General features: G+C 44.5%; 3 protein-coding genes and 2 long non-coding RNA genes across 8 annotated transcripts; 4 read left to right on the top strand and 1 right to left on the bottom strand.

The window, feature by feature from the left end:
* The first annotated feature begins 42,382 nt into the window (after nt 1-42,382).
* LOC125084607 (uncharacterized) lies at nt 42,383-44,189 on the top strand. The gene is made up of 3 exons (XR_007122653.1): nt 42,383-42,404; nt 43,320-43,446; nt 43,876-44,189. It is a non-coding gene; the product is annotated as an uncharacterized LOC125084607 (long non-coding RNA).
* A 2,113-nt stretch (nt 44,190-46,302) lies between these two features.
* Nucleotides 46,303-49,296, bottom strand: LOC125084380 (translation initiation factor IF-2-like). The gene is made up of 3 exons (XM_047701615.1): nt 49,258-49,296; nt 48,241-48,852; nt 46,303-47,696 (listed from the first exon to the last, which is right to left on the bottom strand). The coding sequence occupies exons 1-3, from the start codon at nt 49,294-49,296 to the stop codon at nt 47,604-47,606; spliced, it is 744 nt and encodes a 247-aa protein (XP_047557571.1). The 3' UTR covers nt 46,303-47,603.
* WAPL (WAPL cohesin release factor) lies at nt 48,737-137,220 on the top strand. Of its 2 annotated transcripts, none has more exons than XM_047702123.1 (19): nt 48,737-49,170; nt 52,152-52,672; nt 73,725-74,768; nt 77,306-77,406; nt 109,179-109,274; nt 110,350-110,502; nt 110,752-110,888; nt 111,605-111,716; nt 114,512-114,739; nt 118,132-118,243; nt 118,607-118,704; nt 119,708-119,784; nt 123,233-123,408; nt 124,291-124,406; nt 124,779-124,943; nt 128,771-128,978; nt 131,405-131,493; nt 134,480-134,575; nt 134,879-137,220. In XM_047702123.1, the coding sequence occupies exons 2-19, from the start codon at nt 52,174-52,176 to the stop codon at nt 134,942-134,944; spliced, it is 3,573 nt and encodes a 1,190-aa protein (XP_047558079.1). In that variant the 5' UTR covers nt 48,737-49,170; nt 52,152-52,173; the 3' UTR covers nt 134,945-137,220. The 2 variants fall into 2 exon arrangements, with proteins under 2 accessions (XP_047558079.1, XP_047558078.1); XM_047702122.1 differs by having other exon boundaries at nt 77,288-77,406.
* A 73,120-nt stretch (nt 137,221-210,340) lies between these two features.
* GRID1 (glutamate ionotropic receptor delta type subunit 1) lies at nt 210,341-904,395 on the top strand. Of its 2 annotated transcripts, XM_047703441.1 has the most exons (17): nt 210,341-210,554; nt 212,695-212,850; nt 360,424-360,708; nt 429,394-429,599; nt 650,534-650,587; nt 682,634-682,804; nt 695,545-695,706; nt 697,235-697,354; nt 787,728-787,829; nt 789,269-789,466; nt 792,738-793,062; nt 794,388-794,526; nt 862,707-862,902; nt 886,866-887,032; nt 893,338-893,578; nt 893,837-893,927; nt 903,689-903,805. In XM_047703441.1, the coding sequence occupies exons 1-16, from the start codon at nt 210,476-210,478 to the stop codon at nt 893,924-893,926; spliced, it is 2,691 nt and encodes an 896-aa protein (XP_047559397.1). In that variant the 5' UTR covers nt 210,341-210,475; the 3' UTR covers nt 893,927; nt 903,689-903,805. The 2 variants fall into 2 exon arrangements, with proteins under 2 accessions (XP_047559397.1, XP_047559396.1); XM_047703440.1 differs by lacking the exon at nt 893,837-893,927 and having other exon boundaries at nt 210,342-210,554; nt 903,689-904,395.
* On the top strand, nt 303,966-310,159 carry LOC125085183 (uncharacterized). Of its 2 annotated transcripts, none has more exons than XR_007122798.1 (3): nt 303,966-304,054; nt 306,940-307,053; nt 309,973-310,159. It is a non-coding gene; the product is annotated as an uncharacterized LOC125085183 (long non-coding RNA). The 2 variants fall into 2 exon arrangements; XR_007122799.1 differs by lacking the exon at nt 303,966-304,054 and adding an exon at nt 306,032-306,145.
* Nucleotides 904,396-1,153,433: the final 249,038 nt, after the last annotated feature.

Here is a 1,153,433-nt window from a genome sequence, read left to right as displayed (position 1 = left end):
ATTTAGCCATAAAAAAGAAAAAGTCCTGCCATTTGCCATCAACAACATGGATGGAACTTGAAGACATCATACTAAATGAAATGTCAGATAGAGAAAGACAAATACTATATGATTTCATTTATAAGTGGAAGCTAAACAACAAAACAAAACAAACTCAAACTCACAGATACAGAGAACAGATTAGTGGTTGCCAGAGGTAGGGGTTGGGGAGGGAGGTGAGATAAGTGAAGGGGGTCAAAAGGTACAAATTCCCAGTCATAAGACAAGTCCTGGGGAGAAGATGTGCAGCATGATGGCTAGAATTAATAATACTGTATTGTATTAGAAGTTGCTAAGAAAGTCAATCTTAAAATTGTCATCACACACAAAAATCTGCAACTATGTGTGGTGACGGATGCTAACTGGACTTACTGTGATCATTTCACAATACATACAATATCGACTCACTACACTGTACACCTGAAACTAATTATATGTCAACTATCTCAGTTTTTAAAAATAAAATGAAAAGGAAAAGACAGAAACAGAAGAGTGTAAATAACATCCTACCTGTTTTTGTAAGAAAAGGGGGAGGATGGGCACCTGGGCGGCTCAGTCATTAAACGTCTGCCTTCAACTCAGGTTACGATGCCAGGATCCTGGGATGGAGCCCTGCATCAGGCTCCCTGCTCAGCAAGAAGCCTGCTTCCCTATCTCCCATTCCCCCTGCTTGTGTTCCCTCTCTTGCTGTGTCTCTATCAAATAAATAAATAAAATCTTTGAGGAAAAAAAGGGAGAGAAGAACTTGGTTGGCTCAGTTGGTTGAGCATCTGCCTTTGGCTCAGGTCATGATCTCAGGTCCTGGCATGGAGCCCCGAATGGGGCTCCATGCTCAGCAGGGAGTCTGCTTGTCCTTCTCCCTCTATATACTATATCAGTTTCAGGTGTACAAAATAATTATTTAATATTTTACATATTGCAAAGTGATCATCACAGTAAGTCTAGTTAACATCCATCAGCACATATAGTTACAAAACTATTTGTATTGTGATGGGAACTTCTTTTTTTATTTTTAAAGATTTATTTACTTTTTAAAAGATTTTATTTATTTATTTGACAGAGAAAGAGATCACAAGCAGGCAGAGAGGCAGGCAGAGACAGAGAGGGAAGCAGGCTCCCTGCTGAGCAGAGAGCCCAATGAGGGGCTTGATCCCAAGACTGTGAGATCATGACCTGAGCCAAAGGCAGAGGCTTTAACCCACTGAACCATCCAGGTGCCCCAAGATTTATTTACTAATTTGAGAGAGAGAGTGCTTGTGTGGAGGGATAGCAGGGGAAGGGGCAGAGGGAGAGGGAGAGAGAAACTCAAGCAGATTGTACACTGAGCACAGAGCCGGAAGCTGGGCTTGATTCTAGCACCCTGGGATGACCACCCAAGCAGAAACCAAGAGTTGGAGTCTCAACTGACTGTAGCACCCAGGTGCCCCATGATGGGAACTTCTATGATCTATTCTCTTAATAACTTCCCAATATGCAATACAGTATTATTAGCTGTAGTCACCATTCTGTATACTACATCCTATATTTACTTTTACTTGCATAAATAACCACTGGAAGGATTCGCAACAAAGAAATAAAAGAAAGTGGTTCTCTTTAGAAGGCAGATGGGGAGGAGCACCTGGGTGGCTCAGTCAGTTAAGTGTCTGCCTTCATCTCAGGTCATGATCCCAGGATCCTGGGATCAAGCCTCTTATCAGGCTCCATGCTCAGTGGGGAGTCTGCTTCTCCCTCTCCACCTGCCCCTCCCCCTGCTCATACTCTCTCTCTCTCTAATAAATAAATTAAAAATCTTAAAAAAAAAAAAAAGGAGAAAGCAGGTGGGGAGGTAATGGGCTGGATGGGGGCTTAAGTGCAACCAAGACTTTTAAGCACGAACTTTTTAATATTGTTTTGATATTTGAGAGAAGTGTTACCTTTATGAAAAAGTAAATTACAAAAACCAAACAACAATGGTATCATCAAATCTGGTAAGGATGCAATAAAATTATTTTACACACCCACACAGCCACCTCCATCCAAGCAAGCATCACTCATTGCCAACATCAGAGGTCATTTTTCAGTTGCTTTAAAAAATTTTTTTTTCTTTAAATCTTCTGGAACTCTGTGATGCATTGCAAGGAAATGTAATGTCTGGGTGACTAGTCCAGTAACACAGACTGGGAGAAATCTAGGTGAAGAGGGGTCAAAGGGAGCTTTGACTTTCTTGTAAGGCTGCCAAGCATATGCACTTGTCTATGACTCTTGGTGGAAGGCAGAGATGATCATTTTCCACTATGGAAGCCATAAAGGCCAGATACTCTCTTTTCCAGCTTCCTTTGCCCATAGGATATAGACTCATCTGACATACTATCAGTAGCTAATCAGATGCATCCTCCCCAAAACCTGAAGTGGGAGCTAATGGTATCCAGAATCCTCTCTAGATCATCAGCAGTAGAGAGGGCACCATCCACGTCCTGGGACAGCAAAGGTGTCCAGGGCTAACAGGAGGTCCACACCCCATGCTGACTGACCACATAGATGCAGCAGTGGTCTCCTTCTCCAGCTCTGGTTTCATTTTACAGCATCAACTGTTGCTGCCTTTCTGGCTGTATGGCTTCCCTTGGCCATGCCTATTTCCCAGGCCTGTGTCTCCAAGTCTCCTTCAATTCATTCTATGCATTCTGTTTTCCTTACATCTGTCAGAATTGGTTTCTGTTGCTTGCAGAACCTGACTGTGCATTAGGGGGTTCTCTAGGTGGAAGTCAGAGAAAATATGGGAACCAACAACCCAGCCAACATCTCCAGACCTTTACCTTTGGCAAAAAACAAATGGGGAAGAGGGTAAAGCAGTCCCATAACTGCGTGCATGCGTACGTGTGTGTGCGTGCGTGCATATTACAGGGCAGCAGTGGGGGTGGCAGTCAGACAGGAGAACACAAGAGGCTTTCCTGAGAAGAGGCTGCTGGTCCCAGGTCCTGAGTCGAGCTGGGTCTAAAGCCGGCTGGGAGAGGTTGACAGCTACACACAGGTAATGGTTTTAACTAATTAGCAATAGGAGGTAAAAACTTGAAGTAGGACAGAGAATCTGCGAGAGGGAACTTTCTGCTACACAGTTATAGTCTGAAATCGGATGATTTTTTTAAAGATTTTATTTATATATTTATTTGAGAGAGAGAGCACAAATAGAGGGAGCAGCAGGCAGAAGGAGAGGGAGAAGTAAACTCCCCACTGAGCAGGGAACCCAATGCAGACCTTGATCCCAGGACCCCAAGATCATGACCTGAGTCGAAGCCAGATGTTTAACTGACAGAGCCACCCAGGTGCCCTGAACTGTATGATTTTTTTTTTAAGTAATGATCATTTGGGGCACCTGGATGGCTCATTTGTTAAGCATCTGCCTTCCGCTCCCATCGTGATCCTAGGGTCCTAGGATAGAGCCCTGCTTCAGGCTCCTTGCTCGGTGGGGAGCCTGCTTCTCCCTCTCTCTCTCCCCCTGCTTGTGTTCCCTCTCTTGCTGTTTCTCTTTGTCAAATAAATAAATAAAACCTTTAATTAAAAAAATAATGATCATCAGTTCATATGGCACTTCTGAACTTAAAAGACAGATGGGACAAAGGACTGCAGGGGTGAAGGTATGTGTGATTGCTCCTCTGTATATATCCAGAAAGACTTCTCTTAGATCTGATTCATTTATTCATTTTACACGTGTTCACCGAGCAGATACAGAAGTGAATTAAAAATGTGCATCTCATATGGTACTATATGTGGAAAACCCAAAAGACTCCACTCCAAAACTCCTAGAACTTGTACAGGAATTCAGTAAAGTGTCAGGATATAAAATCAATGCACAGAAATCAGTTGCATTTCTCTACACCAACAACAAGACAGAAGAAAGAGAAATTAAGGAGTCCATCCCATTTACAATTGCACCCAAAACTATAAGATACCTAGGAATAAACCTAACCAAAGAGGCTAAGAATCTATACTCAGAAAACTATAAAGTACCCATGAAAGAAATTGAGGAAGACACAAAGAAATGGAAAAATGTTCCATGCTCCTGGATTGGAAGAACAAATATTGTGAAAATGTCTATGCTACCTAAGGCAATCTACACATTTAATGCAATCCCTACCAAAATACCATCCTTTTTTTTTCCCCAAAGAAATGGAACAAATAATCCTAAAATTTATATGGAACCAGAAAAGACCTCAAATAGCCAAAGGAATATTGAAAAAGAAAGCCAAGGTTGGTGGCATCACAATTCCGGACTTCAAGCTCTATTACAAAGCTGTCATCATCAAGACAGCATGGTACTGGCACAAAAACAGACACATAGATCAATGGAACAGAATAGAGAGCCCAGAAATAGACCCTCAACTCTATGGCCAACTAATCTTTGACAAAGCAGGAAAGAATGTCCAGTGGAAAAAAGCAGCTCTTCAATAAATGGTGTTGGGAAAATTGGACAGCCACATGCAGAAAAATGAAATTGGACCATTTCCTTACACCACACACGAAAATAGACTCAAAATGGATGAAGGACCTCAATGTGAGAAAGGAATCCATCAAAATCCTTGAGGAGAACACAGGCAGCAACCTCTTCAACCTCAGCTGCAGCAACTTCTTCCTAGGAACATCGCCAAAGGCAAGGGAAGCAAGGGCAAAAATGAACTATTGGGATTTCATCAAGATCAAAAGCTTTTGCACAGCAAAGGAAACAGTTAACAAAACCAAAAGACAACTGACAGAATGGGAGAAGATATTTGCAAACGACATATCAGATAAAGGGCTAGTGTCCAAAATCTATAAAGAACTTAGCAAACTCAACACCCAAAGAACAAATAACCCAATCAAGAAATGGGCAGAGGACATGAACAGACATTTCTACAAAGAATACATCCAGATGGCCAACAGACGCATGAAAAAAGTGCTCCACATCACTTGGCATCAGGGAAATACAAATCAAAACCACAACGAGGGACGCCTGGGTGGCTCAGTTGGTTAAGCAGCTGCCTTCGGCTCAGGTCATGATCCCAGCATCCTGGGATCGAGTCCCACATCGGGCTCCTTGCTTGGCAGGGAGCCTGCTTCTCCCTCTGCCTCTGCCTGCCACTCTGTCTGCCTGTGCTCACTCTCGCTTCTCTCTCTATGACAAATAAATAAATAAAATCTTTAAAAAAAAAAAAAACAAAAACACAACGAGATACCACCTCACACCAGTCAGAATGGCTAAAATTAACAAGTCAGGAAATGACAGATGCTGGCAAGGATGCGGAGAAAGGGGAACCCTCCTACACTGTTGGTGGGAATGCAAGCTGGTGCAACCACTCTGGAAAACAGCATGGAGGTTCCTCAAAATGTTGAAAATAGAGCTACCCTATGACCCAGCAATTGCACTGCTGGGTATTTACCCTAAAGATACAAACGTAGTGATCTGAAGGGGCACGTGCACCCGAATGTTTATAGCAGCAATGTCTACAATAGCCAAACTATGGAAAGAATCTAGATGTCCATCAACAGATGAATGGATAAAGATGTGGTATATATACACAATGGAATACTATGCAGCCATCAAAAGAAATGAAATCTTGCCATTAGCGATGACGTGGATGGAACTAGAGGGTATCATGCTTAGTGAAATTAAGTCAATTGGAGAAAGACAGCTATCATATGATCTCCCTGATATGAGGAAGTGGAGATGCAACATGGGGGGGTTAAGGGGGTAGGAGAAGAATAAATGAAACAAGATGGGATTGGGAGGGAGACAAACCATAAGAGACTCTTGATCTCACAAAACAAACTGAGGGTTGCTGGGGGGAGGGGGGTTGGGAGAAGGGGGTGGGGTTGTGGACATTGGGGAGGGTATGTGCTATGGTGAGTGCTGTGAAGTGTGTAAAGCTGGCGATTCACAGACCTGTACCCCTGGGGATAAAAATATATTATATATTTATAAAAAATTAAAAATTAAAAAAAAAGTGCATCTCAATTCACTTCTCTGAAAACCCCAATAATACTTCAATAAAGGGATTTATAACTTTTTTTTTTCTTTCATTTGGGTCTATATATCTTTTGTATTGTGGTAAAATATATGTTATTTATTTATCATTTTATTTTTTATCTTTTAAAATGTTTATCATTTTATCATTTTATTTGTGTTGGATCCATGGTCAAAGGAGTGAGACTGATACAAAGTGAAGGTCAAGCAAAGCTTTATTATTCCACGCCAAGCATCAAACTGACTGGCCAGGGCCGTCTCTTGCAAAGAGGCGACCTCTCCCAGCCTCACAGACTAACTTTTATAGAGCAAAGGCCATGTGGTTGAGCCTGGCCCCCACATGTGGCCAATTGAATTACAATTCATCCTATAGTAGCTATTTGAACTAGCCTATCACTCTGGTCAGAATTGGCACGCAAAAGGCAGGGCCCAGATTCTTAGGTGGTTAGGGAGGTGCTTTCCTGATTGGATGTCTCCACCTGGCTTGAATCATCCTTGTATTCCGGGCTCTGTTACCTCCCCCTGACCTGACACGTCCTGGTATATGGGCTCTGTTATCAGGGCTGGTCAGTCATATTTTACTGGTTTCCCAGACTTGTCTCTAAGTAAGTTCCTTTGGGGGGGCAGAGTCAATCTAAGTTTACTGCATAAACAACAAAATGGCTTGCTCTGGCTAAGTAGGTCCTTACATTTGTTTATCATTTTTATTATTTTTATCATATTTGTTTTTTATATATTTTTTAAAGATTTTATTTATTTATTTGACAGAGAGACAGAGATCACAAGTAGGCAGAGAGGCAGGCAGAGAGAGAGGGGTAAGAAGGCTCCCGGCCGAGCAGAGAGCCTGACTCAGGGCTCAATCCCAGGACCCTGGGATCATGACCCGAGTCAAAGGCAGAGGCTTAACCCACTGAGCCATCCAGATGCCCTCATTTTTGTTTTTTAATTATCATTATATTATCAAACATTTATCATTTTTAACCATTGTTAAGTATACATTTCAGTGGCATTAAGCACATTCACAATGTTGTTCAGCCACTGCCACTATCCCTGTTGAGAACTTCTTTGTCATTCCAAACAGAAACCCCAAGCCCATTGCACAATACCTTCACGTTCTTCCCTCGTTCCAACCCTACCACCTCCATTCTATTTTCTGTCTCTGTAATTTTGCCTGTTCTACATACCTCACATAAGCAGAATCCTACAATATCTTTGTGTTTTGTTTTTTTTTTAAATCCGGCTTATTTCACTTAGTGTAATGTTTTCAAGGTTCATCCATGTATCAGAATCTCCTTTTTAAGGCTGAATAATATTTTGTAGCATAAATGTATCACAACTTGCTTATCCATTCGTCTCTTGATGGACACTTGGGTGGGGTCTACCTTCCGGCTTTGTGAAAAACACCGCTATGGATTTTGGTGTAGAGATATCTGTTCGAGTTCCTGCTTTCTGTTCTTTTGGGTACATGCCTGGAAGTGGGACAGCTGGATCATATGGTAATTCTATACTTAACAGTTTTGAGGAACTGCCCTACTGTTTTCCACAGCAAGTGTGTCTTTTGTTTCTCCACCAGCAATATGCAAGGGTTCCAAGTTCTCCACATCCCCACCAACATTTTCATTATTTATTTATTTATTGGTATTTTTTAAAAGATTTTATTTATTTGACAGAGACAGACACAGTGAGAGAGGAAACACAAGCAGGGGAGTGTGAGAGGAAGAACCAGGCCTCCCACTGAGCAGGGAGCCCAATGTGGGGCTCAATCCCAGGACCCCGGGATCATGACCTCAGCTGAAGGCAGACACCCAACAACTGAGCCACCCAGGTACCCCACATTTTCATTTTTTAAATAATAGTCATCTAAAAGAGTATGAAGTGGTATCTCATTGTGGTATAGTTACTTTTTTATGCATAACCTCAATAAGCAAAGGACTCATATCCAAGCCTGTGTGATCTGACCCTTTTATTCCACATCTCGGTCTTTCTGAGGCCCAAGCACATTTGTTTTAACAAAGCAGAACGTTTCCCAAACATTAGCTTAGCTTAGATATGCAGCCTTTGGTGTTGAATGCCATGTGTCTGTCTCACCTTCAGGCCCATACCCTGGAATCTTGCTTCAGGAAATATGGGAAACTAAGCTCAAATAGGACCAACTCTGAGGTATAAAAATGTCCATGACAACATTTTATTATAAAAACAAAAACAATCTAGAATAACATAAATGTCCAATAGAGGAATACCAAGTAAATTTCATATTCTTTTAAAAAAATTTTTTATAAACATATAATGTATTGGGGCGCCTGGGTGGCTCAGTGGGTTGGGCCGCTGCCTTCGGCTCGGGTCATGATCTCAGGGTCCTGGGATCGAGCCCCGCATCGGGCTCTCTGCTCAGCAGGGAGCCTGCTTCCTCCTCTCTCTCTACCTGCCTCTCTGCCTGCTTGTGATCTCTCTCTGTCAAATAAATAAATAAAATCTTTAAAAAACAAAAACAGGGGCGCCTGGGTGGCTCAGTGGGTTAAGCCGCTGCCTTCGGCTCAGGTCATGATCTCAGGGTCCTGGGATCGAGTCCCACATCGGGCTCTCTGCTCAGCAGGAAGCCTGCTTCCCTCTCTCTCTCTCTGCCTGCCTCTCCGTCTACTTGCGATCTCTCTCTCTGTCAAATAAATAAATAAAAAATCTTTAAAAAATAAAAAAAAATAAAAAACAAAAACAACAACCAAAAAAAACATATAATGTATTATTAGCCCCACGTATACAGGTCTGTTAATTGCCAGCTTTACACACTTCACAGCACTCACCATACCCTCCCCAATGTCCATAACCCCACCATCCTCTCCTGACCCCCCTCCCCCCAGCAACCCTCAGTTTGTTTTGTGAGATTAAGAGTCTCTTATGATTTATCTCCCTCCCGATCCCATCTCATTTCATTTTTTCTTTTCCTACCCCCCCAAACTCCCCACATTGCATCTCTACTTCCTCATATCAGGGAGAGCATATGATAGTTGTCTTTCTCCAATTGACTTATTTCACTAAGCATAATACCCTCTAATTCCATCCACGTCAGTGCAAATGGCAAGATTTCATTTCTTTTGATGGCTGCATAGCATTCATTGTATATATATACCACATCTTCTTTACCCGTTCATCTGTTGATGGACACCTAGGTTCTTTCCATAGTTTGGCTTTTGTGGACATTGCTGCTATAAACATTCGGGTGCACGTGCCCCTTCGGATCACCACGTTTGTATCTTTAGGGTAAATACCCAGTAGTGCAATTGCTGGGTCATAGGGTAGCTCTATTTTCAACATTTTGAGGAACCTCCATGCTGTTTTCCAGAGTGGTTGCACCAGCTTGCATTCCCACCAACAGTGTAGGAGGGTTCCCCTTTCTCCGCATCCTTGCCAGCATCTGTCATTTCCTGACTTGTTAATTTTAGCCATTCTGACTGGTGTGAGGTGGTATCTCATTGTGGTTTTGATTTGTATTTCCCTGATGCCAAGTGATGTGGAGCACTTTTTCATGCGTCTGTTGGCCATCTGGATGTCTTCTTTGCAGAAATGTCTGTTCATGTCCTCTGCCCATTTCTTGATTGGATTATTTGTTCTTTGGGTGTTGAGTTTGCTAAGTTCTTTATAGATTTTGGACACTAGCCCTTTATCTGATATGTCGTTTGCAAATATCTTCTCCCATTCTGTCAGTTGTCTTTTGGTTTTGTTAACTGTTTCCTTTGCTGTGCAAAAGCTTTTGATCTTGATGAAATCCCAATAGTTCATTTTTGCCCTTGCTTCCCTTGCCTTTGGCGATGTTCCTAGGAAGAGGTTGCTGCCTGTGTTCTCCTCAAGGATTTTGATGGATTCCTTTCTCACATTGAGGTCTTTCATCCATTTTGAGTCTGTTTTCACGTGTGGTGTAAGGAAATGGTCCAATTTCATTTTTCTGCATGTGGCTGTCCAATTTTCCCAACACCATTTATTGAAGAGCTGCTTTTTTCCACTGGACATTCTTTCCTGCTTTGTCAAAGATTAGTTGGCCATAGAGTTGAGGGTCTATTTCTGGGCTCTCTATTCTGTTCCATTGATCTATGTGTCTGTTTTTGTGCCAGTACCATGCTGTCTTGATGATGACAGCTTTGTAATAGAGCTTGAAGTCCGGAATTGTGATGCCACCAACCTTGGCTTTCTTTTTCAATATTCCTTTGGCTATTTGAGGTCTTTTCTGGTTCCATATAAATTTTAGGATTATTTGTTCCATTTCTTTGGGGAAAAAAAAAGGATGGTATTTTGGTAGGGATTGCATTAAATGTGTAGATTGCCTTAGGTAGCATAGACATTTTCACAATATTTGTTCTTCCAATCCAGGAGCATGGAACATTTTTCCATTTCTTTGTGTCTTCCTCAATTTCTTTCATGGGTACTTTATAGTTTTCTGAGTATAGATTCTTAGCCTCTTTGGTTAGGTTTATTCCTAGGTATCTTATAGTTTTGGGTGCAATTGTAAATGGGATGGACTCCTTAATTTCTCTTTCTTCTGTCTTGTTGTTGGTGTAGAGAAATGCAACTGATTTCTGTGCATTGATTTTATATCCTGACACTTTACTGAATTCCTGTACAAGTTCTAGGAGTTTTGGAGTGGAGTCTTTTGGGTTTTCCACATATAGTATCATATCATCTGCAAAGAGTGATAATTTGACTTCTTCTTTGCTGATTCGGATGCCTTTAATTTCTTTTTGTTGTCTGATTGCTGAGGCTAGGAGTTCCAGTACTATGTCGAATAGCAGTGGTGATAGTGGACATCCCTGTCATGTTCCTGACCTTAGGGGAAAAACTGAGAGTTTTTCCCCATTGAGAATGATATTTGCTATGGGTTTTTCAGAGATGGCTTTGATGATACTGAGGTATGTGCCCTCTATCCTCACACTTTGAAGAGTTTTGATCAGGAAGGGATGCTGTCCTTTGTCAAATGCTTTTTCAGCATCTATGGAGAGTATCATATGGTTCTTGTTCTTTCTTTTATTAATGTATTGCATCACATTGATTGATTTGCAGATATTGAACCAACCTTGCAGCCCTGGAAGAAATCCCACTTGGTCGTGGTGAATAATCCTTTTAATGTACTGTTGGATCCTATTGGCTAGTATTTTGTTGAGAATTTTCACATCTGTGTTCATCAAGGATATTGGTCTGTAATTCTCTTTTTTGATGGGATCCTTGTCTGGTTGGGATCAAGGTGATGCTGGCCTCATAAAATGAGTTTGGAAGTTTTCCTTCCATTTCTATTTTTTGGAACAGTTTCAGGAGAATAGGAATTAATTCTTCTTTAAATGGTTGGTAGAATTCCCCTGGGAAGCCGTCTGGCCCTGGGCTTTGTTTGTTTGGATATTTTTGATGACTGTTTCAATCTCCTTATTGGCTATGGGTCTGTTCCCAGGTGCCCCAAATAAACTACTTTAAAGAGAGAGAGGGAGAGAAAGGCATCAGTGAACCAGACACTTGATTGAGGTTGGCTGATGAGTGATGGCCAAATATCAATTCTCATTTTTTATTGAGATATAATTGACATATAACATGGTGTAATTTTAAGGTGTACAGCATATTGATTTGATGTATTTATGTTACAATCTGACTGCCATTGTAGTGTTAGCTAATATCTCTGTCATGTCACATATTTATCGTTTCTTCTAGTGGTGAGAACAATTAAGATCTAAGCTCTTAGTGAATTTAATGTTTATAATACATAATACAATTTTGTTGTCTCTAATCACTGTATGGTGTATTAGACCTCCAGGACAGTTTATCTACTAGTCTCCAGCATGTACCCTTAAGCAACATCTCTCCCATTCCCCATCCTCAGTCCCTGTCTTTTTGAGTTTGTTTGTTTTTTGTGTTTTTTAGATTCCACACATAGAGATATATATATAGTATTTGTCTTTCTCTGTCTGACTTATTTCATTAGGCGTACTGTCACCAAGGCCCATCTATATTGTCACAAAAGGCAGGGTTTCCTTCTTTCTTGTGTCAGAAAAATATTCCCCCATATGATATAGCACATCTTCTTTAACCATTCTCCCATTCGGGGATGCTTAGTTTGTTTCTGTGGCTTGGCTATTTGTGCAATGATCATAGGAGTGCAGATATCTCTTTTCCATCGGTTTTCATTTTTGTCTGACAGCACATCTCACTATGATTACAAAATTTATTCTGAGTCTTCTGACGGCACTTTTTGCCCAATTATATCTTTAGATGGGTTCCAAGAAAGGTGTGATTAAAACTGTGATGGCCAGGGCGCCTGGGTGGCTCAGTGGGTTAAGCCACTGCCTTCGGCTCAGGTCATGATCTCAGGGTCCTGGGATCGAGTCCCGCATCGGGCTCTCTGCTCAGCAGAGAACCTGCTTCCTCCTCTCTCTCTCTCTCTCTGCCTGCCTCTCTGCCTACTTGTGATCTCTCTCTGTGAAATAAATAAATAAAATCTTTAAAAAAAAATAAAAATAAAACTGTGATGGCCAAATTCTAGGAGGCCTAGATGATTCGTGCAATTTGGGTGGAAACCATTACTGAGGTTTGTAACAGTTGGCGGGATGGGGACATCCCAAATCCTCACATTTTTCCATGCATTAAACCACCACTAGATGCCACTAGAGGCTTGCTATGCCTCCCAAGCGGGCTTTGCCTTCCTCCTTCCCGAGGGGAAATGATGAACCTTTAAATGTTATGTGTTAGGACACACTCACATGCATTTTTATGCCAAGTAAAGCTCCGTGAGTTGGAAGCACCACATTTTCTACATCTTTTTTTTTTTTTTTTAAGATTTTGTTTATTTGAGAGAGATCACAGGTAGGCAGAGAGTCATGCAGAGAGAGGGGGAAGCAGGATCCCCGCCAAGCAGAGAGCCCTATGTCGGGCTCGATCCCAGAACCCCAAGATCATGACTTGAGCCGAAGGCAGAGGCTTAACCCACTGAGCCACCCAGGTGCCCCTTTTCTGCATCTTTTGAACAGAGCTTTGGAACTCAGGTCTATCTAGCATCTTCTCTGGGCCAGGCAGTCTTCATTCATTTTCCCGTTTGATCTCTGTGCCTGGCATCTCCTGTTTGCCCCACCAGATCAGCTTTCCACCCCTCTCCCACGGTTGCGTGCCCCCAGGGGCTGAGCTGTGGAGCAAGAATTTGCCAGTTTTTTTCTGTTATGGCTTCCCCTTGGGTTTGGCCAGTGGGAAGCTCCAGTAGGAGGTGGCAGGCGGAAGAGGGAGCCCTTGAGATGTTTGTTCCCCAGTTCCCACTGCAGAACCCTACTGGCTGGCTTTGTACAGCCACCAACGGTTCCATCACCTGTAGAGCAGCCCTCCACACAGCCTCCTTGTCTCCAGGTTTTGTCCTTCAGGCCAGGGGAGGTGACAGACAGTCCTATTGTTCCTAGTGCCTCATCCCCAGTCTTGGAGTACAGAACAATCCCCCAGTGGTTACTCTATACCTTACTCACACCTTTGTCAATAGTCTTTTTTATTAAACTCTCCTCAAATTCTCCCCATTGAGTATGTCACCTATTTACTGCCAGGACCCTGACTAATATAATCCCTAAAGAGATGAGGGTAACTCAACCAAATTTGAGAGGTAGTAGGCAGCATGACTGGGCTGGGAAACAGGTCTGTCTGCATTGTTTGCCAGGAAGGGCCAGACTTGAGCAGTGGGCACATTGGATACCCAGGAGTGGGTCTAGCACTGGGCATAGGGCACAAACTCTTCTGCTCCATGCCCTAGACCACTGCACGTCCAGAGCCCATTCCTACTTCTGTCTCCCCCGTAGTTGGTGTGTGCCCTCCTCATTATTCAGCTGTCAAAGCATTTCCCCAGGAAGCTTTTGCTTACAGAGCCCAGAGTAGTCTCCCCCATGACTCCTGTGGTGGTTTTTAAAATATGCCCAGAAATTCTTGGAGATTCTCTCCATCAGGACTGGTGTCTAATTCTCCTTCCTTTGAATATGTGCTGTCTCTAGTAATTGGCTTCTAAACAGCAGAATACAGAAGTGATATGGCTTGACTTCTGAGTCTGGGTCACAAAATCAGATCAGTTTCTGCCTGCCTTTCTCCTATTGGGACATTAATTCATGAAAGCAAGCTGCGATACAGGGAAGAGACCCAGACAACGGGGGGAGGCCACGTACAGATGAGCCCTTGCTGAAGTTCCAGCCATGAGAAAGACTCAGGCCCCAGCCATGGTTTGATTACAACCACATGAGAGATGCCACTGAGAACTGCCTGGCTGAGCCCAGTCAATGGGAAATGAGAGAGATAATAATAAAATGTTTGCTATTGTTTTAAGTCACTAAGTTTTGAGATAACGTGTGACACAGCAGTAGAAAATTGATGAAGTCCCTTCTGCATAGAACCAACAGAACCAACAATATTGATTTTCTTTGGGATGTCCAATGTATTCTGAGAGACTATTCTCCTTTAATTCTCTCTTAAAATCTCCAAATTTGGGGTGCCTGGCTGGCTCATTTGGTGGAGCATAAGACTCTTGATCTCAGAGTTGTGAGTTCAAGCCCCACATTGGGTGTGGAGCCTACTTAAAAAAAAATTAATTAAAATCTCCAAATTTCATGAATAAATAATTCGGAATTTCCAATTTTTGTTGCATCATGATCTTGTCCAGGATTTTGTTCCTGGATACTTGAAAAGTTGATAACATCTTGGAATTTAATGTACCTGAATTTTGGTTCAGAATGGGTTCATGTTCTAGAACTTGCTCTTTCCACTTGGTAATATATTGTTGACAACTTTCCAAATGAGTAAATATAGGTATCCCCTGTTTTAAACAATGGCTGTGTTATATTAAGCTATGATTTTTATGAGTTTTCCCAAGCTGAACATGCCATCAAATAACCCCCACCCACGGGAGGATAGTGTGTTAGTTTCTTTTGTTCCCTCACTCACTCATTCAAAACCCTATAAAGTATTCACTACACTCCTCATAGTGGTTTTGAGAATATCAAGAACTTCTTAGAACTCTAAGTCTAATTTTCTAAAGATAATTTTTCCTTAAGTTAGGAGAAATGGTCATCTTCTCTGGATAGCGTTGAAGGTAATTGTTACAGACAGCCTTTAAGATGGTTCCCAAAGCTCCTCCCCTCCCGTACTTTATACTATTGTGTGTTCTGGATGTGGGGACTTGCTTCTAACAAATACTGGAAAAGTGATGGGCTGATTAAGTTACAAAAGACCGTGACCTCCATCTTGCCCTATGACCTTCCATTTTTACATGCTTTAATGAAATTTGTTGATGTGTTAGAAATGTCCAAATGACAAGGAACTGATCAACAGTTTATGAGGAACTGAACCCTGTTGAGAACCATGTGAGTGAGGGGTGCCTGGGTGGCTCAGTAGGTTAAGCATCTACCTTCAGCTTGGGTCATGATCTTCAGATCCTGGGATCGAACCCCACATCGGGCTCCCTGCTCAGCAGGAAGCCTGATTGTCCCTCTCCCACCCCCCTTCTTGTATTCCCTCTCTCACTCTCTCTGTCAAATAAATAATAAAATCTTAAAAAAAAGAGAGAGAGAGAGAGAACCATGCAAGTGAGCTTGAACATGGATCCCTCCTAAGTCAACATTCAGATAAGACCGCAGCTTTGATTTTGCTACCTTGAGAGAGACCCTGACATGGAAGATGCAGACACACTGTGCCCAGACCCTGACCCACGAACAGTGGGAGATAATAAGGATGTATTGTTTTAATAGCCTAAGTTGTAATTTGTTGCGCACCAACAGATAACAAAGAGTAATTATTTAGGGATGAGAACTTGTAGGTTATGGCAAGCAAGGGACAAAATCAATGATTTAACTATTGCTTAGGGTTGCCTGGAAAGAAATACCAATTGAGGCAAGGCTCTGGGGGTCCTAGTGGCCACCATCCGAAAACATCATGGAGGAAATGATTAATTCCAGGACTATGGGTGAGACCATTGTTTTGAACTCTGGACAATTTAAGGAAGGAGACTGAGAAGCACAAAGTCATAGCTTCTTAATCCTCTTCTACTTCTGTTTATTTTTATTCTTCTCTTAAGTTCTTAGAAAATTCTATCCTAAAGGCACTAGGCAGGACAGAGCAAGGAAGGCATTTGTACCTGGAGTGGAAGGAGCGTTGGAGGCATAGAGTGGGGTATTGGTGACTGAATGGGGTTCGGAGAGCGTTTGTGTAGGAGAGTGGCCTGGCCCAGTGAATTGGAAACTAGGCTGCCCCATGAGGGTATTTACATAAGACAGCAGCCTCACATAGGTATCAGAGTCTGAGAAGGTAAGGATAGCCCTGCAGAGGGATAGCTCAGTGAGGGTTTCACAATCTGAGCAGAGTAATGAACATGTATTAGTTATCTCTTACTGCATTAGAAATGACTGCCCAACCTCGTGGGGGTAGAACCATAATCTTTTCACTATCTCACAGTTTCTGTGAATCAAGAATTAAGACCTGACATAGCAGACACAGCTTGTTTCTGTCCTGTGATGTCTCAGCCTGGCAGCCTTGATGGCTAAGGGCTGACTTAATCTGAAGTCTTTCTTGGCTGAGGCTGTAGGATCCATTTCTACAGTGTCTCACTTCATGCCTGAAAAGTCAGTGCTAACAAGCTCATTTTTTCCTGTGTGGGCCTATCCATATGTGACTCTGTCCATAGGATGGTTGAGCGTCCTTATAACAAGAGGACTTCCCTTCTCAGGCTTCCCTGAGAGCCAGTGATCCTGGAGAGTGAGCCGGGAAGAAGTTATGTTTTCCTAATGAACTAGCTTAGAAAGTCATATGGCATAATTTCTATCATATTTTATTCATTAGAAGTGAGTTACTAAATACAGCCTATCGTCAAGGAGAGGGGAATTAGGTGACACCTTTTGAAGGGAAAAGTTTCAAAGAATTTGCACATATATTTTTAAACCACTACGGAAGACATGGAGGGGCAGCCTGGTTGGTGGTAGTGGGTGTCTTAGACCCCAAGCAGATTGGGGAGGGCATGTACATAGAAGAAAAGTGTGTCATGGGTTTTCAGAGCCTGAGCAGGATGAAGAAGACATCCATGTGGGAGAGACAGACTGGCTGGGGAGCTGGAGCCCAAGTGAATTTGAGGAAGGCATCTGTGCTCCTGTGGGGGTGGGAGTCATGGTAGAAGATGGTTTGCACACAGGGGATTGATAACATAAGTAAATATATTAAGGATAATTAGAGCCAGGCTTCTCACTGTCAGAAGAGTGACTTACAAATATGGAAAGAGAGAAAAATAATATAAATCTTCTGATGTTGGATTGGGAGCTGTAGGTATGAGTGTGAACTCGTGGATTCCAAGATGGAAAAGTGGATAAATAGATTGTGTGTGTGTGTGTGTGTGTGTGTGTGTGTGTGTGTGTGTGTGTGTGTGTGTTTCCTATCAGGGTCCAGGGCCCTTGGAAGAGCAGAATCCGAATAGCGATGAGCACACATAACACCCAGGAATACATTTTCCCCTAAAAGGAACCAGTATTTTCCAGAAGGATAGCAGATTCCACACTTAGAGCAGGGAACATACAAGATAAGCCCAGAACTCCTTCTCAAACCAGAAAGCAAGGACTTGCTCAGGAATGTTTGGAACATGAGCCAGCATGATGGGGCTCCCACTGACCAAATCTGGGACAATCTGAGCCAGCCAAAACAAAAAGTGATATTAAGAAAACATAGCCCACTGAAATAAAGTAGGAAAGCATGAGTCTATACTAGTATTAATAAATGAGTAAATTAATGAGGCATGGGGTATTTACAGAGTTTCAAAGTATCCACTAAATATTTAATAATTACAAAGGAAAAGTGTGCTTTACAGTGGAGAAGCAGGCACCATGAAGCAGTGAAAAAAACACCACCAGTAATGTGACAAATCAAAATCAAATACCATCTGATTCGATACGGGTAGAAATGCACAGATTCACTTCTGTAATAACCTGCATCTAGTCATGAGGAAACAGACAAACCAAAACTGGAGGCCACAGGGGCACCTGGGTGGTTCAGTGGGTTAAAGCCTCTGCCTTCGGCTCAGGTCATGATCCCAGGGTCCTGGGATCAAGCCCCGTATCGGGCTCTCTGCTCAATGGGGAGCCTGTTTCCTCCTCTCTCTCTCTCTGCCTGCCTCTCTGCCTACTTGTGATCTGTCAAATAAATAAATAAATAAGTAAATAAAACAAAACTGGAGGCTACAGAATAACTGAGCTGTGATCTTCCAAATGATCAAGGATATGAAAGTTAAATAAACCTGCAGAATTGTTCCATACTGAAGGGCATTAAAAAGACATGAAAACTGAAAGCAAATTGCCAGTGTGAAATGAATCCTAATGTTTGAAAAGACAAAAGGCCAAACCTAAATGGGATCTGAGGATTGGATGGTAGTGATGCTGATTTCCTATTTCTAATACAGTTGATACTTTGTAGGAAATACACACTTAGTGTTCTATTGGAGATAAAAGACCAAAATTCTAACAACTCCCTCAACTCTGCTCCAAGAAAGCTCCCCTGCACTGCAGCCCCCGGGGTGAGTCACGAAGTCTCGGTGTGTTTGCGGGGTGGACACGACATGCTCCGAGCAAGAAAGTGCTCTAGGTAAAAGGGCACAGGGTGGTCTGCAGGGCCGCCCAACCGGCCAATTCTCACGAGCTTTCCGCCCAAATCGATGCCTACTTGGGCAGAATGCTCGTGAGAATTGGCCAGAAAACCCCCGAGAACTCGCTTTGGATGCCACACGTCTGCAGGGCGGGCCCTGGGCCTGGCCCGGGATCCCAAGTGGTCGCAGCTCGAAGCCCACCAGAAAGCCCTCCGGGAGTCAGGTGCAGGTGAGGCCAATGCCTACTGTTCCTCAGCCTCCAGCGGTCCCCTCCCTGGCGCTGGCTGATGAGGCCTGGCATGCCCCGAGGCCCGGGACCTAACCCTCGCCTGCTTTCACAGCCTCCCATTTCCAGGGTCCTGTCCCTCGAGCCTTCCACTTGGGGAAACCCGAGTTCTGAGCCATGAGTCTGCCTGCAACCCTGGCGGAACTGTGCCTTTCAGAGCTGCGGAAAAGCCATGGAATGAGAGAAACCTTCATGACCCCAATGAAGCCAGTCCCAACCTTCGGCGCCCCAGCGGCCCGAAATGTTGGAGGCGGATGCCTGGCCACAGCCGCTCCCTAAACTCTGCTCTGGGAGAGCTAGCCTGTGCAGGGGCCCACGGGTGGGCCGTGCCATCTCGGCGTGTTTTCTGGGTGACCGCAACATGCCCTGAGGGAGAAAGGGCCCTCGGCCACAGGGGACTGGGCGCTCTGCAGGGCCGCCCACGCCCAGCCAATTCTCAAGAGTGTTCAACCCAAATTGATCCCAATTTGGTCAGAATGCTCTTGAGAATTGGCAGGAATCCCCCCGCAAACTCGCTTTGGGAGCCGCACATCTGCAGACCCACCCCCAGGGACTGGCCCAGGATCCCGAGTGGTCACAGCTCGAACCCCTCCAGAAAGCCCTCCAGGAGTCCGGTGCAGGAGTGGCCAACGCCTCCTGCTCCTCAGCCTAAGGCAGTCCCCTCCCTGGCGCTGTGCGATGGGGCCGGCCCTTCCCCAGGGCCTGGGCACGAAGTCTCGCCTGCTAACTCAGCCTTTGATTTCCAAGGTCCTGTCCCTTGGGGCCTCCAACAGGGGAACCCTGAGTGGCGCCACCACGCCCCCTTCCGGCCCGGCGCAAATGGTGCCTTTCCGCGCTTTGGACAAGCCTCGGAGCGAGAGAAACCTTCTTGCCTCCCCTGAGGTCAGCCCCATCCTTGGGCGCCCCAGCTGCCCTACAGGTCGGAGGCGGACGCCTGGCCACAACCCCTGCCTCAACTCTGCTCCAGAAAAGCTCTCCTGCCCCGGGGCCCCCGGTGGGCCGCATCATCTCAGCGTGTTTTCCGGGAGGCCTGGACAGGCTCCAAGCGAGAAAGGGCCCTTGGCCATGGGGAACAGGGTGGTCCGCAGGGCTGCCCAATGCCGGCCAATTCTCACCAGTGTTCTGTCCAAACTGATCCTGTGAGAATTGGACGGAAAACCCTCGCCAAACTCGCTTTGGGTGCCGCACGTCTGCAGGGCCATCCCCTGGGCCTGGCCCAGCATCACGAGGGGTGGCGTCTGAACACCGCCACAAAGCCCTCCAGGAGTCAGGCGCCGGCGAGCACGTCGCTTCCTGGACCTCAGCCTCCGGGGGTCCCTCCCTGGCGCTGTCCGATGGGGCAAGCCTGCCCGGGGCGGGCACCAAGCCTCGCCTGCTTCGTCACCCTTCCGTTTCCAGGGTCCTGTTTCTCGGGGCCTCCAACTGGGGAACCCTGAGTCCAGTGCGATGATGCCCCCAACTGCCCCGGCTCAAACGGTGCCTTTCGGTGCTTTGGACCAGCCTCGGAGCGAGAGAAACCTTCGTGCCTCCACTGAGGTCAGCCCCATCCTTCGGTGCCCCAGCCGCCCGAAAAGTTGGAGGCGGACACCCAGCCACAACCCCTGCATCAAATCTCTGCCGGAAAAGCTCCCCTGCCCCAGGGCCCCCGGGTGGTCCACGTCATCTCTGTTGGGGTCGATTCCATGTTAAAACATGTTAAACCCCTAGGGCCTGCCTGGGCCTACTTAGCCATAGTGACTCCATGTTGCCTAGGTAGACATTTTGTTTTTTAATAAATGCCTCAACAGTTATTGATATCAGTTCCAGGTAACTATTGCTAAAACACACACCTAAAACAAGGTCATTTTGTTTATATCGGTTCCAGGTAACTATTACTAAAACACATACCTAAAACAAGGCCATTTTGTCATTTAATAAACGCCTCAACAGTTACTAGTATCGGTTCCAGGTAACCGTTACTAAAACACACAGGTAGGAGACATCCAATCAGCCAAAGCCACATATGTAGATGTCTGCGATTGTGCCCTATAAAAACTAGCCTGTAAGACCAAGGGGCGTCACTCTCTTCGGAGGGGCCCCGGCTGGTCAGTCTGACTTCTAATGCTTGGCATAGAATAAAGCTTTACATAACTTTCACTTTGTCTCAGCCTCGTTTCCCTGGCCGGTCAGTCTAACTTCTAATGCTTGGCATAGAATAAGGCTTTGCATAACTTTGTCTCAGTCTCGTTCCTTTGATAACGGACCCAACATATGGGGGCTCATCCGGGATCAAACGACGAGAAATGAGCCAGCATCAGAATTTCTGGGAAAAGCCTCCGGAGGTAAGATCTCCATATTCTGTGAGATCTGGTCTGTCTGATTGTGGAGCTCCAGGGTATGGCCCACCGGGGAGAAGCTGGACACAGCCATGCTCCCCAGGGCTGGAGTGGATGCGGGGATGCCCCATCCCTCTTCTGGTAGATCGTCTGGGGGTCCGAGCCCCCGCTAGGTGGTCATCTGGGTCTGTAGGGGGCCGGAAAAAACCCCTACCAGTGGGTGAGGGCCGCTGGGTCTGTGTGTCTTTGTCTTGTCTTTTTGTTGTCTGTTATGTTGCTCATTTCTAGGAGAGCGAGAAAATCCCCACCGGCGAATGTCTGTAGGGGGCCGGGAAAACCCCCACCAGCGGGTGAGGGCCACTGGGTCTATGTGTCTTTGTCTTGTCTTTTTGTTGTCTGTTTTGTTACTCGTTTCTAGGGGACCGAGAAAATCCCCACCGGCAAATGTTTGTAGGGGACCGAAAAAATTCCCCACCAGTGGCAGGTTCTGGGTAAGGGCCGCTGGGTCTATGGTTATCTATGTCTTGTCTTTTTGTTGTCTGTTGTGTTGTTTGTTGTGTTTGAAAAAATGGGGCAAACAGAGAGTCAGGGAACTCTGACTTTCATCTCTCCGTTCCTCCTAATAGATGTGGGACTTCTCCCTTGTTCATTTCTTGTGTTAATGGCTATAATTGGAGCCAACTATAGTTAGTCTAACTCAAGACAGAAACTTTAAGGAATATTCCCAAGCAGCTGCCAAAACTCCCTTTGTTTAGGGGAAGTTCCTTGCCTTCTCTGGCCCGACCTGGACTGCCTTCCCCCTCCCCCTTGCTGGTGGGGCCTTCTGGCAGCATTTTGTTCTTCTGTCTCCCCCTTCTGTTTCTGTACCAGCTTGGGTGCAGCCTGCATAACTGGCTTCTAGACCATCCTCGGTGCTTCCTGCACCACAGCTCCTTCTCTCTTCACTGTCAAGAAACAAAAAGAGCACCCTGTGGACCTAACACCCCCCACTCCAGATCTCCCCACCTGTGTCTCAGGTAAACATTAAAAGTGGAGTGGGTCCAGGTGAAACGTAAATCAGTATTTAAATAAATTAAGTTTGTTGCTTTAATTAAAATAGACATGTCTTTAAAGTTACAGCAGTGAGGGCGCCTGGGTGGCTCAGTGGGTTAAGCCGCTGCCTTCGGCTCAGGTCATGATCTCAGAGTCCTGGGATCGAGTCCCGCATCGGGCTCTCTGCTCAGCAGGGAGCCTGCTTCCTCCTGTCTGTCTGCCTGCCTCTCTGCCTGCTTGTGATCTCTCTCTGTCAAATAAATAAATAAAATCTTAAAAAAAAAAAAAGTTACAGCAGTGAATGTGAAACTTCAATCAAAGTTCACTGAAGGTCAAATAAGCTCATGTTATTTGTTAAAATCTGTTAGCAAAGAAATAACTGAACTAATGATTAATTGTCTGTCTCAAAGCCTTAATGGGTAATTGTTAAAATAACTTTCAAAGTATTTAGTAACCTGAAACACTAAAGTTTACTTGGATGACAAATGGAATTAAATTTGTTGGACATCTGGGGTGCCTGGGTGGCTCAGTGGGTTAAGCCGCTGCCTTCGGCTCAGGTCATGATCTCAGGGTCCTGGGATCGAGTCCCGCATCGGGCTCTCTGCTGACAGGGAGCCTGCTTCCCTCTCCCTCCCTCTCTCTCTCTCTCTCTCTGCCTGCCTGCCTCTCTGTCTACTTGTGATCTCTCTCTGTCAAATAAATAATAAATAAAATCTTTTAAAAAAATTTGTTGGACATCTAGGTCTTAACCAAATGGGATAAAATACTAAAGCATTAATTACTGGAACCAGGTTTGTGCTTTTAACTTCTTACTGCAAAGAAACTAAAAAATATTTAAATCTGTTGGTAAACATGTTTTGTGTTTAACTGATTCATAAATTTGCCATCTACAGAATTCTGTTGTAACTGTTCACAATTGGTTAGTACTTAGCCATCACTAGAGACTAAAGTGTTTCTAAGAATAAAAAATTCTACTAACTGCAACTAAGACTGATGAAAGTAAGAAAAACAACCCTATAAAGTAGGAGATACATAAAAAAAAAAAACCGTTAAGGTTTTTATTAAAAGTTTTAATGTTGTCTTAAAAAACAGAGGAAAGGCAGTTCACTGATAACTGATAGTAAGTTTAGAAAAATTGTACACACACAAAAAAGAGGGCCTAAGAGAGTAAGTAGTTTTGTCTTAAAAATATCTGGTTGCATCAGAACTTGAAAGAAAATAATAAAAACTAAACTTGAGGGTATTTTGTAAGTCATAAAAGGCTTGGTGAAAGTGACCTTTATTTGCCTTGGTGTATAGGTTTTAAAGAGAACAATGAAATATGTTGGAAATTTAACCATATTAGATCAGTTTTGATGGATGTATTCACAAGAAGAAAAAAAAAGACTAATAAATCTTTTCCTGTAGAATGTTTCTGTTCTTAAGAAAAAAAAAAGACTAAATCCCTGTGTCATGGCAAATCTATATTGGTGATCCACTCAAGTAAATGTTGACTATTATGTAAACTAAAAAAAAACTGGTATAAAAGATATGCTTTCTCTCTGTTCAAAAAACAAAGTTTTCTTAGATTAGTTGATCTGCTGTTAAAGAGAAAATATAAATGGTTTTCTCTTTGCCTGCCCAGAGAAACCAGTTTCTATATTTTGTCTTTTTTTTCAAGATTTTATTTATTTATTTGACAGACAGATCACAAGTAGGCAGAGAGGCAGGCAGAGAGGAGGATGCAGGCTCCCCACTGAGCAGAGAGCCCGATGAGGGGCTCAATTCCAGGACTCTGGGATCACGACCTGAGCCAAAGGCAGAGGCTTTAACCCACTGAGCCACTCAGGCACCCCTCTATATTTTGTGTTATCCATAATCCTATTTAAGCATGTGCTTTAAAACTTAAATTTTAGCAATTGTCAACAAGATTTAAATTGTAAATGAGATCTCTTTGACTTATAAGGCTTTTCCTTGGTATGCTAATTACTCAAAAAGTACTGCTAAACCAATGATAAACCTTGGGTTACATATGGGTAAATGCTATAACTATTATAGAAATTCTATGCATTTCCTAAAGTTTTAACCTTTGGATAAGGTCATCACTTGATATTGTAATTATTGAAATGTTATGTGTCACAGAAGTAACCTGATTTTCTTGCCAGTTAAACTGTAAAACCATATCTATTCTGAATTTTTGTCATTTATAATTATTTTAATTCTCTTATAAAATAAATTCTGCCTTAAAGAAAATTCATATGGGAGACTTCCAGGACAAATACAGGTCTTTGATATGTTGAAATCCTGAAACTGAAATGGATAAAAACTTCCAGAACTAACTAAAACTACATTCAAACTAAACCAGAATTAGTAACATGGGACCTCAATCCCCGGCGAATGAAGAACTACTGCCCAAAGGAACCCCCTGACTGGAACCCAAACTCTGATAAAGGTAAGGAGAGTCTATGTTTCTACCGCCAGGCTCTGCTGGGAGGCCTCCATGTGACTGCAAGGAGACCCATAAATTTATCTAAATTTAGTGTGGTGACTCAAGATAAGGATGAGTCTCCAGGGGCTTTTCTAGAAAGGCTTATGGAAGCCTATAAAATGTATAGCCTGATCGACCCTGAGGTGTCCCAAAATCAGAGGGCAATAAATCTTGCCTTTGCCAGTCAGTCAGCCCCAGATATAAGGAGAAAACTTCAAAAAACTGAAGGATTTAAAGGAAAGAATTTGACTGAGTTAGTGGGAATAGCAGAAAAGGTGTTTAACAACAGAGGTACACAAAAAGATGAAAAACAGACTAAAAAAATGGTTAAAGTTTTAGCATTACATGAGGCAGAAAGGAGATGGGGGAAAGAGGTCAGTTAAAAAAAAAAAAGAGGCAGGTAGGAGATGGTCAGTTAAAAAAAAAAAAAAGCCTAAGTACAGAAAAAGCTAGTGGGAAACCTTAGCTTCAAATCAGTGTGCTTACTGCAAGGAAAGAGGACACTGGGCCAGGGAGTGCCCCAAAAAGAAGACGGCAATGCTGGCCACCAGAGACTGAAGGGACCATAGTTCAGAGCCCCTCCCCGAACCTCGGGTAAAAATTGAGGTGGAGGGGAAATCAATTGCTTTTTTGATGGACATGGGAGCTCAATTTTCATCATTACTAGAGCCTATGAGAAAACGATCTGAAGAGGAAGTCTGGGTACAAGGGGAAAATGGCACAAAAAGACATAAATAAATAAACAACAGAAAGGACTTTAAATTTGGCCTATGGCTGTTCGAGTCCGGCAGTACTCCCTCCCCTGGGAAGCAAAGGAAGGAATCTCTATAGAACACACCTTTGCTTCCCGTCAAAAGGCCGAAACTGGGGAGTACCGACCCATTCAGGACTTGTGGGAAGTTAACAAATGAGTTGAAGGTATCCACCCGACGGTGCCTAACCCCTATACCCTACTCTCCCTCCTGAGCCCCAAGAGAACCATGTATACTGTCTTAGATCTCAAAGATACAAGGGAGTCTCAGCCCCTCTTTGCTTTTGAGTGGTCCGACACACAGAAAGTGTTCCAAGGCCAGCTCACCTGGACACGAACAAATGCCTGAGTGACGGAGTATCAGGCCCTCCTCCTCAACGAACCAAAAGTGACTTTCTGGTCCCCGGCGGTGCTAAATCCAGCCACGTTACTGCTGGAGGAGCTGACTGACCACAGTACTTGCTAATAGCCGCTGAGGACTATGAGTCATGCTTGCGGGGGACAGGCCACTTATTTAGGCTTTGATCTCTAAGAAGGAGTGCATTCGCTGTCTGAGTCCAGGAAACGGGTAACCAACCGATACCCCCGCCCCACCCACACTACTGCGGGGAGGTCCTAACCCAGGTCACAGTAATAAGGCCAGATCTCAGAGACACTCCCCTCCCAGATATGGAGATGACTCTGTTCACAGACAGGGGTAGCTACATGGCAGATGAAAAGAGGTATGCAGGGGCTGCGATGGTTTCTCCTGAGCAGGAACTCTAAAAAGGCCCTGCCACACATCTATAGGAACAACAGGTATGTTTTTGCTACTCTCCATATACATGGGGCTATTTATAAAGAAAGGGGCCTATTAACAGAAGAAAAAAAAAATTAAAAACAAAGAAAAAATACTGGCTCTCCTCCAGACTATTTGGGACCCAAAAGAGGTGGCCGTTATGCATTGCCCGGGACACCAAAAGGGGACTGATCTGGTTTCAAAAGAAAACCAGTTAGCAAATCAAACAGCAAAGCAAGCAGCCAGGAAAATGACTCAAAAACTGGTTATACTCCTGGCTTCAGCCCTACTAGAAAAACCAGATTATTCAGAGGAAGATTTAAAATAATTACAAAAATGGACTAAATTAAACTATAAAGGGGATTGAGCTAAGACCAGGACAAAAAGTTAATTCTTCCTCAAAGACTAAAAAAAATAATAAAATAAAATAAAATTAGTAAACCAAATACATCAGGGCACTCATTTAGGGACGCACAAACTTAAGGAACTCATGGGCAAGCAATTTCAGGTATCTGAATTAGGGCGTATGGCTCAGGATGTAGTTGATAGATGTGCACAATGTCAGGCAGTAGAAGTGGGAAAACTAGGATGGAAAAAAAGAGAGAAAGAAGTAAAAACCAGGAGTTTATTGGGAAGTGGATTTTACAAAAATAAAATAAAAAATGTTAGTTTTTATAGATAGCTTTTCAGACTGAGTAAAAACTTTTTCTGCCACAACCCCTGCCTCAACTCTGCTCCGGAAAAGCTCCCCTGCCCCGGGTCACCCGGGCGGGCCGCGTCCTCTCGGCGCGTTTTCTGGGTGGCGGAGACAGGCCCCGAGCGAGAAAGGGCCCTCGGCCACGGGGAACAGGGCGGTCCACAGGGCTGCCCAACGCCCAAACCAATCCCGGTTTGGGCAGAGCGCTCGTGAGAACTGGCCAGAAAACACCCAGCGAATTCGCTTCTGGCACCCCAGTTCTGCAGGGCCGCCCCCTGGGCCTGTCCCGGGATCCCGAGTGGTCGCGTCTCGAACCCCGCCAGAAAGGCCTCCGGGAGTCAGGTGCTCGTGGGGCTGACACCTCCTGCTCCTCGGCCTCCGGGGGTCCCCTTCCTGGCGCTGGCAGATGGGACCGGGCCTGCCCCGAGGTCCGGGCCCTAACCCCCGCCTGCTTTTGCAACCTCCCATTTCTACCGTCCTGTCCCTCGTGCCCTCCAGTTGACGAACCTCGGGTCCCACCCCACCCGGGCGGAAACGGAGCCTTTTGGAGCTGAGGAAAAGTCTCAGTGCGACGAAAACCTTCGCGACCCTTCTGAGGCTAGCCCCAACCTTTTGCGCCCCAGTGGCCCAATAAGTCAGAGTTGGTCGCCTGGCCACAACCCCTCCTTCAACTCTGCTCCGGGAAAGCTCCCTTGTGCCAGGCCCCTGGGTGTGTCGTGTAGTCTCAGCGGGTTTACTGTACGGCCTCGCCATGCGCCTAGCAAGAAAGGGCCCGCGGCCCCGGGGGACAGGGTGGTCTGCTAGTCCACTCAACTCCGGCCATTTCTCACCAGCATTCTGCCAAAATCAATCCTGATTTGGTCAGAGCGCTCGTGAGAATTGTTCGGAAAACCCCCAGCGAACTCGCTTCGTGGGCTGCCTTTCTGCAGGCCCTCACTCTGGGCCTGGCCCTGGATTCCGAGTGGTCGGGCCTCGAACCCTGCCAGAAAACCTTCCATGCATCAGGCACAGGCAAGGCCAATGTCTCCCGCTCCTCAGCCTCCAGGGGTCCCCTCTGTGGCGGTGTCAGATGGGGCCTGCCATGCCCCTAAGCCAGGGCCCTACCCCTTGCCTGGTTTTCAGTCTTCCATTTCCAGGGTCCTGTCCCTCGAGCCTTCCAATTGGGGAACCCTGAGTTCTTGCCACAAGTCCGCCTGCCACCCAGGTGGAAATGGTGCCTTTCGGAGCTGTGCAAAAGCCTCAGAGGGAGAGAAACCTTTGTACCCCCACTGAGGCCGTCCCCAACCTTCGGCGCCATAGCTAACCAAAAAGTCTGATACCACCCTGCAATCCGACTGCCATGCAGGGGGCAAATTTGGAGCTCCGCAGTGCCTTCAGAGAGGAAGAAACCTGCGTATCTTCTAAACCACCCCTCCCTCAGCAGTCCCCCTGGCCTAAAACCCCCATTCTGCCACACGGCAGGATGCATTCCCTCAACTCAATCCGGAGGGGAGCCTGCATCATTGCTGGCAGTTTGGCGCTGGCATTCCCCAAGGTCATAACCCTAACCCTAAGTTGCCTTTTCAGGCTTCCTTCTACAGGGGCCTGTCCCCCAAGCCCTCTGGGCGGGAACCATGGAGTCATACTGTAGGAGGCCACCTGCCACCCAGCAGGAGACCACTCCATTTGGAGCTGCATGGAACTGTTAGAGCCAGAGAAATCTGCATTTCCTCATGAGTTCTTCCCCACATTCTGCAGCCCCCCCGAGCCTGATGTGCCGCCTGACCCCCATCCTCAACTCAGCTCTTCAGGGTTCCCACCTCCAGACCAGCTGTTCGGGCCTGCCACGTCCCTAGCTGAGATCTCCTCAGGGACCTCTGTCAGCTCTAGGCAGACCTGGGACTCCCCTGCCTGCCGCAAAGCTCTGGGAACCCCTCTCCTTCTTCTCAATTTACACCAGCCTAAGGCTTTCATGAGAAAGGGGGAAGGCTACCTCTTGAATGCTTAATACCTCCTTTCCTCTTTGGCCATATTTCTCTCCACTTACCTTTGTACCTGGGCAAACTGGAAGGAACACATCAATGGACCATGGACGTGCTCTGACATGTGAATCTTTCCTGGCAGCTTTCTGAAGGCTCCTTATGCAAACAGAGTCTAGTGTATCCTACCACAGTGTGTTTGATAATGATCATCGACAGAACAGGAGAGCGAAAATCACTCCATTTTTACCTCACGTTTCATGAAGTAGAACATGGTCTTCTTTCCTCCCTTGACTTCCATTCCAATTTGTTTCCATGCAGTGTTCATTCCTTTGCTTCAGGGGTAGGATTTCGTGATTCCTTGCCCACATAGAACACCCAGAGCTCATCACAACAAGTACCCTCCCTAATAGCCATCACCCATTGAACCCTTCCCCTCCACACCCCTACTCTCTAGCCACCCTCAGTTGGTGCTCTTTGAGTCTCTTTCCTCATTGACCTTTCTCCCCTCACTATGTTCATCTGTTTTCTTTCTGAAATTCCACAGAAGTCAAATTATAGGCTATGGGTCATTTCTTACTGATTTTGCTTAGCTAAATCCACTCTAGATCCATCCACATCCTTGCAAATGGTAAGATTTCATTCTGTCTGAATCTGGCTCCTATTCCATTAAGAATATATGGGAGATATCTACGTAGATATCTACGTTTATGTTTATATATATATATATATATATATATATATATATCACTCATCAGTGAATGGACTTTGGGACTCTCTCCATCGTTTTGCTATGGTTGATAATGCTGGTGTCCATATCACGGTGCTTATACCCCATTGAATGTGCATTTTTGAGCCCTTTAGGGAAATACCTAGGAGGGCAACTGCTGGATCCTCGGGTTGTTCAGTTCTTAGCTTTTGGAGGAAACTCCATGCTCTTTTCCAGAGTGGCTTTAACAACCTGCATGTCCACTGACAGTGCAGGAGGGTTCTGCTTTAAGCAGAACATTCCCTGCCAGCAATTTCCTAAGGAAGAAACAGAAAACCTGGGGGATAACATGACTCACCCAGCGTCCAGCAAGTAGCCCCAGAAATTCACCCCATGGTTCCTGACACCATGACCTGTGAAGCCAATGGAATGCCTCTATCCAGGGGAATTCCCAAAGACTCTCCTTCTGACTTCACCACCCATGAAACTGCAGAGAAAGGATGCCATTTCCAACTCTCTAGATGGTCCACTGAGTGAAACTAGAAAGTCAAGCTTCCCTTTCAATCGTCCAAGGCTCTTTGGAATCCTTTTGAATGTTCCCTCTGCCCTCATCGGGACTCTTTGGATGAAAAAGACGAATCCATTAGGATACATCACCTTGGACAAAGGAGAAGCCATCCTTCAAGCCTCTATCTGACCACAAACAGCCACCTCACTCTAGATGCCGGCCATTCCACCACAGCCTAGGACCCATGGAATAAACACTCTTAGATGAAGGAACGCATTCTAAGTTCCAAACACACACCGAGTCCATCTCATCTTCCCTTTTGAATCCAAGGGATTGCCTGGGAAAGAGATGTTCCAAATACCTTTGTAAGCCAGAAATAAACAGAGAAAAAGAGATCCCCTGCCAGGTGCTCCCTGCAGGGAAACTCAGGAACTCTAGCACCCACTCACCATTGCTAACAGCTGCGTTACTGTGACTTTTTGGAGATGAGAGAAAACCCAGGATGTTTGGGGTGAAAGAGAAGTTTTACCTCCCATGCTGGCATGGATGTGCCATTGTGCCCCACATGCCTGCAGTTTTCTCTGAATGCTGATGTCCTGGGACAAGCTGCATGACAGATTCAGACGCTGATTTCCAAACTTCAGGTCTCGTGGAGCCAGAGTGAAGAAGGGTTGTCAGGTGGGCATAAGCAGGCATCTCCCACCTAAAGCCTACACACCTGCTCCGATTCCTGGGAGAAGGAGAGACACATGCTTGTTTCTTAAGTGATCATTCACTTCCTTCTCAAGCCGGCCAATGCCCTTGTCCTTTCTGGAGAAGCAAATAGACTCTTCCAAACAAACACTCAACTCCTCGGTTCCAAAGGCACCATGGGTTGAGTTTGGTTCCCCCGGCTCCAGACACCCACTTCATGAAACATCCTGACAGCACATTCCCATCCAACCTGGGGCAACGGAGCACAGTGCTGAGTGGGGGCCTGGCTCCAGCGGTTGTTACCACCACTCTTGAGCCTGGGGAAACAGAGAGTCTTCAGCTCAACACTCGGTCCTGTAAAAACAAGCTGCAGTGCCTCACATTTCAGGGTCTCTCACACAGCAGCACCTCACCACTGACCTCAGAGCCAGCAGGCTGCACTGACTCCTCTTCTGGTGTGTGTCCCATGGCAGTTCGCCACTGCCTCCAGTGGTGGCAAGCAGCATTGCCACCCCTGCCATGCTCTCTCGCACCACAGCTCACCTCGCCCTCCAGTGGCGTGAATCGGCACTGCCGGGCCTTCCACAGACTACTAATGCAGCTCACAAACCCTCCATAGGTCTAAAGCCAAACTGGCACTGTCCCTCCAGATTGGGACCTCTAGGCCACACCCCACGAGTCTGCTTGCCATCCAGGAGGAAACAGTGCCATTCAAAGCTACGTAGAAACCTAGGAATGGAACAACCCACATACCTCCCTAAAGACACCCCCAACCTCAACGGCCCCCCCAGTCACAAGCTCACAGCCTGATGTCCCCTTCCTGACCCCTGGGCTCGACTCAGTCCCCAGGATTCTCATCTCAGCGCTGGCAGATCAGGCCTGGATACCCCTAAGCCCTAACCCAAACCCTAGTTTGTGTTTTCAGGCTTCCACGCCCAGAGATCTTGCCAACAAGCCTTCCAGATTGGGAACCCCTGAGCCACACCTAATGACTCCGCCTGCCATCCAGGAGGAAACCTTTCGGTTCGGAGATGCCCAGAACCCTCAGACCGCGAGAGACCCGCATGCATTCCTGAGGCCATCCTCACGGCAGACGGCCCACACGACAACAAAACCCAGAGCTTGAAGTGCCACTTGACCCCCAATCTTGACTCAGCCCATAAAGGAACCCACCTCAGCACTGGCATATTGTGTATGCCATGCCCCTAGGCCCTAACCCTAACCCTACGGTGCCTTTCGGAGCTGCGCAAATCCCTCAGAGTGAGAGAAACATTCATGCCCAAACTGAGGCCTCCCCAACATTTGGTGCTACACCGGGCCAAAAAGTTGGAGGCTGACACCCAGCCACAAGCCCTACCTCAACTCTGCTTCAGGAAAGCTCAACTGCTCAGGGGCTCTCAGTCGGTCAGCATAGTCTCCGCCCGTATTCCAGACAGCACGACAAACACCCAGGAGAAATCTCTCCAGTCCACAGGGGACAGTGCGGTCCGAATCACTGCCCAATGCTGATTTGGGCAGAAAGCTCGTGAGAATTGGCCAGAAAACCCCCAGCAAACTCGATTCGTGGAAGGCACCCAAGATATAATAAGCATTAACTCTCTCTTTAGCATAATGCTGCTAATTGTGTACCCACCCATGGAAGAGCTGGAATAGTCCCTCAAATAATTTTCTTCTCTTCTGTCATTCAGTTGAAGATATTTATTTATTTATTTATTTATTTATTTATTTATTTCACAGAGAGAACGCACAAGCAGGCACAAGTAGGCAGAGGGAGAGGGAGAAGCAGGCTCTCTGCCACACAGAGTCCAATAGTGGGCCTTGATCTCAGGACCCTGAGGTCACGACCTCAGTCAAAGGCAGATGCTCAACTGACAGCCACCGAGGCGCCCCAGCCCCACCGTTTCTTAGGTGAAAGTTAAGGCAGTGACGAGGGAAGAACAGGCTTCTCACATGTCCAGTGAGGTTTACAGTACTCCTAACCACATTCAGCCTCACGTGCCTGAGGGGTCACCTCGTAGCCTAAGACCTCTGGAGCCAGGCCCCTGCAAAAGGTAGCCAATCTCACAGGTGCTGGCTCCAGGCCTACCATGGGAACTATGGCTCTCAACCTTGGTTGCCCACTGGAATCACCCACGGAATCTTCATACTCACTGGATCTCTGGATTACATGCCCAGAAATTTTGATTTAATTGGTCTGGGGTCCAATTTAGTTTGGGTCTTAGCAGCTCCTAAAGAGATTCTAACTTTCAGCCGAACTGAGAACTACCAACTGAATTAGAGGTAAAACCCAGCATGCCCAAAGGTCAAATTACAACAGAAAACTCAGGAGCAGCCTCATATGCAAAAGGAATTGTAAAATTCAGCTCATTCACACCAGCAACATACATTATTTGGAATTCTTCTGCATGGGAGACTTGTCCCTTCTTTTCCATTTATTTATCTTTTCCATCCCTTCCATTAGTATGATTCATGGATATATGCTATATATTTTGGGTTATAACCCAATACTATTCATATTGCTGCGATTGCTCCAGTTATAGCCATTAGGAGCTCCTCCTCCTCCTCTTCTTCTTCTTCTTTTAAGATTTTTATTTATTTGACACAGAGAGAGATCACAAGTAGGCAGAGAGGCAGGCAGAGAGGGGGGGGGAGGAAGCAGGCTCCCCGCTGTGCAGAGAGCCCTATGCGGGGCTCAATCCCAGGACCCTGAGATCATGACCTGAGCTGAAGGCAGAGGCTTAACCCACTGAGCCACCCAGACGCCCCTAGGAGCTCTTATAGTTGGCTTCTGTGTCCCTTTGACACTTCCCAGCATTGTGGGAGTTTGTTTTTCAGTACTTCCTTACTTTCTGGCTCTATAGGATGCTCCAGGCTTATTGTCACCAGCTAGACCCCAAGACCTGACCTCTACTGCCCACCTGCTCGTACTCACTGACCTGTGTCTCATGTTTTTCCTTAAACTCTTCTTTCTTACTTACCTCTTAACTCAGGCAAATGGAAAGTGAATCTGCCCCTAGAGCCACAACAATAACCTTGATAAGACCCCTAGCCCACCCAGTCCACTCAGACCAGGTTGAACTCAACCTTGGACTCACACTTGTGCAGATGGACCATGGAGTGACCTGTAGAATGATGGACAACTACCTTTACATCATTATAATACTAAAATTGCTCCTCCAAAGGAGGAGCACAAGCCTCATTTACATAACATACAATGTTTCCTTAAGACCTATGCATGGGCAACTGGGTGGTTTAGACGGTTAGACGGTTAAGCATCTGCCTTCAGCTCAGGACATGATCCCAGGGTCCTGGGATAGAGTTCCACATCGGGTCCTTGGTCAGCAGGGAGCCGGTTTCTCCCCTCCCTCTCCCTGCTGCTCCCCCTGCTTGTGCTCTCTCTCTGACAAATAAATAAAATCTTAAAAAAAAAAAAAAGACACACACAACTTTATGCCTGTCTCTACATGAGATGACAAGGCTTCCCTATTTAAATATTCATCCTAACCCTAAAGAAAAGGAATCCATTCACCCTTGCTCTGGGAGTCACAGCCTTGGAAGCCATTCCCCGTGATATCCTTACTTGCTGCAAATAAAAGGGTTTGGGGTTTTTTTTTAAGATTTTATTTATTTACTTGAGAGAAAGAGTACAAGCAGAGGGAGGGCAAGCAGGGGGACAAGCAGGCTCCTTGCTGAGCAGGAAGCCCATTGTGGAACTCCATCCCAGGACTCTGGGATCATGACCTTACCGGTAGGCAGACGCTTAACCAACTGAGACACCCAGGTGCCCCTAAAAGGGTTTTTTTGGGCAACAACTCAACCAGGTACACTTTCTGACTCACCCCGGAGCAAACTCATGTTGTTTGGGTTACATTATCTTGCACATTTCTTTCTTTCTTTTTTTTTTTTTAATTTTTTATCTTGCACATTTCTTGACTCAGTCTTAGAATCAGCCATTTCACCAATGGTCCCTGGTTTCTTTTATTGCAGAATGGTATTTGAAACCAAGATTGAGGGTTAGGTAATTTTTATATTCTACTACACTACCAAAAAAAAAAAAAAAGACCCAAATAAAAAAATCTGTTGGGGGCGCCTGGGTGACTCAGTTGTTTAAGCAGCTGCCTTTGACTCAAGTCATGATCTCAGGGTCCTGGGGTTGAGCCATGCATCTGGCTCTCTGCTCAGTGGGGAATCTGCTTCTCCCTCTTCCTCTGCAGCTCCTCCTGCTTGTGCCTCTCTTGCTCGAGTGAGCTCTTTCTCAAATAAATGAGTAAAATCTTTAAAAAAAATTTTTTTTTCTTAGTGTCTCCAGCGTCAGCCTCCCCAGATTGCTACACCCAACCTTGGAATCCCTTCCCTTTCCTGGCTGTCCTGTGAGAGTCAGAGTTGGAGGCCGTCCTACCATCACTTGCTTCGTGGCCTTCCTTCAGGGGGGACCAGCCTGGCTCTGGTGAGCACTGATAAAACAAACAGTGAGTGCCCAAAGGGAGGAAAGTAAAGGTTCCTAGAGGAAGAAGAAACTAATACAGTGGGGAGGAGCTGGACCAACAGTGGAGCCTTGAGAGCAGCTGGGGAAGTGGTGCTTCAGAGCAGAGGCCATGGCTGACATGCTCTTGGTACCTCTAACCAACCTGCTGCCTGGCCCACAAGAGTCCTCCCTCCGTCAGCACCTGCTGGTGGTTCCACTGCACTGAGCTCAGAGCAGCCCACAGAGTATTTGCAGACCCCTCACTGTGGGATGCCTGATATAGTTCTCTGTGGAGGCCGAGAAAAATCAAGGCCATCCCACCTCAGGTTTAGCCTCAGCATAAGTACAGCCATCTCAGACCCTGTGCCCAAGGGCTAAACTTTCCCCTACTTTGCTTTAGTTCCAGGAAGCCCCACCCTACTTTAGTTCTAAAGACCCCCCCCCCCCACTTTAGTTCCAGGAAGCCATAAATACCCCTGCCTTAACTAAGCTCTGGAGTCCAAGTCCCTACTCCGCTGTGTCGGGTATACTTGGGCCCAAGCTTAAGCTTGTCAAATAAATCCTCATGTGATTGCATCGGTGCTTGGCTCCTTGGTGGTCTTTCGGACGCAAAAACTCGGGCACAACATTCTCCAGCCCTGCTGCTTGTCCTAAGCAAAAGAATCCCTGAAAAGTTTTGGAAGTTTAAGAATTTATTCCATGAGGGGCGCCTGGGTGGCTCAGTGGGTTAAAGCCTCTGCCTTCGGCTCAGGTCATGATCTCAGGGTCCTGAGATCGAGTTCCGCATCGGGCTCTCTGCTCAGCGGGGAGCCTGCTTCCCCCTCTTTCTCTGCCCACCTCTCTGCCTACTTGTGGTCTCTCTCTGTCAAATAAAATCTTAAAAAAAAAAAGAATTTATTCTATGTGTCAGGGAGCCTGGCTGGTTCAGTCTGGAGAGCATGAGACTCTTGGGGTGCCTGGGTGGCTCAGTTATTAAGTGTCTGCCTTTGGCTCAGGTCATGATCCCAGGGTCCCAGGATGGAGCCCTGCATCAGGCTTCCTTCTCAGCGGGAAGCCTGCCTCTCCCTCTTCCACTCCCCCTGCTTGTGTTCCCTCTCTCCCTGAGTCTGTCTCTGTCAAATAATAAATAAAATCTTAAACATAAACAAACTTTTAAAGAAAAGTACTTATTCCTTGTGCCTTTGGGCGGGAGGGGGGAGTGGATTTTTATACCTTCCTTGGTAGCACTTAAGCAGCATTTGAGAGATTATTTTGCAGGTGATATTATCACATGGGTCCTAAAGTTGGCTGTGGAACTTGATAAACTCTGAGAGTGGGCTAGGCTAAGAGAATGGAGAGAGTACAGTGAAGAGCTATGTCAAGGCCCTGTCCCAGCTGATGTCAGTCATGGGGACTGAGACAAACCCAACCAAGACAAAATGTGGAGCGGCAGGCTCCAGGTCAGTAGGTTCAACCAGTTGCTGGAGTAGTTGGGAGGTGATCACCCCTGGCTCTGGTGGAGTGGGGAGAGCTTGGGGAAAGAACTTCAAATAGGGGCACTCTTGGAGGCAGCTAACAAAAACACTGAAGCGGCACAGCCCAGAGACCTGCTGAGGAAGAACAAGTAAGCCAGCTCCACAGGAGAAAGGAGGCTAAGCAGGTAACTGGAGCCTGGGAGGTTCTGGAACAGGATTCTTAAACCTGGGCCTGGACAAATTTCATGGCCTGGAGCCTGAAACCGGGCGCAGAATTGGGAGAGCGAGCGCATTTTTCAGGGCACAGAGTTAACAGAGCATATCCTTTTCTCAAAGGTTGGCACTACTGGAGAGTCTGCGATGTCAGGAGACCCAGCGCAGCTTCTGGGCAGAGTGAGATTAAACAGAAGCTGCCTGCAATCAGACCTTGCAGTTTATCAGCAGAGCCCTCAGCGGCGTGGCCCCTAACTCACAGCTGCCTCCTAAAACCCTTTCGGAGGGGGAGGGGATTGGTATGAATTGCCCTCATTTTACCAAAACTGACGTGTCATTCCCTTTGCACAACCCCAAGTGTCCTCCGAGAGGTACCTCTGAGATTCCAGAGGAGGGATGCACAGCCTGGGGTGAGTACGGGAGACTGCGTGCACACATTTTTTCTGTAGGCGAGACCCGGGATCCTGGACCTCGGGTCCTGGACAGAGGGAAGCCAAGGCCTAGGGAAGCCGAGGGCGCACAGCTATTATATGTGCGATTACAACTTCATCGTAGAGGGCTATTAGGGGTAACCAAGGAATTTGGGGGCGGAGAAGAGGTTCGGGTCTCCGAAGCGTGAGGTTGGTTGTGTATGTCAGCTTCAGCAAGACAGAGGAAGCAATGCAGAAGTGAGCACGGGAGACCTGAGCGCCGCAAAGACCGGCAGGAATCGTGCACCTGGCAGCAAAGGCCCGGGTAGCACGAGGCCTGGCTGGGTGGGCACTACAGCTCATGAGGTGCCAGGAGGCGGCCTCAAGCTCCGGACCGCGGGTTGGCGCCCACACTTCCTTCCGGGAGCTTCACAGACAGCACCCGGATAGGACTCAGAAGGCGGGAGGCGTGATGGTGCCAGGTGTCCACACCATCGGGGCAGGCGCAGGGCCGGCCAAACCCTTTGGGACTCAGAAATCTCAGATAAAGATATCAAAGCCCAGGCGGGGGTGAACGGGCCAATCCCGCCGCCGCTAGAGGTTCCCCAACGACTCTAGAGCACCGCTCGGGACAGCAGAGCGGGTGCGCGCGGGGGGAGGTAGCCCCCACGCGCTCTTGGGCGGGTGCAACTCTTGGACCGGCCTTTGCTCATCACCCCACTTCCGCTCCCTGGGCGGAGGCCGGACAGCCTGGCTTAGTCCCTGGGCCATCGATCAGTCTAGGAAGTGCCCGCGAGGTCATCCGCACAACAAAGGCGGCCCCAAGCGGAGCCTTCTGTCTTGTAAATATCAGGTTCCGCCCCCAGGCAAAGTGGAGCCCCGGGTAGAAGCTGTTGAAGGCACCTGCCCCCACTGCGCTCCTCACCCCCACAACTCCCGAGCTCTTTCATTTGAAATGTTAATGTCTCGAAGCTTCTTTCTAGGTCGGGTTTTCTCACTGAAAGGCGGCTGAAACCTCTGGGATTAATAAACAAACCGGCATTTGACTTGGGTGGGAACAGGGTAAACATTTGTCGGTCTAAAAGAGACAGGCAGGTGGGCGTAGACAAACGCGGGTAAATTATTACACAGCCCCGGCTACTCGCTTTAAAAAGACTGCTTTGTGCCGGGATCCCAGGATTTGGAGAAGTTTTCCCAAAGAGAGACCCTTATTTGCACCGTCCAGACTGACGGCCCCGGCTACACTGCCGTCCGCCCCCGCCAGGCACTGAGGAATCCAGGTCGCAGGTGGAGAGCAGACCGAGCCGCTCTCGGGCGGAGCCAAGGCCAGGCCCCGCCCAGGTCCTCCTAGGCTGTAGTCCTGCTGGGCTGGAACCCCCCTCCCGCAGTTCCACCGCCTAGCGGCCGCTAGGGTTCCAGGTGTCCTCGGGTAGCCCTGACCACCGCGAGGTTGGGTGTCTCTGGCCAGTTGGCCTGAGCATAACATGCTCGGCTACCGCGCCTGCGAGGACCCAGAGGGGTGTCGTAGCCGGTGCTTTTCAAAAGTTTTGGCGTGAGTTTCCTTGTCCACATTCGATAGTTTGTCAGGGTTATTGCCAAAATGTTATCAAGTCGGATTCCTTGCCCAGCCCAGCTGCTAGCGATGATAATAGTACCCGCGGTCACTTCGGGAGGGCTGACACTCGGCCGTGCACTCTTCGAAGCCCTTCACATGGAGTAAGTAAGCTGTAACGACACAAGGCATCAACTTGCTCTTTCTAGCGCGGGGACATCATGTGTTCTCCACCTGTCATTGCGGGTGACAGCAAAATGGGGCATGTGCCCTCACGGGATTTGGGGTCCCAATGGTACAGGTCTGACTCCACGTGCCACAGGAACCGTGTGTGCCGGGGAGAGCTATGAAGGTGACCGAGGCACCATTGTGCTCCTGGAACGCAGCCAGGTCCCCACAATTCCCCAACTTCAGTATTCTTTAATCCACTAAATCCTCCCAGGCACAGCCTGGTCTTCCAAAAGCTTTTGCCTCAAGCTGGGAAAACCCAATAAAGGAACGATCATTTTTCAACCATGGGAGCCAGCAACACTCATACATAATGAAGCAAGTCACACAAAGGAAGGAATTCTTTTCCATTCCCCTGGGAGAGGCCCCTCAGCCCAGGGAATTTTCAGAGCTGCTCAATCGCCCAAACTATGGGCTAGCCTGGGGGGGCGGGGTGCCGATATAAAGAGGGGGAGGTTTACTGAGTGGGGAGGTTTACCCTCCCACCCACCCAGAGGCCGGCGTTGTCACCTTAGGAATAACCTGTCAGCCCAGGTTATTCCTAAGCATTTCTTAAAAATCCCAATTCCTGCATTCTCTCTGCCCCCGGGTGCCAGTTGTGGATTCCCCGGCCCAGCTGAGTGATACAGAGAAGAGAGGAAGAACAGCTTATAGTAGAAGATCACCGCCCATGATAGCATCTGGATACTGTCAGAGGACCCAATGGACAGGGTGGGAAGAGATTGTACACCACCTGCTTTGGCCCTGGGTTAGTACATACGTCTGACTTTGTAAACAGCCATCTGCCCTGCCCCTCTACCCTCAGTGCTCACAAGATACATGATCACCCAGGTTCATTACACATTCCCCGCAGGCACTAGACCATTCTGACTCCAACCTGGTCTCTTCCTCTAAACACCCCTGAGGACTCAAACAGATCCTTACTCCTCCAGCCTGGCCTGGATGTCCTCGGGCTTCATAGGACAGCAAAAGAATAGGATTCCTCTACCTGGTGCAATGTTAAAGACCCAGGGTAACATATGCTTCATGCCTGTGACCTATGGAGAAAAACAGTCACCTGTTAAGTAGCTGAATGATTCTGGGCGAGTCATTTATCTTTGCTCAGTATTCCATAAGTTTCCCATTGGCAGAGTGGTCAGAAATAGAACATTCCTGGAATGCCTGGGTGGCACAGTTGGTTAAGCGGCTGACTCTTAATCTCAGGGTTGTGAGTTCAATCCCTGTGTTAAGCCCAGCATGGAGCCTACTTAAAATCCAATAATAATAAAGTAAAATTTAAAAAAAATGAAAGAAATAGAACATTCCTGGAAAGGAGGAGATGTGGGGAAATCTACATTGTAAACTCATCACCCAGAAGCCTTCTCACACATTCTGATGAGGCTCCACTTTATGAAGGTGGAGAGGGAGCTCTCACTGCCATGCTGTCATCTGGCCTGGAAGTGAAATACTTGAAATTGACTCACCCTGGCATCCTGGCTTGAGTGAGAGGCAGTGAGGGGCAGATTGGCTTTCAGAGCAGGTGACAGCCCAGCGGCCTGTCTCCTATCACTGGAGACAGGCAGTCAGCTAACACCACCTTACTGCTGGGATGGATCATGCTCCCAGCATGGTATCCCACCGCCTCTTGCCTGGGAGATGAGCCCAAGGGATCTTCACTGACATTAAATAGCCTTGTTCTGCTCCCACTGTTTCCATCTCAAGGATATCAATCCCTAGCCTATGTGTGGCTATCAGACTTCTTTTTCAACATTTCCATATCCATTTTCCAAACTTCCATATGCCCAGTTTTCTGTGCCTACTTTTATTTATTTATTTTAGAAAAGATTTTATTTATTTGAGAGAGAGAGGGAGAGAGTGCATACACGAGTGTGAGCATGTGCCGGGGGTGGGGGGACTGGCAGAAGGAGAGGCAGAGGGAGAAGCAGGCTCTGGGCCAAGCAGTGAGCCCAACATAGGGCTCCATTCCAGGACTCCGGAATCATGACCTGAGCTGAAGGCAGATGCTTGACCAACTGAGCCACCCAGGAGCCTCTGTATACTTTTAATTTAGAATTTATAGAAACAAGGAATAGAGGATGATTGACTATATGCAAGGGTGTATGATTCATTGGGTTCTACAAGAGGGGAGGGAGAGGGCTTTCCAGGTTTAGGGGTTGCATGAGTCAGGCAGTGGAGGCCTGAGACCATTGGTTAGTCTGGTTTAGTGGGAGAGGAGATGAATTGGAAAATGGGGAGAGGTAAAGTGGCAACAACTACAAACACCAAAGCCAATCCTAGTGGTTGTGAACTTACACTGGTAGACACTGAATTTTTTTTAAAAGAGGGAAGTGGTGTGTTAAATTTTATGTTTTAAATCATTTTGGTAGCTGTGCAAATTTTAAAATAGATTTTTTTTAAATAATAGTAGTTTTATGTTCGCAGAAAAATTGAGCATGTAATACAGAGAATTCCCATATACTTCCCTCCCCTTCCCATAGTTTATTATTACTGTCTTGAATTGGTGTGGTATATTTGCTATAGTCAGTGAATCAAAATGAGGTATTTTTTTAAAAAGATTTTATTTATGTGTCAGACGGAGATCACAAGTAGGCAGAGAAGCAGGGAGAGAGAGGAGGAAGCAGGCTCCCTGCTGAGCAGAGAGCCCGTTGCACCTATGCAATGAGGGGCTTGATCCCAGGACCCACTGAGGCTTTAACCCACTGAGGCTTTAACCCACTGAGCTACCCAGGCTACCCTTAAAATGATGTATTAACTGAAGTCCATAGTTTACATTAGGCTTCATTCTTTGTCTTGTACACTTCTATGGGTTTTGACAAATGTATATCATGTATCTACAATTATGGTATCAGACAGAAGCGTTTCATCCCCCTAAAAACTCCCCTGCACTTCACCTATTCATTAAACCCCCCTTGCTGCTGTAAGCCCTCGGCAACCACCAACTGCTACAGCGTTGCCTTTTGCAAAACATCATATAGTACATGGACTTTTCAAACTGGCTTTCTCTTAGTAATATGGATTTATGGTTCTTATATGTCTTTTTGTGGCTTAATAGGTCATTTCTTTCAGTAAGCCTTTTATTTATTTATTTATTTATTTATTTATTTATTTATTTATTATTTATTTGTCAGAGAGAGAGCACAAGCAAGGGAACAATAGGCAGTGAGAGAAGCCAAGCAAGGAGCCAGAAGCCTGACTCGGGACTCTGCCAGGACCCTGGGATCATGACCTTAACTGAAGGCAGACACTAACCAACTGAGCCACACAGGCATCCTCGGTAAGCCTTTTAAAAAAATCTTTTCCTTTGGTAAATATTTGCTGAAATTCTGTATCAGTACTGTCTGATAGAAATATAATCAAGGGGGTACCTGGGGGGCTCAGTCAGTTAAGTGTCTTCCTTCAGCTCAGGTCATGATCCCGGAGTCCTGGAATCAAGTCCTGCATCAGACTCCCTGCTCAGTGGAGAGCCTGCTTCCTCCTCTGCCTGCTGCTCCCCCGGTTTGTTCTCCCTCTCTCTCATTCTCGCCCTTGATGTATCTCAAATAAATACATAAAATCTTAAAAAAAAAAAGAAGAATTATGGTCAAGGTTACAAACTTGCTTTTCTAGTAGCCACTTTAAAAAAGGCAAAAAGAAGCACATAAAATTAATTTTGATAACATATTCTATTTGATATATTCAAAATATTATCATTTCAGTATTTAGTCAGGGTAAAAATTATGGAGATACTTTTTTTTTTTTTTAAGATTTTTATTTATTTATTTGACAGAGTTCACAAGTAGTCAGAGAGGCAGACAGAGAGAGAGGAGGAAGCAGGCTCCCCGCTGAGCAGAGAGCCTGATTCCAGGACTCTGGGATCATGACTTGAGCCTAAGGCAGAGGCTTTAACCCACTGAGCCACCCAGGCGCCCCTATGGAGATACTTTTATTCTTTTTTTGTACTAAGCCTTTTAGTACAAAATTCAGTGTGTTATATTATTTTATTTTTAAAGATCTTATTTATTTGAGAGAGACAGAGAGAGAGGGAACACAAGCAGGGGTAGTGGGTAAGGGAGAAGCAGGCTTCCCACCGAGCAGGGAGCCCAATGCAATGAGTGGCTTGATCCCAGGATCCTGGGATCATGACCCGGGCTGAAGGCAGATGCCTAAGGACTGAGCCACCCAGGCACCCCAGTGTGTATTATATTTTCAGCACATCTCTACTTGGACTGGCCACATTTTCAGTGCTCAGTGGACATGAAGCAGAACAGAGCAGTACTGTGTTGGGTACTGAGGACATACAGAAGGGGACAAAATGGACAAGGCCTCTGTACTTACATGTAAGGACAGTCTAGTATGGGAAACCCATAACAAAGAAGTAAACAAATTATTTTGGAGAGTGATGTATTAGTCTGTGGTATTATAGACTGAGCTAGTTTGCCGGGGTAGTCAGGAAGGCTTTTCTGAGGCTGAGAACCAAAGGAGGGGTCATTAACCATCAATTATCTATTGCCACAATAATGCAGTGTAACAACCCACTCCAAAATGCAGAGGCTTAACATAATAACTATTTATTATTGTTCATGAGTCTAAAGTCATCTGGGCAGTTGGTCTGGCCCCAGGTGGGCTCACACAGGCATCTGTGGGCAGCTGCAGGTCGGGTAGGTGGCTATGCTAATCCTGGCTTGGCTTGCATGTTTGGGGTCTGCTGGCTGTTGACTGGTGTACGATGACCTCAGCTCTTTTCCATGTGGCTTCTCCTCCTCCAGCAGGCTAGCCCAGGCCTGCTCTCCTTGTGGAGGCAGGGATCCAAGAAAGAATGTGGAATCATTCAAGTTTTCGTAAGACTCAAGCTCAGAGCTTTATCTCTTCTGCCATGTTCTTTGGGCCAACCCAAGTTACAAGTTACAGCCCAGATTCTTCCAGGAGCTGCAAAGTCACACTACAAAAGGTGTGCATACAGGGAGGGATGGAAAATTCAGGTGATTTTTGTGATTGATCTTCTGTATTACTTAAAAAGCTTTCAATTCCACCAGGAAGTTATAAAAAAAATTCCAAATTTCTATGTGCCCAATAAAATATACTGAAAATATAAAAATGAAGATAGTTTTTTTATTTTTATTTTTTATTATTTTACCATGAAAAAAAATAGGGAAAGGGGATATGGAGTGCTTGGCTGGCAGGGTGAGGGATTTAACTAAAATAGCACAGTTAGGGTAGGCACTACTGAGGAGACACCTGAGTGGAGGCCTAAGAGGTGAGTGAGTGAGTCAGGTGCTTATCTCCAGGACAAGTCGAGGGAACAGAGGCCTGAAGGCAGGAGCTGGTTTGGCAGGTTCTAGCAGTAGATAGAGGCAGGCTTGGTAAGGTGGGAAGGGATAGGAGTATTGGAGCCCAATCACCCATGGCTTTATAGGCCACAAGATGATTTTGGGTTTTACTCTTGATGATGGGAAGCCCCAGGAGGGTTTCTGTTGGGCGGGGGGTGGATACCATAGAGCATTAGGGGTGAGGGGCCCAGGGGAAAGTGGCTGTTTGGAGATGAGGGTCAGGTAGCCAGAGCTTTAGAGGTTGCTGGGTACCAATCCTTGTTAGGCAGTATGTCCCCAGGGAATTCGCCTTGCTTTGCCTTTCAACTACCTAGACAGCAGCTTATTCCCCAAAGGATGTCACCATCTCTGGAGAACATATTCCAATTATGCTGGAAAACAAGGTAATTGTGATTATAGTAATATTCATCTTCTCAATTCTCAGAATGAAAACCTATCCAAAGCAAGAACAAAAGGTAACTACAGAAAGCATTCTTCCCCCACTTGGGAAAACCCAAGCAACTCTTTATGCTGCTACCAGTTATAGGAAACTATTGTCAGTTTCAAGTCTCTTTCCTTTCACGATACAATCTTACATGAAAGAAGGAAATAAATGGGGAGCATTTAAATAAGTATTTGTTGAGCACCTACTGTGTGCTACACACTCTTCTATGTGCTAAGGTTTTAGCAGGAGATAATAATCCCTCCCCTCATAGGGAAGATAAATATATAATATAAACACAAAAACATGTGATATACTAGATGAGATAAATGCCCTGAAGAAAAATAAAGTAGAAATAATGAACATTTTTGGACTGGGGTGTTACAATATTACAATTTATTTTTAATTTTTATTTTTTTAAAGACTTATTTATTTGAGAGCTCAAGCAGACAGAGGCACAGAGGGAGAGGGAGGAGTAGGTTCCTCCGCTGAGCAGGGAGCCTGGCGGTGGTGGGAGGGTTGGGGGTGCAGTGGGTGCTGAATCCCAAGACCTGGGGATCTTGACCAGAGCCCAAGGCAGATGCTTAACCTAACCAACTGAGCCACACATGCACCCTAGGTATTATAATTTAAGTAAAATAGGCTGGGGTGGGGGTGGGAATAGACTAACTGAAAAGAGAGAAGGGTTGGGGAGTGTCAGGGAGGTAAGGGCAGGGCCTGGCCCTCATCTTGTAGGGCACTATAACACACCACTACAATGTGCAAGCATATGATTTATAATTTTATTCCCCATCCTAAGATAAGGAAAAATTTCCTGTAACCAATGTAGTAATTTCTGACTTCTAGTTCTCTGAATTCTGTAAATTGGGATACATTTTATTACCCATTATCAGAAAAAGATTACACAGCTCTATTTAGCAACTCTAGTTCTGATAATTCCTGTGCTTGGGCTAGAACAAAGACACAACAGTGACAGGACAGATTCTTCTAGTAGTTTTCTTTGCAGGATTTTCTTTTTTCCGCTGAAGCAAAGTACTAGTCCACCTGAATGGAGCTCCCTAAAGGCCCAGTCTGAACTTCCTCCAGGAGGGGCTCTAGAATAGGCAGTCTTTAGTGTGAGGCACTAAAGGAGGAGAGCAGAGAGCCCCAGCACAGCTCTGTTCGGGATTAACGTACTAAGCTTCCACATACTAAACGCACATGCACTGTTTTCCACTTTTCAAATCCTGTACCATTTTCTACTAGATTCAACAGTATTTGTAAGTAATAATGGGTATCCAATGTTTCAGAAAATGTTTGGGGACAGCTGGGTGGCTCAGTTGGTTGAGCATCTGCTTTCAGCTCAGGTCATGATCCTGGGGTCCTGGGATGGAGCCCCGCATGGGGGCGAGTGGGGTGGTGGTCCTTGCTCAGCAGGGAGCCTGCTTGTCCCTCTGCCTGCCACTTCCTCAGCTTGTGTACTCTCTTGCTGACAAATAAATCTTAAAAAAAAAAAAAAGGAAAATGTATGACTTCCTCATTAGTTACCATACCTTGAGCAAATGCCAACCTCTCAATTTCCTCACCTGTAAAACAGGGATAACAAGCAGGGATGCAAATGAAGAGCCTGGCATCATATCTGTTGTATAATAGGTTCTCAATGGTCTCTTCCTTCCTTCCCCCATCTTAACAAAAAAGATTAGAGTTTAGATATACCTATAGGTATCCTTGAAAAAAATAGGCTTGTCCACCTTTACTGTGTGGACCAGTTACCTGGGGAATCCTGTTAAAAGCACCAATTCTGATTCAGTGGAGTTGGGGACAGGAATTCTGTATTCCCAACAAGCTTCCAGATTATGCCATGCTGCTGACCTGGGATCACTCTTTGAGTGGCAAGAATTTAATGCTACGCAAACACAGTTACTGCACAAAAAGCCCCTAAATGGGTTCCATGGATTGTCTCTGTCTATAAAAAATTAACTCTTCTACTTAAGCCTCATGTGGAGTCACCGACCCAGCCAAGTAACCAGGCCAGGTCATAAAGAATACATCCTTTGGTCCAGGAGGGTTCACAGCACCACTTCTGCAGGAAGATCCTGCAATTGTCTCTCCACCACTTTCGGCTTTTTGATCTTAGCCTTTGCCTCTCAAGATAATTACCCCTTAATTAGCACCCACCACTCTGTCATCTAAATAATTATAGTAAGTGCAGCTAGCACCTCTGCTCTGCTCGCAATCTCTAAACAAACTGATAAAATAAGATCCTATGTTGATTTTTTTAAAAAAGACAAAACTGACCCAAATACAAGTCATGCACATACTGTCCACAGTGGAATACGCAGACCTGTTATAACTTCCAGTCACAAAGGCTATCAAAAGTTGATTTATTTTGAAACAATCAAGAGAAAGTACTGTTGTGATATTTGGGAAATTGTAAATGTCAGAATATAAATTTTGTAAGCAGTATTGCAAAAGTCTAACAAGTCAGCCTGCTAAAATCCACCTTAACTTCCCATTGGGAAGGGCTGCAGAATTTCTGAACTTTTTTTTTTTTTCTTTATTCGGAGTTTCCTGAATATATCGGAGGAATTTGGTAACTTCTGGGTGCATTTAAAGCAAATTATCCTTTTGTGGAAGAAGGGGCGGGGTTTTCACTAGAACCAATTAGTTTTCTAATTTCCCAGGTGTATCTCCATTAACCACCCACCCAACAACAGGGCTGTCCGGGCCAGATGAATCACGTACCTCTTAACACAAACTGATTGCTCTATTTTTTAGAATGCTGTTTTCCCACTGAAGCTTTAAGAAAAAGACAGAAAACCCCCAAATTTCCAACTTTCTGAATAGGTAATACATTGATCTGGAAAAAGAACCCAAACAGCACAAAAGAGCGTACAGTGTAAATAACACTTTCCCCCTTTTATCTCCCACCTCCCTGTCCTCCCCAGAGGCAATCACTGGTTCATTGCTCTAAACTTTGCATTATGGAAAATTTCAGAAACATTAGAGAGCCTGGAATAATGAGCCCTTGTGTTCGTATCACGCAACAACGGAAAAACACCCCGTTGGTTTGTTTTATTCCCCTTCGCCCGGTATTTGTAGAAGTTACTTTCAAGTAAATACCCGGCTCGAAATCATTTTACCCATCAAAACTTCAGTCTTTTTTTTTTTTTTTTTGTTCTTACATAACCACGTTATTGTTATCACACCCAACATGGTTAACGATAATTCCTTAGTATCAGTCAGTATTCTCGGGGTCACTTTTAACGGGTGCGGGAGAGACCCGAGAACTATGAACGTACGGGCCGAGGAGTCGGAGGGGGAGCATTTAAGGGCTGGAGCCGACAGCACTCGCGGCGTTACGTGCCCAGCGCTCCAGGCTTCCCGGTTCCCGCAGTCGTTACCTGCGCTGGGCCAGCATCCGCCAGGCCGGGCTGAGGGCGGTTCCGAGCCGCCAGCTCCCCACCTCCCCGCTCCCGGGCCGCGGCCCCAGCAGGCCTGGCGCAGCTGCACAACCCATCCTCCCTAGACACCGGAGTGTCCCTGGGGGGGAAACGATTGACACAGCTGCCTGCACTGAGTCCCCGGCCCTCCCCCGCAGCACCTGGGTCTCCCGGCGGGGCCGGGAGCTGAAAGTGGCTCCCGAGCCCGGGCAGGTCAGACCCGTCACGACCGTTCCTCCCGCCACCCGCTCCCGCGCCCCGCTCCTGAGTATAGGGACCTCGCGGACCGGGACTACAACTCCCGTCGGGCGCCGCGGCCGGACCAATGGCGGGCGCCGGAGCATGCGGGGAGCGGCGCCTGCGCGGCGGTTTGAGTAAGCTGCCGCGCGATTGGCTGTGGGGTCGGACGGCCGCGCGGGGCCTGTGGGAAGCGGAGTGACGGAGCGAGCGGCTGTTGGAGGAAGGAGGTGGGGGCCGGGAGCGCAAATGGCGTTGAGATGGTTCAGGGCCCTGTTCAAACTCCAGCGCTGACCATTCACCGGCGGAAGCGGCGGCGCAGGAGGCGGCGGCGGCCTAGCGGGGGCACGTAGCGAGCTCTGGTACCGGCTCCAGCGGCGGCGGCGGCCAGGGAGGCCTAGGCCCGGGCCCGGCCGGCGGCGCTCAAGGCGGGGAGGGAAGTTGCGGTGCCGCCGCTCCTCCCCCCTCCTCCACCGGGTTTCCTATTTACCCAGAGCGGAGTCGCGGGTTCTGACGGTGGCGGAGCCCCTTGCCTCTCTTCGCGCACAAGCCGCCCCTGTTCTCCCGCGCGGGGCTCCCGCGCCCGTCCGTGGGCCGTTGGGAGCAGGAGAGGCGGAGGCGGCCCGAGGCCAAAGCACCCGCCAGGCGCCGAGGGTAAGTGAGGTCTCGGGCGGCTGCCTAGGCCCGGAGCGAGTCAGGGAGGGTGGGGGAGGTAGGGGTCTGGAAGTCTCGCTGTCTCACCCACACAGCCTCTGAGGAAGTTGGGCAGGGAAACGACATGAGGAACTCTCTTTTTCCTCTCTTATTTTTCCTTTTTCTGAGTTCCTTCCGGGCGGCTTCTGATTTACTTCCCTCCCCAAGCGCGGTCAAGTGCGTTGGTTTCAGCCCTGAGTCCTTCGCCGTCTTTTCTCCGCCCCTGGCCGCCACCGAGGCCTTACACTGCCTTGGGGATTCGGTGGCAGAGGCTTCCGGGGCGTCGGAAGCTACATCCCGTTCCTGGCGGTGGGGGTGGGGAGGAGAAAAGTTGCGTGAGCTTCCAGCCGGAGGGGGCCGCCCTCCCAGCTACCTCCCGGTGCACCGACCGCCCCCAGGTGAGGATTTCTGGGTGGTTAGCTTCGCCCTTTCCGGCTTTCACTTCTTAGTGGAAGCCTCTAAGCCCTTGGGGATCCTAAAGACGCTGCACTTGGTTGAGGGTTAACTGTGAGGACTTTTCATCCCAGCGCACTTTCCTGAAAATTCGACCTGGCTTTGGGCAGAAGCAAGGGCCCAACGACCGAAAAAGACTTAGTTGTGAATCATTCTTTCCTTTTTCGTTAGGAAAGTCGTTGGAGTTTGAAACCTGAACAAGACAGCCTGTGTACTTGAGATATTCTTAAAATATAATGTCAACTGTGTCTGCACACTTACTTGAATTGAACCTACTTTACACCCTAGGCGTAGATAATGCCATCACAGTTGTCTGTTTAGTGGCTTTTCCAAAAAGCCATGGAAAACTCTAAAGGAAGTCAAAAGTAGGTGGTATTATGTAATGAGCACCCGTGTATTAATCGTTCAGATTCAATAGTTATTCTTAACCAAATGTTTCTCATCTACATGCTTTCTGTTCCACATTCTTTAAAGCTAGAGATTTGCTGACGTTATTTCAGTAGTATTTTAGTATATATTTATAAGAGACATGGACTCTTAAAAAACATAAACATTATTTTCTTATTGCTTAATATAGTTAACTCCTTTATATCAAGTATTTGCAGACTTTCAACTTGAAATAGTGAACGCTTTGTGGTTCCAGGACCATTTTCCTCCAAGGCCCAAAGGAGTTCAAGTCTAGATTTTTGGTTTGGCCTTTAGTTGACATTTTTAAGTGATCGCTACCATGTAATTGTATACAAAATGTTCCAGCTTTGTTGGTGTATGTGTAAATGTAGGTGTGTGGATCAGGGCTTTATATTCTTGGAGGAATGAAATGACTTTATTCTGTTCTTAGAGCTGCCAGATATACTTAGTTTTGTTTATTTAGGCTGTATGCAACAGGAACGAATGATTCTTTAGTGTAAATCTACAGTAGATGGGAAATAGATCTCAGGAAAAGGTTTTTTTGTCATATTAGAAGGTCTTCACACTATTTTCTCTTAATGGAGAGCTGTATGATGAACAAATAGTTACTTTGTCAAATTAGAATTGGTTTCTAACCAAAAATGAGAGGAAAATCCTCTACTGGATATATATAAAAATAAGTTTATAGTGATGTAAGTTGCAAGAATTTAAGTTAGTAGAGGAAAATGTGTTTAAAATATAGACCAAAACGTATTCAACAGTCAGTAGAAGACAAATGTCTTTCCAGTTGTTGTATTTTAAATTTCAAGATACGAAGACTTTCTTTTCAAAATCTAGACAGTTCTTTATTTCTAGATATATTTGACATATCGATATTTAAACTTTAGAAGGTAAAAGTGTAGGAAATGGATAAGAATTGATAGTGTTTAAAAAGGACTGTAATTTGCTTTAAAAATGTTTTACTCCTGATTTACTGTCCTAAATTTTTTTTCTCATAGTAGTTATTATGTAGGCACATCAGATGAGTGCATTTATCTTTTATAAAGCAGAGAGGAAAATAAAGTTATATGTTTCTTTTGCTTTGTTTAATAATCAGAGCAGTCTAGTATGCTGGAGTTTACCAGCTTCAGGAAAACGTAACTCAGCAAAGGAGCACAGCACTATGGGGACAAAGAAGATAGAATCAGTATGGTTTCTTGTGCATAGGAAGATGACCAACTAGGGAATATTTGTCAAGTCGCAGTTCAACCGACATTAGACCAAGAATCAGAACCTTTAAGATTGTTTTAAAAGCTATAGGTTCTGGGGTGCCTCGGTGGTTCAGTGGGTTAAGCCTCTGCCTTCCGCTCAGGTCATGCATGGTCTCAGGGTTCTGGGATCAAGCCCCACATTAGGCTCTCTGCTCAGCAGGGAGCCTGCTTCTCCCCCTGCCTGCCTCTCTGCCTACTTGTGATCTTTCTCTCTGTCAAATAAATAAAATCTTAAAAAAAAAAAAGGGCTGTAGATTCTAATACGTGAGAAAATAGTACCATTTTTCTGACTTTTTCCCCTTCAGTTGAATAAATGCTCTGAAGTTTCAAAGACCTAATTTAGTCAATTATTTGATATTTCTTAGATCCTGAAAAAAAATCAGCATTTTGTGTTTAAGATTTTATATTAGGAGTAATAACCTATTCAGATTATTTTTGTAAAGGTAACTTGTATTTATAAGGATAGTGCATAGATTTCATTTGAAACCTAAAAAAGGGTTTCAATGTTCATCAACAATGTTGATGTTCTGCTCTTAAGTTGGTTTTGGGGATAAGTTGGTTATTAGTTTTTATACTTGCTTACTTTGTAAGTAGTTTGTGAATATGTACTCACTGAAAGAAGGAAATTGAGATCTGGAAATCAGTAGAATAAAAAATGAACCCCTTTCTTTATACACCCTCCCCATATGTATTTAACCATTTTTACAGGTTTGTATCTTCAGTTTTGAGAAGACCCATGGGGAGAATCCCTGGTTCTTATTTTTATATTCAGTGTTAACATTTGTTATGTATTTGGTGATTATATATATTCTTACTTTTTTTTTTCCACAGAGAATATGAAACAGGTGTCAAAATGACATCCAGATTTGGGAAAACATACAGTAGGAAAGGAGGAAATGGCAGTTCAAAATTTGATGAAGTCTTTTCCAACAAACGGACCACCCTTAGCACAAAATGGGGAGAGACCACATTTATGGCTAAATTAGGGCAGAAGAGGCCCAATTTCAAACCAGATATCCAAGAAATTCCGAAGAAACCTAAAGTGGAAGAAGAAAATACTGGAGATCCTTTTGGATTTGATAGTGATGATGAGTCTCTACCAGTTTCTTCAAAGAATTTAGCCCAGGGTAAGGGTTCCACTTATTCAGAATCTAGTGAAGCTGCTCAGCTGGAAGAGGTCACTTCTGTACTTGAAGCTAATAGCAAAATTAGTCATGCAGTGGCTGAAGACAGTGTTGTATCTGATAAATGCTTACATTTGGAAGAAACTTTGGTTGGGAAAGAAAAGAGCACAAACCGAATCTTAGAAGATGATGCAAGCAAAAGTAGCTGTGCTAAATTAATGACTTCAGGTAAGTTTTGAATTTCTTTATTCTGAGCCAGAAGAGCTTTGTGTAAACCATTTAGTTAAATGCTTTGAATTCTAAAATACTATGCTTCTTGTGTTTTCTTTATGCATTTGTGGTTAATGGGGACTATAGGTAATTTTGTAGAAGAGACTTAAGAACTTTAAAGAAACCAGTTGGGGGTTGAAGTTTTACTTAAGCAACTTGGATATTAATGTTTCCAGGCTGTTACTCATGGTACATTTTGGGAACAGTTTTTCTTTCATCTGTAACTCCGTTTCCAGCAAGAAACATCTCTTTTTGTTGGGTTAGCATCACACAGTATCTGATTTCTGTTACTGTGGAGGATTTGTATTGTTACTGATAATGGAAATTGGATGAGCACTTACACTGAGGATTAAGTTTAGAGTGTTAGGCTTTCCTTCAAAACTAGTTTAGAAAGATTAAGGAGGTATTGTGGAAACACTGAAGAATTGAACTTGATTGCAATTTGAGATTTGTTTGGAGTCTGGTTAGCAACTTGTATTAATAGATTTTAATCCACAAAACCAGTTGTATTTTTAAGGGGTTAATTTGTAAATCTGGCATCTAGTATTCATTCAGAAAACAATATATTTTGTCCGTTTTACCCTTAGTCCTTTTGTAAAAGATTTGAGATTTAGAGTAAGTGGTAAAAGTACAATTAATTAAAAGACCAAACAACTGAGATTGCAGGTAGCAGGAGAGAGCATGCTTGTTTTATTAGCAAATAGGACAAGGATGGATAGCACTGTAGTTGAAAATAGACCTTAGATTTCAACTTTCGGCAAAGTTTGGGGATACAAAAGATTATACAGATCTCATATTTTGAAAGGAAGTAAAGACAAAACTTTTCCTAGTACTGAATTCTTAAGAAGAGTTTGTACTTGAGGCTTAATATAAGTGCCTCGGAACAGTATAATAAAAGACTTTGCCTTGCATAGTTCTACTAAAAATGCTGAACATTTTTCACTCTTTTTTTCACCCTTGGATGAGAGGACGAGCCAGCTGTTACTGTCATTCCCTTGATTCTCCTGGTTAATTCTGATTTGGCTGTCCTTATGCTTTGCCCACATTTTCTTCTGAAGCATTGTTTAAAACTTAAGGTTAGGATAAACTTTCATTAAAAAAACAGCTTAAGGGGCGCCTGGGTGGCTCGGTGGGTTAAGCCGCTGCCTTCGGCTCAGGTCATGATCCCAGGTCCTGGGTTCGAGCCCCACATCGGGCTTTCTGCTCAGCAGGGAGCCTGCTTCCTCCTCTCTCTCTGCCTGCCTCTCTGCTTACTTGTGATTTCTCTCTGTCAAATAAATAAATAAAATCTTTAAAAAAAAAAAAAAAAAACAGCTTAAAAACTGTTTCTCAGATCAGCTCCTAAAAACGTAATCATAGGACTGTTAAACCAAAATAAACTAATTCAGGTCTACTTACTTTATAGATGAGGCTCAAAGAGGTCAAGTGACTATCCAAGGTTGGATAGTGGCACAACTGGAGTAAGATTCACTTATCGATTTTTAACACGTTGAGCACATAATGTGTGCCCTCCACTGTGGCTGTGGGAGTGCTGTTCCACTTCAGTTATCCAGTGTTCTTACTGCTGTGTCTTGTCCTCTGATAGTTCATCCACCGTGTGGATCACATAGCCTGGAGGAAGGAAGATGAGGCTGAGGAAGTGACAAACTGGTCAAGGAAGGCAGACACGGCTTTCCCAGGTGCTGTCTTTTTGAGAGCAGGGCGTCACTGGCAGGGAGAGGATAACAGCAGGATGAATGTTTAGGTAGAGGAACAGTATGAACTTAGAAATTAAATGTACACACACGGCAGTTGCTTATATGGTTTTGCTGATGTTAGGTCTGTATCTGTCCATACCACCATAAGAAGTTGTTAGGTGGGAACTGGAAACCGTTTTCTGTAGAAATGAGATATTAGCTTCCCAGTCTGATACTGCTAAATTGTAGTTCTGCTGCTGATAGTGTGGACTGAATGGGAGCCCAGACAACATTATAATGGTTTCATGAGGAGAAAATGTGTACTAAAATACAGATAAATAGATGTTTAAGAACATCTTGTCCCTCTTCCTTCTTCACGAGGTATTCTTAGTGGAAAGGGCATGGGGTAGCTCTATGAATATTTTTTTTCCTCTCTTTTCCTTTTGACCACTCAGAGCTGCAGCAACTCTGGCAGCCCCCTGTAGGGTAAGAAGGGAACTTTGAAGGAATGCTTTTAGTTCTTACGGTAGTCTTATTCTAAGTTCTTAAAAACCATTTATAGGTTTGTATGTATATAAGTTGATTATAGTTTTGGAAATACTTGTGTACATTATGACCTTCCTTTTTTTTGCTCCTACCCTCTAACATTTGGGCATTTCCCTGTTTCTAGACTCTACTCTTACTATGTCTGTCAGATTGTTATTGTCTTTACTGTCCTTGAACAAGCCTTTGGTTTTAGTTGAAGTTTAGAAACCCAAACTTAAATTTTTGATAAAGGGAGTCTTTATAAATCTAAGGTGGTGCCTAGCCTTTTTTGAATTAAAGATCCTTGAGAATGATAAAATTTTGGACTCAAGATAAAACTGTACATGTAATGTCTCAGACCTGCAAGGGAGTTCTTTTGGGATAAAGTTTGTTCAAAATGTACTAGCTAAATTCCTTCCCATGGAATTCAGACCATTTTCACTGTAGAATTATATCACATTGGTGAAAAGGGTTCAGATTTACTGTATCATTTCTCTTAGCATTAAGTTTAAGGTGCATATCTTTCTCTGTAGGGGAATATGTGGTTAATTTTTTAGCTACTGGTAAAATTGTTTCATATATATATTATAATATTTCATACCAGGGAGTACTTTTAAAAACTGTGGCTTATTTGGAGAGGAAATGCAGAATGAGGTCATGATGTATTAGTGTTGCCGTATTCCAAATAGAGGTTTGATAGGAAAGACAACTAGAAGCAAGATTACAGACTGAATGAGAACTGCAAGGAATGGTTGAGTTGCTCAAATGTCCTAACTTTTCTTTCTTTCTTTTTTTCCAAAAAGATTTTATTTATTTATTTAACAGAGAGAGACAGCCAGAGAGGGAACACAAGCAGGGGGAGTGGGAAAGGGAGAAGCAGGCTCCCTCCTGAGCAGGAAGTCTGCCGTGGGATTCCATGCCAGGACTTCAGGATCATGACTTGAACTGAAGGCAGATGCCCAACGATGGAGGCACCCAGGTGCCCAATGTCCTAACTTTTCATTTAAAAACAGAAAACTTAAGGGCATCTGGGTGGCTCAGTAGGTTAAGGTTCTGCCTTTGGTCCAGGTCATGATCTCAGGATCCTGAGATGGAGCCTCAGGTTGGGCTCCGTGCTCAGTGGGGAGTCTGCTTCTCCCTCTTCCTCTGTCTCTCCATGCCCCATTTGCTCCATACTCACTCTACTTACCATCCTCTACTCCCTGGATTATTTTAAAGATTTATATATTTATTTGGGAGAGGGGGTGGGAAGGGTGATAGGGAGAGAAGCAGACTTCCTGCTGAGCACGGAGCCCGATGTGGGGTTTGATTCATGACACTGAGATAACTTGAGCTGAAATCAAGAGTCAGACACTTAACCTACTGAACTATCTAGGCCTTCCTTCCTGGATTATTATTGTTTTTATTTTTGTTATTTTTTTAAAGATTTTACTTACTAGGGAGAGAGCGTGAGCACCCACCCACCAAAGGGAGAGGAGAGAAGCCCCCACTGAGCAGGGAGCCTGACCTGGGCCTCCATTTCAGGACCTTGAGATCCTGACCCAAGCCAAAGGCAGATGCTTAACTAGCCGAGCCACCCATGCACCCCTCCCTGGATCCTTATTATTATTTTATTTTATTTTTTAAAAGATTTATTCAACACAGAGAGATCACAAGTAGGCAGAGAGGCAGGCAGAAGGAGAGGAGGAAGCAGGCTCCCTACTGAGCAGAGAGCCGGATGCGGGGCTCTCCGGGACCCTGAAACCATTACCAGAGCTGAAGGCAGAGGCCCAACCCTCTGAGCCACCTAGGTGTCCCTCCCTGGATTATTTCAATGCAGATTCAGGACTTGTGTTTTATACGCAAATACTTAAGTTGTGATTGCTATTAAAGTGAGTTTTTAAACAGGTGTGCTGCTTAAAAATGGCCCTTAGAAGGACCTAAAGGTTTGCCCTTATAATTATGAGGTCGTGGAATGTTCTTTAAAAGTTCTTTAAAGGGCTGTGTGTATTAGGGTCACAAGAAGGCTTCTCTTGCCTTTTGTATGAGGCTGTTTCCATTTTCCATCTTTGTGCTTTCTGCTACAGGCTTTTAATCAGAACTCCAGAATAAAGTATGCAAAGACTTATATTTCTACTTGGCACACTTTCCTTGCCAGCCAGCTGGGATTCAGTCTACACATCCTGCCAAATATTGAGATAACTACTGCATAGGCTCTTAATTTGCATGACTGGTTTCGTAGCCAATACATTTTTTTTCCATTTGCTTAAAGCTGTACTGAGTGTTTGTATGTTAGATGGATGTTATTGTCAGGAATTTAAGAACTTTGATTAGGAACTGAAGATGATTTTTAGAAAGGGATGCATTATTCTATTCCTGAAAGCTTAAAGTAGGCCAAGAACTCGTGAGGTGAGATGAGATTTTCATCTGCTTATTGGATAAAGTATAGGTGTCTAATGAGGATTATTAAAGAATTCTGAAAGTATAATATCACGAACAGTTCCTAGCTTTCATTTAGGTACTGAAAGTATTGTTTAGGATATATTTAAGTCGTACCTAAAATTCTGTTTTTCAAATATTTTATTTATTCATTTGAGAGAGAGAAAGCACAAGCAGGGTGGGAGAGGGACAAGAAGCATACCCTCTGCTGAGCCTGGAGCCTGACATGGGGCTCAGTCCCAGGACCTGGAAATCATGACCCAAGCCAAAGGCAGATGCTTAACCATCTGAGCCATCCAGGTGCACCTAAAATTCTTTTTAAGAGAAGTAGATAAGAGACCTATTATTTATTTAGCTCCTACTTTATTTTGAGCCCTTTATGTATCAGTTGACCCTTAATCACAACTATGTAAGCCAGGCTTTATTTTCATTTTATAGAGGGTAAAGCACAGTTCAGTGAATAATTTGGATTACTAGTAGAAGATCTGAAAGACATCCACAGTGTTCTTTTCATGAATGAACATAATTTTATCATATTTAAAGACTTATACTTAAAATATGTCAGCCTGCATGCCTGAAACAAATAATACTTTATATGTTAATAAAAATGAATAAATAAAATAACATGGCACTGGGGCGCCTAGGTGGCTCTCAGTGAGGTGACTCCTGATTTTGGCTTAGAGCAAGTCCTGCATTGGACTCCTCAACAGGGAGTCTGCTGGAGATTCTCTCTCTCCCTCTTCCCCTCCCTCCTAACTTGTGCACTTTCTCTCTCTCTCCCAAATAAATAAATCTTTAAAAAAATAATAGTGTCACTGTACAGTCATTTTTATCTTGATGTTGGAAATAACTGATGGGAACATATTATGGATTCTCTCTTGTTGCTATTTAAGTAATTTTAATAAGAATTTTGGCCTAAGTAATTATAATACTTAGTGAATAAAACTGACCTTATTTTTATAAGTAATAAGTATCTTCTATTTTTAATTTTTTGTTATATACAAATGGAAATTCAGTATGCAAATTCTGAAAGACTGTAATTTTGTTTATTTTGTTCTAAAGTAGAATTTTATTTTTCAGATTTTACTTATTTATATGAGAGAGAGAGAGAATGAGAGACAGAGAGCGTGAGAGGGGAGAGGTCAGAGGGAGACGCAGGCTGAGCAGGGAGCCCGATGCGGGACTCTATCCTGGGACTCCAGGATCATAACCTGAGTCAAAGGCAGTTGCTTAACCAACTGAGTCACTCAGGTGCCCCATTTTTTGTTGTTGTTTGTTTGTTCGTATGTTTGTTTGTTTATAGTTTATTAACTTTTTTTAAAAAGATTTTGTTTATTTGACACAGAGAGAGCACAAATAGGCAGAGAGGCAGGCAGAGAGAGGGGGAAGCAGGCTCCTTGCCGAGCAGAGAGCCCGACATGGGGCTCGATCCCAGGACCCTGGGATAGCGACCCTAGCTGAAGGCAGAGGCCTCAACCCGCTGAGCCACCCAGGTGCCTCATAGTTTATTAACTTCTCTAGTAATCTCTATACCCAGCATGGGGCTTGAACTCACAACCCCGAGATTAAGAGTGGCATGCTCTTCCGACTGAGAGAGCTAGGTGCTCCAGAACTTTAATTTCTTGTAAAATATTTTCTTAGTAAAAGAATTATTTTCAGGGTCTGAGCAAATAACAAAAGTGCAGTAGACCACTAACAAGTTTCTTCTTGGATCCAGGTTGAATAACAGCCATGGGAGGGGTAGTACATAGAAATTATAAGCATAATCTCTGCCCTCTGGAAATGGAACTCTTGATTGCCACTTATAATAATAAGTAACTGCTTTTAAAACAATGACCAATACATTTGTATAATACTTGATGCTTTTCAGAGATTTTCCATATGCCATATTTTTAGAATTTAGAGCTAGACGATACATATATTTTTCTGGTCCAATCTCTGACTCCAGGAAGCAGTCCACAACTTTTCGAGAGCCCTGATGGTAGAGGAGGATAAATTTGTTCGTAGGAAGGTCTGGGGGAATGCCTGCCTTTCAACCATTCAGCTATTTTAGTGTCCTCTATGCTGAGTGCTCATTTATGCCAACAAACAAGATCTTGTCTTATTCACATTCTAGTGGGCAAGGCAGTAGATTGAAGACAGAATAAGAAGTGTGCTGAAAATTACAGAAAGATAGAAGGATCTGAGATGCCTGGTTGGCTGAGTCAGAAGAGCCATGTGACTCTGGATCTTGGGGAACTGAGTTCATGTGCCATATTGGGTGTAGAGAGTACTTAAACTTTTTTTTTTTTTTAAGATTTTATTTATTTATTTGAGAGAGAGAGAGAGAGAATGAGAGAGAAGGTCAGGTGGAGAAGCAGACTCCCCACGGAGCTGGGAGCCCCATGCAGGACTTGATCTCAGGACTCCGGGATCATGACCTGAGCCGAAGGCAATCGGTTAACCAGCTGAGTCACCCAGGCACGCCTATTTTTTATTCATTTGAAAAAGATTTTATTTATTCATTTGAGATGGAGATAGCATGAGCGGGGGGAGAGGCGGAGGGAGAGGGAGAAGCTGGCTCCCTGCCAGGGAGCCTGGTGCACGGCTCCATCCCACGACCTTGAGAGTATGACCTGAGCCGAAGGCAGCTGCTCAACCATCTGAGCCAGCCAGTGCCCCAATAAATAAACTTTAAAAGTGGAAAGAAAAATATAGGGTCCTGTGAAATTGTATAATAGCTTATTTACTGGTCTGAGTGAGGGGTAGGGGCAAGGCTAACATTTAACTTGAGACCTGCTGTACTGAGCAAAGGATAAAAGTGACAGCTTAGTAGCATGGGCAGTAAGGAAGAAGGAGACGTTAAAAATGATTCTCAGTATTTAATGTGAGCAACTGAGCAAATGGTAATGTCATTCTTTGAGATAAAGGGACATTTTGAGGGCAAGTTCATCAGTCCAGGTTTATGCACATTGAATTTGAGGTATTTGTGAGGGATAGGACATGCTAGTATGGAACTTAGATAAGAAGTCTTGGTTGGAGATAATACATTTGAGATTCAGCATATAAATGTTATTTGAGGTGGCGCCTGGGTGGCTTAGTCAGTTAAAGGTCTGACTCTTCCTGTCAGCTCAGGTCTTGATTTCAAGGTCATGAGTTCAAGCCTCGTGTTGGGCTCCCTGCTTGTGTGTGGAACCTACTTAAAGTAAATAGTGAGTGAGTGAATGAATGAATGAATGAATGTTACTTGAAATTACAGGATTACATGAAGTCATTGAGAATGTAAGAGGAAAAAGCACTGTGCTATGAAGAACTTGTAATACTTGATGGAGAGAAAAACTAGATAAGGAAATTGAATAAGAGCAGAGCATCAGTAGGCACATTGAGTCAGTGCTATTTTATAGAAGCCAGCAAAAAGGTGTTCATGAAGTATCAACTGAATTGGAATGTTATCAGGACCACAAAGCTGGCATTGGAGTATGCAGCTTGGGTTGAAACAGTCTGAGTAGTGAGTACATAGGGTATGGGGGTAGCAAGAATGTACATGACTCGTTAAAGATGTTAGATGGGGAGAAGAGAGGTTTTGAAAAGTTATGAGGTGATGAGGGGTTCTGCAGGGTTTGATTGCATGGAAGAGCCTTAGAACATAGGCTTCAAAGCATAGGGGGGAGAGTGGTCTTGGGAGAAGGATGTTGTGTTTTCTGGACAGGAGGAAAGATGGTTGAGAATGTGAGCTTCCTGAGAGGTGGAAGGTAAGGTGGCTTATGGAGGAAAGCATTTTTTTCTCCCATGAAATGATAGAAGAGGTTATCCCTGGAAGTGGGAAAGAAGGGCAAGGAAATGCAGGGGCTGGAGTGAAGGAAGGAACAAAGGGTTTAAATTGATGTTGCAGAAAATGGAAGGAAGAAGCTGTCTAGAGACCATTTCTGGATATTAATGAGACCTTAGTGAAGATAATATCATTAGAAACTCAACGGTTTCTAACTTACCTCATTATGTTTGTGCCCCTCCTCCCACCTTTAGCCATGAACCTGCACAGAATGTAGAATATTGGAAAGGAAAATTAGATTATCCTGGATTGTCATTTTTGTCTAACAAGATGTGGTGTGAACAGATAGAGAAGGAAGAATTTAGGGTATTGCCTAGAGAGTGATTGAAATGATGGCCTGTAGAATTTAAAATGTTTAGGATCTGGACAAGGCTGGTGGATAGGAGAAAGGAGAGAAGAGGGGTCAGTATACTAAGAGTCTTATTAAATAGAAGTCAAGAATGGGGTTACTGGAACAGGTTGGATAGTTGGTAGGCTGTGATTGAGAGGTGAAGCCACTTTGGTTAGAAGTGGCTTCACCTCTCAGTCACAAACTACCACTACAAAGATACCCAAAACTATCCAGTCTGATTTTAATATTTAAGAGGTGAAGCTTTCTGGGACATGACAAGTTGCTTCATGAAGCTGAGAACTGGTGTCTGAGCTGGAATGTAGAAGACTACGGATGGGAGAAGGTTAAAGAACTGTGAGGTCAGGAGATTGGGATTTGGTGGAATTCAGCATGATAGCAAGACTGGTATGAGAGGTAGGTTATAAATCCTGTGTAAAACCCTTAAATGAATAAGAGGTTGTTAGATGACAGGTAAGAGGAAGATTAGAGGGTAACTAGCTAAGTGGCACAAGCCTCAAAAGAATGGGCTTTTTATAAGAGGGTGGAGTAATAATAGTTTTATAAACAGGCTCTGGGGAGCTAGCATACCAGTGACCCCAAAGCATCCTACTCTCAGATACTTAAAGGGGCTGAAGAAGTACAGGCATGTGTAGTCAGGGTTCAGCTAGGGCACGGAATTGGTTGAGGGAATGAATTCCCAGGTATATGTGAGTGTCCTGATCACCAAAACCTGCATGTTTTAGAATAAGGTTTTGGGTGGTGGTGGTGCTCATTTTTGGATTATGAGATTGGAAAGAAGTACAGATACATTTTGAGTATTAACATTCAGGAGAAGGTAGATCACAAGATGTGTTTATGTTTTGGATCATGACACAGAGAAAGAGGTGAGAAGCATACTTTAGAACCAAATTTTCCTATAGCAGTTTTTGAACCATATATACGTAAAAGATTTACTGAGAGAGAGAGGACAGAGTGTGTACGTGTGTGCACATGGTGGGAAGGGACAAAGGGAAAGAATCTTCAAGCCAACTCCCTGCTGAGCATGGAGCCTAACTCAGCTGCAGCCCAGGACCCATGATATCATGACCGGAGCCAAAACAAGAGCTGGATGCTTAACTCACTGAGCTACCCAGGCACCCCTCCCCATATATTTTTTCAGGAAAATATAAAGGAGCTATTTAGAAAGGTGTGGGAGAATGTTAGGGAAAGCACAAAAAATGGTGTTGTAGGCTTGGTTAGCTGCAGTGAAGCTATTATCACCCATTTTCACAGGGACAAGAAATCATCTGAGCCTTATAGTGGAAGCCACCTTAAGAGGAACAGTATCCTGTTGAGGGGCTTCATAAGCAAAGTGCTGGAGGGGTAATGTACGTGAACCTAAATTTCCTCCTTCTCTCCTTTGTCCTGCTGGGGGTCCTCATGGGTAGAACCCAGTAGAAGTAATGGGACTTTGATACAGATCAGCCTCCTGAGAGGGCTAAGATCAGGGTGGAGAGTGGATCTGGAAGGACAAGTGGAAAATACTTGATGTAATATCTTAAAACAAAACTGCTAAGTTCTATGGAAATATATACATTTGTGTAATTATTACCAAGATACAGAATATTTCTGTTATCTCGAAAGTTCCTTCATGCTTCTTTTTGATTAGTTCCTTCTCTTACTTCCAGCCCCTGGCATTCACTGATCTGTTTTCTGTCTCTGGTTTTTATCTTTTTCAGAATGTCCTATACATGTGATCATGTGGTATATAGCCTTACCAGTCAGTTGTCTTTGAGTTAGCATAATGCTTTTAAAGACTGTTCCATGTAAGAGTAGTTCATTCCTTTTTGATTGCTCAGTAGTATTCTATTATATATGTACTGTAATTCATTCATTAGTTGGAGGACATTTAGATTATTTTCAGTTTGGGGCAATTATGAGTGAAGCTGTTATAATCTGTCACATTCAGGTTTTTGTTAGACATATGTCCTCATTTCTCTTGGATAAGTACCTAGGAGGGGATCGCTGGTCATGAAAACATTGATCATAAATTTAAATGGTTGCAAAGGGTATAATTTCCTATAAATAATATTTTAAAGTAAAACTAACATTCAGTGATTTTTTTAACCTTTTTATTGTAAAATAAAACACAGATACAGAAAACCACACAATGTAATGTATAACAATATGCTTAGTTTAATGAATTATGAAAGCAACACCCTTATGACCAATACCCACATTAAGAAATAGAATTTTGGCAACCACTCTAGAATCTCTTCCATCTGTCCCTTCCTTCAGCCCCAGAATAACTGCTCTCTTGCCTTCTATCATAATCTCTTTGTTACTTGCAAGTGCTGTAATTACTTACTGTTTATTTTCATATATTAAATAATAATAAAAGAACAAGTTCTTTTTTTAACAGCCAGATGATTTACAGTACTCGTTTTTCTTTTTTTTCTTTTTTAAAGATTTTTTATTTATTTATTTGACTGATCACAAGCAGGCAGAGAGGGAGGAGGAAGCAGGTTCTCTGCTGAGAGCTCTGAGAGAGCCCGATGCGGGGCTTGATCCCAGGACCCTGAGATCATGACCTGAGCTGAAGGCAGCGGCTTAACCCGCTGAGCCACCCAGGCGCCCCTCCTTTTTCTTTTTGAAATATTTCTATACCACCTCCCCTTCAGAATTTTATCCTAATGAACATACTTATGCTTAGCCTTTTAATGGTCATCCTTTTCATAATTCTTTGTACAAAAATGTGTATCTACTTAAACTTCTAAGAATTCTCTGTGGTTGTCATGCTCTAGGTATTTAAAAATTCTCCTAGATTATTAGCACAATTATTAGTGCATAATTTATCAAATATGAATGCTATACGTTTTAGAGTTAGGGTTTAAAAGAAAAATACTGCTGCACGGTTATGTCAGTATCTATGTGCTGTAAATTCTTTAAATGGGTCATTGTTGATATGAGACTTTGGGTTGCTTTCATATTTTTGTTCTCTTTTTTAAGTTGCTTTATTTTTCTTAAAGATTTTTTTTTTTTTTTATTTGACAGAGAGAGATCACAAGTAGACAGAGAGGCAGGCAAAGAGAGAGAGAGAGGGGGAAGCAGGCTCCCTGCTGAGCAGAGAGCCCGATGCGGGACTCGATCCCAGGACCCTGAGATCATGACCTGAGCCGAAGGCAGCGGCTTAACCCACTGAGCCACCCAGGCGCCCCAAGTTGCTTTATTTTTCAAATACCACTTAGTAACTCTATGAGTATCAACTAGTAACTTACTTATATCTGTTATATTTAATTTGCGAAATGGGGTACAGGTTCACATTTCCTTATATGAAACCTTCGGGGCCAGATTTGTCTTGGAATTTAGGATGATTTTGGAATATAGGAAGTGTTTATATTTTATATTAATATTGCCTATCAGAGTCTGAGGCGGCACTCTAATCGAAGACCGTGTTTGTTCAGATAAAGAAAATACATTCCAAAGTATTTGTATTTATTTAAATAGTCTCACTGAGGTGTGGTCAGGTTTTGCTTCAGAATATATTATGAGAAAACTTAATTTTCAGAGCTTTTTGGGTGTTGTAATTGTGGATAAAGTCTTATGAACTTGTAATAATAGTGCCTACCTCAGATGGTTGCTATTAGTCAAATGAATTAATATGTAGAAAGTGTTTAAATGAATTTATATGTAGAAAGTATAACAGTATGGGGCATATACTTAGGGCTTAGTAAGTATAAATATAGTTCAACTTTGTTTTTTCCTCAACTTTATTGAGATATAATTAACATGTAACATTGTGTACTTTTTTTTTTTTTTTTAAAGGAGAGAGAGGTGGAGCAAGTGTGTGTGTGCAGGGGTGGGGGGGTGGGCAAAGGGAGAGGGAGGGAGAGAGAGAATCCCAAGCAGGGTCCATGCCCAGCATGGAGCTGGATGCAGGGCTCTATCTCAGGACCCTGAGATCATGACCTGAGCCAGAATCAGGAGTCAGACCCTTAAGCAACTGAGCTACCCAGGTGTCCCATGTACTTTTTTTATTTTTAAATTTTTGTTTTCTTTAATATATATTTTTAAAGTAATCTCTGCATCTAACATGGGGCTTGAACTCGCAACCCCAAGATCAAGAGTTGCCTGCTCCACTGAGCCATCCAGGTGCCCCTGTATATTAATTTTTTTTTACTTTGATTTTTAATTGTGAATGAAATAAAATACTTTTTCATAAGTTATTCATTTATATTTTGCTTCTTTATGTCTCTAGCTTCTGTTTTTACTGAGATATTGGACTTGCTGATGTATAAGAATTTTTAATATATTAAGGAAATTAAATTAGCCTTTTGCATTTCCCTAATGACTACCAATGAGCATTTTTCATGTGCTTATTTGATATCAGAGTAGTTTCTTTGCTGATATCTGTTTATTTTTTTGCTCATTTGTAATTGGGTTGTTTATTTTCTCATTGAATTTAAAGAGTTCTTTATATATTTTGGATAAAGATCTTTTGTAGGTATATTTAGTGCAGACATTTTTTCTGGGTCTGTGGCTTGTCTTCGCATTCTCTTAACAGTGTCTTTTGCAGAGTAGAAGTTAACTAATTTTAATTAAGTCCCACTTTATCACATACTTCTTTTATTACAAGAGAGTATACTCTTTCCCCTAGGCATTCCCTTTGGACAGTTCTAATTTAACATTAATGTTCTTGCTCTCAGCCCTTACAGTTTGTATGAATTGAATGATCTCTACACATTGAATAAGTTTGTTCCCTCTTCTCATGCAACAACCCTGATAATTAAAGGCAGCTTGAAAAAAAATAAAGAAAAAAGGCAGCTTGTATGTAATGGAGGTTCCCCTTTACCCCATAAATTAACTTTTCTAGTTACCTCCTCTGTATTTAATGAATAATGATCTCCAAAGCCTCTTCTCTGTCTGTACAGTCTCCTTAGTCAGAAATCAAAGGTTTTGTTTAAATCTAGTCATCAGCACATCACTTGATGCATCTAGCCAAAACATTAGATGTTTAATCTCTTCATCTGGACCTTTTCTGTTAATGTGGATTAAGATGGTTTACCTGCTTTAGTATTGCAGTTTTCAGCGACTACTCCTCTAGGTAGTTTAATAGAACTGGGCTTTTTTTATGAGGTCTTTTGGACATTGGCTTAGTTGATAACTGTCGCTGTCATTGGTTTCTATGAGCCTCTCTTTTCTCACCTGTGTAATGATGCGTTTGGTGAAAGTAAAAGGAAATTACTTTCTTATAAGATGGTGGAAGAAGTATATATGTTGTATATGTGTATATATATATGTATATATATGTTGTTAGTCTGTAGCAACTAGCATACAGTTACACAGATGCGTCTGTTATGTAGCTTCAGTAAACAATTCATAGTCAGTCTTGTCTTATTTTTATCCCTACCTTTTCCCTTTTTATAATGGATTATTTTGAAACAAATTCCCTACATAAATATAATTCTTTAAAAGATAAGGACTCCAGGGATACCCGAGTAGCATAGTTGGTTGGGTGTCTGATCTTGGGGTAGTGGGATCCAGCCCTGTGTCTGGTACCATTGTTACTCTTTTTGCAGGGGGCAGGGGAGGGAGAGAATTTTAAGCAGTCGACTCAGTCAGGACCTTGAGATCATGACGTTTAACTGAGCCATCCAGGCGCCCTGTACTGTTGTTAGTCTTTAAGGTATATAATATGTACCTTTGCCAGTTAATATTATGTTTTAAGCTTTTGAACAGCCTATTTTTAGACAGTATACAATTCAAGAGACAGGAAAGTCTTTTCCATCATCCCCATCCCTCAGGGCAACCCTATCTGTACATAATGTAGATCTGTCTCATTCTTTTTTAATAGCTACATAGTATTTAGATATGTGGCTATATGATAATTTAGTTCTTTATTGATAGGTGTATTGTTTATGAAGGCAAAAACCAGGAAAGTTGTAGTGAGTTTCCTTGTTACTTATTTTATTTCGTGCTTATTATTTATAGAGTAAATGGTTATAAATAAAACTGCTGGCTTCGAGGGTAAGTTCATTTCTTTGACGTATAGATTTCTAATTTTAAAAGATACTACCGCGCACCTGGGTGGTTCAGTCGGTTAAGCGTCTGTCTTCACCTCAGGCCCTGATCTCAGGGTCGTGGAATTGAGCCCCGCATCAGGCTCCCTTGCTCAGTGGGGAGCCGGCTTCTCCCTCTCCCTCTGCCTGCTGCTCTCCCTACTTGTGCGCATGCGCCAGCGCGCTTGCGCGTGTGCGCGCTCTCTCTGTCAAATAAATAAGATCTTAAAAAAAAACTAAAAAATGAAAGATATTACCAAATTATCCTTTGTAGTGGTTATACTAAGATATGCTCCTACAGAAGTATAGTTTTATTTTTGTTTCTCTGATATATTTTTGTTTTAAAGATTTTATTTATATTTATTTGATACACAGAGATCACAAGTAGGCAGAGAGACAGGCAGAGGGAGGGGGAAGTACGCTCCCCGCTGATCAGGGAGCCCGATGCAGGGCACGATCCCGGGACCCTGGAATCATGACCTGAGGTGAAGGCAGAGGCTTTAACCCACTGAGCCACCTAGGCGCCCCTGAAGTATTTATTTGTATAAGCAGACCACTTTATTGACTGGCCTGCTAATGAATATTCACATTTCATTGTTTTGCAGTGATGTTTCTATACATACGTCTGTTATGCTGAACCATGTGGTATTGCTGATATTCAATTATTTTATTTATTTGAAAGATTTATTTTAGAGAGAAAGCCTGTGCACAGGAGCAGGTAGTTCTCTTAAATAGTGTTGTTTTATGGACAAATTTAATTTTGATAAAATTAAATTTTTCTTCCTTTATGGTTGATGCTTTTTGTATCTTGTTGAAGAAAACTTTCCCTGCCTGAGGTCATAAAGATATACTCCTATATACTAAAAAAAACTTTGCATTTTCTCCATATTCAGGTCTCTAATTCATCTGGATGTGTAGAGTTCCTTTTATTTATTTTTTTTAAAGATTTTATTTAGAGAGAGAGAGAGTGAGAGAACACGAGCAAGACAGAGGAAGAGGGACAAGTAGACTCCTCTCTGAGCAGGGACCCTGACACAGGGCTTGACCCCAGGACTCCAGGATCATGACCCAAGCAGAAGGCAGACGCGTAACCATCTGAGCCACCCAGGCACCCCTATAGGAATTCTTTTTAAATTAAGGAAATTGACCCCATTTTTGGTAATAATAGGTGCACTTATGTTTTTCAAATTTTACTGTTTCCTTTAACTTTAACATGCTGAAATTTTAGATTGTATGTAAATTAATATGGATTATGAGCTTTGTATCTGAGAAAGAACTTCCCCATTCCAGGGTAATGTATTCTTTAAAATTTATTTTATTTTATAATATGTGTTTAGTTTCATTTTCTGTATTCAAATCTTAATCTAGAATATATTTTAATATTTGAGGTTAAAAAGTCAACTTTATTTCCCCCTATGTTTCTTATGGGGGAAATAATTTGTCTTTCCACAGATTCAGACTTCCACAGTCAACACACACTGATGTCCTCCATATGTTTTGCTCCTTCTGTTTGTCCTTTAAACCAATAAAAATATATTTTAGTTTGAAAACTTGCTGAAACTATACATACACTATCCCTGAAAAATGTGTGCACATTTTCATACAGTTCACAAAGTATAAAGAACCTCTGAAACCCATTCATAAATCTCTGCTCAAACTTACCTTCCCAACTTCTTAAATACTTCAGAAAGTATATTCATAGAAGCCTTAAGTCATCCCACCTATTTTTTTCCTTTATAAAACTATATATACTATTTTTTTTTTAATTTTATTTATTTGTTTGACAGAGAGAGATCACAAGTAGGCAGAAAGGCAGGCAGAGCGAGGAGGAAGCAGGCTCCCTGCTGAGCAGAGAGCCCGATGTGGGGCTCGATCTCAGGATCCTGAGATCATGACCTGAGCTGAAGGCAGAGGCTTAACCCACTGAGCCACCCAGGTGCCCCTATATATACTATTATTGTAAGTACTTGGATGTTAGTGTTTTTAAGAGAATTATCCATTTCCCTTCCGACTTAAGAATCCTTTAGGGAATAATGGTCATTTAATTAATCTTTTATGTGAGGTTGCTTACTGTGTTTTAGATAAGCAGTATGAGTCCTAGAGAAAAAATATGGCTTGTCAAATTTTTACGTATCTAGTTATTGGTTTAGTTGTGTGGTTTCTCAAATTCCATGTAGTTTTCTTAAGATAAATTCCCTCCTTACCTAACGTATAAAAAGATTGAGTATCTAGTGATACTAAAATAGAGTGATGTTGGGGTACCTGACTGGCTTGGTCGGAAGAGTGTATGACTCCTGATCTTGGGGTTGTAAGTTCAAGCCCCACATTGGGTGTAGAGATTACTTAAATGAATACATCTTAAAAATAAAATCCAGTGATGTTAAAAGGCATTTATTAAGTATCTGATAGCAGATGATGCCGATTAAGTCTTGAATTGAGAACTTTCTGCACATCCAGTCTTGACCCTCTGGCTTGAGGAACAGTAGGCTTTAGAATGTGGTTTTAGATTCCTTGCATGAAGCAGGTGGACACAGGACACACAAGGGAGTATTGATGAACTTACACATTAGAGCCCACTAAGAAAAGTTTTGCTAAAAAATTATAAAAAATAAAAAATAGGTCCTGTGTTGTGGCAAAGTGGTAATACCTATGATAATTTGCATTCATGTGATGCTGTATCCTGTAAAATACCCTTAAATATATTGTCTTTTATCTGTTCAACTTGCCTTTCAGAAAGATCTTATTAGTTCACTGTTTTTGCTGAAGAAATGGCCCGAACTTCTGAAGGCCTCATTTTAGCCAGAAAGTGGCACAGTTGACACACATTCACTTAACTCCTAAACTTAGCTAGGAATACATTTCTGTTTAAGTAGTTGATTTTTTTTCTTTTAAGATTTTATTTATTTATTTGACAGATAGAGCCCAGCAAGGGGAGCAGGGAGAGGGAGAGAGAGAAGCAGGCTCACAGAGCGTGGAGCCTGATGCGGGGCTTGATCCCCAGACCCTGAGACCATGACCTGAACCGAAGGCAGAGGCTTAACCCACTGAGCCACCCAGGCGCCCCAACTTTTATTTATTTTTGAAAAGGTTTTATATATTTATTTGAGAGAGAACAACATGAGCAGGGTGGGGGAAGGATAAGCAGACTGCCCTGAGCGCAGAGCTTGACACATGGCTTGATCCCAGGACCCTGAAGTCCTGACCTGAGCCAAAACCAAGAGTCTGGTGTTTAAGCAACTGAACCATCCAGGTGCCCCAATTTATAACTTTCAGTGAGAATATTTTCCGTAGGAGTCTTTATTACTTTTTGTACTTAAAATAGATTATATGTAAGCTCACAACAAAGTTAGGAATATGAATAGCTTATTATGGGAATAAATACATGTTATAGTAACAACATGTATTCTCTCTGATTGTAGGAGAAATGGGAGTAATAAAAGTGAAACTTGAAGTAGGGTTTTTTTTTTTTTAAAGATTTTATTTATTTACTTGACAGAGTGAGAGAGCACAAGCAGGGGGAGCATTACAGGGAGAGGGAGTGACAGGCTCCCCGCCAGGGAGCCTGATGCGGGGCTCGATCCAGGACCCTGGGATCATGACCTGAGCTGAAGGCAGACGCTTAACCATCTGAGCCACCCAGGCACCCCTGATGTAGTTTTTTAAAAATAGGGATACTAACATTTATTGTTCACAGAAACTTTTTAAGTCAGAAAGATACTTATTACATAAAACAACTAGATACAGCCTAATAAATTTTGTGACATTAAGACAGTAGAATGCTCTGCAGTTATGAAAGTGATGTGTAGGGGTGCCTGGGTGGCTCAGTTGGGGTAAGCATCCTTACCCCAGAGAAACACATTGCCAGAATGTTGTCATTAATTTCTGCTCAGGTTGTGATCTCGGAATTATGAGATTGATCCCAGGCCTCCAGCTGGGTGTGGAGCCTCTTTTTAGGATTCTCTTGCTCTCCCTCTGTCCCACCTCTCTCCACCTCCCTATTTAAAAAAAAAAAAAAAAAAAAAAAAAGTCATGTAATATAACATTTAATGACCTGTCACAGACCTTTGTGTAGCTAAATATCTGAGTACTCCCATAAGCTATTTATTAGGAAATAATTCCTTCAGTAATGTTGTAATGTAGTCTAGGTCAGTGGCTTCCCTTTTTGAGAGAAATTGAAGCCCTCAGGGAAACTCCCAAAGTTAGGGGTCTTGCTTGGGCTCTAGAGAGCTAGTTTAGCCAGGGCAACACAAGCTTCCAGACTCCACTACCATTGCTCTTTCCACTTGATAGTAAAAGCAGTGGTGGTATATTTTCGGGTTTGTTTTTATTTTATTTTATTTATTTGACAGAGAGATTGAGATCACAAGTAGGCAGAGAGGCAGGCAGAGAGGAGGAAGCAGGCTCACCGCTGAGCAGAGAGCCCGATGCGGGGCTCGATCCCAGGACCCTGAGATCATGACCTGAGCCGAAGGCAGAGGCTTAATCCACTGAGCCACCCAGGTGCCCCTCTGGTTTGTTTTTAATCTTGGCTTTGATTCTTTCTCTTTTAAAGTATCAGCTGTCAGAATTAGCTTTTAATTTTTAGCTTTTCAGTATTTTAGACTTAGCGATTGGTACTTCTGAGATAATGAAAACTGTAGTTCCTTCTGCTGGGAAATGTCTAAGAATAAAACAGGTATTAGATGCCTTCTAAAGGTAGGTAAGTGTAAATCTAACAAGTTAAATTATGTTTAAACCCGTTGGGTAGTATTAAAAATTGTGCGTTGAATTTATGTAATCATCCCTTTGCTTATACTTGATGGCTTGTTAATTGAGATCTGTAATTGGCTTTTCTTAAATGTAAGTGCACTTTTTAAATACTTTTATTGTTTGGCATAAACATTTTGCCAGTGTTTCTCTACCAGTGCTGAGTGCTGGGAGAATTAATCATAATACCAGTTTGAATCATATTTCCATCTCTCATTTAGAAAGGTTAACAAAAAATGTTTCTGATGATAATAATTAAAGATAGCAAAAATGAATTCCCCAAGTACAAAATGAATAGGAAGTTTAAGGTTTGCTACTTCCTGATATGCATAAATAAGCCACTATAGTCACTTAGGCACCAGAGCTACTGTTAAAAAAGAAAAAAATCTTTGAAGTTATATGTATATGGCGTTTAGGATTAGGAGAAAGAGTAGAAAGCAGAAATAGCAAAAGAAACCTGACCTTGAGACAGGTTTCTTGACAGAGCTGGCATGCCTTATGGGCATCCTTACCCCAGAGAAACACATTGCCAGAATGTTGTCATTTATTGTGTTAAATTTTTTTTTTAATGTTTTATTTATTTATTTGAGATAGAGCATACAAGCAGAGGGAGAGGGAGAAGCAGACTCCCTGTTGAGCAGGGAGCCCAGGGGGACTTTGATTCCAGGACCCTGGGATCACGATCTGAGCCAAAAGCAGATGCTTAACTGACTGAGCCACCTAGGTGGCCCCTTGTTACACTATTTAGGTATACTAAATAAATCTCAATTTAAGGATTTTTATTTGCAAAACCTGTAATACTGCTGAGAAGATTTGGCTGGGTCATTTAATTCTGAATTGATCTGTTTGCTTAACACTGTTGAAATCTCTTGAATTAATTTTTTTAAAAGATTTTATTTATTTATTTGACAAAGAGAGAGATCATAAGTAGGCAGAGAGACGGGTGGGGGGCAGGCTCCCTTCCAAGCAGAAACCTGATGTGGGGCTCCAGGACTCTGAGATCATGACCTGAGCTGAAGGCAGATGCTTTAACCCACTGAGCCACCCAGGTGCCCCTCTTGAATTAATTTTAACAAATTTAAGGGACTTGAATGACTAGGGAGAGGTCATTAAAAGACATGAGAGCTCTATGCTAAACCTACATGGCTCAGTCAGTTAAGCGTCCAACTCTTAATTTTGGCTCAGGTCACGATCCTTAGAGTTGTGAGATCAAGCCTATGCAGGCTTCCGTGCTGGGTGTCAGCCTGCTTAGGATTCTCTCCCTCTTCCTCACCTCCTTTCCCCCAAAATAAAGGTGGAAGGGGAAATGTCAGATATGTAAACATTCATCAGTTTCTTCATAATTTAACATTACTGTAGTTATTTTAAGATTAATTGATTCTGTATTCTTAATTAGCTAGATATTCCCATTTGTTAATGTTTACATTGATGTCACTTATCTTTTTATCCTTATTTTTAATTTTTACAGATAAAGTGGAGAATTTTAGTGAAGAATATGAAAAGAATAGTCACCATATTTACAAAAATGCTGAAGATAGTACAAAGAAACCCAGTGCAGAAACAACTGTAGCTTCTGGATACAAAGCTGATGAAATCAAGGAAACAAATGATACTTGGAACTCCCAACTTGGAAAAAGATCAGAATCTCCATCAGAAATATCTCCGATTAAGGGATCTGTAAGAACTGGTTTATATGAATGGGATAATGATTTTGAAGATATCAGATCAGAAGATTGTATTTTAAGTTTGGATAGTGATCCTCTTTTGGAGATGAAGGATGAGGATTTTAAAAACCGGTTGGAAAATCTAAATGAAGCCATTGAGGAAGACATCGTGCAAAGTGTTCTTAGGCCAAGCAACTGTAGGACGTACTGTAGGGCCAATAAAGCTAAATCCTCACAAGGAGCATCAAATTTTGATAAGCTAATGGACGGCACCAGTCAGGCCTTAGCCAAAGCAAACAGTGAATCAAATAAAGATGGCCTGAATCAGGCAAAGAAAGGCAGTGTAAGTTCTGGGACCAGTTTCAGAGGGACGGTTGGACGGACTAGAGATTACACTGTTTTACATCCATCTTGCTTGTCAGTTTGTAATGTTACCATACAGGATACTATGGAACGTAGCATGGATGAGTTCACTGCATCAACCCCTGCAGATTTGGGAGAAGCTGGCCGTCTAAGAAAAAAGGCAGATATTGCAACTTCTAAGACCACTACTAGATTTCGACCTAGTAATACTAAATCTAAAAAGGATGTTAAACTTGAATTTTTTGGTTTTGAAGATCATGATGAGACAGGAGGTGATGAAGGAGGCTCTGGGAGTTCTAATTACAAAATTAAGTATTTTGGGTTTGATGATCTTAGTGAAAGTGAAGATGATGATGAAGAGGACTGTCAAGTGGAAAGAAAGACAAGCAAAAAAAGAACTAAAACAGCTCCATCCCCCTCCTTGCAGCCTCCTCCTGAAAGCAATGATAATTCCCAGGACAGTCAGTCTAGTGCTAATAATACAGGTAAGACTTTAAGAAAAACTATAAATAAATGTTTTTCAGGATTAAATCAGCATCTACTTAGCTTCTGCCTAGACACTTAATTTTAACTTGTTATGTTCAATTTTAATGGAAGTACTATGTAGGACCACAGATTACCTGAGGTACAGGTACAGCATTTTATCCAGAGGCACAACATTTTATTTTATTTTATTTTATTTTTAACATTTTATTTATTTATTTGAGAGAAGAGAGAGACAGAGAGAGCATAAGCGAGGAGAAGGTCAGAGGGAGAAGCAGACTCCCCGTGGAGCTGGGAGCCTGATGTGGGACTCGATCCCGGGACTCCAGGATCATGACCTGAGCTGAAGGCAGTCGCTTAACCAACTGAGCCACCCAGGTGCCCAGGAACAACATTTTAAATGTTAATAAAGTTCCACATTGTAAGGATTGATTTTTGGATTGGAGTCTTTTTGTTTGTGTTTTAATTCTGCTATTAGCACTTGAGAATTTTTAAGATTGTGTGTATAGGGGTTCTAGACATCTTAATGTTTCAGCTTTGAAAATCCAAATGCAGTAGAGACTTATGGTAGATTTTGGACATTTAGAACTACACTGATAATAGATGGTTTGTAGTGAGGGAAAAATTAGAAAATTAAAATTGATGAAAAGCCTTTGTAGTTGTCTCAAAACTAATCAACTAACAAATGTTTAAAACATTCTCAAGAAATCTTAAGTCTTAATCTTAAAAATCATCCTCTTGAGTTGATTTACTAAAATTGAAAAGTGCTGGTTAAGTATTTATTTAATCTTAACAGTGACATTTAATTTGTCTCTTAGGTTGTAGGGCCAATAATGACTAGAGGCTCTCAAGGAGTTGATAGTCTACTGTGAGAGACAAAAGCTTTGCTATTAAGTCTTTACCAGACAAGGGCTTTGTAAAGTGGATTGATGAGTGAGGAAGAGTAAGTGAAAGCCTCTGGGATACAGGAGCTATATTTATATATATTAACCAAATACATAGTTTTTCTGTATTAGTTTACTTAATAAAGCTTTTGTCCTATTAAGTCATACAAGAAATGTCAGTATCGTGAGTTAGAATTCTGATAGTATTCTTACATATAGATTAATTTGTACATTATAAGTCATACTTGAGACTACCTACCCTTTTGTTGTATTTGGCTAAAATTAGTTTTGTTAGATTAGAGTCAGTCTTTAAAACTAGAATTATATAGGGATAGTCCCTGAGGCTCACTTCTTACTTCCCATTGCAAAAATAAATAAGGGTATTGTCAGAATTCATCTAGTGCTGTCTTGAATTTCTTTTGGAGAACTGAAGTTGCAGCAGCCTTGCTAGTCACATGTGATCTGACTGGGCAGACAGCTTTACAGTTGTTTTCTCAGGAGGATGATAAGTAATGATGTACGAAACCTGAGCTCCTGTCTCCCTGCAGTTTACTTAGTTCTTACTGCTAACCTTGATAGCAAGTTATCTTAATCAGCAATTGAAAATCTGTGGCAGAAATTTACATTTTGAGGTCATAAAATTTTTTTTTTAAAGATTTTATTTATTTATTTGACAGACAGAGATGACAAGTAGGCAGAGGGGCAGGCAGAGAGAGAAGGAAGCAGCAGGCTCCTCGCTGAGCAGAGAACCTGACGTGGGGCTCGATCCCAGAATCCTGGGATCATGACCTGAGCCGAAGGCAGAGGCTTTAACCCACTGAGCCACCCAGGCGCCCCAGGTCATAAAACCTTTTAAGTGTTGAAATGTGAAATCATTAGGTGCCCCTTTCATAAACTTTGTGTTGCTACCAAATAAAATTTAAAAATTAGAGACCGTTTGATTGATACACCCAAAGTTGGAATTTGGGTGTTAATATGATATATGAAATAGCAAACATTTTTAAGGGTTGGGCTAGCAAAAAGCCCTCCTATTTTTCTTCTTTTGTGTAGGCTGGAATAAGTATAACCATTTAGGAATTAATCTAATTCTTTTCTTTTTTTTTTTTTTTGAAGACCCACAAATCATTGAGCTACATTGTACTGGGGTCATTTTCCATCTGTTGCCAAAGATAGCTATCTTTTTTTTTTTTTTTTTTTAATGTGGTTTTTGTGGTGTAAACAGACATTCTTTGAAGGCCAGCTTGATTCAGTATACTTAAGTTCTAGAAAAATGTTAAAGGTGAATACCACCTGATACTGTGTGTGTGTATTTAAACTAGACCATTTTAATGTCAGTGTCCATAGATATCCAACAGTTATTTTACTAAAGAATTGATTTTGCCATTTACACAAAATAAAAGTGAAGCACATACACGGTAACTAGGTTTTTGATTTTCTCCTTGAGTAGGGAGCAAGCAGGAGGGTGAGAATAGCAAAATGAAACTTTATACTGTTAGGAGTATTTTGTCAACTGAGTGGTACTTTTATTCCTTTTATTTTTTCACCCTCATAATATGCCACTCCCCCAAATGTTCGTAGGTTGTTTGGTAGATAATTGGAAGTATTAGAAAGCTAGCTAGTTTTGATTGCCTTTTCAGAAAACTTGGATTTTACAGAGGACTTGCCTGGAGTGCCTGAAAGTGTGAAGAAGCCCCCAAATAAACAAGGAGATAAATCGAAGGAAAACACCAGAAAGATTTTTAGTGGTCCCAAACGGGTAAGTAAAGCATTATCTGTGATTTGTATTACTTATTTATTATTGGGGGAGGGGTGCAACTCTTACTTTTTTAATTTGAAAATTACTAGTAAATTTATTTATCTTCCAAGGGATATAAGTCAATTTTTTATATATAACCATTTTTTGAAGTGTACAAAAATATACCTAACATAGTTTTTATTATATGTGTAGTTCAGTAATATTAAATACATTCACAGTGTTTTGTAACCATCCCCTTATCATATCCAAAACATATCATCTCCAGCAAAAACACTGTACCCATTAAAAAATAAATGCCGGGGCGCCTGGGTGGCTCAGTTGGTTAGGCAACTGCCTTCAGCTCAGGTCATGATTCTGGAGTCCCGGGATCGAGTCCCACATCGGGCTCCCTGCTCAGCAGGGAGTCTGCTTCTCCCACTGACCTCTCTCCTCTCATCCTCTCTCTCATGCTCTCTCTCTCTCAAATAATTAAATAAAAAAATCTTAAAAAAAAAAAAAAAATGCCCCTTTGTCCTCCCAGCTCCAACTCCTGGTAAACACTCTTTTACTATTTGTATCTATGAATTTGCCTATTCTGGTTACCTTGTATAAGTGGAATCATAAAATACTTAACCTTTTTGTGTCTGGCTTATTTCATTAAGCATAATGTTGTCTGGGTCCATCTGTATTATAACACATACCAAATTTCATTTTTTATGGCCAAAAAACATTAAATTGTATGTATATACTGTATGTGCTGTAGTTCAAGGGGATTTTATTGGTGAGAAGATCAGACTCTGCCATCCATTGGTAACTCCTCTATTAGGTGATATAAATATATTGAAAGTTACTGTTTGTGTTAGTTTAAGCCATTAACTGGCCGACTTAAAGCATATTTATTCTGTCACAGTTCTGCATGCCAGAAATCCAAAATCAGGATGTTGGGAGGGCTGTGCTTTCTCAAAGCCTCTAGGGAGAAATCCTTCCTTACCTCTTTCAGCTTCTGGTGGCTCCAGGTCTTCTTGGCTTGTGCTGAGTAACTTGCAGTATCTACCTCTGTCACATGGCCTTCTCCCTCTCTCCGTGTGTCTTCTTTTAGAAGGACACTTTGTATATGCCACATTTTGTTTACTCATCATTAGGGTTGTTTTCACCTTTTGGCTGTTTGAGCCCCTGCTTTTAGTACTTTCGGATATGTATCTAAGAGAATTTTTGAGGCATAGGGTAGGTCTGTGTTTAACTGTCATACTCTTCCACCTTAACTGAACCATTTTACATTTCCACCAGCAGCAACGCACGAGGGTTCCATTTTCTCCATGTCCTCACCAACACTTACTTTCTGTGGTTTGTTTTATTTTGCTTTTTGTTTTTGTTTCATGTTAAAGATCTGTCTGTTTACTTGGGAGAGAGAGAGGAGGCACGCATGTGCGAATGCTGGTAGGAGCTGAGTGAGACAAAAGCAGACTCCCCACTGAGTGGGGAGCCTGATGCAGGGCTCCATCCTGGGACACTGAGATCATGACCTGAGCCAAAACTGAGAGACCCTTAAATGACTGAGTCACCCAGGTGCCCTGTTTTTGCTTTTAGTAGGCCCCATGCTCTGGAGCCCAGTGTAGGGCTTGAACTCATGACTCTGACTGAGATCAGGACCTCTGCTGATGTTAAGCTGAGCTTAACCAACTGAGCCACACAGGCACCCCTATGGGTTTTTAAAAAAATTTTAATAACTATTCTAATGGGTATGAAATGGTATTTCATTGTGGTTTGATTTCCCTCACTAGTGATGTTGAGCATCTTTTTGTGTACTTGTCATTTGTATATCTTTTTAGAGAAATATTTATTCAAGTCCTTTGTGAATGTTTGAGTCGAGTCGTCTTTTTGTTGAATTATAGGAGTTTTTTACATAGTCTAAATATTAATCTATTAGATAAATAATTTGCACATAGATCCATTATTCTGTGACTTGTCTCTTCATTCTCTTGATAGTGTGCTTTGATCACAGTTTTTAATTTCAGTGAAGTCCTAATTTGTTTTTTCTTTTGTTGCCAGAAAATCACTGCCAAGTCAGGTGTCATATGGCTTTTCCCTTATGTTTTCTCCTAAGGATTTTATAGTTTTAGGTCTTATATTTAAGTCTTCGATCCATTTTGAGTTCATTTTTGTATATGGTATAAGTTAAGGGTCCAGCTTCATTCTAATGCATTATGTAAGTCATTTTAATATGGTCCAGTGTGAGTATTTAGAATAATTTGCTTGATTTTACCTGTTCATTTAAAAAAATGCCTTTATGGGCACTTGGGTGGCTCGGTCGGTTAAGCCGCTGCCTTAGGCTCGGGTTGTGCTGGGATGGAGCCCCACATTGGGCTCCTTACTCAGCAGGCAATCTGCTTCTCCCTCTGCCTGCAGCTCCCTCTCCTTGTGCTTGCTGTTCCTGCCCCGCCCCCCCCATGCCAAATAAGTAAAATATTTTAAAATATTAATTATATAACATGTTATGTGTTAATTAGTTTTGTTATTAAAAGGTAGTTGTGGGATGCCTGGGTAGCTCAGTCTCAGGTATCTGCTTTCAGCTCAGGTCATGATCTCAGGGTCTTGGGATCTGGCTCTGAGTTGGGCTCCCTGCTCAGTGGGAAGCCCTGTTTCTCCCTCTGCCTGCTTGGCCTGCTGCTCCCCCTACTTCTGCTCTCTCTGATAAACAAATATTTAAAAAGATAAATAAAAGGTAGTTACAGGTTGTTAGCATCTTTTGCAGATCGAACTGCTTTTAAACAGAAGAAGAAGCTTGTTTAGGAATGAATAAGGCCAAGTCTTACAGCCTCATTTATTTTTATTCTTTTATCTAATTGGGATTCATTTCAAAGTAATTGTGCTATACTTTTGTACCCCCATGTGTCTAACCCTCATCAAAAAAAAAGTGTTTAATGCTAATTTCAAAAAATTTAAGTTGCTCTGGGGCCAGGGGCCAGGGCAGTGTGGAATATAATCTGTATGGACTATATAGACTGTAGTCTTTTTATTTATTTATTTATTTTTTAAGATTTTATTTATTTATTTGACAGAGAGAAATCACAAGTAGGCAGAGAGGCAGGCAGAGAGAGAGGAGGAAGCAGGCTCCCTGCTGAGCAGAAAGCCCGATGCGGGGCTCGAACCCAGGACCTGGGATCATGACCTGAGCCGAAGGCAGCGGCTTAACCCACTGAGCCACCCAGGCGCCCCCTTTTTTTTTTTTTTTAAATTAAAGATTTTATTTATTTATTCGACAGAGATCACAAGTAGGCAGAGAGGCAGGCGGAGAGAGAGAGAGGAGGAAGCAGGCTCCCCGTGGAGCAGAGAGCCCGATGTGGGGCTCGATCTCAGGACCCTGGGATCATGACCTGAGCCGAAGGCAGAGGCTTTAACCCACTGAGCCATCCAGGAGCCCCTCGAGGGCTTTTTCTTTTCTTTTTTTTTTTTTTTTAAAGATTTTATTTATTTATTTGACAGAGAGAGATCACAAGTAGACGGAGAGGCAGGCAGAGAGAGAGAGAGAGAGAGGGGGAAGCAGGCACCCTGCTGAGCAGAGAGCCCGACGCGGGACTCGATCCCAGGACCCTGAGGTCATGACCTGAGCCTAAGGCAGCGGCCTAATCCACTGAGCCACCCAGGCGCCCCACGAGGGCTTTTTCTTATATGAAACTGGTAGTTTGGGTGCCTGGGTGGCTCAGTGGGTTAAAGCCTCTGCCTTCAGCTCAGGTCATGATCCCAGGGTCCTGGGATCGAGCCCCACGTTGGGCTCTCTGCTCTGTGGGGAGCCTGCTTCCCCTTCTCGCTCTTCCTGCCTCTCTGCCTGCTTGTGATCTCTGTCGGTCAAATGAATACATAAAATCTTAAAAAAAAAGAAAAACAAAAACTGGTAGTTTATTTTTTAAACTGAAGTGTATGGCAGTAAAGAATATGAGTACTTACACAGTTTGGACCTCCCTATCTTGATTAATGCTAAGTGACCAACAGCTTTACCCATTTAAAAAAAAATTTTTTTTAATACTTAAAAAATTATTTATTTATTTATTTATTAGAGAGTGAGAGAGAGCATGAGAAAGGAGAGGGTCAGAGGGAGAAGCGACTCCCTCCCTGCTGAGCAGGGATCCCAATGAGGGACTTGATCCTGGGACTCCAGGATCGTGACCTAAGCTGAAGGCAGTTGCTTAACCAACTGAGCCATCCAGGTGCCCCTAAAAAAAAGCTTTTTAAAAATTAACATATATTGTATTATGTATTTCAGGGGTACAGGTCTGTGATTCATCAGTCTTACACAATATACAGTGCTCACCACAACACATACGTTCCCCAATGTCCATCACCCAGCCACCCTATCCCTTCCACCTCCCTCCACCCCAGCAACCCTCTGTTTGTTTCCTGAGATTAGTAGTCTCTTGTGGTTTGTCTCCCTCTCTGGTTTCATCTTGTTTCATTTTTTCCTCTCTCCATGATCCTCTGCCTTGTTTCTCAAATTCCACGTATCAGTGAGCTCATATGATAATTGTCTTTCTCTGATTAACTTATTTTGCTTAACGTAATACCCTCTAGTTCCATCCACGTGGTTGCAAATGGCAAGGTTTCATTTTTTTTTGATGGCTGCAAAATACTCCATTGTATATATGTACCACATCTTTATCCATTCATCTGTCAGTGGACATCTGGGCTCTTTCAGTAGTTTGGCTCTTGTGGACATTGTTGATATAAACACTGGGGTGCAGGTATCCCTTTGGATTACTACATTTGTATCTGTGGAGCTTTATCCATTATTGATTGCTTTTGCATCATCTGTACGAATGACAGCACAGTGAAAAAGGCAAATAACATATTATTATTGTGAAATAGTTGGAAGAGTTTCATGGGTCCCCAGCATACAGTTTGAGAACTGCTGATTTATAACATTTTGCTTTGTTTTCTTCCCTCTCAACTTTTTATTTTGAAAAGGCAAAATATATAGAAAATATAGAAGATCGGTTTGATGAATACCCCTATCCATCTTCCTAGATTGATTCCAAGTTAATATTTTGATGTAATGGCATATATGTGATCTCCTCCCTCTACCACATATATAATTTTTTTCTTATTTGAAAGTTAGTTGGTCATTTGTAGAGTTATGGATAACATACATTTCTTTCTTCTTTTTTTTTTAATTAAGATTTTATTTTTAAGCAGTCTCTACACCCACTGTGGGGCTTAAACTCATGACCTCGAGATCAAGAGTCCCATGCTCCATCTACTGAGCCAGCTAGATGCCCCAAGATAACAGACGTTTGTTAAGCATACATACCTGGCTGTGGTTATATGATTAAAGTTCTTAAAAATATTAGCAGTTCTTTGATATTATTTGATGTCTAGTCCATATTCTGTTTACCCCAGCTATCTCTGAATTGTCTTTTAGTGTTTTTATTTTTCTTCCAAACCATAATCATGTAGTTGTTTTATCTCGAGTCTTGAACAGTCCCCTTGTCTTTTGAAAATTCTTGTGGCACTGATTTTATTTTAAAAAGCTCATGAGGGGCACCTGGGTGGCTCAGTTGTTAAGCGTCTGCCTTTGGCTCAGGTGATGATCCCAGGGTCCTGGCATCCAGCCCCACTTGGGGCTCTCTGCCAGGCGGGAAGCCTGCTTCTCCCTTTCCCACTCCCCCTGCTTGTGTTCCTTCTCTTGCTGTGTCTTTGTCAAGTAAATAAATCTTAAAAAAAAAAAAATAAAGAGCTCATGATACTAGTTTTGTAGAATTTTCCACATCCACAGTTTGTCTGATTTTTTCCTGATGACATCCTTTAGGTAATTATTGTATTGAAGTAGTATAGTGGTGGGCACCTGGGTGGTTCAGTTGACTGTCTGCCTTTGGCTCAGGTCGTGATCCCAGTGTCCTGGTATCAAACCCTGCTTCAGGCTCCCTGCTGAGTGGGGAGCCTGCTTCTCCCTCTCCCCCTGCTTGTGCTTGTGAGCTCTCTCTCTCCGTCAGATAAATAAATAAAATCTTAAAAAAATATAAAGTAATATAGTGGTATAGAACACTGGAAATTAGGTCTGTAAGCTTGATTAGATTCGGGTTAAACATATTTTGGCAAGAATAAGTCAAAGTGATAATTGTATGTTGCTTTATATTAGAAGTTACGTAACACCTAGTAATTCTGCTCTTGATATTGTTTGACTACCAAATGAATGTTGTGATCACCAGCTGTCCAATAAAGGTATATTTTTCCTTTTGTAATTTAGTAAGTAAGCTTCTGGGTGCTACTTTGGTACCATCTAAATATCCAGTTCCCCGTTAATGTTTCACTTCATCATTTTAGCATCCATTGTTGATCTTTGTCTGCATCATTTATTACACTGACAGTTGTAGGAAGGTGAGTTTTCTAATGGCTCTTCTACGTTTAATAACTGGGATTCTATAAAGAGTCTTCTTTCTCCTTTCCCCACCACCTTGCACTCTCTCTTCCTCTCTTTCCTACAGTATAGACTCAATACTTTTTGCTTTTTAAATGTATTTACGGGAGCTCCTAGGTGGTTCAGTTGGTTAGGGGTCTGATTCTTGATTTCAGCTCTGGTCATGATGTTAGGGTCCTGAGATGGAGTCCCATGTTAGGATCCATACTGGGCATGGAACCTGCTTGGGATTCTCTTGCTCCCTCCCCTCCGCCCCTCTTCCCAACCCCTGAGCACATACAGGCATGTTCTCACTCCCCCCCCCCCCCCCCAAAAAAAGGTATCTACAGTAAACTGGGCCTGTGTGAGCCATTTATCTCTTGTGTCCTTTTGCTATAACTGCATCATCTTTTATTCTCACTAAGATTTTATTTTTGTAAGTAACACCTACACCTGGCATGAGGCTCGAACTCACAACCATGGCTGAGATCAAGAGTTGCTTGCTCCACCACCTGAGCCAGCCAGGTGCCCCAACCCCATCATCTTTGAGTATTTCCCTTGCTTTCTGCACACAAGATGACTGGGACTCATCTTGTATTTTACCTGTTTCAGTCATGGAAGCATTCATTTATGCAAGGATCCTTGGTTCTTTTGGTGGGAATAGTATTTAGAAACCCAGATCTGGATGCTAGGTGTGTTCATTGCTTTTAGGCTCTTTTGTTGGACAGAACTATGAAACATGTTGAAAAATAAACTGTGAGTTCATTTTGGTAGTTTCATTTCAAATTTAAGATTACAGAATTTTGTACTAGTTTACTTGCTTTATCTTATATATTACTCTCAAAATTGTAATACCAATATTATTATAATGTTTTTAAGATCTTGCTTATTTGTTAGAGATTGAGAGCACAAGCAGAGGGAGCAGCAGGGAGAGGGAAAAGCAGGTTCCCCACTGAGCAAGGAGCCCCATGTCAAACTGGATCCCAGGACTCTGGGATCATGACCTGAGCTGAAGGCAGACGCTTAACCAACTGAGCCACCCAGGTGTCCCAATACAGTATTATTATGAACAATAAGTACACTGAGTGAATTTTAAGTTTTTCCAGTTTTTTTGTCTTTAGATTATTTCATTGAGGATGAAGTCATAGTAATGTGTTCATAAATTTTTAAGTACTTATATGCTTATGTTAATTGATACTCATTTACATCCGTTTGTATTCATTTGTGTTCAGGTTTTTTAGCTTAGTTTTAAACTTAAATATCGGAGTCATTTCTTTGCTACTAATGTGGCTTAGAAGGCAGCAGTGTACATGTACTTGACCCGATTATGAAGCAATCTCTCTGTCCTAAAGTAAATTAGGTCATATAACCTAGTAGGCAGAAGACCTATTTACTGGTGATGGCTAATGTCTGAGAAAAATTAAGAAAATGCTAATTTATAAAACCAAAAGAGCTATGAAATTGAATTTCTTTGAAACATGTAATATGGGTAAAGTCCTGCCTTAAAACCAAAGTCCTAAATAACATTTTATTCCCTGAAGAAAACACTTAAGTGTTTCAGTTTCCTTTTTAACCTCCTACTGAAATATTTGCCAAAATATTTTAAGTGAGAATTTATCAGAATTTTTTTACATATGTTAGTAATATTTAGGTGGGTGAGTAATTTTCAAAAATGAAACTTTGACCCAAGTGTTATTGTACTTTAATAAAAATAATAATGTTTTAGATCCCGTGGAAGATATGTACCCTCACAGAACTATCTAGGTAAAGAATTTAGAAGCCTACTTCAGGAAGAGAGCAACAAGAAGTTAAGCAGTATAAAATAGCTCATAGGAAATAGGTCATCCATTTGCCTTTAAGACACTGAAAGACTACTTCAGAAAGCCATTGAGAAACAGAAAAAGAAATTTTGCCTATTGAGTTTTGATGAGTGTAAAGGAATAGAGGAAATAAATAGGTAAAATTTTAAGCATTTAAATGATATAAATTAATATAATGGAAATGATAGATGTTTTAAATATAAGAAATTAGGACTTATGTTATCTGTGCAAAAAAAAAAAATAGATAAGCTCATTTCTCAAAGGAATTTTTATGTAGGTTACCCCCAAATCTCCAGAGAAAAAAGAAGGGGGGGTTAAGTACGTGGGTGTAGGAAATGTTCTCAGCAGTTGTTCTAGTTCTCCATTATAATAGAAACAGCATCATGTTGCTGATAGGTCAGTGGGAGTATCTAGGTCTTCTCTAATCTGATTAGATTTAAAGACACTAATGACCTCCTTTCTGTGGGAAGAGGTAGCCCTTGGCTTGGGGTGGCAACAGTTTCCTTCCCTACCTGTCAGGCTTTCTTAGCCCCATTACTGTAGATATTTTGGACTGAATAAATCTTTATTGTGGGGTTGGCCCTTGTAAATTGGAGAATATTTAGCAACACATGTGGCCTCTACCTGTTAGATGCTAGTAGAACTTGCTCCCCCTAACCCCCCAAAAAACCCCACCACCAGTTGCTTCAACCAAAAATGTCTGTGGACGTTGTGAATGTCTTGTGGGAGTCAAAGTGGACTTCCCTCCCATTCATTGGTGTGTTTGTGTGTCTTGAGAATCACATTGCAGACTTGATGCCCATTACTCCAAAATCTCTTAGTCTGTACTTTCTAAACGCAAGAGCACTTTACTCTATAGCAGCAGCATTCCCATCAACACAGGAAATTGGTTTGACATTGATAAAATAGTCTAGGCCATAGATCCCATTCATATTTTACCATTTGCCTCAATAATGGTTTTATGGCATAAGGTACCCTCCTCTCTCCCAAATAAAGAGCCGGTGCTCCATTCCAGAATCACATGTTGTGTTTAATTGTGACAAGTCTCAACTCTCCTTCAGTGTGGAACATCTGTGTCTTTCCTGGTCTTTCCATGACTTTGACATCTTTAAAGTGTTAGGATCTGCTGGTATTTGTAGTTGTCCCTCAATATGTGTGTGATTTAGGTTATATGTATTTGTTGGAAGTACCACAGAAGAGATGCTGTGTTCTCATTGCATCATATCAGGTGGCACACAGTTGGCCACTTTGTACCATTACTATTGATGTTAACTGATCCCTTGGTGTCTGTCAGGTTCCTCAGCTTTCCTCAAAGTTTCACCCACTAGTTTTAGCATTCTTGCCCAAATCAGTTTTTTTACTATAATGGTTGTTGGATGTTTTTTCCTAATTATGTCATTCTTTCTGCAGTTATTAGCAGTTGGCCTTCTACTTTAAGGTGGATCTTTTTCTCTGTAAGACTGTGTTTATATGTTTATATATCATTTCTTTTATCTCCATATGAACATGGATTCCTCTTTTATTCGATCATTTGTTAAATATTATTAAATGATATTATTGTCGTTCTTTCAGTGCCCAGTTTTCTTAGATTTGGCATTTGGATGTTTCTTCAAACTGCCTTTTGATGTGTCCAGTTCTTGAATTTCTTTACTTAATGGCATACTGAAATGTTTGGTACTCATCATATACCTTCCCAGCCCTGGAATCAAGCATTTATCTAAGGACCCCTGTTTTCTTTTAGTGGAAAATGGTATTTAGAAATAAAGGTCTAGGGTCCTGAGTTTGAGCACCATGTTGGGCATAGAGAGGACTTGAATAACTAAAGCTTTAAAAAATTTAAAAACAAAGGAATGAAGGTCTGATGACTAGGTATGGTCACTTATTCTACATTGTCATTGCTTCTAGGCCTTCTTTGAGTTCACAGAGCTAGGAAGTATGTAAATATATGCATCTGTCTCACACACATATTTTGTATCTATATTTAGAACCATGAATTCACACTGATAACCTCTAATTCAAGTTCAGCACCATGTTTTATTCTAGCCTTTCCACATTTTCACTTTGCTGATAGTGAGAGCTCTGGTTCCATTATCCTCAGTATATTTATTTTTTCAATCCTCATGTATATACCCAGTTTCCTGACCACATAGGCCATCTCAGTTTTAGTGCAACTAGCCAAGAGGTCCCTCTTCCCTCTCCCAGCCTCTCCATGTTAGAAAACATTAACTTTTTAAAGCATGCTGCTCTAATAATCTTCCCCAGCACGTAACCAGGGATACTGAAAAGGGTTGTCTAGGGGAACACATGTGGCAGCAAGATGAGAAGGGTGAGGAAAACTTCTGGTAAGAATGTAGTGAGGGTACCTAGGTAGCTCAGTTGGTTAAGCATCCTGACTCTTGATTTTGGCTCAGGTCATGATCTCAGGGTTGTGAGATCAAGCTTCATGTTGGGCTCTGTGCTCAGCATGGAGTCTGCTTATCCCTCCCCCTCTGCTCCTTCCCCTGCACTTTCTTTCTCCTTCTCTCTCAAATAAAATCTTTAAAACAAAAACAAAAACAAAACAGTGAAATGATTAGTCAGAAAAGTTGTAACTTACTAGGGAGAAAATTAAAGATAAGAGTTTGAGGGATTAGGTTGGGACATATATGTATTTAAATGCTTGTTTCTCGGGGTGTCTGGGTGGCTCATTGGGTTAAGCCTTTGCCTTCGGCTCGGGTGGTGATCCCAGCATCCTGGGATCGAGCCCCATATCAGGTTCCCTGCTCGGGGGGAAGTCTGCTTCTCCCTCTCCCATTCCCCCTGCTTGTATTCCCTCTCTCGCTGTCTCTCTCTGTCAAATTAATAAATAAAATATATTTTTTTAAAATGCCTATTTCACTCTATGGTTTTATTGGTCATTTGGCAATTTTGATGCCTTTTTTTTCTTGAAAATTTTTTATTCCTCTTTAAAAAATGCCATCCTAGGGTGCCTGGATGGCCCAGTCGGTTAAGTGTCTGCCTTCAGCTTGGGTAATGATCTCAGGGTCCTGATCCCAAGGTCCTGGATTGAGTCCTGCAGGGCTCCTTGCTCAGCAGGGAGCCAGCTTCTCCCACTACTTGCTCCTCTCCCTGCTTGTGCTCTCTCTCAAATAAATAAAAAGTCTTAAAAAAAAGAAAGTTTTTGATAGCTAGGCATAGTTTCCCTGAATTGTTATTTGTGGTTGTCATATATGTGCTGATACACTTAGATCATTTCTTTTGCCTTCCCTGCATTTTTTTTTTTTTAAAGATTTTATTTATTTATTTGACAGAGATCACAAGTAGGCAGAGAGGCAGGCAGAGAGAGGAGGAAGCAGGCTCACAGCTGAGCAGAGAGCCTGATGCGGGGCTCGATCCCAGGACCCTGAGATCATGACCTGAGCTGAAGGCAGAGGCTTAACCCACTGAGCTACCCAGGTGCCCCTTTTGCCTTCCCTGCTTTTTACTTGATTTCTAGGTTTCCTTCAGCTGCTGCCTTTCTGCTCTCTTTCTTAAGGCGTTATCTGTGTAATCATCTTAACCTTCAGTGCTTGGAGGGTTATATATTATCTGGGACTTTGGCCATCTTATTTTGCTAGTTAAGATTGCTGCTGGGTCACTGATGAAACAAACCATATTTGTCAGTCTCCATTTCAGTTCTCAAATATTTATATTTTCATTTTTATAATTTTCCTGTAGTTGAGTATTGGGCCCATCTGGCACTATCTTTTGTCTGACTCTCAGGGAACATTCTGGGCTTTATTTTTTTTTCTTCCTTTCTTTCATTCAGTATGACACTGGTTAGTGGGCTTCTGGATAATTGAATTAAAATTAGGTTATCACTGTGAATCATGGTTATATATTAGTTATATAAAGATTACATAAAGCTGCAGTTTTAAGTTAAGTATAACTTTATAGTTTTATAAACTCATTTTTTTGTTTCATAAAATGAATTTATATGGGTTGTATATCTTAAAAACAAAGTCTTAGAATTAAAGAGATTTTAAAGATTTTATTTATTTATTTGACAGAAAGAGAGAGATCACAAGTAGGCAGAGAGGCAGGCAGAGAGGGAGAGAAGGAAACAGGCTCCCTCCTGTGCAGAGACCCTGATGCGGGACTTGATCCCAGGACCCTGAGATAATGACCTGAGCCGAAGGCAGAGGCGTTAACCCACTGAGCCACCCAGGTGCCCTACAATTAAAGAGATTTTAAAGGACAAGTAGTCCCAGTTCCTACCCAAGAGCAGATGTTCCTTCACAGTATCCTTCTTTAGCAGTTAACTCATTCTCATGAAGCAGCTTATTTTTTCGTCATATTATTTTACCCACTGACCGTCCTGGGATCTAGTCACCAAGATGGCAGTGTGAAATTTACTACATCTCTTGGACTAGAAACCTGAGATAACCTGTGAAGCCTGGGCGGGGTGGGGTGGGGGAGTTGGGGAGACTCTAGCCATTGGTTTGCTATTGAAACTGCCCAAATTGTGCAAGTAAAAAGCCACAGCTACCCATTTATAGCTAGCTCCTCAGTTATTGATACAGAGAGTCGTTGAAGCTTGAACATATTCTTGCTGATCCAGGGTTTGGAAGAGGCTCAGTTTTAGTTGGCTTTTCTTTGTGATTTTTTTTTTTTTTTTGTCTTTTTCAAGGTTTTATTTATTTGTCAGAGAGAGCACAAGCAGGGGGAGCAGCAGGCAGAGGGGGAAGCAGGCTCCTGCTGAGCACGGAGTCCTATGTTGGACTCAATCCCAGGACCTTGAGATCAGGGCCCAAGTTGAAGGCAGACGCTTTACTGACTGAGCCACCCAGATGTCCCTGTTTTTATTCAACGTATACTACTTGGTTTTCACTGCTTGCTGCTGGAAAATAAAAAAAGAATGTGTCTTTAAAGGCTGTCTGGTGAGGAAGAATGTTTTTCCTCCTGTGGAAACTTTTGGGTAGTCTTTAATATTTCCTCAAGTGTGTTTATTTCAAAGCAGAAGCATCTGTCATCTTTTGTTTTGGTTTTTAAAGATTTTATTTGAAAAAGAGAGGTACAGAGAACACAAGTGGGAAGAGAGAGAGGAACAAGCAGAGTCTTAGCTGAGTGCAGAGCCATATGTGGGTTTCAGTCCCAGAACCCTGAAATCATAATGAGCTGAAGTCAGGTGCTCAACCAACTGAGCCACCCAGGAGGCCCCTGTCAGCTTTTTATATAGATAGAATTTAACTTAAATAGTAAATGAGGTACTTAAATTGTTGATCTGAATAATGTAAAGACTTGAGAAAATGTGAATTATTTTCTTGATTAATTCTTAGGAGGTATTTTCTTACCTTTTTTTTTTTTTTTTTAAGGCTTTGTGGGGTTTTTTGTTTTTTTGTTTGTTTTTTTGTTTTTTGTTTTTTTAAAGGATTTTTTCTTTTAAAGATTTAGTTACTGGAGTGCCTGGGTGGCTCGGTCAGGTAAGCATCTGCCTTCGGCTTAGGTCATGATCTTGGGGTCCTGGGATCCAGCCCCACGTTGGGCTCCCTGCTCAGTGGGGAGTCTGCTTCTCCCTCCCTCTACCCCTGGCTTGTACATGCTTGTGCGCTCTATCTCTCAAATAAGTAAATAAAATATTTTTTAAAGAAAGATGGATTGATTTATTAGAGGGTGCGTGCCCGTGAGCCGTAGAGAGGGGCAGAGGGGGAAGGGAAGGGAGAACCTCAAACAGACTCCCTCCTTAGTGTGGAGCCTGATATAGGGCTCTGTCTCACAGAGCCACCTGAACCAGCTGAGCCACCTAGGGACCCCTGGAAGGATTTTAATAAGGAATGAAAGTACTATTAATCTTTTTCATTTTCTTTAATTCAGGCGCCTTTAACGTTTGAAAGTTCAAAATATTTTTTATAACTGATTTCCCAGAAAATGAAGTTTGAAATGAGGCAATGAAGCCATAGGTTAATCAAGAGCCTGAGAACTTTGACATGTATTTGACAGTTTGCCAAAGAGTATGTACCTGCATTTATTAGGGTACTTATTTTTTGGAATTTGTTTTTCCATTTTTTTAAGTTTATATTTATTTATTTGAGAGGGAGAGAGATCACAAATAGGGGGAAGGAGTAGAGGAAGAAGCAGACTCCCCACTGAGCAGGGAGCCTGATGGCAGGTCTCAATCCCAGGACCCCAGGATCATGACCTGAGCCAAAGGCAGAATTTTAATCCACTGAGCCACACAGGTGCCCCTGTTTTTCCATTTTGTAATACATTTTATTTAGAATTGCTCAGGATTCAGAAATCCAGAAAACTCACTAAACGTTCTTTTCCTTTCTTTCTTTCTTTTTTTTTTTTAAGACTTATTTATCTATTTTAGAGAGAGTGCATGCATGCAAGTGGGGGGGTGCAGCGAGCACAGGGAGAGAGAGAGAATCTCAAGTAGACTCCACTGGGTGTGGAGTGTGACATTGGGGCTCCATCCCATGACCCTAAGATCTTGCCGTGAGCTGTAATCAACGTCAAGTGCCTAACCGACTGAGCTCCCCAGGTACCCCTAGACTTTCTTTTCTTTTCTTTTTAAGGTTTTATTTACTTATTTGACAGAGAGAGATCACAAGTAGGCAGAGCAGCAGGCAGAGAGAGAGGAGGAAGCAGGCTCCCTGCTGAGCAGAGAGCCCGATGCGGGGCTCGATCCCAGGACCCCGGGATCATGACCTGAGCCGAAAGCAGAGGCTTTAACCCACTGAGCCACCCAGGCGCCCCTCTTTTCTTTTTTTTAAAGTTTGTTTTTTGTTTGTTTCTGTTTTTTATTTGACAAAGAGGGACAGTGAGAGAGGGAATACAAGCAGGGGGAATAGGAGAGGGAGAAGCAGGCTTCCTGCTGAACAGGGAACCCAATGTGGGGCTTGATCCCAGGACCCTGGGATCATGACCTGAGCCGAAGGCAGACACTTAACAACTGAGCCACCCAGGGGCCCCAGCTTTGTTTTCTTGATACTCTGATGACTTCATGCTAATGATGACCACAGATTAACATAAGATGTATAATTTTTTGAGGATGATGACCATGTTTTTGTTTACCTTCACATTCTCAGTGTATGAGACATAGAGTTCATAATGTTTATTTTGGGGATTCTTGGAGGTATCTTTTAGCAAAGAATATTTAGTACTAAATATATCTTTAATATTTAATGGTTGGTAAGCCTATAAAATTTGTAAAAATTTCAGCCAGTATTCTTCAGATACTTTTGTCTCTCTGTTTCCTTTTGGTATTCCAATTAAACTTATCCTACCTCAGTCAACCAAAAGTCAGCTGGTAAAACCTATAGTCTCAAAGAATCAGTCTTATTGACTTCATTGTAATAAAGCATACTGCACACCAGAGGAGTGAGTGGACATCTTATCAAAGAAAAGGTTTTGTAGGATTTTGGTTGGATAGAGGAGTTTAAGTGGTGAAATTTAAGTGGAACAGTGTTTGAGAGGCTCAGAGCAAAGTGGTATTATCTGTAAAGGGATCCGTATAAAGGCTTGGGCTATAGAGTGGGTCCAGGGGTCCAATGTACTTGAAACCATGAAGTTAAAGTAATTATGGGAGGTTGTGTCAAGAAACTCTTTTTGAAGCTGTGTATCTCTTCAAAATAACTTAGATCCTCCAAGCGAGAATGTATGCCTATTAATTTTTGATAGAATCCTAGTCATATAGGTTTTTATTTTGTTGGGTATTGGATATTTCCCCTATGAGATTTGTTTCATTTTGTTTTGTTTTAAAGATTTTGTTTATTTTTTTGAGAGGGAGAGCATGAGATGGGGGAAGATCAGAGGGAGAAGCAGACTTCCTTCTGAGCAGGGAGCCCAGTATGGGACTCGATCCTGGGACTCCATGATCATGACCTGAGCCAAAATCATTTGCCCAACCAACTGAGCCACCCACATGCCCTCCCTTTAAGATTTGACTTACTCTTGGGGCGCCTGGGTGGCTCAGTTGGTTGGACCACTGCCTTCGGCTCAGGTCATGATCCTAGAGTCCCGGGATCAAGTCCCGCATCGGGCTCCCAGCTCCACGGGGAGTCTGCTTCTCTCTCTGACCTTCTCCTCGCTCATGCTCTCTCTCACTGTCTCTCTCTCAAATAAATAAATCTTAAAAAAAAAAAAAAAAAAGATTTGACTTACTCTTATTCCACTGTAGCTAATGGGAATGTGAATTTTTTGCAGCTCTGGGAAAGAACAGTTGAGGGATTGTTTCCTTGCTCTTCTGGGGGGAAGTTCATTCCCTTGCTTCAGGTATTTTTCTTTACACATTCCCTCATCATTACTCACTACATACTTGATGGGGACCCTCTGTATATCCAAAGTACTTTGAGCAGCTTTCTCCTCTGGTACTGTGCTCTACAAAACTGCCTACTACCTTCATCTTCCTGGTTCCATTTCAGGAAGAGAGACTGCTGCTGGTGAATTCTCCCTTCCTGTGTTATTGCCTGGAAAATCAGGCAATTATAGAACTGACTTCATATTTTTGCCCTCTCAGGGATCATTGTGCTATGCTCTCTGATGTCCATTTTCTGGAAGCTGTTTCATAGAATTTTTTCCCACAGTTTGTTATTTTCAGATCGAAAAGTGAATTTGGTCCCTGTTACAAAATCATATCCAGAAATGGAAACCCTAGATTCATATATGTGTGATGATAATCATTATGTTCTATACCCCCCCCTTTTTTTTCCTTCATGAGGACTTAAGAATATAAGGATTTCCTCCAAAACTAATGATCCATTTTTGTTTCTATTGTTCTCTTCTCTTCTCTCCTTACTTTTAACTTGAATTTCATTTTAAAATTGAAATACAATTTTGTCTGTATATGCTTAGTTATGATTTCTATATTGCCCATATGAAAAACATTTGAGAAATGGACATTTGGTTCTACCAAAACCAGATTAAAAATAAATGAGGAGGGGCGCCTGGGTGGCTCAGTGGGTTAAGCCGCTGCCTTCAGCTCAGGTCATGATCTCAGGGTCCTGGGATCGAGTCCCACATTGGGCTCTCTGCTCAGCAGGGAGCCTGCTTCTCTCTCTCTCTCTCTCTCTCTGCCTGCCTCTCTGTCTACTTGTGATCTCTCTCTGTCAAATAAATAAATAAAATCTTTAAAAAAAAAAATAAATGAGGAAACTATGTTAAATAGTAAGGAGGGGGCACCTGGGTGGCTCAGTGGGTTAAGCCTCTGCCTTTGGCTCAGGTCATGGTGTCAGGGTTCTGGGATTGAGCCCTGTATCAGGCTCTCTGCTTAGCGAGGAGCCTGCTTCCCGCCCCCCCGCCTCTCTGCCTACTTGTGATCTCTCTCTGTGACATAAATAAATAAAATCTTAAAAGAAAGAAAGAAACCGTAAGGAGTAGAAGGAGGTGAAATCAGAATTTAAGCCTTGTTTTTGTGATGGATTTCCTAGGCCTACTGCAAATAGAACTTAGAGATTCTTAAAAGCCTGGGCAAAAATGGTTGACAGTGGCCCCTTTACTTTTCAGTAAGGACCATTAAAAATAGAAAACCCTTGTCACCCAGGGTCACATAAGGGTTATGTTTTAATTTTTTTTCTGTATCTCAACCAAGTAAGTATTTCTATTAAACTTTTCATTTGTTGGGCTGCCTGGCTGGCTTAGTTGGAAGAGCATAGGACTCTTGATCTCAGGGCCATGAGTTTGAGCCCCACATTGGGTGTAGAAATTAGTTTTAAAAAAATCAAAATTTTCTTTCATTTGTTTTTGATAGGTTACTAGCAATATTTAATTTCAGCTTATAAATAAAGGATGTTCTTAACACTTCCCACTTGCAAAATTGGCCATACTAGGATTATAGTCATCTTTTTATTACTCTTTGGCTTCTTTCTTACTTTCCTTTTTTTCCTTCCTTCCTTCCTCCCTCCCTCCCTCCCTTCCTTTCTTCTTAAGACTTTATTGAGAGAGGGAGAGAGAGCAGCACAAGCAGGAGTTCAGAGCGAGGGACAAGCAGACTCCCCTGCTGAGAGGGGAGTCCAATACTGGGACTTAATTCCAGGACCCTAGGGTCATGACCTGAGCCAAAGACAGAAGCTTAACCAACGGAGCCATCCAGGTGCCCTGGTTTCTTATTAAAATCTTGTCTCCATTTGATATAGTTGCTTCATGGAAATTAAAATATTAACTGATAGAATGATAAAAGATTTCTGCCTTTTCTATGTTATAAGTTTTCTAAAAGAATTTAAATTTTTATTTTTATTATTTTTTTAAAGATTTTATTTGAGAGAGTATGAGAGAGAGGGAAAGGATGAGAAACGGGTAGGGCCAGAGGGAGAAGCAGACTGCCCGCTGAGCAGGGAGCCAGACTCTGGGATCATGATATGAGCCCAGGACAGACACCGACTGAGCCAACCAAGAACTCCAAGAATTTAGTTTTTATTTGGAAGTATTTTCAAAATTACAGAAGAGTTGCAAAAATAAAATAGTACAGAGAACACTTCTTATCCTGATTATCTTAACATTTGTTTTTTCATTTATTCGTTCTCTGTGTGTGTGTTTTCCCATATACATGCATACTTGATTTTTTTTTTTCCTGAATATTTAAAGATAAGTTGCATATATCATAGCCTTTTACCCTTAAATATAGTGTGTATTTCCTAGTCAGTTACAGGTCCCCATCTGTGGTAATCAAACTGCAGTAAATTTAACATGGTTCCAAAATTTTTACCCAGTCTTTTGTTTTCAGTTTTGTCACTTGACACAGTAATGTCCTTTGTAGCATTTTCTCCTCTTCTGGTACAGGACCCAGTCTAAGGTGATGTATTTTATTTAGTTGTTGTATCTCTTTAATCTCCTCTAATCTGGAATATCTCCATAGTCTTTGTGTTTTATAACATTGACATCCCCTAGCCCTTTAAAAAAAGGCACCTCATTTTGGTTTAATTTCAGATTTCTTTTGATTGGATTTAAGTTATTCATTCTAGGGCTGGATACTGTGTAAGTGATGATTTATTCTTTTTAGCGTATCACGTCTGGAGGATGTTCGTTATGATCATCAGTCAAGGGGTTGTCTGTTCCTCTACTGTATAATAACTGTTTTTTTCCTTTGTAACTAAAAAGCAGTCTTTGAAGAGATACTTTAATACTATTCCAATACGCCTTTTTTCATTACACTATACTCATAGATACAGTATAAATGATAATGATTCTTTCATGATCCAGTGTCTACTGTGCTGGTTGCAAAATAACCACTTCCCATTTCTCAGACTCTCTCCACATTCACCAGTTAGTTCTCAACACTTCTGTAGGCATGAACCCCCCCCTTCTTCCCATTTTTAATTTTTCTTTTATCAGTATGGACTGATGAATCTCTCTCTTTTAAAGATTTTATTTACTGGAGAGAGGGGCAGAGGGAGTTTCAAGCAGACTCTGTGGTGAGCATGGAGCCAAAAGCAGGGCTCCATCCCACAACCCCGAGATCATGACCTGAGTCAAAATCAAGAGTCAGATGCTTAACCAACTGAGCCACCTAGAGATCCCTCCCTCTCTTTCTTAATGATTCATAATTCATTACTTATTTTGGAGCTGAATTGCCTGATTTGGCCTCTAAATGCTGGCTCTCTTATACCCATAACATGCCATCTACTGTAAGTACTTCCTTATTTTCTGGCAGAACACAGGGTTCCAGGTTCATCTTGTACCTCTGTTCTAGACTTGGAATCAGGCCCATCCTCTGATGAGACCCCATTTTCTGGGGGGTATGGTATTTAGAGACCAAGATCTGGGTACTGGTTGTGCTCATTGCTTCTTGGCCCTTTTAGCAGATGGCAGTAGGAGACATGCATATATATGCATATAAATCACAACATGTATACATTTCTGCATATGCACATATCTGTTCCAGAAATCATGAGTTCACACTATCTCTAATGCTAAACTACCTCTGCAGGATTCTTTTTGCCTTCTCTCTTAACCTTGACTTCAGCAATATCAACATGTTTCCTCAAACCTATAATACACCTAAAATAGTTAGAGAATGGCTTTGTCCATTCTATTATAATAAATCTAATATGTTCTGGATTTCATTTGTTTTATTCTTTTGTTTTTGCAATCCTGCACTTGTTCCATCCTATGCTGCTACCCACTGAGGCTATCAAGTAAAATGGTGTGTTCCTAAGTTGCTTAGATTGCTTATGTCTACCTGCCTCTTAGTCTTTCTGTCTTTTCTTCAGTGTTTGCTGTTCATTTGAATTATGAATTGGTTTATTCTGGCTTGCTTTGTTATAGGTTTTTTCCCCTTCCATCCTTACTGATTTGTTTTTTGCATATTTACAACATTAATATGCTTCCTAAAGTCACAAATATACATAAAGTTCAGGGAAGAGTCATTTCATTGAGATATATTCCAGCCCATCACCTACCTCTTGTAGGGAACCAACTTCACTGTTTTCTGCTTTATTCTTTCTGTGTTTCCCTTTTATTTTGTGTGTGTGTGTGTGTGTGTGTGTGTGTGTGTGTGTGTGTGGTTTTTTTAAAGATTTTATTTATTCATTTGTCAGAGTGTGAGCACAAGCAGGGAGAGCGGCAAACATAGGGAAAAGCAGGCTCCCTGGGAGGAGCCCAGTGTGGGACTCGATCCCAGGGCCCTGGATCATGACCTGAGCCGAAGGCAGACATTTAACTGACTGAGCCACTCAGGCTCCCTGTATGTATGTATTTTTTTAAAAGTAGGCTCCACACCCATTGTGGGGCTTGAACTCACAATACTGAGATCAGGAGTTGCATGCTCTGTTGACTGAGCCAGACAGGTGCCCATATTTCCTTTTTAAAAATAAGCCCAGGGACGCCTGGGTGGCTCAGTTGGTTAAGCAGCTGCCTTCGGCTCAGGTCATGATCCCAGCGTCCTGGGATCGAGTCCCACATCGGGCTCCTTGCTTGGCAGGGAGCCTGCTTCTCCCTCTGCCTCTGTCTGCCATTCTGTCTGCCTGTGCTTGCTCTCTCTCTCTCTCTGACAAATAAATAATAAAAAAAAAAATCTTAAAAAAAAAATAAAAATAAGCCCAAATTTTCTTGTTTTGTTCCTTCTTACATAAAAGGTAGCATCTGTATGCTTTTTTGTACTTTGCTTTTTTAAATTTAGTAATAACCCTTGGAAATCATTCTGTGGGTTAATCCTCATATATAAAAGTTGGGTTTAGATTGTATTTTTTCCTTAGTTTCTTTCTTCCTCCGTTCTCTTATATATTTTGTACATCCCTTAAATTATATATGTGTAGATAAATACAGTCTTGGGAAAATTTTGTATATTCACATCTCTATAATTATTTGGTCCTAATTTCAGTTGCAAATTATTCATGTGTTGTTGTTTTAGGATTTGGTGTGGCTACTATAAAATAAATCCCAACTAAGTTTTTAAATAAGTAGCTTCTTTTTTTTTTGGGCTTAAAATAGTCCTTGTCTGTTTATCTCTGGAGTGATTTCAAGTTGCTGTGTTCTAAGAGTCCAGCTTCCTCTGTAGTGGTGTGCTAACATCTCTACACTATTAAAGAGTATAGAAGGAATGGGAAGATGTGGTAGTGACCCATCTCTGTAAGGCCAGGACCCACAAGGTGTCCACAGTGCTTCTCTTTATACATCATTGATTAGGACTTAGTCATGTGCCCACACAAGCAGCAAGAGACATTAGAAAATCAGGACAAGCATGTGCCTAGCTATATATTCTTAAAAAGAAGGGGAGAATGAATATTCTGTAGATACGGGTATCAAGATATTTACATCTTCTCTTTTCAACTGGTCCATTATATACTCAATGGCATTTTTAGTTGTAAAACCTGATGCCTATTTTAGCTGATATTTTCATCATGGTTCATTCTAGTATTGTATGTATGTGTTTGTTTATTTATTTATTTTAAAGATTTTATTTATTTGACAAACATCACAAGGAGGCAGAGAGGCAGTCAGAGAGAGGAGGAAGCAGGCTCCCTGCTGAGCAGAGAGCCCGATGCGAGGCTCAGTCCCAGGACCCCAGGATCATGACCTGAGCCGAAGGCAGAGGCTTTAACCCACTGAGCCAACCAGGCACCTTGTGTATTTATTTATTTTATTGTGTTCAGTTAGCCAACCTATAAAACATCATTAGTTTTTGATGTAGTAATCAACAGTTCACTAGTTGCATATATATTCTAGTATTTTTGATAGTTGAATTGTAGGCTGAGTCATATTAGTTTTCATAAAGTGTCAGGTATTGAATATATGCTTTATTATCTGGATATTTTACAGTTTATACTCAAATTATGTTACTTCAAATTCTTATGTGGCAGTGGCCTGCATCTATAAAATCGTTGCTACCAAAATACTTTGATGTTCACAAACTGAATGGTGGTATGCATTGTTCTTCATGTAGATAGGAATTAACAATTTTTTCATAAAAATAGCCCATTTCTTTAAAAGGTTTATTTGTGGACTTTAACTTAAGAAGGCAGAAAAGATTTTCCGCTCTTTCTCTCTTGTATATATGGGATACATTCTCTATGTAGTGCTCTGTATTAATCTATTCTGTATTAACCTATTCTAAATGTCTTGTTTTTAGCAGTACATTCTGGATTTTAGTTTAGGGATGTCTGCATTTTTCCCTTAAATAATTTAGTAGTTTGAATATTTAACAAATTATTAAAAATTTTAAGGGTTTTTTTTTTTGTCATAGGGTGGTACAATTTGAGATTATATAATTATGCTTAAAAGAAAGTTCTAAAGAGCTAAAAGTTATCCTAATCTTGGTAAAACTCTCCCTCAAACTCCCTCTGCTTCTGCTACCCATCTTTTTTAAAACTCCTTATAACTTTTTAAATCAATAAATTTTTATTTAAGGAATTTTACATGTGATTCCTTCCGCTGCTTATCACCATAGTTCCTCCAAAGTTTGAATCACAATCTTCAAAATAGCCCTTTTAAAAAGAACTTTATTAGTTCAGTCCAGAGCTGTTTTCACTGTCAGTTGTCACTGTCAGTCCAGAGCTGTTTTGGTTGGGCTTCTTTGATCTGTACTTGAATATGGACATACTTCAAAAATTCTACACCTGTAATCTTTGGGATCCAGTTTCGTTAGGGCCCTAAAAGTCAAATTGTACAAGTACACTGATGGCTATTTTGGCAGATGATCTGGAAGTATTATTTCTTAATTGTTTCTAGTACTGAAAAATCTTATTACTTCCACTCTACTCTGTGAGCCCAACAGAAAATGTTACAGGTCTCATTGTCATCACTGCAATAGCTTGTGTCTCAATGTAGCCACATTAACCGTTTCTTTTTCAGAACTCATTTAGTTGTAGAGCATGCTGATTGAATTACTGGTAAGAGTGCTATTCTCTTGTTATCCTTGTGTGGGTAATGCTAGATAAATTCTAATCAGCTTACTATATTTATCTCATTTAATTTAGTACATAGTTTTCTTTAAAACTCAGAAGTAAATTTGGTACTGTTAAAAAAAATTCATATGGCTTAAAAGCAGTTATTTCAATTTTTTTTCCCTTTTAGGAGCCAGTTCAGTGAAAGACAGCATAATATTGTCATTTCTTCTTAGCTTTTGGTGAAGCAGTTCTTCTTTCTCTGTTTTATAATTGTGATTCAGTAAGCCAGTCTGTTGAGCATGGGACTTGGCATTAAAATTGTAAAAACCCCAATATTATTCATTGTTCTCATAGAAAACTGGGTTCTCTGTCATGGATAAATGCTCCATACATCTGTTACTGGCATGTTTTACCTTTAGTTGTGGTAGAGTGTTATACTTGGGGTTTTTCTTGTTTGTCACCCCCCCCCGGAGAATTGAAGAGAATAATATGTTTAAGATTAGAACTGAAATACGCTAAAATAATTCCAGATCTTTTAGAATGTTGTTATAGGGAGCTTTCTTACTTTTTTTGTTCTAAGTACTCTTCTCATTAGATTAGATTAGAGCAAACAGAATCCACAAATATTTTAACACCAGGAAAAATTAAGGAATTTGGTTAATGGGGCACCTGGGTGGCTCAGTGGGTTAAAGCCTCTGCCTTTGGCTCAGGTCATGGTCTCAGGGTCACGGGATCAAGCCCCCCATCAGGCTGTCTGCTCAGCAGGGAGCCTGCTTCCTCCTCTCTCCCTGCCTGCCTTTCTTGACTACTTGTAATCTCTATCAAATAAATAAATAAAATCTTAAAAAAAAAAAACTTAAAGTAATTTGGTTGATATGATATGTCTCCTTTTTAAGCCAGAATAAAATTAACATTAAAGGTAAGCCTAGTGTAATGGTATAGTTAGAATCACCTGGTTAAAACTTAGCTAGGTTGCTGAATGATAAGGTTAATTTTCATCTTCCATGAAAAGTTATTACTCTGTACACAGTCACTTTCACTAGCATTTAGCACAGTATTTTTGTGTACTCTCCATATACAATTAACTTAGGTGCATGTGAATTTGGAATTATTTTTAGAAAGAGCTCAAGAGTCCATCATTGTCATCCTTAGCCACCCGCGCCCCTTGGGTATCTGCTTGCACACCACATCCAGGTGTTATTTTTCATTTTAATCTTTAGATAGTAGGATTTATCTTCATCTCCTCTCCCTCCTTATAATAAACACTATATTAGCCATGTAGAACTTGAAGTAATAGTCAAGGAAAAGTTCTAATTGAATTGGCTTTCTTTTAGATAAGCATTAAAGTGGTAAAACATCAAAACTGTTTAAAATAACAGTATTACTAAATTGCTTTGTAAAACAGAGTAAACAAAGTTCATTGAATATGTCCTTCTAACATAAGTTATTTGGTTATTTTGTATACTGTTAGGCTTTAAGGGCTTTTTGAAAAAGAATTTATTGTGGTAAAAAACAAAACATGGAATCTCCCCCCTTGGGAAATTTCTATGTGTACAGTACACTGTTGTTAACTGTAAGCACAATATTGCACAACCAATCTCTAGAACTTTTTCCTGTTGCATGATTATTTTTTATATGCATTGAATAGCAGCAGCCCCCTATTTACCCCTCCCCAAGCCCCTGGCAACTACCCTGCTGTCTGTTTTTATGAGTTTCTCCTATAAGTGGAATCATGCTCTATTAGTCCTGTGACTAGTTTACTTCATTTAGCATAACATCCTACAGGTTTATCCATGTCGTAGCATGTGATAGGATTTCCTTCTATTTTACGGCAGAATAGTCTATTGCATGGATATATTACATTTTCTTTATCCATTTATCTTTTTTTATGATTTTTTAAAAAGATTTTATGTATTTATTTGAGAAAGAGCAAACGTATGAGCACAAGCTGGTGGGAGTAGGCAGAGGAAGAAGCAGACTCCTTGTTGTGCAGGGAGCTGGATGTGGGCCTTGATCCCAGGACTCCGAGATCATGACATGAGCTGAAGTCGGATGTTTACCCCACTGTCAGGTGCCCCGGTTTTTTGTTTTGTTTTTTTTTTTTTTTTACAGTAATCTCTGCACCTAATGTGGGACTCAAATTTAGAGTCACATGCTTTACCAACAGAGCCAGCCAAGTGCCCCTATCCATTTGTGGTTTGAATAGTAGGTTATTTCCACCTCTCGGCTGTTGTGAATAATGATACAGTGACCGTAAAAATGCAGATATTTCTTCAGGATCCTGATTGATTGATTGATTGATTTTTTATGAATACCCAGAAGTAGAATTGCTGGCTCATAGGAGTATTCTTTTTTGAGGAGTCTCTCTGCTGTTTTCCGTAATGGCTGCACCATTTAAATTCCTGCCAGCAGTGTAACAAGATTTCCAATTTTTCTATATCTTTCCCAACACTTAATTATTTTCTGTTCTTTTTGATAGTGACTATTCTAATGGGTGTGAGGTGATATTTTATTATGATTTTGACTTGCATTTCACTTTTTTTTTTTTTTTAGATTTTATGTATTTGACAGAGCACAATTAGGGGGAGCAGCAGGCACAGGGAGAAGCAAGCTCCCCATTGAGCAGAAAGCCCCACGTGGGGCTCGGTCCCAGGAACCTGGGAACATGACCTGAGCCAAAGGCAGATGCTTAACCTACTGAGCCACCCAGGAACTCCATCCCTTTTTTTTTTTTTTTTTAAAAAGAGAGCACAAGCTGAGGGGAGAGTCAAAGGGAGAGGGAGAAGCAGACTCCCTGCTGAACAGAGTGCCTACTGACCCACCCAGGGGCCCCTTGATTTACATGTCATTTATGATTACTGATGTCAGGCATCTTTTCATATACCTGTGGTTCTTTGTATGTCTTTTTTTTTTTTTTTAAGATTCTATTTATTTATTTGACAGGCAGACATCATAAGTAGGCAGAGGGAGAGAGAGAGAGAGAGAGAGAGAGAGGTAGAAGCAGGCTCCCTGCTGAGCAGAGAGCCCGATGCAGGGCTCGATCCCAGAACTTTGGGATCATGACCCGAGCCAAAGGCATGGTCACTGAGCCAACCAGGCGCCCCCTTTGTATGTCTTTTTTGGAAAAATTTCTTTTCAAGTCCTTTGTCTATTTCTTAATCATTTTTTTGTTTTTGTTTTGCTATTGAATTGTAGGTGTTCCTTTTATACTGTGGTAGTGACCCCTTATTAAATATATCATTTGCAAATGTTTCTCCCATTTGTAGGTTGCCTATTTACTTGTTTCCTCTGCTGTGCAAATTTTTTAGCTTGATGTCTATGTGTGCATTTGCCTCTGCTTTTGGTGTCATATGCAAGAAGTCATTGTTAAGACTACTGTTAATGTAACTTTTCTCCCATTTTTTTCAAGGTTTTTCACAGTTTCAGGTCTTTTATGTTTAAATCCTGAATCCATTTTGAGTTGATTTTTGTTTATGGTATAAGATAATTGTCCAGTTGTATTCGTCTGCATGTGAAACCTGGTTTTCCCGGCACCACAATTGGAAGAGATGATCCCCATTGTGTAGTTTTAGCAACCTTGGTGAAGATCATTTGACCATATATATGTGGATTTGTTTCAGGGCTCTCTGTTTTGTTCCATTGGTCTCGAGAACTGTTTATGCGAGTACGCTGTTTGTCGTTGTTCTTTTTGTTTTTTTAAAGATTTTATTTATTTATTTGACAGAGATCACAAGTAAACAGAGAGGCAGGCAGAGGGGGTGGGGAAGCAGGCTTCCCACTGAGCGGATAGCCCAATGCGGGGCTCGATCCCAGGACCCTGGGATCATGACCTGAGCCAAAGGCAGAGGCCTTAACCCACTGAGCCACCCTGGTGCCCCTGTTTTTTTTCTTAAGATTTTATTTATTTATTTGACAAGGAGAGAGAGATCACAAGTAGACAGAGAGGCAGGCAATGAGAGTGGGGAGGCAGGCTCCCTGCCAAGCAGAGAGCCCGATGCGGGGCTCAATCCCAGGACCCTGAGATCATGACCAGAGCTGAAGGCAGAGGCTTAACCCACTGAGCCACCCAGCTGCCCCTACCCTACTGTTTTGATTACTATTGCTTTATAAGGTGTTTTGAAACCAAGAAGTGTAGGCCTCTAGTTTGTTTTTTGTGAAGATTGTTTTGGCAGTTCAGCATCTTTTTTCTATTTTTCCCCAGTGTCTTTTGTGATTCCATATGAATTTTAGGTTCATGTTTTTTTTCTTTCTGTAAAGAATACCATTGGGATTTTGATAGGAATTGCATTGATTCTATAGATCCGTTGGGAAGTATGGCCGTTTTAACAATATTAAGTCTTATAATCCATGAACACAAGATGTCTTCCCATTTTTTTTTTTTCACCTTTTAATTTTTTTCAACTTTGTTTTGTACCTGTCAGGGTACAATCTTTTGCTTCCTTAGTTAAGTTTATTGTTAAGGTTTCTTTCTTGTTTTGCTTTTGATGCTATTGTAAATGGAATTTTCTTCATTTCCTTTTTGGATTTTTTGTTAGTTGTATAGAAATGCAATTGATTTTTGTATCCTACAACTTTAGTAACTATATTCTAATGGGGTTTTTTGGTGGAATCGAGTTTTCTGTATACATGATCATATCATCTGTGAACTGATAGAATTTTACTTCTTTTCCAATTTGAATACCTTTTATTTCTTGCCTAGCTGCTTTTGTTGATATGTCTAGTACTATGTTAAATAAAAGTGGTGAGAGTGGCCATCATTGCCTTATTACTGATCTTAAAGAAAAAGCTTTCAGTTTTTCATTGTTGAGTATATTAGGTCTGGCTTAATATATGACCTTTATTACGGTTAGGTAATTTCCTTGTATTCCTAGTTTGTTATACTTTTATTATGAAAGGGTGTTAAATTTTTTTCAAATCCTTTTTTTAAATCCAGTTGTCATGATGGACAGAATTTCGTCCGCTCTGTTAATGTGATGTATCACATGGGTTGATTTTCATGTTAAATTATCCTTGCATCTGGGACGCCTGGGTGGCTCAGTTGGTTAAGCGGCTGCCTTCGGCTCAGGTCATGATCCCAGCATCCTGGGATCGAGTCCCACATCGGGCTCCTTGCTCAGCGGGGAGCCTGCTTCTCCCTCTGCCTCTGCCTACCACTCTGTCTGCCTGTGCTCATGCTCTCTCTCTCTCTAACAAATAAATAAATAAAATCTTTAAAAAAAAAAAATTATCCTTGCATCCCAGTGATAAATCCAGCTTGGTTATGGTGTATAATCCTTTCATTGTGTTATTGAATTCAGTTTTCTAGTATTTTCTTGAGGATTTTTTCCATCTATACTCATCAATGATAATTTTTTTTGGGCAAAGACTTTTGAAATGAGTGAGAACAATGTATCCCCGTCTGATTTTTATAATAATAATACTTGCTAACAGCTTGTTTTTATGTCAGTTATTTGTTTATTGCAGTAGACCACATACTCTAGTTTTCTTGTGAAGGTGCTAGACTGAGCATTACACATCATTATGTAACTATTAGTGGTAGTATTACCCATAATAGTTAATACTTATAGAGCACATACTCTTTCAGGCACTCTTCTAAGCGTTTTACATATATTCATTTAATTCTCACAACAGTCCTTTGTAGTACTATTATTAAGCGCATTTTATAGATGAGTAAAATGTTGAGTAACAAGTATAGAACTCAGGGTTTATCTGGATTTTAATACAGACCATCTGGTTTCTAAATCTGCTTTGTTAGGTATATTGCCATTCACAGTTAACTGGAAGGCGGTCTATTTAATTTAGACTCGACTTGCTCTGGCATTTTGTTACCTGTGGAATCAGATAAGCTTCTTATTATCTAAGATTATTATGGGACATCAATTTTGTATGTGTGTGTTTGTGTGTGTCCCCCCGCAATCAATGCTTTTTAATTTTAATTTAATTTTTTAAAGGTTTTTTTTTTTTTTTTTTGAGAGAGAAAACGAATGGGGAAGTGTGGGAGAGAGAAAGGCAGAAGCAGACTCCCCGATGAGTAGGGAGCCTTAGGACTCATTCCCAGGACCCTGAGGTCATGACCTGAGCTGATGGCAAATGCTTAACCAACTGAGGCACCCAGGGGCGCTGTATCAGTGCTTTTTATTTTTGTTTATTTTTTATTCTTTTTAAAGATTTTATTTATTTATTTGACAGAGAGCACAGTTGGCAGAAAGGCAGGCAGAGAGAGAAGGGGAAGCAGGCTCCCTGCTGAGTAGAGAGCGGAGGGGCTCGATCCCAGGATCCTGAGATCATGACCTGAGCTGAAGGTAGAGGCTTAACTCATTGAGCCACCGAGCCGCCCCATATCAGTGCTTTTTAAAAAGAAGTAAAGCACTTGAGCTTTGAGGCACCTGTTCTTTTCAAATGTCCTTGATCTTCCTGGGCTCATGAGTGTGCTTTGACTATTAAAAGTTGCTTAAGTGAGGTATCTAATAGCTAGCAGTCATAGGGATTATATAGCTGATGTTTGAGAGAAAAACAGTAAGGAATAGGGAGCTAGGTTTTAAAATTTATGCTGAGTCTAGTCTGTGTGGCTGTGCCTTAAGAGGCTTGATCAAGTCATTGCCTGGTATAAATTGCTTTAGATTACCAGTGTCTCCTCACTTTATGCAAACCTGGTATATAAGAATAATGGGTTTATATACATAATACAAGTGAGAGACTTTATGCTTCTACTTTCACAGTAGTATTTCTTTTAGTGTTAAGATTTTTCTAACATATTTAATATACAAATCCATTTAAACTTTATCTTTTAATTTTTTTTTCAAAGATTTTATTTATTTATTTGACAGACAGAGATCACAAGTAGGCAGAGAGGAGGAAGCAGGCTCCCCGCTGAGCAGAGAGCCCGATGCAGGGCTCGATCCCAGGACCCTGGGATCATGACCTGAGCTGAAGGCAGAGGCTTTAACCCACTGAGCCACCCAGGCGCCCCTAAGCTTTATCTTTTAATAAACCAGTTCTTATAGAGCTTAGACTGTCACAACATGGTTATTTTAAAGGTAACATTTGAAAAAAGATAACTTTGATGTTTAATTCCAGATAGGTGAGTTCACTCTGGCTAGTAAGGGAAGATGGTTACTTTATGGATGTAGACTTTTGGCCTGTTTTGAAGTATGTTTCCCCACTTGTACTCTTACTTTTTGCATATAGTACTGAAAGTGTGTCATTTATTATACTCTTATAAACAGAAAATCTCTAAGGAGATCAAATCATTTATATGAAGCTTAAAGGACAAAATTTAACATGACTTTTGTAAAGGATGGAAAAAATGGTCTCAGTCTCCTTTTGAAAGGTCTCAGTCTCCTTTTTGTGCTTTTTATAGGGATTTAATTCTTGGATTTGATTATAGGGGCTTATGGGTCTTTATTCTCAATTTTAATATCAGAGTGTTAAAATAGTTTTTAAGTTATCTCTCCATACACCTTTTTATTGTTTTTTAAAATATATATTTATTTATTTATTTATTTATTAGAATGAGTGGGGAGGAGAGGGAGAAGCTGAGGGAGAGCAGGGAGCCTAATATGGGACTCCATCCCAGGACTCTGGGATCAAGACCTGAGTTGAGATCTTGATCTTAACTGTCTTGAGTTAAATTACTTAGTTATGCTTAACTGACTGAGCCACCCAGGCGCCCAAAACTGAAAATTATTTTCATTAAATTTATATTAAATTAAACGTTTTGTCAGCACACTGACCTGAACTGAGGTGGAGCAGTTTACATCTTTATCCCACTTCATGTGAATAAGAATACATTTTGCTGCATAAATAATATATGTAATTAAATAGTACTGCTTTAGATTCCCCTGTGTTATGTAATATATGGTCTGTATTCCATAACTACTTTTTTAAAACTTTGAAAACTTCTTAGTAATGGTAATCCTCTGGCCCCAAAAGTTTCTCTTAAAAATATTTATGGACCTTTATACTTTCCATAAGCTGCCTTATTTTCATGGTTGGAAGAATATGCAGCATGAATCAGTACTATTAGGAATAAAATATATGTTGAATTAACTATAGTGATTAGTAAGTTAGTACAGATTGGTAATAGTTGCCCACAGCACTAATTGTTGATTTTGTGGCTGAATACCACAGTGACTTCCATAGGCATGGGAGCACAGTGGGAATACAAGCCAGGTATTGTCTATCCTGCTCTCTCTAGGATACATGTTTATGTTTTTAAGTTATTCTTTGTGATTTTTATTAAATGTGACACTCTTTTAAGGATGCAAAATAAGGAAACAGTTGATCTTTTTCTTATTTCTTTAGTCTCCTACAAAAGCTGTATATAATGCCAGACATTGGAACCATCCAGACTCAGAAGAGCTACCAGGGCCACCAGTAGTAAAACCTCAGAGTGCCACAGTAAGTGAACGGTACTTTTTAACTTCGTTTTTGGTTAGGCTGTTGCTATCTTTATTCACAATTTGAAAGTCTTTGGGTCTTCCTCACTAAAATTGAGCAGCTTCAGTTTAATTCTTTGGAAAAGTGAGGATTGTAGACAGGATAATTGGAATTCTGGTGCTACTAGTTTATAGATAAAAGCCTTAAAAAATACTGGATCATTTTACTCCTGACCCATATCTTACGGAATTACTATGTTTAGTGTTTTATGGGTAAATTATTCCATATTTGAAGTTTATATTAGCTATTAAGAGCTATCTTATAAATTATATCCTACATAGATCTTAGAGTAGCAAAGTGGTTAGTTTGAAATTACTTTGAGTAATTAATTTCAGAGAACTTTTTCCTGCATTTCAGTAATAACTTTCAATTCAAAACACATTTGAAAAAGATGCTTATCAAATTATTTTCTTCAGAGTAACTGGGAGGACCATGGATTAATACTTGAAGTTAATGGTAACACCTCAGTCATCTGGAGCTATCAAGTAATGAATTCTTTATAACAACAAAAAAATTAGGGATAGAGATCTTTCTAAGATTTATAATTATAGTTCCCTGTGTTCTTAAAGTTGAATATATTAAACTCCATTTACTAGTATAAGATCATTATTGTGTATATTACTAATTATATATCAAGCTTTTATTATGGCTATTTATTTATACTCCAAATTACAGATTCTCTGCTTTAAAAGTTCTCTTGTCTATCTGTTGTGGTTTTCTTGTCCTGTTCCTAACTTTTTATCAATGCTATTTATGTGTGTAATTGTGGTTCTTTATTCCTTCTCGTGGTCTTGGAGACAAAAAACTAAAAACTATGTGTGAAATGTGAGGTTTAAAAAGACCAGAAGGAATTCCTGAATGGTTCTTTTGTGAGTCTTACCTAGTAGTGCATAGAATTTTAAAGTAGCCCTTATAACATTTCAGAGGCCTCTCCCTGCCCTTTTTTTTTTTTTTAAAGCCAAATTTGTTAGGTAAATGAGCTGTTACTATTTTTATATATTTATTTAGAACAGTAATTTAATACCTTTATTAATAGGTGAGGCTGTCTTCAAAGGAACCAAATCAAAAAGATGATGGAGTTTTTAAGGCTCCTGCACCACCACCCAAAGTGATAAAAACTGTGACAATACCTACTCAGCCCTACCAAGATATAGTTACTGCACTGAAATGCAGAAAAGAAGACAAAGAAGTAAGCAGCCATATACAGTTTTTACTGCACATGGATAGATTTTTGCATGTAATATTTAGCCTTTTAATGTCTTGAACAGATATCCACGAACTTATCTTTCCTAGTACTGTCTAATGTTTTTAAAACTTTTCTTTTAGTTGCCATATAATGAACTGTTCTATACACTTCTAAATGAAGTACTGCAAGCCCGTAGATTTAAATATACTAGTTCATGGTTACAAAAGAAGTGGACTTATTTTTTCTTGGCAGTTGTATACTGTTGTTCAGCATGTGAAGCACTTCAATGATGTGGTGGAATTTGGTGAAAATCAAGAGTTCACTGATGATATTGAATACCTGTTAAGTGGCTTAAAGAGCACTCAGCCTCTAAACACACGTTGCCTTAGGTGAGCTCTTATTTTTATATTTGATAAATGTATGCATCCTCTATCTTACTGAAATCTTCCGGCCAGATAGAGCCAAACATTTTGTTACCATGGTTTTGTTATCATAACTGTAGTTTATAGCCGGTGGAAATAAGTTACAATGTGGTTGATTTCTTTTAAGCGACTTGATTCTACATGGACAAAGGAAAGTTGGATGATTGTAGCTCGTTAGCATAGTATAGATTTCACTTTACAGATGAAAAGAAGTGTTATACTAACAAATCTTTTAAGTTCTTTTTCAGCCCCAAATTTCAGACAAGTGATAAATGTTTGATTTAAGCATGTTTTGATTTGGATCATCTTTTGCATACTATAGTGGATTGAATTATCTTAATTTGATTGAATTATCCAGTCAGTTAATATATACAGTCAAATGTTATCTGTAGTCTTCATGTATCAGAAGCATTATGAAAGGTAGCTGAGACTTTCTGCTTTTAATCGCAGTAGTGGTATAAAGACTACATCAAAGATGATTATGTGTTATTTATATTTATACTAATCACTGTGCATCAACAGATTTTTAATAATTCAGTTTGTGCATGTTTTATATTGTGTTCCATATGGGCAGTGGGTTGACACTCTTGCACCCTTCCCCATTTGCTTGTTTTGATATTGCATAAACAAAAAACTAATGCACTATTTTCAGTACCCCCCTAATCTAGTCTATTTTCTCCTAGTGTTATTAGCTTGGCTACTAAATGTGCCATGCCCAGTTTTCGAATGCACCTGAGAGCACATGGAATGGTAGCAATGGTCTTTAAAACCTTGGATGATTCCCAGCACCATCAGGTATTCTTAAGTTTCTGGGATTAGGAAGCATTATTTAAAATTTATAGTGTATTTGGGGGTGCCTGGTTGGCTCAGTAGGTTAAGTGCCTGACTCTTGATTTCAGCTTGGATCATTATCTTAGGGTCGTGGGATGGAGCCCTGCATGGGGCTTGCATTCAGCAGGGGCTTGCATTCAGCAGGGAGTCTGCTTGCATTTCTCTATCCTCCCCCCATATTTAAATATGCTAGTTCATGGCTTCAAAAGAAGTGGACTTTTTTAAAAAATTTGTGTATTTGGCTATTGATATTCATATGTGAATATTTCCTAATTATGGGTTGTTTTATTTGCTAAATATATAGAGGTTAATGCCAGAAGTTTTTGCTTTTGATACATTATTCAAGGTTATTTTCTCATGACACTTCTTTGTCTTAATATTATTGTCAATTTATACCATTAAAACATCAGTTACCGCACCTAACATACCATACTATACTGGATATTTAATTCTGTGAACATTGAGTTCCTCAAACTATAAAGTGCTGAAAAAAATCTTTTAGGGGCATCTGGGTGCTCAGTTGGTTAAGTATAAATGACTGGATTTCAGTTCAGGTCTTGATTTCAGGGTTGTGAGTTAGCCGCACATTGAGCTCCATGCTGGACAGGGAGCCTACTTTAAAAAAAAAACAAAAAACAAAAAACCCCTTTTTACTCTTTGATATTAATAACATGAAAAAATAGTTTGAAATTAAGATTTTAAAAAACTTTTTGTTTGGATGTTGAATCTAGTTCTAGCCCATTGTGAAAAGAAAATTCTCATTTTCATTATGACTTTGACCCTAATCTCTTAAAAATCAAGTATCTGTAATAAAAGTCAGGTTTAACATTTTTGATGTTGGGGAAAAAAATCATTACTGGGGCACCTGGGTGACTTAGTCATTAAGTGTCTGCCTTTTGCTCAAGTCATGGTCCCAGGTTCCTGGGATTGAGCCCTGCATTGGGCTCCCTGCTCAGTGGGAAGCGTGCTTCTCCCAATTCTACTCCCTCTGCTTGTGTTCCCTCTCTTGCTATGTCTTTCTCTGTCAAATAAATAAAATCTTAAAAAGGATGAGTACTAACCATTATCAATAGTGATATTTTCAGACAACTTTATTATATTTTTGTTTAAGGAAATTATGTTCCAAATGCAGATTAGGTGACACAGTCTAATACTGAATCTTCTTCTTCTAATTCTTTTTTTTTTTTTTTTTTTTTTTTTTTTACTTATTTGAGAGAGAGGAAGATTGCGAGTAGGGTGAGGGGCAGTGGGAGAAGCAGACTCCCCACCCAGCAGGAAGCCCGATGTGGGGCTCGATCCCAAGACTCTGGGATCATGACACGAGCCAAAAGCAGATGCTTAACCAAATTAGCCACCCAGGCATCCCTAATATTGAATCTTCTGAAACTGAAAGCAGTGTACTTAACCCTGAGTGAGGATAATTCCATTGCCAGTTGTATCAGTTACAGAACAATGAGGGGGGAGAGAAGAGACTTAAGAATTAATTTGCTTTATTACAGTTAGGAAAGGGCCAAGGCATTAGTGTGTGCTCTTGGGGGCAATAGATCTTGTAAGGCCTATACTATGACATCATGATTTCCAAAAATAATTTGCTTTGTAAGCATTTAACTAGTCACCTAGACTGAAATTTTTCCATGTTGGGGGATTCAGAGTTTAAATCTTTAGGGGCACCTGGGTGGTGCACTCAAGCATCCAACTCTTGGTGTTTGCTCTGCACTCAACGTGGAGTCAGCTTGAGATTCTTTCTCCCTTTCCACTTCCTGCTTGTTCTTGCTCGCTCTCTCTCTCTCTCAGATAAATCTTTAAAAAAAAAAATCTTTAGATATTTATATTTCTGTGCATTGAAATAAGTGTTAAGTACAAGATATTCCAAATGTTGGATTATCCCAACATAGACCATTTTGTTATGTAATGCTCACCTAAAATCTATCACCTCAGTACCCTGGATTTTTGTACTATAAGCAGAGTATGCTAACTATCTTACCCAAATAATTTTTTTTTTTTTAAGATTTTATTTATTTGAGAGCGAGATCACGAGCAGGGATGAGGAAGGGTAGAGGAAGAAGCAGACTTCCCACTGAGCAGGGAGCCCAGTGTGGGGCTCCATCCCAGGACCCTGAGATCATGACCTAAGCTGAAGGCAGACACTTAGCCAACTGAACCATTCAGGTGCCCCCTATCTAAATGGTTTTAAGAGCACATTATATTAATGGTTTTTAAAAAAATTGGTTCAATCAGACCTGATGGATTTATTTTAAAGAAATGAATCTAAATATGTTTATTTGAGCATCCCAGCTTTGTATTTCTGACACAAACTCAGCTGTTTATTTTATTGAAAAAAAAAAAAAAAAAAAGCTGTGTCTGATGCTGATTTTAAGATACATATTACTGATTTAGAATTGAAATTCAACTTTATCAATTATAAAGAATAAAGTGAAATATAGTAAATATGGTTTCGTGTGTGCGTGTGTATGCATAGCTAGGAAAAAATGTTCTTTAAACTCTTATTACAGAATGGCTAAAGAAATAGGTAATTCCACTCACATTCTTCTAGTTTGCAGCATTGTTATGGGGAACATCTCTAGAAAGGAAAATTTTAAGTAACAGAGCTTTATTTAATGGATATTTTCCTATAGTATTCAAAGGGGGGTGATTTTCACTGAATGAAACATGTTCAAGGCTTCCAACATATGAACAAATGTCAGAACAGTCATACTAACTGAAATTGTCACATTAACTTTTATTTTTGTCTTTTGAAGAATCTGTCCCTTTGTACAGCTGCCCTCATGTACATACTGAGTAGAGATCGTTTGAACATGGATCTTGATAGAGCTAGCCTAGATCTCATGATTCGACTTCTAGAACTGGAACAAGATGCTTCTTCAGCTAAGCTATTGAATGAAAAGGACATGAACAAAATCAAAGAAAAAATTCGAAGGCTCTGTGAAACTGTACACAACAAGCATCTTGATCTAGAAAATATAACGGTGGGTTTCTTCTTTCTACTGTAAAATGAAAATTACTATCAGAAAGTTTTACATTAGTCACAGCAGGTGTGTGACTTTGGAGAAATCATTTAACCTCTTGGCCAACAATTGGGCAAGTTCTTCTAAGGTTCAGCTCTGAGGATAATTCTGTTCCGTGTCTGAAATTCCTAGATTAGTCCATCTATATTTAGATTTTTTGCCAAATTTTCTACTGCATTTTGTCTATCCTTTTTTCGTGTGTGTGTGTGTGTGTGTGTGTGTGTGTGTGTAGGAGTCAGGAATAAAGATTCAGAGGATTTGTGAGGGCCATTTAAGTGAGTATTCACTTACTCCAGAGTATCTCAAGGTGTCTGATTAACTCTTCCAGGGCCCAAGACTCAGAAGGAAGTTTCCTAGGCACCTGCCTTCCTGGAGCAATGGCTATCGTAATATGGGAGTCATGGCCAGTAGTAACTCTTAGGTTCAGCACAACTCCTGAAATTTAAGATGACTGTGTTGTTTCTGGTTGATTCCAGTTTTCCTTTCCTCTGGCTTTTTTTACTTATAGAATCAGTAATATCCCCACAGGTTATTAGACCAAAGAAGACAATTGGTCTTATCACTTTGAAAAAATAAAATTATTTGTTTTATATATAACCTGACTTTCAGATATTTCCAGTATCAAAACTGTATAAACATTGTTTTTTCTACTGCCTACTAAACTGAAAACTGCAGCATTTACCTCAAAAATTACAGAATGCTTTGTGCTCGCCAACTATGACTTAGGGGTATTGCTCTGTTTAATTAAGGTAGAATAGGATATTTGTGTAAAGTGGGGCTTGAGGGGAAAGCAGGTTAACATTAAAAGGCAAGATGCAGAATTGAATGTATTCAGTACATTAAAGTTGGAAAAATAGCTGCTAGGCTCAGATGGTGGATAGATGGTCAGATTGTACCTCACCAGACTATTTGTATACTATGTTTAAAGTATATTTATAATTAAAATGTATTTGTAATTAAAATATATTTGTAAATATATATTTTGTAATTTATTTTCTTTTAACATTTTTACAGCATATACAGATTTTTTAATGATACAAAAGAATAAATTTGAGATAATTTTTATTTGCTGCATCATTGAATAAGTATACCTTTTTTGCCGGGGCTTCCTATGTTGTTCAACATTTATAGATTCTTTCCAGGCATTTGCTGTTAAATATATATACTTGTCCATTGAATTTTCTCTGTGGTTTGATAAATTTATTAGGATGGTAAATAACAGTATAGTAACTTCCTTATGTCATGTTAAGTCATTTACTTACATGATTAAAACCAGAACACAGTTGCTAATTTTAGGATGCCTCTTTAACTCCCAACTTCAGCTAGTCTTGAATATTTTGTTTTAAATCTTAGAGTAGACATTGTTTTGTACGGTGATTGTCCCTCTACACATCAGTTTTGGATTTTTATTAATTACTTCTTCCTTGAAATACATTGTTATTCCTGATGTGCCATGGGAAGATAATTTAAAATATTATAGTGTTTTCATATATAATTCATTGACTGAGAGTTAACAATTGCTCATTAGTATTCTGATTAATGATTTGTGCTTCAACTCTTTGAGAACTATTCCAGTTTTCATATAAAATGTTTGAATTGTAGGCTATTTTTAATTGCTAGCTTATGAGTAGGCTTTATGAATATAGCCTAAAACATCGGACAGCCCTTTTTATGCTGACAGAAGACAAATTAAAATCCCTTTTTAGCATACAAACTTAAAGATTTTTTGCTATATTAATTTCAAATTACTGTCCCCTTTCTTCTTTAACAAAGAAAGCCTCCTTAGGCTTCAGTTTTATTACTACAGTGAGTCTTGAGCTAATATACTTGAATTGATCTTATTAAATTACTTTTTCAGGGATTTAGAATAAGAATTGGGCAAAAATGGAATCTTTCTGTAGTGATGATTTCTAGTTCTTTGTCACCTTGTACATCTTTTTTTTTTTTTTTTTTTTTTTTTTTTTTTTTTTGTAAGGAATAGACTAACATAGTCTAGATCTCTTCTAAATCTATAATACTAAGATTTTTGCTGGTAAGCTCTTTTTTTTTTCACTTCTTAGTATCTATCTTCAGTTCTAGATAGGCCAGGAGGACTTAATGTAAACTTGTATCTTTGAAAGGAAAGAAGCTTTGGAAAGAAAACAAGGTCTTATCAGCCTTCTAATTTCGTTATGCTGATATTCCTTATTGCAGCAGGAACCAGACTGTTCTTTGTTGGTGGGTGTCCCATGCTTTTAAAAGGAAACACAGTAAGAGAGAAAAATAATGATTAAAGGCAAATCAAGAGAAAGAAAAATTCTAGTCCAGTTGTAACTTTGACCTTTACTGCTCTGTGCTGCTTCTAGTGGTGGTCCCCTCAATCATTATTTATATATAATTTTGTCATGATAGCCACATGATGGGTATCCAAGTTGCCAACCCTGCATATAAAGCTTAAGACTGGTGAATCTGATGGGGCGCCTGGGTGGCTCAGTGGGTTAAAGCCTCTGCCTTCGGCTCGGGTCGTGATCCTGGAGTCCTGGGATCGAGCCCCACATCGGGCTCTCTGCTCCGCGGGGAGCCTGCTTCCTCCTCTCTTTCTGCCTGCCTCTCTGCCTACTTGTGATCTCTGGCAAATAAATAAATAAAATCTTTAAAAAAAAAAAAAAAAAGACTGGTGAATCTGAAACCCTGAAAGTAACAGGATTTTTATTCAGAATAGGCAAGGAAATATATGGAACAATAAGAAGAAAAACAAGGAGCTTTGCAAGGAAAGTAAAGAATAATGGACGGGGGACTCACTTTTGGAGGAATACAGTTAGCTTATAAATATGTGGGAAAAAATGTACAAGTTTCCTGTAGTTTGAAAAGTTCAAACCAAAGCAATAAGAGATCTTTTTTTTTTAACCCTTTGGCAAAAATGTAAAGTGATAACTAGTGCTTTTAAGGTTTCAGGGCCACTGGTATATACACACTTTGCTCCTGTAATTAAGTGTTACAGCCTTTGTGGTGAGTTAATCTCGTATAGTGATTTATAGTTCATATATATGCACTTTGGTTTAGCAGTCCTATCTGTGCCTCCATACCAAAGAAATAACAGTACCACCATTAATTTTATTGAATTGACAAATGGTAGACTACATTTAATAAGGATTTTCTCTGTGAAAACAAGCTGGTGGTTAAAAGTATTTAACTTAAAGACTATTTTGATAGACATTAGTTCAGTTTTACTTATAAAAGCACCTACTGTATTATAAAGAATACTCTGGGCTGGTAGCATGCAGTGAACTTTTCCAAAAAACAGTCTCTTAGAAGTGTTGCCTCAAGATTATTGTTAAGAGTCAGTATTTATTAATGATGCCTCTTATTTTTAGACTGGGCATTTAGCTATGGAGACCTTGCTGTCCCTTACTTCTAAACGAGCAGGAGATTGGTTTAAAGAAGAACTCCGGCTTTTGGGTGGTCTGGATCATATTGTAGATAAAGGTATGACATAAACACATATAATATTTTTATGTGTTAATTTTAACCTGAAGAAAATATTCTGTGTACGTACTTCAAAAAACTACTGCATCAATTTAAAAAGATCTTCTTTTAGGAGCATCTTGCAAATCTTGAACTTTTAAAGGAAAGGCCATTAACACTTTGATATTGGAGAATTATGGAAATAATTATAATAAAAGGCTCATGTATTTCAACATCAAAGAGTTTAATGAAACTTAGAATAAATAATGTTCAGAGAGGTTCCAGCATACTCATGTGTGAACAGATGGCTTTTAGTGTTAGCTAAGGGGATAGATATTGAGGTGATGAGACCTGCTAATTTTATATCCATTTCGTTTCTCCTAGTGAAAGAATGTGTGGATCATTTAAGTAGAGACGAAGATGAAGAGAAACTGGTAGCCTCATTATGGGGAGCAGAAAGATGTTTACGAGTTTTAGAAAGTGTAAGTATGGACATCTATGTTGGGAAAGTTGTTTAATTATGATTGTGTGTGGGAGACTATCATATTTTACATTAAATATCCCCAAAGTTTTACTTTTGTTAATCCAAATTGAAATTGTTACACCAATTAAGCAGCCAATGTTAATGAACAAGTTAAATAATCAGTTCAGTTTATGTGTATCGTCACTCTTTGGGAAACCTTGTATGTCAAGTTTGTTTTTATTTCAAAAGGTTATTATTCTTTCCTTAATGTGGAATTCTTAAATATATTAACTTGTTTGTGGGAAATGATAGTTAAGAGCTGTCAGGTTTTGTTTTTTAATTAGTAAGGATTTCCTTGATTTAGCTATTTGGGTCACATGGTTTATAATCACAGCTTATGATAATATTTGGCTTTGAGGAATGATACTCTTGAACTGTGTGTGCCATAAGTATATTTGTTAATTTGACTTTTATGAATGATTTAACATAGTTCAGTGTAGGTTACAAGTTATGCTGCTGGTGTGTTTCAGAATGAATAGATTGTGTATTGACCAGACTGGATTAGTGACGTACTTTTTGAAACATCTTTGGGAAAATAATCTAGTGTGAATTAAAAATTCCTGAAAAGACAAAATTGAAAATTGTTCTTTCTAGCTTTTAGAGTGCTAAAACAGATTAAACAGATACCATTTTTTTATTCTAAATGAATCCACTTAGGACTTTATTAGTTTCTAAGTTAGAAACTGCTCTTTTCTGATACTCAGAGTGATTGGTAATTCATGATAGTGAATGTGTAGTGCAGAATGTGTTACTTATGAGCAAGCAATTATAACAGTGTTTTTTAATTTTATAATAAAGGAATAGCTCTTGTATTTTAAATCTGGGACATGTTGGTTATTCCCTTAGATGACAAGGGCTGATTCTTTCATATCTTTGTCTTTAATAGTACAAAGAATATATAATGTATGTGAATGAATGAAAATTATGGATTACCACAATTATTTCAAATTTTTCCCTTTTAGGTAACAGTGCATAATCCAGAGAATCAAAGCTACTTGATAGCATATAAAGATTCACAACTCATTGTTTCTTCGGCTAAGTAAGTTTTACTTAAATAATCATGCTGTTTATTGGGGTGTCTGGGCGGTACAGTTGATTAAGTACCTAACTCTTAGTTTCTGGTCAGGGTCATGAGATCAAGGCCCATTGTTGGGCTCCACATTAAGCAGGATGTCTGTTTGAGATTTTTCTTTCTCTCTCCCTTTGCTCCTCCTGCTGTGTGCTTGCTCTCTCGCTTTCTAAAATGAATAATTTTTTAAAAAATACATATCATGATATTAAAGCATTTGAGTTGACCATAAAGGAAATATGATTGCTTCGCCTTCCTTCATAAAATACTTCTGTCAAGTTCTGGGAACTAGAAGTAGTACAGTATAGTACAAAAGTTAGGAGTATACATTCTGGAGCCAGAATGAGTAAATGTGGATCCCCACCTTCATGACGCCAGCCCTGTCACGTAGGGCAAGTCATTCACTTGCTACAAGTTCTTCAGAAGGGGGTAATAATTACATTTACCTACCTGAGGTTGTTGTCACAATAAAGAGATCATATATATGCTAATATGTGTTAAACTATATACGAAATTTTAGAAGATATGTTTGTTAAATATTATGTGTATGTGTAGTTTTACGTATTTTAAAATATTTTAAATGATGTTTAAATGTCTCATATATTGTGTAAAGTACCTGTTAAGGTATTTATATATGTAAAGGCCTAAACAGTTCTTAGCCTAGTAAGAACTAAGTGTTAGTCCTTATTTTTATTGTAAAAATTCATTGTAAATTTATTGTAAAAAGGTCATTACCTTTTCTAAACTAACCCTCTTCTGTCCTTCATACCTATTTTTCCAGATCTCCATGCAGGTCCCCCTATTTCACTCTCTCTGCCCAATTTGCATGACATCAGGCTAATGCTATCACCTTAGTTCATGTAAAATTTCCAGTTCTGTCTCCAGTCTTGGCTCGAACTTAGTACAACAGGTTCTTACTGGTATCTCCATCCTAGTTCTTGATATTTCTGCCCTAGTTCTCTGGCTTCCAGCCTGTCCAACACAATACCACAGCGGCTTGACTTTTTAAAAATAATCCCAAATGCCAAATCTCTGATTTCTTATTGTCTTTGAATGTGTTTCCAAAGTCCTTCGAATAATATCAGAAGGCCACTGTAGCAGGCTACAACTTCATCTGTTTTTTTAATCTCTTATTTTGGTACATTTCAAACATAGACAAAACAGTATGATAAATCCTGATGTACATGCCATTCAGCTTGAATAATCACCACCCAGGGCCGGTCTGTTTCCATCTGTAACCCTGTTCATAACCTTTCTATATTATTTTGAAGCAAATTACAGATTTTATATAATTCATTAAGTACTTGAGTATATATAATCTCTTAAAAAGAGGACTCTATTTTATTTTAAAGATTTTATTTATTTATTTGTCAGAGAGATAACAAGTAGGCAGAGAGGCAGGTGGCCGGGGGTGGGGCGGGGGAAGCAAGCTCCCTGATGAGCAGAGAGCCCAGTGCAGGGCTCCATCCCAGGTCCCTGAGATCATGACCTGCGCCAAAGGCAGAGGCTTAACCCACTGAGCCACCCAGGTGCCCCAAAAGAGGACTCTTTTAAAAGATGTGACACAATACTATTTTCATACCTTATAAATTATTGATTGCTTAATATTATATGCTCAGTCCGTATTCAGGTTTCCAATAGTCTCAGATTTCTAGTAGTCTTTAGTTTACAATAGATCTGTATGTTTCCCCTCTCCTTTTTTGCCTTGTATTTGTAAATTTTCTATCACAGTTAGTGCCCTTAAGTCATGTATTCTAGTTGTTTGATACCAGAGTTTTATCCTCCCTTACCAAGAAATTGCAAGTTAAATCAATTTGTTTCTTTTAAAATGTCTCTCATATACTTTATGACCCCTGACAGGTGTCTTCCAGAAGGAAGTAGGGGCGCCTGGGTGGCTCAGTCGGATGAGCATCTGCCTTCGGCTCATGTCATGATCTCAGGGTCCTGGGATCAAGCCCCACATCGGGCTCTCTGCTCAGTAGGAGCCTGCTTCTCCCTCTTTCTCTGCCACCTGCTCTCCCTGCTTGTCTCTCTGTCAAATAAATAAAATCTTTAAAAAAGAAACAAAAGGAGGTATTTAATATGACAGTTTTCATCTCTTTCATCATAAATAGGAATTTTCTGTCAGATGTTTTAGAAGTGGCAGTGGAGGTCAGAATTGGATGTTTGTGAAATATCACTCCTTTGGCTCTTTGAACTTTTCAGTAGGACCCTGATAAATACAGAGAGAGCATATTGAAAGATTAAAATGGTACACCCCTGTTATTCTCCCCTCATGTACCAACTCAGACTGTGATTTAGTTCATTACTACTAAAGGCAGTTAACAATAACAGCATGATAGTTCTGGCTAACATCTTCAAACATCTAAACACCAAGTTATTTTATATTAGACATGAGAAACACCTTCCTAACCATACGGTACATTTTAAGGAGAGGCTAGAGAGGCATTAGATAATAGTGCAGTTTTCTTTGAGGGATTTGTATGGTGTATATAGTACATAAGGAGTCAACTGACTGAGTCAGCTTCGTGTCTAATAGACTTTTTTAAATTAATGGATCTGGTGATTTAAAGAGAGGCTTCAGAAATACTAGAGTCACTTAAAGATTACATTTCCTTGTTATTTTGGATAGCAGCTTGAGAATTCTTGGGATGTAGTTGATACCCTATGTGGCTGCCAGGAGACATGTCAGTTAAATGACCTCATGTTAAAAAACATGATTAGCTCTAATGTTGATGAAGTATTTAATACCATCTATTTATGGTTATTTATTATGCATTATTAACATAAATAATACTCTGTACTGCTAAGAGCTTGCATTTTTTTTTTTAATTTTTTTTTTTTTAAGATTGATTTATTTATTTGACAGACAGAAATCACAAGGAGGCAGAGAGGCAGGCAGAGAGAGAGGAGGAAGCAGGCTCCCCGCCGAGCAGAGAGCCGGATGTGGGGCTCGATCCCAGGACCCTAGGATCATGACCCGAGCCGAAGGCAGAGGCTTTAACCCACTGAGCCACCCAGGCGCCCCAAGAGCTTGCATCTTAAATGAAAAACATCTGAATGAAATTCAGAAATGTCAAGTGTTAGTTCTTACAGTTTTATCTTGTGTGGAGAGGGATGGTGGTAGGTCTCCTTTGTTGGAGAGGTTGGTAAAATGGGAACAACTTTAAGTAGTATAGGTGTAAACTGCATTGAGTTTAAAATTATCAAGTTTTCTCAAAATTTAGCACTTAGTGTGTTATTAGACACATTTGGTATATGACTAAATAGTTAATACATTATAGCTTCTGGAGTAGAAAGAGAAATTAACTTTGCAGCATTTATGAGAGATTTAAAATGTTAAGGTCCAAGTAAATAGAAATTCTTAGTATAACTAATTTTGTTTAGCATAATAGTCTATATTTTGTTTTTTCTTAAGAGCATTACAGCATTGTGAAGGATTGATTCAGCAGTATAACCGTGCTGAGAACAGTATATGCTTACCTGACAGTAAGCCTCTGCCTCACCAGAATGTAACCAACCATGTGGGCAAAGCAGTAGAAGACTGCATGAGGGCCATCATCGGGGTGTTGCTCAATTTAACTAATGATAATGGTAAGTAATTTAATTTTCTACATGTATTCTCACTGAAAGCTTGTATGTTACATATAAAAACAAGTTATTCCCCTTATTTCTTAATGTAGTGATTTTTTAATTGCCATCGTATAATTCACTTACTCATGTATAGATGTAACTACTTTGAGGGTTAATATTTTCAGGACCAGGGGCACCTGGGTGGCTCAGTGGGTTAAAGCCTCTGCCTTCCGCTCAGGTCATGATCCCAGAGTCCTGGGATAGAGTCCCGCATTGGGTTCTCTGCTCAGCAGGGAGCCTGCTTCCCTTTCTCTCTCTTCTGCCTACTTGTGATCTCTGTCTGTCAAAAATATAAATAAAATCTTAAAAAAAAGAAATTTTTTTTCAGGACCAGCCTGGTAGCTATATGGAGGCACCCAGGAGCCCAGTTGGTTGGGCAGCTGCCTCCTGCTCAGGTCATGATCCCTGGGTCCTGGGATCGAGCCCCGCATCAGGCTCCCTGCTCCATGGGGAGCCTGCTTCTCCACCTCCTCTGCCTGTTGCTCTGCCCACTTGTATTCTCTTTCTCTCTCTCTCTCAAATAAAAAGTTCTGGGGCGTCTGGGTGGCTCAGTGGGTTAAGCCTCTGCCTTTGGCTCGGTCATGATCTCGGTCCTGGGATTGAGCCCCACATCAGACTCCCTGCTGGGCGGGGAGCCTGCTTCCCCCCTCTCTGCCTGCCTTTATGCCTATTTATGATCTCTGTCAAATAAATAAATAAAATCTTTTTTTTTTTTTTTTTTTAAAAGGTCTTAAGTAGCTACATGTTTCTAACCTTTAAGTTCTATGTTAATGAATACTGGTTATTAGTGTCACATAGAAGAATCAGTAACAATTTTCACATTGTTAACATTTCTTACTTCAGAGTGGGGCAGCACCAAAACAGGAGAACAGGATGGCTTGATTGGCACAGCAATGAACTGTGTGCTTCAGGTTCCAAAGTACCTACCTCAGGAGCAGAGATTTGATATTCGAGTGCTGGTGAGTTGGAGTGACTGTTTCAGAAAGCAGTATTTGATCTATTGAGTTGATAAACTTACTGGTTTTGGGTTTGAGAACCAACTATTTGATATATTATGGATTTCACTGGATTCTTGTGAACATACCTTAATGTACAAAAGAGAGCTGTGAAGGGTTCTGTGCAAAAATTAAAAGTATAAGAACTAAAAGTAATGATTTTTAAGAAGCGGTGAAATCATTGGGAAGACCATTATCTTAATCTTACATACTGGTTTTTAACCATTTAGTGGGTGGTAGAACATTAAGTTTCGACTGTCAGCAGAAGTTACATGTATTATGTTGATGTGCTTTTAATTCTCACCTGTGGTAATATGCATCTTTTAATTTTTGTAGGGCTTAGGTCTACTGATAAATCTAGTGGAATACAGTGCTCGGAATCGGCACTGTCTTGTCAACATGGAAACATCATGTTCTTTTGATTCTTCCTTCTGTAGTGGAGAAGGAGATGATAGTTTAAGGATAGCTGGACAAATTCATGCTGTTCAGGCTTTAGTGCAGGTAAGTAACAATTTCAAAACAAGCTAACACCTTCAGTCTGTGGATTGTCCAACTTCTTCATCAGTTGCACCTTTCCCTGCCTCTTCCTCCCTCCTCCCTGTGTGTGTGTGAGTGTGTGTGTGTCTTTCTGTCTGTCTGTCTCTCTCTCTCTCTCACCCTTATCAGTTCACTGAGAGGCACACTGGGTTAGAGTTTATACCCTTCCTTACTTTACTCCACTGACAGTTCAACTGTAATAATAATCACTCCTTAGGCATTGTTAGTGAAAAGCAGAAACAAGGTGCATTTGTTGATGAATCCAAAAAAATTTTTAAGATTTTATTTATTTATTTGACAGAGATCACAAGTAGGCAGAGAGAGAGGAGGAAGCAGGCTCCCCACAGAGCAGAGATCCCGATGTGTGGGGCTCAATCCCAGGACCCTGGGATCATGGCCTGAGCCGAAGGTAGAGGCTTTAACCCACTGAGCCACCCAGGCACCCCAAAAGATTTTTTTTTTTTTAAGATTTTACTTATTAACAGCCATCAAGAGAGGGAACACAAGGAAGGGGAGTGGGAGATGGAGAAGCAGGCTTCCTGCTCAGCAGGAAGCCTGATGTGGGACTCGATCTTAGCACCCCGATATCATGACCTGAGCCAAAGGCAGACGTTTAACGACTGAGCCACCCAGGTGCCCCTCAGAAGATTTTTAATAACAAATTAGGAATGAAGACCGAGCCCCAATCCTATCCAGTTCAGGTCCTTCAAGCATTTACTTCCTGGTCTGATCTGTGTCTAGTACTTTGTGTTCCTAAATATTGGGCCATAACTTTCCCCTTTCCTGGGTGAGGGAATATTTTTCGAAGTATATCTGTAGAGTAATTTCCTGGCTTAAGAATTATGTCGGGGGGCATCTGGGTGACTCAGTGGGTTAATCTTCTGCCTTCAACTCAGGTCTTGATCTCAGGGTCCTGGGATTGAGCCCCGCATCGGGCTCTCTGCACAGCGGGGAGCCTGCTTCCTCCTCTCTCTTTGCCTGCCTCTCTGCCTACTTGTGATCTCTCTCTCTGTTGAATTAAAAAAAAAAAAAAAAATTGTGTCAGGGGGCGCCTGTGTGGTTTAGTCAGTTAAGTATCTGCCTTTGGCTCAGGTCATGATCCCGGAGTCCTGGGATGGACCCCAGCATTGGGCTCCCTATTCAGTGGGGAGCCTGCTTCTCCCTCTCCCTCTGCCCACCCCCTGACCTCGAGCTTTCTCTCAAATACATGAATAAAATCTTTTAAGAAAAAGAATTGTATCAATATATATTTAAAACTTGATGTCTCAGATGTTATAAGAAATCGATAAATTATTAAACACTAAAAAAAGTAACTTAAAAAATAAAAATTGAGGGAATCCTAGGTGGCTCAGTCAATTGAGCATCTCCCTTTAGTTCAGGTCATGATCCCAGCGTCCTGGGATCGAGTCCACCATTGGACTCCTCCCTCAGAGGGGAACCTGCCTCTCCCTTTGCCTTCCTGTTCCCCTGCTTGTGTGTGCGGTCTCTGACAAATAAAATAAAGATCTTTAAAAATTTTTAAAAAATTGCTACTTCTGTGGGGTGCCTGGTTGGCTCAGTTGGAGGACATGTGGCTCGCTTAGAGTTAGAAGCTTAAGCCCCACATTGAGTGTAGAAATTAAATAAACTTTAAAAAAATGAAATAAAGGGACACCTGGGTGGCTCAGTTGGTTAAGCAGCTGCCTTCGGCTCAGGTCATGATCCCAGCGTCCTGGGATCGAGTCCCACATCGGGCTCCTTGCTTGGCAGGGAGCCTGCTTCTCCCTCTGCCTCTGCCTGCCACTCTGTCTGCCTGTGCTCACTCTCGCTTCTCTCTCTATGACAAATAAATAAATAAAATCTTTAAAAAAAAAAAATGAAATAAAAGTAAAAATTGATGTCCCCAATCCACCTGATCCCAGCCACTAAACATAGTCGCTCTCCTCAGTTTACACTTCTCCCAAAAAGCTGCAAGTGAGTGTTTGTTTCTTATGGTGGGCATTGCAGTTTTTAACTGTTTTTGCCAATCTAATAGGTTCCTAAGTACCTTTGTTATATGTTCAGAATTGGTAATGAACTGTCTACTTCATTGTTTCTGAAACATTTGCTACCCTGTTAATCCTTTTGGCCTTTTTGAAACTAGTAATACCTGAAAGAAGGTAATCCACAACAACTTGATCTTTTTCTGATTCATAACTAGGACCCCATCATTCTCTTCTCAAATACTTTGATCTCAGGAGTTCTTTTACAGTATTAAAAATTACTGGGGACTCCAGAGAATTTTTGTTTATGTGTTTGATCTATTGATATTTACTGAATTTGAAATAAAAACTGAGAAAATGATAAAACAAAGACACTCCTTCCATTAGCAATCAGAGCAGTAACACAATCACATAGTATGTAGATCCTGGAAAACACTGTATTCTTATGAGAGAATGAAGAAGGCAGTAATATTGTAATCTGATTTTGACCTCATAGATTCTCCAAAGGGGCTTTGGAGATCCCTAAATTTTAAGAAATTTTAATACCACTTTTATATAAAATTCAAATTTTATTTTTTTAGGGGTATTAAAGTTTATATACCACTGTTCTCTATACTCAGCAAATTTTTGAGATCTACTTGGCATTTGCCTTGCTGGTGGTAGATTTTAGTAACTTGGGAGTTTTTCCCAAATCATACAAGTAAATGCTTTCCAGACATTTATCTCTGTACCAGCACAAGGAAAATAAAGTACATGAAAGCAAGGAATTCAGTGGTTCCCTTTTAACTTAGTTTTCATTGTGTGCTTCCATTGTTAATAATATTAGTTGAAGTCCAGTTCTGAGTCCTCTTGAGACCTTTTACTTTTTATTTTTACTGGTGCTTATTTATCTCTTTATTATTTTTTTTAAATATCTAACTATGAGAGAGCAAACAAGTAAGCTAAGCCCGCAGGGCAGATGGCGGGGAGGGGCAGAAGGAGAGACAGAATCTTGTTTTTATTAAGATTTTGTCAGAGAGAGAGTACTCACGCACAGGCAGGGGGAGCCAGCGGCACCCAGGGGGAGAACCAGGTTCCCTGCTGAGCAAGGAGCCTGGTGTGGGACTTGATCCTAGGACCTTGGGTCATGACCCAAGCTGAAGGCAGACTTTAAACCCACTGAGCCCCCGGACGTGTCCCTTGTTTATCTCTTTAAATTTCTTTCTAAAGAGGCCATGTTGCTTTCCCCAGTATTACTTAGTTTTATTTAGTGTCCTTTTTTTCTTAATTTATTCAGTTTGCTCAGGCTTAAGAAATTTGCTGTACATTAAGTTGGTATTTTTTGCTTGAATTATCCTGTCATTATTATGCAATTTAAGGGCAGGTGTTGAGATTTGCACTCTTAAAAACAATGCCTGTATCATTAGTAGGTATATTTAGTTTACTTGATTGAATCCCAGTAGCATTTATACTTTCCTTTTTGCCTTCAGTTGTAGAGCAAAAGTTCCTATTATTAACTTACCCTTTTATATGTTTATTTTTTTTTAAAGATTTTATTTATTTATTTGACAAAGAGAGAGCACAAGCAGGCAGAGAGAGACAAGGAAGCAGGCTACCCGCTGAGCAGAGAGCCCGATGCGGGGCTCGATCTCAGGACCCCGAGACCATGACCCGAGCCTAAGGCAGAGACTTAAACCACTGAGCCACCCAGGCACCCCTAACTTACTCCTTTTAACCAGACCGCATGCTTCTTAGGGTTAGTGATCTTAAAAGCAAAACATAACTTTATATTTGGGTGCATACATGTTGCTTGATGTTCTTTTAATGACCTTCAAAAATAATTTTTATCAGCTATTCCTTGAGCGAGAACGAGCAGCCCAGTTGGCAGAAAGTAAAACAGACGAATTGATCAAAGATGCTCCCACCACTCAGCATGATAAGAGTGGAGAGTGGCAAGAGACAAGTGGAGAAATACAGTGGGTATCAACTGAAAAGACTGATGGTACGGAAGAGAAACATAAGAAGGAGGAGGAGGAGGATGAACTTGACCTCAATAAAGGTACATTTATTTTAAATCGTGTATTCAAATTCAGAATCTTTTCTTTTTTTTTTTTTTTTAAAGCTTTTATTTATTTATTTGACAGATCACAAGTAGGCAGAGAGGCAGGCGGGGTGGGGGGGGGGCGGCGGGAAGCAGGCTCCCTGCCAAGTAGAGAGCCTGATGTGGGGCTCAATTCCCAGACCCTGGGATCATGACCTGAGCCGAAGGCAGAGGCTTTAAACCACTGAGCCACCTAGGCGCCCCTGTTTTCTCCTTCTGAAACATTTTTAATTCATGTGTTGTCATAATCTTGCTATTATTTTATGGCCTCTCTAGTTCAGTGTAGACAAGCTTTAGTATTTCAGTGCTCATAGCAGTTCTTTGCTGGCTTCCTAGCAGGGAGGAAGGCACACGTGCAGTGCAGGAAAGGTCTGCCTTTTCTTCCTGCTCTGGCCTTTCTTTAATCACCTGAAAAGAGAGTGGTTGAACAATAGGACTCCTAAAGGTTTTTACAGTTTTGAAATTTTGATTCTTGTATGAGCCTCACTTTATAAATTGAGATCTACTATCATAAACTACAGTAATAGTTCTCAAATGGTATGTCGTGGCTTGGAAGCACAGTAAGGAATACACTGATGGAGATGTTACATTTATTATCTCTTGTCAACAACTGGTATTGGATTTATTGTTTATGCAAGTCTGCAGGATAGTCATTTGTCACCCACGTTATAAGATTGAATAATGTTTAGCCTCAACCAAGTTAGGAAGCAAGTCCCAGCAAATGTCTTTTTCTGAGCCTAGTCTTGTTCTCTTATGCCCACTTTTCCACTAATGGCATTAGTTCTGATATTGTAAGAAATTGCTGTTTCGTCTTCTAAGTGTTCATGTTTCCTTTGGCATAATATTTTTGGTTGCTTAGCAGTCTTTTTTAATAACGGCTCTGTTGGGGTAAGTGTTAGCTTGTGAGGACTACTGTAATGAAGTACTGTAGACTGAGTGGTTTAAACAACAGACGTGGGTTTCCTCACAGTTCTGAAGGATCCGCATGTCAGGGTTGGTCTCAGGCTTGACTCTTCAAGCTTGGATTTTAGATGACCATCTTTTGCCTATCTTTTTAGATAGTCTTCCTTCTTTGTATATCTTTTTTCTAATTTCCTGTTATGAGGATGGCAGACAGAGTAGGCCTCCACCCCAGTGACCTCATTTAAACTACCTCTTTAATTAAACGCTCTATCCAAGTGTAGTTTGTACCCTGGGGTACTGGGGGTTAGGAGCTAAATATATGCAAGGAGTGGGGCCATAGTTCAGTACGTAACAAGGTAAAATTCACCTTTTTAAAATGAATAATTGAGTGGTTTTCAGTACATTTACAAGTTTGTGCAACCCATCACCGCTCTGTAATTTCAGAACATTTTCATCACCCCCAAAAGAATCCCTATACCCATTTAGCAGCCATTACCCTCTGTTCTCCCCTCCCCAGCCAGTGGCAACCACTAATTCTGTCTCTAGATTTGCCTTTTCTGGACATTTCATGTAAATGGAATAATATGTAGCCTTTTGTGACTGGCTTCTTTCACTTAGCCTAATGTTTTCAAGGTTCAGTCATGTTGTAACATGTTATTAGTACTTAATTCCTTTTCATAGCCAAATACTCCATTGTAGGTGTGTACCACACTTTATCTAGTTATCAGTTGATGCATGTTCGGTTGTGTCCACCTGTGGCTCTTAAGAATGATGCTGCTGTGACATAGCATTCATGTACAAGTTTTTGTATGAACATATATTTTTACTTCTCTTGGGTGAAAGTGCTGGATTATTTAACTCAGTGTTTAATATTTTAAGGAACTACCATGCTCTTTTCCAAAATAACGGCTTCATTTTACATTCCTACTGCCCATGTGTAAGCGTTCTGGTTTCTCCAAATCCTTACAAATAGTTGTCTTTTTTATTTTAGCCATCCTAGTGGGTATGAAGGTATATGTCACTTGATTTGCAGTTCCCTGTTGAATACATAGTGTCAAGCATGGTTTCACATGCTTTTTGCTCATGTACATATCTCCGTTGTTTTTTCACTTTCTTGATGCTGTCTTTTGAAACACAAAATTTTTAAGTTTGATGTTCAGTTTATCGGAGTTTGTCACATTTGGTTTTGGGGTGTTACCTAAGAAGCGGTTTCCTAACCCGAGGTCATAAAGATTTAGTCCTTTATTTCCGTCGAAGAGTTTTATGGTATTTGTGCTTATATTAAGGTCCCTCTTCCATTTGCGTAATTTTTTGTTAATTTGTGTGGATATCCCATTTTCCTAGCGCTTTCAATGTTTAAGGAGTTCTGAAGAAAAGATAACTAACAGAATTGTTGGTGTTCTGGGTAGGGTTGTTTTGTTGTTGTTGTTGTTTGGTTTTGGTGATATACTGTTACATGTTTTGTGTTTAAATATTCTCAGCCCTTCAGCATGCTGGCAAACACATGGAGGATTGCATTGTGGCCTCATACACAGCACTACTTCTTGGGTGTCTCTGCCAGGAGAGTCCAGTAAGTAATAGTTCAGTATTGTTTTATGTGTCTTAAAAAGATTCCCTTGTGACAACTTTGTACCATCACCTAATTAACTTATGTATTACTGTATTTTCCCCATGTTAAAACTTTCAAATATTTGGTAAACTTTTTTATAATTTTTTAATTTCATGATTTTAAAGGTACATTCCAAATGAGAAAGTTTTTGAGTGATGAATGAATTGATTTAAATGGCTTTCATTGAAGTAAAAGTATAAAACCTATGCTCAGCTGGCTTAAGATGGGAAAGTACAGTCTCAGTGATATTATGTGCTGTCTTTAAACCCTACTGTTCTCTGCATGTTGTCTTGTGGTAGGTCTCCTCCTGGCCCCATGCTGGCTCCGGCTGCGTGTCTCTTCTAGTTAAATAATGTCCAACAGAAGAAGGTGGCCTCTTCATGTCTGTTTCTTTTTAAGAGCAGTGTTTTTTTCCCTCTGGGATCACTCCACACCCACTGAACCAAGTAGAGCTCCCCTTATCTTGGCCAGCATTGGCTCACGTGACTTTTGTTTGAACCACTTACTGGCAAGGAAAATAGGATTATTAAAGATTTCAATTACGATGATTTAACTGGTAGTATTAGTGTCCGGTTGGTGGGGCTGAGTGAGCACGGAAGCAGAGGGTTCTGGCTGTTGGGACAGTCATTGGGAGACTTCTTAAGGGAAAGGTCTAGTGGAACAGAGCCAAATTTTAAAATGAAAAGGAGGTTCTTTTCCTTAGGAGCCAAGGGCATTCAGGAGGCCAGAATGGAAGTTTGTTCTGTGGTGAAAGGGTTAGCTTCTCTTTTTTGTTTTTTTTGTTTTTGTTTTTCCTGACTCCCTGTCTCTTCCATATTTATATTACAGTCAAGCTCTGATCTAAATGCATAGTAGCCTGCTCCACTGTGGCCCTTGCTGGCACCATGGCTTTCAAGAACAAGACCAAAGTTCTCATCATTGCTGTGGAGGCCCTGCAGGATCTTTATCCCCTTTCCTGAAATCTTTTCAGCTCAGTCCTTTTCCTTATTTCCTTCAAGTCAGAGATTTTAAGGACAAATGAGAAACATACATCAAGCAAAGGGAAAGAGGGAGAGGCACGTCTCCAAAAAACAATGGGCACACTATTTAATGATTTTTTAGGTATTCTATTTTGCACATACCCTAGTTTCAGTTGTGTTCTTTTTTAAATAATGGGTGTAGACATTAACTTATGATACTGGCACATGTGATTTATCTTTGGCCATTTTTGTCATGTGAATGTCATGTACCTATTCATCGGTATCTCTTTTCTAAAGAGATCATAAGGTCCTTAAGTTCTGGGCAATGTTGTGAATTCATAGAACTCTAGATGTCATTATTGCCTTGTGGGAAGTCATTATGATTACCTGCTCCCCCCCGCCCCAAAACTGGGTGATATACAAAATGTAAAGGAAATTGGTTTGCTGAATGTGTAAGTGGAAGAGAAACGAGAAAGCAGGTCATTGTACTATAGTAAAGGCTGCTTAAAGGAAGCCCAGGGGATTGGGTCGTCTTCTATTGCACCATGGAAGCTGTATAGTTTCCATCAGGATTGCCCTTAGTGACATTCATCTGGTGCATTGCAGTGGTCAGTCTCCTCACTGGTCTTTGTCTTTTCTGCTCTCTTGACTCCATTCCTGAAATCTTGGACACTGCCATCACAGCTGACTTCCCAAAGAGCACATCTGATCATTACTCTTTACCAGTCTTTCTTGGTTTACCATCAGTTAGGGAATCATGACTTTGTTTACTGCTACAAGTAAAACTTGTTAAAACTTCTTCTGCTTTTTCTAAATCTGTCATACCCATTGGGTATTTTCTAAATTTCCCAGATAGGCCATGCCATTTCTCTTTTTTTTTTAAGTTTATTTAAGTAATCTCTACATCCAATGTGGGACTCAAACTCACAAATCCGAGATTGAGTTTTATGCTTTTCTGAAAGAGCCCCTCTCATTTTTTTTCTTTTTGTACCTGCTGTTCTCTGTTTAAAAACACATGCTATGGCTCCCCTTCCCATGTCCCAGCCACAGTATGTTGGATTCTGTAGAGAATATTGATAAAAAAGGGTTTTATTGAGGGTTTCACTCAAAACCTCGGGTCTGTTCATTTATTTTGTATCATAGCAATGCACTTCTCTACTGAGTGGCCTTTGTAGCCGCTGAAGCTACTGCTCTTCCTACCGTCATGCTGTCTTCCTGGAATTGTTTAAAGACATTCTTAAACCCAGCTTTCCTTTAGCTGTGTAGTTTCCATTGGGATTGCCCTATAACATTCACCACTACAGTGATTGATGTTGCATAATTTAGCATATGGTTACTTAGTAACATTCATTAGATCTTTTCTGAAACTGTATTCATACTATTTTATCATTTCAAAAGTACACGGACAAATTTTTTTAAGAAAGAGGGAGGGATGCTTGGGTGGCTTAGTCACATTGGTTTTATATATGTGTGTGTATATAGCAATGTCCTCTGCTGGCATTGCTGACATGCCAGCATGCAATGCCAGCTGACGTTCTCTCATGAAACAAGATTATCTTTGGAAAGATCTGGTTAATTCCCAGCCTACATAGGAACATTTTTATTAGGAGGATTTTTATTATTCCATAAGCACCAGAGTACATTCTCAATTTCCCCCTTATTTTCTTGACATTGCTTCCCACCCCAACACACATATACTCAGCAGTGCATTTTATTCTTTCAGGCATTTTTCTGTATACTTAACAAAAGTAAATATGGATACAGGTGTAGCGTTTGCCAGTTTTACCTGAGCATGGGATGGAGTAGGGAATACACACATACAAAAGCAAGTTTAGGAGGGTGGAAAAGGCAACGGAATATTAAACAAGGAGATCAAGGACCTTGTAGAAGTTTGGAAGAAGGTATGTGCCCAAACCAGTAACACGGCGCAGGGTGCAAACTCCTGTTTGCTGCCACCTGACCAGTATATCTTTGATCTCTTTTCTCAGATCAATGTGACCACTGTGCGAGAGTATCTGCCAGAAGGAGATTTTTCAATAATGACAGAGATGCTCAAAAAATTCCTGAGCTTCATGAATCTTACTGTAAGTAGCTTCTGTTGCAGTTTCTGTGGTCATAAATATGATGCATTAATGACCGTAGAAATGAAAATCCTGTATGGTCCTCATCACAAGAAAATCCCTTTTTGCTTCTAGTCATGTGTTGTTTTAAGATAATAGAATAGCAATATATTTGGCCATAATAATTAACAATTATCAAAGCCACCGTTTAATCTTAGTGTTTTGATTTGTAGTGTTCAGTTTAGTGAAGCTAAAATTTAAGCTTTGATTTGATGCTTGTTAAATATTAACTGTTCCTTCCTCTTTCCCCTCTCACGCTCCCTTCAGTGTGCTGTTGGAACCACAGGCCAGAAATCTATCTCTAGAGTGATCGAATACTTGGAACATTGCTAGCTGCTTTACCTTTGCTTCAGGTGCTCGGTAATGCTGGAGCTATTCTTAGACAAAGAAAAGTCATGAAAGAAGTCCTTGAAGATATACCAAGAACATTCATCAGTATCATTCATGTTTGGATTTTTAAGGCCACCTGATTTCTTCGTCATGCATTCTGCATTTGCTAAATGACAGTTACTACATCAATCTGCAACTATCAAAAATGAGGGAAAAGGTTCAGGCTGTTAACAATTCCATGCAGTATTTAAATACACTTAACTTTGGCAGAGTTTATACTCTCCCCTTGTTCTCTTGCTTTATTCTGGGCAAGTTCTAAGGGGAAAATTTGTGCTGCTGTTAGTGCAACTGCTGTGTATGTTGAGCCACTGTTGTCATGCCAGCCAGGTGCAAAGGCAGCTTAGCTACTGAGGTATCGAATGTTTTGAGGACATTCTAGACAACAGCTTAGTTCCTTTTTCAGGCTCATTTGCTTTTGCTTTTTTGTTGAATGATTCCAATCGTAAATAAAGCTTTTAATAATTTTGTGAATTTTTTTTCGTTGTTGTTCCCTGAACTACTGTCTATATTTAAAATTAGATGGAATCCAAAGACACAAGGGATTAATAGTATATTTTTTTATTTTTGATTTGGTTTGGGTTGTTGAACTATTTTTCACTTTTGAGACCATAACCATATTATCATACCATGATGAATCGTAGCTGTAGACACAAGAAAACCGACAACAGTTTGATGGAATATTATGTAAGATGATGTGCCCTGTTAAAGGATGAAGCAAGATAGACAAACCCAGGGTAGTTTCAGCTTAATACTAGAGGAGGCTCTTGAAACATTAAGTTTTGAGGGAGGACTCTCTAGATATATTTTCTAATGTTCAGTACAGTCATATAAGGAAGCTAAAACACCAATGTAGAATTCGTGTTTCCAGATAATGTGTATATTCTTCTATAGAGTGACAGGATCAAATGCATAAACGCAAAGCCTTAAATTGCTGGTTCAGAGAAGATCCTTTTTTTCATTCAGATTTTTCATTCATAGAACAGTGTGTTTGGAAAATAGTCATGGAACACACAAAACACATATATTTAATTTCACAACATTGCAAATCTTTGTGTTAATTATTATTCAGTCCACTGGTTAAACTTTTTTTTTGTTGTTGATTGGGCCTGAATACAGGCTTTCCAGAGATTTCTTTCATTAATACTTTTAAATACCTTTCAGGTAGTTATATCATGTTTCTTCATTGGATTTATAAAACTTGAAGCCATAAAAAATATTAGTTTGGTGTGTATTGAAGAAAATAGCTTAAAGTCTAACTGTTACTCATTTAGACTTTGTTATTTCCTTGTATAAAGTGACAAATCGGGGCTCTTGTATCAGTGCCAGCTGTAATGTTTTTTAAATGCAGTGGCTGCCTTCTATTGTCTTCCTATTTTTGATAATGCAGATTGTTGGGAAATCTATAAGGAAGTAACTGATTCCAGGCAAATTGTTTTCTTCCTCCTACCCACCCAACCCCCACCTATCACCTTTTAACAGCATAGTTACGCCAGTGTAACTTGGGAAAGATTGAGGTTTTATTTGCCCTGAGTATAAAAGCTAGCTTAGCAAACTTTTAAAAGTATATCAATAAGTGATATTCATAAAGTTGAATTAGTTAGATATATTTTGTTTAATATTTTAAAGTGCATTGATATTTATTAATCATTGGATTTAGGAAGAGGAACAGATTTTTGGTAAAAACTGACTTGTGGCAGATGGTAAAGAATATTACAAAATGTTTGGATGAGAACAATCAGGGCGAACTACATTTTTCTGTTACACTGGTAATCATTTGAGAATTGATTTACCTCCGTGTTTAACAGTTTTTTGTTTTGTTTTTTAAATAATAACTAATTGTCAAGCACTGATAGAGATGCAGACTTTGGTGGGGGGCGGTGGGGAGAAATCACCTCACCAGCTGCAGCGCGTTTGTGTGTTTTTAACCCTCAGAGAACTCTGCATTTTAGGGTACTTGAGGCTGACTTGCAAATTAAAGTTTTAAAGTAACCTTTTTTTCCATTGTAAATATTTCTGTAAATACTACCAATTGGAAATTAGAACAGTAGAGTACTTTTCTGAATCCAATCCTATTTTTATTTTATACAGTATTTCTCAGCTGTGATCTTTGGAGCAAAAGCCAACGGCAGGAAAAAAATAGTTTGTACCAGTTTCATGAAGTATGTCTTTGGGTTTTTGTAAATAATTTTAACTCAAATAAAATTGCTACTTTCAATACACATGTTGTCTTTAACATAAATCTATTGAACTGTTTTGGAGGAAGAAGTCTCATGAATTTGATACAGCTGACCAAGGGGAAACATGATGTGTTATGTGACTTTCCCTTCAACATACACATAAAAACCAATTTTTGTTAAACATTATGTACTTCTCCATGTTCGTAATGCTTCTCTAAATGTAATGTCAGTTCTCAGAAACACAGGTTCATTGAGAATGATGACTTTCTGCTTGTATAGTTACGCCCTTGACACGTTTATTAAGTTAGTTGCCTTAGTCTTTTTGCCTGAGTATGACCCAAAACTTCTTTTTTACTTCTGTATTTACAGTTGCTTTTTAGTTGTTCAGTTTTCTTCTTGTCAGACTTTTAAGTTTCCTGCATGGAATACAAGTGGATTCCTCAACCTCTCCTTACTGCTTTTAATCCCAAAACTAGATTAAAGGATATCTTCTGTGAGTTCCCATCCACTTTACCCCTTCCAGCCATAAAGTGTATAACCCTGTTTAAGAGTGCAGACTGTGGCTCTAGAAAGACCTAAACCATATACATATATTTGGAAACCAAGTGCTGATGTATGTTCGAGCAATTTCCCAGACTTTGATTCTACTTACTCAGCTAGAAGATGGGGCTCCTGCTTGCTTCAGGGTTGGGAAGACTCGGGGAGACTGCATGTGAAGCAGCGGTGCACGGTGCTCCAACGTAGATCCAAGTAAATGGGAGCTTTCACCAAACAGTTCTGTTCACACACTGTCGGGAAATTAAAATGTTCTCAACAATGGAGTAGACTACCGTGACTATTTCAGACATCTGGGATAATGGCTTTCATATTGCTGAGGCCATTGGGTTTGGATCCCTTAAACTGCAAGTCTCTAAAATTATTTTCAGAATTATTAATATCTTGGTAGTGACTAAGCAGGGAGAAAATCAAACAAACTTGAGTGATTATTAAAATGTTTCCAAACATGTCCTTCCAGTTTTCTTACATTGGAAGGAAGGACCGGAAGAGGTTTGCACAATTCACTGTCAGTTAATGGTCTTCTGATATTGGATGCATAGATTAATAACTTGACCTAGAAAATCTTTAAAGTTTTTTTTTTTTTTTTTGTTTTGTTTTTTTTTAGTAATCTCTACACCCAACATGGGGCTCAAACTCATGACCTGAGGGTTGCATGCTCTTCCAACTAAACCAGCTAGGCACCCCTAGAAAATCTTTAAACTGAACAAAGAATTTTAATAGTAAGTGTTTTAGGGGCGCCTGGGTGGCTCAGTGGGTTAGGCCTCTGCCTTTGGCTCAGGTCAAGATCTCAGGGTCCTGGGATCGAGCCCCGCATCGGGCTCTCTGCTCAGCGGTGAGCCTGCTTCCTCCTCTCTCTGCCTGCCTCTCTGCCTACTTGTGATCTCTCTCTGTCAAATAAATAAATCTTTAAAAAAAAAAAATAGTGTTTTGGTCAAACCTCTATTTCCTTAGCCTCTGTGCAATTTAAATACTCCAAAGGCTTATGTATTGAATTAAGGAGCAAAAACAGAAAACTATATCAGTGTACTACCTAATTTTCAGTTACCTAAAAGAACCTGTTACCTAGGGGCGCCCGGGTGGCTCAGCTTAACCTGGTTAAGTGGCTGCCTTCGGCTCAGGTCATGATTCCAGGGTCCTTGGATCGAGCCCCGCATCAGGCTCCCTGCTCGGCAGAGAGCCTGCTTCTCTCTCTCCCTCTCCCTGCCGCTCTGCTTACTTGTGCTCTCTCTCTAGCTCTCTGTCAAATAAATAAAATATAAAAAACAAAACAAAACCCTGTTACCTAGAGTTGTATTACAGAGAGTGTGGCTCAATGGAACTATACAGTTGGGAGGTTCATAAATCTTGAAGTAGTTTAATACTTAGTAGATTGTAATAAATTAGAGATGGATGTTATAATCCCTACAGCATCCAGTACAAAACAATGCAGAGACATATGGTAGAGCTGCTTAAAAGAATAAAAATGGAACACTGAAATACTTTGGTTATCCAAAAAAGGGTGAGAAGGGTAACAACAACAAAAAAATCCTGAGATAAATAGGAAACAAATAGCAAGAGAAAATAAATTTAAAATTCACATGGAAATGCAAAGGACCTAAAGAAGTCAAAATAATCTTTAACAAAGCTGGATGATACACACTATTGAGCTCAGTATCATTATAAAACTATAGTAGTTGAAAGCTGATATTAGCATAAGGAGAAAAAAAATCAGTAAAAAAAAAGATGCACACCTACACAAACGTATATGGTCAATTGATTTTTGGCAGAGGTACCAAAGTAATTTAATGTAGAAAGTATTTTTTTAAGATTTTATTTATTTATTTGACAAGAGATCACAAGCAGAGAGGCAGGCAGAAAGAGAGGAGGCAGCAGGCTTACCGCTAAGCAGAGAGCCCATGCGGGGCTCCATCCCAGGACCCTGGGATCATGACCTGAGCTGAAGGCAGAGGCTTTAACGCACTGAGCCACCCAGGTGCCCCTAGAAAGTATCTTTAACACATGGTTCTGAGACAACAGGATATCTATTAAAACAAAAACAACAAAAAACTCTGACCCCCTATACCTCATGCCAAACACAAAATAACAGATCATATGTAAGTGTGAAAGCGAAAACCCCAAAGTTGTTAGAAGAAAGTATGAAGGATATACTCATTTGGGGATTGGCATCAGATAACCAGTAAAGGAAACAATGGATTAGATTTCATCCAAATAAAAAACTTGTTTTTCAAAAGACACCATTAAGAAAATGAAAAAGCAAACCTCAGACTAGGAAAAAATAATCACAAATTGTGTGCTTGACGAAGGACTTGTGTCCAGAATATATAAAGAATTACAATTCAATAATAAGCAAACAATCCAATTTTAAAATGGGCTAAAATCCTGAATAGGTACCTCACAAAGGATAACATGAATAACCAATAAACACATTAGTCATCATGGAAGTGTAACTCTAAATTAGAAGATATACTTAAGTTCAGTAGAACAGACAATTTGAAATATGTTAATACTAAATGTTGACACAAGCAATTGAGGGGCATCTGGGTGACTCAGTACATTAAGCATCTGCCTTTGGCTTGGGTCATGATCTCAGGGTCCTGGGAGGGAGCCCCATGTCAGGCTCCCTGCACAGTGGGGAGCCAGCTTCTCCTGCCCTGTGCTGTTACTCTGTCTCTCTCAAATGAATAATTAAAATCTTGAAGAAAAAAACAATTGAGGGGCGCCTGGGTGGCTCAGTGGGTTAAAGCCTCTGCCTTCAGCTCAGGTCATGATCCCGGGGTCCTGGGATCGAGCCCCAGATCGGGCTCTCTGCTCGGCGGGGAGCCTGCTTCCCCCTCTCTCTCTGCCTGCCTCTCTGCCTGCTTGTGATCTCTCTCTCTCTGTCAAATAAATAAATAAAATCTTTGAAAAAAAAATACTTTAAAAAAATAAAGCAGTTTATCTAGCAGATAAAAGGTTAGATGGAAAATGCTACATGTTAAGGAATTTTAAAACACCTCTTAATTCATAGGCAAAAGAAATTATAATGAAATTTTTAAAAACTTGGGACTCAATAAAAATAATATCAAAAGTTACAGGATGCAGCAAAACAGGACCTAACAAGAGATGTTTAACCTCAAACATCTATATAAGAAAAACAGCTGAAAATTCTAAAAAAACACTCCATTTTAAAGATAGAACAAGAGCAATAGAATAAACATTTGATGAGTAGAGAGAAGGTAATAGGAATGTTTTAAAATTTAACCCAAAATTGATTATTTGAAAAGGATAACTTAACTTTGAGGACACTGAGCAAGCAAGAAAAAATAAAATATAACTTTAAAATTAAATATAAAAATACAAAAGTATAGAGACAGATTAAGAAGACATTAACTGGGTGGCACCTGACTGGCTCAGTCAGTGGAGTATGTGACTCTTAATCTCAGCGTACTCAGTTCAAGCTCCACATTGGGTGTAGAGCCTACTTAAAATAAAAATTAAAATAAAAAAAAAAAAAGAGGGACACCTGGGTGGTGCAGTTAATGAAGCAACTGATTCATGGTTTCAGCTCACGTTGTGATCTTAGGGTCATGAGATGGAACCCTGCATCAGGCTCTAGACTCAGCATGGAGTCTGCCTCGGATTCTCTATCCCTTTCCCTCTGCCCCTCCCACTTGTCCTCTCTCTTTCTTTCTCTCTCTCAAATAAATCTTTAAAAAAAAAAAAAAGACATTAACTGAAAGATTAGAGGAGAAATAAATGAAATAGAGACTTTAATTATGATTTAATTTTATTTTTTAATTTTAAGTAGGCTCCATGCCCAACATGGAACCTGAGCTCAGGACTCTGAGATTAAGAGTTGTATGCTCTACCAACTGAGCCAAAAAGGTGTCCCTGAAATAGAGACTTTTATTGTAATTAATTAAAAAGATTTATTTATTTTAGAGAGAGAGAGAATGGGGGGTATAGGAGGGGTAGAGGGAAAGGGAGAGAATTTCAAGCAGACTCTGTGCTAAGCACAGAGCCTAAAACGGTGCTTGCCATAGGGCTCAGTCCCACATCCCCAAGGTCATGGCTGGAGCCCAAACAGAGGTGGGTGGCCACCTGGCTCTGACTGAGACACCCAGGTGCCCCTGAAATAGAAACTTTTAAAGAAACAGAAAAGGTCAATGAATCTCTGAGTTTGTTCCCTGAAAAGATAAAACTGAAAACTACCAAAACTGAACCAGGAAGAAATAGAAAACCTGAACAAACCCATAGCCAGTAAGGAGATTGAAGCAGTCATCAAAAATCTCCCAAAAAAACAAGAGCCCAGGGCCAGATGGCTTCCCAGGGGAATTCTACCAAACATTTTTTTTTTTTAAGATTTTATTTATTTATTTGAGAGAGAGAGAGAGAGAGAAGTCACAGGTAGGCAGAGAGGCAGGCAGAGAGTGAGGGGGAAACAGGCTCCTCACTGAGCAGAGAGCCTGATGCGGGCCTTGATCCCAGACCTTGAGATCATGACCAGCCGAAGGCAGAGGCTTAACCCACTGAGCTACCCAGGCACCCTCTACCAAACATTAAAGAAGAATTGCTATTCTCCTGAAACTGTTCCAAAAAATAGAAATGGAAGGAAAACTTTCAAACTTATTTTATGAGGCCAGCATTACCTTGATCCCAAAACCAAGACAAAGAGCCCATCAAAAAAGAGAATTACAGACCAATATCCTCGATGAACACAGATGTAAAAATTCTCACCAAAATACTAGCCAATAGGATCCAACATTACATTAAAAGGATTATTCACCATGACCAAGTGGGATTTATTCCAAGGCTGCAAGGTTGGTTCAACATTCGCAAATCAATCAATGTGATATAATACATTAACAAAAGAAAGAACAAGAACCATATGATACTCTCAATAGATGCTGAAAAAGCATTTGACAAAGTACAGCATCCTTTCTTGATTAAAACTCTTCAAAGTGTAGGGATAGAGAGCACATACCTCAATATCAAAGCCATCTATGAAAAACCCACAGCAAATATCATCAATGGAGAAAAACTGAGAGCTTTTCCGCTAAGGTCAGGAAGAAGGCAGGGATGTTCATTATCACCACTACTATTCAACATAGTACTAGAAGTCCTAGCCTCAGCAATCAGACAACAAAAAGAAATTAAAGGCATCCAAATCAGCAAAGAAGTCAAACTATCATTTTATGTGGAAAACCCCAAAGACTCCACTCCAAATCTGCTAGAACTTGTACAGGAATTCAGTAAAGTGTCAGGATATAAAATCAATGCACAGAAATCAGTTGCATTTCTATACACCAACAGCAAGACAGAAGAAAGAGAAATTAAGGAGTCCATCCCATTTACAATTGCACCCAAAACCATAAGATACCTAGGAATAAACCTAACCAAAGAGGCAAAGAATCTGTACTCCGAAAACTATAAAGTACTCATGAAAGAAATTGAGGAAGACACAAAGAAATGGAAAAATGTTCCATGCTCCTGGATTGGAAGAACAAATATTGTGAAAATGTCTATGCTACCTAAAACAATCTACACATTTAATGCAATCCCTATCAGAATACCATCAATTTTTTTTCAAAGAAATGGAACAAATAATCCTAAAATTTATATGGAACCAGAAAAGACCTCGAATAGCCAGAGAAATGTTGAAAAAGAAAGCTAAAGTTGGTGGCATCACAATTCCAGACTTCAAGCTCTATTACAAAATTGTCATCATCAAAACAGTATGGTACTGCCACAAAAACAGACACATAGATCAATGGACCAGAATAGGGAGCCCAGAAAACTCTATGGTCAACTAATCTTCAACAAAGCAGGAAAGAATGTCCAGTGGAAAAAATGGTGTTGGGAAAATTGGACAGCCACATGCAGAAAAATGAAACTGGATCATTTCCTTATACCACACACAAAAATAGACTCCAAATGGATGAAAGACCTCAATGTGAGAAAGGAATCTATCAAAATCCTTGAGGAGAACACAGGCAGCAACTTCTTTGACCTCAGCCACAGCAACTTCTTCCTAGGAACATCCAAAGGCAAGGGAAGCAAGGGCAAAAATGAACTATTGGGACTTCATCAAGATCAAAAGCTTTTGCACACAAAGGAAACAGTCAACAAAACCAAAAGACAACTGACAGAATGGGAGAAGATATTTGCAAATGACATATCAGATAAAGGGCTATTATCTAAAATCTAAAAGAACTTATCAAACTCAACACCCAAAGAATAATCCAATCAAGAAATGGGCAGAGGACATGAACAGACATTTCTGCAAAGAAGACATACAGATGGCCAACAGACACATGAAAAAGTGCTCCACATCACTCGGCATCAGGGAAATACAAATCAAAACCACAATAAGATATCACCTCACATCAGTCAGAATGGCTAAAATTAACAAGTCAGGAAATGACAGATGCTGGCAAGGATGCAGAAAAAGGGGGACCCTCCTACACTGTTGGTGGTAATGCAAGCTGGTGCAACCACTCTGGAAAACAGCAAGGAGGTTCCTCAAAAAGTTGAAAATAGAGCTACGCTACGACCCAGCAATTGCACTACTGAGTATTTAGCCTAAGGATACAAATGTAGTGATCCAAAGGGATACCTGCATGCTGGTGTTTATAGCAGCAATGTCCACAATAGCAAACTATGGAAAGGACCTAGATATCCACCAACAGAAGAATGGATAAAAATGTGGTATATATACACAATGGAATACTATGCAGCCATCAAAATTAATGAAATCTTGCCATTTGCAATGACGTGGATGGAACTAGAGGGTATTATGTTGAGTGAAATAAGTCAATCAGAGAAAGACAATTATCATATGATCTCCCTGATATGAAGAATTTGAGAGGCAATGTGGGGGGTTTGAGGGGTAGGGAAGGAAAAAATGAAACAAGATGAGATCAAGAGGGAGACAAACCTTAAGAGACACTTAATCTCACAAAACAAATTGAGGAGTGCTGGGCGGAGGGGGGAGGGAGAGGGCGGTTGGGTTATGGACATTGGGGAGGGTATGTGCTATGGTGAGTGCTGTTAAATGTGTAAACCTGGTGATTCACAGACCTGTACCCCTGGGGATAATAATACATTATGTTAATAAAATATTAAAAAGAACAACAACAAAAAAGATAAAACTGAGTAACCTTTTGCTTGATTCATCAAGAAAAAAGAGGACTTGAATAAATAAAATCAAATACAGAGGAGAAATAACAACCAATGCCACAGGAATATAAAGGATTATAAGAGGATATTATGAAAAATTATATGCCAACAAATTGAACAATATAGAAGAAATGGATAAATCCATAGGAACCTACAGACTACCAAAACAGTCAGGAAGAAACAGAAAATTTGAACAGACTGAATGCCAGCAATGTAATTGAGTCTGTAATCAAAACCAGGACCAGATGTCTTCACAGGCAAATCCTACCAAACATTTATTTATTATTTATTTGAGAGAGAGAGAGAGAGCATGAGCACATGGGCAAGTTTTGGGAGGGGCAGAGGGGGAAGGAGAGAATCTCAAACATGCTCCCCTCTAAGCATGGAGCCCACCTAGGGGCTCATGACCCATGAGATCATGACCTGAGCTGCTATCAAGATTGGGAGGCTCCACTGACTGAGGCGCCCTGAGTTAATGCCTACTCAAACTATTCCAAAAACATGTAAGAGGAGGGGTGTCTGGGTGGCTCAGTGGGTTTGGCCTCTGCCGTCAGCTTGGGTCGTGGTCTCATGGTCCTGGGATGGAGCCACAAGTCGGGCTCCCTGCTCAACTTGCTTCACCTGCACCCCTGCCTGCTGCTCTGTCTACTTGTGATCTCTCTGTCAAGTAAATCAATAAAATGTTTTTTTAAAAAAATGCAAGAGGAAAGAGAATTTCCAAATTCATTCTTTGAGGCCAGCATTACCCTGATAGCAAAACTAGTCAAAGATGCTACAAAAAAAGAAAACTACAGGCCAATATCTTTGGTGAACATAGATGAAAAATTCTCAACAACATGTTAGCAAACAGAATCCAATAATACATTTAAAAAATTATTCACCATGATCAAGTAGAATTTATTTCAGGAATGCAAGGGTAGTTCAATATTTACAATCAACATGATACACTGCATTAACAGGAGAAAGGAAAAAAAACAGACAATTATCCCAATAGATCCATAAGACAGCATTTGACAAAACACAACATCCATTCATGATAAAAACTCTCAGCAAATAGGGTTAGAGGGAACACATCTCAACACAATCAAGGACATATATGAAAAACCCAGAGCTAACATCATGTTTTTTTAAATTTTAATATTTAATTTTTAATATATATATATTTTTAAAGGTTTTATTTATTCGACAGACAGAGATCGCAAGTAGGCAGAGAAGCAGGCAGAGGGAGAGGAGGAAGCAGGCTCCCAGCTGAGCAGAGAGCCCGATGCGGGGCTCGATCCCAGGACCTTGAGATCATGACCTGAGCCGAAGGCAGAGGCTTTAACCCACTAAGCCACATAGGCGCCCCTAATTTTTAATATTTTTAATAACATAAAACATAAATTCTGATTTTGAAGACGTTGAAAAGATGAAGACAAGCAAAATAAAATCATCTATAATTACTGGCTAACATCATACTTAATGGGAATTAGGAATATGATAGGGATGTACACTGTAACCACTTTTATTTAACATGATACTGGAAGTCCCAGCTGCAGCAATCAGACAAGGAAAAGAAATAAAAAGCACTCATTTTTTTTCAAAAAGAGTTTTGAAACTGTTACTTTTTGCAGATGACATGATACTTTATAATAGAAAACCCTAAAGACTCCACCAAAAAAACATCCAGAACTGATGAATGAATACTGTAAATTTGTGGGATGCAAAATTAATATACAGAAAGCTGTTGCATTTCTATGCACTAATAACAAAGTAGCAGAAAGAGAAATTAAGAAAGCAATCCCATTTACAATTGTACCAAGAATAATAAAACACTAGGAATAAAGATACCAAGGTGGTGAAAGACCTATATTCTGCAAGCTAAAAGATACTGATGAAGGAAATTGACAAGCTAATGGGGAGATGTTCCATGATCATGCATTGGAAGAATTAACATTGTTAAAAAGTCCATAGTCCTCAAAGCAATCTACAGATACAATGAAATTGCTAAGAAAATACGAACAGCTTTTTTCATTTAACTAGAACAGAAATACTAAAAATTTGTATGGAACCTCAAAGACTTCAAATAGCCTAAGCAATCTTGAGAAAAAACAACGAAGCTGGAGGTATCATAATCCCAGATTTTGATCACTTCTTGACCTTTTGGCAAAGATCAAGTGTACAAGTATATTTGAGATTACTATAAAGATTCAGTAATCAAAACAGTAGGGTACTGGCATACAAACAGACACATAGATCAATGGAACAGAATAGAGAGCCCAGAAATAGAACCACATTTACAGAGTCAATTAATCTATAACAAAGGAGGCAAGAACATCCAATGGGAAAAAGACAGTCTCCTCAATAACTGGTGCTGGAAAAACTGTACAGATACGTGCAAAAAAATGAACCTGGACCACTTCCTTACACTATACACAAAAATAAACTCAAAATGGATTAAACACATAAACTTAAGACCTGAAACCGTAAAACTCCTAGAAGAAAACACAGGCATTAATTTCTCTGACATTGGCTTTAGCAACATTTTTCTAGATATGTCTCCTTGGGCAAGGGAAAGAAAAACAAAAATAAACTATTGAGACTACAGTTAAAAAGCCTTTTCACTGGGAAGGAAACCATTACCATAAGGAACAGCCAAACTACTGAATGGGAAAAGATATTTGCAAATGATATATCTGATAAAGGGCTGATATCCAAAATATATAAAGAACTTACACAAATCAACACCAAAGAAACAAAAAAGCTGATTTAAAAATGGACAAAGGACCTGAATAGTCATTTTTCCAGTGAAGACATACAGATGGCCAATAGACATATGGCAGTATTCTCAACATCACTGATCGTCAGAGAAATGCAAATCAAAATCACAAGAAGATATCCCTGTCGGACTAGCTAGAATCAAGAGGACAAGAAATAACAAGTGTTGGTGAAGATATGGAGGAAAAAAACCCTTTGCACTACTGGTGGAAATATAAACTGGTGTAGCCATTGCAGAAAACAGTGTGGAATTTCCTCAAAAAAATTAAAAATAGGGACACCTGGGTGGGTGGCTCAGTTGGTTAAGTGTCTCTCTTTGGCTCAGGCCCTGATCTCAGGGTTCTGGGATCAAGCCCTGCATTGGGTTCCCTGTTCAGCAGGAAGCCTGCTTCTCCCTTTCCCTCTGCAGCTCCTCCTGTTTGTGCTCTCTCTCTTTCTCTGACTCTCAAATAAATAAATAAAATCTTTTTTTAAAAGCCTTTATTTGGGGCGCCTGGGTGGCTCAGTGGGTTAAAGCCTCTGCCTTCGGCTCAGGTCATCATCTCAGGGTTCTGGGATCGAGCCCCACGTCGGGCTCTCTGCTCAGCCAGGAGCCTGCTTCCCCCTCTCTCTCTGCCTGCCTTTCTGCCTACTTGTGATCTCTGTCAAATAAATAAATAAAAATATTAAAAGCTTTTATTTATTTATTTGACAGAGAGAGAGAGAGAGAGAGCGAGAGCGAGAGAGAGACAGCAAGAAAGGGAACACAAGCAGGGGGCATGTGAGAGGGAGAAGTGGGCTTCCTGCAGAGCAGGCAGTCCAATGCAGGTCTCGATTCCAGAACTCTGAGATCATGACCTGAGCCAAAGGCAGACACTTAAATGACTGAGCCACCCAGGCACCCCAATAAATAAAATCTTAAAAAAAAAAATTAAAAATAGAAGTACCACAGGATCCAGGAATTCTACTACTGGGTATTTACCCAAAGAAAATGAAAACACATTCAGAAAGATAGCATACTTCTATATTGACTGCAGCATTATGTACAATAGCCAACACATGGAAGCAATCCAACTGTCCAATGTAGATGAATGTCTAAATAAATTGTAGTAAATACATACAATGGAATATTACGTGGCCATAAAGAAGAATGGGCTCTTGCCATTTGTAGCAACATGGATGGACTTAGAGCATGTTATGCCAAGTGAAATAAATCAGAGAAAGTCAAATGCCATATGATCTCACTTACATGTAGAATCTAAAAAACAAAACAAAACCAGACTCTTAAATACAAAGAACTGTTGGTTATCAGAGGGAAGGTGGGTGGGTGGGGGATGAATGAAACAGTCACCATTGAAGTCACCAGTGAGGAGCCTGCTTCTCCCTCTCCCTCTGCCCATCCCCTCCCTGCCTATACTCTCTTTCTTGAATAAATAAATAAAATCTTAAAAAAAAAAAAAAGAAAATCCAAATATCCACAGATGATTTTTTAGAAATAAAAAGAGGGGTGCGTGGGTGGCTCAGTCAGTTGAGTCAGACTCTTGGTTTCAGCTCATGTCATATTCTCAGGGTGATGACATCAAGCCCCCTCTCTGCTCCTTGCTGGGCATGAAGCCTGCTTAAGATTCTCTCCCTCTCCCATTGCCCACCCCCCTTCCACCGCTCATGTACATGCTCACTCTCCCTTTCTCTCTCAAAAAAAAAAAAAAAAAGAATCTTTTTGGGCGCCTGGGTGGCTCAATCAGTTAAGCGGCTGCCTTTGTCTCAAGTCCTGGGTCCTGGGATCAAGCCCAGCATCAGGCTCCCTGCTCAGTAGGGAGCCTAGTTCTCCCTCTCTCCCTGCCTGCCTCTCTGCCTACTTGTGCTCTCTATCTCTCTGTCAAGTAAAGAAATAAAATCTTTAAAAAAAAATCTTTTTACCAAAGAGTTGAAGAGGTGACAGCATAAGACATTATTTGGCCTGAGCAAAGGTGAGGAGGAAGAAGCCAGCACTCACAATCACTATTGCCCTGAGGGGTTTGCTCGTCCAGAAGAAGTATCAGTGAAACTTTAAGGCAAACAATACTACGTCATAAGCATTAGATTGTCGTTTCCTAATGATAAAATGGTCAATTTACAAGGAAGATACAAAAATTACAAAACTGGTTTTACCTAATAATATGATTTCAAAATATAGGAGCATTAATTTCCATATTCTAATGATAAATTGATAAGCTAGACTTTATAAAAATTAAGAACTTCTGTTCTTAAAGTTTATTTATTCTTTTTTTTTTTTAAAGATTTTATTTATTTGACAGAGAGAGAGCACAAGTAGGCAGAGAAGCAGGCAGAGAAAGAGGGAGAATCAGGCTCACCACTGCACAGAGAGCCCAATATGGGGCTCAATCCCAGGACCCTGAGATCATGGCCTGAGCCGAAGGCAGAGGCTTTAACCCACTGAGCCACCCAGGCACCTCTTATTCTTTTTTAGTAATCTCTACACCCAGTGTGGGGTTCAAACTCACAATCCCGAGATCAAGAGTCTCACACTCTTCCAACTAAGTCAGCCAGCTGTCCCAAGAACTTCAGTTCTTAGAAGCACATAGCTCAGAGAACCAACACATGAACTGTGGACTGGGAGAAAACATTTGCAAATCTCATCAGATAAAAGATTAGTATCCAGAATGTATAAAGAACTCTCAAGACTCAGGAGGAAAACAGACAACTCAAGAACAAATGGTCAAGAGATTTCAACAGAGCTTTAAGGAAAGAGAATGCACGTTATCAATGGCTGTCTGGGTTTGTAAGGGAGGACAGCATGAGGGAGGGGTTCCCAGGAAGCATGAGACAATTTCTGGGGTGATATGTATACTCATTCTTTTTTATTGTGGTGGTGATTTCATGGGTTTTACCTATGTCAAAACCTATCAGATCTTATACCTTACATAAATGTAGTTTATAATAGAATTATAGATTATAGTACATCGAGTATACCTCAATCTATTAAAAATAATAAAACTTCCTATAAAGAAAACACTAGGCCCGTTTCCCTTTACTGGTGACTTTTTAGCATTTTAAGAAAAAAAATAACAATAGTCTTACACAAATGCTTTAAGGGAATGGGGGGGAAAAAAGGAAAAGGAAACACTTCCCAACCAACCACTTTTATGGGATTAGTTTGTCCATAATATCAAAACCTGACAAGGACATTATAAGAAAAATTATCTCAGGTTTATTGGATGTGAAATGGTAAATAAAATATTAGTGAGAGGATTCTAGCAAAATACAAAAATGGTAATACCTCACAAGGTGAATTTATATTAGGACAAACACCAATTGGGATGCCTGTACAGAAGCTTCCTGAGTCCTTGACTCTCTATTCACCCTCACTTTTGGGGGTCTTATCCAAATTCATGGCTTTGAGTATCATCTGTGTGTTGATGACTCTTCTTCGATCCTAACTTTTCCCTAAACATATAAATCCAGATACCTATTCACCCCTCCCACTGGACATCTAATAGGCATCTCATGAATAATGTCTACAGTGAACTCCGGGTCCTTCCTTGCCCCCAAGCTGTACTTACCCCATCCAACTTTCATATCTCTTTTCCTTTCACTGAACTCTTATGCTCCGAACTTGGAATAATTTGGACCCTTCCACCAGCTTTACATTGAATTTATCCATTATCCTCTCATCTTCATCTTCAAATGTATCTGGAATCCAACTATTTCTCACCACCTTTTCTCACTGCCAAATATATTTTTATTATCATCTCTCTCCCCCTACTAGCATGCAAGCTTCATGGAAAGTGGGGCCTTGTCTCTTTCATTTCTACTAAATTCCAGTGCCCAGAACAGTGACAGACAAACACACAGTAGGCACCCAATCAGTATTTTTTTCAATTAATGGCCTGCAATAATTTCTCACACATCACAAACACTTTAAAGATTGACATCACCAATTCTGTAAGGATGTAGGTCCACAGGTCCACATTCATAATACTGTGAGTGTGAGGATAAAATTTTTAACGGGGTCTATTGAAAATTTAAAGATATAGATCTTTGATCCAAAAATTTTTTTCTAGAAATCCACTAGAAAAAACACTTGCACCATACACAAAGACTGAATGTTTTTCACGCTTTGTGTGGTTTTCCACACACCGACTGAGTGGTTTTCTACAACACCAGAATAGTGAAAGATCAAAACTGCCTGAATCACCAGTCAGAATGGCTAAAATTAACAAGTCAGGAAATGACAGATGTTGGCGAGGATGCAGAGAAAGGGGAACCCTCCTACACTGTTGGTGGGAATGCAAGCCGGTGCAGCCACTCTGGAAAACAGTACGGAGGTTCCTCAACAAGTTGAAAATAGAGATACCCTGTGACCCAGCAATTGCGCTACTAAGTATTTACCCTAATGATACAAATAGAGTGATCCGAAGGGGCATGTGCACCCCAATGTTTATAGCAGCAATGTCCACAATAGCCAAACTATGGAAAAAACCTAGATGTCCATCAACAGGTGAATGGATAAAGAAGATGTGTATATATATATACAATGGAATACTATGTAGCCATCAAACCCCCGAAATCTTGCCATTTGCAATGGCGTGGATGGAACTAGAGGGTATTATGCTGAGTGAAATAAGTCAATCAGAGAAAGACAATTATCATATGATCTCTCTGATATGAGGAATTTGAGAAACAAGACAGAGGATCATAGGGGAAGGGAGGGAAAAATTGAAACAAGATGAAACCAGAGAGCTAGGCAAACCATAAGAGACTCTTAATCTCAGGAGACAAACTGAGGGTTGCTGGAGGGGAGAGGGGTGGGAGGGCTGGGGTAGGTGGGTGATGGACATTGGGGAGGGTATGTGTTGTGGTGAGCAATGTGTATTGAGTAAGACTGGTGAATCACAGACCTGTACCCTGAAACAAATAATACATTATATGTTAAAAAAACAAAAACAAAAATTGCCTAAATGTCCCCTAGTAGGGGAATTGCTGAAATATCATACATTGTTCTTGGGCTTGACAAGAACTTAACGTCATACTGTTGGGGAGGAAAGCTAAGTTCATAGTACTATGTACTGTGTATAATAATCAGTTCAAGTATATGTTTACATAATATTTCTCTATGCTTATGAGTGCATAGATCGAAAAGTTCTCAGGGGCTACAGAGCCAACGGAGAGCAGTGACTATTTCTGGGGGAAGATGAGATGAGGGAGATGTCAAGGTGAACTTTGTGTCATCTGTACTGATTTGATTTCTTTTTAATGAGAATATATTCATTTCATATGTGTTGAAAACTAAATTTTAGAAGGACAGAAAATCCAATGAACAGACAAAAAGTTGGTATTATTGGCCTTGCTACTTTGTAGCTGTCTGCAGAGAGTGCTACATATTCAGCCCTGCCCAATGATCTGGTTACATTCAAGAGTGTCCCAGCAAGCCACATGTAACTTAGTTAAAACTGTCCTAATAGCTCACAGTGGAAACTTGACCTTTATGGGAGCAGATCATCATTTAATGCCCGGGCAGGTGGTAAATATTAATATGTTTTCTGCAACTAAGCGTTCCTGAGGGGCTGACATGTAAGGCATATTTCAACAAGAATGATATTAATAGATAAATGGGGTTTATTTATCTATTGGGAATAGTTCTTGTTCTTTTTATGAATGTCTTGATCCTTTAAAACTCTCCTGGAAAACAGCAAACACTATTGAAAAGAGAGTATACTTGATGGCATTTAAGTGTTTGAAAGCATGAGGAGCAGGGTTGTAACTCAAAGTAACTCTGTGCGAAGATATGATGAGAACATGACCACTGTTTGCTGACAAACGACCAAGGCTTTGGGAGGAAAAGCAGGAGCGTGAGCAGCTGGAGCCCCGCCCTCTGATAGAGAGCCAGGCTGAGGGAGTTGCTGTAGGATCGTCACGCTTTTAAAGTTGCCCCTTTAGTTTTAAGTGATACTGACAGTTGATGGAAAGTATATACTTCTCAGAGGACCTGGCTGGCTGGGTCAGTAGAGTGGACACTTCTTGAACTCAGGGTTGTGGGTTCAAGCCCCACGCTGGGTGTAGAGATTACTTAAAAATTAAAAAAAAAAAAATCTTTAAAAAGAAGTGTATACTTCTCGGGGCACCTGGATGGCTCAGTGGGTTAAATCCTCTGTCTTCGGCTCAGGTCATGGTCCCAGGGTCCTGGGATCGAGGCCCACATCGGGCTCTCTGCTCAGCAGGGAGCCTGCTTCCTCCTCTCTCTCTGCCTGCCTCTCTGCCTGCTTGTGATCTCTCTCTTTGTCAAATAAATAAATAAAATCTTTAAAAAAATAATAAAAAGAAGTATATACTTCTCTTAGAATATGAAACGTCAGACTTTTTTTTTTTTTTTTTTTTTTTTTTTTTTTTTTTTTTTAAACTAGGGGGATTTTTCTCACAACCACTGCAAGGAATTTCTGACCTACAAAACTTGAGTTGAGGGGTGCCTGGGTGGCTCAGCGGGTTAAGCCTCTGCCTTCGGCTCAGGTCATGATCTCAGGGTCCTGGGATCGAGCCCCACATCGGGCTCTCTGCTCAGCAGGGAGCCTGCTTCCTTCTCTCTCTCTCTCTGCCTGCCTCTCTGCCTACTTGTGATAGCTCTCTCTCTGTCAAATAAATAGATAAATAAAAAATCTTAAAAAAAAAAAAACTTGAGTTGAAGTCTGAAATGGGCATACATGGAAATGAAGTCATTACCTTCCAGCAAAATTCATCTTTTCTTTCCCATAGTTACAAAACTGTAAAAGGGCAAAAAATGTTATGGTGATTTCTGGGAGGATGATTACTGTATGCTATTAATATGAACATAAATCCGAGGGGTGCCTGGGTGGCTGGCTCAGTGGGCTAAGCCTCTGCCTTTGGCTCAGGTCATGATCTCAGGGTCGTGGGATCGAGACCCACATCGGGCTCTCTGTTCAGCAGGGAGCCTGCTTCCCCCTCCACCTGTCTGCCTATTTGTGATCTCTCTCTCTCTCTGTCAAATAAATAAATAAAATCTTTTTAAAGACCTCTTAATTAAAAAAAATATGATCGTAAATCCAAAGGTATGTAAGTAACCCCTGAATTCTATTTGGTGGGTTTTTCTGTGACTGCTGAGGTTGAAGGGCCCTTTCAAGGGTCCAGTGTTTTCATGTGTCTCTTCTCTGACATCATCTCTGCAACATTCTGGTGGGGGTGGGGGAGGTGGCATCTAATTCACAGAGAAATACATCGAGGCTCCGGGAGGGTAGGTGGTTAACGGAGGTCCCGGAGGAGGCCGAATCAGAATATAGACCCAGCTCTGCCTGATTCCAAAGGCAGGGGCCTCAGAACACCTTGCTGTCCTCTGTGAGGTGCCCTCTCACTCTAGTCCCTGTGTTCTAAGTGTCCCTGCATCTTTCCATTTCATGGCTTTCCTGGTCCAAACTGAACATGTTGAGAGCAGGAAGCAAGACTTATTCATGTTTGAATGCTCGGGGTCCTGATGAAACTAGCTTAAAATAATGGTTTTATTTTTATCTTGACCAATTTCTAAAACAAATTCTGCTTTCTTACAGCAGGGAAGGAACCCCTTAACATTCAAAGGACGAGAGTAATTAGAAGCAGGAGGATTCCAGGAAGGACACAGTTAAGAAAGAAAAATTTGGCTGATAGGACACCTCATTGGTTTGAATGTTTTGAGAAGTGATGTACATGTCCGTTGGCAATGTGGGATGAACCCACGATGTTTAGCATACAAGTTACTTACTAATAGAGAGATAAGAAAAAGTTGCATAGGAGAAGAAGTGCAACCATGGTACAGTATATATGATATATGGCTCATCTGAGAGTAATACTTACATGGTTGTAGAAGTGAATACTGAATACTGATTTCCCTCAAACCTGTGATCTAGCTTTGTTGGGAGGGTAAGTTTGTGGAGGGGGAGGCACAGGAGAGAGAAATCCTAGACTTCCAGGGTAGCCAGTCAACGGGAAAATCAAGAAATAGCAGTATAAGCCCATCACCCAGAAATATGGAGGGGACGGGCCCAAGAAATAGCTAGAAGAGCTGGAAGTAGGTGCTTCTGGGGGCCAGACTCAGGGTGCATTGGAGGAGAACCAAGGGAACTATTATTTTTCATTGTAAGATTTTCACTATAAAACTAAAAAAAAAAAAAAAAGATTTTATTTTTAAGCAATCTCTACACCCACGGTGGGGCTTGAACTCAGGACCCGGAAATGAAGAGTCACTCGCTCCACCGAGACAGCCGGGCTCCCCTCATTGTGCATTCTTGACTTTTTAAGGCACATACATGTATTACCTCAGGAGGGAGGAAGCTTAAATTATGAAAGTAAAGTGAGTGGCAGCTGAGGCTGGCTTCAGGGTAGAAACCACATCCTGAGTTGAACCTTCAGACCATGGAACAGTTTCTAAAGTACTCAAGCATGAATTTTTGCATGATTGGCCACGGGGAGCATCAAATAATTTTTAGTGACTAAACTGAAAAAAACAAAAAAAAAGTAAAAGGGGTCAGGGTTTCAGTACTATAGTCAGGACTCTAGCTATAGAGCATAACACAGAAAATAAAATCCTACAAAGCCAACGATACTTAGGCATGCGTCGCTACTCCAAGTTTTCCTGTTTTCTGTTGCTGTCATCAAGGGGAAAATGTAAGCGTATCTTCATAAAAACAGCCCATCTGTACTGAACTCTCACATGTATACACCAGACCCTGTGTAAACCACATCCTGCCTTTAACCTTCGGATCACTCAACAGTTTCTGAATTCATGAGCGAGAGTTGCTGCACAATCTACCATGTTCAGCCAGAAATAGTCTCAGTGGACTAATATTAGATACAACATTTATTTTTAGGGTTTTAGGAGTGACATAGCAAAATCACATACAAGAGAAACTAAAATAGAGTAAAGTAAACCATCTATTTAAGGCATTTGCTATTTTTCCAAGTATTACCTCATCTTCCCTTCCAACCTAGAATGCTATTTTGGAGGATAATTTTTTTTTAAAAAAGAGTTAATTCTGTATGTATGTATTTATTTATTTTCACAGTGGGGCGGGCAGAGGGAGAAAAAGTCTCAAGTAGACTGTGTGAGCACAGAGCCTGATGTGGGACTTGATCTCATGACCCTGAGATCATGACCCAAGCCAAAGCTATGAGTCGGACCCTTAACCAACTGAGCCAGCCAGATGCCCCTGGAGAATAATTTTTAATACAAACTGCTAATGTTTACTGAGCATCTAGGATGTGCCTGGCACAGCTTTCAAGTTTTAGATGCTTCCAGAAGAGCTGATGTGTCAGTTCTACAGTTCTGGGTCTATGCTTGAGGAGGTCATGAAGCTTAAACAAGCTATCTTTAAACTAATTTTTAAGGCAATGTGAAGTTAAAAGAAAAAAGGAGGAGGGAGGTGGCGTCTGGCTGGCTCAGTCGGTAGAGCATGCAACTCTTGATCTCGGGGTTGTGAGTTCAAGCCCCACATGGAGTATAGAGCTTCAATTAAAAAGAAGAAGAAAAGAGAAAAAAAAGAGAAGAAAAAAAAAGGAGATCTACTTTGGGCCTTGCCTGCAAGTTAAAGAGTTATTTATTAATGCAATATTTTTTAATCCAATCTTTTACCGGGTAAAATGACTTGCCAGTGATGTACTGTTGGCTGCCATGTGGAGGGGGTGGGAGCCACAGGTAGGTACTGTCTTGTGTAGTAGGAAATGAACCACTCCTTTGCAAAAGTCAGTGCAGAGTGGAGATGGCCCAGGGCCTGGGTCCATGATGACTGATAAAGTGGGCAGACAGAGCCAGCTACCAGCAATCCCGGTAGCAGCCAGTGTCTACTGGACACCTGTGAGGGGCTCTGCAGGGTGTGGGGACTTCATGTGCACCATCTCGTTAATGGCCACAGGGCCAATGTGGAAACTCCGGCGTAGAGAAGGACTCACTCAGGGCGGTGACCCAGTTCTCCAAACCTGTCCTGTAATGGCGGGCGCGGCCTGGCTCTGTGCTCTGCTGGGTGCAGGCGCTTCCTCTCTGAGCTCTGTGGGTGTTTCCTGAAATAATCTGCAGGATCAGAAGGCCGATGGAGGTATTTTATCTGTGCAGCTTTGACATTTAGTTCTGTTTTGCTCCACCTACATTTGTACGGATGCTTTGATTTTTATGAAGATCTAACCTGAAGAGAAATTGAGGAAGAAGCTGGGTACAGGGTGGGGAATGGTATCAAGGGAAAGGACTTGGCTTAATTATTCAATCCGGGGTTTATCCAAAATAAAGTTTCTTCTCTTCCTTAAAAGAAAGAAAAGAAAATATTTTTAGACCAGTCTTTGTCTCCTAATTGTAGAATGGACAGTTTCTCTGTTTCCTGAAGCCTGGTTGCTTAGAAACACAGAAGACGTCTGATGCCTGTGGAAAGCCCAAGGTGCTGGCTAGCGTTTGTTTATATTTGCGTTGGGGATTATGGCAGCCATTATCCACACCTTTTAAGAGCTCAGTGGGCAAGGAGCTGAGGTGTTAAAGTAATTCCTAATGAGTCGGCTTTGTGAAGAGGAGGGAAGTCCTACAGGAGCTGCCCAGAGGGACACCTGTGAAGAAGAAGCCGTGCCCACGGAGTCTGGCTCGGATCCCTGACCCACAGAATCAGGGCAGATCCAATGACTATTGTCGGGAGTCACTAAGTTCTGGGGTACTTTGTTACACAGCTGTAGCTCAACAGACACTTATCAGGAAGAGCCTAAACTGAAAGATGCATAGATTCATTGACCAAGGCTGAATCCCAGAGAGTTAAACTCTTGAGGTGTACAAGGCCCAGAGAAGACGGTGAAAAGGTGAGAGAATGGAGGCGAGACAGAGGGAGCGGCGTCGCCATGAAGGGGAAGGTCAAGCCAGCTCTGTGGCTGAGGGCTGAAGAAGGTGGCCTGATTCTTCGAGAACTTTGTACAGTGTGTACCAATGGCAGAAGGTCAAAAAGTCTTTGTTGAATAAACAAATGAATTCATGAGGCAGTCCACTCTCCCATTCTGCTTATCTCCATTCCATTAGCAAAATACGCTCCTCTCAGGGTGTCAGCTGATTTATTTATCTTGTGAACCTGTTCGTGCCCCTAATAATGCTCCGTGTCCTTGCTGTGCTTGGTCACTGTCGTTGAAGTGGTTTTTCTCAGACAAAGTGTCAAGGGTTCCAGAATTCCCATGCAGAGCATGTGGAGAAGAGGAACCTGGTTGGAAGGAGGCACTAGAGGCCTTTTTTTTTAAAAAGTACAACCTTTACACAGAATATACAAATTGTATATTGTTTGCCTATGTAAACACCATGAGACTACCACTCTGATCAAATCCAGAATATTTCCATCATCCCAAGAGGTTCCCTCATGAACTTCCAAGGCACCACGAGATAACCACTATTCTGACTTCTGTCTTCATGAACTGACCTGGCCTTGAACTTCATATACCTATGGAATTACACGTATGTATGCATTGGACTTCTTTGCTCACCATAATGTCAGAGATTCATCTGTGGTGTTGTATCGGTCATTACAAAAAAGATGTAAAAGTCATCTTTTTTATTGTATGAATAGGCCACGATTTCTTTACCTTGTTAATGAACATGGCGGTTGTTTCCAATGTGGAGCTATGATGAATAAAGCTGTCATGAACACTCTCGTGCATGTCTTTTGTGGGCACACGCGTTCAGTTCCCTTGGGTAAATATCTAGCAGTGAAATTGCCGGGTCATAAGGGCAGGCATTGGTTTCACTTTAGTAGATAATGCCCAACAGTTCTGTGATGTGGGTAAACCAAATTACTCTCCCTCTGGTGATGAAAGACAGTTTCTGGGAGCTGGGTATCCTTGTCAGAACTTAGTCCGGTCTGGTCCAGAGCAGTATCTCACTGAAGTTTTAATTTGCAATTCCCCCACGGGTGGGGAGGTTGAACATGTTTTCTTCGTGTGCTTACTGGCCACCTGGATATTTGCCTCAAGTCCTTTGCCCGTTTTCTAACTGAATTGTTTGCCCTTTTCTTGATCTGTAGGTCTCTTCTGTGAGATAAATGCATGTGAATCCATTCTCCCAGTCGCTGGCTTGCCTCTTAGGGAGGGCTTTTGCTTAACACAAGCAAAATTTTAATGATCTAATTTTAATGATCCAGGACTTTAAAAACTATATGTTTATGTCCATTAGAATGACAATAAAATGAGTACTTCTAAACCAGCCCCAAAGTAGAACCTGAGCCCTGCTTTGGCACAGCTTGCCCTTCCTTATGGGAACTGCTTCTTCAGAGAGAACTACTGCTACCCTTTCCATACTTTAAAAAAAGTGTTACCTAGTACGAATCTGTCTCTAAACAACATGTTGCTCAGTTTTGCTTGTTTTTGAGATTTATAAAAATAGTATCTATAGTGTGTACGTGTAGGGGTTTTTTTGTTTGCCTCTGAGGCTTTCTCATCTTCCACTCCCTTTTTGCTTCTAGGATTCTTTATTGCTGCAGATAGGTGTAGGTCCATTCCCACAGCTAGATAATAGTCTACTACATGGATTTTTCACATCTGTGCATTAGCACATCCATGCAAATACAGGTTGTTCTCAGGATTCTTTTTTAATTTCAAAAAAAGCTGTTGTTATCCATCTCGCAAATATCTCATTCACCTGAGCAAGAGTTTCTCTGAAGTATATCCCTAGGAATGGAAAATCCTGCGCATAGGATGTGTACATACTGGTTTTACAAAAACACTGAATTTTCTAGAGTGGGTTTCCAAATGTCTCTGAATGTTTTCCAGATGGTTGTACCAATTTATACTCCCCTTGCAGTTAAAGTTGCTCCCACTGCCCCATGTTTCCCTCAACATTTTGAACTATCAGATATTAAATTTTTCCTAATTTTGTGGGTATAAAATGCCATCTCATTATCTTTTAAAGGAATGTTCTCTGGTTTTGTTTTTTAAGTAGGCTCCATGTCCAGCATGGAACCCAATGCAGAGTTTGAACCCAAACCCCGAGATCAAGACCTGAGCTGAGATCAAGAGTCAGCCGCTTAACTGAATGAGCCACCCAGGCGCCCCTTATTATTTTTAAAAATCTTAAGTAAGGTCTAAGCCTAACATGGGGCTTGAATTCATGATGCTGAGATCAAGAGTCACATAGTCTAGCAACTGAGCCAACAAGGAACCCTGCGGTCTTGTCATCTTAACCTCCATTTTCCTCATGACTAGTGACCTGGAGTGTATTTGTGGACCACCGGTCTCATGTCCATATTTCTGCTGGGTTATCTTTTCCTTACTGGCATTATAGTCATTTGTCTTCAGTACTGTTACTTTGTTGGTTATGTATGTGGTGAATATCTTCTCCCAGTCTGGGGGTAGAATTTTTACTTTCTTTACAGTGTCTTCCAACACACAGACGTTCTTAATTTTAATGTAGTTGTATTTCTTAATCTTTTATGATTATAACTTTTTAATATTGTTGAACACCCGCATACTTCGAAGATGTGGGTTCAGTTCAAGACTGCCACAATAAAGTAAGTCAAATGAATTTTTTGGGTTCCCAGTGCATTTAAAGATATGTTCCTACTATACTGTAGACCACTAGGTGTAATAGCATTGTGTCTAAAAAATGTACATACATTAAGAGATACTTCATACTTGCTCTCAACAAATCATAATCTTTCTGCTTGTTGAGGGTCTACCTCAACACTGATGGCTGCTGACTAACCGGGGTGGTGGCTGCTGAAGGCTGGGGCAGCTGGGGAAATTTCTTAAAATAAGACAACAATGAAGTTTGCTGCAATGATGGACACCTCCTTTCACAGTTTCTCTGTGGCGTGTAGTGCTGTTTGATAGCATGTTACCCACTGCAGGACTCCTTTCAAAGTTGGAGTCAATTCTCTTAAACCCTGCTGCTGCTTTATCAATTAAGTTTCTGTCTCAAGAAACCATGTGCTTGGCTCATTCATGAGAAGCAGCTCCTCATCTGTTCAAGTCTGATCAGGAAGTTCTGATCAGGAAGTTTCCGCAATCTAGGCTCATCTTCAGGCTCCACTTTTTTTTTTTTTTTAAGATTATTTATTTGACAGACAGAGATCACAAGTAGGCAGAGAGGCAGGCAGAGTAGAGAGGAGGAAGCAGGCTCCCTGCTGAGCAGACAGCCCCATGCGGGGCTGGATCCCAGGACCTTGGGATCATGACCTGAGCCAAAGGCAGAGGATTAACGCACTGAGCCACCCAGGCACCCCTCCACTTCTGATTCTAGTTTCTCTTGCTGTTGCCACCCCATCTGCTGGTACTTCCTGCTCTGAAGTCTTGACTCCTCGGGACGCCTGGGTGGCTCAGTTGGTTGAAGTCTTGACTCCTCAAAGTCATCCATGAGGGTTGGAATCCACTTTTTTTCAAAGTCCTGTGAATGTTGATATTTAGACTGCTTCCCATGAGTCATGAATTTTATAAAAAAATATTATTTATTTGAGAGAGAGAGAGAGAGAGAGAGAGTGAGAGAGAGTAGGGAGAAGCAGGCTTTCCACTGAACAGGCAGCCTGACATGGAGCTCAATCCCAGAACCCTGAGATCATGACCTGAGCTGAAGGCAGATGCTTAACCCACTGAGCCACCCAGGTGCCCCTAATCACAAATATTTTTAATGGCTTCTAGAGTGGTGATTCATTTGCAGAAGGTTTTTTTTTTTTTTTTTTTAAAGATTTTATTTATTTGACAGAGAGAGATCACGAGTAGACAGAGAGGCAGGCAGAGAGGCAGGCAGAGAGAGAGAGGGAAGCAGGCTCCCCGCTGAGCAGAGAGCCCGATGCGGGACTTGATCCCAGGACCCTGAGATCATGACCTGAGCCGAAGGCAGCGGCCCAACCCACTGAGCCACCCAGGCGCCCCTGCAGAAGGTTTCCAATGTACTTTCCCCAAAGCCATTGGAGGAATAACTATTTATGGCAGCTAGAGCCTTATGGAAATGTATTTCTTAAATAACAAGACCTGAAAGTTGAAATGACTCCGTTGTCCTCAGACTGCAGAATGGGTGTTGTGTTAGTGACATGAAAACAACATTCATCTCACCATCCATCATCAGGGCTCTTGGGTGACCATATCTTTGAAAGGAATTTTTTCTGAGCAGTAGGTCTCAACAGTGGGCTTAAAATATTCAGTAAATCCTGTTGTAAACAGATGTGCTATTACTAGATTTTGTTCTTCCATTTATAGAGCACAAGCAGAGTGCATCTAACGGAATCCTGAAAAGCCCTAGGATTTTCAGGATGGCTAATGAGCATTGGCTTCAACTCCAAGTCAGCAGCTGTATCATTAGGAAGCTGTGAAGACAGTCAGCCTGTCCTTTGAAGCCAGGCATTGTCTGCTCTCTAGCTCTGAAAGTCCTAGAAACATCTTCTTCCACTGTAAGGCTGTTTCCTCTACATTGAAAATCTGTTGTTGAGTGTAGCTATCTTGATTAATTATCTCAGCTAGATCTTCTGGAACTTGCAGCTTCACCTTGCACGTCTATGTTATGCAGACGGCCTCTTTCCTTAAACTTCGTGAACCAACCTCTGCTGCTTCCAGCTTCCCTTCTGCAGCTTCCTCATTTCTCTGAGCCTTCACAGAATTGAGGAAAGCTAGGGCCTTGCTCTGGATTACGCTTTGGCTTAAGGGAATGTTGTGGCTGGTTGGATCTTCTCTCTAGACCACTCAAACTTTCTCCCTATCAGCAGTAAGCCTGTTTCACTTTCTTACCATTCCTGCTCACTGGAGTGGTACTTTCAATTTCCTTCACAAACTTTGCCTTTGCAGTGACACCTGGCTATTTGGCACAAGAGGCCTAACCTTTGGGTGATCTCAGCTTTCAACATGCCTTCCTCAACTAAGCTAAGTCATTGCCAACTTCTGATCCAAAGTGTGACACATGTGACTCTTTCTTTCCCTTGACACTTAGAGGCCACTATAGGGTTATTAATTGGCTTAATTTCAATATTGCTGTGTCTCAAGGAACAGGGAAGCCCAGGGAGAGGGAAAGAGATGGGGGAATGGTCAGTAAGTGGAACAGTCAGAAAACACACAACATTTATCAATTAAGTTTCCTGTCTTGGGTGGACGCAGTTGTGACAGCCCAAACTGGTTATAGAAACAGCAAAGATCACCGAACACATATCACCACAATATAATAGTGAAAAGATCTGAAGGATGGTAAGAATTACTAAAATGTGACACAGAGACACAAAGTGAGCAAATGCTCTTGGTAAAATTGCCTCCATAGACATGCTGGATGCAGGACTGCCAAAAAGTTTCAATTTGTAAAAAACACAATTTCTGCAAAGCACAGTGAAGCAAGGCCCACGACAGGAGAAGGTATGTCTGTAAATCCTCTCTAACCAAGGTGATAAAGATATTCTTCTATATTATCTCTAAAAACATTAAATTTCCCTTTTCACATTAGAAAAAAAGATTTGAGAGTGTGTGTGCACACACATGTGGGGGAGGGGCCAAGGCAGAGAGTCTTTAAGGAGACTCTCTGCTAAGTGCTCAGCCTCACACAGGACTTGATCTCCCAACCCATGAGATCATCAGCTTCGCTGAAACCAAGAGTCTGCCATGTTCAACTGACTGAGCCACTCAGGAGCCCCTCTTTCCACATTTAAGTTTGTAATCTAGTTGGGGTTGATTTTGTGTTACTAATATCAATTTTGTTTTTCCCATATGAATAACCAATTATTTCAGCATTATTTCTTTTCCTCTTTTTTTTTTTTTTAAGATTTTATTTATTTATTTGACAGAGAAAGACACAGTGAGAGAGGGAACATAAGCAGGAGAGTGGGGCAGGGAGAAGCAGGCTTCCCACCAAGCAGGGAGCCTGATGAGGGACTAGATCCCAGGGCCCTGGGATCATGACCCGAGTCGAGTGCAGATTCTTAACGACTGAGCCACTCAGGTGCCCCATGTCAACACTACTTCTGTGCCTACTCTGTTGGTCTTTGTGAGAGGCTGATTACTGGTTCTCCAAAGATGTCCTCTTCTCAATCCTTGAAACCTTCAGATACATTACCTTCTATGGCAGAAGGAACTTGGCAGGTATGGTGAAGAATCATGATAAGGGGAGATTATCTTGGATTATGTGAGTGAGCCCAAGGTAGTCAGGAGGGTCCTCATAAGAGGGGAGGAATTAGACTTGGTCAGACACTGGAGTGCTGCACTTTGAAGAAAGAAAAAGGGGTCAGGACCCAAGGGATGTGGCAGCCCCTAGAAGCTAGAAAAGATGTATCAACACATTCTTCCCTACAGCCTCAAAAAGGAACACAGCCTTGTGGATACACTGAGAATTCTGACCTCCAGAGCCCTTCCAACAATCAGCTAGTGTTGCTTTAAGCCTCTAAACGTGGGATAATCTGTTGCAGCAGCAACGGGAAACTAATAGTCTTCAATGTCACCTTTGTCATATGCTAAAGTTTCATACTCTTCTGGGGCTGATTCTGGTTCTTTATCTGTTCCATTAGCTGTTCTTGATCCTTCTGCTCACGCCAGACTGTTTTAGTATGTAAGCTTTATGATAAATACTGATCCCTGCTAGAACAGATCCTTCATTTGCCTCCTCCCTATGTCTTGGCTACTTTGACTCTTCTTAGGCCTTTGCATTTCCAGGTAAATTTCAGAATCTGCTTGCCCAAGTCCTCAAAAAGACCTGGTTGGTGTTCTGTTTAGGATTACAGTGACTCTATAATCAATTTGGGGAAAATGGACCTCTTTAAGCATTGAGTTTTCCTAAGAACATGGCATATTCTTATATTTAGGCCTTTTATGTGTTAGAAGAGGCCTTACATTTTTTTCCATATTGATGCTGCAAGTCTTTTGTAAGATTTTCCCATAATTATTGTTTTTTTTTGTTGTTGTTCTAATGGAAATGGTGTTATTTTTAAGATGTTTTCTAACTGCTGTGGGTACCTAGAAACATGATTGGTTTTTTTTATATAACCTCTTACTACAATAATTTTTCTATGAAATTTTGTTTTGTTTTCTATTAGACAGTAATATCACCTGTGCAATGAAAGTTTGATTTCACCCTTTTAAAATATATTTTCTTTTTCTTCTCTTACTGCACTGTCTAGGATCACCAATATAACATTGAATAGAAGTAGTGCTTGACTATGGTCATCCTTTCTATATTTCTAGTTTTATATTTTATCTTTTTTAAAGATTTATTCAAGAGAGAGAGAGAGAGCATGAGTAGGAGGAGGGGAGGCAGAGGAGGAGAAGTAGGCTTCCCACTGAGCAGGGAGCCTGACGTAGGGCTCAATCGCAGGACCCTGGGATCACCACCTGAGTTGAAGGCAGACGCTTAACTGAGCCATCCAGGTGCCCCTATGGTCGCAGTTTTAAAATAATTTTTAACATATTCGATGTGGATTCTTTTTAAACTTTGGTCTGGTGTTAAACTTCATCAAATGGTCCTCTTTATGCTTTTCTTTCAGTGAAATACAGCAACGTTTTCCAGTAACAATGGATTGTCCCTGCTGTTGTCTTTGATTGCTTCTCTCTGTCATCTCTCTGAGACATGTCATTCAGCTTCTGACCTAATCTGCTTCGGCTAAGCTCAGGAAGGGGCAGCCCTGGGTAACCTCAGCCAAGAGTGGACATATGACCTAATGCACATGTGGCTCAATGCTGGCCAGCTATTCCAATGTCATGATCTCAACCTGTGTTCAAAAGTATGGAGCATGGGAACTTCTAAGCCACAGAGATGAAAAGTCAAAATTGGTCATGGCAACCCTGAATCACTGCAGGATAAAGTTACAGGGAGCAGAAACCTTGAACCATGGAGCACAGGTAGAGTCACAGAAAGGAGATACACAGACCTCATACACATGCAAGGAGTTCCCTCCTTGGATCTTAAGGATTCCCAGATCTCAGGTTCATGCCCATGAGGCCTGGCTCTGCTTCATTTCTGCCGTACAGAAAATCCCCCCCCCCCCCCCCCCCGCACTGGTAATCTGAGTGGGCTTCTCCACATGGTCAAACAAGTCTGACCCACATCTCCTCCCAGATCATTCCCTAGGACGCTGGTCTCCACAGCGTCTGTCACACTGACCACTGCTTTCCCATCCCTAGAACCTCACTCAGGTCCTTCTTATGTCCCCCCTCGGGCTCTCCTGCTGGTGGCAAACCAGTCTCTAGGCTTGCCCTTAGGCAACCATCTTCCCTGGCTTCCAGATGCCTCCAACTATAGCCTCACTCTGAAACTGCCCCTGCCCTACCTAATAACTGGTCTTGGCTGCCCAGCCTCTCTGGACATCTGAAAACCTCACCTTGCTTGGCCTTCAAGGGGCCATGCAATTTGCTCTCACTGCTTCTCAAATGTATTCTACCTCAGCTACGACTGACCCACATAGTGAAAAATCCTATTTGCTTTGGACCTCAGTGTGCCCACATTCTGCTCCCCAGGAGTCCTTGCTCCTGTCCTCCACCTGTGGGTCCATGCTCCTTAGGTCCTCTCAGGAGGACCACCACCCTCCTCAGGTCCCTTAGGGATGGAGACACAGGGAAGTCAGGACACACTCAGCAGTGGTGAACAGCCCTCAGCAGCACATGTACATGGATCCCCTGCCAGCAGGCCTGCTATTCCCACAACTCCTGTGCTCTACTATGACTCCCGTGCTCCATCTGTGGGTCCCTCTGCTCCTACTTCAGAGGCCGCTGGGAACATCTGCCTCTCCGCCTGTCGGTGAAGCCACCTCTCACCAGGAAGCTTCTGCCCACCTCCTTTCCTCAGAAGCACCTGTAGGCCTAACATGCCCATGGTCCTCAGGGATTCTTCTTCAGGATAAATGCCTTTTTTTTTTTCCCTTCAAGTTTCCCTACTGGATATATATACTTACTGTATTTTTTTTTTTTAAAGATTGACTTATTTATTGAAAGCTTGAGTGGGGGGAAGGCAGACAGAGAGAGAGAGTGTGTCTCAAGCAGATTCCCTGCTCAGTGTGAGCCTAACACAGGGTCTGATCTCACAACCCTGAGATCCTGACCTGAGCCAAAATCAAGAGTCGGGTGTTTAACCCCTGAGCCACCAGGAGCCCCTATACTTACTATAATTTTAAACATTTTTAAAATTTTAACTTTTTCATTAAAAAAACCAAAACACAGTGATAATGCTGGAGTCCCACTGACTCCCTCTTCCAACCTGGTTCCTCTCCTCAGAGTGACCTTGATACCCATCAGGGCCGTCTCCTGGCCTCGGAAAAAGGTTTTCTAAAGAAATTAAGTTTGCTGCTTTAAAAAAAAAAAAAAATTAGATCCTATTTTATGCATTGATGATGCTCCTCCCCCATCTTACTTATTGTTGCTTGTTTTGAACTATTTCCTCCTCACATATTTGGGAGAGAGAGAGATGAACTAGGCCAACATTCACAAGGTAGAAAAGGACAAGCAGTGGAAAGTGGGGCTGTCCCTGTCCCTCAGCAGAAGCCTTCTCCACCTGCAACACCTCTCCCCGTCCCTCTTGCCCCAGTTAACTGGTTTTCAAGGCACCTGTCGCCTGCTGACACAGAAGCACAGGTGCCCATTTCTGCCGTCTCCCGCACTGACTGGAGGCCATAGCAGAGAAGGGACCGGGTCTATCTTGCCCAGGGCCTCTTCTTCAGCCCCTCTTCCCCAGCTCTTAGAACCTAGTGTCCTACCCACAGTCGAAGGTGGATTCAGGAGACGGAAGCTGATCTGGGTGTCCGGGGCAGTGGCGGGGGGAGCTATGGAAGGCACAGTCCTGGGACTGGAGAGCTGTCCTTTGAGGAAGGGCACGGAAGAGAGTTGAGGACAGAGGTTCAAGTGGAAGGAGGAGGAAAGGATGGGGGGGTTGAAGGGCCAGGGTAGGGTGGGGAGAATCCCAGGTACCAGGTCTGGCTGGTTCTTTTTCTAGGGCACTTCACTGCCCAGGGCCACTGGTGTGTCCTCCCGTTGGCCCATCCCCAGCAATCCTGAGTTGCAACCTCTTGGAAGACCAGCTCAAACCTGTCCAGGAGCAGCAGCGATGGCAGGAAATTGCGGGGGTGGGGGGTTGGGGGCTGGGGTCCTAGTCCAGCATCCCGTCCTGGCACGGCTCTACACTGGCAGGCTAGTGGAGGATGGCGTGGCCGGGCCGAAGCAACAGCTTAGCTCACGTCCCTGCGGTGTCATCGGAGTCCCTGGGAGGTCCGTGCCACCCATGGGCTGCCTGGAGGGGAGGCGGGGGCTGGAGAGGGTGGACCAAGGCCTTAGGCCCCACACCTTTCCTCTGTCCTTCTCTGTCCTCTCCTGGCTTCTTGCCAGCATCCTGGGGCGGCACTGGCCAGGGGTCGCCGGGTCCCTGCTTGCGGGAGTATGCGGTGAGCCTGCAGTCTTTGGGCGTGGGCACTGCCTCCAGCCGCTCCCCAGGGGGCCGGCTCGAGCGGACTTTGGAGGCACTGGCACTCCGACCCCAGCACACCAGCCGCCTTTGGCTTGAGCTTTGGCTCCCCATCCGCCAAGTGGGCGTGCGAAGGGGAGGCCGGGCCCAGCCACCACTCTTGCCAGCAGCCCCAACCCCGCCCTCCTCCGTCCCCGCACCAGCAGCCCCGGCTTCCATCCTCCCTCCCGGCCTGGAGGGGGAGGATGTGGGGGGCCCAAGCCATACCCGGGAAGTCAGCGCTTTCTGTGAGCAACAAACTCTGGCCACCAAAGGAGCCGCCAGGCCTGCCGAGCGGGGAGGGCCGCCTGCTCCCCACGCCGCCTGCCGTTCTGGTTCTCCCAGTCCGCACGCCCGGGCCTGCCCGCCGGCCCGCCCACCCCGGATCCCCGCAGCCCTCCCGGCTCCTCCCTGCGAGCCTTCCCCACGTTCCCTTCTCCTTCTAGTTCTGAGCCAGACCGACGGGGGAGAGGCCTCCGAGGGTCCCTCTACCCGCTCCCCGCACCGCGGTGCAGGTCTTGGTCCCGGCGTGCCTGCAGCGCCCCCTGCATGTGTCCGAGACACGTTCCCAAACCCGGCGGCGAAGAGAGAGAGACCCGGGAGCCTTCCTTTCCTCTCTGCCTCTGTGGGCTCGGGCATGGGATGCTGGCGTTATCCGTTCTCAGTCTGCGCCCAGTCCCCAATATACAGTGAAGCTTAGTAAATTATGATACAGGGAACAACCTTGGCATCACCGCCCAGGCCAAGAAATAGCACTTTTCCAGCCTCTCCTGCATTCCCGCCCGAGGCCCCATCCCGATCTCAACCGTCTCCTCCTTCCAAAAGTACCCGCTGTCCTGACTTTTACAGTGGTTACTCTCCTTGAGTTTCCTTATAGTTTTTTTTTTTTTTTAAGTCATTCCTGTGTGCCTCTCTAGATGCTAGAGGTTAGTCTTGCTCGTATGTCTTTTAGGCCTTTGTATCTGCAGGTTTCTTCTCCATCTCTCTTCTCCTCACAAGGTGTGGAAGATAGTGAGCCATTCCCCCTGCAGAGTGCTCCAGGCCGGAGTTTGCAGATTGCATTCCCCGTGCGGTTCAGCACCTCACTCGGCTTCCTAACAGCTCCTGCCAACTGACCGCTGGATCCAGAGGCTCCATCAGACTCAGCATCAGAGATTTCTGATGGTATTCTAGGTGCTGATGTGCTCTTTCATCAGGGGCACACAAAGTCTGCTTGTCTCGCTTTTTCCAAGGTGTTAGCAGAGATGATATTCAACTATTCAATGCTTACATTAACTTGTTGTGAAAAATACTGAAATTCTAATTACATCATTTCTTTTCATTTAGGAGCTGGATTGGTTTTATAAGGACACCTCCCTTCATCCACTGTTTGGTTACCCAGTGAAACAGTTCATAAAGGAGAGGCAGGATAGATGCTTGTTCCTTTTCATTTATTTGCTCACTTTCTTTCTCTTTATTTCTTTCAAAATTTTATTTATTTGAGAGACAGCAAAAGGTAGAGAAATCACAGAGGGATCACTAGAGAGACAGAGGGAGAAGTAGACGCCAGCTGAGCTGAGAGCCCAACTCAAGGCTTGATCCCAGGACCCAGGGATCATGACCTGAGCCAAAAGCAGATGCTTAACTGGTAGAGCCACCCAAGCACCTCTAGAAAATCAATTGCTACACTGTCATCCTCTGTTGATAAGTTAGTTTTTAAAAATACCATGAGAGGTGTGCCTGGGTGGCTTAGTAGGTTAAGCCTCTAACTCTTGATTTGGCTCAAGTCATGATCCCATGGTCCGTGAGATGGAGCCCCACATCGGCAGGGAGTGTGCTTGAATATTCTCTCCCTCAGCCCCTCCCCCTGCTCATGCTCTCTAATAAATAAGTCTTAAAAACCACGAGAAAGTTAAGGATTTAAACATATTTGATGGATTTCAATACACCACAATTACTATCATTATTAATGTTCAAAATGTCCCATCTTTAGCCAGTTGGAGCCTCTTCAGGTCAACTCCTAAGTCCTTTTGACAAGACCCTTGTAGGCTGAGTATTTCCTTGCCATCTATCTGGTTTGGCAAGAAGTTTTCAGCTCATCTTGTTTATTTCCTGCCCAAGACTAGAGTCAGCCATTTCTCCAAGAAGCCTTGGTTTCTTTTAGTGGAAAATAATAGTAAAGACCACAACTGGGATGTTAAGAATCCTCCTCACTTCTGGGTTGATCATTTCTAGTTTTTTCTTTTCTTTTCTTTTCTTTTTTCAGCGGGAAAAGCTAGAAATGACATATGTGATAAGATACTCTGGGAGTTTATGCTACTCCATCCAATTCCAACTGAGGACACTAGGGTTTTTACTTAAACTCTTCTATCTATATTTCCTTTCCTCCACACTGGGAAACCTGGTTCTCAAGGACACAGTGAATAATTGAATTAGAATATCCATTTAGTGGCTTTTTATTGCCATACACACATGGGTTCAGAATAACAATGATACCACAGAAGACACAGATGAAAGAAATTAAAGAAGACCCAAATAACTCAAAAGATATTCCATGCACTTAGATTGGAAGAATATTGTTAAAATGTTCATTCTACCCAGAGAAATCTACAGATTCAGTGCAATCCCTATCAAAACTCTACTGGCATTTTTTTTTTTTTTCACAGAACAAATAATCCTAACATTTGTAGAGAACCACAGAACACTCTGAATGGCCAAAGCAATCTTAAGAGGAACAAAGCTGGAGGAAACATTCTCCCTAATTTCAAACTATATCACAAAGCTTCAGTAGTTAAAACAATATGGCACTGGCAGTAAGACAGACACTTCAGTGGAACAGAAAAGGAAGTCCAGATATAAACCCATGCATATATAGACAATTAATTTACAACAAAGACCTCAAGAACATAAAATGGAAAAGGACAGTCACTTTAATATGTGCTGTTGAGAATACTGAATAGCCACACATAAGAAAATGAAAGTGGACACTGTCTTACACCACACACAAAAATGAACTCAAAATAGATTAAAGACTAGAATGTAAGACGTGAAACCATACAACTCTGAGAGGAAAACATAGGCCATAAGCTCCAGGATGTCAGCCTCAGTGAAGATTTTTTGAATCTGACTCCTAAACCAAAGGAAATAAAAGCAAAAATAAACAAATGGGACTACATCAAACTAAAAAGCTTCTGCATGGCAAAGGAAACCATCGACAAAATGAAGACGTAACCTGCTGACCAGGAGAAAATACTTGCGAATCATGTGTCTGATAAGTGGTTATTCTCCATCGTATATAAAGAATTCATACAACTCAATAGCAAAAAATAATAATAAAAAAATAAAAATCAGTTAATGGGAAGATCTGAATAATAGACATTTTCCCAAAAAAGACACACAGATGGCCAACAGACACATGAAAATATGCTCAACATTACTCATCATCAGGGAATGCAAATGAAAACCATAATGAGGGGCACCTGGGTGGCTTAGTGGGTTAAAGCCTCTGCCTTCGGCTCAGGTCATGATCCCAGTGTCCTGGGAGGAGCCCTGCATCGGGCTCTCTGCTCAGCGGGGAGCCTGCTTCCTCCTCTCTCTCTCTGCCTGCCTCTCTGCCTACTTGTGATCTCTTGTCTGTCAAATAAATAAATAAAATCTTTAAAAAAAAAAAGTTCTCACTTCTGAAACTAATAATATATATTGATTAGAAAAAAGTGCTCATCACAAGATAAAAAATTTTTATAACTATGTGTGGTAATGGATGTTAACTAGACTTACTGTAGTGTTCATTTTACAATATATACAAATACCAAATCATGTTGTATACCTGAAACTAATATGTCAATGTACCTCATTTAAAAAATAAACAATATCCTAGAAAAAAAATACCAGAACTAGTTAGACTTCTGAAAACAGTGAAAACATTTTTTTGCACAATATTTAAATTCCATCCATTTTTCTTCCTTTGTACCATATCTCCATTCTCAGAACGCAGAACCATTCATTACATACTATAATCTCTCCTTTTTAACGCTCCTTGGATCTTAATTCTACAAGTTCCTGCTCACCACCAACCCTTACTGCAATGTCTCTTCAGTTATCTTGGTTCTGAAGATGGCTTTTAGGGCCTTCCTCAGGGGGCTGTTGTATGTTTTTCTAGAACTCTATAATAAAGGCAGGGTGAGTATTACTGATTTCCCTCCTTGACCTCAGGCTCCAATCAGGCTCAGCACAGGGCTGTGAACAGTTCTCTCCTGATAAAAAAGTTTGGTATTTGCTCATCAAGAGTTTTTGGCATTAAATTTGCTTTTTAAAAAACTACTGCAGTAAAATCTCATTTACCTTGATTATTGAGTTGTTTGATACTCCCTAAAACTGTTTTTCTCACCTCACTCTGGTTCCAGTCTGAAGCTGGAGCTTTTTCTTTCTTTCTTTTTTTTTTTTAAGATTTTATTTGACACAAAGAGAAAGAGATCACAAGTAGGCAGAGAGGCAGGCAGAGAGAGAGGGGGAAGCAGGATCCCCACTGAGCAGAGAGCCTGATGCGGTGCTCTATCCCAGGACTCTGGGATCATGACCTGAGCTGAAGGCAGAGGCTTTAACCCACTGAGCACCCAGGCACTCCTTTTTCTTTGTCTTTTCTGTTCCCATCCTACTTAATTTTGATTCCACTCCTACCAGTGACTGTCCATTGTGGAGTCTGCTGCCAAAGGAGCTCAGGTAGGGAGAATTCACAGACCTTCAGTCCTTACTGGAGACCCCTACCTCGCTCACTGGTGGAGTGAGCCCAGCCCTCCCAGGGTCAGGTGCAGGGCCTTACTCTGCCTCTATGCTGTGCCGGGGAGGCGCTCTCCTGCCAGGAGTCGGTGGGGGCTCATTCTGCTCCTATACTGAGAGTGGGCAGGGCCCTCTGCTGTCCAGTTACCCTACGGCTTCCTGCTTTCCCCAGTACTCATGGTGATGGAGGACAGGTCTTATGGCTGTTTTCCACCCACTTCTATTTTGTGGTGATGGGGGAAACCTGATCATGTGGTTTGGTAAAGACTGTCCATGGTTTTGGTTTTAACACCTTACCGCTCTGTGTTTATGTGGGAATTCTGGAAGGTACAAAACTAGGTTTCCATTACCACGGCCACCTTCCCAGAATTCTTATGCATTTTTATTTTTTTTTTTTTTTAGATTTTTATTTATTTATTCAACAGAGAGAGAGAGATCACAAGTAGGCAGAGAGGCAGGCAGAGAGAGAGAGGAGGAAGCAGGCTCTCCGCTGTGTAGAGAGCCCAATGTGGGGCTCGATCCCAGGACCCTGAGATCATGACCTGAGCCGAAGGCAGAGGCTTAACCCACTGAGCCACCCAGGCGCCCTCTTATGCATTTTTAAAAGATTTTATCCATTTATTTATTTTAGAGAGAGCGAGCGAGCGTACCTTGGGGGAGAACAGAGGAAGAGGGATAAGCAGACTTGATCGCACGACCGTAAAATCATGACCTGAGCTGAAATCAAGAGTTGGAAGCTCAACTGACTGAGCCACCCAGGCACCCCGAGAGGTTTTTTTGGTTGTTGTTGTTGTTTTTTTTGTTTGTTTGTTTTTTGTTTTTTTTAAGATTTTCATTTATTTATTTGAGAGGAGAGGGCCCAAGCAAGCACAAGCAGTGGAGAGAGTCAGAGGGAGAAGCAGACTCCCGGCTGAGCAGGGAGCCCCAGGCAGGGGCTCAATCCCAGGACCCTGGGATCATGATCCGAGCCAAAGGCAGATGCTTAACTGACTGAGCCACCCAGGTACCCTCACCCCAAGAATTCTTATATTTTTAAAAGGCTACCTTTAAAGAGAACAATGGAGAGCCAGAATTATTTTTTCATGCACAGAAAGCATTAAAAAAAAAAAAACCCTCCATAAAAAACTTTTATGTTTTTGTTGTTGTCTACTTAAGGCCTAGGTCTGTTCCCATTGTTAACAAGGGCCTTGCAACTATGAGGGTTGTAATAGGTCCTAGTCCAGGCAAGACAGTCCCAACACCTGTGTGCCACAAACACCCATACATGCAATGGCCTGGCAAAGTGCAGAAGAGAAAAGCAAAGGCCCCTTGAGTGAAGAGGAAAGGGAAAAAACCAAGGTGCAAGTTTGTGACCCAGTAGTACAGCGGTCAGGGTGGGGGACCTGTTATTGGTCTATGGAGCTAGGTGACTGCGTTTCCTTGCCTTGTGACAGGAGAGGAGACGGGGATTAGGGATGGAGATATGCACACTGCCGGGTACCTGGGTGGTTTGTGCCCCTGGTAGGAGGTTGACTAGAAAACATTCTGCTCTTCAGAAAGCTTTACTGTCTGGGCTCTGGGTAAGGAAAAGACTCCTCTGAGGGGGAAACATTCCTAGGCCTGGGTTATGGACTGAAGATTTATGTCCCCCCAAATTCATATGTTACATCCTAACCCCTACGGTGATGGTAGAAGAATGAGGGGTCTTTGGGAAGTGATAAGGTTATGAGTGGGCTAAAAAGAGGCCTGAGAAAGCCGCATTGCCTCTTCCACCATGTGAGTGCACAGCAGAAAGAGGGCTGTCTGTACACCAGAAAATGGGCCTTTGCCAGAAGCCAAATCTGCAAGCATCTTGATTTTGGATCTCTGAGCCTCTAAAGCTGTGAGAAATACATTTTTTTGTTTATATGCCACCCAGTCTGTGGTATTTTGTTATACCAGCCCAGAGGACTAAGACAAGCCTGGGATTTGGACAGCTAGTATCTGAGAAGTGTTATGGATATAAATAAAACAGGAGGAAGGAGGTGGGGAGCATTTTATTTCAACTAGGGTGATAAGTGAAGTCTGTGTGTCAGGAAGAACATTAAGGAAATAATATTTAAGAAGAATACTATATGTTCACCTCCCTGGGGCCTAAAAATGCATTTGAGAAAATTCAATATCCTTTTCTGATTGAAACCCATTCAACAAAATGGCAAGAGGGAGGATTAGAGGTCCCTGAATTTTGGGAAAGAGAATAATCTGATGAAACTATAAAATAAATTGCTCTAAATCTTTTAGGTTAAAGACTTAAAAGATTGCAATGAAGTCACAAGTGAATAAAATAATGTGGAAAAACAAGAGGAAAATAGAAAAATAAAACAATAGGAAAAAAATTTATAAAACCCTCCTTTGAAACCCAGAAAAGCCATGGAAATGAGAACGCTGCTGGGAGGGTTAGATACCAGGTTAATCATAATTAAAGAGAGAATTAGGAGACCAGAATGCTGCAGGCTGCAGAGAAAGGAAGTGGTGGAAAATAAAAAAGATCATTCAAGAGTAAGGACATAATAAGAACATTTTCAGACAAGGAAAGATGGAGTTTGCCACTCTAAGGTTCTCACTGAGGGTGTGAAAGGATATATTGAAGGAAGAAAGTTGATGAATCCCGGAAGGGATGAGGGGGTGTGAGAAACACGGAGGGCAAGGAATGGGTGAATGCCAGTCTAAGACCAAATAGTCATTGACTGTATAAAACAATAATAGAATTAATAAGAGGGACTCATTTAGAAGGCACAAAAATAATTCCTTACTCACATATTATCTCTGTTTAGCATTTCCAGTTCTATTTCATTTCTATACCTTCTAAATTAGCCAGTTATTTTACTACTACTCCTTTTATTGTTGTTTCACAGTAAAAAAAAAAAAAAAAAAAAAAAAAAAGTGGAATGAGAATGCCAGACAAAAACAATATGTGAGAAGAGTACTGAAATTAAAGCTTTCCTCAAGCCTTTGTATTGTGTAGGAGGAAGCTAGAAATACAGATTAATTTTAGGCTTTGCTAAGTGTACATATTCAAAGTTTAAGGACAATCACTACAAAATAGCCATATAATATAGAACCCTCATGAAACATAAAAATTCATCGTATACTCCCTGACCAAGCAAATCTCAATAAATCCCAAGGGATTTATATCATGAAGTAATGCCAATAAAAATTAAAAATATGAAGTTGTAAAAGCTCTCATACACTGGGATATTAAAAAGCGTATATCCAGAGAGGGGAAGGTGACAGAGCCAGAAATGTTGAGCTTACCTCCTCACATGCACACATCAAGGCTGCAAACGCATAGAGTGCAATTTATTCTAGAATGATCTGAAGACTAGCAGAACAGCTCTTCCATGGCTAAAGACAGAGAGAAAAAAAACCACCTCAAGAAGCATAGGAGGGCCAGGGACGATGTCAGTAACCAAATCCCTGGGGTGGTAGCCCTTAAGATATCACATCAGAGATCCTCTCTGAAGAGCGAGGGCTTTAAGCCCCATATTGAACACGCCTGGTCCTGGGGATCTGCGGTGGGAAGACAAGCCCCCAGTGTCTGGCATTGAAAAACCAGAGGATTAACTCTGGGAGAGCCAGAAGACTACAGGAACAATATCACTCACTCAAGACTCAACACGGAGGCAGCAGTTTGCAAAGCACCTGGACTATATGTGAAGGAGATTTGCTGACCAATTATAAGACATGTGCTGAAACGGCAAGGACCTATAGGAACTTTCCCTGAGAATGAACATTTTTCTTGCACTCCTTCAGCCTCGCTGGCATAATGCTGATGGGTACCAGTTCTGACACTGCCTTGTTAGGACTGCTTGCTCTGCCCTGCAGTGCTTCTTCACATCTATTCTCCCCAACCTGCTCACCCCAACAGGTGTCTGTCCAAAGTGGCTCCCATGCTGCCACACCTAGTGGACAACCTCAAACGGAACTGATGTCCCCATAAAGCAACCACCGCCTTGCCACAGCTGGTGGGTAGACCTAGCTGGGACTGGGGCCCACCAAAGTGACTTCTGCCTTAAGGATAAAGGGTCTAGCCTCACCTACTAGTGCACCCACAGCTGTTATCATAACAGGTGGGTTCACACACAAGGGACACCTCTGGAGTGCCTGGTTCTGGTGACAGGGGGGGGACTGTGCTACTGGAATCCACAGTATTCTACAGAAGGCCATTACCTTCAAGACCAGAAAACACAGCCGACATATCTAATACACAGAAACAAACACAGGAAGTCAGACAAAATGAGACCAGATGAATATGTTCCAAAGGAAAGGACAAGACAAAACCCTAGTAAAAAAACAAAACAAAACAAAAACTAAACAAAATAGAGATAAGTAATCTACATGATAAAGAGTAATGTCATAAGATGCTCCCTGGACTTGAGAGAAGTGTGGATAAACTCAGTGAGGAACTCAACAAAGAGAATATAAAAAAGGAGCACCCAGCTGGCTCAGTCAGTAGAGCACGAGACTTTTCATCTTAGGGTCATGACTTTAAGCCTCGCATTGGGTATCAAGCCTACTTAATAAAATTTAAAAATTTTTTTAAAAAAGGAAATATAATAAAAAAAATCAACCAGAGCTGAAAAAATACAGCAGCTGAAATAAAATCACTGAAATAAAATCACTGAATCATCTTCCAGGGAAGATGGCAGGAGTAGGAGGTCCCTAAGCTCATCTTGTCCCACAGATTCAACTAGATAACATCCACATCAGTGTAATAGCCCAGAAATTTTGGCCCAAAGTCCAGCAGAATAGACTATCCACAGCTAAATATAGAGAAGAGACCACATTAATAGCATAGGAAGGGCAGGGATGTGGTCAGGAGTCAAACTGGTCTATTGGACTGTCTGCAGGAGGGAGGGATGCAGCAGGCACAGAGAGGGGAGAGGAGCAGACCCCACACCAGAAAAGGGGCATATACACTGAGAAGATGAATCCCCATAACATTTGACTTTGAAAACCAGGGGGGGGCTAACTTCATCAGTTCTTACAATCAGTAGGGCTTAATACCTGGAACTTTAAAATCTTCAGGCTTAGAGTACCTGGATGGCTTACTTGGTTTAAGTGTGCAACTCTTGGTTTTCAGCTCAGCTCATGTCTCATGGGTCATGGGATCAGTCCCCTGTGTTAGGCTCTACACTCAGCAGGGAGTTCTGCTTGAAGATTCTTTCCCTTGTCTCTCCCCCTACTCGTGCTTTCCTCTCTCTCACTCAAATAAAATAAATTTTAGAAATTAGCAGGCTCTGCTCTGGGATAGCTAGAGAGTGTTGGAACAGAGTCCCTATCCTTAAAGAGATAGAAAAACAAACAGCCCTGCTGAGATACAGCATAGAAGCAGCAGTTTGAAAAATGCCTGGGGTATATGGGAGGGAGATTTGTTTATTAATCTCAGAGCACGAGCTGGAGGGATAGGGATCCTTGGGAGACTTCTTTAAGAATAAAAGAGCTGGTGGGTGCCATTTCCCTCCTCTGTCCCCTAGCTTATCTGTGGGAACCAGCACAGCTCAAACATTCTCTACTTAGCTCACTAACAGTGTGTCCCTCTACCATGTTCTCTGATGGACCTGCCCCCTCCAACCTGGCTTCAACAGTTTTCCACAGTGGTGTAAAAAGTGTGCCACTGTGCAAGCAGTCCCTACAGGGCTCAGCCCCACTCTAAGTGAATCCTGGCTCAGGGAGAAAGGAAGATAATCACGCATACCAGTCAGACTGTGGCCCCAACCATGAGCTAGGACCAGACATTGGGTCTGACTGCAGGCCTCACCCATCAATGAACACTTCTTGGACAACACAGGGAGAATACCCTGCAGTTTGGTGTTACTGCAGCTAGGCTGAATGCCAAGTTTGACCCAACTCAAGCCTACAGTGGCCCATGACCAGCCCACTAACAGCATAGGGACCAAACCCTGCCCATAATGGGCAGAGACCATTGCAGATGGCTGGACTGATAGGTAATAGCCTGACAGAGAATTTAAAGTATTGGTCATAAAGATAATCACTGGACTCGAGAGTTAAGAACCTCAGTGAGATGCTCAACAAAGAGACAGAAAACATAAGAAGCAATCAGAGGGAGAACTCAATCACTGAAATTAAAAATACACTACAGTGGGGCGCCTGAGTGGCTCAGTGGGTTGAGCCGCTGCCTTCGGCTTGGGTCATGATCTTAGGGTCCTGGGATCAAGTCCCGCGTCGGGCTCTCTGCTCAGCGGGGAGCCTGCTTCCCTCTCTCTCTCTCTCTCTCTCTGCCTGCCTCTCCGTCTACTTGTGATCACTCTCTGTCAAATAAATAAAATCTTTAAAAAAAATGCACTACAGAAAATAAAAAGCAGAACAGAGGAAGCAGAATGGATCAGTGACTTGGAGGTCAGAGTAAATGAGTAATGAGGTTTTATTTAAGTAGTTCAGGGTAATTGAAAGAAATAAAGCTGAACAGGAGAAAGAAATAAAAAATGAGAAAGATTAAGGGAATTCAGTGATACCATCAAACATAGTCATATTGGCATTCAAGGATCTTAGAAAGGGAAGAACAAAAAGGGGACAGAAATATTAGCTGAAAACTTCCTGAATCTGGGGAAGGAAACAAATCCAGATCCAGGAGGCAAAGAGTCCTCAACAAAATCAACTCAAGGAAGTCTACATCAAGATACACAGTAATTAAAATGGCAAAAATTAGTGAAAGAGAGAAAAATTTAAAAGCAGCAAGAGAAAAGAAAACAGTTATATACAAGGGAAACCCCATAAAGCTATCAGCTGATTTTTCAGCAGAAACTTTATAGGCCAGAAGGGAGTAGCAGGGTATATTCAAAGGGCTGAAAGGAAAAAAGGTGCAACCAAGAATACTCTATCAAGGCTAGCATTCAAAATAGGAGAGAGAAACGGTTTCTCACACAAACAAAAGATAGAGGAATTCATGACCACTAAACCAGCTCTATAAGAATGTTAAAGGGGGACTCTGAGTGGAAAGGAAAGAGCAGAGCAAGAGTAAGTAGGAAGCACAAAGCAATAAATTAGGTATATCTATAATATCAGTCAGAGGTTTTACAAAATAAAAGGAGGTAGAGTATGACACTATACACCTAACAGGTAGATGGGGAAAGGAGTAAAAAATTAGTGCTTTTAGAATGGGTTCAAACTGGGGCACCTGGGTGGCTCAGTGGGTTAAAGCCTCTGCTTTTGGCTCAGGTCATGGTTCCAGGGTCTTGGGATCAAGCCTGACATTGGGCTCTCTGCCTGGCAGGGAGCCTGCTTCCTCCTTTCTCTCTCTGCCTGCCTCTCTGCCTACTTGTGATCTCTATCTGTCAAATAAATAAAATCTTAAAAAAAAAAAAAGAATGGGTTCAAACTTAAGGGACCATCAACTTAATGTAGATTGCTATATGCAGAAGATGTTAATATAAATCTAATGGTAATCACAAATAAAAAACTGATAAGAGATATAAAAAAAGAGAAAGGAATTCAAATCTATCATGAAAGAAAGCCAGCAAACGGTGAGAGAAGAAAGAAAGAGAATAAAGGAACAGAAGAACAACAAAAACAACCGCAAAACAAGTAACAAGATGTCAATAAGTACATACATACCAATAGTTACTTTGAATGTAAATGGACTAAATGCTCCAAACAAAAGACATAGGGGGATGACATAGATAAAAAATGCCAAGATTCATCTATACATTGCTAACAAGAGTCTCACTTCAGACCTAAAGACACATACGGACTGAAAGTAAAAGAATAGAAAGATATCCCATGTAAATGGAAACAGAATAGAACCTGGGGTAGCAATACATACACCAGACAGAATAGACTTCAAAATAAAGACTGTAACAAGAGACAAAAGAGGGGAATTATGTAATGATGAAGGGGGATCAATCCAATGAGAGGATATAACAATTGTAATTATCTATGCACCCAACATAGGAGCACAAAAATACATGAATCAAATGTTAACAGACATAAAGGAAGAAACTGAGAACAACACAATAAAACCAGGGAATTTTAACACACCAATTTCATCAATGGATAGAATCATCCACACAGAAAAGTAGTAAGCAAAGTGGCTTTGAACAGCATATTAGACCACATGGACTTAACTGATAAACACAGAACATTCCATCCAAAATACCAGAAGACTATGCTTTCTTTTTTTTTTTTTTTGAAGTGTACATGGAATATTTTCCAGGATAGATATGCTTGGGCCATAGAACAATTTTCCAAAAATTTGAGAAGACTGAAATCATGTCGAGCATCTTTCCCAACCACAGCAGTATGAAACTAGAAATCAATTACAAAAACAAACAAGAAACCTGGAGAGAAATAAAAATAGAAACAATAGTTCAAAATGCTTGGGGTGCAGTTCTAAGATGGTAGTTGATAGCAATACAAGCCTACCTCAGAAACAAGGAAAAAATATGAAATAAACATCTAACCTTATACCTCAAGGAACTAGAAAAAAGAATAAACAGAGTCCAAAGTTAGGAGAAGGAAGAAATAGTAAAGATCAGAGTGAAAAAAAATCAAATAGAGACCAAAACCAAACAAAAACAAAAACAAAATCATTAGGAAGGATCAATGATACCAAGAGCTGGTTCTTCAAAAACAAAAAATTGATAAACCTCTGGCCAGACTCCAAGAAAAAAAGGAGAGAAAACAAATATAATCAGGAATAAAAAAGAAGAAATGGCTGAAAACATTAAAGGAGAGTATGATGAAAAAATTATATGCCAACAAATTGGACAATGAAGAAGCAGTGAATAAATTCCTAGAAATATGCAATATTCCAAAACAGAATCAGGAAGAAATATGAGATATGAACACACTAATTTCTAGTAATGAAATTGAACTGGTAATAAAAAAATTCCCAACAAACAAATACTGGGACCAGGTGGCTTCCCAGGTGAAGTTTACCAAATATTGAGAAGTATAGCATTAACTGTTCTCTACAACTATTCCAAAAAATAGAAAAAGGAAAACTTCAAATTCATTCTTCAAGGCCAGCATTACCTTAATACCAAAACCATACAAAACCACTGCAAGAAAACTAGAGGCCAATCTCTCATGAGCATAGATGCAAAAATCCACAACAAAATATCAGCAAACTGAATACAGTACATTACAATGTGTTGTAATAAATCAATAATACAATAAAAGGATCATTCACCAAGGTCAAGTGGGATTTATTGCAGGGATGCAAGGATGGTTTGATATCTGCAAATTGATTAGCGTGATACATCACATTAACAAAACAAAGAATAAAAACCATATAATCATCTCAATAGATGCAGAAATAGAATTTGATAAAATTCAACATCCATTTATGATAAAACTTCTCATAGCAGTGGGTTTAAATGGGACATGATTCAACATAGAAAAGGCCATACAGGATGAATGCACAGTGATATTACACTCATTGGGAAAATACAGAGACCTTTAAGATCAGGGACAAGACAAAGATATCCACATTCACTTTTTTTTTTTTAAGATTTTATTTATTTATTTGACAGAGATCACAAGTAGGCAGAGAGGCAGGCAGAGAGAGAGGGAAGCAGGCTCCCTGCTGAGTGAGAACCTGATGCGGGGCTCGATCCCAGGACCCTGAGATCATGACCTGAGCGAAGGCAGAGGCTTTAACCCATTGAGCCACCCAGGGGCCCCACCATGTTCACCGTTTTGATTCAACATCATACTGGAAGGTCTTGGCATGGCAATCAGACAAGAAAAAGAAAGAAAAAGGCATTCAAATTGGTTAAGAAGTTGAACTGTCACTATTTGCTGGTGACGTATTACCTATAGAAAGTCCCAGAGACTCCACAAAACCAAAACCTGTTGGAAGTGATACATGAATGCAGTAAAGTTGCAGATATAAATTAATATAAAGATAAACCATTTCTATAAACTTCTAACAAAGGACTAGAAAGGGGAATTAAGAAAACAATGCCATTTACAATTGCACAAAGAATAAAACATGTAGGAATAAGATTAACCAAGGAAGTGAAAGACCTGTACTCTGAAAACTAGCAGATACTGATGAAAGAAATCAAAGACTACATAAATAGAAAGGTATGCCATGCTCATGGACTGGAGAATTAATACTGCTAAAACGTCCATACTATACAAAGCAATCTATAGATTCAATGCAATCCCCAAAATACCAATGGCATATTTCACAGACTAGAACAAATCATCCTAAAATTTGTATGGAACCACCAAGGACTCCTGGTAGCCAAAGCAATCTTGAGAAAGAAGAACAAAGCTGGAGGTATCTCAATGCCAGATTTCAAGATACATTACAAAGCTATACTAATCCAAACAGTATGGTACACAAAAATAGACATCTAGATCAATGGAACAGAATAGAAAGCCCCCAAATAAACCCATGCTTATATGATCACTAAATGTATGACAAAGGAGGTGAGAATTACAATGGAAAAAAGACTGTCTCTCCAATAAATGGTGCAGTGAAAACTGGACAGCTAAATGCAAAACAACAGACCTGGACCACTTTCTTACACCATACATGAAAACAACTAAACATGGCTACGGACCTAAATGCAAGACCGGAAACCATAAAACTCCTAAAATAAAGGAAAGGAAGTAAACCTTTTTTTTTTTTTTTTAAAGATTTTATTTGTTTGACAGAGAGAGAGAGTGTACAGCAGAGGGAGAAGCAGACTCCCTGCTGACCAGGGAGTCTGATGCAGAACCTGAACTGAAGGCAGATGCTTAACCAACTGAGCCACCCAGCTGCCCTAGGAAGTAAACTTTTAACATTGGTCATAACAACATTTTTCAGGCTATGTTTCCTTGGGTAAAGGAAACAAAAGCAAAATTAAACTACTGGGACTACACAAAAATAAAAGCTTTGGTACAGCAATGAAACTCATTGACAAATGAAAAGACTACCCAGGGAATGGGAAAAGATATTTGCAAATGACATATCCAATAAGAGGTTAATAACCAAAATATATAAAGAACTTACAGAAGTCAACACCACTCCCCCTCCAGTGTACACATAGATTAAAATAAACAATCCAATTAAAAGTGGGCAGAGGACCTGAACAGACATTATTCCAAAGACATACAGATAGCCAGCATGTATGTGAAGAGTTGTTCAACAGCACTCATCATCAGGGAAATGCAAGCCAAAACCACAAGAAGATACTACCTCACACCAGTCAGACTGGCTAGTATCAAAAAGACCACAAAAAGCAAGAGCTGGCAAGGATGCAGAGAAAAATAGCCCTTGTGCACTGTTGGTGGCAACGTAAGTTGGTGCAATTACTGTGGAGAATAGAACGGTGGCTCCTCAGAGTTAGAAATATCAAAAAATCCAGTAATTCCACTACTGAGTATTTATCCAAAGAAAATGAAAACACTAACTTGAAAAGACAAATGTACCCTTATATTTACTACAACACTATTTACTATAGCCAAGTAACCTAATTGTCCTGTCATGGATGAATGGATAAAGAAGATGTGGTATGGAGGTGTTTGGGTGGCTCATTCAGTTAGTCTGACTCATGGTTTCAGTTCAGGTCTGATGTCGTGGTCCAGAGTTCTAGCCCTGCATGGGGCTCTATGTGCAGTAGGGAGCCTGCTGGAGATTTTGTCTCCCTCTTCCCCTCCCCTTGCCCACATGCATGCGTTCTCGCTCTCAAAAACAAAAATAAATCTTGGGGCACCTGGGAGGCTCAATTGTTAAGCAGCGCCTTTGCCTCAGGTCATGATCCTGGGGTCCTGGGATCGAGCCCCACATGGGCCTCCCTGCTCAGCGGGAAGCCTGCTTCTCCCTCTCCCACTCATCCTGTGTTTCCTCTCTTTCTGTGTTTCTCTCCATCAAATAAATAAAATATTTTAAGAAAGTTAACACCACTTAAAAAAAATAAATCTTAAGAAAAGAGAAAACATGGTACCTATACACAATGGAATATTACTTAGCCACAATAAAGAATGAGATCCCGTCATTGGCAACAGCATAAACACATCTAGAGGGTAATGTTAAATGAAATAAGTCAGAGAAAGAGAAATACCGTACGATTTCACTTATATGTGAAATCTAAAAAACAGTATATGAACAAACACCAAAACTGAACAAAACAACCACCCCCACCCCCAAAAACCCCACCAAAAATAAATTCATTAGTAGAGACGGAAAACTGTTGGTTGCCAGAGGGGAGAGAAGTGTTGTGGGGGATTGGTGAAACAGTTGAAGGGGATTAAAAGATACCAACTTCCCTTTCTAAAATAAATAACTTACAGGGATGAAAAGTACAGCATACAGTCAATGATACTGTGTTAATGCTGTATGGTGACAGATGGGGACTAATTGTGGTGAGCACGGAGTAATATGTAGAATTGTTGACTCACTAGTTGTATATTTGAAAGTAATGTAACATTGTATGTCAAGTATACTTATATTTTTAAAAGCTTAGTCCTCTCTAATCTCGGGGGTCAAAACAGAAATAATGGGTATTAGGAAAACATTTAAAACTAAACTTTGCTGGGGCAGCTGGGTGGCTCAGTCGGTTAAGTCCCACCCTTGGATCTCAGGGTCTTAAGTTCTGGCCACATTGGCACCATGCTGGGTATGGAGCCTACTGAGTCACAGAAACTACACTACACGGACAGCATGGCCTAGCAACACTTGTGGCATTAAAGTAGTATTTACAGGGAAATTTCCAAATGGATTCAAAGCCTAACCATGAAAAGGAGAATTGTAAAATGTTTTGTAAGAAATACAGAAATGAAGTGTGTCTGGATGGCTCAGCCAGTTAAGTGCCATGATCTCAGGGTTGTGAGACTGAACCCCACACTGGCCTCCACACTGGGCATGGAGCCTGCTGAAGATTCTCTCTTTCCCTCGCCCTCTGCTCCTCCCCACACCCCTCTCTAAATAAATACATACATACATAAGACTGTTTCTTATGACATTAGAGGTAAGGAAGAGGAAGATACAATAAGCAAAACCCATAAAATAATGACAAATTTGACATTAAATTTATAAACCAACAACAAAGAGAAAAGATAAGATACAGGGTAGGAGAAGGTATTTCCAATGGGTATAATTGAGTTAGCCTACATACGACAAACTTCCACAAAATAGTAAGAAAAAGATAAACAACTCAATCAAAAAAACGGGAGGGATAAGAATGGGCATTTCCCTAAGGAGAAAATATGATTGGCTATGAAGACTCTCCACCTTACTAATAACAGGGAAACAATAATTAAAAAAAAATGAGATACACGGGGCACCTGGGTGGCTCAGTTGTTAAGCGTCTGCCTTCAACTCAGGTCATGATCCCAGGATACTTGGATCCAGCCCTGCATCGGGCTCCCAGCTCGGTGGGAAGCCTACTTCTTCCTCTCCCACTCCCCCTCATTGTGTTCCCTCTCTCACCGTGTCTCTCTCTCTCTGTCAAATAATAAATAAAATCTTAAAAAAAAAAAAAGATACATACTCTTACACACCCATAAATTTTGCAAAAAATTAAGAAGCCTGATCATACACTGTGCGGGGAAGACTGTGATGGACTTGGGAAACAGACTTTGCTGGGCGGAATATAAATGAGTGGATCACTTGGAGAGCAACTTGCCAGTCCTACTTAGGTCTCTGCACACGCACTAAGTAGACGTTCGTAAGTGTTTGCTCTAGAGAAGCCCTTTCCCATGTTCATTAGGACACACGCACCAAGAGGTTTACTGAGTCACTGGTGATAATCCTAGAAAAGTGGATGGAAATGACTCAACTCTGACCTCGGTAAGGGAACGGGTAAGAGAACTCTGGAATTGGCTGCAGAGAAGCAGCCAAGCCTGGGAGAAAGAGCTCCACCCGCAACGCATTTAAATATCAAAAACACTGTGCGAGGAAAGTACGAGCTGCAACATGAGAAGCAAACCATTATCATAATTTAGGTAAACCACACATGAAACCTAAACATACATCGTTAATGGAAACGACCTACATCAAAGTGTAGAAATGGCTTACAGCGCAATACTTAACCCATTAACCGATCCTCCATCCCAAAGCTACGGTGCCGCACACCTTCTTTCCACGAGGGCCCCACAGCACTCGGCCTCGCTCCCGGGTCTCCACGCTTCCACGCCCCCGCCTTCCCTCCTCTTTCTCCTGGAGGCTTCCAGCGGCACCCCGACAAGCCCAGGAGGCCCCTCCCTAGAGAGAAAACTGGCCTAACTTTCCTTGACTACATCTGCCTCCCGCTGCCGCCTGCTGCCTCCCCTTCTTTGCACCTACAAGCTTCTTAGAGAAATCGTCTACCTCGCCCTGCTCTCACTCCCTCCTCGGCCTATCTCCCCAGGTGCCGCTGCTCTCTGGTTTTGGCATCTGCACCCAGCGTCCGGTCGGCCAAAGTCCCCCGTGACCTCTGGGGACCACGCCCAAGCCCCGCAGTCCCGGACTTCCCAGTGTCCGCGGTGCGGCGCGCTCCTGGACTTGCCGCCGCCCCAGGGCGGGAGTCTCAGTCGCTCCCTCGGCCCTCCTCCCGAGCTAACCGCTCGCGCCGCACCCTGCCCTCCTCCACCACTGCTCAGCTCTTGCTGGCTTCGCTCTCGGCCCGACCTCCCTAAACCAGAGCTTGCCAGCCCTAGCGGCGCATTACAGTCGCCTGGGACTCGATCAGTGCCGAGGCCCAGGTCGATTGTGTCCGAGCCCGCAGGGGAGGAGCGGGGTCGCGAGTCTTTATCCAAGCTCCCAGGTGTTCTGACGCCCGCTTGGCCTCCCAGCCTGACCTCTCTGAGGAGGGCCAGCTGCCGGTGTGACAGCGCCACCTGCCGGTGTGACAGCGCCACCTGGCGGCTTTCTCAGGAAGTAAGGTGGGGTGGAAAGAGAGACCACTGTTACTCGTAAAATCTGGTGATGGTGAGCTTATTAAAGAAACTGGAGGGTGCCTGGGTGGCTCAGTGGGTTGAGCCACTGCCTTCGGCTCAGGTCATGATCTCAGGGTCCTGGGATCGAGTCCCGCATCGGGCTCTCTGCTCAGCGGTGAGCCTGGTTCCCTCTCTCTCTCTATCTGCCTGCCTCTCTGTCTACTTGTGATCTGTCAAATAAATAAATAAAATCTTAAACAAACAAACTGGAACTGCTGTTGGAGCCGCTCCAAGGGACACGTTCCCCTCCCCCTGCCCCCATCACTGTTCTTCCTAACCAAAGAGCAAAACTTTTACAATAGGCGGGGCACTGTTTTAAGGGCTTTGCCACAATCATAGACGTAGATTATCACTCCCATTTCACAGACAAGGAAACCGAGCCACAAAAACCTTGCTCAAGCCCATGAAGGTAGCTGGAGCTGATATTACAAAACCAGACAGTCTCACTCGGCAGTCCACACTCACAAGCCCAGTGCTGGGAGGCAGCGAGGCTGCTGCCTTCTCCGGGTACTAAGGACGGCAAAGTCAGCTTCTTTGGCTGGGCACAGAGGGTGGCACAGGGATAGGAGGCAGGCTGCCATCCCCAGAAACATCTGATGTTACAGCCAGCCTGTTTTGGGGAGAGGCACTTACAGACAGGAACATAAAGGCAGCGGTAAATGAGATTGTCAAGTGACTCTAGGACGTTTAAAAGACAAATTAGATCCTGTCACTCTGCTAACAAACAGTAGAATTATTAGTGACACTTTGGGAAAAAGCCCAAATCCTCAGCTAGACCTCGAATCTCTTCTCACAGCAGCCCTCCTTGCCTTGCTCCGCTCACTGGCCCCGTCTGCTCTCCCATGGAGCGTCCGGGTTCCCAGCTTCAAACGTCCCAGACTCCAGATTCAACACCTGTTCGCTCTTTACCTGGATAAGGACTCATCCTTCAGGTTTCAGCTCCAATGCCGAACTTTCAGTCCCTCCGCCTGGGGCCCGCAGTTCCTCCTCCATGACTGAGTGCAGGGTCCCGGACGCCTTCAGTCTCGGACCAAGAAGGAGCGGGGGGCTGTGGCTCCCAGAGACCTCAGGAGCCGAGCCCCAAGGCTCCGTCGGCCGCCTGCGGCCCAGGTACGCCCAGCGGGCTCTGTCGCCCCCTCGTGGCAGCGGCAGATATGGTTTCTGGTCCTTCCACGAGGCCCTGAGAGGCCTGGCGCTGCCCTTATCCCAGAACAAGAGTCGCTCCCGTGTTCCTCGGGCCGTCACACAGCTGGCTTTCCACGAGGAAATTCCGGAGAATTCCACCTCCACCAAACCCAACTGGGGGAAAATCAAGTTCTGAGCTGGGGGGCGGGGCTTCCCGACATGGACCCCGCCCCATCTCAGGCCTCGCCCCTTCAGTTTCCGAGGTTGTTAACCAGGTGGTCTTCCCTCCATTGGTGATGGATGCAAATCCTCGCTCCTGCTGCTTTACTGTGCAGCTTGTGCATATCACCTTTATTCTTTTGACAAACGATGGCTGACCCCTTTTATGTGCCAGGCACTATTCCAGGCGCTGGGAATACCGCAGTGAATAAAACCCACAAAAGGTCTGTCCTCTTGGAGCTTACGGTCTAGTGTGAGGGACTGATAATTAACAAATAGGGTTTAAAAACCTTAGCGTGTTGGGGCACCTGGGTGGCTCAGTCCGTGGAACCTCTGATTCTTGATTTCGGCGCAGGGTGTGGTCTCAGGGTCGTGAGATGGAGCCCCTCGCGGGGCTTTGCGCTCAGAGATTCTCTCCCTCTCCTTCTGCCCTTCCCCTGGGCCCCAAAAAATAAATAAATAATTTTTTTTTTTAATCTTTAAAAAAAAAATCTTTAATGATAAGTCCTGCTGGTGGGGAATGAAACGGGAGGGGGAGGAAGGAGGATAGGGACTTTGGGAAAGAGGGTTGTAAATTTTAAAAGGGTGATTTGGGAAAGACCTCCCTGAGAGCGGACAGGTGATTAAAACTTGAAGAGGTAGATATCTGGGGGAAGAGCACTGTGCGTAGAGCAAACAGCAAGTGCACAGGTGTGTTCGTGGAATTCAAATAGACCAGGCTGCTGGGGGGGAGGGGCACCTGGGATGGGGCCAGATTGGAAATCCTTGTGAGGCTTTTTCTCTGAAAGGGGTAGAAAGGGAAAGGTGTGGGGAGGGAGGGGGAGCGCTCTCCGCCCTTGGAGGAACAGGATTGACACAAAATAACTGAATCTCTGTGGCTGCTGTTGTTGAGAACAGACTGCAGGGCACAAGAGAGGGGTAGTGGGACCAGTTAGGGGCTATTGCCATGTCAGGAGATCCCCTATAGTAGTGGCGGAGGGAGGAGGGGTGGCTGGATTCCTGATCTAAGTTGAAGCTAGAGAGGATAGGATTTCTTATTGGATTGGATTTGGGGTTTGAGGGAAAATCACAAGTTTCTCAACATCAGAAAGGTTGGAATTACCTGGGATGGGGAAGGCTGTAGGAGAAGCAAGTTTGGGGGTGGGGAGATGAGGAACTCACCTTTGGGCATGGCCAGTTAGAGCTGAATCTTGACCTCTCAGTGGTGATGCTGGTTTGATGCTGATTGGTTAAAAGAGACAGGTGTTCATAGGAGGGTGAGGCTGGAAATCAAGATTTGGGAGTCAAGATGTAGAGATGAGGAACAGTCGGGGGTGCAAAGAGAAAAACCAGGAAGTGGGGGGGCAAAGCCAAGTGAGGAGAGTGTTTCATAGGGAAGGGGATGGACAACTCTACCAAATGTTGATGGGGCAATACGAGGCCTGAGAGGTGACCCCTGGAATTAGCATCATGTAGGCCATTGGTGACCTTAACAGAGCAGTTTAGGTGAATGATGGGGGTAAAGCCTGGTTGGTGTGGGCTTTAGAGAGAGTCAGGAGAGAGCAGCTGGAGGTGAGTCTAGACAAACCTCTAACAGTGTTTGCTTTAAAGAGAAGGAGAGAGATGGGATCATAGCTGGAGGGAGATGAAAGACACCCAGTTCCAATGGAGAGATAAACATACTGAGGTAAGGGGGGGGGGATTGCTGGAGCAATGTCCTGTGGTGAGAGCTTGACTTTCTACCAGTGAGTGAGCTTTATTCACAGTAAGAAGAGAGAGAGAACAGATTATTTGTGCCCAGGTGTAGCTGGGTAGGAGCTTGGGAAAGTTCTCCCCGCTCTACCCTCATCACAAATTAACTTGTGAAATATATTTATAGAAAACCATGCAAAGCACGTGTGTACTATTTTATGAATAAAGTACCTATGTAACATCACCTAGGGCAAAAAAGGGACATTATTAACACACTAAAAAATCTTTCCAGTGTTCCTCACCAATCAGAATCCTTTCTTAGATATAACCATCGTTCTGGGTTCACTGATAATAGTTTTTTAAAAGGTTTATCACCTAAATGCATTCCTAAACAATTTTTGGTTGTTATTTAACTTCATTTGTATTTTTTTAAAAGATTTTATTTATTTGACAGAGATCACAAGTAGGCAGAGAGGCAGACAGAGAAAGGAAGCAGGTTCCCCGCTGAGCAGAGAGCCTGATGTGGGGCTTGATCCCAGGACCCCTGGGATCATGACCTGAGCCGAATGCAGAGGCTTTAAACCACTGAGCCACCCAGGCGCCCCCTTCATTTGGTTTTTAAAAACCTAATTTAATTTCCTCTCCAGCTTTATTGAGGTATACTTGACAAGTAAAATTGTAAGATATTTATTAATCTGTTTATGTATTTATTGATGTACTGTTACATGCAATGATACATTAGTTTCAGGTGTACAACACAATGATTTGACCATTCTGTGAATTACTCAGTGCTCACCCTGTGAGGTATTTAAAGTGCACAATGTGATGGTTTGATACATGTGTACATTGTGAAATGTTCCCCTGAGTTAATTAACACACCCATCATTGTGCATATTTACTTTTTTGTGTGAGAACATTTAATTTCTACTGTTTTATCAAATTTGTTTTAAAGATTTTTATTTATTTGCCAGAAAAAGAGAGCACAAGCAGGGGGAGAGACAGGCAGAGGGAGAAGCAGGCTCCTCCCTGAGCAGGGATCCCGATTCAGGACTCGATCCCAGAACCCTGGGGTCATGACCTGAGTCAGAGGTAGATGCTTAACAGGCTGAGCCACCCAGGTGTCCCTCTCTTTGATGAAATTTTAATTATACAATACAGTGTTATTAACTATAGTCAACATGTCATACATTACCTCCTCAGATCTTATTAATCTTGAAACTGAGAATTTGTACCCTTTTATCACCTCTTGCTGTCCACCCCCACCCCCAAGAGCAAGCATTGTAAGAGGCATTGTGGAAATGGCAAGACGACTTCTGACCGAAGCTTGCATATCTCAGCTGTGTTCAATTTGTCAAATTCCTGCTTAATTGGTAGAGCATGCAGCTCCTGATCTTGGGGCCACGAATTCAAGCCCCACACTGGATGTAGAATTTACTTAATATTCATCAAATGAGTCACTAAGGCCAGCTCAGATTCAAGGAAAGGGGAATTGGATTCCATTTTCCTTGTTTCCACTCTTTCTTTCTTTCAAGATTTTATTTTTATTTATAAGAAAGAGAGAGAGAGCACAAGCAGGCGGAGGGGCAGAGGGAGAAGCAGACTCCCCGCTGAGCAGGGACCCTGATGCTGGACACAACCCCAGGACCCTGGGATCATGACCTGAGCCTGCCTCAGGCTTCCTGCTTAGCAGGGAGTCAGCTTTTCCCTCTCCCGCTCTCCTTACTCATTCTCTCCCTCTCTCACACTCTCTCTCAATAAATAAAATCTTTTTAAAAATATACAAATGAAAATGAACACAAAATGGTCCAAAATGTTTGCCATGCAAAAAAAGCTGTTCTAAGAGGGAAGTTTATAACTATACAGGTCTACCTCAAGAAGCAAGAAAAATCTCAAACAACATAACCTTATACCTAAAAGAGCTAGAAAAAAAAAGAAGAAAAAAAAGCTAAAATCAGTAGAAGGAAGGAAATAATAAAGATCAGAGCAGAAATAAATGAAATAAAAACTTAAAAACAATAGAACAAATCAATGAAACCAGGAGCAGTTTCTTTGAAAAGATCAGCAAAATTGATAAAGTCTTAGCTAGACTCATCAAAAAAAAAAAAAGACTGAAATAAACAAAGTCAGCAATGAAAGAGGAGAAATAACAACTGGTGTTGCAGAAATATAAGCATTAGAATATTATGAAAAATTATATGCCAAAAAATTGAACATAGAAGGGATGGATAAATTCCTAGAAACATATAACCTCCCAAAATTGAATCGGGAAGAAATAGAAAATTTGAGCAGACTGATTACTAGCAATGAAAAATTGAATCGGTAATTTAAAAACTCCAAACAAACAAAAGCCCAGGACCAGATGGCTTCACAGGTGAATTCTACCAAACATTTAAAAAGGAGTTAATAGGGGTGCCTGGGAGACTCAGTCGTTACACATCTGCCTTAGGCTCAGGTCATGATCCAAGGGTCCTCGGATGGAGCCCTACATCGGGCTCCCTGCTCAGCTGGAAGCCTGCTTCTCCCTCTCCCACTCCCCTTGCTTGTGTTCCCTCTCTCACTGTATCTCTCTCTGTCAAATAAATAAAAAAACAAATCTTTAAAAAAATAAAATGAAAAAAAAGAGGAGTCAATACCCATTGTTTTAAAACTATTCCAAAAAATAGAAGAGGAAGGAAAAGTTCCAAATTCATTTTATGAGGCTTGCATTACCTTGGTACCAAAATCAGATAAAGATGCTACCAAAAAAAGTCCTACAGGCCAATATCTCTGATGAACATAGAAGCAAAAATCTACAACAAAATGTTAGCAAACAGAACCCAATAATATATTTAAAAAATAATTTACCACCAATCAAGTAGTGCTCGCTTCGGCAGCACATATACCACCAATCAAGTGGTATTTATTCCTGGGCTACAAGGGCGGTTCAGTTTTTGCAAATCAATCAATGTGATACATCACATCAATAAGAAAAAGTATAAGAACCATGTGATCATTTCAATAAGTGCAGAAAAAGCATTTGACAAAATACAATATGCATTCATGATAAAAACCCTCAGCAAAGTATGTTTAGGGGGAACATACCTCAACATAATAAAGACCATATGTAAAAACCCCACAGCTAACATCATCCTTAATGGGGAAAAACTGAAAGATTTTCCTCTAAGATCAGGAACAAGACAAGGATATACACTCTCATCACTTTTATTCAATGTAGTACTGGAAGTCCTGGCCACAGCAATCAGATAAGAAAGAGAAGTAATAGGCACCCAACTGGTAAGGAAGTTCAACCTTCACTATTTGCACATGACATGATACTTTATGTAGAAAACCCTAAAAAGGAGCACCTGAGTGGCTCAGTGGGTTAAACCTCTGCCTTCGTCTCAGGTCATGATCTCAGGGTCCTAGGATCAAGTCCCGCATCTGGCTCTCTGCTCAGTGGAGAGCCTGCTTCCCCCCCACCCACCTGCCTGTTTCTCTGCCTACCTGTGATCTCTCTCTCTGTCAAATAAATAAATAAAATCTTAAAAAAAAAGAAAAGAAAACCCTAAAGACTCCAGCAAAAAACCATTAGAGCTCCTATGAATTCATTAAAGTTGCAGGATACAAAATCAACGGACAGAAATCTGTTGCGTTTCTATACACCAATAATGAGGTCATAGAAAGAGAAATTAGGAAAACAATCTCATTTACAATTGCACCAAAAATAATAAGATACCCAGGAAAAAACTGAACCAAGGAGGTGAGAGACCTGTACTCTGAAAACTGTAACACATTGATGAGAAAAATTGACGACAGCACAAAGGAAAGGCGTTCCATGCTCATGGATTGGAGGAACAAATATTGTTAAAATGGCCATACTACCCAAAGCTACCTACAGATTTAATGCAATTCCTATAAAAAAACTGACAGCGTTTTTCAAAGAACTGGGAAAAATAATCCTAAAATTTGTATAGAACCACAGAAGAGCCAGAATAGGAACCATAATCTTGAAAAACGAAGACAGAGGTATCACAGTTCCAGGTTTCAAGTTATACCACAAAGCTGTAGTAATCAAAAGAGTATGGTACTGGCACAAAAACAGACACATAGATCAATAGAGCACAGTTGAAAGCCCAGGAACAAACCCACGATCACATAGGCAATTAATCTTTGACAAAGGCAAGGATGTGCAAGGGGAAAAAGACAGCCCCTTCAGCAGTGGTGCTGGGAAAACCGCCACATGCAAATGAATGAAATTGGACCACTTTCGTACATAATATACAAAAATAGGTAAAAAATGGATTAAAGTCCTAAATGTGAGACCTGGAACTAAAAAAATCCTAGAAAAAAGCATAGGCAGTAATGCCTCTGACATTGGCTGTAGCAACATTTTTCCAGATATGTCTCCTGAGTCAAGGGAAACAAAAACAAAAATAAACCGTTGGTGCTACATCAAAATAAAAAGCTTCTGCACAGCAATGGAAACCTTTAACAAAATGAAAAGACAACCTATTGAATGGGAGAAGACATTTGCAAATGACATATCTGACAAATTGGTCAGTATCCAATATAAAGAATTTACACAACTTAATATCCACCAAACAAATAATCCAATTAAAAATGGACAAAGATGTGAACAGACATTTCTCCAGAGAAGACAGGCAGATGGTCAGATGGTCAGCAGACACATGAAAAGGTGCTTGACATCACTCATTGTCAGGGAAATGCAAACCAGAAGTATAATGAGGTAACACCTCACACCTGTCAGAATGGCTAGACTCAACACAAGAAACAAGTGTTGGTGAGAATGTGGAGAAAAAGGATCCCTCTTGCATTGTTGGTGAGAATGTAATCTGTTGCAGCCAAACCGATAGAAAACGGTATGGAGGGGTACCTGGGTGGCTCAGTGGGTTAAAGCCTCTGCTTTCGGCTCAGGTCATGGTCCCATGGTCCCATCGAGCCCCTGTCAAATAAATAAATAAATAAAATCTTAAAAAAAAAAAAGAAAATGGTATGAAAGTTAAAAATAGAATTACCCTATGATCTAAGGATTGCAAGACTGGATATTTACCTAAAAAATACAAAAACACTAATTCGAAGGGATAGATGCACCCCTATATTTATTACAGCATTATTTACAACAGCCAACCTAGGGAAGCAGCTCCAATGACCATCAACTGATGAATGGATATATATATATATATCTCACATCTCCTACATATAAATATATATATATATTCCATTACATATAATGAATATAATTTGGCCATAAAAATTAATGAAATCTGGGGCTCCTAGGTGGCTCAGTGGGTTAAGCCACTGCCTTTGGCTCAGGTCATGATCTTAGGGTCCTGGGATCGAGTCCCGCATCGGGCTCTCTGCTCGGCGGGGAGCCTGCTCCCCCCGCCACCTCTCTGCCTGCTTCTCTGCCTACTTGTGATCTCTCTCTGTTGAATAAATAAAATCTTTAAAAAAAATTAATGAAATCTTGGGGCGCCTGGGTGGCTCAGTGGGTTAAAGCCTCTGCCTTCGGCACAGGTCATGATCCCAGCGTCCTGGGATCCAGCCCCACAGCGGGCTCTCTGCTCAGCAGGGGGCCTACCTCCCCCCCCCCCGCCCCCTGCGCTCTCTCTCTCTCTGCCTACCTCTCTGCCTACTTGTGATCTCTGTCTGTCAAATAAAAATAAATAAATGAAATCTTGCCATCTGCGGTAACATGGATGGAACTGGAGTGTACCCTGCCAAGGGAAAGAAGTTAAAGACGATGTGGAATATAAGGCACAAAACAAAGGGAGGTTTTTAATTTTATTTTTATTTATTCAATTTTATTTTAAAAAATTATTTATTTATGTTAGGGCAGCCAAAGGGAGAGAGAATCTCCAGCAGACTCCCTCCTGAGTGTGGAGCCTGATGTGGGGTTTGATCTCATAATCTAGAGATCATGACCTGAGCCCAAACTAAGAGTTGGGCACTTAACCAACTGAGCCACCAGGCACCCCCAAATGGAACTTTAAAAAAAAATGTTGTTACTATGTTTACTAGTGGTAAGAAATATAATTTATTTTAGCATGATTTATCTTTCAGAACATTCATGTTACTTAGATATACTGGATTGAAATACTCTCTAGATAGTTCAGTTATGTGTTTCATATTTACAGACATTAAAAATCATTTTGGGGCGCTTGGGTGGCTCAGCAGTTAGGCATCTGACTCTTGATTTCGGGTCAAATCAAGATCTTGGGGTTGTGGGATCGAGGTCCATGTTGGACTCTGCACTCAGTGGAATGGGCTTGGGATTCTCTATCCCTCTGCCCCTCCCCTGCTGATGCACTTGCTCTCTCTGTCTCTCAAATGAATAAATCTTAAAAACCCAGCATTTTTTATGATTAAATATAAAAAATTTCAAATCCATTTTGAGTAAAACAACCATCACAGAACAGCCGAATTCTACATTTACCTGGAACTTTTTGATCTTCCCAAATGGAAACTCTGTATCTATTAGGCAGCTCCCCATCCTCCCTCCCCCCAAACCCAGGGAACCAGCATTCTACTTCTGTCCTATGAATTTGACTTCTCTAGGAAGCTCATTTAAGTGGTATCATATAATGTTTGTCTTTTTGTGACTGGCTTATTCACTTAGCATAATGTCCTTAGGGTTCATCCATCCTGTGTGTCAGAGTTTCCCTCCATTTTAAGGCTGAATAATATTCTATTTTATGTATATACCACATTTGGTTTATCCAATTGATGGACACTTGATGTATCAATTGATGGACACTTGGGTTGTTTCCTCCGTTTGGCTATCGTAAATGCTATGAACATTGATATACAAACATCTCTTTGAGATCCTGCTTTCAGTTCTTTTGGCTATATACCTGGAAGTGGAATTCCTGGATCACATGGCAATCTTTTTTTTTTTTTTTAGCCTGTATATTGCTAAGATTTTTAAAATTAAGATATAATTGACATATAATATTATATTAGTTTCAGGTGTGCAACATAATTATTCGAAATGATCACAGTAAGTCTAGTTAACATCCATCACCACACGTAATTACAAAGTTTTTTTCTTGTGTGGCAATTCTATTTTTTTTTAATTTATTTGAGAACGAGAACAGAGAAAGACCATGTGAGCTGGGGAGGACAGAGGGAGAAAAAGAATCTCCAGCAGACTCCCCACTGAGTGAGAGCCCAATGACACGGGGCTCAAACCCACCCACAACCCTGAGATCATGACCTGAGCTGAAATCATGAGTCAGATGCTCAACTGACTGAGCCACAGAGGCGCCCCTCTGGTAATTTCTGTTTTTAATTTTTGAGGACCTGCCATACTATTTTCCAATGTGCTGCACCTTTTTACCTTCCCACCAACGACCCACAAAGGTTCTGATTACTTCACATCCTTGTCAACGCATGTTATTTTTAAAAATTTTTTTGATCCTATGGACGTGAGGTGTTTTCTCCTTGTGGCTTTGATTTGCATTTCCTTAATGACTAAAGCTGTTGAGCATCTTTTCAGATGTTTATTGGCCATTTGTGTATCTTCTTTGGAGAAATACCTATTTAAGGCCTTTTCCCATTTTCTAATAGGTTTTTGGTTTTTTGTTGTTGTTGAGTTGTAAAGGGTTTTAAGCCGGATGTCATTATTCGATCTATAGTTTAGAGAGAACTGAGCTTAAAGCTTTTGCAGTAACCAGGGTGAGAAAGGATGAGAGCCAGAGCCTCCAGCTGCAAGAGAGACGCTGTGCACAGTGCTCTTCCCAAAGGCCTGCCTGGGCCTCTTTCCTGCTCTGGATCTTGGGTAGCTTAGGACATGGGGGACCCAGGTCATTTTCTTGAATTCTGTGTAAAGTATCAGAACAGAGTCTGGATCATAGTAAATGTTAGCGATTATTGTTATGTTCAATGAGACTAGGAGCTGTCTAGCTTCCTACCAACAGCCCAGTTGCCTCCTGCTCTTCCTCTCCAGCTCAAGGCACCTATACGCCTAAGCCAGGGCCCACCTCTCTCCTGCTGCCTCCTGCGGGTTGCAGCCAGGCGTGCTCCCCCTGACGCCGGCAGGGGGCAGCATTGCACCACGGCTGCCTCCGGGCGGCGCAGTAGGTCCCACCTGGGAAGCTGGGAGCGCGGTCCCCTCTGTCTCTGCACCGCATGCAGGGGAGCGCAGAGACTGCGGTCTCTACCGGCCGGGGGTCTTCTTCCTACCTGGTGTCCTGCCTTCCCCTCCGCGAGGCTTTTGGCCCCCGCGACGTATTTGCTTCTTCCTCTGCCCTTGTGCAACGTGGAGGCGCTCCAGCGTGCTCTTGACCCCGTGGACCATCTCCCATCTGTGAAATGGGAATAACCGCGCAGTGTCGCAGGGGTTGGCCCAGGCCGGGTCCAGAGAAATGGGCAGGAGATGTTTTAACCTCCACCATGGCTTTCCTTAGGGAGTAGATGGATGAGCATCAGGCCCAGAGTTATCTGGCAAGTGTGACCAATCGAGGGAGAGTGTGGCCAGGAGGCTGTATACATTGGCTGCTGCTTCAGTCTGTGGCTGGTTGTGTGGTCCCCAAGAGAGGGCTGATCTGGACATGAGCATAGGCCACTCTTGAACCTGCACAGTGTCTTTGCTTGTGCTTCCTGGAATGCTCCTCTGCCCATCTTCTAACCCAGCTTATGCTTCTCAGAAGATCTTAGCAGCCTCCTAAGTCTCTCAGGGCCTGGCACCAGATTCCCTTGGCCCCTGCCAGCCCCAACAGCAGTCCTGTCCCTACCTGTGCCAGGCTCAGGACCTCACACCAGGACTCCTGTCTGCCCCGCCACGGGCCTTAGTAGTGAACCACAGGAGTGGCCTGGCATGAGTAAAGGAAGGTGTCGGGTGAATGATTCCCATCCTGGAGTCTCAAGGATTCCAGGGATCTAGCCCTTGGCTGCCTTTCTCCATAATTCCTGAGGGGACTTGAACACTGGTGGATGGGACCCCTCCCCCCACCATCTATGGTCACACACCTCTAACAGTTCACCTTCTTTAGGAACCTGGGACAGGAAAAGACCTGTTGAAGAGCCACAAACTGTCAAAGAACACTCAGTGACCCCAGTGATCAGGAAATGCTCATTAAGATGACTTTTCACACAGAAAAGACACAACTTTTCATTGCCAAATGAGCAAAACATTAGAAATTTACAATGCCTAGTGTTGTGAAGGTACAGAGAAACATTTTCATGAATTGTTCATGGAAATGTAAGTTGGTTTTAAAAAATGGGTTTTGAGGGCAATTTTGGAAATACATATTAAGAGATTTAAATTATGCATAACCTTTCTAGGCATTTATCCTAAAAAATAATTGCATAAAAGCTGGATATATCTGTATAAGTATTTTTACAGTTGCAATGTTTATAATGGTAAAAGTGGGAAAAAATGTCCAACTGCAAGTGACTGGTTAAATAAAGTATGAAAGATCCGTGAAATAGAACTGCAATCAGCCATTAAAAATCATGTTTTCAGGCGCCTGGGTGGCTCAGCAGGTTAAAGCCTCTGCCTTCAGCTCAGGTCATGATCCCAGGGTCCTGGGATCGAGCCCCACATTGGGCTCTCTGCTTACCAGGGAGTCTGCTTCCTCCTCTCTCTCTGCCTACTTGTGATCTCTGTCAAATAAATAAATGAAATCTTTTTAAAAAAAAATCATGTTTTCAGGTGTCTGGGTGGCTCAGTCAGTTAAGCATCTGCCTTCAGCTCAGGCCATGATCCCAGGGTCCTGGGATGGAGCCCCACATTGGGCTCCTTATTCTGTAGGGAGACTGCTTCTCCCTCTCTGTCTCCCTGCCCATCCCCCTGCTTGACCTCTCTCTCTCTCTCTGTCAAGTAAATGAATAAATTCTTTAAAAAAAAAATCATGTTTTCAGAAAAAAAGTTGCATGGTAGGGGGAAGTGCTCATATTAGAATGTTTGTTCACTCATTAATTCATTGATTTAACTAACATTTATTGAATATCCAGACACGCCAGACATTGTTCTAGATACTGAGAATACAAATATAAACAAGGTAAACTAAGCAAAAATTAAGATTTCCAGTAGTGGTACTTTTGTCTGCTTTTATTAAAAAAAAAAATCTGAATAGAAAAAAGCACAGGGAAAAATACCATGATGTCAACAATGGCTATGTTTGGTTCGCGGTATCAGTAATGATTTATGTTACAAATAACTGGAAACTTTACTGCAGTAGCTCAAGTAGTGGAAAGCTTAACTGTCTCATGTGTCGGAAGCTGGGAAAGTCTACTATTTTAATCTGGTGGCTCTGCCCTCCTGGGATGGGCTCTCAGTCCCACAGGTGGCTTCTCAAGATCAGAAGATGGCAGCCTGTGTTCTGGATCTCCCATCCACATTCCAGGTTGGGGATGGGGGGCGGGGAGAGCAAAATCTTTCTCCTCCGGAGGCGCTGCGTTTTTATTACCCAGGAGCTGAGCTCCAGCCGATGTCCCGTAGGTCAGGAGGAGTCACACCCCTACCCCTAGCTGAAGGAAGGTGCAGAAGAACACAGAGGTGGTGTTATGAGTGACTGTAATTTTCTTCTCCGTGTGTTCTGGCATTTTCTAAGTCAAACCAGACACTAAAACAAGCTTTGCATAGAGAAGAAAAGGGCTCTTTATGTTGTAAGAACTAGGGTGGGGTGGATTGAGGCAGGCGATTCGAGAACAGAGTGAGGCAGCAGCAGCTGGGCCCCTGAGGCCTCTCCCCCGATTTCCATCCCTGACCTTTGGTTTGTGGGCCCCCTCCTGCGGGGGCAGCTCACAGAACACGCAGTGCAGTGAAGGTCTGTGGCTGCCCCAGTGAGGGCTGCTCGTTCCCGCTGGCTGCCTTGCTGGCCTGCCCTAGCTCTCCCCACGTGCCGCTCTTCCTCTATCTCTTTCTTATAAAGACCCTTGTGATGGCAGTTAGTGTCCACCCAGACAATCCAGGACAATCTCCTCCCCTTGAGTCCTTAACTTAATCAGACCTGCAAAGACACTTTTTCCAAAGAAGGTCACAATTACAGATTCTGAGGATTGGAATGTGGATACCTTTTCAGCCTATCACATCCATTCATTCACTGTCCAGTCACTTTACTGCTCTGAGCCTCAGTGATCTCATCTGTAGATTGGGGATGAGAAGCACATTCTCACAAGGTCTGGTGATGATCACCAACCACATAAGTGGAAGGACTGGACCTCTCTGTGATTGAGCCCTGCCCTGCCCCTCTGACCTCAAGGGCTGTTCTCATCTCTTAGGGCAGCTTCTCTTTCCCCGTCTTTTACCATCCACCTGTCCTGATCCTGGAGACATTTAAAGAGCACCCGGGAGGCATAGACCTGAGGGCCTCTGATCTGCAGATCTTTGTCCCCATCTCTACCTGCTTCTCCTTCTTGCACTGTGGGCGCCCCTCTGTGTGGTGTTGTTGTGCCCAGGACTGGAATGTGGCAAGTGTTAGACACATAGACACATGCATTCTCCCTTCTTCCCCTGGGAGCCTCCCCTTGGGGCTTCTGCACCCTCCTACTCCCTGTCTTGTTCCCCCACAAAACCCTGGGGCTCTCTATTTTCTAGATGAGTCTCTGGGAAGTTAGGGACCTCGCCCAAGGTGGCACAGCACATTAGCAGTGGATCCAGGACCTGGGCCATCTCCCTGTCTCATCCAGAGTCACACTGGGCAGTCCCTGCTCCAAGCCAAGTCCCCAGGAACATCCCTGGGAGGTAGCACCTTCATCCTTCGGATTTACAGGGTGCTAAATGCGTCATGACAACCAGACTAGGAAAAAATCAATCACAATTTCATTTCATCTCTGGATAAAAGAAGAGGTTTACAGGCCAGAAAACCTCCTCGTGGAAATAGGTGTGTCGGTAAGCAGGGTGATCTGATCTGCTAGGGGTTGTTTCTAGCAGGATGCCTGGGTTGGGGGAAGGGCTTATCTGCCAGATGAACCAGGGCTCCAGGCAGATGCATTTTCCCTAATCCCTGCTCCCCAGGGAAAAATGGGGGGCCCAGCTCTGAGAGACAGCAGGCCCAGGTTGGTGGGAACTGCTGGGCTATACCTGGCTTAGGATGGGATGAGGTGGGATGAGGGTGGGTCTCTCACATTCATTTAACAAAGTGGCTGGGGTCTTCACTGAGTAGCTCCCAGTCTCCAAACCCGTGTGTAGGTTGATACTTGGGGACCCCATCACAGATGCGGAGCAGGCCAGGACAGGGGTCTAGGGAGCCTCACATCATCTGTGAACACCTGCAGGCCTATCCCTCAGGAGGACATATGATTGACACAGCGTGTCCTTTGTAGAGCCAGGATTGAAGAGCTTCCTGTTAGCTCTCTGGCAGCCAGGGAGACAAGGGCCTCACTCACTCCTCAGTGCTGACTCCCCACTGCAGATCAGTGGCCTTCTGGCTTCCCCAGGATGTCCACTGAACACACAGTAGTTGACACATTTCTGGCCATGGAGTCACCCCAGGGTGCTGCTCTATAGAGATGTGTCTGAGAACGAGTGAGACTGGCCTCAGTGTCTCCCATCAGGGCCAGTCTGACAATCCACCAACTCCTCCTTCATGTTCCTCTCCCCTCTGCATTCCTTATATGCTTCTTCATCTACTCTTTCCCTATTGCTGTTCTTTCTGCTTGAAATGTGCACCTTTTTCCTTAACTCAGCTCATGGTCTCAGTCCCACCTGCATGGAGCTCACTGCAGCAGAGGGCAGCAGCAGGAGGAGCCCTGGGCAGTGGCGGGAGGGGTGAGGGGCATCTGTGGATCTCCATATTCTGGATCTGGAGCCCTGGACAGTGGCTGATGAAAGGATGAGCTTGGCTCACGGGATGGACAGACAGGCCAGGGGGTTCTTCCATGCTGCTTGGTCCCACCTGAGGAATTGGGAGCTCCCCCAAATATAGAAGAACCAGGGCTCAGGGCCTGGGGAAAGAAGGGGAATGCCTCCCAGGTCTTGTAGCTGGGAAGCAGGGACTCCAACAGCAACATGGCAGGGGCTTTGTGCTCAGGGAGAGACTCCCTGGCTGGTGGTTTTCACACTTAGACTCTCAGCTGTGGAATGCTTTCTTCTCATGCAATGGACAGAGCACCCACAAGCAAGACGTAGAAAGTGGGGTGGGTCTAGAGCCCCAGAGGCCCTAAGCCTCCTCTGAGGAAGTTCCTAGATCCAGGCTGTGGACGCACACCTGGAGGACCAGTGCTTGGGAGGAGCTTGGGCGTCAGGCTGCCCCAAGGCCTGGGACTAAGGTGACAGGTCACAGGGATCCTTCCTCGGAGCCTGCCTTCCTTCCCTTTGCTCTCCCTTGGCAGGAGGTAATGCTTTGGTGCAGACTTTGCCCTGCCTCGTCTGAGCTTCTGAGGGGCCTAAGGAAAGGATGGACCCTGCTGGCCTCAAGGGGCCAAGGGGATCCCTGGGTGTCAGTCTGAGAGTCCCACATGGGCCTGAGCTGGTGTTTGGTTCTGCTACCCCGCCCTGCCTGGAGAGCCTGGGTCCAGGGACCAGACCTCTGTGGTCCAGTTTGTTTTCTTTTGAAAGAAACAACTTTTCACACAGGTAACTCTTTGGACTACCTTGATTTTAGGTAGACTGAGCACACTCATCTGGGCCCCAGTTTCCGGATTGTATAATGGGGATAAAGAGGGGTCCTTACCCTGCAAAAATAAGGGGAGGACATACTGTGTGTGGTTTTCTTCTTCCTCATGGGGCAGGGCTCCAGCAAGTGAAGACCTCCCCTACCCCGGCTGCCAGCCACGGGCACCTGCACCGTGCCATCGGCAGTGGGGCAGTGAGGGTACTTGGAAAAGGTGCAGCAGCTGAGTATGGGGGGGGGGTCTGGGGGCACACCAGTGGGTTCTGCTTGGTGGCTGCACTCCCCCACCTCAACCTCAGGAAAACCATAGACCAAATGCATAGAAGGCTCAGATAATAAAATGAGAGATGCAAAAGATTGCCAGCTTGGGAAATTGAAAGTAAAAACCCATGAGGCTACCCAAGAGTAAAAATAAAATAAAAAATATGGTAATATAAAAGGAGATCAAATAAAATAAATATGAGCTGAAAAACAGTGAAAATGAGATGAGAGAGGTAGGCAAGAAAGGGCAAGGAAGACAAAGGAGAGATGGACAATTGATACATAATGGGGGGGGGGCCAAAGGCACAACAGGGGGAAGGGGGGGATAAGCAATAAATAAAGGTTTTTTTTTTTTTTTTAAGATTTTTAAAAATTTATTTACTTGACAGAGATCACAAGTAGGCAGAGAGAGAGGGGGAAGCAGGCTCCCCGCTGAGCAGAGGGCCTGATGTGGGGCCAGGACCTTCAGATCACGACCTGAGCCGAAAGCAGAGGCTTAACTTACTGAGCCACCCAGGCACCCAAGGTGTTTTTTTTAAAAAAGAAAAACCCAGTGGGTTAAGAGGGTCCAGGGGGCGGTGAGGATTTCTGAGCTCAGAATCCCGACAGAGAGTGGGTTTCCTGGAGTGCATGGGTAGGGCCCAGACTGGAACGCAGGCTGCAGGGGTCCAAGCCTGGTTCTTTAAGATGCTGGCTGGCCCCACCCCGGGGAGATGACCTCAGGGCTTGGGTTAGCCTCCTCCTAGTGTACTTGGGAGACCTTGTCTTCTGTGCCAAAGCCTGCAGAGAATGGCCGGGCCTTGGTCTTTCTTGCCAGCTGTAAGCTTCCGGGAGGGCCTAGGCTGAACTGTCTTTGAAACCCCAGGTGGGCTCCATGCTGGAGGGAGAGTAGAAGGCAGTTTTTCAGGGTACAGTATCACATGCCATCTGGGGGCTCTCTAGGAGGAAACCTGGTTGGGCAGGGGCACCTCTGTGGGGGTTGCGCAGTGGTGGATCTACACGGAACAGGCAGCTTCTCAGGGACTGTGCCAGGGAGAGGCACCTGGGAGAGTAAGGATTCCAGCTGGCCCTTCCTTTGTACAGTTTTTAGCTGCGGTGAGAAAGAAGGTGGCTGAGAAGGGAGAGGTCTGCCTTTCTGGAATGACAAAGCTTTAAGTTACGATGATTGTGGCTTCCTAGTGGACCACCGTGGCCTTTCTCTTAGCCTTGACATTTCCTCTGTAGCTTCAGCAGCAAACTTTTGCATCCTTCTTTATTTCCTTGCATACAAAAATGGGAATGCTACCTCCTAGGTAAGATGTAGGGTGCCGGGTACAGTGCCCACATGTGGTAAATGCTAAAGAAATGTAGTTAGAATCAGTATAGCGGGAGATCTTTTTAGCAAAAGTAGTCACCTCTACTGGCTGAACTCTGTGCAAAAGGATTTTTTTTTTTTTTGACTCAGTTTTAATATCTGTGAACATATCCTTGTGTAGTTAGGAGCAAACCAAGAAGACAGAGTCCTGGGTCTGCCAGCAACTGGCCTGGTGCCTTGGGCGAGTCAGTCACTCCTCTCACTGAACCTGTTTTCCCCTCTGTGAAATGGGTATGCATCATATGACCCAAGTTCACCAATCTATCTTCTTTAGCCAAGTTATCACAGTAGGGGTGAACTTGCTCATGAGGTAAAGTTGCTTCCCCAGGAGCCTCGTTTTGGGGAGGCAGCTTTTGCAGTTTCAGAGGTTATCAGGGCTTAAAGGGACTGGGCTGGTAGGGATCAATAAGTAATTAAGAGTTTGATGAGCCTGATAAAGCCCCATAATAGCCAGTGTCCCTGGAACCCAACAATCCCAACCTCGGGTAGCAGAGAAGATTAAAAGTCTTGCCTAGAGGTGGGTGTGCACAGGGACAAGTGATCTCTGGGCCTGCCTCCCAGCTCCAGGAGAAATGTGACCTATGCAGAGTACCCCTTGTGGCCAGGCAAGCGCAACCCAGGCCATTCTAGTCTGGCTGTGAAAGCTGGCTTGGTAGTGTAGGAGTTTGAGCACCAGAAGATGAGCATCAGGGATGGTGAAGGAAACCATGCTGTGGGAAGTATAGGGGAAGGGAGTACCTAGGACAGGAGGGGATATTGCCCAGGGCCAACAGCTTCCAGGGGATTCCAACTGGAGTCACAACCCCCAAGTCCCAAACCAGAGGGACCTTATCATCATCCAAACTGCAAACTAGTAGAAGTCTCTTCAAAACTGTATGGGTTGGGGGTGCCTGGGTGGCTCAGTCGTTAAGCGTCTGCCTTTGGCTCAGGTCCTGATCCCAGGGTCCTGGGATTGAGCCCCACATCAGGCTCCCTGCTCAGCAGGAAGCCTGCTTCTCCCTCTCCCCCTGCATGTGTTCCCTCTCTTGCTGTGTCTCTCTCTGTCAAATAAATAAGTAAATAAAATCTTAAAAAAAAAAAAAAAAAACCAAAACTGTATGGGTTGGTAGGTTGTTTTCTTAATATTTGGTGGTGGTGGGGGGGTCTTGAGGATTGTCCTGCCGCAATCATGCTAGCTCTGCCTTAGCACAACATACATCAAGAAAACTTCTAACTAAGTTAGACACATGACATGTTTTACCAACACACTGCAGAGGCCCAAAAAAGTGAATTTGGTGATCCCCGACCCTATGACTCTTGACCTCAGATTTGAGCCCCTATTGGAGATCACACCCACTATCTTTACAAGGTAGAGGCAGTCCCATAGGAACCAAATTGTTACATTAAAAAAAAAAATCTACCCTTTGTTTCTCTTCTTTCTATAACTTTTTGGTCAATGAATGGTGGGATTTTGAGAGAATGAGGATGGGGAGGGGTGTTGGAGAGGCTGGGAGGTATATTTTATAACTCAAGGCCCTAAAGAGAAATTTTCTTGAGGAAGTGCATTTATGTGGGCACTATACCCAGCTCCCAAGCCCAGTCTCCTGCGGGCATAGTCATTCTTCCCTTCCATAGTCCCCCTCGTCCTGGAAGCCACCTTGCCTGCTCAAGTGGTTCCCTGCTTGTTCTCCAACCCAGCTTCTCCTCTCCACCAGGCTGCCCCCCACCCCCAGCTGAGTCAGCCCCATCAGCCACTGCAAGGGTTGCCTCATTGCTCTCCAATCTTTTACTTGGCCCTCTCTGCACAGCCACCTCCCCCACCTTTCCAAAGTAACATTTATCAATGACTCCTCCGTGGTTGGAAGCTTGAGACACAAACACACATGCACACACACACTAAATTCTTTATCTTCCTGCCTTGGCTGGATAACCAGCATTAAATGCCTGAAGGCCTCTATTCCTTCTCCCTTGGTAACCCCACTAAGCTTTTAGAACTGTCACCTCCTCCAGGAAGCCATCCCTGGCTCTTCCTCCTATGGTTGGCCAAGTGCATGCATGGCTCATTCAGGATCCTCGCCACATCTTCTAATGATCTGTTTAGGTGTCCACTTCTCCCACTGCGCAGGGAGTTCCAGGCAAGGTCTGTTGCTAAGCCTTTCCAAGTCCCTCAAGCCCAGCGCAAGGAATGGCAGGAACCTTTCAGCGGGCGGACTACAGCCAAGGGATGGTCCCAGGCTTTCTAGAGAGGCCCCTTACACGAGACTCTGCCAGGCGCGCCCAGACCGAGCTTCCGCGGAATCCGGGTCCCGGAAGGCTCAGCTGCGTCCCCGAAATCTTGAGTATGCCTCGTGGATCCCAGTCTGTCTGGGACTTGGGGGGGCGGGAGCTGCGCGTCCGGCTTGCCACCTCCTCCCAGGCTTGAGCCGACTGGTTAAAGCTGCATCTGGTGGTGGCCGGCCGGAGGCATTCGCCAGGCGGCGGAGAGACCTCGGTTCGGCGCTGGCCGCCAGGAGCGGGCTCTCGGCCCGGGCTCGCGCGTGAAAGCTCCGTGCAGAGTGGGAGTCTGAGTACGCCGGCCGCTTGGAAGGCTCCTCACGTCCAGCCGCCGCGGTCACGGCTGCGCCGGTTTCCGGCCATGAATTAGGCTTCAGAGTCCGAGCCTCCTGCCCGACTCCGGGCTGAGCGCGGGGGATGGGCGCCTGCCGAGGTTCGCACTGCTAGCTAGGGTTCGAGCAGCGGCCCAGGTTCTGCTCCGCGACGCTCGGCCGCGTCCGGTCCACTTTGGCTCCCCTTGCATCCCGGCTCCTGGCTCAGCGTCCCGCTCCGTCTCTCTCTCGGCTACCCCCAGTGCGGCTCAGCTAGGGGCTCTCTGCCCGAGGCTGGGTGCATGGCCCGAGACGCTCGGCGGCTGAGGTCGGCGGGCGCTCCGGGATCCCCCGAGGGCAGTCGGTGGCCGACCCTTCTCCATCCTCCCGCCCCCGGAGAACGGTGGGCACAAGACCCAGGGCCGCCAAGTCTTTGCGCGCCGCAGATTCGGCTGGTCCCCGCTGCCATGCCGGCCCCCGAGTATCCCCCAGACCGGGAGCGCGGAGCACCGGACGCCCCCTCCGAGCCGCGAGCTGGCGAGCGCCGCGCGGCGAGGCTGAGGCTCCGCAGTCACGTGGCCGAGAGGAGGGCGGAGGGGAGGGAGGCGGGCAGGGAGGGGAGGGGGAGCGGAGCCGAGGGGGAGGGGGAGGGGAGGGGGCGTCCTCCGCAGTTCGCTCCTCGCCGGGGTTCAGACACACAGCCAGCCCGGAGCCGCCGCGCCGGCCCGGCCGCCGCCGTCACCGCCTCCGCCGCCTCCGAAGCCGCCCGAGCCGCGGGAAGAGCCGCCGCCGCCGCCGCGGGCCGCCCCCGCCTCACCGGCCTCGGCTCGGGCTGCCAGCGCCGCCGCAGCCGCCACCAGAGCCGGAGTGGGAGCCCGACCGCGCTGGGCTGGGCTGGGCTGGGCTGGGGCAGGCGCAGGGCGCAGGGGCGGGCGCGCGGGAGAAGACGCACCGGCGGGCTCGGCTCTCCCGGGGAGCGGCCCGGGACTGCACCCGGACCGGCGCCTCCCCGCTCCGCGCTGCCCTCGGCCTCGCCCCGGGCCCGGGCGGATGAGCCGCGCGCCCGGGGGACATGGAAGCGCTGACGCTGTGGCTTCTCCCCTGGATATGCCAGTGCGTGTCGGTGCGGGCCGACTCCATCATCCACATCGGTGAGCGCGGCGGGCGGTCGGGCCGAGGCTGGGCGGGGGCCCCAGCGGCGTGGGGGGTGCGCGGCGTCCAAACTTGGCGGTTCCCCGGGCCGAGGGGCTCGGCGGGCGGTGCACCCCCGAAGGGCCGCGCCGCGCCGCCCCGCGGAGGAGCTGTGCATGGGCCGCGCCGCGCTCCCGCGGGCTCTTCGCCTCTCCCCGGGGCTCCAATCCCTGCGGCCTTTGCCGACACTTAGGGCCGCGGCTGCGGGGAACCCGGGGCCGGACGCGCGTCCAGACCCGCGCCCCGGGCTGGGCCGTCGGCTTGCTCGGAGCAGCGGTGGGTAGGGGGCGGACACAGCCCTGGGTCTCGCCAAGTTGGCAGGGCAGGATCAAAGAGGCCCGACCGGAACCGTGTGTGAATGTGGGTGGGTGGGTGTTGTCAGCGTGTATCACTGTGTGTGCGCCTGGAACCGTGTTGGTGTCACTGCGAGAGGGCGTTGGGATGTGTGTGTCCATCTGAGCCTGTGTTGGTGCGTGCACGACTGTCAGCCTGTTAGAGTGGACACAGTGTCTGCCTGTTTCCCCGGTGTGTTTGTGTATCTCTCGGTATATGTGTGGGTGTTTGTGTATCTGCTTGTGGCGACTGCAGCCCAATCTTGGACAGTCCCAGAGTTTCCCGTGGTCCAAGTCTTGGGGGCCGGCAGACGGTCCAGGTGGTGGGAGCTGGGGGAAGAAGCGTGGGCGGTGGGGGGTGGGGAGGAGTGTGTGTGCGCGCTGAGCGGGAAGAGATGGATGGAGGAAGAGAACCGGGAGAGAAGATGAGATAGAGGAGAGGAGGAGGGGGCGCCCGGAGGGGAAGTGTGTGGGAGTTAGTGGCAACAGGGGAGGAATCCCAGGAAGTTAGGCCGGGTTGGGGGGCCTGAGAGCGGTTGCTTTGGGGGAGCCCCTCTGCAGTCGCCTTTCCGGAAGTTGGGAAAGACCAGCTAGCACAGAGAAACTGGGGGTTGGGAGGTGTGAGAAGGCTGGGATGATGGGACAGGCGGGGCGGTGGGGGGGAGTTGGGGCTGGGGAGGGGTGGTGAGGGACTAGGCCTGGGCTTGGTGAGCTGCAACATCCCCCCCCCCCCCCCCGCCGGGGCCGGGCGCCAAACCTGCTTCCCATTCGGGGGGAGGGGGGCTCGGGTCTCGCGGTCAGCATTGCGGCTCTGGGTGTAACGTGGAACCGGGGCCTCCCTCCTCCCGCCCGGTCCTGAGCTCCTGGGATCATCGGGCCCATCCCTGGGACCGTGGGGACCCTCGGGGCCTGGCGAGGGTGGGGGAGGACTCCTGAGTTGCCCAGGCTGCAGGGCCAGCCTCTGGCGAATCAGACCCATCTCCGATCTCCGCTGGAAGCGCAGAGTCGGCCGAGGCCGTGCTAAGGCGCGTAAAGGGCCAGCTGGAGGCTGCCCTGGAGATGTTCGCTGTTCTAGAAGGCCCTTTCAGGAGTGGTATCCTATGAGCTCCTCAGCACTGCTGGGTCTGAAGGCAAGGGGTCTAGGTCCAGTTTCCTCTCCTACCACATACACACAGGAAGAAGAAGCGGGGAGGATGGAGAGCAGGAGGTGATGCTCAGGGAGCCAGGCTGGGACTGACCAGCCCGCAGGTGCAGCAAACTTAATGGGACCTGCGTTCTCAGCTTCTCTCAAAGGGGAAATCTCAGAGCAGAAGAAAGTCATCGTTCCATTCTGGGATTGAGGAAGGGGACATCGCCCTGCAGGGGAACTTTCTGGCTCCTGCGATGGGATTTATGGGGCGGTATCAGGGCATTTGGGTGCTGCCTGAGGCCACCCAACTTGGCTCAGTTCGTTGTGTGTTGGTATAGCCCGAACATGAGGTAGCTTGGTTGCAAGACACGTGTGTGACCTGGCAGCATGTGCAATGTGCATGTGTAACTCATGTGAACTGTGTCACAAGTGCGCTGTGTGTGGGAAACACATTCCTGTTCTGGTTGATCTAAGAAAACCGTAAACTAGCCTGTGAAGCTAAAACCCCGGTCTGAAACTCCCACCAGACAACCAGCTAACCTGCCAACACGGAGACCTGAGGGCCAAGACCAGGGTGGGGGTGGGGTGGGGAGGGAGCGCTCCTCTTTCTGTCAGGTCTTGACCCCTCCTCTCCTCCAGGTGCCATCTTCGAGGAGAACGCGGCCAAGGACGACAGGGTGTTCCAGCTGGCTGTATCTGACCTGAGCCTCAACGATGACATCCTGCAGAGCGAGAAGATCACCTACTCCATCAAGGTCATCGAGGCCAACAACCCGTTCCAGGCGGTGCAGGAAGGTGAGCGGCCGCGGCGCCCAAGGCTAACAGGGCAGCCGTCTGCCAGGCAGCGCGGAGACCCACGGAGTTGCGACGGGTTCGGCCGCCCAGAGCCCCCTGTGCTCCCCGGCAGCCGTGGTGCCACGCATGGTGCACGCGTCCTCTCCGACCCACCAAGCGGTGGCGCCGGGAGTGCTCAGCGCTGGGGAGCTGGAGCAGAGAGCTTGTGAGCACCGCGAGCTAGGCTCCTTGCCTAGCTCGCGGGGCGTGTCGCGGGCTGGAGCAGTTCTCTTTTAGCTGGGTGGGTGCCTGTGTGCGCCCCGCGCTGCCCGCGCAGGCATGTGTGGCTCAGGGCAGTCTTTGTTTCTCCAGTGTTTGTGGGTGGGCGTGTCTGCGTGCCGGGTGCCTGCGTCGGTGCACCGCCGCTGACCTCGAAGGTCCGGGGCTGTCCTCATCCCCAAGCGAGAAGTGCCTGGCGCGCGAGCCCGCGGTCTTCGCTCTTCACAGCGCAACCCGATACGCCCGGCATTTTGCGCCCCGCGGCCAGTCAGTGCCTCGGCCCCGCGTGTCTGTGCCGTGCTCCTCCTCCCGGCTTGTAGGAGCTGGTTTCTCTCTCGCTGTCCCTGCCGCGGGCAGAGGCGCTGTCGCCTGAGCCGGAGGTGGGCGCTGTTTGACCAGGAAAGGAGAGGAGCTGGGCCAGTCCGGCTTCGGGGAATCCTACCTAGTCCGAGGCTGCGCCGGCCGCCGCCTCCGCCTCCGCTCTGGTCCGGTGGGTCTGACCCACCTGCGGGGGCAACAGGTGCGTAGCGCGGGCGTTCGCTGCAGCGGCAGCTTCTTTTCCCCCTTGTCTCTCTTCCTCTTCCGTGTCACCTGGCTCGAGGCTGGGTTCTGGAACCCGAGTTCCTCCCGCATACTGCCAGCCACCTTCCTGGTCAGGCTTAGGGCTCTTTCCACACTCCGGGCATCTGCCTAGCCCAGGTACCTTTTCCTTTCCTCTGCCTTGCTCCCCACATTCCTGAGTTGACTCAGAGGCCCTTGCCCCAGAGTGTGAGGGTAGGGGGCCCAGCTGGTGGAAGGGGATGCAGGGATTCCTCCCAGGAGGGACTGACAGGACAGTGGGTATTGGGAGGAAGTGGGCTGGTTCAGGGTTCCAGGCCAGCTCCCTCATCTCCCACCCTCATTCCCCTAACCACTGAGTGCAGAGCCCTTCTGCTGCCTTTGGGTTATATGCTGGCTGCTGGGCTCCTGGGTACCTGCAAGGGTAGGATGGTTCAGTGAAGACTCTGCTCTGTGTCCAGAAGGTCAAAGCTTTTTCTGGGGAGAACTTTGTGCTAGAAGGAGGTCTTTGGGAGTCTCCTGTTCTTGGATGCAGCAGAGGAGGGGAAGGCCCAACTGTGAGCTCTGAAGGCCCAAGGATGTCTTGGGGTGGGAGTACAGACCTGGAGTTCTGAGTGTGTTTTTGGAGTAGCTGCTAGAGGGGTGAGGCTGGTGTTGCCTATCATGGGGTTTGCTGCTTCTAGCCTTGGCAGATTCCGTTGTCCGATATCCACTGAGGTATGGGGAATCCCTGTCCTTTGGTGTCTGAGTAGCCTACCAGCAGTCCCTGCCCCCACATGACCCACCCCAGAACTTCTTTTCTGTGTGCCTCCCCCACACCTCCTTGCAGGTGCTTGGTGTGGGCTCCAGCCATGGAGAGTGGGGCCCTCCTTAGGTGGGGGGGTGGGAATCAGGGGGGTGACACAGACTTATCCCCTTACATGTCACAATTTTTACAGTGCCTTCTGCTCTCTTGACACTGTCTCCATACATTTGGCTCTGTGGTCAGTCATTCTTTGTGCTTGGGAGTTGAGGACACAGGTGGACACATGCGTTTCTTGCTCTCAGGGGCTCACATCATGGTGGAGATCCTGCCTGTGTTTTCCACCTGCCATTTCCTCTCTTCCACATCCCCTGTTGACATACCTTGTGTCCTTTGACTTCCCCTCTGCCATGTCGAGTACTCCATGCTCATTCATGATGCCCAATCCCGGCCACCACCCCCCCACCCCCATCAGCAGGTCCCCAGGGAGTGAAGATAATGCTCTTGCCCAGGGTTACAGTCTCAGGCAGGTAACACGTCGGCCAATGGGGCAGCTGATCTCTGCAGGGCGTGGAGCGTGGGGTCTGGAGAGGTCAACGCTGTTAAAAGGAGCAGCTGCTACATAGCTTTAGACGATTTTTCCATTTGGGAATGAAAATCCTAATGTTATAGATGTGCCTTTTTTTTTTTTTTTGAGAGGAGCCCCAAATCTGCACTTTAATGTAAAACCTGATTTCTAACTGTTGTCAACTAATCAAGCAATTTAAACAATACAGTACAAGCCAAACGAAATGCACCTGTGGGCCATTCAACCTTCAGGCCCCAGTGCACCTATGTCCTGGAGACACAGGACTCCATCCAGGGGTCTTTTCCGGTTGACAGCTTGCTTTTCTGGGTCTCAGTTTCTCTATTTTTATGATTGGAAAAATGTCTCAGGCTCCAGGGATGGCAGGCTGACAGTCTCAGAGGGTGTGAGAGGGAGTGTGTGTACCCATCCAGAAGTAGGGAGTTGGATTCTGGTGACTGAGGGACATCTGATGCCATCCAGGTAGAAGGATCCTGACCAGGTGTTGCTGGGCTGCCTGCTGCTCAGAGTGTGTGTGCTGGTTAAGGCTGGTATGTGCTTTCAACTGATGAGCCTCATGGGCAGAAATCCACATGGTTATCCCGTGACCTTACATGGCCCTTGGATATCTACAAGGGACAGTAGCAGCCAGCCCCTCCAGGGCCTCATGGAGAGCAGAGCAGTGCTCGGAGGCTCCTTCTCCCTAGCTTGGGGCTCAGCTGGGCAGATATTCAGCTCTCTGCATGTCCTTCCTTCTGTGCTCTGGGATGCTGTCCATCCTGTGGCATGGTCCTGCTTGGTGGGTATCTTCTCTCTCCCCTGGGCCTGGACAGTCATTGCAACTGGCCGTGGGTGGTAAGTTTGGGTGGGAAAGGAAAGGACTTCTTGGTGGAGAGCAGGTATGGATGGCACACTGGGGTTCAGTCTCCATTGTGGACTGGACAAGCTCCCCATGGACCCCCAGTGGGTTTGGGATTGAGGTGATGCCGTTCCCACTTTGGCCCAAGTGGCAGGACCATACAGGGACAAAAGCTTGGTTGCTGGAGCCCAAGCAACCAGGTTCACATTTGTCTTGCCTCATGTGTAGTGTGGTTCCAGGGGGGCGTCCTGGCTCTGCTTTGAACTTCTGTTCACGTATCTGTTAAAAGGGACCAAACATAGTACTGGGCAAGTGGGGTTCTCATGAGGATTAAATGAGATGAGACATGTGTAAATTGTCTGCAGAAGGCCTGTGGTAGGTGTTTGGTAAACATGAATTTCCTCTTTGTCCCTTGACCCAACTGTGAATCCATCTCAGCTTCTCTTGAGGCTGGTGATATTTTCAGTGGCATCATTTCTTAACTGGTAAATTCCTTGAGAGCAGACTCTCACTGACCTTTTCATTTTCAGCATTTTGCTAAACTCGCCCCCCACCCCATTATAAAAGAAATGCATCGCTACAGTGAGCATGAATCAATTAAAAGATGTAGAAAAGGAAAGGGCTATGCATGCTCATTATATAAAATATGGAAGGTACAGAAAAGCATCACGAGGCAGAAGAGAAATTGTTCAGAATTTCAGTTAGTTCCTTCTAGTCTTTTTTTCACTCACTGTATTTTGTATATTTTGTAAGTGCTGAGAGCTCCCATTCTGTTCAGCTGGATAGACTGTTTTTTTCTTTCTTTTTTTTTTTTTTCATTTAACATCTTACTGGCTTTTTCTGAAATTGTTGCAAAGTATGTGTAAACACTACGCTTAGCGGCTGCATGTATTTTATGATATTCAAGACAATTTATTATTATTTCTTAAATGGAATCATTTATATGCTGAGATATGCTTAAGTGTCACTGAAGAGAATAAGAGACTCTGCTTCGATTCAATTTCTTCAGGATGATTCTGTACAAGTTCCCGACAAACCACCTTTGGAGACACTTGGTCAGTTGATGTAAAAGAATGGATCGCATTTAATAAAATGCATTTGATGAGGATTTAAACTTAGCAAGCGCCGACACTGGAGTGATATTTAAAATGTTGTGTCTTGGATTTAGTTGGCAAAGTCCATCTTAATAGTCAGTGACAATTTTCCTTCTGGGTACTAGGAGAAATACTAATTTGTCAAATAAAAAAAATTCATATTGTTCTAAAGTGTTTGCTGAAGGGGAAGATTATATAAAATGTGTAAATGCATAAAAGAACCAGCCGAACAGTAGTCTTCTCTGTTCACAGTGTTATCTTGTACTGTAAGTAAAAGACTTGGGATATTGGTTATACTCTAGACATATCTGTCATAGACTGGAAAGATAACAGTTTAGGGAAGAGGAAGGAAAAAGAAACATATGTGAGGCAATATTCCTTTTAGTTACAATAAGCACAAAAGTGTTTTAGGAAGACAGGGTAAAAATTACCCAAGTATAGCTTGGTGTTTATAGACTAAAACAATGAGAGAGTAAAGTCGAATGAAAATAAAACACAGTGAGCTTGTTGGTGCCCATCTGACGGTCCCTCTTGGGGTCACCCTCATGCGCCTGCTAATATCTGAGCATTCTGCTAGAAGGTCTCCATTGGAGCTTTGATGCCTCTGGAATCTTCCTTGGCTTCCATTCAGAAGGATGTGGCCAGTGAGGCCGAATCTTTTATACCTGCTGGGAGATTCCCTTCTGTCCAGGAGGGGCTCTATTGGTTCTCCTGATGTGATGTTAGTGACATTGAAAAGATGCCTGTAGGCCCACACCATCCTTCCCATCCACTCTGCTGTATTAATTTTCCCTGGGAGCTGAAAAAAATTTTGCCACAAATTTAGATGGTTGGAAACAGAGATTTATCATCTCACAATTCTGCAGGTCAGAAGCCTGATGCAGGTCTCCCTGGACTAAAATCCAGGTGTCAGCAGTGCCGATTCCTTCTGAAGGCTCTAGGAGAGGATCCATTCTCTTGCCTTTTCAGTTTCCAGGGGCTTCCTGCCCTCCGCAGCTCCTGGACCCTTTCCTCTGTCTTTTGCCAGGGTTGGTGGATGGGGTCCCTCTCAGGGCGTCACCCCGATCTCGCCTCTGTCCTCCCATCTCCTTCTCTACCTCTGACTCTTATCCTTCTCTGCAGGACTGTTGTAATTTCACTGGGCCCACCTGGATAATCCGGGATAACCTCTCTACCTTACAGTTAGCTGATGAGCAACCTTAATTCCCTCTGCAGCCTTAACTATCCGAACACAAAGCCTAACACGGTCAAAGTTGCAGCAATTAGGACGCGGGCATCCTCGCGGGTGCATTGGCACACCTGTCAGTGCCTGTCACTGCCAGCGCACATTGTCCCTTCTTCCCCATCTTCCGCATGGTTTTCTGCTCTCCTGTGGACTGGTGGACTCGCCTCGTCTTTGCCAGACCCACTGGAGACATGTGGGACTTATGGCCGTGTGTCCACGTCTCCCAAGCTCACTCTGTGAGCCTGTGGGCCTCTGCAGACTTACCCGCGCTCTTCAGTGAGGCATTGGCGTCCTTCCCTGGGCCTGAAAACTGCTGGTGCCCGAGGAGGTTCCCAGAGGAATCGGCTTTTTGCAAAGCCAGACTGTAAGGCCCATGCACCTGCCACCACCTGTACCTCCTTTTCTGTCTGGGCAGATTCTCCAGACCCTCCCCCCTCCTCGCATCATCTACTGTGCCCACCTAGAGCCCCAGCGGGGACCTTAGCAGAGTCCGTCCTTCTCGGCTGCTGCATGGCACTCCTCCTGGCCCCATGGGGGCTGCTGCTAGCAAGGTTTCGTGCTGGAAGATGGCTGTGGCTGCAGGTGGGGATCACCCCTCCCTAGAAGGAGGCTGAGGGCAGAGAACCATCTAGTCCCCTCTCTGGATTGCTCACTAGCCTGTGAGCTGTAAATAAAGGAGTGGCTGCCCTCCTCCCTCAGCTGGGTTCCCAGGCTCCAGCGCTCTCCTTCATTCTGGGCTCACTCCTGGGTGTGCAAACATGTGCACGCGCACACACACATACACACTCGCTTTATAGACTGTACTCCTGCTGCACCCATATCCGCATGTTTGGGGTTCTAGAGGCTTCCTTTTAGTATCCCTGCGGCCATGGCCTTACCCCCCCAGATTGGGAGGTTGGACTTAATGGGCAGTGAATAGATGGGCACTTCTGTCAGGTGTGTGGGTCGGAGGCACATGGGTCCTCGCGAGACACCTCTCCTCCTGCTGCCTCCAGGCTGCTGCCATTCCCTTTCCTGGTGACCTGGGAACTTTGACAACCTTCCTATCTGGAGCAGCATGTAGGGGCCATTTCTCCAGGTTTCCTGTGGAGGATAGCTAAGACCATCTCTGGCACCCAGAGCTGTATCTTATAAGGGCAGATAGATTCTTCCCACATTCTCGTAGTTGTGAGGTCGAAAATCCCCTTGCTTTGTTCCTTCTAGTAGCTGTCTTCCTTCTTTACCTGGCTGTTTTGCTACTAGAACATGCTGTCACCGAAAAACGTGGAACATTTAGTCTGTATTGCTTATTTGTAAACCACCTAGAGCCCAGTCTGATGCCTGGATGGGAGTCTTTTTTTAGACATGGCTACCCAGGTCCCTGCCTCCTGGTTTTGTTCTGTAGTTCCCTTGTATCAGCTAGGAAGGCTAGGTTATGCTGTAGTAACAAACAATCCCAACATTTCAGTGGCTTCACATCACAAAAATTTATCTCCTGCTCATGTTGCACGTCCATCATTGGTCACTGTGGAGTTTGGCTCACAGTGGCCACTCAGCTTGAATATTGCCAGTTGCTGTGCTACATCGAAAGAGAGCTCTGGGGGGTCTCAGTCTTGAGGGGACACGTGTCACTTCTGGCTACAGCTTATTGGCCAAAACCAGTCATGTGGTTCTAGCTAGTCTTAAGCGATCCAAGAAGCACAGTCCTACCATGTCCCCAAAGGAGGGACAACTAGAAATAATTGGTGAATGACAGAAATACTTATTCATGTCAAAACAGTCCTCCCATTTCCTTGCTGACTCCTTAAAGCAGCAACAAAGAAACAAAAAGCCCAGAACACTTTTGGGTACTGGATCCTGGTTGGGCCAAAGCTGTGGCTCCCATTACCTCACCTCTGCCTACTCATTTACTTGTCCCTCTGTTCTGGAAAGCTCTGGGCTTTGTTGTGTATGGGGGAAGTCAGGAACCCTGGGTTCCCAGCCCCTACTGGACTCTGAAAAGAGAGCCAGTCTTGTGTCTACCAACCTTGTCCTCTGTGAGCTATGGATAGGATAGGCACAGCCTCAGAAGACTTGGGCTAACTGCTTCCTAAGTGGTGAGATGAAGATGGTCATTGCCGGGCCCACCCCAGAGAGCCCCTGCAGCCGGACTTCAGCAATCAGGGCTGCTCGTGGGTTTGGCAGCGCTCCCCATGGTGCTGTTCTCTCACAGAATCCCCCTGCCTCTGTCCCAGGCCCCCTTCACCCCGTCTTCCCCCACGGCAGCGGTTCTCTCTCGCTACAGCTTTGGGCTAGGGCAGAGACTCATCGCTGGCATTGGCTGACCTGTGACAGCCCCTTTCTCTGGGATCTGGCCTTTCTGACAGGCATGGGACCCAGGAAGGCAGCTGAGTCTGTGCCCAGTATCCCATCAGCTGGGTTCTCTAAAGACCTTCCTTCCAACCTATGCACACTCAGTTTTCTGGCCAATGGCCATGGGTTGGGAAGAGAAAGACCCATGATTCTCCCTTCTGGGCCTGAAGCACAGGCAGGGTATCTGGGTGGTGATTAGATGGCCCGTTTCTGTTTGTTTCTGGGTCCATGCTGTGGGCGAGCCAGGCTCCCAGGGGGTGAAGCCGGGCACTGTCCACTGGGTCCCCAGGGTGGTCCTCAGCCCAGGCTGCACCCCCTCCTGCAGCCAGACCCTGGCCAGTGATGTCTCCTGCACACCAGTCCTTCGCTGGTCGCAGACCCTGGCCAGTGATGTCTCCTGCACACCAGTCCTTCGCTGGTCGCAGGCTGTGGCAGCCAGACGCACTGCCCCTGAGCCTGTTTCTGGCCAGTGCTCAGCCTGGCCCTCCTCCTCCTCCACACGGGAATGGATGTGCTGCCCAGAAGCCAAGGTGGGGGCAGAAGGAGCGTTGTGCTTTCACTCATGGACTGAGGCGCTTGTCCCCGCTCTGCGGTTTGATGCCGGGCAGGTTACTTCAGTGTCTTCAACTGGCAGATGGGAATGACAGCAGAGAAGACAGCTTGAGGGTCGGTTGAGGAAACGCCCAAGCAGAGAGGTAGGGATGGTGGTTCTGTTGGCAACCTGAATGATTCCAAGGGGCTCTTAGCTCCCTTCCACTTCCTGCAGCTCTTGGGGTTTAGTCTGGCCTTTCTGGATGTCCCAGAAGGGCGGGGAAATAGATTGGTATTGACCACACGGCCCCCGTGGAGGCTAGCTGGAGCCATCTATGTGGGCCGGAGCTTGGGGACCCTGCAGACTGTCATCACACGGGATTGTATCTAGCTGTAGCCTCGCTGTTCCGAGTGCACAGAGCAGCCAGAATCCAGCCTGCCTGGCCCAGCCTGCTTGCTCTGTGTGGGTGGAAAGGGGTCAGGCAGGTCCAGGTTCAATCCCCAGCTCTGTGACTAATCAGCTGTGTGGTCTTGAAAGGTCACTTGTCCTCTCTGAGCCTCCGTTTCAACATCTGTGAAGTGGGGCTTCCTTGGCATTGTGTTGCTAGGTCTAGAGAGGTGATGTGTGCCTGGCAGGAAGGAGGCTTTCGGCCAGCCATGGCCCGTGGGGTCCCCAGCAGAGGTGTGCTCAGCCTCGTGCTGGGGTTAAGTGTGTGGGGGGTGCACACTGGATACTCAGTAGGAGTTTGTTTTCCCTGTGTCCTGGCCACCATTTGTTCTGTCCTCCTGGACCCCTGCCAAGGGTATATGGCACCCCTTGGTTTCTGGGCCTACCTGGGTGCTACCAACCCCCCTGTCAGGGCACAGATGTGGGTCTTGCTGGCTGGACATCATCCCTGTTCCCGCCATGGCTGAAGCTTCTGGCTTAGCCAGTCCGTTTGCTGACCCCACATGGCCCAAGCCCCTGCAGGCCTGGCCTTGGCCTGGTCTGGCCTACCAGGCTGTCTCCTTCCCATGAGCTCTTCCTGCTCAGTCTTGAGGCCTTGCCTGGCCTGTGCTCCTGGGCTGGGGCAAAAGGCTTTCTTCTGTCCTTTTGTTTGAGGGCCCAGAAGCACGGCGAGAGAGGGAGGGCCATTTTCTAGGCCCTGATCTGGGCTCCCTGTGTTTGTCTTGGCGGTGTCCATTTAGGGGCTGGTGCCAGGAGCTGAGGTGACCCTGACTTAGCTAAGAGCTAGGTTCTGCCGCCTTCCTTGTCGTGGCTGCGACATCAAATGCTGCTGCTTCTCAGTCCCCGTTGGCTCCCAGGGCACCCGCCCTCACTTGCCTCTCCCCAGGGCTCTTGTGGTCCAAACAACCCCATGGGCCACCCCTGCAGCCTGTAGGCTGCCAGCCTGAGGGTACGTCTCTCCCTGTCACTGAGCCCCCAGCTGGAGCCTCAGCTCAGGGCTGGCTTGGGGCTTCTCCTGTGTGCCTGATGAAGGCTCCCAAGGGCTGGTCCATGGCACTGCGTGGCTCACAGCGCTGAGCTGGGGCTGCATAGGGAGCCTCCAGCCAGTGTTCCTCCAGGGACAGGCAGGCCCAGAGGCCATGCTTTGGGTGGAAGGCAGTGCCGATGAGGTCCTCGGGCATCGCATGGGATCTAGGCAGAGCCCCCCGGCCCTGTGTATGCACGTGCGTGTGCAAGGGGTGTGTGTGTGTGTATGCAAGTGTGTGTGCATGTGTGGGTGAGTGTGAACACATACACATGTGTATATGCAGATGTGTGCATGTGTGTGTGTGCAGGTATGTGTGCTTGTAAGGATGTGTGCACAAGTGAGTGTGTGAGTACGTGTGTGTGTGTGTGTGTGTGTGTGTTGCAGACCCCACGCTGCCTGGGCATGATCTGTGGAGAGAGCCAGTGGCTCCAGCTGCTGCCTGGAGCCTCTCTAGTCCCAGCCGTCTTTGACCCCCTCCTGGATTTCCTGCAGGTCTTGATTTAGATGCGGCATCCCTGGGGGGTGCTCCTAGAGCCCTGAGGAGGCAGACCCTGCCACATGCCCCCACTGTCCTGTGTTTGGGGCTGTCTCCTGGAGATGCTGGGCTGTGGGGAGGGACTTGGTTTCTTTCGTACCCTGTTATAACCTCAGCTTTAAGACAGGGACATTCATGGGGAATGTTCGACAAATATTATTTCCCCCTCTCTCCTGTGAGGACGTTCTTGGATGCAGATATGGGGTCCTGTCCCTGGGCCCCTTGGAGATCACTCCAGTGGATGGACATTGTGGCTGTGGCCACTTGACTTGGCTAAGGTCAGGAGGAGGCTGTGGGTAGCAGCCCGTGCCCTTCCCCATCTTTGGCATCCATTGTGGCACCGTGGTACCGTATCAGAGGTGTGAGGGTGGAAGCCAGCCCACCTGCATAGCCCAGGGAGTGGCCCTCCTGGGGTCCTAGCCATGTGGGTCAGCAGTTCTAGTATCCAGAGCTGGTAGGGGGGGGGCACATAAAGCCAAGGCCAGGGAAGGTCTGAAGGTGCTGCGAACTGCCTGGACCCCCCAGCCTCCGCCAGCCCCAAGATTCATCTACTGAAACCTTTCCCCCCAGTGTGATGGTAGTTGGAAGTAGAGTTTTTGGGATGTGATTAGGTTGAGATGAGGTCTTGAGGGTGGGGCCTCATGGTGTGATCAGGTCTAAGAAGAAACCAGAGAACTTGCTCTCTTTCCCTCTCTTCCACGTGAGGATAAAGCAAGAAGGCGGCCATCTAAAAGCCAGAAAGAGAGCTCTGTTACCAAGAGCTGAATCTGCCAGCACCTCGGACTTCCCAGCCTCCAGAGTGCTAGAAATCAATGTCTGCTGTTTGAGCTGCCCAGTCTGTGGGACTTTGTTAGGGCAGCCCAAGCAGAAAGCCCAAGGACTGGCCCAACTCCCGTCCCTCCCGGGGCCTCATGGCCTCAGGGCCACATATGTCAGATGACGTCTGTACTTCTGAAGCCCCCGATTCTGATCTGGGACTGTCCTTTGTGCTGAGCTGAGGCTTTCTGCACCCAGCAGTCCTCGAAGGGTTGAAAGACAGCCACTGCCCACCCCCCCCACCCCAAGACGTCCGGCTGCACATCCTGGAGCCTGGTGATTTCCCACCTGCTTCTCTTTTGGACATACCCACTTATCACTGTCCCTCTTATCACACGGCGTCCCTGAGGTGCCTCCACAGAGGTGACCACCTTCAGTGCTCCTCCCTGCAAAATGGGGACAATGTCACTTCCCGTCACAGGCTGTCTTAAGGACCAAGTGAAATAACTACCACTGAGAACTTAGCTGTGCCTGGCACTGCACAGGTGCTCAGCAAACAGGAGCCATTGGCACTGTCCTCACGCTGTCTGCCCTGCACAGAGGGAGAGGGACGGTCGCTGTTTGCTCCGGAGGCTCTGTTGGTATGAATGGATGTGAGTGGATGGAGGCCGTCAGCACTGCTTCCTGCCAGAGCTTTGGGTGAACCTTTGGTTCCCCAGCCCTGGGGCTTTTGCCCAGGAAAGGATGACACATCAGAGACGCCCACCTGGAGCTCGTGCACTTGGCTATTGATCCCAGCGTGCCACTTTCAACCGACTCAAGTCTAGTTTGCTCAGAGCCTTGTGAGTTTCACTTGTGTTTCCCAAGGATTCGCTCTCCCTCCCAGCCCAGGCCAGCTTGTAGGAGGGCCCTGCTGCCTTCATCCACCTCGGAAACGCTCAGTAGTGGCTCCCCATTCTGCTCCGTCACTTGACCCTGGGTCACTGACCAGCACCCCTGCGACACAGGGTCTCATCAGGCAGGATCACTAACACAGCACTAGCCAGCTGCCTTTCTGCACCTGGCGCACTCACAGGCACTGTGTCAGCCCATGCATTCATTCTCCTGTGCAGACTTCATGGAATCACAGCATGGTGGAGCCTGCCGGGGCCTGGGGCCTTCGGTGTCTCCTCCCTTCACTAGAGAAGCCTCGAGGGTTTCTGGGTTGTGCGGGGGAAGGAATGTGGCGGGCTTGGCAGCGTTCATTCTCCTCCAGGTGCCTGGTGATGGCCTGATAAGAAGCAGGGGTACCTGGCGATACCTGCTCTCTGTGCCCTGGGCTGGATGTGCATCATTCACCATCATCATCAGGACAACCCAGGCAGCAATGGGAATTATATAAGGAGTGAAGCTAAGCAGGGATTGCTTAGGAAATGTGAAGGCTTGGTATCTCAGCCAGCCATCTCTAATTCCTCACCTAGCCTCCAGTATGCACATTGCCCTGCCTTTATCCCCAATCTGTGGATTCTCTCCACCTCAAAGGGTATCTCGGCCTGGATCCCTGCAGTCACTTGCTCACTGCTCCCTCCTCTGTCCTCCCCTGTAGGCTGCTGTCCATGTGGCAGCCAGAGTTATTTGAAAAAAAAAAAAAAAAATCAATCCACTCACCTTCTCCGGCTGAAACCCTTCCATAGCTCCCTCATGTACTTGGAACCCTTGCCGGAGATGCAAGCCCCTGAGTACCCTGATAAGAGCTGACCTCAGCTGCTTCACCTCTGCACTCTTCTTGGCCTATCTGCTTTAGCTATATGTTGGCTTTCTGTCTCCCTAACAGGTTAGGCACACTCCTACCCCAGGGCCTTTGCACATGTTTGTTTCTATCATCTGGAAGGCTCTTTGAATGACAGCCTCCTTCTGTGCCTTTAGCTATGCCTCAGATCTCACCTCCTTGAAGAGGCTCCCTTTGGCTCCGAGTAGGGCCATGATGATTACCTATCAAAGCTTTCTTCTTTGCATTTATGTTAATGTATTTCAGAGCATCATCAGGTCTATGAGGGCAAGGAAGTGTCTTTCTTGTTCACTGCTGAGGTCCCAGAGCCAAGCCTGGTGCGTGGCTGGTCATGGGTGCTCCATACAAGTCCTGAATGGGTGATGGGATGGACAGACACATGGGACCTCTGCTGTCTGAGACCCTCACAAGCTCACAGTCCTTCCTTCACTCTTGAGACCACTGAGGGTCCTGTGGATGTGGGGCCCTGAGACGTGTTGTGTTTACGGCAGCCCCTAAGGCCTACTTGTGCTGCCCCTTCCCTCATGGTCAGCTTCTGGATTCGAAGATCTTCCCTGACAGCATAGTCTCCCCTAGCCATGGGCGCTTTCATGGGGTGTTCGGAGGCCCAGTGCAAAGGGTACAGTCACAATGAGGGGGTTTCTCATGCTTGCCACCTAGAGTGGGAGAGAGTTTGGGAGGCCCTGTCTTGGGAAGGCATTTTCCCACTGAGCTGCTCTGGCAGGGACTCAGGGCTATGGCCTCCCCACCCATTCTATGGGACCAAAGTGTGCTTGTGGGGCTGGGAGAGGGTGGGGAGGGTGAGGAGAGGGGAGAGAAAGAGGGAGAAGGGCTACACCCGGGAAGCAGAAGCTCTCCCTGGGCTCCAGGTGCTGGCCCTAGGGGGCTCTGTTGCCCAATGGCTCTCAGGGTGTGGGGTGTGAGCCAGAACCTGGGTTTTCATTTCTGTCTCCCACCTACGGATCCTCTGGTGGGCTGGAGAGCCCATTCACTCTGGCCTCAGTCTCCACATGTGAGAAATGCGGACGACGATATTGTCCTAACCACTGCCTGTTCCAGGCTCAGGCAAGAGAAGGGGCTGTGGGAGGGAGGAGGAACTGTAGGTCTGGGGCCTGGGGTTGCAGCAGCTCTGAGCTTGGCGGGGAGGGGCAGTGCCGACTCCCTTGGTGGGTGCTCCAGGAACTGGTAAGCAGGCTGCATTTGCAAGGACGCAGCTGCCACCGCTGCCACACTGGCCTCTGAGGAAGCAGGAGCCAGAACCATCCTGGTGAGCAGGAGCCCGAGGGGCTTTGAAGATCTGTTGTTAATGATCAAAACCTCATCAGGAGAAGCCCGAACAAGTGCTGCTCAGGGGGGTCTGACTGTGTCAGGCTACTTAGCTCCTGCCAAGAAAATTAACTTCATTAAAAGGCAGGCAGCGGGTTTGTGATGAGTATCAGCACCCACTGATCCAGCCTGGGGAGCACTCCAGGGGAGATGCAGCTAGATGGGGACCAAGTGCCTGCCAGGCCCTGTCCTTGCCTCTGGGACACTGCACATGCGCACAGACATTCAGTGAGCATGCCAGCCCAGGTACCCGCACCCAGCAGGTGGGCCCCTGCCCAGCGGTCCCCTCAGAGCCCACCAGGGCACCTTCCTGGTGCTCATGTCTGGCCAGGCCCCCGGCCCCCTTGCCTGCGGGATGATGTCTGTGCTCAGCATTCGGGTCCTTGTGCTCTAGCCTTGGCCAGGGGTCCAGCCTTGTCCCTGCTGCACATCCCGGTGCCCTCACTGGGCCAGCGAGAGGGCATGGCTCTCCCGACTGCAGCCACCTGCTTGCCCCTGTGCCTCCGTCTCCCCATCCGCGTCGCAGTCCCTCAGCTTGGGAGGTTCTTTAGGAAACCTTCCTTGGCTGCTCTGCTCCTTCAGCCGGGGGCCCCCGTCTGCTGCCGCCTGTCCACGCCTCCCAGCATGTCCTGCCTGTGAGCTCTGCCTCTCAGGATTCAGCGCGTGCGCAGCTGGAGCAGGGTGTTTGTGGAGCTACTCTCTGACCATCCCTGGGCACTTACATGTGTGGGCCTGCAGACGCACACCGGAGTGTGTACGTGTGTGTCCTGGTGAGCTCACAGACACACACCTGCAGACCGGCTGAGTCCCCGGTGCATTCAGGGAGCATCTCCCCAAGGAGCCTCTCCCTGGGGGAGCCTGTTGGGGGGCCTGCTGGAGGTGTGCTCTGAGGATCCTGCTGGGACTGTGGCAAGGTAGCTAAGCCACGGGGCCCTGGGCTCTGCTGAGAGTTTCTGCCTCTCGTGGCCTGGGAGGAAGTTGTCCCGAAGCATTTGTGGGAATTCTAAGCTGGACCATCTGAAAAACTACACCCTAACCTCCTATCAGGGAAACCTGTTGAGGGTCTGAAATCACTCTCTGTATTAGTCACGTTAATCATGCGGGTGTTAGAAACCCCTCTACTGGCCAAAGCAAGACGGACTACTTATCAGGCCATGTAGGGCACAGGCCAGAGGTTGTGTAACTTCAGTCATGGCTGGATCCACGGGCTCCAGTGGTATCCCTGGGACTCTGCTTCTGTCTCTGTATCCTGGCCCCTCCTCTCCCCAGGGCAGGCTCCCTTCCTAGGCAGCCCCATGCACTCAGTGTCCCTGGGCTGCTGCAGGCTGATGTCCCGTCAGCCTAGCCCCACCGTCACTCTCCGTGGGAAGAGGGGTTTGCTTAACAAGAGTCTCACGAGGGTCCTAGGGTTGCCACTCATTGGACTGGCATGGGGGTAGGCTCCTCTGGGATTCAGTCCTCTGCAGAAGAGTGGGAAGCCTTGATAGGCCAGGCCTGGGGCTGCCTCCACCCCTGGGGGAAGAGTGAAAGGGGTTGAGCAGACGTGGTAGTGTCACCTGGAGAGGAGAAAGGATGCTGGGCCCACAGTAGCATGCCCTCACATTTTGTCTTTGCTGCCCTGAGAGGCTTCCTGCTCACAGGGCACTTGAGATTGGACTGGAAGGCCTGGAGCCACACAGTGGACACCAAGAGATCCCAAACCATGCTGATTGGAAACCTTTCTTTGGGGCAGGTGGGGTTTTGAGAGGAAGAAGTCAGAGTCTGAGCTCTTTGGCATGTCCACAGGTAGATGGGGAAGGAGAGGAGGCTGGTGGCTGAGCAGTCCAGGAAGGTTTCCCGAGGGAGGGGCTCTTGTGCTAGCCTGGGGGCCAGGGGCCTTTGAGAGTGGATGGCGGGTGTTTTGGACACGCAGGACAGAGTGATCTGTGCGTGGGTTTTGGGCAGTGATGAAAGAGTGAGGGCCAACCTGTTGGGGTCAGGGCTGGGGAATGGGAAGGTAGGAGGGGGGAGTCTGAGACCTGAGCCTCCTTATCCCCAGTGTCCTGAGGATCCCTCTGGGCATGGTGTGACCTGGCCCTCCCTTGGCACCCCCAAGTCTTGACAGGAGGCAGAGCCTTATTCCCAGGAGGTGAAGCTCGCTGCTCGCTGGGCTCCTGCAGCTCCTGGGGTGACCTTGGACCTCTCCCTTCCACTGGGTGTGATGTGAACACCCTTTATATAGGAGGGGGCAGGGTACTAGGTCTTGGCCTTACACATGTAATCCCCACTTTTTATGTAGCCACAAGCCATGCCTTTGGCCTTAAACTCAACCTTGCCTACCCGTCTAGTCTTTTCTATCTCCACACCAATTGTGACCTGGGGTTTTTGCTCCCTTTTACAAATGGCCCATTTGTGGCCAGCCCTGAGAGCTTCCTCTAAGGGAGGGAAGGAGCCCTGGGCTGGCAGCCACATATCTGGCCTTGCCCCATGTCCCGGACTGGCTCTGCTTATGCTTCTGCCCAGTGAGGGCATTGACCCCGGAGTCTGGGTCACCACAGCAGAACTGGGAGTTGTGGGGAGGGCGGGGGGCTGCCTTACTGGCAAGGCCTCCTGTAGTCTCCTGCCCCCTCTGAATGACTAATTGAATAAAACTCTTCCACACACCATGAGGCAGAGCTCCGGCCCTGCCTAATCTCGTTAAGAGGTCCCCTGACAGTCTCTTTAGGCGGCTGGATGTGTGGAGAGGTTTATCTCTGCCACATGGTGGTCAGGCCCCTGGAGGCTGGGCCTGGGATCAGGCCCTCGCCCCGCTGCCCTCCACATACAGGTCCAGGCAGAGGTGAGGCCGCGCAGCTCTGTCAGCCCCTGCCAGTCCCTACTTAATCGGTTACAGTTTGTTGGACTTAATTACTTTAAAATTATTAACTTCAGCTGGAGAAAGCAGGTGGTGGGGGTCGAGGAAGAAATATGAGCCTCCTTATGAGGTGTGAGGTGGGCCAGCCCCACCAAGACCATTCTCTGGGAGAGCTCGGGCAGGCCGTGTCCGGCCATGAAGGCCCCGCACTCCACACTGCCCATCCTGCCTGTGGCAGCCACAGAGCTGGGGTGGCAGGGACAGACATGTGGGTTTGGAACATGATCTGTGGGACAAGAGAATGAAGTCAGCCCAGGGAGGCACCGATGTGGAGCCAAACCTAGCCTGGGCTTGGGAGCAACCATGGGAGACTTTCTGAAGAGGTGACTCCTGAGCCAAGTCTTAAGTAGGGAGTGGGGGTTTGAAGAGAGGGAGGCAGGCATTCCAGGGGGTGGAAGAGCTTGAGCAAAGGCTCAGAAGTGTGAAAGGGTGGGATCAGGGAGCTGATAGGGCATAAGTGTAGAAGGAGGATCCTGAGAGCCTGGCAAGGTTTACAGGGGTCTTAGAGCTTCCTCTCTGTGGTCCTGGCAGAAGTGGGCCAGGCTCTGGGGGTCGAGCTTGTGGGGCAGGCAGGGGGTGTAGGCTGTAGACACGGGGGCCCAGAGTCATATATTTAGATCTAGGCCTTGAGCCATGAGGGGAGCGATCCATGAGGATGGGGAGCACAAGGGAACCGTCAGTTCCCTCTACTCCCTGCCCTTGTAGGCCTCTGTGCTCTGGTCCCAGGGGCTGAGGATGGGGGCTTGTCCTTGAGGATGCCAGATATGAAGTGAGCCATTGTTAGAGATTACAGGGTTCTGCATAGCGTGGCCCTTCCGTATAGCCTGGCTCCTGTTTTCCTGTGCCTACAATTGCCTGGTCACCCATGGAGTGGAGTGGGACGTGGTGGGAGGAGGGGCAGGTTGCTAGGCTCTTCCAGGAATGCCACGTGGCTCCTGGCCCAGAGCCCCAAATTCCTGCTGGAAGGTGAGGTAGTCCCAGGCTTCTCTGCTCCTGTCACTCCAAGCTGGGCCTTTCTTGGTGACATCTACTGTTGATGACAAGAGTACCTGCATTTTGCAGATGTCAAAGCCCGAGGCAGCCCAGCCCAAGACCAAACCGGAGCCTGAGACAAAGGCATCTGTGCAGCAGTGTGCTGTGAAATGTGATCAAAAGGGACGGAAAGTGTGAACCAGGGAAGGAGGGAGAGCTAGTCTGAGCTAGTCACTGCCTGGGCAACCGAGCCTCCTCCCCATCGGGACCATCCAAGAAGCCATGTAGACTAGCTCTTGGATTGTCCCCCAGTGAAGGGACAGGTGAGTGTTTACCCACAAGCCACGCCCCCCCCCAGTGGTTGCGGCGGGGTGGGTACAGCTGCTTGGCTGGGTGGGCTCTGTGGGTGCCTCATGTGGTGCCGGTGGGGGGCCTGGTGCAGGGGAGGCGAAGTGCTGCCCCATCACACCTGTCTGCAGCCAGTCACCACAGCAACAGTCTAGAGGTGGGCTAAGGGGATGTGACCTGGGCCACAAAAGTTGTCTAGATACTCCGATTCTGCAGACTTCTTAGAATGACCTGATGGTGAGATTTCAGGCCTCAGGTTAGGGACTTGCTGAAATCATATCCCGCAATTGTACTTTGGTCCCAAAAGGGGCTGGTGTAGGAGGATTCGGTGCCCTGATCTCTCCCCAGTGCTTGATGGCATCACTAGACACGGACAGCCCAGCACCTGGCTCTGGTTTGTCCCTGTTCCTCCCCCAGCCTCTGGCTTAGCATGGGGCACATGAAGGCCCCTGGCCTATTCTGAATGACTGAGTTGGAGGGAGAGGGGAAGGATAATGGGAAGTTTCAGAATGGCCTTTGACACTAGACAGTAACCCAGTTGGGCTTGAATTCCTCCTGTGTTTCTCATTGGCTTGTGATCCGTGGCACTTTCCCTTAGGTTTCTTAGCTTCTGGCTCCCCATATTTAAAGTGGCGATACTGGGGGCACCTGTGTGGCTCAGTGGGTTGAGCCTCTGCCTTCGGCTCGGGTCATGATCCCAGAGTCCTGGGATCGAGCCCTGCATCGGGCTCTCTGCTCAGCGGGGAGCCTGCTTCATCCTCTCTCTCTCTCTGCCTGCCTCTCTGCCTACTTGTGATCTCTGTCTGTCAAATAAATAAATAAAATCTTAAAAAAAAAATAAAGTGGCGATACTCACCATCTACATTGAAGGATTGTTTATGAAGTCCAGAGGAATGGTATAGAAAGAGGACGTCCACACAGGAGGTGCCCATTCCTTTCTTGCTTCCATGTCTACCAAGGGTTGACCCTGTGCTTGCTACTGTGCTAGGGATGTGTAAGCACAGCAGGCTGGAGTCCCCACCCTTTGGAATCTCAGACAAGTGTCCGCACCCAGAGTCCACTCCCAGAGATCCTGATTCCCCAAGCCTGAGAAGGGCCCGGGCCCCAGTATTCTCTAAGAGCTTCGTGGATGGCGCTTCCCTGCAGCCAGAACCAGCCAGTCAACACCAGCCCTTAATCATGGACGTGCCGAGGGCTGGCAGAGCCACCTGAATGCTTTCCTGGCTCATAGTAGGTGAGTTAATGGGGTGCTTACCACCACTCATTTCCTTCATCATAGATGTGGGCATGTTCCCCCTGGTCCCTTGGTTTCCCCTCCTCAGATGCTGGGCTCTGGAGTTCAGAAGAGAGAGGACGAGAACCAGGCATCACTAAACACTGGGACTGGGATCTCCAGAAAGGACCCACCCTCACATTGACTGTCTCCATGATGGTCTCCTTCCCTAACCCTGGGTGCCTCAGCTACCAGACACTATGTGCCCCCCGGCCAAGTGAGCTCTGAGCTGAGGAGGGCTTATGCCGTCTGTGAGAAATATTTCTCTGCAAGGAATATTTCAGCTCATCTTATCAGTAATGTGAAGCAGTAGAGCGGTGGTATGTGCATGTTCTAATTCATAATTTTACAGTAATTTAAAAAAAAACCTCAAGATACTGGTTTTCTTTCCATTAATGAGATGGTGGCAGACAGTAAAGCCCACTGTCTTTTTATAATCGGATTTAAATTGTTTTTAATTATACAGCCCATATTCTCCCAGTAACATACCATCTCTGTGAGTTAATGGGCTTTGAAATCTCTTTGTTCCATACACTGTAGATACAGATTTTTTTGCTAAACGATTTACTTTATATATAGAAATTCAGAGAATTAGCTGTGAGGTAGCTTCCAATGAGTATTGGGAGGTTCTGTCACCTTAGAAGAAGGTGCATAAGTGTCTGCAGAGAACCTAGCCCAAATCCTGGATGGAATTCAGGGCACCTCCCTATGACCGGAACAAGGTTTTAAGAGCACAAATGATGTATGGAGCTATCAGTGTTGCTGTGACCACAGAAGAGAGAACATTCTGATAAATTTCTTGGTTGACCCTTCAGTGAAGACTTTAGAAAGAAAACGTACATTTATTCATTCATTCATTTCCTGAGTTCCTTCTGTGGGCTTGGCCCTGGATCTGGGGATATACAACAAGAAAGGCCATGATTTTTATTCTTAAACAGCTGGCACTTTTCAGAGAAACAAACATTCCGTGTATGACTCTCAAATAAGACCTCTCCAGTGGTCAGTGCTTCCTTGGATCAGGGTGCCCGCAGGACTGCCAGCACTCAGGGCTTGCTCCCTGCTGATGCTAAAGTTGGAGGAGGGTGCCTGCTCTGAGGTCTGACTTAGGCCGCCCCTGGCAAGCAGGTGAGCTAGGATGCCTAGGGCTTCCTGGAGAACATCTCCTGTTCTCCAGACCCAGGATGTCCCTCAGCCTTGTCCTCCCTACTCTGTCCGGGGGGCCTGACCCTGTCTGGGGACTCCCGTGGATAGGTACTGGGGCCCAGGCTTGGCTCAGCCGGCTTCTTAACTGGGTGAAGCTGCTCCAGTCACACTAATCAGGTTGGCAGAAAAGACTCTTGGTTCTGATGGCCATCGGCTGGGGACCCAGTGGGATGTTGTGTGTGTGTGTGTGTGTGTACACACACACACATGTGCGCACATTGTGAGGAGTGGGGTTCAGCCTCCTTGGTTATCATGACTGGGATCAGTATCTGGGATCAGCTGGAAGTGCTGGGTGTCTTGTGTGTGTTGCTGCCCTCTCTATTCCTGATGCTGGCTGTGGCAATTTGCTCAGTGGTGCCTCTCCCAAAATCTCAGGGTGGGTATGCCTTCCAGTGTGAGGGCAGTGAGAACCCCTCCTTCTCCAGATCTCCCTTCTTGTCCTGTCTCCTGGAATACATGGGCACTGCATTTGGGGCCCCCTTGGCGAAGGGTCTTTTAGTGGTATGGGGAAAAGGCCACAATCTCCCCATGGGTTCAGGAGTAAGCAGGGGTGGGCAAGCCTGGGTAGGTTCATCTGCCTCTCACCCACAGCTCCTCCATTGGAAAAGCACAGAGAAGCTCCTCTCTCTAAGCCCCACAGCCTGGAACCGCAAGTTCAGCACCTCCTTCTGTCCCATGATAGATCTTCTAGAATTGACACCCTTGACACTTTTGCTAGACTCAGAAACCCTAGCATGGCATCCTGAATTAAAAATTACCATGGCAAAACCCCAGGGTCCAGACCTTTCTATCAGCTCAGAATAAGAACTGCAGATATAGGACTGTCTAGCCTGGAGACCCAGTTGGGAAGCCACCCAGCCCTGATGCTTCAGGCTAAAGTATCTTGTTACAGAATCCTAGGACCATGCTTTTGAAGTTAGCCCCGTCCCAGTAGCTCAGCCCAGCTCCCCACTCTCCTGGTGCACAGATGTAAATGCCGAGCCTACAGCAAGAGACCACGTGTTGCTAGATGTGACTGAGGTTTCATACGTGGTCTCTGGCAGTGCGTTATTTACAGCTGGTGAAGACCAGAGGAGCTCTGGAAACTAAGGGAATACTCAGGCTGAGAGAGGGCTGGGGGCTGGGAGCCCTGCAGGGGAGGGCTGCCCACTCTCACTGGCTGCAGAAATGTCATCTGTAAGCTCCTTCAGGTGAAGTATTACCCTGAGCAGGCCCCTCTGGAAATGTGTTGGGGGAGTGCAGTGTGAGTGCCTAGAGCCTCTGGGTGCCCAGGGGTGTGGCTGACATGGGCCATCAGCCCCGGCTTCTCTGCTGTCCTTCTGGCCAGTTTAGTCGGGCAGTGAGGCCCGGGGAATCTGCCAGCACGTCCTCAGGATCTCTGTGTCAGCAGCAGGATTTTCTCTCTATCCCTAGAGCACTCTGCTCCCTTTATTCTTGTGTTTTAGGGCTTACATTAAAAGATGGGCCTGGGATGGGCTCTGGGAGGCCGAGAGCTCTGGCTTTTCCTTTCCTCGATGGGCATCGTCCATGCATTCCTCGGGGCCACCTCCTCCAAGGAGCCTCCAAAGCTGCCAGTCTTCACCCCGGCAACTCTCATCCTTTTCTGCAAGCTTGTGGCCACCCTGGAAGTCCAGGGTACAGGGAGTTCTTGGCCACTCTTTTTCTTCCTTCCTCCCTCCCTCATTTTTTTTTTTAAATCAAAATTATACATGCAGAAAGTTGAAAGAGTTGAGTTCCACAAGGTTTAGAAAAACAGCAGCTCCCTTCCCTGCATTGTCCCCTGCCCGCGGCAGCCCTGCCTGTTAGCGGATGTTCGATGTTGACCTGCGTACTTCCCTTGAGCCGGCTTGGCTTGCACCCCTTGGCTTTCTGGGCACGGGCTCCTTGCCCCAGAGGAGAGAATCCCAGTCTCTTTCTCCCTCTGTGCCTGAACACTCCCCATCTCTCCTCCCAGCTGCATTGCTCCTTCTGGTTTGCAGCCTTAGGCGGTGCCAGCAGGGCAGAGCCGAGCTGGGGAAGCCTCTGCCTTTCCTGTGCACATTTCATTTCCCCTGGAGTTAATGACTGACTTTGTGGTGGTCTGGGGCTCCGCTTCCCATGCATGTCTCACTAAGTCATTCCCGTGCTCTCAGTTGGTGGATTGTCTGAATCAGGTGTGGTTTCCATTCCACTCTTGACCCATGACCCCTGGAACCTTCCTGTTGCTGCCTTGAGGCACTCTCCCTTGAAATATCTGTGAGGCTCACTCCTTCCATCCCCTGCCCACCATCACTGCTTAGAATGTCACCACCTCCAAGAAGTCTTCCCTGACACCCTCTTCAGAATTTCACTGTTCCTGTTCCCTACCCCTCCCTGCACTCCCTACGTTGCCCTGTTTTCCTCTGTACTATTCATGTCCTTGTAATAGGCCATTCATCTAGATGAATGACTTTGTTGGTCCACCATTGGTCCCAAATGGAAGCTTCAGGAGGGCCGGGGTTGCTGTCTTTTGGGTCCCTGTCTTGGGACAGCGCCTGACACCTAGCAGGCGCTGTCAGTGCTGGTTGCATGAAGGACTGAATACGTCTGAGCTGGTTGCCAGACCCTGGTGCAGGACGCTGTCCTGTGATCTCTCAGAGCAACCCCCCCCCCCCACGTGGCTCCTTGGCACCTCCCTCCTCAGGTCACGTCCCTCTTGAGGTTTCCTGTGGTCTGCTGACTCCCAACCTTCCTCCTCCCCTACTTGCTCCCTCTTAGGTTCTCTTGGCTCCTCGGCTAGGTGTGGCTGGCCTCATCACTGCTCATCAGGGTGCTCTGTGTGGCCATCCCTGAGGGCCAGCTCCAGGCCCTCCTCCTCAGCAGGAGAACATTCCCCCCATCTATAGCTTGCGGCATCGTTCTCCCTGCCTGGCTCAGCCTCAGAGTGCAATGGGAACTACCGCATGCCTGAGAGCAGCAGGTTAATTCATGTGGTGGAGCCAGCACTGGGTAATCACCGAGTCCATCCCAAGTGCAGCATGTGACCGTCCCAGCCCTCACTCACCCCAGCTTTGGGCTCCCCCCGCCCATGCACAGGGCTCTGAGGTGTCCTGGCCTGACCCTTGCCAGTCTCGGGGGCTTCTCTCTTTCCTCACTTTGCCTCCTCCTTCCCCCACTGCTTTCCCCTGTAGCTCCTCCCAGGGGGGTTTCTCTGGAGAGCAGGACCCCTGGGAGGCTCCTAGGAGATGCCCATGTGTTGTCCTCCTGGCGGAAGAGGGGGACACTTTCACTCCCGCAGGTGTTTACTGGTGTCGGGTCTGGGTCAGGCACTGTTGGGTGCTAGGGAGGGCAGTGGACATGGCAGATCCACGGATGGAGCTCGTTGTCTAATGGAGAGGGGGTGAGAGACAGCACTTTGGAGGCAGGCCAGCTAGATCTGAACCCCAGCTCTTCCACTTACCAGCTTTTGATCTTGAGTAACTTAAGTTCCCTAAGCATCACTCTCCTCATCTATAAAATGGGGATAAACATAGCACCTGGCACTCAGGCGATTCGTGTGAATTTAAGTGGACACAGGATGCTAGGAGGTGCCCACTGAAGGTGGCCCCATCCCCATTCCAACACACGTTAGGGCAGCAAGCACATACCAGGTGCCCGTCGTGTGCTGGCTGCTATGGGGAATGCAGAGGCGACTGACCCGGCCTCAGAACTTTAGGAACTTGTGGCGGAGCAAAGGAGAGGGGGGCGGACAAGGTCAGAACTGTGCCAGGCAAAGTAACAGGGGAGTAGGACAGAGTTGAAAGTTCTCATAACCAGTGGTCCTGGGGCCAGCCAGGGAGGCCTGCGGTTCTGGACTTTCAGGGTTGGGCTGCACTTGGAGTAGAACAGTGGAGGCACCCCATAGGTGCTGGGGTGGGCATCATAATGGGGTTCTGATGGCAGGGAGACCCCTGATCATGGGAAGGAGCAGCAAGCTTCCTAAATGAACAGTGATCAGAGCTCCTTCAGTTGTAGGAGACAAGAATCCAGCTCATCCTGGCCTTTCCAAAAGGGACTCAGGAATGGTTGGTCTTGGGCTTTGATATGGGCTCTCTCTGACTTCATTCTTTTGGCCAGGTTTTCTCCACCCTACATGGAGGTCAATCTTGTTAGCAAAAATGTCGGAGGTTGAGAGACCCCTTCTCTCCCCATTCTGAAGCAGAGAACCTCAGAGGACTCCGATTGGCCTAGCTGGGGTCACATGCCCATCCATGAGCCTATCAGGTCATTAAGGCTGGGAGCATTTTGATTGGCTCAGCCTGAGTCACGTGCTCGCCCATGAGCCAATCAGTGTTACCACTGATGTGGGTTTTTTTTTTTTTTTTTAAAGATTTTATTTATTTATTTGACAGACAGAGATCACAAGTAGGCAGAGAGGCAGGCAAAGAGAGAGGAAGGGAAGCTGGCTTCAGGGCTCAATCCCAGAACCCTGAGATCGTGACCTGAGCGGAAGGCAGAGGCTTCAATCCACCATGCGCCCCGTGGGTATATTGTTGATTAGCCCTGATTAGCTCTTCTCCAAGACTGGATAGAATTAGAAGAAAAAGTACCCAAAGCGGGGGAATGGCTGTTAGCAGAATAAACTGAGTGAATAAATGTGCTGGTCATTCAGAACTGTAACTTGCCCAGCTGCTACCAGGAAAAGTTCCATGAGGAGCAGCACTCCTTACGGGACTCTGTTCTCGCGGTGCTGTGTTGAGGGTTGGCCTGGGTTTCCCCTGCTGCCGAGGAGTTCTCTTAGCTCAGGACAGCACCTGTTACCTTTACAGCTTCAGGTAGGGTCTCAAAGTGGATCAGTGTCTCCCTCAGACAGGGGATTCTGTGGTGTTATAGCTGAGGCCCAGCTGTGATCGGAACTGCCTGTCCCTTATAGGATAGTGTCCCTAGGGAGATGCCCTTGCCATAGGCTCCTTGGCACACAGGTCAAGGATCAGAGGCCCCCAGCTCCTGCCATACCACGAGGTAGTCTCTGGTCCTGTCCTGCTCAAACGTGGGTTGGAGGGGTGGGTGTGCTCACTGGGGGCCTCTCCAGCTGGTGCTGGGCTGCATTCTTGGTGGTGGGGCTTGTGGTCATTCTGTTTGTGGACTGATCAGTGAGCTGGAGTGGGCCAGGCAGGCAGCTATGGTGTATGACAGGGTCTTTCTAGAGTGTGTACAGATCAATGGGCCATACTCAAAAGAAATGAAACAACTGTCAGAAATAATTTGTAGCCATGTTCCCATGGAGCCAGGCCTGGTTATGACTTTGCATGTTGCCTCCTGGCAAATGAGGTTTGTCGTCTAATCATCACACTTCAGAGATGATGATAGCGCCCTTCAGCATCTGCATCTGCCATCCTGATCTCCATTAGTGTTTTCTAATGTGCGCATGTGTACATTTTATTGTGAGCGTGATGAGACAGATCTCTTCTGGCACATGGCACTGGACTTAAAGTCCAATGAGCAAAGTCCTAGGAGCTTGACTTAAAGTTGTCTGTGGCCAAGAAAGGCTTCAGAAAGTTGGAGCAGCCCCTGCTGCTTTCCTGACTCAAAATGAGGGCTGACATTTGTGATCAACAGTTGTGATGTTTATATGACTTCTAGGTTCCTGTCCCTCCACTGGCTGGCGAGGACTCCTGGAAACCACGCTCAGCCAAATGGGGGGAGGCCTCCCTCAGAGCTTGCTCTGGGCCAGAGGCAGACAAGGTTCCTGTACCTCTGTCCCATCTTATCTTCACAGCCCTCCAACTGGGTTGTGGGGGAAGAGAGGAGGGAGTCCTCCTGTCATCTTTGGAGAGGTGGCCCTGGAAAGTGCAAGGAGTCAGATAGTTCTAGAGGGCTGTCCCTGCTTTTCCCTGTGTGCCCCTCACTAGGCATTTCTTCACAGAGCTCCCACTCTTATGTTGGGCCTGCGGAGTGGGGGGTCTCTGTGCTGGTTGCTGGGGATACAGCGGTCAATGGGAGAGACCTCGTGAACTTGTGTCGTTTTTCTAAGATGCGTACAGCCATAGCTACTTTCTGGGGCTGGTGAGGAATAAAACGGAGCAGCAGCATTTCCCAAATTGAGTCCTGCTCAACTAGTTCTATAAACTTTTGTAGGAGAAACAGGCTCTGTGGCTGCATACATTGTGACCCAGCTGGATGTGTCTCTTGAAGACATCTCACTATATGCACTGGCGTATTTAAGGCTCTGAGAAGTCCTGCAGTAAAGAAGCCTGTTAACTTTTGTGAACTCAGCATTTGCAGGCTCAGTTGAAAGTGGAACTTTCTTTGTCAGAGCACTTAATAACATCCTGCATAATTGCTGCTTCGCACAACCCATTTTGGAAACGCCAAGGCAGCATATGTAAAATACCCCACAGAGTGCTCTGTACCTGCAAAGTGCTCAATAACCATGAGTCTCTCCCTGCCTTGGTGTCCTAAAGGAGGCAGAGGGACAAGGCAGGCCCCTGCTGCCCACAAATCAGCTTGGTGGAGCTGACAGTAGCCGTGACACTCGGATTTTAAGGGTTATAGCAATGAAAGTTAAAATATGTTTAATTTTGAAAAGGCAAGGAGTGATTTCCCCCATGCACTGCCAAAACAGGACTTCATAAATATTGCAGTAGGGTGTGCTGGGTGCTGGGCACAGTTCCTGGCTGGGGAATTTCTGCATGGCACTATTAGAGAGCAAATGGCTCTTCCCAAGCCACACTCCTGTTCTTGTTAGCGGGATCCACCATTTGACAGTTTTACCTGTTGCTGCCATTAGCTGGCTTGGGATGGCAGTGGATTTCACAGGCTTGCGTTCTGGAAAAGATGTCCCTACAGCCACCTATGTGGGAAGGGACTGAAGGCCTGGGAGTTTCAGCAGACCTAACCCCATCCTTTAGCCTCCCAGTCATGCGGCAGGATCAGAGAGCCTCATGTTACTTTTCTGGAACATGGGAACCATCCTGTGCAGCAATGTGTGTGCCTTGAGGTAGCTACTGCATCTGTACCCCTTGTGTCCCCATAATCCGGTCCAGGTGAAAATCAAAACTGGGTTTTGAAGAATGAATAGGAGTTTCTAATACATACAGTGGGAGAAGGGCATTCTAGGCAGATAGGACTCCATGTACAAAGGTATGAAGGCCTGAAAAATCTGACATGTGATATGAGCCTTCCGTATTGAGGTACAGGGAGCGTGTAAGGGCTGAGTAAGTGACAGAAGATACTTCTCAGGGTGGCTAGGGCAGCTTTAGGAATCTACTTCCTGTATGAGAAGAGACACCAGGAAGGGAAGCATGGTATGTTCAGAGACAGGAGTGATTCCTGCTCCCACCCCCCTCTGAAGAACTGGTTCGCTTCATCCTGACAGCCAGCAGCAGCAGTAAATGAAGGAGATGGAACGTGTTATTTTAATTATATACTCTCACCACCTAATTATAATTTTAATTGATATGTGAGCAGGTGCTGTGCTCTTCAAAGCAGTTTAAGGCAGGCACATTCCCTGGAAAAAGGAGCACAGGTTGTTCTGTTCATTAGTCAAGCAGATGGATGGGCTAGAAGGGCTGGGAGGGAGCCAGGAGGGCAGGGGGCAAAGGGGAGGGGGAAGCAGCCTTTGCCCTGAGTGATGTAGGAGGTGAGGGTCCTGCCCTGGACAGGCTGAGCACAATATGAGAAAAGAGTAGAGGGGAGGGGAGAGAGGGGAAGGAGGGGTGAAGGGGAGGGCGGGGGAGGGTCCAGGAGGTGGCTAGCATCCAAAGCTAGAGTGGATTTATTCATTTATTCATTCAGTTATACTCTGCAAACATTTATGAGAGCTTGCTGTAAGGGAGGCTCTGTGCTAAATGCAGGGGGTTCCAGAATGACTGGGGTACAGTTCCTTCCCTCAACATGCTCCCAGTCTGGTGGGGGAGGGTGGATAGATGTGAGAAACAAGTAATTATAGTTCAGGGAATAAATGGAAAATTACATAGAAGTGGCATAGACTAGGGGAGAATTTTTGCTCTCTAGTGATGTCAGGGAAGGCTTCCTGGAGGGCACTTGATTTGGGGTTTTGAAGTGTGAATAGGAGTTGGCCAAATTCTCTAAAGTTAAGGATAGGTAATGGGGGTTGGCATTCTAAGCAGAGGTGGGAAGCTGTATGGGTCATGCAAGGAATGCCTGATAGTTTGCTGGATCTCTGTCATGAGGGAAGGTCTAGGAGAAGAGGCTGGGGATTTGAGTGGTAAGCGGTATCCTGAGGGTAGGAGCTGGATCTCAGCCTGATTGCAGAGAGTTGCTGGGGTGACGCGATGAGATTTGTGTTTCTGAGAGATCACCTTCAATGGTAGAAGATAGGACAGAGAGGCTGATGATGCAGTGAGGAGGGGCTTCTGAAGGTGGGGGCAGGAGCATGGAGGTTGGATTCTGGATACTGGGGTAAGAGAAGGGGAGAGTCAGGGTGAAGGATGAGTCTGGGCTCAGTCCTCTAAGGGTTGCCATCCTTGAGATGGGGAGTCAGGGAGGAGCACAGAAAGGTGGTGAGATGTGATGACCCGTCAGAGGTGTTCTTTTTTTTTTTTTTAAAGGTTTTATTTATTTATTTGACAGAGATCACAAGTAGGCAGAGAGGCAGGCAGGGAGAGAGGAGGAAGCAGGCTCCCTGCTGAGCAGAGGGCCTGATGCGGGACTTGACCTACCTGAGCCGAAGGCAGAGGCTCAACCCACTGAGCCACCCAGGTGCCCCCTTCAGAGGTGTTCTGATGCTGGGAGGGAGGGCTGGGCCCTTCATGCCCCTTGAGGCTCAGCCCTAGGGCAGCCACCTCAGGAATAGGACATGGCTTAGGGGCGTGGGATTTCTCATCAGCTGGGGAGGTCCCCTTTGGGGCTGACAGTGAAGAGCATCTGAAGGCTGTGTCTCAGGAGTCCTTCCCTCCAGAAGAGGCATCTAGGGCGCAGTGTCCACCACACATGGGGTCGAAAGAGACAGAAGGAGATCCCCAGCCCAGTTTTCCCAGACCCCTCTACCCCTTGCTGCTTCTCACTTGTTAGCTTCTGTCCATAATTTTTTCTCCTGGAATGCCTCCTTCTCCTCTCCATGGGCTGTTCTTAACCATTCTTCACCTGAGCGGCCCCCTTTCCTCAGATGGGTAGTCCTTCTTGATTCTAGAGGGGCACGGGAGGCCTGTGAGGGAGCCAGTCCATCCTAGAGGGTCAGGGAGGCCAAGGACAGCCATCTCCATGCCCTGCCACTGGCTGGCTGTGTGACCTTGGGGAAGTCACACTACCCCTGGTCTCCAGTTTTTCCATTTCTGAAGTGAATGGTCTGGAATTCACATGTTCTGCCATGTGTAGGTGGCTCTGGTGTTGCGGGTCTGTCTCCAGGTCCCCCAGTCTCCGTCTGCTCTGTCCCTTACAGTCAGGGCCTGCTGTGTCATCCCCAGTTGAGAAGATGGTCCGTGTTCCGGGCAGTGGACCTGTGTGTGATTCAGCTCTGTATACCCCACAGTAGCCAAGACAGTGGGCTGGACACCTGTCTCTTTGAAGAAGGGGTAGTGCCCTGTTCGATCTGTGTCAGGTGCCTTATAAGCGCTAGTGTATTTATGGCCCAGGACAGCTTGTCTGCAGACGAGGAAACTGGGGAACAGAGCTGCGGTAGAAATGACAGTGAGTTGGGGACACAGGTCTGGTCACCCCCGAGTATGGGCTCCTCTTTTACCTGCTCCTGGGGTCCCGAGGTCACACCACAGAGAGCCTGGAGGTCTCTGTCTCCCGTCCCCCCAACCCACAAGCCCTGCCTGGCTGGAGGACTACTGGCAATGTGGAGTAGTGTTAATTCAGCTTTGAAATTTCAAATGGTGCTGTGGGCACCCTGCTCACCTCACTTGGGGTGGCGGGGAATGGGTGTTATGGTGGCACCACCAAGGCAACAGAGCTCCCGAGCCACCCCTCCCAGCTGTTCATGGAGCTGCTCAGCTCATTTAGCAGTGACCGGGGTGGGAGACCCCGTCCAGGTGGCTCTTGGTGTGCTTCCCGACCCACTCTGGGGCACGCAGCATGACCAGAATGCTCAGTGGGAATTTGGAGAAGTGCTTAAAGAGGCCGCAGTGCTTTGGCAGCTGGAGGTGAGGGATGGGGGCAGGGAGAGGTGGGCTTTGTAGTATATCCCACCAGGACAAGCCAAGCCTGCAGTTTTGCACTGTTGACAGTGATCATCTTCTGGCCTGCTCCCCCCATCCCCTGCCCCCAGCAGGCCACAGCCTACCCTGACTGTCCACCCTTGGAGCCCTTCTGTGATGGGGCATCCTCACAGGAGGCCTGGGTTCGAGCCCCAGCCCGGGACACACAGCCTGTCTTCCTTTCCTGCTGCCCTGTTTTTCTTCTCTACTTCCTTCTGTGCTTACCAGAGCGAGCAGGTGTTATAGGTCAGCGGTCTTGCCTTCAGGGCCCTGAGAGTCTGTCCCTCTGCTGCATGGCCTTGCACTGGTCCTCCCGTCCTCTGAGCCTCAGTTTCCATGCCGGGACATGGATATGATGACCGGCTCCTCCCAGGATGGTGCTGGGCATTTAGCAGGCATACTTGACACGTGGGAGTCTCCCTGTCCTTGTGGGTCCAGCCCTGGCCAGGTGTCCTGCTTCTGTTTTACAGAAAACCCTGCACCTGGCCTCCCCTGGGTTTTACCAGGTGCCACACCAGAATTCGTTTCCAGTCTCCTCTTTCTGGCTATGTGGCCTTGCACAAACTGGGAGGACTGTCCAGGCTTTTCTTGTGGCTCGGCCCTGTGGGGGACCCTACCAGTCTCTGCCTTACTCAGCTCAGTCAAGGCTGGGGAGCAGGTATGGCTGAGGCTGTGCCCTCTCCAGGGCTCTGCTTGAGCCCCAGGCTGTGGGTGAACTTGTGCAGGAGGCGTGGGCCGGGGGAGCTGGGGGAGCACTCCTGGGGGTGCTGCCAGCCTGCCAGCCGGGGGCCGGGCAGCACCTCCTGCCCTTGGCCAGAGGTGTCCTGGGCCTGCCTGAGGATCTCTGCTTGGCAGGATGGGAAGCTGGGGGGAGGAAGGGCTCCAGGAGGGCAGGGGTGTGATAACCCCACCAGATGAGAATGATGAGTCTGGGGTCAGAGGGAAGCCCTGGGTCCCTGGCTCACTCTTGACATTTACTGAGCCTCTCCCTGGGGGCTGGGGACTCTGAGGAACCAGAGGATCTCCGTCCTGAGGGAGCTCACAGACAGATCCATAATAGGGGCTGTGATGCCTGATTGCCCGTGGGATGGGGCGGGAGCTTCAGGGAGAGGCAATGGGAAGGAAGGGCGAGGCCTACTGCCTGGCTCAGTGTATCAGGAGGGGGCAGCATGGAGGCGGCCCTGTGGGGTCTGGACAGTGGGAGGAGGCTGAATGCTCAGGCTGTTGAGTTGAATCCAAGGGCAGTGAGGAGCCCTTGATGACGTGGCTGCTAAGCCCTGATGTGGCTGATGGCACTGGAGGAGGCTGCCTCCAACTTCTCCAGGAAGATCAAGACTCTGGGTCCTTGCGCTTGAATCCTGAGCTGTCCAAAGAGGAGACTGGAATGCTGGGTTGAACAGCGAGATCCCAGCTGGGACTCGTTCCCTGGGATTCTGCAGCTGGAATCGGCCGCATAGGGGTTCGGCACACAAGGTGGCATGTAGGTGCTGAAGATCATTTGGGCCCTTCTCTTATTGCCAGATGAGGTAATTCACTCCCCGAGGCCTGCCCTTATCCTCTGACTGGAAAGCAGGGCATATCTTGCCCAAAACTCTACCCAGGGAAGGCAGCCCATAGGCTCTGATTCTTGGACACCAACTGTCTTCCCTCCTTCCCGTTTCCATGGTGACATGTGAGGGTACTTGCCTTCTAGCCACGTGAGCCACAGACCCCTGGCTTCTTAAGGGTTGGTGGCACGCTGTAACCACAGCATGTTCACTTGCCCCAGCAGGTCCTTGAAGTCCTGACATGGTTGGGGGTGCTTGGGGTGTGATAGGGCTGCAGCAGGAGGTGGGGGGCACAGGCAGCCTGGTGGGTCCTGCCACAGGTGGGATGCACGTGTGAGGCTGGCAGGGCTGGGAAGGGCAGGGGAGCCAGGCGGCTACCTTCTTATTTCATTTTCAGAGGGTGCGAAGAGATTGCTGTGTCTGTCCCCACACGTGGAAAAATATGGGGGTAGATATTTGCTGAGGACTCCATACCCATGCTTTTCTTTCTTTAGTTGGGGTTACTTGGATTTGTCCAGCCATCCTAGGGTGGCAGGACTTCTGGGAGGGGAGGCACCCAATCCTCACAGCCTTGGGGGTCTGTAGTTCATTGTCCGAATCTCAAGCCCTATTCTCTTGGAAGCACTTGGCACCCAAGGGTAGGTAGAGGGTTGGGGGTGAGAGGAGAGCCAGGGGTCCTGGAGAGGGCCATAAACAGAGCTAAAGGGCCTCACGCAGCGAGTCCCTGAGTCCATTGTCTCTTGGCCCAAAGAAATGGCAAGTCCAAGGGTACCAGGACAGGGGCGGAGAGTTCTGGTGCTCTTAACCCCAAGTTAATTCTCAGAATGTTCTCAGAGAACCTGTGGGGAATCTCTCCTAGTGTGAGCAATAGGGCACTGGCCATTTGCACATAAAAATGTTTCTGGAGGGACATCTGGGTGGCTCAGTCATTGAGGGTCTGCCTTCAGCTCAGGCCATGATCCCAGGGTCCTGGAATCGAGCCCTGCATCGAGCTCTCTGCTCATCGGGAAGCTGCTTCTCCCTCTCCCACTCCCTCTCTTGCTGTCTCTCTCTGTCAAATAAATAAATAGAATCTTTAAAAAAAATGTTTCCAGAAATTTTCTGGTTGTAAAAGCAGTACATAGGCTTCAAAGAAAAATTAGGACCTAATGAAAAGCATAAGAAGGTAGATAAATGTTGCCAGGACCCCAACGATGCAGAGAACTGCTCTTCACATCTTCTGGCCTCCAGTCTTTGCAACCTTTCCTTCTCATATGGTTGAGCTCATACTCTTTATTTGGTTTGGTTTTCAACCTTAACAATCTGTTTCTTTAAATGTCAGAAATAATACACAGATACATCTCATTATAAAAGAGTTAAGAATAACAAAAAGAAATAGAAGTCCCGTTTACCTCCTCAGAGGGAAAACTGAAATCAGTTCGAGAACTTTCTCTTGCTGCTCACATTTATGTACACACAAAATGTTATACAGGTAGAACATTTCTGTGAAACCTTTCACAGGCCAAAATGGCATAAAGCAAAGAGGATCGCCTGCTTTCCAAAAGTTCGAATGACACCACTTCACTTTTTATGAAAGACCTACATTAGTATCTGTTAATGCTAAGCGAAAGGAGCCAGAAGAGGATTTTCACTTTTACAAAAGGAAAAAAAAAAAAAAAGAAGAAAGAAAAAGCTGTTACCATAGTAATGTAGGTCTTTGGCAAAATAGAAGTGACATGGGAACTTTTGGAAAGCCGGATAACCACAGAATTTAGCTCTGCGTATTTTGAGTATGTAAATAATGCTGATTACCCATATTTTACTGTACCTTGCTCATTTTCATTCTCTAATATGTCTTGGTGAGCTCGCTGTGTTATTTCATATAAATCTATCACTTTTTAAACAGAATCTTGTAACATGTTTCTCTGTTAATAAATATTTAGTTTTTTTTTCCTGATTTTTCATAATTACAAACCATATTGTGATTAAAATTCTTACACATGCCTATGAGTATTAGTCTAGGTAGATTCCAGGATGTAGAATTGGTTGGCTGAATGGCAGGCATAATTACATCTTTCAATAGCTCTTGCCAGATTGCACACTAGATAGCTGAATGAGTCAATTTGCACTCCCACTCGACAGTGTGAGAAGAGCACCGACTTCCTCACATTCTTGCCAACACTTGATATTATCAGCCTTTTCAGTTTGGCTGATCTGATGGCTAACTCGTGGTCCTGCATTGTTACTTTAATTTGCATTTCTCTAATTACTGTGAGTCTTTTTATACTACGTATATGACATATGCCATTCTAGTAGCCCTTGTTAATAAAAATATTATCACTTAAATTTATTTATCCAAATAGGTCATTGCGAACATGATTATCTAAGGCACTGTCCTCTGATAACAATATTTCATAGGGTCAATGAGGAAATGTTTGAAAGAGCAGTATATACCACTCCAAGACTCAATATTGCCAGCGATGGGTTGATCAGGTCCACTAATAGGGAGGGGCGCACTCATGGGGGGCCATTGTTCTCATGTGGATTTGCTACACTCTCTTGCTGTTTGCGTACGTTCTTTAAGGTACTGTTGTTAAAAAAAAAAAAAAAAAGTACTGTTGTTGAAGCGTGGGGTCTCCAGCCGTAGGCAGAGTAACTGGGCAGAGAAAACTAGTGTGTATCTGGGGTTATAGTGAGACACTTGGAATCTCTAAACACTGGGATTTCAGGCTGCCCTATCTTTATCACTAATTCAAAATAAAAACAGCACCAAGCTGTAACAGAAATGTAAGTGTGTCCAACAGAGGTATTAATTTTTTCAGGATGACCCTGAAACCAAATTATTTTTAAAATGTGTTCTTGTTTTGGGGCTCCCCACTTTGCTGTTTGCCTGCTGGGAGTCTGGCATATGCTTGATTCCTGCCTCCCATGGAATCCGTGATGTGCCTGCAGTCTTGATGATACCTCCCCTGTTCTGTGTGTCCCCAGAACTTTCAGCTTATCTGTAACTGGAGTCTGGCACTGCCATTTGCATGGGCCACTAGAGTGCCATGACAGCTCTTCCAATGGCCAGTCCTTCTTCTCTTTCTTTTATGCCCTTTGGTGTCATCGTGGCCCTAGATTTTAATTTTCATCTCCTGGTCTATTTGAATTGCCTTTCTCTGTTTCATTAATGCTCTCCTTTGATTTCTCAGTGTTTGTTCATGTGGTTCAGACCATTTCACCCTTCTTAGAACTTTCAAACATTTGATTAAGTAAATAAATGCTCAGAAAATGAATGCAGTTCTTATAAACGATCATCATCTACTTGTTACCCACCAGTGTCAGCAGTTATAAATGAAACGGTGTGTCTGTCGCCGAGTGCTTTAAATATATAGGTTAATAAAGCAAGAGCTTGTCATTTTCACATACCGATACTTACCATCCAGAGGCAGAGTGCGTCTCTCCGCTTAGCTGCAGTCTTTTAAATGCTTTTCGTAAAGTTTGTCCTTTTCTTCATATAAGTCTTGCACAATTCTTATTAGGTTTATCCCCAGGGATTTTATAGATTTTTTTTTTTTCTAATATGAATGAGCTTTCTTTTGGATTACATTTTCTAATTGGGAATGCTGGCATACACAGAAGCTATTGATTTTTGCATATGGATTTTTAAAAAAAATCTGGGAGTTATGTTGAACTTTCATAGGAGTTCTAACAGTTTATTAGCCAATTCTCTTGGAGCTTATGGGTAGATGCTCATATTTTCTGCAAGTCATGCCAATTTTGTATGCCTTTTCAAGGTTTATCCGTATTTCTTTTTCAGGTGTTATCACATTGTCTAGAACTGATAGTGGTAGAATATTCTAAAGTTTTACAATTAAGTATGATGCTTGCTGTACGTTTCTAGGAGATGGCCTTTATTTGCTTAGCATAGTTCTCTTGGTCCCTTCTTTACCAAGAGCGATCAAGGATTTTACTAAGAATACTATTTGGTCAAATACCATAGGTGCCCTGATTCAAATTCACTTCTAAATACTTTGGAATCTTTTTTTGGTCATGATTTCATAAGCCAGCAGTTATGGGAAGAAAAAAAAAAGGAATGCTTTAAAATTTGTAAGTAGATAGATTGGGAGGGTAGTTTCTTTTATTGTTAATTCCTAATCTTATTTTATTGGACTCATTTAATGTAATGTGGGTTTCTGAATAATTTCTCCTTTAGGATTTCACCCAGATTTGCATGTTGGAGAGCTGGGTGTGCATGGAAGAGATTGGTGCTGTCTCTCTTGGGTCCCATGAGAAAGCGTGGAAGTGTGAGTTGAGAGCAGATTAGGGCAGATCTGGGTCCCCACTGTCCTCCTACTGGCTGCATGATGGTTTGCAGGTGACTGGGCATCAGTTTCATCGTGTGTGAAATGGACATGTAGTGCCAACTTTGTAGCCTTATGGAAGGATTAAATTCGTTAATATCTACAAAAGTGTAAAACAGAAGCTGGAACATAATTTAAGTATTTAATAAATAAATATTATTTGGTAAACTTACAGGTGAGATATGCAAATCTTCCATATTGTTTTTTGCCTGCTGAATCAGAAATGAAAATGTCAAAGTCACCTTTATGATTGTGGATTTGTCAGTATCCTCTTTAATTATTGTCATTTGGGCCTTATTTATGTTGAAGTTGTATCATAAAGTTCATAAAATGCTGCAACTGTTTTTTTTTTTTTTTTGGTGTGGCTTTTATCTCTTATCAGTATGAAATTTCCCTGGCTATTCCTTTGAGTGCTTTCCACCTTGAATTCCATTTTGTCTGATAAATACCTTGTTTTTCTGGCTTATCCGTTACTTGATTGCCTTTCTCAACCAGTTATTTTCAGCCTTTCTGGAAGTTCTTCTTGGTATCTTTTGCAAAAATAATTTTAAAAAATCTGGTTCGTTTATTGAGGTAGTAGGCCCATCTACCCTGTTTACATTTAATGAGATGACTGATGCATTTGGACTTTTTCTTGCCATCTTACTTTGTGTTTCTCATTTACTATGCTTTCATGTGCAGTTTTCCCCCTTTCTTGCCTTTTGTTTGGTTTGATTGGATTTTTCTTGTCCCAGTTTTTGTTCCTTAAAGCAATGTTCTCAATAGGAGCGCTGCTGTCATTTTCGGTAGGACTGTCTTTTGGGATGTGGCACTCTTCCCTTTTTTTGGAGGACATTTAGTGTTCTTGGCTCTGGACACTGAATTACAGTAGACCCCTGCCTGTCACTGTGACAACCCCACATGCCCCCTTCCCTCTGTTCCCAGTGGAGAGCCATCTGCTCAGGGTTCATTAATATATTACATTTTTGTTTTCTCATGCTTACTTATGTTTTAAAGATATCTTTAGGCTCATATTTGTCTCTCAGCACATAATCAGTATGTCCATTGTCTTCCTGAAGAAATCAAGAACTTTATTTTTTTACTTTTTTTTTTTTCAAATCACTAACTTTAATATGCCTTAACACTTCCACACCTGAATCTTTTCACCACTTAAAAATGAGACCAACTGAGGGGTGCCTGGGTGGCTCAGTGGGTTAAGCCTCTGCCTTCAGCTCGGGTCATAATCTCAGGGTCCTGGGATCGAGTCCCACATTGGGCTCTCTGCTCGGCAGGGAGCCTGCTTCCCCCTCTCTCTCTGCCTGCCTCTCTGCCTGCTTGTGACCTCTCTGTCAAATAAATAAATAATCTTTTAAAAAAAATGAGACCAACTGGGATTTTTGTTTCAAATTTTAGTAATAGCCAATAAATGGCTTTAACAATAAATTAAAAATTTTTCTCAATGCTGCTTTTGTATTCCACATTCTGTTCTTGGATTCATTTTTTTGTTATTGTTGAGGCAAAATTCACATAACAGAAATCATGATTTTAACCATTTTAAGGTGTACAATTCAGTAATTTCTAGTGTATTTGCAGTGCTGTACAGCCATCACCACTGTCTGATTCCAGAACTTTTTCATCATTCCCCAAAAGAATCCCTTTCCCATTAGCAGTCACTCCCGGTTCCCCTCTTCCCCAGCCCCTGGCAACCAGTCATGTGTTCTCTATCTGAACTCATTTTTGTGGTTGCTGGAGCATACCATTTGGTAATTCTTTCCAAGAGGGTTTGTGGGAGATGAACTTGCTATGTCCTCACGTGTCAGAAAATTCCTGTTTTCTTTCCAAAGCCTGAGTTTTCAAGGTTTATGTCATTTCTTCCTTCAGCACGTCTTCTGAGATGCTGTCTCACTGGCTTGTGTGTGTCTGATGTTTGCATAACAGTAAGAGCTAAGCCTCACATGGTGGGCGCCCCGTGGCAGGGCTTTACGCACGTTAACCCACGTAACTCTGACGTCAACTGTGTAAGACTGTTCCCCACAGTGGACAGGGAAAGTGAGACAGAGTGAGGAGGAGCCCCGCAGCTAAGAAAGAGTGGTACGGTCCACACCCCACTGGCTGGATTTCACAAAGTCGACACCAATCACTCTGACTTGTGTTTGCTGTAGGCAATCTGTGTTGTTTCTTCCCTGGAAACGTTTGGCATTTTTCCTTTTTCCCTGAGTCTGAAATTTCACTACTTTTTGCCTAAATATTGCCTTTTTACAGACTCCCACTTTGCATGTGATGAGTTCTTTCAAAGTGAGGATTGTGTCTTTACGAGGTTATTTATTTTACTGATTTCCTGCATTCTCCCAGATCTCTCCTGAGAATTCTTTTTAGGAATTTTAGGTGGTGGTTGGACCTATACCCCTCTGATTCCCTTTCCTTTCATCTTTTCCATCACTGAGTTTTGTGCCACCGTCTGAGAGAATTACTATCTTGGTCCACAGGTCAGTCATTTGATCTTGAGATGCTCCATGCTTCTATTCAGCCTGTTTTTATATTTTAACAATGAAGTGTTTGGTTCCCAGATCTAGTTCATTCTTCTTTTTTTTAATGGACGTGATAGCCTCTCCTGTCACTGTGGGTGTTCTTGTTCTAAAGTGTCATTCTGTCTGCCTTAATGTCTCTATATCCTCAGGTGTTAGTTCTGGTAAGTGCTGAAATTTGAAGTGCCTCTTTCATATATAGGTGGGTGGTTTTGGGTTGTGCTCTCTTTGGGTTTGAAATGTCCTCCTGGTCTCTCTGTGAGGCTGAACCCAGTCTCAGCAATGGGGTGCTGGGTTGAGTCCCTGGATGGCTGCAATGGTGGTGCTGGATTTTAGTGTCTGGGATGGATGCCTCCTGAATGTTGGTGCCACTCTAGGGCTCCCTGCTCCCTGGGAATCAAGCACTCCTACTTCTTGCTCCTATGGACAGTCACTTTTATAGTTCTCTGCTTTGCAGGATGGGGAAGGGGCACCTGGATGCTTCTCCTAAGACCCCACCTTCACCAATCTCAAGTGTTTCCTTTTTTTTTTTTTTTTAAATGCACTTTCAGATTTGATCAGGGATTTCTTCCATGCCTCCATATCCTCAGCTTCCTGGCTCAGAACTGACACCCTCATGGCAGCTATCTCTTAGGTGTCTTTGGGCTGTGGGGCCATTTCCAATCTGAACCCATCAGCCTTTGGCCTTTCAGAGATTCCTCATGATTTCTGCCCTATTAAGAACCCCATTCATGTCTCTGAGCACTGTTAAAGATTTTTTAAAAATTATTTACCTTTTATGTCATTTTAAGGGTTTTGTGTTGGGAAGGAAAGAGGCTGAACATGTTCAGCTACCCTTTTGATCATCCCTGCTCTTTTTTATATGGATGACCTTGTACCAGAAGGATCTCATGATGTTGCTTACATTTCCTTCCATATAATTACTGTGAAATGGTGATTATTTCCCAGGTCACTAAAAGTAATCACTGTTTCAATGACTACATAATATTTCTTTTCGTGGCTGTACCTTAATTGACTCAAACATTTCCCTTTATTTCCCAGTATTTTACTATAACAAAAAAAATGTAGCAATGCACATCTTGTACCTGGAACTTTGTCCACATTTGGGACTACACACAGTCCCTGACTTAGTGATGGTTTGACTTAATAACTGTTTGATTTTATGATGGTGCAAAAGCAATCAGCATTCAGTAGAAACTGCACTTCGAATTTTGATCTTCTCTTGGGCTAGTGGCATGTAGTACAGCACTCTTGTGATGCTGGGCAGCAGCCATGAGCCTCGGCTTCCAGTCAGCCGCACAAACCATTCCACTTTTCACTTTCAGTCCAGTAGTCAATAAATTATGGGAGGTACTCAGCACTTTATTATAAAATAGGCTTTGTATGAGATGACTTTGCCCAACTATAGGCTAATGTAAGCGTTCTGAGCACATTTAAGGTAGGCTAGGCTAAGCTATGACGCTTGTGTATTAGTTAAGTGTATTAAAAGCATTTTTGACTTAAGGTATTTTCAACTTAAAAATGGGTTTATTGGGATGTGACCCCATCATATAAGTCAAGGAAGATTGGTATTTTCCTAAGATAGAGCCCTCAGAGGGTCATCATCATTTTCGTGCCCAAGGAACAGCTTTCCATTCACTGTTCCTGTAGCCCGTGGCAACTGCCATTCCAATGTCTGATTTTGACTACCCCAGGCGCCTCATGTAAGTGGGATTGTACAGTATTTGTCCTTTTGTGATTGGTTTCTTCATTTAGCATGTTTTCAGGGTTCATCTGTGTTGTCAGTGTGTGTTTTACAATGCTCACTCTGTCCCCCTTCCACCCAAGGAACCCCCACTCCCCACCCTCCCCAGTCCCTGTTTGGGAATCAGCCGTGCTCCCCCAGGAGGTGGCCTGGGAATCCCTCTTCATTTGTGGGCAGAAAGAAGGGCTTTTCCTGGAGACTCTGCTATCATCATTCACTTAAAGATTCATCTCGGAGTCAGAGCCAAATGAAATGGAATCTCATTCCCAGCAGGGCTGGTTTGAAAGTTTGTGCTCAAAAACTTGCTTTATGGTAATCTATACCTTGAGTTTTATCATGCTGCCTGCGCTGTTCCTCCTGCCTCTGCTAGAGGTATTGCCATGTGGGTCATGGGGCCTGGGTGTGGCGGGTGACCCTGGGAATAGTGACCCTGGGATGTCCTGTACCTAGGATGGGGATGGTGACAGTGAGGGCTGCGGTTTGATCATGCATTTTTGTTGCTTGATCACTGCTGCTTCTGTCGCTGAGGGAAGAGGGGGCTCCTGGTACAGATGCTTCTCATTGCAGTTCGTGCTTTAATGTCTGACCCTGGGAAGGAAATTGATAGAGTTTGGGGGAGGGGAGGATAACCCCTGTAGCTTCCGGGGGTACCAGGCCCAGCAGGTGTCCGTGAAAGCTGTCAGCAGCGTCTTTGCCATAGTCACTGTCCTCGTGAGCAACTCTGCAGGCCCCAAGTCTTCCCACCTCCCACACAGTCTCAAGAATCCTCTGAGTGAGCTGTTTTCATGACTGTAGTGTAGATGGGGAAGTGGAGGCTCCTTGTCCAGAGTCATAGCTCACGTAAGTGCTTCCTGGCAGATTGGATGCTTTAGTCATGGAATTGAAGGGGTTGGTGAGGGCAGTCAAGAGGACCCCAGGGCCTTGGTGGGGACAGTCAGAGGCCCCCGGGGAGGGAGAACCATAAGCTCCCACTCCTCACCCCTGGGCTCACCCAGAGCAGAACTGGAAGGGACTGCGGAACTCAGCTCCTTCAGGCATCACGTTCCCTCTGGCCTGGTGCAGGGGCTGCTCCAGGGAATATGGTGGGCTGGGCCAGTAGCAAAGCAGATGGCTTTTGCAGGGTCCCAGAGGCAGTAAGCTGGGGACCCAGATTGGATTCCTGGCTCTGTGATTCTGGCTGAATGATCTGGGTTCAGCTCCTTAACCTCTCTGAGACTTGGCCCCTGTTACTGCTGTCCTCCCTGATCTGTACTGAGTTTGGTGAGGTTGATAGGTCTGTCTGGTGTCTGGGCTTTTCTTCTCAGCCTGCTTGTCATAGAGAGCCTTTAAAACAAAGGCAGAGACGGAAACAGAATCCTAAGTACAGAGAACAAGCTGGTGGCTGCCAGAGGGAAGGAGGGGAGGATGGGTGAGGTAGGTAAAGGGGATCAAGAGGTACAGACTTCCAGTTATGGCATGAATGAGTCATGGGATGAAGAGCACAGGGGATATAGTGAATAATAATGTAATAACTTGTATGGTGACAGGTGGTGGCTACATTTTATGGTGGGCATTACGTAATGTACATAATTGTATCTCTATGTTGTATACCTGAAAATAGTATAACTATGTCAGCTGTGCTTCAATTAAAAAAAAAAAGTCAGGGGCGCCTGGGTGGCTCAGCGGGTTAAAGCCTCTGCCTTCGGCTCAGGTCATGATCTCAGGGTCCTGGGATTGAACCCCGCGTCGGGCTCTCTGCTCAGTAGGGAGCCTGCTTCCCTTCCTCTCTCTGCCTGCCTCTGTGCCTGCCTGTGATCTCTGTCTGTCAGGTAAATAAATAAAATCTTAAAAAAAAAAAAAAAGTCATCCTCAAAACAGATTGAGAATGTGATCGACATCAGAGTCATGTTCAGTAACCCTGCATGTCCTTATATCCTGGCGGAAAATCAGTTTAAACGTTAGTTCTTCTTCCAGCCATTACATACTAGTATTCAAGTGTATTACTTAAATAAAAATACTTTAAGACAAAAAACCAAAACAAACTAAAAAACTGGAAGACACATCACGTCGTTCTTCTGCTTATAGCCTTCCAAGGCTCCCTCCGTTTCCTTTGGAGTTCAAACCCATGATGTCCTCATGATCTGGTCCCATTACCACTTTTCCCTGTGCTCTCTTCACTCCTGTCAGACTAGCCTCCTGCTTGCTCCTCAGGCACCCAGGCATGGTCCAGTCTCAGGGCCTTTGCACTGCCTGTTTCTTGTGCCTGCAGTGCCCTTTTCAAGACCCTTACTCCTATGGTTTCTCTTCCCATCTTCTCTTCTTGGGGAGAGCGACCCTAACCCTCTCTTTTCATTTAAAGCCTACTTCCTGTTTCCTTTCTCCTGATTTTTCCATGGAACACTTATAACCTGTAACACACTATTCTATATATGGGTATTTAGTTAGATATATTTTTACACCCTCTTTTGTTCTAGAATGCAAACTCCATGAGGATAGGGTTCTAAATCTGTTTGATTCTCAGATGAATCCCAAGTGCTTGGTACACAGTAGGTGCTCAGTTGAATGAATGAATAAGTGAGTGAATGAGAGTGTCTAGCAAGTGGTTCTGCCCATGATCTCAGACTCAGCCTCTTGGCTCAGATGTGTCCCAGCAGGGGATGGACAAGGGAGGATGCTAGGCCTTGTCTGGTTGGGTTCTCTGGGGACAGTCCCTAAGCACCCCTAGGATATTGGAAGTGGGATTTTCACAGCAGGAGGGAGCAACAATGTGAGTTTTACCTGCATCTTTCCAACCTGGTGGTCCTGGGTGTGGCTGGCCCTGGCAGGTGGAGGACAGAGGCCTTGAAGTCACCATGGAAGCAGAGCACAGAGCTTGATTGGGGACAGAGGAGGTATTTTCCAGCCCTGGCACAGCTTCTGTGTGGCAGCTGGGGCTGTGACCATGTCCAAATTAAGTGAGTGAAATGAGTAGAATGAAAGCCAGAACGAGACATGGGTTTTGGGGTCAGCCTTGTCCCGTAATGGAGAGGGACAGCTTGGGGGTTGGCTGCTTAGCTCCAGTGTGTCCCTTGGGCCCAAAGTCTCTATCTCTTGCCTCTCTCACCCTGAGCAGGGCCTACTGATGCCTGACTGTGCTGACTCTTAATAGGTGGCATGGCACTATGGGGAGCCCCAGCCCTCTACGTTTGCTGAGGAATAATGGGGGTAGCTGGAGAGAGGGGTCAGACTTTCTTCACAGAATAGTGAAAGGTTGAGTCCCTCATGGTCCAAGAGAGAGGCTGGGGCGCCTTGCTGGAGGATAAGCTGGAAGGAGGCTAAGACGATCAGAAGGTCTAGGGGTACCTGTTAAAGACACCTCTGCCCTTGGGTTCTTCACCCTTGTGGAGTGGGCCCTGGGGCCCGCAGCAGTGGGGGCTGAGCAGCTGCACTTGGCTCCGGTACTCAAGTGCTGAGTCAGTGCTAGTCCCTGCCTATGTTGAGGTGGGCTACAGCCTTATCAGTGCATTGACAAGCAGGCCTCAGTGGGGTGAGGTCCGCTAAGCACCTGGGGTCTTTTCTTTTCTCTTGGGCAGCCCAGCCTGGCCTTTCAGACTGTATGAACTAAACGGACACAGCCCAGGAGGTATCACTTAGCCTCCTTTTACCTAAGGCTGAGCCCAGGAAGGGGGCCCACTTGTGCTTGTGGCCCAGCCAGGAGCACTGGCTGAGATCACGGGGTGCAGGGCTCCTGATGCATGTGGCCTGTTCACTACTCCTTCCCATCCCAGCTGGGGCAGAGTGTGAGAATGCCAGATGGGTGCCCCCAAGAAAAATGGCAGCGTGGAGAGCTCATTTTCAGAAGGTGAGATGTAATTGTGGATAATTGAAAACACTGTCAAGCTATTTGTCATAATTTCTGTAAGTGCTTTCTCCTTGGGTCATTCATAACACCGGCAGAGGCTCATAGGCCACAGAGCACACGCGCACTGCATCCCTCTTCTGCAGAGGCTGTCTTCTTCATGGGGGCGTGTGTGGTGTGGGGGGCTTGTGGGTAGGCCAGCCCCACAGGCAGGAGCATGTAGGCCTGGGTGGAGAAGGTTCTGGATTCAGGGGTCTGAGCACTGCAGGGCAAGGCACAGCTTGGCCTGAGCAGTGAGCTGCAAGCCCAGTGTTCAGAATCATGGAATGGGGAAGTCAGCACAAAGGGGCAGCTATGCACACTTGGGCTGAGCCCTAAGGCCTTGACCGAGAGCCCAGGGAGGGGGGTTGGTGCAGAGGGTGGGGGGCTGCCTTCTGGATGGAAGTGAGGGTGGGGACTCAGGCAGTTCTCTTCAGAGGGGATTTAGATGTATAGTTCTTTGGTGACGGGCCCTGGGGCCACCGGTATTGGAATCACCAGTCTCCTGCGCCCACCAACCCCATTACGTCTCTTGGGGAAGGACCTGGGATTTTTGCCAAGGCGGTTCTTATGGTTCCGTGCACACTGTAGTGTGAGGAGCACTGGCTTGGAGTAGGCTGTTCTGAAATCCAGCCTGTCCCTGCCTCAGAGAAAGCTCCACGAGACCAAGACAGGGCCTTACCTGGAGGAGGAACAGGTTAGTAGTGGAGGGATTACACATGTCTGAGCAATGTCAACAAGATGACCTTGGAGCAACAGAAGGCTGATGTTCAGGAGCCCTCGGGTTTTACACACTCACCACTGGATCATTCTAGGCTGTATTCTGTATGCCTGTCTTCTGTAGGGTCCAGCCCTACCAAACCTGAAGATCTTGCCTGTGCTGTTCTGACTTGGCTGGGGGCAGTTTTGAGGGGCCTCTGGGTTCAGTGCTGGGGAAAGTTTCTTCCACCTGGTTTCAGGAGAGTGAAGAGCCTCAGGGGCCAGGCCGGCCTGCCACCTGTAGCCGCATGGCTCTGGAGACTCTGGAAGGCACAGTGACATATGATCTGACTCACTTGCAAGTCAGGGCTCCGAAGTCCCTGACATGAAGCAGCTGGCAGTCCTGGCTTATGGGAGTGTGTGGATAGGATGCAGAGTGGGCCCAGTGTGGTCCTTACAGGATGTGTTGGAGGCACAGAATTTTTCTGGGGGATCAGAGAAGACTCCCAAGAGTGCAGTGCCTAATGGTTGTGAGGGGTGTTGACTGAGTCAGGGTTCCCAGTATTGACCAGAGTGGACAGGGTTGCCATGGGCTGGGCCTATGGCCATTGCTAACCCCCATGTTGCATTCTATGACACGTTTGTTCAGTCTTAGGAGAAGAACCAGGGAAAGGAGGTTGGCTGGATGTATAGGTGGGTGGATGATGGCAGATGGGTAGATGTGTAGATAGATGGATGGGTAGATGGGGGTCAGATGGATGAGTGGATAGAGTTGATAGATGGCATTTAGAAAGATAGTAGTTATATGTGTGTATGTATGGATGAATGGTTAATTGAGTTCATGCCTGGCTGGCTGGGTGGGTGGCTGGTCAGTGGGAAGATTGATGGGTGTTGGAGTTGGATGGGTGGATGGTTGGATGGATCAGAGGATGGGAATGGCTGGGTGGACTGATGGAGTATAGATGGGAATAGATGAATGGCTGGATGATTGGAGGGAGATATATAAGAGTGACTGAAGGAGAAGATGGATAGGTAAGGGTATACGTGCATGTGGGTGGGAAGATGGGTGGATGGAGAGTAGAGTGAATGGAAGGATGGATCTACAGGTGGGAAGTTAGTGGAAGGACAGATTGCTGGGTAGGAGGCAGATTGGGTGTGTGATGAGACTAAACAATAGAAATAAACAATAAATAATATAAAATTAAGCTGCAGCCAGATATGCAAAAGTCAAGGCTCCTTGTGGGACCCAGAGAGGCTGTAGGGGTTCTGGGAGGAGTTGCCCAGCCTCAGACACATTAGGGGAAGTAGCCCTGCACCCCTCCCTGGGCCACCCAGGTCAGGTTTCTGCTCCACAAGTCTCTCCTTGTGGCCTCAGCCATCCTTCCTTGGTGGGTGTGGTCGTCTGGAGTCTGGAGACTCTGCTCGGGATATGGCTGTGCCTGGCCTGGGTGACAAGGTGAGAGCTGGACAAAGGCTGAGAGGAGGGCAGGACCTTTGCTTTCCAGAATTGGAATCAGGTCCTGTACACTTTGCACACATTGCCCATTTCATCCTCATGATGGCTGAGGTGGTATTAGCCCCACACAGGAGGAGACGGAGCTGAGGGAGGGTGAGTGGCTGGCTCAAGGTCGTGCTGTGCTCCAGAGCCTGGAGACCTGGCAGAGGCTGGCAGCTCTGAGCTAGAGACCTCATTGTGGGCTCAGATCAGCAGTGGGTCTGGGAGGACAGATTGGGTGGGGAGCCCTAACTGCAGGCTGAGGCAGAAGGTGGGAATGCTCCATATGGAGTGAACAGACACAGGGACTTGTCGGTTCAGCTGTGGGGCCCTGGGTCCTCTGTCTGGTCTCCATGCCCACAAGGCCTTTCTGATGCCCCTATACCAGGTCTTAGGGGACAGGGCAGAGCTATGGAATGGCAGCACCGTATTCTGGCTAAGCACAGAGAGTTGGACAGCTGGAATACCTGGGAGAAGTGCTGGAGGAGGGACTGTGGGCCCAGTGGTCCAAGCAGCTTCATAAGAGGTGTTGCCTTCAGAGAGTTGCCTCCTTGGGGGTCTTCTGCTGAGCAGCAGGTGCTTCCTGCAGCCCACCGACCCTTTCATGCCAAGGGCACCCTGTCAGGACTTCCCAGGCTTGGCTGAAAATGTCCCCGGAACTCCTAAAGTTTCCTTGCCTCTGTCTCTGAGCCAGTTCATGGTTTCCTCTGATGTCTTTCCAGACTGGGCCTTGGGACACAGCCAATGCCATCTTGAGGGGCTGGAGGAACAGACAACCGCCAGACATAGGCACCCAGGGATGGGAGGAACCCTAGTCTCTGACCCACCTCCAGGCCGTGTTTCCAGGCCTGGGGAGTCCTCATCATTTAGACCTTGGGCACCTGCTGCAATAGCCAGCGCCACCTCATGGTGGAGGAGCCCAAGGGGTGAGGAATGGAGCTTCAGGAGCCAAAAGCAGGAAGCCCGCGTGTTTGGGAGGAAGGAGAGAGGAAGCTGGACCTGAACTGGCTTTAGCAAAGAAAGAGAAAGGAGGAAAAACAGAAAAGTAATTTTAGAGCATTAGGCTAGAGATGTGAGAATGTTTACGGATCATTTAGTTTACGGATGGTGATAGGTTAGTGGTTAGATTAGCAGGAAACCAGTCAGCTTGAAAGGAGGGAATTAATTTATGAGATTGCAAAGGGGAGAATTGTTTGCAAGAAATACAGGGGTTTTGTTGTAATAGCAGCAAGTTTAGCAGAAACAACAAGCGCTGGCAGGCCTGGCTGTCCATCAGGGAGCCAGCCACCAGGAGCATGATTCTGGGGGGATGCAGGGGGAGTGGGATGCCCCAGCAGGGGGACAGCCCAGCTCTCACTGGCTCCCCAGCCTGGAGTAGGCTGTTCCTGTCCCAGGAATTTCCTAGGCTTTGGCACTGAGGTTCTGGAACCTGGAACCTGGACTGGGGGTCTGGATGTGATGGCAATGGTGGGGGGAGCTGGGTAATATGTGGGGGGTGGGGGATGGGCAAGACCCAGGATGCAGCTCGGTCCTGGGACATCTTTACCTCTGGTGCCAGGTTCTGCTGCAGTGCACCTCTAGTGGAGAGACCTCCCTGCTATTGAGACCTGGGGAAGGAGGCTCCAAGGTGGCTCTTACGGTGCCTGTGCCCACCGAGAGAGTGGGGGACAGAAGACCTGAGCAGAGACTGCCAGAGCTTGGAAAGTCCTCCAGTCATCACACAACCATTCCTAACCTCAGCTTGAGACCCAAGAGCTGGTCAAGGTGGGATGGCCTGGGTTCTAATTCTGGCTCCACCCCCTAGTGGCTGAGTGACTTGGGGTTGCTGTGGAGCCTCTCAGAACCTCAGTGTCCTCATCTGTTAGCGTCTCATGGTTGCCATGCGGATGGCCTGAGAAAGTGCGTGTGAGAAGCTTGGCTCGTGGTTGGTGCCGGCTAACGGCTGCTGTCAGGATAATCACTGTGTTGGTAATGGCAAGGGAGTTAAAGAGAGCACGCTAAGCCCCAGGTCCTTGTGGCCTCCCCAGGCTGCCCAGCCTCAGCACTGGTTCCCTGTACAGGAAGTGCCTCTTGCTGGCTCTGCCCCATCTCTGGCCTCTCCTTCAGTCCTGGAGCCCATGCTGCAGCTGAGCCCATGGCTTGTCCTGTAACACTGCTATGGTGCCTGGCGGTAGTATGGAAGAGCCCCTGACTTTGGCACCCTCTGTCTGGGTTTCCTGTCCTGTGGAGCTGCTTGGAGGTCCCACTGCTCCTCTGAATGGGAGGCCAACACGGGTGGGCCACTGCTCAAGTTGTCATGGGGAGTTATTTGCCACACCCCTACTGCAGGGGGTGCAACCCTGGGTACTGGTCACTGCGGTCCGCATTCACAATGGCACCTTACCGTTTACAGAGAGCTCAGTCTCCCTGTTCACCTTGTGACACGTGACCCACAGTGCCCTCCAGGCCCAGAAAGAGGAAGCATCTTGTCCAGGTTGCAGAGCTGGCAAGTGACAGAGCCAGGATTCAAACCTGCCTCTTGTGGCCCTTCTTGAAGGCCAGCTCTTTCCATCTCCTGCCTCAGGGCTGAGCCTGGCCCTTGGAGTCCGAAGACTGAGGCAACTGCCCTTCTACGGTCTGTGGAGAGGCCGGACCACTGCCTCTGAATGCACCACCAGGGTCTGACTGAGAGAAGACCCTCTCCAGAGGGGCAGCTGGGAAGGAAAGGAAAGCAATCCCTTCCCCTTGGCTGACTGACTAATAGAGGGTGAATCTGCTCCTTGGGAGGGGACCAGTGGGTGCTCTCGTCGTGAGCTCCAGCAGAGAAAGGGACAGTGCACTTGAGGTGGGCGGGGGGCATAAAGTGCTTTTCTTCCATTCCCTGTTGAGCACTGCCCTGGAAAGGCATTTCTCCAGGTTGGGGGAATTTCTGTTTAGAAAGTGAAATGACTCTGATGTCATCTGGGCTTGACGGAGCTAAGCCACCTGGAAACATTTGGAGATAGCTTTGCTTTGTTTTCGCTCACATTTAACTTAGCGGTAGCCAAGGCCGGCTGAACTTCACCAAAGTGCCGTTGTCAGCAGAAAGATCTCGCGCGCTGGCACTCAGTCAGGGGGCACTTTGCGCAAATTACAAGTGCTGGGACGCAGAGGCCAGCCCCAAGGGAGGCTCTGGGCTCCCCCCTTCCAGCCATGTGGGGAAGGTACCCTGGGCTGAGCCATCGGGGACCGTCAGAACTGGAGATCCTTGGGTTTTAAAACCCACTAATTAAAATAGATAGTGGTTTTAGTGCTGCTAGTGGGTTTTTGACTTAGCTTCTGAACCTGAGCTCAGTTGGAGAGGTGGAGAGATGGAGAGAGAGGGAGAGAGAGAGAGAGATCATGGTACATTTCTTCACTCTGGTGGCCTAGTATTCTCAGGAGCTAGGAAGCTTCTGACTCCTTTCTAGTGTTGAATTAGAAAGGTGTGGTCTAGGTATTTGCCCTGCCTCGCTGGAGGGGAGAGGTCTGTATGGGAACCAGTAACACCCTTAGGCTTTGATGGAGAGAAGTTTGGTTTCGAAGGGGGGGTCGTACCCCATGCATGATATAGTGGAACACTATGGGAACACAGCTGTGGGTGACCCGCTGTCTGCCGTGACCAGCTCTCCCAGCTGCCCCAGGGGTTTCTCTCACTGCCTCTTGGAAACTGTATGATACAGTAGAGAGAGGTTGGCTTTGACATTAGACAGTCTGAGTTTGCACTTAACTGGCTGTGTGATTTCAAGGACATATTTCTTAACCTCTCTGAGTCTTGGTTTCATCATTAGTAAACAGGGAATTCGTAAACAGGGAGTAATACCTAACAGGCCTAACAGGCTCTTGTGGGATTGAACCAGACAGCAATACATGATGTCTTAGCTCCTGGCTGGCACAGAGGATGTGCTCAGAAGACATTGATCTGTCCCTCCTAACCCTTCTCCTCTTCTTCCTTCACTGCTGTGCCTTCCTCTTCCTTGCCTCCTTTTCTTGTTCCTCCTCCTCCATCTTGATCCATGAGGCTCTTTTAGGATGGACTGGCTGGAAATCTATCATGCTCCCCATCCTGTAGCCTCTGCTGTCTGAGACAGAGAGATCTGGGCTCAGAGGTAGTAGGCTATGACTCTGCAGACCACTGCACAGTATTAGCAGAGTGGGCCAAATTGTAAATTCCTCTGACTTTGGCTTTTCGGAAGCTCCAAAAATAAATTTGGGGACATTTCAGGCTCTAGCCAACTGGAGTGCACGTGCAGTTTCTGGGACAAGACGACAGAAGGGCAGCAGGTGTGTCTGGCTGGGTCTGAGTGGGATCAATGGCCTCTTCTGGAATTTCCAGCGTCTTTGCAGAAACCACAAACTAGGCGGTGGGAAACATGGATTCTGGACCCATATACCCTTCTGCACATCACTTGAATGTCTGGGTTCCCTGAAAGATCAGGGCTGGCTGCTGCATCAAACTGTGATTGGGGTCCTCAGGACTCAAGGCTCCTTGGTGGAGTCAGGCACAGGCTGTGAATAGATGGAGCCCTGTTCCTACCACTGTGCCCTACCCAGGGCCTGGGAAACACCCACTGCAGATGCTGGCCACAGTGAGAGTGCTTGGCAGGAGGTGCCAAGTCCAAGTACATGCAGAACACCTGTGGCGCTGTCCTATGAAGCACGTTGGGAAGGGCATGGGAAGATTTGGGGCATTGGGCTGTGTCTCTTTGCAGTGAGAATTCATTAGTGGCTGTGGGCCTGGTTAGAAGGATCTTGGCTTGAGGGTGGGGAGAGAAGGGGGTGAGGGCTGCCATGGAATTGCTCTGAGTCAGGATGGAGCCATCAGGAGAGGAGGATGGGGAGGAGGCACCGCCATGTGCACCGGTTTCCAGTTTGGATGATAATAGAAGCAACCTGAAGCAGTCCCAGTGGTAGAGCTGAGGCTCTGACCCTGGCAGGTAGCCTCAGGCCAACCAGCTGGGATCTGGGGGTGGTGGTGGTAGGCTTGAACACATCTGGCTCTGAGTTCCCAGAAGGTAGGGTTGGGGAGATAGAGTGGAGTTGGATCAGTCTTGGATTTGTGCATTTCCCAGGTGTGGGACAGAAGGCAGGGTTTTAGAGGCTGAGCTCATTGAGGACGGGCTTCAAGACCCATGGAGAGGATGGTCTCTCCTATCAAGGGGCTTTGCAGGAGGAATTTCAGTGCAACCTTTATGTGCAAATTGCACAGATATGTTTTGGAAGGAAGGATATTGATTCCATTCCACTTACTGGACTTCCCTTGGGTGGATTCTTTGATGGCACTAACTATGGAGGCCAGAGGCTACAATGCTGGTAATTCAGGCCCCTCATAAGAGTTGCCAGGGAAACAAATGCTGCCGTTTCCAGTCCAGGGTTCCTTACAGGTAGGGGTGCTGTGGATAGAAAGGATGATGTAGTGTGGATATCTCTGATTCTCTAATGGTTAAAACCATGCCCATAGGGATATGACAGGTACCATGCCCAGAACTCTCTAGAGCACAGGCTCAGTTGATTCCTTTATGGATAACCATGGTGATCTTGACACCTCCGAACTCCATCCTAGTAGCTCCCCAGGGTAGTTTTTTAGAGGACCAAATGCTGTTGGTTACTGCATTCACTATGGCTTTGTTAATTATCATTCATTAGCAAGAGGCGGGGCCCCTTTTGGGGCTGCAGGTTTCAGTATCAGCTGCTCCTACTTTTTCACTTTGTCAAATCCAGCTGTGTTTAGGGCTCACCTCACTCTTGTGGTCTCAAGAAAATTAATGCTCTGCAACTTCCCACCCCTTATCTCTTCTGTGACTTTATAAATCCTAAGTTCTAAGACAAGTTCTCCTAAATCCACTAATTTACTGTATCATCATCCTCTTAACATAAAATATGGAGTATTTCCAAACATAAATAATGAAATCATTCTATGTTTAGAATCCCTCTAACCAAGAAAATTTTATATACTTGCTATAGAACGTAATACCTTTTCCATTTCCAGAAGATTTCTCTTTTGATCCACACCCCCTACAGGAGGATTTATGACTCGAGACTGGGTGTTTTGTGTTCTTATTCCACTAATACATTTTGGCGTAGACTCCCTAACTTGACAGAATATATAGGAGGAATAGCTCGCTTGAACCAAAAATCCACAGATTCTGGAAGTGGTTCTGGGGTCACTGCCAAGTGTCAGGGCCTCACTCCAAAGTATGATGGGCCCTAGTTCAGGTCTGGAGGGGGGTGGGGAAGAACCCAGCTGGTCACTCAGAGGTAGCCTCAGTTCATGGTTCCATGAAGCTAAAGGTGAGCTGCTTTTGGGGCAGGGTCTAGCTGTGGAGAGGTAGGTGTTTGGGGAGAGTAAAAAGAAGGGCAGGGTGGTGGAAAGTGTGGGAAGACCTGGCACCTGAATTCTGGACAGCAGAATTCACACCAAGGTGCCATCAAGGTGTGGGGTTAAAGAAGGTTTCTTCCCATCCTCATGCTCATCAAAGCACAGGGCAGGAGGGCAGGTCAGCACCTTGGATAGCGCCAGGGCGGCTCCATTGTCTCCAGCACTTCTGAGGTACAACTCTGCCTCCAGAGTTCAACCTGAGTGCTCTGTCCCCTCTCTGGGAATTTCATTGTTAGGGGACCCTGGATCTCTTTATGTTATATGCCTTTCTGTCTTTGGATCTCTGAGTCAGGGGAGGTCCTTGTCTTCTGGCCTGGGAAATGGACCTCCTTCCTCCCTGTCCCTCTCTGTTCCTCCAACATCTAGACTGTGTTTGGCCAAACAATAGGCCACCGTGGCCTGGCCAAAGTGACACACAAAATTAGCCCCCACAGTTGGGGACAGTGTTATCCAGTGGCTTAAAAATGCTCCTCTAGGGGCGCCTGGATGGCTCAGTGGGTTAAAGCCTCTGCCTTCAGCTCTGGTCATGATCCCAGGGTCCTGAGATTGAGCCCCACATCGGGTTCTCTGCTTACCAGGGAGCCTGCTTCCCTCTCTCTCTGCCTGCCTCTCTGCCTACTTGTGATCTCTGTCTGTCAAATAAAAAGATAAAATCTTTTTTAAAAAATGCTCCTTTAGTCCATGTTTACATTCAGGAGGCTCAAATCTGAGAACACCCCACATCCTGACCATGGAAACAGTGTGGCCAACTCCTTTCTTTCTTTCTTTCTTTCCTTCATTCCTTCCTTCCTTCCTTCTCTCTCTCTTTCTTCCTTTCTTCCTTTCTCTTTCTTTCTTTTCTTCATTACTTTGACATTTGGCTTCTGGGATCCAGACTCAAGGCAAGGGCAGGAGAGAGAGAGAATGAGGGGAATTGAGCCCAGATACAGGGGGTCGTTTTGGGTCTTTTTTTTTTTTTTAAAGATTTTATTATTTATTTATTTGACAGAGAGAGAGAGGCAGAGAGGCAGGCAGAGAGAGAGGGGGAAGCAGGCTCCCCACTGAGCAGGGAGTCCGATGCAGGACTCGATCCCAGGACCCTGAGATCATGACCTGAGCTGAAGGCAGAGGCTTTAACCCACTGAGCCACCCAGGTACCCCAATACAGAGGGTCTTAACATCTAGGAGACCCTTTGTCTTCTGAGCCCAGATTGTTGCAGGTTTATGTTTGGGAGTTTCCAGATAGCACCGCTGTCTTTCCTTGTGATTTGGAAGTCTCCTAGAAGCAGATAAGGGAGTGCCAAATGTGATTAGGGTCTGTTTTAAATCCATCAGAGGATGGCGATTGGGGAAGGTTACCCAAGCCAAGAGCTTTCTCTATTGACCTTGGCTCAAGAGAACCCTAAATAATCCACCAGGGCCTGTTAACACTCACAGATCTTATGGGATTCAGGGCCAAAGCAGGGGTCAACTGGGGTCTGGGGCTATAGCAGGAGAGGCCCCCAACTGGACTTACTGGGATGGAAGACTCTTCAAGCTTTGAAGTAGAGGCTAAGATCCCAGGGTATCTAAAGACTTGCTGAAAGGGTCTAAGTGAGATGATCCCTGAACTCATTTCCTCTTCTCTATAGTCACGTGACAGGTAGAGTCAACATTTTCCTTGACTGGGACACATCTGAGGAAGGATCATTTTAAAATGTGGACAGGGTAAATGTTGGGACACTGATTACCCCCAAGTGTTGGTAGAAGAATTTGGGTTGGAGGAGCATGCATTTTGAAGTCAAAACATTAACTTGTAAACCTGGCTTCTTGCCATCTGGTTACAAGGTCTTTGGAAAGAGAGCTTGTGACAGTTCTTGTTGAGGTTTGTTCCTCAAATGTAAAAGGAGACAGTGTTGCTTAGCTTGTAGAGTCATTGTGAAGATTAGAGACAAAGTATAGAAAGTATCCAGTGGAAGTCTCAGCCCTCCCTTCCCAGAGTATCCAAGACATTGTACAATCCTCCTTTCTGAAGTCCCCAGGGCAGCCATGGTGGTCTGGCTTTGGGGGGAGACCTCACTGGAATTCCCAGTTCTCATAGTTTCTGGGAGCTGATGCCAGGACTACTGAGGACCCCCACCCTCTTCTCTCTGGATGGAGAGGCTGAACAGAGGAACTTCTCTGTGCAGAGGTGCTCTCAGCTGTAGGGACATTTCCCCTTCTACTTCCCCTCCTACAGAAGTAGAAGGCTGCTTTGGAGCCTCTGATATAGATGCTAGGTATTCTGTTGCTTCTGGAGGCAGGAGGGAATGAGGGGTGGGAGGGAGGTCTGAGAACCCCATGGTTATAAACTAACAGCTCTTTTGAGTTTTATACAATCATAAAGCCAAGATCAATCCTTAGCCCTGCCACTTTCCAGTCACTTTAAGAGAAATAAAGCAGGGTTTATGGGGCACACATCTGAGGAGACACAGGCTCTGCTTCTCTGCGTGCCCTCCAGCATCCCTGCTGACTCCTGACAAGTGGCAGGATCTTGAGGGAGGGCTTTTTTCCAGGAAGTGGTGTATTAGTCTGGGTTCTCCAGAGGGACAGAACCAATAGGCATGTGTATTTCTCTCTCTCTTCTCATCATCTGTTGAGAGACAAAGTGAGACACAGAGATAGAGACATAGAGAGACAAACAGACAGAGATAGAGCAAGTGAGAGTGGGAGACAGATTTATTTTAAGGAACTGGCTCATGTGATTGTGGGTGCTGGCAAATCCAAAATATTCAGACTTGGCCAGCAAGTTAAAGACCCAGGGGTGGGTTGATGTCGCAGTCTTGGATCCGAAGGCAGACTCAAGTCTGAAGCTTTGGAAAGACTTCATTCAGTCTTTTCTCTTAAGGTCTTCAACTGATTAGATGAGGCCCACCCATAATATGGAGGATAATTTGCTTTACTCAAAATCTCCTGATTTATTTTGTTTTTTAAATTTTTATTTTTTACTGTAAATTCAGTTAGTCAACATATAATGTATTATTAGTTTCAGGTGTAGAAGTCAATGATTCATCAATCATATATAACACCCAGTGCTATATATAACACATATATAACACATCACGTGTCCTCCTTAATGTCCATCACCCAGTTATCCCATCCCTTCACCTCTCTACCCTCCAGTCAACCCTCAGTTTCCTATGATTAAGAGTCTCTTATGGTTTGTCTCACTCTATGATTTCATCTTGCTTTATTTTTTCCTTTCTTCCCCTATGATCCTCTATATTGTTTCTTAAATTCCACATATGAGTGAGATCATATGATAATTGTTTTTCTCTGAATGAAAGCCTACTGATTTAAATGCTAGTCATATCTAAATAATACCTTTACAGCAGCATGTAGACTCCTGTGTTTGATACAAGAACCGGTCACCATCGCCTAGCTAAGTTGACACACAAAAGTAGCCATCACAGACCGAGACAATGCCATCCAGTGGCTTAAAAATGCTCCTGTAGTCCATGTTTTGATCCCAGAGTTTCCAATCTGAGAGTACCGTACCCCCTGACCATGGAAAGTGTGTGGATTTTTAGTCTGCCCGTCTGGATTCTGATCTCTGCCTCCCCACTTTCTTGGCAATGACAGGAAGACATCTCATTCCTTTTTTATTTTTCCTGTTTGCCAAATGTAGACAATAGATTGTATGTTCCAGGAGAGCTGGATCTTGAGATCGCAGATGTGGCAGGGCCAGGCACAGTGTTAGCTTTCTCCAAATTTCTCATCCTGCCTTTGGGGGCCTCTGCCTGCCACTCTGGCATCTGTCATGCCATCTGGGTTGGGGGAAGTAGGCAGAGCTCTGCAGGGCTCAGCATGTGCCTACTGGATCCATCTCAGGGGTTCAGGAGCGGGTGGAACCCTCTGTGGGACTCTAGTAGCAGACCCGGGGTACAGAAATGAGGAGCCAAATGCTGAGGATGGGACATGTGAAGCTTGAGTTCAAGTGTAGGAAGGGGTGAAGAATTCTTTCAGCTGATGTCTTCCTCATCTTAATCAGTTCCTGTGCATGCCCTCCTTTTGTCTTGGTTCATTTTGAAGCAGGTTATTGAGGAGTTGGGTCAGATAGGCAGTATAGAAAAGTGGAGTGGAGTAAGCTGGGAACTGGGCCCTGGGGACCATCTCAGTACCTCTTCTGAAGGAGGTGAGAGCAGGGAGGTTTACCTCCAGGGTCAGGGGATCTCCCAGCCTTCTGGGGAAGGGTGTTTGAGAACACTTAGCATCTCCTCTTCCCATGGCAAAGCCAATGGCTACCCTGTGCAAACATCCAGCCAGAGGGAAGGCTGGAGATGGAAAAGGGCAGCGTAAGAAGAAGAAGTGATCTGAGACTAAAAGGAGAAAATTTGTTGGGTCTTCAAAAGGTCAGCAGTCATGAAGTCAGTTAACCAGGGGACACAGTGCAGAGGTGGGGCTAGGAGTCAGTATCCACAAAAAGCGCCAGTGTAGGTAGGAACAGCTCAGGACGAGCCTTGTTGCCCCTCCTGGCAGCACTGCAGTGGCCAGAAGGGAGTCCAGGTGAGGCTTCTGGAAGCCTGTGAAATCAGGTGGGGAGGACGGGCTGTCACCGAAATCCTGACTCCAGTCCCCACCAGCTGTGTGTTGTGGGGTCCAGTAGGCAGCTAGCTCAGTTTCCTTATCTGTAAAATGGGGCTAAGAAGATCAACCTTGTGGGGTGATGTGAAGATAAATGAGGGAAACAAATACCCACTACTGTTGTGCCTAGTATGTAGTAGATGCTTAAGAAACATGTGTTTGCCTGTTGCCTATCCCTTCCCCACTCACTGCCTCCCCGCTGAGCCTAATCCCTGCCAAGAAGGGAAATCATCCAAGCATGTGCCTACCTGAGCATGCTCTAGTTTTTGTTTAGAAAAATCTCTTTAATGAAGTAAAAGATTATTTCTAATTTTTATTATACACATTTTTTGTACACATGGAGAAGTATTAGAATAGTGTAATGGGCACCTACACAGCTATCACTAGATTTAACCATTGTGGCTGTTTTGCTGTATCTGCTCTATTTATTTTTTTGTTGAAATATTTTAAAAGTAAATTACAGACATCATGACATTTCACTCCTAAATACTTAAGTACATATCCCTAAAATCTAAGGACATTTTCCTACATAATCACAAGACCATTATCATGTCTAGCGGGATAATCATAATTTCTTATTAAAATCTAACATTCCATATTCAGATTCCCTTGTTGCCCCCAAAATTTCTCTTACAGCTGATTGGTTGAAGTCAGTATTCAATCAAGGACTATGTGTTGCCATTGGTTGGTATTTCTCCTAATTCTCTTCTTATTTAGACTAGAGCTAGTCAGACTTTCATGTGTACATACAGTCATTGGGAGTTCTTGCTAAAATGCAGATTCTGATTCGGACGTTGGTGAGGGGCCCAAGCTTCTGCGTGCCTAACAAACTCTTTTTTTTTTTTTTTTCCCAAGCTTGTGTATTGATTTATTTAAGCAGTCTCTACACTTGATGTGGGGCCCAGGCTCACACCCCCAAATCAAGAATTGATATTTAACGAGCTCTGTAACAAATTCCTTCTTTTTTTTTTTATAAAGATTTTATTTATTTATTTGACAGACAAAGATCACAAGTAGGCAGAAAGGCAGGCGGGGTGGGGGGAGGGAAGCAGACTCCCTGCTGAGCAGAGAGCCCGACATGGGGCTCGATCCCAGGACCCTGAGATCATGACCCGAGCCGAAGGCAGAGGATTAACCCAGTGAGCCACCCAGGCACTCCTGTAACAAATTCTTAACAGACTCTTAAGTGATGCTGCAGACAATCCATGGAATACACTTGGAGCAGCAAAAGTCTTGAACAAGCCCCCCTATTCTTTCCTATGACATTGACTTGTAGAATGTGGGCAAGTTGTCCTGTAGAATGTTTCTTCTGCCTCTAACTGGTTGCTTCCTCAAGGTGTCATTTCCTTTGTTCATCTACCCACTGTATTGCCTGGAAACTGGAAGTTAGGTCTGGAGGTGAGTGTACTGCCCATAAGACATATGTCGTGAGAATATATCACTGGGCATTCTGCATGCTTCATATTTTATCTTATCAAGAGGTACGTGAAAACGCCTTTCATTGGGAGTCATGGTTGGACATCAAAGTGTCCTTGATCACTTGGTATTGTAGATAAGTGCTGTTGGATGTGAGTGCACACTTCTGGGGAGGTGGGGAAAGGATTCATTAACTGCACAAGATTCTCAAAGGGGTCTTAGAAGTTTTCACTCGTGAAAGACAATCTGGTGTACTTCTCAAACCCTTGAAGGACATCAGAGCTGTCCCCAGTTCCTCTTTTTGTCCTTATCTCCTCACCCACAGAAGTGTCTGGGCAGGGTGAGGGCCATCACCTTTTGCTTGTGTTTCCCAAGGAGGTGTGTTTGCCTCTGTGGCGTGAATCCCAGGGAAGAACTTGGTCACAGGCACTGCTGTTTGTGTCCACGATCTGCCTGCTGGGACCCTGCATGGCCATGGTCCTTCCTAGGTGCTGGGAGAGAAGTGAAAGTTCAAAGAAAGCTATGTAGGAAGAGGTGAGGCTTTCAACAGGGCAACTAAGCGGAGTTGGGACCAGTCAGGGTGCGCAACTTGGGCAGAGGTGATGAACCACGCTCTGAGTCAGAAGCCCATTTTTGGGGGTGTGAGGACAGCCTTGATGGCTTAAGAGGCTCCTTCAGGTCCAGAACAATGAGAGACTTCAGAATGGGTTCATGCTGTTGAATCCAAGCAGCAGCTCCTTGAGTAGTATTGAGGCCTCAGGAAGGGTGGAGAGCCTGATTGTGGACAGGGACCCTGGTGTACTAGTGATGATTGTCAACCCCAGGGACCTGTGGTGCCAGCAGTTGAGGCCAACACTGCCCAGAGGCAAGGCAAGACCAGGGGCTGATGTGCTGGCTCTCTCCTTCCCAGGCACCTGCTGTTCCTCTGGGGCCTGTGCTGCTCCTTTCTTTGGGAAAGTAGGGATATGGGTTAGAATGGTGCTGTGTGTCTGAGGGCCCATCTGCTGGACCAGGGGCCCCTTGAGAAATGGGTCTAAATCTGGGTGAGATTTGTGTCCACTCCCCTCTCCAAAGAGTCAGCAGAGCTGGAGAGAAAAGCACATGTGCTCAGGCTCAGGGGAAAGATAATGCCGTACAATTTTATATCTTCTTTTATACAGTGGCTTAGCCACACACCATTAGCACAACAGGAAGGAAAATGAATGGAAATGAAGGGTGTCAGTGGCAGATACAGATAGATGGGGCTGATTGATTTTGGGTTTTTTTCGAGTGCAACCTGAAGCAGAAAGTCAATGAGCAGCCCTGAGCCAGAGTTGGCTAGGGCCTCAGCGAGCACGGCCATGCTGGGGCATGGTGGCCCCTGGGTCCCAGACCCGTGTCCCCTTTGAGCTTCTCTGTGACCTGTGTTTTGGCCTCCATGGTGGACCCGCTCAGCTGCCTCTTTTCTGTGCTTGTGGGGGTGGGGGTTGCTTTAGTTTTCATATAAGGATTTATTCCCTTCGGCTTCCTTGGAGGGTGGGCAGACTCTCCAGGCCGCACACACATATTTCAGCTCTACAGAATGGACCAGCCATGGGGGACAGCAGGAATGCTGTGCATCTGGCTCTTGCACGATTTCTCTAAGACTACCCAGCTGTAATTGATGGAAGTGGAATTTGAACTCAGTCCACCTGCTTCCAAAGCTCCTGCTCTTGTGCCCCATGATGCTGTGGGTCTGTCTTCTCCTGTCTTCTCCTCCCGACACAGACCTCCTGGGCCCCATCCATGCTGTGCTCCAAGCCCATTGCCCAGGCAGAGAGAGGGAGGTTTGGGGGTCCAGGGGCCATGTTTGGCTCCCCTGGGGCGGAGCCCAGGCAAATGCTTTCCTTGGAGTCCCAGGGCCTCAGAGGCTTCACCGCAAATTACTCCAGGTTCAAGGTAAGTGTTTGATGGCTCTGGTGGGACTTGGAAGAGGCTGGTCTGTGTGGCTCCAGGGTAGGACCTGGCCAGGGGCTGGAGCCTCTAGAGAATTCCAGATGAAGAAAGGTTGTTTCCAGGTGGACTGGGGCGCTATCCTGTTCCGTCTTCCTTGAGCTGCCGTATCTAATTGCCACAAACTGGGTGGCTTAAAATAACAGAAATTTTTTCTTCTCCCAGTGTTGGAGGCTGGAAGTCTGAAATCAAGGTGTCAGCAGGGCTGTGCTCTCTCTGAAGGCTTGAGGGAAGAATCCTTCCTTGCCTCTCGATTCCTAGCTTCTGGTGACTTCCGACACCCCTTGGCCTTCCATGGCTGGTAGATACCTCCTTCCAGTCTCTACCTCCATTGTCACGAGACCTTCCCTTTCTGAGTTTCTGGGTGTGTTCTCCTCTTCTCATAAAGACCCTGAACCATATAAGGATTTAGGGCCTACCCGAATCCATTATGACCTCAGCTTAACTAATTACATCTGCAAACACTCTATTTCCAAAAATGGGTTATATTCTGAGGTTGCAATAAACATGACTTGTTAGGGGGACACTACTGAACCCCCTACATATCCTGTCTGGCTGAGTCCAGGCAGAAACTTGACCAACCCAGGCAGAGGTTAGTTAGTGGTACCAGCATTTCTTACCCTCATAGGTCTGTCCCATGATCCAGTTGGGATGGTCATCGATTCTGTGACTGTCAGTGAGAAGCAGAGTTTCTCTGGGGCCGGCAGCATAGTTGGCAGACTCAGCCTGGGCTTTGGTGGGGGGCAGGGACAAACTGTGGTGAGTCTGCTGGCTTTCTGCTAAGCCCTCACAATCTACATTAACAAAATGTTGCTGGGTTCTTCTTGCTCATGTGGAAAGCTAGTCCCTGTTCTGCAGGTCAGCTCTGGGACAGATAGGCTGAGTGAGGTTGGAGGGCAAAGGCATAAACTTTGGATCAACAGACTTGTGTTCACTTCCTGGCTGTGTGTGACTTTACCTCCCCGAGCTGTGGAGTTGGTGAGTGTTTTCCCTAATAGGGTTGGGTGAGGAGGTCATGGGATAAAGCATGGACATTACCCCACAGTGCCCCACAGCTGGGAGCTGCCTTTCCTTTCCAGCTAGTTTGTGATCTTCTAGAAGGTGGGGTGCTGTTTGCTCCTTCTGTGTGTAAAGTTTCGCAGGTGAGGTAAACACAACACCAGGCAAGGTGGGCAGAAGGCAAGATTTATTAAAGGCATCTCTGGCGAAGTTTCAGGGCTCAGGAGAAGGGGAGCCAGGAAAGTCGCACCGGGAGGAGGTGGGCACCCTTGGGCGAGGTTCCTGGACTCTGGAAAGGGGAGTGGGGGAAGTCACACTGGGAGGGAGTTGGTGGGGGTCTTTTATTGGGCCAAGGTAGGGCATGGGCTCACATCCGTATTTGGTGATTGGAAGGTATGGGAAGGGCTCCTGATACTCCTGTTTCCTGCATAGGTATCGTCAGGTTACCTATGGAGACGTGACCTGGGCGTACATCTTTTTGGTGGGAGAGTCTAGGGTTAAGGAAGGGGGTGGGGAGGGGACTGGAAGATGGCAGCCCCAGCGGTCATTTCTTTCCTTTTTTTTTTTTTAAATTTTTTTTTTTATAAACATATATTTTTATCCCCAGGGGTACAGGTCTGTGAATCCAGCGGTCATTTCTATTGTTCCTCCTGCATTCCCGGAACCGGCGATCCAACACTGTGTACTTTTCCATGTGTCCTCTGGGGCTTGGTATAAAGGTGGAGGCTTGGGATGCATGAAGGATGAGTGGCCCTTTGCTGATGTCTTTTCTGTGCCTGGTCTGAGCTCAGCGCTGGGCCTTCGAAGGCAAACTGGATGGAATCACTGCCCTCAGGGAGCCCTGGGCTAAGCAGGGGCAGGACACAGATCCGATGGCCTCTCTGTGTCCAGGATAATTGTAGGTGCAATGCGGTGGAGTTTGTGTATGGTACAGGGAGGTTGCTGGAGAAGGTTCATGGGGCATGTTTTAGGGTGATTCCTGAAGATGAATTTTTCCAGTGAGTTGGGAAGGGTGTTTCAGGCATTCCAGGTAAAGCCTGGCAGAGTTGTGGAGCTCCCATGGAGGCTGGGCAGGCTGGATCTGATGGGCCCCGGGTCCTGACAGAATAGCCAGGGGGCAACATGACACCTTAGCCCCAGCCCTTGGTTTTTGGAGCTCAGGGACGAACATCAGGTGAGGCTGACCACCTAGCCAAAGAGATTCCTGTGTCCAAGTCTTTATGTAACACACAGAAATGCTATTACCCTGGAGTGGGAATAAGAGAACTAATCCCCCTTACATAGCTCTGTGTTCATTTTCTCTATTCCCTTCCAGCCCTTGGTCCGTAGATTTTTTTTCTTTTTTAAATATTTATTTATTTGACAGAGAGACACAGCGAGAGAGGGAACACAAGCAGGGGGAGCGAGAGAGGGAGAAGCAGGCTTCCTACCAAGCCGGGAGCCCGATGCGGGGCTCGATCCCAGAACCCCGGGATCATGACCTGAGCAGAAGGCAGACGCTTAACGACTGAGCCACCCAGGTGCCCCCGTAGATGTATTTTTAATTGTAACACAACTTCAGTGTTGGTCACAGCTTTCACATTTTTCACTGTAGCTACAGTTTTGCTAATTATCATTTTGGGGGCTGCCTACGTTGGCCATTAAAGTGGCTCTTGAATTTATTTAAATACGCCCCTTTGTGAGAAGCTTCGCTTGCTGGGACTGTTTCCGGTTTCTGGATATTATGCATCGTGCCATGCTGACGTGCCATCGTCTCGAAGTCACCCTATTCCTTCATGTTTTCCCAGAAAAAGTGAGACTGCTGGATCCGAGAGTATGGGCATGTCCATGGTACTTGGAGTCGTGATGCTGTGCTGTTTTCAGGAAGGACCGTTTCCCCATCAGTTTTACTCTAATGCAACAAGCATTTGGCGCGTCACTGACCAATCTTTGTTGTTCTTTACTGCTATTTTAATAGATGTGAAATGACTTCCCATTTGATTACCAGCGAGCTGGACCCTTTCTCCTTATGTGTGTTTAGCTTAGCGATGTCCTCGTACGCATTTCTGTCCAGCCCATTCATCTGTTGGCGTCTCCAAGTTTTCATGCCAATTTGTGTGAACTCTTCCTGTTACGGCCTATCAACACTCAGCCTGATACTGTGCTGCAAATATTTTTCGGGGACTGTTTTAATTTTAAGTTATCTCGTTCCATTTCTACAAAGCTTTTGTACTTTTATGGTGTTGAATCTGTTACTTTTTTGGGCTACTTCCTTTTATCAGTGTGAACAGATCAATTATTTTCTGCTAAATTTTACTTTCATTTGACTTCTCCATTTGCCTCTTTAATCCTGCCAGGGTTTATTTTTTGGTGTGAGAGGTAAAGTATGTTTCTGAATTAATTACTTTTCCTTGAAACTTTCCAGTTATCACAGCACAGTTTATTAATTGAGAATTTCTTTCTCCATTGTTTGGTGATGCCCACCTCGTGATATATTACATTATCATACAGTTAGGTCTATTTCCGGATTTTAAGATTCAAATCCATATTTCTGTATTTGTGCCAGTTATATAGTACTTTAATTATTATTGCCTCATAATGTATTTTTATATGTAGTTTCCTCTCATTTTTTTTCCTTTATAGAATTTTATTTAATGGTCTCATCTGTTTATTTTCAAAATGATTTTATAATAGTTTTATTTAATTCCTTTAGGAAATCCTTTTGAGATTTTGATTGGGATTGAATTAAATTTATAAATTAACTTTTGGGAACTTTGACATTTTTATAACAAAGTCATCCCAGCTGGGAATGGTTGTTTTCTGTATTTATTCAAATCAAATTCAAATATAACTTTTATAACTCCCAGTAAAGTTTGCTAGTTTTCTTTAGTAGTTCATGCACATCTCTCGTTAAGTTTATATCTAAATAGTTATATTCTTTGTTGCTTCTGTGAATGGGCTCCCCTTTTGCTTTATTTTAGATTTATGCCTGTCTAGAATACAGTAGTAGAATAATTCAGTTTAAAAGATCATGCTTTGGGTGCCTGGGTGGCTCAGTTGGTTAAGCGACTGCCTTCAGCTCAGGTCATGATCCTGGAGTCCTGGGATCGAGTCCTGCATCGGGCTCCTGGCTCCACGGGGAGTCTGCTTCTCCCTCTGACCTTCTCCTCACTCATTCTCTCTCTCACTGTCTCTCTCTCTCTCTCAAATAAATAAATAAATAAATAAATAAATAAAACTAAAAAAAAAAAAAGATCATGCTTTTTATTTACTGTATAACCTAAATGGTAATAACAATTGCAAAACTCAAAGTAGTAACCCCAATTCTCACTTTTTTTTTTTTTTAAAGATTTTATTTATTTATTTGACAGAGAGAGACACAGTAAGAGAGGGAACACAAGCAAGGAGAGTGGGAGAGGGAGAAGTGATGCAGGGCTTGATCCCAGGACCTTGGGATCATGACCTGAGCCAAAGGCAGACACTTAACGACTGAGCCACCCAGGTGCCCCACAATCTCACCATTTTAACAGGCAAATGACGTTAATTTTTTTGTGGCTCCTCCTAGAACGTATCTGCAAACAGATGTGCACAGCTATAACCTCAGTGGTGACCATTTTACAACCCATGGCTTCTCTTATATTTTATCAGAAGCATTTCCCCTCTTGCTGAAGAGTTTGGTTAGTGATTGCATGTGAACCGTGGGGACTGAATGTGGGTTCTTAGCCGTCCTGAGGAGTGTACAGGGTGTGGGAGACAGGCTGTGGCTGCTGGCTGTGGTGTGGAAGGTGCTGTGATTAATGTGTGGCTGGTGGAGTGGGTACTGGGGAGACCACTTGGTTCCCAGTAAGGCTTGCCAGGGAGAGGCCAACCCAGCTCCATGAACCTCCCTGGAAACAGGAGGAGCCAGGAGTCAGAAGCACAGTCTGCAGAAGAGAAGGGGGAGGTGACTTTGGAATCCACTGATTGAAATTGTCCTCCACAGTCCAGATGAACAGGATACTTTCCAGATCTCTTTGGCTTTGGTGCCAGGTGGGCACAGTATATATCTTATTGGCCTATCTCCCTGCCTGATCGTTCCTTCTGTCAAACGTTTGGTGAGTGCCTGAAGAGTGTTGTTAGGTACGGGGGACGCCGATGAACAAGACAAGCTCCGAAGTACTGTCATCACTGGGCAAAGCCCCACCCTGCTACTCCTGGTATGGACATCCATGCTGACCAGTCTCGCTGGTGCCAACTTCAGGGGACACCTGTGCATGCCGGCTGCACCACAGTGCATTTCTCTAGTCCATTCACTCTGCCATTGCCCTTGACTTTCCTTCTCTTCCCTTTGCAGACCCGCAAACACCTGTTATCTCCTATGGCTGCCCACCCCCCACTAGCAGAAGACCTGCTTCCTATATATTTCATTGAGAAAAGAGAAGCCCAAGGAATAGAATCAACCCGTGCTCACCGCCATATCAGCACCCCCATCAGTCTGTGCTCTGGGTCCCTCTGAGGACCATGCCCCCACCTGAGGACCCTCTCCCCTTAGCACGAGGTTCCTCTGGCTCACTCAGAGGCCCTCACCATCAGTTCTCCCTTTCTCCTTCATGGAGTGTACATCGTTCCTGTTAGCTCACCAGGATGCTTGGGCTGTCTCCTGCCTCAGGAAGTTCCTTGCTTGGCACCGCCCCCTCTCCCTTACTGCCCCATTGCCTATGCCTTTACTGCCAATCTGTGTGCTCAGCCTTCAATCCTTCCCCTCCACTCGCTCCTGAAATCCCACCAGTTGGGCATGACCTCAGGACGCCGGCAGAACTGCTCCCAGTGACCCATCACCTTCAGTCCTCCTCTTCCCTTGACCCACTGGCAGCACAGGGGACTCCCAACGCTGCCCTGCCCCTTTCTACTGGGCTCAGAACGGCAGGCTCCCTCCTCCCACCTCTCTGACCACCTCCATGTGCTACTGTGGGGTGGGTCCTTCTTACCTCTCTGCTGCTACCACATTGTGCTGTTCCATACCTCAGACCTTGAACGTCTTGCTTCTTCCAGTTACACTCTCTTCCCTGGTAGACAGGACTCTACCAGACCGGACTCTGCTCTGACCAGAGTCACATGAGTGAGTCATAAGTGTCCCATTCTGCTGACCTCTGTCCTCAATTCCAGCCTCTTTTGTCACTTCGATGCTCGGTTGCCCACTTGAGTGGCTAATAGGCCTTCTCTGAGGTGCAGGTCCCCAGCCAAGCCTGTTCTTCAGCCCAGGCGGGATCCCCAGATCCTCTCCATCTGCTCATTGTTCCAGTGCTCGGGTCCAAAAGGGTCCCCTCACTCTCCTCTTTTCCTTGTGCCCTGGCCACCCTCCTTCCTGCTGGTGCTACTTACTGCCCCACAGCTGTGGCTCTGCTCTGAGCCACCACCGTCTCTCGCCCGGATTCTCAGAATGCCCTCCCAGCTTCTGTCTTTCCCCCTTCAGTCTGTGTGCAACACAGCAGCAGCTGGAATAATGCTGGTATGAACAACTCACATCTCCCCACTCCTCTGATCAAAACCCCTGGTGGTTCCCCATCTCACAGGGCAAAATCTGGTGACGGTGGGGTCAGGCCCTGTGCAGCTCTGCCTCTCCGCCCCTACCTGGCTCGCTACACTGCTCCTTGCTATCCTTGAGCACCGGGTGACTCCCCCTTGAAGACAGACTCTGCCTGCTACCCCCCCCCCGCCCCCGGGCCTCTGTCCCACCTGTTCTTCCCAGAGCTCTGAAGGCTCCTGCCTTGCCCTGAGCTCTGCTCAAGTATCCCCTCAGGGAGGTTTCCTAGCCCCTTTCAGTGCTCCTCTACCATTGGCTTACAAGATGCCCTTTTCTGATTTAGTTCTACCCACGACTGGGACCACCAACGAATCTATAATCTGCTTGGGTCATTTTCCACTGTCTTGACTGTAGTGCAGTCTGGGGCATCAGAGATGCTCTTCCAGTGTGGATCGGCTTGTCCCAGCACAGTGCCCGGACCAGAGTGAGCGCTGCTGATGTCTGTGGGACGAATGAGGGGTGAGTGAACGCCTTCCACCCCACCCGCGTCCTTGCACTGCCCCGGTGGATCCCGCCTTCTGCATGGGCTGATGATGACGCTCCTCCTAAGGGCAGCTCTTCATTCTGAAAGCTTGATGGGATGCAGGTTTGGGAGAAGGCGGCTGGCGGGGTGGCGTAAAGTGGTCCTCCAAACTGCAAAGGCACGTTGAGACCAGAGAACAAGCAGGCCACTCTGCACAATTTACTTGGAGTTTTATCCAGGGTCCCTTATTGGACAGGGGAGATAGGGCGGGGGACGATCTGTGGCTCGCTGACTAATTGTTTCTCCACAAAATCCAGACCTTAGTCCACAGATTTTCCTAGAGTGAGGGGACAGGAAGAAGGGAATTGCAATGATGCACCTGTGCCTCAAAGGGCTTACATATACCTGATTGACAGATGACCTTCAATTAGATCTTGGGGCACCACCTGTGCATCAGGAAGGGGAAAGACAGCGTTGTCTCTAACAGATTCCTGGGAAGCCAAAGCAAATCGTCCCCCTGTCTTGGCCTTGGTAGGCATTTTCTGGAGTATGTCTGATAATCTCTAAGAGGCCGAGAATAGGCCCAGAACATGTAGCCCTAAGAGAGGTCATTGAGCAAACATGAACAAGATGGAGGACGAGAGATGGAGTCCGTATTGCCAACCCTTCTGCTCTGTGAATGCTCACTGTCCCCACTCCTGTGGGGCCACACCCCTGGACCTGGGGCCTGGGGCAGCGAACAACAGCTTGCTTTGTGGGAAATACAGAAGAGTGCTGGTTTGGGGTTTTTGTTTGAAATGTAGTATACAGAATAATAACGATAAAAGGAAAAAGTCTTTACATGTAAATGGCTCTGTTTGGCAGAGCCGAGTAATCAAATCAAATGGCTCTTCTTTTATGCCCACCCCAATTCCCCAGGCATTTGCTGGCTCTGAAGAGTTCCTGTGGGGCTTTGTGAGCAAGCTTGTGGGGGCGGCTATGGGGCCAGGGCAACAAGGGCCTCAGGGGTGCCTGCCTGTTGGGGGTCGGGGGCAGGACATGGGGGGTGGGGCTGCTGCTTCTTTCTCCCTGGCCACTGGTGCCTGCGTGTGAGCCCCCAGGAGCCATGCGGTAGCCTTGAAAGGGGGCTGTGTGTGCGTGTCTGTACAAAAGGCCTGGGTATCTAGGAGAACCTGGGCATTTGGGGACCTTCTCACAAACTCTGGGACCTGTTCTGGGCTGAGCACTGTGTCAGGAGTGGGAGCGGTTTCCACGCCTTGGGTCTGCAGCAGGGGCGACTCGTGGTCAGGCCACTGGGCCCTTAGGCCTGTGATTTTCTTAGGCCCAGGCCCTGTGTGCCCTCTTTCACCAAGTCCATTTGTCTGTCCCCATCCGCCTCTTATACACACATATACACTCACACATATATACTCACCACACTCGCACTCATCCCCACACTCACCCACACCCATGCTCACTACACACTCATGCAGCCATCCTGCACACACACTCACAGAATCACCTTGTCCTCCAGGAGAGGCAGGAGGGAGCGGGGTGAAGGGATGGCCCTGGGCACAGATAGGCTTCCTCTTCAGCCCTGGGAGGAGCGGGTTTCTGTTTCTCTTGAGGCCCAAGGAGGAGCCCACGCTCAACGCTCACCATGAGCTGACCCACAAGTGCAGTGGCTCTGGCATCCTGAGAGCGGAGCCTTTTTCCTGGCATGCTGATGCTTCCCTGGGGTGTGTGGCTGCAGGGCGACACGGGGATGCATTTTTCTTGCCACTCTGGCATTCTTGTGCATCTGGAAACTGAGCTTGCAGATGGGCAGACAAAGAGCTCCCTGCAGCTGGGGGCCTGTGGAGGCACCACCGTCCCACAGCAAGGCCAGGGGGCAGAGTCGGGGGGCGTGGTTCCCCTGAGTGAGCTGGGGGTCAGCTTCCTTCCCTGGACAGGCCTGCAGCTCCGCTTCCCCAGCGCCTGCCAGTGAGTGAGGGTGTCTGTGTAGGGGAAGCCAGAGGCTCCCCATATCGTGTGCGGGCACCACAGCCCCCCACCCCCCGCTCTAGTTTCCAGCTTGGCAGCCCAGACCCCGGATGATGATGACAGTGAAGGGGAGGAGGAAGCTCTGGCCTGGGTTTGAGTCCTTCTACTTGTGGAGCCCTGGTGGGGTCATTGTCCTGGATTTTCTCTATCAAATCAGCGTGCTCACCCCCCCTCACTCCCCACATCACGGCCCTCTCCCGAAGGACCTTGGTACGTGCTGTGTCTATACTTCACGGGCTCAGGGGGTGGCGCTGGCATTATCAAACAGTGCTTTGCTCCAGATATGGGGATGAGCTGGACGCCATCTTTGTTCCCACGGAGCTCTGTCTGGAGGGGTGATGGGCATGGAAACAGAAACCCAGGACTTCATTGATCCCCGCAGCAGGTGAGATGAGCACGGGGCTGGGGTCACAAACGGCAGCCCAGAATGGTCCCTCACCCAGGAGGGAGTGTCAGGAGGGCTTTTTGGAGGTGGATGGCCCACACCAAGGCCCACAGGGTGAGTGGAATTATTGTCCTGTGTCCCTGGGCTGAGTCAGGGCTGGTGCTGAGCAGGCTGCTGTGGGGTGAGCTGGTGCTGTCTGGGGAGGCCTGGTCCTCAGTTCAGCCTACTCCTTCCCTGGGGGTGACTCCTGCTGTCTTTGGGCTCCTCAGCTGCCCTTCCTCCAACTAGCCTCTGATGCTGTCTCTGGGCTAAGCCTTGGGCCTGGCCAGGGGCTGTAGAATGGGTGGGGTCTGGGAGTGGGGACCTGGTTCTCCGCTTCTTCCATTCTGACCTGCTTGGGTGGGTTGTGGATCTGGAGACTCCCGTGCCTCCCTTCCCACCCTCCCTGCACCTGTGCTCTTCCCTGGTTTGTCACTGAGCTTCATGCACACGGCCCGGAGTGGCCACACTCCTGGTGGGCTCTGAGCTGCTGGGAGCAGGGGGCTGGGACTCCCGTGATGTTTATGAGCTCTCCTGGTCCTGTGAGACTCCTAGGGCCTGGCACATTTTGTTGCTCTTTCCTGTGCTTTGCTGGATTGGGAACTGTATAGTCAGGATCTCACTGTCCTCCCTGGGGTGCTTTCTTTCCAGGGCTGCTTTCTCTGGCTTGGGCTTCAGGGATGGAGTGTGATATGATGGCAGGTTTTCCCTCTGTTTTCTGTGAAGTATTGATACTTCCCACAACGGCCCCTTACCTCACCCCATGATACTACTTCCTGTTTCCCAGACATGCTGCCTGTGGCCTTTCACACTTTGTCTTTGCTATTTCTTTACCTGGAATATCCTTTAAGAGGTAACTGTGGCTCAGTTGGTTAAGCTCCTGACTCTTGGTTTTAGCTCAGGTCATGATCTTGGGGTCCTGAGATCCAGCCCCACATAGGGCTCTGTGCTCATCATGGAGTCTGCTTGATCCTCTCCCTCTTCTCCTCCCCCTGCTGTCTCTCTCATAAATAAATAAAATCTTAAAAAAAAGAGAAATACCTTGGATGTTGTAGAGTAACCCACAGCTCTCAGACAGAGTGTATGCTCCCTCTTCAGTGCTCCCAAGAACACTTTGTGGTTTCCCTTCATTGTATCAGGCATCCAGTTCAGGATAATTATTTATCTGTCATGGGGTCCACTTCCTTCTGCAGTCATGGGAAGCTGTACTCATCAGAGCTATTTTAGTTAAAAGTGACAGAAATCCATGTTAAACTGGTTTAAGTTAAAAAAAGGGAAGGTTTTAAAGACTGGGTGGTTCAAGAATATGTCCAGCTTCAGGTTCAGCTGGATCCAGTGGTTAAATATTATCCTTAAGGCCTTTGCTTTCTCCTCCTCACTCTTTCTGTGTGTCTTGCCTCTCCTCTCAATGGTCTTAACTGTCAGGAATGCCCTCCCCACGTGGTGATGAAGATGATCCCCAGATGCTCCAGCTTATCTGGTCTTTGGTGTCCATAGTCTCACTGCAGGTGAGACTCAGCTGGCTCTGGGGATATTGTGTTGGCTAAACTTGGGTGGCCAGCCCATCTCTGAACCATTCAAACAGGACAGGTGGCACTGCAGTTGGGGTGGGCCACCGCTGACTAGGAGAGTGGGACCAGCCCACTGAAAGCCTTGGACTAGGGTAGAGGTGTGTGGCCCTGCAGAAGACAGTGGGGGACAGGGGACAGTCTGGGCAGGGGATGGCCGTATAGAAGCCATCAGAGGTCGGTCAGCAAGAAACTGAGGGGATCAGAGTTGTGCCTAGAGAGATGAAGCCAGCAACAATTTGGAGACTGGGTTGGTTTGGGTGGGCCTGGGTCCATAAAAGCAGGGTGGAAGAAGCTAAGGGAGGAGAGCTTGATTTTGGTCTGTCCTGAATCACTAAGGGCAACAAAGGTGAGTGAGGGGATTGTAAATGATGGATGGTTCAGCCCATTAATGTTCTCTTTATCAGGGATTCATGTGTAAGTGATGGTAGTGCTAGCAGTGGTCCCATGAGACCTTCCTGTCTTGTTCACACAGCTGCATGCTTTGGGGGCTCTGTTTCTCCAGGGCTGGGGCTTCTGTTCTTGGTTGATCTTTGTGAGACAGTTTGAGGGTAGAGGACGCTTTGGGCCTCATGGATTGTACTTCTCCCAGTCAGCATGGTGGGGTCTGTTGGCCTCTCTCCCTGCTGATGTTGAGTGACACAGACTGATGAGTTCACTTGTGAAGCTTGTAGATCTAGTGAAGGTGGGCCCTTGGGGCCCAGTGTGAGCAAAGGTGTGGGGCAGGGCATGTTTCTGTGCCCATTTAAGCTAGGGCAGACGTAAGGGATGCCTGGGGGGTTGGTGTGGTCTGGCTCCTGCTGCTGAGTGGGGAGGTGGGCTGAGCAGGGCATCCTGGCATCCGCCCTGCCTGTCATTCACGACTCTTGAAAAGGCCCTAGCGAAGTGACCCGGCTGTTCATGTGCGGCCATCTTGGGGCTTGCAGGGGAGTTGAGAAGGAACTGGAAGACCAAGGTGCCATCTGGTGGGGGGGGCGGTGATACAGCCAAGGTGCTTTTCTTCAGAGGCATCTGAAGGGCCAGTATGGGTGCCTGATAGGACTTCTGGGTCCTCCTGAGGCTCTGCCTCGTTTCCAGTTTCTGAGGCGATTGAGAGCAAGTTCCTCAAGTGAATGGTGATAGCATACTGGGATAACAGTGCCCCATAAAAGCCTCCCTCATGGGCATCTTACCCCTGTCTTGAGCTGAATGTAGCTGGAGAGAACCTCCTCCCTCAGATATGTAAATGACACACACTCTCCTAACGAAAGGTGCCATTGTTATCCTTGTAAAGTCCTAACTGGAGACAATGGGCTCTCTCAACCTCCTGGAGCACGTTCTGGCCGCCGAGCCTGTGCTTTCAGCTGAGGGGGTTTTTGTGCAGGAGACATTGAGGTCTCTTGGTGTTTGCTGCTGAGCCCAGCTCTGGCCTGGCAGGGAGCTGCAGGTGTGGTGGGATTCCGACCTGGGCTGGATGCAGCCCCATGGTCAGTCAGAGTCCTGTCCTCCCCCACCGTGGGCGCTGACCACACCACACGGGGCTGGCTCTGTGTGTGGCCTGGCATCCCACAGACCATCTTCAGGCTGCAGAGAGCGCAGCCTGGGGTGGGGGGCTTTTCCCCAGGAGGCAACGGCATGACTCAGCAACCAGCACCTTTGGTGGAGGCAGGACCTGGCAGGGATGAAGCAGTCACTGGGGACAAGGTGGCCCTGGGCTTGTGTGGAGCAGATGTCAGAGCAGCCCCGCCTCAGCGAGGTTCTGAGACGGAATTTTCTGGAGTCTGTGTGCACTCCCTGTGGATCTGGACCCTCTGTCTTGGGTGTCTGGGTAACCTCAGAAAATCTCAGGGCAACGGAGTTCTGAGCTAAACGCCGATGTTTCCAAAGTGAGCTTGATCACGCCAGCTATCACCCGAACCTGGAAACTGATGAAAGTGAAAACTGGTGCTATTAATAATTATGCCCGACAACAAGGGCAGCTGGCTGTGCTGGGCAGACCAGGAGGGGCTGCCAGCCCGCTTGGGCAGCCTCTGCAGAGGGGGTTGGCCGGCTCTGCTCTGTGGTCTCTCCGACAGGCCAGCTGGTCGTAGTCAAGAGGCCTGGGCGGGGGCAGGAGGGGGGGACCCTGAAGTGTCACACGTCTGCCTGAGCATTGTGTCCTCAGGACAAGCTGACTTGTGAGCCTGCTCCCCGTTTGGTCCCGGCACAGTCCACACAGCCCAACCAAACCACTGAGCACTCGTTCATTTGCATTTTTTTCTCTGTTGCAAAAAGCACTTGTTACTAGAACAATAGTAGTTGCTATTTAATGGAGTGGTCAGTTACTTGGGACCAGCCACAGTGCTCTGGACTCACCCTTAACAGCCCTTAATGATCTCTTGCTCTGAGCTGGGCCCTGACTTGTCAGTTAGGGGTGAATCAGTGAATGACCCAGCCAGGTCCTGAGCTGGGAGAATTTGGTGACCCTTTCCAGTTCTAGCTCCTGGTGTGGCCCTCTCTGCCTTGCGTCTGGCCTTCTTCCTCGCCACCGTGCCTCCTGTGCCCCAGGCATACCAGTTCCTTCCTTATCTCCAGTCCCGTTCTGTGCATCCTTCTGGGTCTGGGTCCAGCTTCTCATCCTTGAGGGTCCTGCTCTGTGGAGCCTTCCAGTCCCTGGGCAGAATGGTAACTCATTCCTGCTCCACTAACACACGTGGCCATGTCTGTGGCCCTGGGCCTGGGACTTGGTGGCCCCATCCCAGGGGCTTCCTGCTGCAGAGGGGTCCCTGGGGGCCTAATTTTTCCTGCTCTGGTTTTCCACATGGACACTGACTGCTTTCCAATCACAAGGAGAGTAGGCAACACCGATGGGGCACTTGTGGGGTGCTGGGCCCCGAGCAGAGGGCTCCGCCGATTCCGTCGTGTGGCGGAGCTGCTGCTGTCATCCCTGCCACACAGACAAAGAAGCGAGGTTAGACATCAGGTGACTCCCGGGCACATCGCGGATGCCTGGCAGGGCTGTGATTTCATCCCAGGTCTTTTGATCTGCTTCCAGGATCTTAAGCATATGCTGAGCTACTGAGAAGCATTCCCTCTCTGCCCTCTGTGGCTGGAGGGGGGGGGGCAATGCCTGCTGCAAACTCCCACTCGGCAGCTGTGGTCCCACTTGTGGGTTGAAGCCGGCACCTTGTGGAGTCCACAAGGTGGTTTCTTCAAACCTGGTAAAAAGGCGGGGGAAGGGGTCGGATATCTGGTGCAGGAATCTTAAACGGTGACAGACCAGTGGTGACTGCCTCGATCTGTCCCCTGGGCCATGCAGCTATAGGAGCATTCAGGCTGCTCCCTGAGGTGTCCTTCCTAGGTCTTTGATGGGGGCCACGCTCCCAGAGTCACCGTTGGGTGGTAGCCCAAGCTCACTGCCAGCCCTGTGTCCTCCTCTGTAAAATGGGGCTACGGAACATCTGTTCTCCTATGGGATTGTGGTGAGGTTTGAGACTGAGCCTCTTTCTATGCATCTCTCTGTACCACTGTATATGGACACCTGTCCCTCCAGCTGTGGCCAATGTGTGCCTGCGTCCACGCTTGTACCTGTCTGACCTGGTACCTACACCTACACCCGCAGCGACCTGTCTCAGAGCAGGGCTGGCATGTGGTGACGCCGTGCATGTGGGAGCAGACTTAATAATTATTATTAACCGAAGGCCAAGTGCAGGAGCATAGGACTAGGTCTCTTTGAGGGCCTGCAAGGACGCTCACCCTCTACTGCCTGCCCCATACTGCCCTCTGCCTCCTCCCCAGCCTGCACTGCCCCCCCACTCCCAGGCCTGACCTGCTGGGTCCCTGGTTTCCCTTCTCTCTAACATGCTCAGCAGGGACCCTGGGCCTGGCCATTTGAGCAGCAGGTTTGTGAGAAGCTGCTCCCTTTGCCTCTGTCTGAAGTCTCCCTGGCTGCTTCCCCTTTGGGGGTCATTAAGAATGTTGCATTAGGTTTAGGCAAGCAAGCCAGCATTGGGTTTCTCTGCGAGCATGGTTCATGGAATAATCCTGCTGGCACCTCCCAGGGACTCCCCCACGGGCAGCTGGGCACAGTGCGTGAAGTCCACGTGACATCCCGATGGCAGCAGGGCCCTGGCTTGGGGGACGGAGGGCCTCATAAGGGGCCGGGGGAGGTGTCTGCAGGAGTGGACAGGAGCACTCTGGACTCTTCCTTGGGCCTGGGAGAGGCAGAGGCAAAGATCCCTAACCCTTGGGAGGGCCAGGTTCTCTCCTGTCCTCACCACAGAGGGCGAGCTGTCAGCGCATGGGGCTGGATGCAGACATAGGCAGGGCCTCCTTGCACCCTCTATGGCTCTTGTCCCTGTTGTGTAGGTGTGAGCAATCAGGCTGTCTTGGCTCACCTTGTGGGTGTGATGGAATCAGACCTGAGGGCCGCTGGTTTGCTCTGCTTCCCCGTACCACCATGCCTACTTGGCCCTGCTCTGCCATCCGATCTCAGCCCTCTGCCGTGATGCTGCCCTTTCCTTGGACGCTGACCTGAGATGTTGGTGCCTGACAGCAGACCGGGGCCATGTCTGGCTTCCTCCATAGTATCCGTTTCTTCTTGGGGAGCTTGCTTGGTTTTCCTGCTCGCCCTGCTGGCCCCACTTATCCCCTATTGGACCATGCCAGAGGGTGGCCTGCAGGGCCCACATCATCACTCATGCCTGCTCCATCTGAGTGGCTCTGGTGTGTGATGGTGCATGGTGGCTTTCTTACCCCACGTGCCCTCCATGGGAGCTGGCAGAAGGGCTGCTTTTTTCCAGCAGTGGGTAGGGCGGCCTCAGCTCAGCAGTGGTGGAAGTGGATGCTGTTGCACCAGCTGGTGCCCTGGGGTTGTTTAAAGAGGAGCAGTTGGGGTTTCTTGGGCTTGCAGACCGAGCCTCCCGATTTCTGTGTGCTTCCATGAAGCGGAATCTGGTTAGAAGAGGGCTGAGCTGCTGGAGGGGTCTCCATCTGTAACTGAAATGTAGTGGTCATAAGAGAGGCACAGGCATGTGTGTGTATGTGGGTGTGTGTGCATGTGTGTATGCAGGGTGAGGTGCATGTGCACGTGTGTGTGTGTGTGTGTGTGTGTGTATACAAGTGTATGAGATATGGGCAATTGATAGAACTACAGCGTGTTCTAACCTAGCGCCCAAGCCGAGTGCTCTTTGTCTAACTAGGCAGCTTCCATTAAAATTGGCTCAACTCTGCTGAAGTCTTTCCATAGGCCAGGCAGGGGTCTAGACTCTGTGGGTCACTGCCCTGTGTGATGAGCCAAATGGAGAGAAAGCCTTGGACTTGGCCTTGAGAGGGTCTGAGTCCTCCCCAGCTTTCTGAGGGTCTGAGTTCTCTCCCACCTTTGTAAACAGCACAACTGAAGTGACAGCATAGGGACTGGGCTGGCCCAGAGGTTTCCTAACCCAGCCTGGGGAGGGTCTTCAGGCAAGGATTCCTGGTGGAAGTGGTGACGAAGCAGAGCCTTGGAGGAATGGAGGTAGGCACACAGGTTGGGAGAAGGCATTCCAGCCAATGAGCAGCATGGACAGGCCCAGAGCTGCCCAGGATGGAGGATGCTGGTGTCTTAGAGGAAGTGCAAGCAGTTCAGTATGGTGTGGGGGGTGGAAGAGGTGAGGGTGGGCTGGGAGGCAAGGGTCTGGCCCTGATCACGGGGCATGCTTCATGCCACTGCAGCCAAATGTGTTGCTGCTGAGTGATTCTAGGCAGAAGAGTAATATGAACAGACTCGAATTTTAGGAGGATCCTGCTTGTTGAGGGTGGAGAGTGGGCTGGAGGCAGCTTTGGTTTGGACATCTGGGTGGGAGATGATGACTGATATGAGGCCGTGGCAGTGGGGCGAGGGGAGCTCAGAGGTCCTGGGAAGGGATCCTCCAGGGAAGGCTTGGGGACTGGTGAGATGATGGGGAAGATGGAAGGACCAAGACACCTGGATTGGGGTGTGTCCGGGGATAGGAAGCCATAGCAGCTGTCTGGAAAGATCCCTCTGTGCCCATCCTTGGGTTCCCCCTAACCTAAATAGTTTTGTTGCTGCTCATGGTGACTCCTTAATTATGCATGAACCTTCTCCAGGTACAGTCTCTTTTCTCCCTCCACTGGGAGGAATTTAAGAGCTTGTTGACAGAATCTACTCTTTGAACTGCTGTCTGAGATGGGCCATAGGTCCCCTGCGTGGATGGGTCCAGCCAGCACCCGGAAATCATGGAAGGGCTTTGCCCACAGGCTCTCTGTGTCTGAGTCCCCTGATGGAGTGAAGAGGAGAAAGTCTCAAATAATGATGATGATTATGATGATAATAAGAAGAAAAAGAAAAAGAAGGAGGAGGGGCGCCTGGGTGGCTCAGTGGGTTAAGCCTCTGCCTTTGGCTTAGGTCATGGTCCCAGGGTCCTGGGATCGAGCCCCGCATTAGGCTCTCTGCTCAGTAGGGAGCCTGCTTCCTCCTCTCTCTCTGCCTGACTCTCTGCCTATCTATGATCTCTGTCTGTCAAATAAATAAAATCTAAAAAAAAAAAAAGAAAGGATAAGAAAAAGAAGAAGGAGAAAAGAAAGTCTCAGCTATTGCCTGTAGTTATCTCCATTTTACAGATAAGGCAGCTGAAGCCCAGAGAGGTCCAGTGACTTGCCAATGTCACCCAGGAAGAGAGGGGGACACCTGGGCCTCTGCCTCTACTTTTAGAGGCTAAACTGACACAGTGAGGGCACTGCTTGAATATGTGCTGTGTTCTAGGGTCCCTATGGGGTTCTTGAACTACACCTTTCCATTTAATTTGCCTAGCAGCCATGCAAGGTGAGGATTGTTTTCTTTCTTCCTTTCTCTCTTTCTTTCTTTCTTTTTAAGATTTATTTGTTTATTTTAGAGGGGTGAGGGGTAGAGGGAGAGGAGGGAGAAAGCACTCAAGCAGACAATTGCAAAAGGCCCAACATGGGACTCTGTCCCAGAACCCTGAGACCATGACCTCAGCCAGAATCAAGAGTTGGACACTCAACCAACCAATCTGAGCCACTCAGGTGCCCCAAAGATTGTTTTTCTTAATTTGTCTATGAGTAAACCAAGATTTTAAATGGTAGAGTCACTCTGCAAGGTCCTACTCTGTAGGGTTGGGATGCACATCTAGGTGACTGATGGCTAGTGTCTTTCTGTACCACTAGGCTATCCTGCTTTTCACTTAGGGGTCTAAGGTGGAGTGGTGTTTAAGCAAACCATACAGATAGGGGCAGGTGCCCTCCCTAGGCACCTATAGGTTGGCCCAGCTTCCGAACCTGGCTGCCCGGGAGAATCACTATGGGAGATTTTAAGATGTGGTCACACCTGGGCCCAGGCTCTGATCATTGCAGTTCCACTTCTGGAGGTCAGACATGGGCAATTTATATTTTTTAAAATGGCCCCAGCTGATCTCATGCCAGTGAAGGCCTAAGATACTGGTCCCAGACCTCAGACTGGTGACATTGTAGATAACAGGGAACCTAGAGTCCCTGCTGCTTCCTCCCTCTAGCTGCTGGACATGACTCTCTTGAATCTGGAAATCTCAATTAAAGACAAAGTCACTTTTTGTGATAGTTTTTTGTGCTGAATTTTGGAGATGAACTCTGAAAAGGCCTGCATGAAGACAAACCACCTGGCTTGTGAGCAGGAAAGGAGAGGAGACGAAGAAACATGAAATGGCACAGTTTCCCTCCAGTCTAGCACAGCCATGGTGAGAAGTTCTCCCTGAACAGCCTGCCCTCCTTGCTGCACCTCATAACGCATTAGGAGCTATGGTGGGTGCAGCTCCTCCACGTACCTCGACTTCTGTCATCCCAGCAGTTCGGTGCCAGGAACAAGATGAATGTCAGGTCCCCTCCCTTCACAATTTCTACCTCTCTTTATTTAAGTGTTTCATTTTCTTCTCCCAGAAGAAGCTACCTACCTCTTTCCTTCTAGCACTTACTGATGGTTTCTTCTGTCTGTGCCAGGTCCTGTTGGAGGGGCTTTAGGGATTGTAGGAGTGAGCCAGTCTCTGCCTCTGTCTATTGAATTATCAGTACAAGGATCAGACAAGAAACACGTAGAAAAGGAAGAGGGCTCTTGGCCTTGGTCAGGGGACACAGTGCCCTTGGGGCTCAGAGGAAGCATGATTCCCTTGGCTGGTAGTCAGTAAAGGCTTCTTGAAGGAAGAGGCATTTTCAGCTGGTCTCTGAGTCCTGGGGAGAACCTGCATGTGAACAGAAGAGTAATTGAGGATGGAGTGGGGACCATCCAAAGAGAGAGGTGAGAGAAAATCCTTGAAAATTTTATGCACTGACAAGGGACACTGTGGGGAATGTATGGGGAGTAGTGAATCAGTTTAGCTGGTGGAAGGGCCAGTGAAGGGGGGAATAATGTTGGAAAGGTAGGTGGGGGCCAGGTCACAGCCTTGAAAGCTGTGATTGTCTGGACTGGTTTCATATTGGATGGGGGCAAAAGAGGAGAACTTTTGTAAAATAAATTCAGACGGGAGAGAAGGGACATAGGTAGAGCCACCAGCCCATTACAATGCAGGTTACCCATGACTGAGAGAGAAGAGCTTTGCTCCTCTGGTTTTCATAAGGATTCTCATCATAAAGACTGATCCCCATGTAAACTGTCAAAGTCTCATTGCATTCAGTAACATTGATGTTCTGAGTTTGCTGGCCATACTGAAGAGTTGTTGAGTTTGGCCTTGACCCTGCTCCTAAAATGGAAGAGCAGGGAATCATTGAAGGAGCAGTAAGTAGAGGAGGGAAAAGAAGGAAGAAGGAGATTGTCATGGAAGAACTTTTGTTAGATTGGTCTCTAAATCATGTTTTTGATGCAAATAGTGAATCATTGTATTTTTAAATATTTCAACTTGTAATTGCTCATTGCTGGTATGTTGATATAGTTTGTATCTTGTATATTTATCTTGTATTTAGTAATGTTGCTAACCTTATTTAGTTTTAGGTGTGTGTGTGTTTGTGTGCATCCCATCCAGTTTTCTACATAAATGATCACATTGTCTGTGAATAAAGACAGTTCTAGTTTTCTCCAATCTGGATATCTTTTATTTCATTTTCTTGCCTTATTGCAATGACTCGAACTTCCGTTAAAAAAAAAATTTTTTTTTCAATGCTACATAAAAGTGCTTGAGAGTGAACATCCTTGTCTTTCTCCTGATCCTAGCAGGAAATCATTCAGTTTTTTCCACCATTAAGTATGATTTTAGGTATAGGTTTTTTGTAGATGTCCTTTATCAAGTCAAGTTTCCTTCTCTGTATAGTTTTCTGAGAGTTTTTATTAGGATGACTGTTTGAATATATTCATATTTTATATATATATATATATATGTATATATAATATACATACATATATAATGTTAGTATGGTAAATTACATCAGTTGACTTTTAAATATTAAATTACTTTTACATTACTGAGATTAAATCCCACTTAATCATGATTTATTATCATTTTTATATATTGTTGGACTTTATTGCTGAATTAAAAAAAATATGTATTCGTGAGGGATATTAGTATAGTTCATTCTTTTTTCTTATAATGTCTTTGGGGTTGTCAGGGTAATTTGTTACTGGGGTGATTTTGGCTTACTAGAATGAAATATTCATTCCTTTAAAATTTTCTGGAAGAGTCCATGTAGAATTGTTATAATTTCTTTCTTAAATGTTTGACAGAATGCACCAATGAAGCCATTGGGGTCTAGAGTTTTCTTTGTTGGAAGTTTTTAAACTACAAATTCCATTTCTTCAATGCACTTTAAGGCTATATTTAGGTTATCTGTTTTGTTTTTTTTTTTTTTTTTTTTTAAGTGAGCTTTACTAGTTTATATATTTCAAATTGGTCCATTTCATCTATGTTGCTGAATTTACTGCTGTTCATAATATTCCCTTATTATCCATTTAATATCTGTGGAATCTATAGTTATGTCACCTCTCATTCTTGACATTGGTAATTTGTATCTTCTGGCTTTATCCTGATTAGTGTGGCTAGAGGTTTGTCCTTATTAGTGATTTTAAAAAGTTAGGTTTTGGTTTCATTGATTCCCCTATTTGTTTTCAGTTTTATTAATTTTTGATTTGAACTTTATTATTTCCTTTTTTTCTACATACTTTGGATTATATTTGCTCTTTTTTTAAAGTCCTTTTTTTAAAAGAGCAGTCTTAGTTTTTTTTTTCTCTTTCTTTCTTTCTCTTTCTTTTTTTTTTTTTTTAAGATTTTATTGATTTATTTGACAGAGAAAGAGAACAAACAGGGGGAGTGGCAGGGAGAGGGAAAGCGAGAAGCAGGCCACTTCCCCCGACCCCCTGCCACCATGGAGAAGGGAGTCTGATGTGGGTCTCCATCTCAGGACCCCGGGATCATAACCTGAGCTGAAGGTAGATGCTTAACCCACTGAGCCACCCAGGCACCCTAAGAGCAGTCAGGTTTACAACAAAATTCACACAGAGGTACAGAGAATTCCCATATATCTCTGCCTTCACATGTGCTTAGCCTCCTCTGTTATCAACATTACTTACCAGAATGCCAGAATGATAATTGTTTGTTTAACTGAGGATGCACCCACACGGACATGTTATAACTACCCCAAATCTGTAGTTCAACTTAGGATTCACTCTTGGTGTTGTACATTCTGTGGGTTTGGACAAATGTATAATGACATATACAATCATTATGATGTTACATCAGGTACTATAGTATACAAACTATTTTCACTGCCCTAAAATTCTCTGTGTTCTTCCTACTCATCTCTTCCTTCCCACCTCTGGCAAACACTAATCTTTTTATTGTCTCTATAGTTTTGCCTTTTTCGAAATGTCATGTTGTTGGAGTTGTACAGTATGTAGCCTTTTCAGATTGGCTTTTCACTTAGTACAGGCAGATTTTGTGTTTTGCTTTATTGAGCTTCACAGATAATGCCTTTTTTTTTTTTTTTAAACAAATTGAAGGTTCGTGGCAACCTTGTGTTGAACAAGGCTATTGGTGTTATTTTCCCACAGCATTTGCTCATTTTGTATCTCTGTATCACATTTTGGTAATTCTCACAATATTTCAAACTTTTTCATTATTATTATATCTGAATTGCTGCAGTCTCATGATAAAACTAACAGATGAGGATTTGTTTCTTACGGTTGAGCAAGGAAAGTGGCTTATAGAGGTGGGATCTGTTCCCGGTGAAGATGCTGTGAAGACTGTTGAAATGGTAACAAAGAATTTTGAATATTATCTAAACTTAGTTGATAAAGCAGTGGCAGTTTGGAGAAGATTGACTGCAATTTGGAAAGAAGTTCTGCTGTGGGCAGAATGCTAGCAAACAGCATCACATGTACAGAAAAGTTGTTTGTGAAGGGAAGAATCGATTGTGGCAAACTTCATCATTATCTTATTTTAAGAATTTGCCAAAGCCACCCCGGTCTTCAGCTGCCACCACCCTAATCAGTCAGCAGCCGTCTGCCTTGAGGCAAGACTCTCCACCAGCACAAAGATTATGACTAGCTGAAAGCTCAGATGATGTTTAGCACTTTTTTTTTCCAATAAAATATCTTTAAATTAAGGTATTGTACATTGTGTTTTTTAGACATAATGCTTTGCTACACTTAGTAAACTACAGTTTTGTATAAACATGACTTTTATGAGCACTGGGAAACCAAAAAGTTCATTTGATTTGCTTTAGAGTGATGTTCGCTTTCTGTAGTGGTCTGGCACCAACCTGTAATCATCTCAGCTATGCCTCTAAAATGTATTTAAGGAAAAAAAATGTATTTAAGGTTACTATTCCATTGTCTGGATGTACCACAGTTTACTTATCCATTCACCCACTGAAGGACATCTTGGTTGCTTCTAAGTTTTGGAAATTAGGAATTAAACTACTGTAAACAGCCTTTATTTGACAGAGTTCACAAGTAGGCAGAGAGGCAGGCAGAGAGAGAGGAAGGGAAGCAGGCTCCCCACTGAGCAGAGAGCCTGACTTGGGGCTTGATCCCAGGATCCTGAGATCATGACCTGAGCCGAAGGCAGAGGCTTAACCCACTGAGCCACCCAGGCGTCCCTATGTCTTCCTTCCTAATCTGTATACATTTATATCCTTTTCTTGCATTTTGACATTTTAGTAAGTGTTCCCACTATGATGTTGAAAAGGATTGATGAGAGAAAACATCCTTGCCTTGTACCTGATCTTAGTGGGAAAGCTTTGAGTTTGATGTTAGCTGTACGTTTTTTTGTAGACAGTCCTTATTGCGTTGAGGAAGCTCCCTTCTAAGTTGGTTGAGAATTTTTTTTTTTTTAAATTGGTGTTGAATATTGTCAGGTGCTTTTTCTGCAGTTGATGTGATCATGTGATTTTCTTTTTTAGTCTCTTGATATGATGGATTATGCTTATTGCTTTTTTTGAATGTCAAACCAGCCTTCCATACCTTGGATAAGTCCCAGTTCATCATGGGGTGTGATTCTTTTTATACATTGTTACGTGTGCTGTGCTAGTTTGTTGGGGATTTTGCATCTATGTTCAGGGGACATATTGATCTGTAGTTTTCTTTTTTCATAAACTCTTTGTCTGGTTTTGATATTAGGGCAATGCTGGCCTCATTAGAATGAGTTAGGAAGTATTTCCTCTGCTGCCGTCTTCTGAAAGAGATAGTTGAGAAATGGTGTAATTTATTTCTTTATGTTTGGTAGAATTCAGCAGTGAACCCATATGGGCCTGGTACTTTCTATTTTGGAAGGTTATTAACTATTGACTCAATTTCTTTAATAGATATAGACCTAATCGGATCATCTGTTTCTTCCTGTGGGGATTTGTCTTTCAAGGAATTGGTCCTTTTCACCAGGGTTATCAGACTTGTTCATAGTGTTCCTTTATTATCTTCTTAATTTCCATGGGATCGATAGTGATGTCCACTCTTTCATTTCTGGTGTCAGTAATTTGGGCCTAATACTTTTTTTTTTTTTCTAAATCTGCCTAGGTGAGGCTTACAGATTTTACTTTATTCCTTCTTTTCAAAGAACTAGCTTTGGTTTTATTGATTTTCATTATTGATTTCCTCTTTTCAATTTCATTGATTTCTGCTCTAATTCTTATTTTTTATTTTTTAAAGAATTTATTTATTTTTTTGACAGAGAGAGATCACAAGTAGGCAGAGAGGCAGGCAGAGAGAGTGAGAGGGAAGCAGGCTCCCTGCCAAGCAGAGAGGCCAATGCGGGACTCGATCCCAGGACCCTGAGATCATGACCTGAGCCAAAGGCAGCGGCTTAACCCACTGAGCCACCCAGGCGCCCCTGCTCTAATTCTTATTAATTATATTCTTCTGCTTGGTTTAAAATTAATGTGCCCTACTTTTAGTTTCCTAAAGTGAAGCTTAGATTATTGACTTTAGGTCTTTCTTCTTTTTTAATTTATGCATCGAGTGCTATAAATTTCCCTCTAAGCACTGTTTTCCCTGCATCCCACAAATTTTGATAAATTGTGCTTTCATTTTAATTTAATTCAAAATATTGACTCATGTGTTATTTAGAAGTATGTTGTTTAATCTACAAGTACTTGGGATTTCCAGCTATCTTTTACTGGTTTCTAGTTTAATTCCGTTATGGTCTCAGAGCAGAAATTGCATGATTTCTATCCTTTTAAATTGTTAAAGTGTGTTCTGTGGCTGGAAATGTGGTCTATCTTGAAGATTCTCTGTGAGCTTGAGAAAAATGTGTGTTCTGTTGTTGGATGAAGTAGTCAATAGATGTTAATTAAATCCAATTGACTGATGGTGTTGCTGAATCCAACTATATTCTTATTGATTTTCTGCCTGTTAGGTCTGTCCATTTTTTGAGTGAGGGGTGTTGGAGTCTCCAACTATGATAGTGGATTCATCTACTTCCCCATGCAGTTCTATCAGTTTTTGTTTCATGTAGTTTGATGTTCTGTTGTTAGGTACATGCACATTAAAATTGTTATGTCTTCTTGGTGAATTGACCTCTTTATCATTATGCAATACCTTTTTTTAATCCCTGATATTTTTAGTTAGTTTCACTTTTGCTCTGTCTGAAATTAATATAGTCCCTCCTGCTTTCTCCTGATAAATATTAACACAGTGCATTTTTCTCTGTCCATTTTCTTTTGACCTATACATGTCTTTGTATTTCAAGTGGACTTCTTATGGACAGCTTATAGTTGGGTCATGTTTTTTGATCCATTCTGACAATCTCTGTCTATTAACTGGTGCATTTAGACCACTGAGATTCAAAGTGGTTATTGATATAGTTGGAATAATATCTATCGTATTTGTTACTGCTTTGTGTTTGTTGCCCTTGTTCTTTGCTCCTGTTTCGATCTTCTACTCTTTTTCTGCCTTTTGTGTGTTTTGTTTTTGTTTTGTTTGTTTGTTTGTTTGTTTTTGAAAGAGAGAGAGAGCACAAGCAGGGGGCAGGGGAAGGGCAGAGGTAGAGGGAGAGAGAATCCCAAGTGGGCTCCATACTCAGCATGGAGCTGGACATGGAACTTGATCTCACGACCCTGAGATCATGATCCCAATAAAGAGTCAGATGCTTAACCAACTGAGCCACTGAGGCATCCCTGCCTTTTGTAGTTTTAACTGAACATTTATTTATATTTGTTCTATTATGTCACTCTCAATTCAAGTTTGAAAATTTGTATTTGCAAACAGAGAGCAGTACATTCTTAGGAGAATATTGGTATTTATGTTTATTATTTTTTTCAAAAACAAATGAAAGCACAATACAATTATTATGAAATTGGGTAGTTTAATGAACATCTTGCTTCTTTGGTGTCTCTAATTACTCAATATTTAAATGAACATTTGGGTTTTCCTGTTGGTTTTCAGCTGGAGCTGAGAAATCGGATTCTCTTCCTTTCCCGAACTTGGACATTTTTTACATTTTTGCAGCATTTCAACTAATGCCTATGAGTTTTTGGTTTAAGTTCAGAGTTGCAAAATATAGATGAGTGCCTTGCATCAGTCCTTCAGGTAGTCTCTGGATAGCCTATAACAGACATACAAAGTAATTTGTGGATAAGGTCTGTTCTGCTTTCTCTGGAATCAGGGATTAAGGGTTCTAACTGGGAACATGGGCTGTCACCACTTCAAGACTGCTTTCATGCTGGAGATTGAGTGGATCAGGTCAAGTAAAAATGTCACAATGCTTTCCTATTGTTTTCAAGTTCCTTTTTTTTTTTTTAATTAACTATTCTTTGGCTCTGTAAACCTTTGACTCTTTTCTAGAGTTCTGACAAAGTTGTTTCTGGCTATTTCTGCTGTGTGTGTGTGTGTGTTTGTGTGTCTGCATATGTGTGTGTGCACATGCTTTAATTTTTCTCTGTGGATATGAGAGCTTCAAGCTGCTTTCTCTGCTGCCATTTGCTCAACCTTCATTTTTTGGAAGATATTTTTGTTGGGTATAAAAATCTAGGTTTATAGTTTTTCTCTTTCAGTACCTTAAAGTTGTTGCTCTATTGTGTTCTCTTTTGCATTGTGTCTGATAATAAATATATTGTCATCTTTATCTTGTTCCTCTGTAATAACATGTCTTATTTCTTTGGCTGCTGTAATGATTTTTGTCTGTATTCCAATTTTGAGCATTTCAGTTATGATATGCCTTGAGGTAGTTTTCTTCTTCATGTTTCTTGTGCTTGGGATTTCTTAAGATTCTTAGATCTGTGGGTTTATAGTTTCCATAAAACTTGGAAATTTTTCATGAATTATTTCTATGAATATATTTTCTTCTCCTTCTCCCTTTTCTCTCCTCTGGGACTTAAATTACACATATGTTAGACCATCTAAAGTTGCCCCACAGCTCACTATACTTTTCTTTATTCTTCCTTCCTTCCTCCATCTCTCCCTGTCTTCCTTCTTTCCTTCCTTCCCTCTCTTTCTCTTCCTCCCTCCCTCCCTCTCTTTCTTTCTTTTCCCTCTTTTCTGTATTTCATTTTGGATACTTTCTTTTACCAACTTTTTAAGTTCTTTTTTTTCTGCTACATCTCATCTGGCGCTAATCCAGTTCAGTTTATTATTTAATCTCACACAATTCAGTTTTTCTCTCTAGAATTCTAATTTGCATCTTCTTTTCTTTTCTTTTTTTTTTTTAAAGATTTTTTTTATTTATTTATTTGACAGACAGAGATCACAAGTAGGCAGAGAGGCATGCAGAGAGAGGAGGAAGCAGGCTCCCCGCGGAGCAGAGAGCCCGATGCGGGGCTCAATCCCAGGACCCCAGGATCATGACCTGAGCTGAAGGCAGAGGCTTTAACCCACTGAGCCACCCAGGCGCCCCTGCATCTTCTTTTCAATCTTTCATGCCTTTGTTTAACTTTTGAACATATGGCATATAGTAATAAGGACTGTTTTAATATTGTCGTCTGCTAATTCTGACATCTTTGCCAGTACTGGTTTGGTTTGGATTGATTTGATTTTCTTTTCCTATGGGTAGTATAGTTTACCCTTGTACAACGTGGGTTTGAACTCCGTGGATCTACTTATTCACGGATTTTTTTTTTCCCCAACAAATATACTACAGTACTGTTAAAGTATTTTCATGATTTTAAAATAATATTTCCCTCTAGCTTACTTTATTGTAAGAATAGAGTATATAATGCATATAACACACACAATATGGTTAATCAACTGTTTAAGTTATTGTTGAGGCTTCTAGTCAATGGTAGGCTATTAGCAGTAAAGTTTTGGGGAAATAAAAAGTTATATATGAATTTTTGACTGCACAGGGATTGGTTCCTCTAACCCTCATGTTGCTCAAGGGTCAGCTGTATTTTCCTGCTTCTTTTAAAAAATCCCCAGTTTTGATTGGGTTATAGATATTGTGATGGATATTTTTGTATTCCTAGAAATATTCTTGAGCTTTATTCTGGGATGTGGTTAAGTTATTTGGAACCAGTTTGATCCTTTTGAGTCTTGCTTTTACCACTTGTTAGGATCACAGCTGTGACAGCTGGGGCGGGAACTTTTAATATAATCTACCCAAAGTGGATCATGAGATTCTGGTTGAAAATGGCACTGTTCTTTGCCCTATGTGAAGTACTAGTCCCTCAAATCTTTTGGAGTGGATCTTTTCCTGACCTTGGAAAAGATCAACTCTGTTGAAAACTTCAGCGGGATCTTTTGAAAACTCTCCAGATTTCTCTCCTTGTGTACATCTCTCTTTGGTACTCTGTCTTGATACTCTGGCTGCCTCTATCTCCCTCAATGCTCAGATTCAGATCCTCAGCTCAGGGCATCTGCTGGACTCTGCCTGTGTTCCCCCTCCCCCCAACCCCCGCCAATGTTGTTCTGGAAACTTAAGGCAGTAGGCTGAGGCAATCACAGGGCTCATCTTTTTTATTTTAGTCCTTCAGGGATCACTGTCCTTTGTTGTCTCATCTCCAGTATCTTGAAAACCATCATTTCATATACTTTACCATTTTGGGGGGTTGTTTCAGGAAGGAGGGTAAATCTGGTCCCTTTTACTCCCATCTTGGTCAGAAGCAGAAGTCTGAGGTGTTTTTAAAAATATGGATAATTTGACTTTATTTAATGATGGGGGGAATGGAGAAGATGAAGATGTGAGGGATGGTGGAGAGGAGGCAATTGTTGGAATGAGATGAAGGGATAATTTAATGTTTTAATCTGCCACTGACCAATACTCTTTCCAGGCTCCTGTGGGTATTGGGGAGAATAATTCCTAGCAGCCCCTGCCTTCAAGGAGCCCCTGATTTGAAGGGGCAGGAGAAGTGGTTTATAGTTGTTTTAATCAAGAGGTACAGTTGCTGAGACAAAGCAGATGTTTCATGTTTCCAAACTATGAAGAATTAGATTCATTTAAAACATTTTTCACTGAATGCAATTATAAATCCAGTTCCAGGAAAGCCTACAAATCAGGATAGATTTGTTCAGCCATTAAGAGAAGAGGATGGTTAATTTTGTGAGGTGTCTGTAGGAAGGAGCTTGAGACTCACGTGTGAGCCTCCTTGGTCTTTCCTCTGCAGGAAGCTGTGGTGTCCCCTTGCACAATAAAATGGGATAATGGCAGGCATCTTGCAGGGTTTTCATGGGATGTACATGTAAGTCACCCATCAGGGTTCCTAACATCTAAGAAGTGATCGGCAAATGGGGTTCCCATATCTGTGCAAATGAGTCCTGTTAGTGTCTTTGCGTAGTGTGATATTCTGATGGGCATTTCTACATGGGTCCCAAGTCTCTATGCCCATCAGCATTGGAGCCTTCCCAGACCGGAACTGTGGTGGCTTTCTGCATTCTGAGACATGCCATTTCTGGCTCTTGTGGACCCCTTCTTCATTCAGAGTCACTCCCTCTTGATCGCCTTCATCTTACAAGTCTGAAGGCCCAGAAGGACAGCAGGAAGCAACAGGACGTAACCTCTATCTCCAGAACATTGCTGCCAGCCTGCCTCAAAAGAGCATTTTGCTTCAGAGTTGAGCCTGAGGAAAGGGCCAGCTGCGGTTAGGGAAGAAGAGAAGAAGGACTGAGGACCAAGACAGGAGAAGCCCTAATGAACAAAGGGTCCATGCAGGCCAGGGCCCAGGTGCCCCAGAGGAGGCAGAAATGGGATCTCTCAGAATGCTGCCCTTTGCGTGCACGTGTGTGGGGCGGGCATGGCGATGTAAGCTGGAGTATTGGCTTGGCGACCTCAGTGAGGTCAGCACCCCAGGAGCCTGGGACCTCTCTGTGCCCTACATAGGTGACAGGGGACATCAGCTCAGAGGCCATGCTAAGTTGGCTGGATGGAGTTATCCTGCTCCTCCCCCCCTCAGGGACCTTAGAGCTAATTTGAGGGACTGGCATGTATGAGCGATGGAAGACTCCCAGTGTGCCTGGCCTTTAACACACAGTTTGTCCTCCTGACATCTTAAGAATGCCCTGGGGGGTAGGTATTGACTTTTTGATAAGAAAGCTGAGGTTCACAGAGGTGAAGGATCTTGTTCAAGGTCATGGATATATCTTAGCTTGGATATGAGCTCAAATCTGTCAGTCTCCTAACCTCAGTCCTTCTAATGTGCCCCATAGGTTCTGTTCCTGTTCTGGAAATCTGGTTTGGGGTCATCATCATGCAATAGGCCTAGTTAGAAAGCCAGCTAGGGGCACACACGTTCATGGCAGCCTGCAGAGTCCCGGCACCTATGCTGTCCTGGGAAGGTGCATGTGGCATTTGTTTGCTCCTTCCTTGCATTGTCAGAATAGGCCAGCCTGGGTGACAGTGACAACAGCCTCCAATCCTGGTGACCGATATCTCATGCAGGCTACACGTCCATCGTGGGCTGGCCTGAGGGCGCTGCTAGCCTGTCATCATCCTCCTCGCTTCAGGAATCAGGCTGAGAAGCCACCACTCTCTGCCATGCCTTTGGTGATACGGGTAGAGAAGCACAAACCAGCTCAGAGTTCTGCATGTCCCAACCCGCTTCCATTTCATTGGCCCTAGTAGGTCACTGGCCAGGCTTGACAGTGGTGTGGGGGAACATCTCCACTGGTAACAGTCTCCAGTGGCTGCTCAGTTCCACACTCCAATGACTTTCAGAGCTCCTGGGGGTGCTTCCTCACCCCAGGCTGGAGTTGAAGCTGCCCAACTCTCTGCCTTCAGGAGCTCACCCTCTAGTGGAGGGTGGTCACAACCCCAAGAAAGGGATGCCCCTGGGAGAGCACAGGGCTGTGGGGTACCCAAGACCTGTGACACATTTTGCTCGCGGAGAATTGCTGGAGGTGGGGGGAGACCACATCAGAGCCTCCAGTTCAAGGATGAGAAATCCCCAGCAAGGGACAAGAAATGAAGGGGCTTTGCAGTCTGAGGGACAGGTGTGCAAAGGCATGGAACCAGAGCCAAGAACATGGTGCTGGGTGAAGGCCAGTGGGTTGTGTGTTTGGAGCCCCAGGGTGTGGTGAAGAGGAAGGGGCTGAAGCAATGGGAGGCCCGGGGGTGAGGCTTTCTTGGCTTATGCTGTCCGCCTGCTGAGCCCTGGTGACGTGATTCTGGCCAGTGTGTATGGAGAGCACTGGGCACCCTTGCTTTGAAAGCCCAGCTAGGCACCTTGCATGCATCAGCCATCAGCTCAGCCTGGATGGTTCTTGGCTGCAGCAGGGGTCTAGACCCTGCTAGCTTTTGCTGGCAGCCCCTGCTGTTCACCCTGGGGTGGCGGGTGGGGATGAATCAGCTCCATTCTTGGTGAACAAAAGCTCCTAGGTTGCCAGGGAGATGCAGGGGCTGCTGCCTGCACTTCCTGGAGTTGTGGTTTGGTGTCGGCAAGAAATGGGGACTCAGCGTGCCTGGAGCGGAGCTCTGTCCTGAGCGGGGCAGGGCTGTGTTGAGCTGCCTTTCCATGCCTTCTTTGTGGAGGGAGGCTCTCTGTGGGTCAGAGCCGAGTAGAGGCTCCTCTGCCAATTGTCGTGTGAGTTTAGGCCCCCTGGTCTGCTCTCTATTTCCTTAAATTGAGATAATACCTGGCTCGCAGGGTGGTTGAGGTATTTCATGAGAGCAGAGGTGGAAAGCCCCCTGTCTGATCATTTATTCAATAAATTCTTATGGCTGTCTGCCACATGCAAGCACTGTACCAGGGCTGGAATCCATGCGGTGACGTGGGGCTGACGTTGCCCCGTGATGAACAGACAGCCTGGCTAGCACGGTGCTGTGCACACAGGAGCACTCACTGAATGCTGGTTAATGTTGTTCTCGAGGTCAGGAGCTCTGTGAGTGGGGTGTGGGGGGTGCTAGGAGAGGAGCATTTTTGGGAAGTGGAGGGATGGAGGGAGTTCTAGTCCCTGGTGCCACAGCCCTGCTGGAAAGAGGGTGAGGGTCATTGGATGACCCTTCCATGAACTTAAGCTTCCTCATGAATGTGAGTCCCAGGGTGCAGGGGCGCCCTAGAGGGTTTCCTGAGCCAGGGAGAGCTGCTGCATTTGCCTTTGGAGCCTGCCAGGGAGCCCCAGTGCAAGGATGAACTGGCCTTTCCCTCCTCTCAATTAGCAGGTGAGGAGTGGGCTGTGGCGAAGTGCATGGGGACGAGGAGCCCAGCTGACAGCCCCTCAGAGGTTGGGGGTTGGGAGAGTGGGGCAGAGGGCCTCCCCTGCAGAAGGCTCCATCTCATCTGCTCTACTCCCCTCTTCATGCACAGATGCGGGAAGGTGTAGGTCAGATTTAGGGACTTCTGGCTGTGTGGGAGTGCTGGGAATCTGTGAGGTGCATTTGGGGATCGGACGTGGTATTGGGGTTGTTGATGATATTGAGGGCCATCAGGGGTGCCCTGTATTCGTGAATGCTCTGTGGTGGGGCCTGGGGGAGGGAGAAGGGTATGCTTGGGGAACTTCCCAAGAGGGTCATTGTTGCCATGCCTTGGGGGTTGATGGCAGGTCCTGGGGTCACAGCTGGGGCCAGAGGTATGCTGGGGAGTCTGTGATGATGGGGGTATTGGGAGAGGATCACTGATAGTGTGGCGAGGGAGGATCAGTGAGGATGACGGAGCTCTCAGTGACTGTCCCAGAGGCTTTGCATTTGAGCTCTGCCATGTCTGTTTCTGGTCTCTGGGCCCCAGGAAGGCAGTTTGGGCTTGAGCCTCTGTGAGGGGTTCCTGGGCAGAGAGGTATCTATGTGGCCTGGGGGCCTGGGGATGGGGTGAGGGGGTGGGGGCAGGGGCCTGTTGATCAGCCAGCATGGAGGGGGAGGGGCTGAGCCCCAGCAACCAGAAGCCAGGGGTGTGGGAGGCTGGGCTGCTTCTCCCTGCGACTTTGCAGATGCTCAGGGTCATTACTTGCCGTTGTCACCAGGGAAAGTTGCAAAACGAAAATTAACTGTCGGAGAAGATTGATTCGTTTGATGTCTAACCAGGAGCAGCCTTTTATTACTGTAAAATGCTGATTTCCATTCGTCGCCAATGACAGGTGAGTCTTAGTGGCACTGAAGGAAGACAGACCCCCAGTCAGAACCCACAGAACACATAGTCCTCAGGCCCAGCTCTCCTCCATCGTCTGAGGCTGTGGGAGTGAGACTCAATGTCTGATTTCACTCACGGGGCAAGAATAGGTCTGTGGGTGGGCTACGGACGCACAGGCAGGCCTGGTGGTGAGACTTGGGGCTCTGGATTCAGACACATCTGGGTTTAAATTCAGGCTGGGCCACTTAGAAGCTCTATGCCCCCGGGGAAGCCTGTGTCCTCATCTGTGAATTGGAAGGGGTATACCTCTCTAAGTCTTAGACTTTGGAGCACTTGGCACAGTGCCTGGCACCGGTTCTCAGGGGACAGGGCTGGAGGGATCAGAAGCTGATGCGATTCAGGACTCAGATCACTTTCCCAGGAGCAGCATTGATCAGGGGTGCCCATGAGCTAGAGGATGGACCTGAGTCAAAAGAGGTGGAGCAGTCAGGGAAGTAAAGTAGGAGGCTAGTAAGGACAGTTATCTGAGATGAGACTGTGCTCAAGCAGGGCAAGTCCAGGAGCACATGCCTACTGGGAGCTGGGAGCGGCCCCAGTGTGTGGCCAGGGGTGTTTCCTCATGCCTCCAGCACTTTTAATTTCTTAAATGTAGCTAGGAAGAAAAGGGCTGGGCTAGTTGAGGTCTTACCAGGTCTCAGTAACGGAAGGCAATGATCAGGGGGTTTCCTGGAGGCTAGGAGGCAGCAGCCATTCTCCCCTGGGAACTTCTGGGGTTGGCAAAGGGTATATGGTTGGTGACAGGTTGGAGGGGCTTCCTCATCTGGGGGGTTGGGGAAGAGGGGGCAAGTAGTGACACAGCAATCGAGTGGGAGGTCTCTGTGTTGGGCGTCTGTCTGCCCGCATGCCTGCCTCTTTGTTGCTTGGAAGGAGGCAGGGGCTGGGCCTGCAGCTGCCTGGGCAGAGCGGCTCCTGCGTGGGACACAGCTCCTCTCTCTGGTGACAGACTCACCGCGTCGCTCCCCACTCACCTCAACAGTCTGCGTGGGGCCTTGGGCCAGCCTCTCCTGAGCAAGAAGATTATGGAAGTGTCCTTCTCCGGGTGGAGCTGCCAGCCCTCTGAGAGGTGTTCAGGGAATGGACCTGTCTGGGAGAGCCCCCAGAGGGGTGTGGTGAGCTCAGGCTGGGTGTGCACTGACCACTGCTCCATCTGTGTGGCCCGCATCCAAAGCTCTGTGGTGGGGGTGTGTGTGTGGGGGGTTGCATCAGGGTCCAGGTGTCACCCAGTGCTGGGTTCCAGCCTGCAGGGTAGGGCACAGACCCAGCCCTGGCAATGAGGGTACAAGGCATCCCCAAGGGGCAGATGAGTTATAAAGAGGACAGGTAGGAAATTCCAGGAAGTTTCTAGGCCAGGGAGATGCTGCAGAGGATGAACGGAAACGCGAAATGAAGGACACATGGGTAGGGGGCTGCCAGTCTCTGGGGTATGGGATGTTAAAGCCTGAGTGTTATGGGGTTTCACCTGCCAATTGGGCTAGGCTCTTAGCTCCAGGGTGGGGTGATGCTGCAGCTGCTGGGTTGGGAGAGGAGGGTGCCCAGCTGGGTATCATCATGGGGCATCCTGACCTGGCATTATGTAGAGAGGTTGGTGAGATCCTTACTGAGAATGAGGTAGATGGGTAGGAGGTCTCATGCTGCAGGGAAAAAACCAAAACCAAAACCGAAAAACCCCAAACCAGGAACTGGGCCTGGGGGATAGAAGGCCTGGATTCTGCTTCTAGTTCTGCTGTGAACTTGCTGAGCTGTGGACAAGTCCCTTCCCCTCTCTGGCTTCTAGATTTTTCCTCTGTAAAATGCAAGCCATGGAATAGAAAAGGGGACTTCAGATGTTTTCAAGAAGTGGGACCCTTTGTTCAAATGAAGTATTCCATGACCCCTCCTGACTATGACCACTCTTAACTGAGTGAAACGGGTGGAGTGGGTGAAGTAAGGTGAGCAGATCACTGCTCTACTCCCCTCTCTCATGAATTTAGGACACATTTAGGTCCCAGTGGTCAAGCTCATCTCCAAATCTCTGCTTACACACACTTGTGGATTTTAAACAATATATATATATATATATATATATATATATATATATATATATATATATTAAAAGATTTTATTTATTTATTTGACAGAGAGAGATCACAATGAGGCAGAGAGGCAGGCAGAGAGAGAGGGGGAAGCAGGGTCCTCGCTAAGCAGAGAGCCCGATGTGGGGCTCAATCCCAGGACCCTGAGATCATGACCTGAGCCGAAAGCAGAGGCTTTAACCTACTGAGCCACCCAGGCGCCCCAAACATTATATATATTTTAAACCAATTTTTATTGAACATGTACTATGTGCCAGGCACTGTTCCAAGCACTTACGAAAATATTAACTCTTTTATTTCTCACAGTAGCCCTAAGAAGGAGGTGGTAAAACGGAGGCACAGAAAGGTGGTGACATTTCAAGGTCACACAGCTTCTGAGTGGCACAGCCAGGATTCCAGCCCAGGCAGTGGGGGTCTAGGTTCGAGGTGTTCCCCGTTCCCTAACCCAGTAGATAACAGAAGGAGGTGGCGAGTCTCCTGGTAGAAGGAGGACCCAGCAGGTAATTAACTCAGTTGTTTCAGGCTCAGGGAGCAGTCTCTGGAGACCTGCCCCGTGGGGGTCTGCCTCTCGCCTAGCTGGGAGAGGCCTATCCTCGCTTCTGGGACCGCCGAGGCCCTGCGACGTCAAAGGCGAGTTTATAATCGCAGCGTTGCACGCGTTGGCGCGTCGGAAATTGAATGCGGGAGCTTCTCCGCCAGGCACACACTCTAACCACCAAATTTATTTAAGCAGATAAAATGCAGGGGGTGTAATGTCAGATTAATGGATAAATAACCGTTCTGGTTTTTGGCAGGATGGCGGGGAGCGGCAGTGAGAGGCCTCATTATGTGCTGCTCTGCCTCGAAGAACAAGCCTCGCGCTGCAACCCCAGCACCCGGGCCCGCGAACAGAGCATTAAATTGTTGGAAATGGCTCCCCTTCACTCTCAGAACAAAGATGTTTTCTCCAGAATAAATTGCCTCTCCCTCTCTGAGCGCTGAGCCCTGGTTTCCCACAAATGCAGCCTTTGCTCGTGGCTCGGCTCGCTGGGGTGGGGGGTGGGATGTTGGGGAGAGGGGAGGGGGGACGGTGTGGGCCTGGGAACGCGGCGCGAAGGGCGCTTCCTGCTGGGGCGAGGGTACCGGCCTCGTGGGCTGGGGCTCCGGGGCTCTCCGTAGCCAGCCTCTGTGGCTTGGGGGAAGAGGAAGGAGCCGGCCTGCAGTTGTGTGCACAATGCCGAGAGTCTCCGTAGGAATGCGGTTCAGCTGGGGCGCGTTGAGAGGCTGTGCTGAGCTGTGATTATTAGGGCTTTGCGTTCCACGCCCTGGGTTTGCACGTCGCCTCACCAGCTGTGCGTTCCTGGCAAGTCATTTAACTTCTCTGAGCTCTGGTTATCCGTGAAAGGGAGATAACGGCCCCTCCCACCCGGGGTGGGGAGGAGTAATGAAACAGTGCAGTCGGGGAGTGCAGGTACTCTGGACAGCGCCAGCCGCTGGCTCCGCCTACCTTGGGGAGGGACAGAGTTGTGGGCGGAGCTCCGCCAAGACTTCTCCTCCTGCTTAATGGGCGCTTGATGCCCAAGAGGAGGAGAGATGTGGGGACTCTGGAGAGCGCCTGCTGCTGGGCCTTGATCCAGTCACATGGACCAGGGTGGTGGGCTGAGGGACCCAAGCTCCTCAAGGTGGCTGGGCAAATAAGGCCCCCTCTCCTGGCTCCCCAACGTCAGCCCAGTGCCTGGCAGGCTCCTGGCTGGGTGGGGCCAGAATCTCAGGGGAGGCTTAGCTTTGGCCTGGGGTAAATTTTGGCAGATTTGGAGCTGCCGCACTGGCTGCCCTGGGCTCAGTAGGAGCAGGGCTCAGAGAAGCTGCTTAGGGGAGAGTAACTGCTTTCTGTTCCGGAAGAGCCCCTGTGTCCCTCTTCTTCCTCCTCCTCCTAGAAGCCACATGTGGCAGTGGAAAGAGCATAGGCTAAGGCCAGATTCATTGCTGTCACCTCCTAGCTGTGTTACTCTAGGCAAATTGCTTTCGCTCTGAGCCTCACCTCTGCCACTTGCTGACCCTGGAATAGTGCTTTCCTTTTGCAAGACTGATTATGAAGAGGGAAGCTCCTGGAGCAATGCCCAGCACACTCTAGGCTCTTCGGGCTTTCATGTTCTATCATGTTCTGTACTAGGTCCTGGGCTGGTCTCTGATGATGGGATGGTGAGCAGGGCGGCCATGTGGTGGCTTCTGGGGGTTGGTCTGGGGAGCAGGGCTGACCAGTGTGCTGGTGGCTCTTTGGATGCATACATGGCCCTGGTGCTACTTACATGTGCCGCCTGCCCAGGGCCCTCAAAGTTGGGTTGCATGTGGCAGGCAGAATCTGGCCTTTGGGGCAGACTGCATCTTGCTCTGCCTTCTCCCTCCTCTGTCATGCCCTTTCCCGGTTCCTTGCCTGCTGCACCAGAGTTTCTGACTGTTCTAGCCCCGAGTTTAGAAAAGGAATGTTCCCAAAATGTCTGGGGTTTGGTTTTGGTGAGCAAAGCCTGCCGCAGATCCGTGGAGCATCCATTAGGGCATGGATCCCTCGTCGCTGACGGAGCATCTCCCAGCAGGGTCATTGGGCACCCTTCAGGTGCTGGTGTCCCTGGTGGGCAAAGCAGATGAGGTCCCTGCCCTCATGGGTCTTTCAGTCTTCTGAGTCGCGGCGGTTACTGGGCACTTACCCAGTGCTGGGCTTGGTGCTAGCGTTTTCACATCTCATCCAGAGAATGGACAGTGGCTGGTTTTGAATCCCACCCTCTTCCCAGACTGGCAGGCCCTGTCTGACCTGCCTCTTTGCTAGGGTCCCGCGAGCCCTACTAACATAGAGCTCTGGGTTCTGACAGGGTGGGTTGGAACTTGACTCTGTCCCATGATGCTGCAAGTCACATACTCCGTGTGAGCCTGTCTCCTCCTGCACAAAATTGGAATGATACTCGCACCACCTTCCAGGTGTGTGAGGAGGAAGCCTCCAAGCATAGATCCTGGACTGTCGTGGGGCTTGCGAAGTGGCTGGGTGTGTTGCTCCCCAGGGCGTAGGCTGGAGGCCCTGGCCCCTTCCCAGGATGGCAGCCATCTCCCCTCCAGCCCCAGTCCCAGCTCCTGCTCTTCCTCTGGTTTTGGAACCATGTTTGGGAGGCATTGAGTGGGCTCCCTGGGCATCTCCCACCCACCGGGTCTTTGTTTAGCTCAGAATTAAAGCCGAAGCAGAAAACACAAAACATTTCCTGCATCGCAAGTGAAGGAGCTGTCTGTCTTGTCGTCTCCAGAGCTGTCGGTGAGCTGCCGGTAATTGTGGAGTCTGGCTGTGGGGGCCTCCCCTGGGAGGCTCGCTTTCCATCACTGTCCGTGTCTGTTATCATGGTTATCACATTCCCAAGCAGGCTCTGGGGAAGCGGGGCTGACTGGTGATTTTCCATTTTCTGGAGGGGCAGCTCCCACCTCCCCTCACTCACTTGTTCCGCTGGCCTAACTCCCTACAGCACTCTCTCGCCTCACCTTGAACCTTCTGTGGTGTCACCTATTGGTGTCGTTCTTTCCGGTGTGCTTGTCTGTGTCCCCACTGAGAGGGTGAGTTCCTGAAGACCCTGCTGGGTCCAGGCTGACATGTGCTGCAGGGACCATTAAAGATGCTGGGATAAGGAAGGGAAGCCAGGCACTTCTCTTGTGGGAGAGCTCAGGCCTCTGAGGCAGACCCAGCTTCTAAGTCTCGTTCTGTCACCGGCTCTGTGACCTTCCGAGACTTACCTAACTTCTCTGAGCCTTGTTTCTTTCCTTTCTAAAATGCAGGTGATCCTGGTCCCCGCTGGCTATAAAAGTTGGTGTAAGGATGATCTTGAAGTTATATCCACAGTGTGGAGCTTAGCATCTGGCACATGGTACTTAGAAACGCTGGCTCCAACGGGGCAAGAAGTCACGTCGGCTGGGCTTGAGTTTCCCTGTGGAAGGAAGAACAGAGAACGGGGCATAGGAGAGAAGCGTGGTGGTTGCCCAGGCCACTCCATAGGCTGTGGGGGTCAGGGGACAGACTCATGGTTGTCTGAGGACTAGGTGGGACTCACACTAAGAAGCTCAGGAGACACTGATTTTGGCTGAATTCATGCCAGCACATTAATTCACAGGGAGAAACCACAGCCTGGGTTCTCACATGCTCCCCCAGAAAGGAATCACAGTGGGAAGTCCTAGCTTGGCCAGCTTCTCCAGGAGCTAGGGGGTCAGGTGCTTCCCACATTCATCTCCACTGGAGGAACCCTCTTGGGGGGCTCTAAGGAACTTCTTGGAAAACGTTTGGAGCCTGCTCTGGATGGAGGTCAGGACATGGCCCCTAACCAGCTTTCTCCACGTGCCTGATGTCCCTTACTGGATTCTTCCCATCCTTCTCCTTCCTCTGTACCTCTGCCTCCCTCTCTTTCTCTTGTCTGCCCCCCTCTCCCGTATGTGCTCCTGCACAGACGTGAACGATTAGGGATGCAATTCCAGCGTGGCTCTTGGCTTCCTTAAATTTCAAGTCATTAACTTCTTTTTTTCTGATTTGAAACTTTCACCCCTGTGTTGGTGGTGCCCGTGTTTCCCCTGTTTTTCTTTATAATTCATCTATTAATATTCTTATTTGTGTAATTTTATCTGTAATATACATTTATGTGATTTTTATCATTTTTTAACCTTTCAGAGACATTTTGTTTACTGCATGCAGATAATTTGCAGACACATCTGAGCAGGGTTGGGCACTAGACTGTCCTCAGTGAACATGGGCAGATCCAGATTTATGATCAAGAGGAGAGAAAAATGCTGTTGAGGTCTGGAAGCAGCCAGTGTGGTGTCTATACCTCTGGGGTGGCCCGGCCATCTGCCCATTGGTAGGGGCAAAGCGCGTCGAAGGGAGCACATCTGTGTTCTTAGGGCTTCTCTCGAGTGTTTGAGGGTGTAGCTGTGGAGCACATGGGACAGACTTCCCCTGTTGGCACCTACCTCTGGAAGCCCACAGATGTACCCTTTCCCTCATCAAGAATATCCCCCTTTCGGGGCACCTGGGTGGCTCAGTGGGTTAAAGCCTCTGCTTTCAGCTCGGGTCATGATCCCGGGGTCCTGGGATCGAGCCCCGCATCGGGCTCTCTGCTTGGCAGGGAGCCTGCTTCCTCCTCTCTCTCTACCTGCCTCTCTGCCTGCTTGTGATCTTTGTCTGTCAAATAAATAAATAAAATCTTAAAAAAAAAGAATATCCCCTTCTCTTTTTCTTGGAGATTTAAACATTATTCATCCATGAAACTTAGCATTCCTCTCCGTGTATAAACTTTTCCTTAGACAGGTTGTGTCCCTCTGATTTCTGATATCAGTTCTTTGTTCAGCTCTGGGAACTCTTCTGGTGATAGGCTTAGGAAGATAGCTGCTCTCGGTTTCTTATGTGTTCTTCAGGAACCCAAGCCCCTGCATTTGGGTTCTTCTAGCATTTTCTCTTATGCTTATCATTTTTTCCGTTAAAGAAAGCTTCCACTCAAGTATTCTGTGTCCTGGGTATGGTGGTAGACTGTCTTATTGTTCAAAATATTCACTGCTTCTCTCAGTGGGGGGATGTGCGGGCTGCTCTGATGGTGTCCTCCCTGGCCATGTGACTTGCTTGGGCCAATGAAATAGGGGTGAGGGTGTCTTAAGCCTCTTCCAAATGGAAGCTTTAAGAGTCGTCACATGGCTCTGGTGTATTTGATTTCTCTTCTGCCATGAGGGATTGGGGCTGCTTCCTCATCCTGAATAAAGAAACCATAGAGCAGAGCTGTGACCAACCAGCAATAAACATGGAGCCGAGGGGAAAATAACCTTTTGTTTATGTAAGCCACTGAGATTTTGGGGTTGCTTATTATGACAGCATATCTTAACTTAAACTGACTAATACAACACTAATACGAATGATCTCAAATATATTTTTTGTTTTACTGGTACAGTGAAGAAATGGCAGTGCCATTTCTGTTTTTTACTGCTTCCAAAAGCATTCTCATTAGAGGGATAGAGATATTAATTAAAAAACATTTTTATTGCAGTACAGATAACATAGTGTTATGTTAGTTTCAGGTATACAACATTTTGCCTCAGTAATTCCGTACATGACTCAGTGCTCACCGCCGTAAGTATAGTCATCGTCTGTCACCATACATTATTGCGTATTATTGACTATTCCCTATGCTGACCTTTTCATCTCCATGGCTTATTTATTTGATAACTGGAAGTTTGTACCTCTTAATCTCCTCTATCTATTTCACCCATTCCCCCTACTGACCTCCTCTCTGGCACCCACTGATTTGTATGGAGGTATTAATTTTGTTTATAACTCTGTTATAAAGTTGATATATTTCTTGTTCTCTTTGAAAACAACTGGTAGCATTTTTCCAGACTCTTCTTATGCTCTATGTATGAGTCTGTTTGAGAGTTGGCCATCCCTCTGACATTGCCCTGCTTTCTTTCACTCCCTTCCTTCCTTCTCTCTCTCTCCCTCCCCCTTCCTTCTTTCCTTGCTTCCTTCCTTTCTCTTTCTCTCTTTCTTTCTCTATTAGACTGCAGAGATTTTACTTCCTTTACCTATTTGTTTATATTTGTGTTTTCTCTGTTGTTCCTTCCTGCTTTGCTGAGGGATTTGGTGGCCTCCATGGGGGTGGAAAGCCCGGTTGTAAGCCTGGACACCCACCCAGAGGCCTGGCTGGTGGTGGGAAGTGTGTAGTTTGAGGCTGGGCACGTTTTCGGCTTGTCACTGTTGGTGCTGCTCGCGCTCTTTTTTTTCAGTGATTGCAGACAGTTTTAATTGGATCAGAGAGAGAGAGTCCTTGGCACTGCTCCCCCGTTCTTTATCTTCCTGGGGATAATCCCTTTAGGTGTCTGGAGTGGCTCTTATACCACCTTCTCCCTTGACTGGCTTCTTGCCAGGCTTTTCTCTGGTCTCCTCAGCCACAGCTTGTGATGAGTTTCTATGTCCTGCACACCTGGCCTGGCTTTCCCCTTCCAAGCTTTCCCCATCGTACCACCATCTCTACTGGATTAGAACCCAGAGTGGAACTCAGCTCTAAGCTGCCATCTGGCTGGTTATTAAGCTGGAGGGGTTGGGGTGTGGGGGTGCGGGGTCTCTTCCTTCTTCCTTTTTTTTTTTTTTTAAGATTTTATTTATTTATTTGACAGAGATCACAAACAGGCAGAGAGGCAGGCAGAGAGAGACGAAGGGAAGCAGGCTCCCTGCCAAGCAGAGAGCCCAACACGGGGCTTGATCCCAGGACCCTGAGATCATAACCTGAGCTGAAGGCAGAGGCTTAACCCACTGAGCCACCCAGGCGCCCCCCTTCCTTCTCATCCTGGGTGTCATGCTATTAATTCATCCAGAATTGACCACATCAGTCCGTTGGCTCATATTCAGCTTAAGCGTGTCTTCCAAAAGCTTTTCACAGAGTCTTTTCTTCCTCTTATGCCTTTGGCCTTCTAAACTTCTCAACTTCTCTCTGTCTCTTTTTGAGGTATATTTTGCTGAATATGGCCCATTGTTTCAGATGGCTGAAACATTTTTGGATACCAACACTGCCATTCAGTACATTAACTAGCCCTGCAGTGGGGTCAGGAGCAATCAACACCCTCTGCCAAATCACTCATACGAGTTGAGTGGACAGATCTGCGGACAGAGCCCTTAGACGTATCACCAGAGACGCTTTGTTGATTGTTAGGAATCATCCTATTTTGGACCTGGTTAATCTCTACATCCACCTGATGGTATGGGCACATGGCCCACCCCAGAGAAGGGTCCAAAATACTTGGCTGAAACCCAACTCTAAAGCCTAAAGGTGCAGATTCTTCAGGTAAATCAGCCAGTGAAGGGCAAGAAACTGATCACACATTCCCAGGGGTCACTGAACAGAGCTGAATGAAGAGGAACCACTCAGGAACCAGGATTCCAGGGAGTGCACCATCTGTGGGCCGAGAAAGGGCAGGGGAAGGGGCAGTGTTCCTGAGCCTCCGAGAAGGAAGCAGCGGGAAGGGAAAAGTTGCCTGATGGGAGCTGTGTCCTCATATGGGGGAACACAGCCATTGCAAATGTGGGTCCAGCTCAACTCTCTGCCTGCTGATGCCTCCCGGTGGCTCAAGGAGGAGCCAGGGGACCAGGGAGCCCAGGAGTGGAATCCTGGAGGCTGGCCTCACGGGGTATGGACGAGGATGGATTGGGGGGTGCAGGTGGACCAGGCAGCTGGCCAGGTGAGGCTGTGACGGCATGTGCATCTATAAAAGTGCTCCTTAACCTCCATGTGGTGCCACTTCCCATCACTTTTCAATGTCCCCCCAGCTTCTGTGAATGAAATACTTGCTTGGGAGCAGGTTCCCTGGAATGGAGAGTGGGCTTCTTTGTTGTCAACTATGGATTCTCTTGTCGATGCGGTGAGTTTAATTATTGAGTTTTAATTACTATTGAGTTTAATTACTGACTTGTGGGGATATGATGACGTTTGATTTTGGCAGATCAAATGCCATAGGAACAGAGCCCCTGCCTAGGCCAGATAAGAGAGAGCAGAAGAGCAGAGAGAGCCTCCCAGGAGTGGGAGGGATTTGGTAGGTGCTCCTGGAATTGTCCCTCTGCCCAGGGCTGTCCTGAGTAAGACATACAGACAGAACTCAAGCAGATACACCTGGGGACTTGTGTGCCTGTGTTCACTTCTGAAGAGCTGAAGTTTCTGTCACAGTCTTGCACTTGAAGGGAAGGCAGGGTTGTGATCTGAACCATCCTGTTTCTCCAGGAGCTCTGATGACTGGCTGTCGTGTGCACCCTGTGGCCGGGGGTGTGGTGCTTGGGGGTGTGTGGGATATGAAGAGCTAAGATGGAGTGTGTCCTGGCCTGAGCCTCTGAGGCGAGGGCCCTGAAACTCCTTTTGAGTTATGTGTCCCCCTGCTGACCCCGCCCAGCACAGGTGAGTAGACACAGGGGGTGTTCCAGGGTCTCGGCCCAATGGGACCAAGTTAAACTCCTGTGGGGACAGTGCAGAGGATAGCCCAGGATTCCTTGGAACAGAGTGGGATTCCTCTGAGGCCAAAGCTGGGCACTGGGCAAGAGGGCTGGTGACGGCAGCAGGAGGAGGGCCTCCTGAGCCACGGGTGCTCAGAGCCCAGCCGGGTGTGCACACAGATGGCAACATCCGAAGAGTGGGGCGCCGAGGGAAGGTGTTCCTGAAGGGGGCGGGTATGTGCGTATGTCTGTGTGTGTGTGCGTGTGTGACATTGACCTAGGCCGTGAGGTTTAGAGAAAATTTGTTTTAATCATTCATTTTAAAGTATAAATGTAATATAGTAATTATATGACAGAGTCTTTGAAAATGAAAGAAAAGAAAAAAAACCCACCTACACTTTAACCAATCGGGGTTGCACTGGCTTGTATTCTTCTAGGCCTTTCTCAAAGAATCGTGATTTCTCAGGAAGCAGAGGGCAGGGATCACAGTGGGGTGACATTCTGGTGGGTAGAGGGCTCCTGGGGCTGGAGATGTGGTGGGGAGCATTAGGGAGAGATGTTGGCTGCTGAGGGCAGGCCTTGTCTTGGGTTTTGGGGTCCAGGCCTGAGCAGGATTTGTCCCAGTGGGTTCCCTCCTGCAGCATGCCCTGGGGGCTGGTCCTTAATCTGGGTCCTTGAGGCTTTCCGTTGTCAGCGCAGGCAGTGGGCAGGGAGGTGATGAGCAGCACTTCAGCAGGCATAGCCAGCGGGGTCCCTGGGTAGCTCCGGGACACCTGGCAGGGGGCCGTAGCAAGCATGGGTCTGGGCAGGTCTGCTGCCAGGAACTCTGGTCCTCTGGGCACTTTTGCGGTCTGGAGGCAGCTGTTGGACATCAGACAGGTGTCGGCCAGTCTCTAGGTGGCTCTGCTAGCAGCACAGCTGGGAGCTTGCTGGGCCCTCTCTGCCATTCTGGAGATGCCTATTGGGCCAGAGCTTGGCTCTCAGCCCCAGCTGCACATAGAACCCCCGCCCCCCGCCCTGAACTTGTGACACCAGGGCCTCTGCATTCTGGGGGTGCCACCTGGGTATCAGAGTGTTTGAATGCTCCCCAGGTGACTTTAAAGAGCAGCCACTGTGGTTCTCAAATTTCATATGCATGACAATCACCTGGAAATCTTGCTCAAAAACACAAATTGCAGGGCCCCACCTCCCAGGTGTCTGAATCATTAGGTTTGGGTGGGACATGGAATGCAAACACGTTCCCAGTGCGGTGGGTCTGAGGATCACACTTGGAGAACCGTCGGCCTAGGGAAGACGGCTGGGGAAGATCCTGGTGCTTCTAGGTGATGAGGACAGACAGGCATCAACTGGTGAGGGCTGGTGTTGACTGCCACACAGAGGCTGTGAGAGCGGATGTTTGTCAAGGATGCTGAGGGAAGAGGTTGCCTGTCACAGGTGATGAGGGAAGGTGCTGGTTGCTACCCAGTTGTAAGGAAAGGGGTTTGTGCTCACACCTCTAGGTGCTGGAAGGTGTTGCCTTGTATCAGCTAAGGAGGAAAGCTCTTGGCTGTAGGTGTAGACGACAAAGGAGGGTGCTGGCTGTGACAGGAGGCAACCGAAGGTGTTCCTGGGTGACCAGGAAAGCCGGTGGCTTTATGTGTGGCTGGACAGGGAAGGTATTGGGCTATCAGGTGCTGGGGAAGCCTTCGGGGGTCACACACAGGAGACGAGAAGGTGGTGCCTTGTCAGAGATGTGAGGGGAGGTGTTGGCAGTTACAGGCAACGAGGGAAGATGCTGGTCCTTCTAGTTGGCAAATAGGGTCCTTCCATCCGTCTCATTTGCCCCTGAGGCTGAAGCGCCCTCCAGCTCCCAAGTGCGTCTTCCTGCGCTCTCATTTCCCCTTTCCTGACCCTTCAGGTCCTGCCTGCGGCGTAGATGGGTCTGAGAAGGCCAGTGGAGCTCTGAGGCCTCCTTTCAGATGGGTGTGTTTCTTAGTCTCAGAGGGAGGGGTGTTAAGGGTGACAAGGTCAGCCTGGAACTTGCCCCACGGCAGTGTGGGGCTCTTGGGTGGAGGGGCCGAAGAGCTTTGCACCAGAGCACACTGGCCATAAATAATGCATCTGCCACAGAAGGAGGACCCCAGGAAGCATAACTTCCCTCACACGTTCGGGAGGCACATTTCAATGCAGAAGCCACAGGAAGAGCTTCCTTCCTCATCTCTGTCTTTTATCATTAGTTTCCAATCGAGAATCACAGCAGCTCCTGTCCTGGGGTTCCAGCCTGGTGCCTGTGGGGAAAACAGTTCTCCCAAGAGCAAGCTGCCGAGATGCATGATTTGGAGCCCAGTCTTTGGAGACGACAACATGCAGATGAGCCATTCTTGGGGGGAAAAGACAGAACTGTCAGCCGGCTCAGTCTGATGTCCCTTGTTTCTATAGCTACCGTAAATGTAATTACCAAAGAGTAACCCTTTGCGGATTTCACTGTAACCTCAGATAGCTAATGACATTTACTGGGTTTCTAGCAATCTGGGACAAAATGCTCATTTTGAATTTAACATGAGTAATGCCATTTTCCATCTTAGTTAAGTACTTTGTGTCATGAAAGAGTTATCTGCACAGAGCCCCTGGTCCTGTCAGTAAACATATTACAAATATTATCACCACTTATTTTCTGGATGAAAGATGTGGTGAAGGCCCAGAGAAACGCTCCTCCTTTACATTTATGACTCTGCTCGGAGACTCAGCAAATTCAGCATGAAATCATCGTGGAGGTAATTCAGACTGTGCACCAGGAGCTCACACGCAGCTGGAGGCGTCTGGAGATGTAATGTTATTTCAGGGATCACAAACTATGTAAATACACCCTTCCACCTCCCGTCCATGGTGGGCATCAGACGGTGTCACTTGGCTACCAACACATGATAGGTGCTGAGCGTCTTGGGCCTAGGAAACTGGAGGTCTTTGACTGCTGCTTGTTTGGGGAAGAAACGTTTCCTTGCTGTTCCTGGATTCCTTTGACACCAAAGTGAGTGGGTGCCAAACCACGTAGTCATTGTCCAATCATTTCTTCTTGCACCTTCTGGATCCATTCCCACAGCCCTGTCAGTCATCGTGATGGCACAGTGTGCTGGGTGTTCTGATGGAGGGGACCTGGAGTGCTGGGGCAGGAAGAAGCTGGAGAAGGGAGCTAGGTGAGCTGCCTGGGGGAGTCCCAGTGGGCCCAAGGGGAAGGTGCCATTCACTGCAAGGTCTGAGTGGATGTGATGGACCTGGGCAGCCTGGGGCTGAAGGCAGAGCCTCCATGTTTGGGCGTGATGGCAAAAGTCTTCTTGGGCCAAGCCCAATGTCTGCTTCTCCTTGGGCCCATGACTGCTTCAGAGGCCATTGGGTCCCTGGGGGTCAGCAGGACCCAGACTCTGGACTTGGCTCTGCCAGTTAGTCGCAGGGCCGCTTTGGGTCAGCTCAGAGACTGTGTTTCTCTGTGTTTAAAGCAGGGACTCCTGGAGTGGAGTAGAAATGACACGAAGCAGCACACCAACCTGCACAGGCTGCCTCCGGTCTTGCTGGAGGCACCTCGTTTAGGAAATGAGAGCGCCCATCAGGATGCTTCTGCAGGAGATTTGGTTCGGTTCACAAAGCTTTGCAGCACAGCCCTCAGCTCAGCTGGACCTAGAGAAGCCTTGGCAGGTGCCCTGAGCCGTTGGCCGCACGCACAGGTGGCTGGGAGGGATCCATGTCTGTGCCCGGTGTCCATGCTCCCTGATTCCTGGTGCTCCTGTTGAGTGACCACAGAGGCAGCCAGGTCATCGAGAGCCTGTTCACTCCAGCTGCTGCCTCGTCCTGCCTCTGACTCCTGCTGGCGGTGATCGGCAGGCAAATTCCAATGTGTGAGGCCTTTGGAGGAGGCCTTCCTGTGCTGCCTTCCTGCTCATGGATTGAGTGCATTCAGGTGGTATTGCCGACCCGACTCTAGACCCATAGGCCTCTCCGTCTGGGGCCTGATATTACAGGGAACTGAATGGAAGGTTGCACATCTAGGATTTTCCAGAAAGAGCTGGGGGGTAGCTCTTTGAGGCTGGGGGTCACCAGCTCCTGGGAGGTGAGGGGCCTTTGAAGGGCAGGTGTAGGAGTAGCCCCAAGACTGTGTGTAATTTGTTGTGATTTTGTCACATTGAGTGGAAAACACACAGTTTTAAAATGGTCCTTGGATGGGCCTCCGCAGTGTCCCTTTGTGAAACCGAGGTGCTGCACACTTGCACGAGCCTGCTGCTTGTTGACAGCATTTCCCTCTGCCCACGAGGATGCTCCGGGGCTGAGGCCTCCCCACCCCACCCTTTTGGAAGACCTGTGCACTGAGAAAGTGATCGTGGAAAGGCAGCAGGAGGGGAAAGCTTCCTGATGAGGTGATTCTGGAGGGGCCACCTTGTCCAGCCCTTTGCTCCTGGGTAGGGCCCTGAATGCTGTGAACAGAGGGACATGTGCCGTATTCACCCTCTGGTGGAGCCCCACTGCGTGGAGGGAGTCTTGGCCCCTGGAGACAATGTTCATATTGGCTTTGCGTCTTCTTCATGTGGCTTTCTCGTTGGAACGATTCATCCATCTTATGCAATCATTCATTCATCCCTTCATCTGTCCATTCGTCCATCTGTCCGTCCATCCATCCATCCATCCATCCATCCATCCAATTATCCAGAGGTGCATCCACTCATCAAACATTGATGAGGGCCCTATATAACTGAGGATTGGAAGGGTCTATTGTGGAGAGACAGACATATAAGTGAACTCATGTAAGTTGACCCGGAGGCCGCGTAATTGGGTGGTGATTGGAGATTTTCTCAAGGAGGGGGCACTGGCATGATTCTGAAATGAAAGAAGGCATTGACTTCATAGCACGATGGTTGAGGGAAAGGAGTCCCAGGCAGTCCCCTGGGTGGGAGAGGGTGGAGGAAGGGAGGTGGGTCAGGATCGGTGGAGAATGGAGGTGGAGGGTGGGAGAAGAGCCTGGGTGGTAAGCAAGACCCTCACGGGAGGATAGGAACTTTGACCCTTGGTCTAAGGGCTGGGCAGGGAGCACAGTCAGGTCTGTGTTCAGACTGGGAAGGGGTAAGGTGGAGCCAAGGAGTGGGGGGAAGTTCTAACTCTGCTCTAGAGGGAGTCTTGAAGGTAGGACTGGTGGCAGCCCCTGCTGGCCTATGGTGGCCACGTGCTGGGTTCTCTTCTGCCTCCCAGTCCTCACCCCAGGGCCCAGGTCCTGCTGTTGGGAAGGAGCCCTCTGGGAACCCCTCCATCTCCTAAGGACCCTTTTTCCATCTGAAGGGGAAAGTGGGGATAGGAGGGTCTTCTGTGTGCTGCTCTGCACCAAAGGAAGTGCAGGCATCAGCTCCCTTCTGGTCTTGGTTCCTCCTGCAGACTAGGGCAAGGGTGGGTCCCAGGGAGGTCAGTACCTTCTCCTGGGAAAGGGAGGGTGGGTGTGGCTCCTTCTCCCCGTGCCTGCAGCGTGCCAGGACACTGTGAACTGATGTGCATTCTCCAGCTTCAATCCTGACAGTAACTGGGAGATGGGGATTGTCACACCCAGGTTACAGATGGAGGCTGAGGCCCAGAGAGACTGATTTATTCCAGGTTATATGGCTGGAGCAGAAAGTCGGCATTTCCTCCAAACCTGCTAATTCTGAAACTCATGGTCATTTCTTGTTGATTCCTATAATGTTTTTTCCACCAATCCAGGCATCAGCCTTCCCCGCCCCCCCCACTAGCTCTCTTCCTCCCAGTTTGGTGTGGCATGTCTGTAAATAGGCCACCCACCTGCCCCAGGGGAGGTGTCAGTGCTCAACCCTCCTGCTCCCCCGTTGGTGGCAGAGTGTTGGTGGGTGAAGGGGATTGTTTGCTGGCAGAAGCCACCTCATTAGTGCCTTTGTCTCTGAAGCCACTCTTTCTGTGCTATCTCTAGACTTTGCTTGTGGGTTTTTGGGGATGGAAATTCTATGTATTCCTGAGGAAGTGGGAGGCAGAAGGAGGCAAGGGCAGCCCCCTCTATGGGCAGTCCTTGAGTCCAAGGGTTCATTTCATAGGCCCCAGAAAAGGTGTACAGATTGATGCCCAGGCCCCTTGGGCTCTTATTCCGCTCAGGGGAGGAGCTCCAGCTCTGTCCAGGATGGTTACCACTCGCCGCCCCCTCCAGGCTAATGCTGACCTCACCTGGGCCCTGGGACAGTGTCCCTCCACTGGCCAGGTTGTGTTGGCCTTTGGCTGGTAGAGTGGTCAGGACCACATCCTGGTCTGGCCCGGAGGCCTGGAGATGGGTAGACCTAGCTACCAATGCATGCTAGGGGTTTCAAGCGCCTGGCATTTGGCCCATGTTGGTCCTTTCAGATTCTGCCAAGTCTGTTCAAGGGTGGAGTTCTGCCCTATCCCATCTCTCCAGCTCATAGCTTGGTGCTCCTCAGGGCCTCGTGGGGCCCGGCCTATGCTGGTCTCTGCTCTGCCTGGTGCTACTGGTTCCCAGATTCCTCGGTCACTCCCCTTCTCCACTTTGGACTCTAGCTCCCTTCCCATCTTGGTTCCACCATGTTGGAGAGACCCTGAAAGGGCAGACCTGCCCGTCTTGGCCCTTTCCTGGAGCCCCAGGGCCTCTCTTCCTGGCTGGCTGTCCTTGGAGACAGTGTCCAGCCAACCCTTTGGATTTGGGAGACCGGCTAGGGTCTCTTTTTAGTGATTAGTTTGAGAGTTTATCTATCTGTCTCTCTGTCTGTCCATCCCCCTGTTCTTACCTCCTTCCACCCATCCATCTGTCCATCTATCCATTCATCCATAAATCCACCCATCCATTCATCTGTCTGTGTGTCCATCTGTCTATCCCATCATCTAGCTGACAAGTATTTATGGACACCTAAGGTGTTTCAGGCCAAGTGCCGGGTACTGGGGCACTAAAGTAGATGGGTCCTGTCTGCATTTGGAGAGGAGGGCCCTTTCCTTGTCTGTGCAGAGGGGCCATCAGTCACCCTCGTGGGACTTTTGGGAGGTCTCACTTAGTGACCCGAGGCTGTCACGGGCATGGTGGTCTGCATCAGGGCTCTGCACAGGTGGACTCCTGACACTGGTTACTGGCAAAGGCTCTGTGAGCTGGGCTGGCTGGAGGGACGGGCAGGAGCCTGCACTGGAGGGGGAGCCCTGGGCTTGTGTGTGGCTGTGGAGAAGTAGCTGAGGTGACACCGATGCCGGGAATAAGCTTTCAGGTGGTGTCAGGAGGATGAGGGGGTCTCTGGTGCAGGGTGCATGGGGTGGGAAGGGGCTCTGGGCAGTGGTGACTGGGGGAGATTTGGGCTGTCGCATCTCTGGCAGGAGGGAGAAGTCTGGGGTAGGTGGGGCCTGGGGGCTGGAACAGGGGCACTGGGTGGACAGTAGGGATGTCAGCGAGGGGAACCTCTGCTTCGTAGCCCTGTGTGGCTGGACCGACCCTCAGCTCCTTCCAGGGTCCTACTCCTTTGCTGTATGAGCTGGCCTGTGGGTGGCTGGGTTTGGGGTCCCAGGAGCCAGCAGAGTCATCATCAGGAACTGCCTTGCCTGCTTCTTCTGGTTGTGGTTGGTGCCTCGCCCCTGCTGAGCTTCTCTCAGGTCTCAGACACATGTCCCTGGCACAAGGGAAGCCATGGGGGAGTGAGGAGATATGCCCACACAAGGCCCTCAGGACCCTGGGCTTCCCAGGGGCCTTAGGCTTTGCTTGAGTGGCTCTAGCTGGAGCTGGGGGACAGGGGGCATGAAGTAGCAGGGCCAGTGAAGGGGGATGGGCCGAGCATCCTCTGCCTCCCTCGCTGGCCCTGAGCCCAAGGCAGAGAGGCCCGGGGTAGGATGGTTCTGGCCAGACTTGGTCCCCAGATTACAGTGCCTTAAATGTCTGACACATGTCGTTGATAAGTAATAGAGTTAAAGCTAATGATAATAGGAATTCTGATAATAACGATAATGAACCTTGGGAATAGTTAGCCGTCTGAGGGGGGAGTGGGCGCTGGGATGTGCGCCCCTGTGTGGGCAGCGTCCTTCCTTCCCAGGACACTCGGCCAGTCATGGGCCCCCTTGCCCTGAGGGCTTCTGTGCCAACCCAGGATGGCGGGTGGGTGGTATGTCCTGGCCCCTTCCCCTGGGGAGGTAGGAGAGTGGGAGCCTGTCCCACAGAGCCTGGGAGAGGGGCTTCCAGGTGAGGAGGGTGGACACAGGCCCATTGGTCTGCACCAGGCCCCATTCCTAGCGCCCGAGGTCCCTGCTGTTGCCTCTGGAAGAGAAAGGAAGAAATGAAAATGCTGAATCAATGAGACAGGGGTCTAATTACTCTGGGTAGCATCAAACCTCCAATTTTGGGCCCGGGTGCTCTCTTTAATTTGGGGTGTTTAAATATTTACCTGAAATGGAGGGGAAAAAAATCTTTTGGGCTGCAAGGCTATTCTGGCAGCAACGCGCTGAGAAATTCATTAAACCACAGTTAATTAGGGGATGAAAGATACATATATAGCTCATTAGTTCAACCCACATAATTTACATCTCGGAGGATATCTGAGTACGGGCTCGGATCCGGCTCTCAGAAATGGTGTCTTGAAACACAGGCTCTCACTGTGGCTGCCTCTCTGGGCCTGTGGGACTAGAGAGGGAGCCCTGGCTGCCTCCGTCTGTTTGTCTGTCCAGGAGCGGGGAAAGGTGCCGCGTGCATCGTCTCCCCGCGGTCTCCCCCTGGAGCTGCGGTGGTCTGGCTGGCTGAGTGCCTGCTGCCAGGGATGATGAATGAGGCTGCGGTGCAGCCCTCCATGCCCCTCCCCCGCTGAGCTGCTTAGCATAATGGTGCGGCTTTGTAGCCGATTTTAAGCTGCATCGAATCCCTTTCCTAGATGGGGGACATAATCCCCAATTTAATCTGTAGCAGCCTGGTGTGCAGAAATCAGGGCTCCAGTGTCAAAACCCTGTGTCTTTCTACCAGACTTTGGTCCTTGTTCTGCCACATGTGCCTGGGCTTCTCACGGGGCGGGGGCTGCCTTGGCCCTGCTGAGCCCTGCGTCGGCCTTGGACACCGAGTTGGCCCCTAGAAGAGACCCCATTTTGTTGGTTTGGGGCTATGATGGGATTACTGACATTGCCTGGGGTTCCCGGGTGGTCACTGTCTTCTGGGAGGGGTTGCTGGTGGGGATTCGTGGGGATTCGTAGGGATTGGTCTAGAAAAATTCCCTGTCCTAGACCCACCATCTGGTGCTCTCCCTAGTTTTGCCTCCAGTTTGGGAACAGAGATGTGGAGAGGAGGGTAGGAGCTGTGTGTGCGTGTGCGTGTGTGTGTGTGTGTGTGTGCGCGCGCGCGCTCGAGGATGGGATGGTGGTGAGGGCCGAGGGAAGGCTGCATCAGATGCCCTAAGGGATGTGGGTCATCTAGCTCCACCTGTGCCTGCACGTGGCGGCGGGGGTGGGGGGAGGCTGGGGCTGCTGAGGGAGAGAGAAGGGCTTGCTGGTGGGAATCCCACATCCGTTGCTGACTATCCGTACCACTTTGGGCAAATAACTCTTATCTCCAAGCCTCGGTTTCCCCATCTGCAAACTGGTAGCAACAATTTCCAGCTCAGAGGCTGGTTTTGAGAATTCAGGGAAAGCATGCAGCTGAAGCTCTTTCTCCAGAGCCTGGCGTAGAGCAGTCGTTCAACAAGTCTTAGCTCTTTCCATTACCATTTTGTTCCTTTACCTCAGGTTCTTCATCTGTAAAATGCAGTTGGCATGGCCTAGCTCACAGGGTGGTCTGAGGAGCTGAGCGGTCTCCAGCACCTGGCACACAGGACCTCATTGGCCAGGTGGCTTGGGGGCCGTGTGGATGAGCGGGAAGGGCGGGTAGAGGCTGGCAGGTTTGCAGGCCTTTCTGTGGGGGGGAGGCTCGGGAGGAACGGAGCTCTCAGAGGCTTCATCAGAGGACACCTGGCTCCTGCTCCATCCTCCCCCGGTGGACACCTGCCCCATTGAGCTCTGATTTGTCATGCCAGTCCTTCTCCTCTTCCTCGGGGTTGGTGCCTTTCCCTGATGGCCCCACACCTGTGCCAGCATCCTTGCTATGAAATACAACACAACAGCATCCTTGCTATGAAACACAACGTCCAAACTGAGGGTTGATGGGGGGAGGGGGTTGGGAGAGGGGGTGGGGTTATGGATATTGGGGAGGGTATGTGCTATGGTGAGTGTTGTGAAGTGTGTAAACCTGGCGATTCGCAGTCCTGTACCCCTGGGGATAAAAATATATGTTTATAAAGCTGTAAAAAAAAAAAAAAAAATGAAACACAACGTCCATCATAGCAGCATGGGCACGGAGAATGACAGGTGACATGCACTGTGCTTGTGCCGTGGCCAGGCACTGCCCCTGGAATGACATTCTCACCCCTATCCTGGCAAGTGGGTTCCCTTCGGACCCTCATTTTATAGCCATGGCAAGAGGAGCTGGAGCCTCGTCCCAGGCTGTGCCAGCAGAGTGGGGAGTGTGTGCAGGGCTGTTGGGAGGGCTGGGTGAGGGGCTGGAGGAGAGGCTGTGTCCATCCATTCATCCATGGTCAAGGTTAGATCCCTGCCCAGCCGGTTGTCATTGTGACCGGGAACAAGTCACCTTTCTTTGCGTGGGCTTCCTGGGCTGTGACCTGGGGTATCATCACTTGGAGAGGTGGGTCTATCCACATGAAACAGTTAACCCCATATCAGGCACACAGAGGGCTCTGATTATTGGGGGGTGAGGGGTGGGGAGTATGTGCTCCCAGAGGGTCCTCTGGGAAGAGGGGGCCTGGTGCTGGTGCTGAGGTCTTGGGGCTGGCATGGACCACATCCCTTACTGGGGCCTCCTAGGCCTGGGCCCCCCACTGTCAGGTGTCTTAGCCATATGGACTTGCAGAAGCTATCCAAGTGGGGCTGAGCCAGGGCCTGTCAGGGGGAGGTTTCCCATGGGGTGTCCCCCCTCTGGCAGACAGCTCTGGAGGCTTCCACTCCTACCTCTTCCATTACCTCCTAGAAGTGGAAGCGTGTCAGACCCCCCGCCTGGTTGACCTTTGGCCTAATTCCCCAAGTTCTCAGGGACTAAGGTTGGGGTGGGGAAGAAATCTTGTCTCTCCATGCCCTTCTTGGCATTGTATGGGCCCCAGATACTCCCCCTGGTATCTAAAACTGACCACAGTTCCTTTGACCACACAGTACTTCCATCTCCAAGCCCTCTTACACACTGTTCTTTCTGCCTGGGATGCCTGGCCCTGTTCTTTATGTGGTGAACCCAGCTCAGTCTTCCAAGCTGAATCATGCTTCTAGAAACCCCCAACCTCTGCCAAGTGGGGTTGTGTTGCCTCCATCAGACTCCACCGTGTCACCAGAACCTGGCACAGGGCTTGGCACATAGTGGATCCTCCATAAGGATCCATGTAATTCAGTTAGCACACGTCATCTCCATTTGTTCGTGTCATGTCTCTGTGATCTTTCCCATGTGAGCCCTCGAGGCAGAACCCTCCCTGGGTGCGGGGGCTGCTTGATCCCCTTGTCCAGGGGCCCAGTGTGGGTGCTGGCAAGCAGGATCTGCTCAACTCCCCGGGCTCTGGCCAGGTCAGGTTGGGGTAGCTCCTGTCACTTCTCGGGCCAGGCTGGGCCATGTGTCCTCAGGCTCCTGGCAGGACATCAGTCTGCTGAAGGGGGCCGCAGCCGGGAGTTTGTCCTAGTGGGACTTTGGGTAGGACTTTGTGCTTGCGTACTCATATCTAATTAATTATATTGTGGAATTGAAACTTATTCCCATTAGGCACCGATGAGAAAATTAAAGATCTATTGATATTGCAATAATTAATTGAACAAAAAAGTGGGAAAAAAGATGCAAAGTCTGCGATTAAGTCAGTGCTATTAACTCCCTCATGGTCAGAGAGAGGTGAAGGCCTGCTTGAGGGAAGTGTGGGCTAGCCAAGACTTGGGGACCCTGGTTGCCCCCTGGGGAGGGTGCAGGCTGATGGTGGTGTTCTGTGTGGCTGGGGTGCTGCCCAGACTGTGCCTGGGCTGTTAAGGGGGCCCTAAGGATGCCTCATTTCAAAGCTTCCTGGGACAAAGGGGTCCCAGTGCAGGGCCAGGCAGGGGTCAGAGCCTTTCTGTGGAAGGGTTGGAGTGGGGGCTGGAGTTACCAAGAAGATTCAGAGTAGCTGCTGGTGGAACGTGGCTCAGAGCCCCAGAGCAAGTGAGAGGAGTGGGGAGCTGCCAGCCCCGGGGCAGGGGGCTGAGAGATCAGGAGCATGACAGTGGTCAGCAAGTGAATGGGGCTCACCGGGTGGGCCATGGCTTGAAACATAAGTCTTGGACCCCTTTCAGGAGTGTGGGTGACGGTCACTCACTCAGCTAGGTGGTGGCCTCTTCCCAAAGCCTCATTGCCTGGGCTCGAGCATGGCTCGACTGTCTCCTCATGTGCGCCTGGAAAGAGAGAGCGTCCGGTCAGGCTGCAGCCCCTCAGGGGCCCGAGGGGTCTTCTCAGAGGCTCAAACTCTGCCTGGCAAGTGGTGTTTGGGGGTGCTCAGGGGAAGGGAGGACATCTTCCATGCCTGTCTGGGTGGTGGGGGACTGCTTCACACCTGGCCCTCCTGCACTTCTGTGCTTCAGGCTCTCTGAGGCTGGTCTGGGGCTCCCACTCTGCCGCCTCTGGAGAATGAAGGCCTGGAGATGGGCACAGGTGAGCCATGGCTTGGGGGTGGCCTTGATGCTGTGGCTGCAGTGCTGGAACATTCTGGGTACTACTGTGCTGTGTGCTGGCAGCTCGGGGATCCCAAGCACTGACTCAAAGGTGGAGAGTGCTAGAGAAAGCATCCCCCCACCCAGCTTCTGGGCCTGTGTGTGGCCCCCTATGGTGCCAAGGCTGCTCTGGCTCTCTGCTAAGGAGCACATCCCACAGGTGGACCATTGGTCTGTCCTCATCAGGAGCTCAAATCCACTTTTCATGGGTCCTGGGTGTGCCTTTGGGGCCCTAGAGCATGGCTGGCCACTCCCTCTGCGAGGAGGCAGGGCCCTGGGACATGTCTTCTCTCCAGTCTCACATACTGTGTCCCTAAGGTCTTGCTCTGGGTCAGCTTCCCATGTGCTCACTGACTGACCTCCTCTGCTCTCTCTCTGGACCCTCCACCCCCACCTATCGTGGCCCCCGGAACCCCTCTGTGAACCCAGCACAGTCCCAGACAAGGTTCTGTGTCATAGCGGGCTGTGTATTGGGGGTGGGGGGTGGACAGGAAGGAGACCTAGGTCCTGAAGCCAGGTGTCCTGGGCCTTCCTCTCCCCAGATGCCATGCCACCTTTTTTTTTTTTTTTTTAAAGATTTATTTATTTATTTATTTGACAGAGAGAGAGAGAGAGAGAGATCACAAGTAGACGGAGAGTCAGGCAGAGAGAGAGAGAAGCAGGCTTCTTGCTGAGCAGAGAGCCCGATGTGGGACTCGATCCCAGGACCCTGAGATCATGACCTGAGCCGAAGGCAGGGGCTTAACCCACTGAGCCACCCAGGCGCCCGCCATGCCACCTTCTGAGCCTCAGTTTCCTTGTCTGGAAATGGGATGTCTTATTGAAGACCTACTTTGTGGCAGGCCACATGTCCCCACTTGATACGCATGGTCTCTGCTCTTCGGCAGGGTGTTATGATGAACTCCATTTTACAGATTAATTAAGAGGTTGGTATTTACCACCTAAGGGGAAATATTTACAAATCACTTAACTGATCGTGGATTTGTATCCAGAATATATAAAGAGCTCTTACAACTCAAGAAGAGAGTCCACCCAGTACCAAGTAGGCAAAAGATTTGAATGAATCCTTCACCAAAGAAGAGACACAGATTGCAAATAAATGCAGGAAAAGATACTCAACATCATTAGTCCTTAGGGAAATGCAAATCAAACACAAGATGCCACTTCACACCTGCTAGGATGGCTTTTACAAAGATGGTAACAAGTGTTGTGAGGATGCAGAGCTCCTGGAACTGTCACCTGCTGCTGTTAAGTGTTAAATACTGTGATGGTTTCTTAAAAAGATAAACATATACTTGGGGCACCTGGGTGGCTCAGTGAATTAGGCATCTGACTCTTGATTTCAGCTCAGGTCATGATTGCAGGGTCATGGGATTGAGTCCTACGTCAGTCTCCGCACTTGGCACGGAGTCCGCTTGTTCCTCTCCCCGTTTCCCCCCACTCGCGACACTCTCTCTTCCAGCCCCCCTCAAATAAATAAAATTTAAAAAAGAAAGATAAACATACACTTAACCATATTATTCAGCAATTCTACTCCTAGCAATTCACATAAGAGAAGTGGCAACATCTGTTCATACAGAGACTTGTACACGAATGTTCGTAGCAACGTTATTTATGATAGTTCCAAACTGGAAACAGCTCAAATGTCCATCAACCGGTGAGCAATAAGCAAAACTGGGTATATCTCTTTGCCGGAATACCATTTGGCAATAAAATGGAATGAAACACTGAGACTCACTGCAACGCAGATGAACCTCAGAAGCTTTATTCGAAGTGAAAAAAGCCAGGCACAGAAGACGACATGCTGTAGATTCCCTTTATGTGATGATACTTCTTGAAAAGGCGTAACTGTGGAGGCAGAAAGCAGACTCCTGGTTGCTCCGGGCTGGGGCTGGAAGCAAGGATTGACTGCAGACAGGCATGTGGGAACTTTCTGGGGGTGATGGAAGCGTTTGAGAACTGGATAGTCCCCATGGTTGCAGAACGGTATACATTTGCTAACACTCAAGGAACTGCACACTTAATGTGGGTGAATTTCTTGGTATGTAAATTCTACCTCGTGAACGTTAAACAGAATCTTGCTGAAGACCATACAATTTGCAGATGGCCAAGACAGAATTCAAACTAAGGCTTCCATTCTGCAGAGCCCTGGCCTCTGGCCCCCCAGTGCCAGGTAGAGACAGAGCAGTGAGCCTGGGTAGGGGCTGAGAGATGTCTGCCTGGCCTTTGTGGTGGGGGCAGGGGGCCTCAGGTGACATTACGATTATATTTGGCAGTTGGTGAAGGACTGGGAAGTTGGGAAGTGCCTTCTGGAAGGCCCAGATTTTCAGGGATGTGTGTGCATGTGCAAGGGTGTGTGAGGGTCTGGGCTTAGAAGTGGGGAGGCTGGAGGTGCTGGCCTAGCAGCTCTGGGTTCTCTCTGAAGTCTATCTGCATCGCATTCTGTTCTCTTCTCCACCGCAGCTCCCTCCCTTCAACCTGTCTCTAGTGCTATTGATGGGGCTGGGGGCTCTGCAGTCAGTGCTCCTGTGGGTTCCTTCAGGAAACCTGTGGCTCCCTGGGCCTCGAGGACGCCTGTTGTATTTTGCTGATGGGCCCAGGACCATAGAGGTTGCTTTCTTACCCTCCTGGTTCCCACCATTAGCATTCTGAAGTGGAAAACAAGCCTGGTGCTTGCTGCCTAAATATTTATGGAATACTGCTGGGGTCAGAGGACAGAGCAGCAAACGAAATTAAAGATTTACGCCAAAATACCAGCCAGGGGAGGGTTTGGGCCACGGCTTGCCTTCTGTGTTGCTTGGAGAAAAGGTTTTCTTTTTTCTTCTGAGAAACTTAGTTTTTATAGATTGTTGAAGCAAAATGCATGAAATTTTAATCCGTGGCTTCACATCGTATCTTCCTAAGTTGTTAGTTACTACGGAGCGTGCAAGCTGAAGGTGTAGGCACACTTCCGTGGGTCTGAATGCTCTTGGGGAGTTTGGAAAAATCCATTCCTTTGCTTGGCTCTCATTCTTATGGCCCCGCTGGGGAGGAGGGCCCATTATATAGTGCAGAGAGCTGTGATCCGTGTAGAGTAAATTAGTTGGGAGCAGAAGTGGGGGTTGGGGGAGATTCTCAATAACCCTGAGAGCCACATATTTCTCTTTCTTTTGATGAAACCTCCCATTTTACATTGAGAAGACAAGGGAGGCTGGGACTTTGCTTCTGTACCAGTCAAAGGCTAACAGGAAAAGGAGGGTGTGCTCAAAGCATTCCCGGAGCTCAGGTAATGAACTGAGTCTTTACATGAGTGGGGGACAAGGGCAAGGTGAAGGAGACCAGCAGATTTGGTGAGGAACCCGAGTTCGTGCTCCCAGGGAGCTGTTACCTTCCCTAGGCCAGTGGGAGCCCAGGGAGGGGACAGTGGCTACAGTACAGAGGAGGCCACTGCCACCCAAGCCAGGAGGGATTGGGGAGAAGAACTCTTACCTCTCTCCCCTCACTCTGGGTCCCCTTGACCAAATTCTAAAGGAAGGCAGAGGACAGGAAGTCCCTGTGATGCTGTCCTCAGTGGTTAGCCTTCCAGAGCACACGGGTGGCTCCAGAGGGAGGGCGTGTCATCTCTGCTCCAGCTCCCTAGGAACAGAGCCTGGGACATGGGTTGGTGTTTGTGGTTTATTGAAAGAAGCAGGTTAGGGGCACCTGGGTGGCTCAGGCAGCTAAGTGTCTGCTTTCAGCTTAGGTCATAATCTCAGGGTCCTGGGATCGAGTCCCGCTCCAGGCTCCTTGCTCTGTGAGGAGAGTCTGCTTCTTCCTCTTCTTCTGCACCGCCCCCCGCCCCGGCTCATGCTGTCTCTCTCTCAAATAAAACTTTTTTTTTTTTTTTAAAAGAAGCAGGTTAGAGAAGGGGAGAGAGCCAAGTAAGGATGTGGTGTTATGTAAGTCTAGCCTGACTGTGTCTGGGGACTCTGGGACATAGGGTTGTTTCCTCTGGAGGTAAGGAGGAGGCCGTCTTCTCTACTTCCCTGACAGTCGGTCACTGGGTGTGAGCTACCCTCAGGTGGGAAGTGAGGCAGTCAGCTCTGGGCAAGGTGGCTCTCTCAGGTAAGGACTGTTTGTTGGAGAACGGGGCACCTATGACACTCAGATCCCCAACACTGGGAGCAGGCGGGATTGGGAGAATCAGGCGGCCCACTCAGAGAATGACCGCCACACCACAGTATGATTCCAGGGAGGACAGGTGTCAGCAAATGCCTCCAGTTTATAGAAAACCCGGCACCTCTCTTCCCAGCCATCTCCCGTGGGTATTTATCTGACTGTCTCTCTTCTCATTCACAGTGCTGGGCCTGGACGGGGCAGTGAGAGCGGAGCGGAGCTTCTTTGAGGCTGATTCATTTCCCTCTCCAGGGGCCCGGGGCTGTTGGGCTCCCACCCAACCTCACTGCCTGCCGCTTAGTTGGTCCTGCTTCCTGTCCCCCTGCCACCAACAGACACCACGGGCCTCTGCGAAGTCTGGCGGAAGTGCTCCTCTGGTTATCCGGAGAAATTATACTGAAGGGTTCCAGCAAGTGAAGAATTTTAGATGAGGATATTTATCAGAGCCGAGCATTAATAATAAATGCTGCATGATTTTTTTATTAGAGCAGCCACATAAATGTGGCTGCTTCAACTTTTTAACTCTCTGGAAAGCTTGAAGTTGGAGGCCACTCGCTGTGGAAAAGTGTTGGGCTAATCAGTTCCCATTCATATGCAAAGCACTCCCTTAGCTGAGTTCATCAAAATGCAGTTGTTTCTTAAAAAAAATATATATATATTTATAGACTTCCCCTCCCTGCAAATGACTATGAGGAGGATGGATAGTGAAAAATACGAATTGTTAATACCCTGAAAAGGAAGCCTCACTCTGAGCCCTGCTAAGCATTCCTTATTCTCTGAGAAAAAGTTAAAAATGGGCATTTGTAATATAGTGTTCTCTACTTCCCTTTACTAACCCCTCTCCCTCCTCGTATTCCAACTGCTTCTCCATGTCTCTCTCCTTCGGAGGAGGCTGGCCTGATTTGTCCCCCTGGGCCACGGGGGTGCAGTGGGCAGGACATGGAGCAGGGCAGGGGGTGAGGGTGTACCACGTCCTGCCTTGACCTTGCCTGGCACTGTGCACACTCCAGGCTTGGGAAGAATCACTGAGTTTTACACCAACTCCGTCCCCATGACAGAGACTGGAAAAGTGAGGCTCAGAGAAATGCCCAGCGGTCGCCAGCTGGAGACCTCTCTGTGTACCAGTTCCTAAGGGAGCAGGGCTCTTGTGTTTGTAGGACTGGAGCTGCTCGGGTTCTCGTTCTCATGGCCCCAGTAGGATGGCGTGTCACTCTGGGGGCCCTTCCTGGCCTTCCGTTGCTGCATTTTTCCAGGGAAGGGGAGTTTAGGATTGGGGGCTCCCGTGACCTCTTTTTCCATCTTTTCCCCCCTTCTCTCTAGTCTTCAAGTGCGGTGAGATTCAGGGCACCTAACCCCAGTCCTTGGGAGGGAGAAGAGCTATCAGTGAGGGTGCATGGGGAGCGTGTGCAGTTCGGCACAGCACTCACTCTGTCTCCCACTACAGGAGCATTTGCTTAGCGCCTTCTGGGTGCCGGTCATGGGGAGTTGGGGTGACTGAGTGCCTGCTTTCTTGGTTTGCAGACTGGCAAATGCAGGTTGTGGGGGAGGGTGTTGCTGCACAGGCTACAGGGGCTGGAGCAGCGTTGGCTGTCTGCTGACCCCCGTGGGTGGCTCATGATAGCTGCTCACCCTCTCCTCCCTCCCGTGCAAGCAGATATGTTTTTTAAAAATTTATTTATTTATTTGAGAGAATGGGAGAGAGAGAGTCCTAAGTCCTAAGCAAACTCTGCACTGAGCGGAGCCCCACTTGGAGCTTAATCCCAGGACCTTGAGATTGCAACCTGAGCCGAATCCAAAAGTCAGACGCTTAACCATCTGAGCCACCCAGGCGCCATGCAGATGTGCTTTGAGGACAGAGTTGGAAGAGTTGGAAAGGTGATTCTTCCCAGTTTGTCAGATGGGAAAACCTTGGCCCAGAAAGACACCAAGATCCAATCGTGTCATTCATGCAAAGCTTCAGGTGTGGCACTGCTTGGACACCTGCCTGTGATATGGTCCTGTGGGTGCCTGGGGCGTGAGAGAATGGTTGAGCAGTGGGACCCCTGGGCTGGCCTAGGCTTAACCTGCTCCTGGGTCGAGGCATAAGGGTTTGCAGGGTGGGAATGGAACTGGAGTATAGGGGGCCTGCTGGTTCAGGGGTCATCAGAACCGGACCCTCTATCCTGGGTGCAGAATGACCGGGCCCTGCTTCCCAGGCAGAATGGTTGTGCCCTGAGCACTTGGGGGTCAGGAGGATGTCTGTGCCTTTGTAGAAACCAGCCCCGGACCCTCTGTCACCCTCCCAGGAGACATTCTCTTCAGATTTTCAGGCAAATTAACAGGAACTTCAGCAAACCAACCATTTCCATTTGGAATTTAAATTGATCGTAGACAATTTTCTGACATGCGTGTCTCCTGCCATTTGCAAAATACACATCACGGGTCCCTTCTGGAAGCCTGGCTAGGCAGGTAGCATTTTCTCTGTCCTCAGCTGTCACCACAGGTTTCTAGGTTTGCTGGAACCAGAGTTGTGTTTAGCGACCCCAGAAAGAGCCCAGTGCTGAGAGGCCTGGACCTCAGGTCAGTCTCAGGGAACCTGGGATGGCAGCTTGGGTAGATTCAGGGCCACCTGGGGACTGTCACATCCACACTGCAGGGCAGCGGTGAGCGTGCCTCATTCCTGTACCCATCCCTGGGAGGAGGCCATCACCGGGGCTCCTTCCTGCCAACCCTGGGCAGAAGATGAATAGATGGCTTGGACATGGCTCTATCTGGAGGAGCTCACAGGCCGGAGTGGGGAGGCAGCTCTGGGAACACAGAGAGGAACTGGGAGAAACCAGGGAAGACTTCCTGGAAGAGGTGACAGCTGAGTAAATTCTTAAAGTACCAGTAGGAGTTTATAGTGGCCCAAGGGAGAGTTCTGCAGACTGATGTAACAGGGCATGCAAAATTATAAAATCTTGAAAGGTGAGGTGGTTCAGGTGTGGAGACAGAGGGGAATGCATACTTCCTTGCTCTGGGCTTGGTGTGGATGGTGACTCACCCAGAATTGATCAGGAGGAGCTGTAAGAGCTCTGTCTGCTGTCTCTGTCTTGTGTTGTGTATCATGTAGCTGATGGCTTCTGGAAGAGGTGAGGAATCTGGGAGAGGTGGCGTGGGAATTCCTGATGTTCTTTTCCCTACTCGGTGATTCATTTCTCATCTGTGAAATGGACATTGTACTAAAAATTCCCACAGGGGGTCCTGAGTATGACCAGAGACCGGTGGGGACCAGCGGTGGCTCTGTCCTCTGTCACTCTTACAATGTCTCAGCCCACAGCGGTGGTGAGGTGAGCAGAGGCTCTGGGATGGGGCAGGCACTGTAGGGCCAAGGCAGGCAGAGGCTGGAACCAGGTTTAGGGACAGGTTGGACTGTGTGAAGGGGTGGGTGGGCGAGATGGACAGGAAGGCTGAGGCAGAGGGGAGCTGCCTACCCCTTACATTAACTGGGCTCCAGGAGCTCGGGATGCGTGGGGGGTGTTGCTCTATAACTTCCTGACCGTCATTTTTTCCGCCCACAGATACCCATTGGGCCTGCCGTGGGGATGTCCAGGTGTGGTCAGATGCTGAGAGAGTGCCCTGAGAACAGGGCAGTGTGTGTGGTGGCTACATCCTCCTGAGGACACTGACCACCTAGACTGGGGGCAGGTTAGGGAAGGCCCCCGGAGAAGAGGTGTTCAGGCCAGACTCATTGAAGGGGAGGCTGTGGACGAGGCTGCGGCAGGTGCCAGGGCCTGAGTGGGAGGACCGGCCTGCCTCTGTAGCCCCTGCCCTTTGCCTTGACAGGGCTGTCGGGGAGAGCACAGCACCTGCCTCTCCTGCCCTGTCCGGGCAGCCCTCCTGGAGGGTACAGGGATTGGGGAATGGGTAGGGTGCAAGCTGAGTGTGGCCTGGAGTCTCCCAGCAGGGTCCAGGAGATCCCATGACCCCAGGCAGCAACAGGCAGAGGTGTGAGACATTTGGGTAGTTGTGTGCTCTGGGCATAGCAAACCAACTTAGGAATTAAGCTTCCAGGGGATAGAGTGACGGAGTCCACTTGCTTCCAGAAGTGCCCCGCGCTGCCCCATCTAGGTCACAGCTGAAGTACACAGAGGATACCTTGACAGTCAGGCTCTGTTCCCAGCCCTTCGTACTACAGGTTTTCGATTTACAACAGGGTTACCTCTTGGTAAATCCATCGTAAGTTGACAATATCTTAAGCTGAAATGCATTTAATACACTTAACCTACCGAGCGCCATAGCTTAGCCTAGCCTACCTTAAATGTGCTCAGAATGCTCGCATTAGCCTATAGCTGGGCAAAATAATCTAACAAGTCTCTTTCATTTTATTTTTATAGATGGATTTATTTATTTGAGAGAGAGAGAGCCACAAGCATGCGGGTGGGGGAGGGTTAGAGGGCAGGGGAGAGAGACTCTCTGGCAGACACACCGTTGAGCGCAGAACCTGACATGGGGCTCGATCTCATGACCCGGAGATCATGACCTGAGCCGAAATCAAGAGTCAGATGCTCAACTGACTGAGCCACCCAGGTGCCCCTCACAAAGGCTGTTTTATCATAAAGTGCTGAATATCCCCGTCATTTATTGAAGAGTGGACTGAGAGTGAAAACCAGAATGGTTTAAAGGTATCGGGTACTTCCCTCGTGATCCTGCGGCTGACTGGGGGCCGGGGCTCCCGGCCCCTGCCCAGCATTACTGGAGAGTATCATACCACATATTGTCTGCCTGGGGGGAGATCAAAATGCAAAGTAAGGTTGCTCTTGAATGCTTATTGCTTTCACAGCGTTGCGAAATTAGAAAAATTGTTAAATCCCATCATTGTAAGTTGGGGACTATCTATATTTACTCAGTCCTGTGATGTGGTTCTAGTATTCGCCCATTTTGCTGGTGTGGAAATTAGGCGCAGAACAGTTCTGTGTCTTGGCCGAGGTCACACAGCTCATGAAGTGGCAGAGCTTATCTTTGAACTTGGCAACCAGACTCTCCCCTGTCCTTCCTCAGAACCCTACCCACTCTTTGTGTGGTCCCTGGTGTTTTGGGGGGCTTTCCTTCTGGCCAGGGAGGAGGGGCACTGGCCGTGTTGGCTCCATGCACTTGCTGGGGCTGAGTGGGTTATGGTGGGAGGCATGGAAAGTATATGACTGGAGAGGCAGGGGGTCTAGAGGGCCGGGAGGGGTGTTACAAGTAGCAGGCCCAGAGGAGATCACAAGGGGACCCTATCCTGAGTTTCACTTAAGTCCCTGTTTCAAGGCACAGAAGCCCACTCTGGACCAAGGTGGCCCCTTCCCACTGGGTGTGCCAGTTGTGTCCATGCTCCCCACTCTTGCCTAGGGCACCCTTGGGCATGTAGAGGATCGGGAGGGGATGTACCCCTCTCCCTCACTCCCTTGCATAGTCATCAGGATGCCATTGTTATTTTGGGGGGTTGAAGATGCCCCATATTCCATATCTGAAGCCCTTCAAAGTCCCTCCTTGGGGTACCAAATCTTCAGAGCCATGAATTATGTCAGAAATTTGCGAGGAGAGTGGCTGGGGCAGAAGGGGACTGCCATGTTTATTTCCTGAGACTGACCCAGGTCTCTTGGTGGTGGGGGTGTGTGTGTATGGTCTCCTGAGGTCTCTAAGCTCTGCTCTGAGCTGCAGCTCATGGATACTGTTGTCCCTATAGGGCACTGGGGACCCAGGAGGGTGACTTTGCTCTGGCCTTGGCTGAGCGTATCCAGCTCCTGCAATCCCTCATATGGGCCCGACACCTGGCGGCTTCGAGCTTCCTGGCCAGGGTGTCAGGTGGAATTAACTGGCAGCAGGGACAGGTGGGTGTTGATTGAGGCTGATTGCTGGGAGGCAGCGTCTGCAGGCTGCACAGAGCTATTTCCAGCCGCTCCAATTGTATCAAGGAGCCTTAATCCTTCTAAGTGCCTTTGTGCTCTGGCAGCGTGGAGTGAGGGTGGGGGGCCAATGCCAGAGCAAGGTCAGCCTTCCCCTGGTTGTCTGCATTTCCCTTCCCTTTTACCCACCCATCTACCCATCCACCTGTCCATCTACCAATCCCTCCAGGCATGCATCCATCTGTCCATCCGTCCATCCATCCTTCTGTTGTCATTCATTTCTTCTGTCCCTCAGGGTTCAGTGCTTATCTACCATATTCCAGGAACCATGCTGGGACCCAATTCCTAGGCCCTCCCTTGGCTCCCAGTCTGGTGTTGGGGTTAATGCACCGAGGCCCCATGATGGAGGGGAGCATGGCCACCACAGGAGCAATGGCCTACCTTGGGAGGTGCCCTGTGCTGGAGCTGTGTCTTGGGGACCAAGCAGGGACTTCATGGATGGGATGTGGGCTGACAGCCCTCCATGTGGAGGGCCAGCATGACCGAAGGCTAAGAGGTGGGAAGAAGGGCAGCAGAGAGCAGGAAGTCAACTGTGCGGCAGCATGAGGCTGGGGCTGGTGTTGGGGACAGGAGTGGAGAACTGGATGAGCTCACCAGGGTGTTGGGCCTGGCCTTGGCGTGGCAGGTCCTATTGGGATGGGCGTCCTTGAGGGCCTGAAGCAGGGTTTCAGGATGATTGCTTGGGTGAGGAATGGGCCAGAGGGGCAAGACTGGAGGCAGGAAGATGAAAGAAGGACCATGAGCTTTGCTTCAGAGCTCGCTCCCTTTCTGGTGCTGGGGCCCCCTCTCTCCTCTCATCAAAGAATGCGGGCCGAGCTCCTGGCTGGCTACCTCTGAGGAGTTCTTAGTTTCAGGCTTGAGGATTCCTGAGGTTCCTGAGACCCAGCCTCGACCCTGGAGGGGGGCCCCTTTGAGTGGATGGGGTACCACTGTCCTGAGACCTCTTTTGCTCGACCACACCTCTACCCAGTTCTGTGTTTCCCTGCGCTGGGTCCCTCCTGTCACTCCTCTCCCCCAGTGGGAGGAGGACCCACCGTGGCCATACTCGGGCCATGGGCAGCCAGGGGAGGCACATCCCAGAGATGCCCACGGTCTCCTGGCAGGCCGGCATGTGCTGGGGGCTATTTCCCAGGAGCTCCCTAAACACAGCTTGGGGCGGCTTCTGCCCCGGATGTTTGGAAACCCCGACGAGGATGAGCTATGTGGCACTGGAGCCTGCACGGGCGGGGCACACAGCATCAAACAGGGAAAATGGCAAGGCTGAGGGCTGGCAGTTCTCCACGATTCTCTCTCTTGGTGACCTCTGGCATCCTGTTTCCTAATTAGTGCCGCGGACTGGCTGAACTCCGCACCGGTTGCGGGAGAGGTGAGGTCTGGTCACTTCTCTGCTGAGACTGCTCCCCGAGGTGCTTCTGGAAGGCAGGAGAGAGGAGGCTGGGTTGGACCCTGGGGTTCCTGCGTGGGGGAAGGGCTCCTGCCGCTGCAAATATCCCCCCTCTTCTGGGGAGTAGAGAGAGTGGCCGGGTGTGCTGGGTGGGCTCTGCCCGCAGCTCCAGGGAGTGGTGGCTCTTCCAATTGCTTTGCGTGTGCATGAGGGGTGTGTGTGTGTGTGTGTGTGTGTATGTGTGTGTGATGGCCAAGGATGCATGGGAAGGAGCAGAGTGATCCCCTCTTTCCCTGTGCACGACTCTGGGAGTCTTCTGGGATGCCTGTGATGTGATTCTTCTCTTTATCCACACCCTCTCCTGTTCCTAGTGTTTCTATCTGTGCTCTGTGAGCCCAGCTGCCCTCCTACAGGTCTGTAGAAAGGGCATGTGAGTCCCTGCGTGCTCCCAGCCTCACCCTGGCCCACCCGTGGCCATGATGGTGCCAAGGTCGGTGTAATGACAGGCAGGTTCATTAATTGAAGGCTTCTCTGCTCATTAGGAATGTTCTCTATCCATGGATACTCAAAGTACTTCAAGTACAAGTACCTCAGACCCAGGCCATTTTTGAATTTTAATAAAGGGTCCTATCATTCAAAGAGGTGTGGGACTTCCACACCCTGAAAGTGGGTTTTTTAAAAGATTTTTTTTATTTATTCGACAGAGAGAGAGAACGCAAGCAGAGGGAGCATCAGGCTGAGGGAGAGGGAGAAGCAGGCTCCCCATTGAGCGGGGAGCATGATGCAGGGCTTGATCTCAGGACCCCGGGATCATGACCTCAGCCACAGGCAGACGCTTAACAACTGAGCCACCCAGGCATGCCTGAAAATGGATTCTTTAGCACATGGTTCTGTGTCTCTTTCCCTGACAGCCTAGGGCCCCTCCACCTTCTTGTCTCTGCTTCAGGCCAGACACTGCCTTGCATGCCTGGGGGGTGGGGGGCGCAGGACAGCTTGGACCCTGCTGCCTCCAGGCCACAGCCAGTTGTCAGCCCTCGTCCTTACGAGAAGCAGTGCTTTGAAGGAGAGTACAGATTGCCCTGAGCAATAATATAGTCCTTGTCCCGAATATGAATATGCATAAACACTATAAATATTTGTAATTCTCAGCCTTGCAAGGTGCCTCCCTTGGTCTTACATCCTTCTAAAAACCATTCAAGAAGTCAACTGTTTAAGGCCGAAAGATGTCATGGCGGCTCTGCGTGGCCACTCTTGCCTCTGCCTTGGCTGCAGAGATGCAGGAGAGAGGGGAGCCCAAGAGCGCTGCTGGGATCTTGGGTTTGGGGCTTACCTGGGGCCCTGGCCAAGTCACAGGGCACATCCAGCTCACCTGCTGGAGCTGTGGAAGGGACTGGGAGATGGTACCCCCTTCTTCGTCCTCTGTGCTCCTCACCAGGATCCTCGGCTGGCAAGCCTGAGCCCTAGCTCTGTAGGGCAGAAGCAATACTCGGTGTGTGTGGCTAGTCCTCGGCACCCCCACTGGATCTAATACAACAGTTTCATTCTCCCCTTCAAAAAACAGTCCCCAGGCACCTGCACCTCGGGGATCCTGCAGTGACCTCGACAGTTTGGTGGCCGAGTCAGGGTGATCATTCAGAGTGACAGCTCACAGTTTGGTGGCCAAGACAGAGGGCAATCATTCAGAACGACAGGTGCTGGGCTGAGGTGAACTGTGTGTGTGTGGTGGGAGGTAAGAAGGTCCCAGGAGGCTTCCTAGAGGGGGGCATGCTTGAGCTGAGCTCAAGGAGCAAGGGGAGGTGGACAGCGGTCTTGGGTGTTGGTATGACGTTGGCTAGTGCTCTGACTGGCTGTGTTGAGGGAGTACACCTTGGGTGCATAATGGATGTCAGTTTGTTGTCTCCCCAGGTCAGGGCCCCTGGGGCATGGTGGAGGCATGGGAGTCAGGTACAGCTTGAGGGTGGGATCTTTGGGAGGAAAGGGCTGTGTCTGATCTATTTGTGTGTCATGCCCAGCCACCATGGGGTCGTGTCAGAGCAGAAGCAGCCATGCGGGGAGGGCCCGGCCTGGGCTGGTGGGGCAGGGTGACCTGGGTCTGATCATGGCGGGCATAGGCTGCAGCATCCCAGTGCCCACAGCTTCTTGTATCGCCCTATGCACATTTCTAGGCTCTAAGGTATAAAGATCATCTTCCCGTTATCTGTGTGGGGGCGTGGGCAGCTGGGGTGGGGAGTTGTGCTCCTTTCTAGTGAGGCTCTGCCCAGGTAGGTGCTGGTACTTAGTCTCGAGCAGGAACACCTTCCTTCAACCAAGGGTTTAAATAGATGCAGAAAGTAGATTTGTTAGCCTGGGTATGTTGGGAGTGTTGAGGTGTGTGTGAGAGGGTGGGAATCTGGGCGTTCAGGAAGAGGGGGAAGCAGGGAAGATGGAGCCCAGTTTGTGGGACATGTGCCTGGAATGAGAGTAGAAAGGTTTTCCTAATTTCATTTTTTTAGGTGACTTTGAACATCAGTCTACTGCTCCCTGGTTGTTGGTCTTTACCCACTGGTTCTTGGTCTTCACCTGTTGGTCCTTGGTCTTCACCTGTACCACTGGGTTTGTTGGGAGTGTGGGAACAACAGGATCAGCAAAGTCAGACTACTTGAGTTTGAACTCAGGCTCCATTGTCTTTTGCTGTGTGACCTTGGGCAAGTGACATGGCTCTCTGAGCCTCAGTGTCCTCATCTGAAAAATGTTGACGATAATCCTTCCTTCAGAATTGTCAGGTAAATCCAGTGAGATCCCCAAGGGATGCTGCCATGAGCAGAGCGGTTTGCTCAGTAAGTTAGGTCTTTTCCCCGGCCCATTTTGCCCACAGTATCGCTGTATCTCTGTGAGGGGACTCGGTGTGTGGTTGTCACTGGCTCCCATGCCACCTCAGCCACATTTTGGAGAGCAGTCTCAGGCCTGGCAGAAGGCCGTCTGCTTGTGTGGGCCTGTGGAAGAGAGCACACTTGCCCAAGTGTGGGACTGCCCTTTCTTGGGGTGGAGGTCCCGGCTGAGGAGAGATAGTGCTGAGGCAGACCACAGAGTTCAGATAGCTCCAGATCCTCCCAGAATCATCCATGCCCAGTCAGGGGTCTGGGGTGTGGGGCTGCCTGCACGGCCTGGGAACTCTGTGCAGAGGAGCCTGTGTGCATGTGCGAGGCCGTATGGGTGTGTGCATGCTTGTGGGGTGGGGTCTTTGGGGGGCCTGAGCCCCAGCCCTGCAGCTCCCCATTCCTCTTCCAGCGTGAGCAATGGGGGCTGCATCCTCTCACCCCTTTGTCTCCTTGTCTCTGTCTAGCAAATATGTCTGGGCAGAGGAGGGGGGCCCCTGCCTTCCATGGCCAGGGCAGGGCCAGAGTTGGGCCAGACTTAAGCCTATGGAGCCTTCTAGGCCTGGGCATCTCTGTGGAGCCTCTTTCATAGCCAGAAAATGCCCGGAGGGAGTGCAAGTCACAGTGAGCACATATTTTTTTGGTTTTTTGGAGAAGGGAGGGCAATTCTCACCTGTTTTCGGAGTCTCTCTGCCCCAGTTTGCTGCACCGTAGCACCTTCCAGAAGCAGACCTGTCTCACAGGAACATGTGGCCAGCAGCAGCTCACACAGGGGGCCTGATGCTAGCTGAGCTTGCCCTGTAGACGGAAGTGGCCTCACGTGTGCCCCCACCTGGTGAGAGCTCTGTTCTCTGTGTGTGCCCCTGGCACTGCCACCTTCTGCTTGGCTGAAGGGGAGGAAGGGGGCACCTGCTACCCTTGAGCTGGGCTCCAGGGAAAGGCTCATGTGCTGCGTGTGCCCGCTCGGACTTGGAGAGTTTCATGACGCAGCTCTGCCCAGGCTTACACTCTGTGTTCCCCTCAGTGATCTGAGAGGTGATCAGTCCGAGTGACGGGCCCCCTGCATTGAGGGTCTACCTCGAGCGCCCATGCCCCATGTGGTGAGGTTGGCTCTCCTCTCTCCCCCTGGCTGCCAGCTGCTCTGGGGTGTCTGCATCCCTCAGGCTCAGCCTGTGCCTCCAGTGGCCTCCATGGGGTTTTCCATTAGGGGCAGAGGTGGGGGAGGGGCCCACTGTTCCTTTCCCAGCTCATCCACTCCAGCTCCTTCCCTGGCATTCCGTCCTCTCTCCTAGAGCTCTCTTGAGCCTCCTGGGGCACCGCAGATGCTGACCGCAGGCCGAATGGCTGGCCTTACTCCCTCTAGGGCTGGAAGGCACCAGCTCCCATCCAGCCCTGCCCCTTGGGCCCTCAGCCCAGGCTTGGGTGGGCAGCCTGTGCCTCTCTGGAGGCCTGAGTTCTTGGTCTCATACTAGCCAGGGGGTGGGTTGTACCTGGCAAGAGACTTCACATTGCCAAGCCTCAGCTGTCCCCCCCGTAGAGGGGAGTATGGCGATTCTCTTCTGTGTTGTAGGGGATGTCAGGCCATGTGCCACTAGTCCTGCTCACTCTGGGGAGTGGGGGGGAGGAAGCCTGGGCTCGGGGTCTGCCTCCTTGCTTGCCGCCCCCCCCCCCCCATTCTGTGCTTCTCGCTGACTCTATCCCCTGACCTGTAAGGGCCCTGACAGTCCTCACTGCCTCCTGCACCTGCACTCCCCAGCCCTGGCCCTGGCAGGGCAAGGAGCAGGAGGAGTCAGCTTAGGCCTCGAGTCCTCTTGCTGCGTCCTCACTGGGCCATTTTTCCAAAGGCAAGCTCTGAGCTGGCCTTGCCTATGCCCAGGAGCCCTCCAAGTCTTCTTTGTGGGATCAAAACAAAGTCTGGCAGCTGAGCAGGCAAGACCTCCGCTCTGAACCCCCCATCCTGTGTCTCCCTCACTCCTGGTGGGTCCACTGATGTCACCTGCCTTGGCTCATGCCATGTTCCCAGGGGCCTAGCTGCTCTCTTTTTCTTGGTCCCCCTTTTATTTGCATTCTGTCCCAGCATCAGTGGCTCTGTCCTCTTTGAAGCCCCCTTGCCGTCCCGGGCTGCGTGAGTTCACGGCCACGCCCCTCTTGCCTGACATCCTTCCAGGGACACTGAGCCACAGCATCCTGGGCCATGCTCCAGTGCCCTCTCCACATGGCGTTTCTAGAACCTGGGCCCAGATCTGCATCATCTCATTGTTCCTGGTGTAGGTGCATGGTAAGTGCTTGGAGAGATTTGTCGTAGGGTCTGGGGGGCAATTTAATTGCCCAGTAGGGAGGATCTGGTTCCCAATCAGTCTTCTCATGGCGGGAAAGGTGCCAATGGGAAAACTGAGCCCCACTGATTGGGTTTCTCTTAAGTTCCTCTCTGGTTTGTGTGAATTTTGTTGTATTGTTTTTCAATTTTCTCCAAGCATCTGCTACTGTGAAAATTTTCATTATCACTGGCAAGGATCCCTTCTCATCCCTGCTGGCTGCAGGAGATTTCTGATTTCTCTCCCAGTCTGCTTCAAAGCACCTGGGAGCCAAGATGCCTAATGTCCCCGGACCAGCTGGGCTTTCGCTCTCGCATCTCAGGAGTGAGCCTCCTGTGACCAGGTTCAGCAGGCCTGGCCTGTGTCCTAAGAGCTTTGCCTCCATTCCCTTGGGATGCCGGGATGGTCCAGCTGGAAAAGCTGCCCCTGGGGGCCAGGCCAGCACCAGCACCAGCACCAACTCCTTTTCTTGAGAGACTGTCAGGTGGTGGCTGCTGGGAGCAGAGGCACCTGCCTCCTCCAGATGCATTCTGGAAGAGTAGCACCATCTCTTCCGTGTTGGAGGCTCTGTGTTGTCATGATGGCTGTTAGGATGATAATGAGGTGATAGACGTCAAGGCCATGCAGGGCCTTGGGGTGAATGAGAGAAGCAGCTGCAAGCTTTGGCAGGTAGAACCTCAGCTGGGTCCTGCCCCACTCAGCCCCAGCCAGCAGAGCTGCACCTTGGCCCCCTGCTGGGGAGATGCACAGGTGGGCCCAGGGTGGCGACGGCCCTCACTAGCAGCCTGTTCTTGGACCTGGCTGGGCTGCTTTCTTCCCTGGTCTTAGTTCACTCCTCATGCAGGCGTTCGGTTAGTCGTAGTCACTGGCAGGGGCTGGATGCTTTCTGGGTTCGAACTCAGTTGAGGCTTGTTCATATCCTGTGACGTAGGCACTGTGGGTTTTATTTGCTTGGTTAAGTGCATTTATCTGATTTGAAATCACTGTGGTAAGGTCATTTTTTAAAAAGATTTTATTTATTTATTTGACAGAGAGAGAGAGATCACAAGTAGGCAGAGAGGCAGGCAGAGAGGGGAAAGCAGGCTCTCTGCTAAGCAGAGAACCCGATGAGGGGCTCCATCCCAGGACCCTGAGATCGTGACCTGGGCCAAAGGCAGAGGTTCAACCCACTGAGCCACCCAGGCGCCTTGGAAAGGCCATTCTTAAGGTGGGGCATGGAGAGGGCAAGGCTTGCCCAAAGCTACTCGCAGCTGAAGGCACAGAGCAGGGATGTGAGTGTGGGTAGTTCAGCTCTGGAACCTGTGATCTTACCGTGGGTTGTTCCATCTCTCTGGGAGGGACGGAGTGCTTCATTTTTGTTTCAGCCCCCAGTGGGGCTGCCACCTTCCCCGATGTCATTGGATGTCCTCTGCACCAGTGTGTGCTTGGTTGAAAAGGAGCTGGGAGGGAGGGTGCTGAGCACCTGATAAGTGAATGAATGATGAATGTGGGAACAGACGCTTCCCAAGGGGAAGGAATTAGCATCGTAGAATTGATTCAAGATGTATTTTGTGCCAGAGGCTTTATTTTTATGTCTTGTGTGTAATGCGGGTGCTGTGACCCGTTCCTCCTTGTCCTCCTCCTTTAAAAAATAATACATCAATGTTCTATAAAGGGACTGGCCCAGGCTCCCAAATGCTAAGGGACAGGCTAAGGCTCGGGCTTTGTGGATGCTGCCTCCTGGGAGGAGTCATGGGCTGAATGGAGCAAAGTTCATTTGTAAGACACAGGTCAGGAATCTGGGGGGCCGTTCCCCCCCACCCCACTGTTGTGTTCACAGTCAGCTGTGGGTTTGGACCAGTAGGTGTGGCCACCAGCCTGCTGGGACTGGTCCACGCAGAGAGCATGACAAAGATGTGGAGAGCACCGCAGGGCTCGGGGGGGGGGGGGTGTGCTCAGCCGCATCTGCCACAGCTACCTCCCTGGCTGGGTCCCAGATCCCCACTCCTGCCCTCACCCTGGGTGCTGTGTGCTGAGGGCTGTGGGGAACCGTGTGCAGAGGGGTGAGAGGCGTGAGGGGGCTAGCCTTGCTGGCCTTTTCCCTGGGTCTGGCTGTAAGGCATGGGGGCTGGATGGCAGCCAGAGGCGGGGGGCAGCTAGGCTGAGCAGAGTGAGGGCCGGGGTGGGGCTGTGGAGGGGTGGCACCTAAAGGCGGGGGTCCACACACCCTGTTTGAGGGACATCGTGCAGGTGGCAACATTGAGCTCAAGGCTTCCTTCTGGAGGGTGGGTGCGGCCCTCACAGTGAGAGTCAGGGATTGTGGCAGGATGGACAAAGGGCTTCCCTGGGTTAGCAAAACCCAGAAGCTGGGGTCCAGTGGTGGGGATCCTCCCCTTGAGAGGGGGCTATCTCTGCCCACTGGGGGGGCTTTGGCCAGTGCTTCAGGGCCGGGCTCCATTGGGAGATAGGCCAGGGCATAGAACAGTGGGCTGGATCCATGCATGCCTGACCTGCTTGGGCTTGTGGGGTTTGTGTGGGTGTCCCTGTGGACATTAACCCTAGAGACAGACCCATGGGGCGTGACAACCTGTTGCCCTGAGTGAGAGTGCCATCTTGGGCTGCCCCTGTGGTGGTGGGTAGACCAGGGCCAGCATATGCCCATCCAAAATTGGCCTTTTGTTGCCTGCTCCCCCAAGGCCTCTGGGTGTCTGTCTCAGACTTGGTGGCAGGGACGGAGAGGTCCTTAGGGGACTCAGTCCAGGGTGTGCCAGACACCTGTGGACAAACAATGGTACGCTCTTACTGTACTTGTGTGTAAAGCAGGGCCTGTGGTATCCTGACTGGGGGAACAAGTCCTCTGGAGAGGAAGAGGCACTTGAACTGAGTCTGGAATGCTGAGTTTCTACCAGGGGAACACAGCTGATGGAGATGTGAGCCTGACACAGCAGAGCCTCTGGTATTCCTGCTTTGTGCCTCAGAGCCCAGACGTTGCCTCCTGGAAGCCTCCCAGGAGGCCAAGCCGCAGGAAGAGTGTGGGGTCTCAGAGCTGGAGCTAGGCAGGATGGGGACGTTTCTACACCCTTTCAGCTTTCTGGAAGGGGTGCTGGCTAAGAGGTGACACTTGCTCCTGGGACACTGACCCCTTGTGGTCAGAGGAAATGGGGAGCTCAGGGCCTAGCTGGCGGGTATCCATGGGCCAGCTTACACACCCAGGGTGGAGATTGGGAGTCAAGGCATAGACATGGGGCTCTGTCCCTCTGGGCCAGTCAGCCCTACTAGGGAGAGAGGGCATAGGCTGGTGGGGGAGAGAGATTCACACGCACACGCACATACACACACGCACACATGCACTCTGAGAGAGAATTTAGGCTAAGGCTCAGAAAGTGAGAAACAACAACAGGGGAATGAGAGAGATGGCCAGAGAAAGCTAGAAAAGTCAGACATAGGTTGAGATGGGAAGGGAGATCCAGCAGCCTCCCTGAGTTTCTGTTCCCCATCTGAGAGGTCTATGCTAGGCCTGGCAGGAGCACTCAAGCCAGGTGGGCCTGGTGATGGAACGGCCTTGGCTTTGGGGAGACACATGCAGGTGGAGGGAGGGGAGAGGCACATGTGAGCTCGCCTTGGGCAGCCCAGGGATATGGGGAGGGCTGAGGTCAGGCTCTGGGATCTGGCCTCTTGGCGTACATCCAGCCTTGGCCTCTGGCTCATTCCATCTTCCCAGCAGCCCTGGAGGTGGGGATAGTTATTAGCCTGTTGGTAAGTGAGGGCTGAGGTTCATCCCAGCTGAAGTGACTTGTTTGAGGGCACACAGCTCTAGCTGGGGCCCTGCCTGTCTCCTGGGTCAGAGGCAGCTCAGGGTTTGAATCCAGACTCCCTTGTGACTTCGGGCAACACCCTGATGTTGGCTCTCTCCTCCTGTCAAGAGGAGGTACCCACTTCCCAGGGGAACCGTGGGTTCAGCTGTGAGGCGGATGGGCCGGGCCCCCTATGGCGCCTGGCGGCCATCCGTGCACGGCTCCCTTCTTTTCTGGAGTCCAGAGCAGCAGAGTGGCTGTGTCCTCACCTCCCAGTCCCTCTGGCTCTAAAGGTGAAAACGCCGTCTTGCCTATCTTGGAGTATCCAAGCCTGTCCTAGCTGCGGCCACACAGGATGCCCCTTGTCCCTGAGTGCATGTCCTGGGAACGCTGAGCTCCCCAGATGGCTCCCTGTGCCGCCAGCTGTCCCTTGCTGTCTTCTCTGAGCCAGGCTGCCACCTGGGCTCAGGCCCCGAGCTGTCCCACCTCCGAGGCCCCGGGAGGCGGCACTCCTCAGATCTGGGTGCGTCTCTCCCTTGCCTCGTCGGCTCCCAGACAGCACCCTTGCTTTCTCCACAGTTCGCACTGTCCCTTTCCCACCCCCATACCGTCTCTCCTTCTTGGGCAGAGTTAGAGGAAGTGAGTGTCCCTTGGCCCCCAGGCTCATCTCTGCAGAGATTAGATTCTGGAGCCAAGTCCAGGAGACCCCAGAGCCCGTGCTGCCTAGGGCTAGGCCCGTGCCAGGATGAGACACACTTTGCCATTGCCCTGTTCCTGACATGTGTCCCATCCATGGATTCTGTGGGGGCCTCGTTCACTTTGGGGCGCTGACATTCCCAGCTCTTTGTCCCTAGGCATCTGTGCGTTCGCTTCTTCCTTCCTGCCCTGAACATCTTCTGATCATCTCTGTATCAGGCCCTGAGCCTGGACCCACAGAAAGTTGTGAAACTCCATCTTGAGTTTCGCTTTTCTTGGAACCTTGGGAATTAAGCATGAAGTCCAATAATACAGACTTGATAGAGAGGCTAAAATACTCTGACCTCCAGGGAAAGGGAGGATTAATTTTTCTTAGCATGGGGAAGTCGAGGAAAGTTCCATAGAGAAAGAGGCACTTGGGATGGGTCTTGGAGGAGGAAGAGGAGTTTAGTGGTGGAGGAAGGGCATTTTGAGAAAAAGGAATCCGCACGGGTGAAGGTAGAGATTGGGAGAGGGGCATGGTGATATGAGCACAGAGCTGGGGGCATGTGGGACAATAGAGGGGTGCCATGTTGGTGTGTGGAGTTGGGGGATACTGGGGGACATCTCACAAACTGGACTTTGACTCCCAGGTGATGGGAAGCACGGCAGGAATTTTGTGGAGCATGCTTGGTTGTTGAACTTTGGTCTGCAAAGTGGGTTAGAGAAAGAAATGCTGGGAGGCAGGGAGACCAGTAGGCTGATGAGGGATGTGGGCAGGAGTAGGGAGTGGCATTCAGAGGCCGGGTTGGGAGAGGGGAGCCCAGGAAGAGAGCTCTGGGCTTGGATTGCGGAGAGAGCTCCAGGAGGCCCCTGGATGCACTGCTGCTTTCGAGGTTCTCTGAGTCTCCCAGGACTTGTCACTGTCCTGATTTAACTTCCACAGTGTAGGCTTTGTGTGAATCCAGCCCGGGAGCCCGGCGTTCCATTGGCGGAGCAGTAAAAGTCATTAACGAGGAGCTGGAGAGCTATAAATAAGGCAGCACGATCCCAACCCGTGTTCCCTGTGTTTCCAATCTGTGGGAGCACGGAATCAGTTTTGATTCATTAATTGGCATAAGGATGAGGCCCCAGAGATTGGCATGGTCCTGCCAGCTCTCCTCCACCCTCCTGCTCTGCTCCCTGTGTCCTGCCTGCACCAGCTGCTCACTTGCCTCAGGCTACACTCCAGCATCCAGGGGGACCCTCTGGAGCTGCTCCTGTTGGTCCCCTGGGCTGGGCGGGCCGGGAGGCTGCAGGGGCATAGGAGCTCCCAGCCTGGAGGTACTTTGGGGTCTTTGCTGACTTCTCTCTCACTGTTCCCTTGGCACCGTCTAAGCGCTGGGTGAAGCTCTCCTTATTCTAAGACTCTCCAGATTTTGGGATGTGGCTTCCCTTTTGGGAGAACATGAGTATCTGGGCACCTTGGCAGGTTTGAAAACTCTGTCTCACCAACGAACTGTGGATGCCAGTAGTGCTTCTCTTGCAGAGTTCATGGGAGTCTTAAACAGCTTGTTGCTCTGCTGTGCTGTGCTGGGCGCTAGGCCAGTGGCTCAGAGGGTAAGTGGAATGCCCGCGCTTTTGCCCATGGGCTCGTGGGCCAGAGAATGAGATGCCTGGTGGAGGCCACACAAAGTAGTCCACAGTTGGAGATGTTGGTGGATGGTATTCAGGCAAAATGCAGTAAGGGAAGCTAGAGGTCATGGAAAGTTCTCTCGTGAGTGTGACGGTTACCCACAGAAACCCAGAAGGAGGGGAGCCAGCCACCGGCTACAGGAGGAGCTCTGCAGACCGAGGGAGATTTGTGGAGGCCTAGAAGCAAGGAGAGCTTGGAGTACCTGAGTTAGGGCACAAAGGCCGCTGCCTGGGACACAGGTTATGGGTGTGGGCTTGCAGGTCTGGTTGGGAGCGTTGATCTTAGTTTAAAGCCAGAGGGAAGTTAATGTGGACAGTAAGCAGGGAAGCACAGCTTGCTTGGTGTTCCACGAAGGCCACTGTGCTGTGGCGTGTAGAGTGGAAGGCAGGAAATGGATCAGCGGGGAGGCTGGAGGTAGGTTGAGGTGGGGGGATGTCATGGCGGTTTAAACCAGGGTGACAGAGGGAAGTTGACAGACCCAAGACTTATTTACATATTATATAAAACATCCAGGACTTGGTGATGGCTTGGATGCAGAGGGTCAGGGAGAGAGAAGGGTCAAGAGCACGTGGTGGATAGGGGTGCGCCATTTGCTGAGATTGATGACCAGAGTAACCACCTTGCTGGGTGCATGGGTCTCTCTGGCTCTCCACTGTTTCCTCATGGAGGGGGAGGGCAGTTTGACCAGCCGGAGTGACTCTCACTAGGGATTTCAGCAGCTGGGCTACCTAAAGAGAGAGGGGGGCATGAGGTTGTTTGCAGGAGAGTGGCTGGAATGATGGCTGGAATGACAGCTGAACACAGCCGGAATGATGACTGGACAGACGCTGAGCTGAGAGGAGCGAGGAGTGACGGCAGGTGGAAGCTGCGGGGAGTGCACGATTTAAGCAGGTCTGTGGGACAGGATCCACCAGAGGGCAGGCGGTGAGGCTCTGCTGACTCTCCTTTGGGGTGTCCTTTGCTGGTGAGCAGCGAGGGCAGGGTCAGCAGCCTGTAGGACCAGAGCTCTAACCTCTGCCTTTGTCTGGTGCTGCCACCCTTTCCCCCCACTTCGTGGTTTTGTTTACCTTTTTAAGTGTCTTAATAAAACATGAAAAAAATATTTATTCTTCATAGATCAATAATTTACTATGAGTTATGACAATACTAAATTTGGTCAATTATTCATTAACTATAAAGTATTTATAAATGCTACCTTAATTTAAAGCGTTAGCCATTAGAATTCAAATATTAATAAAGCCGGTGCCAGCTGAAAGGAGGAAAGGAAGGGCACAGATAATGAGGGTGGCTCTGGGGAGGGTGAGTGCTCACGGATGTTAAGAAGATTAGAATAACGAGTTGTCGCCGGGAGCCCCACTTAGGGGGCAGGCAGAGGCGCTGGACCCCCTGGGAGAGACCGACTGTTCCTTCTGGAGGGCAGGGCTAAGCCCCGGGCTGCCCAGAGCCTGGCTCTCCCTTCTGTTTCCTGCTGAGACAAGCAGGGTCTTGTCAGGCTGCTCTGGGCATGTCTGCTTCGACCCAGGTGGAGTGGCCTCTTTTGCCTTGTCCGTCTGGAAAATGTGGGATTCTTGGAGGGACGACAGAGGCCGGTTAGCACAGGAGGTTAGGGGACCTTGTTCTCAGAAGTGCAGGGCCCACATGATGGATCCCACCATACCAGGACCACATCTGGTCTTCCAGAAGGAGCAGGTGTGAATGTGCAGGGGCTGGGGGCGGGCGTCTGGTGGAGGGGAGGCCTGGGTGGCTGTGGGCAACATCATTTCTGGGTGGTCTCTTCCAGCACAAGTCCTCTGGGGCTGTTGCTTGCTCCCATGAGTCTTGGTGCCTGGAGTGACCTCAATGTCTGGGGGCACCTCTCTCACCAACAGCGTCCACTGCGGGCACCTAGTGACTTGATAAAGCCAAGGGTTTGCTGTCAGCCGAGAGAGGCCTCGTGCCCACTTGCCAGCTCCTTCCTCAGGGCTTGCGCTCAGTGTGGAGCTGCCCTCAGTTTCTTTCCAGGGAAGTGCAGGGTCGCAGCAGCCCAGGAATCCTGGGCTGTGTCCCCTACGGGCCACTGTGTCTTCCAGGACCGGCTCTAGAGGCTTCTGGTCATCTGCTTCTGATGCTCTCTTTGCTGGTTGTTCTCTGGCTGTGTGGCCCTGGCTGAAAGGCCAACCCTCTCTGTGCTTCAGTTTTCTCACCAGGAGATCAGAAAGCTCAGGTGGGATGAGAGTTACAGAGAGCCCATCTGTCCCATGATGTGGCCGGTGCTGTGCCTGACATGTCCTACCCCGAGGGTCTTGTGTCCGGGAAAGCCTGGATCAGTAGGATGGCGTCTCAGGGGACACTGGCGGGAATGGGATTGTGGGGCTGTCCTGGAATCCTGGCAGAGCTCGTGGGTCCTCTCCTTTGGGCCCAAGCTGGAGCTCTGAGCACTTTCTTTCCCCCAGTTCCTGGGAAGCCACTGGGCAGTGCACAGACCTTTACAGAGATCCTCTACTCTCCCAGGCTGCCAAGCATGGGGAGGGGGCTGGAAGCTGATCACATTCATCTCCTCTTCTTGCTTTCCCAGCTGATGAGCCACTCTCAGGGTGCCCTTATCAAGTCATCAAGCCTGCATTCTTGCAATCAAGAGAGAGAGCCGCTTTATGACCACATGATATTGGAGGCAAAGAATGGTAACAAAGGCTCTTCTCTTGTAGCAAGCCACAGAAACACCTCCAAGTAGGAGAGGCAATGACTCTGGTGGCTTCTGCATCCCTACTGGGTGTCAGACAGTGCAAATGGCTCTTCACACACTGAGACCCTTCTTGGAACGTGCACAACAGCTCTGGGAGGTGGTGCCATCGTTTTCATCTGACAGAGGCCCAGAGAGGGCCAGCACTGTCCAAGGACCCACAGCATGTATGTGGCAGGGCCCAGATTCAGACCCCGGCTGGAGGACCCCGGCACTGGGGTTCAGCACCTCTCCCTACAGTGTGGGTATGAGTTGTTTAACGTCCTGTCCCAGGAATGAGCACACAACCTTGATTAAGCTAATAGCTGATTTGGCTTTGATCTGATGTATTTTGATCATATTATTTTTATGTTAGGAGCCTCTAAATAACCATCATTTCAACAGTGCCCCAATTAGCAGGCCATTCACAACGGACTGGAAATTGACTTGCATCGGGCCTCTCCATTAGTGCCTGGGAGAGGCTTCCAGCCTTAATCACCCGCCCTGTCCCCGAGGCTGGCTACTTGAGGAGCTTGTGTGGTGCTGCAGGTGGCCGTCCGAGGGGCGGGACAGCCAGGCCCACCTCTGCAGGGAGGGCTGTCATCAGCAGGGGTGAGGTCCCTCTCTTTCTTAACTACTCTTTCTTGGGATCCTGGGCGTGACTTGGGTGGGGATATTGATGGGGTGATGGGTGTGCCTAAGGAGAGTGGCAGGAAACTGATACCTGTTTAACTTCTTTCTTGTGTAGGGCAGGGGCTGGGATTGGCTATTCATGTTTTAAGTCAGTGCTGCCGGAACTCTGCTGGGGAGAGATTCTTATCCTCATTTAATAGGAAATGGGGGCTCAGTAGCCTGTAGCCTGTAGCCTGTAGCCACAGCCTGCTGACCGGAGGACCCTTAACCAGACCTGTGGTTAGATTATAGGGTGTCTTCCACTGCCCTGGTGAGCCCAGGTCCAGCCAAGAGGTTGGTGTCCCTGGCTGCCAGCAGGATGGGGCAAGGTGACCGGTCAGGCAGTTGTTCCCTGAGCATGTTTCTGCTGCCTGGCCCCTGTCTTTGTCCCACTGCACCCCTCTCTCATGCTGGTCTAAATCCTCTTTCTTCAAGGCCCTGATATCACCCTTCTCTGAGCTCAAGGATTTCATCTCTCCTTCCTCATGGGCTGAATTGTGCGGTCTGTCTTCTTGGTGGGTCCAAACTTCTCAAAGTCAGGGCTTGATGTTCTCTTGCTCTTTACTCCCCTCCAGTACGCAGTGCAGGGCTTTGCACATAGTGAGGGGAGTGGGTACTGAGTGTATGTATGAAACACGCAGGAAGGAAGGAACCAGTCGGCAGGGAGCAGTGGGATGCATGCCCAGGTGGGGAAAGTGAGGCTCAGAGAGGTTCAGAGACTTCAGAACTGGTATATATGGAGCGGGTGCAGGTTTTGCCCCCAGAAGTCAGGTGGTAACCTGGGAGGGAGTTGGATGGGGTGGATGACAGCTGAAATGAGCACCATCATGGGTGTCCTGGGCTGGGTGTCTGGACAGCCTTGTATCCCAGTGATGTCAGGTCATTTTGTGTGATTACTTCTTAGAGTTAGAAATTCGGTGTATTGGGAATGAAGAGAGCAGGTACAAGAGAATAAGGAGGAATTCATTCAGCATCACAGCACCTTGCTTTTCTCCTGCCTTTTGGTGATTTCTCTTGCTTTTCCCCAAGCATGCTTTTTTGCCTAACTGCAGTCCTGGGGAGTATATAATTTTGTGCCCCGCGGTTGTCACTTAGCTGCTTCTCAGAAGTCTTTTTTTTTTTTTTTAAAGATTTTATTTATTTATTTGACAGACAGAGGTCACAAGTAGGCAGAGAGGCAGGCAGACAGAGAGGAGGAAGCAGGCTTCCCGCTGAGCAGAGAGCCAGATGTGGGGCTCAATTCCAAGACCCTGAGATCATGACCTGAGCCGAAGGCGGGGGCTTAACCCTCTGAGCCACCCAGGTGCCCCTCAGAAGTCTTTTTTAAACTGGATTGTGTCTCAGTTCAGCCCTGTCCCATATCGCTTGTTTTTTCCTTCCAGCCTGTTATCTGGAAAATGGACACGATGCCACCTGCTAAACACAGGTGTTGTGAGAACGAAATACACAAAGTACTCAACCGTATTTGGCACGGAGAAAATTCTCACAAAATAGTCCCTCCTCCTACATGGCTTCACTACTTACCCATCACCAGAAGATGATTTTCCTTTTCTCAAAGAATTATTTGTTCACGACTCAAAATTTTGACAAAATAGAGAAAAGATGGAAAATCAGTTCAGGCCTCTTCTAAAATGCAGTGACTTTTAGCATTTTGCAATATTCTCTTCAGGTCTTTCTTTCATGTGTGTTATTTTATTTAATTGATACAATATAATACGTACAATTTTGTATTATTTTCACGTAACTTTTTTATGACAAGCGCTTTCGTACAATTTTGTATTATTTTCACGTAACTTTTTTATGACAAGTGCTTTCCCATGTTACTGTATTATTTTCGTAAGTAATTTTAAAGGCTACATGTGCTTTCAACAAATGGAGCATTTTTCCTAACCACTCCCCTATTTGCATCTTTTAGATTGTGAGAGATATTTTGAGAGTATGGATCAATGTCCTCTAAGTGTTTGGGGCTCTCAAGCCATTCGTATACTTTGGATAGTGCCTAGAGTAGAATTATTGACCCGAGGGCGTGAAAATGTTAAGGCTTACTGTATTCTTGCACTGGTCTCCACTGGGGAATGGATTGTGTCTAGGGAAGGATGGTGAGCAGGATGGACGTAGCCAATGGCCTCCTGGAGTTTGTGGTCCAGTAGGGAGAACAGAGAGTTACACCAGCCACACGTTGTGCTGGGATGGGGAAGTACAGGGTGCAGGGGGAGCTTGAGACGGGAGGTCCTTAGCCAGACTGGCGGTGTGGAGTCTTGAGGAGTGAGTGCGAAGGTTCAAGACGCATTGGCGTCTCCTCCCCCAACCCCCGCTGCCTTCTCCTTGGGCTTATTTCCCTGCTCCTGGTCTCCTTCTCTCAGCCTCGTCTGAGACATTACATAAACCCAAAGGCCCTCTGCCGCAACAACCGCATTGTCAAAGTTGTTCAGAAGTCTGCCGTCTGCAGCAGATGGCCTGCTGACATTCACAGGCTGTGTTTTGAAGTTGCATCTGCTTTCCCACATTCCTCCGTCACATAAGCATTATTAATAAATGTTTGCTTCCAAACTGGTGCAGTGGGTTGCAGTGTCGGGACGCGTATCTTTCTATTAATTGGTATGATGTCCCCCAAAGATGCAAGTGTGTGGCTAAAAGGGGCATCCCTTGCGGTTCCTGGGTGACTTGTGAAGATGAGCCGTGCCGTGCTGCGGTCCTGGCCCCGGCTGCCGGTGCCTCCCTCCCTCCAGCTCCGCCTCTGCCTAGCAGCGTCTTCCTTTGTGATTATCAGCTTTTGAATAATCCTGGGCTTCTGGAAGCACCTGCTTCATCTGGGGTTTGACCCAGTATTTTATGATATAAATCAAGTGGACTTGGACAGAAGACCTAGGGTTTGTTTGTTTGTTTGTTTGTTTGTTTTTGCCTGCAACCCGAGTCCTCTGGGGTAAGTGTCTCCCTGACTTTCTGATGTAATTCATTCCCTTCAGCCCCAATCAGTTTAGTTCAGCCAATAATCATGGAGCACACAGTATATTCATGGCCCATGTCTTGGCCTCAGAGATACACAGATCAACAAAATGTGTTCTTGGCTCTTAAAGGGCTCACAATCCAGGTGGGAAACAGAATGGCTAATGGAGCAGCTCTGACGGGTGTCTCAAAGCAGATGTGGGTTGGATTCTTGTCCTGCCATCCCCCTTGAGTAGCCCACAGCAAATTATTTTGTCTTCTCCTGGTCTCCATTTATTCCATTTATTCAGCTGCAGAATGGGTGTAAGAACATCTAGTGGTAGGAGCCCTGAAAGTCTTAGTAGGACTCTGCATGTGAGAGCTGCTGGCCTGGCCCGGGGTGGTTCCCAGTCTCTGGAGGGAGGCAGCATTTCCGGGGGGTCCCCCTGGGTGCGAGCTGCTAGGCCTGGGCCCTGCGGATCAAAGTCAGTACGGTTTTGTCTCCAGGCTGACCTCTCCCTCTCTCTCCCCTCTCTTCTCAGCCTGTGACCTCATGACCCAGGGGATTCTGGCCTTGGTCACGTCCACTGGCTGTGCGTCTGCCAACGCCCTGCAGTCCCTCACAGATGCAATGCACATCCCACACCTCTTTGTCCAGCGCAACCCCGGAGGGTCTCCGCGCACTGCCTGCCACCTGAACCCCAGCCCCGACGGGGAGGCCTACACGCTGGCCTCCAGACCGCCTGTGCGCCTCAATGACGTCATGCTCAGGCTGGTGACAGAGCTGCGCTGGCAGAAGTTTGTCATGTTCTATGACAGCGAGTATGGTGAGTTAGGGGCCGGGGTTGGCTCTAGGGCTCCTGGGAGGCACCTTGGGCTCTGGGAGACCCTCGAGCCAGGCTGCTGCTATGGTGGCCGAGAGCTTCAGGGTGGGCTGGGTGTACATGGCGGTGGGTGGTCTGGGTGGAGTGGGTCTTGGGGTTGGTGGGACCCAGCCTTGAGCTTTGCAAATGGGGGGGAGAGCTGCAAAAGCAGATCTGTAGATAGGCACGAATGTTGCCTAGCAACAACACCTTATCATGACAGCTGAAGTTTGAATCATCTTAGAGTTTTCAATAAAATATTAATAAACTGCTGGCAGGGATCCGAAGGGCTGTGCGTACGTAGCAACGGAGGCTGGCCAGCATGGTCCTCTCAGAAGACCCCTCTTCCAAGACCGTCCCTCACGCTGGACAGTCACCTGACCCTCCCAGCTCCCTGGTCTCCCCTCAGTGTCAGGGTCTCAGGCGGGGGCAGAGGGCAGGGGTGGGGAACCTCCAGGGTCATGGGACCAGGCTGGGATCATGGGGGTATGGCTGGACATGGCTTTTCTGAAGACCTCCCAGAAGAAAAAAAATAAAATTTGTTGTTTAAAAATGCACACAAAAGTGGGCTTTGGAGAAATAGTGTCAGGTGTTCTTATGGGTGCCCTGTGAAAATAGGCCAGTCCTAGTCCCAAGATGAAATGGTTTCCATGTTGTGTGTTTTTTTAAAAAAGACTTTTAATGTTGAGATAACTGAGATTCCTATGCAGTTATGAGAAATGGTCCAGAGAGATCCCGTGCACCTGTCACCCAGGTTTGCCGTGGGCAGTGTGTGGTGTAACTCACATGATACCACAAGGAGGACTTGACGTTGGTGCGATCCCGAGACCTTTCCACACTTCCCCGGTTTGCGGACACTTGAGTGTGCGTGTTCACATCTGTGCAGCTTTATCATGGGTACATTCATGTGGCTGGAGTCAGGACACTGGGCGGTGCCCTCAGCAGGATCCCTGTGCCCCCTGTACATAGCCACCGCCACTCCCATTACGTGTCTTTAAAGAGGGGGGGTGCTGCTAAGGGTCAGTGGCATGGTGGCTGGGGCCAGGGTGCCGTGGGTGGGCCGTCAAAAGTCTTGCCTCGTCTCTTGGTGAAATCATTCCTTTGCCAAGAATGTAACTAGGAAGAGAAGGAAGCATATGTTTGCATTTGCCTAAATACTCTGCTGCTCTAAGACTGGAATGTTGTCCTTCGCTCTTGAGCAAATATGCTGTTTGGAGTCTTCCAGAAGGAATTGGAAGAGCAAACAGTCACTGGGCCGAAATGAAGATGAGGTGGTGATAGAGACAAGGGTGACCCGAGGCTCCGGGTGCTTGAACTAGAGACTGGCCGGCACCTGGCCTCTCCTTCCCACCTGCATCCAGTCCCTGGTGCTGTGCCGTGTGTGGTGGGGGGTGTTGGAGGAGCTCACACGGCACCTCTCAGTGCCTCAGCCTTCTCTGAGAATCTCTCCTACTGATGTTGCAACCTGGGCATCCAGTGTGTTCTGTGGCTGGCCGGTGGACACCGCGAGGGCTGGGTGCTGAGGGACTGGGTCCGCACGCCCTCCGGCTCCCTTCTTCAGACGTCTTTGCTCTCCTTGCGCTGTGGTCCATAGAAGTTCTTCAAGCCTTGGTTCTCCCCAAGGCCTGGGAGGGGGGATCTCTAGCCACAGGAGGGTAGGGAGCAGCTCTGCAGCCTGCCCACCCTGCCTGGGCTCCTGTAATTCTTGTACCTGATGAATGACACCTGATGGCACTTGCTCAAACTATGTGTTTTTGTATTATTGTACCCCTTACCCTAAGTCAGCTCAAGGATCAAGACCCCGAGGAGAGGAGCCCCGATCTTTACCTATCTGAAGCTTCCCTTCTTTCCTGGGAGCTGCTCTCACAGACACACGTCTCCCCCGCTCAGCCTGCTCTCAGCGTGTCCTGACCCACTCATGAGGGCTGATTGCTGCTGAGCACAGACTGTCACACCAGGCTGTAAGCTCCAGGAGAGTGGGCCACTTACTGTTCACTGCTGTGTGCCTGCTGCTTAGCACCGTCTCTTGCACGGAGAAGGGCCCAAGAAGTTGTCACTGTGTGAATGAGTCCACTTATGAGGATATGGGGTTTTCAGACAATTTTCACATAAGACAAAGGAAGAATGGGAAGAAAGACAAGGCACCCGATAGTCTCACCTCTGAGGTCAGGGAGGTGGGCTAGAATGTTTCATTCTGCAGATATATTGCCCTGCCCCTTTCCTCTCCTCTCTGACCCAGAACCTCCAGTCAAACCAAAAGGTGTGCCCCCTTTTCTGACATGGACGCTTTTGCTACCTTTGGTGGGGTTGAACTTCGTTCTCTCTCTCTCTCTCTTTTTCTTAAGGATTTTATTTATTTATTTGAGAAGGAGAGAGAGAGAGCATGGGAGAGTGAGCATGAGCGGGGCGGGGGGGCAGAGGGAGAGTGGAAAGCAAGCTCCCCACTGAGCAGGGAGTGTGAGGAAGGGTTCAATCCCAGGAACCCCCTGGGAACATGACCTGAGACGAAAGCAGTCACTTAATTGACTGAGACACCCAGGTGCTCCTTGAAGTTAGTTTTCAACTAGCCTGGACTTTATCAGTGATTCCCAAAAGACAAAGGGTGACTGATAGCTTTCCTCTAGCAGACAGGCAACTGGTGGGACCTCGAATGCTGTGTTGAGAGGGATGCCGAGGCTGTATTGGCTCAGCAACAGAAAATGCCATGGTTGCTCCATGAAGTTTCTGTGCTGCAGGGGAGGGCTGGTGGCAGCCTGACGTGTTTGCCGATTCTGCTGTGGGCGCTGGGGGTTAATGGAATACCCGGGTACTGCTCTACATTGGATTGTCACTGTCTTGGGCACTGATCCGTTTGGCTTGAGGCTTTCTGGAGGCCAAAGCTCTTTCATCGGATTCTGTGCCAGACCTCCTATCTTTGTGGGTCCTGGACATCAGTCCCCTGATCTGACAGCCTCCAAGGCCAAGCTCCAAGCTGGTCTCTGTAGACTTTAACCACTTGGACTCCCACCACTTGTCCTGGCTGTGCCCCTCGTGCATGTCTGGCTTCTGGCCTGTTTTGCCTCCTGCCTTGTGTTAGGTGGGGCAAGGTGGTGGAAGGCCATGTGCTCTTTGCTGCGGTACATGCAGCCCCCCGAGGGCGGGGTGTGGGTGTCTTCCCAGCATGGCTGGCGTTGGCCTGTCTGAGAGCAGTGGGGAGACTCAGGCTGCTGAAAGGCCCAAGACGAATGGTACCTCTAGAACTCCTCAGCGCCCCTCCTCCACCCCCCCTCTGCACCACGAGCTGCAGAGGAGCCCAATTAAAAAGCAAATTGAGTGTAAAGACTGTTTTATTCTTTCCAAAGTCAAACAGAAGGGGTTTGGGGATATGATGACTTTTTTTTTTTTGATGCTGATCTACAAGTATCTTTACATATATTAAATGTATATTCTATGTATATATATGTTAAAGCCATTCCGTGACTCTCTGAGGTGGGATTATTGTTGGCATTTGACAGGGAAAGTACATGAGGCCCGGAGAGGTTCTTTTTGACCTGAATGCCCATGTGCTTTGCCAAGGCACCATCCTGTTTCTGTAATCTGGGGCTTGCTATGCTCCAGCTTCTTCTCCCTGTCCCCAGCCAGGCAGAGTTGATGCCAAGAAGGAGGGAAGAGTGCTTTGGAATGGACTTGGCATCCCAAGGCTGGTGTGCTCAGGACGTGAGTGAATGTCACGTGGAAAGTCCCTCCCTTGCTGGCGGAGGCCTGATTCTTCCCTGCTGGCCCCTCAGCCTCCTTCTCAACCCAGGAATGACCTGCCTTTGGTGGAACCTGATGACTGGACATTGGAGTCAGGAGTCGAGGGTCGAAGAAGCCGAATCACTGGGCCCTGAGACAGAACTTGGCAGAGGGGTGCGAGAGGAGTTTGTGTGTATACAGTTTACAAAATGTAAGATGTGCCATTTGGTAAAATTCCATCGAAATTACTTGTATGCTTGTTTTGACAGCGAAAGGGAAAATAGAAGAGAAGCTGACATTTGGGAGAGAAAAATCTGTAACATGAAAATACCAAAAGTTTGGATCGAACAGAACAGAGAACTTTCTGACATGCCACTTCAAATTCTGGGATATTAATTTGTGTGTTGGGGGAGTTGGGTGCCAGAAGCTACAGCCACAATTTCTCCCTAGTGAGTACACTGGGATGAGGGTGGTAGTCAGGAAGGAATCTTAGAAATCACTGACTCATTCATTCAACAAATATTCAGAGTCCCCACCACGTACAATGTCAACGTTTCTTTATTATAGATGAAGGAACAGGAAGTTGGCTAAGGCTGCCCAGGGCTGGGGTGTGAAGACGGGACCCCAGGACTCTTTCCTCCACCGTATCCCCAAGGGTGCAGTGATTTGCCGTGGACTCCTGGGCCAGCCTGCAGGCCAGAGATGGGTCAGGATCTGCATGAGTAGCTATCATCTATGTGTGCTGGTTTTTAAACTATTAAAATAATTAAAAGTCAAACATGATAATAATGTAGATGTCAAATTAAAAGAATGATAAGAAAATAAACTCCCATGAACTCATACTAGTTTAAAGAAATGCAAAGCAGCCCTGTGCGTCCCATTGTTCTTATATCCTCCCTTACTGAGGGGATGTGACCATGATCCTGACGGCGTACGATCCCAGTCCTTGCTCTCCTTGCTGGCTTGTCACACAGGCATGGACCCTGCCAGACAGAGCATGCAGTTTGGCCTGTTAGTGAACCTTAAATATATGGGGTCACACTTCTGTGCACTTTCGTGACTGCTTCTTCCACTCAGAGTTAGGTTTTTGAGATCCATGCGTCTGATTCAGGGTGTGTTAGTAGTCATTTTTTATGATTGCATAGCATCATCTGACTTATTATCTGTTTTAGTGTTATGGGTATTTGGGTTATTTCCAGGTTTTTGCCATTATAAATAATGCTCATTAGAACATTCTTGTATTTGTCTTTTGAGGTTTGTGTTCAAGACTTTTTTTTTTTAAACTTACGAACTTTTTTTTAAGGTTTTTAAAAAATTTATTTATTTGACACACAGAGAGAGATCACAAGTAGACAGAGAGGCAGGCAGAGAGAGAGGAAGAGAAGCAGACTCCCCACTGAGCAGAGAGCCCGATGTGGGGCTCTATCCCAGGACTCTGAGATCATGACCTGAGCCGAAGGTAGAGGCTTAACCCACTGAGCCACCCAGGCGCCTCTAAAACTTATGAACATTTTAATTTCTTTTTTAAAGTTTCAAATTTTCTTTTTCTTTCTTTATTTCTCTCTCTCTTTTTTCTTTCTTTTGAGTTTTTGTTCTGATCACCTGGTGCTTCTCATGACAAGTGTGCTCCTTAATCCCCATCACCTACTTCACCCATCCCCTCTCACCCACCTCCCCTCCGGTAACCAGCAGTTTGTTCTCTTTAGTTAAAAGTCTGTTTCTTGGGGCACCTGGGTGGCTCAGTTGGTTGAGCATCTGCCTCCAGCTCAGGTCATGATCCCAGGGTTCTTGGATCAAGCCCCATGTTAGGCTAGGTGCTCAACGGGGAGGCTACTTCTCCTTTTTGTTCTACATTACCCCCCGCTCATGCTCTCTCTCTCTCTCTAAAAGATAAAAAAAAAGTCTATTTCCTCGCTTGTCTTTTTCCTTTTTTCCCCTTTGCTCATTTGTTTTGTTTCTTAAATCCCACACATGAGTGAAATCCTGTGGTATTTGTCTTTCTCTGACGGACTTGTTTTACTTTGCATTATACTCTGTGGCTCCATCATGTTGTTGCAAACAACAAGATTTCATTTTTTATGGCTGAGTAATATTCCATTATATATATATACTACATCTTTATCCATTCATCAATGGATGGACGTATGGGTTGCTTCCATATCTTGGCTATTGTAAATAATGCTGCATTAAACATAGAGTTACACATATCCTTTTAAATTAGTGTTTTTATATTCTTAGGGTAAATACTCAGTTTTGTGATTACTAGGTCCAGGGTAGTTGCTTTTTTTTTTTCTTTAAAAAGTGGACTCTGTGCCCAGTGAACTCATGACTCTGAGATTAAGACCTGAGCTGAGATCAAGAGTCAGATGCCCAACCGACTGAGCCATCCAGGTGCCCTATGGTAGTTCGATTTTTAACTTTTTAAGGAACTTCTGTCCTGTTTCCCACCGTGACTGCCCCAGTTCATAGGTGCAAGAGTTTTTTGGGGATCTCTCCCAAGGAGCAGAATTGCTGGAGTATTTGGTCTGACATGTTTCACTTTAGTAGGTTATTCCAGATTGTTTTCTAGAACATTTCTACTGTTTATACTGTCATCTGCAACATACTGCAACCTCACTAACACCTGACAGTCTTTTCATTTTTAAGATTTTCATGTGAAATGGTATCTTGCTATGATTTTTACATTTTCTTGATAGCAGATGAAGTTGAGTGCCTTTTTGTATCTTTACGGGGTATTTTTATTTTCTATGAAATGCCTATTTACCATTTTAAATTTTTGCCCATTTCAAAATTGAGGCTTTTCTTTTTTAAGTGTGGCTGATAGCTTTTTCAGTCTGCCTTAATGCACAGACGTTCTATACTATATTGTTGTCAGATTTATTCATCTTTTGTATGGTTAGCTCTTTTTCATATCATTTAAGAAGTCTTTCCCCACACAAATGTCATATTCTCTGGCCCAAACTTCACTCTCTGCACTGAGGGCAGATGTTCCCCTACAGGCTGGGTATCCACAGCTAGGTCCTAGCACTGGACTTGCACAGCTCCTGATGGTAGACCACCTCTCTCCCTAAAGCTGTGGCCTGACATTCCTCCCATGACTCTGCTATGGGCTCTGAGCTAGTCTTGTTCTTGGTGGGTATTCCATAGCCCGTGGCAAGGTAGTTAGGGAAAGCTTCCTGGAGAAGGTGACAAGGACTTGAATGAGGACTATTACAAGTTAGGAAAGCAAAGGGCAAGGGGGGAGGAGGGTAGGAGAGTGTCCCAGGCAGAGAGAAGAGTATGCTGGGAGGCCCGGGGGCAGTAGAGAAGAGAAAGATCATATGGCTGGATTATGGGCCCTGGCCAAGAGTGAGGCTGGATTGTAGGCCTGGCAGGCCTGAGAGGCTCAATGAGGAGCTGCCTATGTCCAGGCTCACTGGCTGCTTATAAAAGGGAAGGAATACTGCACGGAGAGGAAATGTGATCTGACTGAGGATAAACCCAAGGCCTGGAGTTCAAGCCAAAGGCAGAACTTGAACTTCCCAGGTGACTGAGGTGTCAGTGGGAAACAGCTCATGCCTTCTCAGTCCTTGCTCTGGGCTAACCACAATGTCCCATGTCAGGGATAGCAGCTCACAGCATCTCATGGCAGTTCTTCCCGGTGTATTGGTACTATTCCTGTTTTACAGGCGAGGGAGCAGGCTCAGAGAGGTACAGAGGCTTCCTCTAGGTCAGATGGCCAAGGAATGGGGGCCCGGCCAGGTCTGAGTTCTGAAGCTCATAACACAGCTCTGCTCACACACAGCCTCCTGGTCCTCATGGGGAACACTGCAGGTAGACTCTCTTCTTAATGCACAAAGATTTATTGTAGCATTGTTGGCAACAGCAGAAATGGCCAACAACCTAAATGCCCATCTTCAGCAAATTGGTTAATATATTATGATATATATATGTAATTTACAACCGGTTCTTTATGTACTCAGAGGGAGTAGTTCCAACACTTGGAACTGTTAGTTGACAAAAGCAAAGTGATAACCGGGATATGGAGTGTTGCTCTGTGTCAAGGCAAGCTTTTGTGTGTGTGTGTGTGTATGTGTGTGTGTTTGAGAACATACACAGTCGGCATAAGGAAATGCTGTTTTAGGGAGATAAACACAAGGACTTGGGACAGGCACGGGAGATATATTTTTCACTGCATTTAAAAAAAAAATACCTTTTGAGTTTTGTACCAAGTGCAAAAAATAAAGAAATAAAAAAGAGAGGGTGGGTTGCTCCCCCTGCCTCCTTCTTACAGCCCATGGCGACTTCTTGGAGCTTCTGGTCCCATCTCTGGAACTGGGATGGGAATTCATAAGCTATACAAATAAGTACTCAGCAGAGGTCCTGGCCCACAGCGAGTGGTCTGTGTGATCATAAGAAGTCCGGTGTGGGGACCAGGAGTGGTGGTAGTCAGCATTCCTCCCTGGTAGGACTGAGTGTGGGTCTGCAAGAGGTTCAGCTGTCTGCTCCTCTACTCTGGCTCAGGATGACCTTGAGCGTAGTGCTTCGCGGCCTAGATTTGGGGGCAGCCTGCCTGGGCTGGATCCTGGCTGTGCCTCTCTAGCTGTGTGACACGGGGTATATCACTCCACCTTGTCGAGCGGTCCTCTCTTCGTGTGTCAAATGGGGATAAAATAATGATCCCTGCCTGATAGGGTCAGTGTGTGGATTAAATTAGCTGATACCTGCTAAGTGCTTGGTCAGACTTAATTCCTCAGGAACTGTAGCCAGCTCTGGCCCCATTGCTGCCTATTGTCTCTTGGCCTCTGAGCTGGTGATCTCTGCTGTGGCTTGTTCTGAGACCTGGATTGCATTTGGGTTCTGTTCTTGGTATGTGGGGAGATGGAGTTTGGGGGTCAGCTGTCAGGCCTGCAGGGGACACTCACTGCGTGGTCCCAGGTGGCTCTCGTGAGTCACCACACCTCAGTCGGATGGCCTGACTGGATCCCACAGCAAACCTCCATCAGCCATTGGGCCTTACCCCCGCGTCTTCCCCATGTGAAACTTCCCAGAAGGAACAATCATTTGGACCAAATGCTATTTTAATGCTCCGCGCCAACGTCTTCTTTCCGGCCCCTGGCAAAGCAGGCCAGATGACTGAACTGCAGTGGGGAGGATCTCATTAATAACACACATCGTATCATTATGGCATTAGTTTAAATCAAAGTAATAAATGCTTTTTCTAGATGAGATGAGTAAGTGAGTTTAATTGCTAGGAAACCTACCAAGAAGTTTGACAATAACTTTAGCAGGGCGAGTGTTTTAGGTTTTGTTCTTCCATCTAATTACAAAGCAACTGTACTTTGGGGCATGTTAATTGTAGCATTCCCTAGAAGATTAAAGTTCATTAACCCTGAGTTTCCCTCAGCCCTCTGCCAGATTCCGGAGTGCGTCTGGGGACGGGAGGAGATGCCTGATACAGGCTTGGATAAGGGACGGGAAGGCAACTGCACTGGCCCCTACATCTTTCCCCTTGTGCAGCTGGGGCCCATCAGCTTGGCCACAGCAAGAACTCAGCAGATCTGTGCTTTCCTCTCCCACACATGCGACTGTGTCCCCTTGAAGACAAATAAGTCCCCATTGCCATCCCTCCCCAGCTGACCCTGATTCTCTGCTTTCCCTGAGCCCATTGTCCCCAGCATAAAAGAGGGAACAGGTTTTGTTGTTAAATACCAGGATTTCAGGGAGGGCACCACGTGATGTGGCCCCAACATCTGGGAAGGCCGTTGGCTCAGACTGGATCCCTCCCCCCTTCCTTAGTGAAATGAGATCCTGTGTCCTCTTCTGGGTCTCAACCGAACCATCTCCTGCCCTTCTGTCAGGAAGAGCTTGCCTGTTTCCTACTAGGAGCCACCTCAAGAGAGTGCCTTCATTTCTTGGTAATGAACTATATTGAGCTGTAAGTGGCAGGCAATAAAATACACTCATCTGCTGTGTGCTCTTTGATGGCTTGACAGACGTGTGCCGCAGAGCCTGGTGGAGGTGCGGGATGCTGTCCAGGAAAGCAGCATCGGTTTTGAAAAGAGAGAACTGTAGGTCACCTGCCCCTGGGCCCGGTCACTTCAGTCCTGGGGCCTGTGCGCAGCTTCCCTCTAGCTGCCTCTCTGTTTCTTAAGAGGGTTTGCAGGGACTCAGAGGGTCCCTGTGGCTGGCTGGGAGAGAGGGAGTGGGACAGGGAGGCATGGATGGCAGGGGAATGGCAGGGTGAGGCCGGGAAGCCCTTTGGCAGCCGTGGCGGGCATTCGGGCCAAAGCCATCTCCAGCAGGGCTGAGAGCCCTGACCATCTGCTCGCTGGCCAGAGAAGGCTTCGCATCCCTTGCTAAACGATGGCTCGCACCTCCTTGGGAAGTGGCATTGGTCATTATGAACGCAGGCTTTCATGTCAGGAAGAGCTAGGTTCAAGTCCCCGTTGGACTCCTTGCTGCATCCCGGGTAAGCCGTGTACCCTTTGGAGCCTTGGTTTTCCTGTCTCTAGGATGCACAGAGCAGCACCTCCCTCCTGGGCTGGTGGACAAGCCTGGCCTTGGGCACTCGCTCAGCATACTATAGTGGGGCAAGGACCTTCTGTTTTAAAAGTTTTCCTTTGCCTTTTGCAAGGGGGTCTCAATGGAGCCCACCCAGATCTGAAGAAGCCCTTTTTTGCTGACCTGGGAAGTGGGTTTCTCTTGCCTGGTGCTCAGCACTGACCTGGCTGGGTAGAGGCCATAGGGGGGCTCTGTAGGAGGAAGGCCTGTGGGTCTTATGTGGCTTGTGTCCAGAGAGGATCTCTGAGACAGGCTTCAGAACAGCCTTCCCCTTGGGGGTCTCAGGAGGCAGGAGGGTGCTGGGGGGGCACCCTAAGGAATTCCCCTGTGAAGTGTCCTGAGGGAACCTCAGATGTTAACCCAAAGGTCCACTGTGGTCACCGGGGCTTTCCATTTTGTGCTGGAATAACAGCTACCGCCTTTACAGTGGCCTTCAGGCCTGCCCCCTGTCAGGGGCACTTGCTCTCCACGCCCATCGATTCCCCTACCAGTTCCTTGCTACTATTCGAACATGCCAGGTGCATCTGGCCTCAGGACTTTTGTGCTGGCTGTTTCCTCTGCTGGGACCCTCCTCCCACAGACACATTAGATGTCTGCAGGCTGCTTCCTCACCTGCAGAGCCTGGCTTCAACCCTGTCTGCCTTCCCTCCCCAACTCTTTTGAAGATAGCGCTCCTTTTCCTCTTGGTACCCCTTTCTTTCTTCCTGCCCTATTTGTTTTCATTAAATTCACTGCCCCTTACTTATTTTTTTGTGTGTTGTCATTCCCCAGCGAGAATATGCGTTCCACATAGGCAGGGATTTTGTCTGTTTTGTTGCCTGATGCTGCATACCCAGCATTTAGAATGGCACCCGGGACATAGTAGGTGTTCAATAAATACTCAATGAGTGAGCAAATGAAAGAAGCTGTATTTTGGGGGATTTCATTGCCCCTTTATTCTTCCAGGAAGCATTTGTTTCTTTGAGTTTTATTTTTTAATTGACTTATCATTGATTCACAACATTGCATTCATTTCAGGTGTGCGACAGAGTGATTGGACAAATCTGTATGTTATACTCTGTTCGCTGGAGTGTCTCCTATCTGTCATGTACAACACTGTCAGAATACTACTGACTATATTCCCTGTGCTGTGCCTTTCATCCCCGTGACTTACTCATTCCATAACTGGAAGCCTGTTTAAGATTCTAGTTACAACAGTGATCATCATTTCTACAGAGTCCGGAGATGTACAAAGTCAAAGATCCCCCTTCCCCCACTCCCAGCAGTGAACCTGTGTGTGGGGGCCCCCGAGTTTCTGCCAGCACTTTCCTCCTTGGCGAGTATATAGGGAGAGCCTCTGTATCCAGGGCCCAGGACCTGAGGAGAGTTCAGACAGGCTCTGTTCACGCGAAAGTTCTCCCTGCAGTTTCCCAGGAGGATCGCGTGTTCATATCACAGTGAAGGCGGGAGTGGCTGCTGTGGTTTTGGGGGTGAGCCTGCTGGAGGACTTGGCCGTCCTTCCTGCCTCAGCCTTCTTCTGAGTTATCTCTGGGCACACTGACAAACCTTTTGCGTCTTTAGTTTTCTCCCTTCGGTAGAGGGCATCATAAAGATGCTTACCTCAGAGGCTTCTGGGGGAGGTTGGAATGAAATGCTGGGTCTGAGGGATCGAGCTCCCTGTGGCCCTAGACCACTTCTCACTTTTCCTGCTCCTGCCTGGGACCCAGGACAGAGCAGGGTGTGCTGGCCTCTCTCGTGGCCTCCGCCTGGAGTAAAGATGAAGAAGATGACATCGCGTTGTGCAGCCAGCTCTCCACTGTGGGCAGAAACCTGGGAGTTTTGGTTCTGGTGGCAGCTGCTGACCCCATGTTTCCCACTGGAGGCTCTGGGGGTGGTGACAGGGCCACGCAGGACGAGAAGCTAAGGATCACACCTGCCATGCCAGTTCCTTGTGGGTAGCAGGATGTCTCCTCTCCAGGCCTGTGTTTATACAGTTCCTTGCTGGAAGTCACCTTCCAAGGGGCTGGATGGAGTGCCCGTGAGGGCCTCCATGCTGCCCCTGACCCTTCCCCACGTGGGCCTGCGTGCTGTTGTTCGATTTTCGGTTTAATTGTTTCTGCTTGCCTTGTCTGCCTGCTTGCTCATTTGTTTGTTTATTTCCTGCTCACATCCGGAGTGGGTTTGCAGAGGCTTCTAATGAGGCCCCCAGATGCTGAGGTGGAGAAAGTGGCAGTTAGAAAGACAAGGCAAGGCCACTGCGGCTGTGCTGGTTGGGAGGGTGGCAGGGACCACCGTGATCACATTGCCCTGGCAGCCCGGGTTGGGGAGGAAGCCACAGCTTGTAGGATCCTCGAGTCCTAGAGAAGAAAGAAGCAGAGCAGCAGGCTCCTGGGAGGGACCAGGCTTCGGCGGCCCCTTGAAGAATTCCCCCGGAGGAACCTGATCTGTGCCATCGAGACCCTTGACGGGAATGGGGGAGGGCAGCTGGGGCTTCATGTTAAATAACGCACATGTAGAGGCGGCTTTTGTTTGACTGCCTCTCAGCGGAGCAGCGCTTGCTGATGGTGGAGGGTAGCTCTCTCATGGCCTGGGTTTGGGGGTCCCATTTTCAGAGGTGTGGGAGGGCCCAAAGAGCAGGAGTCAGACTGCCCATGGAGCTTCCTGTAGGCTGGCCTTGGAAGACATCAATGAACCTATGGCTGCCTGTTCTGGGGTTTCAGGTTACTCAGAGTGTGGCCTCCTGTATCCAGTCAGTCTGGTCCCATTGGACAGATGCCCATTGAAAGCCAGGTGCCGTGTCAGGCCCTGGGGAGCTGGAGGTGAGCGAGGCAGGTGTGGCCTTCACCCGCTTGGCCCTGAGCTGGAACGAGGCTCGTGATGGAGGCCAAGCTATGAGGGCGATTTGAATTTCAGGCAGTGAGGTCTGCCTGCCTGACAGAGCCTGGGAGGACTTACGGAGTTTGAGTTAAGTCTGGGTGGAGTGAGCAGGGGCGAGGGTGGGTGGGCAGGTATGGGACGTGGGCTGAGAGAAAGCAGAGGTGCTCTGGGTTGGCCTAAATTACACCTGGCTGGAGCCTCATCTCTGGGATCAGGGACAGCGACATGGAGAGCCCAGCCAGGCGGTGGAGGGGCTGCGAATCCCAAGGGTAGTGAGGAAACGTGGAGGGGCAGACCACTCTGCTTTCTTTTTCTTTGTGATTTTTTTTCTTCGCAATAATTTATTATGTCAGTTTTATTAATTTATTATATCAGTTGCTGAAAAAAATGCAAGCGACATAGACAGCAAGGGGAAAAATTATATGCCTCTCTTCTCCCTCTCCCCTCTCCCTGCCCTCTTCTCTAGAGGTAAGGAGAGGACTTTCCTGGACACGTCCCATGGACATGCAGACATTCATGTTCACGTGCATGATTGTTTTCAAAAGCAGAAGCAGGATCATGCTTCCTGTATTGTTTTGGACTGAGTTTTGTATTTGGGGTGCTTTGGAGCTTTCCGTCCATGCTGCCCCCCTTGGTTCTCCCTCGCTGTCCTCCCCGCGTTCTGCCAGGTGGATGGTTTATTGGTTTATTGTTCCATTTCCTCATCTAGGTGGTTTCTCGAGACTGTGCACTTGCACGCGGCCCCGTGTCGAGCCTACAGCTTCGTGCATGTGTCTGTGTATTTCTGTGGGATGGATTGTTAGAAAGCAGAGTTGCTGAGTTACAGGGGACTCTGCTTTCCAGTGAGGAAGCTAGAAGGATAGTGGTGAGATGCCAGGTACCAAAATAAGGCAGGCAGGAAGAGAAGTGTTTTTGAAGGAGAACAGACCTTGTTCTGGTCCCTGGTTTTTTGATGGCTGGGAGGAAGATAAATTCTTGGCTGCCATGTTGCTGAGGAGAAATGTGATATTAGGCAGAAATTCAGGGACAAAATCCAAAGTCAGAGAACCAGAGGAACCGAAGCAGGGGCCCTCGGAGGTCAGCTGCAGCTCTCCTGAGAAATGATTTGGGAATGGAGCCAGTGGGGGTGGGCAGTGGCCGGGGGACGGTCTCTGTGGTGTGGCCTGTTCTGAAGGGATCACACCTGTCTGGTACTGATGAGTTCAGTCTGACATGTGCTCAATGAGGAGGGACCCCAAGCTCTTAGAAGGAGTAGTAGAGGGGGCTGGAGCAGGGTGATGTGAGCTGAAGGGTCCAGCCCCCTCTTAGTGGCCCCGGTCAGAAGAGATGGTACAGGAATCAGGAGCTGTCTGACTGTCAGAGCTGGTCTGGGCTAGAAGGGGCTGCTCCCCTCTCCTGGGGTCCTCCAGGGCACTGTGGCAGGAAGGGTCCTTGTCTCTAATCTACCTCAGATGGGGGCAAGTCTTTGGGTGACAAGTCATTATTAATCGAGGTGCTCCCCACTCCCCACCCTCCACCACTAGGTCTCTACTTCATCTCTCAACACTGAGAACTTCCCAATTTGCCTTTTTTTTCCCATTTTTTTATTGTGGTAAAACATGCACAATATAAAAGTTACACTGTAGCCATTTTAAAAGATTTTTATTTATTTATTTGACAGAGAGAAAGCGGGCATTAGCCAGGTGAGTGGTAGGCAGAGGGAGAGGTAGAAGCAGGCTTTCCATTGAGGGGGGACCCTGATGTGCGATCCTAGGATCCTGGGATCATGACTTGAACTTAACCGACTGCGTCACCCAGGCGCCCCTACATGGTAGCCATTTATAAGTGTGTAGTTCAGCGGCGTTTAGTACATTCCCAGCATCAGTTGGGCAGCATCAATCACCCTGTCCATTGCCACGCTCTTTTCATCTTGTAGAACTGAAACTCTGTCCGCAGTGAACACTAACTCCCACCCCTAGCTCCAGGCCACCACCCCTGTCTGTCTCTGGGTTGGTGATTGTTCTGGGGCCCTCACACAGGTGGGATCAAGCAGTATTTATGGGGGCGCCTGGGTGGCTCAGTGGGTTAAAGCCTCTGCCTTTGGCTCAGGTCATGATCCCAGGGTCCTGGGATCAAGCCCCACATCGGGCTCTCTGCTCAGCAGGGAGCCTGCTTCCCCCTCTCTCTGTCCCTGCTTGCCTCTCTGCCTACTTGTGATCTCTGTCTGTGAAATAAATAAATAAAATCTTAAAAAAAGATGCAGTATTTATGGTCCTGGGATTGGCGTATCTTACAGCACAGTGTCCTCAGGCTTCCTCCGTGTCATAGTGGGTGCCAGGGTTTCCTTCCTTTTTGAGGCTGCACAAGGTTCCATTGTGTGTATACACTACTTTCTGTTTGTCCGTTCCTCTGTCAGTGGACATTTGGGTTGTTTCCACCTTCGTCTACGTTGCTTTCGGAGGGTATTGAAGAGAAAGGGGTCTCTTGGGAGCCTGTGTGTATGCGTGTGTGTGTGTGTGTCTGCATTTGCATGTTATCCATTTTGGAAGACATCCATTCATCCCTCACTCTGCCACCAAGGTCACTGAGTTTACTGCTTTCTCTGCCTAGAGCCAGACAGTGGTCCCCTGCTCTCTTCCAAGGGTCAAGTTCAGATCCCTTCAGGAGTTCCCTGGGGCCTTCAGGGTCTGTCCCTTACCTCCTTGCTTCGTCATTCCCTTGAGACTTCTTGTGTCCCGGTTACAAAGGACGTACTAGGTCAGGGAGACAGCCCACTCAGCCTTCCTCAGATGAGGGAAACCACCTGACAGGTATCGTCAGGGGTGAAGTGGAAACATTCCAGACTAACAACCATAGGAAGGTACCAGGATGTCCAGGGCTAAGGGACAAATGGGAGAGATGGTCCTGGAGGCAGGACTGCCCGGTGGGAGTGCAGTCCTACCCCGGGAGGCTGGAGCATGGAGGAGACACTGAGCTAATGCTTATTGTAGAAATGGGTTAGATGTAACAGAAATAAAAGGATCAGAGATCTGGAGACCTGGAGGCATGCGCACACACACATGCACACACAAACACGCATGGGCACACACATGCATCTCAGGTGCCTGGGGCAATTAGAGTCAGAGGCACAGGTGAATCTCACTGTCAGTCACTGAGAAAGATCGATAAATTTGCCTCCTTCCACATGGGCACAAAATGTCCCTGGAGGGCACAGGGCAGCTCAAGGTCACATTCTCCCTGTGGACTTCCAGCTATCCTGGCCTGCTCGGGAGCGGAGATCGAAGTGTGTGTGAGGGGCCATTTGGACCTGCGAGACAGGGCTGGTATGCCAGGGGCAGCCTAGTACCACGGGCAGGGACTGCAGGAGAGGCTTTCCTGCTGAAGGGTCCACCTTGGACCTCTTCAGAACTGCAGGGAACTGCCACTGTGGTCACAAGACCGGGCCACAAAGCCAGGCTGTGGCCATTGATGCTGGCCGGGCCTCTCCTGACACAGCGAGGCTTCTCGGACCCCCACGTGTGTTGTGGGGACAGGGGCAGCGAGGTGGGGAGGCATACATGGTGCCCTGAAACCTGTGTGTGTGGACTTACAAGAACCACTGGGTCACCTCTTGCCAGTGACAGCACTTTGGTAGCAGAAGTTGGCCAAGTGTGAGTGTTTACACAGTGGAAATCAGCAAGTGCTACACACATCGGGCTTTTTATTCTGGAAAGCCAGTGTAGTACCACACCACATGTCCCACTCCCCAGTATTTATTATCTGCTTGGGTGGGGACAAGAAGGTGACCAGAAACTATGAAGGGCCTAGTTTATGCTGATAAGAAGATGGGCGGCATGGGGCCTGAATCATGAGGAGGTTTCCTGCGGGACCCTTGCTGGATCCTGACAGTGAGGGAGGATCTGGGTAGATGGAGACAAGGGTGCTCCAGGAGGGGAGCGGTCTGAGTATAGACAAGCATCAACTGTCTGAGTCTGGGAGTTGTAGGAGACAAAGTTAGGTGGGCTTGCAGGTAAACAGGATAGGCCTGGAAAGCTAGAAGTTTGGTCTAGAAGTTTGGCAGGGTTCTTAGTGGGCCATTAGCTTATGCGTGGAGACAGTTTGGGGAGGAGTGCTAGTGGTGGGGGTCAAGGATACTGTGAAACATCCAGTGGTGCTCTTCCCAGGATAGCCCCTGACAACAAAGAACTTTCTGGCACAAAATGGCAGTAGTGCTGAAGTGAGGAAACCCTGCTATTGGCACTAATGCAGGTTCATGGTCAGAGGTGTATACAGTCATAATTTTAGTGCACTGTGAGAGAGAGAGAGAGAGAGAAGGACAGGAATTGGAAGCAGATTGGTTAAGGTGGGGGGAGGGGGAGGGGCCATCAGATGCTCCCTGAGGGTCTGACTGCCAGCTTGGAAGGGCAGTGACTCACTCATGCCAAAGGAAAGAGAGAGAGTGAGAGAGAAATCAGTGCCCAGCCTGCTGAGGTCCCAAGTGGAGGGCCTCACCGCCAGTGCTCTTGTCCCCCTGAGTTCCCTTCTCTCTCCCTCCCCACAGCTGAGGCCGTGTCTGGGTCTGGCTCAGCTCTCTGGGGCCTGGAAGGTGACCTCAGCTGCAAGCTCTCCCCTCACCCCAAGCACCAAAGCACGAGCTCTCAGTGGCTCCTAGAGGTAAACGGTTTTCTCTGGTCAAGAGAATATGTATTTTTTGATTTTTGTAAAGGCATAAACAACACTGGCGTGTATAAAGTAAAAACCAGATTTCTCTTTCGAATGCCCTCCCATGGTACTCCGTTCCCTTCCTGCCCAGGGGTCCCACCAGTATTTTTTTGAGGTATCTCTGGGTGTGACAGCCCCAGTTTCCTCTGTCCTGTTTGTGTGTTGGGAGTATGGGTACCACACACGTTCCCTCCAACATTCATTTTGTCACGGATGTCACGTTGAGTGTGTATGTGTCACTCATCCGTGCTCTTTGAGGATCTGTCCTCCTATGGCCTGTGAAGGATGGGAAGGGCAGGGCAGGGCAAAAGCCTAGAGACCCTGGTTTTCCTGTAGGCTGCCATCACCAACCATTGAGCTATGGGCAGAACTCTTCTTCTTCTTCTTTTTAAAAAAATATTTTATTAGTTTTTAAATTTTTTTTTATTTTTTAAGGATTTTATTTATTTATTTGACATACAGAGATCACAAGTAGGCAGAGAGGCAGGCAGAGAGAGAAGAAGGGAAGAAGGCTCCCCGCTGAGCAGAGAGCCTGATGTGGGGCTCGATCCCAGGACCCTGGGATCATGACCTGAGCCGAAGGCAGAGGCTTTAACCCACTAAGCCACCCAGGGGCCCCCAAAGATTTTATTTATTTATTTTTGACAGAGAGAGATCACAAGTACGCAGAGAGGCAGGCAGAGAGAGAGAGAGAGAGAGAGAGAGAAGCAGGCTCACTGCTGAGCAGAAGGCGTGATGCGGGACTCGATCCCGGGACCCTGAGATCATGACCTGATCTGAAGGCAGAGGCTTAACCCATTGAACCACCCAGGCGCCCGGAACTCTGAGACTCATTTCCTTGGCACTAATAGGACTGAGGGTGCTTCCTGGCCCTCTGACATCTCTACTTTTATGTCTTATGTAGCAGTCGCAAAGGAGAAGCTCTTAGAAGTGGGTGGTAGGCAATTTTGGAGTGAATTCACCCATGAAGCTACCATATGGAAATGAACCAATAATGGCCAATTCCTGGTGCAAGTCAGCTCCAGGCTCAGCTCAGCCTGAGCAGACGGCATGTTTCCTGCAGAATAAATACCTCTCCTAGAACTAGGGCAGCCCCAAGAGTGGCTCCAGAGCTTCTCCGCACCTCTGCAGCTGCCAAGAACATCACCTGTTCTGCCTGGGGCTCCCCCGTCCGCTGGCTGCTCCCAGGGATCTCACATTTCCTGGCCTAGTTCAGTCCTGGGCTCCTGGGATATATTTGTTAAATCTCACAAAACCCTGGGAGGATAGTATAATTAGCAGTGTTGGATCGTGGTTTAGCACTCAGGGCTCTCGTGCAGCCTGTCTGCGTCCATCCTCTGTAGTGCACGAGAACTAGGGTAAGTTATTCAGTCTACATCTCAGATTTTGCCAGTGATAAAATTTAGTCTCAGGAAGGTTAAGTAACTTCTCTGAAGTCATAGATCCAGATCATATTTTTCCTACTACAACCCACATGGATCTGTGTTCTCAGAGGATTTGTTAGTTGAGGGTTCAAATGCTAAGGTTAAGTTGGAAGGGGCCTGGAGATGCCATTTCTTGGTTATCCTCTGGGACGCCCACTAAGCTCCCTGGTGTCTTGCAAAAGCCATCTCTGTGTTTCTGGTTGTACCTCTGAAGTTAATCCATAGGAACAGGTGGTTCTGCTTGGGAGATAGTCTCTGCAATCTGTGAATGAATCTGTCAGATCTGCTGGACTTTGTGGCTGCGTCCATTTCTGTATCTGTGGCTTGGGGTACTTCTATGCCTGTAGGTGTCACGCAAGGAAGTGATGGGGATGATTGCCTCTGATAGGAAGGGAAGAAGTGCATATTGAACACGTACTGTGCTAGGGTTAGGTTTAAAATTTGATCTTGGATATAAAATCTGATCTCAGAGAATTGTCATAACAGCTTTGAAACGTAGGTACAGTGGTCCCCTTTTCCAGTTGAGAAAACTGAGGTGCAGATAGTTATTTAACTAGACTGAGGTCATGCAGCCAGAAGTCACAAAAACTGATGGCTATTTGGCTTCAAGTTCCTTTGCCTCTTAGAAAGGCAGAAAGGTCTCAGTCAGTTATCTCACCTTCCACCTAAGAAGCTAGAAATTAGAAGAGCAAATGAAATTTGAAATGAGTAGAAGAAAAAAAAGAAGATCAAAGTAGAAAGCAAAGATATAGAAAACAGAAAAACAATAGAGAAAAATTAATGAAACCAAATGCCGGTTCTTTGTGAAGATGAAATGGATAAAAGTCTAGATGGACAGATCAAGAAAATAAAAAAGGAAAGAAAACACAAATTGCCAGCATCAGGAATGAGAAAAGTGACATTACTACAGATTCTACAGGCATTAAAAGAATATCAAGAGAATATTGTGAAAAACTTCATGCCAACAGATTTGACAAACAAGCTGAAATGAACAAATTTCTTGAAAGACATAAACTACTAAAGCACCTGTAAGAATAGGAAATTTGAACAGCCCTATATCTGATAAGGAAATAAAATATGTAGTTAAAAAGCTTCTGAGAAAGAAAACTCTAGAGCAGGATGGTTTCACTGTTGAATTCTGCTATATATTTGAGAAGTAAGTATTATCAATTTTATACAGTCTTCCAGAAAATTGAAGAGAAGGGAATGCTTCCCAACTCCTGCTATGAGATCAGTATTATCCTAATACTAAAACAGACAATGTTACAAAACAAAAACAAACAAACAAACAAAAAAAACAAACTTAGCCAATATCCTTCATAAACACAGACCTGTAAAAAACCACAGCAGAATATTATCAAGAGCATAGAAAAGGGATGATATATTATGACCAAGTGGGGCTTACTTAGCCAATGATGCAAGCTTGCTTTAGCACTCAAAATTCAATGGATCTGATTCCCTGTGACTATAGATTTTAAAAGAAAAATCATGTGATTATGTTTCAGAAAAAAAGCATTTCACAAAATCCAACATCTTGTTCTCTTAAACCCCTCAGCAACCTAGGGACATAAGGGAACTTTGCTACCTTATAAAGGGTATTTATGACTAACATTATACTTAATGGCAAAAGACTGAATACTTTCTCCTTAGATCAGGAACAAGACGGAGATGTTCACTCTCATCACATCTATTCAGCATTGTACCTGAGGTTTTAGCCAGTGGAATTAGGCCCAAAAAAAAAAAAAAAAAATCTAGATTAGGAAGGAAACACTAAAATTTTTTATTTACTCATGCCATGATCCCCTATGTGCAAAATTCAATATGATCTGTAAAAAAGCTACTGGAAATAAGTGAGTTTAGCAACATTGTGATGTAAAATCAATAAATAAAAATCAATTGTATCTATATACTAGCAATGGATAACTGCAGTCAAAATAAAAATCATACCATTTATTATAATAGCATAAAAATTGTGAAATCCTTAGGGATCAGTCTGACAAAAATCAGCAAGACCTGTACACTGAGAACTATGTGACACTACCAAAAGATACTGGAGGACCTAAATAAATGGAGAGATACATTGTGTTCACGGATTGGAAGACTCGTATTAGTATTAAAGTATCAGTTCTTCTCAAATTACTCTATGGATTCAATGCATCCCTATAAAAATCCCAGCATGCTTTTTTGTGGAGTAGAAATTGACCAACTGATTTTAATATTCATAGGGAGATGCAAAGTACCTAGAATAGCCAACACCACTTTGAAAAGGACTAACATACTTCAGAACATTAAAAAAGCGACAGTAATGAAGACCGTGTGTTTCAGATGTAAACATAGTCGGGTAGACCCCTAGAACAGAACAGAGAACACAGAAATGGACTCCCGCATATCTAGAGGGTTGATTTTCAACAGAGGTACAAAGGTAGCTCAATGGAAAAACTATATTTTGTTCAATAAATGGTGTTGGAACAAGCAAGTATCTACGTGCAAAGAAAGAAACTTTAATCCATACCGTGTACTATATATAAAAAAATACAAGTAAAAAAATGGATCGTAGATGTGAAAAACCCGAAACTATAAAGCTTCTATGAGAAAGCACAGTAGAAAATTGTCATGGCCTTGGGTTAGTCACAGATTTCTTAGATACAACACCAAAAGCACAATCTATAAAAGAAGGAAAAACTGATAAGCTGGATTTCATGAAAATTAAGACCTCTTTAAGAATTAAGAGCTCTCTAAGACCTCTTTAAGAATTAACGTCTTTAAGGGGCACTGTGAAGAGAATAAAAAGACGAGCCACAGTCGGGGAGAAATTATTTACGAATCACATATCTGACAAAGGGATCACACGTGGAATGTAAAGAACTCTTAAAACTCTTAAAACTTAAAACACCACAATGAAGAACGGGCAAGATATTTGAATAGACACTTTACAAAAGAAGATATATGGATGGCAAACAGGCCCATGGAAAGATGCTTCTTGGTGATTCAGGAAATGCAAATTAAAACCACAACTGAAAGCTACCATATCCCTATTAGAGTGATTCAAATTTAAAAAGGAGGATAATATCAACTGTTAGGTTCAGAGCAACTGGCATTCTTATATCTGCTGGTGGAAATATAAAATGGCACAGCCCCTTTGGAGCAAGGGTTTGGCAGCTTCTCAAACAGTTAGCCTACACCAACTGTATTAGCTGTTGTATTCATAGGTATTCACCCAAGGGAAATGCAAACATATGTCCACACAAAGACTTCTAGAGCAGCTTCGTCTGTAATAGCCCCACGTGGAAAACAACGGAAAGGTCCATCAACAAGTGGCAGGCCACACATTTGGCACATCTGTAGAGTGGAAGTACTTAGCAATGAAATGGAGACAATTATTGGTAAAAGCAACAGCATGGAGGAGTTTTCAGAATGACTAGATTAAGTGAAGGAAGACATAAAAGAATACATACTGAATGATTCCATTTCTATTAAACTCTAAAATGTGCAGACTAACCTGTAGTGATGGAAGTAGATCAGAGGTTGCTTAGGGACAGGGTGGGTTGAAGGATCGGTGAGGGGCACAAGGAAACATTGGGGGTCTTGACCCTGATTCACCATCCTGGTTGGGGTGATACCCATGTCAGAAGTGTTTCAGCTGGTACACTGTTCTATTTGCAACTTACTGTATATCAATTACACTTCAATAAAGCTGTTAAACAAATTCCATTGCCCTTTCCAGATACCATGCTGCCTGTCACAGGGGTTCTGTCTTCATGCCAAAGAAACCACCATGCCCGAACTCATTCAAACAATCGCACGCCCTTATGGTTTCCCAAGATGTGTTAGTTTGATAATCCATCTGTATGACATCCACCACATAAGTGAGTCATGCTGGCTCGCTGGAATTCTGTCACACATGGGAGAGAAAGGGTGGAACAGTCAGGATTGTATCTGGGGCCCTGAATGCAGTGAGCGATCTCAGCTAATAGGCCTTGAAATGCACTACACAGGAAGCTAAGTGAATCACGATCTTCCAAGAGCTGACATCACGGTGTTTAATCTCAGTGTTATAATTTTCTTCCTTTCTCAACTGTCCACATTAGGGTTGATTAGTAAGCCTCTGGCCTGCTTGGAAGCCATCAGGTGGGGACAGATTAGCGTGTCGGTTATGGAACAGTGCTGGGGGGAGCCGATCAGATGTACTCAGACAGTGCGGTAATTAGCATGCCCGAGACACCAGGCTGCTGCGCTGGCACGGCCTTGGCTGGTTTCACTGTGGAGCAGTTTGTTCCTTTCCACAAAGAAATTCATTAGTGGAGATCAATGGTGAGCGGTGTGGAACCCCCATCCCTGCCTTGCAGTCCCGAGGCCCAGAGGCAGAGGTGTACAGGCGAGGCTCCGGGGGCTGTGGGCAGCCTCTGCATGGCCAGGCTTCTGGGAAGTGACTGCAGACCCTGGAATTCTGCATGCCCCAATGTCTCACCCCAGAATCCCAATGGGGAGGGCTAGCCCTGGGTTCCAAGGCCCTCCGCTTCTTTGGAAGTTGATGTAGAATTGATGCCAGGGTCTAGTGCAGGGCCTGGGGAGTGTGAGGCGGCCAGGTCAAGTTCATAAGGAAGTCCACATCTTTTCTGTGGTTTGCCCAATTATGTCCAGTTATGGAGCAAGACCATAGCAGCTTCTAAGTGCCAAAGCACAAAGTTCTAGATCCATTTGTTCATCCAGCAAGTATTTATTATGTGCGTTCTGTATGCCTAGCTCTGTTTTAGGTCCTGGGGATTCAGAGAACGACTGAGTCAATGTTCCTGCCCTCATGGTGCTCATAGCCTAATGCAGGAGACAGAGAATAAGTAAGTAAGGAGGCAAGAAGTGACCAATAATACTGTTCTTACTAATGCACAAAATATATAGGACTTCCTCTCATTCCAAGTTTCTCTTCCTGGGTTCATAGCCTCCATGAGCTCCTTGAAATTGTATGGAAAAGCATGCCTATGTGTGTGTGTTCATGTACATGCATTTTCTGCTTTTTCTTGGAGAGAAGTCCATAGTTTTCTCCAAATGCTTCAAGTGTCCACATTCTAAAGAAGAGTAGGCTTGTTACTCTAATTCCCTAGTGCCCCTCCTATCCAGGGGCACGGGGGTCCTTCCCTCACCCTCTCCTGGACGCACCATGACTGTTTCCTTCTTGTCTGACCAAGTCGGCTCACTCCCAAAAAGACCTGTCTGCCTTTCTGCTAGTAGGGCTTTGAGCTGTTGCCTCCCTGCCTGGGTTCACATCCTCGTACAAGGGAAGCCACTTATCTGCCTTTCTGAGTGGCAGTGGCCAGGGCTCCATGGGCAGCTGGATGCGGGGCTCTTCAGCTCTGCCGTCCCCCAGCCTGGCTGCCCAGCTCTGGAAGGTGGTGGCTGCAGTGGGGGCCCTCATGTGCTGGTCATATGGGCAGGTGCAGGTAGCTAAGTACCTCGGTGGGGGTTGAAAGTAAGCCCCCTTAGAGCTGAGGCTTGGGGCATAGGGAATGTGTCCTGCCCCTGCAGCTCTGCTGGGAGATGATGGAAACTACAGGGACCATTCCAGGTATCCTGTAAGTTGCTTGAGCCCCATTCTGGGTGTTGCCCATCAGCCCCCGGGGCTCCCCGCAGTTGCACCACCAAGGCCAGCCTCTCTCTCCCCTCCCCCTCCCCAGCCAGGTGGCCTGGGCAGAGTTGTGCTGGATGCAGACAGCCAGCTCCTCATTGCTGAACCTCTTGCCAATGCCTGGTGCACATTTCCCAGAGATGCGGGGAGGATGTTTGTGGCCATGAGTTCATGACTTTTTCGTGGTGTTGGTACACATGACCTTGATGTACGAGGCTCCTGTCGGCCTCCCCTGGAAGCCTCCCCAAAGTAGCAGGTCCCCAAGTCCAGGGCACTTCTCACCGGTAGGTCACAGCCTGAATTTCTTTTGGCTTGAGGGTCCCAGGGAGCCATGGAATGTCTGTTGCCATCTGGTGTTTAGCATCTCAGGACATTTTCTCTAGAACAAAATGTTCAGAAGACCTGAGAGAAGATGACGAGCATTTTTATTTTTATTTTTATTTCTTTGTCAAAGCAGCGTGCTGGTGCTGGATGGAGCCTAGGGTGTGCGGGTTTGCAGGTGCCCATGGGTACCTGGGGCACAGGAAGTGGGCCATGCTCAGAAACCTGTTCGGGTCCAGTTCAGCAAAGGCTGGTCAGGAGCCCCCTGGCACCAAGTCTGAGCATCAAAGATCATCCTGCCCATGGCCTATGTGCCTGAGGGAGCAAGCTCTGGGCCTAGCTACCCTCCACATGGCCGGCATCCAAGCGAGGACCAGCCCCCCTGCCTGCCCTGGAGCTCAGCACCACCCTGAATCTTCCAGGTTAGTCTGCTCTGAGCTTACTAGGTAAGGCCAGGGCCCGTGGCCTCTGTGGTCTGGCTCCAGGTTCCATAGGCCCCTCTCAGGGGGTGCTGCAGGCACCCTGGGGAGCACTTCTGGTGATTTCATCCCAATCTCAGATGACTTGCAACTGCCCAATTTCAGAGCCTGTCCTTGAGTGGTGGAGAAGACTCTGGTAGCTGCCTTGCCCCTGCCTGGAGCCCTGAAGGAGACGGGGCCTTTTTGGGAGTATGTGGGGGGACGCTCAGGAGTGGGTGCACATGGGTTTTCTCCTGTAAGGCTTCCTGCTGCCCATGCCTTTGTCCCAGCCCAGCTTGGAGCAGGGAGCACATGGTGTTAACAATTTTGGTCCCTCAAATGGTCCTTGCCCTTGTGACCCTAGGGCAGGACTTCTGTGCTTAGCAGACCAGAGGTTCTCATTATGTTTGGGACATGGTCAATGTGAAGCACTCTGAGGACAGCCTCTGGAAACTCAGCGTCACTTTCCCCACAGAGAGTAAGACTAAGCCTGACCCCAGGCAGCTGTTTAATCATTTGGGGACTCCATTCAGTTTGTCAGTAAGACGGGGAAAGGGACATCTGCTCGTGTGATTGAAGAGAGAAGTAATTGAGATGATCCCTCCAAGACCCCTCTCATGGTGCCAGCCCTCATGTTCTCTGGGTCTCCTTCCCATGTGCCAGCTGGATCCTCCCTTTCACTGGCTTGATGGCGGGTCACCTCACGTTGGGTGCACACCTGGGCACCCTTCCTTTGTCTAGCCCTGTTCTTGCTCTGTCTTGCCCCAGTGGGCCCACACAGCTCTGCCCGTTTCAGGTTGATGGTGCTCCATTTTCTTAGGGATGCCTAGGTCTTGAAGAGTGGTGCTGATCCTTTTGGGAGTCTCTCTGGACCCAGAGCCTGGGATACTCCCTGCCCCTGTGCAGCAGAGGGATCTGGATGGGGCTGGATGAGGAAAGATGGGCTTCCTCGCGATCCCCTGGAGGTTTGTCTAGGGATGGTTGTGTGGTGACTTTTCACTGTCAGACTCTCCTGATTAAGGTGGCTGTGATCCTAGCCAACATTTAGACATGATTCACTGGTTTGGGCCGCGGGGTCATCTGCCGCTGTTGATGATGGATGGGCCTGGGGCAGGGCAGGGTTTATGTGAGCTATGGCCCCGGGCTTTGTAAAGACGTTCCCATAGACGGAGGGACACAGTCCCATGGCCAGTTGGAGCAGTGACCAGGGGACCCAAGGACAAAAAGGGGCTTTGGGGCTCTATGAAATACCATCATCTGGTAGGACAGGTGAAATCCAAAATTATACTGTGGATCTGTACTTACAAATTATGTAACCTCAAGCAAGAGAGGGATACTTTCTGAACCAGTTTTCTCCCTTGAAAGCTAAGGACAGAAGGGCTTCCTGCTTGGGCTGTGGTAGAATCAGAGGAGGTAACCTCAGTGGGGGTGGCCTGCATATCCTCAGGGACAACCTGAGTGAATCTGAATTGCTAAGTGTTCTGCTGGGTCCCTAGAGTGAGAAGGTTGGAGAGAGAGGGGCCAGAGTTTCCGGAGACTGGTAGGCTCCCAGCTTGATCTATTGAACCCTTGTGCTTTCCATTACTTTCTCTGGTCTGGCCAGGCTGGGACCCTGGACCGGCCTGAGGAGTATAGGGCTGGAGTAGGACCTGAGGATGGATCAGACCCTGCAGCCTCTGCTTGCCCACCCAAGGTCAAGGCCCTCAGCTCAAAGTTGAAGTGAAAATCCTCCCCATCAGAAAATGTTTTCAGGCTTCCCTTGTCATGGCACTGATTTTTTAGGATCTCCACTCAGAATTAAGCTGGGATGCTGGGGAGAAAGTGTCTGCTGGAAGGAAGGTCCTTTGGGGAGAGGAGAGAAAACAGTCTCTTGAAGTCAGAAAGGCCTAGAAAGGCCTGGCTGTGGTTCCCAGGCTCCAAAGGTGGAACGAGGGGCTGCTTCATTTAAGGGGCCCCTGGTCCACCTTGTAGAGAACATGATTCTGAGGAACAAGCTGCATGTGGGTCACCTGGAGGCAGGCATGTGGGAGTGAGGTGTCCGATGGGTCTGCCTTCTGGGGCAGTTGCCCGAAACCCTTTGTGGGGCTCACCAGCCACAGCCTCATGGCCCGTGGGCAGAGTTCTCAGGCATGGATGGGCACCCCCTGGCTGGGCTCCCCAGTGGCCCTGCACCAATTTGCCAAAAGCCAGGCCAGTTTGCCCTCAGAGCAAGTCACTGGATAACCAGTTTGGCGAATGCTTGAAGAGGTTTTGCCAAGTTTTTGCTTTCTCCTCCTTGTCTCTCCTTGGATGTAGTCCTCCTACCCATCCCTCCCCTGCTGGTTTGTATGCAAATGATGGGGATGGGAGGAGGGGCAAGATGAGGCTAAAATCCTCACTATTGCCCTTCGGGGATTTTGTGAGTTGGCTTCTGGTGAGTTGGCCACTAGGAGAACTGGTCACATGACCTTGTCATGAGGGGAACTGACTTTGGGTGGGAAAAGATTTGGTTTTTGTTGAGTTGCCTTGATTTCTGAATTGAAACATCAGGGAAGTTTACAGGAAGGCAGAGGCCTCCTCCTTGAAAACCTTTATGTCACACACGGTGCCCCTCAAGGCTGAGACACTGTCTTTTCCTGGAGGCAGCAAGTTTTTCACCAGGATGGACTAGAGTCCTCCCTGTTTTTCTTCCTCCGTGTCTCCTCTGTCTCTGTCTCTCCCCCTCTGTCTCTCTCTTTGACACACACATACACTCCTCTGCTTCAAGCCACCAGAGAAGTAAGTGGCTGCTGGGCCAGATTTTCCCATGGGGTGGCTCAGAAACCAACTGTAGTTGGAGGGAGTAGGGAAAAGAAAATGCACTATAACTGGTCTAAATAACCCTTCTCATTGCGTGTTTAAAACAAATAAGTTCTTCAGGAGCAGACACAGCATTTTCCTTCCTTGGGCTTTTCTTACTGTTCTAGAAGACGGGCTCATCTTTCTCCCTGAAGGCTGGGTGGGGGACCGCGGGATGGTGGTATTTCCTGCTTATAGGCACAAAACACCAGACAGGGACACGATGGAGTCTGTGCCCTGTGTGCCTGGGACTGAACTCACTGTTCTGTTTCTCCTCCAGATCTGATCCCCTCCTGGCTTGGCAGGTGGCACCTCTGTCACCTGGGTGATATTTGTTACTTTCTGTCGTGGCACTCTGCTGGCTGGTCACCAGAACTTTCTGAGCATCCTTAAATCTATCTTTTCTCCATCCCCATCCTTGCATACCCTCATCATTTCTTACCTAGATTAGTATGACAGTGACGTGTCAACAGTTCCTTGACTGGTATTTTCTCTCTTTGATCCACTCCTATGGCCTGGAGACGGGACTTGGGAAGATGAATCTGATTGGTCAGATCCAAGCCGGAAAATCTTTGGTGGCTCTCTCTTGACTCAGGATCAAGTTTAGGTTTGCAGCATGACATGTAAGACCCTTCCTAACCTTCCCTTCCCTTACTCCCCAGTATTGTCTCTCCATAGTCTCCATGTTTGCTGCTATTCTCTATGGCACCCTGCTCCCTACTTATGCCTCCATCTTTTCATGCTGCAGGGTCTTTTCATATGCCTGTCTTTCTGCCTAGGAATGCCTTCCTTTCACTTTATAATCCAGTGAATTTAATAGGCCTTCAAGACCCAGCACAGAGAACATCTTCTCTTTTGTTCTTGGTAATAGTAGATCTACTCTCCCCTGTGCTTTTTCTGCTTTTCTTCTTTCGCCTTTTTCTCGACGATTACTATATTGCCTCTAACACTGTGATATATTTAATTTGTTTCCATTTTCTACTGTCCTCTTACCCTTTCTTCCCAGCATGTGCCGTTTGAAGGCAGAAACCTTGCTTTGTCTACCTCTGTATCCCCAGCATCTGGCCCAGGACTTGGCACATGTTGGTCCTCAAGAATGGTAGTTCTTTTCCCCTGAAGGTGCTCGTTCACAAATGTTTACCAAGCACCCAGTATATGCCAGGTACGGCTCTAGGCACTGGGGATATGGTAACGTACGTGACCTCATAGAGCCTCCAGTCTAGTGGGGCAATGTGGAGAGTAGATAAATAAGTCAGGGTGTCAGATGATGCCACCAAAAACCAGCCAACGAGGTTGAGAAAAAAGCAGCCAAGGAAGAAGGAGGAAAACCCAAGAAGGCATTTCAGGAGAGCATGGGATGAGCACCATCCAAAGGTGCTCATCCAGTGACAGGTGGGTTGAAAAGGAAGAGGGGTGAAAGTTGACTGTTGGATTTACAGCAGGGAGGTCCTTGACATCCTTGGCAAGAGCTGTTGTAGGGGGTTGGTGGGGCCAAAGCTGATGGAAGTGGGTTCAAGAATGGGAAGACAGGAAGTGGGGCCAGCAGGTGTAGACACCTTTTGTGGACATCTCCTTGTAAAGGGGAACAAAATCATGGAGGAATTGTGGTGTCAAGGGAGGTATGATTTTATAAAGATGGGAGACATGATGATGTGTCTGTGTTTTGAGCTAGTGCCTCTGCAAAGAGCATGCTGCATACGGGAGAGAAGGGACAGTTGGTTGTGTGATGCCCTTAAGTTGGCTGGAGGGGATGGGAGCTGGTACTCAAGATGTGTATGTCATAAGTGAGATGAGCCTCGTCTGGCTTCTCCCAGCACCATTAACCAGCTGGTGCCAATGATCTCAGCACTGGAGAGATCTTCAGGGCTGTCCTTTCCCCACTGTTTCAGTGTCATGGTCATGACTGCCAGGACTCCCGGCATGACCAGGTGCAGGGCAGAGCAGTGCTGGCTCCAGGGATAGGAAGCATAGCTTTGGTAATAGGGCATCAGAGCAGGCAAGGGGGTGGTCGGGTGGCACCAGTGGTAGGTTTGACTGTGGTTTGCTTGAGAAGAAGTGGTGTGCCTGATATCCAAGAGTTGGAAGCATTTGGAGTGGGGTTCAGAGATGTCCAGGCTGATGGGGGAACTAGCAGAGAGTAGTCCAGAGGCTGAGGCCAGGGTTATATTTGGACTACCAGCTCCTGCTGAAGAAGGTTGAAAATAACTAGGGGACAAGTCAGAGCCAAGTTCAGGAGCCGGTTAGCAGTGTGTGTGCCAGGGTGGGAAGTAGGCAGAGCAAGACAGGATGGCAGTCCCATTATGGGAAGTGGGGACAATGTGGGGACAGGGCCAGAGCCCACTTAGCAGGGCTGTTGCACCATATCTATGCCAGATCAGCTGGGGAAGGGAACCCACTGCTATTAGTTATGTGCCTCTCTCTTGGGGGGATTATTTGTGCATCCACCCATTCATTCAACAAGGATTTCTTGCACCTGGTCTGTTTTTCATTTAGGCAAGAATTACTGTACCCATTTTATAGTTGAGGAACTGAGGCTGAGCAGAATTACAGAGTGCTCCTAAGATCTTAGCTATTTAGTGGCAATAAATATTGCCTGAAGTTCCTGCCATAATATGATGCTGCATGCCAGGAAGACCTGACACTGGGGCCCAGGTGGGCTGAGGGTCCTTGGATCCCCATAGTGTGGGTCCTGAGTCCCTTAGAGGGGTGTGTGTGTGCACGCGCGCACACAGGAACGTCAGAAGGCTTTAGCCAGGGCAGAGGAGGGATGCAAAGGCTGGGAGTTAGGGAGGGCATGAGACAGTATCCCCATCTTGCACCTGCTCTTTGGTAACGCAGGTTGCACCCAGGGCCTCGCCTGGCAGCAAGGGACCTTTGCTGCCTTTGCTAGGACAGTCAGAGCTTACGGGGCAGCTAGGGTGGGGGGGGGGCGTTGGGTTTGTGCTCCGATAGCTGAAGCTCTTGGCGCTCTCTGAGGTTGCTTCTCTAGCATGACAGCTGGGGAAGTCCCTGATGTATGTGACCCAAGGCTGATCTTCAGGAAGTGTGTTTTGATCACCTACTCCATGGAAAGTACTGTGCCAGAAACCTGACATTCTTTATCTGGTTTTGTCCTCATGGCAAGATCATCCCTTGCTTTTATAGGTGAGAAAACGGAGGCACAGGAGACCTGAGTGACTGTCCAAGATCACACAGCTCACAAGAGGCAGCACAGGTGTAGGAACCGGGTCTGCCTGACACCCCCAAATTTCCAGAACCTTCGTTGCTGACCATTAAGCCATTAGCTCTTATTAGGATGTCCTGGATTGAGGTGTCTAAAATCATTCATGTGTTCATTTGTGGGCAAAATGAAGACCATCCTTCAGTTCCAGGCACTGTAGTGGGATGGCGGCTGGTTGAAGGGGGAAGGAAAGGTCCAGAAGGGCCCCCCTGGTATCTGAGGTGGAGAGGACAGGAGGCAGGGTGAGGGGGGTGGGTGTTCTGGACAGGAAGTGACTCAGGCATCCCCTTCTCCTGGGTCAGCATACTCAGTGTCCATCCCTAGGTCCTTAAAGCTCGTTTGCACATGTGCGTATGTATGCAAGTGCCTGTGTGGATGGCCACCAAGAAAGTATGGGTCCTCCCATCCATCTGTATCTATGAGTATATTGATTTGTCCATCTACATCCGTCATTTCCTTATCTCTGTGTCTCCAGTGTTTGGCAGAAAAGGTGTGAGTGTTTGTTAGGGTGAGGTCTGTCTCCATCTCCATGTCCGTTCCTGCTTGTGTGTTACAGGTAACGATGGCAGTATGGCCACCATTGCCCCTGCCAGCAGCTCTGGTCTACCTTGGGCAGGTCCCCCATCCCCACACAGGGCATCTCAGACCCTTACCCTCGGGTGGGGGGGTCTCGAGTGTGCAGGATGGCTGAAGGATGGGTGGTCTGTGGGTGGTGAGCCAGTGGGGAGGGGAAAGCCTACCTTCATGAGCCCCTCCAAATCTCTTCGTCTCTCTCCTGATCCCTCTTAATGTGAGTTTTGCCTGATCCTCTATTCCCTCTCTTTCCAATTTGCTTTTTTAGTTTCATTTAGCCTTTGGTTTTACTCTCCCCCAAGCTGGATCCATCCATCCCCCAAGTGAGAAATGAAAAACTAGCCGTGAATCTTCTCAAATGTAGGGCGGCACTTTCTTTGAGGTTTTTGGTTTTTTTTTTTCCCCTCTGCTTTGGTGGGGTAGGGAAGTGGAGGAAATGCTCCCTGGGAGTAAGGGAGTAAGCAAAGGGGGAGAGGAATACATAGGGAATAACCAGATCGAGATGCTGAGCCCTGTATCATCTGTATCTGTATCTAGATGTGTGTACCCTATACCCACATACCCACATTCACATGCACATCTTTATGTAACCTCTCACGACTCTCTGAGGCCCTGGGGAACACCAGTGTGCTGCTTTAGGAACAAAAGGAGATGGAGGGGGCAAAGTAGAGACGGAGGTGACCTGAGATCTGTACGGCAATTGGTTGCATGTCTTGGACTTTATCAGACTCCTGATTTGAAAAAACTGAAAACTGTACAAACATCGCTTATGGGAAATTTGAATACTGAGTTGAAAAACTACTTTTTCAAGCATATGCATGGGAGTGTGTTTATGTATTTTAAAAAAATCCCTTGTCTTTTAGAGAGATAATTGAAATGTTTGCCTGTGAAGGATATGGTGTTGGAGATCTTTTTCAAAATAATTTTGGGGGGGGGGTAAGTTATACATGATAGGACTTGACCCTGAGTGATAGGTACCTGGGGGTTCATTACACTTTTTTAGTGTTTGAAATTTTCTATAATATGCAGTAAAATAAAATCACATGATGACAGTTTTTCTCTAGTTTTGCAAAGAATATTGTTTGTTTTTTGTTTTAGTTTTTATACCTTAACTTTTCTGGAATCTTAGGTGCTGGTATCACTTCCCTGCTAGAGAGGAGCAGATGGCAGGATGAATGGATAAGTAATGAGAAAATATTAATGAGAACAGGAAACTATCAATCGTGTTTCCTAGACAGCTTGCTTTTAGCCCTAGATACTTCTGCAAAATTACTTGCATATAATATAGTCCTGTTATTTTTTGTGGGGAAATGAATCATACCATGGGGTTAAATAGGTCAGCACTTATGGTGGGAGGCTTAAGCGGATTAAGTGTAGACTTTGGAGACAGACTGTCTGCTCTGCACAGTGACCTTGGTCAGTAACTCCCCTCTGCAAGGGAGGCGGTTATGATAGCAACTACTGTATACCCATACAGTGGAATATTATTCAGCTACAAAAAGGACGAAAGTACTGAAAAACGCTACGATGTGGGTGAACCTTGAGTGCATTATATTAAGTGAAAGAACATAGTCATGAAAGACCACTGATTGTGTCATTGCGTTTATACAAAATGTCCAAAATAGTGAAAATCTATGGAGATTGAAAGTGGAAATTGAAAGTTGTCAGGGGCTGGGGTGGAGGTGAGGGATATGAGGAGTATGCCAGTCATTTCAGGCCACTATAAAAAAGTGTGGTAGACAGGATGGCTTATAAGCAGCAAACATTTCCTTCTCACACTTCTGGAAGCTGGGGAGTCCAGGATCATGGTGCCTGCAGATTCAGTGTCTGGTGAAGGCCCTCATCTGTGTCAGAGACTACCAACTGCCCGTGATGTCCTCACATGGTGGAGGGGGGTAGGGAGCTCTGTGGGGTCTGATCTCATAGGAGGGCTCCAGCCTTAAGACTTAAGGACCTCCCAATACTGATCTCACAGGAGGGCACCACTCTCATGACCTGAGTACCTCCCAAAGCCATCACATTAGGATTTCAACATATGAATTATGGGGGTGGGGTGCGGTACAAACATTCAGACCACAACAGGGAGTGGCTACCAATGGACCCGAGGTTTCTTTTTAAGGTGATGGGATGTTCTAAAATTAGTTTGTGGGGATGGCTGCATAACTCTTGAGTATAGTTAAAAAAACATTGACTTGTACACATATAATGCATGAGTTTTGTGGCATGTAAATTATATATCAATAAAGCTGTTTGAAAAAAAGCACCCACATCACAGAGTTAAGGCTAAAATAACATGCTATGTGTAAAGTATTTAGAAGAGGGCCTGGCACATCATGGAGGTTTTCTAATTCTAAGTGCTTTACTGAAATTATCGTGTGTGGGGGGGGCACACAAATTCCTCTAGGATTTTGTTTCTGAAGTGTTTAATATTTATCATGCTATGCAAGCTCTGAAAGTCAGTGGTTCAGGTAGAATTACCATCTCAAGGTTTTAATGACCATCTTTTTCTGGTCTGGAATTAAAAGCCTTCTAAGCATCCCTAAAATAGATTATTCATATCCCTCCATAATTTTGGTCATTAAAAAAGATGTCTCTTTAAAGACGCTCGAAAACACTTTGGGCAGTGTCTGGGCAGTGTGGTATTTTTTTGGTCCTGTCCCCCTTCCTACCTCTGTACTTAGGCTGTCCTGTATTCCGTACCCAGGTTTTTCAGGTGGCAGAACTTAGGGGAACCTCTGATTCTTGGTACAGCTTTAGATTCTCACCTCCAGTAACAGATAAAACGCTAATCAGTAGTTAATCTAATTGATTCACCATCTCCTAATTTATCTCTCTTCCTTCAATAATTCCTTAATTGACTAAACTGTGGTGAGAGACAGAGAGACATCTGACCTGCAGAATTGGTCCCAATGCTGGGGTTTCCAGGTTCCAGACTTGCTGACCAAAAACCCCCGGGCTCAGTGTGGAAGGTCTCAGCACCTTCTGCTGTCCCAGGTCCCTGCCCTGGTCATTCCTTGGAGTATGAGGCAAAGGGTACCATCCTGTTAGTTTAACCTTGCTGCCCTACCAGGGTCAAAGCCTGCTTCCAGTCATGGTTGCATGTTGGAATCACTTGGGAGACTTGAAAACACCCTGAGACCTGAGTCCTGCCTCTGGGGGCTCTGGGGTCACTGGTACATGGTACAGAGATTAGTAGAAGCTTCTGGGTGATTCAGACATGCCGCAGAGTTTGAGAACCACCGCCTTCGAGGGAAGACACGCCAAATGGGAGGTCTGAAGGCAGGAAAATCAAGTGTACTTAATTAGTAGGGGGCGGAAGTATGGAGGGTAAACATTTCTCCTGACTTGTGTGTTGAGCGAAACCTGTGAGTAAACATGCCGTTTAAAACTGGCTTTCGACTGAAAATAGATGGAAGCCCGGGTCCAGTAATCCATTCAGCTTCCAGAACATGGACCAAAATAGCTTCCCTTCTGCTCTGACACATCCTCGGGCAGGACTCTGCCTCCTTTGTCAACCACACATGTCAGGGGCTTGTCCTCCCGCGCTCGGAGCATGTAGGCACGTGAGACAGCAGGAGAGTTTTGCGGGGCTTCGGGCCCTCTGCTGATTGCTTCTCTGTGGTTCGCCTGCCCCTGGGGGAGCAGAGGTGTGTGTATCCTTTTGGAGCAGAGCAGCCCCAGGGGCAGAGAGCGGGTCCATTCATTAAAGGACAGGGTGTGGCCCTCTCCTGGGGGAGGGACCTCAGGACCCAGGCCCTGTACTGGGTCACTCTTCACTCTGGAGAGGAGGGCTGTTATAGTCCCCCTTTCCAGGGGCATAAACTGAAGTTGGGGGGATGTGTCCAAGGCCTTATAGATGGTGGGTGCTGGAGCCCAGGGTAGAGCCACACAGGGGGCCTCTGGCTCAGGTAGCAGTGAGGCGGGGTGAGTGTTTCTGGCTGAGTCAGTGCAGAAGCCCAATCGTGGGGCACTGAGTACTGGCTTGGATGTCATCGCCCCCTCTTCGATTCCCTTGAGTCCTAGGGGACTTCCTGGAGGAGGCGGGAACTTTGCTTTTCATTAAGGATAGTGGGAAAGGTGTGACCCCTCAGAGCCCCAGCAGTGCTTCCAGCCTGAAGGGTCAGCAGGGTGCATCCCCCTGTTCTCTTCTCCCCAGCCTGCTCTCACTGACCTCACTGTTTCCAACAGCAAATCTTTGGGGGTATGGCATCTGCAGGCAGTTCCCCCACAGGATGTGGTGGCGGGGGGTTGACTCGAGAACGGGAACCTTTCCACTGTGTGGGAGGGGACATGTTCCAGAAATTCCTTCCTGGATCTCTGCTGGGAAACTTCTGGAGGAATTCTACATGTCTCTGACTTGCTTGATCACCAGGCCTTATCGGTGGCTCTTCTGCATCCCTGTTTTCTTCTTGTTGGCTTCCCCACCACACCTCTGAAATAGAAACGGGCCCAAGCAGATGCCCCCTCAGGGCAGGGGTGTGTAGGGAGTGTCTCGCACCAGCTGGCTTCCTAACTCTGTGTTCAGTGATGTCATTTTGGTAGCTTGAATTGGATCACAGTAGAAGTACTTACACCAAGGTAGTCGGCAAACATGGCAAATCGAGGGCTTGTTATCTATCTATCGATCGATCTATCATCTATTTATTTACGGATCTGTCACCTATCTTTTTATTGACTTTCAGAGAACCCGCTGTTGTATCTTCACCAGCGCACCCCTGCCCCTGGGGTTGCAGAATGGCTAGACTAGCCCACGAGTGCTTGTGTCCCTGCGCGCCTGTCCAGGCTCTGTGTCAGTGCAGGACTGGGAACTTGGCTTTGACAGAGCCGTGTTTCCAGGGGCCACCTGGCCCTTTGGGTCTGCTGTGACTGAACCCATGAGTCTGACTCAGGCCCTTTAGGCAGTCAGGTCTAGCGCTTGTGGTGGGCTGGCCTGGATTGCTGCACAGAAGCCACCTCCCATGTTGGAGCCCGCGTTCCGCAGCATCCCTAAGGTGTCTGGGCATTCAGCAGCCCTGCGCAGCCAGGCACATTAGGGTGGGGATCTGGGGATCATGAGCCTGTGCTTCCCCTCCCAGCTTGACCTCCCCTCCCCCAGGGTAGAGCTGAACTTACAAAACCCACCTCCTGCTCTGGGCTGTGGACTTGGGACCATGCTCCTCAGTCACCGCACTCTGATGCACACCTTTCCCAGGTCCCTCTGCCCTGTCCCACAGGGCTGCGTAGATGGGTTTAGCAGAATGTCCAACACTTCAGTAAGGCATGTGTGTGAGTGTGTGTGTGTGTGTGTGTGTGTGTGCATGTGTGTAAGTCATACGAATGAGTACCTTTGTGTGTCAGTGTGTGTTCTGTCCCCCCAGCGGTGCTAGCCTGCCGCTCTCCCCTGGTTTGGCAGGGGCTGCCTCAGGGCTGGAGTGTGTGAGGAAGGGCAGCTTTACAGGAGAAGGACTGGTAGTTGGCTGGGATCCTGCCATGTTTGCAGGGCGGGGTCGGCGAGGGGGGATGTCTCAGCCGTTGCATGAACAGCAGGCTCTTAGGGTGCTGGCAATTCTCTTGGGACTAAAGATGAGGTGTCTCACTCCCAGGCTCTGACACACCCTAGGGGAACACAGACTCCCACTGAGGCAGGGGCTGCCCAACTCTGTGTGATGGATGAAGTCAGGAACAACTTACTTTACCTAGCCCGCATCGTCTCACTGGCTCTGCACGCCAGCCTGGTGAGGTACAGGTCATGGTGCCCATTTCTCAGAAGTGGAAACTGAGGCTCCTAGTGGTTTAGTTCCAGGTTACACAGCCCAGAAATGCTGGGGGAAAGATTTGGGCCTAAAGGCCCATGTTCTTTCTCCATAGGTTCCAGGTTACACAGCCCAGAAATGCTGGGGGAAAGATTTGGGCCTAAAGGCCCATGTTCTTTCTCCATAGTCAGCACACCGCCTGAGGCAGGGGAACCAAGGCCCACCCATGTGCAGGCTGATCTTGCCTGCTGGAGCCTCTTGTAGAATCTGGACCTCTTGGGCTGCACTCATGCCTATGAGGGATTTCAAACCATTGATACCTATGTGTGCCTCTTCCAGGCAGCCTGCCATGACTGCTCCCTTCTTCTCTTGCCCTCACTGTACTCAGACAGCTGTTGACCCTGAACTGCATGCTGAGAAGCTGTGGGGTGCATATGGCTTCTTATGCTCCTTCCTTCCCTGAGAACCCATGGTGGGCCTATTGGGGCACTTCCCTTTGGTCCCAGTGGTTCAGCCCTGAATCTCTCCTCCCCTGAAGACAGTGTCTTCGGTTTCACAGATGCACAGACAGGTTGCCCAGACTGTATCTGGCCCAACCCATGCCCATTGCTCAGCCAACCCTCTTCTGTGTCCCAAAGGCACAGGCTCAGGAATGGATTGGGGAGGGTTGACTCTGCTCTGGCTGTGGGGAGGACACGGTAGGAGAGCCTCAGTTTCCTCATCTGTAAAACAAGGACAGTGGTGTGGAGCCTACCTTTGGTGAGGACTGCATGGGGGTAGTCCAGCCCCAGCTTGTTGGGTAGAACTGGAAAGATGCTCCAGAGAAACCCTCCTCCCTCCTGCCACCCCTGTGGCGACTCCTCTCTCCCCACAGGTTCTGAGCTTGAGAACCCAGGACATCAGGTTGGGGGCGTGACTGAGGCTTCTTCGGGAAGTGAGGAGATACTGGGTGTAGGGTACAACCAACCCTGCCACAAACAATGTGGAAACAGAGACTGCCCAGCAAAGACTTTGATTTGGCTGCGGGGACTGATGGAAACTGCATTCCGGTCACACATAACCTTCTGGGTTGGGAAAGCAAAGATAGCGTATTTGTTCTCACCTAAACTCTAAATGTCACCCGAGGCACCTTCTGTGAGCTAGCCATTGGCCATCCTGGGTGCAGGCCCTGCTTTGACAGTTCCCAGCTGCGGGACTGTGCTAAGTGACATATGCTCTCCGAACCTCAGTGTGCTCATCTGCAGAATGGGACACTCTCAGAGCTCATACAGAGTTCTCGAGAGAACTAAGTGAAAACCCGTATGTAAGATGCTGGTAAAGTTGGCCTGAGGCTCAGTAAATGGTGCTATATGATGACAGGGACCAGAAGCACAGCTGAGCACGATACATCTCCTGTGATGGAGGCCAGTCATGGGTCGAGGTTGGCTCAGGCAATAGTGAACCATGAAACGTTTTCTTGTGTCCTCAGCACCCTGGCGTTTCCCTGGGCTCTGATGTCCAGCCAGCATGACTCAGACCTCATCTGGGTGTGATGGGAGCCACGGTACTGCTCGGGATTTCTGGGGGTGTGAGCAGGGAGGTGCGTCTCACCTCCTGAATCCCAGGGGCCTGCTTGGGGGTCACTCCCTGGGACTACCAGCCACTCACAGCCCCCCCTGCCTTGCGATGGAAACCACCCTTGCTTCCTCCTCCAGTGCACCCTTAGGACAAGGAGGTCTATGGGACAGACTCTCACTTAGTGTTTGAGAATAAAGGAAGGGATTCCACTCACTTTGGTCAACACTCATCCTGTCCCTATCCCCAGACCAGCCCCAGTCCCAACCTTAAACCTAACCCAAGTCTCCAAAGCACGTCTGTCTCTTTGTAAACTGCTCCAGCCCCAGACGCCTCCTCAGCCCCCAGGCTCCAGCAGGTGCTGGCTATCTTAGCCCTCGCCTCTCAGGGTCTTGTCAGAGGCTCTCTCCAGCAAACAGCATCACCCTTCTGCCTCTTGGTCCTGCAGAGCCCAGAGCTCTGTTTTCCTTCTTCCTTGGTGTAGCCTGGGCCTGGTCCTTCATACAGAAATAGGGCTTCGCAGGCATTTCTTACACAAAGTTTGAGCATGAATGATACCACAATCTGCTCGTGTGACAGGGTCCCAGGGTTCCCTGCCCCCTCACCTTGTGCCCCCCACCCCCAGGGCATAATAGAGGAGAGCAGGAAACGTGCATTGGGAGCAAACCTCTGGGCCCACAGAATTGGTTTTCACTGTGTTGGACACAGCCGGGGCTGGTGGAGAGCCTGAGCATCTGCGCATCTGCTCTGTGGCTGTGTGTCCTGCCCGGAGCATAGTGTGCCTCTGGAAACACAGAGTAGCCAGCTGAAGGCAGCCCCCCCCACCATCTTTGGGCTCCTGGATTGCTGCTTGTTACCATTCACATGCTTCTGTCCACTGTTCTTTGCTCCTTCTCTCTGGCTTTGCGTCCCAGGTGTGCCTTCTGTTCTGAGACATGCTTCACCACTTCCTACATGGCCTCCCCCTGCTGCTGACGTTCAGGGAGGAAGGCTGCACACCCACCTTCATCCTTTAGCCCTTGGGGCCCAAAGGGAGGGGCCAAATCATGTGGATCCCAGGGCCTGGAGGAAGGGGGTTCTCTCAGGTCCTTGAGGTAACTGAGCTCACAGCCTTTGTTCTTGCTCTTCCATCTGCCTCAATGCTGTTCCTTCTGGTACCCATTTCCCTCCTCCCCCCTACCACCCTGCCTGCCCCTCCTCCAAGCCTCAGCTTAAAGTCATTTCTTCCCTGATCCTCCTGACCTGCAGACTTGCTGTTGTGTGATTGTAATGTAAGTCTGTGGTTGTTCCATTGTCGGTCTAATGACACATCGGTTTCCTCCCTGTGCGGGGCGAGGGCAGGGTGTGCTGTCTGTGCTTGTGTTGAGCCGGCTGCCTGGACAGGTGCCACTCTAGTACATGTTTTTCACAAGCTGAGGGTCCGGGGCTGGGGCTCAACACCAACCTTTCTGTTTTCTTCTACAGAGGGCTGATGGGAGTGGGCCTACCCATGTTGTGGCATCTTGGGAGATGCCCCCCCCCACGCTCTTCCCTGCCTAGTTCTGAGACTTTTTCCTCCTGGTTCCTGGGCTGCTGTTCCAGGTCACTGGCCTGGAGCCTCCCCCAGATTTTGTCCTTTAAAACTCATTGATTTTTGTGCTGACTTTTACAGTACAAATGTCATCGTTAGATAAAATAATTGAAGCGGGTAATCTATTCGCTGAGCTCCCACGGCCCCTCCCACTCTTCCTGGCCTGGTGCGGCCACAAAAGTGCTGCTGGGGTTTGTCTCCATGGTTGACCTGGGCTGGGCGTGGGGCCAGCTGGTGCGGTAGTGCAGGGTCCTCAGCCGGGAGACCCTTTCCCGCCACACCAGCACCTTCTCAGGTGGACAGTGGGGTGGCCCTGTGCAGGCAGTCAGCCTCCAGCTGGGGTTCCGGGCCCCTCTTCATCCTGTCTGCTCCTCATCCTCTTGGCCAGTCAGCTGGGTTGATCTAACTTCCCAGGAAGAAGGTTGAGTAAAAGACCACAGTTGGGCGGCCCCAGAGGTCCCTCCCATGAGCAAGGACTCAGCCGGTGTGGCGCCCTCTTCCTCCTCACCCGACTGAGTCCTCCAGGTTGCGGGCAGGGCCAGGTAACCAGCAACCTGCAGACTGTATATCCCTTAAAAGCAAAGGTAGTTGGATGCCTGGGAGAGAAGGGCTGTATCACAGAAACGTAAACCTGCCCATTTTTTTTTGTTTCCAGGAGCTTACTTTTTAGGTAGGGCCTCAGGTAGGGCAAACCCAACTTCCATTCCCCGTTCTACAGATGCAGCCTTCGGAAACAGAGTATTTGCTGTGCACGAGAAGGGTCTTGGGGAGGAATTTTTCATAAGCGTAAAGGTGGAGAGCGTGTTTGGACGTGGAGCTGGGTGTGTGTTGGTGGGTGGGTGAGGGTGTTGTGAGGGGAGGCTGTGTGTTCCACAAGCACACATAGACTTGGGGGTGGGGGGCTGGGGGAGGCTGTGGGGAAGTGAGGCTGAAGCTCCCCTGAGTCCTGGCGAGGGTGAGGATGGGTCTGGGCGATGGGGAGGAAAGGGCATTTGCTTAGATGCTCTTGAAATATTTTATGGGGAGACTCTGATGATGGAAGCAAGCTAGTTTGGAGCTCTGGGTCCATGGGGGTAGCGCAGGGCTCTGCCTGCCCCGTGGGTATTCCCCAGGATCGGGGCTATCAACAGGCAGCTGCCCCACCAGGTCTGTGAGGGAAGCTGTCAGTTAGCATGTGCCCCCCGCTCCCGGTCCCTGGGTATGCATTCAGACTCTGCCACACCAGGGGGCCCACCATGATTCCCTTGTCTTTGAAAGGTTGCCCAGCTGTGGAGTGGTGAGGGATTAAGCAGTGTGGAGTAGGAAGGCGTGGGGCAAGGCAGATGCTGGCTCCGTGTCCCCGCCCGCCCGAGGATGTGCATTTCCTTGGTGCCCATCTTCCTGGCAGAGCAGGGGTGTGGTGGTCTTGGGGCTCAGGGCTGGGGGGGGAGCAGATGAGATGAGGCTGACCTCTAGCAGGGAAAGGCAGCCTCAGCCCCAAAGGCCAGCTGAGCAGGTATGCACAGAGGAGTGTGGAGACCTTGTGAGCCAAAGCAGGGGTGGGGCTGGGGCTGGGGCTGGGAGAGCAGAACAGGCTGACCAGGGCCCCAGAGGAAGCTGTTAGGCCTGGGGGCTGACCTATCATGAGTGTCTGAGGAAAGCAGCAATCTCTCCTCCAAATGTGAATGCGGAATCCGCATCCCTTTTGATCCCAGTCTCCATCCTGCATTCAGCCTGGCCAGCCCCCGGGGAGCCTGCTGAGGGCAGGCCTCAGACTTGTGACAGGGGGGAGGGACTCTGCCCCCTGCTCTACACGGGGGGCTGGGCCTTCTCGGTAGCTCTGTGAGGCTCCGTCAGCCTTGGCTGGCCTGGGTCTTTCTGGCAGTCCCTGCCCCCTGCAGGGCACCAGGAGCAGCTTCTGGGGATACTAGCTCCTCTGGGGAGGGAGAGGAAGGAACATGGTTTGTGAGAGCTGGGGGAGAGATTAGTTTGTCCTGGGTCAGTGGAATTGCTAATTGAGCATTGATGGTGTGCCTGGGGCTACCAGAGCGTAGTCCAGGTGACTTGTCCGGTGACCTGTTTTCCGTGTGGTGTGGGCCTGGAGCCTGGGCAGGTGGCCGGGAGAAGACATTGCTTCCCCTGGCTTTATCTTTCTGCAGGAGTAGTCTCTGATCCCTGTCCCAACACCCAGGGAATGCCTTTAGGGCCATGCCTCGCACGTCAGGGGCCCAGATGGGCCCAGACAAGCAGGGCTGTGGGGCTTGAGGCTTTCTCTCCCTGCTGGTCAGCCTGGCCGGGGGCATGGCATGTGTCTGACCCTTGGCTGTGTGGACATGAGCCTGAGGGGTCCCAGAGCCCAGGCTCAGGACAGGTTGCTGAACGAGAGCCTCCTGTGCCCAGTAGGAAATTGGAACACAGGGTCTGGAGGAAGACATGGGGGCTGAGGTTGAGGAGCAGGGAAGCAGGAAGCTGGGAAAGAGAGGCACGAGGGACAAGGAGTGGCTGCACGGGTTGATAGTGGGCCAGGGTCCCTGGGCTTTTACTCATGCTGGGCCTATCTGGGGCAGGCTGAAGCCACTCAGAACAATGTGGCGGGGTGGGGTGGGGTGGGGGCTGGGAGCCATGGAGCCTGGCCAGGAACTTGCCTCTGAAGCCCGTGGGCTGTCCTGGGTGGAGCTGCTTCTCCATCTCTCCTGGCTGAGATGAGGCTCTCCGTGGCCCATCTTACCTTTGAGGTGGGCAGCATTGCTGGGGGCAGTTGGGGACAGTGATCCTCTGAGCACAGGCCCCACGGCCCACCCCTCAGAGCATGCCTTAAAGACACTGCTGACTTGTCAGCCCTAAGCCAGTGGTGAAGTCTGCAGAGATAGGAGCTGGCATCCTGAACTGAAAGGTAGTTGGCCAACTGAAACTCGGAGGAGGGGTCAGAGACTGAGACTCTGTGCACTGTCCCATGCTGGTGCCCCTCTTGGTGGACCCCAGCTGCCCCTGGCTCAGACAGTGACCACTCTGCAGGCTAGTGGACCTGAGGCCATGGGTGGTGGAGACAGCTGGGGAGGATCGCAGCCCATGCATCTGCTTTTTCCCCTCCCTGCCAAGCAGAGTTCACTGGCTTCTATCCGTGGTCCTTTCCCCCCAGGAAGCAGGACGGGCCCCCAAACATGCCAGTCCCGTATGACATTTGAGTAGGAACATTGAGGAGGGGTGCACTGGATACTCCCATCCCGTCCAGCCTTGGTGACACTTCTGGCTTCGTGGCATCTTGAAGGGGCAGCAGCTGGAAGCTGGCCGATTGGGCTCTTGGTCCCCAGCTAACAGGTGCACCCAGGCCAGCTCCTGGGCCTCAGCAGGGACACTGTGAAGACGGCCTGTGATTTCGCCCTTTTCTATCTCTGCTCCTGGGTCTGTTCCTCCCTGTGATGGCCGCATCTCTTCCTTTTTACCTTCTTGGGCCTTGCTGCCCAAGACCCTGGGATAAATCGGTATAAATCGCCAGCACCAGAACACATGCGTTTATCCCACATTGAATTTCACTGAGAAGTGCTACTGGCACCCTCAGAGCACACCCAGGCCCAGCCTCCCTGCGAGTTCTCAGTCTTGCCGCTCCCAAGAACAGGTCCCTTTCCAGCCAGCTGCCATGAGAAAAGTTCCTGAGTGGCCGCCAGCATTCTGCTCCTGTAAACAGAGTGTGACAATTGGAAGTTCGTAGAAAATAAAACACACTTGTTTTCCTGCCTTCTCTATTGATTTGGTTTTAGCAGGAAGGAGCTGGATGTAATTTCTGTTTCATTTTCCTCTTGGTTTCCAAGTGGATAGAGATGTTATTATCCATCCCTCCACCCCCGGCCCTCTCTGCGATTCAGTTCCTTTGTGACCAACAGCACCTGCTTGCAAGCCTTGTTGTGGGCAAATCAGCGGGGTGGGGGTGAGGGGTGGGGGCATCACTGCCTCCTTCGATGAACGCCCTGCCAAGAGCAGGGTGATTTGCTGAGCCGTCTGTAGCATGTTTGGGAAGGCAGGTTCTGGCTGATGCTAAGACAATTCCTTCTGAGACCCCTTCAAGCACTCATGCCCAGAACGGCTCTCCCTCAGTGTCCCAGCCTTAGCCATGGAGGTTCTCTCTGGGCTCAGTGCACTGCTGGAGCCTCTGTGTTCTCATGTGTGTAATGGGCTGATGGCATTTCTCATGGGAACTGGGAGCACTCACTGGAGAAATGTATGTCAACCACTTACCCCCACACCTGGAGCAGAGTGAGAATTTCACAGATGCTGTTCCTTCCGGTCACTGCCTGTCCTGACTCGGCTTCTCAGACAGTCACTTCTCCAAGTGTCCCTACTTCCCTCTTAGGCCACCCGCCCTATGCAGCTTCAGAAATCCCAGCATAAAAATCCCCACGTTTCCTGAGCCACCTGAATGCGCCAGGATGTCAGACTGAATGTGCCAGAATTTGTTTTTCTTTCCTGACGCTCCCTGGTATCAGCTTACTTTCTTTTTTTTTTTTTTTTTTTTTTTTTTTAAAGATTTTTATTTATTTATTTGACAGAGAGATCACAAGTAGGCAGAGAGGCAGACAGAGAGAGAGAGGAGGAAGCAGGCTCCCTGCCGAGCAGAGAGCCCGATGCGGGGCTCGATCCCAGGACCCTGAGATCATGACCTGAGCCGAAGGCAGCGGCCCAACCCACCGAGCCACCCAGGCGCCCTCAGCTTACTTTCTCGTGCCTTCTCGCACTGCGAAGGGCATGGCTCACACCAGGTTCTCCAGGTTACTGGTTCATGTGGCCTGGGTAAGGGGGCTTTTGCATGGTTGTAGCTTTCTTCAGGTTTCACACAGTCAGACTGTCATTGGTAGTGACAGCTGAGAAGTGGGAGGCCCGTGATGGAGGCACAGCTTTTCTGAGCGCCAGCTGGGCAAATACTTCTTAACAAGAACTCCCTGGTTCTTGAGTATTGAGAACTTCCAAACAGATGTTGAGAGATGCATGAAGACTTTCAGCCTCTAAGAATGAGAGTCTTTGATTCTCAGTGTGTGTTGTGTGCTCTGACAGTAGGCTTTATGATTCTAAGAGAACAGCTTATGAGCTGCACTCCCCTAAAGTCCATTCTTTGCTTCCCTACTTATGCCCTGTGTGACGCTGGGCAAGTTACTTCACCTCTCTGAGCCTCAGGCTACTGATCTAGAAAGCGAGGGTGCTTATTCCTACTTGGAGGGATTGTTTTGAAGGCTCAGTGGGGAGGGCCCGGTTCCTGGCACATAGCAGGCCCTCAGTGCGTTGCGGATGGCTTTCTTCTCCCTGTAATTCTGGGGCTTGCTACTGGTGAGCTTCTCTTTGCTCGACACATCTCGAGCAGAGTTTTGGTCAGGTACTCAGGCTGGAGAATGGTGATCACTAGCAGGTTGTTGGCTTGTGGCTACCTAGCCTTCAAACCCTTTGTTGACTATGCCTTCATCTTCCTTTCCATCTGGATGGCAGAAGATACACATCGAACTTTCTGGTGGCATGGTTGTATAGACCGTTCATGTCATCCTTCCCCGAGAGTAACTTGAGAGTGGTCATGCTAGGGTTGGCCTCCAGAAGGCATGATGGTTGGGAGAGGAGGGGCAGAATGGGTGATGTGGACCATACTGGGAATTCCACCTGGCTGAGATGGAATGTGTGCTTTGGGGAAGTTCACTCAACAGGGGTGGAGGATAGGCACATGGTGGACATTGCCCTCAGCCAGGTACTTCCACAAAGACTGGTATCACATGTGCCTGTGATGGGGCCTCAGGATGGAAATCGGACCCAACCTGGCTCAGTATCCTAGTTTAGAGGTTGATGTCCATATGGGACATCAAAGTATGCTTTGGCATACATGGTCCTGGTGCTGGTACTGGTGATGGTGATGATGATGGTGGTGATGACGATGGTGGTGAAGGTGGTGGTGATGATGATGGTGCTAGTGATGATGGTGGTGACGATGATGATGGTGATGATGATGATGATGGTAGAGCCAATTCGGTATTTAGTACATGCCAGGCACTTATCTACCTACTTTGTGTGGATGATACTTCATTTAATTCTCCTGAGAATCCTAGGAGCTTACTACTATTTATTATCTTCATTTTATAGATGAAGAACAGAGGCAGAGAGAGATTCAGCCAAGTGTCCAAGGTTGGGGGTGGAGCGTGATGGTGAACCCTGGCTGACTTAGTTATTCTGCTGCCCTGCCTCTCTCCCAAGCATGCCAGCCAGCTCTGCTGAGTAAGACGGTGTCCCGTGGAGCAGACAAGGCTGTGGCCTAACGATGTCTAACAGAAATATAATGTGAACCATGTGTGTAATTTAAAATTGAAAAAGTAAAATGATCCAGGTGAAATCTATTTAATATACTTTATTTAGCTCAGTGCATTTATTTAGTTCATTATTGTTGTTCCAACATGTAATCAACAGAAAAAATTAGTGATGAAATATTTTATATTCTTTGTTTTGTACTCAGCCTTTGAAATTCGATATCTGTTTTACACTCACAGCCTTTCTCAACTGGATTAGCCATTTAAGGGGTCTGTGGTCACTTGTGGCTTGTGGTGCTCAGACGATTACCCCTGCCCCATCCTCCTGTGGCTCGCAGCCTGCCTGGGAGAAAGAGCACCCTGATTTTTGCTTGGCATTTGCTCAGATAGTTTCCCATCTTTCTTGTATCTCTGCAACTTCGCACAGTTGCTCCTTTCTGTCATCTCAGGTGGGTCTGGAGCTGAGTCCTACAGGTCAGAGAGACTTTGGAAAGGTCAGGACTGGGGGAGCCTGTGAAAGTCCAGAAAGGCAAGAGTGAGTCCTATTTGCCTTTCTGGGTGGGGTCAGGAGGCAGGTGAGTCTGGGGTAGGGAATTTCTGAGGATGGCCATTGTAGCTGCTGTTTCCCCAGCACCAACACGACCTGCTTGACATTTTTCACTTAATCTTCCCAGTCACTCCATAATGTGATTCTCTCTTTCATTTTAATCAGTGGATTGAGTGGTAGGGAAACTGAGGCTCAGAGAGGTTAGGGCACCTTAGCTGCTAGACAGTGAGGCCAAGATTGAGGCCCGGGGCTGTCTGACTCCCAAGGCCAGGCCTTTCTTTGGTCAACACACTCAGGCTCCAGCTCAGGCCCAGGAATGGACAGGAACTAGGGGGCCTTGAGGCTGGTGAGCAGGGGTGTATCCAGGGGACAAATCTGCCAAAGGGAGGACTGGTGAGCTGCATTTGCTTTAGCTCACTGGATAAATTGGGGGTGGTATGACATGACACAGTAGGAAGTCCCAAGAATGCTCTCTGCTTTGGATGAACCCCTGGGGATGACTGTTGCTATTAGCCTTTCCTGGTCCACGCTCCGGGGGCTATAGCGTCCCTCTTGGGGAGACACTCCGCTGGCCTGCGGGTGCAGCTGGGAGTCACATGGAGACAGGTTACCTGATGGTTGGGATACAGAACCCCTGGGAGCCCATCCATGGCACGCAGCCCCGGGATACTTCTCCTCACCACTGCTAATGGTGGAGGATGATGGCGGATGCCTTTCCTGACTGGCTGCTCTCAACTCACATGTGTAAATGGAGTAGATGCCAGCTTAAACAGGGAAACCTCATGTTCACTCCCTGGCCTTTTAGCCTCCTTTCTTCCATGGGGACAACAGAGGAGGCCCAAGGACTTAGATCACTGTGAAACATCCTGACTCTGAGCTGTTGGAGGAATTTATGCAGGTGGAACACCACTAGTGGCTTTGAGGAGAAGAGCGTTGAGAATGGCAGGTCTTGGTCATCTCCTTGCCATGTGACCTCTAAACTGGGACACTGGGTTCCTTGAAGGACCTGCTGTGCATCCGGGCTCTCCGACAGGGGGCGCCTGCAGGGCGTGGAGTCCCGCTCAGATCTGTGTGGAATGCTTCTTCCTTGGGAGAGATTTCTGAAGCTCCAGGGCCTGGGGCCTCAGGGAGAGCTCCCCTTTATTCCAGCTCAGCAGGAGAGAAGGCAGAGGATCTTACAGCTGGCTACCCTGTGGGGGCGGGGTTTAGGGGTCCCAACAAGAAGTAGGAGGCAACCCCTAGAATCTGCCCCACCTGCTCCACCTTCCCTCTTATATCAAGGTCCACAACCCTGCTTCCCAGTGGTGGGGGCCCTGATGACATCATTCAGTGTCTCTGAACTTCCGTGTCCTTGTCCCCATGCTGGGGTGACTGGATCTCCTTGCAGGGTGTGGTAAGTCTTTGGAGCAGATTTGGCAGGCCAGCATCTGTGTCCGAGCTGGGCTGTTTGTGAAGATTTTGGCCGTCACCCTCACGCAGTGGATCCTGGGAGAACCTGCTGCCTCTTATCCTCTTGGCTCCATTTGGGGGCCTTGCCCTCATATCAGTTTCTCTGTTTCTTGACATTTCAGTCTTTCCTTGCTTTGGTTCCTTCCCAGTCATGTCCCCCCATCCATGCCGGGCAAGGAGGAACCTGGCTCCTTCTCCCACAGTCCTGCCCCTTCTCCAAGCACCCATATGCCCTGGGAGCCAGTGTCTGGAAAGTGTCTTCAGTATTTACTGGCCTCCCTGCCTCCCTGCCTCCCCAAAGACGTTCTTCTGAAAGCCTGCCATGGTTTGATTCATGTGCCAACTAGCAGAGACAGACACTCATGTACGTGTCTTTGTGAAGGGGTTCTGTAGATGGAATTAATGTCTACCCTCAGATGACTTCAAATTAAAGAGGTGAAGGTGGGCCTCGTCCAATCAGTTGCAAAGTCTTAAGACCACAACTTTCCACGAGGAAGAAGAAATTCTGCTTCAGTACTGCTGCCTTGCTCCTACCTGAGGATTTCCAGCCTGCTGTCTGCGCTACGGATGTCAGACTTGCCGGCTCCTATGATTGCAGAAGCCAGATTTTTTTTTTTTTTCCTGTGGCCAGGGCTTCCTCTCCACCTTTTCCCTTTGCTTCTCCATCTGCACACTGCCTAATTCCCTCAGCCTTACTTCCTCCATATGGCAAGAAACATGGCATCTCTCACCTGCTGAGCTCACGTGGCGAGCTTCGTCATTACAGCGCTTAGCCCTCTTCTCTCAGTTCTGGCTTGCAAAAAGTCGGGGATGGGCTGTTTCTGCCTGGCCTGGATCAGGAGAGAACTGCTGGCTCTTGACCTAGTGTGTGGGGAGCGGGGGGGGCTCTGGATGGCAGTTCCCGTTAGAATTGCAGGACTCGGGTGGAGTAAGGAGACAGTCCCCAGAACAAGGGCTGGAAGACGTTTCCAGAAGGAGAGGACTATGTATGTGACAGACAGCCAGCTGTGCTCCCATGCCTTCCCTTCCTCCCTACTTGCGTAGCTCTGAAGTAGTTAGTACCTTGGCCGTGGGACTGAGCATTTGCACATCTGGCTTCTGCCTCAGCCCCAGCCGCTTGAGGGCACTGCTCATGCCTGTTCATCGGGGTGGTTCTCCCAGGCCAGCAGAGTGTCGGCAGCGTGGTGGATGCCCAGTGTATCTCCACGTCTTTCCTCTTTCCCTGCTCACATGCCATTTTCCCAATTCCCACTTTCACGTAGGTGTTTTCACATCTGCTGTTATTGTCACTAATAAAAATAGTGACTGTTGGCTCAGTTCGTTCCAAGCACCTTACACTTGCTATCTCATTTAAGCCCAGCATCAACTCCTCAAGATATCCTGATCCTCATCTTATAGATGACAAAATTGCTGCTTTGAAAGGTTTGAAGGTCACATGGCTAGGAGGGGCCGAGCTGAGCTGATATCTAACCCAAAGTAGCCGAGTTCCAAACCTGGGCCCTTTCCACAGCAGATGCTGCCCCTCACTTTTACCTGGGCTTTCCGTTAATGCCCTGTCAAGTGACTGCTCCATGCCAGGCACTGCGCTGGGTCCTGGGGACACAGTGGCAGACGAGACATGGGGACTGACTAGTGAAGATGATCATCTTAGGAGAGGCTAGGTGTCATGAAAAGAGGGCAGGGATGTGGCAGAGTCACAGGTGGCTGGGAGAGGGGGCCCCCAGGCAGCTCCAGGAAGACCCCTCCCAGGAAGCGACACTGGAATTGGTACCACGGTGCTTTGAAGGTGGTAGTAAGAGAAAAACTGGGAAGGGCTTTCCAGGTGAGGGAATAGCAGGTGCGAAGTCCCTGAGGTGGCAGGAAGCCCTGAGTGTTCAGCAAGGCGAGAGGAGGTCTGTGTGGCTGCAGGAGGGGAATGGGGTAGAGAAGGAAGCTGGGTGGAAGATCGGGTCAGGGGCTGTGCCCTGTGGAGCTTCTCAGGTCCTGGGTGAGGACTTGGGCTTTCAGTGTAAGCATGCTGTCAGGCCACTGGTGGGTTTTTGAGCCGAGCAGCGACATGTCTGCTTCATGCTTAGAGAAAATCCACTGTCCATGTCTGTGGTGTAGAGGCAGGGAGGCCCTGTAGGAGGCTGGCAGAACAGTGTCTGGGAGAGGTGGTGGCATGGACCAGCCAGGCAGAGGAGAGGCTGGGTTTCAAGTATCTTGTGGATTATAGGTGAGGAGTGAGGAAAGAGGGAGACTCCCAGGCTTCTGGACTGAGCCGCTCGGTGGTTTGTGATATTGGGATGGTTGATGGAAAAATCAAGAGGTCCACTCTGGGCTGGATTTTGTTTGAACTGCCTGTTTCTAAGTGGAGAAAGGAGTCTGGAAACCCTGGCCGACTCTAGGGTAATGCTATTCGTCAGGTGTGGTTGCCACAGGACTGGGTGGTATCATCTAGGAGAGAGGGGAGACTAGTCAGGACCCTGGACAGAAGCTGACGCTTAAATTTCAGCAAAACGGAGGCTCCATGGACAGCTACTCTCCCCATGGCTGCAGGTGCTATGCTTCCAACACCATTGCCTTAGAGCCCCTCTCTCCCTCTCCTTCTTGCATCTTGGGCTGGTCCTGACCTCTTGATAGCCAAGGAGCTAGTAGGCCAGCAGACGCATAGCATATTAGGGTTTTTGATCTGATGACTTCCAGGAGGAGCCTGATGTCCAGAGCTTAGTGTCTGGGGCGCTTGTTCCTACCCATCAGCAGACTTGGAAGTGCTTGAACACCTTGCACTATCCTCATTTCGTGATGTTTCCCTGTCTGCCTTCCTGTCTTCCCCAGGCCAGCAGTCTTTGCAGCAGGACCTTAGTCCTTCCTCTGGGGCGCACAGCTGTGCCCTGCAGGAGACAAACGGCTTTCCTCCCTCCTGCAGTCTCCAGCCCCCTTCCACAAGAGACTCCTGGGGACTGTTAACTTGTCCCTCGCTCATCCTGACGTATACAGTTGGAAGGAAGGGGCAGGAAGTGACCATGAATAGAGGGAGCTTTGCAGGACCTTTGACACTTCCGACTGCCCCCAGGAACCCGTGCCAGCCAGTAGACAGTTGGATCACTCTCTTCTCCTGGTGACAGGGCTTGTGAAGAACTGCAAATATTTCATCTCTAACAGAGTTTTACTGCTATTCCAGAATGGTAGGATTAATTCTAAATGCTTTCTGGGGTGCTCATTTCCTCCTAAACTGAAAATCACTATGATCGCCATGAAAACTCTGACTCAGGATCAGAAAGTGCATCTCCAGTTGCCCTTGCAAAGTTGTGGAAAAGGCAGCTGTGGGTTATGAAAGAGCCAGTTTACTCTCCTGAGTAGAGGCTGCATGGCCATGGCTGCAGAGAAGGGCAGGCTGACCGCTGAGCTGGCCCGGTGGGGCCTGGTAATGTAGGAGCTGCACCTTCAGCTCAGGCTTGGGTGGCCAGGTTCCAGGGTCAGTATGGGGCAGTCCCTAGCCTCAGGGCACAGTCCAGCTTGTGGTACTGGCCTGGGAGGAGGACACTGGGCACAGTGTGGGTTTGTTTTTGATTATTGGCCTGGAAGGCCAAGGAGGCTATCAATAATGAAGGGCTTTTGCATAGCAGACAGGTCCCTGTAAAGCAGAGGCTAAGGGCAGAGACTTTGGAATCATGGCTCTAGCACTTAACTTCTCTTGAGTCTTAGTTTCACCATCTGTAAAATGGGACTAATGATAGCAGTGCCCTCCAGTAAGTTGCTGCTCCTGGAGAGGATGGCATAGACAGCCTCCAGTGGCAGCCCTGCCAGTCCTTCCACTCTGACTTCACCACCCAGCTCCAGCATGGGCTTCTGCCATGATTGAGGGGGGTCTTGTTGGACCTAGCATCCACCTTTGGATGGAGAATGGCCTTTCATGAGTTAATTCATACATTTTTCCCATGTGGCTTCACGGAGCTGCTCTTCCCCGCCAAGCACTGTGTGTGGTGCTCAGGACACACTGGTGCATAAGATCCTGGGTTACTGGCCAGAGACAACTGCTGCTGCTGGGAGGGACCCCCTTAGATATTGAGGCCAGTCCATGGTCAGGTGGAAGTCACAGGTCTTCAGGAGAACGGGGCATGCATGGACTGTGGTCCTTGGGGATCCTGGTTCCTTTGTGTTCATGCTCCTGGAGGTAGCAGAGGTATAGCGGGGTATAGTCAGATCTGCCTGGGTCTGCCTCTCTTACTTGAGTGACAGAAGTAACCCAGAACTCTCTGGGTTCCAGGTTTCTCATCTGTAAACCAGGAAATCTACTGCTACCTTCACAAGCTGGCTGTGAGGAGAGCGTGGACAAGAGCATGTGGGGATCACGCACAGAAGGTGCTTCAAGGCTGGGGCTTTGCTCCCCTCCTTTCTATTTTTTTTTTTTTAAAGATTTTATTTATTTATTTGACAGAGAGAGATCACAAGTAGAGAGAGAGGCAGGCAGAGAGAGAGGAGGGAGCAGGCTCCCTGCTGAGCAGAGAGCCCGATGTGGGACTCGATCCCAGGACCCTGAGATCATGACCTGAGCCGAAGGCAGCGGCTTAACCCACTGAGCCACCCAGGCGCCCCTACTCCCCTCCTTTCTATCCAGCACTCCATCCATGTTTATTCTTGGGAAGAAGAGCGGAGTTGGCATTGACCCTGGCAGCCATGTTCCCATTGTTGTGGCCTGTGCCACTGGCATTGATCATACTATTAGTCCAATTGTCCCCATCCTCCTTGGAGCTCTAGAGCTGCCCTGCCATTTTGAGGGCCTTCTGGCAGCTGGTGATGGATGACCCAGTGGTCTCGCCCTTGCCTGTGGTGGGCCCCTAGTGGGTGCGGAAGTGCGATGGACCAGCCCGAGGATGGTATTTTGGAAGGAAAGTTCAAGTTATATTTCAGGATAATACCTTGCCTCCCCTGGCCCCCACTCTGAATCCCATTTGTAATCTGGCCTAAGAGGCCTTGGCGGGAGTTAACGAGCTTGTGATGGATGGGCCGACAGTCCTATCAGGCCTGCGGATGCTGGCTCTTAATTAATAATGATGTGGGTTTAATTTTGGGATTTGGCAGGTGTGCTTTGCAGGCAGGGTTATGTGGGGCGACAGAGGGCCCTGGCCCCTTGCATTTGCTCCCAGAAGGGTCTGGCTGTCTGGGTTGGGGTATCTGGCTGTGCCATCCCTCCTTGCAGGGCTCCCAGCTTCCCCTGACCAGCGGCTGGTGATGCCATCATCTTGCTTGCAGTCACTAAAGTGAGGCACCAGAGCGAGCTGCCTAGCCTCTACTTGCCAGGCGGCATGAGGAAGTCGCAGCTTGGACACCTTCTGGGGGCACCTGCTCCTGGCCCGGGGAGGCTGGGGGAGGCTGGGGCTGTAGGGTCTGCTGTTCCTTCATCCCCAGAGCAGCCTCTGTTCTCACGTGGGCATGGGCATAGGCGTGGTTTCTGGCCTTCCACAAGTGACACTAGGAGAGATGATGTGCTGGTGCGTGTGGACAAGGTGGGGAGTGCCCTGTGTGTGTGAGTGTGTATACACACATGCGTGTGCTCATGTCTGTGTGTGTGTCGAGTACTGCTGTGGGAGTGGGTGTGGGTGGGAGTGTGTATGTGAATGGGAAGTGTGGGTGTAGGTGTGGGAGCATGTGTGCTGGTGAGTGGGCCAATGAGCTGGGTGAGCAGGGCTGTGCTGCTCAGAGATTACCAAGCCGCTCTCTGAGAAAACAGGAAGCTCTGATTTATCACTCTGCTGGTTTCTGGGGTGTCAATGCCCCCAGCAAGGCGATTCTGGTTGTCTTGGTATCACAGAGCGTTGAGTTGAGAATGCGTAGTGTTCAGGTATCACAGGCATCAGGAGTGTAAGTAATACTAAAACACAGGAAAGAATTATGAAGTCATGAGCTTGTGTAGTCATCAGTTCGGTTTGTAATATAATTTGCTCAATTATAAGTTTGCATCATTTAATCAGTAGTGGCTGTGTTTAATACCTGGCTCACACAATCGAAAATTTAACAACAGGCGGGCTCTCATGAGGGGGCACTAGCTGGTTCCAGCACACCAGTGTGAGTGAGCCTGTGTGTGAACAAATGCGTGAGCCTGCAAGTGAGTCTACGTGTGAGAGCAAGTGTGTGCATGAAGGTATGAATCCAAATGTGAGTGTACCTGATCGTGAGTGTGCACATCAAGTGTATGTGAGGGTGGGCGCGTGTGTGTGTGGAAGGGAGGAAGGGGTTCCTGCATACCCAGCAGAGGCCAGGGTCTGTGCGTGGCCGTCTGGCCAGGGTTGAGCCTCCTGCCCTCTCTGCCCCCTCCCGTTGCTGCCTATCCGCCAGCCCCAGCAGGCTTCCTCTGGGCTGTGCCACCCCTTATTCCTCCCTTGCCTTCCTTCTCTGCAGCCAAAGGCCCTCCTCTCCGTTCTGTTGCCCCGTCATATTCAGGCTCCCTTGGGTCCTGCCTGGGCCATGGCATGGGCTTTTGATGGGCTCTGGACCTCTGCCCTCCAGGTCATGCCCTCTTTTTCAGAACTGCCAAATGAGTTTTTGAAAATCAAACGCTTTCTTCCACCCTGTGCTTTGTCTATACTGCCCTCTGTGCTCTGCCCTGCCTTGGAGTCCAGCTTCCTCTGCATGACACCCTGGGACCTAATCTGTCTGCATTAAGAGGGCCCTGGCGGGGTCATCTGCGCCCCCACTGCCCCCTGACTCTAGCTCGGCGCCTTGCCCAGCACCCCCTGAGCATAGCCCCCTGCCCTCCTACCCAGCACCGCCCACACTTCGCTCTGGGGCCAGACAGTTGTTCCTGCGACAGGTGTTTCTGTGTCCTTCCCCCTTGCTTTGGGGGCAGCAGTCCACCGCAGCCTGGCCCCATCTGGCCTAGGGAGCTGTGAGGCTCTGTGTATGGCGCCAGCGTCTGGGCAGAGCTGGGTCCTTCTGTAGAGGCAGCATTTGGAAGTCCCTGGAGCGGGATGGTGGCATCCATGGGCCCCTGGCTGTACTTCCCTCCTGGCTCTGGTTGGCGCTGCTTCTTCAAAGGCAAGTTCCAAAGGAAACAAATTAAATCTGATTAAATATCAGAGAGTAATTATGTAAATTAAATACGTAAGTAAAAGAACATTTGTCATAAGGTCAACAGAGAGCCCTGAAGACAGAGGCTTCCTGCGCCCAGGTTGGTGGGGAGTTGGGGGGCGGGGTGAAGGTGGGGGTGGGTGTCGCCAGAGAGGTGGGCTCATCATGCCCAACCTTCCCCACACTTGGATTTTGCCCCGGTGCTTTGTGTTTGTCATTCCTTTGTTCCCCATGACAGTACCACATCGGCGTTGTCATCCTGCCCATTTTACAGAGGGGACACCTGAGGCTCCGAGAGCCGAGGAGACAGATCCAAGTCATGGATGGGTCTGTCTCCTGGTGTCAGACCCCAGGGCCCATCTCCTTCTCCTGCGTGGGAGCCACAGCCCTGCCTTGAAAAGGCCCCCCTCAAGAGGGGTATAGTGGCTGCTCAGGCCGTGCGGCTCTGGTCAGGAAGGGCGCTCAGGTGCACACTGGGGCTCTGGACTAACTCCAGGACTGACTCTGCTACCCCTTGGTCCTTCCTGTGCCCCAGAGATGTGGCAATGGAGTGGGCAGGAGGGCTGGAGTTGGTGTGGCTGGAGCCACAGGCCCTGGTCTCAGTTGACCAGCAGGCCATTCTGCTTTTCCTACTCCTTTCTGGCCAGTCCCAAGAATGTCATGATGGCCACCCTCCTTGGGGACACACAAGGCCACGTGCCTGTCCTGGCCACACAGAGCCATCAGCAGGCTCTGCCCATGGCAAGGTGTGGGCACCAGACTCAAACTTAGAGAAAGCCTCAGAGAGCGAGGTGCATGTGGGGACCAGCCCCACATCCCTGTCACAGGGAGTTGGGAGGCTGCTGCTGGTCCTGGGGTAAGCCAGGAGTAGGGTCAGCAGGTGGCGGCCCTGGGCATCCCCCAGGCAGGTCTGCAGATGGGGAACCCAGCCCAGGGTTGCTTCCAAGTCAGACCAGTTGAGGCTGCTGTTTCCAGGAGTGTGGGCTTTTCCTCGGACTGGTAATTTACAGAATAAATGAAGATGCTGCATTTCACTGTGTAATGCTGGTTATTAATACTGATTGCAGATTAACAGCGGGTATGTCATGCATCCCATTTTCACTTCTTACCCTTCTTAAACGCTAGACCCTGGCACCTGACCAGCATGCTGTGTGGTCTCTCTGAAGCTCTATGTGCCTTGGGCGGCTGTTCCGTAGGCCTGACTGGGGTCGGGGGAGGCTCTGGCCTCTCCCAGTAGGTCCCATGACCTGGTGTGGCACAGAGAAGACAGCCTCTGACAGTAAATGAATCTGGAATTGAATCTCAGTGCTGTTCTGAGCCTAGAACTTATCTGTGAAATGGGCACAAGCTGGTGATTCCTGGGGGTGCTCCAGGCTCAGGTGAAGCATGTGTCAGGCACCCAGCCCAGCATCTGCACACAGCTGGGGGCACTGCTCTGCCTCCTCATCCTTCTCCAGGCATCTCTGACTGCTTGGCGAATGTTGGGAGAGAGGTCTGGATTTGAACTCTAGTCTTCCCTCTGACTGGCTGGATGACATCAGGGCCTCATGGTGATCAGGAGACAATACATGCAGGATATTTAGAGTCATGCCTGGCACCAAGTTCGACCCTAATCGGCACGTGCTGTTACGTTATCTTTGTTGCATACGGCGGCCATCCCACCACACTGTGGCAGGACTTTTCTCTGTGGTGTTAACCCTGGGTCAACATTTGGAAGTAAATTTTCCTAGATTTGCTTTGGGATCCTACTTAAATTGGAGAGAAGTCCAGGAAAATATCCAGAACTTTCTCAAAGCCCCGATGTGGGCTGTTCCTCTTGTGGGTTGTGTGGTGTTGCTGGAGGGACTCAACTTCCCTGGCTTCAGTTTTCTCATCTGTGAAATGGGATAGTTTTGCCTTCCCTACAGGTTGTGGAGGAGAAAAGACATGAAGCATCTAAGTGTCCAGTGGCTCTGGGAAAGGGAGTTATAGCTCTGGGCCTCTCTCCCAGGTCCTAGGGACCTGAAGATATGGAGTGGCCTATTGAGGCCGGCAGCCAGTCTGTTGAGGGCCCTGTGCTCAGCCCACTGTGGATATGTCCATTGGGGTTTTGCTTCCCTCCCGATGCACCTGTTGGCTCCAGAAAGAAGCCTGTTGAGAAATGCCTTTTGATTCCTTACCCTGAAAAACTGCAGGACTTTGCAAACCAGCCCTACAAATCTTGATGGAGAACTGCTAAAATCCATAGCAAATACCTTGTAAGTAAAAAGTGACAGGAATATCAAACTTTTTTTGTGAAAATTCTAAGAATGATTAGCTTATTACGGATTCTTTAAAAATATGACCTCACTCAGCTGATGGAAGGGGACTGCAAATCAAAGGGACTATTTACTACAGGGGGAATAAGGGACCTGCCAGATTATAAAAAAATACTGAAGGAGCCAGAGATTTGAAACATGAAAGACAGTAGCGGATCAGCACCAACGGAATTTTATCCACATACTGGAACTGAACTTGGAGCAGAAGTCGGTGAAGAATTATTTTATAAACCCATTTTCACCATAACATGTGTAAAATGCAAATTTTGATCATTATGTAAATTAGTTACTTGGTGTAATTTACTTAATTCAAAGCACTTAATGCAGCGTGGTATGTTTTTTCCAAAGTGCCAGAGTAGATGTTTATTTTAAATTGTTTTTAATCTCGATCTTCCAGCCTGATTATTTAAAATGTTTTTCCCTTATATTTGTTTTTCAAATGGGAAGGAACAGAGCTTGGTGAGAAATGGGTGCTGCCCTCCGTTGCTGGGGCCCAGGTGAGAGGTGTGGGTAGGGCTCACTCATGGACCCCTGTGTCTGCAATTCCACGTGTGTGTGCATGCCCCATGGACAGGCTCTCCAGGGTTTATCCAGAACACCCATTCCCCTTTCTGGCATCTGCTGTTGGATGGCTTCCTGGCTGGTTCTGAAACCTGTTGGAGCTGAAGGCTCTTGGATATCACGGGCCCCTCTCATGGGCAGAAATTTGATCTCTTAGAGAGTGCTCACTGGCAGACCATTTCCTTCAGCCGTTTGACGACTTTGGAATTACCGCAGAAGGGAGAGCTGAGCCTTTCAGTGCTCCTTTATGCCGTTCGAATGGCACCTCCCTTCTTGATGAGTCTCTAGGGCAAGAGGGATGATTTGTTCGCTTGGGAACCCTTTTGGGGGCGTTCCTGGTGCTGATGAGGCGGTTGACAGCCACTGCACATCTGTGTTGCATATACTTGCAGTAAGGCGCGCCCCTTACCCGAGGACCTTGGTGCTCCTATGAGGAGGGCGGGGTTGGCTCTGTTCTGCAGAAGAAGACCTGGGTTCAGGGAGGGGCTGCCTGAGCTCGCCTGGCTAGTGTGCGGTGGGATTGGAACACAGACCTGTGCTTATTCTGTGTTCCTAGGGGAGTGTAGCCGATGGGGCTGCTTCTCTGAGTTTGTCCCCAAGCTGTCCCCAGATTCCACTCTGGAGCGGGTGTTGTACAATTATTCAGGTGTGGCAAGGCCAACAAATGCCAATGACAGCTGTTGGAAGGGACCTCACAGTTCTCCGGAGGTGGTGGCACACCGTGCCATGGGGGTCACCAAGGGTAGTACATGGGGCGCTCAGGAGGCAGAGGGAGAAGGGGAGCTGTGGGCAGGAGCCCTTCGTGTGACTTCCGTAGGAAAAGAAGGGTGAGATGGAGTAAAGGGGTTTAGGATTAGCTCATTTGAGTAAGTTCAGCAGACTCTGGGGCACAGGGCTGTCTCTGGTCTTCTGGTACCTGGTTCTGGGGTGATTAGAGCACCCAAAGTGTGAGAACCTGATTGAGAAAGTGTTGGGTTTGGGCTGTGGAGGGGCAGATTTGCACATGGAAGGTTGGATTCCTACCCCTAGGGATTGGCTCACCTTGCAAGGGGTGGTCCCTCTGGGGTCAGCAAGGCCCTGGGTGTCACAGCGTCAGAATACAGAAAATAAAAGTCATGTTTAATATAGGAAGCTGTGCATTTTGGGGGGCTTGGGGATGAGAGGTCACTCTGGAGGACTCCTGGGGCCAGGTTGGCTGTGACTGGTGTCTGGGCCCTTGAGACTGTGACCAGGAGGAGGGGTGGGGTGGGGGGGGGTCTGCCTCCCACACAGGACCCTCAGCAAGAAGGCAGGGAGTGGTGGCATTGTGCCGCTGAGGACTGTGGGACACCATGTGACCGTCTTCCTGCTCCCTGGAAGCTGGCCCCTGCCTGGGCCCTGGGGGTGTCTGCTGTCAGGGACATCATCACCCCATGATGGGGACATACCTGCTGCTTCCTGTTCTACTGAGAGCTGGCTGGGTGTGCCACCTCCTCTTCCTCCCTTTGCTGAACTCTTGAGGGCCTGCTTTGTGCCTGCCCGACTCCCATGGAGATTTTTTTTTTTTAAAATCACACCTACATAGATCGACTCAATGAATTAATTCATCCATGAAATGCAGTCTGCAAACGGAACACATTCTGGCATGTCGTTGGAGATGCTCAGTAAGTGGAGGAGGGGAGCCACTTTCTGCTTCCGGCTCAGTCTTAGCTGCAGGACTGAGTGCTCCTTGAGGACGGGGCTGTGAGGTGTTACAGTGCTGTTGCTCCAGGAACTGGAGTTGCTCCAGTGCTGTTGCACTCAGGAAATATTTGAGGACAGAAGAAAGACAGGATGAAAAGGAAGGATGCAAAGAGGGAGGGAGGAGAGGGAAGGAAAGGAGGGGGGAGGGATGGAAGGAGAGAGGGAGGGAGGAGGGATAGAAGGAAAGAGAGAGGAGGGATGGATGGCTGGAGAGAGGGAGGGATGGAGGGTGGATGGCAAGCAGGCAGGCAGGCAGGCAGGAAATGCGTAACTGAGCAGCTGAGGGAGGCCCCCAGTGGATTTGGAGGGAAGGGGTAGGGTATTAACTTCTGACTGGAGCCACAGCTGGTAGATCTTTGTGATCTTTTCTCTTGGAAACGTTGGATGCTCCCTCACCTGAAGTCCTGGTCTCCATTACAGCCATTTCTGTAGCTCTTCTGTGCCAGAGACAAAGAATGGCAGGTGGCATTTTGGGTTGGTAGTGGGGGGAGGGATGGGCAATGAATGAGGAGAGGAGCCTGGGCAGGGGTCTTGGGAGTGAACTTAGGATAAACTATATCTTAGAAGAAATTTGAAACGTCTGTTTGGGGGCCAGATAAGAAAGAAATTTTTAAAAAAGTTCCTAGAATCAGAATTGTGTCTCAGCTTACGGAAAATTTGCCAGTAATCCCTAAACACTTCTAGCTGTGAACTTCTCCTGGGTGTGAGTTAGCAGCCTTATACGTATATGTGTATTACAGATGGTAAGATATTCTTCGTAAGTACTCTCAGTGTTTGGACCTTTCTCGGAAATTGAAAATAGTAGGGGAAGCAATTTGAAATGTGTTCTTTCATTTCAATTACTTTTCACAAAGAAAGTATTTAAAATACCCATGACTATTCTGTTGTTTTTTTTTTTTTTTTCGTTTTTTCTTCTTTCAGGAGTAGTGGGATAGCCACAGCTATAGCCTTAGATTTTGAAAAAAAACTTTTGCTGGATTTCAATTGCTTGCCTGTAACGGCCCTGCTTCCATCAAATACATGACAATGTGCAGTTGCTGAAGTCATGCTGGGTTTCAGGCGGGCTCTCTCGCTTTGGTTGGGTTTGATTTCACACCCTTTTGCTGTCCCTGACCCTGTGCTAGGCACTGAGCCTGGGGATTGGAGAGAGAAAGGAGGAAAGACCTAGTTCCCGCTTCCCATGTCTGTGAATTTTGAAACCCTGAGAGGGCTTGAGGGGAGGTGTGACTTCAGCTGGGTCTTGATGTGGGGGTGGGGCTGTGTAAATTTCAGATTGGGAGCATCCAGGCAGAGGCTATGTACTTGTGGGTATGTGTGGGGTATGAGTGTGTGTGGCGTGGGGTGTGTGCATATGTGTGTACGTGGGTTGTATATGTGGTACATACATGCGCGCTTGCGTGTGCGCACATGTGTGTGTGTTTGTGGGATGTCCGGGGAAGGTCAAAGGGCTGCTTCTCCTTCCGGAGTTCAGGTCCATGGTTTCTGACGGTGGTGATGGCAAGAGTAGGTGCTGGAGATACAAACGCCAAATAGACAAAGCTCTTAGGGCCAGATAGCCCCTTATGTACGGGCTAAGATGTATGGAGTTTATTTATGTATGATAATAAAGTCTCTAGAAGGTATCTGGTTTGTTGTGATTGATTGATGTTTTTGAGGATGTTCATGTCTTGGCAACTTTAAAATAGACTTGTGTATTTATGGAAAGTTTTAGAGGAGGGCTCTCTTGTGTAAAGATGAACTTAGAAGCCATCCAGGCAGAGGGCATTAGAGGGGAGGACCCCAGAGTCGGGGGGACCTCAGGGGAAGCTGTGACAGAAGTCCCAGCGAGGCACTGATGGTGCCTGAACCTGGGAGGGGGTCGTGGAGATGAGCTAGGGTCTGGGGTTGATGTTCTTCCTGCCCCACTGACCATTGGGCCATGCCAGAGGGAAGCCCAGGAGTAGCTGGGAATGGGACAGTAGTGTGTTGTTTGCAGGGTGGAGGAGGGTGAGAGTGAGGGGGACTGGGGAACAGGAGCAGAAAGAACACATACTGTCTGGAGGGTCAGGGAGGAGAGACCTTTGAGGACCAGTGGCCCTGGGCTGGGTATGCCAGAGAACTCATGAAGAATGAAGAGAGAGGAGGACCCCTATTTATTGATGATTTTGGAGTGAGTTTTAGAGCAGCACGGTGTGGGTGGCCGTGGGCGGAGAGGTGAGTGGTGAGGAAGTGCCATAGGGTGCTTGGGTCTTGAGTTAGGAAGCTGGTCTACTGGGGGAGGAGGTCCAGGGATCAGGAACCTGGGACCTGTGTCCTTTCCTCCTCCACTTGTGCTAGGCACTCCCTGGTGCCCATGGACTCCAGCTTCCTTCCCTCACAGCTCCACAGTTCAGGCTGCTTGGTCTTGGCTATTCCTGGTCCCCATCATGGGGGTGAGCAAGGTCTTCTTCCTTTGGTGTCACAGATGCCTCATTCTGGAACTTTCTACGTGCCATTGTTTCTGTCTGTTGTGTTCTTCTCTGAGAGGTTTCCAGAGTTGACTTCTTCTCATGGACACTCCTCACAAAGGTTTTTCCCACCCCTACCTCCTGCAGGTTCCTCTAGCCCAACATCTGTTTTCTTCAGAGCTCTTATCATTGTTGGAAATGATCTATGTAGCATGGTGTTTATTTGTTCTCCAACCCCTGAAATGGAAGTTCTGTGACAGCAGGAGCACCATGGGCTCAGTCATTCTCGGTTCCCAGCACCTTGGAGAGGGACCAACACAGTGAAAGCTCTCAGTGAATATAGGAGAGAAGAAGGAAGGAATAAGTGTCCACTGGATGGCTTTGTCAGGTTTGGGTGTTAGAAAGATTTCTGGACCAGATACCTTGAGGGCCCAGAGGGTGGGCCAGAGAAGCTAAGGCCTATGCTGGGTACCATCATATCACATTGCCCATGTTCCCTGAACTGCTGCTTTTCTCTAGGGAGCAGGATGCCTCTCCTGGGAGCCTCTCCCTGTCCCCAAGTATGACTAATGTCCTTTTCCGTGGCTCATGCCTCCCCTTGCAGCCTTGGAGAGCTGTGGGCCATTTGTCTCCTCCTGCCCTTCCTGGATTGGGGCTGGGGATGTGATGCCATCAGCTCCTTTCCCTGTGGGAATGGGTCTGGTTGGGGGAGCTGCACCAGCAGGGGTGCCTTGGCTGGGTTACTAGGATGCACAAGATGCTTGTAGAGGAGAGCTTGGGCTAAGGCCCAGAACTCCATGGGGGCCAAGGGGCTCCTGGGGTGCCCATTCTGCTGCCTATGGGAGTAGTGTCTGCCCTGTCCCTAGTCTACCTTCTTGGAGAAATCTTCCTATCTTCCTTCCTTGGGAGTGGCAGTAGACAGCTGGATTTCTTGGGGGAGAAGGGGGTAAAGGTCGTTGCAAACCCCGTCACTTCTCTTTTGTTGGAGAAGTGGGCTTCCTGGGCCCATTCCCGGGGAATGCCAAGAGGGCTACAAAGTTAGCATGAGCTCTCCACTGTTACTCTGCCCCCAACCCACCCCGTGTGCAGCTGAATAAGAGCTTTGGAGGCTGAGAGCTGACCTTTTCAGCTCAGTGGAAGCCGGCGTTTGTAGCCAGGGGCTGTGGTCCCTTGGGAGCGCTGTCTTCAGCCCATATTGCTCCCTCCAGGTGTGGGGAGCCAGCTGCTGACAGGGAGCTTAAACTCTCTGTGATGGCTCAGTCCCATCAGGGGCTTCCCAGACCAGAAGGCAGAGACAGAGCAGCTAATAGGGTGGAGGGAGCTCTGATGGCTTGTGTTCTCTGTGTGTGCCTGTTTGTGTATATTGTGGGTCCCGGGCAGTGACCTGCATGCCATGGTGCCTCCTATCCCCTGGGAAAGTAAGACCATCCTATTTTAGGCAGGGGAACCTCAGGGAGGGGACCTCAGAGGACTTCTCCCACAGTTTGGGAGGACCAGCCATGCCTGTAGGATGTGTGAGATCCCTGGAGCCGGTCAGACTCAGGCAGTGAGGGGGCAGTCACAGAGTGACACTGGAGTCCTCAGTGTGCACGTGTTTGGGGGAAGGCACAGCAAGCTTGCCCCTGCAAACGTGGCTTGTCTTGGCCACTTCAAGGACTCGTGATGGCCTTGTGAGGTGCCTGAAGAGAAGTAGGAGCTAGTAGATGTGCCCCCTTCATGCCTGTCCCGGTCAGCTCTCACCGTCCTGTCAGTTGTGCTCAGATCTGGGTCAGATCAAAGCCGAGGGGCAATGAGGACCGTGGGTGTCCGCGTGAAGGGATGGGGCCTCACTGGCCACCAGTGACCTTGCCCAAACTGGCTCCTGCTCAAGCCCACGTGGGCGGTACCATGGGGGAGCTGTGTGTGGGGCTCTTTGTGTGGGAGGCCCAGAGACCCAACCTCCTAGTAGCTCATGGGGATGGGGAGGGCACCGTGGTGCCTGGTGAGAGCCCTGAACATCCTTCTAGGAATGGCCAATGCATGACCAAGATTCAGTCCCATGGCACCGGGATTCAAGTGCAGCCCTGACCTCGGCCAGCTTCGCCCATTGGCAACCTGGCTCCTGACACACAGACGTTTACCCAGAGCCCCTTCCCTGGCAGCTCACAGGGGTCTCTGTGGCTCTGCCTACAGAGTCAGATGGGAAAAGGTCCCAGGCACAGAACAGCAGGACAGGCTTTCTCCACCAAGCCCCCACCTGGCTCTCCCTCCCCTGAAGCTGCAAAGTAGGTCCTGCCCATAACACCAGGGACTTCCCACACACAGGCCCCTGGCTGTCAACACCCCTCGGATTCCCAGAGAGGCTCTGCGGTCCCCACAGCCTGCTCGGGCCCCTAGAGACCTGTTACGCCAAAGCCTTGAAAGATTGGAGAGGTTCTTCAGAGCTTTCTAGCCAAACAGAGGGAACGGCAGAGCAGATATGCATGGATGGCTTTGGGGACAGAAGTGCGACAGGGGGAGGGGACCCCCAACTAAAGCAACTCAGAGCTGGTGTCAACCCCAGCCACTCCCTCTCCTGAGCACAGCACAACTCATACCTGCCAGTAATACGCTTGAACATCTCAGCGCCAAGCAGACACCCATGCCCAGCAGCCTCTCCTCTGTTGGGCATGCAGCAGCTCTCCATCTGTGCTCAGAATGGCCTCCCCCTCGATCTGGGCTCCCCAGTACAGCAGCCACTAGCCACATATGGCTGTTTACATTTAAACTTCAATTCATCAAAATTAAATAAAATGACACCTCCGTTTCTCACTCACACTAGTCACATTTTAGGTACCCAGCCACCACATCTGGCTAGTGGCTATCATACTGGGCAGATGTACATCATATATGATGGGTCCTTGCAGAAAGTTCAAGTGCCTGGTACTGCCTGAGAAGCTTTTTTTTAACCAGTGTGGTGTAAATGGTGTTCCCAAATATGGGGGATTAGCCGCCTTCAGTTCCCTCGTAATAGCTTCCCTATTCCCATGCCTCTTGCCATGTCCCTTTGAAGACCCTTTGAGCTCCTGCTCTGGGACACGTGACCTCCTTTGACCTACGAGATGGTTGTGACTTGGTGTCAGCAGAGATCTGAGTAGATGTCTGTGCATTCTGCCCCCATCATGGGAACATCCCTGGGTTGGCCTGCTGGAGGGACGTGGACATGTGTGGACCATCAGCCGGGCCTCCAGTCATATGTCAGCTGCCTCCAGGGGCACAGGTGAGCCTAGAACAGAACTGCCCAGTTGATCTACAGACTCAACAAATAATAAATGACTATTGTTCTAGGTCGTTAAGTCTGGGGTCGGTTTGTTTCTCAGCAATGACTGACAGAGTGAGCTTATCAGACGCCTGTATCTCGTATACCTTATGACTGTTTCCATGAAAAAACAGGACTTCTGTCTTAAAAGTAGCCCCATATGGGAGCGCCTGGGTCACTCAGTTGAGTTTCCAACTCTTGACTTCAGCTCAGGTCGTGACCTCAGGGTCGTGAGATCCATCCCCACATCAGGCTCCATGCTGGGCATGGAAAGTTTGATCCCCAGTTTACAGATGAGCAAATGGAGGCACAGAGTGGTTGGAAGATTTGCCCAAGTGTTTAAGGAACCATCCTAAATTCTGAGTGTTGGAATCCACAGCTAGTGCTCAAAGCATATTCTACAACTTCCCCCGGTGGGAAACAGGGCCCCCTGCACGTTTTCCCGCAGCACTCCAGTACTGCCATGCCTCTGGTCTCCTCCCTCGCACTGTGTTTGGTTTTCCTTGACCTCTCTTGTTATGTCCACTTACTGGTGAGCCTGCCATCCTGGCGAGGTGGGCAGCTGAGGGCCCACTGCAGCAGCATGCACGGTGCCTAGAACACTCAGGAAGTTTGTGGAATGGGAATGAAATGAAAGTCTGGGAGAGAAATGGGTTGGCAAAAGCAGTCTGGTTGAAATTACAGCGTTTACTGTGAATTTGATTTTGGGGGACTGGACGGGTCAGGACATGCCTGTGTCAGCCCATGGGCTGGGAGAGAGCAGCTTGTGTGGCATGGGCAGGCAAGTATCCTTGAAAGAGGGTTACTCAGTACAAGTGTGTCTTTGGGAGCTGGAATACACATATGGGCAGAGGAAGGAGACATCCCAGACTTTGATAACATGGCCTCTAGGTTGAGACTTTGGGCTGAAGGTGACAGAAATCCTGCTCCAGTTGGCTCAGGCAGGAAAGGGTATTCTTTGGCTCATAGAAAAATCCAAAAGAAGCCAGACTCACAAATGCACAGAGACTTCGCTGACGTCACTGAAACCAGGTGTCACTTTCATACCTGCTTGCCTCAGAGTTGGCTCCAGTCTTGGGGAGGTCTCCCTTTGGAGCAGACAGATGGCTCATGCAGGGCTGAGAGAAGATTTGGGCCCTCGTTTAAAAAAAAAAAAAAAGTCAGCATCTTGGTGCTCACAGGAGTGGGTTTGCATTAATATGTGGTCGAGCTGGGCCCCAAGCACCTTCTGAATGCTCATTCCCTAGTAATTTATTCCAGCTCCCCATGCTTCCTTCTTGCCTTACATCGTGACCTCTTAGTGACACAAAGGAAAGAGCAGGACTCTCTTCCAAGTGCTCCTCCAGAGTCTGAGGATGGTGCTCGGTGGACCGTCTTGGACCATGTGCTTACCCCTGAACCAGTCAGGATGTGAAGTTCAGGTTGGATTTGGGCAGTCACCCCAGCAGGAAAGAGAGTGAAATAGGGGTTCCATCCGGGGAAATCAGGCTGCTGGAACAGGAGAGGGTCCCAAGCCTCAGGGCTGGGGTGTGAGGGCGGGGTGTTCAGTCATGGGATTGGAGCTGGGCCAAGATTGGGGCCAGTGGCCTTAGCTCACCTGCTAGGCCATGAGCACAGAAGAAGGTGCAGGGAACTGGGGCCAGGGTCAGGGACCACCACCGCACATAGCCTCGAGGACAGAGCTGCCAGAAGTTTCACTCTTATTGGGTCGAAGCAGTGGGGAGAGAAAGAGAGGTCATCACAAAGGACTTCCTGGCCACAGGACTTGTTGGAACAAAGGGCATGCTCCTCGTGGTGGGAAACTCCTCACATGGGGCTGGACGCTGCCACCAAATAGATGTGCCCATGTTTTCCCACTTCCGTTCAGGGGTCACTGAGGCATACGTGCGCCCTGCTTACGGCAGTGGCCCGTAGCTAGTGGGGGGCGTTGGGGTCAGATCCTTCCTGCTTAAAGATCCTTCTTTTCTCCCCTTTCTCTGCTGCTCAGATATCCGTGGGCTCCAAAGCTTTCTGGATCAGGCCTCGAGGCTGGGCCTTGATGTCTCCTTACAAAAGGTGGACAAGAACATTAGCCACGTGTTCACCAGCCTCTTCACCACCATGAAGACGGAGGAGCTGAACCGCTACCGAGACACGCTACGCCGTGCCATCCTCCTGCTCAGCCCGCAGGGGGCCCACTCCTTCATCAATGAGGTAGGTGGTGGGGCCTGGGGCCGCAGGAGGCTCTGCCCAGGGTGCCACGGTGGACCACAGGTGCCGTCCGTTCATGCATAGCCAAAATGGGTGTGGGGACTCCTAGGTGCTGGTTTTTGGCACAAGCCGGAAAGAGTTAGATCCCGAGCACAGCTTGGCTCCTGGCTGGTCCCCAGCAGGTTACCCCAGGCCTACCTGGACAGTGAGGGGCTGGGAGCAGCTGGCGGGAAGCCTATTTACAGGTGACTGCCAGAGATTTTGGAGGCAAAACTTTGGGCTGTTGTTTCTTTGTATCGTTGTTGTTTTAAATTTCCCCTCTTTGTTGGCAGGTGTAAGCCTCTAGGGATAAAATAAATTTTCAGGATTCTGCAGAGGTGGGTAGCTCTGCCTTTGGTATTTGCTAGCACCTGGAGGAGGTGTCGGTTGCACATTAGCAAATGATACTTGGTGCACAGGCTGATATTTTTGGTACCTAAGCTAACCAGTGATTTTTTTTTTTTAATGCCTTTTTAAGGGTTAGGGCCTTCCAAGGAAGAGAGGGCCCATCAGTTTAGCAAAGAATTTAATAAGAAAGAATTTAGAATTTAGTAATTTAGTTGAGAATAGACAACTAGAAATACGTTATGAGCTGGCTTATGCTGGCAGCCCTGATGGTCTGATGGCAGGAAGCTGACGAGCTGGAGTTGGCAGGTCCCTCTGTGGCCTCGGTTGGTTTTCGTGGGGGAGCCCGGAGGGAGCGGGGATGTGCTGGGGGCGTGGTGTGCCTGGGAGCAGGGGTGGCCCAATGTGGTCTGCGATTTCCTCTCCAACCCCAGTCACCTACTTGGCTCTCTCTGATTGAAAGGAAAATGAAGAGAAAGGCAGAATTACACTAATTCCATTTGATGTACTTTGGTTGCTTATTCCGCTTTCTCCTCTAATTAATTATTACTCAAAATGCTACCTTATATATCAGGAACCAGCACGAAGCCCATTGCTGGGGAACTTAAAATTCGGAACGCTTAATTTGGCACATTGGCTGGCAGTCCTGCGGCCCTTGGCTAATCAGGCCCCGGCTCACGCCGGTGGTCAGCCAGCCTGTTATGTCCTGTCGGCACTCGGCATTTTCTCTGGAACACGTTTCCCTGTAGGAAGTGATTCAGGCCAGTAATGGGCAGCCTAGGATTAGCAGCACTAATGTGTCCGGCTTTCTCAGAATGTTCCCAGCAGCGTGTGTGCCAGCGTCTGCTCATAGGAAGGCTTTTCTCCTCGCTAAATTCCCCAGGCTGGGGCCGGCTCCAGTGATGGTGTCTGCTAATCTGGTCGCCGGTCTTCTCCATCTCTCTTCTCGCCCGTCCCTTGCCTCCTGTCCTTGCTTCCTTTCTGCCTTGCCGCTGTCCCGCCATGAAGCTTCGGAGTGGGAAGAATATTGGCTTTGGGGTTCAACAGATTTGGGGTCAAGTTCACTTGCTGTAGCTGTGCCCTTGGCTGCTTTGCCTCACCTGTGTGACCTAGCTTCTTCATCTGTAAAGGAGGGAGGAAGGAGGCAAGAGGCCAGATGAAGCCTGTGGTACATAGCTTCTCGGGAAACATCTGTTCTCTTCCACTTACATATTCATTGTTTCCCTTCTAGATGAATTCAGCCCATGCTCTGTTTCTAGGCCCTGCAAGGATTTAACACATAAACAAGACTGGCCTAAAGATACTATTTCCAAGTGGTTCATTATGCAAACTCCTGCAGTGTTGGAAATACTTGGCTTGGCTTGGGCCTGGCGCTTTCTTGATCCCCGTCCCCCGCACCCCGCCTGCGTTTGCAAAGTCTTGGCTTTGCTGGGTGCTGCAAAGTGCTGCTGGGTGCTGGGGACCTGCCCTGGGAGTGGCCACTCTTTTATTTTTTTAAGATATTATTTATTTATTGGACAGAGATCACAAGTAGGCAGAGAAGCAGGCAGAGAGGGAGGAGGAAGCAGGCTCCCCGCTGAGCAGAGAGCCCAATGTGGGGCTCAACCCCAGGACCCTGAGATTATGACCTGAGCTGAAGGCAGAGGCTTAACTCACTGAGCCCTCCAGACGCCCCGGGAGTGGCCACTCTTAGTGTTGGGCAAGAGTGGCAAGCCCCTGGGAGGGGTGGCCAGAGGCTATGGGGGAGGATGGCACCCGGGCTTTGTGCCTTCAGCTCTAGCTGGTCAGAGTCCTGTTTTTTGATTTCCTGTCAGGGTGGGTGGCTGGGTGGGAGGCAGGTGTCATACCCTGGGTACCCAGTGTGGGTGTTTTGTGTGGTTTCCCTAATGTTCACACTTTGCACACAGGGCAGCTGAAGTCGAGGAAGTTCCCTGTTGCTTCAGGTCCTGTGGGTAGCCACCAGGGGGACTCAGCAGGAGTCAAGTCCAGATGTGACCCACTCCAGAGTCTCCAGCTGCCATGTTGCTGTGATGATGGTGGTGGGCAGATGGGGTGTGCTACCTTCACGTGGGAGGACGTGGTTCAGCAGCCTCCGTCCACAAGCTGGCAGAGGTTTTCAGGGCACTTATGCTCCAAGAATTTGTGTATGTACTAAACGGGGTAGGGAGGGGTTTCTGGACTCCAGCAGGCTGTGGGACCTGGACGGCTGGCTAGCCCAGGAGGTCCCCTGGGAGGGACCTGGGCATGCCATCCCAACACAAAAGCTTCATCCACTGCCTGGAGGTACTGCCTGGGCTTTGCCAGCAGACTGACCCAACCTCTCCTTTGTTGGGACAAGGACAGAGGGTGTACACAAGGCTGATCCACTGCCAGGACATGTCCTGAATTTTATGAATCTCAAAACACTGTTTTGGGCCAGCAAATGGCCTCAGAGCCCTAGTGCTACTGATGACAGGTGGCTTTGGTACCCAATCAGGACTGCATGTGTGAGCTGCATTGGGAGTGGGGGTATACTCTAACCCCAGCTGTAACTTCTCCCTTGCCCACCCAGAAAGCCCGGCTGATGGGAGGAGGGAGGAAGATGGTGCTGCTCAAATCTTCTACATGTTGCCACATGGGAATCTGTTGGCAAGGCCGTGGGAGTTGTGAGAGGGGCCGAGGGACAGAGGCTTTGCCTGAGAATCCTGTCTGTAGCTGTTGGAACCTAACCCCCTTCTGCTCCCAGGTTCCTTCTTCCATTTCACCAGTATTTAATGCGCCCCAGTGGTGTGCCAGATTCTGTGTGGGACAATGAGCTATTGTCCCTGTTCACGTGGGGCTCCCAGCTTTATGCGGAGGACGAACATGTTAACAAACCCCTTTGCCTGTCAGAACAGCGCTGTGGACCAGGTTCTGGGAGAGTGCCAAGGATGGAGCAGTGCCCTCTGGCCAGGGAGAAATGGGGGTGGCCAGAGAGTCAGGAATACTTCCAGGAGTGGGTGACACTGGGGCTGGGTCTACAGGAATGAACCTTCATTAACCACATGGCCAAGGTGGGAGCTGGGAGAAGGGGTCTGGAGAGTATTCAGGGACTCTTGTGTTGCTGTGGTGGTGTGCTGGATGTGCTGGGTGGGGAGTGGCTGGGGCTTAGGCTGTGGTATCAGCAGGAAGGGGTCCCTAATCCAGGGTGGAGAGTCTGAGCTTTAGGACTAGTTTGTTCTTGGGGCCCCTTTTGGGGTCTTTGAAGCTAGGAGCTCACTGAGTGCTCTGTATGGCCCCAGTGCTGAGGGTTATGTATGTCTTACTGTTCTTTCTCCTTCAGGCCAGATTTGATGGAGAGACCTCCAGTGACACTCAGGTTTGGCCCTGGGCGTCATCTCCTCTTCCTGGAGCAGATTCCCTCCATCTGTCCATCATCTGTCCATGTGTCCTTCTGTTCGTCCATGCATCCATCCATTGATCTGTCCTTCCATCCATCTATCCATCCTCCCACCTAAACACCCATATGTTTAGGACAGATTGGGTGTCTGCGACAGACCAGGAACCATATCTTGATATGGTTGGGGACACAGAGGTGGTGTCCCCTCCTGGAGACCTGACAAAATGTGAAATATTGTGGCTACACATCACGACCCTTGTCCTGTTGGACATTCCCAGTGGCTGGCTGAGTGGGCACAACCCAGGTCTCTCATCCACTGAGGCTTCCTCTGGGCTTGGGGTGGGGGGTTCCCCAGGACTCTCACTTGTCATTTCTATGTCCCTGTCTCTATTCAGACTTAGGCTTCCCTCTTTCCTTTTTGTATTCTCTTTGTTTCCTCCTGTCCCTTCCCTCTCTCTTTTGTTTTGCTGGAAAGAGTAGAAAACTTAACTATTTGAAACACTTAGGTACTTGATGGAGAAGAGTTGTCACTCCTTGTTCCCAGTTCCTGAGGCAGACAGAGCAGCCTGCTGGGGACCTGAAGCCCGTGCACTATCAGGGCGCCCGTGGATATTGGGCAGCCTGTCTGTCCCATGGGAAAGTGAGCCCCTCGTGGACAGGGACCGGATGGCGTCCACCTTTGTATCTTCCAAGAGCAGCACAAGGCTGGCCCACAATGGTTGCTGAGGGAAAAAAGGCATGGAGATTTGTATTTCTTCCCTCCAATAGAAAGAGCTCGAAGCTAGGTTTTCTCGGGTATGCCTTGATTGCCTTTTAGCTTGTCTTCAAGTGCTTGGTCAGCTTATCAGCAAGGGCCTTAGTCTTAAAACTTCTGCCTTTAGCAAGGCTTGAGTTTGTGTAAGAATGCTGCCTTTGGCCTGAATGGGCCAGCAAAGGAGTGGCTGCCCCTGTGAGTGGGGACATTCCCAGGCCCAGCTTTGGTACAGGGTAGGGGAGAGCAGTGTGCAGAGAGGTGAGTGTCTTGGGACAGGATTGACGATAAGCAGCAGTGTTGGCTGGTTTGGGAGAGTGGACATGTGCACACACACACACACACACACGCACACGCACACGCACACAGACACAGGCTGATACAGTGATACCGCTGGCCAGCCACACAGCTGGTACAAGCACGCCCTCAGAAGAGCACAGTCTAACAGGAACAAACCCACCCCCGACCACCACTTGTGACCCCACGTGTGGATCTAGACATAACTATGCACACACATACACATATGCACACACCAGGATAAAGGCAGTGCTGGTGTCAAAGCAGCTGGGGAAGGCATTGCAATGTTGGGAAAGACATGGCTGTTACCACGTGATGGTCACAGCAGGTGACCATTACCTTTGTAGTTAGACGGGTCTCCATGATCTCTTTATGGCGGCAAGAAGGATGGGAGAAAAAATAGTGAGGGGAACAGCTTAGGGGTAGGACAGCTCCTCATTGCTCTGAGAGTGGGGTCCCCTTTCACCCAGATTGGGAGGAATAGGTGAATAGAAGGAACAGAGGTGGAAAGAGCCACTTGAACTATCCCTCCTCACCCTTGCCCAGACTGGCTTCCCAGGCAAGGAGTGTGGCTGGAGGCCAGTTCAGTCCTTACTGGGAGCACAACCTGGGTTAGCTCCTGGCTTCAAATCAATTGCTTCTCAGAGTTTGCTGCAGTGAGTGAGTTTCGTCTGGCAATTTGAATATAAAGACTTGCTTTTTAATACATTTATCACAAAGGAAGATTAAGTAATGTCAGTGTTCTGTTGTCCCACATGATATATGCAAATATTTCTTACTCTAACATGGTAAATCTTCAGCAGGCGACTTTATCACTCAGAGCTAGGATAATTCTGTGCCATTTAAGTATCATTTACCAGAATATTTTAAATTACTAATTAATTATAGAAGATTAATTTTTAAATGTGGCCCTGCATTTGCATTTAATTGTATCCTACTATTTACAGATTTTAAAGCCTTAGTACTTCAGAAAAAGTGCTAGGAGTCTGAAAAATTCATTTTTTCCCCTTAGAAATTCTTAGACATGAGCTCATGAGGAAGAGATATTATGTTGAGTTAGTTCTGGTAGGTTCAGAGCTCAAGGGATGCTCAAGGCAACCAAGACTTCAGGCCTGGCTGAGATGGGAAGGGAACAGAGACTCTTTATGGCCACTGTCCCCTTCCTTCTCTGTCCTCATTGCCCTCAATCCTTGCAAATCCTCATGCATGCTGGGGAGGTCTTCGTGGGTTCCTTCCCTGTGGGACATGCCACATTCTGAGCATACCTCCATTGCATTGCCCCTGTCATCTCTAGGTCTGCATCGTACCCACCACTTGTGTGGTGACTCTTTGTACTTCCCTCCCATGGTACCTAGGAATGTGTGAGGGCAGGAGCTGGGACAGGATTATCTTCGTGAATTGCCTTTTCAGAGCCTGTGGTTGATGGTTGGCACACGGGCGAATGAAGGGTGGAATGCCAGGAGCTTTGACCTCTGTTGTGCACACGCAAATGTTTTCTAGAAGGTGAGTTCCCCAGTGGGCAGACCAAATATATTCCTAGTGCTCTGGCCAAGCAGGGGCACCTGAGTAAGCCAGTGTTTTGGAAGAACTTCATGTTTGATGTTTAATATTTCCAAGGAGCATCCAAGCCCACATCAAGGAAAAATGCTTGCCTGTGGCTGGGTCTTACTGGTGTTTGTTTTCTGGTTGAGGGCTGTTTCTATTTTGAGTTGACTTTTGAATCATGCCACCCATTCCTGGGGCTCAGGAAGGTCTTCCTTGGCTGCCTGGGAGGACTGTCTGCTCCTTCCTGGGGTCAAAGAGTGAGATCGTGAACCTAAAGCATGGGCCTGGAGACACCGGGTGTTCTTCCCTTCCTTCGTGGGCCATTAAATAGCCAGCAAAGTGTCACTTCCTCCCTATGGGTGCCTCTGTGGCTTATTAGCAGTAGGAAGCCAGCAGCCCTGAGAAGTAGGCATTTACGGAGGGAAACAACGTGCGGCCGTGGAATGACTCAGTTACCCTTTCTGCTCCCGGATCCCTGAGGGTGTTCAGGTTGTGGGGGCCTCCCCTGAGGTGGTGAGTCAGCCCATTTGTTGACTGAAGGGCTGAGGGGGGAGCCCAGCAGGGAAGCAGCAGCAGACTCTCCCCAGCGCTGCGGGAAGCCAGAGGAAGGCTGAGCCGCCTCAAGAGAGGCAGAGGTGAGGCGAGGTTATCCCAGTTGCCTGGATTCATCTCCCAGCAGCTCTCTGTGCCGTACAGCCCACATCTGTTGCCATCCTCTGCACGCTCCCAAATGTGGGCTTCAGTCAGTGCCGGCAAGAACTTGGCCTCGGTCACCTGCCACCTGTGCCCAAGCTGCCAGGCACCTGAGAGGAGAAAAGGCCTCTGCATCCGTGAGCTGGAGCAGTGTAACAAACCCTTCCGAAACTCAGAACTCCGTGTCGTGAAACAATGAGCCTTTGTTGTTACTCATCAGCCTCATAGTCAGCAGACCTGGGTACGATGCAACTGACCTCGTCTGGGCTTGAGGATGCCTCTGTGGTCAGCTGACTGTGTGGCTGGAACCGGCTGGTTAGGAGAGCGGTTGGCTGGCAGTAAGTTAGGGTGACGGGGTGACCAGGCTGCGGGTCTCTCATCGTCACACACGCTGGCCCACACTTACTCCTGTGACAGCAGCAGAGTTCCAAGAAGGTAGATACAAGAGCTCTGGGCCGCTCGAGGCCGGGGCTCAGACCCGGTGCCTTGTTGCTTCTACAGGTCTCTTGGCCTAAGCCAGCCAAGAAGTCAGCCCAGATTTAAGGGGCAAGGGGAGAGAACTCCCGGGAAACCCCTCATGGGGGAAGTGCAAAGTCACTTTGCAAAGGGAGTGGTAAGAACACTACAGAGTGAGGAGTCGCAGCTGTTTTGTCATCTGTCTGCCCCGCCCCATTGTGCAGATGAGCTTCCTAGGAGCAAGCAGGTGTCCCCTGGCTCTGTGGGTGATGGGGAACCATGTGTCTCCTTTCTCCTACTCTGTTTCAATCTGGCTCAACTTGGGGGTGAAAGTGGTGAGGAAAGGGTTGTGGACCAGAGGGAGAGATGAAACAGGCCTTTATTTATCAAGAATGCTTATGCTGACCCACTGATTCGCCTCATCTCTACAATGCTGGGAAGGAGGGGCTGTTACAGAGTGTTGGAACCTGGGGGTTTAGGGACCTGCTCATGCTCCCAGGTCTAGTGACACAGCTGGGATGTGAGTTCAGAACTTTCTGACTCATAGCCTGGCTCTGCTTCACTACATGGCATTGGGAGGAGGGGGAAGCTTGTTGTCTTGACAGATCAAGGGAAGCCCATTTTCCTCCTAGAACATGACAAAGGGTGCATCTGATGGACTTTGCCACTGAGGAGCAGGTGGGATATGGGGAACGTGGACTGGGCACCTTTTTAAAAAGTTTTAAAAGTTTTAATTTTTTAAAAGAATTTATTTATTTATTTGACACAGAGAGAGAGAGAGAGAGAGATCACAAGTAGGCAGAGAGGCAGGCAGAGAGGTTCGGGGAGGCAGACTCCCTGCTGAGCAGAGAGCCCAATGTGGGGCTTGATCCCAGGACCCTGAGATCATGACCTGAGCTGAAGGCAGAGGCTTAACCCACTGAGCCACCCAGGTGCCCCATGGACTGGGCACCTTTGAGGAGGCATCCCGTGGACTCCATGGTCTTGTCTTTGCCATCACACCTGCAGAGAGTGTGAGGGGATGCGCAGGCTGTCTCTAACTCCCTCCTCAGTAACCAGAAGAGCAGCTTCCATGCCCCAAGGTCACCAGAGAGTCAGGTGATTTCCTTAATCCTTCTGCTGGGTGGTCAATGGGGCCAAGTTGCAGACAGAGTGGTTCAGGTCCCATGTCCTCACCGTGGAGCTTTTCTGAGTTTTGCTTTCCCATCTGTACGGTGGATTGAAATTGACCCCCCAGGTTCCTCTAAGAATTAAGCATGGGAAGTATTCTGGAGTACAGCTTTCCTCTTTTCTCTCCTTCCCGGGGCTGGCCATCTGAGGGTCTCCAGTAACTGTTGTGTAGATGGGGAGACAGATAAGTCTTAGAAAATTTAAGGATATGGAGCACTTAAGAGCAGCAAGAACAATGAAAAAATCTTCTTGACTCCGGGCAAGGTCGACGATCCAAAGTTTGAAACGCGCTGGTGGTTAACATTAGGGATTGTCGTGGTGACCTGCTGCTGGGTCAGCTCACCAAAGGGAGAAGTGGGCATGGTTGATGAACTATTAACAAATGTGTCTAATGCTCATTTCTCCGCTGTTTGCTGTGGCGTCTCCATCCCCGCGGTGTGTTCCTTGTGTGTCTTCAGTGTCTGCGTCCATGAGTGACATCAGGGTGAGAAAGCCAGGGACAAGGGCACGATTGCAGCCATGGAGATTGCGGAGAAAGAAGTTGCTGTGACAGAGCCGTGTGGAGGTGTAGGAGAGAAGAACCAGATGGGAGTGGGATGTCGAGGAAAACACACGTCGATGGAGCCCCAGCTCCGGCCACAAAGGCCTGGTGTGCTGGCAGGTGTGGAGGGCAGAGGTTGGATTCCCACCAGATGGCGGGACGGGAACCACTTTAATTTCGGCAACAAGGGATGGGGCAGAGACCTGAGTGTGTCCCCTTTTTTGCCCTCCTCCTTCCCACACCGCACAGATTCATTTCCTTGCAGAGGGAATCTGAGCACTTCAGCTGCTTTGGTGGGGGCCATTCCTCGGGGGGTGAGGGCTGCTGTCAGCACGGAGATGGGGGATTGCCTCTGGAACAGCAAGACACACAGGTCCCTGCTCACTGCCGGGGATGTCCTTTTGAGCCTGTTTACTGGTCTGTAGACTGGGATAATACTCCTTTCCCTGAGGGTTGCGGTGGGGTTTAAATAAGATAAAGCCCCAGGGCTGTACTCTGTGAATGTGGCTTTGTTATGGCGTCTGTGGAGAGTGTCTGGCTGTGATCGTGAACCAGCCTGGGCTGCTGCCAGGTTAAGGGCAGATGTGGTAATGGGTCCGAGGAGCCGTGCTTTGGCCAGCCCCGTGGGAAGGCACCTTGCGTGGTCTCTGTGGGAAAGTATAGCTTCCGGAGCCAGGTGAGGAAAACCGGGTGCAGGGTACACCCTTGGTGGTAGGGGATGGGGCTAACAAAACGCGACAAGATGCTCACAGCCCTCAGCCAGTGCAGCTGGGATTGAGACCTGGCCTCTCATCCCAGTGCTCAGCGGGGGAGATGTCAGATTATGGGAGTGGTGGGTGGGAGGGATGGGGAAGCAGGGGGCCTCTCAGTGCCCCCCTCTCCCGTACAGGCTCCCTGTGCTGGCTGGGCACGTGCAGGTCCTGCCCAGGAGCAGGAAGGAGCGTCCAGGGCGCCTCCCATCTGGGCTCTCGCTTGCCTGTTCAAGCATGCACAGCGGCTGGTGGCTTCTCAGGGCCACTGGTGGCTGGGCTCACAGGAGGAGGAAGAGCTGTTGGTGGTTTCTGCCTGCAAAGTTACTTTTGGAAAGAGAAACCCTCCTTTCACAGCCTGTCAGGTGGCAGCCCTCAGCATGATACGGGGCCCTCTCCCTGGACCCCTTGCATCGGGTTCTTTGGTGGGGAAAGACCCAGGCCCTGCTCTGAAAGAGCTATGAAGCTTAACTGGACTCGGGAAGAACCACGAGCAACAGAACAAGGCTCCCAGCCGCAAGCACCCAGTTGGAGACAACTCTGTGGCTAGCACGGCCCACGGGGTGGGCAAGGGAGCAGTGTGTCTGCCGTTCTCTTGCTGTTCTGTGGCGGCCACATGGGTCCATCCAGTCCACGTAACCATGTGGACAACTCTTGGCTATTGTGTAACCTGGGGCTTTTGAAGACAACCAGAGGATCAGATAAGAATGGCTAAAGCATCCCGTTGGAATGTCGGCCAGGTACAGCGAAGTCACAGATCTGAAGGCCCACGACATGCAGGCAGGGATAGTGCAGGGCAGAGTGGTGGGCTGTGAGAAGGACCAGCAGTATAGCAACTGTGGGTGCCTGGGGGGGGCCCATCCTTCCCTGAAGAGCACTGTCGGGCAGGCCCCACTGAGCTTCCCCCGTGAAGGCCTGGTACGGCCAGTGCATTCTGCGTCTCAGAAGGAGCCAGAAATCTGGACTTTTCTGTGAAATCTCTTCATTTTTAAATGTTGGCAACTAATGACAGCAATTCTAAGCTCTCTGTTGGCCAGCTCTGCCTGGGGTGGGGCTGATACAGGTTGTAGACCATTGAGTGGAAACATCTGATTTATGACTTATACGCTGTCAACTTAAGCATATTAAATATGGGAATGGCACGAAGCGGCCCTGTTCTCTTCTTCCAGGGTTTTCTCACTAGGTGCCAGCAATCATTCTTTGTGCAGTGTTCCTGAGAGCTCCTGTTTCTCTCCTGGATCCTCCAGACCCCCCTCGTTGTCCGTGCAGCCAGTGTTCTTATCCTTGCTGGTTGGTGCCAAGGTGTTGCTGACCTGCCTTAGGACCCTTCTTTGTATTTACAGGAAGGTCTTGGTCTTTAAGCATGTGGAGGTCAGTTTTCCGACAGAGGGTCACTGTTGGGTTTTGTCTGTGTCCTTCACGGGGCTCCACAGTGAAGCTGCTCATTCCTTGTCTTAGGGTGGGTAGCTCTCCGTTCAGCTCCGTTCTAGCTTTCCAGGGCTGCGGAGAGCTACTGAGTCTGATAAGGGGAACTGGACAATTTCTTAAAGGCCTGACTAATGCACTTGGTAATTCTTTGAGCTCCTCTGCTGAGTCCTTTCTGAGCACTGGGGAAGAACCTGAGAGGTGAGGTTGGTCCCTTCTTGGGTGTGAAATATGGTTTAGAAGAACAGGCAGTGAACCTACAGCCCAAGGAAGTAAGTATCCGAGCCCAGCCCAGCCCATGCTTGCCTGGGACACTGCCACCTACAGACTAGTGCCTGTCCAAGTTTCAGTTTGCATGTCTTCTAATGGAACAAATGTTCATTGAGGAGCCAATGTGAATCAGGCCCTATTGTGGGTACTGGGGACACCAAGTGGCTGAGACAGACAAGGTCCCTGATTTCAAGGAGTTGACATTCTGGTGGAGTCAGGGGGTTGTCACTAAATCAATAAATGAATAATGTCCAAGTGATTGAGGTAGTGATAACCTCCTTGAAGAAAGCAAAGCAAGGTAAGAAGAGAGTGGTTTGGTGGGGACGCCATTTTAGATGTGGTCAGGGATGGTGTGACCAGGTGTTTGCAGAGAGACCAGAAGGGCGTGATGGAACCCATCAAGCAAGTTCTGGCTATAGAGCAATTCAGAAGATGGAAAAGCACGTGCAAGGGTCTTGAGGGTGGAATGAGCTTGGCATGCTGGAGGATCCATGAGGGGGAGGGGGTGCCTTGTGCAGGGCGAGTCGGGGGAGAGTGGTGGGAAAGGAACGTGGGGAGGAACCTGAGGTCAGAGCCCAGAAGACCTCTTCGGCCACTGTAGGACTTTGTGGACTTGGTTTCAGTCTAATGGGAAGGTTTGTGAGCAGGTCAACAGCAAGATCTGGAAAGGGACCCGGCTGAGGGTATCCTCTCTGCCATTCTTTTGCTCTGACAGGAAGTAGCTCAGGGACATGGAAGGTCTAAGGAGATGGTAGATCATAGTTGTCAGGCCACAGGGAGCCGATGTTTGGGGAGCTGAGCCGGGCTACTCAGGGTGAGGTGCTCCTTCTGCACCCTCTTCTTGCTGGGGCCACAGGGAGGGCAGGGGGCCCTAGGTGGGTGGCCCCATTTGGAGCTCTCTGCTTGGTCCCCTGCTGTGGGAAATCAGGCTGCCCGGCTTCACATCTCACTCAGGGAGTTCTCAGGGGTAAGTACAGCCTCCTGGCAGTCCCCCATGGCGGCTTCCTGCTGGGTGCAAGCAGTCAGCCTAAAGAGCTTTGCATTTTATTAATGTGTGTGACAATGGCCTGATGGCCTGGCTGCTCCAAGGACTTTCCTTCTGGAAGGGCTGAGAGGACACACTCTTTACAGAACCATCTTTCCTCTGTTCTTCACCAGGGAATTCACGCGAGCAGCAGCAACAGCTAACCTCACCACGACTCACTTTCCTCAGGTCCCTAGTGGGCGCCTGGCAGGACCGCTGCTGAGCCCAGTGCAGGCCTTGGCCCCTGTGGGCCTCCGTTCGTTTGCACATGTGCCAATATGTAAACACATTTGGACTGCCGTATGTTTGTGTGCTGTGTGTGCCTGTGACAGGGGACAGTTTTCTAATGTGTCCCAGCTTGTCCGCCTGCTTCCACAATGACACTTTGGGGCTTGTGAGATGCCCCCTGCTACCAGTGCAGTGGGAGACAGTGAAGTGGAACTCCCCTTCCACCCATCCCACTCTTTGCTGCTCCCAACTGTGGCTCCTCTTCCCCCACCTCCCCATACCCGGCTCTCAGCGTCCCCTGTTCTCCTGCTATGACCCAGTGGATTCCAATCCTATTCCTGCCACTCATTCCAGACCCTGGGGGGCTTGCAGTGTTGGGGGCGGGTAGGCAGGTCTGGCATGGCACACGGTCTGGGTCCCTTGGCTCTGCTGCCTCGAGGCTGAGTTTTGGACTCCAGACTCAACCGCTACCAGGCCATCGGGGGGCGGATGCTGAAGGGCTGCAGTGGGCTGGGACCAAGCACTCCAGGCTGCTCAGCCTGGCCTCCCACCCCATCCCCCACTGTTCCCTTCCACATCCAGCTGCTGCTCTCCAGGTGCTCAGACCCCCAGGGTTAGCCCACAGGGCCAGCCCCATAGTCCCATCAGGGAACACGTATAGCCTAAGTATAGTGGGAAACTGGAGAGGCAAATAAAAGGTGGGGGAAAACTCCTTTTTTCTGTGTAATGGGGAATGCTGTTTGCACATTTAATTCAGTGGCCACTTAAAAAAAAATCATAACTTTTTCTTTCTGTGGAAGGAGGTGTCCTTTAACCCACTGAGCCACCCAGGCGCCCCTTTTTTTTTTTTTTTTTTTAAAGATTTTTTATTTATTTATTTGACAGAGAGAAATCACAAGTAGGCAGAGAGGCAGGCAGAGAGAGAGGAGGAAGCAGGCTCCCTGCTGAGCAGAAAGCCCGATGTGGGGCTTGAACCCAGGACCTGGGATCGTGACCTGAGCCGAAGGCAGCGGCTTAACCCACTGAGAGGAGGTGTCCTTTAAAATCTGGCAAGTTTTAGCTTCCAAAAGAAGGGAAGTTGCATAATAAGCTAGCTGGGCACCCAGACTGGGCTCTGGAGCCAGGGAGAGGCTGAACAGGGACAATCTGGTCCAGGGCTGTGCGTCTCTCTTCCGCGTGTCTGCCGTTTCTTTCAGGGAGAAAAGAGCCCCGCTCAGAATGGCTACCTGCCCCGGGAAATGCAGAGCAAACACATCCCTGGCTCATTAGTGGCTCTAAAAGAATGTGCAGAAAACAGCTCTGCTTTACCCACTGGGGTCAGGTCGGGGCTTTGGTGTGTGGCACGTGGGACCTGTCCTCAAGTGGGGAGGACATTTGGGGCAACAGAAGGAGTAAGGGCTTGGAAATTGCACAGTTGGGCTCACTCTCTGAATCTGAGCTCACTGACAAAATGGGGAAGCTTCTGCCTGCTTACCCCAGTGTTGTGGTGAGGTTGAAAATAGGCAACGTATGGGATAACTGCCCAGTATTGTCTGACCTAGAGTGAATGACTGCGTCCTGTTCCCTCCCACGGCACGGTGTCCCTTACTCTGGTCTGATGCTCAGTCCAGAGCTAGGCTGTTGTCACCACTCCCGTTTTCCAGGAGCAGAGACTAAGGCACTACGAGGTTGTACTATACTTGGGGACCTGGGGTTTCCAGTGGAATACTTCTTTTCTTTTTTTTTTTTTTTTCCTTGAGTGGGGGAGGTACAGAGGGACAGGGAGAGAGAGAATCCCAAGTACACTCCACACTAAGTGTGGAGCCCAACATGGGGCTTGATCTCATGATCCTGACATCATGACCTGAGCTAAAATCAGGAGTCAGATGCCCATCCAGGTGCCCCATCCAGTGGAATATTTCTAAAGAAACTTAGGATGAGAAGCCGTGGAGTGGGCTTGAGGGGAGAGGAGCCAGGGTAGGTAAGATGGTGCATGGCCTTTGGAGTTAGTGCATTTGAGGTTCGAATCCTAGCACTGCCCTTATGGCTGATGGCTGTGGGCAAATTATAAAACTGCACCAATCCTTTGTCTTCTCATCTCAAAGGTGGGGCTGGTAGCACATAGGCTGAACTACATCATGAGAATGTGATGAGAATTTGACAAGATGGCAGACAAATTTCTACTCCATGGTGGGTACTCAGTTCACATTCCTGGTATTATTGTGGTGATGGTGGTGGTGGCAATGGTGATGATGGCTGTGATGGTGATGATGATGCCAGTAGTGATGATGCTGATGCAGATGATGGCTGTGATGGTGACAGTTATGGTGATGATGATGATGACGATAGGGGCAGTTGGTGGTGATGATGGTGATGATGGGGATACTGACGGTAATGATGGCAAGGAAGATAATGGCTGTGATGATGAAGTTGACCGTGATAGTAATGATGATGATGGCGATGATGCAGCTTGTGCTTCTCATTGGAATCACTGTCTTTGGCATTATCTTTGTCTTACTTGGAGACATGAGTAACCCGAGGTTTTACCTCATCATAGCGTGTTCAAAGGCAATTTTTATTTTGTTTCTGCATTGATGTCTGAGAGCGAGGTAAGGGGCAAGGAGCCCCTGCTGTGTGGGATTAAAGGGGCCGGGGATCCCGGTGTTTGTGAGGGCTGTGGTTGTGGGGTCTGCATGTCTGTTTCAGGGAGATGTTTGCACCAGGAGCATCAGCACACTGGGGAGGGGCTGATCATCCTCTGTCTTATAGCGGGACCAAAGCTATGTAGGAAACTGCAGTCAAGTTGGCTCTGAGTCAAGAAGGATCTGAGAGCTACTGTAGCTCTGAGGTTGGACCTTTGGTCTGGTTATCTATTGCTGTGGGAGAAACCACCCCAAAACTTAGTGGCTTAAAACAAAAATCATTTTATTATCTCTCATGTTTTCTGTGGATCCTAATTTTGGTAAGGGCTCGGCTGGGTGCTTTTGGCTCTGAGTCTGGCATGCAGTTGTGGTCAGTCTTATATGGTGGCAGGATCTGGAGGAGTGAGGGGTCGGAGAAGCTGGAGACCAGGTGGGCATCTCTCCCTCTTCACATGGTTTGTCTGAAGAGGCTGGTTTGAGCTTCCTCACAGCAGGGTGGCCTTAGGGTTGCAGGATTTCTTACATGGCTGCCCAGGGCTCTGATATAAGTGGTCCAGAAATCTAGAGGAGGCTTAGGCTGGATTCAGGGTGACAGAGGGGCTAGGGTGGGGTACTGCATCCTCCGGTTGGCTCATGGCATGCCATTTGAGAGTAGCCTAAAGGTGACTGACAGGAGGCTGTGTTTTTATCAAGGCACAGAATGAAATCCCCGTCACCATAAGGCAGGAGCCCCAGCCAATCTGTGAGGCGGCTGGAGGAGGGGGCATGCTGGAAGGATGGAGTCCCAAAGTGGGGCCTTCCTGTTCCACAGCAAGCTTAGCAACCCCCTGACTTGGGTTGTGCTGTCTCTGCCTTGTCATCGCCTCCGAGAGTCCCTTACTCCTTATGGTTGCTCTTCTTCCTCGTTTTGGTGGGAAAATGAGGTCATGAGGGATAGTGTGATTCAGGGACCTCCCAACGGGCCCTGGGCAGATCCCTTGAGAAATTCCTCTACCTAAGGACCTCGGCTTAGCCAGAGTGAGGTAAGATAGGTGGTCTGCACGGGGGTGTGTGAGATGTGGAACCCACCTCAGGGTCAGGGATGCTGGGAGCCCAACCTCAAAGCCAGGAAGGAGGCGTGCCACCTTGAGGACAGTTGGCAGCCTGCAAAACCCGGTGTTTTCCTTGATGTCACTTCCCTCACAACAGAGGCACTTCTCATCAAAAACTGGTGTTTCTAAGCAATGTAAGCACACAGTTAGTGAATAGTTACGCTGAAGGTAATATTTAATATTTATGTCCAAACGGGCAATACCTTGACATTAATTATCCTGTATAATTAAATCTAGTAATCCATTACATTGCCATCTAATGGAATGTGGTTATATGGACTCTAGTGAGAATAATGGAGTTCTGAATAGTAGGAATTTGTAATTTAATACCTAGGAACAAAAGGTCTGGATTGCTGCTTATGATTTTCACCTCGTCTTTTTCCTCTAGGGACTTACTCATCATTAAATAAGCCTTTGGTAGAGATCGTACCAGAGATGTGCGGTGAGAGCCTTGTGCCTGGGCTCACGGCTAGTAGGCAGCCCTCAACAGTGGGGGGTAGATGTAAGGTAGAGGTGATTGGGGTACCCACCAAAGCCAACACATCCATCCTGGGTGAAGGAAGGCTTTCTGTAGAAAGCCCTGTCTGAGCTAAGTCTTGTAGGACAGGCACAAGTCAGTTGGGAAAACAGGGACAGAGGGGCCATCCCAGGGGAGGGACCAGCAAACGCAGAAATGTGGAAGGCGGGGGCACAGGAGAGCTGGAGGAGCAGGTGTTTTTTTTTGTTTGTTTGTTTTGTTTTATTTTTGTTTTGTTTTGTTTTTGGAGAAAGCCATAGAGTTTTGCTATGGAGCCATGGAGAGAGGTATGTAAAAGCACCACAAAGGAGACCATCAGCAAAACAAAAAGGCAATTTGCTGAACAAGAAAGATGTTTTCAAATGGTATATCTCCTAAGGAGTTTATGTCCAAAACAAATAAAGAACTTATACAACTCAATACAGAAAAAAAAATCCAATTTAAAAAGGGCAGAGGTCCTAAATAGATATTTTTCCAAAGAAGACATACATATTGTTAACAGACACACAAAAAGATGTTCAACATTACTGATCATCAGGGAAATGCAAATCAAATCACAATGAGTATCACTTCACACCTGTCAGAAGGGCTAGACTCAAAAGCCCAGAAAATAACAAATGTTGCTGATGATGTAGAGAATAAGAAGCCTTCGTGCGTTGTCGGTGGGAATGCAAACTGGTGTAGCCACTGTGGAAAATTGTATGGAGTTTCCTCAAAGAAATTAGGGATAGAAATAATTGCACTACTGGGTATTTACCCAAGGAAAACAAAAATAATTCAAAGAGATATATGCACCCCATGCTTATTGCTGCATTATTTACAATAGCCAAGATATGGAAGCAACCAGAGTGTCCATTGGCAGATGGAATGGATAAAGAAGATGTGAGGGTAGGGGTGTGTGTGTGTGGTGTGTGTAGTGTGTGTGTGTGTGTGTGTGTGTGTAATGGAATATTACTCAGCCACGAAAGAGAATGAAATCTTGCCCTTTGCAACAACATGGATGGAGCTAGAGGGTATTATGCTACACGAAATAAGTCAGACAGAGAAAGACAAATGCCATATGATTTCATTTATATGTGGAAGCTAAAAAATAAAACGAACAAAAGTAGCAGAAAGAGACCTGTACATAGAACTGTTGGTTACCAGACGTGGGGGGGGGGGCGCATTAGGGGAATGGGCAAAAGGGGTGAAGGGGGGTGGGAGGTACCAGCTTCCAGTTACAGAATGAATAAATCACGAGGATAAAAGGTACAGCATAGGGAACATGGTCAATGGTTTTATAATAGCTTTGTGCGATGACAGATGGAGGCTACATTGTGAGCTTAGCATAAACTATTGAGTTCTTGACTCACTGTGTTGTACACCTGAGACTAATGTAACATGTGTTGGCTATACTTCAATTTAAAAAAAGGCAATGCTTAAAAAAAAAAAAGGAGGGATGTCAAGGAGGAGTAGGGGCAAGGCTATGAAAGGACACCCCATTCCATGCTAGGGACCAAGAACAATCCTGAAGACAGAGGGAGCCATTGCCACGTGGGTGTGCCTCCACACCTCTGAGTTGCCAAAGCTCTGAGTGGCCTCAGGGAGCATGATGGATTGGATGGCGGGCCAGCAAGGAGGAGTGGTGCCAATATTTGGGTGAGTGTTAACCTAGCACTGAGGAAGTCAGGGATTACTGGGGAGAAGGAAACACTTTTGAGGACTGTTTTGGAAGCGTAGTCTCTAGAACTCAGGATGAGAGTCCAATCCTTAAAAATAAACTTTTAATTTTAGAGTAGTCTTTGATTTCCAGACAAATTGCAAAGATGATGCAGACAGTTCGCGTACACACCACGCCCCGTCTCCCCTCGTCTGCGTGTTTACGTTAGTATAGTACATGTGTCAGCATTCATGATGTTATTGATACATTTTTTGTTAACTAAAGTTCAGGCTTTATTCAGATTTCCTTCGTTTTTACCTACTGTGCTTTCTCTGCTCCAGGATCCCATCCAGGACCCCACAATACATTAGTCATCCTGTCACCTTAGGCCCCGCTTGGTTGCGACAGTTTCTCAGACGTTCCTTGCTTTTGGCGACCTCAACAGTTTTGAGGAGTCTTGGTCAGGTATTTTGGAGAATATCCCTCAATTGGGATTTATCTGATGTTTTCTCATGATTAGACTGGGATTACGGATTTCGGGAAGACCACAGAGGTAAACTGCCATTCTCCTCACTTCCTGTCAAGTGTGTGTGCTATCACCATGACTGATCACCACTGATGTTGACCTTGACCACTGGCTGAGGTAGAGTTGGTCAAGTTTGTCTGCTTTAAGGTTATGCTTTCCCTTTTCTGTACTGTTCTCTTTGGAAAGATGTCACTCTGTGCAGCCCACACTTCAGAAGGAATAGGGGGTTGTGTCTTACCTTCTTGAGGGTGGAATATCTCTATAGATTATTTGGAATTCTTTGGCACAGGAGATGCCAGTTCTCTCTCTCAAGAGAACATTAGCTGGCTGTGGCTGATGGGGTTGATGGTGGACAGAGTGGTAGGAAAACATTCTTTCATTCTTCGGGCCACCTGTGCCCCTCTGAGCCTAGCTCCAGGGGACATTTTGATGGCTGGTAGATGGATGACATGAGTCACTGCCTGGATCTCCCAAGTGAGTGAGGCTCAGCCTCCTCTCTGTGAGCTTTAGCCCCCAGCCATGTGGCCTATCTGTGCCCCTCTCCCACAAAGTAGAGAAGGCCATTCAATCCAACTTAGTTCACTTCAAGCTAAACCCACAAGCACATTGTTGACCTTGGGGTTCTTCCTAAGTATTCTTTTGGGGAGAAGGGAAGAGAACAGCATTGTTGCTTTGGGGCATTTACACAATAGATTCTGGGGGGAGAGGCATTACAGACATGCCTCGGCCTCAATCTTGGAGGCTCAGTCCTTTCCAAACACCTATTTTTCCTCTTGTTTCGTTGTGTTTCTATGAAATAAAATTTTGTGAGTACTTATTGATTCTAGCCAGGGAGGCAACAACTGCATTTGATTGGTTTTTCTGCCATTTATCCTGAAGCTGTTAGAAGATATACACATGTTTTGGCTTCTCAGGGTAACAGCCCGCAGGGTCCTTCCTCCGGGAGGGGCTGGGCGTGGGGAGGTAGCTGGGTCTGTAAGGCAAGCAAGTTGGATCACAGAGGGTATAAGCAAACGGGTCTGGAGCCGTCTTCCTGAGTTGGAATTCTGGCTCCATTGCTCACTAATGGTGGGACCCAAGAAGTCTGTCTCACCTGCAAAATGCAGATCTTGTTATTACCTACTTCGAGGATGGTTGTCAAGATTAAACTTGCTACGTGTACAAAGGTGCCCCATACCGAGCAAACCTTCACCTAGGAAGTGTTAGCTGTTACCATCTCAAACATAGGCAGGAAGGACTTAAGACATTATGAGCTCAACAGTGGCTTTGGGGTTCTCATTCATGGATTCATGTATTCATCCACTGCAAAATTTTTTTTAACATGGCCCAACATTTTATTAAATGTATTTACATACATTTGCAGATTCTTTCCTAGTTGAGTACTAAAATAGACACAGTTTCAGAATTTTCATTCAAAAGCTTTTTTTTTTTTTTTTTTTTTTTGCAGGGGGTGGTGTGGGGGGCAATTGGCTGTGAGATGGTAAAAGAGCTAAGTTTCTTTGTATGACTAATTCTAAATACATCCAACACAGTAAGTCCTAGGTACTATCCCAGGAGATAGTGTTTTGTTCCTTTGTGATCCAAATGAAACGGGTGCTGTCTCACAGCCCAGTCTCTGTAAAGTCACGTTTGGAAGAAAACCAGGAAATGTAATGGGCCTAGCAGGTCTCCGCTGGTATGCTTTGACGACTTTCGGAGGACCCCATTCATAATTCACAGCAGCAGGGCTTCGAATCTGCCTTCTGTGTCTGTCCCTTCGCCTCTTGTCTCTTCCTAGACACGGTCTCCCTAAACCCTCCAGAGAGGTCACATCGTGCACCTGTGCTCTTGCTTCCCTTCCCCCTCCTCTCCTTCTTTCTGGCCTTGTCTTGTGTCTCCCACAAAAGCTTAGGAACCAGCCCAGGAAGCCCAAGGAAGTGGAGAAGGTAAGGGGCTGTGACTGGATTCCATGAGTGGGCTGGGACGGGGGAATTCAGATGTGACTTTGTCCTGCTGTGGTTCTTTGGCAGTCCGTGAGCACCTGTGCCAGGTGATGGGAAGGAGACCGTGGGATGCCAGGGGACTCTGTGCCTGCACCTGGCGGGAGGAGGTGTTGTGGAAACATGCTCTTTCTAGTAGCTCTGAATGGGCCCGGGCTGGTGGTTGAACAGGGAGCCGAGTGCAGTTCAGAGGGGCTCAACCTGGGGAGATGTAAGGAGCCCCAGTGTCTCAGAAGATGGGGAGCGGAAGAGGCAGCATGACTTGAGAATGTTTCCAACTGGACAGATCTGATTGGAAGGGAAGTAACTGATCCGTTGGGGGTCAGGTGACAGGGACGTAGGTTGTGGCATCTGTTAGATCTGAGCTCAGCCCCTTGCCCCTCAGATGCCCTGTTAGACTTGGACAAGCAGCTTGGCCTTTCTGAGCCTTGGCTTCATGGTCTGTGGGTTGGAAGTCCTGTCACCCCCTCATAGGCTGTGGGGAGGACTGACGGAGGTAAGTGATCAGAGTGCACGTTGTGGCATTCCGTGACTGTCGCCTCTTCCACCACCTTCCCTGTTCCCTCTCCGGGCTTGTGTCCTAGGAGGGAGCTGGAGGCTCCACGCTCACTTCCATCAGGAAGGTACCTGCCTCCCTTTGGGGCCACATGGAGTTGGCCCTGCCTAGAGCCTCCTGCTTTCACTTCCAGGAGGTTGGGCACATCTCCTGCCCTCCACGTCTGGTGGACGTGTGTGCTCCATCCATTACCATGGTCCTGCCTTGTGCAAGTGCTGTAGGGCCGAGCCAGAGGGCAAGTCTCTGCCCTTGCTCAGAGTGTTGCGATCTGGCGGGCTGAATAGGACCAAGATAGTAGAAACCACAGGGGGTATTGATTATGGCTCATGGTCTCAGAAATTAGAAGGATGCTCATCTTCCCAGTCTGTGGGCTCCAGCAGTGGTCTCTGCTTACATGCCTCCAGAGATGGGGAATTCATCTACTAAGGGAACCTATTCTGTCATGGGGTAGCTCGACAGTGAGAAAACTTCTGCCTCATGTCGGGCAGAACATTAAGTAGATCTGTCTCATGGCTTCTTCCTGTTAGTCCCGGATCCACATTCCTGGGCTAGAGGGGAACTTCCCTTTTCTTTCCCCACGTGAGCCCCTCAGCATCTGAAGATAGCATGCTGGTGAGATCTTGATAGGCCAGATCCCACCAGCTCCCTCCCTGATCTTGAGTCCATCAGGACTAGTTCAGTACCTCCTATGTTTCATATGCTTTGCACCTGCAAAAATGCTGGGCTATGGGAGAGAATAAGACATGTGATGTTTCTACACCTATGGGACCTACCCTGTAAGTGCACGGGGAAGGAACAAAAGCAAGGTGACATCAAAAGTGAAGGGTTCCATGGGAACCACCACGGCATGAGGTGGTAAGGAGAGACGGGAGCCACGTTTGACTGCATGGCCATTCTCTCTGCTTTTTTTGAGCTGAGACCTGATTGGTAGAGTCAGGCCTGTGAAAGCCTTTGCTTTTGTAAGGGAGACCATGGCCATTTGCCAAGGTCCCAAGGTGGAAGTATAGGCTGGCTGGTTGGAAGTGTAGAAAGAGAAAGCCTCTATGGCTGGATCTTAGTGTGAGGTGGGGAGAGGGGGACAGTTGGTGAGAGAGGTGTGTAGGGGTAGGCCACCTGTGGTCTGCAGCCCAGTGAGGAGTGGGTTTTATTTAGGTGCAATGGGGAATCACTGGGGGATGTTTATGTGGTCATGACATGACCTGTGTCCCCTTTTGTGATTCCTCTGGCTATTCTGTGGGGATGGGCCTGTAAGAAGGAAAGAATGGGAGAAGAATGCATGTCATTGCAGACATGGCATGAGTAGGATCCTTGAAGACTTGCTTTGACAAGCACTGGACAAACCAGAGGCCAAAAGGTGTAGTCTCTTGCAAGACCTTGTGTCAGTGAGAGCCTCTGAATCATGGTACCATTCGAACACCCAAACTCTACGGGTGTTTTCTACTTGTGTAGAATTTTGGGTGAGCGGATGTGAAGCCCACACCTCAGCCAGATCCCCGGGCTCTGAGCATGACTGGGACTGGGAAGAAGAATTCTGATGATACGTTCACGTCCCAATCCCCAGAGGAGCTTTCTTTCTGATGAGGGATCATTAGAAAACGTATCAGTGGAAATTGGTCTTTCATCTCCATCAGCATCACTTTTATGTTGTGGAAAAGACCCATCCCTCACGAGGGAGGCAAGGGGGAGTGAGATTTGAAGCAGGAGTTCTGTGGCAGATCCCGCCATCACGTCCCCCACGCCCGCCCCAGCTCAGCCGCAGTTGTCATCAATCTGTATTTCACTCCTGCTTCATCCTTCACTCGCTGTTTGTCATTTTTGGAGAAGGATCCTCTCTGTTAGCACATTTGGAAACCTATTTTATTGCAGAGGAGAAGGGAACAATACAGGTTTTCATCTCAGACTAATTATGCCTCCAATACACTGATGCTAAATAAAACCAAGGGGAAGGTAATTGGAAATTCTTGACGTGACATTCACAGCTTTGAGAAAAACAGATGTTCACTTGAAGAGCTGGGAAGAGAATGCCTGTCCCCACAACTGGCCAATGAGATCGGTTCCAGGAAGTTGTGAGTGGGAACCGGGCCACCCCTCATCCTGTGGACGTGCGTGAGGGTTCTCGGCAAGCCCATCTGTTCTCTGTTGGCCTCGCCTATACCCTGTCCTCGCCTGGGCCGACACGGACAGCTCCCGTGTGGAGTCATCTAAGGCATTTAGGGACAACTCAGGTCTTGGGACAAAAGGAGTCCGCCTGCCGCCATTCACCAGCTGTGGGACTTCGGGCAAGGACTTTGGTGTATATGTTTGGCCATTTCCATAGATGTATGTTTGGCCCATGGAGCTAGCTCCTCACAGTACCTCACAGGGCTCTTGGGAGAATTTGAAGAGACAACATCTATAACATGCCCAGAACAGGCAAGGTGCTCCAGAATTTCTGTTTTCTTACCCAAAGTGGTACCTTCCTGCAGATTAACATGGTGCCTGGTCACCAGGGCTTCTTCCCATCCATTTGAATTCTTTGATCTCCTTAAGTGGCATGAGTGATTGGACCAGTCCAGCTTGGTTTCTGTTAGCCTAGGAAGCTATGCACACCAGATCTACTTCCTTTACCAAGTAAACATGTTCACTAACTGCAAATAATAGTGGAGAACTGAGCAGTTGCGTGTGTCTTGGGCGAGCCCTTCATCCCTCCAGGCTGCCTATTCTCCATCTGCCAAATGGGATGGGGACTGCCTGGTCTAACTTACAGGATGGCTGCAGAGGCGGAATGAGATAGAGGACAGGTGTCCTTCAGGCTAGAAGGCTCCAGGTCCCGAATGACCCCCGTGATTGACCACATGTGTTTCAGTTATTCTTGATACATTGCTCTCTCTGTGCAGGCCAACAGGAAGTCTGGAGGGGCAGAGACTGGGTGCAGTCCATGGAATGGTTACCCTCAGTTCTTCCTCATATCCTTGCTGTAGCCTCGGGGGCGGGGGTGGTAAATTATCCCTCCCTGTGTCTTACCTTTGGGTTTAGCCACGCGACTTGCTTTGTGGCAGCCCCGTGTGGGCAGAGGTGACAATGTGTGTGAACCTGGGTTCTGAGCCTGAGTTCTGAGCTTGGGCCTTAAGAGACACTGAACATTTCCATCTCTCCTCCTGAGCTGCTACCAAGAAGACAAAGGCTAAGCTCTAGATCACCCACTGGCCCAAGGAAGATGAGAAAGGGGAGTCGGAGCAGAGCCACTGAACTGACTGACCCATAAACTGCAGTGAGAAACAGATCTTCCCCCACCAGGCTACACGTCTGTAAGAGTAACTGAGGGGGATTTAGCCCCTGAGTTTTTGGGTGGTTCATTATGCAACGTTATTGTGGCGATAGCTGACTGATACACCCAGTCTGCTTTGTTTCTGAGTTCCTCACTCCAGCCCCCTGCCTGGTACCGAGGAGCCTCTTCTACCTGTTTACTCACTGAACAAATGAATGACTGAGTGAAGAATTTTGTTTTGTGGTTAAACCTGATTATTGTGTTGATCCTTTCTTCATGTTGTCACATACAGGGACACTCTGAGCCTGAGGGTCTGCTGGCTCCTCTTGAGGTGACCACCCCATCTGGATGACTCTTGCAGAGTTTTGTTCAGATGGAAGGTTATGAGGGTAGCTCTTTTCTCAGTGCCACTTGGGGCGGGTGAGCAAGCCGTATGGGCCATGAGAACCAATGAGGAGCTCTAAGCCTGCTTCTATTACGGATGTCCCTTTGGTACCCTAGGAGCACTGCAGGGAACCTCGGGCTTTTGGGCAGTAGAGACTAGGAGTCTAGCAGAAGTCACTGCTGGCATTAAGGCTAATGCCCAGCCTACTGTTTATCCCCCTTTAGGCAATGGTACCCTCTTCCCCAGTAGGTGGTTGCTGTCGCGGTGGTGTTTCAAGAGCCCTGTGGCAGGTACTGTGAGTCAGACCATCTTTCCCACTGCCGGGAGCAGTCAGCTCAAACCCAGAGACTCTGGGCAGCTTTGGATTTCCTTCTGAAAAGCCCTTTGCAGAAGTGCATCGAACGGGGGAGGGAATTGAACCTGGTGACCCAGGGGTGAGTTAAGAATGATTATATTAAATATTTATTGAATGCTTACTTTGTGCTAGGCTCTTTACATGATTTTCTTCTTTATCTGCTGGAAGTGCTGTTTTGATTCTCCTTTTGATGGCTGAGGACTCTGAGGCTCAACAAGGCCAGTAACTTGCTGGAGGCGGTTTGTGGAAGTAGGGTTTGGATCCCAACCATCCAGATCCAGAGTTCCTGCTCTTGGAAGCCCAGTGGTCTCGACCCATCTGTACATCAGAGGCACCCAGGGAGCTTTTAGACAGGCCCGAGGCCCAGGCCTTAGTATAAGACCTCCAAGTAAGAGGGAGCCCTCGGGCTGAGGTTCGGTCATACTATGTGCAGGCCTTACTGCCTGCAGCTGGGCTGTGGCGTTAGGGCCCGTCTGGCACTGGGACACAAAGTAGTAAGTGTGATTGTCCTTCTATGGAGTTGTGTGTGGGAGGGAGCTGGGTTGGGCCTGGGGAGAGCCTTGAACTTTTGTGGTCACTGTGACGTTGAGGGGAGTTATTGTCCCTAGGCTTGATGACAGAGGCTTCTGGAGGCCTTGTGTGTTGGGAGCCCGAGCTCTTTGCTGAGAGCTTTCTAAGCTGTGCTCAGGCCTGGCCAGTGGGGTGAGGGCATCTTCATCCCCGAACACGCAATGTCTCTCTCTCAGTACACGTCGGAATTGTTCCTTCCCCACTTTGTTCACCAGCTCCTGCTAACTGCCAGACCGTGGCCCTGGCTGGAGTTAAGGGAATGGTTGCTTGGAATTACAGAGGAAGGAAACCACCTTGAAGCAGGAGAAATAGGAAGGCAAATACATGCTGTGAAAATATTCAATCTATAGCTACAGCTGGAAGGATGTTTGCTTAGAAAAGGGTCAGGAGAAAAGCTGAAGAAAAGGATGAGAAGAGAAAGTGGAATGACCTGTTGGTCTTGAAGGTGGGGGGCCGGCAGGGCTGGCCAGAGTGGGGACCTGGGCAGTAGCAAGCAGGTAAGGAAGGGGCTCCTAGAGGAAGGCGGTCCAGGGAGGGGCAGGGGAAAGCAGCAGGGGCTACACAGAAACAACTCAGGGAACCCAAGTCATCACACAGAACCACGGCCAGACTCCCAGGCACCCTGGGCCCTCTGATGCGTGTGCCTTTTCCAAAGAGCGCTGACAGGATTTGAAAGTGATCAAAGACCTCCCCTGTTAAACACAGGATGGAGAAATCAAAGAATGCGGGAAGTCAGAAAGACTAGAAATAAGGCAAATAAGAAATGTAAGCAACCCCGGGGGGGCGGTGGTGGGAATGCTGGGGAATGAGCCTGGTGCCGGTCCACCCCAGCACCTCCCTCCTCAGTGGGGACAGAGCTAAGTCCCTGAGGTGTGCACATGTGCGTCTGTGCACTCGTGTGTATGCACATTATGTCTGCACACGTGTGTGCCTGTGTGCACGGGCATGTATGCACATTATGTCTGCACACACCTGTGCACGTGTGCCTGTAGGCCTACCAGGCATGCACACATGTGACTTAGGTGTGTGCATGCTGGCATTGTATGGATGCATACCATGCTTGAACACGTGGGTGTATGTTTACACGTATGTGCATGTATACACATCTTTGCTCCTGGAAGTTTCCAGTCCCAGAGAGAATAACAGGGCAATTTGGTAGACAAAGCTCCGTTCCAGGCAGGCAGTAATAACAGCTAATTCTTGCTGAGGCTTATCATAGGCTAGGTGCTTTCTGAACATTTATTGTGTCTTGTCTCATTGAATCCCCTCAATTCCAGGAGGTAGTGTTTTAAATTTATCCCCATTTTACTTGGGAAACTGAGATGGAAAGAGGTTATGTAACCTTGCCAGTGTTTGGGGTTTCCATAGGCAGCTTAGAGCCCAGCCCGCCAGAGATATGGGTTTGCTTGACCTGGAAACCTTCTCCCCTAACCTCACCCCTTTCCTTCTCTTGTTGCCACCTCCAGTTCATTTTCTGTTTCACCTCTATGTGCCTTGACATTTTTTACTTGCATCCCATCTTAGCTGCCAACTCCCGTGACTTCATCCTGGAGCTTGCCCAGCCCCAGCCCTGCTCTACCTCTTGCCTCTGCCATTCAAACCTTCCATCCTGCTCCAATGCATCCCTAGACATGCCCTGCGGTCCCACTGATATACCCCTCTCCTCAGCTCATCAGTGAGCAGGAATCAGAAGTAAATGACTTGGCCCAAGTGTGTAGCCCAGGAATAGAGCTTTAACTTGAACTCATGTCTGTTTCTGCCCAACCCCACTCCTGCAGGTAGGTCCCTCCTTCCATGCTTACACCTGAATGCAGGTTCCTTCTCCATCTCCACACCTGAACACAGGTCCCTCCTCCCATCCTCACACCTGCAGGCAGGTCCTTCTTCCCATCCTCACACCTGCAGGCAGGTCCCTCCTCCCATCTTCACACCTGCAGGCAGGTCCCTCCTCCCATCCTCACACCTGCAGGCAGGTCCTTCTTCATACCCTAACATCTATTTTGCTTATTTTAAAACCACTCTGACAACATCAGGAAGACTTTCATAACCTCACTGCCTAGCCCAGTTGCTGTTTTCATTTTCTGTGTTCTCTGGCCATATGCGTACCTATTTTAGATAGAGATACTCATAATCTAGATGCAATTTTGTGTTCTGCTTTTTTGACCTAACATCCTGGCATAAACATTTCCTGTGTTGCTGCAAAGCCTTCCTAATGATCATTTGTAATGATTGCACTGAGATGAAGAATTGATGTTCCATAACCCACCTAATGTTTCCTGTTATTGGACATTGTGCCTGTTTCCAATTCTTCAGTCAATTTTTTTTTGGACAGTGTTTCAGCAACAATCTTCATGTGTCATGTTGTATTTTTCGCCTTGGATTATTGCTGGTGGGAAATTTCCAGGGGTGGGTCAGAAGGCTGAGGGTGCTGGGCTCCTGAATGGTATCGTCTTTGTCTTGGGTACCATACTCAGCTGTGGGTAGCATCACTCTCCTTTCCCAAATGAGAAAACTAGCCTTTCCAGAATCTTCTCACATGGCTTCCTCTTCCTGGAGCAGCCCTCATTGCTCTCTGCACCCTCTGTATACCTTGATAATCCCCATCATCCTTTCTCTCCCAGCTTGATGGCTGCTCCTCAGAGTAGCCTTTTCTGGACACCCCATGGAACCCAGCCTGGTTGGACATGCTCATGGCTCCCTGTGCTTTTCCTGGAAAGTGCATGATTCCCTCTGTGATCATATATCAGTCATATAATTATTTGACTAACCTCAGTCTTGCCCACTGTGTTCTATCTGCACAGGAGAAGGGCAGTGTGGTCGCCTCTCTCCCCATGGTGCCAGCCCAGGTGTCTGGCATGCAGAAGGGTCTTACTGAGTGCATGCTGAATGAGGAAGGAAGGCTCTGTGTGCCCAGGACACCACTGGGAAGGGGCACTTGGCCCCTTGCACTCTGGTTCCCTTGAAGGAAACATTCCCCACATAGTCTAACTGTGTGCCTGGGGAGGTTACGTCTTAAGCGTGAGCACTGGAGCGCGGAGCCCCAGTAGACAAGCCAGTGAGCAAATCTTTATGCTATTGGGAGGCAGCATGGAGCGGTGACACACACAAAGCCGAGAGGACATGCCTCTAACCAAGTGTGACGGTGGACGTCAGGCAGAGCATTCAGTGCCCTGGGTCTCAGTTGTGTCACCTGGACAATGGGCACACACTGTGGTGGACTTGACAATGGCCTTCCTTCCCTCATGGCCCCTTGGGCATCTGGAAGCTACCCCATTGCCCCTATCCTTTGGGGTCCTCCCCAGGCATTTGGGGTAATACTTTTTGTGAAAACATAGCCCATTGAATTGAAGGTACTCCTTCACCTTCCTGGGAAAGAAGGTGGTATGCTCTTGATCAGAAGTTCAGAGCTACTGTACTCACAATTGTTTTTCAAGAACTCGGGTGTCATTAGTGGATAAATCATGGAGTCAGAAGTGGGCAGGATTGATTCGTCAGGTAAATTAATCTGAGCAGCAGACGGAGGCACATGGGGGCACCTGTCACAGCCCTGTCACCTGCTGCGGGTCTTGTTCACTTCCCAGCCCCTGCTTTGCTGCCTTCCGCCCGCCTGTCCTCCCCATCTCACAGCCGTCCAGCATGCTGACCTGCTGCCAGCCACATGGAAGGACCCAACACCTCATCTCAGGCTCTGGAGGGTCATGAGAGTAGAGACACTGGGCTCATGTCAGCTGTATGGTGCAAGCCTGGGTGCAGGCATGTGTCTGAAAGCGAAGGACAGAGGTAGAGCCTATTGCCCTGGGGGCATGGGGTGGGGGGGGTCCCCCAAAAGAAGGCAAAGATCGCTCCTGGCTTTGGTCTGATAAGGGTTGCCTTTGCTGTATGGCATGAACTGTTCTCTGGATACAAACGAGCTGGCCCTCCCTATCTGCCTGCTGCCTCCGGACATAATGAGTGTGGCGGAGCACGCCCTTACCTGGGCTGTCCTTGTGGCAGAGACCTGTACACCAGGAGAGGACCCCAGGCTGCCACCAAGCAAGTGTGCATTAGGCGTGCAGGTTAAGTCTGCACTTGGGGAGGCCTTGCCCGCAGAGCCGAGGAGGCCCACAGGTGTGGGGTGGACCCAGACGCAGGGGCACCCTGGATTCTGAGTTGGGCTGGTGGCAGCTTTGGCAAGAAGAACAAGCACTTACTGCCTGTGCAGCAGGTTTACACATGAGCACATTCGTGTCTTACAGCCAAAGAGACATCTTACAGGCGAGGAAGCTAAAGCTTGGGGGTTAGGTAACCTGCACACAGTTGTACAGCTGGTGAGTGGTGGGTTTGGGATTTGAATCTGGGTTCATGTGTCTCCAAGTCTGCTTTACTCACTCTGTGATATTGAAGGGTCAGTGAGGCAGTGGGAGGGTGCCTTCCCCGGGGGAATGGGCTTGACCTATCTCTCTACAGACGAGTGTGTGTGTGTGTGTGTGTGTGTGGCCGGAATAGACCTTGAGGGCCATTGGGCGATGCTTACGAGGGAAGTATGGCGGAAGGAACCATCCTTCTGAGGTTCGGGATAGACAATATGTGATAAATGTTCGGAGGTGGAGGTGGGAATGCTGAGGGATGTGTCCAGCATCCATCACCAGATGGGTAATTTATTTCCAAGTGGGCAGGGCTCACCCAACAGTGCTTAGTAATGATTTTCTGCCTCCCGGTGACATGGTTGAGGTGTGGAGAGGTGGGTGGTGTATCAGAGTGACTCTGCCCTCTGCTTTGCTACCCTTGGGCTGGAGGACATATGCTTTCTTAAGAACTCTGGCTGGGAAGAATGTGAGGCCCTGTGTCCGCTCCTGGAAGGTGTTACACGCTCAGCAGTGAGGGATCCTGTCTCTGCTGCATGTCTTCTAGCCGCCATGGCTGATGCTCGTCCTTGGGAGCCTGGGCACATGAGCCAGGATGGGAGCCCATGGCTGGGGGTGTGGTAGGGTCTCTGTAGGTAGTAAATTGTGGAATCTAGTTCCCGGCACTGAGCTGAGGCCTGCAGGCAGGTTGGGCTATGCCTTGCATCATAGTCTCACATGGAATGGCTGAGGGTCCAGAGTTCCCACCTGGTTCCTGTAGGACATTCATGGGGCAGCTCTAGCCTCTGGCGTCAGAAGGAGCCTGGCTGCTCCGGTTGGCCCTTGGGGGCAGAGTGGTGGCTGGTTCCAGCGCTGCCTGTTCCCCGGCTGTCCTCCCCTGTGATGCACACCCGCTTGGTGGGCTGAGTGTGGAGTGTGGCCAGGGTGGCTGGTCCCTCCTGTCTGTTGGTCCTGTTCACTGGTGGTGAACAGTTTGGGGGAAGGCCCAGTTCCCTCCCTTGGGTCTTCATGTCAGCTCCCCCATGAATGGCCATTCCTCGACTGGGGCAGTTTTGTCTATTGGGTTCATGATAGGATTTCCCCCGTGATGTGATTTCTCCTTAGGAGGGGAATGCTTGCTTCTCTCTTCGTCTTTTTTTTTTTTTTTAATTTATTTTAATTTTTCATTGTTCCAAAATTCATTGTTTATGCATCTCTTGTCTTAAGGCCAGGGTGTGGTGACGCCAAGCAGCTGCTGCTGGAATCCCAGTCCTGGCTCTGTGCTGTTGACAGGTGGCTGTGAGCAAAGGTCTTCTCCTCCCTCTGCCTGGGGGATAGGGGGCTTCTCTGCAAAATGGGTCAATCACCTTTTTTTTTTTTTTTCTCAGTTTGCTCAGGTCAAAAATCCTGGTCTTATCTTTGATGCCCCCTTTTCTCACGCCTCATAATTAGCCCAGCAACAACTCTGGCAGCTCTGCCTTCAGGATATCTGGAAATCTAATGATTCTAGGCCACTGGGATGGCCAACTCCCTGGTCTAAGCCACCAGCGTTCCAGCAATAGCTTCATAATTGGTCTTCCTGCCTCTGCCCTTGCCTTCTGCAGCCAGAGTGGATCCTGCTAGAATGTCCTCTCACCACGTCATTTCTCTGCTTAGACTCTTCCTATAGCTTCCCATCTCACAGAGGTGACCACCAGAGTCCTTACGTTGGCCCAAGTGGGTGAGCACCCTTCCTGGTCTGCATAGGATGGCCCCCGTTCATACTCTTTCCCAGAAGAATTACTCACTCTCAGCCTTATAGCAGCTTATTCATAAAAGTCCCAGACTGGAAATCACCCATATGTCCTTTAGCTGGTGAATGGATTACAAACTGTGGTATATCCATACAATGGAATCTCATTCAGCACCGAAAGGAACAAACTGCTGATACACGTGATAACATGGGGTGATTCTCAAAAGCATCTGACAAGTGGAGAAGCCAGCCTCAAGAGGTCTTTGTACTCCACGAACCCATTTAATGGTGTTTGGAAGCAGGCAGGACTGTAGGGACAGACAGCTGCTCAGTGTTTGTCAGGGCAAGGGGGTGTAGACTGCAAGAGGCACAGGGAATTTCTGCGGGGGATGGCAGCGTTCTGTGTCTTCATTATGGTATTGGTTATGCAGCTAAGATAAACAAATACAATTGTGCAGAAAGAATGTATTTAGCCATATGCAAGTTGTACTTCATTCTAAAAAATGTGTTTTGGTTTGGAAGATAAATTACCTGCCCACCCAACCTCTAAAGTCTTACTTGATCTAGTCATTTATTGTCACTTTGACCTCATTTCTTAGTGCCCTTGTCCTTACTCTCTGCACTCCAGGCATGTAGGCCTCGTTGCTATCCCTTCAATATGGCAGGTGGGCCTCTCCTCCGGCTTCCCTCATTCTGGAGCAGTCTTCCTGCAGATGGTCACATGACTCCTTCTCTCTCTTCCTTAAGGTCTTTACTCAAAGTTCCTCTACCAGTCACATAACTTGTGTAACAAGCCCAGATCTCACTGAGATCCAGCATCTCATGCATCCCTACAGGCTGGCTGGGCTGGCTGAGCTAGGCTGGGCTTGGTAGGCTCTCCTCCCTACTGTGGATCTGCTTCCTGGCATCTCATCTGGAGCCCAAGGGAGAGGAACAGTAGCCACCAAACGAATGCCTCTCTTGGCCAAGGCAGACACACAAGAAGGCAAGTGCCTGCACAGACATATTTTAGGCTTTTGCTTGTGTCATGTCTGTTAAGAAACCATTTGTCGAGAAGTGGAATTAGGCTGTTTATACCACCTGTGTGGTGGGGAGGGAGTGTATTACCAATAATCCAAACTGTCACCGTCACTTCCCCGTGAGGCCTTCCCTGGCCAGTCTATTAAAATTCAACTCCCCCAACTTGACATTAGTGAGTCCTCTCCTCCACAACTTTGACAGTGTAGCTTCTCATAGCATTTTGCTTATTTATCTTATTATTTCCTGTCTTACAGGAATGTGTATTTCATCAGAGCAGGGATAATTGTCCATTTCACTCACTGGTGTATCTCCAGCACTGTGAAAAATGCTTACTAAATATTTGGTGAAATGATTGAATGGGGTTATGCTAAGAAATTATTAAGATTGATATATGAGATATGCTTAAACCACAGTCCTGCACACAGGAAGTACGCAGTAATTGAGGGGCTCTTTTTACTCTACAGTTTGAGTGATGTTGGAACAGTGGGGCCTCAGTTACGCACATGAATGCAATAATTTTCATGATAGACATTTGAAGCCAGATCTGTTTTAGTTCTGGTTTCAGAGATAAGACCTGAGGCATGGAGAGGCTGCCATTTGTCCTGAGTCACCTGGCCAGCCAGGATCTCTTTGACGGGAGGTTTAAGCTCTTGTGTTTCTCTAAATGCTCTGCTGCCTCCATACGTCGCTTTATATTAGTTACTGGGTTCTGGCCCCTTTCCTTGCATCAGAGTCCCTGTGCAATGAGAAGAAGTGACCCGATTAGAGCCTAAACCCTCAATGCTGTTGAAGGTCCAGCCAGGTATCCCTCCTGGCTCCCCAGGACCGGGCGCAGTATGGGATTGAGACCCCAGAGGGACAGACTCGGAAGCAGTCAGACCCTGAAGATGGATAACTGGGTCTCTGGGCAGAGAGAATCATAGTCGCGTATTATCAGGCAAAATGTAGGCTCCGCTGGCTCAGAGCAGCATCAGGGAGGGAGGGCATGATGGATGGGACACGTAAAAATTTATGAGAGCCATTCAGTTTGGTCTGATGACCCCTCATAGACAACGATGGGCTGGAGGAGCCAAACTGTTCAAATGTGAACTTCAGGAGGATGAATTTGACCTTGGTTGATGGATTCTGCCCTGCCGAGGGGACGGGGGTCTGGGTTGTGCTCACTCAGTGCCTTGTTCATGGCTTTGTGAGGGCCCTGCCACGTGGATTGGCAGTTAGCAGTGTGCCTGTTTGTTTTCCCCTGCAGATTCGAACTCCTGCTCATCATCGTTTTCTGGGGCTGAGCCGAGTGGCCCCAACAGCATCCGCAGCCGTGTGTGACATGAATGATTTATAGAGCGGTTATGGTGAGCCAGGAACTGTGCTTAGCTTCACACACCCATGATCTCATTTGACCCTTTCCTTGCCCTTAGGGGAAATAGCTGCTGTTATCCCTGGGGCTTGGAGAGTCTGTACCTGTCCAAGGTGGTGCAGGGTGGTTAGAGCAGAGCTGGTTTATAGACCTGGACTCATAGCACTGTGCCACCCTTCTTCTCCTGAAATTGAAGGACATTACTGGTCCCAGCCTTGCTAGTTAGAGGTTGTATGACCTTGGGAAGCCAATCCAATCACTTTGACCTCTGGTTTCTGCTCTGTAAAGTGGGGATTCCCAAAGCCCTTTAGGTCCTACAAATAGGGCTATTGTGCAAGTCAAACCAGAGTGCTTGTGTTGAGTGCTTCATAAATCTAGAATTTCATACATATTGTGATGATGGCAAGTAGGCACCCAGAGCAGTCAGCAAACGGGAGTCGTAGCAGGAGTGTGACAAAGAGAATTTAGAGAAATTAAAATATGATACTGATCATCCTTAGTAGGCAAATGTGCAAAGAACATGATCAAACAAATCACAAGAGAAAATGCAGCTTGTTAACAAACATATGGAAAACCACTAAAACCTCACTTGTAATCAAAGCAAAGCAAATTGAGACGGGATGCCGTTTTTCATCACTCAATTACAGAACACCCCATGCTGGCAAGACTTTGGTAAAATGAACCCTCACCTCTCCTACTGTATGCTGGTGAAGCCTTTCTGGAAGATATTTAGTAATGAGTGTCTGGAACTATAAAAGTGTTTATATTGTTTGATCTGAAAATCCCAGTTCTAGGAATCTCTCCTGAGGGATAATCCTAATTGCGCAGAAAGCTTCCTGGGTGATGTCATTCAGCACAGCTGAATAAAAAATTGGTGATAATCTAAAGAGCCAACATTAGGACAGTGGTTCTGGAAAGTGTGGCATAGCCACATGATGGAGTAGCGTTCCTATGGCCATTCCTTGACTCTTTGCTGGGTTGCAGATGAGCACATAGGCTGTGAGGGAAAAAGCAAGCCACAAGATTGTATCATCTTATTATGAACACCTAAGATACCCTGAGCATCTTTGCCTAGAACCAAATCTGGAAGTCAGTAAAACAGAAATCGTGGTAATGGTGGTTGGGTCAGAGTGGAAGGAATATGGGGATTTACAATTATTTTTTTCAGTAGTAAGCCTGCTCCCCTTTTGCAGAGGAACAAACAGCATAGGAGCGATACTGACTTGGCTGGGTAAATGGAGATTTGGATGCTGCTGGAATAAAAAGTGTCAAGGTCAGCAAAGCCAGCTCAAGAAACTGCCTTCTTAGTTCATCTTTCCATCTAGAATTCATTCTGTCGAAAGCCAAGGGATGGTTTCTGATGATGAGCCATGCCAGAGAATAACAACTTGATTTCATTTTCTTCACGTCTGGGATTTTTGGTTTTGTTTCTCATTTGGGTACTTTATCACTTTCTCCCTCCCATCCACCCCCGCCCCCTCTAACTTAAATATTTTTCTTCTCCTTATAAACTTAAAAGACAGTTATATACATTTCAACCATGATCAATCCCTATGCAACTGAAAGTGAACAAGACTTGTTTCCCACCCTTCAGAGATAATCACTATTAAGAGTATGTATTAAGAGTATGCCATTAAGTGTGCATCTGTTCATTTGGATGGCAATTTAGCAATATTATAATGAAACATTCTCCTATCTGTTGATTCCACTCCTGAGACTCTGTCCTTTAGAAACAGCCAGCTACGGTGGAGCCTGGATGGCCCAATCAGTGAGCATCCGTTTCTTATTTTCAGCTCAGATCGTGATCTCGGGGTCTTGGGATCCAGCCTTGCATCGGGCTCTGTGCTCAGCTTAGAGTCTGCTTGAGATTTTCTCTCTCCCGCTGCTCCTCTCACTTGTGCTCTCTCTTTCTCTCTCAAATCAATCAATCAATCAATCAATCCTAAAAAAATAAAGAAGCACCCTACTATGGATGGAGTGGTTGTATTGGAGGTGGGACCTTTGGGAATAATTAGGTTGGGATGAGGTCATGAGGATGGAGCCCTGTGTTGGGATTGGTGTTCTTACCAGAAGAGGAGACTAGAGAGCTGTTTCACTCTGCCGTAGGAGGGTACAAGAAGGCAACCATCTGTAAGTTAGGAAGAGAGCTCTCACCAGGAACTGACTCGGTTGACACCTTGATCTTGTACTTCCCAGCCTCCAGAACTATTTGAAATGAATGCCTGTTGTTTAAGCCACCCAGCCAGGCTATTTTGTTATAGCAGCCCAAGCTGATTAAGACCTACTTCCATAAAGAGAGAACTACTACAGTGTTCATTTGGCACTAATTGTTATAGCCCCCAAACTGGGTCTTAGATTTCTGGCAAATCAAGATGATGCTTTTGTGAGCGCCACACTGTGGGACAAAGACTAGGGTAGATCCTTTCTGGGACAGCCATCAGAGGTTGCACAGAAGCTCAGTGGGGCTGAGGCACCATTGGCTGATGAGGGCCCCGGTGCTGTTGGGCTGACGGGGCCACACCGAGGTACAGTGTCCAGGAACTGCATTCTTAATGGGACTTTGGCAACTGAGAAGCGGGAAGGACAGAATGTTTGTGGAGTATCCACTGTGCGATGAGTGCTTAGTGTCCACCCTGTTGAAGAGCACAAATATTGGTGGTGGATGGGTCTGTGTTCAGGTTTCAGAGCAGCCAGGAACCAGTGCTTATGGCAACCTCAGGGAGTTCTTTACCATCTCCGAGTCTCTGCTTCCTTCTCTGACCATGGAATGTCTGCCCTTAGGGTGGGAGATCATCGAGCACACTCCTGGCTCATAGTAAGTCATCAATAGAAGTTGGTATTATCATTATTGTTAGTAGTGAATCCTCATCCCCCCCATGTGAAACATGCATTATTTTCAAGAGGGGCATACAAAATACGATGGTTCCCTCCCTCTTGCTCTCCCACTGCCTCTGCAAAGGGAGTGGAACATGCGTTATTAGCTCCAGTTTATAAATGAGGGAACAGAGGGTTTATGCCATTTGCTCACCACCCCACAGCTCCTTCTTGTAGCATGGCCAAATCCAGGTTCATGATTGTTTTTCTCTAGAGGCTTTGCTCTTTGATCCACATGCATTGTACTGTCCATTGGTCGGAGGGGCTACTTAGTAAAATGGAGTTCCTCACTGCCACATGTGTCCAAGCAGAAACCAGTGACCATTCTTTTGGGTCTCTTGAATCCAGTGGAAGGGGGTAGATCCTCATTTTTCAAAGTGTGGTCTTTGTGATTTAAAAAGAATTTTCACGGCAATAGAGTTCTCTGGCCAATCAAGTTGTAAAAGGTTGGCTTGAACAAAGTTAAACAGATTATGGTAGGACTTTTCAATGCCTTTAATATGCGGATTTACAGTATGAATTATCAAGAAGGGTATGCAAAATGCAATGGTTCCCAAACTGATTTGACTATTGAATCTTTCCCCCCTCAGAGTATCTTGTAAACCTAGAATTCCCCAGAATGTACCTTGGACAAGAGGCTTGCTGGGCAGGCTTTCAGCTGGTCTGGACGGTACTTTCCAGAGTTACCCAGCTTTGAAGTCATGATTCTGCCATCAGTGGCCATCATGGGATGCCATGGAGCATTTCATCTGCCATCTGGGAACCTCAGAGGAGTGTTCTTCTGGGAGGACAATCCTGCTTTCATTCCTTCTCCCTTCTTTCAGGGCTGTGAGCCCCTTAAACTCAGGAGCTGGGCTACTTGTTTCTGCAGTTCCTGGGGGGCTCATACAGGTGACCTTTAGGGATGCTTGACATCCTGGATGCTGGACTTTTCTCTGCCTTCAACATTTTTATTAAACAAGTTGTTTTAAGATAGTTATAGATTCACAAACAGGTATAAAAAGTAATACAGAAAGATCCATTGTACCTTTATCCAATTTCTCCCCATAGTAACAACTTGTAAAACTATCACAACTGGAATTTTGACATTGATATAGTCAAGGTACACAACATTCCCATCCCAACAAGGGTCCCTTATGTTGCCATTTATGGCCACCCCCACTTCCCTCCCAGCCCCATCTCTCTTTAACCCCTGGCAACCACAGATCCGTTCTCTGTATCTATAATTTTGTCATTTCAAGCATGTTAAATAAATGGAATTATTCAGCACATAGCCTATGGAATTAGCTTTCATAACTCAGCCTAATGCCCTGGAGATTTTTGGATGTATCCATAGTTCATTCCCTCCCCCGACCTTTTTAAAAGATTTATTTATTTTTAGAGAGAGAGGAAGAGGGCAGGGGGGGAGGGGTAGAGGGAGAAGCAGAGACAATTTCAAGCAGACTCTGAGCTGAGCCGGGAGCCCAGTCCAGGTGCAATCTCATGACCCATGAAGTCATGACCTGAGCCAAAACCAAGAGCTGGATGCTGAACTGACCGAACCACCCAGGAGCCCCCATAGTCCATTCCTTTCTGTGGCTGAGTAGTATCATGTGGCATGACGTACCACGCTGTGTCTGACTAGTCACTCATTAAGAGATACTCTTCTTTTTTACCCAGTTTTTGGCTCCTATGAATAGGGCTGCTATAAACATTCAGGTGTAGGTTTCTGTGCAAACATATCTTCACTTCTCTGAGACAAATACTTAGGGGTGCCACCGCTAGGTCATAGGGTTGTTGCGTTTTTGTTGTTGTTGTTAAGAAACTGCCAAACTGTTTTCCAGAATGTTTGTTGCATTTTTTTATTCCCACCAGCAATGTATGAATGATCTTGTTTATCCTCATCCTCCAGAAGATGTTGTCACTATTTTTTTAATTTTAGCCATTCTAGTAGGTACATGACGATAGATCATTGTGGCTTTCTTTTTAAAAAGATTTTATTTATTTATTTGACAGACAGAGATCACAAGTAGGAAGAGAGCCAGACGGGGGGTGGTGGTGGTGGTAAGCGGGCTCCCTGCTGAGCATAGAGCCTGAAGCAGGGCTCGATTCCAGGACCCTGAGATCATGGCCTGAGCTGAAGGCAGAGGCTTTAACCCACTGAGCCACCCAGGCATCCCAGATCATTGTGGCTTTAACTTCCATCTTCCTAGTGGCTAATGATGTTGAATGTCTTTCCCGTGCCTATTTGCCATCCATAGAGTCTCTTCCATGAAATGGGTCTTCATATCTTTGGTCCACTTTCTAGTTGGATTATTTTTTTCTTTTTTACTGTTGAGTTTTGGGATTTCTTTATATTCCTTGTCAGATATGTGGTCTTAAATATTTTCTCCCAGTCTAGTTTGTTTTTCATCCCTTTGTAGCTTGAAAGGTCCCTGGATCTTTCACAGAGAGTATGTTTTTCACTTGATGAAGTCCAATTTATTAATTTTTACTTTATGGATCACATTTTTGGTGTTGTGTCTAAGAATTTGCTGCCTTGATCTCTACCCTGAAGGTTTTCTCCTATTTCTTTTTCCTAAAACTTTTATAGCTTTAGGTTTTACATTTAAGATTGTGATCTACATGGAGTTAATTTTTATATATCATGCAAGCCTTGGTTTGAGGTTAATTTTTTAATTTGAAAAATTTTTTTACCCATGGATGTCCATTTACTCCAGCAGTATTTGTTAAAAAGGCCGTTCTTCCCCCATCAAATTACTTTGCTTTTCTGCTAAAGATCTGTTTGGCATATTTGTATGGCTGGCCTCTGTATTTTGTACATTGATCTGTGTGTTTCTACCTCCACCAATACCACACAATCTTGATCACTGTAGCCCTATAATAAGTCTCAAAATTGAGTAGGCTGATTCTTCCCAGTCTATTCTTCTTACCCACCCCCCAAAATTGTTTTTACCTATGCTAGTTCTTTTGTCTTCTAGATTAGTCTTGTCTACATTTGGGAAAATCTTGCTGAGGTTTTGCGAGGGATTACTTAACCCTGTATGTCAATTTGGATAAAATTGATATCTTTGCTTTGTTGAGTCTTCCAATCTATAAACACAGTATGTCTCTCCATTTATTTAAATCTCTCTCCTTTTATTTCTTTCATCAGCATCTAGTAGTTCTCAGCACACAAGTCCTATACATGTGTTGTTCAGATTTACATTGAGATATTTCTTGCCATTGTAAATGGTATTGTTTTCCTAATTTCAGTGTCCATATGTTCATCGTAGTATATAAAAATATAGTTGATTTTTGTGTGTGTACTTTGTATCATGTGGCCTTGCTAAACTCATTTATTATTTCTCAAAGGTCTTTTCTAGATACCTTGTGATTTTCTTTACAATTGTGTTGTGTGCAAATCGGAGCAGTTTTATTTCTTCCCTTCCCATCTGTAAGCTTTTTATTTCCATTTTGTGCTTTATTGCAGTAGCTGAAACTTCCTCTACTAAGTTGCATAAGAGTAGTAAGAACAGATGTTCTTGCTTTGTTCCCCATCAAATAAGGAGCAAATGAAAGAGGAGAGCATTCAGTCTTTTTTCCATCACTACTAGTTATGATGTTAGCAGTAGGTTTTTTGGTAGATGCTCTTTGTCAAGTTAAGGAAGTCCCCTCTATTCGTTTTGCTGTAAGTTTTTATCATGAATGGATATTGAAGGTTGTGAAATGTCCTTTCTGCTCTGATGGATATGAACACATGACCTTTCTTCTTCTTGCCTGTTAATACGGTGGATTATTACGTTGATTGATTTTCAAATATTGAAACATCCTTGCATTCCTGGAATAAGCCCTACTTTGTCTTGTGTATAGTCCTTTTTATATATTACTGGATTCCATTTGCTAATAGTTTGCTAAGGATTTATGCACCTGTATGCATTGGTGCTATTGGCCTAATGTTTTCTTCTTTTCTTTTTTAAAAAATATTTTATTTATTTATTTGACAGACAGAGATACAGCGAGAGAGGGAACACAAGCAGGGGGAGTGGGAGAGGGAGAAGCAGGCTTCCTGCTGAGCAGGGAGCCCAATGTGGGGCTTGATCCCAGGACCGAGAGACATGATATGTCTCTCCATTTATTTAAATCTCTGCTGGGGTAAATGGACATCCATGGGTAAAAAAATTTTCAAATTAAAAAATTAACCTCAAACCAAGTCTTGCATGATACATAAAAATTAACTCTATGTAGATCACAATCTTAAATGTAAACCTAAAGCTATAAAAGTTTTAGGAAAAAGAAATAGGAGAAAACCTTCAGGGTGGAGGTCAAAGGAGTGAATTCTTAGACACAACACCAAAAATGTGAACCATAAAAGTAAAAATTAATAAATTGGACTTCATCAAAATGAAAAACATACTCTCTGTGAAAGATCCAAGGACCTTTCAAATCTGAGCCGAAGGCATACACTTAACGACTGGGCCACCCAGGTGCCCCATGTTTTCTTCTTTCTATGGTCTTTGTTTGGTTAGGTATCAGGGTGATACCAGCTTTGTAAAATGAATTGGGAAATACTTCCCCCTCTTTTATTTTTTGAAAGAGATTGTATAGAATTAGTATTCATTTTTAGGCATGTGATAGAATGATAGAATTCTTCAGTGAAAACATTTGGGTCTAGAGATTTCTTTTTGGGGGAGTTTAAGATTATGAATTCAGTTTCTTAATGGTTATAAGATTATTCATTCCATATTGGGTAAGTTTTTTTTTTTTGTTTGTTTGTTTGTTTTTAAGGAATTGGGCCATTTCATCTAAGTTATCAAATTTTGACATGTAGAGTTGTTCACAGGATTCCCTTTTTATCCTTTGTTTGTCTGCAGGCCTACAACAATATTCCCTGTTTCATTGCTGATGTTGGTAGTTTGTGGTCTCACTTTTTTCTTTGTCAGTCTTGCTAGAGGTTTGTCAATTTTATTGATCTTTTCAAAGAACTTTTTTTTTTTTTAAAGATTTTATATATTTATTTGTCAGAGAGAGAGAGGGAGAGAGAGCAAGCACAGGCAGACAGAATGGCAGGCAGAGGCAGAGGGAGAAGCAGGCTCCCTGATGAGCAAGGAGCCCGATGTGGGACTCGATCCCAGGATGCTGGGATCGTGACCTGAGCCGAAGGCAGCTGCTTAACCAACTGAGCCACCCAGGCGTCCCACAAAGAACTAACTTTTTTTTAATTTATCATTTCTACTTTTTTTCTGTTTTTAGTTTCATTGATTTTGGGTTTTATCTTTATTATTTACTTCCTTCTGCTTGTTTCTGGTTTATTTATGTTCTTTTGAGATTCCTGAGGTGGAAGCTTACTTTATTGATTTGAGGCTTTTCCTCTTCCTAATGTGTACTTTTTAGCATTATATGTTTTACTCTCATTATTACTTTAACTGTGTCCCACACATTTGGATAGGTTGTATTTTCATTTTCATTCAGTTAAGTGTATTTTTGGTTTTCCTTGAGACCTTCTCCTTGACCCACAGACTACTTTGTAGTGTGCTGTTTGATTTCCCAGTGTTTGGAGATTTTACTGTTATTTTTCTGTTATTTATTTCTAGTTTGATTCAGTGATGGTCAGAGAATGCACTCTATAAAATTTCAATTTTTTAAATTTATTGATACTTGTTTTGTGGCTCAGAATATGGTTTATTTTGGTAGATGTTCTCCGGGGACGTGAAAAATGTGTATTTTGCTGTTATTGAGTGCAGTGTTCTATATATATATATATGTATATGTATGTATATATATATATGTATATGGCTGATGGTGGTATTAGGTACTTCTATATTCTTGCTAATTTTCTATCTAGTTCTGTCAGTTGTTGAGAGAGATGAAGCTTCCACCTATAATTGTGGTATAAATACTTATTCTTTCAGTTCTATCAATTTTTCTTTACATAAGGTTATTGGTTGGTGCATACGCATTAAGGATTGCCTTGTTTTCTTGGTTGATTGACCCTTTTTATTATCACTTAATGTCCCTTTTGTCTCTGGCAATTTTCTTGGTTCTGAAGTCTATTTCATCTGATATTAATGTTACCACTCCTGCCTTCTTTTATTTACTTATTTATATTTTTTAAAAAATTCATTAATTTCAGGGAGAGAGAGAGAGAGTGAGGGTGCTTGTGAGTGGTGGTGGGGGGCAGCAGGAGAGGGAGGGAGAGAAGCAGACTCCCTGCTCAACATGGAGCTTGGGTCTGATCCCAGGACCCTGAGATCCTGGGAATGAAGCCAAAATGAAGAGTCAGATGCTTAACTAACTGAGCCACCCAGGTTCCCTGGCTCCTGCCTTCTTTTGATCAATGCTGGTGTGATGTCTTTTCCCATTCCTTTACTTTCAACTTCTGTATTGTTATACTGGAATGATGTTCCTACAACAAACCTGAATTTGTTGTAGACAGATACAGTTACTTATAATTTTTAATCCCCTCTGCCAGTCTCTGTCTTTTAGTTGTTATATGTAGACCATTTGCATTTAATGTCATTATTGATCTATTTCAGCATAAGTCTGCCATCTTTTTTATTGTTTTGTTTGTTTTGCTTGGTTCTCTGTTTCTTTTTTCTGGCCTCCCTCTGGATTACTTGAACATGTTTGAGAATTCCATTTTTATTAATCTGTAGAAGTTTTATGTGTATCTCTGCCTCATTGTGAAAGTGGTTGCTCTAAGTATGACTTTCTCTACAGACACACACACATACACAATCTTGTCACAATGTGATGCTATTGTCATTTTACCAGTTCAGATGAAGTGCAGAAGCCTCTATTTTTTCACCCTTCCCATTTGTAATATATAATATATCTTATCTTACATATGTATACTACTTACATTTAGAATCACATTAGACAGTGCTATAGGTTTTATTCAACCTTCAAACATAATGTAGAAGGCTAAAGAGGAGAAGGAAAGTGTCCTGTATGGACCTATGTTTTTGCTTGCCCTGTTCTTTTCTCCTTTGTGATATTCCAAGGTATTTTATCTTTTCTTTTCTGTTTGGAGAACTTCCTTTAGCCAGAGGGCATGTATTGCATGGAGCACTGGGTGTGGTGCATAAACAATGAGTTTTGGAACCAAAAAGAAATAACATAAAATAAAATGAAAAAAAAAAAAAAAAGGTCTGCTAGCAACATGTTCTCTTGTGTTTTCACATGAGATTATCCTTATTTTCCCATCATTCCTGAAGGATATATTTTTTTAAAGGCAGATTTCAAGTCTTTTTTTTTTTAATATTTTTATTTATTTATTTGACAGACCGAGATCATAAGTAGGCAGAAAGGCAGATAGAGAGGGGGGAAGCAGGCTCCCTGCTGAGCAGAGAGCCTGATGTGGGGCTCGATCCCAGGACGCCAAGACCATGACCTGAGCTGAATACAGAGGCCTAACCCTCTGAGCCACCCAAGCATCCCTCCTGAAGGATATTTTTACTGAATATAGGATTCTGGGTGATAGGTCTTTTCTTTCAGAACTTGAAAAATATTGTGTCAATTCCTTAGGACCTGCATGGTTCTGATGAGAAATCTATCATCATTTGAATTGCTTTTCCCGCTGTAGATAAGCTACTTTTAAAAATCTCTGCTACTTTAAAGAATTTTTTCTTTGTCTTTAATTTTTGAAAGTTTGACACTGATATGTCTTGATATGGATTTCTTTGTGTTTTTCCTGCTTGAGGCTCACTCATATTTTTGAATCTGTAGATTTATGTCTTTTGCCCAATTTGAGAAGCTTTCAGCCATTATTTCTCCAAGCATGTTTACAACCCCACCCTCTTTCTTCTCTACTTCTAGGACTGTGATGACTCAAATATTAGAATTCTTTTTTAGTAGTCCCTCAAGTCCCTGAAGCTATGTTCACTTTTTTTTCCCCCCAGTTCATCTTATCTCTGTTGTTTAGATTGGGTGATTTATGTTGTTCTATCTTTCAGCTCACTGATTATTTACTCTCTTCCCTCCATTATGCTGTTGATCCCCTCCCCTGAGCTTTATTTTTCAGTTATTGTATGTTTTGGTTCAAAAATTTCCATTTGGTTCATCTTAATATCTCCTATTTTTTTGCCGAGACTTTTTGTTTTTTCATTTGTTTCAAGTATATTCGCAATTGCCCATTGAAGCATTTGTATGATGGCTGCTTTAAAATCTCTGCCAGATTGTTATAAACGTTTCCTTCATCTTACTGTTGGAATCTGTTGCTTGTCTTTTTTCATTTACTTGGAGTTCTTCCTGGTTCTTGGTATGAATAGTGATGTTCACTTGAAACCTGGACATTTTTGGGTATTGTGTTATGAGGCTCTAGGTCTTACTTAAACCTTCTGTTTTCACTGGTTTCTTCTGACACCCACCCTGGGGAAGGGGTTGTTGTCTTATTACTGCCAAGGGAGGGTAAAGTCCAGGATTCCCTCCTGGCCTCGGTTGACACCTGAGGTGGAGGATTCTTGTCACTTCTAGGCAGAAGACCTGGTAATCTCAACCCCATGTTCCTGAGGTCCCACATGGACTCCACAGGCAGAGAGGACAGTGGCCTTTTTATCTCTGGGTGGGGTGAAAGTGCTGATTCACAGCTAAGCTTCCTCTGACATCATCTTGCTCAGGGGAAGGAAGGTTCTTAGAGCCTGCGAAGGTAGAAGTCTGGGACTTCCACTGTGCCTTCGCTGCTGTGGCTGAATTTGGGACCACACCAAGTTCTGTGCTATTTGGCTGGAGTAGAGTGGTTGTTGTCTAAAAGTAAGCTGTCCATTCATTTCCTGGAACTTTGGCTAGAAAAAGTTCCTCCCCACCCCCTTTCTGGTGCCTTTTGGTGTTTTTGGGTTGCCACCTTTTCAGCTCCAAGTCTGTATGAGAAAAGAAAACCAAACACCAGGGGATCTAGTCACCATGTTCCTCAGGTCCCACGGTCCCTAGCTGGTTTACCTTTTTTTTTTTTTTCCAGCTCAGACTTGTTTGAAATTGTTTTTGTGTAATGTTTGGGGTTTTACTTGTACTTACTGGGAAGAAAAAGGAAGGGTACATCTACTCCATTTTCCTGAAGCAGATTTTTGCACTCCAGCCTGCCCTCACCTATTTTTTTTTTTTTAAGATTTTATTTATTTGTCAGAGAGAGAACACAAGCAGGGGGAACAGCAGGCAGAGGGAGAAACAGGCTGTCCACTGAGCAGGGAACCTGAGGTGGGACTGGATCCCAGGACCCCAGGATCATGACCTGAGTTGAAGGCTGATGCTTAACCAACTGAGCAACAGAGAAGTCCCTGCCCTCAACTATTAAAGCATCTTTTTGTCAAGCTCAAATTCCCCCAGTCTCCCAAATTTGTCCTGGAGAAGCACAGTCACTGCTTCAGAGCTAGAATTCTGGTGTTCCTTGGGACATGTCTGCTGTTCTTTAAATGGGGAGCTACAAAGTTAGTCAAAGTACAGTTGTTCATGTTTCAGGCATGTTTAACGCTAGCATTCATTTGCATGCTGAACGAGTATATCTGGACTCTAAGGAAGTATTTAAGGAATCTCAAGTGGAGGATATTTATTTAGTTCTAAATGAACAGTTGTGATCTTGCTCTTTTTTCCTTTTTATTTGCTTTTTATCCCATTGTTGTCTTTTAATTAAACAATTCCTTCGCAGGATGTTCTTTCATTGAGAATTATTAAAGATGTCAGCCTTCCTTTATCAAACTGTGAGCTGTGTAATTGTATACACTTTACATTTGGCTCTGGGGAAATTTAAGAATTGTGGGAGAGAAGGTGCTCCGTTAATTGGTTGAGCAAGATTGTGCCTTTAATGGAGACAAAGCCACGGAAGCGTTCGTGGGGTTGGAACAGTCCGCAGTTGTTGGAGAGGACAGAGGCAGCCAGTGTTGGGGACCCTGCAGACAGTTCCTCCTTCTGCACTGACTGCAGGACGTGCCCTGCATGAGTGGATGGAGGGCGTAGGGGGCAGGGAGGACTGGCCTCTTCCCGGGGCCTGAACGAGACCCGAGACCTGGTGATTGCACCATCTTCTGGAGCAGACCCTTGGGAACTTGTGGGGGTGGGGGTAGTATCAGTGGTCCAGAGGGGATGGAGGGAGCTGGGCCAGATGGGTGTGGCGGGGGAGGAGTGTGGGCTGACTCACTGTGACTCTCCGAGGCCGTGTGGACAGGGATCCAGGAGAAGGGCGAGCCCTGTGCTCATCTGCTGTTAATTAACCAATTAATCAGTTATGCTTATTGGACACCCAGGAAGTGGCCAGTGATGGAAAACAGTGAAAGAGCCCACCTGGTCTCTCTTTTGTCTGGACTTTACAATGTGGAAGGGGAGGCAGGAAACACACACACACACACACACACATTGGCGTGTAGATTCATAGCCATAGTCCCAGCAATCTCTCACACCCAGGTCCACAGACACACATGCACAGACACCCCAGCTCCACATACAAGACTCCACTCATATAGACACACATGCTCACACCAACACACACTTCATCTTCCAATACAGAGGTGACATAGGAGGCTGGATAGAGAGGCCCAGACAGGATGTGTGTAGAGCCACTGAAGAGACATAACATTGTGTTGATTCCATGCCTCCTGGTCTCCGTGTAAGTACATTCATTTTTTTAACCCTTAACTCTTGCTAATCTCATCTCTATGGACTCAGGTGCTCTCATTCCCCCTGACATACATGCAGAAAAGCAAAGGAACTTTCAACAATGATCGCTCACATGCACAAGCTCTTGAGTGTGTCACAGTTCAGTTAGTTTTACTGAAGCTCATTCGAAGGTCCTATTGAATGTTCTGGACACAGAAATATGAAAAAGATGAGCTCTCTTTCTTCCAAAAGGTCCTGACCCTGTGGGATGGAGCCATGTCCAGGCCTAGGAGCACAGGTACACACACACGCACACCCACACCCACACCCATGCTCACTTACACACTCTTTCATTTGCTTATTTTGTCTTTCTGGAATCCGTAGGACCTTCAAACAGTTGTAGCTTTGACTCCTGGCCCTGCCACTGCCTCACTGTGTGACTGGTCTGCAGTCTCCTGAGGCTCACTTTCCTCCTCTATAAGGTGGGGACAGTAATTCCCATCTTAAAGCAATAACCTGATAGGTCAAATAAGATGACAGGTGCAAAAGTGCTTGGTAGATAATATTCATTTGTTCATGAATTCTGCAAATATTTTTGACTTCTGCATGCTCAGTACTCAAACTGGGTGCTAGGCCAAAAGAGATAGGCAAGACCTCAGCCCTCATGGAGCTGTATGCTAGTAGGAGGAGACAAACTAAACGAGTGAGTGAATAAAGAGAGACAATGTATGTGGGACAGATAATTAAGGAGAGTGATGAGATCTGTGGAGGGAAGGAGCAGGGGATATCAGAGAGAATAGCTAGGTGGTCAGGGAGGACCTCTCAGAGGTGGTGACATTTTATGTATGTACATATTTATGTACATATGAATAGTTGGCACACACTGTTACATTAATTGCAGGGTACAACATGGTGATTCAACAGCTTTATACATTACTCTATGCTCACCACAAGTGTAGGCACTGGTTGTCACTATACGATGCTGTTACAGCATCACTGACATTCCTTAGGCTGCACCTTTCATTCCTGTGTCTTACTCATTTTATAATTGGAAGCCTGTATCTCCCACTCCCCTTCTCTCATTTTGCATGTCCCTTCCATCCCCTTTACTCTGGTAACCATCAGTTTATTCTCTATATTAACAGGTCTGATTTTGTTTTTGTTTATTTATTCACTTGTTTTTTATTTATTTATTTATTTTTGGTTTCCACTTATGAGTGAAATCTTATAGTATTTGTCTTTCTCTAACTGACTTATTTCACTTAGCACAGTACCCTCTAGGTCACCCACATTTTCACAGATATCAAGATTGCATTCTTTTTTATGGCTTTGTAATATTCCATTGTGTATATAGTACATATTCTTTATCCATTTATCTGTTGATGGACACTTGGGTTGGTTCCATATCTTGGCTATTATAAATAATGCTGCAGTAAATATAGGGGTGCAGATATCCTTTTGAATTGGTGTTTTTACTTTCTGTGGGTAAATACCCAGTAATGGAATTACTGGATCATCATGGTATTTCTATTGATTTTTTTGGGGGGGAATCTCCATACTGTTTTCCACAGTGGCTACACCACTTTGCATTCCCACCAACAGTGCATGAGAGTTCATAAGATTCCAAATGGCCAAAGCAACCTTGAGAAAGAAGAACAAAGCTGGAGGTATCACAATTTCAGGTTTTAAGATATACTACAAAGTCGTAGTAGGCAAAACAGTACGGTACAGGCACAAGAGTAGACATGTAGATCAACGGAACAGAATAGAGTGCCCAGAAATAAACCCAAACTTAAATGCCCAATTCATATACAACAAAAGAGGCAAGAGTATACAATGGGGAAAAAACAGTCTCTTCAATAAATGGTGCTGGGACGACTGGACAGCTACAAGCAAAACAATGAGACTAGGCCACTTACTTACACCATATACAGGAAAGAAAGACTATATTGGAACCTAAATGTCAAACCTGCAACCATAAAAATCCTAGAAGAGAGCACAAGCAGTAATTTCTCTGAGATTGGCCGCAGCAACATTTTTCTAGATCTGTCTCCTCAGGCAAAAGCAAAAATAAACTGTTGGGACAATACTGAGACGAAAAGTGTTTCCACAGTGAAGGAAACCACCACCACCAACAAAAAAAGGCAACCTACTGAATGGGAGAAGATATTTGCAAATGATCTATCTGATGAGGGGTTAATTCTGAAATATATTAAGAACTTACACAACTCAACATCAAAAACCCCCAAAGAATCCAATTAAAAAAATGATCAGAGGATGTGAATAGATATTTTTTTTTTCCAAAGAAGACATCCAGATGGCCAACAGACTCATGAAAAGATGCACAGTATCCCTTATCATCAGGGAAATCAAACCAAAATCGCAGTGAGCTATCACCTCACACCTGTCAGAATGGCTAGAATCAGAGAGACAAGGAATAACAGGTGTTGGTGAGGATGTGGAGAAAAAGGGACCCTCAGAGGCAGTGATACTTGAGGTAAAGTCTGAAAGATGAGCACCAGGCAGCCCCCAGGATCTGGCAGCAGCATTCCTGGAGGAGAGGACGCCTGGTGTAGAGGCTGTGGGGCTCCATAGGGCTTGGCAAATTTGAGGAACAGGAACAACCCCAGTGGGGCTGGGGCACGGAGAGCTGGAGAGTCAATGGGTTGAGGCGAGTCAGGGCACCGGCCGGTGGCCAACGTGGGTGCCCTGTTGGCCATGGGCCAGGCTTGGGTTCTGCTCGCAGGGCATCATACTCAGAGATATCAGAAGCCTTCCTGTTTCCCCGGCCCATGCTAGCCTAGTGTCTCAGAATGTGTGGTCAGCAGGCTTCATGGGGCAACTTTTCTCTCTCCTCGTAGAAGTCCTGTGCAGTGTTGGGACCCGCAAAGACATGGAGACCGCTGGGTGGACGTGACAGTGCCATCGGCCTTCTTGGGTGGCCAAGCAAGGAAGAGGATGTCAGATGTTCCCTGTGATTCTCCATTTGCTCTATGGGAAGACTCTGCTCTATTGGCTTTGTCTTTCTGGGTATGGAGGAGGGCATTCCCTTTAACTCCTGAGGAGTGTAGCTCTCCTGGGCTACTGTGGGCTGAGGCACGCACTTCCCAGGCTGGCCCCAGCAGCCTTCCTCTCCTTACCTTGCCCTAGGCGTGTTTCTATGTTGATTGTTGGTTTCAGCGGTTTCTAACACCTGCCTGCACCTCTAGTCCCCTTGTAACTTCTCATTGTTAGGTGGCACAATATCCTCCTTGGGGCTGGTATGGTAGGGTCTGTGCCAGGGGCAGAGCAGGGCAGAACCTCTGTGGGGGGCCAGATGTGCAGAGATGAGCGCACACTGCAGGGCTAGATGAGCCCCCAACGCCCAGGAGAACAAACTGAGGACCCTCAAGGCTCATGGACAGCTGTCCCTGCAGGGTACTCCTACTCACCCCAAGGGCAGGTCTTCCTCTTCTAATTCTGAGTTTCTTAGATGCAGTGAGCAAGTTATCACAGTGCTTCTAACAGAAACACTATTTCCTAGAGACTCCTCTTTGTTTTTATTGATTGATGGATTCTTTTTCAAGATTTTAAAATTTATTTATGAGAGAGAGAGCATGCACTGAGAAGAGGGTTAGAGGGAGGAGCAGACTCCCTGCTGAGCAGGGAGCCCCATGTGGGACTCGATCTCAGGACCCTCGGATCATGACCTGAACCGAAGGCAGATGCTTAGCCAACTGAGCCACCGAGGAGCCTCTTGATTTATTTTTTAAATTGTGGTAAAGTGTACATAACAAAATTTGGCATTTTAACCATTTTTAAGTGTATGGGTCAGTGATGTTAAGTACGTTCCTGTGGCTGTGCAGCCATCACCACCATCCATCCCCAGAACTTCTTCCTCTTCCCTGCTGTAACTCTACCTCCATTAACCATTAATGCCCCGTTCCCTCTTCTCCAGCCTCTGGCAGTCACCTCTCTAATTTCTCTTTCTGTGGGTTTGATTACTCTTGGTACCTCGTATCAGTGGGATCAGAGTATTTTTCTTTTGGTTGAGTACCTTATCTCTTATTGTGACTGTGGACTGAGCATCACACCCTCCAGGTTCATACGTGTTAGGCCCTGTGTCCGAATTTCCCTCATTTTTAAGGCTGAAGAATATTTTGCTGTATGTAGACGCCACATTGTGTTCATCCATCCATCCACTGACAGAAACGTGGGTTATCCGTCCTTCAGCTCTTGTGAGTGCTGCTATAAACATAGATATAAACATACAGACATCTCTTTGAGACCCTGCTTCCAGCCCTTTTAGACAATACCCAGATGTGAAACTGCTGTCTCATAGGGTAGTTCTATTTTTAGCTTTTTGAGGGACTGCCATCCTGTTTTCCATAGTGGCTGTGCCGATTTACATTCTCATCAACAGTGCACGAGGGTTACAGTTTCTCTACTTCCTCACCAGTGCTTGTTTTGTTTTGATAGTAGCCAAAACAGTAGGTCTCTTCACTTTTTAAAAAAAATTCTTTAAATTAATCAATTAATTATTATTTCTTTTATTGTGTTATGTTAGTTACCATACAGTACATCACTAGTCTTTGCTGTGGTGTTCCATGATTCATTGTTTGTTTATAACACCCATTGCTCTATGTAATCCATGCCCTCCTCAATACCCATCACCAGGCTCACCCATCCGGAGTCTATAGTCTCTCATGGTTCGTCTCACCCTCCAATTTCTCCCCCTTCATTTTCCCCTTCTTCTAATGTCCTCCATGCTATTCCTTATGTCCCACAAGTAAGTGAAACCATATGATAATTGACTTTCTCTGTTTCACTTATTTCACTCAGCATAATCTCCTCCAGTCCCATCCATGTTGATGCATATGTTGGGCATTCATCCTTTCTGATGGCTGAGTAATATTCCATTCTGTATATGGACCACATCTTCTTTATCTGTTGGTCTGTTGAAGGGCATCTTGGCTCTTTCCACATTTTGGCTCTTGTGGATATTGCTCCTATGAACATTGGGGTATAGGTGGCCCTTCTTTTCACTACTTCTGTATCTTTGGAGTAAATACCCACTAGTGCAATTGTTGAGTCATAGGGTAGCTCTAAGGCCTCTTCACTTTTTAAGACACAGGTCAGCCATCACCTCTTCTAGGAAGTCTTCTCTGATGCTTCCAACTTGGTCAGGGGCCCGTCTTCCATATTCCCTTGGCCTCCTGTGCTTCCTTTCATTATGTTTGGTTGTGTGCACATTTCTTCCCTCGATGGTGGGTAAGCTTCTAGAGGAAACATGCTGTGGATATCCAGTGCTATTCTTCCTGTCATGTCAGGGCCTGACCCACAGGAGGTGCTCAGGACATTTTTGTGGAATGAATGCTTAACACCAGAACCAGGCTGGTCCCCAGGGTCTGATAGCAAGGAGTCCAGATATAGGGAGAAGAGCCTGGTCCCCTCCCCTGGGGCTGCTGGACCCAGGACACCACGAGAGCTTTTCATGGGTTCTGACACAACCCTAGAAAGTGGCCCAGTGCTGCCACAGAGCCTCATAGCTGAGAACACAGAATCACAACTTACTATGAGCTGAGCCGGAGTTGGTGTGCACAGAGGTGGGTATGAGGCAGACAGCTGCACCAGACGTGTGTGCTGAGTGGAGGTCATTGGCGGTGTTGGCCAAGGTGGCCTGATTCCTGATGCTAGCGGTGGCAGATTTATCATTCTTCTTCCCGGTGATGAAGACAATGACAGAACTTCTATTCCTGGTGATTTAGTGGCAATGCCTTCATTTCTTAGGATGGCCAAGAGACTTGGTTGTGAAGGGAGGATGGCCTTTCACTATCTCCCTTGAAAAAGCAGTATAAGGGGCGCCTGGGTGGCTCAGTGGGTTAAGCCGCTGCCTTCGGCTCAGGTCATGATCTCGGAGTCCTGGGATCGAGCCCCGCATCGGGCTCTCTGCTCTCTCGGGGAGCCTGCTTCCTCCTGTCTCTCTGCCTGCCTCTCTGCCTGCTTGTGATCTCTCTGTCAAATTTAAAAAAAAAAAAAAAAGAAAAAAAGAAAAAGCAGTATAAGTTGGAGTTCTCCTTAGCCCCTGGAGGAATGACTGCTCCTGAAATGAGATTTAAAGAGCAGACTTCTTGACAAGAATTACCCGTTACTGTGAGGAAGGGAGTTAAGTGGCAGTAAGTAGGCCCTACTGTGTGTTAGCCCTATGAAAACCCTTGGTGCCCTTGACCCAGCCGTGGCTTCACAGTGGTGCTTAAGGTGACAGAAACAGAACTCCACTGGTCTCAGCACAGTGGAGATGGCCGCAGAGCTCCCAGCCTGTCGTGTGTTCTGGGCCAAGCCCCATGGTAGCCCCTGTGCCCTTCTCAGCGTGGGCAGCTTCCAGCAAGCGATGCTTTAGAAATGAGAATGTAATGTTCAAGAGAAGAAGCAAATGCCGCTTTTCATTTCAAGTTTGGGTGGGAGGTGGTCCCGGTGGTATTTCCGTCCATTTACATTCACTCAGTCATTCCACAAACTTTCCTGAGCGCCCACAATGTGTCTGGCTTTATGCTGGGTGTGGTGACAAGATGAATAATGTAATGTCTTCCACCCCCAGAAGCTCCTGGTCTAGTGGAGCAGAGAGGCAGACGAGCCCTTCCATTGCACCATCATAGAAGCAGGAATAGAAAGAGGGGCCCAGAACTAGGAGAGCACAGACGGCTGCTTGCACAGACTCTCCCTGGCATTCTGTGGAATGACTGCAGCAGGGGGGTGACCACATAAGCTGGGGGTTGAGGATAAAAGCAAAGAAAGAGGGAAGGATTGGGTGGGCAGAGGTGACGGCGTGTGTGCAAAAGCAGAGTCCTGGTTTGGTTCAGCAGAGGGCGTGGGGGAGGCTGGGGAGACGTGACAGGAGAGACTGCTTGGACCTGGGGGGGTGCGGTGAGGAAGGTTCCTGTGAGTGTCATGCAGGAAGGAGTCTGGTGTTTATTCCGTAAGGCAACTGGGCACCAGCAGAGATGGTGAAGATGGGACATGACCCTCTTGGATGAGTTTTCTTTGAAGCTCCCTCTGGCAGAGATGTTGATGATGGACTGGCATATCATGGGCGGGGAAGTGGATGATGGTGGTCCCAGTGAGAGATGACGAGGATGGGAGCAAAGCATATCTGAAGAGGCTGGCTTGCCTAGGAGAATCAGGAGAACCAGGTCCCTGTTAAACCCAGCTCCCATCCTACTGTGCACCCGGCACTGCAGCTGGTTGGAGAAGAACACACAACATGGCTGGAGCTGGTTCCTCTGTGACCTGGCTGCCCACGTGCTCTAGACCCTCCATGCCACCTGGCCATCCTATCACCTTGCCCTAGGCCGTTCATTCCCACTCTCCTAGATAAGTATTTCACGTGTTCCCTCTCCTCATCTCTCCAAAACTCCTTTTTCTGTACTTATTTTTTGCTGTTTTTTTCTCTTTTTAAAAAATTAATCGATGTTATTTTTTTGAACAGTTCTAGGTTTACAGAAAATTCTTCAGAAAGTACAGAAGTTCCATCTACCCCCTCACTCTCCTTCCCATCTTCCCTTGTTAATATCCTGCATCAGTTGGGTACATTTGTTACAACTGATGAGCCATTATTGAAACATTGTTATTAACCAAAGTCCCCCGCTGACATTAGGGTTCACTCTTTTTTGTATTGCATGTTTTATGGGTTTGGATAAATATATAGTGACAGAGATCCACCCCTGTAGTATCATACAGCCTAGTTTCACTGCCCTAAAAATCCTTTGCTCCACTTATCCATCCTTCTCTCCCCCTCATCCCTGATAACCACTGATCTTTTTATAGTCTCCATAGTTTTGCCTTCTCTAGGATACCATGGAGTTGGAATGCCACAGTATTGTAGCCTTTTCAGATCGGCTTTTTGGTAATAACAGACTTGGTAATATGCATTTAATTTCCTTCACGTCTTTTCAAGGCTTGAGAGTTCATTTCTCTTTAGGACTGAGTAATAGTCCACCGTCTGGACATACCATAGCTTATTTATGCATGTACCTACCGAAGCCTATCTTGGTTGCTTCCTGGTTTGGGCAATTGTGAACTTAGCTGCAATAAACATAATGACAGTGCTTTTCAAATCAACTGAGAAAACAGGAGGGGTGAAGAGCGGATCTTTGCTCACTCTGCCACGCTCTCCGGCTTGCCTTGGCAGTGACTGTGAGCCTCTCCTGATGCTATGAGTGAATTCTGCAGTCCCTCTCCTTGGATCCTGGAAACCATTCTCTGACACCTGCTCAGGGGTGGAACTCTTGCATTGTTACTGTTTCCTTTCCAGGTGGGCCATATCTACCAGCTCTCGAGCTCGCTGTGACGCTTCCTACCGTTGCATGGTCCTCTGTGCACCCCACATTCATCTGCTGCCCCATTTCTCTGTCCCTCATTAAGCACAATGGTACAGAAATAGTCATCTGTGCTCTTTGCAGCTTCTCTCCTCCTGCTGTCTCATGGAGCTCCTGTGTAGCAGATACTGGGGGTTGGTGGGACTGAACCACACCCCTCAGATCCTCCCACTTCCTGGGGCTCTGTGCCTGAGGGCTTTTCCACTTGCCCTCATGGAAGGCAGGAAGTGCTAGGGAATTAGCACGCCTGAGAGCTGCCCTGAACTGGTGGACAGGAGTGGTGTGTAGCTCCTCCATCCCTTGTCCCACAGTGGGGTGGGGAGGGCATAATCCCAAGGCCCACACTGCTGCTCAGGGGTTCCCTGCAGGAAAACGCACTAGTCTCTGTGTGGCAGTCACCTAGTAACCCCTGTTATTGGTTCTCTTCCTTTCTGTACCCTCTACTGATTTTCTCTGAGCCTCCCGGATTAACTCCTTGCACTTGAACCCTTGTCTCAGAGTTTGCTTCTGGGGACCCAAGCTCAGACACTTGGCAGTCAGGCAATGCCCGCCATCCCAGGCACTGCTCCTGTGTGGTCACCAGTGCCCTCTGTGGGCCCGAGCCCAGGTTCTTCCCTGGGCTTCATCTGATTCCACCTCTCCACAATCTTTAGCTCTGCTATGTACCCTCTTGCCCAGGGAACCTTTCCTTACTTAGACTTTGGGACACTTACTCTTTGGTTTACTTTACTGGCTGCTTCTCCTCTTCCTGCCCCCAACGCCCACTGCCAAGGAGCTCAGCCAAAATATACAGAAAAGAAATAACATCCACTTCAAACAGAGTGGGTGTTAACTTTCTCTATGACTTTTAGGTGCGGGGTGGAGGGCGTGACTGCCTTTATCGAGGGCCTGCTATGTGCCAGGCACTTTGCATCATTAACTCATTGGATCCTGTAAACCAGCCCACAGTGGAGATGCTATTTATCACCACCTACAGAGGAGGAAACAGAGGGTCAGACAGGTTGAATGGCATGGTCAAGGGCACTCATCGGTGGTGCTGGGGTTTGGAGCCCAGGCTGTCTCCTCCTTCCCCTTTGGACCCTGACTTCTTTCCCTTCTTCTTTCTCCCTCATTTCCTGGTCTGATGGATGCCTTATTCCCTCCAGCCCAGTGCCCCAGCCCTTGATTTGGCTGAGCCGTGGAATAAGCCCCAGAGAAAAACGGATGATTAAGTCATCAATAGTGCGAAGCCCCAGCCACTCGCAGGCAGCCATGGCCCCCCATCCGCCCCAAGCATTCAACCTCCATCAGGGAGAAGGAGGCTGACTTCAGAAATTCCTTTTCAGAGCTATGTTCAGAGGGTAATCAGCCCTCATCCAGGCCACCGCTGAAACAGGGCTAATTCTCCAGCTCACCCTGGATGGTCCCCATGATTTGGCCTGAGCTGTTGAGGCTGTTAATGGGGCTTCCCAGAAATGAAGGGCCCACATTCCCCCCTCATTTCTCGGAAATGCATGCTTTGGGCCTGTGAGGGAGTGCCAGGCGCTGAGCAGAGAAGTCCCTTCATGCCAGTGACAGGCACTGCAGCCACTGGCCTGTCATGCAGTTTCCTGGGCTGTGGTCGCCTGGGGTCGCCCCTGCTCTGGAGGCCACCTCTGCTTGGGCCTCTGGAGCCCTGTTGGAGGTGGGCCCTTGTCCATATGGGTCCCGACCCATGGTCTGGTCCAGGCAGACTGCACAAGGAAGGCTGTGCTGGCTCCCCGTAGAGGAGGCTGGGGCTGGACACCTGCCTACCTCTCCCAAGCTCCCGTGCACAGCTCCTGCTGCCCAGCCGCCCATGACCCCGAGTCATGCCCACGGCTCTGTGACTAGTGGAATGAGATGGCATTACAGGAAGAGCGGCGTGCTCCCAGATCCATCCAGTGTCTGATCCCTTGTTCAGGGGAGACAGAGGACATGAGGCAAGGCTTTCGAGAGCATCAAGGCTTTGGAGAAAGAAGGTGTGAGCCCTGATTTACATGACGGGGGAGGAGGGAGTGAGAAGGAAGCCCAGGAAGGAGAGAGACGTTCTGTGGAGAAACTGCTACAGGTGCGGGAAACACCTGCTCCATCTCCCAACTGTGCCCAGGGTGACAAGCTGCTGACCATCCACAAGGGGGACATTTCTGGTTTACAGGTTTTATACTTAGGGGGTTTGGCAATGAGCAAGCAGGAAACTAAGAGAAGGCACAGAGCCCAGGCAGGAAAGGATTGATTGTGTTGCCTGTTCAATCCGTTCCAGAGCTTTGCTGAGCATATCCTCAGAGGCATCACAGTCTCCCGGCCTTTGGGAAAAACGAGCTGTGTGATTGCTGCCCTTGGCTAGCCATGGAGTTGGAAATCAAGCCCAATGCCTTTCCTCGGAGATGGCCTGTGGGTGCTCCTGGTCAGGCCTGCCAAGGGAGAGATGAGTGCTAGCCCTGGCATGCCCAGATCCCTCTTTAATCCGTGTCTTGGAGAGCCCTTGAGCATTAAAGCTGCTGGGCTGGCTGTGGCTGCAAGCCCCTGGGGCAGCCTCCGAGGAACCTTCTGGATGAGCTTTGGAACGGAAGCTCTCTGGGCTTGCTGCGTAGGGCAGACCAAGGAAGCCATTGTGCTTGTCATGCCGTGTCCATGCAGAGGTGGGTGGGGGAGTAGCTCTGATGCCAACGTTTCTTCCCATCCATTATTGGTCTGCCTTCCAGCCGTTCATTCACCAGCCTCCTCTCCTGACATTTGTTTCCCAATATATGTCCCCAGAAGGCCTCAAGGAGTGATCATTCTAAAGCGGAGATGGTTCAGTCAATGGTCCAATGAGGGTGGGGACAGATTCCTCCTTCCTCTCTTAACATATGCACAAATCATAGTCACACAGTGTGTTTTTTTACTGCAGGTCCTTGCAGATGGAGACGTAGAAAATAGAGACATGATTCTGTCTGTGGGGCGCAGGGAACGTGTCGTGGAACAGGGGTCCCAGATAATAAGGGTCGGATGGGGCAGCATGAGAAGGGGGAAGGGCATTCCAGGATGTGCAAGGACACAGTGGCCGGGGACTGTAAGCAGCCGTCTGGCAGAGCAGTGTGGTTTACAGTTACTGCATCAGGAGGCTTCTTGTGAAAAAGTTGGTGGCCACCAGGTCAGGAAAGGGCTCTTGGAGGTTGGAGTGAGGAGTTGGTTGCGTTCCTCTGAGAAACCTGAAGAATGTGCCAGGTCTGGCCGGGCTGTTGGCTGATGGTGTCAGAGCTTCAGGACCCCAGAGCAGTGGGCCCGAACCCCAGGGATTCGTGACTGACTTTCACAATTTGCCATATCTTGTTCATTAGGTACCATTTTTCTTTAAACCAATTTACTTCTTCAGTGTTGCCTCATCTTCAGAAATAATTTCTGTGAAATCATGGACATGAAATGCTAGCAGTGAATGGTTTCCCAATTTAAACTAACTAGAATAAAATGTGTAATAAATGTGTAATTAAAGATGTCTGCCTATATACCACCTAATGTCATCTCTCACACCCTTGTAGTGGCAGAGACCATGCTGAGAAATGCAGTGGGGCCTTCTCTGGGAACTGGGAGATTTTGGTTTAGTTTCCTTGAGCCTTTCCCTCGTGCTTCTGTCTGTCCTTCAAAACTTTATGGAGCATCTACTAAGTGCCAGACCTGGGGCAGGAAAGGGAGGCACTTGGTAACAGTTTTGGCTTTGACTTGCTTGGCTCTGTGGGGACTGTGGAGACATCAGCAGTTACAACAGGACAGGGAGGGCTGGGGCAGTGTGGGCAGCAGGACTTTCTCCAGCTATATAATGGTGCCCCTCACATTCCGATTCCTCTGAATGTATTCCAAATACCTGGTCAACCTCACTTGGATGCAGTGTTTTCCTTCTTGGTGAATGAGTGGAGGGATCTGCGGTGTTTTCCCTCAGGAGCTGCCATGTGCCTGCCTCTCCCCGTGGACACTTGCTCCAAAACAGTCCACCCTGCTGGTGTCATGGCAGCCATTAGTGCTTCCTGGTCCTGAGGAGAATCTCACCGTGGCTGTGTATTAGTTGGCTAGGGCTGCTGTGCCACAAATGGGATGGCTTGCATAACAGAAATTGATCGTCTTACTGCTCTGATGTCTGGATGTCCAAGATCAAGGTGTTGAGGGGTTGTTTCCTCCTGAGAGCAGTGAGGGAGAATCTGCCCCTTGCCTCTCCTGGCTTCTGGTGGTTTGCTGATGGTGTCTGGCCATCCTTGACTCTTGGAAGCATTTCTGATCTCTGTCTTCTTCCTGTGTTCTCCCTATGTACATGTCTGTCTCCACATTTCACCTTTTTAATAAGGACACTGGCCATATTCCAATCTTATCTCCCTAATGACTTCATTTTAACTTGAAGTTAAGACTCTATTTCTAAATAAGGTCATACTCTGAAGAGCTGGTGTTAGGACTCCAACATACACATTCTTGGGGGACACAATTCAGCCCATCACAGGCTGCAAGCACTGTCACTAAGTCAAGGTGGCAGGGGGTGGTGGTGTGTGAGGAACCTTCTGTGAGGACCGTGGTGACTGAGTTGAGCCAGGGCCTCTTGTCCTCTCACCGTGGGCTGTTATGCTCCAGTTGAAGCTCACTCCTTCACTGTATGTATTTTAGTCATTCATTCAACAGGCACATACTGCTTAGTTATCTACCCATTCAATTCATCATTCCTACCCTGGTTGAGTCAGTCATACGTTTATTGGACCCCATTTGTTTATCAACCACAACAATATTCAGTCTTCACCCCTCCCCTCCAACACTGACATATCAACACTCCTTCCATCATTCATTCATTCATTCATTCAACCCCACATCAAAGATGGTGGAGCTGTCTCCTGCCCCATCACTGTGCTGGGAGCTGAGGTTGGGTTTTATTTTTAAAGATTTACTTACTTATTTATTTTAGAGATAGAGATAGATGGGAGGGTAGGGGGAGAGGGAGAGAATCCACAAGCAGACACCTGCTGAGCGTGGAGCCTGACTCTGGGCTCTTTCCCAGGATCCTGAGATTATGACCTGAGCCAAAATCAAGAGGTGGCTGCCTCACCAACTGAGCCCCCCAGATTTTAATAAAACCCATGCCCTTCCCTGAAGGTGCTCCGCAGGGTTCAGGAGGCCGGGGAGGGGGGGATTTGTTTTCTCTACTCTGTTTTGACAGTTGGACTGCTCAGCTATCTTCATGTTGTGAAAGCGGTGTGCTTTTTTAAGACTAAAGGGAAGGAATAGTTTGGTGAGGAATGGATCTACAGACTGCGCCTACACTTGATTCCTTTACTAATACATTACCAGTAGGAAATGTGAACGGAGCTGTTGGTCTCTGTTTCTTAGTCTCAAGATTCACAAAGCCACACATCTGGATAAGAAGGGAAAGAAAATTCTAGGGTGCCTGGGTGGCTCAGGGCACTTGGTTAAGTGCCTGACTCTTGATTTCGGTTAAGGTCGTGGTCTCAGGGTCATGACATTGAGCCCTGTATTGGGCTTCACGCTCAGTAGGGAGTCTGCTTGAAATTCTCTCTCCCTCTCCTTCTGCCCCTCTCCCTGCTCCCATGCATGTGTTCTCTCTCTCCACCGCCCCACACAAATAGATAAATAAATCTTAAAAAAAAAAAAAAAGGGAAAATTCCATCAGCTAGTGGGGTGTTTCCAAATATTGTGGCTTTGGCATTGGGTAGATGAGAAAATAAAATAAAAAAAGTTTCATCTCACATGCATGCTCTGTAGACACAGGGGTGTGCTGGACAGGGTGTGCCTGTTTCACCAGCTGCTATAGTGTGGGTGAAATGAGGGCAAGGGGGTAGTTGTTTTTCTGCACAAGCAAAGTGTAGACTGAGGTTTGAGACCACAAAAGAGTGTGGATAGTTTGATGAAAACACACAAACAAGAGTACAGTGTAAGGTAAGCTCGCCACGCTGATCACGGCAGAGCGGCTTTGTTTTCAGTGTGGGTCCTTCGTGGTGTGTGTTTGGATTTTTGTTCTTGACTCAGCTTGAGAAGTTATTTATGTTTGTCATCCTAAAAGACAGATTTGGTTTTCCTTCTGACATTTTGTTTTACATTTTTGTTGGTTTGCTATTTCTTCTGGTTTTATGGTTTGATATGTGATTTGAGCTTCCACTGGTGATTACTTTCCTTAGTAATTTGGAATGAATACATCTTATTTTATCTCTACGGTATTGTCTTTAATTACCTATGCTATTTAAACAAATGTACCTATGTTTCCTGAAACGTGCCTCTATTTCTTTACTCAATAGAATACATACACACATATACAGAGAGAGAGAGCTGGAGAGAGAGAGAGAGTAGGTATTGATTCCTCTGGCTAAGATGAAGGAATGCCTGGTACTAGCTAAGAAAAAACCAAATCCACTGGCCTGAAAAATGACCGGGCGATGTCTTGCCCATGAGTCTTCTTTTAGCAACTTAGAGGTAACAAATTGCAGAAGTTTCTCCTGGCATCTGGCCCTAGGTTAGTGATAAATCTTAGTTTACCATTTTTATCTTGGTCTGAGTCGTCATAGATTTTTTTGGGAGGGAAGTTGGCTGAGCTATGGATTGTTGCTGGACATGCTCTTAAACTTGAAATTCTAAAATATAATACTTACCTGTCATTCCTCTGCATAAAACCCTTCCATGGTTCTCCACTGCCCCAGAATAATGTCCTGTTCCTTTGGCCCCAATGGCTGCCAACCCTTCCTCTGTCACCCACCATTGCTCTTACCTTCCCTTTCTCTGCCAGCAACACCAAATGACCCACGGGCCTGTCCTCAGCACCCTCTTCTCTCCTGGCCTCTGCTCTTGTGGTCCCTCTGCCTCCATTCCCTCACTGTTTCTTCACATCCTTCAGCATCTGCTTAGGTGCTCTGCCTTTAGGAGCCTGTCCTACACACCAGGCCCACTGGCTCCTCTCATGGCAACCAGGGCTTCCCTGTCTTTTCCAGCCACCATCTTGTATTAACACTGTGGATTGCTTCAAGGTATATCTCTCTCTCTCTCTCTGAGGAGACCATGAGCTCCTCAAGGAGGAGCTCCTCAAGGATTCACAGCATCCCTGTCTCTCCATGGAGTCCTTGCCCCATCCCCCTCACACATTTAGCACAGAACTCAGCATATAATCGTGCTCAGAAAATGTTTGTCATAACCTGTAGAGAGAAAGATGTCAGTCTTCGTTTAGTCCAATGTAACCCGTGTGAGTTTAATGGAATGAGAGTAAAACTAGAGTAAGGAAATGGCTTGGAATTGAAGAAGAGTGTTGCTTTTAGAGGCTGTCGTCTGAGTTTCCATTTGTGGAGCTTCCTGCCTAGCTCCACAGCCCAGCCTAGAGTATTATGGACCCTGTTTTTCGCATGAAGGCTGAGACTTAGAGAGGGTAAGTTGCTGAGTTGCCACAGAATGGCTGCCAGAGCCAGGACCTGAGTCCATGTGCCACCAGCTGCTGCATTTGAACTCTGGGCATGTATGCCAGGGGGACATTCTGAGCAGCACGGGAACTCTGCTCCCTGTTTCCAGGACAGCGGGTCCCTTTCTCTCCTCTCCCAGGGAGGAGCCTACTCAGAACAGGCTGGCCATGGGTCCTACTGGGGAGATGCTCCATTTGAGTTTATTCCTGCTCAATATAAACATTGAAGTTAAGCAAAGCTATTAAAAACATTCGTACAAGTTAATGTGATATGCAGGACGGGTAAGCCCAGGGCCACATACCCAGAGTCCACCTTGAGTTTTCAAATTTACCTGTAAGGTACCAACTTAGAATTGAGTGACAAGGTGCAGAAACAAGCCCCTGGGGATGCAGGACCCGGGCTGCTCCCTCCTTGATGGCTTCAGGTGGACAGAGAGGGGCCTATGGTGGTTCTCCGCTATATTGGGTGGTTCTCTGCCATATTGGGTCCCCTTATTAGCCCAGAGCTCCTCCAAGGTAAGAACAAAATCTGATCTCTGCTAATGCAGAGATTAATCTGCATTAGCAGTGCCTGGTTCAGTGCCTGGAAGAGTCAGTGAATGTTTGATGGGAGATGACTCAGGGTACAGATGAGTGGTACATAGAGATGCGTGGGCAGAAACGGCGTTGCCATCTTTCCTGGGAGTTCCAGGAAGTTCTGGGAGTTCCAGGAAGGCTGACAAATGCTTTCCAATGTCCGTTGTGGAGAAAAGGGAGCTGAGCACCTTGCAGGATTTCTTTCTCTCTATTCTGGGCCAACACCAAGTGTGTTGGTGGGGCAAGGATTCCTGGGGTGGGGCTTCTGGGGGCCTTTGCTGGGAACAGGTAGGAAGGGCTATGGATCCTGTGCCCATCCCAGCCTGGCCAGGCCAGAGTTTGAGACAATTACCTTAGTTTGAACATATGCTAGGCTCAAAGGGCTATGCTGGGAAGAAATAGCCATCCTGGAAAGATTTGGTTTTGGAAGGAGACTCTTCGTGAGGGCCAGGTAAAGGGGATAGACCATAAAGTCCACCTCTGCTCCCATCAGGGCCTCATGCTTTGGTCTCCACTGCTCCCAGGAATGCTGGCAATGACCATTCTCAGCTGCACAATGCTGTCTTTTAAGCCTGCGTGCTTGATATCCCTCTGGTTAGACTGGCCAAGAAAGAACTGAACTTCCAACAACATTTCTGAACTTTGAGGGGAAATAATGAATTAAGTATGGGGTGCATGAAACATTAACAAAAATGCTGGCATTCCTGGGGCTGATAACCTGGTTTCCATTCCATATACCTTCTGACAGCGAGTGGCTCTGGCTCCAAAGCTGAGAGCGGCAGGGCTGCAATGGTTCCTTTCCTTCTACAGGCTTGTCCCCGTTGGCAGGCACCCTGTCAGGACCCATGAGTTTCCTTATGGGCAACCCTGTCTCTCTATGGTCAAGAACAAACGGTCTCACTCGCCTCACATACCTGAGCTTTCTGGGCTTTCTGCACCAGGGATAATCTTATCTCTCCATTGGACCCCGACTAAGGCACAGGAAAGTGTTCTGGCCAAGAGGAAATGAAGACAGGGCTGGACCAGCTTGCTTTGTAACTTCCTGGACATTTTCTCCACTGAAAATGGGATTCAGCATGGTCTTGCTGAGGAAGCTTCTTGACTCTTTGAGGCCTCTGTCAGGAGGGAAATACTCTCAAATGCAGTGCTCTCAGGGCCTAGTCCTGTGTTCTAGAGCGCCCCCCACCCCTGAAGGCTGGGGACTACTTAGAATTCTGCTCACATCTGGGGCCAAGTGTACCGGACAGCCATCTCTGTGTCTGGAGCAGCAGGCGTGACTGTGAACCTGGCCTGGGTGAGTGGAGCCCCCTCCTGCCTGCAGCTCTCAGCAGGGACAGTGTGTACATGCATCAGCCTTGTTCCCCTCCTGATTCCCCCCAAACCCTCCACCAGCCCAGCCTCCTCCCCCAGTTGGCTGCACACACTCTCCCTGCAGGAGACTTTCAGGTCAAATCAAGCCAGAGGCAAAAGGACCGCAGACCCGATTGGAGTTTCGGATTATGCCTATGGGAGCCAGGACTTGTCAGACACTGGGGACAGGGTGTGTGGCTGCAGAATGGTGAGTCTTTGAGAAAGGGGCTTCCCACCCCACTCCTGACTCCTGCTCACAGCATTCTGCCTGTCAGCTAGGAAGTCCGTGGGCCAGTAATTAATACCTACACAGAAGTGACACATTTTACTGTTGCTTTGTTTGGATTGAAGTTAGGCTACCTGCTTCTTCGTAGGAAAGATGGTATCCTTGGGTGACACGATCTGAACAGGTTGCCTCTCCTGAGATGTTCCTCACAGAGCACGTTTTAATTAAGCTGGAGTGTGTGACAGTATCAGAAGCCACAGTTGCTGGCAGAAGTCTTTGTTACCTTTATGGAAACTATTAGCTCCTCTAGGCGAGAACCCCAAGTGGAAACATTTGCTTCAATCCATGACCAGTGAAATATGCATATGCTAAATTAAAATGTGATGTGCTTTACCATTGTGAATCAGAGAGGTGGTGAGTGATGAGTTTCTTGCCAGGCAATATGCGTACGTTCCACTGGGGGTGAAGGAGAGTGTATGGAATGGTCATCTGAGCACCTCAGCCCAGTGTGGGTTGGTTTTCTTTCTTCCTGCTGGTCTGCCAGCCCTCCACCTTATGGACCTTTGCCAATCCGAAAGTATCTTATAAACCCCATCCTCTCTTCTGATGTTGCGCAGCTTATAGTAAACGTGGGGAAGTGACATGGTGTCATGGAAACAGACTTGCTGTGACTTGAGCATCCATCTCACCTATACCATTTAGGTGCCGTACGACCTTGGCCGAGACACTTTCCCACTCAGAGTCTCAGTTTCCTTCTCTGGGAATGGTGATGATCTCCCATACCTCACAAGGTGACTGAGGAAGGCTCATGAAATCACGTGTGGGAAATGTCTAACAGAGTGCTTAGAAGTTAGCAGTTCTCGGGATGCCTGGGTGGCTCAGTGGGTTAAAGCCTCTGCCTTCAGCTCAGGCATGATCCCAGGGTCCTGGGATCGAGCCCCACATCGGGCTCTCTGCTCCAAGGGGAGCCTACTTTCTCCTCTCTCTCTGCCTGCCTCTCTGCCTGCTTGTGATCTCTGTCTGTCAAATAAATAAATAAAACCTTAAAAAAAAAAAAGAAATTAGCAGTTCTCACTTATCTCCCATCCTCTGGCTAAGTCTGGTTTCCTGGAAGCAGAGCCCAGCACTGTGCAAGTGAGGTATTCTGGGACAGTTCTCAGGTAAGATCCTTCAGGGTGTAAAGGAAGCAGGATAAAGCAGGGGAGAAGCTCGGCAAAGCCGGGGATTCCTGGAGTGGGAATTTTACCAAAGTTATCCCAACTTGAGGCAGAAGGTCTGGACTTTGGTGTCCCATTATAGTCACTCACTGGCTGCAGGCCACCCCCAGAAGGAGGAGGTAAGCTCCCAGCATTTCTGGGCAAGGCAGAGTCTGCACGAACAGCAGCTGGGGATGGGCACACCAGCTGGTAAGAGGGATCTGGGCATGGAACCAGCAGCATCTTCTATATTCCCCTGGCCTATTCTGAAACTTTTTATCCTGAGAGTTTTCCTATCAGCTATAAATGTTAATTATGTTTGAGAAAGTTTTAACTACATTCCTGGAGACCCAATACCGAACGGTTACCTGGGGTGTGGGGGATGTGTGTTGATTTCTCCAGTCTTTTGGGGTGAGGCCTGTGAGGCCCTCTTTGCTCGCGCTGTCTGTCCTTTGCCACAGGCTCAGACCCCATGCCTCGGACAAGTGTCAGGGCTGCTGGACCTGCGGGGCAGCTCTAGGCTGCTGGAGATGCTTTCTGCAGCAGCCGGGAATCAGTTCCAAATTGAGAAGCTCCCTGGCTTTAATTGCCAACCCTCCAATGCCTCTGTGCTGCTGGAGCCGTCTCTAAACAGCATTTGCTAAGGTTTATTAACACCTTAACAGTGCTTGGGACGATGCAGGGTACACTCCCTCTTCAGTGGCATTATCTCACTCCGGGAAATCTGAAAACATTAGATGTGGAGCCATCCTGCATGCCTCATTAGCTGTTCAAGGCATGCATGGTTTGAGGGCCAGAGGGGGGCGGGTAATGCATCAGGTCCACGTGATCTTCAAGGAGGGCTGATTGATAGGTTAGGCCGGCGACATGACAACAGCCCACAAAAAGCCTTAGGCCTTGCCCAAAAGGTTCTGATGTATGGCTCAGGGTATTTGCCATCTGAGCCCATCGCCACTCTGCAGGTCCATTTCCTTAAAGGGGGCGGGGGGAGGTGGTCAAATAACAGGAAAGAATGCACAGAGCCTCTCAAGTTAAGGAAATGTGTGTCTGACCTCAGCTCTGCCAAGTACACCCTCTGTGAACTTGAGTGCATTCCTCAGTCTTCTCATCTGGAGAACAGGGATAAGTGTAACTCCCCCGCCTGGCACATAGCCTTTTGGAAAGTTCTAGACACATCTTAGCCGCTCAACTACTGGTACCAATTTTTATTTTTGCTCTTAGATTTTAATTCTTGGCTTGGGTTTGAGCTTGTGGGAAACATGCGGTCCCTCTGGGTACGTCTTCGGTCTTTGGATCGGAGCCACTCATGGAGGAACATCTTGGAATTCCTCACATCAGGAAGGGGCTGCGGGGTTGAGGGGTACGATGAATAACTCTTCTTCCAGAATCTTACATTTCAGTCAACTTAGCCTCCTGCTGTGTGTGGGAAATTGCTCCATCTTAATACCTCTCCCCAACCCCCCCCACAATCTGTCTTTTCAGAGTGTTCTGTCAATTAGAAAATGCTTGTCAGTTAAGTGACTGTTCGGAAAACAACCTACATGACTTCTCTAGCACTTGAAGAATTTGAAATAATGGAAGGGGATTAACTTGCAGGGGAAGGCATTGTTAGGAAGGAGGGCTGCTATTCAGAACTGCCTCCTAGTCTGTATGGTTTCATTAATAACACCTTTCATTCTATAGCCCCTCGAATCTAGAAGGATCTTGAGTGATTAACAGATGCTGTGAATAGGAATTACTTCATCTTCTGCTGAGATAGCCCTTCTCCTGGAGCGGCAAGCATTGGCTTCTCGATATCCTTGTCTGTCAGAGGAGGGTGGAGGCTGCCTCAGGGTCACTCTTATCAACGACTTAGGGGGACATAAATATCACCAAATGAATGGATTCTATTCTGGAGAAGTCCCTCAGTTCCTGTCGGGGGCCTGGCTCTGTGCTAGGTACCGGGGAGGGAGGGATCATGATAGCCCTCACCGAAAAGCATTTCACAAGGTCGGAAGATGGGCAGGTGAACAGCCCGCAGCCGCAGGCAGGGGCGAGGGTGGGTGTCTGTGACAGAGCGGCAATCCATGTGGTCTTGCGCCAACACAGGACTGAACTTTTCTGTAACTGACGGTGGAAGGGTAGAGGTCGGGGGTGGGGAAGGCAGGTGGAAGACACAAGCTGGATGTTTGGGTGAGATCCCGTGATGCTAGAGCAGAGATTCTCAGATCTGAATGGTCATCAGAGTCCCCTGGATTGCTTGGTACAGCATGGATGTCTGGGCCCTGCCCTTAGGGTTTTTGATTCAGTAGGTCTAGGATGAGGCTGGAGAGGTTGCCTTCCTAGCAAGATTCCAGGGGATGCTGATGCCCCCGGGCACACTCTGAGAACCACTGGGCCAGAGCACTGCATGCAGGGATTGTGATCTTAAATAGACGTGGGTCCAGGTGGGGTCTGGGGCTGCCTGGGGAAGCACGTGCCCCGTCAGGAGAACAGCCTCTCCTCAGCCACAGCCTGTGGTTGCCATGTGGGAATGTGGGATGAGTGTTACTAGATCTTTCAATTTGGTCTGGGAAGACTGGGAATCTCAAAGTGTTTACATTACATGTCCTTAGTTTTACAATTTCCCCTGAGTCTGAGAAAACACATCTGTAGCCTCCATGAGATTTTAGTTTGTGACCTTTGGAGGAATGAATAGGAATTTTTCAGGTGGCTGGGGTGGGAAAGCCCTTGTCATGCGAAGGGGACCTCTTGTGCAAATACTTTGAGTGGAGAAGTTCAGAGCCTTCTGATGGGCTGGTGCTATGGGCGGATGCCTGGGGAAGGGTGGGAGGGGGGGGTAGGTGGAGCCAGAGGAGAAGGTAGAAGGCAGGGAAGAGCCCCGGGCTCTGCGGAGGTTCTGATTTGGTCCCTGACCTCAGCATGCCTGGCTTTTCCTGCTGACCTCAGTGCCTCTGCGCCTTGGGGTAGAGGGAGCAGCTCAGTGCCCACCACAGTGGTCCTGCCAGGCTGAGGTAGGCCCCGTGGACTCTGAGCCCCATGCAGAATTCTGAAGCCTTGTACCTCCGAGAGATGCTTCCCATCAAGGCTGGTTTCCGGGCGGAGGGGCTGTGGGTTTATGGTGGCGATGCTCCTCAGCGAGGGGCACGTTGTCCCTGTCTTCTGAGGAGAAGAGCCGGGGGCTTTTCTTCCACTATGGTCCTGAGAAGGTCTTTGGTCAGAAGGACCCAGGTTGGGAGTCTCACCTGCACCACTTGCTGTGTGACTTTGGGCAGATCGCTAGAAATTTCTCAAATCTGGCTCCTCAGTTGTGGAATGGAGGAAGATCATTGTGAGTATTAGTGAAATTGTTTTTAGTGTAAATACGGCAATAGATCCAATAGATTATTTTTCTAAGTTATGTGCTTTTTAGAAGATTATACATTATTGGGGTAGAAAATGTAAATATATAACTAAGCATAAAGGAAAAAGCCCAGTGCCAGCAGACTCTTTCTTAAAGACCTGGGTAGTAAATATCCCTGGTTGGAAGCCCCTGTGGTCTCTGTTGTATCCACTCAACTCTATCCTGTAGCCTGAAAATAGCCATAGAAAACTCATAAAGGAAGGGGTGCGCATGTGTTCTAACAAAGCTTTATTATAATAATAGGTCCACGGGTTGTAGCTGATCAGTACGGGGCTGTCCTGGTGCTACTCCTTCCTCCCTCCTCCATCTCCTGAAGCTGGATGGGTCTGTACTATGCAGCCCAATAGAAGGAAGATGCAGACAGCAGGGGGAGGTGTGGGGGTCCTACAGAGTGGACTGCTGCTCTGCCCCTTCCCTTGGGGGCTTTGGGAATGGTTTGGGAAGGGCTCATTGATGTCTTGGTGGCTAAGATGTGAGAGCTCAGCTCACTCATCTTCTGACTCTGTTAGGACAGGCTGTACACAGGACTTTGACCTTTATAAAGGAGAAAGCTGCCAGCAGACAGAGGACAGGTTCAAAAGTTAGTCCAAGGAGCGCCTGGGTGGCTCAGTGGGTTAAGCCTCAGCATTCAGCTTGGGTCATGATCTTGGGGTCCTGGGATCGAGTCCCGCATCGGGCTCTCTGCTCAGCAGGGAGCCTGCTTCCCCGTTCTCGGTCTGCCTGCCTCTCTGCCTACTTGTGATCTCTGTCTGTCAAATAAATAAAATCTTTAAAAAAAAAAAAAAGTTAGTCCAAGAGGATCTAAGGAACTCGAGGGGCTTGGCTGTGGCCTGGAGCCTCGGGTCTTGAGCTTGGATTGGATGTCACAGTCTCAGGAGGGACGGAGACAATAGCTAGCAGTTTTGTTCACCCTGAGCTCTGGAGTATTCTTCCTGTGCCCCTACAGGAAGTTGCGTCAATGAAGCCAGGTCCTGAGTGGGGGAGCAATTAGGTGATAAGATTTCAGAGTGGAGCAGACTGGCCTACAGTCCTGCTTTGCCCTCTGTGCCTGTGCTCCTGAGCAGGTCAGCTCCAGGACCTCTCCGGACCCGATCCCTCGTTAGGAAATGAAGATTTGCTCCCTGCAAAGTCTGGGTATGAAGATCCGGTGTCTGGCTGGCCAGCCCACTTCCATCCGTGGGTAGAACTGGGTGTTTCCACCTCCGTCCCCTGAGGCTAGTTCCCATCCGTGCTGGGAGAGACAACAGCTCCGTTCCTAATAGAAAGTACTTTTTTGCATTTTCGCAGCCAGAAGATGCTGTACTTAGGGGAGAGGATTAACTTGACGTTGAACTTATAAACTCTTCACGAGGGAGATCAAAGGGTCTGATGTCTATTTGTAGCATCGGATTCATTAAGTTAGTTACACATACCTATTTAAACTCACATGTTATGTAAAATAGTCTGTTAATTTAGAAATACTGCTTTCTTCCTCCTCTCGCGTTTCATGGAATGGTTTTATTCAGAGCTTCCTCGGGCCTCTTGGGCTGCCGTGATTCTGTCATTGCCGGAGCCACTATAAGCAGCGACTAACCCAGTTTTCTGGGCCACAGAGATCTCCGCTTCTGTCCTAGCTGTTTGAGAGCACCACTTTGTGGATCTGTGTAATATGCTGCTCCTGGAAATTTTATCCTAAGCCACCCACGCTCGTTTGCATAACATTAGGAGAGTGTGTTTTTTTTTTGTTGTTTTTGTTTTTTTAACCTGCCCTCCCCCCAATTTGTTCTGTGGGAATATCTGTGATCATGATCTCCACAATAACACTGCATATGGTCTTCGCTTTTGAACGTGATTTGTAAAAGGCGTGTTTAGAACAATATCCCCAGCTCACGATTCTAAGGTCCTACTCAGGAATAATTATTAAGTAGGGTTAAATATCTCTGCCTCTTTTTTTTTTTTTTTTTTTTTTAATGATTCTATCTGGCAGCTTCCTATAGGCATCCCAAACTCACATTGATTGAGGTCATTTCAGGCTAATGTCTTTTCCCCAAACAGTACTTTGTTGTTGAAAATAAAGTAAATGAGAGCTGCCCTTGAATAGGAGAGGGCTCATCTGGAATTTGAGTGTAAGTTTACTCACTCGTTTTTTGAAGGATGATTTTAGGGAAAAAAAATCACTCTTGCCTTCTACTTGCCCATGGAGAAAAGCAGTGGCTCAATAGCTGTTTGTTGAGTTGAGCAAATGGACAAGTCTAAGGATTTCATAGATACTCGAGTGGGGCGCAGTGCCCGACATGTAGGACGTGCTTGGGAAAGGCCGTTCTTTGCCCATGTGCCCTGGATCCCACTCCATCTGTCCCACCTCACCTTTGCCTACCTTCTCTTACCCATGAGGTTGCCAGGTGGCTTTGAAGCAGGATCCTTTGACATCATCCTGTACAAGGGGGCTCAGGCCCTACACTGGCCACACCTGCTTCCCCTGCCTTCCTTGTCTCACACCACACCTGCTTTCATTATTGTCCACTTTGTCGTGATCCTCCCATCAAAGGGCTTTGCACAGGCTGTTCCCTCTGCTGTGCCTGCTTTCCTCTGTTCCTTCTTCTCATGAACGCCTACATTGACCGGATGGTGAAGCTTCCTCATGGAGGCATCCCTGCCTCTAGATGAGGTCAGTCCCCTTTGCGCCCTGCCCCGTGTTGTGCTTTCATAAGGCTGAATACCTTCCTTCCCAGGTTTGTAACTGAACATGTAATTTGGTGGTTGATGAATGCCTCTTCTCTCCCCTGGACTAGAACCTTCTCTAGGACAGAAACATGCACTCTGCCTTCACAGCTGTCCTACCTGTTCCATGCAGTGTGGGACACAGAGGCAGTGCCCAAGGCAATTGCTGGACATTTGGCCGAGGGGATGGTGCTTGCAGATTAAGAAGGTTGAAGGAGGAAGAGTGCTACTTGTAAGAGTGTGACCTGCTTTCTGGATCCTGGACACCGACTGGCAGATTTGGTTTCTGTCATTTTGCGTATATATGATGGGCTCGGAAAATAAAGGCACATGGATGCCTGGAGCCTCCCCTGGGGGTCATGGTCTCCCTAGAAGGAGCCACTTCTTCCTCTGGAAAGAATGAATTGGATCTTTCAGTGTAGTCCGCCAATTTTGGTATTGCAGGGAGCCAGGAACTGAGAGTTCTTTAAAAAGATCCTTGTATTGGAGCACTTGGAATTGTGTGCTCATGGGAACCAGTAGTAGAAACAGAGAGATTGGAGCTGATAGCTCTCATGTCAGCAAGCTTAGAACTTGGGGCCAGAATCACCAGAAATCAAGTAGAAAATAAAGTAGAAATGGGTGATTTCTTCCTTTGTCCCATCTGCTCATCATGCACACAGGTGCTCCTTCAACCTCTCTCTCTCTTCCTCCCTTCACCCCCAGCCTTCTAGTCCAGGGATCTTGTTTATGCTTCCTTCCCTTCCCTTTCCCTTATTTCCCTGTCTCTCTTCCCCATCCTAGCAATTCTTCCTGGTTTTACTGCCTCAATAAATTGACTTTTACTCAAGTTTTTGTCCCAGCATCTGCTTTTGGAGACACCCAACCTAAGACACCGTGGATCTTCCATGACTAGAGCAGAACTCCCAGTTAGAATCCTTATGGTGTACATCCGTCCATCCGTCCGTCTCTCCATCCATCCATCCATCCATCCATCCGTTCAACAAGTATTTGTTGAGTGTATACCATATGCCAGCACTGTGTTATATTCCACCTACAAATGTAAGCAAAAGCAGACCTGATTCTACTTTCATGAAGTTTACTGATTAGTGGGAAAGACAGACATTAAGTGAGCAATTGTGACAGGGATATAACTTCAAGATACAGGACAGTACAATAAAAGAAACGGGCGTGGTTCTTAGGGGGAGTACATCTGAGGAAGCTGACCTGAGCTGGAGGGTCAGGGGAGACTCTCCTGGTGAAGTGACATTTGTGCTGAGACCGAAGGGCAGGAGAAGCATGTGTGCCAAGGCCTGCAGTGTGTCCCTCGAGGGTGTGCCTTGAGGATCCAAGAGAAAGCCACAATGCTGGGAACCCAGCGAGGGAGGGTGAGACTGATCAGGGTGGGCCGGCTCCTGTGACCATGCTGAAGACTGTAATCTTCATTTAACAAAAAAGGGAAAGCATGGTGTCATTGTAAGCAGCATAGTGACAGTAAGTAGACTGGGGATCCCAGCCATTTTGTTGGTCCTTGAAGGAGAAGGTGAGTCCAGATTCTGGAAAACTTGGTATATGTAGGAGGTCAATATTTGGGGAACATAGGAGACAGAGTTCTCACTATGTCATTCCTGACCTGAATCCTACACAGCCCCTGGGCAATCTCCAGAGAAGTGATGTCAAGAAAGATCTCCTTGAAGGCCTAGCCCAAAGGTCATGTCCTCCCCTAAAGCTTGCCTACCTGCTTTTCTTCCTCTTTCCCTCCCTCTCTTTTCCTTCTTTCTTTCTTTTCCTTCCTTCCTTCTCCTTCCTTCTTCTTTCTTTCTCTCTCCTTTCCTTCTTTTCTTTTCTTTTCCTTGCCTTTCTTTTTCCTCTCCCCTCCTCTCCCCTCCCGTCCCATTCTGCCCCCTCCCCTCTTCTCCTCTCCTCTCTTGCCTCTCCTCTCCTGTCCTGTCCTCTCCTCTCCTCTTCTTTCCTTTTTTCTATTAAGTCAGCTCCATGCCCAATGTAGGATGTGAACTCATGGCCCTGAGATCAAGAGTCATATGCTCTACCAACTGAGCCAGCCAAGTGCCCCCCAAAAACCTTCTTGAAGGCCCTTCCTGTCCTCTCTCCATCCGGACCAGAATTATTTGCTGTCTGTTCATGCCTACGACTGTATAAACCTCCATAGGACTCTCACTACTTGACTGGGGGCTCTTGAGGACCAGAGCCATATATTGTTCATTGGTGTCCACAGAGCCCCAGAGACAACAGCTCTTTGCCTGTGTGCTGAGTGAACTTCATCTTCTCTAAGAGTTCCACCAAAGCCTAAAGGCTGGGGCAGTGCTCCAGCTCAGAGGGAAGAACACAGTATCCTCTGATGCTTTGTGGCATCTGAAACGAAGCTCTATCTTTGCACAGCAGATGGGCCCCAGGTCCTAGGGGCTCCTGATTGCTGTGTGGTTTGCAAGATCTTGGAAGTAGCTGCCAGACCACCATATGCATGGTAACAGCCGAACTGCCTATATAAGCTGCAGTCTCTGCTACAAGATCTTCCCTGTGTCCTTGGAGAAGCTGTGAGGGTGACCCAAGCACCCTGTCCCTTACATGGGCACAGGGTACTTCTGCCTTTATGATGCTGGTGGGCTGAAGCAGCTTCATTTCCTCGGATGTCCAACAGGCACCTAGGCCCTACCATCTGCCCGTGCTGTGTCAACCGCATGGCTCAGCAGGCTGATTTGCAGAGAAGCGTCTGGGGAAGGGGCTAGATTGGGTAGGAATTTATAGTAGCTTCTAGGAGTTCTGGCTTCTGGAGCTCAAGACTGGGACGCTTGGGGCTCTGGGGTTGGGAGTAAGATGAGAATTCCTGAAGGACAGCCCTTCCTTGTGTAAATTACTCCTGGAGAGGCAGGTCAGCCCAGTGTGGACAAGTGAGAACTTCCCTGGGAGCTCAAAGAACTCTGCTTTAGCCTTTTGCCTTTACCTGTAGTCTGACCTTGAACCATTCATTTAGATCACCTGGTCCTCAGAGTCATCATCTATGTGGCCAGGCAGTTGGAGTTAATGTCCTCCAGGTCTGTTTCCAGCCTTGAAATTCCATGTGGCTAGGACATTTAGGATTCTAGGAGAGCTCAAGGCAGAGAGCAGCCCCGTGGATATGGCAGAGAAATTCTCTGGAATTGGGGTCCTCCTGCTCTGGTCACAGCCCCAAGGCTGGGCAGGAAATCCTGGACTCTTCGTTCAGAGTCGAACTTACTCTCTTGCCTACTATCTTCGAGATTTGGTCAGGCTCCTGTAACAAAATCCCACAGGCTGGGGGGCACAGACATAAAAATTTATTTTTTCACAGTTCTGGAGGCTGAAGTCCAGGATTGGGGTGCCAGCATGGTTGAATTCTGGCGAGGGCCTTCTTCTTGGCTTGTAGACTGCTGACTTCTTGCTGGGTGCTTCCATAGTGGGTGGAGGGAGTTAGGGGTGGGGAGAGTGTGAGGGAGAGAGAGGGTACTAGCTCTTGGTGTTTCTCCTTATAAGGGCAGTAATCCCATTAGACCAGGGCCCCACCTTCAGGACCTCACTTAATGCTAACTCCCAAAGGCCCCATCTGTAAATACCAACATTTTGAGGGTTAGGGCTTAATATGAATTTTGAGGGGACACCGACATTCATTCCATAAGAGGAAAATTTCTCGGTTCTCAACCTGAGTTTGGCATCAGTGATGGTACTCACCTGTACTCGGTTATCTGTGGCCACAATAATACAGTAAAATAAACTATCTCCTAATGTAGCAATATAAAAGGACAGCCACCTGTTATTCCTCATGCGTCTGCAGGTCTTGCTGGCTAGGTCTGCTGATCTTGGCTGGTCTTGGATGGGTTCACCCACATCTGTGGTCAGCTGGGACCTGGCTGGGTGAGGGTGGCCTCGGCTGGGACAGCTCTTTTCTGCATGGTCTCTCATCCTCCAGCAGGCTAGCCGAGGCTCGTTCTCCAGAAAGTGTCAGGATTCCGAGAGAATGAGTGGAAGCAAATGGAAGTGGGCTCTTGAGGCCCAGGCTTAGAATCGGCACTTCCTGACTTCTTTAGCCGTGAACGTCACAATATCTACCCAGGGTCAAGGGATGAAAACTAGACTCCAGCTGATGATGGGAGGAGCTTCAAAGTCATATGGCAAAGAATTGCAGGTAGAGGAAGGAGTGGAGACGTGGGGCTGTTTTCACCGTGAGCCTTCTATGGTGCCTCTTACCCTTGCTGTTAGGCTCAAATACAATTGTTTGTGATAGCCTAGTGCCTGATAAATAGTGGCAACACGTTGACTGAGAGCTGCTATTATATTATTATTAGACGGATGACTTTTCAAAATGAATACAGGCTCAGCCACTTTATACAGCCAGGGCCAGAGTGAGGAGTCCATCCGAGCTCGGCTTCTGTGGGCTTTTGCACTGCTCCCTTCTCATACTCGTGAGGAGAAAGGCTGTGGGTAAGTGGGCAGCCCTCTCCTGGAAGTCGCCTTTGGCCTTCTTCTAGAGTTGGGGAAGGCCAGCTCGAGTCTGACTCTCCAGCACCAATGCATCCTGGATGGGTGATCTGGCTCAGCGTATTCTCAAAGACTGACCCACAGTGTGCTCTGGTGCCTGCTGAGGGGAGGGACGGTGCCCCTTGCTCAGTACTTCTCTGCTGCTCAGGTGCCCACTGTGGTCTCCCCTGCCTGCTGTGCTCTTGATGGCAGACAAGCCCACCCACTCCTCCCAGTGAGTCCCATTGAATCACACCTCTGGGCCTTTACTCATGCTTTCATCTGCCCAGGATAAAAGCCCTTCAAACTCATTACCTCAGTTCCGAGAAGTCTTTTTTCAGGGGTAATGACAGTTAAGTGGTTTCTTGGTGCTCAAGGCGTAAGGACAGAGCTTCATGGGGCAGTGTATCTGTGTTTTTTATCTGCAGGCTCTGTTATTAAAGTTAAATCTTAGGCAGAAAGTGTCTATATAAAACTTGTAACAGTGGAGATGTTCAGAGTGTGTGTGTGTGTGTGTGTAGGGGAGGGCCTGTCAGTGGAGCAGAGCCTCCTGCATCACACCTCCCCTCTTGCCCTTTGCAGCCCTGAGAAAAGCTTTTGGATTTCAGTCTAGCGCAATTTAAAAAATATTGGAGCAGGGACTCTAGACAAGCGGTAACCGTTAGAGCAGCTCTCTTGGATATCAGTCAGCTAAGTGGCACTTTCCTTTTCCCCCTCTTTTAAATAACTTTTATTTGTTTTTTATTACACAAGTAATACATATTCATTGTAGAAAAATTAGAAAGTATTAATATGCAGAAAGAATAAAAGTCATCCATAAAACTACTCTCAGAGATAACCACAGTGAATATTTTAGTGTATATCTTTGCCAGCAGAGAGTAAACATCTTTCAGTATCACTAAATATTCTCTGGCATAAATTTGGTGCCTGCTTGGCATTCCATAGTATAGGAGGGCATGATTTATTTAACGAATCATCTATTGTAGAGCCTTTGAGAGTGAGATAGAGCTCTGTACCGAAGTCTTTGAGCACATTCTTAATGATTTCCTTGGAAAAGATTTCTAGATGTACAGTTGCTGGGGGCAAAGGGCATTCATTGCTCATTAAAATGCTTTGAATTATGGAATATATAGATGCAGACATGGATGTGAGTTTTATACAAAGTATCTGAATAGTTCAGAAACACGAGGGGTGCATACTTCTCATGTTCTGATCACATTATTTGCATTGGGCTCTTCTGACTTTTTTGCCCAGCAGAGTTCGCTTTTCTCCCCCCCTACCCCCCGCCACTCCCCACATGTTCTCTGTCTCTGTAATTCTGGAGTGCCCCTTTATTTTTGTAGGCTCTATGATTTATTCCATTAATATTTATTTTTCTTTTTTAAAAAATGACCTTAAAATGTTTATTTAGTTTTTGAGGAAGGAATGCATTCCGATGGTTCAGAAATGAGCAGTTTTTGTAAAAGGTGTGGAGCAAAAATTATCCTAAGCTCCATTTTGCTCCATTCCTTCCCAGTCCCTCAGATAACTACATTATTAATTTTGGGTAGGAGTCCTTCCAGATTTTCACTATGAATTATAAGCAGATAATGAACACAAATTCACATTCCCCTCCCCACCTTCCTATGCAAATGGAGACATTCTATGTGTATACCTGTTCCACATTTTGCTTTTTTTACTTATAAAAAAGTATAGAGATATTTCTGTGTTCGTATATAAAGGACTTTCCTATCTTCTTTCCCGACTGCACAGTATTTTAATGTAGGGATGTGCCATAACCTACTTGACCAGCTTCCTAATGAAAACACCTTTGTTCTAGCCAATCTTTTGCTGTGAAAAACAGTGCCGCAAAGACTAATCTTGTAATTAGGTCAGTTTGTATTTTTGCAAGTATCAGATAAAATCCTAAAAATGGAATTGCAGAGTAAAAGGATTTTTGCATTTGTAATTTTTATAGATATTGCAAAACTCCTTTCCAGAAGGGTTATGTCAATTTACAGTCTCACCAGCAAAGAATAAGTGGGCCTATTTTCCCCTAGTTTGGCCAACAGAATGCGTTATCCAACTTTTGGATTTTTGCCAATCTGATGGATTAAAAATAGTATGAGAGCAGAGTTTTGATTTGCATTTCTATTTTGAGTGAGATTAAGCATCTTCTCACGTGCTCAGGAGTTGTCTGTATTTCATTTTCTGTGAATCATATACTTTGCTTACTTTTCTGGTGGTTTTGGGAAGCTCTTTATATGAAGGGTTTTACCCCTCCCCCGCCGCCCCGATCTTTGACATGAGTTGAAAATACTCCACGGAGTTCACTGTTGTTTTTACTTTGCTTTTTTCATGATGAAATTTTTGATTTCTGTAGTCAAATTTGCAATCTTTTATGGCTTCTGAATTTTTGTTCCTAGGAAAATACACCCCTGTACAAAGCTAGGATGGATTTTCTCTATTTTTCTTATGAGTACTTTTATGGTTCCATTTTAAACACTTAAATCTAAGATCCATTTAGAAAATGGCTCAGTTTTACTGAAAATCTTATCTTTTTCTCATTGATTTGCAATAGCACCTTTATGATATACCAAAATCCTGTGTATAATTCTATCTGTTTCTGGAAATTCTATTCTGTTTCATCAGTCTTTCCTATGGTCTTCTGCATATCTGTATTACACTATTTTAGCAATGCTTTCTTTCTTCTTTTTTTTAAATTTTTATTTATTTATTTGAGAGAGAGAGTGTGTGTGTCTTTGTGAGAGAGAGAGAGAGAGAGAAAAAAAACGCATGAGTAGAGTGGAGGGGCAGTGGGAGAAGCAGATTCCCCACAGAGCAGGAAGCCCTACACCGTTGGACTCAATCCCAGGACCCTGGGATCATGACCTGAGCCGAAAATAGAGGCTTAACTGACTGAGCCACCCAGGTGTCCCTTAGCGATGCTTTCTTAAGTGTTTATTTTCATACCTGGTAGAATTAGGTCTCCGTGGACCTCCTGATATCATCATTATTATTCCTTTAGTTTTTTTCAGAACTCTTCTCTTGTTCTTTTTTTCTTTTGAACTTTAAAGTCAGCTTGTTTAGTGCCAGAAAAACAGCCTATGGACATAGAATTGGGATTGCTTTCAGCATGTAAACAAACTTAGGGAGAATCCAAATCTTGTGATGTTGAGTCCTGCTCAAGAAAATGGCATGCCTTTCCTTGTTCTTCAAGCCTTCCTTTGCATCCTTTGGTACTGTTTCAATGTTTTCTTCATACAAATTTATGGCATTTCTAGTTCACTGTATTCCTAGATATGCTATTGTCTATCTTGGTTTGTGAATCTTTTCTTTTTTTTTCCTTCCTGAGTCTTCATAATTAGTCATTTTTTGGGTGTAGATGAGAATTACTGACCTTTTTAGGTTGATTTCCTCATGTATTACCAACTTTTCTCCTTTTTCGCTTACCAGAAGTAGATCAGCATTTTCTTGTTTCACAGAGCTCTTCTGGAGTCTGGGCCATGTTTACACATGTAAAAGATTTTTCCCACCCATTCCTAAAAATAAATGTTTAAAATTTATAAAGTTACTTAATTACTGAAACTTTTGAGCACTACGTGGTCCAAATCAATTTTACCAGTTGGGGAAAAAATGTGCTTCATTTTTTTTTTTTTTAATTTTTTTATTTTTTCAGCATAACAGTATTCATTATTTTTGCACCACACCCAGTGCTCCATGCAATCCGTGCCCTCTACAATACCCACCACCTGGTGCCCCCAACCTCCCACCCCCCACCCCTTCAAAATTCTCAGATCGTTTTTCAGAGTCCATAGTCTCTCATGGTTCACCTCCCCTTCCAATTTCCCTCAACTCCCTTCTCCTCTCCATCTCCCCTTGTCCTCCATGCTATTTGTTATGCTCTACAAATAAAGGAAAAGTAAAAGGAGTGCTTCACAGCACTCACCATAGCACATACCCTCCCCAATATCCATAACCCCACCCCCCTCTCCCAACCCCCTCCCCCCATCAACCCTCTGTTTTGTGAGATTAAGAGTCACTTATGGTTTGTCTCCCTCCCAATCCCATCTTGTTTCATTTACTCTTCTCCTACCCGCTCAACCCCCCATGTTGCATCTCCTCTCCCTCATATCAGGGAGATCATAGGATAGTTGTCTTTCTCCGATTGACTTATTTCGCTAAGCATGATACCCTCTAGTTCCATCCACGTCGTCGCAAATGGCAAGATTTCATTTCTTTTGATAGCTGCATAGTATTCCATTGTGTCTATATACCACATCTTCTTTATCCATTCGTCTGTAGATGGACATCTAGGTTCTTTCCATAGTTTGGCTATTGTAGACATTGCTGCTATAAACATTTGGGTGCACGTGCCCCTTCGGATCACTACGTTTGTATCTTTAGGGTAAATACCCAGCAGTGCAATTGCAGGGTCATAGGGTAGTTCTATTTTCAACATTTTGAGGAACCTCCATGCTGTTTTCCAGAGTGGTTGCACCAGCTTGCATTCCCACCAACAGTGTAGGAGGGTTCCCCTTTCTCCGCATCCTCGCCAGCATCTGTCATTTCCTGACTTGTTAATTTTAGCCATTCTGACTGGTGTGAGGTGATATCTCATGGTGGTTTTGATTTGTATTTCCCTGATGCCGAGTGATGTGGAGCACTTTTTCATGTGTCTGTTGGCCATCTGGATGTCTTCTTTGCAGAAATGTCTGTTCATGTCCTCTGCCCATTTCTTGATTGGATTATTTGTTCTTTGGGTGTTGAGTTTGCTAAGTTCTTTATAGATTTTGGACACTAGCCCTTTATCTGATATGTCATTTGCAAATATCTTCTCCCATTCTGTCAGTTGTCTTTTGGTTTTGTTCACTGTTTCCTTTGCTGTGCAAAAGCTTTTGATCTTGATAAAATCCCAATAGTTCATTTTTGCCCTTGCTTCCCTTGCCTTTGGTGATGTTCCTAGGAAGATGTTGCTGCGGCTGAGGTCGAAGAGGTTGCTGCCTGTGTTCTCCTCAAGGATTTTGATGGATTCCTTTCTCACATTGAGATCCTTCATCCATTTTGAGTCTATTTTCATGTGTGGTGTAAGGAAATGATCCAATTTCATTTTTCTGCATGTGGCTGTCCAATTTTCCCAACACCATTTATTGAAGAGGCTGTCTTTTTTCCATTGGACATTCTTTCCTGCTTTGTCAAAGATGAGTTGACCATAGAGTTGAGGATCTATTTCTGGGCTCTCTCTTCTGTTCCATTGATCTATGTGTCTGTTTTTGTGCCAGTACCACGCTGTCTTGAGGACGACAGCTTTGTAATAGAGCTTGAAGTCCGGAATTGTGATGCCACCAACTTTGGCTTTCTTTTTCAATGTTGCTTTGGCTATTCGAGGTCTTTTCTGGTTCCATATAAATTTTAGGATTATTTGTTCCATTTCTTTGAAAAAAATGGATGGTACTTTGATAGGAATTGCATTAAATATGTAGATTGCTTTAGGTAGCATAGACATTTTCACAGTATTTATTCTTCCAATCCAGGAGCATGGAACATTTTTCCATTTCTTTGTGTCTTCCTCAATTTCTTTCATGAGTACTTTATAGTTTTCTGAGTATAGATTCTTAGTCTCTTTGGTTAGGTTTATTCCTAGGTATCTTATAGTTTTGGGTGCAATTGTAAATGGGATGGACTCCTTAATTTCTCTTTCTTCTGTCTTGTTGTTGGTGTAGAGAAATGCAACTGATTTCTGTGCATTGATTTTATATCCTGACACTTTACTGAATTCCTGTACAAGTTCTAGCAGTTTTGGAGTGGAGTCTTTTGGGTTTTCCACATAGAGTATCATATCATCTGCGAAGAGTGATAGTTTGACTTCTTCTTTGCCGATTTGGATGCCTTTAATTTCCTTTTGTTGTCTGATTGCTGAGGCTAGGACTTCTAGTACTATGTTGAATATGTGCTTCATTTATTAAAAGCTTAAGGAAATACTCAGAAACAGACGTTTCTTATAAAGCCTCACTCCCAACCTGTCACATGGTCACCCCTCATACATTTATTGACTTGAATTTTCAGTGATCCCTGGATGTGTGCTATCCGTGAAATCAGAGCTGGCTGAGTCTGGTGGGGATGCATTCGGATTTTTGTGTGCGTTGATCCTGTCCTCTCCCCACTGCCTGGCAGATTCTGACAGGATCGCACAAGCACACCCTTTAAGTTGAGCTCTGGCGAGTGCCTAATACACCTACATGGGCTCTGGGGGAATGTGAGAGAACGTCTCACCTTTTAAAACCAGCCATGAAAGGGCCAGTGTGGACGCTCTGTGTGATGTAAGGGGATGAGGTCATCCTGACGGGCTTGAGAAGGGGAAGGGGAATCCCATGGGTGGAGCTGAAGGCAGGGCCCAAATGCGTTTCAAGAAGAATTTTGTGCTTTTTTTTTTTTTTTTTTTTAGTTTTTAATTTTCTTTATTTTTAAAGATTTTATTTATTTCACAGACAGAGATCACAGGTAGGCAGAGAGGCAAGCAGAGATTGGGGGAGCAGGCTCCCTGCCAAGCAGAGAGCCTGATGCGGGGCTCAATCCCAGAACCCTGAGATCATGACCTGAGCCTAAGGCAGAGGCTTTAACTCACTGAGCCACCCAGGCACCCTGAATTTTGTGCTTCTTAAAGACTTGGACAAGTAAGACTCCTAGGGTGGCAGTCAAAGCCAAAGCCACACAGCCATGCCCAACAACAGGCCTGGTGTTTAGCAGAATGCATGACATCTGGGGCCACCCTGATTCTAGTGGGGTCCTCACTGCTACTAATGGCTGGGTTTTCTCAATGCTGGTTAGAATCAGCCTCTACCTTACCCAGGCACTGATTGTATCCGTCCTTGGCTTATAATACTAGACTTGTTTTCTGCCTTCTGTCAGAAGTCTGCCAACCTCACTACCGGGCCAGGCTTTTCTGAGCTGTACAGTAGCTCCCTCCCGACTAGTGGCCCTCTTTATTCAGGAATAATGCCTTTAAGAAGGAAATTCTATGGGCTGAAAATACATATGTGGCTGGAATGTTGGGTCAGATGTAACAGGATCAAGTTTGATGTGGATTGATGCGTTGTGTAGGAGAGAACCTCCCCACCACTCTCCTGAGCGACGGATTCGTCTGTGGGTGGGGGCAGAGCCAGGGGCAGGAGGTCAGGATGCCGCATTGGAACCTGCTGCGGGCCATTCATTCATTCACTTAGCATCACGTGGTCATGGCACGTCTCTGACCTGTTGTCAGCACACCAGCTGCCTCTCTCAGCTCTGCCATTTACTCTGTAATGGCTTCTCTCTCTCTCTCTCATTCTCTGTCTCTCTCTTTTTTCGCTTAACTTCCTTGAACCTTGACTTCCCACCTGTAGAATAGGGATAATAGTAATGTCAAGCTCACAGAATGACCAGAGTGAGGCTGCGTCTGCAAGGTGACTGGCGCGAGCGAGGCTTGACATATATAGAAGGAATCTTTATTTCTATTTTCAGTTCTTACACTAATTCTGTGAGGTGAGTCACTTTCTGTCTTAGAGAGGAGACCGAGTCTCAGAGCAGAGGAGGGATAAAAGGTGTGTACCCAAGCCTGCAGGGTGCTCTAGCTGGTCCAATTTCCACACGTCCCGCTGTGCCCCGTGGTCATCGTTGTAGTATTTCTTTTTTTTTTAATTTTTAAAAATTTTATTATTATTATTTTTTATTTCTTTTCAGCGTAACAGTATTCATTGTTTTTGCACCACACCCAGTGCTCCATGCAATACGTGCCCTCCCCAATACCCACCACCTGGTTCCCCCAACCTCCTATCCCCCGCCCCTTCAAAACCCTCAGGTTGTTTTTCAGAGTCCATAATCTCTCATGGTTCACCTCCCCTTCCAATTTCCCTCAACTCCCTTCTCCTCTCCATCTCCCCTTGTCCTCCATGCTATTTGTTATGCTCCACAAATAAGTGAAACCATATGATAATTGACTCTCTCTGCTTGACTTATTTCACTCAGCAGAATCTCTTCCAGTCCCATCCATGTTGCTACAAAAGTTGGGTATTCATCCTTTCTGATGGAGGCATAATACTCCATAGTGTATATGGACCACATCTTCCTTATCCATTCGTCCGTTGAAGGGCATCTTGGTTCTTTCCACAGTTTAGCGACCGTGGCCATTGCTGCTATAAACATTGGGGCACAGATGGCCCTTCTTTTCACTACATCTGTATCTTTGGGGTAAATACCCAGTAGTGCAATTGCAGGGTCATAGGGAAGCTCTATTTTTAATTTCTTGAGGAATCTCCACAGTGTTCTCCAAAGTGGCTGCACCAACTTGCATTCCCACCAACAGTGTAAGAGGGTTCATCGTAGTATTTCTTGACTTACGAACAAGGTGAGTCTCTAGCATGATATGTCGTGAGTAAAGAGCTTTTGTGGCTTCAGGGCACAGATCTGCCATTCACAGTCCTCCTTTTTCCTCCCCCAAATGGCGTTTCTATGCACAAGCGCTCACTGGGGTTCCTGGCCTAGGAGGGGAGAGGTCTTTGGTAGCAGGTGGGAGCTCCCCTGTGCCCTCGATCCTGTGCATGGGGCTGGAGCCCAGGCTACCGACCTAGCCCCGCTTTTCCTTGGAATGGTTTTATTTCCCAGTCTTGTTGTGCCCCTGTGTCTGGGCCTGGAGCAGCAGCTCCGGCCTACCCCATCGGTCTCTCTGACGTACAGTATTCTGTCATGTGGTTGGGGTTTTAGTGCTTTTTCTCTCAGAGGACCCTGTGAGGTTTGCAAAGCTCCAAGGAAAGCAATTGTGTTAATAGACTCATGTGTATGAGTCTATTAAAAGTAGGACTCTCTGTCCTACTTTTGCCTAAGACTGGCACTCAAGCGATCCTTCACAGGTCAAAGAAGTCAGTGTCTATTAAGAAAAAAATGGCGCTCTGCTTCATATGCCAATGAACTTGAAATGAAATGAATGCCACATAGAGCCCTTAACTGGTGACCTCTGATCCCAGAGCCTCAGAAGAGTTTATCTCTTTCACTAGGCATTTGGAGTTTGCTTTCCCAAGTGAGGAAAACCCACACATGTATTTATTTATCTGGAGATGATAATAAGCTTGAGGTAGGGTGTGGGAGGGTGATGGGGGGGGCGCCAAGAAAGCAAACACCAGGAGCGACAAAGGGACTGCAGCCACCCTGTCGCCACATGGGGTGTTTCCAACCAGGACAAAGCAACCATTTTTTTCCTCCTGGGAAGTTCCTGTCAGCCAGAGAACGAATATCCAAATCCTTTCATCAGCATAGTTTATGCCTAAGTTCTCTCTGGCTGTGGCTAATGGAAGCTCAGTATTACAGCGCTCTCCCTTGCTTGTGGTTTTGTGGCTGTTTCTATCTAATTACACATGTAATTCCATTTCCCAGCTTGATTAAAAGTCATTTTTCTCCCTGGAAACCACGTCTCCAGTGCTTTTGCTATACTACGGAGGGCATCGAGTGTGGCTCAGAGGCCGCCACGAGTTGGGCTAGTCCAGGATTACCGCAAAAATCATCTCCAGCAATCAGCGCTGGAGTCTAATTAGCCCAGAGCCCCTTTGACACCCCCCCCACCCCCTTAAAGTTGACTTCATTGCAGTGTAAAGGCAAGGAGAGCGATTAGGAGCTCTGTTCAGGCTGGGTGATATAGCGGGGCTCTCCCACCCAAAAGTCCTCATTAACCATGAAATCATGCACACTGCCTTGGGTAGTAACGAGTCCCTGAACATCTCTGTTGGCTGGGAGTAATTGCATCCTCTCTCAGGGCTGCCACCATGTCCTAGGAAAGGGCTCACACTATCAATCACTTAATGCAGAATAAGTGATTTTCAGCTTATGTTTTAATAATGTGCACCCGGCTCGTGTCCATTCACTTGGGGCTTGGCTCCGCTTCATGCTCCTGGGTTACTGTGCAGCCCGTCGTCACGCTCCCTTCTCTCGCCAGGGCCCAAGTAGCTCCGGAAGCCCGAGTTATTTCCACAAGTGGCCTTCCTGCCCGGGAGCTGTCTTTGATGACAAATTCAGGTTTGGTGTTTTTAGTCGCTGAGGGTGAGGCTTCAGTGAGCTTAACTAAGATTAATGGGTTTTGAATATGAGCAGCTAATTAGTTTTGAGGCAGTCCTTTGTTCTGATGCTTGAGCTGTGGCGAAGTCGGCGACCACCGTTCCAGGGGCCCATCTGGAGGGAAGCGTGAGTGGGGACAGCACGTGGCCTATGCCGTCGAACGGACAGATTTGGGTGGTACGCCCGATTGATGGCTTGCTACCCATGGGGGCCTCAGCAATAATTTGACCTCGCTGAGTCTCCACATCTTCTGTGTCTAGCCATTTGCAGCCTTACTGCAGGGATTCAAGGCATACATGTAAGTGCATGTAAGTGATCAATGATTGGGAGTTTTATGGGCGTGATTTTCCAGGGAAGAGCAAATGGCATTTCCTTCACTGTCAGTGTCACTTGTCAGGATAAGGGTCCCGCTTTCCTCCTTCATTGTCATGGGCAGACCAATCTAGATGGATCAAGGTGAATTTAGGGTTTAACTATTAAGTATGATTTTTTGAAAAGATTTTATTTATTTATTTGTCAGAGAGACACAGAGAGAGTGAGCACAAGCAGGGGGAGCGGTAGGCGGAGGGAGAAGCAGGCTCCCTACTGAGCAAGGAGCCTGACTGGGACTTGATCCCAGGACCTTTCATGACCTGAGCTGAAGGCAGATGCTTAAACTGACTGAGTCACCTAGGTGTCCCCACTATGATTTTATCAAACCAACTCTTTGGGGAGATAAACTCTAAGAAGAGAATGAAGAGAGAAATTCTTGGCTGTCTTATCTGATGTGATCATATTGGCTGTAATCCAGAACATAGTCATGGGCCACTTTGTGTCTTGAGACCAAGGTATCCAAGTCCATAGCCAGTGAAAGTCCAAAGCTCATCACATCAACAGGGATTTATAATCTGCTGGCCTCCTTTCTCTGTGAGGCACGATTTCAGCTTCTGTGGCCTCTGCTTGGCCCCACGCCTCTCCCATTAGAACCATAGCCCTCCTGTGCTTCCAACACCGAACAGAACAATCCTCATACCAGTGAACAGACATCACACTGATCAGTCATGACATTGGTCGGCTTTCCTCAAGATTTGTAGGAGGGGCGTTTTGAGGAGGTCAGCCTAACCTTCCTCCTGTCATCTTGTGCTCTCCTTTCTCCCTCCCTGCATGTCTTTTGTCTCCTCAGGTTGTATCCCAGGAGCCCCACACTCTTCTCTATTTTACAGGCTTCTGTGACGCTTGGGACAGTCAACACTTAGGCTTTATGTGGCTTGTCTGTTGCCCTAAACAAATGTCAAAGTCTGTCTTCAGTAGTCAGTTCTGTCCCTGTGAAAAATCCCAGTCTAACCCATCAAGACAATTTTTCCCACCTCCTTACGTATTGAGCACTCATTGATCCCCACATTATAAGTTCATTTGGTTCTGCATAACTATGGGAGAACATGTAGATGTGGTTACCCCAGTACATCCAGACCTCGGCCCGCATCACACAGTTGCAGTGATCTCAAGTCGGGACTTTCGAGATGAAAAGTCGGGTTTGAATCCCAGCTCTGCCATGAACTGTTGTGTGGCCTTTGGGCAAGTTACTTAGCCTCTCTTGCCTCAGTTTCTCCACATGGCAAAATGGAAAGAATGACAGAATCTACTCACATTGGGTTGCTTGTGGATTAAATGAGTTAATACAAATGGAGCTCCAAGAACAGTACCTGGCCCATGATGAGCCCTCGGTCAATGGTATCCGTGTTGAAATAATTTCCATTAGACTACAGGATCCATGAAAGCAAGGACTTGTAAGTCCTTCTGTCCCATTGTGGAGAGGACAGCCTGCCCGGTAAACCTTTGAGGGATGAACATGGGAGGAATTGACATGATTGTGTCTGACATTGACACAGGGCCCCGGGAAGTTGTGCACAGGGCCAGGCTCTGTGCTGCAGCAACCGGTTAAGCAGTGTAAATGGAATGGACTTCCGACCTGTATGAGACAACCTGTCAAAATGAACTTCCGAGTTCCACCCAAGAACAAAGGGTTTCGACTTCTTTTTTTGCAGAGGAATGTGTGTGATTTACAGGAGGCTCCCTGAAAGTCTGGAAATCACTCACATTCCTCTCCTTCCTGCTCTATGCCACTTGTGCATATTTCAGGGAATTAGGACTTTCCTGGGGGACCCTGTGATAGCACCTCTGTGATGCAATTAGTAGGTTTTTTTTTTCCCTTTAGTAAGGTCTTTGATGGGAAGTGAGGTGTCAGATGGTGGAAAAATTGGGTGGTCTGCAGTAGCTCTCAGTGGATATGCAACGGACAAAAGCAGGATGTGAGGATACCATTGCCTTTATGAACACCTAGTTCTTCTTTTCTAAGCAAATCGTATGTCCTCTGTAGACCAGTAGTGTTTCAGGCCTTCCTGGCTCTGCAGAACAACCGGCAATTAAAACATAATCAAAGTTAAAATCACTCACTGGCATGTCAGAAATGGTTAGGCCAATGCAGGTTTACAAGGGTACACGTGAGGATAGCTGAGTAGCGGAAGGAGGCAGGTTGTGTGGGTGTTTGCTTGGGATTTGAAAGTCAAACACTCGATGCATTGGAATGCCATGAATTTCTTCACTCCCTTGTTTGGTAAACATTGATATGGCATTTAGTATGTGCCCCACACTTGTTAGGCACTGGGTGTGGAGACTGAACAAAGCATCGTTCAGTTCTCGACCTTGACTGTGTTGAACAGTGTCTCTGTATTGGAGCCTGGCTGTTGTTTCTTTTGTCGACTACTGAAAACAGATGTGAAACTGATATAATCTGAGAATATATTATAAGTTGTTTTCTTAATCTTAAATGTGTGCTGTAGGTGGTGTTCAGTAAGTCTTCAATTATCATATTAAAATGTTTTGTTTTCGGTTTCTGTTGTCATGCATTAATTCCCACTGAAATTTAAAATCCCATAGGTGCATATCACATGGGATAATTCACCTTGCAAGTAAAGCTCCAGTTATTTCAAGTTCCAGAATGTAGAAGTTTTCCTAGATGGGTGAAATTCAGGATAAGGGCTGACATTCGGGAAACAGAAACCGAAGGTGTAGGAAGAAATTATTTTTGTAAAGGTGGTCAAAAATCCGGCCGTTGGGTTATTTATGATGCAGTGTACATTTCTGGAGGGGGTTTTATTAAATTCACTTGAGCTGTGAATTTGCCAGAGTTCAAACTGAAGCTCCAGCTGGATGCAGAACCGAGGTAGGTCACCTACAGCCTGCAGCCCGCCCACCTGTGCCCTTTCCTGGGCCTCCAGGTGCTGGCCAGCTGGTAATGGGGCAGGGGCCAGCGGGCAAGGGGTCTGCAGTAGAGCCTTCAGGTCACGCTCCCAGGGAAGGCCTGCCTTGGGCTCCCCGACACCCTCCATGTGTGGCCCCACCCTCTGGCTATGAGGAAGACCCTCAGGATGGAGAGGGAGTGCATTTCTTATTTTCGGTCCTCAGATTCTTTGTGTTTTCTGAGGGAGCTGGCGGGGTGGGGGTGCTGGAGGGTTCAGGGTGTGTAGAGAAGGCAGAGTCTGGGAGAGGCCCTGCTGGCTGCCTGGAATAAAGGGCCAGAGCTGAGGGAGGGCATTTTCTGGTTGGGAGTTCCAGGTAATGCCACACTGTGTTGGAACGTTGTGTTGGCTTCTCAGGACTTCTTGTCTCTGTGCTGGCATCTTGAGCTTTCTGAGCGGCTCAAAGGGGAAGAGGAAGATGCTTCGAGTATGGCTTGGATGGTGTAGGAAAGTCAGGATCACCTCCTGCTCCTTGGCTGTCTCTGGGTGCCCAAGGAGTTCTTTGGAGGCAACCCTGTGGAAACTGAGTTTGCTGTTGCCTGCTGCTTTAATGTAGGCAATATCTCCTGCTGTTTAACTCCAGCTTCTAGAACCTTCTCAGACCACTGGACAGACATTCAAGCTCCCCAGGGGCTTCTCCTTGCCTTGGTCCTGGACTCCTGCACCAGTGGGGCTTTACCTTTCCTGGTTGAGCTCTTCCCTCTCCCCTTCCTTTAGGCATGTTGGCCCAGCTCTGCGCCCAGTGGTGACTGTGCGTCTCAGAGAGGCTCCCACTTTTCTACCAGAAGCTGTGTGGGCCACAAGTGTGGTGTCTGGGAGTCCAGAGCCCTGATGGCCAGGCCAGGCTGACCTCCTCTGGCTGAGGAAAGACTCCAAGCACAGAGACAAACCATCCTGTCTGACTCAGGGGGGCTGGAGACAGTCTTCTGGAAGGAAGGTTTAGATGAACTTCTGTGCTTCCATAGCACTTATAGGATGGACTGAAGCCCTCCTAGGCTCCCTCCAGTGCCGACACAGTTTCCCTATTGCATAGATCCAGAGTGTCTGAGAGGCTGATGGACATGTCCCTGTTCCAGGGTGGAGACTGCTTGGAGGGGCTGCCACTGGGCAAGATGATTGGCTTTGCTTGGTCTCCTTGGAGTGGTCCCTAGGATGGGGCTGGGACTACAGTGGAGGGCTCACCTACCCAGGTGGGAGGGCCTGACAGGCTCTCCCCCAGTGACAGGCTATGTAAGGCATTAACACCCCAGCTGAAAAATGGTGGAAACAGAGGTGGGGCTTCATCAGAACTCCAGCAGACAGCTCCACTCTCACATTCCCTTAAGATAGCAAAGCTAATAACTGTGGGATTTAAGGAGTGACTCTTGGGCCATGAAATTGACATTTGTGCTCCCTGTTACACCTCTCAATGACTATGAGTGAGAGAGTAGATTTTATAGATTAGGACACTGAGGTTTGATGTAGTTAGGAGACTGACCCAGGTGGCCCAGCTAGGATGAAGTAGAGAGTAGAGCTGGGATTTGAACCCAGGAAGTAGGAACGCAGAGCCCATATTCTCTGAGAAAGCCAGGCTATCTCAGATGGACTCCCCAGCTGGCTCCACCAGGGAAAGCAAACCACCAGGTACCCCTTTCTACCCTATTTTATGTTGCCACCACATAAACAACACTGGCCAGGGAAGTTTCTAGATAAAGTCAACCTCTTCCCTCTGGGTCATGGGATAGGCTACGGCTCATGGACTTGTACCTCAAAGACCCTTGTTTCTCTCTGAGGCACTTTATTGGTGCTGGTGTAAGCAGATGGATGTTCCATCTTGCTGCTGTGGTGTTTGCAAGACTTCAGGCCTTGTAGAGGACCCCACAAGGGCCCAAGGCTTTGTCCCACTCCTGCCATCCTGGGTTCATTTGTAGGAGCAGATTTCTGCAGATCTGCCCTAAACACTGCTGGTCTGAGGTATTCTGGGTGGTCTCTGTGTGGATGAGTGGATGGAACACGACCCCTCTACCTCTGAGATCCAGGCATGGTTGATATCCCAGCACCAATGGGTAGCCATGTCACAGATGTCCAGCGAGTGACAGAGTGGCAGAGTGAGAAGGGATCAAGCAACAGAAAAGGAGGTAGAGGGAGGCAGACCCATGGAGAAAGTGGGCTGGGAGCCACTTCTGGATTCCTCCGTGGCAAGGGCATCCCTGGCTTGTATGGCTGGAGGCTTGGGTCCTACAGCCCAGATGCCATCGTGGCCCGGCTCTTCCTAAGCATTCAGGTCCTGTGACAGTTGATGCCCTGCCTGAGATGGCATGGGTACTCTGTGCTTTTTGGGTGCATTCCATTCAGTAAAGAAAAGACTCAGCCTCTGCTCTCCCGGGACTCATGTCCACTGGGCGAGACTGACACATTAGCAGATATTTACTCTGAATACAGATCTCTTCCTGCCACTCCAGTTCTGGGTTCAGCGGGCTAATTATTCATACTTGAGTCTTCTTTGAGTCCCACAGGATTGAGAAACATATAGAAGAGTCAGACAAGGATAAAAATAACATGTTTTATTGTTGAATAAAGGACCTGTTTTAGAGCTGAGGTCAAAATGGACTTTTTGCTATTTTCCCCCCAAATATGTTAATTGACCCTACACACAGGGACAGTCTGTCTGGAGCTCCAGCCTCCAGGCAGGTGACTGCTGGGGCAGCTGGCCTGGGCCTTGGTCCTCACCCTTCTACTCACCCTTGTTGTTCACTAGATGTAAGTGAGCCAATGGGCATCGAGCTCTTGCCCCCTTACCCAGCAGGTTAAACCTCTTCCTTCCTAAGAAGAGGGACTAGGAGAGGTGAAAGGAAAAATAGCAGCTTTTCTCCTAATACATTTAGGGATGAAATTTCTTCTTTAGATTCTTGGACAAAACACAGTGAAAGGGAGTAAGCTGTTTCTCACCATGATTTATTAACATTGACTGGAAGAACTCAGAAAGGGGTTTTGAAGGGTGAGGAGAAGTTGTCCAGGTGGTCCAGGAGGGGTGGGGAAGGGAATTTCAAGTGGAAGGAACTGCATATGCCAAGCCAGAGTTGCAGATTGTCATGGGGTCCAGAAGTACCAAAGTACCAAAGTTGAGGGCAGGGGTTGGGAGGGTACAGGGAAATGACCGTGGATAGCTTATGAGTGGGGAGTGACAAGGTCAGATTGCCATTTTGAATTCTCTTTCTAGTTGAGTAGAGGAGGCAAGGACAGGAAGAATTGAGATTAAAGAAAAGTGATTAGCTTGGGGATAATTGAGTAGTCTTGGCAAAAGATGATGAGGCTCCAAAGGAAGGAAGTCGTGGTAGAGATGGAGTGTGGGGATAGATTTCAGTGCCACTTAGAAAGTAAAAAATAATGGGACTTGTTAATTGCTTGGTTTGTCACCTCGAGGATAACATTGGCTTTGAGTACAATTTGGAGTTACAAATCCAGCTGTTCATGCGGTGAGCCCCCTACTGCACAAGCTAGGAGATAGGAGCAATCAGACCATCTTCTGAGAGTTACCACTTCAGCCAACATAAAATAGGTCTGTGCGGACACGTGTGAGAGAAAGCGATGGCTTTGGTGTTAGGACAAAATGGGACATTCAGAAGGACTGAGAAGTGGAGCTTGGTCCTCCCAGAGGTAAAGGCAAAGCAGACTTGCAGGGGTCAGTGTCCACATCCATCTAAACACAGTGCAGGCGGGGGATGGGGACCCCTGGGCTTGCAGGACTGTGGCTTCGCTGGTGGTACCGTCCCCACTGTGGCCACAGCATCTGAAGCCAGTGGGCTTCCAGGCTCATCTGCAGGCCCATCAGCTCTGCTGAGAACTGTGCATTCGGCTAACTGCACTTGTTCCCATGACTCACCTGCGGCCTCTGAGCAGCCCAGGGGATCTGCTTCCTAGAAAGGAGGCAGCTAGTCTCCTGGAGGCAAGACTGCAGTCCCAGGCTCAGTTATAGCTGCTGGTATGCTGGGCCAACTTGTTACCTGCTCAGGGGAGTTGACTGTGTGTATCTGCCCCCAGCTCTGTCATGTTCAATGACATCATTTTGATAACTTGGAACTGGTTATAGTGGGAGAATTTATAGCCTGGCAAGGCCTACGAGACGGGGCTTCCCCCTCCCTCCCATCCTGCACCACCTGAGAGCTCGTCGTTCTACAATAACTATCCTATCACTGGTTGTAGCTGTCACTGCCATTTTTTTTAATTGGCCTTCTGGTAAGTACACCCATTTCAGGAAACATCCATTGGTGTTCCCTCAAACTTGTTTGAGTTTCTGAATGAATAAGGCCAAGCACAGGCCTTGGACTGTTTCTGAAGGAAAGAAGGAGGCATCTAGGTTACCAGCCCACAAGGCTAAGATGACCCTCGGGGTCTTCCAGTGAAAGGGCCCCCTCTCCGTAGGGGCCAGGCCCTGGTGTAAACACTTGGCATGAACTAACACATCAGTCCTCACAGCAAGCCTAGAAGGCAGGTATTATTACCATAGCCATTTCTGGACGAGAAACCTGCCTGACACTGGACAGCTCACAGATGGCTGAGTCAGGATTCTGGCCCCACGGCCTGATGCCCTCCATCACTAGGCCCCGAGGCTCAGCATTCCTTACTTTACGTTGCCTCGAGTAACTGATTGTTATTAACCGTCTTCCAGAGGCCAAGTCTTGGTCCTTGACAGCCTTTGTTCCCTTTCCAGGAAAGACAGTAAATCTTTGCAAACACTGTTGTGGTTCGAAGCTTGGGTGGCGGGTTTGATGATATTTCTGGCTGCCTTGAACCCCCTGTTCTGTCCCAGAAAGTGGTACTGAAAGGGCACCTTTAGAATTCATTCTGATTGCATAAGTTCTTTTAATAATACATCTGTAATTTGAGACATATATTCCCGAAGCAAAATATAGTAAGCCATGCTTTAGGGCACACACTGTGCTGCTGTACTAATTAATTTGTCAAGTTGTGGCTAATTATAAAATGCAATGTTGCTTATTTTGATTTGTAATGTAGCCCACGTTGTTCGAACCACTAAAAGGGAAGTGGCAGGGTGTGGGAGAATGGAACGTTCCCTCCAGGTTACAGAAGGTCAGGGCCTGCCATCTGGGTTACCTGTGTCAGGAGTGTGTATCACAGCTCATGTTCCCCCTGCCCAGTAAGGCCAGCAGTCCTCCTGGGTTCCATGCTTCCCTGGGCTGTTCCTGTCCCATGAGTAGGCAGTATAGGCCCCACCCCCAACCCCGTTCGTCAGCTGCTGCATGCTTCTATCTGGCTTGCAGTGTACTACCTGGATGCTTCTACCTGGCTCATGGGATGGGTCCAAAACCTTTGGTTTCCAAACCCACTGGGGACTGGAAAGCTGAATCGGCTTATGTCCCGTGCGTGGCTGCTGGCCACAGGGGAGTGTCCTGGCTTTCCACAGCACTGGCTGTGTACCTCTGGCTGGGCCTTCTTGGGGCTGGAGGTGACAGGCCCGAGGTGAATAGGTATGTGCTCAGAGTGCCAGAGACCAGCTTTCAAGACTTCCAGGGGGTGGCATTTTGGGGAAGATTCACCAGAGTGCAGGTGTGGGTCTTTGGATTGAATTCTTAGAAGCCTGATTTTGTTAGAGCAACACCCAGCAAGGAGACCTCCAGCCAAGGAAACCCATGTGTAACTCCAGGCTAGAGTTCCTGGGACCGCAAACACCTGTATGTCCTGCCCTTATGGAGAGCCACTCACAGTGGGAGTGTTGTCTGTTCGAACCACCACCTAGGACCTGTCTGCCCCAGAGCCCGGGGCTCATGTCTGGGGCCCTGGGTACCCTTTCTCTGATAGTACCTGTGTGGGTGCTGCCAACTTCTGCCTCTTGGATCTTTCCTCCCTGTATTCCAATTGATCCCATCCCCTTCTGCACTTTTTTCCCTAAACTAATTGTAATACATTTGGTAAGGTGTCTCCACAGTCCTGCCTTTAGAGGTCCCAGCCAGCCACCTGGGGTAGACTGCAGGAGGCTCTCCAAAACTTTGGCCTGAGGCTCCAAGTTTCTGATGATATCAGTTTTCTGCTATTACCCTATATATGGCCACTCCCATCTTAGTCTATCAAAGCACCTGCTGTTTTCCTGGGGAGTGTGTAGGTCAGCTTATAAATATCTATTTATTAATATTTATGTGTTTATGCTATATATAATGTTATAAACATTTATTTTTTGATGTTCATTGTTTATCTGCCTCCTGGACCATGTCTGTTTATTCATCTGGGCATATCTGGTGCCTAGCCCAAGGCCTGGCAGCTAATGGGTCCTCACTAAAATGAGTGTTGGGTGCACAAAAAGTTCAGCCCTGAGAGAGGGACCCCAGGAACACCTCCTAAACCCACTCTACACTGCCAGCTCTTGACACTGGACCCCGTTCACTGGGCTTGCCAGCCTGGGGCCTCCTCTGCTGGGACTTATAGGCACCCGGCTGGCGCTGTATCCTGCCCAGCGCCCTCCCATCCTCAGTGCTTTCATAGTCAAGAGGACACTTGATGAAATTAAAAGCCTGCACATTTAAAATAGACGCGTGGGAACCCCTTTTTTTGGCAACATGCAATTAATCAACCTTTGGAACTCAATCCTGCAGGATATCATTGAGGCAAGTAATTCAGCATGACTAAGGAGGGGATTAGAAACCTCTATGAATAAGAATAGCATCTATTAGCAGAGAGCTTCCCTGTCCAGAGAAATCCATCCCAGGGCTGTTAGGTAAAATCTCACCATCAGCTCTGATGGAGGGATAACAGACCTACTAGAACAGAGTAGATAAAATAAAAGGGGCTGGTAAAGAGTGGCTATGGTCACTGTCCTTTGATTGGCCAGGGAGAGAGACCCTTGTCCAATGTGGTGCAGCCCCCAAAAGGCTCCTGAGCAAATAACCATGACTCCCAAAGGCTAGAACCTAGACTCACGTAGCCCTATGATTCCATGCATCTGTCCACCCATCCATCTCTTCAGCCATCCAGCCACCCATCTGCTTACCTGCCCGATTGTCTATCCATGCATCTGTCTGCCCAAGCAGGCCATCCATCCATCCATCCATCCACGCATCATCCATCCATCATCCCATCTTCCCACTCACTTGTCTCTCTGTCCTTCCATGCAGGCACAGTTGGGGATACAAATGTGAAAACATAGACAAGGCCCTTGTGTTCAGAAAGTCACAGTCCAGTAAAGGAGACCAAAGAGAAAACAGATAGTTGTAATGGTAACAGATAGTTGTAATCACAGGGGACCTTACAGATGCTGTGGGAGCCCAGCGGAAGATGCCTTATCAGAAAGTAAAGATTCAGCTGGTTCCTGGGAGGCAGTGTGGTATTGTGAAAAAAATGTTTGCTTTGGACTAGTCAGAAATGGATTTGAGTGATTTTGCATTTGTGATTGGATGGACTGTGGGCAAGTTATGGAAGCTTTCAGAGCCTTCATTTCCCTCACCTCTGAAATGGAGACAACACTGTCCAGCAGGGCTCTGTGAGGGTTCCATGAAGGGATGTCTGTGAAAGGGGCTCAGCAGAACACCTGCCATTAGTAGTTTGGGTGGGAGGAGCGTTCTTCTCTCTCTCTGTCCTATGCTACGCCTCCCTTTGGTTAATTTGTTTATACAATACAGATCCTATTTAAAGATATTTATATATCCCGTATTTTACACATTCACACTCACAAACACCCATAGAATTTAAAACTCTCAGTTCAGCTTCAAAGCCCTTACTTTTCCTGGGCAACTCAGAAGGACATCTGTTACTTCAATGCCATTAGCTGTGTTAGCACACATATAAGTACCTCGTTAAAAAAATCAAATATTAACACACATAGCAGGAGCCTTGGGCTTTCTGTTTGATTACTCTGAAGGGTACATTTGCTTAATATAAGCTAACTTATAACTCCGAAGTTGTAAATTTGAATAAGCCTGTCTCCTAAAAACTGTTCCAGATGATTCCACGCCTAGAATGGATTGTGCATGTTCTGTAGGGGGAGTTGGGGTAAGGTGGTAGTAGGTGACGCCTCTCTCAGAGGACGTGTAGTCAGCACATCTTAATACTGGAGTGGAGATGGTAGGTGTTTGGCACATGTTGCTATGATAGGGGGTGATTACCATTTTCACCTGGCGGGGCCCCCAGGGGGCTGTTGGTTCTCTGGGTGTAATGGGAGAGAGTTATCTTCTTCACTTTTCTGCTGGCCGGTCCAGTCTGGAGCTCCAGCCCCTCACTGAGCAGGCTTGGGTGACCCTTCAGCTTGGGGGCTATACTCTAGTCCATGCTTCTGTAGGACAGGGCTGCTGTCTTCTTATAAGGGCTTCAGGAGCTTTCCATGCAGGCTTAGATTTTTTTTTTTTTTTTTTTTTTAAAGTACTGCAGTTCCCATCTTGTCTACACCCAATTCCTAGCCTTTGACTCTTTGCTTTCTTCCCCAGCCCATGGGCAGGACAGAGGCTGAAGCATCATTCATATTAATGGCCTCCCATTATCTGCTGTTCTAGTTTTCTCTGTCCCTCTGAGAAGCCTGCCAAGCAGGGCACCATGTGCTCATGGGCCCTTAATAAATGTTTGATGATGATAATTAGATCATGGGCAATTTGTTACCATAACATTTATTTTTCACATTTTTCTTGGAAATGTTATCTGTCTCCAGCTCTGCTTGACTCAGGATGGTGATTTCAATTTCTACAAAGAATGTGGCCCAAAGATGCAATTCATTATTGAAGAAAGAGCAAAGGTTATACAGCACCACAATCTGGGCTCACATTCTGGATTTTCTACTTTCTAGCTGGAGGAATTTGGGTGAAGCTTACATTTCTGGGCTTAAATTTCCATGACTGGTAAAGATAGTAGTATCCGAAAATGAGTCTCATCATCTCTAAAACATTTCAGGGAGGACAACAGATATTCATTTTGTTGGCAGGAAGATTGGGGCCTATTCAGTAGTCTGGCTCACAGTAGATCACACAGTAGATCAGGGTACATGGGAGCCCGGGACTTCTAGATCTTTGGCTAGGACCCTGGTTCTATAACCTTGCTGAGTATATAAAATTCCCCCCCACTTGCTGCCTTCCTTGTTCTCCCCTTCTACAAATATTTAATGAGCACCTACTATATGCCAGCCAGTGAGATATGGTGGCGAGCCAGACTAAGCCCCCCTTTATTGTGGCACTTACATTCTGGTGAAAGGAGACAGTCAACAACCAGATGACTGTATAAATATGTAAGAGACATACAGTGAAGGAAAATAAAGATGAGTAAGGGGAAAAGAAAGGGGTGAGGGTCCAGTTTCAGAGAGGAGGGTCAGGAGGCCCCTCTGATGTGGGGGCATTTGAGCAGAGGTCCAAAAGAAATGGCAGGTGCAGAGACTCAGAGCAAGGGTGTCTTTGTCATGTTCAAGAAACGGGAGACAGTTGGGTGGTGAGCTGTGGTCAGAGAAGCATGTTGGCAGCAGGTCAGGTAGAACCATATGGGCTTGGTAAGGAGATTGGATTTTACTCCAGGATGGAAGCTGTTAGAGGGATTTGAGCAGGTGCATGGGGAAGAACAGACTGTAGTGGGAGAGAGAGTGAGGAAGAACTCTTAGGATACTATTGAAACAATCCAGGCAGAGGTGTTAGGGACTTTGGGTGGGGATGGGCAGAGGACCGAGGTGGGAATCCTGGAACGTGGTCCAAGGTGGATGTGTTTTGAAGTTAGATTGATAGATTTGCCAGCCGTGTGGATGAGTCCTGGAGGGAAAGAGAAAGAGGAGCCAAGGATGATGGTGTCGCCTCTGGGCTCTAGCAATAAGAAGAATGGTGTGGCCATACCTGGGGTGGGGAGGACTGCACAGGAGTAGGTTTGGGGTGGGGGGCATGAAAACCAGGAGTTTTTTTGGGACATGCTAAATTTGAGACACAACTTAGACATCCATTTGGAGGCTTGGAGGAGGCAGGTGGATTTACTGTGTTAGGGGTGAAGGAGAGGTCAGGCCTGCAGATTCAACTTTAGCAGTTAGTACTACAGACATGAAAAGCCAGGATACTAGGTGAGGCTGACCTTGGGGGAGGGAGTGAAGGTCGAGAAGAGAAGAGGTCAGGGGACTGGTAGCGGAAGGACTATTTTAAGAACTGAAGGCAGGAGCCTAAAGTAGCTGGCTTTCCTGCCTCTCACTCCTGAGAATTCATGGGAACATTTTGACCTTTGAATATCTCAATTTGGAAGTCTCCTAATAGAAAGCCTGGGACATTTTCTAAAAAGTATGGGTATTTCAATCATGATGATGCAGATATTACAAGGCTGTCATTTGAGATGGATACTACCCCCTTTCCCTTGGCCCCTGAAATCTTTCTACCAGTTGGCCTTTCAGAGACAATTGATGCTCCCAGGGCCCAGGGTGTCGGCTGAAGGTGGTCCTAAGGGGAGCCCTGGCTGTTCTGATCACCTTGTTTCTGCTAAGTAAACCTCACACGCTCCCCTTCTCTGGATTCAGGCTCACATCTTCCATGGAACTATGCACACAAGTAGCTAAAGATACCAATATCGAAAGACAATTCTAACCACTCCTAAGCCATTATGGGGCAGACAACAGATGCCTGCTTTGGTCATGAGGCCTGGTCTGGGGGACTGGCTCGCTTGATGTCAGACAGTCACTCAGGATGCTCCAGAGACCTGGGCGCCTCTTAGCTTTTGGCTCAGGGTCTCAGTTCTGTAACCTTGCTAATGTATAAAATTGCATTACTTTCCCAGAATGAAGGGGATTGAATTGCCCCCAGGCCCAGCAGACAAGGACAGGAGCTTTGTCTGTCCACAGAGATGCAGTGGTGGTTCGGTTTGAGGGGGCAAAGAGCGAACAGATAGGAACAGAAGAGCCCACTAAGCCAGCCCTTTGTTAATAATCACTCCGCCCAGGAAGCACTGCCTGGTGTTTGAGGGGCAGCTTGGGAGCCAAATACACCTGTGGGGGGGTGCTGAATGCTCACCCAGCCTCTCCGAAGCAGTGTGATTCGAGACAAGTCCCTCCATCTCTTTGAATCTGAGTGTTCTCATTCATGTGACAGAGCTGGGAACTCCTAGCTCAGAGAGTGGTAGTGAGGACCCCATCAGAGAAGGGCACCAACAGAGCGCCTAGTACCAACTCGTGCTTGCCCCGTGTTCCTCCTCTTTCCCCATCTGTGTGCAGCCCACAAGAAATTCATGATGGTGAGAACCACAAGTTCACACTGAACCGTTTCTGTAATGTGACAGTGTAATGTGTACATTACATCTGTAATGTGATGGTGACACGAGGGTGGATTTTAAGTCCATAAATCAGTTAGGAAGCACAAAGTAGTTGCTGGTGGGGGTGCAGAACAAAGGCTGTGTACGATAGAGAAGCCGTCAGCGGCTGGCTTCACCTGAAGTCTTGGCCTCACGGGGACATTGGGAGGAGCCGCTCCAGACTGCGTAAGTTGATAGGTAGGATTGACGTGAGTGAATGGACACAGCACCCTGAAATTAAAGCCATATTGGTCCTGCCATTAAAACCAGATATGCTTTCCTAGCGGCACTAGTCCTGATAGCCCCAAGGTGGAAACGACCCAGATGTCCGTCAGTAGCTGAACAGATAGAGTGTGGTAGATCCAGACAATGGAATATTAGTCAGCCATAAAAAAGAGTGAGTGCTGATTGGGGTACAACTTGGGTGAAACCTGAAAAAATTTAGATGCTCCGTGGAAGAAGCTGGACATCAAAAGGCAAGTACTATGGTGGTTGTTGGTGCTGGGGGAGGGGGAAATAGAGGGTGACAGCTCATGCACCCCAGGTTTCCTTTTGGGAGGATACAAATGTTCTGGAACTAGATACAGGGGATGGTTGCACAATACTATGAATGTACTAAGTGCCATGAACTTGTACACTTCAGAATGGCTACAGTGGTGAATTTTTCATCATGTATATTTTACTGCAGTCAAAAAAATAACTTACCCTGGGTGTCCTCTGCGTGGGGCTCTCTTCTCTGCCTCTCACGGCCCCTCCGTGGGCCAGACACAGGGCAGCACACATTGGACATACCATTTCCTCATCTTTGTGGCATGTCTACAAGGGCAGAGGCCTTGGTCCCAGTTTATAGGCCAGGAAGCTGAGACTGAGCTAGTGACATTCCTTTCCTCAGGTCACAGAGCCAGTGCACTCTGAGCTGACATTTAAGCCCAGCCCATGTCCGCTTTAGGGCTGAACTTGCTGCCACAGACACATCATAGTCATTGCTGTTTATTAAGCATCTACTGTATGCTGGGTTCTGTGCTAAGTCTGTTGTGGGCTCTCACCTTGGGCTTGCTTCTGGCTTCCTATGCCTAGCGCAGTGTCTGACCTCTGGCAGAGGGCAGGAACCCCTGCACTTTTTTTTTTTTTTTAATCATTGAGGTTGTTAACTTAGCAGTTGATTGTGAACTGGATTGGGGGAATGGCTTTCTCTTTGACAACCATTAACATGAGTAGTTTTCACAATGTGAACTTAACTCCTACCTTCTCCTAGGCGAACCTTCTTGAAACTGTCATCCTCCTTTTCCCTGATACTTGGCAGCCAGAGCCCATCGAGCCGTTGAAAATCATTTCTATGTTCAGAGATGGACAATTTAGTATTGTAAATTTTAAAATTAACAAACTGTTGAAGGATCAGGGCACTTCAAGTTGTGGCAGAAAGCGAACCAATTTCAGCTCTTATAAGAGCAATGTGTGCGTGTGTTTTGGATATTACCTATGGAACATAAGTGTATGTCTATAACCTGCCATTTATATGCAAATAACTGGCACTGTGGTGCATATGTCCCCCACAAACAGCGTGAAATATCTATAAATTATGCAATAATATAGATGTTGCACATATGCTATTTTGAGCTAATTGTCATCAAAACTCTGGGCTGAGATGGCCTTGTGATGGGTGTGCTGGCACCAGTCGTGGGCCTGGGAGGAGTGCTATGGAGGGTCCCACTGTAGCAGAGAGCTGGGTGTTAGTGGACCCTGGGACATGAGCTGGCTGGAGACTCCAGTGTGCCAAGGGACCAGATCCTGAGGCAGAAGGCTCAGAGACATGTTCCCCAGGCTAGGGGGTTTGGCTTTCAGTCTTGCAGACTTGACATTCAGTTTTCTTAGAGCCCTGGGGGGTGGGGTGAATGGGCCAAGGTACTATTGGAGGTTAGCTCAAGTCCTGGGTCATTCCCAGAGAGGAGCCGAGCATGTGCTGGGCTCAACCTGGCTGAGTAGCGTGGGCTCCTTTTGCTATGGCGCAGAACGTAGACATCAGGGTCTGCTCTGGGTTTGTAATGCAGCTCTGCCACTTCCTGGTTGTGTATGTGACACTTGAGGGTGTATGAGACACCCTCTCCAAGGGTCAATTTTGTGTAAAATGAAGATAGACGGGGTCCTCTCCTAGGGTTGTGGTGGGAGCCAAAGTGATACCATTTGGAAAGAACTTGTTGTGTCTAGTGATGCCCAATGGGTGGGGCCCATTGACTGTGGCCATGATCATGGGAAGGCTACCAGGGGGACTAATTCTAATGAGGAGGCTGCTTGATCTCCTCACTGGAGCTGGGTGATGTCAAGGGCACCATTGCTGAGTGGCAGAACAGGAGGCAACCATCTCCCCTATAGGGCTGGCCCTGCCATCAGCTGGACACAGGAGAATTGCCTGGATCCCTGTTTTTGAGGACCTTCTATGTGCCAGGCACTAAGTACACTGTATACATTTTCCGCTCCCCCTTCAAATCGGAGAGGTGGTCCCATTGCTGGCCAAGAGCTGAGGAGCAACAGCTCAGGGATTAGAAACTGAGTCCCCAGGTCACAAAGCTGGTCAAGGCAGCTGGGATTTGAGTCCAGCCCTGAGTCAAGGACACGCTGCTCTGTGGCTGTCTCCTTCCATTAGGGCAGCCTCTCCCTAGATGCTGCTGGCCACTTGGGGACACATTTTTGCACGTGTAGCCCCTCTCATCCCATGCTCTGTGTTTAAAACATTGGTGCTGTTTCAGGTTTCTGCTCACGGGGATTGACATTGCTAACCCCCCAGGCCTGGCTTCTGGATTTTGCCTGGTGTCAAGAGCCCTGAGCCTCCGATGACATGTTTGGGTGTTTCCCTGGTTTACAGCTTGGCAGATGGGGGGTGTCTCCCTGTGCTGGGGAGCCAGCAGCCTCCCGCATCCCTGGATGGGCAATGAGTGAGGAGGTTGGGCTAGGTGTTCAAACCGGAGACCTCTAGGAGCAGAGAGGAAAGGCGTTCTGGCCCTGCTGGGTCACTGTGAGGCTGCTGGGCTGGGAAGCAGCGTGGTGGCCAGAAGGACATCTGACTGCAGCCAGCCAGAGAAACGAGTCTACGAATGGGGGCGGTGGGAGGACGGCATTTCCTGGCAGGAGCCCTGCACCTGGCTCAGAACTACTCACCTTGAGGAAGCCCAGCTCCCACCATGTTGTGCTGAGGGTTCTCATGCCTTCTTATAGAACACTGTGTACCATTTCAAGCATCACACAAGCAAATTTAGCCAAGCATATTTTGGGCCAATTGAAGTTGTAGGCATGCTGCCTGGGGAAAAAATAGATCTTTTCTTACTTGATGTGTGACAGATGAGAGCAGCGGAGAGGCCCATGCACTCTGTTCTGCCCACACAGGGATGCTGCCCAGGGGCCCTGCACTGGCTACCTTGTTATCCTGCCTCTCACCGTCACTTCGGAGATGTTTAAATGGGTTGTTTTCACCAGACAGCTGGGTGATAGTGGGAGAGGGCTGGCACAGGCAGAGCAAGAAAATTACTCCACAGGATGTCTTCAGGTAGTACTGTCTCTGCTTACCCATCTGAGAACTTGGGGGTGGGAGGTGGGGGAGACTCATCCCAGACTGACCATGCCAGCTGTTGTTCCCCCGGTCTGTGGCTGTGCGTGGTCAGTGTGTGGACACCCACCTCCTCACCAGCCTCTGATGGAGGGTGGGGGCCCTTGACAGGGAAACCGGACAGCTCTCAGACCATCTGCAAGCCCTGGGGACATAACGGGCGGGCCTTGGTTCACAGAGGCTGTAGAGGATGGAACGAAGAGGAAGGCTTTAATTCGGCACAATCAATGAGTACTCAGTCACTGTGTGCTAGGCATTCAGATGTGCTTGTGATTATTTTGTATGTGTGTGTATAGTTGTTTACATTTTTTCCCCCTATTATCTAAATGAGAGCCGGTGAGGCTCTTCAAATATACAGCATAGAGGTAGGAAGGGGAGCAGTGGTTAAAATCTCCTGTGGGCCTCCCCAGCATGTGGTCATGGTTTGGGCCTGGTCTCTGTTGGTCTTGAAAAAGGTGTTTGTAATACCACTCATTCCCCAGCAGACTCATAGTCTTGAACTAGCGCCTCAAAGAGAGCATGAGAAAGGAAGAACTTCAGATCTGTCATCATTTTTACACCTTTAATCAACTTCGGGCTCATGGAATAATGACCATTGAAGGTGGAAGCCAACATTGGTCAACTTGTGGGCCTCCCCGGGCCTTACTCTATAGTTCTGCCCTGTCCAGCACGAGCCACCAGCCACGTGTGACTTTTGAGTACATGAAATGTGCCTACTACAACTTGAGCACCAAAGCTTTTAATAATATTTAATTTTAATTAATTTAAATGAAAAAATCATATTCAATGTAGGCATTAGAAAAATTATTAAGTGTGTTTGGAACAACCTAATTATGTGACTCTACTTTTCCAAGACAAAAATGCGATGAAATCTAAAATTAGATCAAGTATTTCTGATGAAAATGTAATATTTAAGATTGAGAGTGCTGTAAGTATAAAATACACATCATTTTAGAAGATTCGGTACAGGGGCACCTGGGTGGTGTAGTCAGTTGAGTGTCTGACTCTTGGTTTTGGCTCATGTTGTGATCTCAGGGTCACGAGATTGAGCCCTGTGTCAGGCTCTGTGCTCAGTGAGGAGTCTGCTTGAGATTCTGTGTCTCTGCCTCTCTCCCGACTTGAGCGCGCGCTCTCTCTCTCTCTTTCAAATATATAAATAAATAAATAAGATCTTAAAAGATTCAGTACAAATGCAAACTATCTTATTAATAATTTTTATATTGATTGCATGTGGTGATGTTGATATTTTGGATACATTGGGCTAAAGAAAATCTATTATTAAAATTAATCTCACCCATTGCTTATCTTTTTAAGGTGTTTAATAGAAAGCTAGAAAGTCACAGAAGCCTGACTCAGCCACTGGTCTGAGAAGCCCATGGCTTCACCTGGAGCATTTGCTAAGGGGGGGTGAATGAGACAGATTTGCAAGTCTGAAACAGACGTCAACTATAATGTAAATTATGGAGTTTGGGCGATCAGTGTTGACTCCTCAGCTGTAACAAATGGACCACTCTGGTGGGGGATGGTGATAGTGGGGGAGGATTTAGCAGGGGGTGGGCAGGGGATATAAGGGGGATCTCTGTACCTTCCTTTCAGTTTTGCTGTGGACTTAAAACTTTTCTAGAGAATACAGTCTATAAAAAAAGCTTAAAGCAGAAGAGTAAGACAAACAAACAAAAAAAGCAGTCATCTCAGAGTGCCATCGGTTTTCTTTCTTGGGGAGGAAGAAATTTGCTCAATCAATCCCTATGGACCGGGGAAGGCACCTGCTCATCGAAGCATCTCACTCGAGTGTCCCAAGGCCGCCCATCACGCAGCACAGGCTGAGCTGCGGACAGCAGCCACCTGCCCATCAAGGAGTCTCTTCTGAGAGTCTCACCAAGAAACCCAGAAGGGCCCAGAAAGGAAGAGAATATTTGGCTGGCCTCCATTTTGGAGATCAAGGTCTTAAATGAAACCCCACGATTACAAGCGGATTCTCCTCCCACTTTGATCAAGATGCCGCCTTTGCATTAGAGAGCTGCTTTCCACCACTTTGACCCTCCTTCCGGGCAAACTGGCCTGGGCTAGAGAATCAGAATGGATGGGAACACCTTGAAAGTGGTTCTCAAGTGTTCTTGGGGGTTGCTAATACCAGTTTCCTCATCGCTGTGTGTCCTCTTAGGAACATTCATCGGTCTTAGGATTTTTGTACTTTCTGTTTGCATGTTCAGTGGACGGCCTCTCTTTAACAAAAGGCCCCAGAGTTAGTTGCCACCATCACCAAACTGACAAGAAGCCAGGAGGATGCTGTTCCTGGGGGGAGCGGGGGGCTTTCCTACCTCCCCAGAGAGGTCTGGCTGTGCTTGCTGCCTTGGCCTGCCAGGCTGGTGGGGCTGGCTGAAATGACACAGTGCTTTAGGACTTTGCAAACAGGCAGGGATGGAGTTCCTGAGTTCATGATGGTGGGTTACAAAGCACTTTATCTTTTCCCCTCCCTGTTATTTCTTCCCACACACAGTCATGTTCACACACCTACCTTAACTTTAATAGGCTGGAAAGGGAGACCTAGGGAAGTCAAGAGATGACAACAACGTCTCTCGGCAAAGATTTGACCTCATTTCACTTAGAGCCCCCTGGATCCTACAGGCTGTGCCTGGCGCCATATCCACGACCACTGAGGGGCCTGCAGGCTGGAGCTGAGTGGGTGGGCTGCTCGTCCTGCGTGGGCTGGTTTGTCCATGTTGGCAGCCTGGAGCCATCCTGCCAATCATGGGGGATGGGAGTGCTTGGCTCAGCTTAGGGTCCTCGCCTGTGCCAGGCTCCATCCTCCCTCCTCTCTGGCACTTTACAGATGTGGGAGGGGGCAACCCTCCCCAAACCCCCATCTAGCCATCGATAGCTGATTTTCTCTGTCACACTGGAAGAAGTGTGCTCCTAAGAGATGCGTGCTGTCTCACCTCTGCCCGTGTGTTGCCGGCTCTTGGAGGGGTGTGTGCAGAATGCTCAATGAGCTCCCTTGATGTTACACCTGAGACATGTTTGTGTTATAAATGGGTACAAATAGAGTTTGGTTTTAGGTGATGTATGAGGTCTGTCACGTTTCCCCCTGTGGTAGGACAGTTAGAGGAGAGCTAATTTGTTCTGGGTTGGGCATTTCCAAGCCTTCCGTGTTTTTGGGACTGCTGTTCTCCCTCTGTAAGAGGATGGGGCCAGCGGGGCCCTGGGCTGCCAGTGGGTGGGAGCTCTGCTCGGGCATCATGATCCTTGGCCTGCCCATCTAAGAGACCCATCCAGGATGTCCCATGGCCCTGAGCAAATGTGCCTCTGCTTTCTTTTGGGCCCTGCAGACCTGACCTGGAGTCAGACAGATCTCTATTGAATTCCTGTGCTACTTACGAATGACCACACTAGGATGTGGCTCAAAGCAGGTCACGTGCCTGTTCTGCACCTGAACTCTGACCTCCCCTGAGCAGTTTCTGGGAGGATCAGGTGGACAGTCTGACAAGAGCCTGGCAAGGGTGTTCTGTGCATGGGAACTACTTTTCTTCACTGACTGTTCAGAGTACAAAGGCCATCTGCTTACCCAGCTGAGTTGGAGTAAGCAGGTTGGAGTGGAGTTGGGGTCATGGGCCCCAAAAGGGGAAGCCTCCTGGGTCCTAAAGTACCACCCCGCCCCCAAATCCCACAGGAGCCCAATGTTGGTGTCGCCTTCCTTACAAGGAAGCTGTGGCTATCCCATGAGAGCCCTGTGGCTGAGGCACTGGGGGGCTTACTGTTATGGTGCCCACGGGAGCACTGTCTTGTCAAGGGTGTGTCTGTGCACAGGGCAGCTGGGGTGGAGAGGTGGCTGGGAGGCAGGGCTGGTGATCATCAGCACTGGGGGTGGGAGGTGTGCTGAGGCTCCCAGGCTCCTTTGCAGTGCAGAAGCCACACTTGAGGTGTCCCTCAAGGGGCTCCCAGGGACCTGCCAGGCCTGTGGCTCAAGCAGCTCATGTCCATCCCAGCACTGTCACTGTAGAGAGAAGGCTCCACCTTCCCAAGGCCCCTTTGTGTCCGTTAAGGGCCCTGCAGTCGGGCATCCAGTATTAGGTCTAATTCTAGTTTGGGGTTTGCAAACTCCTCACCCCACATCTTGAGGGTCTTTTGGAGGCGGTCCTCTGTGGACTAGATATGTATGCTCTCTTGGGGTCTCTCACATGCAGAAGAGTATCTGGTTGCATCATGAGGAAGGAGGGGACGTATTTTGTGGATGGTGTCAGAACGCTGGGTCTGTGGCTGGTGGACACGGTGGAAACCACAACAGTCTTCTGTCGTGCAGCCTCTGACAAGGCGGGGAGACAGACCAGAGCCCCCCTGTGGTAAGTCTTGGGGGCATGTCTGTAACCACAGCATTCTGGCTGTCTGGGCAGAGCTGGTGGGCCCATGGATGCTCCCCAGAGGTTGGAAAAGGAACAGTCTTCGCAGCTCTGGAAGGGGATTCTGGGCCCAGCAAAAGACATGGGGACCTGCAGTCACATGGCCTGTAGCAAAGCCAGCTGCTTGCTCTTGACATTGGAGCCTTAGTAAAGAACTCAGGACTTGCTGGAGGGAGAGGCATGCTATCATGCAGGGCTGAGAAGGCTGTGCATGTAAGTAGAGTTCCCCCAGACACTTTGGTGTGGAGTGCTGTCTGTCTTATCACATCTGCTGACTGTTTCCCATGGGTCTGTCTTGTCCCCCACCCCCAGAGTTGTAGGGGCCAGAGAGCAGGTCACCCCTTCACTTGCATCCACCACAGGTGGTCACAGAGCTGTGACCAAGCTGGGACAGTTTTAGTGTGTCCCAGGGAGAAGTTCTCATGCTAGGGTTTGGGTAGAGCTCATGGTGGAAAGGAACTCATGAGAAGTCCTGTGGCCAAGGCGGATGGCCCAGAGCCAGATCACCCCTGAATTTACACATTGGGATCATTCTGCCTGGATGTGCCCATTGCCCCAGACTGGTCCCCCTTTCCCAGAGAGGTGAGACCAGCAAAGCACCTCAGAGCTGGGGGTGAGATGCCTGGAAGAGTCTCTTTGAAGAGCATGGGTGTAGCAGGTTTACAGGGAGGTGGGGTGATGTCTGGGCCAAGCACTGGGGGGTGTGCCAATGTCTTCCCTGTCCTTCTCCTTCCTTCTCTCTTGAAAGCTTTCCAAAGTCCAAAAAGGACTGGCATCCTCCCTACCTCTTTCTCGTCTTCCTCACTTGGAATCTCCATGCAGCTTTTCTTGCCACGGTGGCCTGCTTAGCTACCCAGTCATTCTCAATTGTCAAGACTGGCTACATTGATTTAAATGACTCAAGCTTGGAAGGATGTTTGAGTTGTCAACCAGAGAGTGCAGTTCTCTGGACTGGATGTTTGCCATCCATCTCTGATCCTTTTCCTGGGGACACCAGGACCAACGCAGCCACAGGGACTGACCCAGGTGTGCCTGCTCAAGGGCTACAGAGAAAGCGGCTGGGGAAGCCTGGCTTCTGCAGACATGGCTGGGGCAATGGGTGGTGCCTCTGCAGACTGACGAGTGAGAGTGTTGCTGTAGAAGGTGAGGCAGTGGTGGGGGCTGGGTCAGTGGTCCCAAAAATCTGACATAGGACCCTTCATCCCAGCCTTTGGCAACAGTTCCTATTTTGAACACTGGCTGAATATCCAGCCATGGATTCGTCTTAAAGAGAGATGCAGAGGAAGGGGCAGGAGAACAAGGAAGGTGATAGATGTCTCTCGATACTTACCCACATGCCAGGACTTTTCGATTTAGTTATCTTCATGGATAAATGAGGAAACTGAGCTCAGAGAGGTTTGGACATTTGCTTAATGTCTCACTGTGGCAAGTAATTGTGGGGGTAGAATTTGTACCCAGAAATACCTGTCAGCAAGTCCCAATTTTTTTTCTATACCCTTTGATCTCCATTGTTGTGTGCATGACCTCTACTTGGGGTTTTAGACTCTTTCTAAGATCCAGGCCCAGGAGAATATGGCCAGGTAGTAACACTCAGTAAAGGTTCATTGAGTGAATGAATAAGCCAGCACCAGACTCAAGATTGGTATTATTATCCCTCATCAGAGCACCTTGTCCTGTGGATGCTGAGTGTGAGAAATGATGTCTCAACTCTCAAGTCTGTGGTCTCTCTGCCACACGGTTCTGGCCATCAAGGTGCTCACTGTTTGGTGGGGAGACAGGATACTATACATAACAGAGGAGATGAGTTTAGAAATGGTAGCCAAGGCTCTGACAGAGAAAGAGACAAGGTATATGACCAGCTATTCTTCAGAGCCTCAAAAATAAAGTATTACAGTATCAGGAAAGACGTGAAATGGAGGAAAGGAAAATTTAAGTTCATTCATTTATTCCATAAGTATTTAGTAGGGACGTGCTCTGTGCCAGGCATTGTTTCTAGGCCCCTAGGTGATAAGAGTGACCAAGAGAATCCTAGAGCCAAGCTCAGGCAGTAATGTCACTAATATCGGCTTTAACAACATTTTTCTCTAGAGGCAACATATGTCTCCAGAAGCAAGAGAAATAAAAGCAAAAGTAAATTATTGGGACTACATCAAAATAAAAGAACTTCTGCACAGTGAAGGAAATGATCAACAAAACTAAAAGGTGAACAGAATGGGACAAGATAATATTTGCAAATGACATATCTGATAAAGGATTAGTATCCAAAATATATAAAGAACTGACACAACTCAGCACCTAAAAATTGAATAATCCATTTAAAAATGATGACATGCATAGCTTCCCTATGACCCTGCAATTGCACTACTGGGTATTTACCCCAAAGATACAGATGTAGTGAAAAGAAGGGCCATCTATACCCCAATGTTTATAGCAGCAATGGCCACGGTTGCCAAACTGTGGAAAGAACCAAGATGCCCTTCAACGGACGAATGGATAAGGAAGATGTGGTCCATATACACTATGGAGTATTATGCCTCCATCAGAAAGGATGAATCCCCAACTTTTGTAGCAACATGGATGGGACTGGAAGAAATTATGCTGAGTGAAATAAGTCAAGCAGAGAGAGTCAATTATCATATGGTTTCACTTATTTGTGGAGTATAGGAAATAACGCAGAGGACATGGGGAGATGGAGAGGAGAAGGGAGTTGAGGGAAATTGGAAGGGGAGGTGAGCCATGAGAGACTATGGACTCTGAAAAACAATCTGAGGGTTTTGAAGGGGCGGGGGGTGGGAGGTTGGGGGATCCAGGTGGTGGGTATTAGGGAGCGCACAGATTGCATGGAGCACTGGGTGTGGTGCAAAAACAATGAATACTGTTAAACGCTGAAAAGAAATAAAAAATTAAAAAAAAATAAAAATAAAAATGACATGAACAGCCATTTCTCCAAAGAAAACAGATGACCAACAGACACATGAAAAGAGCTCAACATCACTGATGATCAAGGAAGTACAAATCAAAATGGTAATGAGATATCACCTCATCGCTGTCGGAATCACTAAAATCAACAACACAAGAAACAACAGGTGTTGGCCAGGATGTGGAGAAAAAAGAAATCTCTTGCACTGTTGGTGGGAATGCAACCTGGTGCAGCCACTCTGAAGAACAGTACGGAGATTCCTCAGAAAGTTAAAAATAGATCTACCCTATCATCCAGGAATTGCACTACTGGGTACTTACTCAGAGAATACAAAAACACTAATTTGGAGGGATATATGCACCCCTATGTTCATTTCAGCATCATTTACAATAACCAAGCTGTGGAAGCTGCCAAGTGTCCAGCCATAGACACATGTATAAAACAGGTGTGTGTGTGTGTGTGTGTGTGTGTGTGTGTGTGTGTGTGTGTGTAATGGAATATTATTCAGCCACAAAAAAAGAATACAAATTTTCTCTTTGCAACAACATGGATGGAGGTAGAGAGTACAATGCGAAGTGAAATAAGAGAAAGACAAGTACCATACAGATTCACTGATATGTGGAATTTCAGAAACAAAATGAACAAAGAGAAAAAAAAGGAGGCAAACCAAGAAATAGACTCTTACCTATAGAGAACAAACTGATGGGGAGAAAGAGGTGAAGGGGATTTAGAGGACACCCGTCGTGATGAGCCTTGAGTAATGCAGAGAACTGTGGAATCACTGTACTGCACAGTGGCAACGAAGATAAATGGTATGTTAACTATTAAAAACTTAATTAAAAAGTAAAATAATAATTAAAAAATAACTAAACCATAAAAAGAGTGAACAAGACAGAAAAATCTATATACACACATGCACACCTTCGAGAAGGGTCAGAGAGGTGAACTCATATATATCACTCTTACTTCTGGGGTTAAACATGCCGAGGGCTGGCTTCCTAGAACTCCTTAGCACACATGTGCTGTTCTAGGCCCTTGGGATTCAGGAACGGAGAGCTCTGATACTCCTGTAAGATCAGCTGCCTTCGGGGCCAATCGGACAATTTCACTCACTCACTGTTTATTTCCTCTCATTCATGTAAGACTTTAGCCCCTGGATAACCGTGTTCCTTCTCCAGCCCCAGTCCAGACATAATACTGGGTGACTTCGCTGACCATGTGGTGACCCTTCAACTCTATGACCTATTATTTCCTTGACCTTGTTTCCAGGTGACCCTCTCCTCAGCCCCTTGGCTTCCTACCTCCATGGCAACCGGGTCCTAAGCATCCTCTGAAACTATTCCATCCCAGCTCCTACTTGCTGGCCATAACCTTGACACTGCCCTTTCCCTCACTTCTAGTTCCTTTGGGGTACATTTGATTTGCAAACAGTACTTTTGATTTGCAAACCGTCAGCTCCAGCTATCCTAAATAGTGAAAATGAATTGTTAGGCTATTAGGCAGCTCATAGAATTGATGAAAAATCTGAAAAATCCGATTAAGGAAATGGGCACCAACCGAGGGAGTGTGAACTGCGGAGAACATAGGGAGGACACACATTTAGTGACACCTTGGTGAGGGGTTGGGGCCATTGCGGAACTCCGGCTGCCACTTCTGCTCTGCCACCACCACCAAGGGGGGCACTTGTGATTGTACAGTCATGGTGCCCATATCTCTTAGACTTCTTTGTGTACTCTCCTCAGAGTTGAAGAGTTGGGCAAGATATCCAGCTTCCCCTTTTTACGGTAGCTGCCAGGAGGTTGGAAGAGAAATATCTAGACTCATTCAACAACCTTTGAGGAGTGACTTTTTCTTCCAGAAAGACTAAAGCTGTGATTGAATCTCCCCCAAAGGTCACTGGGCAGCCAAAACAAAGCCACATGGTCACTATATTACACCTGTCTGGCTGCCCAATACCCACAGACATTTATTCTGCATCTATTTTTGAACAGCTATGTGACTGTCTCGATTTTAGAGGCTTGGGACAGTGAACAAAACATAAGAATTCCTAAATGAAACAAGATGGGATAGGGAGGGAGACAAACCATAAGAGACTCTTAATCTCACAAAACAAACTGAGGGTTGCTGGGGGGAAGGGGTTAGGGAGAGGGTGGTGGGGTTATGGACATTGGGGAGGGTATGTGCTATGGTGAGTGCTGTGAAGTGTGTAAACCTGGCGATTCACAGACCTGTATCCCTGGGGCTAATAATACATTATATGTTTATAAAAATAAAAAAAAAATTATAAAAAACAAAAACATAAGAATTCCTGCTGGGGTGAAACTTTGGGGAGATGGGCCCTCAATAAAGTAAGTAAGGCTATAGTATGTTATGTGATGGTAAGTTCTATGGGAAAAATACGGGAAAAGGAGTTGTAAACTGTTAAGAGACATTCCACTTTAAATATGGTGGGAAGGGAAGGGATTACTGGGAGGCTGAAATTTGAGAAAAGACATAAAGGATGGAGAAGTGAGCTATTTGGATTACTGGGAAAGGGTATTCTGAACAGAGAGGACAACAAATGAGAAGACCTTGCTGCGGACATGTGGGTGGATGTGGAGGCCTGCCTTACTTCTATGGGCTCACCCAGCATCCTCCTGGGTAGTTCCTGCAACTACTTTGAATCCTGAGCTAGGAGAGCTGAGTCTCATGGCTATGTGCACTGCAGCAGGGACAAGGCAGAGAGTCTACTGTTTTGGGGGGGCTCCACCCAAAGTTGTCAGAATTTCAACTCCTCCAGGGAGCAGATGGGAATGGTATAGCTAAATATAGTATCTGTTGCCTCCAAAATCCGAAGAGACCCATGTAGTATTGTGCCTCTTTCTTAATAACATGGGATACAAGGAGCAACATCTTGTCCTTGATTTCGTAGAGCATATTCTGAAAGACCCCAGAGCACTAGGACTCCAAAAACCTTGACCAAGTTTTCAAGTTCCTATACTTTCATAGAAGTTAATTTTTACCAGATTTATATATACATGCATACATTTATATATTTATTTGTAGACACACTTGATACCTGTTAATGTATGCTCCTACATCCTATCAGCATGATGTCACCCAAGTCTTGGGGTACCATGATGTCCTATTAGATGGTTGGAGTCAAATTTGTGTGGACTTTGTGGTTTAGGGCCAGAAACCTGATTTGGCCCTCAGGTAGGACAGTGAAGTTTTATTGTCTTATCTGCCTGGAGAAAGCTAACTGCTTCTAGCAGTTTTTGTTTGTTGGAATAGAGGAAAAATATACTGACAGATCAATAACTGTGTACCAGTTGCTAGAGTCTGTATTGATTTGATCCAATAAGAAGGCCATATCAGGAACATATCAGATACAAATTGGGAGTTACCACTGATTAAGTTCATGATAATCCACTGTTACTGCATAGGACTCATTATCTTTTGAATCTGACAACCTAGAAAATTATACAGGGATGTGATTGGGAGCCTCCGCTTTGTGCCTTTCAAATATTTAATAATGATGCTAAGTTCTTTGATTTCCCTAGGGAGGTAGTAGTGCTTTTGTTTTCTAATTTTGGCAGGGAGAGGGAAATGGCTTGCACTTTGCCCTTTCTGCCTTATTAGCCCTTAGTCAATTTCCAGGGAGTCAATTAGGAAGTTCACCAGATGGCTGAAGATGTGTTTTTCAAACTTTCACTCTGGAAATGGGGAGACAGCCATTGAGTAGGTCTGGGGTCCCTTGGATGTTCTATGAGGCTGACTGGGGTCAACACTCGATTTCTCATTTGACCTCCATTAGCCCCCACTCTGACGGATGCCCGGTGATGTGCCAGGCTTCTAGGAATTAGGATGAGCCAGGATCCAGCGTTCACGGATACTCAGTGGGTCATGGTATTTCCTGTCCACCAGTGCGAAGTGATCTTGATAAGTAGTTTCACATCCCTTTGAGAAAGGCTGAGAATATTCTGTTCACAGTATTTAACTGTGATGCTCGAGGGAGGGCTTAGGGCTTATTTCATTTAAAGGGTTCAGGGTTATTCAGGGGCCTCAGGGTTTTGAGATTGGATGAAAATAGTGTATCTTCTCATCTTGATGGCTTAAACAAGTCCTCTTTTTCCCTCTCATTTATACATATTAAGTAAGAATTTAGTGGGTCACCTGTTTACTTTTATTTTTGGGACCTTGGTGTCAGTTAATCACCATCAGCTCTCCCTGTGGGTGAGAACGTCGTGCTGACCCATTCTTCTACCAGTCACCCAGCTCACCTGACCCTGGGTGTTTGGGTACTGGCACTTGGCCTCTGCCCTTCTGTTGAAATCAAGGGCCCACAACTTCTATTGCTGTTGGACAAGTACTTTCTAGCCTATAGAGACCAGGCACTGAAATGTTTTCCCAAAATGCTGGTGCTTCTCCCACCTTTGCACGTATCAGCGCTTGGAGGAGGGAGTGGCGTTTGGAAGTGTGGTGAAGGGGTGAGTAGGGGGAGATAGTGTATGTTAAATGGATCTCAGTCTTCTGTGGTCTTTGGACTACATCTACATGATGTCAAAGAAGTTCTGGCATCTCAGGTTCATTTAGAGCAGATCACTGTTGAGTTTAGATTTCCATTAAATAGCTGAGCAAAAGATGAGAACCACTCCCAGCTGCTTGAGCTAGGACACTGCATTTCAAAATCTGGCAAGCCTCCATATCAGTGATTTCTGTCTGGTCTGAGATTATAGTCCCCTTTTTTTGGTGTAGTCCTCTCAGGGCCCATTCTTATACATATATTCCTGGAGTAAATTAGCCAAGTCCTGCTATTATTTTTTGTATGAGTAAGGCTTCTGCCCCAGGCTTAACTTTGTAATTGGTCCTCTGGGAGATGCTGGGATAATACTCTCATTACAGATATAGAGACAATGAAGTGTGTGTGTGTGTGTGAGAGAGAGAGAGAGAGAGAGAGAGAGAGAGAGATAGTTTGGAGTGATGATAGGATACAGTGAAAATGAGTTTCTTGTTTCAGAGTAGAAGCCACAATCAATCAAGGGAGTTTTGAGTCTTCTAACAAGAAGGACTATGCCAACAGGGAAGGGAGGAGAGGTAGCTTCAGCCTGCGCTGGGGACCAGCAAGGTTGGGGGTAGTGAGGCCACTCTGAGCTGCCTTATACTCTCCCATTAATATCCATTTTTATTCTCAGCTCCCTCCTGGTATGCCTCAACTTTACTCTAAGAGACTTGGTTAGGTTGTGAATACAACTTTACTATAATTCAGCACCTCTAGGGCCTAAAATTCAGAGATTAGTTTTTTTTTCTCTGTCTTCCATTTATACAGTACAGTTAGAGATGGCCACTATAATTCATTCCATTGCCATCCAGCTGTCCATCCATCTATCTGTCCATCCAACAAACATTTAATGAATATCTATTATTTATTAGGTATTACTCTAGGTGTTAGGATACAGCAAAGGATAAGAAATAACTGAGAAAAATCCCTCACCTCATGGAGTTCCCAATCTGCAGAAATTTTATTTCAAATGATCACAGGTGATAATTAATGAGTTATTTTAGCACTATGAAGTATTCATTTTCTGTTTCTCATTCCCGAAACCTAGTAAGATTTTCATTACTGTAGCCCCCAATGGGGCCAGAATGTAGTCCCAGATATCATCCATTATTTCTTATTGTAATCGACTATTAACTTATTCTCACGTATTCACTGTGACCAGCTCTAATTTTTATTACGAGTGTTGTTTTTTTTTTCCCAAAAGGCAAAATGAAAAGTCATTTCCTACACCTACTGTTTCCTACCCCAAGTTCTTTTTAAGATTTCCACTGGATTTGGGTAAAGACTTGAATCTTTTCTTTTCTTTTTTTTTTCATTCAAGTATAGTTAACATACAATGTCATATTAGTTTGAGGTGTGTAGTGTAGGGATTCAAATATTCCTTACATTTCCCAGTACTCATCACAGTAAGTGTCCTCTTAATCCCCTTCATCTGTTTCGCCCATCCCCCATAGTGCTCCTCCCCTCTGGAAAACACCAGTTTGTTCTCTGTACTTAAGAGTGTTTGTGTTGGGATGCCTGGGTGGCTCAGTTGGTTAAGCAGCTGCCTTCGGCTCAGGTCATGATCCCGGCGTCCTGGGATCGAGTCCCACATCAGGCTCCTTGCTTGGCAGGGAGCCTGCTTCTGCCTCTGCCTCTGCCTGCCACTCTGTCTGCCTGTGCTCACTCTCGCTTCTCTCTCTATGACAAATAAATAAAAATAAAATCTTTAAAAAAAAAAAAAAAGAGTGTGCATTTGCTCGTTTTGTTTCTTAAATTACACTTATGAGTGAAATCATATGGTATTTGTCTTTGACAGATTTATTTCCCTTAGCATTACACCCTCTAGGTCCATCCATGTTGTTGCAAATGGCAAGACTCCATTCTTTTTTATGGCTGAGTAATAGTCCACTGAGTGTGTGTGTGTGTGTGTGTGTGTGTACATACATACACACAAATGTGTGTGTGTATGTGTGTGTGTGTGTACACACACATTTTCTTTATCCACTCACTTCTTAATGGACACATGGGAATCTTGAACGTGGCCTCTGTAGTCCATCTACCATCTAATGGCACACTTCTTTCCTCTGCCTTATTTGCTCCTCCACTCAAACACACATGTGTGTACACACACACACACACACACACACACACACTCCTTCAACAGATTACTTCTTTTTTCTTTCAAAAACAATTCAGACATTACTTCCCGATCTCACTCCCACTGCTGCCAGCATGATCTGGTCCCTCAGCACCCCGCCTGCCCTTCATTGCCCTTAGTTTGATTTGTAATTGTGACAGTATTACGACTATCTGATGAAGGGCTTTTTTCCCTTGCTACCTAGTAGCTCCCAGACAGCGGGTGTCCTGTTTATGTTCATTTACTGCTACATTCCCAGTTCTCAGCACACCGTCCGGCACATGCTAATATCTAAAGGTATTTGTCTAATGAATTAATAACATCATGATACCATTCTAATGATTGTTCATTGTCTAACTGTCAGAATCGACACAGTACTGATACTGTTGTCATTTGGGTAAGAAGGCCCTTCAAAGGTTTCAGGGGCAATCGTGGATGGCTTCGTGGAAAAGAAAGAGTTTGAGCCAAGAAGTGAACTGGATTTGACTCTAAATGGATGCTTGACAGTAGTGAGGATCATTCTGTTCTGGATCCTATTCTGTGCCTGGTCAAAACTGGATGAGGTAATTGTTGGTTTGAAACAACTGTCTGGAGGGAAGGAAGTGGAAAGAGGTAGGTGACAGCCACTGGAGACCCTTGAGACATGGGTTTTCATCCCTGTAACCTCCATGCTCATTTATCTGCTATGGTTGTGATCCAGCTTTTCGGGTGTATTCCCTTTTTTGTCCGTTGTCATGTCTGACACAGATAATTTAGGCAGTTTACAGACCTCAGCTGAGATTGGATTAGGTAATGTGTCCATGTCCCTGGCTCTGTGAAGTTTTTTAGGAAAGTGAGAAAGCCTTTGCCAGGGAGGAGCATAAACAGTGCTTGCAAGACTCTAACAGCAGCTTTTGCCATTCTTCCAGCTCTATTTACCTTCCTTCTTGGCAACAAGGTTACCTCTTTTATCACTGCTGTTTCATTTGTCCAATAAAGTCCCGATTATCCATCTTCAAGAGCGTGGCCTGGCTTTATCTCAGGCAATCGGTTCCATCAGACAGACTGATTAGAAGCCATTTCCTTCCCCAATTCTGTAGCTTGATGTTCCTGTTCACTTTTACCATCCAGGTTGTAGCATTCTCTCTTCGCTCTGCCTGAATGCATGCATAAATAAAAATGGCTGCAGCTAAGCCCCCCGTCCTCTGCCATTTAAATCCCAATTTATCTCACTCTGGGATGCTGGCATAGAAATTTCACTTATGGTATTGGTTTGAGGAATGTCAGAAGGGACTTGCTGTTAAAAAGTTCTCCTGGAATAAACATTTAGGTCCTTTGCAAGGATGAGATCACAGCATTTGTCTGACCACAGAAAGGTGGCCTTCCAAAAAATTTTTTTTCTACTTCTTTTCATTTGCATTTTGAACCTCAGAATTGGTTTAATCATAATCTCTGGTCTGTGACATGCTCTCATTATTCCTGTGTGTAGCCAGGGTTCATTACATAACATTCTAGTACTATACATTACAATAGGATGCTATTGTGAATGGTGTCTCCTTTTTAATCCATTCTCCTGTTGATGGGCATTAGGCATGATGCCAAGATTTTGCTATTCTGAACTGTGCTGCTATGAACATTCTTGTGCGCGTTTCCTGCTCTACATGTCCAAGTTTCTCTTGGAGTGGCATTGTTGGATTGTCGGCGACTGAATGTTTAATTTTACAGGAAAATTACAAATTATTTTCTAAATTGACAGTATCAATTTACTCTCCTACCAGTGATGAATAGGAGATACTCTTTTTTTCGCATACTCTGCAACACATGGAGGCTTCCTAATCTGTGTGGACAGAATGTATGTAAGGTGGTTATTTTATTATGGTCTTTATTAGCATAATAAAGATCACCAAGGAGAGTAAAGATCTTACAGCTTTATTTTTCGCAGGTGTTTACTCTTCTGTGAACTGCCTGTTTATGTTTTTTGATCCTTTCACTATTGGTTCTGAAGATCCTTTTTGTAGTTCTTTATTATTGATGTTAATCCATTGCCAGTGATGCTGTTACAAATATCATTTTCCTATTTGCCTTTTTATTGTCTTCAAATTTTTCATTGATATTCAAAGTTTTCATTGATAAAGAAATTCTTAATTTGGATATCATCAACATTTAACAACCATTTATTTTATGGGCTTTTTTTTTCTTTTTTTTTTTAATTTTTTAATTTTTATTTTTTCAGCATAACAATACACATTATTTTTGCACCACACCCAGTGCTCCATGCAATCCGTGCCCTCTACAATACCCACCACCTGGTGCCCCCAACCTCCCACCCCCCACCCCTTCAAAATTCTCAGATCGTTTTTCAGAGTCCATAGTCTCTCATGGTTCACCTCCCCTTCCAATTTCCCTCAACTCCCTTCTCCTCTCCATCTCCCCTTGTCCTCCATGCTATTTGTTATGCTCCACAAATAAGTGAAACCATATGATAATTGACTCTCTCTGCTTGACTTATTTCACTCAGCAGAATCTCTTCCAGTCCCGTCCATGTTGCTACAAAACTTGGGTATTCATCCTTTCTTTTTTTTTTTTTTTTTTTTTACAGCTTTATAAACATATATTTTTATCCCCAGGGGTACAGGTCTGCGAATCACCAGGTTTACACACTTCACAACACTCACCATAGCACATACCCTCCCCAATATCCATAACCCCACCCCCTCTCCCAACCCACTCCCCCCATCAACCCTCAGTTTGTTTTGTGAGATTAAGAGTCACTTATGGTTTGTCTCCCTCCCAATCCCATCTTGTTTCATTTACTCTTCTCCTACCCCCTCAACCCCCCATGTTGCATCTCCTCTCCCTCATATCAGGGAGATCATATGATAGTTGTCTTTCTCCGATTGACTTATTTCGCTAAGCATGATACCCTCTAGTTCCATCCACGTCGTCGCAAATGGCAAGATTTCATTTCTTTTGATGGCTGCATAGTATTCCATTGTGTATATATACCACATCTTCTTTATCCATTCGTCTGTAGATGGACATCGAGGTTCTTTCCATAGTTTGGCTATTGTAGACATTGCTGCTATAAACATTCGGGTGCACGTGCCCCTTCGGATCACTACGTTTGTATCTTTAGGGTAAATACCCAGCAGTGCAATTGCAGGGTCATAGGGTAGTTCTATTTTCAACATTTTGAGGAACCTCCATGCTGTTTTCCAGAGTGGTTGCACCAGCTTGCATTCCCACCAACAGTGTAGGAGGGTTCCCCTTTCTCCGCATCCTCGCCAGCATCTGTCATTTCCTGACTTGTTAATTTTAGCCATTCTGACTGGTGTGAGGTGATATCTCATGGTGGTTTTGATTTGTATTTCCCTGATGCCGAGTGATATGGAGCACTTTTTCATGTGTCTGTTGGCCATCTGGATGTCTTCTTTGCAGAAATGTCTGTTCATGTCCTCTGCCCATTTCTTGATTGGATTATTTGTTCTTTGGGTGTTGAGTTTGCTAAGTTCTTTATAGATTTTGGACACTAGCCCTTTATCTGATATGTCATTTGCAAATATCTTCTCCCATTCTGTCAGTTGTCTTTTGGTTTTGTTAACTGTTTCCTTGGCTGTGCAAAAGCTTTTGATCTTGATAAAATCCCCAAAGTTCATTTTTGCCCTTGCTTCCCTTGCCTTTGGTGATGTTCCTAGGAAGATGTTGCTGCGGCTGAGGTCGAAGAGGTTGCTGCCTGTGTTCTCCTCGAGGATTTTGATGGATTCCTTTCTCACATTGAGATCCTTCATCCATTTTGAGTCTATTTTCGTGTGTGGTGTAAGGAAATGATCCAATTTCATTTTTCTGCATGTGGCTGTCCAATTTTCCCAACACCATTTATTGAAGAGGCTGTCTTTGTTCCATTGGACATTCTTTCCTGCTTTGTCGAAGATGAGTTGACCATAGAGTTGAGGGTCCATTTCTGGGCTCTCTATTCTGTTCCATTGATCTATGGGTCTGTTTTTGTGCCAGTACCATGCTGTCTTGATGATGACAGCTTTGTAATAGAGCTTGAAGTCCGGAATTGTGATGCCACCAACTTTGGCTTTCTTTTTCAATATTCCTTTGGCTATTCGAGGTCTTTTCTGGTTCCATATAAATTTTAGGATTATTTGTTCCATTTCTTTGAAAAAATGGATGGTACTTTGATAGGAATTGCATTAAATGTGTAGATTGCTTTAGGTAGCATAGACATTTTCACAATATTTGTTCTTCCAATCCAGGAGCATGGAACATTTTTCCATTTCTTTGTGTCTTCCTCAATTTCTTTCATGAGTACTTTATAGTTTTCTGAGTATAGATTCTTAGTCTCTTTGGTTAGGTTTATTCCTAGGTATCTTATAGTTTTGGGTGCAATTGTAAATGGGATGGACTCCTTAATTTCTCTTTCTTCTGTCTTGTTGTTGGTGTAGAGAAATGCAACTGATTTCTGTGCATTGATTTTATATCCTGACACTTGACTGAATTCCTGTACAAGTTCTAGCAGTTTTGGAGTGGAGTCTTTTGGGTTTTCCACATAGAGTATCATGTCATCTGCAAAGAGTGATAGTTTGACTTCTTCTTTGCCGATTTGGATGCCTTTAATTTCCTTTTGTTGTCTGATTGCTGAGGCTAGGACTTCTAGTACTATGTTGAATAGCAGTGGTGATAACGGACATCCCTGCCGTGTTCCTGACCTTAGCGGAAAAGCTTTCAGTTTTTCTCCATTGAGAATGATATTTGCGGTGGGTTTTTCATAGATGGCTTTGATTATATTGAGGTATGTGCCGTCTATCCCTACACTTTGAAGAGTTTTGATCAGGAAGGGATGCTGTACTTTGTCAAATGCTTTTTCAGCATCTATGGAGAGTATCATATGGTTCTTGTTCTTTCTTTTATTAATGTGTTGTATCACATTGGTTGATTTGCGGATGTTGAACCAGCCTTGCAGCCCTGGAATAAATCCCACTTGGTCGTGGTGAATAATCCTTTTAATGTACTGTTGAATCCTATTGGCTAGTATTTTGGCGAGAATTTTTGCATCTGTGTTCATCAAGGATATTGGTCTGTAGTTCTCTTTTTTGTTGGGATCCTTGTCTGGTTTTGGGATCAAGGTGATGCTGGCCTCATAAAATGAGTTTGGAAGTTTTCCTTCTATTTCTATTTCTTGGAACAGTTTCAGGAGAATAGGAATTAGTTCTTCTTTAAATGTTTGGTAGAATTCCCCCGGGAAGCCATCTGGCCCTGGGCTTTTGTATGTTTGGAGATTTTTGATGACTGTTTCAATCTCCTTACTGCTTATGGGTCTGTTGAGGCTTTCTATTTCTTCCTGGTTCAGTTGTGGTAGTTTATATGTCTCTAGGAATGCATCCATTTCTTCCAGATTGTCAAATTTGTTGGCGTAGAGTTGCTCATAGTATGTTCTTATAATTGTCTGTATTTCTTTGGTGTTCGTTGTGATCTCTCCTCTTTCATTCATGATTTTATTTATTTGGGTCCTTTCTCTTTTCTTTTTGATAAGTCTGGCCAGGGGTTTATCGATCTTATTAATTCTTTCAAAGAACCAGCTCCTAGTTTCGTTGATTTGTTCTATTGTTTTTTTGGTTTCTATTTCATTGATTTCTGCTCTGATCTTTATGATTTCTCTTCTCCTGCTGGGTTTAGGGTTTCTTTCTTGTTCTTTCTCCAGCTCCTTTAGGTGTAGGGTTAGGTTGTGTACCTGAGACCTTTCTTGTTTCTTGAGAAAGGCTTGTACCGCTATATATTTTCCTCTCAGGACTGCCTTTGTTGTGTCCCACAGATTCTGAACCGTTGTGTTTTCATTATCATTTGTTTCCATAAATTTTTTCAATTCTTCTTTAATTTCCTGGTTGACCCATTCATTCTTTAGAAGGATGCTGTTTAGTCTCCATGTATTTGGTTCTTTCCAAATTTCCTCTTGTTATTGAGTTCTAGCTTTAGAGCATTGTGGTCTGAAAATATGCAGGGAATGATCCCAATCTTTTGATCTATTCAAATCCAGAATGTGATCTATTCTGGAGAATGTTCCATGTGCACTAGAGAAGAATGTGTATTCTGTTGCTTTGGGATGAAATGTTCTGAATATATCTGTGATGTCCATCTGGTCCAGTGTGTCATTTAAGGCCTTGATTTCCTTGATTTCCTTGTTGATCTTTTGCTTGGATGATCTGTCCATTTCAGAGCGAGAGTCACTCCTCGGCTCTGTCTCTGTAGCCGGCTTCCCCGTTCCAATACCGGTAAGCTCTGCGACACTCAGACACCCCCGATCCTTCTGCGACCCTGCGGGAGCTGAGGCTGCGCTGACCCCGCCTGGGCTTCACCCCAGTTAAGCCTCTGGAGTGATGTCCCTCAGCGGAACAGACTTTTAAAAGTCCTGATTTTCCATAACCAGTAAGGAGATTGAAACAGTCATCGAAAATCTCCAAACAAACAAAAGCCCAGGGCCAGACGGCTTCCCGGGGGAATTCTACCAAACATTTAAAGAAGAACTAATTCCTATTCTCCTGAAACTGTTCCAAAAAATAGCAATAGAAGGAAAACTTCCAAACTCATTTTATGAGGCCAGCATCACCTTGATCCCAAAACCAGACAAGGATCCCAACAAAAAAGAGAACTACAGACCAATATCCTTGATGAACACAGATGCAAAAATTCTCGCCAAAATACTAGCCAATAGGATTCAACAGTACATTAAAAGGATTATTCACCACGACCAAGTGGGATTTATTCCAGGGCTGCAAGGCTGGTTCAACATCCGCAAATCAACCAATGTGATACAACACATTAATAAAAGAAAGAACAAGAACCATATGATACTCTCCATAGATGCTGAAAAAGCATTTGACAAAGTACAGCATCCCTTCCTGATCAAAACTCTTCAAAGTGTAGGGATAGACGGCACATACCTCAATATAATCAAAGCCATCTATGAAAAACCCACCGCAAATATCATTCTCAATGGAGAAAAACTGAAAGCTTTTCCGCTAAGGTCAGGAACACGGCAGGGATGTCCGTTATCACCACTGCTATTCAACATAGTACTAGAAGTCCTAGCCTCAGCAATCAGACAACAAAAGGAAATTAAAGGCATCCAAATCGGCAAAGAAGAAGTCAAACTATCACTCTTTGCAGATGACATGATACTCTATGTGGAAAACCCAAAAGACTCCACTCCAAAACTGCTAGAACTTGTACAGGAATTCAGTCAAGTGTCAGGATATAAAATCAATGCACAGAAATCAGTTGCATTTCTCTACACCAACAACAAGACAGAAGAAAGAGAAATTAAGGAGTCCATCCCATTTACAATTGCACCCAAAACTATAAGATACCTAGGAATAAACCTAACCAAAGAGACTAAGAATCTATACTCAGAAAACTATAAAGTACTCATGAAAGAAATTGAGGAAGACACAAAGAAATGGAAAAATGTTCCATGCTCCTGGATTGGAAGAACAAATATTGTGAAAATGTCTATGCTACCTAAAGCAATCTACACATTTAATGCAATTCCTATCAAAGTACCATCCATTTTTTCAAAGAAATGGAACAAATAATCCTAAAATTTATATGGAACCAGAAAAGACCTCGAATAGCCAAAGGAATATTGAAAAAGAAAGCCAAAGTTGGTGGCATCACAATTCCGGACTTCAAGCTCTATTACAAAGCTGTCATCATCAAGACAGCATGGTACTGGCACAAAAACAGACCCATAGATCAATGGAACAGAATAGAGAGCCCAGAAATGGACCCTCAACTCTATGGTCAACTCATCTTCGACAAAGCAGGAAAGAATGTCCAATGGAACAAAGACAGCCTCTTCAATAAATGGTGTTGGGAAAATTGGACAGCCACATGCAGAAAAATGAAATTGGATCATTTCCTTACACCACACACGAAAATAGACTCAAAATGGATGAAGGATCTCAATGTGAGAAAGGAATCCATCAAAATCCTCGAGGAGAACACAGGCAGCAACCTCTTCGACCTCAGCCGCAGCAACATCTTCCTAGGAACATCACCAAAGGCAAGGGAAGCAAGGGCAAAAATGAACTTTGGGGATTTTATCAAGATCAAAAGCTTTTGCACAGCCAAGGAAACAGTTAACAAAACCAAAAGACAACTGACAGAATGGGAGAAGATATTTGCAAATGACATATCAGATAAAGGGCTAGTGTCCAAAATCTATAAAGAACTTAGCAAACTCAACACCCAAAGAACAAATAATCCAATCAAGAAATGGGCAGAGGACATGAACAGACATTTCTGCAAAGAAGACATCCAGATGGCCAACAGACACATGAAAAAGTGCTCCATATCACTCGGCATCAGGGAAATACAAATCAAAACCACCATGAGATATCACCTCACACCAGTCAGAATGGCTAAAATTAACAAGTCAGGAAATGACAGATGCTGGCGAGGATGCGGAGAAAGGGGAACCCTCCTACACTGTTGGTGGGAATGCAAGCTGGTGCAACCACTCTGGAAAACAGCATGGAGGTTCCTCAAAATGTTGAAAATAGAACTACCCTATGACCCTGCAATTGCACTGCTGGGTATTTACCCTAAAGATACAAACGTAGTGATCCGAAGGGGCACGTGCACCCGAATGTTTATAGCAGCAATGTCTACAATAGCCAAACTATGGAAAGAACCTCGATGTCCATCTACAGACGAATGGATAAAGAAGATGTGGTATATATACACAATGGAATACTATGCAGCCATCAAAAGAAATGAAATCTTGCCATTTGTGACGACGTGGATGGAACTAGAGGGTATCATGCTTAGCGAAATAAGTCAATCGGAGAAAGACAACTATCATATGATCTCCCTGATATGAGGGAGAGGAGATGCAACATGGGGGGTTGAGGGGGTAGGAGAAGAGTAAATGAAACAAGATGGGATTGGGAGGGAGACAAACCATAAGTGACTCTTAATCTCACAAAACAAACTGAGGGTTGATGGGGGGAGTGGGTTGGGAGAGGGGGTGGGGTTATGGATATTGGGGAGGGTATGTGCTATGGTGAGTGTTGTGAAGTGTGTAAACCTGGTGATTCGCAGACCTGTACCCCTGGGGATAAAAATATATGTTTATAAAGCTGTAAAAAAAAAAAAAAAAAAAAAGGATGAATACCCAAGTTTTGTAGCAACATGGACGGGACTGGAAGAGATTCTGCTGAGTGAAATAAGTCAAGCAGAGAGAGTCAATTATCATATGGTTTCACTTATTTGTGGAGCATAACAAATAGCATGGAGGACAAGGGGAGATGGAGAGGAGAAGGGAGTTGAGGGAAATTGGAAGGGGAGGTGAACCATGAGAGACTATGGACTCTGAAAAACGATCTGAGAATTTTGAAGGGGTGGGGGGTGGGAGGTTGGGGGCACCAGGTGGTGGGTATTGTAGAGGGCACGGATTGCATGGAGCACTGGGTGTGGTGCAAAAATAATGAATACTGTTATGCTGAAAAAATAAAAAATTAAAAAAAAAAAAAAAGTCCTGATTTTGCTCCGTTGCTCCGCCGCTCGTCGGGAGCCGGCCCCTCCCCCCGCGGTCTATCTTCCCGTCGCTTTGGATTCACTTTTCCGCCAGTCCTACCTTGCAGAAAGTGGTTGATTTTCTGTTTCTGGAATTGCTGTTCTTCTTCTCTTCAATCTCCCGTTGGATTTGTAGGTGTTTGCAATCTTTAGATAAGCCATTTAGCTGATCTCCCGCTACCCGAATTAGTCTCAGCCTGCTACTTCTCCGCCATCTTGACTCCTCCCTCCGGCTTTTTTTTCTTTTAAGAAGTCTTTTTTTCATCCCTGGATCAGAAAGATATTTTGCTATATAAAAGGGTTAAAGTTGACTTTTATCATTTAAGTTCTTAATCCAATTACAGTTAATTATTATGTTTGGAGTGAGTTAGGAATTGAAGTTCATTTTTTCCCCATGTGGACAAACCATATTTTCTGGCTCTTCATTGACTGCATTCCATGACCTGACCTGCCATTTCTGTCATCTAGACAATTTTCATATAACTTTAGCATCTGTTTCAGGGTTTTGTATTCTATTCCTTTGGTTAACTTATCTGTTACTGCACTAGTTCTACAACATCTTAATCCCTATGGCTTCATAATAATCCTTGAGACCTAGTAAAACAATCCTCTCCTCATTGGTCTTCTTTCTCAGAAGTGTATTGGCTCTTCATTGTTCTTTATTTTTCTGGGTAAATTTTAGAATAAGCTTATTAGTGCCCCCCAAAAGTACTGTTGGAATCTTGAATAGAATTGGTTTAAATATACAGATAAATTTGGGAAGAATTTACATCTACATAACTGTATATATTTCTATCCATGAGCATGGTATGTATCTTCATTTGTTTAAGGTTTTCAGAGATCAGATAGGACCTTGTGTTGCAAAATTTCTCCTGCCTACTGCTATTTGAAGTCCTCTTCTGTTCCTCCGTAAACCTTACAGGAGCTAGGCCCCGTAATTATACATTCCTGTATATTGTTTTAATTCAGTGTCTTCTCAGTTACTCAGCATTACTAGGTGGTAGTGGTTGTCTGACCCTGAGGATTCTGGGTATGTCTACTGGAGCCATCTCTGTATCCCCTGTCAGGATTTTGACCAAACCATGAGATCCCTTATCTGAAATTGACAGTTAATTTAATAATGATTTCTATAGATTTTTTTCACTTCTCTTTGTACTATTTTCTTGTAGTATAGGTTTCTTGTGCTTTGTTATTAGATATTTCAAACAAATGCACTCTCTTCTGCCTGCTATATAATCCACCTGATTGAACAGTACATTCTCTAATAACATTCACCCTTGTCCTTGGTTTCTCTCCTTACTGTCTTAAGGGAAGCCCCATCTTGGGGAGGAGGATATCTGTAAGTTTTGCCTTACTTTACAAGTATTTGTCCATTTAACAAGAACTTACTAAATAGAGCTGCCCAATGGAAAACATACAAAGATGTATGTCCTGAGGGGAGGAAGGTATCCAGGGAACACCCGGCAGAGCCATTGTGGTTGGTTGGCTGGAGCTGTTGACCAAACATAAGGTCTTCTGTAGTGAGAAGGCTATTCACATCAGTGGCCCTAGTACCCAAACTGGTCAACTCTTAGGATTCCGGGCATGCACCGTATTGGGGTTTGATCATTGGCAGAATCAAGGTGCACCCACAGACAGCCCTTGCTGAATGCTTTAGGACAATGTGCTTTGTCCTTGCCTGGTGGGGGAATTTGGCAAGCTATTTAGCTCCCCTGAGCCTGTTTTCCTCCTTATAAGATTGGATTAACAATAGCTACCTTGGAGTGTGATGTTCTGATAATTAATGGCTTCTTTAGGTTTTTTCCTGTCAAGATTTCAGACAGAAAGGAGTAGGAGCAACCCAGCCAGGCCTCTTTCTATCTGTCCTTTGACAGCTGTACTACATTCTGCTAGGCAAGGGCTGGAGGGAGTGTGGGTTCACCACAAAAACAACACCAGTAGGATGTACACCACACACACATGTGCATACATATGCAGTGTGTATATATCTGTCTATCTGTCTGTCTGGAGAGAGTGAGAGAGATTTAAAGAATTGGCTCACACTGTTATGGAAGCTGGCAAACCCAAAGTCTGCAGGGTGGAACCTCAGGGAGAGCTGCTGCTGCAGAACCCATCTGAAGGCCGTCTGCTGGACAAGTTCCTCTTGCTTGGGGGAAGCCAGCCTTTGGTTCTAGTCGGGCCTCGAACTGATTGGATGAGACCCATTCAGATTATGGAAGGCAATCTGCTTTTCCCAAAGTCCAATGATGTAAAAGTAAATATCATCCAAAAACATCCTCACAGAAACATCCAGAATCATATTTGACTAAATGTCTGGCCGCTATGATCCAGCCAAGTTGACACATAAAATTAACCGTCACCCAGGGGCTTTGGGAAGTTCTTTCTTGCAGCACTTCTAGCTCTTCTTTGACAATCAGGAAATTTTTCAAACGTATGTAAACTTCAGGGAGAACTGCAATAAACCTGCATGTCCAGTCCACAGAATCAGGATTCCAGAGTGGTTAAGAGCACAGACTTTGGGCCAGATGGTCTGAGTTTAAATCCCGGATGTGGAAGTTTGGGAAAATTGCTTAGTCTCTTGGTGCCTCGGTTGTCCCATCGTGAAATGGGAGTGACTACTACATTTCCATCGCAGAGGTATAGCGAGGGTTAAATTCTAAGGTATGTAAAGACAGATCAGTGCCTGACAAATGGTTACTTCTCCCACTCACCTCCCAAGGTTGATAAATCTCACCTTTATGATATGATGTGCTTGCTTTCAATTTTTAAATAAAAAGGAATCTCCAGTTGAAGCCTCCTCTGTTTCTCTCCTTGCTCAAATGCAGCATTGTCCTAAACCAGGCATCTAATTTGGCACTTATTTTTTCCACATTTTGACTACATCTTCATTAACAAGATAGAGCAGTGTTTTCTGTTTCAAGTGATAGACGGTGGTGTCCTATTGTACATAATATTCTCTCCCTTGCTTTGTTTTGTCACTCAGCAATATGTTTTCTTGATCTAACAAACCCGAATGTACAGAGATTGGAACAGCTGACTGGAGTTCTTTGGATGTGACTGGCTTACCTTCCTGTTCCTCTCCTGCCAGACGCTGAGGAGCTTCTGAGGTTCTATTGTAACAAGCAGTGCTACAATGAATGTTCCTGTGACTTTCCTTGTGCCATGTGTGGGGAGCTGCCCCATAGGGCATCTGTGCTGGAAGGTTCCCTGGGTACTGCCGAGGGGCTCTCCAGGCTAGCTGTGCTTGTTCTTCATGTCCTGCCCGATACTTGGTTGCTGTTGTTAGACTTTAGAGTCCTTGCCTGACAGGTGGGTCTAAGCAGTGCCTTATTATAATGTACTTCTCCCTCTTTGCAAGTGTTTGAACATTTTCTCAGAGACTCATTGGCCACTGTGTTCCAAAGTCTTAGAGAAAGAGAGCCACTCTCCTTTTCGGGGTCTGCTGTGGCGGGCTTCTCCTCGTACTGGGGCCCACTGCTGGAGACTGGGAGGGGGTCAGGCCCACCGGGGGCTGTGTGAGCCAGCTGCCCCCTGTCCTGCTGGCTGCTGGTAGCCTTTGTACCTTTGGCAAGCTGCCTGAGCTCTCAGGCGTCTGGAGCAGTTGGGCTCCCCTGATTAGTGACTGAAGTAATAATTCTAAGTGGGACACAAGTGCCAGAGAATTAAAAATATTTCTTGTTTTTGAATAAGAAGCTGACATGTTCTCAGGACAGCAAGGCTATATGTGGACGAGCAGCTGTCGGCTGCCTCGCGGGCTCTCTCAGCCAGCTGATGTGCTAAGGGCTCCCCATTCTCCCAGCTCCCCAGCTTCCTAGGAGCCAGTCTTTGCTAGACAATGGCTCAAGGAGGGCAGCTGCCCTGTGGTCCTCCTCCTGTAGCTCCACTGCCTGACACCAAGTGTGGCATCTTACAGTCCGTTTTTTCAAAGTGATCCCTATACCCAATGTGTGGTTCGAACTCATGACCCCAAGATCAAGAGTCACATCCTCGACTTACTGAGCTAGCCAGGTGTCCCTGTATACTTCCATTTGTCAAATGAATGTGTCGGGTGCCTCTGGTTGCCCTTGAGGTTCTGAGCTGGTCTGATTCTGGGCTGCATCGTCAAGGGAGACAGAAGGAATTTTTTGTCCTCGTGGGTTTGCCATTGACTTGGTGAAATGGATCAAACTAGTTGAAGGGCAGTCACCCTTTACCCTTGGGAGGAGTTGGGAGCAGCCTTGAGATCCCGAGGTGCCTTGTGTTAACCCCATGAATACACTTAAAACACTGCATTTTCTTCAGTGTTATGGTTTGTCCTATTTGACTTAGTACCTCTAGTATGACATGGGGTGTAGAGTGTAGAATGTGTTCAGTGAGTGTCTACCAGGTGAATACCTAAACCAAGGGAGGAAGGTCCAAGGATCCTCGCCAACCATAGTTTTGAAATGTCACTTTCATTTCTGTGCAGTGCATATTTTAAACTGCACATTTTCACGTACGCCTAGTTTGACATAGTACCTTCAAACAAAAGAACACAGCGGTAAGCATGGCTCCTTCTGCCTAGAACACATGGCCGAGTCTGGGGGGCTGTAAGGGGAGAGAAGTTTGTTTATATCCCTCCCGGGCCCAGTAAGTACCATGATAATTTTGTGAAAAGGCCAAGCGGTTAAATAAGGATTTTGCTGAGACTTGGGAAATCGAAACACAGCAGAAGCAAGTGCAAAAAATCATTAAATTTTACATCCGCGAGGGCTGGCTTGAAAACTTTAAAAAGAGGTGCAGCCTGCATTTTAGAAAAACATACAGCTCAAGGGAGGCTTTGTTTTTCCGAGCAATTCGAAAAGGCGATTCAGGGTAAAGGAGAGCAGACGCTTAATGCCAGTCAGTCTCTTTAGGATCTATTGCTATTAATACTTAACACAAATGAATGCTGGTGCTACTGTTGTATCTTGCCTTTCCCGTTTTCCATGGAATTCTGATGGTATAGGTTGAACTGTATTGGCCCAAAAGGTATGTGGACGTTCTAATTCCTTATACCTGTGAAAGTGAACTTATATGGAAATAGAGCCCTTGCAGAGGTGATCAAATTAAAATGAGATCTAATTAGGGGATGACTTAATCTGATATGACTGGGGTCCTTGTAAGAAGAGGGAAATTCAGACACACACAGAGAGAGGAGAACGTCATATGATGACACAGACGCAGTGGGAAGGCAGCCATGGGAAGATGGAGGCAGAGATCGGGAGTCACGTGGTCACAAGCCAAGGAATGCCTGAGGCTACCACAAACTAGAAGAGGCAAGGAGGGATCCTTCCCTAGGGGCTTTGGAGAGAGCATGGCCCTCAATGTCGGACTTCCGACATTCCAACATTCGAAGTGTGAGAGAATACATTGCTTTGTTTTAAACCACCCAATTGGTAGTACCTTGTAACAACAGCCCCAGCAAACAAACAGGGTTGATGCACCTGTCGTCTCAACAGTCCTGCTAATTGTCAGACACATATCCCTCAGATAAGGGAACTTTCTGGAGTGTTCTTTGCTGAGTCATACGGCTCTATCACAGACACCACAGAAACTGCATCTCTGCATTTGCAACGGGTGCCCTTCTGCTGCAAGGTCAAATTCCCCTAGGAAACCTTTTCTGGCTCTGTATACAGGCAAATTTGAGGAGGAGTGCTCTCAGGACTCACTGTGTTCGGGGTGGGGGGAGGGGCATGACTGAATGCTGTTCCAGGCTTGGAGGAGGCAGCTTGGATGTGAAGTCAGGGGAGATGCTCAAGGGCCAACAACTGTCTCTTCGGCACTTTGTCAATCTCTTTCTGCGTCTTCTGGTTTCCAATGCGTCTCTTATCTTATTTGTAAGTTTTTAACTTGAGAAGCTGTCACGCAGAGCCTTGGGGACTGATTGAGGGCTGCTACGGTGCCCCATTCTATTTGTGTCATGTTTCTTGTTGGGATTTTATTTTATTTATTTATTTTTTTATAGTTCTCTGAATCTCAGCACATGTGGAGATTCATGGAGTCACCACCCCAATCAGGATACATAACAGTTCCATCAGAAATCTCCTTCATGCTGTTCCTTTATGGTCCCAGCATTCCTAACCCCTGACCTGCTTTCCACCATGATAGTTTCATAATTTCAAGACTGTCATATAAATAGAATCAGATAGTGTGTCGACTTTTGAAACTGGCTTCTTTTACTCAGAATAACGGCTCTGAGATTCATCTGTGGGTGTGTCAATAGTTCACTCATTTTAATGCAGAATAGTATTTTATTGGATCAACCATGGTGTGTTTATCCATTCATCTGCTGAAGAAGGTTTGGGCTTGTTTCCAGTTTTTGGTGACTATGAATAGTGATTCTAAGGACTCTTGTGTTTACATTTTTGTCTAAAGATTTCATTCCTCTGGGATAAATACCCAGGAGCAGGTTTGCTAGATCATATGGTAAGTGTATATTTGACTTTATTAAAACAGCCAAATTTTTCCAGGGTGGTCGATCCATTTTGAGTAAGCTTTTGTATAAGTTGTGAAGCTTAGTTCAAGGTTGTTTGTTTGGTTGTTTTTGAATGTGTAGTTGTCTTTACACCATTTATTGAAAAGACTATCTTTTCTGCATGGAACTGCTTTTGCAATGTTAAAATCAGTTGGCCATATTTATGTGGCTTTGCTTCTAGACTCTGCCCTGTTCCACTAATCTACTTGTCTATCTCCTTATTAATAAGTTGTCTTGATTATTATGGCTCTATAGTAAGTTGTAAAATTGGATAGAGTGATTCTTTCAACTTTTTTTTCAAAATTGTTTTAGCTATTCTAATTCTTTTCCTTTCCATGTTCATTTTAGAAACAACTTGTCTATATTTCAAAAATCCTTCTGGGATTTTGATCAAAATTACCTTAAATCTGTGGACCAATTTGGGGAGAATTAGCATCACTGCTATGTTGAGTCTCCCCATCTCCCCATCTGTGAACACAGTTTATCCTTCCATTTATTTAGGTCTTTGATTTCCTGTTTTAGTGTTTTGTGTGATCTTTCGTAAGTTATATTAGCTTTATAATTTATTTCTTTTGGGGGAACTATTGTAAATAGTATTCTTTTTAAATTTTGTTTTTCAATTCTTCATTGCTGGTATATAGAAATACTATTGATTTTTCTTGTGTGTTGATGTTGTACTCTCCAACTTTGAGACACTTAATTTTTGATTCTAGGAATTGTTTGGTAGATTAATTGGGGTTTTCTACATAGAAAATCTTTTTGGTTTTGAACAGGTCAGTTTTATTTCTTCCTTTCTAATCCATGTGCTTTAATTTTTTTGTTATTGAGATAACATTGGTACATGGCATTATATTAGTTTTACGTATAAAACATAATAATTTGCCATTTGTGTATAGTACAAAGTAATGATCACAATAAGTCTAGTTGCCATCTATCATCATACAGTTGACCCCCTTTAACTTTTTTGCCCACCTCCCAACCACCTGTTGGTTAAAATCTGTTCTTTGTATATATGAGTTTTGTTTTGTTCTTTAGATTCCTCATGTAAGTGAAATCATACTGTATTTATATTTCTCTGTCTGACTTATTTCACTTAGCATAAAAACTTCAAGGTCTATCCGTATTGTTGCAAATAGTAATGTTTCCTTTTTATGGCTGAGTATTCCATTGTACATACATACCACACCTTCTTTATCCATTCACCCATCAGTGGACACTTGGATTGTTTCTATATACTGGCTATTGTGAGGAATGCTGCAATGCACAGAAGGATGCAGGTATCTTCTTGAATCAGTGTTTTCATTTTCTTCAGATAAATACCTAGAAGGGGCGTAGCTGAATCATATAGTAGATCTATGTTTTCTATAGTAGATACACTAATCTACATTCCTATCAACAGTGTATGAGGGTTCCCTTTTTTCCATATCCTCTTCAACACTTGTTACCTTTTGTCTCTTGATCATAGCCATTCTAACAAGTATGAGGTGATAATTCAGAGTGGTTTTGATTTATGTTTCCCTGATAGTGATGTTGAACATCTTTTCATATCTGTTGCTCATCTGGATATCTTCTTTGGAAAAGCGTTTATTTAGATCTTTTGTCCATTTTAAAATCAGGTGCTTTGTGGGTTTTTTTTTTTTTTTTTGCTGTTGAGGTTTTTTTTTTTAAATCATTTTTTTATTTTTTATAAACATATATTTTTATCCCCGGGGTATTAAATCATTTTTTAAAATTTATTTTCAGCATACCAGTATTCATTGTTTTTGTACCACACCCAGTGCTCCATGCAGTCCGTGCCCTCTCTAATACCCACCACCTGGATCCCCCAACCTCCCACCCCCCGCCCCTTCAAAACCCTCAGATTGTTTTTCAGAGTCCATAGTCTCTCATGGTTCACCTCCCCTTGAGTCCTCCCTTATATGAGTAGTTCCTTCCTTCCTTCTTTCCTTCTTTTTCTTTTTTTTATTTTAATTCCAGTATAATTAACATACAGTGTTATATTAGTTTCAGGTATTTGAATTCTTTATATATTTTGGTTATTAACCCCTTATCAGATATATGATTTACAAATAACTTCTCCCGTTCTGCAGGTTGATTTTTCAATCTGTTGATGCTTTCCTTTGCCATGAAAAAGCTCTTTAGTTTGATATAGTTACACTTGTTTATTTTGGCTTTTGTTACCTTCACTTTCGGAGTCAGATAAAAAAAAAAAAAAACCATTAAGACCAAAGTCAAGGAGGTTACTGCCTATGTTTTCTTCTAGGAGTTTTATGGTTTCCTGGCTTATATTCAAGTCTTTGATCCATGTGAGTTTATTTTTGTGTATGATTTAAGACATTGGTCTCTTTCCATTCTTTTGCATGTGGTTGCCCAGTTTTTCCAACATCATTTACTGAAGAGTGTCCTTTCTCCATTTTGTATCCTTGGCAGCTTTGTCATTAATCATTTGACTATATAAGCATGGATTTATTTCCAGGCTCTCTATTCTGTTCCATTTATCTATGTGTCTGTTGTTAAGCCAATATCATACTGTTTTGATTACTGTAGTATTGTAGTGTAGTGTGAAATTATGAAGTGTGATATCACCAGCTCTTTTTTTTTACCCCCCAAGATTGCTTTGGCTATTCAGGATCTTTTGTGGTTCCATATAAATTTTCAAATTATTTGTTCTAATTCCGTGAAAAAATGTTATTAGAATTTTGATAGGGATTGCATTGAGTCTGTAGATTGCTTTGGGCACTATGGACATTTTGAAAATAATTCTTCTTCCCATCCATGAGCACAGAGTATAATGCCATTTATTTGTGCTTCTTCTATGTCTTTCATACATGTGTTACAGTTTTCAGTGTTTAAGTCTTTCACCTCCTTGGTTAAATTTATTCCTAGGTATTTAATTCCCTTTGATGCAATTAGAAATGGAATTATTTTTATAATTTCTGTCTCTGATTGTTTGCTATTAGTGTATAGAAACATAATAGATTTTTGTATATTGATCTTGTATCCTACAACTTTACCAATTTCATCTATTAGTTCTCACAATTTTTTGGTGAAGTCTTTAGAATTTTCTATATACAGTATTATATACAGTATTATGTCTTCTGCAAATACTCATATTTTACTTTTTCCTTTTCAATTTGGATGCCTTTTGTTTCTTTTCTTTTTTTTTCCTTTTTTTTTTTTAAAGATTTTATTTATTTATTTGACAGACAGAGATCACAAGTAGGCAAAGAGGCAGGCAGAGAGAGAGAGATGGAAGCAAGCTCCCTGCTGAGCAGAGAGCCTGATGTGGGGCTCGATCCCAGGACCCTGGGATCATGACCTGAGCCAAAGGCAGAGGCTTTAACCCACTGAGCCACCCAGGCACCCCCCCCCTTTTTTTTTTTTTTTGGTCTAATTGTCATGACAGGGATTTTCAAAACTATGTTGAATAAAAGTAGTGAGACTGGGCATCCTTTCTTGTTCCTGATCTTAGAGGAAAAACTTTTATCTTTTTCCCATTAAATATGATATTAGCTATGGGTTTGTCATATATGGCCTTTATTAATTGAGATGCATTCCCTCTGTATTTACTTCATTGAGTATTTTTACTTAAATGGATGTTGAATTTTGTCAAATACTTTATCTAAACCTATTGAGATCATCATATAGTTTGTATCTTCATTTTGTTAATGTGGAGTATCATGATTGATTTGTGGATGTTGAACCATCCTTGCATCCTGGAATAAATCCCACTTGAACATGGGGTATGATCCTTGTACTTTATTATTGAATTGGGTTTGCTAATATTTTGTTGAGAAATTTTATATCTATACCTATCAGGTCAGGTATTGGTTTGTAACTGTCTTTTTTTATGTATGTTTGTCTGGTTTTGGTATCAGGGTAATGCTGGCCTTGTAGAGTGAGTTTGGTAGCATTCCCTTCTATTCAGTGTTTTAGAATGAATTTGAGAAGAATAGGTATTGAATCTTTGAATGTTTGGTAGAATTCACCAGTGAACCTGTCTGGTCCTAGGCTTTTGTTTGTTGGGAGGCTGTTGATTTTATTTATTTATTTATTTATTTATTTTTTAGTCTTTTACTGGTAATCTGTCTATTCAGCTTTTCTATTTCTTCATGATTCAGTGTTGGAAGATTGCATGTTTCTAGGAATTTATCTGTTTCTTCTATATTGTCTATTTTGTTGGCATATAATTGTTCATAGTGATCATGATAATTTGCATTTCTGTGGTATCAGTTTTAACTTTTTTTTCATTTCGATTTTGTTCGAGTACTCCCTTCCCCCCTCTTTGGTCTTTTCTGTTCATTTTTAGTTTCTATTTCATTTATTCTCCTCTCTGATCTTTATTTTTTCCTTTCTTTTACCAACTTTTGGCTTCATTTGTTCTTTTTTTAGTTTCTTTAGGTGTAAAGTTAGATTGTTTATTTGAGATTTTTCTTGTTTCTTCAGATAGGCTTGTGTTGCTATGAATTTACCTCCTAAAATCACTTTTGCTACCTTCTATAGCTTTTGTATTGTATTTCCATTTTCATTTGTCTCAAGGTATTTTCTTATTTCTGCTTTTAGTTCTTCATTTCTTCATTGACTCATTGGTTGTTCAGTTGTTAGATCTCCACATATTTGTGATTTTTCCACTATTCTTCTTGCAGTTGATTTCTTGTTTCAGGCCATCATGGTTTTAAAAGATGTTTGACATGATTTCAGTTTTCTTAAATATATTGAAACTTGTTTTGTGGCCTAACGTGTGGTCTCCCATGGAGAATGTTCAATGTACGCTTGGGAAGAGTATATATTCTACTGCTATTGGGTGGCATATTCTGTATATATTTATTAAATTCATCTGGTCTAATGTGTTATTTAAGGTTGATGTTTCCTTATTGATTTTCTTTCTGGATAACCTATCCATTGGTGTAAATGGGGTATTAAAGTCCCATAGTATTATTGTATTATGTCAATTTCTCCCTTTATGTCTGTTAATACTTGCTTCAAATATTGAGGTGCTCTTATGTTGTGTGCATAAATATTTGCAAGTGTCATAGCCTCTTGTTGGACTGACACCTTTATCATTATGTAATACCATTCTCTGTCTTTTATTACAATTTTTGTTTTAAAGTCATTTTGTCTGGTGTAAGTATAGCTGCCCCAACTTTCTTTTTGTTACCATTTGTATAGAATACTTTTACCATCACTCACTTTTAGTTTGCGTGTGCTTAGATCTGAAATGAGTCTCTTATAGGCAATATATAGATGAATTTTGTTTTCTTATCCATTTAGCAACTCGTATCTTTTGATTGCAAAATTTAGTCCATTTACATTTAAAGTAATTGTTGATAGATATGTACTTATTGCCATTCTGTTAATTGTTTTCTGCCTGTTTTTGTATGTAGTTGTTGTTCCTCTTTGTTACTTTCTTCTCTTGCTCTCTTTCCTTGTTGATGATGACTTTTAAGTGTTGGGTTTAGATTTCTTTCTCAATATCTTCAGTATATTTATATATAGGTTTTTGCTCTGTGCTTAACATGAGATTTATATATGACAGCCCATATATATAAGAGTTAATAATGCTTTAAGTTGATAGCAACTTAAAAAAAAACCTCTACATTTTCACCCCCTGCCACAGTTTGTTTTTGATGTCATATTTTACATCTTTTTTGTGTGTATCCTTTAACTAGTTGTAGTTACAATTACTTTCACTACTTTTGTTTTTTAACCTTTATACTAGTTTTATAAGTTGTTAATCCACAACCTTTACTATGTATTTGCATTTAACAGTGAGATTTTTACTTTCATATGTTCTTGTTACTAGTTTTTACTTTCTCTGCTTAAAGAAGTCTCTTTAACATTTCTTGTAAGGCTGGCTTAGTGGTGAACTCTTCTAGGTTTTGCTTGTCTGGAAAACCTTTTATCTCTTCTTCGATTTTGAATGATAGCCTTGCTGAGTAGAGTATTCCTGGTTGGAAGTTTTTTCCTTTTAGGACTTTGAATATGTCATGCAAAGTTTCTATTGAAAAAATCAGCTAATGGTTGTACAGGAGTTACCTTGTACAACCATTAGCTGATTTTTTCAAATCTTTTTCATCTTTTTTGGATCTCTCTGTGCTTCCTGGATTTGAATGTCTGTTTACTTCTCCAGGTTAGGAAATTTTTTTGACATTATTTCTGTAAGTCCATTAAGTACAACTTCTCCCCCTTTCTCTCTCTTTTTTTCTCCTGGGACATTTACAATGCTGTTGTTGTTCCATAGGTCTCTTAAACTATCTTTACTTTTTAAAATTCTTTTTTCTCATTGCTGTTCTATTTGTATGAGTTCCACTGACCTGTCTTCTGGGTCATTGATACATTCTTCTTCATCTAGTCTGCTGTTGAAACCCTCTAGTGTATTTTTCAGTTCAACTATTGAACTGAATTCAATTATTGAATTATATTCTTCAGCTCTGTATCTTCTGTTTCATACTTTCAAATATTTTATATTTCTTTGTTGAAGTTTTCACTGTGTTCATCCATTCTTCTCCCAGGTTTGGTGGGCATCTTTATGACCATTACTTTGAACCCTTTTTTCAGGTAGATTACTTATTTCTGTTTCATTAAAGTCTATGTTGTTGAGAAATATTGATCTACAGTATTGTGTTTTTGTACTGTCTTTGGTTTGGTAATAGGAGAATGCTGGCTTTACAAAATACGTAGAGTGTACACTTCTTTTCTGTTTCCTGGAAGAGATTGTTTAAAATTAGTTTTATTTTTTTCTTTAAATGTTTAGTAGAATTTTCCAATAAGATCATCTGACTGAAGATATTTTTTGGGAAGGTGTCTAATTATGTTTAGTAGAATTTTCCAATAAGATCATTTGACTGAGGATTTTTTTGGGGAAGGCATCTAATTATGCATTGAATTTATTTAGTACTTATTGTACTATTCAGGTTATTGGTTTTATCTTGGATGAATTTTGTTTTTTGGTGTTTTTTAAGTAATTGTTCTGTGTCATCTAAGCTGCTGATTTTATGGGTTTATGATTTTATTCCTTTATTTTCCTTTTAATATCTGTGACATCTGTAGTGACATCTCTTCTTGCACTTCTGACATTGGTGGTTTGTGTCCTTGATCTCTTTTTTCTTTGTTAGTCTTTCCAGAGGCTTATTAATTTTGTTGTTCTCCTGAAAGAACTTGTTTTGGTTCCATTTATTTTATCTGTTGTTTTTATGTTTTCATTTTCTTTGATTTCTGATGTTTTTATTTCCGGCCTTGTACTTGCTTTGGGTTTAATATGTTCTTCCTTTTCTAGTTTCTTAAGATGGAAGCTTAGATTATTGTTTTGAGTTCTTTCTTCTTTTTAATATAAGTATTTCAATGCTACAGTTTTTCTCTAAGCACTGCTTTTTACTTACATTTCACAAATTGTAAAATGTCAAATTTTTGTTTAGTTCAGAATATTTTTAAATTTTTCTTTAGATTTTCTCTTAGATCTATGGATTATTTATAAGTATTCAAGTGTTTGGAGATTTTCTTTGTTATTTTTCTGATACTCAGTCTTCTAGTTTAATTCCATTATGGTCAGAAACCCTTTTTATGATTCAAATATTTTAAATTTTTAAAGATTTCTTTATGATATGATATATGATATTTCTTGGGGGCACATTCCATGTGCACTTGATAATCAAGGTATTCCGTTGTTGAGTGAAGTGGTCTGTAAATGTTAATAAGATCTAGTAGATTGTTGGAGCTGTCTAGTTCTTCTATATCTTTTTGGATTATCTGTTAATTCTATTACTGAGAAAGTTGTGTTGATGTCTGTATAATTATGAATTTGTTTATTTCTTGTTTCAGTTCCTCCTGTTTTTTTTTCTTCCAATTTGCCTTCCTGTTTTTAGATGCATACACATTTAAGATTGATTGGGGAAGAATTAATTACTAAATACTGTTTCTCTTTATGCTAATTTTCTTTGCTTTGAAGTCTTTTTTTGTCTGATATTAATATAGCTGCTCCAGCTTTCATTTGGTTGTTTACATATTTTTTCCATCCTTTTATCTTTAATCATATCATTATATCTGAAGTCAGTTTTTTTGTAGGCAGTTTGGGTGTTTTTGAAAAAAAATTCATTCTAATCATCTGTCTTTTGATGTACATGTTTAAGGCATTTACATTTAATGCATTTGTTGGCATCTTTAGACTTAGATCTTCCATTTCTGTTTATTTGTTTTGTTTCTTCTGTTTTTCATTATTCTCTTTTCTTTTTCCTACCTTTTTTTAGTTATATGAATATTTTTTAGTATTTCTTTTGGATATATGGATCTTGACTGTATTTCTTCGATCATTTTGTATAATGGTTGTCTTAGAGGTGAAAATATACAAATTTATTTTTTCATTGTATGCTAAGAATCAGTATTTTACTACTTTAAGTGAATGTATAAATCTTACCAGCATTTAGATCTTTTTACTCTCCCCCAATTTATGTTATAATTATTCTTTTTTTAAAGATTTTAATTATTTATTTTAGAGAGAGAGAGCATGAGCAGGGGGAGAGGGAGAAGCAGACTCCCTGCTGAGTACAGAGCCCAATGTGGGGCTTGAACCCAGGACTCTGAGATCATGACCTGAGCCGAAGGCAGATGCTGAAGCAGCTGAGCCACCCAGATGCCCCTACAATTGTCTTATATATATACACATTAAAAAACCCACCAGACTATGTTTTTTTCTTTTAGCCTGCAAACATGACTTAAAGAACTCAAGGGGAGAATAGTCTATTGTTTATAAACATTATTGTTTTTAAGATTTTCTCTTTATGCCTAGTTTTAAACAATTTCACTATGATGTGTTTGAACATGGTTTTCTTTTGGTTTATCCTGTTCAATGTATACTGAACTTGGATCTACAGGTTTTTGTCTTTCACTGAATTTGAGAAGTTTTCAGTCATTTTTCTTCAAATTTTTTTGTTTTCATTTTTCCGAGTCCCAGGATGATTTTTTTGTTTTTGTGGCATAGATCCTTGAGTCTCTGTTATGTTTTTTATACCTTATTTCTTTCTCTTGTTCTGATTATATAACATCTATTGATGTATCTTCAAATTTATTGAGTCCTCTATTATCTTCATTTCTGCTCTTGAGCTAATCCAATGAGGTTTGTTTTTTTGTTTGTTTGTTTTTGTTGTTGTTGTTTTTTAATGTTACTGGATATTTCAGCTTAACTTTTCTGTCTGGTTTTTCACTACCACTTCTATTTCTTTGCCAAGATTTTTTATTTTCCTGTTTGTTTTTAGAGTATTCACAATTTTTTGTTGGAATATATTTTAAATAGTCACTTTAAAGCCTTTGCTAGAACATTTCAACATCTCATCTTGGTGTTAATGCCTTTTTGTTTTGTTTTTGTTTTTGATATGAGTTGAGATTTTGCAAGTTCTTATTCTGAGAATTTTTGGATTTTATCTTGGACACTTTGAATATTATGTTCTGAGACTCTTAGGATATCCTTCATAGGATATCCTTCATAGGATATTGATATTTTTGTTTTAGGAGGTTAGGTTAAGGATACAAGTTCCAGTGTGTTGTCTGTGGACTGTTTCTAATATCAGTTTAATTTTCAAAGCATTTGCAGTGCTCTTTTTACTGGAGATAAGTCTGAAACCTGGATGGTAACTTGTCTAAATTTTAGCCTCACAGTTTTTTTTTTAAATTTTTTTTTTAGTTTTTTTTTTTTATTTTTTCAGCATAACAGTATTCATTATTTTTGCACCACACCCAGTGCTCCATGCAATCCGTGCCCTCTACAATACCCACCACCTGGTGCCCCCAACCTCCCACCCCCCACCCCTTCAAAATTCTCAGATCGTTTTTCAGAGTCCATAGTCTCTCATGGTTCACCTCCCCTTCCAATTTCCCTCAACTCCCTTCTCCTCTCCATCTCCCCTTGTCCTCCATGCTATTTGTTATGCTCCACAAATAAGTGAAACCATATGATAATTGACTCTCTCTGCTTGACTTATTTCACTCAGCAGAATCTCTTCCAGTCCCGTCCATGTTGCTACAAAACTTGGGTATTCATCCTTTCTTTTTTCTTTCTTTTTTTTTTTTTTTTTAATAGCTTTATAAACATATATTTTTATCCCCAGGGGTACAGGTCTGCGAATCGCCAGGTTTACACACTTCACAGCACTCACCATAGCACATACCCTCCCCAATATCCATAACCCCACCCCCTCTCCCAACCCACTCCCCCCATCAACCCTCAGTTTGTTTTGTGAGATTAAGAGTCACTTATGGTTTGTCTCCCTCCCAATCCCATCTTGTTTCATTTACTCTTCTCCTACCCCCTCAACCCCCCATGTTGCATCTCCTCTCCCTCATATCAGAGAGATCATATGATAGTTGTCTTTCTCCGATTGACTTATTTCGCTAAGCATGATACCCTCTAGTTCCATCCACGTCGTCGCAAATGGCAAGATTTCATTTCTTTTGATGGCTGCATAGTATTCCATTGTGTATATATACCACATCTTCTTTATCCATTCGTCTGTAGATGGACATCTAGGTTCTTTCCATAGTTTGACTATTGTAGACATTGCTGCTATAAACATTCGGGTGCACGTGCCCCTTCGGATCACTACGTTTGTATCTTTAGGGTAAATACCCAGCAGTGCAATTGCAGGGTCATAGGGTAGTTCTATTTTCAACATTTTGAGGAACCTCCATGCTGTTTTCCAGAGTGGTTGCACCAGCTTGCATTCCCACCAACAGTGTAGGAGGGTTCCCCTTTCTCCGCATCCTCGCCAGCATCTGTCATTTCCTGACTTGTTAATTTTAGCCATTCTGACTGGTGTGAGGTGATATCTCATGGTGGTTTTGATTTGTATTTCCCTGATGCCGAGTGATATGGAGCAGTTTTTCATGTGTCTGTTGGCCATCTGGATGTCTTCTTTGCAGAAATGTCTGTTCATGTCCTCTGCCCATTTCTTGATTGGATTATTTGTTCTTTGGGTGTTGAGTTTGCTAAGTTCTTTATAGATTTTGGACACTAGCCCTTTATCTGATATGTCATTTGCAAATATCTTCTCCCATTCTGTCAGTTGTCTTTTGGTTTTGTTAACTGTTTCCTTGGCTGTGCAAAAGCTTTTGATCTTGATAAAATCCCCAAAGTTCATTTTTGCCCTTGCTTCCCTTGCCTTTGGTGATGTTCCTAGGAAGATGTTGCTGCGGCTGAGGTCGAAGAGGTTGCTGCCTGTGTTCTCCTCGAGGATTTTGATGGATTCCTTTCTCACATTGAGATCCTTCATCCATTTTGAGTCTATTTTCGTGTGTGGTGTAAGGAAATGATCCAATTTCATTTTTCTGCATGTGGCTGTCCAATTTTCCCAACACCATTTATTGAAGAGGCTGTCTTTGTTCCATTGGACATTCTTTCCTGCTTTGTCGAAGATGAGTTGACCATAGAGTTGATTTTTTAAATATTTTGATAGGATATTATTCATGTATGAGCAAGTCAGGGATATGTCTAGAAGTTTATAAACAACTTGATGGAGCTGCTTTCCCCAGCTCCTCCCCCTGTGTGATGTCCTCAGTCCTGTCCTGTTCCCAGGGATCTCCTTTGATGGTCCTTCAGCCAGATAACTGTGGCTTTTGTGATCTTGCCCTGCTCTCCACTTTTGCAGCTGTACTTGTCTCCAGGGCTACATGGCAAGAGGAACAGAAGATAAAACTTGGTTTATCAAGCCAGTTTAGTGGAACTCCAAATTGTTGTCCTCTTCCCTTCCCTGCCTGCCACTATTTATTTTTCAGGTTCCTCTAATAGCTGCTCCATACATTCTGTCTAGGTTTGTTTTATGGCTGAATTCATGGGGGGAGAATCATGGTGGGGTGTGATTACTCCATCATGTCCTATCAGTGCTTCTTACCCAGATGTGTACCTCTAAATCAGCTGTGGAATGTTTTTTCCCTTGCATAGTTGTAACGGAACCCTCCAAGTGGGACTCACAACCATTCCTTGCCTCTAAGTCAGAGACCCTTGAAGAGTATAGCCATGGTGGAAAAATCCCTGGAAACGAAAACCGAGCCAACAGATGGAGAGCAGGGCATCCAGCTGCTCACTAGTTGGGGACTGCTCCACTAGCCAGATGCTCTTAGAACACTTGGTATACCCAGAAACAAAATCTAAGATAGCTGACCGAGGGCAAATCAACTAATTGGCTCATCGTACCAGAGAACTACTTTGTTTCTAGATGATGCCTCTGCATTGAGTTGTTATATGTGAAGCCTCAATTTCCTATGGGTGCACCATTATTTTCTATGGGTACAGGATTCTATTTTTAAAAAAGAAGTAGGGAGTTCTTGTCTAGAAGTTTCTTTCATTGAAATCAGAGGCTACCACTCCTAATCCTGCCTGGGCACCTGGAGATAAGGTTCCAGTGTTGTTCCAGACCTTTGGGGTCTTTATAAGATAAAACCTCAAGTCTAACATGAAAATACATAAAAAGAATCTAAAACACAAACATGTGCTTTTGAAACATTTGTAGTAAGTTTACAAAACCAAGCAGGATCTGTAAAGGTTAGTTGTACATTTGCATCTGTTTCAGCCAGGTTGTGGCTGGCAAATGTTAAAAAAGATAAGCCCAATGGCATTTGGATTGAAGATACTGCCTTCTTAATAACAGTCCAAGATTAGGTGCTTTTTTTTTTCCTGCTCCAAGAACTTTCAAACTATGTTTAGAAGTAGGGAATTCTTGGAAAAGAAAAGTGAATTGCAGGAAAACAGAGGGGGAGATGAACCGTGAGAGACTGTGGACTCTGAGAAACAAACTGAGGGTTTTGGAAGGGACAGGGTTGAGGGAATGGGTGAACCCGATGGTGGGTATTAAGCAGGGCACGGATCGCATGGAGCACTGGAAACAATGAAACTTGGAACACTGAAAAAATAAAGTAAAATTTAAAAAATGAAGTAGGGAATTCTTGTCTACAAGGTTCTTTCATTGAAATAAGAGGTCACCACTCCTAATCCTGCCTGGGCACCTGGAGATAAGGTTCCAGTGTTGTTCCAGACCATTGGGGTGACCCCAGCATTAGTCCACTTGCAGACACATGCTCATGGGCTGAGCAGCCAATAGATCACTAGTAGATGAAATGCATGAATGATGCTGTAGCCAAGAAAAGCCTCTATGTCTTCTCCCAGCATCTCAGGTTGGGTCAGTTTTATAGTGACACAGAAGTGGACAGCTGGGGCTCTTGTGGTCCTTAACTTCTGATTCCAGGTATGCAATTTCAGAGCTAAGATGCCAAGTATAGACATTGCAGTTCTGGGAAGTTATCTGCTGGATTTCAGGCAACGTCAGTCCTGCAACTTCTTTCCCAGGAACCCACCCTCCCTTACCACTGTCTGCTTACAGTCACTGTTGCTACAATCCTCACGGCTTTCCCAGTGGGGCCAGGCTGCCTGACTCTGGGTCACTGAACAACAGACCCTCCATCTGTAAACCCAGATGGAGGGTCTGGTTCTTGGCTGGAAGAGCTATTTGGGGGCCTTGGGTTGAGCATCTTTCTGGGTCTGGTTTGATCATTATTCTTTCCTGTTGTTGGTTGTGTTTGAAAAGTGGAAACAGCTTGCAGCCCCTGGCCCAGGACATGCCTGATTAGCTGATTCATCCTGGAGGGTGGCTCAGCAGGGCCAGAATCCAATGAGGTTAAAAGATGTGTCATTCATCTCCACGGCAGGGGCACCTGCTCTGTATTTAAGCTGCTCTCTTGATGGGACTGCTGCCTGACGGGGCTTAGAGCACGTTTTCTGTGGATTGAGACATCACGTCCAACAACAGATAGGGGTGTCTGCCTTTGACTTTGGGCAAGCCTCATTACTCTCTAAGCCACAATTATATCATCTATAAAATGGGTATATCATACAATTTACTTTATTAGTTTTATCATGAGAATTAATAGGACAATGTGCTTAAAAGCAATTAGCCATAAGCCTGCCATAATAAGTTCTAAATAAATCTAAATAATACTATTTCTCATCATTTCCTTCTCCTCCCTTGTCTTCTGTTCCTTGGTAGGTGGGGGCCCTGGGTGAGGTACCTAATTTCTCTGAAACTTGTTCTCATGTGTAAAGTGGAACACTAATATTTTCTCCATAGATGTGTCAGAATATTAAGTGGACATAAATATACATATCTTGGAATCAGTAGGTTTCCAGTATTAGTTCTCTCCCTAACTTTCCTTGATGAGGATAAATGCTTGTCCTTTGAAAATGTTGGTGAAAATATAAAGAAAGGTGACCTTTGCACAAAGAATCACCCGTAGAGATAGTGTCCTGGGATTTCCCACACCATCAACCAGAGTCCTGGGGAATGTCGGCTATAGAACTGTCCCACCTCCTCTATGCATCTTTTACTTTCCGTCCTGCCATTCTGCTGACCAGTCACAGCTGTCCCCAAGCCTGCACAAGCTCCACCTGTTGTCCCCTCCCCTGCTCTTCCTCTTGCTTGGCGGGTGCCACCCTGGGGCTGGCAACCCCAGTGACTTCCTCCCTTTCTCTTCCCCTACTTACCTTAACAGACACCTGCCTGTCAAGTTGAAGGTCTTATTCTGCCTGCGCTTACTCTCTCTCTATCCCAGATCTGCCTCATTCCTGGTGGCTTTCACATTTCGGCCATTTGGTTCTGTAACTTCTTCATCTCCAGTTAGACTTCCCCCACTTACCTGACCCTTCCAGCCTCAAGGATCTCATACTCTAGACAAGACCATTGGCGACAGATACCCCATATCCTTAATCACAGGCATAACCACTGTTCTCCAACCACTGCCAGTTCTTCCGCTGGAATAGTGAGACCTCTAACCTCCACATTCTTCCACAAAACCCTCGTCTTCGTGTCTTTTGAGTTAAGCTTCACAATTTTGTTCCATAATGATCCTTCCCTTGCCTGCCCAATTCCCCTGTTCCCTTTCCTTTGTGATATTCATCAGGTGAACCTCCAAAAGGAGCTAAACTTAGTGGCTGCCTTGAACCCCGCACAGGTGCCCAGAACTCCATGGAGAGGAGAGCCAGGTGGTGGGCTTGACTTGCTGGTGTTCAGCTCTCATCTCTACATTGTCCGCTTGACCTCCTGAAACCTCCGTGTCATACATACTTTGTCATCTCCTCTCAATCCCTCATCCTCCGTCCTTCCCATTTCTTAGCTGTCATCTGGGAGCCCTCTCATCTCCAGACTCCGAAGTTAAAACCCCACCTGTGTCTGCATCCTTCGGCTTGTGACCAGGTCCTGATGCTCCCGAGGAAGCAGGTGTCTCTCCCCTTGCAAGAGCCACTTCCTGCCCTGGGCTTGGATCCAAGCCTTTCCCTTTCTCAGGACTTTGTCTTTCCTCTTTTCACACCTCCCGCCTCCCTTACACCTCTCCCTCTCCACTCCTTTGCCACTGCTCTGCCTAGAAACTTGTTTTAGAGTCTTCTTTCAAAAAAACAAAACCAAAAAACCCCTACCCATTTTTCCACATTCCCCTCCAGCTACTGCCCTGTTTCTCTCATCTCTGTTTCTTCCCCACCTGTCCACATTGTAGCTCACCACGGTGTGGCTACTGGTGTTACCTTCCCTTCCCTGAAACTCCTTTGTCAAGGCCAGCTGTCTTCATAGACCTAGAGCTGGCTGCCCTCTTCCATGCCCTCCCTTGTAATACTTGACAAGGTTGAGTGCCACATCTGTGACACAGTCCCTTCTCTGGTCTTTACACTGTTGTCATTAGTTGTACCCTCCTGCTTCCTGGGCTCCCCGTCTCCTGTCCAAACCTGAACTTCTGGCAGTCCCCAAGGGCAGGGCTGTGCCACTTCTCTTTCCTCTCTTCTTCTTTCTTGGAGACCTCATCTATCCCAGGGGCTTTGCACAATGACACATCAAACCACCCCCAGTGCTGGTCTCGAGCCCAGACTTTTCCTCTGGGTCTTGACATCTGTTGGCATGTTTCCCACACACCTTGGCCTTAACGGACCCCAGAGGGAATTCTCCAGCCTCCTCTTCCCTCAGGACCCCACCTCACAAAATGTCTCCACAACCACCCAGACGCTTGAGCCCAAAACAGAAATCATCCCTGATCCTCCTTTTTGTCACTCTCCACATTCCTCACAGTGCCCCCCGACCCTGCAAACATCATAAGGAACTAGATCCAGCCAGAGGGAAACCAGAGGCACCTCACCTCACTGACAGATGATCAGACACCTCAGACAATGCTGGGCATATCTCTGTACTTGCCCCCTGCTGCCATGGGCCAGAGGAGGGGAGGCCTGAAGAGGAGGGAGGGATATGAAAAGAATCTCTTGGAAATCATACTTCCTCCCCCAGGACAAAGATTCACCATGGCTTGAGGGATGGTGAAGGAAGGCACTAAAGGGGCTAATATAAGCCTGGACCTCTTGATAATTAAAAGCAACTTAAAGTTTTGGGTGTTATTCTGGAACTAAGGAGAAGGACTAAAGGAAAAGGAACTTTTAATATTTTTATTCTCCTGGGTTTATGTTGTTCAGTAAGTCAACGACAATAAAAGTGACCTCATCCCCTCCTGTGTAAGACTTTTCAAAGGTTTTTCTGTTAAAATAAAACTCAAACTCCTCACAGGAGCCTCTATTCACAGTCTGTGTTAGGTGGAAGGGATTTGCTGGTGAACAGACTCAGCTTTTTACCTCCCTTCAAGGAGTTTTCAGTGGGTAAGGGAGGAAGATATCAGGCAAATAATTGCTCAGTTCCATAAAATAGTACAAGTTACGATGACCACGAAGGAAAAGTCAAGTGTATTAAGATGAGATGTGGTGGTATTAGAGGTCTAATCCAGATGCAGGGTCTGGGAAGGCCCCTGAGGAAGTATCTCTTATAGTTGGAGCTGAAGGGTAAGAATGCTTGACCCCAGCAGTGATACGAGAGGAGCATCCTGGATCCAGGTGGAAGAAATGGAGGCCTAGAGGGAGAAAGAGCTGGGTGAGGAGAGGTTGGGAGGAGGGAGGGGAAACTGAGAGGAGGCAGGGAGGCTGGGAGGAGGGAGATGAGGTGGAGAGGGGGCAGGGAGGCTGAGAGGAGGCAGGTGAGACTGGGAGGAGGCTGGGAGGAGGCAGGGAGGCTAGGAGAAAAGACAAAGCTGGGAGGAGGGAGATGAGGTTAAGAGGAGACATGGAGGCTGGGAGGAGGCAGGTGAGGCTGGTAGGCCAGAAATGAGGCCTCATGTGAGTGTGGAAGACTGAGAGGGAAGATCTGATTTTCAGAAAGTCTTTGGAAGGTGAGGACATAACCTCACCCAGGGTGGGTTTATAGAGACTACTCGGGTTTGTTGGGCTGGAGGGCCAGGCAGCCGGGGACAACTCTGGGCATTGAGTGACTGCCCAGGTGCCTGCTATGGTGTCCTGCCTGCCTCCGCCCCCCAACCCCTACTGACTGGCCCTAGCTGGCTGGAGTGGTTGGGTGGGGGGCAGGGAGGGAAGTTCTACGTCATCCTGGAGCCCAGGTTGATGGTCCTCCCTTGGAATCGGCACCCATAGCTGGGAGATGCAGCCATGCTGGAATAAAGCTGCTCTGGGTTAGGGTGCTGAGCAGGGGAGTGGGTGGAATTCTAGCTCCCTAGAATGAAAGGAGCAAAGGGGTGTTGCTGTTCTTTTTCCCACTCACAGGGAAGCTCTGAGAGAAGGAAGTTTTATCTGTGCTGTCCCTTGCTGAATCTTCAGCGCCTAGAACATTGGTTTGGGCTTAGTACTCCGCAAACACTTGAGTAAATGAATATTGCACATGGGTTCGATTCAGGTGCAAATGTGGGCAGAGCCGACCGAGGAGCTGGGGCACGTTTCAGGAGGCCCTGGCATCCCTGCCCACTTCTGAAGTCCATGGGCAGGGTCCTGACAGACCCTGGCAGACCCTTTTCTTCTGCTAGTGTGACTGGCAGGTGGGGTGGACTGTACAGGATTTGGTGGCGATGCTGAATTCCTCCATGCTGCTGTACACCCCATGCTTCCCCAGACGCCCCCCACCCTTATCACCCCACCTCTGCAATTCATGCTATTTCCCCAACAGACAAGGGCCTCAGACAACAGCCTGTATTATCTTTTTTTTTTTTTTTTTTCTTCTTGGACTGACTGCTTCAGTGCCCAGCAAGGATTCTCCAGGGCATCTCGTTTGGAAACATTCTGGGCTAGCCATCAGCCTGCAAGTGCCTTTAAGACAAAGGTAGTCTGAGACAACTTCATTACCTTTCGGGGTTTTTTCCTTTAAGTTTAGGCTGCTTGCAATATGGGGGGCTGTGAGTAGGAGGTATTCTTTGTTGGGAGTACGAGGGGTCCTGAGTCTGCTGCTGACCCACAACACTCCCCTTCCCCTTTCCAGGTCTTGATTTCACTTCCTGTAACATAACAGGTCTGACAGACAGCTTCTGTGGGCTCTCTGGCTCTGATGCTTCTTCCTAGTGCCTGGCACGTGCTGGGGGCTGGGTAAGACCCGGGCTTCTGAGGGCTTTTCATACGGGTCCTGCCAACACCCCTTCTCCTCCAGGTTCTGGACCAGGCCCATCCTACCTGCCTGTAGTGGTGGGAAAGAAGGCTCAGCAGGTGGGGGCAGTTCTCCTCCTCAGAACCCCTCAGCACCTGGGCTTCCTTCTTGGCATCAGTCGTTTGTGCCTTGGTGCCAGGTGTTAAGGTGGTGGGTGGATTAGAACCACCGGGTTTGGGCTTAGGCTGGGTATGGTGAGTCTGTAGGAAGGAGGGAAACTCTCGTATTTCTACCTTGTTCCATATTGGCTGGTCCTAGGTGTTTTCTGAGGCCATCAGGGGGGAAACCGTGGGCAAAAGGCATCTGTTAGGGGCCTAGGAGGGAGTCACTGGCAGGAAGCTCAAAGGAAGATGAGCAGGGCAGGGAGGAATCCAGGGGGACATGCTGGGGCCTCCTTGTGTGGTCAAGGAGGGGGATGACTGCAAGGTCATGGAAGGGGTGAAGAGGAAGGCTGGATTCAGGCCAGGAGAGGTTGGCAGCTGGGACTCCTGAGTGGTCTCCGAAGGAGGTCCGTCCTGTGCACGTCTCCACATCCCCTCTCTGAGCCTCGGTTCTCTGGTCTTCAACATGGGATCATTGTTTCTGCCCTGCCCATCTTAGAGGGCATCTGTGAAAATGAACTGGGCTCATTTCCTAGGCGGTGCTCCATAGTGAACTCAGGGATTATGGCACACGGAGGGCTGGGGCCCAGCAGCTAGGGCACACAGCTCAGTCCCACCAGGTGAATTCACACGTGTGCCCTGCTCTGTCCTCTCCTCTCTGCCTTCTGCGTGTGGCTCCCCCAGCTTTCCTGGTTGAGTGGGGTCCTACCCCATGCCCAGCGCTGAGCAGCATGTGGGGAGAGGCTCCCTTTCCTCATTTACCAACTCAACAGACGTTGGGTACTTACACTCACTTCAGGCAGGGTGGTGGGTGCAGGAGAGGGGCTGCCCCCTTGCTCCCCTGGAGGCCCGAGTCCAGGTCATAGTCAGCACCCACTACTGCTTGGACAGCTCCTCCTTCTCTGGGGGCAGCCCGCCTCTGGGAATCTGTGTTGTTCTGGGCTTCAGGTTGGCTAATTGATTCAACCACAGAGCGCCTCAAACGCTTTGTGTGTTTCTAACAGATTTTTAGGGAGTCTTGCAAGTGCAGGCTTTCTTTGTCATAGTGGATTTTAGGTCCTGATATAAGAGATTCTTGAGTTTTCCAATGTTTGTCCATGGGTTGCTCTCACTGAAAGGCTCCAGCCTCCTGTGAGGGAGTATTTTCCAACAGCAGCAGCAGCCACTGTGGGGAGGCATTTTCCTCAAAATGTAGAGACAGTAGTGGAGGCAGAAGGAGGGTCCTGATAGGAGCCAGGCGCTGTGCAAAGCTGGTTACATCTGTTACCTCATAGCATTCCCACTGGGAGCCTGTGGTTGTGGGATTGTCCAGAGGCTGACAGAGGCTGCGAGAAGCCACTGACTTGTCTGAAATCACTCAGCTGCCAAGGCTCGGCTCCGCAGGAGCCAGCGCCCCTCCTCCCTTCTGGCAATACTGTCTCTGCCACCCTCAGCTATCACTTACTAACCACAGCCACAGGAGTTCTCAGAGGTGGCCACACTCACCATTTGACTACAGACAGTTTTCCATAGAGCACCTGAACTGACCTTCTTAAATAGAACCCAGATCGACTTTTGCTCAAAATGCTTCCAGTGGTGCCCATCCTCACTCAGAATAAGATCCGGTCCTTTTCATCACCTCCAAGGCTCTCACAAAATGGCTGCCACTCCCTCTGGCCTTGTCTCTCTCTGACTTCTATATCTTGTGCTTATCTGGTCCCTTTCTTTTGGTTCTCACATATGTCAAGCAAACTCCCACCTCAGGACCTTTGCACTGGCTATCTCCTTTAATTGGATTACTCTTTCCCCCAGGTGGCCTCAGGTTCATTTCATTATCTTTTGGGACCTCTGTGTACTGCTGCCTCCTCAGAGAGGCTGTCCCTGACTTCCCTTCCTTGTCCCTGACTCCCTGTTCTCCTCTGGCCCTCACCCTGCTTTATTCTGTAGTGTTTGCCATGACCCCATAGTATAGCAGTGTGAAGGTCACTTGATTGCCTCTCTCCTACCAGACTGCAACGAAAGGGGCTATGTCTTTCTTGTTCCCATTGTATCCTCTATGCTGGCAATGGTGCCTGGTGCAGAGTTGGCACCGAAGGCATTTGGTGAAGGAAGGACACATCGAATGAAGGGATGATGGGTGGGGGTGGAACGTGGACAGTGAGTTAAGGAAATAAAAGAGCAGATCTTTCAGACAAAACATCCAAATGTGGACATCTGTGCACAAGGACACTGGCCTGCCAGGGATCCCAGGCAAGAGGCAGAGCTTGGAGGAACTTTGGCACCATTTGAAGGAGACTGGCATGAAGGAGCCTTTGCCAAGGTTCCTGGTGGCTGCTGCATCCCCATTTAAAGCTGGATAGGCCATGAAGCCCTTGTGAAGTCAGCAGCCTTGGTAACCAGATGCTTCCAGATTCCCTTTAACAAAGGCTGATAACTCGTGAGGCTTTTTCCCTGAAGCGACTATGGCTCATATCCCTTGCCTGCACATTTCAAGACAGAAAATAGGGGAAAACTTGAACCAAAAAATAGAGCTCGTGTCTGACCAAAGGTGTGCCTTGCAGAAACATGGGTCATTCCTGTCCAGGTGTGGAGAGACATGCTCCTCATGTTTGGCCGTGGCTTTCGTTTCTTCCACGGACTGAATGAGAACATGCAGCCCGTCGGGTAGCTCTTGATTCTCTGCACTCATGCGCTGCCGTCAAACGGTGGTGTACTGAGATCTAGCCCACATGGCGCCTGGTCCCATGGCTGTTGTGGAAGCTCCTGACCCCTCCACACTGGGGTTGCTTGAGCTGTAACTTACCTCAGAGAAAGGAAGAGACAGCTGTCATTTCCTGCATGCCCACGGTGGCCAGCATCAAGCGAAGTGTCCGTGGTGTCCCGAGTTCTCATGGAAATACTCTCTTGCATTTTACAGGGGAGGAAAGTGGGGTTAAAGGAAGCTGTGTAACTTTCCCAAGTTCCTACCCTATAGGCAACGGAAGTCACATCTGATGCCTCATCCGGGGACTTGGGATCCAGGGCTCCATTCATGATGATGCCTTTAGGAGGCAGCCTTCCTTTTCCATCCTGCTTGGGCATGGCCAGCACTCTTGGCTGTTTATTACTCTCTTATCAGACTTCTGCCCCATGACTTCTGGATGGGAACACCAGGGTGTTTTTCCACAGAGAACATGGAGCAGAGGTTTGTCTGCTGGCCAAGAAACAGCCAGAGATGAGCTACCTAAGGAGGAATCCAAGCTGTTCTGGATAACTTCCAGCTTGGAGAGCCAGTAGAGCTCTATGGTTGAGAACGCAGGGTCAGGCATCCAATGTGTTAGCTGTGTAGCCTTGGACAGTCACCTCATCTCAGAAATTCAGTATCCTCATCTGTTATCTGGAAATAAAGGTTCTTTTTGTATCTAAAGCTCCTAGTGAGGTGCCTCATGCATAGTAAGGATTTAAAAAACATTCTCAGAAGGAGAGAAAGTCATCTGGGATAATACACTTGAATGCCACTGCCACACTTTGTCTTCACTTAACAGATATTGAGCAATGCCTTCCTGGGCATGTTCTAGGTGCTGAGGATCCAGGGGTGAGCAAAACAGACTGACACTCTCAGGCTGGGGGCTGTGGGGTGGTACGGGACTCTTGGAGAGAAGATCTCTGAGCTGGGATCTGATGGTGGAGGAACTTAATCATGACCAGATCTGGGTGAGTCCCAGGTGGGAGGAGGAGGAAAGGGAGAGCATTCTAGGACCTGGTCTGGGGTTTGGAATGTAGTGAGGATGGAGTGGCTTTGGTCTGTCCCCCGAGACTAATGGGCGGCCACTGAAGGCTTTTGAGCAGTGATGGCTATTATGAGATTTATGTTTGATCAAAAAGTTCATTCTGGCTGCTCCATGGAGCCTGGATGCAGGTGACAATTGTGGACTATTGAAGACCAGGGAGGGAGCTATTGAGATCATTTTGGCAACAGACAAAGGTGGCTTGGTGTAGGCTGGTGGGTAGACCTGGAACCTGGCAGGAGGCCTGGCCTCCTGGCCCCATCCTGACCCCTGTGGACCAGTGTCTGTCACAGAGGCTATCATTGCTGTATCCCTTGGTTATGAGTTGAGTTGTGTCCCCTCTAAAAGGATCTGTTGGTGTCCTAACCCCAGTACTGGAGCATGTGACCTTATTTGGAAATAGGGGCTTTGTAGATAATCAAGTTAAGATGGGGCCATTAGGGTGACCTATATGGGATCATTACAGGGTGTCTGGTGTCCTTATGAAAAGGAGAGGTTTGGACACAGAGACAAACATGCACTGAGGGAAGATGATGTGAAGACACAGGGAGAAGACACCATCCACAAGCCGAGGAGAAAGGCCTGGAACAGATCTTACCCTCCCAGCCCTTGGAGGGACTGACCCTGCTAATGCCTTGATCTTGAACTTCTGTCTTCTAGAACTGGGAGAGAATAAATTTCTGTTTCTTCAGCCACCCAGTCTGGGGTACTTTGTTACAGTACCCCTAGCCAATGAATACTTTCTTGTCTCTTTGTAGGGAAACTTGGGGGCCTACAAACCACCAGCACCTGGGACGCACTCTCGCAGGTGCAGATGTGGTGGGTGGGGTTTCTCTGGGTGGTGCTGATGCATATCTGGGATGTGAGGAGGGTGGGCTGCAGAGCCCAGGTCTCACACAAGCCTCCTTTTGTGCCTTTATACCCTTAGTCCTCAGATCCGTCCATAGAAGAACCGGTCCACCCGAAAGCTCTGCACTTGGCCTTCAGTATGTCCCCTAGGCTCCTTCAGAGTCCCCTACACAGTGGTGGCTGGCACTGTTATTCATTCAGGCATAGGAAGAAGAGGTTGGACATGGCCATCAGAGAATGCACCTGTCACTCACTGACTTGAACTTGGCGAAGATGCTTACGCTTTGAGGCCCCCCCCCCCTTTTTTTTTAAATCTATGAAGTGGAACCCTGTCCTTGCAGGGTCACTATAAGGATGTAGACAGGATGTGCGTAAACAAGGCTGCCTGTGCAGCTGGGCACAGGATGGCCAGGGAGTGAACAGAGCTGGGCTTGGCCAGCCCACTGCTCAGCACCCCTTCCACACTGGTCGTGTTCTCACGAGCTTCTGCTGGGGCGGTGCTGTATGTCAGGGGTCTCATGGCATTACCAGCACACAGTCGATAGTTTGCTTTTTCCATGGAAGGCATTGTCCATTACACAACTCGGAGAGGGATATCTTCCAGAATTTAGTGAATATCTGTTTTGTCCTCCCTGGCATTGTGATACATGTAACTAAATGTATTTCTGTTTCTTGTTCTCACCATCGGGAAAGTCGAGACCATTAATTCTTATGTTTGTACAATTGTATTCCCTCTTTCCCCCATTCTAATTTCTTATGCTTTATTTATGTTGTATCTCTTGATTAAATAAGCTCTTTGTGGCAGGCTATCCCAGTTCCTTTGAGAAAATGTTTATGAGCCAATGCAATATGTTTTCGGACTTTGGCCAGCACTTCTGGGTCCTCCGGTCTGGTGGCTGGTCAGAGATGAGTGGAATAGCCCCCAGCAGCTTATATGGGGTTGAGGCTGAACCCCAGCAATGTGGCTTCAGGGGTATTTCTTTGACTACAGGGTGAGTGGGGAAGACGCTGCTTGGCCTGGAAACATGCCCATCTCTGCACTACTTGTTTATGGCTTTATTTTCTATCATGAGCAAGAATTAAAAGGATAACCCCAGGTATCTGGGGAGGCTCCAGAAGGTTAGCAAAATGCTTTCAGGAAGCTTGATGAGTTCCCTGGCCCCTTTGGCTCTTGGGTCCAGCTTGACCTGGGCATTCTTACAAAGGCCCTGCCATGGCCATTGGTTGTCCTATCTGCCATCGTGCCCACCCTCCAGCATGCTGGCCAGGCCAGGCAGCAGCCTGGACTCCTGGGGGTGGCCCCCAAGGGCATCCTGAGGTTCACCCTTGCCCGTCTGTTTGAACAGTGGTTAGGATTTCACTTTCGGTGGAGGGTCTTCAGGAGGTAGTGGGTTTTGCCATGTAGAGTTGGGCCCGGTGTTTCTACCTGGGATCTGAGGGTCCGTCATCTAATCCAAGGATGCGAAGGAGGTCACCTCACAGTACTGCGTCCCGAGGGGGCAGCCGTGAGTGTGGGTGTGCAAATGTGAGAGCTTCCAGGCTTAGCGAGTCTGTGTGGGGGCCTTGCTCTGACCCGGTCACTTTACATTGCTAGGAATATCGCATAGCTGTTATTATTCCCTTGTTTTCCAGATTTTTCTCTTCTGTAGAACTGGAAACTCTCTGCCTGGTGCTGCCCTCCCCTCGGGGTTGTGTGTGTGGCCAGCACAATGTATTTTACAGGCTGCATTGGAGTACCTTTAAATGGGGTGTGACCCTCGGCTGGCACAGGGCTTACCTGTCTCGGTGGGCTCTTCCTGCAAGTTCCCCTCACTCCTCTCCACATAATCTGGCTGGGGCAGAGCCTCTGTTGCCTCCAACATCTGCATTGTCACCACAATCAGCTGGGGAGGGAAGAAAAACCTTTCCTACCACCCACTATATATGTCTGTCACTCACTTTTTTCCAAGCATTTCTATGACTCTACTCTCCTTCGAGCTATATTAGTGCTACAGTGTGGCCATCAGCTACATGCACAGTGAAGGGACTGACCCCCAAACCAAAGGTGCAAGCAGAATGTGGGCCAGGCTTCAAGTGCCCTTGGCTTCTACCCGGGGTTTACGGGCTTCATTTCCCCTCCCACCCCCGGGAGCTGGGCTTTGTCAGGGAAAAGACCACATAGGAATTCATGGGCCAGTGCCTGCTGCTGAGAAATAAGTCCTCCCTAGGTGCCTTCCATATGGGGCAGGAGAGGGAGAATGGTTCCTTGGATGATTTTGGATCCCTTACAGTCCCATAGCTCCCAGATCCATTCCCATTATGGTTGAAGCAAACCATGCCAGTGTGCTATATTTTCCTGAGTCCCAGGCAACTCTGGGATTTTTGGTTTTGCCTGTCATCTGAGGCTTTTGAAGACTGTCAGGACTGAAGGCAGAAGTTTGCAGGGCATATACAGAGAGGAGATGTGGCGATGGCCGACAGAGCAGCTGCTGTAGGGACACTGGGACACAGGAGGACTCTGTGTCCTGGGAATCGGCTTGACAGGCAAGCACCCTCTCTGTTGTGCACACACAGGGCAGGGACAGGGGTGGCAAGGGACAGGGAGGCTAGCTGGCTGCAGTCAGTTTTCTCAGACGAGGAGGCAGTAGCTGGCCCCGTGGTCTCCGAAGAGAGCCAGGCGTGGGTCTGCTGAGCGATAGTCCTCTCTGCCTTCCCTCAGTCTGGAGGCATCCCCACTCCTTGGGGCGGAGACTCCAGCTCATTTTACTGCTGGCCACTCTAGATGGAGCAGGGTCCCAACTCATGATTAACGTGGATCAAAGTGCTCAGTTGAACACAGCCTTAGGGACAGATAAATCACTGCAGGAAATGATCACAGTTTGATCGATGGTCATTTTGTTTTTACTTGAAAACAGAACAAAAACCCAATAATCAAATTAGAGAAAATAAGTGCTTTTATATTAATGAGAAAAAGGGCAGTGAGGACCACAGTCATGTTTGGATTTGAAGAAGGACAAGGCACAGAGCACTGAAGCCTTAGTGTCTATGAGACCGCACTCGCCAACCCAGTGGTCATGTTAACATTTTTCTTTTAGGTGAAATCTGTGTTGCAAGAAAAAAATCACTATCGTCTTTTTTTTTTGGGGGGGGGGACACAAATTAACCCAGTTTTTGGGCAAATGCCCTATGTGAGAGGTTGGCCTCAGGCACTGATTTTCTTGGTCATCATTTGGGTGGTCTCCTGCCTTGTGGGAGCTCGGTTGAAACAAGGCCACTTGGAGACCCAAACTGACCACCAGTGTAGACCAGGAAAAGTCAGTCCTTGGAGTCTAGGATTGCAGGCCAGCCTTCTACAAACTGGCCCCGGCTCACTGTCTGCATGGAGGCCAGTCAGCTTCTTCCCTTTGAAAATCTAGGCTGACCCCTAAGCTGATCCCAGTCACAGACTATCCATCTGCTAGGTGTCACTGAGCATCTGATAGCTTTTTGACACTTTTATTTCCCATATGACAGGGGATTTGATGAGGGCCGTTGCTACCTTGGCCCTAAATGTGGCCGATGTGGAGGAACTGTTTGGTAGAGTGGAAGAGAGGGGAACCTTGTGACAGAGGTCCCAGATGACCTTTCCGTTGCCAAAACCAGAAAAGGAAGGCTGGACAAGCACGTGCTCTAACCTTATACTTTGATAAGGAGGGTTTCAAACATCCCAAAGAAATCCCAGTGTTTTTGTCAAAATAAGGGAAGATGGCTCTTCAGGCTGCAAAGACTCTGACCTGAACGTGGGCACATAATTATGGATGCCTCTAGCAAAGACAGGGAATGTCGGAATAAACCCACTGAACCATACACGGAGATTTTGGAGAAATTCATACTCAGGGTGTGGTTTGTAGGAGGCCCAGGATAGAGCCCTTCTAGAGAAAACAGGGAAACAGAATTTTAAGCAGGACAGTGAGACTGATGTATAACTTTAAACATGTATCCAGAGGTTATTGATCCACTGATCGTTGTCAATCAGAAGAGGGCTTCAGCACTGGCCCTGTCTCCTTTAACACGTCCACAGTCTGTGAGGAGCTGTGGCACAGAGATCGAACATGCAAATAAAGGCAGGTCAAGAGGGAAGGCTGATTCATCAGTCCCATACAAGCCTGCCATGTAAGAATATATAGTAACCTGTGTGGTGTGGTGCTCTCAGAATTTGCTCATTTACTTGACAGCTGATGATTCCAAATATCTCCAATGACTGGAACAAATGTGTCAGAGGTAACAAGATAAAATTTGAAATATGGAAAGACAGAAAGTCTCCCAGCTGGGTTCGAAAGGCCAATCGCATTGTTGGTCTAGAATTAAAAATGGTAATAATACTTGACATTTATTGAGTTCTCTTACTCAACAGCCATGATGCTGAGTGGTTTCTAGACATTATCCCATTTAGTCCTCAGGGCAGCCCCATGAGTTGGTAGGGTGATAATCTCTGTTTTACAAAAAAAAAAAAAAGAAAAGAAAAAAAAAAAAGAAATTGAACCTTGGGTTTTAAGTAAATATCCCTAGGTCATATGGTATAGTACAGGAAATTATTGTGCAGCAGACATTCACTCCCATCCCTAAATATCCATCAATGAGTTTACTTCCATGCACCATCCATACTGCACCTGGCCATGAACTTGCTTTGGCCCATGTCATGTGGGCAAAAGTGAATGTGTAAGTTCAGAGCCTAGGCTTTCAGTAGCAAGGCATGTTTGCACCTTTCCCTCCACTTCTGACCACAACAGGAAGGACATACCCCAAAGACTCTCACTGCCCTCCCACCTGAGCACAAGAACGAGGCATAGAGAACAGGCACAGACCCAGAGACCTGCCAGTGGGAGAAATATGTCCTCAAAGTCTTATGCCAGAGGGGATTTCTGGTTGTCACTTAGTAATGCTGACTGATACATAGCTCCACTTTGTAGATGACCTGGCATTCAAACCCAGATAATCCACTCCAGAGCCCATGTTCTTTGGCAGTTCACCATATTTTATTGAGAGAAATAGGGAAGAATAATGGAGGAGACTTACAATATTCCCAGATATCGTGTTTTGGCTAAATACAAAAAAATCTTTTTTTAATTTATAATATCATTCAATCTCTATCAAAATCCCAATCAGTTATTTTTATTGGACATGTACCAAATAATTAGAAAATTGTACTGGAAAGGAAAAGCTAGTTAATATAAAAATACTCAGAAAACAGGAAGTAAAAGGGGACAAGAATTACAGATTTTAGAACATAAACACCAATAATTAAATCACAGAGATACTGTAATACTGTGCAAAACAGATTTACAGCAACAACAAAGTCTGAAGGAAATCCTATATAAAATAATTTAATAAAAGACAAAGGAGGAATCAGATGCTATGGAGAAAGCAAGGATTGTTGAATAAATGGGTTTAGCAGAAATTATTAGTTATTTGGGGTGGGAAAAAGCTATATACCTCATCATGAGCCAAAAATAAATAATGGTTCTATTAAGGAATTAAGTAGGAAAAATAATCCTGGGACATGAGCAAAAGATAGGCCATAAGATTTTTCAGATTATTTCCTAAAATTTAAAGTGATAAAAAATATTACAAAGGTAAACAATTAACTCTTGAATGGTGTGGGGGTTAGGGCACCAACCCCCACCCATGTGCTGTCAAGAATCTGCATTTAACTTACAATTTTTAAAAAATTTGCTTCTTTTTTTTTTTTTAAGATTTTATTTATTATTTGAGAAAGAGGGAGACCACAGCAAGGGGAGTGGCAGGCAGGGGCAGAAGCAGACTCCCCGCTGAGCAGAGAGCCTGATACGGGGCTCGATCCCGGGACCCTGGGATCATGAACTGAGCCAAAGGCAGAAGCTTAACCAACTGAGCCACCCAGGAGCCCCAAAATCTGCATTTACTTTCGACTGCCCTAAAACCAGGCTGCCAATAGCCTACTGTTCACTGGAAGCCAGTTGATTAATACGTAGTCTGTAGATTATAGGTAATTTTTTTTAAAGGTTTTATTTATTTGATAGAGATCACAAGTAGGCAGAGAGGCAGGCAGAGAGAGAGGGAAACAGGCTGCCTGCTGAGCAGAGAGCCCGATGCGGGACTTGACCCCAGGACCCTGAGATCATGACCTGAGCTGAAGGCAGAGGCTTAACCCACTGAGCCACCCAAGCACCCCAGATTACAGGTATTCTATGCTGTATTCTTAGCATAAAGGAAGCTAGAGAAAAAAAATGTTGTTAAGAAACCATAAGGAGAGAAAGTACATTTCCAGTCCTGTACTGTATTTGTTGGGAAAAAATCCACATATAAAATATAAACAGGCCTATGTAGCTCAAACCCATGTTGTCTGAGGGTCTAGTATAGACACAACTTCATAAAAATTTAAAACCTCTTTTATTTTTTATTTATTTATTTTTAGAGCGAGAAAGAGAATGAGTCGGGGGAGAGGGGCAGAGAGAGAGAGGAAGAGAGAATCCCAAGCAGACTCAACCTCAGGGCAGAACCGCATGCTGGACAATCTGAGATCATGACCTGAGCTGAAATTAAGAGTTGGATGCTTAACAAAATGAGCCACCCAGACACCCCCAAACGTAAAACTTCTTTTAAAGAAAAAAAAAAAAAATAACAGAAGGCCGAGTAGCAATTGTTACAGATAGGACAAGACAGAAATATTTACTTTGCCTCTTTCAAATCAGTGAGGCATGCTTTAGAACTTAGATTTTAAAATGGGCCAAAAGGAAGCACCTGGGGGGCTCAGTTGGTTAAATGTCTACCTTCAACTCAAGTCATGATCCCATGGTCTTGGGATCAAGTCCCACATCAGGCTCCCTGCTCAGCGGGGAGTCTTTTCCTCCCTCCTCCCCGCCCACCGCTTGTGCTCTCTTTCAAAAATAAATAAATAAAATCTTCAAAAAAAAGAAAAAGAACAAAAGTCATGAATGAACAGCTGACACCAGAAGAAATAGAGTTGAGTTCCCTTCAAAAGATGTTTATCAAACTCCTCCTTTGTACCTGGCCCTGTATCAGATACCAGCATTTCAGAACACACATGGTAGGAAGGACAACGACTGGAGTGATCACAGAATTATAAAATAAAATGAAATGAAATGAAATAAAATGAAATTTATGAAATAATCTTTTACCTATTGCATGTGATTGAAAGTTTCAATAATGCTGTCAAGGTTGTGATAAAACCATGTTTACACGTTGTTGGTGGTCATGTCAGTTAGGAAACCATTTTGCAAAACATACCTAGAATCATACCTTTTGACCCAATAATATTGCTTCTAAGAAGTTAGCCTAATGGTATAATTTAAATGAGAAATACGTGAATGTATAAGCATTTCATGGCAGTGCTATCTATCAGACTAAAAAATTGGAAACAACCTCAATATTCAATGCAGGGAGTAGCTAAGAAAATTATGGGTGTAGCCACACGATAGACTATTCTGCAGACAATAAAAATGATAATTATAAAGACTATGGAGAATATTTATGATGTAACAGTAGGTATATTTAAAAAAGAATAGCAGATTTGTATCTATGAGGTGATTATAAGTACATAAAAATTAAATATGTGAGTGGACAGGGCTGGGGGCTCTGGAACTTGACAATTTGTGGGCTGGCCTGTGGGAAATTTTCCTCTTTCCAATTGCATCTGATTTCCATTAGGGTTGTTACATCTTGCAGTAACAAGTAATAATAATAACATTAAAAATGTTTTAAAGATGCAAAGGGCAGAATGTGGACGATAGGCCCTAGCTGTGCATGGGGAAAAAGAGACTTGGAAATTTTAGTGTAAAGGAATTCGCTATGGGCCATCAACATTTTGAGTCCCTTAAAAAATGCTTAGGAGATCCTTGTCTGCTTTTTTTGAAACACAGCCTGAGGCCCCAGGGTCATGGGGCACAGAATGTGTGCTGGGTGCTGGGGCAGATTCAGGTAGAGTCCTGGATACAGTTTTTTAAATAATTTATATTGTTTGGTATTATTTAATATATTTTAATTTTATTTTGATAGTGTCATCAAAAAAACCTTTTAAATCACAGTTTAGTAAAGTGCATGAAAACATTGATTTTAAGTGCACAGCTTGATTTATTTTTAAATATATACACTCCTGTGTAACTAGCATCTGGATCAAGATACAGAACATAATGGTATTCCAGAAGCTTCCATCATGTTCTAGTCCAATTCTCATCTATTTTTCACCAGGTGGTAACCACTAATTTTGATCACCATCAATTCAGTTTTTCCTGAATTTCATGTAATCAAAATCATACAGACTGTACTTTTTATGTCTCACTTCTGTCATGTCATAAATGTCTTGAGACTATTCTGTGTTGTTCTCTCTCTCTGGTGTTTGTTGCTGTGTAGAATTCCATTGTATGAATATACCACAATTTTTTTTTAAAGATTTTCTTAATTTATTTGACAGACAGAGATCACAAGTAGGCAGAGAGGCAGACAGAGAGAGAGGAGGAAGCAGGCTCCCTGCTGAGCAGAGAGCCCGATGTGGGACTCGATCCTAGGACCCTGAGATCATGACCCGAGCTGAAGGCAGAGAGGCTTAACCCACTGAGCCACCCAGGCGCCCTGAATATACCACAATTTATTTATCCATTTCCTCGTTGATGGACATTTGAGTTATTTCTAATTTTGTGATATTATGAAGTCTTCTCTGAGTGTTCTTTTCCATGTCTTTGGTGGACATATGTCTATTTCACTCTGATGTGCATTTAGGAATGAGACTGTAGTATTATAAATAGGAATATGTCTAGCTTTAGAAGATGCAGCCCCTCTTCATGCCAGAGTGGTTGTAGGAGTTCATACTCCCACAAACAATGTATGAAAGTTTCAGCTACTCTGCATTCTCATCAATACTTTGTGTTGTCAGTCTTTTTAATTTTAGGTCTTTGAAAGGCAATATAGTGGTGTCCCACTGTGTCTCACTTCTCACAGGGAAATTTCTATTTCCCAGATAACTAAAAATCGTTATATTTTTTAAAGTATATTTTATGGTTTTGTTATATATAAAAACTATATATATTTAAATATATGTTATATATAATATTATATATAGATTTTTATATATATATTTTATACTTTTTAACTCTATTAATGTGTGTGTGTATGTTATCTAGAGACAAGTTCTTATCATCTGCCAAAAGAGATAGGTTTACTTTTTCTTTCCCACTTCTAGATGCCTTTTAATTTCTTTGCTTACCTGATTGACGTGATTAGAAAGTCCAGTACAATGTTGAGTAGAAGCGAGATTTGTTGTTGGATATTCATCCTTGTTATGTTCATCTTAGAGGGAAAACATTCTTTCATCGTTAAGTGTGTTAGCTGTGGGTTTTTCATAGATGCCCTTATTCAGGTTGAGAAAGTTTGCTTCTATTCCTAATTTGTTGAGTGTTTTATCATGAAAGGGGGCTGGAGTTTTTCAAATGCTTTTACTGCATCAATGGAGATAATCATATGAGTTTTTCCTTTATGTGTTAATACAGTGTATCACATTGACTGATTTTCAGATGTTAAACAAATCTTGCATTCCTGGAATAAATGTCCTTGATCATTGTGTATAATCCCTTTTATATACTTAGTTTGCTATTTTTTGTGTCTGCGGTCATAAAGGATGTTGATCTGTGGTTTTCTTTTTTCTTTCTTTCTTCTTCTTCTTTTTGGCCTAATTTTGGTATCAGGGTAATACTAGCCTTACAGAATGAATTGGGAAATATTCCTCTTTTTGGGGGGAGTGAGTGGGTAGGGGAGAATTTGTGAAAGCTTGATGTTAGTTCTTCTTTAAGTAAAAATTTGCCAGTGAAGACATCTGGGTCTTGGCTTTTCTTTGTGGGAAGTTTTAAAATTATTAATTCAATTTCCTTACTGGTTATAAGTCTATTTTGACATTCCATTTCTTCTTGAGACAGTTTCAATAATTTGTATCTTTCTAGGCATTTGTCCATTCACCAAAATTATATAATTTGTTGACAATACAATTATTCATAGTATTCTCTTGTAGTTCTTTTAATTTTTATAAGGTCAATATTAATGTCCTCTCATTCTTGATCCTACTGATTTGAATCTTCTGTCCTTTTCCCCTGATCAGTCTAGCTAAAGCTTTGTTGATTTTGTGGATCTTGTCAAATAACTAACTTTTTGTTTACTGTTTTCTCTATTGTTTTTCTATTTTCTTCTTCATATATTTTCACTGTAAGATTTATTATTTCTTTCCTTTTGCTTGTTTTGTGTTTAGTTTAGTTTTCTTTCTTTTTTTAATAGTTACCTAAGGGTGAAGTTAGATTGCTGACTTGAGATTTTTTTTTTATCATTTTTAAAAATTTATTTTCAACATAACAGTATTCATTGTTTTTGCATCACACCCAGTGCTCCATGCAGTCTATGCCCTCTCTAATACCCACCACCTGGTTCCCCCAACCTCCCACCCCCCACCTCTTCAAACCCTTCAGATTGTTTTTCAGAGTCCATAGTCTCTCATTGTTCACCTCCCCTTCCAATTTCCCCCAACTCCCTTCTCCTAACTCCCCATGTCCTCCATGCTATTTGTTATGTTCCACAAATAAGTGAAACCATATGAGATTTTTTTTTTTTTTTTTAAATAGGGGTGTTTACTGCTACAAATCTCCCTCTAAGCAATGCTTTCACTGCATGCCATGTTTTGGTATGTTGTGGGTTTTTTTTTTTTTTCCTATTTATCTCAAAGTATTTTAAAATTTCCTTAGTGATTTCTTCTTTGGAAAAAGAAGAAATTGAGGAAATTGAGGTTATTGAGGAGTGTGTTGTCTAATTTTCATACATTCATGGATTTCTAACATTGCCTTCTGTTCTAGATTTCTTTTCTTTTTTTTAAAAGATTTTGTTTTTAAGTAATCTCTACACCCAACTTGGGGCTTGAACAAACCACCCCAAGATCAAGAGTTGCATGCTCTTCTGACTGAGCCAGGCAGGCACCCTCTGTGTTCTAGATTTTTTTTTTTTTTAAGATTTTATTCATTTGTCAGAGAGAGAGGGAGGGAGAGCGAGCACAGGCAGACAGAATGGCAGGCAGAGGCAGAGGGAGAAGCAGGCTCCCTGCTGAGCAAGGAGCCCGATGCGGGACTTGATCCCAGGACGCTGGGATCATGACCTGAGCCGAAGGCAGCTGCTTAACCAACTGAGCCACCCAGGCGTCCCTGTGTTCTAGATTTTTAATTTAATTTCACTGAGGCCAGATGTTGTTAAATGGCATAGCATATGATCTATCCTGGAGGAATGTTCCATGTGTGCATGAGAAGAATGTGTATTCTTCTTTTTTCAAATAGAGTGTTCTACAGAAGTCTGTTAGGTCTAGTTGGTTCATAGTGTTGCTCAGGTCTGTTTCATTGTTGACTTTCTGCTTTGTTGTTCCATCAGTTATTGAAAATGAGGTATTATAGTTTTCAGTTATTATTGTTCAACGATCTAGTTCTGCTTTCAATTTTGTCAATTTTTGTTTCATGTGGTTTCGGGGCTCTGTTTTTACATGTATATATCTTCTATATAACATGTATATTATATATGTGTGTACATATATAACTAGATATATATGTAATACAATTAGAATTAGAATTATGTATCTAATGCAATTAGAGATAATTACTTTATCTTCTTGATGGATCAACAATTTTATCATTATAAAGTATCCCTCTTTATCTATGTTAACACTTTTATCTTAAAGCCTATTATGTCTGATATCAGTCTCTTGGGTTAATGTTCCCATGGTACATCTTTTCCCATCTTTTACTTTTTACCTATTATATCTTTGAATCTAAAGTGTGTTTCTTGTAGACTGCATCTGGTTGTATTTTTTAAAATATTATAAATCCCAATCTTTGCCTTTTGGAGTATTTAAGTCATTTACACTTAATATAATTACTGATGAAATATAATTTGCATCTTCCAATTTTGCCATTTGTTGTCTATATGCCTTATTTCTTAGTTCTTGTATTCCTCCATTACTGCTTTATTTTGCATTAAATATATATTTTCTAGTGTAGCTTAATTCTGTTGTTTCTTTTATTTTTTATTTTTTGAGTTTTCTTAGTGATTGAGGATTACATTAACATTTAAACTTAAAACAGTTAAATAAAACAGTTAAAATAGTAGTTTAATTTCAATATTTACAAAAACTTTATCCAATATAGCTGTTTGTAGTATAATTGCCATACAAATTAAGCAGAGAACTGATGAGCAGCACCTGGGATTAAGACAGTGACAGTGGGGGGCACCTGGGTGGCTCAGTGGGTTAAAGCCTCTGCCTTCAGCTCAGGTTATGATCTCAGCATCCTGGGATCGAGCCCCACATCGGGCTCTCTGCTCAGCAGGGAGCCCGCTCCCCCCCACCACACACTTTCTCTCTGCCTGCCTCTCTGCCTACTTGTGATCTCTCTCTGTCAAATAAATAAATAAAATCTTAAAAAAAAATAAAAAGACAGTGGCAGTGGACTAGGGAAGGAAGGGTCAAAGTGGAGGGAGAAATTGAGTAATCAAATCCATTGGGCCTAGGACCTGGTTGCATGTGGAGGAAAAGGTCAGAAGGATCATTTTGTGTCTGAAAGATATAGCTTGTTCCAAATGAAGAATGCCAGAGACTCTGTGTTTGAACTACCTTTAGGGATATGCTTCAGAATCCACAATACAGTTAACAGCAGAGGTGAAGAGAGGAGAAACACTCTTCATCTCGGGCATCAGCAACACAGATCCTTCTTCCAGATTCCCCAGGCTGGGTTGGGCATCTCTTCTTAGGCTCACACAGAATGTACATTTTATCTCCTGTGAAGCACTTAGTATAATATTTTAAACTGTCTACTTATGTGCCTATCTTTCCTTGTAAATTATGAGTGCCATACGCATAGGAACCATCACTGTACTGCTGGCCTCTCCCAAGTAGGGGCTTCACAATTGTGTGTTGAACTGAGGGTGGGTAATAGTTGTTTGGGAGCAAAAGGGAATCTGCGGGCTAGTGCCAAGTGAGTCCATCAGTTTCTAAATCCCTCCCCCAGTTTAGTACCCCCCAAGCCTGTTCAGTGTGCCTGGAGTCTTCATCCCAAAGAGCTGAGAGTCCACAGACTGTGTCGCTGGAATCCAGTGATCGATATGCCAAGAGTAGGCAGCATTGTGATTGCATACTGAGCAAGGAGCTCCAACCTCTTGTCTCAGGATGGTCAGTGCCAACTTGTCCACTCCCGGCTTGCATCTGCCATCCTTGTTCTGCTGACATCTGCTGAAGTCATGTGGGACTTTGGCCCCTCTCCCAGTGTCTGTTGACTCTTTCCCTCCAGGTGCTTGTGAGGTCTGTGCTGACTTGGGAGGAAGGGCTTACTGAACTAGGGCTCCCATATTTGTTTCTGCATGCTTAGCAGGACTGTGGCCACCTTCTGGGATGGGCCCTTGCAGACTAGTTAGGTGTGAGGTGTCATGGTCCTTTTCAGTGCTTGAGACACCTACTCTCCCTGGAGCAAGGATGGCCCCTGATGCACAATGGTTTCTCTGGAGCCCTCATTTTGCTTTTCAGAATCCCCACTGAGAGCCTGCAGTATGCCTAGAGGCCCAAACAACAACACTGGGATGGTGTATTCTTCCCTCCCTCCCTATTTGGGGAGCTAATATGGCTCTAAGCAATTTAACTTCCCTGGACATCATTGGTGAATGTAGCTGGATTATGATGAGGCCCAGGGCTTCCCAGGGGAGGGTTCAGTGTCACCAAGGAATGTTACTGAGGGTTACTGTATTAAGGTTCTCCCAAAACAGAGTTAATAGGATGCATATATATGTATAAAGAGATTTATTGTGAGGAATTGGCTTACCCGGTTATGGCAGCTAAGAAGTCCCAAGCTTTATAGTTAGCAAGCTAACTAGGAGAGCCAATGATGTAATTCCAGCCTGAGGCCAAAGGCCTGGGATTCAAGGAGAGCCAGGGGACAGATTCCAGTGTGAAAGCCAACAGACTGGAAACCCAGAAAGAGCTGATGTTTGGTTCAAGTTCGAAGTCTGGAAAAGACCAATATCCCAGCTTAAACAGCCAGGCAGGAGGAATTCCCTCTCACCCAGCCTTTTAGTTCCATTTCGTCTTCAACTGATTGGACCAGGCCCACCAACGTTAGGGGAGTCAATTGACTTTACTCAGTCTATTGAGTCAAATGCTAATCTTAGGGGTGCTTGGGTGGCTCAGTGGGTTAAGCCTCTGCCTTCGGCTCAGATCATGATCTCAGGGTCCTGGGATCGAGCCCCGCATCGGGATCTCAGCTCAGCTGGGAACCTGCTTCCCCGATCTCTCTCTCTGCCTGCCTCTCTGCTGACATGTGATCTCTGTCAAATAAATAAAATATTTAATTAAAAAAATGCTAATCTCATCCAGAAACACCCTCATGGGCACATCCAAAATAACAGTTGACCGAATGTCTGGGTGCCCATGACCTAGTTAAGTTGACACATAAAATTAACCATCACGGGGCTCATCAGGCACCCATCTGCCGTATTACCTATCATATGTGCTCAGGTTCAGTGTACCAGGCTCCTGGTGGGGGCGGGAAGGTAGCTATTAACAACCCCCTCCCCCAGTAGAATCTGATTTGCCTGCAGCAGCACACGTGTTTTCTATCCCACCCCCTTCAAGCCATGTTTAGAATTGCTGCTGCACAATTGAAAAAAGTTGGCATTTTCTGTAGAACCTTGGCCAGTTGAGGTAGGAGTGATCCATGGATAATGGGGCTGTGGGACCCAAGCGAGTCAGGCTCAGTTTGTCCATTCATTTATTCATTCATTGTTTTATTCAACACATGTTTCCCAAGTTCCTACTTCTGTGGATCAGATGCTAAGCACTGGGGACATTTGTAGAAGCAAAGACCGGGGCGGGGTAGGAGTGTCCCTGCCTCTGAGGAGAAGATGCTCCAGTGAGAGACTATCAGCAAAGCATAGTCACCCAAGGAAGTATCATTCAGACTGTGTCCTGTCCATGCAGGAGATGCATGGAATCTAGGAGTGTATCTGTCGGCTTGTCCTAAGCACGCTGGCCCCACATCTGTGGGGTTTGCCTGAGCTGTCCCCTGGCTGGGTTCTGCCATTGTGAGCTTGACTAGCTAGCGCCTTGCCTGACCTCTCATGTTCCATTTTCACTTTAATCCAAAATTGTAATCTTCCATTTGGGGAAGGTACCTGTTTCCAGCTGGTCTCACCATGGCAGGTGATTGCTGAGTGTGCAAAGCTGCCTCTGAGTGGCAGTTTCACCTGATCAGACAGACAAGACATCCCCGGCCTTGCTGCCTTCCCATTAAGCCCTTGTCTCTCCAGCTTTGGGGAAGCATTTGCCAGGGCAAGCATGGCCAACCTTTAGGATGGGTGCTGGAAGACAGCAGTCTGCACGGCAGGCTTGGGGGCTGTGAGGCAGGGTGTCCGAAGCAGGGTGTGACTCTGCCAGGTGAGTTCTGGGTGTCAGGACTCTCTTGTCTTCATTTTCAATGGGGGGCATATTTATCATTTCCTCTTTCCCATAGCTCTCTGATTTCCTTTTGGAGAGCTGCCACTTGCCCCTACGTAGAGTCTTGGCAGGGGGGTGGTGGTGGTGGTTATTTTTCTTCCTACTCCAAAGGCCATTTCCATAGTTTGCTTTTCAATCCTCTGGAGCTGCCTTACATCCCAGCTTCATTTGCCAGCCTTTGGCAGTGATTTTGTGAGCTCCCAGATTCCTTCCAATAATTCCCCAACTTTAATTAGAATTAATTTCTGTTGCTTGCCCTAAAAAGTCCAGTAGTCATGGTAGCTTCCTGGACCCTTTTCAAACTGATGCTTCTTGTTCCCACCCTGTTCTGCACCGACCTCACCAATGTGAGAAGGGCAGTTTGCGCTCAGCTCGATGGACCTGCCTGTGTTAGTCCGTTGAGTGCTGGCCTGCATAGGGGCTGCTCCAGGGCTACCAGCAAAGGTTCGGGCAGCTTATGGTTATCAGACCACATGTGTGGACACAGACGAAGCAAGATGGCCTCTCAGGGTCAAAACTGCACTTAATCCCCATCTGCTTGCATTTGAAAACTGAAATCCGGGGCATCTATTTTATACTTTCTTAATACATGACATTTATGTAACGTATGGAAGTTGCACACCTGCTCCTGAACTTTGCAAAGAATGAGCATTAGCTGCTTGTGAGTGCCCGGGGAAGAGTATCAGGAGGCGTGCACTAGAAGGAGCTTTCTGGAATAGGAATTGTATGGGAAGGGAGTTGGCACAGCTGAATAAAGGCTCAGGTGATCAGCAGTGCCCAGTGGTAAGGACCTTGCTCTGGACTTCTGGAGCTCAGGATTTGTCTGGCAGGAACAGATCCTTTGAGACAGTAGCTTACTGTCTGATTCAGGAAAGTTATTTTGGTTAAAATTAAAATGAGAAAAAAATACGTGTATAATGGAACATGAGCATAACAGGTGTTGAAGGGAGAAAGAATGAGGTGTCTGGCTGGTAGCGAGGCTGTCCAGTATACCAAGTAGCATGCGTCCTAGGTAACCATGTCGGGACTGTGGTCCTGACTTTGAGGACCAGGATCGAAACTCAGTTCTGCCGGATATCAGGAAGTGAATTAGGCTAGTCGAGCTCACAAGACCTGCATGTCTGATCCCAGTTTCCTTGTTACACCGAGAATTAGGAGTGGCCTGGTGGCCCACGATGGCTGGACGCTGGCCAGCAGGCCCTCTTGTGGAAGTCGAGTTGGAGGAGCTCCCTGGGGGGTCCAACAGCATATGGGTGTGGTGGGGGGTGGTGAGAGGGAGAGGACTCAGGGACAGGTTGGCAGTACTCTGTGTGCTATGCTACTGGCAGACGGGGCAAATTGCCTGGGATGTAGGATGCCCAGTAAAGCCATTAACTAATGGGCGGGCTGAATGAAGGAATCGGGGAGGGTTGTGTGTGTACAAAGCCTCCACCTGTCGGTCTATAGAGACCTTTCTGCCCCACTGGACCCTTTTATGTGCTGGCTAGAGCTGGGCAAAACTGGGAGACCTGGCTGGGGCACCTGGGTGGCTCAGTGGGTTAAGCCGCTGCCTTCGGCTCAGGTCATGATCTCAGGGTCCTGGGATCGAGCCCCGCATCGGGCTCTCTGCTCAGCGGGGAGCCTGCTTCCTCCTCTCTCTCTGCCTGCCTCTCTGCCTGCTTGTGATCTCTCTCTGTCAAATAAATAAATAAAATCTTTAAAAAAAAAAATAAGAAAAAAAAAAAAAACTGGGAGACCTGGGAACACTTTTCTCTTCTGCTCACGTCTTTCGACAGAACAATCCGCTTAATGAGTTCATGTTCCCAGACCCTGCTCTTCCTTCCCTGACCACAGAAACCCTTCTAGGCAGAGGGCCAGGTAGAGGGCCTGCTGGGCCCTTCTCCACTGATTTCGTTAGTTGTACCCCTCAAGGAGGCTATTGCATGCAGCCTTCCAATCCTCGAATGGCTATAGGCTAGCAACCGAGATGCAGGTTCCGAGGTGCAAAAATAATGAATATTGTTATGCTGAAAAAATAAAAATTAAAAAAAAAATATTTTTTTCACCATATGTTGCTTGCTCATGGCTAGAGGTTCACGTCCTTGATGCTGCCACTAGTCCCTGTGAAATGGGACACTGGGGCAAGGTCACAGAAACTTCCATTGTCCCAGTTCCTGCTGGGTGAGCACGTTCTTTCTGCACCATCCAGGGGATAGGGTGATGGATTCTCTCCTTCAACCCCCAGCAGCTTATTGTCTGAAGCCCTGAGGTACTGGGAGCAGTCAGCTGCCCTCTCCCTCCATCATGGGCATGCTCCGCCCCAGGGGGCAGGGCTGAGCCCCCACCCCCACCCCAGTCATGTGTAGGAGCATTTGGTATACTTGTACCTGTAGACTCCAATGCTTGACACCTGTTCTGGAAGATGTGCTAGAAAGGGAGAAAAACCTAACATTCTCAACTGCATCTGCAACAGGTTTGACACTTTGTATCCAGGACCTCATTTAAGATTCACAATGAAACCTTGGGGAACTGTGGCTCAGAGGGACTAAGAGACTTCTTGTAGATCACACAATTATTAAGTGTCTGAGTTCACACCACTTCAACACTCCTTCACGTAATTTACTCCCTTGATCTGCATTTTTGGGGTTTAACACAGTTCAGCAAGTTTGTGAGGACCTGGGAGGCTGGTGTTGGGATGAATATCACCAGATTTTATTTTCTGACCCTCTTAGAGTACAGAGTTTATCAAAAGAGCCGCATGGCGTAGTGAGATGTTGTCGATTTGAGGATGGATTTCTCAAATGTAACCAGGGCCAACTCTTTTTGTATTTGATGAGCTAATTTCTTTCTTTTATAGTAAAAAGGTATAAAGATTTTTTTTTTTGGCCTGCCAGGAATGCTGATGAAAAGGGTCATTTGTATTTTCTGTGTTTATGACTTACATTTTCATGTAGACTTAATTTCGGAAGATTTCCCATTACTATCGGTTACTCTCAGCCTGTTAAATAGGGCATGGGATAAGGAGCAGTGATGTTTATAATCCCTTGGCATACTTGTTTGAGATACAATGGTTGGCATCCACTGATTTACAGTGGAAGTGCAGTTTCTTCTGTTAATGTTTATATTCAGTTGAATATCCTGAGAGTACCATCCAATTATTATCTTCATTCATGGCATTTCATGGCCTGGTTTTCTGGGGCTGGGGCTTCCCACTGGCTCTCCTTCTTGCCTCCATCTTGTACACTTATTAATTCTGGGTCAGATTCAGAGGTTCTCTAATTTGTGGAGCAGTCCTAACATCCCCTTCTATCTGACTTGGTTGTGAAGTGCCGAAGCCCCAAGTTCAGAAGAATTTGTTATTTGGAAATTATTTTCCCCTCTTTTGTAAATTAATTTCCTTTCCTGCAAAGACAGCCAAAGCACCACAGTGATTTTCTACCACAGAGAGGTAATGAGGCTTAGGGGAAAATGTTTAATAGGAAAACATTGTCCCACGCTGAGAATTAGGAATTCTGGGTGGAGAAGGCGCTGATGAATATTAAAACCAGAGAGTGTGATGTTTCTGTGTGAAGATTTCCATGAGATCGTGCATGTGTTTTGCTGGGAAGGGGTTATATCTGTGCCTTCATGCATATTATCCATGTCCCTAACTAGAGAGATGTGAAATGGTTGAAGACTTTATTTTTTTAAAGATTTTATTTATTCATGAGAGAGAGCATATGTGCACAAGCAGAGGGAGAGGGAGAGAGAAGCCCACTCCCCGCTGAGCAGGGAGCCCAACATGGAGCTCAGTCCCAGGACCCGGAGATCTTGACCTGACCTGAAGGCAGAGGCTTAACCCACAGAGCCACCCAGGCATTTCTGGTTAAAGACTTCAATGTCCACAGGGGCTAAGGCAAGGGAGAAAGGTACATGCTAAAAGTTTAATGTTGGGAAGCCAGGAGTACTCCAGAGCTCAGGGATTCCACCCCCCCCCCCCCACACACAAGTCCCCCAAGTCTTTTTCAATTTTATCTATCTGGTAGTTTCTTCTTACAAAATATCCTATAAGCTATGCAATTGTCTAAAGATGATAGCTCAGCTCAGTGCAGGGGGAAATGCATATCAGAGAGCCCACAGCACCAAGATAGAGTTCAGTGCACAAGACCTTCGTTATTTATTTATTTAGGTGGCAGAGACTTTATCTGGAGGGGGAGGTAAGTACTGACTGGAGGAGATCAGAGCTCCAGAGAAACCGGATGTTGTGCAGGCGCTGGAGGCCTTGCGGTGAGGTACCACCGGATACCCAAGGGCCCATTTCATCACGGATTAATTGGGGAATTCAGGTGCGTCGGGAGTTCACTTGAATTAGGAGATTGACGAAACACTGAAAAGGATCAGTGAAAGAAGAGAAAAATTTCTAAAACAGTACATTTGTCTCCCTTTCCCTCCGGATAGAGCTTTTAAAAAGGCCATTTTCGTTGTTCTCAGAGTTGATTTGAAATTTCCGCCCGCTCTAGAAGCTTGCTTGCTTCTGCTGTGTGGGCGGGTTTAGGCCAAGCCGCCGCTGCCATGGGCTGACTCCCCCTCGTTTACGCAAGATTGTTAACTCCACTTAGTGCTCCCTCTTGCCTCATTCACACAACCCCCCGTGTTTGGGCTTCACGGTTCCACGAAAGCGCTGCGCGGCAAGAGAGGGAAAGGGGGTTGACGTTCAGCTTGTTGTTAAGAGATTTGTTGGGGAGATGGGATGTTACCTCGGATGGCATTCCTTAAATGCACAACGCGGTTGGCAGATCCCTGAGTGCTTTATTTTTTATTTATTTTATTTTATTTTATTTTATTTCTTTTCAGTGTTCCAGCATTCACTGTTTATGCACCACACCCAGTGCTCCATGCTATATGTGCCCTCCTTAAAACCCACCACCAGGCTCACCCAACCCCCTACCTCCTTCCCCTCCAAAACCCTCAGTTTGTTTCTCAGAGTCCACGGTCTCTCATGGTTCGTCTCTGCCTCCAGTTTCCTCCAACTCACTTCTTTGCATCTCCCAATGTCCTCTGTGTTATTCCTTATGCTCCAGAAGTAAGTGAAATAAGTCAGGCAGAGAGAGTCAATTATCATATGGTTTTACTTACCTGAGTGCTTTATTTAGTGGGGACGGGAGATGCTCTGAAGGAGGGAGGGCATAGAGGAGGATGTGGGGCTCCAGAGAAGATGGTGACCCCTGGAGCATGAATGGTGCTGCGGAATGTCGCCTTGGGGTGCGAGAGCCAACTTTGGTTCTCCAGCCAGTGGGCCCTGGGACGTGGCCCTAGAGATAACTAACTCCTAAGCACCTTGGGCCTTCAGTTGTCCCCCGGGGAAGGTTATAGGTCTGAGCCTTTAGCCTAGCACCTGTAGCCTCTGGGGCAGGTTTATAGCAGCTGGACCAGTAGAAGGGATCCTGGGGTGGGTGTAGGTGGGACACCATGGCCGTCTGCTGCAGCTGTGTCAAGAAAAGAGCCTTAGCTCAAGGTAGAAAATCCCAAATGTTTCAATAGTGTGAGATTGCAGTTTAAAAGGCCTAGAGGGTACCTTGATCTGGGAGCATCTGGAAGACTGCATGAGAGAACTAGCATATGAGAAAATCTAGAGAAGTTTGAGCTTTTGAGCACGTATCAGGGAGGGTCTTTTGGTTATATGTGACAGAAGTCCAGCTCAAGTTCGTGTATGCAGAAATGCAGAAATGGAACATGTGAATGCACTTAATTGGCTGGTCCTAAGGGCACCTGTTCAGGAATCTGTCCTATTATTTGCATGCTGGTCTATTTGATCTGGTTACATTCACTCGTTGAACAAATAAGCATGCACTGGGTGCCAGACAGACCCCCCCCCTCACCCCTGTCCTTATGGAGCTCAGGGACCCAGTTTTACCCAAGGTGGGTGGTAGGATGGTGGTTGGTAGCCCTGGCGGACATTTTAATGGCTTCTCATCCCAAGGAATATAGTGGCTGAATCTGTTCCCACATTCATCTATCATCACTTTTAGAAAGGCTTGGCTTGGTCTGGCTTTGGTTATGTTCCTATTCTGTGAGTTTCTGTTCTATGATTTGGATCCTCCAGTGGCCAGCTCGAGTGGGATCTTCTGAGTGGCATTTGCTCAGAACCAGATAAAGTCATAGGGACTTTTCCACTTGGAATGGGGGTGCTAGGTAGGTCCCAAACTCTAGGTGTCTACCACATATACTCCAGGCCCAGGGCACAAGTCAGGCAGTGATTACCACAGAAGGGGGCTCTGTGCATTGGAGTGATCAGAGTGGAGGGTATTTGGAGGGAGGGAAGTGGTACAAATCAGTCTGGGACCAGATTTAGGAGGATTCTGAATGCTAGGCCAAGACTTTAGACTTCATTCTGTAAATCACAGAGGAATATGGGGCCTGGCATGATCAACAGTGGGTTCAGGAAGTTCACTACAGCAGGATGCTTGTACGAGGCAGAAGGTTTATGGGATTTGAGAACTGATTAAATTAGAGGATGAATCAAAGGTGGTTGCCAGGCTTTGTTCCTGCTTTTAAATATTTTGAGATATTCCCCTTTTGAGATATTCCCCTCTTCTGCTCCTTGCCAGGACTATCTATTATAGTCCAGTCAGATTTGGATTCTGGGAGCCTCCCACATCTGAAGCTGTCTCATTTTTACGAGTCTTAGTCTTGCTTTTCTCTAGGTGTTTTACGATCCCTCTGGCTGAAGTCTGGGCTACATTTGCGATTATAGAGAGCTTTACCCTCCCCGGCTCACACATGCTATTAAAATGACAGGGCCACTTTTTCTCAATGTTCTTGCCATTCCTATTTTCTGAACCACCTCTCAGATCCAGAAGAGTGCCGTCTCCCCCACCACTTCCTCCACCTTCTGAGGTGGCTGACTGTCACTTCCAGGCATCTCATCGCTACTCTTGGTGTAACAGCCCTTGAAGCAGATACCTTAGATGATTTAAATCTCCTCTCGCTTCTGTGTTTTGTCAACTCCCTATTTCTGTGAGTGGTAAAAGAAGGAACTTAAGTTTATTTTATTTATTTTGTTTAAAAGATTTTATTTATTTATTTGACAGAGAGCGAGAGAGAAGGAGCAGGGAGGAGGGGAGAGGGAAAAGCAAGCTCCCAGCTCAGCAGTGCTGAATCCCAGGACTTTGGGATCATGACCTAAGCCGAAGGTATACATGTAACCTGAGACACCCAGGCACCCTGAAACTTAAGTTTATTGATCACTGAAATTCCCCCCATGTCCTGTGAGTGAGGTATAATTCTTGCAAATCTTCCTTAATAACAAGGGTCTATCCATCTTTCTGCTTATTTGTCTCTCCATCCATCCATCCATCCATCTGTTGGCCCTTAATTTTTCTCTCTGTATCCTTCTGTCTCTCTCTCGCGCTCTCTCCATCCATAGACACACACACAGGGAAACTACCCAGACATTTTCTTTCATTCAGTTTCACTCTTTAACATAAACTCATTTAATCACACAACCTCCCTATAAGGTAGATATTATCTCCAATTAAAATGAGGGCACTGAGTTTCAAGGAGGTTCAATAATCTGTCTAAAACCACAGAGTTATTCTTTGGAAGTACATGGAAGCTCAGAGGGCTTGATGTAAAGACTGTGCTCATTAGAGCACAAACAATGTGGCAGCATCATCTATAATAGCAAGAAACTGGAAACACTGTAAATGAAAATCAATAGGAGAGTGGATAAATAATTTAAGCTTTATCCATAAAATGGAATACAATGCAGCTTCTCAAAAGAATGACTTACACCTACGTACACAAAGGGTGGGAAAATGTCCGTGATCTGTTTCATGAAAAAAAAAAGTGAATACAACAGCGTGAGTTATGTATATGATCCCATATCTGTGATTATCTTTGTATCTTTACATATGCATAGAAAGAGTCTAGATGGATGCCCAAAAGTGTACAGTTATTAGCGGTTTCTTCTGGGAAATGAGATTGGGGATAGAAAGGAGTTTAAAATTAACACTTGTTTGGAATTTTTATGAATATTATTATTTTAATAGTAATAATAATTATTATTAGAAAGAGGGCATACATGAGCAGTGGGGAAGGGCAGAGGGAGAGGGAAAGAGAGAATCGTAAGCAGGCTCCACACCCAGTGTGGAGCCAGACGTGGGGCTCAATTTTGTGACCCGAGCGGAAATCAAGAGTCAGATGCTTAGCCTGCTGAGCCACCCAAGTGCCCCAATAGTAGTTATTTTTACGATAAGACTATAAAAGCCTATTTCTGGTGTTAGTGCTCTGCTACTGAAGAAGGGCTGACATCGCTCCCTTGCCTTCCCAGACATCTCATCTGTTCTCACAGAGAGGGCTCTCCCCTTGTCCTCTCTGCCCAGAGTTAGCCCTTGTGTCTGCATGGCCCCACTTGCTCCAGTTCTGTGTGGGCTCAAAGCTTCTTGTCTTGGATACATCTCCTGATCATTAAAAAATGACAATAATATAAATTAAGACAAGGCACTATCGGGACACCTGGGTGGCTCAGTGGGTTAGGCCTCTGCCTTCAGCTCAGGTCATGATCTCAGGGTCCTGGGATCGAGCCCCGCATCCACCTTCCTGCTCAGCGGGGAGCCTGCTTCCTCCTCTCTCTCTGCCTGCCTACTTGTGATCTCTCTTTCTCTCTGTCAAACAAACAAACAAATAAATAAATAAATAAAATCTTTAAAGAAAAAAAAAAAAGACAAGGCACTATCATATTACCTTTCGGAATGGTCGAGGGATTTGGAGGGGTTTGTTACCTACAAAATTTTTCCCATAAAACCCATGTTTATATTTAAAGTATTCAGTGTCAACAAGACAGTTGCAACTTTTTTTTTTTTAATAAACTGGTATTCAGTTCACAGAGCCATGATTTAACATAGGCTGCCTCAGAGGCGAAACTACCATCCCATGTATAATGTGTGTTATACATGACCTGCTTTAAATTTCCATGCCAATTTATAGCCCTCATCCTGTACCATACAAGGTTAATGACTATTGCAAATCTCCCTGAAAGACAGGGTTATCTTAATGCTAGATTTAGTCGTAGACAAACAAATGATCTTTCATATCCTTGTGATTCCAGTAGAATTTTGTAAAAAAACATGTGAGATGTGTACATGAGTTAATGCCTCTGGGAAAAAGGAAGACCTGCTGTAGAACCGACTAGTTCACCAATTTATCTTTGGCCACCTCATCTTCCTTTTCTTCTTTTTTAAGTTTTTATTTAGAGTCTGGTTAGTTAGCACCTTGTGTAATGTTGGTTTCAGGAGTAGAATTTAGTGATTCATCACTTCCATACAACACCCAGTGCACATCACAAGTGCCCTCCTTACTGCCCATCCCCCATCTAGCCCACGGGTCTGCTTCTACTCTTTGACAACTTCTCTTTTTTAAGACTAAGCTTTATTTTGGAATAAGTTTTGATCATTAAACATAGTACAGAGAGTTCTCACATCTCCTATTACCCAGTTCCCCCTGTTGTTAATTATCTAATCTTATCAATCTTACATTACCAGGGTACATTTGTCAAAACAGAGAAACTAGCTTTGGCACATTTATTAAACCCCAGGGTTTCTTTGGGTTTCACTAGTTTCTCCACTGATGTCCTTTTCCTGGCCCAGCAGCCCACCCGGGATACCACACTGCATTTAGGACAGTTTCCTTTCTTCCCAGGCCAGAGTCTCTTTCAACACAGCAAAGCGATACCATTTTCAAAATTTTCTTCAGGAGGGCAGACTTAAATAAGGTTGTTCATAATCCCCAGAGCTGTTCACCATTACCCCATTCTTTTGCGACATCTCCGAGATACTCTCCCGTGATGTCTGGCTGACATGCCAAAGGAAGCCAGAACAAGGTCACAGGAGGCCGTTCTTTAGACATTTTAAGTCCAAGTTCTCTTCAGCACACATAGTGGTTTTCTCTGTAGAAAGCATTTTGGAGAAAATTCCGTGCGGTGGACTGAGGCATCTGCGTGCTCTTTCTTGCACATCTGCCTGTAGAAAAACATCGCTGGAATCACCGCCCGGCTCCCCACGCAGCGCTGCTCAGTCGGGGCCTGGGGGGGGTGAACCACAGACTCCCTCAGCACATCTGCTGGGGCTCATGGGGGGAATCTGGGAGCAAAGCCTCCCTCACAAAACCAGCCAGCCTGTAGGTAACTGCTCTCCATATATATTTTTAATTATATTTTATGTGCATTAACAAAGTTATAAATGGCTATCAGGACCAGGAAAACAGTGTAAAGAAGCATAAATCAGTGACTCCAGCCCCACAGCATGCCACCCTCCAATCCCAGCCTGCTGAACTCGCCCCTGTACCTCTCTGTGTAAGTATGGATGTCTGACATGCATAGGGCGTATTCATCTCAAACCTCAGATTCCTAGGTGAACAAAATGCCACTCTCTATGTCTATAGACAGCCTTAATGTTTACCTTGAACTTCTGGGGGCAAAGGAAGGGGTCATAGATGTTGAGTTCCCCCCTTGCTCTGACGAGAGGAGGAAATGGTGGTGGAGGAGGAGTATTGATCGTGCAGATGGCTCTGGTCCAGGCTCATCATCTGCCTTTTCATCTGAGCCTATACAACTGTCCTTCCAGAATTTACTGGCTCTCATCTCTCCTAATGTATTCCCATTTCCACGTTTTGAGTTGTTGACACATTGTGTCCTTCTCATCTGCATCTGGGATATTTTCTTCCACAACTTTCAGGTCACCAGGCAGCTCCAAGTTCCACACTGGGGAGAGGGTGTGCGGTTCTGTCTCACCTGCCTTCCTGGATGCCTGGGAACACTAGGCTTCTTGATGTCCTAGCCTCCCAGTGAAATCAAAGGCCAGCTTTCCTTTACTCAGAGTCATCTGGGATTGGCCAGTGCCCTCAGTACTCCTCCCCAGGGCTGGCTTTGGGTTGGGTGCCAGGGCCCAGGGAGCTGGCGCGGCACACCCATCACCCACCTCATTGGACTCTGTTGCTCAAGGGCCTCATGCCATCTCTTCTTGCCTCAGCGAGGTGTTTTTATCTCCTTGTGGCACAGAAAGTATTTTTCCAGATGGGCTATTTAAAGCAGTGCTCTCCAAAGTGGGTTGTACAGAGGTGCCTGGGTAGCACAGTTGGTTGGAGGTTCAACTCTTGGTTTCGGCTCAGGTTGTGATCTCGGGGTTATGGGATCGAGCCCTGTGTTGGGCTCTGCACTCAACACAGAGTCTGCTTAGACTCTCTCTCCCTCTCCCTCTGCCCCTCCACCCCCTAAAATAAATAAATGAATCTTCGTAAAAAGTGGGTCGTACAATTGATTTTCTGCGGTATGAGAGGAAAATATTAAAACTTCTTTTTTTTTTAAGATTTTATTTATTTCTTTGAGAGAGAGAGAGAGTGAGAGCAAGCATGAGCAGGGGGAGGGGGAGAAGGGGAGAGAGAAGCAGACTAAATGCTGAGCAGGGAACCCAACACGAGCTTAATCCCAGGACCCTGAGATCATGACCTGAGTTGAAGTCAAATGCCTAACCGACCGAACTGCCCAGGTGCCTCCAAAACTTCGCTTTAATAGAAGAACAAGGAATAAAAGAACAAATATTTGATATTGAGTTGGTGCTTGGGCCAAATGGAGTGGACAGAGTGGACAGTGAGGAGTGTTTGGAGTGGCAGCCACACCCATCTGTGTCTTCAGGGTCTCGCGTTCCATTTGACCTGCCATGGGATACCATTCATTGATTGCTTTGCTAAAAACAAGACCTTTAAAAGGTAGAATTCTTTACAGTACTTTGTAATAAAATGGGGAGAAATTTTGAAATCTTTGGCACTATCCAGGGCTTCAGTGATGATCTTATGGCAAAATGTTTAAAAGACTCGTTGAAATTGATGTTAAGATATTTCTTGTTTCCCAAGATGACAGACATTCACGTTTATTGACCTCTCTTTGAGATGACAGAATTAGTTGAATGGTACCTGGAAGCTATTCTTGAAAAATTAAACATATTTAATCTGTTCCTTCAATGGGAGATCCTGTTTTAACAATGCATGAGCAAGTAATTGCTTTTTGAAAGAAACTCTTGCTCTTGAGCATTTTGAAAATGAATGTTTGGAAATATTTCTATTATTTTGTTGTTGTTGTTGCTGAAAGCAACATATGTCATTCACAAAGAATAATTTAAACCCCCCCTCTCAGGTCTGCCAATTGAAAACAAAAAAATCCCAGGAAACAGTATTTTCTAACCCATATATAAAAATCTTCCAAAGTGAAAGTTTCAATGTGTTTTGAAATGATTTCCTAAAAACATGAAATTTCCGTGTGTTCTGAAGGCTTTGCAAGAAGAAATGAGTAACACGTAGGAAGATGAAAATGTTTTAGCCAACTTTCGGCATATTTTTTGGTGGCTGAGACTAACCAACCAATACTACCAAAAATGAACTTCTTCCCTTTGGACGTATGAAACTCTTCAAGTTCCTGCTTTCAGTTACACTAAGCATTAAAATCATGTACTACATTAAATGGAAGGTGGAATTAGGACTTGGAATTACTGTATCACAAAGTGTTAAACCAAGGTATTTTTTAAAAAGTAAAGCATTTTGGGGTATCGGGGTAGCTCAGTCGGTTGAGTCCAACTCATGGTTTCAGTTCAGGTCATGATCTCATGGGTCATGAGATGGAGCCCTGCATCAGGCTCTGTGCTCAGCGGGGAGTCTACCTGAAGATTCTTTCCTTTGCCCTTCTCCCAAATAAGCAAATCTTTAACAAAAACAGTAAAGCATTTTCAATTACATTAGTAATTGTTTATGATTGAGGATATGCTTTTAGTAATAGCGGGACAATTTTGTACTATGAATGCACTATATATAAGAATATAACTTATTTAAAATAGTTTATTTCCCTTTTTATCTCTCTTTTGAATATTCATATTTCATTATTCAATATTCATTATGAATATTCATATGAATATTCATATTTTTGCATAGGTTTATACTCTAATTCATGTACCTAATTTTTAAATACCTAATACACATATAATGGGGCACCTGCTTCAAAGGTTTTACTGATACATGTACACAGTTAAGATGTGAGTAGTCACGGTTTAGATGAGGACCTCAAAATCTGAAACTCGAAAGCCATGAACTGACCTCTGTTTCTATGATCTGCTGTGGCATACATTATTTCCATGTCTTTAGGGGGGCCACTGCATAAAGGAATTAGTGAAATGAAAGCCTGTCAATAGTATTCTGCTAAAGCTTGTACACATATATCATCTTTTTTATTTTAGAAAAATAGAATTATATCCATTACATTGTAAGCGGCTTTAAAAAATTCAACAGGAATTTAAAAAATTCATTCCTCCAAATTAGTAGCTATAGCTTGAATTCATTCCTTTAATATTTATATGATAATCCATAAGATGGATGCCCTGCATTTCATTAAACAGTTTCCTATTGATAGATACCCATGTTTTCCCTGGATTTCTTTCCTTTCCTTGTTTCTGTCCTTCACTCTCTTCTTTTCTTCTCTATCCCTTCTTCTTTCCTTCTTTCTGTGATGATCCCCCCCCATGCAAACAGTGCTCCAATAAATATTCTTACACATTTTTTTTTCCCCAGTGAGATAAATTCCCCGAAAGTGGCCAAAGGGTACATGTATTTTCAGCTTTAATCTGTATCGTCACATTACGTCTCAAATAAGTTTGCAGCAGTTTACACTCTTGTCAGCAATGAATGAAAATATTTATTTCTTCGCATCCTTGCCTGAACTGAAATTACCATTCTTCTTCATTTTTGTCAATGTGATGGGTAAAAAAATGATGTTCTGCTTTAAATTGGCTGCTTGTGAATTGGAACGTTTTATTTATTAGCTGCTTTTGTTAGCTTTTGCTGCATAATGAACCACCCCAAAACTTGGTGACCCAAAGCGACAGCTATTTAGTTAGCTCATGATTCCATGGGTCACCAATATGGGCGGGGTTCAGCTTCTACTACTGGTCTTGGCTCAGCCCCCTCGGGGGTCTGTAGTTAGCAATTGGTCAGTTAGGCAGCTCTGGTGCTTGGCAGTTACTAGTCATTGCCTAGGTGAGGAGATGAGTGGGCCATGTGTCTCTCATCATCCATCAGAATAGCCTGGGCCACAGGGTAGCTGTGGGCTGGGTTCTTTGGAGCAGCAACACAGGGCAAGCCCCAGTACTAAGTACTTTTCTTTGCTTGTATTATAGGTTAGTTTCCCATTGGCCAAAACAAGTTGTGTGGCCAGGGACACAGAAAAAGACTCCCATCTCCTGATGGGTGGGGGGAGTCCTGTGGTCAAGGTTGGCAATCTCCCACATTAGCCTTTTTTTTTTTTTTTAAGATTTTATTTATTTATTTATTTATTTGGGACAGGGAGAGAGTGAGCACGAACAGGGGGGAGGGGTGGGAGACAAGTGGATTCTCCCTGCTGAGGAGGGAGTCCTTAGCTGGACTGGATCCCAGGACCCCGTGATCATGACCTGAGCTGAAGGTAGACTCAACTGACGGAGCCACCCCCCACTGCCCCCATTAGCCTTTTCTAATTTCTTCTTCTCTGCATTGCTTTTTGCAGTCTTTGCCCTTTTATTTTCTTATTAATTCTAAGGGAGCTCCTTCTTTATTGGTATCAACCAGTTGCCTGTCATATCCCCTATAAATATATTCCCTGATTTTTCACATATCTCTGGGCTTTGTTTGTGATACCTTTTACTGTTTTAATAATAATCTGGTTTAAAAAGTTCTTCCTCATTTCAAGGTGAGGTAATTCTGGTATTCCCCCACTCCCCGCCCATAGTTTATTCATTGTATTATTTCCATTGCATATATATATATAAAATATGGTATATATCTTATATATCATTGATTTATTTTTATTTATTCAAACATTCTTTTTACATTTATTTATTAAGTCAAGTATCATTTTTTTACATGGATTTCAATTTTTTAACCTATAATATTCCCACATATGTTTTGTTGATGGGGACTATTTAACAATATCCTTTGACACAATTCCACCTCTAGGAATTTATCCTGTAGAAATAGATGATCACATGAAAAAGAGATAATGAATAAGAATGTTCATTGCAACATTTTAATAGTGAAAAATTGGGGACTACTGTATTTTTGGAAGAGGATTAGATAACCAACCAGGACTATAGACTATTACTGAGCTGTTACAAAGAATGTATTTAGACCAATAACTCAAGGCCTTTCATTCAGTGAAGTGAAGAACACTGAAAAGTACTCATGGTATGATTCCACTGCTACACTACTATTCAACTATCTATGTATTTATATTTCCCATGCCCAAAGGCACAAATACAGCAAGTGCATATTCTAAAATAGTCACAGATATATTTTTCTGTTCTTTCTGTGCCAAGTCCCCCTGGCCCCCTCAAACAAGATCACTTCTTGGTTCTGCTGTAAGAAAGAGATGATAATGCTAGTGCAGGACACAAAATTGCTAGGAGTGAAGGCTTATGTGGTCTCCGGCCTGAGTTGATGGGCTCTCGACATCAGGTCTATGTCATATACCTCAGGTACCCAGGTTGGCTCTCTGACCTACAGAGAGGAAGTAGAAATCACAGATCCCACCCACTTTAGAGAGCAGAGAATCTGATCTGAGGTGATGATGGAGTGCAGTGGACTTTGGGGAGGACTTGGTGTCTATGAGGCTCTCCCAGAATGAAGAAGGGAAGGCCAGGTCATAAGTCTCAGATTACTGGTGATTAGAGTCAGAGACCCCACAAGAACTCACTGGGCTGGCACCGTTGCAAATGTCTCCTGAGCAGAGCCAGCTGGCTGCAGCATCAGAAGAATAGAAATTTCTCTTAGGGCCTGAGAGACCCCAAGAAAGTCCCTTTTAGGGACAAGTGGGAGAGCATGCCAAAGTTTTCCATGTGAATTAGAGGTCCAAAGCTGCTGGACCAGAAGGGAGCTCAGAGTCGAGAAAGGGCAGAATGTTCGACATGATTGATAAGTAGATTTGGGAAACTTGATGTCTCCCAGAGTCTGTCAGTTGGGGTCGATCCTGCAGACCAAAGCCAGACAAAAAGTATATCTTTGCTTACCCTTGCAATATCAGATGATAAGTGACCAGACACCCCCACAAACCAGGCTACCATGTCATCCCCCTAAAAGGAAGATGCAAATCCAGGTAGAAGAAGTGCGGGGAACGGGGGGTATAGGTTAAATACATAGAGAAAACCCTTATTTGCCTGAATGTACCCTAGTGCTTGAGAAAGTTTCTGCCACTAGGTGGAATGGGGGCTCAAGACAGAAACAAAATTCAGTTACAGAAAACTAAAGCTGCCCTCTTTTGCACACCTGAGTTTTTGGCCTGTGAAACTCATGCCCTCTACATATATATTTAGACATGCACAGAAAAACATCTGCAAGAATTCATAACAAGCTGTTCCCAGTGGTAACAAAGTTTAATTTCCTATCCTGAACATGGATCACTTTTGCAATAAAAATGCAAATCTAGGAAAATATTTCAAAAGTATGTCATGTTCATTGTAGGCAATTTGGAAAATATGAAAGGTACATTTAAAAATTAAATCATCTGAATTCCCACCATGAAAATAACTATCGTTAATATTTTTATTTTCTTTCATATGTATATGTGCATACATAGATGGGCACATATTCAAAGTGTATATATTCGTTTTACACAAACAGAATTATATTGGTATTTGCCATCCACTTTTTTCCTTTTAATGCTGTTAAAGAAAAAGCATTTTCCCATGCTATTAAATGTTTTTTGAAAACAACCTTTAAAAGCTCTGTGAGGTATACACTATATTATATATAATGATTTCTAAATACAAATTATATATATATAATTATATATATAATTATATGTATATATAGTATATATAGTAATACACACACATATGTACAGTGTATATATATAGTAATTTCTAAATACAGATGAGAAGATGATGGTCAGAGAGGTTCATTAACTACCCAAGGACACCCAGCTAGCATAAGGTATATCTGGGATTTGAACCTATACCTTCCTATTAAGGCCAGTCCTCCCAAGGTTGGAAGTATAAATGAATCAATGTCATAGGTTGACGTAAAGTACCTGGCATGTGTGTGTGCTTAATAAATAAAATTCCTCTCCTCTATCCTGCCTTGCCTTCCCCAGGCGGGGCGGTTCTTAGGTCCTACCAGGTTCCTGCTTCTGTGCCTTGCTTTATAACCACCATTCACAGAAGCCCTTGATGCTCGGGCTGCTCCTTCTGGAGCTCTTCCCTTTGGACCAGAGCCTCTGCCTTGGTCTGCTCTCTGAGATTCTGGCTGGCACCCTTGTCCAGCCCAGCTCTGGCTCTGTCTCCTTTGCATTTCCCACCCCTGCTGGCGCCATGTTGTTACCATGGATCTGCAGTGTTTTGTGTTCAGGTTGTCCAGAAGTATAACAGAACCTTCCACAAAGGACAAGATTTAAACAGTTCAGGGAGCCAAAGTTCTCCCAGTGGCCCTTTAAATTTAAAGCAATCAATCCAATGAGTTATGGTGGAAGCAGTAACTGGGGTTCAGCTGGGAAAAGTCTACGGTCTATAAAATCCAGATAAATCATTCTGGAGATATATATCTAGAACTCTAAGTCACCCAGACATCAATAGAAACAAATGCTTCTCTGATTTCTTATTTTGGAAGTCACACCAGTGCGTGTGTGTCCCGGAATCTGCATTCATTCTTCACTCCAGTAGCTTTGGAGAGGGCTGGGGATGGCATGGTGCCAGGAACTCTTGGGGTCCATTCACAAGATCACTCCTCTGAACTTGGCTTCCTAAGAAAAGAGCCCAAGCTAAGCAAGACTAGCTCTGTCTAGAAGATTTGCTACACCTGGGCTGGAAAACCCAAATGCCTCCTTGGTCCAGGCAGATAAGGTAAATGAGGGCAGAAGGCTGGGAAAAGACAACAGAAAATGATAGAAACTGGGCAAACTAGGCAGGACTTAGCCTAGGACATAGCAAGGCTTTCAAATTCAATTAAATTCTTGTGAGGGCCAATGTTCTCGGACAGTTTGCTACCCCATCTAAGAGGAGGTGTGGTAGGCAGAATAATGTGTCCTTGTCCTCCTTTCCCCAAAGCCATGTCTTAACCCGTGGAACCTGTGAATATGTTTGGTTACATGGCAAAGGAGAGGTTGCAGATGGAACTAAGATTGCTAATCCACTGACCCTAAAATGGAGAGCATATCCTGGATCATCCATGTGGGCCCAGTGTAATCATGAGGGTCCTGAGGAGTCAGAGGACCATATGACTACTGAGGAGAGGCCCAGGGAGATGCAATGCTGCTGATTTTTGGAGACAGAAGAAGGCACCACACACCAAGGAATGAAAGCAGCTTTGGACCATTGGAATGAGCAAGGAGCCTCTGGAAAAGAATACAGCCCTGCTGATGCCCTTATTTTTAGCCCGAGGAGACCCATGTTGGAATTCCAACTTAAGACTCTGAGGTGATAAGTTTGTGTTGTTTGAGCTTCTAAATCTGGGGTAATTTGCTGCAGCATTAATAGAGAACTAACCAAAAGACAGCCTACAGAATGAGAAAAGATTTGCAAAACTCTTACCAGATAAAGAGCTAGTATCCAAAATCTATAAACTTATCAAACCAACACCCAAAACACAAATGGGCAGAAGACATATATAGACATTTCTCCAAAGAATACATACAAATGGGTAACAGACATGTGAAAAAATGCTCAACTTCACTCTCGGCATCAGGGAAATACAAATCAAAACTGCAATGAGCTACCACCTCACACTGGTCAGAAAGTCTAAAATTAACAAGTCAGGAAACAGCAGAGGTTGGCGAGGATGCGGAGAAAAGAGAATCCTCCTGCTGTTGGTGGGAATGTAAGCTGGTGCAGCGACTCTGAAAACAGTGTTGAGGTTCTTCAAAAAGTTGAAAATAGAGCTACCCTATGACCCAGCAATTGCCCTACTAGGTATTTGTCCCAAAGATACAAATGTAGAGATCCAAAGGGGCACATGCACCCTAATGATTATAGCAGCAATGTCCACAGTAGCCAAACTATGGAAAGAGACCAGATATCCATTGGCAGATGAATGGATAAAGGAGTTGTGGTATATATACACAATGGAATATTGCTCAGCCACCAAAAAATTGAAATCTTACTTAACCATTTACAACGATGTGGATGGAACTAGAAGTTATTACGCTAAGTGAAATAAGTCAATCAGAGAAAGATAATTATCGTATAATTCCACTCATATGTGGAATTTAAGAAACAAAACAGAGGATCATAGGGGAATAGAGGGCAAAATAAAATAAGACAAAATAAGAGGGGGAGACAAACCATAAGAGGCTCAACTCTAGGAAACTGAGGGTTCCTGGAGCGGAGGTGGGTGGGGGGTGGGGTAACTGGGTGATGAGCATAAGGAGGGCCTGTGATGTAATGAGCACTGGGTGTCATATGCAACTGATGAATCACTGAGCTCTACCTCTCAAACTAATAATACACCATATGTTAATTAATTGAATTTAAATAAATTTAAAAAATAGAGAACTAATATAGGCGGCATCTTTTCTATAAATCAATTAGAACATCCCAGTCTGAGTCATGGGGCCCAACAAGACCTTCTTGGATAGAGTGAGGTGGGAAGCAATTGACTTGACTTAGTTGTTGACCCAGGTGAGAGGGATTCCCCCCCTCCACCTCCCCCCCTCCATCAAAATTGTGAGATTTTGATGGCAAAGGCTGAGGCTAATAAAGTTCTTTAACGCCATCACCTAGTCCAGTGGGCCTCAACTAGGAGCAATTATGATCCGCACCCCCACCCCGAGAATATCTGGAAATATTGGGAGATTTTTTTGGTTGTCACAACTTGGGGAGGGGGATGCAAACTGGCAGCTAGTGGGTAGAAGGCAGGCATGGGGCTAGACATCCTACAATGCCCAGGGCAGTCCACCACAAAGAATTATCAGGTCCAGAATGTCAATAGTACCTAAGCTGAGAAACCCTAGTTTAGTCTAACACTAGACAGAGTGATACCAAATATCAGAGAGATATTCCCATCCAGGACTTTCTTCTCCCCGCTGCCCCCCGCAAAAAAGAACTTTCTTCTTCTCATACATATGCATCATCCAGATAAGACCAATGTGATCTATCAACATCGAGACTCCTCGAGATAGCCAGATTTGTTAGCTATCTGGTCTCAATTTGAACAAGATTTTGAACAAGATTTTGAACCTTCAGGAGGTCTGAAGGCCTCCATTCCAGGAATGCTCCCAAACTCTTGCCAGAAGAGATGTGGAAGGGAAAGACTGTCTCCTTAGGGCCAGTTCTCCAGGTAAACCCACCTGCATTAAAGAGGAAAATATCTGAACATGTGTCTCTATGTAGGGTGCCATACTGAGGGAATGATTTAGGTCACACTTGAGACCCCCCACCCCCAACTGGATCACCAGCATCTAAATGCTCAAGTGGGATGGAACTCTACCCTCTACTCCTACCCTGACCCTCAGTACAGCAAGTATTCTTTAATTTTTCATATTATAGATTCTAAATTTAGAAGAACAAGGAGAGAAATTGTTATTTTTATTTGAGCACTTTCTCTATGCTACCTGATGTTTTCTATGGCTTCGCTCCTTAAATAGCTCAAAGCAACCCTATGGGGTAGTTTCTATTATTATGCCTATTATACAAATGAGAAATGGGAAGCTCAGACACATGATAATATGCCATGATACAACACAGCCAGGATTTCACTGCAGGGAGAGTGAGTAAACACATTGAAAATGTACAAAAGCCTCTCCAGTTATGACCCATAATATTTGGAAGGTCCAAGTGGTTGTAAGCAACCCAGTCCCCCGTGGGACATCACCTGTAACAATGTAGCAACAGTGGGGAAATAGGCCAGAAACCAATTTTGTTAGGCCCCAGTGGGACAATCAGAGATAGTCACTTAACATTTAACTCAAAAAGCTTTAAAAAATTAAAATGTGCTAATGCCAGCAATAAAAAATACTCTCATATTGAACCCAAAGTAGTCATACAGAAATGCATTATGTAAAATTTCTCTTTAAAATTAATTTTCTAAAAGTAACAAAAATTAATCAAATAAACTTGAGCATAGCTATTTGGACCTGCCAAAGGCTGGTTATTTTAAGAATGGACAATGACAGGGGCACCTGGGTGGCTCAGTGGGTTAAGCCTCTGCCTTCGGCTCAGGTCATGATCTCAGGGTCCTGGGATCGAGCCCTGCATCAGGCTCTCTGCTCAGCGGGGAGGCTGCTTCCCCCTCTCTCTCTGTCTGCTGCTCTGCCTACTTGTGATCTCTCTCTGTCAAATAAATAAATGAAATCTTTTAAAAAAAAAATCTCAATTTTGAGGGGAGACCCTCCTACCCCACCATGAACAGTGGGCCATAACAGTACAGTCGGGCTTACCACTGGGCTGAAGCCATATGGAAGGTAAGAAAGACCGAGATGGGCCAGGGGCTGGCCAGAACCTTCACTATGGTGATCCAGTTCTTATAATTACAGGTCAGTGTTTTGAATATCAGTTTTGGTTTCCTGATACCAAATACAGATACAGGGGCCAGTCAGAGGGCACCTGTTTTTGTCCCTGTAGCAAATGCTCTACGGTTTGACTTCCTGCATCTGTTTCATGTGTGAGAGAGTGGGCACTTTTCACTTCCTGTTGCTTCCTAATGCTTGTCTGTCTCTAACATTCCTGCTCTTCTCTCAAAGTACTAGTGCTTGCTCAGACCGCACTCAGGTTAATTAACTCTGAAGAGTTGGATCCGGGACGCATATATATTTTTTTAAAGCTTGCTGGGTGAATCCAACGTACTTGAGACTGCCGATGAGAGACCGAGGAAGCGTCTGGGTGAAGCAGATGGGGTGTGGGCTCTCTGAATCTCTCCAAGTCTGTGCTCTGGGCTGCGCTGGCTCACATCTGGAAGCCTAGGGAATGGCCACTTCTAGGCAACAAAAGCATTGTTTTAATTTATAAAATTAAACTCCATTGATCCAAAAAACAAATATGAATCAAAATGAACTAAACTACTCTTAAAACTTAGTCCCAGAAGAGATTTTATTAGTGTCATTTTAAAGCAGACTGTCTTTTAAATAGATTTTTTTTTTTAAATTGAACCTCAAAATAGCTCACTAAATATATTGAATGTCAGCTTTTGCTCTTAAACAGAAGTCAAGTTCTTCTCTTGAATAGAGACTGTGAGCCCGTTTTCAAAAGGTCCAGTTTTCATGAACATGAACTCGGAACTAAGGAGTGAACCATATCCACTTCAAATCAGTTCAGCTGCACTGGGGTCCAGACATCTCTCTTCAGTTAAACAGGACTCTATAGTGCCCACTGTGTCCCCAGCACAGTCCTAGAAGTGGGGGGTAAAGAACAGATGGGTAAAGAACAGATTCTTGAGGCATGCATGCATAAGATGCAAGGAACATACACTATGCCCTAGGTCTGTTCATCCTTCCAAGTATCCAGTGCCAGGCCAGGAGGTATGTAGAGGAGACAAGGGATCTGACCATTTCCTAATATCTTCTGGGAAGGGTAGAAGACAGCTGGGTTCAGAATTGCCATGGAGAAGGATGAAACGTCCTTTGTACCGGGGCAAGACTAGGTAATCTGTGATCAAAGGGAGGAATGGCAGAAACGCTAAAGAAGTCTGAATGTCATGGGAGCCAAGTCAGTCTGGCAAGACCACTAGGTCTTTACCCAGCCAGGGAACTGACCACCAACCTCGCCAATGAGATCAGCATGTAGGTTGAAGGAATAGACAGACTAGACCTGATGAGACGGATCAGAGGAGAATGCTCCTTTCCAGGACCCTTCATACCACTAGGTCATGAAAATCCAGAGCAGGGCCAAGGGGAAGATATCTAGAAGACATCCACAAGAGACAGCCAAATATAAAATACTAGAAACATGCATATGGACCCCTCAGTTTCCCTGGTGTTCAAGGGCAGGGATGGAGAATTGTGAGGAACATTCTGGAGAAAAAGAGGCTATGTTATCTTTGCACATTGAGTAAAGGAGTAAATTTGCAACACAGTTATATATCATGTCATATGTTCAGATCTGTTGTTTGCTGTCATTGATTTATTCCAGCAATATTTATCAATGGAGTACTGTGTTCTCAGCATGGGTGTCTGGTTGCTTTTAAGGGCCAGGATTTGCATTAGGCACTGGGGACTAAAACAGTCAGCGACAGTCCTCATCCTCCTGGAGACTGGAGACTGCAGTCTAGCGTGGAGAGAACAAATAGAGAGAATCTTTATTAAGGGCCAGCTGATACCAGGTGCTTCATAGGTATCATCTTTGTGATGCTTCATATAAACTTCATTTTGTGAATGGGGATCAAAGAAGCCTTGGTCATGCTAAAATGGAAGAGAAGGCTTAGTGTGGATTTGGGTAGGCACAGACACAGACACACCCGTGGGCACGCACACACATTGTGAAAGAGGGCCACATACCCCTTTTCACCAGAGTTATCTCACATGCTCTCAGAAGCTGACCCTGATGCTTGGCATTCCAGAGAAACATGTCCTCAGGGTTTTCTTGATGTCCCGGAGAGGCTCATACCTGCAGAGGTATGACGTACAACCCTTCCTTCTATTCTGAGAGCAGATGCCACGTCGCAGATCCTGCAGGCAGCGGGTGGGGGCCGTTTTGGCTCATGGATCTTTCATCTTTGACTGTAGATCTAGACCCATCCTTTCTGGGTATTGGAGAGACACTCAGGGTTTGAAGAAAATAAATAATGGGAAATTGTAGGTACCAGCGAGTTGGGGAGCAGGGGCCTTGAGTGTCCAGTAAGCCTGCAAAACTGTTTTCCATACACGGAATTGTGCAACAGTAGTGTTCATAACTAGAAGTCTAGTTACAAAAGATATAAAACCTTAAATCATGGAATACTACATCAAAAACTAATGATGTACAGTATGGTGACTAATGTAACATCATCCTTATAATAAAAACCGTTAAAATAAAATTAAATTAATCCATTAAAATGAAGGTACAGTGTTAAAAGCCAAGTAATCAAGGACCAGAAGATATAGGCTAAAGGAAACTCACAGTATGGACCTCCATTCTCTGAGCTTCCTGGTAGGCAAGACGATGACAAAATCAGACAGAACGCATAACCCACAGTGTTTACTACAAAGAAGAATACCAGTCCATGGGGGAGAGAGGTTTCTATTCTGTATTTTATTTTTTAGTTTAGTGCTTTGGGAGACATTTATCACATCAGTCTGTAGATAAGGGACATAGAACAACATAATGGATAGTGCCTTTGCTAGCAGTTTTACAAACAATGCAAATGTGATTCATATGACTGCTTCTTATATCAGCCCTGGCTGAAAGCCAAAGGCATAAACAATGTGATATTCTAGCTCAGTGCAAATTTTCCTGTGGAAAGCTGAAATGATATCATTCAAAATTGGAGCTTCCTAGGGATTTGATTTGGCACAAGGTAGAGCTTAAAAGCTTTAGAAGAATTAAAATGTGTTTCTTTGGTTGTCTTGCCTGCTAGCTGCTACTTCATTTTTAAGATCCAACTCCAGCATCATCTGCTCTAAGGAACCTGCCCTGATTCCTTGACGTCAAGTACGAGGCCCTGCTGTGTGTTCCATGGATGCCCTGTGCACTCCTTCCCTCCGGAGACCTCCTACCTCATAATAGCTGCTTATGGGTCTGGGCTAAAAGCAGTGAGATCCTGAAAGGTAGACATGGCACAGTTATAGTGTATTCCCAGCTCACACAGTGGCTTTGGCTGTTGTAGGCCTTCATGGATATTGATTAGGTATGCCAAAACTCAGAATAGTTCTTGGTTTAAGGTGAGGTGGTACAGAGAGTGGTTAGAATCTGGGCTTTGACACCTGATTTCTGGGTTCAAATTAGGGCCTCTACCACTATCAGATCTGCTACCACGGAGAGTTAAAGAATTACTTGTGCCAAAGTTTGTTCATCTGTAATATGGGGCTAATAAAAGCACTTAACCTCATAGGATTGCTGAGGGAATTAAGGGAATTGACATATGGAATGCATGTAGTACAGTGCTTGGTGCATTGATATTCCTACATGTGTGATTGGCTTTGATGACTGGTGTCTTTGATGTCCCAGCAGCTCTTCTACCAGGGTTAGCCAACAGATGGGCTGAGCTGTGGTCCACACTGGGCCTGGTGCACAGGCTGCTCGTTGGTCACTCAAGAGCAGCTTCTGTGCCTGGGGAACCAGGCTGACAATCTGTGCTCGTTGGCTTTCCAGGCCGTCTCTGTTTAGAGGTTGGACAGCCTTATGTGTCCTTCTCAGAGTTCCCTGTCCAGCCACACTGGGGCATGCTTGTGGAAGGATTTCATGATTCCCATGTTGGAACTCCATCTCTGAGGCTTTCCAGCCTTCTTCAGGTACCATGTTCCCTTGCCCTAGTTTCCCTCAGGAGGCACTTGAGAAGTCTTTGGTTAGGAGCAGACTTCAGATCTTCTCCTGGCTCAGGCTCTTATTTCCTGTGTGAACTAGGGCGAGTAACATAACAACTGCAGCCTCTACAGTCTCATCTTTAATGATAGGGTTGACGGTGCCATGCCCCCCCCACCCCATGTGGTGGCTGTTGTAAAGATTCAGTGAGGTTATCTATCTACAATGCTTGGCTGGGACCTGGCATGTGGTTAGTGCATGTTCCATGCAAGAATCTGCTATTCTAGACCTTATGAAACTCACTTCTCTGAAGTCTACACCCAGCATTTTTCTTTATGATATGAACTCACTTTAGAATTCATCTTGATCAAAATAGATAGGAAAACTCAGGGGGTCTGAAAGTTCCTAGATGGATTTATCCCAACCAAGGTCCTTAGGGCTCAGTTGTGGGGAGGGGTCAGTGTCCATCAACCTGAGCCTAGAGGTGTAGGACCTCCCCATATGCCCACTCCCACAAGGCCTTCCTCCAGCAGGTAGACTGCCTGGGGCTTGGAGCCAGGCCTAGGCCTTCCTGACTTCCCATTTGCTGGTGTGCATCCAGGAGGAGATTTTCACTGCCCTGTTTATACTAACTCTGTTTTCTGTTCGGAAAGATACACTGGTATTTTACTAAGAAGGATTAGGAAAAAAAAATTTAAATACTTTTTATCATACTTGTACAGAAAGTGATAAGTGAAGTGGTTTTGTTGAGAAAAACACGATTTTGTTAATGTATAGTATATTGTGTACTAGAATCAAAGAAGAAGCCATAAGTGTAGGCTTTGCAGAGAAATCTTAACCCTGAAGGAACACATCCACACACTCCTGAACAGTCACGGTCCTAGGGACTCTACATGAGATTCTAGACTCTCCGAGACTGAGTGGCCCAGACTCTAGCTCTGACTTGCCATCTTGGTTGAACAGCTCTAGGTGAACAGCTTTCTGTGCTGTGGGTTTTTTGGTGTTTCCCATCCTTGCCACTAAGGACATTTCCACCCACTATTTAGGGGCATATTGTAGGCACTTGGGATTCAGAGGGATTTGTCTCTATACTTGTTTTGTTTTGTTTTAAGATTTTATTTATTTATTTGACAGAGATCACAAGTGAGAAAGAGGCAAGCGGGGGGGGGGGGAAGCAGACTCCCTGCTGAGTGGAGAGCCCGATGTGGGGCTCGATCCCAGGACCCTGAGATTATGACCTGAGCCTAAGGCAGAGGCTTAACCCACTGAGCCACCCAGGCACCCCTATACTTGTTATTTTTGAGAGCTGAGGGATGTCTTGCTCTTTTTCCTTCACAGTTTTGCTCATCCTTACTCTTCCTACCCAGGATTTTAATGACCTTCTTCTTCCTTCAAGTCTCTCTAAACCTCCTCACCCTTCTAGCCCAGCCCAATCATGAAGCCTTTCCTACTCTTCTAGCCTGCTCTCACTTCCCTGCCAGAGGCTCACCGGACAGCTCGCTTGTGTACAAACAATACTCTTTATCTGTTTCTCCTGTCTCACCTCCTAATAGAACCTGGTCTGACTGGGGAAAGAGATGTGTTTGGCTTCCCTTGTTGCCCCCAGGCTCACCCTCACCAAGGGCAGGATGCCTAGGAAACCCTCAGCCTGGATTTTTGTTGAAGGAGCCTGGATCCCTGTATCTGTAGATTTTTAGATCAGTCCTCCTTCTAGAGGGATGTGTTGATCAAAGTGAGCCAGTATGTTTGAACTATTTCTTTGAACAGGCTATTATAAATCCCCAAACCTCATGCACGTCCATTGATATAATGTCAATCGTGAGGTTACTGATGGATCTTTACCTCATCTTACCCTGGGTAGCCTGTTCATTTAAATGGGCTGTGGGATGAAGTTGTCAGATAAGAATCCGACATTCTTACCCTCTAGGGTGATAAACAGAGCCCAAGCCTAAAATGGGCTGTGGGTTTGATCAAGAATTCTCTGTGAAATCGTACCTGTAGCTGCATGTTCTCCCAAAGAACACACCATCCCAAACATCTTCCAAGGGCTGTAGATTGGAGTAGAGAAGGCAGCTGTCCCTCTCTCACCCCCAAAGTCTGGGCAGGCAGTCTCACCACCCCAAAGCTTATGGAAATGCATTCTTACTAGAAGTTTTGGAGTTTGGGTTCTCTGCTAGGTTTTTAGGATTGGTGAAGGAAAACAATATTCCCTTTCTTTCTGGTTTTGCCTGGGACTTGCCCTTCTCCCTCAGCCCCGGCATAGGGCACACCTGTCCCTATTGTGTCCCCCTCCAGCCTTTTGTATCCGTCAGTGGTTTCAGTAGCCCATAAGCACGTACTCTAGCTAGCTTGAGCACAAAGGGAATTTACTGACTTCTGATCAACTTCTGATTAATGAGTTTCTGACTAATGAGACAATTAGACATGTTCTTCCCCTTTTTCCTCTAAACAATTCTAAATGATGGTAAAGTTAAATGTTATAAACCAACACGATCAAAGAGTACATGAGAAGAGACAACCGTAGGTGAGAGCTTGGGGCTAGTTTCTAGAAAAGAAGAAAGTAGGTGGTTCGACAGAGTAATGATATTACAACTTCAGTGCCTGATAATAGAGGTGTAGGGAAATGAGCTGGTTCTCCCAGCCCTGAGAGCCTCGGCACCCAGAGACCCCAGAAAGTGGGGATGATGCAGGTAGCAGAAACCAGGGGAAACTCAACAGAGATTTGCATGATGCTTAGTTGGGACATCTACTTCTTTTGCCAGTCCTGTTCTCAGAATGCCAGCAGCTGGAATATACCATTCAAGCAGAATATTCAAAGAATCTTTTCTGGAGAAACTGAACAATTCTGGAGAAAGGACCTCAAGGAGCTGATTGTAGAGAAGAGAGGTGGGTCTTCCAATGCAAGGGCAAGGAAGCCCACCAATCCATCCATGCTCAAGCGGGACCCATGCCCATCAGGACATTTTGAATGCCTGGGTGGTTCAGTTGGTTAAGCAGCTGATCCTGAATTTTGGCTCAGCACATGATCTCAGGGTTGTGAGATTCAGCCCTGTATTGGGCACCTTGCTGGCCATGGAGCCTTCATGGGATTCAATCTCTCCATCTTCCTCTGCCTCTCCTACTTCCTCTCCTAAAAAAAAACCCAAAAAACCCAAACCAAGAAACCCAAAGAAAAATATAAGAGCACAGCTACAGATCATTATGCATTTGAGGAACTTATAGGGATAAAAAAAATACAAAACAAACATAAAAAAGGAATCCAGGGCAAACTTAGTTTAGGGAACTGAACATCAAATACCCTATCACTGATAATCTTTAAAAGATTTTAAAAAATTACATCCTTGGGGCGCCTGGGTGGCTCAGTGGGTTAAAGCCTCTGCCTTCGGCTCGGGTCCTGATCCCAGGGTCCTGGGATCGAGCCCCACATTGGGCTCTCTGCTCAGCGGGGAGCCTGCTTCCCCCTCTCTCTCTGCCTGCCTCTCTGCCTACTTGTGACCTCTATCAAATAAATAAATAAAATCTTTAAAAAAAACTACATCCTTAACACATGACTAGGATACTATGATAAAGAACAGAGAACACAAAATGGTAGCTGAAGATTTAAAAAAATGTGGCAACTGCAATTGTAAAAATCCAATTGAAGAATTAGGCAAAATTGAAGAAAATAAAACTGAGGGTAAAGTAGTATAAAATGAGAGAGAAAAGTTGACAAAAATGAGTGACTTCATCCAAGAAGTTCAGTATTCTTCTGTGAGAAATTCTGAAGAGAGAACAGAAAACAGTGGAGAAAGAGCAAATGTCAAAGGAACAAACAAGAACATGTCTCAGAGCTAAAGGACCCGTGTCTCCAGACTAAACAGCTCTACCAACCATTTAGCTCTTAGCCAAAGTAAGTGAAAAGACCAAAGTAAGTATCTAAGGAGTGCAATGACAAGTTTCAGAAGACTAGGGAGAGAGGGGGAGGCAGAGGGAGAGAGAAGAACAGGAGGAGGGGGAGGATGAAGAGCAGGTGACATTAGAGGAACGGAAATGAGAGGAATCGGAATGGCATTAAGAGTCTTAAGAATAACACTGGATGCTAGGGCGCCTGGGTGGCTCAGTGGGTTAAGCCGCTGCCTTCGGCTCAGGTCATGATCTCAGGGTCCTGGGATCGAGGCCCGCATCGGGCTCTCTGCTCAGCAGGGAGTCTGCTTCCCTCTCTCTCTCTCTCTGCCTGCCTCTCCATCTGCTTGTGATCTCTCTCTGTCAAATAAATAAATAAAATCTTAAAAAAAAAAAAGAATAACACTGGATGCTAGAAGATACTGGAGAAACACTTTCTGTGGAAGAATTCGGATTGCCATAGTCTATGGGTACTAAGTGAAACAATCAATATGGCAGCAACATTTGTTTTAAAGGTGGTATTTATTTATTTGAGAGAGAGAGCACGAGCAGGGGGAGGGGCACAGGGAGAGGGAGAAGCAGACTCCCCGCTGAGCAGGGAGCCAGAGGACCGCAGGGCTCAATCCCAGGACCCTGAGCTCATGACCTGAGCCAAAGGCTTGACCTACTGAGCCATCCAGGTGCTCTTATGGCAGCCAAAATTTTTGAAAATTCTATACAGGCAAAGATGAAAAAATTTATACCTCATGTACATTTTCTTAGGAAGATACTCTAGGATGAGCTTCAGAAAAATAAAAGCCAAAAAAAAAAAAAAAAAGAAAGAAAAGAAAAGAAAAAGAAAAAAAGAAACAACAAGAAGAAATAAGCAGTAAGAGGCACAGAGATTCCAAACTGCTTGGTCACTCAACCTGAGACCAAAGTTCCACACAGGAGCCAGGGAGATAGGGCTCTGACTGGCCGTCTCTGAAGGGTAAACAAACTGAAAGACTATTTTATGTTGTTGAGCATTTGGACATATGTAATATAGCACTTGTATAAATAAGTCAAATCGAGGCAATTGTTGACCCAAGAGAAGTAGAAGTTCTATAAGCAAAGAAATAAAAATCATAGTCTACTACTTGGCTTAGTAGGGAAGAGTATCCATTGTCTGAATGGCATCAACAGTTTTTATTTAAAAATTGTGATATAAGTATATGGGGGATATTGGGACAGGAAATGAAAGGATGAAGGGTTGTCTTAGAAGGTAAGTCCTCATTCCCATATCAGGAGGATAATGGATAATACTGATGTCTAAAACTAAGCAACCAAGTAAAACTGTGTGAACATAAGATTGAAAAATATGGAAGTCAGTCTCCAAGACATAGCTGAAAGAGTTACAAGTGTTTGCCTCTGGAGGGCAAGACTGGGAGCAGGGTTAGGGCCAGGAACTGCTGTCAACGGAAGGCTTTTAATACCACTTGATTTGAAAGTATGATTTTGTATAGAATAATAGGTTTATAAACTGTGGTTTATTATTGCCTCAGTGTGCTTTGAAATTACTCCCATTTCTTTTCCCTTAAAAAATTGATTATGTTCTTGTTTAGCATGTTGGTCTTACTAGTGTTTGATATTCAGATTTTAAAAATAAACATTATTTTCCCTATTTCTTGTAAAACATTTTAAAACGGAGTTAATAGGAAATAACAGGAATGTATTCAGGTGCTAGTGGGCAGCCCACAAAGGTGGGTAGGAGGATGGGAAGTCAGAGCTGGGACATGGCCAATGTCACTTCTAAGTCTGGGTAAGACACCGTCATTGGACTCATGTAACACTACCTTCATTGCTGGGATTAGTTTTTCAATTAGATCTTTGGATCACTTTCTCACAACTCAGAGGAATTCACTGTGCTAAGCTTCGGTCCTGTGCTGGCCTGTGTAGGCTGGGGAGAGGGACCGTCTCCTCCCTTTGCAACACCTTACCTCTGGCCAAGACACATACAATGGGAGTGTCCACAAATCAATGGTGTTCTGATATTGGGTGGCCAACACCCTACAGCTGTCTCTGACTCCCATATGGGACAACTCTTTTTTCTTCTTCCAAACTGCTGAGCTCCCCAAACCACTGGGAACCTGCTCATAGAATCTTAGAATATACTGAGAACCAACCATCACTCTTGTCTCTCTCTCAGACTTTTCAGATGAAGAAAATGAAGCCCAGAGAAGTTAAATAACATATAGGAAAAGCAAGAACTAGGACCCAGGTCTCCTTCACATAGAATGTCTCCCTTCCCTAACCACCATGAGGCTAGCCTGATAAAATTCCCCCCTTTAATAAATTCACCATGAAGAAGCAGGAAGAAGTTCCAAAGTGGTCTGAACAGTTTGGATAGAGTGGCAGACTGACTCCAATAGCATGAAATTTATAAGGATAACAGAAAGTCTTCCAGTTATGTTTAGAACCCTCTGGATCAGTGCAAGGTGTAGAGGGAAGGTAGAGGTGTGTGTGTGTGTGTGTGTGTGTGTGTGTGTGTGTGTGTGTAACTCATAATTAAAAGAAAATACATTCTTGGTGGTTGAAAGTGGTACAGCTGGGTGCGTGCCGTGTACTCTCCAAGAAGGTGGTGGCTTGGCTGGCACCAGTAGAAGCAGTAGTGGTCCAAAGGTGAAGGTGAAGAAGTTCCTGTCCTCCTGCCATGCCTGCCTGTCCTCCACAGGTTACTGGTCCTATGGCTGGAGCCACTTGAATGTGTCTGTAGATCAAGCCAGCCACTGCTGGTTCTTACACTGGAGGATGGGGTATCTAGGTTAACTTGATACTGTGTCATCTGCCTTGTCCTGTGCACCTTCACCTTTTGCCTGGGGTAAGCCCTTGGCTTAACCCTGTTCACTCACATGATCACCTATCTCTCCCAAACTTCTAGGACTTGCCTCTCTGACTTCCCTCTGTCCAGGATGTTACGCCTGAATTCATATTCCTCACTGAGCCCACTCCACCTTCTGCTTTTATGCGATTGCATCTAGCTGTCATGTCAGATTTCTTTTTGTCCTTCACACTTCACTCAGTTTCCAGCGGATGACCGTATCCTATTAATGTTTTCCTTCTAAATATTTCATACTCCATCCTGTCCTCTCCAACCTGGTGACCTCACTCTGTTCTGGCCCTCACTGCCACTTTTCTGGACCACTGGAACTGCTTCCTGGCTGATTCCCTGCATTTCTTGTGCTTGTGACCTTCTCCTCCATGTGGCCAGTCTGTCCCATCTGGAATCCAGATGGACCAGATCCTTCCCATCTGCACATCCTCTCCTGGGCCTCTGAGGCCTGGACTACCATTTCCCCCACCCTGTTCTGTTGCCACCTTAGTGTCCTGTGAAATATCCATGTGTTCCTTGAACGAAGAAATTTATTGTTCTGGGGAGATAGGTTTGATAAACATCAGCCAAGTTTGATGATTTTCTGTGATAGCAGAACTTTTCTGTTAGTGTGCTTTGTGGTTCTTCAAGGTGAGGATATAAATGCATTGTATCTCAAACTTTCTGACCACAGTTTGTTTGTTTGATCTCAGGAGAACCTTTAGCATCCCCTGTATTAGTTTGCTAGGAATGCTCTAAGAAAGTACCATGGACTGGGGGTTTTAACCACAGAAATGTATCGTTTCATGGTTCTGGGGTCCAGACGTCCAAGATCAAGGTGTCGGCAGGTTTGGTTTGTTTTGAGGCCTCTCTTCCTGCTTTGTAGATGGCTGCCATCCCATTGTGTCCTCACATGGCCTTTTCTCTAGGTATCTCTTATCCCTGGTGTCTCTTACTCTTTTCTTATAAGGACACCAGCCACATTTTATTAGGCCCACCCTAATGGCCTCATTTTAACTTAATCTCCACTTTAAATACCTTATCTCCAAAGACAGTTATATTCTGAGGTACTGGGGATTGGGACTTCAACATACGAATCTGGATGGACCACAAGGTAGCGTGTCACATTCCAACATTTCTGTTCGTGTCCTCCGTGGTTCTCCAGGGTGCAGTCAGTATACCTTAAACTTCCTGAGCATATATATATTTTTTTCTTAAATTCTTAGCAACTCCTAAGGCTCTTCTATCCCACAGTACATAATCTGGGGGCTCCTGATTTACAAGATAAAAGCTCGGCTCCCTGGCGTAGGCCCTGTTGTTCGGGACCTGGCAGTATTTCAGGTCCTAGCTCATTCCTCATGCTACTGATCCTCTCACTTTTGGTTTTGAGCCACGGAATGACCACGGAATGACCAGTAGTGGGGATGCTTTGTGTGCAGATTCAACTCCAGCTGATAGGCACATAGGCCAGACAATGCCACATTGGCCTTGTCAATAGGCAATGGACACAGTAAAGCTTGCAAGAATGTGTGCATGGTCTCAAGGGCTTCTCTACATGGCCAGCCTGACCTCTCTAAAATGCGGGTCTGACCATACCCTTCCCTGCGAGGTAGGAAGAGGTTCCAAAACTGTTCAGTCTCTGACTGACTGGATAGAATAGCGATCTGACAGGACAGGATAGGGAGCACGGCTTTCAGGAGCTAGGCAAGTGGGTGATGGTTTTGTCAATACACTCAGGGAAGAAAATGAAGCTCTAATTGCAGACCATAGAGAAACATTGATTAGTAGAGGTCAGAGGAACAGATCCAGGATTCTTTACACAAATTATATTTTCTGTAGTACACTTTATCCATGAGCTAAGAAGTCTTTGTGGCTAATTTTGAGTATAATTGATTTTAGGATCCAGTCTTTATTCATAAGATGTGAAGATGTGACTCAACCACCACTCCCTAACTTAATGCCCTTTCTTGCCTCCAGGCTTGCACATGCTATCTCCTCAGACTGGAATGCTTGGCTGCCCCGCCACTGCCCACCCCCAACATGGGGACTTCCACTCTCCAGGAGGGAGTTGGTACGTGGCTCCTCGTTCACTGAACATTCCCTGATCACTGCAGGTTCTCCTTTTATCCTGTACAATATTTTCTCTGTGTGGAACTGTCTCTCTAAGTAGGCCAGAGTCGCCTCAGGATAGGGCCCCAGACTTCCTTACTTCCTTGTCCAGATTGCTCATAGCACCTGGCATCTAGTAGGAAGCCAGGTCCACGGTTTTTCAGTGGGCGGGTGGATCCTGCTGTTGTCTCTCACACCACTGGTCATGGATTTTCTTGAGGTTGACACCTGCTTCTTTGACTTTTTAAATCCATGATTTTCTGAAGCGGATGGGTCCAAGAAGCCTGTTTTTCTCCTCTGGGCCTCCCTCCTGCCTTGCTGTTTCTCTAGATTAGGCAAATTCCTCAAGAAGCCTATGGGGGGATGTCCCTTTCTAGCTTGAGGCCTCTAGTCCTTCCCCTGAGCCCAGACCAACACTAATTGGCACTTGGCCTTCCCCCTGGGCTATGGCCAACCTGGTCCTAGGGAGTACAGAGTCAAGAGGCATCAAGTCTATACTGAGTGACCACAGGGGAGGGCCTGAGACCATCACGAGCTCCCCATTCTCTGGATCTGGTGGGACAGGCAGCTACTGCAGAAGTGTTCTGTCTCCTTCCATCGTTAGTTAGGCTGGACTTCTGGGTTCTCAGTCCAGACAGAGATGATGATGTTTGTCTGTGAACCCAAAGAGCTGGGTTGTCAGTCATTTCCTGGTTTGCTTTCCTCTTCTTTTCAAGGGGATCAGAAAGGGTCATTTTTAGGATTTGTTGCAAGAAATAGTGCCACTATCAATAGAGAATTTACATTTTGGAATAAGCACCTGGGAGGCCATCTGGAAAATCTGGTCACGAAAGCTAGAAAGACGAGTATGAATCTGAGGTAGGAATTTGAGAGAGATATGATAATGGCTGTCCGAGGCATTTTGTGTTAGTTGATTCATTGATGTTTTTCTTTATTTGTGCCCCACATCCCCCTACAAAGGTGTATGAAGTGGAATGTGTGTGTATGTATATATATGTGTGTGTATACACATGCACACACAGACGGAAGTTTTGGGGAAGTTCAAGGCTTAACATTGCCCTGGGGGCCAGAAAGGGCCTCCTGTCTTCATGTCTGTCACCAAGATCATCAAAGTAGATGAAACTAGTGTGATGCTTCCGACCTACAGCTCTAAGACAAGTGTAGGACATAGTTATGGTGAGTTTTCTCGCTGCGTTTTCTACTCCAGATACTGAGCCTAGAAGCCCTGTGCTCCGAGTTTTCTCTTCAAGCAATGCCATTCCACGCGTAGGGCCTTTCCAATGGCTTTGTGCTGGTCGTGGGAGTGGAGGGTGGGACAGGTCAGCCACACCCCTGCAGACAAAGTGTATTTATTTGGCTTCTTTGTCAAATGTAGACTTGTAGCCACTGAATGTAGAGTTATGTGACTTGAACTTGATTGTTGGGCCCAGAGGAGTTTGGGCAAAAATGAGGGTCTTGGCCATGCCCAGGTCTGGGACCCAACAGCGCAGATGCATTGTACTTGGAAAGAAGCTGTCTCAAAGCTGGTATAACAGTTTATATTGTGGATTCTAAAGATTATAGATCCTCCCCTTTCTCTTTTCACTGAATTTGCAATACCTTCTCCTTCCTCCCCAGGACCTCACAGTCCCACCCATGGCCTCTCTGAATCACTTTAAACGGCACTAGAATGTTGAGATACGCTTCATGCCCCCTTTCCTGTACAGAGCACCTCCCTGACTTTCCCATGTCACAAATCAGGGACTTGTTTCCTGACAATTGGCAAGCCAGAGAACTCCTCCCCAGCACCCCGAGGAAGAAGCAGCTCTTGTCTCCAGAACTGAAAAGAAGATATTTTTTTCTTTCTATTCCATTCTCCAAAAAGTCAGGCTCATAAAAAAGAATACAAATTACACCCAGCAGCTCTTATCAGCTTGCTAAAGAATTGCTACTTTCAACTTTATTGCCTTAAAAAGAATTCAAACGCTTCCATCTTTTAAAAACAATTTAGGTTGAGAAAAGGAATTAGCTCCGTGTGCAGAAGCCGCTTGCCTGGCAGGATTTGAAGGGGTCACGGCATTAACCTTGAACGCTGATGCTTTAAATGAGTAGCCCGGGCAGTGTACATGTTCTCCTGGTGGATATGTGCTGTGGGTCTGGTCTCTGGGGCTGACAGCCACACGAGGGGGCAGGCTGGTGGGGCCTCATATGACCCAGCAGCCCTGGGAGGGAGTTTTCTACCCCATGCCTTCCCTTCCTTCCACGGCCTCTGATGCTGTGGGTCCCCAGAGCCAGTCTTTGGATGTAGGCAGTGCTGTCTCAGATTCTAGCATGAACATCCAAATACTCATGGGAGGGAGAAGAAAACATTTTTAATCGGTTTTGGACTTTGCTTTGCTTATATCTGAAAATCACTTGAAGCTGGAGCAGAATAGCAGATTGTATGAGAAATGGCTCAGCGCAGCCACCTGCCACCTAAGAGCTGTGTCCCTCGGCCTCTGGGGGACCGTGTCATGAGATTATGCACAGCCCGCTGCAGAGGCTGGTGGCTGTTCTCTCCAAACCAGAGCGTAAATAAGCTCAGAAGTGATTTGTTCTATTGTGCACCTCGGTTCTCGAAAGAAATGGTGCCGTAGTGTCCACACAGCCAACGGCAGGAACACCTTTCTTTTGCATGACAGAAGATTTGATAGAAAATCTGCTCCTGTCGCCTCCAGGCAGGACAAAGCCTGGGCATCTGTGAGAGTGGATAGAACACAGAGGGCCTTAGTGGACGTCCGTGTCCTCCAGATGGCAGGGAAATTATGGACCACTTATTAAAATCCGAGTATCCATCATTTGCTACTCATCAGCAGCGCCTGGCTTTACTTCTCCAAGTTGCCCTTATTAAACAGGTCGTGCCTGGGAGCAGACGCCATTTCATTTTTCTGCTGATACTAACATTTCCTCGTAAATTGTCCGCATGTAGCATATTCTCACTTTTTATCACAGGAAATTGCGCTTCCAGCACAGCCCTGGAACCTGTCTCTATTTCATGTGAAGGATCCACAAATGATCTGTAATGAATCTTCATCCCCGGAGGCTGTGGGCTAGCACTCCTGCCCTCCGCCCAGAGTGGGAAGACGGCTGGAAAGAGCTGTTTATCTCAGACTTGATCAACAGGGAGGACCCAGGCCGGGGAGGTCTAATGATTGACTAAAAATTGTTCAGTTCTATCAGATTTTTACATGTGTCTAGTCAATTATGCATGCTTTTTTTTTTTTCACTAACAATGTAATAGTTTGTCTGAGATCAAAGGCAGTGTAAAAAAACAAAAAAACAAAACGAAAACCGCCTAACGATGTATACCCTCTCACCAGTGTTACGGTAATATCTTTTAAAATGCCGCTGATTGACCAGACTAGTCCGGAACTTACTGTGTTGTTAAGCAGAATATATGGGAGCTTGCCTCAGGAGTTCAGCACAAATGAAGACACAATTATATCCCCATAGCAAGGCTCTGAAATTTGATCATGTTTCCATCAACTTCCAAAGGTCACGATGTCTTGCATTTATCCACCTTTCAAGTTCACTTTGTTTCATTTCACCTTCTTTCAGATGTGTCGGAAAAGGGTGCTATTTTCCAATACAGGCAGTACTTTGCACAGCACAGCGTTAACCAGAAATCAAGTGCGTATCCAGACTGTGCAAAACAAGGACACGGGTCCCATGTGCATGGGTTTCTATGAAGGCAGTACCAAGGGAAGAGAAAAGGAAGAGTAACCTGCATGTCAGTACCCCCTCTGGCTATTTGGGGCTTCCTTTTTATGCCCCTGGCCTTAGTCATTCTCAGCTTCAGGGAAATATGCAGAAGTGTGGGCCCACCCATTCATTGGTTCCATAGACATCTTTCAGAGCTTCTTGTCTGCCAGGTGCCATGTGGGGAAGGGTATCTAGACCAGGCCTTAGGCCTTAGTGAGGGCTCCTCCCCACAGCTAACTAGAGAACCACCTGATCCCGGGGTTTGGAGGGGTGTGGTGGGATGGGGTGGCAGGAAACTACAGAATCTGGGACCAAACTTCGCACAAATCCCTGTGTATTCCCAGATGTTCTATTCAGGCTTCCTCACTCTCTGCATTGTCTCCCAGCTTGGCTCTTGCATTTGTGTGAAACATCCCCAGAAGTGACCGGAATGGGTTTGTCTTCATGTTGGCATGACACACACTAGAGGGGCTGGTCATGTGCCTCGGTGACGCTGACTTGCAGAGAGCCTTTGGGCAGGTCTTCCCATCTAGCTGCTCAGATCAGAAGCCTCTTTCATCAGCTCGTTGTGAGGACTCACTGTGTGCAGGGCTTCCCTCAGGGCCTGGGGAGAGGAGGTGTTCAGAAAGTTCAGCAATTGCTCCCAGTCTACAGATGGTCCTTCCCTCCAGCCTTTTCTAGCCAGCACCTTCCCTGAACTCTGCAACAGCATGCTCTGATTCCCCTCGGGCAAGGCCCTCTTAGTGTCCCCCAGAGCTGTATTTGGAAGTGACACAGGCTGAGTTCTGCCACACTTTCTTCCCCAGATGGCCTTGTGTGGCTGGGCGCCATTACGCTGTCTCCGCCATTCTCCAGCAGCCAACCTGCCCACCAATACACACATGCTAAGTGTCATGTCCGTGTGCTCAGGGGACTGTGGTTCCTGCTCCCACTGCTCCAAGGGACCAGGGCCCTTGGCTTCAAGGAAAACTCCAGGAGAGTGGGGGTGAGGTGGGAACGCATAACACATGCTTAGTCACAAGGGGCTGTTTCTTGGGAAGGGCCTGGGACAAGAAATAGGAAAGGAAAACCACATACAGGTCAAGATTCCTTAGTGGGACCTAGAAGTAGGGATGGGCCCGTAGTAGGAGCCACCAACTTGGGGAGAACATTAAGGCATTTTCCAGTGAGAACAAAGAGGTGGGGCTAAGGTAAACCAGAGAAGGAGCTGGGCCAGAATTTCAGGCCCTTTTCTCAGGGAGGCAGGCCTCTTGGAAGCCCAGAGTGACCAGACATAGTTCAGTGACGGCTGTCCTTTATGGGTTTCCTTGTGGTTCTGTGCTATCGCTTCTGAACGTGGGGGCCTGAGCATGGCAGCTGCTTTGCTGATTTCCTTGTAAACGGGCTCCTCGATCACCCATGATCTTGTGGCCAGCGACTCCCCTTCTTTGCAGATCCGGGGCACCACACTCCCTCACTCTCCAGAGGCGTGACAAGTACAGAGAGAATTGTTCCTAAATAGCATGCTGTTGCAGAGGCTGTGGTGGGTCTTTAAAGTTAGCGTGCTACCCATCCTTGGGAAAATGCCAGCTCTGCGCTCCATGGGGGGAATGCTCTGAAATGTTACAAGTTGGGATTTTAAAAAGATGCTAATTGTCGACAAGTTTTCATTATCTCAGGCTCCCAGTGTTGGGGGGTGCCTAGAGAAGTGGCCAACAATTAACACATACATAAATAATTGGTGGCATTTGCACTTTGTGGAATAAATCCTCAGCAATGCCGCTGGAAGGCTTCCATGTGGAGGTTTTTCCCACTCCATTTGTGATTCCTTTAGGCCAAGATAAAGTGAAACAGGCTCATGCTTAAGAAATGCAAGTGGCATAATGGTCTCAGGCTGACGAGTACAAGTTAACCTGGAGAAGGAAGGCATTGTTGCTCGTCACGGCATTTTCTCCGCTATGAGAAAAGAGATCATTTTGTCCGTATTGTCAGGGGCCGGGCCCAGGCCGGAAGGCTTGTGTGCTTGCCCTGACAGCTGATGAGGCCTTTTGAGGATCAGCATGACCGAGAGAAAAGAACTCAAGCTTTGGAGACAAGTTCAAATCCAGCTCCTGCCGAGTACTAGTGGAGGACCCTGGGTGAGCTGCGAGGCCGGATCTAGGTCCTGGCTCTCCGTCTATGGGATGGGAATGAGAATGCTGCCTGAGTCAGGAGGCTGTGTGAGGAAAGGGAGGTGTGTGTGTTTTGGAGTGGGGGAAATGGAGTATTGAAGTATCTGGAGGGGTGCTTGACCCAAGGAGATGGCTCAGACTCGGTCCTGGGTGAATGGCTTAGAACAGAGGCCAGAGGCTCTTCCTGCAGTTGCTAAGAACAACTGTCTTCTTGGCCTCTTTTTAGGCATTTGTATATTAGAGCTGATCTCCACCTCCATATGGCCAAGGGGACTCTCCCGTCCTGTCCAGGCGAGCCACCCTGCATCTACCATTCCTGTCAGCACCAGGGGCTGCTTTCTGTCTAGAGCTTTGGGGAGCTAGGAGCTGGGCTTCGGTCTGCTTCTTCTATGGAAGCTGTGGAATCAGGGTGGCTGAGGAACCAGGACAGGATCCAAATGTCCCATGGCCCCGAGGGGCCCTGCAGGAAGGCATGTTAGTGTCCTATGTCACTTATATTCCAGCTCTGTGATGCACTTGGCCATGGGAAAACTGCAACTGGCCTGTGGTTCAGACAGGGGCTGCTGCTCCTGCAGAAGGGGACGTTTTCCCTTCCCCAGATTTGGGAAGGACAGCTGCCTTGCACTTCCTTAACCGATGTCTTGCTGTGACAGTGTGTGCTGGTGTATGGGTGTCAGACAAGTGTAGACGCCTAGCTCTGCCTCTGGAAGGGATGCCCTCACCACTGGCAACCTGTGTCCACCATCCCAGCCCTTTCTATGGGTTGCGTGCCACAGTAAGCTCCTTGGGTCTCCTATTGAAAGGGGGCTCAAACAGGAGTCAGCTGAACCTTTGGAAGTTTCCACCTTCTCATCTCTTCTTCTAAAGTTCTCTGTTGGCCAGTCTACTGATGGACACGAGAGCTGGGAAGTCAGTCACTGATGGTTTGGCAAAGCCTTGCAAGACTCACAGCAGCAACTTAACCAGGGCTGCCAGTTTGGGTCTACGGAGACGTGGATCCTGCCTCCTGTGGGGTCTAGGCAGAGAACCTGCAGTTGCTCAGGACTCTGTCACCTGTTACCACATTGTTTTGAGGATTGTTCCATGGCCATGGTGCCCAGCTCTGGTAGAGAAACCCAACTGCAGGAATGCAACCTCCCTACTTGCTGGAGGTGAGTGACTGGAGCCCACCCTGGCCAGAAGACCAGCTATACTCCCTTCCCCACCCATGGAAGGGAGGGCCACCCTCTATTTGCCTGGTTAGCTCAGTGCTTCTCTGCTCCTGCTGATAGTGCTACAAAGCAGACCTGCTGTAGTGCCAGTGTGAAGGGAGCCCCACATTGTGCTGCCTCGAAGGGTCTGTGGACTCATGGCAGAGACAGCGCTCATCACTCTGGCCATGTTGTGTTTATTGTCAGTCGTCTTGGTACTGTTGGCTCCATGATGGCACGGACGAGGCTCCTGGCTCACACCTCCCTTCCAGAGAGTTAGGACAATAGCTGGTGTGAAGCAGGCAGTCTATTGAGTGAAGGATGGAGTGGATGAGACTATGTACGTCTACCCATTCAAGAAGCCACTGAATGATGAGCAGGCTGGAGACTTTTGAGGGGAAGGAATGGGAGGGACCTTCATGTTCATGGCTTATCTATAGTGAGCTCCTTTCCAGGCCAGGAGCCTCACACGTAATTTCATTTAATTCCCATGATATCCCCAGGGTGGGAGGTATTTGTCTCAGGTTGGGTTCCCGGAAGCGGACTCTGAGCAAGGATTTGTGTGACAATGATTTATTAAGAAGTGTTCCCAGGGGAATTAAAGGAAAAAAGAAAAGGAAAGGCAGCAAGGGAGTGGGAATGTGGGACAGGGAAATGAAGGAAGCCAGAGTGGGTGTTCTTGCAAGTGACGCAGTTTGGGCATGGTCCCACGGAGAGTTTCTGGACCCGGCGGAGCTCACACGTGGAGCAGTCCCCATCTGGGAACGGGGCAGCTGGGATCTGTATATGTGACGATCTCAGTCCTCCATTAGGGGTGTAAATTCCCAGGCAGCATGAGAACTATGCAGGGTTCCAGCAGCCAGAGCCACGGGTGCCTGCCGCTGGGCGTGAGCACACACAGGGAGCCAGTGTGCTCAGAAGCCCTAATGGAATTCGGGGGGAACGTGGGCAGAGCATCGAGAGCCCTGTTGGCATTGGAACGCCTTAATAGGCGTGGAGCTGCTGCTCAGGGAGGTGGAGTAGCTCACCCAGGAGCCCATGGCTAAGCTGTGCCAGAACTAGGATTCGAACACGTTCTGCCTGCCTGCTTCCCCCTGACCCCGCTGGCTCTGCCATGGAAGAGAGGGCTTGGCTGCGCCTGCCACAGACATGGCTGGGGAGGAAGACGGAAGGATGGCACTTAGATGGGGAATTAGAGGTGCTGGGAGGGACACTCCCCACTGGGCTGTGAGCATTTAGGGCTCTTCCCATGGAGCTGGCAGCTCTCCAGTAACTAGTTGGGGGGTGGGGGTTGGAGAGAGGTGTTCCTTCTAAATCTGCAGTAGCTTCTCCTTTCTATCTAGCCCAGCTTCTGTGTAAATTGCATCCTTTGGAAAAGGCTGCAGCCAAGCGCTATTTATCTCTGTGTGGGGGAAAAGAGGCTTATCAAATTAACGGAGCTTAATTGGTGAGGAAAAGTAGGACAAGAAAGTTGGCCAGTTGTCCTATGGGGTTTTCTGATCAATTCTCTCCATCAATATCTTTCATGCGTGTGTCTGAGACCAGGTGGGACAACTCCTGAGAGGAGCCAGGGTCCCAGCTGTTCCCTGGGACTTCCCGGCAACTGTGTCATGTCCTCTGCACGGTGGACTTCCTTGGGTAACAGAGGACTGTTCACCCGCACAGGTGCATCTCTACCTTCAGATTTTCAGAACTAAATATTCTGGAGCAGGGCTCCCAGCTGCGGAAGCCAAGAGTCAGGGTGGGAACTCTGAAATAACATAGGACCTCGGGCAGATCGCTATTCCTGGAGCACCAGGACCCCAAGGAGTGGAGCCTCAAGGTCTGCATTTTTAAAAGGCCCCTAGGAGGTTCCTACATGTGGCCAGACTTTCCAATCAATGCTTCAGAACAGCCATGCTGAGGGAGTCTTGCCCCTCACCCATGGTCAGCCTTCCTGCTGATACTTAAGTCCTTTCAGGCCATGCTGTTCACCTTCCCCTCGGGCACATCCTCTCCATGAGACCTTACTGCTCCTGAAGCAGCCCGTTCCATCTTGAACCACTCGGAAAGTCAGAAAGTTCTCTCTTCTATCGAGCTGATACCTCCCTCCCTGGTTCCTGGAGACCTTGGTCCTAAACCAACAGCTTCATTCTCTCTCGAACACAACAGTGCTTCATGTGCCTAGAGGTGCCTGTACTTTCCTGGCCGCACTCCATGACCAATCCTGTCTGCAGTGTCCCATGTTGAGTGCGGTGGCCCAGTAGTCAATGCCCAGCCCCTGCCTTTCCAGGGCTCCTTACTCGGCAGTGTGGCTTCCAAGTCTCATCTCCCCAGATGCCCTATTGTTCCTGGAAACCAAGGGCTTTGAGCTCAGCCTTGTTAAGCTGCCTCTCTTTAGTATCAGTTCAGTGTTGTAGCTTTCTGAGATAAAATGACACGCTCCCAGCGCTATGTCCTATACAGATCTGTTGAGCGTGTTGCTGGTGTCCTCCACGTGAGCATTAAGGGAATGCTGAGGTGTTGGCAATGGAGGCAAGCCAGAGCCCAGGAGAGTGCTGCAGCATATTCCCAGGGCACCCTGTGTCCATGCCTCCCTCCCACACCTCCTCCCCAGGGCTCCGGGCTTCTGAAGACATTCCTGAGGGTCTGTGTGGGAAGGCTTTGGGCTGGGTGGCTGGGACTGCACCTGGAGGTGCTCTCTCTTCCCCTCATCTGAGGGTCTGAGGCACCTCAGAAGGTGGCTGGCCCAGAAGTCCTCACAGCTTCTGGGAAAGGGGGGCTGGTGTATAAAGTGAGTAGCATGGGGAGAAAGCATCTCCAGGACATGGTTCCACAGGGGCTTGGTATCTCTGGAGCTCCTTTCTTCCACATACAGGAGAGAGAACACTTGGAGCCTTCTTCCTCGGGTAGGGGATGGAGCAGTCTAGGCATTCTTAGACATAATTCATTTATCCTGAGGAAGAGAGTGTTTCGAGGGGGCATGGCTCGTGAGGAGGAGCACTTGTGTGGCTAGATAAGATTTTCAGGATCCATGCATGTAGGCGAGTCAGTGAATAAGGGTGGAACCTGCAAAGCTTGGGGATGACCACTTCCTGCCTCTGCTTTGTGGGAAAGGCTTGGGACTGGGATGGATGCCATTCCATTTTCTGTATTTACTGCTTCTTGAGATTGAGGACTGAAGATATTGGCAGGAGAGAGGAAGCAAGCATTATCTAATTTTTTATAGCTGAACAGAGACTGGAGTGGCTAAAAGACAGCCAGTGAAGGGAGTCCCTTCCAGCCCAGTCTAGACTCCCCTCCTCATCTGTCTTCATAGGGGCCGGCACCCTTTCACTTCTGGAGAAGGAGAATTCATGTCCTCCCCCACAGATGGCCCAGAAAGACTCCTCTGTCCATCTCGGTGTCGTGTGGGAGCTATCTGTGAAGGACTGGGCTGCTGGAGCTGGCTGGGGCACTCCCACGGGCTCTCTTTTCACATGCTTGCTGTCTTGGTCAGCAGACCGATTCATTCTACACGTAGATGAAGTCCTAACAGAAGCCCCGTGCACGGACAGTGCAATGGTCTAGCTCCCACACATGGCTGGATCGCTGGTACAGGCAGCAACCTGTACCCCTCTGTGCCTCCTGGTTAAGAAAAATGAGTCATATCTCTGTGTACTGATGAGGAAAGATAGTCTTGATACACTGATAAGTAAAAACATGACAGATGCAATCTGATGTGTAGGTCACGATTCCAGTTTAATAGAAGCATGTGCCTAATAGGTGTATGTAGATATGTACCACAGCCTTCTAGAAAGGGACACCTCGGACAACCTCTGGAGGATGAATGCAAAGGGATAAATGGGGCATTTTCAGCAATTTAGCACGTTTTGAAAAATGGGGCAGGGTTATGGGATTATTTCGAACATTTTTTTCTATATTTTTGCAAATAAAAAAAGTAATAAAAGTTACATCACAAAAGTACACCCATGCAAAGAGGAGAACAATCTGATAGCTCTTTCCAGGTTCCTAGATGACTTGGCACAGTGCCTGGTACTCAGCAAGTCCTTGACACATGCTAACTGGGAGAATTCTTATGGGACATGCTTGACAATGACCGGTTCCTTCTATCCTTTCAATATGTTGGATTTCCAAATAAAGGGGGGTAAAAGCACCCATAAAACACATGAGAAACAATAAAAAGTGGGGTCCTATCTGCCTTGCCCTCTTACTCTTCCTTCGTGTGTTCAACATCAGTATTCATCCGCATATTGAACACTATGTGCTGGTGTAAGGTTCTGGGACAGAACCGTGACCACCCACGATGTGGAGACCCCAACTTGGTGAAGGAGATCGACGATACGAAATAGATAAGCTGCTAACTATTCACGCACCGAAATTGGAAGTGAGATCAATAAATAGAACAAAGGGCTAGAAGAGAGAATGATGGGGGGGGTGGTCACCACCCAGAGACAAGAAAGAGTCAGTTCTATGGGTCTTTTGTGGTTCTTTAAAACTAAAGGCAGCTCTGAGCCCCAGCAGAGGCACCTCTGAGTCCCAGGTGTCGTTCAACATGGCTGGATGAGCTGCCATACATCCCTTGTTTCAGATTCCTGATACTCTAGCCTCTGGCAGTCATGAGAATCATCCCCCAAGCTCCCCTCTAGAAAGGTGCTCTCCAGGAGAGGGGAGGAATACCCTAACCTGTGGTGGCCTTGGGATGCCTGCAGGAACCAGAGCTTCCGATGTGCCTGAGGCTGGTGCACAAGAGCTTGGAAGAACAGCAGGAAATCAGATGTCTGTGTTCAAATGATGCGTCTTGTAACTAAGGCAGCCAGAGCTGACCCCAGGGGATAGCATGTTTTGCAAAGAAAAAAATCTCCAAGAGCAATGTTTATCAAACCCCGTCTCGGCAATCATCCTGCATGTCTGCCAGCTTCTGGCTTGCTTCTGTTCATGTTTGTTTTCTTTTTCTCTCTGCAGGCCGTGGAGACCAACCTGGCTTCCAAGGACAGCCACTGGGTCTTTGTGAATGAGGTAAGAACCCCAGAAGGCCGAGGGGCACAGCCTGCACCGAGCCCCCTTCCCCTTGGGAAAGCTCAGAGGGATGCCATGGGGCCCAATTCTGCCCTGGGGTGCTGGAGTGAATTCCAGGGCTCCACTGTAGGACACAGGGGTTCAGAGAGTTGGATGTGACCTGCTGAGATGCTTACCTGGAGCAGGTGGGAACCAGAGAAGGAGTAGAGACTGGAGTAGATGAAAAAGGCAGAAGCCTTCAGTGGCTTCAGGTATGGGGTGTGTGGAGTGAGGGAAGGCAGCCGGTCAGGGATCAGGGTCTGGAGCAATTAGGGCAGGTTAGAAAATGGGGCTCAGAGGGGGTGGGGCAGAGGAATGAGGAGGTGATGGAGGTGTGTGTGTTACCTGGGTGAGTGTGTGTATGCATAAGAGTGCATGCGTGTGAGAGTGTGTGAGCACCTATACGGACATGCACGTGAGTGTGTCTGTGTGTGCACACACCCGTGTGCAGCTGGAGGGGCAGGAATCTGTATAGCCATTTAAAGGAGGTAAATGGAAAGCGTCTTCCGTGACAGGCCATCCCACTGCTTTGGGCCCTGGGAGGAAGGGGAGCACCAATAGTTCATTGTGGCCTGGTCTGCTCTTCATCAGTGCCCCATGACTGGCCCTGGCCTCCTCCACGCTATGGACATGACATGCGAGTGGCCTGTGACCACCCGCCCTGGCTCTCCTCAAGAACCCCCTGTGCCCACATGCCCTTTTGGGAAACACCACCAGGGCAGCCTGTGTGACCCCAGCGTGCTGTTAACAGAGCTGATTCAAGAAGGTAGTTCCTGGTGCCCCTTTCAGCAGGCCTTGGGCCCTCAGCTGCTCCTAAATTAACTGATCAATTTCTAATGGGCTCATTCGAGGAGATGCAAAGTTTATTATGTAGGCAATTTTTTCTTTTATGATGTGTGTTTCTTCATTAGCTCAGTGTTCTATGGTTGAAAGAGTTCTGGATGGCTTATTTTAATAATTTTGTAGGTAGTATCAGATAGTAACTCTTGCAAGGCTTACTTTTCATGGCTTTTCTCCATAAATTCACATCTTATTAGCTCTTCAAGCCAGGCCAGTTGGAGACATGCACGGTAACTGTCCATTTACCTCAGGTTGTGGATATTTGTGCTCCTAATGAGGAGGGACATGGTGGCCACCGACCTATTCTTCAGAGCCCGGTGGAGTGCTCCTGGGTCCTGGGGAAGTTCTGATCCTCTGGGCTTCACCAGCTTCCCTCCAGGTTTCTCAAAGTCTGGGTTCCTTTGTCCCAGAGAAGGGAGTGTTCCATGTGCCTCTTGGGGCAAACGTCTTGTGCTGGCTGCAGTTTTATGGTGACTTCTCCAAACCAGAGAGCCAGTGTTTCTCTGTTGCCAGTCTTCAGAAAGGGCTCTACTTTTATGTTTCTAACTTGCATTTTTTTCCTTCCCTGCATCTGACTCTCTCCAGGGCCCTCTGTCCCTCCTGATTCCTTCTTCAGGGCTGGGGGTAACTTGGGCATGGCTTGTGGTGATATGCCCACAAGGGCATTGCTGGGGCAGCTGGACCACGGGAAGGGTTACCAGGAAGGGTCAGGTGTGGACACAGATGTCAACCACACTGGAACAGCCTCACCCAAGAGGATTGCTATGTGCCTCCCTTGGCTACATATGTCCTCCTCCAGAAGTGACCTCCCCTGCTTCTCAGCTTCCTTTTCTATGGGGAGGCTCTTTCTCTTGAGAGTGAACGATAGCGCCTACTCTATCTTGATCACCCATTATGTGCCAGGCACAGGGCATTTTATGTTTGTCCTCAACGACAACCCTGTATAACAGTTGTTATCGTCCCCATTTTATGGAAGGGAAAGGACAGGCTCAAGAGGTTAAATCATTTTCCCGAGGTCATACAATTATTCATTGGTGCATTTGGGACTCTGTAGGAAGACTATCTGACTCCAAAGCCCTTTCTGCCAAAGGACGTCATCATGCACGAGGCCCTGACCGAGATCCTTAACTTGTGTTTGGGGTCTGATTCTGTAAGGCCAGCAGGTAGGGCTCAGGTATGCCACTGTGAAGACACTCCTGGCATTCTTGTCAGCTCATGGACATTCTTGAAGTTTATGATCTGAAGGTTGGTTCCCCCTATAAAGCTTGGACCCTTGGACCCCAGTATGGTGTCTGGTTAATGACCAAGATGTTCTCTTAATTGCATGTAGACGTATCGTCAGGATACAGCCATATTCAGAACTTCCCTTTCCTGTTACAGTCTAGCCCTACTGGAAACAAGATTCCTGTTATTCTCATGACAGTCGATAGTTGTATCATTCTGGGCTCTTTCTAAATACAGAGTCATGGACAAATTTTCCCAGTTGCTTTTCTGTTTGTCATACATGATAGGTAAAATAAGGTGGAAAGAAGAGAAGTAAGGGAAGTCCTTTGTGGTTCCAACATGGTCTCCAGAATTCAGAACCTCTCCTGGGGCCCCATCTTCTCATTTCTTGAGCTGCTCCCACTTCTCTGGAGGAAGTTCAGTTTGTCTGACAGGGTAGGGTTTGTGTCTCTTGGTTCCACATCTTTCCCCGGGAAGGCCTGCCCTGTGGTCCCCAGCTCTGCTCCAGCTTCTCTCATTCCTCACAAACTCTGTCCTCCAGTTTCTCCCTCTGTATCTGACTTGCTTAGTGTGTTTTCCTGTATTCAAGATAAACAGTCAATGGCACAGGGCTTTGGTTTTTTGTTTTATTTTTTTCCTTAACGGGGTGGTTTTCTTAATATATCTACCCCTTCACTGGTGAATATTGATGTTGTATGTTTGAGGTCTGTTTCATTTGGAGAGTGGGTAACTGGATGCAGAGAAAGGCTTGTGAGTATATGAGCCTCACTGACAGTGTCTAGTTTCTGAGGTCTCTGGGTTTGACTGTGGGGATACTGGCAAGCAGATGTGCTTTTGGGTATAAACTATATTTTTATTGATCGGTTGAATTATATGTTAGCTTGGAGGAGGGTAGGGATTTGAAAGAACCGTGGAAAGCTGAGTGAACCACTAATCAAGGTGGCTACTAGGTCACGAGTCCCTTGAAGACATGGCCAGAATTCAGCTCGTCACTGAATTCCCAGTGCCCCATGCGAGGAGTATATTCTTAGAAAGCTTTGGTTGAAGGTAAGTCAATTACTTAGGGTAGAGCAAGTTCTTTTGAAGAGCATTTCCCAGGAGGCCTTCGAGGAAAGCCAAAGGCAACATTTAAACTGACGGCTCAGGGATGGAGGGGACCACTCTGGGTCATTCATCAGAAGCTGCCAGTTGAGGACCAGTCAGACTTGACCATGGATGAGCTAGCGAGTTTCTGGAACCTCTTCTCTTGCTGCTCGGGAGTACTTCCTCTCCATCTGGCTTTCAGCAGATCCCAGGTGAGCCAGTGCTTAGGACAGGTGTCCTCAATGCCAGGTGGAGTCAGGATGCAGAAGAGAATGGTCTCTCTATGAGGATCTGTCTCTTGGGAACCTTTTGGGGGAAATTCTTTTATGGAGTATATATACAAATTTCCAGACTCTTCCAGAACTAAGCTTGATTGGGACTCTGGTGCTCTGTTTGTTGCTGAACAGCTCAGATTGTTAGACTGATTCTTCCAGACATGGGACCAAAGCATGTTTTGATGGAAATGGTTGCAGATGTTTAGAAAGTACCACAGAAGCTCATACATAACCCTTGTGCTTAGGTTTCTCATTGAGTGAGGCTCTGAGCTGTGGTCTGTGGAAGAGACAGAGTTGGAAGGCCCCTCACACCCCTGTCCCATTTCCAGCAAATGTCAATGACCCCCACATCCCATGTTCATTCCAGACCTTGCCTCTGAGCTCCAGACCCAGAGATCCAGATGTAAAATTTTTCTGGTGAGATAAACACAACACCAGGCAAAGTGGGTGCAAGGCAAGATTTATTAAAGGCACTCTCCGGCGAAGTTTCAGGGCTCAGGAGAAGGGGAGCCAGGAAAGTTACGCCGGAAGGAGGTGGGCACCCTCAGGCGAGGTTCCGCGACTCTGGAAAGCAAAGTGGCAGAAGTCACACCCAAGGCAGGGAGAAGGGGGCTTTTACGGGGCCTCGAGGAGAGTTCAGGGGTCTTTTGGCAAGTTTCCCTTATTTGGATATTTCGCCTGCTCGTCGGGGTCCCATTGGTCCACGGGAGCCCGGGGCGGGGGGGTTTTCAGATTCCTGCTTGGGTCTTCGTTCTCCTGTCTGAGCCCAGGTTTTGTGGCGGGAACTTTCGCCATCTTAAGTAGCCCTTTCTTTCTGCCAGCCCAACACCAGATGTCTTCTGGAGTCAGCTACTTGGAAACCTCTTGACCACCTCTAGCTCAGTGTGTCTTCCTCTGAACTCATCAATGCCACATATCCAGTTCTCACTCAGTGTTCCAGTCCCAGGAGACAGTGCCCCCTCCACATCTTCTGGTTGGCCCCCTATGCAGTGGAGAAAAGCCAACGTCATGGGCCCTGCCTCAGAACCTGTCCAGAATGACTCTGACCACACCTGTGCACCCTCATTTACATCTTACCCTTCTTCTCACTCCCGTGGCTCATCCCTGCAAGTAGATGAGTGACTTATTTCCTATATTTATTTTCTTCTCCTGGCTCTAGGTTTTGCTTTTTCCTGGCATGCTCTTCCTGAATTGCTGATTGCCAATGACTTACCTTTCCTGCAGGGGTCTGCTAAACTTCTCTTTTGCCAAATGGTCTTCCTGGATTTCCCCATTATTCATTCTCCTAACGTTGTGCCCTCCTTGGCCCAGTTTTGATACGTTGGGACTTTGGTGCGTGTGCCTGATTTCCTGTGCAGCCTGTAAGTGTACCTCCTTTCCTTCAGGCTTCCTAGAGTTTCCAGCACGAGGGACTCACACACAGGCTCCTCCTGCTGCTGGTGTGCTTCCTGTTTCCTCACCTTCACTCTGCTTTTCTAACTGCCTGTGTGTGGGAGAAGAGCATTTATAACCATTCCAACCCTTTACAGACGCAGAAAGCCATCATCCTGCTCTGTGAGCTACAGTTGTCAGCACCCCCTTTCCCTGTGCTTGCGTGTCCCATGGGGTACAAGCTCTTCCTTTGAGGCTCCCCCCAGCCCCCGGTCCAGGCCATTAACCAATGACAGGGCAGCCAAGGAGAAAGGCAGAGGAAATGCTGGCCAGGTTCCTGCAGCAGTCTCCAAATTGCATTTGGGAACATATGTTCTGCTAATCTCTAGGTGCTTTGTGGAAAAAGGCTTCTGTGATCAAAGAAGGTGGCTAAGTTCAAGTTCAAGAGTGAGAGACAAGTGTCTCCTGCAGGCCTCTCTTCAGTCTCAGAGGCAGGCCTTGCTTTCCAGGGTTGAGGCTGTGCACTCTGTCGGCTGCATATGCTTTTGTTCCAAACGCACTTGGGCTTTTTCTCTTGATGTGCTCCCCTCCACTCTTGAATGGGTCATTGGAAGGTGGTGGAGTGTCAGGGCCCACAGGATGGAGTTCATTCCTCCATGTGACTCATGACGTTGTTCAGGAGTCGACCCCAGAGCCCTCCCTGGTCTTAGTTTCTGCCCCCGCTTGTCATACAGAGCTGCCCTGAGTGTATCCTTAGAGATCACCGCCAGCACCTGACATGCGGGGGTCATCCCAGTGTCTGGACCTTTCCGGCCAGCCTTTGCCCAGAATGCCCTTGTGTTGGCCCTCGAACTTCAGCTCCCACCTTGTTGCTTTCACTGGTTTGCCACCAACAACTACTCCGTGAGGACCCTCCAGGTGCAGACCTTGACCTGGCCCAGAGGGGATTTCCCTCAATGGTCCAGAGAATGAACGTCAGTCCAGACTTCCAAATCTTCCCTACCCTGCCCCAACACACACTGAGTTAAAGCACATGAAAAAGAGATTAGGCTACACATGAATAATGTGGGGGAAGGAAATGCTAATGCACTAATTGAAGAAAACAGGAAGAAAGACCATGATATGAATGCAGAATCAAATAGCTTTAAGAAATCTCTATTTGGAACACAGAGAGAGGTTGGGAAAAGATTTAATTTTTTTTCTTCCTTTCATTTTGAAGACTCCGATTCTGTTTGGATATTAAGTCCCTGTACCATTTACTGTCTACAAATTTAATTTAGTAACACTCCAAACCAATTATGTTTGTTGTAATTGAGCTGATTGTTTGTCTCCTCAGCCCCACTGAGGAGCCCTGGAGGACAGGGACCACATCCCACCCACCTCTGTAGCCCCAGCTGGAAACCTGGAGCAGAGAGTAGGAGTCGCCATTTATCAGACATTGCAGTTCTGGCACTGTTTTTCCAGCATCACTCCCTTCATCTATTTTTTTTTTTTTTTTTTTTTTTTTTTACTTAAAAGTGTACAGCTTTATTGAGGTTTAATTCACATACAATAAATGCACATATTTAATGTACAGTTGACGTTTGACATATGAGTGCACCATAAACTGTGACCACAAGGAAGATAGTGAACATGTCCATGACCCAGAAAGTATTCTTCTGCCCCTTGGTAATCCCACCCACAGCCCCATCATCTCCCACTCACCAGACAATTACTGATCTGTTCCCAGCACTATAGATTATTTATATTTTTGAGAGTTTTACGTGTATGGAATCTTACAGTATGTACTCTTTTTTTCTGTTTTTCTGTGGCTATTTCCATCCAGGTAATTATTTTAAGATTCACCCATATTGCAGTGTATACCAGTAGTTCCTTTTCTTAATTGATGAAGGGTATCCAAATGTATGGATACATCACAATTTAAATATCTCTTTATTCATCGATGGACATTGGAGTTGTTCTAGATGTTTAGTGATTACAAATAAGGCTGTTATCAATGTCCACGCACAGGCCTTTGTATGGACATTTACTTTCATTTTTCTTGGGTACATATTTACAAGTGGAATTGCTGGACCATGTGGTAGATGTACATTTAACTTTTTAAGAAACTTTCAAGTTGGGTGAGAATTCCAATGGCTCCACATTGTGTTAAGTAGTTGGTTTGATCAGGTTTTTGATATTAGCCATTGGACTGGTATGTAATGGTTCCTCGTTATCATTGTCATTTTAATTTCCCTAAGGACTCATGATGCCGAGCATCTTTTCTTGCATCTATTTGCCATTTATATCTGTATTTTTCTTAGTGGGGTGGGGGGGAAGCTGAGATCATCGATTTGAGAACTTTTTCTTTAGTGCTATTAACTTCCTCTGAAGTGATTTAATGGCATCCCCCCAATTTTGTTATGTTGTGTTTTCACTGTTACTCAGTTTAAAGTATTTTCTGTATTATCTTTTGGTTTTCTCTTTGACCCATGGGTTGTTTAGAAGTATATTGTTTAGTTTCTGAATATTTGGGGATTTTTAAAGGATCTTTCTCTTATTGATTTTTAATTCAGTTTCATTATTGCCAAAAAACATAGTTTCTATTACTGGCATCTTTTAAAATTTATTGAGACTTACTTGATAGTCTAGTATATTGTCTTCGTGGATAAATGTTTTATGTGCACTTGAAAAAGATGTGTTATCTATTGTTGTGTGGAATGTTCTATAAATGTCAATTAGGCCAATTTAGTTGGTAGGGTTGTTTATGTCTTTTGTATCCTTGATATTTTTGTCTACTTGTTCTATCAATTATTGAGAGAGGATTTTCAAAATATTCAACTTTAATTGTGAACTTGCCTGTTTCTCCTTGCAGTTGTAGCTTAATGTATTTTTAAGCTTTGTTACAAGAGGTATAAATGTTTAGAATTTTATGTCCTCTTGATTAATTGATCTGTTATCATTACAAAATGACCTTCTTTCTCCTTCTGCTCTGAAATGTTCTCCACTCTGAAATATAATTTGATGTTACGGCAGCTATTCCAGCTTTATTTTGACTAGTGTTAGCCTAATATATTTTTTTCCATTCTTTTACTTTTAACCTACTTGTTTCTTTGTGTTTAAAATACAACATGTTTCTTGAAGGCCATTCATACTTGGATCTTGCTATTTTATCTGTTATAACACTCGGCCTTTTAATTGCAGTGCTTACATAATTTACATTTAATGTGAATATTGCTATGATTAGTAGGTATGGTTTCTTCATCTGGAAGCCAGATGAAGAAACCATTTCTTCCTTCCTTCCTTCCTTTTTTCTTTTTTTAAAGATTTCCTTATTTATTTGAGAAAGTGAAAAAGAGAAAGAGAGCATAAGCAAAAGGGGCAGAGGGAGAGGGAAAGAGAATCTTAAGCACTCTGCATTGAGCTTAGAGCCCAACGTGGGGCTCGATCTCATGACTCTGAGATCATGACCTGAGCTGAAATCAAGTCAGAGGCTTAACTGTCTGTGCCACCCAGGCACTTCTGAAAAAACCGTTTCTAAGTGGGGGGAGAGACCACTGATGTCAAGTGCTGCTGTCATGAGGATGTGATGACATAGGGGGTTAAAGGTGGGTGGAGTTGGAGAACCAAGTCCCCATGTACTTAACGTGTATTATTCCATTTTACAGATAAGGAAATGGGGGCTCAGAGAGATGGGTTGACTTTTCAATGTCACTTAGGAAGTGGCAGAGTCAGGATTTGAACTTAGGGGTGGGTGACTCCAAATTTAAGAAATATATACCCTCTGCCATGCTGCCTCTCCCTTACCTTCCCCCCTCATACTTAGCACTCACTAAACACTAAATGCATGGCTGCATGACTGAATACCAGTCACATTTGAATGTTTTCATCATTTGGAAGTGGTGGAAAGTCTTATTATAAAACTTTTATTATTTATTATTAGAGTCCTTCCCTTTAGGTGATATTACATATTAGCACCTTGTTTTCCTAGACCTTCTGTGGAAATGATGAAATTCTCCTACAAAAACCTGCAAAATTAAGCTAATCCATGTCCCATGAGTAGTATTTGAAGGGAACAAACCATATTTACTAGAAATGTACTTCCGCTCTCTACTCAGAGTGAATCTATTTTCCTTTCTCAGCCCAAAAGGAATCTGTGAAATTTAACACTTGTGGTGACAAATATATGAGGAAATTGTCATTGTGGGACATCCTTCTTTGGCCCTTTTCAAAGCCCCATGGGAAGGATGCTTAGAGCTGCACTGATGGGTTTGGGATGGTATTAGAGAACAGCGACATACCATCATGTTTTAGATGAGTCACCATGGATACCTCTTTGACTCTGGACAAACTGTTTTACTTCCTTCCTTGAACCTTATTTTCTTCATCTGCTCAATAGGGTTCCTGATAGCTACCTCTTAAGACAGGTGTGCAGATTAAATGAGATAACTCACCCCAAGTGACCCATCACAGGGGTCTGGCCTATAGCAAGCACTCTTGAAAGAGAGTTCCTTTTAACTAATCACTACTGTCCTTTGGGAAAGTTCATCTTTGGAATTTAATCAAGGAAATATGTACCAGGTCAGTGCATGACTTTATGAGGAGTGCCAGGGGATGGAGACATGGCTTGACTCATCATTGAGGTGAACCTGAGTTAAAATATTTCTAACTGTGTGTTCGGCTTGCTGGGGTCCTAGTTCTTCCTTTCAAACTCCTACACATCCTTTAAAACTCAGCCCAAATGACCCTCCCCTCACTTTGCAACACCTATGAATTGCTTCCATACCTTTCTTTATTCCGGACACCCCAAAGAACTTGGGCTGTGATTCTTAGCTCTTCCCCCATGTCCTGTCTCCCTACCAGAATCTGCAACTCTTGCCAATCTGTAATTCATTTCTCATGCATGTACGAAGTACCTGTGAGGCGCTGGGGATGCCCATAAACCTTGGAGAGTTATGCTTCTCACCTTCAGAGAATTTATGGTGTCATGGGGGAGAAAAGTGTGCTCATGGATCACTGACCTACAGCAGCTAGGCAGTGCTTGTAGAGGCCACTCCAGATCCTCTACGATTTGCAACCAAGTTCAAGCTCCCTGCAGACAGAACAGCTCATCCAGATTCCTACCAGTGGCGTGGAATCAGACTCCATGTTTTAGATGTGAGTCAACTGTCCCCAACAAGTACATTGTCGTTTTGCAGAGTTTTGACAGAAGGATGCTTGGGAAAGGGAGTGCTGACACTTAGGGAGTTTTAAAAATAGCTTTAATTACCGCGTGCAGCAAATGTATCTGAAAACTAAAGGTTAGTGTTTACCCTTGTGCATTCCTATCCATTGCTTTTCCCACAAATGGGTTCTGATGGATTCTGATGAACTCAGGACTTGTGCCAGAAAGATCCTATTATCTCTGCCTTCTACCCTGTTATTACACCTCCTTTTCCAGGCTGGATAATCACCATGTACCACATGGAGAGGCGAGAAGTCAGCACGTGTGCGCATGCGTGCACACAAAGGGCTGCTGCCTTTGCGCAGCATGGGGGGCTCGCAGGCCCTTCGCAGGAGTGTGTTTTCAGAACCAGAGCGTGGAGGCAGAGGTGGAGGCCAAAGACAATTCAGACCAGAGAAACTTCTCCCGAAGCGTCTTAAATAATGTTTGAGGGCTCATAGAGACCGGAGGCTTGGTTTGGGTTTTTTTCCCACTGTCTCAAACCAGAGGATGTTCTGTGCACTGGGGCCACCTGTGTCTTAGAGCTGTTGGAGAATCCCAAATGAATATTGTCAAATTTCAGAAAGGGGAGTGAAGAAACCCTTTATTTGTCTGTGACCAGAACTAGGATGCGGTTTCTTGCAGCCTTGCAGACTGGCTTGTTGGCTGCAGAAGTGACGAGGGACTGCGTCAGGTGCTCCCTGTGTCTGGTACTCCTCTCTGGTTAGGTTTAGAGTGGGGCTCCTAGGCAAGAATTGGGGAAGAGCCCACTTTCTGAGGCCAGTGGGGGTCTTAATGGCCTCCTCTCTACCCTTAGATCTCTGCTTATTTGCTCTGGGGCATTGCAAGAACAGTGAACCGGGTTGTTACCTTCAAAAGCAGGGAAACTTACATTTGAGTACCTACTGTGTGCAGGCCCTGCTTTGGAGCCTTATAGACATTATTTCAAAACAAATTATATTTATCCATGAAATCTCACTTAAAGGGATTTTGAGAGAAATTTCAGAACCCATTCAAAGTAAGAATTTTCAGTGCTCGCTTCGGCAGCACATATACAAAGTGAGAATTTTCAAAGTGAGAAATTTGAACCTGTTTATAACAGGTGTCTTCCTCCTTGCCCTCGTGAAGGTCTTGCAAAGGTCCCTGGATTCTGTACTGTCAGTATTAATCATAGAAAATCTCTGTAGACAGATACTCAGGAAGTTCCAACACTTAGGGTCTCAAGCCTGGGCATGGTGATTTTTTCCCCTTTTCTGGGTGTGAAAGAGCCCCCACATTGAGCACAGCCTTCCTAAGTGACTATGACTACCAGCTAGGGGCGCCTGGGTGGCCCAGTGGGTTAAAGCCTCTGCCTTTGGTTCAGGTCATGATCCCAAGGTCCTGGGATCCTGCCCCGCATCGAGCTCTCTGCTCAACAGGGAGCCTGCTTCCTCCTCTCTCTCTGCCTGCTTCTTCTCTGCCTACTTGTGATCTCCGTCTGTCAAATAAATAAATAAAATCTTAAAAAAAAATGACTACCAGCTACTCCTTTCTGACACCCTACCTTGGATTAATGTGTATCAGGGGATGGGTAGACCCACAGACCCCTCTTCTGTCTCCTTCCCATCTCAATGGGAAGTTTCCTGGCTCAAGCCACTTTGACCACTCCATACCCCAAGCCACAGAGGCTTCCCCACCAACATCACTGCCAAGTTCATGTATTTGCTGAAAGAAAATATCTTGGGAGAAAGAAGAGCATAAACTTTCTAGAGCATAGGGTGTTGCTTGCTTCTGTGTGTGTACATGGGCACATGCATGGTAGTGAGAGAGGGACAGGGATAGAAGGAAAGCAGTGGAAAATTGCTCTTTTTTTGGTGACTCTTCTACAATAGTAAAACAGATTAACAGAAGACAGATTAACATACTAATAAATTATCCTTTCCAATAGCCTTATATATGTAGTTTATTTTGCCAAATTGAGGTTTCTCTGTTGTGTTTTGTATCCTACTGCTTTCAATTAATAATGTGTAATTCACGTTTTATCATGTCAGTAGCTAGCATGGGGAATAGTATTTAATGGTCTTGTAGTAGTCTGTCATCTGGAGGAATCATAATTTATGCAAATCATCTCCATTTTTGGAAACAGGGTAATTAATGCTGTTGTATATAATGCTGCAATTGACATACTTGAACCTGGGTCTGATGGGTCTCTGATTCCTAGTGATGGTAAATATACTGTTCCAAGGTATGGGAACTCTCAAGGAGCCTGAGCCCCTTTTATCAGAGTACTCTGTCTCATCCCACTCTTTTGTCTTGTGAACATGAATATAACCGTTTTTCATCTTTACCAATATTGTAGATAAAAAGGTTCACTGCATTGTGTTCATTTGTATGTATTTGCTTATTAGCCAAGCCAAACACTTTGAACATTAAGTTTTTTTATCATACTTGTTTCTAATTTTGTGACTTAGCTGCTCGTGTCCTTTGTGCAGATGTATTCATCCTTTTTTATGTGCCTGGATCCTTACAGTGACCTTCTGAGACAGCTATTACTAACACTGGAGTCAAGAGTACAAACTTGAGGGTCAGGAAAGGTCTAAGGTATCACCACCATATAAAGACAAGCAGGAATTTTCAGCTCACATTGATTTTTTTTTTTAAGATTGTATTTATTTGAGAGAAAGAGAGAGAGAGAGAATGAATGAACAGGAGAGGGAAAGAGAATCTGAAGCAGTCTCCACACTGAGCAAGCCCAACATGGGGCTCGATCCCACAACCACGAGAGCCCACCAGCTGCGTTGGACACTCAGCTGACTGAGCCCCCCGGGTGCTCCAAGCTCATATTGATCTTGTTCAATGTGGTGCTGCCTTTGAGCCAGCCTAATCCTACATTAAAGGAAGATACAGGTTCATTTACGTATTTTTTTTTAAAGATTTTATTTATTTATTTCACAGAGAGAGATCACAAGTAGGCAGAGAGAGAGAGAGATAGAGGAGGAAGCAGGTTCTCTGCCGAGCAGAGAGCCCGATGTGGGACTCGATCCCAGGACCCTGAGATCATGACCTGAGCCGAAGGCAGAGGCTTAACCCACTGAGCCACCCAGGTGCCCTCATTTACGTATTTTTTTTTTAAAGATTTTATTTATTTATTTGACAGAGAGAAATCCCAAGTAGGCAGAGAGGCAGGCAGAGAGAGAGGAGGAAGCAGGCTCCCTGCTGAGCAGAAAGCCCGATGTGGGGCTCTAACCCAGGACCTGGGATCATGACCTGAGCCGAAGGCAGCGGCTTAACCCACTGAGCCACCCAGGCGCCCCTCATTTACGTATTTTAAGGGTCAAAATAAGTTGTATGTAATTTAAGGATCAAAATAAGTCTTCCAATTCTTATATTGGATTAGAGCATTTTAGTTCCTGAATCAAAACTGGGTTTTGCAACTTAAAGTGACATCAAGTTTTCTATTAACCATAGATAATATACAGAAAGTTGTGACACTTTCTCTAATTTGTATCCAGTAGAAGGGAATGAGCAATGCCAATGGGCCCATAGTAGGCTCATAAAGTAGTTTTTATGATACAACACAGAGAAGCTTATAGAAGTCCCTGGCTCTGTTTTGTGGTATTTGTCAATGGCTCCAGGGAAGCACCTCCAAGAAGACTTGTAGTGAGGGAGTAAACACCCTCCTTTCTCTTATGGGGAGTGGAAGCATGTCCATGTTCTCTTTTCCTCCTCAAAGAAATGTTCCTCACTAAATCCTCTTTCCCTCAATTTTGACTCTTCTGGTTGTTGTTGTTCTTGTTTATAGCCTCCTTGTAGGTGAGAATATTAAAATGTTAATATAAAGTATAATTGACATTAAAAATACCACACAATTTGATGGGTTATGATTTGGACTTTGTTTTTTTTTTTTTTTTAAGATTTTATTTATTTATTTGACAGGGAAAGAGCACGAGAGAGAGAGAGCACAAGCAGGGGAAGAAGAAGACAAAGGGAGAGGTGGCCTCTCTGCTGAACAGGGAGCCTGATGCAGGACACTTGATCCTAGGACCCTGGGATCATGACCTAAGTAGAAGGCAGCCACTTAATTCACTGAGCCACCCAGATGCCTTGATTTGGAGTTTTGACATATACACTTGTGAAACTACGACCACGGTCATGATAATGCACCTTTCTATTACCCACAAAAGATGTCCCCACATAACCAGTTTCTCTCTCTCCACTGCAATCCCAGGCAACATCTGATATATTTTCTGTCAGTGTAGATTACTTTGCATTTTGAGGACTTTATATTAATGTAATCACACAGTACATACTCTCTGTCTAGCTATTTTCACTCAGCATAATTTTGAGATGCATTCATGTTGTTAATGTAGATTGATGGTTGATTTTTGTATATGGTGTGAGGTAAGGGTTGAGACTAATTTTTGCTTTGTTTTGATTTATTTCTGTGGATGAATATTTAATTGTTTCCCACAATTTGTTGAAAATAATCTTCTTTCCCCTTTGGATCATTTGTAGAATATCAATTAGCATTCAATGTTTGGATTTATTCCTAGATTCTCTCTTCTGTTTCATTGACCTATACGTCTATCTTCACGTCAGTGCTGCACTTTCTTCATAACAGTAGCTTTCTGAAATCAAGTGGAGTAAATTTTCCACCTTTTCCTTCTTTAAAAATTTGCATTAAGCCTTCTATACCCTTCACATTTTCAGAGGGCTGGGACTAGGATGAGACAAGCAAGGAACCTGAGGTACAAAATTTAGGAGGGAATTCACCCTCAAGTTTGTGCAAGCACCACAGCTTAGTTCTGGCCCTGCATTTCCAAACAGATTTTAGGAAAAGGCCTGCTAGGATTTTAATTTCATTTGTATTGAATCTAGAGATAATCTGAGGGAGAATTGAGAGCTTCACAATATTGAGTCTTCTGGTCCTTGAACAAGGCTTATCTTTTCATTTATGTATATCCTCCTTAATTATTTTCAGCAGTGTTCTGCAGTGTTAAATGAATAGGTCTTGTTAAATTCATCCTTACATTTCTACTATTTTTGATAAGATTGTAAATGGTGCTGTTTTTTCAATTTAAGTTTACAGTTGTTTGTTGCTAGTGTGTAGAAAATACAAATAATTTTTGAATATTGACCTTATATCTCACAATCTTGCTAAACTTACATATTGATTTTAATGGCTTTATTTGCAGATTTACTGAGATTTGCTCTACAGACAATCATGTTACATGTGAATAAAGACAGTTGTACTTCTTCCTTTCTAATCCAGATCTCTTTGATTTCTTTTTCTTGCCTTATTGCACTGGCTAGAACCTCCAGAGCAATGTTGAAAAGAAGTAATAAGAGTACACATCTTTGTTTTTTTCCTGATTTTAGGGGGATACCTTCAGCTTCCTGCTCTTATTTATGATGTTACAAATAGGTTGATCATTGATACACTTAATCAGGTTGAAGTTTTCTTTTATCCTTGGCTTGCTGAGCATTTTTAATAGAATTAGTAATTGGATTTTGTCAAATGTTTTTTATGCATCTATTGATATATTCACAGTTTTCCTTTTTTGTATTCTGTTGCTATGGAGTACTAAATCGATTCATTTTCAAGTGTGAAACCAACTTTACAGTCCTGAGATGAATCCCACTTGATCATGATGTTGCTGGGTTTTATTTTGTTTTGTTTGGAGTTGTTGAATTTACACTTAGATGAAGTATTAGCTAATATATCTTAAGGAAGTTTTGTATCTATGTTCATGAGGGATGTTAGTTTGTAGTTTTCTTATCTTGTAAACCCTTTGTCTGGTTTTGTTATTACGGGAGTACTGACCTCCTGTAATAAGAATGTGTTTCCTTCTCTTCGGTTTTCTGAAGGAATTTTTGTAGAATTGATATATCTTCTTTAAACATATGTAGAATTCACAAGTGAAGATATTAGGCCCTGAAAGTTTCCCTACGTATCTACGCATCTCCACTATGGGAAGATTTTTTAACAACAAATCCAGCTACTTTAGTAGAAATAAGGATAATTAGCTTATCTTTGTTTCCCCTAAGTGAGGATTGGTAGTTTACATCTTTCAAGGAAGCGGTCCATTACATCTAAGTTTCCTATAGTTCTGATATGCTTGTAATAAATTCTCCACCATTTGTTTTTTATTCCTTAAAATGTCATTTTAGTGACTTATGGTTCACCTTGTTCCTGACGGGAGATCAGCTGTCATTCTTATCTTTAGTTTTCTCTGCATACTGGATCTTTTCCCTCTGGTTGCTTTTAAGATTTTTCTTTTTCTCTCTGATTATGTACTTGGGTGTGGATGTCATCAAATTTAGAAATTGTTTGACCATTATTTCTTCCAATATTTTTTTCTGTCCTTCCCTTTCATGGATTTAAATGACATGTATACTAGGTTGCTTGAAATTGCTCCCCTGCTCACTAATACTCTTGCTTTTTCACAGTCTTTTTTTTTTTTTTTCCCTGTGATTCATTTTGGGACTTTTTGTTTTGATACTTTCAGGTTCATTTATTTTTCTTCTAATCTGCTGTTGATTTCGTCTAGAGTAATTTTCATCACAGACATTGCATATTTTATTTGTAGAGATTCAATTTGTGTCTTTTATTTTTCTCCCTATCATGTACATACTTTCCTCTACGTTCTTGAACATATGGTGTGTGTTTATACTATTTATAATATCTGTTTTAATGTCCTGTTCTACTAATTCTGCCAGCTGTATTATTTCTGGGTCTGTTTCCATTGATTGATTCTTCTTCTCATTATAGATAGCATTTTCCTGTTTCTTTGCATGCCTGATAATTTTAGATAGGATGCCAGACATTGTGAATTTTATATAGCTTGGTGCTTGATTCTTCCTTTAAATACTTCCTTCCTCTGCTTCTCCCCCCTTGGACAGAGTTAAGTTATTTTGGAGCATTTTTGTTTTTTTCAGACTTTCTCAGAAGCTTTGTTAGGTCAAAACCAGTTTTAGTCTGTTGCTAATTTGACCCATTATGGAGGGTTGGTAAACCTGATCCTTCCTGGTGGTCCTTTCCTTAGACACGAAGTTACTTTACTCACAAGCACTAATCAATACACTGCTACTTAAAGAGAACTTTCAGCAGATTTCTGAAGGGCATTTTTTTTTGTAGCTTTCTCTTCTCTGGAATTCTGCCTTATGAATTGCAATTGCAATTGCAATTGTTGGCCTCCTCAAAACCCAAACTCTCTTCAACTCATGTAAACATTAGGCTTTGCCTAGGTTTCCCCTTCCTCTGTTGCCAACTGGAAAGTCTATTAACGTTAAGTTCACGCTTACTTCATTTATTTCTTTTCTCTTGGGTGTCACTTCTCAGCTATGCCTGTTGTCTAATACCTGAAAACTGCCCTTTCATATGTCTTGTTTTTTAAGGTGAATGGTTATTTCAGTCCCTATGAGTGCATCATGGTCAGAATTTATACAGTTAATTACCATGTTCTATATCTTCTACTCCTCTGAATTTATATTCTCAGATCCTTACACTTGAGTCTACACAACTGGATCCAGTTCAAATATAAGGGCTTTGATATGATAAACATGAAGCTATGAACTTCAGAGCCTTCTACTTCAGGCTCTGGGTCATGCAATTTTATTTTAACATCCTATTTGGAAATTTTAAAAATAATATTTCAGGATTTTAAATTATAATGCAATTTAAAATTATAATTTTCTGCCAGTTCCTTGGGGATTAAAAAACCATGAAGTGTTAATGTGAAACATAAGGTCTCATTTTGCTAGTGGTTGGGATAGTTGCGCACAAATAAAAGCAGATTTAAATATTCTCCTGAGACAAACAAATAGGTATTGCAAACAAAATAATTAAAGTGGTTCGTAGCAAGCAAGCAAATGAGTGCTGTGAAGGATCAGCTGCTATTATATTTATTTTTCTGTTTGAATATCTGCCTGGGAGTAAGCTACAAATTGAAGCCCTGATCAGCTTTTAAAAATTTAACAGCAGAATGAAGAGCATTGGCTTTATGTTACAGAATTTCAAATATTTAGGTCAGAATTTCAAATATTAAAATTTTGAGGTTCACCTTTTTTTGGGTGTGGAATTCTGAAGAACTCCATGTGCCCTTCTCTCCCTTCCTCTCTTCCTCTCTCTTTTCCTTCTTCACTCCTTTCTCCTTCTCTACTCTTCTTTGTTCATAAGTATTTACCAGGCCTGGTGCTCAATAGTAGAAAGACAAGAGAATGTGAGAAACATATGCCTTGCCTTCAAGGAGCTGGTTCTTGTTCCAAGCCCAGCATAGATGGAGCAATGGATTACACCTGCAGTTTCTTTCTGGTTGTACAAGGAACACACAATTCACAGTGCCCCCAGATTTGAATCAGGGTTGTGGATATACAATAAAGGGCTAGAGGATCCTTAGGGATGTTGGATCCGAGTAAATGGAATTACCTTATTCAGCTCTTGAGACCCCTTTTTCAGGTGAGTTCTGTAGTGTTCTACTGGGCTCATAAGATTGCATGAAGGGCCACTTTTCTGACCGTGACTGTAGAGCCTTGTTACCTGGACCAGTCTTCCTCAGACTCTGCCCTGAGTCTTTGAACTGTGTACACCCTACTCTACTGCCCTTCCCTCCAGGTGGCAGACAAAGCTATGTTTAGCTTGTCCCAAAGTTATTAGTGCTTTTAATACTCAGGCCCAGACCTGCAGAAGAATATATTTCCGGTCCAACTTAGAGCATATTTCAGGTTTATCACATCTAGATGGTGGTGTGTGTGTGTGTGGGGGGTAGGTTAGCTATCACTGACCCACTTCTGGGAACTGCTTTGACCTACCTTGGATGTTCAGAGACCTTGGAATGGAGGAAAACTACCTGAGTGGAGGGGCATGACATGGGGTTGTGGGAATTCAGAACTTGCAAGCTTGCTGGGAGCAGGAAGGCCAAAGAAGATGGGGCAAGGAAAAGAGGGAAGGAGGAAGAGTGAGATCCAAGAGAGGGAGTTGAAATGGAAAAGGAGAAAGTGAACGCAAAAGATAAGGAAGAAAGGAGAGGAGAGAAGGAGAGTGTAAATTCCGCTGAAAGCCCACTCCAGCCCAGGCGTCATCCATAAATAACTCACAGCCGGAGGAACTTCACCGACTGTCTCCCGTAAATGCTGGGGACATGTGTGGGTCCCCTGGCTCATTGGAAGACAGATGTCCACCTTGTGCTCATGGTCAAATAGAATAGAATAAAATGTGATGAAATAAAAGCTCAATTAAATGATATAGAATAAAAGAGCCACTAAGTATGCAAAACCCCAGGGGACTTGTTTGGGCTTTCTGGGCGAGATAGCAAATTCTTCTGTAAGGCAGCAGGCCTGGGGAGGGCCTGAGAGGACATCTGTTTCACCCTGTGGTCATGGCCAGGTGCGGGTCTTTAGGAAATAGGGCCAGCTGCTCACTGCTAGCTGGTCTGACTGGGCCACTTGGGGGAATGGACTGTGATGGAGGAGGTGGGGACAGCTCTGCCACCTGTACCATGGGCAGTTCTGGGTAAAAAGGGCAGGCAGAATGCTGGCTTTACTGTGAGCAGAGCCCATTTGTGTCACTTATAAAAATGAAGGAAGCCATGCCAATTTTCAATTAATGGGCCATTTTATTTAATGATAGGATGGTTGAGTCCTGGTTTGATGTCTTGGCAGGGAGTCAAGTATACCACGGGGTCTCTTGGAGATGAGGAACAGGAAAGAGCTACATGCAGATTGAGATTGTCTGCTGTGAGCTCCCTTAGGGCTGTGCATTAGCCAGGGTGTCGAAAAGGGCAGAAAGAAGGCTGCTCTGGCTTGGCCTGAGGCCAGGCTGTGGCCAATGTTTTGCTGGACCTCAAAGGTTGTATGAAGAGCTTTAGCTTCTGAGTTAGAAGGATAAGGAGTGCTCACCGCAAGGTTCTGTACTGGACACATTGAATCCCATTGCATTAAGGTCACTAAATGCAGTCAAAACCCTGGAAAGTACTGTTACCCAATTACAGATGACACTTAAAGGAATTAAGTGGCTTGTCCAGGTTATGCAGCCAGGAAGAGAAGCTAGGACTGGAACCCAAACCCACTGGATTCCAGATCCTATAATCTCTTCATTTCATTGCATAATATCCTAGACAAGTGCTTCTGAAATTTGAGTGTGCCTACTGGTCAAAATGCAGATTCCAATTAGATAGGACCAGGCGGAAGCCTGAGATTCTGCATTTTTTAACAAACTCAGAGGTGATGCTGATGCTGTTGGCCCATGGACCACACTCTGGGGAGCAAAGGCATCTCTATGGCAATTTCCTACATCCCCTGTAAAACAGGGAGACTCATGCATACCCCATGAGCTTCTAGGAGGTGATGAATGAGACAGGGTGTCTCTGGTCAGAAACACCGCTCAGAAAGTGCCTTCCTGGGACACAGGGGTGGCTCAGTCAGTTAAGCAGCTGCCTTTGGCTTGGGTCATGATCTCAGGGTCCTGGGACTGTCGAGCCTGCTTCTCCCTCTGCCTGCAGGTTCCCCGGCTTGTGCTCTCTCTCTGACAAATAAATAAAATCTTTAAAAAGAAAAAAGAAAGAAAGAAAGTGCCTTCCTGCCACCTTTTCTGTCCTGCAGTTGTAAACAGCACCAAGCTTTGACAGCTTCCTCCCACGCTCTCTCACTGGGATGTCCTGGTCTCACTGGGATGTCCTGGTCTCTCTCACTGGGAATCTTGGCTTTCCTAGCCTTCCGTGTTGCATAGGGATCTGAATGCAGCAGATATTCTAATGAGTCTGTTGACTTCGTTGGGAGGAAATCTTCCATCACAACTTTATTGAATCCTCCTTTTTTCTCTCAGTCCAGGTTTGTCTGTGAAGTTTCCTTACTATCATCAACTTTAGATTAGTGGAACCATGGTTGTTAGAAGGGAAATAAACTTTATTATTTCTCCAGAGATGGAATAATGCTGGTATCACACAGATGTTTGATAGATCTAGGCCTTTGTAAAGAATAAAAGGAAATGACTAATAATGTGATTACACAGCCCTATATGAGTTTAGAGCTCTGTATAAATGTTTAATAATATTTCCCCTGATATCAGAAGGTTCCAAAATTTTACTGAAGTCTTAAAGATCAGACAGAAACTTACTTGTGCATGAGTTTTGCATTGGATTTGCCAAAGTATATATTTAGAAAAAGGAGATCCTTACCATGTTAATTGCTGTTTTGAAGATTTCTCCTCGTTATGAAAATTTATCCTCTCTGCTGCTCAAACAGACATGGAATAAGACTTCTGCAGTGATTCTCTCTATTTTAAACAAAAATTTCCAAGAGGCATAGAAGCTATAGGGCATGACATCATAAACCCCTACATGTTCACTATTCAAACTTTGCCATATTTGAGATCTCAATTTTTAAGAGGCTGGCCATTTCAGATATAATTGAAGTCTGTTTTGTACCTGCTTACACTAAGTCCCATTAAATTCTGTGTCAGCCAGATTGTTTGTTTTTTTTTTTTTTTTTTTTAACTACAAGTAACAGAAAAATATGAACCCAGTTTCTTTCAGTGATCTGAGGCTTTATCATCTCACCTTAGAGAAGGCTCAGAGGTAGGCCTTGAGGTCATAGGGCAGGGTGATATAGCCACTAACTAGTTTCCTCCGGGATCCTTGGTCTATCTGTTGTGTTCTGTGTGCTCAGACTGCCATCAAGTGGAAGTTCCCCCATGACTCAAGCCTCCAGAGGCAGAAAGGTGCTGTGTTTTCTTGGTGGTCATCTTAGAATTGAGCAAACCTTCTGAGAATTCCTCTAGGAGAACCCCTTCACACCTCAACGAACAGAAATAGAGTTGTGAACCTTCTCCTCGAACTGTCTAGGGTAGTAGGACCACCCAGGTTGGCTTCGACCAAGCAGGATGCACCTGTGGTTCTGGGTCCTGGGGGCACCTCCCACCACCTCAAATTCCAAGGTGGAGGGAAGGGCACCTGTTCATATAGCATAGAAGAGGAGGGGTAAGACTGTCAGCAAATCGGTTTTCTAGCCCCCTCTATTTCCACAGTGGCAGCCACTATCCTGAAGCTGGTGTATGTCCTCCACATCTCTTTTTATTGTTGCACATATCTCTACTATACATGTCCTGTATTCGAGGTCTCAAGAGAAACAGGTGTCTCTTTTCCTTACATCTAGTTTCTGTGTGGTACAAGTAATAATGCAGTACTATAGGTGTATCCAGTGATTTTCATAGCTGCATAGGAGTACCTCACGCAAATCCCATTGCCTCTGGTTGTACTTTTTTGGTCATTGTTACTACCTCGGAGGCCAGAGTGGAAGTGAGGAAGAAGCAGCTGAGTGGGACAGACACGACAACTCGTGTGTCTCCCAGTTATCCTGTTGACGGTGTCCTCATTATTTTCATTCTTCTCATGGTTAGTGACAAGCAGAACTTTTAAAACCATTACTAGATTCAGTATTGGTTGTTTGTCAGCTTTTTGGGGTCAAAGGCTTCTTGGAAAATCTAGTACAGCTCACGGGGTTTCTCTATAGGCAAATGCATACATACTTAAATACTTAACATTTTTTGGAATGGTGAGCCCCCCTTGAAGCCCACTAGAGGCCCTAGCTGAAGACACACATTACTTCTGAATGGAGGCAATCAGGTCTTATTCTGTTCCTTATTGTGCTCTCTAAGAAGGACAGTTTGGCTTTCAACCAGGGGATTAAGTGACACCTGAAAGGATGGGAGGATTGGCTTTTCTTTAGAATTTGTCTGACTTTTCTTTAGTCTTAGCTCTTTGTACATGGAGATTCATAGAGGTTTCCTGATAATTTATCTGACTCAAAATGAAGATGGTCTAAGTTTCAGTGTGCATGTTCAGTACAAAATTAGATGGAGTGAGCATTTTTATTATTCAGTCTCACATTTTATTTCTTTCATAGAAATCTTCCTTTAAGAATGCTACAAGGCATAAGAGTCTCCTGCCACCCTCCGCTCCCCATCCCAACGACTAGAAGAATGGATGTTCCCTGGGAATTCTACCCCTGTTTTCTTCTCTACTTGTTTTAGTTGTTACAGTATTTTTGTTATCAAACTACAAGTATTTCTTACATTGAGAAAGGATTCAGTGATACTTTGCCATCACTTTGTTCCAGTCTCATCAGTCAATCAACACGTGCTCTAGGTTCTGCATTTCGGCTCTGTCTAAAGATGATCCATTTGCAACAACCCCAGTCTAAGACGCCATCATCTTTCACAGAGATGATCTTTTGAGTGAGCAGTATTGATGAGAGAGGATTTATGGGGAGAAGCTATTAGATTGTAGGAGGGCAAGGTAATAGAATATTTCAGGGTAGATATTTCTGGAGTAAGAGACGAAATAATTTGGAACCTGTAGAATGTTTACCTTTTTGGACACACAACTGGGAGACAACTGAAGAGAAGGCTGTACATACTTCTCTTGGGCCCCTCAGAAATAGCCTTCCTTCTGATATTAATGACAATGAACTTAGGGAAAGGCAGTCAGATGAAGCAAATAGACATTGTAGCATGATAACTGAGGTTTAGTTAGTCACACAGCCAAAAGACATGAGGAGTTTGGGAGATAGGTGTGTGTCATATGCTAAAGGAAGAACATTCTAAATAAGAGGATTAATAGTATGTCTTTATGGATGAATAATTAGTCTGGATGACACTCCCAAATGGAAAAGAACTAAAAACCTGGGTATAGTATACTATAGTATACTTAAAAAATACTTTTAAATGGGTCACTTAGCTGTCAAAAGCAATGTCCGCAGAGTCCAGATATAAAGTGAAAATTGAAACTTTGGGAAATACATGAGGTTCCAATTTAGTTTTTGCCTTGAATCTATTGGCCAAACTGTAGAAACCTTGAGCTTTTACTCTTCTGTCTTTATGGGGACCAATAAGATGTGAGTCTTAATGAGAGACTTTTGTCATAAAGCTAGAAACTTAGATTCTTGGTATAAAGGTTAACTAGAAATGAACTCACTGTGCAGAAGGGAATAGCAAGAAAAATGTTCTCTCTTGATCTTGGAGTTGCATGGAGGAGGTAGGTTTTCTTGAGAATTGATGAGGGCCTGAAGGTTTATGACCCAAGTCATACTACCTGTGGTGCCTAATGAAGCCCAGATGAAACTTTAATATTAACTTCTGGGGTTATAGATTGGTAATGCTCCTAGGTAGGTTGTAGAAGCGAGCACAAATATTCCCTGAAGTAACAAAAATTTGAGTCAGACTTCAAGGGACTCATAAGGAAGTTCTGAAGGAAATAAGATTATACACAAGAAAGGGAGAAGAAGGAAGGAAAGAAGGAAAGGTAAAAGGGAAAGAAATAAAGAAAGAGGGAAAGGGGGATGAAAGGAGGAAGGAAGGAAGGAAAGAAGGAAACAAACCACCATGACTGAGAGCTGGGGGGGGCAGTTTAATCAGATCTGAAATGAACTGTAGATATTAGAATTATCTGACACAGACAATTAAATAAGCATGCTTAGATATGTTAAAAAAGAGAAAGAGATGCTGGAAAATATAAGCAAGGAATAAAAGCTATCTAAAAATGAAGCAAAATTGAGAAATAAATAGCTTCAGGCAATTAAAAACCTAATCATTGAAGTTAAAAAATTTAAAGGATAACTTAACTATCAAAGTGGACACATATAGAGAGAGAATTGCGACCGGGAAAATGTGAAGAGATTATTTAGAAGGCAACCCAGAGATACAAAGGGATGGAAAATATGAAAGGGAGGTGACGGCACATGGAAGAGAGGATAACACTGAACTTCTAGAAGGAAATAGGAGATGATGGGGAAGAGATAATATGAGAGGATAGTATGTTCTAGAATTCCCTGAAATATTGAAAGAAACCAAACCCCAGATCTAGGAGGCCTAAGAATAAAAATAAAAATAAAAAATCTATACCGAGAGACCTCTTTTAGCATGATACTGCAGAACGCCAAAGACAAAGAAAAATCTAGAGAGCATCCGGGGAGCAAACACAGGTCTTCTTCAAAGAAATGGCAGTTAAACAGATTCCTAATACCTGGAGTTAGTGGATTGCATAATAGCACCCAAAGATACCCAGGGCCTAATCCCTGGAACCTGGGTTACCTTATGTGGCAGAAGAGATTTTGCCTAAGTGATTAAGGTAATGATCTTGAGGTGGGGAGATTATCTTGGGTTATCTGGGTGGGCCCTAAATCCAATTTCAAGTGTTCTTATAAAAGGAGGCAAAGGGAGATTTAAGAGAAGAGAAGGCAATATGGTCACAGAGGAAGAGCTTAGAGTGATGTGACTATAATTATGCCAAGATAGACTAGCAGCCACCAGAAGATGTGAGAGGGAAGGAACCATCTCCCTTAGAGCCTCTGGAAGGAGTGCATCCCTGCCAACATCTGGTTCCAGCCTAGGGAGACTGACTCTGGACTTCTGGCCTTCAGAACTAGGACAGAATACAGTTCTGTTGTTCTATGCCACGGAATCTGTGATAATTTGGTATTGCAGCCAGAGAAAACTGACATAGGGGACAAAATGGAAGCCAGAAGACAGTGTCATAGAAAATTTAGTGTGCAACGTAGACTTTTATCTTTCAAGAGTAAGATTAAAAAAGACACTTTCCAGCACACCAAAACTAAGTGTATCACTCACAGAATGACATTAAAGGAAATTCTGTACCTCAGGAGTACATGAGAAAGGTATGAATTCAGAAAAGAATGCCTAATAAATACACTGATAAGTATTGGTTAAATGGAAAGATATTAACTCCACAAAGTAGTAGGACTTTTATGTCATAGGAAGGCCTAAAGAAAAATAGAACTAAAATACTGGATATTGTTATCACATTAGTTGGGATGATGGTGATTAGAAATAAATGCTGGAGGGGCACCTGGGTGGCTCAGTGGGTTAAGCCTCTGCCTTCAGCTCAGGTCATGATCTCAGGGTCCTGGTATGGAGTGCTACATTGGGCTCTCTGCATAGCAGGGAGCCTGCTTCCCTTCCTCTCTCTCTGCCTGCCTCTCTGACTACTTGTGATCTCTGTCTGTCAAATAAATAAATAAAATCTTTAAAAAAAAAAAAGGAAGAAATGCTGGACAGGAGAGTAGGAATATGGATTAACTTCATGCTTTGTTTCATATGCATTTTAAAGTATCTGAGATAACCAAGAAAAGAATAATGTAAACAATATAACTTCCAAAAGAGGGTAAAATAATGAAAATAGAAAGAAAAGTCATTTCAAAGGGAAGTAAAAAAGAAGAGAAAGGAAACAGGAAGCTATGTTATAGAAACAACATGATAGAAATCAGTGTAAGTGTAGGTAATCATAGTCCAATATAAATAGATTAAGATTTCTACTAAAAAGTCAAAGATGGATATAAAAACAATGTGAGTGTATTTTGCTTCTAATAGTCTCCAACTAAAGTGTGAGACAGAGAAAGATGGATGGCAAAGAGGCAGAAGAAGTTAGAGCAGTCAGCTAGTAACCAAAATAAAGCTAGTTTCGCTGCATTAATATTGGACACAGTACAGTAGGAGGCAAGATGAATTACTAGAAATAAGGGGGATATCTAAATAATGGTAAAAGATTCAATTCAGCAAGGAGTTAGAGTCTTCCACATGTGCGTAACTAATAAAACACTGAAAATATATTTTTTGAGTTTTTGAAAATATCGGCTGAATTCAGACAGAAATAGACTAATTCCTAATCTCATGGACCTAAAAGTAGGCCACTGAAACCTACAACATCGGGACAGTTAATGCACATGAAACATTCACGCAGACTAACCACATGATAAGCCATAAAGCGAAGCTCAATACATTTTAAAGGATTACCGTTATACAAACCATGTTCTCAGGTCACAGCACGTTTAATTTAGAAATCAATAGGAAGATACTAAGAATACCCTCATGTTAGGAAATTTTTGAAAAATCCGTACTAAATTACTTATGGGTCAAATATAAATCAAAATGGGATTTTTAAAAAGAGTGGTACAATTTATACGTATAACTTGTGGGACACAGCTAAAGCAATGTTTGGGTGTAGATTTATTGTTTTTACTTTCTTAGAAAAGACAAAAGGTGTAAGATTCCACAGCTGAGTTTCATACCTAAAAAGCTGGGAAAATAGCTACCTAATAAATCCAAAGACAATAGAAAAATAACAAAGATAATAGTAAAAATTAATGAAATAGAAAACCAGAGAAACTTACAAGAGAGATTCAGTTAAGCCAAAACTTACTTTTTGAAAAGGATTTATGGGCACCTAGGGCTGAGTTGGTTGGGTGTCTGACTCTTGGTTTCAGCTTGGATAGCGGTCTTGGAGTTGTGGTGTCAAGCCCTGTGTTGGGCTCCGTGCTCTGTGCAGAGTCTGCTTGGGATTCTCTCCCTCCCTCTCCCACTGCGCCACCCTCCACCCTCCTCTCTCTTCCTCTGTCTCTCAAATGAATCTTAAAAAAAGATTTAGAAAATAAACTTCTAGTGTCAAAATAAGAGAGAGGGCAAAAATAAATATTGTTAATAGCAGATGAGAGCGTGTAGCTTTAGATGCATTAGAGAAAGTGAAGAAGTAGAGAGACATTGTGAAACACATAGGCCAATCAACTGGAAAGTCTGGACAACACAGGTGAATTTTTAGAAGAAAAAATGACTTTGGGCAAAGGAGGAAAAACAAGCAAAAATCCCTATATAAAAAAAAAAAAGAAAATTTAATCAGTAATAAGAATCTTCCTACAAAGAAAACACTGGGTTAGGAGAGTTTATAGGCCAGTTCTACCAAACATTCTAGAGAGTAGAGAAGATATTTGTGACATGTGGTGACGAATTATCTAGAATTTTTTTTAAAAAGGTCCCACAAATCGATATGATGCAAGAGACCCAACCCAATAGAAACTGAAGAAAATCACAAATGCAAGGAAGGAAACAGAAATGATTCATACATAGATATATGAAAGACATTTAACTCTATTAAGAACTAGAGAAGTGGAATCAAATCCAATAATGTACCAGTTCCTACTCAACAGGTTGACAAATATTAGGAAGTCCTACAATAATGTGCAGGAACAGGCAAGTGTGTCGGAGCTCTTTTTACTACACATGATCATAAATTGGTACGATCACTTTGGAAATTTGGTATTGCTGCATGTATTTGAACATATTCATATTCTCCTATCAAGGAATCCTAATTCTAGGTATATACCCCAAAGAAATTCTTACACAAGTGCACAAACACATAGGCACAAGAAAAATGTGCACAGAAGCTTTGTAATAGCAAACAAAAACATTCCAATGGGAAGGAACACCAGGGTATATAAATGGTGGCATAGTCATACAGGGCAATGGGGTACAGTTGTATAAAGAAGTAAACTAAGCAGTACCCCCATCACCTGGACAGATTACAATAGTGTTAAATGTTCACGAGTATTGGAATTGTCTGGGGAGCTCATGGAGAACACAGAGGCTTTGCTTGATAAAGTGGAACGGGGTTAGACCTCTCTATATCTTATCAAGTTCCCAAGGCGATGCAGATGCACAGCAAAGTTTGAGGAACACAACTGCCAAAATTTTAGCTTGCATGAAGCTCAACAAAATGTAGAAGACAAAGTTATACATTATTTGGGCTACGTACATAAGTCATAGTGTGATGAAGTTAGCTGCTGGTGAGGAGGAAGGTGTAAGCATTTGGGGAGGAGGCAGCCAACCAAGATGCAGGATATACTTTATTTCTCAGCTTGATAGAAGACCCACTGATCCTTTTATTATTCATACTTAATGTGATGTTTGTGCCTAAGATCTATTTCACAGTATGAGCTTACAAAGTCATAAAAGCAAGATTTATTTCAAGCCTGTGTGTCCCAGTCGGCATCTGGATATGACACATTATTGCTGCCACTGCAGAGTTGCTGACTTTAGTGAGGGTAGTGCAGGTCACATGGTGTATACACATTGTCTTTCTTCTGCTGCTCATCAGCAGTACTCTCTGGAAGGAATAGTCAACTGGGACAAAGGGAGAGTTTGTTCTCCAAATGCGTGGAATAAATTGGCTGTTTGAATTGCCCTCTGCATCCATAGGAAAATCCAGAAGTTGGATGTCTTCACATGGGTCCAGAGACTGACCTGGTGGGAAGCCTGGAGACAGCACCTGACAGCGGCAAGCAAGGGGTGCGCAGATCCCTTTGTGTAGCCCTGTGATACTGAAGGGACCCAGGGGGCCAACAGCATAGGAGAGGGCCTGGCACAGAGCTCCTAGAACTGACTGATGATGCAGGGTTGGAATTTTCCAAGGGGAAGGTAGAAGAGGTGACCCTTTTTCATTGCCCCCAAGGGATCTGAGGGAATTGTTTCTGTGGATTCATAGATTCTGATTGCAACTGTTTCTGTACTGGAGGATAAGGATGGGCTCAGAAGTGCAGGGATCAGGGAGGATTGCACTGGGAGACAGTGTATGTGCTTTAACCCAGAGTGAGTGGGTGAGAACTGAGCCACGGGAGACGGGGTGTGTAGAGATCCTCACTAATGCAGCTAATGTGTTGGGTTGTGCTGTGCCAAGTTTGCAAGGAGTTCTGGGAAGGCAGAATGGAGAAAGAACAGCATAGGGACCACAGCAGCTAGGAGCAGGGGCAAAGCCCCCCCCGCCCCATACTGTTTAGGTTGTGGCTGCCCTTGGCTCACTATACACTCACCCCAGGTTCTACTGCAGGTTGCCGGGAAAGATGATAGCTGTGCTTTCCAGAAAGGTACTGTGCACCCTGTAAGTTAGGCTCCCTACGGAGTTCCAAGGTCCTGCTCTGGATGCAGTGGGGAGTGCTTGTGCTACTGACCAGCCTGGAAGTTGAGAATGCAGGAAAGGGTTAATCAAAGAGTGTTTATAGTGGCTCTGCCATTAGGAGTAAGTGAGAAAAACAAAAGGTTTGTAACCTCCCCATTTCCTCTCCAAGGTGTGTGGGCTCTGGTGAGCCCTTTTGTGCATAGTTCAAATTATGTTCTTCCTGACCTCACAGAATTCCTCTCCCAATCCTCTATATTCCTTGTCCAAGGAAAGCTAGCTAGTCCACCCTTGCCCTTTCCCACAGTCCTACTTACTGTTAGATCAGAATGTGCTTTCTCTCACCCCACTGGCCTGTGCTCAGGGCAGGGCCTCTGTGAGCAGGGCAGCTAAGAGCAGAGCGCAGACATCCTGCTCAGCTATGGTCTCTACCTCTGCTTGGGTTGCTGAAGCCTAGCTCGTTCTGGGCGCATTCTGGTAGCCCTCAGATGCGAACACTTTGCCCTTTCCCTATCTCCTGTCTGTTGATCACCTTTCCTTTACCAGTCTTTTGTTTGAAATACAAAGTTTAGTGGTTCTAACCCAGATTCACTTTATTTTATTTTTATTTTTAATTTTTTTAAGATTACTGCAATTCTACATCTCTGGGAGCTATCTAAAAGGATACAAGTCTTACTATCTCCCTTTCTCCCGGATCTGCATATGGTTTCAACTGGCCAGTCTTCACGCTCACATCAGGTTCCTAAGACAGTTCCTGGAATAGATTTGTTAACAGTTCACCCTTCAACATGTTGTATTCTGGTGTAAGTGATCTGAAAGCCCGGATCACTGATTTCTAATCTTCTTACCTTCATTTATACCAGTTCATCATCTCAAAGCTAGAATGTATCATCTGCAAGGAGGAAGATTTAAAACCTATTTTAAGACATAAGTTATTCACAGTCAAAATCTTGACTTGCAACCAACCACCGATTTAGCCACGTTTGAGAGACAGTAAACAAGCACTTTTCTGAACCTGACTCCTCCTCCCGAACCCTTGATTTTTGTTAGTTTGTATTTTTTTGTCATTGCTGGGTTGCTTCTAGCCTTGAAGCATTTTGGTTACTGTCTTGCCGTCTGGTCTCTCCCTAAGGCAAGCAGACACAGGCTTTTGTTAAGAAAAACTGATCGTAGCCCTGGTAGCCCGGCTTTGTACCTAAACCTTTCCAGGGCTTCTCATTGCCCTTGGCTGAGTATGAGGACCCCGCCCCACCACAGCTCTGTGGCTGCCCCTGACCACTCCTCCTTTCTTCCCGGGAAGCCATGGGTAGGGGTTGGGGGACAGCGGACTTCATGGGCCCTCCTGCCTCTGTTGGAAATCCTGTGCCACAGGGTGTCCTGTCGTGTCTCCCCACCCGCCTCACAAAGCCTCGGTCTTCAGCAGCACTCCCAGCAACTCAGTTCTGCATTGCCCTGGCCCCACATAACACTTCTGGCACTTTGCCTAACAAGTTCATCCTTCAGGTTCAGCATCAGTGCTAATTCCTCATAGAAGCCTGCTCCTGGAAGGAGCTCCCTGTGGTCTGCTGCCTTTGCTGTTTCTCTGCTTGCAAATGCTCAGTGAAAATGGGGTAATAATGGGATTTACCTCACAGAACTCCTGCAGTCGTGAGCACCAAATGAGATAATGTGTGTAGATGTCCACCATGGAAGCACAATGGGTTTCCTTGGCCCCTAGATTTCCATGCTATGCAGACTGGAAACTTTACTGGGTTGGGTTAGGCCTGACTCATTCAAGGTTGTCTCCCCAGTGCTTAGTACAGAACAAACCACATAGGAGATGCTGGGTAGGTTTTATGCAAGGAATGAGTGGGTATATTTTCAAAACTTCAAAGACCTTAAGAAAAAGAAAAGCAAATCTAATTGTTAAAGAATTAAGGGAAACTTAATTACATTTTGGCCAAAACCAGGTTTGTTTCTCTCAGATAGATGATGACCCACAATAGGAAATGTAGCTTTGACTTCCAGCAGCTGCCTACTATGACATTTGGCAGGTTGGATTCTTCAGAGCTTGACCCCACAGAAGCCAAGGCATGGTGGTTTGGCGGCCAGATATCTTTTTCTGGCCTGCAGGAAAGCTGTTGAATAATCCTATTTGCATTTTAGGGTTAGCGAGTGTTATTTATAAATAACCAGCTAATGAACTGTGTGACGTGGGCCCAAGCCCTTGACCCCTTCAGCACCAGCTGCTGGGGAGGTTGGCCATCGATACCTCCTGAGGGGCCTTTTGCAGACACGGTTGGTGAGTCAATGGTGAGCCTGAGTCTGGTTGTCTTCCTAGGAAATCAGCGACCCGGAGATCCTGGATCTGGTGCACAGTGCCCTTGGCCGGATGACTGTGGTCCGGCAGATTTTCCCATCTGCAAAGGACAACCAGAAATGCATGAGGAACAACCACCGCATCTCCTCCCTGCTCTGTGACCCCCAGGAAGGCTACCTCCAGATGCTGCAGGTCAGTGCTCCCTTCCCGAGCTCCCTCCAGAAAGGGGTCTCACCCGTGCCCTTGGCCTGCTACAGGCTAGGGGCAAAGATATGCCTTAGCTTCAGCTGAGCACTGTTTCCCACCAACTTTAATTGCTAGAACCCTGTCATTTGCTGAAATTGAAACCAGTCAACTGGGCAGTGCCTCTGAGCAGCGTTAGCAGGCAATTATGCCTGTTGTCAGCAGACAGGGCCTATTAGCTCACTGGGTGTCTCTTGTATTTAAAAGTTACATGTTCAGGAACGAAAGCGATCACTGTTTCTTAGGCTTCTTTGTGTGTGATGGGTTTGCTTGGCGGGATTGGGGATGGGGAGTCATCGTTTGAGTCTGTTTTAGGGTCTTCCCCGTGAGAAGTCAATAATACAGACATAGGTCCTGTGAATCAACTAGAGACTATCCCAGCTCATCCGCTGAGGGCTAGTGTTTAGGTCAACCATGACACTGCTGGAGTCCCAGCTGAAGAGGGAGAGGCAAAAGGTAGGACCTTGACTTGCCTAGGTGTTGCATTCCTTCCAAGGCAACAGGTCCAGTGTTTCTGGACAGTGCTTCTGCCACACCTTGTACCACACATGCAATCAGTGTTAGCTTCTCCTGGGGCCAGGGAGGAGGATGTGGGGTTGTGTACCTATTGGAAGAGGTGGTTTTCTCTCTGGGTGTTTGGGAATAATGATGAAGCATGGTGAAGACTGTCCTCTGGCAGCCAGGAATCCACTTCTTTGTTAAGAATGTTGTGTATAAGAAAACTTTCATATGGGGGCACCTGGGTGGCTCAGTCGGTGAAGTGTCCAACTCTTGGTTTCAGCTCACATCATGATCTTGTAGTTGTGGGACTGAGCTCCATGTTGGGCTCTGTGCTCAGTGCAGAGTCTACTTTAGATGTTCTCTCCCTCTCCCTCACACTCATGCTCTCTCTCAAATAAATAAATACATAAAAACTTAAAGGACACTTTCATCTGATGCTGGTTGGCTGACCCATAACAGAGGGAAATTTCTCCCAACTGGGTTTGCAACGATTGCCCAGAAATTTGTGCATGTGATATGCTTGCAGTCAGTGTTTGCAAATAATTGTGCCTCCTCTACCCAGCCAGGCCTGAGGAGTAGAAATCAGGGTTCAGGACAGACATGCTGTGTCTGCTGCCTGAGCATCCGTTCTGTCCCAGGACATTTTGGTATTACCTTACCGGGGGGCACACAATTTGGGGAGGGGAATGGTTAGAATCTCTGGAGTGGGCTGGGTCCTGTGGAATCTACCAAAGCATCCAATCCATTCTGTAATCTTATATTTAGGGAGCAGGGGGGAAGGAAACATGCCCCAACAGATGGTAAACACTAGAAATATATTCTTGGTTGATGAGGAAACATAGCAGACACAGATTTTAGCTGGAGTAATTCCCACTACTCCCATATACACTGTTCCAGGAAGCCACCACAATGTCTGAGGGCTTTCTAAGGTGGTGAAGGATCGGTCAAGGGAGTGGACAAAGGCCCCTGCAGGGCCCGTGGACTCAAGAGCCCTGGGCATATGGGCCAGGGGTGGAATGTGCTTCATACAGGATTTTATATTTTTGGGTGCTGCTGGCCTGCTCTACCTTCCTCCTTTCTAGAGCTTAGAAGAAGAAGTAGGACCAAATAAGTACCCCTCTCTGTGCCTCTGTTTACCACCCCTACTGATTTTTGGTGGATAGGTGTAGGGTGAGATGATGCGGCTCAGACAGTGTGTGCCCAACACTGTGTCCTCACCTGGGGCAGGAGGGTGAGGGGATTCTGTCATTCTTTGTGTGGCCAGACCCTGGGAGGGTCTTTCTCCCAGGCTGTTCTCCCCAAGCTTTCAAACCTTAAAGGTCTCCATCCCTCTCCAGCCTTGCCCCCACCCCACCCCTTTGCCCCATTAGTTTTTCCAGTTCTTGCCTGGTCACACTGCACTCCTTCTCTTTGAGGAGCCAGGAGGGGCCCCTTGCAGGACACAAGTCTGTGCGGCATGCACTGTGGGCAGCACGAGAAGGGGAGTACTTCTCATCAAGGCCTCTGATCACCTGTCATATTATGGACTAAACGGGGCTGTTGGGCTCTTTGGTGGCACATCAGACACACTAGATGCAAAGAATGCATCCTGGAGGACAGGAGAGCAGAGGAGATTGGTAGGACAGATGAGGCATCTGGTGGAAGGTCTACTAAAATGACCCATAGCCGTTAAGAGGGTAAACAGAGGCACAGCTCTGAGGTTTGTGGCTCGTTATCATCAAATGAGGTAAAGGCAATATCAGACCTAGAACCCTAACCATCCTGTCTGCCTTTGTCCGTTCCTGCTGACACCCAGGCCCTACATCAAGAGCAGGATGGAAGAGGCACATCACAGAGATCTTGTGGTAGGGGAGTAGCAGTAGCGTGGCAACAATCGCAGTAGTAGTAGTAGGAGTGCAGTAACAGTACTACTAGTAGCAACAGTAGTCGGTAGTGATGGTAGTAGCAGCAGCAATTTTAGTAGTAGCGACAGTAGCAGTAGTAACACTAGCAGTAGTAACAGTACAGTAACAGTACTAGTAGTAATAGTAGTAGCAGTGCAATAACGGTACGGTTAGTAGTAGTAGTAACAGTAGTAGCAGCAGTGCAATAACAGTACTAGTAGTAGCAGCAGTAGTAACAATAGTAGCAGCTGTGACAGTAGTAACAGTAGCAGTAATAGTGATACAGCCGCAGTAGCAGTAGCACTCTGTAGTAACAGTGCTAATAGTAACGATAGCATTAATAGTAGCAGCAACGATAGCATTAATAGTAGTAGCAGTACAATAACAGTGCTACTAGTAGTAGCAGAAGTAGTAGTAGCAGTGTCAGTGCAGTAATAGTACTAGCACTAACAGTAGTAGCAGTAGTAGCAGTAGCAGCAGGAGCACAAGAGCTACATCCCCTCAGTTCAAATCCCAGTAACTCTAGGTACTAATGAATTATTTCATTATTATTATTTATTTGTCATTTTGTGCCTCAGTTTCCTGTTCTGTAAATTGGAAGGAAAATGTCTATCCCTCAGAGACATAATGAAAATTAAATGAGGGAGCCTACAGGAAGCATCTAGAACAAGATTGAACTATTACTGTGTCACTGTAGAGGAGGTGGTCAGATGTATTCAGTGTTTGCGGAAAGGCTAACCATGGCCTCATTTTTTTTTTTTTTTTTGTAAGGTATAGTCCACTTGTCTTTCTGAGCAAGCTCTTTAAACGCATCACAGCGGGTGGGAGAGCAGTTCCCATCGGTCTAGCCCCGTCTTGCGTCTCGGGCTTCAGGTGCCACTTACTGTCCACACCACTCCCGCAGGCGCTCCATCAGAGCTGCCTCGTGTCGGGGAGGAGAGGCCATGTCCGGGAGACCCACTCAGCCCTCCCAACAAGACCCTGCTTGTTGTAGACCTTCCATAAGGACAGATGGGCTAGATCTGTTAATGATGCAGATCTTAACACAAGTTAAACTGTTTCTAGAAGTCTCCTTATATATCTATAAATAAAGCACTTTATTAAAGGAATCTGTCTCTATTGGTTGCCTCTGCCTTGAGTGGGGGTGTGATGAGAGGGAAATGCGGATTTACTTCCTCATCCAGCCCAACTCCTAGATTCATCTCATTTATAAGCCATTCTCTTTGAGTTTCCTTAGTAGCTATTACCGCTTCTTTATTTCTTAATGACAGTATAGAAAACAAACTAATTTCTACTAGCCTCTAGCTGTGAGATTTATTGAGAAGACTCTAAGAAGTTTAGAACAACTAACTCAAGAAAAAATAAAACATTTATGTCATGGATTATTAACTTTGTCTTGATGGAATTAATGAAAATCCTTTTGGAAGTGGAGTTCTCAAGTCCATCTTTTCGTTCTTCCCCCAGACGGCTGCTAATCTTAGGACAATAACTCTGGGTTAGAAGTTTTCCTGAGGACCATCATGAATGGGAAGTTTTTACCAGATCGTCTATCTCTTGGCTCCTCCACTAAGCTCTGCTCAGAAACCCAATTTTCTTCTATTAGGCCTGTGGTCAGGGTTTTCCTGTGCTCCAGACCCAAAGCCAGCCCTCTTATAGCAAATCAATTTGGTTCCTATTTAGTAAAAAGAAAGACTCTTGGAAGAAAAAATACCTAAGTAAGTGACTTCTCGGAGCTCCAAAAAGCATTATATTCACCCGTGTGCTCTTGTCTACTTTCCCCTACAAAGCACTGTCTCATTTGGGTATTTCTCATTCTTATTTTCCTGACAAGTTAATTTAGGGCCTGTCTGACTTGGCCAGTAATAAAAGTGATAACTAGTCTCCAAGAACCTTGAGACTTTGCTAAGATTTCATAGACAGCCTTGCTCAGAGGAGAATCTAGAAAGTACTCCGTCTTCAGAACGTGCCGTCTGGTGACTTCAGGGCTGCAATGGAACTAACAGACATATTGTCACATTGTGACCCCGTTTATATTCAAATGGGTTTTCAAAGGGGAATAGGCACCATGATAGCAGCTGTGTTGTCTAGTCTGCGTGGAGCCTGATTCTTGAATTAAGCTATGGGGGCTAATGCGTTATTATTATAAATGCCCCCTCAGGTTGGAATTTCTCCTCTTAGTGCATTTTTAAAGTGTCCAGTGACTTGATAGTGGATTCATTCTTCATTCGCTGAGTCTATGAAAATATTTCAAAACTCCCCCTCCCCACCTGTCCCTATTTCTTTAGGGCTTTCTGGATTATTCTCTTGCTACAAGTTGTTTGCCAGTCTGCCAGTAGAAGCCTTTCCTCTGGAGTGACAGTGAGCTACCCCACACCGTAGCTACCTTGGACTTCATGTCACTTTCAGTGCTTTCCATTTTTCACCCTAAACCCTCAGAGGGAACATAGAGCAACTGTCAGTCAGGAGGCCTGTCGGGCACATGGTGAAGCGTGATCCTCACTGCCGTTGTCAGAGACAGTCACACAGACGGTCTCTCTGGCTGCAGCCAGCTGCTGTCCTGGCCACACACGGCCACCTGCGCATCTGGAGCCCAGAGAGCATCAGGTGTGGACCAATGCCTCCCCTACGCTGCCATCCCTTGGGCTTGGGTGGTGAGCAGAGCTCCCCATCCCCTTTGCCCTCTGCCCCATCCCCTTTGCTATCTGCTCCCTCCTCAGACCGGGCTGTGGTGGCCTCTCTCAGGATGGGCAGGCTGGCAGCAGTGGGCCAGAAAGGCCTTGCCTGGGGATGGGTTTCTCAAGCTGTGACATCTGGGCATCAGCTTGTCCTCCCAGCAGGACCCTCTGCTGGCTGCTTGTCTGACTTTGCTGGATGACCAGAGCCTGTTTGAGGATCTGGTCAGACGTTAGTTCATGCTGTTTGCCCCTGCGAGGTCTCCCTGAACAGCCCCCTTGGCTTGATTAATAATGGAGGGAGAGAAAACTGGGCTCCTTAGGAGCCTGGAGGAAATGCAGACTTTCTCTGAGGTTTCTCTCTCTGGCGTGGGGGGGATAATGGTCTGGTGTCAAGATGGACCTGGCTTGTGTGGCTGTGACCCTGGCCTGCCATTCATCTTCCTTTGCCTTCAAGCATGATTCTTCCCTTGATAATGTGAAGTCACAACAATTCCCTGGGCCCTGGCGTGTAATGGAGACAAGGCTAGAGCACCCTCAGATTTGCTACAGGGAAACGTCTCCCGAGAGCTGGCTATACAACGGGGCCATTGTTCCTCAGGGGCCTCTCCCTTCCAGTCTGAGGGCGATGGGCACAGGACTCTACCTGCTGGGATCCTGATGGGATCAGGAGAGGATAGCTCTCCTGAAGAGCTTAGCGTATTTCCCAGGGAGGGGGAGATTGCTGGGGAAGCTTATATTTTCATTTCTCCTGGCCCTAATCCTGCTTTTGGGGACTCAGGTAAGTAAACAGATCATCCGGGCTTCAGAGGGGATGGCCTGCACCTCACTCAGTGCTGACCCAGATGCAAAATCAGTGCCTTTCTTGGCTTCACGCACAAACCCAAGTCTCAAAGATGCTGTCACGTATGGTAGGGGCCAGGGTGGGGCATTGGCATTGTAGTGGCACAGACAGCCTATGAGGTCCTAAGTTCCCTCCTGCTGGGGAATGTTCCCTGCTTGTCCCCTCCCCCTCAGGCTCTATCCTCTCTTTCCTGCTGGCCTTCCTATCTGTCCTCTATTTTCTCTCTCCGGGTCTTGACTCTAAAGTAAATTCTCATTTTTTTCATGAAGATCAACTTAACAGTTTTACTGGTAGCCTTTGTTCCTGCTGACGCAGGTAGTTTCCTAAATAAAATATAGTTACTGATGTAGTGGGGATTCTGGTTCTAACTCTTAAAAAAATGAAATCTGTTTTTCCATCTTGAGTCCTCGGTTGGCTTCATGCGATTGGTCTTTGGTTATCCAGCAGCCAGGAAGGTCTACCTGGGTTTCTCAAGAACTTGCAGGCCCTAGTCAAGAGCTTCTGGCCATTTTCCGTCCTCTACCTCCCAGACATGTGTCCTCACCTTTCCCATTTCCCTCCTGAGGACCCACTTTCTGCATAGGTTATTGGCTTTGGAAATGTAAGCCTTGCCATGATCCCTGCCCCCGCCTGCTCCCCAGTCTCCTGGAAATGCCCAGATTGTGACTGGAGATGGACACTTCCCCATGGAACATATCATTCCATGGAACATATACCCTTTTCCCAGAGTGGCCTCTATCCTCTGTCAGTCATATTCTAGGAAGCATTCTCTTTGCAAATACCTTAATATGTCCTTACCTTGGTGTTTTTTTTTTCCTAAGAACAGACTTAAATCTATTCATTTAGCATTCACTAATTCTACAAACACTCCTTATGCACTCATTATGCTCTGTCTTAATTCCCACAAACTCTAAATAAATGGGGAAATTTCATCTCTCTTCCGTAGCATGTGCAGTTTAGAACAAAATAGCATATACAGAAACTCAGGGGCCTAGGAAAGCAGGGGCTGAGTTCAGTGTCTGAGGGGAGGGGTGGGAGGTGAGAAGTGTTGGAGTTCAGTCAGGGCAGAGGGTAGCTGCCAGGGTACTAAGGAGGAGGGGACGTGGGGCGGGGGGGCTGGGAGATAAGGTAAGCAGTGGTTGCTGTTTCCCTAGGGAGAAATGAGGGCACCTGAACCATGCTGTGGTTGTGGGAAGTCACCACATAGAGAGGACATAAGGAAGCTTCCTTGGGATTGAAGCCCCTAAGTCTGGTCAGGAGCAGGTAACGGGTAACAGGTGACAGAGTATAGAACAAGGTGGTTCCCACAGAGCTGGGCTGTAGCTGCCCCTGTTCTAGGCATACTTGCCTGCCTCCACTTTTCTTCTGCCTACCTGGGTGGTCTCATGGCAGGGTGGGCTGTGGAAGACTCCTATGGCTGAGCCAGCCCTGCGGTGCCAATGTCAGTCCTTCCCCTGCAATGGGCCAAGCCACCCCCCTTTCAGGAACCTGAGTCAGGGCATCGTGAGGCCCCCACTCTGGGCCTTCCTATGTTGGCACCTTTTATGCAACTCCCTGAGGGTAGAGAAGTAGCCTTTCCCATAACAGGCAGTTCTGTATCGCTTTAGCCCGTGAAGCTCCAGATGGCCCAGCTCAGGCCTAGGGACTGTGGCAGCTGTACTTCGCTGCTGGGGAAGGAGGAGACCAGGGACACGGGTCCAGGCAAGCTGCTTTCAGTCTGAGCTGGGCACATAATGCTCAAGGGGATCCTTGCTCAGACTTCCCAGTCACCAGCTGCAAAATCCAGATATGACTCCTGCTCGCCCTTAAGCAGCTTTCAGACCAATGGGCCCTGGGGGAGAGGGTAAATGGTGTTGGCAGTACAAGTTCAGTTTCCCAGTAGTCCCGAGGCTTCAGTGTACCAGACCTGTGCTAGGCTCAGAGACAGGGACATGCTGGAGGAGCTCTCAGACCATCCACATCAAAGTCAGGAGCCTTTGTAGATCCTTCATTCCCCCTTCCATTTCTTCCATAAATAAAGCTGCCCCCAGAGAGCATGGCACACGGGTGTACTAGTATCCGCATTTCTCGGGGAAGTAAGTTTGGGTCACCCCCATTGCACCTCTCCGGGGTCATTGATCATATTGGATTTGATTGTCCTTGAGATGAATCTAGAGCATTAAATGGCTTGTTTAACGTGACTTCGTGAGTGGAAGATTCAGGTCACTCATTCAGTAAGCATGTACTGAACACTTGCTAGGTCCATGCACTGGAGGAATGAATGGCAATGAGCAAAGCTGGCCCAGGCTGGGATGAATCCAAAGCTCTTGCTCTTCCTACCAGGCCACCTGGCTAGGCTGCACACAGAGTTGAGTCAGAGTCGTACGGTGTGACATTGAAAGAGGAATCGGGCATGTATCTCTCAGGTGGGGAAATGAATTAGCTGGCCTCGGTTCTAGCTCTGTCCCCACTTAGAGCGGAGGCCATAGGCTCCAGCCTCAGGCCCCTTGCCTGGCTCTGGCTCTTGTCTGCCTCTGACTTTACTCCCTCTGGCATCTCTGACCTGGTTCCAGGCCTTTTGCTTTGCATCCAGGTCTTTACTCTGCCATGCCCTTGGCCTCAAACTTCAGTCTGTCTTCTGTTTCTCATGCCTACTTTCACCTGATTTTTTTTTTTTTCGGTTTTGCTTCCTTGTCACTTTTGTGCTGTAATGTCCCTAGGCCAGCCAGAGGGGATGAGGGTTTAAATAATGACAGTCCCTGCTCTGCTTGTCTCTCTTCTGTGAATGAGCTCTGTGCTGTACCTTAACTGAGAAGTGAAGGAAAGAGTCCTTCAAACCAGGAGCCTTTTCTCTGCTCCTGTGGCCTGGAGCTCAGCTTGGGCTGTTAACCCCTTGAGCCCAACCATGAGTGAGGGTTCATGTAGCTGGGAGTCTCTCTCCTTCTAGACCACTATTCTTGGTTCGGCGCCCATCATGACCATCCCCTGAAACTTGGTCTCCACCTACCTCCCCTGAGAAAAGGCTTGCTTTATGTCTGTCATGACCCAGATGAAGCTCCAAGCAGAGGCTGCCTTTCTACTATCTGCTCTTGATCTTTCCCGCAAAGGTCCCGTCTCTAGTCTGCAGACAACCGGACTGTAAGGGTAGTGCCCTCGCTTGGTGTCCCCACCAGTGAACCTGGCAAATCACCTAATTGGGAGGATGCCGAGGTAGGACAGGAGAGACAGGGCCATGGATCAACACAGGGTGTTAGTGTCTGCCTACAGTAGGGAGGAGTACTGACATAGCATCTAACCAGGAGAAGGGACAGGAGTAAGAGGATGTGGAGCTCTAAGTGGGGATCAAGAAGACATTCTGAGTAGGCTGTAGATGAGAAGCAAGTTGTGTTTGAACAAAGGAAGTTCTCTCCCAAGTCAAAGTGGAGGTGGCCAGTCTCTTCTTCCTATTGTTCTCTCTTTTTGGGGACCAAGATCAGTGTATATCCTCTTAGCAAGACATCCTCCATTCGCCCATCTATCTGTCCATCCATCCATCTCCCCCTCCAACCTTCCATCCACCTGTCCCTCCTCACTCCCACCTACCCATCCCCCAATCCATCTATCCATTTATCCCTCCATCCATCCACCCATCAAGTATGCATTAAGCACCAACCATATTCCAACCATATGGTTGGTGCTGGATACTGTGGTTAGAGATGGTAAGAAAAGTTTTATACACACACACACACACACACACACATAAAAGTTTCATATATAAGAGTTATTTACAAGTTATATATGAATATGTACACATTTATTGATATATGCATATATATATGTATATGTGTATATATATGTATACATGCATATATATATGTATAAGTTATATCTATAACATACATGTATATATTTCCAGATATATCTATCTGCAAAGAGCATTGCTGAAGCCTTTAAACTGAAAGCTTGTTCCTTTGACCTGAAATGCAGTCACCCTTCCCAGAAGACATACTTGTGGGAGGACCGAGGGCTTCCTCTGGCCTTTCTGAGTCACATCCTGTTTTTGCCTCTTCATTGCCAGCCTCTCTGCATTCATACATTCGTTAAGTACCTTAATTCATTGTGAACAGAAGTGCTGGAGGTAAAAAGGGATATTCCGTTGGGTGCTGGTCTGGGCCATGGCTGGGGCGGTGCTGTCCCGAGTGGTGTGTGCATGTGCATGAGACGGAATGTGGGTCAAAGAGTGTCAGCTGCTTGAATGCCATCAGCTAGGAGTGGGTGGCTGGGAACCCCATGAAGGTCTTGAGAAGACAAATCTTCACATTATGAAGGACTCTCCACTTTGAATTATTCTTTTGGAAAAAAATAAAATAAACCAAGCTAACTCTAAGTGGCTGACATTGTCCTGTAACAACGTCTCATTATGAGTTTGTATTCCAGGAGGGAGGTGGACTTGTCAGCAATCATTCTACAGTGGTAAGAGCTCCTGAGAGGGGCGATCTGACAAGCACAGAGAGTGGGTTAGTCTTTCTCATGGAGCAAATGTGCCCCCAGGGCTCGAGGGCTAGGAGACCCAGTTCAGGGGTTCCCTGTAGGACAGGAGGTAGGTTCTTGGTCATGGGAATGACTGCTTTCTGCTGTCAGGCAAGCCCCTGTGTACCACGGGGCTCTGGAACAGGACACCGGCCACTGATATGCCTGCTTCCCCTAGGCCTGAGGCCTTAGCTAAGTCTGCAGTGTCCACGTCATCCCAGGCACACTCCCGCCACATCTGAAACATCGCCTGTCCATCCCCCACCTTCTTCTTCCACAGGCCTTCGTGGCCCACATCCCTGTGACCGCTGTAAGGATGCAGGTTGCATGTGCTTAAGACAGGGATCTGCAGGCAAGGCCAGGACACGTGAACACCTGCAGAAGTGGTCAGCTCTGCTTGACGTGCGGTGGCGGGAATGCCCCAGGCAGTTAGCATGAGTTGCTAGACAGTCACGATGGAGCTGATGGTTTGAGGTCCTGCACTATGTCAGTTGCAGGGGGCGGTCCATGCTACCCCAGCTCTTGTCTGGGGCTCTGCTTTGGGGGCACCCAGCCCAAGACACGTGAGGCAAGAAATTGCAGGTGGAGAACAAGGTGTGTAGGTACCGGGAGTGTGAGGGCCAGCCTGGGGAGTGGTGAGAGGTAAGGCTGGGTGACAGTAGGGGTTCTTCCTGAAGACCAAGGATCTTATTTGATTCTCCCGGGAGTCCTGTGAGGTTGACACATTCTCCTATTTATATCCAGTGATTTTGTTTTCCTGAAATATTTTTAGCAGAAATCTTGCTGCTTAGGTGTGCAGAGACTCATCCCCTTGACCCACTTCGGCTATTGGTTGTTTGTGCAACCAGGAGGGACCACACACCTGAACAGGGGCGGACATCCCCTCCTCCCCACCCCCTGCCCTTACACTCTCCTCCCTTCGTGCTCCATGACCTTCCCTTGGAGGAGTGGGCTGAGGAGAATTACCAGGCTGCCTTCCTTCCTGCAGAGGGCTCTGGAGGGGCCCCTGAGAGGGTGGGTGCTGGTGTTCAGGCTCAGGCACATCAGGGTGTTGAGTTGCTGTTAGGATGGTGAGCCAGATCTGTCCCATCCATGGATACCAGCATGATGCTGATGTTCTTCTCACTGTTGTCCCAGTGCCTCCCCAACACTCATGCTCTTGGGAGTTCTGAGTTGTGTCCTCTGTGAGCCATCTCTCTGTAGTGGATGGCTCAGCAGGGGGTATTTTCATATGTGCACAGTTGTGATCCCCAAGTGTATCCCTGGCTGGCGGTGATGTCCCTGCAGAGCAGGCTCTGTGGGCTCAGAATCTCCATTACCATAAGCTGCCAGTGTCACTCAGGCCACTCTTTACCCATCCGGGGACCAGAGCGATCTTTCCAAGACAAAGATCTGACTTCTGGGCACAGATTCACCAATGGCGTCCTTCTCCCAAAGTCACCTGTGTTGTTACTCTGTAGCATGACCCACAAGGCTCAACATGGCTAGATCCCTGATCCCTGCCTCCCTCTTGATCCCACTTCCTCTCTGCGCTACCCATGGATGCAGACATTTGGTATTGGATTCAGTCCCTCTAACACAGGGCTTGGCCACTTGTGGTCCCTGGGCTGGATCCAGCTCATTGCCTATTTTTTTAAAATCTAATTTTATCTAAGTCTTTATTTTTAAATAAAGATTTATTGGCACATCCCTTGTTTATGTGTTGTCTGTGGCTGCTTTCCTGCTATAACAGCAAAATTGAGCCCCATGTAAGAGACTGGAAGGTCCATAAAACCTAAAATTTTTCATTGATACATTTTTCATAGCCTAAAATTTCAAAGTCTAAAATATTTCATAGATAGTGCAGCTACATCCTGCCCTACCTGATCCCGCTCCTTTGTATCTTCGTGCCTTGGCCTAATGCTGCCTCTTTGTAATGCTCCCCATCCTTTATCCTATGAATCCTTTGAGACCAAGCTTTCTGCCCATCCTTCCCCTATCCTGTGTTACCCGAGCAGGACGTCCCCTTGCATTCTTGCACAAAGCCTGTGTGTAAGTCTCAACCATGGTGCTGACTGTGCTGGTTCTCCTAGTGTTGTACAGATCCACTGCCCACTCTAGTTCCTGAAGCAGAGCTAGCTCTTATTCTACTTAGGACTCCATTGCCTGGCCTGGTTTTTGAATGAAGCTAGGAGACTGTGGTCTACATACTGGGCACCGCTTGTTAGTCTTGGCCCCCTGGATCACCCAGACCCTCTGCTGGTTTCTCCCATTTCTGAAAATGCATCAGTGGAAAGGGTTTCACTGCCTTTGTGTTTGCAGATCTCCAACCTCTACCTGTATGACAGCGTCCTGATGTTGGCAAATGCCTTCCACCGGAAGCTGGAGGACCGGAAGTGGCATAGTATGGCAAGCCTGAATTGTATACGCAAGTCCACCAAGCCATGGAATGGAGGGAGGTCCATGCTGGACACAATAAAAAAGGTGTGTGTAAGGGGACACCCACTGGGCGAAGGCCAGTGGCGACCCTTCCTTGTGCATAGACACTCCCCCACCCCCTTGAGCAAGTGCTCTGAAGCTTAGCTTTTTGTGTGGTTGCTCCTGCGGGCCCCTTCCAGGCCACTCTCCATGCCACTCTTCCTTTCCCAGCATTAAAGGCTGGTGAACTGAGCTTCATGGATATATATATATATATATATATATATATATATATATATATAATTATTATTATTATTATTTGTGTTTTTCTACAAGGAGATTGGACTTAGAGAGGTTAAGTAACTTGCCTGAGGTCACAAGTAAGCAAACAATGGAGGCAACTGCCCAGCTTATGTGTGCCAGATGGCCACTGTTTCTAAGAGGCTATCTCAGCAGTGTGTGCGCTGATTGCCAAGACCTTAGCTTGTGTGTGTGTGTGTGTGTGTTTGCGCGCATGCAAGGGCACATACACATCTATATGTGTGCACATGTGTTCTGTGTTGATGACGTATTGCCCACACTGAGGCACGACATCAAGTTGGAGGGCTGGATTTGGAGTGAATTGGGTAATCACAGACTTGTTACAGTGAGTTGGCTTCCTGAGGCTTCAGAAGAGCATTTAGGGAAATCTATGGTGCTAGGAGTTGTAGGCACAGTAAATGGTGCTTGGTGGCATTAGCACTGAGTGTATTCTGTGTTGGTTGAATTTACTGCAGCCTGAGCCAGAGCTGGGGTGCCTCTCTGGCCAGCTCAGGCTCTGGGACTCCCCCAGCTCACAGTCTATGGGAGATCAAGGCTGGATGACACCCCCACCCTAGGCTTGAAGAGAGAGGGAACTCGCCACAGCCTCCCTCAGCCTCTCTGCCTCCTGCTCCTATGGAGCCCAGTGCATGGCCAGAGAGAAGGGCAGGACTTCCACACCCACCATGTCCCATCTGTGCTGGACACCGTGATTCATACACATTGCATCCTTCAAAACTTGCAGGCTCTGTGATGCAGAACTTATTAAGTCCAGGCTGGAGATGATGGGAGATGGCTTGCCCAAGGTGGCACAGGCAGCAAAGCCAGGACTTGAGCTAGTATTGGCCTGTAGGGCACAGGCTTGCTGCCCTGTAACTTACCGCTGTGTGTCTGATATGGCTCTGTTGACCTTTGCCCCCCCTCCTTGGCTCAGGCTAAGGTGACTCCTTGTACAGATTGCAAGGGAAGACTAAGCTCTAGGAGGGTGGAAACAAAGCTGTCATTCTTTGATCTCATGGCTAACATGATACGTGGGAAGGAGCAGGAGCTCTTATCATACGGCCCGTATGAATATCAAGTGCAAGCCTTCAAAATTTTCCCTGTGAGCAGAGATCTGGGAAGCATTGATCTTACTCTGGGGCTGTAGGACTGCTAGCAGCCTTGTCCTCATTACAGCCTGTCCAGTGCTTCCTCAAGACCTTGATCATCCCATTCATGGGGACTACCTCTTTCTCCTTTGTCATTGGGATTCCATCCTATATTTTCCTCAATGAGCTCTCCTTCTCTTCTGCAGGGCCACATCACTGGTCTCACAGGGGTGATGGAGTTTCGGGAGGACAGTTCGAATCCCTACGTCCAGTTTGAAATCCTCGGCACAACCTACAGTGAGACCTTTGGCAAAGACATGCGTAAGGTAAGTCTTAGGGCGCCCACCTGCCTCTTTTCCTGAAGTGGTGCCCCTGGCTGTGTGTAATGAGCAGGTGTTAACCACCACCAATGTCCCCTCTTCCTGTCTCTCTCTGACAATGCTGCCATTTCTCTTGGTGTTTACGGGGCACAGTGTGGAGAAGGCTCAGAGAGTTTTTCAATCAGGAAGTTCTACTGATTCAGTCTCTGAGTACAGCAGGGTTCCTGGCACCACCTGGTCCTGCTGCTTGGCCCTGGGCAGCCAACCAAGCAGGCCTAGGCTGAGGCTGGAAGGGGTGTAGTGTTTTCCCAGAGTGGCTGAGATCAGCCCAACTGCGGGACAGGTGTAAGTAACTATGGCTGAGGCAGGAGTCTGAGGTTACAGCCAGTGTCCCCTAGATCTAAGAGTGAGACAAAACCATAAACAGAAAAATGAACCACAAGGAGGGTGAGAAGCAGGGAATGGTGGAGCCCAGTTGGGGGGAGAAGGGAGAGGTAGGTAGACAAGCTGCATAGCTCAGAGTGGGTTTTGGCTGTTTTATTTGGTGCTAATGAGTGTGGCAGACCTGGGGTCTCTTTCCAGTAATACTTTGCCTCTTCCTCTCTCTTCCTATGAAGGATTTTCAGGACTAAAGACTTGGGGGTGGAGGAGGCAGCCTTTGCCCATAGTTGGAACCCCCAAAGTTAAAGGGAGGCTTGTGAAGTCAAGACTAGTACGTATTGGGAGCGGGAGGTCAATGTAGCAAGCAAGGTATTGGAACAGTTATCCAAGAACCCCAGATGTGGTCACTTAGAGCCTGTGTGGAATGGATGATGGGTTGCAAGGTTCGGCCACACAGCTGGCTCAGATGCATTCCCAGGAATGGCCCACACAGAAGGCGCATGTGTTTGTTGGGCCATTAACTGATTGCCATACACTCAGGCATGGGCTCATATTATCACACACAGACACACACACACGTGCATTTCTATACAGTTTAAAGGAGGGCATCTCTACTAATCAGTGCCCAAGAGAAGAAGGACACAGTGAACTCTTACTGGGGCAGGATCAACCTTTAACAAAGAGGCCTCTAGCCTGGCTTTGGGCATTGGCTGGGCAGTGGAGAGGCAGGAAATGCTAACACGCTCTTGAGAGATTGCGAATCTGGGTGACGGCCTTCTTTGGCTGTACTCCTTGAGGAGCAGGTAGAAGGATGCATGTGTGGAGTGGCCGAGGGTATGAGGGCTGGAGAATGTGTTGGGGGTGGTCATTGGTTATCACATGGGAAGAGGACCAGCTTCCCACAGAGGGACTGGGATGGCCAAGGGTACATGTGGGATGTGGGAGTTGGGGAGCTTCAGCTCATCTTAGGACAGAAGGTAGAGTCACTGGTTGGTCCTATAAATAATGGGAGGTTGAATAATTGGTTGTGATGCCACACCAGGTTGGGTGACGTTTTGGAGGTTTGTTTGTGGCATCCTAAAGGGCCAAGGTGGGATGTGCAATGTCAAGGGCATCCGGGAGCCCTCTTGATGTCTCTTAGGGATGCCCAAAGCTGGGAGGTTTGATGGGGGACCAGGAATGGGTGGTCAGCATTGGTCTTTGTTGTTCAGGACCACAACAGAAATCAGCTCATGTTGGGACTCCCACCTGGTAAGGAGCAATGAGAATCAGAAAGCCACTTTAGTCACCCTGATACCAAAGGGGCTTGCAGAGAGTAGCTACCTGCCAAGGCGACTAGTCACATTTGCCACCGTGCTTGCTTTCATCCCCCAGTGATCCTCAGAGGCTAGAGACACTCAGGCCCTGCCTGCTGGCTCCCTTGCTGCCCCCAACCCCAACTTCAACAACAATGTCCCAGAGTAGGTGAGAATGTTGTCCGTGGTGTCCCCGCCTGCTAGGGCCCCAGCTGACCATTCCAGATGCCTGAGAGGGCAAGAGGCACTGTGTCCTCCACTTCCTGTTTCAGGTGTCTGGGCCTTCCCTGTTGCCATGGCAACGCTCTTCCAATACCCCGAAGCCAATGGGAGCTGGAATCTCTCAGTGTAAGGAGCTTCGGAGAGCAGGAGGCCTGAATGTAATTGAGTTGGAAGGGAAGCTGATTTTCAAGTGGGCTTTATTTTAAAGCGTATCCTTTTGTCATTTTAAAATCTGACCTTAATAACTGCATATCCCAGTTGTTATCTGTCTGCCTGGCAGCTTATCTCTGTTAAGGAGAAGTTATCTGGAAAGCAGGGAATGGGATTTACCATAGCAAATGTTTGTTATTCAGGCCCATGGTGCATTCAAGCAAGGTCTGGGAGGCTTTGGGATAAAGCTGGGTGAGGGAATTGGGACGCAGTGTCACAGGTCTAGGGCGGCCTTTGAAAGCAGGGCTGAGCTATACGTTCCCGGTGGAAGATGGGGCTGTGAAGGATAGGGCTGGGAATTGAGGTGACCTAAAAGTAAAGTTTAGGGTGGGCACCAGACTTGAAGGCAGGGTTAGGGTGCTGAAGCACACAAGGGCAGTGCAAAGATCATTCAGGCTAAGGAGGCAGGGTCACCTCTGACGACTGTTCCCCTATCGGATCTCTCTGGCCACACCCAGTTCCGAATGGTGAAAGGAGCTGACTGGGCAGATTGCTAGATGCTGTCATGCTGGAGCAGGGTCAGGGGTTCTCTGCAGAGATGATCTAAGTCTTGATATATGTGCATATCCTAATCTCTCACTATTTTATATATATATATATATATATAATATAACTTCTGTATATTATATATTATGTGTCCTCTTATAATCTCTCTTTATTCTATATGTAGACGTATGTATATGTATGTCTATGTAGATATAAGTTTACATATGTATATATAAGATTAAAAACAACTACAGCAAATAGCTTCTTTAAGATTTAAACCAAGAGGAATCGTTTAAATTAGGGAGCAAATGGATGTTTTCTTAAAGTAAATATTCTGGGGGGAATCGCAGGGAGGGTGAGTCACCCAGACGCTTTAGATGAAGTGGCATCAAGAGACCTCGGATTACTCAGCCCCTTCAGAGGGTGGAAAGGAATAGGTGATTGCCTTGCGCTGCAGGGTGCGGGACAAATGCTAATTCAATTATCTCATCCAGGAAGTGCGTTCTTGTTGAGGGAGTGCTGGATGGCAAGATCAAAGGTCTATGTCACCAGCCCACTGTGTAACTCCAGGCAAAATATCAATCATCTCTGTGTTCTACTTGGAGCTGCCTGGCATGGGTGGTCACCAAGCAGCCTCACTGGAGGGGGTGGGGGGCAGGCTTTCCTGCATAGTCACGTCAAGCTCCCACAGGACTTGGCCTGGCATTTGTCCTGGAGGTGTGTGCTTGTTACCATCAGAGCTCCACAAATTTTTCTTCTCAGTTTTCTCTGTGCTTAGACAAAAATCTGTGAAGGGGAGTCCCATGGCCTTACCCAGGCAAATGTCCTTAGCGGATAACATGAGCTGGGGTGGGATTGTTGGAAGCCCCCTGGATGGGGGTTTCCAAAGGTGGGGGCATGGAAAGCTGTTTCATGGTGGACAGAAGGGAGCAGAGCAGAAATTGTGGAGCTGCTACTTGTGAACAATGGTGCCTTCCAAGTCTGTTGCCTCACCGACTGAGGGATTTTGTGTCACTCCTGCCTCTCCTGAGATTTTGCAGCCACTTCCCTTCCCCGAACCCTCATTTTCTCAGATGGGAGGTGCAGATACTGCAAGAGCCTCCTGGTTGAATCAAGGGGTCCATCGGTATGATGAGCCCAATGCCACTCTTGGCAGTGAGTGCTGTCCTGTGTGGCGCGCCATCAGCTTCCGCCAGGTAGAGCTGTACCCCTTCTCCAAGCTGTCTACTCTAGACTATGTAAAAGCAGAGACATGCAAGCAGGTTTAGAATGTGGCCTTCCACCTTGAAGTGCCCTGGACCTCACTGCTGAAGCCTGAGGCCAGAGACAGGAGGGGGGCTCTGTGTGCCCGTGCAGTGCCCACTCCCCCTTCATGAATGGGAGCAGGTAGCCACTCTCTATAAAGACCCAGTGGAAGAGTGTGCTGGGAACGTTGCCTCTGATGAAATTTTGTTTTTAGGACTGTTTTTGTGTGATTAAAGGAAGAAGGAAAACATGGTTGTCGTTTCTTTTCTTTTTTGTTTGTTTGTTTTCCTTTCCCACAAACATGAGTTGCCTAGAGTATAACACCTGCTACAACCCTGCAGAGACATTTTTCCATGACATGATTACTGAGGATATCTGCCCTTTTCTATCCTAGTGATACTGATGTGGGAGACTCTTTCTCTTCTACCAATGAAGAGTGCCTGTTACACTGACACCCTGGGGAGACTGCCAGCTGCCCCCAGGCCCTTTGAACCTCATTTCCCATGGGCGCCATCCACCTGATTTACTGGCTTAGTGGAGGGTGGCTTGTCTCCTTGGCCAGGATTGGGGGGTGGGGAGTGGTGGGAAGCATCAGGAAAGCCTATGAATTTGCTCTATGTGTTGGCATTCTAGGGCAAAGAACACTCTGGTGTGGTGAGAGAACAGGACTGTTTCTGCTCCTTGTGATAGAGTAGAATCCAGTTCGAACCAAGAGACTAAGGAAGAATTTAGTCCGGGGTCTTCAAGCTTTTCTTTAGTCCTAGAAAATCTGTTCCAGCGGAATCTTATTGGAACCCAGATGCATTAAACAGTTGTAGAAGCCGACATGCAGTGGTTGCGATAGATGGGAAATTGGGGTTGAGGATCCTGAGGCTCCCTGCACCATCTCCCCCATCCCAGTATCTCTGTGGTTTTCTGAGCAGCTCCACATGGGAAACTGAGGCTCAGAGATTGGAATGACTCAGTTATACAGCACCAACAAGCATGTATTTGTGCCTGGGCTGGAAGGCAGATTTCCTGAGGGTGATGTGTGGGGCCTGGAGCCTTCTTTCTGAGCTCAGGACCATGCAGTTCCATGACCCCTAACTCCAGGCAGCCCCCTTTCCACCCCATCCTCCTATCACCCCACTCTGCCTGCCCCCCACAGAGCCAGCAGTAGGGCCTCAGAGTCCATTCCTGTTGGAGCCTGCTGAAGTCCCACCATGGCCCTTGGCTTGGCCTCCCCATTCCAGGCATGACCCAAGAAGTGGGAACCAGTTTAAGATGCTTCTTCTGTCTTCTCTGTCAATTTCCATTCTTCATGAAAGCTGGCTTTGGACAGGAATCAAATGCCCTCCTTGATGTCATGTCCCTGGGAAGGCCTTATGGTTGCTGATAATTCATAGAGTAATAATTGCTCATCATGTAGTGATTGCCATGTCATAGGACCCCGGCCCTCCCGGGGCTTGAAAGTACATCATTAACATTCTGGCCCAGGTCTGCTACACTGTGTTACAAATCTTCCTGCATTCTCAGGGTTCAGAAGTTCTAAGCTGTGAGGCCAGGTGGAAAACGCACCAGCCAGCAGACAAGATAGCCCTGGTGATGAAGTAGGGGTTGCCACTTAGAGCACAGGAGGAATCCTTTACCTGGGGTCTCCAGCAGCTGGTGCCCGGAGCTGCACGGTGGATTTTGCAATGAAGAAGGGGAGGTGGGCAGTGGTGGGGCTGGGAGAATCCAGCACGAGTATTGTGCAGTTTCTCTATTAAGCAGCTCTGATAGAGGCTCCCAGCTGTGCACAGTAGTGAGTCACGGAAGAGAAATAAACTTCAGTCTCTTCGTGGATTAGCATTCTTGCAGCATATTTCCCAAGTAAAATGTCAACCGTTCCGAACCCTTCTGCAGAACCGCCTTTGATAGAGCCAAGAACCAAAACAAACCCTGCTGCTTCCTCTGAGTAAAGGGATAAGGAAAAGATACAATTAAGTGTTTCATTTTAAGTACGTTTATCACTTCATTTTGAAGATAGCATCAATACATGCTCATTTAGGGTAGAACCATTAGAAAATACAGATAAATGAAAAGAAGAATATAAAAGTCAGCCATAATCTCTGAACCAGGGAATAAATACTGTTAGCATTTCTGGTGCATTTACCTTCTTTCTTTATTTTTCTTTCTTTTTTCCCTTGCCCTGTACATGAGGGTAGAGAAAGTGATTCGTTTATTTATCAAATTGCTACTTATTGTGCATACATTTTTATATCCTCACTTTCCACTTAATGCTGTATTGGGACCATTTTTCCTTCTTTTATTCTTTACTCTTATTTTTAATGGAGATACATTACTCAGTTTACAGGAAGCCATCACTTAGTTTATCTTCCTATATGATGAATGTTTCGGCATTTACACCATATTATGATGGAATAATGTAGTAATGAACATCCAAATATATGCAATTTTATTACATCTATACTTATTTCCTTCTATTTTTTTAAGAAGTGAATTACCAAACCAAGGATAATAATTTTTTACAGTTCTTTATATTGTTGACACCCGTTTTTCAAATTGATTATAGAAAGATATAACAATTTGCCTATGCACCAGTAGTATATGGAAGTCTCTGTTACATCCTGTGCTCAAAACATTGAGTGATATATTAAACATTTTTGCTACTTTGGTAGCAGTATGGAAACATAATGTTGAAAAATTTACATTTCTTATGGGATTGTGCATTTAAAAATGCAGTCATTGGTCAGTTATATTTCACATTTTGTAAATTACATCTCAGGTCCTTTGCTCTTTTATATTGGGGATGAAGTTTTTCTTGTCACCTTCTATAACCTGTCTTTCAGAAGGGAATTGATAGTTATTTGTGTCAGATGTTTTGTTCCCATAAATTGTTTGCCTTTGAAGAAACTAATTTCACACAGAGAAGTTTAACAATTTAGTATTTGTATTTTTTTTTAAGAAAGTCATACCCAGTTCACAAAGTAGATACTATTCATCCATACTTTCTTCTAGTATTTTTATGGTTTGATTTTATTTCAGTATAATCTGCCATCTCCTTGGGATTGATTTGGGATGAACTGTGACGTGATGACCTAGCTTTTACATTTTTCAATATTGGTTTCTACTAACCAGGAATCTTCCCTTTTGCTGTTGGCTTGAACATCACTTCTACCCTATGCCCTGATAAATTTCCCACATCCGCCATTGATTTTTAAAACATTCTTAGAGTCTTTTCTCCCTTTTCCCCTCTCAGCTGAAATTTAATCAGTCTTTTTACACTTTTAAAAGGTTCTCTTCTGCAAGTAACAGAATGTTCATCTTGAGTGGAATAAACAATAAAGAAGTCTTATTATCTCACATAAAAAGAAGCCTGGAGCTAGGGTGGCTCCAGAGTTGGCCAAGGCAGAATTCTGTGCCCAGATCAAAGGCTTGGGTGTTTTCAATCTTCCTACTTGGCTATCCTCAGGGCATAGTCCGAGCTCTCTTCTTACTTCAGGATGGCTGTGGTGGTTCTAGCCATCATACCCAGAAAGACAGTAGCAAGTGGGAGAAGAAGGTCATCTCTTTCTGTGTGTTGCTTCCTTTTTATAAATGAGAAGAACTTTCCCGGGAGTTGAGCCTGGCTGCTCGTTTTTATGGAGTGATGCTTTTGCTTTTTTGTTGTGACAGTTGAGGTTTTCCACCTACATGCATGTGACATTGACCTATAGTTTCCCTCTCAGATGCTTGTGTTCAACTTGTATGAGGCTTGTACTCCCTGCTTAACATGGATAGAGTATCCCTCATTCTTTTGTACTTGTAGGGACAGAGCTCTTGAAGGTTCGAAATAATTTAACTTGTAAAATTACATGGGCTGGTTGTCGGTCTTGGAGCTATTACTTTGATATCTTGGAAATTCTCTTTCCTGGTTTCTACATTTCCTTGAGTAATTTTTCGTAATCTACTTTATAGAAAATCTCATATAACCCTGGCATTTTCAAATTCATGACTAAAGCTCTGTATCGTTTTTGCAAATTTTCAAAGTATCTGTCCGTTGAAATATTTTTCTTTTCATTGCTACTGTTGTGTATTTGTGTTCTCTCCCTTTATTGCTTGATTAGACTAGACAGAAGTTTTTTTTTTATTGATCTTTTTCAAAGAACGAGGTCTAATTTGCTTAATCAATTTTGTTGTATTTTACGTTTCTCTAATTAATTGATTTGTTTTTCTTCCTATCTCCCTGCTGCCTAGTGTTTGTTTTATTGTTAATTTTTAGACTTATTATAGGAGGCATCAGATAATTTATTCTTTCCCATTTTGGAATGCTCTCTATTTTATTCTGAATATAGTTGCTGCTGAATCTTCGTGGTTTTTCTAATGTAAACTGACATGTAACACTCCTACAGAAAAGTGCCTAAACCATCAGTAAATCACAGTGTGTTTTCTTTCTTTCTTTTTTTTTTTCTTTTAGATTTTATTTATTTACTTGACAGACAGAGATCGCAAGTAGGCAGAAAGGCAGGAAGAGAGAGAGGAGGAAGCAGGCTCCCTGCTGAGCAGAGAGCCCAAAGCAGGGCTCCATCCCTGGATGCCTGGATCATAACCTGAGCCGAAGGCAGAGGCTTTAACCCACTGAGCCACCCAGGCGCCCCTCACAGTGTATTTTCAAAAACTGAACCCACCCATGCAAATCTACACCCACATCCAGAAATAAGACATCATCAGTGACTCCAGGGATCACCCCGTGCCCTCTTCGTTCACAACACCCACCAGCAGAAACACTGTTGACTTCTAATGCATGCACTACATACACTGTTGTATCTGCTTTCTTTTGCTCAACAATCATGTTTGTGAGATTCATGATTACTGTTGTATGTACTTTAGTTCATTCATTCTTACTGTGTTTTAAAATGTAGGTTTTGGGGCGCCTGGGTGGCTCAGTGGGTTAAAGCCTCTCCCTTCGGCTCAGGTCATGATCCCAGAGTCCTGGGATCGAGCCCCACATCGGGCTCTCTGCTCCGCAGAAAGCCTCCTTCCCTCTCTCTCTCTCTCTCTGTCTGCCTCTGCCTACTTGTGATCTCTGTCAAATAAATAAATAAAATCTTAAAAAAAATAAATAAAATGTAGGTTTTATTATTATTCTGGTATGGTGAGGACAACAGATCCAGAGAGATGCCTACCACTGAAAAGACAGTTTGTTATCGTTCCCAAGAGTTGGGCGCATGCCCCACACACCACATGGGGCTGCAAATAGAAGCACCAGGGTGAGTCAGGCCCCAGAGCAGGCAGGAGAAAGAGCTTTTATTGTGGTTCTTGCAGGAACAAATAGGTGAGGCAGAGGAAGCAGGCTCAGGATTGGGTAGTTTGAACTGACACAATGTCAGTGGGCTCTGGGGTGTAGGGGCTGCTCCTGGCTGTCTGCTATCTCCCCCAAGGATGTAGGCAGAGGAATAGTAGCTCAGAGTGGAAGAGCTGCATAAAGCAGGTGGTTGGGGGTGGGGTGGCAGGCTCTGGATTGGTTAGTTTGCATATGAAAGGCACGCCTACGGGAGAGTCATTTACAGTCTGGGAATTGGCCAGCCCTGGGAGGAACAGTTTCTCTTAAAGGATTAGCAAGACCCTAGTGGCAAAGCTGCAGAAATACAGAAACTAAAAAGACATGATTAATATATGTTGATGTATATAATATGCCTCCTACGACTATTTCACGCTTGGTTTAGGTATTCTGTTGTTGAAGGCACTGGAGCTGTTTGTAGATTTTGTCTCTCACCAATAATATGGCTATAAACATTCTTAGATACATCCTTTAGGGGAACATATATATGTCTTTCTATTGGGTATATCCCTGAGAGTGGAATTACTAGGTCAGAAGGCATGCGTATGATTAACAGATCCCACAAACACTTATCTAAAGGGCTCGTTAGCAGTTTTATTCCTGGGGGTGGTTCCGAAAAGCTGTGGTTGTGCTTCACTGACTCTCTGCGAACTAACACGGGTTGTTAGTCTTTTACACGCTGGCCATTCTGGTGGGTGGGTAATGGTTTCTCACTGTGGTGGTTTCATTTCCATGATGATTAATGATGTGGAGCTCCTTTTCATGTGTTTCTTGGTCATTTGGAGATCTTTGTGAGGTGCCCGTTCAAGTCTTCATGCCTTTTTTCAAAAAAATTTGGCTTTTGGCCTTTTTCTTAGTAATTTGTAGGTGAACCAGATATATGTCCTCCACAAATATATGTATATATTGGCATTGTTCTCACACGCTGTGCCTTGTATCTTTCTTGCTCTTAATGACATCTTTTAATGAACAGAAATGCTGAATTTTAATGTAGTTCAATTTATCCAGTTTACCACTTTTTTTTTTATCTGTTTGTTTACTACATTTGGTGTGCTGTTTAAAAAAAGTGTGTACCTATTTAAGAACACAAAGCTGTCATCCTATGTTTTCTTCTAAATGTTTTCTTGTTTTACACTGCTCATTTGTGTCTGCATTACATCTGGAAGTGATCTCTATGTAATGTGTGTTTGGAGGCAAGATGCATTTAAAAAAAAATACAGGTATTTGATTGACCCAATACTATTTATTGAAAGAATAAACTCTTTTCCCTACTGCTTTATCATACTCCCTTTCTCAGAGGTCAGGTAACTGTATATTGTGGGTCTGGTTTTGGACATCCTCTTCCATTTCATTTGGCCATTTGTATGTGTACCAGTATCATACCATTCTAACAATCAACATTTTTTCTTTTTTTCTTTTTTGTTTTGTTTTGTTTTGTTTTGCTTTTGAGAGAGAGAGAGAGCATGCAAGCAAGGGCGGGAAGGGGTGGAGGGGGCAGAGGGAGAGAATCTTAAGCATGACTCCATGCCCAGCACTGACCCCAATGTGGGGCTCAATCCCAGGATCCTGAGATCATGAGCTGAGCTGAAATCAAGAGTTGGACATGTAACCGGCCGAGCAATCCAAGTGCCCAACAATCATAGTTTTATCATAGCTCTTGAGTGCTGATAGTGGAAGTCCTCTAGCTTTCTCCTTTTTTTCAAGATAGACGTGACTATTCTTGGCCCTTTGCATTTCCTCCTACATTCTAAAATTCGATTTTTATTTTCTGCAAAGAAACCCTGAAACTTTTATTGAGATTGCATGGACTTTAGATCAATTTAGGGAGAATTAACATCTTACCAACATTGAGTGTGTGAACATACTCTGCCCCTCAATTTATTTAGATCTTCTTCAGTTGCTCCCAGGAAATTTTGTGGTTTTTACTTAGAGATCTTGAGTAACTTTTGTTTGATTTTTTTTCCCCCATATGTTAATATTTGTGATTATATTATAGATAGTATATATTCAAAATATTTTTTACTTGTTTGTTGTATGTATATAGATCTATTATTGGTTTTGCATATTAAACTTGCATTTAGTGAACTATTCACTGATTTATTCTAATAGTTCACCTGTAGATTCTTAAGATTTTCTACATATATAGTCACATCATATGAAAAATGGGAGTTTGATTTTTTCTTTCCCATTTTTATGCCTTTTATTCCTTTCTCTTTCCTTACTGCACTACTTAGGGTCTTTAGTTTAAGTTGAATAAATGTAGTGATAGTGGGCATTCTTATCCTTTTCTTGATCTCAGAGGACAGCCTTTTTATAATGCACAATGTTGCATTACATTTGCTACATATTTTTGGTATGCACTTGTTTTAAGATTGACAAAATTCCCGAGTTCGTGCTTTGCTAACAGTTTTGTCAAAAAGGAGTATTAAGGGGCACCTGGGTGGCTCAGTGGGTTAAGCCTCTGCCTTCTGCTCAGGTCGTGATCCCAGAGTCCTGGGATCAAGCCCCAAATCCGGCTCTCTGCTCAGCAGCGAGCCTGCTTCCCCCTCTCTCTCTGCCTGCTTCTCTGCCTACCTGTGATCTCTGTCGAATAAATAAATAAAATCTTAAAAAAAAAAGGAGTATTAATTCAGTCAAAGGTTCTTTTGCAACTGTCAAGATAATTATATAATTTCTAGTTTAACTTTCTCCTGTAAATGTGGTAAGTTACATTGACTGATTTTTTTTTTTTTCACTTTTTGAGGCCACTTATTATTTCTCTTCTCTGGATCAGTGCTACACCTTGCTGTTTTGATTCTTACTATTTTACAATATGTTCCAGTATTCGGAAAGGTTGATACCTTCTGATTTCTCTTTCTTTTCAGAATATTCTTTAAATTAAATTTTATTCTGAGATTAGCAATAATTCACCATCATTTGTAAGAAATAATAGAGAAAAATCCAGAGATCCAGGGCAGCCTTTATTAAGTTTCTCCCAGTCGCGGCGCCTTGTAATACTTGCGTACAGTAACACAGTGAGGATATTGATACTGATAGGGTTCATGAATCTGATTCAGTTTTAGATTTCCTCAATTTCTTTTGTACTTATGTCTGTGTATGTTTGCTCTGGCATTATGATATACATACATGACTTACCAGAGTCTACTCATGTCAACATTTTGTCACATCAAGTGATGTCTGGAAATCTGACTTTCATTTAAATGGCTTTTCCTTTTTCACTTTTTTTTCTTTTTTTAAAGATTTTATTTATTTATTTGACAGACAGAGATCACAAGTAGGTTCCTTCTTCACTTATAAATATCATTGTCTTGCTTCTTAGCTGGTGTTGTAATTTATATTTTAATCATCAAATATGATTTATAAAACTCATGGGGAAGACAGTCTATTGTATATATTCCTATGACTGCTCTTTTTTTTCTCTTCTTTCATATTTCCGATGCTCCAAGAATTATTCTGTAATTCTAAATATTCTGAATTCTAAATTCTGCAATTCTATATATTCTGTAATTCTAAAATAAACTTCCTTTGGCAATCTTTAAGGATCTGCTAGCCACACATCTTTTAGTTTCCCTTCATTGGATCATGTCTTTATTTCCCTCTTCATCCTCGAAGGATAGTTTTGCCAGAAACATAATTTGTGGATGAGAGTTCTTTTTTTTCCCTCCCGAGAAGTGAGAAGTGGAGAAGTGTTATGCCATTCTCTATTGGCCTCCATGGTTTCAGATGAGAAAGTCAATGTCATGTAAATTGTTTTTCTTCTGGATGGTTTTTCTCTGGACGCTTAAAAAAATTTTTTTTTCATCTTTAGTTTTCAGAAGTTTTATTATGAAGCCTCTTCATGTAGATTTCTTTGAATTCATTCTGTTGGCTGTTTCTGTGTTCTTGAATTTATAGGTTTATGTCTTTCATGAAATTCAAGAAATTACTAACAATACTCCTTCAGCCTCCATTCTTTCTTTTCTCCTTCTAGGATTTCAGTGGAATGAAGTTGAGGTCTTTTGTCCCTCAAGTCCCTAGCAGAGGTCCTATTCATCTCTTTTGCAGTCTGTTTTCTCTCTGCCACTCATGTTGAGGAAATTTCACTGCTCTGTTCTCCAGTTGCTGATTCCATTTCCTGTCATTTAAATTCAATGATTGATTCCATCCAATGGGTTTTTAATTTCTATTATATTTGTTTCAGTTCCATGATTTCTTTTTCATTCTATTTTGTATACTCTTTGCTGAGCTTTTCTTTTTTTTTTCATTTGTTTCAAGAGAATTTGTAATTGCTTGTTGCAACATTTTTATGATGACATTTAAAATCCTTATCAAATAATTCTAACATCTCATCATCTTGGTCTTAGCATTAGTTGTTTTTTTCTCATCCAAGTTGTGATTTTCATATGATGGATCATTTTTTTATTATATTCTGAACATTGTGGTAATTATCTTACAAGGCCATGTTCCATTTAAATCTTTTATTTTACTAGGGAGTTCCCCTCTTCAGTTTTGGCACAAAAGTCTGTCCTACTTTTCTCTGCTATGCTTCCAATGACTACTTAATTTTAAGAGCTGATAGTATTTGGTCTACTTAGTTTATCTGGTGCTTTTGGGGGAAAGTGAATGGGTTTCTCTGGATGAGTCACCTGGTACCTCTTGTTGAAGGAAAGGAGTCTCTGGCCTATGAAGCTGAGGACCACTTCTCAGGCTGGACATTTGTGGTCAGATTGCCCTGCCTCTGGGGAACGGAGGGCGCCTCCCTGGTTGAGCCCTGACTGTGGCAGGATTCACCCTTTTGATACCACCTGGTGGCTGTCAGTGGAGGAGGGCATTCTCAGGCCTATGGGGACAAAAATGCCTCATGGATGAGGTACTGGTGGAATCACCCCTGTTACTTTTGCCCAACTGCCCAAATGAAATGTCTCACGGTGCTTCAGGGGAGGCTCAGGCTAACGTGGAAGAGAAGGATTGTCTAGGCTATGCCATTTATTGCCGAGGAGCTCCTGGGGGTTTCCCTGGCTAGTGCTTCTGGGTTAGACTGGCTAGGGAAGCATGAACCTCCTTGGGCTACCTCCAATTGCTAGATTAGGAGTTCCCAATTCCAGGCCTGAGATGCTTTCTTCTGTTGGTTGGGGACCATAAGACCCTCTGGCACTCTGTGCTTCCAGTCCTGAGTTCCCTAGCCCATGTGCCCTCATCTCCCCATCTTTCAGAAGTCTCCTTTTGTGTTCTCCTGCATCATGTCCAAGGCTTCTAGTTGTACTTATGTTACTGTGATATGCTATTCTTTTCAGTGGCTTCTTGATATGTTTGGTTACATAAAGTATTTTTTGGTTTTCTTCTTTTCATTTAAAGCTACTAATAACCTTCTTAGTACACTACAATCTAGGTTTTTGATGGGTGATATTTTGTCTGTTTACATTCCAAGTAATGGCTAATCTCTTTGGGTGTATGGTCATCATTTTCCTCTTCATTTTCTATTTGATCCACATGCTTCATATTCTTTTTTTTTTTTTTTCTCTTCTCTCACGCTCTCTCTCTCTCTCTCTCTTTTTTTTTTTTGATCCTGATCTGGTTTATTTTTATTTTTAATTTTTTAAAAATGTTTATGTGATTTATTTTAAAAATATTATTTTATTTTCTATTTTATAACTGTTGAATCTACATATATTTTTTAAACCCCACAAGTTATTACTATTCAGTTTGTACAATTGATTTTTTTTTTTAAGATTTTATTTATTTATTTGACAGAGAGAGATCACAAGTAGATGGAGAGGCAGGCAGAGAGAGAGAGAGAGGGAAACAGGATCTCTGCCGAGCAGAGAACCCGAAGCGGGACTCGATCCCATGACCCTGAGATCATGACCCGAGCTGAAGGCAGCGGCTTAACCCACTGAGCCACCCAGGCGCCCCTACAATTGATATTTTTATATTATACACACGTAAGTGCTCCCTCCTATTTTCGGGAAGAGATTGTGTAAAGTGGTGATTATTTCTTCCTGAAGTGTTTGGTGGATTTCATCAATGAAATCATCGATGCCTGAAATTTTCTTTTTTGAAAGTTTTTTTTTTTCTTTTCGTTAAAGATTTTATTTATTTATTTGACAGAAAAAGACTGGGCACAAGTAGGGGGAGCAGCAGACAGGGGGAGGGGAGAAGTAGGCTCCCTCCTAAGCAGAACACTAGGGGTGGGGATAGGTCCTAGGACCCTGGGATCGTGACCTAAGCCAAAGGCAGATGTTTAACTGACTGAGCCACCCAGGTACCCCCCCCAAATATATATTAAACACATTAAATTTGTCATTAAAAATCCTTTCAAGGAGTTCCTGGATGGCTCAGTCAGTTAAGTTTCTGCCTTCAGCTTAGGTCATGATCTTAGGGTTCTGGGATCAAGCCCTGTGTTGGGCTCCTAGCTCAGCGGGGAGTCAGCTTCTCCCTCTCCCTCTGCTCCCCTCTGCTCTCTCTCTCTCAAATAAGTAAATAAAATCTTTAAAATATATATTGATGTTCAGGATATTCTGGTTATCTATTTCTTCATGAGTGGATTAGGGTAGTTTATGTCTTTCAAGGAACTGGTCCTCCCTGTTTAAGTTGTTTAATTTATCAGCATATAATTATTTATAATATTTACTTGTTCTTTTAAAGTCTGTAGTGATAGCTCATTTTCACTGAGGATATTGGTGATTTGTGTCATTATTTCTTATTCAGTCTGACTAATTTTATCAAAAGCCTGAGTTTTTCAAAAGCCTACTTTGGGTTTCATTGATTTCTTTCTATTGTTTTTGTTTTTCAAATTCAATGATTATTTTTCTTTTATTTATTATTTACCTTCTTTTGTTTGTTTTGGGTTTAATTTGCTCTTCTCCTCAAAGGTGAAAAATTAGATTACCTATTTTATGTCTTTAGTCTTTCTCTACTACGAGCTTTTAATGCTATATATTTCCCCATAAACACTGCTTTGGCTACCTTCCATAAAACTTGATAAGTTTTGCCATTATCCATCCATTTATTTTCAATCTGTCTAGCATTTTTGATTTAATTATGACTTCTATGGGGAGCTCATAGTAGGGTCTTACTTTTTGTCCACCCTGTCAATATCTGCTATTAAATTGAAGTGTTCAGACCATTTCCACCTTAGCTAATTATTGATAGAATTGGATTTATGTCTACAAGTTTGTTAGTTATTTTATTCTCATTTTATCTTGGTATTTTGTGCCCTCTTTCTTCCCTTCTTTTGGATTGTGTATTTGAATATTTTTAATGTTCCATTTTAGTTTATTTATTTGGTTCTGGGGGTTATCTCTTTGTATCAATATTTAGGGGCCTTATTTAGGGATATATTGCTCTATATATCTATAGGTCTGTATCTATCTGTATCTCACAGTTTACTTTTTGAGTTAATACTGTTCTATGTTACATAAACTGTAACATATAGATTGTAACATATAGGTTCCTATGACTCTCTCAGTTTATCTTTAGTTTACTTTGTGTTATAGGTGTCACATGTATTTACATACGTTGGAAACCCTCCCATACAATATAATGACTTTTGAATTTTAGCAGTCATACACATTTAAGAGTACTTCAGGTGGGGAAAAAAGGTCTTCAGATATTTACCATTTATTTTATTCTCCTTTACCCCCCAAGAGCCATGTTTCCCTTTGAAATTGTTTTCTTTAGCCTAAAATAATTCCTTTAGCATTATTTGTATGTAGTGCAGGTCTGCTGGCAAAAAATTCTCCTAGTCTTCCTTTTTCTGAGCTCTTAATTCTTCTTTATTCCTGAAGGATATTTTAACTTTGTATAGAATTTTAAGTTGATAGTTTTTTTTATCCTGGCCTTTGTATTCTCTGGGAGAAATCCGTGGTCATCCCACTCCTGGTTTCCTTGTATGTAATGTGCTGTTTTCCTCTGGCTGCTTTCAAATTTTTTTCCTTTTGTTTTCAGCAACCTGTTTAAGATGCATCTAAGCAGTTTTCTTTGTGTATATGCTTTTAGGAGTTCATTGTGTGTCTTGAAATTATAACTGTCTCTTTTACCAATATTAGGAAATTTTCTGCAGTTATTACTTTAGGTATTTTGTGTGTGTGTTGGGAGAAAAACTTTTTCTTTCCTTCTGCGGTTCCAATAGCACATATATCAATATGGATATTTTTAATATCCAACAGGTCCCAGGCTCTTTCATTTTCAACCTTTTCTGTCCCTATTTGTTTTTTGGGTTGAATAATATTTGTTTCATATGTGTTCAGGTTCACTAACTCTAGAGCAGTGATGGGTTTCCATGCTGCCTTTAGGTATCACTGCTGTCACCACCACACTGATCATAGTGAGGACCCTCTTAGGGATAAAATGGAACAGGAATAGAGGGGAGAGAAATATATATATAATTTTATGCACATGCATATACATGCAATTAACATAACATATGTCTCTATCTGTGTCTAGTCTACATGTTTGTCTATGTCTGTATGGGGTGGGGGAAAGGAAATTCATCTGTGTACAGTTTGCTTCTCTAAGTTTTTATTCCCGTTCACATTCTGCCTACATTTTTTGTCACCCATTGGAGTCCTCAGGTAATTGTTTTCTGCATTTTCTCTAGAAATTAGAGTTCCATCAAGCAGGAGCTATGGGCTAAAGTAGATTTATGGCAACATTGCAGAACTAGAACTCCAGTCATATGTCTTTTAAATAAATTAAGAAAATAAAATAAAAAAAATGCTTCAAATTGCTATCTATAAGAGGGTTTCAACAACCACTTTATTTCATGGCCATTATCACAAAGTACCTCACCATCATTTCTTTTCTTTTTTTTTTTTTTTTAATATTTTACTTATTTATTTGACAGACAGAGATCACAAGTAGGCAGAGAAGCAGGCAGAGAGAGAGAGAGGAAGGGAAGCAGGCTCCCTGCTGAGGAAAGCCCTATGCGGGGCTCATTCCCAGGACCCTGAGACCATGACCTGAGCCGAAGGCAGAGGCTTAACCCACTGAGCCACCCAGGCGCCCCCTCACCATCATTTCTTGAAGTGTATTTTCACTGGGTACCAAATTCAAGTTTCCAGTTATTTAAAAAAATACTTTACAAATGTAATCTCATTAGTCTTTTGTCTACCTAGATTTTATTTTGAAAAGTCAGTCATCAGTCTTACACCTCTCAGGGAGAGTGTGTGTGTGTGTGTGTGTGTGTGTGTGTGTGTGTACTTCCAAGTTGCTTTTAAGATTTTCTCTGTCTTCGATTTTCAGAAGTTTGAGTATAATGCATATAGGTAGGTATAGTTCCCCCCCCCAATCCTGCTCTATTTGTTGAGTCAATGGTTTGATGTATTTCATTAGACTTGGGAAATTCTCAGCCTTTGTTTCTTTTAATATTGCTTGTGACACTTTGGCTCCCTTTTTCAGACAATTAAACATTTATTAGACACGTTTAACAAGAACCCACATCTTCTGTACTATATTTTCCCCCTTTTTTTCCACTCTCTGAGCTTCATTTGAATATTGGGTATAAACATGTCTTTGAGTTAACTAGTCCCATCTTCTCTTGGGTCTTGTTTTTACACTGATTCAGTGAATGTCTAATTTTACATTTTTGTTTTACAGTTCATGACCGTCTTTATAATTCTTTTTTATGGGTTCAAATTATCTGTGCAAAAAATTTCAACTTTATATCCAGGTTCTTTCTCATTTCTTCTGTTTTTCTTAACATATAGATGTGACCTAGATTTACTGTTCATTTTTAAATCTTGGTCTGTTATCACCAATATTCATCTACTAATGATTTAATTTTATTAGCTGTTTTATCTCTCGATTAATTACTTTCTTAAAAAAAATAGACATTTATAGTAGTAATTTTTGTTTTATCCTCAGCTGTGGGAGATATTTATAGGGTGTGGTTTATATTATGTTTCTCTGATGATTGTGAAGTGCTGTGCTCAAGAACATCTGAGTTACTAACAAATCATCTTGATACTATTGAGGTTTGGTTTTAGAATTTGTTACAGTGGTTCTTTTTTAGATTTTACTTATTTATTTGAGATAAAGAGTGAGAGAGAGAGAAAGCGAGCATGAGTAGGGGAAGGGAGAAGGAAAAACAGACTCCCCACTGAGCAGGGATCCTGATGCTGGGATCCATCCCAGGACCCTGGGATCATGACCTGAGTTGCAGGCAGATGCTTGACTGACTGAGTTACAGTGATTCTATTGGAGGTCTTCCCCTCACTCTTATAACAGGATTCTTAAACTTGGGACATGGCCTCCTGGGGTCTCAGTCGAAAGTGATTGGTATTCATCAAGATATTGAAACTCAAGTTTTTAGCCTACAGTTTAACATGTCTCTAGCATTTTATTTTATTTCATTTTTAATAGTTTATTTATTTATTTGACAGATCACAAGTAGGCAGAGAGGCAGGCAGAGAGAGAGCGGGAAGCAGGCTCCCTGCCGAGCAGAGGGCCCGATTCAGGGCTTGATCCCAGGACCCTGAGACCATGACCTAAGCATGAGGCAGAGGCGTAACCCACTGAGCCACCCAGGCGCCCCGTCTCTAGCATTTTATATCCTCTGAAATATCTGCTCATTTCTCCATCCTCCCAGGGGGTCAATCACATCCTCTTTGCTTCTTTGCAAGCTAGATACGCATCTTAGGAGTGATCTAAGAACTTGTGGATAACCTTTACAGACATATTTTATACTTTCTCACTTCAGCTTCTTCCCTCTCTTAACACACTTCAGAATTTTATTTTACCTTGGTACCACAAAATGTTCCCTCCATCTAGTGAGGCTGCCGTTCCATGCTGTTGTTTGATTTCCATGGAAAATGGATTAACAGTGTCTTCAGTAAGTAGATCTAGTGTGAATATCAGGCTCTTTTCATGTTTTTTTTTTCATTATCTCAAATGCAGTCTCATACTGGTTGACATATAAAGGCCTAAAAACAATTACTTTATACATTTGAATAAGTTTTATTGTTGCTTACTATGGTAAGTTATGTTATTTTTATGATTCTTCCACATATTTATTCTTGCCTCCCCACCCCAGCTTGACACATTGTTCAGCTTAAATAGTTTTGAACTTTCCGATAAGGGTATCATGTTGTATACCTTGTTGTCTACATAGTATCATGTTGTGTACAACTTAACTTTTAAATTCAACATTATGTTAATGAAGTTTGTTATATGTAGCCAAGCTGTTTAATTTTTAGGGATGTCTAATATTTTATTTTCTGAGTATATGATTTATTTATCTATTTTCCTGAACATGGACTCTTGATTTATTTCTAGTTGTTTTTGTTCCTTCTTATAAACCTTACTGTTATGAACATTATTTGGCATGCATGTGTTTAGGTGCAAGAGTGTCCCTTGACTGTGAATAGACATGGAATTGCTGGGTTACGAATGATCAACTTAAAAACCAACTTATAGGTTTTTAAGTTGATCATTCGTAACCCAGCAATTATAGGGGCACCTGGGTGGCTCAGTGGGTTAAGCCGCTGCCTTCCGCTCAGGTCATGATCTCAGGGTCCTGGGATCAAGTCCTCCATCGGGCTCTCTGCTCAGCAGGGAGCCTGCTTCCCTCTCTCTCTGCCTGCCTATCTACTTGTGATCTCTGTCTGTCAAATAAATAAATAAAATCTTAAATCTTAAAAAAAAATCTTAAATCTTAAAAAAAAAACAACTTATAACAACAACAACAACTTTTCCAAAGTCCTTGTATTAATTTATACCACCAGCAGTGTATGTGATAGCCCTTTGATCCACATCTTCTTCACCCCTTACTATTTTTTTGACTTCTTATTTTTGCCAGTTAAGACTATAAAATAGGGACATATTTTGATCTTGATTTGTATATTGCTGATCACTGTGAAGAGTGAGCATCTCGTCACATGTTTATTTAGCATTCATATTTCCTATTAGTGTTTACTTCTCATTTTTTCTGTTTATTATATATTATTGGATTATTTCTGACTTTCTCACTATTAAGTACATTGTTCTCCAGTGTTTTTCAGTTGTTCCTGGAGCTTACAACTTTCTGGCTTTCAGTCATGCACCTATCATCCATGATTTGTATCAGGGTTTTTTCCCTCCATCTCTATCTTAAAAAAAAAAAAAAAAAAAAAAAAAAAAGATTTATTTATTTATTTAAGAGAGAGAGCATGAGCGTAGGGAGAGGGAGAGAGAATCTCAAGCTGACTTCATGCTGAGCGTGGAGCACAACATATATTTTATTTAACATATCATTATGTATTTTATATGTTGTACAGTTTCAAATGTTATGTTTAAATTTTATTTTCTGATTGGTAATTGCTGGTATGTAGAAATACGCTAGATTTTTACATTTTGACATTGTACCCAAAGATCTTATTAAAATTATATCTTAGATCAAATAGTTTTTTCCTAGATTTCTATATACATGACCAGAAAAGGAAGCCATCTTCTTTCTACCTCCCTACCTCCTCCCTCCTCTCTTTTTCTTCTTTTCTTTCTTTTTTTCTCCACTTTTCCTTTTATACCTCTAGTAAGATGCTGAAAAGACATGGTGAGGGGCACTTGGGTGGCTCAGTGGGTTAAACATCTGCTTTTGGCTCAGGTCATGACCCCAGGGTCCTGGGATTGAGTCCTACATCAGGCTCCATGCTCAGCCCGGAGCCTACTTCTCCCTCTCCCTCTCTCCCTCCACACCCTCAGCCCTGCTTGTGTGTTCTCTCTCTCTCTGTCAAACAAATAAAATCTTTAAAAAAAAAAAAGGAAGAAAGAAAAGACATGGTGAAAGTTGATACCTTTTCCTTGTCGTGATCTTAGTGGGGAAGTATTCAGACTCTTACCATTAAGTAAAATGTGAAATGAAAGTGCTCTTTGAACATGCTCTTATCCAGTTCCTACTTTGCTGAGATTTTATCGTAAATAAACTTTGAATGTAATCAAGTTTTTTAATGAAACTATTGTGGTTATTATGTTAATTTGTGGCTTTATTCTGTTAATGTGATGGATTATATTGATTGGTTTTTGAATGGTAAGACAACCTTGCCTTTCTAAGATAAATTCCCCCATGGTCACAATGTACCCCTTTAAAGTGGATTTGATTTACTTTTATGAGCGAAGTGAATCTATCATTTTTATATCTTGTAATGTCTTAAGTATTAAAATAAGAATAATGCTGACCATATGAAATGAGCTAGAAAGTATCCTCTTGTTGTCTAAAATTGTTTGAGTGAGATTGGTATTTTTTCTTCTTCAAATGGGTGTTTGGGTAAAATCATTTAGTTCTGCAGTTTTCTTTGTGGGAAACTTTCAAATTATGAATTTAATTTCTTCAATAGTTATAGGCCTATTTAGAATTCCCCTTTCTTCTACTGTCAGCTTTGGTCATTTCAATCTCAAAACATTTTTTTTTTTTCCATTTCATATATGCTTTTAAACTTATTGACAGATCTCATTTTTAACATTTCTCCATCTTTTTCTCTCTGTAGAATCTGTAGTCGTGTCCCCTCTTTTGCTCCCTAAATTGGTAATTTATGCTTTCTTTCATTTTCTTTCTCCACTTGATCAGTCCAAAAGGATTTTATCACTTTGCATTGACATTTTCAAGAACCAATTTATGACATCACTCTTTTTCCCATTTTTTTCAATTTCATATATTTCCCCTTTTAATATTCTCTTAATTCTGTTCTGCTTTGTTTTAATTTGATCTTCTTTTGATTTCCTAAACAAAAGCTTGAGTCATGATTTTATGCCTTTTTCTTTTTAGAAATGTGTATTTAGGAATGTCATTTTTTGCTAAGTTTCCCACAAACTTTGATGTATTTGGATGTGCCTTTTGTTTTAGTTCAAAATATTTTCTAATTTTCACCATAATTTTTTGACCCATTGTTTATTTACTTGTATATTTGAACATTTTCATCACTTAGAAAATATTTAGAATATTTTGTTACTAATTTTTTAACTGATTTTGCTTCGGTTACGGAATATTGTGTGTACGATTTTCATACTTTTAAATTTATTGAAACTTGTCTGATGGAAGAACAAGAGTTCATGTAGGTGAGTAGTACTTCCTTTGTACTGTAGTGTTAATGTGTGTTCCATAAATGCCAGTTGGCATTTGTACATAATGATGTTCCAGCCTTCTGTACAGTTACTGATATTTTTTATATATCAATTGCTGAGAAAAGAATATTAGAATTTTCTGTCATTTTTGGTACATACATAGATGAATTATTACTTTTATTTTATTTTTGAAGTGGGGAGAGGCAGAGGGTGAGGGAGAGAGAATCTTGGAGCAGGTGCTACACCCAGCATCCACTGTGGGGCTGGATCTCTCAACCCAGATAACATGACCTGAGCTGAAGTCAAGATTTGGACTGAACCACCCAGACGCCCTTCTTATATTATTATAAAAAGACCTTATACAGTGGTGCTCATCCCCTGACTTCTTGATCCACTCTAATTCTCTTTGCCCTCAAATATCATCTCTGCTGGGCTTCATGGTTTATCTAGTGGTATGAACCAAACCCTGATGCTGGTAAGTCTGAGCTTCTAGGGATAATACTTCTCAGGCTGGGTAACTGTACTTGTAATTCATTCTTAATTGGTCAAGGCAGCACCAAGAGGCACCCAGATAGAGCACAGGCTTTTCTTCCTGCCCCCACTATGTAAGCAGGGTTATACCCTCCCAGTAAGCCTCCTGTCTTCTCTTTTCACTTGCTGGTCCTTGGACACAAAGAGTTAAAGAGAAAGAAGGAAAGTAAGTAAGCAAAAAAGGAAGGAAGGAAAGGGAAGGGAAAAGGAGGGGAAGGAAGAAAGAGTATTTCTTGCTTTCAGAGTACTTGATCAGATATTAATATAGCCACCACACATTTTCTATGTGTGGCTAGAGTTTGTGTGCCTTTTTTCATCCTTTTATTTTAACCTGTTTCTTTACATGTAAACACATAGACAACCTACTTGGCTTAAAAAAATCTGTTCCAATAATCTTTACCTTTTATGTGTGTTTTTATTTTGTTTGCATTTGCTGTAAGTATTTATATGCTTAGATCTAGGTCTGTAAGTCTGCTATTTTTCTATTTCTATCATCTGGATTTTTTGTTGTTTCTTTCTCCTTTACTATCTTCTTCTGTATTATGTCTAGTATTCCCTTTTATCTCCTCTATTGGTTTATTAGATACATGTCTTTAATTTTTTTAAAAGATTTTATTTATTTATTTGACAGAGATCGCAAGTAGGCAGAGAGGCAGGCAGAGAGAGAGGAGGAAGCAGGCTCCCTGCTGAGCAGAGAGCCCAATGTGGGGCTCCATCCCAGGACCCTGGGATAACGACCTGAGCTGAAGGCAGAGGCTTTAACCCACTGAGCCACCCAGGCAACCCACGTCTTGAATTTTTAAATGTATTTTAGTGCTTGTTATAAGGTTTATCATAACCATTTTTATTTTATCACCTTCTACCTTCAAATAATATACCAATTCATGTGTAAATAAGAATCTTAGGACAGTATACTTTCAACTTCCACTATCCCATATTTTATTGTCACTGATTTTGTTTTTACTTATGTTTTAAGGCCACAGTTTATTGTTATTAATTTTGTTTTACGCCCGCAAATGTCTTTTTTTTAAATGTCATTTAAAAATGAAAAAAAAATTAAAAATCCATTTAATATATACAATTTCCTTCACTCTTTATTGATTGGATAGATCTACGTTTCCTTGTGATATTACTTTCCAGAAGCCTGAAAAATCTTCCTTTAAAAGTTTTTGTTGAGAATTTCATTGTCCATAAATATGTTTTCTTTTTTCTAAAAGGATTTTATTTTTGCTGCATATTGATAATTAAAAAAATTTTTTTTCACCATTTTGTTTCATTATCTTTTTACTCATATTATAGTTGGTAAAAAGTCTGTAGTAACTTTTATATAATTTTTTCTACTCTAAACAGTATTTCTTTTTTCTCTGCCTGATTTTTAAGCTTTTCTCTTTATTTTAGTAGTTGGATTATAATGTGCCTTGGTGGTGCGTGTGTGTGTGTGTGTGTGTGTGTGTGTATTTATACTGCTTGGGATTCTGGTGAGGCTACAAGGCTCTCTTCATCTTTCTCTTTTCTCTCAAGGGTCACAGTCCTGCACTGCCTTTTACTGAAGACCTGAAATAGTTGTTACCTATTATTTAGTGCAACTTTTTAAGTTATTTATGTTGGAAGGGCTAACTTGATACTGATTACTCTGTTCTGACTGGGATTAAGAGTACTTCTTATTAAAGTTCAGATGTTTTTCTTTTAAACTTAAGGTCTGAATCTATCAGGAAGTAATTTTTGTGCATAATGTAAGTTAGATATGATTTTTTTTTAAGTTACAATCACTTATCCCAGTTCCATTTATTGACTAGTACTTTCCCTAATGAATTATCATGACTGCTCTTCCCCCATGACGAATTTCCATATACATGTGGGTCTGTTTCTGGGCTTTCTATACTATTCCATTGGCCAATTAATTTATCCTTGTGCTAATACTGAGCTATCATCATTTCTATAGCCTAATAATATGTTACATGGATTATACTATCTGTTAAGTTTTCTCTCAGTTCTTCAGAAATTTCTTAGGTATTCTTAGCTCTTTATTCTTTCAAGTACCTTGGAAAATACTGCTTTTTTTGGTTAGCATTTCTTTGCGTGTACGGATCAACCTGGGGAGAATTGATATCTTCACCATATTATGTCTGTCTTTCCTTCAACATGGGTTAACTGTTCATTTTTTCAATTCCTTAATGACCTTCAGTAATTTTTTAAAATTTTCTTCATATGGATCATGTAAATATTTTGTTAGAATTATCTGCTATTATAAATGCTGTCCTTTAAAGATATTTTTTTCTAATTGTTTGGTGCATAGACATGCAGTTGACTTTAAATGAATAGATTTTATAATCATTCTTCTTGGTAAACCCATCTGTTATAGCAAGTAATTTTTCTCAAGATTATTTTGTTTTGTATATACATGAACATGTAATCTAAATATAATGACTCTTATTTCCTCCTCTATAATCCTTAAGTCTTTTTTTCCCCAAATTTCTCTTATTGTATATTCTGTAACCTCTAGTATAATGTTGAATGGATTTGGTAATAGGGAGTATCCTCTTGTCTTTCTGATTTTAAAGTAATTGCTTTACTATTTCCCCATTTGGGATTATGTTTATTAAATGTACTTTGCAGATACCTTTTATCAGATTAAAGAACTTTTCTTAATATATCATGATTTTCATCATGAATAGATATTGAGTATTATGGAGAGCTTTTTCTGCCTCTGTGAGGTAAGGACATGGGTTTTTTCCATTAACCGTTTAGAACTTTCAGATATTTTTGTTTAGATTTTTTGCACCTATTTCTATGAATGAAATGGTTTGGTGACATTTTCTAGTATTATTTTTGTATATTTTGGGATCAGAATTATAGTGGATCAGAAGATGATTTAGGTCTGCTCCTTCTTAGGATTATTTAAAGAATATATTCTTTAAAATATATATAAAATATATATAAATATAAAGAATATATTGGGATAATCCCAAAGAGATTATTTGGGGGTAAAATATAAATTACTGCTTTAAAATTTCTTGAAAAGCTATAGGAATTGTCATGTATTATTTCTTCTTGGCTCATTTATGTATTTGTTTTAATATATTTTAGTTATTAGTTATTTAGTTTAACAACTATATTTCTAAAATTTTTATAAGTTATTAGTGTAAAAGAGTTAATATTCTCATATTTTAAATCTCTGCTATATTAGTAATTGAGAGAATGTGTGCATGCATGTGGGTGGGGGGAGGGACAGAAGGAGAGAGAGAATCTTAAGCAGGCTCCACACCAAGCCTGATGTGGGGCTTGATCTCATGACCCTTGGATCATGATCTGAGCAGAAATCAAGAGCTGGACACTTAACTAACTGAGCCCCCCAGGCGCCCCTTATTCATGATATTTTTTATTTGTAACTTTTTCTCTTTCTTTTTCTTTAAAAATCAATAATCCAAGAAGCCTGTTCTGTTACTCCTTAGGAAAAAAAAAAAAAAGATTTCATCCTTGATTTCATTCTATTTTAACAAAGCAAATAGCCCAAAATTTATAGTCAGATTCTAGCTATAGTGATTATTAGTTGTGTGGTTTTGTGTAAATTACTTAAGCTCTCTGTGCTTCAGTTTCCATCTTTTCCTAAATAATATGGCTGTTATGAGGATGAGTTACTAAAATGTAAGACACTTAAAACAGTATGTGGCAAATAGTTATATAAAAATAATTTTTTAGTAAGCAAATCTTTTGTCCTTTTCTGTTCTTACCTTTATCTCCTTTCTTATGTATTTTGAGAATTATTGTTATCTTCTTTCTAAATGTTTAGGTCTTGCTCCTCTTCTAATATAAGAATTGGAAACTATATATTTTCCTCAAATTACCACTTTTGCTACATTCTATACATTTTGTTATGTGGTAGTGCTGATGGTTATTTTATTATTATTTAGTGCTGTGTGGTTTTGAGCTATCCATTATAAATTTTTTATGATCTCTGAGTTACTTAGAAGTATTTAAATTTTATATATATATATATATATATATATATATATATATACACACACACACACACACACACACATACACACACAGGAATATCTTATATTTTTATTATTAATTTGTAACTTTTAGTCAAAAACATAATTTGTTCATGTTTAGTATGTAAATGGTTTTTACAAATGTCCCATAATGTATCTGAGAAGAATGTGTATTTTTAAATTATCCAGTGCATAATTGTATGTTTATTAAATCATACTGTTCACATCTTCTATATCTTTGGTAATTATTTGGTCTGCTTGACCAGTGATTGAAGTAGCTTCTTAGAAATTAATCACTATGTTGCTAGATTTTTATGTTTCTCTTTGCAGTCCTGTGCATCTTCACTTTATACATTTTGTGGCTAATTATTAGGTACATATTTGTTTAGACAGATCTTGATTAAGGTCTTCAACATTTTGTAGTGATTCCCTGCATTCTTTATATTTCTGCCTTAATGTTTATTGCGTCTGATATTATTTTCATCTTTTTTCTTAATTGATATTGCATGGTATATTTTTTCTCATCCTTTTTCTTTTAACCTCTCTGTGTCCTTTGAATTTTTCTATCATTTGAAGATTTGATTTAATTATCCGTCTTTTTCTGCCTTTCAATATACCTTTTGCCTTTTCCCAAATGATAAAAATGTACCATTAGTTTCTCCCATTGCCCACATCATCTTGTTATTTTCTAGAATTTTCATTTTGGTTTCTTATGAATCTACTTTTTTTTTTTTCTTTTGGGGGTACTCTTAGTCCTTTGAATACAAAAGGCAACTTTATAGGTATTTTCTCCCCTTTATGAATCTCTTAGAACATCCTAGATGTGTTTTCTTTTCTTATTTGAATACTTTCTCACAGTCTTTTAAAAATGTCCCTTTGTGTGACAAGCCTAATGAAGCTTTGCATGTCTGACAGTTATTTTATGATGTCTGAAAGGCAATTTGGCTGGATATAAAATTCAAGATTTAATGTTCCATTGTTTCAAAGCCTCAAGAAAGAGACTCTATTGTCTCATGAGCCAGTGTTGCTGCTGAGAAGTCTGATGTCCAGTGGTTCTCATAGGTTATCTGTTCTTTCAGGAAACAATTTGAAGATTTTCCTTTGTTTTGGGTATTCTTCAATTTCATTATAATACCGATTCTTACATTTTCTTATTTTCATATATGCCATCCTGTAGTGATTTCACTCCAGGGTCATTCAGGATCTTTATTAAAGTCTTAGATAATGTGTCGCCAGAATTTCTTCATTATTTCCTCCTCCACATACTTCATGTTCTCACCCACAGACTTTTCTGTTTCTTCCTTTGCTCTTCTCCTTTCCTTTTCTGTGGTGCCCAGTGTGATCCAGGGTGGTGGTGGTGGTGCTTCTTCTTCCTCCTCTTTCTTTTCTTAAGGATTTTGTCTATTTATTTGACAGAGAAAGACAGTAAGAGAGGGAACACAAGCATGGGGAGTGGGATAGGGGAAGCAGGCTTCCCGCTGAGCAGGGAGCCCAGTGTGGGACTCGATTCCAGGAAGCCAGAATCATGACCTGAGCCAAAGGCAGACGCCTGGCTCACCGGGCTTCTACTACCATCCTAAACCTTGCTTTCCTGTTTCCCAAAGAGGGCACTTAATAGTGGTTGGTTGTTTGTTTTTTGATATTCTACCTACATGGGGGAGGAAAGAGGTAGATCGGCATATAACTATCAGAAATGCAAAGATTCAATTTAAAATAGATAAATTATGTGCTTAAGTTATTTCAGTGTTCAGTGTCATCAATTTTCTACTGTGATTTGCCAGTCTTGATTTCTGTACTGTGCTTGATTTCTGTACTGTGTTATCTCTTTCAGGTGGCTGGATTAATATATTCATGTGATTTTTTTCCAAGTATGTCCCTTTTTATTAATTTCTGAGCCTTTTATATCTGGCACGGCCCTTCTTAACCTATAATGCACTTCTTGTGTTATTACACAAGCTGAAGATTACACTTCTTTTTTCGTTTATAATGTAAGAAAGGAAAAATCTGAGATCACACTGATTTTAGTTAGTGTAATTTTTTTCTGTAAGAGTTTGTTGTAGCATATATCCTTTCTTCAATTAAAGTATTTTTTTACCAGAATATATCTTGATTTATTTGAAATGATTTTGTTTTGAACATTGTAAGTTCCTTTGATTTACCGTTGATTCATTTAAAACTCAAAAACCATTTCTTTGTGTCTTCTTTGGTTTTGTTAAGTTGTGCGTGTGTTTGCTGGTTTGTATATCTATTTCCCAAGAGTCTTCTGCAGTTCTGGTGTTGCTCCCCATTCTCTGTCCTCCCATACTTTTCATTTTAGCCCTTGTCATTGCTGTCTCTCACATTGCCAGGAAGACAAGGTGTCACCTCACCAATTCTGTCTTCGTTTCATTGATCCCAATGTAGACTTGAACTTGGAAATTAGAGGTTTGGTTTTATTTGCAACCCTTCCTTCTTTAATTCACCAACTCCTTTCTTAAGCTCAGGTTTTATATTTGTGTCTCTTCCTGTGACTTTTTTGTCTTAGCTCATTTTCTTCTTTTAGTTCTTTGTAACAGTTTCATAAAAAGAGAAATATCCTCTGAATTATTTTGCAAATGTTGTTTACTACATTGTACGCTGTTCTCTCTAGCGGTGGAAATAGATTATGCAGGAAACTACTATAATGCCTGCTGTAAGATGCTAAGGTTCTTTCTGAAAGTGTCTTGGCCAAATGAGCTTTGCTAGTGGGGACTACATTTCCCAGGATTCAGTGTATCCTCACCTGTTCCATTTCTTCTCCACTTCTTGCCCTATAGTTCTCTGGCAGTTGTTTTTCCTGAACAAATTTGGAGCATTTTCTGAAAGTATGTTTGGGGGACAGTAGTTCTTCTGAATGTGTATAGACGTTATGTGAAAAGTAAAAATGTCATGTATCCAAATGTAATTAAGAAATATTGAATGAAACAAAACTCTAAAAGATTTTTTACTGAATGATTTCTGAGAGTCTTTAATGGCGCTGTAGCTCCTTGGGATGGGGCTAGCTGAGGCTCTTTGAGCTGTACCTTATACGATGGGTGTTCCGCAGAATACCTTTCGGGAACCTTTGCTGTCACAAGTTGGGGGAGATCCAGGAAGTCGTCTGGCTGCGCTGGAGCAGGAAGCACTGGGAACTGATGCATACTCTTCAAGTTAGCATAGACCCTGGGCTCCAATCTCAAGGGCAAGCGCAGAAGGGGAGGGTAACGTTAGAATATCCACTGATGATGTTTCAGAAAGGCGAGGCTGTCCTATCTTTTGCAGAAGAGTATAGGTGGTACACTGATTATATTTCTCCATTCATATCCGACAACCTTATATTCAATGGCAATTTCCCCAGTATTTACAATAGGATGGTTGCCAGTATTGTCCTCCTCTTTTTTCTTTGATTTCTTAAAAAATCATTTCTGTGTCTTTATAAATATTTTAGTTAGAAGTTGGGGGAGAATATGCCATCTGCCATTTTAAATCAGAGACCTACCTAAATAGTGCAAGAGGTTGGTAAATTATCCACATTGAATTTGCTGTCTCTTTGGGGGCAGGGAAGGCAATCACTTGGAAGTATGCCAGCTCTATGCATCTCCATGAGTGTCTGACCTCAAGGGCACAGCTATGTTGTCTCATGATTACAGCAGGCAAATGCACGGTCTTATCTCTGGCTCAGCTGCTTTCACAGCATGGGGTTCTATTGGCACCCAGTGGCAAGGACTGACTGCACCCCAGACACTTGTTTAGAAATAAAACTTTGAACTTGCCACTACTTAAACCCCATTAGAGAACCAACACATTTAGTAGATTACCTGAAAGTTCTTCAATGTATCCATCCTTTAGGTACTCTAATGCTTATGCTCTGGGAAGGCTGGGCATCGAGGATGCCTCCTCTATTGAGAATCGCTCTCCTTCATGGCCACCCAGAAGTATTTCTGGTGTGATGTCATTGGCTGTCATTGAGGGGCAGGGTTAAAAGCATGCTTAAGAATTAAGAAACTCAGTGCTCCTGGGTGCTCAGTGGGTTAAGCCTCTGCCTTCGGCTCAGGTTATGATCTCAGGGTCCTGGGATCGAGCCCTGAATAGGACTCTCTGCTTAGCAGGGAGCCTGCTTCCCCTCTCCCCTACCTGCCTCTCTGCCTACTTGTGATTTCTCTCTCTTCCTCTCTCTCTCTCTGTCAAATAAATAAATAAAATCTTAAAAAAAAAGAATTAAGAAACTCATGATTGACTTTATTGTATTGAAAACACTCTCTGCCTGACATGGGTTTTCTCCATAAGCACCGACACTCTGAGATTCAATCTCAGGGATGGAATAGCTATGCTTGTTCTTGTCCTACAATATTATAAATCATGTAAATGATTAAGTTACTGATCATGTTAAGTACCTAAAATGATGGGTGACAGAGCTGATATTCAAATCATTATGACAGACTCGGGGAGGCTAACGAAATAACCTCAGCGGGGGAAAAATCTACAGCCTCCATTTGGGTAAAAACAATCCATTGAAACACCTGTCCTGACAGATTAATACGGCATTTCCAAGAGTCTGTTCTGAGCAACAGTACTTCAAGAAGATGCTTCCCGAAGGAGGGGCTCCTGGGAAAACGGAGTATGAGGAATGCTATATGTTAGATCTATCTTATGATGATTCACAGCACACATTAGCATATTAAAAGTCTGTAGTAAAGAAATCTGTTTAATTTTTGCTGGAGCCATTTTTTTTTCTTCCCAAGTTCATTAATTAGAGGACTTTCCTTGTTGCTGCTGCCGCTGCCGGTCTTCGCCATCGGATCTAGTACTGTTTGAGGACTGCTCTGTAGAGTTCGCTTGACAAATGCTGGTTTCAATCTTGCCACCTAGGACCCCTGGGTTTTTCCTCATACCATGGGTTGTCTCCCAGTGTAATCATGCTCTGATTTTTCATAGGCTCGTCCTTATTGCCTGGAACTTTGTTTTCCTGGCAATAGGAGCAGTAGTTCCCACCTGCGGGGTGTCTAGAACATGTTACACCTGGGGCAAAGTTCATATCGATGGGTAAAACCGGAAAGCTGGAAGATGGCGCCCTGCACTAGGGTCCGGCACTAGGGTTGGAGAATGTCTGACCACTGGTGGTCTAGAAGCAGGACTGGATTCCTTCCTTGGCTTCTTCACAGACCTTCTGGGCCCATGCTAGATTCTGTGAGTGATGTTATGAATAAGATAGAGATGTTGACTTCAAGGGCCCAACATCTGGAATGGGGAGAGCTAAGCGAACAGATGGTGGGCTGGCATGTGGCTGGGGGCTGGGGTAGGAGACCCTGGAAGAGGAAGTGATGAGTCGAGGTGCAGGTAAAACTGGATTGAAGAGCACACCGCTGCGCTGCTGGCTGGGCAGGAGGTGCCAGTTGGTGGCAGGCTGCGGCTTCCCAGCCAGGGGAGCAGGGACCAGGAGGCTACCGCTCATGACACAGAGCAAGTGCTGATGGGTGCTTCTGCTGGGGGGCGGTGCGCTCAGAGTGGCCAGACCCAGAACCTTGAGGAAAGGAAGCCCGAAGATGGAAAATGGGTCTGGAGGGGCTGTGAAGGCCCATCTTCTGGGGATTGAACGTCATACAGAAAGTGGGGGCACCCCCACTCTGTGCCAGGGACACTTGAGCGGAGCTCTAACATCTGGCACTTGCCAGATGTTTAAACTTGAGAAAGCCTCTTAGAGATTTGGTAAAGGTCCTTTTCTTCACTTGTTAAATGGGGACTATTTGCAAGGCGTACCTAAGGTTGTGTGGGCCTAGCCCAGTGCCTGGCATATCTTCTGAGCTCTGTGCAGATTACCTGCTATATAATAGCTAGGTTTCATTGTGGAAAGATCACTCCGTGCGGTGAGGGACAGGGGAAGAGGGCCTGGAGCCATGAGGGGCGGGAAGGTGGCCACTGAGATAGTCTGAGAGAGAGACATTCTGAGGACAGAGGAGAGCTCCAGCAGGAGAGACTGGAAAACCTTGAAAGGTTTGAAGGAATCCAAGAAGGGAGGTGGCACTTGAGGGCTGCTTGGGAGGACTAGTGACCTTGGATAATTGAGACCTTGCCTCCCCAAAGCCCACAGGACCCTAGAAGTAGTCCCAGGACAGTATGTCTTCTAGAAGAGCGGGAGTGTGCTCTGTGTTGTTCCAGAAGGAAGAGCTTATAGGAAAACAGCTTTCAACTAAAGTAAGTTTCTAACAGAGTTGTCAGAAGATAGATATCATAGGCTGCCTTGTGAAGTAGTGAGTGCCCCATCACTGGGGTTACTCAAGGGGAGTCCAGATGCTATGGAGGGGATTTCTGTTGCCCATGGGATTTTTTTTTTAATTTTATTTTTTATAAACATATATTTTTATCCCCAGGGGTACAGGTCTGCGAATCGCCAGGTTTACACACTTCACAGCACTCACCATAGCACATACCCTCCCCAATATCCATAACCCCACCCCCGCTCTCCCAACCCCCCTCCCCCCATCAACCCTCAGTTTGTTTTGTGAGATTAAGAGTCACTTATGGTTTGTCTCCCTCCCAATCCCATCTTGTTTCATTTACTCTTCTCCTACCCCCTCAACCCCCCATGTTGCATCTCCTCTCCCTCATATCAGGGAGATCATATGATAGTTGTCTTTCTCCGATTGACTTATTTCGCTAAGCATGATACCCTCTAGTTCCATCCACGTCGTCGCAAATGGCAAGATTTCATTTCTTTTGATGGCTGCATAGTATTCCATTGTGTATACATACCACATCTTCTTTATCCATTCGTCTGTTGATGGACATCTAGGTTCTTTCCATAGTTTGGCTATTGTAGACATTGCTGCTATAAACATTCGGGTGCACGTGCCCCTTCGGATCACTACGTTTGTATCTTTAGGGTAAATACCCAGCAGTGCAATTGCTGGGTCATGCCCATGGGATTTTTGACTCTCTGTCATCCAAAGGGCCTTCCAGTTCTAAGCTTCTGTAATTCTGAGCCTTATCTGGATTTTAAAGTAGTCACTAGTTCCTAAAACCAGTCATAAAGATGAGGGCAGATTTAAGACTGCACCACACAAATAACACACAACACAGCATTTTCCTTTCTGTCACAATAGAGGGATTTGCATATTTGGATCCAGGCTGGACAATCTCATATCCTTGATCTTGAAAACCTTTTGGAAGCCTCTTAACACCTGTGTCAGGCCATGTGGGTGCTTGGTGGCTCCCACTCAGGGTAAGGTGCTCAGTCCAGTGCCTGTTAAAGGCGGGAGCGAGGCACGATGGGCTTTCCACCTGCATCTCCCCAAAGATGCCGACACGGAGTTCCTCCTCTGTACGTCTGAGCATCAGGCACACAACCCATCTACACTTACCTTGTTTGAAGGTGGTGGAAAGAAAAGGAGCACCTTGGCCGTCCTGGGGGGTTTAGGACTTGGCGGTGCCAGGGCTCCCAGAAACCTGAACATCCTGACCCATGGGAAACGCCCCTGTCCACGAGTAGTTCTTCCTGCTGGACGCCTGCCTTAAGTGGGGCCGCTGTGAGACCCAGAAGTGTAGTAGAGACCCAAAGTAGGCACCTGACTAAATCAGGTCGTGAGTAAGGGCCTGAATTGCTTTCTGCTTTGCTGGGCTGCTCCCTCAGGAGCCCTCACTCTGGTGTGGTTTTGTAGAAGGTACATTGTGGTGGCTCCCCCTGTGGAACTCTGTGGTGTTCTTTCCTGCCATTCTGTTGGGGTGTCATGGGGGAGGGGCTTCCACATTGAGTGGAAGAGGGCGACTTCCATGGAAGAGGCACTGGGGTGACCCTGCCTCGGACCCTGCCCCATGGATCTGGGTGCCCAGACAGAGCTGTCGCGGTCACTGTGCTTGGCCGGCACCAGGAGGAGGGGGAGCCTGGGAGACCAGGGCCCGAGGCCTTCGGCAACTCTCAGCTTGGATCGTGAGCTGTATTCCAGACTAATAAACCCTGCATCCTGCCAGAGAACAAATCATTTCAGCAAGAAAGAGGATTCTGGCTTTCAGTGTCTGATGACTTATTATGAAGTACAGCCAAGAGGAAAAATCATTTAAAAAATATTGAAAGGCACCTCGCCAGGGCTCCCTCCACTGGTGGAAATATCAATACAAGATTTATTTGAGGCCCTGAGTCCTGTGGCATCATCCAGAGACAGGGACAACACTGTCAGAGAACTGACAGAGAAGGCTTGTTTTTTCCACGGCAGCCCTCAGGAGCTTTGCACATCAAGGTGACACTGACAGTGGGGACAGGGTCTTCCGGTGGGCCAGGCAGCAGTTCCAGGGAGGCCGAGGGCCCAGGCCCGAAGAAGGATGGCTTGGGGAAAGGCACGCTCTGCGGCTCAGCTGGAAGACCACAGAGAACTTGAGTTACACCCTTGTCTGTGAACGTGCTTGTCCTCTCTGCCTGGCCAGCAAGCTTCTCCGGAACTCCCCAGCACCCCTCCTGCCTGGTGCTGCCACCCCCCACTGTCAGCTTTCCGTCTGTGGGCCCTGCACAGAGGGCCCAGGGTCTTCCACCTTCTCTTTCTTGAGCCCCACCATTTTTCATTGTCTTTGTCTGTTGTTTTAGAATCTCTCTTCTTTGAAATCTTGTCTCTCAGATTGCTTTTCCCTTTCAGAGACTCTGTCATCTGTAACTTCTCTGAGGGGAGAATATCTGTCTGAACTCTTCATCTTTTTTCTCTCTCTCTAAGGGATATCCCTTCTGGTGGATTGCACATTTTCATCATCTGCTCTTTTAGGTGTTCCTTTCTTCCCTATGCCTGCCCCTGCCTCCTCTACCCACTTTGGGGGGAAATTCTGTGCATCTTTCTTTCTGGTTTGAGGAGCTTTGGCTCCCTGTAGGGAGCGAGGGGAGGGATCAGGGCTGGGAGGAGGGGGAAGGGGGCCAGTCCTCCATCTCCATGGGAACTGGTGATCCCTCTCACAGACTTTGGGCTCACTTGTCCAAGGCGTGTGTTTCTCCATAATTTTCAGGATTCAGAATTTGAAGGGACTTTCAGAAAATTGCTTTCCAGTCTACATTCTCCTTGATATGAATTGAGCTCTCTGCCCTCAGCTCCTTCGTCCCATCTCATCTTGAGACGTCTGTCCTGGCTCAGGCTGGGAGAGACCACAGCATGGCCATTCCCCTGTTTAGTGCCCTGTTGTGCTGTGTGGGGTCTGACCTCTTCAGTGATGTAGCCCTCATGTGGGGAAACCCACATTCTACTCATTAACGCCTGTCTCTTCACTCAGGGGCCACCACCCAGCAGGTATGGCCTGGTCACTGTAGTTTGGAGTTTCTGGGGGTGAAGGTCCCTCATTGTATCTGAGAAAGGCAGGGTTAGAAGGGAAGCAGATTATGAGGGCAATAGAGCGTGTTCCCCCCACTTCCCCCAGGCCCTCAGGAAGACCAGGACCACAGCCAGTGAGCTTCTCACCGGTGCTTAAGAAATGCTAGGATGTGGCTGACACCTCAGAAGGCTTCCCTAACAGGAGAGCAGGAGCTGGGTGATGGAAGGCTCTGTCCAGACCACGGTGAGAGCTTGGTTCAGGGCAGTAGGTAGGAGGAGGAAGGAGGGATTTGAGGAGGAGAAATGACAAGCCAGATGCCCCTTAAAGTGACAAGGTGCCTGACTCCTTTAAAGCTGGGTGTCTCTCTGCAGCTACCTCCGTTCTTAGCCTCTGGATGTCTAGTTGTTGGGCAGGGCAGTGTGTCCCCGTATGTGCCTGACCAAGCCAGAAGGCGGGTTACACGAAACACCTGGCCACCCCCGGCTGGGCGTCTCCTGGTCTCAGGTGATAGGTTCAGGCAGGAGCATCCTGGTGTCCTGGTCCTCTGCCTGAGGGCATTTGGACCCTCCCCACCTGGTCTCACCTGCTGCCCTCCCCTCTGGCTAGCTAGCCCATTCCTTCTGACAGAGCTTCCATTCTGCCCAGCTCTTCTCCCCCGTAATTTCTCCGTCTTGCTGTTTCCTCATAGACGTAGACCTTGTTTGTTTCTTGCCAGTTTCCCCCTTTGAAGGCCTGAAATGGCCTGTGAGTGTAGAGCCGGGTCCCTTGAGGACAATTGCCTAGTGACAAAGTGCTGGTGCTTGGCTAACTGTCACCTCATTCCATCCTCCTTCTGCCCCATCTATATTTATTGAGTTCCTGCTATGTGCCAGTCATGGGGTTAGCTGCTGGGGAAACGACAGGGGACAAAAGGAGACAGAGCCTTGCCCTCCCACATTTAGAGGGTGGTCCTTCCCCCATCCAGGGGACATTTTCAGTGGCTCTCTGAAGGCTGTGGCTGCAGGAGGGCAGGGAGGACCAAACACACAACAGTGGTCCCAGCCTGGCTGGGGGGGTGGGGGGGGTGGCATCAGGAAAAGCTTCTGGACAAAGTAACATCTAAGCAATAGTGCAGATTCAGGCAAGGTTGTGCCGGAGGGAGAGGCCTCTGTGCAGATGGCAGAGCAGGTGTGAATGCCCGAGAGGCACAAGGAAGGTGGGTGCCGCCTCACAGAGCAGAGGGCTCCTTGGGGTGGGTGAGGCGGGAGAGCAGCCTACCCAGACCACTTGGACTCTTGGAAACCATGCTTGTGCATATGGACTGTATTCCTGCAGTGGAGGAAAGCTTTGCATTTTAGCTCGTTCTGCCATGGGGGGCGGGGTTGTTTAGGACAGGCTGAGGCTGGCGCTTGGGGTGCCCACTGCTTGTGAGGTGCTGAGATCACACGAGGGCCTTGGGGACTGTCACTCGGTGGGCAGGTCTGAAGTCTGCCCAGCCTCCCTCTCTGTTGTGAAACTCCCAAGTGCTTGCAGCTTTAGCTGTGGTGAAGGGATCATCCGTAAGGCCGTGCTCGGAGGGTGGCAGCTGGAACATACCCGTGCCGCCAGATGAGGTGTCTGGTACCAGGGACCATGCCTTGTTCCAGACACTGCACCAGGAGCTGTGCCACCCATCCCCTCCCTCAGAGACAGTCTTTATCCCGAACCCCGCTTTTCCAGTCCAGGGAGTGAGGCAACCCTTGATTATTCCTCTGGCTTTGCTGTACTGCCAGTCCCGGTGTGCTTTCTGTCCCTCCAGGCTACACTGGCACTTTCCCAGGCCCTCAGAGGCCAGGTCTCAAACTGCGCGCTAGCAGCAGGACCCTGCCGAGTGTTGGCTTTGGCAGGTGTCTCGGTCCCAGAGCCAGCTCTGTGGCTCCTGCTTACACCGCCAGAATCCTGAAAGTCAAAAATAGATCAGAGACATGTGGATGACCTAAATCCAAGCGGAGTGGGGGCACTCTGGGGGGAAGACGGAGCTGATTGATTGACTGATTTATATTTATTTATTTGTTTGTTTGTTTATTTATTTATTTATATCCTGCCTCATGCCAAAAAAGGATTAGTGGCAGCTTACGGAAATATTAATGTACAACTGGCAGTTGGTTCCTCCTGCCCCCCCCCCCCCCCCGCCATTCAAGAACTGTTGGGGGGAAATCAGGGCAAAGAGAAATGAGGGCAGGAATGCAGGATGAAGCCATGCGCCCCCCTCTGCCTGCCGCCTCTCACATTCTCCAGTCCAGGTGTATTTCCTGGGCAAGTTCTGGCTTGAGCTGAAGCCTTTAAAGCAGCCCAGACCCTCCCAGCTGGTTGAGTTATTAGAGGTTGCCTCCAGATGCCCCTTATATACCTGGCAGCCTGCTGCTAGCCACACTGCAAGAAGAAAACAAGTTCTGGACAGAGGGCCAGGCAATTCTATGGCAAAAATAAATCGGGTACCCCGGGAGATGAGCCTTCTCAGATACTCAGGACCTAAAAAATCCTCAGTTGATGATTTATATTTATTTTGTTATTTATGTATTCATCTGACAGACAGAGATCACAAGTAGGCAGAGAGGCAGGCAGAGAGAGAGGGGGGGCAGCAGGCTCCCCACAGAGCAGAGAGCCCAATGCGGGGCTTGATCCCAGGACCCTGGAATCATGACCTGAGCCGAAGGCGGAGGCCTTAACCCACTGAGCCACCCAGGCGCCCCTATTTTGTTATTTTTTAAAGATTTATTTATTTGAGAGAGAGAGAGAGAGCGCGCTAGTGGAAGGGGCCGAGGGAGATGGGGAGAGAATCTCAAGCAGACTCCATGGTGAGTGGAGCCCAACGCAGGGCTTGATCTCACGCCCCTGAGATCAGGACCTGAGCCGAAACCAGGAGTCGGTCACTTAACTGACTGGGCCATCCAGGCACCCCAGTGGTTTATATTTAGAAACATTTAGTGTTTGCCTTCATGGGAGAATAAATTCATGTGACCTGCCAACAAATGTTCAAGGACCTTCCTCTGGGCTAGCCAGGTGCTGCAGAGAGGACAGCAGGGAGACAGACCATAGCAAGAGCACCCTAACTATAAGAATGAAAGGTTGCGGTAAATGCTAAGAAGGAAATGGGCGGGGTTCTGGTGGTGATAGGGCAGTGCTGGGTGTAGGGCCATGCTCTGCAGGGTTCTTTCTGAGGATATAATATACAGAAGCCTCAACATTGAGCAGGGGAAAGCCACACTAAGAGCCAGGGGAATGTGCTACAGGCAGAGGAAAGAAGAGGCAAAGGTCAAAGTGTGACAAGTCTTAGAGAGTTCTAGGGATTGATGGAAGTTGTATGGTTTCAGTGAGGTCTTTGACTTCACAACTTCTGTTTCGACTTTAGGGCTCCAAGGGCTTCTGCTGGAGGGCCTGACTCTGAGACCGGTCCAGGTGAGAGTTTGGGTCCTCTCGGAGGCACGGGGGGCTCAGGAGGATTCAATGGTTTTGCCTCTTAAAGCAGAGGGAGCTCATCAGGCTGGATGGATGCTGGGGTAGGACAGCTATGCTTCGGCAGGAGGACTTCATCTTCTCTGGTCAGGATTGCCTCTACCTGAGGAGAAGGGGAAGATGCTAGAATTAGAGCCTGGATGCCCAAGGGGGCACTTGAGGATTTGGGGATAAGGATTGGAGTAGAGAACCAAGGCCAGGAAATCAGGCATCCTCTAAGAGGTGTGTCATACCTAGAGATCAGGGGGTTACTTCTAGAAGTATCCATGGTAAGCAGTTTCTAACTCATGGTCTCCCTGAGGATTGCATGACAAGAAACTGCATGTAGTTCACTGTGTCCGCTTACCCATTACTGGGAGACATCTGGTCCCCAAGACAGAGAACGGGGGGTCAAACTCAGCAGTCTATTTAGGACATGAAAGAAAGTGACTTTGCCTGGTCCCCCCGCCAGTGACAGCTGATCACGGGCATCACATCGTACAGAAAGGCCCATGTCCGTCTTACCTTTTCACATATTATCTTTGAGAGAGGCCAACGGGGACATCAGGAGAATGTGAAGGGCAAACAGAGAGGCCGCCTTGGGTGGGATCGGTCCCATGGGAGGCAGGGTCCCAAGATTTTCCACTGAGCAGTTAACCTTCTGAGGCTCTATATCGCTGCAGATGCTCCCGGGTTGAGGTTGGCTGAATATGCTGGAAGCACTAGCCTTCAGATGTGTGGCAGTGGGAAACAGGTGGGAGCTTGATTGGGAAGGTGACCATGGACAATGGATTGTTTCAGTTCATGGACACATCAGTACTTTGGTTTTCTCTCCCAATGGCAGAGGCCAACAGGTAAACCATTGAGCCTGAAAACAGAAACTGGCTTGGTCACAACTTGCAGATTTTCTGGAAAGCCTTTAAGTTGGATCCAGTTCTTCTTGCTGAATGTTAAGGAGCGGAGGTGATAAGCAACATGAGCCAGGCTTGTACAAGCCCCATGTCAAGCCTGGGGTTTCCACCCTTACCAGGGAAGAGGAGGCCACGTGGAATCTCAGATCTGCCCGTTTACTTATATCGACTAAGACCTCATCTCCAGGGCTTATGATAAGCTTTCCATAGCCAAGATTTTCAAGTGCTTTCCAGCTCTGTTCGGATGTGTTCTTTCCGTCTTTGTAATCTGTCATACCCTCCTTCTTTCCTTCGCTGGGCCCAGGTCAGTGTCTGATAGGGCACTGTGTAGCAATGTCCGGGAGCACCTGCCTGTTGTGGTGAGGCTCACTGCACCTCCCTACTCTTGACTGTGTTCCAGAAGGAAACTTTCCCCCCACAGAGGAGTAAATGAAGAAAGTTAAAGGCTGGCAAGCTCTAGGCATTAGTTCTTTCTTTTTTTTTTTTTTTCATTCATTCATCAACTCTTAATTGGAGACTACTGTGTGTCAGACACTCTGCTAAGGAGTAATTAAAGGCAAAATAACTTTTTTTCCATGAAGTTTATAGCCTCCTGACGGTGACCGATGAGTAAGCAGATACTTATGATGTGATAAGTATTTTGCAGGGGTAGTAGGAGATGAGACCAGAGAGCATAAGCAGGAGCAAACCCTGGGGAGTGATTTTGGAATGGAGTCTCTGAGCCATAGGGCCCCTTCTCAGATCTGGAAGCAGAAGTATCATGCATAGAAAGAAATTCTGGTGGGAAGTACCTGGAAGCACAGTCTATCAGCGGATGGGTGTCAGTAGGACAGAGCATCAGAAAGTGTTGGGCCTTGGCCTCAACAATTGACAGTGGCCAAGGGATGGTCTGGCCGGGAAGATGGTGGAGGTCCCCTGGTGGGGCAGTGAACTGGGCTGGGCATATGCCTGTTTCAGACACACTGGTGGCCCCGAGTTTCCAAGGAGTGTTAGGTGTTACTGAAGCTAAGCAGGTTCTGGAAAGGGAAATAGGGTTGGTTGGGCTGGAGATAGCCATGACCTGAGCTCCCAGTTATTCTGCCCCAGGATTCAAAATAAGGTGTAATTCTTATAGGAGAGATGAGTAAGAGGGAAACACAGGAGGCTAGCTCCTCCGGGGATACTGAACCCACAAACAAGCCAGGAGCTGCTCAGGGGTAGCCATACCCACAGTACCTTTTATGAATGGGCTCCAAGTAGACAGTAGAGCCATTACTCAGAGGGAAATGCCAATTTCATGGCCAAGGCCACCGTAGGCTATGGTCTTCCACCCAAGGTCAGCATTGTTCAGATCAGGGGGCCAGGCTGCCCCTAAGGATGACAGCACCAGTAAATCCAATGGAGACAGCATTGGCCAGGGCAGGGGAAAAACTAGTCACATTTACCAGGCTCTTCTCCTTGCCAGGCCCAGTCTGTCCTAGGCACTCTATGTCTGTGATCTCACTACAACATTACATGAATGGGATGCTCTTTGGGTCGACCAAAGAGCAGGCTCAGAAAGAGTCTAAGTCACTTGCTAGTATCTCAGTCACCCTTGGTAGGCCCGGTGCTCCGGGCAGACCTCTGTGTTCCTGATGCGAGGGGGCAGACCAGAGCTGAGAGGCAGAGGTGAAAGTCTCTCCATGGGAGAGAAGGGCTGGGAAGCCCAGCCATGGCTCTGCCCCTCACATAGGCTGCAGTGTTGGCTGGGTGAGTCCCCTAGGGGGGGCTGGTGAGAGACCTCATTCTCTAACAGCTTGTTCATTTCCAGGTTGAGAACGTCTCCCTCCCACTGGCCCTCCTCAGCCTCCCTACCCTTTGCAGCCTGGGCCCTGGGAGGCTGGAGTGACATCCAACGCTCACAGCAGGTTCATTGCCCCGTGCACAAGTCTGCTTCCTGTCAGCCGGGTCCTGGTGGGGGGTGGGCATGGTAATCTAATCGGCCCTTTCCCCTCTGTAATTACTGTAATCTATAACAATAATTATAGTCCATTTTATTTTAGTGCCACTTAGCTAAATGTGGCTGTGCACCACTGAGATTGCCAATAGAAATAAGCCCCTGGGGGAGGTGGGAGGGTGGGGAGGGGCGAGGGGGGACAAGGCTGCCTCATAGCTCATGGTGACTGACCGTCTTGGCCTTTCTGAGCTCCTTGCAACCCTCCCAGGACACCCCCATTTTCTTCTGGAGTCCAGCGACCTGCAGATGGGTGAGCCGTTGAGCCACTGGCCAAGAGGCAGGACTGTCACATCAATTCTAGGAGTGACAACCCAGGGACAGAGTCCTCTTGGACCTGAGAGCTGGAGCGACCCCTGGCTCCAGCTCCTAGGAGGTGGCCACTACACTCTGGTCACAAAGTCTGCTGAGGATGGTGATGCCTTCCTCTACACCTGGTTTCTCAAATGCCTCATGTGCTATCTGGCACAGGGTCGGTGCCTAACCAGCGTTGGGTGCCTGATTCTCTCTCTGGAGGTCTGTCCTTTTCCCATCAGCCTCTATGGCCCTATCCAAGCTGGGTGCTGTGGGGTATGGGTGTGTGATTATGGGCTTGAGGATTGGTTTATATAAACCAAAGTCAGAGCTTGTGTTTGACTAATAGGGAAGCTGGAACTCTGCTATTGAGATGAGGGTCAAAGAGTTCTTTAACATGGAGCTGACATGATTTTATTTTATTTTTTATCTTAAAGCTTTATTTATTTATTTTAGAGAGAGAGAGAGAGAGAGAGCAGGGGGAGGGGCGGGGGAGAGGGAGAGAGAGCATCTCAAGCAGACGCCTGAAGCCCGACACAGGGCTCGATCCAAGGACCCTGCAATCATAGCCTGAGCCGAAACCAAGAGTCAGATACTTAAGCGGCCAAGCCACCCAGGTGGTCTGGGGAGCTGACATGACCCTCCGAAAGAGTCCTCCTGAGACAAGTTCCATGTATCTTCAACTTCCCTAAAATTTATGTTATTTTCTTTGCTACCTGTTCTCCAGCTCTTTTTCATCTGGAGCAGATTTTGGGGAAGGTCTGACATGATGGAAACATCACAGCCCCATGCAGGAAACCACCCAGAAATTCAACATTGCATGTTCTTGTCCTTAAAAGGTCCTCACCTACCCCTCCATGCCGGGCCACCCCCGACCTGAACCAGCCAATCCCTTCCACATAATGTGGTCTCCTGGTGTGTCCTGGTCTGGCTGTCCTTTCTCCAAGGCTGCACCTCTCTGCCTGCTTTTCGGGGGTGGGGGGTGGTTTCTTTTGACTCATGCAAGTCTCTGGTGGCAGTGACTTTATATTTTTTGAATACAATGATTCTGGCCATGCTAGTTGAAAGGGAGTATCGATCAGTCCCTGAGTGCCCATTTGTCTGAAGCAGATTCCCAGCAGTTTCCTGAGGTGACTCCTGGTCCCACCGGTGATAATCCTTGGCTTGCCTCATGGCACAGGTGAGATTTCCTAGTAGCACCCATGCTTTCTATAGAAGGATGCCATCTCTCCCTGGCTCCATTTCCTGTGAAGGCTTTGAGGTCGCTCCTGGAGTGGCAAGAGAGAGCTGTCTTCCTGGAGATTGCTGGGCAGTACCATGCCAGTCCAGAGGTCACACTCACTTTATCTGTCTGTAAACCAGCTGCAAGAATCCCCACTCAGGATGGCATGAAGACAAGAGGTCTGTCCTCTCCTCTTGATACTATAAAATCCACTCTGAAGTCAGTCCGAGCATCTGTAGGTGGTGCCCTTAAATGCCCACCTCTTCCCCACACACTTGGCGGAAGTGGTGTGGGTGCCTTGTCCTCTGCCACCTGAGCAACAGGATCTGGGAAGCCTTTCACCGCCTTCGTTGCAAGGAGGCTGCTGCTGACCACTTTTTCTCCACAGAGTCTGGGCTTATGATCCCCAGGAAATTCTTCCTGATTATCATGCCAAAAATAGTCGTAATCCTCAGAGCAGTTTGTTTGCATGTATCTTCTGGACATGAGGCATGGGATGACTAACAGCATTCCCATGTTCGGGCTGCTTCCTAGGAGGTAGGGAGCAAATTTGGGGCTCACCTGTTGGAGAGGTACAGACCATCTTTGATTTCTGGTCAGGTGCTGGCTCCAGGTTATTTCCATCCTTACTTCCTTTCTTCTTTTGATCCCATGAAAATGTATGCTGTCGCAGTTAGCTTTGTAGGCTGCCTGAAGTCCCTCCTGGAAAAAGGTTTCTACATCTGTACACACACTCATGTACACACACACAGAGGCTTGCACATGAATCTCATCTAGAACGGCCCCTAAAGCCAATGTGACTTGTCCCCCTGACTTCCCTGACTCTGTTACAGCTGCCCTCCCCTCCTTGCTGCCCCTCCCACCGGGCACACACTTCCTCAAGAGTTTTTGCACTGCTGTTCCTTTAGCCTGGAATGCTCTTCTTCCTGATATTCATTAGGCTTCCTTCCTCAAATACTTCAGGGTTTTACTTAAATATCTCCTTTCCTTCTATTTATTTATTTCTAAAGATTTTATTTGAGAGAGAGTGTGCATGAGTGAGTGGGGGAAGTGGCAGATAGAGAGAGAGAAGGAGAAGTGCACTCCCCGCTGAGCAGGGAGCCTGATGTGGGGCTCCATCCCACGACCTGGAGATTATGACTTGAGCTGAAGGCAGTTGCTTAAATGACTGAGCCACCCGGGTGCCCCAAATATCTCCTTTTCAATGGGTCCTTTTTTGTCCACTTAAAATTTTAATACCTGAACATTTGCTATCCCTCTTCCCATATAACTATTTACATTAGTCTGCTAGAGCTCTCTGGAGAAACAGAATCAACAGGAGAAATATAAATATATATAATTATTAAAGACCCTAAATATAAATGTTACTAAATATATATATGTACAAATTATATGTACGAATTAGCTCACATGATTATGGAGGCTGACAAGTCCCCAAATCTGCAGGGTGAGTTGCCAAGCAGGAGAGTCAGGAGGCCTGAAGGTATAATTGCATTCTGAAGGCTCGCAGGCTCAAGACCCAGGAGAAGCTGCTGTTTTACTTTGAGCTCAAAGGCAGGAGAAAGCCAGTGACCCAGTCTGAAGGCAGTCTGTCTTCAGGAGGACTTCTCTCCTTCTTGGGAAGGGTCAGCCCTTTTGTTCCATTCAGGCCTTCAACTGATTGAACGAGGCCCATGCTCACTGGGGAGAGCAATGTACTTTACTCAGTCTGTAGATGTATATGTGAACCTCATCCAAAAACACCCCCACAGAAACACCCAGCATAATATTTGGCCACCCTGTGGACCCGTCAAATTGACACATAAAATTACCGTCCTGCTCTCTACCACACTTTTTTTTTTTTTTTTAAGATTTTATTTATTTGTCAGAGAGAGGAGCGAGAGTGAGCACAGGCAGACAGAGTGGCAGGCAGAGGCAGAGGGAGAAGCAGCCTCCCTGCTGAGCAAGGAGCCCGATGCGGGGACTTAATCCCAGGACGCTGGGATCATGACCCGAGCCAAAGGCAGCCGCTCAACCAACTGAGCCACCTAGGCGTCCCTCTACCACACTCTTTATTTTGTCTTTCTTTGCTGGGTTTTTGTCTCACTTCCTCCACTAGATTATAGTGTACAGGGAAGCTGTGATTTTTGCTTGCTTTGTTTAAGTTTAAAATGAAGGCTGGTTGGCTAAATCAACATTTTTCAAATGAAGAGGTTCTGTTTTCAAGCTGACAGCAGACAATAATACAGTCCATCCCACAGAGATCTCATGAAAGACACTGGTTGCCAACAATTCCAGCATTTTCTTGGTGTGATTATATAGATTCAGACTACTGTGTGCATGCACCTTTCTGATCTGAAGGTTAATTGTTAAGTGTTATAATTAGTATTGTTGCTATCATTATCATTTTGTGTTCACTCTAGTGACTCCCAAACCTGGCTGGCTTTTTAACTTAGGAATGTCATGAAATTCTTAAAAGAATATTAATTTGGATTTATTATAATTAAACTTCTAATTTATGCCCTGAGGAAGATTAATTTTGAGACAAAAGACTAACAAAAATAGGTCAAACCCATTCTAAACGATTGAGAATTCCTAGCCTCTGGCATGAGAAGGAAGGTCTGTAAGACCTTATCAGGGCTTCTGAGACCAGACATTTCAGGGTTCAAAACTCAGCCCGATCAGTCATTGACTGCATGAAAACTAGTCTGCACTACCTTTTTTTTTTTTTTAATGCACAATAAATCTCTGTTTCTTTGCTGCAAATTGGAGAAAGTGATATTTACTTAACAGGCTTATGGAATATGATTCTTGGTGTAAAATGCCTGCTACGAGGCCAGTCATGTAGTACGTGTTCATTCAGTATGCGTTTTACTAAGGGGCTGAAAGGGATGAGTTAGCATTTCATGAGCCAAGCCCTCTGGGTTGGAAAGTATACCTCGGTAACATACCTCTTAACTAACTACATCATGTAGGCATTTTCTCATCTGAACTACATGCTACATGTTTATGCTGGTCAATCACACTGTATTACAGCTTGTGTCATCAACAATGCTACATTTTATTTTTTTTTAAGATTTATTTATTTATTTGAGAGAGAAAGAGCGCATGAGTGGGGAGAGCAGCAGAGAGAGAGAGAGAGAGAGAGAGAGAATCCCAAGCAGACTCCCCACTGAGTGTGGACCCTGACCTGGGGCTCGATCTCTGAGATCACAACCTGAGCTGAAATCAAGAGCCAGCTGCTCAACTGACTGAGCCACCCAAGTGCTCAAGTAATACCACATTTTAAAAGAGCAAAGATTATTCACTTTTCGGAGACACACTATAAAAAAAATAACAGTATGGATTTCAGAGGACAAAGAATTTCTGGCAGTGCTGGAAGTATGCACATAGTGTAGCAGAAGCAGATAGAGGTATCTCACAATTTGGAGGAAAATGTTCTCCAAATGATACTAGGACTTAGGAGTCCAAGGGCATTAGCTTTTGTTTCTTCTTAGATGAGGAAGAATCATCCTTGATCTGATACTGATTTTGTAAAATTGGGTTCTGCTGCCTTCACACTCAATCTGAGAACAGAGTTTCAGATGCCAGCTCTTAATCCTAGGCACACCTACCTTTTCATCTCCCCGTCTGGTTGGGGTGTTAGGAAGAGGCTCCCAGCATGCCACAGGGACCGGAGGAAACATTTCCTGTGACACAGAGCATCCTTTATTTCCCTTGCTGCCTGGGGTTCCGAGCACATATGTCCCCATATGGAACCACCCTCTGGGCCGAGCAGGGCATCCTGGTCGCTCTAGACAAGATCACACACTCTGGAGATCATATTAGTACCAAATCTTTATTAAGCCTTTACTGTGTGCCAGAAGTTCTTCGAAGGACTTTATATCTTTACGACTGATTGAGTCTTCCCCATACTCTTGTGATGGAGGAACTGATGCTTCCCTCCACTTGTGTAAAAAGAGACACAGGGAGGTGTAACTTACCCAGGATCACACAGCTCAGAAAGGCATGCACATGGGACTGGACCCAGATGGTCTGCCTCCAGATGGGGTGTTAAGGAAGTTGGCACGTGAGTGTCACTGAAACATCTAATCTGTCAGGCCTGCTGTGTGCCGGGCACGTTATACATACCACCTCTCAGTCCTGGCAGCTACCCCCAGGATGGATTATCATCCGCATTTTACTGCTGGGGGAACTGAGACAGGCTGGCTGAGTTTAAATGATGCGCTCAGGGTCACAGGAGCAGTAGCTGGGAGGGACTGGACCTTCGCCAAGTGGGGAAGGATGAGAACCAGGCTCCTGCTCCCTCTATAACACTGATTCTTGGTAGTTCTCCTCCCTCCAGCCTCGCCCACCATCTCCTGCAAGTACACTTGGTTTCTGGGTCTGAAGGGATCCACTGGAAGTCAAAGGTCAGCGTGTTCCAGAATCCTAGCTATTGGTGTCCTTGGCTTTGAGTCCATTTGAGCTACTATGCCCATGGGAACAAAGCATGAGTGGAGGGGGTCTAGCAGACCCTCCTTTCCCAAATAGCATAGATGCTCTGAGACCTCGGGATGGGGTTAGGTGAGGGACCCAAGAGGCTCTCCCAATTCTGTGTCGTGCCGCGAGGTGGAGCATGCTTTGCTCCTTTTATTTCCCCCAGTCTGGCTTGACCTGGTATTATCTAAGTTGTAACAGAACACACAGTCTGGGCTGGTACCTGTAGAGGGTAGATAAAAATCAGAATCTGCGTAAGGCTGCAGCCTGCCCTTCCTGGCAGGCATCTTTCCATCACCCCCAGACTCCAGTGTGCAAAGCTAAGCAGGTCCCGAGGCAAACGGCCACCTCTTTGAACACAGTGGCATCATGGGAGCCACCCATCATTTTGGCATTTAACTTTTTCCCCACCTTTCCGTCCTCATCTCCGCAGGTGTGAGATATCTGGCATTGCTGTCTGCTCACTCGAGGGCAAGCTGATAGGGGAACAGGCCTGGAAGGGGAGTTAGGACCTCTTTAGATGGTCTGATTTAACCTCATCACATTTCTGCTTGTAGAGCAGATAATGCTGTCAAATGCTGTCCAATCTTTCTGGTATTCAGCATGTTTTAATTAAAACAGAAAAGCGCAGGCAGGACGGGGAGAGGAGCGGCTGAGCCCGTCCTTCTGGACTTGCCCAGGAGTTTATCGTCCTATTGATCTCTGATCTCTGTCCTTCTGGAACATCTGGGAGTAGTGTCTGCTGGGAGTGCTGGGCCTGGCACGGGGTAGATGGCAAGTAAGCACCTGAGCCCAGGGACAGGGATGAAACCCTGGCGGAAGCAGGAAGGCTCCCACTGGGCAAGGCCATTTGCACTTTCCCAAGGCAGGCTTTGGATTTTTCTGAAAGAGTAGAGCAGGGAAACAGAAATCGAGACTCGTTTCCATTTATGTGTTTTGCGTGCCTGCCCCGGGGGCCTTCGCAGAGTGAGAAATGTCAGCAAATGAGACAAGGCGCTCCTGGGCCAGGGGCTGGCGAGCCAACCGTTTCTCTCACATGAAAGGTGTCGGAGCTCTCCCACCCAACTTTTCCTTCAGCAGCAACTCAGCTACAGGAACAGCAGGAAGCAAGAAAGGTATCTTACTTTGCCAAAAACATTTTGAAGAATGACAGCTTAAAAACATTTCTGTTTAAATAGTCAGCTCCTCGTCAGACTTCGATGCTTTCTTCCCCTTCACGTCCCTCCAAATATTGTCATTCCCTGGGGATAGTGGATTGTTCCACATGCTTTCCAGTTAGTGCCTGTCACACCCCAGCTTTGGGGAGCTTTCATGTTCTTCATCTCCAGCTTAGGACTCTTTACATAGGTCATTGCTGAGAAAGGTCTTTCTTTTTGCTTGGAATTCTTGGTTTCCTACTGACTATAAATTAAAATCCAAAATATCAGCATGGTACCTGTGGCATACTTGTCCCTATGCCCAGAAATTATTTCTTATGGGTTCTTTCCATCTACTAGAAAATGAGCTTCCTTAGGTCAGAAATCGTACCATTTTTCCCCATCACAGTGTCTCAAGGGCCTATAGTGACAAGTTGTGAGAAGCATCACATGTATATTAAGTATGTATGTACGTGTATGTGTGTGGATACATCCGGAGAGTGCATAATGACATCATTCTTGATGACCTGGCCCTGGAGTCACCTTGCCAGGTTTCATCACCACCGTCCTGCCTTGGATTCTCTTGGTGCCCCTGTGCTCCCTCCCTGAGCCGTCAGCTCATCACCCCGTCACTCCATGTCCCCGCTTCCCCACCCATGAGCCTCACTAGGTTCCCCTGCCTCACAGGATGGAACAGCGTGTCAGATGTGCTCATCCCCCCAAAATTAAAAATAAATAAATAAATAAATAAATAATTTTTAAAAATGTGCTCATCCCAGGAGCCTGAGCTTACAGCTGTTCTCACGCCTTTTGGACCCCTCCTGCTGGAGCTGGGGTTCCCTGCGCTCCTCAGAAGCTCCTCCCTCCTCTGTGATCATCCTTATCCCATTGTTGCCTGCTTTCATCCTCCCTCTACCCATCTCTGACATTCCACGGGAGGCATGGCCTCTTCCTGTAGATCCCGCGGGCAACACGGACCTGGCACGTAGACTCCCAAGAATTGGCTAAATGAACGAGTCCCCAGGTGGTGACAGACCGTGGACAGAAATACATTTGGGGCATGGATTTGTTCTTTCCTCAGTACGTTCCCCAGGATTTCAGGTATAAACTTCTGCGTGTAAGTGTGTCTGATGATGTTAAATGCCTGCCTGAGACTGCTGACTGGTGTGATGCCCTGGGCTATGGTGACCAGCTTCCCCAGTTTGCCTGCGAGATAGGGTTTAAAAAGTGCTGAAACTGGCAGAGTCCTAGGGTTGGTTTGTCCTTCTCTCCTGAGCTGTGGCCAATTAAGAAGTCTCTTTAGTAGATGAAAGGCTGGGTATTTGCTGCTGTAACAATCTTTGGTGCCTCTGTTTATAATAACCATGAAGACAGAGAATGACACCTTCAAAGAAATAAAATTAGACAGCAATAGGATACAGGTTCCTGGAATCTCTGAAAAATTCCAGTGCCCAGGTCCCACCTCCCTACCACTTCAATCATAAGTCTGGGGGATGGGAGCTGACCATCTGTCTGTTTTGTAGAGTCCCAGGAGGTTCTCATGTTCAGCAGAGTTGCAACCCCAATAACATGGAGTTGTGAAGACACAACTGTGAATGGGTTTGATGATGAGTGGACTGTAGGTGGAAGGTAGACAAAGCACTACTGGTAGTAGTGGTAGCAAGATTGTTGGCTGGTTGGGAGAAAGGAGGTGCCTGGACACCGTGGAACCCTGGTGTTGGGCGCTCCAGTCACCTCTAGCGCTTCTTGTCACATCCAAGTGTGACAGCCTACGTTGGGACAGTGGCCATCCTGTTTGGTGGAAGCCCTCCATCTGTGGCTCTGCAGCTTCCCTTGGGCCCTGGGTACTGTAAATTCCCAGCACAGGCCACACCAGCTCATGCCCATGCTTTACTGAGGTGATCTTCAGCTCTGTCCCAGCCAGGACCCTCACCCCATCTTGTAAAAGCGTGTTTCTGTTTTCCCCATAAGTGGAGAGAGTGAGGAAGCTTTTCTTATTTATTTATCAACCTTGTTTATTTTATCTTCTTTCAGTTGTCTCCCATGTCCTTTATTGAGGAAATCATGTTGTTGAACTGAGCTTCACTTTTCTTATGTATAAAAACAGGATTGCTTTGAATATAAATTTTTACTTCATATACATACATGCTGAGTGCTCATTCTTGGCCTGTACCATCAAGAGCTGCTTGCTAAATCTTTTTTTTTTTTTTTTTTAAGATTTATTTATTTATTTATTTGACAGAGAGAGAGCACAAACAGGCAGAGAGGCAGGCAGAGAGAGAGGAGGAAGCAGGCTCCCTGCTGAGCAAAGAGCCTGATGCGGGGCTCGATCCCAGGACCCTGAGATCATGACCTGAGCCGAAGGCAGAGGCTTAACCCACTGAGCCACCCAGGCGCCCCTGCTTGCTAAATCTTTACAGCCTTCGGCAGAGCCGCAAAGGCCTTACCCACTAGCTCCTCCAACATGGGAGGCCCAGGAGTGTCTAGTGAGCTGGTCAGGAATGAGGAGGGCTTAAGGTTAGGAGGGGCACCTCAGTCTCTCTGTCCATAGCTTCTGATTAGCCACCTCACTGACACCACCACCAACAGAAAGTATTTTACTGTTTTTCTGATGGTATAGAACTCAGGTACATATTGTTTTAAGTTCATCAGGTTAGATTTTTTTTTTTTTTGTAGGTAATTTGATTATGTCATCTATTTACATGGCTGAAAAAAAATTTTTTTTTTTTTTTTTTAGGAGTTAGAAAGGTACGTAGTGAAGATTTTCTTCATACTAGTTCAGAAGGAACTTCTCAATTTATTTCTGTAGGGGCCTTATGGCAAATTTTTTGTTTGTCTATTTACCACTGCAGTGCTTTCCTGTGAGTGAATGGAGCATGATTATTTTACCAGTACTCAATAGAGGGACATTTAGGCTGTTCCAATCTTTTTGCTACTGGAAACATTGCTGAATGAACAACACTGAACATATATTAATTCAAAGTACGTGAGAATAACTTTAAGAGAAATACCTGGGAATAGGATTGCTGGTGAAAAGAGTTTTCATGCATGCAGTTTTACTAAAGATGGCCGACTTGCCTTCCATAGGGGTCAAGTCAATATTCTCCACCCACCAACAATGAATGGAGGCAACGATTTTCTCAGAGCCTTACCGAACACTGAAATGTTTGCCACTGTGATAGGCGAAACATTGTAACATAGAACAATTGGAATTTATATTTTTTATTACCCTCCACAAGGCTATGTATCTTTCCAACTATTTTAGTAGCATTTTCTGTTAACTGCTATTCATATACTTTCCCATGTTAAAAGTTGGGTTTTTGATGTGTCTCATTCTTGTTCATTTGTAGGTGTTTTGATACATCAGGGAGATTACCTTTTGTGTTGTGCTTTGCCAGTATTTTCTCTGGAATATTGTTAGTTTACTTATTACCATCATTATTGTTGTTATTATTACTTTCGTACCACATGGAAGGTTTTTATGTAGCCCAATTATCATTTTTTTCTCTTTATGGACTCCGGGTTTAAATAATTTTCTGTTTTTTTTCTAGTATTTGTACAGTTTTAATTTGCTACTTTTTTCTTTAAGATTTTATTTATTCATCTGACACAGAGAGACATGGCAAGAGAGGAGACCCAAGCAGGGGGAGCAGAAGAGGGAGAAGCAGGCTTCCCACTGAGCAGGGAGCCTGATGCAGGCCTCAATCCCAGGCCCCCAGGATCATGATCTGAGCCGAAGGTAGACAGATGCTTAAAGACTGAGCCACCCAGGTGCCCCAATTTGCTACATTTAAACTTTGGTTCTTTTGGAATTAATTCATCCTGGTATGTTGGGTGCCTAGTGAGAAGAATGGATCCCACTTAATATTTTTCCTGATGGTCACCCAGTTGTCCCAATACCATTTATTGAATAATTCATATTTTCTGCACTTTCTTAGGGTTTGGTTAAGGGCAAAACATTCTCAGCTTTCATCCTGCCTTAATGGATTTTAGCCTGGGATTTCCAGGGAAGGTGATAAATCTCTTTGTCAGGGTCTCTGGTGTTTACCATTCCTGCTCTGTCCGGGATTACTGTGTGCTTCTTAACTCCAGCACCTGCTGGATTTCCAAGGCTTCGTGGCTGCCTCCCTTGGCAACAAGACTCTTTTCCTCCAAAAAGCAACTCAAAGGCTCTATGGGTCTGATGTGCCTTCACAGTGCCTACAACACCAGTACCAGCCAGGGCCATTTGCAAGCAGAAAACTTTCAACTAATACCCCATGGCTTGCCAGGCTTGCTAGGCTTGCTAATTTCTACCAAATGCTTCTGCCTTGGGACAAAATGGGTCCTGCCAGCCAAAAGAAATATTTGCAGGTGGAATCAGGGCTATACTGGGGAAGTGAGAGCATAAAGGTGCAGGAAAATGTCAGCTGTCAAGCATATGAAAAGACAGGGGATGGAATGAGCAGTCCCTTCCCTGAACTCTACCTCCTCCTCTTCCCATCCCCCATCCCAAACTCTGGCTGATGGAATGACTGACAGGGAGCTGAAAACTCCAGCAAAATGTACCTGACGCAGGACTTCTGGGTCCTGTTTGTCTATTGATGTATTTCTATGTAAAGTTTATTTCCCCTTGTAAAAATAAGCATGCTTATTGTGTTTAGATATGCTTTTTTTTTTTTTTTAAGATTTTATTTATTTACTTGACAGAGAGAAATCACAAGCAGGCAGAGAGGCAGGCAGAGAGAGAGGAGGAAGCAGGCTCCCTGCTGAGCAGAAAGCCCGACAGGGGGCTCGAACCCAGGACCTGGGATCATGACCTGAGCCGAAGGCAGCGGCTTAACCCACTGAGCCACCCAGGCGCCCCTAGATATGCTTTTTAACTTCTTTGTCCTTTCAGTGAATCTCATTCAATAAAGAATAGGAAGCAGCTAAAGAATGAGCCTGCATAATGAAGGAAAAGAGATTACTAAAGCCTGCGGGTGGGGGATGGTAATGGGGAGGAGGATGGGCTCACAGAAATGTAAATTAAAAGAGTTAGGTCTAGGCAGTATAGACATTTTAACAATGTTTATTCTTCCAGTGGGAGGTTGGGGGCACCAGGTGGTGGGTATTGTAGAGGGCACAGATTGCATGGAGCACTGGGTGTGGTGCAAAAATAATGAATACTGTTATGCTGAAAAAATAAAAAAAAAATTAAAAAAAAATGTTTATTCTTCCAATCCAAGATCATGGAATGGTCTTCCATCTTCTTGTGTCTTCTTCAATTTCTTTCATGAGTGTTCTGTAGTTCCTCGAGTACAGATCCTTTACCTCTTTGGTTAGGTTTATTCCCAGGTATCTTATGGTTCTTGGTGCTACAGTAAATGGAACCGATTCTCTAATTTCCCTTTCTGTATTTTCATTGTTAATGTATAAGAAAGCAACTGATTTCTGTACATTGATTTTGTATCCTGCCACATTACTGAATTGCTGTATGAGTTCTAGTAGTTTGGTGGTGGAATCTTTTGGGTTTTCCCTATAACGTTTCATGTCATCTGCGAAGAGAGAGAGTTTGACTTCTTTGCCAATTTGAATACCTTTTATTTCTTTTTGTTGTCTGATTGCTAAAAATAAATAAATAAAAATAAAACCAAGGTACAGTTCAAGAAATGAAAGTGATTAGATAATAAGCAAATTTCTCCTACTGCTATCCTAAAGTAAAATAAATTTTACTTAGACACATATATAAAATAAAAAAAATAAGAGTTAGGTCAACAGCTACCTTTCGAATTTGGCTGTACATTTTCCAGCAAACCAAAAATGGAAATACTAGTCACAAGCTTTACAGTAAGATAAAGAACTGTGCATGAGAAGCCCAGCTTGACTTGATGTCACAACCTAGGGCCTAGTTCTCCCCAAGGTCCAAATGCTCTTTATAAGGGACGCCTGGGTGGCTCAGTGGGTTAAAGCCTCTGCCTTCTTTGGCTCAGGTCATGGTCCCAGAGTCCTGGGATCGAGTCCTGGGATCAAGCCCCGCGTTGGGCTCTCTACTCAGTGGGGAGCCTGCTTCCTCCTCTCTCTCTCTGCCTGCCTCTCTGCCTACTTGTAATCTCTGCCTGTCAAATAAATAAATAAATCTTTAAAAAAAAAAAAGAAATCCTAGACCTCATGGGATTGACAGTCACGTGTGTGGATTTGCTTACAGGAAACAGGAGGAGCATGAATGTATCCTTAACCTGTGGAGGAAAGATCCTTTACATCTAGTTAGGTTTGCAGGCTGGGCAGGTCCCTGTTATGTGAGATGTGAAAGGTATGCCATTTCAAAGGATCTTTTTTTTTTTTAAAGATTTTTTTTTTTTTTTAGTTTATTTGTCAGAGAGAGAGGAGAGCGAGCGAGCACAGGCAGACAGAATGGCAGGCAGAGGCAGAGGGAGAAGCAGGCTCCCCGCCAAGCAAGGAGCCTGATGTGGGACTCGATCCCAGGACGCTGGGATCATGACCTGAGCCGAAGGCAGCCGCTTAACCAACTGAGCCACCCAGGCGTCCCTCAAAGGATCTTTTTAAGGAAAAGAACACAAAATTATGAAGATAAAATCCAGGGTGAAATTGAATATTTATACACTGAGAATATAAATCATAATACAGATTATAAAAAACATGAAAAAGTTGACAAACATGACAAAATCATACACACACACTGCCTTGTGCATGGTTCTATAATCCTTTTTCCCACTTTTTAAAAAAAGGTTTTATGTAGTATCTCATTGTTGTGGTTCTGTACATTTCAGATTATTGTCCAGTTTGCGTTTTTATATGTGAGTTGTAAGATCTGGAGCATTTTTCCATGGCTAGCTTCTGACTTGGTTTATTTCAAACCCAGTTTGTCTATCACGCCCACGTTCATCCAGTGGGCAGGGGCTGCAGGGCACACATGGCCATGACACGGCCTTACCAGGGCACCTTGGTGGTCTGAGAGCAGGTGAGTTGGCACACAGGATGGTTCAAAGGAATCCTGGATTGCCACCCTAAGACTGAGGACAGTAAGTTAACTCTGCACAGCAGTGATGTTAGACCACAGAAATGTGTCCCACTAAACTCAAGCCAAATGTACCAAAATGTGGCTTCCCCAAATTTCTCCTAGCCACTCCACCAGCAGTAGATGTAAGAACATGTGGTTAAAAAGAGTTGGAGTGGAGCAGTGGTCTGAATTGATTTCAGTTAAGTATCTTACTTTTGCACTTTTTATAAAACCGAAGGGGTGTGGGAGCACATAGCCAGAGCAACAGAAGGACCATGGGCCAACGGAATCCCCTTTAATTGAGGAGCCTGATGCGTGCAGAATTCCCACAGGGTTGCCATGATCATTCCCCATGCCTCTGTGGGCTTTAACATAGGAGATTTGGAAGCAGACACCACATCCCAATTTATGGTGCTGTGACCATGCCATACTTGTTTAATATCTGTGATCCTCGGTTGATCAGCTTGAACATTGAGAGCCTTATCATAATATGAATGCACGGGGTTACAGGTTAAATGAGATATATATCCGTTGCTTTGTTCAGCATCCAGAACATCACAAGCTTTACATAAACATGGCGTATGAAGATACACCAGGCATTTTGAAAGAGACCATTGAACCACTACTTTGTCCTATGTGGGACCAAGAAAAACCCTGCTTCATCTGTGCTTGCTATGTAGTCAAACTGTTCTTAATATTTTAGAACCATAAAGGTCTTGCCTTCAGACAAGTAGATCCTGATTTTTGTTTTCAATCTTCTTCTTCCCTTTTCCTTGAATTACCTTATGTCCCTAACTCTGGCTAACATTTAACATTAACCAGAAGTGTCAGTTAAAATCAGACCCAACTCTAGCTGCTTTTAGGGAGGGAAGGGAAGTTACTAACCTAGAGTGGGAAGGAGGAGGGCTAAGCTGAGGGGACAGGTTTACCAACTTAGAGCAGATTCGGGAATCAAGTCCCAAGTGCATTTCAAAGGCTTTGGGCAACCCCTTAGCACAGGCTGGGTATTCCACCGTGAAGTCTGGCTCTTCACGGGACCACGGAAGCCTCCCCACCTGGGTTTGCTCTCTCTGTTGCTGGAGGATCTCCAGCTTGTGAATGCTGCCCAAAAGTGCCATGTGGGGCCAGGCAAAGGCCCTGCATCTGTTTGGGGCCTTTTGATGGGTTGATTTGCCAGATGGACCCCTGCTAAGAATGGTGCTCCTCAGGGGACTCTGTGTTGCCCTTTAGAACAGTGACTAGGCAGGATGACACCCAGCAGTGTAGAGAGACACTCGATTTCTCTGATTATTAAATGTGGCTGCCCCTTGGCCCAGGAAAGATTTATTGAGCATTTTGGATCACCTTTTGTCACCCTTCATGGAAAGGGTCCCCATTTGAGAGGCCTGTCATCCTTTTCCTGAACACAGTGGATTTCTGCGGGCAGAAAACATATTTATTTAGCTTTTATTAAGAGCTAATGTGGGAGCATCTGACAGTCTCCAGAGGTCTTCTCTGTGGCCTCCTCTGTAATTTATGTATGATTTAATCTTCAAATGCAGCCTCATAGAGACTGCGGGATTTTCCTCATCTACCTTCTCACACAGAGATGAAATTATTCCCCAAGCATCTTAGATCACGAAATGGTACCTTTTGGAAATGAAAAGATAATACTGTTTATGTACGAGTACTAGAGAATTACTTTACTTGTCTGTAGTAACACTGATTAAATTGAAATGTCAGAGCTAATGTTACAGTTAATAAATGTTATACATATTCAAATCTGTCTAAATACTGAAGATTCTGACTAAAGCGGGGGAATGCTATTTAAAATTGCGGGAATACCCAAATCTCCTTGTGAATGCCATTTGCGTTCTCCATTTTCAGTGAAGAAGGTACAAATGTGTATTATAAATGAGACCCGTGTCGGTGATATCTGCCAGTGATGTTTTGTCACTTGGAGTTTTCTTAACCAGATAAATTGGTACTGTTAGGAAAATCTACCTAGCATTTGGGAGCTGTTTTGTGAGATACGTTGCAGTATGGAAATCAGAAAGTGGGGGTATCGCGGTGTGTTGTCGGATGTGATGGGAAAGTGGAGTGTTGGATGTCACTATGCCAGGGGCCTCTCTGTGTCTTCCCTTCTCACAGCCTCATAAAGAGCTATCGTTGTGTCTTCTCTTCTTTGTAAGACAAAATGTAGCTGACTGCTGTCTCAGTGGGCATCCTGGGGCAGATGGCCATAGCATCCTTTCTTTCAAGGAGTGGAACACAGAGAACACGAGGGGAGGAATGCAGAGGGAGGGGGATGAGGGCTGTGGACAGGCAGCTGGCTCAGGGTGACTGGCAAACGGAGACCAAGACTCCAGTGCCCTTTGCCTGTCCTCTGAGAGTCAAGTCTCAATTTGTGAGGAAGGATGGCACCTCTTGCTCTGGCCATAAGAGGGCTTTACCAGCCTGCTGCCCACCCACTCCCCTCCCCTCAGATGCTCTCCATTCTGCTGTGGTTTCCCAGTTTCCAGAAAGAGCATGTGATTTCCAGCCCCATAGACACAAGTGCAAATTCTAGCCTGCCCCACAGTAGGTGTGTGACTTTAGGCTGGGTTTTAACAGTGAAGCTGCACAGGAGCCTCATGTGTTAGAGACGGGGTAGACAGATCTGTCTCCTGGGACTGTGCTGCTTCATCAGTGAGCTAATGGGTCTCAGGCACCTGGCAAGTCACTGTTTCACAGGTGGCACTCACTCCTCCCACGTGGCTCCAATGTTGGTGTCAGGTGTGTTTATAGCCTCAGGGTGGAGGGTCCTCTTCTCCTCCCCTCTGCCCTCCCTCGGTCCTGGCAAAGCCCAGCCAACTTTGTTGGCCAGCAGGAAGGGAGCAAGCAGTCTGTTCTCTTTCTTGCTGGCCCGTGGAGCAGTCCAGGGCTTAGACAGAAAGGAAGAGGCCAAATGAGGCATAGTCCCTGCATCAGGCTGGAAATGGGAGTGACTTGTGTGAAGAAGCTCTTCATGGGCGGAATGTCTGTGACAGAGAAGCTGGCGTCGGCGGATAGGTAGCTCACCACCCTAGGAGGATTCTAATTCAGCAGGATTTTACCAGCAAATGACTGTATCAAAGAAAGGATATATTAAAGTGTGCATTAGGGATGGTGGTTATTATAAATTCTTTGAAATCTCATTTAGATCCAGGAAACAGACTGTGTTTGGAAGGCTCTGAGGATTAATCCTTTTGGAACAATGGAGTGTCAGTGATCATTTGGAAAAGTAATTATGCCAAATTTAATTATCATGCACGTGCATTTCATCAGCATCACGGTGCACGCCCAGAGGACGGTCAGGGAAAGACGGCCCCAGCTCGGGCCCTTGATTGAGGAACGTGGTGCAAAATTATGCACGTCGTAATGGAACGTCACGTAATGTGAGCCTTGATGGATGCGGAGATGGTGGGTGGAGTGAAGGGGAGGGGGCGTTTGGCCCACTCAGCAGATGTTTGAGATATTTGTAAAGGCTTTTCAATGATTTCAACATGCTGGAGAGGAGCAAACCACATTTCAAGCAGGCTGATAGAAACGTTTCCCTGTCTTAAGCATTTCTTTTGTTCTGTGTTCTTGTGGTAGCCTCACCTCTTCTGAATTGCAAAATTCAGTTCGGAATAGTCAAGTGAGCTGCTAAGGTGGAGGACAGACGGACCAGGGATGTGTGGGTCCCAGGGTTCTCAGAGTTTGTGATATCGGAGGCTGACCTAGCTGTCTCCTGGCCCCCATCCCAGTTTCCTCCCTTTGGCTAGCTAACAGTTATCCTTTAGAAGCTACTCTCACGGTCCCTTGTTCAGAGGGCTTCCCCTGATGGCTTTGGGTTGGCTTGGGTGCCATGCCCTGACCTGCACCGCACAGCCAGTACCACTGCTAACTCATATGCCTGTTACTTCTGTTCCCTGTGGGCATCCGCTGTCAGGGAAGTGACCACACCCTTTGCTCAACACCAGCTCCCCAACCCCCTAGCACCACACTTGTGTAGAAAGGGTTCAGTAAATAAGTTTGAATGGACGATCGAAAACTGGAAGGAACAGGAGTCCTGTACACATCCCTAACTGTGCTGAAGCCTAAAGAGTTCTTTAGGGGTATGATCTAGAACACTCGAGACAAAACTATTAGTGTTTAGAACATGGATCTTCCACTTGATGAGTGACAGGAGCTAATGGGTTAGCCTCTCTGGGGCTCAGTGGGGATTGTAAAATTGGCCACAGACGTCCTTGAGAGGACAAACCAAAATAGCGTAGGACAGGTGCTCTGGCCTTCCTGGGGTACTCATGACAAGTTACTTTTTATTTGCTCAGCTGAGCTCAGAATCTGTTTATTATCTTTTGAAGAGCTGGCCAAAAATTTATTAGGGATCTCAAAGCGAGCACCTTTAGCTTCAGGGTAGAAGTGTTTTTAGTAGCTTATCAATGCCGTGGGGCTGAAGCCATGTCTCATGGATGTGAGTGGTCAGTGGAAACACGTGTCCCTATTGTAGAAAGAATTTCTGCCTCTGCTTTTGGCTGAGAACCTCATTGCCACAGGTGGGATTCGATGGCCCTGCTGCGGTTTGGTATCCACAAGATGCAATTTTCCCTGGCGGGGTCTTTGACCAAGGCCCATGACCCTCAAATCGCTACAACCAAGCGGAATGGCTGCCCCACTGGAAATCCAGGAGTACCGCCTCCCTCGTGGAGTCCTTAGGAGAGATATAGTGGGAAGGTTATGAAGGGGGTTCTTGAGAAATCATGGAGAGCATTGCAAATACACATCATCGTCAACCTTTGCCTCACTAGCTGATACAATGGGTGTGACCAGTTGCAACTGCTCTTCAGGGACACCAGTGTGGGCTTAAAGGTAGAGGGGTGCAAGTCTGCTGTGACTTCTGTGGAGTTAATCCAGTTTTCCTGACAGCAAATGAGTAAAGCCAACCCCAAATTGGCAAAGCGGGGGAAAGAAATTATTTGGAAATTGGCTGGTGGGTCAGGCAGAGTGCTAAGTACATTACCTCATATACTTTCATTTGATTCTCCCGACAACCTGAGAAGTAGGTGCTACTGTCTCAATTTATAGGTGAGTTGCCCAGATCACACGGTTCATAAGAAGAAGAATACGAAAAATATCTGAAATGTATCAAGTACTTGCCATAGGTAGGAATTTGGTAGAGCTGAGCCCTGTAAAATTGCATGTGTGTAGGTCAGAAACAGTTGATGGTCAACACATTCATGTTTCTCATCTGTGGCTGAACGAGCAAGTCAGAGAGGGCCAGTGGTCTCCAAGTTTTCTATTAGGACAGCCCTTCCCAAAGAGGCAAACTACAGTGCTACTAAGAGAACCGGATGTCATTCGGGCATTTTAGGGATTCATAATCACCACCGATGCTATTCTTAAGGCCTCCATGGAGAAGGGGACCGCCTGGGGACCGAAGGAGACCGGGGGGGGGGGGGGGGGGGGGGGCGGTGGGGGATCTGGGGCATGAGAGCACATCCCCAGGCACCATGCTTTAGGGACCAATTTCTTCCACTAATTCTCCACCTGGCATGGCAGGGTGCCCTCAGAGGTGGAAGATGGTTTTGCTGTATTAAGTTTAAAATGTCATCACTAATTAGATAGGATTGCAGGCTGGAGAGATACAACACCAGGCCTGGGGACTTAACTTTATAGACACAGAATTGAAGGGAAAAATACATTTTGCAAACTCATTTTAAAAATAGTTTCCCTTAGAAATTAAAACCATTAAATGTACATCATTATGCAGATCAGTATTCATGCTTTAAAGAAACATAATTTTGCCTTCATTTAATTTGTTTCTCCTAGACCTAATTATGGACTGGATAAAAAATGTTATTTTTCTATCACTGAGCAAATCGCCTTTTACCACCCAGGAGGACAGTTCTCTCTGGTTTTCCAGAGTTGTTTCCATGCTGTGATTAGTGAAGAAAAAGTCAGGGAGATGTATTCCAGGAGGGAGCTGCTTGTTCTTGAAGAAGAAGAAACATAGCAAGTGCATTTCTTCTCAGGAAGACGGAGTGATGGGGACAGGCTGGGGGTGAGGCTCCATGTCCTTCCCCAGGAACAGGTGAATTCAGTGATTTGGCCAGGCCCTGGGGTTATAAGGATGCAGCAGGCCAGGGGCAAGTCCCAGCAACCTGGACTGCCTGGCAGGGAGCACTAGGATGGTGGGCAGGAGGGCAGGAATAGCACTCAGTGACCTTGACTGACCTTCAGGCATCTGTGAATATCACTTTGCTTGGTGGGAGGTACTGATGCTAGTGACTTGATCCAGGGGAAGATTCTGAGATTAGAGCTGGCTCTGATCAGGATTATAATAACAGCAAGCACTTCTATCTTGTGCACACTCTGTGTGGCAAACACCCCAGGGTTGTTAAACACCAGTGCTTGTTCATTTTAGTGTGAAAGTGCATCTTAAACACTTTGCAAACACCCACTTACCTAGTCCTCAGAGCAGTTCTGGAAGCAAGTGCTGTTATTGTCTACATGTTATAGATAAGGACTTCGGGGGTGCCCAGGGGGTAAGTATATGTCTTGGGTCACCTTGCTGGTGGGCAATGGGACTCCAGCCATTTGGCCGCGTTCTTAAGCTTTGACTGCTTCACTGTCCCACCTCTCAATAGGAGCAGGTCACTCTTGACTTGCCAAGAACTGTACGTTCAGGCGTACACTTAATCCTCTCAGTGAGGGAGATGGGACTCTGGTGAGCTGTTACTCTGGTGGTCCTTGATGAATTACACCTCCTGGTACTCACGCCTTTTTGTTGTCCCTTCCCTTTGAACTTGAACTGACCTCTGACCTGCTTTAATCAATAGACAGCAAAACTGACACTGGGACAATTCTGGGGCTCCTTATGACACTCGTCAGCCTCTACTCTGTGTTCTGGCAGAAGCCAATGGCCCTGTCAGAAATCTGATCATCCCTGAGAGCCGCTGTGCTCAGCAGTGAGGAAAAGCTCTGTGGAGGGCTCTATGGAGGTAAACTGAGGCCCCAGCCAGCAGCTCCTGCTGAGCTCCCAGCCAATAAGCCCACCACGTTGCAGCCTGTGAGAGAGGCCACCTCAGATGTGGATCCTGCCACCCTAGTGAGCTTTCCTGGCAGATGCCACATGAAGCAGAGATGAACTATTGCCGGATACTGTCCAAATTGCAAAAGCATGAGCAAATCAAAAACTGAACACGGTTTTTGTCTGAAGTCACTAGATTTTGCAACTGTTCACCAATGCAGCAAAAGATAATTGAAACACCTATTAACTTCACTTTATAGATGAAAAAATCTGAGGTACAAAGAGGTTATGGAACTTGCCCAAAATGATGTGGCATGCGCAGAAGTTGAATCAGGGAGAATGGGTGCAGAGATATGCTCTGACCTCATTCTCTGCTTCTTCTGTGAGTGCGTCTTCCAGGATTTCCTCTGTGCTAAGGAGACTGGTCTGCGTGAGGCTGTGCAGGGAGCAATGTGATAAGTGGCCCCAGCTCCTGCCTTCTGGGCCTTCTTGGTCTGGTTGGAGCTGACATCCCCCCTTAGAATAATTCCCAGCATAGGGGTGTGCTATGGGCTTTCCTGAATGGCAAGGATGTACTAGATACCTTTTTAGCACTCTTATTGTATAATCTGAGAGCAAATGAGATGATTGCTCCCACCTTGCAGGCGGGGAAACTGAGGATTGGAGAGTTAAGAATTTGTTCAGGTTAACACAGTATGTTTGGAGTGCTGCTAGAATTGGAACCTGGTTCAGCTCAACTCCCATTCATAATGCCCAGCCTTGCCTCCTGTACCCACTCTCCGGTGTCCCCAGGCAGGCTGACACACCATCTCACCAGCGTCCAAATTCAGCTTCCTCCCTACTTCCTCCAACATCAAGGGCAGCTACACCCTGGAGAAGCTTTTTTAAGTTTGTGAGACTGCCTGGACTTGGTACCTCTCCTCACCTCCCCAGTCAGACACTGTTGTGTCTGTTTTCCTGTGAATGCCAGCTCCTTCAGAGGACAGATGGAGGATTTCCTGCCTTCACCCTACCTATGCACATCAGCCCCACTCAGCATCAACAGAGCTCAGCAGGGCTGTGTCAGGATGGGGTTCTGGCTGGGCCATGAACTCTTTCCTTCCACAGAGAATGAGCAGGGAAGTGCTCCTAAGTGAAGGGCTGGTTCTTCCTAGGGAGGAGGGCAGGAAAGCCTCCAGGGGAATGAGAGGACTTTTGGGCTGGAGGCCAGTGAAGGAGCACCTGCCGAAGGGGGAACCAGAGTCCCCAGACTTCTCCTCTCTTGGCTTCATCTGTTTCTCATGCCTCAGCTCCTGCTCTGAGGTCAGGAAGGGTCTGTGTGCCAGTAGCCAGAAGACCACGAGCACATGTTGATCAAAAAGGTGAAGTCACCCCCCTTATGCCTCCATCTCCCCACTGTACCTGGAGTTGGTGGTGGCATCCACCTCCTTAGGTTGTCCCAAGGACTTGAGGGGTTCATGTTTGTGCGGTGCTCAGCAGCGCCTGGCATAACCTATATATTTGCTGGTTAAATCAGTTAAGAAGGGATAGACAGCCCAGTGGATAGGACAGATGGACAAATGACTGATGCTTCTGTGTACATGGAGCTGGGGGTGAGGGCAAGTGCGATGGAGTGGGTGGGAGGGAGAACAACACAGTGAGGGAAGTTCAGAGCTTCTGCCAGGCATATCCAGCTCAGAAGGTGTGTCCTTGCATTGGCATGGAAGGGCTCTGAGAAGTCTGGATACCATCCCCTTGTTTAGGATGAGGGGCTGAGGCCCCAGGCCAGGGTAGAGGACTGTGTTATTTGGAGTGAGGTCATGTCAGAAATTTCCCTGTCCAGGTCAACAGGATGGGTCCTTGGAGGGATCTGGGGGTCAGAGCCCCCATCATGTGTGTTTTGGGGTCTGCTGTGCCTTGAGCTTCCTGCTCTAGGTGCCCAGGTGGGCCTATGCAGAAAAAATATGCCAGAGCCCGAAGGGTAAGAATGTCACCTTCCCCTGCTGGGTTAGGCTAAGGGTGGCAGGTTCCTCAGTTCAGTATGTATGCCCTTGGCTGCCCCTTCCTTCCAGACAGGGAGTCTCTTGCTCTCCCCTAGGAGACGAGACTGGCCAGTGACATGCTGAGACCCAGAGAAAGTCACCCAAGTGACATTGCAGAAGTTTCAGAGTCTCAGGAGGCTACTTGGCTTCTGCTTAGTGCACCTGGGTGCTGCCCTGAGCCGGCCATCCTGGAGGAGCCTGGGTTGGAACCACAGGAGAGCAGGGCCCACCACTCCCAGCCCCCTGTTGTTCCCTAGCTGAACACAGCCAGTGAGCCTTGTTAGCCCGCTGACTTGTTAGAAATAATAAGACATCTGAAAAAGGCAAAGTATGGAAACAAACAAAAAAAATCACCGTTTTTCAGTGATTATTGGTCGGGGGGGAGAGTCGATGGAGCACACAGGATTTTTAGGATAGTGAAAATACTATCATGTCATACTATAATGGTGGATGAATGTCTTTATATATTTATTCCAAGCACACAGAATATACAACACCAAGAGTGAACCTGAAAGTAAACTACAGACTTTGGGTGTTTATGATGTGTTGATGGAATCCATCAGTTGTAACACATGCACTACTCTGATGGGGGATGGAATAAGGGGGGAGGGTATGCATGTGTGGGAGCAAGGGGTATAGGAGAAATTTCTGTGCCTCCCTCTTAATTTAGCTGTGAACCTAAAACTGCTCTAAAGAAAAAAAAAAATAAAGTCTTAAAAAAAAAAAAGAACCAATACATTGTAGTTGCTTTAGGTCACCAGGTTTTGGGCGGTTGTTTGGCTGTGGTATGTAATGAAATACCTGCCCAGGTGGGACCAGATTTGGAGTCTAGGTCCTTTGCTAGATGCTCCTCTACCAACGGGTGAAGTAAAATTGGATTGTGTTTGGCAAAGGGCCACTCTGCCTCATGAGGACCCATGGGAACTGCCGGGGAGAAAAGCCTGAAACCTCCCAGGTGCACGATCAGGCCGCTTCAAATACCAGGAGGGCCGTCCTGTGCCAGGAAAACTGGATTGATTCCAAAACAGCCAAGCAGTTTGAGAAAAATCGTTAACAGTGCTAAAAATAAGTTTAGTACCTCCTCTATGCCAGTTATTTCATATACAGCTGACCTTAATCCTCTGAGTCACTCTTCTAGCTATTTGATTATTTTGCAGGTGAAGGAACAGAGAGGCTAAGTTTACTTGCCCAAGATCACTCAGTGTGTAAGTGGGGGAGGGGCACTAGCATTTGAACCTGAGCTTGACTCCTAAGAACAACCTCCCTCCATTATACCTTGTGGGCTCCTTTCTGGTCCACAGGATGGAACTCAAGGAAACTTTTTTGGAAGGAAGGGGGCGTTCTCTGCATGCTCTCTCTTACCTCCATGATGTTGTCTATGCCCTTCGTTAAATAGCAAGGACCTTTTCCTGTTCTCTGACCAGGGAAATCCTACTCACTCTTTAATACCATATCCCTCGTGACGGAAGTGAGCTCCCTCCACCTCCACCTGTTGAGGTCTAAGTGGTCACAGAGGCTGCTGTCAGGTGGGTTCTGATGTCACATGGGGATTTCACTCGATCGTGATCTCATGAGCGAAATAGACCACAGGGAGACAGAGGATAAAATTAGAACATTTCTTTATAGGTTTTTTTAAATTTCCTAACACTTGAGAAGGAAACAAAGCTTTACATTATTTATTACGTGGCTTGGCATTGGTTGATTGGAGATTGGCTGTACCTGCAGCTTACACACATGTTGGTGGAATATTCTGGGTCCTCCTGAAACAGGGATGAAGGGAGGCCTGGGAGCCGTTGCTGTGATCATCTCCCACTGTTCTCCTTTTCTCTTCCAGGGGCTGTCCTGAGATGGTTTCTCATTGCTTCTTGGACTGTGATGCATTATGGGGGTTTCTGTGTACTGGGTATAGCTGTGGGGTATGAAACTGCTTCACTGAAGCCAGGATTTGGGTCTCCAGTGGGAGGGCACCCCACAGTTCCTGGGACGACCCGTCATGCACGCCCTTTTGTCCCAGGGCTGCCATTTTTGCTGCGAGGCAAAAAGACCCAGGAGCTGGCACATTTCGGCTACGCTTCCTTTCTCTGTCTATATAAGTAATGAACGGTCTGAATCTAAAGGTGGCTTATTGTATCTTGGGCAGCCCGACCAATCTCGGCCTTGGCCCTGGCCTTGCCTCTGTGCCTGATGCTGCCCTAGGTCTATCCACATATCCATCTGTCAACGGATCAACATGGCACTGCTTCTCCACTATGTGTAATAAAGGGGGACTCGTTTTTATTTTTGATTCCCACCAACTAACATTTTCATGGAGTGTAATAAAACCAATCCCCGAAAAGATAAAATGGAATCAAAGACATGCAAAATACAGGCCCCTCCTGGGGCACCTGCGTGGCTCAGTGGGTTAAGCCGCTGCCTTCGGCTCAGGTCATGATCTCAGGGTCCTGGGATCGAGTCCCGCATCGGGCTCTCTGCTCAGCAGGGAGCCTGCTTCCCTCTCTCTCTCTCTGCCTGTCTCTCTGCCTACTTGTGATCTCTGTCAAATAAATAAATAAAATCTTTAAAAAAAAAATACAGGGTCCTCCCTCTCGGTTAAATTAGATTGCACAGCATAATATGTCAAATTGCTAGATGTTTTACACACTTTCTTTTGGTTTCTCTGCTTATTTCATTGAGGACTAGAAACAGTTTGAGGGCTAGCACTGCTCCATGAATGACACTCTAGGCAGCACTCATGGGGGGAACCCCAAGGGGAAAGGAGGGATTTCAGAACACAGATGGTTTTGGCCAGAGTACCTTAGTTTTTATTTGATTTCAGTAAATTATAATATACTGTCATTCATATTTGCCCATTAAGGGATTTATGGATAATACCAAATTTATAACTAAAACAGTCCTTAGAGAATGAGGGCAAAATGGCTTAAAAGTTACCTGTTAATAATTTACAGATTAAGGATAATACTAATAAGGCAAACACAGCTAACAACATGAAAATGGCAGAGTGGCTGTTTTTCCAGATCTAAAGCTGAGCTCGCTGTCAGCTGTACTGGGAAGTGAAAACAATGGGAGCACATTCTGATATTACAGGAAGTGACTTTAAAAAATTCCAAGTTGTCTATTTATGATTACAAATTAAATTTAAGGTGGTTAATAATGAGCCTTGCCTTAAGTGTTTATTGACTCTTGAAATATTCCCTAATGATAATATGATCTATCAAGTCCAGCAAGACATCTGACAATAAGTATTACATCTGTAACTCTACTTGTGGAATTCTACTTTATATATAGTTTATAATATATACAATATTTTTGTACAATGTATATTATATATGTTATATTGACACATCATAATTAAGTATTCATATATTGTTTTGAGGTTAACATTCTTTCACTGAAGGAGTAGCATCCAGGAAGTATGGAGACCCTGACATAAAGCTACCTTCAAGGCCTTTCCAACCTTGGAAAAGGTGGTTAGAAATATCTCAACCTTTACCCTGCACCCGCAGGTCGAGATTTCTGGACTTTCTCCAGTTGGAGTGTGTCTCCAAGAGCAGGAGCTCAGTGCTGGCCCTGGGTTGTGTTTCCCAACAATCCTAGCTCATTAAGGGCCTGAGTGTTGGGATTGTGTGTGCTTTGGTCTTGTACCAATTACAAGGATCATAAAGATACACTCAAGAGGCACATCAACTCTTTCTACAGTTTGTGTATTCCAAGCTTCATTAAAGAATGTGAATTAAAGAAAGGCTGTTTTGGGAGGGCTGCTGTGGCTCAGTCCCGGCCAGAGTGGGCTGGCTAGTGTCAGTGTGAGGATGATAGCTTTCAGCTGGTCACTGGCATAGCGCTATTCCTGGGCTTCTCTGCCAATGAACGCTGAGCTTTCTTGCATAAAAGCAGGGCCCAATTTAAAATTACAGTTTATTTTTCTTATTGTAAAAGCTGGTCAAGCTCATTGCAGAAAGTTTCAAAAATGCATTGAATTCTAAAGAAACAAAATCAGCAATAATTTCATTACTTGAAGGAATCATTATTAACTTTTGTATCAATATCTGTCTCTCTATGTAATACATATCCCCATACCACATACCATATATATATATATAATTAAATATATATTATTGAAATAAGACTATAAACTCATCTTTGACTTTTTTCTGTTTCTTTTGAAATCATGTAATTGTGATTCCCCATCCTTATTTACAATGACCACTGGGGACAGTGAGCTGTACCATTCTGAGGAGCTGAGGTTTCCTTTCCATGTAACAAAAGGCACCAGACTCAACAAGTGTGTGTGGACCGAGGCTGTGATGGGACCACCTTGGTGGGAGTGACAGCAAATCTGGTGTTCTCCAGCTTTGGGATAGCAGCATATTCACAGGTGGAATGAGCCATTGTGTCTTCTCAACATCACCTTTCATGTCCTACACAAACCCTTCCCAAACTTCCCTAGACCTGCCCCAAAGCAGAGCTTCCTGGAGCCAACCTCTCTCTTCCCCGGTATCTGCTCGCTTCATTTGCATGTGATTTGGCCCATTTATAATGTCATTATCCAGAGAAGGAGGCTTGTAACCCGGGCAACCAAAAGAGGTGGTTTTGCAATTCAGACTTTCTGCTCCATTTAATTGGATTCTGGTCCACTCTTGGCTCCCTTCTCTCTTGAGATTTTAAGAATGTAAACACCCAGAACCTTGCTTCATCTCCTGTCCTTTATCTCTCAGGGCTTCCCCTCAACCCACTGACACAGAACATTCTATTTCTACGGACTACACATTTCTTCAACAGTGACAAGATTTCCTCTCTCATTACAACTACCCAACATTTAGGATCATATTTTCTAGTGTTATTACAATCCCTAATAATCACTTTTAATGCCACATAATATTATACCTGGGGGCAGACCATAATTACTTCACAATCTTCATATAATGGGCTTTTAAAGTTTCCATTTTTATTTATTTTCACCATTATATTTATTTCTCTGAGGACCATGTTTGTGGATTTATTTATTTTATTTATTTTATTTTTTATTTTTTTGTCATTCGTATATAGAACTCCTTCCCTATGAAAGTCCCCTAGAATTGAAATGACCCGGTCAAGAGGTATGTTTGTTCGGCTCTTGATGGATACTGCCAAGTACCCTTCACACAGTGTCAATGTAGCCTGTATTATGATTGTACTCATTTTACCATAACGGCACCAGCTCGTTTACTATTTAAAAATGTTTTTATAAGCAAGAAATAGCATATCACTACAACTTGGTTTTTTTTGGGGGGGATATTAAATTAGACACATTCCCATGCTTGTTAAGTAACTGCATATTGTCTTTTGGGGAAATATTTATTTATTGGGGGTTTTTATCCCCATAAAATTACTGGCTTCCTTTCTTTTCAGTTCTTAATAATGTTTTATGTTGCAAGGCATTGTCTGCAAGACCAGGGCATAAGCCCTGTTTTTGCCATAAGAGTATCATGCCTTTCAAACAATCATGATGGATGATGAGATGCCCAAACTTGATACTGGGTCACAAGAGTCATGTCTTTCTGAGTAGAGCCAAACCTTCTCTGAATTTTAGGTGAGGGAAAGCTGCACATGATCTTATGTTAGGATTCCTCCACATCCACACTCCAGTCACTTGTCTGCCCCGGGAGAGATGTACCTGTTGGAATTCAGCTAACTATAAAAGTAGGCACATGTTTCTGCATTGTTTGTTATAATGCTAGTAATAATCATTAGCTTTTATTGAGTGCCTGCTCTGTGCCCAGCATTTTAATAAGTGCTGAGCCTATTGCTGAAAAAGTATTCTGTCCTCATGTGGCTTATATTCCAGTGAGGGGAGATACACTATATACGTTTATATAAATTTTAGTGATTAAAATAATAAGGTAAGTTGGATAATATAATATAGCCATCCATACTCTTTGGCAATGAACTAAGAAAGCAGGATAGAGAGGGACTTCATAGGGGAGACTGCTTGGACAGAATTGGCAAGGAATCCCTTCCAAGGAAATGAGGACTAAATAATGCACAGAAGCCAACTCAGAATAGTTCAGGGTAAAAATGCTTCTAGAAGAAGAACATGTACAAAGGCTCTAAACTAGAAATAGTTTTGGAATGTTTGAGAAACAGAAAGAAGGCCAGCATGGCAGTTTTAGATAATGAGGAGGAAGTGGTAGGATGCTATGGGAGAACTAAGCCAGGACAAGATCTTGGAGAATAGGTCATGCTTAGGTGCTTGGATCTTATTTTAATTGGGAGCTCAGGGAGCCTTTTAAATGAAGGGGTGATATGAAATCATTTATGTCTCTGAAATGTCACTCTGCCTGTTATGGAGAGGATGGGCTCTGGTTGGGGTAAGCTGGAGTGTGTTACTGTGAGAGGCTTGATATCATAAGTTTATTTCTTGGTCATACAAAGTTGGTTGCTTAAGCAGTCTTCAGTCATCCTTGATTTTGCCTCTTACAGAGAGCCGGGCATGAGTCATGAGGCCCTGTGCCTGAGTTCTAACAAATGAAATGTTTGCAAAAAGATTCTTACTTTTGGTCCAGCATGTATAACTATTTGTGTGTTTATCTTTCCATCTCTTCATTGGTGTCATGGAGGTCACATGCCAAGAAGGTACAATCACAGGATAGATGGGGCATGGATCCCTGAGTCACTGCATGGAGAAGATGTTCCTTAGAGGTGGCCTGGAGACCTCACTGGAATGAGGCTGAGAAATTTAGGGGAACATACTGATATTTGATAAATAAGAACAGGTCATGAGCCTAACCATGAACTTAAGGAATAATAGGGATTCCAGTTATGTTACAAAGTGCTTTCACTGATCTAAATGATAATGGTGGTTGAGATTTGCGAGATGGTGGTAGAGATGATTCAATTTCAGGATGTGTTTTAAAAGCAGAGTCAAAGCAGATGGCTTTTTCATGGGAAGTAGAATCAAAGATGACGCTGCCACCTTTGGCATAAGCAACTGGGTGGATGATGGTGCTTGTCACAGACACAAGGAAGAAAGCAAAAGATGAGCTCATGCTGTTTATTTGGGGAGTTTGAGGATCAAAAATTATGTTTTGGAGATTTTTGACTCTGAGTTGTCTCTTAGGTACTAAGTGGAGATGTCAAGTGGAAATCTGAGCACTGCAGTCTGGAGTCCAGGAATGCTGATCTAGGGATAGAAATATGGAAGTGATCAGACATTGGTGGATTTTCATCTGTGCTCTTATATCCTCTGCTTTAAAGAAGTAAAGCTTGGGGCACCTGGGTGGCTCAGTGGGTTAAGCCTCTGCCTTCGGCTCAGGTCATGATCTCAGGGTCCTGGGATCGAGCCCCACATCCAGCTCCCTAATCAGCAGAGAGCCTGCTTTTCCCTGTCCCTTGGTCTGTCTCTCCAACTGTTTGTGCACGCTCTCATTCTGAAATAAATAAGTAAAATCTTTTTAAAAAAATAAAGCTTGAGGCTTAAAAGGGTTAAGTAGCTTGCTCATGATCTTAATTAGCATATGATTGAGGTAGGATTCAAATTCAAGTCTGTCCAGATTTATTCTGCTAATGATAATGATTGCTTTAGTATTATTAATATAGTATCAACTTTTTGTCCCATTTTATAACTGTTAACCCTCTTTTTCATACATGGTTTCACTAGTAGAGAGAGAGTAGATATAAAAAATTCCTACTCCCAATTTTCAGGTGATGACAAGGAGACAGAAGGTATTCAAGGTTATTGACTAAGGTCATATAATATTTTCTAGCAATCATACCCTTGATTTGCAAGTTTTTCAACCATACTACAGTATAATCCACTATACTGCCTTTCCGTCAATAAGGAGTCATCTGAACATTTTATACCATTCTGTTCTTTTTAGTTCAGTTTTAAATGTCCTTTCTGAAATGTCCTTACCAAGTTATTTGCTGTGAGTCCAGAGTCTGTGGAGGCTGGAAAGAGGTGCCCTCAGTTGCCAGCCTTCAGCCACACACAGCCAAGATGGCCAGATGTCTTTCATTCCTGTGACTTATTTCCCTGCACATAGCCTTGAAGTTCATCAAATGCAGAGCTCCCTCCAAATTTTACAAAGTCAAGTACTGATCATCTTCTGTTTTCACTGTTGTAGAAGTAAAGATTCTTTATTTGGCTACCTTCAGATCTGAGTTACATGTATAATCTAAATAAAAATCATTGGTATAGAAGCCAGTATCATTTTACTTTCTGATTATGGGCTATGAAAGGGAAACTTAGAAATGGAAAGAGCCATCTTTCTTCTCCTGCTTGGTTTCTGTAGCAGTTCCAGGCTTTCACTATCCCCCATAACATGAAATCTCCATCTCTTGGTACCTATTTCTTAATATCACTCCAGGTTATATATACAGTCACTTTCAGGGGTAGGTTTTAGCTTTCTTCTTGCTACTCTTAATATACATTTTCAGGGTAAGAATAATTGTTTGACTCTAGTGCTAATGGAATGAGAGTCCATTTGCCTTCTGTGCAGTTGGAGAGACCTCTAAAGTATGGGGCTAAGAGCCAGGGGCAGGAAAAATGAGGTCTGAGGCCAGTGAGGTTTCCAGGCTATCCGGTGTAATGATCTGGTTCCCAGAACATCAAATAAACTTTTAGGAGAATGGAAGCTGGCAAAATGCTGACCTCAAGGGTGTCAGCCTTTGTAAGCCTGGGTTCAGTGCCTCATCAGTAACCTTAGAGTCCAGATGAGATCCCATGACCATCAAAATTAACAGCCATGGGCACATTCATTCTTTCTTTCTATCTTTATGAAACAACTAATGCTTGTGTAGACTCTACTGTGTGCAAAGGAAGTATTTTACGAAAGAAGTCTGGTGGACTTAGATTCAGAAGTCTAGAGTTTACAGCCTCCCCAGACTACTTAAGAGACCCACAACAACTTCTCTGAGCCTCAGTTTCTCCACTGGCAACACCAAGGATAATAATTCCTGTTCTCCTTCACTCAGAAAGTGTTGGTAGCCCTTGAATGGTTATGCATGGCAGTGCTTTGTGGAGTATAAATTAGTTCACCTGCCTTATGCCATCAGTCCATCTGTTGGATGCTGTAAAAATGCAGAGAGCAGCGATCCAGCCATTCCAGTAGGATGATCATGAGGACAATGCTTGGGAAACTGTTATTATTGATGCCTAACAAACTACCTCAAAATTTAGTGGCTTCAAGCAACAATCATTCTATTGTATCTCACAGATTCTGCAGGTCAAGACTTCGAGTAGAATTTGGCTGGGTGACTTTTTGCTCCTTGTGCATTAACTGAGATCATTTAGTTGGACACAGCGTGCTGATGGACCAGTTTGGGGAGCTTAAGCGGGCTTCAGTCACATATATGACACTGTGGCAGGGATGATGGAAGACTGAGCTCATATAGAGCTATCTGCCAGGGCACCTACATATGGACTCTTCACTGTATGGTCCTCAGGGCTGCTTGACTTCTTACATGGTAGCTGACTTCCCCCAGCACAAGTGTCACAACAGAACCAAGTAGTTACTGCATGGCCATTTAGAATGTAGCCTCTGGGGGCGCCTGGGTAGCTCAGTGGGTTAAAGCCTCTGCCTTCGGCTCTGGTCATGATCTCAGGGTCCTGGGATCGAGCCCCGCATCGAGCCCCGCATCGGGCTCTCTGCTCGGCAGGGAGCCTGCTTCCTCCTCTCTCTCTCTCTGCCTGCTTCTCTGCCTACTTGTGATCTCTATCTGTCAAATAAATAATAAAATAAATAATCTTTAAAAAAAAAGATATAGAATGTAGCCTCTGAAATCGCACAGTGTTAGTTCCACCATAATTACACATGAAGTAAGTCAAGATTCAAGGGAGAGGAGAGGGTTTAGGCTCCACATGTTGATGAGGAAATGGTGAAGCCATGTTCTAGAAAAGCATACGATAAAGATGATTTGGTTGTTCCTCTGGGTACACACCATCTGGAAGATTCATTCCTTCCTCTGGCCACAATGATCCACACCCCTTTACATGAAAAATACTCTCATTCCTTTCCTCAAGACCCCAGAGCCTTGCTCCATTATGTCATTGGCTCAAAGCGCAGGATCCTATCATCTAGATCAGGTCAAAGTAAGGATGATGGGGGCACCTGGGTGGCTCAGTGGGTTAAGCCGCTGCCTTCGGCTCAGGTCATGATCTCAGAGTCCTGGGATCGAGTCCCGCATCGGGCTCTCTGCTCAGCAGGGAGCCTGCTTCCTCCTGTCTCTCTGCCTGCCTCTCTGCCTGCCTCTCTGCCTGCTTGTGATCTCTCTCTGTCAAATAAATAAATAAAATCTTTAAAAAAAAAAAAAAAAAGTAAGGATGATGTTCCTTGGTACAGATTTGTGGATTTGGCTCTCCGAGTATAGTTCATCACAATCTGAAGACCTCAGTCTAAAGAGACAAGTTGTCTGACGCTGCACACTCAATATATGTAAAGATAAGACCTTGATAGTATAACTGCAATAAACGTTCCCATTCATAAGAGAGGGAGGAGAGAGGAGGCACAGAGTGGTCACTGGTCCATAGCCATTCTCATCCACCTGGGCTTATGTCATTAGCTCCTTAATTAGGGCCTGTGACTACATCCTGGAAGTGATTCTCTGTTTGATCTCCTTCGAATCTTGATTCTGCCTCCTGGGTCATCCTTACGTTTCCATAAAATGTATACTGTGTTTGTAGCAGAACAGTTTCCATAGCTGCTTCTTACCCCCATTCCCTCTGTCCCGTTTGGTCTGAGCTGCTTCTGTGTTACACAGAAGCTGTGCTTCTGCTGTTACACTTCTTTTAAAAATCGTGTGGCTTCTTAGGTAGTTTATTGCCTGTTCACTACATGAGATGAAAACCATGCCCACAACTTGGAGTCAGGCCCATCTCTATCTGGAGCTCCCTAATGGTCTACTATGAGGCTTCAGAAGCTCTGTTGTCTAACAGAGAAAGTCTGAGACACACACCTTGCAGATTGCAGAGATTGATCTTTCAGAAAGGTCTATAAGATGCTCTCCTGTAATTCTAAGACCTTAGGAAAGGGTGTTGTAGTCATACCCTTGATTTCCTGGGGTCACGTTTTCTGGGATTTGTTCTTTGTTTCAAGCACCTCTGTTATTCTAGAATTTTCTGCTAGAAGAGCCTGGGGTTGAGAAAGTTTCATTTCTGAATCCAACAAATCATGGCTTCTATCTATTTACCCTAAATTTTGCTTGAAAACAGAATTCCTTCTCCAGTTCATCCAGGAATCATCTATGCATCTATGCTTACAGGATTATTTGCATCTAAGAGAAAAGAGAATACTCTAAAATTTTGCCTGATACTTTCTTAGCCGGATCTACTAGCTTATTAAGTAAATATTCTGTTATTCTTATTCTTGTGGATGATGGTTTTGCTAAATATTTTGCCACTATATTACAATGGTATTCTTTTCTGCAGCTTCCAATAATATTTTCCTTGTGTTCCTTTAAACTCTCATAATCTGTCCCCGTGGGGGCACATTTTGTTTCCAACTAAAAGTCTCCTCAAGGCCCTTCTAGGTTTCCTCTGCTATGTGGCCCCAAAGCCAATTCTATATACTTTATATGTGTGTTGTAGTGACACTACATTTCTGGGTACCAAATTCTGTTCAAGTTATTATTGCTGCATAACAGATGTCCTCAAATTTACTTTTATAAACAAAAAAATTCTTACATCCTATGTATTCTGCATGTCAGACATTTGTTCAATGCTTGGCTTGGCAATTTTTTTTTAACATTAACGGAGATCACCTGATGCTACTTATCTGGCTGATGGGCTGATCTTAAGGGTTCAAAATGGCTTCACTCACATGTCTAACACTTTGGCAGTAGTAGCCAGAAGGCTGAATTCATCTGGAACTGTTGCCCAGAATACCTACATATGATTTTTCAAGTGGTTTCTCCATGTGTTTTCAGGGTGTTGAACTTTTTACATGGCAGCTGGCTTCTCCTAGATAAATGGTTCCAAATGGGAGATAGTTATGTCCCCCAGGGGATATTTGGCAATATCTGGAGATATTTCTGGTTGTTATTCTGGGACAAGGAGAGAGGCTACTGACATCTGGTTAATAGAGGTCAGGAATGTTTCTAAAAAATCCTAAAATGCACAGGCCATCCCCCTCCCCCCAACAAGGAACTATCTGGCCCCACATGTAAATAATGTCAAGGTGGAAAAGACTTTTCTTACAGCAAGCAACTCAAGAGGCAGGTAGACGCTTCATGGCCTTTTTTTAACCTCACCTCAAAGAGTAGCATCAGATTCAGACCAGACTTTAAGAGAGGAATTAAACTTCACGTCTTGATAGGAGGTGGTGAAGTCACAATGTAGAAGAGCGGGTGGGATGGGAAATGTTGTCACAACCGTCTTTGGAAAATACAATGTGCTACAGGAACTATCAAGGAAACCTGAATGTAGTCAGTGCTGTGAAAAAGGGACAAGCGTAAGGCTTTAAGGATGCAGGAGGATCTGCCACTTTTGATTGGAGGGATAACATGAAAACAGGACAATTACACATTTTTTTAAGTAATAAATTAAATCTTGAAAGAAGGATAGTGTTTTAAAAAGTTCAGTTGTAGGGGAAAACATTCTAGATAGAGGGAATAAGAGATTGAGGTGTCAATTATTAGAGATTAGTAAAGTATATATAGCCTTTTTGGCCAAATCCAGCTTAACACTTATTTTGTTTAGTGGAATCCAACCACACCCCATTGTGATTGACCACAGAGACCGTATTGCCCAAGAAGACTAAAATATTTCCTGTCTGACCCTTTCTGGAGAAGTTTGCTGACCTCTAACCTAGGTTATTAATTGATTTGTTTATCCAACAAAAACTTGTCAAGAGCCCGCTGTAGGACAGAAATTGTATCAGATGTTTAATGGATGATGCTGAGCAAAAACAGGCAAAACAAACATAATTTCTATCGTGGAGGGTGATTTTAGAAATTATGACATTTGAGAGTCATAAAGAAAATAGCAAAGAGAGTTGAACACTTGAGAATTTAGGAAGAGTGATCTGGGAGGCTTTATTGAGAGGATAACTCAGTGGGTAAGACCTGCCAGGTGGGAAAGAGCCAACCACAGGATGTGAAGGATGGAGATAAGAGTTATCAGAGAAGTGAAGGATGTACACAGAGTTCCTGAGGCAGAAAAGATGTTAGCTTGAGAGAGTAATTACAGAGTGGTCAGCATCTATGGGGTGCAGTGAGCAAAGTGGGACTCATGGCCTGAAATGAAGTTGAAGACCAGCTATGGGCCAGGTCTCAGAGACTCTTCTAGGCCATGAAAAGGATATATGCTTTTACTCTGAGTTTAACAAGGAACCGCTTGAGAATTTTAAGAAGGAGAATTAAAAGAAGAAAAGAAAGGGAAACCCTGGCTGCTGTGTGGAGTTTCACACAGATCAGGGAGGAATTGTGAGCTAGGTAAAAAGCAGCTTATAACGATTCCACGTAAGAAATAATGATGGCAAGATCTAGAAACTGTGCTTCTCAAACTTTACTGTGCCTATGCATGACCTAAGATTCTTATCAAAATGCAGACACTGACTCAGTAGACATGGGGTGGCGCCAAGATTCTTGGATTTAAACAAGTTCCCAGGTGACTTGGCATGGACCACACGTTGTGTAACAAGGGTCTAGAGGTGAAGACAAAAAGTGGGTTTTGGAAAATGTCTTCTGAATCATTCATTTTACTAACACTTTTTCATGACTCAAAGTCTTAAAGTAAGTTTGCAGAACAAAACCATGCAAAAGAAAAAAATCCAGCCCAGGCACTTTCAACCATCATAAATAAACCAGTGCTAACTAAGAAAGCCTTTTTCAGGGCTTAAGAGATATGACATACCTGGACGCTTGAGTTTGAGAAAAGCATGAAATTCCAACCAGTTAATGAGGGAGTGCCCAGATCATGATCAATTTTATTAATTTTTCCAATAACATTTTATTGAGTGAGTTGACATGAAGAACAGATCATCTCTGCCATACAAGAGAGATAGTATATTTGTGAATGGATAGACATGGAATTTAATGTACCATGAAAAACATTTCTACCAGCAAGGGAGCTACTTACTCTCAGGGTAGGGTGCAAGGAGGGACCTTTAAAGGGTGACTCAGAGTCAGAGAACAAAGAAAGAGGAGAATGTTGTAGGGAGAGGAAGAGCTGAAAGTTTCTAGAGAGAATAGTGAGAGACACCTGCTTTTATATTACAAGGTCTCCTAGTGCGGGCTGTCAGAAGGTATCTTGTCAGCTTTCAGAATGATATATAGTGTAGCTAGTGTGTATATCGCCATTGATTCTAGTCAATTCTAATGGGCAAGAGTTCTTTAAGCTGCTAGTATGGGCCTGTGCCTAGTAGAGACCAGAGAGCAAAGAATGTATTGCCTATGACAATAGCTAATGTCTATTAGTAACTAATAACAGATAAGGACACTTGAGACCAGAGATAGCATATGGCCAATTCAAGTCACTTGCCAGAGGTGTTCAGCACCCAAGGTGGAAGAACCAGAATTTCAGCCTGGCTTGTCTTGCTGCAGACACTGCCTTTGCTAGAATGTACCATATATTTCGAGAGACAAAACCAATACATCTAAAACAGTTAGAGATACAAAATCAACATTATAGTTACACGCTAGTTGGCAGTGCCATTTCAAAAGGGAAGTAGTCTTATTGTTTTTCTTCGGATTATAAAAACAATGCTTCCTCTCTGTAAAACATTTCAAACATTACGGGAGAGTCTAGTGCAAGAGATGAACATTCCCACAGTCCCATTGCCCTACCTAAGGGCAGCAGAAGCTACTTAAACCAACCTTTTTGTCTTGGGCGTGCTTTTGTACCATCGCACAAAAAGAAATAAGCATTGAAAAGGTGTATCACACTACATATAATGTTAGGAAATCTGTTTTTCCCCACACGCTAAAAAGCTATCCAAAGGCAAAACTGCACTTCTGTTCTTCCTAAACTCTTATAAAGATACATTCAGTTCTTCTAGATTGGTGGGTAGTTTCTTGGCTGCTTGATACCTACTTAGCTTCACCTAGTTCGAGAATGATAACACAAGTGCACTAACATCAGTCATAGTATCCTATCGCCATCCTTGCTTTATTTTTTTTATTTTTTTTTCAGTGTTCCAAAATTCATTGCCTATGCACCACTCCCAGTGTTCCATGCAATTCGTGCCCTCCATAATACCCACCATCAGGCTCGCCTAACCCCCCCAAAACTCTCAGTTTGTTTCTTATGGTTTGTCTCCCCTTCCCATCCGTCCTTGCTTTAAAAGTCATCATCCTTGCTGGCAGGTCATAGGGGATGCCCTTGGGACATGAGCGCCGTAATGCCATGACTTTGGCTCTCCAGCACGTGGCTTCATCCCTTTCCAAATCACTGGCAATGTGTGTATGTCCTGCACGTGTACATGTATTTGTATAAAACAAGTCGGTCAGGTCTATTTGGGTGCGATTATGTGCAGTAAACTCACTCACTGGAGACTTACACTATTCGATCAGCTCTGACAAATGCATGCAGTGACGTAATCACCACAACACTGAAAACATAGACTACTTATTTACCCCCGCATAGTCCTTCTTCCCCTTTGTGTTCAACTCCTTCCTCCCATTCCTGGCCCTAGGCAATGGCCGATCTATTTTCAGGACCAATAATATTGCCTTTTCAAGAAAGTCATGGAGATGGGATCATGGTGGCTGACTTCATTCACTTAGTGTGATGTGTGTCCATGCTGTTGCATGGGTCAGTAGCTTGTTGCTTTTTACTGCTGAGCAGTAGTCATGTGTGGCATAAATATGCCACATTTTGTCTCTCCAGTTGCTGATCACCATGATCCATGTTTGGAGTGTTTCCATTTGGAGGGGCATAAAAAATAAAGCCTCTAGGACACCCACTTACTGACCTTGGTTTGGACATACTTTATATTTCCCCTAGGGAAGTAACTAGGAGTGGAACTGCTGAGTGGTAGAGTGTGTATTTAACTTGAGAGGAAATTGACAAACTGTCTTCTAGTGTGACTGCACCTTTTGCATTCCAGATCTTTACCGGCACTTGGTAAGGTCAGTCTTTGATTAGCCACTCTAGTGAGGTTTAGTCGTATGTCTTGTGGTCTTATTTTGAATTTCTCTGATGACTTATGATGTTGAACTTATATAGTTTCCTGTTCATATTATCCTTTCACATGTTTCTTGGAAAAATAAATCCTTTCTCTATTTTTAAAAATTACAATTTCTTCTTATAATTGAGTTATAAGATTTATTCAGGTATAGGGACGCCTGGGTGGCTCTGTGGGTTAAGCCTCTGCCTTCGGCTCAGGTCATGATCTCAGGGTCCTGGGATCAAGCCCCACATCGGGCTCTCTGTTCAGCAGGAAGCCTGCTTCTCCCTCTCTCTCTGCCTACTTGTGATCTCTCTCTCTGTCAAATAAGTAAATAAAATCTTTGAAAAAAAAAAAGATTTATTCAGGTATAGCAGATATAAGTCCTATAATAGATACACCTATATCTCATATTGTCCTATAACTTTTGGTTGCTTTGTTCCTCTGTTCTGTTTTGGTTTCTCCCATTTCACCCCCTTGGAGATTTGGAGGAAAGAGCTGATGAGTGGGTATGGCCTCCCTTGCATCTGGGCCCCCAGGGAAACTCACTATCACTTGGCCTTTAAAAATCTGGTAAAATTTTGGTCTTTTTTTCTTGTTATCCACTGTTATAACTATGACTTCTTTTCTTCCATGCTCTATCGAGGATGGAACATTTCTTGTGTCCTGTCTGTCCTTGGAGAGGCTTCTCATCTTTTGAAATTCATCAGTTTACCAGATAGTGTGTGACCACAGCTGTCTTAGAGGCTAGATTTTTTAAAATACAGTTTTGGCAATTATCTGACTTTTTGTTTGTTTGTTACAGTGAAAGAAACATTGTCTTGCTGCTTTCTGTATCTTAGGCAGAGTGGAATTGCCTCTACCCTTACTGTTAATGTGACAGAAAGACTCCATAGCTGGCACCATTGGAGTCAGTCAGTCCTTCTGTCCCTTTGTGGGCCCAGCAAGTCCTCTGTGTCTGTACTTTCAGAAAGTGGAGGCTAGCATTGGGGCATGTTCATGGTCTCCATCATGAATGACCTGGTTGCCAACGTCAATAGCACTTCTACATGTTTTTCTGGTCCTCCTCGCCAGCACCATTGGGGGAGTATCTTTCTCCTCTCCTTGCTAAAGGTTTTTCATGAAGTCCCCATTTGTGATAGCTCTCTGGCCATAAGAAACCTTCATTTTCTCCTGGCTCTGCTCTCTGGACATTTAACAGGAGTTCTGCTGGGGCTTATTTTAAGGGAGTACAGCTTTCACCAAATGTACAATTCCTGCGCACATAGTCCTGGGCTGAGACTTTCAGCTCTCCCCTATGAGTCCCCCATTCCCATGAGGGCCTCCTCTTATCTTGTTATAACATGTCTGGAGCTTCAGGAATGGTCCAGTGGGTACCTCTGACCTGATGGTCATCTTCTGTGGATCATACTCTCCCAAGGCCCATACCTTAGTGGCCCTGATACACTGGAATTCCCAAAATGAACTTTTAAATTAGACCTTACTTTAGCAATCCTGGCTATAAATAATATTCTATATTCAGATTCTTACATTCTGTTTCCAAGATGCTTTTATGTGTCTAAACATGTTGTCCCTGCATTTAGCCAAACCTTAAAATGTGCAATTGATTATCTGAAACCAGTGCTGGCTGAATGCCCCAATGCAGGCTGGTTCAAGATGTGGGTGCCCCCTTGGCTCCAAACCCAGCCAGGAATGTGATCCTTTGAAACATACCCTGAACCCATCTATTCTATAGAAATGGACAATGGAACAAAAGCTAATAGAGGGATTATTGTTTTAGAAAAGTCCATGCACTAGCATGATGATAAACCCACTGTGGCTTTCACTACTGAAGCCCATATCCCAGCCAAGTCTTGTGTGCTCAGCTGAATGTGGTCACTGGTCAGTGAGGGTATGGCTCAAATTGGACTCTAGCAAAGGCTGTGAGGTATGATAGACATGGTCATCAAAACTTCACTTCCTGTCTTCAGTGCTCTCTTGAGGTAAGCTCATTACTGAAGCGGTTGGTCACTTAGTTGTGAAATGTGACTATAGGTTAATGATCTTTTGTCTTGCTGGATATAGTTAAATATGATATTTGGGGTTAAGCAAACTTACCTTCTTTCTTTCCCTCACTCCCTCCCCAGGAATTGGTGAGGCTTTATGGATGAAAATTGTCATATTCTGTCTCTGGGCTGTAAAGCAGTTGGATTGCCTCTCCTCTCCTTCCCCCTTCCCATGAAAAGAGATGATAGTTTAAGAGACCTCTGTCACTAGATTATAGACCACAAAGCCCATTCTGCCAAAGGAGGCCTATCCCACTAATGGTTAATGGCCCTGTATTTATTAAAGACAGGGCCACAGAGTCCCAAATCCCCACATCTCACAACTCAAACGCTAACATGAAGAACATCCTGATTGACTCGGGAAATGTATTTCCCCGAGACCAGTGGTTTATGAAATTTATTCTTCAATTGGCTGATCCCTTGAACAGTTGTTTGTCATAATCAGATTTTGAAACCATAGATCTCCTTTCTAGGGATGATTGTGCTGTAACCTCTGGCTCCATCCAGGCTTCTGGTCTGGGTTGATCAGACCTCCTGGATGAATGAGAACCAGAGCTGTCTTATCAAATTGTGGCAGTTCTCGTTTTGTTTAACCGTGCTGGAAATTAGTTTTTCAGGCACTGAGTTTGACAGGTCAGCTGTCAAAAGTGGGTGTCTGTGGTCATAAAATTCATTGATCCCATAAACAACATTCTATCTACAAATACAAGAAGTCAGAACTGACGCCCTTATGTACAATTTGAAATGGTCTGCAGCTGTATGACTGAGTGTCAGGACTCGTATGGGGGAAAGGTTTTCCTGGCTTCCCATTTATCAAGCCCATCAGCCTCATTTGGCCTTCATTGACTGAAACTCTTTCCTTGGTGTTCTGAACCAGGAGAACCAGGCACCCTCAGGAGGGAAGGCAAATACAGTCTCTCCTAATCTGGGTTGGCTGCAAGTTTGGGAATCCATTTAAAGGCTTTATTTTATTTAAAAAAAAAAAAGAAGAAGAAGAAAGAAAGAAAGAAAGAACAGAAACGTCCACTGGAGTCCATTAGATTGTGCTTTTTCTGTGTTCTGGTCTTATGTATCAAGTGTTCAGGGGGATGGTCTCACTCAGAAATGAAGGATTACTACTCTGGTCTTAAGATTTGGGCAAGAACACAAGGCTTTGTGGAAATGGGGGGATTCACTCAGCCTGCGGTGCTCGGCTTGAGGCTGATGTGAGGGAATAATAAACTTCCCTGCCCAACTCAAGGATCCTGCTTCCTGGAACATGGTTGCACTTTGATGTGTTTGAAGGCAGAATTTTGGTTTCACTTTGAAGTATTTTTTCTTTCTCTGTCAGAGTACAGGATGCCCTGAAGGCCAGGGAGAGAAAGGTCTGTATTAAAAAACAAAAACACACAAAAATAAAAACCTTTAAGTCCTCAGTACTTTCAGACCAAAAAAAAAGAGGTAATTACAGGCTTGGAGGAATTTTTTTTTCCCCCTCTCATGTACCTGCACTTTGATTTAAATGGTTATTGCCTTAGGATTACTGTCCTTCTTTATTAGTGGAGAAAGATTGTCCTGTCTTCATGGAGCTGGACCTCAGCAGTGGCCACTTCCCTGTCTCCAAACCCAACAGGTGTATTGGGCCCCATATCATCCTGGAGACATCATAGAATGGGAGACGCCATGCTAGATGAACCTGTAATTGGCTTTTCTAGGAGACGGGGATGCTGTGGCCACAACTCTTGGCAGCCAGAGGACTGAATCTTTGGGGTTCTTACTCTCAGACTGGTCATGACACATGAACAGATTATTTAACTCTGATCACTCCCCTCTATTCAGTCCTTAGTCTTACAAAGCATGTGACAGGATTTTGTCACCCCTGCTAGTTATTTTGATCAAAAGCTTATTTTCCTTTCTGTGACAGTAGTGGAAAAACCTGTTGAAAACACAGAACAGTATCAAGAAGTTGCAATGATTATTCATAATTCCACCACCTGGCTATATTCACATATTACATTTTAACAAATCTCCTCCCATGTTTACCACCACCCTTTTAAAAAACCCTAATTAGGCTTTTATTGCACACATGGGTTTATATCCTGATTCTTTAATCTGTGGTTATTGCTTTTTTTTTTTTTAAGATTTTATTTATTTATCTGTCAGAGAGAGAGAGGGAGAGAGAGCGAGCACAGGCAGACAGAATGGCAGGCAGAGGCAGAGGGAGAAGCAGGCTCCCTGACAAGCAAGGAGCCCGATGTGGGACTCGATCCCAGGACGCTGGGATCATGACCTGAGCCGAAGGCAGCTGCTTAACCAACTGAGCCACCCAGGCGTCCCTGTGGTTATTGCTTTATAGCAGATTATTTCAAAGTGATTTTTTCTTTTGAATAGCCCCCTAATTGTTCGGTAGGCAGGGAAGTATTCTTATTTTACTTTTTAGATAAGTAAATGGAATCTCAGTGGAGTCAAGTTTATTCAGAATTTTAAGCACCACGGTCAACCATGCTTTCTGAGGTCACCCAGGTAAGTGATGGAAACACAACTAGAATACAGGTCGGTCGACTACAAAACTTATGCTATTTTCATACCTTCAAGTTCTTCTCTTCTTCCCCAGATCTTTACCAGGTATAGTAAGTTGATCTTCAAGAGGAGAACATGGCATTCAAAGCAAGGTTGGAAACCCTGAGCTGGGAATAATCAAGGCAAGGTCTAGTACAAGAGCCTGAAGTTCTAGACAGTTTATGAAGGGTTTTGATCTCAGGGGACAAGGTGACAAACCCAAGTAGCACACACAGCAGAGTCACAGACTAAGGTCCAGCATGGAAGAGAGTGGAGGTTATTTCTACCTCAGCTCTGTGTAAATGGTGGCCATGGGACTAGTAAACACTGCGTTAGCTGTGAGGAATGCGTCATGCCAATGTACCATCTTAAATGAACAAAACTGGGGGTAGACTATATGGGCAAATTCTGCACAACCTCTACAACTCTTCTGTAAATCTAAAACTATTCTAAATTGAAAGCTTATTTAAACAAAACATGAATAAGAGTGTACCAGACCCAACCAAAGAGGGATGGTATTACAGGCTGGAGGGAACTGGAGAAAGCGTGCCGTGTGAGGTGTGTGAGGAAGGTGAGGGATTTGGTCGGGTTGGAGTGGACTGGGCCTATGTAAACTTAAGTGAGGCTGATCATCAGGTTTGGATCTCTATAAGGAAGACCTTTCTTTTAGGCCAAGCTTCAGAGTGTTAAGATTTATTCTGCAGGAAATGGGAAGTCATTCAAAAATGTTCATTAACACCTTCTTGTTTGAGTTTATTTATTATAAAGGTACAAGTCAGCACAATGGAAAGGCTGTAAGAGAGAGGTTGGGAGTAATGAGATCAATGGGGAGGCTGTTGCAATCCTCCAGGTCAGGGGGGCTGCTGCCTTGAGCCAGGCAATGAGCTAGAAGAAGAGGGTTGTGTGGGCAGGTGTTGAGAGACAGAGCCCGTGTCACAGCTGAGCTTAAAATTCTACAGGGTCAGGGCTTCATCCCAACTGGTTTTTCCTGCCTCCATTCTCCATTGCCAAGACTGACTACATCACAGTCAGTGACAGACAGTGGGTAAAGTTTGGTCAGGGCCAAGCTGAGCCCCATCCCGGGTCTTACTAAGGCCAGTGCTGGCACAGAGCAGAGACGTCCCTTTGCCTGAGCCACAGAGGTTTAAAGCAGCACATGTTAGGAATTCAAGCCACACTACAGGCAGAATATCTGGTACCTGAAACAGTGTGTCATCATGAGGACAAGATCACCTTCATTTTGACTTTGTCAATCATCGGGATGGTTCAGGGACCTTCTCAACACCACCCCACCAGGGGGGGTCTGGTGGATTACCCATCAGGGTTAAGCAGTTCCAATGCCTGGGCTAACCAATTAAGGGGATAAGATGTGAGCAGCCCAAACACACAACATGAGTCCCTTGGTCCATGTCACAGGGTCCAAAAAATGCAAGGAATCAACACCTTTTGTCTGGATTTGTCTCTTCCCTTTGACCAGCATTTTAATCTGATGCAGGACTTGATCCTGGGTCCCAGTGCTGTTTCCGAGACCCAGAGGGGAAAGAGCCATGAGCTTTCTTTCTCACTACGCCAGTTCCCAGAGTGTGGCATCTTTGATGTCCTTGAACAGGACTTTGGGCAGATTTTAACTTTGCCCTTTCCTGCAGTGCCCCTCCAATTAATTGGTGGTGGCTGTGAGGAGCTCCTCAGAGCACACAGCCGTGCTCTTAACTAAATGATTCATTCATCACTGCCAGGCATCCTATTACTTAGGATGGAGTGGGTCTTAGTTGGTATTGTGTCCAAAGTGATAGCCGGAGTTTCTAGATTCCTTTAAAACTGCTTCTACAACCATGTACCTCATTCTGATAGTCCTGCTTTAGGCCTCAGGGTTCAAGTATCCTCCAGGTAGTCAAAGCTCAGAGCCTAGAGCTTGCTGCAGATGTCAAGGCTTAGGGACATGCTGAGAGAGCCATCGTGTCCTTAAGTAGCACTACTGGTGGCTTCTTTAGGGCACCTGGTGACATTTCTCCAACAGAGGGATAGTTCTTCTGCTCAGCCTAAGCAGGGCAATTGTGGGTTTTCTCCAATGAAAAGTAGATGCTGCCCACCGTGGTCTGCTTCAGTGGTGGTCCTGGATTAGCAGCAGCAGCCTCACCTGGGAGCTTGTTAGACAGAAATAATCACAGGCCCCAGAATCAGAGAGTATGTATAAAATCCCTGGATAATTTGTGTGCATATTACAGTTTGAGGATCCCCTGCTTTAATCTATAGCAGAGGTTTACAGTCCTGGCTGTGCATTAGAATCACCTGGGGAGCTGAAATATTCCTATCTAGCCCACTACAGACCAATTAAATTCAAACCTCTGGGGGCAAGGCCCCACCTCCAATATGCTTTAAAAGCCTTCTTACGAGAATCTAATATATAGTAACCTAGAAGAACAGGGTTTCTCAATGAGGACCGCTGGGGAAGCATTACGATTCTCCATGCCTAAGTGCTGAGATCCTGATTAAGTTGAGATGGGGGCTCATATCTGCATTTTTTTTTTCTTTTTCCATTTCACCAATTAGGGATTGAGAATCATTGATCAGATAAGAAGTTCACTGTTGTTCCCCCTGGGCCCTGCAGAGATGCTGTGAGGGGAAGCAGTCTGGAGAATATGTGTGTCTCCTATTGTTCCTGAGCCAGCAGACTGGCTCCATAACCAGCTTGGGGGGCCCTCTCAGAGATGCATCAGGCTCTGGGAGAGGCTCTCCAGGCCTGGGAGCATATGGCATAGCACACGTAGTCTTGGCCTTACCTGCATATCAAGGAAAAATTATCAAATTTGCCCTACAGTGAAGACAGGCAGGGAGCTCTTAACCCCACTTGCAGCAGGCATCAGGGTGCAAGACAAGCCACAAAAAGGGGTCTTTGTTGCCTGCTTCCCTGCTGAGTCCCATCCTGTCCTGGTGGCAGCAATGGGTGAACCCAAGGGGCCATCTGGCCTGGGCAAGTCAAAGGAGTAATTACAGAAAGAAGACACTTTGTGGGAGACACAGTGACGTGACCTCAGTGGGTGGACAGAATAAAATTAGAAATATTCATTCTAGAAACAAGTTCTTACCAATTGGTTTTATTTTAAAGATGTGGCAAGTCCTCAAGTTCTAGACAGGCTAATGGAGCAAGTGGAACTTTCTGCCACACCTTTATTCTTTTGAAGGTTTTAAGGGACTGGTGTCCTCCTAGCTGCCTGATTCAGGATCCCAGTTTGAGAAGCGAGTTCCTGAGATGCATACAGGTGCCCGCTCTGTCCCTCACACTCCCTTTTTCCTCCACAGCTGGCGACGTGGGACTCAGAGAAGGGCCTGAATGGCAGCCTGCAGGAGAGGCCCATGGGCAGCCGCCTCCAAGGACTGACTCTCAAAGTGGTGACTGTCTTGGTAGGATCATGGGCGTATTGGGGAGTTTACCATTCAGGCTTTTGAGCCAGAGGCTTCTCTCTGTTTGTCTTAATGCTGGGTTTGGAGAAAAGGGGATCTTGAGTCATGGCTCGAGTGTTCATAAGGCCTTTATGGCAAATAATTTTGCAAATAATGAAGGAAGAGTAATGTTGGAGATTCTGCCCCAGCGCCTTCCACCAGAGGTGACCAGGTTGCTCTAGAGGAGGATTACTGATCTGGAACCATGGTTAAGCTTCCAAGCAGGCACAGCTCTATACCTTCCTGGATATAACCAGTATCTTGACCTACTGCTGGTCCTTAGGAGAGCTTTGCTCATAGCCAGTGTCCCCAGACAGTTGCTTGGCAGAACACACCCCTCTGGTTCCCCTGATGGCCCCATGTGACACAAACTTCATAACAAAGACCCTTTGTTGCCATTTGTCTGCATGGTTGTCCTGGCATTATGGATTTTTACATCTTTAAGAGACCTTAGAATCATCTTCCTATCAATTTCTTCCTTCACCTTTCCAGGGCCCTAGGAGACATTTTTGATTTGCCTCTTATTAACTGGTCAGACCTGGCCCAAATGTCCCCTCAGTCACATCAGGCATTGTCATCTCCTTGGCTCTAGAACCCTTTGGCCACAGTGTTCCTGCATTCCCTGTGTGCACATCACAGATTAAGCATTATACCATAGCCCCCCAGGCCCCCAGTTAAACTGAGATCTAGTCTCTGGGGCTGTTTGCCAAAAACCCCCTTCTTGTTCAGTTTTATAGGATTGTGGTGGGGAAGGCTGAGGTGTTTTCCAGAGAACCACATGCCCTACAGGAGTGTACAGGACACAGCACAAAATGTGTGAATGTGGCTTTGGGCTTGGGAACTGCGAGGTTTAATTCTGTCCTGTCCTTTGACATATGGTGTGACCTTCTCCCATGAATCAGAATCCATTTTCTAGTACAATCTGATAGATGTAATACCGTCTTCTCTCAATCTAATGTTATAGAGCTTTTACTGTCGTTCTTTATCCTGGGAGAAGTAACCACATTTCTTATGTGGGTCCTGAAGAATTATGGTATTTCCTAAGGACAGAGTCCTGAATGTCACAAATAAAGGAATGAAAACAAATCATGTCATTCTGGCTATAGGGTTCTGAGCAGAGGCTGGGATAGCATCATACAGAATAGGTAAATCTCCATTCCTCCATCAATATGTTGATTGGAGGGATCTTCCTATCTGCTGTGCTCTGAGTGTCCGTAAACTGCTTTAAAAAAAGGGCAGAGATGTTCAGACTTCAGGAGAAAATTGGGTAAATACATGCCCATGCTCTCAAACATTCTAGAGCTATGATTCATCACATTAGTCGCTCCAACAATCCCCTGGAAACATGTGTGTTAATAACCTGTTATTTAATTGAAGAACATCCATTCTGTTGTCCTCAGGAAGAGCCTTTCGTGATGGTGGCTGAGAACATCCTTGGACAGCCCAAGCGCTACAAAGGGTTCTCTATAGATGTCCTGGATGCACTGGCCAAGGCTCTGGGCTTCAAATATGAGATTTACCAGGCCCCCGATGGCAGGTATGGTCACCAGCTCCATAACACCTCCTGGAACGGGATGATCGGGGAGCTCATCAGCAAGGTAGGTCCCAAAAGCAGGGTCATGGGGAAGGGAACCCTAGTCTGCTTCTGGGGAGATATCTAAATTTGGCCCATTAGGCAGTTAGGACCTTGGAACTAGCTAAGGAGATCACAGGTTACCACTCTTCACTCATCAGAGCTCTCTTTTCTTCAACCCACCTCTCGCCATTGTACCCATTCCTATTCTTTAATTTTGTCATTCCCTGGCACTCTGTTTTCCTTCTGTGCCCACTGCTGCCATTCCTTTCAAGCCTGTCCACTGAGCCTGCTCTGTCATACATCCTTCCTCCAACCCTCCCCCACGTTTAGGCTGAAACAGGAACTTGGTTCTCACAGGAGGAATGAGTGAGGGCTTATTCTTTTCTTCGTCATGGCCCACAGCAGGGGTGTGTATACACAAGTTCATATGTATGTGTGAGTGTGTGCATGTGTCTGCATTGTTGTGATACATTTCCCAGCTCCTTAGATTAATTTCAGATAATGACACTTCCTCTCTCCTTATAACCTGGGTCCTCATTGAGACTCATGCTCATGGTATGAGGCCAGTTCACTGTGTCCCTATCCCACCCCGACATCCCATGACCTCTGGGTTATTTCCTGGTAGTCATTTATGATGGTGGCATCTGTTCAAATTCTCCCTCTCTAGTGTTGCTGCTACCAACTTTGACATTGCAGACATCCCTGGGGCCAACTGTGGGCTCCCAGTGTTTTGACTGCCTCGCCATCCATGATCTTGGTTTGTGCTCCATGTCAGTGCCTGACCCCATGCATTTTGTCAGCATCTTATGCTTTACCATCACTGTCCCACTCCATGACTATGACCTGTTGTCATGAGTCTTTTGAACCTTTGCTCCTAGAACACAGGTCCTTTGCTTTATAAACCCGTAAAGCAGACACAATCTCTCCAGTTCCTCCTAAGCTTTAAAAAAAAATTTCCTGCAGTACTAATTTATATAAAAAATTCACCCATTTTGGAATATACAATTCAGTGACTTTTAGGAAATCTACTGAGTTATGCAACCACCATCATCATCTAGTTTTAGAATAAGTCCATCAACCCAGTGAGATCCCTCACACTTATTTACAGTCAAATCCCATTCCAACTCCAGCCCTAGGCAACCATTGATATATTTCCTATCTCCATAGATTTGCTTTTGTGAACATTTAATGTAGATGGAGTCCTACAATATGTGGTCTTTTGTGTCTGGCCCTTTCCACTTGGCACATGTATTTGAGGTTCATCTTTCTTTAAGATTTCTGTGACCTTGGGATACTGCATCCTTTCCTGCCTGGTGTGCCCTCGGTGTTCAACCAGATAATCCTGTTCCCTTCATCTTTTGTGATTCTCTTTGTTCTTAGTTTCTTATTGTACTGAAACTCTGACTTGATTATATTATCTACCCTCTGACTTTGACTTCCAAGTTGCTACATACAATTAGAGAAGAAAATCACAAATATGAATAGTGCGTGGGCTCCAAACTCAGGTAGGCCTTCAGGACAGCCGAGTTCCTTTACTTGTTGGACCCCTTGGCTGTATCCCTTAGAGACTGTTTCAAAGTTTGTCTTTCTCTTCAAGCAACCCAAAAGTCTTCTCTCCTAAATTAAGACAAAGTGCTCCTGTATTAGGCAAAGAAATGAAGATTTGTGGGCTTGAAATAACTACTTCAACTACCTGTAAAATTCACATCTGCAGACACCTGCTCATACTCCAGGTTCAGAAGTGGGAGTGTTTTTCCCTGTGTTACAGGTCACCCCTCTTCCTGTGTTGTAAGTCAATCCCTTTGTCCTTCTTCTGGACCTGGCTTCATAAATTACTTTCCCTTCTTCCTATGTTGTAAAGCTATCTTGTTCCACTAGATCTCTTCTTAGTCCTTACATATGCTCTGAATGACCCAAATCTTTAAAAAGAAATCCCCGGATCTTGAGTTTTTGAAAAGAGAGGCAACCAGAGATACAAATGTGACAATTCTACAGGAGAGCTTCACCATCATTACCTCCAGCATTTTTTCTTTATACTCTAGATATGTTGTTGTTGGATTTCACGTTTATTATCCTGTTTTATTTATTTAGTTTTTGGATTTCGTAGCTAACATCAATACATCTGCCCCTCTAGCCCACATATTAAATCTGATAAAAATTTTTTCTGATAAAATCTTTTTATGTATGTTTTCCCAATTTATTTTTTTTAAAGATTTTGTTTATTTGAGAGAGAGACACACACACGATGTGAGGGAGGGGGAGAGAGAATCTGAAGCAGACCCCTTGCTGAGCACAGAGGCTGACTTGGGGCTCTATCCCATGACTGCAAGATCATGATCTGAGCTAAAACCAAGAGTCAGCTGCTTAACCAACTGAGCCACCCAGGTGCCCCTAAAATAAACTTAGTTCTGATGGTATCTCCTACTTAGAAGTCTAAGAGTCAAGATCAGGATAATCATTGCATATTTTGGTTCTCTTGTGGTTGAACGGGGGGAATGCTGGCCTATTATTGCCCACCATTATCCATCTAGTCCTAATTATCCTAACCTCCACCAGTCTTGGCCGCTTTAATCTCACAGTCTAGTTCCATCTTAATGGAGTCTTTGTCTATTTTTGAAATTAAGCCCATCTTGGAAAGCAAAAGTCTTGCAAGGTACTTTTGGGGTCAAAGTAAGGCATGCCCATAGAGTCCCCTCCCAATATGGCTTCACTATATGAAGAATCAACCCGAATGTTTGAGAGGCCATGAATTAAGGGCCATGGAAGGTCAAGAAAAGTAGATAACCCTTTTATCTTGGAGGATATTACTCTCTGGCATAGAGTTTACATATAAAATAACCAGGGACTGTGACATTAATGAGATTTCAAGTAGTTATACAACTCACCATAAAACTTCCAAAGCATCTCAGGAAAGGGAGACATCCATGTGGACTAAAGAGAGTTTGGAGAGGCTTGATGGCAGTATAGAAAGATGCAGATAAGCCTAAAAGAAGAGAGAAGAGACTTCTTGGTTGGGGCCAGGGATGGGGAAGAGGGAAATACTGGCAAAAGAAAGAAGAAAGTGAAAGTTTGTGAGGATAACAAGAAAATAAAGGAAAACTACAATTCAAACAGACAATGTTGAATTTTTTTTTTTTTTTTTACAGTATTCAAGGTCAGTCGCAGGGTGTCACCTCTTGAATCCATTTCCTCTGGACAGAACAACCCAAAGGGTAGAGGGCAGCCCTTGCCCCAGGGTGGGCCCCAGCAGGAAGCTGAGGACTGCTGTCTGATGAGTTGGTTTTGCCTTTCAGAGGGCAGACCTGGCCATCTCCGCCATCACGATCACCCCGGAGAGGGAGAGCGTTGTGGACTTCAGCAAGCGGTACATGGACTATTCGGTGGGGATCCTAATCAAGAAGCCAGAGGAGAAAATAAGCATCTTCTCTCTTTTTGCTCCGTTTGATTTTGCCGTGTGGGCCTGCATCGCGGCCGCCATCCCTGTGGTGGGCGTGCTGATATTTGTGTTGAACCGGATCCAGGCCGTGAGGGCTCAGAGTGTCACCCAGCCCCGACCGTCTGCTTCGGCCACCTTGCACAGTGCCATCTGGATCGTCTACGGAGCCTTCGTACAGCAAGGTACGTTCCTGGTTTCCTGATGTTGCGGTCACATCTTCCCAGGGGCCTGGAGGAACGTGCCCATTGGCAGAGTTCTTAGATGCGTTTTGGCAAAGTCATTTTAAATGCAATTTTATTTAATCTCTGGGACAGTACTAATATCAGTCTGTACCCGATTTCTCTGAGTAATATCAGATAGAAATTAAATGAAGTGACAAGGAACTCAACTTCAAAGCCTGTTTCTCCACTTTAGATAAAATTAACTTTGGAGTTCTGCTTTGTACTTTTCTCCCCTCCCACATTAGGTTGATTGTTATGCACATGGGGTTGTCAGATGAAACTGAATCTTGCTTAAATTTGAAATCTTAATAGAAAAAAAAAAAGTCACAATTGTTTTGCAATCATCTAAGCAGTCCTCCATCCATTCTTGAGATACAAAGTCTCTTTTCTCTGTGAAGTCTGGAGAGCACTTGGTAAGTTAGAGGATCTTGCAGTTTTGACCCAAGCAACAAATTGCAAAGTTCCTAACGTGAGTGTTGGCCTTGTTTGCACCATGGCAAAACATGTATTGCCTGTTTGCAAGGTTATATAAGAAGAGTCAGTGAAATGCTTTCTTCTGCTACCACCTAAGGGACCGAGGAGAAATAATTGGCCTCTATGGGGCAGCTACTGACTGCAAGTCACAGGCAATGGTTTCTGAAAATCCTAGGAAAAAAGTCATCCAGTGAGGGCTGAATATTAATAAAAGCGAGATCTCATTTTTGAGGTTTAAAAGAAAGCTAGGGAACCCTCCAGGTAGGAGGTAATTCTATATTTACAGAATTCCTGAGACTACTCTCTATGAACTTGAAACTGAAAAAGGATCTTACATCAGATTGCAGCCCTGGAAGTAGGCAACACAGGGAGATAGAATCTTCTAACTGGAAGATTTTTATATTCAGAACTCTACCCTTGGTATTTTGACAAGCATCACATCACTAAAAGGCCAATTCTGGATTTTTCGTATTTGGTGGTCTTCCATCCCTTTCAAAGACTGGTGGTCTTTGGAATCTTTGTATTTGGTGGTCTTCCATCCCTTTCAAAGACTGGTGGTCTTTGGAATCTTTGTATTTGGTGGTCTTCCATCCCTTTCAAAGACTGGTGGTCTTTGGAATCTTTCCCAGAATTGTCACAATCCCCGATAACTAGCCAGGAACTCACTTCCCTGCTCCCCACCCCAACTCCAGTGGTGTTTCCCTAAGCCAGGCGGCAGGGTGGAGGAGCTGGAGCATTTCTGGGGGGCGGGGCGGGAGGATGCAGGGGAGAGCAGAAGCCCAGGACCAATCCATTTTGCTGGCCTCCTGTAGGTGGCGAATCCTCAGTGAATTCCATGGCCATGCGCATCGTGATGGGGAGCTGGTGGCTCTTCACCCTCATTGTGTGTTCCTCCTACACGGCAAATCTTGCGGCATTCCTCACAGTGTCCAGGATGGACAACCCCATAAGGTAAGATCCATGCCTCCTTCCAGGTGTGGGACCATTCAGCTCCGAAAAGCTGTAAAGGCAGAATGCAGCCTAGTGTCATGGAGGCAGATGGACTTAGATCCCAGATTTGCAGTTTGATTATCATCCTCTTAAATGCATGAAGAGCACCACTCCTCTTGTAGTTTACTTCATACACAATTATATAAATGCATAAATGAATTAAATAATGCTTCTCTGAACATTTAAATGCTGCTTATAAGACTAAGAAATCAAAACATTAAAAATTAACAAATTAAATTTCCTCAGGCATTTAAATGTTGATTACAAACTTATTTAATCAAAATTTTCTAAACATTAAATTAAAATTAATTAAGACCACAAGTCTAAGGTATTTTGTCATATCTTCAAACACCTTAAAATTATTTTTAAAAACATGTCATTATCACAGTGATTAGAAAACTTATTTTACTTATATTCATAAAAGTATAAAATTACTGAAGCCAGGGAATAAAAACATTTCTTTGTTTTACCAAAGTGTTAAAAATATGGCATGAAAGATTTAGTTCAACATAGTGAAATAACTTGGGAATGCCTTTGTGTTTTGGAGCAGATTTCCACAAACTGTGTGAATTGCAAGAGAACTTGGGCAAAGTGAAGGGGTATTGGAAATGTGGTTACTAAAGTGACAAAAGGCACAGATATAGTCTACATTTCCTCGGGTACAATATTGGCTTCAATATCACCTCTCACTTGATTCCTGATTATAATGTTGTGTAATTTCTCCTTTATCATGCTCACTATCATTACATGGATGCTTTCTAGCTACTGCCCTAACTGGTCATTCATACTTAACCAGCTTCTATGGCTCCCAACAGCCTAGTTAAAAGAGTTCAGACTCTGGCCAGGATTCAATATTTAGTATGATGTTATCCAGTTTTATTTTTTAGTTGGCATTTTTATTGAGATAATTATAGATTCACATGCACTTGTAAGAAATGCAGTGAGATCTTATAATATCCTTTAACTGGTTTCTCCCAATGGTTACATTTTGCAAAACTATAGTATTTTATCACAACCAGGGTATCAGCATTAATACAGTTGACTGATTCTATTCAGATTTCTTCTCTTATACTTATTTTTTTGTGTGTGCGAGTGTGTGTGTGTGTGTGCTCATTGGATTCTACAGTCTTAACCCATGTGTAGGGATCGAGCCCTGCTCCAGGCTCATGTTCTGTGCAGAGTCTGCTTGTCCCTCTCCCTCTGCTCCTCCCCACTGCTCACTCATTCTCTCTCTCTCTCTGTATAATCAATAAGTAATAAATAACATCTTTAAAATGTCATTTTAAGTATGTTATATAGATGGAATTATAGCTCTTGGATTGCCGTTTTCATTTAGCATAATTCTCTGGAGGTTCATCCAGTTTGGTGTGTGTCTCAGTCATTCATTGCTTTTTTCTGCTTAGTAGTATCCCATGTACCACAGCTTGTTTAAATGTTCACACACTGAAAGACATCCAGGTTGTTTCCCTTTTATGCAATTATGAATAAAGCCACAATGAATATTTGTGTGTAGGTTTTGGTGTGAACACAAGTTTTCGTTTGTTTGTGATACATATCCAAGAGTGCAATTGCTGGGTCATGTGGTAATTGCATGTTTTATAAAAAAATATGCTTTCTAAGAAAACTATCAAACTGTATTCCAGACTGACTCTGCCATTTTGTATTACTGCTAGTGATGTGGGAATGATCCAGTTTCTTTGCATCTTTGCCAGCATTTGCTTTAGCATCATTTATTGAAAAGCAATCCTTCCTTCATTGAGATGCTTTTGTAATTTGTCAGAAATCAGTTGGGTATATGTGGTCCATTTCTGAGTTTTCCATTCAGTTCCATTGATCTGTGTGTCTATCCCTTTATCAATACCACACTGTCTTGGTTACTATAGCTGCAGAGTAAACCTTAATATTGGGCAGAGTGCTTCCTCCCATTCTTTTTTCTTTTGTTCAGATTGTTTTAATTATTCTACGGCCTGCATCTTTCCACATAAATTTTAGAATAAGCTTGTCCATGTTTACAAAAAATAATTTTCCATCGTTTTGATAGGAATTACATTAATTATAGTTGAAAATGCATTAAACCAATAGATCATAACTTGCTGAGACTATCATGAATGGGTATTGGCTTTTTCAAGTGCTTTATTTTTTTGTAATGCTTGACGTGACCATATGATTTTTTCTCTTTATCCTACTAATATGATAAGACTACACTGATTGTTTTTCAAATGTTGTATACCTTGAATGAATCTCACCTGGTCATGACCTATGATTCTTTTTTTTAATTAATTAATTTTTATTTTCAGCATAATAGTATTCATTGTTTTTGTGTTTTTGTACCACACCCAGTGCTCCATGCAATCTGTGCCCTCTCCAATACCCACCACATGGTTCCCCCAACCTCTCACCTCTTGCCCCTTCAAAACCCTCAGATTGTTTTTCAGAGTCTATAGTCTCTCATGGTTCACCTCCCCTTCCAATTTCCCTCAACTCCTTTCTCCTCTCTAACTCTGTCCTCCATGCTATTTGTTATGCTCCACAAATAAGTGAAACCATATGATAATTGACCTATGATTCTTTTAATATATTTTAGATTCTGTTTGCTGATATTCTAGTTGAGGATTTTTGCATCTAAATTTATGAGAGGTATTCATTTGCACTTTTATTTATTGTGCTGTTTCTGTCTAGTTTTGGTTTCAGGGTAACTCTGGCTTCATAAAATGATTTAGGAAGTCTTTGCTCATTTTCTATTTTCTGGGAGAGATTATATAAAGTTGGTGTTAATTTATCTTCAAATGTTTGGTATAATTCTCCAGGGTAACCATCTAGGAGATTTCATATTCTTGGAGCTTTTAAATTAATAATTAAAATTTTCATAGCTATAGGGCAATTCATATTGTCTATTTCTTCTTCAAGTCTAGTTGGTTTATAGTGTTGTCATGTTTTCCATTAACTTGCTGATCTTCTGTTGTTGTTTATCAATTATTGAATGTGGGATATTAAAGTCTCCAGTCATTTTTTTCAGAACTGCCCATTTCTCCCTTCAATTTTATCAATTTTGATTCATATATTTTGGGACCCTATTGTTGGGTATATATATGTTTCTAATTGTGTTTTATATTCTTATCAAATGACCCTTTTATCATTGTATAATGTCCTTCTTTTGTCTCTTATAAAAACTTCCGTTAATGTTTACTTCAGCTAGTTAGTTCTCTTTTGGTTATTGTTTGCACAAAATATTTTTTTATTCTTTAATTTTCAATCTATTTGTCTTGGAATCTAAAGTGAGTCACTTCCATACAACATATAGTTCAATTATGTTTTTTAATTTGTTCTATCCACCTCTGTTTTAATTGGAGTGTTTAACCCATTTATATATAATGTAATTAGTGATAAGGAAGAACTCACTTCTGTTTGTTCTCTTTATGCTTTATACCTATTTTGTTCCTTGTTTCCCCCATTACTGCTTTTTTTAATATTAAGTAGATACATTCTGTATATAATTTAAATTCCCCTGTTGTTTCTTTTACTATATATGTTTTAAGTTATATTTTTAGTGGTTGCCCTAGGCATGCCAATTAACATCTTAATTTATAACAATCTTATTAGCCAACTTTATTTTAATAGTATTAAAAAATATTTCTCCTGTATCACTCTGTTCCACTCCACCTCTGCCCCCAGCAACTCCTTTTTGAAGCTGTCTGATCCCTTAATTTTTGGAAGTACTTAAAATTTTTTCTCCAATTTATTCAATGGATAATCTTCTATATTCAATTTTTAAATTGTTATTTTTTATTTTTTTTTACTTATTGAATAAGCTTCCTTATTGTTTTAAAACAACTTTAGCTATTAGAATGTATTATTAAAATACATGTTTATAGTTTTTAACTTTAATTTTTAAATTGTGATAAAATATGCATAACATAAATTTTATCATTTTAATATATTTAAGTGTAGAGTTTAATGTCATTAAGTACATTCACATTGTTCTGTAAACATTACCACTATCCATCTCTACAACACTTCATATTGCAAAACTGAAAGTCTATATAATACTCTCCATTCCCCACTTCCCCACTTCCCCAGACTCTGGAAACCACCATCCTTTTTTCTGTCTCTATAAGTTTGACTACTCTAGGTACTTTATATAAGTGAAATAATACAGTTTTTGTCCTTTAATGACTGGCTTATTTCACTTAGCATGTCTTAAAGTTTCATCCATGTTGTAGCATCTGTCAGAATTTTCTTCTTTTTAAAGCTAAATAACATTCCATTGTATGTATATACCACATTTTGTTTATACATTCATCTGTGGAGAGACACTTGTGTTGCTTCCATCCTTTGGCTATTTAATAATGCTGCTATAAACACGAGTGCAGATATATGTTCAAGTTCCTGCTTTCACTACTCTTGGGTAAATACTCAGAAGTGGAATTGCTGTATCATAAGGTAATTCTATGTTTAGTGTTTTATTAGGAACTACTTTATCATATTCTACAGCAGTTCCACCATTTCACATTCCCATCAACAACTCACAAGGATTCCAGTTCCTTCACATTCTCACCCAAACTTATTTTCTGTTTTGTTTTGTTTTTATAATAACTGTCCTAATGGGTATGAAGTGGTATCTCATCTTGGTTTTGATTGGCATGTCCCTAATAATTAGTGATGTTGAGCATCTTTTCGTGTGTTTATGGCCACTTGCATATCTTCTTGGAGAAATGTCTATTTAAGTCTATTGCCCATTTTTAGTGGGTTGTTTTTGTTACTGAGTTATTGTTTTTTATGTATATTCCAGATATTAATCTCTCATCAGATATTGATTTGTAAATATCTTCTCCCACTTTATGGGTAGGCTTTTAATTCTGTTGTAGTATCCTTGGGTACAGAGAAGTTTTTAATTTTGATGAAGTCCATATTATCTATTTTTTGTTGTCACCTTTGCCTTTATTGTTATATCTAAGAAATTATTGCCAGATCCAATGTCATAAAACCTTTCCCATATGTTTTCTTCTAGGAGTTTTATAGTTTTAGGTCTTACATTTAGGTCTTTGATCCATCTTGTTATTTTTGTACGTGGTGTAAGTTAAGGGTTCTGCTTCATTCTTTTGCCTGAGAATCCAGGATCATGACCTGAGCTGAAGGTAGATGCTTAACTGACTGAGCCACCCAGATGCCTGTTCTTTTGCATGAGGATACCCAGTTTTCCCAGCACCATTTGTTAAAAAGACTGCCCTCTCCTCACTGAATGGTTTTGACATCTTTGTTTGAAATCATTTGAACATATATGGGATAGTATTACTGAGCTTTTTATTCTATTCCATTGGTCTATGTGTCTGTCTTCATATCAGTACCACACAATTTTGAGTACTATAGCTTTGTAGTACATTTTGAATTCAGGAAATTTGAGATCACCAACTTTATACTTTTTCAAAAATTGTTTTGGCTATTTGGGGTTCCTTGAGGGGGAATTTTATTTTATTTTTAATTTTTATTTATTTTTTAAATTTCTTTTCAGTGTTCCAGAATTCATTGTTTATGCACCACACCCAGTAGGGGAAATTTTAGAATAGATTTTTCTATTTCTGCTTGAAACATAATTGGGATTTTGGTAGAGATTGCATTGAATTTGTAGATTGCTTTAGGTAGTATTGACATCTTAAGAATATGAAGTCTTTCAATCCATGATGAACATAGGAACATAAGATGTCTTTCCATTTATTTGTGTGTTTAATTTCCTTCAGAAACATTTTTTAGTTTTCAGTATACATGTCTTTGCCTTTTTAGTCAAGTTTATTCTTAGGTATTTTATTCTTTTTGATATTATTATAACTAGAATTGTTTTTGTATTTCCCTTCTGGATTGTTCATTATTATCATATAGGAATGCAACTGATCTTAGTGCATTTTTTTTTTTAATCCTACAACTTTGCTGATTTATTTGTTAGTTCTCATTGTTTTGTGTGTCCAGTTTTAAGGTTTCCTACATATCAGGTCATGATGTCTGACAGCAGATATACATCTACTTCTTTCTTTACAATTTGAAAATATTTTATTTCTTTTTCTTGCCTAATTGTCTATGACTTCCAGTACGATGTTGAATAGAAGTGGCAAAAGTGGACATTCTTGTCTTGTTCCTGACATTGGAGGAAAAGCCTTGAGTAAGATGTTAGCTTTGAGTTTCTCATATCTGGCCTTTATTATATCAACATAGTTTCCTTTTCTTCCTAGTCCATTGAGTTTTTATCATGAAAGGGTATTGCATTTTGTCAGATGCTTTTCCTGCCCTGAGATGATGATGTGGGTTTTTTCCCCCCTTCATTTGGGTAACATAGTATTTTATACTAACGGATCTTTGTATGTTGAGCCATTCTTGTGTTTCAAGAATGAATACTGGTTGGTCCTGGTGTGTAATTTTTAAAAAATATGCTGTTAGGGGTGCCTGGGTGGCTCAGTGGGTTAAGCCACTGCCTTCGGCTCAGGTCATGATCTCAGGGTCCTGGGATCGAGCCCTGTATCGGGCTCTCTGCTCAGCAGGGAGCCTGCTTCCTCCTCTCTCTCTGCCTGCCTCTCTGCCTGCTTGTGATCTCTGTCTGTCAAATAAATAAATAAAATCTTTAAAAAAAATATGCTGTTGAATTCAGTTTCCTAGTATTTTGTTGAAGATTGTTGCATCCACATTACTCAGGAATATTGGTCTGCAGTTTTCTTTTCCTGTAGTATATTTTTGGAGTTTTGGTGTCAGGGTAATGCTGGCCTCATAGAATGAGTTAAGAAGTGTTCTATCCTGGGGCGCCTGGGTGGCTCAGTGGGTTAAGCCGCTGCCTTCGGCTCAGGTCATGATCCCAGGTCCTGGGTTCAAGCCCCACATTGGGCTTTCTGCTCAGCAGGGAGCCTGCTTCCTCCTCTCTCTCTGCCTGCCTCTCTGCCTACTTGTGATTTCTCTCTGTCAAATAAATAAATAAAATCTTTAAAAAAAAAAAAAGAAGTGTTCTATCCTCTTAAATTTTGGGATATGAATTTGAGGAAGAATGCAATTCATCCTTCTTTAAATGTAGATTGTATGTTTCTAGGAATTCGTTCATTTCATTAAGGTTTCCAATATATTGGTAGACAATTGACAGGTAGTATAATATAAATATATTTAATCTTCTCTCATGTCTACTTATGCATTCTAAATTGTTTTCATGATGTTCAGCATTCTATTACCATTATTACTGTGACTCCCCACCACCCCCACAATTGGAAGTTAAGCATCCTCTTTTAACCTTTAGGCTTAAAAATACAGGCTTTAGGCTTAAAAATATAGGCATTGCTGTTTCTCTTTCAGAATCAAGCGTGAAGCCATATATTTTTATCTCTCCCTATGTAAGATGATACTGGAATATCTTTTTGTTCTCCCCTCCTTCCACCTACTGAATCATGTTTTGGTATTATAATCTGAGATTTTAGGCCCGGTTTACTATTGTTATTCCTTTCCTTCTCCTCCTTCTAATATTTGATGGTTTCTCTAATATATATATTTGGCATTTTCATTCTTCTGTTTTATCGCATCTACATTTATAGTCATTACTTGGATTGAAGTCTATGTTCCAGGGATTTCAGTGATTGTTGAAAGTCTCTCTATTCTGTGATTTAGCAATTGTTCATATTTTTATTTTGATGAATTTTTGTTCAGCTAGAGTAGTTATTTGAGCAATAGACCTAGCAGGAGTGGTATATTTTGTGAGAAAATATATCTGAGAATCTTTTTCTGTTGCATTTATTCATGAATTAAAACTGATCTGGATATAATATTCTTGTGTTATAACTTTCCCCCTTAATATTGTATAGAATTTGCTCTATTGAGTAAATTCTATAGAATTTGCCCCATTGTTCTTCCTGTATGTAACGCTACAGAGAAACATGAGAATACCTCATTCACCTCCTTCTTCTCCCCTCCTCTTTCCTTTCCTATCTTTTCTTCTCACTCTTTCCTCTGTTCTTTCCTTTTTTTCTCCATCTCCTTTTTCTCCCTCCTCTTCTCCTTTCTCCTTCCCTTTTGTCTTGTTCCTTCTCTTCTTTTCATGCCCTTCTTCTTGCTTTTTTCTTCCTCCCTCTATTTTAATCCTTCACCTCTTCCTTCTTCTCCACCTCCTCCTTCTCCATGTCACTTTCTTCTTCTTTTTTCCTTTTTCCTCCTCCTCTTCCTCCTCCATTCTTCATTCTCCCTCTCCTCTTCCCCACTGTTCCCCCTTCTTCCTTCCTTTTCATGTTTTCCTCCCACGATTTCCCACCTTTTCCTTATCTCCCTGCTCATCTTCTTCCTTCTCCCATTCTCTCTTCTTCTGATTCCTTTTCTTTTCTCTTCCCTCCTTTTTCTTTTCTTCCTCCTTTACTTCTCCTTTCTTATGCTTTCTTCTTTGTAATTAACCTTAATATCTTTGAATTTTAAAAATTTCCATCAATATTTAATGAGTTGGCCTACATCTCATTAATTATGATTAGAATCCTGAGTTCTTTTTACATGTAAAAATGACCTGATAACCTTAGCTCAATAATTTCGTCATCTATTAAATCTTTCCTTATCTATTACATCTTTTGCATTTGTCTTTGTCTTGTTTCCAGGAATGTTAACTTTTCTTTTTTTTTTTAACATTTTATTTATGAGGAATGTTAACTTTTCATATGTTGATTCCATGAGTCCTTCATGTCTGTTGTACTCTCTTTGATAATTTTCCATTCATTATCCTTTTTCTTTTTATTTTGAGAGTATTTTAGTTTGTCTTTCAAATTTCTGCTTAGACTTTCTCCAGTGTTCGTATGTTTTTTAACAATGTTAATGAATACATAAATTCTTCTTGTATTTGTGTTTCTCCTTAGTTTTTCCTCCCTGCCACTCCATTAATACCTCTTTCATGTCTCAACTACTCTTTATGGAATTAATTCTTAATTTTTTGTTATAGTCATTACTATAGTGAATTGTGCCAATAGAAAAACAAATATTTTTAAAACTTCATTTCCTTTAGCATATACTTTTCAAACAATTTGTTTTTAGTGTCTTTGATGCAATATAATATATTTACACGTTATTTCTTTCATGCTAAATCCTTTCCTTATTCTTCCCTGTTGTTGTTTTGATGTTTAGTTTGCTCTACCTTGACTCTGTTCACTCTTTCTGTGAACAGGTAGGTCTAGACTTCCTGAGTCTCCTAATAGTTCGCCTGGCTGCAGGTAGAATCATCATCTCAGATCTTAACCTGGTCTTCTGAGTTTAGCTGGAGATTGCAATGTAAATTCCCATTACAAGCCCTGTGCCCTAGTGGAAATCTTCTTTTTTAGAGGTTTGCCCTGATAAAGTTTCTGTTTCTAGAATCCTGATTGATGCAGCCCCTACAACAGTAAGAAAGGCCACTGTATTTTTTAACCTTTTTTTCTGGCAGTGCTCTTCTTTCTGTCAGAGACAAATGCCAGTGAGCTGGCGTTTCTGAATACTGTATTCTGCAGAGACCAGAGTAATTCAAGGGGCTTCATTATTAATAACTTGAACTGCTTTGTCTATGTAGATATAAAAGGAAATCCACTGAGATGATGCACTTTCCATATAAGATGAATTTCAGTCTTGCTGTGTCTCACTAATTTGCTTCCCCACAATATGTGATAAGTGGGTAGCATCCTTTCCTAGGTTCATGATATGTGATCCCTTGTAGTTTACAAAATTACATGGTTATTTCAGTAGGTATCTAGAAGGCTTAAAGATGGATATCTGTCCTCTCTTTACTGATGAATCTTTCTTATTAATCCAAATGGTCTTCAGCCTATACATTTCAAACTAATATAAAACCATTCAATAATGATTATAATATGCCTTATAAATGTTCATATTCACTGTCCATGTAAGTGCCCTAGTCCTTAAAACCTATGAATTCCTTTAAAGGCATAGGGAAAGTTGGTATCCAAGAGAGACTGAATTTTTTAGAGAACAGACATATACTTAACAATTGCCTTAAGCAATTTTTAGCTTTTTTGTTTGGAGTGGGTATGAGGTCCATTCGGGGAAGGGGACATATCTTTTTTTTTTTAAAATTTTATTTTTTATAAACATATAATATATTTTTATCCCCAGGGGTACAGGTCTGTGAATCGCCAGGTTTACACACTTCACAACACTCACCATAGCACATACCCTCCCCAATGTCTATAATCCCACCCCCCCTCCCAACCTCCCTCCCCCCATCAACCCTCAGTTTGTTTTGTGAGATTAAGAGTCACTTATGGTTTGTCTCCCTCCCAATCCCATCTTGTTTCATTTACTCTTCTCCTACCCCCTCAACCCCTCATGTTGCATCTCCTCTCCCTCATATCAGGGAGATCATATGATAGTTGTCTTTCTCCGATTGACTTATTTCACTAAGCATGATACCCTCTAGTTCCATCCACGTCGTCGCAAATGGCAAGATTTCATTTCTTTTGATGGCTGCATAGTATTCCATTGTGTCTATATACCACATCTTCTTTATCCATTCGTCTGTTGATGGACATCTAGGTTCTTTCCATAGTTTGGCTATTGTGCACATTGCTGCTATAAACATTCGGGTGCACGTGCCCCTTCGGATCACTACGTTTGTATCTTTAGGGTAAATACCCAGCAGTGCAATTGCTGGGTCATAGGGTAGTTCTATTTTCAACATTTTGAGGAACCTTGAAGGGGACATATCTTATAATTACTTTTTATCTCCATTACAATTACAAAAAATCTTTACCTGTTATCATGATGGAAACAGAGTCATTTGGAAAAAGGTAGCACTGTCAGGTGGTTTGGCACTATAAGCATCAATGCCTGTATTTAGGAAATGCTTTGGTTAAAACTTCTAGGTGAGTAGAATTCAGAGGGTTCACATTTAGAAGGATTGAATTTGGCCTAGAGGCTCATGTTGGCAGGCAGAAGCACAGTGGCATGACTAAGAGATATAACAGAGTGCAGTTGTAATGAGCATTGACATTGAAGCTTGATTGCCAGGCTTCAAATCCTTTCTCCCACTTACTAACTCTGTGATCTTGGGCAATTTACCTAATCTCTGTGTACTGCACTTTTCCCATCTATATGTAGGAGTAAGAATAGCATTTATCTCATACGACTATTGAGGGAGATTAACAAACATATATTTAGAACATTTACCTGGTGTGTAGAAAGGACCATATAAATCTAGATATAATTGTTGTTGACAAGGACCTTGATAGTCAAAGTAATAGCTCTGAGATTTGAAATCCTGGACTGAGGAAAAGCAGCATGACTGAGGGATGTGGGCAAGAAGATGCTAGTCTAGGAGGCAGACAACTCTGTTTTGGGAATGTCACCAGCTGGCTCAGTGACATTAGTCACTTGTCCTTTCTCATTCTTAGTTTCTCTATCTGTAAAATGGTGAGGTTGTTGTAAATGGCCTCATCGTGATATTTAAGATGTTTGTTCATCTTTCCATTGAATTTGGAAACATCAAATTTGTAAACTAAAATGAGAAAATGCTTCCTGCAGAAAAATTCTTGTGCTAAGCTTGGGAAAGATATACAGTCCATAAGAGCTTTGTCTTGTGTCCACACATTTATACAAGTTCAGAAGGGAAAATAAAAAGATTGAACACCCCAGCAATCTAATTTATCTGAAGGTGATTTTCCCTCTAATCCTCTTGACATAAAAAATGACCTTTATTCACACAAACTTGCTGTAAGCTTTTTATTATAAATATCTTTATTATTATTTCCAGTCTTATGATAAACTGAAGATTCAATGACCTTGGGTGTGCGATGACTTCTTAGGGATAACACCAAAAGCACAATCGATCAAAGAAAAATTGATAACAGTTGGTCTTTACTAAAATTTAAAACTTCTATGACAAAGATATTGGTAAGAAAATGAGAAGACAAGCTAGAGATTGTGAGAAAATCTTGGCAAAATACATATAAAATGAAAGATTTGTATCTAAAATCTATAAAGAACTCTTAAAATTAAACAATAATAGAACAAATAACCCATTTAAAAGCAGGTAAAAGATCTGAACAGCTTCTTACCCAGAAGATTTTCATATGACAAATAGCCATTTGAAAAGATGACTAATGTCATATATCATTAGAGAACTGAAAAAATAAAATAGCAATGAGATACCATGACTTTAGTATGGCCACAGTGCAAAACGCTGACAGCACCAAATACTGGTGAGGATGTGGAGCAAAAAGAACTCTTTCATTGCTCGTAGGAATGGAAAATGGCCACTTTGGAAGAAAGTTTGACAGTTTCTTACAAAACTAAACCTACCTTTAGCATATGATCCAGCAGTCACACTCTGGTATTTACCCAAAGGAATTGAAGTCACGTATCTACACAAAAACTTGCACATGAATTTTTATGACAGCTTTACTTGTAATTACCAAAATGTGGAAGCCAGAAGTGAATAGATAAACTCAGGTACATCCACACAATGAAATATTTTTCAATACTAAAATGAGCTATCAAGTTATGGAAAGACACGGAGGAACTTTAAAAACATACTAATTATAAATTATTTATACCTATAATATTAATTTGTGGTATTATTTATATGTAATTATACATAAATATTACATTTATTTGTATATTGATAAATTGTTAAGTATATTTTTTTAAATATAGAGAAAGAAAAAGATATATATGGTTTTTATTAAGACCTATCTTACATTTAAGATATATTTGTGGATAAAATGAGAAGTATATTATTTATATTTGTGGATAAAATATTTTCTTTTATTGATCATGTTTTTGGTGTTGTACCTAAGAAGTCATGGTCAAACTCAATGTGGATCAAGCTGTTTTCACAGTGAACTTAAAGGTTGTTTACCTATGGATTATTGTTAATTTGGATGTGAAGTTGACATTTTTAAAATTAATATATGGTTAAAGACATTGAACAGGAATCATAAACAGTTGGATATGGTGTGAGTTTACCTCACAAGCTGTTTGTTTGTTTTTAATATGTCAGCATAGTGGTTTTTTAAATTTTGTCTTATTTTTTCAGTGTTCCAAGATTCATTGTTTAAGCACCAGACCTAGTGCTCCATGCAATACGTGCCCTCTTTAATACCTACCACCAGGCTCACCCAACCCCCCTCCCCTCTAAAACCCTCAGTTTGTTTCTCAGAGTCCACAGTCTCTCATGGTTTGTCTCCCTCTCCAGTTTCCCCCAACTCACTTCTCCTCTCCAACTCCCAATGTCCTCCGTGTTATTCCTTATGTTCCACAAGTAAGTGAAACCATATGATAATTGACTCTCTCTGCTTGACTTATTTCACTCAGCAGATTATTCTGAGGATAAAGTTTTAAATATTAAATTTGAATGACATTGGTGGTGCTAGCACTCCTCTGGTTCCCTCTGGTCCCACCATCCTGTTGTGTTTTTGTTTCTGTTTTTTACACATGCTGGTTTCTCAGTCTCACATACCCACCTTCCACCATCAAGTTACTCAAGTTGGTCACCTGTGACAGAGATCTGAATGACTTTTTGCCAGTTAGCAAGTCCTGTATACGTTCTCGCTATTCAAACCATGTTCCACAGACTGGGTCTCATCTCAGATCTCCTGATTCAAGATTTGTATCTAAGTCTCCAAGTGATTTCTATTTACATTAAAGTTCGGAAAGCATTGCCTTTAATTAGAAAAAATGGTCTGTAAAATTCTAATAGGGTGAAGGGATTGGGGGCATCTAACAAATGCATTTTGACAAAGCTACACATCAGTTCCTGCCTTGGGGGCACCACAAACTGGGAAAGGATGGGGGTGTACATTAATGGTACTCATAAAAAAGAATGTGGGACTTCTTCTACCTATCATGATGGAGTAGCAGGTATCTGACTAAACTTTCCAACATCAACAACAATAAAACCTGAGGGAAAAAAATGCTGTCTGTAAGCATTTTAAACTTAAAGGCACAGGTAGATTAAAAGGGAAGGGAAAAGATAGACCATGCAAACAGTAAGCAAAAGAAAGTAGGTGAGGATATCTCAGTATTCAAGTAGACCTCATAGTTGACCCTTGACCAACATGGTGTTGGGGGTGCTGACCACTGCACAGCCAAAAATTTGCATGTAGCTCTTTTTAAAAATTTTTATTTATTTTTTTAAATTTCTTTTCAATGTTCCAGAATTCATTGTTTATGCACCACACCCAGTGCTCCATGCAATATGTGCCCTCCATAATACACACCACCAGGCTCACCATATAACTTTTGACTCTCCAAAAACTTAACTACTAATGGCCTACCGTTGACCAGAAGCCTTACTGATAACATAGTCAGTTAACACATATTTGTGTATGTTTTGTGTATCATATGTCATATTACTACAATAAAGTAAGCTAGAGAAAAGAAAGTATTATTAAGAAAATCATAAGGAAGAGAAAATACATTTACAGTACTATACTGTACTTATAAAAAAAAATCCACAAATAAGTGGACCCATGCAGTTCAAACCTATGTTGTCTAAGGGTTAACTGTATACCATACAGTATTATAAGGAATAAAGAGGGATAGTATATGATGATAAAGAGAGCACTTGTATCAGGAAAACAATTCTAAATATGTATGCACCTAATAAGGAAGCATCAAAAAGTCTATGATGTAAAATGTGACAAGTCTAATGGGAGAAACAGAAAAATCTAAAATAGTTCAAAATTTAACTTCATTCTATTAGAAATTGACCTCTCAAGTAAACAAAAGACCAGTAAGTCTGTAGAAGATCTGAACAACACTATCAACCAACTTGACATGGTTGACATTTATAGAATACTACACCTAACAATTGCAGAATACACATTTCTTTCAAGTATACAGGGAACATCCAGCAAGACAGATAATTTCTTGGGCCATAACTTTAAATCTCAATCAATTTCAAAAAAGTAAAGTCTTACAGATTATATTCTACCAGTATAATAAGTTAAATTAGAAAATAATAAAAACAAACAATCTAGAAAATCCCCAGTGAAATTTAAATAACATAGGTCTAAACCTATGATTCAAAGAAAAAAAAATCACAAAAGAAATATAAACAATATTTCTAATAATGAAAATAAAGCATATCAAAATTTGTGTAATACTGCTAAAATAGTGCTTAAAGGAAAGTTTATGGTTTTAAATGCCTATTAAGAAGCCAAAGAATAGGGGCACCTGGGTGGCTCAGTGGGTTAAAGCCTCTGCCTTCAGCTCAGGTCATGATCCCAGTGTCCTGGGATCGAGCCCCGCTCGTCAGGCTCTCTGCTCAGCGGGGAGCCTGCTTCCTCCCCTCTCTCTGCCTGCCTCTCTGCCCACTTGTGATCTCTGTCTGTCAAATAAATAAATGAAATCATAAAAAAAAGAAGCCAAAGAGTACTTAAATTCATGATTTTTAGTTCCCCCTTTAAAAGGATAGAAAAGTAAGAATAAGCTAAACTTAAAATAATTTTAAAGAAAGAAATGGAATGTGTACGGTAATATAGAAAATTAGCAAAGACGAAAGTTGTTTTTTTGATAAATTTAATATGTTGGTAAACCCCAAGCAAGACTAATCAAGCAAAATAAATGAAAAAAAGAAGAAAAATAAATGAAAGAAAACTGAAATGATCAATATCAGGAACGCAAGTGGGGATTTCACTTTAGATCTTGTGGACATTAAAAAGATAATAAGGCAATATTTTGAAAGTTGTTTAGCAACTTTATGCCAATAAATTAAACAACTTAGATGAATATGGGTACAGTTTTTTGAAAAACACAAGTTATAAAAACTGATTTGAAAAGAAATAGAAATCTGAATATCTATATATCAAAGATAGTGGATTTGTAAGCCTCACCACAAAGAAATTCCAGGCCCAGATGGCTTCACTGGTGAGATCTATCCAGCATTCAAAGAACTGAGACTAATCGTAAGTTCTTTCAGAAAATAAAAGAGGAGAAAATGTTTTTAAATTCATTTAAATGATAATGCTATCAATTTAAATGAAACTGCTATCACTCTATATCAAAAACTGAAAAAGATAGGACAAGAAACGAAAATTATTGGCCAGTATCCCCCACGAACTTAGATACAAACATCCTCAACAAAACAGGAGCAGACTGAATTCAGAAATGTATAAATAGAGTACGTCGTTTTCAAGTAAAGTTTTTTCCACTAGGATACAGTTTTGTTTCAGTATTTGAGAACCAATCAATGTGATTCACCACATTAACAAAGTATAAAGGACAAAAATGTGATCTTCATCTCAAGTGATACAGACAAGCATCTGACAAAATTTAATACCCAGTCATTATTTAAGAATAAGTAAATAAGGGACGCCTGGGTGGCTCAGTTGGTTAAGCAGCTGCCTTCGGCTCAGGTCATGATCCCAGCGTCCTGGGATCGAGTCCCGCATCGGGCTCCTTGTTTGGCGGGGAGCCTGCTTCTCCCTCTGCCTCTGCCTGCCATTCTGTCTGCCTGTGCTCGCTCGCTCTCCTCTCTCTCTGACAAATAAATAAAATCTTTAAAAAAAAAAAAAAAGAATAAGTAAATAAAAGGAAACTTCCACACCCTGATAGGCCTAGGGAATTGATTGCTAATAATATACTTAATGATGACATTTTTATTGTACTTCCCAACATTGTGGTGTGTGTCTCTGCCTGACCAAGAAGCAGTAAAAGAAATAACAAATGTACAGACTTGGGGCTCCTGGGTGGCTCAGTCATTTAAGCATTTGTCTGCCTTTGGCTCAGGTCATGATCCCAGCAACCTGGGATCCAGCCCTTTTGGACTCCCTGTTTAGCCGGGAGTCTGTTTCTCCCTCTCCCTTTATCCACCCCCCCCACTCCTGCTTTCTCTCTTTCTCAATTAAATAAATAATATCTTTTTTAAAAAAAAGTATACAGACTTAAAAGGGAGAAGTAGCCCTGTCTTTATTTTCTGATGGCATGATAGTTTTTGTAGAGAATCTTAACAATCTTCTAATAAAATTAAATCTAATAAATAAATCTTTATAATTTGCAAGAAACAAAGTCACCATATAAAAATCAATTATATTTTTATATACTAACAACTGAAAACTGGCAAAGAAAATTTTTAAAAAATTACAGCATCATCAAAAACATAAAATTTTTAGGGATATATTTTAAAAGATGTGAAAGAATTATATCCTTAGTGGAAAAATTATTGGAGGATATTGCCGAGAGAAATTAAAGATCTAAAAACAAATGGACAGATGTCCAATATTCATGGATGGGATTGGAATACTCAATAATGTGGAGATGAAAGGCCTTCCTAATTGAGCTATAGATTCAATGAAACAATGGACATCAAAAGTCCAACAGAATACACACACACACATACGCGCGCACATATACATACACACATATACATACACATACACATAAACACACACGTAAACACACACACACACACACACATAAAGGGTCTAGAATGGGGAAAGAATTTTGATGAGGAACAAAGTTGGAAGACCAACGCTATTTCAGGACTGTCTACAAAGCTGTAGGGGCATTTTGCATGCCCTCCCTAACTTTATCTCCTATAATTTCTCAGTCTTCTTGCTTCCCTGGCTCCTGTCTGCTCATCAAAGCTCACAGGCCATTTTGTGCTTTGGCTTTCACTTAAGCTAATTCATGTTTTTGGAATGCTGTTCTCTGCCTTTTTACCTGGTCAGCTCTGACTCATCCTTTAAGCTTCTGCTCAAATGTCATCTCTCTGAGGGGCCTTCCTGAATACACCTCAAATTAAATCACCCTTTTCTGTTTTTCTCTTCATAGACTCCAGTACTTTTCGTTCTTGGCAGTTATCACACTGTGTAACTATGTGTTTATGTGCATATTAGACCTATGCAATGAGGGAGCTGACTTTGGTGGTTTTGTTTTTCTCTATTTATTTTTATCTTGAGGGCAAATGCTTATACCTGGTATACATATCGGTCTCCTGCTGGGCAAAGTGTTGACAAAACACCTTTTTCTAAAGGTCAAATAGGAGATTTTCCACACCTTTTGCATTTTTTTCATCCTTCTTATTCCTCTTTGCTCCTGTATTCATGGATCCATTAGCATTGTGTGAAATGCAGTTTGCGGTCTGCGTACTGTTTCACATTTGAACCATGAGATTCATGAATTGAAAACCTCCTGACTTTATAGCTGTGCTAAGTCATCCATATACACAAACTGGCTGTAGAATTGGGTGTTCACGCTCTAGCTTATGAGTACAAAAATCAGATGATTCAAGGGAGCTGGGTTCCTCGGGGGCAAATGTACTGTGCCACTCCTGCGATAGGGTACATGCCTAGTCCTCCTCTGTCCCATCTACAGCTGCAGCATCCTGTTAAAGAACTTCAAAGGCGTGGAGTCCAGCCCTCTGAGCAGACACTGGGCTCCTGAGGAATTATGGAGACAGGGCTTCCCCAGACTTACTCTGTAGACTGTACTCAAGAGACGACCCGCCTTGGGATGCCTGGGTGGCTCAGTTGGTTAAGCAGCTGCCCTCTGCTCAAGTCCTGATCCCAGCGTCCTGAGATCAAGTCCCACATCGGGCTCCTTGCTCAGTGGGGAAGCTGCTTATCCCTCTGCCTGCAGCTTCCCCTGCTTGTGCTCTCTCTCTCTTTCTGACAAATAAATAAATAAAATCTTGAAAAAAAAAGAGAGAGAGAAAGATGACCTTCCTTGATGCTAACCTAATGTGCCATGCCCATGGTCCTGGGAGGTCTCAAGTTGGCACTTCCCGTACCTTCTATTTTGTTTTTTAACAGTAGACTATTTTCTTTTTTTTCTTTTTTTTTTTTTTTTTAATTTTTTTATTTTTTCAGCATAACAGTATTCATTATTTTTGCACCACACCCAGTGCTCCATGCAATCTGTGCCCTCCACAATACCCACCACCTGGTGCCCCAACCTCCCACCCCCCACCCCTTCAAAATTCCCAGATCGTTTTTCAGAGTCCATAGTCTCTCATGGTTCACCTCCCCTTCCAATTTCCCTCAACTCCCCTCTCCATCTCCCCTTGTCCTCCATGCTATTTGTTATGCTCCACAAATAAGTGAAACCATATGATAATTGACTCTCTCTGCTTGACTTATTTCACTCAGCATAATCTCTTCCAGTCCCGTCCATGTTGCTACAAAACTTGGGTATTCATCCTTTCTTTCTTTCTTTCTTTCTTTCTTTCTTTTTTTTTTTTTTTTTTACAGCTTTATAAACATATATTTTTATCCCATTTTCTTGAACAGTTTCAAGTTTATAGGAAAATTGAATGGGAAGTATGGAGGGTTCCTTTATCTCCCACCAATTTCCCCTATAAGTAACATTTTTCGCTAATGTGGTGCATTTGATGAGCCAGCCCAGATACATTAGTATAAACTGAATGTCATGGTTTACTTAAGGCTCATTCCTTGTGCTGTACTGTCCATAGATTTGGATAAACGTGTAATGACATATGTCCATTATAGCCACATACATCATAGTTTCACTGTACTAAAACTTTCCTCTGCTCTACCTATTGACCCTACTTTCTTTTTCCTTGAATATTATTTTTAACTAAACATAAACTGTGATTACTCTAAATAGCAGCCTGCTCCATATTCTCTGGGACTACTCTGTGGATAGATGATATCCATGATATCCATTCTACCTCCTCAATCTCTCGAATAGTTATTTCTATATTCTCTGTACCATATCTAGGTCCTGATGACCACTGAGCTTATTACAACAGCCTTCTGATTTCCCTTTTTTGGTCCTTTTTTCACTTCTTCAACCCTTTCTTTATAGAGCCAGCAGAATCACCTTTGTTCAAAAAGTGCTGGTCAAAACTTTGTGTTTAAATATCCAGTGGCTCCACATACATCTCCGGTTAAAATTCAGCTTCCTTAGCATGTTTTCTTCACTTGGCCTTGGCCACCTTTGCAGCTTTACCTTTATTTAACTACACACATGTTCTGTTCTGCCTCAAATGGTTAAGCCTTTGTGGGTATCTTTTTTTTTTTTTTTAAAGATTTTTATTTATTTATTTGACAGAGAGACCACAAGTAGGCAGAGAGGCAGGCAGAGGGAGAGGAGGAAGCAGGCTCCCCGCCGAGCAGAGAGCCCGATGCGGGGCTCGATCCCAGGACTCTGAGATCATGACCTGAGCCGAAGGCAGCGGCTTAACCCACTGAGCCACCCAGGCGCCCCCTTTGTGGGTATCTTAATATAAGTTCCGTACTTAGCTAGTTTAAAATTTGAATTTTTCAAGTTGCAGTTTTTTTTTTTTTTAAATCTTGTATGGTTTTCTTTCTTTCTTTTTTCCTAAGGCATTTTCTATATAGAGCTCCTTAAATTCCGTTTTAACTTTCATTTATTTGTTTTCCTTGTGTTTCTATCCTTGGGTTTATTAAATGGACTTATTATATGTTATTTTCTTAATTAGACCACAAGCTCTTTGAGGGTGGACACTGTGTAACATTCATATTAGAATTCTCCATGGTAAGCAAAGGACTTGGCACTGGGCTAGAATTTAATAGAGGTGGGGTAAATGCATGAATGAATAAACAAGAGAACTTGACAGACTCAGGTAACCTAGAGTCAGTAAGAGAATAAATAATAATAAAAATGAGCATTGAAAGTTGGAGGAAAAAATGGATGGGTGTGGAGAGAAAGGAGGATGCACTGGGCTGCTGGTGAAACCAGTGACAATGTTTGCTTCTGAGAGCAAGCTCCTCATTGGGCTTGTGCTCTATGATGGAGGATATCTGGGGTGTCAGAGAAGCTATTCTCAAGAACTACTGAGAGGGACACAGTAACAACTTAAAGTGAGACCACCCAGTGTGCAAAGACACCCCACCTCAAGTATCCCCGAAGTGGAAACAGGTAGTTTAAATGAAGTGGTCATTGCTGTTGGTGTTCAGTGACTATGGGAGCATTTATCTTCCAACAACCTAGGTGTTTTTGGTGTCTAACAATCAAGGTCAAGTATCATGGAAAACAACCAAGATATTTATGGCAAATTTGACACCATGTAGAGCTGTCCTCATTTTAATTATTATGAAAAGAAAGTGATTTGTTGATAATGCAAGTAAATGGGAAGTTTGGGAGGAAGAGAAGCTATCTTACTGAAATTTATCATACCAGACATATGAAAAAGAAGGATGAGCTACGCATAACTTGGATGTTAACTAAGACTATAGAAAATTTCAGAGGGAAGGGTCTTTAAGCAATGATGTGGTAGTAGTCTAATCACAAGTTATCCCAGTGAGGAGGGATAGGGACAGCCCAGGGGCTCTCCTGTGGAGTCAGATGGCTACAAGTATAGAAGTTGGAAGGCAGTACACAGGGTTGTAAAACAAAATAGGGACATCCTGTCCTTGCAGGTAGGGCCAACTAGGGGAGCCTGCTGAAGAAAACAGTTGTAAAGTTTTGATAGGATGAATTTCTAAGCCCTAATTTTGATTAAAAATGTGTCTCAAGGAAAGAGAAGGTGAGGACTTGAGGAATACTGACTGTGTGGTGTTAATGGATGGTAAAGTAGAGTAGAATCTCTGCTGTAATATAAAAATCACTGAATTCAAATGGTGTGCTAAGCATGACTGTGTGCTTTCTGTATGATTTAAGGTGGTCATTTGATGGGTCAGAGCCTTAGCTTTCTCACCTCCAAAACATACACAATTCTGCCAGTTCAGTGGTGTGCTGTATTGATTAAAGTGAGCTTTGTGAAATCCACCATGATGTTGGCACTCTGTTGGTCCTCAATAAATAAATTCATCTTTCCCTTGATGCCTTTTAAAATCTTGCTTCTGGGGGCGCCTGGGTGGCTCAGTGGGTTAGGCTGCTGCCTTCGGCTCAGGTCATGATCTCAGGGTCCTGGGATCGAGCCCCGAATCGGGCTCTCTGCTCAGCAGGGAGCCTGCTTCCTCCTCTCTCTCTGCCTGCCTCTCTGCCTGCTTGTGATCTCTCTCTGTCAAATAAATAAATAAAATCTTTAAAAAAAAATAAATAAAATCTTGCTTCTGGATGCAGTGGATAATTATTCTAAGGCATTGGAAACTTACAGAAATATATGCAAATACACTGTTCATAATATTTGAAAATGGTAATGGTGTCAAATTATCGGTGATGGTTAAATATTTGAAAAACAGTTGAATTTTTAAATTTTTTACTTGATAGGCCAGTGAATTTGATGTGCAACCATGGGAAAAGTTATAAATGATCTATTTGAAAGGAGAGTTGTGAGTATCTAGGAAAGATCCCTAGGAGGTAGTACCAGTTCCCCAGTTAAAAATCATGTTGGGTTAGGCTGACCTCTTTGGATTTGTTTTTGTTTATTTTTGACAGGCTTATGAGACTGGCAAATTAGAATAACTCTATAAACATAGTATATCTTGATTTCAGCAGTAGAGTTGATGGGTTTACATACTAATCTTGTAAATAAGATGGAAAATGTGGTTTATAGTTAGATAGATTTGCAATTGATTAAAATTGGTCCCAGAGCATTAATAATACTTGGCTTAACTTGGTAGATGATTGCCCAGTTGAGTGGCATAAAGTTCTGACCTTGGAGCTATAGCATTAAACAATCATCAAGGACTTAGATTAAGATACAGATATATGCTAGTCAGTTTCGCAGATGATACAAAATTTAAAGGACTTATAAATACATTTTATATAAAGCTTATTGACAATATAAGTGCTTTTTAAAGGCAAATATACAAATCAAGGCATACAAATTAGAGACTGTATATTTCAATGTGTAATTATTTTATGACAGATTCAATTCATGGCCAGTTCTAATAGGTATGGATCTTAAAAATCTTTCTCCTTAAGGGGAACCCTCCTACACTGTTGGTGGGAATGCAAGCTGGTGCAACCACTCTGGAAAACAGCATGGAGGTTCCTCAAAATGTTGAAAATAGAACTACCCTATGACCCAGCAATTGCACTGCTGGGTATTTACCCTAAAGATACAAACATAGGGATCCGAAGGGGCACGTGCACCCGAATGTTTATAGCAGCAATGTCTACAATAGCCAAACTATGGAAAGAACCTAGATGTCCATCTACAGACGAATGGATAAAGAAGATGTGGTATATATACACAATGGAATACTATGCAGCCATCAAAAGAAATGAAATCTTGCCATTTGCGACGACGTGGATGGAACTAGAGGGTATCATGCTTAGCGAAATAAGTCAATCGGAGAAAGACAACTATCATATGATCTCCCTGATATGAGGGAGAGGAGATGCAACATGGGGGGTTGAGGGGGTAGGAGAAGAGTAAATGAAACAAGATGGGATTGGGAGGGAGACAAACCATAAGTGACTCTTAATCTCACAAAACAAACTGAGGGTTGATGGGGGGAGGGGGTTGGGAGAGGGGGTGGGGTTATGGATATCGGGGAGGGTATGTGCTATGGTGAGTGTTGTGAAGTGTGTAAACCTGGCGATTCGCAGACTTGTACCCCTGGGGATAAAAATATATGTTTATAAAGCTGTAAAAAAAAAAAAAAAAAGAAAGAAAGAAAGAAAGGATGAATCCCCAAGTTTTGTAGCAACATAGACGGGACTGGAAGACTGAGTGAAATAAGTCAAGCAGAGAGAGTCAATTATCATATGGTTTCACTTATTTGTGGAGCATAACAAATAGCATGGAGGACAAGGGGAGATGGAGAGGAGAAGGGAGTTGAGGGAAATTGGAAGGGGAGGTGAACCATGAGAGACTATGGACTCTGAAAAACGATCTGAGAATTTTGAAGGGGTGGGGGGTGGGAGGTTGGGGGCACCAGGTGGTGGGTATTGTAGAGGGCACGGATTGCATGGAGCACTGGGTGTGGTGCAAAAATAATGAATACTGTTATGCTGAAAAAAAAAAAAAAATCTTTCTCCTTAAGATAATTTTGATAAGCTGGGTGTGGCTCCTGCTGATAGGTTTTTTAAAATCTAAATATCATCCTGTGTCCAGTTTTTGCATATTTAGGTTCTTACTGTCAATTTAACTCTTGGTTGGTTGAAGTATGTTTTTAGTAGGTGATTCAACAACAGAATATAAACATTTTTTCTCCTGAACTCCTTCTTTTCTGCAGATGTGTTTGATTTCTGGTTCTTTATGTATGAATGATAACCAGTTGGATCTGAGTTTATATTCTCTACCATGCAGGACTCCACTGGGTATGAATGACCAGTTCTATTTTTCTCCCTTTGGCTCTGTGTCCTTCTCCCATTTTAAGCTTGAATTTCTGTAGTTGATTTTTGACAAATTTTTGTTAGTATGCCTACAAGTAGTGTATGTTTCTTTGCGTTGGATTTCCTTCAAATGTGGTGAACCCTCCCAATTTTCATGCCTTAAAAAAAAAAAAAAGATTTTATTTGTTTATTTGAGAGAGAGAATGAGAGAGGGAGTGAGAGAGAGCATGAAAGGGTGGAGGGTCAGAGGGAGAGGCAGACTCCCCGCTGAGCAGGGAGCCCAATTCAGAACCCTATCCTGGGACTCGAGCATCATGACCCGAGCTAAAGACAGTCGCTTAACCAACTGAGCCACCCAGGCACCCCGGTTTTCATGCTTTTATATTTTGTTGGTTTGTTGTACTCAGGGATGTTTTCTTCAATTATAACTACAATTAAACTTCAGTTACAATGACAATCCTAACTTCGATTATAAATACAATTTACATGTGTCTTTGCAATTGGTATATTCTGAGGGTGCTGTTCTGGTCTCTCGTCTCTGTAACTATTAGCATTTTCTTTTCACTTGCCTTCCATTTCTTTGTTCTTTCATTTTGGATTCAGAGGCAGCTTTTGATGTATGATCTTCACCTTCATGCCATCGATTCTGTTTTCTCTATTGTCAGTGTGATTTTCATTTGAGCAACTACAGTTATTTTTCCCCCCTGCAATTCATTTTATTAATCATTTTCCTTTACACGTCGTCCTGTTGACCTTTCACTTCTGGCTCTTATCTTCTTAGGCTCTAGGTACCAGTTCCAAAGATGCTTATAAAAAAGTGGCATTATTGAGTGATTGTGTGACATTTTACCCTTGTTATTTTATTAGGAAAATGAGAAGAGTAGTGGGTGCCAGCGAGAAACCATTTTACACTGGAAGGTCTGGGATGGCTAATCTGTTGACTGATAGAATCAAGACTCTAAATGATATCAACAAGATGGAACAAAGTGCTAGAACCAACCAGATGGATAAATGTAATCTGACAGGCTGCCTAAAAATAATCAGCCACTTAAGTACAGGACAGGCTGGAGGATGCCTGACATGGTAGATTTCCAAGCTTACACATTCAGCTCATGGCTTAGCTCACTCCCCTGCCCTTTCTGGGCAATGTTTCTACTCTGAAGGCTTCAATTACCAGCAAATACCGAAGATGTGACATCTGTGGCCCTGGTCCAGGCCAGACACCTAAACTTGACATGTTCAGCGCTGAGCTCATTAGCCTGACCCTCAAACCATCCCACCAACACTATTCATTAGTTGAAGAGTGTCACCGTCCACCTGGTCATGGAGTTTTCCCTAGCCAAGTCTGTCCCCATTTCCCACAAGCAATCATTCATCGCCTTTAGATTCTTCGTAAATATTTCTCAAAATCTCCCCTTCTTCACTGTACTTGGGGAGCAGGTGCTCAGACACTAGATGAATTGCTCCCTGCCTTTGGATGTTTTAAATCCATCTTTTCTGTTTTTCTCTTACCAGTACATTCCAGGTGTCTTTTTATCGTTTCACTTACTTATTTTTAAAAGATTTATTTATTTATTTTAGGGAGAGAGAGAGAAAAAGAGAGAGAGAAAGAGAGAGTATGAACAGGAGGAGGAGCAGATGGAGAGAGAGAATCCCAAGCAGGCTCCATGTCCAGCATGGAGCCTGAGGCGGGGCTTAGTCCCATGACCTTGAGATCATGATCTGAACCACAATTAAGGGTCAGACACTCAACCCACTGAGCCGCCCAGGTGCTCCCTGAGTATCTTTTTAAAAGGCAAATTTGTTCATGTCATTTTTAAGTGCCCAAGAAAGAAAGTCTGTTGGTGTTGTGCCGCTAGCAGTCAGATATCTTTCAGAAAGCCCCAGAGGGGGGAATAACCTTACAACCTTGCTGTCTCTGAGTCCCTGCCCTTCTCCATTCCTCCTCACACATATTATAATTCCAACAAGTTGTCTATTCCCTGTGCTTTTTTTTTAAAACACATCTTGGAATACTTTATTCTTCTTGTCTTCCTGGAAGACTCATCATTTTCCATTCAAGAACTACTCAAGTATTGTATCCTCTGTGAATCTTTCTGTGATCTGCCAGACTCAGTGAACAATCCCATCTTCCTGCACTTGCCCAGCACTTTGCATATACAGTATTAATAGCCAGCTTCCTCTACTGAAACTGTCATTAACATGCTATAATCTATCTCTACACCTTTTTTTTTGTTGTTGTTGTTATTAGTTTCAGAGGTAGAGTTCTTTGATTCATCAGTTGGATATAACACCCAGGTCTCATTACATCAAAAGCCCTCCTTAATGCCATCTCCCAGTTACTCCATCCCCCCTCCTCTACAGCAACCCTCACTTTGTTTCTTATAGTTAAGAGTCTCTTATGGTGTGCCTCCCTCTCCAGTTTTATCTTACTTTACTTTTCCTTCCCTTCCCCTATGCTCCTCTGTTTTGTTTCTTAAATTCTGCATATGAGTGAAATCATTTGATAGCATTCTTTCTCTGATTGACTTATTTCACTTAGCATAATACCCTCTAGTTCTATCCACTTGTTGTGCATGGCCAAATTTCATTCTTTATGATGGTTGAGTAATATTCCATCACACACACACACACACACACACACACACACACACACACACCCCACTTCTTCTTTATCCATTCATCTGTCAATGGACATCTGGCCTCTTTCCATTGTTTTGCTTGGCTATTGTGAACATTGCTGCTATAAACATTTAATCTCTACACTCCTAACGGTAGGTGTTTCACTGTCCTGTGAACCAGTCATTTTCAGATTTGCTTTCCTCACTTACCCCTACTTCCCACCACACATTCCATCCTTCAGTTCTTCGGGATACTTGACGGTTCCTCTCAGTGTGGGTACAGCTTGCTCTTCCTTGGATTGTTTTTGAACTTTTCCAGTTGAGTTAGTATTTCCTTCCTTAAAATTCCTCTTCACGTACTGTCTGGTTCTTGCAGGTTGAACCTAATTCTCATTGCCTTAGGAGTCTTAAAATAATAATGGTTGTATTTTTAATAATTTTTTTATTTTTATCATAAAAATTCAAATAAAAAATAAAAAAATTTCCCCTCTGCCTCAAATACTCAATATCTTTATTTGGAGAAAATAATTTTAGGTATCTGGCTCTGCATGTTTATAGATGGATATAGAGAGGTAATGTAGGAAAAAACAAGATCATATGATCAAATCTATTTTTAGTAAAATGATTACATTTATTATTACTTTTAGGAAAAACAATGTAAGTGAAACTAAATGTACTACTGAAATCTGATAGCTTTTTTTTTTTCTATCACAGGAAACATTAGTTTCTAAATTATTCTTCTGTGGTTACACAATTAAATCTGAAAACTGAAGAAATTCATGTACGTTTTAAATACCTGCTTCCATTATTTGAATCTCTACTAGGAAATTACCATACACAGGTTGCCTCCCATTTTCCTTAACATTACTTTTCATTTTTGCTAGTTAATATATTTACATTGTAAAAAATATTATGACATTTGCATTCCTTTTCTATAACCACAATAGCTGAGAATTGCCAAATATTAGTTCTGTGAGTAAATGAATTCAGCACTTGCTCAATATTTGTATTTTTATCACTGTCCACATCTCATTATTTACCTCAGATTTTGTACAAAACATTTAAATTGTGAGATATATTTAAAAGTAATATAACAAATATTTATGTGACCAATGTTACTTAATTTCCCTTAAATTATGCTTTTGAACCAAATTTTACAAAATTCAACACACATTCAAACTTATCTTCAGTTTTATTTTTTTTCCCTCCAGAGGAATTTATTGAAATGAATTCAGAGTCTGTCAAGATCACATATATACTGTATATATAAAATTGTACCATATGTATTATGCATCTGTAAAAAATAGGATTATTTTTAATATATTTAGTATATTTTTAATATCTTAATATATTCAATATTTAGATCTTTCATATCTTTAATATGCTCAGTATATTTCCAGTATGTAAATATATAATCTGTAATTTTAATATGTAAGTGTATAATACATTTATATTTATGTTACCTGTCTCCCTACTGACATTTGGATTATTTCCAGTATTTTGCCAGAATTGACAGCCCTGCTGTTTGCAATTTTGTATGTTTTGTGAGCACGTGGATGTATTTCTTTGGGTCCAAACCTTGAAACAGAATTGCTGGCTCATTGATGTAGGCCTGTTTAATTTTATTAGCTATTGCCAAATTGCTCTCTAATGCAGTTTTGCCAATTTACATTCTTAATAGCTGGGTAATAGTACCCATTGTTTATTAACCTTGTGAATAATTGATGACTTCATACTTTTCACTTTTGAAAATCTGATGGGTATGACATGATCTTTTATGTCTATATTAATTCGCAGTTGCCTGGTTATAAGGGAGGCTAAACGTTTTTCCATAAGTTTATTTTCATTTAGGTTTATCCTTCTGTACATCTTTTGTTCATAGTTTTTGCTTTTGTTCGATTAGATTATTTGTTTTAATCTTATCAATCATACATTTATCTGTCACATGTGTACAAATATTTTTTTCCTGTCTGTGGCTTATATTTTATTTTGCTTACAGTGTCTTTTACAGTCAAGATCTAATAGTAATAGTCAACTTTATCATCAGTTATTCCCATTGGGGTTTGTTCCATTAGTGTGCTATTTAACAAATATCACCCCTAACACCAGATCATATAATTTGCTTTAAAAATTGTTCACTATTGAGTTTTCACAAATATGTTTTTTATTCATCTTGAATTTATTTTGGAGACTATCCTTTAATCCATATGAATAAACAATTTTGATATACTATTTATTGAAGACACCAAGCTTTCCCCTCTGATGCTTTTAAATAAATATTTTATTTTAGAGTAATTAACATTTATGTAAAAATTGCATAACTAGTACAGAGAATTTTTGTTTACTCCTTACCCAGTTTCCCCCATTGGCAACATCTTACATTGTGATGGTATTTTCTTACAACTGAAATCCAACATTAGTATATTACTGTTAACTACATACCACAGTTTTCCCCAGGGTCCTCTTTCTGCACTGGGATCCCATGCAGGAGATCATGTTACATTTAGTTCTCATGTGTCCTTTGTCTTTCTGATCTATTATAGTTTCTCAAACTTTGTTTTTCAAACCTTGCAGTTTTGAGTAGTGTTGGTAAAAAATTTTATAGAATGTTCCTCAGTTTGGATTTGTCTAGTTTCTTTTTTCGTAGGTTTTTTTGGAAGAATACCCTTCTCATCATCTTGTATCATGTTTACATTCTATGGACATTACTTAATACTGGCGCTCTTGGTTTTGTTCTTTTGGCAAAAGCAGGGTTCACCAGGTTTCTCCAACATGGAGTTACTTTTCCTTCTCTTCCACACTCTACCCTTTAGAGGCAAGTCATTAAGCACAGAGTGTTCACTTCCACTTCCTGGAGGAGGGCGTATCTGTGTAAGTTATTCGGAGTTCTTTAAGGGAGATTAATTCCTTCTCTCCCCATGTATATATTCATTCAATCATTAATTTGTGTTAGTATGGACTCATGAATATTTTACCCTTCAAGTTACAATCCAGTACTACTATATTTATGTTGTTGCTCAAGTTATTTCAGCTTCGGCCATTGGGAGGTCTTTCGGGTTGGCTCTTGTGTCCTTCTGGTATGCCCCCATTCTTATGATTTCTTAGCACTTTTTTGCTTTCTGACATTATGGGGGTGCTCCATGATCATCTGTTATATTCTCGGCCTCAGTCCCAGAATCAGGCATTTCCCCAAGGAACTTTATTTAAGAATGGTATTAGAATCTAAGATATGGGCTCTGGGTATGCTCATTGCTATCAGGCATCACTACTTCTAGACCCTTTCAGAGGTTAGAGCTAGGAGGTGTCTGTATGTGTGCTAACTCACGTATCTGTAGTTGTTTCATCTGGACCTTTACTAGGCTAAACATGAATCCATACTGTTGTCTCTGACTTGAATCTGGTACCACGTGGTTCATTCTAGTTTCCTCCCTTTGCTTCTCTGTAATTTCTCTCTCTAATAGTCAGAAACATGGATCCAGCTATACACCATTCATTTACTTATGTGTTGAACTCTGGTATGTGTGCATACCAGTTTCAGAATTATTAACTCATACTCTCATGAGAGACAAATTTATCAACTAGAACACAGTGTTTATGGACTCTTCCTTTTGTCTTGAGCCTTACACTTTCCAGTAAAACACTTTTTTCCAAAGTTACTTAGGTTAGCTCATTCTTCCCCCAGCCTTTCAGAGATCATGTCACACATTTATATTATAGTTAGATTCCTGTGTTGCCATTTATATTCCCTTCTGGATTCCCCTCAAATCCTGCTCAGTCTTTAAAAACTTGTATGCATCAAAGTTCATTTTTTGTGCTATAAAGTGTTAGGGCTTTTGACAAGCTCCACTAGTTTCCAGTGCCTGTTCTTTTTTTTTTTTTTTTAAGATTTTATTTATTTATTTGACAGACAGATCACAAGTAGGCAATGAGGCAGGCAGAGAGAAAGGAAGGGAAGCAGGCTCCCCGCTGAGCAGAGAGCCCGATGTGGGGCTCCATCCCAGGACCCTGGGATCATGACCTGAGCCGAAGGCAGTGGCTTTAACCCACTGAGCCACCCAGGTGCCCCTCCAGTGCCTGTTCTATCATGTAGGAAGTTTTTGTATGTCCTAGAGGTTGTTGCTGGGCTTTCCTTCCTCTTCCAGTGATCTCTGTCTATCCTTATGCACCATAATACTTTTGTAATTGCCACACTCATCTTGGCTTTTCTTTTTCAGAACTGCTTGAAGCATTATTCTTTCATATACATTTTTAAGTCAGCTTCTTAGATTTCACAGAAATAGTAGATACACTTGCAGGTATATTTCAAGATAATTGGCCTCATTATGACATGAGCCTTTCTACTCATGAACATAGTATATCTGTCTTTCCATTTCTTATTTATTGTAATTTTCCTCAATATTGAATATTCCAACCCATGTAATGGTAATCTCTCTATTTAAGTATTTTTTTCCCTCAGTTTAATTTCTCTCAATAATAATTCTGCCATAAAGACAGACTTTTTTTTTATTTTCAGCATAATAGTATTCATTGTTTTTGCACCACACCCAGTGCTCCATGCAATCCGTGCCCTCTCTAATACCCACCACCTGGTTCCCCCAACCTCCCACCCCCCGCTGCTTCAAACCCCTCAGATTGTTTTTCAGAGTCCATAGTCTCTCATGGTCACCTCCCCTTTCAATTTCCCCCAACTCCCTTCTCCTTTCTAACTCCCCTTGTCTTCCATGCTATTTGTTATGCTCCACAAATAAGACAACATTTTTTAGAGTTATTACTTGGTACTTGAAATTTTCATGACATTTTAAGTAATATCTTACAATTTTTCACTTTATTTTGAATGTTTATGTTGCTGGTATATAGAAAAATAATTCATTCATATACTGATTTTAAATCTAGTCATTTTGGGAACAGTCTTATTAATGCTAATAATTTAACTATAGATTTTCTTGGAATTTCTATGTACATAATCATATCACTTGTGAAAAATCAGAATTCTATTTTTTCCATTCTTTAGAGTTTTATTCCCACTTCCCTTTAAGGGACCAAAAGGACCTCCAGCATAATGTTGAATAAAAACAATGTTAGTGGGTACTATAGACTGAAAAATATCTCCTCAAAATTTGTATGTGTGTTGAAGCCCTCAACTGGATTATGACTATATCTGGAGGTGGGGTCTCAAGGAGGGAATTAAGGTCCAATGAGGTCATAAAGATGTGGCTCTAATCTGATAGTATTGTGGCCTTGTAAAAAGAGGAAGAGAGATCTCTCTCTCTTTCTCCATCTCTCTGACATGTGAGGACACAGTGAGAAGGTGGCCATCTACAAGCCAGAAGAGAGCCCTCAACAGAACATGACCATGCTGGCCCCCGAGCTTGGACTCCAGAACTGTGAGAAAGTAAATTTCTGTTTTTCAAGCCATTCAGTCTGATACTTATGGTAATCTGAGCTGACTAATATAGATGTTGGTATGAGAAGTGAGGTACTACTGTAACAAATACGTAGGCATGTGGAAGCAGCTTTGGAACTGGGTAATAGTTACAGGCTGGAAAAATTCTGAGGTGCAGGCTGGAAATGTGGATGTTAAGGACAATTCTGGTGAGATGTCAGATGAAAATAAGGAACATGTTATTGGAAGCTGGAGGAAAGGCAGCTTATAAACTGGCAAAGAACTTGCCTGAACTGTGTTCTGGTGTTTTATGGAAGCTAAAACTTGTGAGCAATGAAAGAGATATTTAGCTGAGGAGATTTCTAAGCAAAGTGTTGAAGGAGCTTCTTGGTTTTTCCTGACTGATTATGGTAAGACAAGAAGGAAGAGATGAATTGAAGAAGAAATTGTTGAAATCAAAACTCAGAGATTTGGAAAATTATCAAGCTGTCCATATTGCCAGAAATGAGAGAGATTATTCTATGTAGAACACTAAGGATGTGGCTGAACAACCATTTAATAAAGAGATCAGGAGCGTGACTCATGGACCTAATCAGCCATCTCAGCAGAAGCCAAGAATAGATTGGGAATATACCAGCAAAGACATTTCCATTTTGAGCTTAAGAGCACAGAAAACATGGAGTGTAATGAAGGAAGTCAATTTGGACTTCTTGGATTCTACAGGACTGAACCATAGAGCCTTAAGATCTAGTGGAATTTACCTTGCTACATATTGGACTTGCTCAAGACCCATCATCCCTTCCTTTCTTCCAGGTTTTCCCTTTAGAATGGGTATGCCAATCCTATGCCTGCCAGACCACATATTTTGGAAGCACATAATTAGTCTGGCTTCATGGGTTCACAGAAGGAGAGGAATTTTGCCCCAGGATGAATCATACTTGAGGTCTCACCCATATCTGATTTAGATGATATTGAGATGAGACTTTGGGCTGTAGACTTTAGACTTGATCCTAAAATGAGTTAAGACTTTTGGGGTTCTGGGGATAGAGTACATGTATTTGGAATATGATAAGGACATTTATTTTAGCAGGCCAGGAATGGAATTGTGTCCCTTCAGAACACAACCATGGTCTCAGACTTCCAGTCTCCAGGACTGTGAGACAGTACATTTCTGATGCTTAAACTAGGCAGCCTATGGAATTTTTTTATGGCAGCCCAAGCTGACTAATACAGTGGGCCTGTTCATCTTGTTTCTTGTCTCAGATGGAAGGCATTTTCAGTGTTTGGCCATTTGGAATTTAGAATGATGTGTGTTATGTTTTACAGATAAAGATTATTAAGAATTTCCTTCATTCCTATGAAGTTAGAGTTTCTGTTTTGTTTCTCTTAAGATGAGGAGATATTTTATGAAATCCTTTTTCTACCTCCATGAAGATGATCATAGGGTTTTCTTTTTCTGTTTTAATATGTTAAATAGGAAATTACATTGATATTTCTAACACTCTGCCAACTTTGTATTTCTGAAAGAAACCCAATTAGGTTACAATGTTTGTCTTTAAAAATATATATTACTGTGTTCATTTTCCTGGTATTTTGCTTAGGATGTTTATATCTATATTTATGATTAAGTTTGCCCATAATTTTTCATTTTCTTACTATCTTTGTCAGATTTTATTATCAAAGTTCTGCTGGTTTCATAAATTGTGTTGGGGTATGTATATCTGTCAGGTTACTCTGGGCTCTACTGAGGTAGTAATCAAATGCCAAAATGTCTTAATACAGTTCATTCTGGCTTTCATTCAAATCCAATATATTTCAGGGGACTTTCTACATAGGGATGACTAAGAGATCCATGATATGTGTATATTGTAAAACTCTCATTTTATATATATGGTTTCTGAGAATTATACAACATTCTGCCCATAAGCCATTAATTTGAATCTAATCCGATAACCCCCAACCTAACTGCCAGGAGCGGTAGAGGATATAGTGTTTGGTTGTGTCCAGTAAGAGGAAATGGGTTTAATAAGCCACTGTTGATCACAGGAAGAAACCTTCATTGGCGGTTATGTACAGGTGTTTGTTGAAGACTGGAGCTATTTAGTTCTTAAACATTTGGTAGCACGCTACAGTGAAGCTGTCTGGGCCACAAGTTTTCAATGTAGGAAGGTTTCAAAATATGAATTTAGTTTCTTTAATACTTGTAGGACTATTCAAGTTTTCTATTTTTTCTCACATCAGACTTTACTAGGGGCAGTTTCCAGATTTTAACTTTGATATAGTTTCAAGCATTTGTTCCTGGACAGTGGCCATGAAAAGCGGTAGCCTTGAGGATTGTATGACAAGTTTCTGCTGCCTCTAATGAGGAAAGGAAGAAACACATATGCCTTAGGTCATGATTTCATGACCTTTGCATGGTCCATAGTACCATATCTCAGTGCTCTGGTCCTCAGGACACGTCATAGGCCCCATATCAAACCTTCATTAAAGGCCCAAAAATAATATTGTGAAGATCTCTTCATAGTCTTTGTCAGATCAAAACTTTAAAAAAATTCCTCTGTTAACATTTGGAGATTCTGTCTCCAATGGGATTTGTATATTGGCATTGAGAGATACTTGGTTTTCACCCTGTTTTGATACTCATATGTCCCTCAAAATATATGGCAAGAGATCACTTTCACTTTTGCCCAGTGAAATTTTGTTTTTCAATTTTTTTTTCTACATGTCTGCAACAACCTCTAGAACTTTGTATAAAGTGCGGTCTCTCTTGTTGAGGAGGTTTCAGTTAGAGATGGGAAGGATATCTGTTGAAATTGTTTTTCTGGGGTGATGGTGAGCTGGGTGTGTGAGGGCTACTAGCCCAACGTGTTGCTAGGGAACTGAGTGCCACTTAAGTACTGATTGTAGAAAGAAGTTGCTTTACCAGACTGGCTGAGACAAACTGAGAAAAAAGTAGAAATGAATCGTGAAGGAAAATGCAGGATGTTCATATCCTTGGAAATTTGAGAAATTTCTGAAGGGCTATCTAGCTGTGAGCCATCTTCCTTGGAGGATGCCAGAAAAAGGCTTTTCTTGTGCCTTCAAAGAGAATTCTCAGAACAGACAGGCTTGTGGTTCTTTCCAGGCACCTATAGTCTGTGAACTTGGCTAAACCCCACACAGGGACTAATCCTGTCTGGTCTCTGGATTGCTGAGGCCGTGCAGGCTGTCTGGAAGGAGGCCTCAGCCCTGTTGGCAAGGGTGCCTGAGGTCTCATTCTCCTCTTTACACCCCATTGGATGTCATGGTTATTATTTCTTTTCCACCTAACAAAGAAGTCAGTCTGTGTTTACAGGGAGGTGGAGGGAGTGGCAAATGGAATTAATGTTTGTTTTTGTTGTTATTTTTGTTTTGTAAGCCACAAGCAGTGCTGTGCCAGAGGTGGCTAGCAATAGTTCTAGCTTAGAACTGGTCATCGTAAAAGTGTCTCTACCACAGAAATTGGTGAACTATATGATTCAGGGCTTCTTATATATTAACTAATTAATTTACATTTATGTTTGTTAGTGTACCTTTAATTTTCCTCTTACAATTTTCTTCTTTCCTTTTCAAGAGTCTATTGTTGAATATTCACCCTTGTCAACCATAGAAAATAATTGTTGCACACCTACTATGTGCTAGATTCCCTAGTAGATGTCTTATAAACACAATCACATCATCACATTTCTCTGGGAGGAGTGGACTGTATTTTCCCCATTTCACTGAAGAGGAAACAGAGGATCTAGATTGGAAACTGGGAGTCTTGCTTGCTGTTACCTGACTGTTCATGGATGCGCTGGTCCTGGGATTCACCTTGTACGCTTGGTTGGGATCCTTGTCTCTTGCTGCAGAGAAGTCCGCTGAGTCTGAGAGGGCAAGTTTGTCTTTCTAGTCACCATCACCCAGCACCTGTTGCTCCCTACTGCTTCCCCACCTCAAGAAAGCTACAGACCATGATGAGAAAGGGAATGGGATGCCCTCCCCATGCCTGCTAGTACAGGACCTCTTGCAGTGATTTTACTGAGCATACTTCCGAATGAATTGCCTGAGCTGCCCCAATGTTCATTCAGCTCTGGTTGAGCATCAGCTCTCTGTATACACTACGCTGAGCATGTGTGAGGAGAATGGAGCATCCACTGTCATCCTTGGAAGGGACCCTGCATCAGAGAGATAGTTGTTTGACATGGGAAGTAGGAGAAAAGCAGAAATGCCAGCAGAACAACCCAGAATAATGTGTCAGATGCGTGGGCCGTAGGCAGTGTGGGGGAAATAATTATTCTCAGCTGAAGTAGCAGGAAGGGAGCTGGGCCATGAAGGAGGTGTAAGATCTAGAAAGTGATGGTGAGCAGCAGGGCATTCTAGGTAGAGGCAATGCATGTTGCATAAAAGCAGGGGTGAATTCACTGTGTATTCAAGGGAAGCATCAGGTTGGACCAAAAGGAACAAAGATGTCGAAACTCTCAGACCAAGGTCTGAGTTGCTGCCCTAAGAATTAATAAACCCTGTTAAATTAAAGTTTTCTTATCTTGCTTTTCCTCCTTTTTTCTTTTTCTAGAAATAAATGGGAGTGCTGATATCTGCTTTATGAGGGTTGTTTGGGCTGGAAAAAAAGCTAATGCATTTAAAAGTGTTAGATGTAGTGCTGGACCCCAAGGAGATGCCAGAGAATCTATTCAGTGCTCCTTTTCTCTCTTCCTGGGTTCAGATTAGGTGAAGACCAGGGTTTACAGGGAAGCTGGGGGAATAAATTTGAACATGAGGTTGGACTGGGCCCCTGGACAAAGAGCCTTGCATATAAGATCCAAGATTTCTACACTAATGACTAAGCTAATGAAGGATTCAATCAGGAGTTGGCCATGATCATGGTGGCACATCTGGGAGATGAGTTTTTGTGACTAGGCTGGACTGAGAAGCTGTGAACTGGACTAGGAAAGGGTTGAGGGTATGGTCTCCAGGTTCAGCCCTAATGGAAAAAGGGCCTGTAGAAGAAGATGCAGTGGAGGATGACTGGTAGAATTTCAGTGCTGGTCATGGCCTGGAAGGAGGAGGAGGGTGAGGGGTGTTAAGTTTGCCCTTGCCAGATATCCTTGCTGCCTGGATCTGTTGCCACCTTTTCTACCCTCCTACCCCTTTTGGCTCACTTATCCTCACCTTGACCCTTCAGTATTATTGGGAGATCCAAGACATCTCTGGAATGACCAGAGGAACAGGCTTAGGCATAGAAAAGATGAACAGGTTGCAGGCCACCATGTAGTCCAATGTGGTCAAGGTTATGGATGCAGTGGAGCCCAAGCTGCCTTTCCAGTACCACATGTCACCTCTATAACCATCTAACCACACACACTGACCCACTCCACTTCCCTTGGCCTTCACAGTCATTGCCTGCTCACCACTCTCAGGCTGTTCATTGCAGGGGGTTGGAGCTGCCTCAATGGCAGGGATTGGAGTGAATTAATATCACTGCTGTGACTCCTAGAGGTCATTTGCCATTGTGTCCTAAAATTAGTTTAGAGATACTTTCTGCCTTTATTGTACCACTAGATTGTCTTTTAGTCACGTTTCAGGTCTCTGGGAAGCAGTTTGTCTAGAAACATGTTTGCCTCATGTACTTCCCTACCCCTGCCAGTAATAGATTTTGCCTAGAAGACCAGAGGATCCCTGGCTCTATATCCCATGCTCTTCACCCTTTTCCTTTTGCCTGGAAGGCCCTGCTCTCCTGCTTCTCCAAGACACTAAGATCTATATCTGTTTCTTAAGATTCAGTTCAGTTGTTAACCTTCTCTAAGAGGCCATCCCAGATTCCTCCTGGATGGATTGAGGAATAGCTAGAAATGTGCACCTGTTGATCTGAGAGAAGTAAGGACTGCTAAACCCAGAGCCTTCAGAGTCTTCTGCTAAGACATATACTCATCATTATGGAAGGTGATGAATTTCCAATGGAGATACTATACACTGTCAAGCAGTGGGGCTTGGACAGGACCTTGGACAGCAGTAACATATAAGGTATGTCTGAGGAAGAGGAGGGAGGTCTGTGGTTAGGGAGGTAGGGGAAGAGGCCCAGGGACCTGGATTATCATGGTGTTCTAGGGGACAGGCTTTGTGGGAATGTAGCAGGGGTAGTTGAGGCAGTTGGTCTAGGGCTGATAACTGTTTCCCTCTGGGGTTTTGAGACTATGCTCCCCTACCACCACAAGAACCAGTGCCATGATTGTTAGGCCTTGCTGCCAACAGGAGGATGTTCTCTCCCCAGATGCCATGGGGCATGTGAAACTAGAAAGAAGGCTGGATTAAATAACAAATGAAGTCATCAGCATTCTTTGAGAGCCTGTTTTCTCTTATGGCAGGTGTAGATTATCTATAATGAGGCATGTTAAGCAGCAGCTTGGAACTTGGCTGAGTGTAGCTCGATCTCCTTTATCCACTGAGAGAGAAATTTAGTTGCATGCTAAGGGTGTAATTTAAATTTCAAGGAGTATAAACCAAAGTTGAAGAAGTGAGGATATTTCATTATTGAGACCTCAAGTGGTAAGAGGCAGGGGAAAGGAGGCAGTAGCTTGCAAAGGTAGTGGCGGCAGGGTGGGGGGTAAGGAGGGGGAGCTTTCCAGGGACATTTGGCTGTTGTAGTTATGGTTTTTGGATGAGGCAGACCTGATCATGCTTTTAGATTGAGAGGAACCAGAGGTAAGAGAAAGAAGAACTGGCTGATCAAGGGGCAAAGTCTGTAAGACTAGATAAAATGAGGTTAACAGTGAGATTCAGGTAGAGAAGGGAACCAGAGAATAGAGGTACAAAGACCACTTGAGGAGATGATCCCTCTTCATGGACTACCAGCTGCAAAGGAAGCCAAGCTTCAAGCCTGTCCTTGGATATTCATCCTTCTAGAAGTCCACATTCACTATTTTTGCTCCTAAGCTGAGAAAGGGTAGAAGGGAAGCCTAAATTCATAATTATCTTTGAACATGTTTGAAGGAGGCTGGAGGAGAAATCAAATGAGTATGTTCTGTTCAGCCTTTGTTTGATCTTTTCCTTTAGGACATCTTCTCTTCTGAATCATTGAGGTTTCCTCTCGGGGCACATTGGCAGCAGGAACGTGGTCATTCCTCTTGGCACTCAGCAGGCCCTGAGCGTCCTGCTCCACAGAAGCCTCAATTGGAAAGCTCATTAGAGATTACTCCATTCTTGCCAGGAAGCCTACCTTAGGCCTTGCGTCTCTGGCCAGCTTCAAGTTTGGGTGCAGGAGTGGGGTAGAGAGGCAGGAGAAATGAGTTCTAGGCCTTTGAGTGCCATGTCACTGAGGAATGAGAAACAGCAACCTGCTTGCACAGGTTAAATCCCTCTACAGATTCCAGATCTCTTAGTGTCTGAAAGGGCCCTGGCACCCTCATGCTCTGGAGCATCTTGATTTTTGTGTCTCAAGATGCAGCTCAATCAACTTACTTCTTTAAATCTCACCAGTCTTTCAAATTACATCATGTCCTTTACCCCATCATTGTTCATATTGTTCCTGTTTCCTGGTATGTTCTTTGCAGCTTATGTACCTCTAATATTCTACTTTTCATTCACAGCTCAGCTCATAAACACCTGTTCCTAGGGAAGATTCAGGGTCAGAGCTAAGACTCCATTCTCTCCAGAGAAGTTCCCATCTAACTAGGATTCCAGAGAAGTATTGAGTATAGAACTATGGTGGATGAAAATCGCCTTGATTGATGTAGGCTTATATCTTCTCAGCTCTGTTTCCTTGAGCTCTTCGACAGAAATATGAATCCCTTTTCTAGAAGGCTGAAAAGGTTAATAGAGATGACTATGTGAACGCATCTAGCACATGGTAGGCTCCTCATTGGAATTAATGCCTCTTTGTTCTTTCCCTCTTCTTCAGTTTCCAGTTCTTGACACATCCAGGAACTCATTGACTTCTGACCTTACTCTTACGCCAAATCCCAAATCACAAGGGTGACTCAGGCTGCACCCTCCACCTCCTGCTTACTGGCTACTTGGTATTGGGTATAGTGCCCAATAGAGTCTCTATCTATTGCCGTCACCCCTGCCCTAGACCCACTTTATTTTTTGTCCTATTGAATTCTTTGACTCCTGATATTTTTGCTTTAGAAACAGATTCCAGGCTTAACACTGAAGTGACCCTGGCTATTCTGGGGGTCAGGAAGCCCTGCTCTGAGATTACCAGAGGCGACCTTGTCACACAGTCCAGAATCATCAGGACAGCTTAGCACATACAGTGCAAACACAGGGCTAAGAATTGGTTTCTTGAAACAAAAAGAGGATCATAGGGGAAGGGAGGAAAAAAAAATATGACAAAATCAGAAAAGGAGACAAACTATAGGGGACTCTCTTAACTATAGGGAACAAACTGAGGGTTACTGGAGCAGAGGGGAGTGGAGGGATGGGGTAACTGGGTGATGGGCATTAAGGAGGACATATGATGTGATGAGCATTGGGTGTTATATGCAATTGATGAATCACCAAACTCTACCTCTGAAACAAACAAACAAAAGAGAGAACTAGAATTGGTTTCTCAGCTTGTCTAAAAGCAGCATCCATGGTGGAGCCAGGTTTTCTCCTAGGCCTTATTTATTTAATTTCTCCCCAAGCAGACAAATGATGGTTCCAAAAACTCTGCCTGCCATTAACTAATGGTGAACTCAGTGACTAATTGTGCTTGAATCTGGTGAGCAAATGAAGTTAATTGTTAATTGTGGATCCTGGCTCCAGAGGACTTGGGGGAGAATGGAGATTTCAGTGTGAGGAGAGCCAACCATATGAAAATATGGAGTTTTATCAATCAAGTCTGGCCTCTGGGATTTAATGAGTGCTTATGACATGCTCGATTCTGTGCCTCATAGCTTGGAAGTATATGCCTTTCTAGCTTCTACCTGCCTTCCTGGGGCTGGGAGAAGCTCATTGGAGTCTTCTTCTTCATTGTGGTGTGTTTGACCCCATTGCCCCAGGCCTCTTGCCTCTAATTGGGACCCCTACAAGCAGACCCCTACAGGTTGAGGACTCTTGCACAAATGGTTTAGGCGGGCGGGTGGGGGGGTGGGAAGTGGAAGGGCAGAGTCTCAAGAGAAGGAGAATTAGGGAAATAGGGTAAGACAGGAAAACCTTGCTAAGCAAGGATATTCTATCAGCTGGAAACTAGCTCCAGACGGATCCCACAAGAGCTTTTATGTGAGAGTCGCCCCACAGAGCATAGAGTTGGTCCTACCATCAGGCAAAGAGGCTGGCCTTTTATAGTCCCAAGTCATTCAGTTGTTGGCTATGGGCTTCCCCCTGAAGAGGAGATGGGAAAGGAGATAGTTTCTAGGGAAATTACCCCCTCTCCCATCTCCTCTGCAACCCTCCAGGGAGGGCAGTGCTTCTGACCATTAGCAGCCAACACTCACAGGAGGATGGGTACATCCTTGCAAAATGGGATCCAGGCAGGACAAAAACAGTGTCCCCTGCAGGTCTGACTGCCCTTCCTTCCCTGAGCAGGGACTCAGCATATACCCATGTTCTTTGCTGCCATGAAAATCCTCCTGTTAAGCTGTCCCCTGTGGCACTGAACAGCCTTCTTAGCAAAAACCTCCTGGCCACAGGCAAGGCGGGAGATAGAATTTGACAGCTGCGTTTTAACCAAGCCCGGGATTCTGCACCCAGGGCCTGACCCTGGAACTTCAGCTCCCTATCACGGCTTCACGTACAGGTCCCAGCCCTCACAGGGTACCTGGAATGCTCACAGTGCCTCCCCAGCCACCTGACCTGGACTCCATGCCCTGGCCTCTGACTTGGCTTCATAAGTCAAGATCCTGCCTTTCTTGAGCACACACCTGCAGTGGACCCCTCCAATTTTGTCTGTACTGTCAATGTCACACTTGGCTCTACAGTGTTTTTACACAGAGGCCCTGCTATACAGTGAAAGGACATCATTTCTCTGATCCCTGAAGTTCGAATGCTGGCTTCATTGTGTTTATGATCTTCCTCTGTTTGGGAGAGATAAAGATGGAGAGAGGAATAAGGGTTCACTCTCCATCACATAAAATGCATTTTATTGTATTTTATTTATTTATTTAAAATGCATTTTAATTAATTTACTTTGTCCTTCTCTCAGACATCTCCCTTAAGGATCTTGAGCCATAGTCTGCAAGACTGGATCAGGCAGTCCCTCAAGTCACACGCATACGGGTGTCATTCCTTAAAGCAGCCTTGTCTCCAACAGTCAGGTTAACCGCCCCCACCCCTGCAGTAATTTGCCCCAGGTCAAGTTCTTTATTGTCCCCTAACCTGGAAGAAACTGGGCAAAGGGGAGGAGGCACTCAGATGCCAGACTGTCCATGCAGGGTCAGTTGCTGGCTCTGCTGTTTCCCGTCACTCCCTCCCAGCCATTTCTCTCCATGTCTGCACCGCCCCAGGGTAGACACGAGCAGTAGGCTCCTTCTGGATGCTCTAACAGTGTGAATAATTTCTGGAAACTTTCCCTGAGATAGCTTTCTCTTTTTTCTGGGCAATTTTCCTAGGAGGAAATGACACAAACCAGTAGCACTGAGCCTGATGGACAGTCTCTTATCTCCTCTGAAACAGCTGTAAAGCCATTGATAGAACATTGAACATGAACCCAGAAATGAGCTCTAAAAAATAATTTTCAATAAGCTCCAATGGAATATATCAGCAGTTAAGGCAGAACGATTCTCTACATTTTCTTCACTCCACGCCCAGGGTTTGTCCTATATATATCTCCTCCTGGGATGAAAGACCTAGTGTGCACTGGGTTACGATTTGCACTAATAATGAACGAGCATCCTATTAACATACACTGGGTATGTCCATGGCAGGTAATCCATTAGTCTCTGCTCTGGATGGATTTGTGTAACACCTGAAAAATGTACAGTGCCAATCTTAACTTCTTTTGTGTTAACTGGGGTGGCAGACTTCACAAAGTACCAGCTCTGTGATCCAGAATAACCCTTAACCTCTCCGAACTTTCATTTCCTTATCATTTGAAAAAATGGGGATAATTAATGGTAGTTGATCTCATAGGATAGTCATCTTGATCAATCAGTGTCATCCAGATTCCTGGAACATTATAAAATGTCACATGAGATAGAACATAAGCCTTTATAATTTATCAATCTTCAGAATAGGACTTTTAAAGTTTTGTCTTTCCTGAGTTTGAGTTGTGCAGTAGGATATGCTGAAGGTGTTCCCAAGTGGAGAAAGATGCAGACTTTTTCCTCTAGGTAATACAAGGGGAGAGCCCACCAGCCCACAGCTTTGTAACTAATAGGCCAATCATGGCACATGAGCCAGAGAAGAGGCCCAGAGAGAAGGGCAAGCTCACACAATCAGTCTTAAAGGTGGATGGAAAGGAACAGAGAGGAAGTCACCTCTGAGCTGGAACAGGTGTGGCAAGTAGAACACATAGAGCCGCAGGAAAGAGGAGTCAACAATTTTTAATGTTGAACCAGATTAAAAAACTGGATCTGCCCAATGGCGCCATGATTGTGAAAAGAGATGCTATCTGTAAAGTGCTCTTTACAGTGCCTGGAATATGGGGAGTCTTCAATAAACAGGAGATCCCCCAACTCCTCACCAACCTCTCTCTCTGCCCAACCTGCGGTAGACTTAGTGAAGCCAGAAGAGAAGACAATGTCATGGCTGTGGGTTACGGCCTGAAATAGCCACTGGCCATGGAAGTCAAGTCAAGCTTGGTTAGCACCTCAGGCTTGTTGAGACCTGGACCCAGGAATCCTGTCATCAGCCCTGTGTTACCCTAAGGAAATCAAGAGGATTCCTAACTCAGATATTTTCCAAACAGCTGACTTTGCAGGTACAAATCCACTGTGGTTCCCATCCTCTGTCACTTCTTTCCTCTCTGGCCTCCTGAGATCTGGACCCCTTAGACCACAGTCCACTGTTACGAGTTGGTTTCTGGACTCACAGAAAGGATCACGTGTGGTTGAGAACACAGTGACCCATGTGATTCTTTGATGTGCCACACTGAGTGTGAATACTGGTGGCCTTCCTTTGGAAGCCTTCTCTTACTACATTGCAGAAGTGTGGGATAAAGTCTACCTTTTAGCTGTGGCAGGTTCTGTAGCTACCCCTCAGACATTGTACAAAGTCTCCTGAATAGGGTCTGAGAGTGCTGGCATCCTCCCCAGCCATGTGTCCTTGAAAAAGTGACTGTTCTTTTCTGGGTCTGTACCATGAGGGGATTTTACAGGATTCCTAAAGTGTCCTCCCACTCCAACAGTTTGTGGGCTGATCAACAACTCAGCTCTGACTCTGGTCTTACAGACAAGTTTCTGTAGAACTTCTCAGAATTGGCTTCTCTTGGCTCAGCACCCTAAGAAAATCCGGCCTCAGTCTAGGGTCAAGAACAGACACATTTTCTTGCCTCTGCTGCAGAGCTCTGCATCAAGAGGACACACATCAGCCCCCACACACCGACTCAGAAGTGGCCACACACACACACACACACACACACCCCCCTCATAACCACATACTCTGTTGCTCATACACAGAAGTGAATGTAATCTCTGTGCATTGCCTTCTTTTAGTTCCCTTTCCACTTTTGGCTGCAAAGGACGGGGCTGGAGCTGAACTTCTCTGTCTAGGACTTCTCTTGGGGCCTCTATCAGAGCATTTCCTGTGTCTGATGGGCTGTGGGATGCATGCGTATGCCTGATACCCTCACATAGCTAATGTGCCTTATATCGTAACAATGGCATTCAAAATACACAGCAGGTTAGCACAGGGTTTTCCTCTGAGCATGGGGAGAACTCAGCTGGCAAGATGTATGGGATCTCTGCAGGGCTGGGCTTTGCCTGGGCATGGTGGCGGTACTCTCCCACTGAGTACAGTGGCTCAGCCCAATTTGATGGAGAGGTGAGGAGGGAGGATGTTTCGTGTTTTGCAGGGGGAAGGAAGGCTAGTCATGCAGCAGGGCCAGGAGCAGAATGATACTGACCCATCACAGGCTTATGTAGTGATGTGCACTGGACTGGACTCACCCCTTCACCCACTGACGGCTCTATTGATTACCTCTGTGCCAGGCACTTTGCTCAGTTTTGGGGGCACAGTGGGGAAGCAATCAGATCTGTCAAATATTTTTATGGAGCTTAAAACACAGAAGCATGTCTAGGAATGCAGGCTAGGGAGCCAGGTGTCCGGATCTTACGTCCTGGACCAGTGTTTAATGGATGCATGACTTTGGGCAACTTAACTTTCTGGGCCTCCAATTCCTCTTTTGTAAATTGGGAAGAATAGTAGATCTTACCTAAAACCTATTCTGCAAATATTCGGAACAGTGTCCTGTACTGTCTATGTTCTGTCTATTACTGCTCTGTGCAGTAATAATCTTCTCTTGTCTTTCTTCTTCTTTTCAGATTTTTAAAAAATTTTAAAAAGATTTTATTTATTTACTTGACAGAGAGAGATCACAAGTAGGCAGATAGGCAGGCGGGGGCGGGGGGGAAGCAGGCTTCCCGCTGAGCAGAGAGCCCAATGCAGGGCTCGATCCCAGGACCCTGAGATCATGACCTGAGCCAAAGGCAGAGGTTTAACCCATTGAGTCACCGAGGTGCCCCTCTTCTTTTTTAAAACAATAGCTTATTAGGGGAGGAATCAAGCAAACGTGAGGCATGTACTATATATAAGACTTTGGTTAAAGAAGAGCGTGCTACTTGTCAGGTTGTTGGCCCCCACCTGGGGTCATAGAAGGATACCAGAGGGGTGACGTCTGTATTAATGAGATGTATCTCTGCTCAATCTGTCGTTTCCTCTCTGCTTCTCCTTGGTTCTCCCCTCCTACAGCCCTGTGAATGCTCTCTGTATTTTCCTGACCTAGGGCAGTGAATTATGAAGAGGAGAGATCTAAAGAGATGGAGGAGGTTGACTTGGTTGTGATTTTTGGGATGTGACAGGTGGGAGAAAGGCTGAAGTGAGGGGGCAGGGCAACCCAGACTTGAGGGCTGGGATGGGGGGCTAGAGATGCCTGGACCTGACATGAAGTGTACAGGGGAAGAGCAGGGTCAGATGGGCACAGCGAGGTCCAGTTGGGACCAGGTGTTTTGGATGCTTATGGATGCCCAACTCAGCTCAGGATAAGCTGAGGTCGCATCCCTTGCAGTGTTGGGAATCAGGGCTCACAGCACAGTGGGCTGTGAAAACTGATCCAGTAACCAGAGTGAAATTGACCTAAATAAAACAATGCAAACACAAGAGTCTCTAAAATCATCCATCATCTCCTGATATCTTCTAAGTTAATCCCAACTGAATCTTGTATTTCTCTACCCAAGGTAGCTGATATCTATCCCTCCCTAGGGAGAAGGGCCTCCTTGGCTGGTAAGTAAGAGTCCCAGTGCTGGTGGGAGGGAAAACAGCAGGTGATGGTCTTGTAGAGGGAAGCTCTGACCCTCTTCCAGGACTGCTCCCCTGGATAAAGCCTGTTCCTTCTACACTGGCCTCCCGTGTCTCCTGTCTTAACACAGCAATGTGGGGGAGTGGTCTTAGCCAAGCATGCTTTTGAATCCTAGCCAAGATACTGAGTAACCATACTAGGCCTCATTTTCTTCATCTATAAAATGGTACCACTCTATCTCTGTCAATGTATTGTGACAATTAGTTGAGTATATAATACCTATCCATTAAATATTAGCTACTTCCCAGGCCGTATCAGGGGACATTTACAGAAGTGATGGTCTAGTTTCTTACAATAAAGGGGACTTATCAGATAGTTACGCTTTGTCTAGTTTCTTTGTCCAGTCTAGGGAAGCTGTCACCAGCACCAGAGCTGTGACCTCCAGGGGTAAGCTGCATGCTCTTCTCTCTACCTTCCCCATGGTAAAATTATGCTGATCCTGCCCAGCCACGTGCCTCCCTTCCCAAGACAGTCTGGAGATGCATATTTATGTATTTCCAGTCATCACCCCAAGAGCTCAGATTTTCCTGTCCTTGGTGTCACTTTAATTAATACACTCCCATGTGCTGGGTGACAAAATTAGGTTGCAGGGGTGGCAGGCATTTATATCACGAAAGGAGAGAAAAAGGTGTTTTGTACCATTTTCCTTCTTAAGCTCCATTATTAATCTTTGCAATCAATACTCCTTTATTTTTGGCTCCAGGAGGTAGTGGGTTGGAATCAGACTGTCAAGCAATTTAAGGCCACATCTGCATAAGTAATAGAGATGGTTTGTTACTTTCGGTCTAGGTGAGAACATGTGTCCCTGGCCAGATGTGGCAGGGCTAGGCTCTGTGATTCTCATGCCAACTTTATGATATGTTTGATTTAGGTAAAGTGTCTGGAACCTGCTGGGACTGAGTTGTTATTAAACACCATCTGCAGTTTTCACTTTAATTAATATCATAAGAATTAGGATCTCATACTTTAATTACCATGGTAACCCTTTACAGTCATGGGAAGAAGGAGAGAAATGTGGCCAGAGTGGTCCTTTAGTGGCCTTTGGATCTATGTGTTGATGCCTTTTATCCTGAGCCCCAGAGCTTGGAGCACATGCTCTGGGCTGCTCACTGCCTTGGCATGGCCCTGGGCTACTGGGGTTTGCTGATGCAGGAAGGGAACTGGAGTATATGGTCCCAGTGGAGAAAGGGGCTGCTGAAATATCAGCCACCTCCATTCCCATTGATGGGTATTAGTTATCGAAGAATTACTATTATTTTACTATATTATTTGATATACTGTATACTCTCTCTGTATATATATATATACATCATATATACACACCGTGTTATGCAATATGGATATGTGCTATGAGTTGTCTAAGTGCTCGGCGTGCCTTTTATTATATAATTTTCACTACATCAAGCTATTAGGGCAGAGAAGGAAAACAAGGCAGAGAACCAGTCCACCCAACTGGTTTGTAGCCGAGCCTGGATTCAAATGTCTGTTTGTTTGCATCAAAGTCAGTGCTTTCCCTGACGGATACCACTTAACAAAGTATGCACGTTGAAAGTTGAGAGGAAATTCTCTAAGTTGAGAGGGGACCTGTTGGGCCCTCCTAAGTTTCATTTTCTTTGATTCTGGTATTGCTGCCACTGCCATCTCCTCCAGGGTGTCCATAGCTATGGCTGCTTCCTCTACTCTCAGTAGAGAAGGAGCTCATCACTTGGGTTCCTCAAGGTGGGCTGGGACTTTGAAAATGCTGCATCAACCCATGTGGAAGGAGAAAACACAAATGTATTCAGACATTACAAGAGATGAAAAACTGAAAATATACACTGTGAAATCTGAGATGGAAGTCTAGCCTCAGAGTCATCCTCCAGGTCCAAGGGAAGAGCATTTTGGAGTCAGGCCCTGCTATGAAATCTTTCCTCACACCCTTGCCAGCTGCAGGACCACAGACAAGACACCTATCCCATATGCCTCGGGTTCCTCATAGGAAAATGGAGATGCCCAGGCTCGGCTCTCTTGAGGTTCATGAGGATCTGACCTGGTACCTGACACATAATAATAGGTGACTCCACTTGCTGAAGGCTTGTCCCAGGGCACTCTCATACTGACTGTGCAAGGGGGCCGTGATCTTGGCCTCCCAGGGAGGAGCTCTCCACTGGGCATCTACACATCTCTGCATTCCTACTCTGCTACACGTCAAGACTGAGCAACTATTCCACATGGCTGGGTTCGTCTCTAGAAGTGTGACACCAAAAATGAACTCCTAGAGGGGAAACTGTGTTTTCTACATTCCAGGAAAGCCCAGGTCTCTTCACACGTTAGTTGACACAGTTGTTCATTTACTTGTTCATCACACAGTTATTGGGCTGGGTATTAGTGGGTGGTAATACTGCGTTGATACTACCACGTAACTGACACAATGACCGTGAACTAAGAGTTGCGCGTAGCCAGGGGTTTTGCTGTCCATTTGTTAAGTCACTCACTCATTCCTTCATTCACACATTCCTACAACAAAGAGATCATGCGTTCCTATTGTATGCCTGGCGTTGTGTTAGGCTCTAGAGGTAAAAACGTGAATGAGAAAAACATGCTGTCCACCTTTGTAGAGTGGCCCTGGCCAATTCAGAGGAGCCAGCAGACCAGTGACTCAGTATAGCACAGTGGGGAAAGGGCTGTAATAGAGGAAATGTTGGTGATTGTCAGAGCACGCAGGAGGGGTACACATTTCCTGGGGCTGCCATAACCAAGTCCCAGTGCACCTCACACATACAAGGGGTTCTGTTCCAAACCGTCATAAAATGACAATGAAGTGAATCAAATGAGTTTTGGGGGTTCCCAGTGCATATGAAATTATGTTCACACTATAGTGGTAGTCTATTAAGTGTGCAATAGCATTATGCCTTAAAAGACAATGTGTGTACCTTTTAAAAATACTTTTTAAGATTTTATTTTATTAACATATAATATATTATTTGCTTCAGGGGTACAGATCTGTGAATCCTCAGTCTTACACAATTCACAGCAGTCACCATGGCACATACCCTCCCCAATGTCCATAACCCAGCCACCTTATTGTTAAAAAATTCTTACCATCATTTGAGCTTTCAGTGAATCAGAATCTTTTTGTTGGTGGAGGGTCTTGCCTCCATGTTGATGGTGGCCGACTGATTGGGATCGTGGCTGCCGAAGGCTGGGGTGGCTGGGGCAATTTCATAAAACAAGACAATGAAGTTTGATGCTTCAGCTGACTCTTTCATGAACAATAGCTCTGTAGCGTGCCATGCTCTGTGGTAGCATTTTATCCACATAACTTATTTCCAAATTGGGGACAGTCCTCTTAAACCCTCCTGGGGCTTCATCAGCTAAGTTTGTAGAATACTCTGAATCTTTTGCTGTCATTTCAACAATCTTCACAGCATCTTCACCAGGAGCAATTTCCATCTTCAGAAATCCCTTGGTTTTGCTCATCCATAAGAAGCAACTCCTCACCTGTTCAAGTTTATCATGAGCTTCCAGCAATTCAGATACATCTTCAGGTGCCATTTCTAATTCTAGTTCTTTTGTTCTTTCCACCACATCTGCCCTTACTTCCTCCACGAAGTATGGAATCCCTCAAAGTCTTCCATGGGGGATGGAATCAACTTCTTTCAAACTCCGGTTAATGTTGGTATTTTGACCTCTACCCATGAATCCTGAATGTTCTTAATGGCCTCTAGAATGGTGAATCCTTTCCAGAACGTTTTCCATTTACTTTGCCGAGATCTGTCAGAGGAATTACTATCTATGGCAGCAATGTATTACAGAATGTATTTCTTAAATAAGAAGTCTTGAAGGTTGAAATGATCCCTCGATCCATGGGCCACAGAATGGATGTTGTGTTAGCAGGTGTGAAAACAAATTAATCTCATTGTGCATCTCCATTAGAGCTCTTGAGTGACAAGATGCATTGTCAGTGAGCAGTAATATTTTGAAAGGAATCTTTTCTTCTGAGCAATAGGGCTCAACAGTTACTTTAAAATATTCAGTAAACTGAGTTGTAAACAGATGTGCAGTCATTCAGGCTTTGTTCCGTTTATTGAGCACAAGCAGAGTAAATTTAGTATCATTCTTAAGGGCCCTAGGATTTTTGGAATGGTGAATAAGCACTGGCTTCAACTTAGTCACTAGCTGCATTAGTCCCTAACAAGGGAGTCAGCCTATCCTTTGAAGCGTTGAAGCCAGGAATTGACTTCTTTCTAGCTACAGAAATCCTGGAAGGCATCTTCACTGACAGAAGGCTGTTTTCTCTTCACTGAAAATCTATTGTTGAGGGTATTAGCTTAATAAATTAGCTTAGCTGGGTCCTCTGGCTTCCTTGCTGCGGGTTCTCCATCCACACCTGCAGCGTCACCTTGCACGTCTATGTTATGCAAACGGCCTCTTTCCCTAAACCTCTTGAACCAACCTCTGCTGGCTTCCAGCTTTCTTCTGCAACTTCCTCACTTCTCCCAGCCTTCACGGAATTGAAGAGAGCTAGGCCTTGCTCTGGTTTAAGGGAATGTCGTGGCTGGTTTGATCATCTATCTGGACCAATCAAACTTTCCCCCTATCAGCAATAAGGCTATTTCACTTTCTTATCATTTGGGTGGTCACTGGAGTAGCACTTTTAATTTCCTTTGAGAACTTTCCCTTTACCTTCATAGCTTGGCTAACTGTTTGGTGCAAAAGGCCTAGTTTTTGGCTTATCTCAGCTTTCAACATATTCTCTTCATTGGACTGAATCATTTCTAGTTTTCGATTTAAAATGAGAGACATGTGACTCTTGCTTTCACTTGGGCACATAGAGGCCATTGTAGGATTATTAAAAGGCTTAATTTCAATCTTATTGTGTCTCAGGAAATAGGAAAGCCCAGGGACAGGGAGACAGATGGGGGAACCCAGGGACAGGGAGAGAGATGGGGGAATGACTGGTCAGTGGGGCAGTCAGAACACACATGTTTATTGATTACGTTTGTCGTCTTCTAGGGTGCGGTTGTGGCACCCCAAAACAATTATAATAGTAAATCAGAAATCACTGATCACAGATCACCACAACAGAAATAATACTAATGGAGTTCGAAATGTGAGAATTACCAGAACATGACAGAGACACGAAGTGAGCCAGTGCTGCGGGAAAACAGTGCCGACAGTTCGGTGTGATGCAGGGCTGCCGGGAGCCTTCGGCTTATAAAACATGCAGTGTCTGCAAAGGGCTGTAGAGTGAAGCACGATAAGACGATGTGTGTCCGTACAGCCCATACTGTAAACCGCGTGACTGAACAGAAATTCGTTGCCTCCCACATCTGGAGGCTGGCGGTCTGCAAGCGAGGTGTTGGTAGGGTTGGTTCCTTCCCAAACTGTGACAGAGAACCTGTGTCCTGTGCCTCTCCTGGCATATGGAGGGTTGCGGGAAGTCTTTGGAATTTCTTGGCTGGTGGATGCGTTCATTACTCCGATCTCAGCTTCATTTTCATGTCGCGTTCTCCCAGGGTGCGTGACTGTCTGGGTCCAAATTTCTCTTTTCTTAGGATGCCAGTCATTGGAGTATGGCTCATTCTAATGACCTCATTTAAATTGACTACCTCTGTAAAGACTCTAATCTCCAAAGAAGGTCACGGTCTGAAGTACTGAGGGTTAGGACTCTGATGTATCTATTTTGGGGGATACAATTCAGTCCATCACTGAGGGAGTCTTACATGGGATCCTGGAGGTAGTGATATATAGCCTAAGACCTAGACTGTCTGAGAAGATAGCTGTGTGTTTAGGAAGGAAAAGTGTACATAGGGCAGAGAGGAAGGACGAGAGGTGAGGGAAAGCCCAAGGGGCTTCGGGAACAGTGTGGCCAGGACAGAAAGTATAGAGGTGCTGGCCAGATAGACATGACTCCTGGAAGGCTTAGGGAGTCATGGTTAGGAGGGTCCACTTTGTTCTGAAAGAAATAGGAAGCCACGGAGGGTTGTCCAGTAAAGCATCATGGTCAGAACTCATCATAGCCTCCTACTCAGAACATTGTCATGCATGCAGCGAGGAGTCATGCCTCCTACAACTCAGGGTGCAGCTCTGTTCTGGTCAACCGAGTCCCCTGTCAGACCTACATCAGAAAAACATAGTACATGGCTCCTTCAGGCATTGGGGGAATGTGGCCTCTTTCCTGGACAAGTGCTGTGTGCAAGGAGCTGGAAGACTGCCTCTGGTTGGCATTAGACACATCAGGAGGGAGGAGCCCTGGAAGATGGATGATGAGTAAACCCTGTGTGGGGCTGAAAGGGTGGGCTCTATTGGACAGCCCCGCCCTTCCCATGGGTCATTGCTGAGTCGAATGGCACATGAAGTCTCTCCTCCTTGCATCCAAGCCCCCTCTTACTCAGTGGTCTCCTTGCACCAACCTCCCTCTGATCCCTTTATTTTTTACTTTTTCCAGCCTGGCTGGTCAGACCCATAATGGTTATTTTCAGCAAGGCCTTTATAGAGAGCTTTAAGCATCCCCTGTTTGTTTATCTGACCAGAGCTTTCAGAATGGAGGAGAAGGTGAGGAAACATGCATGAGGCAGCAAAGGTGTGTGGTTTGTACATCATTCATCCACTCAAACAAATTGAGATGTGCTGTTTACAGTGACTCCTCTGATCTGAGCATAAACATCCAGATACAATTTGGTCCCAGTGCTCCAGGCTCTAAATCCTGGACAGCAGGAGGCCGCCTCTGTCCTGCCCAGCCCCATGCCCCATAAACATGGCAGGAGGGAGGCATTTCAGGGAGACCCAGCTATCTGAAGGAACAAAGAAAGCACACTGACTTTGAATAACAGTCCTTTGAGGGATCCCATGGCAAGCTCATTTCTCTTGAAGATTGAAGGCCACTTCTTTCTAATACTCACCATCAAGTCTTCTTGCCGAAGGACACTTTTGCCCTACTGAGGAAGGGATTGGGTCTGCTTTGGGTTTATTGGGTTTGGTGTACTGTCTTTCATCCTGAGGCCCTCTGGGGACAATATTATGTTGCTAAGAGTCAGGGAGGCCCACAGAGACCCACAGAGACTTTTGAAGGGAGTTAATTGGCTTTGTCCTGTTGGGTATGGTATGGCTGTGGCCCTGGTGTATCATGGAAGCCCTGGCAGCCCCCACTTCTGGGGAGGAAGCTGCAGGCCCTCCATAGGGGCAAAGCTCCTGGTATCCAGACAAAGTGAATTTTAATTGCTAAAGGTCTATTCTTTGTGAGATCCTCCCCACGGTAGCTCTGAGTCCTGACAGACGCTTCAAAATGAGATTCCAATTTTCAGAGAAAAACAGCCATGTTTCAGGGAAAACAGTCCACAGTGCTGCTTTGTGGAAGAGAAAATCCTAAATAAGATAAGGATTTGGTGCCAACCCAGGCCATAGAATCATGAAATATCACAGTGGGAAGCCCTGAGAGCTCATCTTGGCCAGGGGTTTCTTTTTTTTTGTTTTTTTAATTTTTTTTTTTTTATTTATTTGACAGACAGAGATCACAAGTAGGCAGAGAGGCAGACAGAGAGAGAGACAGGGAAGCAGGCTCCCCGCTGAGCAGAGAGCCCGATGCGGGGCTCGATCCCAGGACCCTGGGATCATGACCTGAGCCGAAGGCAGAGGCTTTAACCCACTGAGCCACCCAGGTGCCCCTTGGCCAGGGGATTCAATCACACATGTTAACATGGCAAGGCAAGGATGTCAGTGTGGGCTTAAGACCAAGGAGATGCTGGGGTTTGCGATGACCCAGAGATGGCATGCTCATATTAAAAGCATTCAAATTCAAAACAAACAAACCCTAGCTAACCAAATCAGCCATTTCTGGACATTTGACGAAGACTGGCATTTTATAACCATAATACGGCACACATGTCTCATTGAATAATTGGGATCATGGAAGTGACCACATAGTAAGTGTCTCCCATGGGCCAGCACTGTTCTCAGTGCACTGCCTGAATTCACTCAATCTGTGAGCATCCCTGTTGCATAAAGAAGGAAACTGATGTACAAAGAGGTTGAACTTGGTACAGGCCACGGGGCTAGCAAGTGGTAGGGTGAAATTTACACCCACAATGACTCTGATGTCAGAGTTCTGGACCCCAGCCTTGCATGGCCATGGGTACCCCTCAGAGCCAGAACCCAGCCAGAACTACCTCCAGTCTGGTAGCACCAAACTGGACCATGTTGCTCCTGCTTCCCAAGAGCGTAACAAACCAGGGTAGAACCAGGCTTCGCAGTCATAGCGGAGCGGTTTATGTGGACCGGCTCTAGTGCTGGCTGGCTGGAGGGTCCTGGGTAAGTTGGCGTGAGTCTCTCACTCTTGGGCGAGTTCGTTCACCTCTCAGGGTCTTGAGAATGAGGACTGTGATAGCTTCCTCAGGGCTGTTGGGAGGATCCAATAAGGAGGGAAGAGCCTGAGGCATGGCTAGGTCTGGTTGCCCTCTCGATGCCAATGTCCTTCTCTTTGTCCTCTGGGCTATGGAAGCCAGAGCGTGCTTTTCCCACAACTGCCCCTTGATGGTTTATTTTGTGTTCTGCAGCTGGGGGTTTTGTTCCCATCAGACAGCTTACTGTTGGACACAGGCAACGTTGTCCCGAGTGTCCTGCCTAAACCCTAAGAAGTTAATGGGATGGATAATTATCACAAGCAAAAAGCAGGATCATGCTCCGTTCTGCCAGCATCCAGCTGCTGCCATGTAGGCCCCGTTTCTTTGACCAAGGCACCCACTGCTCTCAGGGGTGCCCGCCAGAGAGAGTGCCAGCCCAAGGCTTGTGGGGTTCCTGGCACCTGGCATTGTTCATGGCATTTGAAGAGCCTTCTGTCCAAGAGACAACTGGCTAGGATGGAATGGTCCATAGCACAGACGCCATCCTTGGTTGGAGCTGGTACAGGAAGCCCCCTCAGGCATCTGTGAGGTGCAGGCCTAAAAAGGTCAACGTCAGGCAGACCAGCAAACTCAGCCTGGCTCCAGCACAGCTTTGCCCTTAAAACCTTATCATTTCCTTGTGTACCAGGTGGGATGAATAATTCCTCATGAAGGTTGATTCTAAAGATGAAATGAGCCGACCCTTCTGCGGCACTTGGCACAGAGATGGGCGCCTGCCATCCCTGCCCCCAAACAGGCCTCATCAATAATAGAGTATAACTCCCTCCTTGCAGCTCCCTTCCCTAACCTTTCCATCAGTCTGCAACCTTGTTAACGTGATTTTTCTGCACGCTGATTCAGAATGGCCAGCGTCTTGTAGCTTCACATGTAATTGCAGTCGGCTTTGTGTTATGCGGTAATGGGCTCACATGTGCTAGCATTTTCTCCCCTGCTTTCCCACGCAGGGAGGGCCTGGGTCCCTGCTTTCTTGCCCTGTGACTGCTGCCTCCCCGAGCCCATCAACAAGGTCGGGGGTAGATGTCTCATGTGCTGGGATCCCTGCTGAGACCCTCAGAATTGTGTGGTTTCTCTGTCACACAAATCTGCCTCCCACAGGGTCACCATGCCACCACTGAGGAAGCCCTAACTGCTCCTTTCCTTGGAAGTCTGTCACAGGGCACAACATCTCATAATCTGAGCATCCCAGGTGTTTCCCCTTCTGTCTTCCCTGTCTTCTTCCTGCCCTGGGTCCTTCCACATGCACTCGTACATGCACATGCCCAGGCGCTACACACGTGAGCACAAGCATGCATGCACAAACACATGCATAAGGGTTCACTGTGGCTCCTCAGCCCTGCCTTCTGGAACACATGTGAAAACTTCCTGCTCTAACTTCCCAGTCCCCCAGTGTACAGAATGTGCCCACCCGTTCCTCTCACACCTTCTAGGGTGCTGTAATCTTCTGTGGGGGGGAACATCAGCATTTCATCTCCTATCATTTTTGAACTTTTTTTTTAAAGATTTTATTTATTTATTTGACAGACAGAGGTCACAAGTTGGCAGAAAGGCAGGCAGAGAGAGAGAGAGGGAAGCAGGCTATCTGCCGAGCAGAGAGCCCGATGTGGGGCTCGATCCCAGGACCCTGGGATCATGACCTGAGCTGAAGGCAGAGGCTTTAACCCACTGAGCCACCCAGGCACCCCTCATTTTTGAACTTCTATCCCATGACACTGCCCTTAGTGTTTTATAAGTAATTGTGCCCTTGGTCCGACCGTACCGTTTCTGCTCTCTTACAGTAAACTATTGGTAGTTCTCAGAGGTTTCCCTCTCTCCAAAGATCCATGGCTTGAAAATATCATCACCTTTGCACAGAACATCTTTCATTGCTCTCCTCTATGCATCAGTTTGCATTTTCTCCTGAAGTCGAAGCTTCAGCCTCACCTTTCCCCACCCTCTCCTCTGTCTCTCCTGTGCTGAGCTGCAGTTGGTTCAACGGCATGTTCCAGTAACTCTGAGCTTCCTTCAGACGATGGGTCTCGCATGATATTTCTGAGTGTCTGTTTGCTTGTTAATCCTGTGCACTTGGCTGTGGGGTGCTTGACACACTGCAGGGTGACAGTCAAGTATATGGGTTTGGGAACAAGTAGTTCTGAGTGGAAAGATAGCTCTTCTACTTGCTGCTTCTCTAGCCTTCCCTAAGTTACTAATCTCCCCGAGCCTTGATTTCCTCATCTCTAAAATGGGTAGATGATAAGAACTTGAGGTAAGAATGTGCCAAGGTTAAGGAAGAAACACAGATGAAGTATTAGCACAGTGTCAGTAAGTCAGCATTATGACAGCTTTCTTCTGGCATATCAAGTGACAGACTGGGAAGCTGACATAATGGAGGGGCTCAGACAGACATCTAGAAAGGAGAATAGGGAGGGAAGGACAGTGAAAACAAAAGCCAGCAGGACAGAAGAGCCTCAGGCTGTTTCTCTGGAGTGGAGGGGCACACAGGCTGTGCCAGGAGGCAATGAAGGCACCTTTACATCCTCCCGAAGGACTGCTGCTATGATTTGCATTTTGGTCACATTTATGACAGACTCATAATGGATTAAGAGCCCCAGCACTGATATATTAAAGGTTAATGGTGCATCCTGCTTTTGTATTGATTTGTGGCAGCAAATATTTGTGGGTGTTGAGAGCAGGGCATCCGCCATATTCTTGGCGTGGAGCTGTTGCCAGCTGGTGAGGCTGTTTGTGCTCCCACTGAGCACGAGGGGCATGGGGGCTGGGGAAGCAGACAGCTGCTGCTTGGAGGGTTCAGGCCCAGAGGATTCTCTCAGCTATTGCTGATTTCCATTAGATCCACAAAGAAACTGGATCTTGAAGCTTCAGTGCCCTGAGGAGGAAGCCTGGGGAGCACCTGTCTCCATCCCTGAGTTCCTTGGTGATTGGTGCCTGGGCTGGCCCTGACCACATAGCTTTGTGCTTTGTTTTCTGGCTCAAGGCTACAGGTCTTCTATTCAAGCTCTCACACTATCATTATGGCTGCTTCTCTGCAGATGACTGATCCACACTTGTCCTGAAAGGAGACCAGTCAACTCAAGACAAACACCTTTGCAACATGATATCCAACCTAGACATTGGGAAAGTGAGAAAAAAAAGCCAATTCATGGATACATTATTCATGCACATAATAATCCATATTCAAGTGTCTACTGTGTGCCAGGCACTGTTGCAAGTAAGGAGGTGAATTATCCCCGTTTGGCCAGAACTTTCCTGGTTTTAGCACTGAATGTCCTATGTTCCAGGTAATGTTTCTACCTTGTACAAACCGGGATGATTGGTCACACAGTTGTGGGTATGGGTGATGTAGTAATAAACCAAATGACCAAGTCCCATTCTAGGGGAGGAACTGACATTAAAAAGCCTGTGATATATTTCTTTGCTTTTATCATATAATTTAAGAAGGATGGTATTTTATATAGGGTTGTCAGCAAAGACCTCACAGAGAAGGTGACATTTGATCAGAGACCCAAGACAGCTGAAGAAGTGAGCCAATTAAAGATGAGAGGGAAGAGGATATCAGGTAGAGGGGAAAACAGCTCCAGAAACCCTGAAGTGGGAAGGCAGGGACAGCCAGCATGGTAAGAGTAGAGGTGTTGGATTCTGATCGTGTGGGACTCCTCAGCTCATGTGAGGATTTTGGATGTTTCTTTGGGAGATAGGATGCAACTGGAGGATTTTGTAGAAAGAGGTGACATGATTTCACTTAGGCTTTGAAACAATCATTCCTCCTGTCCCCCTGAGGAATAGAGTATAAAGTGAAAAGTAGAGGTAGGGAGACCATTAGGGAGATGGTCTCAGTATCCACATAAGACACAGAGTGGTACATGGTGAAAGTGATGAGAAGCAGTCTGCTTCTGGAGCTCCCTCAGTGGTGGGAAAGAGCAAATATGCAGAGGTAGTATGTAAGAGATACAAGGAAGAAAGGAATCAGCAGTGATACCCAGGCTTTTGTCCACAGCATCTCAAGAAATAGAACTATGTTTGTCTGAGATGGACAAAGGTGAGGAAGAACAGGTTTGGTGATGGGTTCTGGGGCTCACAATTCAAGAGCTTGGGACTTATTAGCCATCCAAATGGAGATGTCAAGTGAGGGGGGCAGTTGCCTGGAATCGATGGGGTGGGTCAGGACTGAGGTGGTCCATTGGAGGCATCAGTATATGGATGTTTTTACAGCCAGTTGACTTGACCTGATCATGTGAAAGGGATGTCACTAGAGAAGAGAGGGAATCTGTGAGTTGAATATGGGACACCCTAAGATTCAGAGTCTGGGAAGAAAAGAGGTAGAAAGGGGAGGGATAAGGAAGCACCTACAAGGTTAGAGAACTAAGAAAGAGTGATATCCCAGAAGCCAAGCGAAAGAAGGTCTTGAAGAAGGACAGAGTGCTAAAGTTTGTCAAATTCCACTGTTTGGGGCAGAGTGTGGAGTGGGATCTTTAATGACTTTGACAAAAACAGCTTCAGTTCAGTATGGGGATGAAAACTTGATCAATGTTGGGTCATGAGGAATGGGTATGGAAGAACTGGAGAGTGGTTGGAGGAGGGTGTGATCTCAAAAAATGCAGGTTTTTTTTTTTTTCCCCACAAGATAGAATATGTATGTGTTTTCATGCTGATGGAAATGATCCATATAGGGAAGCGATTTCTTGATGTAGGAGACAGAGGAGACTCCCGGAAGAGCAGTGTATCTGAGAAGGTAGGGAGGTCTGGGCTCTGGGAGACAGAGTGAGACATCAGTGGAGCAATGGCAGACCACAATTTAAAAAGTAGGACAGTGGGTATTCCGCGGTTTCAGGAAAAGAAGTTCTTTATAGAGAGGCAAAATTCTCCACTGATTGCTTCTACTGTCCTAAGAAACGGGAAGCAGGGTCACTGTCTGAGAGTCATTGAAGAGACTTGGAGGATCAGTTGAGGAGGGGAGTTGGGAAGTGTGAGGCAAGTTGACGGTCCCCCTGAAGTTAATGGCTGTGATTCTAAAGGTAGACCCATCACCGTGCTGGTCTCCAGCCTGGATTTTTTCTCCCACCATATTCGCTATAAACAGAGCTGTTTTAAACCAGAGTTGATTCTTGCAGAAGACACAAAGCCTGCCCCTATTGTCTGTCAGACCCTATGTGGTGTGACAGAGATCCAGACCTGGACAGAGTCCAGCCCTGAGGGAAGGGAGACCGACATGTCGATGATCACATGAATTCCAAGGAAGTAGAAGTTAGGATTGGCTATACTGGGAACAAAAAGACAGGGCCTGAATCCTGGGGAGTGGGGGACCTGCTCTTCATGCTGGAGACATCGGCTGAGGTGATCCTGGAGGGCAGGCAGGTTTTAGTCCTGTGCAGAAGGCAGGACACAGCATGGTGGACAGATAATGAGATGAGGGAAGGCTCAGAGGCCTGAGAACTGAGTAACCTGAGAAGAGACTGGAGGAGATGGGTCTGGAATGCAGGGGGCTTCGAGACTGAGCATCCCCTTTGCCAGTGGTATTAGAGGTCCCTGGTTTTGCCTTAGTGGAGCATGTGGCCGTTCAGCCTCTGACCCATGCCGGCGCTTCGACTTGGGACCTGGTCCAACATCATCTGATCCGGCCCCCTCCCTCAGGGCCTGTTCCTGAGCCCTGCTGACTTCCAGGGTCTGGGCTGAGTTCGGCAGTCAGAAACAGATGACTACATATGCCCACCTTTCAGAAACTTCAGCCACCAGGGCACCAGGCCTGGGCTCAGTCCAGGCAAAACATGCACCAGTGAGAGAAACTTTAGCCTACCTGGGTGAGGGAGCTTCAGTCCTAAGACCCTGGATGCCCAGGAGGGCTCAAGCCGTTCTGGATTAGGCTGGACATTTTTGTCTTGTTCTGGGGCCTGAAGATGGAACTGTCACAGCCCCTCGGAGCCTGGTCCTCTTAGCCAGCAGTGCCGGTGTCTGATGGAGTAGGACAGGAGCCTCTCTCCTCCTTGTGGATCACGGCTGCATTGGGCACCTGGCAGAGGGGGTGGACACGGAGAACACGGAGTCTGTAGAGCTAGGATCTCAAGGCCCAGAGCTGGCTGTCACTTGGGCAGCAGAAGGATTTTCAATTTTAAGGATTTGTGCTGTGTTTACAATGTAATTAAAAAATGCAAATGTTACACAAACACACTTGTAAAGAGTGGAAGTCTCACAACTGTTCTTATTCCCCTTGTTTTTGTTCCTATATTTATTTACATTTAATAATGGTTATTTTTTACCAGAATGCAAATATACTATATACAAAACAGCTTTTTTTAAATAGAAGTTTATTTTGGGCATCTTTTTATTTCCATTACATTAAAAAAAATAGAATGTAGAGAGAAAACAATGTAGGGGTGGGTAGGGAGGGAGGAGAGTGCAACCCAGAAAACAATGTACGGGTGGGTGGGGAGAGAGGTGAGTGCCGTCTGTGACCAGCAGCCTTGGGGCTCATGATTGAAGAAGGGCTTTGTGGCCTCCTATATTGTACAAGGATATGTCTTCCTCTTTTTCTTTTTTTAAGATTTTACTTATTTATTTGACAGAGAAAGACATAGTGAGAGAGGGAACACAAGCAGGGGTAGTGGGAGAGGGAGAAGCAGGCTTCCCGCTGGGCAGAGAGCCTGATGCGGGGCTCGATCCCAGGACCCTGAGATCATGAGCTGAGGGGAAGGCAGATGCTTAATGACTCAGGCACCCAGGTGCCCCAAGGATGTGTCTTCTTGTCATGGGCCATGTCGCCCTCATCCTGATGGGTCACTAAGTGTAAGTGTCCCCAGAAGGTTTTAACCTGACAGTTGTCCTGGGCTGGGATTCAGACCTGTGGCCACTCTCAGAACCAAATGGCTACAAAGGAGTGTGTGTAATTCCACCCGTCCCCCCAGCCCCATCGTCGCCTACTCTCAGGCTTCCCCGGTGGGCCCTGGGGAGTGTTGAGGGGACTGTCCCAGGGAAGTAGACGTTCACAAACTTGGAATCTGCCCGCCTCTGCTCCTTGGAAAACACGGTGTCTCCAGGTGTCAGGCCCACCTACAGGGGCACCCTTCAAGTGCTGAAGAAGGACATACCCTCAGTGTCAAGTCCAGTGGCAAAAACAACCCTCTGCACGTTTGATCTAATCACTTCCTCCGTTGTTCTCTAATGTCCTTTCTCTGCTTTATTCATCTTCATCGCACTTTAGATCACTGGCTATGTGACATCAGAGGTCTGCCCACTACGCCCTCACAAGCCACATCAGCAGCCTGCAAACGAAGACTGTTTTTCTTTTCTGAAACATTTTCAAAGTGGTCTAAAAAAACAAAAGCGCAAAACCCAAGGGTATGCCCCAGAGTGGTAGGTGGCCCTTACAGTTTGCACCTGCACACTCTTCCCTTTCCAGAAAGCTTGCTGATCCCGGCATTCTGTGGTTATTTGTGTTTTTGTTGCTGTCATTCGTATGTTTGTCACTGTCCCCCTACCTCCACAAGAGCGGGAACTTTGTGCTGTTCCTGATATATGTCTACAGAAGTACTTGACATGAGCAGATGCTTAGGAAAATGTGTTTTGGGATGGACGAATGAAAGAACGAAGGCACCTGTGGAGCCTTTCAGAGCCTGAGGTTGAGAGGCATCTCGGGAGTGTCTCAGCCTTCACCTGAGATCCTATCCACCTTGAAGAAGCCGGGTCTGGGAGAAGAGAAAACTGGAAATGTGGCAAAGCCCCGGGTAAGGGAACGCCACATGCTAGAAGAATCAGAGAGACTGGAGGCACAATGGGGAACACTGGGGAAGAAACCAAGAAAGGGCAGGGAAATAGGGAGCCGGGAGCACCGATGCCGGAAGGTTCCAGAAGCAGCCTGTGGAAACTCACCCAGGCAATCCCAAATGAGTCAAGCAGCGCCATCTCCTAGAGACTCAGGTGGGAGTGCTGGAAAAGAGAGGCTGCTGGGATCCCAGTCAAGGCATCTGTGGGCTGTAGTTCAGACAGCTTCTGGTTATAAGGATGGGCATCCCCACCCTAACAGGCCTTTTGGGTTACTCCAGTAATTTCTCTTCTTTTTAAGGAACAGTAATAGATTTATATAGATTTAGATTTATCAGGCCCGTGATTATGGCCACCCCACAGTTGTTAAAATCTCTTTTACATATACTGTATATTGATTCTGCTCCTGCTACAAGTGTATTTATCTCTATTGCCAATGTAAATAGTTCTGTAACATGCAAAGATGTATTTATAAATTCTGTGTTATTGATTTTTCTCATGCTGCAAACACATTTATCTCTTTGTTAATGAAAATGTATCTAGGAAATAGTAAGACTGATTTATGGAGAAAGGTATGGGGTGGGAGGGAGGTGGTGCTGAGCTGGGTAGGCTGTCCTTGGCCACAGCCAAAGGAGACATCATGGGACGTCAAAGGTGCATGTGTAATTGGAGGAAACTGCTCTCAGAGGCAAAGGATGTTTGGGAAGTCCTTTTGCAAGGCAGTCTGGTGTGTTCATGGGAGTCGGCTATGCTTTCAGCTAGGGGAGACCCCCCAAATTACCCATCTGAGCCAGGAGATAGAGAGGAGCATCTCCCCTTGGTCTCAAACCCAGTTTCAGTAGGGCACAACTAAGTGAAAGATATTGGCTCAGTAGTAAGCTTAGAAATAGAGCCAAGTTTTGCCATCGAAGGATTCCAACACTAAACGTTGTCAAAAGATAAAAAAGCACGGGGATAGACAGCAGACTACAGGGATGCAAGGTAAGCTGCAAAGTGCATATTCTTGCAAAGTGACACTTCATTAGTGAAGGCAGACCCAGACAGGGCAGCCTAGGGAAGATGCTTTTAAAGACTTCCTTTCCTAATACAGACAGGGTCATGAAAGCATTGTATGGTGACAGATGGTAGCTCCACTTGCGCTGAGCATAGCCTAATGTATAGACTTGTTGAGTCACTGTGTCATACACCTGAAACCAATGTAACAGTGTGTGTCAACTGTACTTCACTGAAAGTAAATACATTAAGACATCCTTCCCTGGAAGCTTCTGCCACCCAACCACTCACTGCTTTCCCAGGAAAACCTCTGCCGGGCAGTTACCATCGCGGTTCCCCCAAAACAAGGGTCCATATGGCCTGCCTATTGTCTCCATGCTCGGTCTGGGTTCTGACTTCCTCAGGTTGTCACTTTAGGCCTCCCAGGTACCTAAAACATGTACTGTTCACAAGGTGACCCCTTGCATGCTGATGAAGAGGCATTTGCATGTACCTTGACAACAATATGGAAACAAGAAACAGGCTCCCTACTGGGGATGCATTTGGGCAGATGCCAAGACAGACTTCAATCTCATGAGTCTAGGAAAGTCTAGAGAAGCTGCTTGTCCTTGGTTGCTTCTATCCAAGCATGACCATCACCACCCCATCATTGATGACTCCTTTACACTGTTCTCTTCTTCGACCATTTGAACTCCTTATTGGCAGCCTAACAGAAAGGCTAGCATCTTTAAACATTGCCTATGTGCCAGACATACGTCTGTGATCCTTAATCTTCACCACACCTGTGAGAAAGTTCTGAGTTAAGAAAACTAAGGCTTCACTTGGTGGTTCTGAAACCTGCATGCGCATCACGATCCCCTAGAGGGCTGTGAAAGCACAGATTGCTGAGTGACACCCCAAAGTTTCTGGCTCAGTAGTTCTGGGGTGGCCCAGGAAACTGCATTGCTTCGAGGGTCCTGGGGGATGCTGATGCTGGGACTCTGAGGGCCATACTTTGAGAACTACAGGTCTGCCTCATACAGCAAAGTTATTCACAGGCAGGATTCACACCCACGCCTCTATGATTCAAAACCCTCCATCATTTCAGCTGATATGAAGTGTGTGTCCCAGAGGGACGACCAGTGCCTTCTTGGGTAATATCTTGTCTTGCTGGAACGCCTTCCCCCTTGATTCTCCATCTAGCTCCCTCCACCAATCCTTCACATCTCCGCTTAACATTTCCTCTTCTACAAAGCGCTTCCGTAGCTCTGGCCCTAGCCCACTGCCCCTCCCCTGTGCTTCCAGGATCCCAGGAAGAGCTCTCCTGCAGTTTGCTCACGTTGTTTCGTTACTGTTGGTTTACTTCTCTGACCATCCACCGCCCCATGAACCCCACGAGGATGCCCACCATTCATTCCTTGCTCTCTTACCACGTGACTGCTCGATGGAGCTGTTGATGGGACCACTAACTGGTTGAATGACCTCAGCCAGGGGCAGCTTGCTTGGTGGAGGTTTATAGAGATAGCCCCTGTGATGGAGAGATCTGCATCTCTCTGTGGTGGACGCTTCCTAACACTTGCTGCTGAAGAGATTAATTGGAGAAACATGCTAACTTAAGTGTGCTGGTGCTGCCTTCTCCAAGCTAAGCATCTCTGGATTGTTCGGACAGGTGTCCTGTCTGGTATGTGCATCTGTCTTCCCCTGCCTGCCAGAGTTGGCTTGGAGCCTGACTCGCTGGCCTCTCCTCGACCCCTTTATTCCTGCACCGGTGTCCCTTCCAAAACTGTACCCTCTGATGAGAGAATGAGTGCCCCAAGGAGATGATGGCTTTGGCATATGAATAGTTGGGTCCTCCTGCCTGAACCTCCAAGTCCTTTGATAGCATTTTCTACTCTCAGATATGATGGCAGTACCTAGTGTGTGCTGGGCATGTTAGTGAGCTTGCAAGCTTTCCTTGAAAGAGGATGTGTGCATCTGAGATGGGAGAGATCCATCTGCAATGACTCGTGGCTTTGTGAGGTGATATATGGAGGCCATGGAGCTAAGCTGTGAGGCCAGCCCAGCGAACGGAGGTGGTGTTGGGGGGCGGGAACAATGAGGTCTACTGAGACAGACTTGGACATAAAGCCATAAACATTCGGGCTGCCTACTTGTCATCCAGAGATGATCCCTGAGCCTCTGGCCAGGGGCACAGTCATGAATAACTACTAGGAGGAGAGAGGAAATCTCCATTTCAAACGTGGGGATGGAACAGTAGTGCTGAGCTCCTTGGCAGTTAGGCATTCAAGCCAGACTCATGGAAACTGCAGTAATTTAGAACAGTTCAGTGTTTAGACTCAACTGTGTAATTCATCCTGATGTTTCCCATTCATCAAAGCCTCGTGTTTGTTTGTATTACCATGAGAAAAATAAAAAACGTGGGGAAGAAAAGATCCCCCCCGCCTTTCATTACAGGCAAATTACGACAGAGTTACAACCCTTGGGGCCCTTCAAGCAAAGGAACATCTTGCTTCAATTAGATATAAATAATGAACAATAATTAGAAAGATTTCTTCATCGAATTTGTTATTTTATGTTTCCTTTCATCTGTAATGTATTGAAACAAATACCGGGCTCCGTTTCTGGGCTATGTAGCAGGGCCTAAAGGAACTCCACGGAGTGTCTCTCCAAAACAGGAGGAAGCAGCCATCACTGGTTCTTCCGTGAGCATGCTGCGAAGACTGCTGTCAGCCCTGGGTCCAGCACCACGATGCAAACTGGAAGTAACCTTGGGTCCAGCCCTCCAGCTTCTTACAGTCTACTATGCATAATAATTGTTCCTGGTGACTGGCCCCTGAGTTTGAGTCAGCTGCTTAACACACAACCCCTCAGTTAGTCATAACAGTAGCCCCCTACCACAGGCTTTGCTTCTTGCCCTAAGAGATTTGGAAATTGAAGCACAGAGAGTTTAGCTAACCTGCCAGTCCTGCATTGTCAGCGATGGGGGAGCTGCGATGTAAGGCAGGTGGTTTGACTCCAGAGATGTGGCTTCTGCTCACCCTGGTATGCTCTGCTCAGAAATCACAGTGCTATTATGCTGCCATAGAAACCACGCAGGGTGTAGATGGCACGGGGAGGAAAGTGATGGCCATGGCTTTGCCTGGGGAAGGGAAGCACTGAGATCTTCCGGGTGTTTGCAGAAGAACATCAAGTAGATAAGTGAAATAAAGGGGTTCCAGGCAGAGGAAGCACTATGGCCTGGTGCTATAGAGGGGGGACTCTGTGGGATTTCTCATTTCAGCCTTGGCTTTGGGGCTGTGTAGAGACAGAAGCAGTAGCTGGAGATGAGATCAGAAGATGAAGGGTTGTGTAGATCAGGTTGAGAAGATTGGATCTCCTGAAAAGGGTGACTGAGGGAAAGGTGGAGATGATGATCCTGGTTGGTACAAAGGAGCAGGAGATTTCCAGAAGAGAAATAAAGAGTGATTAAGTTGGAGCCTGGACAGAGAGAACCTGGCTCACCACTGAGCATTTGGGGAATTTTTGTTCTTTTTGCCATTTGATTATGTATGTAACATCCTCTCAGCACACTGAACCAGGTGGTGCCTGCCTTACAAAGCAGGTGAGGGCTTTGTGCCAAGTAGTCCTTCCCAGTGTGACTAGTGCCCCCACCCCAAGGAAGACTCTCATTCTCCACCCCCAACTCAGGCATCTGCTGGGGAGCCTTCTGGATGTGCTCCCTCCCTCCAACATGCACGTGGCTTGAGCTACTTACTTCTCCTTTGCATAAAACCACCCCAGGCTCTCAGAAGTGCTTTGTTTTATCTTCACCATCTTTTTAAATAATTGCCCACGTCTAAAAATCAAGACACTTCATTTAAAAACACAGATTTCTTTATTGGAAGACAGATTGAGGGGGAGGTGCTCAAAATGCAACAATTGGGTGGAAATCTAGAAGAGCCACAAACTTTGGAGGAGACCCGCCTCTGCACGGGTATAACCTGAGTGTGTGTCTCTGCCCACGCCAGTTCTAAGTGGCAGACACTAGACATTGTCATCAATCTTACCAACACATGTTTCTTTCCGGTGCTGTAGGCGTTGGAGTTGGAGACTTTTAGTGTCCAGCCATCCGTGTTGCTCTCTTATACGTGATTGTCTGTATGTGTCTGTGGCTAGACTATAAGCTCCCTGAGGGCAGAAATGCTGTCTTACAGATCCTTTTGTCCCTTGACCTCAGGGCAGGAGCTGATTTTAGATGTTTGGTAATCTTATTGAATTAATCTACACTGAGGAAATATACCTGTGTTAGGATTAGGCCCTGGCAAGTTACAGTCTGGGCCGAGGAACTGGAGCTACTCGGGGTTTGGAGTGCAGAATGGGGAGAGTGGGCCACAGCTGGGCTTGGTCCTCAGGAAAACCTTGCAGCCCACTTATATCCCTGCAATGGCATCAGGTACCCATGTTTCACTATCCTTTTGCATTTTCAGGACGTTCCAGGACCTCTCCAAACAAGTTGATATATCTTACGGCACCGTCCGGGACTCTGCTGTGTATGAGTACTTCCGAGCCAAGGGCACCAACCCCCTGGAACAAGACAGCACATTTGCTGAGCTCTGGCGGACCATCAGCAAAAACGGAGGGGCCGACAACTGTGTGTCCAGCCCTTCGGAAGGCATCAGGAAGGTAGGCGGGAGGTGGCCACCTGGCCACGTGTGCACTGTGACTGACTATGGGCACTGTCATCTCCAAGGTAGGGGACATCTTCCTGAAGCATCTCCTTTGAGTCACCCTGTCACCTGCAGGGTGATCCGTCTTCAGCCAGTTGGACAGAAATTTCTCACAGGATTGTGAGTGTCCATAGGAGATGTACATGTTCTTTAGGTAAGATGCCCATTCTTGGCAACAGAAGCAGAGGGTTGCTCATTAGGTATCTTCTAAGTTTCCAAAGGGTCAGTGAAGAGCAGGCAGATTAAGTCTGAGGCATGGACCTCCCTCCTCATGGGCTGGTGGGATGGAGGTTCAGAGAGACCTGCCATCCCAAGTGAGAACACTCAGCCAAAGCAGAAGCAGAGGAGCAGGTGAGAGGTGGAGGGACTGTGGGGACAAGGTTGAGGAGAGGGCGGGCACACAGTGGGCAACCAGGGGTTAGAATGGGGAAGACCACACATAAGGGGTGGGTGGTCCAGAGCAAGGGCTGGTCAGTTGACCAGGCGTATCTGTGAGACTGTGCTTCAGCAGAGAGGTGTGCTTTGGGGGTGGTGGTAAGGGCAGCAACCCCAGGATGGAGTCCACAGTGAGGGAACCTGAAGGAGCGCAGGGTGAGAGGAAGCCAGGGCCAGAGAGAAGGAGGAAGCAGAAAACCCATCACATTCTTCAATGGCGGGTTAGACTTTACTCATTTATTTCACTGAATTGCCCACGGTGACCTGAATTAATCATCACTATCCCATTATACAGATGAGGATCAGAGACATGGGGTCACACTCCTAGTTAGGGTCTGATGCCTGGGGTTCTGGGCTGTGTTTGGCATTTATCCACCTTGTGCTTGCAGAGCCCTTATAGGAGGAGGAAGATGATGGGGTAAAGGCAAGTGTCATATAGGGAAGCTATTGGTGGTGGTGTCCTGTCCAGTGACCTTATCTGCGGTAGCTGCTGTCCCTCAGGTCCCCAGTGAATGGTGTGAGAAAGATGTGCTCTCTGAGCGGATGGGCAGTCCAGCCTGCCTCGGCATCTCCTCCCTCCCCTTCCATTCTCACAGAGCAGTTAGCTCAGGATGGCCTCTCCTTGCTGTTTAGCCGCACTGAGCCACAGGAAGCTTCTGGGCTCGGAAGCCTGACGTGCATGGGTGTGAATCCCAGCGCCACACTCGCCAGCTGTGTAAATTTGAGCACACCACTCTTCCTGTCTGGAACCTCTCCCATTGGTCCTCTCCCCAATGGACCCTCCCATTGAGGGTCTCCTTAGAAACTTAAAGCCCTTGGAGGTACATGTTACGGTTGATACCACAACCAAGTGATAACAAAAATAACAGAACGCAATATAAATGCATTATTCCCGTCCTGACAAGATTTATTAAAATCTCTTTGTTTTAGTGAACTACAAAAGATGGCACTCTAGCCTCCAGCTGCTGAGTCTTCTTCCCTGTCAGTGAATCTTCGGGGCTGTAGGTGATAATAATATAAAGGTGACTTAAGGCATTTTTACGAACGTAAGGCCTGGGCCAAATGGGTTTTGAGTTTCTGCTCTCTGCTTTCTTTGTCGCTCATAGAGAGCAGATACTCCCATCCACATGGGATTCTTGTGACGATTCAGTGCAACAGTGCTATGAAGAGTTCTTCTAATAAAGTAAAAGATGGCTACTTTTGACTTTATTAAACTTCTGTTCATTGTAAGACAGTTTAAAGAAAAAAAAAGACAAGTCACGTACTGGGAGGGGATATTTACAGTGCGTTATAACCAAGATAAGATTAATATCATGATTATTGGAAGAATTCTTATAAATCTGTAAGAAAAATTCAAACAATTCAACAGAAAAATGAGCAAAAGACTTGCACAGGCCTTTCACAGAAGAGGCAATGCATATGACTAGGATATCATAGGAAGAGATGTTCAAAATCCTTAGTGATGTAGGATATGCAAATCAAAACCATAAAGGTATATCATTTTACACCAATTAGACTGGCATAAAATAAGAGGTGGTGGAGAGGACACGAGTAACAGGTGGTTAATTGCAGGTGGGAGTGTACCCAGTACAACCACTTTGGAAATGAGTACGCTGTTCTCTTATAAAACGTAACATTCATATACTCTATGACCCAGCGAGGCCACTCTGAATATCTACCCAAAGGAAACTCCCGCATGCACTTCAGAAGTGAGAAAGGTCAGGGTAGTATCGCTTATAAAGTCAGAACCCTGGAAACAATCCCAATGAGCCTTAACAAGGTGAAAAAAATATGACCTGCAATGAAATGAATGGCCTACAGCTTCATGTAATAGCACGAATGAATCTTAGCAGAATAACATTGAATCTGAAAAAGCATCAAAGGCAATTTTATATGGGTCAACTAATAGAAAACAACATACAACTTAGGACCCATTTAAAATGTATGAAACACCTGAATGCACACAGCCAAAGTAAGGATGAAATACAAAATTCACGATAGTGGTTAATGCAGTTGGGAGAGGCAGAGCAACGGGGAGGAGAGAAGCAAACAGTTGAATGTAAGTCAAGGTCAGTGCTAGCTTCAGATTCACAGGGTTTAAATTTTTTTTTTTCATTTCTCATTGTAATAAATGACTAATGAGTTAATTAAAAGAGGGCCATTCCTGGACAAAAGAATGGGTGTCCTGAACCCAGGGTTGTGATTAATCCCACTTAGTGTACCTACCTGCTCTTCCAAATAAGTAAGTCCCGACCAAGCCAGGCAGAGTTTGACTGCCACAGATGCCAGGCCCTTTTTGTCCTTACAAGCTCCCATGTGCCTGCCTTGTCTTGCTCCTGGTATACTGTAAGAGAACAGACACCACCACGGAGCTCTCTGGAGGGTGATAAATCTAGAGATGGCTCATTGGGGAAATATCTCCTCGTCATCCTACTTAGCCCTTGTCCGTTGCTGGCACATTAGAAATCATTCACCCTCTGGCGATATGATGAAAACCATGTAAAAAAGGTTAAGTAGTGGAAGATGCAAAGAAAGGAGTCCTCAGAAATGCCTAAAGCTTTGGGGTGCAGAATCTAATCTCTTTTTCAGTACATAGGATGTGTTACTTTTATGACACCTTCATTTTATAAACCCCAAACCAGCTTTGGGGTCACAAATCTCCCTCTTGCATTTGGATCTCTAAGAAAAAAAACGACTGCCAGCACTAGACAAATGTTAAGGGTTTTATAAATACTGTCATAAAAGTGAGTTTATGGTATTGTCAGAAAATGGAGTGTGCTGCATTTTTTTACTGGAAGGAGAGCTCAGATTTACTCTCAGATCCTCTTCATGCGCCTACCTGGCGCATGCCCATAAATGCTTAAGCAGTGTGGACAGCTCAGCAAAGGTGAGGAGAGGCGCCCCCAAGGGGCGTTGCCGGAAGCTTCCTTAGCAAGGGGAGGATGACCTCACTTCTAATTTCCAGTTACTCTTTGGTGACTCTGGCTCCATTTCTGGAGAGTGCTTGGTAGTGGAGCAATGTCTAATTGGTCCTGAAGTCAAGGAGCTTGGTGTAGAGGGTAACCTCAGAGAGCGATTATGTTTTCCTAGGGAGTGCTGCAGCTTTTAATGACTTGAAACCAATTTAGGAGGGAAATTGCTTAGCAAGAGGTGACTCCTTTTCCACAGTCTCAGAACCAGGGAAAGGGATTATGTCATGGTTGTCCCACCTCTGTGACCCATGCCTTCATGCTAGTGGCCCCTCAGACAAGGAGGGGGCAGCCCTCTCTGGGCTCTGATGAGGAGAACAGGAAGGAATTCGTGAGACAAAGGAAGTTTTATTTATTTATTAAGAGCTCACAACATCCAGTTTTTACAACAGACCTGCCTGGCACCCAGTAAGTCTCAATAAATAGTGGGTTGTCCCTAAATGAGTCGTCTGTTTGCTGTCTGACTGAGCAGAGACACGTAAATTTGAGCTATATTTGGTGCCACCAGTTAGCAGGTTACCCTCCATGGATCCCTTGATGGGAGGGGTAAGGGAAGTAACTCTAGGGTCTCTTGCAGGCTTATCTCTTCATAGCCTTCTCTTAAGAAAGAAACCATGCTGGTCCTCAGAAAGAGGAAAGAGGCTGCCTTCCTTTCTCTCAGCCATGAGGAAAGAGTAGACTAAGTATCGGCAATGGGCTAAATGGTCCATGGGCTAAATCTGGCACACAGCCTATTTTTCTAAATAAAGTTTTATTGGGACACAGACACACACTTTCATTTACATACTGTCTATGGTGTCTTTCCTACTACTTCAGCAGTGTTGAGTAGTTGTACCAGAGACCATAGCATCTGCAAAACCTGAAATATATATTCCATGGCCCTTTTAGAACAAAATTCAGGATCCCTGGTCCAGAGCAATGGGTGGGCCAGGGATCCTACCCCTAGGTCCAGATCATCTAAAGGCACATACACCTATCCAGCTGCTCATTGTCTGGCTCTGTACCATCCAAGAGTGCATATAAGCACATCATGTAAGGAGTCCACCTCTTAGTCCTGCATCATCTAACAGCCCACAGACACATGCAGTAACACATTACTTAGCTCCAGGCCACCGAGTTGCACGTTGGTGTATCTAGTACTATATCATCTTAGCTTTGTATCATCCAGTAGCTTACAGGTTCTGCCTACCCACTGCCCTTTCTTGTCCTGTTCAGGTCTAACTCTAGTGGCCCAGGACTTCTCCCCCACTACACTAGGACCCAGCTCTGCTCCTGGCCTGGCCTAGACCCCCCCCAGAAATCTGCTGAGCAGTCTCTGTGTTCCAGGCACTGGGCCAGATGATATACATATATTATTCTTTTTATCCTAAACAGATCTCTTGATTATCATCATCTACATCATGTAGAAATGGGGCCTGGGCCTCAGAGAAATGAAGGGGCTTGCTCAAGTTCACACAGACCTGAGTAAGTCATGGCACAGTCCAAGCCGAAGGTCATTCCCACCTTGTCTCTTCGCACGGGGTAACCCTCCCATTTCTGTGCCTTACGGTGCCTCTGCCCCTTGCATACTCTTTACTTTATGTTTTTATTTCCCTTCCTCTTTTACACCGGAGTAATGAGACACGTACCTGAGCCCATTTTTAAAAACCTTACCTGCCCTTCTATGCCCTAGCAAAGGCTTCTTAAGTCTGATTTTATTTTTTGGTTTCAAAACTACTGAAAATATCAAAGAAATTCTGAGATGCAGAACTGGGCTAGCAAGTGGCTCAGATTTCTATGATAATAACTTTGTCACATGAAATCAGACTTAAATGTTGTTGGTGGAAATTTTTTTCTTGAGTTTGATCAACACTGTCAAGTAATATCCAGTGTAACCCAATTTCAGTGCAGTGCTGGGGCTGACCTGGCCTGCCAATTTATTAAGCCTTTCCATAAATCAGACATAATGTTTAATAACATTATCAAATAGAATACAATGTTAATAGTTCAAATGTCATTCTTCGCAGCTCATTGAGCTCTTTGAATAAATAGACAAGTAGCTTGTTTTAGAACTGTTTAGGAACAGTATTTTTCAGAAGGAAGTAGCTTTTGAGTCCAACAGTCCTAACAGAAGGTGGTTTTTTTCCACTCAGTAAATATCGCTGAGGTCATAAAGTGTGAATGCAAATGCAGGAAGAAAGCAGGCCCACAAATCTTATTTATTTCCACACTGATCTAATGCTTGCCCTGGACCAGATTGGGCATCACCCAACAGCCCCTGCGTTTTGTCCCTTCCCTTGCACTCTGCTATATGGCAAGGGTTATTTCCTTTGCATTCACCCTCTGCTGAATGTCAGGGACTGTACTGTGTGGCAGAAAAGGATAGGGTTGGGGGCCATACCCTGAGGCTGGTAGGTCCTTCTTGGGGTCCGAAGGACTGTAGCCTGCCATGGGAGGACAAGGAACTTTGGTCCCCCACAATACTCTTCATTTGGAAGGAGCATGGTGAGGTAGCATGCTGGTTTCATGGCCTGCTGTATGTTCCTACTGAGGAGGGGGAAGAAGCTTCTGTGGAATGGTAGTCCTTTGCATTTGAGGGATGCTAGGTGCAATGATCAGGAAGATTTGGCAAGGTTGGTCAAAAGGAATGTTGATGTGGGTCTGGCCCCCTGGAAAGGAGACTGGTACAAACTTAGGCAGCCCTGTGCAGAGGAAAGGAGTGACATTCTTTAGGCAGCAGCCATGGGCCTTATAGACGTATTTTGTTCTTTCTCTGCTTCTGAGTCAATGCAGACCAGGGATTCCGTATGCCTCTTTCCTTCTGAGATACTCACATTGGATAACTATTCATCTCTATATCTTTTCTACTTGCTCAAAAGCACTATATCCATTTGTCAAGTTGGAAAGATTCTTCTCTTTATATGTTCACTTATTTACTTACTCATCCATTCAAGAAAGGTAGTTTGAATACCTTAATGCCTAGGAGTTTGGAGATGTGAATTGAAGTTTCACTTTTGACTTAATTTAATCTGTGGCTTGTCTTTGGTCAAGTGAATTCACCTCTCTGAACTATCTGTGAGTCTGAGAAGGGCCTTCCCAGATTAGTTGTGAGTTTACCAATGCATTAAGCAGACAGTGTCTAGTATGGTAACATGAGGTTGTCTTTTGGTAGACATCAGCAAACTGCCTCAGCACCTATTATTTGTTAGGAAATGAAGATAAAAAATAAATAAAGACAAATAGTACATAATCCTTTCATGAAGTGTAATTTACATAAAATGAAATGCACATGTATTAAGCGTTTGTTTCATGGGTTTAGACAATTATCTACAACTGTGTAACAACACCCAAAACAAGCTATAGAAACTGTTCATCATTTTGGAAAGTTTTCTCATGTCACTTTCTGGATACTTCTCTCTACCCCGAGAAGCAACCACTTACAACTTTCTAGTAACACAGATTAAGTTGACCTGTTCTTGTAATTCATGTAAGTGGAATAATATAAAATGTATATATTTGTGTTCTCTTTCACCCAGTGAAACACCAATGAGATTTAAGTTGTGGATATTAGTACTTCTTTTTCTTTCTTCCTTTTGAGTAGCATTCCATTGTATGAATAAATCTCAGTGTCTTTATCCATTTTCCAGCTGACATACATTCAGCTGTTGCCAATTTGGGGCTAATAGGAGTAAGACTGTATGATCATTTTTTTAAGGTTTTTTAATTTATTTGACAGAGATCACAAGTAGGCAGAGAGGCAGGCAGAGAGAAAGGAAGGGAAGCAGGCTCCCTACTGAGCAGAGAGCCTGATGTGGGGCTCCATCCCAGGACCCTGGGATCATGACCTGAGCTGAAGGCAGAGGCTTTAACCCACTGAGCCACCCAAGTGCCCCTGTATGATCATTTTTTTTTAAATTTTCAGCATAACAGTATTCATTGTTTTTGTACCACACCCAGTGCTCCATGCAGTCTGTGCCCTCTCTAATACCCACCACCTGGTTCCCCCAACCTCCCACCCCCCAACCTCTTCAAACCCTTCAGATTGTTTTTCAGAGTCCATAGTCTCTCATTGTTCACCTCCCCATTTTTTTAAAAGATTTTATTTATTTATTTGACGGACAGAGATCACAAATAGGCGGAGAGGCAGGCGGGGGGGGGGGGAAGCAGGCTCCCCACTGAGCAGGGAGCCTGATGTGGGGCTTGATCCCAAGACCCGGAGATCATAACCTGAGCCGAAGGCAGAGTCTTAACCCACTAAGCAACCCAGGTGCCCCGAGTATCATTTTTATACAAAATCTTTTGTGGAGATATGTTTACACTTTTCTTTACCAAATATAGAAGAGTAAAATTCCTGGGTCATGGGGTAGATGTGTGTTTACCTCTACAAGGAATTCCCCAGGCACCTCCAACACTGGTAATACCTGACTTACATACTTGTAAGCTCCAATTGCTGAACATCCTAACCAACATTTAGTGTTATAGTGTTTTTGACTGTAGACAATTTAGTGGATGTGAAGGATGGTTCTAGGTAGTTTTGCCACAGATATCTTGCTGCAAGCATTTTCATTGCAAACCTTTTCGCCATATAACTAATTGGCTGTTGGGCAGTTTTGCCATAAAAGTTAAAATAGCTGGTGGACAGTCTGGTTTCATTTCTCCATTGAAAATTTTTCCTTTTTTATATTATATAAACCTTAGCTAGCCCTCGTAATGATCTATATAAATCTCAGCTAGCCCTCATAATGGTCTATACAGTAACATGTAGAGATAATGACCTTAAAATAGTGTATGATGACAAATCCGTATGTTGACTTGATAGAAAATACAGTGATGAAACTTATTGGAAGTGTGAAATAAGGGAGTGTAAAGCCAGATTGCACTCTAGACTACACTAGAAAATGATGACAGATCAGTTACAATGATCACAAAGCTCAGTTACAAATGCATTACAGCCTTAGCATTTCTTCCACATTTTCCATAGAACTTTGGAGCATCTGTCAGTGGACGTGTGAGACTCTGCCAAGAAGGAACAATAGTGTAGAAGGCTGTCATCATGTAGTGCAAAGCTCAGTTACAAATATGCATCCTAGTATTTGGAAAACCGGTGTCTGTCTTAATGAAGGAAGAAATTAATTTTATTAATTTTTTCATGTTTCATTATGTCCTTTTTAATGTCCCTCTTTTCTTTTTCATTATTTTATCTTTTACAGCAAAATTCCCTTATAGCCAATTAGCTATGTGGTAGAAATTCTTTCAGCAAAGATGTCTATGGCAAAGATGCTTATGGCAAAAATGAGAACATGGTGAAGGATATCCCATTTTTTAATTGGCACTCTTGGTGGCTAATGATGGCTAGTACTCTTTTTTCATGTGCTTATTGGCCATCTGCATAGCCTCTCTCTCTCTCTTTTTAATTTAAATTCAATTAGCCAACATATAGTACATCATTAGTTTCACATAGCTTTTCTCAAGTAGTGTGCGCTCAAGTCTTTTGTTAATTTTTACTGGGCACTGCAGCTTTTTATTATAGATTTAGATGAGTTTTCAATATATTCTAGATATAAGTCCTTGATCAAATAGAAGTACTGCAGTTATAATTTCCAGTCAGTAATTTGCCCATTCATTTTCTTAATGGTGTTTTTTTAAAGAGTAGAATTTTCAGATTTTGATAAAACCCCGTGTACCAGGGGTTTTTTCTTTTACAGTTTTAATGCTATTTGTGTCCTGTGTAAGAAAGTTTCCTACCTTCAAGTTGCACATTTTCTTCTGGAAGGTTTTTACATTTTTGCCATCTATTTACGTTTCTATTTATGTTGCACATCCAATTAGTTTTTGTATATGGAATAAAGAAGTGGTCCATGTTCTTTTTCTCCCCCCATACATATATCCAGTTGATCTAGCATCATTTATTAAAAAGATGAAAAATAAAATGTGTTTACCTCACAAAGAGAATAGATGTGTTGATTGAAAATTAGCTGGCTGTCTATTTTTTGGTCTATTTCTGGATTCTTTATCCTGTTCCATTGATCTGTATATCTATTCTTATGCGAGTAGAAAAGTGTCTTGATCACTGTAGCTTTATAATAATTCTAATTCCTTAAATCAGGTAGTGTAAGTCCTCCAACTTTTTCTCTTACAAGAGTATTTGGGCAATTCTAAATCATATCCATTTGAATCTTAGAATCATGTTGTCAAATTTCTTAAAAAATCCTTGAGATTTCAATAGCTATTACACTGAATCTATAGGTCATTTGGGGGAAAATTGATATCTTCACAGTATTGAGTCTTCTAATCCACAATCTATTAGTCCAGTAATCGATTTCCTTTCAAAACACCAACTTTTGACTTTATTGATTTTCCTGTGTTATATAGTTTATTGATTTCAGATTTTTTTTTTTTGTTAAATTTTTTTTTTAAGATTTTATTTATTTATTTGTCAGAGAGAGAGAGAGATCACAAGTAGGCAGAGAGGCAGGCAGAGGCAGAGGGAGAAGCAGGTTCCCTGCCGAGCAAGGAGCCCGATGCAGGACTCGATCCCAGGACACTGGGACCATGACCTGAGCCAAAGGCAGCCACTTAACCAACTGAGCCACCCAGGCGTCCCCTGTTAAATTTTTTTCTACTGTTCATTTTGGTTTTAATTTGCTCTTACTTCTTCTTGCTTCTAAATGTTGAAACTTAGATCATTGGATTTTACTGTTTCCTGACATAACCATTTAAAGCTATAACTTTGCTTCTGTGCACTGTTTTAGCTGAATCCCATGGGTTTTTATGTGTTGTATTTTTATAATCATTAAGCTCAAGACTTATATAAAGTGTCAGACTTAGTCTTTTTCTTTACGGTGTCCCTGTTGAGTTCTGGAGGGGAGCAAATGACTGTAATTTAATGTGGGAAGAGGTTATGGGGACAGAGAGTGGGTATATATTCTGTCTAGTGAGGTTGAGGAAAACTTCTTAAGGTACTTCTGTCGAATGCACATTTACAATCCAAACGCCTCAATTCCTTTTCAGTTTTGAGGATACAAGGGTGAAAAGGTGAGAGAAAACTGGCAAGCAGGAAATCAAATACAGAGAAAAATAAAGGAAATCTGAGAGGCCAAAAAAAAAGACAGTTGAATGGCATGCATGCAAACAAAACCCATTTTTATTTCTATTGAATGTATAGTTTCCTCATAGGAAAGTGAAGGTAGGGTTTCCCTGCTGAACCGTTGCTGTCTGCAGAGCCCTCCCTGGGGTCTTGGGCTTAATTCTGAGTGTCGTGGTGATGTAATAATATACCTGAACCGTCTTCATTCGCATGCTTTAACTGTGGCCCAACCTAACTCCAAGTGCTTTAAGGTTAAATATCCCCAATCCATGCCAATGTTTAAAGTAATAAGAGCTTTTAAGAGGAAATCTTAGGTTATACATTTATAATTTAAATGTAATATATCATCATTAAGAAAAGCTTAAAATAGTCCTAAAAAAATAAGCAGAAAAGAACCAGCCAAACTTCTTTTCATCACCTAAATAAGGCTCCAGGGATTCTTGTGTATATTTATGTCTAGTCTTTTTTGAATCTCTACAAAGATTTTATAGAATTGCGATGTTATAGAAAAGATATTTTATCCTGTGTTTTTCTAGTACTATTATAAAAATGCATAAATTATTTTACTGGCTAACTAATATTTCATCAAATCAATGTAAAATAATTTACTTATTTTCTTCTTTATTGTCATTTGGACCATTTCTAAGTTTTCTCAAAGATGTATATATGTATATATACGTATATATATATATGCATATATATAATTTTTATTTATTTAGTTTTATTTTTTTAATTAAAGATTTTATTTATTTATTTATTTATTTGACACAGAGAGAGAGGGAACACAAGCAGGGGGAGTGGGAGAAGGAGAAGCAGGTCTCCTGCTGAACAGGGAGCCCGATCCCAGGACCCAGGATTTTTGTTTCCTTTCTTACTTTATCCACGGCTTTCCTTCTTTCCACGGGGGCCTGGGGTCATGTTTGGATAATCAGGAGATCGATATAACATGATGGCTACCATTAGAGAGACCTAGGATGGCTCAGGTGCGGTGTTGGGCTTCTGCCACGCTTTAGCTCAGCTATGCTTTAACACAACCTGTTTGTTAATGAGGAAACTGAAGTTCGAGGAGGACAAGGGACCTGGAGATCAATCTTGAAGTCAGTTTGAGACCCAGGGTTTGAGCTCAGTATGTTTCTCACTCCAGTTCCTGTGTCATTATTTGTGGCACGTTGCAGAAATGGAGGGAGAGGCATGATCAGAGTAAAACTTCGGCTCCTGCCTTCCTTTGGCTCTTCTGGAAGCCGGAGTGCTTCCTTTCCCTCTCCCCTCCTTTATACATCCCCATGCTACCTGCTGCTTGGAGCATCATTCCCTTTCTTGGTTGGCCAGGCTAATTCCTAGTTATTCCTCCAACCTTAGCAGAAGCATTCACCCTTCCAGAGGCCCCCCCCTCTCCCCACCCCAACACCAGGTTCTCCTACCACCACTGCCTGGGGGGGGCAGGGCGAGAGGCTCCCTTGTCATTCCATGTATCCTAGGGTATAGCTTCATCAGATGCCACCCCATCCTTAGTGCCCTACTCTGACACAGCCCCCACTATACTCAGAGGCTTCTTAGGGTCAGGCCTGTGTCTTAATCTTCTGTCTGTCCTCAGGGCCTAGGCATAGCCCCAAAGCACATGGACACCCATGTGCTTCTATCCTCTTTAAAATCAAACAAATGCTCAGTGAATAACAAATGAGAGTGTGTAGAAATGTGGGCATGTGCATCTTTCTTCAACACAGATGAGCAGGATTGCTGGTACCTAGTTGCAGAGAAGTCAAGAAGGGGTGAGGAGGAGCCGGGAGGGCAGTGGGGAGGCTTAGTCAGTCTCCTGGAGTAGGTTCCCATACAATTGAGTAAGTTGGCCCCTTCATAATGCCCTACTGCTTAATTCTGTTTGATGATGATTGGTTTGGGATAATACAGTCCAAAGATCAAGGAAAGCCCCCACTGTGCCTCTCTTATTAAATTACTTTGCTTTGGGTTTTGAGCATTGCCAAGCAAATCTCGTTATGAATTCTTCAATTACTTTCTTTTGCGATTTTAATAATTTGGTAGGGTAAGCTCTGGAATCAAACCAATATCTGTGCCATCATGCTAACTTTGATTATTTTCGAACTCCTCATTAGAGGGGTGGGAGGATGTTCACTCCCCTTAAATCTGATTTTATTTTTTCAGATTTGCTCTGCCCCATAATTTGCTTTGTACCCAGGTCTGATACGCTTCACCTTAGTGCTAGCTGTAAATGTGGGCTGATTCTGTTCTATTTGTTCCACTGAGCATTATTGCTTTGGGTTTTATGATTTAAGTTTTTATATTTTGAATTGAATTGTTTTGTTATTTGATTACATTAAAATCAAGAAGCGATTGCTGATGAAAACAATTTTGATTTATTGTGTCAGTCAGATTGTTGGCAATTTTTGTTTAGCTTATTTTTATTTCCATTTTGTCGGTATAATGTTGTTTGTGCAGAAACAAAAAGAGAGAAAGGGAGGGCGGAAAATAGCATTCATAAAGAAATGATTCCATGTGGCATTGTGCTTCTGTACTCTATCTTCACCATTGATGTCATTTTGTGATATTTCCATTTTGCAAATGAGGAACACAAAAACAACTAAAAGGTTGAATAATTTGTTCAAAAATTATCAGATTCTTTCTCTGCCATCCATGTGTTCATTATTATTACACTATTATTACCAGCACCATCAACATCACCATCATCATCATCATCAATAATATAAAACCTATTTGAAGGTCTCCTGGGTAGCTCAGTCGGTTAGTGTCTGCCTTTGGCTCAGGTCATGATCCCACGGTCCTGGGATCGAGTCCCACAATGAGCTCCTTGCTCAGTGGAGAGCCTGCTTCTCCTTCTCCCTGCTGCTCCTGCTGCTTGTGTGCTGTCTCTCTCTCTGATGGATAAATAAATAAAATCTTAAAAAAAAAAACCCTATTTGAGTAGAAGTAGTGGTTTCCACTGGATGTAGAGCTCTAATGAAGAATCTCTTTATCTTCCCATGTAGAGATATTAAGATTGGCTTTGAACCTGACATTTTAAACTTTTAGTATGTGTTTATGTATGTGTGTCACACACACACACACACACACACACACACACACACACACACACACACACACAGAAATAGAGACAGAACAATGAGGGGTAGATGAACTTAAATCAGGAACAGTAATAAGAACAGTAAAAACTCTGAAGATCATGCCTTCCAAGGATCAGATAAAGGAACCAACCAGAAATGGTGTGAAGCCTGGTAAAGACAACTCTGAGCAGAGAAATTTGGTGTCTCTAGTATTCCAGAACCTTTGTCTGGAAGAGGTCTCAGACACATTCTGTACGGCCCAGATCTCACACCACAGCTTAGTTACAGGGAGTGATGAGAAGCGATCTCTGCGCTTTCTAGTAAGGGTTCAGCATCCCTGGGCGATGTGACAGGCTCGTATTAGGCAGTGCCCCTGCCGGCCCCCTCTGGTGGCGAGTCTTTCTGATTCTTTGACTTTACAAAGCTGTACGTCCTGCCAGGTGGAGCTCAGAGTTTGTTCTGTGAGGGATGGGAGTCCATTTCAATCTCTTTGGTCAGAGTGTGACCTCTTTCGTAGCTCCTCAAAGTGCTTTCAGGCTATTGTGCGAGCTTTTTCTCTCAGGGCTGACATTTCAGCAGAGGCCGTAAAGGAATACCTCAGCTGTAAATGGGGTTGGAGAATGAGACTCTTCTACATAAAACCCACAGAGAGGGCCTCCGAACACTCTTAGGGGTTGTCTTTAATATTAATTATGATCACACACAATTTTACTGCTTCTGTCTCCTTCAGGCACAGTCTGAGTCGCCAGTTCCCAACACCTTTTATGGCTAAAGAAACAGTGAGAGGAAGTGGCTTGCAGATGGCAAAGCCACCTGGCCTCGGGGGGTTAGTTTCATGGGTCTCGTTTGAACTTGGTCTCAATGAAGTCAAATGCTCAGTTAAAGCAGCGTTTGTGTGGTGAGTAGAGTGCGGGATCTGAGTTAACAAGAACCGGGTCCGGTTCTTGCATCCATCTGGTGCCACTTAACTAACCCCCAAACAAAGTTATCTCCTCTGAAAAATAAGGATAATAATCCTGGGTCTTCTTGCAGTTACCACAAAATTTAGAGGTGATGTGAAGGGATGGGGTGTGACGCCTGATAGGGTGTATTTTAACAACGTAGTTCTCAGAGTGCGGTTGTTGCACAGGAATGTCAGCACCGTCCAGAACATGTTAGAAGTGAAATTCTCGAGCCCCACTTTAGACCCGACAAATCAGACACTGAGGGTGGAGATTACTAATCTGTATTTGAACACACCCTCGGAGGGATTCTTATACCCTCTGAAGTTTGAGAACATGCATTTGAACAAGGGGTGTTTACTGTTATGATTGTTGTTTTATTAGTATTAATATCTGATTTATTCCTGAATCTTAGAAAGTGATTCTTAGAGGCCCGAGGGTGGCCTTTGATGCTGTCCCTGAAGGTCAGCTTCTGGAGGAGAGAACAGGATGGAGAGGGGCAAACCTGGTGGGGTGTACAGGATATATCCAGCCCAACTTGCTTTGATTCAAGACCCCAGGCTTCCCAGATCCTAGCATTCATGCCATCAGTTCTTGACTAATCACTTTATGCATATTTATTCAGCGCCAGCTGTATACCAGACATCATGCTAGGGTAGCGAACAGCATATGCATGGCCATGGGACTTGCCTTCCTTCGTGGGTGTGTGTGCACACACGCACGTGTGCGGACGGGGAGTATCTGCATGGTCCTAGCCCGGTGCTTCTCCATAGGACGTTTAACCGCATACTTGTCCTCTGTACTGTCTGAATTCATGTATTTTTTTTTTTGTTTACTTTTGTTTTTTAAAGATTTCATTTATTTATTTGACAGACAGAGATCACAAGTAGGCAGAGAGGCAGACAGAGAGAGAGGAAGGGTGCCTGCTGAGCAGAGAGCCCAATGCAGGGATTGATCCCAGGACCCTGGTATCATGACCTGAGCCTAAGCAGAGGCTTTAACCCACTGAGCCACCCAGGTGCCCCAAATTCATGTATTCTTGAGTCTCTCGGATGACATTTTTCATTCTGTATTCTTTTCTCTTTGTGATCTATTCTGTATCTAAGCGAACCAACTCACTCTTTCTTTTAGCTCATTCTTAATCTTTCCCATGGAGAAACTCAGATTAGATTGTTGTTTATCATGGTCCTTGGACAATTTAAAGTTTTGGCAAATCATTGAAAATCAATGTGTCCCTTTGCCCTGCCTGGAAGGTTGTTTATGAAGCCCCTGGTTTTGCTGATGGTATGCAGTTTGAGACTTTGAGGAAGGAGCCATTGATCCTTCTAAGTTAGGACTTTTCTTCCTCCTTTGTACTGAACCAGCTCCTTCTCCCTTGGAGATGTGAGAAACCTTCTCCCACGAAGACAATACATGATTCACTAAATAAGACTATTTCTCCTAGAGTATTAGAGGCCCAAAAAGGGAACACAGCTATAAAGCTTCCATAGGCTCAGGTGCTGGAGGCAGACATCATTAACAAAACCTTGGCCAAAATCTGGCTGCAGAAGAGAAAAAAAAAATCAGTATGGTGACAGAGACAGCTGCTTAGGTGGCCCTGTGTCACTCTTCAGGGCTCCTGAGGTAGAACTTTTGATATGGGAGAGTGGAAGGCCATTTGCAGTCAAGGCGACCTGGGGAGACATCCAGTCTCTGTCAATAGCTGATTCTGTGGTCTTGGGCACGGTCCTTTTTGAGCCTCAGTCCTCTTGGGAAATTGACAGTTTGTGCTGTAGAAGTTTATCCTGGACTTTCTAAGAAGAGAATGGTTGGGAAAGCACCATGTAGAGTACTTTGCAGAAAGGAGGTATAAAGTATAAATTACCTTTAGTGTTTGTTTTCAGTAGTCTTGCTCTTTCAACTCTATAACTTCCACTCCTGTTTAGGGCCCCAACCTGAGACCCTAGAGCCATAATACTCTCCCCTTTGTAAACCTGCTCTCAAGAGAAGATCAGAAATTAATTGACACCAAGGACCATACCATATCTCTCAGCTTTACCACACATCAGCACTACCTGGAGAAATTATTAGATGGTTAGGCTCTACTCCCAGAGTCTCTTCTTCAGTGGGTCTGGTATAGACCCTGAGAATTTATATTTCATTTCAAGTTCTCCAGTGATGTTGATGCTGTAGGTCCAGGGAACACACTTTGAGAACCACTGGTCTAGATCATAGACTTTGAGGATGTTAAAGCCAGAGAAGACCTTAAGGACGATCTCGGCTCATCTTCCATTTTTACAAATCAATAGTGAGTTGGTGGCTGGACCAAGACTGTGACCCAGGCTTCTGATTTACCAGGCTGATGACCAAGGATGATCTCAAGTGTTATTTCCCCCAAGGTATTTGCATTTTAATGAGGGTCCAAACTCTGAGCTGTAAGAATGATGCTGGTGATGATTATCATGATCATGAGGACAGTGTCTTATTGTTTGAGTTCCTTCAATGCATCGGACACCTTCCATGCTGTGTGCTCCTGTGATGAGCCTGTGAGGTGGGCTTGCAATTCCTGCCTTGTAGATGAGGTCACATAGGCTTAGTTTCAGGTGGCTGACCAAGGACACTAGGGGAAGGCCTGGCCCACCTGTGTCCAGACCCTTGCTCTCACCGACATAACATGCCTTGCTCCGTGTGAAATGGAGCTGAAGATTCTATAAAGGAAGTTAAGGAATCAAAGAGAAGATAATGTAAGAGTAAGGACATTGGTAGCCTGAGGAATTACGTGCTGTTCATTCTCTGTACCCTTGTCATGCTCCTCACAACTGACTATGTTACTCTAGGATACAGGAATACCAGGATGGGATAGGCCATCATTGCAGACATCTGGCAGGCGTAATGCCTGGTTATCAGGAGCCATTTTATGCTGCTGTGACCTCAAGACATTTCCCTTATCCCTGTCCTCTCATACAGGTAATGGACAACATCACTGGGACCACCGTGACAAACCTATAGCATTGCCCTCTTACCTGAGCTCATGTACACACACACATACACGACATCCCTGTACCAGATGGCCTTGCCACCTCTTCTGTTGTGTTATCTCATTATTTAGCTCCATCCTATTCATGCTAGTCTGAAGCCAGGAGCCAAATTGACTGTGCGCCCCATGGACACTTCAGAAGAGCAGGCATAATGCTACTTGTGGGAATGTTCAGTCGCCCTCTCCCCTCCCATGGAGCCTTCCTGGTTTGCTTGCTTTTGCTGGTCCAGGCGCTGATCCAGACAAATGGTCATGATCACTCATTCCTTGAGTGGCATGTTTCCTTCCAGTCTCCTGAGGTTGGCTTGTGAACAGCTCTGAGAGTCCTACTGATTGTCTGCCCTGCATTGACATGTCATTTGGGACAACCTATCCATTGTTCTGACCAGGAGAGGCAGGCTCCTTACTGGCTGATAGTCTACTTATCGTAAACTCTTCGTGGTTCTCCAGGCGCTTGGTACCTGAGTTCACTTCTCTGTTCCTTTCCTGCGGGCTGTGGTGTTCTCACACACACACACACACACACACACACACTCATGTATGCACACTCACACGCACAGATACCCCACACGCTCCCACAGAGCATGTTGATGACTTGGTCAAGGTGCAGGAATGACTGGCAGGGGGTGAGGGGGAGTGGGTGGGAAGAAGGATGTTCCCTTAAGAGCTGACAGATTGGTCTCCTGAATCAGGCTGAGGACTGCAGAAAGGAGGACACAGAGCTTTCACTGAGCCCTCACTATTGCCGGACATGGTGTATTGGGCCTGTAATGTCATACTCAGTGTAGTCCTCTAGGAAGCCGTTTTTAGTCCCCAAGACTGTGGGTTCACTGAAGAGCTGGGATGTGGCCCTGTGTTTGTCCATGTCTAGAACCCTACTCTGTTCACTGCACTGTGCTCAAGGAAGGAGGCCAGATTGCTAAAGTTTCCCCCTTGGACAGCTGAAGTCACAGAAGAAACACTTGCCAAGTTGCAGAAAACAGGCAATGCAGCAGAACGGAAGAAACTGCTAGAAGTCACCTGTGATGGCCTCACCCCAGATGACCATTGTTGGTGTTTGGTGCTTGGTTTTGATTCTTCCTAAACATAAAAATATTATTTTTATGTAATGATTGAAAAAGGATACACAGACAAATACTCTCGTGTTAACAGATTCTTTTTCACTACGCAGCATAATACTGGTTGCCATTTATTTAGCTTCTACTATGTGCCAGGTAAGGCGCTAAGCATGTCACATGTATTGAGGGGTTTAATCCTCATTGGAATTCTGTGAGGTACGGACCATTTTGCATCCAGGAGAACCGAGGCGCAGAGATGTTAGGCAACTTGCCTGCGCTCACACAGCCAGCAAGCACTGGAGCTGGGATTCACATTCGATACAGTTGGAGTTGAGAACCCAGGCTGGTCCTTGTTTACCATGGACAGCCGTTTCCCTTAGCAACCAATGCTCTCTTAAAACTCCGTTGTAACGGTGATGTAATATTCCATCATTTGATACCATCATTTACCCAGTTGATTCTGAAGTGTTGAACATATAGATTATTTCCAATGCTTTCTAGTTTAAACGGTGTGACTCTGAAAATCTTTGTACAAACATCTTTTCAGAAACTGAATATTTCCTTAGGATAAATCCCTAGGGGTACAATTGCTGTGTATGCACATTTTAAAAGTGAATCTCCCCACCAAATTGCCATTCCGGAAACATCGTGCCATCCCACATTCCCACCAGCAGACTGTGAAATTATCCTTTTCTGCCCAGATGATCTGGGTTTTCACTGTGCACCTTGTGAGTTGCTACAGTGCATAATGCAGGTGTGTCCCTGTAGCCGGGGTCCAGGCTGTGCATGGTGAGGCACTGCCAGGTTGTGAATGAGACCATGGGAGGACTTAGGACTTAGGACTAGGACTTAGGACTCTTGAGAGGACCAAGCTCTGCTTTGTTGGGGTGAGAGGTGAATGCAAAGAGAAGCACTGGGCGTGCCCCTGGATTGTGAACTAAGAGTCCAAGGAGTCCCCAATATCCTGACAACCCCATCCAAGGACAGATAGTGTGGGTCCCTGTGACGTCCATCTCACAGAGTTTCAGCAGTTCCACAAGCCACCTCTGTTTGCAAAGCTGGAGAAGGCCAGCTCTGAACACTCTGTCACCAACAGCATTGCCCCGGGATGGGATCAGTGGGCAAGGACACTGGGAGCAGTTTCCTCAGCCATCCTCTTCCCAAGTCCAAGCGGGGCAGAGAGGAGAACCCAGGCTTCTTCGGAGCCAGAGCCACAGGGACCTCACCCGGACCTGGCTCTGCCATTCATAACCTGGGTTTGTTCGGGGCAAGTCACTTTCTTTCCCTGAATCTCAGTTTCTTTGTCTGTAGAAGGGGATTGATGTTCGGCCCTTCACACTTATACCAGGGATGGAAAAGGAATCGGGTTTCTGAAGGTCCCAGCACCCAGCAGGGACTCTCCCCCTCTTCGTCCCTGGCATAGCAAATACAAGACACCTGATTTCCTTCAGCGCTTCCTTTCCCATAACATCTGTGTTTAACGTTTGCAGTACCAATATCCTTGTTTTGGGGAACAAAGTGGTTGCTTACCCCTTTCCAAAAGCAGTCAGAATGGCGGAGAAGAGCATAATGAAGTTCTCGCATCTGAGGCTGTTGTCTCTGAAAGTTGGTATTCCAAGGGACTTCTGGGAAGGGTGGAATCAGTGGTGCAGTGAAAGGCAATGCAATCTCATTTTATTATCAGTGTGGAGCAATGAAGAGTGAGTCATCCCATATTCCAGCTCACTTTTGGCCTTGTTTGTGGTGCCCCAACCTTCCTCTAGCCATAGAGGCTGATCCCTTTCTCCCAAATGTTGGGGTGGGTGCTTGAGGTGCTGGGACCAGACACCTCATGTCGCCATCCTTTTCCATGCTATAGTGTTCCAGTGTGTGTGTGTGATGGGGCAGAGCAGACTTCAGGGAAGGGCTTGGATTCTGTTTGCTAAGAGGCTTGCAGGGAGACAGGTCAGGGCGGGCCAGTCCACCTGCTGCTATCCTGACATCCCAGGGATGGAAGCCCAGAGGCTTTGACTTTCTCTAATGTGGAAGCTGTTCTTTTCCTCCTGTCCCTGAGTCTTCACATCTTTTCATTTCATGTCTGAACCTCGTGCCTTTCCTTTTCCTTTTAGGGAAAGGGGAAAATGAAACAAAGCAAAGTGTTTCGATGCAGCCCAGGGAAATAAGGGTTGTATTTGGGTAATGTCTGGGAAATTGGAGATCTCTACCGGGCCTTTGTGTTCTATTGATGGACAAGGGCACACAGGGGAACAGAGATCAGACTTGGTGCCAGTGTGGTGTGTGGTAACAGAGACTGTGTCATAAGATTAAAGAAGAACTTTTAAGCTGCTTGTCCTAAGAATCACTGATAGCACTCCATTATGTAATAATCCTATCCAACTTTTGGCATATTACATTTCATATATCTGCAGAACAGTAATAATATTGTATCCATCCTATGGTTTTCTACTACTTTACTTTTGTATATGTATGCTTCTGCATATACATATGTTTCTGTATACACACACACACACACACACACACACAAATACCCCAAGCTTTGTGGATAAGCAGCACAGAATAAGAAGGTAGATAAGGGCCCGTGGAAAACTGTGTCTGACTCTATGAGGGAGAAGTATATCTTAGAATTTGGTGGGAGCCTTGTGGAGCTCATTTTACATGGGGACAAGAGAGTCCCTATCAGGGACATAACCATGATGGGTGGGATGTTTGGGCTACTTATAGCTGGCAGCTGAAAATTTCCGAGAGCATAGCCAGACCAAAGAAGGCTTCTGTGTCTCATAGGGTCTGTGACCCACCAGGAAGATGGGGAGACATCTGCAAGATCCAGAAAATTTCCTTTGGAAGCTTAGAGAAGGTTATGGTGCCACATTTTACTCGGTGTGGGGCTAAAAGGAGGATGTAGGAAGCTCTGGGGTGCTGAGGAAGTGAGGCAGGGGTGTGAGGAAGGGAAAGTATTTCATAAAGATGGAGCACCACTGCTGCTGGGTCTTCATATTGGCCTGCATGCAAGATGGGGCATACCGGCCTCTCCAGATCTCCCTGTTCACGCATTGCCTGGTAGACTGGGACCGGCCATATGCTTCTTGAAGCAGACAGGAAACATAATAGTACATTTAGTCCCTGTTTACAAATGGGGAGACTGAATGTCTGCGGTCACTTGGCAGCTCAAGAACGCGAACCACTTTCCCCTCTTTTCTTGAGTGCCTTCCTGGTGAGCAGGCATTTGCAGCTGAGACATCACTGGCATTGCTTCTGTGTCTTTCCTGCCTTCTCAGCTTAGGCCAATGAGACAATAAATGCTTCCTTCATGGAACCACGCTCACCTATCACTGAGCCCCATATGGAGCCACCCATGCTTGTGACTTGAAGGAAACAAAGTACCCCCTTAGAATGGCTGTACCATTGCTTTTGTCAGAGTTGGTTTCCACTCAGTCAAGGCCAGCTTATTTCCTTTCACTTGAAAGGTGGAAACAAACATGATCTTAATTCTTCCTTCAACATGACATGCCCTTTTAAAATCGTACAAATAACAATGTCTGATTGTCATGTTGAATTGCGAGTGTAGATGTGAAATGCTCCAAAGTCAGACTGAAGCCAAATATTAGGTCATAAGTCAACATTTTGCTGAGAAACTCAGATACTAAGAGGTTGAAAATTTATATCTTTTCATGGGAAAACTTGTTTGCCAGCAGGAAAAAATTTCAAAGACAGTTATCTTCCCACGTGGAGGGAGAGAGATGAGTGTAATTTTGCAACCAGGGTCAAAGTCCTTGAGGGACCTCTGAAATTGGCTTGGCCAAGGAGTGAGGCTTTGATGTCCTATTTGGATTGCTCCCCGACATGAGAGTTCACGGGTGGCACTGGTGCATGGGTCCATTCTTACAGGGTCCTTGGGCAGCACTGGGGCAATGGCTAGGAGCAGCCTCTTCCTGCCGGGTGAGGGGATGCCACACTCAACCTACAAATCCCTTTGATGGAAAACTTCTGAAGAGAAAGTGATCCGTTTGGGCCCATGTGTGCTTTGGGTCTTGAAAAAAGTAAAATCTTGACTATCTTCCTCTAAGCAACTCTGGCCGTCCATGGGAAGTCTCAGCGGACGTGAAGACTGAGCTGACGTGAGAGATCACGCCCACGACGATATGGCGAAGCTTGTAGCAGCCAGCTTGGCCTCTTGATTGCTGTGCTTCAGGCCTGCCTCCAAGCCGAGACTCGGGGCTTCCAGCTCCTAGTGTGAGCTGTGGGAGGAGGGAAGAAGTGGCAAAGAGACGTCTGCGTGCTCATTATCGAGCTAAAACTGGGCGCAGGGCTACATTAAGAACATTATGCTCTATTTTAAGCTGGTCAAGTGACAATGTCTAGTTTACATCTCCTTCCAAGAAGTGAATCAGTTTACATTTCTTCTCTGTGCCCAGACTCCAGGCAAAGTCAGAATTAAGGCTCAAGATAAAATAGAAAGTTTGCTGTGGATGGGTGTGATGGAGTGGGACTTCAGCGTGGCCACAGGCAGATTCCTCATGGAGTAATCTGCAGCCATTGATAGCCTTGATAAACCCGCTCCTGGTTTTGTGTGTGTGTGTGTGTGTGTGTATGTGTGCGTGCGCGTGTGCGTGCGTGCATGCAGTCCCACACATATGTATGCTTATGTGCCTTTGTGTCTGCACATGCATGCAGATATGTGTACATTTAAAATGTGCATATGCATGTGTGTATGTGTATGTGTTTGTGCATGTTTGTGTGCATGGGGACACTCTGGTGTGAGCAGGGAAAGGCAAATGGCAGAAATGCAGCCTGACACCATAATAATTAGGACCCTGTCCTGAATCCTTCCATATGCATAGCAAGTTTGTGACCTAGATATTAGGTCATGGCCACTCAGGGCCACTAAACCTAGGGCCTTTCATGTTCACCCTGAGCAGGGTTCATTTGGGTTCTAAGTACAAATACTAAATGGGGACTATTATGTTTCCCTTTAAATCTTTGATCAGAAAACCTCAATTCCCTAGGTCAACCTTTCTGCACTTTCCAAGGTGGGCTGCTAATCTGAGAATGAGGTCCCTGCCACTGCGAGCATGAGGCTAGCAGGAGAGCCCACCTGTTGCTCCCCTTCCCCACCTCTCCGTGTGACGTGAGTGCCCTGGAGCCTCCTGGAGGCAGCATCATGGCCTTTTATGTCTAAGCACAGTGGGTGGCATCAGCTTGCAGCAGAATTTGTTGCCAGAAAATAGGAGAAGAGCTTGCGGTGCTGGCTAGCGGGCAGGGGGCCATGTAGAAGGGTCCTGCAAATCCCACGATTGCAGTTCTCACCACTCAAAACTGCTGCAAGCCTGCTTGACTTCATGGTGATTTTGGTCTTTCAGGCCAAGAAGGGGAACTATGCCTTCCTGTGGGATGTGGCAGTGGTGGAGTACGCGGCCCTAACGGATGATGACTGCTCCGTGACGGTCATTGGCAACAGCGTCAGCAGCAAGGGCTATGGCATCGCCCTGCAGCATGGCAGCCCCTACAGGGACCTCTTCTCCCAGAGGTAAGCACCTCCAGCCAAGGGGGACTTGGCGGGTAACCTTCTTATTATAACCTTCCTCAGCCCTGACTGTGTCCCAGCACGGCTCCCCCCACTCCATCTAGTTCCATGCCAGCCCAGGATGGAGAAGAGCAAGTATGCGGTCCCTTCCCATGAAGGTACACAGTCTCAGTTGGAGCCATGATGTGGGCAGAGCATGCTGGCCTGGGGCATTCAGTACAATGGAGAGGATTTTCTAGAGGTGGAGGAGGGCAGAGGAAAACAACTGACCAGCCCCCCAGGGAGGCCAGGGAGGACTTTCCAGAGGAAGTGACACCTGAGGCCTAAAGGATGAGGATGAGTTAGCCACCCAGTCCCAGTTATTTGAAATTAAGTGAATAATGAATTGGATCCAACAAGGATGCAGTAATTACTTATTATAAGTAATAGGAACTTCCGACATTGGCTTTCAGTGGGAAAAGTCAGTGTGGGAAGAGTCAATGTGGAGACTTGAAAATAGTGTGGTCAGAAAAGCATATTGACCCTATCTTCATGGGCACGTGGGCTGAGGAGGCCGATGGCACCTACTGAGGCAGGCAAGGGACCTGCCTTCCCCTGCAGAGTGGACGGTGGCTCATGACTGCCTCCTTCCCACACTCCCCAGAACAGCTTCCTGGTAATTAATACTAGCAAATGCTAGGTGTAGGGGGCAGGATAGTGGGGGAGGAGGGCTGAATAGGGGTGGGTATTCTAGCCGAAGCAAGGGCACATGGATACCCTACAGCAGAAATGAAACAGCATGTCCAGCGTGTATTGGCTTTTTTAGCTTCCCATGTAATTTGCTGGTGGGAGCCCATCCTTTGTAGAGCCTGTTCTTCTCCGGACACTGGGGCGTGATCAAGTTTCCAAGTGCTCAGCCTGCACACCTGGCCAGATTCCTTGTGAAAAATAATCTGTCATCACCATCCCACTGCTTCTGCCAGAGAAGCTTGCCTTAGTCTTTGACTAGGTGTATTGGCCTCACCAGACAAGGTGGAAATGAGGACATGGGTCAGCTCAGCGGCCTTTTCCCAGTAGCCAGTCTGCTACCTGGGCTCCTCTTCCCAAGGATGTCTGTGCCTCGGGCCCACTGCTCACACATGTCTATGAGACGACATCCTGGTGAGTAAAAAGGGCAGGACTGAGGAGCCCAGAGAGGAATCCCTAAAGACAGGCTCTGCCTTTGGCCCACCAAAATCCAAAATGATATTCAAGTGAAAAAACTGGCATGGTACCCAAGCTTAGGGGCAATACCAGTTGGCTGGTAAACACAGATATCCCATCAGTAAGGATGATCTATTTGGAGGGTCAAGAGTGGTTAGAGATCCATCGTTTAACACCTTAAAGCTTACAGAGGGTCACTCAGCCAGCTCCTGGCAGAGTCCAGAGGACAATACAAGTCCCTGAGTCCCACTCCTTCACCCACATTGCTGTCGGACCTCCAATCCCTACTGCCTTCCTTCTCCTACCTTGGAGGTGTGGGTTAGGGCTTTGTGACCATGAGCACTTGAGCCTAAACCCCATCAGAGATAGGCTGAGGAGGACACCCTGTGACCCATCCATTCAGTAGCTTGTTTGCAAAACTGGGAAAAAGGGTAGAATTATCTAAGTTAAATGAGGCTTTTGCATTTTTGTTTTGTTTTGTTTTCCTAGAATTTAATCAAGTATACATTCTGTGCCTCCCTTTGCTCCCTGTAGCAGAGATGACCAGGGAGAACAAGGGGTAGAGTTTTATTAAGTGTTACAATTAAAGGCATGAAGAAGGAATGACTTCTGTCTAGGATGTGTATAGCATTGGTGTTCTTGAGGTGTACTCCAGCTGGTTTTCTGAGACAGGAGGCTCAAGGCATTCCAGACACCATCAACCTGTGAGCACCTTTCTGGAACAGATGGTAAGGGAGCTGGGGTGGGGGTCAACAGCTAATGTGCCCCCAAACCACAGTCATGGAAGCCCAGGGTCCCAGTGAGGGAAGCATAGGGTCCCCATGTACTTGAACTGTCTAGAGAGCTCCAAAGTCTGCTGAAGTGACTGTTGGCACACTGGAGAGAAGAGAGGAGAGAGCTTGCTTCCCAGCTGGATTGTTCAGCAGTCCCAAATCAGATCAGGAGGAAACCTAAGAATATTCAACCCAGAGAAGGAGATGAGCAGAGAGAGGGTGGTTGGTCACTTTCAACATTGTGACTGCTTGCTGGGATGGCCCTACGGGGCAGTCGGCCAGGACCGGTGTGGGGGTGTAGGATCCCAAAATTCAGGCTTGCCCTTGAGCAGGCCTGTTCATTATCTATCAAAGTGCTGACCCTGAGGTTCTTTTCAAAATTTCACCCAATAGAGACTCTGTTGGCTGCTCCCCCAACACCAGAAGTGACCAGAAACAAAAGTGCCTAATCCAATTTCCTGCTTATTCTGGTTATTACTCTTTGCTTTCATGAGAAGGCCATGTGCTCTGTGACTCTAAGTAAATGTCCCTAGTAGGCTGTGCTGGCCTCCAGAATTATCATCACTTGCCTCTTTGTTGCAGCCCCTCTTAAACTGGAAGCATCCTCCCTCCCCGACCTGGGCAGATGGGTCTCTACTTGGAGGGAACCCTCAGACCTCGGGTTGCCAACTTACTATGGCCAGTGGTTCTTCAAGAGGTTCTGTTGTATGGTGCATACAGAACTATGAGGTGCTCCTAGTTGGGAACATCATGCCTGAGAGCAGGAAGGGGGGCAGATCCAGAAAGCAATGCTCCATGCCATTTACAGAAAAAAGGTCTTACAGAAATAGACCCCCAGTCTTACCTGGAACTGCAGTAACTTTCTTTCCCTTAGGCCTGTGAATTAAGCTATTTCCTTGGGTGCAGATACGTTCCCTTGCTTTGGCAGAGGACGGGGTCTATACACTGCACCTTGTGTGTATGGTGGGGGTTGAGTGCTGTAACCTGTTTGTGAACCATGGTGTGCAGAGTAGGCATTCAATAAATGTTTAACAACTTAAGAGCCATTTATGGAGCACCTGCTGTGTAGCAGGGCTCCACAACTATTGACCAGAAGAAAGCACCTGCAATTACATCTGTCTGGAAAAATAGAATGACTGGCTTCAGAAAGCAGCTATGATCACTCCAGCTTACTCGTAAGCAGGAGTATAGATTATTCTGGTGTGCATTAGTTTAGCCTTGTTCTAGGACTCATTTGGTGCCCGTGACTTGTTTTATCTTTCCTCCATTGCTTACATATTTAAATTTTCCTTTTGATTTGTTTGTTTTTATTTTATTCTATGTTTTCCTATAAATTGCCTTCCATTCTTCCTGGAATAATATCAGGCATAAAAATACATACAATTAAAAGGAGCAGAAAGAAGGCAAGCTTCAGCAGAACTTAGCAGCCTGCCTAATGCTGCTCTCAGTGAGTGGAGGAGTAGGAATCAGACCCTACAGCCATGCTCTGGCCAGAGTCTCGTGGTCCCCTAAACCAGAGCCTGACTCTCCAAGAGCAGGCTGACTGCACTTAGCAACCTGATGTTCTGGAAAGAGCGTGGCCTCCCGAGTCAGCATGACCCAGCTCTGAAGAGCAGCATTGCCACTTTCTGATTGCTACTGTGGGCCAGTCATCTAGATGTTCATTCAGCCTCAGGTCTTCAAGATGTGAAACTGACATTATAAGAACGACTTTACAGGCTGTTAGGAGGATTAAGACAATGGAAAATGATCAGTCCCTTCTATGTTCTCAGTAAAGGGCAGCGTAGGTCAATACAGGACAGGATAGGGCTGCTGGTCAATGTGGCCATCAGACCATGCCACTGGAACTGGCTTTTAGGGAACTGTGATTACTTGCCAGATCTTGAGCTGAGGGGTGGCCATATGTCCCGTCTTTTCATTTTGTCACAATAATTCTGTGGTAGGAGTCATTATGATCTCCGAATTTAGAAGTAAGAATGCTAAAGTCAAGAGGTTGCCTGACATGGCTGGTCTGGGTTTGGACCATGAGAGCAGAATCTATACGAATATATACAAATTCTGCGGTCTCTCCTCAGCAAGCCAGGAGCCTACCCACGAGGCTTCTCACAGCCCAGAGATCCTGCCCACCCAGTCCTGGGGTTCCTCTAACTGCCAGGAGGCCCAGCTTCTTTGGACCTGCCAACGGAGACTTAGATGATGGCCTTTCAGCCTGAGCCAGTGGACAGCTTCCCTAACATGTCCAGAGCCACACAGTGGTGGTGGGACACTGCTGCTGCCTAGTCCATCATGGGATGCGCCATGCGAGAGGTCTGTGGCACTCAGCGGCATATGGATCCCAAGCCCAAACCACACAGATCCACATGTCAATCACGGATCTGTGTCATCACCAAGCCCCTATGTGCACAGCAGCATTTTAAGTCTTTTGTGCCGACTTGTGTCCTTGGCCCTTAACAGACATCATCTCATTATCTCACCATGACCATTTTTGTTTAGATTAGTTTTCATGATTCTGTTAATACATTCATATTTATGTTGATGCAACAAACATTCATGGATGGCCCAAGTTGGGTTGCCACTGTGCTTGCTCGGGAGAAACCATGGAGAGTAACACATAGCCCCTGTCCCAAAGGATTTCCTCACCTGGAAGGCTCATGGGTCTGTCTTGCAATGATGATACGGCCAAGGTTAACAGGGGCAAGTCACTTGTCCTGTGATACTCAGCTGAGATCTGGTGCCTCTATAGCCTGCTCTTTGCCCTGAGCCAGGCTGTTCACAGCCCGTCAGAGGCCATGCTCTGCTGGGCCCATGATGCTGACAGGTCAGAAGACACCCCACCACCACCAGCCCCGGGCTGTCACCTTTCCTCTCCACCAGTCACAGCTCATGCATGGTCACAGAACTCAGCCTCAGCCTGTAGTCATAGTTGGCCCGCAACATAGGCCCAGGGCAGAGACTGCTCAAATGGCCAGTTGGAAGTGAGCTTTTCCTGGCTATAAAGAACCACTGCCCTTGAAATGTGCACACCCGGGGGGGTTAAGAGTGGTCACCGCAGGTGTTATCACCTGTATATCATGCAGTATAACCATGAACCAGGCTTAAAAAAATACCCCCCACCCCAGAAGGAAAAGCTTGGGTATGAGGAGCCTGGGGACTGCCAGCTACTACTTGCTCACTGTTCAGACCCCTGGATTAGAGAGGGAGTCCATCACATCCCACAACAAAGGAAAACCACCATCCGGACACCTACATGGGGAATAAGGGAAGAGCATGGGTTGCCCTACCTTGGTGAACAGGATAGAATGCAGATTCCTCTCACACCTTCTCTAAGCCCACATTCTCAGCTCCTCCTGTTTTACTGTCTTCATCTCCCACCATCCTCCTCCTCCCCACTGCCTCTCTAGAGCCTCACTGGCCATATTGTAGCCTCTCAGATATACAGATCACATAGCTGAGAACAAACTTGCAAGCATGGCTGTTGTCTGTCCTCATTCAATGCCATCCCTGCCAACCACAAATTGACCTTAGCAAGATATGTTACTTCCCTATGCCTCCTTTTCCTTCTCTGGAAAAATGGAAGGAACCATCTCAAAGGGTTGACATGAGAAGGAAACACTATTTGTCAAGAGCTTAGGCTATATCCTGGCACTTAGAATGTATTAGACAAGTGGGAGCTATTTGATGACTAACCTTCCTTCAGGTGTGTGCTCACCCTGTTGCCTCCTTGATGAGGTCCTCCCTGTAATGCCCCCGTCTGGACCACCCTCCCCATGCACCATTTCTTAGCACTTCTATCTTGGTATCATAGTATTGATCACAGCCTCTGTCTGTATATTATTGTTTCAAAGTCCGTGTATAAGTCTCTGGACCTCACCCAGAGGTGCTGAACATCGTACATAGCCTAAGGCAGATGCTGAATGAATGAATGAATGAATGATTCGGTGAATCCTGGTAGGAGAGACTTACAATGTGGTTATTGAAGTTTGAAAGGAAGCATTTTTTAAGTCCGTAGTCTGAGTGTTGCCTCAGCCAGTTCTGTATGTTGCCCCTGATCCCATGTGAAGGGTCCTTATGTGCTTTGCCACTGAACCTTATCCACGGGCAATGAGACAGGGTGGGTGGGAGCTTTGAGGCTTTTGAGGAGGAGAGAGAAGAAACCTGGAGTGTGCCGGGGGAAGAGCACTTTGCCTGCAGAGGGGAGGATGGGTTGGGGAAGGGGACAGCTGAGGCAGAAGAAGAGCTGCCATGGCTCAGCGTTTTCTGTGGGAGGGCCAGCGTGCTGCGGAAGGGGCCGGGGTCCCCAGGACCGCGCCAAGGAGGCCAGGGGCCATGGCTTCCATGGCTGGTGTCTTGCAGGATCCTGGAGCTGCAGGACACCGGGGACCTCGACGTGCTCAAGCAGAAGTGGTGGCCGCACCTGGGCCGCTGTGACCTCACCAGCCCTGCCAGTGCCCAGGCCGACGGCAAAGCACTCAAGCTGCACAGCTTCGCAGGGGTCTTCTGCATCCTGGCCATCGGCCTCCTCCTCGCCTGCCTGGTGGCCGCCCTGGAGTTGTGGTGGAACAGCAACCGGTGCCACCAGGAGACCCCCAAGGAGGTCCGTGCCCCGAGTCCTGCTTCTCCCTTCTGCTGCCCAGAGGCAGGAGAGTCCCCCGGGGCGGGCTTTCTTCCAGTTAGTACTTACCAGAGTCACCTGTGTGCAGACAGCCATGTTTTACTGGAGGGCGAGGGGGGGATAGTGTCCTTGCTTTTGTTCGATTTTAAAGCAAGAGAACAAATGGAGGGGATGTTTTGATGCTTGACCAAAGGGCCAAGGCCCCAGCCGTGGCCACTAAAGTCCTGTATTTATCTGTAGAGCGGGTGCAGCATGAGCAGCGCCAGAGGGCCCTTCCCTACCCTGCCCCGCCCATGTGCCTCCACCCTGACCTGGAGAGAACAACTGTAGGGTAAGAGAGGAGACTCATTCCTTCCTGGTTCTCTTTGCTTTCCCATCAAGGGCCACAGGGCTCTGCTCTTCCGGCATGCAAGTAGGGACCGGGCCCTGCCTCTCCCATCCTCCCTTCCTCCCTCTCCTCCCTCATCTTGATAGGGTCCAGCCTTGCCTATGCCCCTCCAGGCCCGCCCAGCCCAGGGAACATGGCGGCTCTGTCCGGACTCCGTGTTCTGGCACATTCCCCGCCTTATCTGTGGTGAGCACGAGCTGATTCTACCCACGACACTTCCTTACATTGGGGTTTTGCTTTTCTTCAAGCTCTTTTTTTTTTTAATGGGAAGGCTTCACACCCTGGAGTCAGTTCCCCTAAGGGAGGGTGGCAAGGCAGGCCTTTTGACTATTTGATATTCTGCCAGCAGAAACCTCCACACCGGCATGGAGGCGTAAGCCCAGCCACTCCATGGTAGGCCTGCCACTGTGGGCTACATACAGCTCAGCTTCTTCTGAATTATCATCAACAGATCATGTTGACACAAACAGGTGTAAATTTCAAACACGATGCAGCAAAGTAACCAGCCCCAAATCCAAAGAGGCAGCGTCGCCATGGCCACCGTCTCTGCAGCCTGGAGGGACTGGTTGGCCACAGCCCATACATCAGTCTGTCTTGGAACCCTTGGCCGGGTGGGGGAGGGGACAGACTCTCCATTCATACGAGGCATCCCACTCTCTGTCATCGCACTTAGCTTTTGCTGGAAGGACGTTGCCGTTTGACTCAGTGTGTTGGAAGTGTTCCAGGGACACCCATCTTCCTCTTCTGCCTTCTGTGTGCCTCTCTGCAAGGAAGTGCAAAGCCTAGGTCTCCCATGGCCTCATGCTTCTCCTTGTTACCCCTGGGCCACAGGAGAGCAGGAGGGAGGAGACTTAAGGGAAAAGCACTGAAAGGAATGGTTAATGGTTCTGCCCAAGCTTCTTTGTGTGTGTGTGTGTGTGTGTGTGTGTGTGTGTATGAGAAAGTCATGGGGAGGACCTGTGAATTATTTTGATGAGTAGTTTTAAGGAAAGGCCACAGATCTGTCTTGTTACCAACCTGCTTCTCACCACCAAGGCTATATGCACAGAGGCATCAGAGTACACACCCAAGGAAGGGTGGCCCTGGAGTTACCTCCAAGTGGGACCAGAGAGGACCAGATCCCATTGTATCCAGGCTCCATGTTGTTTGGTTTGGGTCTGGTGTTTTTCCAAACCCAATCAGCCATAGCCTGATTTCCTTTGTGCAAATGTCCTTGGGTCGGGGAGCAGGAGAAGCTCTCTGGGTGGGTGAGCATCTCACCATCATGGAGAGGCTGACCTGGGATGGCATGGGCAGAGCAGGTGCCCAGGCTCAGCCTTCCAGAATGTCCTTTATGAGCCAGGTGCTGGGAGAGGCCATTCTTCCTCTGGATTGGGTGTCCCCATCTGCTTCCAGTCTTCATGTCCCTTTACATCCCTGTTTAGGTTTTAGTGATAAGCCTAGCCTAGGCATCCCAGAATGAATAGTCACCGTGTGTGTGTGTGAGAGAGAGAGAGAGAGAGAGACAGAGAGACAGAGAGAGACAGAAGGACAAGTATTTGGGTCGATTGTTGGAGAGACATAGAAGGCAGAGATGAAAGAGAAAAACACAGAGAACAGACTAGGAAACCAAAGAATGACCTAGCTACGAGGAACAGCTCTCTTCTTGCCAGTAAGGCATCCTACCTTCTCTCTGGCTTCTACATAAGCCCAGGACCTCAGGCGCAAGACAAGAGGATGAAGTACATTGGTCCTACCTAGAAAATGTGGAAATTCTGCCCCTGCCACCAACCTGCTTCCAGGTAGGAATGAGGACCAACGAAGAGGCAGGTTAAAAAGCATAGTAGCTGCCTTTCTTTCTGCCAGCTCCTTCTGGTAGAAGAAGGAACTGTCCCCTCTTTTTCTTGTTTTTATGGGTTTCTGATTTTCAAATGAAATTTCTCCCTTCCTCTTCTACTTCTTTTCATAAATATGCCTATAGGGGCATAGCCCATGTCCTCAGGGAATTCACCTCCACAGGGGCAGATGTGTCAAGCAGAGAGGTTGACCAAAGCAGTCTTCATTGGTCAGGACCATTCTCAAGTGAGCAGAAGGTACCATGGATGTACTGAGGTGCACCCAGCCCAGCCTTGGCATGGTGGGGACTTAGGGGGCAGGGATACTGGTTACTGAAGAGTTCTTGGGGCTTGGAGTTGTTAGAAGTCAGTGTTAAAGGATTGGTACAGATCGTAGAGCTGGAGGTGAGATCGGAAATTTAGGCAAGGTGAATAGCATTGAGGTAAATAGTCCTAACTGACCTCCCACCCTCCGACCCCCACCCCCCACCTGGAGCTCTGGGGACTGGAGAGTCAGCAACAGCAGGGGGAGGTGAGTGGAGAAGGCTGGACCAGGGACCAGGGGCTTTCTCTGAGGGATCTGAGTGCCAGGCCAAGTGATTGGGACCTCATCACATAGGGAACAGAAACCAGGAAGGCAACACAACACAATATTAGAAGCATATCTTTCACACCTTCCACAAATAATAATGATCCTTAATCCAGAACCACTTTGTGGTACTCATTGCCTGTGTTTTTTTGGAGCAGTGTTTGCACTTAGGTGAGAGTGTCTGGTTAGTCTTAGAATGCTTCATCTGGGCCCTTGGCCATATTTCTTAAGAGCCAGAAAGCTGTCTTTGGGTGTAGTTCTAGTTGTGTTTAATGGCTTGTGTTGAGATGCCTTCAGACTTTAGACACCTACTTGAGGAAGAATAGTAATGTGCGCTCAACCCCTTAATATTCATGTGGATTGGGGCTCATATTTTTTCTAAGGAATCAGACTATTATGTAGTTACCCAGTGCAGGTGAGTGCGGCAGGCTCTCTGCTTGCTGTAAAGAGCCACCCTCTAGATTTATGGGGGAAGTGGAGCCATTGCTCGGAGAATAAAATATTCATGAAATAAAGATGAGAACCGCACAAATGGGAGATGACATGAAGAGTGAGGGATGAATCATCTGTCACAGGGCTGGGAGCTTGGAATGCTTGTACTGCCTGCCTCACCTGCCCTCCCCCAGGCCCTGCTTCCATCACAGACGGGAGCTGGCCGAGGCCCAGGTGGCCAGGCATCGCCGCAGATGGCCAGCTGCACTCGGTGGGAGATTTATTTCAAGGGGCTCTCCCTCTGGCTGCACACCCTTCTCTGCCTCCACTCCTCTGACGCTTCATCAACTCCACATAGAGAATTTTCTCTCCTGTACCTTTCCCCTCTTCCTTAATGCCAGCCTCACAGCGTTGCCCTGAGGTTCAATAAAGGGAGGTGTGCAAAGTGCCAGAAACAGCACCCGCCCATGGGCCGTGCTTGGTAAATGGCAGCCTGGGGGGGCTCCTCCCTCCCAAGGACCTTGTGATGGGCAGTCATGGGCACAGGGGAAGACAAGTCACATCGTGTGGCACCTTGTCCGTGCTGGGAAAGTTACACATTATCTTCTTACCTGTCCTGATTTTCTTTGAGAACATTGGAGGAAGACATCCTTCGCCCTGGAGAAAGAGGAGGCAGAAGTGACAGGGACAGAACTGGAATAAAATGACATGTTTGCCCCTGGGTGGGGTATATGCAGAAGCAGGGGTTCTTACCTAACATCTTCAGGATGATTTGGCCCATGAAAGGTATAAGCTGGGCTTTTTCTTGAGCCAGAATCCTGGCTCCTAGTGTTGACATCCTCTGAACCCCAGTTTCTCTCTTCTGCTGAAAACCAAACCTGGCCCAATGGCTACACTGCCGATATCAGACCTCTTAGCACGAGGGGGAGGAGAGTGAGTGTATGTTGCTGCCCTTATTCCAGGGCCTCCCAGCAGGAAGGCTGTGAGTGCTTGTCATACACCAGTGTGCACCTCACAGCCTGTTCAGACATCACTCCCGTCTGTCTGATCTCCCCTGCTCACCTCCACGGGCTGCCCCCCTGCTCCGTCACCACCATGCATACGCACTCAGGCTGACTGCAATTCCAAGTTGCTGCGAATGGTTTACCTGTCTGCCTGCTCAGAGTCTGCTGGCGCTTCTCCACCTCTGCATTCCCATCACTTAGTGCAGTCCCTGCAATGGCAGAGCCTCTCGTTACGAGGTGATGGATCTAACTGAAGTATCGAGTACCTTCTATATGCCAGGGACTGAGATGGATGCTTTACCAAGAACATTAGCTCATCTGGTATTAGGAGCTCAAAAGTGTTTATTGAATGAATGAACCAGTCTGGGCTCCTATAAAGAAAACGTTATTAATGTTAAATTGTTGTGTAATCATTGCAGCTGGATCAATGGCTTTCAGTTCTGGCTGCACATCAGAGGTGATTAATCCTGGAGCTTTTTAGAAATATAGATGCTTGGGCTCCATTCCCCAAAGGGTAGGGTTGGGTGGATATGGACAACTCTAATTTCTAAAAGCCCCATGCCTGCTTCTGATATCCTGCCAAGGGTGAAAATCATGGATCTACACCATCCCTCCAAAGGGAAATTGGGAGCACATAGCCTGCATAGTGGGAGAGAGCCCAGGTTTGGGAACTGGGTAGATTCGACTCTGATCCTACACTCCACTTACCATGCAGTTATGTGACCTTGAACAGTTGTGTGAGCCTCGTCACCCCTGCCTCAGTTCACCCCTTTGTATACCTGCTGCTCCCACCTCTGATGGAAAGTGTCCATTAGCTGTCTCTTCTTTTCGCCTTCCCCTGTGAAATGTGTGAGTGCTCCTAATGGAAGTCTTTCTCGTGATGCTCTGAAAACTGTCAATCATCTCTTGAGACCACTTCATTAGCTGTTGAACTTCTTTGCTCTTACCCAACCACTAGTCTCAGACTCCAGCCCAGGCCTTTGGGGCTGGCAAGTCTTTGGAGCAATTTTTTTTTTTTTTAAGATTTTATTTATTTATATGAGAGAGAGAGAGACAGAGATAGCAAGAGAGAGAGAGCACAAGCAGGGAGGAGAGGGAGAAGCAAGCTCCCTGTAGAGCAGGGAGCCCAATGTGGGACTCGATCCCAGGACCCCATAATCATGACCCCAGCTGAAGGCAGACACTTAACCTACATAGCCACCCAGGCACCCTGGAGTAATTCTTAAGAAGCTCATATGGATGGTGTTTCTCCCAGCTGTTGGGTCTCATTTACAACCGGGGGGGGGGGTCTCAGTGGTAATGGAAGGACACCTCTACAACCATCCCAGTCAGGTGCGAAGTCCCTCATCCCATTTTTGTTCCATCCCAACTTAAAGTAAAAGCTATTGGACACTAAACAAAGTCTGTTCTAACAAGTCCCACGTGTAACTGGCTGTTACATAGATGATAGTTTAGTTAATTACCGTTTTCCAGTATACTGAATTTTTTCCACGTTGGTGAACAGCGGCTTAATTACAGAACTTTATCTCTCTGCAAGACAATGCCTGGGAGAGGGTCCCCAGTCACCTCTGTTGGTGCATCTGTCATCATGTTTAATATGAGGGGAGAAATGCAGAATTTGGCCGATTCAGGGATAAATGCAGTCTGTGAATTTTATGTCATATTCAGGGATGTTTGACTAGGTCAGTTACCTACAGTAAATTAATGAAGACAGCAGCAAGTTTCCATGCGGTTGAACACCAAAAACTTGAGATAATGAGGATGTAAACTGATGTAGTTCACATAAAAAGTCCATTATTTGAATTTGCATAACATAATAGAATATCCCATTTTGTCTAAAATATAGATAATTATTCAAATCACTCCTGCCTCTTTCCTTGAGTGGGCGGATTATTTCCACCTCCTCGTTCCTTGGCCAGGGGCCACTGGAAATGACTTGGTGTATGCTAAATCTGTGGCCCCGGGTGACCCAAGATTATGCTTCCGGGCTTTACCACCCAAGGTGGTTTTCTCCACCTTGCACTTGGACTAGACAGCGGCGGAGGAAGCAGGCAGCTGAGGGATGTTGTGGCCAACTCAGAGCCAGATTGCCTGTGTTTTCAGGGGGCGTGAGGCATTTTCTTTAGTTCTCCTCATTTTGCCATCCAGATAAACAATCACATATGGGCAGCTCATGATGGCACCTTGTTCCTCCAGAGTTTGTTTGTGTTGGATCTACTGGCAGTAATCGAATTTGAATAGAGTGAGGTTCTGCTGGGGGCAGGGAGGGTGAATTACTTGACTGCATTTGGGGCGGAAAGATTTCCCTGGGAAGTCTGTTCAGTTGGTGTGGACATTTTCTCTGGGTCCTGACCTGGAGAGGTTATAGGCTCATGACTGACCTCAGCTGGAAGTCGATCCCCACAGCACAGCTTTATAGTTCTTGAAGTTTTTTAATCTGTCCTTACTTAACTTGAGGCATGAGAAAAATTATTTAGATTTAGGAAACTATTCAAGCTCTTTCCTCCAAAAATACTGATTTGGGAGGTAGTTGGGCTGTTCCACACCTACACTCTGGGCTGACTTTTATTCTAAACACTTTGGTATTACCAGACCAAGTCCTCACAGCTGTGATTATCATGCTAGATTGGTGCCTATACCCAACCAATTTGAGAATCCTACTCTCTGAACCTCTTCTCCCTCATACTTCTCTGGTAAATGACTGCATCTCAGAGACCTCTTTTGCTCACATTTTTCTTCAGAGGATTTTGGGTGGTTGGTCTCCTCCCAAAGCTCTCCTTCTGTTTTGTGTCTGTGGCATTAGGTAGAGAGGGCTCCTTTCACTCAGTCTCCACTCTCGACTCTGTGCCCTTCTTGGGCAGGAAGTTCCCCTTTCTCTTTCTCTAGACCCCAGCAAAATGGGCAGCATCTCCTGAACACTTTTCTGAGAAAAAAGGGTCACGTGCTTTCTTCTCACCACCAGAGTGAACAGGGCTGGGGCCAAGATGCTTGCCTTCCCCTCCAAATTAGTCCACTCCTAAACTTGACTTCTTTCCATCCCCAAAAGGATCCTTAAAGCCCTGGAAAGAAAATCTAAAGGAGGAAAAGATGAGATTATGTAACTAACCAGTTCTCCTCATGATCCCAAGTCCAGTGGCCATTGGTTTTCCTTCAGTAGAAACTGAAGGCACTGCCAACAGCTACACTCAGCTCATCCAACCTTCTACAAGCTTTGCTGTCTGTAAAGAGAAGGGAGGATTATATAAGTAAACCCCAGAAGTGTCTGAAGTTCTCTCTCAACTTCCCCAGCTTCCAGGATCTCTGATACTTGTCTTTCATCCTTCCCATACTTTGAAATGAAAATAACCAATAGATACGGAGATTTACCATCATAGTCATGGCACAGACTTCGGCCAATGCAAATGAAAGTGCTGTATCAGCAGTTTTTCTGGAGCACATAGCAACCATGAGAAGACTGGAGAAGCAGGATGGGTGTGGGGCAGGGGTCAGGCTTGTCTACAGAGCTGGGAGACAAGAGATAGGAGGATGGTCATGGAGCAGAAAGTTTGTTGAAGTATTCCTACTGTATTAGAAGGATATTCAACTCTTTTCTATCTCTTTTTATCTCTTTGTTCAGGATTCAGATTCAGTCCTATTGTCCTTGCTTGGTCATGGTCCTGCATCTTAGCTACAGGTGGGGCAGGCACCTGCAAACTGTTATCTGGTGAGGAAGAAGTAATTCCCCAAAGCACACAAACCATGGTCTTCTTAGGAAGAGATAATTGATCCATGGTGGCCCTAAAACAACAAGGGACTAATATAGCAGTTTAAAAAACTATTAAAAAATAGATTCATATGCAAGAATAAAAACCAATAGATAAAACACAGAGAAAAAGGCAAGGTTGCACAGACCTGGATCAATATGCTATAAGGTAGTTGAGAGAACTTGAATTTGGCATCTTGTCTTTCTTGCAGGCTTTAAAGAGTCTGTGAAAGACAGCCCATGCATCACATTTAGTTAGGCTAAGTAAAGGTCTGGTCCTCCCCAGCCACTTTCTCCAGTGTCACCTACGACAGTTGCTACCCTGAGATGTCCTCAACTTGGAGCTGGTTTCCCAGCATCAGTGAGCTGAGCTCTGCTGTGTGGGGTTTCAGATCCCTGGAATGTTGGTTCTGCCCATGGGGCCCTGCCAGCAACTTCTGATGTTTCCATCTGGGACACAGTGTCAAGCCCCATGGTATCTTCCATCCTGAAATCAGTTGGCTTTCTTATTCTCAGCTTTGCTCTTGGCCTGGGATGAGTTCTTTACTCTCTTGTGGGGGTTGTTAGTTTTCTTATTCCAGGAAAGGTTCTGGAAAAGATGGCTTGTGTCCCCACAGAAGCCAACCTCTGTCTACCAGTCATGAACTTGGCAAAGGTGTGGAGAGAGCAGTGGCCCTGCCTTCACCACGCCAGGAGGCATTGGGAATAAGGAGCAAAGTGCAGAAGCAACTTCCTTGCTCGAGGAAGGCTGGATGGAGACTTCATGGGGGTTAACCACCCATGAGAGAGGGGTGTTCACGCCAGCTACTCAGGGTGGTCTCTCCTGGAGAAAATCTCCCACCAGCCTCCTAGGAGCTCAGAGCAGCCACTGGAATGGCCCTTAAATGTGTATGGTTCCTTCTTTTTCCTTTTGAAAGTTCATTCAGGGCTTCTCCATTGTGTGGTATTTGTAACGACGCTACAAGACAGATTCCTACCGAATGGATGCCACCATTAGACAGCCCACAGTGTTCTGTCTCAGACTGGAGCTTTGACATGGCATTTCTCTAGCAGTCTGACCTCAGAGAGAAACATAGCAATAGCCATGAGCTTGCCTACCATGTTGGCACTCATGCTGCCTGAAAATAGGAGTGAAACTTTGAGCACCTCATCGAGGAGCTGGTGTGGCTTCTCTGTGGACACCTGGTCTCATGCCCCACCTCCTAGGGGCGAAATGAACAGCTAGAGTACATCTTCTTTGTCTTTTAGGAGCTTCCAAGTAATTTGGCCTCCTTGATTTATTTTAATATTGTAGACAAAACATCAGGTTTTTGAAAAGAATGATATTTGTTAAGCACACAAAAACCATTTCCTTGCTACCATTTACCATATGGAGAAAGAGTCAAGTGTGAGGGTCACCATCTTGGTGATCTCAATCCTCTTGATACCAGGAAAGTCACCTGAACCCTGAGAAGTCCCCTTCCTCACCATCTCCTCCATCTTCCTCATCCAGGAACCAGCCCCATGAGCCTTGGAGGCAGGGGCGTGCCTGCTTGCTGGCATCTCTGGACATTGTGCACAGGGAGAATGGATTTTCAGGGGTAGCCAGGACTTCACTTCCTACTCCAGGCTTCCCAGGTTGCCCATCACAGGGTTGTGATTCCAGGGAGGACACTGATCTTCCCGAACCCAGGCTTCCTCTTGTGGATGACGGAGATGATCACACAAGGCTTTCTGAGCATTGTGAGCTCTATGGCAAAAAAAAACTCAAGGACCAGTTCCCTTTATTCCCACGGGAACTCCTTTATTCTCCTTCTGTCTCTGCCGGTTCCTCAAGGCATCTTCTCACAGGGTTGCCTATGGGTATGACAGGGGTTCTAAGCAGAGTGAGGAGGGGAGGCACATGTTGCCAAAGCCTGCTTGCTGGGTCTATGCTACCCAGGGCCAGTGTCCTAGGCTACTGGTTCTCCAGATAACAGAGGGCCGGCCATCCAGGTGAAGGGGTGGTGGGAGGATTGGGGGGATGACCCCACAGTGTCCACAGGCTGAATAGACCTGGGGTCTCCAGGCCTCCCAGAGTTGGTGGAAAGCCCGCTGTGGCTCATCTCAGGGCTCAGCCTGACCTTACTGTGCTTTCCCTCCAGGACAAAGAAGTGAATTTGGAGCAGGTTCACCGGCGCATGAACAGCCTCATGGATGAAGACATTGCCCACAAGCAGATTTCCCCAGCGTCCATTGAGCTTTCCGCCCTGGAGATGGGGGGCCTGGCTCCAAGCCAGGCCTTGGAGCCCACGCGAGAGTACCAGAACACGCAGCTGTCCGTCAGCACTTTTTTACCCGAGCAAAGCAGCCACGGCACCAGCCGGACACTGTCGTCAGGGCCGGGCAGCAGCCTGCCACTGGCCCTGAGCAGCTCCGCCACCATGCCGTCCATGCAGTGCAAACACAGGTCGCCCAATGGGGGGCTGTTCCGCCAGAGCCCAGTCAAGACCCCCATCCCCATGTCCTTCCAGCCTGTGCCAGGAGGCGTCCTTCCAGAGGCCTTGGACACCTCCCACGGCACCTCCATCTGACCGCGCCGCCCGCCCCGCCGATCGTCCATCCACCCACCCGACCAGCAGAGCTTTTTAATACAGGAAAACCACAACACAAACCACACACACACACACACACACACAGAGACTCTTTCATTTTTCTTGTACATACGTGTAAATAATGACAGAATGGAGTGGGGTAAAAGTGTATTTTGAATATTCCCAATTTTCGAAGTCAGTAAAAAAAAAACACAAAAACTGTATGAATGACTTTGTAAATTTTGTTCTATATGAATAAAAAGGCAAATTACTTGTGATCATTCTGAAGTGCCAAAGAAGCCCCCTATTCCTGGGCCTTTCTGAAGGCAGGAGGGGGTGATCAGATAAGGAGCCCCTTCCTGCTGGGGGAGAGGGGAAGATGAGCAGCTATTCCCTTTAGAGGAGCCCCAAATGCTGCTTGTTCCCATGTCCCATGGTTTCCTGCCACGTTCCTCTGCTCCTGGCCCTTTGTTCCTCTAATCCTCTTGGGTAGACCAACAGTGAGCCAGCATTGGCATGACCCCAGGCTGCTGTGCTATAGGGTGATCAGCTGTTCCTGTCAGCCTGGAACTTAGGAGGCTCCTGGGACAGGGTACAGTCCTCTTGGTCACCTACCACATGACACCATGTGCTGTGGCCCAAGAGAAGCACCCCCCAGTGAGGTGACCATCTCTGAGAGCTTTGCTGCTGACATACAGAGGGGTCATACTATTGGCCTTGTTTTTTACTTTCTTTTCTCAATTAGAAGAATCAACAAGTGATAGAATATGGAAAAAGGCAGATAGGCCCCATCATTGGCTCTGGAGGCTTGGCAGAGGTGGGCTTGTCCTTGTCTGTGGGTGTAGAGAAAGGCTAGGCGTGGTGTGATGGCCAGGTGAGGTGGTGAGACGAGAGGCCAGGGAGAGGGGGGATATCCCCTTGGGTTTGCAACCTGTAGTTTCAGGTCAAAGGATTCTGTTGGAGAAGTGGAGGGAGGCACCCTGTTGAGCAGACCAGTGCTCTAGGTGATGGTGAGTGCTGGGCATAGATCAAAGGGACCATGTTTATTCAGATAGGAAGGAGCCTTGGCTCCTACAGAAGGAGCAGCATAACTTGGTGTGATGTGAAGACAAGTAACTCATCCCCCAGGGAAGCAGCCCCAAAAGTGAGAGGTTGTCTTCAGGTCTAAAACCCTGCAAGCAGTCTGCCAAATGGCCAGAACCCAGTCCTCCCCACCTGCCTTGCCCCCTTCTGCAGACCAGAAGCCCTCAAGCAGTTAGCCAGCCCATAGCAGGGGTCCCTCTGGCTGGGAGCATCACATGGTCTCTGAGATTCCCAGAACTATCCCTGAATTGGCCAACCTGCTGGGAAGCTCTGTTCCTTGAGACCAGAACAGCCAGAGAGCCACGCCACCCCCCACCATCTTTCCTGGGGTAATTACACTATAGAACCAGACAGAGAACTATTAGGAGCAGAGCAGTTCCTGGTAATCCAGTAATCAGAGCTGTGTCACTTTAGCTCTTCTGAAGACAAAGGTGATTCTGCTCTCCTAACCTGCCAAGGTGGTGAACACAGCCCATATCGGGGCCCCAAAGGACTGGGCTCCCTGCCCCTCACCCCTCTCTCTGGGCTAGACGGTAATCAGGGAGCTGAGAGCCCATCTGTGGTCATGGACAAATACAAAGACTATTGACTGCATCTCTTTTAGCCTTGTAGAGTTAGTCCAGAGTTGTGTTTAGGAGGGTGATAACAGGCCCCAGATTGATTTCTCTCCTGAAGTCCTGACTGACATGATTGAGCAGAAAGGAACGGCTGCATCACATAGTCAGCTAAAAGCACCCCGGAGAGAAGAGTGTTTATAATTATATTATTTATCTCGGATACTGAGAATGGCCTGATATTAGCGCTACCAAGGCAATCCATTGACATTTCTCCAATGAGAGTGTGGAGAGCCAGGAGCCGGGCGCATGCGCACAGCGAAGCCTGGGTAGGCGGCAGTTTCCCCGAGGGAGGGCAGGCTTCGTTTTCTTTCCATCAGCACTCTGGGGGCCTTGCCCTGGATGGTCAGTTTTTCATATATATCTATTTTTTTAATCAAATTCTGGTCTCACTGCCTTATCTCACTCCCAAGTCTGTTTTGCGCTGAGAATGATCTGTCTTCTGGGGTACACCATGGATGTCTTCTTGGACAGCTTTGCTTAGAATGGGTGTGAGGGACAGTAGAGTGAGGGCAGGTGTGTGTGTGTGTGTGTGTGTGTGTGTGCGTGTGTGTCCGTGCGTGTGTGTGTGTGTGTGCGCGCCTGTGAGAAAGCACACACATCTTTGAGGAAAAGGTATTCTGCTTATATTAAAAAAAAAAAAACACCCTTAACATCTTATGGTGTTACTCTTCACCATGTTTATGTTATTTTTAAAATTTCCTACCCTTGGCATGAGGGGAAATGATTGATATTCAAGTAAGTTCTCCAGAAAAAAAAATTCCCAACTCAGATTTCTGTGTCAGCTCAGAATGTATCTTTTTTTCATGCTTTGCTCTTTGGATTTATAACTCTGTTTAGACTATTCCATACATTTTAGGTATATTTTGTGCCTTCAGACACTGCAAATAATAATCAGCATTTGGATTAAAGTTGTTTAATAATAAAACTTGACTTTGCTCCCTACCCTCTTCTTCTCTGGGATGAGGAAATGCTATTTGCTTATTCTCGGGCATGCTGTGGTCATGAGCTGAGTTCTGTCCCATTGGCATGGGCGGTCGTGAGGGAAATTTCTCTGACCAGGCGGATGTCAGACAGGCCTGGGGTGTGGAGGCACACCCTCCTTATCTGGTCTATGTCCACAGTCCCCCATATCAACCAGGGGTCAATGCGAGGGACAGACTGAGAAGCAACTCTAATTTTCAGTTATCTAACAATTTCCTGTATAACATGAGTTACTAGAAATCTGATAGGAGAGAAGTTGGCCATACGACATGGAGACGTGTTCCCCTGGCCTTGTGGAGTGAACAACCTCTTAAGTGTCAGTTGGCTTTGTTTCCTCTCATCCCTACACTCTGACCACAGATAAGTTGTTTCTCTGTAGCCTCAGGGCTAAGAGGCTGTCATTCTTTGGGGAGCCACAGCTTGGCTTTTCATTATCAGACCCTCAGAGGCTCTGTGGGTATCATTCTCTGATGAATATCCATCTGCATGGAATCACCAGCCTGGGCCCTGGACCCCCCAGATACATATGTTCCCTAGCCCCACCTTGTGCATCACAAGGTTCGCTGACTTCTAGGCCTTCCAGGGAGAAATGACTCTACTGTCAGCCTTGGGCCAAAGAGGAGTTTGGTTTTCATTATCAAGATCTCAACTTCCAAGAACTGAGAGGAGAGCGTCTGGCCCTGGTTCTTGTGGTCCCACACCAACAAGAGGCATCTCCAGAGCTGAGTACAAACTCTAAAGGCTGGGAGGCCGAGAGGCAGAGAGCCAGCAGACATTCCCACATTATCTGAATAGACAGACAGAGCTGGGTAGAACTCCCAAAGGCTACATTTTCTTAAGGAACTGCCCAGTTCCTAAATTCTAAATCCTCCCAAATCTTGCCAAGGTAGAACTAATTCCATACTTAATTTTGTCTTCTCAAGCGCTAAAAGAAGAACAAAGACACAAAGGAAGACAAGATCACTGGGTCTGAAGGCCACGATGGCATGGAAGGGAGAGTTGGTACCTCTGGCTTATGTCTTCTCCTTCAATAATCATAGAGATGAACAAAGTCTGGTAGATAATGTGGGGGCCCTGTGTGAACTATGCTTCTGAGACAAAGGGGTTATTTACTCATGGGCCTCTGTCTGCCCGCATTTTCAGTTCCCTTTCTTGAAGAACTCACCTTCCATTCCCGTAGGTCCATGCTCATGAATTAGCACCTGTCTCAGCAAAAGCCTTGTTTTGTGCTCCTGGCTTCGGCAACACAAGATAGATAAAGGCTCCAAGAATTCTTCACTGACCTTTCCTTGCTAGAGACACAATAAAAGAGAGAACATTTCTGTTCCTGATGTAACATTCCTCATATCTAAAACATTATTTTATTTCACCCCATTAGCTGCTTTTAATAAATGAAATCAGTTTGATTCTTATTATGCTCACCCTTCATACCAGGAAACTTCAAATAGGTAACAATTTTCTATGTTAATAACTTTAATTATTGTCTTTTCCCCTGCTGCATGGTATGTAGTCAGAGAGGTTAGTTATAAGAAAAGTGCACAAATTGCAAATAAATCAGCTCAACTCCTAAAAAGAGGAAGGGAAAATTGTCAGTGACATCAGTCAGACCTTCCCCACAGCTTTCATTCTTTCACCTCCGAACTTGACCTTGGGTGCTGAGCTCCAGGGAGTGGAGAGGTTCTTTCCACAGCAAGAAAAACTCCTGCTATGGAATTTGCAATGACCAAAGGTTAGGATCTGGAAGAGGGGGCGCCAGGGTGAGTGAACAGACATGTCTCAAGGAGGGTTCAGTTGCTGGCAAATTCAAGTATCCAGTTGCCAGGGCAACCAGGTGTCCAAACTCAGAGGAAAACAAAATATTCACCGACAATGAGACTTCTCAACCCACAAAGTAAGTGTACCCAAGCACACGTACACCTGTGCATTGTTCACATGCGGACACTGGGGTCCCTCCCTGCACACTCATTAGTTCAATCATGGGCATATAATGTTCTGGAAACATGCAGCCACACACCTGGGCAATGCAAGCAGAGGAAGTCCCACTGGCCAGACGTGGAAAAAGAATCCAGGGGAAGAAAGAAGCTGTTTCAGAGCTGTTCTGCCCAGTGCGTAATCTCATAGCAACAATCAGCCGAGTGATGTGGTGCCATCAGCTGCTGTGGAAGGTCACGTGTCTCCCGCAAAGTGGCCTGTCTCTGGCCAGGTGTGTGCACCATGACCCATCCTCTGCCACCAAACACTTGCTCTGAAATCCTCCCGATTTTCCACCCAAAACCCCTAAATATGACAAGAAGTCTTGAGTATTCCCCAAGGCATCATAATGGTTCCTAAATAAGAACACCCATTATCATATTCATATCAGCAGCTGTTTATTGATCAAGGATAATGGTGCGGGGATTGTGTCACACCCTTTACATCCCTCTCTCATCCTCAGACCAGCCCTGTGAGGAAGAAAGTACGATCCTAAACGTATAGGAAGGAAAAATGAGACTCACAAAGGCACGGTCCCCAAGCTGGTAAGTGACAGTGCTGGGATTCACACCTCCCCATCTGGCTGCCTCTGTACCGCATGTTCCTGTCAGAGCTGCTGGTTCTCCTGGGTCAGGAGCTCGGCCGGCCCCAGCCACCCAGCACGTGCTGGCTTTCTCTGCCCCTCAGTGAAGGGCACCAGCACTGCCAACTCCCCTGGCCTCCACGTCCGCTACCTCCTCTCCGGTGGCCTTGGGGCATGCTGGTGAGTATCTGGTTTTGCACCCCTGCATCGGCTGTGGCTAGCCTGGGCTGGCAGGGTCATTCTTCACCACAGCACCCAGGCCAGGCACTTGCTCCCTGGCGACTGCCCTCAGCCAGGCAGGGCATCCAGGTCTGTGAAGTTCACTCAAGACGGCAAGATGGACTGCTTCTCCTGGGGTCTCTCTTCCCCTCGTCTCTCCTCAGAGCCTTTTTTCTGCCAATAATAAACTGTGCATCAGGCCAAGGGAAATTCTGGGGCTGACGAGTACCCTAAAGGACTTCAGGATTCTCCCTCAGAGCAGGAATGCCTGCCCCAAAGTCCTTGGGTAGATCTCAGAGGTGTTTGAGAACCTCCTAAAATTACCTGCCAAGGGGGGCCTGGGTTGGTTTAGTTGGTTAAGCATCAGACTCTTGGTTTCTGCTAAGGTCATGATCTCAGGGTCGTGAGATGGAGCCCTGTATAGGGCTCTGAGATCAGTGGGGAATCTGCTTGAGATTCCTTTCACCTCTCTCTCTGCCCTCCCCCCCCCCACCTGCTTGTGGGCACACACTCACTCTCTCTCAAATAAATAAATAAAATATTTAAAACTGCTTGTCATATTGCTGAGTATATAGTATGTATTTTTTCCAGAACAGGGAACTCTTCCAATATATTCCCATGTAGGAGTATATAGGAAGAAAATCCCATTATTTTCCAATATATTCTTAAAACTCTTGGAGCACCAGAGTGGCTCAGTGGGTTAAAGCCTCTGCCTTTGGCTCAGGTCATGATCTCAGGATCCTGGGATCGAGCCCCACGTCCGGCTCTCTGCTCAGTGGGGAGCCTGCTTCCCTTCCGTTCTCTCTGCCTGCCTCTCTGCCTATTTGTCATCTCTGTCTGTCAAATAAATAAATAAAATCTTAAAACAAACAAACAAACAAACAAACCTCTCTTGTAAGCACTCTAAGCCAGTGCCTCGAAGAGCTGGGAGTCAGGCCACTGTGTCTCATTCTGTCAATGCCAGTGTTTAGGTGCGCTCCTGTTTCAGTGCTTATCTGGGGGAGACAGTAATTAAAGAACAGTAGCCAGAGGAGGGAGCATGGAAAATGCATTGCAAGTGAGCCCCCTGCCCCTGGGTTTAACCCAGAAGCAGGGAAATCCCACTGACAGGGCATTAGGAATGCTGCAAGGTGCAGGGGAAATGGGCCGATGCTGATGTCTTAGTGTGCAGGAAGGCAGCCCTGACAAGGCAAGGGATACTGAAACTTGGCCAGGTCTGGGCTGGAGCCCTACTTCAGGCATGTTTTGGCCAGGGTACCAGGAGCACATTGGTTTTTGTTTTTTTTTTTTTTTACTTTTTTGAATTTCACTGCTTCAATCAGAAATTGATGACAGTAAACTCTATCTCTGTCTTTTTTGAGAATCTCATAACTAATAACGTTTACAAAAGCCAGAAGGGATCGAGTGTTTACCATGTGCCAGAGCTTTCCCTGTAGCATGCCATTTGCTCCTAGTATTCCAGTCCACCGTAGCTGATGAGAACGACGAGACTCAGGGCGTGTAATGACGTGCCTCTGTGATGGAGAAGCAGTAGGATGTCGAGGAAGTCTGCACAGAGCCTCGTGACCTGGTATCAACACCTTACTTTGCAAGCATTAGTGCGGTGCCAATGTCCTCTGCACTGGCTTTGTTCTCTCGGGTCTGGCTCCTGGGGTGGCAGGCTCAGGAGGAAGGGATTGGTGTCTCCTAGACCCCAAGTTAGACAAACGCTGAGCGTCAATAAAATAAGTGAAACTCGGTTTATATTTTGGTTCTTGATTTTCTAGCTGTGTGATCTCGGATTTGAAATGAGGAGCAGGTGCTATCTGTGATCCGTAGAGTGAAGTTTGCCCAGTGTATAAGCTCCTCTCTTCTTACATCTGAGCCTCTTGTGAAACCTACACAGATCCCAAAGGCCAGCACTGGCTCCTGACAAGCAAGGCCATGCTTACTTACCTTTGCTTCGTGGAGGTCAAATTACCTTCTTCTGCATTCAGGTAGAGTCAGATGTATGGTCTTGTGCTCACACAATAGGTGCAAACTGGGGATGAGACAGATTTTGCTTAAAATCTGTTTTTTTTAAGATTTTATTTTATTTATTAGAGAGAGAGAGAGAGAGAGAGAGAAAGCATGAGCAAGGGGGAGGCAGAGAGAGAAGCAGGTTTCCTGCTGAGCAGAGAACCTGATACGGGGCTCGATTCCAGGACCTGAGCCGAAGGCAGACGCGTAACCAACTGAGCCAAACGGGCATCCCTAAAATCTGATTTTTTCACTCACCAGATGGGTTTCCATAGTCCCACCATGATCATTTCCAAACCTCCATTGTGTCCCCTCACCCACAGTGAGTCCTGCACCCTGAGCCGTGGTGAGGATCCATGCTGATGCAGGTAAGGGGCTGGGGCAAATATCCTCTCGCCCACGGCAGCTCTGGGCACGATCAGCACACCTACAGCACCGCATGTCTCGGCGGGAACCTCAAGGCTCTGTTAGCCTACCATGTCCTCTGAAGTGTTCACGTCCTTCCGGCTTGGGCAAGAGGTGGAATCACCTGCCTGGGCAGAGAGAAACAGCGTTTGCACTTCTATCCTTAGCACGTGGATGTTGGCTGAGTGCCCCCACTCCTGCCGCAGGGAGCTGACGGTGTCAGCAGCCCTCCCATCTGTTCCTGAGACCCACTCAGGTAATAATTCTGAGTGCTCCCAGAAAACAAATGAAAACCAGCCTGGCATTCTGGAGAGGCATGCCTTGGTTGTAAGCTCTTCAGTCCGTGCCCTCCCGGCGCCTGACTTTCAGGTGTGCTCCTAATGAGATGCCGAGGAGTAGAAGCAGGCTCTGGGGCAGGAGAAGCTCCAAAGTTAGTAGGGCCCCTGATGAGGCAGGCATGGGAATACGTTCCATAATTCCTCAAACCTTCAGGAGCCTCCTGGCATGGCAGCCTTTTGCTTCTGAGGTAAGACCCAACTTCCTCACATTTTGTGCAAAAATTAAATGCATAAATTTAGTGCAGCCCAAAGTACACGTGCTGAGATGATTTTACATTTACTCTGTCTGTGCCTCATTTTTAGCTGCTGCCACTTTCTTCGGTCCGGAGCTCACAATAGCCATATTGTCCTCAGCAGCTTGTGGTCTGGACAAGCTACGTTATCTCATGGAGAAGATGCTTCTCACATTTGGAAGGAAATGGCAGAGCAGGCAGCTGAATCAACATGGGTCCTGCCTGCCCAGTTAGAGAGGGCACACTGAAACGGAAGGATCTGGGGAGAGGGACTCTTCAGAAAGATGTGCTCTTGCTACAGGTCATGGAAAGCTGTAGGATAATGGAAACACCTGGGAACAGAAACAGCTGGGTCCCTTAAGTCCTCACAGCCAAAAAGGAGGTCAGAGGGGGCATGTCTTCTGACTGCCAGAGAGGAGGTTGGGAAGGGTTGTCCGTCCCTTTCCCGAGAATGAGCCATCGACAGTGATCCAACAGGGAGTGAGCTGGGGGAGCCCATCCTCTGAAGTCTCCCCGCCCACCTCCAATCTCCTGCCAATCACAAGAGGAGAGGAAAGGGAGCCCATTGAGGCAGGTTGCCCTGGCCAACCTGGGGCATGGAGCAGGGTGGAAACTGATGCGAAATTAGTATGGAGGTATGGCAAAGATGGAGAGATAAAAGATATTTAATATGGGGGGGGTGGGGTCCAGAGAGGAAAGCAAAAGGATTCACATAGGTTATATGCCTATCATGTCCTAGGAGAATTAATTCATTTCTTACATTGGAAAATTATGAAATCTCTTTCTGACAAATGAAAATGAGACTCAGAATAGCTAAGTGGTTTGCTCAAGGTGATCCAAATCATCCGTCAGTCTAAATAAAACCTGTGCTCTTTCTATCCTGAATTGGCCTGTGTGTTCAGGAGGTATGGATGTGAGAAACCATCAGACAGAGGGTCGCTTCCCAAGATCTGGGGCTCAGCCATTCAGGGTTGTAAGCCCATGGGGAAAGGTAGGCAGATTGGAGTAAGGAGCATGTGGAGAAAACACTCATCTACCTTTTCACAGCGAGGACAGAGTGACTGTATCCTGCACAACTAACTTGGTTGTTGGCCAGTCTTCTGAACAGATCCCCCCAAAATATAAAGGCAGTATGTTGGAATCAGAAAGGTGTGCTTTTGAAGTCAGGTTCTTCTACTTTCCAGCTATATGACCAAGAGTAAGTCACTTAACCCCTCTGAACATCAGCTTCTGCATCTTTGAAATCTATACAATACGGGCAGCAGTCCCATCTCAAAGGATGAAATAAGAAAACTTGGAATAAAGGCCCTTGTGCCAGCATCAGTGGCTGGCTCAGAGCAAGTGTTCAATCGATGATGACCATGACTAGGGTAGGAAACAGGGCTGCAAAGGGCCTGATGATCACAATTTTCAAATACACTTTCTTTAAAAAAAAAATCATAAAATACACGCAGAAAAATGCAGAAATCATAGCTGTACAGCTCAGTTAATTTTAATAAGCTGAGTGCTCCTGCATAGCCATGAACGAAAATAAGAATAGAAAATTATCACTTTCCTGATTGAACCCTCCAGAACCCCAATGGTCGTTATGACCATCAGTTCTATAATCACTGACTAGTTTCATATACATTTGAAATACATATACTTAGAATCAATTATCTCTTTTTGTCTATTTTTTTTTCACTCGACATTGGCTTTAGAGACTTATCTACATTTCTGCGTGAAGTTCATTTTCATTGCTGTTGAGGATTTCACTGTATGGACATCACAATGTATATATTTTACTGGTGACAGACTTTGGGTCTGTTTTCATTTTGAATTAGTTTAAGTCCTGTTCCTATGAACGTTTTTTGTGCATGATTTTAGGTGAATTGATGTATGCTTTTCCGTTGGAGTGCCAGGCCATGGGTATGGGTCTGTGTGACCTTAGGTAGACACTGCTGAAAAGTTTTTAGAAATAGTGGTAATGATTTATGTACTTTATCTGTGATGTTTGAGAGCTGCAATTGTTCCTATATCCTCACTGTTGCTAGTGCTGTCAAATATTTTAATTTCAGCTCTTCTAGCGGGAACGTAGCATACGTACTTGTGCCCTTAACTTGCATTTCCTGATGAGTAATGAGATTGAGCCCTTAGGTATGCTTCTGGGAAATGTGTCTCTTCCACACCGCAGCTTGCCTTCTCACTCTCTTTCTGCAATATTCTGATGAAGAGAAATTCTTCATTGTAATGTAGGTTCACGTATCAACTTTTCCCTTATCCTCAATGCTTGATGTTTGCTGTTTTGAAAGTTTTGCTTAATGCAGGCCGGGGGGGTATTCTCTCTGTGTTCTTTGTTTTTCTTGGTTGACTTTTGTTTTGCCTTTCACATTTACATCTCTACCCCTCCTGGAGTTGATCTGAGTATGATGTGAAATAGAGGTTAAAGACATTCTTAGAATACAGATCTTTATTATTCCAGCACCATCCACAGGGGAAAAAAAAGTCCCTTTGCCATCAACATCGCAGGGTCACGTTCATCTTAAATATCTTATATGTGTTGGCCCCTTTTCATATTCTGTTCTGTTGGCCCATATGTCCATTTGACACTGATACGGGCCTTAGTTACCATGACTTTGAGGTCAGTCTTGATACTGACATGTAAGCATGTCCTTTGCACTCACACATAAATTTTAGAATCAACATCTCATTTCCACAGAAATCATCTTGATATTTTAGCTGAGACCGCTCTGAATCCAAAAACAAACTTGAAGAAAATGGACACCTTTCCATTCCCTACTTTCCAACTTTTCTGTGTTTTTGTACTTAAGGGCTGGCATCTGTAAGCAGATGGAAGTGTGCATGTTTAATTTATGATAGTTTCTTAAATCCTTAATTGAAGTGATTAGTCCATTCACATTCAATGTAATCGATGTATTTGGGTTAGACCTATAACCTTACTACTTTTTTCTATTTGTTCCTTTTGTTCTAGGTTAATTATATCCCTTTTTGCCTTCTTTGTAGTTAAGATAAGCTTTGTTATTCAATATTCTTATCTCTGTTAACCTGTGGGTTATGCATTCTTATATTTTCCGATTTCTCAGAGGAAATATCCTAAAAACAGATATAGTATTTTTACTATGCCTAAGACAAGGTTGGGACCTTAAAAATACTTTAAATTTATTTATCACTCTATTTCCCAGCTTTTATTATTTTATTTCTCCATTTATTTTTAACAAGATGTGATGGAATCATTGCTATATACACTCAGGAATTATTTGAGTTTATTAATATCCTAATCTTTGCTGTGCCTCTTCTTTCTGAAATTTTTTTCTGCCTCAAGAATTCCCTTAAGATTTTCTTTAGCGGTTGGTCAGTTGATGACATTATCAACCCCCATTTTTGGGAGAAGGCTGGAAATTCATCTTTAATTTTTCCTTTTAGGGGATGTTTTCATTGGGTACAGAATTCTAGGTTTCTTATTTTCTTTTGACACCTTAAGAATATCATTCTTTTGTCCTCCTCTGGCTTCCAGAATTTCTGCTGAAGTCACTTCTTATTACCTGTTGTTTTTCTTTGAACATAATATGTCTTCTTTTCTGCCTGCTTTTAGGATTTCTATTTGTGTTTGGTTTTTAGCAATGTTACTATGATATTCTTAGGTGTGGTTTTTAATAAATTTCTTATGCTTGGTGTTTAGAATTTTTTGAATCTTTGAGTTATTGTCATTCATCTATTTTAGTAAAATTTCAACCCCTCTTTTCTGTTTGTGGCTCTATGTGTATTTGAACTTGTACTTTTTAAATTTTTATTTATTTTTTAAAATTTATTTATTTGACAGAGAGAGAGAGAGATCACAAGTAGGCAGAGAGGCAGGCAGAGAGGGGAGGAGGCAGGCTCTCTGCTGAGCAGAGAGCCCGATGCAGAGCTCGATCCCAGGACCCTGAGATCATGACCCGAGCTGAAGGCAGAGGCTTAACCAACTGAGCCACCCAGGTGCCCCAAACTTGTATTTTTTTTTTTTAAAGAAATCATACTATATAGGTCCCTTAGGCTTTTTTGGCTGCATTTTTTCATTTTTTTTACATGACCATCTTTAGCTAGTCTTAAAGACTGATTATAATTTTTTTTTCTTTGTCTAAATCCTAGATCACCTATGGGTCTGATTTTATTATTTATATTTTTCTATATTTATGTTTTTAATGTGCTTTTTTTGTTCTATGTTTTTAAAAACTTTTCCCACCTGTCACATATTCACATATTCATCCTTATTAGAGTAAGTATTACTATTTTTAATAGGCTATATTTTTAGAGTACTTTTGGGTTCACAGCAAAATGGGGTGGAAATTAGAGTTCCCATATATTCATAGTTCCCACACATGCACAGACTTCTCCACTATCAACACTCCACACTAAAGTGGTACATTTGTCCTAATCAATGAATATACATTGAGACATCCTGTCACCCATGTCCATTGCTTACAACAGGGTTGATCACATTCTCTGGTTTAACAAACATATAATAACATGTACCCACCACTAAAGTATCACATAATCATTGCACTGCTCTCAAAGTCTGTGCTCCCGCTATTCACCCCCCTTCCCCCTAACTCTTAGCAACCACTGATCGTTTTATTGTCTTCATAGCTTTGCCTTTTCCAGAATGCCATATAGTTGGAATTATACAGTATGTGCCTTCTCAGATTGGCTTCTTTCACTTAGTAATAAATATGTAAGTTTTCTCAATGTCTCTTTATGATGTGATAGCTCATTTCTTCCTAGCACTGAATAATATTCCATTGCCTGGATGTACTACAGTTTATTTACTCATTTGCCTGTTGAAGGACATCTTGTTTGCTTGGTAATTATGACTAAAATTGCAATGAACATCTGTGTGCAGGTTTTTGTGTGAACATAAATTTTCAATTCTTTTGGGTTGAAATATCAGTGATTATTAGCTCTTTATACCAAGATATACCAAACATTTTGCATTTTGGTCATTCCAAATGGCCCAATGTAGTAGTATCTTGTTTTAATTTGCAATTCCCTGATGACATATGATGTTAAGCATCCTTTCACATGGATTCCTTTCATAAGGATTCTTCAAATATTCTAAGTTGTGGGGAATCCCCTTGCAAGAAAACTGGAAGCTGGGGAAGAGGAGCTGGAACATTCCAAGGACTGGGCAAACCTAGTAGTAACACCAAAAGAGGACACAGGGACCCCACTTTAAAGGTCTGATAGACTCAGTATAATACTCAGACTGGCAGAGCAGGGCCCTGAGTCAATAGCCATCAGTCCAATGGCAGCTATCCTTGAACCTGAGCGTTTGACATGAGTATGCTTAAATTGGGTTAATTACGTCTTCTCTCCTTGTTTTTAAATAATATTCTATTGGATGCATTTCACATGTGACTTAGCAGAATCCATTCTTTGTTATATGTGTCTTGGAGATCTCAGATGGATGGGGAGAATGTACCTGAATGGACTGCATGGTCCATTCTGACCACAGAAATAAATAAAAAGCAGGGTGGGCCAAGAGACTCGGTCAACTTTTTCAAACACAACATGCAGGGCATCAGCTTCTTCTGGGGATGCAGAGATGCACAGAAACTCCCATGAAGATATCAAAGCATCCTGTAGGGAGACTATAATGGGAATGACCTTGCATCCTAGTCTGCCAGAGACAGTCCTAGATTATGCCTATTGTTTCAGAAGTTATTACTAGTTTCAATTAGAAGGACAAATTACCTGGCTACTCTAGCTACCATGGATGTATTTGTTAGTTTCATGGTCAATGTGTCCTGCGCACAGCTCCCAGCTATTTAGTCAAACACAGTCTAGATGTCATTGTGAAAGTATGTTTTAGAACAGATCAACATTTAAATCAATCAACTTTGAAAAAGCAGTTACCCACCATAATGAGAAGAGGCCTCATCTAATCAGTTGAGGTCCCCAGGGAAGAAGGACTCTACCTCCCTTCTGCCTTCATACTCGAGTTGCAACATCTACTCTTCTGGATCTCCAACCTGCTAGTTTGTCCTGTAGATTCCATACTTGCCAGCCTCTTCCATAAATTCTTGAGCCAATTCCTTAAAATAAATCTCTCTTTCTTCCTGAGTACACACACCTACCCGCCCCCCCCCCAACACACACATCCTATTTCTGTTTCTCTGGAGCATCCTGAATAATACCATGGACTTACTTATCAGGGCCTTCGGGGACATAGTTGCAAGAGGCTTTGTTCCTTCAACACTCAAGCATTTGAAGGGCAGGCTGTCTAAATAACAAGGCTGGTGAGGGAATAGCTGACGGAAGAGCCTGGGGATTCTACGGAGTTCTGTGTCCCTGGTAACCAGTGGCCAGGCTCTGGAAAAGGAAGTGAGGTGTAAACTCCGAAGGACCTAAGCCTCATTTGCACTTCTGATAAAGTGTTCCCCAGGTAAAGTGAACTACCAGGAGGGTTTAATCAGAGCAAAACCTGGTTCAGTTTACTTTTTCCTAACACTCTTTCTAGCAGCAGATCAAGTGGTGGGATGGAGAAAAGGATGACAGTAGAGATAGTGAAGGGGTGCTGGCCAGAGCTCAGAGAGTGAGATCATGATTCTGAGTGGAGGCAGCAGCAGCGAGCATGGAAAGGACAGGGATAGATTTCAAAAAAATTCTCCTTCCTTTCTTGGTATTGTGGCACCTGTTGGGTGACACCTATATCCTGAATAAACCCAATCACCTGCTTTCTCTATTCCTACATTGAGACAGTGGAGCGCAGGTGCTGAAAACAGCACAGCTGAGCAGATTGCTGTCCTCATAAATGAATGGTCCCCAGTCTCAAAAAGACCTGAAAATTCTACCAGGACTTTCTGGCCAATTCAATCTTCACTTTCTTCCAGAAACTGTTCATATTTTTAAAATGCATGAACGTGGCTTTTCTCCCTCACTCAACATTTTTAAAACTAAGCTTAATTTTTTTTTTTTTTTTTTTTTTAAGATAGAAGCACCTGAGTGGCTCTTGGGTTCAGCTCAGGTCCTGATCTCATGGGTCCTGAGACTGAGCCCCATGTCCAGCTCCCTGCTCAGTGTGGGTCTGTTTGGACAGTCTCTCCCTCTGCCCCTCATACATGCACTCTCTCTCTTTCAAATAAAGAAGTCTTTAAAAATTTTTTAAAGATAATTACAGATTCACACAGAGTTGTGAAAAAGAATACAGAAAGATTCAAGGCTCCCTTTGGTCAGTTTTCTCTAATGATAATGTCTTGCAAAACTACAGCAAGGTATCACCACAGGATATTGGCATTGATCTAGCTAGGATAGAGAATGTCATTGCCATCATAAGACTTTTTATTTTATTTTTTTATAGCCACACCCATTTCCTTGTGCTACTCCTTAACTCCTGGCAAACACTAAGCCATTCTTCATTTCCATAATTTTGTCAAGAATATTACGTATGTGGAATCATGTAGTATATAACTTTTGGGAATTGATTTTTATCACCCAGGATAATTCTCTGAAGATTCTTCCAAGTTGTTATGTGTATTAATAGTTTTATCTTTTTGATTGCTGAGTAATATTTCATGATGTGGCTATACCACTCTTACTTTAACCATTCACCCACTGAAGGACATTTTGGGTGCTTCCAGTTTTTGCCTATTACAAATAAACCAGCTATAGAAATACATGCACAGGTTTTAATATGAACATAAACATTTATTTTTATGGAATAAAAATCCAGGAGTGCAATTGCTGGATTACAATTGCTATGATGGTTACATGTCGGTTTTGTAAGAAACTGCCATGTTGCTTTCCAAAGTGACTTCACCATTTTGCATTCCCACCATCAATATGGAGGTGATCCAGTTTCTCCAAAACATCTCTAGCATTTGGTATTGCCATTATTTTTTATTTTAGTCATTGAGATAGGTTTGTAGTGAAAGCTTGTGATGATTTTAATTTTTATTTCCCTAATGGCCAGTTATATTGAACATCTTTTTTTTCCCATCTGATTATCCTCTTACTGAAATATTTCAATATTTCAATATGTCTTTTGCCTGTTTTCTAATCGTATTATTTTACTGTTTAGTTTTGAGAGTTCTTTCTATATTCTAGATACTAGTCATTTGTCAGATATGTGGTTTCACTGGGAGAGGTTTTTTGAAAAGACATGACTGCCAAGTGACTTGTGAGCTGGACTTGGGCACTTAGAGGCCCCCTCACTCCTCCCCTGTCCTTGGGCTATGGGTTCTGCTTACCTTTTCCACTGCCAGGGACTTCTCCAAGAGCACAGACTTGAGATAGTGATGTGGTATTGAAAACATCTGCAAGGTGTACACGACTGAGCCCAATTAAGGCCTCTCTATAAACTCTGAGATACTGGAGGGCAGGCGAAGTGACCCATTAGTCTGGCTGCAGCACGAGACCAGCATCCTATGTAAGTTCCCTTTACTTATTAAAACTGCCACTTACCAACCTGGAGTGGCCTGCCTCTTTCCTTGGTCTCTCCCTGCCCCTCATGTAAGGGGTCCAGCGATAGACTTCACCTGGAAAGCTCCCAAAAGGGGTTTGAATCAACGGGTTTGCAAATATTTTCTTCCAGCCTATCACTTATCTTTTCATCCTCTCTGTGGGGTCTCTCATATGGCAAACACTTTAAATTTTGTTGGAGTCTAATTTATCAGTTTTTCCTTTTATGTATGGAGCTTTGAAGTCAAGTTTAAAAGCTCTTTGCCTTGCCTTAGGTCTCAAAGATTTTCTCTTTTTAATGAGTTAGTTTATAGTTTTATATTTTACATTTATGTTTGTGATCCATGTTTACTTACTTTTTGTATAAGGTATAGGACTTTGGTTGAGTTTCGGTTTTTTGCCTGAGGATGTCCACTTGTTCCACCACTCTTTTTTAGAAAGGCTACTTTTCCTCTTTTGCTTACTTTCACTCTTCTGTCAAATTCTAGTTGGGCATATTTATATAAGTGATTTCTGGGTTCTCTGTTCTGTCCCACTGATCTCTTTGTGCATTCCTCTATCAATATCACATAATCTTGGTTACTGTAGTTATATTATAAGTCTTGAAATAAGACAGCTGAATTTAATACCCTTCATTCTTTTTCACAATTATTTTGGTATTCCAGTTCTTTGCCTTTCCATTGCATTTAGAACAATCTTGTCCAGGGGCACCTGGGGTGGGCTCAGGTTTTGGCTTGCGTCATGATCTCAGGGTCCTGGGAATCCCCATCAGGCACATTGCTCAGAGGGAGTCTGCTTTTCCTTCTCCCTCTGCCCCTCCCCCCCACTTGTGCACGATCTCTCTCTCTCTCTCTTTCAAAATAAATAAATAAATAAGTGATCTCTAAAAAAGAACAATCTTGTCATACACAAAATTCTTGCTGTGAATGTTATAGTAATTGCATTAAACTTGTATATCAATCTGGAGAGAACTGACATTTTTACTTTGTTGATTTTCAACCTATGAACATGGTATGTATCTCCCTTTATTCATCTCTTTTGTGAGTTCATGGAAAGTTTGTAGTTTTTTTAGCATAAAGTCCTATACATATTTTATTATATTTACACTGAAGTGTCTTAGGTCTAAAATAAATGGTATTATATCTCAAATTGTCATATCCATGTGTTCATTGCTATTATACACAAAAATGATATTTGTATGTTTATTTTATATCCTACAACCTTGCTGAACTCATGTATTAGTTCTAAGAAGGTTTTTTGTAGATTTCTTGAAATTGTCTGTGTCACTTTCAAATAGAGGTAGTTTTATTTCTTCCTTTCCAATCTGTATGTCTTTTATTTCCTTTTCTTGTCATGGCTAGAACACCAAGGACAATGTTAAATAAGATGCTTTGTTCCTGATTCATTCTTTGATGATTAAGTGTGATGTTAGATGTAGTTTTTTTTTGTATTTTTTTAATCAAGTTGTAGACTCCAATATGCCCCCCCCAACAGTCAAAGACAACCTGACAAGAATAGAAGAGTCTAGAATCCTTATTTGACTTTTGCTGGCATGGGTTGAGGAAAAACCATGGTTTTGAGGGTTGGTTTTTATTTTGTTGTTTTGTTTGGTTTGGTTTAGTTTGGTTTTACTATAGTAGAGCAGTTATTATCTATGCTTTTCTGTCTTGCTAGGTTACCTACTTCCTGGTTCTTTGGCTAGAAAGAGTAGGCTTTTGTTGAAGGCCTTTTTTTTTTTTTCCCTTTGTCTGTTCTTATCTGTGTCTAGGTTGCAGACTTCTTCAGCAACAAGTCTGGAATGTGTAACACAAAAAGAAGATGCAGGGAACTCACTACTATGTTGTTCCTTCTCATCCTAATGTCCAGTCTGCCACCTTTTCCTCATACTTGAGAATCTTCTTCTATTTGCGTTCTATATAGTGTTAGAATACAATTTAGAGGGAGTGATACAGAAAAATATATTTACTCTATCTTCCTTGAAGCATAAGTTCTTGCTCAACTGATTTGACTCCATGTCCACTTTACAGAAAAAATGAAACAACTGGAAGATACCAAACAAGAATTCCCTTGTCTTCTCAATTACAAACCTGTAAAATGATTTACATCTCCCTCCAAACTGCTCTTCCATTTGTTTTTGTTGTTATAACAGAGGAGACTTCCCACTTTGGAGCCAAAAACCAAACCTCCTACAGAACACTAGATTTCATCTGCTCCTGCCTCCCAGGAACATTAAAAAAAGATTATTTTTCTTTTTCTCTTATACATGGATTCCTCCTGTTAACTAGATTTTTCTATTAGATTTTAATTGTGTTCATGCCCTTTCCATTAAATACAGGTAAAATCTTGGTTGCACATTTCGTTCAGCTATTGCTCTGGCTCTTGAATTTCTGCTTCAGCCACACTAACCTTTGAGTGACAAGTATGCTTCACAGTGCTTGTGCCCCAAGGCATTTTATCCTCCTCTATTCAACTCCTTATCTTTCTGTATTCTTCAATTTCTGGCTCACTCATCATTTCCTGTTATATTATTGCAGTGTTTCATTTATTTGATAGCCACCTTATTTATGCCTATGCTATTCCATTGGATTTTAAGAATCATGAAGGGAGAGAATGCATTTATTGCATGCCCTTATATTCTCTACATGTAGCATAATATCTTACAGAATCATTGAGAAACACAAAATGCATGATGCCCCTGAATTGTGCATTGTTGCAGGTGGAATTATTTACTTAATATGCAGGGGGTTTCAAATAAATACTTTGGAATGAATGAATGAATGAATGAGAGTAAATCAATGGGACTTGATATTGATTGCATATGTGTATGAGAGTATCTAATACAAAAAAGTAAAATGTCATTCTTAAGTTTTGACCTTGAGCAATTTTATCCATTTTAATGCCATTAACTAAAATAGAGATTACAGAAAACTATTTGAAGAGGAGGGGGAGGGGGAGGAGGTTGGGTTTAGTTTTTGGCATATAATTTTTGCTATGTAAGTGAAGATCTCTGTCTTAAATTGAGGTCTGGGCTTGGGAAATTGGTTTGGAATCGTCAGCTTATATATGGTATTTTCAGATATATATGTAAATAAAATCTATTCAGTGGAGGAGGGAGAACAGGTAAAATGAGAAGAAAAGAGGGTCAAAGATATGATCCTGAGTAGCCTGCCTTAAGATGAAAAAAATTGAATCATCATAGAAGTCACAAAAGGAGGAATTTTTGAAAGGAGGCTATGATAAGCACTATTAAAGTTATAAATTTCCATTAAGATGAGGAATGGAGTGGGGACTATGGACTATGGACTTAGTCTTTCCAGAGGGAGATGGCAGGAGACTCTGAAGTGAATGGAATGATTGATGGCAAACATAAGTCTGCAGTGGACACTTAATGGCACGGCAGGGTCCAGGGAGCTCTTTGACAAAGTGAGGTCCTACTGAAGACTAGGATATTTGAAATCTAGGGGACAGGTGGGCACATAAATAGAGAAGGTAAAGGGATTTTAGAGGAAAGTGGAAGGAGTTCATGCTTAATGATCTCAATTTTCTCAGTGACACATACTACTTATTCATCAACTGAGAGAATGAGGTCAGGAACCTGGTAGGGTGCCTGAGATAAAGACAAGACTAAGTGTCGCCCCTGTGGTGAATAGGAAAGGGATCCAACATGAGCAGGGTAAAGGATTTTTGAGTGCAACTGATAGCTTAACAATGGCTGAATTCATACATGTGTCATGGATTTTATCCAATAGCCCTCTGTATCCCCAGGTGACTGAGGGAAAAACAGGTGGTTGTATTAATTCAGGTCTGGACATCATTAGAGTATGTGCTGAGAAAGATTAAGGGATCAGAGGAGTGGAGCGAGTTGGTAAACATGCAGTTGAAATGACTGACATCATAACCAGGTTGATAGGGAAGAAAGTAAAGCTGGGCTGAGATTGGTGGATTGGGAAGATAAAGCAGGACATAGGACTGGAGTTCTCTGTGAGGCTTAAGTTAGAGCAGTTTTACTGAGACAGGTGGAGAGAGAGACTTCAGGTAGATGCTGCAATATTAATTTTTTTTATTTTTTTCAACATAACAGTATTCATTATTTTTGCACCACACCCAGTGCTCCATGCAATCCGTGCCCTCTACAATACCCACCACCTGGTGCCCCCAACCTCCCACCCCCACCCCTTCAAAATTCTCAGGTCGTTTTTCAGAGTCCATAGTCTCTCATGGTTCACCTCCCTTCCAATTTCCCTCAACTCCCTTCTCCTCTCCATCTCCCCTTGTCCTCCATGCTATTTGTTATGCTCCACAAATAAGTGAAACCATATGATAATTGACTCTCTCTGCTTGACTTATTTCACTCAGCAGAATCTCTTCCAGTCCCGTCCATGTTGCTACAAAACTTGGGTATTCATCCTTTCTTTTTTCTTTTTCTTTTTTTTACAGCTTTATAAACATATATTTTTATCCCCAGGGGTACAGGTCTGCGAATCGCCAGGTTTACACACTTCACAGCACTCACCATAGCACATACCCTCCCCAATTTCCATAACCCCACCCCCCTCTCCCAACCCCCTCCCCCCATCAACCCTCAGTTTGTTTTGTGAGATTAAGAGTCACTTATGGTTTGTCTCCCTCCCAATCCCATCTTGCTTCATTTACTCTTCTCCTACCCCCTCAACCCCCCATGTTGCATCTCCTCTCCCTCATATCAGGGAGATCATATGATAGTTGTCTTTCTCCGATTGACTTATTTCGCTAAGCATGATACCCTCTAGTTCCATCCACGTCGTCGCAAATGGCAAGATTTCATTTCTTTTGATGGCTGCATAGTATTCCATTGTGTATATATACCACATCTTCTTTATCCATTCGTCTGTTGATGGACATCTAGGTTCTTTCCATAGTTTGGCTATTGTAGACATTGCTGCTATAAACATTTGGGTGCACGTGCCCCTTCGGATCACTACGTTTGTATCTTTAGGGTAAATACCCAGCAGTGCAATTGCAGGGTCATAGGGTAGTTCTATTTTCAACATTTTGAGGAACCTCCATGCTGTTTTCCAGAGTGGTTGCACCAGCTTGCATTCCCACCAACAGTGTAGGAGGGTTCCCCTTTCTCCGCATCCTCGCCAGCATCTGTCATTTCCTGACTTGTTAATTTTAGCCATTCTGACTGGTGTGAGGTGATATCTCATGGTGGTTTTGATTTGTATTTCCCTGATGCCGAGTGATATGGAGCACTTTTTCATGTGTCTGTTGGCCATCTGGATGTCTTCTTTGCAGAAATGTTTGTTCATGTCCTCTGCCCATTTCTTGATTGGATTATTTGTTCTTTGGGTGTTGAGTTTGCTAAGTTCTTTATAGATTTTGGACACTAGCCCTTTATCTGATATGTCATTTGCAAATATCTTCTCCCATTCTGTCAGTTGTCTTTTGGTTTTGTTCACTGTTTCCTTTGCTGTGCAAAAGCTTTTGATCTTGATAAAATCCCCAAAGTTCATTTTTGCCCTTGCTTCCCTTGCCTATGGTGATGTTCCTAGGAAGATGTTGCTGCGGCTGAGGTCGAAGAGGTTGCTGCCTGTGTTCTCCTCGAGGATTTTGATGGATTCCTTTCTCACATTGAGATCCTTCATCCATTTTGAGTCTATTTTCGTGTGTGGTGTAAGGAAATGATCCAATTTCATTTTTCTGTATGTGGCTGTCCAATTTTCCCAACACCATTTATTGAAGAGGCTGTCTTTTTTCCATTGGACATTCTTTCCTGCTTTGTCGAAGATGAGTTGAACATAGAGTTGAGGGTCCATTTCTGGGCTCTCTATTCTGTTCCATTGATCTATGTGTCTGTTTTTGTGCCAGTACCATGCTGTCTTGATGATGACAGCTTTGTAATAGAGCTTGAAGTCCGGAATTGTGATGCCACCAACTTTGGCTTTCTTTTTCAATATTCCTTTGGCTATTCGAGGTCTTTTCTGGTTCCATATAAATTTTAGGATTATTTGTTCCATTTCTTTGAAAAAAATGGATGGTACTTTGATAGGAATTGCATTAAATGTGTAGATTGCTTTAGGTAGCATAGACATTTTCACAATATTTATTCTTCCAATCCAGGAGCATGGAACATTTTTCCATTTCTTTGTGTCTTCCTCAATTTCTTTCATGAGTACTTTATAGTTTTCTGAGTATAGATTCTTAGTCTCTTTGGTTAGGTTTATTCCTAGGTATCTTATAGTTTTGGGTGCAATTGTAAATGGGATGGACTCCTTAATTTCTCTTTCTTCTGTCTTGTTGTTGGTGTAGAGAAATGCAACTGATTTCTGTGCATTGATTTTATATCCTGACACTTTACTGAATTCCTGTACAAGTTCTAGCAGTTTTGGAGTGGAGTCTTTTGGGTTTTCCACATAGAGTATCATATCATCTGCGAAGAGTGATAGTTTGACTTCTTCTTTGCCGATTTGGATGCCTTTAATTTGCTTTTGTTGTCTGATTGCTGAGGCTAGGACTTCTAGTACTATGTTGAATAGCAGTGGTGATAACGGACATCCCTGCCGTGTTCCTGACCTTAGCGGAAAAGCTTTCAGTTTTTCTCCATTGAGAATGATATTTGCGGTTGGTTTTTCATAGATCGCTTTGATAATATTGAGGTATGTGCCGTCTATCCCTACACTTTGAAGAGTTTTGATCAGGAAGGGATGCTGTACTTTGTCAAATGCTTTTTCAGCATCTATGGAGAGTATCATATGGTTCTTGTTCTTTCTTTTATTAATGTGTTGTATCACATTGATTGATTTGCGGATGTTGAACCAGCCTTGCAGCCCTGGAATAAATCCCACTTGGTCGTGGTGAATAATCCTTTTAATGTACTGTTGAATCCTATTGGCTAGTATTTTGGCGAGAATTTTTGCATCTGTGTTCATCAAGGATATTGGTCTGTAGTTCTCTTTTTTGTTGGGATCCTTGTCTGGTTTTGGGATCAAGGTGATGCTGGCCTCATAAAATGAGTTTGGAAGTTTTCCTTCTATTTCTATTTTTTGGAACAGTTTCAGGAGAATAGGAATTAGTTCTTCTTTAAATGTTTGGTAGAAATCCCCTGGGAAGCCGTCTGGCCCTGGGCTTTTGTTTGTTTGGAGATTTTCGATGACTGTTTCAATCTCCTTACTGGTTATGGGTCTGTTCAGGCTTTCTATTTCTTCCTGGTTCAGTTGTGGTAGTTTATATGTCTCTAGGAATGCATCCATTTCTTCCAGATTGTCAAATTTGTTGGCGTAGAGTTGCTCATAGTATGTTCTTATAATTGTCTGTATTTCTTTGGTGTTCGTTGTGATCTCTCCTCTTTCATTCATGATTTTATTTATTTGGGTCCTTTCTCTTTTCTTTTTGATAAGTCTGGCCAGGGGTTTATCAATCTTATTAATTCTTTCAAAGAACCAGCTCCTAGTTTCGTTGATTTGTTCTATTGGTTTTTTTGGTTTCTATTTCATTGATTTCTGCTCTGATCTTTATGATTTCTCTTCTCCTGCTGGGTTTAGGGTTTCTTTCTTGTTCGTTCTCCAGCTCCTTTAGGTGTAGGGTTAGGTTGTGTACCTGAGACCTTTCTTGTTTCTTGAGAAAGGCTTGTACCGCTATATATTTTCCTCTCAGGACTGCCTTTGTCGTGTCCCACATATTCTGAACCGTTGTGTTTTCATTATCATTTGTTTCCATAAATTTTTTCAATTCTTCTTTAATTTCCTGGTTGACCCATTCATTCTTGAGAAGGATGCTGTTTAGTCTCCATGTATTTGGGTTCTTTCCAAATTTCCTCTTGTTATTGAGTTCTAGCTTTAGAGCACTGTGGTCTGAAAATATGCAGGGAATGATCCCAATCTTTTGATACCGGTTGAGACTTGATTTAGGACCAAGAATGTGATCTATTCTGGAGAATGTTCCATGTGCACTAGAGAAGAATGTGTATTCTGTTGCTTTGGGATGAAATGTTCTGAATATATCTGTGATGTCCATCTGGTCCAGTGTGTCATTTAAGGCCTTGATTTCCTTGTTGATCTTTTGCTTGGATGATCTGTCCATTTCAGTGAGGGGAGTGTTAAAATCCCCTACTATGATTGTATTCTTGTCGATGTGTTTCTTTGATTTTGTTATTAATTGGTTTATATAGTTGGCTGCTCCCACGTTAGGGGCATAGATATTTAAAATTGTTAGATCTTCTTGTTGGACAGTTCCTTTGAGTGTGATATAGTGTCCTTCCTCATCTCTTATTTTAGTCTTTGGCTTAAAATCTAATTGATCTGATATAAGGATTGCCACTCCTGCTTTCTTCTGATGTCCATTAGCATGGTAAATTCTTTTCCACCCCCTCACTTTAAACCTGGAGGTGTCTTCGGGTTTAAGAGGAGTTTCTTGTAGGCAACATATAGATGGGTTTTGTTTTTTGATCCATTCTGATACCCTGTGTCTTTTGATTGGGGCATTTAGCCCATTAACATTCAGGGTAAGTATTGAGAGATATGAATTTAGTGCCATTGTATTGCCTGTAAGGTGACTGTTATTGTATATTGTCTCTGTTTCTTTCTGATCTACTACTTTGAGGGTCTCTCTTTGCTTAGAGGACCCCTTTCAATATTTCCTGTAGAGCTGGTTTGGTATTTGCAAATTCTTTCAGTTTTTGTTTGTCCTGGAAGCTTTTAATCTCTCCTTCTATTTTCAATGATAGCCTAGCTGGATATAGTATTCTTGGCTGCATGTTTTTCTCATTTAGTACTCTGAATATATCATGCCAGCTCTTTCTGGCCTGCCAGGTCTCTGTGGATAAGTCTGCTGCCAATCGAATATTTTTACCATTGTACGTTACAGACTTCTTTTCCCGGGCTGCTTTCAGGATCTTTTCTTTGTCACTAAGACTTGTAAATTTTACTATTAGGTGACGGGGTGTGGACCTATTCTTATTGATTTTAGGGGGGTTCTCTGAACCTCCTGAATTTTGATGCTTGTTCCCTTTGCCATATTGGGGAAATTCTCTCCAATAATTCTCTCCAATATACCTTCTGCTCCCCTCTCTGTTTCCTCTTCTTCTGGAATCCCAATTATTCTAATGTTGTTTCGTCTTATGGTGTCACTTATCTCTTGAATTCTCCCCTCGTGGTCCAGTAGCTGTTTGTCCCTCTTTTGCTCAGCTTCTTTATTCTCTGTCATTTGGTCTTCTATATCGCTAATTCTTTCTTCTACCTCATTTATCCTAGCAGTGAGTGCCTCCATTTTTGATTGCACCTCATTAATAGCTTTTTTGATTTCAACTTGGTTAGATTTTAGTTCTTTTATTTCTCCAGAAAGTGCTTTTATATCTCCCGAGAGGGTTGCTTTAATATCTTCCATGCCTTTTTCACGCCCGGCTAGAACCTTGAGAATCGTCATTCTGAACTCTATATCTGACATATTACCAATGTCTGTATTGATTAAGTCCCTAGCCTTTGGTACTGCCTCTTGTTCTTTTTTTTGTTGTGAATTTTTCCGCCTTGTCATTTTGTCCAGATAAGAGTTTATGAAGGAGCAAGTAAAATACTAAATGGGTGGCAACAACCCCAGGAAAATATGCTTTAGCCAAATCAGAAGAGATCCCGAATTGTGAGGGGGGAGAAAGGGGATAAAAAGGGTTTCAAAAATAAAAAAGAAAAAAAGAAAAAAAAAAGAAACTATTAAAAAAAGAAAGCCGATAAAGAAAAAATATAAAAAGAGGAAAAAATATATATATATTAGATAAACTATTTAAAAAACATTAAAAAAGGAAAACGGTAAAAGTTAAAAAAAATTAGCAGAAGTGAGAAAAAGAAAAAAACATTGAAAAAAGAAAAAAAAATTAAATTAACTGCAAGGCTAAAAAATCATGGGGAGAAAGCCATGAGTTCCGTGCTTTGCTTTCTTCTCCTCTGGAATTCCGCCGCTCTCCTTGGTATTGAAACAGCAGTCCTCGGTAGGTGAACTTGGTCCTGGCTGGGTTTCCCGTTGATATTCTGGGGGAGGGGCCTGTTGTAGTGATTCTCAAGCGTCCTAGCCCCAGGAGGAGTTGCACCGCCCTTACCCGGTGCCGCGCTGAGTAATCCGCTCGGGTTTGCTTTCGGGAGCTTTTGTTCCCTGAGCGCTTTCTGTAGAGTTCCGGAGGATGGGAATGAAGATGGCGGCCTCCCGGTCTCCGGCCCGGAGGAGCCAAGAGCCCGGGGCCCCACTCCTCAGTGCGTCCCCAGAGAACAGCGCCCAATGACTCCCGCCACCCTGGCCTCCGGCCGCGCTCCGAGCTGACCGAACCTGCGACCGGTTCAAGGCAACCCCAAGCTGAGGGTCACTCCCCGGCTCTGTCTCTGCAGCTGGCTTCCCCGTTCCAATACCGGTAAGCTCTGCGACACTCAGACACCCCCAATCCTTCTGCGACCCTGCGGGAGCTGAGGCCGCGCTGACCCCGCCTGGGCTTCACCCCAGTTAAGCCTCTGGAGCGATGTCTCTCAGCGGAACAGACTTTTAAAGTCCTGATTTTGCTCCGTTGCTCCGCCGCTCGCCGGGAGCCGGCCCCTCCCCCCGTCGTCTTTCTTCCCGTCGCTTTGGATTCACTTCTCCACCAGTCCTACCTTGCAGAAAGTGGTTGATTTTCTGTTTCTAGAATTGCTGTTCTTCTTCTCTTCAATCTCCCATTGGATTTGTAGGTGTTTGCAATCTTTAGATAAGCTATTTAGCTGATCTCCCGCTACCCGAAGTAGTCTCAGCCTGCTACTTCTCCGCCATCTTGACTCCTCCCCGATGCTGCAATATTAAATTAGAGATTGCAGAAAAGAAGGAATGAGGAACCGATAAAAATATATACCGTGGTATTAGACGCACCTGGATATAAGTCCTGTCTCTTAGTTATTAGCTGTGTGTATTTGGAACTCAGTTGTTTCATCTGTAGAAATAACATTAGTTCCTATGTCCAAAGGCTGCAGTGAGAATTGAATGTGATAATGCACGTGAAGTGTAGGATATGGTAAGCTTTGTAGGAGTAGGTAGATATCTCTCCTCTTACTATATGGTGATCATAATGTGACCTCAGAGTGTGGCCGTGAGTGAGTAGTTGAAGATGTGCAGAGGTACAGGATTTAGGAGTGGAGAAGACTTGAGACCAGGGGTACCAGAAGGTTGATTCGCATGGGTAGATAACAGTATCCTTGCTTTGTCTCTAGGGTTGACATGAGTGTCATAGTTGTAGACTAGAGATGGTCCTCATGCTTCCCCTATGCCACAAAACAAATTAGCAAAAGCACCCCAAGGCTCAACCCAGCTGGAACCTCCTTGCAACTGAAGGTACACATGCTTGTACCTGTGCCACTGAAGGTACAGCTTTGCTTGTATGGTAGGACCTCATTGCCATTCCAGGTAGATCACAGCACTTCATTTGCATAAAAGGATGCCCAGGTTTTAGTAATGAGACTTTTTTAATTGTTTGGTTTCTGCACATAAATTGGTTCTGAGTCAGCCAAATATGCTCATAATTAGGAGACAAACAGCAGAGGCCAGTGAGTAGCATTTTCTTTTGCTTATTTAAATAGTTGGCTAACTTGGAGTCAAGCCATATTGATTCTGAGAAAGCTTTATTCAATTAGTGCCCACATGTGACTTCAGCACTCTGTAGTCAGTGAGGACCCAGGTATGTCAATGAGGACCCAGGTGTGTCTGAGAGTGACTCCAGGTACTTCTCAGGAGCATGGTCACCTTGTGTCCTGCATAGAAGATGAAGAGAGTCTGGCCCCTGCAAGATGTCACTTTTGTTACCTCTGCAGAAACCAACCAAATCAGCACCTGTGGGACCCCTATAGTCCAGCTGACAACCCATTAAAGCCCACAGATCTTGGTGATGAGCATACCCTGAAAGACCTGAGGAAGATAAGTCCTGGTACCTAACTTAAAAGAAGAAAGAAACCTAGCAGTTAGTAAGTGCCTACTGCTTACAGGTACTCTTTTAAGTACATTACTAATAGCAAATCATTTAATCATTACCCTGTCCTACAGCAAGGAAAACTAGACTCGAAGAAGTAATTGCCTGGCCTAAGATCCCACAAAGTGGTGAAACTGGGAAATGAATCCAGGTGTTACAGAATCTAAGGCACATATGCTTAGTGGACTGCTAGTGTGTTTTTTTTCTTTTGTGTGTGTATATGTGTGTTTTTGTTTTTCAGGGCTTACTGGGCTCTTCAAACAAATTATGTAAAGTATTATGTATTTATAGATTGAAAGACTGCCTATGTGGGGGAATATCCAGGGCCAAGGTGAGAGTCTGGCATGTAAGAGCAGGGTACTCATTGTTCAAGAGCCAAAAGCCTATTGGAAAAGTGAGGATGAGACTCACTGGGGCTGATAGTTATTTATAAAGTCCCTAAGAAGCCCCCTGGCATGTTTCAAGAAAATCAAAGTTCAGGGTCTGTCATCCTTGAATCTAACAGGAGATGGACACACTGGAGGTATGGCATCCATCTTTCTCTTTGGCTTAAAGAACCTAAGAAAAATTGAGAAGACAGACGAAGACCAGAAAGACACAGGGATGGTATAAGGATGTAATGTTTGAAGGTACATGAGATTCTGGCAGAAGTATTTCATTGGGTTAATGGATAGAAACAATGAAATATCCCCTTAGCAGGGAAAAGAAATAAAACAGAAATGGCAATTAAGTCCAAGAGTAGGACTTGAGGGTATTCAGCCATCTAGTTTGCCTAGGACTGGCATGGTTTTGCACTGAAAACCCTACTTCTGGGAATCCCTCATTCTGGAATGAGTCAGGAATGAGTCATCAATGTAGATTTCATGAAAGGCTCAGGGAAAAGGTAGGGAGAGATGACAGGGCAGCTAAGAGCTTGTCACTATAATGGATGATCTCTCTAAGCTTCAGCATCCTTAAATATAGAGAGAGGGATTCCTCTTTTGTGTGGTTACTGTGAGGCCAAGGGTATAAAAAGGATTGGAAGAAAAGGGACAAGGGACTAAAATCACGGAACATTCAAAACCATGCTGGCACTACACAGTCTCATTCAGTACTCCCTTGTACTATTATTACAATTTTCCTTGTTTTATAGGAAAAAAAATGAGTTAAATGAATTAAAGTCCTAAGTAGCTTATCCCAAGTCCTATGACTGGGAAGTGGTAGAGTTACATTTGAGAGCCAGATAGTAGGGATAGGGAATTATACATAGCTGAAAGAATTTACTTGCCAGTAGGACTTGTGAAAAATCTAGAGTTGGTTACCCCACTACCCCAGTGAGGCCCTGCTACTGGGAAGAATGGCTGGGGATGATGTTACTCTCGTTTGAAGTGTTTAAGCTATAGGGTGCTGGATGGGTCTCAAAGGAGAATTTTTTGACCTAAAATTTTGTATTTCTTTCAAAGGAGAAATAATCACTTTTGGAATTTTTATTAAGGAGAGAGTTGGCTATTCCAAGCAATAAGGCAGAGATAAAATGGAATAGGATCTCCTGCAGTAATGCATATGAGTGTTTGTCAGGCATTATTTCTTCTTAGCTTGAAAGAAGATAATCAGCTCAGAGAAGAGAAGGTGTCTTGGGTTTGAAATCTTTTTACAGAAGCTGGTTGGCAAGCATTTAACCAGGTGGAGATACATACACCTTAATCTACTGCAACCCAGAAGCCCACTCACTGGGAGTGTTTCCATTGGGAAATTAATCATTTCTAACTGAATTAACAAGGGAGGGACCTTCCCAGACCCAGCTCCTGGGAACGTCAGAGCTCCATGGGATATCTCTAGGTCATGGCTCTTAGAACTTCATGGAGGCTTGGAGATGCCACCCTGCTTTGAGGAAGGCAGTTCCAATCAGACTGGACTTTACACATAGCACTCCAACATTACTACAGGACGTCTCAAAAAGAACACATGGCCTGCAAATGTTGATCTTTGAAATAATCTTCTAATTTTTATTCATTAGCTTTTAATTTCTGTAGAGATGTTTCTTAGGGGGGAAAGAGTGACAGCTAATCAATATAGAATTTGAAAATTATCCATTCGCAACCCCCAATATAAAACTTAAAGAAGCAAATATTGGCAAATGGATGCAAAATCCTGTGGGTAAAATATTCTTGTGGAAAAAAGAAATTCATGTAGTGACAAATATTACTGCCCAGTTATTTACCAATTATATAGATGTAGGTATATAATACAGTATTATATTACATATATATGATAATAAAAGTGCAAAGGACAATGAAAAATAAAGCTATACGTCTAGTTTCTTATATTCATGGCAAAGTGGCATAATATTTACTTTTATTTTTTATTTTTTTAAGATTTTATATATTTGATAGAGAGAGAGAGCACAAGCAGGGGGGAGCAGCAGGCAGAGGGAGAGGGAGAAGCAGGCTTCCCCACTGAGCAAGAGCTCGATGTGGCGCTCAATCCCAGGACCATAAGATCATGACCTGAGTTGAAGGCAGATGCTTAACTGACTGAGCCACATAGACACTCCTAATGTTAACTTTTCTTGCTATAATTTATAGAACAACTATTAAATATAATACAAAGATGTATAGCTGAAATTCTGACAGAAAAATTAAAATCAATCATTAGAAAAGGAAGAATACTTTTTTTTCTTCTTTATTCAAAGTTATTTAATTATTTTTTTAAATTTTATTAACATATAAGGTATTATTTGCTTCAGGGTACATACCTCAATATCATTCTCAATGGGGGAAAAACAGAGAGCTTTTCCCCTAAGGTAAGGAACATAGCAGGGCTGTCCATTATCACTACTGCTATTCAACATAGTACTACAAGTCCTAGCCTCAGCAATCAGACAACAAAAAGAAATAAAAGGCATCTGAACTGGCTAAGAAGTCAAACTCTCATTCTTTGCAGATGATATGATACTTTTTGTGGAAAACCCAAAAGATACCACTCCAAAACTGCTAGAATTTATCCTCTTCAGCATATGAAATCAATGCACAGAAATCAGTTGCATTTCTGTGCACTAACAGCAAGACAGAAGAAAGAAATTAAGGAGCCTGCCTAGATATAGTATTCTTGGGTGAATATTTTTCTCATTTAGTACTTTGAATAGATCATGCCAGTCCTTTCTAGCCTGCCAGGTCTCTGTGGATAGGTATGCTACCAATCTAATATTTCTACCATTGTATGTTATAGACTTCTTGTCCTGAGCTGCTTTCAGGATTTTCTCTTTGTCACTGAGACTTGTAAGTTTTACTCTTAGATGACAGGGTGTTGACCCATTTTTACTGATTTTGAGGGGGGTTCTCTATGACTCCTGGATTTTGATGCTTGTTCCCTTGGCCAAATTAGGGAAATTCTCTGCTATAATTTGCTCCAATATACTTTCTGTCCCTCTCTCTCTTTTTTCTTCTGCTGGGATCCCAATTATTCTTCTACTGTTTCATCTTATGGTATCACTTATCTCTTGAATTCTCCTCTGTGGTCCAGTAGTTGTTTATCTCTCTCTTCCTCAGCTTCTTTATTCTCCATAATTTGGTCTTCTATGTCACTAATTCTCTCTTCCACCTCATTTATTCTAGCAGTAAGAGCCTCCATTTTTGATTGTACCTCATTAATAGCTTTTCTGATTTCAACTTGGTTAGATTTTAGTTCCTTTAGTTCTCCAGAAAGGAATTTTATTTCTCCAGAAAGTGATTCTCTAGTATCTTCCATGCTTTTTTCAAGCCCAGCTAGCATATATATATATATATATTTTTAATTTCTTTTCAGCATAACAGCATTCATTGTTTTTGCACCACACCCAGTGCTCCATGCAATCTGTGCCCTCCCTAATACCCATCACCTGGTTCCCCCAACCTCCCACCCCCCGCCCCTTCAAAACCCTCAGATTATTTTTCAGAGTCCATAGTCTCTCATGGCTCACCTCCCCTTCCAATTTCCCTCAACTCCCTTCTCCTCTCCATCTCCCCTTGTCCTTCATGCTATTTGTTATGCTCCACAAATAAGTGAAACCATATGATCATTGACTCTCTCTGCTTGACTTATTTCACTCAGCATAATCTCTTCCAGTACCGTCCATGTTGCTACAAAAGTTGGGTATTCATTCTTTCTGATGGAGGCATAATACTCCATAGTGTATATGGACCACATCTTCCTTATCCATTCATCCGTTGAAGGGCATCTTGGTTCTTTCCACAGTTTGGCGACCATGGCCATTGCTGCTATAAACATTGGGGTACAGATGGCCCTTCTTTTCACTACATCTGTATCTTTGTGGTAAATACCCAGTAGTGCAATTGCAGGGTCATAGGGAAGCTCTATTTTTAATTTCTTGAGGAATCTCCACAGTGTTCTCCAAAGTGGCTGCACCAACTTGCATTCCCACCAACAGTGTAAGAGGGTTCCCCTTTCTCCACATCCTCTCCAACACATGTTGTTTCTTGTCTTGCTAATTTTGGCCATTCTAACTGGTGTAAGGTGGTATCTCAATGTGGTTTTAATTTGAATCTCCCTGATGGCTAGTGATGATGAACACTTTTTCATGTGTCTGATAGACACTTGTATGTCTTCATTGGAGAAGTGTCTGTTCATATCTTCTGCCCATTTTTTGATATGATTGTCTGTTTTGTGTGTGTTGAGTTTCAGGAGTTCTTTATAGATCCTGGATATCAACCTTTTGTCTATACTGTCGCCCAGCTAGCATCTTGATAATCGTCATTCTGAACTCTACTTCTGACATCATACCAATGTCCATATTAGTTAAGTTCATAACAGTTAGTACTGTCTCTTTTTCTTTTTTGTGAGGTGAGTTTTTCTGCCTTGTCATTTTATGCAGATAAGGATAGATGAATGAGAGAACAAAATACTAAAAGGGTAGCAATGACCCCAGAAAAATATACACTAATGAAATTGGAAGAGACCTGAGACCTAAAACTGGCGGGGGGGGGGGGTTGAGGAGAAGAAAGGAGGGGGAAAAATATATATGTATTTTCTATTTTTATTTTTATTTTATTTATTTATTTATTTTTATTTATTTTTTTCTCCTGTGTGGTCACGGCACGGCCGAGGCTCCCGGCAAGGGCTCCACAGCCCCCCCCCCTCCCCTGCTTAGCTAACTCTGGAGCGATGTCCCTCAGTGAAGCTGATTTCTAAAGATTCCTGTTTTGTGCTCCGCTGCTGTACCACTTACCGGGAGCTGGCCCTTTCACCCCCCCGCATGGTCTCTTCCCATATATCGCCTCAAATTTACTTCTCCATTCTCTATGCGGCCTACCTTCCAGTAAGTGGTCACTTTTCTGTTCTTAGAATTGCTGCTCTTCTTCTCTTCGATCTCCTTTTGAGTTTGTAGGCATTTAGAATGGTTTGATAACTATCTAGCTAAACTCCTAGACCCTAAGGATATTTAGGTCTCTCAGTGCTCAGCCATCTTGCTCCTCCTCTGAAGAAACACTTTAATTAAAAGGCACAGCCTATCAGGTTAGGCTATTTAAAAATGACAGCAAAGTTTAGCTATATACTGTCTATAAAAGATGAAATTTAAATATATTTAGATAGTTGAGTAAAAATTGATAAAAAAAATAATACCATGAAACCAATAACTGAGAAAATTGTAGTGGCAATATTTATCATAGACCAAATAGGCTTCAAGTTGTGGGAACTTGTTATGGAGAAAGAAGAGTATTTCATAATAGTGAAAGAATTGCAAGTTGGTGCAGCCACTTTGGAAAACAATGTGAAGGTTCCTCAAAAAGTTAAAAATAGAGCTACCATGTGACCCAGCAATTTCACTCCTGGGTATTTACCCCAAAGATACAGGTGTTGTGAAAAGAAGGGCCGTATGCATACCAATGTTTATAGTAGCAATGTCCATGATAGCCAAACTGTGGAAGGAGCCAAGATGCCCTTTAACAGATGAATGGTTAAAGAAGATGTGGTCCATATATACAATGGAATATTACTCAGCCGTCAGAAAGGATGAATCCCCATGATTTGCACTGACATGGTTGGAACTGGAAGGGATTATGCTAAGTGAAATAAGTTAAACAGAGAAAGACAATTATCATATGTTTCACTTATATGTGGAACATTAGGAATGGCATGGAGGACATTAGGAGAAGGAAGTGAAAAATAAAAGGAGGGAAATCAGAGAGGGAGATGAACCATGAAAGACCATGGTCTGTGAGAAAAAAAACAGTGTATAAGAGGGGAGGAAGGTGGGGGGATGGGTTAGCCTGGTAATGGGTATTAAGGAAGAGTACGTATTGCCTGGAGCACTGGGTGTTATGCACAAACAATGAATCATGGAACACTACATCAAAAACTGATGATGTACTGTATGGTGACTAAGGTAACATAATAAAATAAAATAAAGTATCAACTCATTAGAAATAGTCATCAATCATAAATTAATAGTAATAACATTACTAAAATAATAAGAGCAGAAAGCAATGAGAGTGAACAGAACAACAAAACAGAAAATCAACAAAGGAGAAAATTGTCTTTAAAAAATTTTCATGAAGGGACACATCAGTGGTTCATTCAGTTGAATGTTGAATTCTTTCATTTCCACTGGGGTTGTGCTCTCAGGGTTGTGGGATTGACTCCAAGTCCGGCTCTGTGCTCAGGGAGGAGTCTGCTGCTCTCTTAGTAAATTTCAATAATTGATACAGTATTACCAATATAATTACCAAGTTATACATTAGATCCTCAGACCTTACTCATTTTGTAATTGAAGGTTTGTCCCCTTTTACCAACATCTCCTTATTTCCTCCACCTCCAACTTGGTCCTGGTAATCACTTTTCTATTAACTGTTTCTATGAGTACAGGTTTTTTTTTTTTTTTTTATGATTCCACATATAAGTAATAACATGCAGAGTTGACATGGAATCAATAGAATACAGAAAGAAAAATCTTTTCAAAAATTGGCATGAGAACACCACTGAGAGAAATATCCATAAAGGAAAAGCAAATTAACATCAACTCTTACTTCATAAAACTTATTTCAAGAAGGATCAAGGATCTACATGTTAAAGTTAATTATAAAAAGCATTTAGTAGAAAAGAGAATATCTTTGCAATATAGATGTATACACACATTTCTTAGAAAGGGCACAGGTAACAAAATCATAAAAGGAAATGGCATGGATAAATCATACTTCATCAGAATTCTGCTGATTGAAAGACATTCTTAATAAAATGTAGAGGCAAACCAAAGATAGAAAATATTTTATTTATATTTATAGTACAGAGATGACAAAAGACTTGCATCCAGTATACATAAAGAACAGTAACAACTTAATGAAAAAGTCAAATAATTAAATGAAAATATCAAAAAATGATAGCAGAATGATTAGTTACCCCATGTAAGTTTGCACATCATTGGTCTCCCCCTCCCTCCCTCTGAGACTCCTCTTTTGCTTTTTTTTTTTTTTTAATTTTATTTATTTGACAGAGAGAGAGACCATGAGAGAGGGAACACAAGCAGAGGGAGTGGAAGAGGGAAAAGCAGGCTCCCCACAGAGCAGGGAGGCTGATGATGGGCTCAATCCCAGGACCCTGTGATTATGACCTGAGACGAATGCAGGTGCTTAATGACTGAGTCACCCAGGTACCCTTCCTCTATTGCTTTGATGAAGCAAAGCTGCAGTGCCCAGAGCTCCTCTTTGGAGAGGCCCATGGAAGGAACTGAAGTCCTCAGTTCAACAACACAATGAGAACTGAATCTTGCTTACAACCAAATGAGTGAGCTTGAATCCCATTCTTTCCCAGTAACATCTACAGATGACTAAGGCTGCAAATACACTTACACTTGCTGGGACTCCAGAGAGATTCTGAGCCAGCAAACCCAGTTTAGCAGTGCCAAGATTGTTAACCCACAAAAATTGTGAGAATATATATATTTGTTGCTTTGAGTTCCTGTTTTGTGGTAATTTATAATACAACAATAGATACCTAATACAGTGACTTTGTAAAAAAATCAACTGATTTATTGGCTCCATTTCCTGTCTCTCTTGACCTATTTGTCTATCTTTACCCCAAGAATACACTCCCATGATTTTTGTAATCTTTAAACTTGGTATTGCAAGTCCTCTAATTTTTTTATTCTTTCTCAAAATTGTTTTAGCTATTCTGGGCCTGCATTGATTTTAGAATCATACTACCAATTTCTGAAATAAGTAAGTAAATAAATAATAAAAGCCTGAAGTGATTTTGACTGAGATTGCATTGAATTTAGGTCATTTGGAAAGAGTTGACATCTCAACCACATTGAGTTTTCTAAACTATGAATATGATAGATACCCTTCTCTCACTCTACTATAATTTTTTGTCTTTAGGTTTTTTTCTGCAATGTTCTCTAGTCCTTAGTGTTTTCTTTTTTTAAGATTTTATTTATTTGACACGGAGTGAGTGAGCAAGAGAGAGAGAGAGACAGAGCAAGCACAAGCAGAGGGAACGGCAGGCAGGAGAGAAGCAGGCTCCCTGCTGAGCAAGGAGCCTGATGTGGAGCTTGAACCCAGGACCCCAGGATCATGACCCAAACCAAAGGCAGCTGCTTAACCGACTGAGCCACCCAGGTGCCCTTCTGTAGTCTTTAGTATAGGAAACATGTATATTACATATTATGTACTATAGGAAATTTATGTATTTTAATTTTTCCTACGTATGTTTGATATTTTTGGTGGCATTATTATTTTATAAATTTTATTTGTCCATTGTTATTTGCTAGAATTAGAATTAATTGTATATTCACATTGCCTTTTGGGACCATGCTAAATTTAATTTTTACTTGTACTTTTTTAGTAGATTCCATAGAGAATGTGTAAATCATTTTCTGCAAACAAATCAACAATTTTACCTTTTCTTTTCCAATCCTTATTTTCCTTTTCCTCTTCCTCTCAACACCTACCCCCACCCTTTATTTTCACTAGATTGAACTTTCAGTAAAATGTTAAATACAAATTAGGACAGCAGATATTTTTGCCTTCTTCCTGATCTTTGTGGATAATCATTCAATATTTTGCAATTAAGCATGATGATAGCTATGGTGAATTTTTTTTTTGTTGTTGTTGTTCTTGTTGTTTTTGTTTTTGTTGCATAATTGTGCTTTATCAGAATGTGGAATTTCTCATCTGTTCTTGGCTTCCTAGGAGTTATTATCATGAAGAGGTGGTAAATTTAATCAAATGCTTTTCTGCATTTACTGAAATAATCATTTTTTCCCCTCTTCATTCTATTAATGTGAATTGTGTTGCTTGATTTTCAAATGTTAAAACAACCTTGCACTCCTGAGATAAATTGCACTTGATGATTTATTATCCTTTTTAAAGACTGCTGGAAAGATGTACTAATATTTTATTAAGTATTTTATGTCCATGTTCATGAAGGATATTGATCTGCAATTGTTTTTCTCTTAATGTCTTTGTTAGTATTGGTATCAGTATTATGTCGGTTTTATAAAATGTATAAGGAATTGCCCTTCGCATTTTGAAAAATTTTATGTTGAATTTGCATTTTCTCTCACGATGTTTCATTGAATTGTTGTGAAGTCATCTGGGGCTGGATTGTTTTTGTGGAAAGATTTTTTATTATTACAAAGTTATAAATTATTAAAATGAAAAAAATAATTTTGTAATAGATATTGAGGTTTTTAGATTTCTAGATTTTCTATTTCTACTTGTTTTTAACCTTGGTCAGTTTTCCTTTCCAGAGGTTTGTACCATACCATAAACTATGGTAAAGAATTTATTGTCGTAAAGTCTCTTAACACTAGTCCCTTATTATCTTCTTAATCTTTATAGACCTATAATGATATCCCTTATTTTACCCCTCATGTTGGGAGTTTGGGTTTTCTCTCTTTATCTTAACCATTCTTACTAGATTTTGGACTAATTTTATTACTATTTTGAAAGCACTGAGTTATCAATTTTTGTATTAATCATTTTTCTATTTTAGTGGCTTCCAGTATTTATTTTTTTCCTTCTACGTACTTTTGGTAGAATTTGCTTTTTTTCTAACTTCTTAAGGTGAAGCTAAAGTAATTGGTTTCAACCTTTTTTTCTTGTCTACTGTAGTCATTTAAAGCGATTTCATTTTCTCTAAGCACCTCTTTAGCTATAACCTACACATTTAAGGAATGTCATGTTTTCATTATCACTTAGTTTGAAATACTTTTCAATTTTCTTTTGATAACTTGTTTGACTCCTGAGTTATTTAAAGTGGTATTACTAAATTGCCACATAGTTGGGGATTTCCTGGATCTCTGAATGCTGTATATTTTTAACTTAAAATCCTTTTGGCCAGAGAATATGTTCTATGTGATTCCATCCTTTTATATTGATTGAAACTTATTTAATGACCTAGAATATTGGTCTACCTTGGTGACTGTCCCATATACAACTGAAAATAAGAGATATCTGCAGTTTTGAGGTGAGATGTTCTATAAATGTCAATTAGGTCAAGTTTCATGATAGCATTTTTCACATCTTGTCTTTTACTGACTTTTGTATACTTACTCTATCAATTACTCATAAAGGAGTCTAAAAATACCCAGCTGTAGTTTCTCTTAGCTCTCTGCTCTGCCCTTAGCTTTTCATCTGACAGCCTGACTGGTCTTGATCATTTAATTTCACTCTGTTCCCCTCCTACCCACCTCTGTTCTTGGAGGGTATTTGTCTCACAGCAGGGGAAGGGCCCATATACCTCACTGCAGTTATCTCCTAGCACTTGTCCTGCATCTAGCCTTTCACATGCTATCCTTGAGCCTTCAGTGAAGATCAGTTTCAGAGAGTTGGTGGGTGGGATGGTGGCTAAGGTGGATCAGAACTTCAAATTACCATGCAAGTCCACTCACAACCATAGCAAGTATGTCAAAAATTTTTGTATATTCTGGGGGGTCTGAGTGTCTCAGTCAGTTGAGTGTTTGACTCTTGGTTTCAGCTCAAGTCTTGATCTCAGGGTTTTGAGAGCAAATCCCACATGGGCTCCGTGTCCAGCGGTGGTCTGCTTGAGATTCTCTTTCTCTCCCTCTGCCTCTTCCCCTACCCCTCCCTCTTTCTCTCTCTCAGATAAATAAATCTTTATAAGTTCCTGTATATTCTCCTAAACCTCCTCTATGACAGAATATTTTCCCCTTTACAACTCTCCATGAGCCATCAGTTTTATTTATCCTATAATATGTTCATCCTTTCCTGGAATTTAGTACATTTGCATTCTCAAGTTTCTGATTTTTTTTTTTAACTTTAATTTTGTTGCATAACCAGCTTGTTTTGGTTGGTAGTGTAGAAACAATAGATTTGTGCAACTTTCTAAATACTAACAGGAGGAGAAAGTCTATTTCAGTTGATTTTTTCATTTTAGGTATTATTTTTTAAAGTCTATTTTTGAATATGTAAAACATTTACTTGGTTCAAAACCAGAAGTATGTAAAAAGTATAATGTGAGAATTTTTATTTTAATTCTTCTTCTCTCCTTTTAAAAATAATGTCTGTGTTTTGCTTCTCTTTTTTAGTATTTCTATTTTTCAGTATAAGTGTGTGTGTATGTGTGTGTGATATGTAGATAGATAATGTAGGTAGATTAATTTCACATCCATTCTAACATAAAAGTAGCATTCTAAAAATTGTTTTTTACTTTGTTGGATAATAAACAACAACAAAAATTAAAGTTGATTATAACATAGAAAAGTAAAATAATGGTAAGAATAGAGACTAGTAAATAATAATAAATGAACATATTTGTGTAATCAGTATAATTGCCAAGAAATAAAGTATTAATTGAAGCCCATAACTCTCCCGCATGTCCCCTCTAAATTATTATACTCTTCTTTGCCACAAATACATCAAATATCCAGGCTTTTACCATCACTAATTAGTCCTTCCAGCTTTGAAATTTTATAGGTGAAAGTGTACAGATTTTCTTTTGTGTCTGACTTATTTTTTCAACAATGTATTTGTAAGAGCCAACAGTGGTTTTATGAAAAGCCTTAGTTTATTCATTTTTGTAGCTTCATGCTATTCCAATGTATGAATATCATGAAATTTTGCTTCTTTATTCTTCATTGATATTTGCTATTGGAAATTGCATTTTAAAATTACACATCATCTGAAAAAAATTATAGCTTTAATTCTTACTTTCTGATACCTATACATTTGCTTTCTTTTTCTTGCCTTACAATGTCAAATAAAAGGAATAAGCAAACATATTAGTTGCTAAATGTCATAAGTTTTTTTTTTTTTAAAGATTGAGTTAAACATTTATATTCTGGGTTTACTAGCAGTTTTTAATTTGTGCCATCAGTAGAGGTTGAATTTTATCCCATGATACCTGGGTATCTTTTGAGATATTTTTATCCCTTGTTCTCTTAGTGATTCATATTACATTGATTTTTGAATGTTAAACCAACTCTGCAGTCCTGAGATAAACTTAAATTGGAAATAAAGTATTGCAACTTTTATATATTATTATATGTTTTTACAAATATTAACTTTTAAAATTATCATTTATAAGTAGCATGGGCCAGTACTTTTACTTTCATATAGTGCCTTCATTGTGTCTTAAAACCAATTTAATTCTGTTTTCCTAAAATAAGATGGTGAGTGCTTCGTCTTGTCTCATCCTCTGGGATGATCTCTATAAGCTTGGTGTTATTCTAGCATTACAAGTTTAGCAGGTTGTCCTGTGAAGTCTTGTGGGGCTGCCCTTTCATTTGTGAAGAGTTATTAATATTATTATTTTTTTAAGGATACAATTTCCTTGGGAGAGCTCAGTTGGTTACCCATCTGCCTTCGGCTCAGGTCATGATCCCAGGGTTCTGGGATTGAGTCCCACATCAGGCTCCTTGCTCAGCAGCAAGCCTGGTTGTACCCCTGGCTTTCCTCCTGGCTTATGCTCTTGCTCACTCTCTCTGTATCAAATAAATAAATAAAAAGTCTTTAAAAAAAAAAAGGCTACAATTTCCTTAATAGAGAAAGGACCATTTACATTATTTCCCTGTTCCTATGTCAATTTTAGTAAGTTATGATTTTTCTTTTTTGTTATGATTTTTCTAAGAATATGTTCAATTCATCTAAATTATGAACTTCATTATCAAAAAGTTGATCATAATACCTTCATTTTTAATTGTGATATCCTTCTCCTAATTCTGGGATTTTTTTTTCTCTTTGTTAATATTAAACATTTTTAATAATTTTTTTACTCTTTCTAAGAAAACAATTTTTGTTGTCAATCCTTTCTGTTATATTTTTGTTCTCTATTTCATTTATTTCTTTTCTTATATATTGATATTTCTTCATATATTTCTTTTGTGCTTTCTTTTTCAGTTTAATTTACTTTTGTTGTCTCTGATTCTTGCCCAAGGTCACTCATTTCCTTATTTTATGTAAGCGTATCTTCAGCACAAACTATTTTTCCAAGCATTTCAATTTTACATTTGTTTTTCTCATTTGTGAATTATCATGTTTCATTACCATAGGAGACAGAGGACATTTTTACCCACCCAAAACCCTAGGCAGGAGCATGCTCACTTCTCATTTCCCAGGGCCATAGGGAAAGAGGCTGGTAGTCTCTTTCTCTTGTCATTCAGGTACAACACTTCCATGATTTTGATTCTGAAATAGGCCTCATTAGTTTTTTTTTTAATTTTTTAATTTTTTTTTTTTACAGCTTTATAAACATATATTTTTATCCCCAGGGGTACAGGTCTGCGAATCGCCAGGTTTACACACTTCACAACACTCACCATAGCACATACCCTCCCCAATTTCCATAACCCCACCCCCTCTCCCAACCCCCTCCCCCTATCAACCCTCAGTTTGTTTTGTGAGATTAAGAGTCACTTATGGTTTGTCTCCCTCCCAATCCCATCTTGCTTCATTTACTCTTCTCCTACCCCCTCAACCCCCCATGTTGCATCTCCTCTCCCTCATATCAGGGAGATCATATGATAGTTGTCTTTCTCCGATTGACTTATTTCGCTAAGCATGATACCCTCTAGTTCCATCCACGTCGTCGCAAATGGCAAGATTTCATTTCTTGTGATGGCTGCATAGTATTCCATTGTGTCTATATACCACATCTTCTTTATCCATTCGTCTGTAGATGGACATCTAGGTTCTTTCCATAGTTTGGCTATTGTAGACATTGCTGCTATAAACATTCGGGTGCATGTGCCCCTTCGGATCCCTACATTTGTATCTTTAGGGTAAATACCCAGCAGTGCAATTGCAGGGTCATAGGATAGTTCTATTTTCAACATTTTGAGGAACCTCCATGCTGTTTTCCAGAGTGCTTGCACCAGCATGCATTCCCACCAACAGTGTAGGAGGGTTCCCCTTTCTCCGCATCCTCGCCAGCATCTGTCATTTCCTGACTTGTTAATTTTAGCCATTCTGACTGGTGTGAGGTGATATCTCATGGTGGTTTTGATTTGTATTTCCCTGATGCCGAGTGATATGGAGCACTTTTTCATGTGTCTGTTGGCCATCTGGATGTCTTCTTTGCAGAAATGTCTGTTCATGTCCTCTGCCCATTTCTTGATTGGATTATTTGTTCTTTGGGTGTTGAGTTTGCTAAGTTCTTTATAGATTTTGGACACTAGCCCTTTATCTGATATGTCATTTGCAAATATCTTCTCCCATTCTGTCAGTTGTCTTTTGGTTTTGTTCACTGTTTCCTTTGCTGTGCAAAAGCTTTTGATCTTGATAAAATCCCCAAAGTTCATTTTTGCCCTTGCTTCCCTTGCGTTTGGTGATGTTCCTAGGAAGATGTTGCTGCGGCTGAGGTCGAAGAGGTTGCTGCCTGTGTTCTCCTCGAGGATTTTGATGGATTCCTTTCTCACATTGAGATCCTTCATCCATTTTGAGTCTATTTTCGTGTGTGGTGTAAGGAAATGATCCAATTTCATTTTTCTGCATGTGGCTGTCCAATTTTCCCAACACCATTTATTGAAGAGGCTGTCTTTTTTCCATTGGACATTCTTTCCTGCTTTGTCGAAGATGAGTTGAACATAGAGTTGAGAGTCCATTTCTGGGCTCTCTATTCTGTTCCATTGATCTATGTGTCTGTTTTTGTGCCAGTACCATGCTGTCTTGATGATGACAGCTTTGTAATAGAGCTTGAAGTCCGGAATTGTGATGCCACCAACTTTGGCTTTCTTTTTCAATATTCCTTTAGCTATTCGAGGTCTTTTCTGGTTCCATATAAATTTTAGGATTATTTGTTCCATTTCTTTGAAAAAAATGGATGGTACTTTGATAGGAATTGCATTAAATGTATAGATTGCTTTAGGTAGCATAGACATTTTCACAATATTTATTTTTCCAATCCAGGAGCATGGAACATTTTTCCATTTCTTTGTGTCTTCCTCAATTTCTTTCATGAGTACTTTATAGTTTTCTGAGTATAGATTCTTAGTCTCTTTGGTTAGGTTTATTCCTAGGTATCTTATAGTTTTGGGTGCAATTGTAAATGGGATGGACTCCTTAATTTCTCTTTCTTCTGTCTTGTTGTTGGTGTAGAGAAATGCAACTGATTTCTGTGCATTGATTTTATATCCTGACACTTTACTGAATTCCTGTACAAGTTCTAGCAGTTTTGGAGTGGAGTCTTTTGGGTTTTCCACATAGAGTATCATATCATCTGCGAAGAGTGATAGTTTGACTTCTTCTTTGCCGATTTGGATGCCTTTAATTTCCTTTTGTTGTCTGATTGCTGAGGTTAGGACTTCTAGTACTATGTTGAATAGCACTGGTGATAACGGACATCCCTGCCGTGTTCCTGACCTTAGCGGAAAAGCTTTCAGTTTTTCTCCATTGAGAATGATATTTGCGGTGGGTTTTTCATAGATCGCTTTGATAATATTGAGGTATGTGCCGTCTATCCCTACACTTTGAAGAGTTTTGATCAGGAAGGGATGCTGTACTTTGTCAAATGCTTTTTCAGCATCTATGGAGAGTATCATATGGTTCTTGTTCTTTCTTTTATTAATGTGTTGTATCACATTGATTGATTTGCGGATGTTGAACCAGCCTTGCAGCCCTGGAATAAATCCCACTTGGTCGTGGTGAATAATCCTTTTAATGTACTGTTGAATCCTATTGGCTAGTATTTTGGTGAGAATTTTTGCATCTGTGTTCATCAAGGATATTGGTCTGTAGTTCTCTTTTTTGATGGGATCCTTGTCTGGTTTTGGGATCAAGGTGATGCTGGCCTCATAAAATGAGTTTGGAAGTTTTCCTTCTATTGCTATTTTTTGGAACAGTTTCAGGAGAATAGGAATTAGTTCTTCTTTAAATGTTTGGTAGAATTCCCCCGGGAAGCCGTCTGGCCCTGGGCTTTTGTTTGTTTGGAGATTTTCGATGATTGTTTCAATCTCCTTACTGGTTATGGGTCTGTTCAGGCTTTCTATTTCTTCCTGGTTCAGTTGTGGTAGTTTATATGTCTCTAGGAATGCATCCATTTCTTCCAGATTGTCAAATTTGTTGGCGTAGAGTTGCTCATAGTATGTTCTTATAATTGTCTGTATTTCTTTGGTGTTCGTTGTGATCTCTCCTCTTTCATTCATGATTTTATTTATTTGGGTCCTTTCTCTTTTCTTTTTGAGAAGTCTGGCCAGGGGTTTATCAATCTTATTAATTCTTTCAAAGAACCAGCTCCTAGTTTTGTTGATTTGTTCTATTGTTTTTTTTGGTTTCTATTTCATTGATTTCTGCTCTGATCTTTATGATTTCTCTTCTCCTGCTGGGTTTAGGGTTTCTTTCTTGTTCTTTCTCCAGCTCCTTTAGGTGTAGGGTTAGGTTGTGTACCTGAGACCTTTCTTGTTTCTTGAGAAAGGCTTGTACCGCTATATATTTTCCTCTCAGGACTGCCTTTGTTGTGTCCCACAGATTCTGAACCGTTGTGTTTTCATTATCATTTGTTTCCATAAATTTTTTCAATTCTTCTTTAATTTCCTGGTTGACCCATTCATTCTTTAGAAGGATGCTGTTTAGTCTCCATGTATTTGGGTTCTTTCCAAATTTCCTCTTGTTATTGAGTTCTAGCTTTAGAGCATTGTGGTCTGAAAATATGCAGGGAATGATCCCAATCTTTTGATACCGGTTGAGACTTGATTTAGGACCAAGAATGTGATCTATTCTGGAGAATGTTCCATGTGCACTAGAGAAGAATGTGTATTCTGTTGCTTTGTGATGAAATGTTCTAAATATATCTGTGATGTCCATCTGGTCCAGTGTGTCATTTAAGGACTTGATTTCCTTGTTGATCTTTTGCTTGGATGATCTGTCCATTTCAGTGAGGGGAGTGTTAAAATCCCCTACTATGATTGTATTCTTGTCGATGTGTTTCTTTGATTTTGTTATTAATTGGTTTATATAGTTGGCTGCTCCCACGTTAGGGGTATAGATATTTAAAATTGTTAGATCTTCTTGTTGGACAGTTCCTTTGAGTATGATATAGTGTCCTTCCTCATCTCTTATTATAGTCTTTGGCTTAAAATCTAATTGATCTGATATAAGGATTGCCACTCCTGCTTTCTTCTGCTGTCCATTAGCATGGTAAATTCTTTTCCACCCCCTCACTTTAAACCTGGAGGTGTCTTCGGGTTTAAGATGAGTTTCTTGTAGGCAACATATAGATGGGTTTTGTTTTTTGATCCATTCTGATACCCTGTGTCTTTTGATTGGGGCATTTAGCCCATTAACATTCAGGGTAAGTATTGAGAGATATGAATTTAGTGCCATTGTATTGCCTGTAAGGTGACTGTTATTGTATATTGTCTCTGTTTCTTTCTGATCTACTACTTTTAGGGTCTCTCTTTGCTTAGAGGACCCCTTTCAATATTTCCTGTAGAGCTGGTTTGGTGTTTGCAAATTCTTTCAGTTTTTGTTTGTCCTGGAAGCTTTTAATCTCTCCTTCTATTTTCAATGATAGCCTAGCTGGATATAGTATTCTTGGCTGCATGTTTTTCTCATTTAGTACTCTGAATATATCATGCCAGCTCTTTCTGGCCTGCCAGGTCTCTGTGGATAAGTCTGCTGCCAATCGAATATTTTTACCATTGTACGTTACAGACTTCTTTTCCCGGGCTGCCTTCAGGATCTTTTCTTTGTCACTAAGACTTGTAAATTTTACTATTATGTGACGGTGTGTGGGCCTATTCTTATTGATTTTGAGGGGGGTTCTCTGAACCTCCTGAATTTTGATGCTTGTTCCCTTTGCCATATTGGGGAAATTCTCTCCAATAATTCTCTCCAATATACCTTCTGCTCCCCTCTCTGTTTCCTCTTCTTCTGGAATCCCAATTATTCTAATGTTGTTTCGTCTTATGGTGTCACTTATCTCTCGAATACTCCCCTCGTGGTCCAGTAGCTGTTTGTCCCTCTTTTGCTCAGCTTCTTTATTCTCTGTCATTTGGTCTTCTATATCGCGAATTCTTTCTTCTGCCTCATTTATCCTAGCAGTGAGAGCCTCCATTTTTGATTGCACCTCATTAATAGCTTTTTTGATTTCAACTTGGTTAGATTTTAGTTCTTTTATTTCTCCAGAAAGGGCTTTTATATCTCCCGAGAGGGTTGCTTTAATATCTTCCATGCCTTTTTCAAGCCCGGCTAGAACCTTGAGAATCGTCATTCTGAACTCTATATCTGACATATTACCAATGTCTGTATTGATTAGGTCCCTAGCCTTTGGTACTGCCTCTTGTTCTTTTTTTGTTGTAAGTTTTTCCGCCTTGTCATTTTGTCCAGATAAGAGTTTATGAAGGAGCAAGTAAAATACTAAAAGGGTGGCAACAACCCCAGGAATATATGCATTAGCCAAATCAGAAGAGATCCCAAATTGTGAGGGGGGAGAAAGGGGATAAAAAGGGGTTCAGAAAGAAAGAAAAAAAAAAAGAAAGAAAAAAAAAGAAACTATTAAAAAAAAGAAAGCCGATAAAGAAAAAATATAAAAAGAGGAAAAAAATATATATATTAGATAAACTATTTAAAAAACGTTAAAAAAAGAGAACAATAAAAGTTAAAAAAAATTTAGCAGAAGAAGAGAAAAAGAAAAAAAATTGAAAAAGAGAAAAAAAAATTAAATTAACTGCAAGGCTAAAAAATCATGGGGAGAAAGCCATGAGTTCCGTCCTTTGCTTTCTTCTCCTTTGGAATTCCGCTGCTCTCCTTGGTAGGTGAACTTGGTCCTTGGTGGGTTTCCCGTTGATCTTCTGGGGGAGGGGCCTGTTGTAGTGATTCTCAAGCGTCTTTGCCCCAGGCGGAGTTGCACCGCCCTTACCCGGGGCCGCGCTGAGTAATCCGCTCGGGTTTGCTGGGTTTGCTTTCGGGAGCTTTTATTCCCTGAGCGCTTTCCGTAGAGTCCAAAGGACGGGAATAAAGATGGCGGCCTCCCGGTCTCCGGCCCGGAGGAGCCAAGTGCCTGGGGCCCCACTCTTCAGTGCGCCCTCAGAGAACAGCGCCCAATGACTCCCGCCACCCTGACCTCCGGCCGCGCTCCGAGCTGACCGAGCCTGCGACCGGTTCAAGGCAACCCTGAGCTGAGAGTCACTCCTCGGCTCTGTCTCCGTAGCCGGCTTCCCCGTTCTAATACCGGTAAGCTCTGCGACACTCAGACACCCCCGATCCTTCTGCGACCCTGCGGGAGCTGAGGCCGCGCTGACCCGGCCTGGGCTTCACCCCAGTTAAGCCTCTGGAGCGATGTCCCTCAGTGGAACAGACTTTTAAAAGTCCTGATTTTGCTCCGTTGCTCCGCCGCTCGCCGGGAGCCGGCCCCTCCCCCCGCGGTCTATCTTCCCGTCGCTTTGGATTCACTTTTCCGCCAGCCCTACCTTACAGAAAGTGGTTGATTTTCTGTTTCTGTAATTGCTGTTCTTCTTCTCTTCAATCTCCCATTGGATTTGTAGGTGTTTGCAATCTTTAGATAAGCTATTTAGCTGATCTCCCGCTACCCGAAGTAGTCTCAGCCTGCTACTTCTCCGCCATCTTGACTCCTCCCCCTCATTTGTTTTCCTTGACTCATTTGAACCCAAAGCCAAGTATTCAATTTATTTATTTATTTATTTATTTATTTATTTATTTATTTTTTAGGATTTAGTTATTTGTCAGAGAGAGAGAGTGAGAGAGAGAGAGCGTGAGCACAAGCAGACAGAGTGGCAGGCAGAGGGAGAAGCAGGCTCCCTGCTGAGCAAGGAACCTGATGTGGGACTTGATGCCAGGATGCTGGAATCATGCCCTGAGCCGAAGGCAGCCACTTAACCAACTGAGCCACCCAGGTGTCCCCACAAGTATTCTGTTTCTAAGACAGTACTAAAATGCCAGATCTTCCCTCTGAGGCCTCAATTGGTTATGCTTTACCGCAGGCTTCTGCAGTGATATCTAAGGGCTTCTTATTAATTCTACTTAATTTTGTTCCTTGTGTCTGGGTTTTCTCTAAAGTTTTGGAATATGTCTTTCATTGGGATAGAGGGTTATACTAAGTCTTTCATCATATTGCTGGACTTCTGATTCTAGACTACCTTTATAAAAGTTGGACTGGCGTCTGATTATTTTATATGTTTCAAATGAGGGGAGTGACCGTATCAATGCGGATATGATAGAAATGAAGGGATACATTTGGATGATCAGAAAACAAGACAAAATGAATGAATTGTGTAACATGCATTTTATTCTTTTGGCAAGTTAGCCAACATAGAAAAATGCCACTCCCAAGACACCTTGAATATAAAAAGTCTTAGCAAAGAATGTGTCTGTGGAATTAAGTATAAATAAATCAGAACATAAGAATTATACTTCTCCTTAATGCAAATAATGTGGAATTTGAAGTTTAATATAAGTCTACACTTGGAAAAAATTTAAGCCTATCAACATGTATTGGGTTTCAGTGAACTTGGCTTCATTCACCCCTAATTTAGAGTGTTCTAAAGTTTGCAATTAAAAGCTACAACTGAATGATGTCTGAACACAGACTCATTAGTACAGAGTTACAAAAGCTTTAGAAAAATCACCTAAATTGTAGACGTTGACTATTCACAAGGCTTCCTTGGTTTTGGCAAATGAATGTTTTTAAAGCGTTAAGTGTGTGTCTGGGGAAGGGATTGTATATTTATTGCTTACAGTCTTTTATTCTATCTCAGACTCAGAGATGTGCATACTAGAATGACACCATTCAATCACCCAGTATAAAACCTCCTTTTTTTCCTTCAAAAATTTGGAGCAGTTTCGAGTTTACTACAAAATCCTCCATAGCCCCCTGCCTCCACACATGCATAGCATCCCTTGTTATCAACATCCTCCAGCAGAGTGGTTCATTTGTTAAAACTGATAAACCTACACTGACACATAAAGACCAACCAAAGTCCGTAGGTGATATTAGGGTTCACTCTTGATGTTGTATATGTACGGGTTTAGACAAACATATAATGACATGCATCCACCATTATAGTTTCACAGAAAGTAATTTCACTTCCCTCAAAATCTGTTCTCTGCCTCAACAATTTTGCTTTTTCCAGAATGCCATATAGTTGAAATGTATTGTATGTAGTCTCTTAGATTGGATTAATTCACTTAGTAACAAGCCTTTGAGTTTTTATTTCACCCATTCCTAACTCCATTTCTTTTTCCCAGAACAGGTACCATAATATATAAAACATCACATGGTTGGGAGCATATATTCATGCTTAAAATGATCAGATTGTAGTAGATAATATTGGTAGTCTGATGAATCCTTTAACTCCATGAATGTTGACTGATAACACTCCCAGTTGCCCCTTGTTTGGAAAATTGCTCTTAGCTGCATGGGAGACCTGTCTCTTACCCTGTTTGCTCCCATCATTTTTTCCTCACAAGAACCCCTCTCTCAGGCTCTGCTTTTAGAGAACCTAAACTAAGACACTGGTTTGTCACAGAAATTAACAATGTGATTCACACAGACACACACACATATACATAAATGCAAATATTATATGATTTATAGGTTTTATAAGTTTAAAATGTATATGTAATTTGAGTATACTCTAAATATTATAGATAAATAGAACAATAATGTAAATTTTAAATATTTCAAATATTATATTTGTACAAATTTATATAATATATGATTTATTATAAAATATATGAATTATGTAATATGTTATATCATACATTATATATATATATGTATATATATATATAAAAACAAAAGAACCAAGAATAATCAGAATAATTTGAAAAAGAGTAACAAGAGGAGGGATCCTCTCTGATAGATGTTATGATTAAGCAAATATTATATCACTTAAAGAGAGCTTTAAAGCCTTGAGATTTTCAGGAACAGGGGTATTAACTTAAATAAGGGAACAGAATAGAGAATACACATATATGCATATATATATAGTTATACAAACATATTCAAACACATGGTAGGTAACAGAAACATGCTGAATGAATGGACAATTGATATGTGATAGAATTGACTTACAAATAAGTTGGGAAAGAAAGGATAATTCAGTAAGTGTTTCTGGAACAATAGTTTATGTGAAAAAAATATTATAGCCCATCTTCACACTATAAAAATAAATCTGTCCCAGTCAATTAAAAGATCTAAATGTAAAAAGTAAAACTCAAAAATGTTTAGCAGAAAATATAGTAAAATAACTTTATGATTTTGGTATAGGAGAGTATAGTTGGTTATTTTATCCACACACACAAAAAAACCCAAATAGAGGAAAATGTGGATTAGTTTTACTATTAAAAAAGTTTTATATCTGGGCACCTGGGTGGCTTAGTGGGTTAAGCCGCTGCCTTTGGCTCAGGTCATGATCTCAGGGTCCTGGGATCGAGGCCCGCATCGGGCTCTCTGCTCAGCAGGGAGCCTGCTTCCCTCTCTCTCTCTCTCTCTGCCTGCCTCTCTGCCTACTTGTGATCTCTCTCTGTCAAATAAATAAATAAATTCTTTAAAAAAAAAAAGTTTTATATCTAAAGTGTAAACACATTAAAAAGATATACCACAGATGAAGAAAGCTATTTGCAATATATAAAACTGACAAAGGACTAGTTTTTCCTATATATAAAAGTTACTATAAATCAGCGAGAAAACAGATGAAAATGGAAAAATAGACAAAAGATATGAAAAGGCAAATCCAAAAGAGTAAATAAAAACAAGATTTTCAACCTCAGATGACGCTTCATATTCATCAGATAAATAAAGTTCTAAAACAACAGCTAACAATTCCTGAATGTGCCACATGTTGACAAGGATGTGGAGGAACAGGTACATTCATGCCTGGCTGCTGAGAATGTAAATCAGTATTACCACTTGGGATAACCGTCAGCAATATCTAGGGAAATGTAAATTCCAAAGCCACAGGAATTCCAGTTGTAGTTTGATGCCATTGGTGAGCCCATGTGTAAAAAAAAAAAAAAAAAAAAGCTCATTTCAACATTATTTGTAATGTCAGAAGTATTGAAATAATCTGCCCATCAATAAGACAAGGAAAAATAATATATGTGCCTTTATACAATGAAATACTCTACAGTCAAAATGAATATACCCAATGTGTCAGGAACAACAGAAAAAAATTTAAATGTAATATGGAATATATCAAGCTAGTTTCAAAAGGATATACATAGAATGATGTCTTTTTTATAAAGCTTTAAACATGGAAAGTAATACTATGTGTTACTCCTGCACAAATACACATTTGGTAAAAATATAGAAGCATGAATGGAAATGATCAGTAAGGTCAGACTTGCTTTAAACTCTGGTCAGGGGATGAGGGAGTGTGTTCTTAGAGGTTTAATTTTCAGCTACATGTGGGTTAAATTTTACCAGTAATGTTTTATTTCTTAAGCTGAGTGGTGGTATGTGGGTTTTTTGTTGTATTATATAAACATTTCTATACCCCAAACTTTCTTGGAAAAAAAGTATATATTTTTTGCTCTTTCCTATATATTTAAACTTATAGACACACACTGCTTTGTTTTACACTTTATTCCAAAAGGATTTGTTTTGTTTCATTTTTAGTATTACGTATAAAGCTCTATGTAGATCTTCCTGAATGTTTCTGAGTGCTGCGTCCATCGCTCACATTTTACTTTTTTTCTTCCAGCAAGGGACAGATAATTCCCTTCCACCTTTTTGCCTGTCCTTGTAGACCTGTGTAGGAGGTTGCTTCGTGTATTGCTGGATCATAGAATGTAAACGTATGTAGTTTCACTCCATATTCCCAGATAGCTCTACATCAGATAGTCCCAAATAACATCTCATTTTATACTTCTATCAGAAGTGGGTGAGGGTTTCTATTTTCCCACAGACTTTTAGTCCATCATTGGTTAACAAAATCTACAGCATCCTTTGTCAAACGGGAATTCTTAAATGTGATGTAGAAGAATTAATTCATCTTTACCTCATACTATGTGGGTTTTTTTGTTTTTTTTTTTTGTTTTTTTTTTGTTTTTTTTTTTGCATCTGATTTAGGAAGTTCATGGCTACCCCATGGTTGCAAAGGTATCTGGGGTTGGGGACAGGTTGTTCAAAAAGTTCTATCATTCTACCAGGGAAGTGCAGCTCTTTGAATGCTCTTGGTTCAACAAGTGTTCTCTATCTGGGAAAATGATCCTTCTCAACCATAAGGGCAGTTTCAGGAGGAATGTCCCTAGAGTTTAAGGGGAGAGGACTGCACTTAGAACACCAGAGCACATGAATTGTCTGAGACACTCAGTGGAGTATGAGTTGTCCCAGAGAGGGGACTCACCTGTGAGTGAGACACTTGAAAGCAAGACTTAACCCAGCCATACCGGGCTCAGCCTTTCCCTTTCTGCACCTCAGGGTTCTCACGGATAGTACGAAAGGGATGGACAGTAAAATCTCTATTATCTCCTTAGTCTATGATAGAATATATTTTTAAAAGATTTTATTTATTTATTTGACAGAGAGAGATCAGTAGGCAGAGAGGCAGGCAGAGAGAGATGGAGAAGCAGGCTCCTTGCTTGCAGAGATGAGAACCTGATGCGGGGCCGGATCCCAGGCCCCCTAGATCATGACCTGAGCCAAAGGCAGAGGCTTAACCCACTGAACCACCCAGGCGCCCCTATGATAGAATATTTTTTTAACCAGTTTATTAATTTCATCATTCCAGAGCTGCAGGAATCAAGTTTGGTGATAATTTTTCACATGCCCTAGACCAAGCCATTTATGAATCAAGGTGATCTCAAAATCTAGATGAGACCACATTAAACTGTTCACAACGTGTATTACTTTAGCTTAACTACCATACATATCAAATCTCAAGCCTCAATGATTCACTGCAATAGAAACCAATGTCTCATCCATTTATTTACTTATTTATTTTTTAAAAAGACTTCATTTATTTTCGAGAAAGAGTGAATGCGAGAGGAGGGAAGAGGTAGAGGGAGAGAGAATCCCAAAGCACACTCCATACTGACATGGAGCACAAAGTGAGGCTGGGTCTCATGACCCTGAGAGCATGACCTGAGCTGAAATCAAGAGTGGGCGCTTACCTGACTGAGCCACCCAGGCACCCCAATGTCTCACCCATTTAAAGAACACTAAAGGGTTTCTAGTTGGGTAGCTTTGAAAGCCATCATTCAAGGACCTGGGATTTTTCCATCTGTGGTTCTTCTCTTCTTAAGGTTCTTGAAGTTCTTGCTAGTCACCTTCCAGATAGCAAAGAGAACAGAGTTCACTGTAGGAGGCTATACTTGGCCTAAGCTTTGAAGTGGCACACATCACTACTGTTCACATTCTCTTGGCCAGAACAGAGCAGTCTCTGACACAACAAGAGAACCTGCCAGGCATCTGCAGAAGACAATTAGTTTTGTTTTAATTTTAATTTTTTTAGTTTTTAAAGATTATTTATTTATTTTACAGAGTGAGTGTGCAAATGAGTGGGGGGAGGGGCAGAGGGAAAGAGAGAATCCTGAAGCAGACTCCCCACTGAGTGTGGGGCCCAATGTAGGGCTCTATCCCAGGACCATGAGATCATGATCTGAGCTGAGACTAGGAGTTGGCTGCTTAATGGACTGAGCCACCCAGGCACCCTAATTTTGTTTTAATTTTAGAAGGAGTGTGACAATATTAAATAACAGTGCTTCAAAACTAGGAGGGAATCACCCATAATCCCATGCAAGGAATAAAATATCTGTTAGTATTTATGCAGTTTTACATAGCTGTAATTTTAGAGGGATTGTACTTGAATAGTCCCCCCATAGTTCCCCCTCCCTCTCTCCTTCCTTCTTTCCTTCTTTTCCCTTCCTTACTCTCCCTCCTTCCTATCTCCTTTCTTCCCTCCCTCCCTCCAATTTTCTAATTTATTTAAACATTTTTGATGACCTACTGGGCTAGATACCAAGAACACGGACATCAATAAGACTCAGCATTTTAAATTTGCCCTCAAGTTCCACTAGTGTGAGAGCAGGCAAGTAACCAATCATTATATCATAATGTGATGAGGGCTGATAGAAATAAATATTGTGGCAGCCCTTATGCCCCCCAAAAAGTGTTTAGAGAAGGTCGTATCTGGACTGAGCAATAAAGGATACATAGACACTAATGTAAAAAAAAAAACCTCAGAGTCTTTTGGAATGGGGGCACCATTTTCAAAGGCCCAGAGGCATGAGGCAGAACAGTGAGCTCTGAAAACTGCACATGGTTGAGATTGATTGGAAAATAGAGTGTGTATGAGCAGTGGTGAGGGCTGAGTTGGGAGACTTCTGATGAGTCAAACTGTGAAAGATTTTTAATTCTGGTAAGGAGTTTTTAGTTTAAACACAAAAAGTATTATTGAATATTTTCATCAGAGAAGTGATATGATCAGAACCTTGTTTGAGAAAGAAAAACCTGGTTACTGTGTGGAAAAAAATTGCAGGGGGAAGAAGTTAAAGACAACATCCCAGTTAAGGAACTAGTTTCACAATTCATATGAGGTATGATGGTGGGGGACTTGTGTTTGATTGACTTTGGAGACAAACATGTAGTATTCAAGAGAGATTTCTGTGGTAGAACAAACAGGGCTTAGGAATTGACTAGATATGAAGAGTTGGAGAGAGCAATATGTTTGGATTGCCCCATGGGATTCCAGTTTGGATAATTTGATTGACAATTATTCCAGGAATGATTAGGGAAGAAGAGTGAATAATGAATTCAGATTTATATTTTAATTTTTAGGTACTTTTGGAAGTATAAGCTGAGAAGAGTGGTAGGAGGTAGATTGTAAAACTGAAATTCAGGAGAGAGACCTACAGGGAAATTAATGTTCTTAATTAAATGTATAGGGTGAAAAGTTGTCTGGAGACCCTGTGTAGAGTATGAGGACCAATGTTTAAGTGAAGAATAAAATAATAAAAACTGACAATGGAGTCTGTGATGAGGCAAGCAAACAAATAAAGATGAGCCATGGAATAAGAGTATCATTAAGTCACAGAAACTAAGGGGAGAAAATTTTAAGGGCTGAGAAGAGATCATGAAAAATAAAGATGAAAAAGTGCCCATTAGATCTGGCATCAAAAAGGTGCTCATTGGCACCTTTGTGAGTACAGTTTTTATGGAAAAGAACCAGATAATTTGGATTGAGCTGTGAATGGAAAGTGAGAAATCAGAGATAATGACAGTAGGTAGAAATTAATGAGGAAAAGAGAGAATAAGATAAAAGCTCTAATGTTAATCTGAAGAGGGATTTTTTTTCCCCAAGTGGAAAAAAATTTTATGATCTATAAATGCTTTCAGGAAAAATCTTGCAGAGAGGGGTCCTTTGAAAATAACAGAATGATAATAGAAAGAGGAGTAATTAATAGGGTGAAGTTTTGAGGAGACCGAGCTGAGGAATAAATTTCTCATTTTAATAGGCAGAAACAAGAAACAAGGATTCTGGATAGGGCTTCCTTTGTCAGTTCAATAGTGGGAATTGGTGGTGGATCTCATGTGATGACTCCTATTCCATTTGTGATGAAACGTCAATTGCTGAGTGAAAGCAAGATGGTAGGGTCAGATATTTAAGAAAAATGGAAATTTAAAATCACCATTGTGGACAAAGATCTCATAGGAAACATATAATAGTAACACTGAATAGTTCTGGGCACTGGGCACCTCCTGGAATTCAGAGATGCTGCGATGGCTACCATCCCAAGGATCTGCTTTGGAGGCTTTCTCCAACAGTGTTCAGTGTCCTCTGTGTGGAGGTGGAAAAGGAAGATAGTTGAATAGTTGCACACTTGTCAGGTGGGTTTGGCAAAAGAAAGTAAATAAAATGATCAACTAGAAAATCTAAAATGACTATGGAAGAAGGGAAAAACCTCCATGGGACTGGTGGGTCTTATAAGATGGAGACCAACTGACACTAATTAGTGAAAGAGGAAGAATGCATGACTTTCATTATCAACTTGCTTTTTAAGTGATCAATATAGTAAAGTGGATTTTATTTTAGTGTACCGTTCTATGACTTTTTAATTAAGAGACTATTTTAGAGCACTTTTAGCCTTGCAGAAAATTCAACAGATGGTACAGAGTCACCCATATACCCCCTTCTACCTCATCCCTCATACACAGTTATCAACATCTTGTATTAATGTGGTAGTTTTGTTTGACTTGACAAAGTGATATTGATACATTTTAATTAATGGAATCCTATAGTTTACATTAGGATTCACTTTTTCAGTTCTAAAGCTCTATGGGTTTTGACCAACGCAAATGTCTTGTATTCTTTAAAGTATAGCTTTATTATCCTAAAAATCTCCTGCTCTACCTATTCATCCCTTAGTTCCTAGCAACCACTGATCTTTTTTCTCTATAGTTTTACCTAAAATTCATAATATCATATGGTAGGAGTCATACAGATGTGGCCTTTTCAGACAGATTTCTTTCACATAATAATAGGCATTTAAGGTTCATCTGTGGCTTTGATAACTCTTCATTCGTGGCTTGATAACTCATTCATTTTCAATGCTAAATAATATTCCATTATCTAGGTGCACCAAAGTTTATTTACCCATTTACCTACTGAAAGACATCTTGGTTCCTTCCAAGATTTGGCAGTTATGAAATTCATGTGTAGGTTTTTGTGTGGCCAGGAAGGAGAGTTATTGCTGGAATGTATGGTAAAACCATGTTTACCTTTGTAAGATACTGCTAGACTTTCTTCCAAGGAGGCTGCATCATTTTTCATTTCCACAAGAAATGATTTGAGAGTTCCTGTTGTTCTGAATACTCACTAGCGTTTCATGTTGTCAAGTGTTCTAGATGTAGACTATGCTAAAGGGTGTACAATGGTACTTTATTGTTATCTTAATTTGCCATGCTTAGGGACATGCAATGTTGAACATTTTTCATATGTTTATTTGCCATCTGCTTTTCTTCTTTGGTGAATTCTCTGTTCAGATCTTTTGCCCATTTTAATTGAGTTGTTTGTGTCCTTGCTTTAAAGTTTTAAGAGTTCTTCATAACTCTTTATGGGATATGTATTTGGCAAATATTTTGTCCCAGTCTTTTACTTTTTGCATTCCCTTAACAGTGTCTTTCTTAGGGCAGAAGTTTTACATTTCGATGAAGCCCAGTTTATCCAGTTCCCTTCTATTCCTACATTTTATCATGAATTAATACCAAATTTCTTCAAACTAGTTTCCTTCATCAGTTGATCTGATAATGTATCTTTTCTTCTTTGGACTTTGAATATGATGTGTCACATTGACTGCTTTTAAAATGCCAGCCTTATTCTCTTGGGATAAGTCCCATGTGGTTGTGGTATATTATGATTATGTATACTTCATGTAATCTGGTAATATTGTGTTGATAGTTTTTGCATTTTTTTGGGTAAAGATTTTATTTATTTATGAGAGGGGTTGGCAAGGAGCAGAGAGAGAGGGACAAGCAGGCTCTGCGCTGAGCACTGAGCCTGCAGTGGGCTCGATCCGAAGATCATGACCTGAGCCAAAACCAAGAGTCAGATGCTTAACTGACTGAGCTACAAACATGCCCCAGTTTTTGCTGAAGCCACCCAGATGTCCCAGTCTTTGGATGAAGGATATTGGTCTGTAGTTGTCTTTTTTTCCTATGGTCTTTTTCTAGTTTTTCTACAGGGAGATGTGGGCTTCATAATATGATTTACGAAATGTTTCCTTTTGTTCCGTTATCTGAGAGACATGGTGTTAATTCTTTAAATCTTTAATGTAATTCAAGGATTTCTTTTTCAGAAGATTTTTTAACTACAAATACCATTTCTCTAATATTTATTCCATTTCTATAATATTTATAAGACTACCTATTTAACTTGTGTGAATTGGGGGATTTACAGTTTTCAAGGAATTGTACCATCTTAAGCAAATTTTTGACCAGAGTGTAGAGTTAGGCAGAATATTCACTTGTTATCCTTTTAAATGTCTACAGTATCTTTAGTGAAAAGTCTTCTTTCATTGCTATGATTGGTAGCTTGTGTCTTCTTTTTTCATTAGTTTTGATAGAGGTTTATCAATTTTTTTTAATCTTTCAGAGAATCAACTTTTGTTTTCATTAATATTTATTTTTTGTTTTCAAGTTTATTAATGTTATTCTTTATTATTTCCTTCTTTATGCTTGTTTTGAGTTTTTTTCACTCTTCCTTTTCTCAGTTATTATTTGAAAGCACGGATTATTGATTCGAGACATTTTTTTCTTCTCCAATAAAAGCATTTGTTGCTATGAATTTCACCCCAAGCATTGTTTAAATATACCTCAAACTCTAGATACTGTATTTAATTTTGTTTTTTACATTCACTTTTTTTCGCTAATTTACCTTGGGATTTTCTCTTTGACCTACAGATTATTTAGAAGTGTTCTATTTTATGGTGTTTGGAGATTTTCCAGTTATCTTTTATTGATTTCTAGTTTAATTTCATTAAGATCTGAAAACATACTTAGGATTTGATTATTTTAAATGTATTGAAATTTGTTTTTATTACCCAGAATATGCACTAGCTTGGTGGATGTTCTATGTGGACTCAAGAAGAATGTGTATTCTGCTATTGTTTTGTGGAGTGTTCTATGAACATCATTTTGATCCATTTGGTTGGTGGGTTTGCTTAATTCTTCAAAATACTTGCTAATAGTCTGACTTCTAGTTCTATTCCCTAAGAGCATGTGTTGAATTCTCCAACTATAACTGTGAATGTTCCCATTTCTCTTTTAATTTCTGTCAGTTTTGCATATGGACTCTGTTCTTGGGTACATATGTGTGTAGGATTGTGTTTCTTTTTCATGAATTGAATCTTTGATCAACATGCAATGACCCTCACAATCCCTGGTAACTTTCTCTATTCCAAAGTCGTCTTTGTCTGATTTTTAAAACATATTTTATTTATTTATTTGAGAGAGAGAGAGAGAGACTGCAAGTACACCGGGGGGGAGGGGCAAAGGAAGAGGGAGAAACAGGCTCTCTGCTGAGCAGGAAGCCCAGCGTGGGGCTTGATCCACAGACCCTGGGATGATGACCTGAGCCATGCTGGTGCCCCCATCTCATATTAATATAGCTATTTTAGCTATCTTTGGATTAATGTTTTCATGAGATATAACTGTCTATCTTTTTACCCATTTTTTTAAAAGATTTTATTTATTTATTTGACAGACAGAGATCACAAGTAGGCAGAGAGGCAGGCAGAGAGAGAGAGGAGGAGGCAGGTTCCCCGCTGAGAAGAGAGCCCGATGTGGGGCTCAATCCCAGGACACTGGGACCATGACCCGAGCCGAAGGCAGAGGCTTCAACCCACTGAGCCACCCAGGCGCACCTTACCCATTTTTTTTATATTTGAAGTGAGTTTGTTGTAGGCAGCATATAGTTGGGTCATTTTAAAAAGTCCATTCTGAAAACTTCTCTCATTGAATTGCTATATTTAGACTGTTGGCATTTAATATAGTTATTGATAAGTTTAGATTTAGGTCTACTATTTGATTGTCTGTGTTCTGTTTCCTCTATTTTCATTCCCCTGTCATTGGGTGAATATTGTTTTTTAAATTACATTTTAATATATCTATTGTGATTTTGACTTTACCTGTTTACAGAGGTTTTTAGTGGCAATTCTTACAGTTACAATATGCATACTTCATTTTTTATTGATTCCAAAGTACTTTATCACATCAAGTGGAATTTATAAAATCTGTCTTCATATAGAATCTTTACTCTCTGCCTTTTATGTTATAGGAGTCTTACATACTACAATTTACATTAAAAGCCTAATTAGACAATGTTAAAATTTTTCATTTTCAACCATTGGATATATTTTTAGAACTTGAAAAGATAATAGTCTGTTGCATTGACCAAGATATCTACTATTTCTGTTGCTCTTCCTTCATTCCTAATGTTTGAAGTTTCCTTCTGATATCAATTCTCAACCCCCCGCCTCCAATTCTCTTCTGTCTGGAGAATCAGCAATTCTTTTTAAGCAAGTGTGCTAACAAAAGTTGTCTTAATTTTTCTTCATGTGGGGATGTCTTTATTTTATCTTCACTCCAGAGGACAATTTCACTGTAGGTAGAATTCTTGGTCAATAGGACTTTTCTTTCCTCATTTAAAAAAATATGGTACTTCTGGCTGGTCTAAAGGTATGAAGTTACCTCAACTGATTGCTCACTCTCAGTACAGATCAAACTCCCTGTTCTACTCTTTCCTCCCCTTCTCACTACTGCACTTGATCAAAAATTAAAAAAAAAAAAAATTGGGATGCCTGGGTGGCTCAGTGGGTTAAGCCTCTGCCTTTGGCTCAGGTCATAGTCTCAGGGTCCTGGGATCGAGCCCCACATCTCAGGCTCTCTGCTTAGCAGGGAGCCTGCTTCCCACCCCCTCCAACTGCCTCTCTGCCTACTTGTGATCTCTCTCTCTCTCTGTCAAATAAATAAATAAAATCTTCAAAAAAATTCAAAAAGTGCTACTTCTTTCTGGCCTTCATGATTTCTGAGAAATATATAGTCACTTGAAATCACTGCTTCTTTAGTGATAATGCATTGTTTTCTTCTAATACTTTCATAATTTTTTTAATTTGCTTTAATTTTTAGCAGTTTAATTATAATGTTTAGGTATGGATTTCCTTGGGTTTATCCTGCTTAGGTTTTACTGATGTTGGATCTATAGACTCACATCTTTTGCCAAAATTGGGACATTTTCAGTAATTTCTTCTTCAAATGCTTTTCCAACACTGTACTTCTCCACTTTTAGAATTCCAGTGACATGAATGTTAATGTTAATCTCTTGTTATTGTCACACAGTCTCTGGAGCTCTGTTCATTGTTTTTTCAATCTGTTTTCTCTCTGTTCTTGCTATTAAGTCCATCCAATGAGTTTTCAGTTTTGGCTATTATACATTTCAGTTCCAAAATTTCTATTTGGATCTCCTTTATATATTCTATTTCCTTGCTGACTTTATGTTTTGCCCTTTTTTTGAGTGTTTACTATTGTTTATTGGATCATTCGTGTAATAGCTGCTTTTGTACTCTTTTCCAGGTAATTCCAACATCACTGTCATATTGACATTTGTTGGTTATTTTTTCCCATACAAGCTGAACATTTCCTGTTTTGTTTTTATTTTTATTTTTTTGTAAGGCAAGTAGTTTTGGACTATTCCCTGGTATTTTGAATATGATGTATGTATTTCTGGGCCTTATTTAAATTCTTTGGAAAATGTTGTTATTATACTTTTAGTAGTTAATTGCTCTGGCTTGGTACAACTACGAATTTCAACTTACCTTCCATGGTCTGTGCACCCAATCTCAGTTTAGTGTTTAATGTCTTGCAGTGTTACTCAGAATTGTGCCAGGTATGTGGCACCCTGTACTCAGTCAGGGACATGGACAATGATCTGTTTGTTAGTTCAGTTCTCTAACTCTTTCTTAAACTCAGTTGAATGGGATCCATGTCTGTGTGTAGTGTGAAGTGAGCCCAGGAGTTCCCAGGAGTTGTGGGGGAGTTTTCTTGATATTCTCCTTCTCCACAGTCTCCCGGTTCCAATATATCCATCAGTTTTTAACAGATTACAAAGGGCCTCTCTGGAGCACCTCCTTTTTATCCTCCAGACAAAGTGCTGTGGCTTTATTTTCCCTCCTCGCCCTGCACTTCTGAGATTGCACCTATGTCTGGGGTCAAGTGGAAAGAGGACATGGCGGGGGGGGGAAGCAGTGGTGGTTCACTCTACACTCCTGAGGTCCCAACCCCACTGACTGGAGGGGCCTCTGCCTCTGCCACTTCCATCATATTATTGTTTGGGGGCTGGGCATGAGACACCAGAGAAAAGAAAACGAACAAATAAAACAACAACAGCAAAACTCCAGAGGATTTTCCCATTCTCTTTGCAATTTCCAACTTCCCTTTCCAGCTCTTGGAGTGAGGACCAGAGGGCTCTTCCTAGAGGTCTTTCTGTGCTGATGGCCGCTGCTAGGCTTCAGCTTGATTCACATGCAGACCAAAGGATCTTGGAGGGAAAAAACAAACAAACATGTAAACTCACTACTATCTTGATGGTATTTTGAATTCTGGTCTTCTTTCCCAATCCACCTGCTCCTGTTTACTTTTCAGAGTCATAAAATAGCTCTACCAGGTAGTGAATCACAGCAGTGGGAGAGATGTGGGGGCATACTGACTCTACTTAACAAAACTTAAGACTTGCCATCAGGTGTTTTTTTCCAGTTTTTAACTTTTTTATTTTAAACTAACTTTAGACTCACAGAAGTTGCGAAAAGATTAGTGTCTGTATTCACCCTGCTTTCCCCAGTGATAGTATTTTATATACCATTGTGCATTTTCAAAACCAGGAAGTTGGCAGTGGCACAGTACTATTGATTAAACTATAAACCCAATTTGGTTTTCATCAGTTTTGATGGTGGAGGAGGTGGTGTATAGTACTATGAAATTTCAGCACACCTCAGTCAAAACAGAATTCTTCCATCCCTACGAAGAAACTCCTTCATGTTACCTCTGAATGGTCATACCTTCCCCCACACCTAACCCCATGCATCCACTGATCTGTTCTCCATCACTGTAATTTTGTCATTTCAAGGTTATTCTGTAAATGGAATCTTACGGTAGATCCATCAGTTTTTTAATAGAATCCAATCTTGGGAACCATGTGTTTTGCTGCTATTAGGCATTCAGACATTCAGCAATATACGTTCACTGGGACAAAAACTGCAAAAGATTGCTCCCTTTCCTCAAGTCCCTTTAAAATGTACAAGAGTTTAAAAAGAAGGAATTATAGCCCTGGATATATAAAGTGACTAGGGTCTGTTAAAGGACCAAACACTCATTACTGCCCATTTCTGAACACCCAACTGCTGGCCTTTGTGGGTCAGAAGGAAACCAATTTCCTGGACATAATACATCCGAGTCATTGCCTCAGCTCACAAACTATGACCTGGGGTCCAAGCCTGCTCTTTCCCTAGCCCCAAGTGGCTCCTCTGCCTTCATGTGACTGTGAGGACTGGAGGAAGGTATGCTAATATGCACATTGAAGCTGTGAAAAAAAGAGGCACATTTAAACACACCTATTATCGCTGTGGCTTTGTCAACAAAATATTTCAACTCCTGATGAATCTCAGTGTTTTATTTTTAGGGGCAACAAAACAGATTGTTTCTTTGTTTACCCTTCTATTTGCTCATGAACCTGAATGGTTCCTCATAGCAGCAGTCATGCGGGAACCATCAGACAGTATATTATTATTTATTCGTATCTAGTGTCATAAAGCTTCATAAAGCTCACCAGGTGCCTAGAATGATATGAACCAGAGACTACAGACCTTACTGATAAATTTGAGCACTCACTGGGGAGAAGAAACTGGAGGCCCAAAGATGAGGCAGGCAGTCCTGGGAGTAAGCTTTGTCATCCTGTCTGCTCTTGGTGGTGGAAATGGACATAGAGTTCTGGAAGCTCTGTGTGGCCAGGACACACAGGAGGAAATAGACAGCAAGAAATCTTGATGTGGATTTCACAGGCAAAGGTGGTAGTCTCTGTCCTAGCATGGATGGCTTGACTTCTTCAATTATGAAAATGCAACTCTGCTTGTCCTGTCTTCTGAAATGAGATCCTAGGGGCTAGGGCATTGTGAGAGAGGGTGGGGAATGATAAAAGGAGAGCAAAGCTAACCCACATTTATAGATTATCTCTGTCTGCCTGGACTGAACTAGACATTGGTGTATGGAAGACAGAACCCACAGTATGTTACAGAAAACAGACAATAGGTGAATAAATAAATGTATAATGTGATGTCTAAGAAAGTGATGAAAGTTGGGCAAGGCGATTAAGCATAGACAGGTAGTTATTTTTGATAGCTTGGTCAGTGAAGTGTTCTGAAGATTGACCTTGGAGCAGAGACCTTGATGAACTAAAGGAGTGAGCCATGTAAATATCTGAGGAAGAGTATTTAGTAAGAAGGAACAGCATGTGCAAAGGCCCTCAGTTGGGGTACAGTTGGCAAGTGGGGGGAAGGGCAGTGATTCCATAGGTAGAGCGGTAGCCCATCAGGCAAAGGGGAGGGGGAATGGGATGGGATTGGAATAGTAGCTGTGCACAGGCTATGCAGACCACGGGGAAGCCTGTGGATTTGCTTCAGGGTGATGAGGAACCATGCAAGGGCCGGAGTGGGGAAACTGCATGGTCCTGTCCATGACTTTAAACTTCCCTTTGAGTGTCATGCTGATGTGTGAAGAATACACTAGAGTGGATAAGTAAGAATGGGTGTGTGAGTGACAGTCACTTGCTAGGCTAACATCCCTGTAACATTTGATTCCTATCCAACCCAGGAGCTAGGTAATAGTCTTCCCATGTAGAAGAGTCTGCAATAAGTCCAGGAACCTGGTCCAGGTCACCCATGTAAGGAAGAGTTGAGCTGGGGTTTGAACCCAGGACTACTTCACTTTAGAGCTCTCCTTGAATCCCATTCATAGCCCGAGTGTGGCTGCCTTGCTTCTGAGAGCCCAGGAAGGCCAGGGCCTCTGCATTCTCTTCTCTGCCCATATTCCTTCCTTGAGCAATGGGGACAAGATGCGTTTGTGTCATTGTCACGGTGAGAACTCCCAGCTACTTTGTGCCTTTTGCACAGACAGACCCCAGCTCCTCCACGGTGCCCACGGTGGTTGTCAGAGAACGCATGCTCTGGCCAGGGGAGGCTGGCCCTCTGATAACATACTTCTTTCTGGGGATTGCTACCTCCCTGATGAAGATACTAGCCACAGGCGGGGCTTTTCTCTATTCCTGATTCAGTGCTCTCTTCTCAAGAAATGTGGTTTCTCTCAATGTGCTCACTCTTAGAGCCTAAATCCTGCAATTAGCCAGTATTGTCCTTCAGTGAAATAGTAACTGATGTGAGTTGTTAGAGAATTATGATGATCTCTGACCAAATGCTCTAAGGACACACAAACGAAGAAAGAAGTGTTCTTTCTAATACCTGATGAAAAATATTCAGCAATTTTGCAGCCTTGGGCAGAGTGTGGTGGGAACCATGGCTTCCATGGTCCCATTAGGCCTGTATAATGCCTACGATTCTTCTTTTTCATTGGTGAGGTGACACGAGGGCCAAATTTCTGCCACGGCTGCCCATGCGCCAGGCCACCCTTTGTAGCAGTGCTTGGTGTTCTTCGTGAAAGAGGCGACCTAGTGTAGTCAGGAAGAGCCCAGCCTCTGAGATCTGATTGTCTCATTTAGAATCCTAGCTCTGTAACTCACTGACTCTCCTGCTGGGAGGGATTGTGGTGTATCCCTGTCTTCTGTGAGGTGCACTGTACACCAATAAAAGCTCCTTTTGCTGTGTGGCTGTTCACAATCCCATGCCAGAGCCCAGGCTGGCTGCAGTGGCCACTTTCTCCAAGCTCATGAGACTGGGGGCACTCAATGCAGTTGCTTTCAAGAACAAAAGGATCAGAGGAGGAGAGCTGCCTGAGGCCCGTCCTGCCTCACAGCCTTGCCCTTTGTCTCTCCTGGTGACAGGGGAGTGACACTCCATTAGGGTTTTCTCACTTCCCTTACAGGGACAGACCAAACTCAGGAGGGCAGCCATGTGCTCCTTGGGGGTATAACAGGTTTTTTCTTTTCTCCCTCCTGTGCTAGGTTCAAGGTAGTATTTCCCTGTTGTTCCCCGTCTTTCACCTGGCATCTGCAAGTTCCAATCAGCCAAGATTTGTCAAATTTAATTTTTGAAGTTTGTTTATGGACCAATTCTCTCATTGACTCTACTTTCTAAGCCTGATCAATGACCCTCTGGGGATTCAGGCTCACCTGTTTATTTCTCCCTGAATGAAAATAGGGTATAATTTAGAGATCCCTGAAGTTTATTTTTTACTTTTGATTGCAACTCAAGTCTGATGAGACATTTTCCATATTTTTACTATGTATCAATCATTCTAATGAAATTAATGGAAATAGAAGCACTTAGGTCCCTGTGCTCAAATCACTATCTTACCCAAAGTTCTAGGCAAGACCAGATTTTGTTATGTACTTTGAATGATATGATGTGCCTGCATTTCTTGGATAAACCCTCTTGATGCCTCTAAGTTAACTCTTCCTGTGGGATTCCATCACCTTCCCAGGCAGGGTCAGGGGAAGTTTGGAGTTTCCTCTCCTCATGCATAACAAGGACATTGCCTTGGCTTTAAATATCTTTCTGGCCAAACTCTGGGCCTGTCACAGGATCACTAGCACTTGACACATGTCTTTCGGACCCAGTTCTGACAGCTGCCACTGTTCTGTAGGCATGAACTTTGCACCTGTGTGGCCACTTACCTCACAAAAGTCTAGAATAGAAGTTCCATGAGGACAAGGGACTGGGCTGATCTTGTTCTCTCAGACCCACATTGGTGACTTTCCCAAACCCACATCAGCGTGTCTCCCAAACTCATATCACCGTATAGCATATTGTAAACCCTGGACATTTACTGAGAAATGAATGCATGCGGTCAGAATTATGGGCTAGATACTTTTTTTTTTTTTTTTTAGTATAGTCCTGTGTATTTTATTCTTTTTTTTTTTTTTTTTTTTTTTTTAATTTTTTTATTTTTTCAGCATAACAGCACCCAGTGCTCCATGCAATCTGTGCCCTCCACAATACCCACCACCTGGTGCCCCAACCTCCCACCCCCCACCCCTTCAAAATTCCCAGATCGTTTTTCAGAGTCCATAGTCTCTCATGGTTCACCTCCCCTTCCAATTTCCCTCAACTCCCCTCTCCATCTCCCCTTGTCCTCCATGCTATTTGTTATGCTCCACAAATAAGTGAAACCATATGATAATTGACTCTCTCTGCTTGACTTATTTCACTCAGCATAATCTCTTCCAGTCCCGTCCATGTTGCTACAAAACTTGGGTATTCATCCTTTCTTTCTTTCTTTCTTTCTTTTTTTTTTTTTTTTTTTACAGCTTTATAAACATATATTTTTATCCCCAGGGGTACAGGTATGCGAATCGCCAGGTTTACACACTTCACAACCATAGCACATACCCTCCCCAATATCCATAACCCCACGCCCTCTCCCAACCCCCTCCCCCCATCAACCCTCAGTTTGTTTTGTGAGATTAAGAGTCACTTATGGTTTGTCTCCCTCCCAATCCCATCTTGTTTCATTTACTCTTCTCCTACCCCCTCAACCCCCCATGTTTCATCTCCTCTCCCTCATATCAGGGAGATCATATGATAGTTGTCTTTCTCCGATTGACTTATTTCGCTAAGCATGATACCCTCTAGTTCCATCCACGTCGTCGCAAATGGCAAGATTTCATTACTTTTGATGGCTGCATAGTATTCCATTGTGTATATATACCACATCTTCTTTATCCATTCGTCTGTAGATGGACATCTAGGTTCTTTCCATAGTTTGGCTATTGTAGACATTGCTGCTATAAACATTCGGGTGCATGTACCCCTTCGGATCACTATGTTTGTATCTTTAGGGTAAATACCCAGCAGTGCAATTGCAGGGTCATAGGGTAGTTCTATTTTCAACATTTTGAGGAACCTCCATGCTGTTTTCCAGAGTGGTTGCACCAGCTTGCATTCCCACCAACAGTGTAGGAGGGTTCCCCTTTCTCCGCATCCTCGCCAGCATCTGTCATTTCCTGACTTGTTAATTTTAGCCATTCTGACTGGTGTGAGGTGATATCTCATGGTGGTTTTGATTTGTATTTCCCTGATGCCGAGTGATATGGAGCACTTTTTCATGTGTCTGTTAGCCATCTGGATGTCTTCTTTGCAGAAATGTCTGTTCATGTCCTCGGCCCATTTCTTGATTGGATTATTTGTTCTTTGGGTGTTGAGTTTGCTAAGTTCTTTATAGATTTTGGACACTAGCCCTTTATCTGATATGTCATTTGCAAATATCTTCTCCCATTCTGTCAGTTGTCTTTTGGTTTTGTTCACTGTTTCCTTTGCTGTGCAAAAGCTTTTGATCTTGATAAAATCCCCAAAGTTCATTTTTGCCCTTGCTTCCCTTGCCTTTGGTGATGTTCCTAGGAAGATGTTGCTGCGGCTGACGTCGAAGAGGTTGCTGCCTGTGTTCTCCTCGAGGATTTTGATGGATTCCTTTCTCACATTGAGATCCTTCATCCATTTTGAGTCTATTTTCGTGTGTGGTGTAAGGAAATGATCCAATTTCATTTTTCTGCATGTGGCTGTCCAATTTTCCCAACACCATTTATTGAAGAGGCTGTCTTTGTTCCATTGGACATTCTTTCCTGCTTTGTCGAAGATGAGTTGACCATAGAGTTGAGGGTCCATTTCTGGGCTCTCTATTCTGTTCCATTGATCTATGTGTCTGTTTTTGTGCCAGTACCATGCTGTCTTGATGATGACAGCTTTGTAATAGAGCTTGAAGTCCGGAATTGTGATGCCACCAACTTTGGCTTTCTTTTTCAATATTCCTTTGGCTATTCGAGGTCTTTTCTGGTTCCATATAAATTTTAGGATTATTTGTTCCATTTCTTTGAAAAAAATGGATGTTACTTTGATAGGAATTGCATTAAATGTGTAGATTGCTTTAGGTAGCATAGACATTTTCACAATATTTATTCTTCCAATCCAGGAGCATGGAACATTTTTCCATTTCTTTGTGTCTTCCTCAATTTCTTTCATGAGTACTTTATAGTTTTCTGAGTATAGATTCTTAGTCTCTTTGGTTAGGTTTATTCCTAAGTATCTTATAGTTTTGGGTGCAATTGTAAATGGGATGGACTCCTTAATTTCTCTTTCTTCTGTCTTGTTGTTGGTGTAGAGAAATGCAACTGATTTCTGTGCATTGATTTTATATCCTGACACTTTACTGAATTCCTGAACAAGTTCTAGCAGTTTTGGAGTGGAGTCTTTTGGGTTTTCCACATAGAGTATCATATCATCTGCGAAGAGTGATAGTTTGACTTCTTCTTTGCCGATTTGGATGCCTTTAATTTCCTTTTGTTGTCTGATTGCTGAGGCTAGGACTTCTAGTACTATGTTGAATAGCAGTGGTGATAACGGACATCCCTGCCGTGTTCCTGACCTTAGCGGAAAAGCTTTCAGTTTTTCTCCATTGAGAATGATATTTGCGGTGGGTTTTTCATAGATGGCTTTGATAATATTGAGGTATGTGCCGTCTATCCCTACACTTTGAAGAGTTTTGATCAGGAAGGGATGCTGTACTTTGTCAAATGCTTTTTCAGCATCTATGGAGAGTATCATATGGTTCTTGTTCTTTCTTTTATTAATGTGTTGTATCACATTGATTGATTTGCGGATGTTGAACCAGCCTTGCAGCCCTGGAATAAATCCCACTTGGTCGTGGTGAATAATCCTTTTAACGTACTGTTGAATCCTATTGGCTAGTATTTTGGCGAGAATTTTTGCATCTGTGTTCATCAAGGATATTGGTCTGTAGTTCTCTTTTTGTTGGGATCCTTGTCTGGTTTTGGGATCAAGGTGATGCTGGCCTCATAAAATGAGTTTGGAAGTTTTCCTTCTATTTCTATTTTGTGGAACAGTTTCAGGAGAATAGGAATTAGTTCTTCTTTAAATGTTTGGTAGAATTCCCCCGGGAAGCCGTCTGGCCCTGGGCTTTTGTTTGTTTGGAGATTTTTGATGACTGTTTCAATCTCCTTACTGCTTATGGGTCTGTTCAGGCTTTCTATTTCTTCCTGGTTCAGTTGTGGTAGTTTATATGTCTCTAGGAATGCATCCATTTCTTCCAGATTGTCAAATTTGTTGGCGTAGAGTTGCTCATAGTATGTTCTTATAATTGTCTGTATTTCTTTGGTGTTCGTTGTGATCTCTCCTCTTTCATTCATGATTTTATTTATTTGGGTCCTTTCTCTTTTCTTTTTGATAAGTCTGGCCAGGGGTTTATCAATCTTATTAATTCTTTCAAAGAACCAGCTCCTCGTTTCGTTGATTTGTTCTATTGTTTTTTTGGTTTCTATTTCATTGATTTCTGCTCTGATCTTTATGATTTCTCTTCTCCTGCTGGGTTTAGGGTTTCTTTCTTGTTCTTTCTCCAACTCCTTTAGGTGTAGGGTTAGGTTGTGTACCTGAGATCTTTCTTGTTTCTTGAGAAAGGCTTGTACCGCTATATATTTTCCTCTCAGGACTGCCTTTGTTGTGTCCCACAGATTCTGAACCGTTGTGTTTTCATTATCATTTGTTTCCATAAATTTTTTCAATTCTTCTTTAATTTCCTGGTTGACCCATTCATTCTTTAGAAGGATGCTGTTTAGTCTCCATGTATTTGGGTTCTTTCCAAATTTCCTCTTGTGATTGAGTTCTAGCTTTAGAGCATTGTGGTCTGAAAATATGCAGGGAATGATCCCAATCTTTTGATACCGGTTGAGACTTGATTTAGGACCAAGAATGTGATCTATTCTGGAGAATGTTCCATGTGCACTAGAGAAGAATGTGTATTCTGTTGCTTTGGGATGAAATGTTCTGAATATATCTGTGATGTCCATCTGGTCCAGTGTGTCATTTAAGGCCTTGATTTCCTTGTTGATCTTTTGCTTGGATGATCTGTCCATTTCAGTGAGGGGAGTGTTAAAATCCCCTACTATTATTGTATTCTTGTCGATGTGTTTCTTTGATTTTGTTATTAATTGGTTTATATAGTTGGCTGCTCCCACGTTAGGGGCATAGATATTTAAAATTGTTAGATCTTCTTGTTGGACAGTTCCTTTGAGTATGATATAGTGTCCTTCCTCATCTCTTATTATAGTCTTTGGCTTAAAATCTAATTGATCTGCTATAAGGATTGCCACTCCTGCTTTCTTCTGATGTCCATTAGCATGGTAAATTCTTTTCCACCCCCTCACTTTAAACCTGGAGGTGTCTTCGGGTTTAAGATGAGTTTCTTGTAGGCAACATATAGATGGTTTTTGTTTTTTTATCCATTCTGATACCCTGTGTCTTTTGATTGGGGCATTTAGCCCATTAACATTCAGGGTAAGTATTGAGAGATATGAATTTAGTGCCATTGTATTGCCTGTAAGGTGACTGTTATTGTATATTGTCTCTGTTTCTTTCTGATCTACTACTTTGAGGGTCTCTCTTTGCTTAGAGGACCCCTTTCAATATTTCCTGTAGAGCTGGTTTGGTATTTGCAAATTCTTTCAGTTTTTGTTTGTCCTGGAAGCTTTTAATCTCTCCGTCTATTTTCAATGATAGCCTAGCTGGATATAGTATTCTTGGCTGCATGTTTTTCTCATTTAGTACTCTGAATATATCATGCCAGCTCTTTCTGGCCTGCCAGGTCTCTGTAGATAAGTCTGCTGCCAATCTAATATTTTTACCATTGTACGTTACAGACTTCTTTTCCCGGGCTGCTTTCAGGATCTTTTCTTTGTCACTAAGACTTGTAAATTTTACTATTAGGTGACGGGGTGTGGACCTATTCGTATTGATTTTGAGGGGGGTTCTCTGAACCTCCTGAATTTGGATGCTTGTTCCCTTTGCCATATTGGGGAAATTCTCTCTAATAATTCTCTCCAATATACCTTCTGCTCCCCTCTCTGTTTCCTCTTCTTCTGGAATCCCAATTATTCTAATGTTGTTTCGTCTTATGGTGTCACTTATCTCTCGAATTCTCCCCTCGTGGTCCAGTAGCTGTTTGTCCCTCTTTTGCTCAGCTTCTTTATTCTCTGTCATTTGGTCTTCTATATCGCTAATTCTTTCTTCTGCCTCATTTATCCTAGCAGTGAGAGCCTCCATTTTTGATTGCACCTCATTAATAGCTTTTTTGATTTCAACTTGGTTAGATTTTAGTTCTTTTATTTCTCCAGAAAGGGCTTTTATATCTCCTGAGAGGGTTGCTTTAATATCTTCCATGCCTTTTTCAAGCCCGGCTAGAACCTTGAGAATCGTCATTCTGAACTCTATATCTGACATATTACCAATGTCTGTATTGATTAGGTCCCTAGCCTTTGGTACTGCCTCTTGTTCTTTTTTTTGTTGTGAATTTTTCCGCCTTGTCATTTTGTCCAGATAAGAGTTTATGAAGGAGCAAGTAAAATACTAAAAGGGTGGCAACAACCCCAGGAAAATATGCTTTAGCGAAATCAGAAGAGATCCCGAATTGTGAGGGGGAGAAAGGGGAAAAAAGGGGTTCAGAAAGAAAGAAAAAAAAAAAAAATAAACTATTAAAAAAAAAGAAAGCCGATAAAGAAAAAATATAAAAAGAGGAAAAAAATATATATATTAGATAAACTATTTAAAAAACGTTAAAAAAAAGAAAACGGTAAAAGTTAAAAAAAATTCAGCAGAAGAAGAGAAAAAGAAAAAAAAATTGAAAAAGAAAAAAAAATTAAATTAACTGCAAGGCTAAAAAATCATGGGGAGAAAGCCATGAGTTCTGTGCTTTGCTTTCTTCTCCTCTGGAATTCCGCCGCTCTCCTTGGTAGGTGAACTTGGTCCTGGCTGGGTTTCCCGTTGATCTTCTGGGGGAGGGGCCCGTTGTAGTGATTCTCAAGCGTCTTTGCCCCAGGCGGAGTTGCACCGCCCTTACCCGGGGCCGTGCTGAGTAATCCGCTGGGGTTCGCTTTCGGGAGCTTTTGTTCCCTGAGCGCTTTCCGTAGAGTCCGGAGGACGGGAATAAAGATGGCGGCCTCCCGGTCTCCGGCCCGGAGGAGCCGAGAGCCCGGGGCCCCACTCCTCAGTGCGCCCTCAGAGAACAGCGCCCAAAGACTCCCGCCACCCTGGCCTCCGGCCACGCTCCGAGCTGACCGAGCCTGAGACCGGTTCAAGGCAACCCCGAGCTGAGAATCACTCCTCGGCTCTGTCTCTGCAGCCGGCTTCCCCGTTCTAATACCGGTAAGCTCTGCGACACTCAGACACCCCCGATCCTTCTGCGACCCTGCGGGACCTGAGGCCGCGCTGACCCGGTCTGGGCTTCCAGTTAAGCCTCTGGAGCGATGTCCCTCAGCGGAACAGACTTTTAAAAGTCCTGATTTTGCTCCGTTGCTCCGCCGCTCGCCGGGAGCCGGCCCCTCCCCCCGCGGTCTATCTTCCCGTCGCTTTGGATTCACTTCTCCGCCAGTCCTACCTTGCAGAAAGTGGTTGATTTTCTGTTTCTGGAATTGCTGTTCTTCTTCTCTTCAATTTCCCGTTGGATTTGTAGGTGTTTACAATCTTTAGATAAGCTATTTAGCTGATCTCCCGCTACCCGAAGTAGTCTCAGCCTGCTACTTCTCCGCCATCTTGACTCCTCCTCCTCTGGGCTAGATACTTTTCATGCTATATTTTGTCTGCATGAGGGAGGCTTTGTCTGCCCAGAGCACACGGAAGACTTTAACAAACTATTTCAAAAGCTTTGGTGATAGCACACTGTGGCATATATTTAAATATAAATAAATAGATAATTAAAATAAATGTATAAGTCAAGTCCTAAAGAAATAAACCTCTGATTTTAATTAAGAACTTTCTTACTTTCTTTGGTCCTGTTTAACTGATCTAATAGTTGATAGACAAATGTTGACTACCTACTCCTATCAAAGGGCGTTGTCAGTCATTATATACATAATCTAGCACCTCAGACAACCCAGCTAAGTCATCAGGCTCCATGAGATTCTTCCCAACCCAAGGAAACTTGGACTTTGTATATGTTCCTCCTCAATGTTAGCCAGGTACTTCAGAAACTGAGTTGACTCCATCACACAAGCTCTGATTTTTGTGATGTTAACTCAAGAAATCGTTGCACAATCTCTGTTTTTATTTGATTTCTCACTCTGCCCTCCTCACTTTTATTCAATCTTCTGGTCATTCTTTCTTTCTCTCTCTTTCTCTTTCTTCCTTTCCTCCCACCATTCATTCTTTCTTTCTTTCTTTCTTTCTTTCTTTCTTTCTAAATATTTTATGTATTTATTTGAGAGAGACAGAGAGCATGAGGAGAGAAGAGGGAGAAGGACAACCAGACTCCCCAGGGAGCCCACTGCCAGACTCCATCTCAGGACCCTGGAATCATGACCCAGGCCAAAGGCAGATACTTACCCAACTGAGCCACCCAGGTGCTCCAGTCTCCTGGTCTTTCTTATCTAGCAATGTGAGGTATCCTCTTTGAGAACATTTAAGAGAACATGGAAAAGGAAGCAAGTAGGGAAACCATCCTTCTGTAGAAACGTGGTAGAAAATAGAAATGGAAAAACTGGTAGGCAGATGTTCTAGGAATAGCAGTCAAGCACTAATCCCTGGAACCTGTGGATATGCAGAGATATTTCCATGGCTGTGTTGTGTTATATAGCACACTTGACCTATGTAGAGAAGGAAAAATTCTCCCTCTACCCTTCAAGATCTTCTTTAATGAAGAATTAAACTGACATAAAACAGACTAACAGGAGAAAAACCGGAGTTTCATTGTTTGCACATGGAGGCCCATAATGAAACTGAGACCTAAAGAAATGACCAAGGCAGGCATTTTTTAATACTTTTTAGACAAAGAGACAACAAATATGCAAAGAATTGATAAGACAAAAGAAACTTGGGAGTTTCACTTAATAAGGAATTCTACAGAGTTTGGGCTGGGGGAGTAAATTAGTAAAAATAACCAATGTCATTGATAAGAGACTTCTTGGCTCTAAATTTCCTATCTCTGGCCATAGGGTGTGTCTTTACCTCCTAGTATGCGTGCCTTTCCCATAGGAGATTTCTTTTCTGCTTACATAAAGGAGACAGAAGAGGCCTTGAGTGTCCTCGTTCAGGCTGTCTCTTAAGCAACTTTTCTTTAAAATAATCAATATAACAATGTGGCACATTTTGAGGTGGCCTGCCCTTGGCCCATACACATAGCAAAATGGAGATTATTCAGGCAGACCTGATCTAATCATATGAGCCTTAAGTCATAGACCTTTCTCTGGCAGCAGAGAGAAAACTCAGAGAGCTGTGAAGAGTGAGAGGTAGGAGACCTCATGAGAAGGAACCTCGGTGGCTTCCAGAAGCAGAGAGCAGCCCTACTGAGAGCCAGGATGGACTTCTGTCAACAGTCTCTGTGAGCTTAGGAGTGAATCCTTTCCCAGAGCCTCTAGGAAGGGCCTTATCCAGGCCACTACTTGCTTTCCCTTGGTGAGACCCAGAGCCTAGAGCATAGAGGAGCCCCCTCAGACTTCTGACCTAAAGAAGTAGGAGTCAATAAACAAAATTTTGTTTTATGACGCTGAATCTGCAGCATTTTGTTACAGTGGCAAGGGAGAGCTCATACATACCCTTTCATGTGTAATTAAACTCTACACAGAAGAGGTGAATGGGGCCCCTGAATATACTGCAAGCAAAAGCTAAATTAGTGGGTGTGGACTCCTTGCAGGAGGGAAACATTCTTTATATTACCTAAGGATGAAGCAGTCCCTCTAAGTAGCACTTCTTTAAGCCTTTGTTTACAGATCATTACCTGCTTAACAGGGAAAGAGACAGAAAGCTGACGTGTTCCAAGCTATTGCTGATTAAATAGCAATCAGAAATGAAGATAAAGTATGAGATTATAATAATGCATGGACATTTACACACGCATTTCAAATATTTTCACTCTGCAAAACTGAAAGCAGAAATACCAGCATCTCCAGTTCTTTCCAGGACACCGGTCCTTCCCATCCGAGTCACAGCTAGTGCTCTCAAGAAACTTTGCTTCTCTGAACACCTTGAAAGGACAAAGAGGAGATGAGGAATACTAGCCCTCCAGGAGACACTTGGCTCCAAACTATTGTGCCTCTTAATTCTTTCTAACATGGAACTTTTGATTGGAGGAGCAGGTAAGAAGCAAAAGCATCTCAAAACATGAAGTCAAGAATCCCAATAGCAGGGATCTTGCTTCTGGGGAAAGGAAAAGGGGAAACTTTTGTCAGTCCCTTACTCCCAGGGTCTGACAGTAAGGAAAAAAAATCTAATGACATTTGCCAAAATGATAAGGCTGACTTTATTTAGGACCATTGCCATGGGCTCACGGTAATGGGATTTGATAGCAGGGCGATGGGGAGAGAGGTTGGACAGAACTCTGAATACAGATGTCCAAGGCGGGAATTTATAGCCAAGGAATAGGCTGAGGTCAGTGGAAAATTACTTAAAAGAAACCTCAGGAGTAAGGGGTTTCTGGCTAGCTGCACCTCACAGGATTCTTGCTGAAGGCAGGGCATGTGGATCAGATATGGGGGACAGCCAGTGCAGGATGGGATATAGAGGCTGAGGCTGACGAGTTACAGAGGGTAAGGGATTCTTGCTAAAGTGATTTAGCAAGGCTCTTGCTAAAAGTGGATTTTACAAGCAAGTGCATATACATGAGCCCAGGAGAAGGTTCAGAAGCCTGACTAAAGTTTGGCCAACTAAAGAATCTTTGTCACCAAGCTAGGCCCCCTCGGTTTATCTCACATTTCAGGTAAATAAACCAAGGTTCCAAGAGGAAAACCAATTTGCTTAAGTTCGCGAACATGTAAATAAAAGGCAGAGTCAATCTGGTTCCCAAACCCCTGCCGTTTCTGTTTGCCGCTCCAGACATTTGCAGATGATGAAGAGAAGTTACAAAATCAAAACTAGGGCAACATCATTTCTACCTTTGGACCTTGGCCAGGTAGCAACAAATTAAGAATTTTGTCTGAAGATTCCTAAGTGTTTTGACATTTCCTTCTTCTATCTGCATTTAACATAACTGTGGTTAGTCCTGATAATTTTCACAATTATCCTTAATGGTTAGACTCAGGATTAAGTTGAAGCAAACAAGCATCAAGCACAAGTGACCTGTGTCAGTTAAAACCTATGGTGGAACTAGAATGAGTCACGGGCAGGATCTCCTACCACCCTGAGCTCAAATTTTACCTTCAGGATATTAAATTTTTTAAAATTTATTCAAACGAAATATGCACATTCTTTTACTCTCAGCTTGGTGAATCCTGAGATAGTTTGTCATAAAAGCTCAGTCCTACTAAGCATTTCACCTGGCATAAACTAGGCATCCCATAAATATTTCTTAAATTAATACTATTGGTCACTAGCTAATTCTGGTCCTTTCTTGAAACCCGCTGGGTTCCATGAAGAGGTTGCTCCTACACTCACCCACACTCTGACTCATTAAATGATTAAAGCTCTTATGATCAGTTCTGTTGCATTTATATTCACTTACCTCACTCTCTTGAGGGTTTTGTATCTGTTTTTATTTTTCTGGCTCAAATAAGAGTTAAGCATTTATTGAATGATTTCTATGTAGCAAATACATTCTCGCGAAGTCTTTGCTAATTTTGGCACTGATTGTAGGCAAGATGGTATATTTGGTGGCAATAAGATACTGAGCCTAATTGCAAAGGACTCATTCATTCGACAAATATTTACCAAGTGCCAGCTGTTTGTCACACACTAACAATGCAAATACAGAGATGGTAGCCACGTCTTCTGTCCTTTATGGGGCTTCATATATATATATATATATATATATATATATATATATATATATATGGGAGATAAAGAAAATCTTACTGATGACAAGAGAAACTGGTAAGTACTTGTATACTGGTGGGATTCAAAGAAGAATGCGAACACAGAGAAGAGACTTAAGAGAAGTAGGGAGGTGAAGGATAAAAGCTTTCTAGAAAAGTCACAAAATGAGTTGAATTGTGAAAAATGAGTAGCAATCAGCCAGGTGGATAAGGGAAGAAATGAAGGACAAAGCATAGGCTTTTGAGAGCATGATATTCTGAGGGATGTATTGAGAAGCTCAGATATGGCTGAGTGATGTGTAGGAACAAAGCAAGAGAAGGAGATGGAAAGGTTGGCCTAATTCCCTTATACTTCTGGCTGTGCTTACACATAGGCTGAGCAGATAACCGTGGTGTCCAACAAGGTCCTGGCTGAGAAGCAAAGCTGACTGATGCCTGGCTCCTGCTTGAAGTGGAATGCTGTCCCTCGAGGTGAGCCTGAGCTTATGTGAAACTGTCCATCGCAGCTGGGGATGAAATGAGAGACAGGTGGGGAGCACATGATGGGAGCACTGAGGGCATCTGTGCGTATACTTCGTATATGTGAATTTGGGACTAGGTTCTCTGGGATGATCAGCCACGGCCAGGAAGCCCCGGAGGCCCAGCTCATATCAAGATAAAAGCAGGGAATCTTCAGGCCTGCAAATTTTTTTAGGCCTGAAACAGTCCTGCCAGATGTCCAAGGAGAGTGGAGAAAGATGAGCTGCACAACTGCACGGCAGCTTTCCTCCTGGACCTGCTGGGCCCTCTGGCTCTTAGCCTGCCTCACGAACACCTTTATTCTCCTTCCCCAACCCTTGAGGTGCTAGAGTTGATGACCTCTGCTGGAAAACAGATCATGGAACTCTGGTGACCCTGGCTCAGCTTGGGGACCACCAAATAAAAAGGGACAGATGGAGAGCAGTGAGAGCATTATGAGGGAGGCCAGGAGAAAGCATGGTCCCTTAGCGGAGAGGAAAAGGTGAAAACCACAGGTGCAGTGTTAGAGGACGATCAGGCAAGATGCTGATCTGCAGCCTCCTTTGGGTGCAGCACTGAGCAAAACCAAATCCATCCTGTCCGTCCCCATGGCATTGACAGGAATATTAAATTTCAAGAATCAGGTTTGTGAGAGTCAATTTACTTCATTATTGATTTCTCCACCAGAATTACAATTAATGAAATTGAAATTTTATTTCAATTGTCAAGAACCAAGTCTAGAGGGAGACCCCTAATTAGCCATTTCCCCATGGGTTTCTGTCCCTGCTCTTCTGGCCTCTGTCTTCCCCAGGTGAACTGGATTATCTTTGTCCACGTTTCCCAACTTGGACCCATTCCATTCTTTACCTTCAAGCCCGGTTCCCCCTTCCTAGGACAACTTCCTGTTGCTTTTCTTCAAGGCTGAGCTGAAATGAACCATTTCTGAAAGTTTTTTTCTGATAAGGTTTTCCCTTATCAATTCTCTGTCCAAGACAGTTGGCCACTTTGCTTGACAGCTGATGAGATCTGTGTAATGCCTAGACATTTTCTTCCTCCTTGTTCAAGGGCATCAAGGTAGAATCTCCTCACATTGATAAATGGAAAATGTTTGCAAAGATTACTCACCCACAGCCTTGGGGATGAGCCCATTGTCTGGTAACGGTGCCCAGGGACGGGCAGGGGCAGATTCACCATAATTTTCCTTAAACTCTCCTCATAAGGAAATCTAAAAGGAAAAATCCTCCTCCTGGGAGAACAGTGAAGGAAGCCCTATGGCTAAGGTGCCTTCATTCCACTGCGCTCCGCCCGACTCCTGCTGATTTCCTCTGTGAGATCTGGTGTCCAGAAACTCAGGGACTCCAGTGCACCTATATTTTCTGTCTTACTTCCCAGCTAACATTTCCCAGCTGGCTTTCTGGATAAGACTGATTCCTCACATCTGTAAAATAATTTCTCTTCACATCTGCATATGAATTTCTTACATCTGTAGCAACCTTGGATATTCATTATCTTATTTGATCCTTATAACTGTCATGTATAATCATAATAATGATGATGAAAATTATTGAATACTGAATCTATTCCAAGTGGTATCCTAGAGGTTTTATGCTCCCTAATCCAGTTCTCTCAAACCCTATAATGGAAAGACTTTATTATCCCCATTTTTCAGATGTGGAAATGAAGATCTAAGTCTGTCATGACCCTCAGTCAAGAGCGCCCAGTTTTTCAAGGTCATGCTACTTCTTGGTTCCAGAGCAGTTAAGGGTGGCTGAATATACCATCCTCAAATTTGGCACTTTGGTATATTAAACCAAAAGCAATTGAGGAGAAACAGGTACAAGAAAAGCTCTCTACCTTCCCCCTGTGGCCTAAAAGTAGGATAGGCATTTGTAAAGGTGTCCTTACCCAACCAGGAAGGAAGAAGTTAATCATCAGAGGTAACTCTAGGCCCTTATCAGGCCAGAAACAGCATCAGATGAATAGAGATAACAAACCTGGCCAAAACCAGCCCCTATCTACCATTAGTTCCCCCTTATATTTACTTCTCCATGGTTTGCCACCCCTAGAAGCTCCAAGTCCTTTTCTCTGGTCATGCTACTTCTCCAAAAATGTGTTGTTTTTTTGTGAAGATTCTATATAAGCCCACGTCTTAACCACGCCCTTGAGTTACTCATCACTGATACTCTCATGTGTTTATAAACTTCTGTTTGTTTTTCTTGTTCACCTATCTTTTTCAGTCTAAGTTATAGGGCCCACACCAGTGAACCTAAGAGGGGCTGAGGGGAAAAAAAAAATCATTTTTCATGCCTATAGCTGGTACCAAGGATCCGATATCCCATCTCATCAGTTTGTGCTTATTTTATTGTACAATCTCATTGCCTGAAACATATCCTATAGAACAACACTTCTCAGACTTTAATGTGCACAGAAGCCCCTGGGGATCTTGTTAAAATGCAGATTCCAGGTTAGTAGGTCTGGAGGGCAGTAGTAGTGTAGAAATCGTGTCCTTCTCACAAGCTCTTGGGTGCTGCTGCTGCTGGTCCAGGGACCACACTTTGAGTAGCAAGGTTTTAGGAGCCTGAAAGTGTGACCCAAGTCTTCAGTTCCCTTTTGAGACAAAAACCACTTCCAGAGGAAGTGCCGCCTGATCCTCATCTTGCTTGCTCTGACCACCCCCCTGCTTTGAATGGGCAGCCCTTTGAGAGGCGAAGAGCAATTACTAGAGAACCTCAGAGAATCTGCATGATGGGGCATCAGAGCCTCCTTCTGGGAGCTGGGGAAGGTGTTGGTTATAGAAAACAAGTCTAGAGCCCTTTATCTCAAAGGCAGCCTTACTCAGTGTAGCAGAAGGATGAGGCAAGGCAGCAGATACAATTTTTATTCCAAATGATGCATTTCTTTTCAGTTTATCAAAGCATTGTGTATCTTTTATAAATCATTTGCAAGATACTTAAAATAACAAAAGAACTATTTAGCTTTCTCAGAGCTCAAAATCTAGCAATAACCGCCATTTACAATTTTTATGTAATTTTCAGTGAGTTTTTAAGATAGGTGTAGCCATCAATGGGTAGATAACAGTTGAGATGACACAGCACTGTTAGATTTACATGTGGCAATAGGTTTAAAATTCTGCTAGAACATCTCCTTATGTTATTAAGAATCCTTTGTAAACATCATTTTTGATGGTTGCATAATTTTCCACCATGATTTCCTTAACTACTCCCATCTTTCTACTCTTTCAAGTTATTTTTAGTTTTCACTGTTATGATCAATGTTGATATAAATCTCAGTTTACGTTTCTTTATGGTTTCCTTATAATAAACTCCTAGGAGTGGGAGCTAGCGGGGTAATAGTTTTAGACATTATTAAGATTTTGGCTGCATATCACCAAGTTGCCTTCCAAAAATGCTGTCTTCTGGAGGGGACATTTTACAGGTATCTTCTTCAAGCTGTGACCCTGCATCATGAGACTGAGCTCACCCACAGAGGCTTCCTCCTGGCAGAAGTTCACAAAGGGCTCCAGACACTTGTTTTGCGATTGCGTTTCCAGTCTTTCCTCCCTCTCATTTTCTGGAAAGTGCCAGTAGAGGACCAATTTGGTCCTTAATGCACTTTTACTAATTGCACCGTATGTCGCACATTCAGGTCACAGTAGTTTTGGATTCCGTTTGTGTGTCTTTGGGGTAGGAGATGAAAACGAGCCAACAGAGAAAGCAAACAGTGATGTGGGAAGCTCAGCTCTGGGCCTCAAGCTGTGTTCTCCATCCTGGTAGGCTGTAAGATGTTCTGAAGGGGCCTGGGCACAAAGACCTACATGAGATTGTCTTTTTGGTCTATCTTCATTTTCTGGCATCTAACATAGAAAAATTTAACTACAATTAAATCGCCTGTGATATACTTGTGGGTTCTTCTACACCCTTGATGCTGCGTTTTGCTTGTCCAAAGTCACGTGTCTTATGACACAGGTCCTTGTGGAAACGTGAGCCACACTTTCTTGTGGAAGATGTGAGCATAGCATGGGCTGTACAGGAGATGGCATCTATCACCTGGCAATGTCCTGTGTCATCCTGGCATTATCATTTTGGAGCAGAGCTTGTCTGTATTGGACATAAGGCAGGCCATACTGCTGGGAACTCCAGGCAGGGTATGGTGTGCAATGGGGCATGGACCCCAGTGGGAGAGGCAGGAGGCACATGATAATGACTGCCAACTCAGGAGAGCAGTTGAGATGCAGGGGTAGACATGAGCTCTAAGCCTGCAGGATTTCAACATATAAATTTGGGGGCACACCAACATTCAGTCTCTAACATTCCCCTTTGACCCTGGACAAAGCTCTATATGGCCAACCTGGGGCAGAATGTAGGTAGAGGTTGACACCTTTGGTGACTCTAAGTGATCATTTCTGATTCATTTATAATTCAGCCAGTGGTGCTTGGCTTCTAGTGGTATATGAGAGCCTGTGACATCATCAACCTGGCTCCCTCCCTTAAAGGTAAATACCTGGGCATTCTGAACATTTCTGCTCTGCATGGTACCCACTGTTCTGGCACATTTCCACCAGGCATCAACCCCCAGGGCACATGGTCACTGTCCAATAACCCAGAGGTGACCCTATATCCTGAATCGGCCCTCACTCGTCAGTTATCACTGGGATTGCGTCTGTAAGAACTGTTCACTTTCTCTTGGAGGCTTGAGGAATGGCAGGCAGGGGTGAATCCCCTTCTCATCTGCCACAGAGAACTGGGCCAGCAGAAACAACCAGAGTGGGGCTCCTTTCCTGTTAACAACAGACGGACTCAGATTCATGAAGATGTGGGAGGAAGGGGCTGTAACCTTTTTATGCAAAGCAATGAAAAGATCATATCACTCAATCCTTAATACAGCTTTTTAAGTCAGTGCAGTTATCCCCATTTGGTTGATTAAGAAACTGAAGCTCAGACACATTAAAGAAATTGCAAGCTCGTACAGTTACCAATCCAGGTGAGGTTTGAAGGGCTAATATCTGCATTCAAGTGACCATGCTCTTACATAGGGAACACCACAAATCAGTTTTGTGGGACACAAGAATGAACCTCAATTTTTGAATGTTTTTGTCATGCATTTTAACTAGCTCCTCTCCCCTTGTCCTTGCCTGAACTGTCAGAAAATTTGGCATAAGATGAGGTCTCACAGATGCCCTAGGTCACTATCCATGCTTCATAAAATGGGAAACCAAGGTCAGGTTGCTTACGTGACAAGCTGATTACCAGCAGGAGGGATTTTCCAGATCCGGGGTGATATATTAGAAGGGGGGAAAAACACCAAGAAGTTTTGTAATAGACCATAGACACTTTTCTTAACATCTTTCAAACTCCTCTGCTTCCTTATTTGTAAAATGGGAATAATAATATCTGCCATCCAGGCCCATGGAAAGAATTAAATCAAAGTACATTTCTGAACCATCTGTCATGGTGCCATAAAAGTTTAAAGAAAGGAAATGTTCCAACCTGCAGAGCGATTCTAAAATCTAAGAAGCTGGGGATCCAGATCAAGTCCTCTCTACACATCCCTTCTCTCCCAGGCTTTCTCTGCCTGCTTCCTTCCTGCTGTCACCCACCGGCTTTCCCCTCCTCACCCGAAAGGGCACATTAGTTATGTTCAGTCTCCCAGATGTCCTCTCTTCCCACCAGTTTCTACTTGTTTAAACTGTTTCTAGTGCCAGGGAACGCCCATTTGACCAGTTCAAAGCCCAGGATCTCTGCCTTCTTTATTGTTAGCTGTATAGTCAAAGGCCACTGATGGTGCTAAACAGTGCTTGGTGTATACTGGTAGCATTAGAGCTGTTTTCTCTGAGGCTTTGTAAGGCCCTCAGTGGAAGAACTTTCATTCTCAGCTCAGTGGAGTGCACGCCTCAGTTCATGAGAGCAGCTTTAGGCCTCTCCTGCCCCTCCAGTTGATCCCAGACCAGTTTAGGACAGCGCATGGAATATGGAAGAGAGGGGTGTCTGGGTGGAGGTTAAGTGTCAGACTCTTGGTTTCAGCCCAGGTCATGATCTCAGGGTTGTGGGATGGAGCCCCACATCAGGCCCATACTCAGTTGGGGTCCACTCGAGATTCTTTCTCTCCCTCTCCCTCTGTTCCTCCCACTCATGTTCTCTCTCTAAAATAAATAAATAAAATTTAAAAAGAATACAGAAGAGAAAGGGAGGGAGAAGTTAGCATCTTCTGCTGTGACGTTCCTCTTTTTACTGCTCCCCCCTTGCCTTGCATGCACACTAACACACTCACACACACCCTCATACTTGGCAAACAGAGCACAGGACTGGACCCATTTCACAGCAAAGTCTTGTGACTAGTTTCTTTGAAGCATCTTCTTAGGAATCTCCGCTGATGTGAATTCAGGCTTTGCCCATGACCTAATTTATCTAAACAAGTCAGGCTTATTTTGTCACTGAAGACTCAAAGACTTTGGCTGATTGCTTAGTGCTCTGACTGATGGAAAAGTCTTTCCTCAGCCACATGAGGTACCTATGATGAAGAGCACGAATAAAGAAACTAACCCACTGGGTTAGTTCCCCTGATGTTGAAGGATTGAGAGAAAATTTGAACCTAAATACTTTCCAGAAAATTCCATAAGGCTTGCTTTGAACACAGGCCTATCCTGAAGCTACACACGTAAAATCTGACAGAGCACACTTAATTTTCCCCACTCGGAACAGTCTCTCAGTTGTTCCCAATTGCCTCAGAGAGGATAGAAAAAGGGAGTCAGAGCAGAATCAGATTACTTCTGATTTGATTTCTTTCTCAGTTTCATGGATCATAGGTTTAGGTTATTTTAAGAACCGCTGTTAAAGAAGAAAAGGCAAGGTACCCAATATAATAACACTAGTGACATGACAGAATGGGTCTGTGAAAATTTCTACTTGCCCTTCCTCCTTCCCTTTGTCCCATGCATTCCCTCTTCCTTTCTCAAACACAATCTGTGGAGCGGGAGGTCACAGACTAGGTTCTGAAGACAAGGAGATAAGTGAGAACAAGACCTTCTCCTAGTTCACAGGCCAGGTGGCAGAGGGGACAGAGTAGAAGGACCCAGTTGCAGACCAGAGCTCTGGTCATAGCTGCAGAATAATGCTGAGCATGTCCTTCTCCTTGCTTTACCCGAGCACTCCCTCTGTGATTACTGTTATCTTTCAGAGTCAGTGACATCAAGAAAGGGTGAGACCTTGATGAAAAGAGGAGGTTCCAGCAAGAAAGCAGGGATTGGAACAGCAGGATTACAGCCAATTCTGAATTTCAGGATTCTTCTGTATTCATTCCTTTTTGGCATTATTTGTTTTTAATAGACTTTCTCTTACACACAAAATCTCATGTTAGAAACATTATTAAGAAAAATAACTGCTCATATCGACTAAGTTCCTGCTTGGTTGCTAAGCCCTGCACAGAGTGCTGTCTGTGAATTACGCATCTCATTGCTGCTGAGACTGAAGGATAGGTTTACTAAGGTGGTAGAGCAAGTAAAAGGCAAACCAGGATTCTAATCAGGGTGTGTTAATGTTAGAGTACAGCATTTAACTCCTAACCTGTTCTGTTAAGAAAAACAGGGTCACTAAATCCCATTGTGAAGTAATTTTGGTTAGTATGTTTTCTGCTTTCTAACATTTATGACTCTTATTTTGACAATTATGTTGGGTTCCACTTCCATGTTGACATTCAGTACCACTGGCAATAGCACATTACCTTGCTTGGTCTCAGATTTCAAAGTTTAGATTTCAAAGCATAGATGCTTAATTTTATCAAAGTCTTTCTTAGGAACCATTAGGATTCTTTTGCCCTGCAAATGTAGTTAATAATATCAATAAATTTGTGGATATTGAAGCTTCTGTGCATTTTATTCAAGGTGATGTGAGAATGAATGGCTGATGTACCGTCCTTCCTTCCTGGATCATACATTATTGTGAGGGAGGTCCATATCTCCCCTGGTAACAGGAGAAATAGATAAGGCATGAGAAAAGAAATATAACACTTAGCCCTGTGATTAGTACTACCTAGGGAATAGATAATGTCTGTGACAGAGGATAACAGGGAAGAGTTTTTGCTACATTTATAATGTAATCACTGGAGGACTTCTGAGAAGGTGATATTTAAACTGACTTCTAGAAACCAAGAAAGAATGGATCAGGCGAAACACCAAGACAGTTGAAATCCAGGAATCTGGCAGGTGCAAATAGGCTGATTACAAATTTTAGAAATCGTCATAAGATGCTAGAGAAGCAGAGTTCTGACCATGACCTAGTAGGCAATGGCAAGTTTTTCACGCTACATACAACAGGTAACCCCTGAAGCATTTTAAGCAAAGGAAGGGTAGGATATAATTAATGTCTTTAAAAAATTTATTTGGTTACTGTGTGAAATCAGCACTTCTTCTGATAAGGGATTGATATCCAGAATATATAAAGAACTCCTACAACTCAGCCACTAAAAACAGCCTAAGTAAAAAATGGACGAAGAACTTGAACAGCCATTTCTCCAAAGAAGATACACAAATGACCAATAAACATAAAAAGATGCTTTGACCATCACTAATGATTATGGAAATGTAAATCAAAACCACAATGAAATACCACCTCAAACCTATTAGGCTGGCTAGTGTTGGTGAGAATGTGGAGAATTTGAACCTTTATTCATTGCTAGTGGGGATATAAAATGGTATAACTGCTATGAAAAAACAGTATGGTACTTACTAAAAAATTAAAAATAGAATTAATATATGACCTAACAATTCCATTTCTGAATATATATTCAAAGGAATTATGAAAAGGTACTTGGGATATTTGGGCACCCATATTCATAACAGCATTATTTAAAATAGCCAAAATGTGGAAGCAATGCAAATCTCCAGCCACAGATATATGGATAAGCAAAATGTAGTCTATACATACAGTAGAATATTATTTACCCTTAAAAAGGAAGGAAATTTTAACGTATGCTATAACATGAATGAGCCTTGAAGGCATTAGGCTAACGTTATGTTAAGTGCAATAAATCAGTCACAAAAGGAAAAATATTATACGATTCCATTTATATGAGGTGGCTAGAGTAGTGAAATTCATAGAGACATAAAGTAGAATAATGGTTACCAGGGTGAGAGAGAAGGGAATGGGAAGCTAGTGTTTAATGGGTCTAGAGTGTCAGTTTGGGGAAAATGAAAATGTTCTGAAGATGGATGGTGGTGATGGTTGCACAAAAATGTGAATATATTTAATACTTCTAAACTTTAAACTTCAAAAAAAAGTTTAAAATAGTAAATTTTATGTTATATATATTTTACCACAATAAAAATAATGGGACTTCTGCTTCTGATTATGACAGAGGAAATGGCATTAGATTATCTCTTTTGCCACAAATGTAAAACTGGACAAAATATATGAAGTAATTTTTCAGTCAGGGCAACACCACACCTGGAAAAGAAGGAATATTCATTAGGCAAACCCCATCGTGGCTTCAGGTCTCTTCTGGGGAATAATTTCCTAATGGCAGTGCAGTGAGCTATAGCCCAAGTAGGGAGCAGCACTTCCACTGATCAGAGAAGGCAAATATTAAGGTTGGAGGAAGTTAAAAGTGTTGGAATTTGAAAGGTAGGCACTAGAGGGTGGAACCAGAGCAGGTTTCCTCATGAGATCCCATGAATCCTTGGTGAAGAGCTATGGTTTTATAAGCGCTAGGTGAGACTTAGGGGATGTAGCTGCTACAGGGTGGAGGGAGAATGGACCAGACACTGGAGTTCAAGCAGTGCTCAGGGATGCTGGAAGCATCCAGCAGAGACACCAGAAAGGCCTTGTCTCCCAAGGAAGGATTGCCCTCTAAAGCAAGACCTACTTTAGATCACTCTAACAAAGTCCAAAAGCAAACTCTAACGAGATTCTGAGAAGAGACAGAGTTTGGAGGTTGAGACTTGCCAAAATTAGAGAGGCTAGGGAAACAGATTTGGCTCTCAACAGATCTTCCATAATAAAATATAAACCAAACCTACTCAATCCCAAGGTGAGCAACCAAAAGTCAGACTACATACTAGGACACTCTTCAGAGGAAGATAACAGAATCCAAAGTCCATACAACTTAAAATAGCCACATCTAGACTACAGTAACAAAAATGCTAACTGCAGAAAAGAACCAAGAAAGTATGACACAGAGTTAGGGGGAATAGTCGATAGAGGCTGACCACAAGGTGGCCATTAACATGAATTTAGCAGCAAACAACCAAAGCTTAAAGCAGCTACTATGAAAGTGTTCAAAAAACTAATGAAAATATTTTCAAAGAATTTAAAGAAATTACTTATTGAGTGAGGATATCAGGGATCTCCACAGAAAAATGGAAACTATAAAAATTAATCAAATACAAATTTGGGCATTGACTAAGATGAAAAATTCATTGAATGTTTCTATTTGCCAATTAGAGATAAGGCAGGGGGTGAGGCAGGAAGAGACAGTGACCTGGATTACAGATCCAAAGAAATAATCTAATCAGAAGAAGAGATAAAGTTTAGGAAAAATTCAACAGAAACTTAAGGATATGTGGGTCAATATCATATTGTCTATTGCATACATAAATAGGATTTCCAGAAGGAGAAGAGAGTAATATAATACAGGAAAAAAAAACCTTGAAATATAATAACTGAAAGGTTATAAAATGTGATGAAAAACATTGACTTATAAGAAGCTCAGTGATCTGTAGGTAGGATAAATGCAAAGAAATGTGCATATCTTAGTCAAATTGCTGAAAACCAAAGAGAAAGAGAAAATCTTGAAAGCACTCAGTGCTAAAAAGTCTTGTTCTATAGATGAGAAAAAGATGAGTCTATTAACTTCTGGTAAGGAGCAGAGGCCAGAATACAGGGGAATGTCATCTTTAAAGCATGTGGGAGAAAGGTGGTTGGAGTTAGTCTTCCAAACATTCTATATAAACTGAAACATCTTTCAAAAATGATGGTTTAATAAAGAAATCTTCTGGTAAGCAAAAAGTGAGAGAATTTGTGACCAGCTGACCAGCAATAGAAGAAATTCTAAATAAGATCCCTAAAGCCAGAAGGAAATGATATCAGAGAGAAACCCAGATATCTAGGAAGTAAAAAAGGCAACAGAAATTGAAAATAAGCAGGTAAACACAAAAGAATGTGCATTTTTTCTACTTATAACAACTATAAATATTAACTGTTTAAAATGAAAATAGTTACATCAAAAGGAGGAACTTACTCTGTCTATAGAAATAAACAAGCACAGTAGCACTAAAGAAAGGATTGTGTACATAAAATTACACTTTCCTTTAGTTATTCCATTTGAAAAGTGATAAGTAGGAGGTGTGAAAAGCAACGTGAAAAGTTGTAACATGAGAAATGGAAAGCCTCAGGTGTGAAGTTGCACAATATTTATTTAACTAGATATTGAAAGTGAAAAATACATGCAGTTAGCCCACGAACACTATTGGAAGATAACAAAAGAAATATAGCTAAGAAGTTAAGAGAAAATAAAACAGATTATTATATGGGACGAATCCCCCCCACTCCTCCCAAAAAGGAGAGAACAAAAGAACAATAAAACAAAAACAGTAGCTACAAGTGACAGAGAGGAAGACTGTGGGTTTTAACCAACCACAGGAACAGTCATAAGGAACGTAATTGGACCCAACGCTCAAAGTCACAGCTTCTCAGACTGGGGTCGGTGGAGACACAAGATCCAACTCTACGCTCTGTAAGAGTAATGGATACCAGGCCCACGTGGTCTCACCCATGAATTCTATCGAACATTCAAAGAAGAAAGAATCCCAGTTGTATGCAACTCTTACACAATGCCTGTGTCATGCTACGAATTCAGCATTGTCCTGATTCCGAAACGAAGCACATATATTATTCAGAATGAAAACTAAGATGAATATCCCTCCTGAACCTATATACAAAACCCTTAAAATATCAGCCAATTGTATCCATAGTTGGGCCTGCTTCCTCATTCCCAACATTTTCTCCTTTAGCCCTTAGTTGAATGTGTCAGAATGTTGTTTGTTTTATTGATACTTACAAAAACTTGTAAAGGTGTTCATTGTAATTTGGATTTCGTTTTTAATATAATTTCAGCTTTTACACTGTATTTAAGCTCTGTGTATGTCTAGAGTGTAAGATTATGATTTATGTTGTTTCTAATACCCTACCATCATTTAAAAAGATTGTGGAGTACAAGGTATATACGTCTAGCAAATTGGTTTTACTTACTGTACTATCCCGTTCCCTTAAAATCCATTGTTCTTGTCTATTTGATATGTTAAAGATTTAGAGAATTGGCTTGGTTTCTTAATTTGATTATGACTCTATTAATTTCCCCTCATATTTCGGCAGTTGTTATAGTCCTATTAATGCAGTGTTATTCAACATACACACTTTGTGATATGTCCATTGAGAGCAATTATCATTATCGATAATGCTATTAATACTAAATATACTTCCCACTTATCTTTAAATATCCAGTTCAGGAAGTGCCTCCTCTCAGAAGCCTTGCCCTAGCCCCCCAGGCTCCCTTTTCCTACATCGCTCAGCCCCCTGTGCTGAATTCTTTTGTTGTTGTTGTTTTTTTATTGAAGTTGAGTTGACGTGCTCTGTGACATTACTCTCAGGTGTACAACATAGTGATTTGGTAAGTCCAGCTGTGCTTAATTCTTTGGTTGTACTCACAGTTCTTTATTAATAAGCTGCATTGTGTAACATTCTTCCTCCTTAGGTTGTGAGTTCCATGAGAATGTAGTTTATTTTCTTTTAAATTCCAATTCTTAGCAGAGTTCCTGAATTGGGGGTGGAGCTGGGTAAAATCTGTTGAATTGCACTGAAAGAAAGGTGACAAAAAACAATAGCATTTAGAAATAGTCATCACAGGCCTTAGAGGGGGTGCTGTGTATGTCAGACAATGTGAAGAATTTGAAAACAAAGAGAAAAGCAGAAGGAAAACTGCATTGAGCTGAGAACCCCCTGCGCCCACCCTGCCCCACCTCATGGCCAGCACCTTCCCAAATCCCTCTGTTTCCGGGTTCCTTCTTGCCCAGCGTCTGTCTCCTCCCGCATGCTCCTCCCTCCCCTTTCACCCAGGAGAGCAGCAGGTCAGATGGCATGCAATTTTTGCGACAAGTCTCCTGGATTTAAAAAAAAAAAAATCCACAAAGATAGTGTTTTGACAGCTCTGTGGTATGAAATCATTCCTTACAAGCCACCTCTTTCGGGGCTTCTGCCTTACACGGGAAGTGGATACAAGGCAGTAGCCGGGACGACACTCTGTGAAGATGGGGACAGGCAGTGGGAGAAGCGAACATTCTTGCTTCATTGTCAGATACCACACACACTCGGCTCAGAGAGCATTCTTGGATGAAGCCAGTGACAAGCCTGGGACTGGAGAGCAGCAACATGGCACCTTCCTCCCCAGTGTTCCACCTGCTTCCGACCTGTGTGCTCCTAAGATCTCCTGAGCTATAGCCTCCACTGTAGTCAGCCTAAAGACATAGGAGTCCCAAACCGCTTCTCCGGGCCTAACCTTTCCTTCTCAAGTTCATCCTCTCCCAGGAGGGGCAGGGATCTGACCAAGAGGACCACATTCAATTCATAAAAAGAGGATTGGGTGCTTTTCACTTTCGCCTCCGCACCTGCTCTTCCCTGATCTGGAATGCTAATTGCCCTCACCCTCTCCATACATCCTGCAGGACCAGCTCCTCTATGAAGACTTTTTTTTTTTTTCCCTAGGGAGTGTTGATAATGTCCTCCTCAGTGCTTCTCCTGTAGCTTGGTCATTTAGCTATCATAATAAAATTCTAAGAGACTGACAGTAGTGAACATTTTTGCTAAGAAATCTTTTTTCTCAGCCTGTGGGATTCTTACAGACAGCAAGATTTTATTCATTTTTTTTTTTTTTGCATCCTCAGTAGCTAAAACTTGGTACGTATTGACATACAATGAAAGCTGTGAATATATTGGACTTGATGGCGTAGATGCGTTAACTCACTGATAATTGTAGTAAGGAATGTTTTAGTATAGAGGACTAGTCTTTCTGGATACGTATCTGATATTTGTGATTTCCAAGATCTTGCCCATGTAAGTTCCCTCTGTCTAAAAAGCCCCCACTCCTCACTCATGTCTCAAGGACTAATAAGGATCATGTGCACTTGCCTGGAAGAAATTCCAGCTCCCCTTAACCACTAAAGCAACATTGTCTACAGGCTCTGGATCTCAACAGAGATGGAGTCATGTTTCTGTTCTGATATTAGTAAAATCTTGGTCTTGGTCAGGTTATAATTTTTTTTTTTTGAGCCGATTTATTCATCTGGTAAAATACAGAGATTAACTTCTACTTGTGGTATAACCAACTGCCTGTGAATTTTTTATTCTAATAATTTCTGTATGAAATCTAGCCTATGACTTATGACTTAGGACTTACGGCATTCCTGACCTCCCCAGAGTATGGGAGAGATTAAATGAGATGACGGAGCACACTGATCTGGATGGCTCTGCAAGGTCATGCTGTGAATCTCCCTTTGCTTTAAGCACATCAACGATGGATAAGCTGTGTTCTCCGAATGAGAGCAAACTCTTGGGAGCCCAGAGCATAACTGAAGCCTTCTGTGGTAAAGTCACAGGCCTGCTGAGCCCAAGTTAGGAAGCAGGCAGAAGCAGCCGGGAGTGGGGTGGGGACATGGGTCGGGTAAGGGGAACCAAACACACTCCATGTGGGTGGGAGTCCCGAGCCAGCACATTGCATGAAACAAGGGTAATGGCAGCATTCTTGGACGTAGGAGAGAAGGCTGGAAGGATGCCATGGACCCTGTCCTGGGGTGTGGCTTATATAAGTGGTGCATGCCCCAGCTGAAGAAAGATTTTGAAGTTCCTTTAGGAGCCCAGCTCCCTGCTAACACAGTTGCAGTATCTGCTAGGTGATATTTGCAACATCAGTCCAGGATGGAGCCCCCAGCCACCCAATGTAAGATGTGCTTATGGACTGGATGACACAGGGGGACATAACAGATATAACTGCAAAGGCCCTAGATTGCAAAAGGGGTGACTATAGAGAGAAGACAAATAAATTGCCAAAGAAAAGAGTCTCTCCAGATGAGTCTGCAAAGAGAAATACTAGATAGCCTGAAATGTACTACAAGCTCACAAAATATTAGTACCATCTCTCCCTCCCTGCCGTGACCCTATCATTTTCTACTTTTCCTTATATACCTTTAAGTACTCCTGTTTTCCTTCTAGATGGCATGCTTCTCGAGGACAGTGACGTTTTCTAAGTCCCCCCTCCTCCCTGCAGGATACAGGACAAACAGTGGGAGCTTAAGAACTCTTTGCTTTTGGCAGAACTCTGTGTATACCAAGCACTGTGACTTTGTAGCAGAATCACTGGGAAGAGCTCAGTGGGTGTGATCAATGTCTTTGTGAAAGGGAGCTTCAGACACTTTCTTTTCCTTGGACCATTTCTGAAGATTGGGTAGTTGCTCTGGGGAGCTTTTCCTATTTCTTAGCACTAATAACATTCTCTACAACATAGCCTCAGTGCACAGCATCCTTCTGGCCATGGATGTAGCCTCCATCACAGAGCAGAAAAGTCCCAGGCCAACCGCCTCCCCCATTCAAGGCTCATCAAGTGTATTTCATCTTTCTGGCTGGCCAGTACTATTTAGTGTTATTCTCCCTGCTGACTTTTCAGATCTTTCTTTTCTTCTCCCATCTGTTTTGCTTGCATGGGCTGGCACCTGCCTGCTCTAAAGTTGAGGAAGGCAGTTGCCTCCAAAACAGTAGGATAGTTTCCTTTGTTTTTTTCCTTTTTTTCCCCCCCTCCTAAGTGTTTGATTTGATACTTTCTGTGAATTTTATATCCTTTGGTAGCACTCTATTGGTGCATACCCTGGGGCTACAATTTATCTTCAAATGAAACTAATTTTGCCTCTGAAATTCTCTCCATTAACTGTTGCTGTTTTGATCCCTGTCTGTGAGCTCCTGTCCATTCAACGGTTCCAGTCCTGGTCACCTCTAGCTCCCCGTCACTTCCATTTTGTTTTTTTCTCTCTCTGAAGGGCTTGGTTTCCAGAACTCTGTGTCTTGCTAAGGCGGTCCTTTTCTATTAAACCACCTCTTGCTTGTATCTAAGTCTTGGCCAGTAGTCACACACTATTTACATCTTCCTTTGAACTTGTAACGTCATCGGAGTACAAATAAGTCAAAACCCAGGCAAGGAAGGCAAGTTACTACAAAATGGTGGTTTTTAGACTCCAGTCTAAAAACTCCAAAGTTTTAGACTCCAAATTTGTATTTTCTCCATTCCACTATGATGACTCCTCTCTCTGACCCTGGTACACTGTGGCCAGCCTTCTCTGCTTTACCGTGTCAGGCACCATGCTTCTTTCTGGGGTTGCCAGTCCATTCTGCTTAGAATACATCATCATTTTCTGAAAGAAGGATCTAAATCTTCTGCCTGGGTTGACATACTCACTCAGGGCTCCATTGCTTGGCCGTCTGCTCCTGCCCTGACAAATTCATTGGAATTATAATCCTGGCTTTTTCTCCTCAATCCTCACCCTACTGTTGAAAACATTATTCCTCTCTGTCCATAGTTTTGCTTCTTCTAACCCTGCTTCCATGCCCTCACATGGCTTCCTTTCTGGACTCTGGTCTGAAAGCCAGCAGATGTTAGACTAACACAGTCTGCTTTTCCTCTCCTCAGCATTCACTCTTAACTTCTGTCTTTATTTAACTTGCATACAGCAGCGACTTCTTGAGATGGAAGGGAAAACAACAGGTGCCCAGCTATACCCAGTCAGAGGCTAACATCTCCGGGTATATGCTGTCTTCTCTATTACATCTTGACGTGGTTTTTATATGGTCTAATGATCCATAACATGAAATGTAAGTGTGAGCACCGGTTAACATACCTCAAAATAATAGGGGAAGAGAAAAAAATAAAGGAATTGATCGATGTGTAATTTTAAACTTAAAAACAGGCATAGCTACTATAGTCTTATTGCTGTACTAAGTCATGGGCTAGTGTGTCTTTTCTACAACACTTTTCATATTCCTTTTGCTCTTAGCCAGCATCTTGGCTGGTTGGGCTTCTTGAACTGGTGGGATAATGCAAACCTTCATTCAGGAAAGATCTCAGTTCTTAGTAGCCCTGCTTCTGTTGGCTCCTTTTTGCCTTGTGCTAAATTTTCCTCTTGGATATGGCTGCTGTGTTAAACATAGTCCTTCCTGCCCTTATGTGGGTGTGTGTATGTGTGAATTTGATTTGATTTATAATAAAATTTAAAGGATTTTTTGCACCTCTGCTTATAAAAAAATACATAATTTTATTTTTCGTAATGTTCTTTACCAGTTTTTGGGTCAAAGTTATGATAGACTCATCTAAATGGTTAGGAAATTTTTCCTGGTTTTGTATGCTCTGAAAAGACTTGTATAAAATTGTTTTTTTTTTTAAGTTCTGAGGAATTTATGAATAACATCTTCTAGGTCAAGTGTTTTGTTTTTGTGGGACGATATTATTTTATTTATTTTTATTTATTTTTTAAGTAGTTTCCGTGCCTAATGTGGAGCCCACTATGGGGCTTGAATTCATGATTCTGAGATCAAGACCTGAGGTGAGTTCAAGAGTCAGATGCTTAACTGACTGAGTCATCCAGGTGACCCAGAAGATTTTAAATTTAACATTTATATTATTATTCTTTCTTTCTGGATCATGTTTTGTAACTTGTGATTTTCCAATAACTTTGTTCATTTTATGTAAATTAACAAATGTATTGTCATAAGCTTGTTTATATCATGTTATAATCTAACACCTATAGGATTAGTAATGAGTTCCTTTTGAAGTTTCTGATGTCCCTAAATTTCATTTTGTATTTTTTCTTCATCATTAGTCTTGCTAGTATTTTACCATATTTTTTTTTCCCAAAAACAATATTTGACTTTCATTATGGATTTTATTATCATTCAGTTCAACTCATTTAAAAAATATTCCTTAATGTACATTGGGATTTCCTCTTAAATATGGGTTATTTCAAAATGCTTTATGTGAATTTCAAATATTTAGAGATCTTAAAATTATCTTCCTTCTTATTTCTTACTTAAATTTACTGTGGTTAGAAAAGATTTTGTTTTTCATGTTCTCATAATGATTTAGGAGAGGAGTACTACTTCCATTCAATAAGGAAAATGGTACTAGAACAATTTGATATTTGTATAGAGAAAAACAGTAAACCTTAACTCTGACCTCATACAACATCTACAAAATGATTGAAGTAGGTTGTAGACCTAAATGTGAAAGATGAAACAACAAAGTCCCTGGAATAAACTGTAAGGCAATATACACAACTGTGAGATGTGCAAAAATTTTCATAAGCAAAACAAATAATTAAAGAAAAAAATCAATAAACTGGACTTTACTAGAATGAGTTTCTTTTGGTCCAAAACAGCAACAAGAAAATGGATATGCATGCCTGAGGGATGACATTCTATCATCCATCTATCTATGTATCTATCTATCACCTATTGCCTATCAATCTATGATCTATTATATAAAAATTTACATAAGATGGAGCACTGGGTGTGGTGCAAAAACAATGAATACTGTTATGCTGAAAATAAATTTAAAAAAATAAAAAAATTTAAAAATTTACATAAGAAAACATATGAATCAATAAGAAAAAAATTAACATATAGAACTAAAAATGGGAAAAATACTTCAACAGTCATTTTACAGAAGAGGCTATCTAAGTGTCCAATGGATACATGAGAACGTGTTCATCATCTTTAGTCACTAGAGAAATAAAAATTAAAACCAAAATGGAATACGTCTCTATCTTACCAATACAGCTAAAACTAACAACACTGGTAATTTCAAGTTTTGATGAGAATTTGGAACAGTCAAAAACATCTATATTTTGGATAATTGGAAGTTATCTGTTAAAACTAAAAATCATCTAACCACAGTTCTACTTTTAGGTATATAATCAGAAGAAGTGTATTTATATGCCCATTAAAACACACACAAACACACACAAATGCTTGCTAATAAAGGATGTATATAATAGTCTAAAACTAAAAAAAAAAAAAGAAAAATTCTATGGTAGATTATTTCCAAAGATGACCAAAGCAATATTTCCCCTTTTAAAAAAATTTTAATTCCAGTATAATGAACATTATAGTTTCAGGTGTACAATGTAGTGATTTAACAGTTCCATCCAATGCCCTGTGCTCATCACAAGTGCACTCCTTCATCCCAGTCATCCATTTCACATACCCCCAACTTACCTCGCCTCTGATAATGGTTTGTTCTCCATAGTTGAGAGTCTTTTTCTTGGTTTGTCTCATTCTCTCTCTCCCCCTCCTTTTTTTCTTCTGCTCATTTGTTTTACTTCCTGCTCTTTACACCTTCTGAAATGAAACTGCCACTGCTATCAAGTCAGTAGGGCCTGTTTATTTCTTCTCTCCCGAATTTGCACTGCTCCTGTGATTTGCTCAAACCTATTTTCTTCTTCTTGCAGTCCACACAAAATTATGCGAAGAAATCTAGACTACTCTTGGTACAAGAGTACCAAAAATGAGAGTAAAGCCTTCTTAGATCTTCAAGTTCAACCAAGCTAAAGCTGAATACAACCAATGAGGGACCCTAACCAAAGCTATTTGGATCAAGCAGAGCCGTTCAGTTCTACCCTACTTGAATGGCTGAGCTAGAGAACCAAAAGAAAGAATATAAGCCATTGTCAAAAGAGCTAAAAAAGCTAAGTAGAGGACAATGAGGTGACCTAGAACTAACCCTGCACTCCAAGTGATAGAAAGAAACAGGTAATATTATCAAAGCCCCAGAGCAGAGGCCAGTCTATGGAAGGTGGTTCAGTGGCAGGCTGTTTTGTGGTCCCAGGACCACAATGGGAGCCTTGTGGAAATGGAAATCAGGGAGAAGATGCAGCCACAGAAGGTTTCTGCTTCTGATGGACATAATTTAAAACAAAGAAGAGAAGAAATACCTTGGCTTCTCCCTTCTTCCTATCTTTCAGTATCCCTCTAATGTTTCCCTTTGCCTGAATCTAGCTGGAAACCAGGTAGGAAGGGAGTTTTGGAAAGGTAGTTTGAAGACTTTATGGAGCATCTTTGCAAAAGTTTGTGTAAGAATATTTTATTTAGGGAAGGAGAACAAATCCCATTTGAAACACAATTACCTACTAAAAATGTGAAAGAGCTTCTTATGCTGCTGAATATTTTGAAAGTTGTTTTGAAAGTTGTTTTAGAGATCAGGGTGGGGAGAATTGAATGACTGCTTAACGTAAGGAGTAAAATATGGACTTTCTTGGAATAAACTAGAAAGAGGGGAAGAAACCTGAAAAAATAGTGTGAGGCTAAGAGCTCTGTGAGAAAAGTGCCAGTGATGACTCTGTGGTAGTGAGTCAAGTGAAGAAATTTTACCACTTTGAGTGAAGTGTGGAATTTTTGTTTTCGTTGTCAAATGTGGTTTTAAAAACTTATGAAGAGGAGCACCTGGGTGGCTCAGTGGGTTAAAACCTCTGCCTTCAGCTCAGGTCCTGATCCTAGGGTCCTGGGATCAAGCCCTGCATCGGGCTCTCTGCTCAGTGGGAAGCCTGCTTCCTCCTCTCTCTCTGCCTGCCTCTCTGCCTACTTGTGATCTCTATCTGTCAAATAAATAAATAAAATCTTTAAAAAAAAAAACTTATGACTGGTGTGAGGTGTCAGGAAATGACAGATGCTGGCGAGGATGCGGAGAAAGGGGAACCCTCCTACACTGTTGGTAGGAATGCAAGCTGGTGCAACCACTCTGGAAAACAGCATGGAGGTTCTTCAAAATGTTGAAAATAGACCCAGCAATTGCACTATTGGGTATTTACCCTAAAGATACAAACATAGTGATCCAAAGGGGCACGTTCACCCGAATGTTTGTAGCAGCAATGTCTACAATAGCCAAACTATGGAAAGAACCTAGACGTCCATCAACAGATGAATGGATAAAGAAGATGTGGTATATATACACAATGGAATACTATGCAGCCATCAAAAGAAATGAAATCTTGCCATTTGCGATGACATGGATGGAACTAGAGGGTATCATGCTTAGCAAAATAAGTCAATCAGAGAAAGACAACTATCATATGATCTCCCTGATATGAGGGAGAGGAGATGCAACATGGGGGGTTAAGGGGGTAGGAGAAGAGTAAATGAAACAAGATGGGATTGGGAGGGAGACAAACCATAAGGGACTCTTAATCTCACAAAACAAAGTGAGGGTTGATGCGGGGAGGGGGGTTGGGAGAAGGGGGGTGGGGTTATGGACATTGGGGAGGGTATGTGCTATGGTGAGTGCTGTGAAGTGTGTAAACCTGGCGATTCACAGACCTGTACCCCTGGGGATAAAAATACATGTTTATAAAAAATAAAAATAAAAAAATTAAAAAAAAACTTATGAAGAGAAGGATAGTCTATTGTATTTATCCATATTTATGTTCATTCCATAGTTTCTTCCTTCAGCATGCTCCAGGCCTCCTCCTTTTTTCATTTCCTTGTTGTTTGAAGAAATTCCTTTAGTTACTTTTTAAAGACAGGACTGTTAGTGAGAATTTTTTTTAGTTTTCCTTCATCTAAGAATATCTTTTGTTTCCTTTTTATTTTTGAAGGAAACTTTCACTGAATATAGAAATATAGAAAGCTCAGTAAATAGTTCTTTTCTTCAAGCACTTGAAAATTATGCCATGTTCTTCTGTCCTCAGTGAGGTCAGCAAAGAAAGCAGTTTTGTTCAATTTCCCCCTTTAGGAAATGTGTCATTTCTCTTTGAGTGGTTTCAATTCTTTGTCTTTAGTTTTCAGAAATTTAAATGTTATATGTCCTGGTGTAGATTTCTTTAGGTTTATCCTATTTAGGCTTTGATCAGCTTCATGAATACAAAGGTTTATATTTTTCACTAAATTTGAGAAATATTCAGCCATTATTTCTTCCAATACCCTTGTAAACACTCTCTCTTTTTCCTTGTCTTCTGGTACTCTGATCATATAAATGTTGACTATTTTGTTACTGTTTCATAAATAGCAGAGACTGTTTGTTTCTTTAATATGCTTTTTTTCTATCTTTTCAGCTTTTGTTGATTATATTGATCTCTTCTTAAATTCACTGACTCTACCCTTTGTCATAGCCACCCTAGTATTGAGCCCGTCCCATGAATTTTTAAAATTTCTGTTATTGCATTATTCAGATCTACCATTCTCTTTTGTTTCTTTTTTTTATAATTTCTTTTTTTTTGCTGATATTTTTCTATCACTTATTTCAAAAGAGTTATTACTTGTTGAAGCAGTTTTATGACGGCTCACTTAAAATCCTTGTCACAAAATTCCAACATCTGATTCATCTCAATGTTGTTATGAGTTGATTATCTTTTTCTTTCAAACTTCTTGATTCTTGGTATGAATGGGTGATTTTTAAATTTTATTCTGACATTTTTATTATCATGTTATGATACTCGCAATCCTATGGAAATCTGTTATTTTTTTTTTAAAGATTTTATTTATTTGTCAGAGAGAGAGAGGAGAGAGAGCGAGCACAGGCAGACAGAATGGCAGGCAGAGGCAGAGGGAGAAGCAGGTTCCCTGACGAGCAAGGAGCCCGATGTGGGACTCGATCCCAGGATGCTGGGATCATGACCTGAGCCGAAGGCAGCTGCTTAACCAACTGAGCCACCCAGGCGTCCCAGAAATCTGTTATTTTTTTAAGATTTTATTTATTTATTTGACAGAGAAAGATCATAAGTAGGCAGAGAAGCAGGCAGAGGGAGAGAGGGAAATAGGCTTCCTGCTGGAGAGCCCGATGCAGGGCTTGATCCCAGGACCCAAGGATCATGACCTGAGCTGAAGGCAGAGGTTTAACCCACTGAGCCACCCCTGGAAATCTGTTATTTTAGTAAGCAGTCCCCTGTTTATGTTTCACATGCAGTTTTTGGACAACTTTGGTGGCTTTAGTTTCAAAGACAATTTAATTTGCAGAGCCATTTTGGTTTACTTGGTTTATCATGTTTGGTGGGACTTTCGCTGGTCTCTGCTGATACTGCTTGAGGAGGAATGCAGGAACACCTGGAGCCTCTAGATGAGCAAAGGGAACCTACAGCCAGTGGAAATGAAGAGTGCTTCCCAAGTTAGACCTCTTGTTATGGCAAGATATCCTTTGGCACAAATTTACCTGTTGTTGTGAGAGGAACTTTCACTCAATCGGATGGAAGAATGATCCTACCTGGACTATTTGTTGCTAAGTTGGAGGTTAGAAAGTGCTGGGCCTGAATTGATTTCTTTTGTTGGATGGGATGAGGGAACTTAAGACTACCTGGCCTTACCTTCTTCTCCAGTTCCAGGTTCCCTAACCAATTTGCCTTTCTCTTTCTACCTTTCAGAATTCCTGATTGGGTCTTGTATTATTTCTATGGGTTATAGTGTTTTGTAGTGAGAAGAATCAGAGAGAAACTAGCTTATGACATCTTCTTTGAATAAGAAGTTCTCAAGAGAAGAAATTTTCAGAACAAAGGTGACTGTTGTGTCACATCGTAGCTAAATTAAAATCTTTTTAATCTCTCCATTCCCATTGACAACCAGTTTTCATAAAATCTATCATACACTCAAACATACACAATTGCCAGTAAAATCCACACCTAAGAATGAACATGTGCATTTGTGTGTATATGGGAGAGTAAGAGTGATAAAGTGAGTGTGCAAGAGAAAATAATCAAAGAGATTTTTTTTTTTTTATTTGAGAGTGAGAGAGAGCATGAGCCAGGGAGAGGGGTAGGAGGAGAGGGAGGATCAGGCTCCCCACTGTGCAGGGAGCCTGAGGACATGGGGATCATGACCTGAGCCAAAGGTAGATGCCTAACTCATGAAGCCACACAGGCACTCCTAAGAGAATGCTTTTCACAGCAATATGCTATAGAACCAGAATGAACAATTATAGAAGACAGCATTAATCCAGAAACTATTGAACTCCAGCATTAGCTGAAATCAGAGGAAAGGCCATCATCAGAACTTCAGTCTCTTGTATATTTAAAAACAATCTCTGAGAAAACGAACAGTTCACCAGATATGGAATGGGGATTCTAGATTATCTTAATAAGGTATCAAAAAGTCAGAAGATGTCAGTTGATGTATGAGTTAATGTGATTTTCCTTATCATGGAGTCAGGATTGTGCTGTTTCTAATTGCAAAATTGCTAACATGTTTGGAAATAAGTTGGACATGTAGGTAAAGTTGCCCTGGATTCGTTATAATCATCTGCATTTGTGATGTCTACATTTGGTTGCAAGGTAGCGAACCAATGTAAATTGTCCCTTTGATGCCATGAGCTGTCAAGAGACTAAAACGTATGCTCACTTGTCTATTCATAACCCAGGTACATGAATTTTGAGTAGGAGCAAGCATTTCTACCAGAGTGTTCAACATCTGGTTGGTGGCTGGTTCTATGGGGGTGGTTGGAATTACTTTCAGAAGGATGCAAAGAGAGAAGAGATGAGACACAAAAGTAGTCTCAGGAGACCAGCACATCTAAGGGGCAGGCAAGAGCAAAGATCTGAGGATGGAGACTAAGAACAGAAAAAAAGAACAACAAAACAATAAAATGGTACTTTATTTATCATACTACTCAAGGGAGAGAGAAATGGTAAGAAGGTCAAGGACTTGCTTTCATAGCAGTCTGAGATGGCCTTGGGGAGGCCAGTCTCAGTGAGTGGTGGGAATGAAAGACAGATTGTAGTGGTTGAGCAGGGATCATGACACAAAGAAGCCTGCTCTTGAAGGACAGATAGCATCTCTTGCTGAATTTTGCATTCTCAATAATTTCCTGTGGAGAAATGGCATATGGCAGATGTTTAATAATATTCTCATTGGCCCCTCAGAATCTGGGTTTCTTTCTCTTCTTTAGGGAACTGATCTGCGCACTCCTAGGACTGGCTAGGTTTCCTGCAGCAAGACTTGTAACAACATCTCCTAATGGTGCTTGACGTGCACCATTGTGAGCTCTTGGTATTCTGCCATAAGCCTGAGCTCTGCTGTGGTTGACCTCAACCCACTCACAAGTCAAGGCTTGATGCTTATTTATCCCACAGAGGCTAGAGAGGGCATTGCAACACACCCAAGGTTTTGCTTAGATAATTTCACAGAGTGATGACAAGTCATCAATTATAAGAACAAATGTTAGAATAAGGGAAACACACTGTTTAACAGCTATAGGTTTAAGAGACAGTGTTGTCAATCATGGCTCTCACTGGGCAAAGACATTTTTAATTAGCTGGTTTGGGAAAATAATCAAATATAAGACATTGTTCTAAAACTGACAAATGAGAGGTGGATGCTATCCAAATTATACTTTCCCCCTCTGTGATACTGACCACCTGATCAGCACATCTTTGCCACCATTTTTCATCTCAGGGCTCTGTCTCTTCTGGGGTGGGGATTCTTCTTCAGCCATGACTGACTGCCACCTAGCCTTACCATTCAGTCTCTCCTATCAACTGAAGATAGGTTGTGGTTTCCCTTGATCTTTTCCTCTGGCTCCTCTTTCCTGTGTCCCTTTGAGTCTTAGGAGTGTGCTTTTAGAAATAAAGAATTGCACCAGAGTAAGCATTATGTTCCTCGTCTTTCCAAGGAAAAGAGTCTAAAATACATTGCCTTTCCACTATATGCCAAGCACTTCCACATATTTTATCTAATTTAATCTTCACCACAACTCAATGAAGTACACTTTATCCCACTTTAGAGATAAAGAAATTGAGTCTCAGGTAAGTGATTTGCTTATCCTGACATATCCATTTTACAATAAAACCATCATTTATAACCAAGTCTGTCTTATCCAGTGCATTCCATACAGCATATTAAATCCACGTGATAACACAGTACCCTGTACCACTTGCTATTCCCTTTGCTTGAATGCTCTTCTCCTGTGGCTGGATTCTTCCTTTCATTTAGACATAAGCTTAAAAATCATCTCCTCATAGAGCCTCTTAGGACCACTCTAGGGCTCCGCTACTTTCTGTTACTAGTACTTGACAGTTTGGTTTTTTATTTTGGGTCTTTATCATTTCTCTTCTCCTTTTAGGATGAAAATTAACTCGTCAACAACATACCTAGTCTCTATAACAGTGTCTGGCACATCCTAGCCATTCAGTAATTTCTTGGTTAATGAATGAATAAGTAAATGAATTATGGATTAAAAAATGATGGAATAAATGAATGAGTAGAAATTTTTCTTTTCCATAAACTATACATTTTAAGTTTTACCCAATAATATGAATTATAAATCAATAGTTCTGGGGGGGAAATGAAACATTCTTTTCAAAGTGAATGAAGTTTAGCTGATTTAGCAAATATACAGTTTTGGTGAATAATGGCCAAAAAAAAAAAAAAATGAGCACTGAAGGGGACATAATAGGACCTGGGTTCTTTTGCTAATTTAGCAATGTCTGGCTACATGATTCAAATAAGTAACTTCTGTGGAATCAAATTTTCCATTCTTTCTTGGTTTTAAAATCTAAAAGTATATGTAAATATTTGCCTAGTTTTCTAAGGCAAAGCCCCAGTTGGCATGCAGGGACTTCAGCACTTGGAATGTGTTTCTTTTTCTTTTTTTTTTTTTTGAAGATTATTTATTTATTTATTTGACAGATAGAGATCACAAGTAGGCAGAGAGGCAGGCAGAAAGAGAGGAGGAAGCAGGCTCCTGCCGAGCAGAGAGCCCTAGGCGGGGCTCGATCCCAGGACCTTGGGACCATGACCTGAGCCGAAGGCAGAGGCTTTAACCCACTGAGCCACACAGGCGCCCCTTGAATGTGTTTCTTGAAAAGAGTCATTGCTTATGAATGCAGAACACGAAAAAGTGTGTATTGATTTACATACCTGGGTGTGTGGGCATATTAGTTTTCTATTGTTATTGTAATAAATTATCATAAACTTATTGACTTAAAATAGTACATGTGTTTTCTCTTACATTTCTAGAGGTTAATATTCTCAAATGAGTCCTTTTCTATGTAAGGTAACATCTTTATAGGTTTAGGAATTAGTATGAGGGCAGGTTTGAGAGTCTGCCTCTTGAAATGTGAGTCTTCTTAGCATGGCCTGCAAAGCTGTACGGGACCTGGCCTTCACGTTACTGACTTTATTTTGTATTGTCTTCATGCACTATATTTGCTACCTTACTTTTTTCAATGCCCCTCCCATGGTCTTTTCCAACATGAGAGATTTGTTCACACACTTCTCCATTCTTGAACTTCCCTCACCCCATTCTACCTGTCTGCTTATTCCCTTAAATATCTCATTCTCTTGTTTGTTCCATTATTGTCATCATATCTTAGAATTATTTTATGTCTTCTGCTTTGCTGTTTTCTTTTTCATTTTTTGATCTCCCAGTAGAAAACAGCCACAAAAAAGAACTGTGTTTGCTTTTCTCTTTTGCTCAAACCACCTCCAGTGCCCTGAATAATGCTTAGTACAGATCATGTAATCAACAGATATCTGTTAAATAATGAACCAACAAATAGCTTGAAGTCCTTATAAAGACTTTATGCTTTGCTTTAATAGTGAGGAAGATTTTAAAGGGAGTAAGATTGAGATAAATTTGACATGATCTTTTCACATTCTGAAAATATTATTTTGATTGATGTATGGAGAAGGGTTCCAAGAAAAGCAGGAATGGGTGCACGAAGGCCAGTCCACATAAGAACTGATGTTCACTTGACCTAAGTATATAAGAGTGAAGAGGGAGGGAAAACTTGATGTCAGGGAGAAACACATGTAAAGAATAACAATTAGTCATCGTCTTTATACAACTGAATATTGATGCTGTTTCCTGAGTTAGGCAACACTGGAAGAGATTGCTCATTGGCAGGGAAGACTGAGTTTAAACTTGAAGATACTGAGTCTGAGAGATCTCAGGGACATCTAAGTAGAAAAATCGAAGAGGGGATTGTTATACCCTAGGTGACCACATGTTCAGGTTTTCAGGACAGAGCATAGAGTGAGCCTAGAGTGAACAAGAAAAAGATCAAATACCAAGGCTTTGAAGATTCTAGTAATGGCATTGAAAATATTCATCCTGCATGGAGACAGAAAAAATAGGACTAATCCTATGGAAGATAAGGAAAAATACAATAATTCTTATATTTCTCTTTTTTATAGATTTTTTATTAAGTAATCTCTATACCCAATGTGGGGCTTTAACTCACAACCCCAAGATCAAGAATTACATGCTCTACAGACTGAGGCAGGCAGGATCCCCTCTTATATTTCTATGTAAAAAAATATCAAATGCCTCCATGTTGACAGCCTTAGATTTAAGGCCGATATGTAATATTAACACATTTGATTCCAAGACACCTGTCTTTTCCTAAGTAGTACTCTTGAGAGAGTGCTACCATATGATTAAAGGAAGGAATCCAGAGCATGGGAAAAAGGATACAGAAGAGAAGGAAGGAAAAATGTTGATCCAGGGCTGAGGCAGGAAGGATATCTGGTCATTCTGTTTGGTGAAACAAAGTGTGAGGAAACCTGGAGAGGTTACAATTTTAGGCCATAAAGACTTCAAACCATCTTCCCGAGTTGTCAGATACCCACAGCACACACAACAGGGCCATGAAGACAATAGAACCCCTATAAATGTTGGTTCATGGAGGAAGTATTTTGTTTGCCTGGCTTTTATTATTAAGTTTTTGTTTTCACACCAACTGTGGTAGGCAGAACAATGGACCTTTGAAGATGTCTGAGTACTAATTTCCAAACCTGTGAATATGTTACTTTATTTGGAAAATGGAATTTTGTATATGTGATTAAGTTAAGAATCTTGAGGTGGGAAAATGACCCAGCACTATCTGAATAGGCCCACTGTATTTGCAAGAATCTCTATAAGCCAGGGAAGCAGGAATAACAGAGTAGGAGACATAGTTAAAGTTGGTAGCCTACTGGCTTTGAAGATGGAAGGAAGGCCCACAAGCCAAAGAGTGTAAGCAGCATGTAGAAACTGGAAAAAGACAAAGAAACATATTCTCCCCTAGAGCCTCCAGAAGGAATGTAGCTTGGTCAACACTTTGGTAGTAGGCCAGTAAATTGAGGAGAAAGAGAGAAATCATGAAGTACTTGTAAGTTTATGGTTTAAGTAACTGGAGGAGTGGCAGTGCTCTGAGAGAAATCTAGAGGAAGAGTGAGTTTTTCAGATATGTAATGCCCATTCCACCATCAGGTAGAACTGTTGAGTGGGCAGTTGGCTGTAGAAACCTAGAGTTCAAGAGAGTGATTAGGTCTGGAAATATCCAGGGAGGAGAAGACATTTCATAATGCTAACAGTTTAATTATCAGTTCTAATATGCATGCTCCTCCTTACAGAGCTTTGAATTTAATGCAAAGCCTGGCAAGTATGAAGGCAAAAAGACTAATCTAAATCATGTCTGGAAATTGTAACATCCTGTCTCAGTAACTGGTCGAAGAAGCAGGCAAAATAATTAGTAAAGATATGAAAGATTTAAACAGAATGATTAGTAATGTTGGCAGAATAGGCTATCTATAGGACATTCCATGCAGCACAGAATGAACCTTATTTTCAAATGCACATGGAACCTTTACCAATACTGAACACATGCTTAGTGGCAAACCTGAACAAATTTTAAGAATTGAAATTCTATAGAGTCGTCTCATTGACCAGAGTGACATTGAGTGAGAACTCAGTAATGGTTAGGAAATTCGCAGATGTCTTCAGATTAAGGACTACGATTTCAAATACCCATGTATCAACATAAATATCCAATAAAATTAGAAAATGCCTGAACTGAATGATAATGAAAATTTGTATCAAAATTTGGGGGATGTAAGTACACAATCTTAACATAAAATTTATGACTTTATATGTGAATATCATACAAAAAATAAAAGCTGAAAAGTTAGTGTCCTAAGTATCTTTCTCAGGAAGTTAGGAAAGTAAATCAAGTTAAACTCATATAAAGCTTAGAGAAGGAAACCATAAAGGTAAGAATAGAAAATACATGAAATTGAAAACATGCAGGAGGGGATTAAAAGTAAAAGTTCTTCCCTCTCTCTCTCTGCCTGCTACTCTGCCTACTTGTGATCTCTGTCTGTCAAATAAATAAATAAAATCTTTGAAGGGGCACCTGAGTGGCTCAGTGGGTTAAAGCCTCTGCCTTCGGCTCAGGTCATGATCTCAGAGTCCTGGGATCAAGCCCCGCGTCAGGCTCTCTGCTTAGCAGAGAGCTGAACAGAAAGCCTGCTTCCCCTTCTCTCTCTGCCTGCCTTTCTGTCTACTTGTGATCTCTCTCTGTCAAATAAATAAATAAAATCTTTATAAAAAAATAAAATAAAATAAAATAACATAAAATGCTAAGACTGATAAAAAGAGAAAAATAGAAGAGTACTGTAAATGTTAAAGAAGGTGAATCTGGAGTTTAGAACCTTCTAGCAAAGAAAAGTTCATAACTAGGTGGAATGTCTGGAAAATTCCGTCAATATTTAAGGAAATATAATGGTGAAAGCTGAAAGCTTGCTTTCTTTCCCCCCCCCATTAATGCTGTATTATTTTTATTTTTAGAGATTTTCAAACCCGTAAAAAGTCTAAAAGCTGTACAGTGAACACTTATTTACCCCTTAGCCAGATATTTCTTAATGTCTTGCCATACCCATTCTACCCCATTCCACCTCTCTTTATATACATAGGCACTCTTTTGCCAAACATTTGGACAGACACTGCAGGCATCATGACACTTCACTCCTAAATATCTTGGCATATTTTTCCCTTGAGGAAGGACATTTTACTACACAACCACACCATTATTATTATACCTTAAAAAAAAAAAATCCACTTTTATTTATTTATTTATTTATTTTTTTTGGAGAGTGTCCTGGGAGGTGGGGGTAGAGGGAGAGAAAGAGAATCTTAAGCAGACTCCACCTGAGAGTGGAGCCCCATGTGGGACTCAATCTCACAACCCTGAGAACTGAACTGAAATGATCAGTTGCTTGCTCAACTGACTGAGCTACCCAGTAACCCCCAAATCAACATTATTTTAATCTACACTCAAAATTTCCCTAAAAGGGGCACCTGGGTGGCTCAGTGGGTTAAAGCCTCTGCCTTTGGCTCAGGTCATGATCCCAGGGTCCTGGGATCGAGCCCCACATCAGGCTCTCTGCCCAGCAGGGAGCCTGCTTCCTTTCCTCTCTCTCTGCCTGCCTCTCGGCCTATTTGTGATCTCTGCCTGTTGAATAAATAAATAAAATATTTAAAAAAAAATTTCCCTAAAATATCCTTTATAGTTGTTTGGTTTAAAAAAACTAAAATGAAAGCTTTCTTTCTTAAGATTTGGAATAAAACAAAATATTTTTCCTCAGAATAGGAACATACTGCTGCATTTGTTTTGTGTGTCCCAAATAACTGTAATAACACAGTGTGACAAGTACAATATATAAATGAAAACAGAAGAAAATTTCATTTGTAAAGGTAGATCCAGAGAGCTTACCAAATATTTGCAAACGTATCCATTATGTGTGTGTGTGTGTGTATATGTATATGTAAATGTATATGTATACACGTACATATGCCTATGTGTGATTTATTACACTAACAGAATAAATAAGAACAAATATATGATCATTGCAAAAGAGGCAAAGATGCTGATAAAGTTTACCATCCATCCATCCTAGATGTCTTAGCAACCTAGGAATAGAAGGGAATTGCCTTCATCCGATAGAGAATATCTTTAAAGAATGTTATTCCAAATATCATACATAATGCAGTATGATATTTTATAAATTATACAAGTAGGCCAAAGGAATAACAAACAGCCCAGATTCATACCTACTCATAAATAGTCACTTGATTTAAACAAACGCGGAATTACAGAACAGTAGGAAAAGAAACATAAATATAATACATAATAGGTGGTAGTGGGTCAGTTGTCCGAGTGGACAAAAATGAAACTTGAATCCTGCCTTGTACCTAGCACAAAAATAAATTTCAAGGGGATTGTAAATCTATATATAAATTATAAAACAATTGAAATTTTCTAGAAGATAATGTATGAAAGTATGCTCATGATCTTGATATAGGAAGAGGCTTTTTAAAATAAGATAAATATCTGTTAAGTCTAAAGGAAAATATTGAAAATAGGACTGTATTAAAGTGAAGCACTTTTGTTTAACAAAAGCCACTATTAAGAAAGGGAAAAAAAGGGGTGTCTTGGTGGCTTCAGTGGTTTAAGCCTCTGCTTTCAGCTCAAGTCATGATCTCAGGGTCCTGGGATGGAGCCCTGCATTGGGCTCTCTGCTCAGCAGGGAGCCTGCTTCCCCTTCTCTCTGCCTGCCTCTCTGCCTACTTGTGATCTTTCTCTGTCAAATAAATAAATAAAATCTTTAAAAAAAAAAGAAGGGCAAAAAAAAAACCCCAAGCTTACAAAGTGGAAGAAGATATTTGCAGCCTGTATAACCAATAAAGTGCTTCTATACAGAATCTGTAACTATTTCATTGAGAAAACATAATAGACTACCTGGTAGAAAAATCAGCAAGAGACCTGAACAAATTACGAAAGTTGTTTGTCCAATTGGCCATTAGTATATTTCACCAAGTGGTCAACTTTATGACAATAGAGAACTTACAAATTAAATCACAATCCAATACAGCATTCCGTTCACCAGCATAGCTAAGAGGAAAAGAAAAAAAAAAAAAAAGACTAAGAAAAAGAAAAAGAGACTACTATTTCTAAGTGTTGACAAATATGATGTGGAACAGAAGGAACTCTCCTATACTGCTGCTGGGAGTGTAGCCTGGTCTAGGGATTTTGGACAATATCTGGCATTATCTATTAAAGTAGCAGATATATAAAGTCCACACTCCCTCACTTTTATATCTGTACAGCCAAAGCGAATCTGTATAGGTATATACCAGTAGACTTGCAAGGATGTTCATAGCAGCATTATTCATAAGAGCCCCAAACTGTGAACAATCCAGTGTCTATCAAAAATAGAATAAAGAGTCATGTTCATATGATGGGAGATTTTTTAGTAATGAAAATGTGTAAGTTACAGCTTTGTGCAACAACGTGAAGAATCTTGGGGACACGATATTGATCGAAGAAGGCAGATTCAAACCATTTCCTACCATATGGTTACATTTATATAAATATAAAACATTAGGCAAGCTAAACTATCCATTTAAGGCTGCAATCATAGGTGGTAAAACTACAAAGCAAAGTAAGAAAGTGTTAAGTAAAATAAAAATAGTTAACTTTGGAGTGCAGACAGAGAACAGGGGAGAGTGAGGGGAGGGGAGTAATTCTTGTAAGGCGGTGATACTGTTTCCATTACTCTGTTTTTGACCTGGGTGGTAATTAATTGGTTGTTGGATTTATTACAAATGTGTGCTACATTTTCCAATTAAAAAAATTGTGCCTCTGTTTGTGTCTGTGAGTGAGAAAGAGAGAGAATGAAAAGTGGGAGATTACTCATGAAGACAATTTTAAAAGGAATCTCACTTATAGGGGTGCCTGGGTGGTTCAGTTCGTTAAGCATCTGCATTAGGCTCAGGTCATGACTCTGGGGTCCTGGGATCCAGCTCCTCGTCGGGCTCCCTGCTAAGAGGGGAGTCTGCTTCTCCCTCCTCCTCTGGCTCCCCCTGCTCATTCTCTTTCTCTCTCTCTAATAAAAAAACAAAATCTTAAACACCTTGAAAAAGGAAAGCATTATGGCAGATGTTAAAGGAATGTGTGTCTCAATACAGTTATTGTTTAAGACAGGAGACGGTAGGGTGTGTTTGCACACTAACAATAATTCTGCACAAGATAATAATACATTATATGTTAAAAAAATAAAAAATTAAAAAAATTCTGCACAAGAGAAAGGGAAATGAGTGATGTCGAACATAGAGGAAACAATAAAATGCAAAGCCCTTGAAGATGGCTGGAGTGAGCCACAGAGCATGAATGGAGGAATCTGCCTTGGAAAGAAGGAGCCCTCCAGAGTAAGGGTGCCTGAGGGGGTTGAGATGAATGTAAGCATAGCAAAGTTTGCAGGTCTTTGTATTGGAAGGCCCGCTTGTTCCCTAGTGAGATGTGCACCTCCTCTCCCTCACAGGCTCACCTCTCCCAGAGCTTCCTTTCTATTCTTGCAGAGGCTCAAGCTCCTTCCTCCTGAAACACCCCTGCACGTGCTCCCTGCTGCACCCACTGTGTTCTCAGCCCCCTCCACCGCGTGAATGCCTGCCCATTGGGCCAATCTCAGCTCCACCACCTTATACACAGGAAAGCCAGACCTGACTCCCCAGAACACACTCTTAGCTCCCAGGGCAAATTTCCCTCCCAGCCCATATCCCTATTGTGACTTCACATTCATTTAATTTAGGCTGTCCTCCCACAAGACAGTATGTGCTATGTATTCAGAGAGCATTTCTTCTTTGGCCCAACCCCTGGCACAATGCCTCCGTCTTGTAGGTGCCATTTTTTAAATGCATGAACGCGTGAATAGATGAAGGTCGCCCAGAGTATTTTTAGAAATATTATTTGAAGAAGTCAGAATGTGTTGGCAAAAAATGTTATTAGCAATAATGTTTCTGTTCACTGATCAAATGCTCTAATATATTTAACCTAATAAATCATATGTTCATTTAGACAGCCATTCATTAATAAACATGTATTTAGTAATGACATTATGGGAATGGTCACAGAAGCATTTTGGTTTTCATGTAGGTAGAAGAGCTCTGTGGAAACAGCCCCTGGCTTTGGGGTTTACTGCTTAAATTTTAATTCCAGCTCTTCTTACAAATTTGTAGGCATTGGGTAAGTCCCCTAAATTCTTTGAGCCTCTCTCTCCTTTTAGTAAAATGGTACCCCTCGTTCATCCCTTGCATTATTTTTGTGAAGATGGCATATGGCAACCTCCATAAAGTCACGTAAGGTGCCTGGTACGAAACTGTGTCCTGCCCTTGGTCAATATCTAAGTGGAGAAAAGAGGCAAGAAGCATGTGCCCTAAGTATGTACATATGTTGCACATTCCTGGGGATGTGGGCTGATGCTGACGCAGGTCCTGAGTTGATCCAGAGATAAACGTAGTGTCACAGCTAGAAGGAACTTAAGATTTGTGTAGTCAGAGTACCTTCTCTACAGGTGAGGCCTCTGTGACTCCGAGAGGGGAAGGGCTACTGCAGGCCTATGGCTTCCTCTCGAAGCAGAGGGCAGCCTGTATCTTAGAGACGGCACACTTCTTCCTGTTTTGCCTGTGGGGGCTCTCGGCTGGGGTGCTAACAGACAAGCTATTTTGGGCCAGGAGTTGTATAAGGAAAGGCTCACAGCAGTGCCCAGCCTTGGTCTTGCCATTGTATTGGCCTCCTGTGATGCTTCCCTCCTTGCAAGGCACTTTGTGTCAGCAGGAACAGGAGGCAAGTTGTGAAATTCAATTAATTTTACAGTCAGCCTACACACCTCCTTCTGGGGCTGTCCAGGCAGGGCTAGGAGGCCCTACCCACTCTAAAACCCCAGGCTTTCTGAACCCCGTTCCCTTCCCTTCTACCAGCTCTCTCTTAGGTCTTCCCTTACTCTCTCTCCATTCTATTCTTGACATAAGATGAAGCTGATCTATGGGGATATGTTGCAATATTAAAAAACTGTTTCATACCTAATTTTGATCTGGAATCTCTGAAGGCTTGAATTATAGAAGTGCTTTTGTTGAAGTTGGGAGAGAGTGACTAAGATATCCTCTCCTTCTCCAGTTCTAACAGAGTAAAAGCAAAAACATGAATATCTTTTTGACTAATGTGTTTCTGGGATGCACCTGTAACCTTAAGTATCAGTGTTCCAGTTAACTAAAGGCAAAACAGGGCCACCAGTTTTCTCTCCTGTGAAGGAGGGGACAAGGAGCAAAGACTAGCCCAGGTTTTAGCACATGAGGTAAGAAAACAGAGTCCAATGTTCTTATAATAGATCCACATGTCAGGAAGTAAAAGGGTGTGTGGGGGGGAGGTGAGGATGAGGGGGTGGTTGTGTCTTATTATAGTTTTGGAGCAAATTAAGTGCTCCCTCAAAGCTGGGGACTGTCCTAAACTCTAAGTATAGCAAGAGAAAATAAGAGTTTGGAGAAGAGCTCGTGTTCACTCCAATATTTTCATCTTCCGGGAAGTTAAAGAAAAGTCCCCCTTTTTATGGACAAAGTGAACACAGGGAAATGCTGGGTATATATTCACTGACATTCTCCAAAACATTTCATGTTCACATACTGAATTTGAGTGCATACAGTGAGTAAGCCCTGTGGCTGTCTTTGGAGGCTGGAGCTCTCTGACTTTTCAGGGCAGGCCTGTCTTTCCTTTCATGAGGTCACTCCTGATTAGATGTAGAAGCTCACATATACTCTCCCACCCAGAAGACTGAAATGGGTTAGAATGAGTCGTTAATTAAATTAAATTTTAAGGTCAGTTTTTACCCTTGGCAAATGGTTTACCCACGATTCTGTTTCCCACCCCACACTAAGCCCAGCAGAGAAGACCAAGGAAGGTGGTATTACGAACAGTTTATGTACAGTAAGCGTATTACCAGCGCCTCCAAAGCCGAGTTATCCATCTTCAAACCTCTTATGCCTCCACATTTGTGAAAAGTCCACAGCAAAGTTCATAACAGCATTGTTCACAATGCCGCAAAATGGAAACAACTCAACTCACGAATAAATAATGCATATGGTGTATTGATACAATGGAGAATTTATCCATATCTGTATCTGTAGCTATACAATAGAGTCAGTAATAAAACTGTGTAAAGTACTGATGCATACAATAACATGGATAAGCCTTGAATGCATCATGCTAAGTGAGACAAGCCAGTCACAAAAGGACGTGTATTGTATGGTTTCATTTACATGCTCTGTCCAGAATAGGCAAATCCATGGACACAGTAGATGGTTTCATTGTTTCCAGCGGCTGCAGGGAGGGGGATATGGAGTGACTGCTAGAGGGTTTGGGGCTTCTTTTTTTGGGCGTGAAACTGTTACGGAATTATACAGTGACGATGATTTCACAAATTTGTGAATATACTAAAACCAACTTATTCACTTTAAAACTTAATGGTGAACTTTATGTTATATGAATAATATCTCAATAAAATAAATGTCTCTATTGACATTTCCTCACGGAATAGTATAGAATGATGGTCCAGATTGATTCTGTATTTTCCTCTTCCTCAATCCTGGAACCTGACTGTTCTTCAAAGAGCTCTGGTTCCTTTTAGTTGAAAACATATTTAGAAGTTATGATGTGAGTTTAAGTATGCTTATTACTATAACGGTGGTATTGCTTCTAGGCAATCTTCCTTCCTTCCATCTCCCCTCCTTCCTTCCATCCATAACTATCTATCTATCATCCATCTATCTATCTGTCAATCATCTATTTATGTTATCTATTTTTATACCTTTTTATGTTAAAAATCATAAGTTTGTACTCATACTTCCCAATGAAAATCAAATCCAAGTGTTTTTTTCTGGTTTCTTCTGCTTTCTTATTTGTAATTTTCCTTCCTGAAGAGAAATGAGTCCCATTATCTGTAATATGATTACTTATTTGTTTAAACAAAAATACATAATTCTGTCAATATTTGCTACTTAATCTTTTTTTGAGAGTATATGACTGGGCTCATAAATTGAATTTTTGTATATTCCTAGATATATAGAATTGTTATATGACATTTTTATCATAATAAATTATCATTTTTTTCTTTAATAAATCCATCTTTGGGTCTTTGTCAGGCTAAGAGTTTTGGTTAATTTACATGATACAAGATTTTATTATTTTTACTTTTAAACTCTCTCTGTCTTTATATTTAACCTGTGAAATCTTAAAACTAGTTAATCCATCCTGCTTCACACCCACACAACTCTTTATGCTATCATATAGCACAAGCCTTTTCTTAACCCAGGTTGTTTTAGAGTTCTGTTTCCAAAAATCTGCCTTTTCTCTGCCTTCCCTTGAGCACTGGAGCCTTTAAGGTCTTGTTATATGTGAAATAGGTATATGCCCATTGTCAAAGTCCTCTCTGAATCTTCCCTCTACCCAATAAAATGAAGATTCCACATCACATATTTCTTTTTTAATTAATTATTTTTATTAACATGTAATGTATTATTAGCCCCAGGGGTACAGGTCTGTGAATCGTCAGGCTTACACATTTCACAGCACTTACCATATTACATACCATCCCCAATGTCCATAACCCAACCACCCTATTTCTTTCTTTTTTTTTTTTTAAAGATTTTATTTTTATTTGAAGAAGAGAGAGAAAGGGAGGGAGGGAAGGCATGAGCGGTGAGAAGGGGCAGAGGGAGAAGGAGAAGCAGACTCCCTGCTGAACAGGGAGCTGGACTCTCTTAGGCCTTATCCCAAGACCCTGAGATCATAACCTAAGCAAAGGCAGATACTTAACTGACTGATCCACCCAGGCACCCCCCAACATCCCCTATTTCTGGCCACCCTCTTCATTTCCCCTTTCAATCTCTCACTCTCACCCCTCCCTGCCCCCCATTTGCAGCAGTGGCTAAAGGTGTCCAACTGGGAGTCAAATACCCTGGAAAAAAATCCTGCTATACTGCTTACTGAAAGGTTATTTGACCAATGCTCATTTGTAAATTGGGGAGAATAACAGTAGATCCCCCATAGGGACATTTTGAGGATTAAGTTAATAGAGGTATTACTGCCTGGCTCACAGAAAACACTTCATAAATGTTAGCAATTATGGTGGTTATTGTTTGAGGTTCATGATGTCCAAATACAAAAATTTCTGCTTCTTTCTTTTTACCATCAGTTTAGTTATTCATCACAATTTGAGCCATTTGGACTCCTGGTCTACAGTCTTCAATACCTCCAAGACGTGCTTTCACCCAAGGTCACATGCAGAAATATCCATCCGACCTCTTTACACTTGGGATCATCCCATTCCTGGAACCTACTACCCTCTGAATTCCAATTTCTATGCCTTCTGTCATTTAGTACCTTTCTCACATCCTTCAGTTTATTAATATGACAGAACTTTGCCTTTCTATGCTATCCCATCTATCAATGTCCTTTCAAATTCATTCTTTTTCTATAGATCCTTCTGGCTAATACCCTCATCCCTTTATCCCCTCTGTCCCTAAATGATTCCGTAAGCCTGGGTAAGTAAAAATATCTGCCTTCATTTTTCTTGCACTGGGACTACTGCATATACCTACAGAACATTAGACAAGCCAGAACATTGGTGCTACTTTGGATTCATGGTCACCATTATCTGTTGGGACACTAGTATTTTCTGGCAATCCTTCCAGATGGCCCTGCCTTAACTGATTTTTTATCTTCCCACTCTCATTTAAGAATAAACCATTTAGGAAAAAATTTCTCTGATACCCAGTTAGGTGGGTGTTCCCTGTTCCCCCTCCATGCTTCTATAGCATCCTAGCTTATTTCTTCCACAGCTCACATTGAACAGGGTGCTAATTTTTTCCTTAATTATCTCAGTCTACCACTAGACTATGAGCTCCTTGAGAGTAGTGTACTTACTTGAATAGTGTTACCCCCAAATTGTTGTCCACCTGCAACACCAGAATGTAACCCATTTGGAAATGGGAATTTTGCAGATATAATTACTTAATTTAGGATGAAGTCATATTGGGCTAGAGTGGACTCCAAATCCATGAAAGAAGATTCTGTGAAGACAGAGGCAGAGATTGGACTGATGCGTTTGGTAGTCAAGGAATGACAGGGATTGCCAGCAACAACCAGAAACTAGGACGAAGCAATGGAATGGATTTTCCTCCAGAGCCTCCTGAAGAAACCAACCCTATTTACAAGCTGATTTTGGCTTTCTGGACTTAAGAAGAGCGAGACGGTAAAATTTCTGTTATTTAAGCCTCCTAGCTTGTGGTACTTTGATAAAGCAGCCTAGGAAACTAATACCAATGGAAAAAAATATCTTTCATATCCATATATTTAGCTTCTAACTCAGATCGTGGCACAAGGTAAATTTTCAGGAAATGATTGTTGAATGAATGATCAAAGCAAAAAGGAGGTCTGACAAGTAAGCGTGGTGTGAGTATTGGGGTTGATTAGTCATTTGCTGAGTGCAATAAAGATTGAGGACCGAAGGGATCGGGAGACAAATCATAAGAGACTCTTAATCTCACAGAACAAACAGGTTGTCGGGGGAGCGGGGGAGGGAGAGGGTGGTTGGGTTTTGGACATTGGGGAGGTTCTGTGCTATGGTGAGTGCTGTGAAATGTGTAAACCTTGCGATTCACAGACCTGTACCCCTGAGGGTAATAATACATTATATATTAATAAACAATTAAAAAAAAAGATTGAGGACCAAAGATTAGATTAGAAAGAGCACATGGCAGCCCTGCTTATGGCCCTCTGCTCAAGGGGATTCTGGGAAAGAGGAGAGATTTTTCCCTACTTCATAGTCATGGAAAGAGTTGGGTGGATGCATAAATGTGGGAGCAAAAAGAACTGGAACATCACAACAGGAAAACTAGAAACCAACGTGGCCAATGCCTGGGATTGAGAAAAGACCAGACCGTGAAACAAACCAAGTATTTTTTTTTTAAAGATTTTTTTATTCATTTATTTGTCAGAGAGAGAGACACAGTGAGAGAGGGAACAGAAGTAGGGGGAGTAGGAGAGGGAGAAGCAGGCTTCCTGCCGAGCAGGGAGCCCAACATGAGGCTCGATCCCAGGACCCTGGGATCATGACCCGAGCCGAAGTTAGACACCCAACGACTGAGCCACCCAGCCGCCCCAGCAATAGGCTGAGTATTAAGAGGGGAGAGTGGGAGCGTCATCACCACCAGGGAAAAGGAAGAACAAAGAAGGATGGCAGTTCTTAGCCATAAGGTGAATATATTTGAACACAGATAAAACAAACATGTCACAATCATGCCATGAGTATGCCTCAGGAAGAGAAGAGAAATTGTTCCTGGAATTCCCAGGATTCTGAAACTGGAGGAGATACTGCTCCTGTTACTAAGCTTTAGCTTTCATAAAACTGAGTGCCACCTGTGATTCAAGTACCCAGACCCAGAGGCCCATGCAACTTGTGGATAGAATGAGAGCTCACTTCCTAGCACCCAGGAAGGCTTAACCTCTCTAATGCAGATGAGAATTTGACTAAAAAGGCTTGTTTTATCTTACCTAGAGAGGCAAGCACAGTCATCCCACTCAGCGTTTGTTTCACCACTAAGTGTTATTAAAGGAAAGCATTTGTTTAGGATTTCTGGCCAGTCATTCTCCCGTTCCTTTTGTTTGCTTTGTCTTTTTGCAAATGCATCCTTGGGCTAGAAGCCATTCTTGTTTCCCTTTTGCTAAAATCCTAAATCCAGACAAATAAAGGTGGTGTTTGGCATTATCACACGTGAAAACATCTCTGTAATTAGCACAGCCCATGGATTCAAGCAGAACAAGAGGACTACTGGACTGAAGCCTGGGGATTTGTGAATTGACCATACCATCCGTGAATCTATTGTTTTCTTGCTCAGACATCAGTGACAGTGGAAATCCACTGCAGTTTCCCTTTGAGTCTGTCCAAGTCCCATCAGAGAATTTTGATTCACGCATACAACCTCCTTATCCGTTGACGGATTGGGTTCAGGAATGTCCTTGCTGCACATACACTAAGGTTGAGGCACAGATTTGGCAAATCAAGCACAGATTTGGCAAAAACTCACAAACGGAGCTTACCTTGCCACAAGACAGGCTGAAATGTGAAAGGAATCAGAGTAACTGAAAAAGTACCTAGAGATATAAGGAAGAGAAGGAAGTTGGTGGAATTCAAGTTGTTAGCCAGGGGCAGTTCCCATGTTTATGGAAACAAGGGGTTTAGGGACATCAGTATGAATGGAAGGGAGATGGTGGATAGCAGAGAATTCTAATGAAGCTGTAATAATGTAGATATTTGGATTATAAAACTGAGATCGGTCCTACTTTGTTCTCACTATGCGCTATACATGGCATAAATGCTTTATATATATTGACTGATTGGATTGTCACAAGGTCAAGACTATTCATTTACAGGTGAGGATATTAAAGCAAGGTCACACAGCTAGAATGTGGCAGTTCTGGGGCGGCCACAAACCCCAGTGGTACGGCACCAGGATCCATGTTCTTAAACCCCCAAGCTATATTCTCTCTCATGCTTTATGTTTATTTGTATTTATTTAGCTGGTCATAGAGATAACATGATGATCCATCTTCGGCACTGGATTATTGCTAGTTCAAGGTCAGGCATTGCAGAGGTTGATGGCTAGGCTGACCATATAATTTACTGAATAAAAGTCAATTGTTTCTGATCAACAACTTGGATTTACTTTATTCTTAGACATATAAAATAGTTCTTTTAAAATTAATTTTCATTAGTGTTTCTAAAACAAAACAATGCTGTCTTTCTGTGTACATTAAAACAATGTTGATTATATTGATTATCAGAAATGAAAAAAGTAACATTGTATTCTTGGCATAGGCTCTTGTACCTTAAGCAATTTTGTAGCTTTATGTATTTCACTTGGATTTTTAAACACTGAATTTTTTCATATAGTCTTAATTACATTGTTAAAATAAAGTTATCTGAAAAGTTCTTCAAGATTGCATTTTATGGTTAATAAGCTTTAAATTGTGATATTTTGAATTAGTACTCTTCTGTTGACCATAATATTTTAAATGAAAAAATACTGTTTTACAAGCATTGAGAAACTGGCAGTTTCAAAGATAATGTTTCCGTTTAGCAGTCTAAATGGAAGCTATTCATAATTTTAATTTTTGCAATGAAACTGGTGTCTATTTTAGACTACATATTTTCACAGGACTGTTACTTTGCCTCAGTCAAGTGTACCTTTCTTTGAAAAATATTTTTACAACTAAAATCTTGTCAAATTCTATTCAATGTTTCACCAAATGCAGATGGTCCAAAACCAGAGGCCATCTCAATTTCATTCTGCTCTGGTGTTAAATATCAATTTATTGAAACAAAAATAGGAGCTCTATTAAAAGATCCTTCTTACAGTTGAGATATTTGAAAGAGTAATTACAGAATTTGAAACTTAAATCTTGAACACCATTTGAATTATCTTTGTATAATTTTTTCAATTTCACTTCTGCTTTTGTAGGATTAAATTTAAATGTCTATCTGTTTGCAAGCTTGACTTTCAAAAGTCTCAATTTACTGAAAATTCAAAGACTGGATTTTTTTGTACTCCCCCTGTTGAATATGCTGATTAAAGATTTAGAGCTGATTTTTAATAAAATGCATGTCAGATATAGAAAGTTGATTTAAACCATGTTTAATACCACTGTAGGACATTTAAGTTGATTTACAAAGTAGTTCTTCAAAAGCCCAAACATCATTAAAAATTGGCTGGTATTAAGAAAGGAAGAGTGAAAATACATGCTGTCAACCTGAATTTTTGTAGTCAACAGTTTTGTCACACTAATTCTGTAATTCATTTCTTCTGTGTATGTGTAAATATTTTTTTATAGTTTTTACCTCAATCTTTAGAATATTGGTGCTTCTTTGAAAGCAGTGTGTTCTGCAAACAATTCTGAGTACATTTTTGTTCCGTTGATATATTAAATTAGTAAAAACACTCTATTTGTCATGAGGTTGTACTTCACTGAAATTTTTATTTGTATTTTTACTGAAAAACAAATTAATTCTTAACGTTGAATTTTTTAGCTGAAGTTAAAATTGCATTCATAGTAACATAAGATGTTTTACCTTCCACAAAATGAACTTCTAACTAGCTTTTGTTTAGCTTCTCTGAATAGACTAAAATTTGGCCCATTATTGGAATTGACTGGGTTTTTTTTTAAGCATCTGATGATACTTGCATAATTGCAAATTAACTATTTGCAAAATCTACCTTTTGCTATTGAAGATAACTTATTAGCAACTATTTTGCACCCCTTTTTGTATTCATACGAAAATCAGATATAAATGAAATCAATTTAGAAAATCAGTCATTTGATCTATGTGAAAAGTCACGTTCATTGTATAAATATAACTTTCTCATGAATGAATTAAATCATCATCCACAGGCATCATTAAAAAAAAATGCTAACTTTTGAAGTTGTTACTACAGCTTTATCATATTTTTGTCTTCTCATTTTAATGTGATCGATGATATCAGTACAATCCCCATTGTGAAATAGAAATAAAGGGCAGGAAGTGGGAGTTAAACACGATGAAATGACCAAGGACTGACACACAGATGAAGTTTCCAGAGATACTGTGTTCTATGACATGCTGAGTTATTTTTTCCAAAATAAGGGACATGTTGTCCCTATCCACAGAAAGAGACACAGAGCCATGTTTTGTGGGTAGTTTTGGATTATGGAGGCTAGATATACCTCATTTGAGTGTCTGCTATGAAGCATTTACTAAGTAATCTAAGAATCCATTTTCTTTAAGATTTTATTTATTTATTTGACAGAGATCACAAGTAGGCAGAGAGACAGGGGGAAGCAGCCTCCCCACTGAGCAGAGAGCCCGATGTGGGGCTTGATCCCAGGACCCTGAGATGGTGACCTGAGCCAAAGGCAGAGTCTTCACCCACTGAATCACCCAGGCACCCCAAGAGTCCACTGGCTTTGAGAGCGATACAGCATAAGAGATTCTGTAGCAGGGCTGGACTCCCGTTTTATCACCTGTGCCTTACAATGCAGCAGATTTTATTCATTTATTTGAGAGGAGATTGAGCATGCACAAGTCAGGGGCAGAGGCAGAGGGAGAGGGAGAAGCAGACACCCTGCTGAGCAGGGAGCCTGATGTGGGGATCGATCCAAGGACCCTGAGATCATGATGTGCTTAACTGACTAAGCCACCCAGGTGTCCTAATAAGGTTGCTTTTTACTGTGTTTGCTTGTTTGTCAGTATTTCTGTAGAGAGATGGGAGCCTGTAATTGCCATAGTTGCCAAGTTAACCCTTTTCCTAATGGCTTTCATCAAGTTTTGTTGTAGGTGTTGAGTTGTTTTGTTTTGTTTTTGAGGAACACCTTCTGATTCCCTACTGGAACCTAGTAGTAATTGAGTATATGACAATGATGTCTTCAGTTACTATCTAAGTAATCATGCTGTAATGTCAGTCATGTTCTGCAGCGTGTTCATTGTGCCTGGAAGTGGTTTATGTGAAATCAGGATTAAGTAGACACTGACAAAAACAAGTAAGTTGAATGAACAGATGATTCAGATTCCAATGGCATTCACTTATTTCACATTAACATCTCTCCTTCAACTCCTTAAACCTTTGAGGAGTTTCCTGTGGCCAAATTTTTTATTCCTGATTTACAATTGGTTCTGACAATGTGCCCACACCAGCCAGTTTTTATAGCCCCAATCAGATGTAGCCCTAAATTACAGTGGGGAAGGTATATTCTCTCAGTGAGCAAAGCTTTGGTCAGTGGATTTGTTTCTTCATTTTGAAAGAAGAAATTTCCAGAGGTATAAATGTGCAGTGCTTCATAGGCAATGGTTAATGGTTATGCCTACTGATCAGGGGCTTGGAATGACAAGAGTTGAAGATCAGTAACAAAGAATCTTAAAAAAGAGGCATAGGGAAGGATCTCTCGGCATGGGCATGGATGAGAGTGTACTTATTTTCTTTGTGTGAATGCACACCAGAAGGGATCCACTGTAGAGGAACCTTTCAATATTCAGGGTGACAAAATGACAAAATTGTGGCTGTAGTTGACCTCTTTCCTTGGCCACTAAAGTATTTGTTCATAGAATTCAAGAACAAAAGGAGCAGGGATGGAGAATTATATATGGACTTGACAACACAGTTTTACCCTCACCAAAACTGACCTGGACATCTTTTCTTTTATGTATTTACCTGCCAATGACAGAGACCAATGTTAAGCCTCCAATACAATCACCTCTTACAGAAGTATCGCTCATCTACTTAATGGCAGATTAATTACAATAACCTCTTCCATCAGTAGTGGGCTTTCCACCATGGATGTATTTGCAGTCAGTAGAGAGCCTTTTGCTTTAGGTATGGGCTTGCTTTAATATCCCAATACTTTCACCAGCATTACTACCAAGAAATTTATGAAATACCTTATTCATTCATTATCCTTTTATCCCAAACAATATTGATTCTGAGCATGGGACTCATTTCTACAATGTTTTTCAAAGTGGTTTTTATCATTATATGTTTCTGTTCAAGTAGATGATAGTCTTCATTGCTACACATCCCCGACAACACTGATTATCATCCTATTCAATTTGGGAGTAGACAATTTGTCATTTTCTGGTAAACCTGAAAATGAGAATACCTTATAGCTTAGCAAATAATTTCACTGGTATATACTCTAAAATACTCTTGAGAAAGTTCATGAGAACATACATACACAACTGTTCATATCGCCATCATTCAGAATACCAAACAAATGGAAAAAATCTGTATTTACTCAACAGTAGAACAGACAAATAAATGTTGGTATATTTATACAACACAATACTGGCAAGCAATGAAAATAAATAAATTAGAGCTATATGTTTCAGTGTGAATAAATTTCAGCAGCATAATATTGAGCCAAAATAGCAGCCATGAAAGAATATATGCATTTTGACTCAGTTTATGTAAGACTCAAGAACAGAAAATCTCTCTCTATTTTTTAGAAAGTATAGACAAATGTTAGAGTCTACAAAGAGGAGTAAGGGATTGATAGGTCAATACAAAATTTCAGAATGCATTTTCCTCTGGGAGGGTGATGAAATGGAGCACATTTGAATTTCTATGACACTGTAGAAGTTTTTATTAAGCTGACTGATAAGTACCTGCATATTCACTTTATTATTTTCTTTAAGTTGTATTTTCCAAAGAATATACTCTGTGTCACTAAATCTTTTCCTCTTCCTGGTTACATAAGAGTACAACATTTCCTAGCCTTCTTTTCATTAGGGAAAAACATGACATCAGTTCTAGCCAAGGAATTGTGAGGGATGCACTTCATTTCAAGGCTGAGACAGTAAAAGCAACCACATGACTCCCTTCTCCTGTCACCTTGGCTTCATGTCAGGATAAGGACAGCTTGGACCCCTGAGTTACTCAGAAGGGTGCCCTGTGGAACCTCTGGACCTGTAGTGGAGTTTGCGTGGGTGAGAATTATGGTTTATGCACTAAGCTAGGGAAATATGTTTGTTATTACAGTATAAACTAGTTATTCATCCATTGCAATGCACTTAGATGACTTACGTATTTATTCTTGTATATAGTAAGTTTCTCAAGATAAAAAGAAAGCTGATGCTTTGGAGCCAGACATGGAGAGAGAAGTTGTAGGGGCAGAATCACTCAAAGCTCCATTCCATAGTAGGCAGGTTCTTTATTCAGGTAAGGAATTCCCTAGAGCTTCAGCTGCTTCATTAAAAAAAAAACAAAACAAAACACAAAAAAATCCAAATTGAATAATAATGCCTACCTTGCAGGGTTGACTGGGTATTACATGGGATAATGTATGTCATTGGCTTAGTGAAATGTCAATATATAGTAAATAGTGAATGAATAAATATTAATTTGTTTCCTTCTTCTCAGAAAGGAAGTAAGAGATGGTACAGAAAAGGTAAAAGGCCCATGGTTTATTAAATGAAGATATTCTGGTGGCTTGACTGAACTATGACCAAAGGATGGAGGCAGACAGAACTGGGGGAAAAAAAAAAAAAGAATCAGTCAAAGGGAAAAGCCCAATTAAACCTCAGGGATGGATGGATGGTTAGGGTATTCCACTTTTCCATGCTATAATCTGGTACTGGGAAAACATGAGAGTCATCACAAAGGTGATGTTGGGTCAAGATTCATAATCCCCACACCTGGAACTAAACCGGATGCTAAGAAATTCACTGTGACTTCGAACAAGACTCTCAGAGTTATGTCTTTTCTGGGGTCTTCCTGGTTAAAGCTGTTTATTAGTGGGCTTTGGGATAGGGTTAGCCAGTGGTCTTTCTTGAGCCAGCCAGTTTCCAATGACCATAAGTTCTCATCCTTCACTACGTGTTCTTCTCTCCACAGCTTTCCCTTTCCCCTAGAATCTTAGCAACTTTGCAGAGAGCTAGGATTTTTGGACCAGTGGATTTCAAACTTCAGTGTACGTAAGAATTACCTCGTTCGGCTTCTCCCTCAAAACTTTGGATCCAGTAGGTTAGATGGTGGCCCCAGAATCTGCATTTTGAATCTGTTCTCCTGTGATTCAGATGCTGGGGTCTGGGAGCCTCACTGTGAGAAAGGAACCAATGCTAAAGAGCATGTCCTCTCTTGATTTTCTTTTATGCTTAGAAAGGTTGAGGGAAAGCAGGAGCCCCAGCCGCATTAGAGGGTCATATTTGCCGTGGCTATGCATTCCAACCCAGATGTGCATTTTGCCAAGATCTGTGGTCTGGGGCTGGATGTCTACTTCTGGAATTCAGAGTAATCCCAGTATCTACTTTGGCTTCTTTCATGTGATTAAACAGCAGGAAGTGACCCGGGAAGACACAGGGAAGGGATGAGAGCTGGACTCCTTGAAGTGGATTTTTTCACGAGAAAATCTGTTAGCCTTTGTGATTCTCAGAAACCACTGCTGTAGGCTGATTGTGGGAACAACCCTTTTTAGGAAATGGGAGAAGGCAGTTCTGGGCACCCCATGGGATCCTCCCAGCTCTAATTTCTCTCATTGTAATGAAGACTGATGGGTAACGGGATCAGCTTTTTGCCTAGGGGCCTGTACGGTTCTGCAGGAACTCTCTCCCACTGTGGCACATTTAGTCCGTGGGGAGAGGATGAATGCTGGAGGCAGGCTTCCTGACAGGAAGCCAAATTCAGGCTGGCTTTACATCATCTGATTCCCTGTGTACTTGGCTGGCCCAAGGGAACCACATGCCCTCCTTCTTACTCAAGGTCGAGTGGGCAACAGCAAAAGCTGATGGCTGCCCTTAGTTACAGCCCTTCTGGGTAGGCGCTGTGGAGGAATGTGATTCCATTAAAACACAGCCATCCCCTTGGGGCAACTGAAGGAGACAGTAATAATTTTGAGATCCAACCCTGAAGTTTAAAGAAATTACTGAGAATAAAAACATGTTAACACACTTTGCAAAAACAAAACAAAACAAAACTAGATCGAGTCTAGACCAGTTAGGAAAGTTGGAATGAAGGGGAAGAACTAAGATTTCTAGAGCATTTTTCTAAGTGCCTAGTGATTTAAATAACTTCTCTAACTGCACATTTGGGAAAACCCTGGAAACTAGAATTTATCATCTTAATTATATGAGAATGTAAACTGGGGTCAGAGAGGGTAATTGATTTACTAAAGTTTGATAAGCAGTTGAATGTCTCTATGAAGCCCAAGCTGGCCTGGCTCCAGAGCTATATCCATGGCTGCACAGCCCTGCTTTCCAGAATGTTCAGTGTCATTTGGATCAGAATTAAGCTGGCCAGGGGACAAAATGCCTATATACCTTGAGTACATTTCTTTAATGTTCTATGGGAGGTTCACACATTTGACAAACTCCATACTTTGGTCCTGGTGCAAATGGAATATTCCACTTGTATTATCCCTAATCTTACCTTACGAATCAGCACAAATGCCTAAAGCCTAATAACTTCCTCCTTAGCTTGTGCTTCCTGGAATCTTTCCCTCTCAACTTTTGTGTGTCATGATGGTATTTTTCAATTCATTCATTCATTCATTGAATAAATATTTATTGAGAATCACCTACTATATTCCAAGACCCTTGTTTTAGGTTTTAGGGATGCATAAATGTATAAAATCTATCAAGTCCTTGCCTTCCTGTGCCTCCATTGTCATAATAAAAAATACATTATTTGATTTCAGCTGATAAAACTTGTTATGATGAAAAATGCACTAGAGTAAGAAGTTTGAGAGTATTTGGGGGAAGGACCTATTAGAGAGAAAAAGGTCATTAAAGGCCTTGATAAAGAGAGGTTATTTGACCAGACGACCTAAAGTTATGGAACAAGTGAGGTGAATATACAGAGGAAAGAATATTCTGAGCAGATAGAGCAACACATTCAAAGGGACTATGTTGGGAATGAGTTAATGTGTTTCATGGGAAATCTTGTGTGGCTGGGGTGGGGTCCACTAAGGGGATAATGTTAACAATAAGGTGGTAAAGCCAGGCAGGCTGTGGACAGCTCCGAGTTTCCTAGCTCAACCTTGGACAAAGCAATTGTCTTTTCTGAGCCCAGTTTGCTCATGTGTAAAATAGGGGTTACAATGCCTATTATGCTGGATTGTTTGGAGGATGAGCCAAGAAAATATATGAAAGGCCTGGCTCAGGAATCAACCACTTTCACATTTCTTCCTATTTTTCTCTTATTTTCCATTTTCTCTTCTTTTTCTATCCTTTTTATCTTCCTAAAAAAATCTATCCATCCTGAAAACCATGACTTGGGCTGGTCCTTGGGCATATAAAAATGATTGAACCAAATTTCTGGCTCTCACTTATCAGAGGGGACGGTCACAGTTACAGTAGAACTTGCCTGGTGATCTGAGAACTGGATCTGAACCTGCCATACCAGGGAGAAGAAAGGAAATAACTCTGCTTGGGGGTGTCATGGAATGAATGCTAGAGGATGTGCTATTTGAGCTATATGTTGAAGAGTGTATGGAATGTTCCAAGACATTGCAAGTAGGGAAGAGTGTATTCCTTGTGACAATAAGAAGTGGACTCCCAAAAATATTTGCATCTTAAGCCTCAGAACCTGTAAACAGGTTCTTCTCCATGGCAAACAGCATATGTTTGAGGTTAGAATCTTAAGATGGGAAGATTATCCTGGGTCATCCAGGTAGACCTAATATAATCACACGCATCCTTATAAGTGATAAAGGGAGGCAGGAGAGTCATAATCAGAGGGAAAACAGCAGAGGCTAGTTTGTTGACTTTGATGATAGAGGAGAGGGGCCGTCAGTCAAAGAATGCTGGCGGTACCTAAGCTGGATAAAGCAAGGAAATGGATTCTCCTCTAGGGTCTCCAGAAGGAACATAACACTATGGAAACCTTGGTTTTGATCCTGAAAGACCCATTTTAGACTTCCGACCTCCAGAAGCACAAGATAATAACTTTGGATTGTTTGAAGCCACTCTGTTTGTGGGAATTTTTTCCAGCAGCAATAAGAAATGAATACATTCCCAAAGCAAGGAAAGAGTGAGTTGGATCCAGAGAGATGAGTGGACTTCAAAGTGGGAAGGGTATGGTCTTCCATGCTTTATCCTGTAATCCAGCACATTTATTCCTTTCTTTCTCTTTACCTTAGAGCATTTTAGCATCTAGCAAATGGCACCTTTAAATCCTGATTACCTAGTTCAAAACCCTCTTCACTATTGGACACTTCCTTCCTCACCTCCCCTTCAACATTCTTCATTGTATCTGTCAGACAATCTGTAGTAACATTCCCAGGCCAGAGCTGCTTTATGTCAGACATCTCAAGCCTTTAACTTGTCCTAGACTACAGCTTCCTTGTCTTGCTTTTCACTCCTTGGAAAAACCCATCACCACATTGCAGGTTCTCATATCAGATCCATACTTTCAGCCACCAAATTTAGCATCTCAATTTGGAAATCCTGAAGCAAATTAATTCTATAACTGAATTATACTTCCATCCCAGAAAACCTTGCTATAATAATAAACATCTTCAAAGAAAGATACTCAAATTGCAGAGGCATGCTTGGTTTCTCTCTCTCCACGCCACCTTGGTGTCTAGGTGCTTTGATGCCAACCTTTTTTGTTTCTTGCAGCTATCCCTCCTTCCTTCTTTACTGTCCACAGTCATTTTCCGTCTTTACTGTTTGCCTCTTGACTGACCTTCTGCAGCCAGCCATCAGTGTCCTCCAATCTGTCCTACACCGGAGATATCTCGTGAGTTTTGTGCCACAGCACATCTCAGACTGAGCAAGTCACTCCCTGCTCAGGCACACCCTGTCGCATACATAACAAAGTCTCTTATTCTTTGTCTGGCATTTCAAAATCTTCCCAGTTTGGCACAGGTCTACTTTTTCATATGAATCCCACTACATTTTCCTCCCAACATACTATGCATTGCACCATTCTTGGCAATTCTCCAATCCTTGAATACACCTTTATTCTTCTGATTCCATGCCTTTGTTCAAACTACACCCTACATGCTATAACCTTCTCCCTATTGAAGTGCTTCCTCTTCCTTTAAGACCTACAGGAAATATGAACATTTTTCCAAACCTTTATGAGATTTTCTTATTGATCTTTTTAATTAATGTCCCTCTCTTATTTCCCAGGACTGAATATGGAAGTGGAGCTCTGGTTGTAATGAGAAATGAGTCATTTCTCCTAATCCTTAAAGTTCATAAGCACATTCTATTTCATTTGAAAGAGTACTAGGAATACTAGGTTAGGTAGTTATTTATTGGGGTAAATTCCCACTTCTCCTCACCTTCCTATCTGGAGTCAAATGTCCTCAAGATTCCTTTTCTTTTAAATATAGTGCTAATCTTTGGGAAATGTGCTGGGAAACTTCGAGTTGCCCCCTAATTGTGCTCCTCATGCTTCTCTACCCTGCTCTGTGTTCCTGGAGGTTGAGCTATATGGATTCCATTGACCATTTGCTTTGCCCACTGGCTTTGGGTTGAGTTTGTCCAATGGGGAGCCCCACTAGAAGTTAGGGAGAAGAAGAAGAGAGATATTTATTCTGGCTGTTCCTTTTGGTGGCATCATCACATGCTGGCTACTATCTTGTTTGAAGAGGTTCCTTTCAGGTCCTCCTTTCATACTTCACTGTTTTATGGGAGGTGAAGACTCATCTTGTTCTTGCAAACCAAATAGGACACCTCACCATGATTTGTTTCATTTTTCCTAAACAACGCCTGTGTCTTTTCAAACAGTCCTGTTGCTAAGCTCTCCTAAAACTATCAAAGGTGAGTGTGCCATCTCTTTTCTAATAGGACTGTAACAGACAGCATAATTGTCTGCTGTTCTTTGAGCTCCTGCTCTATCCTCTCCAGATCTACAATGCACAGTGCAGGGCCCAGCATGTAGACTCTAGCAAATCTTTGTGGTGGGAAGGCTGTGTGTGTGGACTACACCCAAGCAGTCCTGTTGTAATGGTAGTGCAGATTTCACTTTGGTCACTCTTATGAGCTTCTGGATCAAGAGTCACCAAGAGTCTCTGGGTCTCTACAGTGCATGGTACATGATGATTGCATGGGAAAGCATGGCAGAAAGGAGTGGAATCAGAGCTATGGCTGACTTCTCTTTTTCCTACAGCTATTGGATCTCAGAAATGCCTATTGCTAGTGGCAGAATTATATACTTGGGTCACATAAACTTATTCTTACCCAAACCTCACTGTTTTCATCTATGTGATGAAATTCCCCAAAGGCCATTCTGTTTCTTTCTTGGATTAAAAGAGACAGGAAACAAGTCTAGAGACTTCTGAGAGAGTGAAACAGACACATCTCTGGGGACATGGAACCCCAGCTCTTGGCTGACACAGAATTGTGGAGAACAACTTCCTGGAAAGAAATCCCACTCAACCTGCCAAATAAAGATGCTCACTTCACTTCCACTCCTCAACCACTACTTGTGCTATTCACAGGGAGAGAGGAGTCGCTCAAAGAAGCCCCAGAATATTGTGTTGGACAAGAAAGAAACATTTCTGGAGGAGCTGGTATACCAGAAGGCCAAAGTCTCTGAGAGGAGTCCCATGGAACAAGTCTGAAGTGGAGACATATGGGTTAGGCCTGACATGGCCTCCAACATGCACTGTGATTCTATCCTGAAGGAAGTTCTAGGAGTGGCTCTCAAAGTGTGGGCCTAGAATAGTAGCATCACCTGGGAATGTGTGAGGGATGCAGATCTCAGGCTCCATGCCTAATGTACGGAATCGGAAGCTCTGAGGAAGCAGTCCGGGGAGGGTGTTTGCAGAGGTTGTCCAGTGATTCTGAGGCTGCTAAGGCATGAGAACTGAGTTAAAAGAATGTATTCTGACAGTGCCTTTTGGGATCCAGGATTTATTAGGTGCCCTCTTCCTACCTCTCCAGGGAACAGGCACCACAGTCAAGGAGTGCATGATACAAAGGGCATGGTGTGGGAAGGTAGAAGGCACTTATTTAAAAAAAAAAAAAAAAAAAAAAAGTCAGCCTTCTTGCCTTAAATTCCATCCAAAATCCTTTCTTTGTACAGCCTGGGCTGGCTGAAGGCTAGGGATTCCTCAGCAAGGATGGATGAGTAGGTAATAGTTCTGTGGGGACCCAGACCCCACATATTAGGAATGGTCCCCTGGGCTCTGCCAGCCCCTTGCTTAGCATTCCACAAAGGGCTCTAGGTCATGTCACATTTCGGAGATGGAGAAGCTAGACAGAGCTGGTACAGCTTTGGTCTCTAGTGATTGCTAAACAAAACCAACCCAAGGGAGATGCTCAGGCACAGACGTCTCAGGGAATGAGTAGAGACTCTGGCATCAGGATGGGACACTCACACTCCAGAGGCTGCAAACAAGGGAAAGGAAACTGAAGGCCAGAAGCCCAAGGATACACCATCAGCTGAAGGCTTCTGGCTCGTGGGTCTCATTAGGCAGATGCAGCTCTGGCTCTTTGGCTGATATATGACATGGGACAGACAACGATCAATGCACTGATCAGTAAAAGCTCAACGCCCCATCCTCGGAATCCCTCAGCTTGGTCGGAGGTCCTTTTTATTGGGGCGTTTGAATAGATGCAAAATGTTAATCCCGTTATAGCTGTAACTGTGCTGGATGTCGGGCCATCTGAAGATAATCAGTTGATATTTTTGTGATATTTGGGAAAAGGATCCAGGAACAATCAAGTCAGCTATAGATGCCATTGACAATCACCTCTCCCTGCAAGGTTCTCATGGGAAATACGTGTGCAAAGAATAAAGCCAGGCAAAGCAGCACTTTTTTCCCAACACAGTTTGGTTCCAATCAATGAGAATAAGGGCAGAGTGTCACCTGCACACTGGGGAATCTTTGACCTTGGGCGGGTCACCTGTTCCGACCTCCTCCTCCTGAAAACCCAAATGTGTCGCAAAGGTTCATTCCATAGTCCTGGAAAGGTCATCCATGCAGGAAAGAAGAGAGAGGAATGCCAGAGATGGGGAGCATTTGTCCTGGGAGACAGATGCCAGAGAAAGCCGTTGGGTAAGAGGAGAGATAAACTCCCACGGGGCCACTGAGAAGTTAATTGGGGTCTAAGATACTCTTATTTTTTAGGCTCCTAATAGAGTAAAAACACAGAGAAATTGAAAAGAGGGTCATAAAAATAATAGATATTAAATGTTTCCTTGGAGCAAATTAATGGTTTAACAAAAACAAAACAAAGCTAAATCTGTGCAATATAACCCCAGAATTTTAAAAACCATCTGCATGGAGACGATGTCATAGGATGGTGGGGCAGGAAAAAACACACATTTAATGTTTTATGATGGGTGTCTCCTTCCTTCAGTTGGCCATCCTATTTCTGTAACTGCACGTGTAATGGTATTTGAGCATAACATCCAAAGTGTACATAGTCTTCCTGTATCGCCAGCCTCCCGATAGGCTCAGAGCAGTCCTAACCACGTCTGTAGCTGCAGGGTGGCAGAGAAGACAGCATTTGTATTGAAATGCCATAACAGAGTGCCACGGACTGGGCAGATCTTTTCTCTCGCCCAGTCCTGGGGGCTAGAAGGCCAACATCCAGGCGTTGGCAGGGTTGGTTTCTTCTGCCGTCTGTCCCCTGGGCTTGTCGGTGTCAGTCTCTTCTCTATGCCCTCCCGTGGTTTTCCCTCTGTGCAAGCCTTTGTCCAAATTCCTCTTCTGATAAGGACACTAATTATATTGGATTAGAGCCCACCCTAATGACATCATTATAACTTAATTACCTCACCAAAGACTCTAGCTCCAAATACATTCTAAGGTACTGGGCGGCGGGGGGGTGGGGTTGGGGTAGGGGTAAGACCTGAGTTTTGGGAGGACACAATTCAGCTCATAACATTAAGTAAAACAAATAGCATCCCCCCATGTAACCTAGCCCTGACCCAGCACTATACTACTTCTCCATCCATAATGTCTGTCCAGCTGGAGTCTCCTCTGTGATTCCTCACCCCACCCACCCAAGAGTGAGGAATGAGAGGCAGGAAGATAACTTTGGCTTCTGCTCCTAAAAGCCCAGAAGCCTTGTGACACTGCAAGTCTATGGGGAGCCAGAAGATGTGCTTTGGGTCGAGGCCACGAAAGGAAAAGCACCACCACTGCACCAGGACTCCCCTGGCTTGTGATTTCTCTGAGCAGGAATTGCACCAGTGACCTCCCTGGAACTGGCCACATCTTGTCATTGTCATGTGTTTGAGCAAACTTGAGTTTGCCTGGTGTTCAGGGCACAGGCAACATTTTTGCTGATTTGCTTCATGCAAGATGGGACTTTGCCCTTCCCTCCGTTCCTTTATGGCTTCCTCAACAGTTGCTGCACCACGGGCTGTCACCTGAGAGCCAGGGAGAAGCCGGGGATGACAGAGACCTGGCTGTTGCCTCCTCTACCGTCTGCTCAGCGCTCTGGGAGCTTGCTGAAACATTTGACTGCTTCCCCAGGCAGCAGAAGCCTGGCTGGCAGCCTCCTGGGAAGGTTTCACCAGGAAAGACAGGAAGCAGGTAGGGCGGGCCATCCTTTCTTCGGTGCATTCAGCTCCGGCACTGGCTCGTTTATCTGCCGCAGTGAAGCTCTGCTAATGCAAAAGGAACACATTCAGCACAGAGCGCCCTGGAGAGCAGTGGGGATAATAATGCCACTATTCATTATTTTAAAACAAACACAATTTGGAGTGTAGATCTATCTGGAAGTGTGAAATTGGTTCCTCTTTAAGAGCAACTGGCAAGGGAAGAGCATGTGACCAGCCCAAGGGCAAGGATTCCGCCAGAAATGCGGTCTCTCTGAGTCCCGCCAACCCTGCTGGCTCAGCTGCAGCCACGAGAAAGGCAGGAATATAAAGAGAGGTGTCTAGCATGGGATGGGCACCTACTGGGTGCTCTGTATGCTTGATGTCATCAAATCTTCACTACTGCCTTGTCAGATGAATATCCCCCCGCTGCCCCAATTTTCTATAGAAAGAGACTGAGGAAGAAAAAAAAAAAGAGAGACTGAGGGTCTCAGAGAAGTTAAGACATTTGCCCAAAGTAACACAGCTCAGCTGTGGCAGAGAGAAATTGAATCCAGATTGATTTGACTTCAAAGCCATGCTCTGTCCAGAGTTCCTTGTTAGTGGGGCCAGGAGAACACCTGAACTGTGAAACAAGACTCTAGGTTTGACCCAGAGCCAAGAGGTAGTGTGAGAAGGTAAGAGAGACCAACAAGAAGAGACCCTCCCCACGACACAAGTCAAGGCCTATCTCCCTGGCAGCCTGGCCAAGTGTAGGCACCCAAACCAGACGTGACCTTGGTTAAGTTGTTTGTGAGTTCTGCCCCAACTCCTTCAACTTTAAAGTAGGGATATGAATGGGATGCAGACTCCGCTCTTCGGGCTCCCTGCATGCCTTTCTTATGTTGGCTGGACGGTTGCTCCCTGATCCATCCATCTGGGTGGGTACAGGTTCTGGAAGGACATACTGTGTGTGTGGGGGCAGACTTTCATGTGGTCTGGTTGGGGGTGGCCTGAATGGACCTGGTGGATTGATGGGGTCATACCCTGAGGTCCAACTTCTCTGCCCCCTTGCTATTTGAAAGTATCAGTATCACCAGGATGAGGTAGGAAAGGCACCGTTTGGAATCAGACAATATTCTTGGTCCAAATTCTATCATAGCCTGTGTCCGCCCTGGACAAGCCGCTTAACAGCTTGGAGCCTTAGTTCTCTTGTCTATAAATCGGGGAAAATAATGAAACCTTGTAGCTAATGGGGGACAACTGAATGTGATGCCAGGTGTGAAGCAGCTGGTACAGTGCCTGGCCCATTGTCCTTCTTTACTTCCCAGCCCTTCAGTGGACAGATCCCTCTCCTGAGAAGTGATTCCCAGGCTCTGGCTAGTATCTGAAATAGTGAAACTATATAAGAGCCACACTCTTTAAGTTCTTTTAGATCATAGGCCCATAGACAACATGAAATTTATGAAACTTTTCCCCAAAAAAGAATGGCAGTGAGCTATCCATATCGGTTTTCCCTTTCCGGCATCCCCTCCCTGGAGCCTCTGCTAAACATTCCAGGCCACATCCTTGCCCTTGCAGAGGGGAGGGCTTTGGAGGGTTCCATGTGTCCTCCTTCATAGTTTTCAAGAATTCATTTTGCTGCTTGTGAACCAGCTCACAGGAAACCAGCAAATCTTCCCCAGGTCCCAGGAAGGCACCTGGAGAGGAGGCTGAAGGCCAGGCGGTCGCCTGCTGGCCTTTCCTAATTGATTTTCTCGTGCTTGCATGGGGATGTGCACTTGTTAACCTGTGCTTCCTGAGCCCATGGCCCTGGCCCCTTCTCCCTGATCCCTGACACCAGCAGTAGCACCATTAGTGAGCAAGAACAAAGGCTTGGAGGGGCCTGGTCTGGGCCCTGACCTCACCAGATGTTCTGGCTTGGCCTTTTTCATGTAGCTTCCTGGGGCACACAGAGCTGCTGGCTGCTCCCATGCACAGGCCCGCTTGGTCCACGGAGGGGGCCATGTGCCTCTATTCTGTTATCCTGTGCAGTGACAATCATCTGTCCTCAGGTACTTCGCTCACACCAAAGCCAGGGATGCCCATATTCTGAGATCAGTGCCCCCTTTGCTTATGACCTGACAGGAGAACAAAACAGATGGCTGTCCCTTAATGTGAAAAGGGCCCCTTGGCTCACAGCCAGCTGTGCTCTCATGAAGCCCCACAGTCCGGGCAGCAGGAGAGGTGGTGGCAGATGCAGCATCGCTGAAGGTAGAGGACGGCCTCCACAAGCTTGCTTTTGGTGCACCCCCCTGCCCTCCCAAAGGGGTGTCTGCAATTTGGTGTTATTATCTGGTTCTTCTTTCCCCCAGGCCAGAAACTCTGTGCCCGGGTGACCCTTGATGAAACCTCCATGGATTCTGACGCAATAATACCTGTATTTTGTGGAGTTCCTATAAGATGCCAACACATAGCAGTCGTGCCCTCCCTCCACACTGCCCTGCTTTCGTGTGTCCTTGTCCCATGCATACAAGCTTTGGATGTCAGTGGTTTGTGTCTTCCCCATGGCCACTTTCTCCTCTGTCCCCCACCTGCCGAATGATTCCCTCTCCTTCTAGCCTTCTCCTTCTCACTACCCTGCTCTGTTTCACCTGTAGATCTGATCGTCTTCTAAAGTTCCATGACTTACTTATGTCCCACCTATTTGTTATCTATCCCTCTTGCTGAAGGGTAAGTCTGCAGAGCAGGGCCTTTGTGTCTCTCGGTAAGGAGTAAGGAGTAAGCACTCAAAGCCAGGTTTGTTGAATCCAGTGTTTGTGGCAAATGTAGTGCTAGAGATGGATTCAGAACTTTCCCCTGAGTCTTATTTTACCAGGAATTTTATCCACTCGCAAGAAAAGGATTCAGGAATCTTTGCAGGCTTAGGGGCTGGGTTGGTTGTATCTCTAAGGTAGCAGGTACTCCTAGATCTTGTTCCTGATATCTGCCTGCTTCTCCTGCTTTTCAAACTCAGTCTCATCCATGTACCTGTGCTTTCTGGCTCCCCTGGAAGAGCCTTTCATGCCAGGCTGTGACATCCTATTCCCAACCATTGCTGTGTAAGTGTCATGGTGCTAAGCCTGAGGGCCATGGGCTTTGGGGCCGGCATTCCATTTTGGGGCTTGTGGGCAAGAGCTTGGAACAAGATTATCTCCTTCCTAAACTTGTGATGCATGGAGGTTCACAACGCTCTGCGGCCAGCTGCCAGAAGAGGCTGGGCTCACTAGTATTCCGAGCATAAGGTGGTGGTAATGATGATGACAATGGTTGGATCATGTTGAACGCTTATGCTTTGATGGGAACTCTGGTAACTATTCTATGCATCATTGCATCTAACAATCACAGCAACTGAACAGCATACGTCTTGGTATTATTCAGATTTTTTTCAGAGGAGGAAACTGAGGCCCAAAGAAGTTAAATAACTAGGACTTAAGTGTGGCTCTGAAGCCAGCACTCTAACCACTGTGTTCTGTGGCTTCGGGTCCAGAGGAGGTGAGGAGCTGGGATGGGCGGGACCATGCCTGAGTGTGGAGAGGGTGGCCAGAAGACTCCCTCAGCCACTCAGATGGGGTTGCTGGGGACTGGGGCTAGGCAGGAGCATGAAATGATTTCCCTGAGGTACCACTTTTGACCAGAGCTGTAGAATTAGGGAAGAAAAGTTTTGGTAAGAAAAGAATATTGGGGAAATGTCGTAAGATGTGAAGCAGAGAACGATTCCTTCTACTGATGTTGCCTTGACGAAGTCACATTCTTTGTCAGGCTCCCACATCGTAATCTGGAATAAAGAACAACATCCTTCCTCTCGGGTTTGTTATGGGGTTTAAATAAGATATAGCCCGTTGTATTTTCTCTAACTGAAATCCTTCCAAGTAGGCAAAAGAGAAAGCTTGGGAAAATCTCTGGACACCCCTATCCCCATCTATCCCAGACATAATCTTCCATCCAAGCCTTGCTGGATGAGAATGGGCAGTCAGCTCTGCCAATCCTGACATGGGCGTTACTATCCCCATTGCAGGTGAGGCCCTACAACTCAAATGTCAAAATGTCAACGGGGTAGATGCTGGCGGATGAACATATTGTTGCCATGGAAGCTTGCATTTTGATATAGAACATCTACCATGGAAGATGCAGGGGTAGGACATGCCTATTGCCCATCACTCTAGCTCTAGGCCTTACATGAGGCCTGAGGATGGGCGTCACATGGGGTGTCACATGCAATACCTCCATTGCATGTATACAGTTATGAAAAACTTTGTTTTCTTCTGTCTGAGGTAAGGAACCAATGCATTCACCAGTTTCTCATGGAGCTCCATGATCCAGAAGAACTGAAGGAATGCCAGGTCCTAGATGACAATCCATAGCACAGAGAGAGCAGCCTAGAACCCAGAAGCATTGGGGGATCCAATAAACATGGAAACTGAACGGAGAGCTGGCAGGGACATGAAATGTATGACAGCCCCCTCACACTCTGATGTCTTCTTTTTTTGAAGATGTCTGTGTTAAAAGAGGCCAGTCGAAACAAATCTGGGGGTAGGGCAGGAGTGACTGAATGAAATTGGCATGCAGTGTCACTGTATCTTCTGGGTCAGCCTTTTGCCTCTGTAATCCCACTGGAGCCTCATGGAGACCATCTTGGAACGGTGCTGTTAGCTGTACTGCACAGTGAGGAGAACAAGATAAATAGACAAGACAAATTTTTTAAAGATAATCAGCCAAGAAATGTAAGATCAAGGATGTTAAACTCAGATACGCCTGACTCCGTTGTCAGAACTTTCAAAAAGAGAAATAAAAATACAGGATAGTTATCACCAGTAGAGGCAGCCCCTCAGATCTTAGCAAACATGAACACTGTGATAGACTCAGGGACAAATATCTCTGTCCTGGCTAGTACAGAAAAAAATTAATTTTTAAATGAAGGATTAGAAACACATTTCTAGATTTTATTCCTTCTTTCCACCTATACCTTCCCCCTCTACCCCGCTTTTTCCTCTCTTCTTCCTTCTTTCTTCCATCTATTTTCCTTTCCTTTTTTTCCCACAAATGTCTCCTGCACCACTTTTAGGTACAATACAGAGCACAGGGCATTGAGGGTCAGACAGACCTGAAAACATGTTCAATACCTCCTGCTCTCGAGAAAATCTTAAACTGTTAGGACACTTATCTCTAACCCAATATACCAGGAGAAGAACTACTTAAAAAAAATATCCACTGGAAGGGGGTAGTTGAATAAGCCATAGAACATTCTTTTCTGAGATTTTATGGTATTGTTTAAAAGGAAGAATGAGGTACACGTGTGGATCAGAGGGCTGGCCATAAGGGATTAGTATGTGAACACAAGTCAAGGTGCAGAGCTGTGTGTACAAGATCTTTACATTTCTGTAAAATACTGCAAATGGAAAACAACATTTATACATTGTATATATTTTTATATCTTTGTCCAATCAGACAGCAAGGCAAGGGAGTAGATGCACAGACCCCACTGCTAATGCTCTATTAGCATTAGATCTGGATGTGGGGAGAAGTTGCAATACTGGTATTTTATTTTTACAATTGCACTTGTAAATGTGTTGGTAGTACCATGTCTTGCTTTTTTCCTTTTAATTTGTACAACCAACCTAGAAAAGGAAAAATAGAAAATCAAACAGGGAGGTGAAATTCAGCATATTTTCCACATTAAGAGGGAGCAGGGGGCAGCTGAGGTTCAGGAAGGAAGACTGGGCCTTTTGTGGAAGTAAGTGTGGTGTGATTATGAAGTACTGGGGTTGCTGCACTGAGGCAGGATTCACCTTGCAGACAGGAAGAGGGGCTGACTGTCCAGAGATGTCAGGGGTGGGGAGAAATACGGAAGACCTCCCCACTCACATTTCACTGCCTCTTAATGTCAAGAAATGACAAAAATGGTGATATGCTGTTTGTCATGTGATTGAAAAGCTCCCAATTTCAACTGTAATTCGTAAAAAAAATGTTTTTTTAATCTTTGTTAAAACTCAGCATAATTTCACTGTTGTCCATTGCAGACCATTCCTTGTAAAGCAATTATATTCTTCATTCCCAGCAAGTTTCTAGCTTACCTTCAGTAATTGCAACAAGTTGGATCACAATGGATGTCAATTTAAAAACCATGAGACACTTGCTGAAGTGAGAAGACTTGGGGACATTTTTTTCAAACTGCAAATTAGACAGAAGACACAGGTCCTAGTTGGTTGTATTGCTGCCAAAGGACAAGTTGATTTTCTCGGATGCTACTGAGAAACATAATAAAGGCTGTGTCACAGGCTTCCTCTTCATGTAAGCTGTTTGATTTCAAACCCCACCTGTCTTATAAGCAACTGGATCATTAACCTCAAAAATGTCAACTTGTTCATGTTAATGTGAAGTGAGCTCCAAGTCAAGGGATCACCCACGGAACCGGCACGTATTACAGACATGCGCATAACGTTCTGCCTTCACGCTTCTTCAGGCCAGAAGTCAGGAGAGAGGCTGAGAGCAGGGATCACCCACGGGAGTCCGTTTGTCTGTCAGATCGGCTGTGTCCAGTGGGAGAAGAGCAGGAAGGCATGTTTGGGAAGAGCAGGACTGGTGCCAGAGCGGAAAACCCAGGACATGGGCTGAAGCCAAAGGCTGACCATGAGCAAAGACCAGGGAAGGAGCCCAGAAATAGGGGTTCAACCTGCAGGAAAAGGGGGCTTGCATCAGAAGGACCTCGCAAAGTGAGGGGGATGGAAATGTGCCTCCAGCTTAGCCTTTCCCTCCAGTTCTGTGAGCCAGACCCTCCACCCCTTACTTCAAGGATCTGTAGCACTCCTGACCTGGGAAGAGCAGGCTGAAATTTTTTACGGGAATTTGTGATAGAGTTAATGGCCAATTATTGACTGTGTTAATTTGCTCAGACTGCCTTAACATGGCACCAGAGACTGAGCGGCTTCAACAACAGAAATTTTCTGATCGTTCTGGAGGTAAAAAGTCCAAGATCAAGGTGTCAACAGGGTTGGTTTCTTCTGAGGTTGCTCTGCTTAGTTCACAGATGGCCATCATCCCCTTGTGTCCTCACATGGTATTCCCTCTGCGCGTGTCCATGTCCTAATATCCTCTCCTTATAAGGACACTGGCTATGTTGGGGTAGGGCCCACCCATAGGACCTCACTTTAACTTAGTCACATCTTTAAGGGCCCTGTCTCCGAGTACAGTCACATTCTGAGGTGCTGGGAGTTAGGACTTCAACATCTGAATTTAGGGGGATGCATTTCAACCCATGGCATTAGTTATTCCCATTTTCCCCTCAAATAATGCCAAGTGCCCATTTAGAAATGTGTGCATTTGTGTAGATGTGTATGTATTAATGCATAAATATGAAATGATTATTTTCTTCCTAATAATACTCTATTTCCCCTAGTTTTCAGCGACTACACATAAGCAACACCCCTGAGCTATGTACCTCCAAAGAGCATGACAGTTACTTGCCTTCAAGTAGGGACAACAGAACTCCAAGCACATTCACATAAACCAGCTTTAAAACCCACTTCCATCACTGCCCCCAAGCTGGGCAGAAGCACCAACCCTTCAGAGAGGGCCTGAGGTCAGGGTCTGATTTTGATTGTCAGCCCATCAGTCTGATCGGACCATAAAAGTGCAGCCATCACTTACCAAGTGCTCACTCTGAGCTCAGCCCTTTACCAGGTTCTTTATAGGGTTTAGCACATTGACGTTGTATGACTCTTTCTAACGCTGTGTCCCCATAGGTTTGTACACATATTTGCTTGTTGACTGTTATATGCCTCTTTTTGGGATTCTGGACCTAATTCCAGAATGAGGGGTACCCCTCTGAGACACCAAGCAATTCAACAGGTTGTCTTCAAATTCAACTCTATTCTGATACTGTCTACTTGGAAATAGCATCAGATTCTAGAGATGAGGGGTTCAACCTTGTAAGATTGCCCACCAGACATCACTTTAGACGCAAGTCAGGAGCCCCAGGGGGTTACCTGTGCCTCTGACTGACTTCCTACAGATTGGAGGTTCCATTGCCTTCTTCTTTAGGTTCAATTAATTTGCTGGAGCAGCCCACAGAATTCCGGGACACAGTCCTGTTTATCAGCTTACTAAAGGATCCAATTAAGGACACCAATACTAGCAGATGAAGAGATACATAGGGAGAGGTCCTGAACAAATGAACTTCCATCTTCATGGTGCTTGGGGCCCAGCTCAGTGGCACAAAAAAGCATTCTTATTCCCCAAGTATGGGAGCTCTTCAAGAAGGGCCAGACAGCTGTTCTCTTGGGTTTACCAGAGGCTTCAATACATAGTCATGATTGACTAAGTCATTGATCATTCTCAGATTCAACCTCCAACACTTCTCCCACCCCAGGAGGTCAGTGCAACTAAAAGTTTCAACCCTCTAATCACATGGTTGGTCCTACTAGCAACCAGCCCCCATCCTTGGGTGGGGTCCAAAGTCATCTTTATTAGTAAGAAGACACCAACTTCACTTTTATGGCTCTTAAGACTTTTTAGGGACAGTGGATGAAGACTAAATCTGAGAAATATAGTTTGATCATTGAATGACCAACTATATATTTCTTATAAATCATTATATTACAATACCACTTACTTGGTTCCAGATATTCTAGGTGCTGCATACATGTTAATCCATTTAATCTTCACCACGACCTTGGGATACAAGGCTACTCGTTATGCCCACTCTGTAGTTGAAGAAACTGAAACAGGGGGAAGCAAATCACCTTCTCTGAGCTTAGACACCCAGCTGGGGCTAGAGCCTGCACCCGATACCAGGTGGCCCAGAGCCTATTTATTCTTCCTACAGTCTTGTGAGGGAGTATCTGCTATCACAGTCTTGCAGATGAAGAAAGAGATTTATAGCTGTTTAGATCCTGGGGTGTCTAATTCTAAAGCCATTTTTTCTTTCCATTGTGCTGACCTGTTTGCTTGGACACTGCCTATTCCCCAGAGCCTACGCTAATCCTCCCCCTTGTCACACATCCTTCATGAACACCCAGAGCCAAGCACAGTGGCTTCTTCACATCAATATTTCAGACTGTAGAGAGCTGTCAGGTCCATTTGGCGAAATGGAAAAAGCACAGGCTTTAGAGTCAAGGAAATCTTTCTTCAAATCTCAGGGCTCTGAATCTCCAGCTCTGTGGTCTTGGCCAAGTCACTTAGCTTCTCTGAGTCACAGTTTTCTCATCAGTACAGATAATAATCACTAGGTAAACAGAAAGGGGGCATGACTAAGGATTTTGGAATTCCAAATTGGAATCCTACTCCACTCTGATTGCCCCCAAAGTTAGTGACAGGAAAATAAGCATCACACCACAATAGAATTGATTTAACATCTGAGAATATATTGTGAGTATAGGTGTGTGTGAATCCCTCTTACTAATTATTTTGTAAAATTCCAGATAAAAAAGATTTCAGTCCAAAGAAAAATTAATAATCACTAGGTAACTGTGGGTCTTAAGTGTTTCACACTCAGTAGTTAACCCACTCATCCCGTCACCGGGGACAGCTGTGGTAGATTGATGACAACATGACTCTGAAGGACTTCCCAATAAGAAATGACACTCACCTCTCTACCCTGAAAACTGGGTGGTTCTTGGGGCTTGTTCTAGCAAAGGACAGTGACAGAAGTGATGGTGTGTCAGTTGTAAGTCTCAGGAGGTCTTCGCACAGTTCGACTTTTCTCTTAAACCTTCACAGCCACCAGGAGAACAAGCCTGGTCTAACATGATAGAAAACAAAAACAAAAAACAAAAACAAAACAAAAACAAACAAACAAACTAAACACATGGAACAGAACAGAGTCATTTCAACTGAGGCCATCCTGGACCAGGAAGTCGCACCCGACCAGCCAGCTGACCACACATGCGTGAGCAAGCCCAGCTGAGATCAACCCACCACCCAACCAGCCCGTCCGACTCCTGACTAATAAGACAATTGTTATTTAAGTTATTAATTTTGGTGTGGTTTTTTTATGCAACCATAGCTAGCTGATAACCACCAGAAATTAATATCATCAGTACTATTTAGAAGAAGCTCGAAAACATGCTCACCTTTCCCCCGAGCAGTGTTCCCTCTCCCGTGAGTAATATCATAAGCAAACTCATGTTCTCCCCCCATGTTCCTTAGAGAAGACCCACACAAGCTACTGGGTGATGAGTCTAATAACAAAGGAGAGCAGGGAATTTTTGTTTCCATGGGCTCAAGTAAATTCTCTTTACACATGCTTCCCATTGTCCTTATGTCAATATTGGCTTATGGAACTAGAATGTTTTGATGAGGCCTTTAGAGTTGGATTTTAGCAAAGAGGCTAACATTTCTTTTGGCAAAAAGGACACAATCCAATGGCATGAAAGCATCAGAAAGTGTCAGTTTCCTTCTAACCTGGTCAGTCCAGCAGGGTCAGAGGCCCGTAGTCATGGTTCTGGGTCCCCGATGGGCCTTCTGGTCCTTGGCTACAGTCAGAGCAGTGGGGATACTTTCTGGATGACCAAGGTATTCCCCAAGTCTTTAGAACCTCTGGTGGCCTCACATGAGCCTGCACGGCCGACAATCTTCACTACCTTGAGGTAATTATTGCTCGCCTGTGTGTACCTATGTGCATGTGTCTTTCTCCCACGTTCTACTACATGACAGTAAGACAGAAAATGGCCATCCTTCCTGGAGTCCTCTATATTTACCAAAGACATTTGTTTTTACAGTGGGAGGATGGGTCAAGAATTCCCACCCAAATTGCTTGATTTTGGAGAGCCTGGCAGTCCCAGCTCTAGAAGAACATGGTGGAATCACAGCACAGTATCAACATAGCCCCTTTGAAACCATGGTCCACGCAGAACCATTCCATCTGTCCCCACCCTCAGACAAAATTTTCATTTATCAGAGACCAGCATGAATGTTAGGAGCCTGGGTTGCCTTCAGATTCCTGCTATCGCACTTTGTACCTGACATGTCATTTCTGAGTACATTAACACCGATGAGCCTCAGGGTGCTCACACGTAAAATACCCGGTACTGTTTACAGTGTTGGGGTGAGGAAGTAGGGGCGGGGATGAGTTCCTACCTGCCTGGCACGCGGATATGTAGATACATCACCCTCTCTCCATTTATACATCCGTTTAAATCACATTTTCAGAGCAGCAATTACTTGCCACCTGCAAACCAGGCGGAGATGCTGAGATTAGCGTGCCAGCCCCTCCATGCATGGCTCTCCTGGTAAGGGGGGAAAATGACAGGAAAGAAGTACATCATGATTGATGGGGGGATCGCTTCAGAGGTGAAAACTTGGGTTGAGGCATCTCGGGGCAGAAGCATCTAATTCCCTCTCTGGCCCTAGTCTGGAGTAGGGTAGGGGAAGTTGCAGAGGAGGTGGTATTTGAGCTCAGTTTAGAAGGATGAGGGGAATTTGACAGTTGAAAAGAGCAGGTATTCCAGGCCTGTGGGAAGGAGCAGAGCCCTGCAAGGCCTGTGCTTTGTTCTGGGGAATGTGAAGTTGTGCCTGCAGGCAGAGAGGTGGTCAGAAGGGATGTGCCAGGGGACAGGCCTGCAAAGGAGAGCGGAGACAGGAAGAGGTCCTGCAGCTCTTCCTCAAGGCCTCATTTCCTTGGAGTAGTGGTGCAAGTGGGGAGGGAAATAATGTTCTTCTGGATGCTGGAAGCAGAATTCCATTCAGGGAGAGAATGGTGCTTGTTTAAAAACAAGCCTTGGGTGCCTGGGTGGCTCAGTGGGTTAAAGCCTCTGCCTTCTTAGGTCATGGCTTAGGTCATGATCTCAGGGTCCTGGGATCGAGCCCCGAATCCGGCTCTCAGCTCCGTAGGGAGCCTGCTTCCCCCCGCCCTCTCTGCCTGCCTCTCTGCCTACTTGTGATCTCTGTCTGTCAAATAAATAGATAAAGTCTTTAAAAAAATAAAAATAAATAAAAACAAGTCTTAATAGGCCCTTTTTAATGTGATTGGCAACCTCGTAGAGATCATCAGAATGGGTTGAGGTGTTTTGGGGAGAGGTATGGTGGAGGGATTACAGGAAGTGTGGGCGGGAGAGCTGAACAGGAGCAAGGAGCAGGGCCACAGGTGGAAAGACCCAGGAAGGAGGGTGAGGAGAGGGAGAGCTTGGGGCATGGTGACCAACTCTGCCACTGGGGAGAGGGTTGAGGGTGGGCAGGGGCATTCACGGCTGCTGAGAAGAGGATGAGCTATCTGTCACTGGCTTTTAGGCTGTTGGTTAGGCAGTTCTGTCACTTCCCTTCAGGGAAAGCAGCTGCACAGCCCAAATGCATGAGCGGTGTCTGGGAAATCAAGGGACAGGGGCTGAGATCCAGGGCAGGGCAGCTCAGGGCAGAGGTAAGTAAGTCACTGGAAGTGTTGAGGTATCAAAAAGGCACAGACTAGAAATTAGGGGACATAAACACAAAAGCCCCCTGGGAAGTCACAAAAATATAGAAGTATGAAACTTCAGAACAGAAATAGCATAAAACTTTGAATCCATTTTACTTACATATTAAAGAACAGAGAGACACAAGCTGTCACTCCTGCCTACACATGTATGTCCTGTGTCCCCTGTGATATTTACCTGCATGGGGTCTTTTTAAGAACACAACGTACAGCTCTCACATCTTCAGGAGAAATGAGGAGGGCTAATTTTGAGGATATTTAAAACTTGGGATCCTTAACTGCTCCTTAAATTGTCATGGCATTTTTCTTGCTCATTGATGTTAGGATACCCTGACATTTCAAGTTTTTCTACTAAGCCCAGAGACTACATGGTAAAGAACACAGGGTGCCAGACTTGGTGTGTACCCACCAAGAGTAGAAGAGAATGCTAGGAATGTTCTAGAACTCAGAGTCCCCCAGAAATGGCTGAGAGTTTTTTATTCAGGCACCACTGAGTAGCAAGGAATAGAACCCCGCCTCAGAATACAATGAACAAAAGGGAGGCTCTTTTGGAAAGATACTGTAGTTAGCTTGTGGTAGGGGGCTGCATCTGGGAGCCAAACAGAACTAGAAAATCAAGAATCGAGGTCCCTGCCTTCTGTCTAGGGACCATACTGTCTCTTGCTTCTGTTTCTTGCAGCTGCACTTTTGTCCTCCTTTGTGGACCCCTTCCCATCCCAGCATGTGTGGGATCCCCTGTCCTGCTTGAGACAGGCTCCGGGTGAGCGTGGCAATCAGATGCTCCGCAGATGCTGGTGCCCTTCCAACCCCCATGGTTCATCCCTTGTGGATTGGCTGCTGACTTGTGTGTCTTTCTCCCTTCCCTGTACCTGGGCATGGAGGCAGGTCACATGGAAGTGCGATCTCTCATACATAATGAACTGGTTTCAAAGAAATAAGATGAAAGGAAAATACCCTCCTTGCTGTTGGGCAGAAACTCTACAGTTGACCACGTCTCCTCAGCAAGAGGAGGACACTGGTTTTTAGAGCACTGTATCTGTATGGCCTCACACCAGGTCCTTCTCTCGTAGCTCAATTTCTCCCACCAGCCACTCTGGGCGCAGACATGGCGGTCCTCGTTTTGTGATTACTGACTCGCTCAGACCTGATGACCTCACTTTAGGGGGGGATAACACTGCTCTGTTGCCAGAGATCATTCCTTGGCATCCCTGGGCCCTCCTAGCCCCTGGCTCCACAGGCTTCTGGAATGTTCTAGAGGTGTAGTTGGGGCCTTCCCACCATCCAAGTCTGGTGGTTGCTGGTGCATTTGCAGCAGCAGCTCTTAAAGGACTGTGGGGCTGCAGACAGTCATCGTGTGAAGGGACAGCTGAGGGGAGGAAGGGCTTCGTGAAAACTAAATGGATCAGTGAGTGTGGGTGGCTTAGTCCACAGGGGCACACAGGTAGAGTCTCCATTTGCATGCATCTGTCAAGGCCTGTCTGTGCACACAGAGCCCAGTGTAGGGGACTTCTGTCATGCACACATGCACACACACACACACACACACACATCCCCACACAACATGCCTGGAGATATATACACATGTCTCCGACATCTCTCACACACAATCATGCCACATTAGACGCACCGGGTTCACAGGGTGTCAGACTGGGGATTTAATCTCAGCTTTGTCTCTTGCTCCCTGGGTGATCCTGGACAAATCTTTCCAGCTCTCTGAGGCTCACTTTCTGCATCAATAAAATGAAAGTAGTTATAGACTTCCAAAGGTGATAGGAGAATAACCTGAGATGGTGTCTGTAAAAAACTTAGTGCCTACCAGATATTTAGCCACATATACATTTGAACTAAATATAAACTCTTATTAGATTACATGTACGTAGGCCCTCACACACATTTATTCACGTGCACCCATACACGTTTTTGAACACATTCATTTCTGCATATATAAAGCACATACACAACCTTAAATACCAATATGCGTAATGATTGTACACACATCCGTGTATTAACACAACCATTCATATACATGCATGTGCACATATGTTCTTAAACATAACTCACTCTGAAATGTACCACCACATTAGACATACACACATGCACACACACACACACATAATACATACATATCGAACACATAGATACGTATTACATCTGAATTTGTGTATACACCTATACCTATATAATACATGAACACATTTTACATAGTAAGAATTTACCTCTAATACAAAGACAAGTGGAGATAATTCACAGCTCTGAAAATAACACTCTGATCTGTTGATCTTATTACCTCAAGTATGAAAAACCATTTCTGTTGCTTCTTTGGGGGGAAAACACCCAGATTCTGGAAAGACACTCTGTGATCTTCATTAGCCTCTTGGTGGTGGAAGAGGTCATCACTTCATGCCAGGCGTGGAGGAGAGACGCTTGCTTCCCAGCCTGGAGAGAGGAGTTGGGTACCTCCCCAGCCTGGCATGAAGAGCCAGTCTGAGTTGAGCATCAGCAGCCAACCGTGAGATGGGCTATTCTCATACAGAGGCTGTGTCTTCAGCACGGGCTCACGGAAGGCTGGGCTTGGTTAGTACAAGGTGTTTTTCTTCTCTCAGTGATAGGCTCTCAGGTGAGCTGCTGGAGATCTGAAGTTTGGCTTCCTGAGTGTGTGTTTGCAGTGGGGGTGGGGGAGGGATGCGGTGTGCAAGGCACCCGAGTCCTCCCACTAAGAGCAGAGTCCCAGAGTCCCTGGGAAATTGAATTCTTGTTCAGTGGCTCCTGGGCTAGAGTGTGAGGCGGTAATCAACACAGCCGACTGCCACCTGGGCATCTGGGGGCCTTCCTGCCGTGCCCCTGCACCATGGCCACGAGTCTGTTGGGGGATGGTCTGTGGGTTTGTACTGTTCACTCTGGGGAAGACATCCAAGCATTAGGGACTGGAGCTGTAGGTGGAACTCCATGCAAAAGGACTGCGGGCCGCCTCATTTATATGGTCACACTTCCACTTGTAAATTATGAAAGGGATGAAGAAGGAAGAATTTGATCCATCAAATTTATGGATTCAATAACTGTTGCCATTTCAGACAGCAGGGATCCCTGGGGATTATTTTTCCATGTATGCTTAGGTAGCAGAGAGGGAGAGACAAATGCTAAATATCCTGCCGTATCTATGAAATGTCAAATGTGCTTTCCGGGGTAATTACATGAATATTGAATAGCCTTGCTGAAATTTACAACCCTGCAACTGAGTGTTTGGGGATGCTTCTTGCCAGCAGCTTCCCTGTAGACAAGACAGCAGCCCTGGCACAAAGGACCCAAACGGACCAGGATCCAGTCTGGCCCTGCCAGTCCTGCCATTGCCACTGCATCTGAATGACTTGGCCTGATTTCATAAATATTGACCATCAAAGGAGTCCACATCAGGCCCTGTGGACAACTGTACCGTAAAGAAGAGACTGGGTTGACATTAAATATCCCCTGGCAGTTCTCCAAAAAAAAAAAGTGATTTTATGGTAATTTTCCTCAAAGCTGGTGGAATAGCATATAGCATATTAAAACCCAAAGCTATTCTATGGGGAGATGAATCATTCCTTTCCTGGTTTTTCCAAAATCTTGACATCTTCTTGGACAAAGAAGAACGTTCTAGATTTTGGCAGGCAAAATAGCCTCAGCATAATCTGAGTCAAAATCATGCAGACTTTTCCATTTGCAGGCCTGGAAAGGTATTAAAACATGGGGGTGACTTCCAGCCCTGTTTTTTCTTAAGTTTCGGTTAAATCAATTTACTAGTCTCAGGGGGCATTCTCAAGTCCTCTTTCGCTTTAACCACTGATAACTTTTCTATCATGGCTGTGACTACTCTAATCTCAGAAGTGTCTCTCAAAGCCCTCGTTTGCTTTGCCACTGTCTTTTCTCAGGGCTTCCAGGATTATTTGAATAATACTCTATTTATCTCTCTGCCTCTAGTTCATCCTTCACAGTTTCCTTCACAGTCTCTCTCACAGTGACTTTATCTTTTGGGTGTCATAGTTATATTTTACATACACACCACTCCCTACCCCCCTAAGACCTGTGCTATAGCTCTTCCTTGCCGTTCAGTGCTGCCTCAGCACCCATGCTCTTCCCATATCTGGGTACCATTTTACACGCTGCCTTCTCGGCCCAGAGGACCTTCCTCCTTCTCTACACCCAACACATTCCCACTGACCCACTGAAGTCCAGTTCACACGCTAAAGGTGAGTGATACGCTCAGAACGCTTGGCCACCAAATACAAAATCCTTTTTTCCCAGGCTTACCCAGATCTGAACAAATTCAAGAGCTGAGTGAGAATTCCAATTATTAAGCAAAGGTACCAGGAATCTTGGGGCAAATGGAATAGAAGGGGGGACAGTCCTAAAGGGGACGATGGACTGATGTGTGGAAGCAGAACGGATCCCTGCTCACACTGTAATAATATGTGAGGCAGGGACCTGGGAGGGAAGGATGGTGTGGAAACAAGGGTGGGGTGAAGCTGGGGAATGTTGGAGAAAGGACAGCACCAGTATTCCATACGGGGCATCTGAGAATACCAGAGGTGAATCAGAAGGAGGAGGGTTGGTAATACCAAGGAAACTATCTGCTATTACAATTTAAAGGCCTAGGCAAGTTGCTTTGGCTTGTATTGGGTAAAGTGCTCTAGCAGTCAGTTCCAGGGATCATAGCCCCTAGCTGTAATCATCCCCTCTTTTAGGATAATTATAGGATTCCTCGGTGGTTATTCTTCCCTCTGATCCCATCGCACTTCATCCACGCTGAGAGGGCTCCAGATAGATGGAGCTTTGCTAATCTCTGTGCTAAAGCTCTGAGCATCTGGCATACAGCTGCCTTTGATAAGACCGTGTCCTAGCGCTGTATCAGTCTTCACTCACCTATGCGCTACAGAACGCCACCCTGTGATCATCAAAGCTTCTCATCCCAGGAGGCTGTGCCTGCACCTCTGCTTGAGGTCTCAGGCCGTGTTATGGACTTTTCTCCCTCTTGTCTACTGTTGTTCAATTTGGAGGCATTTCTCTTCTCAATACCGAGAAAGTAGAGAGCTCTTACTTAACTGAAAAGCAAGAACAAAGACAAACTGAATTCCTCTAGCCATATGCTACATTTCAAAAATGCTTAAGGCCTTCAAGTTGGCAAATTAGATCACAGACAAGACTCTAGAGTACAGAATTCTTGTCTAGGGGTGGAGTGAAATTTACGCTTCAGACTTCTCTCAGGATAATGCCCCAGCAACCCACAACGAGATGTGGGTATTAAAATAATGAAAGAAACCTGAAGCAGGAGGGGATCATACAATACTGAACGGCAGATATCAGATTTCTTTCAGTATTTTAATACCTGAAAATCCTCAATTCACAACAGTAATACACATACATATGTGTGTAGACACACACACACATGCATGTGTGTACTTACATGCATATAAACGATATATGTATATACATGCACATATAAATATGTACATACATACACGTTCTGCTAAAATGGAGTACTTGGAGCCATGATCCAGTCTGCTCCCATGATGGCAAAGAGCATCATGAGATCAAAACAAGTAAGAAACAAAGCAAATAAAGCTTCCAAATGACCACAAGACAGATTTGATCTTTCTGTTCTCTGCATGACCAAAGACTCTCTAGGACCTTGACCACCCAAAGATAGGATATGAGGAAGGCTGGGTTCCCTGTGGCACTAGGGACCCCTCTAGCACCTTAATTCCAGCACTTTCAATATGTCGGAATGGAGATGCTGTTTCCCAGTTCTGTTTTCCTCAAGCTACCACATCCCCTCGAGACTGGAGTGTGACTTTCTCACCTCTGCGTGCCTAATGCTAACTATAGAACTTGGTACTTAGTCATCCAATACATATATGTCACTGAAAGAATATCCTTGGCTAATTGTCATATATTTTCATGAAATTTGATCTGCCTAAATTGTATATGCACAGATGGAATTGGGTCTTACTAATAAAATTTTAAAACAATTTCCTCTTCCATGAATTTTGAAGAAAGGCAGTGAAGGCCCAGCGTAAATAAGCTTTGGAAAATGGAGACATTATAGATCCTCTTAATGGCCTTCCAACTTGAAGGTCCAGCAATTAATTTTAAAAACCTTCTGTGTTTATGAATTTCCCAAGGGGCACAAAATTTCATATCTCTGAAGGGCCTCCCCTCCTTCCCCGGGTCACCCTATTTTCCTTTGTCTTCCTGTATTCTTCTTATTTGCGGCCCTCTCCATCAGGTGACTGCCTCCCAGTGTCCTGAAACACATTGCCTCCCTGCTATTTGACGGTGAAGTTAGTGTTTCCAGTCTTTAGGTCCTCTTATGTCTTAGGAGTCCCAGAGCCTCACAATACATCCTATTGATTCCAAATCAGGTTTGGACAAGAAAATTGGTGATGGTCAGGGAAACTTCAAACTGGGCTGTGCCTGAAAATATTAATTTTATGAGAATGAATTGCATTCAGAAGACCATCTAGCCTAGTCTTTTCCCCTAACAATGGCCTTATGGTGCCAAGGACAGACTCCTCTCCTTACCCCAGGCTTTACTTTAAAATCATCTAGCGTTAATAGACTGTGAATGTACCATGCTCAAACTGTTTCTGGCAGATTATTGGTAGGAAACAGGGAACAACTCTGATTTCTAAACCCAAATCCTCCCAGTTCCTTTTTTTCCAGAGCAGTGGATGGTGGACTAAGCCTTTCTCTTTGTGAATCACCTAAGGTTACTGGCTGGCCCTTAGTGTGCATTTCAAGCAGATTAATAGACAGATTGCAAGTCAAGATCCCCTTCCCATAGTTTCTTGCACTGCTGGTTCTGCGCAGATACAATGGGTCCAGATTGCGCTCTCAGAAATGTATGGGCTGTGAACAATGGGCTGAGACCAAAAAGAAGCAGAGAAATATTTGCATCCAGCAGCTGAGATTCATGCTGGGCCTCATGGAGAGTGGCAGAGCTTCCAGATGGCTGAGCAGGCTGCTGCACACCCTGTATCTCTAGTGCCCTGCACAATTAACTTCCTTGACCAAAATTAACCAGTGAATGAATGGATAAATGGATCAAAATTTAGTGCCTTACTTACCCTGTCCCAATGTGATTGCTTCTAGGAAAATATTGCTGTGACCAAAGAGAGTTAAAACATCTATGGTCTTTTGACAGAAATCTTTCAGTCTCTGGTGGAAACAATGTGATTCGATCTATAAGCAATCTGCTAAGGAATCTTACTTCCAGAAACTGAATTTGCTCAGGAAAATCTGCTGGGAACGCATGACCACGAGATAGCTTGAAACAGTGCTTTTTAGACTGTAATATACACTTGGATCATCTTGGGGATCTTGTTTAAAATGCACATTCTGATTCTGTAGGATCGAGAAGAGGCATGAGATGCTACATTCTTTTTTTTCTTTTCTTTTTCCTTTTATATTTGTTTTATTAGCCTCATTCTTTTTGATTCTTCAACAGAAATTGAAATGTTAAAAATTAAATATTTTCTATAGAACATACTTTATTGAAACTCTATTCTGGTGCTGTCAACAGAAAAACAAATGCAGGTCACACAATTCAAAGTTTCTACTAGACACATTGAAAAGTTTTGAAAACCCAGCTGAAATTAATTTTAACATACTTTAGCTTAATATATCCAATGTCCTGTCAGCATGTAGTCAGTGTAAAAAAAAAAAATTGAGATCTTCAAATTTTTTTTCCTTTGAAAGGTGTGTATGAGATGCTACATTCTTAATAAGCTCTTATAGGATGTGGAACCTGAAGCTGTTGGCCCTTGGGCCACACTTTGAGTAGCCAAGCTTTAGATGCACCTTGCTACAGGGTCTCAACATGGGGTTGGGAAAAGGGGGTTTTCCTCCCCTCCTTGCAGATATTTGGTGATGTTTAGGGATTTTTTGGTTGTCATAACTCGTAGGATGCTACGGTCATATGGTAGTACAAGCGAGGAATGTGGTTAAACATCCCACAAAGCACAGGACAGTACCCACACAAAAGCATTATCTAGCCCAGAATGTCAGTTGTGCGAGGCTGAGAAATTCTGCTCCAGAGGAAGGAACATAGATATGCAGTCTGCTTGGCTGGGATCAATCCGTGAGCATTCCGCTTCATTGCTGTAGCCCTTACAACACTCTCAGAAGCTCAGTTCTTTGGAGAACTATGTAACTAGGATCAGTAGCATGCCTGGATATGCAGTAAATTGTTCAATAACACTTGATATCAATTAAAAGAAGGTCAAAGAACTGTCTTCCTCAGAGACCTATAGAAAAACAATTACCATTATTGAGTACTTTTTATTGTACATCTAGATAAATATTTGGGGTATTTCAGAGATACTGCAGATCATACAGGCTGAGCCAAGGCTATAGACTGCCTCTTGACAATCTGTTGAGTCTGTAATATTAGATTTCTTTAAAAAAAATAGTGCTTCAACCCCCATTGTTGGGCAGATATTGACAGCAGTTGTTTTCACAAAGTAGCCAATTGTAATTGCCAATTGACTGAGAGAGCTGGGTATTGTGTCTTTGACCATCCCAATGGCAACAGTGTTTTCCTATCTCAGGGACACCCAGCTTTGATTTGGCAAAGGCATGGATGGATACCACAGAGCCCCACTGCTGGTGATTTCATGGGTCTGGCTTGGTTTGGTCCCAGAACAGGAGCAAAACTAGCCCAATAGAGAGGTCCCAGCTGGGGTGGTGGGGTAGGAGGGGGCTAGGGCTGACCACTCTTGGCACTGGTTCATGCGTACTTCAGGGACCTTCTGAGGCCTAGTCTTTCCTATGTGTCTCAGAATATTTTCCACATGTTCTTCCCATGCCATACCCACCCTGCAGCTCCTCTGCTCAACACATAAACAGATGGGAAACATACATAGACCCCATCCTCTGTCCTCCACACTGCCCCATCTATGTCTCAACAGATGAGTCTTTCTGCTGACTGCATGTAAAAAGAAAAAAACAACCAGATGGCACAGCTGGAAAAAAATGTCTGTGTTTTAGAGGGTCTATAAAGCTCTTTATCATCCCAGCAGGAATGGGCAAGGGCCTGGCAGGACACGGGAGTGCTCAAGAAGAATGTCGAGCATCTGCCTGACGTGTTGGTAGAGCTTTCAAGAATCATCTCCAGGCTGCTCTCTTGCTAAAGATATCTGCATGACAATCCTGGGACCTGAGGGTTGCCTTTTCCTTTTTCCTCCATCCTTTACCATGCTGCTCTCCAGCTTGTCTGCCTGCAGAATTTCATGGAGGCAGTTGCTCTAAAAGGTTTTTTTATTGGCCTGGATGGAGACAGTTAGATCATCCCACGTGGTATAGTGGTAGAGTAGAAAGGTCAGGGACTTGGGACTGACTTTGCCGGGAGTACTGGCAGGACTAGCACATCGTCATCCTTGTGGCTGTGAAGTACTATGAGCAAAAGGATACTAAGTCTAATCAGCAAAGGAAAGAGGCATGGGAAGCAAAGTCTGCAGGAGGCCAGCCTCCAGCCCTCAGGGTCCTCTCCCACTAGAATCACACAGGACATACTTCATCCCCACAGTAAAACGTGTAAGGTGTTGTCAACAAAGAAAACTCAGAGACTCAGGGGAGATGTTTTTTATTGGGGCCTGATCCCATTGGCAGCCTTTACCTGGATGTACCAAAATTCTAGACTCCCAGAAAGAAAGGAGGTGCTCAGCATAAACCACACTGTTTCACAAACAGCACAGTGAGCCACTCTTATCAAGTTATGGCAGGGAACCTTCCTGAAATATAAGTTCCCAGACACCAGCCAGGAGCCCACATTGCAAGCAGCCCTTTCCAAGGATCATAGTTGAGACACGAGATGTTTTCTGCACAATCATGGATCCTATGCTGGTTCCTCTCATTTTCCTCCGTGGGACAGGTGGCAGCTCAGTGGGACCCCAGGGTTCCAGAGCTGTGACAAGCTGCCTTGGGGCCCACATTCTCCCCCACAAAGGCAACTTGTTCTCAGCCATGCTGCCTGGAGTCTTTGAAGATGTAGGTCCTGTGGGAGAATACCACAATTCCCAGGGATAACAGGTTATGCCAAAAAAAAGGCAATCTCTTCTCAAAGCCTTGTCTGTCTGTAAGATGAGCTGCTCCATTTTCTCCTTTGTTGAATTAGGAACACTCAGGGTTTTATTCTTGTAAGTCAAAGGATCTTTTTGAAGGATGGCTTGTAAGTATTTTTTCCTCTTATTTGGTCTGAAAGCTTCCAAGAGTCTTTCTTTATCTTTGAAACTGAAAGTTTTCCCTCCTTCCCATAGGATATGCTTGGGCATATTTCCTTACTATTAACTCTGTCCAGCATGTGAAGATCCCTCTAAATTTCTCATCTCATATCTTTTAAAATATTTTATTTTCAGTTCTGCAAAGCTTCTTTTTATTAGGTTTGTAATTATCGATGCCTATCCTTGGGATACTGACCATTTGGGAGCTGAATGTTCATGTCTTGCTTTATCATTCATTCCCTACCCCCATTCATGTATTTAAGCCAGAAATTTGCTCATCCATTCAATAAACAGTTCCCAAACATCCATATCCATTAGAGGTACTACCAGACACTGGAGATTCAAAGATAACTATCTTATTCAGGTTGTTATAACAGATTGGGTGGCTTCTACAGCAAACATTATTTCTCATCATTCTAGAGGTTGGGGCATCCAAGATACAGGTGCCATCAGATTCAGCATCTGGTGAGGGCACAGATGACTATCTTCTTGTAGCCTCATAGGGTAGAGAGCAGGGTGAGCTAACTCTCTGGTCTCTTCTTATAAGGGCGCTAATCCTATTCATGAGGACTGCATCCTCAAGACCTGGTTACCTTCCAAAGGCTCCACTTCCAAATACAATCACATTTAGATTAGAGTTTTGACATGCAAACTTTGGGGGGGGGCACAAACATTCAGTACATTACAATAACTAAGGTGTACAGTGGCTACTTATGATCTCAAGAGTAAAAACACATGTACACAAATCCCCGGAACAAAGGAGGCTTGTTTTAGTGGAGGCTTACCCAGAATGCCAGGAACACAAAAGATGGGGGGCTTTTGAGGGACACGGGACTGTGTGTAGACTGTTTTTCTCAACTTTATCTTCTATGTCAACATTTGGTTCTCTGTGAAGCCACATTTTGCTTATTCCAAGATCATTCTTATTTGTTGATTGTGGTGTCTATGCTTTCATGTTTTGTTTATAAAAGCCAGGATTTCATACTTGGTGTGATGTGTGGGTCTTCATTCTTCCCTAGTTATCTTAAGGTGCTGCTTTGAAGCTTATTCCTACCCTACCCTGCATGGGTCTAGTCCTAAAGAAGAAGACAATGGGGGAAGCCACTTTTTGCTCTTTCTTCTATACCTTGGGGCTGATAATGCCCTCACCTCAACCTAAACACTGAAAGTAAGACAGCTAGATGCTTGAGTGTTTTTGCTCATCTGCCTGGTGTGACCAGAAATATAAAGTGCTGTCTGGAACTGAGGCTGGAGAGATGGCTCTGATAACCTTGAGGAGAAAGCCACAGAGGCATCCTCACTGTCTGGCCACACTAGGGAACTCTATCTGGATCACAGGTGGGATGAGAGGTAGGAACTGCTCCTGAACCAGCTCCAGGGGCAAGACCACCTTCAGATGGTCTCCTAGACCCTCCAACGCCTGGGTATGGAGCACCTTCCCACCACTACTAGGGAGGAATGGTTGCATAGAGACACTGTTCTCCAGTGCTATGGGAGTGGCATGGCTGAAAGGAAAAATAGAGTGTGCCTTTCATCCCTGGGAGTCCCCATGAGTCCCTGCTGTAATTGCTGCTGCTGTAAACTCCTCAGATTGGGTGATTTAATAGTAATAACAATGAGCATTAGGGGGAACAGATTCCTTGTTATTCATCTTCTTCTGCCATCTCTTCGGGATTCTTTTTACCAGTTTATCTTCAAATAGAGGTAATTGAAAATTAATTTTTGCCATAAGAAATAAAAGCTCTCTTGATATAATTGGAGCCACCAGAGAGGGTCTGTTCAAAAAAGCAATCCTTCCCAGTCACGGCTTTCCGATGGTTTTTCGGGCATTATTTCGGGATATCTCACTAGAGAGAATGATGGGCTGCCTTCTGTTGAGAACTTATCACCCATTGGGTGCTGGGAGCAAGTCTCTACCTGTGTTATTTCATGGGGTCCACAAAATAAACCAACAAATGAAATAAGAATACCCTTATCTGGCAAATGATGAAATAGGTTGGTAAATGTGAGGTAGGGAGATCTATTCTTAAATAAGGTTTAGGAGTTTCAGTGGTTTCTGGTCCACTGTACCTAGAAGCACACTCATCTCAGAAAGGTTAACTTACCTCTCACCTGCACAGGTGATGGAGATCCTTCCCAAGAGCTTTGCTCCATTTGCTTAGCCTGGCTGTGGGTCAATGTCCTTCTTCATTAGGGCTTGCAGTATCATTTAGGGACCACTCAGAACCTTCACATTACTGCAATCCCCTAAGCCAAAGCTCATGGTTGGCTCTCCCATCCTAACCCTGGTACCGGGTTGTAGATAGGCTGGGTTTATGATGTACCTCGTTGTCACTAATGCTTATCATGAGTGGCCATTTTTCATTAACTTTCATTTTAATTACTTATCTGGAAATTTTTTTTTTTTTACTAGATTATTTTCAGATGCGTTATCAGTGCATTTCTTTTCCTAAAAAGCTCTTTAGCCGAGGTATCTCACTGCTTGCATAGGTCATGAAGGCTGGTCTGCGTACCCATGCCCTAGGTGAGGCTAGCTCTGGGAAGCAGGAGACTCATTACATGCTCATGCGTGCATTACACAGATGCCATGTAAATGGGGGAGCTCTGTATTTGTTTCAAGGGTGAAAAGTGTTTTTGGTCCTATCAGGAAAAAAAGGGGAAAAAAAAAACATTTGGAAAAAAAGTCCAAAGCCTCTCACCAATCAGTCCATTCCACTCAGAGCCAAGTGCCCCTCATTATGTGTGTAGGCGTCAAAAAGCAATGAAACCCTAATTAAGGAGCTGCTACTGTTTTTCAAGTACAGGCACACAGGCCTAGCCTGCTGCCGTTTCAGAACTAATTCAGACCGTTCATCTGGAGGGGAGCAAGCCCTGGAAATTTTAATTCCCAGCCAAAACATGCCCTGATTGGATCCTCTCCTTTTCTCTCACTTGAGCTTTTTGAGATGAACCTTCCAATTACTTGGGAAAGTATCAGAGGCTTGTGGAGGGTAGTTGGGGAGGGTGGGGGCTCTTAATTGAGAAGCACACATGCATGTTCACTCCAAGGGACCACTGAAGGGAAATGAACAGAAGAGAAAATTTTCCCTTCAAACCAGTTGATTCTTCAACAACAACAGGAAAATTGAAGCTGAAAATCGATGGAGCTCGAGCTCCCGAAAGGCTCCAGTGAGAGCCGTGTGGAAGACGGGAGACCCCTGCTAATGAGAAGAGTTTAAAAACAATTGCAAGCCTGAGTTTTTATTATTTAAAACAAAAACACCCCTAGAATGACAATTTCTAAAACTGGAGGGGAAGATAGAAATGGTTGAGATTTTTAAAGATGGAATCTCTTGCGGAGACAAACTGTCAAATTTTTCATTATATCCATTTCAAGGCAGGCATTTATTACCTTTCCAGTGACTATATATCTCCTGTAATGTTCTTACTGTGGTTTGCCTCTTAATTACCTGCAAAATTTGCATTTAAACGGAGTTAAAGTGTGCTATCCACTTCTCCTCTTCCCACCGCTGTTTCCATGGTAACCGAAGGGGTCTCCCAGTGCCTGGCTGGGCAGGACTGTCTGCTTCAGCAGGCCTGGAAACATCTCGCCTTCCTTGTAGATCCATCTCCTTTACTTCACTGAGGAAGTGAATGAAAAGCACCAAAGGCTCCGCTGACCCCTGTCGGATTTTTCTGGAAACTACTGTCAGCAGCAAGATTTTGCCTTCTTTGGATGAGCCTTTCTGGACGGGGGTCTGGGTTCATTTCTCCCTGTGTCCTCTGCCCAGATTGCTCCCTTTAGCTCCAGATACATGAACTGAGCAGACCTGATGTCCAGTCTTATCTGTTGACCCAGAGAGCTTAGCACTGGCCCTAAGTCAGGGCCCCTCCTTGCTTGGAGAGTGTAAGCGGACCCTCCCCTGATGCGGAAGCCACATGACCCTAAGCATCATTATTAAAGACAGTCGTAGCAGGACTTGTACAAAATGGGTTCACTGCTCCAAAGCTAAGCAAAAGTGAAAGCAAGGCAGATTTATATTGGGTGATTTTCCTTGATCCCTTTGGCACTGAAAGCACATGTTTCTAAGGTCACTTTTTTTCTCAAAGAGAAGTAGATTAAAAGCAAACAAACAAAGGTGCAGTCTAACAATTTGGGGGAAAAAATAATCTGTGGTATGGCCCTGCGTATTCTACCAGGGAAGAAGCAGAGATCCCTCACCCTACCTGTGGAGTGGCCTGGGACTCGAGAAGCAAGGAAGCAAGAAGGAAACCACACAGCTCTCTGTGTGATTCCTGACCTCAGCTCTCTGAAAAGGCTAAGTGGGGATTATGCAGTCCCTTAATATTTCCCTATAATCTTCTCTGCTAACCGGTTGCTGGGATTGGGCTCAGAAAAGGCAAACATCTAAGTTTGCCTGTGATTTGTTACATACCATCTCATAATGAAGAGGCAACCCATGTGGTTGCGGGGGTGGTAAAAAGACCCCCGAATCACATGGATGGCAAGTCCATGGGAATAAGGGGCCCAAGTCTGGGATTTTAACTAATTCTACTTGATCATCCTGACAACCAACTTTCTAACACAACCAAACTTCAGAAGGTAAATGTACGGGGCACATCAGTTATTGTAACTCCATATTTATTAATGTCCTTCAGAAAAATCGCTTTGTTGGGGGCCACTGCATGACTCAGTCAGTTAAGCATCTGACTCTTGATTTTGGCACAGGTCATGGTCTCACAGTCATGAGAGCGAGCCCCACATCAGACTCTGTGCTGGGCATGGAGCCTGCATAAGATTCTCTCTGTCTTCCTCTGCCCCGACCGGTGCTGCTGTCAAAAAAAAAAAAAAAAAAAAAAAAATTGCTTTGTTGGATCAGAGCACTTAATCTAGTTTGTCCTCATGATTAAATGTGAATGGACCTGTAATAATGGTTTTACTGTACAGCTTTATTTTCTTTTCTCATTGGATGCTGCAATAAACTTATTTCAAGTATTTCCATTTCTTTTTTTTTTTTTAAGATTTTATTTATTTATTTGACAGAGAGAGATCACAAGCAGGCAGAGAGGCAGGCAGAGAGAGAGGAGGAAGCAGGTTCTCTGCTGAGCAGAGAGCCCGATGCAGGGCTCAATCCCAGGACCCTGAGATCATGACCTGAGCCGAAGGCAGCGGCTTAACCCGCTGAGCCACCCAGGCGCCCCTCAAGTATTTCCATTTCAACTTCACCAGTAATTTAGACTGAATGCCTGTGGCCTGTGGGGCTGTTGCATATCTTCTCCAGGCTGACTCCCGAGAGGGAATGAGTTCCCTGTACTCATCTTGGCCTGTTTCTATCGGGCCCCAGAGTAGACCACAAATGGTGTGTATCTGTATGTTGTGTGCCTATCAGGCTGGTAGTTATGAAGATTAGACTTTCATTACCTTGGATTTAGAAAAAAGCCTGGCTGGCAAGCACTTCAGCAGTGGGCTGGTCAGGGGAAAATTTGGGAATCTCCAGGGCCTGTGAGCATGGAGACTGAGAGTCCTTTTATGAACTGAGTAATCACAGACTTTTATCCACCATTCTTGGTTCTTCTCTCTTCTTACAACTACTTGAAGATGAAACTGTTACTAGGGTTTTACTGCCCAGTAAGCTTTAGGTGTCAGTGTTCTTAGGCCTGACTTTAATGGCTTCCATTTTGGTTTCTGCTCTAAGGGGATTCAAAACAAATATAATGCTACTGAAGACTGGGAGACACACACACACAGGCTAAGGTCTTGTCTTTTTTATCTGTCTCTCAAAATCTAACTTAAAATCTAACCTTTGAAGGTACATAGCTTGAGTCCCAGGCTGTAAGTGAGTTTGTATGGCTCATGTCTACATGAGTGAACAACTTCCCATCCAGGAATGGAGGGTTCCCTTGATCTTCCAGTGAAACAGTCAGTACTATCTTAAAGGTAATCACTTTTAATAGCCCACTCCTAATTCTAATGACTTTGTTAATTATTTCTCTCTCTGATGCAATTAAGAGAGAGTCAACCTAAAATACCTTAAGGAAAAAAAAAATGGGAAGCAATTTATTGGTTCATGTAGTTGAAAGTACCAGAGAAGAGTTGACTTAGAATGGATGGATCTATGGACTCACATGAGGCCATTTGGAGCACATGTCTCATCTCCTAACCCTGTTTCCCTTTGTATTGCTTTCATAGTCAGGTAGGTTTTTCATTTGAGATGGCAAGATGGTCGTCACAGTTCCATGCTTATGGAGTATTGTCCTTCCAGAAACAATAGACAGAAGAAAGGGAAGGTCTCTTTCTCACTGAAAGTTTTAGATGTACTTTTCATTGGATCAAGTTAGGTTTTATACACACACACACACACACACACACACACATATATATATACATTTGATCCAATCATCATGGCCAAAGAGATGAAGAACACTGACTGGTCTAGGACCAAACCAGGACCAAACCTGGTGAGTAGGCTTGGGACAGTGCCACATAAACAATATGGAACAGAAAAATCAGAATACTACAATAAGAAGTGTAACTACTCCAACTTTTTTCTTTATTTTACTGGTGTGAAAAAAGAGTTATTTTCCTTATCCAAATGAAGCAAATGATGCCACGTGAAGTAATATTACAATGCCACATAGCTAATAGATTGTGATTAGAACACCTGTCTTTCTGACACCACAGTCCATGTACCTGGTACTTGGTTCACATGCTCAGTTTTCTTGTGGCTACATTGTGGAGATTAGGCTCAGAAAACTTTCAGGTTTGGTTCCTCAAAGTATTCTAACTTTAGTATTCTGAATCTTACACGGTGATAATAGTGATTTCCTTAATTTGTATTATAGTATGCATTTGTAAATATGTTCCCGTCAATTATTTTCTCACTCGCGGGTGATTTAAGCAAGTATTTTTGTCCCCATTTTTTTTTTTTAAGCTGAGCAAGAGGTAGGCAGTTTGCATGGTTACCCCATTAGTGAGGGGGCAAGCCAGGATTACAAACCTGGTCTCCAGTTTTTCCTTTCAGAACTTCTTCCAAACTTTTGTTTCATTTCTTTTCCTTTACCCAGCACAGACACCCTGAGTCGGTTGGGTGAAGCCCTACACATCCACATAGAAGGATTCTTTATCAGTCCTGTGGGAAAAGCCAAGTGAAATGGTCTAGAGATAAGTAGACGAACACCTATGAAGGTTTGGAAGTGACCATATGACCTGAGAAACCACTTTTGTTATGAGGCTAAGAGCTCCAGGTCCCATCAGACATCTCTATTGGCCCTAGTTTGTTTTTGCTTTTCTGAAGGATTTTTATAATACTACGAGGAATAGGAACTCTTAGCTTCCTCCCCTTGCCTTATTCTCAAGACACCTCACTTTCTGCAGCAACCCCAGTGGTCCACACCTTAGGAGGAGAACGTGCCAGTTTGAGAGGTCTGATCCTTAGACAGGGACTGTTAACTCATGAGCAAGGTCACTGACGTCCAGGTAGAAGCAGTGTCTCAAAGGTAAGGCAGTGGGGAAGTTGGCCTTGGTTGGACACAACAAGGGGATACACTGTATGTAGTGAATTGAAAAACAATGCTAAAATTGACGACTAAAAGTTGGTTTGCTTTTTATTATCACCATCCTCCTGCAATTCTACACCCAAAGTCAGTGATAAAACCCTGTTCCTTGTAGAGGCAACTGCTCCCCCTGCCACTTCATCCTTTAGATGCCGCTGCAGGTGGGTCAAAGTAGGTGTAGAAGTTAGGGGGAGTAAGACAGAAACCTGCAATGGTTAGCACTTACTGAAGATAAGCCCCCCCTTCTCCCCTTGCCAGCCCCTCCCCCAGCTTGCCCACAGATGTTCTGGAGGAGCACACTGCACGGGAGATTTCTACTGATCTATAATTGAAAACTGTCTGAGCTCCCTTTGGGGTGTTTGCCTCTCTCCAGCACCTCCCGGCCAGAACACGCTCAGCAGCAGGACCCCCAGGAGCAGCATAATGGCCCAGACTGTAAATGCGGTTCTTGCTGCTGCAGCACCGGAGAGAGGGGAGGACAGGGGCACGGAGAGGAAGAAGGGGACTCCGAGTTGAGTACAGGGGTGGGGAGAACAAGGGGGTTGAATCAGGGCGAGGCGGTGAGTGAGGGAGTGTGGATCCAGATGTCTCTACCAGAGGGATGGGAGAAGGAGAGAGATGGAAAGAAGGAGAGGGAGAGAAGGAGAGGGTCACCGCAGGTGTGAGCCCGCCCTGTCTTCTGACTATCAGCTCCTGGGTAAACTGTGCTTTCACTTCCTAGTTTTTGCCTTTCTCAGCAACCAATCCTGGGTCAGGACTTATGGTTCCTAACCCAACTCTGTCCTAGAGAAGGGCTGACTTAACTTCAGAAAGACAGCAGGCAATGTGTTGAAGGCTGCAGGGAGAGCATCTGGGGCCTTTTCAACCTTGCTGTGCCTTCCTGGGCTTCCTCTGTGCTCTGCAAAACCCTCATTCCGTGTGAAATGGCCTCAGCACCATGCTTTGTGACAGTGGGTTTCCTTCTTCTGAAGTATGCCCAGGGAATGAAGATAGCACCCTCAAGTTCTGGAGGCTGTAAGTCCAAGATCAAAGTGTTGGCAGGGTTGGCTTTATCTGTGGATCCCTCGTTGGCTTGTAGATGGCGTCTTCTTTCTTTGTCCTCACATGGTCTTTCCTCTGTTGGACACATGTCCCTGGTGTCTGCTTTGTGTGTTCAAATTTCCTCTTCTTATAAGGACATCAGTCAGATTGTATTAAGGTCCCATTCTAAAAACTTCATTTTAACTTAATTACCTTTTTAAAGGTCCTATCTCTAAGAAACAGTCACATTCTGAGGTGCTGGGGGTTAGGGCTTCAACATATGAATTTTGAAAGGACACAATGCAGCCCATAACAATATTCTCATGCTCCAGCAATTCTAAACAATTTCAATAATAACATTTTCTTTCCCCAAGAATCTTTTTGTGATCTAAATTCTAAGCAATTGCTCTAATTACTATTGGATTTTTATTACTTAAACTTTAATAAAAATGTATTTAACATTAAAATTAATTTAAAGAAATACCAGTTATATGTTTGACCCCCAGGACACATTGACTGAAGCTATATATCGTCAATTTTAAGAATAAGGTTTTTTTTTTTTTAAGATTTTATTTATTTGAGAGAGAGAGAGAGAGAGAGTACTCACAAGCAGGGAGAGGGGTGGGGTAGTGGTAGGAGCAGGAGGAGAAACAAACTCCTCGCAGAGCAGAGAGCCTGATGTGGGGCTCAAACCCAGGACCCCGGGATCATAACTTGAGCCCAGGGCAGATGCTTAACCAACTGAGCCATCCAGGCACCCCTAAGAGTAATTTCTTAAAAGTTTGGAATCCTTTGAGCTACTATCTGGGACAGTTTATGTCTCCAATCCCTCTATTTTGTCCATACACCTATTTAAACAATCATTTAGAAATCAAGGATAATTTTAAAGATGAACAAATAGAACCCAAGTTACTTTAGTGGAAATTCGTGTTTACATTTTAAAACAGTTGTAACAAATGGTTATTTTATTCTTATTTCCAGAAATTCATAATTGAAATTCAATACAAGATTTTCATTGTCTATATTTTTAATTTCTGGCCATTACTATCATCATGATTAATACTGGAAATAACTTTGATATATAAAGGAGGAGAATATTTTTTTAAAAAGTCAATGCTTGAAGATCTTGAGCTCTGGGAAAGCTGTTGGCATTGGAGACTTGGAGAAGTTGAGGGGGAGACCGCAGGTGGGCACAGATCCACATGAAGGCAGAGTAACTAGAGTTTAGGCAGGAAACCCGGGATTCAGTCTTCTATTATCACGCTTCATACATGCATGCATGTCCCCGTGTACACACACATGCACACACGCAGGTACACATGGAGATGAATGGGATCTTAGCTCTGACACAAAGACATAGGTCCACTGCCCTGAAGTCAAACACAGGGACCCTAAAGGGGCTCCCATTTCTCACACTGTCACAGCAATGTACCAGATGATCTGTCCCTTCAGAGAATGTTGAGCTTGAGGACCCACGGACTAGGGACTCTCAACTCTACTTTCTACTTTCATTTGCTCCTTATAGAACAAAATACCACCCCCCAACACACACACACACACACACACACACACACACACACACACACACACACACACCAGCCGGAGGGGCTCTGCCAGGCATGTTCTTAACAAACAACAGGGACAGGTCTTTGCCTGCAGGGACCCAGTATGCTGGAGCAGTCAGAAATGTAAATAGACACATTTCACCTGGTGCCAACTGCATCCCCTCTGGCCAAGAGAAAGGTGGGGAATGTGTGTGGCTTTAGCAGAGACTTTCCATCACCCGGGGTATGATTCCAAACTCTGGAGAGCAAGTGTTGCTGAGAGTCTACCTGGGAGTCATGTCCCTCCGGTCCAAACACATGCCCAGATTTGTTGGCCAGAGCGGGCATAGGGAATGGGATACTCCCAATGTTAGAAAGATGGCAGATTCAGGTCGTGGAGCTCCAGGTGACAGAGGAGCTGTGCACTGCAGACCCATCTTGAGTGCTGCTTGGAAGGCGTGCTGTTTCTGTATTAGTTGGTGGCTGATTTTTCTGTGCAAGTGCTCATGTGCCTGTGAAAAGGCCAGCTGTCTTCACCAATCCGGGTGGAGGATGCATGACTTACTTTAGTTGAGCATATAAGAAGGACAGGAGGAGGGGCACCTGGGTGGCTCAGTGGGTTAAGCCTCTGCCTTCGGCTCAGGTCATGATCTCAGGGTCCTGGGATCGAGTCCCACATCGGGCTCTCTGCTCCACGGGGAGCCTGCTTCCTCCTCTCTCTCTCTCTCTCTGCTTGCCTCTCTGCCCACTTGTGATCTCTCTCTGTCAAGTAAAAAAAAAAAAAAAAAAATCTTTAAAAAAAAGAAAGAAAGAAAGAAAGAAGGACAGGAGGACACTGAAGAGGGTGCCCAGGAAGCTTCTTGCAGTGGTGCTTCTGGAGATGAGTCCTAAGGAGGCAAAGAATTTAACTTGGTCAAGAGCAGGGAGAAGTTATGCATATTATAGGAAGAAGCGTTCAAAAAAACTAACCTGGTCGCATGAGGTAACCTGAGCCAGCTTGCAGAGAACTTGAAATATTCCAGGTGTAATTAAAGTGGGGGTAAATGCCCATGGATCAAACTGGAAATGCAAAGCCAGAACTGACTCCAGTCTCCAGAAGCATTCCATGCTTCCTGCTGAAAGAGAAGAAGTCAGGCTGGCAGCGTTGGAACTCAGTGTTCTAGGTCAGTCCTCCGGGAGGGTGACTCAGGGCCCTGCCACCTGACGGCCCCAGGAATTGGGGCAGGTGGAGAGATGAGAGGCTCAGCAGGAGGAGGCAAGGCAGGACTGGCTGGCTTCTGTAATCACCTCAGTGGGGTGTATCCAGCTTGTTAAAATGCAGGTTGAATTAAGCTCCAGGCGTTATCTCCTTTCCGTCCTCTGATCCTGGGTTAACTTTCTTCAATTACTGTGAGAGATAAGAAAAAGCTCAAATGCGAGAAAGGCAGGTGGAGGCCAGTGCCTCTTCACCCTGCTAAGAAGAAAATGTAGGGGGAAGAAGCCAGACCTTAGGGAAGTAGATTCACTCCTGAGCAAATTAAAATCAACAGATTGGCCAACCTCTAGTGCTCATTATGTCTGCTTGAGACAGGAATTCCCAGGAACCTGAGCATTCACCAATGACCTCCAGAGATCAGCTAGGACGCTCCTACCTACTGTAAAAATTTTAACTTTTACTTAAAATTTATGTCTTTTAAAAAATAACATTTTTTCTTATTACTCAAGAAATCTATGCATTGTAGTATCTTTGGGAAATAGGAAAGATTGATATCATCCACAATACCTCACTTGGTAATAACCAGTGTTAAGATTTTTGTTTTTATCTTTCTAACTTTCTACAGATACATCCCTACCCTCCACATGCACACACTCACACACACACACACACACACACACACCCCATTCGCACTCATTTAGGATTTCTAGTTTTACCAGTAGAATGGGGTCGTACTGTTTAGGAACCTGATTTTTAGAATTAATTCATTCATTCATAAAGCACATACTAAAGCCTCTTTGTGCAGACCGCCTCTTAGGCTTGAGGATACAGTGGCATCAACAACAGCCTTCCTGGAACTGAATGGGTATAGAAAGATACAGTATCCTATAAACCCCAAACTAGAGTTCACAATTAATTATTCTGGTGGAATGGGGTACCGAAGCAGAGCCTAGCAGGGTTGGAGCCGAGCTTCTGGAGCCAGGTGATGGGACACCTGAGACCCGTTTGAGATGGGATAGTTAGAAACGTGTCCCAGGTAGAGGGAACAGCAACCCCAAACCTGCAGGCCTTGGTGTGGGAAAGACAGTGTGGAGCAGAGGGAATTACAGAGTTAGAGATACAAGGTCAAGTTGGAGGGGGAGGCCAGGGTTTGGTGAGCCACAAGAAATTTAATTTAAATAAAGCAGGAAGACATGAATGGATTTTAAGCAAGCGAGTTTGTTACATAATCTTATAAATTGTTTTAAAATGTCACTTTGACTTGCTATGTGGGGAACATAGTGAAGGGGGCTTATCAAGAGCAGAGAGACTAGGGAGGAGCTTACTAGAGCAATCCAGGTCACATGCTATGCACCGTGGCTTGGTCTGGAGGAAAGTACTTGTGTCTGAGATATACTTCGGAAGGGAGATCAAATGTCTGTGCTAATGGCTTGGTGAATGGTCAGTTATGTCCTCAAGGTTTCTAGAAGGGTGTGGTATTTACTAATATGGATCAGGTTGGATGAAGACTAACTTTGAGTTTCTTTCTTTGAGTTACCTCCAGGGGGTAGGAATGAGGAAATTGAGATATCCATTTTGGGCACTTGTTATTATTTGAGATGCTGTGAAACACCCAAGTGGAGGTTGTTTTTTGTTGTTGTTTTTGTTTTTTATTAAAATATTTTATTTATTTATTTGACACACACAGAGAGAGATCACAAGTAGGCAGAGCAGCAGGCAGAGAGAGGGGGGAAGCAGGCTCCCTGCGGAGCAGAGAGCCCGATGTGAGGCTCGATCCCAGGACCCCGAGACCATGACCTGAGCTGAAGGCAGCAGCTTAACCCACTGAGCCACCCAGGCACCCCCCCAAGTGGAGGTTTTAAGAAAGCAATTAGACGTGTTCATCTAGAGTCCATAGGAGAGACCCATATGAGAAGTTGGGACATTGACCTTTGCATTTGTCTTGACACTAGAGTTGGAGAACAGAGTACAGTATCAGTGGAGACCCCGGAAGGAGTTCTGCAGTTGACAAGGAAGGAAAAGTCAGAGAAGAAGACAGAAAAAGGAGAGGCCAGTGGGGTCAGGATGAGGGAAAGTATGAGAACATGGTTTCATCAAAGCAGAAAGAGGAGAGTGTTTTACCTGTCATGTGACTAAGTATCTCAACCTTAGATTTTAAGACTTGCACAATACTTTATTGAATGGTGTACCACAAATTATTGAAGTCCTTCTCGCTCTCCCCATCTGCATGTACACACCTGGATTAAAGAATAGCTTAACAGTTTACAACCATTTTGCTCTGGGATGAAATGAACATTATTGCAGTAAACCTTTGGGCACGTACATGATTCGTTTTGAAGGTAGATATTTTGAAGCAGGATTGTAGAATGAAAAGGAATGTATGATATCTTGTCAATATTACTTATGAAGGCATTGAAGAAATTAAATGGCATAATTTCCATTGGTAAAATGCTCTATAGCCTAACAAAGCCAATCCAGAAAGAACACAAAGAAAGCACTAATTAAATACCTATCGTATCCTATATATTGTGAGATACATTAGAACTCCTAACTTCTGCACTGAAATTCGGGGATCTCCTTAACCCTCAGATTACTTATTTTGTTATATAGTTGCAAAGAGTGAAGCCAATGTGTGTCTGTCTCTGCATTATTTATTAGGCTAACTTAAATTTCTCTAATCATGTCTTTCAGTTGTTTTTCCTTCATGCATTCCAAACTCTGCATTGTCCCTTCCCATAGTAGGTACACTCACACTTCAGTACCTTCTTTTCAGTATTGGACAGTTCCTTCTTCCAGTCCTAGTCAGTCTCCTGTCCTCGCCTACTTTTATCAGTTCCTCCTTATGGTCTCATCTCCGTATGAGTTCATGTCCTGCAGGTTATAGTATTGTATGCTCCTTATCCCTACATCACTAGACAGGGAGAGCCCCCAAACCACATCTAATTTGTCTCTATAAGACTTCACTAATTCTAGAATGCATACATTTTTTTTTATAACTAATCAATGTACATCTTACAGATCAGCAAATATAATAGCCATCGCATAATGACATTTCTCCAATGTTCCATGCTTTGTGCTCATCAGTTTATATATATAAAAATACTAATCCTGGAATCAACACTGTAATACAAATGAGATCCCCATTTTAAAATAAAGGAAGCCAACCTTGCAATAAAAAAAAAAAAATAGAGCTGTCTTCATTTTAGATGAGAAAAGTTAAGAGATAAAATACATTATCTGAGGTATTACTGGTTCTCTAGGGATGGAATTTAACTCAAATCTGCCTGACTCTGAAGTCCATGCATTTTATTAGCACACAACCTTTCTTGCATGCATACAGAAAGTACCATTTACAGTTTACCATACAATTGTTATAACTGAGAAAAATCTTGAAATTTTCAATTAATAAAACCCTATTTCACATCTTCCAAAGACTGGAATCTTTTTTCATGAATAAGTATAACAAAATGCCTTACTGCCTACTCTGAAACCTGAGAGATAAGAGCCACTCTGAATTAATGTTTTGTAAATGCATGATTATAGCCATTACAATGGAATTATCACCTCAGGGGGGACCTGTCTATATTTCCCTGAAAAAGCCTTTCCTTTTCTCATTCTGGCCATGATGCCCTTGGCCCCACTCTCTCTTTTAGGGTCTTAGAATTCTGGGGTACATTTGAAGAAAACGGAGCAGTGTCTTGTAGGACTGGTAAATGTAACCCCTGCATCAACAGGCAACTCACTAACTGAGATCCATAGAAACCTCATGTCCATAGAAACCTTGCAGTGGGAAGATAATAAAATATTACCTCCATAAGATAAAATAAATAGCACTTTTCCAAATTAATTAGGGTTCTCTAAAGAAACAGAATCAAGAGATTTAAAAAAAATAAAATCCTTCTTTTAAAAATATTTTATTTATTTATTTGACAGAGGGAGAGAACTAGAGAGAGAGAAAGAGAGAGAGAGCACAAGCAAGGGGAATAGCAGGGGGAGAGGGAGAATCAGGCTTTCTGTTGAGCAGGGAACCTGACACGGGGCTCGACCCCAGGACCCCGGGATCATGATCTGAGCTGCAGGCAGACTCTTAACTGACTGAGCCACCCAGAGGCCCCTCAATAGGAGATCTAGATAGATAGATAGATAGATAGATAGATAGATAGATCCTTATCAGAAAGATAAAGAGAGATGTATTATAGGTTTATCTCATGTAGTTTTAGAGGCTAGAAGTCTCATAATCCGCCATCTGCAAATCAGAGAACCACAAAAACCATCACTATAATTCAGTCCAAGTCCAAAGGCCTGAGAACTAGGGGAACCAATAGTGAAAACCGAGACTAAGACTGAAGGCCTGAGAAGCAGGGGGGCCACTGATCTAAATCCCACAATCTAAAGGCTGGAGAACTGGAGCTCCCATGTCTGAGGGCAGGAGAAGAGCAAGAAGATCATTTGATCTTCCTCTATCTTTTTGTTCTACTCAGGCACTCAATGGATTGGATGATCCCCATGCACATGGGTGAGGGCAGACCTTCTATACTAAGTTTACAGATTCAAACACTAATCTCCTCCAGAAGCACCCTCACAGACACACCAGAAATAATGTCTTACCAGTAATCTGGGCTATCTTTAGTGCAGTCAAATTGACACATAAAATCATCACAATAATTCCTGCCAGGTGGGCTGAGGATGTGTTGCCATGATTCTTGATCAGATGGAGGCTGGCACTTTCCTTGATGCTGACCAGGCTTATTATCAGAGTTTCTCACAGATAGCCATTTCTCTCCTCTTTCCAGATATGTGGAGAATGGCACCTCTGGACCCTTGAAGTTGGGCACGGCTATGTGACTAGTTCTGGCCAGTGAGTTTTAAGTATATTTTAAATATATATATATATATATATATATATATATATATATATATATATATAAAATCTTGGCTGGAATATTTAATTCTCAGTTTGAGAACAGTGATTTCTCTTCCTCTGACATGGCAACTGGCCACATTCAAGATGGTAGCTGCTTGATCAGCCGAGGTCTGAAAATTGGAATGGACAGAATTCTCCAAATGATCCTTAATGGTTAAACATATGTAATACATTTAAGCCTCTGAGATCTGGGGGTTGTTATGGCAGTGTAACCTAACCTATTCTGCAGCATAATCCTAACCTATTCTTACTGAGTCACTATTTCTTTTTCTTCCACTTTGTCCCCTTGAGGTCTGGTCACCTCAAGTCCAACTTCATCAACCTCTACTCTAGGCCATGTCCCTCTTAGCCTTTTTCCTCTCCATGACTTGGGGAACCTTGTCTAGCATGTGGCTGTAGGTAGAAACCATATTTAGATCAAAATGCCTTTCTTTTCTTTTTCTTTTGATGTCCTATGTCCTCTCAGGATTAAGCTTTCGAAGCTTTATAAGGCTCTAATAACCCTTCTCTGAGACTTAACTGGGGAAAGCCAGGGAATAAAAAATGGAATCAGGAAAAAAGAAACACACCACTTAATATATTAAAATGTTGTTCCAGCTCAGATATATCAGACTGAATCCCTATAAACCACTTTATTAAACTGTGCTTTTGTGTGGCACCATTTGATTAAATTTAAGGACACTATAAGGAATAACCCTGTGAAATTTATTACTGTGAGTGCTGTCAAAATGTTGCTGAGGACACTGTTTATTTGATCATATATGCTTCTCTGTGTGAAGATACTCGGAAAAAGTTCTGAACCAAGGATGGCCATAATTTCTGGCAATTTTAAAAACATCATTGATATGTGAACTATGTGAATAATTAGATGTAGATCCATTGATCTATCTCTCTACCTATGATTATGTAATAAGATAATCCTCAATGTACATATAGTAAAGCAAACCTAGTAGTAGGATTGGACTTCGCTATTCCTCCTCTACAGTGTACTGTAACACCGAATTGTTCTCTGAGCCAGGGCCAGCTGGCCTTTAATTTTCTATTTTTGGAGGAAGGGCTCTGTCAAACTTGACTTTGAGTCTACTTCTCAGCAGCTTGAATGGATTAACAGAGGCTGTAACATCTTAAGCCCAAGATTTGAGTGTTCCTTATAAGAGTAATGGATTGACTATGGAAATTCAATATTGTTTTCATGCATCAGGTATCAAGCTACAGTAACAGTAATCAAACCTCAGAGCTTCTAAGATCCTCTTCTTTAACTCCAACATCCACATTTCTGGGTGTATGATGGTGTCAATGTGAGTAGACTGAATGACACTTCCCCAAATTCCCTTTCATCTATGTTTTCAGTTAGGGTGGGGCACAGGAAGATTCTGAAATATATCGGGGCAGAAAGGAAGCAGCAGCCATCTGTCAGCTCACACACATTTTTCCTGATCAAATGACTCACTTTGCGGACATGAGGCTTCAACTGGGTCTGCCATTGCTCTACCTTCTCCTGGAGCCTCCTTGGCTTCTTGTGGGCCAGGCCCATAACAAAGGGCCTTGGCATCTGCTTGATCTCTATACCTCTGTGATTCTGCTCCTCTGCTTGAGCCCTGACTGGTATACTGGGATCCATCTAACACAGAATAAGGAATCTGTAGGACATGGCTGCAATAAGAGGTTCTTCTAAGTCCTTGTTGGGTAGCTCCATTCCCCAGGACAGTCCAATTTTTTTGCCAAATGTAGTGTTTCATTTCTGGTTCATGGTCTTGCCTGCTAATGCATAGATTTGCATGTATCTGTTAATTCAGCAGATAGGCATTCGGCATCTAATATTTAATGTACCTCAGTCACTTAGATTCTTGGAATACAAAGATGAATGATGTAGGTAAAGATAGTATACAAATAACTTAAAATATGGTAGGAGCTAATAACAGGAAATGGGGAAGAATGGCTGCTGCTTCTTAGGAAAGACCTGATATCAGAGAGGACTTCACAGGGAGATAAACAATGCCAGGCCTTATGTGACCCATTCATCTAGCATTATTATTCTTTGAAATGACAGAAAAATCTAGCAGTGCAAGGTGACCCTGTTAAGTGAAGAAGGGTGCATAGGGGGAACAATGGGGTATAGAATGATAGAAGATGCTAATTCTCTTTTGTACAAGTAAATTATCAGATGCTGGGAGAGCAGCCAAATAAAGATGACCCAGAGAATGCTGTTTGTCTCTGTCCAGGTCTTCAGAGAGAGAGTTCTGAGCTGGAGGTGTAGATTTGAAAGCTTTCAGCACAAAGTTGGGAAATAAAGTCATTGACAAGGACTCAGTCCAAAGACGAACAGCTTGCCTCAGCCTGTGTCTCTGCTCACTGCAGTAGGAACCACAGACCCTAGCTCCTTGCTCATTTTCATTGGATCTGTGTCCTCCTGTTCTTCCTGGGCTTTGACTCCCCAATTTCAGACTCTGTTGGCTTTATGTCTTGGTTCATGCTTCTTATCAAATGCCTTCCTGGTATAGTGCCCTAGATACAGTGTCTGCTTACATATTCCATTTGGCGGTCACATGGGGATCCTTCACTTGGAATGTCCCCTAGCATTCCTGGAATCTGGCATTGGTGAGTCTCCTGTTCTCTGCTCCCATCTTGAATCCATTCATCTGTCCTACTGATACTACTTCCAAAACATGCCTCTGCTACTCTAAGTGACATTGCTGCTGTCCCGGTCTAAGCTGCCCATCATAGTTTCTTAGAACGTGACTGTGGCCTACTCACTACCTCCTGGCTGCCAAACATAGGCTCCTATAATTCACTCCCTACACAGCAGCCAGAGTGATCCCTTTAAAAATAAATTTGGTCATTTCCTTCCTTCACTTTAAGACCATTTAGTGGCCTCCCATTACACTTAAGATAAATCTAATTCCTCACCATGGCAGGAAAGGCCTTGCATGACCTGTCTCCTGGTCTCTTCTCAAGGATTGACAGGTGTCTCTTCTATTCTAGAGTGGCACCTGCTTTGGCCACACTGGCCCCTTTTCTGGTGTTGGAACATGTTAAGACTTTTTTCACTTCAGACCTTCATATTGGTTGATCGCCCTCCATACAATCTCTTCTCCTAGCTCTCTGAAAGGCTTCTTTTCATTCTTCAAATATCTGCTTAAATATCCCTTCCTTACCACCCAGTCCAGAGGAATCCCATCACATTCGCCAGTTGCACACTTCTCATGGCTACACTTATTTCTACCAAACTTCTTAGCCAGTGAATACCATGTTCCATTCACGTGTTTTCTTGTCGATCTGCTGTGCTCCACACTCCATGGACTTTATGAAGACACATATCCTTCTCATCTTTGTGTCTCCGTTGCTCATTTCAGTGTTTCACATATGACGTTGCTCAGATTTTCTGCCATTTTGTCAATTGTTTAGAGGTAGTAAGGTGTGTGTGATGCGGGAGAGTAACCTTCCCCATATCTGAGGAAGATGATTTGAGTGTTTATGAAAATATGAAGAAAAGCTGAGTCCTAGAAAATAATATGTTCTTACCACTTTGTGGTCTACTATTTTCATTTCACTTTATTTCATATTTATTCTGAGCTGGACATAGTCCTAATATTTTTTTATTTGGAAAAGCAACCATATTTTCTTATGTTGATTTATCATCCTCTCCCTTTGCTTAGTAATTAGATTATTTACCAGGTTTTTTTCTCAATTTTCTATGAATACCTAAATTTTTGTTTACTTTATTCAGGAGAATTTCTTTGGGATATAATCACAGAAGTAGAATTTCTGAGTCAAAACGGTGAACAATTTTAAAGGTTTCGTTTCACAGCAACAGATTTCTCCTTAGAAAGATTGAATCAATTTGCTATGCCAAAAATGATGCACAACTGTGCCTGTTACCCACCATCTTGTCAACATTGACTTTCAACATTTTTTATCACTCGTAACTTGTTTTGCTAATTTAGGTATGTTGAGAGGCACCCATGGACAATTTCACAAGGGAGAAGTCACACAGCAGTCACCGTGTTCTGTACCAAGGCAGTCGTTTCCACAATTCTGGAGACTTGATCTTGTCAGACACTACATCCGTTAGAATGTTCTAAGCTACAGAGAACAGAAAAAACAATTCGGACTGGCTTATTTCATGAAGTAGATTTCCTGAGTCAGGTAACAGCTCTGTTTAGCAGGGCCCTGGCTGCCTATCTCTGCCTTTTCTCTCAGCTTTGCCTTCCTCTCAGTGTCCACTCCATAGAGGAGAAAAGCCTGTTGAAGCCACTCCCTACCTCACATCTGCATGACAATCCTAGCAAATGAATGGACCTTGATTTCCAGTGACTCTTTAAGGTTGAGGAGACTTCTCAGAAATCACTCCTCTCCCATTTCCAATATATCCCTTGTATCTCATTGAACTGAAGTGGGTCTCTTGCTTATTTCTGAACTAATTACTGCATGTCAGCAGTAAATGTGGGTATTATCTTAAGCCTCCTTTATGGTTTTTTTTTTTTTTTTTTTTTTTTTTTTTTTTAACTGCTCAGAACTCTGACTTTCTTTTATAGGTTTCTCCACTCTGGCTTTAGTATCTGTGGATGATTCAAACTCTGTTCCCAGGTTTTTCAACCAGAAAAACCAATTTTATTTTTGTATTTTTCCTATTATTTATCGTCTTTGAGATATTTGGCACAAACAGGGAATTTTCCTTGCCATAGTAGTATCAGTAAAGTTACTTTCCCAGTGTTTTGGTGTTTGTTTGTTTTTTTTTAAATAGAATTGTCGAAATTTTCTTCATGATTTGTAGAAATTCTTTATTCCGGTTACAAGTCTTTTTGTTGGATATATGCGTTGCAAAAAGTCTTATCTTTTCACATTTAAAAGTCTGTTTTCCAGGTTAAGCTCCTGAAAACATCTTTACTTACTCCAAGTCATAACAATATTTTCTTATTTTTCCAGTTTTGTAATATATATGTTTTTTGGAGTTCAGTGATATATGATAAACTTCAAAACATGGTAAGTTTTGAGTAAGGGCCTATTCAGCCAGAGTGGCCCTACCCCAGTTGAACAGCCATTTTGTTGTTTATGCAGTAAAACTTAAATTGACCCTGCCCCCCACCTCCCCTGGGGAACTTACTTAAAAGCAAGTCCGGGAAACCAGTCCCAGGAAACAAAGCCCAAATACGAGAGTGGATCAGGTCAGGTGGAGATAACAGCCCAAATGCAGGGATGAGTCGGGTCAGGTGGAGACGTCCAATCAGTAAAGCGTGCATACTGTCTGCCTAGCCAATAAGGAGTGTGGGCTCCGCCTTTTGGGCGCCAATTCTGACCAAGGTGATAGGCTAGTTCAAATAGCTACTATGGGGTGAATTGTAATTCAATTGGCCACTCGTGTGGGACCTAGCATGACTGTGCAGCTTTCTCTGTTTGTTACAATCTCATTGACCACCTATGTGTGGCCAGGCCCAACCACATGGCCTTTGCTCTATAAAAGTTAGTCTATAAGGCAGGGAGGGGGTTGCCTCTCTGCAAGGGACGGCCTTGGCCGGTCAGTTTGATTCTCGATGCTTGGCGTGAAATAAAGCTTTGCTTGACCTTCGCTTTGTATCAGTCTCGCTCCTATAATCACGGACCCATTATTGGGGGACTTAACATTTATACCTGTGAAACCACTACCAAAAAAAAAAAAAAAAAGAAACCTATTTATTACCACTAAAAGTTTTCTCCTACACCTTGGTAACTCCTCCCTCCTTTCCCTGCCAGATCCACTGTCCTCCTTAGGCTTTTTGCCACCATTTATTTCTGTCACTGCTCTGCTTTCCATTATTTGTTTAATATTTATTATATATCATATAAATGGAATAACACAGTATGTAGGGATTTTTTTTACTTTTTTGTTTGTTTTGGTTTTGCTCCTTTCCTTCAGTATAATTATTCTGAAATTTATCTATGTTGTTGCTTTTATTGCTGAATATTCACCCTTGCATGGACATACAACAATTTATTTATTAACCTGTTAATGGACACTTAGGTTGTTTCCATTTGGGGGCTGTTACAAATGAACTTACTATAAACATTTGTGTAAAAAGCATGCTTTCGTTTCTCTTGAGTAAATACTTAAGATGGGTAACACTGAATCATATATTAGGTATATAATTAGTTTTAAAACTTCCAAACTTTGGGGTGCCTGGGTGGCTTCAGTCAGTTAAACGTTGGACTCTTGATTTTGGTTCAGGTCATGATCTCAGGGTCCTGAGTTTGAGCTCCAACTCAGCTCTGTGCTGGGCATGGAGCCTACTTAAGATTCTCTCTCTCTCTCTCTCTGCCCCCACACCCCTCCCGCTCCCCCACTCCCCTGCTTGCGTGCACATGTTCTTTTACTTTCTCTCTCTAAATAACAAACAAACAGGGTGCCTGGGTGGCTCAGTGGGTTAAGCCATTGCCTTCGGCTCAGGTCATGATCTCAGGGTCCTGGGATCAGGTCCCTCATCAGACTCTCTGCTCAGTGGGGAGCCTGCTTCCTCCTCTCTCCCTCTCTCTGCCTGCCTCTCTGCCTACTTGTGATCTCTGTCAAATAAATAAATAAAAATCTTAAAAAAAATAACAAACAAACACTAATCTTTTAATCTTCGGCTTTATTACCTCTTTTTTTAATTTTAATTTTTATTTCTTTTGTTTCCTAAAATGGACGTTTAGGTCATTGATTTGAGATCTTTATCCTTTTATAATATAAATGTTTAGTGCTATAAATTTCCCTCTAAGCACTGCTTTGGCAGTAAACCACAGATTCTATGCTGTATTTTCATTTTCATTAATTTCAGAATGGATCCTAACTTCCTTTTTGATTACCACTTTGACCCATTTACTACTTAGAAGTGCATTAGTTAATTTCTAAATATTTAGGAATTTTCCAGACAACATTTTGTTATTGATTCAAATTTAATTCCACTGTGGCTAGAGAACATACTTTGTATGATTTAAATCATTTTTAAATCTATTGAGACTAGTTTTATGACCCAGAATATGGGCTATCTTGGTAAATGTTTCATATGTACTGGAAGGCATGTACAATTTGTTGTTGTGGGGTAGAGTAATATATAAATCTCAATAAAGTCAAATTATCACTAGGGTCACTCAAGTCTTCTATATCCATTAAATTTCTGTCTAGTTTTCTTATCAATTATTGAAAAAAGGGCATTACAGTCATTGACTATAATTATGGATTTGTCCTTCTTTACAGTTAACATCAGTTTTTGCTTCATGTTTGTTGGAGCTCCTTTATTATGTGCATAAACATTTAGAGTTATATTTTTTTTCTTGATGAACTGACTCCTTTATCATGATGAAGTGCATTTATTCATTACTGGTAATATTATTTGTTCTGAAATCTGCTTTGTCTGCCATTAAGGTAGCTCTTCCAGCTTTTATTTAACCTGACCATGGTGTATGTTTCTTCTTCCATTTATATTTAACCTGGTTGTTTAATGATTTTTAAAGTGAGTTTTTGTATCCAGTATTCCTATGTTGCTTTCTTATTCAATCTGACAATTTCTTCTTTGTATTTGGGAGAGACGTTGGTTTAAACCATTTAAATTGAATGTATTATTGATAAGCTTAGGTTTAAGCTTACCATCTTGTTATTTGTTTTCTATTTTATCTACTCTTTTCTTCTTTTTGTTCTCTTTTTTGAATAAACTGAATATTATTTATGATTCTATTTATTTTCTTGTTGACTTACTAGCTATAATTCTTTGATTTGTTATTTTATCTTTGCTCTAGAGTTTGAAGTATACATTTTTCCTTTAACATCGTCTACCTTCAAGTTACATGCCATTTCCGGTGTGGTTTGAAAACCTAATATAAATATACCTTCCTAAGTCAAGCAGAGAGAGTCAATTATCATATGGTTTCACTTATTTGTGGAGCATAACAAATAGCATGGAGGACAAGGGGAGATGGAGAGGAGAAGGGAGTTGAGGGAAATTGGAAGGGGAGGTGAACCATGAGAGACTATGGACTCTGAAAAACGATCTGAGAATTTTGAAGGGGTGGGGGGTGGGAGGTTGGGGGCACCAGGTGGTGGGTATTGTAGAGGGCACGGATTGCATGGAGCACTGGGTGTGGTGCAAAAATAATGAATACTGTTATGCTGAAAAAAATAAAAATTTAAAATAAATAAATAAATAAATAAATATACCTTCCTTCCTCCACTCTCTGATTTTCTTATTTTTTCATTCATTTTACTTATATTATAAGCCTCACACTACTATAATGTGTACCTAACACTAATATGTTATTATATTTGTTTAAATAATTATCCTTTAAAATATTTGAATATTAAACATTTATCCTATATTTGCCCCCAAAATAACCACTTTTATTTTCTTCAGTCTTTTATGTAAATTATTATTTTCATCTGGCATCATTTTTCTTTTTGTCCCAAAGACTTCCTTAACATATTTTTGTCAGGTAGGTCTGCTGGTGATGAATTCTTTCAGCTTTTGTATGTCTAAAGAGAGTCTATTTTTCTTTTGTTTTTGAAGGATATTTTCAAAATGCATAGAATTCTTGTTTAGCAGAATATTTTCTTTTTAATTTTTTTAAAATTTCTTTTCAGTGTTCCAGAATTCATTGTTTATGCACCACACCCAGTACTCCATGCAATACGTGCTCTCCACAATACTCACTACCAGGCTCACGCAACCTCCCATCCTCCTCCCCTCCAAAACCCTCAGTTCCTCAGAGTCCACAGTTTCTCATGGTTCATCTCCCTCTCTAATTTCCCCCAACTCCCTTCTCCTCTCCATCTCCCCATATCCTCCTTGTTATTCCTTATGCTCCACAAATAAGCAAAATCATATGGTAATTGACTCTCTCTGCTTGACTTATTTCACTCAGCATAATCTCTTCCAGTCCTGTCCATGTTGTTACAAAAGTTGGGTATTCATCCTTTCTGATGGAGGCATAACACTCCATAGCATATATGGACCACATCTTCTTTATCCATTCATCCGTTGAAGGGCATCTTGGTTCTTTCCACAGTTTGGCAACTGTGGCCATTGCTGCTATGAACATTGGGGTACAGATGGCTCTTCTTTCCACTATGTCTGTATCTTTGGGGTAAATACCCGGTAGTGCAATTGCAGGGTCATAGTATAGCTCTATTTTTACACCAAAGAGCCAATTAAAATGGAAAAAAAAAACACCATTGGGGTAGCTCTATTTTTAATTTCTTAAGGAATCTCTGCACTGTTTTCCAAAGTGGCTGCACCAACTTGCATTCCCACCAACAGTGTAAGAGGGTTCCCCTTTCTGCACATCTTCTCCAACATTTGTTGTTTACGGTCTTGTTTATTTTGGCCATTCTAACTGGTGTAAGGTGGTATCTCAATGTGGTTTTGATTTGAATCTCCCTAATGGCTAGTGATGATGAACGTTTTTTCATTTGTCTGTTAGCCATTTGTATATCTTCATTGGAGAAGTGTCTGTTCATGTCTTCTTCCCATTTTTTGACATGATTATCTGTTTTCTGTGTGTTAAGTTTGAGGAGTTCTTTATAGATCTTGGATAAAGCCCTTTTTCTGTACTATCATTTGCGAATATCTTCTCCTATTCCGTGGGTTGCCTCTTTGTTTTGTTGACTGTTTCCTTTGCTGTGCAGAAGCTTTTGATATGGTGAAGTCCCAAAAGTCTATTTTTGCTTTTGTTTCCTTTTCCTTTGGAGACATATTTTAAAAGAAGTTGTTGTGGCCGATGTCGAAGAAGTTACTGCTTATGTTCTCCTCTAGGGTTCTGATGGATTCCTGCCTCACGTTGAGGTCTTTTATCCATTTCGAGTTTATCTTTGTGTATGGTGTAAGAGAATGATCAAGTTTCATTCTTCTACACATACCTGTCCAATTTTCCCAGCACCATTTATTGAAGAGACTGTCTTTTTTTTCCACTGTATATTTTTTCCTGCTTTGTTAAAGATTAGTTGACCATAAAATTGAGGGTCCATATCTGGTCTCTCTACACTGTTCCATTGGTCTATGTGTCTGTTTTTGTGCCAGTACCATGCTGTCTTGGTGATCACAGCTTTGTAATAAAGCTTGAAATCAGGCAATGTGATGCTCCAGTTTTGTTTTTCCTTTTCAACATTTCCTTAGCAATTCAGGGTCTCTTCTGATATCATACAAATTTTAGGATTGTTTGCTCCTGCTCTTTGAAAAATGCCAGTGGAATTTTGAACTACTCATGAAAGAAATTGAAGAAGACACAAAAAGATGGAAGACCATTCCATGCTCATGGATCAGAAGAATAAACGTTGTTAAAATGTCTATACTGCCTAGAGCAATCTATACTTTCAATGCCATTCTGATCAAAATTCCACCGGCATTTTTCAAAGAATATTTTCTTGAGTTTAAAAGGTTTAACACAATAAGAAGCCTGCTGTTATATTCATCTTGTCCTCTTGTACTTAGACTGTTCTTTTTTCTGATTACTTTTCTGAATTTCTCTTTATCATTGGCTTTGCACAGTGATACCTATCTATCTACCTACCTACCTACCGATCTACCTACCTATGTTTGGACATCTTTGCCTCGGTCCTGCTTCTCTGATTATTTTTACTTTATTATCTCACTTTTCTATTCTAGGAAATTTTCATTCATTCACTATCCCCTCTATTATATATATTTACTCTCCTTTGGTCATCATATAATGTAGTGTTTATTACTGAGATGATAGCTCTTCTTATTTAATTTTATTTCCTGAATTCAATCAGCTCCTTATTCATATTTTTTGTGAACATCTTTAATTCAAGTTTGATATCAACAAATTAATTTATATAATTTTGTTTATAACTTTCAATTATTTGCCCCTATTAACTTCTTCTATTTAAAATAATGTTTTTGAGAGTTACTCATGCAGCTGCATGTATCATTAGCCCATTAATTTTTATTGTATGGATATGCTAAAATTTGCTCTCATCTACCAGTTGGATAGAAATTTGAGTTTTTCCCAGTTTGGGGTGGTTTTTTATAAAGCTTCCATAAACTTTTGCATGCAAGCTTTCATGTGGACAGAAGTTTCATTTATTTGGGAGTAAGATTCCTGGGTTTACTCTTGCAAGTGCATTTTTAATTTTATAAGAAATTATCAAATTGCATTCTCACTATCAACAGATGAGCTAGTTACTCCAGACAAGAGTCAATACTGTGAGTCTTTCTAGTTTATCATTTCTGGTGATTGTGTAGTAGCAGTGACTTATTGTGGTCATAATTTAAATTTTCCTAGTGTTTAATTTTATTGCTAATCTTTTTTCTTGCTTATTTGTTCTTCATATATCTTCTTTGGTAAATTTCTATTCTAATCTTTTGCCTGGTTTTTTAAATTTATTTTTTTATTTTTTATTTTTTTAATTTTATTTATTTATTTGAGAGAGAGAAAGAGATCACAAGTAGGCAGAGAGGCAGGCAGAGAGAAAGGGAGAAGCAGGCACCCTGCCTGGCAGAGAGCCTGATGCGGGGCTCGATCCCAGGACCCTGAGATCATGACCTGGGCCGAAGGCAGAGGCTTAATCCACTGAGCCACCCAGGCACCCCTAAATTTATTTTTTAAATTTTTGCTTCTTTATATTGAAAATTCCTTTACATATTCTGGATAATGATATTTGGGTTATAAATATTTTCCCCTACTTTGTGACTTGTCTGGTCTTTTCATTACTTGACTAGTAGTGACTTGAAAAGCAAAGAAAAACTGGGTCATAAGATTTTCTACTCTATTTTCTTCCAAAAGGTTTATAGGTTTAAGTTTTACATTTAGATCTTAGCACCTTGGATTAGGTGAAGATTTCTTAGATAAGACACAAATACGTGAACATTAAAAAAAAAGAAAAAATACATTAGACGTCTCCTTAGAAACAATATAAGGCAGAAGACACTGGAGAAATATCTTCAAAGTACTGAGAAACAAAGCAAACAAAACTGTCAACCTAGAATTCAATGCCTAATAAGATATTCTGCAATGTTGAAGGTAGAATAAAGATTTTTTTCTGGGTATACAGAAGCTGAAGGAATTTATGAGCAGCAGACCTACACTAAAGAAATATTAAAGGAAGTCCTTCTGACAGAAGGAAAAATTATGTGAGATGGAAGTTGGATCTCCATGAAATAATGAAGACTCCTGAAATGGTCAACTATGTGGATAAATACAAAAGAATTTTTTTCTAGTTTTATAAACATCTCTTTAGCACAAAGTCCAGGAAAGGGAAAACAGAAGTGAACTGTTGTAAGATTCTCATACAATATATCAAATGTTATAAAGTTCTCTGAAGACAGACTGCGCTAACTTGAAGATGCATGCTGTAAATTCAAAAGCAATCATTAAAAACACAAAATAAATAAGTATAGCTAACAAACCAATTAGAGAAATAAAGTAAAATTATAAAGTCTTTTATGTCTGAACACGGGCACACAAACACAAAACTTAGAACTCAAATTTTTATACATGTTTAGGAATTTTCCAAATATAGAATTTCAATGAATGTTGAGCAAATTTATTAAAATAGCAAAATGAAATATCTTCTCATTAGTGTGTGGGAACTGCTGATTGACTTCAGGAATCATAGAAATATACAAGTCCAATTTCTGCAAATACCACTGCATAATTGGAATGGAAAATGATGCTATGATTAATTATGCACAGCCAATGATGACCTTCTTCATTTAGATTCATGAATGTTTGTGAGCCATCTTTTTCAGATACTGTAAGCATTAAACTAAGGATCAAAATAAACTGAACTTAGAAAGAGACTTTTGAATTTCTACATCACCAATAGTGAAACAAGTATTATTAAAAAATGACACATATTCAAACACATTGTTCCTATTACAATTTTATTATTTATGGGACCATTTACCGTGAAAAGGTCTTACATATATTTAGTATGTAAAATAAATTTTTAAATATAAACATTGGTTATTTAATCTTTATTTCATTGTTTTACTTTTAATTTTATGTGATCTATAATGTATATAATGTAAAAACTACTTCCATATTTTACAGCTATAATTTATTCTATTATGTATTACTTACCGTAAGAATTGTTTTCCATGTAACATATACATATATAGTGTAAAATGCAAGTAAAATATGTAATATACATATACTTTATAATCTCACATAACTGTAAGAATGAACATTATATAATATTAATTATTTGAACAGTAAACAAATAAGCGTAGTAAGGTTTTAATATATGAGTGGCTCAGTTCTGAAAGCTTGGCCCCTTCTCCTGTGAGAGACAGTGTAACCTGATGGTCAAGCATGAACTTCCAGAAAGAGATTTGCATGGATTCAGATCCAGTGTTAGCACTTTCTAGCTATTAGGAGAATTTTCAGGTCTTTAATTAAGAAAGTACCTCTAATTCATGTGTTTAAGCCTATTTCCCCCTCCTATAAAAAGGAACATGTGTTGATAGGAGAGGAGTCAAGATGGCGGAGAAGTAGCAGGCTGAGACTACTTCGGGTAGCGGGAGATCAGCTAAATAGCTTATCTAAAGATTGCAAACACCTACAAATCCAACGGGAGATTGAAGAGAAGAAGAACAGCAATTCTAGAAACAGAAAATCAACCATTTTCTGCAAGGTAGAACTGGCGGAAAAGTGAATCCAAAGCGACGGGAAGATAGACCGCGGGGGGAGGGGCCGGCTCCCGGCGAGCGGCGGAGCAACAGAGCAAAATCAGGACTTTTGAAAGTCTGTTCCGCTAAGGGACATCGCTCCAGAGGCTTAACTGGGGTGAAGCCCAGGCGGGGTCAGCGCGGCCTCAGGTCCCGCAGGGTCACAGAAGGATCGGGGGTGTCTGAGTGTCGCAGAGCTTACCGGTATTAGAACGGGGAAGCTGGCTACAGAGACAGAGCCGAGGAGTGACTCTCAGCTCGGGGTTGCCTTGAACCGGTCGCAGGCTCGGTCAGCTCGGAGCGCGGCTGGAGGCCAGGGTGACGGGAGTCATTGGGCGCTGTTCTCTGGGTGCGCACTGAGGAGTGGGGCCCCGGGCTCTCGGCTCCTCCGGGCCGGAGACTGGGAGGCCGCCATCTTCATTCCCGTCTTCCGGAACTCTACGGAGAGTGCTCAGGGAACAAAAGCTCCCAAAAGCAAACCCAGCGAACCCGAGCGGATTACTCAGCCCGGCCTGGGTAAGGGCGGTGCAACTCCGCCTGGGGCAAAGACGCTTGAGAATCACTACAACAGGCCCCTTCCCCAGAAGATCAACGGGAAACCCAGCCAGGACCAAGTTCACCTACCAAGGAGTGCAGTTTCAATACCAAGGAGAGCGGCAGAATTCCAGAGGAGAAGAAAGCAAAGCACGGAACTCATGGCTTTCTCCCCATGATTTTTTAGCCTTGCAGTTATTTTAATTTTTTTTTCTTTTTCAATTTTTTTTTCTTTTTCTCTTCTGCTAAATTTTTTTAAATTTTACTGTTTTATTTTTAACGTTTTTTAAATAGTTTATCTAATATATATATTTTTTTTTCCGCTTTTTATATTTTTCTTTATCGGCTTTCTTTTTTTAATAGTTTCTTTTTTTTTTCTTTTTTCTTTCTGAACCCCTTTTTATCCCCTTTCTCCCCCCTCACAATTTGGGATCTCTTCTGATTTGGCTAAAGCATATTTTCCTGGGGTTGTTGCCACCCTTTCAGTATTTTACTTGCTCCTTCATATACTCTTATCTGGACAAAATGACAAGGCAGAAAAATTCACAACAAAAAAAAAGAACAAGAGGCAGTACCAAAGGCTAGGGACCTAATCAATACAGACATTGGTAATATGTCAGATCTAGAGTTCAGAATGACGATTCTCAAGGTTCTAGCCGGGCTTGAAAAAGGCATGGAAGATATTAAAGCAACCCTCTCGGGAGCTATAAAAGCCCTTTCTGGAGAAATAAAAGAACTAAAATCTAACCAAGTTGAAATAAAAAAAGCTATTAATGAGGTACAATCAAAAATGGAGGCTCTCACTGCTAGGATAAATGAGGCAGAAGAAAGAATTAGCGATATAGAAGACCAAATGACAGAGAATAAAGAAGCTGAGCAAAAGAGGGACAAATAGCTACTGGACCACGAGGGGAGAATTCGAGAGATAAATGACACCATAAGACGAAACAACATTAGAATAATTGGGATACCAGAAGAAGAGGAAACAGAGAGGGGAGCAGAAGGTATATTGGAGAGAATTATTGGAGAGAATTTCCCCAATATGGCAAAGGGAACAAGCATCAAAATTCAGGAGGTTCAGAGAACCCCCCTCAAAATCAATAAGAATAGGTCCACACCCCGTCACCTAATAGTAAAATTGACAAGTCTTAGTGACAAAGAAAAGATCCTGAAAGCAGCCCGGGAAAAGAAGTCTGTAACGTACAATGGTAAAAATATTCGATTGGCAGCAGACTTATCCACAGAGACCTGGCAGGCCAGAAAGAGCTGGCATGATATATTCAGAGTACTAAATGAGAAAAACATGCAGCCAAGAATACTATATCCAGCTAGGCTATCGTTGAAAATAGAAGGAGAGATTAAAAGCTTCCAGGACAAACAAAACCTGAAAGAATTTGCAAATACCAAACCAGCTCTACAGGAAATATTGAAAGGGGTCCTCTAAGCAAAGAGAGACCCTAAAAGTAGTAGATCAGAAAGAAACAGAGACAATATACAATAACAGTCACCTTACAGGCAATACAATGGCACTAAATTCATATCTCTCAATACTTACCCTGAATGTTAATGGGCTAAATGCCCCAATCAAAAGACACAGGGTATCAGAATGGATAAAAAAAGCAAAACCCATCTATATGTTGCCTACAAGAAACTCCTCTTAAACCCGAAGACAACTCCAGGTTTAAAGTGAGGGGGTGGAAAAGAATTTACCATGCTAATGGACATCAGAAGAAAGCAGGAGTGGCAATCCTTATATCAGATCAATTAGATTTTAAGCCAAAGACTATAATAAGAGATGAGGAAGGACACTCTATCATACTCAAAGGAACTGTCCAACAAGAAGATCTAACAATTTTAAATATCTATGCCCCTAACGTGGGAGCAGCCAACTATATAAACCAATTAATAACAAAATCAAAGAAACACATCGACAAGAATACAATAATAGTAGGGGATTTTAACACTCCCCTCACTGAAATGGACAGATCATCCAAGCAAAAGATCAACAAGGAAATCAAGGCCTTAAATGACACACTGGACCAGATGGATATCACAGATATATTCAGAACATTTCATCCCAAAGCAACGAAATACACATTCTTCTCTAGTGCACATGGAACATTCTCCAGAATAGATCACATTCTTGGTCCTAAATCAAGTCTCAACCGGTATCAAAAGATTGGGATCATTCCCTGCATATTTTCAGACCACAATGCTCTAAAGCTAGAACTCAATAACAAGAGGAAATTTGGAAAGAACCCAAATACATGGAGACTAAACAGCATCCTTCTAAAGAATGAATGGGTCAACCAGGAAATTAAAGAAGAATTGAAAAAATTTATGGAAACAAATGATAATGAAAACACAACGGTTCAGAATCTGTGGGACACAACAAAGGCAGTCCTGAGAGGAAAATATATAGCGGTACAAGCCTTTCTCAAGAAACAAGAAAGGTCTCAGGTACACAACCTAACCCTACACCTAAAGGAGCTGGAGAAAGAACAAGAAAGAAACCCTAAACCCAGCAGGAGAAGAGAAATCATAAAGATCAGAGCAGAAATCAATGAAATAGAAACCAAAAAAACCAATAGAACAAATCAACGAAACTAGGAGCTGGTTCTTTGAAAGAATTAATAAGATTGATAAACCCCTGGCCAGACTTATCAAAAAGAAAAGAGAAAGGACCCAAATAAATAAAATCATGTATGAAAGAGGAGAGGTCACAACGAACACCAAAGAAATACAGACAATTATAAGAACATACTATGAGCAACTCTACGCCAACAAATTTGACAATCTGGAAGAAATGGATGCATTCCTAGAGACATATAAACTACCACAACTGAACCAGGAAGAAATAGAAAGCCTGAACAGACCCATAACCAGTAAGGAGATTGAAACAGTCATCGAAAATCTCCAAACAAACAAAAGCCCAGGGCCAGACGGCTTCCCGGGGGATTTCTACCAAACATTTAAAGAAGAACTAATTCCTATTCTCCTGAAACTGTTCCAAAAAATAGAAATAGAAGGAAAACTTCCAAACTCATTTTATGAGGCCAGCATCACCTTGATCCCAAAACCAGACAAGGATCCCATCAAAAAAGAGAACTACAGACCAATATCCTTGATGAACACAGATGCAAAAATTCTCGCCAAAACACTAGCCAATAGGATTCAACAGTACATTAAAAGGATTATTCACCACGACCAAGTGGGATTTATTCCAGGGCTGCAAGGTTGGTTCAACATCCGCAAATCAATCAATGTGATACAACACATTAATAAAAGAAAGAACAAGAACCATATGATACTCTCCATAGATGCTGAAAAAGCATTTGACAAAGTACAGCATCCCTTCCTGATCAAAACTCTTCAAAGTGTAGGGATAGACGGCACATACCTCAATATTATCAAAGCCATCTATGAAAAACCCACCGCAAATATCATTCTCAATGGAGAAAAACTGAAAGCTTTTCCGCTAAGGTCAGGAACACGGCAGGGATGTCCGTTATCACCAGTGCTATTCAACATAGTACTAGAAGTCCTAACCTCAGCAATCAGACAACAAAAGGAAATTAAAGGCATCCAAATCGGCAAAGAAGAAGTCAAACTATCACTCTTTGTAGATAATATGATACTGTATGTGGAAAACCCAAAAGACTCCACTCCAAAACTGCTAGAACTTGTACAGGAATTCAGTAAAGTGTCAGGATATAAAATCAATGCACAGAAATCAGTTGCATTTCTCTACACCAACAACAAGACAGAAGAAAGAGAAATTAAGGAGTCCATCCCATTTACAATTGCACCCAAAACTATAAGATACCTAGGAATAAACCTAACCAAAGAGACTAAGAATCTATACTCAGAAAACTATAAAGTACTCATGAAAGAAATTGAGGAAGACACAAAGAAATGGAAAAATGTTCCATGCTCCTGGATTGGAAGAATAAATATTGTGAAAATGTCTATGCTACCTAAAGCAATCTACACATTTAATGCAATTCCTATCAAAGTACCATCCATTTTTTTCAAAGAAACGGAACAAATCATCCTAAAATTTATATGGAACCAGAAAAGACCTCAAATAGCCAAAGGAATATTGAAAAAGAAAGCCAAAGTTGGTGGCATCACAATTCCGGACTTCAAGCTCTATTACAAAGCTGTCATCATCAAGACAGCATGGTACTGGCACAAAAACAGACACATAGATCAATGGAACAGAATAGAGAGCCCAGAAATGGACCCTCAACTCTATGTTCAACTCATCTTTGACAAAGCAGGAAAGAATGTCCAATGGAAAAAAGACAGCCTCTTCAATAAATGGTGTTGGGAAAATTGGACAGCCACATGCAGAAAAATGAAATTGGATCATTTCCTTACGCCACACACGAAAATAGACTCAAAATGGATGAAGGATCTCAATGTGAGAAAGGAATCCATCAAAATCCTCGAGGAGAACACAGGCAGCAACCTCTTCGACCTCAGCCGCAGCAACATCTTCCTAGGAACATCACCAAAGGCAAGGGAAGCAAGGGCAAAAATGAACTTTGGGGATTTTATCAAGATCAAAAGCTTTTGCACAGCAAAAGAAACAGTGAACAAAACCCAAAGACAACTGACAGAATGGGAGAAGATATTTGCCAATGACATATCAGATAAAGGGCTAGTGTCCAAAATCTATAAAGAACTTAGCAAACTCAACACCCAAAGAACAAATAATCCAATCAAGAAATGGGCAGAGGACATGAACAGACATTTCTGCAAAGAAGACATCCAGATGGCCAACAGACACATGAAAAAGTGCTCTATATCACTCGGCATCATGGAAATGCAAATCAAAACCACCATGAGATATCACCTCACACCAGTCAGAATGGCTAAAATTAACAAGTCAGGAAATGACAGATGCTGGCGAGGATGCGGAGAAAGGGGAACCTTCCTACACTGTTGGTGGGAATGCAAGCTGGTGCAACCACTCTGGAAAACAACATGGAGGTTCCTCAAAATGTTGAAAATAGAACTACCCTATGACCCTGCAATTGCACTGCTGGGTATTTACCCTAAAGATACAAATGTAGGGATCCAAAGGGGCACGTGCACCCGAATGTTTATAGCAGCAATGTCTACAATAGCCAAACTATGGAAAGAACCTAGATAGACGAATGGATAAAGAAGATGTGGTATATATACACAATGGAATACTATGCAGCCATCAAAAGAAATGAAATCTTGTCATTTGCGACGACGTGGATGGAACTAGAGGGTATCATGCTTAGCGAAATAAGTCAATTGGAGAAAGACAACTATCATATGATCTCCCTGATATGAGGGAGAGGAGATGCAACACGGGGGGTTGAGGGGGTAGGAGAAGAGTAAATGAAACAAGATGGGATTGGGAGGGAGACAAACCATAAGTGACTCTTAATCTCACAAAACAAACTGAGGGTTGATGGGCGGAGGGGGTTGGGAGAGGGGGGTGGGGTTATGGATATTGGGGAGGGTATGTTGTATGGTGAGTGCTGTGAAGTGTGTAAACCTGGCGATTCACAGACCTGTACCCCTGGGGATAAAAATATATGTTTATAAAGCTGTATAAAAAAAAAAAAAAAGAAAGAAAGGATGAATACCCAAGTTTTGTAGCAACATGGACGGGACTGGAAGAGATTATGCTGAGTGAAATAAGTCAAGCAGAGAGAGTCAATTATCATATGGTTTCACTTATTTGTGGAGCATAACAAATAGCATGGAGGACAAGGGGAGATGGAGAGGAGAAGGGAGTTGAGGGAAATTTGAAGGGGAGGTGAACCATGAGAGACTATGGACTCTGAAAAACGATCTGAGAATTTTGAAGGGGTGGGGGGTGGGAGGTTGGGGGCACCAGGTGGTGGGTATTGTAGAGGGCACGGATTGCATGGAGCACTGGGTGTGGTGCAAAAATAATGAATACTGTTATGCTGAAAAAATAAAAAAAAAATTAAAAAAAAAGGAACATGTGTTGATACCTACCTCAGTGAATGATTGAAAGGATTAAATAACCTATGCAGAATAACTAGCATTTGTAATCAATAGATGTAAATGAACTAGAATAGTGTATGATACACATGAGTGCTTAAGGCTATGTCTATTGTTACTATTATTAATAATGAATGGTAATATTTATATAGCATTTTTTAAGTGCTAGGCACTATTTTCAAAGAATTTACATATCTAACTCACCGAATTCTCATTTAAAATAACCCATGGTATATATCCATGAGATAGTATTCCAACTTTAGAGATGAGAAAATTGGGATACAGGACTTAAGTTTCATTATAGTGTGCTTGTGTTAAAGCAGCCTTCTATTTGGAGAATGAGTGATTTCTGTGATAGCAGATAAATAAGATTTTAGGTTGGTTAAGATAAGCTTGAAAAATAGTTTTGCATTGATCGCCACAAGTTAGGTGAGAATATAATGTTATTTTTTTGTTCTTAACATCATATTTGACAGTCAAAGTCAGATTTACTTCATAACAAGTGCAAAAATTAGCCCTAATATTTTAAATCTACTTTGAAATGGTTTGTGTAATATAGGAATTATTTCATCTTTGATATTAAAAAGAATCCAGAATAAATTAAATTAAGGCCAGCTGCGTGTGTGTGTGTATGTGTGCACTCATGTATATGTGTTAACACACAATTAATTATACTATGCTGTGAGGCACATTTCTTTGAACTCAAATGATGATAGAAAAATATAACCACTCCATACATATAAGCATCCAACAACTGAAGATTTTCAAGGCACCTTTGTGTATACTGTATGAGTGAGCATTATGATTTCTATTCGCTCTTAATAATTAGTGTTTCACTAGCCAATGACTTATTGAAGGCATAGAACCACGGGATCAATGCCTACAAACTGTATTTTTAGAAATAAAGCAGCAGATGCCTCATGCTGTCTTTTCAATTAGCATTTCTGTGCACCTACTTTTATTCCTAGCACTGTAATAAGTGTTGGGCAGTTAGCAATGGAAGGAATCAGAATTCTTATCTGGAGCAATTCACAATAAGTGAGACAGTATTGCAGGAAGACCATGACAATACAGAGTTATAGGTGCTACAGCAGATGAATACAATTATAGATTCAAGACGGTCTCCATAAAGGAGAGAATATTTCAGGTTCATCCTCAAGATGAACTGCCCCCCGCCCCATGAATTAGACATTCAATATAGCAGGTGTTAATAAATGTCAGATTTTGAAAGAGCATGACAGGTATAGAAATAGTTCACAGTGACTGGAGCAGGTTGTTGGAGGTAAAGATGGACAGGAAAGCTGGGGTTCATTCATGAATGGTTTACCTTTTTTTCCTATAGAAAACAGGAAACCAATTAAGGTAATTTCCACTATCAGATGTGTTCTTTTGGTCAACAAAAAGATATGTTGAAGCCTACCCTGTTCCAGGCACTGTGCAAGACCCTAGAGGGACAGTAGTGAAGAACACAGAAATGCTTTCTGCCTTTGGGGTACTTAGAAGAGAACTGAGTGGGTATTGAGCTGCACTGTACAATGTCCCAACAATAGTTGTTGAGGACTGCTGAGATTTTTGATGAGGTAGACTCAAGAGTATTTAGCTGACAAATGTTGCTAGTGAAGGAAGGGAAGAATGGAAGGTTTCTGTTTGAGAGGTGAATTGGATAGTGACATTACTATGACCTCTAGGAAGAGCACCAGAGGTAGAGAGGAAGATGCCAGCTCAGGCTTTGATATGGATGAGCAACTCTTTCCTAAGGCTGAACACAATAGAGCTGATTAAAATTATACTTTCTACCAAAAAGGTGTCAATTCAAATGTCACCTCCTCAAAGAGGGCTTCTCTGACCACCCCACACAAAGAAAATGTTCTCCTGAGTCACTTTCTACGCCATTACCCTAATTTATTTTATGAATGCTTTTCCTTATCTGGAATTATCTTATGCATCTATTTGGTCATCTCTTGTTCTCCTCAGCTGGAATAGTAATTGCATGAGACTAGAGAATTGGTCTTTTCTATTTCTGCTCACCACTTTAGCCCAGGGATGGGAGCATAACAGGCTCTCAGTACATTTTTTTTTTAAAGATTTTATTTATTTATTTGACAGAGAGAAATCACAAGTAAGCAGAGAGGCAGGCAGAGAGAGAGGAGGAAGCAGGCTCCCTGCTGAGCAGAAAGCCCGATGTGGGGCTTGAACCCAGGACCTGGGATCATGACCTGAGCCGAAGGCAGCGGCTTAACCCACTGAGCCACCCAGGCGCCCCAACTCAGTACATTTTTTGTCTATGTTGAGTTGATGGACATAAGAGGGGACTCAGGTTAAATTGGAAGTCATTGGTGTTTAAGCCTCCTATGAGTGTAGGCTGATGAGTATAAAGTTAATGAGTGTAACATTGGTCTTTTGAGACACATTTCTGGTATGTTATATGTCCTCCTCTTCTCCAAAGGGCAAGATGATATACAGAGAAAGGAATATATGAAGCGTCATGGGGTGGGATGGAGGGACCTTGGTGCCACATGTGCAGATCATGTGTTGTTCTAGGTTTTTTTGCTCCTTCCCTATCCCTACACCCTTGGTCTCTGCAGAACACATGGGGGAAAACATGACCATTGGCAGGCTGGCATTATTCATCAGAAGGAGAAAGACATCCATATATACCACCAGTTCTAAAATTCTTGGTAAAAGACTTTGATTGGCCTAGCTTTTATCCAGTACCGACTTTTGATCCAATCCAAAGAAGTATTAAGAGTTGTGTGACTATGTATCCTGGTTTGCCTAAAATGGTTCTGTTTAAACTTGTTATCCTGGTTTAATTATTAATAGAACAATTTCTCACTCTCAAAAATCCTCTTGCTTGGATAATGAATGATATGGTTCCTCTAGTCATGGTGAACAAAATGGCTTCCCCCGTGGTCACCATGTAGTTGGTGCTCAACCCCTAGAAACATGATTGGGATGGGCAGAAGTAGAAGCTAACTGAAAACATTAGATGACCAAGAGGTGGGTGGACCCTTCAGGAAGGCTGATTGCCTGCCTCTGTCGTTTTGACCATCAGTGCCACCCCCAGTGTGCCTCTTCCAGACATGGTATCTGGAGTTAGCAGAGCCCTGTCATACTTCATGATATGCCCATAGGTGTCTTGGTCACTTAAAAACCTCGCTCTTCTCGTGATACCACAAGGAGGGATTGGATGGCAAATCATACAATCATATCTATTTGAGGTCTGCTGCTAAATGTCTTCCTCACTTTAGGACTTCCCTGTCCTGAGGAGTCTGTACTTGTCTCTCATGAGTGAAATGTCTGATCAGGATTTCCCCTATAAACCTCCTCTCAGGCCTGAGGAGGATTGAGATTCCTGGAAAACAACTTTGAAGTAATTTAAGGACATTATCTAAGATATTACTTACATTTTCATCTCATCTCTTACTCCAAATGTGTGGGCCTGAAGGCAGTCGAGAGTTCTGGGTGAGCTCCTATGCTTTCCCTGGAAATCACAAAAAGACAGAACTGTCAAGACAAGAAGCAGCCATGGGCACCGCCCAGCCAGAGAGAGGGAACCAGAATCCTGGGACATTTGCAATGTCACCTAGTTGTTATTTGCATTTTTTTCCCTTAAATTCTTTTCAATCCTCATCTTTTATTTTATGCTCTCTTATTTTTTATTTCCCCTCCCTCTAATTTCATTCTCTTTGTCCTTTTTTTCTCTCTCTGCTTCTTTGCTGTCACACCTTTATTTCCCTTCCCCTATTCCTTTGCTTCTTCTCTTCCTTCCTCCTCATTCTCTCTCTATCCCTCTTTTCCTTGATGAATAAACTCTCACTTATCAAGTACATTTGCCCCTGGGCATAACCACTGCTTGTAAGAAGATGCTCCCCTAGCTCTGAAAACACTGTTCTGCTTCACCACTTAAGGGCTGTGGTGTCAGCGTTGGTGTAAATTAAGTAACAGGTGGTCTTGGAGGAACACCATCCCCCAAAGGTATTTACAAAGAACTCTGTGAATCATGCAATGCTGGTTTCTTTCTATAGAGCTGTGCTTGGAGGTCAGAACTGATTGCCTGGTGTTCCTTTGGGGACAGGCATGTCCTGCTGCCTGATCCTTTCCACAGAGCCTGCTTCCTGAGCTGAACTCCAGCCTCTGATGGCTTTATATTTGGTGTATGATCTGTCCATTGCCCAGATGCATATAGACTAGTACAAGGTCAGCACAGATCTGAAGTTGTCACCACAATTTCAGTAAAGTAGAAGGAAGTGAGCAGGGAAGAAAACACAGAAACTCAATAATAGCTGTGAGAACTAGGAAAAGTTAATTTGGAAAATGAAAGAAGAAAATGTAAAGAGATGTCTACCTTCTCCTGAGAAGAAAAACCTATATTCACAGACTTTATTGTTGAATTTGAAAAATAATTCACAATATAATTTTCTCTCATATTACAGTAAAATTCTATATTCAAGACTTTGGATGTAGCATGTGCTTTACTACTTGATCACGGTGAATACCATTTATTCATTTGTTCAAAAAATATACCTTGAGCTTTCATAGTGTGTTGGATACTATAACACACATAGGGTTATAGAGGCAACCAGGACAGATAAGTTTTCTGCTATTCAAAGAGCTTTTGTTCTGTTGATTGAAGATACAAACAAATGAATCAATGTGTGATTTCAGATTACCGCATTTTTGAAACAGAAGGAAGGCCAATGTGGCAGAAGTATTGTGAATAGGGTCTTGATTGCACAGGATGAATTTGGAGGAATAGACAGGGACAGGTCATGACGTGTCACTATGAGTATATTCTTTATTCTAGGTATAAGTGATGCTTCAGAATCACGACTTCATCTTCAAGGCCAAAGCTAGAGAGCAGGTCCTCTAAAAGCTCTCCTTCTCTTCACTAATACCTCTTTTAACTGGATGTGACCAAAACTACCCACTTGAGAACACCTTGTAGCAGAATTAATTCTAGTGGCTCCTTGATCTCCAACAACCTGTTTCACAAAACTCAGCTCCCTTCTTGAATGTCTGCTTTCAGCACTGGCTTGCAGGGTCTGGTTATCACCTCCTGATCTCCTGTTCAGCCTCTGTCTTTGTGATTATGGATAAAATCTGTCATGTGCATTTTTCTGGCTTTTCCTTCACCCAGTGCTTGAGGTATAAAATATGAATTGAAGTATAAGCCATTTTAGTTACTTTCCTTTTAATCCTTACAGACAGTGGGGGAATGTGCCTTATCAAGCATCTTGTTTAGTGTCCTCTGAGAGGCACAAAATATCTGTAGTTCATCAAATGTCAGAAGTAGGACAAAGTGGATTGAGCACATTTCATATATTGACCCCAAATTGACCTCTTGACCCAAATCTGAAAGGTATTTAACATTTTTATAATATTTCACAATAAAAGGTAAAACTTGACTGCCATTTCCCAATAGTCAGAATGCAGTTTAGCCTATCTTGGCTTTATGTTTACTCTGTTTAGCTCTTATAGAATTTTCATATTTACTATATTTTTTAAATGAAGGAAAGTTGCAGAATTTTGATCCTGTGCTCAACTATTCTTCATGGAGTTGTGCCTTTTGACAGACATCTTCTCATTTTAAGAGCTCTACTCTGAGAAACTGCTTAATGGAGGACCACTTTCCGATAAGATCAAGAGTCAGTAGATGCAAGCAAACTGCAGCAGAATTCAAGCTTTCATGTGTGTGGATTTCTATGAGCCATGCATTGTTCCTATTGTTCTGTAGATCTTTGCTGGAATGTTGTTGATAGCCATTCATTTCTCAGAGCAAGTACTGGAGCTCAGTGAAATTTCTTTCTAAAAAGAAAGTGTATAACAGGAGAGCTCAGATGTCCTTACACTGCCTTCTTTGCACTTCTGACTTCCACTTCCCTCCAAGAAAGGAAAATTATGTGGAAAATAGAAAATATGGAATGGTGGGTAAAAAATGGCTTAAGGGAACTGAGGGAAAGGGGAAGAGACTAATGGACAGGTAGAGAATGGGGAAGAGGGATGTGAGAGGCAGAAGTTGGAGGAGGGTGGGTATAGGACCATTTCCAAGATTGGACGTGGAGGAAAGTGAGTGGGAAAAGCTGAGGGAGGTTATAAGGTGAGCAAAAAGAGATTGAGGATTTAAGAATTAATGGGAGAGAGGTGCCTGGGTAGGTCAGTCAGTTCAGCATTTATCTTTGGCTCAGGTCATGATCTGGGGTCCTGGGATTGAGTCCTGTGCCAATCTCCCTGGTGAGCCTGTTTCTCCCTCTCCCTCCATTCCCCCACCCAACCTGCTCCAGCTCTCTCATGCTCTCTCTCTCTTTCTTAAATAAATAAATAAAATCTTAAAAAAAAAAAGAATTAATGGGGGGAAAGAATGCAATTTTTGGTATAAAACAGACTCCATCCTTATATTAGTATCCTGTGGCTGCTGTAACAAATTATCACAAACGCAGGGGCTTACACACCACAAATACATTGTCTCACATCTTCTGAGTTCAGATGTCTGAAATTGGTCTCAGTGGGCTAAAATTAAGGTGTTGGCAAAGCTATGTTTCTTTTTTGAGGCGCTAAGGGAAAATCTGACCCCTAATCTTCCAACCTTCTGCAGGATGCCCACAGTCCTAAATGACCAAACCAGCAATGTCAAGTTGTCTTTCTCAAACTAAATTTCTCTGACCTCTGCTTTACCTCTCCATCTCTGAATCTTTTGCTTCCCTCTCCCACTTTTAAAGACACTTATGATTACATTGGACCCATTCAGGCAATTCAGGATAATCTCCCCATCTCAGGATCAGATGATTAGCAATTTTAATTCCATCTCTCACCTTAATTCTTTTTTTCCATGTAAACTAATGTATGCACAGATTCTGAGTATTAATATGTAGACATCTTTAGTGGGGGGAACATTATTCTGCCTGTAGCAATCCTGGTATTATGACAAAGATCTGCCTGATCCTTGGACTTCTCAGGCCAACAACCCCACCATCAATCTATTTTTTGTCACATCTTCATCTAGAGAATGGAGGTTGATACAAGGTTTGTCAGTCTTCATTGGCGTCCTTACGAGGGCCACAGGGAATCACTCTTCCCATACATCTGGTATCTGGAACACATTCTCCAAGTTCTACTTCTATTCACAAACTCTATCAAATGTGGTACAGTTTTTAAGCAAGATGAGTCTTCAATTAACAAACTTAATTCCTGGGAAGGTCAGGATAAGGTGAAGGATATAAAAATGCATGTGGGTATTTTGATCTCTCTTTGACTGGTCACCATGTTCTGCAAACAGAAAGTCCTTGCATTCTATGTGGAGGGTTAGAGGGAATGGAGTTAGAAGAGGTGCTGTAATAAAAACCTTAGGAAAATATCAGAGAAATTGTTACATAACTGCTTTCTCAAAAGGTATAATTATTATTTAGTAATTGATGCATTAACTAATAAAATAAGAGAAATTATTATTATTATGGTTGAGAGCATAATATTTTAGATAATAGAAAAGCAAAGTAGAATTTCAAAATTGATAGGGATATTGTCTCTCTAATACCACAACAAAAATCAGGATAAGAAAGGAACAGACAACAACATCAATAAGTAACAGATAATTTAATAAATAGAAAATACAAATTAGGATGAAAGGGACTAAATTAAATATATTAGCCAGCACGATGAATACTAATAGATGAAATCGTCTATTATGATGTTGGTTTTCAGAATATTATACACAAATATACATACACATATACAATTTGCTAGATACTTTCAAGTAGTATGCTCAATGAAACTATCAAGGAAAAATTTTAAAGAAACGGTCTAGCAAGAATAAGTCAAACAAATGTAATACAAAGAAAGTAGGATGAATGACCATGGCCAGAGCTAAACACAAAGCCAAATGCATCATACAGGAAGAAAAAAAATATGATGTGTTAAAAATTATGAATACATATTTCTTTATGAAAAAAAACAAATGACAGCCAATTACATAAAGCAAAAACTAAAGGAGATCAACAACATAAAATTATATGGAAGATACCAATAAAACTTTCAGAATGGAAAAATTAACTAGACAATAAATTGACACAGATAAAAAGAGTGTAGATGATCAAATAAAAGAATGTCATAGATTTAAACAGAGAAAATTTTATTTCTTCTATTGATTATGTATTGTTTTGCACATACAAAATTAAATAACATTTAAAATTCCAAAAAGTTGTGTTCTTATTAGCTTCCTTAATTACTCTTAAATTTGTAAAAAATGCCAACCTTAAATGAAAAATTAATGCAGCAATGAAGATACTCCTTAAATAATCTCTGAGACAAAAAGGATATTAATGGAATGGAAACTATCTGAAAAGGAGAAAAGTACTTGCTAAAATATATACAACACAGCAAAATATATACTTATAGGAAATTAAGAATGCCATTATTATTATTATTATTTTTAAAGATTTATTTATTTATTTTAGAAAGAGAGTGTGTGCAGTGGGGAGGGGTGTAGGGAGAAGGAGAGAAAATCTCAAGCAGGCTCTCTGCTGAGCATGGAGTCCAAGACAGGGCTAGATCTCAAGACCCTGAGATCATGACCTGAGTGGAAACCAAGAGTCCTATGCTCATCCGACTGAGCCACCCAGGCTCCCCCTACATTTTTTATTATTAAAAAGTGATTAAAAATGCATCGGGTATTCACCTACAAAATATAGAAAAAGGTTAATTCAAGAATAAAAGGGGGAATTATTCAAGATTAAGAACTAAAATTGAAGGACTAGAAAACAACTAAATAGTGGGACAGGACAATTAATAAAATCCCTTCTCCTCTAGCAATAGTAAAATAAATCTATTCCTAACAGGCTCAGTTTACAAGACAAGACTCAAACTTTGGAATGATAAGGGAGATAACAAACTCAAATACAAGTAAATTAAAAGATTTATTTAAAAAATTATTTAGTTTGGCACTTTGAATGTGACAATCATGTAGAAATAGATAATTGCCCAGCAGAAAAAGAAATCCTCCTGTTTTAAGATGACAGGGTGAGGTTTATGACAATCGATTTACCCCACCGCTGCCACCAATGGCTTCACAGAGTAGAGGATATTAAAAGAAAAAACCGACCAAACTAAACCAAACAGCAACACATTAACAACAAAGAGTGGAAAGAAATAAGAGTTAATCTAAAAAGTCGCTGAAATCATAAAAGGTTTTATTGGGAAGGAAGTAAACAAATACCTGAAACCCATAAGAGAGATACTTTCAGATGGATGGATGGATGGGTGGATGGGTGGATTGATGGAAGGAAGGAAGAAAAGGAGAGAGGGAGAGAGGAAGGAAGGAAGGAGAAAGGGAAGGAAGGAAGGGAGGAAGGAAAGGAGGAAGGAAGGGAGGGAGGGAGGGAGAGAGAAAGAGAAAGAAAGAAAGAAAGAAAGAAAGAAAGAAAGAAAGAAAGAAAGAAAGAAAGAAAGGAAGAAAGAAAAAGAAAATGGAGGGAGGGAGGGAGGGAGGGAGGAAGGAAGGAAGGAAGGAAGGAAGGAAGGAAGGAAGAAAGAGGAAAAGCCATAGGCAAAAAGCAGGCCCAGAGGATTGCTAACATGGTGGAAGTGTTTCCAGAATCTCTAGAGGCTGCAAACGCAAGATTCTGGGAATAGACTGGGACCCAGTGCTCCTAAGCTGTATAACCAGCTGCAACGCCCAACCAGCTTTTTGACACCTGTACAATTCATCTCTCCGTGCAGCATTTGCGACACCACAAAGCTGATTCACTCAGGGCGGGAGCAGTGGGTTGGGGGCCGCTGTCCACAGGGGGGGACTCTCCCAGAAATCGGGAGGAGGTGGTATGCGCAGCGCCGCCTTCAGGCGCACTGCGCAGACACAGAGCGCTCCCAATCTGGCCTAAAAACTGTCAAAGAAACAAAACACTCAGAATAACCAGCTATTTAAGAAAAATTTGTACCGTGATAGAAACCACATTCAGCCAATGCAAAAACCTTATATCTGGTTGCAAATGAAAGGGGTTATGTCTCTGTCTCCCTGGATAAGGATTGAAAAGGGTTGGTGGGAGGAGGGCAACACAGATCTGGATTAATGTTAGCCAGATTGTGTTTGACAAATATAACTTCAGGTACATGTGTTAGCACCTTAGGGTAAACACTTGAAAAATGGAAATAGAATTAATAACTTGCAGATCATTAGAGGAAGAAAAGCAACAAAAAATCCTTGAAGGAAGTATGATAAGTAAAGACATATATAAAAATCCACAAAGTGTGGAGAAGGGGGAATTAGATATCAGGATAAATATAAATCACTAAATAGGAAAGAGAATATGTCCAAATATATTAATAATCACATTATTTTTGAGTGAATAAAATTCATGTATGAAAAACATTTTTAAATTACAAAAAAATAAAGCAAACAGTATTAAGTAAAATCCAGGATGAAAATCTTTAAAGGCAAAAACAAAATTTTTCATTTTGATGAAAGGAACACTCCAACATGAAAATATTAAACAGTCAATAATATTTATGTACCCAACAACATAGCTTGAAATATATAAAGGAGAAATGATTAGCCACGGAGAACAAATTGACTAAGCCACAAACCTAGTGAGAGAGTTTATTACACCTCTCAGAAATGACAGAACAGATAAGTAGACCAAAATAAGTCTAGGTGTACTAGAAAATAAAATGTTTGAACAAACAGAATTTGAATTCAATAGAAATTGCACATTGTTTTGTGAATCTGAATAATGAAAAAAATTAAGCAAATAAATATGTATTATCTCAATTTTCACAAAACTATACCTCCAAAAAATACATATGAAACATTCACAAATATTATTATGAATTAGAACCCAAAGGAATCTCAAATAAATTACAAAAAACTGATTTCATGTAATCTATAGCCAATAACAAAGCATAATACAATTAAGAATTAATAAAATAGAGGAAAAATTGCATTCACTGGAAAATAAAGCATATAAATATATAAAACACACAGTTTTATAGAACTTTTACATTGAGTTAGAGAAAATATAAGAATGGAAATTATTACTTATAAAACTTTGGTCAAAGATAACACTTAGATATAAGTGTTGGTATATAAAATATACCATAGTTAAAAAAACAATAAACTTTGAATAACATATGACCTTAAAATAATATATTAGAAAAATAAGAAATTTGGGAATAAATGAACTGAACTTTTAATTTAAAAAGTTAGAATAGAACAATTCAGTGATTTTGAAAAGCATAAATAGTCAATTAATAAAGATAATAGCTAAAAATAATAAAATAAAAAGGTAAAACAAAGTTTAAAAAGTCAGAGGTATTTATATTAATATTCATAACATTAATAAATAATATTTATAAAATTTATACCATTGTGTTTGAATTATGAAATCAATTTGAGGTGACTTCTTAGTGTCCTGACGCTCAGGAAAGTGACTGGGTTGCATAATCCTTGGCATGAATTGAGTGCCTTACAGCAAATAATTGATCAATCATCTGACTGATCAATCTTACTTTCTATAGGTCCAACACACTGAACTGCCCTCGTCCTTACAGAGAAAAGCAGAGAAGGTGAGGGGTTCCATTCACTTGCTGAAAATGCCAGATGATCAGACACAAAACTAGACTAGTTGGGGTGCATTGAGCAGGGTGATGAATTGCATTTCATACAACCCAAAATAATCTGTGCCCATTTACCAACTTGAAGGGCCCTCGTCAGGTCCAGGGAGCTCTGCCAGGAAGCAGACACTAAAACGGTGACCTTGAATCTTGGCCGGCTGATAATGGACCACAAAGAATTGACAAAATCCAACAGCTTGTGGGAAGATACATGGCTTCCCTCAGCAGACGGTGAAACATGAAATAGATTGGCCTGAAAAAAACACCAAAGAGCTTTGGGCTTTATTGATTTTTATAAACAAAACCCTTTGGGTGCCCTATGCATACAAAGACACTACGATAATTCGTCTTCCTGGAATGAAAATAGAGATGTATAAATTAAATATACTTTACCCCTGAAATATATGCTAAGGTAGAAGTAGAGCTAACTCCTACTGGGCTTTTTCCTTTCATTTTTTGTTAAATCAAAAAGAAGCTTGTTTACCTCTTTCTAATGAAGTGGAAGGCAAGGCACCGAGGTCTCCCCAGATCCCTGGTTTTCAAAGAGACCAAGAGTTGGATTGAAGCTGGATCTTTCAGACAAGAATCCTATCTTCATCCGCCCTCATTCTTCACTGGACAGACTCATATACATTCTATGTTTTCATTTAAATGGGCACTTTTGTAGAATCTTGAGTGGTTAAAATGTCCTTCATTTCTGGAATTGTTCATTTTTCCAGTGTATAATTGGCTAGATGCTATTGTCTGTCAACCTACCCACCACAACACACAGGCCCCTCCTTGAGGAAGCAAACTAAGTCGCTGTGTGCACCAGAGGTTAAAAAAAAAAATCTTATTTTTTAAAAAGATTTAATTTATTTATATGAGAGGGAGAATAAGAGAGAGAGAGAGAGAGCACAAGTAGGGGAGAAGGGCAGAGGGAGAGGGAGAAGCAGCCTTCCCGATGAGCAAGGAGCCCAATGGGGACCCTGGGATCATGACCAGAGCTGAAGGCAGACACTTAACCAACCAACTGAGCCAGCCACCCAGGTGCCCAAAACCAAATCTTACATCTGTTTCTAAGACCAGTGAGGAAGAGAGCAAAGAAAGGAGGGAGTGCAGTCATGAAGTTAAATTTTGTGAGTGATTACTTTGTACAAGACATTATCCAGGTCATTTCACATTATATTACATTTAATCTGCACACCAACCTTGCTATATTGACACTGATCTCTTCAGATCATATATAAAGCTTACAAAATTTAAGGGCTTTAGCCCAGGTCACAGAGTTGGTTAACATTATACCTTTCATCTCATCCCAAAGCGTGTGCTCTCTTTGCTACTACATAATTGTGCTGAATTTAAAAGCAAAATAAATTCCCTTCAATATTGTCAATCCCTACAGGAGATGAGTCTAAAATGTACAGTGGACCTTTCAATTGCCAGTGATCATGAGAAAAATCAGAGCAGGTGATATGGCACCTCCTGATGATGGTGTTTATTTAAGTGGACCAAGCCTGACTTTAAAACATAGCTGAGAAAAGATAGAGAACACTTTGTTAGCGATGAATGGAGTTGTCAAAGAAAATGCACAATTTAACTGTTTGTCACTCAACAAGACATGGAATATAAATCCATTTAAGGCCTTTCTAGATCTGATTTAATATTCAAAGTTACAGCAAGATCATTCTCTTTGATAGGATATTAAATTAATAAAATAAAAAATATAAAAATTAATCTATAAAATTAATTTGCTAACTCCATAGCCTTCAAATATTGATAAAGCTGAATGCACACATAATTTTTTTCTGGCCACAAAAAGATTTTGACCACTTGATTTTAATTGTAAATCTTTTAACCTATTATTAAATATATATACATATTGTACACATACATATTTATATACACATATGTAATATAAACATACATACATGCATTTAGTATACTACATGTATAAAAGTGTATATATGATATATATGTGTATGTATGCATACATATACATATTTATATACATATATATAGATCATTTTATTTCAAATGACATGAAGCAATTGTAACTAATGTAAGCATAAATGGGAAATGTGGAATTACACTCTGCTGTCTCATGGAATCAAATAAAGTAGTGAATCAAATATTATTATGGAGGAAACAAGAGCTTATCTAACCCAATGTGTTTGATATCAGAAATACACCAAATTTCTGCTTAATTGTTAACATAAAGAGATTCAGCTCAAAATTTGATCAACCTATCTTAAGCACAGTCCAATTCTGGACCTACCAGAACTACCTCCTGATGCAAAATCATTTACTATGGACATGGCTGACGGGGGTGGGAGAGAGTCCCCATTGTTTCAGGGGTGGTTACTGGAGGAAAGGGAATCATAAACTTGAATGTATATCCCGTAGTGAGAATTTGGATGAAAGGTTTCTCCAAACTTTGTTTTTATGTTTCCAATATGTCCCACATTCTAAGGTAAACATTCAGTAAGCATTTTGACTGAACTAGAATTTTGATTCTACTTAGTTGGGGCCCCTTAGCTTGGCGATTGTTGCAACAATGACACAGTCTATGAAAAAACCAAAATGATGTATTCAGAACAACTAAACCCGTAATAACTGTCTAGATTGCAGTCCTTAATCTTTGGTCATTTCTGTCTTTTTTTTTTTCCAAGCCATGCCCACCATGCTTCGCTTCTTTACCCTTGCAACCTGCTGACTTCCCGCTTCTCTCGTTCATGTCTAGATAAAGGTGTGCCTCTCTGTCCCCTTAAAGTAAGAGCTCTGTTTCTGTGTGGTCTCTGGCGTCATCAGCATTCTGCTGTAGCTTTAGAATAGAGGTAGTGCTTTACAGTAACGTCCGCGGGGAGAAGCTGGTATGAGAACAGATGCCCACTGTGCAGAACACTGGTACCGTTTGCATTCCGCCTTGAAACAGTCCTCCAGAAGCCACAGCTCAAGGGCATCATTGCTTGTTTTATACCCAGTATCATGGTCGGTTTCATCTGCAAATATCTTTGCTTTAATCAAAGTGTTCATTCTATTTTCCACCTTTTTTCCCCAGCTAAAATTAGTGTATGTCAATTTCTTACATGATTTTTGAAAGCATAATTTTAACAATTGCACACAGCATTTGATTTACTGGATCAACTGTAGCTTACTCAACTGTTCCACTCTTGTTGAAACAGTAGATTAGGTCCTTTCACCACTGTGAATCCTACGTGCATGCAAACCTGTATAACATAAGAGTTCCTTCTCAACTAGTGGACAATTTATTTAATCCTGTCAAAAGCTAAAAATCTATTTATGCTTCCTAACACTTACTGTCATTTTTTATTCCTTGACATTTTCTGTTCTCATTTTCATTGTCACCTTCATTATGCAAGAAAAAAAAAATCTTATTCTTCCTAGGATCACCTATTTACTTTATTTACATTCTGCCAGTTTCATAAATGAAAAAAAGTACTGGTTGCCTTTTTTTTTATTATTATTAGCAAAAGTGAACTGTTTTTTTCATGTCCTTGTTTAAAATTTTTACTAGTTCCCATTTCTTCTGTGAATTGTCTGATTTTTGTTTGTTCATTGGCCTTTGCCAAAAGTCAATGGAATGACTTACCTGAAAAGTCCAGATTAGAACCCAGGATTGTAAAACCTTGGGCAAGTCATATTATGTCTTTTCTGACCTATGTACCTCAGGGACATACGGCATTTTAATGAGATAATAAACATCAGACTTTAACTCGAAAATAGGGGATATTCAAGAAATAATTCTTGATAATAATATCATTATTTTTGTTGTTTTTAATTATATGAGTGACTTGATTATCCAGAGAGTCATAAAGAGCAGCGATAGCACAGTTGTTATTTGATTGCTCATGTTTATGGAAATTCCTTTATTGCTTCACACTGGTAATTATCATCTTGAATCTTGGCTCTTAGTATATACCACTTATTAGAAAGAATTTAATAATTTAACAAGGCTTTTGGGTTTCTTTTGAGATTAATTTTGTTTTGCTTTGTGTTTGATTTGACCGATTGATTTGGTGTTTGTTACAATAAAGTTCTTGATATTTAACCATTTTTGTGTTTGAAAGATTAAACCTTATTTGGTCATGGCGGAATTGTTTTAGTGAGACACTAGCTGCTATTAAGAAAGAACTGAGCGGGGGCGCCTGGGTGGCTCAGTGGGTTAAGCCGCTGCCTTCGGCTCAGGTCATGATCCCAGGTCCTGGGTTCGAGCCCCACATCGGGCTTTCTGCTCAGCAGGGAGTCTGCTTCCTTCTCTCTCTCTGCCTGCCTCTCTGCTTACTTGTGATTTCTCTCTGTCAAATAAATAAATAAAATCTTAAAAAAAAAAAAAAGAAAGAACTGAGGGTTTTCTTTCTTTTTTTTTTTTTTTAAGATTTTATTTATTTGACAGAGAGAGATCACAAGTGGGCAGAGAGGCAGGCAGAGAGAGAGAGAGAGAGAGAGGAGGAAGCAGGCTCCCCACAGAGCAGAGAGCCCGATGTGGGACTCGATCCCAGGACCCTGAGATCATGACCTGAGCCGAAGGCAGAGGCTTAACCGCGGGGCCACCCAGGTGCCCCAGAACTGAGGGTTTTCAAATCTATATTCATTGATCTGTTTTTGACTTGTATTATCCTGGTATTTTTTTGATATCAGGACCATATTTCCTTTATGAATCAAATTGGTCTGCTTTATTTCTTCTGGGTGTTAGATCATTGTCTGTATTGTGAAAATTTTCTGCTGCTGAATATTTAGAGGAACTAGCTTTTATAACCAAAAAGATCTGAGGCTTTACTTGGGTCACTCTTCAACACATTTCTGAGCCACTTTTCATGTTATGTATTTATACTGTTTTTCTACTTCATTTGGTCATCATTTAGGTATTTTGAATTTTGAATTTTGAATTTTTAACATTCTATGAAAATTATCTGTTACATAAAATTTCAGCTCAATCAATATACACTGTTGTATTTTATTATAAATTAAACATCTCTTCTGAAATCACTGTCCCATCTCCTTTGTTCTTATTTTATTTGAATATTTTCCCTTCTTTAAATTTTGTTTTATTGGCTGTTTATTTTTCAAAACACAAATTATTGTTGCTGTCTAAGTCACTTCAACCTTTTTAATATTCATTTTTATAAGCTCTTTTATTTTTTAAACATCCAGTGCCTAACATTATTATTGTATATTGTTGTTGTTGTTATTATTATATATTATTATTTTATCATTATCATTATTGATAAAAATGTTAGTCTGTAAATTCACCTTTTCTTGCACCTTTGCTGTAAGATATAACTCTAGAGAAGGTGCTTTTATAAATTACATTTATTACTGACTCAGTACTAGGCCATTACTAGGAATTTATAGTATAATTATGACTATAATTTATAGTATAATTATGACCATGATGTTTATCTTACCATTTGGAGATTACACAGGAGAAAAAAGAGATTACTAAGTAGGGATGCCTAAAACACCATGGTAAGTATTAAAATAATAACCACATGGTCCCATGGAAACACAGAAAAGGAAACACATTTGAACAGTACCATAAAATGCTGAACAAATATTAAATATTGCTTTTGCTTTGCTTTTTTGCCCATGTCATCCTTAAGGCATTACACAAAATACTTAACTCCGTGTTTCTCCTCTGCCACCTCTCTCTCGCTCCTCATTTGATAGGATGCTAATGAAATATGTCCAAACAGTGGCTCTTACCTATCCATCTACTCTCCCCGCATCCTCTCTACCTATCTACCTATCATTTATCTGTACATCGAATCTGTCTATCTGCACAAGCGCAGGCTCAGAAAGCGTTCACGTATGGACTGGCCACCGTGAGCTCTAATCCAGTGTAGAACAGCAAGATTCCAGTTTGTCCCTTTGGGTGTATTCTTTTTCTTATAGCACAATGTTTCCTAAATTGGCTTCCACAACCGATAGGTATTATATGAAAAAATAAGCTGGGAATCTCTAGGTCAAATAATTATATTTCCTATTAGATTGTTAAGGGCTTGAATGTGTTTGAAACCCCCATAAAAGAATATAATATGCAGAGTTTTTATATTAATTTCATCATGGGTTTGATTTGGGACCTTTTTGCAAGAATAAGATTCCTTGCGACAGACTTTGTGAAGAGCTCTTTTACATTACTGTGGGTATATTGGGTTTGGAATTCTGCCAGCCTCAGAAAAGGAGACATAGAAGGGCCACTGAATGTATCTACATGTATTAGGAAATGTTAATTATAGGATAAATCCCAAGTAAAACAAAAGACATAAACACAATAAAATATATAATATAAAATGTAAACATGTATACTATTTATAATACAAATCCTATAGTGCCTTGCAGTACCATACAACAAAATTTTTTTAATGAGACATAGCATGTGTGTGATGCATTGCCTAGAGAATGCCTGTTAGACCATTTAGGGGAAAAAGAAAAGTAGCTCTTTCAGGGAAGAGTCAGTAAAATGGCCCAGCCATTGTAAAAAATGATTGGAAGACTGACTTTTTATTTTTAAATTGGTGAGACTTATGATTCACGTTTACAGGAACCAAACTATATCCAGCTGGGTAACAGGTGTAATAAATTGAATCTACTCCTACTTGGATGACACCAAAGAGAAATTCATAGTGAGAAGAGAATTTCTATACTCTTAGGAGGTAGAAACCACTAGGATTGTCTAATGTTTGGTGATAACTCATAACGGACAACTAAGCAGAACACCAACTCAGGGGATCTTTATTTCAAGGTAAAATGTTATTAGACTCCATATCACTTTTTTCTTTAATTTTTTTGAAATTTCTTTTTCTTTAATTTTTTTGATTTTGGACATAGAGAGGATTTGCAAGATGGTTTCTGTATACCATGCAAACAGCTTCTCCTGATGTTACACCTTACATAACAATGGCTCAATTACTAAAACAAAAAGTACAGACTTTATTTAGATTTCCTCACTTTCCCCAGTATTTTTCCCAGAATTATTATTTTTTTTTTAAATTCTAGGATCCTATCCTGCATTGTACATTGCATTTAGTAGCTAGATAGCCTCAATCTAATCTATAATAATGCCTCAATTGTTCCTTGTTTAGTGACCCTGACACTTCTGATGTGTATTTTAAAAAATGTTCCCTGATTTATGTTTGTCTATTTCTCATGGTTAGATTGAGGCTATACATTTTGAGAAAGAACATCTGAGAGGTGATGGCCCCTTGCTATGGCATCATTATCAGACCCAGGTGATACCAATATGACAGGTGATGTTTGCTTGATTACTTAGTTACAGTGTCTGCCAGGTTTCTCTATTGTAAAGTTATTATTTTTTTTTCCTTTCCTTACTCTATTTGTAACTGACTAAATCTAACCTATGTCTAGCGGCGAGGAATTAACCGCCACTACTTGGAGGGAGTATCAGAGAGCAGGTGGACATATGTTAAAATCACCATACTAGTTAATAATAAATATTTCAGGTGACGTACTTTGCAGATATGAAAATATCCTAATTCTCTTTAACATTGCTTCTACTAAATTTAGGATAGTGGATTTTGTTTACAGCAATTATTATTGCGGCATTTCAATAGCCATTTTGCATGTCTCTCATTCTTCTATATCAATTAGGATTCTTCTATATGGACATATGGCCCTTTATACCTGATTTATTTATTCAGTTGTGTACTTATATATTTATTCTTTGCATTGAAACCCAAAACTACCATTTTTCATTTTGTTGTTCACATGATTCCAATTTTGTCACTGGGAGCTCTTTAAGATTGGTTCCTGAGACCTTGGAACATGCTTTGTGTTCCTTCTTTTTAAATCATTCCCTTAATTCTGGCACCAAAAGATGCTCTGGGTATATCCTGTACTCATCCTTTCCCAGCCTTGGAAAGGTCCATTTCCCCATGGAACCTAGAATGGTAGTTAGAAACCAAGGGCTCTGCCTGTTGTCCCTCATTTTCATTCTGTTTCCAGAAATATATATACTCTTACTTATGCATCTCCATATTTGTGCATACTTTAAGAGTCTTGTGCTCTACTAACTAGGGTAGGCAGGCAGCCTAAGTACACGTATTAATAAAATATAAATTCACACTGATGTATTCAACTCCTATCCAGCATCATGGGTTCATTCTAACATTACCTCATTACTTATTTGTTACATCTTTCTCTGACACTGAAAAACCTGAATTTCACTGTCTAAATAGATATTGTTTTGTCCAAACTTAGTGTATATGTAACATAGTTTCAGCATGACTAACTGGGTACCCCTGCGAGAAACAAATTTACCAGTTAGAATACAGTCTTTACATACAGTTCTGGTTTTTTAAAAGATTTTATTTATTTATTTTAGAGAGAGAGAGCGAGAGCTCACACATGCAGGAGCCATGGGAGGGGCAAAGACAGAGAGAGAAGGACAGGCTCTTAAGCAGAATCTGTGCTGAGCCCAGACTCTGACGTGGGGCTCCATTCCAGGACCCTGAGATCATGACCAGAGCTAAAACCAAGAGTCAGACACTTAACCTACTGAGCCACTCAGGGGCCCCCAAAAGGAAAAAATTCTTTTTGTTTTCAGCCTCATGATATAGCTGGTTGAGCTCATTGTTTCTCAGAGATAATTAGGTCAGATCCTTTCTTGCCTACACCCTTCAGTGTGGTTATGTTATACATTTGTAATACAGTTAGAGTCATTTGTTAAAGTCTAGATTGCACTTTGGATTGCTACGATCTACTGATTTTCTGCCTACTTGTCCTATAAAAAGAGAAGTGTTGAAGCCTCTGATCCCAGGCATGGATTTGTCTGTTTCTCGATACAGTTCTACCAATTTCTCCTCAAGTGTTTTGAAGCTTTGTTATTACATGTACATACTTTTAGAATTAATACTTCTTCTTGGGGGCCCTGGGTGGCTCAGTTGGTTAAGTGTCTGTCTTCAGCTCAGGTCATAAATCTAAGGTCCTGGGATAGAACTCTGAGTCGGACTCCCTGCTCAGTGGGGAGTCTGCTTTTTCTCTCTCTCTCTCTCTGCATCTCTCCCTGCTTGTGCTTTCTCTAGCTCTCTCTCAAATAAATATATAATATAACTTTAAAAAAACATATGTCTTCTTGGAATAAATAAATAAAATGTCTTTAAAAATATATCTCTTCTTGGACAACTAAAATCTTTTATCATTAATTAATGTCCATCTTTGTTCCTGAAAATATTCCTTATTTTGAAGTCCAGTTTGTGTGAAACTATTAAATCTCTGTAGCTTTCTTTCAGTTAGTCTTTGGATAGTATATTCTTTTGTCCTTTTACTTTTAACTCATCTATATTTTAATTTAATGTGACTTATTATAGATAGCAATAGCCAGGTCTCACTTTGTATCCACTTTGACAATTTCAATCTTTTAAATAATTTGTTTATACCATTCATCTTCAGTGTGACTATAAATAGAATTAGATTGTTATCTACCACCTTGTTCGTTGTTCTGTCTCTTCTTTTTATCCTCTTTTTCTGACTTCTGTTGGGTTGAGAGTTTTATCTCCTTTATTGATTTATTATTTATGCCATTTAAAACATTTTTGGGGTAGACCAAGGGTTTACAATGTATATTTTTAATTAATCTGAGTCTACCTTGAAATAACAGTACACTACAGGAATATATTCTCAACCCCCATCCTTTGTGATATTAATGTCATATATTTTGCTTTTACACTTGTTATGAACACATACAATGTTTATATTAAAATTACCTTAGGGCGCCTGGGTGGCTCAGTGGATTAAGCCGCTGCCTTCGGCTCAGGTCATGATCTCAGGGTCCTGGGATCGAGTCCCGCATCGGGCTCTCTGCTCAGCAGGGTGCCTGCTTCCCTCTCTCTCTCTCTCTCTCTGCCTGCCTCTCCATCTACTTGTGATCTCTCTCTGTCAAATAAATAAATAAAAAATCTTAAAAAAAATAAAATAAAATAAAATTACCTTAGAAAGTTGATTTTCTGTAGAAATTAGAAATAAATTTAAAATGTGACTTTTATTTTACCACTATATATTTTATTTCCAGTGAGACCTTCATTTCTTTATCTAGATCCAAATTTCCAAACAATATTTCATTCCTTCTGCTTCAAGATCTTCCATTAATATTTCCTGTTGAATAGTTCTACTAGCAATGAATTATCTCAGGGTTTGTTTTTGAAAGAATGTTTTATTTCCTTTCCCTCTAAAAAAAAAATTACTGTGCAGCCAAACTGACCCTCTTCTGGTGTCTATTTCAATGTATAGATTTATGTAACCACTTGCACAATAAGGAAACAGAATAATTTTGTTTCCCAACAGTCCTTCATCCCTTTGGGGTGATTCCTTGGGTTTAGGTTGTGGTCTGGTTTTCCAGAGGTGATTTCCCAATGTCTGCTTCCTTCTTGGCTTTGTATCTTCCCTTTTGCTCTTGCTTAAGGAGGAATTTGTCTCCTACAGTTAGCTTGCATTACATTGTTATTTTCTACTCCACACTTATTAGCCTCTTGGAGGGCAGGAAGTGAGGGGCTCTTCTCTAGTGTTCTGATTAAGCATCAGTCTTAGGTAAGCATTATATCCCTCCCTTCCTAGGATGGAGCCTTTCTCGTGATCTTGTACCTCCTCCAGGTTTTGTGCTGTGCCTAACAATATATTCCTGCCCCTCACACCGAGTTAGTTTCTTTTTTGTTTTTCATTTTGTTTCCTCTGTCTTCTTTACCCAACTGTCATGAATGCCTGTTAATGCCTCCAGGCAACACTGAATGATCGCCTCTCACTGCAGACAAGGTTTTTAATCTGCGTAGGCCGTAGGGGAGATGCGAAACCTGGAACTTAAACAGATAAATGAATTTTAAAATTTCCGTTTGGGTTGGTCAACAAGTTGGTCACAAGTGAAGAAAGAATTAGTCAATGAAACATCAGAAGGAGATATTCATGCTGGAAAATGGGAAGGTAAAAGCAAACACAAAAAATAGACTAAAAGGCATATGGAGTACAGTGAAAAGCTGTGACATATGTATAATTCAACTCCCAGGAACAGAAGAGAAAGAGAAAATGTGGACGATTAGTATTTTAGAATATATGGCTTAAAATTTTCCATAAGCTGACAAGTAATAAAAAGCCACATATTCAAGAAGCTGAATCTCAAACAAAAAACGCTTTGGAAGCCATACAAATGCACATAATAATAAAACTATGATCCAAAGACAAGGAAAAATATCAAAATCAGCCTGGAGAGGTATATTCATTTAAAGCTTCAATGAGACCAGCTGATGATTTTTTAACATAATCAATGGAAAAGGGAAGATAACTGTATTATATATTCAAAATGCTGAAAGAAAACAAAAATCTGTCAATTTAGAATTCTAGACCCAATACAAGTAGCCATCAGATATAAAGCAAATATAAAGATATTTTCCAAATTTAAATAAACATAAAAATCTGAGAAGGTTTATCACCAGCAGGCATACCCTAAACCAGATGCTAATGCCAGTTTTTGAGGAAGAAGGGAAAAGTAATTCCAGAGAGAAGTTAAGAGAACATAAAGGAATAAAAGGCAATGCAAAAGGGGAATGTAGATAAATTTAAATGAATATTACAGTTATTAAAATAGTAATCATGTATTATGGGAATTCATATACAGAATCCAAATAATTTTAAAAAGAGCATGTATGGTAGGGGAAGATCAGATATAGATACAGGGTTATGATCCTCTTGCCTTTTCTAATAAATGCTATTAGACTTTAATTAGTCAAGGACACATGCTAGATTTTTAGGGTAACAAGATAATAAAAGGGAATGTAGGAAATCGTAAATAATAATAATTCCTTAAAAAGGGAAGAAGAAAGAGGGGGAAAAGAAAACAGTTGGGGAATGGTAGAGTAGCAAATAAGAAAACGCTATGCTTAAACCCAAAATTTAACATTGGATATAAGAAAACTAAGTAATTCAATTAAATAACAAAGATCATTGGACTTATTATTTTTTAAATCTTATGAGACAAATGTATATATAAAGTTTGAAAATGAAAAGATGCAGAAAGATATACCGCGGAAGTATTGAAAAGAAAGATGGAGCAATAATAATATCAAGGGCAACTTTAAGGTAAAAAGCATGAGTACACAGGAATATATAATCATGATAGAAGTTTCAGTTCACCAGAAAAGATACAAACTTTGTATCTAGTATCTAGTAACATACCCCATCCACTGGTTTCCAGGGGCTGCTGTTTAACAAAGTGATTGACTTAAAACAAAAGAAATTCATGTCTCATGGTTCTGGAGGCTGGCAGTCTAAAATCAAGGAGTCTGCAGGGCCAACGATGCCTCTGAGATTCTGGGTGGAAGCCTACCTTGCCTTTTTCTAGCATCTGGTGGTGACAGTCAAGCCTTGGGATTCCTGGGCTGGTAGCTCCATTACTTTAGTCTCTGCCTGCACCATCCCATGACACACCCTCTGTGCACCTCTCTGCCTTCACATACTCTCTCTTCCTTGTGTCTCTGTTTTCTCAGGAGGACCATCATTTTGGGTTAGGGCCTGCTCTAATCCAGCATGACTTCACCTTAATTTATATCTGCAAAGACCCTATTTCCAAATAAGTTTACATTCACAGGGTCCAGGGGTTAGGGCTTCAACAAATCTCTGGGAGGACTCGTTTAACCCAGGATAGCTTCAAAACATGTAAAGCAAATATTGATGGAACTAAAACAAATAAACAAAAGAACAAAACGATGAAACCAAGATTAATGTGAGTGGTAACTTAACCTTCTATTACTGATAAGAATAAGAATCCAACAAATCAGCAAGAATCTTGATTAAGATAATGATTAAAGGCATGCATACAACAGCAATACAATATACATTCATTTTTAGGAGCACATGGGTTATTAACCAAAATTGACCAATTGCTGATATAAATTAAGATTCCAAATAGTTGAACTTTTCAAAGCCCTTAATGGAAAGGAGGTTTAGAAACTAACATTCACTGAAATGCCTTTGGAAACAATGATTTGAAAGATACAAATACAAAATTAAAAAAAAGAGAGAGAGAGAGACAGAGAGAGAGAATATAAAACATTTTCTCTGGCCAGACAGGAGTTATGATAGAAGTCAGTAGCAAAAGGACAATTAAAATTTCCTTGATGTTTGGAAATTAAGCAGTACAATTCTAAATAATCACTAGATAAAAGAAGACATGAAAATGGAAATTGGAACAAAAACAAACCAGGGGCGCCTGGGTATCTGAGTCAGTTGAGCATCTGACTCTTGATTTCTGCTCAGGTCATAATCTCAGGGTTGTGAGATGGAGCCTTGTGTCAGGCTCGGCATTCCATGGGGAGTCAGCTTGGGGTTCTCTCCCTCTCCCTCTGCCCCTCCCTTACTCCAAAAAATAAGAAAGCAAAAACAAAAACAAAACAAAACAAAAAACCACAACCAACCAAACAACCAAAACAAAAATAATGAACTGAAAGATAATAGAAATAATAGAAATATGTATTTAAATTTGTGATACATGATGAGAGCTGGATACCTTTATAATCTGAAAAGGTAGAATATAGGGTACGGCCTTTATTTCAAGAAGTTCAAAAGAAATGATCACATTAAACTCAAAGAAAGTAAAAGGAGGTTACAGTGAGGACTAGAACAAATGTACTAGAATCAAAAATAAATCCATCATCCAGAGACTAAGCACAGGCAAAGCTATTTGAAAAGATATAATTGGTAAACTTCTAGAGGCAATGAACACAATAGACAAGCATGGACAGCATAAATGACTCCACTGTTGGAAGAGAAAACTGTCCCAACAGCATCCAGAGTCATTTTATTTATTTATTTATTTATTTATTTATTTATTTATTTATTTATTTTATTTTAAAGATTTTATTTATTTGGGAGAGACAGAGCACAAGCAGCGGGAGCGGCAGGCAGAGGGAAAAGCAAGCTCCCCTCAGAGCAGGGAGCCTGATGTGGGACTTGATCCCAGGACCCTGGGATCATGACCTGAGCCGAAGGCAGATGCTTAACCAACTGAGCCACCGAGGCATCCCTCATAGCCACTTTTAAAAGGTAATAAGAGGGTACTCTGGACCATTTTCTGCCTATAATTTTGAAAAATTTGGTGAGATAAGTTCCTAGAGAATACAACTTAACCAAACCTGACACAGAGATCATAAGTAATCTGCCAAAAATAAATTTAATTAAAGAAATTAAATCTCCAGGAGATACACTTCCCAGCAAATGACAACACAACCATCACACAGTGGGCTGACAAGCATTGACTAGTGAAATACAGCAGATATGTATGAAAGCAATGACCCAGATGTTAAACAAGGTTGTCTAGGTAATAGAATAAGAGGGGCTCCTTCCCTACTCATTTTATGAGGTCTGTATCTCTTGATATCAAAAGCTAACAAGGAGTTTGCAAGGAAGGGCAACTTCTTGAGGGACGTAGGTGCAAAATTCTTAAACATTCATTATTAAACCAAATCCAGAGTTACAGAAAAGCAAAGGTACTCTTTCAATGAAGTTAAGATTTTTATTCCAAGAATTAAAGTTTGGTTTAACATTGTAAAATCAATCACTATAATTTGTCACATTAATAAAGGACAGAAACCACGTGATCACATTAAAAAGATCAGTTAAGGGCGCCTGGGTGGCTCAGTGGGTTAAGCCGCTGCCTTCGGCTCAGGTCATGATCTCAGGGTCCTGGGATCGAGGCCCGCATCGGGCTCTCTGCTCAGCAGGGAGCCTGCTTCCCTCTCTCTCTCTCTCTGCCTGCCTCTCCATCTACTTGTGATCTCTCTCTGTCAAATAAATAAATAAAATCTTAAAAAAAAAAAAAGATCAGTTAAGGTAGCAAAAAGATTTAATTAGTACATTATAAAATAATGCATGCTCATGAATGCTCATGCACATGCACACACATACACATTCTACTCACCAATCCTTTATTTCCTGTGTGAATTTTCAAAGTCTTAGCAAAAAGAAAATCTGGACCCTAAAATTTGTATCCACTTGCCAGAACAGAGTGGATGATGTTGGGGGCAAGGTATTTCGTTAAACTTTTGGAAAAACTGCCACTTTTGATATGATCAAAAAGAAAATTCCAGGCGAAACGATGCCTGTTTCCTCAGATAAATCCCAGGAAAGTGATCAAATCCAGAACAGAAATGGCAGCAGGCACGTGTGTGCAGGCGGCCGTGAAAGAATCTCAGGGTTTTTCTACCAAAGGAAACTTCCAGTGAAGGAAAACATCCCTCTGCCCCGGGAGTCACATGACCATGGTCAAAGGCCAGTTTTTCAAAGCTGGTGTGGTGTGGTCTCAGGCGCCGTTTCTCCTGTACCATGAAAGGCAGCACAGCCAGCTGAGGGAGAGCTGCACAGTGAGGACAGGAAACCAGAAACGGTAGTCCTCTGTGTGGACTGACAACCAAAAACCAAACACAGTCACTAAGTCTGAGCATGGGCACCACAGGATACGATTAACTTGGACAAGTCACTCGCCATCCCCCCCTAATATCTTTGGAAACCTAGACGGAACTTCGAGCTAGGGTGGTGGGCATCCCTGAATTGACTGTTATGTCTTCAACTCCAAGCCTGTTATGTCTCCAACTCCAACCACATCTCATTAGAGAAAAAGCAATTAAAGGGGAAGCTGTGTATTTCATCTACCTAAGTTGGTGAACTGCTAAGTGAGCATTCTGGGACCAAGAATTTTGATAGAGTAAGGGGCCTGAGTTATGGAAGTCCCTACAGAACTTCACTCTTCAGTCCTAATTGGACCTCCTACATCAAAGGTTGGTCAAGGTGAGGAACAGGGATACAGCTTGGGCACAGAGAAGGGCTAGACTCTGGGGTCTTGGGACAGAGAGTTGCTAGTAGCACCATGTAACAAGGACTGTGAGAACTAGCCCACTTTCATTCATGGGAAAGATAGGATTTTTTTCTTTTGACTTTTCAAGTGTGTTTCCAGCTAGCCTACCAATAGGAATGGCCCAATGGTCTAGGGAGCCTAAAGTTTGGCTCATACAGAACACTGTTCCCCCTGCTGGGGCCCAGGTGCCATGTTCCCATCACTAGTCTTCAGCAACATCTGTCCTTCAGTCCAGCACTTGCAAGCACTCTTCTATCAACCTGGGAACTTGGCAGGTTTCATCTTAGGGATACACCACGTTGTTAAAAGGTGATCCCAGCAAATGAGATTCATCAGGAGAGGTAAGTACCCTGGCCCAGATTCTCATCTGTACTTTGCTTTTAAATAGCTAGGTGACCTTGGGCAAGGCCCCTTGATTTCTTCAAATCTAATCTGAGAAATGGGCACATGGCCTCCACACCACTGATGGCAGGATAGGCCACCGAGACCTTCTAACGTAGCTTGGCTTCTCTTTTTTTATCATTAATTATCATCATATGGAAGTCAGTATTTGTCATCCTAAAATAGGAATGGCCCATATGTTGGAATTTAAACATAGAATAAAGTTTGCCTGTCTCGCTCCCCTCTTCCCTCCAAATCCATCCCCTCTGGGCTGACATATTTTTTGTTTGCTCTGAACTTGGAAATAGAATGTTTGTGGCTCTGACACGCCTCTTGTTTCCTTCTTTTATGGGAACAGTGTAACATACACTTCTATTTTGGAGGGAGGCCTTCTGTTTTGAAAGTTTTGGGGAGAGAAAGGCCTGCGGCCCTTTGTCAGTACAGCATATGTCTGTGCGAAGCAGAATTAACTTTCTGAGAAAGAGAACGCGTTTGTCTTCAGTGTCTTAAGGAGCCATAACCGAACACCAATGGTGGTTTCAAGAATTATAGGAAAGCTGGTTCTGGGGATGAGTAAGGAAGAGAGAGGCACGGGGAAAATCCAGGTTGAGGTTTTTTTGGAGGGGGTCTGGGTGTGAAGTGGGAATTGGCTGCCTCTGCAGCACACCTGCTAATGAAGGCAGCTACGCAGCTGATGGGCTCCCATGTCCAGAATGCGGGACGCTCAAAGATGGGCAGATGGCTTCCACCGCCAAAAACTGTGCCACCATCTTGACAGGTCTACATTACCTAAGAAAAGGAGCTTTTTTGGAAATTATGAGAATGAATCATGTTTTAACTCTTTGGATTCTGTGTCTGTGATTATCCTTGTGCAGGGGGTACAGTGATAAGTGCATTAGAATCAGGGCCTTAGAATCAGGCCGGGGGCTTTGGGTACACAACCCATCTTAACTGAGCATCTTTTCTTGTTCTGTGTAACAGGAATGGTCATTAATAATAAAAGTAACTTGCTGTGCAGATTCGATATGGGAAGCCTAGAGCATACCCTTCGAAAACAGAAGGTACAGAATACACAAAATAGATGTTGGCTATTTTTATTATGAAAATAAGATGGGCATCCTCTGAGAAATACTTTGGCTACCCGGCTGAGAACATCATTGCTGATTGTCATTTCTGATCCATCTAAGTAGGAAAACCATGCTCTTCTCTCCCACTGGTTTTATTAATCAACCAATCACGGGTCGGGAAATACAATCCATCTCTCCGTTCTCTGATGACTGTGGTTAGCTTGCTGAGTGCAGCTGTGTCATGTGGTGTCTGCGCAAAGTGGACTGCAATGTAAGTTTCACTTACGGTCTCTCTCTCACACACACACACTCAGATCTATGAAATCTGAAGCACTTGTATAGTCTCAGGAAACAGTGGCATTGAGTGTTCAAATGCAGAGCTGGCACTCCCCTTAGTTGGAAATGACCCCAAGAGAAACGGTATCTGCTTGTAGTTTGCAGTCCTCCTATGTCATCCTTGACAAGTCTTCTCCTTCCCTATGCTAAGTCATTTGCAGAAACAGACTACTCCAGAGGCCGGTCCACTGTCTGAGAGTGCCAATGGCCCAGTCGTTTCCTGTGGGTATCAAACGAAAGTTGATCCCTGAAGCTCTCACTCTCATTCCAGCTCCAGGTTCCCTGAAGCACGAGGGTGACCCTCTCCCCCATTCTGGTGCCTCAGTGATTTCTTGGTGGCACTGAGCCCTGCTGTGTCTTTCCGTCATCAGGGTGTTTCTCTGTCACCTTCCCCAGGCCCTCAGAACTGGCCCAGTTTGTGAGAAACAGAAGTAAGCAGTGGGGATTTCACATCAGACAGAAACCATGAATTCAGATTTCTGATTTGTGAAGTGGCATTAAGAGTTACCACCTCACGTGTTGGCATATTGTGGGAAAATGCAGCAAACTCTTGCCTTTCTTTGCCTCTTCCCTTGTCTGAACCCATAGGATTTAACCAGAAATGTATTATTAACTGAACTATGGAGGAATGACTGGTGGAAATTCAGGAGTTAGCTTTTCTTCCACGGTTAAGGGTAAAGCCCCAAATTAAGAAAATAAGAGAGAGAGAGAGAGAGAGATCTTTTGTGTTGCATTCATTTTTTTCCCAAAACTGTTGTATAATTACATTGCTTCAAAGCTATATAATTAGAGCTTATAATTCTTATCCCATTATCGTAGTTTTGAGCTTTAGTGAATTTTAAATTTAAGCAATATTTATATGGCCTATTATGTTTATAAAAATAAGAAAAAAATAAAAATACGATAAAACTGCAATTTAAGTAATGACTGTTTTTATTGATCCCCTCTCTCCCCCCACCCATATAAGATAACTTCTGGATACCCTCCCCCATAAGGCAGAATGTTATGGTTGTAGGTGCTCTCCATAGTTTGGCTATATGGTTCCTTTTTTCAGAAAGTCACAAAAAACAAGGCCTTAGCAAATGATATGAAATTTTTTTTTTTTTTTTTTGTAGAGAGAGAGAATGGCAGGGAGGGCCATAGGGAGAGAAAGAAACTTAAGCAGTCTCCATGCTGATGCAGGGCTCAATCTCACTACCTTGAGGTCATGACCCAAGCCAAAATCAAGAATCAGACGCCTAATTGACTGAGCCACTTAGGTGACCCTGAAATTTAATTTTTTAATCAAACTTTACTGAGGGTCTATCAAGCTCCAAACACAGTGATGATTGTGCTGAATTCTTTGTCTTTTCTTTCCTTTTCTTTTCTTCTTTTCCTTTTCTTTTTTCTTATTTCTTTTTCCCCTTCCCTTCCCTTCCTTTCCTTTCCCTTCCTCCCTCCCTCTTCTTCCTTCCTTTCTTTCTCTTTTTCTCTCTGTCTTTTTTTTCTCTCCCTCCCACCCTTCTTCCTTCTTTCCATCCTTCCTTCTTTCCTCCTTCCCTCCCTCCCTGCTTTCCTCCCTTCCTTTCTTCTTTCCTTCTTTCTTTCATAACACTAATGTGGTTGTGACATCTGGGAACAAGAGGGGCCTCTGCAGCCACTAGGCAGTATCCAGGACAAAGAGCAGAGAAGCAGGATACATTTCCCTTTTGCCTGAGACCGGAGTCCCGGTCTGGGCCAAAGGCTCCTGCTTCAGCTGGGATAGTCCGGAGCACAGCACACTGGGAGCTCTAAGCCAGAAGCAGAGCAGGCTGAGGAAAGAATGAAGAGTGGGCAGAAGATGTGTCCCCCCAGAGGGCAAGGCAACACTCCTGCTGCTTGGGAGGAGAAGAGCAAAAAACCAGGAAAGGAAGAGGTAGAACTGAGCAAATGAACATCAACCCAAGAAGTGGGGGGACATTAATAGAGGGAAGGCACCCAGTGGGGCTCAGCTGATGACTGTTCCTTGCTCCAGCAGGGTACCTGGGGGGTCCTTCTCTTGGGGCCATCCTGGGCCTCATTCCCTGTGGGAGGAGGAGTTCCAGCTACACAGCCATATGGCTGGCAGTTCACAGGTCCCACGTCTCACTGCCTCACAGGTCCCACGTCCCACAGGTCCCACGTCTCACTGCAGTTCCTGGGCTGGCCCACGTGGGCAGATTCTCCCCAGGCTCCCACGTCCTGAAGCCCAGGGACTGGACACAGGAAGAAGCTTCTGCTTAAATGATAAGGAGTGTGGTTTCAGCACCTCACCCACCTGATCCCCTGCCCCTCTTCAACCTCATGGTACTCACCTTGCTCAGATAAGATGCTCACACAGGGGTGTCAAAGATAAATTATTTAGTGTTAGGAGAGGGTGGTATTTCTGATGATGAAGAGTTTCATGTAACTGCTAAGTATTTTATAATTAGGGAACTAAGCAGATACATTTATCCTGCATCTACTAATTAGGCAGGGAAGTAAATTAATTCTTCCCTATCCATGCTCATTTTGCTTGTTGGTTATTTTTATATCTAGTACAAGGAGAAACCCTTATCTCTTTCAGTATGGATTATATACGCTGTGCTCCTCTGTCCAACCAATTTAGATAAAGTTGGATCCACCCCAGAGAAATTTCATTTGAGGAGGGGTAGGAGGAGGAGATAAGACCTCCTTGTCTGAGTGAGTTATAAATAGCAGACAAATAAATAGAAAGTCCCAGCTGCTGCTGGGAAAAAAAAAAAGTGTATTTTTTTTTCTTCTGTTACTGTATAATTAGCATGAGTCACTGTCCTCTCACTGGGAGTGTGCAAGGGAGAGAGAGAAGAGGTGTAGAGGAAGACAGCCGTGCCTGGGACTGGGGACAGCGCTAGTCTTCATTGAGTTTTTTGGAGATGGGAGTCCAGAAGTGACAGTGCAGAGCAGCATTCTGGTCCCCAGGAGAGATGCTGGGGACGTATCTACGAGATGTAGGACGTCTGCCTTTCATTTTCTATTGGAAAGCTCATTCCCCAGGAGGTTCAGTTGCCGCCAATCTGCGGTCTGTCCATCCCCCTTGCCTGTCACACGTACCTCCCAGATGTTTTTTGTCTTGTCCTTGGAGGCGTCCATGTGGGCAAGCTCTGAGAGTGCCTCGTTTCCTGCCTGGCCTGGGATCCCATTCCCAGACAGAAGCAAGGCCTCTTCGTCCAAGTGAAACCTGTTCTCTTCTGGGGTATTACTAGAGTAAGGTGTTACTACTTGTGCTCAGGGGGCATTGTTCTGCGGCTCCCTTGATCTTCCTTGTCTGTTACTCTATGTCCTGCTACGCGTACTCGTGCACGCACATACACACACACATGCGCGCACCCACACACACATGCAAAAGCTTCCCAGCTTCTGGAAACAACAGGAGCTCTACTGGTCTAGCCTTACTGCCTAGACATGTGGCCACCTGCGTATGTCTCCTTCTCTGCTTTGCCATGCTGCAGCACTGAAGCAGTCCAGGATCGGACCTGGACTCGGGTGAGGGGAGCAAGGCACACAGTGCATAAGACTTAAGGAGCTGCCCATTTTCAGGAGCTGACTGCTCACTCAGGAAGGCCTGAAAGCAGGAGCCTCCTTAAGCCATGTGCCCTGAGTGCCTAGCCCGCCTCACCCTAGTTCAGCTCTGCTCCAGGGCTCTGGGTGCTCTACTCATTGAAGGAGCCCTGGTGGGCTGCCTACTCACTTTGAAAGATGTCCTGGTTCTAGTACCCATAAGGGGTGAATATGTTACCTTAAATGGAAGAAGCCTCAGCACCCGTTAACAGATGAATGAATAAAGAAGATATAGGGTATACTAGATAGATAGATAGATAAATATGGTGGAATAGTACTCAGCCATAAAAAAGAATAAAAATTAAGAAAAGGAAAAAAAAGAATAAAAAAGAAAAACTTCTTGCCATTGTGATAACAAGGATGAACCTACAAGGATGAAGTTAAGTGAAATAAGTTGGACAGAAAAAGACAGATACCATGTGATTTGACTTAAATGTAGAATCCAAACACAAAACAAATAAAAAAAAAAAACAGAGATAGTCCCATAACTACAGAGAGCAAGCTGCTGGTTGCTAGAAGGGAGGGGGGTGGGGGAGGGGTGAAATAAGGGATTAAGAGGCACAAAATTCCAGGTATTAGAAAAATAAGTCATAGGGATGAAAGGTGCAACATAGGGAATGTAGCCAATAATACAGTAATAACTTTGTATGGTGACAACTTACCATGGTGAGCACTGAGTAACATAAATAATTGTCAAATCACTATGTTGTACACCTAGAAATGAATATAATATTGTATGTCTACTATCCTTTGATTAAAAATTAAAAACAAACAAGAAAACAAACGATAAACACAAAGGTCTTTGTAGATGTTGATTAACGTAAGGTTCTTGAGATGAGGAAGATTATTTGGATCCACTTGGACCCTAAATGTGATCATCGTGTCCTTATAAGAGGGGAGCAGAGGGACATTTGAGGACTAGACAGAAGGGAGGATACAATGCCATGAACCTGGCCGAGAGAGTGGGACTTGAAGATGCTATTCTGTGGGCTTTGAAGATGGAGGAGGCATGGGCTAAAGAATGGAGAGAGCTTCCAGAACATGTCAAGGAAACACCATCCCGTAGGGCTCTCAGAGGGAGCACAGCCCCTTTGGTTATGATCCACCAAGAGTTGTAAGAGAATAAACATTTTCTTCTAAGCACTGACTCTGTGGCAATTTATTACAGGAGCCAGAGGAAATGAATCAGGAGCATGGGTCCCTTTACCCTTGACTTCCCCAAAACTACCTAGGAAGCTGATCACCATGTCCCCAGAGCAGGGGACAGGTAGAAGGACACAGCTATCTCAGCCACACTAGAGCCCAACACTGGCCTCCCTTCACACACTGACTCCTGAATTTCAGCCTGTTGCTAGAGATGTGACTTCTGCGCCTCCGAAGCTCGGAATTGATGCAGGTGGCGGAGCTGGAAGCCCCGGAAAGGGGACAGCGATGAGGGAATCTGGGTAAATATCACAGTGTGCTTTATCTCCACGAAGGCAGCGAGCAAGGCATTTTATACACTGAGATATTTACCTATCAAGGCAGCTCAGTTCACCCTCAGTATGCAAATAAGTAAACAGAGTATGAGAGAGTTAATTTGCTTGTTCTGGTCTCCCAGTTAATAAATAGCAGGGCAGCGATTCACTTTTCTCTTAACTCTTATTTCCTCCTTCAGACCAGGAATTTAGAGCCCCCTTCTGGAGCTTGCAGGATCGGGAATTTAACACCCACCACCCATCAGGAGCCTTGGACCAGGAAAAATACAGATCTCACAGCCACTACCAGCAAGGCAGCTGTGCTCGTATTGCCTACCCTGTAAGTGAGCAGGAGGGAAAGAGAAGCCCTTACCACTGCTTATGGGGTTCTTTGCGGTGTGGGCCCAGTCTGTTGCCTCATTGGGCATGATCGGTCCCCCATGATTGTTGTGCTTCTCCCCCACAACCTCCCTGTGGTTTCTGGCATCAGGCTCTGTCAGCACGAGAATCATGCTTTGCCAAGTCCCCTGGTTCCGAAAGACACATTCACTTTTGTACATGTTCTCTCTAATTTATTCTGCAAGTACTAAATCCAAAGTGTGTTCTCTGGCTAAATGTCTTCCAGTAGCCTCTGGGCAGAGGGTGGGTGCCCTCTAGTCTAGGCACTCTGGAGTTTTCACCTGAAGCCCTACCTCACCCCTCTATGATTGTTTACTTTCCTTCTTCCTACAACAGACAGAATCTCTATCTTACAAGTTCTGTATCTTTTCCCTTCAGTGACTCACACGGTGCCCCATACATAAAGGTCGCTCCATAAATGTTTGCTCAGTGAGTGAATGAATTAAGACACAGATATAATAGAGTAGAATGTTATTATTGATGGAAAATTAATTCTGGCATCTCCAAACAGCACCATCAAAGGCGTGCCCCTGGGGTGAGATAAAGCCTAAGAGAATACTTCGTAGGATAAATTCCAGGCTGACCCTTTGAAAATGGGGTGAGAGAGCATGGCAGTGATTTTTCCTTCTTGGTTTTTACATTTCATTTCAGTGACTACATCCCATCTCTCCCACAGTGGAGCTGTACATCTTGTAGAGCACATCGACGTAGAATGAATGTGCCTGGGAGATTATGTGGGCAATTAAAGATGAACATCAATTTACTTGGGCTTGAAAATAAAAGTTTCATGGCAAGAAAAATCAGTAATGTGAATCTTTCCTTGAACTCAGAGGTAGATGAATGGATGAGTCGAAGAAGTGGTACTTAAACAAAACAAAACAAAAACATTCAGCAGAATCTGGGGGAATTGAAGACTCATTTTGACCAATCACAGTGGAAGTCGGGTGGGGTGGGGAGGTCTCCACGCAGAACAACAATCCTGAAGGCTCTTGCTTCGTTCCCCTTCTACTTTACTTCTCTTGCCTTCACCGTGAGTGTGCCTTAAAGGCGGACGTATCTCAGAAAACTCATCTGTGGAGAGCCTTGTGCCTTCAGCCTTTCGTCTTCATGATTATATATCTTCGTTTCAAAATTCTGCAATTTTAAAAGCTACGAAGTTAGAGGGATAATGACAAGCTGAGTGAGGAATAGGATTCAATCCTTGATCATAGAAAAACAAGCCCTACAAAATACGTTTGGCTTAAGGATAAGACAGAAAAGACCATGTGTACAGAAGCATTTTCTGTTTCCAGATTTAGTGCCAATAGAACAAGTGTAAGTCAGAGGGAAGAAGGGAAGGTGCATGGCCCCTGGGATGCCTCCAGGCTCATAGTCCTGCTCTATAGCTTGCTAACAGAGAGACTGCTTGCTACCCTGGTAACATTGCTTCAGTATCCCTCAGAGGGGGAAGAATGCCCGTCCCTACCACAAAGAACCGCTGTGCCTGTAAGCCATGGAGGACACATGCACCAACATGGACGCATGGAAGGCACACTGAGGAATCATAACCAGTAAGTTCTCGCTTCCTTGTGATCACCTGTCTGCTAATTCAGAGGCAGAAATACAATTATGCAGCACATGAATCGTTTATTACAGGTTTCATTGTTTTAACACTGTGACATCACCCTCTCTGACTCCCCCCCCCCCCCAGGAAGCTAATTTTAAATTTCTCTGGGTTAAGTTATAGATTGGTTACAAAATTCTTTTACGATATCCAGAGGTAGGGTAATAGATTTGCTTTTCATATTCTTCTCTCTTTGGGTTTCAGGACCTGGAAGGATAGCATCAAGTCCTACCTGTAGGTAACCAGCATTGGCCTTCAAATCTTTCTTGGGTCTTTCCATCAGAAAACTAGCTATCGGTGTGTATGTATATGTAAATATATAAGCACACCTACATGTACATAGATGCATGTTATAACAATATATGTGTATGTTATAGCAAAAATATACAGACATAGATGTTACGTATATACATACACACATATGTAAGTGTGTGTGTGTTTATACAGAGACTGAATGGGTCGCTCTCAAGTTGTTGCAAGCCCTCAAAACGTCGTCCTATATCCATTATATTTGGCTTCTCTGGAAGCTCTGGAGAAATTGGAAATAGTTATATATAAAATGCTGTCCATTTTGGCACTGGCTTGTGCTTTGTCAGGGATTTTCTGTTGCAAGGAGCAGAAACTTAGAGAAGCTTAAGGAAGAGGGGAACATGAGGCCAGACCTCACGGGGAGTGCAAATCCTCCAGGCTGACATGATTTTCTGTCTCAGGCTCTCCTTGCCTCTGGGGCCACGTGACCTCTTCCGCAAGTTTCCTACTTTTCTCCTGTGGTTTCTGTGTCCTCGTCCCCCATGTCTTTGGCTTGCATGTGCTGTGATTCCAGCCAATCCTGGCACCACCACGCCTACTGCAGAGCAGAAGTCTACTGTGTTTTAGGTTTCTTAGAGCAAAATATAATGCAAAAAACAAAAAAAGAGAGAGATTTTTCTTGGGTTGGTTCAAGTGCCATCTGTTGTGGACAGGGTAAGTTTAAAGTCAGGGCATATGTTCCATGAGAGACTCAGGCTTGAGGAATTTACTTGCATTTCTATTACAGGAGGTAAAAGCACATGGTCAAAATTTTTTGAAAAAAGAAAAACTGGATGTTTGAGAAAGGAGTTTTTAATTTCCTCATCTTTGACCCATACATTCTACTGGTGGGACTGGAGAGTCAGAACATTATCCTGAATTCAGAAACCAATAGTCACAAAAAAGTTCAATGGAACATTAGTGAAAGTGCAAAAGGAAACTAATTTTAAATTCTCAGCAATAAGGAAAAGCTCACTTAAATTATAATCTGCTCCTGATGCATTACTTAACCATTAAATGTATAAGGATAAGGACTACACCTTGAGTTAGTCTTTAAAAATTGCAAAATTGTACGTACAGGAACATCTAAAATATGCTAGGAATAAGCATAAATGAAATATAAAACATAATACATCAAGATATTTGTGTATGATGGCTTTGGTATATGGACTTATGTTTCTCCCCCTTTGTCCCTCTACATTTTCATGTTTTACAAATTCTGTGTTGTGAGTATGTATATTGTATACTACGAATTTACCCTGAGTTCAGTGACTGTTGAAGAGAGCCTTCTAGCTTCCTCTTCCATTTTAGCTCCTGTGTTGGGATTGGAAACATAACCAGACGTGTGAAGAGAAGAGGTAATGAGCAGATTCATTTTGATACGAGGTTCAAGGACTACATCTCCAATTTGTGGCAAGAAAAGTATACTAAACAGGGCTTTCATTTTGCCAAATATCAATTAACCTTAGGCCCTTTTTAGATACGTTGACACTATTTTTTTTCAGCTAAATGATGATTACTCAGTCTGTGTGTCTCCAAACCCTCATTAAGTCTTGTATTGAAGTCCTCACAAATTATAGCATTTGAGAGACACATCCTGCTACACAATCACAAGAAACTTTAGAAAATGTCATTGATCTCTTGTTTCTCCCCTCGGGAGGAGAAAACTTAATTATAGTTATTGAAGATCTATCAATATTAGTCTAAAACAACATCTGAACTGACACCATTTTTAAGGTAGTCTCTAAAAAAGGTGCTGGTGATTAGTTTGCATGACAAAAATGCCTTCCCTCCCCTTCTGCTCCCCCTCCCCCTACATGCATTCCCCTAGAAAGTCAGGCTCCTTCATGAAGGTTCCCCTTGGGAACCTGATGGTCAATAAGATAAATTTTAATACCATTGGGGAGAAAGTAATGTCAACACAGTACTGTTAGAGACCAAATAGAACTTCTGTCTCTCCCCAAAGCACACTTAGTACCAGTGCCGCTGTGATTTGCAAAGTTTCACTTTAATTTATGCATCAATGTATCCACTCATTTACTCAACAAACATTTGTAGAAACACCTAGGAAAGCTATGGCAAACACCTAGAAAACTATTAGAAAGAACTATTTGATGAAGTATCAAGAATATCCTGCACGCTTGGGCTAAGCAGCCCTTTAGGTCCTGGGCGTGTCATAATTAACAAGGCAAGATCTCTGCCCTTGGGGAGCTTGCATTCCATGGAGGAGATACAACCAAGAAGCATATACATATAATACATACAAGGCATGTAATATTACACATTCTCTATATAGTAATATATACATATGCAGTTGACATATCTGTAAGCATGAATGTATTTATGTTGAGCCTCACACCATAGAGACTATGTGCTACTAGAATGAATGAGTTTGAGAGTCGCAAAGTTATGTTGAAACCCTGGGTCAGTTAAATACTCAACCCATGGGCTTCTGCATGAGTAATAATGAGCTTGAAGCAGGAAAGGAACAGAGGACACCCAAAGCAGTGTTCTCAGCATCAGAGGACAGGCGAGATCCAGAGTGGCAGGCCAGAGTTCTGACAAGGCAGATACGATCCTCACCTGAGCCATCATGCTATCCCTGAACAGTGCCCACTATTCTTTGAACACTTCATTTAATAATAACAATCATTTATTATGAAAGCGTAAGCCTCATTCTGAGGCTCAGAAGGTTGAATTTCCCAAAGGCCAAGGAGTTGGTTGTAGTAACACATACTTTTGTCCACTTCAAATTCTACACTGAAATATTAATTGCACTTCATTGATTCAAACAGATTCCCAGACACTTGACCAAGGTACAAAAGAACCAGAGACACCGTTTAAGGATGTTGGAGATTAAGCCACAAAATGAAAGAAACAAGCCAAATGAGCAGAATTCTCAAGTAGTGCAACGTTATTGATGCTGAAGTGTCTGGGCTGTGTTTCTTTTTCTGATACCCCATCTGTTGGTCTAGGTACCTTTGGGCACCTGGTGGGATAGAGCACCCCCAGATTTTCAGTGAGATCCCCAACACTCTCCCTCTCTCCATAGCCTGTGTGGTACATTCTCTCAAATGGAGGAATTAAATGTAATTATTAGTTTTTAAGACTGTGCATCTTGGTAACTCTTTTTACTCATCATGGAAACCAGAGAGCCTCTCTGAAAGATTGACATGTCGATGAATGGGGGAATGGAAGTGTTTCAGCTTTTAAGCTGTTCTTGAAAAACACTGCAAGCCATCTGCCAAAAGAGGCTTTAGTTTGGAAAACCAGGTGGTCAATATCACCATAAGAGATGTGATAAAGAAGAGGATTTAATGAAAGGTTAAGGAGGAGAAAGCCTCTTTGGTTTCCATGATAATAACTACCAGGATATTGCACATCATTGAGGAGGACCCGCAAGCACTTTGTAGATTTTAACCTGTGTACAAGTCCTTGTAGGTGGGAAGGACTTTTCAAGAACACTCCCAACACTGATACTCCGTGTTTCCATCTCTCCGTATTTACAGTGCTGAGATTTCTGATACTCACTATTTTTATAATCAGTGTTTCTGGTATTCTGTACTTCCATTTGTGGGAATTCTTCTATGCAATATTTTAATAGTAAATGTTTCTCTTATTTGAGATTGATAGTTCTGAGATTAGGAATTTTTTCTTTAATAGTTTTTTTAAGGTCTCTGAATCTTCGTGTAACAGTCAGGTCAAATGTATTTTAATTTGGGGGTCCTCTAGGTCACTAGCTTAGATGTGTCACCTTTGTGGGAATATTTCTTTCTCAGAACTCCTAGAAATATCTATAAACTGGCACAAATGTAAGTTTCACTAACATTGTTGGTACTGGGTACCAAGTACCAAGTATTTGAAGAAAATATCAGTAGACAAAATATTATTTGAAGAAAATTGAATATGTGAAGAAAATATCAATAGACAAAATATAATCATATTATATGATAGATGTAAAATCTTCACTAAATCTCTATTCTTGTCTGACCACCATTACAGAAGAACGGGTCAATATCTTGGGTCCCAACGCCTCTCAGCTTCATGGTGGAGTCTCCCTCTGTCCTCAGGATGGCATACACCCCCCTAAGGAGTCCCTTTATGAGGACGGATCACCAAAGATAAAGGGTGTTTCAGTAGGGTTGCCAAGTTGAGCTGTAGAGTGCAGTATTTTGAATTTATTGTATTTTATTCTTGGTATGGTGCTAGGGGTCTGCGGCATAACACAGATCTGGATATTCCTGCTTGCTCTCTCACCTGGCTTCTAGATCTGTAGGCTGACTTGTGGTTTGTGACTTGTGCTTGGGGTTGTGGTTCCTTCACTTAGAAGAATTTGAGTCCTTCTTAAGCATCAGAGTGGGCAGTTTTATATCCAGCACAGACCATACAGCCATGGAGCAGAATCAAATTGCAGCCCCATTTTCCACTGTCTGGTAACTGTGCAATTATGCTGGAGCATGTTATATTTCCACTTTTTTAAAATGGAAGTTCAGGACATGATTGTTCCTTGTATGGCCTCCATCCTTCTTTATTTTGCATTACTCTTTTAAGGTAATATATTAAGCATGTCATTTAGAAATTCTCTTTCTGGGGAGACCCCTGTTGTCTTTATTCCAAATTACTGATCTTGGACTTCTCAGCCTCCAGAACAATGAAAAATAAATGTTTTTTTCTTTAAGCTTTTAAACGGACTAAAAGACTAAGTATTCTCACTTCCTTGCTACAAATTTATTAGATACTTTAGATATTTTTACTGAAGTCTTTTGATACAAGACCAATCAGAACTTTTTCTTCATGCATGATAGCAGCGTTCATATCCTTTGGTGTGTTGACTCCTTTGTGGTGTTTTGCTGGTAATAAACTTACCTTTTGACTTTGCGCTCTTAGGAAAGTTATTTATTTTCTCATTAGAAAATGTGGTTGTCAGGGGTGCCTGGGTGGCTCAGTTGGTTAAGTGTCCAACTCTTGGTTTCAGCTCAAGTCATGATTTCAGGGTGGTGAGATCGAGCCCCATGTTGGGCTCAGCAACTGCATGTAGAGCCTGCTTACATTTCCGTCTCTCACTCTCTCTCTCTCTCCCTCTGTCCCTACCCCACCAACTTCTCTTTTCCTCTCTTTAAAAAAAAAAAAAAAAAAGTGTGGTTGCCAGAAATCTTCCCTTGCTGCCCATTGTTCCCTTAATAAGAGGGTTTATGGTCAAACTTGTTGGTTAATATTTAATATCCACATCCCTATGAATCATTAGTGCATAGATAAACTTATTCTAGCACTTGATGTTTCAAGCTTATGCTATATTTTTTTCTCTATAATTCTATGGCTGGATTTAGGACCCTCATGAGTTGTGATGTGCAAAGTATATCTGATCCTTGTTTTGTAAGTTAGCTCCACAGAACTCATCTCATTATTATTGGTGATTATATTTCTGGTAATCAGAGTTTTCATTAACCCGGCTTTAAAAACTCTGTATGAGCATCACAATTAATAGAAAAACTTGAAGCTTTCTCACTAAGATTAGGTACAAGGCAAGGATGTCCTTTCTCACCACTCCTTTTCAACATTATACTGCAAGTTCTGGCTAATGCAGTAAGTCAAGAAAAGAAAAGAAAATGTATACAGATTGAAAAAGAAGAAATAAACTGGTTTGTTCACAGACAACATGATCATCTCTAAAATCCCAAAGAATTAACAAAAACACCTGAAACTAATAGATGATTAGGGTATGCTTGTAGGATACAGGGTTAATATACAAAAGTCAATCAATCACCTTTCTGTATACCAGCAGTGGACAACTGGAATTGGGAATTAAAAATACAATAATATTTACATTAGCGCTCCCCAAAATGAAATACTTAGGTATAAACCTAACAAAATATATACAAGATCTATATGAGGAAACCCAAAAAACTCTGATGAATATAATAAAAGAACTAAATAAGTGGAGAGATAGTTCATGTTCATGATAAGAAGACTCAACATTGTCAGGATGTCTGTTCCTCCCAAACTGATCTATAGATTCAGTGCAATCTCAATCATAATCCTAGGAAGTTATTTTGTAGATATTGACAAAATGTGTCTACAATTTATATGGAGGGACAAATGCCCCAGAATGGCAAACACAATATTGAAAGAGAACAACAAAGTGGAGACCTGATAGTACCCAACTTAAAATTTACTATATAGCTATAATAATCTGGAAAGTTTGATATTGGCAAAAACATAGACAAATATATCAATAAAGCAGAATAGAGAGCCCGTGATAGTCTCAAAAAATTTCATTAACTGATCTTTGATAAAGGACCAAAGACAAAACTTTGGAGCAAAGACAGTCCAACAAGCAGTGCTGGAACAACTGGATATCCACATGCAAAAAATGAATCTAGACACAGATTTTACACCCTCCATAGAAAACCAATTAAAATTGGGTCACAGATCTAAACGTAAAACACAAAATTATAAAACTCCCAGAAGGTAACATAAGAGAAAACCTAGATAACTTTGGGTTAGGTGATGACTTTCTGGTACAACACAAAAGCTAGGATCTGGGAAATAGATAATTGATAAATTGGACTTCTTTAAAATTAAAAACTCTATTCTGTGAAAGGCAATGTCAAGAGAATTAAAGACAAGCCAAAGATTAGGAAAAATGTTTTTTTTTTTTATGATTTCATTTATTTGAGAAAGAGAGAATGATCGAGTAAGCAGGAGCAGGGGGAGGGGCAGAGGGAGAAGCAGACTTCTGCCTAAGCAGGGAACCCAAGACGGGGGAGGCGGGGGGCGCAGCTCAATCCCAGGATCCCAAGACCACAACCTGAGCCAAAGGCAGATGCTCAGCCAACTGAACCACCCAGGCGCCACCAAAAAAAAAATATTTTCAAAAGACACATCTGATAAAGAACTGCTATTCAAAATTAATGAACTTTGAAACTCAAGAATAAGTAAACAAACATCATAATAAATGAGCCAAAGACCTCAACAGACAACCTTACCAAAGATGATATACAGACGGCAAATACGGATACGAAAAGATGCTCCACATCATCTGTCCTCAGGGAAATGCAAATTAAAACAAGATACCACTACACACCTGTTAGAATGGACAAGATTGAAACCACTGACGTCAAATGCTGGTGAGGAATGACCCTTTACCGCTGGAGGGAATGCAAAATGCTACAGCCACTTTGGAGCACAGGTTCTTAAAAAACTAAACACACTCTTGCCATACGACCCAGTAGTTGTGCTCTTTGGTTTCTACCCTAAGGGAATAAAAGTTTATGTCCACACAAAAACACATGCATGGTCATTTGTAGCAGATTTATTCATAATTGCCAAAACTTAGAAGAAACCAAGATGTCCTTTGGAACCCAAATGGACTAATAAATTCTGGTACATCCAGACAAGGGAATACAATTCAGTGCTAAAAGGAAATGAACTATTAGAACAGCCATGAAAAGTATGTGGGGAACTTAAATGCATATTGTTAAGTGAAATAAGCCAATCTAAAAAGGCCACATACTTTATGATTCTAACTATATGACATCCTGGAAAAGCACAGTTTGGAAGCAGTGAAAACCTCAGGGGTTGCCAGGAGTTTGAGGGGAGAAGAGAATGAATATACAAAGCACAGAGGATGTTTGGGGCAGTGAATCTCTCCTGTGTGATATCATAATGATATATACATATCATTATATTTTTGTCCAAACTAGTATAATATACACCAAGAATGAACTGTAGCATAAACTATGAACTTTGGGTGATAATAATGTGTTCATGCAGGTTTGCAAATTGTAATAAATATGTCACTGTGGTCAGAGAGGTTGGTCATAGGGGAGGCTGTGTAACTATGCAGGAGAGATAGGTAAGAAATCTCTGTACCTTCCCCTCAATTTTTGTTGTGGATCTAAAAGTTCTCTACAAAATAGTTTTGAAGAAGTATAGTGTTGACTGGTCCTTTGGTATAATTTTTGGAGGAGAGTATTGCCATCCTCACTCCCCACATTCCTAAGCAGGTTTGCATTCAGTGGATATAATCAAACCTTAGAAAAGCATGGTTAAATATAAGCTGTTTGTCCTATTTCTCCCCTTTGGCCATACCTACATCATTAGACCCCTATTTCTCTGCAGAAAACTCAATTTAGAAAACAACGGATTGCTATACCTTAAAGATAATATAGTTTGTCATTAATTCAGTCATCTGATAATCTTGTATGTATACTATATGCTGTAATGGGGGGGTTCTATGTAGAATAAACCATCATCACTTTTCTCAAAGAGGATAAAAAAGAGAAATATTAGAATTAGAATTTGGAAATAAAACACAAAAACAATAGAGAAGATTGAAAAAAGACCAACATTTGTTATTTGAAAAGATTAACAAAACAGACCTCAGGCAAGACTGAACAAGAAAAATTTAAAAATACAAATAAATAACAAATGAAATGGGGCAATAATTTAGGGACATTAGAGATTTAAATACATTAAAACCACAATTAGAGAGAGGAAACCAGATAGCATGTGCATGACAAGCTGCTCTAACTCATTAGTAATATGAAAAATGCAAATGAAAACAACAGAGACCTCTCTTTAAACTTGTAGACTGGCAAGATTAAAAAGTGGGGTGACACCAAGTGTTAGCAGGGATTAAGAACCCTGATTTGCTGTGAGTGGGAGAAGCGTAGGTCTACCAATCAGGAGAGTACATTGACAGTACCTTCACATGCTTCATGACTCAGCATGTACACTTCTGGTTTTATGCACTGTGATAGTCAATTCTGTGTATCAACTTGACTAGCTTATGGGATGCTCAGATATTCAGTCAAGTGTTATTCTCGATGTATTTATGAAGGTGGTTTTGGAGGAGGTTAACATTTGAATTGATAGACTGAGTAAAGCAGATTACTGTCCACAATGTGGGTGGATCTCATCCAATCAGTTGAAGGCCCGCATAGAACAAAAAGACTGATCTTTTCTATCCGATTTTTCCCCATGTGATAGCCTTCAAACTGGGATATCATTTTTTTCTCGCCTTTGGACTACAATTGAAACATATCAATTCTTCCTGAGTCTTGAGCCTGATGCCTTTCAGTTTAGAGCTACATCATTAGGCCTCCTGAGTCTCCAGCTGGTGACTCACCTTGCAGATCTTGGGACTTACCAGCCTCCCTGATCCTGTGAATCAATTCCTTATAGTAAATATCTACATACACACTGATACACAAACACAGAGATGCACACAGATACACACACAGACACACACACAGACACACACACACATATCATTAGTTCTGTTTTTTAGAAGAAACTTGACTAATACACATGCCAACATCTTCATTTCCCAGTTCGTAAGAGGACACAGGTAAGGCTGTCTTCATTTTATTTGTGTAGGTAGTGAGTACATTGGTCACATTCATACCAGGGAGGGCTATACCATAGTTGGAAGCAATGGACCAAATATAGCAAAATGCATGGATAGTGAAGAATGAGTGCTTAATGAGAAAAGTTGGAATGAGATTATATTACACAATATCATTAGTGGAAATTGAAAATGCATGCATGTAAAACAACAGTATACATTTTGTAAAATGAATGCTTATTTTGCAAGGATACAGTTTTTCATATAAATAGGAAGATATATATTAAATATATTAGAATTTTGTCTAATGTGGGAGAAGGAAATGGGAATAGATCGTGTAGAAATAAGAGGGAATAACTAAATGATTGAAATAATAAACAAGAGGAGAGCTTTGCATAGACCAGAGAAAATACTGTACCAAGAACTGAGTAGTATGATCAACTCAACTCTCTGCCCTTTAAAGGGGGATAAGAAAAATCTGATATAAGCTAGTATTTAATTAGATTACTTTAGACAAGGCAACTAAAAAAAAAAAAAGTCAAGCACTTCAGGATGGGAGACTCACTGATTCTGAGTTAGAGAGGTCCCTCGAGGCCACAATTCAATGTGCCACGATTCCAACTTGCCTCTCAAACTTTTCTGGGAGCGGCTGTGCCACCTGCATCAAGGAGTCTGGTGAAGAGATCACAGCCACCCACAGCAGGGACAGTTGCGTCTTTGGATGTATCTTCTAGAAAGATCTCCTTCAAATGTGATTGAAAATCTATTTCCTCCAGGTTCCTGGCTGGTTCTAGGCTTTGGCTTGTAACTTCTTGGTTTTCTTTTTTTCCTTATAGACTCAACATAACACCACAGACGTGAAAAATGGTCTTTGTTCTTAAATCTTCACTGTCATGATGCTAACTGTCTTAGGAACACTTGGATAAAGGATTTTCCCCCAATCTCCCGACCTCACTGTTCAACATGAAAACATATTTCTGTAGCTCACAAAAGCTCTGGGAGGCATAGAATTACTTTTAATTCTTTCCTAATTGGATTAGAAGTGTAATGAAAACCACATAGAAGAATAGAATTGGAGATCAGTATAGAAATAATAATTAAAGGGGCTCTTGGGTGGCTTAGTTCATTAAACATCTGAATCATGATTTCAGCTCAGGTCATGATCTCAGGGTCATGAGATAGAGCCCCACCTTGGGCTCTGCACTCAGCAGGGAGTCTGCTTCAAGATTCTCTTTCTCCTTCTGTGCCTCCACCTCAGACTCACTCGTGCCCTCTTTCTCTCTCTCTCTCAAATAAATAAATAAATAAATAAATCTTTAAAAATACATTAAAAATATGAAAGTCTAATCTGAAATTTATATCTATGATTTATTAAATATTTATTATTCTGATGGGTCATGGTATCTAGTCAGGACTGAAACATCAGTTAGAAATGAAGATGGATAGGGAGAGGGTGGTGGGGTTATGGACATTGGGGAGGGTATGTGCTATGGTGAGTGCTGTGAAGTGTGTAAACCTGGCGATTCACAGATCTGTATCCCTGGGGCTAATAATACATTATATGTTTATAAAAAATTAAAAAAATATAAAAAAAAAAAAGAAATGAAGATGGATAAATATTTGGAACTGGATCAGCAATTATGAGATGTAATCAATCATGGAGGGAATCAGTCATTCCCTATCATTGCTATCCATTCATTTAAGAGTACGAATGGCACAGTTTTGTTCTTAAAAAGTTAATTTAGATAAAATAGTATCCAGTAACTATAGTAAAATGCCAGGTAACTGAAACACCACTAAAGCATAGCTATGCTATGTCATACTGGGTGTTTCAAACTAATAGTTTGACAAATAACAAATAAAAAAGGTGGAAATATTCAGAAAGTTTTATCTTAACAGCATCAAAGGACAAGCAAGATACTGAAGATTACTGGACCAAGTCCCAGGCTGAAAATAAGAGCACAAAATACAGAGCAAAATGCTCTGCCCTCGGACATCTCGGGAATTCGGAGGGAGACGACCAACAGGTGGCGCTACGGAGCACACACAGTGTTGAGCCAAGGAGGCAACATGATAGAGATGAGAGAGTCCTCTGTGTGTGTGTGTGTGTGTCTCTCTCTCTCTCACACACACACACACACACACACACACACACACACACACACACACAGAGTGATCTTGTCTCCTATCCGTGCATCCCTGAAAAACAGCTGAGAGGTGAGTAAGCTCTAAGTTGACACTTGCTGTTAATAGGATAGAAGCTCATATCCACCAAAGGCAGAGGCCAGGGCAGTACACCACATTGAAGACATTCTTCATCTTTTTTTATTTTGTTTTTCTCATGGACCCCTTTAAAAGTCGATCAAAGCTGATGGATCCCTTCTCAGAATAATTTTTTTTAGATGCATGTAATGAAATAGTTGCAAATACAAAGAAGCCAATTATGCTGAAAAAGTTATTGAAGTGTGTTTTATAGTAAAATGTATTCTTGCTAGTGTATAATTCTATGGTTTTTGACAAGTACATATAGTTCACAAACCACCATGACAAACAAGATACAAAACAGGTCTGTCACTTCAAAAAATTCCCCTCGTGTCTTTTTTCTCAGGACCTCCTCTGAACCCCAATCCTGACAACCACTTTTCTCTTTCTCCCTCTATAATTTTGCCTTTTCCACAATGTCGTGTAAATGTCAATGGAATAGGTATATAGTCTTTACAGCCAGTCTTCCTTGATTCAGGACAATGCATTTGAGATCCATCTAAGTTTATTTCTCTGCTGTACTCCATTGTGTTGAGGTCCCATAATTTATTGGTCCATTCATCCTTTGAAGGGCATTTTGGTTTTTTGCCAAACTTTTTGTAATTAGGAAAAGGAGATACTATAAAAATTTGAGATCATAAATTTTCAGTTCTCTTGGGTAATAAGGATTGCTGGGTCTATTTATTTGTTTCATTGAAAACCCTAAGTTTTAGAGTATTAAAGAAATGCAGAAATATTTCTTCCAAGTCTTAAACAAGTCTTAAAAAGTGAAACTACTTTTTTCCTTGGATTTTCTGTTTCAATCATTAGACAAGGGGAGTGGTTTGGAAATTAGCAAAGTCACTGTCTGCTTACAAGAGCTCTATTCATAGTAATTTCATTAGCACTTAAAGTTTCTTGGTCTTCATTACGAAGGATAAACATTTTCCTCGTTTGCCTATTGATTCAACTTGTAAACACTTCTCCATTTCAACAGTGTGATTATCTTGTTGTGGATGAGGTCTTATTGGCTCTTATTGGTCGTCCTGTCATGATCAAATTGGGGCTCAAGGTCTTATGCAGGCTCAGGGGCTGACCACTCTGTCTTGAGAGAATTTCCCTGGAGCAGTGCCAAGGGTGAAGGCAATCTGATATAGAAGGCAAGATCCCAGATCTGCCTTAGAGAATCTCTATTAGTTTCAGCTCTCTCACCAACTAGCCACATGAACTAACCAAACACTTTGTATCCACAGGCATTAGTTTCAAAGCTCAAAAATAAGGGGAGGTGATAAGGTGCTTGGGCACAAAAATTCAGAAGGCAGTCACCGTCAGGACCAGCCTCCTATATACCTAACCCGTATGTAAGCAAGTGCCTCTCAAATGTTGCTCCTCAGGTGCCTTACTTGCCCAATCCCAGGCCAGGCTGTGCCCATCTCACTCAGCCCAGTAAGAAGTGCTAACATCTCATGTCCCAACCAAAAGCTTATGCCAACATATAGAACTAGTCAGATTAAGACTTAGAGAATTATTCAGTTGAGTTTGGTCAACAGCCAAGCTCAATAATTCAGACCAAAATATTGTCTCTTCCTGTAACAGGAGGATGGATTTTCTTTCCTCTCCATTTCAGAAAGATTGAATGTATGAAGGTTGCTCAAACACCTTATGACTTAATTATAATCATAGTCCTCCGCTTACAGGCTCCAATATTTTTCTTTGATGTTTAGCCCAAGCCATACCTTCTCTCACCCCATGATGATGTATATTTACCTGTGAGGTCTAAAAGAATTCCCCAAATGTGTCTGTGTACATATGTATGTGTGTTGGTGGGAGAAAGAGAGCTTAAGAGGTTATGATAGCTGCACCCTTCAAGAGTGAGACTTATTTTATTTTGAATTTCAAATAACTGGAAAGAAGGGTATCAAAATATTTTAAAAATCTAACTTGTGATATGATAGTTTATTTGCTTTTAATTTAGGTATTCAATGATAAGGTAAAATGCTAAGTCTCGAAACTATAAAAATTTCAAAGCAGGGGGCGCCTGGGTGGCTCAGCGGGTTAAGCCGCTGCCTTCGGCTCAGGTCATGATCTCAGGGTCCTGGGATCGAGCCCCGCATCGGGCTCTCTGCTCAGCAAAGAACCTGCTTCCTCCTCTCTCTCTGCCTGCCTCTCTGCCTGCTTGTGATCTCTCTCTGTCAAATAAATAAATAAAAAATCTTAAAAAAAAATTTCAAAGCAGTGATAAGATACATGATATTTTAGAAATTTGTAATCACTGTAATGTTTATTTTCAGGAGAGATTCTAGAGGATGAATTGCTGGGTCTCAGGGTAAATGTGCATATGTAATATTCCTACGTATTGTCAAATTCCTCTACAAAGAGATCATACCCTCGTGCATTCCCATCAGCAGTGTATACGAGTGCACGGTTTCATCGTGCAGTATATTGCCAAACTTTGAGGTTTTTGTCATTCTGATGGATGAGAAATAATATATCATTTTAATTTTAATTTATATCTCTCTTATCGTATAAACAAATTTAAACATCTTTTCATTGGTATGCAAGTCATTTTCATTCCTTTTTCTGTAAATTTTCTGTTTATTTCCTTTGTCTCCTTTTCTATGAAGTTGCTGGCATTCTTCTTCCCTATGTCTGAAAGCTCTATGTTAAGAAGACCCAAAATTTGTTTATCTCATTAGTACTAGTCTTTTTTCCCTCAGGATGTAATTTTCCCTTTTATTTCGAATAAGTATTTTTTGTCACATAAAGTCTTCATATAATCAAAGTTGTTTGTATTTATTCTTATCTGTTGCTTCTGGAATTTGAATAATAGATTTAAAAGATTTCCTGCGGTGCCTGGGTGGCTCAGTCAGTTAAGAGTCCCACTTTTGGTGTCAGTTCAAGTCTGATCTTGGGGTGTTGAGATCGAGCTCAATGTCTGGCTCCACATTCAGTGGGGAGTCTGCTCGGGTTTCTCTCTCCTTCTTCCTCTGCCCTTCCCCCCTACACATGCTCTCTCTCTCACTGAAATAAATAAAGATTTCCCAATTCACAGGTTATAGAAAGATTTACTCATATTTTCTTCTGGTACTTTCATGATTTCATTAAAATTTTCTGATCCATTTCTATTGGTCTGGGATTTTTCTTTTAATATCATACACCAAATTTTTTTGAGTTCACATTTTATTTTATTTTTAATTTTATTTTACTATTAAGCTCAATTAGCCAACATATACTACATCATTAGTTTTTGATGTAGTGTTCAATGATTCATTACTTGTGTATAACACCCAGTGCTCATCAGATCTCATATACCAAATTTCAATATGCAGTAAGTTCTACTTACAGATTTTCTATTAAATTCTAATGGTATAACTGCCAATACATCACTATTTTAACTATAGAAAGTTTGGAGTATGTTTAAATGTCTGATAAGACTGAGCCTACTCATATTCTCTCTCTCTCTCTTTTTAAAGAAAGGAGAGAGAGAAAGGAGAGGAAGGGGCAGAAGGAAAGGGAGAAAGAGAATCTTAAGCAGACTCCATGTCCAGCCTGGAGCCCTTTGTAGGGCTTGATTTCCCAACCCTGAGAACATGACCTGAGCTGAAATCAAGAGTCTCTTGTTTAACTGACTGAGCCACCCACGTGTCCCTCATTGCTCTTTATGAAAAGAATAAACTGGGGGAAATCAGTCCACCTGATTTTAATATTTACTACACACCTACAATAATCAAGGCAGAGGCAGTATGGAATTAGCAGAGGGATAGATACAGAGATGAATGAAGGAAACAGAGATCCAAGACATAGTCCCATGCAAGTATGTGTAACTAATTTTTGATGAAGGAGCAGCACTTCAATTGAAGAAAGCTACCCTTTCAACAAATGGTACTAGAAAAATTGAACATCTGTGGAGAAAGAAAACGAACCTCAACCTAAACTCATTTGATATACAGATTAACTCAAAATGGATCACATCCTTAAATATAAAATGCACACACACAAAATCCTTTAGAAAAAACATAGGAGGAATCTTCAGGACACATGGCCAGATGAAGATGTCTTAGACGTGATGTTCAAAGAGTGATCCTAAGAGAAAATATTGATAAAGCAGGCTTCATCAAAATTAAAGCTTTAGCTCTCTGAAAAAGAGACTGTCAAGAGAATGAAAAGACAGGCTACAGACTAGAAGGAAATGTTTGTAAATTATATACATGGCCAAGCACTCATATTTAGAATATATAAAGGTTTCACAACTGAACAGAAAAAACAAACAATCAGAAAATAGTAAAATACACGAAGAGACAGATCACTAGAGAGGATATATGGATGGCAGCTAAGCCCATGAAAAGAGGCTCAACTTCATTAGTCATTAAGGAAATGCGTTAAAATCAAGATGAGATATTATTATACATCTATCTCAACAACTGGGAAGAAATTGTGACAGTATCAAATGCTGATAAGGAGGTATAGAAACCAGATCTATCACACACCACTATTGAGGCTATAAAATGGCATAGCCACTCTGGAAAATAAACTGTCTGTGTTGGCAGAGTAATGGTCCCCAAACATGTTCCCACCCTGATCCCTAAATCTGGGAATATGTCCCATTACTTAACAAAAGGGACTTTGCCGATGTGATTAAGGTTAAGGACCTTGAGAAGGGATTATTATCCTGGATAATCTGGATGGGCTCAATCTAATCATGGAGCCCTTAAAAGCAAAGAACTTCTCCCAGCTTTATTCAGAGGTAAAGTTGGAGGGCAGAATAAGAGTTGGAGGGATGTGACATTTTTGTCTCTGAATCTTGAGGATTAGAGCTATGAGCCAAGGAGTACAGGTAACGTCTCGGAGCCCAAAGAGGCAAGGCAATGGATTCCCTCTTGGCACCTTCCGAAAGAAACACAGTGCTGGCACTTGCTTGACCTGAGTCTAGAAAGATCCATTTTGGATCTCTGCCCTCCAGAACTATAAGATGAGGAATCTGAGGTATTTAAGCCCCTAAACTTGTGGTAATTTGTTAAAGCAGCAACCAAAAACTAACAAACCTAACAGATTTTTTCAGTGTTTTTTGAACACTAAATGTAGTGTTCCATATAAATAAATATAAATTTACTATACAACTCGGCAGTCACACTCTTGTGCATATATATCTCAGAGAAAAGAAAATCTATGTTCACACAACAACCTTTATGTGAAAGGTCATAGCAGCTTTATTTGTAATAGCCAAATACTGACAACAACTCAAATGCTCTTCAGTGGGCGAACCCTTGAACTGTATTACATCCAAACCATGGAATACTATTCAGCAATAAAGCAGGGAAACTATTGATAGTAACAACTTGGATGGATCCCAATGGCAATTTGCTGAATGAAAAGGCCAATCTCAAAACATCATATATGGTAGGATTCAGGTTATATAACATTCTTGAAATGACAATACTGTAGAGTTAGAAAAAATGGATCTGTGGTTATCAGCAGTTAGGGACAAGGTGTCAGGAGAAGGGGGTGAGTGTGTCTATAAAGAGGAAGTTTACATAGGATATTTGAGGTGATGAAACAACTCTGTGTCCTGAATGTGTTGGTGGTGATGAAATTGCATATAATTACACACACACAAATGAATGCATATAAAACTGATGACATCTAAATATGGTGTGGATTGTACTAATGTTAATTTCATTATTTGGATATTATACTATAATTATGTAAGACACGGCCATCAGGGGAATCTGGGTGAAAGGCATGTGGGACCTTTTTGATTAATTATGCAATCTTTTTGAGGATCTATAACTATTTCAAAATAAAAATTGAGAATATAATAGAAGAATATTTGGGGGAAGTTTCCTTGTCATTTGGAACTGTGAACAACCTTTCTAACTTTTAATCAAATTCTAGAGGGCCTGACTGAAGTGATAGATGAACATAGTACCACAAAAATAAAAACTGCCTGGTCACAAAAAAGAAAGCCAAAGAAAATAAAACAAAATTTGGCAAATTGGAAAAGTATTCGCAACTTAAAGCTCAAAAGCTCAAAATTTTTAATATGTAAAGGGCTCATAAAAATAGAGAAAAATGAGAATATCTTTAAGAATGATGAATTAACAAATGAATTTTAAGCTCATAGAAAATTTATATGAGAACCATTTGAAAATATGCTTACATCCTCTCACAATAAGAAAGATGAAAGTTAAAATTGTAATAAGACACCGTTTCTCACCTGATAGATGGGCAGCATAAGATGCATTTGGCAACACACTCTGCTGTCAGAGCTGTGGGGGAAATCAGTCA

Source organism: Lutra lutra, chromosome 14 (genome assembly GCF_902655055.1).
Source record: "Lutra lutra chromosome 14, mLutLut1.2, whole genome shotgun sequence".
Classification (NCBI taxonomy): Eukaryota; Metazoa; Chordata; class Mammalia; order Carnivora; family Mustelidae; genus Lutra; species Lutra lutra.
The sequence above is the reverse complement of the archived record's forward strand: the minus strand, read 5'-3'. Positions and strand labels throughout refer to the sequence as shown.

Bases quoted from the DNA above. Each gene is read 5' to 3' on its own strand.
- LOC125084380 (XM_047701615.1), bottom strand. From the start codon at position 49,296: ATGTCGTTTCCCTGCCCAACTTCCTCAGAGGCTGTGTGG. The intron at 48,853-49,257 runs GTGAGACAGCGA...TGCCCCCGCTAG, and splicing joins CTTCCTCAGAGGCTGTGTGG to GCCGCCGCCGCCTCCTGCGC. The intron at 47,697-48,240 runs GTAACGACTGCG...TTCTTTTTCCAG, and splicing joins CGGATGCTGGCCCAGCGCAG to ATCAATGTATTACCTATTCA.
- WAPL (XM_047702122.1), top strand. From the start codon at position 52,174: ATGACATCCAGATTTGGGAAAACATACAGTAGGAAAGGAGGAAATGGC. The intron at 52,673-73,724 runs GTAAGTTTTGAA...TAATTTTTACAG, and splicing joins TGCTAAATTAATGACTTCAG to ATAAAGTGGAGAATTTTAGT. The intron at 128,979-131,404 runs GTACATTTATTT...AAATATTCTCAG, and splicing joins TGAACTTGACCTCAATAAAG to CCCTTCAGCATGCTGGCAAA.
- GRID1 (XM_047703440.1), top strand. From the start codon at position 210,476: ATGGAAGCGCTGACGCTGTGGCTTCTCCCCTGGATATGCCAGTGCGTG. The intron at 789,467-792,737 runs GTAGGTCCCAAA...TTTGCCTTTCAG, and splicing joins TCGGGGAGCTCATCAGCAAG to AGGGCAGACCTGGCCATCTC. The intron at 893,579-903,688 runs GTCCGTGCCCCG...CTTTCCCTCCAG, and splicing joins ACCAGGAGACCCCCAAGGAG to GACAAAGAAGTGAATTTGGA.